The sequence below is a fragment of the Desmodus rotundus genome, chromosome 10 (assembly GCF_022682495.2).
Source record: "Desmodus rotundus isolate HL8 chromosome 10, HLdesRot8A.1, whole genome shotgun sequence".
Taxonomy (NCBI): Eukaryota; Metazoa; Chordata; class Mammalia; order Chiroptera; family Phyllostomidae; genus Desmodus; species Desmodus rotundus.
The window spans coordinates 26,874,101-27,815,476 of NC_071396.1; the positions used below are offsets into that span (position 1 = coordinate 26,874,101).

General features: G+C 50.2%; 14 protein-coding genes, 2 long non-coding RNA genes and 1 other non-coding gene across 50 annotated transcripts; 11 read left to right on the forward strand and 6 right to left on the reverse strand.

Moving 5' to 3' along the window:
* The first annotated feature begins 30,803 nt into the window (after positions 1-30,803).
* TRPM1 (transient receptor potential cation channel subfamily M member 1) lies at positions 30,804-98,713 on the forward strand. 6 transcript variants are annotated; one of them, XM_024561753.3, is made up of 27 exons: positions 30,804-30,995; positions 49,659-49,738; positions 50,339-50,534; positions 52,106-52,319; positions 53,083-53,207; positions 53,919-54,090; positions 56,640-56,814; positions 57,240-57,363; positions 59,272-59,344; positions 59,901-60,001; positions 60,725-60,898; positions 62,220-62,354; positions 62,574-62,624; positions 64,175-64,315; positions 65,149-65,178; positions 71,171-71,463; positions 72,138-72,366; positions 72,941-73,063; positions 73,274-73,405; positions 75,461-75,589; positions 76,656-76,907; positions 78,197-78,389; positions 80,285-80,305; positions 81,524-81,668; positions 83,143-83,345; positions 83,982-84,114; positions 93,544-98,713. In XM_024561753.3, exons 1-27 carry the CDS (start codon positions 30,921-30,923, stop codon positions 94,814-94,816), a joined length of 4,992 nt encoding a protein of 1,663 aa, XP_024417521.2. In that variant the 5' UTR covers positions 30,804-30,920; the 3' UTR covers positions 94,817-98,713. The 6 variants fall into 6 exon arrangements, with proteins under 6 accessions (XP_024417521.2, XP_045052317.2, XP_053768293.1 ...); XM_045196382.2 differs by having other exon boundaries at positions 78,197-78,371; XM_053912318.1 differs by lacking the exon at positions 65,149-65,178.
* Positions 98,714-99,625: 912 nt separating this feature from the next.
* On the forward strand, positions 99,626-136,813 carry MTMR10 (myotubularin related protein 10). Its single transcript, XM_024561637.4, has 16 exons — positions 99,626-99,998; positions 100,537-100,597; positions 107,197-107,333; positions 107,457-107,529; positions 108,019-108,161; positions 114,499-114,589; positions 120,669-120,840; positions 122,851-122,938; positions 123,019-123,107; positions 125,413-125,543; positions 126,608-126,677; positions 127,292-127,362; positions 130,095-130,264; positions 131,427-131,597; positions 132,747-132,929; positions 133,493-136,813. The coding sequence occupies exons 1-16, from the start codon at positions 99,939-99,941 to the stop codon at positions 134,087-134,089; spliced, it is 2,307 nt and encodes a 768-aa protein (XP_024417405.2). The 5' UTR covers positions 99,626-99,938; the 3' UTR covers positions 134,090-136,813.
* LOC112306151 (small nucleolar RNA SNORA77) lies at positions 130,592-130,716 on the forward strand. The gene has a single exon (XR_002974899.1). It is a non-coding gene; the product is annotated as a small nucleolar RNA SNORA77 (small nucleolar RNA).
* A 782-nt stretch (positions 136,814-137,595) lies between the features above and the next one.
* On the reverse strand, positions 137,596-152,703 carry FAN1 (FANCD2 and FANCI associated nuclease 1). Of its 2 annotated transcripts, none has more exons than XM_024561881.4 (14): positions 152,528-152,703; positions 150,549-151,939; positions 149,501-149,641; positions 148,569-148,770; positions 147,866-148,099; positions 146,255-146,386; positions 145,022-145,130; positions 143,953-144,072; positions 140,985-141,149; positions 140,379-140,529; positions 139,853-139,956; positions 139,238-139,432; positions 138,589-138,717; positions 137,596-137,901 (listed from the first exon to the last, which is right to left on the reverse strand). In XM_024561881.4, the coding sequence occupies exons 2-14, from the start codon at positions 151,786-151,788 to the stop codon at positions 137,764-137,766; spliced, it is 3,060 nt and encodes a 1,019-aa protein (XP_024417649.2). In that variant the 5' UTR covers positions 151,789-151,939; positions 152,528-152,703; the 3' UTR covers positions 137,596-137,763. The 2 variants fall into 2 exon arrangements, with proteins under 2 accessions (XP_024417649.2, XP_053769180.1); XM_053913205.2 differs by lacking the exon at positions 152,528-152,703 and adding an exon at positions 152,369-152,510.
* A 2,328-nt stretch (positions 152,704-155,031) lies between these two features.
* On the reverse strand, positions 155,032-168,953 carry MPHOSPH10 (M-phase phosphoprotein 10). The gene is made up of 11 exons (XM_053913264.2): positions 168,524-168,953; positions 166,020-166,701; positions 164,834-164,988; positions 164,003-164,174; positions 162,465-162,606; positions 161,364-161,431; positions 160,116-160,253; positions 157,663-157,773; positions 156,955-157,062; positions 155,814-156,044; positions 155,032-155,263 (listed from the first exon to the last, which is right to left on the reverse strand). Exons 1-11 carry the CDS (start codon positions 168,610-168,612, stop codon positions 155,114-155,116), a joined length of 2,046 nt encoding a protein of 681 aa, XP_053769239.1. The 5' UTR covers positions 168,613-168,953; the 3' UTR covers positions 155,032-155,113.
* A 97-nt stretch (positions 168,954-169,050) lies between these two features.
* Positions 169,051-181,008, forward strand: MCEE (methylmalonyl-CoA epimerase). Its single transcript, XM_024561866.4, has 3 exons — positions 169,051-169,204; positions 175,394-175,731; positions 180,578-181,008. The coding sequence occupies exons 1-3, from the start codon at positions 169,150-169,152 to the stop codon at positions 180,728-180,730; spliced, it is 546 nt and encodes a 181-aa protein (XP_024417634.2). The 5' UTR covers positions 169,051-169,149; the 3' UTR covers positions 180,731-181,008.
* Positions 181,009-183,775: 2,767 nt separating this feature from the next.
* On the forward strand, positions 183,776-263,006 carry APBA2 (amyloid beta precursor protein binding family A member 2). 12 transcript variants are annotated; one of them, XM_071219447.1, is made up of 19 exons: positions 183,776-184,043; positions 184,435-184,514; positions 186,206-186,420; positions 190,186-190,231; positions 190,832-190,974; positions 214,640-214,751; positions 228,437-228,493; positions 240,676-241,684; positions 244,043-244,123; positions 245,331-245,367; positions 251,228-251,373; positions 252,094-252,129; positions 254,468-254,554; positions 256,059-256,244; positions 258,700-258,879; positions 259,431-259,643; positions 260,435-260,554; positions 261,844-261,984; positions 262,153-263,006. In XM_071219447.1, exons 8-19 carry the CDS (start codon positions 240,716-240,718, stop codon positions 262,222-262,224), a joined length of 2,268 nt encoding a protein of 755 aa, XP_071075548.1. In that variant the 5' UTR covers positions 183,776-184,043; positions 184,435-184,514; positions 186,206-186,420; positions 190,186-190,231; positions 190,832-190,974; positions 214,640-214,751; positions 228,437-228,493; positions 240,676-240,715; the 3' UTR covers positions 262,225-263,006. The 12 variants fall into 12 exon arrangements, with proteins under 12 accessions (XP_071075548.1, XP_053768754.1, XP_053768755.1 ...); XM_053912780.2 differs by lacking the exons at positions 183,776-184,043; positions 184,435-184,514; positions 186,206-186,420; positions 190,186-190,231; positions 190,832-190,974 and adding exons at positions 194,259-194,448; positions 194,705-194,820; XM_053912777.2 differs by lacking the exons at positions 183,776-184,043; positions 184,435-184,514; positions 186,206-186,420; ... (1 more) ...; positions 190,832-190,974; positions 214,640-214,751 and adding exons at positions 194,259-194,448; positions 194,702-194,820.
* ENTREP2 (endosomal transmembrane epsin interactor 2) lies at positions 258,447-422,349 on the reverse strand. The gene is made up of 18 exons (XM_053912789.1): positions 422,131-422,349; positions 357,344-357,400; positions 299,094-299,204; positions 284,343-284,477; positions 280,270-280,377; positions 274,318-274,478; positions 273,391-273,526; positions 270,483-270,558; positions 268,559-268,777; positions 267,136-267,195; positions 264,883-266,303; positions 263,342-263,432; positions 261,827-262,549; positions 261,091-261,600; positions 260,687-260,898; positions 260,433-260,574; positions 259,412-259,624; positions 258,447-258,786 (listed from the first exon to the last, which is right to left on the reverse strand). Exons 1-11 carry the CDS (start codon positions 422,347-422,349, stop codon positions 265,996-265,998), a joined length of 1,590 nt encoding a protein of 529 aa, XP_053768764.1. The 3' UTR covers positions 258,447-258,786; positions 259,412-259,624; positions 260,433-260,574; positions 260,687-260,898; positions 261,091-261,600; positions 261,827-262,549; positions 263,342-263,432; positions 264,883-265,995.
* On the reverse strand, positions 305,323-306,937 carry NSMCE3 (NSE3 homolog, SMC5-SMC6 complex component). The gene has a single exon (XM_053912790.1). The coding sequence runs from the start codon at positions 306,835-306,837 to the stop codon at positions 305,956-305,958; it is 882 nt and encodes a 293-aa protein (XP_053768765.1). The 5' UTR covers positions 306,838-306,937; the 3' UTR covers positions 305,323-305,955.
* A 17,185-nt stretch (positions 422,350-439,534) lies between the features above and the next one.
* TJP1 (tight junction protein 1) lies at positions 439,535-609,036 on the reverse strand. 6 transcript variants are annotated; one of them, XM_053912793.2, is made up of 29 exons: positions 608,804-609,036; positions 598,255-598,387; positions 501,321-501,377; positions 491,326-491,450; positions 490,548-490,650; positions 485,430-485,706; positions 482,033-482,136; positions 481,283-481,451; positions 480,297-480,444; positions 472,625-472,764; positions 471,503-471,608; positions 469,230-469,380; positions 467,120-467,228; positions 465,946-466,165; positions 465,494-465,678; positions 465,301-465,396; positions 462,223-462,305; positions 461,180-461,390; positions 460,808-460,908; positions 457,471-457,821; positions 456,907-457,146; positions 455,429-456,274; positions 455,185-455,282; positions 453,604-453,831; positions 449,061-449,230; positions 446,350-446,827; positions 444,699-444,916; positions 443,576-443,659; positions 439,535-441,076 (listed from the first exon to the last, which is right to left on the reverse strand). In XM_053912793.2, exons 1-29 carry the CDS (start codon positions 608,974-608,976, stop codon positions 440,982-440,984), a joined length of 5,499 nt encoding a protein of 1,832 aa, XP_053768768.1. In that variant the 5' UTR covers positions 608,977-609,036; the 3' UTR covers positions 439,535-440,981. The 6 variants fall into 6 exon arrangements, with proteins under 6 accessions (XP_053768768.1, XP_053768767.1, XP_053768766.1 ...); XM_053912792.2 differs by having other exon boundaries at positions 443,555-443,659; XM_053912791.2 differs by having other exon boundaries at positions 443,516-443,659.
* A 37,595-nt stretch (positions 609,037-646,631) lies between these two features.
* TARS3 (threonyl-tRNA synthetase 3) lies at positions 646,632-686,112 on the forward strand. Of its 6 annotated transcripts, XM_024561865.4 has the most exons (20): positions 646,632-646,677; positions 646,855-647,261; positions 648,231-648,296; positions 649,024-649,220; positions 654,629-654,752; positions 658,577-658,698; positions 660,295-660,412; positions 662,861-662,925; positions 664,293-664,371; positions 665,383-665,529; positions 666,595-666,693; positions 671,580-671,746; positions 673,627-673,789; positions 677,039-677,176; positions 679,238-679,315; positions 679,400-679,500; positions 681,813-681,917; positions 683,373-683,445; positions 684,121-684,235; positions 685,606-686,112. In XM_024561865.4, exons 2-20 carry the CDS (start codon positions 646,944-646,946, stop codon positions 685,752-685,754), a joined length of 2,424 nt encoding a protein of 807 aa, XP_024417633.2. In that variant the 5' UTR covers positions 646,632-646,677; positions 646,855-646,943; the 3' UTR covers positions 685,755-686,112. The 6 variants fall into 6 exon arrangements, 4 of the variants coding, with proteins under 4 accessions (XP_024417633.2, XP_071075549.1, XP_071075550.1 ...); XR_006655662.3 differs by lacking the exons at positions 646,632-646,677; positions 684,121-684,235; positions 685,606-686,112 and having other exon boundaries at positions 646,841-647,261; positions 681,817-681,917; XR_011650441.1 differs by lacking the exons at positions 646,632-646,677; positions 683,373-683,445; positions 684,121-684,235; positions 685,606-686,112 and adding an exon at positions 682,058-682,142 and having other exon boundaries at positions 646,841-647,261; positions 681,817-681,917.
* Positions 686,113-687,733: 1,621 nt separating this feature from the next.
* On the forward strand, positions 687,734-699,599 carry TM2D3 (TM2 domain containing 3). Of its 3 annotated transcripts, none has more exons than XM_024561885.3 (6): positions 687,734-687,858; positions 688,313-688,405; positions 689,936-690,093; positions 694,777-694,951; positions 696,667-696,742; positions 698,835-699,599. In XM_024561885.3, exons 1-6 carry the CDS (start codon positions 687,768-687,770, stop codon positions 698,998-699,000), a joined length of 759 nt encoding a protein of 252 aa, XP_024417653.1. In that variant the 5' UTR covers positions 687,734-687,767; the 3' UTR covers positions 699,001-699,599. The 3 variants fall into 3 exon arrangements, with proteins under 3 accessions (XP_024417653.1, XP_045052557.1, XP_024417654.1); XM_045196622.3 differs by lacking the exon at positions 698,835-699,599 and adding an exon at positions 698,716-698,804; XM_024561886.3 differs by lacking the exon at positions 688,313-688,405 and having other exon boundaries at positions 687,738-687,858.
* A 38,434-nt stretch (positions 699,600-738,033) lies between these two features.
* Positions 738,034-742,870, forward strand: LOC123479831 (uncharacterized). 2 transcript variants are annotated; one of them, XR_008425447.1, is made up of 3 exons: positions 738,034-738,328; positions 739,076-739,173; positions 740,738-742,870. It is a non-coding gene; the product is annotated as an uncharacterized lncRNA (long non-coding RNA). The 2 variants fall into 2 exon arrangements; XR_008425448.1 differs by having other exon boundaries at positions 741,004-742,870.
* Positions 742,871-762,684: 19,814 nt separating this feature from the next.
* On the forward strand, positions 762,685-894,315 carry PCSK6 (proprotein convertase subtilisin/kexin type 6). Of its 4 annotated transcripts, none has more exons than XM_053912684.2 (22): positions 762,685-762,804; positions 800,869-800,973; positions 808,922-809,032; positions 809,560-809,703; positions 811,865-811,941; positions 814,123-814,211; positions 834,698-834,870; positions 839,725-839,937; positions 842,862-842,962; positions 847,086-847,189; positions 848,847-848,964; positions 855,996-856,184; positions 858,372-858,508; positions 873,940-874,119; positions 874,289-874,327; positions 879,572-879,674; positions 880,840-881,036; positions 882,885-882,972; positions 886,333-886,436; positions 890,550-890,679; positions 891,722-891,834; positions 892,840-894,315. In XM_053912684.2, the coding sequence occupies exons 1-22, from the start codon at positions 762,733-762,735 to the stop codon at positions 892,935-892,937; spliced, it is 2,685 nt and encodes an 894-aa protein (XP_053768659.1). In that variant the 5' UTR covers positions 762,685-762,732; the 3' UTR covers positions 892,938-894,315. The 4 variants fall into 4 exon arrangements, with proteins under 4 accessions (XP_053768659.1, XP_053768660.1, XP_053768657.1 ...); XM_053912682.2 differs by lacking the exon at positions 762,685-762,804 and adding an exon at positions 762,998-763,482; XM_053912683.2 differs by lacking the exons at positions 762,685-762,804; positions 874,289-874,327 and adding an exon at positions 762,999-763,482.
* Positions 884,839-897,945, reverse strand: LOC139440309 (uncharacterized). Its single transcript, XR_011650442.1, has 3 exons — positions 897,812-897,945; positions 897,466-897,588; positions 884,839-886,236 (listed from the first exon to the last, which is right to left on the reverse strand). It is a non-coding gene; the product is annotated as an uncharacterized lncRNA (long non-coding RNA).
* A 133-nt stretch (positions 897,946-898,078) lies between these two features.
* SNRPA1 (small nuclear ribonucleoprotein polypeptide A') lies at positions 898,079-908,145 on the forward strand. The gene is made up of 9 exons (XM_024561736.3): positions 898,079-898,227; positions 899,999-900,146; positions 901,039-901,117; positions 903,203-903,249; positions 903,828-903,930; positions 904,753-904,832; positions 905,239-905,314; positions 905,952-906,045; positions 907,865-908,145. The coding sequence occupies exons 1-9, from the start codon at positions 898,146-898,148 to the stop codon at positions 907,921-907,923; spliced, it is 768 nt and encodes a 255-aa protein (XP_024417504.1). The 5' UTR covers positions 898,079-898,145; the 3' UTR covers positions 907,924-908,145.
* A 4,025-nt stretch (positions 908,146-912,170) lies between these two features.
* Positions 912,171-917,751, forward strand: SELENOS (selenoprotein S). The gene is made up of 6 exons (XM_024561848.4): positions 912,171-912,313; positions 912,789-912,923; positions 915,505-915,611; positions 916,913-917,002; positions 917,097-917,175; positions 917,578-917,751. The coding sequence occupies exons 1-6, from the start codon at positions 912,238-912,240 to the stop codon at positions 917,655-917,657; spliced, it is 567 nt and encodes a 188-aa protein (XP_024417616.2). The 5' UTR covers positions 912,171-912,237; the 3' UTR covers positions 917,658-917,751.
* The last annotated feature ends 23,625 nt before the right edge of the window (positions 917,752-941,376 follow it).

Sequence of the window (941,376 nt, forward strand, 5' to 3'; positions counted from 1 at the left end):
AACAGGCCCGCCTTCCGCAAAGGCTCCCTAAAGGCTGCCCTGTGCAGCAGTGAGTCCACACTTCTCAGCTTGGCAGCCCGGCCTCTGACCACCTGGGTCTGCCTGCCCTCCCCTGGCCCCTCCAGTGCTGGTGAGTGTTAGTATCCACCACAAGGGTCATCACCCTGAAGGGCATGGCCAGCTCTCAGTCCCATGGGGCCCCAGAGGGTGAGGCATCCTGCCTAGTCTAGAACCGTCTTCCCTGCCTCTCTTCAACGACCAGCACCCAGCACGGGCTGTGCCCAGGGGGACACCTGAGACACCTGTTAGTGGTGCCCAGGTGACAAGCCAGCAGGGACAGCGCCCCCTGGAGGGGAGGAGCCACAGGTACAGCCTCAGCTGGCCAGGGACAGCCTGACCTTGACCATGTTCACACAGGCTCCACTCCCTCTGATGGACTGGCTGGGAGCATCCAGCCTGCGGTCCACGGGCCGCATGCAGCTCAGGGTGTCTGTGAATGCAGCCCGACACAAAGTCGTAAGTTGACTTAAAGCACGATGGGATTTTTTCTGTGGTTACGTGTCGCAGGGCATGCAATGTGGGGCCCAAGACACCTCCTCTTCTTCCAGGGTGGCCCGGAGACACCCGAAAGTCAGACAGTCCCAGAAGCCTCCATCCCCATCAGTAGAAACGGCAGCCTCCCAGCACAAACCAGTCTGTCCAGCCCCGCTCTGCAAACCCCAGCGTGTTTCCCAATAGCCTGAGGCTGCATGGTCCCCAGGACCACCACCACGCCAGCCCCCCCTCTAGTTCCTGACCGGCAGCTCTCAGCAGAAGGGTTGTCCCAGTCGAAACCAGGCCATGGGCTCCAGTCGGAAGTCCTTTCTCTGCCACCAGATGTAAGCTGTCCCTCTGAGAACACCGGGGAGCTCTCTGCGGGGCAAAGGTTTGGGGCTCTCCCGCTCCCTCCGAGCCCCAGGGGACCGTGGGCGGGTGGGCAGGTGCCTCGCTCTAGCCACTGCCTGCGTCACAGTCTCCCTCTGAGCTGGTCCAGGAGGCAGGGGGCTACCACCCTGGTGGGCACATCACTGGTGTCTGTCATCCAGCAGGGAAAGGGGCTGTGGTCTCGAGTGACCGTGGATGAGAGATGCGTGTGGTAACACAGACGCCAGTACGGCCAGGGTGGGTTCTTAAGAGGGAGAGGGACCACCCGGGGGGGGGGGTTGAGAATGTGTGGGCATGTGTGGGTGTGAGGGAGCACGTGTGGGATGGGTGTGTGTGCACTCATACGTGTGCCAGTGTGTGTGCTGTGCAGCTCCTGCATGGCAGCGGGCCCCGGGGCTCAGAGATCTGGGCAGGGCTGAGTAAGCAGGTGCAGCGGCGTGGGAACAGGGACAGTTGGTCTGGCAGCAGCTGAGAGGTGGAGGGGACGGGAGGAGCCCCTGGGTCTGGGGCTTTCCGTTCCGGGAAGGCCTGGGTTGGCCGTCTGGGCCTGGCATGGAGGCTGGACCCTAAACATGCCTCTAACGCCCACCCCAGAGCAGCCCCAGACCCCCAAAACATTGCCTTCTGAGAGGAACAGAGTGGGCGGGGCGCTCTGGAGGGAGGAGAGGGCCGGGGGGCTGACCTGGGAGGAGGACAGGAGAGCCGGGCCCCTTGACCTCCTGGGGAGACCCACAGTTCTCCAGGCGGAAAGCTGGGCCCCACCCCAAACTGCAGGCACGAGGCTCGCTCCTCTGATGGAAGAGGCAGCCCCTTTTCAGACCTCCTGACTTCGGGACACACCCTCTGCAATAGCCTTGTGGGCTTCACCACAAGGTCTGTCTTGTCTCCTTGGTGACTCAGCTGCACTCTCGGGAGACACAGCTGGGGTCCTTCATGCACCCAGAACGCTGCGGTGAAACATCCACGTGGGGCCGGGGGCGGGGGGCTGCTCCGTCCCTGTACCCTAGCTCCAGGGCTGCATATCAAGGCCCATGTCCTCTGAGGCGGAGGGCAGCCAGTGGCCTCGGGCTGGGGACCAAAACGAGGATGACCAAGGCAGCAAGAGCCCAAGCCCTGCTCTCCCTTAGCAAACTACTTTCTTCCTCTGGGAGGGGGGGTTTGGGGACTTGAAATGTCTCCCCCGCGGCTAACCTCCTTCTTGCCTTTAACACGAAGAACCTGCTGTGCAGGCAGCCGGTGGGGGCTGAACCCTCAGACCAGCTGCTACATCTCCGAGTGTTTTTCTCTTCTTGCGGTTTCTCCTCGGGGTTGAGCAATGTTTCACTTCTGGTCACAACGACCAATCCAGTAGGTCTCTCGCAATGTCAGCAGGGTCTGAGGTCTGATCAGCGGAGGGGGTTTGGGCCTGGAAGGGGCCCCAGCCTCTGGCCCCTAGGACCCTTCTTTGTCTAAAGATGAAGGAATGAGCCGCCCCAGTGTTCCCGGAAGGCGCCTGGGTGTGGAGGGGGGAGAGGAAGGGTGGCCAGGGAGTGCCCTAGTAAGATTAGGACAGAGATGCCCTGGGAGAGACATTTATCACCCATCACAGTGCTGGTGTCTTGCCAAGCCACCTCTGGCTTGGGCTGGGCTGGGGACCCCAGTGTCCCAGCTTCCTGGAAGTCAGCCCCGCCCTGGTGTCTCTGCCCTGCTCCTTTGCCCCCCTCACCCCGCAGGACTCCGGTGTCTCTGCTGAGGGCCACCAGGTGGTCCCTCCAGGTGCCAGGGGCTCACCTCTGAGACTCAGAAGGTCACGGTGCAGCAGGACCAGAGCCCAGGACTAAGGACTCTTGCCTTGAACCCTAAAAGGGCTGCCCCGCAGCTGACCCAAGCAGGCTCCCCACCCAGAGATCATGCCGTCTTAGCCTGGAAGCTGCCCTTGGCCGAGGTCTGGGGCTTTCACACAGGCTCCCTGGGGCCCCACCCCACAGGCCACCACAGAGGCCCCCGGGTCCCCAATCCTCCTGCCCCCCAAGCCGACGCACCCTGCCTGGCTGCAGGTCCGGGGCAGGGGGCCAGCCACACTGAGTTTTTCCCCAGCCTCCCAGCTGCCTCCCAGGTGTTGCTCAGGTGGCGTGCCTTAACTCACTGGGACTTACACCATCCCCGCCGCCCTGCCAGCGTGGCCAGCCCTGTGACCCTAACCACAGGCTCTGGGGAAGGCTCTGCTCTCCAGCCATGAGCAGAACAAGGAGGCTGGCCAGCCCGTTCCCTCTCTTCCTCCGTGACCTTGGCTTTGTCTGGAGCCATCGCCTGGAGAGGATGACCCAGAGGATGCTCTGGGCCAGGGGAGCCTGAACCCCCATCCCGGCTGCCTTCCAACCTCTTGCTATGTGAAATGAGCAAGGCTTTGTGCCCCTCTGTGGGACATGTGTCTCCTCCAGCTAGACGCATGCCCTCCCTGTGAGGGAGGGGCCTCCCAAAGCCCCTTGGTCATTGTCCTGTCATCCTCTCCGGCCCAGAGTCTTCCAAGGGGATGAGAGAAGGGGCAGGGCAGGCCCTGCAGGTGGGACTCTAACCGGCCAGAGTGACAGGTACTTCCTGCTCCCTGCAGCTAAGAGAGTCCCTCTCCCCCAGGGTCCCACCTGAGACACCAAAGTCTTCTTCTCCCTGCTGCTTTCGGGGTCCCCCCTAGTGCTCAGTCCAGGGGGAGGTGCCCTGCTAGAGGCCAGGGACCATCCTGCGGGCTCCCCGAAGCCAGAAGAGCCTGGGCGCTACTCCCCAGGGTTCTCCCTCTGGGTCCTAACTAAGCTCACAACTAAATTTAAGCCTCACCCTGCTGCATTATTTCCTACAGACGGCCACAGAAAGGGGGCAAGAGACAGGCCCCCCGGGAGCCGAGGTGCTACTCGGGCTGACCCTGTGGGCACCAGCATCGTCCTCCCACCCCGTGGCGGGGCCCTCCTGGGGAGACCCCGTCTGGGCCACAGTGCAGGGAGCCCGGCCCCGGGGCCAGGACTGGGGGCCGGGACTGGGAACAAGGAAAGACTGACTCAGGAACCTGCGACCACGGTTGGGTTTCGGTTCAGCCGGCGTTTGCGGAACCCCGGTCTCAGGGCCAGGACGGGTGCTGGGAATGAGCCCGGAGGAACAAGGCCGCATGCCACGAGACCCACCCCCAGCTTGCTGGCTGGGCACCAAGGGCAGGGCGAGACTCTCGGGGCTGGCGAAGCCTCCTTCTGCAGCGGGGAGGTGGACAGGACCAGGGAGGGGTCTGAGCTGACGCATCACACACAAGGGACCCTGTCAGCCGAGGCATGACTAGCGAAGGCCAGAGGTTCCAGAAGACGGTGTCAGTAGTGGAGGCAGCCTCTGAAGGCAGAATGACCACGGCCTTCGAGGGCGTGTGAGCATGGGCCCAGCTCCAGGCAAAAGATCCAGATGTAGTCGAAACCTGGAGAGGACAGCCGCCTTCACAGGTAGAAAGCCAACCCCAGGTGTCCGTGCCCATCGAGGGAGCGATGGCCCGGGTACAACAAGACGTGTTTTGAGGTCAGACACTTCCACGGTCTCTGGGTCTTCACGCCCAGGCCAGATTTTCTAGAGTGGGAGAAAATTCTGTTAAAAAAAAAAAAGGTCAATATGTGATTTGTGTAATTTAGTTCTTTTGTAAATAACCAATTCTAGTTGGCTTTACAGGAAAGAGGAACTTAGGGCGAGAGAGCCATGCTGGCTGGTGTTTCTCAGAGTCCCAGGGCAGGGTGTGGAGGGGGGGGGGACAGGGACCTGGAATGGGGCATTACAGGATGCAGGGTCCCCTCTGCTCTCCCCCCTGGATATCTCTGCACCGGCCTGAAGCAATGACAGCCGCACTGCGGAAAATGACAGCCAGAGGCCATTGAGTGGCCTCGGGAAACATAGCAGCCGCTGGCTTTATCCAGAGCAAGTGACCCAAGAGAGGCTAAGTGAGGAGGAAGCCACAGGGCCTTTTACAACCCTGTCCCCAGAGTCACAGTCACTGTGTTTGTGACCTTCTGCTCCTCACTGCGGGTCATGAAGCTCAGCTCACACTCAAGAGGGGAAAACAACACCACGGATAGAAAGGAGGAGCTCCTACCCTTCGCAACAGTGGGGATGGAACTGTGGAGCATTATGCTGAGTGAAATAAGCCAGTCCGTGAAAGACAAATTCCACATGATCTCACCTACAAGGGGAACCATATCAACAGAACAAACAAGTGAGCAAAATAAAGCCAGAGACATGGAAATAAACAACAAACAGTGACCAGGGGGGTGGGGGCCGGGGGTGTTGGGGAAAAGAAAGGGAAGCAACTCGTCAAAGAACATGAATGAATGACCCACAGACACAGACAACAGTGTGGGGATGGACTGTGGGAGCAGGGGGTGGGCTGGGCAGAGGAGGGCAAAGGGGGGAAAATTGAGACAATTTAAGACATCTTAAAAAAAAAGAAGCGGGGAGTCAGGCTAGGCAGTCTGATGGGAGGAACAGCAGAGAATTAGTGGACACATTTTAAATCCATTCTCAGTGGAAGCGGGGAGCAAGCGAGTGGGTCCTGAGCCATCACCGAGAAGCCCTGTGATCTTGAGCCCGTCGCTTATTTCCTGGGCGTCCCCGTGTCTCTGCGATTTGGACATGACGATGTCGTCGTCTGTCTCAGGGCCAGTGGCTTGGGAATGAAATCCCTGCCCCATCTCTCTCCGAGCCTCCGTTTCCCCACCGGCCTCATCACCCCCCTCCCAGGACTGTGGGAAAATGGACTGAGACGGTCACGTGCAGAGAGGTGGGCTTGGCTGAGCCCCGACTGAGGAAGTCTGGAGGCGTCCGTCTGCCAGGGAAGCCGAGGGGTGTGCAGGACAATGTGTGAGTCACCCGCCAGTAAAGAACAAGCCCTCTGTCACCCGCATGTCTGTGACCCACAGGAAGCAACATCCGCCTTCACTGCTCTCCCCAGCAGGGCGACGTTCTGGGGACCTGACCAAGACTTGGCTCCTGGAGGAAGTATTCAGCTCCTCCTGTGATTAAAACCATCATCGCAGACCAAAGCCGTGACCCCGACTGCTTGGTGTTATGTGAGCACACAGCTCCCTTAAGCTTGGGGGCCACTGTGGAAGTCCCCTGGGAGAGAGCACACGGAGACCAGAGTCCCACCTTTGGGGAGAAGGCTCAGCACAGGCCCGCACATTCCAGGCTGAGAAGGAATCTTCCGTGGCATCATGTGAAGTTTGAAAAGCTTCCTAGTAACATACCAGCTGGAAATCAATTTTTAACCCAGCCTGTCTGGGCAAGCGATCTGGGAAGGCTCAGGGTTCTCTTGGGAAGGGAAGCCGATGTTACAGGCAGAAGCGGTGTCACTTGGGGCAAAATAGACAGGTGACCATCTAGGGCAGCGATTTTCAACATTTTTCATCTCAGGGCACACATAAACTAATTACTAAAATTCTGCAGCCCACCAAAAAATATATTTTATTTTTTGCCGATCTGACAAAAAATTAGATATAATTTTGATTCAGTTGCAACGGACAGCTATTGTTGTGTTGGCTGTTGTCTTTTTAAAAAATTTTATTTACTTATTTTTAGAGAGAGGAGAGAAGGGAGGGAGAAAGAGAGGGAGAGAAACATCAATGTGTGGTTGCCTCTCTCGTGCCCATTATTGGAGACCTGGCCCGCAACCCAGGCATGTGTCCTGACTGGGAATCAAACTGGCGAGCCTTTGGTTGGCAGGCCGGCGCTTAATCCACTGAGCCACACCAGCCAGGACTGTTGTCTTTTTTTAAATTTGATACTCTAAGGGAAAAGAGGTCAGTGCCCCTGACTAAATAGGCAGGTACTACATGTTTTAAAAATTCATGCGGCACAGCGGTTGAAAATCTCTGGTCTAGGGTACTGCTCAATATGCATCATCAAACGGGCCAAGGATGGGTTTGCATTCATATGGTCACCAACTGATGAATGGATAAACACAATGCGGTATAGCCATACAATGGAATATTATTCAGCCATGAAAAGGGCTGAGGTGCTGATACTGTGAACCTTGAAAATAGCGGGCTAAGTGAAAGACATCCATTACAAAAGGTCGCACGTGGTAGGATTCCACTTGCACACAATGTCCAGTATTCTGGGAACTCCAGAGAGCAGTAGAGTCAGAGCTGCCAGGGGCTGGTAGAAGGGGTGAATTGAGCCTGACTGCCAATTGGTGCAACATTTCTTTTGGAAAAGGAGGAAAAAGCCCACGTTTGGTTCACGGATGGATCAGCTCCGGCTGTCAGGGAGAGACAGAGAGGGACAGCAAGTGGCCCCACACGGGGGTGGCTGCCATCATCCCCACCTAGTGACCGTGAAAATCTTTCTTATGGGCAGAGCATCAAGCAATCCACTGCTTGTCCACTTTCTACATCTGAGGAAATAGCTGGGGTAGGGACATACGGGTATATCCCCGTATTTTGCCGTGTGTATAATGCATACGTTTTTGCCCAAATTTTTGAGGGAGAAATAAGGGAGTGCATTATACATGGGTATAATGATTACATATGATGGGTATAATAATCCTGTGTATGATGCGCACAAAAATGTGGGTGCGCATTATATCTGGCAAAATACGGTACATGGATTCAGGAGCAGAGGGGGGTTGCTCAGCGGGTTGGTTAGAAGCCTGGAAGGAATCCATGGGAAGTTCAGGGGCAGGGAGGCCTGGGAAAGAAGGATGTGGTTGGACTTACAGGAGTGGAGAGGCGCCACATATACATAACCGAGCAGACGGGTAACTCGGCCAGTACACACCAGCCATTCACATCCCTCACCACGCGAGCCCCTGCACAATGAACAGCAGAGGATGGAGGGAGGAGCCGCCTGGGGCTGGGCAGGGCTGATCCTCAATTTCAGCAGCATCTTTTATCACGCTGACTGGATACTTTTTGCCTCTGATGACGCTTCCACCAAAATAACCCTCGTCTGAGGTTAATATAATGACACCCCTTTCTTTGAATTGCTACATGTGCCTTTTCCCCAACCTTTCACATTCAACTGTTCTATGATCTCGTGTTTTGGAAGTCTCCCATAAGAAAAGCATCTAACGAGTTTGTTAATCTTTGTCTTTCAGCTGGAAGATTTAGTCGTGTATCTACATAACATTTGCAAGGGGCATTTAGTCATATATGTAAAATCGTTGCTGTATTTGGGTTTGAATCTAGTATCTAATTCTATGGTTTCTTTGTCTTCCCATCTTCTTTCCCTTCTTTAAGAATGTGTATTTTTTGCCCTGGCTGGTGTGGCTCAATGGGTTTAGTGCCAGCCTGCGAACCAAAGGGTCGCCGGTTCGATTCCCAGTCAGGGCACAGGCCTTGGTTGCAGGCCAGCTCCCCAGTAGGGGGCACATGAGAAGCAACCACGCATTGATGTATTTCTCCCTCTTTCTCCCACCCTCCCCCTGCCTAAAAATAAATAAATAAAATCTTAAAATTTTTTTTTTATTGATTGATTTGAGAGAGAGAGAGAGAGAGATTGAGAGAGAGAGAGAGAGGTCCCAGTTGAAGCAGAGATGGGAGGTCCAGAACGCTCTCTGCCCAACCTGCCCCCACCCCCATCCCACTGAGCTCCTGGAAATCCTACAGAGCCCGGTGACACAGTTTGCAAATCATCGCTCTAAAAAATGCACCAGTCCACATAAACTCACCACTGATGGACCCTTAGGAAATGCAGAGGGCAGCGTTGGCTCTATCCATCCTGCCCTGTTCAGGGAACAGAGTGGCTGAGTATGAGGCAGGGGCTCTTCTGGCTCAGAGAGGCTGCTAGATCTCCAGGGCGTGGGGCGCTCTGGATGGAGGGCCCACGGGGAACCATTGCACTGGTATCTAAATTAGGTACCTAAGCTTTTTCTGTGTGTCTGTGTCTGTGTGTGTGTGTGAGTGTGAGGGTGAGGGTGGCTGGGAAGTGGACCTCCCTGTCCCAGCAGGGGGTCCAGGAACTGGGGCCCAGCCTTGGGCCCTGAGTCTTCTGGGAAACTCTTGGTAGGCGAGCGGTGGGGATGGGGAGCACCCAGCTTCCTCCAGTCCAGGCCTTGTGCCCCACCTGGCATCTGCGTGGCCCTCTGCTGCTGTTTTTTTTTTTTTTTAATTGATATTTTAGAGAGAGAGAAAGCATGCATTGATGATTGCTTCTTGCATTCGCCCTGACCGGGGATGGAACCCACAACCTTGGCACATCGAGACAATGCTCTAACTGACCGAGCTGCGGCCAGGGCCTGCAATGGAGCCTTCACTTGCCCTCCCATCCACCTCCCTCTGCCCCAGAGACAAAGCCCCGCAGGAAAACCAGCCAACCAAAGGCCCCGCCGCCATGCCGGTCCACGGGGCGCGGGCAGGCCTCGCAGACGGGAAAAATACACATGGATCGGGGGCGTTTCGGATACAGTACAGATTATTTTTAGCAAATTGTTCTGACTCAGTGAAAAACCTGAAAGATAGTGTTGATAATCATGCTTATTATAGTGCCGCAGATGGCGCTGCTATAATTAGACGCCTGTTTCTGGGCGATTCTGCTGTGCCTGAAGAAGGCACCTTGCCTGGTTCAGACAGGCATCGCTGACGGCTGTCTGTAGGTGTGAACTGCGGGCTCCATCCGTTACTCTTTCCCCTGAAGAACATTTGCGAGGAAAAGCAGGTGCTGCGCAAGTCTCTCGAGCTAATGTTAGCCTGAGCAGAAATAAGGGGTTACGGCTCTCTCTTGTTCTCTGGCCCTAGCGACAACCAGGAATTATGCCCTTTTGCCTGCCTTTCCTCTCAGAGGGGCTTTCTGAGCCCGCAGCCAAGCCTGGCTCCTTCCAATGTCCTGCCACCCTGCCCTTTTCTTCCATATCAGTGCTTTTCATCTGTCGTGGCAAATTCATCTGTGGGATGCTGGACCCTCTCAGCCAGGGCTCACTGCACAGGCCAGGCCTTTGGCCGGCGTTGGGCCCATGTCTGTGCTTTTCACCTGACGGTTAATAAAATCTGCCCAACTTACAGCGAAGAGAGACGGCAAGACTTTAATACAGAAGATGCGAGTAAGGTCAGAGGACTGAAATAGTGAAGCAGATGTGAACGGGGGATTCTGGGAGGATTATTAGGGTGGTGGCAGGGGAGGGCAAGAACTGCAGTTCCACTAAGAGCTTGCATTCCTGGGAGCAGATGTCTCCTTTGAGACCCTGTCGCAGCCACAGCCGGAAGCACAGAGTCTCCCGCACAGTTGGCACCCCATCAAGGCATCTCCCATTACCCCCCGTGGAAGCAGCCCCTGAGAAAGCCCCAGTGATCCTTCCTCCTGGTGGAGAATCCCACACAGGGACCAATAGGACCCAGCAGAAGGGAGGGCGTGGCCTTTCCTAGATTAGGTCATAAAAGGTACTGCGGCTTCCTTCTTGGCTGAGCTGTCTGTCTCTTTGTCTCTGGCTGTGTCTGGGTCTCTGTCTGTCTGTCTGTCTGTCTCTGCCTTCAGAAACTATGTGCGGTGACACGTGTGTGCTGTTTGAAGCTGTTCTGTTTTGTGGTCATTTGTGACACAGCGGTGGATAACTCACACTCCCACCAGCTGCCTCTCTGCCTCCTGGCTCTGCTGAGTCAGCGCTGGGAGCTCCGTCTCCCTCGTGGCTGCTTCCAGATGCCCACCCTCTTTTCTGAAACTTTTCTGGGATCTTCAGTCCCCTCATCTGCCCCTAAAGACCAGCCCTCCAGCCTTGGGCCTGGAAAAGTCACCAACAAGGGCCAGTGTGGAGCATGACAGAGGAAGGGGCAAGGCCACAGGGACCAGATCTGCCAGAAATCAGAGTTCTGACCCTTGGCCTGAAAAGGAAGCTGGACCTTGCTCCCCCCTCCCCCCTCCACATTGTCTCAGCCTCATATCCTAAGAAGGAAGAGGTCTCCCCCAAACTCTTCTCCCCTGAATCCTTCCAATCCCATTGCTAGGAAGCCATGTATGTTCTCCAAATTGTCATTCTCATCCTTAAATCTTCACATGTGTCGTACCCTCACCCCCTCCCCACAACCCCCAGCTTGCCTGGTTTCCCTTTTTTTGCATGCTTTCAGATTTCCTGATGATGCACCTTGGTGTGGAACTTTGAAACTGGGGTTGTGCTGGCACTTGCTGAGCTTTTTCCATTTGGAAGCTCCTGCCCTTTGGCTGGCAATTTTCTTGTTTTATTTCTTTGAACATTTCTTCCTCATTGTTCTCTCTGTTTTGTCCTCTTGGAATGCCAATCATCTGGACTGACCTTTTCATTGTTTCTCTGTTATTATTAACCTCTGTTTTTTTTTTCCTGGACATTTCCTTTAAAAAAATGTTTTTATTGATTGATTGATTTGAGAGAGAGAGAGAAACATTGATTTGTTGTTTACCCCTTCATGCATTCATTGGTTGCTTCTTGCATGTGCCCTGACTGGGGATCAAACCAGCAACCTTGGCAGCTTCACTCACCTGTTCAGAGATCCTTGACAATCTGCTCAGAGCCAGAAGGCAGCACTACAGCGCTCTTTGAAGACTGGGCAGGGGTGGGGCTTAGACTGGCAGGTGAGGCAACGCCTTTGTGGGACGACCCTCCCACGGGAGAGTTTTTTAGGTCTCTTCTCTGGCAACCTGTGCCCTGATGACATCCTGTGAATGGAATGGGGGGAGGGGCCTTGGTGGTTTTCTTAGGTTAGTGTAAAGTCTTCCATCTTACACCTCAACCCTTTTTCAGTCCCGAACCTCACCCCTGCCATCTGCTGTCCCTGGGGTCCCTGAGCCCACCTCAGGAAGAGAGCCCCGCCCCCGCAAATTCTTTCTAATTTCTCCCAAAAACAAACCTCCAGGCTGGTCTGAGATCTACGGTAGAGGGAGCCTGGGATCCCATCGGCTTCCTAGACAGAGTCTGGATCAACCCTCTGTTTTCGCCTCCACCCCCCACCCTATCCCCTGGAGTGCCAGGGCTCCGGGGTTCCACCGAATGAATCAATGGGTCTGATTCCTGGGAGTGGACCCTCCGTCCCCCCACAACCCCCTCCCCCCACCCCGCAGGCCCTCAGCCTTCCTCCCCTCTGTCCCACCCTCTCTCGTCTCAATCTACTCATCAAGGAAAGGGAGGTGACAGGGTTCGCCCCTCCCTTCCCCCCCGGACTGTTGTGAGGCCGAAATGAGCTCAAGGTGGCACTGTCACCTTCAGGTGCGCTCTGCCCCCAGTGCAGGTTCTGTGTGTCCCACACAAGCTGAGGGTGACGTTGATGCTCACGCACTGAGTGTGCAGAGCCAGGGAAAGCTGGCCCCTGTGAGTGCTCCTGGATCCTGCCCCTCCACGCAGGACCGAGGACTGTCCCCAGCTGAGCACACCCCCGAGGGAGGGACGCAGGCACTGGCTGGCCCACGGCCTCCCCACGGCTTTGCTCAGCCGCCTGCCTTCACACCCACGGACAGAAATGCGCACAGATGCAAGACAACAATGGAAATCATACGAGATGTCAGCTGAGACGTGTACTAATGACAGCTGGCTGACGGCAGCTGGAAAGAGGGATGAGCAGGCTCTGAGCCACCTGCCCACCTAGTTTCCAAATGACTTGTACCCACCTTGGAAACCTGGTCTGACTTAGTCGGAATAGTCAGCAGGCTGGGGAGGATGGGGCTTCCATTGCAGGGGAAGGTGTGTCTCACTGAGCATCTTTGGCTCTATGCATTGGGACCTTAATCCTTGGGCCTCGAGGGGCCTCCCTTGGGTGGCTCCTGGGAGAGAGATGGTGCAGGTGATGGGCACAAGAAAAGCCAGCGGCAAGGGCTGCCGTGATCCAGGCTGGCTCAACCACCCGCCACTGGCCAGGGCTGTCGGGGCAGGAGGACTTGCTCGGAGCCTCGAATGCCCTGAGCCCAGACACACCACACACTGCATGTCCAGACGCATGGGCAGGGCCCATCTGTTCCCACTGCTGTGCCCTGCATGGGTGACACACAGTGGGCACACACATTTCAGGGGGCCATGGAGCTTTGGGGCGTTTGGGTGGGTGATCTGGGCACTGTCAGAGGTTTATTTAGAAAAATGCAAACCTAACATACATCCTACAATAGGGAAAAGAATGTGTTGGTCACAGTCTCCTCCTTCTCCTACTGGGACAGTACAGTGGGACTGGAGGGCCCTTAGCTTCCCAGTGGGGGAGGGGGCGGGGCACAGGAGGCAGAAATGGTGTGTGTGGGGAGGGTAGGAATCTAAGGGAGGGAGCAGCAGGGCGGCCCCACCTCCAGCCAGCAACAAGCACAAGTGGAGCTGGGACACCCTGGCCAGTGTAGCTCCGTCGGTTGGAGCGTCAGCCTGTAACTGAAAGGTCACTGGTTTGATTCCTGGTCAGGGAACATGCCTGGGCTGCAGGTCCTGTCCACGGTCGGGCATGCGTGAAGGAAGCACCTGATTGATTTTTCTTCTCTTTCTCTCTCACATCAATATTTCTCTCAACAATGTTTCTCTCTCTCTCCCTTGAATGAGAAAAAAAACAAACCTGGAAGAAAAAAGACTGAATGGTTAATTTCGCGCTCGTGCTGTGCCGTGCTTTATATAATTCCTCTCACTATTAATAGCGTTTAAATTGCTTCCACCCTGTTGCGATCACACTCAATGTTCCCAGGAGTCTCGGTGATAAACGTCCTTACTCACACATGTGTGTGAGGTCGCCGGGGGACGAACGCCTCACCGGGGGTCGCCACGCTTTGTGGCTGAGACAGATGTGCCCAGCTTCCTCCACGGAGCTTGTCACACGGACACAGCTGTTATCAGAGGCTGGGACTCTGCCAGTCCCACAGGTATAAAATGGAGTGTCCCCGATGTTTCAGTTTGTACGTCTCTTCTTGTGAGCGAGATCAGGCATATTTTCAAATATTTCGAAGCCTTTTCATTTACTGGGATGGATTTCTATCCATTGCCTCTTTTCGGATTGAGTCGGATTTTTTTCTTACTGCTGTCTAGCAGCCCTTTGCCTGTGACGTAAATCGCCTATATTATTATGCATGTAACACGATTCTCACGGGCAGAAATACACCTTGCTCATTTGGTTGACTTCAGGATAACCCCGTTTTCAGGATGTGCTACAATTTTATTCTCAGTTTATCACTGGCCTTTTCACTTTATTCGGGATGTTTTCTACCGTGCGGAAACATTTGGCTCTTAGCTGGCAGAAGAAATCAATTATGTTGTTTATGGCCTTGGGCGTTTTGCAACATAATAAAAAAAAATCGCTCCTCCCCCCAAGATTACAGTGTTTTTTGTAGAGATTTTACTGATTTAATTCTCACAGCGATGCTTCTCGGGTTCTCTCTCCAGCAGATTTAAGGGCTCCCTGTTCCTCTAGGACGTACCTGTGCCACAGGTCCTGATGCACCCCCTGTCCTTCTCGGGGAGGTTCTAGGGTTTGGGGTAAAAAGCGAAACTGGCCCTGGCTGGTGTAGCTGAGTGGACTGAACGCCGGCCTGAGAATCAAAGGGTCACCAGTTCAATTCCCAGTCAGAGCACATGCCTGGGTTGCAGGCCAGGTCCCCAGTAGGGGGCACGTGAGAGGAAACCACATACTGATGCTTCTCTCCCTCGCTTTCTCTCTCCCTTCCCCCTCTCTAAAAACAAATAAAATCTTTAAACAGAAAAGTGAAATTGTATGTGTCAACCCCTCGTGGCGATGATCACGAACCAGGTCCTTGACAAATGCTGGTCCCTTGTAACTGTCATCACAGAAGCACCCACTCGCACAAGGGGACCTTGTACTGGGTCACCAGCCCATTAGCCCGCCCAGGAAGCCTGGTGGGGAAGGGCCCTGGGTGCCCCCGAAGGTATCCTTCCAGTTCTCTGTGGGCCCAGCAAAGGGTTCCCATTCAGGTCAGGAAGTGGTCGCCTCTTTCAAGGCTGCCTGAAATTATTTCAGCTGCACAGAGGCATTTCAAAGTCAGACCAAATAAACATTTGCATCTAAAAAAAGGCAAAACAGGGTCATTGGACAGGAGAAGAAAGGCTTCCCGGATCTGGAGGGCGAGGCCAGACTTTCCAGAGAAGCTGAGCAGGGTTTGCTTGGGCTCTGTGCTTTTGCAAAGGCAGGGACTATTTTCTTCCTTCTTTTCTTTCTTTCTTTTTTCCTTCCTTCCTTCCTTCCTTCCTTCCTTCCTTCCTTCCTTCCTCCTTCCTTCCTTCCTCCCTTCCTTTCCTTTCCTTTCCTTTTAGAGAGAGGGGAAGGGAGGGAGAAAGAGGGAGAGAAACATCAATGTGTGAGAGGTACATTGATCGGTTGCCTCTCGTGCGCCCCCTACTGGGTACCTGGCCCGCAACCCAGGCATGTGTCCTGACTGGGAATCGAGCTTGCAAACTTTCAGTCCTGTTTGCAGGCTGGCGCTCAGCCCACTGAGCCACACCCACCAGGGCAGGAACTATCTTCTCCTAAGTAAGATGTGACCTGCCCTGGCCAGATGGCAGTTGGTTAGAGCATTGTCCTGATACGCCAAGCACTGAGGTTGCGGGTTCAGTCCCCAGTCAGGGCACAAACAAGAAGCAATCAATGAATGCATCAATAAGTGGAACAACAAATCGATGTTTCTCTTTCTCTCAAATCAATAAAGTAAAAAACTTTTAAAAAACATGAGCCGACCTAACTTTCCCTCCATGCTTTGCTCCATGGTCCCGTCGCTCCCAGACCCAATCTTTAAGGGACTTCCTTTTCCTGGGAAGGTGACCATGACCTGCTGGATGTCATCAACCCATGAGGCCCAAGGCAGGGTCAGAGGCGATGTTCCCCAAGCTCCGAAGCCGCCCACAGCCTCCCCTACTCATTCCCCAGGTGCTCCCTCCTTCTCCGACTCTCCTTGGCTCGCTCCCTCTTCACGCTGGGCCCGGTGCCCAGGACACACGAGCCTGCTTTTTCCAAAGAGCATGAAACGGAACACAGGGAGGCACTGTCTCATCTCAATTAAGCCCGAAGTCGGGTGTGGGGGGGGGGTGGACATTGGCTAGAACGTTCTGTGCTGTCTCCCAGACCCCATGGCTGCATTTCTACCAACCACAGAGCTCCTAGATGACAATGACCGTGCACAGACGGGCCTTCTGGTCTGAGCAGCGTGCCACCTGGCCCTCAGAGCAGCCCTGTCTCTCAGGAAGGCCCATACAAAAACACCAGGTCTTCTTCCCACCCTTCAGCTCCACCACCAGGGGCCTGGCTCACGCGTTCACGTATTCATTCACTCAACCATTTTTGACGTCGGGCTCAAGATGGCTGATGAAACAGTTCCAAGTACTTCTCCACCCCCAAACCCTCTGAAACAGCAGACTAAATACCAAAATAACATAACATAGCACCGCGTAGATGCCAGAGGCAGACCAGAATGTTGCAGAGATTCTGGAAGACAGAGAAAGCAAATGAGATCCAATTCCTAGCGAAACCTAACAGGGCTGAGGAGCCCAGAATGCTGTGCAGCTGAGGGGCCACTGTAATAACCCCGGGCCTGGAAATAGGACATGTGGAGAAAAATGGGTCTTGGGACACTGGTGGGGAGTTACTTAAAGGGCTCCCCAAGCAGCAGAGGCAGTACCCTGCTTGCCCCCAGGATGCGGTCAGAGTGTAGCTTTAAAACTAAAGACAGAGCGGCAAGGGGCGTGGCCAGAAAGATGCAGGGCCCTGCCAGGTAACCACAGCCTAAATGAGAGACAGGGTGTAGCAGAGGCCCACGAAGGTGTGCTGCCCTTGAACACCCCGCCTGTCTCCGTGACCCTTACTGCCCTCAGGGTGCACGGGTTGCTGGGACCCAAGTGGAGAGCCCCTACCAGAAAGGAGGTTTACTTGTGCTCAAGAAATTCTCCATACCCAAGTGTGATGGGTCAAGTCCAAGCGTTCCCAAACATGATGCGCTGAGCACGCCTTTACCCTCTTAAAAATGCTGGCGGGCCTAAAGAGCTTTCTTTCGTTGTTTTATTTTGGTTTTTTATTTTTATTTTTTAAATCCTCACCCAAGGATATGTTTTTATTGATTTGAGAGAGAGAGCAAGAGAGAAACATCGATGTGAGAGAAAAACAGGAACCAATGGTCTTCTGCACGTGTCCCGACCGGGGATTGAACCTGCAACCCAGGTATGTGCCCTGAGAATCGAACCTGCAACCTTTTGGTGTACAAGACAATGCTCTAACCAACTGAGCCGCCACCTGGCTGGGGCCAGATAGCGTTTATTTATACAGTTAAACCTACCAATATTTACTGTAATACAAGTTAACATGGGGAACAATTTTAAATATGTTTGCATTTATTTTAAAATGATAATCAAGCTCGTCCTTGTTCACACAAATACCATTCATGAAAATAGCTATCATTTTCTAAAAATAGCTTGTTTAGTAAGAAGAGTGACAACACTTTATAATTTTTTAAACCTTGCCAATGTCTGGCTTCCCAGACAGCTGGCTTCTCACATCTGCTTCTATTTCGATCTGCGACGCTGCCCCACGTTGTGCAGACTCCGGACAACTCTGTTAAACAAGCGTGAGAGGAAAACGTCCTTGACTCTGGACTCCCTGATAGAGTCTCAGGAACCTGGGGGTCCACGGACCACACTTTGAGAACCACGGTTCTGACAGCCAGGTACAGATGAGATCAGCCAACCGAGAATTCCCATACATTTGGGAGGAAACCAACAGCTGGCCGAGGAAGAATGAGACAGAACCTTGGAGAAAACAGGTTAACACAAGAATCCTGAGAAGACATCATAACAAGTATAGGTAATAGCCTGGCCCTGGCTGGTGTAGCTCAGTGGACTGAGCGCAGGCCTGCAAACCAATGGGTCACTGGTTCGATTCCCAGTCAGGGCACATGCCTGGGTTGCAGGCCATGTCCCCAGTAGGGGTCACGTGAGGGGCAACCACACACTGATGTTTCTCTCCCTTTCTTTCTCCTTCAAGCTTCCCCTCTCTCTAAAATAAATTCAAAAAAAGTACAGTTAATATCCTGGGAGCAGCTGGGTGGGACTTGATGTGGGAGGGTACTCCAAGCCAAGAATCTTGAATCTTGCGGGTGGCCAGGTCAGGAAAATGAGCAGGCTTCCCCAGACTGACAGACAAGGGCCACCAGGACGCACAACAGTGCCACAGCACAACAGGCCACGCCCAGGCGATGCCACTCGTCTTCGCACACTGACTGACTGCCCAGGACCCTGGATTCTGTGCTCCAGTGCCACCATGCCAGTTCCAGAGCCGGGGTGGGCCTCTTCCGCTTGTTTTGTTTGGGGTGCCCCTCGTCCCCACCCTCTGGCCTGAGGGGGACCACGGGTGTGTGTGTGTGTGTGCCTGTCGAGTGTAGAGGAAGACCGCGCTGTTTTACAGGGTTTGGCTGCTGTCTCAAAATCTCAAATGCATAGAGCTAATAGAGCTAACAGTTCCTTGTCTTGGACTTCCATCTGTGCAGAAAAGAACATACTCCTCGAAGAAAAGCGGTCTGTGGAACTGTCTGCATGGGAAAATGGGAAAGGTAACAACTATGTTCACTCGCAGGCTGCTGTGTGATCCCAGGCAGGCTGCTTGACCTCTCTGTGCTCAGAGAGGCTTTGCCGAGCAAGGAGATGAGAATTAATAGAACTCAGAGAGGCTCCTGAAGAGTCCATGAGCTAATATATGAAAGGTGCTCACCGCCGGCGGGTATTGGGTGAACACGCACACGCACTGCCTGCTGGCCCTGCTTACAAGTAGTGGGATCCGGTTTGTGTGCCCGGCAGGTCCGCGTGCACCCGAGTCTGGCCCTGTGCGCCCAGAACTGTGCGCGCGCCACCCCCGGGGCTCTCCCGGTGAGAAGCAGATGGTGTGAGAACTCTCTGGGTGACAAGCAGTGGTCAAGCCCACCCCAAACCCCACCCCCCCACCCCGGCCACCCGCTGTGCTCCGCCAAGTCGTGGGGCCAGAAGTCCCCCAGCAGACACAGCCATTCGTGAACAATGGTCTCATCTGCCAATGCACAGCCTTGGGGAAGGGCCAGGGCCCATTAACCTAGCCCGGGGGGAACAGCGGCCTTGGCGGGGTGGAGGGACGCGGGGCCTGATGACAGTGTGGGGCCGGGGCGGGGGTCAGACACAAGCGGGGATCTTGGCTGCAGCTCGGCCCCGGACCCCCTAGGCTTGGGAGGCAGATGCACCCTTCACCCGTTTCAGCATCAACTCTGGGGCTGGCCTAGAGCCCAGGAAAGGGGCAGGGTGTGGTCTCGGTCTCCCGCCCCCTCCTCCGCCTTCCGTCCCCTCCTCCTGCCCCTTCCCCTGCTCCTCCCCTCGCCTTTCTTTCTACCCATCTGTCCTCCCTCCCTACCACTTTCTCTGTCGCCTGTTCCCCTCCCCCCTCCATTTGTCCTCTCCCTGGTCTCCGCCCCGGAAGCCGAGGTCCCCACCCCGGGTGGCCGCGGTGGGGGATCGTGGGTGGCCCGCAATCCCTTGGGTGGGCCCTCGAGAGCGGGCACCTGCCGGACGTTATTACTTCCCGGCCTGGGGCTGGGTCCACAGCCGGGAAAGTGGGTCAGCGTGGGGCGCGGTGGCCGCCGCTGGGCTCCGGGAGGAGCCCGGGGCCTCCCTGGGCGCGGGAGCGGTACCCGGGGGTGTCCGGCGCGGGCCACGCTCAGTCCCCCCGCCCTGCCCCCAAGCCTGCCGGTGTGGGGACGTGCGGGGACGCGGGCTCCGGACCCTACTCCCAGGGCCTTTCCACCGCGCCCGCCACGCCCTCTCTCCAGCTCCCCGCTCGGCGCGGGTGGCGCCCTCCTCCCGGACAGCGTGGCCACCCCTCCCTGCCCCCTAGTGTCAGCCAGGGCCTCCGCACCGCACAGCCCCAGCGTGATGGCCAGCATTTCTCCGACACCCTGGCTGGGTCCTCCGACCCCAGAGCACTGCCGCCATCCCCTGCCCTCACCTGCGGGCCCCTCTGGCCCCTCTGGTCCTGTCCTGTCTTGTCGGCAGCGCACCTGGCAGCGAACCCTCTGCCACCTGTGCCCACCCACACCCTCGGAGGCCCCTGGAGGGCTGTCCCTGGTCCCTGAACATGCAGGTCACTGCCCTGGAGCCAAGACTGGTCCAGGGAGCATGGAGGTCAGCCCCCAACCCCCCCCCCAAGCAGTGTCCGGGGCCCGGCTGTGTCTTGTCCTGCCTGGCCTTGCCCTGTGTGCCCATGAACTACACAGGGGCCCCCCACCGGGCTCTGTTGTCCCCTCACACACACACTCTGACCTCTCCTGCTGGAACTGGGCCTTCGATTTGGAGAGCCCTACCCCGTGGCCACCTGACCAGGGTTTCACGTCATCCCAGAAGCTGCTGGGCCTGTCCCCAGGGTGCTCGTGCATTGCCTGGCTCGTGGCCACCATGCAGCCTGCATCCTTCAGGGAGGTGGGCGTGAGCACTGGGCCTGAGCTGAGCTTCTTGTCTGGGAAGCAGGAGGCTGAGTGGGGTGGGCGGCTCGGGCTGCAACAGTCGGCCCCGGACCCCGGTTTGAGAAGGGTTTGCCAGGGACCCTGCCTGCACCACCTCCCGGTTCATGCATGTCCCCGTGTGCTCTGATCAGCAGACATGCCATACAGGAGTCTGGGGTGGCTCCAGGTCCCGGGAGTCTGACTGGGCAGAGTTTGGTCCCAAGTTGGAAACCCCGCCCCCTGCATATGTGGAAGAGCCCACATTAGCTCATGCCAGTCCACGTGGCTACTCAAAAAGGACAGTTGGTCTCTTGGGAGCCTCCCACGATGAGGAGGGAAAAGGTAAGCCAGAGTTGGGAGAAGAAAGGGGTGAAGAGTGACCTTTCTCAGCATCCAGGTTTCTGGTCGGTCAGAGCTGCAGAAGAAGGGGCCATCCCTCGCCCCCAGGGGACAGGGAACAGACCCCTCCAAGCGGACCCTTGGCCAGCCGGCATCCAGGTCAGCCAAGCAGGGGTGCTCCGGAGTGATAAGAATCTGAAACCCATCAGGCCCAGGACTCCCAACCTCCTCACCGTCCCACCCACAGATCCCTTGTGAAAACTTAACATGTTAACTAAATGGTAATTAAATAAGAAAAAGCTATGTGACTTCTGAGTGTGACCCTCAGGGAGAACCGGGGGCCCCCCTACACCCCCAAGATACATCCAGGTATTGAGCACCTACAGAGGTGTATTTGGACACCCGTTTGCCACGAAAGCAAAGGCCACGAGGACCTCACCAAGCTCGGCCAGCTGGTTCTAAGGCTCCAGGACAACAGAGAAATCGGCAAACATAAACACAGACCTCAGTAAACACAACTCGAGAAAAACAAGGCCTGTCCTCGTGGTTATGAGAAGCATTTCGCTGTGGGTGAGCTCTGTTTTATTTGACTCTTTTGGTCCCGGGCCCGGTTATCACCTTCTAGAATCTTCCTTCCTCCCCGTAAACCCTGGCTGAGTTCTAAGGTTCAGAAGTTTCAGGGAAACCGACGTTGGATAATAAGACCTGGAAGGGTTTCTTTTTGTTTTGTTTTATTTTGTTTTGTTTTTTCCATGAAGTAACCCCCCTTTCATGTCTGTTTATGGTCGGGCGTAGCCTGTGGCTTTCATGTAGCAAGGTCGGATGAAGAGATGCCCCACAGAGCCCTGGGGCCATAGACAAATAATTGCACGGTTTAATTTTCCCGTGGGATGATTCATGAAAGCTTCGCCCATTTTGTATGTGTGGGAAAGAGGGAACGCCGATACATGGGAAGGTGAAAACTTTCTGGCGCTGCCGCCCCGACACAGGGTGACGCACTGTGCCCCAAGCCCTCGTTAACCCTGCCATGGTTACTACACATCTTTGAAAACAGAACGGGCGCCGGCAGCAGGGTGCGGAGGGAGGGATTCCCGGCATGAGGCACAGATGTGGCAGGACAAATGTTTCTGCCCCCAACCAGACCCATGACATATCCGAACAAGTGAAGATCATTTGTCATCCAAGGTCTCAGCATGACTAATGTCTTGGATCTGCCACAAGGATTTTCCCAAGTAAAGAAAAAAATAATAAAGCTTCCTACCTGGACTGCTCTGCCTGGGGAACTTTCCTTCCTCTAACCACGTGTAGCGGATGGAAGGGGCCTGGCCCAGGAGTGGGAGCCTGTTCAATAATGAACTTGACTAATGAACGTGCAGTGTTGCAGAATTCACTGCCCTCCTCCTCTCGGTTGCTTTATATAGACAGAAGAGTAATTTCCTTCCTTCCTTCCTCCTTCCTTCCGTCCTTCCTTCCCACTTCCTTCCTTCCTCCTTCCTTTTGCTTTCATTTTTTATGATGAATATTTTCCGTTTCAAGTACAACCACACGTAGAGAAAAATAGTATAATCAATGAGCTTTCACGTACTTCTCAGTAGCTTTAATAATTATTATCACCTATCCCATCTTGTTTATCCATAACTCCATTCACCTCACCCCTAGGCTGCTGCTTCTTCTTCTTTTTATTTATTGCTTGTTGATTTCAGAGAGAAAGGGAGGGAAGGACAGAGCAAGGGAGAGAAACATCAATCCGTTGCCTCTTGTAGGCATCCCGAGGGACCCAACCCACAACATAGGTACACGCCCTGACTAGGAATCAAACCTTCGACCCTTTCAGTTTAGAGGACAACACTCTTATCTACTGAGCCACATTGGCCAGGGCCCCTGGCTGTTTCTGAAACAAATCCCTAAACATCAGTAAGTTCATCTGTAAATACTCCAGAATCTCAGTCCTTATCTATTGCTGTTGTCTAGTTGCTGGATGCAGTTTGGTCTGGGACGAGCTGAACGGCTCTCTCACACAGATGTAGTTAGCTGGTGACTTTGTGGGGGCCGGACAGTGTCCGTGGCCTCCCTCACAGGTCTGGCAGTTAACCAGGGGGCCTCAGCTCTCCACCGGCCTCTCCAGCAGGCTAGTTGGGGCTTGCTCCCATGAGTTCCCAGTGGTAAGGGAGCGCACGCCCCACCGTGCAAAGGCTTCGCAAGCCTCCACTTGTGTCTTGTTTGCTGATGTCCCCTGTGCCAAAATAAGTCATGCAGCCACGCCCAGAACCCACGGGGGAGGATGACAGAAAGGTAGGAGGACTTCAAAACCTGGTGCGCAATTCATGGGGGACCATTACTGCCGCAATCTACCCCAAGATTATAATCCTAAAACTTAAGCCCCCCTTTTTTATTTTTATTTTTTTTCAATTACAGGTTACATTTAATATTATTTTGTATTAGTTTCAGGTGTACAGCAGAGTGGTTAGACAATCACATACTTTATAGAGTGTTTCCCCTGATATTTCCAGTACCCGCCTGGCCACATGCTTAGTTATTACAATATCGCTGACTATATTCCCTATGCGGTGCGTTACATCCCCACGACTATTCCGTAACTACTCGTCTGTATTTCTCAGTCCCTCCCCTTTTTCACCCAGGCCCCCCAACCCCCTCCCCTCTGGCAATCATCAGTCTGTCCTCTGTTTCTATGAGTCTGTTTCTGTTTTGTTTGTTTATATTATTCTTTAGATTCTAAACCTAGTGAAATCAGATAGTGTTTGTCTTTCTCTGACTGACTGATTTTACTCAGCACCATACCCTCTAGATCCATCCAAGCTGTTGCAAATGCTAAGATTTCCTTGTTTGTTAGGGTAAGTCCCCCCGCCCAGCTTTGTGACATACCTCAATTCCATTATCACAGCCACAAAAGGGACTACCACCCTTTAACCCAGAGAAGGAGAGAGGGTGGCGGCGGGCTGCTCAATTCTAATCAGCAAAGGGGAGGGGACTTTGCTGAAACAAGGACAGTTGAACCACGGCCCTCGCTTCGGTCCCAGCAACCACGCCCCTTTATGATTTTATTGGCATTTATGTTGCCCCCGGGTCAGCCCCACGAGGGCTTCCCGGACCCTCATGGTCTCCGCCGCTGTCGTTTGGGCAGTGACTGACGTACATGGGCAGATGTGACCAACTCGGTCTCTGCGCCCCGGGTTTCGTTCCTCCTCTCTCGGTGTCACCCTGAGATCGGCCTTTGACCCACCTCCCTGTCCTTAGCGAGCACGCCAAAGCCTTCCAGTTATGGTGTTCCTTAAAATGCAGCCGTAAATATTTGTGTTAGAAACAGCAGGGATGGTATCACAACCAAGATAAATATCGATGGTAGTGTTGATTATAAACAATTATTTATCGCAAGACCAACAGGAGGGATGGCCCCTGGGGCAACGGCAGTCTTGGTCCCTTTGTCTTGTTGGTCACTGGTACCCGAGTTGCACTTTTCAGAAGGTACAGTGGGAGGGGTCTATAGTGGGGAGAACAACCTGTGTGGGATTGCTGGGTCGTGTCTCTGCTCCAACCCTCCATTTTTGAAAGTAAATTACCCTCCTTCATTCTTTTTTTTCCCCCTCGCCTGAGGATATTTTTTATTATTAATTAGAGAGAGAGAGAGAAACATCAATCTGTGGCCTCCTGCAGGTGCCCTGATCCGGGATCCAACCCACAACCTAGGTAGGTGCTGGGATAGGGAATTGAACCTGCAACATTTTGGTACCTGGGACGATGCTCCAACCAACTGAGCCACCGGGCCAAGGCAACTGCATCATTCTTTAATCTGAAGATAGCTTTTCATTAGGGTGTTTGTTTCCCTTGCCCCACCACCAGACAAGTAATAAGAATCTGAAGTCTTTACGAGCAAGTTCAGTTGAAATACACAATTTCCCTGAACGGCACATGGGAATCATTCTCTAAAATTAAACTGCACTGTCTTGGGTTTTAATAGCCATGTAGCCAGGGTGGGTCCAGATTTTGTGGGGCCTGAAAATGATACAGTTGGAAGCCCCTTTAAGAATGTAATGTTACAAATACAAAATTAGGTATACAAGTAAAAATTTAAAATGAGAAAATAAATCACAACCAATTCCAAATTTCAAAGAGCTGAAGAATACCATAAACATTATAAATCCAAAAATATAACTTTTCATTAATTAACTGTCTGACATAATTATAATACCCTTTTCTCTATGTTGTTGGCTAGATTCTTTGGTCACGTTTGTTTTAAAGATTTTATTTCTTATTTATTTTTAGAGAGAGGGAAGGAAGGGAGAAAGAGAGGGAGAGAAACATTGATTAGTTGCTTCTTGCACGTACCCCAACAGGGGCCCGAACCCACAACCCAGGAATGTACCTTGACCAGGAATTGAACCTACGACTTTCGCTTTGCAGGACGATGCCCAGTTTACTAAGCCACACCAGCCAGGGCGATCACGTTTTTATACGGCAGTTCTGTTCTTGTATTTCCTATAATATGTATAACAGACAGTCGGGCCACAGAGGTCAGCAGACTTCTGTAAGGACTGAGTAAATGTGTCAGAACCTCTGACACAACTCCTCAACTCTGCCACTGCAGCATGAAATCAGCCCCAGACACACATAAACAATGAGCGTGGCTGTGTTCCAATAAAAGTTTATTTACAAAAACAGATACCGACAAGGTGGTGGAATAGGAGCCCCTAGACTTTGTTCTGCCACAGACACAAGGACTTAACAACAGTTTTTAGAGAACTCTAGAAATGAGTTAGGAAGCTGCAGCACCTTAAGCGTATCATCCTGATATGCCAAGGTTGTGGGTTCGATTCCCAGTCAGGGTACATACAAGAAACAACCAATGAATGCATCGATGAGTGTAACAACAAATCAATGCTTCTGTCTGTCTGTCTCTAAATCAATGAGAACAGTTGCACTGAAACAGGTAAGAAAAGCCATTTCCATGAAACGCCCAAGCGGGCACAGCTCACTATCCAAACTAAAGCGCCCAACACGCAGCTTCTCCCTTGGGAGGGAAAGAGAAGACTGAAACAAGTGTCCACACTTTTGGCTTTGCGGGGAGGGGGACTGGCTGGGTCTTGCCTGACTCACCTCACTGAGGGGACCAGCATACCTCAGATGCCTGGGGGCCACAGAGCCCAAAAGCTCAGCAGTTTATTTTAGCTCCAGAGAGCCTGCAGTACTGCAGCCAGACACCAGAGGGAGCAAGACGACAAGCTCTTGAAAAAGAAACCAGCAAACCTCTCTAAGGAGCGAATCACACGGGCAAACCCAGAAAGGGCACGTCCTTCCAGAGGATTTGAGAGGCCCTCAGGATCCTTAGGCTGATTGGTGAAGGTCTTCCCCTGTACGGTGCAGCCCCTGAAGACGTGACTGGTCTTTCAAATGCACAAAACACAATAGAAGAAGAAACCAGGAAGCATAACCCAATCAAAGGAACAAAATAAATCTCCAGAAACAAATTTAAAAAAAAAAACAAAACCCCCCAGAGATCTATGAATTACCTGACAAATATTCAAAATAATCATCTCAAATACAATGCAGAACTCAGGCAAACAGCTAAACACAATCAGGAAAACCAGGCATGAACCAAATGAGGATATGAATAAAGAGAAACTATTAAAAGGAACCCACTGGAAATTTTGGAGCTGAAGGATAAAATAAATGGGTTGAAAATTTTTCCCTAGAGGGAATCGACAGCAGACTTGATCAAGCAGAAGAAAGAATTAGCAAACTCAAAAAGACAGGCCATTTTAAATGACAGAGTCAGCCTACGGCCGTACATACCACCATGAACATGCTCGATCTCGTCTGAAATTACAGAGTCAGAGGAACTATAGGAAAGAAGAATAAATGGAAGCGAGCAAAGCTTAAAGGACACCATCAAGCAGACCAGTATCCACACTGGGGGAGCCCAGGAGAAGAAGAGGGAAAGAAAGGGGTGGAGAGCTTATTAGACGAAATAATGGCCAGCCCTGGCTGAGGGCTCAGTTGGTTGGAGCACCGTGCAGTACATCAAAAGGTTGTGAGTTCAATCCCTGGTTGGTGAGCGTGTGAGAGGCAACTGATCAATGTTTCCCTTTCATATCGATGTTTCTCTTTCTCTCTTCCTTTCTCTAAAAATCAGTGAATATATCCTCAAGGGAGGATGAAAATAATAATAATAATAACAATGGCCCACACTTTCCAGATCTGAGGTCAGAAATGAACATTTCAATTCAGGAATCTCAACAGACTCTAACTAGGATAAATCAAAGGGTCTATACCAAGGCACATCATACTCAAACTGTCGAAAGTAAGAGACAAAGAGAGAATCTTGAAAGCAGCAAGAAGGAGGGGGTTCGTCTCATACAAGGGAATGCCCCCCAAATGATGATCAGATTTTCCAGCAGAAGCAGAATAAGTAGGAGGTAGTGGGATAGAATATCCAAAGTCCCTCAGAGACGGGCTCCTGGGCAAGGCCATCAGAGAATGGGTACCCTCCTCCCGGGATCTCGGCAGCACGAACTGGGGACAATGGCCACCCAGGGAAATCCTCCCCCCCACACACACTGCCCCCTGGGAATGCCAGGCAGGCTGACACCTGGGTCTTCAGTTCGCTGAGAACTGGCACTCTTGGTTTGGCCCAAGGAGTGGGTTCTACAAGAAAAGATGGAAGAAAAGTGGAAGCGACTAGAAGGCAGAGAAGAGCTTGGGGAGTGAGCGCAGCTCTCTGACGATGGGTCTTCCTTTTGTGTCTCTGTGAGACCTGACGCTGTGAAGTTAGAGAAATAGGCCACACCCCCACTTGGCAGAATGAGCCTGTGCTTGGACATTTGGGAAGATATGATAAAAAGTACCAGGAGTGATTGGAGCCCCGAGATCACCCATGAGTGGCTCCTCACATCGCGACTGTGTTATAAAATGTTCACGAGAAGTGTGCGCCCCTTGGACGTCACTTGGGCACACCAGGAGGGGCACCTGTCATGGCCAATGAGAAGTGAGTTCAATGGGGGGATAGGCCTGAACCCTGAGAGCAAGGCCACCTGCCACTTGTCCCATGACACAGGGGCAGGTGGGTGGCCAGATGGGCCATGGGGAAAACCAAGCCACCCTGCCCTCTCTGGGTACAGGTGATGATCTCCAGCTTCTGCGTGGGGGCTCCATTCTGACCTGGCCCCGCACACTTGCCTTTAATCCTGATTTAGGGAGCTCCAAAATGCAGGACGATTAAGCCTGGGAATGGGCAAGAGCAATAACATTTGGGCTTAGTGTGAAGTTAATTCTTTCCACTCTTTGGGGCCTGGAGACACGCAATGAATACAGATTTCTAATGGCATGTTTGATGACCTGAGATGTCACCATCCCTTTTTTGCAAGAAGTTACCAGGCTATTCACTGTTAGAAGCAGCCTGCTCCCAGGCCGAGAACTCTCCCCTTGGCCTTGATCTTTCTCTGGGTGCTGCTACCCTGAGCCTTTTTTCATCATTGATCCCAAGCCAGTGAAGCCTTTCTGCATCCTGACAACTAATGTGACCACTTTTCAGGGGCAGACGGAAAAAGAGAGAAAGAAAGAGAGAGATGTAGAGGCAAAAAGAAAAAGTAACAGGCAGATAGAAGGACACAGGGGGGACGAGGTGAGGCAGACGCATCAGGGACAAAAGTCAGTGTCATTAGTGAAAATCAGGAGTGGGGGCCTCCTGTGGACGCCAGACATGATGAACCCACAGCCGAGCAACACACCCCACTCAGGGCAGATATGGCTGATCGGTCTTGAATTCTGTGTCTTTGATCCCTGCTTTGTACCAAATGTCTTTCCAGAAAGGAGACCAGGCAGGCAGCCTTGCATGTGGCAGGAAGCTCTAATGGAGCAGTGCCTTTATTCTGCCTCAGAAATGTTTACATCTACTTCCTCCTGGCAAAAGGCAAGCTCCTTGCGGGCAGGGAGCGTGTCTTTCTGAATGAAAACCGAGGTACTAGTTTCTGCAAATGGACGGCTTGCATCGTCAAAGTTCATTCTTTCTAAATCAGCCCCTTCTGTCCCCACTACAAGTTCAGCGGCTCAACCCACAGATTCCTGGAACTGAAAGAGAAACAATGATTCTGGGAAACAGAGGCCCAGTGACATCTTCCCAGGGAGTTGGGGTGACAGCCGCCAGTGCCGCAAAAGAGACTGGAGTGGGGGTGAGGAAGCGGGCAGGCTATGGTGCTTTCCGAGACGTGTACAGACCAGGGTTGGTGTCAGTGAACTTGACCGTTGTGTGCCCAGTCGAAGGGCAGTACAGGAGTAGCTGGTATGTGTGTGAATTCTCTAAGAGCCAGAATTTTTGGTTAACACCAGCCCAGAGAACTAGGATGGAGAATGAGGGTCATTCCGAAAATGATGACTCTCAAGGCCCCTGAAGACTTCGCGGTCTTCCAGCCCCTGAGCCACCAAAGTCCCTTACATAGGATGGTCTCCACCCGAATTCCTCTGTCACACCCTTCATACTTTCCCCATCCTTCCCAGGGTACGGATAAAGCACTTTTTAAAAAAGAGTTTATTTATTTTTAGAGAGAGGGAAAGGGAGGGAGAGAGACACCTGTGTGAGAGAGAAACATTGATCCACTGGTTGCCTCTTGTATGCGCCCCAACTAACCGGGGCCAAACCTGCACCCCAGGTGTGTGCCCTGACTGGGAATCAAACCAGCGGCCTTTTGCGTTGTGACGCAATGCCCAACCCACTGAGCCACACTGGCCAAGGTGAGATAAACTGCTTAAAAAAACAAACAGAAAACTCTAAATAAACATGCCATGTATCCCCCACTTTTTAAAAAGATTTTATTTATTTATTTTAGAGGGGAAGGGAGGGAGAGAAACCAATGTGTGGTTGCCTCTCGTGCGCCCCCTACTGGGAACCTGGCCCGCAACCCAGGCCTGTGCCCTGACTGGGAATCGAACAGGCCACCCTTTGGTTTGCAGGCCAGAACTCAATCCACTGAGCCCCATCAGCCAGGGCACCCCTAATTTTCTTATTCGCCTGAGCTCACCTCAAACATAAGTAAGGGTCTCAAAGCAAGGATGTAGAGACAGAAGACACATGTTTGGGAAGCTGGAAGGCAGATGGATCGACTTTGGCCTTGACTCAGCAGAGCAGGAAGAACTGAAACTTAACTTCCTTCAGCAGGAGTGACTGACACCAGGTTGAACTGCACCTGCCGACCCCAGAAAAGTCCACTCTTTGGAGGCATTGAAAGCCCTGGGGAAGATATGAAAGCAGAAATAGTTGCAGGTCGGCCTAATAACCTGTTAAATCTCCAGAGTATCTCCTTCACCACCAGGTGACTTCCCTCGCCTGTCCTGGAGGAGTACAAAGTACGCTGTACAATGAGGTTGAATCATAAGGCCTCTGGGTGTGGGAACACCAGGCACGGCTAAGGAAAAGCATCCCTTCTGAAAACAGGGCACAGACAGAGGTGACATGCCCAGAAACGGGTTCCTCTCACGCAGCTCTGAGAACCTTGGCAGCCACACTTTATTTATAAAATAAAAGTCTTATTTTTATTTAAATGTGTATATATAAATATATATATACAGCCCTGACCGGTGTGGCTCAATGGATTGGGCGTCATCCTGCAAATCAAAAAGTGGCCGGTTCAATTCCCAGTCAGGGCACATGCCTGGGTTGCGGGCCAGGTCCCCGGGTTGGGGGGCACTCGAAAGGCAATTGATCGATGTTTCTCTCTCACACTGATGTTTCTCTCCCTCTCTTTCTCCCTTCCTTCCCCTCTGTCTAAAAATTAATGAATAAAATTAAATCTATAGATAGACGCTGGCCCCCCCAACACACCAGGCCCGTGACAGAGCCTTGTCCCTGGCCTCACCAGCCAGGCCGACTCTCAGAGCGCCTACTCTTCAAAAGAACGTTTCAGGAGACCCCCTAACAGCGGGTATCACAGGGCTCAGAGGCCCACTGTGGGGGCTCTTCACCCTGGAGAGGTGCCTCTGTTGAGACCCAAATCCTTCCACTTGACCACCCTGAGCAGCCACCACTTTCTCAAAGTAGATTTACTTTCAATCGCCATTTGTTAAATCTGCCCCCTATAAACCTTCGGGGGCTGGAGGGATTAAGGCTGATTACGATGTTATAGAAGGACCCGGAGTGGGGTGAGCGGCGGGAGTCAGGCCCCAGAGGTCAGCCCTGCTCCTCCTCCTGGGCCTTGTCCCAGGCTGCCGGCCCCCTCACCTAGCCTGGGGCTGCCCCTGTGGGGCTCCATCTCTCCCCGCCCAGGGGTGCAGGAGGCAGGGTCATGGGTCCCCAGCGGAAGATGAGCAGCTCTTTCAAGCGGGGCTCACTCAAGAGCTCCACGTCGGGGTCACAGAAGGTGAGTGAGCTTTATTGGGTGACCTGCAGGCACAGGGACAGAAGGACAGAGGGACTCTGGTCTCCAGCTCTACCATGTGGGAGTGCCGGACAGTGGGCTCCTGTCCTCCGAAGGCTGTGGGGGTGGGGTGTCGTTCCTTCAGAGCTGAGGCTTCCCGCCTCCTTCTCCGAAGATGGTCCCCCTTTCCTGCCGTTGTGATCAGCGTTTGTCATCGCCTGGCTGCTGCCACCTTCACAGCCACAGTTCAGAGCCCACCCCGGCGGCCTTTGGGGGCGTGAGCAGGTCAGATCCTCTGACCACGCGGCACACCCACCCCCAGAAGTTCTGGGCTTTGGCGCTTGATGATTCTGCCCCCTTAGCTCTTTGCGTGGGACCCTCAGCTCACTCTTCGTTCTCCCTCGCATGTCTGGGGGAGCACCATGTGGGCAGGCTTTGCGAGACCCTCGGTGAGGATTGGAACCATCTCCCAGCACCTGCGGTGCAAATTGTGGGGAAGGTGCCGTGATGCCCCGCCCCCCCCCCAGTCTTGCAAAAATGTGAGTTGATTCGAAGCCTACACTTCCTGTTCCCTATGCTGCGTTTTATGAACCTCTGAGCGCAGGGAGTCTGGACAGGCCTCACCCTTCTGCCCTGACAGCTGCTCGGTTCTGGGGGGTGAGGGCCAGGTCACACGGGGCCTCTGACACCCCCTCACTGAGTGAGCCTCCCAGGCTCAGTGGGGCGTCTCGGCTCCTTCCACTGCGTGGAGAAGGTGGCAGAGGCCACAAGCAGACCAGGAGCGGTAGCAGGAACAGGCCCTGGGGGAGAGAGGGAATGCATCTGCCCCCCACGCACTCACCGACCCCCCCACGGCATGCTGGGCAGTGCTGCGGGAGCCAAGGACCTGGCCAGGCAGCAGAGTGGGGCCGGTCATTCAGCTGCGCTGCAAACAGAGGACTGACGTGGGGCCACATGTCCTGCACTGCGAGTGTGTGCATAGAATGTGAGCGCCCACCTGGGGTTTTGTCGCTGTTTGCTTCCAAAGAGGAGATTCCAATCTTTCTCTGTGTTTGGGGCCTAGACAATTTAAGATTCTCAGAACCAGCCCAAGCCCCTCATTTGAGGAAACTGAGATTCTGAAAGGACAGACCTGCTGAACTCGGGTGGGCCTGCCCTGCCCACCAGGGGTTGCTCAGCACCGAGCCACAGGGACCCCTGCTGCTCCCCGCACTTGACCCTCCCGCTGTTCCCTGACAGCCCCGTGGTTCCCTCAGTCTGTCACTCAGGCCACGCCCACCTGAAACAAGCCCCTCCCACTGGCCCTTCCCCTGTAATTTGCCTTCCTGCGGAGATCACCACTTTATACGATGAATCCACCTGTTTATTCATCCTCAGTGCCCCTAGACCGGCAGCCCCAGGGACCAGGGTTTGGTCCGCCTTTGTCTGCTAGCTCAGGGAACACTGAAGAATGAACGAGTCAATTCCCGGGTCCTGGGGGGAGCTTGGATGGAGACGAGGCCTTGGACAGGCTTGGCCTGCACGTGGCACTCACTGGTGTCTTTGGTCATTTTCCGTATTGCAGCCTGATTCCTACGGTGTCGTACTCCCCGGTGGTTAGAGACTGAGTGGGACCCATAACCAACCCAGCGCGATGTGCCTGCACTCGGGTTTGCTGGCCCCTGGCAGAAACTGGGAGGTCTGCAGCCGGGAGGGGTGCTGTAGCCGCCACCGCCCAGGCCCTCTGAAGTAAATGTGCTTTGCAATTATCGGGGATCATAGCTACTAGCAAAGGGGCATGGCTGGAGGTTGGGGGGGGTGTTTATTTTGTTGAGTAGCCCCCGACCACTCTAAGGCAGGATTAGGGCGCTCTGAGTAGCAAGTAAAAGAAATGGACGGACTGGGCAGGTGCCAGATGGCGCAGAAGGGCAGATCAGCAAGGCTGCGCAGAGAGGTCGCCTGCTAGGGTTGCTCGGAGCTGCCTGCGCCCTGGCTGCACCGCCTGGCGCAATCTGGGCAGGGGGTGAGGGCGCTGTCCAGGGTAATCTGTGCTGTGGCCTGGGACGTGGGGCGGCAGCTGGTGGGGCTAATGCTCCTTAATACTTGCTTTCATGTGATTAATGCCTATGGATAAACCCTTGAAACCAGGAGAGCAGGCCCGAGCTCTAAGCCCGCCAAGAGCATCACTTTGGGTTATGCTGGGCGCCGAGAGGTATTTTAGCGATTGATATTTTGGGGACAAGCCATCATTTTAAAGTGTAGGGCAAGTAATCAAGAGATGGACCAAACTCATGGGGAGCCCAGGCAGGACGGGAGGGAGATGGGCCGAACCTGGGGTTGGGGTGTGCAAGTCCCTGGGGCCCCCGAGTGTCCTCTCCCTGCCACACACACACACACACACACACACACACACACTCACCTCCCCTAGGCCCCTCCTCCCCCCTTCACCGTCCCCCCTCGCGGACCCCCCAGGTGACGCCAGTCACAGACACCGTGAGATTTTGCCACTTCTCTCTGTAAGCTCAGTTGCTACTCTCCTTCACACACAACGTCTTTTACTCCTTTTTGTCCCTATGTTCCTAATAAAAGACACTTCTGATCTATCAGCTTGAAACATTCAAAAATTGCCATTTGTGGAGGTCCAAAACAGTCGAAGAGCTTTGTCCTGTATTTTTAGAAAGTTGGCAAACGAGACAGAGCCAAGGACCGCGGGAGGGCAGTTTGGTTCTGGAGCGGCCAGGAGGGGGCAGCAGAGAGCTGAGCCCGCAGGCCTCCGGGCTCACCGGGTGGGCTGCGGACAGAGCAGGCCCAGAGGACGGCCTATTGCAGTCCTTTTGCCAGAAGACCCAAAGTAGAGAGAGCCACAGTGCCCAGAACCTCTTACTTGGACAGAGCTGAAGGGTAAGCCCAGGGTGTGACAACTGTACTAACGGTTACTGTATAGGCCCTCCTGCCCCTTGCAGGCCAGCTTATCCTCAGGGCAGAGCCTCTGGACAGGGTTCCCCGCGCCCCCCCCCCCCCGCCCCCACCGCCGGCGCTCCTTCTCAGTCCACAGTGCAGAGGTGACCTCCTGGCCCAAAGCAGCACGCCCCCAACTGGGGACTGACCCCGCAGCCCAGGCACGTGCCCTGACCGGGAATCAAACCCATGAGCTTTCAGTTGTACCAGCCGACCCTCCAACCCCCTGGGCCACTCTGGTCAGGGCTCAAGAACACAGCCAGCTTAAAGGAAGAAAAGGTCAAGTCGACTTTCATGTAATTGGACCCACATTTTGGGAGACTGGCCATCCATGCGGAGTTAAGATTGAAGAAGCATTACCACAGGGTTTGGAATTTGGAAGTCCCCTGCTAGGTCCCACCAGAGGGCAGGATGTCACATTCAGACTTCTAGAGATTCCTGCACAGTGACTCACTGGGGCTTCCTACGTGCGAATTAACTAGACGTCAGGAATTTGGTGAGAAGGAAACCCAGCTCCAATAATGCTCTCTCCTTGGAACTTCCAGAAGCTTCAGCAGACCAGGCTACCGCCCTTCCTCCTTTGGACAGACTTGCCACACTAGTTCTTTTTTTTTCCCTTTTTTTTTTAAAGAGATTTTGAGAGACAGAGAAACATTGATTTGTTGTTGCACTTATCGATGCATTCATTGGTTGATTCTTGCATGTGCCCCGACTGGGGATCGAACCCATAACCTTGCAACCTTGGCATATCAGGACGATGCTCTAACCAACCGAACTACCCAGCCAAGGCAACCAGCTCTTGACATTCATACCACGTGGTAGGACTCCTACAAAGCTTTGACACAATGGATCATTTCCACCGCAAAGTCACTGGCTCTATTTTCATTGTAGAGATTATTCTGGAAACTGGAAAACACTTCATGTTTGGCAGGTTTTTTTCTCCCATGTGCTTGTTATCCTGGCTCGAGTCATCTGCCAACATTGCAACATAAGGTCCTGCGGAGCCCGAGTCCTCTGCACTGACCAGCAATGAGCCACGTTAATAACTCCCGCCCTTGCCAGCCTGGGGGCCTTGGGCAGTAAACAGGGCAGTGTGAAAAACGCTGAATGTGAGAACATCTAAACCTGCAGAGAATTTTCACGAGGGTTTACTGGCGCCAAGCTAGTGACATGCCAGGAAGCGAGATTTCGAATGCTCCAGAGAATGGCAGTTTTTCGGTTTCTTGTATGCATTTAGAATTAAGGAGAGAACTCAGGAAGAGATGTGAAGGAGGGAGAAAGGGTGGGGTGAGGGGGGAGTCTCTAGGCCTGCAGGTTACAAGATCACCAAGGTCTCAGGCTCCCTTGAGGGAGATTTAACAAAAGTATGTTAGCTTATTTGCAGAGACAGCAGATAAGGCTTGCTAAAGGCTGAGAGAAGCCTTTCACTGACTACATTCTATGCCTGGGGCATGACCACCCACCATGCATGACCTGTCCAGTTGAGAATTTCTGATCAGATCGCCCGGTGGGGTTACTTTCCCTCCCTGGGCTTGTCAGGTTTATTACAGAGCCCCTTTTCCTTCACAAAAGGCTGCTGCCAATGATGACATCATTGACGGGGCTGGGAACCCTTGAGAGAGTGATCGGCATATTTGGCCACCTTGGCCCCCAACGGTCACCAGGAACACCCTCTAGCTTTCAGACGGCGGAGAGAGCTTCCCACGCCTGCACTCCAAATGGCTGAGCATGTTACTTGTCCCCCCCGTGAAAAAACCTGCTTTGTTTTTCTGTCACTAGGGGAGGGAGTTGCCGAGAAATGGAGGCAGCGTTTGTGGTTGAGTAGAGGCACCAATAGACCGGTAGGGGTCTGCCTCATCTCCTTTTCCGTTTTGTCATTTTCTGCGATTATCTTTGACAGCCAGACCAAAGATTTTAAATTCCTCTCTGGCCTTCTTCATCTGTGAGGGCATCGTTCAATGAAATATGAGTTTAATTTACATATATATACTTGTAATAAATAAACAAATATATAATTTACATATTTTTTGGTAAAGATATACATATCCTCACCCAAGGATATGTTTATTGATTTTATAGAGGGGAAGGGAGGGGGGAGGGATGGGAGAGAGAGAGAGAGAGAAACCTCACTTGGTAGCCTCCCCTGTACACCGAGACGCCACAACCTTTTTGCGATGCACACAATAACGCTCCAACCAAATGAGCCACCCGACCAGGGCACCAAAGAAGTATTTTTAATCTACATCGTCCCCCTCTTTATTTCAGAGATCCTGCAAATCATTCCTAAGTCAACGCTACTTTGTCTTCAAGTGTATGCGATTTGCTGTGTTTCTACATTTGAATGGGAATGATCAGTATAAGCTCATGATGGATTTTCTTGTATAGGTTATATATTATTATTATATTATATATAGTGACTATATTATTATGTATGTGCATGCACACGTATATAGTTGCATAGTTTTGCCCCCTGCAAAGGCCCGGAAAGCATTCCATTCAGAAGCAGATACCGGTTTCTTTTTTTTTTTCTCCTTTTTAAATATTTTATTTATTTATTTGTAGAGAGGGGAGAGGAGAGAGAAAGAGAGGGAGAGAAATATCCATGTGTGGTTGCTTCTCATGTGCCCCCCACACCAGGGACCTGGCCTGCAATCCAGGTATGTGCCCTGACTGGGAATCGAACCGGCGACTTTTTTATTTGCAGGCCAGCGCTCCATCCACTGAGCCACACCTGCCAGGGCCAGGAACTGGTTTCTAAAGACTGTTGCCCAGGAACTCAGGCTCCTTGGAGAAACGGCTGAGAAATATCCAGGTCTAGGGCAAGAAATGTACCAGATAAACTGAAAACATCTTTTCATTGCAGACAGCAAGGCAGTCTGAGACGCCCGGTGGGCTGCTGGGAGGACGCCCATCGGGACACTTTGGGCAACAGTGAGGAAAGTCACTGCTGTGGATTGAAAGGCTGTGGTGTACATGTGCGTCAACCCATGAATCCATACTGACCCTCAGAAACCCAGGGATGCAGGAGCCTCCTTGGGATGAGATGAGATGAAGCGAGGGAACCACTTTATACATGAATGCCAGCTAGTACATGAAGAAGGATATGTTCATTGATTTGAGAGAGAGAGGAAAGGAGGGAGAGAGAGACACAGACATCCATGTGAGAAAGAAACATCGTTCGGTTGCCTCTTGTACACACCCTGACTGGGGATCAAACCTGCAACCTGGGCAGGTACCCTGACCGAGAATCAAACCTGCCAAATTTGGGTGTGGGGAGACCTGACCGCCCCTGCACAGAGCGTTATACAGAGGACAATTTCAGAACTGGGGGGTTTCTTTCCTGCTAGCAGTCACTGAGAGCCGGAATGACCACGTATATTGCTACACAGAGCTCCCAGGATGGCAGGCTCGGGGGGACTGTGGCTGCAGGCCCTGCAGGCTGCTTGCTGGTGGAGCGGGGATGGGGGGGGCGGGGTCCAAAGCACCCAGACGGGAATCAAGAGTCAGGTGGGACTCACGTGGCATTCACATGCAGTTCACCTTGCCCTCTGGCCCAGCCTCAGAGGGCTTGGAAAAAGGATCGAGGAGATTACTGTCAAGAGTTTGGCCTCCCTGGGCTCCCCGGCCAGGGGCCCGGAATAAGGGCTTCTGAAGGACCGAATATGTTCAATTGTCTCAATTATGCAAACCGCGCTGACGTTTCCAGCAGGGGAAAGGAGGAAGGGGCAGGTCACTTCAAAGGCGAAGATCTGGCTCCCCCTTTTCCCTCAGATCCCAAGGCAGCTTTCATGGGACGCCACACGGGGCCTGGCTTTCCTTCTGTGGCCTGGGAGGCAGGTCACAGGGCCATGCCCTCACCGGGATCACGAGGGCCCGTCACAGGCGCTCACATGCTACTCACGTGGACTCCTCTTAAGGAGAGAGTCCTCCCCAGCCAGCTTCCTGCCCAAGCCAAGGAGGAGGCTGGAGGAGGCTACACTGCACCCTCCCTGCTCCACCGCCGCCACCACAGGTAAGTAAGCTCAGGTGTGGCTCGGCAGCCTGGGGCTGCTGGCTCCTCTCCTGCTGAGGCCGGCTGGACAGGGGCCTCTGGGGGTGGCCAGTGGACCTGTGCACAGCCAAGGGGATGCCAGTGTGATTCCCCGAGGGGACGCTCGCTGGGAGCTGGGCCACTGCCGGGCTCCAACTAGCTGAGGCTCCCTCGGGGCTTCTAACTGCTCATCTGCAGGGCTCGGCCTCCTGACCTGTTGTCCTCAGCCCCTTACCTCTGTCCTTTGCTCCCTGGGTGACGTGTGTGCCTGAGAAGCCTAGAAAACTCAGAAGTCCTTAGGGAAGGAGGCCTTTAGACCTGTCTGTCTTTACCAGCTAATCGTTTTTAACTATGAATTAAAACCTCAGGGCCCTGGCCAGTGTGGCTCAGTGGGCTTGAGCATCATCCTGTAACCGAAAGGTTGCAGGTTCAAACCCTGGTCTAGGTGGATATGGAAGCCACCAATCAATGTTTCTCTCTCTCCCTTCTTCAGTCTCTGGAAGCAATAAAAGATGTCCTTAGAGGAGGTTAAAAAAAAAAAACACCCAACAACTCAGGGAGGCCTGGCCGGTGGCTCAGTTGGTTGGAGCATCATCCCATGCACTGAAAGGTGGCTGGTTCAATCCCCGGTTGGGACACATGCCTGGGTTGTGGGTTTGGTCCCCGGTCAGCGTGTGGTCAGGGTGTGTACAGGAGGTAACCTATCAATGTTCCTCTCTTTCTCTCTCTTGCCCTTCCTCTCTCTCTAAAATCAATAAACATATCCTCAGGTGAAGATTAAAAAAAAAACCACAAGAAAAATACAGGTTATGCCACACCGGTCGCGAAGGGAAGTCCAGCTTCCTTGTCACTGCCGGTGGGAGTGGGGACTGGCTTCTAGAAGGCAGTTTAGGAATATATGCCAAAGTCAAGAAATTCCACATCTCGGGGCCGAGGTAGGCCAAGATTCACGCAGCGCTGTTTACTCCTATGAGACACACGGCGCGTCCGAACGTCCGCTATGGAGTATCGGTTGTATAGATTGTGGGCCAGCCACAGGACTGTAACGTAGTCACTTCCACAACGGCACAGACTGTAGAGTGACATCGTGCAGAAGGCCGAATTTTTCACCTCTCTCTCTCTCTCACACACACACAAGCTAGACTTAGACCAAAGCCTAGGAATACATGGAAATGCTACCCGTTATTATTTTAGTCTAATTTCTGAGGACATTTCTTCTTCTTCTTTCACTTTAGTAATTTTCTCTAACCAGCACATTTTCTTTTTGCTACCAGAAATTATATCTTTTCTTGAAACCTTAAGCAAAAAAGTTAGCAGAAATAACAGGGGAGGTGGGGAGGGAAGAATGACAATATTTACAGGAATTGTTCATGGGTTGAGCAGGGACAGGGACAGGAATGAAGAAGGGGTGCCGTAGGGAGAAGAGGAGACAAATTTGCTCTTTCTGAGTGACAGACTTAGAAAGGAATTAGGACAGGGGACCAGTGACAGACTTAGAAAAGAATTAGGACAGGGGACCAGCCTTTCTGGGGGCAGACTGAAAGAATACGGGTTTGATTTTATGGAAGGATTGTCTTCTGGAATGTTCACCGAATAACATTTTGCAAACTAATAGGAGTTTTAACTTTTTTATTTGTTGGTTTTAGAGAGAGAGGAAGAGGGAGGGAGGGAGGGAGAGAAACATCGGTTTGTTATTCCACTTACTGATGCATTCCTTGGTTGATTCCTGTATGTGCCCTGACCCGGGATAGAACCCACAACCTTGGTGTATCCGGACAACTCTAACCAACTGCGCTAGGAGGCGGGGGCCAACGGCAGTTTTAGTTCAGGGCATTTGCAGCGATATTCGTAGCATAAATGACCACTCCCTGCAGCGTATTTTAGGCCCCCAGAACATTGGAAACATCAGCCAACGTTGAATGTGTTGCTGCCATTATTTGTGTGTTATTGGTCAGCTCCTGGGACGAGTGCACAATTTGGTTTGGTCTGGCTCTTTGCAACCTCATTTCTTCGCTTTGCGAAGTGAATCAGGACCCGCGACGGAAAGACACGGGGGCATTGTCCATGGCTAGTCATCTTCCTTGTGATCGGAGTGAAAACAGAGCACACTTTCTATGAATTTATAATCCTCTGGGGGTATTAGACATTTTTAGAAAATTCTCTTGTGCTTTGGTTGAAAATGTTTTCAAGATGTCCTATAATGTGTGTGTATGTGTAGATTCTGGACTTGGGAGAGTAGAAGCCTTCCCCCACGGAAATAACGGGTCCAGTCCCCCCAGCGCCTTTTGTGTAGGGACGTGAGTAGGAGTCAAGGTCTTAACACTTCGGGAAAAAGACCCTAGCCAGTCACATTGGTGCGCGGAGGGATCTGAGTGGTGGACACCCGCCAGGACCCTCTCTTCCCAGCGCTGATACTAAGGATTGGTCCATGGAACCCCGGCAGACACGCATGGGCTACTGCAGATGGCACCAGCTGGCATTTATCCGGCTGTTTCCTAGAAACTGTGTCTTCAACTGCCATGTAGGAGGAAGAATGCATTTACAATGCTAAGGAAACAAGCTCCCAGCCTCCCACCGAGCTCCCAGCCCCTGCTGCTGGGGTCTTCTCAATGCTGCGCATCTCTCCTCCCCGCTCCCCCCCCCCCTGCCCTGCTTCTGGCTCCCGCCCCACCTGGTGTGTCCTTCTCCATGAACACCTCAAGGACAACACGTTCTATATTATTGTTCCCCAAGGCCTGGTTGTGCTTGATATGCCCCAAGGTAAAGGTAAGGCTGAACTGGAAGGCGGCCTCTCTCCACGGACACCACAGATGCCATTTCCCATGGCAGAGCTAGCCGTGTTCAAAAAAGTAAATGCAGAGCCCTGCCTGATGTGGCTCAGTGGACTGAGTGCTGGCCTGTGAACCAAACACTCACTGGTTCGATTCCCAGTCAGGGCACACGCCTGGGTTATGCGCCAGGTCCGCAGTAGGGGGGCATGCGAGAGGCAACCACACACCGACGTTTCTCTCCCTCTTTCTCCCTCCTTACCCTCTCTCTAAAAATAAATAAAATATTAAAAAAAAAACACCAGCAAATGCAAGTGAGTGAAATCAATTCTATGGCTTATTTAATTTGATATTTTAAAAATATTTCAACATGCACTCAATAAAAAAAACTAAGTAATGAGATATTTCATGTGTATTTTTATAGCAAGTCTTCAAAATCCTGCCAAATGCGTTTTGTTTTCTCTTTCTTTCTTTTTTTTTTTTAAATCCTCACCCAAGGACATTTTCTTCATTGCTTCTAGAGAGAGAGGAAGAGGGAGAAACATCGATGCAAGAGAGTAGAGTAGCTTTGATCGTTTGCCTCTGGTGCAAGCCCCTACTGGGGATTGAACCCGCAACCTTTTGGTTATGGGATGGCGCTTGAACCAACTGAGCCACACCAGCCAGGGCCCAAATGGGGTTTTCTGAAGTCTTTGTTAGAGAGGGCAAAAGGCAGTTTTCTGTCTTACCCTTATGTTCCCAGGACAGGTGCGTTCCAACTAGCCCCACTTCAGGGCCTCAATAGGCACAGGTTAGGCCGCACGCTCCAGGCCTGCACGTATCAAGGTTTGTTCTTGTAAAGCCGGGTCATGCAGAAACATCTCACTACAGATCATTTTTTTCAACTAGTAATAGACGTAGTCACCCTTCAGAAGCTGTAGTTCTATTTTAGTCTTTTAAATAGCTGCAGAGCCAGTGATTTGCTACATTGTGATTGAAAAACCAGTCCCTGATGTAGAGGAATGGGGAGTTTGCAGTTTTTCCCTTAGTCCAATCTATACAGCAACAGACCTCCATGCATTGCCTGTAAGTGGAAAAGAATTTGCAGGCGACAGATGGGTGGGAGTGGAAGTGCCCAGCTGCCTCCAAAGACAAGCAGCCGGGAGGGTGGGACAAAGGCAGCCGATTCTCAGCCAAGTGGGCCACCAACTAGCCTTCGGGTTTGGTTTGGGCCTCGGTTCCTTCGAAGTGAAATCGTGTGTGTATTTAAGTTGCTTTGAGAGAAAAAAGCAAGAGAGATTTGTTGTTCCGCTTATTTACTCATTTATTCACTGATTCTTGCATGTGCCCTCACCAGGGATCAAACCAGCAACCATGACATATTGGGGCGATGTTCTAACCAACTGAGCTACTCAGCCAGGGCTGCCCTTGATCCTTAAATAACAGTATCTGTGGCTGGATTGGTGGCGGTTCCAGCCCCTCCCTCTGGTGGACAGATGGATCGGCAGGTGGGTGAGGGCCACCTGCATCCCGCTGAACTTCGTCATATGCCTGGGTTTGCCCTACCACCCTCCCCACCCTGGCAGCCCCTTTGCAGTTTTCAGCATATGTATGTCTTTCCCCTCCTTGGTTAACTTCAGGTACGTGGCATCGGATGGGATTTGTCCTTTTATGACTGGCTTATTTCATGTGTGGGACCTGGAGGTCTTGCCTGTCAATGGTTAAAAAAAAAAATCAACGAGCAAATAGCGAAGATGCAGCAGCCTCAGCCCCACTGCTATTTGGGAGGCTGGCCGAGCTGTATAATTAAATAGTACAGTATCTGGATGGCTCTGACGTGGCCTTCCTTCTTTTTTCGTTTTGCTTTTTTTCCCTCTCCTAATTGCCTCTTAGCCCTTGCTCGGGGCTAATCACCACCCTGCATTCTACCCAAAGGTCAGCCACCCTCAGTCACGGGGAGGTCAGAGGTCATCCTGGCAGGCCCCAGCCCTGAGCAGTAGTACCACCTTGAGTGAAGACATTCTCTTAGGTGATTTGACTGCATGGAGAAAGATCGTCCCCCCAGACAAGTAGGCCTGTGCGTGCATTTTAACAACAAAACCCAGATAATTATGGTGAAATGCATGTACTGAATTCTGAAAGACCTTTATCTCGGTCTGTTTGGGCTGCTGTTAAGAGAATAGCATAGACTGGGTGATGTAGGAACACACACATTTTTAAAAAGATTTTATTTATTTATTTTTGAAGAGAGAGGAAGGAAAGGAGAGAAACATCTGTTTGGTTGCCTCTTGCACGCCCCCTACTGGGGACCTGGCCCACAAACCTGGCACTGGGGACATGTGCCCTGACTAGGAATCAAACCCACAACCCTTTGGTTTGCAGGCCCACACTCAGCCCACTGAGCTACACCAGCCAGGGCTGAACAGCACAAATTTATTTCTGACTATTCTGGAGGCTGGAAGTCCAAGATCAAGGAGTTGGGAAGTTTGGTGTCTGGTGACAGCAGCTTCCTGGCTCACAGATGGCCACTTCCTTCTGGTGCCATCCTGTGGTGGAGAGGGTGAGGGGGACTCTCTGGAGTCCCATTGATAAGGGCACTAATCCCATTCGTGGGGGCTCCACCCTCCACAAGAGACCTAAGTACCTCTCAGAGGTCCCATCTCCTAATACCCTCACATTGGGGGTTAGGATTTCAACATATGAATTTGGGGGGATGCAGACATTCAGTCCATTGCAACTTTGTTTCTACAAATGTAGAAAAAAATAATACAATCTTTTTTGTAATTGTGAAAGGCAGCCACACCGTTGTCCTCAGCCGGGGGCTCCCTGTCTTTTTTGTTACGTGAGTGGCCAGGTGCCGCCCCAGCTCCCAAGGTGCGGACAGCAGGCAAGGGCACGTCCAGGTGTGTGCAGACCCGCAGCCACCTGCCGCTGTGCAGGTCGTCAGCCAGAGTTCCCGGTCCCCAGGGCGTTGCAGAGAAGCCAGAAGCCAAGATTCCCTCCTGCACCCCCACCTTCGTGAATAACAGCAGCAGTTCTCCTTATGAAAGGGTCAAACCAAGTCCCCCTGTGGGCCGCATGCTGCCACAGGAGGATGGGTGTGAGGCGTCTGCCCAAAATAGACACAGGAGACAAGCGGCTTCTTTTGGCTAAACTGGTCCACAGTCATTTCGCTGTGGGCTTTGCTGTTAATTTTGGCCCTAGAAACAAGGCCACTGAGTAAACAGAGACTTGCCCAGCAGGGAACCAGCTGTTAACTCCCAAGCCACTTCCCCAGGGCGGCAACTGCCCAGGCCCGAAGCCACTCCCACCATCCAGGCCCCGCCCACCCCTCATCCCTCTGGCCTGCACCCGCCCTGGGAAGGGCCACCCCCATCCGTGTGGACAATTTCCAGAAGGTCAAATTCTCCTGACTCCTCGTGGCTCTCAGTCACAGGACGCTTCTCCCAGGATTTGATGCCGGCTGTCTCCACGTCCCCTGGGGGCCCTTCCTTCTGAATCTACAAACTAGCCCAAGGACTAACAGGGCAAGGAGCATGCGGGTGACCGCCGCCCAGACTGCACGGAGGTTAATGGGTCACGTTTGAAGCAGATGCTTCTTTTTCCCTTTCTTAAAAAAATAAAAAAGATCTGGCAGCCCCAGTTCCCATGGTTTTCAACGCAGTGCCCTCTGACCTCCCTCCACAGCTGGCGTGGCCCCTGATGGACACAGGGTCCTTGGCAGGGGGTCCGTGGAGGGGCCCTCAACCCTGCGTCTGTCCTCCACCCCCTGGCCTTTCTTCCACAGAGCTGTCCTCTGCTCCTTGGGGCACAGTTCCCAGCCACCTTTCCCTTTTTCTATCTGTAGTCTCTCATCAGCAATCCTATTAATTTTAAGGAGGTGGGAAAGAGAGAGAGAAACATTCATTGTTTGCCTCCTGTACATGCCCCAGTCAAACCCACAACCTGGGTATGTGCCCTGACCGGGAATCGAACCCATAACCTCTTAGTACATGGACAACAGTCCAAGCAACTGAGCCACCAAGCCAGGGCGATTCCCATGCCTTTAGGTGTCACTTATACACTGAGTCCCAAACATAGGCCACTAATCGCATTGAGACGCCTCTGCTGTAGCTGTATGTCCACAGGCACCTGCAGCCTGACGTCCACTGCCCACTGATGGACTTTCCTCCCCACGCCTGGTCCTGAGCTGCCCCACCTCCACCCACTGCAGCCCCAGCCACCCAGTTCCACCAGCCAGAAACCCAAGGGTCATTACTGGGGTCCTCTCTTTCCTTTGTCATCATAGGCATCAGGTCCCCAGCTGGCCCCTCTGCCCTCACCAAATCCCTCCAACCTGCTCCCCCACCTCATCTCCGCCAAGCCAGCCCATGCCTCCAACATCTCTGCCCAGGCCACACGCCAGTCTTCCTGCCTGCCTTCGCTTTGTCCACCCTCACAAGTGCACGGCGTCCCCTGCAGTGACAAGGCCTAAAGTCCCAGCAGAGGGTGGTGCGCCTGCCTCACCAGCATCCTACATCCCAGCCCCAGGCTCCTCCGCCCACTGGGTGACCTCCCTTCTGCTGTGTGCGCAGGGCCCGGGGGCAGGCTGTTGTGGGCGGGTCGGTAAGTGCTGAGCAGTCTTGGCAATGCTGCCTTTAGGCGGTTTATTCCATAATTGAGTCTCTGTGGATATAGGGCCCCCCTCCTCTCTGCCAGGCACCCCTCGAGACACTCGGCAAACAGCAGCGAACTGAACGGGGCTGCAGTGCCTTTGGTGGGAGGAGAGAGGGGAGGGAAGGGGGAAGTCAGTTGAATGAAGTGTATGAAGGACCAGAAGCCGGGATGGGATGAGAGCTGCCCTGAAGAGAGGACTTTTGATCAGAGACTGGAAGCCTTTGAGGGCATGATGTGTAAACAAGAGTCCCTCTTACTTATCTCTCTCTTATTTATCCTCAGAAGATTCTAGAACATCTTTGGAGACTCAGCAGGAACTTGGAATTTTGAACTGAGGGTATTCTTAAGGAAACTTAAAAAAAAAAAAATCAATCATTAATACCAAAGCAAAGTGCTTTTCTCCCTCAGGGAAATGGTGTTAGTCACACGCTAGCTTTTTCATTAGAAAAAAACAATGGGTTTTTGGAGAAGCAGAGAGACGTGGGGGGAGCCTGGAGAGGGCTGGAGCCGCCAGCTGCTGCACTTGCTTAGGGGCCACCAGCAGGGGCAGGCGCTGGGCACTCCATGAAGCTCCCTCTGGGTTTGGGGACAAGAGGCAAAGCCAGTGCCCCTCCCCTGAGGGGTCTCAGATGCCAGATGAGGAGATTAGGGCCAGCCTGTGACGGTGGCATTTAAAAGCTGCCTGTAGCAGAATAGACAGTAATAAAACAAGAGGCATGTCACTGTTTTTCAAGCTCTTCACCCACCTCAGAGTGCTAAATCCTGTGGGAAGGGGGGCATTTCCCCCTTTTGAGGATATGGGACCTGAGCCCAGCTGCTCAGAAGCTGGACAAGCGTTTTCTGATTTCCCACACGGTTTCCTGGGAGGTGCTCATTTGCAGCTTTCTTAATGAAAGGGGGGCTGAGAGGAAGAACTAATAAGGCAGGTAGAGAGGGTGGCGCCTAGAGAAGGAGCAGTGGGAGGGGCCTGGGAAAGGCGGGGCTCAGAGAGTGGGGCCAAGAAATGGATGCCCATTCTACCATCCCATCTCTACAGCTTCTAGAACCATTCCGGTCTTGGCTTCCATGGCCTTAACCTTTTTGAAGAGTACAGATTAGTTCTTCTGTAGAATGCCCCTCAATTTGGATTGTCTGAGGTGTCCCCCTGATCAGGTTTAGGCCATACATTCTGGGCATTTTTGGTCAATGCATTTTGTCGGGAGGCTCATGGCGAATATTCGTTCCGTTCCTGGGGACGCTCACTTGGTTTTAGGCGGCGCTCGACCCCTAGCTCCACTGCCAAGTTGCTGATTTCCCCTTTGGAATTACTACCTAACTATGGTAGAGACGTTGAGATCACGTGATGTACTCTTACTCTCCAAACTTGCCCCATTCCTTTCAGCATTCATGAAAGATTCTCGATGTTTGCCAAACAGTGCTTTTCTCATCATTCCTTCTGCATTCCGCGGCTGACTCCCCATGGGAAGAAAGAACTCTCTCTATGTATTGATGCATAGATTTCTACCAGTGTGGATTCATGGGTCCTGACGTCAGCCGAACAGTGATAGTTCTTTACTGTGATCTTCTATTTTCATGCTCAAATAATCCCCGATAAAACCAGTTGGGAGCCCCTTCAAAGTGGCTCTGTGTTCTTTTGTTAAGTCCCCACGTCAAAAGAAAACAAAACCCAAAACTACTTCCTTACTCTCTGGCCCAAGAAGACATTCTTGGCTCTTCTTGCCCTTCCCCTGCCTCAGTCCTGGATTCAGTCATTTCTCCCTGGCTCCTTTCGGTGGAGAAAGATACGTAGACACCTGTATTGCTGCTGCCCGAGTGTTGCTCCTGCTGGCCCCATCCATCTGTGGGTAGCGCCAGGGGATACATGCATGCACGTGAATGCAGACAGACGTGTCTACACAAGGTTCGCACGTGACCCCCGTGATCCCAGGATCCCCATACTCGCGCCTGGGCAATTGCGTGCCGGTCCCAGTCTATCCATAGTGATGGCTCAGGTGTGTATCACTCATATGAACCCCCCACAGACACTCCCCCCCCCACCGCTGGGGATGAGCGCCGTGGCTGGAGCAGCCCTGTGGTCCCTATCATGTTTACAAGATGCACTTTGGCAAAACCATCAGGGGATTTTGAGGAACAAGATTTGTTAACCACAGGTCCCGGAGTGCACATGGCACCCCTGAGGGTCACACAGTTGAAGGCGTGGGCAGACAGAGAAACAGGCTGCAGATGCGGAGCTCTGCCTTTATTAGGGCCCAGGGTAGAGTGTCTCTGGCTTCAAGGGTTCACTCCTTACTGGCTAATTTGAAGCTGAAGAGCTGGAATTAGGGCAGGAGAAGCAAGAATCTAGGTCCCCTGGGGCTTTCTGAAAGAGGAGCCTTTATGGGTGGGGCGGCCTCGTTTGCCATCCGGTGGCATTGCCACTGGCTGTGTCGTCTTACAGTTGATAGGTGGTACATTCGTGCAAGATGGGTGTCTTCCCACTCATGTGTCAGTGACCAGAACCGCAGTGGTGGGCACTTTTGCTATGCTCACCTCTCCTCTTGCGTGTGGGCTGGACGAAGCGGCTCCTTCTAATGAGCAGCATACACAGAAGCGATGAGATGTCACTTCGGAATTTAAGTTATAGCAACACCGTGGCTTCTGTAGTGCATGGGTCTTGCGTTTGTCACTCTGATGGAGGTCGCCTGCCAGGCTGTGAAAGGCCCATGTGGCAAAGTACTGGGGGAGGCGTTGGGCCAAGGACCCTTAAGAAGATCTGGATCTGCCAACAACCACGTGAGAGCTCCTAGAGGATCGTCCCCAGTTTTACTCTTCCGGGCGAGATCACAACCCCACCCACAGCCGGATTGAATCCTGGCGCGAGAGACCTGCGGTCCACCCCGCCCCGCTAAGCCACACCCCTTGCCTGGCCCACGGAAACTGGGACACATTGTTATTTCCCCAATCAATAACACAATATGTGATATACACCGTGTGTATATGTGTATATGGGTGTGCAGAGAGGGACCACACGCACCCGTATCTGTTTTCATATCGATCCTGTATCTCTACATATTACAAACCATGTGTTCCTACAGATAATTTCATTTTTAACCCAAAGCTACAGGGATTCATTTTACCTCCCATCCCCATACACTTTCACCATTTAAAAAAATATTTATGTACTTATTTAGAGAGAGAGAGGAAGGGAGGAAGAAAGAGAGGAAGAAAAACATCCATACGAGACAGAAACACCAATCTGTTGCCCCTTGCAGGTGCCCCAACCTGGGACCAAACCCTTAACCCAGGCACGTGCCTTGACTGGGAATTGAACCAGCGACGCTTTACTTTACAGGATGACGCCCAACCCACTGAGCCACACCAGTCAGGGCGATTTCCACCATTTGTAACTTCCTGTCTTCAACAGTGAGAAAACTCCACTCCCATCATCCACAATATATTGATTTATTTGTTCAGTCTTGGACTATGCGATTGCCATTCTATATCTGTGAAAAAGTCGCCTTTTCATGGAAGTTCAATATGTATTCAAAGTTCTTATCTTTGGTCAAATGCATACAGTCCAAATACTGTGAACTTTGTTTTGGTTCCACCCCCCCCAAAGATAAAAAAGGATGCTCTTCCAGCTTTTCTGGGAAGAGAGGAGTGAAATGCAAAAGGGTAATCACATTTTCTTCCCAGACAGAAAATGCCCTGATTGCTAGAACATTCTGTAAAGAAAGGCTGGGCAAGGGTTTCAGAGGCTCCCGGTTCTGCGTTTTCCCCTCTGGGCTGATGGCTGCTCTTTTTCTCTCACGAAGTTATTCGGAGAGAAAAGCATACAGTGCTGCTTTCTGAAGGTCCTGGAAAGGTTTTGAATTATCATCATTCCTGTTACACAAAAGGAAGCCAAGTGACGAGCTGACTCTGAGGTCTCCCCAGAAAGGCTGGGTTTGGGTGGGGCTCGCAGGTTCTTCCGGAAGGATGGGAACCTGGCTTGAACCGTCTGCACGCTGGGACTGAGGCCAGGACTGGCTGAGGGGAAGAAAGGTGGCCTCGGTCCTTGCCATGACCTCACTGGGGAGGGCCTCTGTGACACTGGGCTGTCACTGCCACTGTACTTAGAGGAGGCACCCGTGGAGACAAGACAGCCCCAGACTTGTGCTGTTGCCCATGTGGGTGGGGACAGCCGGCAGGCGTCTACTCAGACGCTTTTGGGTAAACTTCTTATAAATCACATATTAATTTCACAAAAGTGAAAGGATGAACTCTGAGGATGGTTTGGGAAGACATGGGCCTAATTTCCACTTCTTTCTCTTCCAGGGACAGAAAGCTTGGATAGAAAAAACCTTTTGCAAGCGAGAATGTATCTGTGTCATTCCCAGCACTAAAGACCCGAACAGGTAAACTGGAAGCCATAATTGAGACGTCATCCAACGTGATAACTTGCCTATCAGTTACCAGCAGCTATTCTTTTTTTTTTTTTATCCTCACCTGAGGGTATATTCCTTGATTTTAGAGAAAGAGGAAGGGAAGGAGAAACTTTGATCAGCTGTCTCCCATACACGCCCGACTGGGGATCAAAACTGCAACCTAGGGATGCACCCTGACGGGGAATCGAACCCACAACCTTTTGTTCTACAGGACAACGCTCCAACCCACTGAGCAACCTGGCCAGAGCACCAGCAACTATTCTTCTAGTGTCTGGGGTGGGGGAGCCAAGAAGGTTGGCCAGGATCCATCCTCACGGGAGTCATTAGCTAGGGAGTTACTTGGGCCAGTAAGTTCCTCTGTTAAGGTACAAATAGGCTGCTGTCAGCCACATCCGCCTCTCACGCAGATGTGAACTCTCACACCCAGGTGGGCCCTCGATCTCTTAGTGAGCTCTTGACCTATTTCCAGGGCAACGTTGTTAGATGAATAACGTTATTCCGATGATGTGTTACACAATGGTACACCTGAAACCCATGCAATTTTAAACATATCAGTCGCTTTGTTTTCAGGTGTTGCTGTGGCCAGCTCGCCAACCTGCATGTGCCCCCTCTGCCCAGCATGACATCAGGCAAAAATGGGGAGGAAAACAAAGAGGTGGAGACTCAGCCCGAGAAATGGTCAGTGGGCAAACACACGCAGAGCTACCCGACAGACTCCTATGGGACGCTCGAGTTTCAGGGTGGTGGATACTCCAATAAAGCCATGGTAAGAGAGGGCTGAGCCCGGCGCCTCCCAGAATCCCAGACGGCAGGTGCCTGGGACTTCTTTCAGGGGTGTGGCCGTCTTCCTAGATATTTCACGGCAAAGGCATGAAATAGAGCTGCGCACTCAGCATTTAATTTTTCTTATTGATTGATTTGAGAGAGAGAGAGAAACATCAATTTATTGTTCCACCCATCCATGCGTTCATTCGTTGATTCTTGTATGTGCCCTGACCGAGGATCGAACCCACAACCTTGGCATATCAGGAGGATGCTCCAACCCACGGAGCTACCCAGCCAGGGCTTGCTCGGCATTTTAGCCGTGAGATTCATAAACAGCCCACTATGATAAAGATTGTGCAGGGTCCCTAAATCCATACCAAGTTTGTGAATCCACGGGTCATGCTTTAGCCCAACTCTGCGGGCTTATTCATCTTTCCATCTCGAGTGGAGAGAGAGAAATTGCGTTATTTGTGTTTTGGGTTGTCTGCATTTTGTTTTGTTTCTTTTGTAAGTGTGAACCTTCAACCCTCCTTAAATGGGTTAGGAGCTGGAAACATTCCCCTCTGAAGTCCGTCCGCAGCCTCCTTGGACTGCATTCGGCTGGCCAAGAAGACCACAGACTTTCACATTGGCATGTGAACAGGGAGGCCCCGCCTCTCTGATGAGCCCCACCAGAGAGGGGAGGTGCCCGCACTGCGATGCCTGTGGGCACACTCTGAATAACGTTCCCAGGTGCCCAAATACCGCAACATAGGGTCTGCGGGAACGGAACCCTACACATGGAACAAAGAAGCAGTGCATAGGGACCAAGGCCTTGACCTCCTCTTCACCTTGAGGGGAAGGTCAAGTCCAAAGGTTGGCCAATGATCCCCACACCCATCTCCCACTCACTGCGGCCAGTAGGCTACTCGGTCAGCAGCATCCTGTCCAACCGCTAGGGCCCTGGTTCTAGGTGAGCCAGCTTTGGAGTTGAATCCTTCAAGATTAGGGTTGCCAGGTAAAATACAGACAATCAGTTATATCTCAGTTTCAGATGAATGATGGATAACTTTTTTAGTATAAGTATGCTCCAAATCTTGCACGAGGCATGCTTATACTAAAATACATTTTGTTGTTCATATAAAATTCAAATTTGGCCCTGGCTCGTGTGGTTCAGGGGATTGAGTGCCGGCCTGCGAGCCAAAGGGTCACCAGTTCGATTCCCAGTCAGGGCACATGCATGGGTTGCGGGCCAGGTCCCCAACTGGGGGTGCATGAGAGGCAACCACACACTGATGTTTCTCTCCCTCTCTTTTTCCCTCACTTCCTTGTCTCTAAAAATAAATAAATCTTCAAAATAAAAATAAACTTCACATTTGACTGGGCGGCCTGTAGTTCACTTGCTAAACCTGGCAACTTTTCCAATGTTTCCTTCCATTGCTTGGCCACAGGCTCACGCAGAGGCCCCAGAACCTGAGGGACAGAAAGCCAGACAGCTCTTGCTTGGACAGGCGCTGTGGCCTTGTCCCGCTGTGACACGGGAGGCAAACCCAAGGCTGGGTACTGAGCAGCGTCACACATGCTCTCTTGCAGTATATCCGCGTATCCTATGATACCAAGCCCGACTCGCTGTTGCATCTCATGGTGAAAGACTGGCAGCTGGAACTGCCCAAGCTCCTGATATCTGTTCACGGAGGCCTCCAGAACTTTGAGATGCAGCCCAAGCTGAAGCAGGTGTTTGGGAGAGGCCTGATCAAGGCTGCCATGACCACCGGGGCCTGGATCTTCACGGGGGGCGTCAGCACGGGTAAGAGCAGAGCCTTTCTCTTCATATAAACATACAGACCCAGAGAACTCCCAGTTCCCAAAGAGCTTTGCGGTAATTGAGATTGAAAAACAAAAGGTACTGCATCTCGGTAACATTTATGACAGGAGTGAAGTCTTTATTCAGTAGCTTTTTTTTTTTTTTTTTTTTTTAATTTTGGTGTGATTGTTGTTATGGTCAACATTTCTCGCACCCACTCTATGTGCTGTTCCTTGAATGCAGCCCTGTACGAGCCTCGTTTTCACTGAGGTTCTTGTCCTCTAGCATATGGGAGAGGAAACCGAGGCACAGCGAGGCTGAAGGACATGCCGGGCAGTCTGGTGGTCAACTTTATCTGAACACAGCCAGGGAGTGCCAAAGAAACCCGGTGACTTCCATGCCTGGAGACCTGTAAAGGAAATTCCTTCACAGCCAGTTCCATTTTGTTTTGTTGAGTTTTGAGAAAGAATAAGGGAGAGAGAAACATCAATTAGTTGCCTCCCATACGCTCCCCAAATGGGGGGTCGAATCTGCAACCTAGGCCTGTGCCCTGACTGAGGATCGAATCCACAACCTTTTGTTGTACGGGATGATGCTCCAACCAACTGAGCCACCCGTGCACTTTCTTTTGAAGATGGACATCCTTTTGTCTTAACACTGTTCCATAGGGAAAGGAAGTGGTTCAGACAAGGGGTCCCTGAAGTTCACAAACAGTGAGGTGATGGGAGGTGAAGGACCTAAAAATGTGACTTCTGGCCTCTCCCAGGTGTCATCAGCCACGTCGGGGATGCCTTGAAAGACCACTCCTCCAAGTCCAGAGGCCGGGTCTGTGCTATAGGAATCGCTCCCTGGGGCATCGTGGAGAATAAGGAAGACCTGGTTGGAAAGGATGTAAGGGTTTTCTCCTCGGACATGGGCGACTTGTCAAAATGTCTTTCTTTTGAGATAACTGTAGATTCCCTTCTCTCTCTGGAATTAAAAAGAAAGGCCCCATATACCCTTTCTCCAAAGGTAACATCTTGCAAAACTATGGCCCAATGTCAGGACCGTGATCTTGGCATAGATGCAATCAAGATACACAGCGGTTCCATCACTGTACCCATGCCCACCCCGTGTTGCCCTTGAACATCCACACCTAATTCCCTCCCGCCCCCTGGTAACCACCATCTGCCCCTACCTCTAATTTTATCACTTCGAAAATGGCCTTAAACGGGATCACACAGCATGCAACCTTTGGGGACTGGCTTTGTCATTCCACAATAATCCTCTGGAGATTCAGAGCGTTTGCGTACGTCAGCAATTTGTGGCTTCCAGTTGGCTATTTCCGATAAACCTACCGTAAACATTTACAGATAGGACTTTGTGTTAACCTAAGTTTTCATTTCTCTGTGATCAATGCCCCAGAGTACAATTTCTGGGTTGCTATTATCCCAAGTAATGTAATCGTTTCTTATTTAATATAGAAAAATAAATCCTTCCGTAGAAAGAATAAGAAAAGGGAAGAAAGAGATGCCTAGTTGGAGGAAGGGGTTGCTGTGTGCATTCGCACACTTGCTTCCCCTGCTGGTGCCCCACTCTGATTTGCCCTGTGCGTTTTGTCAGGTGACTCGAGCCTACCAGACCATGTCCAACCCCCTCAGTAAGCTCTCTGTGCTCAACAATTCCCACACCCACTTCATCCTGGCGGACAACGGCACCCTGGGCAAGTACGGCGCCGAGGGGAAGCTCCGGAGGCAGCTGGAAAAGCACATCTCTCTGCAGAAGATCAACACCAGTAAGCTCTGGTGAAGGCCAAGGACAGTGGGCTGCCAGAGGGAAACCGTCCCCCGGCGGGGGGGGGGGGGGGGGGGGGGAGGGGGGTGGTGTTTAAAGCCTTAACCTTGATTCCTGGTGGAGCAGCGGAAGATGGCTTGCCCGAGCCTTTTCCTGAGTCACCTACAAAGAGCACCCCACCGAGCTGTGTCCCGAGTCTTTGCCCCAAGATCAACCAGGAGGGTCGATGCAAGAAACAGCTCTGCTGCAGTTGCCATGGTGATGGCAACTACCCACCACGTTGGCCAATGGTTCCGGTTCCTGAGAGTTGCTATAGTTATCTTTTTAACACTTGAACAAAAACCATTTCTCAAAGCCTTAGCATGGTTTCCTCTGTTCTCTGAGTGTTGTGCGATCCCTCGATTGAATAGCTGCCTCTCCGGTCTCTCTGGGCCAGGGGGGCAGGTGCCTGGGGGAGGATGCTGAGGTCAAGCTAGAGGGGAAGGAGCGGTCCTCACCCAGACGCAACGATAATAACAAAATAACCTGTTAGAGTGAAAATAACCGGGGGTAACCTCTTGGAACGTGTTCCTACTCCAGCGACTTCTACTGTCACAACAGTGGCCTAAAACATGACCTTCGAGAGTATTTTGTCTTCACTACGACTGGTGTGAGTTTTGAGAACGACAACCTGGAAGTGAGCATTTTGAAGCACAATGAAAGGGGCCATCTTCACAGGGATTAGAGGGGAGAGGGCCTGTGACGCCAAGTTGTGGATTCCCAAGGATCCGCTTTCAGGTGACACATCGGCTGGTGACTGAATTTTTTGTTCTCACGTGTTTCCATTTTTCTGGACTTGTAAGTTTCACACTGCCCAACGTCGCCTGGCCACGTGACTGGTGGGCTTCCCTTTGTCATCCTTTGCCTAGGGCTCTGAGAGGGGCAGGGACAGCAAAGGGGTGCTCAGTTGTCACCTCTTACAGCACGGAGCTTCGGGGCATCCAGCCTAAATCACGAAGGATTCATTCCACTCCATTTCTAGAAACGAAGGGGATTCAGCTGCCGCATTCCTGAATGTCTAAAATGCTAAGCCTTGCTTGGGTTGGAGACCTCAGAGGCAGGGTCCGTGTCAATTTGGTCCATTTTTCCAGTTTCTCTTAGGCAGGGCCAGGCCCAAAGTGGGCCCCTCACATGCACATTGGTTGAACTGAACTTAACTGAGATTATTCTGGTAAGAGTTGTTCAAAATACGTAGAAGTTCCTGACTGTAGAAATGCATCACGGAAACAAACCAGAAGCTCTGAATCCCCCCACTTGACATTCTTAGCTCTCGCTCTGGCCGGCCCGCGTGGCTCAGTTGGTTGTCCCGCAAAGGGAAAGGTCACCGTTCGGTTCCTGGTCGGGGCACCTGAGCCTGGGTTGCAGGTTCAGTCCCCCGTGAGAGGCAACCAATCGATATTTCTCTCTTTCTCCCTCTCTTCCTCTCTCTAAAAAATAAATAAATAAATATATTTTAAAAAAAGACATTCTTAGATCTCCTAACATATGCTGGCAGATGAGGACACTTCTCCCACTTGGCCTTGTGGACGGTAATCAAATGATTCCCATGACGTCTATGGAAAGATGCTCAGAATCGAAGGTCACGGCCAGATTGCATAAAATTGTGACTGAGGCCGATTTTTCTCTGCTGCCCTTCCATTGCCTGAGCCCCAGGTTCTTTGGACCCTCCTGCTGCCTCCGGCTTCCCAGAGCACCCCCTCCCCGCTGGCGTTGTCCCCAATGTCCACTTGCTCCTACCTTATCCCTAGAGAGCCCTGTGGTCTGGTAGAGATGGGGGGAGGACCCTCAAGGGCTAACAGCAGTCAAAGGGTTTGCCCTCCCTGGACTCACTGTCTGGTTCAGATGCTGAGGCAGAAACAGCTACAGAACTTACCACGCTGACAAGCCACTTAAGGTTTACAAAGTACTTCAATGTCCAAACAGGTTTTTTTTTTTTTAGAGAGATTTTATTTATTTATTTTTAGAGAAAGAAGAAGGGAAGGAGAAAGAGAAGGAGTGGTTGCCTCTCGTATGCACCCCGACTAGGGGGCTGAACCCGCAACCCTGGCATGTGCCCTTACCAGGAATGGAACCTGCGGCCTTTCGCTTTGCGGGACGATGCCCAACCGATGGAGCCACACCAGCCAGGGCCACTGTGTCATTCTTTAGGGGACAGCCATCCAGGGTGGGAATGTCGGACCCTGGGGCAGGGCAGCAAGGGGGCATTTTTCCAGCTGCGAGAACCTTCCGCTGTCTCTCACCTTGAAGCAGCCCGCGTGCAAGGTGAGCTGTGCAGGGAGCTCAACCCCAGAGGATTCAGAAAGGTCGTGGTTTTAAGTCTCTGCTTTTTCTAACACGGCCATTATGCGGGGTTTGAATAAAAGAATAAAAACCACCGCATCGGGTCTCTCGGTGAACATGCATACCCGCTGCAAAATCTGTGTGGTCGTCAGTCTGTAACCTGAGACGGAAGATGAGCAGCGGCTGGTGCTGGGACGCGGGCCTGAGGGTGAGGTGCCGTGTGTGTTGCAGGACTGGGCCAGGGCGTGCCGGTCGTGGGCCTCGTGGTGGAAGGTGGCCCTAACGTCTTCTCCATCGTCCTGGAATATCTCCGCGAGGAGCCTCCGGTCCCCGTGGTGGTTTGCGACGGGAGTGGGCGCGCCGCAGACATTCTGTCTTTCGCCCACAAGTACTGTGAGGAAGGAGGGTAGGATTTCTGACCTATCCCCAGGGGTTGGGTTTTAGCTGCCTTGCCGGGTTAGGCCCAGAAGGAAACCATACCCTTTCCAAAAACGTTAAATAAGCAAGATGCATGCGATTCTCCCGTTTCCCAAGGTCGGCCAGAGAAGGAGCTGTCAAGACCTGCGATGTTTCTTACAGAATTCCTTCTCTGGGGGACACACTCTCTCCCAGCTTCATTTTCCCTTATAAGGTTTCCAACAAGCCTAGAATGTAGGACAAGTGTGAACGCAGTTTCGCACTCTGCTCCCTTCTCGTCTGCTATCCTGGGATCCCCTCCAATGGAAAAGTTTCCGACCAAAGACACCAGATGGGCCTAGAGGTGTCAGATTGATTCCCGCTCAGCGACGTAACTTGTGCTGTCTTCTTCTCTTTGGCGTTCCCTTTAAACAGGGTAATAAATGAGTCCCTCAGGGACGAGCTCCTGGTCACCATGCAGAAAACATTTAATTACGGCAAGACGCAGTCACATCAGCTGTTTGCAATTATAATGGAGTCCATGAAGAAGAAAGAGCTGGTAAGCGTCCCGAGCGTTATCTCCAAGCCAGCTCCGCTGAGAGAATCGTGTTTCCTTCCTAATTCTGCCCATGTGTGCGTGACGGGGTTGTTCGCATCTTAGCTCAGCTTTTCCAAGAGGCGGCGTACAAATCCACACCAAACTGGGTGTCACGCCCATGGGAGGGTAGCCGAGTGAGCTCACACAGTAGAGCGACCCGGGTGCATTCAGACCTCAGCTGATGTCAGGGGACGTCACGCCACGTCCCACCAACTCTAAGGTGCATGGTATTAATCGGATATAAAGATCTGAGAACCAGTACATAACACTCTTTTAGGTGAGCGTATAAAACCCTATCACATCCCTTTCCAAACACAGCACAGGCACACCTCCCAGATGGCACGGGTTCGGTTCCAGGCTGCCGCAATAAAGTGAGATGTAATCTTTTTGCTGGTGGAAGGTCTTACCTTCAATTAGTGTAAAAAAAAAATGCAGTATGTATGAAGTGCAATAGAGCAAAGCATAATTAAACAAGATGTACTTGTAATTATTTCCCACTCTTTGCCTCCTTAATTAATGATTCTTATAAGGAATAGGCACCCTCATTGTACATGTAAGGTAGCCTCTTCAAAATTCTACAAATTTCTTATAAATATAAACATACTTCGGAGATATTGAGGGTTGGGTTTCAGACCACTATGCTATGATAGAGCAAATATCGCAAAAAAGCGAGTCACACACATTTTTCCCCAGGCATATAAAATTTCCGTTCACACTATCCGGCAGTCTATTAAGTCTATTAAACAGGCAATAGCATTACATCTAAAAAAATCAATGTACATGCTTCAATTAAAAAATACTTAATTGCTAAAAAAATGCTAACCATCATCCAAGGCATCTGCGAGGTATCTGTCATCTTTTAGCTGGTGGAGGGTCTTGCCTTCACTTTGTGAACTTGATACCTGCAAAACACAATAAAATGAGGAAGGCCCTGGCTGGTGTGGCTCAGTGGATTGAGCACCAGCCTGTGAACCAAAGGGTCATTGGCTCGATTCCCAGTCAGGGCACATGCCTGGGTTACGGGCTGGGTCCCCAGTAGGGGGCGCTTGAGAGGCAGCCACATATTGATGTTTCTTTCCCTCTCTCCCTCTCTCCCTCTCTTCCTCTCTCCCTAAAAATAAATAAATAAAAAATATTTTTAAGAAATGAGGTAGGCTTGTATATCAAATCTTGGTAGAAATGATCTTGCCATCTCCCATAGCAATTTAGATTTTGGCATGTAGAACCTGAATGAGCAGGTGGGGTAAGTAATCAGATAAAATCCAGGCAAGGGCTCAGAGTTGGGATAAGCAACGCTATCACTTCTGGAAGCCAGACGACCCGGGTTTAAAATGGTTTTGCTCTCAGAATCATTGGGTGTTAGTCCCTGTGATCCTTTTTAAAAATCACCCCGCCCTGGCCAGGTGGCTCAGTTGGTTGGAACGTTGTCCTGTGCACCAAAAGTTTACAGGTTCGATCCTTGGTCGGGGTACAAATGGGAGAGAACTGACCCATATCTCTCTCACATCGATGCTTCTTTCTCTCTCTCTCTCCCCTTTCCTCTCTCTGAGAAAATCAATAAACATATCCTTGAGGACTAAATAAACACCCCAATTCCCCCCTTGTAATCAACTTCTTTTTTTTTAATTTAATTTTTTTATCTTTAGAGAGAGGGCAAGGGCGGGAGAAAGAGAGGGGGAGAAGCATCGATGCATGGCTGCCCCTCGTGCACCCCCCACCCGGCACTCGGTGGCAACCCAGGCACGTGCCCTGACTGGGAATCGAACCCGGGACCCTCTGGTTTGCAAGCCTGCACCCAATCCACTGAGCCACACCAGCCAGGGCTCGACATCTCTTTATGCAGTGTTTTCACTACCAACCTGTCTCCAGGTCACCGTGTTTAGAATGGGAGCCGAGGGGCAGCAAGACATGGAGATGGCCATCTTAACTGCCCTGCTGAAAGGTGAGCAGTGGGGAGACGGTGCCTCCTGTCTTCTCAGGGAATCTGCCCCCTTCTCTTGTTGGTGGCGGAGCCCGAGCCGGTTAGCTGCCTAGACTCATCTCGGTAGGAAGCCAAGGTAGAACTCTATCGAGGACCACCTGACCACTCCTGGGGTGGCTTGGGGCCAGCACTTCCTGCCTGGCTCTTGGCTCTGCTGGGACAAGGACAAACAGCAGGAGAGAGGAGAGAGGACAGGGGGTCACCAGCCCGACTAGGCTGGCTCTCTGTGCGGCTGCACGGTAGTGTTCTCTCGGGCTGCCCTCACCTCCAGCCTGGGGACACAGCACCTGCTGGCCTGTCTTGGCAGAGGTCTGGCAGTCCCAAGTCCAGATAAGGGTCCCTGAGTCACTGGGTTGCCTCCAGCCTCCTCCAGGGCAACCCCTTGAGAAGATGGAGCTCTTAGCTCTGGGTGGTCATTCTGGGGCACCAGAAAAGGCAGCGATGCTTAGTTCCAGCCCCGAACTCTGGGCAGTCCAGGCCCGGAGAGAGAATTGCCTGCTTTTTTTTGTCTTTCCAGGAACGAACGCATCAGCTCCGGACCAGCTGAGCTTGGCGCTGGCTTGGAACCGCGTGGACATAGCGCGGAGCCAGATCTTTGTCTTCGGGCCCCACTGGCCGGTGAAACTGTTTTCCAATTCGTACCGTTTCTCCTGACTTTGTCCAGATGCTACATTAGTCTGTGCTCCCCTTGCAACCCGGGTTTCTGGAAATGATCTTGGGGATTCTGATGATTCAACATGTGATCCTCTAGGATTATTAGGAGATGATGTTGCTATTTAACGCCAAAGAACCAGGAGGAAGTTAGACCTTCCAGCGTTAATCAGAGACTCGAACCAGTGCTCGTGAAGAAATTATCACTAAGTATTTTAGCATGGCTGGTGAAAGTGGGTTTTTACCCTTTTATTGACGTATTTATTTTGAAGATCGTATTTATTTATTTCTAGATAGAGGGGAAATAAGGGAGAAAGGGAGGGAGAGGAACATCTATTGGTTGCCTTTTGCACACCCCCAACTGGGGACCTGGCCTGCAGCCCAGGCATGTGCCCTGACCAGGAATCGAACTGCTGATCTCTCAGTTCAAAGGCCGGCACTCAATCCACGGAGCCACACCAGCCAGAGCAAGTTTTTTACCCTTTTAAACAAAAGAGAAAAATAGCTCCTTACAACGAAACACCATGATTGCACTGAGAGCATGGAATTTTCAAACTCTGTTTCATGAAACCCTGGAGGCCTCAAGGGCTCTGTGTGTGTGTGTGCTCATGTTCTCACCCGTGCCCGGCACATGTGTGTGCTAACGTGCACGTGTGTGTGTGTTCCCCATTCTGCTTGCTGTGGATGCAGCCCCTGGGCAGCCTGGCCCCCCCAGTGGAGAGCAAGGTCGTGGAGAAGGACAAGAAGCCGCCCACGGCAACCACCAAGGGGGGCAGAGGGAAAGGAAAAGGCAAGAAGAAAGGGAAAGTGAAAGAGGAGGTGGAGGAAGAGACGGACCCCCGGAAGATCGAGCTGCTGAACTGGGTATGTGGGGGGTCTCCGCTCCCATGTCTCAGGATCCTCGAGTTCAGCAGGCTGGCACCCTCTCCCTCGAAGGGAAGGGGCGCCTGGGTGCCTCCACTCCATCCCCTCCCAGGTCCCCGGAGGCCACGGGAAGGCATTGACAAGATCACGCCTGTGTCACCTGTGCTGGGGTGCAGCTGTCAGTTGCCACAAACGTCCCTGCTTTGGGGGCATAAAGCCACTGACAGAGGAGGCTGGGTCACCAGGCTCAACAGCAGGTCTCTCCACCCGGCAGACACGCAGATGCTCGAGGCGGGAGAGTACGGGCAATACCCCAACTGCAACCGAATACAACACGAGGCCCGGGACTGGGTGGCGGGAAGGCCAACGGGGCCGATATCCAGCCTCGTCACTGACAGGACACAGGCCAGACAGGGCTCCAGGCCTCTGCAGTGACAGGAGGCTGGCACAGTGGCTGTCGCTCACCCCGGTGGCACACTGCATGCCCTCTCAGTCCCACCCAGCTGCCACACAGGGGATTCTAAGTCAGGGAAACAAACTGACCAACAAGTCTTCACACTGTGCCCAGGGCTGCAGGTGCTGTCATGTCTGAGGACAGAGATGCAAACACTAAATACTGGTTAAAAAAAAAAAAAGTAGTGCAATCTACCACCTGAGAAACCTCTGTGTGTGGAGGTGGGAGCTGGGAGATTCACGTACTGATTGCAGTTTTATTTCGGAAAGAATGCAGCTCATGTGGTTTTCTCTCTCGTGTTTATATTACAAGAAAAGCGAATAAACGATCTTAATTAAAAACAAAACTGGAAACTGGAGAGAGCAGTGGCAGTTTGGCTGGAATTTTGAATCGTCTTCAGTGTGTTTTAAAAAAGGAGAAAATCACTTCTTTTTCAAAAGATTTTATGTATTTATTTTTAGAGAGAGGAAGAGAGGGAGAGAAACATTAATGTGTGGTTGCCTCTCGAGTGCCCCCTCCTGGGGGCCTGGCCTGCAACCCAGGCATGTGCCCTGACTGGGAATCGAACCGGCGACCCTTTGGCTTGCAGGCCAGCGCTCAATCCACTGAGCCACACGGGCCAGGGCCTTTTTCCCTTTTTATTGAAGTTGGATGGTTGGTCTGACATATAGAGGTCAAACTGATGGGAAAGGGGAGGAGAGGTGGGTGTGTTTCCTGAAGACAGAGAGCAGAGAGGGCCCCGTTCAGAAAGCTCTAGGTCTGGTGGGGCGTGGGGGTCAGAATACACTTCGGGGGATGTTTCCAACCTGCCTCCTGCCTCATGTCCCCCCAAGAGGACACTCCCGGGCTCCCCCGCTCCCTCTGCAGGTGAACGCTCTGGAACAAGCCATGCTGGATGCTTTGGTCTTGGATCGCGTGGACTTCGTGAAGCTCCTGATTGAAAATGGAGTCAACATGCAGCACTTTCTCACCATCCCGAGGCTGGAAGAGCTTTACAACACGGTGAGTGGCCCAGGAGGGGGCGCCCTGCATGGAAGTGCCCAGAGGGGCCCGGAATTATCGAAAAACCATTTCAGTGGGAGGACCCCTGTTTAACGGCAGGCAGGTATTTTATGTACATATTTATTTATTGTTTTTATAGTTTTTAAAATCCTAGGGTAGGCTTTTGCTCCAAGCCGAAGAGGAAACCATAGTTAACATGGCTGAACGCTTGCCTTTCAGAGACTGGGCCCCCCCAACACTCTGCATTTGCTGGTCAGGGACGTTAAAAAGGTCAGTCTGCCATTTCATTATCCTTACCTACGGGCATCTTTCCATAACGTATTTTTTAAAATTTTATTTTCCAGTTAGAGTTGACCTAGAGCATTGTATTAGTTTCGGGTGTGCAATATAGTGAGTAGGCATACCTTACAGACGGACGGATCACCCCCCCCCCATACGTCCAGGACCCGCCCCGCCCGTACAGAGTTATGACAATATCACTGACTGCATTCCCCGTGCTGTGCTTTACATCCCTGAGACTGTTTCTCTGACTTGGACTGCTCAAGAAGACATTTTACAGAACAACTTTTACATTTCTAAAATGTATGCTCCTCTTATTGGTGGCCTAAGAAATCATGAGCCCCTCTCTTCATGAAAAGAATTTACTTATAATAAAAAAAAATTATCCTTTGTAAGTTTGATGCTTCTCCTCTCACATGATAGGCTGAAAGAGGGGTGAGGGGCGGGCCCCACGGCCAAGGCCAGAGTGTGGGCCCAGGGAGGGCCCGCCTTTGGCTGCCCCGGCCACCTTCTGTCCCTGCCGCCTCGTGTTCTGTGTCTGTTAAGATCTGCCCCTCTGCCGCTTTCTAGAAGTACCGTGAGCACATGCCTGTATCATTCTGTGTGTTCTGAGGAGCAAGGCAGTTGTCCTTGTCCCTCTCTGGTCCCTCTTTGGGAAGTGACATGTGTTCCCCACTTCCCGCCACTGAGAAGTATAACAGTTTTATGCTCGGGGGACCCTGTCCGCTCACCCTCCCGTCCTGGTCTTTCTTGAGTCCTGCGGCCACAGGCTGAAGCAATTAATGGTGTTGATGTCGGAAGTGATTCCTTCTGCTACAATGCCGCAGTCCCTGGCATGCTAAGTGTGGACTGTGCATTCATATTCTCAGCCAAAGAAACTAACTCAGATGAGGGGATAGAGCAGACAGTCCCCAAAAGTCCAGTCATGTGTCATACAGAAGTCTAGTTGTGATAGCAGGAGACAGTCATTGGACCCTGCCCCCTCCCTGGCTCCTGACCGCACCAGGTCATTTGTGGATTCTGGTCCTTACTGAAATCTGGGGGCACCCCAGAAAGTCACAGGGCACCATGGGAAGCTGCTACTGGAGATGCTGGGTCCCCAGGGATAGTCCCTCTCCCCACTGCCTCCCGCAGAGCCTGCCTTCCTGTTACCCCTGAAATCTGGACTCTTCAGCCCCTGGAAGTGGGCTTCTGCCCTGCAAGTGGCTAGCGAAGCACCTTCCCCACAAAACACATCTGCTTGGGCAAAGGAAGGCTCACCCAGCCGCACAATTCACTGCTTTCCGCTTACACAGGCACGCAGCTGGCCATTCTGTCTTGGCCCAGTCTCTTCTACCAGACTTTTAACTCTTCTCCCTGGGAAGGCTTGCTCTTTTTCTAAAGTGCAGCTAAGTCCCATGGCGATAGATGGAGTGCCACTTGGTGCCCCGTTGTTACCCTAGCGCCCGAGCAGGGACCAGGGATGGCTACTTGTGTCCGAGGGGTGAGGGATGAAGTCCACGCTTCTCACAGGGCCTGAGACGCGGCCTCTTGTCTTCCAGGGCAACCTGCCGCCCGATTACCACATCAGCCTCATCGACATAGGGCTGGTGCTGGAGTACCTCATGGGAGGCGCCTACCGCTGCAACTACACGCGCAAGAGCTTCCGGACCCTTTACAACAACTTGTTTGGGCCCAAGAGGGTAGCGCTGAGGGGCCTTGTGTGGTGCTGGGTGGTCCCTGAGTCACGATGCGGGCTTCCCTGTTGCCTTTCCCAATCACTCAGCCCGTTCAGAGTGAAGCTCCTCTCCCCGTCCCCAACCACAGCTGCCCTCCCTCCTGCGGGGATTCGGGTGCGAGGCCTCACTGACCCTGCAGATGCCCAGGCTTCACCTGGGGCCACCAGCCTTTATCCTTAAGAAGTAGAAATGCTCAGCCCATCATTTGCATCTGCCCCTCACCCTTTGTTGCTGCCTTCTTCATCCTATGGCTGCGGGGACCTACTTCTTCCAGAGCAAGAGTCGGGTCAGTGCACCCCCTGCTCAGAGGCTCCCAGGGCTCCCCGCAGCCTGAGGATTCACTGCCAAGGTCGTTGTCCCGGCATCCAAGGCTCTCTGACAAGCTCACAGTCACCCCTATTCTGTCAGGGGGAACCATGGACTTCTGCCAAAATCAGACTGTGTGGCCGAGGTGGCTGGGTCTCCCGCCGCCCCCGCCCCAATCAAAATCCCTTGCTTAGCACAAGCCCAACTCAAATGTCAGTCTTTGCCCTGCACTTGGACCCCGCAGCACCGTACCCGCATTTCTGTGAGTGAACTTCTCTGGCTGAGGCTAGAACGAGGGTCACGTGTCTGCACATCTTTCCCCTCAGCTGACTCCACGGAAGCCGAGCTTCCACATTAAGGCATTTCCTTTCCTTGGCCATTGGCCTCAATGGTTAATCTGTTATTATGTCTCTTGTGAGCTCTCCTGCTGAAGTCCTTCTAACATCGGTTATCTGACCACATTGTTTCCTTTCTCCCCTTTCTTCACGCAGCCTAAGGCTCTTAAACTCCTAGGAATGGAAGTAAGTGAGGTTTGTTTTCCACAGTTTATGGTGTCTTGGTTGAATATGTGTGCCATCTGCGTTTTGTGTTCGTTCAACATAAAACTGAACGAGTTTGTTTTCCGTGAGTCAATCCAGTACACTAGACACACCAAATTTGCTTCGATGATTCGATCAAATTATGTAAAGTAATCGTAGACATTTTAAAAAGTTAGATGTTACCCAATTCATTTTCTAGAATTAGCAAAACCATGGTTTCAAAGTGGACAAAGATTAACCCAAAAAGCCTGGTGAATAATGACACTTATGTACCCAAAAATAATAAATAAGTCCAAAATACATTCAATGGAATGTTGTTAAAGTCATAAGCAAGTAATTAAAGTCTTCTAAGAATGCAAATATGATTTAATGTTAGTAAGTCCTTCATAGATTGCTTCATATCAATAAGTTAGAGGAGAAAAACAATATGACGTGATCATTTTTCACTAGCTGGCAAAGAATTTAAAAAAACTAAAAATAGAGCTGCCGTATGACCCAGCAATACAGCGTCAGGGTCTTTATCTGAAGAAAATAAAACCACTTATTTGAAAAGATATATGCTCCCCTAAGTTCATTGTAGCGTTATTTATAATAGCCAAGATGTGGAAGCAAACTAGTTGTCTATTAATAGGTGAACAGATAAAGAAGTGGCACAGCTCTGGCCAGGTAGCTCAGTTGGTTAGAGCATCGTCCTGATACACCAAGGTTGTGGGTTCGATCCCCGGTCAGGGCACATACAAGAAACAACCAATGAATGCATCAATAAGTGGAACAATAAGTCGATACTACCCTCTCTCTCTCTTTTTCCCCCTCTCTCCCAAAAATCAATCAATAAAAAATGAAGAAAGTATGGTACATATATACAATGAATATTATTCAGTAATAAAAAGGAATGAAATCTTGCCATTTCAGGCAGCACAGATGGACCTAGAGGGTATTATGCCAAGTGAAATAAACCAGACAAAGAAAAATACCATATGATTTCACTTCTAGTTGGAATCTCAAAAATCCAACATTAATGAACAAGCAAAATGGAAACAGACTCATAGATCGGGAGAACAAGCTGATGGCCAGCAAACAAGGGGGTGGGGTGGGGCATGCCTGAATCAAAAAGAAAAAAATGTAGAATAGTTTCCTTAACTCTTTTAAAAAATTAGTTTACTGGGAACAGACCACCAAAATAAAAAAAATGGTAGTAAACATACTTCCTGATGTGATGAACATACATGGATAGTTTATAGGAAGAGGAAATCTATTACTGAGCAATGGACCACTGGAGTCCTTTCAATTAAAATCAAGAGTAAGACAAGGAGGCCTGTTATTGTTGACATCATAGTTTCCCCATTAGCTCTTCATGGCGTTCTGGAAACTGTACCGCCTAAAGAATTCACGTTTTAAAAAGCACCTTAAAAGGGGAGGTAATAATTATCAGCAAAAAAATATTTTGTATCTAGAAAACCCAGGAAAATCCACTAAAAATTTCCATGACAATAGCACAGAAGTACTCAGAAATAAGCTTAAGAAGGAACCTTAAGAACAAAGCACATAGACACAAAAATATTTGAATTGGGGATGCGGGCTCTCTCTGGCTCTCAGGCGCTTTCCTTCCTCAAGGATGCCCGGGTGATTATGCAGCAGCTGCCTGCATTGCCTGAGACCCCTAGAAAGGGCAGCCACCCTCAAGAGAGAATGTAATAAAGAGATTTGAAGATATAAAAAGAATAAACTAGCCCTGGCTGGTGTGGCTCAGTGGATTGAGCGCTGGCCTGCGAACCAAATTGTTCTTGGTTCAATTCCCATCCAGGGCACATGCCTGGGTTGTGGGTCAGGTCCCCAGCAGGGGGCGCGAGAAAGGCAACCACACTTTGATGTTTCTCTCCCTCTCTCTCCTTCCATTCCCCTCTCTCTAAAAAAAAATAAAATAAAATCTTAAAAAAAAAAAGAATAAACTAGAGGGATGGCAAGACAACAAAAAAACCTTTTGTGGAAGAAAAGTAATGTTTGACTTAAAGAACCTAGAAACATCCCCCCCACCCCAACTCTGAGCATGTCCTCCAAAAGAAGAAAGAAAACAAGCCACCTCAACCTTCAGCAACTGACCCTGATCACTCGGCAACTATCAACCTTGAGGCAAATCCATCCACCAGCCAAAAGAGTAAGGCTCGCTGAAAGCTCAGTTGAGATTAGCATTTTTTAGCAATAAAGTATTTTTCTTATTCAGTGGTCTGGAACTGAACTTGCGATCAGTCTGAGGTCTGCCTGTATGAGATGCCAACTTTTGCATACAGTGTCAGAATACATCTTAATCTGAGTACAACTGGTAGCGTTTATTTGTCGTGGAAGTGAATACATATTGAAATGCAACGCAATTGTAATTTAGAAAAAAATGCTGGCCTTGCAGTAAAGTCTTTGCACATAAAAAAAAAAATATTTAAATGCATGGATGAAAGGCCATAGCACAGAATACTGACATTGACTATTGTAAAGACTCTTCTCAAACAAATTCCTGTGTTACGTAGCATCTCCATTTCTGGGTGGATTCAGGGGTAGATGGTTTGGGTTCTGTGCTCACAATTAAGGCAGACTTTTAGCAGAGCGGCGTTGTGCTCGCTGAAGTTATGGTCCCATACGGGTTACGGTATGCAGCTTTCTGTGAGGTTATGGTAGCATTCGCCTCTAAAAATAGCCTGGTCTCAGCTCTGTTTGGGGAGCTAACTTTCACTACTTCTAAAATAACTTTCACAATATGGGTCAGTTCGGGCTCTCTGTTTCCTAGGGTAACTTCAGTCATTTACATTTTCCTGGAAAGCAATGATTTCATCTAGACCTTCAGGTTCCTTAGTGTAAAGTTTTACATGGTATTCTAATTTTGTATTTATTAATTTTTTATTGATTTTAGAGAGAGAGGGAGAGAGAGAGAGAAAGAGAGAGAAACATCAATTTGTTTTTCCACTTCTTTATGAATTCATTGGTTGATTCTTGTATGTGCCCTGACTGGGGATCGAACCCACAACCTTGGTGTATCGGGATGATGCTCTAACCACCTGAGCTACCTGACCAGGAGCCATTGTATTCAAACTTCTTGATCTCCTCAAAATCTTTAGCTGTGTGCCATTTCTTGTTCCAGTTTTTCAAAATGTATATTTTCTCTTTTTTTCTTAACCATATTGGCCTATGTATCCGGCATTTTTGCTTTATCAAACAACTTTCTGCATTCTGTTTTCCATTTTAATAATATCTGCTTTCATTTTTATTCATGTCTTCCATATATTTCTATAGAGTTACAGTATTGTTTTTACTGACTCAGCTTGAAAGTGAGGTTTGCTCATTTTCCGTCTTCCCTGTGTTCCAATAAATACATTAAAGGTATGATTTTTCTCTGAACGTTGTTTTCAAGGTATCCCACAGGTTTGGGTAAATAAAACCTCCATTGCCATCATTTCTAGATATGTATAATTTCCTCTTTCATTCAAGAGTTTTTTATAAGCGTATTTTCGCTTTTTTAGGTACAGACTTTTATTGCTGCCCTTATCCCACCATTGTTAATTTCTAATTTTATTCCTTGAATGGAGACTAACATGAAATCCCTGAGATAAAAAATCTCAGAGAAATTAGGGTTTAATGCCTGGTTGAGTTTTGTTAACGATTCACGTGTGTTGGAAACAAATGTGTATGCTCAGTTTTCTCAGTTTGTTGGGTCCAGTTTTTCTGCTTATCTGTCTGATCAAACTTGGTCATTATGCTATTCCATTTGCTCATTTTTACTCATTTTTTCAAATTCGTTTCTTTGTTTTAATATTTTATCTATTTACTTTTAGAGCAAGGGGGAGGGAGGGAGAAAGACAGGGAGAAAAACAGCAATGTGTGAGAGCTACGTCAATCCATTGCCTCTCACACGCCCCCTACTGGGGCCCCGGCCTGCAACCCAGGCATGTGCCCTGACCGGGAATCAATCCCGCACACCTTTTGGTTCTCAGTCCGGGGCTCCATCTGCTGAGCCACACCAGCCAGGGCTCAAGTTCGTTTCTGAGTGAGGTGTGTTTAGAGACACACTGTGATTTTGGACATGCTCATTTCTCTTTATATTTCCAGGTTGTGTCTTTTGTTGTTTCTCTTTGTATTGTTTATTGTGGGAGTGCTCTGCATTTTAGGGAAGTGATGCCCTTGTTTGTTATATTCACTCTCTAGCAATCTTAACATCATGTTAAGAGCATTTGCATACAATTAATATTTTTATAATATTCTATATTATTGAAAGGTAGGCTTAAAAAGCCTTCTGTTTTACGTTTCATTAGCAATTGATGGCTTTTTACTTGATTTAATATATTCTTGAAAATGAAGCTAAGTTTATTTTAAAACTTCTATTATGTCAGTTTTTAACCTATGTTGATCAACTTTCTCAAAATTACTGTATCGTTTTACTGTGACAAATTAGAAAATTATGCCCTGGCTGGTGTGGCTCAGTGGATTGAGTGCTGGCCTGCAAACCAAAGGATCGCTGGTTCGATTCCCAGCCAGGGCACATGCCTGGATTGAGGGCCAGGTCCCCAGTAGGGGGCGCACGAGAGGCAACTACACGTTGATGTTTCTCTCCTCTCCCTCCTTTCCCTTCTCTCTAAAAATGAATAAAATCTTTTTAAAAAAATAGAAAATTAGAACAAAAACATTGAAATCAGAGGCAAGATATGATCGTTTTAATAAAAAAGTTATAACTCATTATGGAGTTATTAAAAGTGGGGCCACCCTGAAAGACATGGGTTAGGGATTGAAGAGCCAGGCTCCCCCACACTCCAGCCATGCCAGCGGTGTCACCGTGGGCAGGTTCTTCAGTCTTTTGGCCACGAATCCCTCATCTGAGGAAATGAAGACATTTATAGCCTCTCAGAGTAAGAATAAAAGTAGATAAATGAGAAAAAATAAAAGTAGATAATTGATGGGAACGTGTTTGCAGAAGAACAAATGTCATTTTTTAAAAGATGTTATTCGTTTATTCTTAGAGAGAGGGGAAAGGAGGGAGAAAGAGAGGGAGGGAGACATCCATGTGTGAGAGAAACATTGGTTGCTTCTTGCACGTGGGACCGAAACCCAGAGATGTGCCCCGACTGGGAATCGAACCAGCAACCCTTCACTTTGCGGGACCATACCCAACCCACTAAGCCACACTGCTCAGGGCCAAATATCATTGTTAATATTCCATTGAGTACTGAAGTCTTAGCCTGGGAAAGTCTAGGCCCCACCTATTTCCATGTTGCTTCCCTGTTCTCCTCCACAATTCTCTCAGTTGCACCCACATTTCTTTCCTATCCTGCCCCAATTTAAAAACCATCCCTCATAACCCTGTTGGGAAGTGAGAAAAATTGGCGTTCCATTTGGACCCCATGCACGAAAAGACAAAGCTCCTTCAGAATGAACCGTTTACGTCCCTAACACATTGGCAGGGAAACCGAAGACATTTTTCTCTATCCCCATTTCCATTTCTCTGGTGGACCCCTGATTGCGCTATGTCTGCAAACTGGAATTGCTCTTGGAAGAGTTTCTTGAGGAAATAAACCGTGGGTTTTCATCTCTCCCCTGGTACCTTTTGTATTTAAGTGTGTTCTTGTTGTATTTCTGCAGCATCGCCTTGGTTTTTAAAACATAGATGTGTTGTTCCACTTATTGATGCATTCCTTGGTTGATTCTTGTATGGGCCCTGACTGGGGATCGAACCTGCAACCTTGGTGTGGTGGGTTTTTTAAAAAAAAAACCACTGCCAACACAGAGGCACAAGTTCTTTAAACAGCAGTATGCCTTTGTGTTTGTTCTCACGGTTTATTTCTCATAGTAACCATGTGCATCTTTTCAGAAGAATTAACGCACCAAGTGGAAACCCCAGATGTCCCTAAGAAGGGTTTTCCTCTTCTGCATCATCCCAAGGCCCTTAGCTGCCCATGTATATGGCAGAACTATGGACGATGTGCTTGTCCCCCCTCAGGATGACGAGCCTCCGGCCAAAGGGAAGAAAAAGAAAAAGAAGAAGAAGGAGGAGGAGATCGACATCGACGTGGACGACCCGGCCGTGAGTCGCTTCCAGTACCCCTTCCACGAGCTGATGGTGTGGGCCGTGCTGATGAAGCGCCAGAAGATGGCCGTCTTCCTGTGGCAGCGGGGCGAGGAGAGCATGGCCAAGGCCCTGGTGGCCTGCAAGCTCTACAAGTCCATGGCTCATGAGTCCTCCGAGAGTGAGCTGGTGGATGACATCTCCCAGGATCTGGACAACAACTCCAAGTGAGCATCCGCCAGGGAGGGGGGGTGCGGGGGGGGGGCTCTCGTCCTGAGCACCTGTCCCTTTGTGGGGAGGGGTGGCGCCTGTATTTCTCACTTGAGTGCCATTATGTTTAAAGCTAGTGCATAAATTGCTGTGCCCAGAGCATGGACAACTTTCCTTCGGCCTCTCTGAGGTGCTTCTGGACCATCGTTGTTTTTTGTTTGTTGGGTTCTTTTTCTATCCTCCCGCAAGGATGTGCTTTTGTTGCTTTTAGGGAGAGGGGAGAGAGGGAGAGATAGGAAAATAAACATCGATTGGTTGCCTCTTGTTCGCACTGGGGTCCCCTTTCAGTGTCCACCTGTCCCCTCCAAAGGGGTAGCCACTCCTCTGAGTTCTAATCCCTTTGCATGTTCTAATCTGCACGAGAACACGTGAGGGAGGGACTTTGTCTTCTCGTCTCTGTGTTTCTGGGGCCTGAGGGGCAAATCTGGGGGCCACCTAAAGCTCCATGTGCAGCAAGAACAGCCATCCCCACCCCCACAGGACTGAGCACGGAGCAGTTCCCCTCTGGGGATGTACCCCCACGAGCTTTAAGGACTGTGGCGGCTCCACGATGTCCCTGTGGCCCAGGCTCTCTCACCGAGAACCTGCGGCCGCAGCGGCTTCAGCCCCTATCCGGTCTCTCTCGGCCCAGAGACTTCGGGCAGCTGGCCGTGGAGCTGCTGGACCAGTCCTACAAGCACGACGAGCAGATCGCCATGAAACTGCTCACCTACGAGCTGAAAAACTGGAGCAACTCCACCTGCCTCAAGCTGGCCGTCGCGGCCAAGCACCGGGACTTCATCGCTCACACCTGCAGCCAGATGCTGCTGACCGACATGTGGATGGGGAGGCTGCGAATGAGGAAGAACCCTGGCCTCAAGGTGTGTGTGGCCCGACGGGGATCAGTGACCCCTGGGAGCCCGTACTCTCCGCCGGGCTGAGCTAAATGCTTCCTGTGGATGGTTTCATTTACTCCTCTGAGCCACCCTGTGAGAGAGATGCCGTGACAACCTCTGTCCTGCAGATGGAGGGACTGAAAAGTCAAGATTTAAAAAGTCGAGACTTGCCTAGGATCTGAGTTAGTAAGTCCGGGACCTGAGCCAGGTGGGCTCACACGCCAGAGTCTGACCTGATCCCTGGGCCTGGCTTACAGAGCTTGGCGGCCACTGTGACAAAAGTAACAAGGTTGTCACCAGGGCTGGGTGGCTCGGGTGTTTGGATCGTCATCCTGTACACCAGAAGGTTGCGGGTTCGATCTCCGGTCAGAGTGTGTACAAGAGGCGACCGATTGATGATTCTCTCACATCAGTGTCTCTCTCTCTCTCTCTCTCTCTCTCTCTCTCAAATCAATAAACATGTCCTGGAGTGAAAATTAAAAAGAAAAAATTTATCAGTGATGCGAAAAGTTTTGAGAACCGACCTAGCTGAAAAATCCCTTTTTCTCACCACCCACAGGTAATCATGGGGATTCTCCTGCCCCCCACCATCCTCTTCTTGGAATTCCGCACCTATGATGACCTCTCGTACCAAACGTCCAAGGAGAACGAAGACGGCAAAGAAAAGGAAGAGGAGCCTGAGGTCAGTGTTACCCTTAAGCATCGATTTGCTCTTGTTTTCAAACTCATTGAGATTTCTCTCACTGTGAATTTAGAGGCCGCAATCATGGAGGACACTTTTTTGGGAGGGGGATTTTTTATAATTCTTTATTTTTAAGGGCACCTGTCTGTGACATAGTATGGAGGGCATGGTGCATTTCCCACCTAGCCTCGCGCCTGCTGTGTTTTCCAGGACGCGAACGCAGATGCAGGCTCGAGAAAGGGAGATGAGGAGAATGAGCACAAAAAGCAAAGGAGTATCCCCATCGGGACAAAGATCTGTGAATTCTACAACGCTCCCATTGTCAAGTTCTGGTTCTACACAGTAAGGCTGCCCTTCTCACTGGCCCTGTCGCCTGTTTGGAACAGTTAGATATGTTAGGGTTGAGACAAAGGTCAAGGCTGGAAGGAGATGGGGCTTTGGGTGGGGAGCACACACACCTGAAATTTACCTGTAATGGACCAATGCTACCTTGGAAAATCTCATTTCTTTTTGAAAAGGAAAAATGTCAAGGGCTTTACAAGGTGCTTAAAATTCACCGAATTAAAATGAATTGTGAAAATGAAACTGGAGCTAATTCAGATCCTCACCCAAAATTGGATCTAACTATCTTGTCATATATTTATACGTACGTAGGAATGTGGCCATCCTGGCCCCAAATACGCCACTTCATAAAGCAAAATTGCCATATTCTATTTGCTTAAGATGAAGAATTGTTTAAATGCCTTTAGTAAGACAAACTTAGCAAAGCATAATTTTGTTTAAACATAAACAAGGATGGCTAGTGATGGAAGAAGCAAACCACAAATGGTGTTTTGCAGGAAGTTGGCGGGGTTGCCGCAAGAGTGTGGCTGAACTTTGATCGGCGACTCCCAGAGTAAGGGAGCAGACCAAGGCCTCTCCACTCTGCGGTGCACACCGCACTGACCCTCTTGGCCATGCACTGTCCTCCGGCCCCTTTGCTGGCCACTCCAGGAATCTGGCCCACTGGGAGTGAGGGTAGCTCCAGCTTTGCCCCTGTTGTGGCTTCCGCAGGTGAAGGGAAAAGAGGGCAGAGAAACGGGAGCAGATTGGAAGGCCCTGGGGGAAACTGGTCCAGCTGCAGGTGGTCACAGGAGGGGAGGCAGTGCCCTGTGGCTCCTACAACCCGTGGGAGGGACAAGACTAGTCACAAAGGCCCAAGCACCAAGCCACACCCACTCCAGGCACTGTGGATTCTTTAGGGACCGGGCACCAGCAGGTGACAGAATGTGGGAAGCTGCCAGCCTCATTCCAGCCACGGCTGGGGTGAGCTGGGAGCAGAGGCAGAGCTTGGGGACATGGCACCTGGGGAGGGAGCTGCCCAGAGACTCAAGCCAGGTATAGGTCTTGATACCTAACCTTCCCACAGCCACAGCGAGTGACGTGCCCAAAGACTCGGTCCCCCATGTGTTCTGGTCAGAAGCAGCTGAGGACCAGGGGTGTCCCTGGCCCACAGGAGAGCTGAGATGCCGCTGAAGAGGGCAGGGCCAGGAAGTCAGGGAGCCGCAGCCTTGGCTTCTCAATGTTGGGGCTCTTCCCATGTGGGGGCGGGGCCACAGGTTGAGTCACTTCCCAGGGGACAATAGCGCAGCGCATTTGAGAGCTCTGCCTCCACTACTCCCGCACAGAATAGTGGATACAAGGATTGTACCTGCACCCAGTCAAGTTTATACAAAAAAAAAAAAAAATCCTGCCTAATCCAAATATACAATGGCTAGCCACATCCGACTCCCAAGACTTGAGAAGGGGCCTGTGCCAGCTCTGACAATGAACTTCAGACCACTTCCCTGAACCTCCCTCCCACCCCTTGTCTTGCCACAGACAAGGACGCTGTTGCCAGTACTAATTGAGAGGACATGGGACAGCGCTGTGTGCTTGAGCAGACGGCCCATTGTCTTCCCTGCCAACCTCCCACACCCATCAGCCAGCGGTGGGAAGCTTCGAGAGGGAAATCTGAGAGGCAGGGAGGAGCCAGTCACACGGTCCAGTTTCCAGGAATGTAGAAGCCATACCAGTAAACTATTAACAGTTTCCCTGTTTATCATAATTTTGGGCACTGCCCTGACTTCCCCATGAGGGGGACTGTAGCGCAAATCTATCTTCACTTAGAAAGTGACACATCAGCACCCACGTCGCGCTGAAAGTACAGACAGCCTCTCACCCGCCTCAGGGTCTCTGCCTGCACTGGGGACGTGGATGGAAGGGCTTCTCTAAATGAGTCAGCCCAGTCGGAAATGAAAATCGGCTCTAGAAGTTACGTCAAGCGGAAACTGTGCTTCCAAACTTCCTTCCAGAGTGGGCCATCTCCCAGCAACACGGCCCACAGGTTTTTTGTTTTTATTTTTTCCTGTTGTTCAGATCTCGTACTTGGGCTACCTGCTGCTGTTCAACTATGTCATCCTGGTGCGCATGGACCGCTGGCCCTGTCTCCAGGAATGGATCGTCATCTCCTACATCGTGACCCTGGCGTTAGAGAAAATCCGAGAGGCGAGTGCTCCTGCAGCCCGCCCCCAGCCCCACTACCACCAACTTCAACTTAAAGGGAGATTCTCTTTGCAAGACCCCATCTTGCAAATCCTAAGTGCCAAGGGGGTTTCCTTTTTGGGGGGGCCGCCACCCCAAGCTTACTCCATTGCCTTGCTTAAGATGTAGCCACCTTCTGCATCCAACTGAATGTGAACCTGCAAATCAAAACACAAGGCAAAATAGCCCTCTCGGCCTGGCTCAGTTAGTTGGAAAGTCATCCCATATACCAAAAATTTGTGGGTTCAATTCCCTGTCAGGGCACATACCTAGGTTGTTAAACTGTTAAATCCCTTCTCTGTTGGCTCATAAATAATCACCACCCCCTTCCCACGCTTGGTGTTCCTGGGACCTACCCAGAGTCTCCATCACTAACGGGGTACCACCTTGACCCCAGAGCCCCACCTTACTGCACACCTTAGCTGTGTCCCTGGGAATAGCTCTGTGTGCACCTGTGCAATGCTGGTTGCTACATATTTGCACTTTTACTCGGGGAGGAAGTAGTGATTTTTAATCAGTGATTTTCAAAGGGTAAGAACTCAAATAGGGGGAAATCCTAACTTCCCTCCTAACTTCTCCTATCTAAATTGCAAAGGAATTCTGGCAAATAAACATGGAATCCTCGCCCAGTCCCGCCCGCTCCACTGGGTGGCTCTCTTCTGAGGGACCACACGGGTACAGCTGTGCTCCAGAGCTTTCCTCCCGGAGCGTCAGCTGACAGGCACACATCCAGAGAATTTGAAAAGAGATCGAGAGGCAGCTGCTTTAGCTACGGCCAGAGGATATAACTTTTCCTGAAGGCATTTCCTGAGAGCTTGCGAAACCCTGACTCTAGGAATCCAGAGGATTCCGTGGAATTTCCCTTTCTAGATATCTTTGTCTGCCTGAGTACAGTGGTGTTTGGCGGTCCCCGAGCAGGAAAGGGAAGCAGATGCCCCGGAATGTTCTGCCCCTCTGGTCTGCCCAAGCTGCTGAGATGAGGCTTCCCTCACGGCACTCCCTGATCATTGCCCCTTGGCCTGGGTTCCAGATCCTAATGTCAGAACCAGGCAAACTCAGCCAGAAAATCAAAGTCTGGCTTCAGGAGTACTGGAACATCACGGATCTCATGGCCATCTCCGTGTTCATGGTCGGGGCCGTCCTCCGCCTGCAGAAGCAGCCATACATGGGCTATGGCCGCGTCATCTACTGTGTGGACATCATCTTCTGGTACATCCGCGTGCTGGACATCTTCGGCGTCAACAAGTACCTGGGGCCCTACGTGATGATGATCGGAAAGATGGTTCGTAATGACACCCCATGATCGGCGCAAGACACTGCGGCCATGGTTAGGACATGAGGCTGCATGTCCTTTGGGCTTTTCCTTTGCAATTGGTTCCTTATGGGAAATGGTTTTTGCTTTCAGATACCTAGTTCTCCTACATGTTAGTGACTTAAAATCCAGCCTTGGGTGGTGTGGCTCAGTGGATGGAGCGCTGGCCTGCAAATCAAAAGGTTGCTGGTTCAATTCCCAGTCAGGGCACATGCCTGGGTTGCAGGCCAGGTCCCCAGTAGGGGGTGCGTGAGAGGCAAACCACACATGGATGTTCCTCTCCCTCTTTCTCCCTCCCTTCCCCTCTCTAAAAAAAATTAAAAATAAATAAATAATCTTTTAAAAAATAACTTCAAATCCAGTTGACAAACACAAGTCAAGGGCCAACTATATGCATGCATGCACACCCCAATAAGCTGACTGATAACGTCCTAACATGTAGTCAAAGCCAGGGACAAAGGGGACCCAGGGTCATTCCCCGCCTGTATTCCAGACAATCCTCGGCTCACGAGCTCTGGCCTGGAACGGACACAAGCTATTTGTGGGATTAGGTCAACCCAAATCCTTGGCAACATTTCCTTCAGAACAGGCCATAGAATCTGAAACTGAGGCTGACCCAGCAGATTTTCCTTGCATCCCCAAAATAGCATCAGTGGTAGGACTGCTCCTAGAAGGAAGGAAGTCTCCTAAGTTTAGGAATAATTCTTTATACGGCAAGCGGCTTGAAGCGAAAGGGTACATAGTCCCGCTTATCTGGGCAAGGACCTTCATCTTCAAGGATGTTCAGAATCAGAAATTATACCAGTTCAGCATCCAATAACCAGAGCGTAGCTCATTGTCACTACTCCACACTTGAATAATGAATGGAATACATACCAGCATGCATTCTCAATTCATTATCTTGTGACCTACCTCCTTAGATATCTCTTCTTCTGCTTCCTTAGCTTTCCTTTCAAATGCACCCATTTTCCCATAAGTCTTTCCTTTCTCACTTACAGTTGAAGTGACTAGGAGAATGTTTGTTTAGGGGCAACAACAGAAGCAAAAAAGAGATGAAGATAGCGATGTTGTAGAATATGACATATGCATTGCGGGAAGGAGAGAAGTAGCCCGTGAATGGGATGGAGAGAAAGCAAGGAGTCTTTCTTCATCCTAATTGAGCACTGATGAAGCCTTTGCGGAGGGCAACAAATAGCATGGGCCCTGTGAGCTTGGCCCGTGCGTTACGACACCAAGAGACACATTTTCTTTCTGCTCAGATGATCGATATGCTGTATTTCGTCGTCATAATGCTGGTTGTGCTGATGAGTTTCGGAGTAGCCCGTCAAGCCATTTTGCACCCCGATGAGGAGCCTTCCTGGAAACTGGCCCGAAACATCTTCTACATGCCCTACTGGATGATCTACGGGGAGGTGTTTGCGGACCAGATAGACCGTAAGAATAGAATTCATAGTAAGATTCTCTTCCCTGCTTCCGAGGCAGATGATCAGACCCGAATTAACGGACGAGCATGTGTTAATTCGTGCACAAAGAATGTTTTGTAGTCTGCCATAGACATCAAACGGTTTTCTGAAGAAATAAATGCAGATGATGAAAGGTAGATTTCTGAGATGTTAGTCATTCCTTCTAGTCTAAAACTATCAACCAGAATTCTGAGTCTCACGGCCCTTTAGTGGGACGTGGGGACCATCCTAGCACGTGACTGTAGTTCCAGTTCCAATGTCCTAAAGTGTCATTAGCCTGATCTCTTTCTCCCCCAAGACAGAGCTGGCAGTGGCATTCTGGCAGAACGAGACAGGGAGCATGACAGGGTGCTGGTGTCCCGTGTCACCCTCTTCGTCAAGCCCCCAATGTTCTTTTTCCACATGGGCATCAACTTCTTCTTTACTAGTGGAGTGCTAGTTTTTAAGTTTTTGGCAATAACCTGGTTGCTAGCAGAGGAAGTGAGTCGTGATGGTGCAGGGATTTCTGGGTGATGCAGGCCCCAGCTCCTCCCCAGATTGAGCTGGTCGTCACAGGGAAGGGGAATTCACATGTCCCTGTACCGGACACTGACCAAGGTTCTTCAGGCCAGCTGTTCTGCCAGCACCAAAACTTTCTCCCACATCTTTGCATTATCATGAAGCATCAGATATTATAACAGGTTTGCTGCTTCCAGTGTTCTGCTTTTGGGGAATGGGAGGTTTTTTAAAAAGGTTTTATTGCCCTGGCTTGTGTGGCTCAGTGGATTGAGTATCCGCCTGTGAACCAAAGGGTCGCTGGTTCAATTCCCAGTCAGGGCACATGCCTGGGTTGTGGGCCAGGTCCTCAGTAGGGGGCGCTCGAGAGGCAACCACCCATTGATGTTTATCTCTCTCTTTCCCTTCCCTTGTGTCTAAAAATAGATCAATAAAATCTTTTTAAACAATCTTTATTGAATTTATTGGGGTGACATTGGTTAATCAAATTATATGGGTTTCAGGTGTACAATTCTATCACACATCATCTGTATGTTGTACTGTGTGTTCACCACCCCAAGTCAAGTCCCCTTCCCTCACCGTTGGGGAGAGAAGGTTTTGAACATCCTCCCCTTGGAAGAAACGTAAGATTGTCAGTCTATCTACCTACAGCCACTAGGCCAGACTGATAAATGGATCACACAAGGCCTCCACGTAGCTTTTATAACCTGGTCTGGGCCACATTATTATCATACGTACCTCAAAGTCAATTATTGGTAAGCCAGAACCAAAAAAAAAAAAATTCTAATTTGATTTCAAAGACTTTTAGCTAGCTAAACACAAAATAAAACCTTAAACACAAATGCTAAAAGTCCCTGGATCCAGACATAATTTGTAACATTTTTATTGGTGTTTTTTTCATGCAGTTGGGAAATGAGAGAAGGTAGAGGTAAACCGGAAGGTACACTATTTTCAGTCACACGATTAACGTAGGTTTTGGATTCCTGATCTGAGCGTTCCATGCTTATTTTGTATTTATTTGTGCCTGTGAGGTGCTTGTGTGGGGTCCTAGAGGATGCCTTCTTGGTTAACCTGTCCAGTGAAAGGACCATCTGGCAGTTGCCTCGTGTCTTTTTCACTGTATTTTTAACTGCTGAGCTTTTGCTATTGCTTGGTGAAATAAATATTCATTATAAATATTCATAAATATACATTTCCTAGAATTGATAATGCATCTGATTCTAAATAGATCACTGTTTCCAAGCGCGAATCTGTAATCCCCAAGCCTGAAGATTTTGTATGTCTTGTGTTGCTAATCATTTTCCTTTTCTCTCAACTGTGCTCTTATTTTCTTTCCTCCCTTCCCGTCACAATGAAAAAACAAAATCCTGCTTCTCCGTCGCTATGTAGTCTACGCCATGGAAATTAATCGTAAGTTTACGCAGAACTGATGACTGTAGCCCGTGAAACGTGTGCATGAATTAGGCTCCTCCTCAGCTAATTCCCGATAGTTTTACCCTGGGTACAAATACTTCCCTGGTTTTCTCGTGTGAATACTTTTTTTATTTAAAAAAAATTTTAAAGTGAATTAGCCAAGTTTATTCTTATTTTTTAAAAGATTTTATTTATTGCTCTGGCTGGTGTGGCTCAGCAGACTGAGCACCGGCCTGCAAACCAGAGGATCGCCGGTTTGATTCCCATTCAGGGCACATGCCTGGGTTGTGGGGCAGGTCCCCAGTAGGGGGCGTGTGAGAGGCAACTGATAGATGTCTCTCTCGCGCATCTTTAAGATTTTATTTATTTGTTTTCAGAAAGCAGGGAAGGGAGAAGGAAAGAGAGGGAGAGAAACATCGATGTGAGAGACAAACATCAGTTGGCTGCCTCTCGCACGCCCCCGACCAGGGACTAGACCACGACCCAGAAATGTGCCCTGACCAGGAATCGAACCGGTGCCATGGGCTAGCGGCTAGCGTTCAATCCACTGAGCCACCCTAGCCAGGGCTCGTGTCAATATTTTTTAAAACTGCGAATAAGCAAGAAGTACATAGACTGTAAATTGATGTAGATTACTTCACTCATCACCATTGAGATCTTCCTGTCTTTTCTCCAGGAAATAAGGTCCCATTTGATCCAAGTGGCATTTCACATGAGCAGAGAGAGAAAAGATTATTTTTCAAACATGGCACCAGAACAGTGAGGGATATGGGAGTACAAGGATCCTTACCTCCTACCCCAGAACAAAATTATTTTCCAAGTTAACCATGAATCAAACCAATAAGACGACATAAGCTAATGTTAAATAATGAGAAGACACAATACCTTTCTCGTGGGTAATAGTAAAGAAGAAAATTATAGAGATAGATGTAGCTGCTTAAAAATGAACAACTTTTTATGTGAGAAACACAATCAAGAAATGGGAAAATGTTTACAAACATGACAAGTTAAGAACAACTACCTCTGAGTTCAGAAAGGAGTTTCTTGTCTTCTTTGTATGAATCGATAGTTTCCACAGAAAAAAAATCATATTAGAAAAGAAATAGGACATCGAATAGCTTATGGAAGAATAACGTCTGTTATTCTTTTCATTCCGTGGAAAAGCAAGCACAGAAAGATAAACTTTTTTTTTTTTTTTTTTTTTTTTTTTTGCAGCTCCCTGTGGGGATAATCAGTATGATGAGGAAGGCAAGCGGCTCCCTCCCTGCATCCCGGGCGCCTGGCTGACCCCGGCCATTATGGCGTGCTACCTGCTGGTGGCCAACATCCTTCTGGTCAACCTGCTCATCGCGGTCTTCAAGTACGTGTCGAGGCTGATGGCTACGCACTTGTTACGGGTTACTTTACACATCCTCAGTTCCATCCGAACACTCCCAGGCCGCCATGCATTCACACAGAATCTCACCAGGGCTTTGAAAAGGGCTTCAAATTTCTGCCGTCGTTTTTTTGTTCCACCTCAATCAGCCTTAGCGCATTCATAAATCAAGGGTTGATTTGAAACGCACTGAAATTTCAGCTCAGTTAGTATGATAACACTTGAGGAGATCTTTCAATCCCAGAAAATATTTTCTTAGATGAAAGTCCCCTGAGGTAGAGGAGACTTGATCCAGTCGCGCCTTTCGTTCATTAGCAGAGGCACAGAAAACAAGGTTAACTTCATACGCCGTGACAATTGCTGTAACATGACATAAAATGTTTCCTTTGTCATTGATAGAATAGAAAATACAGTGATCTAGGGCAAACATGGCTCAGATTGAAAATCAGGTTTCTTCTAGAACTTGACCATTTTGGCAGGATGTGCTGAGTATGTGATCGTGCTTAATAGATGTTGAAAAAATTATTGTAGCTTCTAAGATGAAAAATGGGGGGGGCAACAACCCATGACAGAAATAGAGAATCTTAGCATTGACCAGTGCATTGGAGAGAACGCGATTCAAACGCCAGGTTTGAGTGGTGAGAAAGTACGGGTCACGAGAGATTAACTGGCTTCTCTGAGGTCCCCGTGTTGACAGAAAACGTGCTAGATCACGATTCCAACTTCTAACAAGTGTGCCCTTACTTCCTCCCACTGGAAATGAAGGGACAAAGATGGCACCTACCCAACATCCAAAATAATGCATCTTTGATCAAATAAGTTCAGTAAGTAACCCATTCAGTTACCGAAAATAAAGTATTCTGGGATGGAAGTTTAACTACTTCAAAATGCCGAGTTGAATGGCTATACCTTTAAATATGTGGAATACAATTTCCTGAGCATGTGAGTCCATAGATGCCAGTGTGGCTTTTCAAGAAAGCAGTAGATAGTGATTTCAATACCCTTTTTTTGTTTTACTTTTCTTTTTTTTTTAATATTTTATTTATTTATTTTTAGAGAGAGGAGAAGAAAGGAATAAAGAGAGGGAGAGAAACATCAGTGTGTGGTTGCCTCTTGTACACCACCAACTGGGGGGGGACCTAGCCTGCAACTCAGGCATGTGCCATGACTGGGAATCGAAACGGTGACCCTTTGGTTCCCAGGCCAGCACTCAATCCACTGAGCCACAGGAGCCATGGCTTCAATATTCTCAAATAGTATTTATATGAACAAAACGCCTTTGAGTGTAGATGATCTCCGTGTTGATGGATAGACCCGAAGACAGGGTTATCTGAGAATCAGAATTAGGGGGCACTACAAGGCCATTTCACTGTGTCTTGTCACTTCCCTGTGACTCTGATTGCTCTGTAAAGTCACATGAAAAGTAACGTGACTAACTAAAAACGTGTTCTTTTCAAAGCAATACCTTCTTTGAAGTGAAGTCAATATCCAATCAAGTGTGGAAATTCCAGCGGTATCAGCTGATTATGACTTTTCATGACCGGCCAGTCCTACCTCCACCAATGATCATTTTAAACCACATATACATAATCATCATGCGTCTTAGCGGCCGCTGTAGGAAGAAAAGAGAAGGCGACCAAGATGAACAGGATCGCGGATTGAGTACGTGCCCGACTGTCATTTCCGTCCAGGGCTAATTTCACAAGGGTTTTCCAATGGGACACCCTCATGGCAAACTCATTAACCCCCTTAAATGTTTGCGAACACAACACTCTTGCCCAACTGCTATTCTTTGCACAATGCTTCTTATTTTGTGATGATTTTTATTCCAGTTTCATTAATTTATCAGTAATTACTGAAAGCCCGCTCAAAACAAGATGAGAAATCGAGTTCTTGAAAGTAACTCTCTGCTGTTAGTCAAATCGGTATTCCTTTCAAAATGTTTCAATGTGTTGCCCTTAAAGATCATGGGGAAAACATGCAGTACCCTTGACTCTGTCCACGTGCAAAAGGTTTCGCAGAAAATCATGCTTGGCTTCACTTTCCGATAGCTGCAGTTTTGAGGGTTTGTGTGTGTGTGTGTGTGTGTGTGTGTGTGTGTGTTTTAGAAAGTGAGCCATTGTGCTCCATTGGGAAGACTATCGTTGCTGATTGCCAGCTCTTCCCCTGTAATGGGCAGTCTGGAGAGTCGGGAAAACCGAGCGCAGGGAGGCTGGGCTGTGAAATTCACAAGAACGCGCGGAGATTGGTTGTTCGCAGCTATTGCGGGATCTCACTTAGCAACCCCTGTCCGAGCAGAGCTGTTTCTCAGCGAGGAGGAGCTGAAGAAGTTGCACGAGTTCGAGGAGCAGTGTGTGCAGGAGCACTTCCAGGAGAAGGAGGACGAGCAGCAGTCTTCCAGCGACGAGCGCATCCGTGTCACCTGCGACAGGTGCGCCCCGCGCGTTGCCCACTCAGGGCCTCAGGTTGGCGGGCTCCTCCTCTCCAGTCTGGGGTGGTGCCGCCAAAGTCCATTTAAACATGCATTCCCAGTTGTCTGCTTTATTCAAACTGTGTGTTTTTTATGTGTTTCCTAGGGGATGGTTGTGGGTTGTATATAGAAGTGAAGGATGAGTTTATGGCCAATTGTCCAGGCCAAACCAAACCAAGAAAGCCCTGACTTTCTTGGCCACCCCTGCGGGGGTGGAGGTGGGGTTGGGGCGGGACTTTTGCTACAAGACCTAACATCTATGTCCAGAACAGTCAGCCACAGGGCTGGGTGGCTTCTCCAGCAGCCACCTTTCTCCTCACTCCAGCCATGTGTTTGTCTTGACCAAGGGTGGTCTCCCCTTAGGAACTGACCTCCCCTGCCTTGTGGTTTTTCTGCTCCTCCCAACACCTTCCCCACCCTCCCGGAGCAGAGGGGATGGACCCCTCCTCTGTGCTCTCCTGAGACCAGGAACTGCAGGAGGGGTACAGGTGTCTGTTCCCCAAGAGGGTGGAAACCTCTGAACAAGGGGTGAGTCTGTGTTTCAGACCCTTTTACCTCTGGGATCCCAGCAGAATCACCATCATCCGGATGGGGTGCTTCATAAATGCAGAATGAATGAATGCATGGGTGTGTGAATCCATGAATGAGCCAATAAAGGCAGGACAGGAGGGACAGGAGGCGGGGTATCTTCCCCAACTTTATTGTGTAGCTCTTGTTGCAACTGGCAAAGAGCAGCCAGCAAACAGTAGACAGGAACCAGAAACCTACATGATGTACATTTTTTTTAATCACCTAATTTTCAAGACTCTTTATCACTTAAAGCAATTTAAGCTTGGTAAAAATCGTGGTAATTGATTAAAAAATAAATTGTTCTCAAGAGTTTAACCAACAAGGTGAGTAGAAGGAGCCTAGAGAAGGAGACACGCCTAAGGAGACTCTCTACTCATCTTTATGGCCTTGGGCACCCAGAGTTCAAGCTGCTTCATACAGATACAAATGTTTCCTGGTAAGCAGGAAGGCCTGGTGGGACTTCAGGAGAATATTCCAGCGCAGTTCCCAGTCAAGGGTCCCCAAGTCGCAGCAGAGTTCACAACACACCGTGAAGTCTCCCTGGTGCGAGTTCGGGACAGCGACTCTTCCTCAGCCCCAGCAGCTGCAGGTCTCTGGCCTCTCTCGCCTCCTAGAACTAGTCACCTTGTAATTCAACCCCCCAAACTCCAGGGTTACCTGCTGCCACGTTTGGCCTTAATAAGGTACATGTTCCATAAAACTTTGAAACACGTCCTTGCTATTTTCATAGTGATGACTGAGCTCTCAAAATATACCAACTATGCCCTGGTTGGCGTGGCTCAGTGGATTGACGGCCAGCCTGTGAACCAAAGGGTCACTGGTTTGATTCTCAGTCAGGGCACAGGCCTGGGTTGCCGGCCAGGTCCCCAGTAGGGGGCGCGCGAGAAGCAACCACACATTGATACTTCCCTCCCTCGCTTTCTCTTCCCCTTCCCTCTCTCTAAAAATAAATAATTTAAATCTTTTAAAAATATATACCAACTATTTCTCCATGGGAAGATGACACGCGCCCATCTTGATGATCGGCAGTTTCCACTTTGCAATTAGTCATTAGCTTGGATTTAATCACAGGCAGTCATTTACCATGGAAATGGTGTTTTGTTTCCCTCTGCCTCTTCCCCTTCTCCCTCCCCCACGCATTGTTTGAATTTTTGCCATTCTTGGGCTCCAGGAATTCGGTTATCAGGCCGCCTGCCACATTGCATTTCCCTCCAGAGGCCATGTGCGCACACCATCGGGATGAGTGTGTCCAGCAGTAAAAACAGGCTCCTTCCCGTTTCCCTTGGCTGGTGCTGACACCAGGGAGGGGAACGCCTTCCAGCCTGTCCTGTTCCCTTTCTCGGCTGAGTCACAGGTGAATACCAGCGACCAGAGAAGGTGGGGCCTGGGAAAAGTTAAACTGGCTGAGGAGCCAAGGAAACAAAATGAAGGATTATTCCCTAACCTTTGGCACCAGGGATGACTTCGAAAATTGAACTTTGTTGAGAACTCAGAGGTTTCTGCCGTTTCTCTCACTGTATATATTTGACGGTTTTCTTTTCTGAGTCACCATTTGCTGATTTTCCTGTTCTTCCTAGTGGTGTCCTGGCCAGGATGGTGGGGACCGCAGGGTCTGGTTAGGGGTGAGCATCTGGGAAAGGCGCTGCTGGCCTGAGGCCCTTCCTGGCCTCCCGGTTGTCTGGGCGCCTTTCCAAACTGGGACCAGCAATTTGCATGACTCTCTCTCTTGCAAATGTGTTCCCACAAGAAATTACACACTTGTCGTCCTCCCCCGTGCAGGCTGCTCCCCCGTGCAGGCTGCTCCTCCTTGCAAGATGCTCCTCAGAGCAGGCTGCTCCTCAGTGCATGGTGTTCTCCAAGTAGGGTGCTCCACGACTGTGCAGGAACCGAATTCACGGCTTTCCCCTAATGCTTGCAAGGTTATATATAAAATTCTAACAATTTAACCATTCGTTGTTACCATATGATGTCAAGACTTTGTCTGATCCAACATGTAGCCCTTCATCAGGAAATTTACGACGTGACTCAGGTTTTCATTGACCCCACGCCGGGTTGCAGCAGTACCCTCAACCCAGAGCCCCACCCAGCGTGCCACTTAGTGCCCCAGGACGCTGTGCTCGTGGCTCCCTGCCAGACATGGACTTGCGCCTGTGCTCTCGGCTCCGCCAGAGGCACCACCAACCATCTCAGTCAGCAAATGATTGTGACACCTCCCTCTTCTTCACTGACAGTCAAGGTCTGTTTACTTTCCCACCCCCACGGTAGTACGAGCTACCACCCGCTTTTCGAGAGGATCCTCGAAGCTGCCCGGCTCCCTGTCTGAGCTCCCCAGGTTCTTTTCTGCTCTTTCCATCCATTCTGCACTCAATGGACTCTCCCGTCTTGCTGGCACACCTTCTTTGCCTCAAAGGCACGACTCCCTCCCTGCCACAGGGACTTTGCACAGGCTGCTCCCTCTGCGTCCTCATCCTTTGGATCTCTGTTCAAATGCCAATTTCTTATGGAAGACTTCCCCGACCACCTCACCCCTGAGACCAGGCCTGGGAGCCTTGCATACTTCCACATAGTAAGAACTCGGTTTTTTTCAACAATTGATGACTCAAAAGTTGGTCCCCTGCTTTGAATGCAAATTTCTATTTGGTTCCCTCCTGGAGTGGCAAATAGGGTATCCCTCTGGGTTGGAAACTTTGGTTTTGCTCTTAGGACCTAGGAACAGTTTCAATATGTGAATGATTCTGCTACCCGTAATTGTCAGGAAGAACCCTTACTATCAGCAACAGCAAAGCAAGCGTTCTTGTTGTCAGGTGTTGTCTGCTGGGAGGGGATAACATCAGACAAGCCAGAGGGCTGGGCAGAGGAGAACATTTTATAAATTCCTTCTGCCGGTACAATCGATGTCATTTCTAGCCTCATCAGACTGGTTAATAATCAGGAATGTGGATCCTTATCAATTAGTGCTTGAAGGCCATTTCTGTGAGTCTCTGTCAAGTCTACTGTTAAGTACATCATTGTGTTTTTGCTTTGTTTTGTGAGGGTTGACACCCCCTGTTAGGGGTCCCCAGGGGTTCAAGAGCAATTGAGTTGGAACGCATCTTTTCCAACATCACTTTGTCGGAGATTCAACTTCCTTTCCTCAAACCATGAGATGCAGGGAGTTTTCCTCTTATTCTCGGCTTGAAAGAAGCTTAGCACCAAACTCCAAATTTAATCATAACAAGTTATATTATTGTAGGTTTGGGGAGTGCGTGGAGTACAGCGCCTCCTTATGTCTTCCTTCTTTTACTCTTTCCTATTTTCTATTCCACTTACAAAAATGTTGCTTTATGTGTGTGATATTTCGAAGCACGCATTTGGAAACGCAGGTGGTCCTGAATGAAGGCTGTACAGGTCTTTGAGTAGCCAACCCTATAATGGCAGGTTCTGATCCCCAGCCCCCAAACCTTTTGGGTTCAGTGGCTTCTTGTCAGATGTGTGGATCTGGGGTAAGGTCTCGAAAGTCTGCTCTCAGCTTCATAGGCTTTGTGGCCTTGAGATCTTATTTGATGGTCTCTTCCCAAGTGACCAGGAAGAGAAGATGCTGGTAACAGAGACCCTTACGAGAAAGAAGACAAGGAAAGAAATGAGGGAGTAACCAGGAGAGGGCCTGAAAGAGAGATCGGTCTTAGAAAGGAGGTGGCTGATTCCTTGGATGTGGAGAAGGAGATAGAAAGAGAAACACGCAGGGATACAGGAGAAATTTGGGAAGATGCCATCTGAATGTCTTGATTTGATTTGATTTTTTAGAGAGAGGGGAAGGGAGAGAAAAAGAGAGGGAAAGAAACATCGGTGTGTGAGAGAAACATCAATTGGCTGCCGCTCGTAGGCCCCTAATGGAGGACCTGGCCCGCAACCCAGACACGTGCCCTGACTGGGAATCGAACTGACGACCTTTCAGTTCACAGGCTGGTGCTCGACCCACTGAGCCACAGCAACCAGGGCAGAATGTCTTAATCTTGTAAACTAACAGGAGTCAAGATTGCTCGGATGATGGACGATGGGTGGGAGTAAAGGTGGAAGTTTTCATGTGCTTTGTAAATGACACTCTTGTTCCTTACCTGACTTGGAGAGGCAATTTAGGGATAGATGCAGACAGATATCAGACACAGATTTAAAAAAAAATACCAGCTTTATTAGTAATAAGTGTTGTGGTAGAGGAAGTGGTGCCATTCTTGCCAAATACACACCCTAGAATTAGACGTACCTACTCGGTGACCAGTAGTGGGGACCGCTGTGGGCCTCCCCTCTCCTGGTGGGGTCAGCTTCCCCCACCGAGCTCATCACGGGAACAGGACAGAGTGAGAGCCCGTGTGGCGTGCAGGCAACTGGCTCCCAAAGAGAGTGACAAAAGTATGCTGGTGTCCTGGCCCCCAAGCCCCAGCCAGAGCATCAATTCTCCTCCAGAATGAGTAAAAGACTGAAGTGAGGGGTGGAGTTCCACAGGAACCGAAGTCCAGAATCATAGGAAGAAATGTTAGGATCTGGGACAGAGTACCGGCCAGCCCATTACGGACTTGCAAGCAGTAGGGAGGATTTGAGCTCACCTTGAGGGGGAATGTGGTAGGCAGGGAGCCAACTGAAATGAGATAACATGACTTTGTCTTGGGCCACGTCCACGTGGCTCCTGTGACCTTCATCCCAAGGGCAAGGATGCAGAAAGTGAAGGATGCATGAGGCATAGCATCCCAAGCACCAAGCAGTGGGGATGCCACAGGCACGTGAGTGCCTGAAAGTGGTGGCATGAACCCAGCACATTGCCTGCAGGCGCCCTCCGTCCCTGCCCAGCCCTGGAGCCCCCGGTCATGCTGAATGAAGGGTTAGGGATCGCCTCCATCATGTCGGAAGCAAGGGAGAGGGAAGCTAGGCTATTAATAAGAGCTCCGCTGAGTGACTGACCACAGAGTCCAGCCTGAACAGAAGGTGGAAGGAACTCAGCCAGAAAGGAGGAATGACCGAGACAATGACGCAAATTCCAGAAGCCAAGGAGGCCTGACGTGTGGCCACGTCCATGTATATGAATGACGTATCACGGAGCTAGAAGGCTTTGTATTCTTTTAGTAACTATCCAGTATTTTGCTTATTAAAGAGGATGAGAAAGCCAGGCAATGGAAGACTTAAGCCGTGTTCTTTGTGTAGTCTTTCTCCTGTAAAAACTCTGTAGGTAAGCACAGGCAGGCTCTACCCTGGGCGTTCTCCCTCCAATTATGAAACTTAAAAGGCAGTTCCATAGGAAGAAGTCCATGGAGATTAAAATAGCTGGATGTAAGATTTGGCCTGGATTAGACAACTTTATGATCTCTAGACCTGGGGTAAAATTACAGGGCAGGAATGGTTTTAGAACTCAGTAGAGAATACCGTGGGATCTTGAAACCTTGGGTTTCTTCAAGTAGAAACCGGACCCAGTCGTTCCACTAACATTATGTTTTTATGTGAAGATCTAGAGCTGTCATTAGGAAATGTTCCCGTGTAATTTATGAGATGCCTCGCAGGTGAGGGGTGCTGGTTGCTGACTGCATAGGAAACAAGTTTTAATAACTGGTTTACTACAGAACTCCCAGTGTCTAAGCTCTGTCCTTAGGAAAGACACATGGGGACTCTTACCACGAAAACATGAACTTGAACTTGAGCCTTATGTTTAAGAGATAGGAGTCTATGAAAGTCCAATGAAGGTATGCCATTCATATTCTCTTGGAGGTTATCACAAAAGTTCCCCAAATGGATATATTGTTGTACCTATTGTTTGAATAAAATGGAAGACGTTATTTCCAAGGCTGTAACAAAACTGCATTTTAGTGAAACTACTTTAAGGTGTAACTAATAGGCCTACTAACACCCAGATAAAAGGGTGCGTGGATTTGCAATTTTACCGACTTCATACGGTCATGCCATTTTGCACCTGCAGAGCTTTTAGAGTTCAGGGAGTGCTTTTATTTACACGATTTCATTTAGTTCTCACGACATTATCATGCTACCATTGTTGCGGAAGCGTAGGTCTGAGCAGGTTAATTCAAGTCCCAGCTTTCTGATCAAAAGAGGGGAGCTCCAGGGAACTAGACACACCAGGGAGATTGTAGAGAGAGGGATGCTTAGAAAGGGAATCCCAGCTCTAGCTGGCATGGCTCAGTGGATTGAGTGCCAGCCTGGGAACCAAAGGGTCGCTGGTTCGATTCCCAGTCAGGGCACATTCCTGGGTTGCAGGTTCAGTCCATGGTCAGGGTGCCTGCTAGAGGCAACATATCGGTGTTTCTCTCACACATCCATGATTCTCTCCCCTCTCTTTCTCCCTCCCTCCCCTCTCTCTAGAATCAATAAAAAGGAAAAAAAAATTTTTTTAAAGGCACCAAAAGAGCGGCCCTACCACAGGGCCTGGCAACTTATTCCCTGCAGCGGGAGGGGAGCTGAGAGAGTGGAAGGGAGGCTAAGGAATCACATGACTTGGGGGTTTCTTCGTGTGTGAGTGGCTGCCAAAGCCAGCATCTGGATTAGGTAATAGAGGGAAAACATTGGCGGGGAATTACAGAACGCTTGAGGGGGAAGATATGCACCTCTATTTTCCCAGCTGATTTGTGTATGAAAGTTTGCGTGACTACCTTATCTCTAAAGGTAGTGTTTGTTAAAAAAAAAAATCCTGAAGTTCGATTGTTACAGAGGCAACGTGGATCGTAACACAGAAGGAATCACTGAGGCTAATAGATTTGACGTGAGCGAGGAGGCATGATGTTAACGGAGAAAGCCAAGTCTTTCTCAAAGTCATGGACAATGAGTAGCGACAGGCTCTTCTGTTGGTCCCCAGAGGAGAGAGAGACCCTTTAGAATCGGTCATGTCTCTGGCCGGAAACCTTTAAAAGGTGAATTTGGTGAAATTGATCCTCCTGGTTGCAAACTTCCATCCTGCTCAAATAATGTGGTTTCCTTCAGGGCATAAACAGTTCTCTCTCCATGAAAAGAGTTAAGCATAGAAGCCCGAGACCCTCCCACATGTCAGAGGGCAGATGTCAGGGGACCACGGAAGCATGTTAGCCAAGGCAATTAGTTCTGGGAGAGTGTGGGGCAGGTGGCTGCAGAAGCAGCTAGAGTGAGGAGCCCTCAGGAGACTGTGGTCAGGCAGGGAGCAGGAACTTTGAGCAGAGCAGAGCAGCAGGGCCCGAGCCATGTGGCTCGGTTGGTTAGGGCATCGTCCCCATATGCCAAGGTAGCAGGTTCAATCCCCAGTCACAGCACATACAAGAAGCAACCAAGGAATGCATCAGTAAGAGGAACAACAAGGCGATGTTTCTCTCTCTCTCTCTCTCTCTCTCTCTCAAATCAATAAAATGAAATTCTTAAAGAAGAGCACCAGGTAACAGGAAGTGGCTAAAAGAGGTAAGCAAGAACAGACGAGGGAGTTTATAGGGCTATAGAGAGAGGGTAGTGAAGACCTAGTGGGTGACCCTCAAGATCACCTGTCCAGGAGGACTAAGAAACCGATACACGACACAATCAGACCAGGTGTTTGCCTTCACGCAGGGATGAACCTGCCGGAGCAGACTGCCCCACTGCCCGGTTCAGAGGCCCTGGGATCTCCTCTGCCCCGCACCCCCGGGGACAAATTCAACTCTGAGAGGCAGCCCTGGGCCCTGAGCATAACTCGCTGCCTGTTAGAGTTACATTTCATGAATGCATTGACGAATGCATAGTGTACGTGTTCTTGAGATATAAAGTGTAGTCATGCCAGAAGCTTGCGGTTCAGGCCATAGGATGGTTTCATCGGCTGTTGCCTGATCATCCAGGAGTTTAAAAAGAGATCTTCCCCGGCAGGTGGCTCAGTGGGTTGGGCATTGTCCTGAAGAGTGGAAGGTCGCTGGTTCAAATCCCGGTCAGGGCACATCTCCAGGTTACAGGTTCGGTCCCTGGTTGGGGCACATGTAAGGGGCAACTGATTGAAGTTTCTCCCTCACATCGATGTTCCTCTCCCTCTCTTTCTCCCTTCCCTTCCTCTCTCTCTCTCAAAATAAATAAATAAAATCTTTTAAAAAGAGAAATCTAACAGCAGATATTTATAATCTGCCTTGATCTCCTTCTTACAACCCCATTAGGGAAATACTGATGATTAATATAATGATGAGCAATTTAAAGTTCCTGGTCTCCTTCACACAATTAAATGACCTCATGTGCCTTAGGCAAACCATCTGATAACCTGAGCTTAATTACTAACAATTTATTTTCCGAATTCCCTGAACTTCAAGTAACGGTATTAATGTATTTCCTGCGTCATCCTAACAACCACTTGCCCACAGCCATAGCCAGAGGTGGAAACCCCGAGGGCCTGTACCTTCCTTTGTGATCAGAGGTGATGTGAGGTAGCAAGCTAAGGGACAGAAGTCAGAGACAAGGCTGGGGCTGCCCCAAGTGCCCCCAAATCCTAGCGCCGCCGCTGAGCAGCTGTGTGGCCTTGGGCAAGTCGCCTGCACTCTCTGTGCCTACCCCACAGAGCTGTGGTCAGGATTAAACCAGCCCAGAAGAGCCCCTCAGCAAGTGCTTATCAATGAACCCATAAGGCACTCAGAGCAGCCAACGGAAAACAGCACCATGTGTGTGAACTGTATTTTAAAATTATTTTACGCTCCTAACCGTAATTTGTAGCAGCTTGGTTAGGAGTGTATGAGTTCAAAAATAGGCCCAAATGAGCTCCATGATTCCCAAAAGACTGTAAAATCAGGTAACAACACAATCGTGTAAATTTTTTTGTTTGTTTAGTATTTGATTGGTCGCGGTGGAATAAACCTGTCTCTTTGCTTTCCCCAGAGTTGAAAACATGTCCATGAGGCTGGAAGAGATCAATGAACGGGAGCAGTTTATGAAGACGTCCCTGCAGACAGTCGACCTCCGACTGTCTCAGCTGGAGGAGTTATCCAGCCGGATGGCGAGCGCGCTGGAACAATTGGCGGGACCGGACAGATGGGAGCTGGTACCGACGCGGTCCCGCGCTTCTTCCGAATGCGAAGCGACTCACCTTCTGCGGCAGAGCAGCGTCCGCAGCGCCGACAGTGGCGGTGCGAGCAGATACCACTTCAACGCGGAGGAGCTGCCGGGTGAGGACGCCTGTCTGTCCATGCCACCGGGGACGGGCTTCCGGAAGAAAGCCCGCTCCTTCCGTGTGAAGGAAGAAAAGGACCTGAACATGCCCGTGATCGCTGCAGAGCGCCAGGGCAGCCTTCACCTCTTCCCCAGCACTAGCGCCCCAGCCACGCGCCAGGGCAGTCGGCTGGCATTGGACAGCGTAAAGCACGCTTCAGAGCCAAAGTTGGGTCCAGAAATCGGGATTTCAGAAGGTGACCAAAGGCACACTGACTCTGAAAGAGGAGAAACCATTCCGCCAGGGTCAAATCAAACGGAGGTCAGGCCTGGACTGAATAAATGCGATGTTCTGAACACTCAGCTCACAGGGGGAACAGCCCAGAGAGAAGGCACCGTTTCCTGTCCCCTGGAAGACATGCACGTGACACGCTGTCACCCCGATGAAACGTTTGGTGCTTGTCAAACCGTGGAGTCCAGAAGTTTTGTATATTCCCACGGGACAAAGATGGTCAGTGGGCTTAACAACTGGTGTGCGGAGTACAGCTCCATCATGGATCGAGCCTGCCCCTCCTCGGGGCAGCAGTGGACAACAGAGTGGAAATACCAAGTTCAGAAGATCACACGGTCTCGCAGCACCGATATCCCCTATGCTGTGTCGGAAGCTGCAATGCAGGCGGAGCTTAAAGATCCATCCACAGACACCGAAGATGACAGCTGCGTCCCCACAACGGTCCCTCGAATCTCTCGCTCGTCACTTGCCGTCACTGAGAGAACTGAAACGGTGAACTTCCTCGCTGTGAAACCAGACCAGACTTTGGGCTTCGCGTCTTCAAGGTCAAAAAGTTTACACGGCCACCCTAGGAATGCTAAAGCCGTTCAGGGCAAGTTAGGCAGATCTGGACATGCTGGCAGCATTAGTAACCTGCGAGTCGTGTCTGGAATTAAAACAGAGACACAGAAGGTTAAGCAAGAGAAAACGTCCACCGAAACTGAATGTTGACATGTTCGGTTTCCCTGGTTTTTAAATCAAAGCCACTGATGAATACCATCGTGGATCATCAGTTTCTGAAAACGTTTTGATTAAACATATTTGGCCATTTTGGACTTGTGATTAAAATTGAATGCACTAAACTTAAAGGAATATTTTGTTAGCATCTGTTAGTAAACTTAGTCGTTTTTTTTTTTTTAGTTGGAGTAGGACCAAATGAAAGTGATGATACTTCAGTCGAGGTTAATTACTTAATCGGTATGCAAGAATCTACAGTCTCACCCTGGCTGGTGTGGCTCAGTGGATTGAGGGCCAGCCTGCGAATCAAAGGGTCGCAGGTTTGATTCCCAGTCAGGGCACAGGCCTGGGTTGCCAGCTGGCTGGGTCCCCAGTTGGGGGCGCATGAGAGGCAACCACACATTGATGTTTCTCTCCCTCTCTTTCTCCTTCCCTTCCCCTCAATCTAAAAATAAATAAATAAATAAATAAATAAAATCTTTTAAAAAAATTACACGGTGAAAGAAAGTACAGGATTATATCAAAGATCACGCTGTTAATACTTTAGGGTGACCAAGAGTTTTGTTAATGTGTGAACATAAAGGAGCCAATGTGCATTTTCCTGTTGTCCTATAGTCCTTGGTAGCAAACACAAAGTAGTAGTACCTCCATGCATGCAGTGGTTTGTGCAAACTTGTGGCTAAAACGTAAAGGGCACGTGTTCTAGGTGGAAACTGTCGAGAACCGCAGAGAACGTTCACGGCTGAGGACAGAAGGCTTCGTGCTTTCGGTCTGTGAGTTCAGAGGCCCACCCTCCTCCCCAGGAAGTAACCAGAGTCCTTTTATAGTGAAGGCTTCCTGAGTGTAAAACAGTGACTCTAGCGCCAGGAGGCTTAAAACACCAGTTTTATTTGCTCATGGATGCTGCGGGTCAGGAATGTGGACAAGGCACGGCAGGAATGCCCCTCGTGTGTGCCGTTGGCTGATTTGTGTGGTGTAGACTCCTACGATGGAGCTGGAGAAAGATGCTCACAGCTGGCTTCTGCAAGCCAGTACTAACTGGCTGCCGCTACTCCAGGGCATTTGAGCTGGGACGACTGAGTATCCGGAGGTGGAGGCCGGAATCCTCCAGAAGCATCGTCCCCCATGTGTGGGCTGGGGGCTGGAATGGGACTCTCCACTAGAGCTATCACCAACCGGGACACAGGAGCATGGCCTCTCCAGGTGGCCTGGGCTCCCTCACTCTATGACGGTCTCAAACAAATGACATTTCCTACATAGTAGCTCAGTCTCCCAAACCTGAGTGTCCCAGTGAGCAAGGAGGAGATGTTATTGTGTATGTCCTGGCTTCAGAAGTCACGCAGAGTCACTTGGATTGTATTGCTCGGCTGCAGATGAGTCACCAAGGCCAGCCTCGATTCAAAGGGAGGGGTCGTCCATGGGAGGAGGGTTAGCAATTTTGCAGACGTATTTTTAAACGGCCACACGCGCATTTCATCACGCTTTTGTCGCCTGACTGCTTCTCAGCACTATAATTTCCTCTCACTCTTCCTTTTCACTTACTGACCTGCCCCCGCCCCTGCAACCCTTTCTCCTCCTTACCCTTAATCTGTTGAAGAACATGGGCCATTTTGTCTTGCAACGTTTCCCAGAGTTTAAATTTTCCTGGTTGGCTACCCAGAGGCAATTCAACCTGCTTCTCTGTTCTTGCAAGTTGGCAGAAGAATTCAGAGGCTTTTTCCGGCTTAGGTTCAAACCCTTTGCCAAGGCCACCTGGGCCGATGTGGCTTCTTTCACTGCGAGGCACGCACACCTATTCATCTCTCTTTTTGTGATGGCAGCAGCTGGTGATAGTCCAATGCCTAGATCTCTGAATTCCTAGGAGGCTGAACATTGTAATACTTTCATCCTATCATTTGTTTTATTAGTTAGAATATGAGATGATTCCTTTTACCTCCTACCTGGCTACAGAGTGGTAAGTTCACACTGTATGTACCGCAGGAACAATGATGGGTTTTTCCCATTTACTCGACAATTTTCAAGATAATTAATTGGTTCTCTATCATCCAATTAATGCATATGGTATATATATTTGATGTATATGGTGTATGTATATGATACACATGTATTCATTTTTTATATATTTCTACCCACAATGAAAATGCCATGAAAGAAGGAACTTTGTCTTTTCAGTAACCTGAATAGTTTTTAGCACAAAGCCAGCATTCAATACAAATTTGGTAACTAATTGAATGAATATATGAAATACCTAGGACCTAGTAGGTAGTCAAGAAATGCTAGCTCTTTTCCGCACAGGGAAAAGGAAATTATCTAGGGAGAATGCCACTATCCCCCATGATAGAAGAACCAAGGATGGAAAGAGAGTCAGAAAAACGGAAGGAAGAAGACAAAATAGTGACAATTGAGCCAAAAGAAGGGATAGCCAGCTGCCCCGAACATACAGGGTAGTCAAAGAGGTCAGGACTGATGAGAGGCCATAAGACTAGCTCTAGGGACAGCGTTGTGTCCTCCCAAAATCCCTGTGTTGAAACCCTGACTGCAGTGTGACTGTATTCGGAGATAGGGCCTTTAGGTTAAATGAGTTCATAAAGGTTGGGGCCCTAACCCACTGTGATTCGTGCCCTTCCAAGAAGACACCAGAGCGCTCTCCAGCATTCATGAGCTTGCCCCCTCCTGTCTCCCCATCGGCCACGTGGGGACACAGCCTCTGAGCCGGCACCAGTAACCTGCCTTGACCTTGGCCTTCTAGCCGCCAGAACTGTGAGAAATCAGCTTCCGTTGTTGAAGCCACCCAGCCCATGGTATTTTTGTGACAGCATCCCAAGCAGACAAATACAATTAGGTATCTGGAAATGTCGTAAAATTTAGGGTGAGATTAACAACAAATCTGGAAATCACGTGGTCCTGTGTTACAGTTATAGATTCTAAGGAAACCTATATGGGGAAAACTAAGTCACAGAGTCAGTCATTGACAACTGAAAAACACCCACATATTGCTGAAGAGCGTATGTGGATAAAAATCCATTTTTTCCAGTTTTCTTGAGATACAATTGACATACATCACTGTATAAGTTTAAGGTGTACAGCACTATGATTTTTGACTTATGCAGATTATGAAATGATGACCACAGTAGTTTTAGTTTGTACCCATCATCTCAGATGAATACAATAAAAAGAAGCAAAAAAATTTTTTTTTTCCCATGTAATGAGAACCCTTAGGATATACTCTTATCAGCTTTCATGTATGCCAAACAGTGTGACCATAGTTATCACGCTGTACGTGACATCCCCTGTACTTATGTATTCCAGTTATAATCTGAAAGTTTGTACCTTTAAACCCCATTTCTCCAATCCCCCCCAACCCGGTAGCCACAAATCTGTTTTCCCTGTTTGTTTTTCTTTTTGTTTTGCTTCATCCATTTGATGTAGAGAAATCCCGAAGTATTTATAAAGAAACTTGTAAATGTATTTGCACAACAGTATTTTTAACATCTATAACCCAGGGGACTTAACATGTCAAAACCAAACTGTGGTTCCAAAGCAAAATGGAATCACGTGTCACTCAAACGAGTTAACCAGAACGATCAGTAGGGGGCCGGATCCAGGATAATTTTCGGAAAAAAAAATAAATAAAAAGCAACCTTTGAAATCTGTTAAGTTTTTTACTATTTCCTTTAGCAACACTTGTCACTATGATTCATAGGGCCACGCGGGAGCTTCCTTGTGACATTAATTATGAAATAGATTAGGGTTTTCTTCTTCAAAGCCTAAGAAGGGTCTAGCCTCAACAAACAGGTTTACGGAAATGTAACACCATCAGCCCTTTTCCACCAAACGTTCAGAAATACCGGGTCAGAAATACGGTAACTTCAGAAATACGTTAAGGGTTTCAGATATGCTGAAATGTGTCTGTCCCTTGCAATGAATGGGCAGATTATTTGGTCCGTTGCCTGTGGAAGCCCCTAGTCTGCTAGGGCTTTTGATCACTTAGCTGCTGCTCACTGACATCTTTACACGCGAGGAGGAACAAGAACGGAGATAACTCGCTTAATATCTTTTTCTACATTAACGTTTAGTAAGGAGGGTAGAAGTAAACAAACGAAATCGAGGGGTCTGGGTGGGCTGCCAATGTCATCAGTCAGCAGTGCCCACGGCCCCGCAGGTGTGGGCGTCCCGGGGAAATGGCAGTCAGCTCGACGGCAGGACGTCCCGGTCCCAAAGCTCCGAGCGCAGACACCGTTCAGGTGGTGGAAGGCAATCTCGCCCAGGTGCCCGACATCTAAGGGGGCTTTATATGCGGAACCGACGGCATGAACGTCTGAGGAGCGTCACCACCGGCGGCACGAGGCGCCGCTCCGAGAGTCGGTCGCTCACACGCTGGGCGCAGTGGGGCTGGTTGACACCAGGGCGCCAGAGTCCCTTCCCTCCGCCCGGGCTCCTCCTGAGGACTTCAAATAACAACGATCGCGCCAGCTGCATGACTAACGAGCAATAGTCAAGAGAGCTGTCCCAGGAAAAGAGGGACAGTCGCGACACAGGGTGTCTTGAGCCAACGTCCACGGCCAGAGGCCAGCTCCTGCTGGTGCTGTGGCCCCCGCGGGCCGCCGTAGATCCCTGGGGGTCGCCTGACCCCTGCGGGCCACCGTAGGTCCTTGGGGGCCGCCATGATCCCCGTGGGCCGCCGTAGGGGTGCCCCCCTCAGCCTATGCTCCCACGATGGCTGCTGGACTGTGCTCCCCCCGGCGCTCTCTCTGAGGAGGTCCCGGCAGCGGGTGCGGGGCACGAGCTTTGCGTTCCGGCGCCAGCGCGGCCTGGAGGCGGAGAGCGGCCGGCCGGCGCTGCGCGCACCGTCTCGCGGGGCGGGGCGCCGGGCCCCTTCCGGGGATGGGCTCCGGCGCCCCAGTCGGCCGGACTCTGCCCTGGCTCCTCCCCGCTCGGGCGGGCGCTCCGCCGTGTCCCCGCCCGCCCGTCCGCCCGTCCCGGCTAGCCGCAGACGGGCCCTGGGTGGCCGCACGGGGAGCTGTAACCCCGCGGGCGTCGGGAGGCGTCAGCACAGCCGCTGGCCCGCGGCGGGTCCCGGGCTGCGACCGGGCCGGCGCGAAAAGGCGGCGGCACCATGTTCTCCCTCAAGCCGCCCAGACCCACGTTCAAGTCCTACCTCCTGCCGCCGCCCCAGGTAAACAACCCCCTTCCAGCGAGCGCCCCTGTCTTCGAAGATTCCGGACCCGCCGGGCCGGCCCGCGGGAGCGGGGGAACCCGGGAGGCCATCCCCGTTCCCCTGTCCTTAGCCGCGCGGCTGCCCCCACTGGCTCGGGAAAAACTTGTGAAACTTCGCCGCAGCCATTCCGTGCCCAGTGACCTGCCGTCCGTGGTTTTGTCGTGTGACGAGACCCGAGGGAGCATCCGGGGCTGGGTTTGTTAGCCCGGCGACGGTCCGCACCGTGGCCGCCAGCGTGATTGCGTCGCTCGTGGGCACCTGGTGGACGAGGATACCTGTCATTAGGCAGTTTGAATATTTTATTATCAAACTGCCGAGCGGATAGTGAGCTGATCTTAAAAAGAACTCGGTAAAAATGCGAAAGAATGTAAGGGCCGGGGGTGGGGGCGGATTTATGTCTGTCGCATATGTCATCCCTTAGAACCCAGGATTTGCTGTAGTATCTCATGGGGAAGGGAAAGTTTTTATTTTGATTTATTTTACTCGTGTGTTTCAGACTGACGATAAGATTAATTCGGAACCGAAGATTAAAAAACTGGAACCGGTCCTTTTGCCAGGTAAGCATTAGAGGTCCGACAGTGAATAGGTTTGGATCCAATGTGATTTCGCTGAACTAGAATCATGTGGTCAGCTTTCCTCCTCTTTTTACTTTAAACTTTATCCAGTTAAAAATCTAACCACTGAAGGACTAAAAATTAAAAATTAAAAGAAAATGAGTTGCTTATAATTAAATATCAGAAAGTAATGATTAATTTGGTGTTTGTCTTTGAAAATTTAAGCGTCATAGAAAATTGTCAAGAATGTGACCACCTGCTTTCCTGTCTCCCGAAGTATTTTTTTGTTTTTATTTTTAAAGATTTTATTTTACTTATTTTTAGAGGAGTAGGAGAGAGGGAAATACCAATGTGTGGTTGCCTCTCGCGCGCCCCCTGCTGGGGATCTGGCTGCAACCCAGGCCTGTGCCCTGACTGGGAATCGAACCCTGATCCTTTGATTGGTAGGCTGGCGCTCAATCCACTGAGCCACACCAGCCAGGGCACAAAGTGTGTTTAAAGCACCCTCCAGTTGCTTAGGTCGTGAAGGCATCTCTGCGTCTCTTGTCTGTCTGCAACCAGTAGTTGGATCACCATTTCAACAGCGCGAAGAGCCACTTCCATGGTGGCCGTGTCTCTGTAGCAGTAACACGCTTAGTGAACTTTACATCTCTTACTTGGCAAATGTTGCTGGAAGGTGTCAGCGGTATTTACCAGTTTACCTGTTTCCCTTCAGAAAGGCGAGCACTTCCCAACAGAGGAGCTGTTGACATGTGGGGGTCCCTGGCTCCTCGCCGTCGGGGCTGTTCTGTGTAGTGGAGGGTGTACATGCCATCCCCGCCTGTACCTGCTAGATGCCAGTGGTACCCCCCTCCCTGCTCCTGGTGGTGACGCCCAGCGCATCTCCAGTGTTGAAGGAACGACTTTATTTTCCTCCCAGGGGAGCAAAGCTGGGTTAGAATGAAGGATGCTTTAGAGAATCTTAGAGATGGAAGTAGGCATCGGCGGGTGATAGTAGTTTGGTTTTAAAGTCGATGGGCTCTCTGGTTGGTAATTTGAATTGTGTAATGATTAGGAAAAGTCTGTCATTCACTGTGAGTCTTGGGGGAAGTAGCCGGATGCTAAGGAGAGCCTGGTCTAAACCTGAAATATGGTCAGACATCAGTTTGTGGGACTCCTGTGAACGTTTAAAAATCTTACTGCTGCATACTAAATCGAGTGAAATGATTCAACTTGTGTTGTAGACATTGAATAAACGTGGAACCTTTAAACTTAGTGCTTTAAAATGTGGCATATTAGGTAGGAACAGAACATGAACCGTTAAAAACATCAACCATGGTAGAGACTCACAATTTAAAGTTGTTTTAAACTTTATTATGGGAGTTAGTTAAAATCTGTTGTCTTGATTTTGTTCGTGCTTTTTACCCAAACTGTGTGTGCTAAATCAGCCTTTGTGCTCTCAGAGGGAACACTGGAACTACTGAGAAACCTTTGCTCCCTGTGTGTGCGCGGGGTTTTAGGCTTAGTCACCCCAGGCATGTGCCAGTGTACGGGAACCAGCGCGCCTCTGGTGAGCCCTTGAACTTTGGCTTCCTTGACTTTGAACAGCCCGCTCTCAGGCTTTGGTTGTCCCCTTCTGATGCTGTGATTTGACACTCGTCAACAACATGGTCTTAGCTACACATTCAGTGCTTGGTTTTTAAAAACTCGATTTTATATTTGATAGGATTGCGGAAAGTGTCAATATCAATCAGCCTGAAGAACTTTACAGTGAAGGATCATCCTTGCTGTAGAACTAACTAAAAACTGGCCTTTCTACAAAACAGGCCGAGTTTTCTGGGGAAGATGTAAGCTCACTTCCTGACTGTGAGTGGTTTACTTGTCCTAGAAATCACAGCTGAGTCTGGATCTTCTGACCTGTGTTAATTTTTTACACTGGGCCTGCATTTGCATGCACGGTGGCTCTGGCAGCTCGCCTTCTGTTTGCGCTTAACCTGCTCCTTACAGAGCGTTGAGCCAACCTGGGGTTAGTGTGTCTGCCTGCCGTCTCATCCCCTCCTTCCCCCACGCTCCCTGCCAGGGCCTCTGCTCCCCTCTGTGCCCGTCACGTCACCTCTCTGACTGCCGCTGGAAACCCCTTCGCTGCTCCTTTGCTCTGCAGCCTGCTGCTCCGCCCGTGAGATCTGGATCACAAGTGGAAGTGAGCGAAGCCGTGGCGGTCTGGCCTTCGCCAGCCAGAAACCGAGGGACAACTCGGGCAGGTCGCCTGTGGCTTTACCCAGGCGCACAGAACAAGAAGTCATTGTTCCGAGACATAGTATTGCATGCTGTGCTTTGGCGTGATGCCTTCGGTTCAAGGATATCCTACTTCAGTTGCCCAAAGTTTGAACTTGTAATTCAATAAGCAGATGAAAATTAGAACACAAAATCGATTGTTTATTTGTGTGCTCAGTTACAAAGTGCTCTGTCAGAACTAACAACCTAAATTTAAACCGATCCTCATCCTCTATGACGCAGCGAAAACAGAAGAAACTAACGATCTCATTTAGATTGCGGTTTCTGCTAATAATCTTCAACTTGCCTGGTTCATGCAACTCCTTAAGGTGGAGGCCGCACCTGACTCAGCCTTGGGGCTGGATGTCTAGCGCTGTCTGCGCTGAGGTGTCGAGTGACTGGAAGGACTCCTCAGACTGTCTGCTTGAGTCGCCGCCGCCGGGCAAAAGCCACCCGCTTTGCCTAGGCTTTCTCTTCATCGCCCGTCATTACATGACTCTCATTTCAGTGGCTGTGCCACATGCGCACAGAGTCGCCTGGTCCTTTTGACAGTAGGGTGGGCGGGCGTATTCGGCATGTTCGTTAGCAGCCAGTGCTGCTGGGTTATGCCAGTGTCTTCTTTGTTTCGTAGCTGCTAGGTCAGTTCAGTGAGCCCGTGGGTCGTACCGGCTGCCTGGCTGTGTGCTAAATGGGGAAGTGCTGGAAGAGGCGTGTGCCTGGGTCACATAGCAAGACCTTGAGCAAACCACGCTGCCTGCAGAGAGGGTAGAAGTTCGGGGCCAGGGGTTCCCAGTTTCAGCCCAGGCCTGGCTGGCATGAGAGCTGGATGAAGGCTTGGCCAGCCCTTGGTCAAATGGAGAAAAATAAGAAAAATGCAGCTTTCTCTCTTCTATAGAGCTAAACTGATTTGGTATGAAGGATTGTGTTTTATTCTGAAATTATGTCCTTCCAACTTCTTTAGGTAGGTTCTTTTGTTAAAAGATAGTAGTAGTAACTGTGGCTTTCTAAAATGTTTTTTTTTTTTTTAACTTTATTTTATTTTTAAAGAGAGAGGAAGGGAAGGAGAAAGAGAGGGAGAGGAACAATGATGTGTGGTTGTCTCTTGCACGCCCCCTACTGGGGACCTGGCCCACAACCCAGGTGTGTGCCCTGACTGGGAATCAAACTGGCCACCCTTTCCTTTGCAGGCCCGTGCTCAATCTACTGATCTACACCAGCCAGGGCTTTCTAAAAAGTTTTTAAATTAACCAAAGATTAAGAAATCTGTTGGTTTCCTGAATAATTTTTGTAGTTTACCTGATTTGTGGAATCTGACCCTGGAAACCACTCAATTAAATTATTATAATATTATAGGTACAGTTTAGCATGAGTTACTTTGTCAGCCTGGGAGTCTGCACCATCTTCTGGAAAATGCACCCTCCCTCATTTAACAAATTGCCCTTCCTCTTCCTCCATCCAGCCTTGCGTTCTAGTGTGGCCACCCGTTCCCAGCCTCGAGCCTGGCAGAGGTTTGCCTGGGGCATGTTCGGAGTGGTACTTCAAGCTGCCTGTGTGGTAGTGCTGCCGGTGGCTGTTGTCCCAGAGGGTCTGTGCCCGAGGGTGAGCTCACATCGAGGGAGGCAGGGGCACATACCAGGGACTCATTTTCTTCACGTCCTGCCGACACAAAGCGCAGATTGCTGCTGTTTACTAAGCTGCTTCCGGGTAGGTTTCTGACCTATTCTGCTAAGATCTTTACCTGGCACATAGCTTACGGGTCTTGTCGTAACAACCCTGTCAGGTAGGTACCAGTTGTCTCATTTGTGGAGTTGCAGAGGGTAAGCGGCCCAGTGCCTCACCACTAGCAAAGGCAGAACCGCAACCCTGAGCCCCCTCCCAGGCCGTGCCTGTAACCACTAAGCAGCAGGGCCTCCCTGACTGCACAGGTGACCTTGGGCCACAGAGTCACGCTTAAAACTGGGCAGTGGTGGACGGGATGTCAGCCTAGGAGTGTGCCGGTGAGGTAGAAGGAGCTCGGTCCTTGGCTCTGTCCTTTCCACGGTGCTGACACATCTTGCCCCAGCTTGAGGGGCACTCGCAGACCATTTCAGCTGCTAGAAAGTGGAATGTCTTTGCAGGCAGGGCACTTCCTACTGCTGGTGGGGCTGAAGCAGAGGCCAGTGGAGTGCCAGGCCACTTTGTCACAAGGTCGTGAAATTCTCTTCTGACCCTGGGACCTGATCTTTGAGGGGCGCAGCGGGGCGAGGAGGACTTGAGGTGCTGCGGCTAACAGTGAGTTAGTTAATCCTTCGTCAGGTACTGAGTGAGTGAGCATGAGGCCCTTCTCCTGGCAGTGGAGCCCAAAGCTGGAAAAGATGGACACCTGCCCTGGACATGTTCGGTTTGCCAGAGAGACACTGCAGTAGAGGAAGGCAGAGGTGCTGAGGGCTCCGAGGAAGGTCAGCTCAGCCAGATGTGGGGGAGGGACTTCTGCTCTGCATCTAGAGCCCCTGCCAAGCCTCGGCCCCTGTGCTCGTGCTGCGAGTCAGCTCCGCTTGTCCTGCTTCCCATCTACGGCGCCAATGGCGTCTTCATTGCTGGGACTCACTGTTCCATTGGTAACGGATGCACTGGTTGCCAGAGCCTCTTGTGATCAGATCAGAAGAGCACTCGACCTCGGGCCTCTGGAGACTGTGAACACCCACTGCTAGGTGGCTGGCTGTGCACTCTCTACATGCTTACCACATGGTGGACCGTTGACACACTGTTCTGGTTCTCGGCCTCACTGTGTGTCTTCCTTCCTCTCTCGGATTGCGCACAAAGTCGTAGGTAAAGACTTTCTCTGCTGGATGTTTCGGGTTGTTTGATACCTTTTTTGTAGCTAGGCTCTAGAGATGATTGGGGCCTGATTTTGTAGGATTTGATTCGCAGATGCGTTGCTTTAGAAGGAGCAAAGGACTGGGAACTGCGAACAGTGCCATCAACTGCAGGATCTTAGTGTTAGGTTCATACCTCCTGGAGCTGTCTGTCTGGAGCTCTCTGCCTCCTGGGCGGCCACAGCGGGGGTGTAGGCCAGCATTTTGTTACTCCCTTCCTTGCTCCTAGCAGTTGGTCTGCCTGGGCCTTGCAGCTCCTGCTCACAAACTGGCCGTGAACCTCCATGAGTAAAATCCTGCTTAAACAGGGTCAAGGCCAAATCTTTAACCTCTCTGATCTGCTAGCACTCCACCCTGCTGACCTCTGCACCATTTCTCTGTACAGGAGTCCCCCTTAATCTGCGTCCCGCTGTCCACGGTTTCAGTTATCCACGGTCAGCCACAGTCTGAAATACCACATGGAACATTCCAGAAATGAACAATTCACAATTCATAAATTTTAAATTGTGCGCCGGTCTGGATGGCATAATGAAATCTCTCGCTGTCCTGACCTGTCGCTCCTGGGACGGGAATCAGTTCTTTGTTCAGCATTTTCATGCTGTGTCACTTAGTCATTTTGCGTAATTTTGTTTTGTTTGCTTTATTGATTTGAGAGAGAGCGAAGAGAGAGACAGCCACTTATTTCTATATTCATTGCCTGATTCTTGTATGTGCCCTGACCGGGATTGAACCTGCCACCGTGGTTCATCGGGATGATGCTCCAACCAACTGATCCCCCTTGCCAGGGCGAGCATCGTTTCGAGGCTATAATTGAAGTCTTTGTGGAATGATAGGTGTTTGGGGGCTTGTCCACAAACAGGTTCTGTCCGTTTCTGTGAAAGGTTTTTAAACTGATAGAAACAGACAAAGTAGGTCGGTATCCTAACTTTTAACTTTTAGTTTCTTGTTTTATTCTTTCATCTTCCTTTTCAACTCTAAGTGTTATCACCAACTAAGTTATAATTTGAGTGCAGACGGAAATTTGATTTGGGTGTATGAAATATATTTAAAATAAATAGATTGCATGGTTAACTTTGAGGTTAAAGCTGAACTCTTTGTCATTCCTTACAAAACAAATAAAAAACATTGGTTTGGGGTATCTAGCTACGTGTTAATAACATACAAGCATTCCATCACATAACGCCCTGAAGGAGAGGGTGTAGTTCACTTCTTCTCCGGATTTCCTTCCCACGAGGAGAGGCTAAGCGTGCTGACCTGGGCACAGCCTCTTCACTGCGCCGTCGCAGTGTCTGTGTCTTATCCTGGGGGTGGGAGTGGGGGGGCCCTGGCTGACACTTGTCGTTGGGAGGATGAGGGTGCCCACGGCTCTGGGGAGCCTTTGGTGTCCCCTCTCACTGCCGTCATTACGAATGCTCCCTCTCGGTCGCAGAGCGACCGCTGACATTTCATAGTGCAGTTGCAGCTCACACAATGATGTTTTTCTTTTTTTTAAAGGAGAAATTGTTGTAAACGAAGTCAGTTTTGTGAGAAAATGCATTGCAACAGACACAAGTCAGTACGATTTGTGGGGCAAGCTGATCTGCACCAACTTCAAAATTTCCTTCGTTACGGATGGCCCCGAGCCGCTGCAGGTGCGTGGGTGTGTGTGCTGCTCCTCGCATTGAGGCGTTTGACCCTGGAAGGGAGTTAGGCTCTCGTTACCATGGTGAGGTCGTTGGGAAACGAATTAACGTGAGCATAACTTTGTGTTTCAGAAATTCCACTTCAGAAACCTCCTTCTTGGTGAACACGATGTCCCATTAACGTGCGTCGAGCAAATCGTCACAGGTATCTGTTCCGCTTTACTTCGTCCACGAAGCTGATACTACTACCCGGGAAGAACCGTTTGAAGATAATTCACATGCTTGGGTTGGAATTTTATTTCTGTAGGTTTTTTCTTCTTTTGAGTCCTAAGAACATTATTAAAAGAGTTCAATACATTGTTTTAAAATGGAGATACAGAACGTATAGCTTTTTATATGTTCTAGTGTTTGTCTTCTTTTACATGAAAATTTTAATTGTAAAACGTATCTAGAGGGTGGTGGTTGGTGTGCAAAGAATCATTTGAAATAACTTCAAAAGTGAAGTTAAGATTGATCCCCCAAAGCTCTAGGAGTCACAGACAAATAAATGTGCGGGTCCAGCAAAGCAGCGCCCAGGTGGCGTGTGGCCTTCCAACCATCACTACTATGCAGGCTTTGTTAAAGTTTCAAAGAGTGAGGAACAGGAAGGGATTTTTGCACATTGTGATCTTTTCTTCATTGTTTTCTTTTTTAGTAAACGACCATAAGAGGAAGCAGAAAGTCCTAGGCCCCAACCAGAAGTTGAAGTTCAATCCAACCGAGTTGATTATTTACTGTAAAGACTTCAGAATTGTCAGATTTCGCTTTGACGAATCAGGTCCTGAAAGTGCCAAAAAGGTAATACGTTTTTCTGGTTAAGCTTTGCCAGGTTCTGGGGTTTGCATTATGTTTACCAATTTCAGTTCCGTATGGTAGTTCGTTGCTCAGATTTCTTTTTTTTTAGTGGAAGTTGTCAGATATGTTAATAGAACTACTTCGTCAGGCTAGTTTATGGCTGCTTTAAAATATTCTATATAATTTTTTTATCAGCACCTGAAATATTAAAAAGTATCATGTGGAGACTAGTATATCTTTTACATTAAGTTTTTTTAAAAAGATTGAGAAGACGGAGGTATATTGTAAATGAGGTTTGGTAAAACCTTTAATTCATTCATTACCTCAGAACTTTATCAGCAGACTAAGAGGTAGACTTAGTCACTATGGGTTAGGCAAATGAAGAGTAAGGGGAGGGGCCTAGTGAATGTTAGGGCTCCAAAGAAATCTTAGTGAGTTAATCTGAGTGACATTCCACAAGGGCAGCTAGGGGCTTTTTAATTGGCTTGTCACACCCCCACCCTCCCCTGCCTTCCAGGGGAACGTGTGTTGCCTCTTCCTGGAATAAGAATCAAGGGCAGAAATCCCCACTTCAGGTCCACGTTCTGACCTCTGCAGAGGAGGGACTCTGGTGGACCCAGTGCCTCCTAGTCTGGTCCGCAGCGGTGCAAATGCGGAGAACAATAACAGAGTTCTGGGAGAAGCCTGCTTCTGTCTGCAGAGAATAGAGGGACAGTGTCCTAGAGGAGCAGGAAGTAGCTTTCTCGAAAGGGAGCAGCTTTGGCACCACCAGAAACGGGGTGTGTTTGTTTTCTGTGAGCAGCGGGCTCGCTGCAGTAAATTTTCTGTTGCTACTGAAAGGAGTTGTCAGAATGGTCTTAAGGCAGCTGCCTGCATATACTACTTTGGTCAGGAGAAGGCAGATTTATTTTAGAGCTAGAATCAACAGTTTCTTCACCGGAAGACGGCAAACATGAGGTGAATATCTGAAAACATATGGCCACTTGGACTAGATTGTCCAGCACAGGGATGGTGGGGTCTGTGGCTAAAAGTTTTCAGACGGAGTCCGTGAAGCCACCTGTTGGCATGCTGCGTTACTGAAAATCCAACTAGATAACGGCAAAGGCCCCTTTGAGCTGTTCAATTCTGTAGTTAGTTTTTTTGGCATTTTACTAATTTAAGATGCCTATTCCAATATAGAAAGGCTTTAGTGTTAGTTGGTAGATGCTGTATGAAATGTTCTAGCCAAGTTTCTTTCTTTCTTTCTTTCTTTCTTCCTTTCTTTCTTTCTTTCTTTTTTAAGATTTCATTTATTTATTTTTAGAGAGAGGGGAAGGGAGGGAGAAAGAGAGGGAGAGAAACATCAATGTGTGGTTGCCTTTTGCACATCCCCTACTGGGGACCTCACCTGCAACCCAGGCCTCTGCCCTGACTGGGAATCGAACCGGTGACCCTTTGTTTCTCAGGCCTGTGCTCAATCCACTGAGCCACACCCGTCAGAGCCAAGTTACTTTCCTGACATTAAATACATGTATTAATTTAATCGAGTAAAGCATCAAGAATATTTGTGAAAGCTCTGACTTCAGAATGTGTAGCATCTCAAGAACAGGGACAGCACAGAACTTAGGAGACTGAGTTTGACAGAGATTTTTTTACATAAGAACTTGATACAGTGGGTTCATATTCCCAGAAAGTTTACATCTGTCCCAATCTCTACTGTATTTCTCAGATGACACTGTCTCAGTAGTTGGAAGTCGCCATAATTTGGCTTGGTTCTGGAGCCATCTAGACCACTTGGCTATTTTTGATGTCTGAGGCACTGGGCCAAATGAGTTGAGAAAATAAAGCATGAACAAATGAAAATTAAATGACAGTACGAAGTGGCAACTTAAAAGATGTTCCCACATAAATGGCCAGTTGCCAAATGAGTAACACGGGGAGTAAACCCTGGAAATTCAGGATGTCCCTGGTGTGCTGCGCTGCTTCCCAGTGGTGAAGGGCCCCTGGAACTGTGCACACAGACCAGCCCAGTCCCACTTGCTGCACCCTTTCTTCCCAAGGCCAAGTTTCTGGCAAGAACTCTTTCCCCCTGACTGAAAATAAGGAAAGCCTGTTACCACAGACCCAAAAGAGATGCTGTTTTTGTTTTTGTGCAGTCATAGGAGGGACATGCAGGAAAAAAATATATAGGCAATAAGAATATAAATAGAACAGTTTTTCCCTGGTTTACCTGTCTTCAAACGCAGGGGGTCGCATCACATGTGGCTGCCAAAGCTTAATCCTTCGTGAGTTAAAAGCAAAATTCTAGCACAGTTCTTTTATTTCAAGGGGAAGTTTTCATCTAAGATTAGGTAACAAGTTGGGAAGATTGATTTTATCTCCTTGAAACTTTGAATGCTAAGTTCTCTCTGGAAATGCTTTGACTTAAAAAGTTGTTTTAAAATGACCAGATGCATGTTCAGAGTTCTCTGGTGCGTGGACTGTTGATTAATTTTGAAATATTGAAAGCATTTATATTTCTGTTTGAAATGTGAAATCTTAAAATGCTAAATTGATTCACATTTTGTCAAATATTGTGGTAAAGCCTTCTGTAGTCTAGCTGGCAGTGCCTAAACTGTTCAGACAAAACGGGAGGCCCCCAGGCTCCCCCATCCCCAGCCTCCGCCCCGGGCGGTGACAAACACAGAATAGGGACGGCGGGAAAGGTCTGGAGCAGGATTTGACAGTGCAGGTTTGGACAGCCAGCTCGAAGCGGCTGTGAGCCACCATTTCATTTTGAAGAGCCTTTGCTCACAGCAGGATAAAAAACCATTTTTAATGATTTATCACTTGTAGTATATATATCACTTTATGTATATATAAAGAGGGTCAGTGCGGTACACACCCTCTGCTTCTCCATTTTATTCTTGCGTTAGCTGGCGGTGAACTGCCTGCTTAGGCATACTTGCTACAAGTGAAAATTAAGCTATTCTCCCCAGAGAACAGTTGGCCTTTCCTGGCCTGTCATTTTTGCCTTGAGTCTGAGACGGACTGCTCAGTGGCTTTCAGACCACAGACCTACTGGAAGGCCGTTTGTTTTCTGTGCTGGGACTTGGTGAGGGTTGCCCTTCTCCCGGGCTGCCCTCCAGCTGGTCTGAGAGGGGAAGCCGCCACCTGTGGGTGCTCTGCCTTCCGCCCAGACGAGAATGTCTGCCGTGGTCCAAAACTCACTTTCCCACAATAAAATGTCTACCGTCATTTAATGTCTTTACTGCCAAGGCTTTCTTCATTTCCTTTGATAGCCAGGGCAAACAAAACTATTTCACAGGCAGTTTTTAAAGCTGTAGAGTTTTTCTAAAAATTTTGAAGCTTAGGGAGTATGTTACAAAATTAGAATAAATTTGTGTGAAAGAGACCTACTTTTTAAGGTGATGGGAGCTAGGAACGTGGGCAGAGGCGTTTAAAACAGTATGCTTGAAAAAGCTCAGGAAAAAGGACTCCCGGCTCGCTGTCTCTCCCCAGAGTGCCCCCGACCAGCAACCCGAATGCAGCCCAGATGATACAAGTCTTACGGGCTTTGCCTGTGACCCCAAAGATCCCCCGTACCCCGGTCCCACGAGCCGTTACCCACACACGCAGTCCCACTGCCCAACAACCAGTTCAGGCTGTGCCCCTCCCCACACAGCAGCCCTGTGCACGTGACCGCCCAAGTCCCAGCTCTGCCCTGTTTTGGCATCTTCTCCATGTGCACGCCGCTAGGCGTGTCCCCAGCCGACAGAAATGTCCTGTTGTGCTGCGGTTGAGGGCTCTTACAAATGGGCTCCACCGGGTTCTGCCCAGCAGCTAGCTTTTGTTTCTTTTTGCTTTATGGCCATACAGAACATTCTGTAACCAAAGATATGTGACCGACTTTTGTGAAAACAAGGCCTGTGACTGCTTTCTAAAAATCTTAGAGGGGGTGAAAGAGCATTACCGGCCTGGAGCGTTTTCCTTCTTGCATCAGTGACTCATCTTGCCAAGGGCGTTTTTAGTGCAGCTGCTGTTCTAGCACAGCACCTGCAGCCACCGAGGAGGTGGGATAGAGAGGTCCCCAGGTTTTTCCTTGGCTCTGCCCAGAGAGTGCCCCCGGTCTGTCTCTACGTTACTAACCCACTCCCTTCTTCCCTCTCTGTAGCGCTTCCTCGCCCTTCCCTCTGGATTTCCCTTCTCCTGTAGCTCTTGGAATGATCTAACCTACTCTGGTTTTTCTTATTTCTCCTGTTGTCGCCTGCCTTCCCCACTAGATGTAAGCAAGCTTCACAAGGTCAGGGATTTGTGTCTGCTTGCTGCAGCAGAAGGAACGAGGGGCGTGACACCTACCCTGGAGAAATTGGGCATGATTGAAGGGAAATAACCGCTGTGCCTTATTACTTTTTATTGACACTCATGACTATTATGTGAACACCTTGGCAGTACAGCCAGCCACCCGAGTGCAGTTACTGAAGAAACACTTTATATATCGGGGTGCTGTTGTGAAGAGAGAACAGGGGTTTCTGCAGTTGGAACGGTGCGATGGCTCAGTCTAGGGAAGCCTGTCCAGGATTAGAGTTGGATGGGGGTGACAGTTTGACAGAAAGCCTGGTGGGCTGAGCGGTGGGGAAGGATTACCCGAGCAGAGTGTGGCAGAGAAGACGGCCGGAGCCCAGTCAGGCAGAACACGCGCAGGGGCACTGAGGGGTAGGGGAAGGTGAGGGGCATCTGGGGCGGGGGCCAGTGTGTGCAGAATCAAGAGGAAGATTGAATTTGTTACGGAGGTGTCTGGGAGCCACAGCGAATTATCCAGACAGCAGACTTGCTGGTCAGAATCTCATCTTCGCAAGAGAATTTTTAAGCGTTGCGGATTTGTTTTAGAGTGTAGTGAAACCCACAGAGATGCCATCCAGGTGAGTGTGGCTCCAGGCTGTGGCTCTGGTAGTGCAGAGAAATCGGGCAGAAACAAAAAATAATCTTGAGGAAAGTACAGCAGAGCTTATAATCTGCACGTGGGGTGATGGGACTGTCTTGGTGCAGCTTTCGGTCGCTGCAGCAGAAGTGCGGGCAGGGAGACTGCCTGGCCCGGCGGGGTGGGGGCTGCAGAGGGGGCCCCCACACAGCAGGCTCTCCGGCAGGCATGGAGGGAGAGGCACAACACGAGTTTCAGGAAGTTTGTTGCTGTTGGTTTTAGTCAAAACTAAAACTGATGATAACTGTTGCCTTCTCAGCTGTATGTTTTAGAAAGGCAGGAAACATTCTGTAGAAGGAGTTTTAGTTTTATTTTAAACAGGAAGCTAATACATACCTACCAGTTAATAGCATTTGCATCAGCCTACCCCATACTAACAATTAACAACTTTCCTTGCTCGCTCGCTGTCAAAAGTATATCATACTGGCTTCTTGCTTTTCCTTCAAAGTGGTACTTAGTCTTTTTCAGTAAGATTTCCTGTATTCTCTCCTTGCACGTGTCCTAAATTTCTTTTTTCTTCTTGCTCACTCAAGAATGCCTCCTGCCACCGTCCAGTCCAGGGCTTTGTCAGCAGAGGGTGTCCTGCCCCACAGCGGTTAAGAATAGTAAGAATCAAACTCCATGTGTGCAGCTCCTCTAGGGGCCACGCGTGCACTAAGATTATTAATTCCTGTCACGGGCATCGATACCTTCTTCACGGTGCAGGTGCGGGAACCGAGGCTCCGAGAGAGGAACTGGCCTCACACAGGCCCTAGGGCAGGTGCAGGGTGGAGCGAGGTGGTGCTGTTGGATTGGAGAGCCCATGCTTTCCACCTACCGCAGGCCTGTCTCAGCCCATTTTACTGAAGTGCAATTTCATTTTTTATGTGCCTCTTTGAGCCACCCATGCATTTTGGGGTTTCTTGCTATTTTTTTGTGATTATAGATTTTCCATTAAGCCTGTTTTATTTTAATCTATGAGGCGTGAACATTAAATTTTCATGCCTTCCATTATGCCTTCCAGATTGCTGATACTAAGTTACGATAGCCCACCAAAAATGAAAGCTTTCTTCTTTTTTTTTTAAGGAGTAGATGTGTCACTGCCTTTTGGGAGAATGCCTCTTTAGTTTTCAAGTGTCACTGATTTGAATAAAATGACTTGCCTGTTAAAATTCAACTCAGCAAACACTCACTGAATACTTTCCACCTACTCACTGAGGACTGAACGATGCCTTAAGGGCACGGCAGTGAGGGAGACACCTGGCCTTGAGGAGCTCTTTCACCCTCTGGGTCAACAGGGAAACCTGTAAATAAGGGTCTGTAATCACTGCCCCAGGATGCTCCCCGTGGCCGAGGCCTGATTGTGCATTTCATTTAACTGAGTGTGTTAACGTCAAATTCTAAATGTAGAATTTTTCCTAGGTATGCCTTGCAATAGCTCATTATTCCCAGCCAACAGACCTCCAGCTACTCTTTGCATTTGAATATGTTGGGAAAAAATACCACAATTCAGGTAAATATGAAAACATTCAATATTGTGACTAACTTTGCATTGTGTGCGTTTTATGTTGTGTTTCTCAGAAGCCCCTTACCACGTAGCTCTAGTGACTGGAGGTGGTAGCCGCACGGCTGTGAGACAGGCGGGCCCTGCACACGGAAAGAGACAGTACTTGTCAGGCTGTTTCCCGAAGGGGCCGGGGAGACCCCGTGAGCAGCTGCGGGCACTGGGGCAAGGCAGCGTCTGTCTCACTGCTGTCGGTGGCGAGTGTGTTCTGACGAGAGACGGTCGCCCCTGTTTGGTTGCTGGCTTCAGTTAATCCTACCTGTTAAGAAAAGTGGTAGAAAATTAAGATATTTGAAACACATGATCTTTCCTAGCAAGGTGTGATTTCATGCAAAAGCAGACGAGGTTAAACCTTGTAGGGGACTTCTTTAAGACAGTCAAACAGTGACTTCACATTGTGGGATAAGATTGATGGGAGGAAGGTGAGTGCTTGTCCAGAGGACTGGTGTGTTCTGGGCAGATTTTACAAATGTAGAAGAGCTCTGCCCGCATATCTGTGTCAGCAGTGACGTAGTCGAGGAAAATTCCAGGTGCTCATGTAATTCTGTACATTCTTTTTATACACTAACGTGATTTTAATCAGCCATTTTTAAAAACCTCATAAGAGGATAGAGGGTAAATGAAGAGGTCATGTTTTGTATTGGCCCCTTGTGGGTCAGTGACTGCATGTCGGCTCACTTCATGAGCCACGTGGTCTTCCACTCTTCCAGGGAGAAAAGTAAATCAGTTACGTGTTTATAGTGAAAGATCCATTCACCCAGCATGGTCCGGAGGGGATCTTACAAACTATTCATTGTACAGGTCTCTCCATTCTGTTCCCTCCAAACATATGGTGGTAATTTACATAATCTGTAGAATACAAGTGTATGCCGGCATCGCTCTGGTGTGAGTACATTAAAATGTGGGCACAGCGCGCAGGCTCTGCAGATGCATGCGGCGCCAGTGCGGTTTCACTGCTTGGGAAGACACTTGTGAAGCATCTTTCACACATGGTATGTGAAGGTCACAGCGCTGTATGGAAGTTGCACCACATGGTTTTGATAACTTAATTTTTCTTACCAAAATATAACTAACTGCAACCTAGATTTCAGCAATACAGTTGAATTTTAAAGTTTATTTCTTAATGTAAAAAAAATGCTCTTCCTGCCCTGCCCTGCCAGTTAGGCGAGTGTCCTTTGGATCATCCTTGAGCCGTGGACCGTGATCATCAGGGTTGTTGTCAGGACAGCAACCTAAATGAGTTTCAAGTGGTGCAAGAGTTGTAGGAGAGTCTCTCATTCCCGCTTAAATCTCTTCATGATCCAGACCAGTTCTTGGTGCCTCTTTCTTTCTGACAGAAGTGGTTGAGTCCGGGGTAATGCTCTGTGCTTTCCACAGTAGTGCACTGCCCGGAGCTCAGCACTCACAGCCAGCCTTACTGTGCACTGTGTACCAGGTGAGCTGACACCTGCTTCAGTTGCTTTTCGCAGGTTTCCTCCTCTGTCCTTGCGGGCATGTCTGTGTTAATGGTACCTTAGTTTATTCAGCCCATAGCTCCCCTGCTGCATTTTCTCTCTCTCTTTCTTTAAAGATTTATTGATTTTTAGAGAGAGGGGGAGGGAGGGAAAAAGAGAGGGATAGAAACATCAGTGTGTGGTTGCCTCTCATGCGCCCCCTACTGGGGACCTGGCATGCAACCCAGGCAGGTGCCCTGACTAGGAATTGAACCCACGACCCTTTGGTTCACAGGCTGGCGCTCAATCCACTGAGCCACACCAGCCAGGGCTGCAATTTCTTATGTGCATCTATCAGTTCTGTGTGTATCCTTATGTATAGCTTGTTGATGAAATTGGTAAGTAATACTTAAAATATTCAGGAGAACTTTATATTACATCCTTTAGACTCCCCAGCCTTTGACAGTACTTCATAAACATAACACTTGGCCAAGGTTTTGTTCAGATTCCTCATAGGGTGGCAGCCTTTAATATCCTTCCATGCTGTTGCAGAAGCACACACTGCATCTTTAAGATCAAAAGAAGCCTGAGATTTTCACATACTGCAGTCAGAATTCATTATTTGTGAGTGAAAGATGCCCAGTAACCTACTCTTGAACTTCTGGATGACATATTGGCTCATTGGCTGGATTAAAGAAGTCCTTTTTGCAAGGAGGTAGATGACAAAGCTGTTTCCACACATAAGACCTGAACTTAGAGGATGTCCCCTGCAATTATGGAAGAAAGGAATCTTGTAGATGGCCCTAGGCCTTCTGAGGTTGTCTTCTCCGAAATTCAGCATCACTTGAGTAAAAAACCATCTCTGAGGAGCTCTGCAGTCACCCAGGTGCTTCTGTGAGGCTGCTGAAGTTCAGGGTGAGGTGCAGCTCCCACGGTCCTTCCCATCACATCACGGGGCCCCGCGTGGAGAACAGGACTCCTCTTGTTCTCTTTGAACTTGAAAGAAACCACAAGGACTCTGTTTTCATCAGTCAGGTTATTCTTGGGCAAACAATGTCCAGAAAGCACAGGCCCATCTTTGTTACAAAATTGATAAGATGTCAGGTTATGCTTCTGCGGAAAACCTCATGAAGCGGCCTGCAGCCTCAGTGCTGGCAGCTGCAGTCACGACAGACCGCGTGCTGGAAACACTGCGATGCCCTCTGAAGTCATCCTGTAGACTCACAGCAGAAAGTGCACGTTTTCAGTGACGTTTATTTTATTCTGTAAACTCACATCCTTTTCGTTGACACAGGTCTTGGCACTAGATTTTCCTTCCGAGGCTTGCACACTCACAGGGCGCACCATGCGTTTGAAGCAGTGCTCGCGAGTTCTTTTCAGATTCCCGGTGCAGCTGTAAATGCTGTGACGGATCCTCCCGTCTCCTGCATGCTGGTGATTCCTAGCCGGCCAGATGCATCTCAGAACCCCCGGTGGAGCGTTGAGAACACGGCCCTGCTGGCTCTGCCCCAGCCCGCCGGTCCCCATCTCCTGTTGGAGCCACTGGGCTGGCTCACTGCTATCGAACTCCTTAGTGACCGCAGTCTGTTTTTGGCCTCCTTCACATCTGATTTCTGCGGCACCACGAAAGTGACAGGCTTTCCATTCATGTGTGTGCCACTCTTGTTGTCTGTACTGTGGCTTGCGGCCATTCTAAATGGGAGAGGGGCCTCTCTAAGATCACCTCTGCACGGGCTCGGGTTAGACTTCTGACCTGTATCACAGAGGATAGCCAAGGTCAGGAGCCCCCAGACTCAGGGTTCACATTTAGTTGGCTGAGCAGCTGTGCCCTCAAACCTGTTGGCTGACAGTCAGGGGACCCAGACCTTCCTGAGACGAGCGGCTTTGCCGGCCTGCAGCTGCGACCCCTGTGTGTGACCCACGTCGGATCCCTTTGCGGAGCAGGCCACAGGCATCGTCAGGCCTTTGGAGCTTCTGGAAAACATTGAGGTTCCAAACTCTGTAACGCCAGGCTGAGGATCCGCTGCACATTCTGTAAGCTCTCACTGAAGAAGGTGCAGAACGTAAAAAAGACCTGGTCCTGGTGGTTGAGATGTGGACAGGTTTTAAACCAGTAAAATCAATAAACTAGCAAAAAATGCAAGATCCATAGGTCCTCTCCCTCCACAAACAGTCATGTGTTCGCAGCCTAGCTCACTGAAGTCTGTAACTTCAAAACACTGGAAAGTGTTCCATTCTAGGCCCTCAGCTAGAGGGTGCCGCCAGGCTAGTTATGGTGCTCTTTGGAAGTCCTGAGCGCGTCCTTTCTGCGTTTGTGGTGGCTGGCTGCTTGTGTGGCGAGGACATCTGGTACAGCATCCAGCGGTCGCCGTGACAGCGGGTATCATCTGTGCCTGGGTTTAACGAGGAGGGTGTGTGCTGTGGGTTTCTGATACATCCCCCTGGTCAAGTTAAGGAAATTCCCTTTTTTGTAATTTCCCAGAGTTTTTGTTTTAAATCACCAGCAGGGGTTGAGTCTGTCAATTGTTTCTCTGTGCTTACAGCTGGTCACAGGGGTTCTCCCCCTTTAACTTGGTCATGTGGTGAATGACTTAGGTTCCTAACGTTGGCTGTCTCTCTGTGGGTCTAGTCCTGTGGACCACGTGTACAAAGTGGGCCTTGCCCGGGGTTCCGTGAAGGGTCTGCGTGGTGGAGAGGTCACGACCCCCGAGGCTCCTTCCGGTCTCATTACCCTAGAGAGGAGGCTCTGCGGGGAGGGTGGGGGAACTCAGGGTCTGTGCTCAGAGTTAGCACTTCAATTTTAACAAGTTGTGCTAAAATCAGCGTCACTGGATAATTAGTTTTATTTAATTTTAATTTCAGTTTAAATAGCCCATGGAGCCAGTGGTTACCATTGGGGGCAGTGCAGATCAAGAGTGCAGGCCCAGCTAATATTCCAGCCCCTCACGTGCCATCCCCCGCACCGCCAGCGCCCTGGCTTGCTGACGCTGCGTCGTCACACCATGTCCATGGTGGTCTGCCTGCCCAGCAGCCCGCCGCCTCCTCGCCAGCCCCCTGGCAGTGTGTGGCTCGTTCCCCGGGACTCTGTGCAGATGGGCCAAGTCGTGAGGCCTTTCCTGCCCCCGCCTGGGTCTCCCGGGGGAGCTAGGGCTTCTGCTGCCGCCCCATCATCTCACCTGTGCATCCAGCGCCCTGTGACCAGTGTCAGTGCTTTGAAGCTAGACATTAGGTCTGAACCGTGTTTTCATGTCCAGGCCTTAGCGCCATAGGGTCTCAGAAAACACCTGTCCCACACCAGGTGCTAAGGAACAGTGGTGGCATGGGTGTGGCCTGTCCGTGGGGCAGTGGAGGGTGTTTTGTGGGAGTCAGGGAATAACAGGAAATCAAGGTCAGGTCAGTTACGTGAGGGAAGCCATGTTGGTTTGCTTGATTTGGTTGGAAAAGGAGCACAGTCGGAAGTTTGGGGCAACGGTGCAGCGTTATGAGAGCGTGTTTTTCGGGAAGTGGTCACGTGGTGAGTTTAGGCAGTTTCGGGTGCAGCCCAGCAGCGTGACGGGTGTAGCTGGGAGACCTGCCACAGTTGCAGCCCTCACAGCGAGATGCTGGGCCAGGGGAGACATGCCATCTGTCACCCAGATGGGCAGGGTGGTTGAGGCTGAGTGTTGGGACACCTTCGTCCTTGTGAGTCCTCTGCACACCCTCCCAAGACTATGGGTGTGCCCCCAGTGAGAGAAGGCTCCTCGCTATGAACTTCAAGTCCAGGCACTTTGTGCTGAAATTCCAAATGGCCTGGCACTCTGGTGGAATATAAGGAATCCCCGTGAGCTTGTCAAAGGAAACTAAGTAGAGCTACCAGACAAGAATTTTATAATGAACCATAGAAAAGTGTCGAGAAGTCAGTCTTAGAATGGTGATGGACTTGATGGCTTAAGAACAGGTGTTTGTCGGATGCATTTATTTTTCCAGGTGAAACATGGAGAAAATGAGCGGTGGCTTGGATTTCCCCACGGTTTAGGGTGGGGGGGTGAGAACAGGTGTTTGTCGGATGCATTTATTTTTCCAGGTGAAACATGGAGAAAATGAGCGGTGGCTTGGATTTCCCCACGGTTTAGGGTGGGGGGGTGAGGGAGGCTCATGAATGGCTTCCACAGACTAGCAGGGTAAAAGACTGTTGAAGTCGTGGAGAAAATGCACAGTGGGGAACTGTGCGCAGCAGGCGTCGCTCCTCACTGGGGAAGGGGGTCAGTGAAAGGGAGCAGGGACAATGCTAGGGGGTCCAGAGCGACCAGGGACGGTCTTCTGAGCCCAGCGGGCCTGCGTGGGTTTGAGGGCATTGGGGCAGAGCCAGGAGGGGGCGGATGGCTGGAGAGTGCTGTTGGAGTTGGGAGGTGGGCGAGGACAGGATGACCTGAGGTGTGCTGAGAGAGAAGGGCCGCTGCTTGGGCACAACAGCTAGGAAAAGGAAGGCAGTCTGGGACAGACTAAGGGACAAGCAGGAAGGAGGTGCCCCCTCTGCAGATGTTTGCGACAGGAGGCACCGAGATGAGATGCTATGTCACTGTTAAAGCAGCTAATAAGATTGCTCTTTCTTGTAGCCAACAAAATTAACGGACTGCCCACGGGAGGCGGCAGTGGAGCTGGTGGTGGCGGCAGCCAGAAGACCCCGCTCTTTGAGACGTACTCCGACTGGGACCGAGAGATCAAGAGGACGGGCGCCGCCGGGTGGAGGGTCTGCTCCATCAACGAGGGCTACATGGTATCCACGTGGTGAGTCGGAGGGGCAGCGCTGTCTGCGGCCGGGGGTGACCCCCACAGGGGTGACAGACTACTGTCCTTGATGACTTTCAGGCTGCGGGTGGTGGGGTGTTGGTCTTTAATAATGATTTCACGCACAGTTTATGCGGGAAGGCAAGGGCTCCTTTAACATGAGGACGGCGTCCGTGTCCCCTGACAGAAACTGGCAGTCCTCCCTTGCTGCCGTCTCTCATCCAGTCAGTGTCTGTGTGTGTCTGTGTCTCGCAAAGGCCTTTTGTCCTCCGTTTGTTCAGGCCGGGAACACGGTGAACTGGTCTGGCGTGACTCTTGGGCCTTTTTATGGATGACAGTCTCCTCCCACCCTCTTTTTATTATTAGCCCTTTATTTGGTGACAAAGCTGGGCCATTTGTTCTGTGGAGTTTTCCACATTCAGGCCGTTGCTGGTTTCATACCAGTGCTGCCCTTCAGCAGGCTCCTCTGCCTCCTGTGGTTCCTGTAGGATGTTAGCCGGCCCCAGGGGTTCATGTGGGGGCTCATTGGATGCAGCTCAGGGTTTTGGCAAGAATGCCTCAGTGGATGGTGCTGTGCACCTGCTACTGCATCACGGCGGCCAGGTCCTGCAGTGCAGACGTCCCTCCTGGGGCTGTCGCTGCCCCTGGCTTTCTTTGGCAGTGATGACCAGTGCTGTCTGTCAGGCTCTCACTCCATCGTCCCTCTGACAGACCTCCCTCCCATCAGCTCGTTAGGACCTGGAAGCACAGCTGTGCTTGAACAACAGGGGTTTGGGCACCAAAGCCCACACAATCGGAACCCACCTATACCTTTCGGCTCCCCAGAACTGAACCATGATAGCCTGCCTGGCCTTACTGATAGTATAACCGGTCAGTTGAGGTATATTTTATATGTTACGTGTATCATGAACTGCATTCTTAAAGTAAGCTGGAGCAAAGAAAATTTTACTGAGAGAGTCATGAGGAAGAGACTGTGTTCTTCCTTCCACTGCATTCCATCTGCCGTACTCACTGAAAAAGTCCGTATGTACGTGGACCCCTGCAGGCCAGACTATGTTGTTCACGGGTCTACGGTATGTTTTTGCCCTTTTCTCTTTACCTAACCAGTTCTGAGAACAATGAGCAGATTCCCGAGAATCCTCCAAAAGTGACCAGGAAATTGTTTTTTCACTTTGTTTGTTTACATGATTTGCTAGTCGTGGGTTTGGGGGATGCTTTATTTTAAGACCATTAGAGTCTTAGGTAGTTCTTGCAGAGAAGCAGTGTTTGAGAGGAAACACTGCCCCGTTATTGCCGGCTGGTCAGCACCAGGACCTTCTAGGGGTGCAGTTCTGGGGAGGTGTTTGGAGCCTGCAGCTTGGGTCTCCTGCCGCTCCTTGACTTTAGACTTTGTGGCCAGCACGCTCTGGCATGTTACATGTTGCGAAGCACCTGACTGGGCCTGGCTGAGCCTGGCTGGGCCTGCCTGTCCACCTGCCCAGCCATGTTGGGGGAAGAAAGAGCAGAGGTGGGTGTCTTAAGGTGCATTGAGCTGCCCACTAGCAATTGCTGTCTAATCAGGGTCCTAGAGCCTCCCTGTCTTTGGGGGTGGGGAAGGATAGAAGAGGGAGCTAAGAAGGGAGGGAGCGAAAGCTTCTCAGTAGATTTATGGGGTTTTGTTTTCTGTGCCTGCTATTTCCTTACCTGTCGCCTGTCAGGAGAACAAGGTGGGTATGTTTCTCAGAAATTGCATTCATGTTTGATGGCTAGTCATTCTGGAAACATTTCAAATGTCTCCCTTGGATTTTCCCCTGCCATAAATAAAAATTTGTGAGGATTGGCCACATCATACGTGTTTCAGACTGAGCCGACTGGGAGCATCAGCGTCTCCCACGGTGCACGCTGAGCGGTCACTAAGTGGGGCGCATGTTAAATGGGGCTCAGTGTGTTCCGTTGTGTATGGGGTCTGCAGGGCACACTTACCCTGCCTGAAGCACAGGACTCTGATGCTGTGATTTGTTTCTCCCCCAGCCTTCCCGAGTACTTTGTTGTGCCAAGTTCCTTAGCAGACCAAGACCTGAAGACCTTTTCCCACTCTTTCGTCGGGAGGAGGACGCCAGTAAGTGACCTCTGTGGGTTTCATGAGCGCCGGGGTCCATTTTCCGACCCAGTTACGTAAAGGCTCTGCTTCCGTCCTAGCTCTGGTGCTGGAGCCACGCCAACGGCAGCGCGCTTGTGCGAGTGGCCCTCATAAAGGACGTGCTGCAGCAGAGGAAGGTCGACCAGAGGTGAGCAGGATGTGGACTTCCTCACTTGGGCCTGTCACTTGTCATCAGGAGACCGCTGAGTAGCTGAAGCTAGTGGGGAGGTGGCACAGTCTCTACAGTTCACCCTGCGCATTCCATGGAAGGGTTACCATTTTGAAAAGAATGGGACCATGTAAAATTAAGTAACATTAAATGATGCTAAATGTAATTTCATTCTGTGGCTTACGAGACACTGAGGCCCTTATGTTGTTGACATCTTGCTGTGACACTGCCTTTACCATGCTTTCAGACTGCAGTGATTTCCAGTCGAGAAGCTTCGCGATCATCAAACTTTTCTTATACTTACTGTATTCTGCCGTGTATAACGTGCACGTTTTTGCCCAAATTTCTGAGGGAAAAACAAGGATGTGCATTATCCATGGGTGTAAGGATGACGTACCATGGGCAGAAGAATCCCGTGTACAGTGTGCACAGAAACGTGGATGCTCATTGTACACGGTGAAGTACGGTTGTGCCGCCTTGGGTCCCTCACGCAGGAGGCACGTCTCAGTCCTCCTTGCAGTGCTGGGCAGCCCTGTGGTTGTCTTTCCTCACAGAGCCCCTGCTCCCTGGGGCTCAGTGCCTGGGGCCGGCCTGACTGCCCCTGCCGATGTTACTGTGTGCAGTGTCAGAGGCCACTTCCTCTTCCCCTTCCTGTGTTTTCTTCCTCAAGAAGTTCACCCATGGCTTGTGGCTTTAGTGACCATCAAGTGAAATTTATATCTGCAGTCTAAATTCCTATCTTCTGCGTCGAGGTCTCAAAGGCCCTTTAAACTCATTGTGCCCAGGAGCAGACTCCAGGACTTGGCCACCAGGCCCTCTCACCACCTGCTCTTCCGAAACCTAGGGGCCATTCTTGATGCCTTCCTCTTTCATCTTCCTTCCCCGTGTCCAGGCAGTCCTCCAGTTCTGTCACTCCACTTTTCAGAAATCTTAAAAACACGTATGTGGCCACCCAGCTTCACCCTTACTGGTGGGTTGGAGGGCACCCTCACTTCTGTCTCGTCTAGGGCCACGCCCTGTCCCTCCTGTGCTCCATCTGCCCTGGGCTTCCCTGGGCTCTGACTCCTGACCGTTGCCCGTGCTCTTCCCTCTCCTGGGCTGCCCTCTTCCTGCCCACCCTCTGGCACTCTCCCCGCCCACTTGGGACTCCCTGATCCTTTCCGGCCCAGTGCAGAGGGCCCCCTCGTGGATAAGCCTTTCCTCACTGCCCAAGTCAGATCCAGCCTCAAGTCACACTGTAGCTCTTTCTGTTTTTAACTGTGTGTGTGACAGTTTACCTCCTGTCTGTCTTACTAGATTGTAAGCTCCGTGCAGTGAAGGGACTGTGTCTGTTTTCACACCGTTGTCTGTTCAGCACCTAGGAAATACCTGTGATGTTATGTACTCCGTACTTGCTAAGTAAATGAAGAGCAAAGGAACAGATCTTAGAAAACAGGCTCAGAGAGCCTCAGAGATTGTACATCACAGTCCATTCTTGGTACAGCCAGATCTGAGGGTTCTCCACAGTGCCATAGCTAAGAAAGACAAAGCGCATTTGCTGAAGCAAGTAATTGTCAGGTGACTCTCAAATGACCCGTTAGCTTTCTGGAGAGGCCGGTAACTACAGTTCGCACAAGTCTGTATTGCCTGGTGGATTGTAATTTCACTTTACTCACAGTAGAAATTATTACGTCCACATACTCCAGGCCTTGTTTTCGCTAGCATGCCTGCTGATTAAGTGAGTGCTCTTAAAGGAAAGACTTTAACTCATTAAGCTAACACTTATTTCAATTCCTTTTGTTTTGTCAGCTATCCTATTCTTCATAATTAGGACAGATTCCTTTTGTTGTCCAACCTTATCTCTACCCTCTTACCCTCAGACCTGTCATATCAGCCCCTCTAGCCTTCCCCCTGCTTCCCCACCAGCTAAGCTGCATCCTACCACAGGCCCTTTGCCCCTGCTGGCCCTCTGCCTGGAACACTTTCCCCAGTTCCGTGCACAGCTTGTGGTTGTGTAGCGTTTGGCTTCCGTGCCCGCTGCACAGAGCAGCCTGGTCCGACATGGGGCCTGAACTAGCCCATACTCCCCCGATTACAGCTCCTGTGGCATTCTCCACTGCCTGGTATTTTCTCATTCCCCCCAGCCCCCAGCCAGGAGCTGCACCCATGAGGGCAGAGGCCCGGCCTGTCTTGTTCATCTGTTTGTCCCCAACTCGTGGGGCAGTGTCTTGGCTCATGTAAGTGTTCAGGAAAATCCCGTGGAGTAAGCGATTGAACAGTGATGGAAGGGTTCTGTCTTTGTTAGGGTTTGTAATGCAATAACGAAGAGCCACCCGCAGAGAAGTGATGTTCACAAGGCAGACTTGGATAAGACACTGCCCAACATCCAGGAAATACAAGCGGCTTTTGTAAAACTGAAACAACTGTGCGTTAATGGTAATTCCATTTTCATTTCATACATACGTGTGTAGTGAGTGGGGGTACAGCATTGCACGAGGTATGTTAGGAAAAGTGGTATTCCTTAAAAACATAGCAATAGATCTGTTTAAATAGAGACTCACTGAAATATTTGTACAGGGTATTGCTGTGTGACAGCAGGAGCCCTTAGGAATTAGAGTTCAGACAAATGCTTCCTGTTCAGGAGGGAAATGAACCAAATAAATTGCATTTAGGCCATGAAAGGAGTCGCTTTCAGATAGGAATAGACCAACTGAGACTTCGCCGCATGGTTGCCTTTGCGAACGCGCTTTGACAGACACGCGCAGGCCTGGACTTCCGGCAGGCCTGTCTGAGCAAACACTTGTCAGGTGTTCCGCTGTGCCCCAGAGGGGTGGCCCACGTAAGTGGCTTAGGGACAGTGTGTGTAGAGCGAGCCCCTGAGCCACCTGGAGCCTGGAGCGGCAGCTGTCACCGCGGGTCTGGGTCAGAGTGAGCGACTCTGGGGGTGGACACGGTGACACGGATGGTTCTTGGCCTTTCAGTCAGACGTGATTGAAGCATGGCGTTTGTGAGGTGACAGGCACCTTGACGGGGGCCAGGGCACAGCCAGGCAGGGCAGCCCTGACAAGAGGGCACCCTCGTCCCTGCCGTGGTCAGCGGCCAAGGCCAGGTAAACCATGTGCAGGGAGGGCAAGGTCATGGTGAGAAGCCGAGAGTAGAGGGCCAGCGTCAGGGCCTGGGCTACCACAAGGCCGGGATCACTACCTCTTAGGAGGTGGAGGGGGCTGGACTCACCCTGAGATTTCCCTGAAAGAGCCAGAGAGAAGGTGGAGGCCCAGGAGAACACTTTTTTAAAAATAGGATTGTAACCTGTCCTCTTAAAATGTTCACAGAATTGAATGAAAGTGCCTGACACTTCCTTAAAGCCAGCTTTTAAATATTAAAAACTGGTGTAGCACTTAGCTCCGATACTAATCATGTAAAATTAAGCTTAAAAAGCCTGAGAATGTACCGTATGTGTCTACATAATTAAATATCTTATCATTACGTATTTACTACAGAGCCTTTTGAAGAAACTGAAGAGAAATGGTTATCTTCACTGGAAAGTACGCGGTGGCTAGAATATGTAAGGTTTGTACCCCACTTTTCTTTCTTTTTTAACTTGACACTTGAAGTAACTACAGACCACAGTGGGTGCAGAAACCGCACAGAGAGCCAGCACTCTGCACCCAGCTTCCCCGGGGCGGTGCTCCGTGCCACTAGTTGTGTGGGAAGTGACAGCGCTGCTGTCTGCAGGCTGCGTTCACACTCTCCCAGGCCCACGTGCTCGTGCTTGTGCGGTCCTGTGCAGCTCTGTCACAGCAGGCTCCTGTGCCACCACCACAGTCGGAATGCTGCCCCACCCCCCAGGGCCGCCTCCTGCTGCCAGTGAGAGCCGCACCCCGCCCCACCCCGGCCCTGTCCCTGGCACCCAGCTGGTCTCTCCTCCGCCTCTGCGGTTCGATCCTCCAAGAGTGTTCTCTAAAGCAGCTCCTACCTCTTCATAAAAGGTTGATGAACTTCCCTGATGCAAAATAAGATGGTTCTCTATTGAGGAGTCCTGTAAATACTGGAGAAGCTCATAAACATTACTGAGAATACAATTGTGTACAGTGAAAGATGAGAGTTGTCCGATTTCAAGTACTTCTAAAAAATCTTTGTCGTGCAAATTTCATTTTTAAGTCCTTTTCTCTTTCTCCTCACAGGACATTCCTGAAACATTCAGCAGAACTCGTGTACACACTAGAGAGCAAGCGAGTCTCTGTAGTCCTCCAAGGTAATTCTTTACTGGGAACACTGGTTACCAGCCAGCTTGGGCCCTGTAGTCCACGTTCAAGTCAATGTACTGAATCTCGGCCATCTCTCCTGTATGACACTACCCCACTCACTCTGCAGACTTCTCACACTGTTAGTGTAAAGCGGGGACACACGGCTGCACGCGGGAGAGCAGAGAGGAGCCAGCTGCCTGCCAAGTACTTCCTCTGCCTCCCTCCCTCAGGGGAAGGCAGCTCACAGTCCTTAGTGGAATCGAACACAGTGTTCCTCTTGGCCAAGCAGCCCTTCTCTCTAACCTTGTCATCTTTTTCTTTTCTTTTCTCTTTGATTTTCTTTCCTTTTTTAAAGATCTTACTTATTTTTAGAGAGAAAGGAAGGGATGGAGAGAGAGGGAGAGAAACATCAATGTGTGGTTGCCTCTTACAGGCCCCCTACTGGGGATCTGACCCATAACCCAGGCATGTGCCCTGACTAGGAGTTGAACCAGTGACCCTTTGGGTCACAGGCCGGCACTCAATCCACTGAGCCACACCAGCCAGGGCGCCACCTTTCTAATTCATGCACATCTTAGTGTGGATGCCTCTGGCTTGTGCCAGAGTGTGCCTTAAACAGTTTGATACCAAGAAGTTGACTAAATCGAACAGCCAGTAATGTGAATTTTGTCTAATGTTTGGTAGAAAAAATTGCAATATAAAATCTTCCAGTTAAGCAAAAGATAATTATATATTAAATAACTTTATAGCTAATAGAATGTCTAAGCTTAGAGATAAGATTTAATAAAGCATAAACTACCTGTTAATACAATAAATTCATATTGCATAGGATATGAATATACTATGCTGCCGAAGCTTACAGAAGTATTTTTCCCGACTCTCAAATTTAAATGACTTTAATAAGGTAAAAATATTTAAAGCCCTTGGGGAACGGAAAGAACAGTAGTGAACTCTTTCAAGTAATCATTTACGGATGCCATCCGAGTGTATTTGACTCACGAGCGCACACAGAGCCCAGAAGCAGAGCCACCTCTCCTCGCTCAGCCGTTGGCTGCTCCCATCCCGCTGCCCACGAAGCTGTGCTTAGCACATTTCTGCCGCCTTTGCTGTGGTGGAAGCGGCCCGCCCCGTTCTGGCACTGTGGTGCAGAGAGTGTTTTCTAAAGTCTGCCGAGGTACGGTTTACATAGTATAGAATGCACCCACTCTGTGTGTAGGAGTCAGTGATTTTAAGTAGATAAGACAGTTCTAGAAATTTGCTCTTGTCCCCGAAAGAGTCTTTGTGTCTCAGCTCTGGGCAACCACTGCCCTCTGGATTCTAGGTTTGCTTTTTCTGGGTCTTTAATGTGAATGGTCTTTTGCCTCTGGCTTCCTGCACTTAACGTACGTTTTGTTGCAGTTCATTTGCGTGGTGTGCATCAGCAGCTTGTTCTTTTTTTATTTCGAACAGTGTCCGTTTGTGGACACCGTGTTGTCCTGAGACTTGATAGGGATGTGCCGAGCCCGTCGATAAAGTTGGGGAAAATGCCACTGTTAAAACAGCGAGTGCGCCAGTCCATGAAAGGAATGCCTCTGTTTATTTGGACTTTCTTTCATTTTATGAGCAAAATTTCACAGTTTTTAGTGTACAGATCTTATGAACGTATTTTACTTATTACCCTGTTGTGAGTCCAGTTGTCTTTCTGGTTTTATCTGCAGGTTTATAATCTGTGCACTCAGCGCTGTGGGTAGACTGCCTGCGGCCTTACTGAGCTCACGTGTGAGGTCAGGCAGCTGTTTTGTAGGGCCTGTAGGGTCGTTACCTCCACGGTCATGTCTGCAGATACGGTTATTGCGGTTTCCGTTTTGATCCAGGTGGCTTCGGTCTTCTGGCCTACTTTCCCCAGCTAGGGCTTGCAGGACAGGGCGGAATAGCAGTGTGAGAGCAAGCAGCCTGGTCTCGTTCCTGATCTCCGGAGGAAGGTGCCCAGTCTCTCTCTGATAGGGATGGGCTCGGTTGTCGGGTTTTGCAGACTCCAGTTAGAGACTGGAGTTGCCTTCTATTCCTGGTCCGCTGCACGAGCATTGACTTGCATCACACAGACGCTTTCTGTGGTTTAGGGAGAGGATCATGTAGTTTTCTTTCTTTCTGATTAGTGTGGCACGTCACTTGGGTGGTCAGGTGTTAAGCCAGCCTTGTGTTCCTCGCATAGATTCTCGCAGTCCTGAGGTGCTTCTGTTTGCTCCTATTTCATTGATGACTGGTACATCAAAGCATAGGGGTATCGGTCAGTAGTTTTCTTCGGATTTGCTTAGCTGGCTTTCAGATCTGGTGGGACCGGCCTCGTTGAAAAGGGCACTGGCTGTCAGAGACGGGAGGGAGCCGTTTGCCACTTTCCAGACGATGGTGGACAGTCCCATCCCTGTCATTCACCATGCTGAGCTGTCAGGAGGAAGACCACCTAGCGCTTAACATCCTTGACAGAACAGGCAGACGGGCCTCGGGGAAGCGTTCCACCACCCACTGTGGAGGCGTGACCCCTGTGAGGGACGTGCTGCTGCTGTCTGCAGGCTGCTCACGGATAAAAGGCCATGTCTCACTGGACACGAGTTTGGTTGCTGTAAAAGTCCAGTATGTTAGAGTGTGAGTTTCCTCACGGGGATTATTTCAGAGGCCAGAACACCGAGTCATCCACTCTCCCGTTCATGCACTTTCAGCCTTTGTCGGTGGGTCCTCACTTTTTTTTCTATTTTATTGACAGAGGAGGAGGGAAGAGACTTGAGCTGCATTGTCGCTTCTCTCGTTCAAGTGATGCTGGACCCCTACTTTAGGACAATTCCTGGGTTCCAGAGTCTGATACAGAAGGAGTGGGTCATGGCCGGGCATCAGTTCCTGGACAGGTGCAACCACCTGAAGAGGTCAGAAAAGGAGGTAAGGCATCCCAGTGCCGACTGCCGGTCTGGGGCTGCCCAGAGGTGTGCCTTCCGGAGAGAGACAAGGGGGCTTTCTACATTCTGCTTTAGCTCCGCGTCACCTCTTAGCCCGGGCCTGAGTCCACGTGGACGGCGCACTGGTGAAGAGTGTTGTGGCCATGTGGATAAAATCTAAAGGATTGTCTGTTGATTTCTCTAAGTTGAAAACTACTTGAAGAAATGCGTTAATTCTTTTCCAAAGCAGATAATGAGCTCATTAGATATTTTGAAAAATCCTTTTTGGACTCTCCCATGATCTGACAGACGACAGAACGGGGCGTTCACCGCAGACTCACTCTGTACCCGGCTACAGTTCCAGGCGGGCGCTTTTTTCGTCTGCCACAGGAACTTCCAGGCTGCTGTGGCTGCCTGGACCTCTCCAGGGTGATGCAGCCGCCCGGGGACATGGTGTAAAACAGATAAAGAATGGGGTGTTTGGAGGGACGTGCTTGGAGCAGCTGGGGGTCAGTGGCAGCCTTGGATCCCTAGTTACACTGTGAGTGGCCCGGCAAGTACCTTGTCGCTGAGGTTGTCCAGAGAGCAGTTACAGTGTGTGGCCTGTGACCTGAGGTGTCTCACGTTCAGTGACGGACGGTAGGACTCCTTGGGATGCGCTGGGCAGGTCACAGTAGCTGTTGTCAGCTGTTGTGCATGGGGACACGGCTGGGACCCTGCGGCTGGTGGTGCCAGCTCTTTGCTGGAACTCGGGGAAGTTTCTGGAAGCTGATCCTGCAGGGTCAACCAGAAGCTAATTCCAGAAGTTTCTTGGTGTTGGGTGTTTTTTTAATGTTCTGAAGAACTGTTCCCAGGCGAGGCTTACACATATTTCACTGTCCCTGTTCATGCAGGGACAAACTGCCGGTCTGTTTACTTCACCTTCAGTTCTGCCTGCTTCTGGGGCAGATGAGGGTTGTGATGTTTGTCACGTCAGACATGCTTTGTAGGTTTGGCAGAAGCTGTGTTTAATCTATTCACGTGTCCTTAGCTCAGCTTAGGGGCCAGGAGCTTCGGCTCAGGCGTTGTGTTAGTAGTTTCTTCCTTAGCATCAGTGGTAAGTTTGGAAGGAGAGGTGCGAAATGAGGGACGCATTGAGTGACCCCATTTCTGTTCGTGCTTGCCAGTCTCCGTTGTTCTTACTGTTCCTGGATGCCACCTGGCAGCTGCTGCAACAGCACCCCGCCGCCTTCGAGTTCTCGGAGACCTACTTGGCCGTGCTGGGCGACAGCACCCGCATCTCGCTGTTCGGCACCTTCCTCTTCAACTCCCCGCACCAGCGGGTGAAGCAGAGCACAGTAAGCGACGCTGAGGCCGTGGCTGCTTTGTTTTCACAACTGTAATGGTATGGAACTGAAGTACAGTGGGACCTCGGTTCTCGAGCTTCATCTGTGGTAGGATGCTGTTCTAGAGGCGATCTGTTCAAGATGGGAGGCGTTCGAGAACTGAGGTTTGACTGTATATATACTTCAGAACGATTTTAACTACCACTTTAAGCTGTAATGAATGAATTTCCTGAATGAATTAAAGACATGATCTAGGAGCTTAATTTTTATAAGTATTTTATGTATTTTCTCTGACGTAAGTTGTTTTAACCACTGTAAATGTCATGCTGTTGTATTTATGTTTCCATTCTTGGGCTGTGCAGCGAGTAATCAAGAGGTGCTGGGTCACCAGGATAAAAGCTGCAGCAGCAAGACTCTGCTTCTGGGAGAGCTGTGTGCAGAAGCAGTTTCAGAGGTGGCACGTGGGCCCGCTGCTAGACTGACAGTGAGGCGGTCGCATGTCACCCTCAGCATGGTGCTGCATGAGCCAGAGTGGGGGTGGAGGCGGGCTCCTGTGAGCAAGGGCCCAGCCTCAGTGCCAGGGTCTTAGTGGTCTCGGCCAAGTACGAGGGCCACGGGGAGTGGATTCCTGCTTCCTGCTCCTGGGCTCTGGTCCAGACGCCAAGGTCACTGGATAGGTGGGTGTGGCTCTGCACTAGGGCAGGAGGTATGAAGTGGATGGCAGCAGCTCCACCCAAAGACCCAAAGACGGCTTTGCTGCTTCCCTTCCCAGGTTCTGTACCTAACAGGTTCTGCATAAATGGGAGGTCACGTGCTTAGCAAGGAACATGCTGCGATTGTAAAATAACTTAGGCATTTGCGGTGTCATATTTGTGTAATCTTAGTTCCTATAATAGCATCCTCATGGCCAGAGCGTCCAGCCTCCTTCTGTCTTCAGGAAGAGTGCACTAACTCACACAGGCTGTGAAGTGTCCTTGGGCCCGAGGTGCCAAGGGCGCCTCTTCTCGGGAGGAAAGCATGCCGCTCCGTGGGCTGGAGCTGCTGTAGTTCTGGCAGTTTAACTTGTGTGATGGCAGATGGCTCATCCAAAACCAGGAATTCAAGTGAGAGAGTCTTTACATTGGCATCTTTTCACAAAGGTTCAACATTTTTATTTTGCAGGAATTTGCCATAAGCAAAAATATCCAATTGGGTGACGAAAAGGGTTTAAAGTTCCCCTCGGTTTGGGACTGGTCTCTTCAGTTCACAGCGAAGGATCGCACCCTCTTCCACAACCCCCTGTACGTTGGAAGGAGCATGCCCCGTGTGCAGAACGGCTCAGTGAAGCCTTTCAAACGGACCAAGGTACATGACCACCTGCTACTTGCTCACACACCCAGGAACATACTGTTCCGAACACAGGCAAGTAAAAGCGAAGCCCCTTCCACAAACGATACTGCCAGTGCGGGTTTTGAGCATCCTGTGCTCTTTAAAGGACTTGACCATTCTCCGCTTTCCCTTCTTGGCGGCTGAGGCCCATGAAGCCCTGGGCAGTATTGAGAATCAGCAGCTCACAGCTCTGAGCTTGGAGGCCCCATTCCTGAAACCCATCCACCCTGCCTATTATTCCTTCTAGAATCAGCCAGCGTAGGTTCTTTTCTAAGCCGGAAATCTTCACCTAAGCCAATTAATGAATACGATGTATTGCCTCCCACCTTCATGCAGGCTAGTGGGGTCAAGGCCTGGAAAAGCTAAGCTTCGGTGGAGGAGGTTGGAATAGGCATTAGAAGGGAAGGAGCACAGTGTTCTTTCAGGCCGAAATCCCCCAGTTTCTCATAACCCCGAGTTTGTATTTGCTGCTGCACCTCTGTTGTCTTTCTAAAAAGGGCCGTGTGGGGCAGTAATGCTCGCCTCTCTCTCCTGTGCAGAAGCACTACAGCTCCACCCTGAGGGGAGTGCCAGCTTCCTTCAAGAACGGGATCCTCAGTGACCAAGAGCCCCTTCCACGGAGGAACTCATTCATATTGAAGGTAAAGCCAGACCCTGTGCCACAGGCCGACAGCCAGGATGGCGGTATGGAGCGGTTCTTCCGAGAGTGGCTTTCCAAACCGGCCGACCTGCATGGCGTTCTTCTGCCACATGTGTCTGGGATGCACATAAAGCTGTGGAAACTGTGCTACTTTCGCTGGGTCCCCGAGGCCCAGATCAGCCGTGGGGGCTTCATCACCGCCTTCCACAAGCTCTCGCTGCTGGCCGATGAGGTGGACGTGCTCAGCAGGACGCTTCGGCAGCACCGGGCCGGCCCTCTGGAGGCCTGCTACGCGGAGCTGGACCAGAGCAGGATGTACTTCTGGGCCAGCGGCCCCCACGACACCTCGGGGACGCCAGAGTTTCTCTCCTCCTCGTTTCCCTTCTCCCCCATTGGCAATCTGTGCAGACGAAGCATTTCAGGAACGCCGCTAAGCAAATTTTTAAGTGGGGCCAAAATATGGTTATCTACTGAGACACTAGCAAATGAAGACTGAAACGGAGTGTTTTCTGACTGTTTTGAGGGAAGCTAGATGCTTTTTTCCTCTGAGTTAGAATTGCTCACCTAGGCATTTGAAGCTCTAATAACTTTATAAGTAAGAATTACCGTTGAAATTTGCACTAATGTTTAAAAACATGTTGAATCATGCTTCCTTTACTCTTCAGAGGATAGGCATGGGTTTCGGTTTTGACGTCCTTTCCCTGTCATTGTAGGTCTGGTGCATTTTGAGGCGATGTGCAGGCAGACACGCCCACACCTTGTTACTGTGATCAGATTCACCGGGGTCTGCCTGCATTCCTTGCTCCTGCTGCCTCCAGAAGGTGCCCCGATCCCCAGACTAGCAACCCAAAGAAGCCCATGTCAGGAGAGCTGAGCATTTTTCCAAGAAGCACGGATAAACCCCCAACAGGCATTAGGAGGTGGTCATGTGTTTTCCTGGTCACCTTCTGTTGTCGCTGGCTGCGCCTGCCTGAGGGTACAGTGTGCCAACGCTGTGATTTTCTCTTGATCACTCTGTCTGAGACCGTAAATCACTGTGTCTGAAAATCCCGAGTTTGCTCTTAACTTCTGAGAATTAACTTTCAAATGATGTGCACTGTTAACTTGAAAAGCATTTGCTGTAGATAGTATAATTCAACTTAGAAGTGCCTTTGACATTAATATTAAGGTATGGGGAACACAGTAAAATATAATTTGTTTTTAAGATTAGGGAGTTAAAATCCCCCTGCATTTTGGAAGCAGGCTTTTCATGCTGAGTTCATAGTAATAGCCAGGAGTGCCCAAAGCCACATTCGCATCCCCCTCAAAAGTGCCCAAGGGCACAGCAGGCCTGTGGGTGGTGGGCTGTCCAGGCTTTGGGGGGCCATCTGCACCAGGCACCCCCCCTTGAAGAGGGCTTTCCCCTCAGTGTTTTCCCTGCAGCTGGCTGTCATCCGCACATTCCTCAGGAAACCGCCAATGAGGCCACAAGTCAGGCCACCTGCCCTTGAAGTCCCTCCTCCCAGAGAGTGTCCTCAGCACTCAGGAGGAGAGCGCAAGAGAAATAAAAACGCACTCTCCGCCCTGGCTGGTGTGGCTCAGTGGATTGAGCGCTGGCCTGCGAACTGAGCAGTTGCCAGTTCGATTTCCAGTCAGGGCACAGGCCTGGATTGTGGGCCAGGCCAGGTCCCTGGTGGGTGTGCATGAGAGGCAGCCACACATTGGTGTTTCTGTCCTTCTCTTTCTCCCTTCCTTTTTCAGGAGATGAATAAATAAAATCTTTAAAAAACAAACTAACAAAAAAAAATGCCCTCTCAAAGCCCCATCATTTTAATAAATAGCAAGAGACCTCTGCCCCCCCACCCCAATACTGATACAGCAATATCAAGAGGAGACTGAGCAGCAGAGGGTGGGTCTTCTTGGTCAGGGACGCCCTTGTTTTCCAGTCGTGTGCAAGAGCCAAAGCTGCGGCATCAGAGCGTAACCTGTGATGCTGCGTGGAGCACCACCCCCAGCATCCCTTGCTCCCTGCTTAAAGGGTGAATGTTTTCACATTGCTCTTGCCTAGTTTCTTAAACTGCCATCCTGAACTTCAAAGGAAATTTTACAGTAGAGTCTAGCTAGCTTATTTCCCTCCCTAAAGCAAGTGTTTTTACCTGTGTACATGGTGAAAAGCTGTTTCTCTTTGAATTACTTGCCTTACAAGTTGTTGATAATGTCTCTGGACTTAAAGGGACAGAGTTCCTATACAGTGTCTTAGAGGATTTATCTTGTGGAGAAACTCGATGTTTCTCCCACTCGTCGCCTAGAAAATAAGGGCCCTTTCCAGTTATTACAAATAACATCGTTGCCATTTGACATTTATTGTCCCTTCGGAATCCTGTCCCTCTCCCCCTAAAACACCACAGCCAGTTTCCTGCCAGTGAATGTGTGCTGATTCATTCTTCTGCCTTTCTCATCAGCTGCTTTTTTATTACACATTGTTCTAAATTTGTTACTTTTGGAGAGGGCTGAGCATTTATTTCTAATTTTCTTCCCTTCACACATTTATTACAACTCCCTAAGTAATTTTTTTGATTTACAAGTTTAGAAACAGGTACTATTAATACTGTTTTCAGATAGAAATCATGTGGATGTTTTTATGATAATCAAATGTAGTAAAATAGTTTTCCGTGGTGTTTTGCTGGGCAGTTGTTCCATCGTGATTATTGTGCCGCAGTGTACTGTGCATAGTATGAAAAACAGCTGCCCCAGCCTCAGTCCTGGCCGACGCAGAGCCGCCTGGCACCCCTGGGAGCTCATGGGATGTGGCGGTGACGGAAGTCCCAGCGGGGTCGCTGCGCTGCCCCAGAGAGAGCCTCCCACTTGGCCCCAGAGCCCTGCGTGCGAGCTGGGACTTCTAGTACTGAGCTTAAAGATGTACAGTGTCTTACTGTTATTTTATGATGGAAACCAATTTTAAAACCAAAAATGTCTAACTTTATTTAAGAGAAGTATATTAATTTGTGCTAACAGAGGGTGAAAACCATTCAGCACATCCTTCAGCCAAGTCGGCTTGCTGTAGCAGTAACCTCAAGTAGTTAAACTTGACTTTGAGAGAGAACTAACACCTTTGTGCCTAAAATTGACTGTGACTTGAGTTACAAAGTAGGAAGAGCAGGAAGAAAGGCTTTATTGTTCAGCAGTAATGAATGTGAAGGAAATTCTGCCTGCTCAATAAAATCTCCAGTCGTTGGTTGGAGTCATTATCGGTGTGACGTCATCTACAAGAACAGAGTGATTTGGGAAGTGGGGGCATTTCCTTCCAGCCGCCCGTGTGTGGGGGATCCACTCCGCACTCTGGCTTCTAAAATGGAGGGGTGATCCCTGACGGTTTTAGCATCATTTCAGGACCGGCTGGAGTTATGGCCACGTGGGTGTTCATGAACCATGGCCTCACTTGTCATTCCTGACCAATTAGAAAGCTGGGAGTGGCATTTCCCTGAAGTCCCAGAATTGGTCCGTGGGTGCCTGGAACCCCAGGCCGACTCCTGGGCCTTCCGTTCTGGTGAACAGCCTGCCTTACACCTTCCCCAGCCCAAGGCTTCCAACCGTGGGGACAGCAGCCCTCTCAGCAGTTTTGTCTGCACAAGACACTACCCCGAATCTAGTCACTGGGGATGTTCCCAAGAAGGAGGAAAAGGGAGAATTGCCTTTCGTAAAGATTACTCGTTCCTTTGGTGACAGAGGCCTGCGCAATAAGAGCAGGCATCGGCTGATGTAATAAGCAACTTTATGATAATTTGCTTTTTAATTCCTAAAGAAAAGAGTTTTAACTGCTCATGCCTCTCGGATGATGATAACGTGAGACAGGATAACAGCTGGGTGAGGGAGAAGAGGAAAACTTAGAATCTGTGTCCCATGTACTCCTGAGAGAGAGACGCTGCGCACGCTACTTTTATAAAAGCCGTGCACCGCCTCGTTTGTTGGGGGGGTTTCAGCAGTTTTGTTAGGTCTAATAACATGGGTGTCTCCGGTCCTAAAATGGTCACCCAAGTTTTCACCTTTTTAAAAAGTTCATTACCTGCTGTGTGCAATCAAGACGTGTATTCAAGCCAATACCAAGTTTACTCTCAGGTTTATTACCAACAGTAACAGTCACAATGAAACGGAATTACACGTAGGCTTCTGAAAACCCTAGACCCACAGCTCTCAGTCAAGGCCTTTGCTCTTGGCCCCAACGGCGACCACGTGGCAGACTTCGACGTCAGCCCCCAGCTCCTGCAGCTCCTGCAGCCAGATCGTCTGCTTATGGGAAAGGCGGTCGTTGGGGCCCTTAACTTCCACCAGCTGGAAGGGCAGTTTTACAGTGTATTAGTATCTTACAGAAACAGAACAGCCACCCAGGGAAGCTAGTTTTCCCTACAATGACTTAAATGGTTCATTCTATTGTACTACACTGCTATTAACGTTGAGAACTTCTGCTCTTAAAAAGACACTATTAAGAAAGTGAAAAAACAAGCCACAGACTGGGATGCAGTATATCTGATGAAGGCATTACAATATCCAGAATTTTTTTTTCAGCCGCAAAACTCACTAATGAGAAAACAGCTCCCCTATGATGGGCAGCAGTGTGAGGCAAGGGAGGTGCCTGGCCTGCAACACGGGAGGTGCTCACTCCCCAGAGCTTTGGAAATAGTGTCCCCAGCCCTACACCATGCCTCCCTTGAGTGTGGGCTGTACCCAGTGACCTGCTTCTAACAGCATGACCCAGCAAGCGTGATGGCACGTCACTTCCAAGGTCAGGTTAGAAGGGACGGACTACCATCTTGCTCATGCAAGCCACCCTGTAGAAGTCAGGCCCACGCAGGGAACGAGAGTGGCCTCACCAGCCGCTGCAGAACGCTTGCCTTCACTGAAGTAGTTTCCTAGGGATTCGATCTCGCCAACAACCATGCAAGAATTGGCCAGAGGGGGACCCAGGATGAAGTCGCTGATCAAATTACAAATAGGACTTCCCATTCTGGCTCGACTGACCTTGAAGCAATGATTTTGGGAGTTCCACACCACCAGGTCGGGCAGGCCCCCTCGGCAGTGCCGGAAGTCCACAGCCAGGCGCCGGCACACGCCGCTCAGGATAGGGCCCCCCAAGCAGGAAACCAGGTCCTGAACACAGAATACAAGGGTGACCAGCCACTCCCTGGTGACCGTGGCCCTCCAATACTCCTAGTGACCATGAGACAGGAAGGACTCAGAGGAATCCAGCAGACGCAGGTCCGAGGATGCCGGGTATGGTTCTGCTGCTTGCACCAGGGCTCCAGAGCCACCAGCTAAAATTCCCCAGCAGCTCTGTGAAGTCCGTTTTCCTTTGCCAGTCACCTCACTTCTGCCAGCCGGGAAAACCCTGGGAGCAGGCGAGGAAGCGGTTTGGAATATGACAGCTCTGACTGACAGAGGCTTCAGCCACAGGGACGGGGACGGCATCCCACTGCCAGGGGCTGTAGGTCAGACGATGGGAAGCCGTCCACCAAGAGGGAGGAGGCATAATGGACTTGTGTGCCTCGATGTGTTCTCATCGATAACTGGCATCCGGGCTGGGGTACCATCACATACATAGGTGTGCACATGGATTCATGCATACATGTATATGCACATCTGCATGTGTGTGTCTGGCGTGCAGTTTCACCTGAGCTTGCTGAAGAGAAGTGAAGCGATCCCAGCTGACTATGGAAGCCGCTCTGCCTTCCTGGGCCTGCCACACGTCCGCCACCCAGGCTTGCAGGCGCTCGGCAGGGGCACCGTGGATCAGCTGCAGCCTGGCCTCGATGGCTGGACCCCGGCTGGCGAAGAAGCTGTCCGTGTACAAGTCCAGTGGGAATGCCTGGTGAGAACCAATCCATCAGGGACTAGTCAACACAGCCGGCCCATCTGGTTAAACTGGCACATTCTTTTTCTCAAGAGATGTGTAAAAAATGTCTAACATAAAAGCAATTTATTACACTGGGTTTTGGAGTAAAAATGTGGGGGAGGTTTTTTAGGGGAGTCAGTGGAACACTTAGCAAGCACACATGACAGACGGCACCCGGACCCTGGCAAGTACTCAGAAAGCCTGAAGCTGCAGCTAAACTAATGTTTCAAATGGAATGTTGAAGGTCAATTCACCTTCAAGTTTCGAACTTGAACCTGAGCACCATGACAAAAAGGCTGTATAGGCAGGTTTCGGGGGGCTGCAGCCACGTGGCCTGGGTGGTGTAGATCATGGGCAGGCACCCACCCGGGACCTTGGGGCTCGGCTAGCTACCTGGTAGGCATTTCTGAAGACATCCGGAATCCCGTCCATGAAGATGACGTCCCACAGGAGGAGGCCGAACAGAGTGCTGAAGGTGGACCCTTCCCCGTGAATCCCTACGGCCGGGTCACGCACACAAGAAAAATCAGGCTTTTCCTTCCAGTCCAAACCCATCGCCATAACCCACCTACTCCATTCGAAGGAAATCAGAGTGATTTGGGGATTCGAATGCCACGTTCATGCCGCTCCTAGCTCATTTGTTAACATGTGGCTTATCTACAGAAACAGCCTGGGAGCGAAACCGGGGTCCCTGGCTTCTAACGTTGCCCCCAAGCTCTTTTCCTCCCAGGCCTGAGGTGGTGGCTGAACCGTGGGCTGAACAGGGGAAGACAGCCTCTAACAACCATAGTCAGTCTCGTTCTCTTCCCCACCCTCCCCGGTCAGCAGCATCTTCCACTGGGGACAGGATGGGTGGACAACAGCTGACACACATCACAGGGTGACTGGGAGGCCTGGAGACATGCTGCGCACTAGTTACCTTGGTCGAAGCCGCTGCGTCTGTAATAGGCCAGCGCCAGCTCCTCCACAGAGCACAGCACGGTAGTGGGGGTGGCAGCCCCCCCGGTTTCCATCACAAACACGGACTTGCCCATCCCGTGCTGCGGGCACAGTCGGCCCGTGATGGTTACCTGAAATGGCAACAGGAGAGTGCCTGTGAACTTGACTTGGTGTCCTGAGGACATACTGTCCTACCCACCCCCAAAGCCACCCATTCTTAGCAGAGCTCAAGGCCGTGTGACCCGCACTGTGGCACCTGCGAGGAGGTGGCCAGGTCACTGCCCCAGCCCCGGGGAACACGTGGACCCCCAGAGCTGCTCTCCAGGCGCCCTGACTGAGAAGGCAAAACTGGCAATGGCTGTGAGCTTCTGACCTGGGAGTTTTCCAGAAAGTCGCTACACCCAGGCTGTGTGCAAACCTGGCAGCCCGCCAAGCCCAAGTCAGGAGGACTGGGGTGAAAACAGGGAACAGTGGCCAAGCCACTGTGCAAAGTGAGCGTGTATTTTCTAAGTCTAAGAGAAGACGCGCACTCCAAACCACCCTGGGCTGCCTTTACTCAGGACAGACCCTGCGGGACGGGACTCACATGGTTCACATCGCGCACCGTGATTTCTGGCAGCTGATAGAAGAGGTGCCTGTACTTCTGACAGCTTGGGGACTCTCTCAGGCGCACGGCTCTCTGATACAAGGACAGGCGGTGCCCTGTTCTCACCTCGGGATCCGCCAGCCCTGCGGCAATGCACTTGATAGCCTAGCAAAGAACGTGGTCCCACATCAGCACCCGGAAAGCCCGTGGCCACCTCCACTGAGTTCACATGACAGGAAACCCCACTGTTCGTTAGTTACTGAGTTTTTCTAATCAGCAACGGGCCAAGCAGCACTTGCACAGACAATATTTCTTATATGTCACTGTGATACTCTGAATGTGCAGGTGAGTGACACTGCTCCCTGACTAGAAATGTCTGGGGCGCCTGGGACCTGGCTCCTGACCTGACCATCTGGTTATGTCTTAGCTGCCGCACCCTCATGGAGACCCAGCAAGTCCAGGATGCCCTGGATCGTGGGCCCGAGGAGATGGGAGAGACAGACCGGACTCACTGGTTCTTGGGGCATCACCTGGGAGCTCTGAAAGAGACAGGTGTCCCCACCCCTGAGCCACAGAGGGAGCACCTCCAGGGAAGGGCCCAGGCGTGGGACCCCTGCGGGGCTCCCAGGTGAGCTCTTCACCCAGAGCCATCCAGGCTTCTCACCCATAGGGAGGAGAAGCTTAGGTTCGGAAGAGATATACGCGTTTCCTAAGGTTATTCAGACTTGGACCGATAAACCCACTGGAAACCACCTGCTAAGATGACCATCATCAGACAACGTGAAGCAGTGAGTGCTGGGAAAAAAGGGAGTGGAACTGGAGCCCTTGCACACTGCTGGCAGAAATGTAAAAATAATTCAAATGCTGTGCAAAAAAGTGTGGGGACTCCTTGAAAAGCTACACATGGAACCACCCCAGGACCCAGCAATTCCACTCAGGGTATTTTCGAACAGATACTTGCACCCCCGTGTTCTTAGCGGCGTTATTCACAATCGCCACAAGGCGGAAACAACCCAAGTGTCCGTCGACAAGTGGGAAAAGGTGATCAGTAAAATGGAATATTACTCAGCCTTGAAGAGGAAGGAAATTCTGACAGGTGCTCCCACATGGGTGAACCTTGAGGACACTGTGCCCAGTGAAGTAGGACAAAGGACAAATACTGCATGAGTCCACTGGTGTGAAATACCTATAACAGGCTGATGGATAGGAACAGAGGTTAGACTGGAGCTCATGAGGGGCTGGGGGCAGGGACTGACGGCCTAATGGGTGCAGGGTTGCTGTTGGGAGGGACGAGAACGGGACATACAGATGATGCTGTTCCAACACTGTGAGTGCAATTAAGGCCACTGACCTGTACCCCTAGACACTGTTAAAATGGCAGGCTTCATTTATGTGGTGTACGTTTTACTATAAAAGAATATAAAGTAAAAAAAAAACCACACAAGAAACGAACCCTGAAAACTCCATGAAGGATCAGGCCCGCAGGAGTGGAGTAGTCAAAAGGAATCGAGGAGAGAGAATGAGACACCGGTAGGAGCCAGGGCCAGTGGGGGCCTGGCTGCACACAGAGGACAGCCAAGCCACCCGCCTCGGCCTGGCCTGGCCTGGCCAGCGGGTACCAACCAGTTCCAGCACCCGTGTAAAGAACGCCAGGAGTGGTAAGGAAATGGTGAAGACTGTGAGGGTGGCCAGGAAGAGTTTGGAAAACGGCTAAAAGGCACTGAGACTTTCCATCCATCTCCCGAATAAGCTGTGTGGCTTGTCTCCTTCTGGGGAAATAAGGACACGCTCCCATTACCAAAGGTGGGGGGCGGGGAAGGCGGTGAGGGGAAGCTCTCCGCTCTTTTGAATCTTTATTTCAACAAAAGGAAGAAGCAACCTACTACATACAGCCTCTCTGAATGTCTAGCTTGTGGGCTGGCAGGTGCCTTCTGTTGCTATTTCAGCCAAACGACCGCCATGAGAGAAGGAAGCGCCAGCCCCACCCTCCTCCGGGACAGCAGCGGCTTCCCTGGCCCGACTCTCTCCGGCTCACAAAGCACCTCTTCAGTTGAGGGCAGTAAAACCAGCCTGTCACATTTCCACACCCAGGGTCAACTTTTCCACCCCCCTGCATCACCCTGACTCAAGGAAAAACAAAAGCCCCCAGAAGCACTGTGCCCTCCGTGCGTGGCAAAGGCGAGGCCAGCACGAGGATGGGTGGGAGGACTCTGCGGCCACACAAAGGGCCACGGTTGCCGCCTGCAGGGGCCCAGCAGTGCTGGCCCCAGAGGGTCCCCAATGGAGAAGGTGGCCTGTGCAACAGCCAAGCGCAACAGCTCTCAGGAAGACAGAGCTGCTCATAAAGTACCCACAGTAAGACACCTTTCTGGAGCCTCACAGCTAGAGGCCCCATGCAACAAATAAACAAAACCCCCATTTCCAAAACCGAAGCACCTTTCTGGAAAGCACCTGCCGAGGGTGCAGCTGTTCACTCTCCTGGTCCCTACCCCCCCAGGTTAATGCCCGAATCGCAACACAGGTCCGGCTGCCAACCCTGCTCCCCAATCAGTGAGGACAGGACAAAAGTCTCCAGGCTTCGCTGTCACGCTTGTGTTAGCAGCCCTGTTGTTTCTTCCCTTTTTAATGTTTATCGGTTTTAGAGAAAGAGAATGCTGATGTGAGAGAGAAACATCAGTGGGTTAACTCCCATTGCGCCCCAACAGGGGATTGAACCCGCAACCCAGGCATGTGCCCTGACTGGGAATCGAACCCCCGACCTCTTGGTGTACAGGACAACACTCCAACCACCAGGCCTAGAGCACGACCTTGTTATCTGTTTTAGGGAAAACACGGACAAAAGGAGGTTAAACAATGAATGTCCTAGTTACTTTTAGACGTTTACGGTAGTAGTGCTCTGCTATACTTTTCCAGTGTTTGAAAAGCGTAAGTAGCACAGTTCAGGTGTAGGTGGTGACCGAGTACCCACCGGCTCCAGGCGTTTCAGGTGCTGGTGCAGGTTGAGAGCCAGCCGGTCCCACCAGCGGCCCCTGCTGTCCGGACAGTACACCTTCTGGGACAGGAGGTCCTCAAGTTCCTTAACTGCTTCCTGTCACAACAACAAAGGAAGCCCGTCAGACACAGACACGCCTGAAAAGCAGATAAGATTGGCAACGTCTGTTGACAAAGCACAGCTTCCCACTCTGCAGTCAGCAGGGCGTCTCCTGGAGGGGAACTGAGCTCCCCGGAGGTGTCCCAATGGGTCCCCTGCCGACTGCAAACAGTCTGCAGCGTTCTTGCAGGTAGGTCACAGCACAGGGCCATGAGGGATTAAGTTCCAGGCAGCCGAGCCCCACTCACTGGCAGGAGCCCTGCAGGACCCGCGGCCAGCGCTGTGAGAGATTTGGGGCGGGAAGGACACCTCCATAGGGGCACTTTCTGGTCTAAATTTGCACGGGTCCTTCAGTCATTCTTAATCTCCCGTCGTTCGCGGACCTCTCTGAAACATCTGACTCTCCTGAGGGAAATGCACCAACCCTACGTACCCATAATTGTGGGGTCCACAGAGTGCGCAAACCCCCTCCCCTCCATGGACCCGCCCGATCCCCGGAGCCAGGTCAAGCACCCGGCTTCGGCACATGCTCTGTAAAATAACCACTTTTCAAAACAGAACATCAAACGTAGCAGAGGTTAACTCTCACAACCTCACCAAGTTCGGTGTAAGAAAGGATATGACCAAATTTCGGCTTTGTGATTATAAATTACTTCCAGACAGTCCATGACAGCTATGAGGGGGACACAGCTTTTGGGAGACCTCCCCAGGACCACCCAGCGTGCAGGAGGGGCTCAGCCGCAAGGACTGTGACTGGGGCTCCGTGCGGGGCCCTGTCCGTGACCCTCAGGCCAACTCCCAGAACAGCGGGCCGCCCAGCTACATCCCCGCTAACCCAGGCCGCCCACTTCAAGTGTCCGTGGAAAATGTTGACAGCTGGGTGGGCTCCCCTCTCCCCAGCTCACCGCTGAACTGTCCCTAAAACCGGGGCAGAATGTGTTCTCACCTCATACATGTGGAGCCTCTGCAAGATTTCAACGGCCCGAGAGAGAATTCTCGTGTAAATCCACCCAACGGTGAAGCACCGCAGAAAGAGTGGTAAGTTCTCGTGGTACCTGGAATGAACGTGGACACACCCGTGGTCTGGAATTTGGTTTATTTATCGTGAGACAATCCGGAGCAGTGACAAAGCAGACAGAGTGCCTATCTTTTTAAAAAATTTATTATTTAAATTTTTTTTTATTGTTGACACTATTACAGATGTTCCCATCTCCACCCCCTTTGCCCTCCTCCACCCAGCCCCTGCCCCGCTTCCCTCAGGCCACCCCCACACTGTTGTCCGTGTCCATGGGTCACGCATATATGTTCTTTGATCCTTCCCCTTCTTTCATCCAGCCCCCGCCAAGCCCCCTCCCCTCTGACAGCTGTTAGTTTGCTCCCTGTGTCCCTGCCTCTGGTTCTATTTTGTTCCTCTATTATTTCTGTATGAACTTTAAGTCCTAAATGTTTTTCTGGGAGACATATTTCACAGTACGGACTCATTTTTCTCATCGCTGTGTAACAATAAAGGAAATATGGAATGCATTTAACATCAAACCAGAAAAAGGAAGGCTCGGACACCGTGTCCTTGAACTCTGGAAGGAAGTGTTCAATTCCGTTTTCCTTTTCAGGATGATACCTGTATTTGAACTCCCATTGAGAGAGCCCGTCTGGCACACTTCCTACAATGTCTGCCCACTGCTGGGTTACCCCCACATTAAATTAAAAGTCAGCTCACCGATACTCAGGGGGGCCAGCATGCCCAGACGGCCAGTGACTGACAACCCACTGCTGGCTCCCCTGAGTGTCTGCTGCACAGGGACCTGAATTGTAGAAAGTTCTCCTCACCCTGGCTGGTGTGGCTCAGTGGATTGAGCACGGGACTGCAAACCAAAGGGTCACCGGTTCGATTCCTAGTCAGGACACATGCCTGCACTGCAGGCCAGGTCCCCAGTAGGGGACACACAAGAGGCAACCACACACTGATGTTTCTCTCCCTCTCTTTCTCGCTCCCTTCCTGTCTGTATAAACATAAATAAATAAAATCTCAAACGTACAGACATCTCCTTCCCTTTCAGACAGCACCACGACTGCAGAGAGCAACCAAGAGAGTCAACTTCACAGCCGGTCTGACCATAGGACCAAAGGAGCAAGTTCTCCATGAAGAAAATTACCTGAAAACCCACCCCAACAATCTCACCTCAGGGAAGGGTGGTTTTTCAGTTTGTCCCAGTCCCTCTTGGCGCACTGCGAGAGCTCGTTCGCTGCTTTCCAGTTCCCACTGGCCATGGCAGTGGAAACGTCACTCAGCGTGTGGGCGGCGGCCGTGTATCTGGGGGGATTATGGTCCTCAGGTAAGTTAGGTCTAAATCCATTTACACATTCAGGCCCTGTGAGTTTTGTTTTGACGATTTACAGCATGCCATATTTTGCCGTGTGTAATGCGCTCCGTGTATAATGCGCACTCGTGGTTTTAGGCGCATTATGCACGGGATTACCATTCCCATTCTGACACCCGCAGTCTGTCAGCATTATGCTCACGTATGCTGCGCACCCTGATTTTTCCCTCAAAAATTTGGGCAGAACTGTGTGCATTATACACAGCAAAATACGGTATGTACTTTCTAAAGAGAATACGGTTTATTTTTTCTCCTTAGCCCCACCCTCAACTTTTGAACTTGGTGACCCCATGGTCCTGTCCATCACAAAATTGAAAGGTAATCTTTAGCTATAACAGTAATGATGGCAATTATCATACTAACTAAGACATAAGGAGCTACCCCCAGAGGCCAGGCCCTATGCTCTTTATAGGTACCAACACGCATATGTAGGAATATACTATTATTCTCCCCATTGTACAGGTGAGGAAACTGAGGCAGAACAGTTTCACAGTTCAGTAGTATAGACGCTGGAACTTGGCTTCCAAGCACAGAGTCTCACGAAAGAGAAAAGTATAAAGTCACGAAAAATGAAAAGGTAAAGAGATATAAGACAACTAAAAACGTGGCAAGAGGAAATACTCTTATCAGAAGGTTCGACAAAAAACATTCTTCCAGCTGAAGTAAGGCAAAATGGATTAAAATCAGTGTATAGTGACATTGCTTTAATAATTTCAATAACTTATTTTTAATGCATAGACATTTAAACGACTTTCCTAAAGTCAAATATCAGATTCCAATGCAGTTCATTTGAATCATAAACTTTAAATTGAGACTCAGAAGTGTCATTTTAGGAAATCCAAATTTATTTTTCTTCCAAAAGGTGTATTTTGAGGACATGCAAGTATATTTCCCCTATAATACCTATACCATTTTTATCAAAATCTACTTTTGCCAGTCAAATCAAACCTTCACTAAATCCACGTACCAGAGCAGACCAGTGAAAATGTCTAACCTAGCACATCCACGGGTCTGGTATAGGAGCACAGAAGTTGGTATTAGCTTCATCTGAAGCATCATTACTAGGAAAACATTCATCGTCAGTCTTGTTCGTGCTGACAACATATTCCCAAGGCAGGTTTGTGCAAATGTCTACATTTTCAAAAATGCTCCCTGCCAAAGCTATTTGGGAACATAAGCCAGGAGAAATGTTTGTAGCTCTGACCCCAAACTCATTGGTTTTGGCAAGTGTAACTGAGCCCGTTTCCACATTCTCCTGAAAGTCTCAGAAATGTATACGCGTAGGGCAGAAAGATAACCAAAAAAAATATATTTGACCATGAACTTAAGTTTCTACTGTGGCTGAAGAAAGAAAAAAGTTGTGCATAAGATTAAGAATACACAGCTCTGGCTGCAAGCAAATGCGATCTGACCTGATGAGGTCGTCTCGGTCCTGGAAGATTCGAGTCTCCCGGTGGATGGTGTACTGAGGAAACGCCACTCGTCCAAGGTTGACCAGCAGCACGGTGGAGAGCTGGCCCTGCCCCCCGCAGGAAGCCTCCTCCTCCTCCAGGGAGTCTGTCAGGGAGAACAGCAGCAGGACCCGGGAGAAGACAGCCCGGGGGCCTTTACACAGCCTCAGCGAGGGTCCCGCCGAGGCCTTGGCTCTGAGAAATAGACCATCGAGAAATCACTTTCCTGTTTTTAACCATCTGGGCATCAGATCTGACAAATTATTTTCAGGAGACGTTGCATATGATGATGGACTGATTATGCTTCAACGCAACATTTACAAACATAAAAATTTGACTGGATAATTTCCTTTTAATACTGCAAGAATCCTAGTTCAAACTGCATTTTTCTTGAATAATAAAATACTAGAATTGACCAAAGGCCTATTGCCTGCATTCTCTCGCCTCCTGCTTTTCCTTGGTCCTAGAAATCACTATGGTATCACAATAATAATAAAACAAGAACGAATCTTGTTTTACTACCAGAAAGAAGACTTCTCTGCCTTCCTGAACTAATAGCAAATGAAATCGGCAATTACATTTCAAAAGCAGGTCCCACCTATTATAAGTTAAGATGCACTATCAATATTTTAAACGTTTTCACTATAACAAGAGCCAACGACACCTTTTTAAAATCACTGCTCCAATTCCAGGCGGCTTCTTGCCCCAAGTGCAGACGGATGGCTGTCTGGCCAGCTTGAGCAAAGCGTCCACCAGCTGCTGCTTCTGTGCACTGGGGTTTACCAAGTGGAAGGTCTTTGCCAGCGTTTTCAGTTCAGGAGCGGAAAGTAGTTCAAGCACTTCAGGGAGTTCTTGCAACTCGGATTCTGAAATGGGTTGAAAAGAAATAGTTTTAAAGAACTCTGGCAAGTTTTCTAGCCGCAGAGCAACCTGGCTTTGGCTTGATTTGCTTAGTGCAGTCCGAACCATCGGCAATTTGAACCCAAGACTTCTGTCTGTCCTCCTCCTCCTCATGTTTCCAGTGCAAGACTGTGCTCGGTCAGGCACTCGGTGCTTCTGATAAGACAACCGAGGTTACCTGCTGTTCGCACAGGCTTCCATCGACTTAACGATTCCTGAGGCAGTCACCTTAGAAAGTCTAATCTGGGCGCTGTGTGATGGTTTTTAGAGGCAATGCCAGCATCAATCAGCCCAGCTTTATTCTATCACAAAACGAGGAATCGGAGCGAGGAGATGAGGAGATTCCGGCTGGATGGAGACAGCGGAGGAGGGCTAAGTTGTACCTTCGGTGGCACATATCCACATACCTGTCCCTACGTAGATCGGTGGTCCTAACCACATGACAGAGAAGAAAACAAAAGCACACAGTCCTTCGTGATTCTAGTTGCCTTAAGCCTGAAGGCAAAGAACAGCTCGAACATCCCATGAATAATTCAGTGTCCTAAGATTAAAAACTCAATTTAAAGAAACCAACGCAATTACTGTTTGTCAGGCACCAACCGGGAGATGACGCCACACTGATGTCACGGTCATTCTGCACAAAGGTCATGCCTCGTGTCCTATTTTCATTTCATGTTTTCTCTTGACGAACAGTACCTGTCTGCAGAAAGCCAGCTTGCTGCAGTTCTGCAACCACGGGGGTTAAATCAGGGGCGATCTCTTCATATTCCAATTTATTCATCTTGATCCAGCTGAACTTACGTTGGAAAAGTCTTACATATAACTTCTGACCACTTTCTGCAATCAGGTTACGAAAAACAGGGGAAAACGTTATCTTTCTTTTCCAAAACAACATACAAACATCATTTGCTTTTTTAAACTGAGATAAAATGAGACCCCATTTCCCGAGGTCAACGAGTCCTCCAAGCAAGCTTTTCCTACCTCGGGAGGGGCCTGGTTCCCTCACGCCATCGTGGCCCTTTGGATAAGTAGACCTGCTCCTCTGGCTCAGGGCCCCCACTGGCTGCCCAGGAAGCCAGGCACAGACCAATATTTTTCAGTGGACTAATTTAGCTTGTACGTTTCCACTTCCTCCACACCCAGACTTTAAAAGGCAGAGTCCGGGAACCTAAAATATTGTTGGGGGGAAAATGGGCCTCAACACACCTTGGTATGTTTTTCCAGTATTTTCTTTGGCTTTCACTTTTGAGGAAAGGCTGTGCAAAACCCAGACCTAACGGTAACCCGGATGACACGCTCAAAACGTGAACTCTATTTTTCTAAGTTGCACTGTATTTTTTTTTTTATCTAGAAAAGGTTGTACAGTTATCAATCACATCAAAAGGTAAAACAAAACCAGTTTCACTGAAGACTGAGAGAAACAAGTTACGTTCTTATTGCATCTCGTCAATGTTACAACGAAAAGATGTGGAATTAAACAGCATTGTTTGCGAACCTGCTATAAACATGTAACGGCATGATATTGCAGGAGCAGACAGCACAGGGCACAAAACCTCATCTCTTTTCCACACACATCCTTCCCCAGGGGAACCTCGTGGAAGCTGATTCCTGCGAGGAGTCCCAGCTCATTCTCAAAACCACACTGACTCCTTGTGGCCACACGATTATTGCCCATCACATCACAGCCCCAATCAGGACAGCCAATGGGAAACCCAAAACTTGAAAGCAAAGAGGCGTAAGATACCTGATAACTGATAAAATTTAGTCACGATTCCCTTGTCGTGTTCGTCGAAGAGCATCCTATCATCTTCATTGTCAAGTACGGCTCCCAGCACCACTAGGAAACTCCGAAGGTAGTAAGGGTGGCTCAAGGGAGCTGTTTGACCAGGACCGTCCCAGCCTGGCCCCTGCTCCAAGGGAACTCCGCAAGTGACTTCACTCCTTAAGCCACTGTCACCTTCCAGAGGGCGTCTGGGGATGTCACTCCCCTTATAAGCATCACGTGTAGAACTATGAGATGGTGCCTCTACATCCGACACCTGTGTTTTAGCTTCCGAAGCCACAGTCATTGTCACTTCACCAACGTCTGCCTCGTACTTTTCAACACCATGGCCCTCTACTTGTCTGACGCTCTCCCGCTCTGCAAGACTGGCCTCTGGAGCAGACTGCAGTTTACTCCCCAGAGTCAATTCTGGTGCTAACGTCATAGCATTATCTGAGAGAGCAGGAGTGAGGGATGATCTTCCACACCCCTGAGTAGAGTTTGGGTTTGCTGCTTCTATTAATTTAGCGCCTTCTACAGTATTTTCAGTGTTTTGTTCCATAGGAGAATCACAGGCAAATAGGTTTTCCTTTTGTGAGCTGTTCTCCAACATCTGATCCTTCCCCTGGGTCTCTGAACAGTTAACGGTCCTAACCCCAGTGACTGAGGAACTCTGCAGAGTATGACTGGCAAACTCCTCATTCTTCTCTATCGATCTTTTCGCCTTTATGTATCTTCTGGATAATTTCGATGACAGGCTTCCCAAAGGAATGATTTTGACATTACGAGGGCTCAGCTCATCTTGATTTTTACACGCCTCGTCATCGTTATTTTTAAAGTAGGGACTCGTCTGCTTTTTTACGCCCGGTTTTGCTGAATCGCTTTGGTCAAGGGTTAAATTTGTCTTTAATGGTGACGACTTCTGTGGCGTTACATCATCTACGGCAGTATTGCTTAAATCTACAGTGGACACATTGGAATTTGTTAAGCCACCCCGCCTGGGGTCCGCCGGAGTGACATCATCGTTGTCAGCACACATTTCATCAAGGTGCCGGTTTAAGTCAAACCTTGGCACCATTTTACTACAAATGGGACAGGCAAGTTTAGCAGGTGGTACATTGTTGAAAAACAAAACAATAGACTTAGATTCATTTTGTTTAGCTCTGCTGCTTGATAAACTCCGACGGGGTCTTTTATTGGAAGGCGATTTCCCTCCTGGCATCGTGAGTGTTAGAAAAGCTGGATGCTTCAAGTAACGAAACACAGGACGTGACTGGGGAAAGACAGCAACGGTTTGCTTTTACTTCCCTGCCTTCAAGAAAAAGTGGGCTTCTATTGGACCTCATGTTATTCGTTTTGTCTGTTTCTTCTTTCTGCAAAATAGAACACAGGGGGATGAAAAGCGTTTTATACATTCAAAACAGGTAAAAGAAAGCTCTAAGCGTGCGCTGGCAGCATCTGCTGCTTCAGGAAAAACCCTGGACTGGGGACCGGGGACCAAAGCTCCACGTGCAAACTCAGTGTGACCCCCGCCCTAAAATGACAGCCTTGGACTTGGCCGGCATCATCGCTAAGACCTCGCTTTAAGATCTAGAATTACCCGTCCTTAAAAAGGGACAATGTGACCATTCCAAGCCCTTTTTAAAGACCATGCATCGGTAACCATTTCCGGGAGAGAGTGGCCACCGGGCGGCGACCCCCCCATCCCCACCCCCACCCTGGGTCGTCGCCACTGCAGCTGCGGCCACCGAACTGGGTCGCGGAGGGAGCCCGGCCGTTCCCTCGGTGCTGTGGCCACGCACCTGCGGTGCACGCCTGGTGCTCCGCCACCGAGCCGGGGACACCCAGCCAGTAGCAGCCTCTCTCCCTCTGGGCCCGGCCCTCTCGCGCCGCCCGCCCCGCCCCGCCCTGCCGGCTCTGCCCCGCCTGCGACCCCGGCCCCACCGCCCCGCGCCACTCACCGGGCTTGGCGCGCCAGGCATGCGCAACTGATCTCCGCGTCTCGGCTCGCACTGGCTCGTCCAGGCTCGTCCAGCGGAGGCCCGAGTGATCGATCACCGCGCCCCTCCGCGTGGAAGGCTTCCTTCCACCCAGCGCGGCTGAGCTGGGCGGAGCCCTGCAGGGCGGCGGGGCAGCTGCTTCGCGTCACACCTGGCGGAGGAGGCGACCGCAGGTGCTCTCCAGCACGTGCAGTCGGCCGGCGCCGAGGTAGTTTGTTGGAGGAGCAGTCGCGGCAGAGTGACGTGACCTCCAGGGAGAAGACGCAGGTCTGAACTCTACCCAACCAATGCTGCTGGGTGGCTTCCCAAGGGATGTCCTGTGGGCGCCTGGATACAACAGATGTGAATAAGTTCAAGAGCAAAGGAATACTAAAACGGAGTCGAGTGCAGCAGTCCCCACTTATTCACGATATGCGGCCCAGGACCCCAGCGGATGCCGGAAACCGCGGATAGTAGCGACCCCTGTATAATGGTTTTTCCTATAAATACATATCTATGATTGAGTTTAGTTTATAGATTAGAGATTAACAATAAGGAATACTAGAACGATAACAATATACTATAATAAGAGTTATGTGATGGTGATCTCTTTCTCTCTCACTGATAAATGAGACAGCTCCTAAGTGACTTACAGACAGGAGCTTCTACCGAATACAAAGGCAGGATTCACGCAGGGACGGGGCTGAGCAGGTCGAAATTTTATCGACTTACACAGAATGGCAGGCAATTAAAAAAACTTATGAATTATTTATGGAATTTTCCCTAACATTTTTGGACTGTGCTTGACCACCAGTAACTAAAATGGTGGAAAGGGAAACCGCGGATAACGGGGACTCCTGTAATTAGGGAGTGGTGAGTTTGGGGTATTTATCACTTTTGTTTTTAATATAATTTAATTGTGAGGCTATATAATTTATAATGATGGCTATGTTTAACTGAAAAATTAAAGTTTACCGGTCAGCTCTTGGGCACTAACACCAGCAGCTTCCTGCATCCCCAAGAATGACAGGATCGTAAGCTTTCTGAGTGCAGGGGAACCGGGCTTATTGTTCTTTGTCACTGCCTGCAACAGGGGCCAGCACTGTGTAACTAACTACTTCATAAATACATGTTGAACAAATAAATGAACAAACCAGAGAAAAAGAGACATGGAGAACTCATCAACACAAAATATTGAGTGCCTCCATTGTGCTAGGGAATGTCTTTGATACCGACAATAGGAGGTGGGGGAAGGTATCAACACAAAATATTGAGTGCCTCCATTGTGCTAGGGAATGTCTTTGATGCTGACAATAGGAGGTGGGGGAAGGTAGAGGAAAATCCCCACATTACATGATGTAGAGAATTAAAAGATGAAGACTTGGAAGAGAAATAAACCCAAGGGAGGGCAGGGATGGAGGTTACAATTTGAAAGCGTGGGAAGGAGAAAGGCCCTCCCTGTGAAAGAGATTTAAGAGCAGACCTGGAGGTAAGGCAGTGGTAGTTGAGGGAAAGACATTGTGGGAAGGAGATACAGCAGCAGGGAGCAGGGAGTGTACTTGAAGCACAAGCTTGCAGGGCAAGTCTAAGAACACCAAGGCCAGGAAAGGTCTCCACCCCTCCTAAGGCTCCCACGAGTTTGCAGCCTGCACCTGCAGCCCAGGATGGCTGTGAATGCAGCCCAACACAAAATCGTAAATTTACTTAAAACATTTGAGGTATTTTTGTGATTGCATGTTGCAATGCATTTAATGTGTGGCCCGAGACAACTCTTCTATTTCCGGTGTGGGCCAGAGACGCCAAAAGGGTGGACACCCCTGCAAGGAATCTCCACCCAAAGCATCCTAGGAGACGCTATCAGACAAAAGGCAAGTGTTCCCTGGACGGGGAGGCTGGAAACCGCGAGCGCCTGACCATCAGGCTTCCTTCCTGTGTTCACCTTCAATCCTGCTTTTGTTTTTTTTGTTTTTTTAAAGATTTTATTTATTTTTAGAGAGGAAGAGAGGGTAATATCAATGTGTGGTTGCCTCCCGTACGCCCCCTACTGGAGACCTGGCCTGCAACCCCAGCATGTGCCCTGACTGGGAATCGAACCCGCAACCCTTTGGTTCACAGGCCGGTGCTCGATCCACACCAGCCAGGGCCACCTTCTATCCTGTTTAAACCTCACCTGTCCTCTGCACAGCTGGTTGTGGACAGCACTTGATGGCCTGGGTGACGAGGGCATTTCCCGAAGGGAAAGGTGTCAGGCACATGCACGAGGATCCTACTGTTTAGTGAAAGGGTGACTGCACAGCAGAGGGAGAAGAAAATCAAGACCCCAGAGCGAGGGCACTTTTGCTGGGACAGCTGGTTGTGACAGAGTGGCTCCTGCCTCCTGGCCTGCGGCCCAAGCTGGCTTTCACATGGGCTCAGTACAGGCAGGGCCGCGCCAGTGGGTCCTGCTTCACGCCCAGAAAACCCAAGACAGGGCTCTCCAATGGCAGTTTCTAAAGTCTTTATTTATAAAACAGAACACTGACAGAATATAAACTTATGCGCTCATATTTACATCACAGACCAAGTCTATTACAGCTTTAATTTATGGACGGAGATGTCCTGTCTTTTCTTCTTTTTCTTTTCTGTCTTCTTTGCGTCGCTGAGTTGCATTTTCACCTGATCTTGTAATTTAGAAAAGAATGCTTGAGACGACTTCAAGGCTCTGTCTTTACCTTCGTCCTGCAATTGAAAATAACACGAACTCATGTGCACAGCGTGCTCACGGGTGAAAACCCCAGATGATGACAACGGTATGTCAAAGTGTATCAGAGGTATCCCACCCGTGGCCCCCAGACCGCATGCCGCCCAGGGTGGCGGTGAATGCGGCCCAACACAAAATCGTAAATTTACTTAAAACCTTTATTTGCTTATCAGCTTTTGCTACTGTTTGTGTATTTAATGTGGGGCCCATGACAACTCTTCTACTTCCAGTGTGGCCCAGACGCCAAAAGTCTGGATGCCCCTGGCAGAGGAAATTGTGAAAAGTGCAGCCAGCCGGCATAGAGGGTACTACGTGCTCTATGCTTCTCCAGTGTTTTGTCATTTAAGGGAGGAGGGAGGAGGAAAATTTACTGTGAGGCCTAGGTTACTATGAGAACCTGAGAGTGTAGGGCTGTACCCAGCCACCACCAGGGGGCGCTGTCAGTGGCTCTGTCACTCTAGGGGCCAACAAGTCACCTACGTCTTGCCATCCACTCCTCCCAAAGCCCCCTGCCGCCCGCAGCCTTACCTTTAACAGGGAGGCTCTGCCTGCTTTGGTCAGCTGCTTTATCTTCTCGTCAGCGACGGCCTTGCTGTACTTCCCTGCCTGGACCAGGCTGCTCTTTTCCAGGAGTTTCCTCCGCTTTTCCTTCTCCTTTATTTTCATATGCTTCCTATATTTCTTTTTCCTCCTTTCTCGCTTCCTGTCTGTAGCTGTTTTCTCAGCATCGGTTTTGATATCTCCAGCTTTATTTTTTTCCTGTTAAAAAAGAACCACCAACAGATTGTACTAGTCGCAGGGGTGTCACACTCATTTTCACTGGGGGCCACGTCAGCCTCGTGGTTGCCTTCAAAGGGCCCAGTGTAATTTAGGACTGTAGAAATGTAATTACTCCTTAACAGTTAAGCGAGAGCTCGGCGCTGCTGCCAGGTAGAAACAAGGTGCCGGGCCAGATAAAACAAGGTGGGGGGCCGGATTTGGCCCACGGGTCTTGTGTTTACCACCTGTGATCTGTCTCAGGAGGTAACACCACTTGCAAAGCCAGCCCCCGTGGCACCCGGACCCCAGCCTGAGCCCCAGGAAGGTGCCCAGGGCCCCCCGGTGCTGAGCCACTGACAACAGGCACCGGGCTGACTGCAGGGCCCCCGAAGACGGGAGGAAATGTGCAGAGACGCTCCAGGGGCTCTCGTTCCGGGTTCACAAGGCAGCGCCGGCCTGCACTGGGCACGTCCAGCCTTTTGCCATGTCCAGATACTCATATTCTAGTCCCTGATCCCACTGCTGATAAGCAGTGAACGGATAATAAGGGGAAAGTGCTGATGTTCAAAGATTGCTCCTAGTGTATAAGTCATATACACAATCTGTTTTAAACCTAACACTGCTGGTATTCAAAGGGGTTATAACAAGATGCTGGCGCTGGATATTTGCCAACAGCTTTTAGTCATTTGCAGTAACTCTCATAGTTGGGGCTCATGATGGTGCCTGACTGGAGGAGCCTGGCGTTGAATATTACATACGATGATTACATCATTACTTTGATTATGCTCAGAGGCTGCTGGCATACGTTAGAGCAAAGACTACGAACTCAAGAAAAATGACATGGAATGGGGGTCCGGCTACCAACAACTCGTGTGCTACTGGTATTGACATTTCGGCGCGGGCTCCGTACCTTCACCTCCTCCGGCGCCAGGAGGGCTGCGTCACTGACGCTCACCGGGGCGACCTCCTCCATGGTTATGGCCGGCAGATTCGACACGACTTTAATCTCGGGGACAGGCTAGGAGAGAGACAACACATTGAACAGTCAGCCAGCAGTAGTCCTCACAGGAAAAACTGGAGTTGCGAACCTATGCATTTAAAATCAAACACATAAGGTACTTGGGGGGATTATTTCAAGTACGAGCCGGGTTGACAGTGAGAATCTGAGGGTGGGGGGAAAGGCAGTGTTGGGGGTGGGCACCTCCGAAACCTGAGTGTTTTCAGGGCTGTCTTCACACTGCGCCTGGGGCACTGGTGCCTGTGCTTTTGTGTGACATTTCTGCTGCCTTCCAACACCAGCTCTTTCCTCCGTTAGGTAACTGCTTCCATCTCTATGTTTGCGTAACTATTTAACAGAATCTGGATTTCTGCAAACACCACCTCGCCCTTGGTTATGGGGAAGAAAAAGCTCACTTTGAGAACTACACGGAAAAAGACGCACGGAGAAGGCTCACGGGAACAAGCGTCCAAATGCACTACTTGATCCACTTTTGTTATCCAGCTATGAGAAATGGACTTTATAAACAGACACCAAATAAGGAGCCCGCCTGGCAAACACTCAGAAAGGAACGGAGATGCCACACGCCCGAGCTCCATGCGACCACGTTCATGCACTGACCGGTTTGGGGGTGAAATGAAAGTTCGAGAGGGCATCCAGTTTTAAGAAGAGGGAGTCCATCATCTTCTGGATCTCCACGTGCTCGGGATTTTCTTCTTCTGCTCTTTTTTCCTTGGGAAGTAAGTTCAACAACATCAGCCCAAGCTGCCTGAGGTCTGATCAGAGAACAACACACTTCATGGAGGCCGATGGGGGGCCTCCCCCACTTCTCGCCACAAGGCTTTGGCTCCAAAGAGCATCCCGGGCAGTGTGTAGGGCATCGATACCACGAGGGCACCGGCGCCCACCCAGGAAGACCTGTGACGTGCGCGCAGGAGCTGCAGCAGCCACCGCCTCCAGCATGTGAGACTTACAACTTAACTCCACTGGCAGTCACTTCTGCCAGGCACTGGCCGTTCCCATGAGGGTGGCCGCTGTGACAGCAGCAAGTAAACAAGTGCCGGCGGGGAGGTGCAGAAGACGGAACCCTTGTGCACCACAGGTGAGAAAGTAGATGGCACCGTCACTGTGGAAACGAGCCGGGCAGCTCCTCAAGAGAGAATTGCCATCTGACCAGCAACTCTGTACCCAAGAGAACTAAAAACAGGCACTCCAACAAGACGTGTGTGCGCATGCTCAGAGCACCACTATCCACAGTAACCCCAAACAGGAGCCCAAATGCTCATCACACTGAAGACCCAATAAAGAAAGTGGGGCACATACACACGGTGGAATGTTATCCGGCCATAAAAAACGAGATGATGTAATGACATGTGCCACAATCTTGAAGGGGTCAGACACAAAAGGTCACGTGAGTATGGCTCCATTTATGTGAAATGTTCGGAACAGGTAAAGCCAAGCCCGGTGGCCCTCAAGGGCCGGGGGGAGGGAGGAGTGGGGCGCAGCTGCCTAGGGGCCTGTGGTTTTATTTCAGGGTCGGTAGAAATGGTTGGGGACTAGAGAGTGTGCATGAACACTGTGCATGAAATGCCCCTTTAAGATGATTACCTTTACACTATGTGAATTGTTCACTTTGAAATGGTATGTCACTTCAGTCTAAAGAAAATAAAACCTGAGGTGTTCATGTAAAATTGTCCAAATAGCCACTTGAATTGCAGGGGCTTACTTTCTTTTGCTTACATGTAATTTGTGACTTATCCTGGTTAATCAAATGGAAAGAAAGTGCCGGCAGTTTTCATTTTACTGAGGGGAAAGGCAAACTTTTTATACTTTTCTTCCTCCTCTGCCCAAAATGCTTATTCTGGGTCTGTGTCCAGTGTCCAGCGCCAGAGGTCATGGGCCAGCCACACGCACATGCCTGCTGCTGCTTCTTACTGTTTTAATTTAACTCACATTTAATTCTAAATTATCACTTTGCCTCATCCCAGGTAAATCACACACAATATACAGCCTCTGCCTGAATACTCATCACACAGACAACTAAGAGTAAAGGTTCACTTGTGAGCTGTTCGCCACCCTCTTGCCCGTGACCTTGAGTTTGGTTCCAGACCCTGGGAAATACTGACCATCGGGCTCGGCCCGACTCTTAAAGGCACAGGTCAGCAAAGAGCCTCAGTGAAGTCCACACGCGAAGGCTTGCGAACTGGCTGTGGACTCCCGCGGTGTGAATAAATCGCACATTTACAGGGCTGGTACGAGCTGTCTGGTAGACACTTAACCTCGTTTGTACCTCTCACAGTGACCAACTACCTTCTGTCTCTGTTGAACCTCCTCAAAGTAGCCAGGCGACGTGTGATAAGCATGTCCTGAGGCTGTGCACGCGTCCCTCCAGTGCCACCTTGAGTGGCAGAGCGGCCAGGAAGAATTTTACCCCCAACCTTCCCGGGTCTCCCACCTCACAGTGGCACGGAGGGCAGGTTGCTCTTGCGGCGTAAGTGGCATCAGTGAGCAAAGGCTGGCAGGGACCTTCCGTGGCTTTTGCAGAATAAAAATGCCACCTCATCCCCAAGCACACAGTGATCCCAGTCCCATTAAATCCAATGTAAAGGAATCATTCACAATTACTATACTGGGAATATAATACTTTTGGAAATAGGTCTTTGTTCTATTTAGCCAGAGATATTTTTTTTTAAGAATCTAAGTAAAAAGAAACAAAACCCAAAGCTACCACCGGACCCAAGCATCGGAATGGAGTCACATATAATCTTATGAAACGCGCCCGCCACGTCTCCAGTGCGCGTGAGTGAGGGTCGCACAACTGCAGCACTGTTATCACAACTGCTGGAGAGTGAGTAGCTGTGACATGTCAGATGACCGCTGCCTCCTGCAAAACTGCCCCCACCCTGCCACCCACTGGGAGCATCCCGTCCGCTCTCCCGGGCCTGCTCTGTCCCCGCTCACACAAGGTCAGCCAGGAGCTTGAGACCTCTGTGCTGGCTGACTTTCAGCCATCCCCTAAAACGGCTCCTCTGACTCGCTCCTTTAACCACAGCCTGGCCCAGGGGCTCCCTCACCTGGTGGAGTTTGATGTATTCCTGTTCGTAAATCTCAGCCAGGCTCAACTTGCTCTTCTCATGGTCTAGCGTCAGCCGCTTCTTGTATTCATACGCTTCCTCTTTGGGCTTCTCCTTCCGCACCACGTCATCCCAAGCCTGAAAGGTGAAAGGCAGGTGGCACGGAATTCACAAAAACCTGTCATTTCTTTCTAGGCTCACTGAAGAATCTGCCCCTGGATTATCTAGTATCACCCCACAGGGAGCCAAGTGCCGCAGCAAGAAAGGGATTTTCAACCCCGAAATGACTGTTCAGGTCACAAAGAGTGAGTGTTATGGAAAGGACATCACTCAAGTGTCCTTTGCTGTTTTTGTTCTAAGCGTGTCTCTCTCCTGGTTACCAGTGTTAATTCCCTGACTTCCCTTCACAGTTTATTTAAAAGTAAGGATCAAGTTCATCTTGTCTCATTTCAGATTTGAAGACATTCTGCTTAGCCCACTCACCAGACCCTTCCTATTCTAGGCAAGCATCGCTCATGTGTCCTAAAGCTGTCTCTCATTAGACATGTCACATAACTCAAGTTGTATTCTAAGTATACACAAGAAGGTCAATCCTTTTTTAAAAAAATTTTTAAATATTTATTTTTAGAGAGAGGGGAAGGGAAGAAGAAAGAGAGGGAGAGATGCACCAATGTGTGGTTGCCTCTCGTGCGCCCCCTATTGGGGACCTGGCCCACAACCCAGCATGTGTCCTGACTGGGAATCGAACCATAACCCATTAGTTCGCAGGCCGGTGCTCAATCCACTGAGCCACACCAGCCCGGGGCACAAGAAGGTAAATTCGTAAACAAAAGCATTTCGCTAGGTCTTTAACATTTGACTAAAAAACCAGACCCTTCGTTCGTCACACTGGATACTGTGCCTAGAGCAAGGGTCCCGGGTGTGACCACATCGAGTCAGACAGCAGCCACCACACCTGCCACCCTTCCCCAGCTTCACTCCATGTCACCCAGCAGGCTGGCAAGGCGCAGGGGACCCTGGCTACCCCCCCTCCCCATTCTGGCACAATACCCGTATTTCCGGGGCACCTGTGAAGGCAGCGCCTCACACAACAAAAGCTGAGGATGCCTTTAGCATAGACGCAGGGCTTTGCAATGAACTGACATACAATCTCTAGGAAGACAGTTATTCCTACTCCCCAAATACTCTCATAGCATTTCTGAAAATTCCTGTAAGTTTCAAAAGAGGTTCAATTTCAGGCTTACCGACCTGGTCTCTGATCCTCTGCTTGATGATGTCTTCTAGCTGAAGGGTGGTCTCCTCCGTGATCACAGGTGCTAGAGGCAATGAGACACGTTCTCAGTGGGAGCCAGGGCCTAGGCTGGTGGCTCGCAAAGGGTGGGGGGGGTCCCTGAACCAGCAGCACGGGCCCCTGGGAGCTGCTGGGAAGGGGAATTCTCGGGCCCCACCCCACACCCTGAAGCACAGAGTCGGGGAGGGGGCACCCCTCTGTGCTCACTAGCCTTCTGATGCTCCCTCCAGCTACAGAACCACGAAACCAGAGTCTGAATGGTAGTCAGTGCTGACACTTTCACCCACCCGCCCGGGGAATCCCGCCCCCCTTCCATCCTCTCTAGCACTGGATACAATGGAAGTTCCTGTTGGCTTCGTGGGGGCCAGAGAGGATGTGATGAGGTGAGCGGGGTCCTGGCCAGCTCACAAGGTAATCAGTGGACAATGACAACAGGCACTGTAAACGGATCACTAGCAAAACTCTGACTGTGGCCCAGGCCCTGTAGCTCAGTGGAGTGAGCACAGGCCTGCAAACCAAAGGGTCAGGGGTTTGATTCCCAGTCAGGGCACATGCGTGGGTTGTGGACCAGGTCCCCAGTACAGGGTGTGAAGAGGCAACCAGACATTGATGTTTCTTTCCCTCTCTTTCTCCTTCCCTTTCCCTCTCTCTTTAAAAAAAAAAAAATCTGACTATGGACCGTACATTAGGCACCGTTCGTGTATCGGTCACTCTTGGGTGGACTGATGTTACTGTGGCTGTACAGGAGAATGTCCTCGTTCTAAGAGCCAGGTAAAAGTACCTGGGAGTGAAGTGTCACAACACTGGCGACTTGCTTTCAAAGGATTGTGGGAAAAAACGTACACACAGCAGATATACAAGATGGAGACAGGTAGAGAACCCAGGTGAACAGCAGACAGTTGTTCACTGTGCTGTTTCTTCCACCCTCTGTATGTGGGCAAGACTTTAAAATAAAAACTCGGGGAAGAGAAATACTCGTCCCAGCCTTTCTGGGAAACAGACCCGAGGGGAAGGCGCGGCAGGGACAGGGGCAGGAGCCCAGCGTGCGGCGCACCCACCCATGCGGACCGCGTGGTCAAAGTGCAGCGTCTCCTCCAGAAGGCTGTTCTCCGGCCGCTTCTGGGCCGTCACTTCCCCTTGAAGCTGCCAAGGCTTTTTTTCCAACAACTCTTTTTCTAAGGACGCGATTTTTTCATTCATCTGAGAAGGGAACAAAAGGAGTTTATTGCACTTTTAGGGAACAAAGCCTGACATCTAGTTGGGCAGAAGCAACTCATATTTTTAAAGTTTTAAAATAAGAAGTGTCTTATTATTTTAGAGGGATGTTTCTAGAATTTTACCTCTAAACATGAAGGCACCTTTTGCCTAGAGGTATTTGTATTCCCCGAGGAGTGAAAAAAATTAGAAACGGACACTGAATGTTGTCAAATGTCTCTTGGATATACATGGAGCTGACCATATGCAGCTCCTTAACCATAACAGGTTAAGGTTTTTTCCTTAACCTGTTACAATTAAGAATTGAATGAATAGATATCATAATCGTGAATCAAGGGCATGAGGCCCACACGTGTGATGGCCTTTTTTTCCCCGTGCTATTCTGGATTTTTGCATCACTATTCATGTATGAGGCTGTGTGTGTGTGCGCGTTTTAATGTTACCTTTCTCGAGTCTGGGTATTCATGCTGTAATAGCTTGAATAGTCTGTAAGTCTTGTAATAGCAAGAAAAGTCTGTTAGCTTTGCTCTGTATGTGTGGGAATAGATTAAACAGCACTAAACTATCTATTTCTTAAAGATCTGATATAATTCTCCAGTAAAACTAAACTTGCTTTTCTTTCTTCTTTTAGGGGGAGGGAAGGAAACGAACTCAATGAAAAAATTTCTTATTTTCTTTCACACCGCTTTCTTTTTATCCCTCTAGACTTTCTCTTTTTTCTGAAGATACTCTGACAATCCTAGATTTAACTCAGATTCTCGTTTCTTAAATGACTCTTTTAATCCTTGGTATCTTTGGCTCTTTGCCCATACTCATTTCTAATGATCTGATACAATTTTGAGGTAGTTAAACAATAGAGCCAACTACTTGGAGCCCTACTGTATGATTTGCAAAGGACATTTCATTTGTCTGAAGTCATGTGAGATGGAAATAATTTTCATCAACTTCAGAAGATGTGCTTGAGACGGTGTTAACTGAAATTCAGTCGATAGGCCCCCACAAAAGCCGTCTGCAGAACGCCTCCAAGAAATACACAGTGTCTGTGAAAGCAGCTACCGACAGTCACAAGGAGGGGTTCCTGGGACAGCTGGTTAGGCAAGACGGGCCATCGGTCCGAGGACAGCAGGGACAGGGAAAAGAGACAGGGTTTTGTAGGGGCGCCACACACTGAGAGCCACAGGCTGGGAGGGGCAGCAGTGATTTTTACAGATCAGCTGCGTTCCCCACGCGCATCACTACAGTGAGCTGTGTCCAGCAGCCAGATCCATGTGTTTAACGGATAATTAAGCATTCTACCAAGAGAAACGGAGTCTATCAGTAGTGTGCAAGTTCCACAGCCGCATAAGCATATTCACAAATTCCTTAAATTCCTATTTGTTACCTTTTCCTGTCTTCTTTCAAACGAGGATTTAACTTCAGCAGAATCTTTCTGCACATTTGAGATGTTCGTGTCTTCCGCTTCCGTATCATCTGGCAGAGCAAAGGTCACTCTTTTCGAGGTTTCTTTACGTGGTTTATTGTCTTCCGCTTCTTCCATGTCCTCACCTTCATCCCTGTGGTGTCGAAACATGCATAAAAGGAAACACACCGCTTTTCAACAGGAAGAAAGAAGAAACACATCCTCTAGTAATTACAGCTCTTTTCTGTATACCTAATGCAACTAAGTATTCAGAACTTCTAAAGTCGTTCAGTTATGAAAGACCAACAGAAGGAATTATTTGGGTGAAATGGAATAAAACGTGTGCAACGTAAAGTAAATTTTTATCAATCTATAATGCAGTGTTATCTCACGCAAATAACAACAGGGTATTTTTATGGGCACAAAAAACAAATCAAAGCTTTTGTAATAAAGGTTTGAGTGCTACTGGTAGTGATGTTTTATTTTCATTAGGTGATTTCTCACGCCCGTTTAAGATGGCTTTTTTAATATTTATTTTTAAAAATGTTTTTTATTGTTTATTTGTCCCCATTTCCCCTCTTGCTGTCCCCTGCCCTGCCCCCCTCCCCCATCCACGTTCAATCCTCCCCACTGTTGTCCTTTCCACAGGTCCTTTCTACATGGTTCCTTGACTTGACCTTCCCCTTCTTTCTCCCATTATGAGTGGACTTTCTTCTGTCTATCGTGAGACTATGTGATCTCAGAGAATCTAACTCCTTAAGACGTGGCTGGGCAGCCACAACCTCAATGTAAAGGATCACCGAAAATACTCACATTTCCGACATGCTATCTTCTCCTTCTTCTTCAGCAATTTCTTCCTCTTCTTCCTCTGACCCCAGTTCTTCATCTTGAGCACTTGCTACATCTCCATCACTTTCAACTGGATCAAAGAAATCCTTGTATTTCAGGTTCCTGGAACTTTTACCTGACTAAAACAAAAAGACTTTTAAAACTTTTAATCAAGGATAAGAAAACGCATTAAGTCGTGCTTATATGTGCATTTAAGTATTATATGGGGAACATTGGCCAATAATAACACTACCGTAAATCCCTGAGAACTACTAGACCACAATGAACGGGAAGTATGGAGTCTTTGATTGGATAGAGCACCATATTCCTATCTCTGAATCTTCTTTTTATAAAAATCTTTTTGAAAAAGATTTTATCTATTTTTAGACAGAGGAGAAGGGAGGGAAAGAGAAGGAAAGCAACAACAACGTGTGGTTGACTTTTGCACACCCCCCACTGGGGACCTGTCCGGTAACCCAGGCGTGTGCCCTGACTGGGAATCGAACCAGTGACCCTTTGGCTCACAGGCCCTCGGTCAATTCACTGAGTGCCACCAGCCAGAGCCCTATCTCTAAATCTCCTAACTACAATTATTTTCAAAATATCCCTGCCTAGATAAAGTATACAAATGCCTTCCTTTCACTATTATTTCTAGTGCTAGGTGAAAATACATGTTTGAGGGAATATTCTGAATGTCTCCAATGTGTGTGATTACGGTTCTTAAGCTACAAGGGTTCTGTGATAAAGACGTGATAGCTTTGGTTTAGTTTTTCCAGTCAATTCCTTTTAACTGATCTAAATATTTCTCTCATGCCCTGGTGAGTTTTGAGATATTTTAACCTTCTCTCAAAAAACAGAACAATATAACTTGAGGAAGGAAAAAGTACCCTTTCTTGCCCTGGACAGTGGGGCTCAGTTGGTTGGAGCATCATCCCATAAACCGAAAGGTTGTGGGTTTGATCCCTGGTCAGGACACTTACCTGTGTTGCAGGTTCGGTCCCCAGTCAGGGAGTGAACCAGAGGCAACGGATTGATGTTTCTCTCATACTAATGTCTCTCTTTGTAACCTCTCTCTCCCTTCCCCTCTCTCTAAAAGTCAACAACATAGCCTTAGGTGAGGATTAAAAAAAAAAAAAAAAAAAAAGACTCCTCTCCTGTCCTAAATCTTTACCTTCAGTTTTTGTGTCTGACTTCCAAACAGTCCTCCCTCATCTTCATCAGAGTCAACATCTTCAAATAAATCAATCTCTTCCTCCTCAGCATCATCTTTTTGCTCCTCTTCTTTCTCCATGTTTTCTAAAAAGGTCTCCATTTCAGATAGTTTGAAGAATTGATCATCCACTGTAGACTTTTCTCTTGGTTTCCTGGGCATTTTGCTTTGCTCCTTGCTCTGCTGTTCCAGTTTGCCGATGTCAAAGTCAAGATCAGAATCCTCATCGCTGAAAACTGGGCTTTCCCGCAGCTCATGTTCGCTCGGACGTTTGGCGGTCTCGTCCCCTTCAGGTTCAATACCACTCAGGCCTGACACTTCCTCCTCCTCCACGTGCTGGTCTGGGTCCTCCTGGACATCAGCTTCCATCTCTGAGCCATCCCCTCCGTCCTCCTGCTCTGCACTCTCTGGCAGAAGACTGATGTCTTCATCGTTCAGGGCCTCCCTAACCGCATTCGTGAAGTACTGTAAGGCCGGCTCGTTCTGCAGTTCCAGCTGTTGCCAAATCTGCTCATCATCAAACTTGTCTATCACCAGTTTCTGTAAAGGACTTCCGTGGATCCTGCCATTCTCCAGTATTTTGTTAAAGTCATAGAGTACTTTTGTTAAAGAAGTAAAGTTTGATGCCAGTTCATCTTGAATCCTGTGAAGGGAGCAGGGGAGGAAGTCAGATGAGATTTCTATTTCTAGGTAACAATTTCACAGCACTCTGAAATGAAAAGGAAAAGAACACCCACCTCTTGTACAAAATCAAATTTGAATGAAACGTCCATATAAGTATGGAATCTGGTCCCCAAGAGTGGGCAACCTCGGTGATGAGCCACCCTAATATATAAAAGTGTCAACTAAGTATCTGTGAATCTGCTGCAGGGTTTTAGGCAGGGAATCTGTTACAGATCAATTTGCCTAGAGTTATAGTGTGAACCTCAGTCTTAAATTCTCAAGTCTGCTATAGTATATGCCACTCCTGCTTTGGCAGAAGTGGACAGAGAACACCTCTCTGAGGCCGTGACCTAGGAAGACAGTCTTACTAAGATCTCTTACAAAGTCTTACAGAGATTCTGGGCAGAAGAAACTATAAGAGTAAATTTCCTGCCCTGGCTGGTGTTGCTCAGTGGATTGAGCGCTGGCCTGCAAACCAAGGGATCTTGAGTTTGATTCCCAGTCAGAGCACATGCCTGGGTTGCAGGCCTGATCCCCAGTAAGGGGCGCACAAGAGGCAACCACACATTGATGTTTCTCTCTCTTTCTCCCTCCCTTCCCCTCTGTCTAAAATAAATAAATAAAGTCTTTTTTTAAAAAAAGAAAAAATTTCCTGATATGGACATGCACTTGGTGAATCTGAGGGACAGAAAGGTCAGCATGGCTGGAGTATGGTGGAGGAGGCAGAAAGTAAGGTCAGAGACGTAGGCGGGGGCTGACTCTGGTAGAGCTCGGAATTATGAGTTTGCCATTTTAAGAGTAAAGAGAAGCCATCCGAAGGTTTTACAGAGAGGAGTAAAATGATCTAATTTATGCTTTGGAGAGATGGCCTATGGAGGAAAAGGAATGAAAACAGGGTGATTATGAGGTGGATGCAGCCTTGTAGGCAAAGGATGAGGAAACACTGTGCTGAGATCGGAGCCGTGGGTACACTGAGTAGTCAAGTGTAGAATAAGGTTAGGAGATAGAACTGACAGGATGAATGAGATAATGAATTGCTAATGAGTGAGATATAGAATTGAGACAGAGAAAAACACATAGGAAGTAGCTTAGTTATATGACTAGAAAGACAGAGGTGCCATTGATGGAGACACAGAAGGCAGGTGGGAACAAGGGGAAAGAATTTCAGGGAGGGCAGAGTATAGGGGAGTAAATACAAGCAACAGTTCATTTCGAGCACCTTAAACTTGAGACGTTGAGAGTACAGAGGGGCTGCAGGTGCTGTGAGCCTAGAGCTCCAGGAAGAGGTGAGGTCTGAATTGGAAATGTGAGCCACACTTTCATAGATCGCATTTTAAGTCCTCCAACAAAATACAAAGAGCTTATGCTTGGAAGAGCGGAAAGGTAGTCCTACTTCTCCAGAAGCTCAGTCGTGGGGGTAGATAGACAGACAAGCGACACGTTAATACTTTCAATAAAGTATGATGATGCATAAGCACCGAGATCTTTGGAAGCACACGGGAGAAAGCAACCAACCGAGCGTGCGGCGGTGTGTGTGTGTAAAGGGGCAGGGGGTGCGTAAGCTTCTGGGCGTTAATAACTGGGCTTACTTTGATTTCAATAGCACACGACTGGGAGATCCTCACTGTACAATTTTTAAAAGTTCTGATAAAGGCTACCGGCGCGTAAACGATCTGAAATTGGGGGAAGAGAGATCTACGCTTCCCTTTACCTTCCCCCTACTCCAGAAACTGACAGAGGCCCGCAGCCCGCGCCTACGTGAGACCTGGGCCGAATCCCGAGCCCGGGCTCCGCGCACTTACGTGAGGAAGCACTCCGGCCGGCCTGTGTTCTTGCCAACTTCGTCCAGACACCGCTTCAGGGTCCGCTGACGCCAGACCGGCGGGGCCATGGCTGTCTAAAACTCCGCTCACAGCGCCGCATGCAAAGGAAAAAAGATGCCCGGAAATGTGTCACAAACAGGCGCCTCGCGCACCCTGGAACACGGAGGCAAAAGTACCGCGACGCACACGTTCCGGCCCCGACCCCAGCATCCTCAGCCAATGGCAGCGCGAGGATCTTTAGAGGCTTGCGCAGGGGGTGGAGCGCGAAGCAGAAAGCCATTGGTCAGCTCGTGTGCCTTTGAAACTTTCTCCAAACATTCTGTTCTGCATTCCAGAGGAGTCCACAGTGAGTGGCGAGTCCTCTTTTAAGTGCCTGCTTTAGATGCATTAAGATTCAGTAGGAAGAAGAGCGGGACCGCCCTCAGCACCAGCAGAACACTGCAACACCCGTCACGCCCCTTAGTTTCGTTTGCCCTGCCCCTCCGCCCCTCCGCCCCTCCGCCCCTCCGCCCCTCAGCTCCGCCTCTGGCCACGTGGCCCCACCCCCCGGCCGAGCTCCACGCCTGTGAAGACGCACGTCGGGATTTCGCCTACCGCTTCCCAAGATGGCGCGCGTGCTGAGGGCGGCCACAGTGGTGACGGCGGCTGCGCGCGTAGGAGGTGAATACCCCGCGCCCTAGGGGCTCGCCGTGGGGTGGGGCGCAAGGAAGCGAAGGCCCGAGGCTACAAGAGTTGGGGGGTGGCCGAGACACCTAGGTGTGCCGCGCTCTTCTACCGAAGGCGCGCTCTGTGGCCGCCGTCAGCACCTGCAGGCAGAAGGTGTCTCCTAGGAACGCCTCAGGTTAGCGAGGGTGGGCGGTGGGAGTCCTAGTTCTCTGGGCGTCTCACAGTCTCACTGGGAAGGGTGTGCAGTTGAGGTTGCCCCTTTCTCCATGAAGCCCCAGAGAGGCTGGGGAACCTGTTCAGGGGGACAGCGTGGCCGGGACAGAAGTAAACGGCCGAGGGACAGTGAGTTTCTTTTTTTGGCGCACGATAAGAAACGGGAGAAACCAAAAAGAAGGGCCAGTCCTGTAAAACACAGGAGCTGACCTCCAAGCATTTCCACCACCCGCTGGGAGCATTTGAAGGTCAGGTGTGGAAAGAGGCACGTATTCTCCCCACTTGCACTAATATAGTTATTTTCTCGTATATGAGCAGGAAAGATAAAAGCAGACACATTTGTTAGGTTCCTTGCGTTATTCACATCTCCATTGAAAAGAATAAAATAAAAAGGCTGCTTAGAATCAGTGATGACAGCAACTCAGGTTTTCTGACTCTGCAGCCCACCCACTTTGTCCACATTCCCACTTTTTCTTCTCTTCCTCCTTAGAGGGCAGTTCTTCCCCTTCATCTGGAATTCCCTGTTAGGAAGGATGGTGTCCAGTGGTAGTCTCTGAGTTACTCCTGAACTTTTGCAGTAAATCGTTCAGCTCAGTACCTTCAGAAAGACTTGGAGGGAGTGAACCTTTAAGAACATCAGATTCCTCTCCTAGAAAGTGCTCTCTGCACCCCACTTCTGAGACTTATCACTCTGCGCATCCTCTGAAGTCTGGTTGTTTATCCATCACTAGTGGCCAGGGTGAAGTGATGGGCCACCTACAAAGAAGTGTGAGATAATAGCCTCAGCACGTTATCCATTTAAAGAGGTGCTCTGTCTACATAAAAAAATATATAACAACAGTGAGCACAGCTTGTTAAGATGAATGTCTAATTAACAAGTGATACTCAAGTTCTGCTAAACACATGGCCTCCTGGACCCTCTTTCCTGTCCTTGGTAAAAATACAAGTCAGTATCTGATCTTACACCATTGCAAAAAAAAAAACAAAACCCAGCCCTTTGCAAAAATCAAACAAAAAAACTCATAAAAGAGTCATCTCTTATCTCTCAAAAGCCATCTCTTAGCAAGTAGATATTGCTCAAAAAACATAAACTAACAATATTCAAAATTGAGGATCAAAAGAAGGGTAAACCATTCCAGAGGAACGAGAAAATTAAAAGAAATGGTTTAACAACATGCACTTCCCTGTCAGACAGACTCGGGCTTGAGGCCCAGCTTTGCCCCCTAGTGTGACTTTGAAGAAAATTACTTAATCGGGCCTATTTTCCTGGTCTCTACATGGGGAAAAATACTGCTATGTGATTCATAGAGTTACTGAGATGATTAAAGAGCTCACTGCACTATTGCTATCAACTCTGTTTTATGGCCATGAAGACTCATGGGCAGAGCTGGGCTGCCTCGTGATCCACTCTCACTTTTGCATTTGCGAGTTAGGAGGTTGCTTAGGCAAGATTGCAGCCTCAGCCAAGATCGTTGCATAACTAACACAGACATTAACCCATGGGTGTCCGCTAGGAAGATGAGGTCAAACCAGGGAGAGGTCAGGCAAAGGGGTTCTGTGCCCCTTGGATTCTGGATTCCAGAAGGAGGGAGGATACTCCGAGATGGACGCATGTCTTCTGCTTTGGGAAAGACAACCAGTTCCTAGGTGTTGGAAGGCAGAATTATTACACGTATAGTTTCCACTCTGGCATGATACTAAAAGGAGTTCCCAAGTCAAAACAGTAGTCATGGGCAGCATAAGGGAGTTACTATAAACAACGAATTTTAACTGGGAAAAATTATAAGTCAGTATCCTTGTGTCAAAATGCAAGAAGAACACTGCACTTGTAACGCCTTCCAGCAACATTATTCCACCAGACTCACTGAATATGGGAATACCACCAAGCAAGCTCCAGATCAGCCCCCACAGTGCCATTCTCCAGGGCACAAGGGGAGTAGTCTTGGCATAAAGAGTAGTGAGCCGTGGGGTGATGCAGTGGTGCAGTGAGTACAGCAGTGGTTACGGGGGCCCAAACGGGGGGCCACATGCAGGCAACCTTTGGCTGTGGAACGGGGTTGTTAATCTCAGTGTACCACACAAGGTAGGTGCACAGTCAACTCTTCCTTTTAAAAGAATCACATGCGAGGTGCTTCCATTTAGCAACAGGTTACTTTGTAACCTTTCTAAAAGTGCTAATGATAATCCTTGGGGTTTACTAGGCACTTTGTGTGTGCCGGGCTCTCTCTAAACCCTTTACATGTGTTCACTGTAGTCTAATGTCGGTGCTGTGAGGTAGGCGTCGTCTTCCTGTACGAGAAGACAAAGGCCCAAAGAGGGTCAGTAACTGGCCGAGGTCACACAGCTAACGGTGGGGCTGAGATCTGAACCTGGGCAGCCTAGCCCCAGAGCCCGCGTTCCTACCCATAGGTGCTTACCCACAGAACCTGAGGGTGAACATGTAAGTAATAATTGGAATATCAGAGAAGCTTGTGTATGTGTATTTTTAGAAATACCCACAGACTTTTACTACTAGGACCACCTTTGATTTCTTCAAGATTATTCGCATAACGTAAAAAATAACCGTTTTAAAATGTATAATTTAGCAGCGTTTGTTACATTCACTGTGTTGTGCAACCGTCAGGTTTACTTAGTTCCAAGACGTTTTCATCAGCCCATAGGGAAATCCCATCCCAAAGACACAGTCATTCCCTGTTCCTCCCTCCCTCCGCCCTTGGCAACCACTGACTTCCTTGTTCGTCTCTATGGACTGACCCGTTCTGGACATTGCACATACGTGGTGTCATACGATGGAGGACACTTTGTGTCTAGCTTCTGTCACTTAGAAGGATGTTTTCCAGGTTCACCCATGTTACAGGGCAAGTATCGGCACTTCATATCCACTGTGTGGATAACATTACCTTGTACAGAGTGAGTAACACCCCGTTGTGTGGCTCTTGGGAATAGCGTTGCTACGAATATTTACGTACTAGTTTTCGTCTGAGTCCCTGTTACCAATGAATTTGGGTGGCTAGGAGTGGAATTTCTGGGTCATATGATAATGCTGTATTTCGCATTTTGAGGAACTCCCCCACCTACTCCATGCCCACGGTACCATTTTACATCCTTACCGGCAATGCACAAGGGTTCTGGTTTCTCCACATCCTCATCAGCACCTTTTTTGTGGGTGCGAAGTGGTACCCCACTGTGATTTTGATTGGCTTTTCCCTAGTGGCCAGGGATGTTGACTACCTCATCGTGTACTTTTGGGCCATTTTTATATCCCTCAGCCTTCATTGTAGAGAAGCTGAATGATTGAATTCTCACCAGCATCGCTGTATTTATTTTTGTCCTGTTCCTAGAACACATGCTTTAGGGACCAAATAAAACCAATAAAGGGATATTTCCTTTCTCAAACTCGTTTACATTTCAGAGATAAGATAGACTTCTATAGCTACAGCCTTGACTTTTACATTATATAAAGATGCTGTCTATTTTCCTAACCTGTTAAGAAGAGTTCGTGTTCTGTTAAAAGGAAAAAGAACCTGCTGTCCTAGGAAACTGCTTCCTCTTCTCCATTTCCAGCTGGTGAGGCAGTTTCGGAGAAGGACAGACAGTGAGGCTTCCAGTTTTTGAATGTCCCTAAAGCGAACTGGTGGCGTGTATAAAGCGTCACCTCACTTGGACATCTAGTTTGGCCCTCCAACCTTTCCGTGAGTTCCAGGGCTGATAAGAGACGCCTGCCTGCCCAGGCTCCCCCAGCTGCCCGCGTCTGCAGAGATAACACGGGGAGGAGCTTCAGAAACACCTAGAGTCAGTATTTGCCTTACCCTCCGGATTTTACAGAGCAGATGACTGATTAATGTGCATGTTACTCTAAGTGCACAATTTTAAATACAAATACATCCGTTTTGAGCTTTCATTGCAGACGCTGCCCAGAGTAGGGGTGCAGGGAGGGAAGGGACGGGCAGCTGGACCAGCGAATTTGCTGGTGGTTAGCATTTTCAAAGTTCACCATCTCCATGGCTTTGAGATAGTTTCTAGGTCCCCGCAGATAACCCTGCCACTCAGCTAGTGAACAGTCATTGTATGTCACAAACAATAAGAGGGACTGAATTTATTGTACACCTATTGTGTGTCTGGTACTGTTCTATATTTTATACCAAATACCTAATTTTCCCAACAAACCAGCAAGGTAGAGATTTAGTGGGTAGTACCAGCATTTTACAACTGGAATAAAATACAATAGGATAGAAAATGTGAGAGCATGACACCTCTAGTGAAGAGTAGGTATTCCTTTTATGAAATTTGCTTCCGGTTGTACAATTATGTATGTGTGTAGTGGGTGGGAATACACTTGAATTTCATGATAATGCAGGGAGTTCACAGAACAGGGCTGTGACAGCCTAGCGATCATGGGAACCTTTAGATCATTCAGTAATCAATAACACAGGCTGCAGCCTGGCAGAAGACCATGCTAGGCTGGCTTCCGCCCTCTACCGACCTACGGTGCTTCAGGCTTGTCCAGCAGAGCACCCCGCACTGGTTATCAGTCCCGGGGACGACCCTAAACAAATGCCTGTTGTACCTAGGTATCAAGTCTTCCAGCCCTGCATGGAACCCGCTTCACTTACACAGCAGGAACAGCTTCAGTGGTGGGTGTCAGCCCCCCATGGCCAGCAGGGCTCTCGCAGTGGCCAGCACAGGACAGTTTGCCTTTGCATACCCCCCCTTGGGCCACAGTAGAGAGCACTGTGCCCTCCCTTGGGAAGACAGACGTGACAGTAGGTTGGCCATAGGGTGCCACGCTGTCTGCAGAGACAAAGGAGCCTTCATGGAGCCTGAAAGAGGAAACGATGCTCCCAGCACTGGGTGGCAGGCCTGGCACGGGCCGGGCGGGCTGCTCGTCTCTGGAAGGACGCACTGCAGGCCTGAGGTCCGGCCAGGGCGGCTTAGTGGGGGTGGAAAGACTGCGTGTGTGGGACGGCCTCTCCCAACAGGGTTTACAGCCTTAACTAAAATCAAGTAGTGTCACTTTAATTTCCTTGTCATCAAAAATTTCAGTAAAGGGGAATTAATGTTTTGTCAGCTGAAGCCCCATGATACTAGATAGTGTTTAAAGTGTATTAAGAGCTAAAAATCTATTATTTGAAATGCGTTCCTCTGTTTGCTATTTCTTACTTTTTTATTCAGTGACGCGGTTTTACAAGATTGTATTCAGACCTTGTGCGTGCATATAACTTTCATTCCGGGGAGAATCTGACTCTTGAAGTCTGGAGTTTAGGGACAGGGGAGATGGAGTTATAACACAGAGAACACACAGCAGGCCCCTTCAGTTTCCCCACGAAAGAGGTTTCTTTGCCTTCAGAAGCGGTTCAGCTTCTAATCCTTCAAAACTATAAAAAAAATAATTTTTAAAAATCTGGTGTCTGTGGAAATTCTCATTGGTTTAATGACCCCCCTGATCTTTGCTTCTTTTCCCCCAACAGTGAGATACTGAGATAGTCATTCAAATAAAATGTACATTGAGAAGCGGTGCAAGGTCACCGCTTTCATGAGCTTATTACGGACCGTAACACAAAACATCGGTCATAGATAGGGAAGAAAATCGCTTGTTCCCGTCAGTAAACACGCTACTTCACTGTCACATTCCAACTTACCCTTTGTGAAACGCAGAGAATAGCAAATAATTCTCAGTAATAGCAGCTACCCCTCACGTGTTCTCAGTAAATATAAACCGTTATGAAAAATGGCATTCTTTGTTCTGAATCTAAATGGCTCCGAATTAGCTTTTTAATTTCAGACAGTTATTTCCGAACGGAGTGAGTAATTTTACAGTTTTGCCATTTATCTCCCCTGATTTCATTTCAGTCATTGAAAAGAGTAGGTATGTAGATAATTTCTGCATTGATCATTTATTTCATTAACAAAATACTTTCAGAAGTGCATTCATCTCAGAAGAAGGATCTCAGTGATCGCTCTGTTTTTCAGGGTTTCTCCCCAGACTCCAGACTCCGGTTCCAGCGGTCCGGGCTTTGTCCACCTCGCAGTCCCCTCCTCGGGTGGCGCACGCTGTGTGGAGCCTGGGGCAACTGAACCATGTGGCTGTAGCTGTGCCTGACCTGGAGAAGGCCAGGGCCTTTTACCGGGACGTTCTGGGGGCCCAGGTCAGCGAGGCGGTACCTCTGCCTGACCATGGAGTGTCCGTGGTTTTTGTCAACCTTGGAAACACCAAAATGGAGCTGCTTCACCCGCTGGGAGATGACAGTCCCATTGCCGGTTTTCTGAAGAAAAACAAGGCCGGAGGAATGCATCACGTCTGCATCGAGGTATTTTATTTGTTTTAATGCTTGGTGTTTTTAATTTCTTGTTCACAAAATGTCTTACTTTTTGAGATTATATATAGTCACTGTCATGAGAAACTTGTATTAAGTGCTTCTGTTTTAAAGTTTTTTTAGGTTTTATTTATTTATTTTTAGAGAGGGGAAGGGAGGGGGAGAGAGAGAGAAACAGCAATGTGTGGTTGCCTCTCATGCACCCCCTACTGGGGACCTGGCCAGCAACCCAGGCATGTGCCCTGACTGCGAAACGAACCAGAAACCCTTGGTTCACAGGCCCAGCACTCAATCCCCGGAGCCACACCAGCCAGGGCTGAAACTTGTATTAAGTTCTTTAAGAGGAAGGGTACTATTGGTCCTACTCAAAGATGGATTCACAGCTATATATTCTCTTTTCCTCTAGACAAAAGCAAATAATAATAATAATAATCATGTAGTGTATTGAATCTGGATTCCCCAGGCACTATAAAAGCCACCGAAGTTGGCCGAAGCACATCTGAGTTTGGACTGTGGTATTTATTGACTGTGTGCGCCCTCCAGTATAATGGAGACCCAACTGCTTTCACTCTCACGAGGCCATTAGGAGAAGTGACCAGAAGGGCTTCTATAAAGTGAGAGTTCCCCTATACACACTAAGTATTCATGTAATTGTTTCCCACCCTTAAAATTCTGTTAGCTCGTTTCTTATTGCAAAGGCAGCATGTTTTCAGTGACTGACCCTGACGTTTCAAGATGTCAGTTGCATCTGCCAACAATTCCTGAAGAAAACGTGAAGTGTTTGAGGAGAACTTTCCCATCAGAGAGCCTTTATCTGTAGGTGTTCACGGCCAGATAACTGCCTTCCGGAATAGAGTATCGGCAATAGCAATTATGCTTTAATTTAAATTCTTCAGATGGGACGAAGGACACAATTCACAGTTAGGCTTCATTCCTAATCCAGACGAGAGGGGTGTTGCACTCGAGGGTCTGCTCAGTTCACATTGCAGGCATATCTGAGAGCCCACACTGTGTGTGCACTTGGCCGTGCACTTGGGGTCAGCAATGAATGGGACGTGGGCCCTGCCCACAGGGCGGAGGGCCTCGCTCAGTGCCCTGTGTGTGATAAGCAGAATTAACATGCGTGTCTCCTCCATCGCACAGACGCGGGAAAGATGGCTTGCTGCTGCAGGCTAAGGAGGTGGGGAGGCATCGTCCAGGAATTCCCCAGGTGGGCAAGAGGAGGAAGCTCTGCCAGGTGGCGGGACTAGCGTGCAGGAAGGCACCAAGTTGTTGTAATGACTACCGTTGGGACCTCTGGCAGCGCATGGTGTGCTTGAGGTGCGGTGTTTTCTTTAACTCTCTTAGCCACCCTGTGAGGTCTCTGTTCTCCCCACATGACAGGTGAGGGAGCTGAGACATAGAGCAGCTTGCCCAGAGTCCCATTAGCGGTAAGTGACAAGGCTGGGGTTCACACCCCGATTCGTTCTGATTGGAGGGTCTGCGCTGTTAGCCATGGTGCCAAATTGTTGGCATTGTGTGAGCTGAGTTTCAGACCTGAGGCAGGGGGACCCATAAGGTGTTAGGTGGGGGAACTAACAAGGCCTAATATTTAACCTTTATCCCTTCTTTAGGAGGTTAATTTTGGCTGCCAGTCTTTATCGCAGTGGACCCGAGGGTTTGTCTGAGACCCCCCGGGGTGACAAGCAGGTCCCCAGCCTTTGAATCTACTGTTCCCCGTCCCGCACTGCACTGTCTGTGTCCGACATCAGAGCCCAGGCCTTCAAAGGGAGCTGATGCGAGTTAGAAGTTCACTTAAGTTAAGAATGGTGCAAGTTCAGTAATGCGACAGTGAATTTGGAATAGAGCCTGGGGGAGGTGAAAGTGTGCATCAGTGTAAAGTGGAGGTGGGCCCCAGGAGAAGGTGTGAAAGTGGTTGCTTGGTGGCCACGTTAGTATGTCCCTGCCCATCATTGTCCTCCGCTCTCCGTAGACAATCAAGTGGCTCCTCTAGGAATTCAAATAGATTTTACTTCTCCGTCCTCAGTCTGAGAATGAGCTGTCCCTGCTGCTGGGCAGCTCTGCCATCGTAGCTCGTGATGCCCGGGGCTGCCCCAGGCATCGCCCCTCCCAACTGGCTGCTGTGGGCGCTGGGGATAGGTAGCTGCAGAGAGGACAGCATCCTGTCCTGCTTCACTTATGCCCTGTGGCCCTGCGTGTCCCATCAAGCATCCAGGTGACATGTACACCCTCATGCCCTGCATTCCCACAAAGGGTTGGAGGTGGCGGACCAAAATGAAGCGTGTAAGGCACCAAAGGTCAGCACCTAACAGAGCAGGTTCGAACAAAGGAAATGGAAGGCGGGTAAAACTGGCGGTAAGATTAGTGTACCCACCAGTTCTGCCAAACGTTGCTTCCTAGTTGCCAAAGAAACGGGAAAGCGCACGGTGTGAAAAGTGGCCACGGCCTCTTCCCCCTCCCCTCCCATCCCTTTTCTTCCCACACAGTTCCATGCTGAAGATTTCAGGGAGGGCAGAGCAAAGTCTTGTGCACGCTGGTGGGCAGAGCTGGAGTGGCCCTTGCGGGCTGTTGGCTGTCAGGCAGGGGCGCGGGGCATCCACACACCAGCACTGCTGGCCCTGGGGAAGGCTGGGCGGCCCGTGCAGAGTCTGAGCAGGGCAGGCTGGCAGGTTGGGGTGTCAGTGAGGAGGCATCCGCACGGGGCCCGCCCAGTGCAGGCAGTCGGAGCCCCAGCTTGCCGAGGGAAGGCATCCGTAGGTGGGCAGTGGGGGGCGGGTGGAGCCTGGGAGCCTGTGCCGGTAAGCGTGTGAGTGTTCACACACTGTAGGGGCGGGCCGTGGCTGCTCTGCGGGAGGTTTATCGAAGGAGCCAGGCTCCTGATGCCAGAGAAACTCGTTACAAGTACAAGAGGATGTCAGATGTCATCTCGCAGTAATCCATGCTGGCTCAGGCTGCGGGGGGGCGAGCACGTGGTGGAAATGATATTTCAGAAATAAGATAGAGAAAAGTGTGAAGAAACGGCAGCAGTTGTCACAGTCTTATTTTCTGGGCAGTCATGTAACAGGTGACTCATGTTCTTGTTTATGCTCTTGTATGTTTTATAGATCTTTTCTCACTGAGCATATGTTCCCTGTGAAGGAAAAGTTACATAACTTTAAGGTAAAAGGCTAGGGAGGCAACTTATTTCCTGCGTGCTGGGAAATGGCAATTCTTCAATCAGAAAGGCAGAACATTCTACTTTCCAAAAAATTCCATTCTCTTTTTGGCCTTACAACAAACCCTAGGGAACCACTAAGCTCCGCAAGGCATCTGTGTATCACCAGTTCCCAGGCATGGGGCTTTTCTAGAAGGATTACATTTCCAGAGAACAGAACAAAGCAAAAAAGGTAGGCAGTGTGATAAAGGTTTACGTTTTCTGTGTTATTAACTGAAGAAAAACTTTGCTATGAACATCTCCCGCTAACATCATTTTGTAAAGGAAAGGGCATTTTATTACCAAGACAAAGGAAAGCAGAGGGAAATTTTAAGGTTTGGAAGGACGCTGTCAAACTGCGTACAGCAGTTACCCCCAGAGAGGAGCATGATTTTAGCGGCGGTCAGGGGGTACTTAGCTTTCTTTCTTTGTATGTTTAAATGTTCGTGTACTGCATGATTTAAAAACTACTTTCAAGTGGAAAGACTGAATTCGGACTGACTCTGGGAAAATGGAAAAAGAGGTCCCCTTCAACGGAGCGAAAGTCAGTAAGTCGAGGCACGGGAAGGTGTGCGGTCGGGAGGAGCCCCATCGCTCTGCAAAGGTGAGAATGGACCAGCCGCACCCCCAGGCCAGGCAGGGTTCAGACAGAGCTGTCAGACTTTGAAAGAGACGTTATCAGAACGTATAAGTAGAATAGGTGCTGTTTGAAGAAATCATAGTTGGTTTTATAGTAACACTTAGCGTCCTTGTCGGTTTTCTGACCAGTTTTAGAATCCAGCATGTATATAGTCCATGGGTCTTTGAAATGAGAGTGTGTGAATATGGGCATTCGTTAAATGTACGTGTTGGGCGCAAACTGTTTGGGATGCAGTTAGGTCATTAAACTCCAGGGTGATCTATGACTGCTCAGGAATATGGTGATTCGTATTTTCCTTTCTGTCTCATCTGCTGGACTCCCAGTCTAAGAGGATGGTTTTCCAAGGCAGAGGAGCATCATTTCTCCAATAGAATATGGAGACACATTTGCTGCTTTCCTAGGCTGCCAATAAACGTGAAGAAAACAGAAATGGTTTAGAAGAGAGTTGCAAAATTAGACACGTTTGGATTTTTTGGAATGGAAGACACATTTTGATTACGGTTTAATAGTGATTTTCATGTAAAGGAAGTTTTAATTTCAAAAGTACTAACCAGGTTGAGAGGTTTGGGGACCGGGGAAACACTGACATTTGTTGAGTCCCTACTGTAAACTTATTTATCTCCTTTTAATCTCTTGCCCGTTTCTATGGCAGGCCTCCTCTCCCTGTTACTGATGGGGAGCCCAGGGCTCTTAGGAAAAAACAGTGTGTGCAGTATCACCAATTGTACCAACAGAAGAAAATATTACAAATGTAGCATATAGTATTCAGGCTATAAGGAGAAATGTCTGCGAATGGTGAAGATTCTTAAGCATTGCAGGTGCTCACCTAGGAAAATTTACCGACTTCTTCTCCTTCTTGTGTTCTTGTGATGGTTTAAGAACGGTTCTGCCCGGAGGCCCAGGAGCCAGGGCACCGGAGCTTGCGTAGCTTCCGCTGAGTCTCAGGATGCTGTCGTTTGATACTTGTGTAATCTCCAACGTGTTCTTCTTTCCTTCCTTTTCTCAAGGTGGATAACATAAATGCAGCCGTGGCGGATTTGAAAGAGAAGAAGATCCGTAGCCTAAGTGAAGAGGCCAAAATAGGAGCGCACGGAAAACCGGTGATTTTCCTCCACCCTAAGGACTGTGGGGGCGTCCTGGTGGAGCTGGAGCAGGCCTGACGGGCGCCTGCGGGGGGCCGAGTCACCCAGCCTGGGAAGCGTGATCAGCGCGCCCTTGGCACAGCATCCTTCACTCCTCTGTGACTTCAGAGTTAAAACTAAGTCACATAGAGGGATTCAAAAAACTATTTATATATCCACATAGATATCCACATATATATTTGTTAATGACTTTGGGCTTTCTCCCGATTTGGAGAAACTTTTGATTACTTAATACCTGGGGAATACTCCTAAAAATCATGTTCATAGTAATAAATTGCTCCTCTTCTAAGATGGCATCATTATGGACAGAACATTGGCGGTGTGGAAAGGTATGTGTGTGTGTGTGTGTGTGAGAGAGAGGGGGAGGGAGAGAGAGAGAGAGAGGAGGGGGGGGATGAGGCCAGATGGGCGCACAGAGGGTTAGGATCCCAGAAGCTGTGCTCTTCTGGAACAATCGTGTTCACGGTTCCGCAGGGCAGCTGTTCGGGGTGGAAAGTACTAGACGCACGCATAGGGAGTGTTGTGGGGAATTTGCTGCGTGATCTATGGGTTGCACAGATAACGGAATTCTTTTTTAAATCAGTAGAGACAGAGAGGCAGTGACCTTGTAGAGTTAGCGATCATTCAGGTGCCAGAACACAACCAGTCCTGAAGGAATATTCAGAGTAAATAGAACTCATTGCTGAGAAGCTTACGGTCCAGCTGGGAAAATGACTTCGGGAAATAAGTGTAAATGCCCACAAAACCACAGGGATGAGTTGAATAGAAAAGGGAAAGGAACACAGCTCTCACCGGATGGGCTTAGAGGCCTATCAGGTCTTCAGCCAGACTTTCAAATATGACAGAAACAAGTATCTAATGAATTTGAAGAATCATGGATGGATGGGTATATAGAATGCATAGCGTGTGGGAAAGTGGTTAACATCTTAAATTCATGGGCGGTTGGATGTTGAGTGGATAAGTAGGTGCATACACGCTGAGCTTGTTGCTGTGGAAGCAGCTGAGCCACCCGGCCAGGGCTGTGCTAAGCATTTTAAACTCAGCCGATCCATGAGATTGGACACGAATACTAACCCCACTTTACGAGTGAGGAAGTAGCTCGGACAAAACCCCACTTCCGCCTGACCTCCCCAAACCATTCGCCTCCGCTACGTCTGCTTCCAAGGAAGAGACAGCCACTTGTTTTAGGGGAACCCGTCCCTGTGTGGGGCCAGAATCTGGATCTGCTCTTGTCTAAGTATCTAAACCCAAGGTTCTTTGCTGAGTCCACATTGGCAGTGGGCGCAGAGTGGGTGCCGGCGCGCATGTGACAGGGCGGGAACAGGACTGGAAGCGGTCCTCTAGTGGAAGGGAAGGTCGCATCTTTCAAAGTAATCCTGGAGTCCCAGGTAGGAGAGTGGATTTTCTGTGTCTCTCCGCCCACATGTCTTCTACGGCACCTTTCTCAGGGCCGTAGAAGCAGTCCTAAAATCAAGATGGACTGAGAGTTCTTATGGCCTTGTCTGTTCTCTTTGGTCAGGTGACGATGGTCAGGTAGCAGTGACATTAACAACAGGTTTCCGTGACTCCAGGTGACCCACAGATGGTGTGACACTGGGTCCCCAGAGTCCACAGGGTGTGAGTGTGGATGGCAGCACCTGCTGAGTTCGAAGTCGGTGGCTGTTAGTTCTCAGTCGGACACGTATTTTACTTCTGTATGCGTATTCTTTTTTTTTTCTTTAAGATTTTATTTATTTTTATAGAGAGGGGAAGGGAGAGAGAGAAACGTCAATGTGTGGTTGCCTCTCACGTGGCCACCACTTGGGACCTCGCCTGCAATCTAGGCATGTGCCCCGACTGGGAATCAAACTGGTGACACTTTGGTTCACAGCCCATGCATAATCCACTGAGCCACACCAGCTCAGCCACATATTCTATATGCATATTCTATACAGAAAGCTAGCACTTGGTTTTAATTCAAATCATAGTTGTTAAAAAGCCAAAATATATTCTACATTTTTATAAATGGAAAGAATTGGGTTTTGTGAGAGAGGAAGCCTGCCGTGTTTTTTACCGAGGGAAATGCCAAGAAGCCCTCCTGAGAACTGGAGATAAGGAGAAAAGGGCTTGGACAGGCACGCAGAGCCCCCAGGCAGTGGGTGTGGCGGGGGTCCTTTCCAGACGATAAACCAAGAGGTGGGTTCAGACGCACGATGAGGCAGCAGTCCCCACACTCGCGTCGAGGTGACCAGAATAGGGAGCGAGGTTCTGGGTGGGGAACAGGAACACAAATGCAATTTACTCATGAGGAACTGAATTGTTTGCAACAAGGCTGTGAACAGGGCAAGGGTGATGGATTGCAAATAGGGGTGCCCAGGGAGCTGAGCGGGCGGAGCCTGGGCCCCTTCCCAGAGTTGGCTGTACCCTGCCCCCCTAGCCGTGCCAGCTGTGCAAGCCGGGCATTGGGGCCGGTTTGTTCCTGCTGCTGAGCAGGAAATGAACTTTCTTTGTTGTCCTTCCCTTTGCATCAGACACTTCTGTCAGGGCCAGCACTCGAGGTCTACCTCATGGAGATATGTGCCATCCTAAGCGAATCCTGTGCAATTCTGGCTTGTATGTCAGTCTCTCTGGGTTAATTCCTGTGAGAGCATCACTTGCGTGTGCCCAGATTGGTGTTTGAGCTGCTGCGCTGGGAGACAGACCAGGGTGAATGTCACTTCTGTGCCTGTCGGCAGAGAGTGGTCGTCTCATCCAGTACCCATTGTCACGGGTCCATTTGATGCAATTGCAACAAAAGACACAGGGGAGATGAACTTGAACATTTCATTTGTTTCAGGGTTTGAATGCATCTCCTACAACATTGCCTCATTTGACAGCAACACTGTACTTGGGTGTATGTTACACAATATACATAATGCGACAGAAGGAAACAGATTGAAAAAGTCACAGTATGTGGAAGTTCAGGGCACCGTCTTAGAGTCATTCCCTCATTCATTCCCGCGCTATTTCCACAGGTCAGCCAGACGTTTGTCTCCGGTCTTGTGAGCAGCCAAACAACCCAAGAACACAACCAGTTACGACTTCCATGGGTTCTAGAAGATAAAGCCTCGCCTGTAGTCTAAGACAAGCAGGTGTCCCTAGTAGTGAGATATGAGAAAAATTTCCCTTACGTTCCCACAAAGCAAGGCACTCGGAGCTTATGGAACATGTCCTCAACAGCTTCCCCATAACAAGTAAGGGGCCCCTGCACCAGAATCACCCGGAGGGTGTACAGTACGGATTTCTGGGCCCTGCTCCTGAGAGCTTCCGAGTCTGCAGCTCTGGGGTCACACCCAGGAATTTTCCTCCCCAGGTAGGGGCCAGGTGATGCCACTGTGGCTGGTGGGGGCACGCAATGTCAGAATCACCGCCCTAGACAGAGACGCAGGGAACTGCTGCTCCCTTCTGTCTCATATGCAGACCTTGGCCTTTGTGGCGTCAAAGCCAGGGATTAACTGACTGACTGTTTCTCTGGCTTGTCCACAGTACTCACAGCTAGGAGTCCAAGGGGAGGGCCAGGGGCTGTGGGTGGCGTGGGGTGCGGAACGACACAGGTGGTCACAGTGGCATCTGTCCTATGCGGTTGGTGTTTGACAGGGATGTTCTTTTTATCTCCAAGGACAGAGAGACATGTGTAACTAAAAATTGCACTTTCCCCCCCTTTTTGCCCTTACTCCCTCCTCCACCAAAAATAACGGACTCAGAATTGGATGGGAGCCCATCAGCCACCCCGAGAACATGAGTGTTACACACCTTGGATGGAAGGCCACTTAGAAGCAAGAAGGTAAAGTTCAGGGGCCTCAACCGGCTTCACAGGCCATGTGGGAGGAAGCTGTTTTTGGGGAGCCCTGTCCACCTGTGTCGTTTGGGTGAGTTACTGAAGCGGCTGCCTCCGGGCCCAAACCCAGCTCCAGGCACCTGCAGCCTCCGCCACCTCTCCTCCTACACATGGCCCCTTGGCACACTGCAGAGAGCAGAGAGCTGATCCGTGTTTCAGACACGTGGCCTGACCTAGCTCTGTACATACGTGATTCACCAGCTTGGCGTCTTAAATGTGTGAAATCCCAAGTATGTGTTAACAATGTAAAACTCCGGGAAGGTGGAGGATTGAGGCGCAGCACGCAGTAAATGCAGGAAGTTCGTGGTTGTCATGGCAACGGTGGGAAACGTGTGTGTGTGTGTGTGTGCTCTTTGCCCACACACCTGCCTCAGTGACGGTCCCCATCTTTCCCCAAGTCACACAAACCGGAGATGAAGTTGCATCCTGACACAGCCTCCGCTCCACTGGCTGACCCCCCAAGTATGCGCGCTTGCACGCACAGCTGTAACAGAGGCCTCTCTGTTCGGGCTTTCCAGTAGCCCCGTCCGTCTGCTGCTCAGCCCTGCTTCGGCCAGCTCCTTTCATCCCCGCAGCCCTCCCTTGGCAGCCAGAACCTGTGCATTCATTTAACATGTGGTGATTATTTTTCACAGCACACGTGTAGTCGTCAACGACTACTAAACATGTCAGTAGAACCTCAATAAAATAATCCGGGAGGGGAACTGCAGGCCTCGCCGAGACACCATTCCCCCGACCAGCGTGGCAGACACAAAGACACTGTCAGTTTAGGGGGAGCAGGTGGCCTTGCGTGCTGGTGGCCGCATGAATCCGGAGCTCTCCCTGGCCACACCGGTCGCCCCAGCGGCTGGGCGGTTCCTATCAAAGTTATACATCCGCCTATTTTGGGCCCAATGTTAGAAATGTATCCTGGAGGGCGAATATAGGGGAAGGTTATTTATTGCACCGTGGTTGGTAACAGCAAATGGTTGGAAATACCCTAAAGGTCATTGAGAGGGGACAGGTCATTATGGACAAGGGGACATTCATGTAATGGAATCAGTACAGCCGTGAGAGACACCGAAATTCTCCATGGGCAGACGTAGAACGTTTTTTAAGATAAGTGGTTACATGAGAAAGGGAAGTAGCCCGCTGGTGTGCGAGCCAACGTGCATTTGCTTGTGTGTGTGTAAAGTCCTCCTGGGTGGGCACACGGGAAACAGGTAAGTTAAGCTGCGGCAAGGGAGTCGAGTGTCTGTGGGGACTTTTCTCTCTGTCCCCTGTTGTCCCTTTAGAATTTCAAACCATGTTCCCATGTTACCCACTCAAAAAGCAACTACGTAAAAAGTGATCAGATGTATTAGTTGGCACCCACAACAGGCCTGGTGCTTAGGTGCTCTTTAGTGCTCGTTGAATGAGTGAAATGTGCATCCCCTGAGGCATGCGCTCTGTGTTCGTTCCCTGTGACTGTGTGACAAAGCACCCTCAACTCGGCGGCTGAAAACCACCACCAGTGAGTGTCCCCTGGTTTCTGTGGACCAGGGCCCCGGCATGGCTTAGCTGGGTGTCCTCAGTCACTCCCGTGGTGTTGTAGTTCAGCTGCACTCTGGAGGTGCGGTTACCTGGAGGCTCAGTGAGCCTGGGCAATCTCCTTGCAGGTTCACACACATGGATTTGGCAGTGGCCTCACCTGGGTTCCTCAGCACATGGCACCCCTGCAGGCTGGCTGAGAGTGTCCCCCCAGCAGGTCCGTCGGTGGGCCGAGAGGGAAGGAGAACGAGAGAGAGCATGCACCAGGGAAGCAAGTCCTTTCTTGTAACCCAGTCTCAGCAGTGACGTCCCTGCACTGCTGCCGCTCATCAGACATCTGTCGGTGAGTCCAGCCACACTCACAGGGAGGGGTCACATGGGGCGTGGACCAGGGGGCATCGAGAGCCCACCCCACCCTGTGCGTTCCAGTGGCTTGACTGGTTCCTCAGTAGGATGGAGTCTTTTAGGAGGCCCAGCCGGCCAGCTACCCGTTCCTCCCCACCCCTCCAGCCTCCTCTACGCAAGCCTTTCTTCAGTTCCTCACATGTGCCTGCTCCGAGGCTTCAGCACATGCTGTTCCACTGCCTGGAACACCGGCCCAAATGTCAGGGAAGAGGATCCCCCCACCCCACCCCTGTGAGCTTTCACAGCACCGTGTGCTGCCCTTCCTTGCATTTAACTGCTGACATCCCTCTGTCCGTGTGAAGGTTGCATTCATGCCTGTCTGTCCCGGGAAGCTCTGAGAGGGAGGGGTGCGGGTGTGTGTTCACTCTCTTGACTCCCTCCAGTCTGCCACTGCCTCCCACTGGGCAAACCTAGTCAGCTCCCTGGGCTCAGAGCAGGACAGACAGACAGGAGGTGGGGGGCGGGGGCAGGGTCTGGGCGAGTAGGCAGCCCAAGCCAGCCGACACTGCTTCAGCCTCCTGTCCTTTGTCTGGAGGTGAAGGCGTCTCATCAGCCTCATATTATTGTAGGGTCAGGTCAGCTTGGTCACATTCTCATCTGGTTCCTAAAATGCTAACCAGTTTCGTTTGCGTGAGGAAGTGAGGGAAAAGGAGGACAAGAAAGCAGCACGCCAGCTGCCAGGGACTCTTGTTCCGCTCCGGTCTGGACCCACATCTGGGCTGTCTCTCAGCCTCATCTGGCACAGCAGCTGTGCCCGGAGTCATTACCAGATTAAGTTTATGACGATCTGCTGTCAGTTGCCAAGATTCACATGTACTAAGAGGCAGCGCACACAGGCCTGTGACAGGCGTCCCACCGACCCCTTCCCAGTCTCCGGCGGTGACAGGGAGCTCTGCTGTTTTCTTGTCTACTACCTTCATCCCTTCCTCCCTCAGCAGCCCTCACCCCGTCGGTCACCAAGGGGCCGCCTGTGTCTATTCCAGTGACACATTTTGGAACGGGGAATCCCTGTAGGGCGGCAGGTCGCAGTTGCGGGAGGCCCACTGTGATTCAGACCAGGGCCCCATCCGCACTCCCCTGACGACAGTCAGCCCTTCGGTCGAGCACGGCAGCGTCCACTCTTTGTCAAAATTTTCTCAACCCTTCCACAGCATTAACGTGACTTCACAGCTGATGCCTGGAAGTTTCCACGAGGTCTTGGCCTTCCCCCTGTCCCAGTTCACACGTGACCCCTAGCAAATGACCAGCGGCCCCACTGGGGAAGCATTGGGGGCAGATTCGCACCACATGCTTGTGGCAATGCTGTAGCGTCTTCCTTGGGACACTCTGCCTCCCCTTTCATCAGGGGACCCTGGGACCAGGACCTGGCTTCAGTCCAGAAATTTGGCCGCCATTCATTTCATTCTTCAAGGTCCATTAGCCACTGCCCAAGGCCACCACTGTCCTACTGTGACGACAAGTAACCCTCGTCCCCTTGTCTGTGGCAGTTCAGTGCCGCCACTCGGGTGGCGTCTGCCATCATAGAACTGTGCCATCCCCAAGGGCCCCAGGGACCACCGCTTTCTCCCACTGTCGGACCTGGCCTGCAGAGGAGCGCGAGCGAGCACACCATCCTCAAGCAGCAGAAAGAAGGCTCCTTAGACACAGCCCAGCAGGCTGGTTCCGCAAGCCGGGAACAGACTGCAGTTCCCACAGACTCAGGCTTCGGGACTTCCAACTTTATCTGAGTCTGTTCAGACGTCCTCACACTTCAAACTTCAGGGTCTTACTCCTCTCCAAGCCGCATGCAGCGGGGTGCTGGGCAAGCCTTCGAGTTCCACTGACGCTGTCCTTCTATACCTTGAAATGTTTCTTAGATATCTTCCATGCGTTCGTGTGATCAGTCAGCCAATCTTGACTGGGCACCCTCTGGGCCACGTACTGAGCTGTGAGCTAAGCATGTGCTGGGCGCCGTGTCAAAGCCTGTATTGGGGCGGCAGGGGGTGGGGAGGGGAAGAGGGGGAGAGAGAGAGAGAGAGAGAAAGGGAGAACAGTGAATCAGATGCTCATGCAGACAAAGAATTGCAAACCCCATGAAGAGTCAAGAAGGAAAATCCTAGAATAGCATTTCTGAGCAGCCCTGTGGGGTCAGGAGTGGGGGGGTGGGGGTGGCGGGGGAGGCTTTTCTGGGGAGGGGAAGGGCAGGAAAGGGGAGGTAGCTGAGAAGTTGGAGCCCTTGTCAGCAGCCGGTTGGGGGTGGGGGGCACGAGCCTGCGTCCCCACAAAGGCTGGGCTTTGTGCCGGGAGCTTCTCTGAGAAAAAACAAAAAATAAAAAAACAACCCAAACAAAAAAAGAGTCCAGCCAGAGAGAAAGCAACCCTGCTGCAAAGACACAATGCCTTAGCGTCCCTTCTCTAGAAACTGTAAGGCGGCTTCCCGGAGCCTCTGCCTTCTGTGTGAAGTGTTCTAGGAATGTTTCCAAGACAGCCAGGCAGGCCCAGGACAGGAGCCAGGAGCCAGCGCTGTGACTGGAAGGGGTGGGTGGGCGGTGGGGGAGAGTTAGGGGGGAGGGAACCAGTCAAGACAGCCTCAGGGGCAGCAGGGTGGGCTCCATGCAGAAGGATCCAGAATGGCTTCCCTGCAGCCCTTCTCACCAGGGCCTCATCTGTCAGCCTCCTTGTCCCTAATGTCCGTGTCAGGGTTGGTCTTGTCACTCAGCACTGCCATTCACCAGGGCTCACCCAGCAGAGCAGGAGCTCGGGGATGCTACTGAGGAGGAGCCTTGAAGCAGCCCCCACCCAGCTGGTGCTGGGCCAGCATTTGCACTTGGACGTTGGACGGTCAGCTCTAGGCTTGGGGCTGGGGTGGAGGGGCAGGGCTTGGGCGTCACCAGGAAAACTCAAAGGTGCCGCTTTGTGATCAGGGTGGCCGGGCAAGACGCCTGGGTGGGCTGCGAGGAAGACCCTGCCTCCGCCAGGACGGACCCAGAAGCTGGGGTCGCAGCCCTGCTGCTCTCGGGCTCTGTTCTCTTGTATCATAGAACCGTGCCAGTGCCTCTTTCCCTTTATTCGAAGTCATTCCCTGCTTGTACTTGTGATGAACTTTTATGTACTTACAAGATTTTTTTGTGTAAATAAATGGGATTGGAAGATACCACGGCAGGGCTGCTCGGACTCGGCCCTGCTGACAGCTTGGCTTGGCCAGATCATTCGGCGTGTGGGAACTGGCCTGTCCTGTGCATCGTAGAATGTTTAGCAGCGTCCCTGGTCTATAGCCACTAGATGCCTCGAGCATCGGCCCCATCCGTGACAACCAAAAATGGCTCCAGATGTTGCCAGAATGGCCTGGGTCAGGCCCCGAGTTCTGAGGTGGGGAACGTGGTTAATCTGGTATAAACCCAGTTCAGCAGGACCTGAGAAAGGGGAGGGGGCTCTGAGCGGGGGGGCAGGTCATTCAGCTCTGGGGCCTGCTCCTGGAAAAGCCATTGCGAGTCCAGACAGTGTCGAAGGTCACTGCAGAGCCCAGCGCCACTTGTTGCAAAGTGCTCCCTGTGTCACCCCCTCCCCCACTGCCACCCCCCCATGACACTGTGACTCAGGCCCAGTGAGGTCAGTGCCCCCCAACAACACTCAGTGCAGCTTCAGAAGGCATCTCCCCAAAAACCTCCCCGAGCCTCTGCCTCCACAAGCTTCATGTATTCAATCCTCTTTGTTTTGTTTTCAGTTGAGTTCCTTCTTAAACGCACTTCCAAGGTTCCGGAGGTGACCAGGTGAGACTGTTTCTGGAATTGAAAGAGGCCCCATGACAATAAATGCTGCCGCTCTTTCTGGAATCTTGTGGCTGTGTTTATCCCTGTCCTTACTGGTGCTCGTGACAAGAAATTGTGGTTCTCACTATCCTCCTGCCCCCTGGCTCGTAAGGTTACCGGGGGGGGGGGGGGGGGGGGCAGGAACTCAACTCAGGCAGACTTAAAAATTGATCTGTGGCCCTGGCTGGGTGGCTCAGTTGGTTGGAGCATCGTGCCAGTTTGCCAAAGTTGTAGGTTTAATCCCCAGTCAGGGCACATACAAGAGATGACCAATGAATGCATAGATAAGTGGAATAACAAATCAGTCTCTCTCAAATCAATTTTTTAAAAAAACCCAAAAACCAACAACCGCCTAGCTGCAGGGAAATCAGGCACGGCTGGATCCAGGGCCTCCATCCTCATCCCTGCTTTCCTGTGGTTTAGCCCCGCTCTCCAGTAGGCCCCCCTTCACTGGGGGCTCTAGCAGCCCTAGACTTGCCCTTACTGCTTCCAGTCTCAATGGAAAGTATGTCCCCTTCAAAGTACTTCAGTCCAAAAACATAAATGGTATTTACGTTTCAGGAAGGAACTTTGCTTCCACGGCATCAAAGGCATTTCCACACCGCATGTCTGTACCCTCTGACGGAAAGCCCTGGGCTGTGGAAAGACTTTAAGAGTGAGCTGGAGCTGGTTAGTGAGTTTCCCCAAGTTCTTACATCCTGAAGGTAAGACAATCAGAGACCACCATGCGGGGGTGTCTCACACCACATTTCTTCCCGTGCGTCCTGCACCTTGGGCATTTTGGAGGTTGACTTCCTCACTTGTACCCAAAGCCTTGCCCTGGCTGGTGCCTTGCTGGGACCAGAATCAGACAGAGCGCCAGGCCTGTGGGTCAGGGCACTTCTAACTACACAGGATGGAGGGGTAGGGAAGGGTTCCCGTGCTTGGAATGAACAAGATCAGTGAGCGGTGAGACCCCTCGAGGCTTGTGCCCAGCAGCAGCTTTACTGGAGGGCAGCCGTTCTGCCCTCCCCCGGGAGAGCACATGCCTTTGCCCATCAAACCCACTTACATGCTCAACCTAGGAAGGAAAGAAAATTAATATTCTGCCGGTCAGGAGTCTTATAAGGGAAAGTCTCCTGGCCTATAAGGCAGACCATTAATCTTCTTCCGTCTATAAGGAAGGCATGCATTATTTTTTCAAACTAACTTACCGTGAGTGCTGAGGAATTGATAAGTTTTTGGCTTCCCTGGACGTGCGCCTTGCAGGAAGTCTGGCCTGGAGCTCCTCTGGGCTTCAGAGTATTGGCACCATGCCCGCAATTCACAAGTGTGGCCACCAGGGGGCGGTAGGCAGCACAGACAAGTGGTTCCTCCCACCCGGCGGTGACAGAGGTGTCCCCTGTGGTCCCACAGAGGGTCTATATTTTTTTCCCCTGTGGACAGAGAGCCAAGACTTCGGAGGTCTGTTACTCCCCAAAGAGTTGAGAACCACGGAGTTGAGAGTTGTGAATGATCATGTAAAATGTTTTCTTGAGCATAGAAGATATTACGTATTTCAAACTGCGACTGCATGAAGCAGGTGTGTGCTCACTCCTTTGTGTTTTCACACCCACGTTGGCCCACGACTCACGCCTGCTCCTCGTTCTCTCACTAACAACACGTCTCCGAGAACGTTCCCCGTGCATCCCACAGTCCCTTGCTTCCTCCTTTTATGACAGCACACTAGTTTGGTTGTATCCCTGCATTTTTAATATCGCAGTTTCTTACTACGAATAAGGAGGGACGTCTTTTCAGATGTTGAAAAGTTGTTTGTATTTCCTGTGAGCTGTCTGCTCCCGACCTCGGCTGGTTTTCCCCCACCGTTGTTGTTTTTCTCCTCGATTTCTAGATGCTATCGATATACGAGGGAAATTAACTCATGGTGATGTGAGTTGCAGATATTTCGCTCCTGGTTTGTTGTTGATTTTGCTTATGGCCATGGTTGCCATGGAATTTTTCTGAAGTCACATTTGGCAATCTTTAAAAAAATTTTTTTAAAGTATTTTATTTATTTCTAGAGAGAGGGAAAGCGGAGGAGAAAGAGAGGGAGAGAAACATCAATGTGTGGTTGCTTCTCGCACACCCCCCTACTGGGGACCTGGCCCACAACCCAGGCGTGTGCCCTGACTGGGAATTGAACTAGCAACCTTTTGGTTTGAAGGCTGGCACTCAATCCGCGGAGCCACACCAGCCCAGGCTAAAAAAATTTTTTTAATCCTCACCTGAGGATATGCTTATTGATTTTAGAGAAGAATGGGGGGAGAGAGGGGGAAAAAGAGAGAGAAACATCTATCGGTTGCCTCTTGTACGTACACACCCTGGCTGGGATCGAACTTGTAACCTAGGCATGTGCCCTGACCAGGAATCGAACCCGCCAGCTCTGGTGCACGGGACAACATTCCAACCAACTGAGCTGCCCTGCCAGAGCTGGCAGTCTTTTACGTTGCAGCTTTCAGTTTTGTGGAATACGGAGAAAGCCTTGTGCCACTCTGAAATTCTTTAAAAGTTCGCAGAATAGTGATAGTTTGAGCCCACCAGATTTAGGAGGCCTGAGTGCAGCCAGGCGGGCCCATGCCTGGGACCCTGTGGCCTGGGGACATCAGCCACAGTTGATCCTGGGTGTGGGATGGGGGCCCAGAGCTGCCAGTGGGAAGAGCTCTTGAGAGGCCATTGAAGGGAAGCGCACAGAACTGGCAGCTCACCCACATCCACAGACACACAGATCCCCTTCAGGGTTTGACCATGCTGGAGTGAGGCGGGAAGACGAGAGCATCTGGACCCCGTACTTAATGTGGAAGGCCATGGAGTCACTTCTTTTACATTGTTGCTCTCTGGCCATTGGCCTTTGGAGAAAAGCTTGGGCCAGAGAAGATGAGATGAAGCTGAACGTGTTGTGGGTGGGTGACGCCTCAGGGCCGAGGTGGGAGCCGGTGGGGAACCTGCCCCTGGCCGGCCTCTGGGCTCTGTCTGTGCTGTCTCTGTTTGGCATTTGGGTTGCAAAGCTGCCCCACCAGGACCAGCCCGCCAACTGGAGGGTCTGGGCCTCTGGATCAGTGTGAGTGGTTTTTGTTTTGTTTTGTGTTTTTGGATGGGGGTGTGAAGGGGTTGAGGAGGGGGAAGGATCCCAAGAGCCCAAGGCCACAAGAAGTGCTCACCAAGTCCACCACAGTCTGGCTTAGGATGCAGCTGTTCCAGCCACCTGCAGCCCCCATGGCCTCCAGGCCTCAGCTCTGCCCTTCTGCTGCAGGAGGGGGGCTCCCCTCACCCCACCCGGCCTCCCTTTCTTTTTGTGGCACTCTCCCCACCCCCACAGCTACACCCCAATCCAGAGAACAGAAGGCAAAGGGTCAGGACTTGGGGGAGGAGGCACCTGAGCCCCACTCTGGGCAGACAGGGCCCCCTGGGCAATGCACTTCTCCAGGGAGCACCCACCGGTGACCACGTCGGCAGGCCATGGGGCTGAAGGAAAGGGCAAGAGTAGTCAAAGGTGACAACAGCGTATGTCTCCAGCATGGCCTTCGAGGGCTTCCAGGGGTGTTGTTTGCACTGTGTGCGCTGGATCACCAGCTCTCCCTGGGTGTGTGTGAGTCTCTGGAAGAGGACGTGGTTAGCACCCTCTCCATGCAGGACGGGAGGGACAGAAAGGCCTGAGGTGAGGCCCTGCGGTAGGGGAGGCCAGCAGCGAGGGCCTAGGCAGCACAGGGTACCAGTAACGGTAATGGGTGGTACGGGAGACGGGGAGAGAAGACCCGGAATGCAGCGGGAGACCGGAATACTACGGGGTGGGGGGGCCTCTCCTCGCAGATGGGGCTTTCTGAAGCTGCAATCCCCGAGGGCTTCTCGTTGGAACCCCCACTTAGTCTCAGCACGGAGCAGAGCCTAGCAGGGCGCGGTCGCCACGGCCCCTTCCCGCCGCACGCGCTCCCGAGCCGCCAGGGGGCAGCGCAGCGCGCGGGGCTGAGTGCGGGCACAGTGGATCCTCGCTGTCGCCCGCTCTACGCGCCGGAGGACCAGAACCTCAGGCTCCGGATCCAGCAGGTCCGGAGCGCGCCCGGGAATCTGTGTGCTCCCCAGGCTCGGGACGGTTGGGCTCCGCAGCTTCCAGAGCCTAGGCTGGCCCGGGTCCCCGCGATCAGCCCCGCAGGACCCGGCCCCAGGTGCGCCCTCCCCCCCTCCCCGTGCGACCGATTGTCCCGGCGCCGGGCTCGGGGGGAGGGGGCTGGGTACGACCGCATCTTTGTCCTCCGTTTCTTTCCTCCGCGCGGGTGGTCCTCCAGCGTTTTCCGACCCGTGTCCCGGGTGGGGGGCGGTGGGAGAGGCCGGTGCGGGGGGCACGGCAGAGGCGGCCCTGCGTGCCGCACGCCGCGTCCGGGGCGCGCCCGCCGCTATCCAGTTTCCCGGGCTCGTCAGCAGGCGCGGTGTGCGGCGCGGCGCGGGCTCACAAAGAGCTGCGGTGGCGGCGGCGGCGGCCTCGCGGACCCAGCCGGCGGGGGCGGCAGAACAGCCGCGCAGCCCCGCGCCCGGGCCAGGTAAGCGGGGACCCCGGCCGTAGCCTGGGGCGCGGGCGGGTGGGCGTTGTGGGGGCCGAGGTGAGGGGAGCAGTAGCCGCGGCCCCAGCGCTGCCCTCCGGACCTGGCGGGGCTGCGGAGCGGGCAGGCAGGCTCCCTGGGGGATAGGGGCGCGGACCCGCGCCTCCTGGACCCGCGGGGCCGAGCCGGCGTCTCGCGCATCCCGGGGGACTCCGCGGCAAGGGGCGACCCTGCGCGGACGAGGGGCGCTGGCCGCCGGCGGCTGTTCGCTCGGGTTCCGCGCGGCTGGGATCCCTGGTGCCAGCGGCGGCCCGGCTGGGCGCTTGCACCAAGTCCCCTTTCCGGGCAGCAACTCCCGAGTTTGGGGGTTCGCTTCGGGGTTCCCTGGCTCCCGGGAAGCCGAGCCCTGCTCTTTTCCCCCTCCCCTTTTTTCCTTTCTAATGAGGCCCAGCGGGAGAAACTCCTCAATTAAAAATTCTGCACACCTGGTCCTCCGGGCCTCCGGCGCGGGCCTGTGGCGCGGCGGGGTCCTGCCGTTTGGCCTGGCTTCTTCCCGCTGCTGCCAGGAGATTGGAGCACGAACGGTCCCCGCCAGCATCGAGCCCCCCGACTCCGAGCTGGGCTTCGCGCCGAGCGGCGGGCCTGTGTGCCAAGGTCCGGGCTCTCAGGGGTTCCGGGGAATTCCCGCGGGTGACCGCCCTTCCCGAGTTTCACTGAGAGTGGAGGCCGAGATGGACCTGCTAGTCTGAACTTAGTATTTACTTGCAGGAGGAAGACTTCATTTTTTCACATCTGCTCAGATCTGGCCTTTGGGGGCCAGATTCAAATCTGTGGTTGAGCCGCCTCCCCCATGGCCTTGCTGATGGCGAGGCACCCCATGTTGGGGCATCTCCTTCCAGGGCTGGGGCCTGTGGACTGGCCTCTGCAGCCAACCCCCTCCCCCGCCATATCCCCCCCTGGGATTTCTTTTCTCTTTCCCTTGGAGAAAGGACAGTTGTTTTAGAAATAATGACCTGAAGGCTTTGAGAATGCATGGGAAACAACTTTTCCCAAGGCACACTTGGAGGTGCCCTGCAGGTGCCCGGAGCTGGTGGGTGGCCCAGGCATTGTTCAGCTTTCTGCTCTAGTGGTCCCCACCTCCCCGCCCCATGAGGTGAGGTGAGGCAGGTGGGGGTACGGTGGGGCGCTTCTCCTCCTCTCCTGGGCAGTCCACCAGGAAGGGGCAAGGCCTGGTTTCCTGCTCAGGAGCTGCCGGGACACGCTGCCCGGACACGCTGCCCTGTGTCCTCAGTTCCTGGGTGGCTGGAGAGGGTCCCCTGGGTGGTGAGTGACCCAGCGGTGTCCAGGGCGTTAGGGAACGAGTCACAGCTGGCGGGGGTCTGGGCAATGGCGCTGACACTAGTGATGGGGCACCCCGAGAGTCTTCTGTGGGAGCCCATCTCTCCAGACCTCTCTGGTCATTCGTTCGGGAGCGCTGTCGTGCCTTTCCATCTCCAGGGTCCCAGGCCTCTGTGCAGGGGGACAAGTGCGGGCTGAACCAGATGATGGGGCAGCGGGGTGGGGGGGATGCCTGTGTGAGCCTGAGAGGCCAGGTGGGCTCTGGCAGGAGGGCTAGGTAGGTGACAGCCCCCTTCTTACTGTCTTCCCACCTCCGCTCGCTTCCTCCGACACCCCAGGCCCAACATGTGGCCCATCCTCTTGTCTGCAGAACGGTCCCTTTGAGTACTTCTGACCCTTAAAAACACACATGTATTCATTTCACAGGAATAATTGGTGGGGTTGGGTTGTAAAATGAAGCCACAGAAATAATCCAGTTTGCCGACCGAGCGAAGAAGTGCTAGATAAAAATAAAAGATAATTGTAAAAGACACCAGTCACACCCCGGGGAGCTGACAGTGCTCTGAGACACCTTGATTTTTCCTAGACACAGCTGAGGAGCTCAGAGGGCACACACCCCTCGGGGAGGCTGCTGTCCTGCTGGGCTTAGTTGGAGTGGGGTGACTGTAAGGCTAGTCTGGGGGGCCTGGCGGGCAGAGCCTGGATGCACAGCCCCCCGCCCCAGGCCTCAGGTCCTCCCCAGCTCCCGCCCCTGTCTTTGGTTTCTATGCATGACCTGATGACCACAGGTGAGGGTCCCTGGTGGCCCCAGGGTCTGAAGACCTGGAGGAAGCTTTATTGTCAGGGCGCGTCCAGAGGGCAGGTGGGCACAGGGGCCTGCACACATCGCCAGCCAGCCTCAGGGGACTTCCAGAACAAGTGGCAGATACCTGTGTGCTTTGCCTTACATCCCGGCCTTAGAGAAGCAGAGAGACTGGGAGACACGGCCTTGACCTTGCTGGGTGGCCATGACCAATGGGGACATGTGGGGACTGGTGGGAAGTGGTATAGGCACTGTCATGCGGCTCCATCCCGACGTGGGTCACGTTTGAGATGACTGCTCACCAGAAGGTGGCCCCAGTGCCCGGCTGGCGGTGGCTGGGCCCTGTGCCCGCAGTGGGGAGGATTTCTGGCCCCCTCCCCCTCCCTGAGGCCCCCGCCCACCACCTGGGTTGGGTCCAGCTGGTATCTCAGAGCAGCCTGCTGGCACAGGCTGAGTCAGCTGTCGTGGGTGCAGTCTTCTCTCTCCTGTCCTGTAGCCAGCCCTCCAGTGGGCCCCTGCCCTCTCTCAGATAGGCACACGGGAGCTGGGGGAGGACAGGGACCTCAAGGTCACACAGCTTGTGGGGCTTGGGAACCCTCCACATTGGTGGGATGCTGTTGCTGTGTGAATTAGGATTTCTGCACCGGCCGTGGGGTTTCCCAGGTGGCACTGCGGGGCTGCGCCGTGGCAGGTGGGACCCAGGCCAGGCCTGCTGTCCCTTGCTCAAGCCTTCAGTGCCTGTTCCACACCGACATTCCTGAGCCTGATATTTCCCAGGTCCCTCCCTTTGTCCCCAGCCGTGGCCCATGAGCCATCCAGGCCCCAGGCAGGCCGGCTCGCTGCTCAGGCTTGCTCTGCGTTGCCCTACCTCATCCCTACCTGCCAGTGTGGCCCCGGGGCCTCCGTGCCCATCCTTGATGACCCCAGCTGAATGTGGGCTCTTTCCCTCTTCTCCCCTGGCCCTCACACCGGCCAAGCTCACACCAACCTCAGGGCCTCTGCACCTGCTGCTTCCACCCCCTGTTACGTGCCTGGGCCAGATGTCCCCCTGGCTTTCTCCCTCACCCACTTCCGCTCTCTGCTCACAGGCCAGCTTCTGGACCAGCCGCTGGGAATTAGCGTCCCTTCTCCCTTTCTCGTGCACCCTGATTTCTGTTTCTTCGTAGTACTTAGTGTGCAATTTGTTATATAGACTCAATCCTTGTTTATTGTCTGTCTCTTCCCACGCCAACGTAAGGACGTTGTCCACCCCTGTATCCCTGGCAGCTGGAACGGTGCCTGGCCCCTTGTACGCCCTCCATGGCACAAGCCAGGTGCATGAATGAAGGAAGCCCCAGGAATGTGGTTCTTCCTTCCAGCGCTAGCGTGGCTTCCTGCTCCTCCTCCCCCCGATCCCCAATGCTGGAACTGGGTTGTATTCACATTTGGAATCCCTTCTAGCACCAGCTCTCGGTGGGCAGGCAGGAAGGAGTCGGGGACTTGTCCAGCTGAGGTCATTTGTTGCGTGAGCCAGAAGACAACCTGGTTGGGGAGGTGGTCCAACCTGAAGAGTGGGCATGCTGATTCTTCACAGAAATTCCCTTTTTAGATCCTGCAGTCCGGCTGTCCCCGCCGTCAGCATCAGCTCCGCGATGTCCCTGCAGTTACCTGGGACACCGATGCGCTGGGCATGAGGCACCCTCTTGCCCAGGTTCCCTTCCTCCTCCATCTGGATGTTTCTAAACTGGTCTTGTACCTTCTGTCACACCCAGCGCCTCAAGGCTCCCAGCCGCTCTGCCTGTCCCTGGTTGCCAGCCTTCCCTTCCTGGAGCCTCCCCCGCCTGACTCTCCCTGCCTGAGCGCCGGCCTTGCTGGGGAGGGTGCAGCGGTTCCATGAGGGGAAAGGCGCTGCCACTCAGGCACAGAGGGTGCATTGGGAGTAACGAGAGCTGCCACGCACCCTGGGGCCCTGGGCAAGTCGCCGGCTGTGGAGACCCCTCCTCAGCATCTGCCAGCGTACGTTGTCCCTCCTGCCACTGTCACTTAGGGGCACAAACCAAATGCAGCATCGAATTGACGCAGGATAATAGTTCTGATGGCCGGGTGGGGTGTCCTTTGCGGGGTGCCCGTGTGGCCTCAGACCTGTTGTGGCCTCTCCCGTCTCACTGGGAGTTGGATGAGGGGGCAGGTTTGCTCGTTTTGACCGCCACCTGGCATGGGAACGTGGTGTTGGCACTGTGTAAGCTCAGCGTGCCGACCTAACTTTGGGCACTGTTTTGGGTCAGAAGGGTCGAAATGAAGACGGACAAGCATGCGGTCAGGATCCCTGCACCTGTGGACCGCAACTGTATTTGCGTCTTGTGGTTTTCTGAAAATTGAAGCGCCCCCACCATTCAAAGGAGGCTTCAGATGGAGGAACCAGCCAGAATCAACCACATGCTTGCGGGTGGAGGTCTGTTCCTCCGTGTTCTCCCGCCAAGCCCGAGAGGTGGTGAGGATGCCAGGGACCAGGCAGCTGTCACTGGTCCCCAGTCGCAGAGCATGCTGGTACTTCAGGGAAGCACGGGGGTTTCGGTCCACACTGGGCAGAGTCCGAGGCCCACACTCTCTGATGTTCTCCTCGACCCCAGCCTTGCACTGGGGCCCAGTTTGCATCATATTCGCTTATAAACTGGAGGCCGGTGGGGGGGATGGGTTGCGGGACAGAGACTTGTGACCCCTTGCATGACTCGTACAGGAGTTCATTTTCAGCATGTGCCTGAGAGCTGGTGACCAGTGGCTGTCAGCACCGGGCGGTGGTTGAAGAGTAATGGACATGTCCGAGATGATCAGGGGACCCTTTGTGGAGGCTTGCAAGCTGACACAGCCAGTGGGTCTCTGAGGTGTTCTCCTTGTCCACTGGAGCTGACGTTGATCCTTCGCGCTTTCTGTCCCAGAATCAACTGCGCAAAGAGACACGAGGCTCAGAAGTGCTCCGGGACTTGTTGTGGACAAACTTAGTAAATAGCCAGTGACTGGGTCAATATTGACCTTTAGGGCTTTCAGTGCGGACATGAGCTTCCGTCTACCGTATGTGTTCCAGCTCTACGTACAGATTTCTCTGACCTGTGTTGCGCGTTGCTAATTTAATTTAGAAAGTAACAAGTGGTTTTCCCCAGGTGGTCTGCCTCTCAGTCGCCTTGGAAAAACCCATAGTTTCAAGCACTGGAGGCCTCTCATCGAGTGAGGAACACATGTGTTGAGGAATGGTGGATCTCTTGGTCACCCTGGCAGCAACTGTGTGCCTTGTGCAAAGAAAACGCAGCTTACGTTTCTCCGTCTTTCAGTGGAATAAGCGAGCCATGCACTCTAACATCTGTCCCTATTATCCAGGGCGGGTGACAGCTGTCCCGGGTCAGGTGGAGAGGTGTGGGGCCCGTTTAGGGATCAAATGTGGGTTTCTTCCTAACTTGCCAGGCCTCAGACACTGGCCACTACTTTGGGCTCTCTAGCTGGTCCTGGCTGGTGACAGCCACAGCCAGTGGCTGACTGCTGGCTGATGAGTCTTGACCACCAGTCCTGTGCCTGAGGCGGGGGCGTGGTGGCCATCCCTACCAGGACCGCAGGAGCTGCGGTGCCTTTCTTTGGGTGCAAGGACGGTGAGGATTCTGCCTGTGGCTTTTCTTTGTGCGCGTTGGGCGTGGAGGGAGCGTGCCCAGGTCACACAGTCTGTGCCTGCCATCTCCTCGTTCTTGGGGGCTGACTTGGTGCTGTTCCCTGGGTGGGGAGCTCTGAGAGCAGACGCTCCCCTTACCCCCGGACCAGGAACCCCTGGTTGTGCCTCTCCTTCAGGCTTGAACTGATTTTGGGTTTTCCATTCATTGAGTTTCATTACGAATGGTTTTCTGCATGCTCACGTCCAGTCTGTGCTGGGTCGGCAGTGACGGCAGGGGCGGCTGCTGTGGTGTGACACCCAGAGGGAGAGGCACCAGCGACAGGAGCCACCTTGGGGCCCTTCGTGCAGCAGCACTCTCCCGCTCCTTGCTGCGGGAGCCCCTGCTCTGACTGACTGCGTGCTGTCCCTTCTGCCCAGTGTGCAGGGCTGCTCATCTAATGGTGGGAACGTTGCCGTCTGGGCCCCTGAGTGACAGCCCCGTGCCCCACCCTTGTCACTCCCCAAGCAGGTTTTTGCTATTGGGGCCTCTGCAGTGCCAGCACTGGGCCGATGCCCTTTACTTCAGTCCCTCTGGGTCCCTTTGCTTCGCTGGGAGCGCATCTACCCACCCACTCACCCACCCATCCATCCTTCCATCCACCCACCCACCCATTCATCCACCCATCCATCCACCCACCCATATACCCACCTACCCACCCTTGCATGTATCCATCCATCCATACATACACATACACCCATCCATCCACCCACCCACCCATCCATCCATCCATCCACCCATCCATCCACCCATCCATCCACCCACCCAGCTATGCAGGCACCCATCCACCCACCCACCCATCCATCCATCCATCTGTCCGTCCACCCTGCAGGTCTCTTCTGACCCATTTGGAGCTGGGCAAGGTCAGGAGAGAGGGAGCAGAGAGGGGCTGCCAGAGAACGTGGGATGGCATCAGAGCCTCATTCCGGCTCAGGGTCCACCGCTCCCTCAGCAAGAAGGTCTGAGGGTCCCAGCACGGGTGGGGCTGGGTCAGGGACCCTGTTCTGGAAGAGTGGGTGTGGTGCCCTGCGGGCAGAAGGGCCGCCTGGAGCAAGTGGGGCACACAGGTGGAGGGCCGAGGGTTTGGCAGCAGGATTACATGGCTTGTGTAGGTCAGAGCTGGAGATGGGGTGACCATTAGGGCCCAGCCCCTGGGGGAGCCATTGCTCTGGCTGAGAGCCGAGCAGGCAGGTGACGAAGGCGCACAGTGCCCAGCAACCTCCAGGGGCATATTTTCCACAAAGAAGCTCCTGAGCCAGTTGGAACGTGAGAGAGGAACACGAGGAGGAGGGCAGGCAGGATGTGCTGGGGTCACCAGGTGACTTCAAGGAGATAGATACACAAGGAGGGACAGAGCAAAGGACCAAGTGAGTGAGCCACCTGTAGGGGGTGCCTGGAGGGCTTTGGTGGGGATGCGTTCAGTTCATGGAGGGGGACAGGCAGGCAGGAGGGTGCAGCGACCCTGAGAGGCCATGTGGCTCTGGGCCCCTGGGGAGGAGGAGGCAGCTGCCAGCCACGGGGTCACAGCCTCTCTAGCACGGACGTTTAATTTTACCCTGTAGAGATTTACAGGCTTTTTGATTAAATTGCCACAGTTCTCTTACAAGAACGACAAAATCCATGACAAACCATAAATCACATTATTAATTTGCTCACGTGGTGTTAACCTCTGCGGCTCTGCTGACTTCCTCTGTGGGAGGACGGCGGCTGCGGAGCAGGGGAGCCTGGTTTCTGGTTGTCGGTGGACAGGGAGGCTAGAGGGACAAGTGTCAAGGTGCCCAGTGCTGCCTGCCAGGTGGCTGTCCTTGACCTTTCTGGGTGGGCTGGCCCTCATTACAAGGGTCATTCCTGGTGGCATTCTAGGCCTTGACTCCTTGCTGGCTGTGCAGAGGGCAGAGGTCACGGGGAAGGGGGGTGGGGTGGCCAGCGGCTCCTGGCGTGGGTTGTGTTAGGGACCTGGCAAGGATGGCTGTGGTTTTTGGAGAGTCAGGCGGGCCTGCCTGGGACACAGCCTGCCCCGGAAGTGCCCCCTGCTTGGAGCCCCCTGTGGCCCATGGTCCCAGGTTTGCTGCGGTGTTTGGAGAGGAAACCAACAACTTGAGGGGGAGCCGGTGGGGAGTTTCCCAGACTTCTCCATGACACGCAGGCCAGAGTGGGGCTGACCAGTCAGTGTGAAAACAGCTCTTTCCGGGGGAGGGGACATCCTTTTCCTGATTGTCTACCTCCCATGCTGGGGGCACTGGGGCGCTGGCCTGGTGGCCAGGGCATCCGAACCTGGGCTTATTCGCGGTTCCTTATTTTCACAATGTCATTTCCTGGTGATTTGGCACATGGGTTGACGCCGCACCCTCTGTTCCTCAACTGCCAGTTCCGCTTGGATGCAGTTGAGTCAGGTGGCCGCTGGTGGCCACCTGGGATGCTCTGCCCTCCCAAAGCTGTCGGCTGCCCCGAGAATCCCAGGAGAAGCTGCTGAATTCTGCGGCCCTCAGAGGACCTTTGTCCTCCTTTCGTAGAAGCAGTAAATTCATGGGTCCTCTCTGTTGAGCTGCATGGGAGAATTTTTAAAATTCCTCTGGTTGAAGAACCTAAAATGGATCAGTCAATTCTCTTAAATTGGACTTTTAAGCAAGTTCTTGGGGGAAAAAATGGACTGTCTTCTGTGTGTGGAAGCAGATTCCGTGGGAACCTTCTGGCAGTGAATTTCAAAGGGCTTGTTGGTTTAGTGTCATTGTCAAATTCTGAGTCTTAAAAACTCTAAATGGGCCCTGGCTGGAATGGCTCAGTGGATTGAGTGCCAGCCTGCAAACCAAAGGGTCACCGGTTCAATTCCCAGTCAGGCACATGCCTGGGTTTCAGGCCAGGTCCCCAGTAGGGGGTGCTTGAGAGGCAACCACACATTGATGTTTCTCTCCCTCTCTTTCACCCTCCCCCCTCCCTAAAATAAATAAGTAAAACCTTTTTAAAAAATCGCAAATTGGGGGGGTGGCAGATAGGAGGCCCACCTTTCTCTGCACAGGACCTTCCTCTCCAGGCCTGCAAACAAGGTAACCATCCTTCTTCACCTGAAGACTCTGAAAGATGTCAGAAGAATGGAATGAAACACAAGTGACTTTGAATGGTTTTTGGGGGGTACGTGCTGTCTCCTGGGATGTAGAGTTTCCAGGTATTGTTTCATTATCCAACAGCAAAAGAGCTAATCATTAGAATAATAGTTGTGCAATCTATTTTAAAAATACAGCTGACCTTTAATAACTCAGGGCTTAGGGGCGCCGACCCCCTGAGCAGTTGAAAATCTCCTCATAACTTTCAGTCCCCAAGAACTTACCTCCTAATAGCGCTCGTAGCCTACTGCTGACTGACTGCAAGTCTTACCGATAACATAGGCAGTCAATGAATACGTATTATACGCATTAGATACTGTAATCTTAACAGTAAAGTCAGATAAAGGAAAGAAAACGCTACTAGAAATCATAAGAAAAGAAATTACATTTACAGTACGTATTGAAAAAAGTCTGCGTTTAAGTCAACCCTCGCCCTCCAAACCCGTGTGTTTGAGGGTCCGCTATATTGCCTCCCGGTGTGTTTCTGGTAGCGGAGTTCGGGCTGAGAAGGACCCCAGCCTCGCTGACAGGCAGGCGTCTGACGTGCTTGAGATCTCGGACTCCTTGGGTATTGGTTTTACATGAAACTTTTTTTTATTTAAAAAAAAATTCTGGTTATAAAGCAGTCATTGTAAAGAGTCCAATTTCACAGAAATACATAATGTAGAAATGAAAGCTCCCCCCACCACCATTCAACCCTTGCAAAGACAACCATTGTTAGAAGTTTGGTTCCTCCCATTTCTCTTTTTTTTTTTTAAGAGATTTTATTTATTTTTAGAGAGAGGAGGAGGGAGAGAGAGGGGAAAGGAGGGAAAGAGAGTAGGAGAGGAATATCGATGTGAGAGAGATACATCGATCGGTTGCCTCTCGCATGCCCCCAGCTGGTGATTGGGCCCGCAACCCAGGCATGTGCCCTGACTGGGAATCGAACCGGCGACCCTTTGGTTTGCAAGCCGGTACTCAATCCACTGAGCCACACCAGCCAGGGCCAAATATGTGGAATTTTTGATGCTGTCCAATCTATCAGGCTCTTCTTTGATAGCCCCTGAATTTTGTCTCTTACTCAGAAAAAAAAACTTCCCTACCCTAAGTGTATATAAACACCCTCCTGTATAAAATGTTATTTCTCCTAAATATTGATAGTTCAGATTTTTTACATCTTTTATTCATCTAGAATTTATTTTTGGATAGGGCTTGAACTGGAGATGTAAATTTTTTCATGTGAACATTCAGTTTTCCAACATATTTATTAATAACCCATCTTCATCTCTGTTTTGAGATGCTGTGTTGGTTATAGATTAAGCTGTTTGGTGTTCTGGGTTATTTCCACCATGTTTCTGGACTCTCAATTCTAATTTACTGGTACATTCCAGTGCAAACATCTGTTTAAATCACTCTGGCTTTTTGTGCTACTTTGTTCTCTTGTGGGGTTGTCACCTCCTCGCTGTTCTCCTTTTTCATTTTTTTCTAACCTTTCTCGTATATTTCTTGGACTAGATGAACTTTAGACTAAGCTAAGTTCATCCCGAAATCTGACTGGGATTTTGATTGGGATAGTTCTCAAGGTTTCTTTGGCGGAGAGGAGACATTTCTGGGTTTTCTCCTTATCTGGATGTTGTGATTTATTCAGAAGGCCTTTGCTTCCTTCAGCCGTGTTTGATGGCTTCGCTCACGTCCGCTCGGTACGTGTCCTGTTAGATTTAGCGCTGGGTATGTCATAGCTCTGGTGGCTCTTGTCGTGGGGTTGTCCCGCCTCCGCCTCCCTTCCTAGCTGATGATGGCTGGCACAGAGAGCTGTTGACTTCTCAGTTCTAGCCCGTCTGCCCACATGCTGACGACTCTCAGTTGGTTTAAATGGCTTGCTAGTCCTTTCTTTTGGATTTTCTAATTGGGGGCTCATGTGCCAATGCATTGTACCCTGCCTAAACTGGCGGGGACCCAAGAAACAGTGGTGGCTGTGTAGGTGTGCGGGCAGGGGGTGGGGGCGGAGAGAGAGAGGGTGAGGTGGGGCGCATAGGGTGCAGCCCTGATTCTCACTGAGCTCCCCTCTTCAGGTCTTTTGAGTCCAACAGGTAACTCAGGAGCTGAGTGGCCCAGTGAGGTGGCCTCCAGCAGGAGGGCGTGGGTCTTGGCCAAATTCCCACCAGGACCCCTTGGCCCAGGGCAGGCCCTGGAACCTGTGAGCTTTAGGAGGTGAGTCGGGGGGTGGCGGGGAGGGGATCCCCCCGTATTGGAGCCATCAGAGCTGTGGTTTCCTCTCTTTCATGCTCTCTCCTTGGCGGGTCACACCCTGCAGGCCAGCGGTAGGGAGGTGCTTTCTGAGATTCCTAAGTTATTGCATGTCACTGAGTTTTTGCAGCATTTCCTACCATTTCCTTATAGGATCTTTGCAGAGGCGCCCAACCTGCAGGCTGCATGCAGCCCAGAATGGCTGTGAATGGGGCCCAACACAAAATCGTAAAGTTACTTAAAACATGAGGGGTTTTTTGGTGTGATTACATGTCACAGTGTATGTAATGTGTGGCCCAAGACAACTCTTCTTCCAGTGTGTCCCAGAGACGCCGAAAGGTTGGACACCCCTGGGAGGGCATGGTAGCTCTCAGTACCTGCTAATGACGTGTTTGGGACTGTGGATGTTATTTTTCTCCTTTTGTGCAGTAAACCTGCCACCTGGCGCCTTGAGGATGGCCACCCCGTGCTTGGCGCTTTGGGGGCCGGCAGGTGCGGGGGCGGATTTAGCCTGTGATGGGGCTGGAGCTGTGGGGTGACGGAACCTCGTGCTGCCCCCTGGTGGCAGGCCGGGGCAGGGGTCTGACTCTCCCAATGAGATCCAAGCCCAGCAGGTATGCTTCTGACCAGGAGGCGCGGAGCCCGGGATTTTGATTTGCACCCTCATCCCACCTGCCGGGACTCCGTCCCAGGTGAGGCCCCTAGACGCCCACTTCTGGCCTGGCTCAGGCTTGCTTCCTGCGCTCACAGGAAGTGACTGCTGGACGCGACGCCAGGAGATGGTGAGTGCCAGGGCCCTGGGGGTGTGGCGTCTGACCCCGGGCTGGGGGGGGTCCCCATTTCTTGAGAAGGGTGTGTTTGCTGGTCACTAGGCGTGACTTACGTTTCGTTGGGGTCCGTCCTTCCAGTTGGGACGGCCCCTGGAGTGCGAATTCTGGGTGATGGGAAGGGGTGCAGACGGCTTTTTGCCATGGTGGCTTTGTCAGGTCCCCCTGAACCCGGGGGGTGGCGCCCTCAACCCCCAGTACCCCAGTGGGCGCGACATACCTGAGGACTTGCTGACGGCATTCTGTCCTGCCGCGGGGTTCGAATCCGTCAGGTACGGTCTGGGCTTCCTGGTGCAGGTCGGGTCTAGTTCCTGCGCTAGAACTAGAACTGGGTTTTCTGTTGGACGTTCACCTTGAAACCCATCTTACACTCGGCCGCAGACCGCGGGCAACGTTGAGAATGGGCTGCCGTTTACAGAGCTCCTAACCTGGTGGGTTTTGTTTCGAATGCGTGGACTGTGAGGGCGTTTCACGTCCTTCACGTGACTGTGTGCAGTGGCCCGTTTTTCTGGCATTTAATGGAAAATCTGTGGCGGAAGCCTGCTCCTCCCTCCCCACCGTGGCCTCGGCGGACTTACCTCCCAGACCACCTGCGTGCACCGCAGGTCGGGGCAGCCACGCCCACTCAGGGCGCCAGTGGCTTCAATGCACCTGCGTCTGTCCACACGTGTTTTGTATTTGGGGCAGAGTGGTTCAGCTGTCAGCCTTCGGCAGGAGCAACGGCCAAAGATGCTGGGAAAATAGGAGGCAGGTGTGAGCCCAGGCCGGCTGGGATGGACACTCAGGTCCCCCAGAGCTGGCACGAGGGCATTTCTCGCCCATGGAGAATGCAGGTGGAGAGGTTTTCAGTCCAGGGAGCTTGGACTGTGCAGAAAACCTCCACAGAATACCCCTGGGTTAGTTGTTCGGGTGAGAGAGTCCCCACTGTCTTTCTTTAAAAATAGACTATTTTTAGAGCAGGTTTTGGTTCACAGCCAAATTGAGAGGCGGGTACAGAGAGTTCCCATACATCCCGGTCCCCAGCACATGCGCAGCCTCCCCCGTTAACTACAGCCCCCTGGGGGACAATTGTTCCAGCGGATGCACCGCATTGGCACACCACGGTCACCCCAGGTCCACCCCATTTGCGTTTGCTCTTGGGGTTGCACGTTCCATGGGTTTGAGCAAATGTACGCTGACATGCATCCCCCCATCCCAGTACCGGAGAGTCAGTTGTACCGAGTAGTTTCACCCCCAACCACCCTCTGGGCCCACCTGTTTGCCCCTATCCCCGCTCCTGGCCGCCACTGATGTGTGCATGTCTCCATAGCTTTGCCTTGTGCAGAACATCATATAGTTGGAATTAAACAGGTTGTAGCCTTTTCAGATTGGCTTCTTTTCACTTTATATTGGGGTGGCCAGAAAGTCTGTATGGTTTTTCCTTAAAAGACACATTTTTCATTTTCCCCAATAACTTTATTGATTTGGATATTTTGAGTATGTCGGCTGTCTCCTGCTATTGGCTGCTAGTGGATAGAGGCCAGGGGTGCTGCTAAATGTCCTCCAATGCATGAGACAGCCCCATGGTGAAGAATTATTTGGCCAAAATATCAACAGTACCAAGAAATTTCGCAAGTCACTTTTGACACATTCCATCAATCACAGCACCTTCTCCACACACTGCACAAACCTTTTCTTGCATTTCAGTTGCTTTTTTACCTTTCTTGAAATAAAGCCAGAAATAATACTCCAGAAATGTGCGTATCTTCTTCCACCTTCAATGTTAAAACAGTAACTTGATTTTTAAACACACAATGATGTGACAGCTGTCCCAACACAATCTGACATAATTGTCCGGAGTGAAGTTAAAGACCACTAAACACTACTAGAGCCGTTGTACAGAGAAAACTGAACGAAGTTTTTGGCTGGCCGAGGGCTATACATTCTGTGACTTTATGGAGCTTGATAGTTCATTTACTGTTGTTGTCGAATAAGATTCCATTGTCTGGATGGACCACAGTCTGTGTATCCATCGCCCACCTGGGGGCATCCTGGTTGCTTCCAGGTTTGGTGATATGAATGAAGTGCTAATAAGCACCTGCGTGCAGGTGTCGGTGTGGACATACATTTTCGGCTCCCTTGGGTGAATACCAACGAGCATGGGCCCTACGATAAGAATGTTTGGTTTGGGCAGAAGCTTGAACCTGCCCTCCTCGCCGCTGTGCCGATTTGTTGCGCTCCTGTGGCGCTGTGTTCTCATCAGCCTCTGGGGTGGTCGGGGCCCAGGTTTTGGCCATTCCCACTGGTGGGGACCGCACTGTTTTTGTTTGTGTTTCTCCAAGGCTGGAACACCTTTCATACTTACTTACCGTCTGCATGTCTTCTCTGGTGAGGTGTCTGTCTGCGTCTTCGGCCCATGTTACAATCAAGTTGCCTGCTTTCTCATTGTCCAATGTTAAGTGTTCTCGGTATATTTTGGGTAATGGGTCCTTATCAGACATGTCTCCTGTAAATAGTTTCCCTCAGTCATTTTATTCTTTGACCGTGTCTTTTATAAAGCAAACACTTTTCATTTTCAAGAAGTCAAGCTTATTCTTTCTTTTATGGATTGTGCCTTTGGTATTGTATCTAAAAAAGTCCTTGCCTGCCCTGGCTAAGTGGGCCAGTGGGTTGGACTGCCGTCCCGTACACCAAAAGAGTCGCGGGTTCAATCCCTGGTCCAGGCACATACCTAGGTTGTGGGTTCGATCCCTAGTCAGGGCACATGGGTGGCAACTGATTGATGTTTCTCTCTCTTTCTCTCTCTCTCTCTTTCTGTCTCTCTCTCTCTCTCTCTCTCTGTCTCTCTCTCTCTCCCCCCCTCCCCTCCCTTCTTTTCTCCCCTTCCCCTCTATCCCCCCTTCCTCTCTCTCTCTCAAAAAAAAAAAAAATCAGAACATATCCTCGGGTGAGGATTAAAAAAAAAAACTCCTTGCCAAACATATGGTCACCTAGATTTTCTCCTTCACTATTTTCTAGGAGTTTTATAGCGTTGTGTCTGACATTTAGGTCTGATCCATTTTGAGTTAAGTTTCTGTGACGTCCGTGTCTAGATTCACTCTTCTGCTCGCGGAGGTTCAGTTGTTCCAGCACCATTTGTCGAGAAGACGATCTTTCCTCCTTTGTATTTGCCTTTGCTTTGTTGTGAAGAGCAGTTGAGCGCTGGCCAGGTGGCTCAGTTGGTTGGAGTGTTGTCCTGTGCACCAAAGGGTTGCGGGGGTTCAATTCCTGATCAGGGCACATGCCTAGGTTGCAGATTTGATCCCTGGTCAGGGTGCGTAGGGGAGGCCACCAATTGATGTTTTTCTCTCATATCGATGTTTCTCTGTCTCTCTTTCTGTCTCTGTCTCCCTCCCTCTCTCTCTAAAACCAATAAAAACATATACTGGTAATCAGGCAAGGATTTTGAAAAAAAGATCAGTTGCCTATTACTAGCTGAGTCTATGCCTTGACTTTCTATTCTGTTTCATCGATCAATCTGTCCCTTCTTTTACTGATGCTGTGCTTCTTGACTAGTCCTAGGGCTTTATTGTGAATCTTACAGTCAGATAGGGTCGGTTCTCCAAACTCGTTCCTCTATTTCCAGTGCTCCACATTCTTCTGTCCAGTTGCTGCAATGGTCTACGTTCTTAGATGTCAAAACCGTGGCTGGTTCCAGCCCTGGCTGGTGTGGCTCAGTGGGTTGAGTACCTGCCCACAAACCAAGGACCGCCGGTTCGATTCCCAGTCAGGGCAACTGCCTGGGCTGTGGATCAGATTCCCAGTTGGGGGCACGTGAAATGCAACCACACATTGATGTTTCTCGCCCTCTCTTTCTCCCTCTCTTCCCCTCTCTCTAAAAATAAAAACAAAAAAACACAGCTGGTTCCAAAAACGTCATCCTTGGAAATCCTGTGTAGCAATGAAGCAATTTTTCTCTTTTCTTAGGTAGCTGCATCCATTTGAAAGTTTATATCAATTCTAATAGTGTATCTGCCTAAGATATTTTGTATTCGATTAAATGGGCTTGATATATGACATTATTTAAAAATTCAAATATTTAGAGTTTCAAGGATCTTAGGTCTTGATTTTGGGGGAATGTCCCACTTCCCTAAATGTGATTCTTTTTCCCGAAGGGAAGGTCACTAAATGAATCACACTTTCTGGTCTTTCCATATGAGGCATTGATTAATTATGCTGGGAAAAGACCCACTCGCCGCTGTGGTTTTCACGGCGACTTCGTGTGACTCCCTCTCAGACACAAGGTTCTCTGGGCTCTGATCCGCTGTTTGGAGTTGGAACTCTGGGGCACCGAGGGCTGATCGGGGAGGGAGGGGCCTGCGAGCTGAATGCTTGGGTTTCGCTGGCTGCCTTCCACTCCTTAGCCAGGGCAGCTAGATCCCTGGGAAGGACAAGGGCAGTTAAGTCCTGTTGGGAAGAAAGGACACAGCCACCAGCCCCGGAGCGCGGCTTCCCCTGAGCAGATGAGAGAGTGTGGGCCACGCTGGCGTGGCAGCTCACACAGGGCCGGGTGGTGGAGATGAGATGCTTGGCCCAGGTTCCTCTGCAGGGTTGGGGGGGTGTTTAACTGTGTGCGCCCCTCCTGTCTTAGTTACAGTTTGGGGGTAAGCACAGTCCCTTGTTCTGTTTGCAGCTGTGCCTGATTCTCCTTTCTCCACTCAGTAGTGCTCTTAAATCAAAATACATCTTTGCTCAAGCCATTTGGAAGCATGTCACATTTAACTAAACCAAGGGTAGCTGCCACCCCGATGCCCACCCTGATGCTGTGGCCTTGGGGCCTGTCCCCTCAGCTGCCCTCAGGCCATCTGGAAGGGTTTCCACTTGTCATTGGAAATGAAGCTGTGCCAGTACAGGTTACAGGTTCACGTTTGCTTTGGTGGCCCAAAGGTGGATGTTGAGGCTTGCTTGTTCGCTGCATTCCCAGAGAAATGACAAGGCTTCCCCTGCGCTGCTGGCTCCTGAAGGATTAGTGAAGTGGGTCCATATTGGCTTTTTTAAGATTTTATTTATTTATTTTTTAGAGAGAGGGGGAGAGAGGGAGAGAGAGAGGGAGGGAAGCATCAATGTGTGGTTGCCTCTCACACGCCCCCTACTGGGGACCTGGCCTGCAACCCAGGCATGTGCCCTGAACTGGTGACCTTTCAGTTTGTGGGGTGACGCCCAACCCACTGAGCCACACCAGTCACAGGGGGACCGCATTGTTTTCAAAGAGATTTCAAGATCATCTTTGGAAATCCTACCTAGAAAGGAAGTGATTTTATTTTGTCTCTTCAGGCTTCTAAGCTGTGTGTGTTTGGATTTTTTGTTTCAAACCCATTCCCTGTCATCATGCGTTTGCCTGGGCTATTTTGAATTCTATTAAGCAGGCTCGATGTGAAGTGACTTTAAAGACTTTTTATTGGCGTTTGGAAGACCGGGAAGGGCTCCCAGTGCTCGTATTTGGGTCATGGCGATGCCGCTGTGCATCCGTTCATCACACGCAAGGGAGACTATTTTCGGGAAGGGCCAGACAAGAGGCTTTCTGTTTCTGAGAGCCTACTAGGGGCCAGGAGGCATGGGCCACCCAAAGATCTGTCCTTCTGTGCATCGAAACCTGGAATGGGGGTACTGTGACTTCCTCGACGTGCCGATTTGGCATTGAGGGGAGCTGACCAGTCTCCCATTTCCATTCAGGATCGGCTTTGTAAAAAAAATTCTGGCACCATGTCCAGCGCTAGGGAAGACGTCCTATAAAGGCCCGAGTGCCAGCTGCTGGCCATGTGACTTGGGCAGGAGTGGGGGAGGCGCCATAACTTGCTTAACCATGTTCCTGTTTATGGGCACTGAGAGTGCTTCCAGTGTTTAAAGATATCGCCACAGTGAAATCCTCACGCAGACACACTTTATTTCATGTATGCGTGATTATCCTGCGAATGGCATTGTTGGGTAAAAGCATGTGCATTTAAATTTTTCTTTTTAGATTTTATTTATCCTTAGAGGGGAAAGGAATGAGAAAGAGAAACATCATCAGTCAGTACCCTCCCGCATGGGGGCCCGCACCCCAGGCAGGTGCCCTGACCAGGAGTCCAACCAGCCACCTTTCGCTTTTCGGGGTGATGCCCAACCAAGCCACACTGGTCAGGGTGCGCTTTTAAATTCTTTGATAGAGAGTGATGACTTGCTTTTCTCAAAGGTTTCATTGGGACTCTGCCTAAAAAGAAATGTTTTGAAAATGAGAAAGCTACTGAAAATGTAATTCATCACCAACAGCCGAGCAGGGTAGCACTCCCTCGGGCCAGCAGCTGTGGAATGTGGCCGCCTGGAGAGGCCATGGACCGGCCAGAGTGGTTTCCAGTCCTGCGCTGTCGTCTTGACCCCCACCCCCACACAGAAGGGCAGTCCTGGGAACAGAAAGTGACAGAACAAATCCTGAGAGTTTACTAACGTCCCTCAATTTGGAGCGAGGGCGACTGGGATGGTGGGTGTGGGAAGGATGTGCCTGGGGCCCAGTGGCCCTCCCCAGCTCAGGAGAACCAGTCCTCCTCCGGGGCTCCTGCCCCGGGTCTGTTCGCACTGCATGCTGGGAGAATCCCATGGCTCCATCGGCTACTTCAGCAAGCGGCTCCTCGGTTGTGTCCATACTCGTGTTGGGCGCTCTGAATATCAACTACCGTGTTTTCGAGAAGTACTAGGTTTAATTTTTTTCAGCGGTTTTATCTTTTTATGGGAGTGCACAAGTGTCCGTTGAGTGTTGATCGAACACGCCTGCCCTCACGGAGCTTGTCCTCCAGGGAGGGGGGCAGATGTTAACCAAGATAAATAAAAAATATGCCTGTGTTAGGTGCGGCGTGGGGGAGGGGAGGGCGGGGACCGCGTGGACAGTGAGGGGGATGGCAGCAGCAAAGACCCTGGGGCGACACCTGTCTGGTGTCGTTGTGTTTGGGGAAGTGTGGGCAGAGCAGGTTGCGAGGGAGGTCAGGAGCGGAGGGGCCGGACTGTGACAGGATAGGGAGATGGGGATGAGAGGAGCTTGGGTCCAGGTGCTGGCGTGGGGCCCGCACCTGATATCTTGGTGTTCTCTTCATTCTCTGAGGAGAGGAAATGGGCACGGGTGGGCTCTGTAGTCTTCCCAGGCTGGACATGGCGGAGCCAGGTCGGGAGCCAAGGTGCCTCTCTGCAGACAGGTACAGGTCCAGGGTGGCGCCCCCTGCGGGCTGTGCGCTGGTGCCCCCGTGCGTCCAGGAGGAGGCCATGTCCCTCGCTCTTGCCATGGCTCTCCCTGTGCACCCACGCGGGCTCTGTTTAGCGTATTTGTAAACCCTCCCCCATGTATAGCGCACATGATTGTAAGATAAAAAATTCAAATGACAGCAAACCCTTCATCTCCTGTTGCAGTTGGCTTGTTTGGAAAAACCAGTTGGGAACACACTTTGAAGAACATGTTTAATTTCCGGTAAGCGCAGATGGGGCCTGAAATATTAACGCCCCAGGTTCCCCTCAGCATCCCCCAGAAGGGATGAAGAAATACATCCCCATGCTTGGGTCCCAGATCCTTAGTTACCTGTGTGTGCCGGCTTCCTGGAGTAAATGGGGGTTGGTGGGGGCTCCCTGGAAGACTTGGGGGGACTCATGATCAGCTCGGGACTCTGATTTTCACAATGTCTGGTGGCTTTGCTGAACCTTGGACTTCTGATCCTGGAGCTCTGAGCTCCCTTTGAGAGTTATGACACAGGCTTTTTTCTCTTTCGCTTTTGAAGGATAGTGTGGTTGGGTAGAGAATGCTAGGTCGGTGGTTTTTAGTGTAGCTTCCGTGGTTGCCCCACGGATGCCTCACTGATGCCTCTTCCACTCCAGGGTCTGGAAGATTTAAGCACTGCTGAGGCCCTAGTGGGTACGCCTGCCGACAAGGCCAGGACAGGACTGTCCCGCGGATGGCCGAGAGTCCTCTGGGGCCTGGAGATTCGGGGTGAGTCGGGCCTGTGGCAGTCACCAAGTGCCGCGGCCAGTGTGCCATTCCCCTGTGCATCTCCGCTCCGTCCTAAACGGGGGACCAGCGGTGCATTCTGCTGCCCCCGCCTCTCTGTAACAAAAGCCTGAATAAGTGCAGCTGCACTGATATTTTTCCATCGTTTTCTGTTTTTTACGAATTCACCTTTGTTTTGAGGAGAAAGATGGAAGGGACTACAGGGTAAACGGCCACACAGTATACACGTGCTTCCTAAGGCCCAGTCCTGTCCTGCTTTCAGTGGGGCAGCCATTGCTTTACGCTCTGATGTTTCCTGTGTTTCTCCTTCTCGCTTTAGGCTTAGATTGTTCCTCATCTTCCTTCCTAATGTACAAGCGTAGGTTCTTGATTTTCAATCTTCTCTTCTGATCTAGACATTTAATGCTATAAGTTTCTCTCTCAGCGTGGCTTTTGCTACATTTTGACAAGTGGTGTTTTCATTTTCATTTCGTTGAAAAAATTTTTTTAAATCTTCACGCGCTGTCTGCTTCATGGATGCACATGTTATTTGGAGTTGCACTGTTTGATTTCCTAATCGTTGGGGGTTTCCCCTATATCCTGGTATTGATTTTTACCTTCATTCCATTCTGGGCTTGTGTTTCTATTTTTAAAAAACTGAAGGGGCGCTCCGTGGCCCCAACCATGGTCTGAATGCCATGTCCTGCACCCTCCCCGTTCAGGTGTTGACATCCCAGCCCCCAGGGTGGTGGTATTCGGTCGGGAGGCTGAGTCCACGTGATGAGATCAGTTCCCTTGTCAAAGAGCTCCCCCGACCTCCCCTGCCCCCTCTGCCACGTGAGGACGCACACGGGAACGTCAGGGAGACTTTGTCCCATGGCTCTGAGACAAGGTTCTGGTCAAGTCTTACCCCCTGGGGCAGTTGGCCTTTGTCACAGAGGAGCTCTGGTGTGCTTCTCAGTGGTGACTGTCACCTCCCTCTGCCAGAGCCAAGAGCAGATGTCTCTGGCCCCTCGGATTTCTGCGGGGGCAGGGTGGGGTGCCTGTAAACTCAGTTCACAGATGGGTCCATGAAAAGTCACTGGTGTTCAGTCTGCCCAGCTTTGTCCCAGTACACGGCCGGCCGGATGGCGTCCAGGCTGTCCACACGTGAGAGCTGAAGCCCAGGCCTTCCTCTGCTTCTGGTTCCGCGTTGCCCCCTGGTATCCTGTTCTCTGTCTGGCATTTCACTCATTGGTGGCCTCTCTTCTCCATGAGAACATAAACTCCAGGGCACCGGAACCTCATTTGTCTGCCCCCTCTCACCCCCAAACCCAGAAGAGTGCCTGGCATGCTCTGAGAGCCAATAGACCAAAAGAGAAACAACCCGGCCAGGCGACCTGGTCGCAGGTGGCCAGCTGCTGCTCTGGAGGTTTTCCCTTGTGCGCTGTGGTGTTGGCGACTAGGAAGCACAGAGGAGTGGACGTGCCTATGGGGGGGTCCCAGGCGTCCTCCCTGGACAGAGGAAAGAGCCCACAGCTGCCACTGCAGACGCCCGATGGCAATGCTTGCCTGCCTCTCCCAGCAGGCGATGGTGTGTCTTTAAGGGCCTCCCTGGCCAGCACAGGAGCACGCAGGCTTCCTATGGCTGCGTCTCAATCACAGCTCTTTTGCCCTCTCACCCTGGACTGACCTTTGACCCCTCCCCTTTGCCGCTATTCCCAATACTGCATTTCTGGGGTTGTCCAGCGGGCCTTCTGCACACCGAGAAAAGCAAGAGCGCCCCACTCTCCACGCCTCACTGGCGCTCCCGTCGCCAATGCCAGTTTTCATGAACAGATTTCTAAACCGTCAACCATCTGTCCTGCTCTTAATGACAAGCGTCACGGATATTACCTCCCTGGTGCTGTCGGCGGAAGAGGGAAACTGTTTTTCTGAAGTCCACGGTCCTTGTGTGAGGAAGTGTGACTGGCCACCCACTCCTACACATAAAGCCGCGTTCCTAGCAGTTGCTTTGAGTGAAGGGGGACATCGGCCCACTTAGGTCGGTCTGTGCGAAAAGCAGCTGGGTGGAAGGCAGCAGTAGCAGAGCTGACACCGATGCCCAAAGGCTTGTCCCCAGCCTGTGCCAGAGACCCCGCCCTGCCAGTACAGGGTGAGCAGGGATGAGTTTGGGGGCTGTTTTCTACCTTTTGAAGCTTGTGAGGTTGGCGTGGGCTGATGCCGAGCTGATGGTATCCAGGGGTCTGGAGTCACTGCTCCAGAGGTGAGACAGGGCCATGTGTCCCTTCTGATGGGCACAGCCCCCCAAAGAAAGCCCACCTGTCACTTTCTCCTGGCCTTATGTGGGCTGGGACATTGGGAAAACTGGTTTGGGGGGGTGGGGGGTGGTGTCAGTCATTGGAGGAAGTGGGTGCAGCAGGATGGGTCCCCCTGAACATCCTGTCCCACAGCTGGTGGCCTCTGGGGGAGACAGCGTGAGTATGTCGTTCTGGAGCTCCTACGCTTTGGAGGAGGCTCAAGAGTGGCTGGTGACAGGATGGCAGCAGCTGAATCAGTGGGTGTCATGCCTCCGTCCAGGAAAGTAGGGCTGACAGGGTGACCTTGCGTCCTGTCCCCCACCTGGTGCTGGCGCCACGGGGTCTCGGCCTCGCCACACTTTGCAGGAGGCACTGTCCCTTCAGGAGGTGGCCGGAGAGGCAAAGCTGCAAGAGTGATGGCCGTTTGCACAGCGTGCCGGGGGCGCTCCACACGCCGCAGGGGCCGCTTCTGTCGTTTCCTGGAGCCTGGTGGCCTCTAAGGGTTCCTCTGGACATCGCTGTCTGCATTCTCCTTGGCGATGGGAACGCTTTATGTTTATTCAAATTAAGAGTAATTTAAAATTACAATTTTTGTCTTAATTGTGTGTACTTGAGGATCCCACTTAAGTCTCTGGAAATAATTGCAGAGTAATATTTTGGGAAGTTATATTAAAATGCACAGATGTTGCAGTGGAGGAAGGTCCCCGTGAGTGAGCTGCAGCCCCGATGGAGAGGGCATCCAGGGCAGGTGCGCCTCCCCACCCCCGCCTGGCTCTGTGTGAGGCTGCTGATGGGGCCCCTTTCAACACCTCCCTTCCAAATCGGGTGCTTCCAGGTCCCAGGACACAAAGGTCGCCCAGTCGCCGCCGCAGCACTGCCAGTCTCTCTGCTTCTGGTGAGGCATCTGCAGGATGGGAGGGGAGTAAGGGAGGTGGGAGTAATGGGGGAGGGGTCACGCTGGTGGGCTTCAGAGGTTGCGCTGGCAGGTGGGGTGGCAGATTCTCCGGGAACTTTTCTGCACCCTGCAGCTCCCAATGTGCCTGGGGGTCCTGCGCAGTCCACAGAGCAGAGGGTGCTGGCTTCTGTGGCCCTGCATGAGTGCAGGCTGTGTGCCCAGAATTTGTGGGCATGCTGGGGGGCTGACCCATTGCAGTGGGCTTTCAACTCTGAGGGCTGCCTTCCCTGGGGACATCCTGGAGGAGCGCCGAGGGCCTCCTTCCTGCTCATGCACAGGACATGGGTACTGGGTGGCCACGGGGTCTTGACCAGTGTGCCCTGGGGCCTGCTAGCCCAGAGCGAGTGTCCCGAGGGGCTTTGAAGCCTCCCAGCTGTCAGTCCTGGGTGGGCATTCCCCGCTGTCCCCTCCCTCCTGCTATCCTGCAGAGCAGCTGAGCTGGGGCAGCCCTGGCAGAGGGGAGACCCTCAGCACGCTCTGCGGGAAGGACCTGTGGGCTGCTGCTTGCGTCTTCCTGGGCCGGGGCCATGACCCACAGTGACACTCAGAAGTGCTTGTTTGTGGCATTTCCCTAACACATTAAACAGCAGCGTCCCTGAGGTGCTGCTCTGGACACTCAGGGATGCCAGGCCCCGCCCCAGGCTGGGCAGAGGCCCCGTGGAGCTGTCCAGGGTCTGAAGCCTGGTAGCCCGGCAGGTGTGGGACGTGGCGTGTTTGCACTAACGTAGTACGCTCGACACAGCAGAGGAGTCAGCGCCAGCACGTTGCTACTAACTAGACTCCATGGCTTACTCTGATGTCCTCAGTTGTTACCTGATGTCCCCCCCGTGGTCTGGGGCAGTTTTGGATTTCCCTGCTTTCGGTGACCTGGACAGGTTTGAGGCGTCCTGGTCTGGTGTCCATAGTATCTCTCAGCTTAGGGCGAGGGGGAGGAAGACCGCAGAGGTGAAATGCCCTTCTCAACGTAGCATCTCCTTGGACCATGACGACTCGCCGTTGAAGGTGACCTTGATACCCTGGCAGATGGAGCCTCTGCCAGGCTCCTGGCTGTCAGGTCATCCCACCCCCTTTCCACACGCCTCTTCGAAAGGAAGTCACCAGGCAGCAGCTCTGCCCACTTTTAAGCTCCGCCTCCTCCATAGGAGAATATTAACGTAAATCTTCTGGGTTTTTTTTTTTTTTTTGCTCAGAGGCTTGTGTTTTCTTTCCTGTTTACTTACTCTAGTGTTTGCGTACATCAGTATGGATTCGCAGGTATTCGTTTTATATCTGGGTTATAATGCATGCCTATATTCTTTGTTGTGTTGCTCTGTTGTCCCCTTGGGAGCTCTGTCCATCCACCACCTCTGTCTCTCCTCCATCCCTCTCTCTCTGCATCTTGTGGGCGTTTTCTAACTTCAGGTCTCAGCAAGGAGGTCCAGGCCCATGTTGCCTTTCTCCACCCCAGCCCTGGAGTCGGCTGTTTCTCCAAGGATCCCTCTGATGGAGCGTGGCGCTGAGAAACCAGGGTCTGTGTGTGCAGCACGCTTGTTGCTGCCGAGGTGCCGCTGCTTCAGGGCCCTGTCGGTGGGCGGAGCCAGGGCACAGGGCGCGTGTGCTAGTCCGTGGATGCCTGCGGGCCTCCCCTTGCGTCTTGAATACGCAGCTCCATCACACACACCCAGCTCACAGGAGCCACGTCTGCGTGTCCTGGACTGGGAAGGAGAAGTTGGACAAGCGCTTTTTAGGGCAGGACAAACAAAAGACTTGGAAGGTTGAAGGAGTGTTTTTAGGTGTACAAACAATACGCCTTAATGCCCAGTTTAGGAAATAAGAGGTGCAGTTCACACCGCTATGAACGTGCCTTCCCGCTCAGCTCCGTAAAACGCACTAAAATAAAGTTACTGTTTATTACTTTACGGCAGGTTCTAGAAGCTTTACTCTATACGCCTAAATGATATGTTTTTGCATGATGTCAAGCTCTATAAAAGCCCTATTTTACTGTGTTCCTGCAACTTGAGTTTCCATTAACTGAGAACTTTTCCCTGTGTTTATCTTCTCAGCAACCCTGAGGAAAGCAAGTGTAACTATTTCTGTTGTTTGGATAGAGAACGCGAGAACTTACAGCAATGATAGAATTTTTTTTCTTAAAGGTTTTATTTATTTTTAGAGAGAAGGTAAGGGAGGGAGAAAGAGAGGGATAGAAACATCAATGTGTGGTTGCCTCTCATGCCCCCTACCGGGGACTTGGTTTGCAACCCAGGCATGTGCCCTGACTGGGAATCGAACTGGCGACCCTTAGGTTTTCAGGATAGTGACCAACAGTCAGGGCTGACTTTTTCCCCCCAACTTCAAGGAGCTAACCAAAATGGGCTCTAAGGTGCCATCTGCAGAGCCCAAGTCCATGTGAACACTGAGGTCTATCAGGGATGGGAAGACCAAACTGTTCTCGTGGTCACTTCGCGCCCTTGTCGCTCGAGTCCCTGCCTCCCTGGGGCTTTGCGGACTCCAGGGTCTCTGTAAGGCCAGGTCTCCTGCGGTTGGCTCTGGCCCCGCCCCCTTCACACCCTGCCCTCCAGCATCTGTGCCCACATCCTCCACGCTCCTCCGGAGCCTGGAAATAACACCCCCTGCTCACAGCCACCCCCGCCTTTGTTCGGCAACAGATGCCACCCCTGGAGCCTCACTCTGCGTCCAGCAGCACTTCCCGCTCTGGTTGGGCCCGTTTCTGCACAGTCAGACGGCACGTTTCTCTCCAGCTGAGAAAAGAGGGGAATGGTTTTTGCTCCCCATTCCTCCTCCGCTGCTGTTTTTTTTTTTTTTTCGTGTTTGCTGTACAAGTTCTGCAAAGAGACGTCACTGCAGGTTCCTCCAGCTCCTCCCTTCCTGTTCTCTCTGAAACCCGCTTCAGTGAGACTTTGGCCCCTCCTCAGACACCCTCCGCAGCAAGGTCACTGAGCACCTCCAGGGTGTCCAAGCTAGAGGTCAGGTCTCGGCCAGTCTGGCTTCCCCAGGAAATGCTTCTGCCCTTGCCTAGGATTTCCCCTCCACGTCACTCGCGCCCCTCAGGGACCTGTGATTGCTGGCGTGTCCCCAGGATCAGCTCGGGGACCTCTTCTCTGAGTGAGCCACACTCTCGCCCTTGTTGATCTCCTGCAGTCTGGCCTCATGAGAGCCATCTATCCATATGGTGAGCATTCCGAATGTATATCTCAGCGCAGACGTTTTTCCCGAGCGCCAGACGTGTGTGTGGAACTGCCCACGGGATGCCTGCCTCCCGGAGGTCTGATGGACTTCCCAGTGCATCCGGTGCCAAGCCGTCCCCCAGGGCCCCTCCCAGCACTGGTTTCCCGTCTCATTAAATGCCAGCCGCATCCCTCAGATGCCTGGACTGGGCTCTGAGTGGGCCACCTGCACCGTCTGCCCTCTCCCCGCTGGGTGTTGCATAGCCCCCGGGCATCCTGCTCTTACCCCGACCCCACTCCTTCCCACCCAGACCTGTCTCCACGCAGCAGCTTTAAAACTTAAGTCACGCCTCAGTCCCAAACCCCCAACGCCCTGTCTCACTCACAGTAAAAGCTGGAAGTTCCTCCTCTCTGATTTCATTTCCTAGAACTCTTCCTGGAAAGTCCCACCCCCTTCATGCGCCTGCTCAAATGTTCTCCTCCTCCAGGCAGCCTCCGCTGGCCACCCGGTGGACTGCTAGTCAAGTCTGCCCTCTGGGGCGCCATCCCCCTTAACTCTGACCTGCTCATTGACTTCGGCCTGCGCCCCCTAGTGGCAACACCTGGAAGCTCGGGGTCTCCGCTGGCGTCTTTCAGCCCCGGGATCCCACCCACATGCGAGGTGCGGGGCCACTCTCGAACAGCCAGGCCAGCGCAGTAGCTGGCTACCCTCAAGGGCTGTCTGGTCCTGGCCACACTGGGACAAAGCCAGGTCGCTTCTTGCTCCATCTGCTCTAGTGTTGTCACAACCCCCAAACCTATCCAAGACTGAGCGGCTTGCGGGTTTCCACGCAGGAGCAGTCCCTCACCCTGGCCCCAAGCTGGTGTGCATGTGGACACTGTGTGGTCCCCCAGAGGGAGCCGGCCAGAGCCCCAGCCACCCTGCCCTGCACCCCATCTGCTCGGTGGGCACAGCTTCCCGGGTGGTCTTGGCCTGGCTTACCTGTGCAGATGTGTTGCATTGACTACAGCCTAGCGTCCCAGGTCTTTGTCGGACATTTTGACTTTAAAAGGTGGTAAAAAAATACATTTCGCTTGACTACTTAGGACGTAGGTACATTGTAGATCCTGCACAGAAGTTTCAGGACGCCATTTTTTATACTCATGAGAGCTGATGCATTCTGTAGAGGGTATGACTTCATTTTGAAAGTTCTGGTCGCTGCCTGGTAAATGGACCTCATCATCTGCCTGTGGGTCCCTGGTGGCATGTGAGCCGTGGCTCCCCTCCCTGTTACAGGTTGACACGTACCTGGGCTGGAGAGAGCCCCGGTCGAGCTCAGGTCACACGGTGAACCTGCCGAGGAGCTGAGGCTGGGGCCCTGACCTCTGATTCCCATCCTGTGACTCTTTTAGGCTCACAATCAATTTGAATGATGGTGCCAGTGTGGCTTATTTAAAGTTGGCCCAGGAGGAGCGTCCGCTGAAGAAAAACGGCATTGCAGCTGCCCACCCACTCTATTTAGGGAAACGCTCCTTTTCTGGGACGAGCTCTTCTGGGTGATTGAGAGGGTCTAAGAAGCTGGTTGCATAGTCACTGATTTAGCTGTAGATGACAATGAATAAAACATAAAATAGGCGATTCCGTCTGTAGGAGCAGGTGAGCGATTTGAATGAGCAAGGATATTCACCAAGGAGCCACCCAGGGGCCTTGGGAGGCATGCCAACCCTCATAGAGCCAGGAGCAGCTTCCACGTGGCGCCCCAGGGGCAGAGCTGTGGTGTGGGGCAGGGGCCACGGCCGCCCACTATGTGGGCTGTCCCCAGGCTGGGAGGGAGCACTGTGAGTCTTGGCCCGTGTCCTCTCTGCACCAAACCTACTGCCTTTCCCCGGGACTGTGCTCCTGTGGTACTGCAGGTGGAAGTTAAAGGAGCTGAGATGGTGTGGGAGCCTGTGAAAGCCATCTGCAGAGCTTTATTTTCTTTATTTTTAGAGAGAGGGGAAGGGATGGAGAAAGAGAGGGAGAGAAACATCAGTGTGTGGTTTCCTCCCATGCTCCCTACTGGGGACCTGGCCCGCAACCCAGGCATGTGCCCTGACTGGGAATCGAACTGGTGACCCTTTGATTCATAGGCCAGCACTCAATCCACTGAGCTACACCGGCCCAGGCTCCCTTGCATTTTCCTAATGACTGATGATATCTTCAGATATCTTCCTGTAGGATTATTTGCCATCTGCATATCATCTTAAGTAAATACCTTTTGTGCCTTTTGTTCATTTTCTAATTAAACTTTTCCTGTTAATTCTGAGGGTTCTCGTGTATTCTAGTTACATGTCCTTTTGTTGGGTATATAATTTCTCCCAGCCTGGAATTTGTCTTTTCTTTCTGTGAACATAACCCGTGTCAGGCAGAAGCTTTTAATTTCCATGAGGTGCAATTTATCAACTTTTTGTGAATACGCTTTTGTTGTCAAGTGTAAGAACTCTTTGCCAAAACCCATATTTCAAAGTTCTGTGATGGGTTTTTTCTAAAAGTTTTAGGTTTTATATTTAAGCCCATGAAACATTTTGAGTTAAATTTTATGTAAGTTGTGAGGTTTAGGTCAGAGTTAATTATTACTATTTTTTTTTCCCTGTAGATGTTCAAATGCTCAGCACCATTTATTGAAAAGGCTCTACCTCCCATCCACTGAATTGCTTTTGATCCTTTGTCAAAAATCAGTTGGGTATATTTGAGTGCATCGATTTCCCTGCATTCTCTATTGTGTTCCATGGATCTATGTGTTTATTCCTCTGCCAATTCCACACTCTTTTTATAAAACAAAAAAGTTCTCACTCGAGGATATGTTTGTTGATTTTTTTTTTTTTTTTGAGCAGAGGAGGGGAAGGGGTGGGGGGAGAGAGAGAGGACTATCCATGTGAAAGAGAAACATCAATCGGTTGCTTTCTGTACGTGCCCTGACTAGGAATAGAACCTGCGACCTTTTGGTGTACGGGATGATTCTCCGACCCACTGTGCTACCCAGCCAGGGCCCCCAAGGCTGTTAACTACTTTGAGTCTATAGCGATTATGCCTTAATATCAGGCAGAGTGCTCTCTCCCACCTTATTATTCTTTTCCAAAAAATATTCGGATATCCTAGGGCTTCCATCTTTTTCAATTAATTTTAGAATGCTTGTCTGTAGTTACAAAGAAAACCTTGCTTCTGGAAAACCGCCCTGATTAATTGGACTGGAAGGTACTTAAAGCTCCTCCATCCCAGACGGCTACCTTCTCATTCAGAAATACCCTCCGTTTCTGTCGTCCACTCCAGCAATCTGCGCCGCTCCGTCCAGACTCGCGGAGCCCCCCCCCACCGCCGGTGCTCCTGTGAGGGTCCTGTTCTGATATCCGTCTCGGGACCTCACTCAGCAGTTTGGGGTTTTTTTAGCTTTTCCCAGTACGTTCTCTTCCGGAGTCTCTTCTCGCCTCGTGGAAACAGCCAAACTTGACTTGGGCCTTTTTCCACAGCAGTTGGTGTGGGATGCAGACACCCCAGGGTCTGAGGTGGTGCAGGAACGGGCAGGCTCCAGGAAGGGTGTCCCCTCAGTGACCTTCTCCCCCACCAGCACATGGAGAAGCCATCATGTCACCCCGGGGTGGGCTGGTGGGGCCCGGCTTGTGGCCAGCTCTGGGCAGCTGAGCTCCTTCACCCACCAGGTGGGGGACCCCCCTCCAGGACCCCCAAGACAGAATCCTGCATCCTGCTGGGAGCCCCATGACTGGGGGGTGTGGGCCCAGGGCGCAGGGGCCCCACCCCGGGCCAGGGTCTGAGTGTTGTGCAGAAGTCCCTGCATGCCTCAGGCACCCACCTCCCGCTGGGCTGCTGAGCCTGCTCTCAGAGGGGCAGCATCTGGGGGAAGCATGCAGGCTCTCCGCGGGCCAGAACCTGGCTGCTGCGTCAGGGTTGCACGGGTGGCTGTGTGCGGGTGTGGGCTCGGGGAGTAGGTCCCTTCCTGGGTGCCCGTGATGGGCCTGGGCCTGGGGTGCTCCCTCTGAGGGGTGAACATGGGCGGGAGACAAGTGTGGGCGGGCATCCCTAGGGATCAGTGCGGGGGCGTGGTGGAGAGCCAGCACTGGCTTCTGGGCTTGGTAACCAGAGCCGGCCTGCATCTGCCATTCAGAACCTGCCAGTGCTGCATCGGGCCCCAGAGCAGCCCTGTGACGTAGGTTACTAGGGGACTCTTACTGCCCCCTCGCACAGGGAAGACATGAGGCACAGGTCCCAGCTCCTGACTCATGAGCCAGTGTCCCCCAGCTGGCCTCCCAGCGTGGCCTCTGTGCCGTGGTTTTCGCCCTAAGGTGCCAACTGTTGTCCTGAAATCCAAGGAGGGACCGAGGAGGCCAGGGGCGCCCAGCGCAGGGCAGGGACACTCTGGTCACAGTGCGCAGGCAGAGGTGGGGCTCGGGTTGGGGCCTGGGCTCAGAAGCCCTGTCTCACTGGGTCTGGGGAGTGGGAGGGGCCCTGGGGTTGTGGTGGCCATGGCAGGGGCCTGAGGGACATCGTGACTCTGGGATTGTGTCTGAGCCCAGGCTCGACTGACTGGGAGAAGAGGAGGAGGCAGAGGGAGGCCCTCGGGTATCCTGGTTGTGAGTGGCTGAGCACGGCCGGCCCGGTCTGCGTCCCACCCTGCAGGGCGGCAGCTGAGCGTTGCCAGGCACAGGCATCTGCCGCCCCTGCGCCACCTGACACTGTCCCACTGTTCCCTCCCCGCTCACATTCGCTGCCACCCTCTCCCTCCAGCGGAGAGCCATGGTCTCAGCAGTACTTTTCCCAGAAAGTCAAGGTCAAAAGGAGAACGCTCAAAGGGTGGCTTACAGTCCTCTGTCACCTCAGACGACTTTTTTTTTTTTTTTTAAAGGAAAGCAAGCCCTGGCTGGGTGGCTCAGTTACTTGGCATTTTGCCCCATACACCAAAAGGTTGGGGGTTCGATTCCAAGTCAGGGCACATGCTTAGGTTGCAGATTTGATCCCAGGTCAGGGCATATGCCGGAGGCAACTGATACATGTTTCTCTTTCACATCAATGTCCCTCTCTCTCGTTCTCTCTCTATCTCTCTCTGCCTCTCTCTCAAATCTATGAGCATGTCCCTGGGTGAGGATATTAAAAAAAAAAAAAAAAGGAAAGCAAGCTTGGAATATTTAGGCATTATTGTTGCTTCAGCTGTCACTACGTGGCAAGAAAAGCGATTGTTTCAGTTTGAGTGGATTTGGGACATAGTCCTTTCTGAATGAGTAAACTGAGGAAAACCGCCCATGTGGTGATATTTTGGGTTTTGGCTCTTAAAGGGGATTGAAAATAAGTCATCTTAACTGACAGGGGCCGGCTCTGCCGGACTGCACTGGTTCTGACTGGGTGAGCTGACTCACACCAGCACAGCCACCTCTAAAAATTGGAAGGTGCTCTTGCTGTTTCTGGAACATGAAGGAGAGAGACAGACAGACACACAGACATGATGTGGACCAGGTCCTGGCTCCCCAGCAGCCCCGCCCTTGTCTGGTGGCCTCAGGGCGGGAAGAGCAGTTGAGAGGTAGGTCACCCTGGACGCTGCTGCACCCCACCCGGCCACACACCCACCTGCCAGGCCCACCAGAGGTGGGGCTGGCCTGCCTCTCAGACTCAGGCCCACACTGTCTTAGCCTGAAAAGTCTCCCTAGTTCAGTGTGTAACTAGAGCCTATCCTTCCGCCCCTCCTCCCGTGACTCTACACCCCTTCGACAGGACTTTCTGGAGTTCATGTGCCCCTGAGGGGCGAAGCCACCCCCTGATCTCCCACACGGGTGACGTGCAGGCCTGTTACGTGTGCCCCCGCCTCACTGTCCACCTTTCAGGACGGCCAACCAGAGTGTTGACCTGAGCCACGCCTTTTGGATTAAATTTTTATCTTAAAATATTCGCCATATACCAGGAGGTAAAAAGAATAATACATACCTACAACCTGCTTGAGGTAGAGGTGGTTACAGTCCCAGTTCTCTTCCTGTGTGACTCAGTGGTGAAACACAATCTACATTGATGATCTTGTGCGTAGATCCGTTGGGTGAGGGGTCCAGGGCAGCTCTGCGGGATGTCCTGGCCCTAGCAGAGATGCAGGCCAGGGCGGTCATCAGCTGGGGGCGAGGTGCAGGGCTGGAGGGGCCACGTGGAGGTGGGTCTCATTGGGCCTGCACCTAGTGCGCTCTCCATGGTGCTGATCGGGCTTCCGCACAGTGCGGCCGCAGTGGCTCCTGCGGCACACTCTCCCCAGTCCTGCCTCATCTCTTCTGCCTTACTCTATCTCCTAGAAGCAAGTTACTGCGTCCAGCCCACAACCCAGGACAGGGGCGTTCACCTCCACCTTTTGAAGGCAGTGTCCAAGGATTTGTGGATGCGTGTAAAATTTTACTTATTCTCTGACTTCAGAGCACCACCAGGGTGGACGGCGTCCAAGCCACGCGTCCTGTGACAGATGCTGCTTCACAGATGTGCCCTTTAGTCCTCCCAGCACCAGGGACCTGGCCCGCAACCCAGGCATGTGCCCTGACTGGGAATCGAACCGGTGAGCCTTTGGCTCGGAGGCCAGCACTCAATCCACTGAGCCACCCCGGCCGGAGTCCCCCTTCTTGCACTGCCCCAGGCTTCCTGCTCATCTACTGTTGAACCCCGTGAACCCCTGCTCCAGCCGGGGGCCTGACCTTGAACCCTCCAGTCCACTGGCTTGTCCCTCCAGAGGGCATTTGCCATGTGCTCTCTGTTAGAGAGAAGTGTGGGGCTCCGTGGCCCCTCTTCTGTTCTGTTTGTGAAACTGCCTTGTTCAAGAGGCAGGGTGGACTGTGAACCTGGATGGGGCAGGAAAAGGGCCCTGCCCTTCCCTTCTCCCTGTCTTCCACCCCCTCCAGCTCCCAGGGGCACACCCTCCTCCCTCTGAAAATGTCCTCAGATACTGGTTCTGCCCACCAGTGGGGTCAGGCTTTGTCGTGGAGAAATGAATATTCATGAGGACTTGGAGGCACTTCATTGAAATGCAGAGAAGCTTCTCCCTCCAGCTAGAAATGTGAGCCATCCCTTTATTGGCCCAAGGCGGTGTCCCCAGGCAATAATCACACAGCAAGTGGCTAAAGCAACAATTTAATGATTTGTTTTCGGGTGATGCCTGGCCATCCTGCAGGAATTATCCTCGGTTCACTTCTGCAGAGCGGCGCACTCACTCGCATTTCCACTCTTGAAGGAGGTCTCCGAGTACCTGGGTCCCTTCTAGAACACCAGTGATTTTCTCTTTTTGTTCTGTTTCATTCCAGAAAGATTTCATCCCCAGGAGGCCTTCCCCTACAGTCCCAAACCACGCGGTGTCTTCGGTAAGAAATACAAGCCTCGCATGGCGGCGTGAGGAATGGGATTTTTCTTTTCTTGGAGGGATGCTGCCCTTCAGGTGGGTGGAGTGGTCCCCGTAGTTATTTCCTGGGAAGCTGTGTGTGTGTATACTTCATCGCCTGTCTGACCACCGGGTGTCTGAGGCCGGGGTTGGATCCACAGCCGGGGACCCTGCGAGTCCTGGGCCCGCTGCTGGGCGCCCTGCCACCCCAGGATGGCAGCAATGCCCCCCGCCCCTCCTCCTTACCCTACTGCTTCTGCAAGTCAGTCTCGGGACTGCAGTCAGGGTTTGGGACTGCAGATGAGTGGGCGCTTCCCTGCTTGGGCCAGACACGCCCCGGCGGCTTGGTTGTAGGTCAGTACGGATTGCGGGCGTTTGAAGGAGAGGCGAGGTGGCTGGGCCGGGTGCCTGGAGCAGGCCGGAGCTTCTGAGGGGTCCTGTGGGGTCTTCTGCATTCAGGGGAGGAAGCAGCAGCAGTGGGTCGGATGGGGCAGCAGTGGGCCATGACGCCTTCCTCTGTTTCACTGGCTGGTTCCGCTTCTCTGCCGCGTCCAGGTGGCCGCCCTACTCGCTGTGCTGTGCCTGGGTAGGGATCCCCTGCCATCACAACTGGGCAGCGGCCTTGTCACAGATGTCCTGGATGGGTTCTGGGTGGCTCCAGGGTTGGGGCACACACATAAGGTGCTGGAGACATGTCGAACAGCCAGCCCCATGTAAGGGCAGGATTCACAGGAATTGGTGATTTATGATGCATTCGGGCAAAAGAATAAAGGAGCGCTTTTCGGTTGTCAGTTTTTAAAGTCTGTGAATTTATTTTCTTGCTCTCTGGAAGGCCTTTCCATCCCGTCTGATTTTCTATTTCGAGTTGTAAATATCTTTCGGCCTCAAATGCATCAACCTCCCTCGGCGGTGGAAATGCTCACGCATTCTGGGGGATCCTGGGAAGGGAGGGGTTTCACTCGTGGGTGGCAGGAAGGCTGGCTGGTGAGGGAGCTGTCATCCCTCACGGGAAGTGGTCTCACCGAGGACAGTATGGTTCTGATCCCCAGGGAGCCCCGGCTCACACCGCCACCCCTAGGAACCTCTCACTGTGAAGCTGGCTTCTCGACATTGTTCTCAAGGGAACCGGGGCCATCCCTCATTCTGACACAGGCATAGCATAGTGCCATGGGCACCTCTGAGGTACGAGGTGTTTTTCCCTTTTTGGGCCCAAGAAAGAGCCGGTGGAGTTTCCACGTGTCCCGCAACACTGTTAATGCACCAGAATCGGTCGCGGTAGACAAGGCGTGCCGCACTGTCTTCCGGATAGCGCTGGCCCGTCTGCCTGGTGCCGGCACATCCCTGCAGTGAGGACCATCCTCATGACTCTCCAGCCTCCCCGCAGAAAAGCACATGTCGTCTGTGAGAGAAAAGTAGCAATAAGACGGGTGTTTTTCTTTCTTTAAAACTTATTTACTTATTTTCTTAAGATAAAGGGTGCGAGAGGGAGAGAAACGTCAACGTGTGAGAGAGAAATATCCATCGGTTGCCTCTTCTCCGCACCCCGAATGGGGACTGAACCCACAACCCAGCACGTGCCCGGACCGGGAATCAAACCGGCTGCCTTTTGCTTTTGTAGGACGATGCTGAACCCACTGAGCCACGCCAGTTGGGGCTGACGGGTGTTTTTCAGCGTCACTTGCTCTGGGAGGAGAGGGGAGACCTGGGTCTGTTCACTTGGCACTGCAGACGGGGCCTTTGGTGACAGGGGAGTGCTGAGACCCAGAGCGTGTGTGCCCGGCGTCCCTTCCAGGGTGGATCTGTGCGTGACCCACAGCGGCGTGCACGCGGCCCTCCTCAGGGCTGTGGGGTCCATTCCTCGTCCAAGGACTCCACTCCCTCTCGAGAGACACTCATGGGCCGCCCTCTTTGGGGGCCTTCACAGGACATTTAAGCCATGCTGCAGCCTGGCCTGCGCCTCCCTTCCTGACCGCTGGTCTTGTTGGCCGCGCACCTGCCCGTGAGCCCAGCTGCATGGCCTCCGGTCCGGTGGCTCGAGTGCAGGTGCCCAGGACAGGACGTCTGTGGTCGCCATGGAGCTCTGGTTGCCAGCACTTCCAGAAGGCCGTTTCTCGCATCTGTAAAGTGGGGCTCGTGGTTTTGGGGAGGGGGTTGTGAGAATGAGCCACATTGTGAGTGGGGTGTGCACAGCCCACCGAAGCTCCCTCAAATGATTAGTTCCCTTCCCTGGAGGAGGAAGAGACAGGACATGAAGTTGGCCGTTGGGATTTGCGTCTGGGCTTGGTGTGTGTGCTTTCAGTGGCTGGAAAGTCCCTGCTCTGATGCCCAATTTTTCTTTTCTTAGTTGCATGTTTGGAGAGAGAAAACTCACCACCTTTTGTTTTTTTAGAAAATGAAAAGTGTGTTAAGAAAATAGCCCTAACAGCTGCTACTAGGCTGAGCCCAGCACCTCAGTGTGATTAAATGCAAGGAGGTTAGCTGTTCCTGGATGTGATGTTTTACTAATGATACTCAGATATAATTAATTCTCTCCCGTTCCGAATAACGGCATGAGTGTCTGAGCTGGCATTCTCACGCCTCGTCCTGTGGGGTCCCAGGAGGAGCCCGTGGCCACGGAAACCCACGTGCGGCTCAGGCCGGGACGCGCTGTCTGTCCAAGAGACCAGAGCACCCTAGGAGAGGCCTCCAGAAGTCCTGCAGGGAAGTAACCTAGTAATGTTTTAACTCCTCATCTTCCAAACTGATTTAACCTTTTTTCTTACTTACTGAGTTTTAGAGAGAGGCATCTGTTTGTTGTTCCACTTACCGATGCGCTCATTGGTTGATTCCTGCACGTGCCCCGACCGGGGATCGAACCCACAACCTTGGTGTATTGGGACAACACTCTAACCACTGACCTACCTGCCCAGGGCCCACACTAATTTTCACCACACATGCTCGCGGATACCCAAGGAGATGCTGCTTGAAGTCGGAACGATTCTTGTACGTGGGCTGGTTGCTAAGCAACATGCATGGCAACCCTAAGTCTCCCAGGGCGATGCTGCTGGGGTCTCCGCTTGGCCGAGTGCACAGCAGAGGGTCCTTTCAATGCCATCCGTGGCCATGACAGGCCCATTCCTTTCTTGGATGGGCAGTCACTTAATGTTTTTCAGTCACTGGACACATTTTCAGGGGAGGACACCCAAACAGCCCCGAGGCCCGGCCCTGCTTTGCCAGGAAAGTGGCTTTGTGACCTGATGCCTGTGTTTTTGTCCAACGAAGGACAGTGGGAGGGGCCGGGGAGCTGCGTTCCATGGGGACAGAGTTCAGTTGTGCAGGTGAGAAGCAGATGCTGGGTTTGGCTGATGACGATGGCGGCACAGCGGAACGTCCTTCCTGCACCTGGATGGGACACTTGTCAAAGTTCAAATGGTCATTTTTTTAAAAAAAATATTTATCTCTAGAGACAGAGGAAGGGAGGGAGAAAGGGAGAGGAACATCCATGTGAGAGAGAAGCATCAGTGTGTGGCTGCCTCTTGCACGTCCCCTACCGGGAACCTGGCCTGCAGCCCAGGCATGTGCCCTGAGTGGGAATCGAACCGGCAGCCTTTTGCTTTGCCCAGGGATGGGAAGCTCAGTGCCAGGTGCAGAGACAGCCCTTACCTGTGGACTCTGCCACAGTTCTTCCTCGGACGGGCCTGGGTCCCCTTGCTGCCTGACCCTGGGGGCAGTGTGGCAGCTGCCCTCTGGTGGTTTGAGCAGGACAGAAAGTGTGTGTGTGACTGAGAGTCTGGGTTTGTGTGTGGTGTGCACTCGAGAGTGAGGGGTGTGTGTGTGTAGGAGAAGCTGGCTGACCCCTGTTTCCGGAAACTGGGCTGTCAAAAGTGACCCCAGCCCGGCAATCCTCCCCAAGTGGCCTTGACCCCAGGGGAACCAGAAAGCCCGCCTCATAGAAATTACAGCAGTGCTCCCTGGCTGGGCAGCTCACTGAGAGTGCCAACCCCATGCGCCAAGGTTGCATGTTCGATCCTTGGCCAGGGCACCTACAGGAATCAGCCAATGAGTGTGTCCATAAGGGGATAGCACATTGATGTCTCTCTGTGTCCCTCGCCCCCTCTCTTAACGAGTAAGCGAGAGAAGGAGGCAGGGCAGTGTTCATGGTGCCTTGGCAGCAGGCGGGGCCCTGGCTCCAAACAGCATCTGAAGGCAGACACTGACAGAAGAGGCCCTGCCCACGGTGGGGGCCTGCTGCAGCCTCCTCCCAGTGGGGTTCCCTCCCGTGAGGGACCAGCCACCCCTCGCCAGGACTGGCCGCACCTGCTAACAGAGTGATGGACAGAGGGAGGGGCCTTGGGGCTCATCTTTGAGATGCCTGGTTGTGAATTGTGCCGTGTACCAGTCCACCATATAGGCTGCACCAAGTCACAGGCGAGCTCTCTCCTTAAAGTACAACCCACACGGAAAAGCACAAAAGTCCCCAGCCTTTATCTCCATGATCGTGTCAAAGGGAACACACCCCAGTCACCGCCAACCCAACGCTGAAGGAAAGTGTCAGCAGAATCCAGGCCTTCGCTGTCCCGGGCTCCTGTCCCCAGTGGCCACTGGAATCCGGTCACCAAATACTGGTTGTGCCCACGTGTGGGTTTTTTGTAAATGAATTTCTCCCATGTGCAATCCCCTGCAGTGGCTCCTTTCGCCGCTGGGGCATTCTCACACATCGGTGCGTGCCCCACGGCGTTTCTGTCCTGCGCCCGTATCCAGGGGTGGGATGAGGGAGCGGGCGGTCCCAGGCTGTGGGCGTGTCATGGACAGTTCCGTGAGCACAGCGCTCAGTTTCCGAAGTGGGTGTGACAAACCCCACTCCCACCCAAAGGTGCAGAAGTGCTGTTTGCCCCTCGTCCTGGCCCGTGAGGGGTGTGGTTGGACATGTCAGTTTTATTCTGGAGGACGCCTAGGTGGGGGTCTCTGGTTTTAATTCACATTTCACCGGAGGCTGATGATGCTCAGTATCCCTTTCGGGTATTTTCGTTGGCCTTTTGCTCATTTTTGTGTTGGGTTCTTGGTGCTTTTATCTTTGATAAGGAGAAGCCTGGCTTACGAATCTTTCCTTTCGAGTAATTGTTCAGGGGCCCTGTTTAGGAAGTGCACTCACAGCCCGAGAAAACGTTCTCCTGCGTCAGCTTCTCAAGCTCTGTTGTTTGAATGTGGCGTGTAGTAGGTCCGCAGTCCGCGCACCATGGGGTTTTTATGGATGGCGTCAGTCACACGTCCACACTCAGCTTTCTTTCATTTTAGTGATTTTAATTTATTTTATTCCGTCACCATTTATCCCCTTATACCCTCTTCTGCCTCCACCCGCGCCCCCCCCCAGTTGCCACGCTGTCATCTGTGTCCGTGAGTTCTTTTCTTTTTTCTTTTTTGATCAATTTTGCTGCAACCCCACCCCAGCCTCCCCCCAGAGCTGTCAGCCTGCTCTCCATGATCTGCCTCTGTCTCGCTTCTTACTTCAGTGTGTTCGTTAGATTTGCATGAGTGAGATCATACAGTACTTGTCTTTCTCTGACTGGCTCATTTCACTCAGCATAGTGTTCTCCAGGTCCCTCCGTGCTGTCGCAAAGGGTGAAAATTTTCTTTTTTATGCCCGAGCAGTACTCCATTGTGTAAACGTCCCATAGGTGTCTTATCCACTCGTCCACCGATGGGCACTGGGCAGCTCCCAGATCTCGCCTGTTGTAAATAATGCCACAATGAACACAGGGATGCGTGTATTCTTTTGAATTGGTGTTTTGGGTTCCTTCAGATACATTCCCAGAAGTGGGATCGCCTGGTCTTAAGGCAGATGCATTTTTAATTTTTCGAGGTAACTCCGTACAGCTGTCAGTGATTATTTAGTTGGCCCTGCGCCATTCATTTCTGGTCTGCTTTGCGCATCGAAGGTCTGATTCCGGTTTTGGTGCTGGCCTGTGGCAGCTTTCAGCCCTGCCTCCCGCCTTGCCTCCTGCCCCACAATGGAGGTTTCAATATTAAAGCCACCTTGCATACCTGAGCTAAACCTGATTTGTGATACGATGTAATGTTTATGTAGAGCTTGTTTGATTCAATCCTTTTTTAATATTTGCCACTCTGTTTAAGGTTGATTTGCCTGTAATTTTATTTTCATTTAACGTCAATGTCTGGTTTTGGCTCCAAGAAAACGGTGGCCATTTAAAGTGAATCGGGGAGTGCCGCCTCTCTTCATGTTCCCTGGAAGGTTTGGGGTAAAGTTGGTATCGGTTTTTTTGTTTGTTTGTTTGCTTCAATGTTTGGAGGAATTCAAATGGGAAGCTGCTGGGGCATGAAGCTGTTCAAGAAGAAGGTTTTTAATTAGAGATTTAATTTCTTTAGGAGATACAGACCCACTTGGATTTTTGTATTTTTCTAGTGTCGGTTTTGCTAGATTGTATTTCAGTAACTTGTTCATTTCATAAAAATTACAATTATTAGTGTTAAATTCATAATATCCGTTACTGTCTTTTACTAGCGACACAGCACCTTTTCATTCCTGATGCTGTAATTAAATGGAAGGGTCGTTCCCCTCCCGCCCCTCTTTTCCTGTCTCACTGGGGATCTCTAATATTAATCTCCCCCCAAGAATCAACATTTGAGGGTGCTGATTTCTGTCCAGGATGCATTTTTTCTGCTTTATTTTTTCCTGCCCTTACATTTCTTTTCTTCCCCCAGCTTTACTTGGGGTTTAATTTGCTCTTCTTTTCAAAATACTTGCGAGTGAGCGGCTCTCTAGATTGTTCATTTTCCCAGCCTTCCTCGTCTTCAAATAAAGGAACGGAAGGTTAGATGTTTCCTTGTAGGCCTGCTTTGGCTGTAATAAATACACTTTTTATAACAATTGTGGTAAAAAACAACAAAAACCATACCATTTACCATCGTAACCGTTTTCGAGTGTGCACTCAACAGTGTTGACGAGATTCACCGCGCTGGGAAACCCTCCTCCAGGACGTGTTCGCCTGGCAAATGAGAAACACTGTCCCTGTTAAACAGCCCCTCCCTCCCCCAGCCCCCGCAGCCAGCACTGCTTGCACAGGCGGGGCGGACGTGGTGTCGGCCCGTGTGTGGTCAGCATCTATGATGTGGGTGTAATCGTGTGTGGTTTTAATTCAAACACTTCACTAAGATGTCCGATGGCGTGCTTGAGCGTGACTTTGGTGTGTTGCAGGATGCCACGCCAATGACTTTGGAATGAAAGAGTTTGTCATCAGAAGGGGCGTTACTTGTGCCAGGCCCCGCGCCCCTGTCTCTGGAGCATGGGGTTGATACCCCATATTGCTGGGCTCACACAGCCTCTCTGTCCTCGTGACTCGTTCCTGTCACTTGGCACAGTGTCTGTCCTCAAGGTCCATCCACGTCACAGCGTGTGGCGGCGTTTTCTTCCCGTGCACGCCTGGTGATGCTCCTTCAAGGGGACGCGCCCCAGGCTCCCCGCCCACTCGTCCCTGGTGGACACTCAGGTGACTTCCGCCTTTTGGCCGTTTGTCGATAGGGCAGCTATGAACCTTTCAGTAGTAATAAGTTCAAAATGTTTTTAATTTTTATAGGTATGTTCGTCTTTGATATCTGGCTTTATTTTAGGGTGGACAATTTCCAAATGTCTACCTGCCTTCAAGTTGTTTTTTGTGATGTTTTTCCAGCTCAGTAACACTGCCACCAGAAACATTTTCTGTGATCTTTCACATTCTGAAGTTGGTCTAGACTGGCTTTAGACTTTCCCATGCTGTGATTGATTTTCAGAATTTTCCTTGTACACTTACTTGTGTGTGATCCCGCAGTGCCCGGATCTGTACACAGGGTCCAGCACAAATCACGCCCCCTTTTTACTACAAAATCAGGAACGTGTAGTTCTGTAACGTAACCGCATTACACTCCAGCGTGCCAGAGGGCATCTTAGGTGAAACGTTCAAATGAACACTAAGTTATTACACCCATGTGGTCGGCTGGCCTGCCCACCACACTCAGGCAGGCCTTACTTGTGCTGGACCCCGTATATTAAAGAGGAAAATTTTGGTGACTCTGGTATTTAATCTTCTATTTCTATCCTGACTTTTGTCTGCCTGTTATATACCGTGTATTGAAAGAAGTGCATTAAAGTATTCCACTGTGATTGTTAATGTCTTTTTATAGTTCTGCCAGTTCTTTCTATTCCACTGCGATTATGAATGTCTTTTTATAGTTCTCTCGATTCTTTGTAAGTTTTGAGAGCATATACCTAAATGTATATACATTTAAGATTTAAATTTAGAATCTATTCCTAGCAGGTTTTCTCCCCTTATTTTTGGTTTTAATTTTTTAAGTATTTTTTCGATCGCCATTTACCCCCCCCCCCCCCCCCCCCCCCGTGCCCTCTTCCACCTCCCCGCCCCTGCCACAATTAACCACTCTGCTTTCCTGGACAGTTCTGACTTCGTCTTTGAATTCCTATCGTTAAATTCTTACTCTGTCCCCGACTTTTAATTTCCAAGAGCTTTTCTAGTTTTTTCACCATTTCTTTGTTGTAGCACTTCGAGTTTCAGTTTGGGGAGCAATATCTTCTTGTACTCGTTCGACGGTATTGATTACTGTTTTGGTGAGTTTTGACCATTTCTCCTGTTTCCTCCTGGTCTTGGTTTTCTCGGGGTTCTTGCACTCACTTACCTGGATTCTCCTCCTCCTGTTCGAGGCCTTTCTCCAAACCTGAGATCTTTGCCAGCTCATTCACGTGCAGGAGTGGAGCCCAGACCGTGGGCTGGAGTCCCTGTTGGCCACTGCGGCCCGTGTCCTCCCCCGGCGGCAGTAAGACTGCCAGTCCTTCCGGGAGAGAAGTGACACCTTACCCTTAGAGGTAACCAGGAAGAACAGCAAACGTCTGCCAGCCCGGAGCGCACAGGGCAGGTGTTGCCGTCGGTAACGGCATGAATGCTGGAACGGGTGTAGCTGATGTGGGGGGAAATTGAAAATCCCTGGAGGCCAACAGTGTTTCCAGCTGTGTCTAAGGGCCAGACCGTTTGCGTACCCGGAGGTGAGGGTGTGGGGGAGTTGCCGGGGCTGATGGAAAGCCAACAAGGAGCAAACCAGCTACCACCCCTCCTAGGCCCCTTTCGGGGGATGCTGGGACCTACGTCTTCCTTTGCAGAGATGTCGCCTGGCAGGTGTGGTGGCAGAGGGCACTTGTTGTTTTGTGTGTTATTTGTCCACAGAAGTATACTCAGAAACGAACAAGAAGGGCCCTGACCCGTGTGGGCCAGCAGGTTGGACATCATCGTCCCACAAACCAAAAGGTCGTGGGTTCGAATCCCGGTCAGGGCACACGCCTGGGTTGCAGGCCAGGTCCCGGTTGGGGGTGTGTGCAAGAGGCAACTGAGCAATGTTTCTCTCCCTCTCTTCCCCCCTCCCTTCCCCTCTCTCTAAAATCAATAAATAAAATCTTAAATAAATAGAACCTTTGAAAAAATAAGAAAGGAAGAAGGGAAGTAAATACAGTTGTCCCATCATGCAAAGCCACCCCTTGCTGCAGTTTTAACGTATTTCTTCCAAGTTCATTCTCTGTTTATTTGGTTGTGAATCAGTGATAATGGTGCGTTTTGCGTGATAACCTCTTTGTAAGTGTTTTAATCACTGAGCAGTTGGCTTCTGGATGAGCTGATATTAGCTGAGCGAGGTCCTGTTGGTGAGGGTGGGCGTGGGCTCAGCACGTGGTCCATTTCACCCCACGCTGCAAAAAGAAGCGCCCCCATGGTTAGGTTGCAGGGTCTCGCGTGACCATGGTTTTTGGAAGATTAATGAACTTCCCTTTGTCCGGCGTGCCAGAGCCGATTACACCATGGGCCACCGGGCAGCTGGCACCCAGCCTGTGCGTCATCCAGGTGACTCAGTCACCTGGGAAAGGCACCAAGGGATGTCATCTGGACAGCCTGTGAGACAGAACCAGGACGACGCCGAACGGGACCAAGGGGCTCAGTCCGAGCTCACGTGCGGGGCGACGGTTTCCCCACAGCCTGGACTGGGGCGGCGGCCCCTGAGCTCCTAGTGGTCAGCTGGCCAAGGCCAGGTCCACCCAGAAGAAATGCGGGGTTTGGACGGAGCAGCTGCTGCTCTTCACTGTGGGTGGTGAGCCTTCACCTCCCGCCCCTCGCTGCTTCAGGAGGCAGTGGGCGCCGGGTCCGGGGCTGGGTTTGCTCCCGGCCACTGTGCTGTTCGTTCTGGAATTATAACTGAGTCTGGACGCAGGCCTGATTTTCTTGGGCGGGTAGCAGGTCGTGTGGCCTCTCTCGGACACTGGAACTGCTCTCCAGATGGTCTTCGTCAGGGTCTACCTTTGATTTGATTAACGCGAAGCCGAGGACCTTGGCGTGTTTGCGCACCAGGCCTCTTGGTCCCTGCGCTCAGGATCGGCGACTCACTCGGGCCACATGCCCCCTGAGCCCTTCGGAAGGCTGGACCACAGGTGGAAACGAAGTTGAAAATCTTTTATAAATTATCTTTGTTGGAAAAAAATTGTACTTACTGAGATAACTTTGACTGATAGCATCCTATCAAGTGCAGCTGCACAACTTTCTTACAGTGTGACGTCTGGATGCTCTGCTCTCCCTCTGTGGGCCTGTGTCTGTCTCCTCACCCTCCTCTTCGTCCCCACTGCTCTTCCCCTGGCCACCGCAGTCCTATCCGTTGAGAGAGTGTTTCCGACGCTTTGTAGTCAGTTTGTTACGTGTTTGTTTGGCATCGTGTGCGTTTGCCCTTTTGTGGCTGGCTGGCAGCGCTGAGCATCAGGCCCTCAGGGCCTCCCGTGTCGTGGCAGATGGCGGACGCCCCTTTTCCAGGGCTGAGTCGGGTCCCACTGCACGTACGTCCCGCATCCCCTTCACCCAGCCCTCTGTCGAGGGGCCCCTGGGCCAGGAGACAGAGCTTCAGTGGGTGCTGGAAAGAGGGGCGTCCCAGGGGCAGAGTTTCAAGTGCTGTCTTAGGCCTCTGATATCAGAACCACCTGCAGCTCGGGGCCTGGGCTCCCCCTGCTCACCTTCTCGGATCTGGGGCTCTGAACCCGCACACTCCTCGGTGCCCACCTAGGGGAGGACCGCTGCATGGGGGGGGGCAACTCCTGGCTTTCCCGAGCCCCCCCACCCATTCTGCAGCCCCACCTGGATGCACCCACGTCCTGTTGCAGAGGGTGTACTGTGTTTGTGGCCGGGGTGAGCCCGGCCCATTCAAGCCGCCTGAGTGGGCGGCGTCTCTGTCTGCCATCTAAGACATACCTTGATTGGTCATTCTCTCCTTCGCCTTTCATTAGAGTCTTCCTCAGCTTTCTGTGTGCGGCAGAAAAAGTGAGCGTTCGTTCGTGGGGTTGAGGCCTGCGTGGTCACTGTCCTGTGTGACCCACTTGCAGCCCCACAGGCAGGTGCTGTCCTGCCCGGTCTCCCACCTGGGAGCCTGGTCCTCCGTGGACTATCTCGCCCGAGGCCTGAGGGTGAACAAGGTCCAAACTTACCCAAGGGCCTGCGGTCGTCATCTTTCATAGAAGGGCCTTTTCCGTTCTATCTACTGTGCCCCACTTAATGTAATTCTGCACACCCTTCAAAGGTGTGGCTTCATTCCTGGGGGGTCCCCCTCCCTGGACCTCACCCACAGAGGAGCTGGTGCGGCCCAGGCTTAGCATCCGTCTCTGTGGTGCCAGGTCGGACGGTCCCTGGCAAGTGTCCTCTCCCAGTGAGTGCTGCTCGGTTTGGGGCGAGCAGGAAGGAGAGACCTCGTGTGCTGGGGAGGGTGGGACAAGCCTGCCGGGGACAGGGAGCGCGTGGTGGTCTTCGAGGATCCGTGGATTTAGACTTGGGAGATGCAGAGCATCTCCGAGTCTCTTGAAGAAAAGCTGCTCTTCGGTGTTGAGACACACTACCTGACCCTTTGACCGGGTCCCTGACCGTGGGCCACCCAGACAGGGGCTGGTTGGGACCACTCTGCTGCCTCTCCACCCCCCTCTGGCCCCACGAGCCCCCCTCTCTTTCTGGCCTGGCTGTGCCCTGTTCCTGACAGCCAGCCAGCTGGGGCGGGACGTCCCACCGTGTGAACAGAGGCGCGTTCGTTACCAGGTCTTGGAGGCGCTGCGGTGGGTCCCTGTTGCTTTGTGGGGTGCTGACGCTGTTCTCTCCATCATTTTTCCTGCAGCGGCTGCCTCCCGGTGACGATGGCCGCGTGAGTGTCTGCCATGGCCAACCGCAAGCGGCAGAGCACAGCAAGCAGCATGCTGGACCACCGCGTGCGGCCGGGCGCTGGGCCCCACGAGCAGGAGCCGGAGGGCCAGGACACGGAGCTGCCGCTGGAGGCCTACGCACCCCCGGGCCTGGACCTGGCCACCCTGCGGCCCGAGAGCCCTGTGCCCCCTGCGCAGGATGGCCTGGCGCCCAGCCCGGACGGGGACTCCAGTTCCGACTACGTGAACAACACCTCAGAGGAGGAGGACTACGATGAAGGCCTCCCGGAGGAGGAGGAGGGTGTCACCTACTACATCCGCTACTGCCCTGAGGACGACAGCTACCTGGAGAGCTTGGATGGCGACGGGGGTGGGTACCTGACCCATGGCGCACGCTCCCTGGACACGGACGAGTGCCAGGAGGCCGTGGAGGAGGAGTGGACGGACTCGGCTGGCCTGCACCCCCACGGCCGCGGGCACGAGGGTGGCCCGGGCTACCAAGGGGGCCACCTCCCCATCCAGGAGGACGAGGCCTCAGTGCTGGGGGCCGCGGACCAGGAGGATGGCCTGCACTACGGCCCTGGCGACGAGGCCTACCAGGACTACTACGCCCCGGAGGCCAACGGGAACGCGGGCAGCGTGTCTCCCTGCCGCCCGAGGCGCGCCGCAGGCGACGTGGAGGACCAGGAGGAGGACATCGACCAGATTGTGGCCGAGATCAAGATGAGCCTCAGCATGAGCAGCATCGCCAGCGCTGGGGAGGCCAGCCCTGAGCACACACCGGTGCGGGGCCCGGAGCCAGGGCCTGGGGGCCCCATGGAGGCCTGCCGGCTGGGGGAGACCAGCCGCGGCCCCAGCAGACATGAGGGGAGGCCCAAGTCACTCAACCTGCCCCCTGAAGCCAAGCTCCCTGGGGATGCCCAGAGAGGCTTCAAGACCAAGCCCAGGACTCCCGAGGAGAGGCCACAGTGGCCCCAGGAGCAGGTAGGACTCTGGCCGTCCCCAGGGAGGGGGCGGGGGGCCCCAAGGGCACAGAATGTCCTGGCATGGCTCGCTGTTCCAAACGAGTTCTTAGTTCCACGCATGTTCTGTTCCATGCATGTGTGTGCGTTCTGGTCACTCCTCTGAGTGACCAGAGGGTCACCCCTCTGGTGTGTTAGTAAATGCCAGGAAAGGCTTCTCAGGGGGGCTGATTAGCAGCCCATGATCCCCAAAGACACCCCCGCCCACGGGGAAGAGCTCTGGTCCCTAGCCTGCTGTCCCAGGCCTGCTCATGCTGCAGGGTAGTCCCTGAGACTGTCACTGCCACCAGGCAGCTCGTTAGGCCGCAGGACATGGGCGAGGTTGTGGGACCCCTGCTGCGGCCAGTGTTGGGGGCAGTGGCCCGAGTGTGTTCCCAGGGGCCCGAGTGCGTTCGCAGGGGCCATTACATCCGGGCAGCACCCCAGTGTGATGGGTGGTTAGCTGCACAGAAGCATTTTGAAAATAATGCCGTGAAGGTGTGACAGAGTCAGGGAGGAGCCGTGGATGCTAATGAGTGCGATGGATTTGAGCAGAGCCCTATTTCTCAATTACACCAAAGTTAAGTGAGTTTTCTCATAAACGCACCCGAAAGACTGCGTTTATCAGACTCGCGAAAAGAAACTTCTGTGTGGCTACTTCTGTGGGCCAGTGCAAATGAACTGCGTTCACATACTTTTAAAGCCTTACTTGTTATTTGGTTCCCCAGAAGAGCTCGTGTGTTTGAAAAAATATAGGGAAAGAGCTTGTGTTCGGGAGATGAGTCGCCTCGGTGCACTGTTAGATGTTTGGTCCTTGCATTCGATGCCTTCGGTTCTTCCTAAAGGCTGTTAAGCGTAAATTGTCGTTTGTGGCAATTCTGCGTGCGCTGTGGGCACAAGGGGGCGTGGGCTCGCGCTGGCTGTGACTTCATGCAGAGCCATGTGAGTTATGTTGCTGTGTTTGCGGTTCGATCGAGCAGACAAAATCAGAATAGACACTTAAAAAAAAAATCCCGGCTTGCATTTCACCAACTGGAGCCGAGATATTTATTAGAACGATTTATTCAAATCAGTTTATTTTGCTGGGCCGCTGTCCCGGGTCCCGGCAGGTTGTGGCCAGTCCAAGCCACCTGTTCTTGCTCTGTCTTCAGAGCTCCATGGGGGACGTGGGGCGGGGGTCCCTGCCATGAGGGCATGCCCTGCCCTTCACTCGCCACCTTTGGGACGGTGGGGGGACCATTATAGCTATCAGAGAGGGGCGTGGCCCGCTTTCCCACGGGCTGTGAGGACCAGGGACCCCTGGTGGCATCTCATTCTGAGGGGTGCCGGCTGCTGGGACTTGGGGAAAGCACAAAAGTGCATAAGTGGCACCTTCATCGGAGATGCCTGGAGTCCCAGGTCCAGGTGGCCCCTAACCATGAGAATTTCAGAGGCTGCGCCCCAGACACCGAGCCCCCCATCCCTCCCCAGGGATGAGAACTAGAGCAGTAGATGGTTGGTATCTCTGGGGTGGAGCAGCACAAGCCCACCCCCCTGCCTCTTTGAAAACAACCCTGGGTCTTCAGCCTGAGCTGTGGTTGCCATGATGATGAGTGGTCCCAAGGGAGTGGGAGAAGTGGATGCAGAGGGAAGGGTGGGGCCGGCAGGCATTTGGGGCGAGTGGCCCCGCGACCCCATGTTGCCCTAGAGGGGGGCACCTCTGCCATTTGCCACAGGCATCGGTCCTCGCTTGGCCTCCTCCGGCACGTGCGGCCGCCCCGGTGAGAATCTGTTGTCGTGTCCAATTGCACTTATGTGAGGTTCCTCCAGTTGTCAGATTGTTGGAGACGCCCTGGGAGGGGAGGGACAGGGGTTAGTGTGGGAGGAGGGGACAGCATTTCAGCTCTGCCGGAGGAGCAGATTCTGGAGTCAGGCGGCGGGGATGGTCGCGGGACCGCTGGAACGCGCCTGGTGCCGTGAGACTGTGCGCTTTGAAGTGATGAAGGTGGCAGATGTGATGTTACACGTGTTTTACCACACCCAAAAATAACAAGTTAATGAAATTAGAAAATAGGACTCGAATAATATTTTAGAAAGGGCACGTGTGGTGAGAGGAAGGGCTGGCTGACTGCAGCTGCAGACACCCCCCCACACACATACATGCCTGCACACACACATGCCCCCCACACATGCCCTCACATACATGCCCACACAGGCCTCCACACACATGCCCACACACACGTACCCACACATACGTGCACCTACGGCTCACAGGACCCTGTCACGTCCCACCCTGGGCCTCTTCAGCACCCTGTGTTCCTGCCGTCAGGAGTGTTCTCATCTTGCGCTTCCCCGTTTCCAGGTCTGCAACGGCTCAGAGCAGCCCCGGAAGCAGCAGCGCTCTGACCTCAACGGGCCCTCCGATAACAACAACCTCCCGGAGGTAACTGTGCGGGGAGGAGCCTTCTGGTGGGGGCGGGGGGCAGGGGGGGCGGGGGGGGGGGGGCTGCCCACCATCCAGTGCCTTTGGGCGGCTGGGAGTCCCTGAGCAGGTGGAGGAGGTGAGGGCAGCCGGCCCCGCCCGTGCAGACTTGCACCACACATGTTCACACATTGGCAGGGGCAGGTTGGGGGGTCGTCGGCGCCCGCAGACTGGATCGAACAGGCTCATTCCCCCCATGGTCTGACACGCTCGAAACCTGGGTTTTTCCACGGTGGTACTGCCGGCATCGGGGACCAGGTCGTTCTGTGGTGGGGGACTGCCCTGTGCCCTGGGGGTGCTTAGCAGCCTCCCCGCCTCTGAGCACTCGATGCCAGCAGCAGCTGCTCCCTAAGCTGTGACAACGCCAGGTGTCCCCTTGGGGAGAGAGCCGTCCTGGCTGGGAACCCTGTTCTTATCAACAGCGTGAGTTTACGAAACGCCCCATATACACAAGCATGGCCACCGCGGAGGTTATTACACGAGGCCGAAGTAGTAATTTGGTTTGGGTGAGACTGTGATGCTGATGTGGCACCGATGGCCCCCTGGGCTGGTGTCCGGTCCCCCCGTCTTGATCTGACAGACGGGCCTGGCAGTTCGCCGGCGGGAGAGCCTTGGGTCAGGTGGCCTCTCGGAGCCCTTCTGGCAGCAATGCACCGAAAAGAGGGTCCCCAGGGGTTAGATGGTGGCCCTTTGCGCCCCACAGTTAACTTTTTAATCCTCACCCGAGGATGTGGTTTTACTGATTTTTAGAGAGAGGCAGGGTAGGAGCGAAACACCGATGTGAAAGAGAAACATCCATTGGTTGCCTCCCATGTACACCCCGACCAGGGATCGAACCCACAACCTAAGCATGTGCCATGACCAGGGACCGAACCCGTAAACTTTTGGTGCACAGGATGACACTGCAAACCACTGAGCCCCTGGCCAGGACACCCCCTAATTAAGTTTTAAGCATAATCATGGACGCAGGTTTTCCCTCCGAAGCAGGCTGCACATGCCCCCCTCCCCGCCCCCCGTTACAGTGCCCGGATGAGACTGGGCTGCCTCCCGGGGCTGACTTCCCGGGAACCCCAGTCCTCGCAGGGCTCAGCCTCTCACCCTGTGCTGCTCGCCTTAGCCTGGCTTACACGCCACCTGCTCACACCTGTCCTTATTTCTCTCCTAATAGACGAAGAAGGTGGCCTCCTTCCCAAGTTTTGTGGCTGGTAAGTGACTTTTGAGTTTTCTCTCTCGGCGGGGGGGGGGGGGGGGGGGGCAGTTGTGTTTTATGTCAAAGCAAATGATACTGTTAGGTTTTGCGGGGCGGGGAGGGGCAGGTTCTGCGAAGCCCGTTTGGAGAGCACATCTTCGGGTGGAGGCAGCTCCAGGGGTGCAGGTCCCTGTGCATTTGCTCATGCGAGCGCCGCTGAAGCCCCTCTCAGGGGTGTGTCGGGGGGTCCAGGTGAGGGGGGGTGGCAGACCGGGCAGGCCGCCCCATCCAATCACCCCACAAATTTTATTCATAAAATGTCAGCTTATCCATTGTTAGTTTATTCCTTGGAGTTTTATCCTTTTTCTAACTTGTTGCTATTTATATCTACAAAGAAAGCTATTGATTTTTTTATATATTAAGTTTGAAACCACTGCCTTAATGAGTTCTTATTTTTTAATGGATTTTTAGTTATTTTCTGTGTTTGTAGGGAAACAAACTTACTTATTCTATTTATCTACAAATAAGAATGGTTTTTGCTATCTCCTGTCTTGCTCTCCGTTCTCTCTTCCCCTCTGTGCTGGCATTAGGTAGAATGGAAGGAACAACATAATAGATGACATGTAATAGTGGTGTTAAAAAGTGACAAGGTTTTGAAAGATGCATGCGTTTAATTACATCATAAATAACTTCAAGCATACACAGAAGTACACATGACTCCAGACCGTCCGTGTTTGAGATTAGCGCACTGACATGTTCTGGCCCTTCATCAGGACCATATACAGACAGGGTTCTGACATTTGTCCCAAACCCGTGTTCTTAAGGACACGAACGTAATCCCACATTTAATTGTTTTAATCCACAATTCACACAGCGGTCTCAGCATGACCATACCAACATCCGAGCACATCCGCCCGCAGGAGCCGCCGAAGGTTTGCTGGCTCTGACCTTGGCCTTTGGCCTGCAGCCCACGAGGGCGGGACCCTCAAATCATGGTGCCATCAGGTCGTCTGAACTAGTGCTTCTCTGCGTGGGCTGGCCAGGCCTGGATGCGCCTCTGATTCAGTTTGCTTTTAATCCACTTTACTTCACCCTGGGCTGCCGCTGTCCCCAGCACGGAAGATTGGGCAGTTCCCAGGTTGAGCAGCCTCCTGTGCGTGCCTTTTCCTGTCTTTGCCGGTTCTGTGCTCCCTCTGCCTTCCCTCCCAGGGGCTGCCCGTGCACAGGGCCTGTCTTGGGCAGACCTGTGCGATGTGCTGGGTTCGACTTTGACTCCCTGTTGTTGCTTCTCTTCCTCCCGGCAGCCGGTGGCTTTGTCTTGCCCGTGGGGTGTCAGAAGCGCCACGCTGAGACTCTCAGCCCCTTTCCATCGGGGTCAGCCAGCCCGTCCTGCAGACCTGGGCACAGCCTCCCACCAGAGACCATCCCGTGGGTCTGCTTGTTCAGACGGCGTCTCCTCTTTCCTGTCAGCCATTCAGCATCCCTTGTAACGGGGGCTTCTCGGAGGCTTGGCGGTGTGGGGGACAGGCTGGTGTGCGAGGGAGGCGTTTGGAGCAGGAGGGGCCCTTCCAGGGCCTGGAGACCTTGCTCTGGGGCTGTGGGCAGTAGGTCTCTCCTGAGGGCCAGTTTCTCGGCTCTGACGTTCCTCCCCTCCTGCCCCCTCTGTCCCTTCTGGACCCCCTCCCCAGGGCCAGCTCTTGCACCCATCTGGTGGCTTCTGTGGTGCGTGGCCTCGGTGCTCCTCTGGCCTCCCCTCCAGATCTGCCACCGTCAGCGACTCCCCTTCTCCCAGTCCCGCCGAGTCCCCTCTGCATGGTGCGCCCTCGCCCCATCAGGCATCTTTTTTCTCCTGACTTACCCACTTCCCCTCCACTGGCTGCTGAGCACGTCTGTACTGTCCTGTCCTGTGTCTGTCCACAGCCACCAGTCTCTCTGTGATGAGAGTTTGGGAATGGCTGCCTCAGTGTCTGCACCTCCCCTCTCCCCCCAGCCCCTCAATTCACTGGATGGCTTCTGCCTGGTCTCCTCCAACAGCTCTCCAAGGTCACGACCAGCTTCCTTGTCACTCTGCCCAGAAAACACAAGGGCGCTCTCTGTTCTCCCACTAGCAGCTGGGTGTGCCTCCCGTCCTAAGGCTCCGCTTTCCTGACCTCTCTCCCTGCTTCTGAGTTGCCGGTTCACCTTCCTCTGCCCACCCACGGGGTGTGGCTGCTCCGCAGGCCCGGCCCCAGGCCCTGCCTGCCCCAGGCCCTGCCCGCCCCAGGCCCTTGCCTGCCCCGAAGCTTCGGCCCCTTCTGCGGCTGCACTGGGAGCAACACTCCGTGCACTCGAGCTCCTGAGTGTGCTGCCTGCCAAGCTTCATTTGGGAGACTCCCAGCTCCTGCAGCTGACCTTGCCAGGAACCCCCAACCCCGAGCTCAGCCCTCTCACAGGTCCCTGCCCTCGTGACTGACAGCTCTGTTTGCGCAGTCCTGCTTTCCAGCCCTCCTTGTCCTCGCCCAGCACTCGAGTTCGTCTTCCCGTCCTGTTGGGAGTCTTCAGCCCATCGTGCCTCTCAGGCGCTGTCTCCCTGGCCCACACCATCATCATCGCCATCATCACTGTCACCGTCACCACCACCATCACCATCTTCATCACCGACATCACCATCATCACCCCACCACTTGCTCGGACTCTGCAGCAGCCTTCCGGCCGCTCTCCTTCCTTGCTCTGCTATTCACCTCTGCAGCCAGAGTCACTTTCTGAAGCCGGTGTGGTCGGGCCACTTCCCTGACTGACACCCTATAGGGACACCCTGTAGGGACAGTGCCGGGTGTGGCCCCAGGGTCCTCACATCTGGCAGCTGCTTTGTGTGTGGCCTCGGCTTGTTGCAGCTGCCAGCCTACGCCTGCCTAGGACTTTGCGCCTTTTGTGCTCACCTACGTGCAGTACTCCCTGTGACCTCAGGGCCTTTGCGCCTGCTCCTGCCTGAGCCTGGAAAGCCCTCCTGCTTCCCTCAGTGGCTCATTGGTTCCTGTGTGCCCTGCAGACCTCAGCTCACAGGGCAGCCGCGCAGCAACTCCCGAGGGCAGGTGTCCCTGTCGCTTCTTCCCCGGCACAGCGCCTTTCCTGCTGTGGGCCACCCGGGTGCATTCATTCATTCTGGGACCGTGGGGCCGGCCTCAGCCTGTGAGCTCTACATTTTTCATGGAGCACCATCTGTAGACAGGGCCAGGGCTCCGAACTGCGCAGTTGGGGAAGCAGCACTGGGGACGGCGGTCCTGGGCAGAGCCACTGATGTGATGCAAGCTGTCCTTGTGGGTGCCCTTGGACACGAAGGTCCGCTCCATGGGCTGGAGGACTGCGGGGGGGTACGCTTGGAGGCCCTCTGGGTGCACGCCACACTCCCAGCCGCCCCCTCGCACAGCCGGCGGGGGGGAAGCAGGCACCAGTCTGGGGGCTCCCGAGACAAGTATTGGAGCCTCTGTCCACACCCACCTTCAGGGGCGGCAGGGACGGGGGTCCATGCACGGCTCTGGGGGCCCCCACCCCTTCCCTGTGCAGTCAGAGAGTCAGGCCCTGGGTGCGCTGACGGGGGCTGCAGCTGAAGGCTCCCTCCCGCAGGGAGGGACCTGGGCACCTTCTTCCCGCAGACACATTCTGCTCACACCCGTGTGAGTATAAATGTCATCGCAAGAAAATAAGAAGGAGGAATCACCCTCTGGGGAGACTGTGTCTCTTACAATCCTCCGCCTGCAGTCCTCTGTCCCCCCCAACTCCCTCTGGTGGCCTCACTCAGGGGCACCTCATGAGTTGAGTCCAATAAGAACAGTTTGAAGTGCCGACCGGCTGCTTTTGCATGGTGACAAAGCTGTTTGATTTTTGCTTCTGCCTTTGTGACCGGAGCTGAGGGCTGTGTCTGCAGAAGCAAGCTGCCCTCCCCCCACCCTATCGGCTGCCCTGGTCTTCTCTGCCTCTGGGTTTTCCTCCCTAATGTGTGTGCGCCCAGCAGGGGCGGCAGGGGCACTGGTTTCACTGGGCAGGCCGGATGCCGCAGGCCCCCTTGCAGGAACGATTTCCTATTTGAGAAAGAGCAGGACGGGAATGACAGGCGCCCCCTGGAGGAGGCAGCCGACTGCTAGGTGGAGTTGTAGCAAAGCCCCGACCCCTCACAGGCGTCTCCCTAGGGAGCAGCACCTGTGGGTGCGGGGTGGCACCCTCTGCCCACACGAGTCGGTGTCCCCAGCTCACTGCAGGGGCGCTTTGGGGCCTGGCATGACTAAATCTACTCGGGGACAGGGACTGCAACAGGAACGGGGACCTCAGGAAGGGCCAGTGAGCTGACTGAGGGGCTGGCAGACAGCAAGTTCAAAGACAGCAGCAACCTTGGCAGGTGTGGGTTGATCGGAAGGGAAGCCCTCTCCCCTACTCCAGGGACTGGGGGCCCATGGGGTGCCACACAAGGCTGCACTCCCCAGATAGGACATGGGGACGCTTGCCGAGGCTGGGTTCTGGTGCTGGCTGAAGGGGTGGGGTGGACAGTTACCCCAGGGCTGCTGGGATCACCAGGCCTTTACTGCAAAGTGACGCCATCTACTGGTCAGTAGCAGTCACTGCAGGTAGGAAGTGACTCGGGCCCCACTGTAGGTGACTGCTGGCAGATGATAGACCCAGGGAACCGCACTGGACCAGGGTTGTGGGTGGGTGCATGGGGAGGATTTCCTTCTTCGGACTCCCTCTCCCTGTATGCCCTCTGCTCCGTGCTCCCAGCCCTGCCCAGCCGGGGGCGGGTCTGTCACCTCCAGGGCGAGGACCGAGGGGCCCGTGATGAAAGGAGCAGCAGGATTTGACCCGGCCATGGAGCCGCCGGGCAGGGGTCAGGCAGCCCTGGCTCCAGGACTTGCCCTGCCCGCTGTTAAGACGTGAGATGACTTAGACTTGAGGACGCGCCGCCCTGCTCCGAAGCGCATGGCTCGGGGAGAGCCAGAGTTGCAGAGGGCAGTTAGGAAGTCGCCCTGAGTCTCACATCAGCCTGGTGTCAGCTGTCACTTCCCAGGGGACAGTGAGCCACTCCCTCTGTGCATTCGCCGCACCTGAGGAGCCCGGGGAGGGGGCACTACCGGTTTTGTAGGTAAAGCCGGACAGCCTGCTCGTTACACAGTCACTTACTGTCTGCGGCGCTTTCGTGCCGCAGACGCAGAGGTGCCCGGTTTCACGGCATCTGCAGAGCCTGAAACCATTCCCATCCGCCCCTTATAGAAATGGTCCGCTGACCGGTCGCTGCAGCTGCCTGTCCAGTACGGAGACACTCACACGGCTGGCTGTTTACATGTAACTGAATTAATTATGCAGATAGCTTAGAAATTCAGTTCTTTAGTTGCTCTGGCCATAGTTAAGGTGCGCAAAGACATGTGTGGCTTGTGGTCCCTGTACTGAACAGCACGGGACATTCCATGTTGTGGCAGAAAGTTCCAGAGACTGTGCAGGTGTAGAGGCAGCAGGTGGGACCGGACCTGAGGCGTAGAGGGTAGGAGGACCCAGAGGTCTCCAGACAAGCAGGAGCTCTGAGAGCACAGAGGCAGAGAAGGCTCTAGAAGAATCAGAGGGACAGGCAGTCTCACCCTCCTGAGTTCTAGAGGGTTCCGGGGAAGGCACGGGGATGCTGCTGTGTTGGGAAACGGGAGCCTCCTGGAATTGGAGCACCCGGCTGTCACCTCAGGGGTGGCAGAGCTGCTTGGGCTGCAGAACTGTCCTCCTGACAGTTTGTGCGGAGTGTCCTGGCCCGAGGGCTGGTGGCTCCGTGCGCCCTGCGGTGGACTGGGCCGCCGCCCTCCTGCATCCCGCTCCTGCCGCCCCATGCTCTGTCCTGCGGGTGGAGGCTGACCGCACCCCTTCAGTTCCAGGGCCCTGCGAGCCAGAAGACCTCATCGATGGGATCATCTTTGCGGCCAACTACCTGGGGTCCACCCAGCTGCTCTCGGAGCGGAACCCTTCCAAAAACATCCGGATGATGCAAGCGCAGGAGGCCGTCAGCCGGGTCAAGGTAGGGGCTCGGCGGGGCCGGCTCGGACCCACGGCCCAAAGCCTGGGGCAGGAGGGCCCTGGGCTGCGGCCACAGGGCGGCTTGCTAGGTAATGAGGAACTGCCCCGGCCCCGCCCCCCGGGCAGCAGGACGCGTGAGAGGATGCTGGCAGGCGTGCGGGGCGTCCGTGTGTTCCGTGGGGTTCGAGTCCCAGCCCCACAGCCTGGGCCCTTGCACCGTTCGGGGCGCTGCCCGCGGAAAGGGAGACAGACACGTTTCACTTCACTCCGTGACCCCCAGGAAACCGGGGCCTACCTGCAGCTCCAGGCATGGGTTGGAGCACCTGGTCTTGGAGTGGGCTACGGTTGCTGCTCCCCAGTGGGGTGGCGAATGAACTGCGTCAGCCCCTCCCCTGTCCTCCCCGTGGATGCGACCTCTTGTAAGGGAGCAGAAGGGATGTGGCGCCCGAGCCCACCAGAGGGCAGCACTGAGCCGCCCGCAGCCAGGCTGCTCTGCCCCGTCCTGTGCCCAGTCCTCAGTCCTGCTCTGGCCCCTGCAGACCCGGGGGTTGGCCGGGGTCTCCGGCACTGGAGGGGGTGTAGGGGCCTCTGCGCATGCTTGCCTGCTGAGGGGCTGGCTGTTTACTTGTGCCGGGGCCTGAGGTCCGGACCCTGGGGCGTGGACCATGGAACCAAACCGGCGCCCGCGCATTGTCTTTGTTTTCTCTTACATGCTGTTCAGAGGATGCAGAAAGCTGCTAAAATCAAGAAGAAAGCGGTGTGTGGGACTGTGGGCTGTACTTGTGTTTCTGTGGCTTGTCCGTGCAGGGGACTGGGAGGGGGTGGGTTCCCCCTGGAAGCACGGGTTCTGTGGCCAAGGGCGTTCCCTCCTCCCTTGCAGGTAAACTCTAGACTTTGGAGTGAAACCACACTTTTTTTTAAACCCTCCACTGACAGAAGAATGCAGTCACAGCCCCTTTGTCTTTTCCATCTTTCTTTTGGGGCTCCGTGTGCCGGAATGTGCTAGAACGTGGTTAATGTGGCAGTGTTACTGCTTTGCATGGGCGTTTTTAAGTGTGGCACTGCCTAGGCCTCCTGCAGAGAGTTAATTAAATTGTTCCGATAGTTAAAGACTCATTAAGTTTAATTTACTAAATCTGGTGGGTGGATGAGAAGCTCCACTGTCCCAGGAGACGCCGTCCCTGTTGCAAAGGCTCTGGAGCACAGACAGACTTTCAGGAAGCGGGCCACCCTTCCTTCCCGTGTTTGTAAACCTGGCCATTCGGCGAAGGCCGGGCACCTTCTAACTGCCCCGCCCGGCCCCCCATGCAGGAAGGAGCCAGTGCCTTGTGTGAGAAGGCTCCCAGCCCTGGCTTGTAGCTTAAACAGCAAGAGGTTTAGCCCTCCATCCCCACCTGGAACCAAATTTTCTGGGGTGTGGCAAGAGGACCCTGTCTGGGGCTCCCTTTCCTCTGCGGTGACACTTCTGTCCCTGTGGGGCAGGTCTGGGGGCAGGTAGACGGAGCTCTGAACAGCCTCAGTGGCAAGGCCAGCCGATCTCCCGTGTGAAGGGCTGTCCCTCTTCCAGGCAGGGAGATGCTCAAGTTCATTGCCAACGGCCCCTTTTCTGATCTGCCCACAGCAGACAAGCAAATGGTGATGGGAGGTTCTCCCTGGGCCCAGGACCCCAGCAGAGAGCCCACCTCCCAGACTCACTGGTGACTAGGGTCAGGGTCCCCACCTGCAGATGTGCCCACCCTGTTGTCTGGGTCCCTCTGTGGGGTCGTGCTGTGTCCCATCAGGGAGTGAGAGGGTGACCCGGCCCAGTTCCTGCTGGGGGTCAGGGTTCAGCTTCCCACGTCCGCTCCCCAGTTTGAGTGCAGCTCCCGTTTCCTCCGGAACTGGCGGAACGACGAAAAACCAGTCCACCTGCCCCTTCACTCCTCTGTCCCCACCTGCTTTTTACCAAGAAGGATTTGAGCTACAATCCTAAATCATAACCTTTAAAAGCATCTGGATGCGGAATATAACCCGATTTTCAAAACCAGGGAAAAAGGAATCCCTCCACTGCCCTGCAGACTGTTTTCCGCGGGCACATTTTGGATTCTGTCTTTAGAGCCATTTAAAGGCAGTGCCACCCCGTGGCGAGCCCCGCGCCCCGCAAGACTTCCCCCCCCAACACAGCGGAAATGCAGATTGGCCATCGTGGGGGGGCTGCCTGCCACTCGCCAGTGGTGAGGAATTGCCAGCAGGGCCATTTTTGAGTCCTGATTTGCCAGTGAGGAATGAAGTCCCAGCTGCCTGCTCTCTGGAAGCGGGAGATAGGGCACCACGGGCTCCCGGGGACCACAAAGAATGGTTCGCCCCTGTCGCAAACCAAAGGCGCTCGAGCAACGTCAGTGCTCTGCAGGAGTGATCGGAATCCCACAGAGGCGCCGACCAGTGAGGGGCTGTCGGGTTTGGGGGAGACCTGAGTCGTTTCCCGGGCTTCCGGGACTTTCCCTGTGCATGTAACTAGTGGACGTGCAGTTTGCTACTCCGAGAGGTGACAGAATGGGGGGCTCTTGTGTGACAGCGTCTTCCGGCCTCTCCTGTGCCCCTAGGAGGGCCACATGCAGCCTGGTTGGGGGTCTTGCTTCCCTGAGGGTGTTCGGAAGGCGGGGACCAAGCCCGCTCTTGGGGCGTTGACATGACTGGCTGCTTCCATTGGAAGCAGATGCTGACGTTTGAATCCAACTTCTTCGAGAACGTCTTCCCCTTTTCCTGGGGATCAGAATCCCAGACCCGGGGAACAGAGCCCAGGGGCACAGAGCATGCCTCTGCTGCATCTGACGAGTTTTGGGGGGTGGAGAGCCGGCCCTCCGGCTGCTGCAACACCGGCCCTGGGCGCCGGGTCCCCCTCCTGCTCAGCTCCTGCCAGCCACCCCTGCTCCCTGCTCCCCCCGCCGAGCTCACTCGCTACAGAGCGCACTCCGAGGCACTCGCACCAGCTCCCGGAGGGCCGCCCCACGCCCGCGCCGCGTGTCCCTGTGGGGGCCCACGGGCCGTGCTGGCCCCGTCGGGCTTTGTTCAAGCTGCGGCTCCTAGTCTATGAGATGTCCACTGTCCTCCCTTAGAATTCTGAGGGGGAGGCGCAGACGCTGACCGAAGTGGACCTCTTCATCTCCACCCAGAGGATCAAGGTGCTGAACGCAGACACGCAGGTGAGAGTGTGAAGGCGGTTGTTGGAACGTGTGTAGCGCCCTCCCGATGCCCCACAGGGGCCCCCAGGGCCAGGCCTGGCTGCGGGGGGCCGGGGTGGGTGCCGGGCCAGGTGGCCCCACGCTGTGGCCTGGCTGCCCCTCGGAGATGCCGGGCGGCGTCTGGGTGCTGTCAACCACGAGCGGGTCCCGGGGGGAGTTGCTGCAGGAAGGCGATGTGACTGCCAGCCTTACAGCCCTGGCACAGGGCTGGTGGTGACACAGGTGAGGGGCTCTGGAGACTGGAGGGGTCAGTCAGGGCAGAGGAGGGGCCAGCGGCCACCTTGGTAGGTGCCGTATTGGCAGACAGTTGTGCCAGTAGGTGGCCCTGCCAGGAGGTGGCTGTGTTGGTGGGCAGCCCTGCTGGCAGGCAGCACCCTCCTGTGATGACAGTGGCTGTGCCATTGGCCTGCGCCGGGGCCTGGGGAGGGAGCGCATTCCCGACACCAGAGATGGATTTGGGCGTTTCCGACAGCGACCAGAGACCGGGAGGTGCTGAAGAACCACCCCCGACTGTCCCTTTCCGGGGTCCCGTCCTGAAATGTGGGTCTGGTGGCTACACCCCGCCCCCCCAGAGCCTTGGCTGGAGAACTAAGCCTGCTCCATGCAGACAGATGCGGAGCAGCTTTCGCTGCAAAGATGGATTCTCTGTGGAGGGAAAGGGCTTCGGAGGCGGCTGCCACACCGGCCTTCTCTTGTGGGAGGGGGACAAAGGCGTGAGGGACAGAGCGGTTAGTTTCCCAGCGCCCAGGTGCCGCCTGGTCAGTGGGGGGCGGGGCAAGGTGTCGGGCAGGTTCCTGTCAGAGGACAAAAGCACTTGGGTGACAGGCCCCCCCGGGCCAAGGGACTGAGTGGGAGTCCACTGCCGTGGTATCCCCCAGCCGTGCCCAGGCGGCCTGGGCTCCCTGGAAGGAAGAGTCCCATCAGCAGCCCTGGCCTGAGGCGCCCCCTCCACTGGCTGGAGGTCCGGGCCAGGCACATGCTGTGAGGGGAGGGGACCCTCCTCCACAGCCACGGGCAGCCTCTGCTCGGGTGGGGACTGGCTTTGCCATGGGGCAGGCTCCTGCTCCTGAGGAGAGGCCCCTTCCCCAGCTCCAGGGGCATCCTCTTGGGAGCTGTGGGGCTAAGCAAAGGCAGACTAGACTGACTTGGCCATGAACCAGCACCCTCAGCGCCGTTAACTAAGGTCACGGTTCTCAGCCTGGGGCAGCCTGTCCACTCAGGGTGTTTCCCGAGGGCTGGAGGTCGCTGTGGGTGTCACATTGTGGGGAGGTGGGGGGCACCCCTGGCTTCTCAGGGGTGGAGGCTGGAGATGCTGCTCAGCCCCCACAGCACAGGGGGCAGAGGTTCACGTCCAGAGTGGTCCGCCCCGCCCCCAGCAGCGGTGTGGGGGCTGAGAAGCCATGGACACGAGGGCCCTTTAACAGCACGCTCCCTGACGCAGCCCCCTGCCCCCTCCGCCCGGCAGGAAACCATGATGGACCATGCGCTGCGCACCATCTCCTACATCGCGGACATCGGCAACATCGTGGTGCTGATGGCCCGGCGCCGCATGCCACGGTCGGCCTCGCAGGACTGCATCGAGACCACCCCCGGGGCGCAGGAGGGGAAGAAGCAGTACAAGATGGTGTGCCACGTGTTCGAGTCCGAGGACGTGAGTCGCTGCGCTGGGGAGAGGCGGGGACCCCCCCCCACAGCGCAGACCCCGCAGGGCTCGGGGGCCCTGGGCGCCTCCATGGGCGTTGCCAGTGGAGTGGAGGTTTTCTGTCACTCAGAGTTGGCGGAGGGTGGGACCATGGTTTTATGTCACTTCGTGATGTCAGTTTGTCGGGCGCGGTTTCTGGGCTGGACTGCATTTGGTTGCGCGGGAGAGCCATGGGCAGAGACCCCTGACACGCCTCTTCCCTGCTGACACCGTGTGGCCCGCGGCTCACTTTGCTGCCGTCGCGCTGCTGCGTGGGCACCTGCCCGGGCCCCGCGACTGGCTCTACTTCTGTTCCGGGCCACAAACGTGCCAAAAAGCAATTCGGGAGTTTAAAAGGGGGTAGACTTGCTTAGGGACCCCAAGGCCTTGCACTCCATCCTTGAACGGGGTGGGGGGACAGGGAGGGTACTGCAGCCAGCAGGAGCTGAGGGCGGGGGTGGGGGGTGGGCAGGTGCCTGTGCTGCCCAAGAGCCACCCCTCGGGAGAATGTTTAGGCAGCTCTCCCTCCTCTGCGGACACGTGGGAGGGGCGTTCCTGCTCACACCCGGGGCTGCAGCCTGTCTCCGTGACCCGGTGCCCAGGGAGGGTCCCGACAGTTCCGTGTGTGAGGGCAGGGTGGGCAGAGGCAGTCACCAGTCTCCAGAAGCGCTGTGAGGCAAGGGACCATGTATAGAGTTGTTTCAATAGAGCCCTGATAGACGACTTGTCCCGCCCCCAAGTGCACGGGTCCGTGACACCTGATAGCACTTTGCTGTGGCGCAAGGCGGAGGGCGGCTTGGAGACCTGGTCGGGAGGGGCTGCAGGACACCGCCATGCCCAAGGTCTGAGCCAGGGATGCTGCTGTGGCTGTGCCGTCAGCTTGGAAGGGACAAGGCAGAGAGCGAGGGGCGAGTGAGGCCCACGGTGGGATGTGAGGGGCACCAGTGCGGGACCCAGTCATCCTGAAGCCTATGACAGCCTATGGGACACCTTGGGGAAATGGGGGGCCCCGGGGGAACTCTTTGAGCCTCAGTTTCCCCTCTAGGCCAGGCGAGGGGAGGGGCATAGGTGACTGAGCTGGGACCCTGCAGGAGGCCACCTCTTGGGCCATGCCGGTCCCCACCTGCTGGGGCCAGGCTCTGGGCCTCATTGTGGGGGACACCCCCGGGCTGGGAGCTGGGTGCAGGGGAGCCCCGGGTTGACAGGGTTCCGGGTGTGTCCCACCCCAGTCCCGGGGAGGGAGCTTGCAGCATGTGCGGCGATGCTCAGGCTCCCGGGCAGACCCCTCAAGGGGCCCTGGTATGGTGGCCTCACTGTCTGCAGGAGCTTCCTGGGGTGGGGCTGGCCGTCCTGGCAGGACCCAAGGCGGAGTCCCAGGGCAGTGGGAGCCATACTCCCACCCACCTAGGGGTGCAGGGACGGTGCTCCCAGACCACCCTTCACAGCCAGGGCGCCTTGGTGCACACAAACCCCGAGGCCTGGACAGCTGCCAGCCCTCCAACCCCAGAGATGTGGGGCCAGTCCTGGCCTCCTAGTCCCCATGCCGCCCTCTCCACAGCCCGATTCTCAGCGTCTGCTGGGGCTCAGCAGTTCTCTCAGATGCGTGCAGGCTGTGGCATTCCCTGGCGGTCCCCAGGTGCCACCTGGTGGTTCCTGGGCGCTGGCCCTCACCCTCAGGGCAGCAACATCAAAATGCTGGTCCGGGGAGGGAGCCAGGCTGGTCCCCACCAAAGTGACCAGGGTCCACTCGGGGAGGCAGGGCTGTCCACCGTGAGGGCCTGTTCCGGGAGAGCCCCCACACATCTGCTGCGTCCAAACGACGCGCCACGTGGGTCTGATTTCGCGTTCTCACCTGTGTTCTGGCCCGCTCCCCAAAGGTTCGCTGGGGGTGCCCACATGGGGGCCCCTTAGCTCTCACCTTTCCCCAGCCCCGCCTCTGCACGCCTGCAGTGACGTTGAAACTGAGCGATTTGCCCGCGGGGCCTGTGCTGGTGTCCCAGGCGTCCCACCCCCACCGGCCTCAGCCGCTGGGGAGGAAGGGCTGGTGGGCAGGCAGCTAGCAGTGTGCGGGCTCCCCGGAGGAGCCAGCCCCAGTGCTTTTGGAAGGAGATGGGTGTAGAGAAAAGATGGTACAGTCACCAAGGAAAGCAACACCACGCTGACATTCACAGATGATTTATAATCTCTGCAGACTTTTATTTGACACTGTGCTTTGTCCTAGAACGTCTCGGACTCAGAGCAGGTCTGGGGGACAGGCAGGACGAGGCCCTGGCAGGTGCAGGTCACGGACAGGTTCCCCCAGGGAGCAGCGTTGGTGGGTCCTCGGTTCCTCTCCCGGGGACCCTGTGCAGGCTCACGTGTGCGCCTCGTACCCAGCACCTCCGCGGCCCCTCTGCCGGCCTCTGAGGGTGGCCTCTGCCCACAGGCCCAGCTGATTGCCCAGTCCATTGGCCAGGCCTTCAGTGTGGCCTACCAGGAGTTCCTGCGGGCCAACGGCATCAACCCCGAGGACCTGAGCCAGAAGGAGTACAGCGACATCATCAACACCCAGGAGATGTACAACGACGACCTCATCCACTTCTCCAACTCGGAGAACTGCAAGGAGGTGAACCGCGGGCCCGGCGGGGGCAGAGGGCCGGGCCGGGGCAGGAACCCCCGGCAGCACCCCCATGTGCGCCACAGGCTGAGATGCCTCTTGCTCCTGCCTGGGGAGGGAGCACTTGTGTGTGAAATGAGGTGTTGCTGCAACAGACAAGCTGGTTACAATCAGTCTTAATGCCCTTGAAACCGTGCCTGTTAATGTCGCCGTGCACCCGGGAGAGGTTTCTGAGAAGCACGTGGGAGGCAGAGAATGCGGGTGCCCTGCAGTAGTAGGGGGCCCCCCAGGGGTCTCCTGAGATGGAGGAGCTCAAGCCCTGGGTGGGGGGCGCACGCACCCCAACACTGCTGGACGGGTGGATGAGGGAGTGACCCGCTGAGGGAAATGGTCCCAGCTTCTCGCCGAGCGGCCTTGGCAACTCTGAGAGGATGACCCTCGGGGCCAAGAGGCGTGAGGACTTCTCCAGAGGACACACCTGTGTGGGATGGGCTGGCAGGGTCTGTGCCCGGCCTGGCCCCATGGCAGCCCGCTCACCCACCGCTGCTGTCACCTCGCAGCTGCAGCTGGAGAAGCTCAAGGGCGAGGCGCTGGGTGTGGTGGTGGTGGAGTCTGGCTGGGGCTCCATCCTGCCCACCGTCATCCTGGCCAACATGATGAACAGCGGCCCGGCTGCCCGCTCGGGGAAGCTCAGCATCGGTGACCAGATCATGTCCGTCAACGGCACCAGCCTGGTGGGGCTGCCCCTCGCCACCTGCCAGGGCATCATCAAGGTAGGCCCCAGCCCCCTGTGCTCCGCCCTCCACCATGAGAGTCAGAGAAGGCCCTGGGGGACACATTGGGTCTCCCTCAGCGAGGGCTGGGGGCCCGCAGGTGTTTGGCAGCCAACAGTCCTGGTCTGCCTGGGGCATTCCCAGGGGTCCCCACATGGGTCTGCGAGGCAGTCTTCAGCGAGACGACACTCTGAGGGTCTGACCTGTGAGCCTGCAGCTTTAGGCCCCGTGAAGGGGTCAGCGGAGCGGGTGCAAGCCAGTGGCCCTGGGGCTTTGGCGCCTGGCCGCTCTTGGTCTCAGGGGGGCAGGGGAGTTGGACAGGTAGCCCTGGAGCACCGAGCAAGGCAGGCCCCATGCTGGGGTCCCACTGTGGTCCCCAACCCACTCTGGCCTTGGTGCCAGAGCCTGGCCCCATGAGCGACCTTGTGGACAGACAGACGTGGACAGTGGTGCCTGAGGCTTGGGCGGCTGTGGCTCCTGGGCACACGGTCACCTGCCCCCCCACCCCAGGATGCACCCAGCCCCGTCTGCACACCAGCAGGTTTTCACTAATCCAAGCGCTCTTGTCCCCACCCCACTTGGGGTCAGCACCAGGCCACCACTGAGGGACACTGGATGGGATGCTGCCCGGGGCCGCTGCCTTCGTCCGATCTGGAGCACACGGGAGCATGGGGGCTGAGGCATGCCCTGCCCCCCCGACCTGGCAGCCCTGCCTACTGGCCAGGGAGTGGTGCCTTCGCAGCCAGCTCTGTCCCCGGGCTAACCTGTAGCTCCTGTCCCCTCACTCACAGGGTCTGAAGAACCAGACGCAGGTGAAGCTCAACATCGTCAGCTGCCCGCCGGTCACCACAGTGCTCATCAAGCGGCCAGACCTCAAGTACCAGCTGGGCTTCAGCGTGCAGAACGGAATTGTGAGTCCGCTCTCGGCCGCCTGCACGTTAGGGTGTGGGGAGGTGGGCTCCCTTTCAGCCCGAGGCGGCATCAGACTTGCTATGTTCAGCTGACAGACATCCACGTTCTCATTCGTGCATTTACTTGCTCACCTGTTCAGTCCTGTGTGAGAGGCTCCGTGCCAGGCACTGAGGAGGCAGGAGGGCTTCCAGGAAGAGGTGACCTGGGACTTGAGAAGGGTGTTGATCTGCCCCCAGCTCTGTTGTGCCTGTTGCTCAGGCCAGGGTGCTTTAGTCTGGAGTTCCTGATTTCTCTCTCCTGCCTTGGGCCGTGGTGAGTGCTGTGTCCTTGGTTCTGGGGGAACCTAGAGGGCGACTGTGGTGAGACAGAACTGTCCCCACTGCCATGTGGTGCAGCAGGCACACGTCCGGAGCTGGGAGAGGCGCAGGGCGTGGGCTGCAGGCCCTTCTGTCCCTCCAGGTTAGCGCTCACTTGCTGCTGTAACAGGTGGCCCCCACTTCCACATGCCTCTGGCGAAGGTGGCACCTGTTCTCACCTCTTGGCGGCAGTGGGCCCCGCTGCCCTGGGCGGGACGTCAGCTCTTCCTGTCTGCCACGTTCCCTCATTGCCACTGCTGCTAGGTAGGCCCCTGGTCTCTCTGCCGGGGATGTTGGCCCACCTGCCTGTCAGTGTTAGGAACCGTGAAGTGAAGGCCACCCTGTGGGTACACTCTTCTCCCAAGGTACCGCTGTGAAGCTGGTTTCTCTGAGGCTGGTCTGGTCAGGGAGTGGCATTATCTGTCACCGTTGCATGAGGAGGTGAAGTCACTCATCCCAAGGCAAGTGACAGGGCCTGGGGACAGCTGTCCTGGGGAACGTGCCCCCTGGCTGTCATCAGACACTCGTGCGCCGGTCAGTGTCAGCGGGCACTCGGGCACAGTCCTGGCATCAGCCAGCAGCACAGTGGCCTTTGTGGCCAGCCAGCCGGCCTCTCCTCCCGCTGAGCCCACGGGGACTGCCATTACCACCGACCACGCTGCACCACGCAGCCAGCCTCCCCCGAGTCCCTGGAAAAGTTTGTGACGTCTGAGTTAGTCTTGCTCCCATGCCTTTTCCATTTGCAGCTGCGCCGCACGCAGAGCGAGGCGTGCGTTTGCAGACAGGCCCTGGGTGGCCTGGTTCTCGCTGCCTCTGCCCGCAGCGCCACCCCGGAAAGGAGGGCGTCTCCAGCTGGGGCTTGGGGGGATGAGGTGCTGCGATGGGCAGGAGTCCCTGAGGGGACGGCAAGCTGACCTGACGTGTCTGCGTAGATCTGCAGCCTCATGCGGGGAGGCATCGCCGAGCGAGGGGGCGTCCGCGTTGGCCACCGCATCATCGAGATCAACGGACAGAGCGTGGTGGCCACGGCCCACGAGAAGATTGTGCAGGCTCTGTCCAACTCGGTCGGGGAGGTGAGACTCTGGGCCCCTCAGTGCGAGTAGTCACCGGCAGCCGCTTCTTCCTTCACACGGGAACCCTCCCCCCCGCCCCCCCCCCCCCCCGGGTGGGGCTGGCACACCCCGGGCAGGGGGCAGAGCAGGGGCGGGAGGGGAGAGCCGCAGCCCACCTCTCCTTGGCAGATCCACATGAAGACCATGCCCGCTGCCATGTTCAGGCTCCTCACGGGCCAGGAGACCCCGCTGTACATCTAGGCCCCGCGCCGGGCCCAGCGGAGCAGGGGCGGACCGGGACCTGCCCCTCCCTTTTCTCTGACACGAGGGGCGTGTCTGTCGGAGGCGCGGCATGGGAACCAGTCTCCACTGACCAGCCCAGGGTGTCGCCACGTGCTGACCCATTGCTCATAGCGACTGACAAGGTGTGTTGGTACCTCTGTGTGGCGTCTGTCCTCCCCGACGGCCCCTGAGGGGCTGACGGTGCCGCTGCTGCGGGATCGTATGGAACTCTGAGGAAGGAGCTGGTCCTGAGTCACATGAAGGGTGACGGCCACGGCGTCGAAATCGCGTCCTTCCTGAGCCACTACCGCCAGGTGGACGTTGCATTCCAACAAGCCGTTCTTCGGACTTGAGGGTCTCCGGGGGGCCCGTGGCCACAACTGCTGCCCACGCTCACCTGCCCTCTGTGGACTTACTGGGGCACGCCCCACCCCCAGGGGAAGAGGGCAGCCCACTACCAATACACACACATGTGCGCGTCCCCCCCAACACACAACCCACCGCACATGACCCCCCCGGGTGGCGGGGCCAGTATTCGAGCGCGTGCAGGTCGCCCGCTAGCCTAGCGCAGCCCCTAGAGGGCGGTGTGCGCTGAGCCGCGCTGCCCGAAGGCTCCTCCCTGGCCCGGCAGATACACTGTGACTAAGAAGCCTTACCACCCCGAAGCGCTAGGCCCCCGTGTTCCAGGAGTGACCCGTGTTGCATGCAGCCGCCTTAGGGAGACTCGCTAACATCACTAATAAACGCGAACTCAAGACGAGGAGCCGTCTGCCTGGCTGGTGTGTCCATGAACAGGGAGGTGGGTGACGGGCTTTCCGCCCACCCTCGGCTATGCGGTGGCCCCCATGCCTGGGCCTTGGGGCGCTCACCCCCCCGGGAGGGGAGCTCCAGGCAGCAGGCTGGCCCTGGTGACAGGGCCCCAGGCCTGCCCCTCATCCACCAGTGTCCCAGGAGTGAGAGGGGCTACCGACTTGCTGCCGGAGAGACAGAGGGTGCTGTGGGTGCCCTGGGTTACATGGACACTTCCTCCTGCAGTGGTGCACGAGTGTGTGTGTGTGGAACAAAGTCGGACCACTGACACCAGCAGTATTCCTACCTGCAAGTCCGGGCAGCCTGTCTCGAACAACAGGGGTCTCTACGGCTCTCGCATAGCTTATCTCGGTCCGGGGCCACAGTCCTGGGGTCACCTGGCATGGGGCAGGGCTGAGTGTGAGCTGGGGCCTCGGCCCCCCCATAGGCCGGCTCAACTCCCTGCTGCGTGGCCACCCAGGAAAGGCCCCCCCACCCCGCCCCAGGAGGTGAGGGTCCCACGCAACCACACACACTAAAAAGTCCAAATTCAAGAGCTTTTGAGGCAGGGCCTACTGGCCTCAGAGGTCGTAGGCATGAAGGGGCAGCTTTGGGCAGCGCCAGCAGGACCTCCGTGCGGCTGGGCACCTGCCCTTCCGGTCTCGCGCCTCTGGGAGGGGCCCCAGGTGGCCCGGGTGCCCCCGCTGCCCGGCTGGCCTGTGCCCGCCCCCCAGCAGGGTGCACGGGCTCGCAGCCACTGTCTCCGCCCCACTCAGACCTCAGAGACATGGGGGCCGGGAAGAGCTTTTATTAAAACATCGACCTTCATGAAAACACCTTGAGGTACATTAAATAAACACAGCCTTCCAGTGCAGACAGACCTCCTGTGGCTCAGAAACAAGTTCCTATAAATTCTGCCTTGATAGCAGCGTCAGTGAGTCTATACGGCTGGGGGAGGGCGAACGTTCATTTGAAAGGAGTGTCCTGTGACGCGGCTTCTCACGGGCCGGGAACTAGCTCGGCTGTGGCCAGCGGTGGGGGGCACCTGAGGTCTTGGAGGAGGGGGTGTCCGCGCCCCCAGTCTGCCGCAGAGATGGGCCCAGAGCACCCCCTGCCTGAGCATCTCACCGCCCCCAGGCCCTGCGGGTTGGGGGGGTCCCACTGTGGTCTTCCCCAGGGGAGAGGGTGTGCCTGTGATTGGGGGGGCTGTCCCTTGGTGGCCCACCCATGTGGTCCAGGATTCCGGGTCCCAGCGACGCTAAGCAGAGCAGGGCCAAGGGTTCTGGAGCTGGTGAGAGGGGCCCTGGCCCATTCCCAGGGGCTCTAACTGAACCCCTCTTCCCAGGGCCTTTCCCAGAAGCCTGGGTCCTGAGGCTACGAGGGACCCCAGGCTGGGGGAGCCCAGCTGTGTGGGAGCAAACCCAGACCTGAGGAGAGGGGCTGCGAGCGTGGGCTTCAGCCAGACACCCCACTTCCCCTTAAGGGGCGGCGGGGGTGGATGGCAGAGAAGGAGGGAGAAGCAGCCAATTATAGCACCAGGCCAGTCTCCCAGGGGTGCCCTCACCCTGGCTGCTCAGTAGAGACACGTGTGCCGGAGTGCCCCCAAGAGGTGGGGGTGGGAGCGGCCAGGGCTGACAGCCCCACCGAGGGCCCAGCCCAGGGACCCTAGGACCCCAGAGACACTGGAAAGGCCCTGCCGGTAGATCTCAGGGGACGCCCCTTGGAAACATCACCATGTAATTTTGCAGCCAAGGGAGTGGCTTTGGGGGACTTGAAAAGCTCTCCATCGAGAAAATTAGAGAACAGACTTTCCGTGTTACAGTCTGAATAAAGTGCTCTGAAGTTTACCTCCGGGACATCTGCCTGGTTGTCGTCAGAGGCGGGACCCATAGCTCCGAGCGCCCACAGCTGACGGCACAGCGGCGTCCTTCCACCTCCTTGGTTCCTGGCGCCGCAGGGGGTTCGGCGTCCCCTCCTCAGCTTCCGACAGCACAGACACGGGCACCAAGCCCAGCGTCCCTCCCAGGGGCTGGTGGTGGCTGTTGTGGGCGGTGCAGCTGCAGGTGTGCCCCTGGCTGCAGAAAGCTCTCGAGGACAGAGCTGCTCCAGGGCCACTGCTGGGAAGCAGCAGGTGCTGGTGCTGCCAAAGTGCCCAAGTTCAAGGTGCCAGAGCTGCCGGCCAGAGGCGGCTGGGTCTGCCTGTTCCTGCAGACCCGACTCGGTGGGTGTTCATGAAGACATGGCTGGGACCTGCTTTCTCAGGAGATGCACGGGTCTGGGCGACCAGGCCTCATTCTCCCGACGCCAAGGAAACCCAGAAAGCGGGCTTGTCACCAGGGCTCGCGGTTCCAAATTCAGTGAACACACATCTGCTCCATAGTACTCGAGCCAGTTAGAGACAGCGCACTGGGGAGGGAGGTACCCCACGGAGGGAGGGCAGACAGCAACAGGGGTCTCCGCAAAGCCCCTCGCCACACCCGTGAGCTGCCCAGCCACAGCGGGCCCCCCCGCACACGTGTGAACACAGCCTGCTGCCCTGCAGGCGGAGCGCGGACCCATAGCAGACACAAGGCCAAGACCAAGGGAGAACAGAGCACACAAGACCACGGCCTCATCACTTCATGTCACCTCCGTCCCCTTAACGCCACGGCAAACTGGGGCTTGAGGGTGAGGGGAGCCTGGGTTCCGGCAGCCCTGGTCTTAACAGCACTTAGTGTCTTCATTCGTGCCAGTCGCCTGCCACCCGGCTCTGGTGCCGCTGGTCAGTGCACAGTGCTGCCTGCCTGGCACAACCACGGAGTCCATGAGGGACAGGAGAGGGCCCTCCTGCCCTGTGTCACCCCCAAGACGACGACTGATTGGGCCCCTCCTGAGAGAGGGACCAGCAGCCCCCAAAGCCACCCCCACAAGCGCACTGGTTTGCAGCAAGGCCACTGCCACCAGGCCTGTCTGTGGTCCCGTCTAGACTGGCGACCGCTTCACACCCGGTCCAGAACAGCCTCGCGAGGGGTGGCACTCCTCGGAGGTGACGGTCATGTGCCGCGCCTCGGCGGGGAGGACGCAGCTGGCATGTTCCAAAAACTTAGCCACCAAGACCCTGCCATCTGCGTGGGCCTTGCCGTCTGCTGTCAAGGGCGGCCGCTCTTTGGAGACCACCCGCGAGGCCTCCGGCCCTGCGCGCTGCTGGCTTTTCCAGGCGTCTGGCTCCCGGGGCGGCGCAGGCTGCTGCCGACGGGCACAGGCAGCTGTGACAGAGTGAGACCGGGAAACTAAAAGCCAAGGGAAAAGATAAAAATCTGAAAACGGCCGGAACCAAAACAGCATGGAAGACAGCTGTTTGATGAAGCCTTTTAAAAGCTGACGCAAGCATGCTGGCATTTGGAGGTCCGGGTTGGTGACAGGAGCATCCCTGCCTCCTGTGTCCCCTCTGACCACGGTGGGGCCTGACCCCTCTCAGCTCCGAGCTAAGATGGCATTGAACCCCAGCTTCCTGGAGCTGAAGGGTTGGAGACAGGCAAAACCACAGCCGGCCGGGCAGGGAAGGGCCATACAGGGCGGGGTCCTCCTCCTATCCCCTCTCAGCCTTCCCAGCTCCATGCCCTTTGCCCTCATCGGTCTGATGGGGTCTGCAGACAAGTCTGCCTGGAGGCCAGAGCTCGCTGAGAGCCCTGTCCCATACGGCGTGCAGACAGCGCCCACCAGGCCGAGGCCCCCCGGATGAGTGCTGGTCTCGGCATTCCCAGGGACAGCCAGCGGTGGGCAGGCGGCAGCGACCCACTCACCAAAAGCCAGATCGAAGCCCTACTTGCCCTGTTTCAAGTCACACGAGAAACTGAAACCTCACGTGGGGCTGACCTCCCCTCAGTGCAAAGCCTCACAAACACGGCAGAACAAGTGGCCGCGTGGGTGTGACATCACAGCCTCTGGGACCCCACACAGGGGATGGGCAGGGCAAGGCCCAGAGGGCTGGGGGAGCCCCACTTCTGGGCAACACTGTGAGGAGCTGGATGGGACCCCAGGCTACCACGGACCATGCATCCCCGTCACCCATCCCCGCATTCACAGCAGGCACCACACTGTTTTAGAAAAGAAGCGTCTCACCGGTCCCCAGAGCAGCCCGAGACAGTCCCGCGTCAGGGTCTTGGCTGCGGCGGGCATCATCTTCACAACAGAGAACACCGCGAACACCCGGAAGGGAAGAGGGAATTCTGGTCACACCACACTCAGCCTCCCCAGGCAGAGACATGCACTTGCGCTGCCAGCCCAGCAGGGGGCGCCCCGCCATGGGGCAGGCAGTGGGGCTTGGCCAGCCCATGGGGCACAGCGCAGCAGGCCAGGGCCACAGACCAACTTGGGCCCCTCATGGGACACCATCCACATCTGGGGCCTCCAGGGACCTCGGGGGACGCAGGCGTTGGCTGTGCAGAACACTAACCATCCGATGTGGCCAACAGCGTGGGATGGTGGATGCAGAGGTAGCACTGAGATAACCTGTCACTCTACCACCTCTTCTCGCCACCCAACATGTCCTGGTTTGAGGACGTGAGTGTCACCGAGAGGGACAGACCAAAGAGCCATCAGGGCCACAGAGCGGGCCCTCCATGTGTGTAGGGCCCTCCCGCCCCTTGGTGTGTGAACCTGGGCTGGTGTTTGCTCTGAAGGGGCTGGGCCTGGAACACGGCGACAGCGGGGCAGGGCCGGCGGGGCTTCTCTGTGGGAGCGGCCACTGGGCGGAGGAGGTCCTGGCAGAGATGGACTGCCGGCCTGGGGGGGCCGCAGGGGCAACACCACACATATCCAGGCCATGACTGACTTCCCCAGGCTCCCAGGACACAGTTTTCCTGGAACCTATGCCACCTGGGGTTCAGGGGGCCGAGACACCCACAGGACCTCCCCTGGGGTCACTCACTTTCATGTTGTGACAAAGTCCCCACAGCAAAAGCCACCAATCTCCACAGCAAACACACGGCCATCGTCCCCGCCCACTGCAGCAACCCGGGACAAGGTGTGGGCTCTCCAACCTCAGGGGCACAAGACCCCCCACCCCCGCACCGCATGGCTGGGGGGTTGGTGTGAAATACAAATTCCTGGGATTTGGGGCGCAGGGACTTTGGCGCCACGCCCTACAGCCCCAGGGGGACACTGCCCACGCGGAGAGCCACAGGGGCTGACTGTGACCCCAGCGAGGCTGATGGCCGCGCAGAGCCTGGCCCTCGGCCCTTCCGGGGCCCCAGGCAGGTGCGGGCCCAGAGGCTCACACTGGGACCCGGCTCACCCACCTGGGGGGCTCCTCACCCCAGACTGCCCACCTCCTTCCCGGGCCAGAGCAGCAAGCCTGGCGGCACGGCTGAGGCCCCAGACTGCCCACCTCCCTTGGGGACCGAGAACATCAGGCCAGGGTCTCAGTGTGGCCCTGGGCAGGGCCCCAGGGCATGGCCTGGATGCTCAGGGGTCACTGGGCCTGCATGGCATAGGGCAGAGCCAGACACATGCTGGGGACGCAGGTGGGCGGCGCCAACCGTACCTGCTGCCCAGGACGAGCATGGGGTGGGGTCGCTGGCGGAGCGGGTCACGTGACCAGCACCCTGATGTGCCTGGGTGTCCCGGTCGGGGCCCTGGGGGCATGTGAGGCTGGGGTGAGAGGCTGGCGGCGGGGCACCCACAGGGCCGTCAGAGGACAGGTGGCTTGGGCCTGGTGCAGTGACACCCTCGGACGCTGAGAGGCTCGTGCTGTTGGCAGGCGCTGCAAGGCAAAGGACGCCGCGTCAGCACAGGCCCAGGTGAGCACAGCGCCACCCAGGGCAGGGACAGAGCCCCAAGCCCCTCCTGGCAGAGGGCGCAGAGCCGTCCCCGGGACACACCCCATAACCTGGGGGTGGGGACACTGAGGAGGTGGCAGGTGCTCTGTGGTGCAGGAAGGTTGGGGCACCAGACTGTGCCCGAGGAATCATTCCGGAAGGCGTGTGGGTGGGACTGCACAGTCCACAGTGACTAAAAGTGAGACACCAGACAGCCCCACCCAGGCAGCCCCTGGCAGGTTGCAAGTTCAGAAGGTGGGGCAATAGGATGCTGGGCAAGCAGGGCCTGGGCAGAGAAAGGTGGGGCACCAAGGCATCCCAGCCAGGCCTGGTGGGCACAGAACCTATGCCCCCCAACAGGGGGTGCAGCCCTGGTCAGCAGGTAGTGCCGCCCGCCCACCAGCCTGCCCCGGGGATGCCTGCCTGGTGCTCCAAGCTGAGGGCCGGCGGCCTCAGCAGACGCTGGGAGCACGCCAGCACCGCGGATTCCCCAGAAACCCTGCAGGCGGCCTGGCTGGCAGGGCTCGGACAAGCCCACAGGGACTTCAGAGGCCCCGAATGTGTGAGCACCGCTCTCCACCTGTGACAATGTGCAGGCCTGGTCTCGCCCCTCACTCTCCGGGGCAGCGCCCGGGGGAGGCAAGGACAGACCCCGAGTCAGTTTGAAAAAGATCCCCAGTGAACCTGCTCGCCCGATAGGGTCCGAGCAGCTGTCCCTACCCTGTCCTCTCTCCCCCGTCCACTGTCTGCCCCAGCACCTCGCAGCAGATGCTGCGGAGCAGGGAGCGGCCCGTGTGGGAACCAGAAAGGTGACCCGGAGCTCAGACATCATATGCGAAAACGGAAATTCTTCAGGACGCTTACTCCCCTCCTAGAACACCATGCGAACGGGAGATCTACAAAAACACATGAACTGCCTCGCGAGGAGAAAGACTTTGTAAGCGACAGCAGCTACAAAGGAAGAAAGAGTGTGATGACTTCGGCGACGACAAGGATGCAGACTTGGGGAACGCAAACGCTTCCTGGGGGCCAGACTAGTGCAGACTGGGACTGGTTTGGAAACGTTTTACTCTTGCACATTTTCTCACATCTCTTATTATTTAACGAATACTTTTTCTTATAAATCTACAGAGAGGAAAAACTGCAGGAGTAAAAAAATGGACCAAAAACGGACCTACCAGTGGCCATGTAAAGAAGGTGCTCACACGTAATAGCGTGTTTGTGTGTATCGTGCGCCCCTAAAACCAAAATCTGCCCTGCCCGGGGGACTCCATCGGTTGGAGCGTCGTCCCATGCACCAGAAGGTTGTGGGTTTGATTCCCGATCGGGGTATGTATGGGAAGCAACCAATCAATGTTTCTGTCTCGATTCAATGTTTCTCTCCATCTCTCCCCCTCCCTTCCTTTCTCTCTTTAAAAAAAAAAAAAAAAAAAATCAATAAACATATCCTTGGTTGAGGAATAAAAAATATTCTTTTGATTCAACTGAGAACATTTTGAGACCTCGCTGGCCACTTTTCACCAGTGGGAACGTGGGGACTTGCGTGCCTCAAGAGTAAGAAATGGAGAGTGCGGAGCAGCAAGAGGAGAAGGAGGAACATCCTGTGAAGGCAACACACTTGTTACTTCGAACACTGACGGGTAGGCTTACCTTGGGAGCTGCAGCCGCCAGTGGCACCTGGGTCCCGGGGGCTGGTCTCGGTGCCCTGCTGCTCGGCACCCGGAAGCTAGAGCAAGAAGCAGAGGCGGCAAGTGGGAGCAGGCCCCAGAGCTCAGCTCCCGGGGGAAATGCCGAGAGACAGGCACTTAGCTCTCCCCTTCTCTCCCTAAAGGAGTGCGGTGCACGGTTGAGGATGCGCTCGCCAAGGCCAAGGCCCTTTCTCTGACCTTCTGCAGCCAGAATACAGCCCACCCCAGGGCCACGTGCCATCCTAAGCCCCCTCACCTTCGCCTAAGGGAGCTGTTTGGGGGCCACACAGGACCCTCCAGGGTGACTGCAGGAGGTGGGACAGTCCCTGTCCTCGGTTCCAGCCCTTTCCTCTCAACCACCCTCCCCTCCGACTTCCACTCCGTGAAGATGGTGGCCACAGGAGAGACACAGTGATGGCCCCGTCACGCTCTGGGCTACCACAGCTGGGACCCAGCCCAGGCACCTCACAGTCTTGGCTTCATTGGGTGCCCAAGTCACCCAGCGTTCACGTGGGCTCTCTCCTCCCTGGGTCTGCGTCCCAAGGCTGCCTCCCTGGCTAAGCTGGGGCTCAGCGCCTGAGTTCAAAGGGTGGGGGGTGTTTCTGGGTTGAATGTGGCCCCATGGCCAACAGTCACAGCAGCCTTGTAGCCTTCTCCTTAAGTGGGCCCACTAAGCCCAGACAGGCCATGGGAATGCGAGGGGCCCGTCCTCACCTCTGCACACAAAAAATCTCAATCCTCATGCTACTTCGGGACCGTTCTGGGAACATGCTTGCAGGCCATGAGCTTGGGGCTGGGGCAGGGAGGGCGGGGAGGGGGGGCAGCCCGGGAAGGCCGGGCAGCTGGTGCCTGCCTCCTCCTCTCCCACCATGCCCATGAGATCGCCCGCCCGCCCACCCTTGGCCTGTCTGGATCTCTCCTTTTGCTCCCAGGGTGGCGCTGTGGCAGGCGTGACCCTCCCCCCAGTGCCAAAGGGGGAGAACTTTTTAAAAACGATCCTGATTACATATAAAATAACCACACAAGCACTCACCTCCCTTTTCACCAAAATCGCTACATGCCAATAACCAATTCTGGAAATCTCTGTCAGTGAGCCTCTCTAAGTCCCCCCAAAGAGGACAGCACCCTGAAGCTTTGTTCACCTGCCGTAACTCTCCTGCAGCTGACCTGCTTTTGACTTCATTTATTTATTTATTTTATTTATTTTTGCAGAGATGGGTAGCAGTACCTGAAACAGAGCTCCTGGTAATAAATAAATAAAAAGAAACCAAGAGAAATGAATACCCAGTGGGCCTAGCTGGGAGGACATTGGGTTTGTTTCATACTTGGCAGGCACGTCCCTGGCTCCCAGTCAAGTGTGGTTGTGAAAGGAGACAGCTCGGCTCCTGGAGGCAGGTCCGGGGTGACGGGGCTGCTGAGGAAAGGGGCCTTCCTGCTTTCCCTGACGGTGCTCTTTTGACCAGTTACTGTGATTTAAAAATCCACCGGGCCCTGGCCAGGGGGTTCAGTGGGATGGAGCGTTGTCCCCATGTGCCAAAAGGTGGCGGGTTCGATCCCCGGTCGGGGCGGGTACAGGAGGCAACTGATGGACATTTCCTCTCATATTAACGTTTCTTTCTCTCTCCTTCCCACTCTGAAATCAATAAATATACCTCAGGTAGGGATTGCAAAAACAAAAGTCAATAGGCATTGAGATAAGTAAGCTAAACTCCCCTCTCTCCCTTTATTTTAGGGAGCCCCGTGGCCACAGCACCCTACACAGAAATTTTCCCAACAGGATGGGGCCACTCTTGTAGATGCGGCTATTGCTGGGGCTTCCAGAGGCGGCGCCCCGACAGCAGACGGTCATGTAAACCCTTTCCACACCCGCAGAGGCCCCTCCGCCGTCCCCTCCCCAGGGGCTGGCTGGGGAAGGGTGGGCATTGCCATTTCCTTCCTGGGCCCTGGATCTCAAAGGGACAGTGAGGGGGGGTGCAGGAGGCTCTGGGCCCGGTCTGCGGCCAGCACCGCTCCCTGGAGGTGGCCTGGGAGGGGCCGCAGGTCAGAAGCACTCCACAGCTGCCGGGAAGCCCGAAGGTGTGCGTACCTGGGGCCCCTGGAACCTCCCTGGTGGCTGCAGGGTCACCTCCATCTGCCTGGAGTCCGGGCCCGACCTGGCCCAGTTCTCAGCGTGTTTCCTCAGCTCCCTGCACGTGTCCCTGCTCAGCCTGACCACTGTGCTCGCCACCCCTGAAGCCTCCCCGAAGTTCACCTGTGCCCTGACCACTCTGTCCTGTGCTAGCTGCCGTGTGACCCTTTCAGGCGTCCACATCTCTCTGCCCTGGCCAGCGCCCTTCGACATTCGGTAATGACAATCATGATGATGAGAATGCCAAAGGACGGCAAGTGATTTTCGGTGACTCGGAGCCTACGATGTGCTGACAAATGCCCTGCTCCATCCCTGCTTTCCAGATGAGGCAACTGAGGCTCCACCCTCTTACCCCCAACACCCACCCTGGGCCGGGCACACCAGGCACCTCCCTGCCCTGCAGCCTCCAGGGATCCCTCCCCAACCAGGTGACAATGACTCGGAGTCAAGACAGGCCAGAGTCCCCTGGGTGTCCATGGCCGGAGCCCCACAGTTAGAACCTGTACCAGCAACTTCTGCGCTGTCCCCCCCAAACACGGGCCTGTGTGAAACCCAGAGCCGCCTGTGGGGGGCCACGGGGAAGAGGCACAAATATTGGGGTGGGGCCCCCGGGCTGCTGGAACCTCTGCAGGTTCTGCTCTGCGGGCCCATGGTCTGTGCCCCACGGCAGGGCCAATGAGCCCCACGTCCCTCAGGCTTGCTGAGAGGCTCCCAGAGAGAAAAAGGCGAGCGGTCCCCTTACCTGGCTGGCCGGGGCTGGGCCCACCACAGCCTCGTAGGGCGGGGGGAGCTCAGCGGGGTAGAGCAGGCCCGGGCTGTTGATGGCCATGTCGTACAAGGCGCTGAATGGAGAGGGAGCGAAGTCCAGGTGGAGGCCCCTGTGGAGGCGGGGCCGGGGAGCGGTCACTCTCAGGGGGCGGAGCTGCACCTGCAGCGCTCGGTGTTCCTCCCACAGGCGACAGAACGTCACAAGCTCCTCAGTCTCCCTCCTCACCCACCAACCGTGTTTGTGAAAGAAAAGCCTAATTCACTAGGCAGCGTTAGCTTTTCTCTTCTGGAAAGACAGCACTGTTTTCCGTCAACCCAGTGGCTCCATCCATTCGAATTAAAATGGTCCTACAGCTGATTCAATCTTTAATTAAAACTTGCATGTTATAGTAATTCAAGAGCAGTTCTGGGTTCCCTGAAAAGCAGTGGAGCCGCTGCTGTCTGGCTGGGATTTTGTTTTGTTAGCCTGCAAAGTTGCCAACAGAAACTTCCACCTCCGAGCCACCGCTCCCTTCTCGGGCCCTGCTCTGTTCTCCAGGCAAACGTGCTTTCACAGCCCTGGCTGGAGTGGCTCGGTTGGTTGGAGCATCGTCCCACAAAGTGAAAGGTCGTGGGTTCGATTCGCACATGCCGGGTTGCGGGTTGGATCCCTGGTCGGGGGGGGGGGGGGGGGCCGTACAAGAGGCAACCGATGGACACTTCCCTCTCTCATCGATGTTCCTCTCTCTCACTTCCTCTCTCTCTAATCAATAAGCATGTCCTCAGGTGAGAATGAAAAAAAAAAACAAACATGCTTTTGTAGCTTGCTTTCCTCTTCTCCACTGAAAATGGTGAGGCCTTTGCTGCTTCTCTCCCCCAAATATTTCCTGCCCCCCCCTCAGGCATCAGTGGGCAGACGCACCTGTGGGCCTCGGCTGTGGGCGTGCAGCTGTACTCGGGAGGGTAGTAGGGGGGTGGGGGCAGAGGTGGGATGAACTCATCGAAGTCCAGGGTCTGGTGGAGGACGGTACCGTGCGGGGTGGCGCAGGCTGGGCTGGCGGAGTGCGCCCTCTGCGGCAGGAACTGGGGGAGAGAAGGTCAGAGTTACCGGGGACACCTCGGGCAACTTGTGACTAATTACGCTAATTGCTCATAAGCTTTAATTTGGAATGTCCATAATTTTAAACAGTCAGGCCCCGGTGGCTAAACACACATTTTACAATGATGGCTCTGTGAGGAAGACCTCGGCACCAGAGCCTCCGTATGCTTTGCTTCCCACGCGGTGACGCAGAAGGCCTCTTTTTAGAGGAAAGGCACAGCCTGGGAAATCCTGGATTCCACTCCCACTACTGAATGGGCATCTTGGGATGACACCATCAAAGCCTGTGGCCCAAAGGTGTCTCATGCCCAAGGTTTAAGACAGCACTTCCGCCCTGACCGGTGTGGCTCAGTGGGATGTCACAAACCCCAAGGTCACAGGTTTGATTCCCAGTCAGGACACATGCCGAAGTCTCGGGTTCGATCCCCGGTTGGGGTGCATGCAAGAGGCAACCGATTGATGTTTCTCTCTCACATCAATGTTTCTCTCCCTCTCTTTCTCCCTCCCTTCCCCTTCTGGTCTGTCTTGAAATAAATCAAATCTTAAAAAGAGAAAAGAAAAAAAGACAGCACTTCCTACAATGCGGTTGTGAGAAAACACCGGACCTTCAGTGTGGTTGTCTCCGTCCGCTACTGAATTTCTACAGTGAAATCAACTCGGGAAATGCCACCTACCCTCCCTCCCTCACCCCCCGAACCCCGCAGCAGTGTACACTAGTGTGTTCGAGGCCCCGAGGAGGCCTGCACCGGCAAACCCGCTCAGGGGCTAGTCCAGCAACGGAACGTTCCTGAATACTTCATCACAGGCCCCTTTGGGCACACGGTACCCAAAATACTTTGCATTTCCAGGGAGTTCACACACTTTGTAAAGGTCTGCTTGGAGGGAGAAGGATCCTACCTGAGCTCCAGAATGTTCCATGGGGGGCAACCTTAAAACGGAGACACCGCTGCTTTGGGAGCAAACCAGGTAAAAATCAAGCCGAAGGAATGCTGCCTCTGTCCAGTTTTCCGTATCCACCCCTCGACAGCACGGACTGGTAACCGTTTCTCTCTGCACCCTCTGGTCATGGCTCCCCAGAGGTGAGCTGGTGCCTGAGGCTTCCCTCCAGGTCCAGTCAATATGTCACGGTGAGTGTGAGTGACTACTGTAACTCACGATGAACGAGAAATGCTGGTAGGACACCTGCTCGATCCGTGAGAACCACGTGGCATGTTCCGGAAAAGACCCGTCACGGGAGGGCAGCTAAGCAGAAATAGCTTGCAGCCGTCGGGGAGTGGAGAAGGACCACAGACACGGAGGGCAGACCACTGCATCTCACTGCGATGGAAGGGAACGGGACCCGGTGCGATTTCTCTGAAGTTTATGCAAGAAATGAGGCCCGATGCACCAAGCAGCCCGCAGTCAAACAGAAGACTAGGGCCCCGGACCAAAAGACGGGTGGACGTGTGCTCACGTGTGTATTTAAAGTTGAAAGAAAATGCTCACGTTGTGGACGCATTGGTTTGACGACTGTCTGCTGTGATTAGCCTTTCGGGCTCACCAGCCCCCCAGCGGCCCCTGTCTGACAGGTGCGCAGCACCCATCACCCGAGAAGTTTCTGTTGAACCCAACCTCACAGAAGGAAGGCCCGGCCTCCATCGGGGGCTGGACTGGCACTGGGGTGAACTTGGGAAGTGAAGATACGGGTGAACTTGACTGACATGGAGGCTGCTGGGGGGGCAAGGTAACGTCCCCCCCGACCTCTAACTAGCTCTGTGGACGAGCCCACTGTGAACTCGCCTGTGAAAGGCACGGAGTCCCGTCTGCTTTTTCAGAGAGAGTTCTAGTTTACAAAGCACACGACTGGAAGCGAGAACGTGAACGATGATGCTAAAGATGAACTTAACTAGCCAGTGCCTGATGGAGGAGAAGGTACTGCAGGCAGTGTGCTGTGGCTGCCAATCAAGTGAGCTGGGAAAATAACAGCTTAATGAGAGAAAAGAGGAAAAATGAGGTTACACCTCAGAAATGAAACTAAAGAAAGGAGATAATAGGCACTTTGGAGCTAAATGCTTTCTCCACTAAGCTGTATCAATAAGCTGCATTTTATCATCAGCCTGCCTTTGGCTGTGACGTCCAAACCTATCAGAGTAACGAGCTTTCTAAATTCTGCCAGCAGGCATAACTTTCTGCATCTCACGAATCCACGTATTCGCTACGCGAGCTGCAAAAACAGTTCATCCCACGGTGCTGACCCACAGAAACGGGAGGGGGTTGTGGGTCCTTTCCACGCCAGCTCGGCCCTTAGCTGTGAGGCACGTCTGCCGTGGGCAGCTCCCGTGGCCTCCCGCGCACACGCCGCACTGAGAAGACACTCCCTGACTTCCCGTTTCTGTGTTTTTAGAGCGGAGCTGAAACCTAAAGGTACCCGAAGAGACGTGTGTGCGGACGCCCCCTAGAACGTTTTCAGTTCTTATCCCAGCCCCTTGCGGTCGGTCGCCTCACCCACATCTAAACTGACAGCAACAGGCTTAGTAACCCTCTTCGCCTGATTCTTCCCCAGATACTCCGTTTTGTTGCAATAGAAATAATTACCTGTTTGAACTCAGCATTCATGGGGTTATACAGAATATGCACTTATAATCCAAATACCACTGGTGAGAACTGGTTTGGGGACAGACGGAACGGTCTCTTGGAAGGCTTATGACCAGACTGCTGAAATGGTGAACCGCGGGGGCTTCTGGCAGGGGACGGTGCCGAGGGCGGAAGTGGTGGGCCACACGCACAGGTAGGACTGTGGCCACGTGGCCCGTGGGCCCGTCATGGCTTGGTTAGGAGAACTGCGACCAGACGCTGCACAAGGCCCTTGCTGGAGCACCACTGGCAGAGGCACAGCCGGCACCCAAGACCAGAGCCAGGGAACACGCGAGCACCCACAAAGGAAGGATGGCCCAATGACGTGTCACATCTCCATGAGGGTGTGGTGCAGCTGTGAAAACATCTCTCTACATAGCGACCCCGAGGGAGGCCCGTGATGCTTTCAGGCTCCAAAATCAAGTTGCAGAGCGACAGGCAGGGTGTGCTCGCATTTTGGTTAAGGAAGGACGGAAGGGAGAAAGGGGAGGAAGGAGGGAGAGGTGGAGGGAGGGAAGGAAGGAAGGTGAACCATTTATACATGTTAATCAAGAAATCTAAGAAATCAGGAAACACACAGAAGGGTTCGTGGCAAAGTTTCCTTAGAAAAACGGGATGGGAGAAGGGATTTAATTAACTTCATCTTTGTATACCTCTGCATTTTCCTTGTTTCACTGATTGTATATTACTTCTTTAATTAAAGAGTCTAATGAAATGAAGGAAGGAAATGAAAGTCAATTACATCTCAATAAAGCTGGGGGGGAAAAAAAGAAAAATTTTTTTAATTAAAAAGAGCTTGTCAGGCACCCTTATGAGCCACCAGGTTCCGGATCCCAACCTTCAGGGCGTGACGGGGATGCCGTCAGCTGGCCCCACCTTTGATCCACATGGCAGATGGTGACTCCACGTGGCCCCCACGCCTGCGCAAAGCCCTGTCACACCTGCTATCTCATGCATCCCCTGCGGCAGCCCGGGGAGGACTGCGCAGCATCAGCAGCCTTTTCAGAGGACAGGAAAACCGCACACATAGGCGGCGATGTGCTCAAGGTCACGCCCTGGTCCCACTCGAGGCCATGGTCAATGCCGCTGGTTCTCTCTGAAGTCCCCTATGGTTCAGCAGGTCAGCAGTGTAGCCAGGGCCTTACAGCCTTGCCTGGCCCATGGCCTGTGGTCACAAAGGGAGAGGGACTTGTCAGCAGGAATCTCATTGATTTCTACTTCCAGGCCAGCGTTTAGTGAACTATGTATTTATTTATTTTAAAAGATTATATTTATTTACTTTTAAAGATTTTATTTATTTATTTTTAGAGAGAGGGGAAGGGAGGGAGAAAGAGGGAGAGAAACATCAATGTGTGGTTGTCTCTCGAGCGCCCCCTACTGGGGACCTGGCCTGCAACCCAGGCATGTGCCCTGACTGGGAATCGAACCTGTGACCCTTTGGTTTACAGGCCAGCACTCAACCCACTGAGCACCACCAGCGAGGACTGACTTACACAGTATTTAGCGATGAACCAAGCTAGAGCTCTGAAGCTGCTGTTGTAATTGTAACGATACACAACTCTCTACTCCCACATAGCCCTTCACAGTCGAGGAACACCACCAAGGACCATGGCATTCACGGTCAGCACCGCCACATTCCAATGACAAACTGATACTTCCTCCACATTACAGAGCAAAACAGGCCACACTTATGGGGTGCTTGCCAGGTACTCCCTTAGGTCCACATCAGAGCTGAGGAAACTGAGGTTCAGGGAGTCGCCTGTCCTGAGTCACCTGCCTCACAGAACAGGTGGGGGACTCGGACCCAGCATGGCTGGCTTCAGACCCACGATTCCTGGCCCAAACAGCCCAGACACAAGTATAACTGTGTCCGCTATTCTAGCTGCGACAAGCTTTATTCTTCCTCAGCTGGCAATTTCCATCTTAAAGCTTCAAGCCAGGGAATGCGAACTTCTAGCATTTCCAACCCTTTCGTTCTGTCAGTTTGGCCAACTGGCGTGATATTTACAGATCCGTAGTAAAATCCAAGAGGTGAGGAGACCCTGTGTCAGTTACCCTTTCCTCTGCACATCACACTGGAGAAAAACACCCACATGTGGCCTCGGTGAGCAAGGCGCCAGGTCACCGCTGCTGAGGAGCTGCTTAACGGAACGCTCCCGGAAAACCGGAGCCCGTGGGGAGGACGGCCCGGCCGGGACAGCTGTGCAGTGCACCCTGCGTGCGAGCAGAACCACTTCAGTTTCATACCTGCCCCCGGTCCTGTATCTCCATTAACTGACGTATCGCCATCAGGTGGACGAGAAAGAACAGATAGAACAGACAGCTACAAGAGTGACTTTTTCTATCACGAGATGCAGGAAATATTGTGGGGGAGGCCGGGTAAGTCCTGAAGGGCAAGTCCAGAGAGAGAGAGAGAGAGAGAGAGAGAGAGAGCGAGCGAGCAAGGGAGGGAGGAGAGTGAGTTAGAGACAGAGATAGAGAAAGAGAGAGAGCAGGAGAGAGACAGAGAGAGAAATAGAGACACAGAGAGAGAGAGACAGAGAGGCAGAATTCCTACTCCTGGCATCAAAAAACACCATCTTTCCATCAATTTCTCCTCCTTGTGCTGACTCTGGCGGTTCTGTACTAACAGTGGGCTGTGCTCCGTAGGGGCTGAAATAACAAGGAGCCTTCTTTAGTTGTTGAGTGTGCATGTTTGCGGATGTGTCCTGGAAGTGTGTGACCCCGTGGGCCACCTCTTTGCTACCCCTGGGAGACCCTGGCCGGAGCATCGAACGGTGGCCAACCAGCAGCCCGCGCTGGGGTGTGAGCTCAGGGTTAAGGAGCGTCTCCAAAGAGCACAGAATGAGCAGTTTCTTGAGAAGCCTTCGCCTTCAAAACAACCTTCCTGCATTACGGGGGCACTTGAGCCTGAGGAAGGAGCCCTGCCCTGGAGGGCGGAGCCGGAAGATGTCTAGGCCTACAGGGGTTCACTACAGTTATGGGGGGCACACACCAGGGGCTGGGGCTGTCAACAAGGAGCTCCCACAACACCTGAAACAAACACAGCGTGGCACTAATCGTGCACACTCTCTGCAGTGCGACGGGACCTCCCAGAATCTCCAAGCACCACAGGCTGGGGCGGTTGGGCTGCGCATGCTCGGGAGGGAAGGGGCCACTCACCATCTGCAGGACGTCGGAGGAGACCATCTGCATGCAGCACATGGCTGTGGCCAACGTACACACGATGGTGGAGAGGACGTTGAGGGCGCACACGCTGAAGAGGAGGTCCTGGGGGAAAAGATGCAGGAGGGAGACGGTCAGCTTCACCGCGGCGACCCAGACAGCAGATCCCTGGCGTTTCTGTCAAGGTCCAGGATCAGTCTGCCAGTTGCCTCTATATCATGGAGGTTTGGTTTTGTGTTGGGTTTTTTTGGTCATCAAAACTGGCCTTTCCATGCCCAGGTAATGAAGCCTCCACAAAGGCCCAAGCACTGGGTTGGGAAAGCTTCTGGGTTGATGCATCTGGGACACTGGGAGAGGGGTGCCTAGAGGGGGCATAGAAGCCCTCTTCCTTTCCCCATGCTCCTCCCCCTTCCCCACACTCCACCCTTTCCCCATGCTCCGCCCCCTTCCCCACACTCCACCCTTTCCCCATGCTCCTCCCCCTTCCCCACACTCCACCCTTTCCCCATGCTCCGCCCCCTTCCCCACACTCCACCCTTTCCCCATGCTCCTCCCCCTTCCCCACACTCCACCCTTTCCCCATGCTCCTCCCCCTTCCCCACACTCCACCCTTTCCCCATGCTCCGCCCCCTTCCCCACACTCTGCCCTTTCCCCATATGGTCTTTGTGTGACCATAACTTTTTATTTTTCTGGGATAAATGTCCATGGGTACAAATGCTGGCTCCTATGGGAGCTGCATGCTTAGTTTTATATGAAACTGCCCAATTATTGAACAATTAAAAAAAACTTTAAAAAGAAACTGCCAAATTGTTTTCCAGAGTGGTGGAACCATTTTACATTCCTGCCAGCAATGTCTGACTGACCCAGCTTTTCTGAATCCCTGCCAGCATTTGGTGTAACTTTAAAAATTTTCATTTTTATTTTATTTTATTTTATTTTGAGAGGGGAAGGGAAGGAGAAAGAGAGGGAGAGAGAAACATCAGGTGGTTCCTTCTCCCACACCCCCCAGTCAGGGATCGAACTCACAACCCAGGCATGTGCCCTGGCCGGGGATGGAACCAGCGACCTTTCAGTTTGTGGGATGACGCCTGACCCACGGAGACACACTGGTCAGGGCCTCATGTCTTCTTTGCGGCCCTGTGATGTTAGACACTGGTCATGACCACTCCCTGACATTCTGCGTGGGGAGAAGCAGTCTGCCGTGGCCCTGAACTGCCGGGCACTTTTTGCTGGATGTGTCCAGAGCCAGCGTGCGCCTTGTCTGCCCTTCACCTGGCCCATTCCCCAGGGCTGTGTCTGCCACAACAAGCAACCTTAGGAAGGAGATCCCATCTCCCCCGACAACGTGCAGTCGCACTTCAAGGCAGCAGGCTCCCGGGCTCAGTGTAGCTGCCTGTAAGCAGCCCAGCACACACGCAGGCTCCCCGCGGGGCCTTCTGCACCACCCCCGGGATGTAAGGGGTCTGGGGAATTGGCTCAAACCAACGTGAAGCTCTGGCTACTGCTGTTCCCGTAAGAAAGAAAAAGTCTTTTGTCTCTGGACTGGGAGTCTCATGCCTTATTCTGCCAGGGAAGCCACAGTAAGGTGTAACAGGCTAGTTTGTCAGCTCCAAAGTAGGGAAACAATCTGAGACTCCACACGGCCCCTGACAGTATGTTCCACCTGCAGCTTGAGAAGACACGCGGTTCCATGCTATTCTCTCTAGTAGAATGTATCTCACTCAAAACAAGTAACGGGTGAATATTTGTTTGAAAATGTGTACAATATTTCATTGTTGCCCTGGCCAGGTGGCTCCGTTGGTTGGAGCACTGTCCCGTACACCAAAAGGTTGAGGGTTCAATTCCTGGCCAGGGCACAGGCCTAGGTGGAGGGTTCGAGCCCTGGTCGGGGCGTGTACAGGAGGCAACTGATCAATGTTTCTCTCTCAGATCGATGTTTTTCTCTCTCTCTCAAAATCAAGAAGCATATCCTCAGGTGAGGATAAAAAGAAATATTTCATTGTTCTATCCTGCCTTTTGAGTTCAGACTAGAAGGAGATGATGTGCTTAATTTCCACATCTCCAGCCACGCACAGAGAATGATTCACCACCAGCTTTAAGCAAAGGAGCACATAAGCAAGACTCTACAAAAACTCTGAGCAAACGTCCTAGTCACCAGTGGGAGTGGTACGTGTGTTCAATCTGTGACTTGTTTTTTTTTTTTTTAATCAAATTTCTCAAGTGATGAGCATTTCCTGGACCAGATTTCAGGCAGTTTCCTGGACCAGATTTCTGTCTCTGCAGAAAGCAGCTTTCGCAGCGGAGGCCTTTGCGGCTGACCTGAATACTGATCCTACGGAAGGAGCTAAAATTAGGCTGCCTGGTGGAGAGGGTCCTTGAATCCCACAGAGGAATCTGTGGAAGCTCTCATTTCAAGACGCAAACACCCCACTTAAGATCTCTGCACATTTAAGTCCATTTAGGCCTCCCTTTGGAGTCTCAGGCACCATACATCACCCAAATGTTGCTGCCAGAGGACAGCGTCTCATACAACAAGAGCACTTTCACTGTTCAATGGCACTCTGAACTTGGAGAAGGATCCACGAGGAAATGAACACTCTCCCACAACGGGGCAGGGCCGGAACTCACTGGGCCGTTAGGAACCTGTCTCCCGCCTTCGGAAGCAACAGCTCTTAGCCTTCAGTGGACAGATGTAAATTGCCTAAACTACAATCTGTACAAATAATCGTAATTCACAGACTACGTATTTTCTTACAGTTCCATTAGGTTGTTTCCTTTTTTTTTTATCCTCTACCGAGGACATGCTGACTGATCTGAGAGAGTTGGGGGGAAGGGAGGGAGAGACACAGCAGGAGAGAGAGAAACATTGACTGGCTGCCTCCTGCATGTGCCCCGACTGGGGTCCGAACCCGTGACCTTTTGGTTTACAGGACGACGCTCCGACCAACTGAGTCACATTGGCCAGGGCCAGTTCTATCAAGTTATTTAAGGTCAAGAAAATGATTTGCCCCCGGTGCAGAACCCAGCATGCCACGTCTCCTGGTAAGCCACAGAGAAGTGGGGTGGGGACTCAGAAACAGACTACTGCGCCTATGAGTAAGGGAGAAGACAGGATGAAGCTGACCTCACGGGAAACCAACCACACCATCCGCACCGAAACCATGCAACAGCCGGAGTATCACCAGGATCAGGGCCAGGCAGGACAGCCGCACCCCGGACAGAAGAACAACAAGGCTCCTTTCCTCCTCTCCCCACCTGCCCTTGCCCCACAGGGACTAGACCCAAGGGGGAAGGGGCCTGCCGTATGCACCCAAGGACAGAAGGCAACCCTGTCCTCCTCTCTCCCCAGACTCCAGGGGGCTCTCTGGGGGCTCCAGTCCCCCACATACTGCGTTCCCTACATGCGTACAACAGAGCTCCTGACACGGGAGCACGGCCACACCTTTTTTTAAAAAGTGGAGTGCACTTTCATTTAGGGAAAAGAGGAGAAGAATTGGGTGCACTGCTCATACGCATTGTTAAGCAATTTTGATTTTCAGGAGTTAAAAAGAAACACTCACAGAAAGAGGAAGAAAGGAATAATATAAACAGTTTTCTATTCCATTAGAAAAACTGAAGAGACAAAACAAAAATAAGTAAAAAAAAAAAAATTAAAAACATCAGATGCTGTACATTAAGACTAGGTTGCCAGGGGAAATTGTACCATTTGGATTTCCAGATTTTTTTGAAAAGGCAACATCAATAGCCATCTGCTCCCAGATGGCGGGACAGCAAAAATGTGAGAAAAGCCGTAGAATCCACCGCACCCACACCTGCAGAGACTTTCCTATCCACTCAGAGCCCACTTCGCACACGTCAGAGGTGGGACAGTGACATGGGAAACCTGGAAAACCAGACCCAGCAACAACAGTACCCTGCACATGAAAAATCTACACTCCTGCAGAAATGCTCCTGGAGAGAGATTCCCCCAGCCACTGAAAGGAACACATGCGCGAATCAGATGGTCCCCAGTTGTCTGCAATGCTCGGGAGATGCGCACAGGGGCGGGGGCGGGACCCGTGGCCATCACCTTGAGGGTCAGCCGCACGGTGTTGCAGTCCTCCCGCAGCGGGTTCAGCTTCAGTGTCTCCCCCAGGTTGCTGCAGCCGGTCGACTGGTGCTGTGTTTCACAGCAGACACACACCTCGACACTGTCAAACTTAATCTAGACAGAGGAACACAGACAAGAGCTCACAATTAAAACGGCATTCGGCCCCGGCGGGTGCCCTCGAGCAGAGATGCGCAGGTGCAAGCGCCTCAGCTCAAAGCATCCCGGTTCAGTTTAAGTGGTAAAGACAAAGTGACTTTTGTTGTTGTCGCCGACAAAGCCATGGAAAATACCGGGAGGAATTCCTCCAAATTCCTGTTTTAAAAGCAATTGATAGAAAAGAAAAGTCACTAGATTGGTAGAAACCTAAGCTAGACTGTTGAACAAGATTACAGATGCATTACAGCAAGAGATCCAAGTCCATGAACGGAAAATTCCTCACCCTGAGTGGTACACGGGGACGTGTTGTGCTAGCTCTGTGTCCTGGCACCTTCTGCTCACAGGGTAGCAATTTCCTACCCCACTTCACCACCCGTCAAACTCCCGTTCATCCATCAAGACCCAACCCCACACCATCCCAGAGGCTTTGTGTGGCTTTCCCTCTCCAGAGCCGCCTGCCTCTCCTCTGAGCCCTGCCTGTGCTGGAGACTCCTGCTTTATCCAGCCCACTTCCTTGTGCCCCCTGGGCCTCCCAAGGGCAGCCACCACATCTCGGTATTCATGGTGTCAATGAGCTGAAGGCATTCAAAAATGCTGAAGCAATAAAAGTGCCATGAAAAATTTAAAACCATGCAAAGATAAAAAATTGCAATTCAGGCCCTGGCTGGTGTGGCTCAGTGGATTGAGCACTGGCCTGTGAACCAAAGGGTCACTGGTTCGATTCCCAGTGAGGGCACATGCCTGGGTTGCAGGCCAGGTCCCCAGTAGAGGGCACTCGAGAGGCAACCACACATTGATGTTTCTCTCCCTTTCTCCCTCCCTTCCCCTCTGTCTTAAGATAAATAAAATCTTTTTTAAAATGTAATTCAGGAGGTGTTTTCAGTTTTTAAAAATTTTTAAATATTTTTTATCCTCACCTGAGGACATATTCTCATTGCTTTTAGAGAGAGGGAGAGCGAGAGGCGGGGAGAAAGAGAGAGACATCGATGTGAGAAATATCTACTGGTTGCCACCTTTACGTACCCTGACTGAGGACTGAACCTGCAACATTTTGGTGCATGGGACGATACTCCACCCAACCGAGCCACACCGGCCAGGGCAATTCACGTGTTTGTAAAAGCCTGAAAACGAGGAAGAGACCCAGGGATCACACCTGACCCCAACCTGCTGCCTGAAGTGACTCCAGAAATGAGGGGGAGGTCACTGTGCCCCACAGCTCACCCAGCCAGAGCCACCCTCCCCCACTCACTCACTCTCAGGACTCGTGGGTCCTTCACCCACACCCGCAGCTGCTCACACAGACTTCCGGGAAAGTGAAATAAAAAAGGGACAGCCTTAGATCAAGGGGGCCACGGCCAAATTTTCACCAACGTGAATCTCTGGAGAGTTTCGTCTTGACCCACCTTATAAGGGGGACCCAAAAACCCCGGGAATTTATATATAAAAAACTGTATTCATTCTCATATGTTTTTTAAAAAGATTTTACTTATTTATTTTTAGAGAGAGGGGAAGGGAAGGAGAAAGAAAGGGAGAGAAACATCAATGTGTGATTGCTTCCCACGCACCCCCTACTGGGGTCCTGGCCTGCGACCCAGGCATGTGCCCTGACTGGGAATCGAACCAGTGACCCTTTGGTTCACAGGCTGGTGCTCAATCCACTGAGCTACCAGCTAGGGCTCATTCTTGTATGTTTAAATGTCGGTCACCTTCAAAATTCTCTCCATTTGATGAAATACACCTATTGAGACATTTTTCTCACTGCTTAAAACAGTGTTTGGACTCGTTGATTTTAAGCCTTTTAGTGCTTTTGCCATTTCTTGTTTCACCTCTTCCACATCAGCAAAATGTTTCCCTTTGAGGACTTTTTTCATCAGGGGAAACAAAAAAAAGTCACTCAGAGAGAGATCAAGTGAACAGGGAAGGTGAGGCATGGGGGACATGCCCTTTTTCGTCAAAACCTGCTAAACACTCAGCATGGTGTGGGGGGGGCAGTTGCACTTGTAAACCACCCATCATGAAATAGGCAAACGCATTCAACGAGTCTTCAAAAAAATTCACTGAAGCTGAACGCAGCCTCTCACACCACCACCAGCTGGAGCACTGACACAGATGGGTTCCTGGAACACGCACCTAGCAGGGGAAGCCTGTCCTACAGGAGCTCCCCACCAGAGGATAATTTCAGTATTTTGGGGGTCCCCCCATCCCCTTATGCCTCATTTTTGCTCTTTTAATTCAATCTCCTAAAATCATTCTGATTTTATTTCTGGATTTCTACACGTGTTTGAGTGAGTGGGGGGTGGGCACCGCAGTCTGAGGAAGAGAAGTGTACCGGCTAGAGACCAGGCACGAGGAGGCAGCTCATACCTTGGCTACCTCGTCTCTGAGCAGCAGATGAGCCCAGTTTCCACAGGGAGCAGGAACCGGGGCTCTGGGGGCAGTGCCCACAGACCAGGGTCAGCAGGGTCAGCCACATGCTGCGCTGGGCCTCAGCCCACAGGTGAGGATGGAGCTTCTCCCAAAGCTGTTCTGGGCTATGACCTGGGCCACCTCTCCTTCCCTGGCTGTGTGGCTCCCACACTCAGCCATCCTGAAGACTCCGTGAGCTCTCTGGTGTCCCAGGATCACCCTCGAGTTGGGCTTCTTCACAACTGAGAACCCTGCCTGAATCGGGAGGCACACCGACTGCTCCCCCAAGAAAAGCTACGGTCCTAGACCCGCCAGCCCTTCCCAGGGAATGCGCCCGTGAGCCAGTGTTCCCATCGTAATGCCGACAGAGTAGATGGAACTGGACAAAATTATTTTAAAGAAACTATGGAATAATAAGTTATTACTATTCAGGATATTTGAAAAAGAATGATAATGGGAGGAGTAGATGCCTTAACCAATATTGATTTTACTTTCAAGATGCTTAATCAAAATATTAAGGTCACAGTCTTGGCCGGGTGGTTTAATTGGTTGGAGTATCGTCCCGGACAACCAAAGGATGTGGGTTTGATTCCAGGTCAGGGCTCAGTCCCCATTCAGGGTGCAGACAGGAGGCCACGGATCGATGTTTCTCTCCCTCTCTCTCTCCCTTCCTGTCTCTCTAAAATCAACTATATCCTTGCATGAGAATTAAAAAAAAACACCACACACATTAAGTTAATGGCTTGAAAATAGCTAAAGAGTTCAATGAGACAGGATAGTTTCAGACACCAAACCAACCATCTGCAGGCAGCTAGTAAATGAAAAGTATTGCACTTCAATTCGGTAGGAGAGAGTTTACTTTAAAAGGGGGGCTGGCAAAATAGGGCATTCATCTATAATTGTCTCCAGACATATAAAACTAAAATATATTTGACTAAGACTCTACATAAAGACAGTAAAAATATAGGAAAAGGTAAAAGAATGGCCACGTAAACGTGGAATGTGGAAAGCTGAGCAAAAACCTCGGAAGCGATAAAGTCTCAAAACAGAAGACGAAGCAGGACCGTGTCTCTGGCCGGCCAGGCCCGCGGCTGGAGCAGTTGGAAGACACAGCTTTTTCACCGTGGCCTCTAAGCCAGCAGTCGGGCTGGGGGTCTGCAGCTCAGGACACATTCTCAGGAGATGGGGGAAGAGTTAGTATCAGCCTAACAGCGTCAGGCATGAGGGGATGAGAAAAGAGAAGAACATGCAAGCAAGAAGTTAGTGCCAGTGAATCTGAAAACCTGGGGGAAAAAAATAGATGATTTTCTACGAAAAGTAGGAATTAATAAAACTGGCAATGCAAAGAAAAAAAAAAAAAACAGGTTTACAAAACTATGAATAGACTAGGAACCATAGAAACTAGGAACCATGTGATGGTCTTACCAGCCAGCAGCCAGGGACACTGAGGTGGCCTAAACTACTTGCCATCACCCTGAGATCCACAGCGGAGGGGAAGTCCCCACATGTCCCCCACCCATCAGTGACTCCACCCAAGAGCCCACCAGGGCAGAGTCCCAGGCCTTGGTTCCCGGACCTGCCCCCTGGCGGAGTGAGTGATGGGCACCCAGAACGCCCACAATGGGGATCCACCGCCCAGAAGAACATCCGCCAGATGGCCCTCCAAGGCTCTTCCGGCTTCCAGGCTAATCATCTCACCAAAAGCAGCCACAAGAAAAGCACAGAATGGTCGTTTTCCTTTGCTTCTTCCCATGGGACTCTATTAGTACACAGGAGCCAAGCCCCCCTCGGGCAAGTTCACATCTTGCCAGGCCCAGGGCGAGCAGCCAGGGCTGGGTTGCATCCACGGTCTCTGGACTTGGGCAGGTTGCTCTTGGCTTCAGAAGGTCCCTTCGCTCTCATCAGCTGGACAAAGCCCAGCTCCCCTGATCGAGTCTGCTCTCCCATGCCTCAAAGCATGCAAGGAATTATCTCAGACAGTCACGTCTGGCTCTCGGGATGAACAAAGAAAGGGCCTAGTGTAAATGGCAAGACCGCGTCCCCAGGGGAAAGGAGGCAAGAGGCTGGACTTGGCTGGAAAGCGCAGTTGATCACGTCAAATAACCCTTCAGTGCCCCAGGAAACAGACAAAATAAATCTTCCCCATCAGTATTTCACTGCATGTGTGATTAATTCTAAGAGAAAGTCTGGGAACCTCCCGATGAGCTCTCTGACCCTGACGTCTTGGTGTGCAGGAGGCTGACGGATTTATTTCAGGGGTGGCCCTCAGCGTCCGGGTCGCCAGGAACGACACAGCCAAGCTTTGCAAATGAAGCTGCCATCATTTTTCATGGACCTCTTTGGAGTATTTCACAGCCAGGCGCCCCTCTTATTTATGGTCCATCGGCCTGTCTGGGAGTGAAAAGGGCTGATAGGACAGGAAGAGGGGGTGCCCCCGAGGTTCTTACAAAGCATAAATGAGACAGTTAGGTGACCTTTGCAGAGTCCCCAGTGGAAGGCAGTGGGGAGGCAGGGCAGGGGAGCTCAGGGAGTTGGCCAGCAAATCCCAGGGATGCCCAGTGGCCATTCCGTCCTTGAGGGTGACTCACTGGCTGAGACACAGCAGAAGCAAGGCCTGGGAGGCAAAGTCCCTTGCGGGGGTGGCCATCACCCACAGAGTGTCCCACGACAAGCCACAGAACCTCTCTGAGCTTCAGGTTCCTGGGGTCGGGGTGAGCATCAGGTGAGGCTAAGGTGGTAAAGAAAGCCGCTATTTTAGAATTCATTGAGGGTTCCACTGCTGTGACAGACCTTCTCATTCCCCTGCTGACACCTGGCTGACTCAGTAACTCGGCTCACTTGGCCTGGTCCTGGCTCATCCAGAGGGACCCCACTGTCTGCAGGGTGCCTGCCAGTGGGGCCCCTGCACATGTGGTCCCCGAGGATGGGGGACTAGACAACCTCGTATGGGCGGGCACTCAAGATCAAGACCCCACAAACGCCAGGGATTGGTCTGCACCACAACAACGCTGGAAACATCACGCCGAGTGACGGACATGGGACATAGAGGCCACACTGTGTATGATTCCATTCCCATGGAATGTCCAGAACGCAAACAACCTGCAGAGGCACACAGTAGGTCTGCGGGTGACTGGGGCTGTGGGTGGGGCTAGGGGCCTGGCACCTGCAGGTTATGGGGGTTTCTTTCTCAGCTGATGAAAACATCCCAAGTGGTCATACGAATTGGTGAAAGCACTAAAAACAGCTGAACTGTACACTGAAGACAAGTGAGTAGCATGGAAGACAAATTACATCTCAAAAACGTCTTTTTAAAAAAGGAACAATCGCAAGCACATTGTGATTACCGACTTGACAGTTTTAAGGGTTTCAACCTCCTCAACGTTCTGCCAAATATTTACTCTAACATGGGAAGTCTCGGAGCACTGACCTCTACCTTGGCCACAGTGGCCTTCCCTGAGGTCCTGCTAAGTGCCCAGCGTTAGGGGGCTCTCTGCGCTGGAGGGCAGTGAGCCACCCCCGCCCTTGCTGGGCATCAGCAGCAACCGCAGCTCCTGCATCCAAACCTTTTCCCAGCCCCTCAGGCTCTTCCTTCCTCTGAGACACCAGGGACTGGGTGCCTGCGTGTGACCAGAGAGGTACTGGGTCCCCTCCAGGCTTGGGGATGCACCAGCCAGTCACGGGGAGGGGTCGTGGTTTACCCTGGCTTGGTATTCTTTCTATTTGCTTATTCCACCGCTGCCTCTGCAACAGATGCTCGAATTAATTGTGGAAGAGTAAATCTATCAGAGGAACAGGCTTTTCATCTCCATCACACATGCGCCATCCTGAGAGTGCGAGCAGCTGCGGAGCATGAGGACGTGAAGGTGCCAAGTGCAACATTACTGCCTGGGAGGACACTGGCAGGTGAGAAGGCCAAGCCAGGGTCGCGGGTCCTCTTCAAAGGACACGGGGACATGCGCCCTACAGTCTTGGGAGTGTTTACACGACCATTTTGTTCAAGTGACACTTTCAAGGGCAGCGTACGCTGGAGAGCTTGCAGCGTTGGCAGCAGCCTCCCCGTGGAACAGGACAATGAGGTCGCTCTTCTCGAAATATTCTTGTCCCCCGAGAGGCGGGGAGCTAGCTAGCTAGACAGATTCCTCTTCTGGATCCACACCGGTGGGGCTCTGCTTTCCTCTCCTGAGATTCCTTTGCTTAATTATGCAGACTTGCATTTTTAGGCCAGACTCCGAAATTGCATTACTTAGTACTATAATCAAAGCTGGGGGGGGGGCAGGGACCTTAAAAAAAAAAAAAAAAAAAAAAAAAAGCAGAGCAGAGCTGCCCGTGGCTGGCAGAAATAAGAGAAAATCGTGCTGGTCAGCAGGAAAACGAAGGGCCTGTAGCATTGTCCTTCGGACAGACCCAAGCAAGCACATTGGCCGCAGCCAGGTTCGGAGTGACAAAAAAATTGGAAAAAGCCTACATGAGGTTCTGTGGGCAAATTAACTTGGGAAATGGTGTTTTAAAAAATTAAACAGGTCTCTGTCCTGAACGACTCCTCAGACGTTTCATACGCTGGTGCTGCGCGTTGCCGCTCCCCAGCTCCCCAAGAAGCTGATGGACCAAAAACCTTCCTCCCCTTCCTCCCCTCCCCCCCTCCCCCTTGGCCCTTTTTAACCTCACACCCTTCACACCTCACTCGACCAGTGCTCAGAAGGAACACCCAGAGGGGTGGGAAGGGGTTCAGGAATCACTCCGGGGCCCTCGCTCCCCCCCCCAGTTTTTAGGGACAGCTGAATGGACCCCACTCCCTGAAGCTCTGCTCCACTTGGCATCACGCTGTTTCCAAACGCAAATACCTGTTGACTAGTATTTGCTCCTTCCCGGAACATAACATATATATCAACCAATGAACTAGAACTTACTAGTTTTTTTTTTTCTGGTCCCTAGTCTAAGAGGCTGTGACAGCCTCGTGACCTTCGGAATGAAATACGAAAGAACGTTACTCATGGTGTCCCGGTGTGCTTCTAGGTAAAACTGCAAACACTACAGCTCGAGGCCCCCTGGTCAGCCCTTCACAAATCACCAATTTCAGAGCCTCGAAGATGTCACATGGGGGGCGGTGATCAGATGAGAACCGAGGGACGAAGGACCTGGGCTGGGCTGGGGGTTTTTTTATTTTTACTTTCTTTTAATCTTGGGGATAAAATAAGGGACCGTCACACACACAAAAATCTCAGTTCCTAGCTCTTCTTAGTTTCCAGGCTCACTAGGCCTTTGGCGGGAGCTCTTCCCTCAAAACAAGGCCTCTGGACTCTGAGTTTGCATCTGGCTTTGCCCCCCGGGGTCCATGGGTTTGTTTTCTCCCCTCTGGGAAGTCAGGCGTCCTCCTTTGCTGGCTTTCCACCTTCCGTGGCATGGACCCACTCCCCTGTCATTTTGTCCTCACTCCTTTCGTTCTTGCAAGTTTGCTCCTTCTGTAAGCCTTTCCTGGCATACCAGTGGGGTCCTGGGGGAAGCAGACCCAGGCACGGCGGAAGCAGCTGTTGTCACCAGGCTACTAACACCCTGGGTCTGAGCTGGTTTCCAGGACCACTTTTCCCTCTACAAATCCCTCTCCTAGCGGATATGAAAGCCCTGTTCAGTATGGTGTGGGCCCAGCCGGCCGGGAGGCAGAGGGGACAGAAAGGTCACCTGAAAGGCTGGGCCTGGAGACGGGGCCCCCAGGTCCCTCCCCAGCCTCACTGCTCCACACCCTGAACAGCTCAGCAGGAGGAAGGGAGGCCTTCTGGAGAGGGCACAGCTGACAGAGGACAAAGAGAGGGGAAGTCCCCCACGATTAAGGAAAGTCTGAAGTTGTTGCCCACTCCCTGCTCCCTTCCTGCTCTGTCCCCAGGCACAGGCAGCCCCAGCCCCAGGCTCCGAAGACTGGAGGAGTCCAGCCCAAGAGGGGAAAAGCCGATGTGCACAGACATCGGGGCGGCTCCCAAGGAGTAGGAGCCGAGAGATCGGAGTCTACAATGTGGGGAAAACAACGGTGAATGTGCGAGTTCCTGTTAAATTTCTGTGACTGGATGTGGGAAGTTGGGTGGCAAATCAATTCTACCCACGGCTTACCCGGGTCAATGTGCCGTGAGGAGCAAATGGCATCTAACAGGTGACCGGAGACTGCAGAGACAGTGAAACGTCACCACATATCCCAACCACCAAGTCGCATCGACAAAACCACCAGAGGACAGTACAGTGATGTCCCTGGGAGGCAGACGGCAAGGCCAGGGGACAGAAGTCTCAGGGACTGAGGACTACAGGGGCCCAGGGAGACTGAGGAACCCAGGCGAGGGCTGACGCTGCAAGGTCCCCACCCACAGGGCTCCGGCTACCTGTGTCCTTCCTCCGGGACCTGTCCCTGATGCTCTAACTCCTGAGACCCTCTCCCCCCGCCCCTCACACGGCTGCCGGCTGCCGCCTTGCTTTGCTCAGGCCTCAGCTCAAGCGTCCCGCACTGCTCAGCGCTCATCACCCCTCCCTTGCTTCTTTCCGAGTCGCACGTCCTGTCCTGTTGTCTGAAACCATCACCTCTGCCTGTCTGCCATCGACCTCGCCTCCTGGAACAGGAGCTGCACGTGAGGAAGGAGTGGAGCCAGGAATCGCCTGCTTTGTCACCGACATGTTCCTGGCACCCAGAGCAGGTCAGATACGTGGCTCTGCCTCAAAAAACGCACTGATCCCATAAATGAAAGAATGAATGAATGAATGTACACGGGACTGAGAAATATGCACATGGAACCGTGGTTGGCTTTAAGCATATCAAATTTTGCACTGGCAGGGGGCTCAGTTGGTTGGAGCATGGTGCCGTATACCAAAGGCTGTGGGGGTTCGATCCCTAGTCAGGGCACATACCCTAGGTTGCAGGTTCGAGCCCTGGCTGGGGTGCTTATGGGGCGGGGGGGGGGGGGGGGGGGGGCAGCCAATCCATGTTTATCTCTCACATCATGTTTGTCTTTCTCTCCACCTCCCCCCCTTACTTCCTCTCTGTCTGAAGTTAATAAGCATCTCCTTGATGAGGTTTTTTTTTTTTTTAAGAAAAAAAAACACCAGTTTTTGTTTTGCTGAGACTGTTTCCTTTGCTGAGAAACTCTGGGGTTTGGAATCAACATTCCAATGGCAGCTCTGGCCCTGAAACGTTTCCCAATGGTAACGGCAAATGCACATGTAAACGAATCCAGGTGGAACGCGTTGGTACAAAAGCGCAAATCCTGTGTGACCGTGACAAACCACAATGACCAGTTAAACGCCCAACTGCTTACAAAGCCGAGAGAGGCCCCGACTCCCAGCCTTCCACAACTAGCAGAATGAAAGCTACGTCTCCTGGCAACAACAGAAGCCGTGAGGGAGGCGCCCAACAACATGGGACAGACAAGCCTCAAGTTGGGCTGCGGACGTCCAGCTGCACTTTCCTTCATCTTTCATCCAGGGAGTTCCGAGAGCCTGGCCCAAAGCTGTGTCCTCTTATATATTATCATTCAGCCCAATGAAGCTAAATCAAGGTTGCCCTGGTGATGGTGGGCCTCTTCTGAGGGCCGCGGCTACGTAATTAGTGTCGGCTTGGTTACTGGATGCTTTCGATTCTGAGATCAGTGTGCTGGCCGTCCACGCAGCTAGAAGCCTCAAGAAAAAAATGCCGACAGGCTTTGGGAAGACGGAGGTGGTTACGAAATCTACGCACAGCTGGCCACAGGTGCCCAGATTCCACATTGTTTCTGGGTGTGTCTGGGAGGCTATTCGTGGGTGGGGTTGGCATTTCAGTCAGTGGACTCAGTAACAGGGATGGCCCTCCCCAAGGTGGCCCGGATAGAACTAAGGTGAAGGAAGGAGGAATTCACCCCGAATTGCCTGCCTCACCATTGGGCTGGGCCATAGCATCTCCCCCTGCCCTCAGGGCGGGACGTGCGCCTTTGGCTCCCCTGGCTCTCGGGCCTCAGGCTCAGACTCAGTGAGGCCCGAGGCTGTCCTGGGTCCTCAGCTTGCAGACAGCAGCCCAGGGGACTTCTTAGCCTCCGCAAGCTTGTGAGCCCACTCCTCACATAAATTTCTTTATGTATATGGTAAAGCGCATACTTATAATAAATCAATCTCTGTGTGTGTATATGTGTATGTGTGTGACACATATATACACACGTACACAGTTCTGTGTTTCTAGAGAACCCTAATATAACACATTACATTGTATATAAGAATACAATGGACATAAATAACCTCAAGATCAGGAAAATAGAACATACTTTTAAAGAAAGAGGTACTGAGTTCTAATTATACATTAGCTGTGTGTTTTTAATATAATGTATTTAACTGTAATTTCTACTATTTCATTTTTAACCACGGCTATAAGCAGATCCCACGGCCTGGCAACTCCTGCTTCAGGAGATACTTCGATGCACCACAGCGGGGAAGAGCCTCCTGAAAGAGTCCCCAGCCCTTCCACGTCGCCCAGGTGAACTTGGAAATACAGAGAAGGTGGGAATGATAACTCCCAAGTACATCAACCCTTCTTCCTTTGCTACCAAACGCTTTTCTTTATCACCAGTTCTCCTGGACCCATGGAAAGCCCTTTGCTAGCTTCTTTTAGGAAAAGGGTCGCAAGCTGGCTTCACCTCCTAGACCCCGAGCGAGCGCTGTACTTAGGGGGCACACTCCAGGGAGAAAAGGCGACGAAGCTCTCCAATCAGACAAGGACAGACAAGGAAGTAGCAGGTGGGGACGTGCTGGCCATCAAATCGCCTGACCACGAGCCAGGTCCCCTGAAGCCACCCTTTTTTTGTTCTGGGGGACACAGGTACAAAACATGCAGTCTGGGAAGAGCCTAGAGAGATGTCCAATTAGTGTTCAGATCACAGGTACAGCGGGATCAGGGCCAGCCAGGAGGTCCAGCTGACAAGGACGAATGGCACTGTCCCTGAGGGGTGACGCACCCCACTGGAAAGGATTTAGGGTCTGGAAAACCCTGGTGTACTCGTGGGGACCCCCAACATAAGCCACGTCACCGTGTGCTGCATGGACGGCATTTCTCCAGTGACACGTCTGCCGTGGCTGGACCAAAGAACTCACCTTTCTCAGAAAACTGCCCACTGTTTTCACCTCCTTTTGTTGCGACATCAGAGCTATGGTTGAGGTTCCCTGCAATTCTGTTACAGGAGAGGTACTCAAAGATGGACTTTAACCAAAAACGAGCAGGATATAGTCTTTACCTCTACTGTCCAAGGCTTCTCCTCCATCTCCTTCTCTGTCTCCCTCTCTCTTTTTCTTTTCGCCTCACCTGAGGACATGTGCACTGATTTCAGGAAGAGGGGAAGGGAGGGAGAGAGAGAGGGAGAGAAACATCGATGGGAGAAATGTGGATCAGTTGCCTCCCGTGTGCACCCTGACCAGGACCGAACCCACTACCCAGGAACATGCCCTGACTGGGAATTGAACCCACAATCTTTCGGTTTACAGGATGACGCTCCCACTGAGTCACACCGGCCAGCGCTGTCTCCTTCTCTGTTAACTGTTAGTACAATTCTCAAGTTAAAGTGTCACATGAAACAGAAATTTCATGATTTATGAAGGGTAAGGAGCACGGGGTACAATTTGATGCCAGCACCTGCCAGCTCAGTGACTTTGGAAAAGCTATGTAACCCTCATGGTCTCAGCTTCCTCGCCTGTAAAGTGGGGCTCAGTCAGGAGCAAATGGGAGAACCTACGGCACGTGCTTGGAGTAAGCGCTCTCGAAGCTCTCCATCACCACTCAGCAGCCCAGAAAGAGACAGACAGGCCAGGCCCATCTGCGCGTGCACGAGCCTGTGAGCACGTCTGAAGATGCTGCGAGAGCAGTTGCTGGCTGTGTTGTGACCAGCCAGTATGCACTCCCTGCTCCCCCTCTCCCTCAACTTTAGTTTATGAGAAGTACTTCGGGGGTCCCATTGCTGGGACAGAGAAGCCAACTCTTTCTTGTCCTGGCCAATCACGACACTGCCTCTCTGATGACAGAGCAAGAACAAAGAGGTTAAGAACCAATGGGATGTTTCACTGCTACAGACCTGCACACCAGTGAGTTTGGGACTCCTGCGACAGGAATACAGGACCCCTCCCTGACTCAGGCCTCCCACCCACGGTTTCCGAGCTTAACCTCTAGCCCTCGGATACTCTATGGGTCCACCGTCCTTCCAAGGAAAGGCTTCTGGAGTTGCCCGTTATTGTACCTCATCACCAAAGCACTCAATAATTCAGGTGGCATTTCAAGTCACCAGGGAAATACTGGCTTACTCAGGACATAGTTTTAGGAAAGCTAGCTACCCACTTCTTGTGTGTGTCGGGGGTAACTTAAATCCATCAAGTGAGTTCCAGAATTAACTGTATTTTAAAAAGCACACTATAACTGGGGGAAATTATTGGGATCACATGATCTTGGGAAGGAGGAGGTCTAGCGATCGGTACCAAGGTAAGCCCACAAAGGAAAACATTTATAGGTTTGAATACACAAAAATTAAAAGTTTTCTAGGTCGAAAAGGCGAAAGATGATATGATCTGAAGAGAAACCAGAGTATAGGTTGAAAAGTAAAATTAAAAAACAAGTAACAATCCAGGACACGTATTTGAACGATATAAGTTGCAGGGCTCAGAACAATTATAAAGAACTCTTACAAATCAATAAGATAAATAGTGAAATTTAAAATTGGGAAAAGGTCCCAGTCAATCCACAGAAGAAAAAATATCAATGGTACATAGGTATGTATATATATTATACATAAATATAAAACTGCATATGTAAATTGCTCCTTCCCTATCCTTTCATGCAGAAAGGGTACAGGGAAGCAAGCCCTGGGGTTAAGACCAGGAGGAGAGAGCCTCTCCAGACTGGGCGCTAGGCTTTCTTTGGGACCTGGACCCATATGCTTGTTGATTCATCACCCCAATCACTCTGTCTCCCACATACAAGGCCCTGCATCAGAAATCGAGGGTCAGAGAATATGGCCAATCCCATGGAGGTGGCCGGAGTTTACCATATTTATAGCACTTACTATTTAGGAAGTAAGCAGCTGATTAAGTTGTGGGTATATGTCAGCAAGTCACTCTTTCAGATGGCGATGGGGCTCCTGGTTGTGCGAATTCTTAGTAGTCTGGGGCATATACTGTACACACCGAGGGTACTCTGTGTACATCACGTTGGGGTACAATCTGGTCATTGTGGTCCAGGCCATTCTGAACACAAAATAGTAAGATGAAGCTCTCATGGTTCGTTTTTGGAACTCACAGCTGTTTCAGCACTGAAACTGGGCCAGCTTATACTAGACCCACTGACCTTGTCAGGTAAGGGATGTCGAAGCAGCAGCTGCCCCTTTGGACCCAAACAGCATGGCCCCAAGAAATGGAGGCCTGACCTGGCTACAGAAAAGCTTCGGCAAAATCAGCATAGCCCCTGACCTCTCAGAAACGGGAGCCCCAGCCTGATCAAGTTCATGGGCAGCTGGGGAGGAGAAGCACGGCTCTGCAAGGTAGCCCTGTGTCGCCTCCAAGATGAAGAAACACATGCTCATGTCCCCGTGCTCAGCAGCCAGTCCAGCTAGACCCTTCCCAAACGCGACCGACACACGTCAGTTTCTGCCCCAGCCAGATGCACGTATTACTGTCCCGGGACGTATTAAGTCACGGTACGGAATGACGATTCTACGCAACAATTCCAGGATCCCCTCCAATGTACACAGCACACTGTCTACAATTTTCCTAGATCTAAAAGCTAATTCTCTTTTTAAATTGAAATTCTGAGACCAAAATTGTTTTGATGCACTTATCTCATATATACATACCGCTATACTGGCACTTAAAATTGACTTACAAAATTGATTTTTAAAAAATCCAGGAGAGAAACATCAATGCAACAAATGCTAAAATAGGATCATTACTAAAGAGATTTCTTCTACAACAGTACTACGCTGTGATTCTTAGAAATATTCCATTAATAACTGATTTACAAAAGTCATACAAGTGTTCGTTTGTGAGAATTTTTAGAAAGGAATCAACTTTAATTCCCTAAACCACCCTGAAATACCAGAGTAAATCCAAGGACGCAATAAAACGATGTTTATAGTTGCTTTCGTGAAAAATCAAAGCCTACGACCTTCATCAAAAGGTCCGTGTTTTGTTACTCACCAGCTGACAGCCGTCTAGGGAGCTGACGAGCTGAGCATTCTGGCAGGAGAGAATCGAGCCAGCCAAATTCAGCATCACGCACACAGCAGAGAGCAGCATGAAAAAGGTTATCTGGAAGCGAACCAGAGAAAGAAATTGATTATTCACCAGGAGAGGTTCTAAGGGAAAAAGGATTTGGCTGTAAAAAACCTTTCCGCTGATCAAATAACCCCATGTGTAACCTGTTTTAAAGGAAAGCCTTATTTCTTCAAGGTTCAAACTCTTTTCCCTGAAATCAAATAGAAAAGGTAAACTCTGAAAAGCTATTGCCAGTGACCATGATTTTATCTGCAATCTATTATAAAATATTTTAGAAGCTAAGCTTGAAAATACTATGCATTACAGTCTCAAAATAGTTTTAGGTAGTCTCAAAAATAACAACTTATAAATTACTAAAGAAAATCAAATGACAGTTCATTTCTTAGAAGGCCTTTAATATTTTTATTTTTTGTTATTCAATTACAGTTGTCCCACTTTTTTCCCCTTTGCCCTCCTCCCTGCCCAGTCCCCCGCCCCTGCACTCCCAGTCAATCCCCACACCGTTGTCCATGTCCATGAGTCATTCATACATGTTCTTTGACCAGTACCTTTCCCTTCTTTCTGCCTTTATCATCTGCCCCTCTGCTCACTGTCAGTCTGTTCCATGTTTCCATGTCTCTGGTTCTATGTATGTCTTTTAATATATATTTTTAATGGAAAATTTCACACCTACAAAAGCCAGAGAGAACCATGTCCTGAAGCCCCAGGTGCCTACCAGCCACTCTCAGCAATTAATCAGCTCAGGGTCAGCTGGGTTTCACTCACACCCACTACCCTCCAGGAATTTTTGCAGCAAGTATCAGTATTGTATGACTTCATTCTTAAATACTTAAGGGTCTATTTCTAAAATAATAACTTTTTACAAAAACATAACCGCTGTCACCTTTATAATTCATTAACATCAAATATTCAGATTTTACAATTCTTTTAATTATCTCAAACCGTTTCATCATTTGAACCAGGTTACATGGGATATAAAGGAGTTCCATACAGAATATTACATATTTTTTAATTATGGGCGTTCCCCTTCCATTGTTCTTTTTTTCTTCTTTGAAATTTACTGAAGAAATCGGTTCAATGGACAGTTTCCTGTGGCCTCAACTTTGTTAATTGTCCCCCATCACTTGATCTGTCTTCATCCTCTATATTTCCTGTAATTTGGTGTTAGATCTAGAGCCTTACACAAAAAAACATAGCCCTTAAAAAGTAAAACTGATGATTTTGACACATTAGTATCCAATCATCTGTATGATGAAAATAAAGTAGAAATGAGAGATATTTGCAGTAGATATAACAGTAGACTGATACGCAGAACAAATCAACAGAAACAGATTTTTAAAAAACCTGATGGCAAGAGCAGAAGATGCTGAATACCACTAGTAAGCAAGAGGTTCAAGTCAATACGCAACGAGGCACCACTTCACACCCACACAATAGCTGCAGAGGCCAAATCTGCTTAAGATGCAGGAGGCCGGGTCGGTAAAAAAGGACTCTAAAATGGGGGTGAGAGTGAAATTTAATGCAACCTCAAGAGCAACCGGGCAGGGAATGCCTCAAGACTGCTGTTTGTTTCTGGCTGGAGAAACTCTCACACAGGCCTATGCTGTATACGCCTGCAGAGAGCAAACTACTGGAAATGACCTGTCTAATTAACCTTTAGGGGCTGAATAAACAAACCGTTAAACTTTCCCCCCCGTGAAAGAACAATTAAAATGAATGAATCAGATCCACCTGGCTAAATCTCAAAAACAACGTTGAGTAAAACAGCTTGTTGCAAACAGATACAGTACGGGACCAATTTTTAAGTCGGAAATGCTCCCAAAACACTAGCACGTAATGTTCGTGTATATATAAAGTGTTAAATCATACAGTACTGTGATAGCCACCATCTCTTGACACCTCTGGGAAGGGTGAGAAAATAATATAAGGGCTTGATCTGGCCTTGAAGTTTTGAATTTTAAAATCTGAAACAAAATGGGCAATTCACTGATGGTAAACGATTAACACCTCTATGAGGAAAGTGTGGCAGAAGACCTGTGCCTCAGATGTGACAGATGATGGGTGCCGGGTTATGACTAATTTTCACCAGCAAGATGAAAACACCAGCATTAGAACTCAGCAGAGGGAAGGCAGTCAGTGAGGCACGGGCACCAGTAAGCAGGATGCTGAGCCGGAGAGAAAATGCCAACGAGGAGGGTCTTTCTCCAAGAACCGGCTATATTCCACTGATTAAGTAAATGCAAATTCTAATTCAACACAATTAAATAAGACCCAGTGACCTGTCACATCCCTCCATTCCACCACATACCTACCATCCCCCCCCAGACTCTTCTAGAATATTTCTAGGTGAAGGTGCTGATCAAGTTCCCATTATTATGGTTTTTTTTTTCATGGCTCATTTGCAGTATCTTCCACCCCTGAAACAATTACACTTATTCACCCACTGCATGCGTATTTGCTGAAGGCCTGTAAACAAACAGCATTCTGCCAGCAGCTACGGAGGAACACAGGAGACCGTGAGCTGTTTTCTCCGGGTTCATTTAATCCGTACAACGATAATGTAGTTGTTATTTCCCCATTTTACAGATACAGTGAGTGTAAAACCTACCCCAAATCCCCATGCTGGCCTAGCAGGGGCCACAATTCAAATTCAGTTTGTCAACCTCAACACCTAATGACCTTTTCACTACCCTACAGGGACCTCTCCAAGCCTGAGGGACACCCCAACATCTAACTTCCCCGCGCTTACCGTTTTATATGGGCTATACCCACCGTACACCACGAATTACGTTTTTTCATAAAACCACGTCATAGTCAGACTAGGAGAATATTGTAACTTTTGAACGAGAAATTGTAATTCTAGGAATGATCTAAAGCAAGATAATGAAGGAAAACCTTTAAATTTTTTTCAACTGTTTCATACCAAAAGAAAAACATTTTTTTTTAAATTTAAGGAACAAAGTATTAATTAAAATCCTGGGCCAAGATGGAGGCGTAGGTAGCCACACTGTGCCTCCTCGCACAACAAAACAAGGACAAGGACAAATTTAAAAGCAGGAAACAACCAGAACTGACAGAAAATCGAACTCTATGGACGTCCGACAACCAAGGAGTTAAAGAAGGAACTTTCTTCCAGACCTGTAGGAGGGATGGAGCCGGGCAGCCAGGTAGAGAGGACTTGTGGCGGCGAGGCGGCGGCTAGCGGTCCCACATTCGAGTGCAGATAAACCAGGAGAAACAACTGGGGAACGAGACAGACCGCGCAACCCAGGGCTCCAGCACGGGGAAATAAAGCCTCAAACCTCTGATTGAAAACACCTGTGGGGGTTAAGGTGGCAGCGGAATAAACTCCCAGCCTCACAGGAGAGTTCGTAGGAGAGATCCACAGAGTCCTAGAATGTACACAAACTCACCCACCTGGGAATCAGCACCAGAAGAGCCCAATTTGCTTGTGGGTAGCAGGGGAAGTGACTGAAAAAGAGCAGAGAGGGGACCAAATGGCATTGTTCCCTCTAGGGCCCCTCCCCCACGTACAGCATCACAGCGCAGCCCGTGGGCTGCCCCGCCCTGGTGAACACCTAAGGCTCTGCCCCTTACTATGTAACAGGCGTGCTGAGACCCCCCCCCCAAAAAGGCCCAAATGAAAGAACAGATCAAAGCTCCAGAAAAAATACAACGAAGCAATGAAGAGCTAGCCAACCTATCAGATGCAGAGTTCAAAACACTGGTAATCAGGATGCCCCAGGAACTCCTGCTTCCCAGTTAGTCAATCACTAAAGATTTTATCAACTCTCCGGTAACCCACAGTAAGAGAAACATATTTTCCATTATGAACCAATCTGCATGCACACACACACACACATATATATGGAAGCAAAACTTCTACAAAACACTACTTACCTGAATATGCAGCAAAAATTGCCTTTTAAAAAATGCTGGTTTTGAGTCCTGAAATTTCTTATGGCTTAGAATTTAAAAAATGCACAATACTTAATTCCTTCAAAGATACAGCATAAAAAAGACCCAGGCAGCAATGAAGGTCGCATTATGTGAAATGAAAAATCTACAGAGAACGAACAGTGATGGGAAGGAAACCAGGACTCAAATCAACTGTTTGGACCAGAAGGAAGAAATAAACATCCAGCCAGAACAGAATGAAGAAACAAGAATTCAAAAAAAATGAGGAGAGGCTTATGAACCTCCAGGACATCTTCAAACATTCCAACATCCGAATTACAGGGGTACCAGAGGGAGAAGAGGAAGACCAAGAAATTGAAAACTTATTTGAACAAATAATGAAGGAGAACTTCCCCAATCTGGCAAAGGAAATAGACTTCCAGGAAGTCCAGGAAGCTCCGAGTCCCAAAGAAGTAGGACCCCAGGAGGAACACACCAAGGCACATCATAATTACATTACCCAAGATTACACAGAAGGAGAAAATCTTAGAAGCAGCAAGAGAAAAGGAGGCAGTTACCTACAAAGGAGTTCCCATAAGACTGTCAGCTGATTTCTGACAAGAGACCTTACAGGTAAGAAGGGGCTGGAAAGAAATATTCGAAGTCATGAAAGGCAAGGACCTACATCCAAGATGACTGTATCCAGCAAAGCTATCATTTAGAATGGAAGGGCAGATAAAGTGCTTCTCAGATAAGGTCAAGTTAAAGGAGTTCATCATCACCAAGCCCTTATTATATGAAATGTTAAAGGGATTTATCTAAGAAAAATAAGATAAAAAATATGAACAGTAAAATGACAGCAAACTCACAGTTATTAACAACCACACCTAAAACAAAAACAAAAGCAAACAACTAGTACAAGAACAGAACCACAGAAATGGAGATCACATGGAGGGTTATCAATAGGGGAGTGGGAGGGGCAAGAGAGGGGGGAAAGGTACAGAGAATAAGTAGCATAAATGGTAGGTAGAAAATAAGACAGGGGGAGGGTAAGAATAGTATAGGAAATGTAGAAGCCAAAGAACTTATAAGTATGACCCATGGACATGAACCATAGGGGGGGAATGTGGGAGGGAGGGGGTGGGCAGGATGGAGTGAAGGGGGGGAAATGGAACAACTGTAATAGCATAATCAATAAATATATTAAAAAAGAAATATTTGAAGTCGTGAAAGGCAAGAACCTACATCCAAGATTGCTCTATCCAGTAAAGATATCATTTATAATAGAAAGGCAACTAAAGTGCTTCCTAGATAAGGTCAAGTTAAAGGAGTTCATCATCACCAAACCGTTATTATATGAAATGTTAAAGGGCCTTATCTAAGAAAAAGAAGATAAAAATATGAACAGTAAAATGACAACAAACTCACATCTATTAACAACCGAACCTAAAAAAAAAACCCAAAACAAAGAAAGCAAACAACTAAAGCAGGAACAGAACCACAGAAATGGAGATCGCGCGGAGGGTTATCAGCGGGGGAGTGGGGGGGGGAGAGAGGGGGGGAAAAGTACAGAGAGTAAGTAACATAAATGGTAGGTAGAAAATAGACAGGGGGAGGTTAAGAATAGTAGAGGAAATGTTGAAACCAAAGAACTTATATGTACAACCCATAGACAGGAACTAAAGGGGGAGGGGGATGCAGGTGGGAGTGGGTGTGCAGAGGGGAAAAAAGGGGGGGAAATGGGACAACTATAATAGCATAATCAAGAAAATATATTTTAAATAAATAATAATATTCCTGCTCTGATAAAAAAATAAATAAATAAAATCCTCCACACCAGGCACTGTGCCGGGAACTGTACACACACTTCCACTTCCAACTGTCCCGTGACCAACACCATACAGTAACCATCAGCCCACCTCAGGTGGGGAAACGTCTATAAGCCAGTCAAGTGACCTGCTGAAATTCCTGTGGCCAGTTAGGTGGGGCCAGAATCTGAAAGCCAGGTGACTAACGCTTCCCAGTTAGTCAGTCACCAAAGGTTTTACCAACTTTCCTGTGACCCACAATAAGAGAAACATATTTTATATCATGAACCAATCTGCACACACACACACACACACACATATGGAAGCAAAACTTCTACAAAACACTACTTACCTGAATATGCAGCAAAAATTGCCTTTTAAAAAATGCTGGTTTTGAGTCCTGAAATTTCTCGTGGCTTAGGATTTAAAAAATGCACAGTGCTTAATTCCTTCAAAGATGCAGTATTTATTATAACTATAGTACAAAAAAATCTAAACGGAACTACAAGGTTAACCAGAGATGAATAATTATGCGTGTAAAAACCTGGTATTCGGAGAAAACACAATTTTCTTAGAATGATGTATGTCTACATAAGTAAACAACATATAAAATACTTGTGTTAAGACCAAAAAGGATATGAGCAATTGTATTTTTATTGTTAAATTATAAAGGTTTTTGTTTTTCCTTACAAACTAGGGTAGTTAAGAAGCCATGTAACAGCCACTTTGCTTTTACTTTCTTGGTACCAAAGGACTTTACTGTGTCTTTTTGTTCCGATCACGGTGCCAAGTTTTCCAATTAGTTCTATAAAGCTAACCAAATTTTTACACCAAAAAAACTACACACAGTAAAACAATAAATGTACTCCTCGCATTTTTATAAATGAAAATTGTGAACCAAACAGTAAAAAAAAAAACCCCACCCCAAAAAACAAACCTCCCCACCAACACTAAAGTTTGCAAACATGTCCGAAAGCTACACACACGTACGCGTGACAGAAATGCGCTCCCTCCTGCCCACACCCCTCGAGGCCTGGGCCCTCTGACCCCTGCCCCGGGACTCCCCCGACTCTAAGACTTCAAGAGGAGGGGGCCGGCGCGCTGGCCGCAGGTCTGGCCCGGTCCTCCTCATCTGCCAAAGCCTCGCAGTACTGGGCCGGCCAGTCCTTGGGGTCCTGGTTGTGGACCTTGGCCACGAACTTGAGCACCTTCATCTTGCTGGTCTCCAGGTTGGTCCGCGGGCCCCACTGCAGCTCGTAGTCCACCGGATCCGTGTGGGGTATGCGCCGGTACTCCAGGTAACGCTGCCGCACAAACTCTTCGGTAATGAGTTTCTTTGGGTCTCCGAAAATTAGGTGCTTCTTTGTGGGGTACACCCCGAGGCGACGCAGGAAGTCCCAGACTTCCGTCTCCTTCACGGTGTTGCCCTTCATGAAGATGAGCCCCAAAACGATCATAAGCAGGCCGGTGGTGGGCGTGCCCTGGTCGCCCCGCACCTCGGCGTCCTCCTCCACGGGCTCCAGGGTGTTGATCAGGATGTAGCTGTTGCTCTTGGGCTCCAGTTCCACCAACTTGTACCCGAACACGTACTCGAGGCGCTCGGCGGCCAGTCTGAGGAGATCCGGGAACACATCCTTGTAGTCCCCGACGACGTGCTTCACGATGTCGGTCCGCTTGATGGGGATCTTCTTCTGGTCTTTGATCAGCAAGAACTGCACCAGCTCCGCCACCTTCAGCTCCAGCTGCTTCTGGGTCCTCGGCCCCACGGCGGGGCCGGCCTCGGCCCGGCGGGCGCCCTGCGACGAGGACCCGCGAGGCTCCTGCGAACCGTGGGCCCCCCGAGAGGTGCTCGGGGCCTCCTCAGCGACGCCGCTCCTCGAAGCTCGGCTGTCGCCGCCGCGGCCCCAGTCACGCTCGGCCTGGGAGCTGGGGCGGCCCCGGCTCCGCGGTTTCTGCAACATGACACCGGCGGGGGGAGCCCGGCGCGGACTCCAGCGGTCGAGCGAGGAGGTCCCAGTAACGCGCAGCAGCGAACGGACAGCGGCGCGCGGCGGGGATTGTGGGTCGGCGCACGGTACGTCTGGGCGGGGCCAGAGGGGGCGCGCTTTGCGTTACAGAGGCTGCGCGTTGCGTCAAGGGGGCGACGTGGGGCGTGCTCGGCGTTTTCGCGGCCGATGTCCATTTCCGCGCGTCCCAGCGGGTAACTGCGGTGGTAATTGTTAGACTGGGATTAAAAGTGTCGCCCAGAACAAACGATGCCAGTGGGGGACAGGCGGCCAAACTCCTGAACAATTGCGCGGCTGAGTTCGGGCCCAGGACAGTGCGATAGAGGACGAATATCAGGAATGTTAAAATGTTTTTAGATGGAGGGAACGCAATAAATGGGAGAAAAATAAGGTAGAGAGGAAGGCAAGAGCCTGAAAGTAGAGTGAAAGCATTTCCTTCTACACAAAGCTGGACTAACGTGAATAAAAGACCTCAGGGACGCCCGGTTTGCTTTGCTTTCGCTGCCCCCTCCCTCCCTTGCTCAAGCTTAACCCCTCTTAAACATTACCACCAGTTACCTTCTCAAATGCCAGTAAGAGTCTATTAAAAAGGAATGTCTGGTAAAGGCAGGCTTGGCTCGCTGACAGGACTTTTCCCTGTTTCGGTATTTATATTTTTGCATTAAACTCGTATCAGCTAGAGAACTACAACCGAACGACCGCTTAAAGCACATTTCAAAGAAGTGTTTTTGCTTGGTCGAGTGAGTTTATCTTTCGGAAAGCACCCGATTATGTAAACTGCCTTGGGCCCACAACCGTAATTAAAGCAGAAATGGTAAGAAGGATGCTACAGAAATGCGCACTCTCAAGAGATTACCGTTTAATGTTGGACGTCGCTGATCAAGTATTGCAATAATTAGGATGTCTTAAATTTCTTAACGTTTACTATGTCAGCCTTAGGGATGAATGAGAAGGGAAAGGGAACAAAGGGTATCACCCCCCATAATCTGTGTGCAGTTGTGTGTGTGTGTGTGTGTTTTAATTGTGCAACTCAAATAGCCAACATTAGCCATTTCATTAACTCATACTCTCTGGAATCTGCTGCTATTACGCAGATCTTAGCAAATGTGTTTCTTTTCTATTTTCTGACTTGCAAAGAAGAAACTGAATTTCCCTGTCTTTTTTTAAAGCTGCCCAGAAAGTGGGTAAACTCTTTAATGAACCAGATCAAACTCAGTTCCTCTTTAATGCAAATATATTCAAAGGAAAGCAATTCAAAAACACATTATTTGAATAATAGCATCAAAACACAATCTTATTACAAATTTCATTAAATGTTAGGCGCATACATTTTTGTTTGTAATTCAGTATGAAAATGCAATCTTATAATGGCGCTAGAATTACAATATGAAATGCAAGATGATGTTCTATATTACCATGCAAGTATGCTAGCTAAAACCTGGTAAACAACGAGTAATAACTTTCTGTTGTACACAAGACCTAACAATATATCCCCAAGCATCAATCTTTATGACAGAAGCCTACTAAGAAAAACAAATACATCATCAAGACATTCCTTTTTTTTTTCAACGAGAAAATTCATCTGCTTCAATTTACCTGCAGATTAAAATTTGGACTCAAGTTCAAAGAACGCTCCTGCAGTGAGAATTCTGCAAAAACTTTCCCTCTTCGAAGGATCAGTTCTACCCTTAGTTTAAAAAAAAAAAAAAATCAGCAACCTAGAGATAACAGAGAAACGGAAAATAAGATGAAAGCCACTGCCAACCACTGGGCTGGTATTTCTGTGGCTTTTTTCTTGCTAAGGTGTTCACTTAAATTACCAACTAGCCCGCTGGGTCAAGCTACCCCCTGCAACTGTGTGAATGGAAATCAGCAGAGTCCATCAATGGCATCTTTAGCCAGACAGCAGATTGTCACACTCAACGTGGGTGAGAAACAATAACAGTTTTAAGTCTTTATACACCTCTCTCCACTGCGTCCAGAAGAATGCAAGGGAAAAAAATACAGGCAGAACTGATTGTACTAGGATGAAGGTCAGGCATTGCATGAAGAAGTCACCCAGACCCACAGCCCACCTTAGACGCACAAAGTCATGGGTATTTGGGAGAAAACTGCTGTGGTGATGATGTTAACAACAGCATTAATGCTAATAATATAATAATAATAGCTAAAGATGATCACAAAGGTAACTGTGGGTCAGACCCTCTTCTAATGGTCCACGTGTATTGCTTCACTTAAACCTCATAACACACTTATGAGACGTGCATTTACTATGTTTCTCTTTTCACAAACAAGAAACTGAGGCACAGAGCAAACTATTAACTGTTTTTGTGACCTTAAGGAAGTCAGCGATGGGTGTGGGAGTGAACAAAGGCACTCTGCCTCCCGAGACCGTGCAGACGCTGCTGCCGCAGAGAGAACACAGATACAGCGTCTGTGGAAAAGTAAAGGTTCAGGTGTTGGACGGACCTAAATCATAAACCTTTATGATATTGCAAAAGCTACCTACACTCCTTTCTGGTTCCAAATCAACAAAATAAGATGACTAATCCGGGCTTCAGGGGACTAAGTGAGACAGGTTTGCCAAGCACCCAGTACAGGGCCGGGACGGGGTACTTGATAATGATTTGCTTCTTTCCGGGGTTGGGGGAGTGGTTATGCTACGGAAAATATCTGAGGGATACACAAAGCTGTATGTAGAAAGATGGTTACTGCAGTAAGCCACATGTATACACAAAAGTCGGGGGAAAGTCTGAAAATAAATATATCATGGTATAAAGTTATCTTCTTTTAAAAATGAAATTCAGTGTTTATTTTCTTGCTTTGGAAGATAAATGAAAAGAACATATTTTCAATCAATGTTAACATCACAGTTATGCCCTGACGCCACAGTTATCCACGTGCAAATTTTCAGTAAATTCAGTCTGATTTGAATATGACATTTGTGACTTTTCATTCAGCATGTGAAGGAATAAAGACGAGTGGTTAAAAAAAGAGAAACATTTTCAAACACATCATGTTATTGACCTTAAGATTTTTATTACTAGACCCAAAAGAAAAAAATTAAAAATTCTTTGAGGCAACCTGGCTGGGTAGCTTGGTGGGTTAGGGCATTGTCCTGATACACCAAGGTTGTGGGTTCGAACCCCGGTCAGGGCACATACAAGAAGCAACCAATGAGTGCGTCAATAAGTGGAACAACAAATCAATGTTTCTCTCCCTCTTTTTCCCTCTCTTTCCCTTCCTCTATCTCTAAAATCAATGAATAAATTAAAATTTTTTTAAATTCTTGAGGCAAACACAGAACTAGTTAAGATTTCAAATGCATTGAACAAAGAAATGCTTACTACCAATTAATCGCTCTTTAGCTGTCTCTAAGTAATTAATTACTTTATTTCATCGCCTTGATAGCAAATGCCTGCCAAGAAGCTCTAACTGTCTTTAGTATCTACTGAATTCTCCTCTTCATTCCCTGGTATTTCTTACAAAACTGAAGGAAAGTTTTATATTTTCTGACATTAACCCAGTGGGAAAAGCAAGGGCTTCTCGGGAAGAAAAGCAATGACACCCACCCACTGTGCATGAAGTTGCTTTGCCACCTGTCCAGTGGAATGGACTGGGACAGCATGTGAGCAAAGGGGTCAGAGGTGTGTGGGGAGCAGGTACTAACTGGGACAGCATGTGAGCAAAGGGGTCGGAGGTATGCGGGGAGCACATACTATCTGGGTGGGCGGGCAGTTGGAAAAGCAATCCAGAGTTTATTTATATATATTGTATATATACACACACATATATAGTTTAACCTCACTTAAGGATTTTTTTTTAATTATTGATTTTAGAGACAAAGTGGGAGGCAGAGAGAGAGAGAGAAGAGAAACATCAACAATGATCGGTTACCTCTCGTACGTGCCCCAACCAGGGATTGAACCCACAACCTAGGTACATGCCCTGATTGTGAATCAAACCCTCATCCTGTTGGTGCACAGGACTAAGCTCCAAGCAACTGAGCCACCCAGCCAAGGCAGCCACCCAGATATTTGAATGGTTACAATAAAATCCCCATGTCCACTCACTCATAACAAAGATCCATTCTGGGGAAATCACAGATAGAGGGCTACCTAAGAATGACCCATTGTCCTTCCTGAAAGAAGACTGTGATTAAGTGGCCACAGAGCTGTCCTTGGCTGGTAGAAGGGGGTGAGGAGGTGGGACTTAGTGACAGCTCTTCCCGAGAGAGCACGGCAGCCACTTGACCTAGAAGCCTATTCTTGGACTGTCTTTTCTAGAAGTATACATCTGCCAATTACCCAGGGCCTTTTCCTTATGGAAATCATTAAGATCTATTAAGTTATAAAATTACAAACACATACAGTCTCAACAGAGGCCAATACGTTTCTTTTTATTTGCTTAGTTTTACCCACTAGGAGACCTTGGTGGCCACTCTGCCTTGCTTTCCTGCATGATTCAGGCCATCCAACGCGACTGGTTCAGAAGCCCAATCAGCACGTTCTTAGGGGCTCGTGTGTGTTCTCTGTGAGCTAATAAGCTGAGGGGTATGAGCCTCGCCACCTCTGCCTTGGCTTGCAAATAGTCTGCCTCATGGGGAAGCTGCCTCAAAGGCGACTGAAGAGGTGGAAAACAGTTCTGATGCTGCCAGCTGAGTCCCTGGTCCCTCATTTCTTAAGACATCAGGAGGCTGGAGCTGCCTGGTCTCCTGGAGCATCTGCTAGTGGCACGAGTTTCTCAATTTGGCTCTATCGTTCTTCTAAGGACGTTCTTTTAGAAGGTCCGCGACTTCAAGGACAAATGGAGGTCTCCACTTAAAACCACTCTGTGGTAACGAATCTTCAGCAGTAGCTGAATATCTTGAGGAAATGGGGGCTCTGGCAATGCCTGCTGTTTCCTGGCTTCGTGGAACAGAGACACCTGAGAGCCCTGGCCAGGTGGCTCAGTGAGTTGGAGTGTTGTCCTGTGCACCAAAAAGGTTGCAGGTTCGATTCCTGGTCAGGGCACATGCAACACCTAGGCTGTGGGTTCATTCCCAGTCCAGGCACACGCAGGAGGAACACCAGTTGCTGTTTCTCTCACATTAATGCTTCTCTCTCTCTCCCCCCAAAACAAAACAAAACTGACACTACCCCATCTCTACCCCACCCCTGCTGTATATATTTTAAAATGAGACCTGATTGGCCAGCCCAGTTGCCCCTCCCCCACAAGGGAAACGGGTCCACTCTGTCTGCTTCCATCTCTTCCTGTCAATCTTCCACAGCCTGAAGGGGTTTACAGCTGTCCTGGCCTCCAGCTAGCCCACACCAGCACTGGGGAAACTCCAGCCCAACAAAAAGACCCAGAGAAGCCGCTCACACGCTCCCACCTCAGAAGTGCAGGTGTCTGAAGGAAGGAGACAGCCAAACCCTAGAACAGATGGCTACTCTGGAGCAGAGCCAATAGAGGAAACAGAAATAGGCTGTACAATAACACTCAGCGAGAACAGAAGGAGATATTATTACGGCACGACAGAATACTTCCAGGGCAGAATAATGCTTTTTAAATTTAACATGTTTGCAGAGGTACTGTAGCAGAGCACCGTCCCTGCTGAAAACCAAATTACTATTTCAGGAGGCTCTGCTGAAAGCTGTGTCACACATTATGGGACCAGAAGCTCATGAAATAAAAATCACGAGGAAACCACATCAAAGAAATATCAACTCCAGGCCCTGGCCAGGTAGCTCAGTTGTCCCCGTAGTTCCCAATAGGTCAAGGTTGTGGGTTTGATCCCCAGTCAGGGCACATACAAGAATCAACCAATGAATGCATCAGTAAGTGGAACAACAAATCCATATTCTCTCTCTGTCCCTCTCTCTCCCCCTACCTTTCCTCCCTTCCTCCCTCTCTCTCTCTCTCTGAAATCAATTAAAAAAAAAAAAGCAACTTGCATCTTCCATTTGAAAGGGCTCTGAAATGGCAGAATTGACATACAGCTTGGAAAAACTTCTGAGTGTCAAGAAGGGAAAGAAAAACCATACAAGCTTCCAGACAAAAAAGAACAAGTTGTTTGCAGAAACAATCAGATTAATGTCACATTTCTCCACGGCAATCTTGGAAACTAGTAGACAAGGAAATGGCATTTAGCGAGTAGGGAGGAGAAAGCACCACCATCCAAGAATGTCCCCCCAGGGCGGAATATTACCTTGTCTGTACGAAGGAGTGGATTATGGGATGTGCTGAGTGGCCAGCATGCTCCCCAGATGTCCTCTCTGAGAACACTCCAGTACATGCTCACCCAACACCGAATCCAACAGGGACCCACAGGGACGCGAAGACAGTGTTGGGAACAACAGTGAGAATGATCTCATATTTATTTTTACACCTTCATGGACAATGATAATGTAAATGTAAATTATACTACAACTGTTGCTAAGGATTTTTTAAAAAGATTTTATTTATTTATTTTTAGAGAGAGGGGAAGGGAGGAAAAGAGGGAAACATTGATGTGAGAGAGAAGCATCAATCAGTTGCCTCTCTTACGCACCCCTGACCAGAGACGGTACCCACAGCCCAGGCATGTGCCCTGACTGGGAATCGAACCGGCGACCTTTTGCTTTGCGGAAAGATGCCCAACCCACTGGGCCACACTGGTCAGGGCAGGATTCTTGAAATAGAAGAAGAAAAACTTGGCTAAGAGCCTGGACCAGGCCATCTCAGCATCCCCCAGGAATAGGGGACAAGCTGAGGGAGACGAAGTGAAAGAAAAATGGTCCTCAGGGTCTCCTCCAAGCGGGTGAGGTCAAGGAGACACTGAAAATATTTAGGTGGGAGCGGGTGCTGGTGATCAAGCCCTGGCTTCCTGGTCCCAAATCCACCACTGTCCCATGCTATAAGCTGCTTGTCTTCTCCTGTTGGGTCCTTCCAATAAGAGGCAATGGGCGGAGGCTGAGAAGGGGGGGGCAGGGGGAAGACTTTGCTCCTTCCCGTGTGCTTGCTATTCCTACACTGTAGCCCCAGCAATACCCCTGCTTGCCTCCAGCCTCTCACACCACTAACCAGCGTGCCCTCGCAAAGGCAGGGACAAGAGCAAGGCACGCCCCGGGAGGTGTTAGAAGGACAACCAGAGAATATCCCACACAGCGTTTGCGGAGACACTTGAAGACAGAGGAAACGGGCCAATTCCTAGAGAAGCGCAACCCAACAAAACCCATGCAGGAAGCGTATGAAGTGTGAATAGTGCGGGAGGCTGCGGGATCTGTCATTCCCAACTTTCCCCGCGAGGGCAACCCCAGGCCCAGACACACCCCTGGTGGAGTCTCCCCAGCACGTAACAGAAGTAACACCGGCCTTAAATAAATGCCTCTGGGAAAGAATGAAAGGGCCTACTCCCACTGTTTCACGAAGAAAACCTAAGCTGAATATAAAAATCTGATGCGGGCATTTTGAAAATGAAGATGCAGTCCGACACCCTGAACCACTGACAGACGAGATCGAGAGAAGTAGCATGAGGAAGGGGAATTCAATCTGGGAAAGCGATCAGGTGAGGGAATTCACAGATTGCAGGACACCCCTCCAGTGGTCATCTCAAAGGAAAAGGAAAAGCTGTGAGAGAAACTGCAACATCTATCCACGATTTTTATTTTTTTAATTTGTTAACTTTATTTTTAATGGTACTTTTGTTACAGAACAGACCCTTTCGGGGGGGAGGGGCACAGATGAGATACTATTACCGAATGGGCCCTCCCTTCTCCTGGGGTCCCCCTGTACTAGGTTCGCCTTGCCCACTGCCAAGCAATTATAGCTCTCAATGTCAGAGACAGGTGAAAAGGAATTATTTATTCAAAAGTGATACAAACTTAAGAGTAATGACTTAATGTCTTCATTAAAACCCTAAAGTCCCTTAAAACACTCACAAACGCACACAGTCCTGCCTTCCCCCCTTTGCCTGGTCCAGGGTACCATGTCTCAGGAAAAGCAATGGAAGTCTGTGGCTCGGGCAGCTCCCATTCTCTCCAGTAATCCGTGCTCGGCTGCCAGGCCTCCTGTGGTTCCCAGCACCATCAGCAGTGTCGCTGGGATCTCCACTTCTCAATCCAAACCCGCATGGCCCCTTCTCCTGGCCCACCAGCAGAGCCCCTTCACCCCTTTTCTTCCCACAGCGTCTCTCCTACATTTTCCCAACATGCTAAGAGAGAGCTCTATATCGCTGCTACATCTTGCTTTCCGGCTTCCTAAGCCACGTGGAAAGGGAGCCCCAAAACCGCTTAGTTCCGACTCTTGCCAAAGCCATGTGGTTCTTCTTGTCATGGCTGCCATGCCTGGGTTTAAATCCCAATGCCAGTCTTCCTCTGCAGCCCCATTTCCGACTCCTCCCACAATCGGCTACACCTGCCAGCATTCCATATTCTTCCAGCTTTTCTGGGCTGCCATAGTAAGTCCAGGCATGTGTGGCCCTGTGGCATGGAGCCAATCATCTCCAAGCTCTCACGCAGGCGCTATAACCAGGGGGAGTTGCCTCCCAGTTGCATCCTGGGTGGAAGTCACTCCCCTCTCCCTGGCTCAAAGCATGGCCACAGCTACTTAACATATCCATGAAACCAGTTAAAGGTTATAGATATGTTAAATTTAATGTTTGTGCGGTTATTTGCAAAACTGTTGATATGCAAAATAACTCAATGGCCCTGCTCTATGTGTCCCATCCCCCAGTTCAGACTTGTGGGGGTGAGGACATTCTATATTTTTAATATTTCCTGGACAACCCAAGTTCTGGACCCCATTACAAATACCTATTTGCCCCCCGCCCCCGGCTGCATCCTGTTACACTTTTCCATTACCACTTATTCCCTCTTCTACCCTCTACCTACCTGCATACCCATGCTTTTTAAAAACCCTAACCAAACAAGAAACTTAGCAATCTCAAAACAGAAGGAAATGGAAACAATCACTACAGAAATAGCTGCAGGAAACCTCACACTTTATGAGATATTGAAAACGCTCCTTCTGAGATTAGGAATGAGACAAAGAAATCTGCTATCTGTCATTTTACTCGAGGTCCCAGCCAGGGCAATAAGAAAAAAGAAATACAAGTTAGAAAGATTGAAAAGGAAGAAATAAAATGATCTTTTTTCCCCCCAAACGTCATGGTTTTATATGCAGAAAATTCAAAGGAATGTACAGATTAATCATGAAAATTAATAAGAGAATCTATCAAAGTAGTTAAATGCAAGGTCAACAGACGTAAGTCAGTTTTATTTCTATTTTACAACAAACCGAAAATGGAACTAAAACACGCACTGTATGTGCTACATTTCCCCAAAGACAGCTGTCCCACTATCTCCCCTCCCCCATGTCCTGCTGGGCTGTAGCGTGGGTGGCTGCTTCACCCCTCAAGAGGTTGGGATGATTCCTCCGCCTCCTCAAATGTGGACTAACGTCGTGGCTTGCTTTGAGCAACAGCATGTGGAGACGTGACATCCTGCGTCTTCTGCTTTTGTCCTGTTGGAGCAGACCCTTTCACAGCGCTCTCCTTGCTATGGGTGGAAGCCCAGCCCACTTTAGCCAGCAAGTAAGTTCTGAATATAAAAGTGAGGCCATGTGGATTGTCAGACTTCTTACAGCCACAACCAGGGCCCAGACAGGAGGGACTCCAGGCAAGTTCAGCAGAAGCAGTATCTGCAGAATCACCAGGAGTATGACACTGTCGTTCTAAGCCATTATGTTTTAAGGTGGCTTGTGGCAGAGCAACAGAAAACTGAAACACTGTACAACCCACCGAAACAATGATACGTACACGTACATAGTAGATCGGTGTCTGATGAAAGACATGCCTCTATTCAGAAAATAGTAAAATGCAAGCGGGTGAAAACACCAAGGAAAAAAAAATAAAAGAAAATGATAAAATGATAAAACATTATTAAGAGACATTGAAGATGCCCTAATTAAATATTCATAGATTGGAAGACACACACAGAGGTAAATATATCGATTGCCTCCATATTGATCTACAGCTTTTCTAGAATCCCATCAAAAACTTCTGCAGGATTTCTTTGTAAAATTTGACAAACAGCCTACAATGTTTATATGAGAAGGCAAAAGGCCATGAATAGCCAAACAATCTTGAAGAAGAAGAGCAAAGTGCTTACTCTGTTGGATACCAAGATTTACTTACAAATTCATGGTTATTAAGGCAATTTGGTATTGAGGCAAGAACAGTCAGACAGGTCAAAGGTTGGAGAATCCAGGAAGTGACCCATTGACGCAGGAGGATGACATCCCACCTCCGTGGGGAAAGGACTGTCCTTTGGCTAAATGGCCCTGGGTCAAGTGACTATTCACGTGGAAAAGTAAAACTCCATTTCCTGATTATAAAAGTCAGTTCTCAGCAAATTTATAGTTCTAGGTATGAAAGCGAAAATAATAAAGCTACTTAAAGATAACACACGAGAAAATCTGTGACATTCAGGTGGCAAAATTTTTTTAAAAATCAAAATGCTGTATGCACGCAAGGTATATACGTGGTATATCTACATACGTGTGTATTATATGAATATGTATGTGTACACATGTGTACATACATATCTGACAAATTACAAATAACTTGACAAAGGGCTCATTTCCAGAATATATAAAGAACTCCTTAAAACAAATAAGAAAAATACATATAATGCAAAGGAAAACGGGCAAGAGTTTTTATAGGTCCCTGACAAACAAGGGTATCCAAAAACCTAATAAAATATGAAATGGCACTCGAGTTAATAATCAGACAGGTGCAAAATACAATGGCGATGAGATACCATGACTCGCCCACCACGTGGCTGAAATGAAATGACCGAGAGACAAGGTATAGGTGGTGTGCGGAAAGAGCGAAGCACTGGTGTGCTGCTGGGGATTATGCGAAGGGGGAGGGCACTGTGGAAAACTAATTGGAATTATCTACTCAAATTCCCTGATTTGCATCACGTAAAAGCCAAAATCCTTAAAATCATCCACCAGCCTGTGAATGAGGCAGCCCCTGAGCCACCTCTAAGGTCAATGCCTCATTGGCCCCTCCCACTCTCCCTCTAGCCACACATCTCCTTGCTGCTTCTGGAGTGTGCCCAGCATGCTGCCACCTCAGGGCCTTTGCACTGGCTGTTCCTGCTGCCTGGATCATTGCTTCCCAGGTGGGTGGTCACACAGCTCACTCCCTCACCTCCTTCAGGTCTCCAGCACAACAGAGTGCCTCTCACATTCTATTACACAGCACCTCATTCCTCCTATTCCCTTTGTCCTTCCCAGCTTCCATTATTATTATTATTATTATTATTATTATTATTATTATTATTTTATAAATCCTCACTCAGGGAAATGTTTCTTGATTTTAGAGAGACAGGAAAGGACAGAGAGGGAGAAAGATTGTTCGGTTGCCTCCCGTATGCACTCCAACCAGGGATAAATCCCACAACCTAGGCACGTGCCCTGACCAGGGATTGAACCCACAACCTTTTGGTGCTTGGGACGATGCTCCAACTAACTGAGCCACCCAGCCAGGGCCCACTTTCCTTTTTGTACTGTAACACTTACCTGTATGTGCCATGTGATTTGCCTACCCATTTCTCCGTCTTCTGGAACTAGAACGTGGCTTCAGGAGAACATCTGTTTTGCTCATTGTTCATTCCCCAGCACCCAGGACATTTCCTGGGGCATGGAAGGGGCTCAATAAAATTCTGTTAAAGACTGACCGCCTAAGAGACACCTGGAATGTTGACTGACACTCTCTGTACTTAGCTGGAGTTGGTATACCGGCTGGCCTCAGTGGGGGGCACCTCTGTGTCCCCAAACCTCTGGTATTTTCCCCTTAGCTACGGATTTCTACAGAAGGACTCCCTCAGGCCCAGCCGGAGGATGCTTGAGACCAGCAGCCAGTACTCTGGGAGCTGCAAGGACCAGAGAGAGACGGAGACAGAGGTGCGGCCTCACCCTGCTCTCCCAGACTCTCCCTTGGCCCCACGTGACAGAGGCAGCCAGTGGTCACAGAACAAGCATGTGCATGCGCATCCCTACAGTTCCCGCGTCCCTTACAGATGGGATGGACCGTGTGGCCGCGTCTAGTAAATGGGCCTGTGAGCAGCAGGATTTTGTCACGTCTGGTCTGAGATACCGAGCAGTTGAGGGGCCTCCTGCAGCTTGTAGGAGACATTTGGTGAGCAAGAAATGAACGGCGGCTGTGCTGAGCCATTGAAGTTTCAAGGTCTTTGTTACTGCGGCGTACACTCTCTCATCCTGACTCTGTTCCATACGTCCTCACCTTCCTGCCTGAGCTGTGGCTGCCTTCTCTGCAGCTTCCTCTATCTTCTCTCTGGTTCCACCTCTTGGGGGCAAAGAAGGACCATTTCATAGGTGCACAATCTCAGCTTGGGATGCTGGTGGGTTGAACTACTGATCCCATAGCCTGGAAACCAATCCTCGCATTTGGCCTGGCCCACATCTTGCCTTCAGAGACATCTGGTGCCTCTAATTTCTGGGACTTTTTAGGGCCATGACATGCAAATCAGCCGGGCTCCCCTGTGCACCCCAGCACTCGGCAGAGGGGAGAAAGCAGAAAATTAAGCCAGCTACCACCCAACGACACACTGTCCATCCTTCCAAATGCTGCCCACATTTCCCATCTGCTCATTTCCTCTTTGTGAGTTTGAATTATTTTTATTCTTTTACTTTCATTTTACTGGTGTGTCAGGGGGAAGGCTGATACATATATATTTATTGAATACTTATTTACTTTGAATATTTATTGTGTCTATAATGTATATAATTACACTTAGTCACAAAACAAAAGGCAAATACATATATTTAAGTTCGTTCCAGGTTGTACATAATCATTTCTCAAAATGATAGCACGATTCATATTCTTCAATGTCTTTGACTTGACTACCATACTAAGAAATTACTTTCCTAAAAGAAATTTTTAAAAATATTTTATTTATTTTTAGAGAGAGGAAGGGAGGGAGAAGGAGAGGGAGAGAAACATCAATGTGTGGTTGTCTCTCACATGCCCTGTACTGGGGACCTGGCCCGCAGCTCAGGCATGTGCATGACTGGGAATCGAACCGGCGACCCTTTGGATTGCAGGCCGGTGCTCGATCCACTGAGCCACACAAGCTGGGCAGATTTTTATGGAAAACATAAAATATACTCTTCTCTGTCCTCTGGCCAGCGATCCCTGCTTCTGTCCCCCCCTGCCCAGTCTCATTTTGTATTTTGTTTATGGTTATTCACATTTCTTCTAAAATGCATAGTTTGTTTTCCATGTTTATTAATTCAAATTTCCTTTGAAACCTATGTTCCCTGAGACATGAGGGTTTTTTTTTTAATCTCCTAATACCTTCCTCCTACCCCACCTCCTCTGGCAATCACCACGGTGTTCTTTTATTTTTTGTTCATGCTTTATGACATGTTTTCTAAATTAAGAATACCCAGAAGTGTCATATGAAAAATGCTCTCTAGAGTCTAAAGTAAAAAATCGGTTTAAGTTGGAATTACCCCGAGAAAAACTGAGCATCTCCAAGCATTTGCCTGCACTGACCAAAAAACAAACAAAAATCCAAACCAAACCACAGTTTGAAAGATGTAATACGAATCCAAAAAGCCCAACTGCACACAGACATGGTCTAAACATGGGACAATAATAACATTAAAAAGGACTCTTTCTGCTTCCTTTTCAGCGAGGACCGAGGGCCCCTATTCTATAGGACAGCAAATATGCAGCCCCTGGCAAGGGGGGGCTGGGTGGGTTTTGGCACCTCTCAGAGGTCTTGGGTGGAGGGCAGAGTCAAACTAAGCCCCCTAACTCTGCTCAGCCAGTCTGCCCTCCCAGGATAACCTAGAGTCAGGTCAGCCGGGGTCACGGGGTCATCCTCAGCTCAGGAACCCAACGCAAGGTGCTCAGCAGACAAGCAGGCACCATACGAAGCAATCCCGGCGCGACGCTAGTCTTAAAATCATGGCATTTGGAAATCAATGTGGTGTACTTGACTTGGGGAATAAATTTGACAGGTAACGTAGACAAACAAACATCAAAATAGGGAAGATTCTAAGACAGAATGTTCTAGAATTGACAAGGCTCACAGATTGCTCAAAGATAGCTAAACCTTTCTTCTTCCTTGTGGGAAACACCCTACTTGCACCAGCCCCCTTTTTCCACTTTCTGTGATAGGCATTTAAAAGGTTGGCAGGGAAAAAAAAGAGATGTACTTATTTTTGGCAAGCAGGAGAGGGTTATAAATATGCCCGCTGGGAAACTATTATGAGAGCGCTTCATTAATTTCTCATTCACTTGAAGATCAAATATAAAGTAGCCTGGCTATGGATGGGCTTAAATTTTATCACCTGCCAGGAGAATTCTTATTTGCCTTCAATATAAGGGACCCACGAATGCCCATTAAAATAGCAAATTCTTATTTGTTGCGGTGTAAGTGGGCTGTGTGTCTTTTAAAACCCTAGAATCTGTATTTCCCCTGCTCCAGCCGCGTCCTACTTTAAAATGTCAGCGAATGAGGAAGTTAGATCTCAAATTCTAAAATGGAAAGATGGATGAAAAGCTCATCATGCTACGTTTAATATACTTTTGGATTGTGGGGTTTTTGTTGTTGTTGTTTGTTTTGTTTTGTTTTGTTTTTTGTCTTGGTAATCAAATGCATTTCCTGAAATGGGTTTTCTTAATTTGCAAAAAAATAAAAATAAATTGTCTTTTCATTTTTCTTGTGGGGTCTTATTAGAAAACAGGCCTCCAGCAAACCCTGTATTATCTGAGGTATTTGCAGTGTGAAGATGAAGAGTAAAAACTGAGCCAACACCACACACACACACACACACACACACGCACACACACGCACATGGCTCAGGGAAAATGGACGTGGGTGTACAGGTAAACACATCAAGTCAAAGACAGTGGGCTTCACGCCTCCAGCTCCCACAGGCAGCTCTGGTGTCACTCACAATCACGCCACCCTCCGAGGCTCCAGGCTCAGATGTGAACTTCAGTAGGAAAACTGCAGAAGTTTGCCCACTTGCTGCGAGTTTTTCTGGCCATCCGGCATACTATAAATAATAGTAAGGTTACAGAAAAGCAGACAGTGTAGGGAACAAAGTCCTCTGATTATCAGAAATTTGCGTTGCTGAGAACCTTAAGGGCCTAAATCAACGTTTTTCTGCCTTAGCAAATAGAAAATACTGAGTGCCAGCTAATCTTTGTTGGAGGAAGTGAGAATTTTCTGTGCTTCAGGGAAGTCCCTGAAGATTAGCAATGGTTTTTCTCAAGTTTTGTTAAATGAAATACCTTTAAAGAATTTCTATAGCAATTATTTATTATTTCAGAGGCAAGCACTGCAAAGAAAAACACCTTTAGGGGGTCCATAATCTTAACGCCACCACCCCCCACCGCCCAAAAAACCTTCTGGTATTTTAAAACAAAAATGAGTAGCAAGATGAAAAAATTTTAACTGTGTAGACAAACACTAAATGAAATGATTTCTGTGGAGACACACTAAATGAGTTACTTGTATTCCAACCAATACTAACCATTATGGACGGTGTCTGCTGGCACCGCGCCGGTGTGTCTCCACAGAAATACTCGTCTGTGTAGAAATTATTTTCCAACGGACAGAAAAGGGGTATATTGGACTCTGTCCTGTACCTCGTATCTTCCTCATAATAAATCTTGTGCGTGTTGATGAGTAAAACACTCATGAAAAACGTGTATATCAACTACATATGTATCTACAGCTGTGGCTGGTGTGGCTCCGTGGATTGAGCGCCAGCCTGTGAACCAAAGGGCTGCTAGTTCAATTCCCACTCAGGGCACCTGCCTGGGTAACATGCCAGGTCCCCAGTAGGGGGCGCACCAGAGGCAACCACACACTGATGTTTCTCTCCCTCTCTTTCTCCTTCCCTTTCCCTCTCTCTAAAAAGAAGTAAATAAAATCTTGTTTAAAAAAAGACGGTGGGCATAATCCTGCCTTTTCTATTTGCTGGAAGAGTTCATATTCAACAGTATAATTTCTTCCTTCAGTGTTCAGTAGAATTCACCGGTAACATCAATTGGGCATGAAGTTTTCTTTCGGGGAAGGTACTTAATTATAAATTCAATTTCTTTAATAATTAGTTGACTGAGCCCTGGCTGGGTGGCTCAGTTGGTTGCAGCATCATTCCACACACCAAAAGGTTGTGGGTTCGATCCCTGGTCTAGGCATGTACCTGGGTTGCAGGTTTGATCCCTGGTCAGGGCGTGTGTGGGAGGCAACTGACTGACATTTCTGTTCCTCAATCTCTCTCTCTCCCTTTCCCTTCCCCTCTCTTTCCCTCCTTCTCTCTCTTTATTAAATGACCATATCCTTGGGTGAGGATTAAAAAATAACAATAGTTCAATGAAATTGGATATTTCTCTTGTGTCAGTTATGGTTGGTTGCATGTTTCTAAGCATCCCACATTAAAAATTTTCAAATGTATTGTCATAAACGGGTTGATAATACCCTCTTGTTATCTTTCTAGTGTCCATAAGGATCTTAAGTGATATGTCTTTTGCATTTCTGACGTTAGTTATTTATGCCTCTGGTTGGCTTTCTTCATCCATCTTATGTGGAATTTATCAATTGTGAGAGTCATCCTCTTCTGCCTTTATTCATCCTTTTTACTGCATGTTGAAATCTCGGTTTGTTACTCTCTGTGCTTTGTTATTTCTCCATTCTCTTTTCTGGAGATGTAATTTGCAGTTCCTTGTCTAACTTCTTGAGATGAATAGTTGTCGTTCATTTGCAGCTTTGCTTCTTTTCTCGTAGACACTTCCAAGGCTATAAATCCCCTCTAAACACAGCATTACTCATGTGTCATTAGTTTTGATATGATCGCTCCATTCAAAACATTTCCTACTACAGACTGACATTTCTTCTTTGATCCATGGATGATTTAGAAGTACAGCACTTAATTTCCCAACACAGGCATCTTCCTATTAGCCTTCAGTTTTATAGTTCTAGCTGAATGACATTGTCCTCAGAGACCACACTCTCCCCATCTCAAACCTTTGACATTTGTTGAAGCTTGCTTCATTGCCCTGTGTGTGGTCAATTTTTATACACATCCTGCATATTCAGAAGCCACAGGCTGCTGCATTCTTTCATGGTTTCGTCATTAAACATGCATCGCAAGACACTGAGGTTTATTCTTGCTCATTCAAAAAAAAAATCTTATGTCTGTTGGTCTGTTTGAACCTCCATCCCTCCTTTTTCCTTAGAGTGTACCTGTTGAAGAACCTCAGGCATTTCTCTTTTCTTAAGATTTTATTCATCTGTTTTTAGAGAGAGGGGAAGGGAGGAAGAGAAGAAGAAAAACATCAATGTGTGGTTGCCTCTCGTGGGCCCCCTGCTTGGCCTGCAGGCAATGCAGGCAGGTGCCCTGACTGGGAACCGAACCAGTGACCTTTCGGTTCACTCAGTCCACTGAGCCACCCCAGGCAGGGTAAACTTCAGGCATTTCATATGAACTGTAATCCCCTGTATGGACTTACTGATTGTTCCTGTTGGTGCAGTTCAGAATGTTCATTTCTCCTGTGTATTTCTTGTACATAAGCAACAGGACCTAGAGGCCTGATAGGGCTCAGCTTTTTTTCTCTTTGGTAAGATGGTAAGCCATCCTGTGGATATATTCATTCATACAAAGACACGTGGAGTCTGCCTGTCAGTGCCTGGCTTCGTTAATACACTGGAGGTTGCCAAGCGTGGATATTCTGATTGAATCATTTCGTCCTCATTTATTAGTCTGAATTCTTTCATACAGAGATGGGACTACCTGTCTCCTCTGCTTGCTCATTTCCCTTTATTCTCTTCGAAAGACTAAATTGGTCCTCTAGCATCCTCTGGGGGTAGCAGTTCATTGTTTTTGGTTTGTTTTTTGTTTTTGTCAAGATCATTAGGAACTCCTAGATCAAAACTCATTGTACATGCTACACTCCTCTGCAACTGTATTACTCCTTCTGATGTACACATTGTCTGGGGTCAGCCCGGGAAAGCTGGCCATCTGTCTTTCGTCACTGTCTCTCTGGTCATTTTGGTTGTGGGACACTTGTTCTCTAGTGAATTCATTGAGTAAGTTTTGAGTGTATGCTGGAAATCGTGAATGCGATGTTGAGTCTGCATTTTAGTTTTCTCCCTCAGAGAATGCTGACTTGTGTTCTGCCAGGCAGTTGATTTACTAGTGAATCAGCTCAACTCTTCCGAACTGGTTTTGGAGATTTATTATGAGTGTATAGCAGGGGTTGGTAAACTTTTCCTCTACAGGAAATATTTTGGGATTGGTATGTCACAAATGGTCTCTGTTGCATATACTTTTCATTGCTATCTTAAAACAATATAATGCTTTCAGCCCTGGGTGGGGACTCAGTTGGCTGGAGCATCATCTCAGCACCAAAAGGTTGTGGGTTCGATCCCCAGTAAGAGCACAGACCTGGTTTGCAGGATTGATCTCTGGCTGAGGCAAGTATGGGAGGAAGCCAATTGATGTTTCTTTTTCATACTGATGTTCTCTTCTCTCTCTCTCTCTCTCTTTCTCTCTCCCTCTTTCTCTCTCTCTCCACGCCTCCCCCCCTTTCCATCCCTTTCTCTCTCTCTAAAATCAGTGAGTGTATCCTCGGATGAAGACGTAAAAAATAAAAAATATAACGCTTTCAAAATATAAAAATCATTCTTGGCTTGTGGGTTGTACAACACTTCCACCAACTGAGCCACACCAGCCAGGGCAGTTCTATCAATTTTTGATAGCCTCATCTGTGAGAGAGATACAAGCGTATGATAAAAAACATTCAAACCGATGTTTTCAGCCACGAAACTTTACAACTGAAACATACTGAAAGAACTGAATACCGGGGACAGCTGGAACAAAAACTTCCATAAGCTGCCCTGACTAGTGTGGCTCAGTGGGGTCGGGCGTCGTCCCAGAAAGCTACAAGTCGCTTTCTTGCAACTTGGGTTGCAGGTTCTTTTCCTCTCAGGATGCATGCGGGAGGCAACCAATCAATGTTTCTCTCTCACATCAATGTTTATCTCCCTCTCTTCCCTTTTATCTAAAAATAAATAAATAAAATCTTAAAAAAACAACAGCTTCCCAACGTTCCATGGGTCCTGGGCCCTCATGGAGCAGTTTTGGGTCAGAGCATCGTGGTCCTATGATGAGTACCAGACATTGCTTCCTGCGGAGACCCCTGCCGGCACCATTAGAACCGGCTTCTTCCGAGCGCCCTTCAAGGAGCCTGGGTTAGGGGAGTTCCCCAGGACACCTGACGCCACCTGTAAAACCCACTGCTGGTCCATCAGTTGCCCCCCAGCCGGGAAGATCTGAGCTGGCCAATCCTCTACTAAGGGCGCTTTGGTGCTTTAAGCCGCCCAGCTTGCGGGGCTTCGTCAGAGCTGCCCTAGGAAACTAGAGCACTTCCGATCCAGTCGTGGTCCTAATCGGGACCCACTAACCTCATATCCTGTTTTATTGCAAACGTGCATCTTTATCACATTGAGTGTTCGTGCCTCTTGTCCCATTTTTTAAAAAATCATGTTTTCTGGTTTTCTGTAGAGCTTCAGAGTTCTTCTTTTCCTATAGGTTTATAATACTCCTTGTTAATTTTAGGAACTTTACAGTCTTTCTAACTATTTTAGGAAAAGGATCTCTTTTTATAACAGAAGAAGCCGCCCCCCACAGCTTCCTCCCTCTCACCGCTCCCTCCCTCCCACCGGCGGCGCGCAGTGGGAAGGGGGAGGCGCGGGAGCGCGCAGGAAGGCAGAAGCCGGGGTTTTACACCAGATCGCGGGCACAGGGTGCTTGCTGAGAGCAGTGCGGAACCAGAGTAGTTCAAAGCTGTACGGTTCAGGCCAGTCTGACTTTAAGCCTCCCCGGGACGCTGCAGTAATCCATGCAGTGTGGTATTCACAAAGGGTAGACACAGATTTTGGAAGAGAAGAGAGAGCCTACACGCGCTTTCACACAAATGTGACCGATTACACTCTGCAAAGCTGCAGTGGCCGCTCGGGAGAAAAGGAAACACGTTTCAAAACAAAAAACAGTGTAGGAAAAATTGGGCGACCGAAAGCCAAAAGATATAAACCTCAAGGTACACGTGACACCATATGAAAAAACTAGCTCGAAATGGCTCATAGAGTTAAATGTAATCTACAGGGTGTGGCACAAATAACGCCCCCCCCTTTTTTATTACATCTTTTATCACAAAATCATAAGCATGTCATTCTGTAGCGTAACAGTATGACACTCAAGCACCCCATAGGACATTTTAGGTGAAATGTTCAAATTAGAACTATAAATTATCACACCCATGTTATTACCCAACCACATTCCAGCAGGCCTTACTTCTGCAGGACCCTGTATAAAACTCAGAAACTCTCAGGGAAAAACAGAAAATCTTCACCACCTTGGGTGAGACAAAGAGTTTTCTGCACTACAATACCGACAGCATGATCCTTAAAAGAAAAAAAAAGTTAATTCCTTGGAAGAGAAACAATTGATCCATACATGTCTACTCTGAGGAAGATCATGTTAAGAAAAGGAAAAAAGGAGCAGAGATTTGGAGGAAATGCTTTCAAATCACCTATTTGAGAAATGACTTATATCGAGAATATGTCAAAATTCTCAAAAGAAACCCCCAAGGATAAAAAAGGGGTACAGCCACATATAAGAAGAACACAGATGTGGGCGATTAGGAAAATATGCAAATTAAAGCCGCAGTGACTTACAGCCACACACACCTTTCGCATGACAACACAGACTAGAGTCACTAAGTCCCAGAGAGGAAACGGAGCAACTGGAATCATACCTTGCTAGTGAGAATGCAGAATGGTGCAACCACGGATCTACCATTTTGGCGACGTTTTACACAGTTTAAGTAACCTTTACATTCGACCCAGAAATCCTACTCCAAGGTGTGTAATTGGGAGAAGTTTATGTCCATACAAAAACCTATACACACATGTCTACAGAGGCTTTATTCGCCTTCACCCAAATGTGGAAATAATGTAGCATTTTGGGGGGGTTTTTTTTGTTTCTTTTAAAAAGATTTTATTTATTTTTAGAAAGAGGGGAAAGGAGGGAGAAAGGGAGAGAGAAACATCCATGTGTGGTTGTCTCTTGCACGCCCCCTACTGGGGATCAGGCTTGCAACCCAGGCATGTGCCCTGACTGGGAATCGAACCAGTGACCCTTTTGTTTGCAGGTGGGCACTCAATCCACTGAGCCACAGCAGCCAAGGCTAATGTAGTGCTTTAATGAGTTAAGGGATGAGTGAGTAGTGCCTAGCAATCAGAAATAACACAATTATTCATGCACACAACAGCATGGATGAGTATCACAAGCACTGTGTGAAATGATGGAGTCTCACGAGAGTTCGTGCTGCATGAGTCCATTTGGATGGTATTCTGGAAGAGGGCAAGCTCTAGGAAAGGAGAGGGGATCATTTGTTTCCGAGTGTTAGCAAGAAGGTCAACATTTGACTAGGAAGGGAAGACATCAGAGAATTTCTTTAGACGATATTGTCTATATTCTGTTTGTAGTGGTGGAGGTTATGCTAATCCATGCATACGTTAAAATTCACGGAACTGTACACCAAGAAAAGGTGAACTTTACTGTATGTAAATTTTAAAATATTTTACATTCACTGCCACAGTTATAAAAGTATTTGCTATCCTGCCCTGGCCTGTGTGGCTCAGTTGACTGGAAGGTCATCCCGTAGACTGAAAGGTTTTGGGTTTGATTCCCACTCAGAGGAAATACCCAGCTGGTGGGTTCGAACCCCAGGCAGCAGGGTGTGTACAAAAAGGCAACCAATCAATGTTTCTCTTTCACATTGATGTATGTTTCTCTCTCTCTCTCTCTCTGCCCTCTTCCTCTCTCTCTAAAAGCATTGAGAAAAAATCGTTGCATGAGGATAAAAAATATTTTGATATTTTGAGATACTCAAGACCCACAGGATCTGACCATCATCTTAGAACGTCGTATTCCTGGATGGAACTGGATAGCATAATAAAAATCGCAACACAATAATATTTTCCCCATTTTTTATGTAGCAGGAAAGAAAAAAAGCTACTAAAATTTTTAATCTTTTGGCTTTGAAAATTTAGCTTCATGATTTTAGCTGTCCTCACTTATTTTAGGGAAAAGACACAAATCACCCGAAGGAATTGGCTTGTTTTAGAAAAAGCAGCAGTGTCATCTAGTGCGAACGCTCCCTCCCAAACTCTCACCTCCACTTCTGCTCACGATCTCTACTCATTTTGGAAGGAAAAAGCAAAGGAGAGTGAGAATCAGACTTTGTTACCTAAAAATAATTTGGGGTAGGGGGTTATTTCAGGAAGGGTGGTCGGGCAGTCAGGTGGCCTTTATGTAAAGCTGTCATTTGAACGGTCACCTGAAAGAAGACAAGGAGAAAGGCAGGGTAGAATCTCGGGAAAGGGCTTGGCAAGTGGGGAAAAGAGGGTGCACCCAGAGCCTCAGGCAGGAACGCAAGTGGGTGCCCAAGGAGGAGCAAGAAGGTGGGCGTGGCTAGTGCAGAGTGAGCAAATGGGAGAGGGATGGGCAGGGGGCAAATCCCACAGAGCTCCGGAAGGCATGAGGGGGCATTCCAATTAATAATTAATAGTTACTTAGTAAAAACTTATGAGTGAGACTAGCAGCTACGAGACACTTTTGAGTTGGCGAGTGATATGATGTGACTTCGGTTCTTAAATGTTCTCCAAGGCACCCGTGGGACTCACAGACTGAGGCCAGAGCAGAATTAGAGAGACGGAACCATTGCTGCGTTGGTCCAGCGAGAGATTAGGGTGCTTAGACCAGGAAAGCCAAGGTGGGGGTGAGGAGAGGTGGGGAGTGCTGGACATATCCCAAAGGCGGAGCTGAGAGGCCTTGCTGATGGACCTCGCTGTGGGAAAGAGAAAAGGGGACAAGAACAACTGTTCAATTTTGGCCTGGGTGACCGAGTACATAGTCATATCAGTGACCAAGATGGACAAGGGTCAGGAGGAAAGAGCTGGGTGTGAAATGAAGAATTCTGTGTTGGGTGCATTCCATGTGAGATGCCTGCCAGACACCCAAACGTAGTCGGTGACTATGCGGTTGGATACAGGAGGCTGGAGCCCGAGGAAGAGGCGGGATGAGGGATGGGATTTCAGGAGGTGCCTCTGGCTGAAATCACAGTAGCGACAGAACATGGATAAGGAAGAAGAGAGGACTTACCTCTGGAACATCCTGCCCTTTAGGAGAAAAAGCCAGCAGGGAGGCCGAGTTGGGGCAGTCAGTGAGGTAGGGGCCCCTGCAAGACTACTGAGCTGGAAACCATGAGTCTGAGACTTGGCATTGAACTTGGCAATGTGATGATCATGGGGACCCAGGAAGAGTGCCAGGATGTCCAGGCAGTGTTGCAGGGACCCCATGGGCTGCTGCCGCAGGGACAAGTGTTGGTATTCCTTTGGGAGGGGAAGTGCTGTCCAGCCTGGGGCAAGGAGGGAGGGTGAGGCCCAATGCTCAGGGGATCCGGAACATTCGGTGAGAGGGCAGGAAACTGGAGTTGGGATTAGCAAGACAAGCTTCAGGGCCAGGCACAGCAATCCTGGGGACAGAGGACAGGAACAGACATGCTGGGTTCCCCAAATATGGGGTGCTGAGGTGCAAGTCTGTTCCCTTGACTATGGAAGGGAACGAGCATTCTGTGTGGCTGGTACACTTAAGAAACCAAGGTAATTATATTTATAGAGAAGAAAGAGGTATCTTCTTTTCAAGGAAAAGGCTAAATATAACAGGTTCAGAGTCCCATGTGACACGTCTTGGCTTTAATTAACTCTCAGAATTCAGCACACTTCTAAAAAGACAGACTTTTCCACCCATCCCACTGGGCCCATTTTTTAATATTCATCTCACGTTTTTTTCCCCCAACAGCGAGTTCTATCAAGGGCCCTAAGACCAACAGAAAAAACTGACAGATAATCTTCTTTTATTTTTAAGTTCATTTGCCAAGAACCCAACTGTTTAAAGCAGTCGCTCTCGCCAGCTGTCTGTAACTAAATGAAAACATTACATTTCAAATGTGCCTCTCCACTGAAACCATACAGGGCATTCTGTTCTTTCTTTTCTACAAAAAACAAAAACAAAAGAGGATGACCCCTGGCTGGTGTGGCTCAGCTGGCTGGAGCGTCACATCATAACAGAAAGGTTGTGGGTTCGATCCCCCGTCAGGGTGCATATAGGAGACAATTGATGCTTCTCTCTCGAATCCATGTTTCTCTCTCCCCCTTCCTCTCTCTCTGGAAAAAAATGAGGAAGTGTCCTTGGGTGAAGATTAAAAAAAAAAACCAAACAAACAAACTGGAAGATTACCTGATCAGGAAGAATGAAAATGTGAACAGCCAACCCGTTCATAAGTTGATCGTGTTACTTTTACACGTAAAATACTCCAAGTCAAGAGACCAGGGCCTTTGCCAGGGCTCAGCCTGCCGGGCTTCGCCCCGTCCTCTCCTGGGGGAGGAGAGCAAGGAGGGCAGGCAGCAGCCGTCTCTAACAGGGAATGACAGACACACCAAGGTGAAGGTCGTCAGGCAGGAGTGGCACACCAGGGAGCTCAGGGACACTGCGGATCGCGTGGCTTGCAAGCGAGATAGCACGGCAGGGTGTGTGGGCAAACAAACCGCCCCTCTCGGGAGCGTGCAAAAACAGAACCAGAAGGACCGCGAAAGCAGAGCTTGACAACAAGGACAAACACAGAAGCTCCCCAAAGCACTTCACGGAACCTGAGGTCCTCATCAGAATACAAATCCAATACCAGCAGGACTCGAGGTGATAATCGGACCCATAACGATTCCAAGAGACTAGAGACAGCGCTGAGGAAAGCAATTACAAAGTGAGAATTAAGCCGGCGCCGCGGCACATCTGCCACCTCATTGGGAAACGGCGAGGAACGAGTAGACAGGAGCGGCAATAACAGCAATAGCTCGGAGGGTAGCCTGCCATCGCCGCAGGGATTCTGCGAAGAGAGAAGGGGGTAGGAGCCAAATGACGAGGAAGGGGCTCTCCGGGGGGTGGTTGGGGGTTTCTGTCTGCAGGTCCAGAAACCAACGTGTCTTATCACGAAGGACGCCGATCTGAAGTTTAGAATTAGGTTCCGTTGCACTCGGTGCTGTTCCTCTGCTCATTTCAAATACAGAAACAGTCGTTTGAAACACATGCTGTGTAGCTCGTGTCTTTTCTCACTATACCCATCGAGGAATTTCTGCATGTGCGGGACACAATGGGAAGCGCCTCCCATTTCCAGGTGGTACAATTCTGTCAATACGCTGCTTTCGTGGATGTAATTTTCCCTATCGCTTGGTGCCGGAGAAATGCATTGTTTTGACTTTTAAGAATATGATCAATTCCTGTAAAAGGAAGAACAGGCACCCAACATTCCTTCCGTAACTAGTACACTGAACACTTAACATACAGTACGTTAAGCAGTGAAGAGAATCAAGCCAGACCAAGACCTCACCCAGCAGCAGATAAACTCACGAAAGGCCGCAGCCTGAAAAAGACAAAGGTCAATCCAACTGACCCCCAGGATACAGCAGGCAGTTCCCCACCAAGGGCTGGGACAGTGTCTGTAGCCTGCACACCTATGTGGACAGCAAGCATGCGTGCTTGTGACTTTAAAATGAAAGTATAAAGCCAAACGCACAAGTGGGGGCAGAGGGGGGATGGGAAAGAGGGGAAATAGAATCCGGTAAAAGGAGGAGAGGACAGCTAGAATCCTCCAGAAATACTCTACGGTATGGGTTTGACCTTGTAACAGCAAATGCTCTATGTAATTGTGAAACAAAATGAGATCACAACTTAAAAATACACCCTGGCTGGTATGGCTCAGTGGTTTGAGTGCTGGCCTGCAAACCAAAGAGTTGCTGGTTCGATTCCCAGTCAGGGCACATGCCTGGGTTGTGGGCCAGGTCCTCAGTAAGGGGCGCACAAGAGGCAACCACACACTGACGTTTCTCTCCCTCTCTTTCTCCCTCCCTTCCCCTCTGTTTAAAAATAAATAAATAAAACTTTTTTTAAAACCCTCAAAAATATATCCTGAAAACCAAGAGCAAAATGAAACAAGCCGGTGCATTAGGTTGGTGGCTTTAACCACAGACAGTGGTTTTAAAGTGGCCGTAAGCTCAGTAACTGCACCGTGTCTCCTAAGGGTTCATCGAGGGATGTGAGGGCCCCAGCAGCCCCCTCATCGGATCCAGGAAGGAGACGAGAGAAGAGACGTAAGAGACACGCCAACCGAATGCAAAGAGAGGGGAGAGAAGAACAGAGACACTGACAGACACAGATACACTCAGAGGAACCTTACCCAGGGGGATTCGATCAACAAGCAAACTGCAGGTATTTATTCCACGGGACAATGGCATGGTGCCTACAGCATTTTTTTTTTTTAAAGGAATCGTTTCTTTTAGAGATACAGACTTTAGTATTTTGAAATAAAACGACATGATGTCTCAGGTTTGCTTGAATAATCGGGGGGAGAAAGTGTTGGTGGCGGGGAGGATGTTGGTAAGACCAGAAGGGCCCGGGGCTGGGCTCGGTCCCAGCTGAGCGACTGGCGCATTCAATGCATTATTGTTCTTACCTCTGCACGCGTGTCAAGTCTCACAGTTAAAAGTTTTAAAAAGGATGAAAGACGTAGGTTCAGATCCCAGCTCTGCTACTTAGTCAGGTACCCAATTTTTAAAAATTTCCGGTGTTTTGGGAACCTCACTTCCTTCATTCTCTCTCTTTTTCTTTTTTAACTTTTCTTTTTCTTTCAGTTCCTTCATTTTTGAGAGGACACGAAACCTAAGTCATAAAGCATATTCACAGTATAACAAAGGCCCACCATGTAGCCGAACTGAACAAAAGCTAGTTCTTTTTTATACGTACGCGAATATAAAACACAGAAATACATAAGTATAATTCAGCCAAATTACTGAAGATAGTTTATTAAATACAAAATCAAAGCAAGACTGCAAACGATGCTTGAAAGGGTAAAAAAAAAAGCATTTCAGTTTGATAATTACACAGAATAGCAATGTCAGAATGAAACTCAATCCATGCCCAAGTGGATCCTTCGCTTATTGCCAAACTCAAATCCTGGATATAATGGAGCTTTTTTGTTTTTTAAAGATTTTACCTATTTATTTACAGAGAGAGGGGAAGGGAGGAAGAAACAGAGGGAGAGAAATAATGTGTGGTTGTCTCTCATGCGCCCCCTACTGGGGGCCTGGCCCACAACCCAGGCATGTGCCCCGACTGGGAATCAAACCATCGACCCTTTGGTTCGGAGGCCGCCACTGGATCCGCTGAGCCACACCAGCCAGAGCACAACGGAGTTATTCTGAGGAACATTCATGAAACTACATATAGTTACTTCCATATATAACATTGAATTTGTGGGACCACAGATGTTATGCTGTCTGCTGTTCCTAAAACTTTGCTGACATATTCGGTCTATCGTTCCATAAAAACATATACACAGTAATCAGATTAGGTTAATTATAAAGTCACAGGCAAAATATCGCTCCTTTTAAAACACCCTGGAAAAGAGGATCATTAAAAATGAAGAAATATTTTCATGCAAATAGTCAGGGACAGACTTGAAAGCATTAGAAACTCGATCTGTATACCCTTGAGATTTACATTCAAAGACAATCAAATTTAAATCCACCACGTATGGGAAATGGAACAAGACTATCCCATTAAAATTATCATAACTGCTGGTTTGTTAAAACGTTCATGCATTAGACAAACCAGCGGAAAATTCGATACTATATAATTCCAGGAATGTTCCTGCCCCCAAAACATGGGGTTTGACCACAAAAAACAAGGAGAGATGATGCTGCAGACTCCTGTGCGCTATTTATGTTCTGCCTCAGAAGCCTCGCCACCCAAAGCGGCAGAAAGCGTCACAGCGGTGAAGCCCGGAAAAGCCACGCGTGACTTGGATGGGATGCAGGGAAGCATTTTAAGCACGGACCCCCAGAAAAGACCTGAGGTGGAGGGCAGATGAATAAACTGGTGTTTCCTGAACAGCTCCCCCTGAACTTGGCGCTTGCAATTAACACCTCCTGAATCAAGGTGCAAATTTTCCTTGGTTTTGGACAGCGCATGCATTGATGGTGAGATCCCAGCCACACACTTAGAGGAACAACCAATTGGGTTGGCTTTAGCACAAGAGATGCAAACCGGTCATTTATATTTTGTGGAAACCAATGTCTGCAAATAGAACGTTCTCTTTCTCCACGGACTTGTTCTACCTCGGTAGCCAGCCCTTCCCTCTCCAACACTGGTACAAAAGAGACGCCCATTTGCTAGAAATCACATGTAAAATTCAAACCTAAAATAGAACTGTATGCCACCTAAAATACCTACCCCTTTTTTTTAAAAAAGTGATGAAAAGTGAGAATGCCTCATTTCTACACCTGCTCTGTAGTCTCCAGCTGTTGCAGAGACCTGCGTGGGGGGGCCAGAGGGCTGTCTCCGCTGTGCTGGTGCTGGAGACAGTTGGAAGCAGGAATGCAGCTGCCTTGTTCCTCCTTTTGAGATGCATGGAAATATGAGACTGCATGAGGGCTTCCACACCAGCTCCAATTAGCATACAAAAGGCACTCTTCTGGTCCTGGAGACTGGAAAGACTTTAGAAACTCAGTGCCAGGAGCCGGGAACAAAGAACAAAAGCATGTGTTTACGACACCCAGCAGGTCTTCCAAATTCTATTCACTCTAGCTTTTCCAGGTCTTCACGTTAGGGACAGTGGAGCCAGAGCGAGGAGGCCTAGGCCAGACCTCTCTCTGCTTTAAAGCGCCAACTCCTTATCTTGAGCAAGAAGCTCAGCCAGCCCAAGTTCCTAAGGATGCTTAGATGGAATGAACTATAAGGTTGCCGGCTGAATCCCCAGCCCTCCCATCTCGTCGCCAATAACCAATGATTTGATCAGACACGCCTGCAGAATGAAATCTTCATGAAAACCCTAACCAAAGGGGTTTGGAGCGCATGCAGGCTGTACCTGGAGAACACGTGCACCTGGAGAGCAAGGTGGAGAGGAAGGTGCAGAAACATCAATTGTGCTGCTTCTCCGATTTATGCATGCATTGGTTCATTCTCGTATGTGCTCCAACTGGGGATCAAACCGGCAACCATGGCATATGGTGTTACAGGCCAGGGGCCCATCCCTGGCCAGGGCTGCCTGGGGCCAGCGGTAGTGTGTGGGTCCTTGGCCTTGTGTAGGAAAAGTTTTACAACACAAGTGCCAGTGACTGTGAGGATCCATTTACTAAAGCTGGGGACGGTGAAGCAAGGAGGGGCTTAGCATAGAAGGAGCAGCAGGGGAGCTCAGGATGGGCTGCCTTTGCGCTCACTGGGAAGCCAGAGAAGAGGGGACCTTAGGGACAGGTTCAGGGAGTCAGCCTGGGACAAGCTGCTAATGCCACTGCCTTAGAGTTTAGAGACTGGTGCCTGTGAGGAAAGAAGTGGGGGAAAGGGAGTGGGAAGGGGATGGCGTGAGCTGCTCCCCAGAGGGAGAGCCTTCCGCCTTGGGGACCGTCTGCCCCTGGCTGTAAATTGCTGGGCCACTGTGTTCGGCTAACTGGCTCAGTTTCCCTATTCCCCTCACCAAGGAACGTTCCTAGCTTCTCCTTGACCTGTCTCATGGGGACGGTGCTCTATCCAACCGAGCTCCTCGGCCACGCCTGAGTTGTATCTTTTTATAATCAACGAGTGATGTAGTAAGCAAACTGTTTTCTTGAGGTCTGTGAGCAATTCTGGCAACTTCGCAAACTTGAAGCAGGGGCGGTGGGAACCCCTAATGTGCCACCGAATCGCATGCAAGTTGTGAATAACAGCACCCACTACGTGCGACTGGCGTCTGAAGTGCAGGACTGAGGGGTCAATCTGTGGGGTCCACACTAACCCCAGGGAGTGTCAGGACGGAACTGAACCTCAGGACACCAGCTGATGTGCAGAGGGGTGGGGCTGGTTGTGTGGGAACCCCTCCCCCACATCGGTGACCGGAAGTCCAGCACCGAGAGCAGAGAGAAGCAGCAGAGTTTTCCTTTCACGTGCAGAAATCACTACAGGTGTGGATACACACACAGGTGTTAGGATCCATACCCGTATTTCCACATGCTGTTACCAAAAGCCCCTAGAAGCACCGATCCCCAGAAACAACAAGCACACCCTGTACCCCGATTTTGGTTTCTAACACTATTCTCCAGTAAAAGCGCTCCTTGGAGAAACAGCTGCTTCTAGGCCCGGGGCAGGAAATAGAGAAGAGGATCCCGGACTGTTTGGTAGTAACGAGAACGTAAGGAACCGACCAGAAACAATCACTCAATAACGACGTGCGTGTGAGGAGACCCAGGGGCTCGCTAGAAGAATTTCAGGAGCATAATATGAAGTAATATTGGACCGTAACCCAAAGTACGAGAGAAATGCCCGTGCACTCATAGGGCTATAAATAAAGGATGGAATAAATAAACACCTGAGCGAGAAGAGCCAAGTCTCCCACGCAGAAGAATTACAAATGATTTATGGGGCTCGCCCGCCTTCAAGGAGGAGGCATACACTGCCCCTCCTTACGAGCGGGCTGTGTGTGACACAGGGGACACTCCCAAAGAGGACAGTGTGAGAACGGAGAGAGAAAAGGACGGCTTTACCAAGGACAAGCCTGACAGTGACGAGACCGCGTGTGCACCCTTGGCAGCAAGCGATGAACGAGGATGGTGCTGTTCTCTCCAAAACCACCACCCCAGCTGCCCAGGAAAAAACATCAAACGAGTCGCAGGAGAGGGTCGCCCTGCAACATACCCGATGGGTGCCCTTGAAACCGTCAGGGTCACTAAAAACCAGGCCAGACAGAGAAACCGTCACAGTTGAGAGGCCCCTCAGGGGCACACGATGACTGAAGGCAAGCTCTTGTCCTGAATGGGGTAGTGGAGGGAAGGAAGTGGGTAAAACAACGAAGGAAATCTCAGTAAGTGGTGGACTCTAACTAGTGATAATGTATTAGGATTGGCTAGTTGATTATAAAAAAAAAAAAATGGACAGTCTTCATGGAAGACGTCAGGAATTCTTTCCACCACCTCTGCCGTTTTTCTGTAAGCCTAAGACTGCTCTCAAAGATGAAGTTTAAGAATCGAAACTGCCATCGTGAAGCATTGGTATCTCGGACAGTCACACCCCGCCTTAGGGCGAGCTGCGTTTGTACACAGTGTCTGTCACTCCAGAATCCCTGGGACTGTGTGCCCGCAACAGGGGCATGGGGCAGGCTGGTGGGCCACCTGCGCGGGGTCCAGTCCCCGAATGCAATGCCCTCGCCTGCAACGTGGGTGTCAGACAGCAGGTGGATGCTTGCGGGATGGAGGGAAAAAGAACCTTAGGGCGCAGGCTAAATCGGGAGAGGCTCACTCTCTGGAACGCTGACATAACCCGAGGGTTCCTTTGTGACCTCTCAGTGTGTCCCCTGAACTGGGCACAGTAATGGGAACCCTCAGTGGTCAACGACAGTGTGGTCCTGAACCAGCCGCCCATGTGGGAAAACCTCGTTCCTCCCTGGGCCCCATCTTCCCACCCTCACTGCTCAGGGAATCCAAGCACTGGAGCATGGGGACCGCCACGGCTGACAGTCCCCCGCTCCTCAGGAGAAAGGAAGGGGCCTGAGGGACCGAGAGTCGGTCTTCCCAGTTGCTCCACTTGTGCCATTCACTTCCCTGTACAGCAGGGAGCTCAGCGCTGGGGAAAGTCTAAGTAAGGGGAGAGACTGGAATACCTAGAACCTTGATAGAATGTTCTGGAAAGAGCTTCTCCAACACTGTTATCTCTATTCCATCATGATTAAGTGAATATGAAAACCTAAATTGCATTTTTGGACAAATCTACTAAAAAAATAAATCCTTATCACGCCCTGGCTGGGTAGCTCCGTTGGTCAGAGCCTCTTCCCGACACACCAAGGTTGCAGGTTTGATCCCCGGTCATGGCACATACAAGAACAATGAATGCATGAATAAATGGGACAAAAAATATCAGTGTTTCTCTCTCTCTCTCATTAATAAAAAAAAATAAAATAAGTGAAAGTGAGCAGAAAACTCTAAAAGAAAGATGATACAAAAATTCAGAGAAAACCCAATTAGAACTTAAGACTCCACTGTCATGCTGCAGCCGTAACACTAGGTTTAAAATGCAGGGTCCATGGTCACCTCTAGCGCACAGACACTCAATCATTTACACGGATTATTCACAGGTAGCTCTTAGGGAAGTCGCCAGCGAATGCTTTTACGGAAGAAAAACAAGGAATAGATTCTCATTTGGCCGAAGAGCTCTGAGGTAGTATGGGTGGGCCGGTTTCCCTTCGGCTGTGATGTTGTGATGAATAAGCGGAACTGGTAAGAAGCAAGACTGCTAACAGCCAGGCCCCGCCCCCGAGGCCGCACTTACCCACCAGGGTTCGAAACGCTAAGCAAGCATGCCGCATCTTTCTAAAAGCTTTCATACTTGGATTTGACGCGTGAGTCTCTCCAGAATGCATTCTAATTAGTGCACATGGGCAAGGTAGGGTTCACGGCTAGACAGTGGGAAGAAGGTAATACAAAGAAGACCTTCCCTGTGGACTTCCAGACTTTGAGGGAGTCCCCGTTGGTTGACCCCGAAGGAGAGCAGTTTTGAGTTGAGCCAAGTCACAGCTCCACCTCAGGGAAGGCATTGGCCAAGCTCTTCCCATAGATTGGCATTCAGTTTCTTTTTTTAATAAAGATTCTATTTATTTTTTTTTAGACATAGGGGAAGGGAGAAAGAGAGGGAGAGAAACACCCATGTGTGATTGCTTCTTGTGCGCCCTCTAGTGGGGACCTGACCTGCACCTCAGACATGTGCCCTGACTGGGAATCAAACCTGCGACCCTTTGGTTTGCAGGCTGACGGTCAGTCCACTGAGCCACACCAGTCAGGGCTGCATTCAGTTTCTACAACTGCTCTGTGAGGCGTGCCATGGACTATGACCTGTTACAGGTGGGAAACTGAGGCACAGAGAGAGTGGCAATTTCCCGGTCAGGGGTAGAGGTGGGACTCTGACCTGGGGAGACAGACTATTCTCGCAAACACGAGGCTGTGACACTTAATAGGTATGCTGACTTGGAGCAAGTCACTCTATGTCTTCAAGAGTCATTTTCCTGACCTGTCCCATGAGTTGTGAGGATTCCCCAAGGTGTTATATGTACCTGCATGCGTGGGTATCTTGCCCGTGCCAACACAGATGGGCTGCAGAAGCTGGGATGCTGTTACCGCCACGGTTGGGCCGCCCGAACCCACAGGGAGGGAGCCAGCGCTGCTTGGGGCACCAAAGCAGCTGGCATGGGATGGCTTAGACAGAGCGGATGGCAAGTGCCACGGGTCCCCTGTGTGTGAAGAGTATTGGGAAGGTGGCTGTGAGTCAGCGCGGGGCTTAGAATGGGAGATGGGGCCAGGAAAGCTGACTGGCATGAACTCACCGCTGGAGCGGGCAGTCCCCAGCCAGGGCCCGGGGCACACAGGGGACCCTGAGGCAGTGGAGGCAAGCGGCTGTTTCTTCTAGGCACTTCCTCAGGAAAACCACCCCATCCTTCATCCCCGCCCATCTCACCAGGCATCCAAAAGACCGGGCTGACTCACAGCCCTGCTGCCGGCTTAGCAGTGGCTCCCCTTCGCCAAACTGTCCTACTCGTGGTCTTAAAATAGACACAAACTGCTCTTCTTTACACACACACACGAAATGCCATGCCCTCCTCCATAATGGCAAAATGATGGGTTTCCTAAATTCCATTTTCCAAATAAAAACAACTGTGAGGGGCACAGCAAACATTTGCCACTCACATCATACCATGGACGACCGAGTCCCAGCAGACACTGCTCCCCATCTCAATTTCCAACTTCCTGCTGCATGCGCCCAGGGCGTCAGGGCCCGTGGCCAGCCTGTCCCCTGTATTTGGGACTGGTAGGGGTCTGTGTCAGTGACCCCAGGGCCGGCCTCAGCAGGACAGGCCCTTTCCTGTTTCTCCAGCTCTGTCCCGAGTCCATCACCTGCAGAAACCTCGGGGCCAGGTGCTGCGTTGCTGACTTACTGCAAAGCTGCCCAGGCCTCGGTCCAGCCCTGATGTAGGTGGGAGGGGGCCGGTGAGTGTGAAGCCCTTCTGAGAGGTTGAAAGCAGGAAAGCAAAGGGGAAAACCAGGAGGGAAAATAAGAAAGCGCTCTGGTGCATGGGGAAGGGGAGAGGCGGGCGTGGGGACTGAGCAGGTGTGACAGGAGGGAGCCCCTCCAGGGACCGGCCCGCAGCTCTGGGATGTGGGGACAACCTTGGAAACGAAGACAGGAAGGGAATGCAGGGCCTGGAACATGCTCGGTCCTTCCCCTGCCATATGTCACAGGAATCTCTCAGTCATTAGACCCCAACTAAATAGAGATGTAATTTACCAAATAATGTTTTAATGACAACAACAGCGGCACCCAGCCGCGCTCTGATTTCTGCGTAAGTTCAAGATAAATGACATCTTTTGACGCTGCTGCGGAGAAAGATGTCTCATTAGGAAGATTTGCAAATGTAAAGAACTGTCTCTGGAAGCCAGGTAGACTCAGTGCTACAAAGTCATTCATTAACTGCGGAAACACCACCACTGAACAATAAACTGGGGGCAGAAAAGGCGATCCTGCTATTCCCCCAAAAGGGATCGCCACAGCAAGGGTGCTGGCACAGAGTCTGGCTTAGTCCTTCCCTGATGTCACTGCCATGGCCACTTCTTTGTCTTTATGTATTTATTTTTTTAATCCCTACCAGGGATATGTTTATTGATTTTAGAGGGTGAGGGCGAGGGTGAGAGGTGGTGGGGAGAAATATTGGTGTGAGAAAGCAGCATACATCGGTTGCCTCCCATTCAGGCCCTGACCGGGATCAAACCCACAACCTTTCTGGTGTGTGGACGGTGCTCCAACACACTGAGCAACCCAGCCAGGGCTCTTCACCTCCAGATGCAGCCACAAGATCAGTATTTTTTTGCCATAAAAGATCCTGTTTTAAAAAAGATTTTATTTATTTTTTTAGAGATGGGGAGGGAGGGAGAAAGGGAGGGAGAGAAATATCGAGGTGAGAAACATCAATCAGGTGCTCCTCATCTGTGCCCCGACCAGGGACCGGACCTGCAACACAGGCATGTGCTGGGGAAAAAAAATACCTCTGGCGAGTGGCATGGCATAAATGAAAAAGCAATAAACCTTTTTCTTTCCACATAAGCGTGAACAAGCCTCTGAGCTGTGCTCGAATATTTTACCACAAGCCGCCAAGATCATTCAGCACCTTAGAATTTGAGAGCTGCAGCTCAAATATTTATCGACTGCAGTTGCAATGAAAAAATATCAAGCCAGAGGAGCAAAGGCCATGGGATGGGATGACGTGCAGCAGAGAGGGCCACTCACAGTATCCCCTTTGTCACAGACATAGGTAGGGACCCTGCTGAAGCCAGGTGGTCGGGCTGGGGCTGGTATCCGTCCTACAGGGTCAGCATTCCGGGGCCTCTCCCCAACCTCCAGCAGGTCCTCACACTTGATCTGCAAAACCTGCTCCCGCCAGGAAACACCAGGAGAGCGTGAAATCCTGACAATGGCCCCCATGGCCGATGAAGGAAAATGGGCAGGCTTGGTTTTATGTCCCCCCCCACTGCAGACATCAAACACGAATCGGACTGTGAAATCCCGATGAGCCTAGTGATCGAAACACATGGAACGGTTCAATTGGGCCCGTGTCCAAGCTATATGCGCACAGATTAGCCTCGGCCATGAGCACATGCTTTTGGGCTTTGTAACTTTGCGTGCGCGGCACTCGCTTGCAGGGCGCACTGGCGGACGAGAATGTAAAGTCAGTCGCACATTGGTAACATCCCCCCGGCTGCCAGAGACAGGAAGACAGAGTTTCAGCTTCCTCTAACATGACACCCTTCTCAGGGAGAACACAATAAATTCACAGCAAGGCCAAGGGGAGAGCCGTAGCACGCCAACCCGGAACAAATCAACAGGGGCTGTTTTCCATGTTCCGCAGACACTGAAGATAATCTTGTCCCCGGCCAGAGGCATCTCCGAGGGACCCCATATTAGGAAGTGCAACACTACCAACCAAGCTGTAAATGATTTATTTTTTGACACAAGTTTTCCAATTAAGGGCATTATGTCAGGTGAAGTAAGCCAGTCAGAGAAAGCATCTCATGAACGAAATGAACTAACAAGCAAGAGAGAGAGAGACTCATGGACAGAAAAGGGGCAGGGGGCCTGTGGGAGGTGGAGGGATTGAGAAAAAAAGAGAGAGAGAGAGAGAGAGAGAGAGAGAAGTCTTGGACGGGGACAACAGTGTGGTGCCTGGAGGGGAGGAGGGGGGGGTAGAGGAGGAGGTTACAGGGGAGGGGGTGCCAAAAATGGTGATGGAAGGAGACTTGACTAGGGGCAGCGGCGCACACAGTACAGTGTACCGATAGTGTGTTCTGGAATTGTGCACCTGAACCCTATATAATTCTGTTAACCAGTGTCACCCCAATAAATTCCATACAAAGGAAAAAAAAAAGAGACCAACCTAATTTATTCATTTTACAAAATTAGGTGTGAAGACAGAGTGTCTCTAGCTGATGAACTAAGAAACTGAGATTGAAGTATAGTATCTGATGTTTCGGAGGTAAGCAACAGCGGAGGTAAAAAAGCATACGGCTGCACTAGCAGACGGTCTGACTGTGAGCAGGGTGGCTCAGCCGATTGGGCATGGTCCCACAAAGGTTGCGGGTTCGATTCCTGGTCAGGGCCCGTGCCTGGGTTGCAGGTTCGATTCCCAGTCAGGGCTTGTGTAAGAGGCAATGGATCAATGTTTCTCTCTCTCTTTCCCTACCTTCCCCTCTCTCTGAAAATAAATACATTTTTTAAACAAGAAGACAGTCTATCTTCTAGCAAATAAAAGGTCAACATGTAAATGTGTACAGGCAGTTCAATTTTTAACAAATGGTAATACAGTCACATTACTTGGCGACATGGATGTAACCCCCAGAAAGATTTAAATGAAACTGTGAAATTTGAGCCCCCGAGAATGGGGGCAGCAGAGGCAGGGGCAGAGGAGAGTGACCCTGTGGCCACCAGTTTGGGACCGGGGTTTCTGCCTCATTTCCTACAGCATCCTTTGCCTCTTATTAACCTGTTGCCATTTAGAATATTCTGTCCCCTAACCCCTTCTCAAATGCACACTTGCCACCCCCCTTCACCCAATCATGGGCCCATCTTTTGCATTCCTGATCTTGTTCTGAAGCAGAAAGTATTACTAGTTTTACTATTTTTCTTGGAGAGGTATCTTTTCGTTAGGCTCCTCCTTGTGTTTGACTTTTCAACTGTCCATCTTCAACCCATGTGGGATTTACTTCCACGACTCGTGCGTGGCCTGTTATTCTTCATCTCTCCTCATGTGCAAGGCCAGGTGCACACCTGGCCTGTGTGGAAGAGCTGTCCATCCCGGTGGAACCAATTTAACTAACATCATTTCTGCAATAAACCAGACGCCGATCCCCGTGAGTCTGCTTCTGGGCTCTTTACTCCGCCCCACGGGTCTCCTGGGCTCACTCTGTACTAGCGCCGCACCATTGGAAGAGTCATGGCTCTATTGTAAATCTCAGGACCTGGTCCGTGAGCCCTGCTTAGTACATCTACTTCGAAACTGGCCTGGCTCTTCTGGGATCTTCACTCTTCTGTATGAGTTTTAGGAGCACCTTCTAAGTTTAGAAGAAAAAAATCCCTCTGCGATTTTGATGGGAATTGCTTTTAGTTCAGGGGTTCATTTAGAAGGATGTCATTTTCCTCACACTCAACTTACCGGCCTGCAATATGCTTTATTTTCATTTAATTGAGACTTATATGTCCCTCAATTAAGATCTTTTATATCTTTTATGACATTGAATTGTAGCTTTTAATTACATTTTTAAATTACAGTTTTAAATTCGTTTGTGCTGTTACATGTAAAGGCTACTTGTTTTTGTAACTTACTCATATTTAATCTTCTTATTGGTCCTAATAGTCTGTGGATTTTCCTAAATTTCCTACAGAGATAAACAATTTATGAATAAAGATAACTATGTCTTTGTTTTCTTTTTTAATTCTGATACCCGTGAGTTACTCTTTTCTTGGCTAATGGCATTGGCTAGCATCACCAGGACAAAACTGAATAGCAGGGAGAACAGCAGGCATTCCTGTTTTGTTCCCAATTCAATCTCAAACATGTACAAAATTTAATACAGCATATGCTACAGGTTTTCTGTGCATACACCCTACCAGGTTAAAGGAGTTCCTTCCAACCCGTGTTTTCTACAATTTGTTTTTATATTATGAAGTTAACTGAACGCTTTTGCAACATTTACTAAGAATAATCATATGGCTTCTCATCTTTAATTTTTTAATATGGGGAATTGATGGATTTTAAGTTAATCCACTCTTTTTTCCTAAAAATAAAATGTATTTAAGTTCTAATGCACTTTAATATGTCTCTAGAATCAATTTTACATGATTTTTTTTTTTGCCATCTTGCTCACTAGTGGAATTGGCTTATAACTTTCTCTCCTCCCCTTTTTTAAATCTAGTTTTGCTGTTTGTTAAACCAGATGAAGAAAATAAATTGAGTAGTTTTCTCCTCTTTTTCTGTGACTATTTCTTAAAGTTTTGCTAAAATTCACCTGGATAACTAAGCCTGATATCTATCAGAGAACAGGGAGATTTTAGATCTGAGTTCTTTAACGCTTATTTCTCTACTTCACTTTTCTCTTTCTTCTCACATTAATTCTGGCTACTTATATTATTTATGAAACCTAGCCATTTTACCTAAACTTTCAAGTATATTTGGATAAGATTGCTACATATATAATGTCTAAAATCTATTCTTTGTGTTGTTATGTTCCTTTTTAGTTCCTGTACTCACATTCTCCGTTTTATCTTAATCTATAATAACAGAGATGAATGTACTTATAACTCTTCTCAAAGAATTTTTGGTTTTTTGACTATCAGGTTTCTTGGATTTTAATTTCATTACTCCTCTTTTAATCTTACTTAAATTGTTTTTTTTGTGTGTGAATTGATTACAAACAGGAATTTAAATTTAACTCTGATGTTTCTCAAGTTTGAAAACTAAACTCTGAAAAATGAAAAAAAACACACAAAACCTAGACACCCCCTTCCTGACAAAGTTTTCAACCCTTACTACTATTCAGTAAAAGATAAGGAAACTCATCATATTTTACTCAACCAACGTGACGTCTTTAGGATGATCCACATACTGATTTAAACACTGAGGGTGTGTGAAATAAACTTATGCTCCAAGAAGGATACAAATGCCGACTTTTTAAAAATATGATCAAGAATATCAAGCAGCATCTACAAGTCATTTCTTTGTTACTGAAAATGTGCCAGGTACCCTTGTACGTATTCCATATGGACTTTCATCCTCAAATGACCTGCTACAGAAGGATGAAAGGTACCATTATTATTGTTCCCACTTTACAGGTGAAAATCCCCAGGAATGAAGGTGGGAACAGCTAGCAGGTGGTGGGCATGTACCCCAGGTCACTATCCATAGCTACGAGCGCATTACGTAGAATCTTGTGTCTTTCGTGGAAGTTTCAATATGTTATTAACAGTCAGCAAAGCAGATCACATACCGTGATTATTAGTTTCACGACTATGTTTCGTGCGTATGAAACTGCATTTTAAGCCCCTTGGTTTCAGGAACGCAGGCGTTCGTTCTCCACCCCTGGCTGTCATGCCGACTGCCTCTCTCACACGGCCCCTCTCTGTCAGCTGCCTGATGTGTATCATCAGCTCATTCATCATCTGACAGATTTACTAACTCACTCATCATTTTGCCATTTACGAGCCTGTCCTTCCGCATCATCCTCCACAGCCCAGCTGTCTCTCATGCTGACATGCCAGCTGCCTGCCAACCTTTGCCAGCCCTGCCGGCACTTTCCCTTGGTTGCTGCCATTATCTCGGCTGGTCAGGTCATTTTATGCCTTTTTCCTTATTAACTGGCCTTTGCAGATTCCCTAGATTTTTTTTTTTTCCTTCTCATTCCCCTACAATCATTTGGTTCATTTGCTTATTATCACAGGGTATTACCCAGCCCTTGTCATCTGCCAGCGTCTCAGATCCCATTAGGAGGCATACGCATTTGGGTTCTAACTCTTGTTTCACTAGATTAAACGCTTCCAGGGTTGGCTCTGTGGTAAGTGACTTAGAATCTGCATGAGGGTGACATTTAAATCAGCATGGAGTCCCTACGGCATGTGACTCTCTGGAATACAATACCCATTTCCCTTTCCTAGGGAGGGAGACCCAGGATATCACAGCCCTTTATGAAAGATCACGTAGCGGCATGTAGAAAGCATATTTTAAATATTTAATGTATTCCTCTTATTGCACGAAGGTGGGGGTGTGTTATCTCCCAATGCATAGTCTTCCACGCATTGGTGCGTTTGGTGGTGCGTGTGTTTGAGAAGACAAGACAGAACTAAGTTCTACACTCCAAAGGGAACTGGTCAGAAAGAACCCTCCCCCCCAGACATGGGCTCCTGAAGGGCCTATGCATGCATGCACATAAGTATGCATGTGTGTGCATGAGTAATAGTATACTGTACATGCACGTATACATGTAAGCATGTATGAGAACATGAGCGTTATGAATATTCCAGTTTTCTCCAGGAGGGAATTCTAGTTTCATAACATGGTATTCAGAAAAAATTCTTGGTCTGGGTTCAATTTTCTCAGATTTTCTAAAACATGCTTTGTTATCTTTATACGATCGATCCTGGGGGAGGTTAGATTTGTGCTTGAGAAGAACGTGTCATCTGCTGCCGATGGACGGAATGTTATGTGTGCATGTGAGGTGCCTTCACTATAAGTGAATCTGTTTGCTCTAAGTTAGGTTTTGTCTTAATTACCATGCACATGTTTGTTAGGTCCATTTGGACTTAATTCAAGTCCAGTGTGTCCCTATTGATCTTCTGTCTGGATGATTGATTCATTGCTGAAAGTGGGGTTCTGCCCTGGTTGGTGTGGCTCAGTGGATTGAGCGCTGGCCTGCAAACCAAAGGGTCGCTGGTTCGATTCCCAGTCAGGGCACATGCCTGGGTTGTGGGCCAGGTCCCCAGTATGGGGTGCATGACAGGCAACCACACACTGATGTTTCTCTCCCTCTCTTTCTCCCTCCCTTCCCCTCTCTGTAAAAATAAGTAAATAAAATCTTTAAAAAAAGAAAGAAAGTAGGGTTCTAAGGTCCTCCACTATGATTGTACCGGTGTCGATTTCTCCATTCAGTTCTGTTAGGATTTGCTTAATATATTTAGGTGTTCCATTGTTGGGTGCATGTATATGTTCAATTGTCATATGCTCTTGATGAACTGACCCCTTTATTCAGACGTTCTTTCTCTCTTGTGACAGTTCTTGACTTAAAGAGTATTTTGTCTGATACGGTGTGTAACTACACTTTTGTCTCTTTTGGTTTTTATTTACAGGGGATGCTGTTTCCTAGCCCTTCCCTCTCATTCTATGCGCATCCTTAAAGGTGAAGTGAGTCACCTGTTGGCTTTATTGTTTATATAGTTGGATCTCACTTTATTATTCATTCATCCACTCTATGCCTTTTAATGGGACATTTTAATCTGTTTGCATTTAAAGTGATTATCAATACGTAAGAACTTACTAATGCCATCTTATTAGTTATTATTTTTGGCTTTTGTTTTTATTTCCCTTGTTCCTTTCTTCCTCCCTTGCTGTCTTCCTTGGTTCCTTTGCAAAGTTTTTATTTTCTGTGGTATGCTTTGATTCCCTTCTCTTTGCTTTTGTGTGTCTAATGTGGGGTTTTGCTTCGTGGTTACTGGGAGGCTCACATAAAACATCTTACAGATACAACAGCCTCTTTTGAGCTGATATCCACTTCCTTTCAACCACATACAAAAACCCTACCCTTGCATGCCTCCTCCCAGCATTTTGTTTCTGATGTCCCAATATACATCTTTTGCACTGGGTACTCCTAACAAATGATTAGCTTTGGTTATTTTTAATACTTTTGCCCTTTAACCTTTTTACTAGAGTTAAGTGATTCACACACCACCACATTACAGTATTGGATTGTTCTGAACTTGACCATACACTTCCTTCTGCCAATGTGTTTTATGTTTTTCTGTTTCCATGTTACTCATTATTGTCATTTCATTACAGCTTAAAGAACTTTCTTCAGCATTTCTTATAAGGCAGGTCTAGTGGTGATAAAGTCCCTCAGCTTTTGTCTGTCTAAGAAAATCTTCCTATTTCCTTTGTTTCTGAAGGACAGCTTTGCCAGGTAAAGTGTTCTGGGTTGGCAGTTGTTTTCTTTCAGCCCTTTGAATAGATCATCCCACTGTCTCCTGGCTGACCCGGTTTCTGCTGAGAAATCTGCTTGTGGTCTGTGGAAGTTTCCTCATATGTGAGAATGTTTTTCTCTTGCTGCTTTTAAAATTCTCTGTTTACCTTCAATCTTATTATTTTAAATTTATTTTTAGAGAGAGGGTGGAGAGGAGGAAGAGAGGAAGAGAAACACTGATGTGTGAGAGAAACATTGATCAGTTGCCTCTCACTGGAACCCTGCCTGGGGCCCTGGCCCGCAACCCAGGCTTGTGCCCTGACTGGGAATCAAACTGGCAACCTTTTGCTTTGCAGGACGACGGCCAACCCACTGAGCCAAGCTGGTCGGGGCTCCATAACACACACCTATTACTCACACAGCGGGTGGAGGGTGGGTAGAAACATCAGCACCTGTGTTTGTTAACAATACCACACCGGTAAGAAGGGCGGAACATTTCATACTTTTTCCTGCCATCAGTCTGCAAATAATCAGTGTAACTGATTTAAAAAATTTCTATTAGTCATCAGATCATACTGTGCCTACACAGTGCTATCTTAAACCAATTTCAATCAATTTTTCTATCAATTGTTAATCAAAGTGAATACAGCAAAACAATCAAATTTGATGTCTTTGCATGCTCTTTTCATTCCTAGGCAGAATTTTGGTATTTTAATAAAAATTGAAATCTACGATAATTTATTTAATACACAGAAAATCAGGGTAAAATAGGGAAGTTCCAATATCACCATTATTTATTACACAGCATACAAGAATTCAGAGAGCAGAGACAAGGTCCATGAGTGATATTCTTCATTAAAAGAGGTTGGACATTTGAAAGAAAATCTGATAACTAATAGCCTATAAGTTACAATTTTAAAAACCTGGATAAGTCCAGGCGTTCCTCAGAATAGCACATTAATTTCACTTTCAATTAGTATAGTTCAGCATTTTAGTCTTATGACTCGTATACTTGGTAATACTTTTAAAATTAACTGTGCCACAGACAGGCACATCACATACTTCTGAGCCATAATAATTTTTCTAATGCTATATCTTTATAACAGTAATTGCCTTCTTTCAGAGAGAATACGCATTTTGAATCCAGAGACACTTCATTTATTACTTTTCTTATATTAGAGCTACCTCAGCGTAGGAGATTTTTTTTTCTTCTTAACGACTTTTTTCTATTAGGAGAACATGAAGACTCCCGGGCAGAGGAAGTGCATTAGGAAGGGAGGCGTTCTCGAGGTGGTAGAAATTTCTAAGCTGGATGTCAGACCACTCTCGTCAGGAACAGACTACAGAGGACCATTCCCTCTCAATGATGGATGCTTTGGACGGACCTTCATAAACAAGAGGCTATGAAATTTGCAAGACTCATCATGAATCAAGTAACTTAAATTGCTGACACAGCAAAACATACATTAAGCACGTCATAGTCATCACACCTCTTCTTCTGAGTGAGGGGTCACCCTGACCCCCCTCCCTGGCCCGCATCCGCCAACCAGAGCACACTGCTTAAGCCACTGGGCCATAAGACAGAAGGCCCTCCTTTTTTTTTTTTTTTTTTTTTACTTTTATTTCCTCCTCCAAGAACATGTTTGTTGATTTTAGAGAGAGAAAAAGGGAGAGAGAGAGAAACATTAATGTGAGAGAGAAACATCTATCAGTTGCCTCCTGTATGAGCGCTGACTGGGGATCGAACCCACAACTTCCTGATGTACGGGATGTTGCTCCAACTAACTGAGCCACCCAGCCAGGGCCAGAAGATCCTCTTGCTCCAAGAGTACTCCCTCTTTTCCAGACCATAAGCACCAGGTGATCAGGTCAGTGCTTGAGAAAAAGGAGGCCCTAGAGCCCCTTGGGGTCAAGGAGATGGTTACTGAAGCATCACAGGAAGGACTTCTCAGAAGCTGCTCCGCGGACAGGCAGGGCTGCCGGGGCAGCCGCCCACCTCCAGATGCTGGCAGTGCGAGAGCACCGGCGGGAGAGGAGATTCCAGAACCAGTGGTGTCTCAACCATCTCTACTCCTCACTCCCCAAAACATCTGCAGTTGGATTTACTCCCAGACCCTTGGACTTTGTGCTTTTCTTGCTTCTTGGATTTACTTTATGTCGGTTTGCAGAGCTACAAGGACTCCACTGAGTAACCCACTTGCCCAAAGGCCACCTGTCCAACAGGTAGGCTGAACCCCATTCTCACTGGCAGCGGCGGTCTTTCCCCACTTCGGCTGCAGTGCAAATATGCCACCAAGCAAAGAGCAAGCCATCTGCGCACAGGTGCACCCGGAGTGCCCTGTGCAAGCTCTGGATCATCCTACCTGGCAACCAGGGCCAAGGACCTGTTGCTTCTGGAAGGGGCACTCAATTATACATAAGCCTGATGAACCAGCATAAAGGAACGGACACTCAGAAGTGATGCAAGTGAACATAAATGACTGTCATGTTTGAAGAAAAGGGGGCCTTTTATCCATGAGCATTTTTCATTTCGCTTGGCCTGAGTCGTTTCCCTAGGTCATGTTTTAATCTGTTCATTTTAGTCTCGATCCCTGTCTAGACTAGCTTTCCCATGAAATTTAATACTGTTGGTGAATTTAAAGACAAGCATATTGGTCTATTTTCACATAGAAGATGGGGGTTTTAGAAAAGTTCAGCTGCTTTCTTAGCAAAATAAAATTCTGCCTTGTTTTTTTCCTTAACTTTTAATACATATTTATTGATTCCAGAGAGAAAGGAAGGAAGAGAGGGAGGGGCGGGGGGGAGAGACAGACAGACAGATGGAGAGACAGACAGACAGGCAGACAGGCAGAGAGACAGAGAGACAGGGATCAATAATTTGCCTCCCTTACACGCCTTGACCAGGGACGAAATCTAGGCATGTGCCCTGACTGGGAATCGAACCCACAATGCTTCCGTTTCCAGGCCGACGCTCCAACCCACTGAGCCACACAGGCCAGAGCTCCGTGTGCACTCTACTTTGTCCTCTTCAGCATTTAATGAACGGAGCCTTCATCTTCGATGTGTGCAAGCAAAACACACTCTCTTGAAGATAGGCCACGTTCGTGGCTGTAAGAAACCCCCAGAGTAGATTCATAATGAATTTCCTGAATAAATAATGATGTCGAATACATTTACATGAAATATATTAACCTTTCACTCATCTCTGTTTTTCAAGAGCATATTAAAGTTCTATTTGAGCTCCAGTCATGGGCTTGAAAGGAAGCCTTGCAAGCTTTCTACTACTTGCATTAAAGGTTAAAGTGATTCAGACATCCCCCCTCCTCCAAAATATGGCCAACTAGATGAATCTGTAGTGAGACCAGGCCTGGATTTCCGATGGCACGGCAGGAAACATATGTGAGCCCACAAATTCAGAGACACTTTAAAAAGAAGTTAATGTATGCGGCAGAAGATTTTAAGCTTCCTTACATCAGAACCCGATCAGCATAGCAATGAAGAGAGAGAGGGAGGAAGCCATTTGTCATACACACCCAAACCCTGGGTGTCTGCATGTGTCATCAGATGCTGCCGTCGAGATAAAACCAGAAATATCGGAATTCGAGGGGATGGAAAAGCAATCAAAGCTTTTTTTTTTTCATCAGTTGTCTTTAGGTTTCCAATCAGGTTGACACTGTGCTTAAGAATCAGGCCTGGTTTCTCCAAACTGGGGACTCAACATCAGGCACTTATTCCCGCCGCTGCAGGGACGGCCCCAGAGAACTTAGCACAGAGGATGGGGCATGTCCTCACGGGCGCCCAGCACGGGGCTCCCGCCTGGTCCCATCAGAACGGCCCCTGCCGTATTCCAGACGCCTGCTGGAACGAATTCAAAACTATGTAAGCCCCCTGGTTTGAGAAAAGAAAATAGGAAAAAAAACAAAACAAAACTCTTCCTCTCTTTGGCTGCTTCTTATGAACAAGCAAACCAGGAAATAATGAATTGGACATAGAAGTGTTTTATTCAGCCTGGACTGCCAAGGAAGCTGGATGTCTGCCTCAGTAAGCTACAGAAAGAGGTTTCTTGATTTTAGAGAGAGAGAGGGGCTTCTGATTGTTTTCTGTTTTGTTTTTTTTATCTGTTAAGTGTAAAGTCCCAAGTAAGGCAGAGTGGTGCAGTGGTTAAGGGAGGGGCCCAGGGAGCCAGTCGGCCAGGGCTGGCGACCCGCCCACCCCTTACCCCACACACGTGTCCTATGCCTCAGTCCCTCCTTTGGGTGCAAGGACAACAGAGGGACCCCACCAGGGTGTCATGACAGCTAAGGGTTAGCAGTTGCTCTTCAAGCCTGCCCGCTCTCTCCCTCCCTCTGAGAGTGTGCTGTCCCTTTAATAAATCCTGCCACTGCCTCTTGGGAAAAAAAACCCAAAAAACAGTTAAGTGTTGAGACTATTTCAAAAGGGCCCAGTACACAGCGTGTCGTACACCACGTCCGTGCTCGCCTGTATGGAAGTATCCTGCCGTGTACAATGCGCACGGTTTTGCCCAAAGTGTTGAGGGAAAAATAAGGATGCGCGTTCTACACAGGTATCTCCGGAAATACCTGGTATCTGTTCTTGTGTTTTGTAATTATTTCTTGTAGCATCATATGTTGAAAAATAAATGCTAAAATTCTTTTATAGTACAAAAAACAAGTATGTAAATATAAATAAATAAATAATTGAATTAAAAATTAAAACGGAAGGTTTTTTTTAATCCTGAAAGTTTGGGCCCAAAACACGGGTATGCATTACACAGGGCAAAGTATGGTAAACAGAGCCGATGTGATTGCTCTGGAGTCCTAAGTGTTGCAGGGACTCTGGTGGTTCTGGCAGGCAGGCAGGGTACAGAAAGACCAGCAGAGCCCTGGCTGGTGTGGCTCAGTGGATTGAGTGCTGGCCTGCGATCCAAAGGGTTGCCGGTTCAATTCCCGTCAGGGCACAGGCCTGGGTTGCGGGCCAGGTCCCCAGCTAGGGGGCATGGGAGAGGCAACTACACATTGAAGTTTCTCTCTATTTCTCTCTCCCTTCCCCTCTCTAAAAATAAATAAATAAATAAATAAGAACATGTACAGACAGGTTAGGAGCCTGGGCTCTCAGGTTGTACTGCCGGGGTCACCCCCAGGCGCTGCCACAAACCCGCTGCCACACCTTGGGCATGATGACCATACCCACTTCACACACTGGTACTTGGAAGAGAGCTTAGAACTTGGAGAACAATCAATAAACGTCAGCAATCACTGTTGTCATTACCATGTCACCACCATCTGCCTGGGCCACACCCAGGGCCAGGTACCTCTAGGCCTTCAGAATGGACAATGATGGTGGAGGCAGAGGGAGGAAACACAGCTTTGCCTGGAGGAAGACGAACTCAAGGGAGCCTTTTGGGGAGTCCTAGGAAACCCAAGGAGATCCCATCTGTCAATGGGGACTCCCCCAGTGCCAGGGCCCCAAAGACAGCCTTCAAACCCCAGGCAAAGCCGGTTAGGAGGTGGGTGGGGCGTGTGGAAGCAGGAACTGCAACACACATCCCCTCCCCAGGGAAAACATAAAGCCACCAACCACATCAACGACCCACACTCAGCCACACGGTGCCTCTTCGGTAACTGTGAGCGGAATAACCACGGGTGGGTAACCCCAGAGCACTACAAACGTCGCGAGTACGGATGGAGGCCAGCAAAGAGACCAGCTGACCTGGGGGAGAGGCACGAACGCAGGGTAGGGAGGACACGTGACATGGAAAAGATTCTCGTTAATATCCTTGAGGGAGATGGCACCGGTAAAACCAGTGCTTCGAGGGCTGAGAACACAAAGGAGGGGGAGAACAAAGAACAGCTGGAAGGTCTTCCAGAGTGACACGGCCCTCTGTTAACACAGAGAACTCAACAGAGTGGGCCAACAGCTCAGGCCCCCCAACCTGCACTGCGGACCGGAAACTTTGGCACGGAGCACTTCCCAGTCGTGGTGGAAGAGCTGTGGGTGGCACCAGACTGATGGCGATGGGCCCGCCGAGCAGAGGCTGTGGCACTCACTGTGTCAGCCGGGGGACTTAGGCAGAAAGCTCCCGGTGTGCGCGGGTGTGGGCTTGGCCAAAACGTGGCCCTGACAGTGGACTGTCGCTAAGTGAAGCTGAGACGCCAGACCTTCGTGGCGCACCACAGGGGAAGTGCTGGAACTGCTCGCTCGCAGGAGTGTCCAACCCCCGCGGCCTGTGGACCACGAGTGGCCCAAGAGGGCTGTGAATGCGACCCGACACAAAATCCTAAATCTACTTTAAAAATTATGAGATTTTTTGTTTGTTTTCACTACTGTTTGTGTATTTAACGTGGGTCCAAACAACTCTTCTAGGTGGCCCAGAGATGCCAAAAGGTTGGACGGCCCAATTTCCATGATTAAAATACAAGCAATCACAAGATGTTTCGCTGGATCTTTCAAAAAAGCTATGTAATTGGAGCTACGTAATCTGGGGCCTGGCAGGTGTGCGGCGTCATGTAGAGCCTTTTACAGTGTGATGCGAGGAAGACAGAGATCCCGATCTCGGGAGACACCGAGCCTGGGGAGCCTGGGGAAAAAAGGCATGGGGAACGTGAAAATACACATTCCACATGGGCCCAGCCATCAGCAGTTCTGGCCTGCGGCCGGGCTCCAAGGGAACGCTGCGGGAGGAGATGTCAGCGTATCTCCCTCCTTCCTCCCCGTCTTTCCTCTCCCTCGCCAGGCTGGAAAGAGCAGCGCCCTTCCCTGTCCTGATCACACAGCCTGCTGCCCCCTTTCTCATCCTCACTCGAGGATTTTTTTTTTTCCATTGCTTTTAGAGAGAGAGGAGGGCTGAGACAGAAACACTGATGAGAAAGGGAAGCATGGGTTGGTTGCCTCCCATATGCGCCTGGACCAGGGATGGGTGCCCAGATTGGGGATCGTACAAGGCTGGACTAGGGGTCCCAGGTACCCGCACCCAGAATGGGGATCGAACCCACAACCCAGGCATGTGCCCCAACTGGGGACTGAACCTGCAACCCAGGCATGTGCCCCAACTGGGAATCGAACCTGTGACCTTTAGGTTTGTGAGATGATGTCCAACTAAGTGAGCCACATGGGCCAGGGTGCACATTTCTATTTAAAAACATTTTTCTAAGAGGGAAAGTGCTCACCTGAGCTGACGCAGTGGGGGAGAAGAGTCTCCATGGAGTTTATACCCAAATTCCCTCCCCAGTACCTGGAAGCTATCCCAGTTACTCCCATCAACCAGGCGAGATTCACAACCCACAGGTTTGGGGTGTTTTCTATTTCCATCACTCTCCGGTCCGTGTCCACATCTCCAGGTCTAATCACTTCGAGAAGAGACTTTAAATAATTGATCACTACAAAAGAAGGAAAAAGCCACGCCATCTCTTTCCTGGTCCAGCAGGAATGGGAAAGCCTCTTCTTCCAGGACCGACGCAGACACACAAATATGTTACTGCAGACGCGGGGAAGAACATGCCTGTGAATCCATAGACCCACACCTGCCCACAGCGCTTCTGGGATGGAGAAGCCAGCACCCTCTGCCCAGGCCTCCCCAGCATGAGGCCCGGGCAGCGCGAGAACCCATTCGAGGGCACTGCTTTCTTCACTCCAGTAAACGCCACCTGCACTGAGTGGCACAGTCTCCAAAACACACGCAAAGCTGACATTTCTTGACCTCTGTTCAGACACGTCCTGTTTGTGATCACCCATAAGCGTACATAGGTGCACGCATGCATTCACGCATCTAGACGAATGGCTTTCATGTAGGCATATTAAAATGCCTGTGTTCATGGCATGTCCTCATCAAGGGGCCCCCAAACGGGACAAACAGAAAGAAGGAGGCATGGGAGGTCTTAGGCAAACCCCCAAGAGCCACTCTGGGACGTGGAACAGGCCGGGGGCTCGGGGCTTATCCCTGACGGCACTTCCAGAAAGGTCTGCTTTCCCCTCTGTGCAAAGAAGCCAGAGCACTCTGCTTTTACCTCCAATGCACTCCAAGGCCACCGTGGAGACCAGGTGCGACTTACCACGAGGGAGAGGGGTCTCTTCCAGGAGACAACACCAATGAGTCCTGACAGCAGCACCTGGAACGACAAAGGTGCGGGAAGATGAGACGCCACGAAGCCTTTGGTGACCCATTAAAACAGGACCGCCCGTTTCAGCTTAGAGAAGGATCGCTGCCAGGATGCGGCACCCACACCTGAGCAGGTGACAAGGAGGAGCATGGGCCACCCTGACACCCGCAGCCTGCAGCCACCAGGAGGCTCCTGAGAGGTGAGGCTGGGGGGCCCACACACCCATGGGCTCTGGGGAAAAAGCCTCCGCCAGGCCCTTATGCCACTCTGGTCCCAGAAGTTATCTGGCTGTACGATTTCAAATCACAGAGGGCAGAGATATTCCCACGCACAGGTCGCTGGGCCACCTGCCTTCTCTGCAGGGACAGGGACACAGGAGGCCCCCTCATCAGCCCACTAACGCCTCCTGTGGTCATTCTCCAGCTCACCAGCCAAAAGCGTACCTGCTCTCTCCCTCCCCAACCCGGCCTCCATCTTGCCAGCTCTGCCTTCCACAGTGGCATCCTCAAACCCCAGGGATGGTCCCCTCGCCCTCACCTGACATCCCACCAGGCACAGTGCGGAGGAGGAGGAGGAGGCTGTGGCTCCCCTCGCCACAGGGCAATACTCCAGGAGGCCCTACTGTAAGGAAAGTCTTGGTCTTTTCACACGGGGTCTCCCCTAAAGATAAGTCACCCAACTTTCTCTCGGTGGTGGGTGCAGGCCAGGTGGCTGGGGACCAAGCTTGAAGGCCTTGGGCACATTTCCCTGGGAGGCCGAACGGACTGACCCCAGGCCTGAAGGGAGAGCATGCCACTGAACTGGCCCACGAGGTCCCTTGGTAACAGACCCCACTCACCCTCAAACACGTCCGCATGGACGAGGACCAAGTCCTAGACCCAACAGCCCTACCCCACCCAGGACAGTGCTCGTCTAGGAGGCTTGCCGCAAGTTCTGGATGACCTTTTATACATTCATACACAGGGCTTTGACCCTCACGCAAATGAAACAAAATGAAAGCAGAAGAATCGAAGAGAGCTCAGTAGGGCTCCGCCCCCTCAAGCACACACACGCATATCCTTTCTCCAAATGCAGTCGTCACTGACTAGAAGAACTTACAACCACCTTGCCCACCTCCCAAATCTCCTGTCATCGTGCTGCCGCCCCCCTTCCTATATTTCAGCTCCCTGGGAAGTCAGTCTGTGACTCTCTGAGCCAACTCCCCTTGCTCTTCTAGAATGCCCTTAAACCTCTTGCTTCCCTTCTACACCTGACACTTGACCTTCAAAACAGAGTCGATTGTCATTTCTCCCCTGGAGATGCTGCTCAGCCTCTCACTGTCGCTCAGGTTGGACACTTCCAAGTTCAGGACCTCACCTCCCCGCCCCCCACCCTTCTTCTGGTGAATTCCAAATTTCTGCCCGAGACACTGTCCTCCTGTTCCGAGCTCACCGTCTAGGCCAGGGGGCCGTCGTTGGTGAAAGTGGCTCAGGCCTTCTCAGCACCTTTCCACGTGCTAGTTGCTCTCTGTCCCCGTGGCCGAGCCAGGGCCCTCCTCTGCTCGCTCGCCTCTGTCCCCGCTGTGGAAGCCGCCCTGGACACCTCAGCAGCTGAATCTCATCTCCCTGGACTGCCCGCCCAGGCTCACAAAAATTCAGTCCCCGATTTCCCACCAGCACCTCCCTAAGCGACCCCACACTGCATCCAGGCTACTCTGGGCAGCTGGGGTGACCTTGGCAATGGAGAAGACCTGCACAAAAGCCGTTACATTTGTCCCTTACAAAGCCTTGAACCCTAGAGGCTGTCTGCCTGCCATGCTCCCCTTCCTGGACACATCAGCACCCCTTCCTGGTACCCCAGCCCTCCCCCTTTCTCTCCCCTCAGACTAATGGCCCTGGCTCTGATGTCACCATGTACCTAGGAAAAGTCCTCCACCGAGTGTCCTTTATTCTCCCTGCACATCAACGCCAGCCTCGCTCAGACCGAGTCGGGGTGGAGATTGGGAAGGGAGACCTCCCAGGAAATTCCATACGCTGCCGCCTGCTTTTCCACTTCTACCACATGAAACTTGGAGTTTATAAGACATAAATGCAGGGTTCAAAGACAAATTCCAGCCAGCACCCAAACGTACTCATGAGCCTCCCGCCCTCTCTCCCTCTCAGGCCTGCCCAGGACAGGAAGCACCACGTGGGCAGGGGTATCGCCCAGTTTGGGAAGAAATGCCCCATAAACCACTGGCACGCCATTTTTCTTCTCTTTTTTTAGAAGTCTCCGCTTTGTACAATAAAAACAATGTATCTGTTGACACAGTACATTAATTCCATTAAATGCACATTAAGTGTAATGAAAAGCTATCAGGGAATAAGTATGCCTGTGAACTCACAGACCCGCGTCGACTTTTAAATCCACTGGCGTGGCAATAGGAAGTGCACCTGTCTGGTGGACTAATTGCCTCTTCATTTCCAAATGACTATGAATACAGGCCCACTGTACTCCGGTGATAAACCACACGTTATTTATGCTGACCGTGTTCCTTAAAGGTGCCTTTGCCTGGATTTTCCTGCAGCCATTCTTGGAATTCCTGCCCTAAATTCCCGAATATTCACAGTTGCCCCTGGGAGCGCCCTCTACAGTCCAGACCTGGCCCCTGCAGGACCCACAGGCTGCCTTCCTCCTTGCCTGGGCCCTGAAGTCAGCATCCCTGAGGACCTCAGCATCCCACTCCTGGCTTTCCAGAACACCCTCCTGCCTTGGCTGTCCCCACCAGACCTTTGCAACTGCCCATTAGCAGGAGCTCCCTCACCCCCGACCCCAAAGCCCCATCCCCTCTCCTCCTCTCCACCCACCATCTGCCCGGGTGGAGCTCGTTTCCCCCCGCCCCCCGCCTGTCCATCCTTCGGTCTGCATCTAAACCCCTTGTCCCGGCCCTAGTGGGAAACTACAGGGAGCTTTGTCAGCAGATCTGATTCCAGCATGCACAACGGTGCCACCACACCCCCTCAGCCAACCAGGACCTGTCTGCCAGAGGCCCGCTGTTCCCACAGGTGTGGTCTCCAGAAACCCGGAGCCCACCCCACCCTCCCTGTCCCCCGGTCACTCTCAAATCCCATCTAAGGCAGGTGCATCCTACTGCCCAACTCACACAGGACCTCTCCCCAGCGCCAGTCACTCTCCCTACCCCCCCTCCCCAGCCCCCCTGGCATGTCTCACCTACAGCAGGTGTCCTTGCCCTGGCTCCTGTTGGCACCTCTAACCTATTCTCCTCACTGCAGAATCACCTTGTTAAAGTGCAAATCTGACCACTTCACTCCCCCCACCCCACACTCTTCCCTCCTGTGCCCAGGCTCACAGCCCCTACATGCAGCACTTGCTCACGACCATCTCTTCCCCTCCTCCCACCAGATTTCGTCACAGCTTTTAAAGCTTTGCCTCGACTTCATAAAGTGGCGCTGAAGGGCGTGGAGAGCCCTCCGTTAGCTTCACAGAGTAGAATGCAGGAGACAACTCGCATAGTAAACTCGCGTGACGAGTATCTCATTTGGCATCGACAGCGAGGTGCACGACGTCTCCCCTTCCTACAGACACAGAAACCAGGTCTCCAAGATTGAAACCAGTCTGTTTAAGGAAACACATCTTGTCAATTGCAGAGTCCACACTAGGAGCCTAACCAATTCCATGGAAGACTCAACACTGATGAACTGACAGGCTGCAGCATAGGGTCAATCCACAGACCATACAGGCCACACCATGGGGTGCATAGAATCAAATGCACACTAAAGAGCCCTGGATGATGTGGCTCACGGGGTTGGGCATCGCTCTGCAAAGCAAAAGGTTGCCAGTTCGATTCCCAGTTGGGGCACATGCCTGGGTTGCGTGTTGAGTCCCCAACTGGGGTGCGTACGAGAAACAGCTGGTGTATCTCACATTGATGTTCTCTCCCTCTCTTTGACCGTCCCTTCCCCTCTCTCTAAAAAATAAATAAAATCTTTAATTTGTGATTTTTAAAAAGATTTTATTTATTTATTTTTCGACAGAGGGGAAGGGAGGGAGAAAGAGAAGGACAGAAACACAATGTGTGGTTGCCTCTTGTGTGCCCCCTACCGGGGACCTGGCCCGAAACCCAGGCATGTGCCCTGACTGGGAGTCGAACCGGCAATCCTTCGGTTCACAGGCCAGCACTCAGCCACTGAGCCACACCAGCCAGGGCTAAAAAATATATAAAATCTTAAAAAAAACACTACACTGAAGACTGGTTTAAATCTCCAGGCCTATATGCAATAATTTGAGTTAAAAAAAGAAACTTTAATGTGGGTAAAATACATAAGTAGTGTGTATTATCTTGCAAATATAATTCAAATGTATTTCCACATAAATCATCTCAAATCAAGATTTGATTTTTCTAATAGCTCTGGTCTGAAAAGAATACTTATGAACAGGAGCAAAAAGACACGTGCATTCATGGCTTCTTTAATTGCATTTTCTGCAAAAATCTGCAGTTCTATTTTTAATATTTGATTACCCCATCCATAGAGCTACATTCCACAAAAGCAATTACGTTTTGCTCAGCAAAAAATCAAAATGGAATAGTACGTGGCATACTAACAACTGTAAGAACAGAGGCCATTTAGAACACTTTTGAGTAATGATTCAGACAATGGAGTCAGAATTTTTGGCAAACACACTTCAAAGACGTACTATCGCGGAGTCTACTGCAAGGTTTATGTTATGCACTTACCCAAACTAAAAATGCACAGGGAGCCGGGTATTTTATGAAAACGTTAATGACAGCGTTCTTATCAAACACCTCCCACTTGCCAGCTTGCTCCGCGGCTAGAACAGCATTTAACTTAATGTGCTTCCCTTTTCCTGAGGGGCTCTTGTCCCGATGTCTACCAAGCAGTGAAGTGGAATCGCTGAAAGGACACACAGGTGGCAGCCTGCTGCTGTGACCCAGAGAGATAACGCTCATCTGCTACAGCGCCACTCCCAGCCAAGTGCACGTGGGGCCCCAGAACCCTCCTTGACGCCGTATTCCAGGCACCGTGACTTAGAACTTGTGTTGGCACGCTGTAGCTCCCCTACAGGAAGGTCCTGCGCGAACAGGCTAGAGAAGGTAGGGTTGCAATTATGCTTGATTTCTGCTTCTGAAAGGGGGTTTGGGAATTCAGACAACTTACATTGATTGGCATGTAGCTAACATATCTGCTGTTTTCCCCTGCTGTCTTATTTTTATGCTTGTTTACTATATTTTCTTATCATTTGTGTTTCTAATTTTCCTGTCTTTTGCTCTTTTGGTCAACTTCTCGATTGGCTCCTTCTTTTCTTTTTCTAGTCACTTGCAAATTATATTATCTCTTTTCCATACAAACTTTTAAATACCTATTTGAAATTATATATCTAACATGTATATATCAACAACATATATTGTACCTACAGCCCTGGCTGGTGGGGCTCAGTGGATTGAGCGCTGGCCTTTGAACCGAAAGGTGGCCGGTTTGATTCCCAGTCAGGGCACATGCCTGGGTGGTAGGCTGGGTCCCCACTAGGGGGCGCACGAGAGGCAACCACACACTGATGTTTCTCTCCCTCTCTTTCTCCTTCCCTTCCCCCCCTCTCTATAAGTAAGTAAGTAAATAAATAAATAAAATAACATATATACCTACAGGCTTTATACAAGATGGCAAGATGTTCTGCTCCACCCTATCTCCCACATTTTCTTGAACAACCAGAGTATCATCAACTAGTCAAACTTAACTTTACATTTTATTGCTTCGATTGCTTACTGCTGCATTATTTATACCAGTACTCCTCATTCTTGATTTATTGTTATTGAAAAGGTTTTACATTTGGCTTATGCACTTCAAGTAATTTCTTCTTTCAGAAACAGAATGCAGAGACGTGGAATTATATTTCCAAAGAGATCTATTGTTTGCTCATTTACACAAACGAGCTTAGAAATCGCACATATATAGAAAGCCTAGAGAAATTTACTTCAATATCTTTTTCCTTCTAAAACAGGCTTCCGGCCAAGATGGAGGCGTAGGTAGACACATGGTGCCTCCTCGCACAACCAAAAGAAGGACAATAACAATTTAAAAACAAAAAACAACCAGAACTGACAGAAAATCGAACCTCACGGAAGTCCAAAAACCAAGGAGGTAAAGAATAAACACTCACCCAGACCGGTAGGAGTGGGGGAGAGGACTCGCAGCAATGCAGTGGCTGGTGGATTGTGGAAGAGCAGGGCAGGCAGTGCAACAGCTAGCAGACCCCACAGCTCCACATTCGCACATAGATAGACCGGGAGGAGCGGCGAGGGAGCAAAACAGACCATGCAACCCAGGGCTCCAGCGCGGGGAAATAAAGCCTCAAACCTCTGAGTGAAAACACCCATGGGGGTGGAGGCGGCAGTGGGAGAAACTCCCAGCCTCTCAGGAGAGGTTGTTGGAGAGACCCACAGCGGCCTAGAGCATGCACAAGCCCACCCACTCGGGAATCAGCACCGGAAAGGCCCACTTTGCTCATGGGTAGCGGACAGAGTGACTGAAAACCAGCAGAGAGCGGAGCAGGCGCCATTGCTCCCTCCCGGCCCCTTCCCCACTGTACAGCGTCACCCCGCCCTGGTGCACACCTAAGGCTCCGTCCCTTTACATAACAGGAGCACGGAGATAAAAAAAAAAAAACCGACAAAGAGATAGCCAACCTATCAGATGCACAGATCAAAACACTGGTAATCAGGAAGCTCACAGAATTGGTTGAATTTGGTTGCAAATTAGATGAAAAAATGAAGGCTATGCTAAGAGAAACAAAGGAAAATGTACAGAGAACCAATAGTGATGGGAAGGAAACTGGGAATCAAATCAACGGTGTGGACCAGAAGGAAGAAAGAAACATCCAACCAGAAAAGAATGAAGAAACAAGAATCTGGAAAAATGAGGAGAGGCTTAGGAACCTCCAGGACATCTTTAAACATCCCAACATCTGAATTATAGGGGTGCCAGAAGAAGAGGAAGAACAAAAAATTGAAAACTTATTTGAACAAATAATGAAGGAGAACTTCCCTAATCTGGCAAAGGAAATAGACTTCCAGGAAGTCCAAGAAGCTCAGAGAGTCCCAAAGAAGCTGGACCCAAGGAGGAACACACCAAGGCACATCATAATTACATTACCCAAGATTACACAGAAGGAGAAAATCTTAGAAGCAGCAAGCAATAAGGACACAGTTACCTACAAAGGAGTTCCCATAAGACTGTCAGCTGATTTCTCAAAAGAGACCTTACAGTCAAGAAGGGGCTGGAAAGAAGTATTTGAAGTCATGAAAGGCAAGAATCTACATCCAAGATGACTGTATCCAGCAAAGCTTTCATTTTGAATGGAAGGGCAGATAAAGTGCTTCTCAGATAAGGTCAAGTTAAAGGAGTTCATCACCACCAAGCCCTTATTATATGAAATGTTAAAGGGATTTATCTAAGAAAAAGAAGATAAAAAATATGAACAGTAAAAATGACAGCAAACTCACAGTTATTAACAACCACACCTAAAACAAAAACAAAAGCAAACTAAGCAAACAACTAGAACAGGAACAGAACCACAGAAATGGAGATCACATGAAGGGTTATCAATAGGGGAGTGGGAGGAGGAAGAGAGGGGGGAAAGGTACAGAGAATAAGTAGCATAAATGACAGGTAGAAAATAGACGGGGGGGGGTAAGAATAGTATAGGAAATGTAGAAGCCAAAGAACTTATAAGTATGACCCATGGACATGAACTATAGGAGGGGAATGTGGGAGGGAGGGGGTGGGCAGGATGGAGTGGAGTGAAGGGGAGGAAATGGGACAACTGTAATAGCATAATCAATAAATATATTTTTAAAAAATAAAACAAATACATGTTGCTGCATTATCTTCTGGCACTTAGTTTTGAGGGTTAAAAATCTAGTACCAATCAAATCCTTCCCAACATGGCTTTTTCCTTATTTAATGCTCATCCGTGATTTTTTCCATCACTGAGATTCACAAGAGGTACCAGGATCCAAGCTGAAACACCCACTATACGTCGATCCAATGCCTTGTGTGTATCCTCTCTGTCCCGTGGTTTCTGCTATGATTCCCCTTCTCATCCAAAGCTGATCGCGCAGAGTGTCTTCGAATTCTGCCATCCCGCCCTCCCGCGGTAACGCGTCCATGTCGTCCATCCGTCCGCCTCCCCTGCGTGTCGCCATCTCTTCTTCCTCATGTGGCTTCCTCCTGGCGTTCACGGAAGCCCTGAATCAGAGTCGCTTTTTCATTTGGTGCCATTTCTGTGTCACTGGGTGTCGTTTGCTCCCATGGCTCTCTGCAGCAATGGGACGCCAACAGATGGGCCCCTATCGGGTACCCAGGTCAGAATCCCTGGGGTGGAGGCTCAGGCGGTCTGCCATGCTTGTCCCCTGTCCCCATGGTTCTTAGGACCAGCGGAGTAGGGGAAGTCATTTGTTCTCGCATTTGAAAGTAGCTGCAGGATAATAATATGGGCCTGGAAAGCTTTGAGAATGGAAACAAGAAGAACAATAGCACACAAAATGTGTGTCTAGATACTTATAAATATACCACAGCCCAGGCCGGGTAGCTAAGTTGGTTAGAGCATTGTCCCAATACACCAAGGTCGTGGGTTCGATTCCCAGTCAGGGCACATACAACAATCAACCACTGAATGCATCAGTAAGTGGAACAACAAACCAGTGTCTGTCTGTCTGTCTGTCTCTCTCCCCCTTCCTCCTTCCCTCCCTTTCTCTCTCTCTAAAATGAATACATAAAATGACATATATATAGAAACAGAAATTTCTAGTTAGCTTTATCACACAGAGCCAAAGGAAAAAAAAAACAACACAGCACCCCTAAAGAGTCAAGTTGCACTCTGCCATTCCTCCTGGAGACCCACATGCCCACGGACTTTGCGTGGTCTCCCCTCATCACTCACTTTCAACAGATGCCAAGTCGAAGCATTCACGGTTAATCCCAATCGCTCGATTCTGTTCCACTTCCGCACATAAGGCTCCACCTCTGACATCACACAGACTCTGGTGCTCGCTGCACCTGGCGTTTTGAAGGGTTTGTTATTGTTTAGGAATCTACTTGGCAACTTTCAGTTTGCAGGACGACACCCAGCCCACTGAGCTGCACCAGCGAGGGCCCAAATTCCTTGACTGGGGTCCCCATCGCTCTGCCCTCTGCTTCCTTCCTCTCACCTCCTTCTCTGACTTCCTGCCTCCTTCTGTCCCGCCTGAGAACCTTGCGAAGACAGAGCACACCCAGGTAATCCAGAAAGATGGCCCCATCTCGAAATCCTTGGTGTAATTGCAGCCGCAAAGCCTCTTTGGCCGTGTAAAGTAACACGTTCACAGGGGCCAGGGATTAGAAGGTGGGCATCTCCTAAGCTCCAGGAACCTGCACCTTTAACAAGAACCACCAGAAAACCCAGCGAGAAATACCACACTAGACGTCACCACGTGGGCACCGGATGCATTGTCTAGGGCCTCTTCGCGTTGTAAGTGCAAAACCACCCCAAGATGAAGAAATTCATCATCTCATGAGCAGAATAATTTCTGGCTCGCTACGATGGTAAAATATTGATACGCACCTAACCTACTTATTATACAAATTAACTTTCAAACGGAATATCAAGCGAGAAAACAGACATGTTTAAGACTCAGCACAGTAAAATAATAATCAAAGCCAAAACCTGGGTTGTGATGTTCATAGAATCACTGGAAGTCTGAGCAGCTGATTTGAGGACAGCCCTGTGATTAGCTTTGTAAATTCCTAATCAGTTCTTTCATGGGAAGCTTTTGGACAGCTAGAGAAAAATGTACCTGAAAAAATGTATTTCCATTTTTGAAAGCTTCACTTTCCCATTTTCCTTAAGCTATTGTACCAAAAACAAACTTTCTGAATTGTATGCCAATACATGATTAGGAGACAGGACGTGGAATGGCCCGGGTCCTCAGTCCACGCCCGTGTTTCCAAAGCTGTCACTGTTTCTGTTGGAAAGAGAACCCAGAATGGACAGGTTTTTATAGTGCGAGCGGTTCCTATGCCTCCAGTCACCCGCTGCTATGCAAGTCAGTATGATGAACGGGTCAGGAAACAGCTTCACCTTCAGAAACCATGAAACGCAAAGACCAAGCTGTCCGTCACCCCTGACGCTCGCCAAGTTCAAAGTTTTAAATATAGTCGTGGGGCAGCAGCACGACGGGCAGTCACGGTCACTGCCCAGGGAGTCGCCGAAGCTCCAGTGTATCAGGGGGCCACACTGAACTCATGCTCAGGGGATGCGCCCTGCTCTGCATTCACACTAACTGCCCGGATGGTGGGTCTTCTCTATCCCAGGCTTACAGTGTCAACGTTGACTGTAGGGATTTGGGCATCCCAGGTTAAAGCTGGGACACGTTGCCCTGACCAGTGTGGCTCATGGGTTGGGTGTCGTTCTGCAAACTGCAAGGTCACCAGTTCAATTCCCAGTCAGGGCACATGCCTGGGTGGTGGGTTTGGTCCCCAGTTGGGGCGTGTACGAGAGGCAACCGATTGATGTTTCTCTCCCTCTCTTTCTCTCTCCCTCCCCCTCCCTCTAGAATCAATAAAAAGAAGAAAAAATAATAAATAAATAAAGCTGGGATATGTTACTTATATGCACACTACATAGCATTTTTTTAAATTGATTTGAGAGAGAGAGATTTGTTTCTCTACTTACTGATGCATTCATTGGTTGATGATTTTTGTATGTGCCCTGACTGGGGATTGAACCTATAACCCTGGCATATCAGGACAACATTCTACCCAACTGAACCACCCAGTCAGGGCCTCCACAGCATGTTTAGCCCACGGGAAATGTCACCGTCTTTGTTGGCTTCAGCCCTTCCTTCCCTCTGTCCTGATTCTGACAAGATCTGGTGGGAGAACATGTCGGTTTGTGGTTGGAACCTACAGAGTGCAATGGTCAGAAACTGAATTTGCCATGGTCTTCTCAGGAGTAACCAGGTAACAGCTTCAGAACAGGACGGAGCAATACCCGATCCCGTGACCGGTGGTGACGGGCGAATGAAGAAGTTCCGTTGAAGGAGCCACAATGCGGGGTCGCTGAAACCAGCGGGGCTGCTTCAGTGCCCCACACCTTCAGCGGAAGGCCACGGACCCCCACCTGCATGGAAGCGGGGCACCGAATTTCCAATCCTATGTAACCTGCACTTTCTGTGACCCATAGAAGCCTGCGTTACAGACCCCAGCCACCACGGACACACTGTCCCTAAGGAGGAATCAACTCGGAGGGAAGGTCGGGAAAATGTAGGACATGGGAACTTCCGCTGACCCCTCAGCCCAGGCTCCGAGCCCGCTCGGGACTTGGCGAGGAGCCACGGAGAGTCACAAAGAGGGATATTGTGCCCAGGCCAGCAGGGCGCAGACAAAGGTGGCCCCCAATATCCCTAGATCCGACTGCTGATCAGGCCAAACCAACAGCAACCCATCTCCCCTGCGATCTCAACAATGCAGGAAGTAGGGAGGGACACAGGTGAGAGATACTGATGGCTGATCGCCTTGACAGATGGCTCTTTCCCTGGCTGGTTCCATCCATCAAACAGGTCTCAGTGCAAAGGTCGCCTGCTCACAGAGAGACCTTTGCAGAGCCCCCAGTCCAAAGCAGAGCCCCCAGTCCAAAGCAGAGCCCATGCCCGTGTCTGCTGCATCCCAGTGCAGTTTCCTCTTCAACATAATTCTCCGTATGAAATGGCTTCCTTAATTGCTGCCTGTCCTCCTGCTCCAGCGTGTACGCTCGCGGGGCAAGACCTGGTCTGTGGTGTCTGATACCGTTTGTCACCCAGTGGCCAGGAAGCCTGTGTTAAGTCCACACTGGGGGCAGCAGCTGAGGCGGGGTGTGAACGTGGGCCATCTGGGTCTAGCACCTGGGTCCCCCCCTCCTGTTATGCCACCCTGGCCCCTGCAGCTATGGCTACACTGTGACCATGCAGAGTTCCATAAAGAAAGAATTCTACGTATCTTTTGTACAAATCTAAATTTTTATGAAATGGGCCTCCTGGGGTGGGGGGTCCACCTGTGCGTCCTTCTGAATCATTTACAAGCGCCGACTGTACTGGGAACCATTCCTCTGACAATATAATTTTACAACTCGCCCCAGAGAGCATGGATTTAACAGAAGTATAACCCACAAAATAAGTTATCTCATGGAAACCTCTCCCCAAATGTATATCATATAAATAACCATTTTTGTTAAAGTTATTTTAGACTGAAGCAAGTAACCTCATTAGCTTGGTTCTAATCTTACAATTCCTGGTATTTCCAGGGGCAGGACAGAGAGAGCACAGCCCGAGAAAAATCAGCGCATGGATTTAAAAGGAAAATAAATCTCATAAGCCTATTTTTTACCCAGGGAAAAAATACTTAATTACAATTTTTTATAAGGCCAAGGAGTGGGAGGTGGAAGCAGAGATCAACCCATCTCGTTCACGCTCGGTCTCAGAACCCTCATTTTCTATTCCCCAAACTAATGAAATGAACACAAAACGACTGTGATTAGGAAGTGGGAAATAATGGAAGTGGCGACGCATTTGCATTTTCTTTCATGCAGACAGGCTTTTTCTTTTTCTTTTTTTTTGCTAGTTAGGAAACCCATGACAAATTGCAGGAGAGTTCACCCTTCCTTGCTCCCACAGGGCTCTCTGACTGTAAATCTGCCACCTGCCTGCGCCCGCCTCCCCCCCCCCCCCGCCCCCCCCAAAGAGCGCGGCCAGATGGGCTCGTGTTACCTGCGAATCAGCGGCAGGCTTTCTCAGTTCCTCAACTCCGTCTAAATGAAAGGACTTCTGTTAGTTAAGGTGACTCCTGCACATCCCTGCTTATTGCCTCAACCTCAACGGGACCTTTTTGGAATGAGAATCAAACGCACGTCCTGCCCTGGGTCTCGCCCCTCCCCTGCGGTCCACCCACACTTGGCCAGGGGCAGCCCCGCCCTCTGCCTGCCCAAAAGTGTCTTGAGTCCCAGCCGGCGCTTTGGTTTTGTATTTCGGTTTGCTCGTCTGTGCTGCCCAGAACGCTGTGTGCCGGGTCTGCGGGTCCCCAGGTCTCCGCTGAACCCTCACCTCCCCCCCGGGGTTCGGCCCCGGTGTCATCAGGCGCGCAGGCGTATGGACTGTGTTAGGTCGTCTGCCTCACGCCTGTGAGTGGTGTCTGGTCTGCCCCTCCCCACCGTGTCTGTGAACCCCACTCAAGTCGGGCCTCTGAGTGCCCAGCACACGCAGAAGGTCTTTGGGGACAGTGGGTGACTGAGGCTGTGGGCATCACACGCAGGACATCACCCCTGAAAGTGGGCTGGAAACAGCATAACAGCTCACGCCTACTTATGTCCTGCTTCGTTTGCCCTCACCTCCTGCCCTCCCCGCACTCCCAGCTGCAGCCTCCCCAGGCCCTGGCATCCACGCTGCGGTGCCCTCAGTGATCCCTGCAGGCCAGGAATCAGGCTCCCGGACAGCCGGTTCACCCCTGACCTCCTACCTCCTGCCTCACACCTGGGCATCTGCCCCACTCCTCACCCCTGCAGGTAACTCAGGCGTATTTACCTGCCCAGCACCTGGGCACTGCACCCCAGGCTGGCCTCCAGCACAGCGTGGGAACATCCCTTCTCCACTCCTGATGAAGCTGCAACAAGCAAGGACACCCTGTCCTATTCATACGGAACCCTGGCGCGCATGAGTCTCAGCCATGCCTGCCGCTCCCCACGCCTAGCCCTCTCAGAGCCTGAGGTGCCCACCTGTCCCCCATGCTCCTTTCTTAGGGTCCTGGCCCCTGGGGTCCCCCAATAGCACTAGTGAGGAAGTCGGGAGGTCCCAGCAGGCCCCAGTGACCTGGGCCTCTGCGTGACATTGTCACCACCGTCACTGAGCAGAATTCAATGAGGAAACAGACCTGCCCCCACCTTACAGGGGCACAGATGCCCTTTTCCTTCCTGACGTTCTTCTTTTTTCAAACCAATGGTCGAAACTTTCCTTCGCCCTTTGAAATCCTGGACAGCAGTGGCGATTTGAAGTTCGAGGACAGGTGGGTGGTGGCCCGGCAAGAGGTCACATTTGAGAAATGACATCTCACATTGTGCAAAAGGCTTGTGTTGCAGATGAACACTTCAAAGTGGAATTCAGGTAAACGACTGAAGCAGCAGGAATGGGGGGCGGTCAACTGCCCTTTGTTCCTCAGGATGGGAGTGGTGGGTCCCAGGGGGGCTGAGATGGGGCCAAGATTCAGACACGGCTCTCAGCTCTGTGATGCCTGCTTCCTTGCCGCCCTCAAGCTGCGGCCTGTTGGGGGCGCTGAACAGCCTGGTTTCATTCTTCCCCTGTTCTCCCTACTCACTCCACCCGCTTCACAACATGTGTTTTCTCCTCTCTTTTATTATTTTTTTTGGAGAGAGAGGGAGGGAGGGACAGAAAAAGGAACAGAAACACCAGTGTGGTTGCCTATCATACAAACCCTGACCAGGGACTGAACCCGCAACCTAGACAAGCACCCCGACTGGGAGTAGAGTCTGCGACCTTCCGGTTTCCAGAACGACGCTCCGACCAATTGAGCCAGGGCTGTTTCCTGCTTTCGGTACTGCGATCCTCCTTCATTTCCCTTTTTGGGAAGATGAGCTTTATTAGGTATTGGCGGGGGTGGGGTTGGTTTATGTGTTTAATACAGTGATTTTCCACCGTTACGCCGTGAGAATTTTTAAAACGTGCAGTCCCTGACTGTTTAGTCTGGGGCAGTGACCTCGTTCTCTCTTAGATGGTCGAAGTTAAAAATGGCAACAGCCAACACAACAACAGCCATCTGGTGTGAACGAATCAGAATGATATCTGGGTTTTTTTGTCAGATGGGCAAAAAACATAATATGTTTTTTGGCGTGAGGCAGAATTTTAGTGAGTAGTTTATGTGTGCCATGCATGAAGGAGGTTGAAAATCGCTGCCCCAGAGAAATGAAAATGTGTTCACAGACAAACTTGTACACGAACGCTTATAGCAATGCTATTTGTGGCTGCCCCCAAAAGACTGGAAATAACCCCAATGTCCTTCAGTGGATGAGTGGGCCAACTGTTACATTCCTAGAATGGAATTTTACTCAGTAAATAAAAGAAAGAAACCAGCCCTGGCTGATGTGGCTCAGTGGATTGAGCGCGGGCTGCAAACCAAAAGGTCGCAGGTTTGATTCCCAGTTAGGGCACAGGCCTGGGTTGCGGGCCAGATCCCCAGTGGGGGGTGTGTGAGAGGCAACCGCACACTGATATTTCTCTCTCTTTCTCCTTCCCTTCTCCTCTAAAAATAAATAAATAAAATTTTAAAAAATTGTTCATTGAGGCTTTAAAAAAAAAAAAAAGAAAGAAAGAAACCATTTTGCACAGTAACAATGTGGATGAATCTCCAAGGCATTACGTTGAGCATAAAAACCTAGTCCCACGAGGCTGCAGACTATAGGGTCTCATTTGCATGACTTATAAAGCTTTCTTTTCTGAGGACATGAACCCCAAGGCTTACATTTAAAGGGGGGAAATGCCATAATTGCGATGCGTTTGCAACTAACTATGAAACAGAAAAGTTAAATAAGTAAATGCTCACATTCCAAAATAAGCTGATTATTTGGGTTCTAAGAGATCAGTCACCGGTTATGAATACGAAGGCAAATGAGAAGACGAGCCAAAGGATAAGCCTGAAAACGCAGCCTTCTGTAGCAAGCGGCCTGTTTTCGGAGTGACGGGCGAGTTCTATTACATTCCCCCTCCGCTTTCGGTCATGACTCACACTTCTGGAACTAAAGCAGAGTTTGGGTAATTAACAGAATCCCCCCTTCTCCCTGCTCTTGATTGTCATTCCTCAGGGTCACACGCATGCTTGCCTGTGGGAATCGTTTATTGGAACCAGCGTCTCTGCGGTTCAGCATCGCCCTTTATTAGTGCCTGGAGGTTTCCAAAGAAGACAGTTCCCTCTCAAGACCGTGGCTCGGGGCGTTTTCCTGACAGCAGAAACTCATGCCCTCGTCTAGCAAACATTTAAAAGATTCTTTAACAATCTCTGGCTGGTGTGGCTCAGTGGGTTGGGCTTGGTCCTGCAAACCAAAAGGTTGCCAGTTCGATTCCCAGTCAGGGCACATGCCTGGGTTGCAGGTTTGGTCCCAGGCCGGGGCACATATAGGAGGCAACCGATCAATGTTTCTCTCTCACATCAGTGTTTCTCTCCTTCTTGTCCCCCTTCCTTTCCCCTCTCATTAAAATCAAAAATAAAATTTAAACAATATACATTTAAAAGACTCTTTACCAGTTTGGAGGAAACCTCTCTCCCCTGCAAATAAAAAGCAAAGAATTGTTTTAACTGGCATTTCTCTGATTGCTTGTGAGGTGCAGCACCTGTTGGGTTATTTGCCTTTCCTGCTGCTTCAGTGACTCGCCTAGTGAGCCCACGGGAGTCTGCTGCAGACGGTGCCATCGGATGCTCATGCCTGCCTATTGATTTATGGCTGCTTTTAGTGGGATGGGGACAGATGGGCAGGGAGGCAGTGCGACGCCCTGACTCGCCAGTTCTGGCCACGGTGTTAGACGCACACAGGATGCTAAATGCATCTGTGGTCGGCCATATCCGTCTTTCCCCTTACTGTACCTCCCACGGCAAGTAGGGTGTGGTAGTCCTTCAGCCTGCAATCCAACCCCCCACGCCCCGACTTGCTATCTGGGGAACCCTCTCTTGGCTTCATCTACTTGAATGAAAATGGAAGATAATGAGAGTGCATTTACAGTTGTCCCCCCATCCCCAATCCACGGGGGAGACATTCGAAGACCCCCGTGGATGCTTGAGACCTTGGGTAACACTAAACTCTGTATACAGTTTTTTCCCACACACACACCCCTACGATCAAGTTTCACTTAGAAATTAGGAACAATAAGAGATCAACAAAAATAACTAATAATAAAGTGTCATCATAACAATATACTTTGACAGAAGTTATATGGGAATGTGCCCTCGCTCATGCTCTCTCCCCTCCCTCTCTCTGACAGCGGATCTGATAACCCAGCCGCCTGCTAAGTAGCTAATAGGCGGGAAGCACAGACAGCGTGGAGACCCTGGACAAGGGGTGATTCATGGCCCGGGAAGGATGCAGCAGGACAGCAAGAGATTCCATCACGCTACTCCGAATGGCCCATAGTTCATAACTTCTGAGTTATTTCTAGGATTTTCCATTTAATATTTTCGGACCAGAGTTGACTGTGGGTAATGGAAACCGCGGGTCACTGGAACTGCATGAAGCAAAAATGCGGGTAAGGGGAGATTGCTGCCTTCATAAGGCTGGTATGCGTCAGGCAGCCTTGGACCTGGCGCCCAAGGACACCGCCTCCTGGTCCAGCCAGTGGGGACCAGGATCCTGCCCACAGCCTCCGCGCGAGCTTGGGCCCAAACCTCCCCACGGTGCCGTGAGATGTCGCAGTCCTGGCTGACACCTTCACCACGACCCTGACCAGAGGACCCAGACGAGCTGTGCCAAGACTCCTGACCCACGGAGATTGAGAGGGAATAAACGTTTGTGGCTTTAAACTGCTAGGTGTATAGGTTGCTTGGTTACACGGCACAAGATTAATTAATATATAACATATGCAAAGTACTTAGCACAGCGTCTACGGTAGAATGTAAAGAATAGTCTAATACTCAGCCATTCCTCCCACGAAAAAAGCTGGAATCTTATCCCCACTGACGTGGGGCTCCCGTGTGACTTGCTTCCACTGAGAGAGCAGAGGCGAGTGTGACACAGGGGGAGAGCCACGTGGAGCCCCCGCCCAAGCCCCTTGGGAGCATCCCCAAGGGATGCACTTGAGGTAAGCCAAAGTCACGGGCACGCCCCCCTGGATCCAGGGTCTGCCCAACTTCTGCCGGTCTCACAGCGTTTAAGCAGTCCTAGCTAGAAATGCGTTTTCATATAAGAGGACAAGTTCTCCACCGAGGGGGACACACCGTGGGACAACGTGACACGTTTTTATAGATCACGCCCTTGTTCACTTTCGGAGGAATGTGTGTCTCGGGGCCACAGGAAATATCCCCTTGGTTTCATGGAGAGTACAGTTTACCGCTGACCCCATTGGACTTCTTCTCAGTTTGCTCTTTCTCAGGCGAAAAGGACGGACCCAGAGCCAGAGGCTGCTCCTAGATGGAGTGGGGGATCGCCAAGCGGTCTGGCGCTTCCTGTCACACCTTCCCGGATGCAGAGCTGGAAGACCTACTGCCTCTCTCTCTGATGCACCCAATCAACAGGGCTCCCAAGAAACTACCATCTCCCCCACACACAGCTGCAGGCTCAGCCTGCCTCCACCTTTCCCCAGGCAGAGTACCAGCCCCAGTCCTTCTGGTCAACCCCGCTGTAGTTCAAGAATATAGTCTCGAAACAAATTCAGGACATGGGGTGGGAGGGACAGGAACTACGGCCCAGGAAACCTATCGAATTGTTGGTGCGACGCTCCTTGGGGGCAGGACATGGATTTTCTTCTGTCACCTTCACTGAGGGCAGACCTCTGCTCTCAAGGCTGCAGGGAGCTGGGCCAGCCCCAGCAGCCTTATGGAAGGTACGTTGCCCTGCTTCTGTGATATAGCCCCTTTCCTCAAGTGTTCAAAGGGACGGGCTTTTGATCACAGTAAAAGGTGTACGTTAGGTTTCATACGAATTGTCGTGATAACCAAGGAACTATCAACCCTAACCTTTGAGGCTGGCATTCAGAAAGGCTGACTTGGCAAGGTGGCAAGACCAGGGTGGGCAGGGACGCCAGGGGTCCCACAGAGCCTTTCCTTTCAATCAACCCTTATTGGGCGACTCTTCCTCCAGCACAATTCATAATTCGTTACTTGACTGGAGAGGTCAGTCCGCTTTGTCCGTACAAACACCACAACCTGGACCTATGTTAATATGACTGTACGTCATTCAAAATTTCCAAGTGATCTGCTTCCTCGTTTCCAAGGGAAACCCCTAAAGACGACTATTTCATGCTGAACGTTTAATTCCCAAGGTATGACACAGTCTGTGCATCCCTTCCATTTCTTAAATGATCGTGACCAGCGAGGGTCAAGGCCTCCACACAGCCTGAGGAATTTAGCAACCGCACACAGATTGCGAGGACTGCCCTGAGCTAACAGCGCTAACCAGGGAACTGAAGACGCCGGGCTGACCACCGCGGAGGAAAGTAACCTCCATGCCAGCGTCCCGTTTTCCAGTTAACGTCATGAATGAAACCAAGAAGATGGTCGCCGTTGAGTTCTAAATTGACAAGAAAAAGAAAAAGCTTGCCTGCTGTCCGGCTATTTCCTGGTCACTTTCTCGTTCTCATTTAACGGAAGACTTTCACATGTGCCTCACTGCGGAGCATTTCTGTGCAGACGAGATGCTCTCTCGAGGCAATAACTATGGTGACAACACCCAGCTAGTTGCCAGGAATCTATTTCTCCCTATTTTCATGGACGCTAGACAGGCCTGACACCAACCAATTGGGGAAATTTATTGCCTTGGGCTGTGCGATCTTGGTGATGAATGAGTTGTCACAGAGCACGTCTAGCCCTTCTCTTTGTTGGGTAAACGCCACGTTTAGTTAACCCTACTGCCACTTAAGTCTGTCAACCCAGTACGACAATTGAGACTGCATTGTAACCCAAGGCTGGTACCGACACCAATACCTCAGAACGTGAGTTGGTTCTCAAACACTGTTTTGATGGTCCAAATATCCCAATATTTTACCCCAAAGCAGGTCAATTATTCATTTTGTGTTTTTTTTTAAATTGTGGTACAATACTATAAAATTTACCATTTTAATCATTTTTAGGGAGTGGGAGTGTTCGAAAAGTGGGTGGCGGAGTTGGCCATGCAACCACATAATTTACTAAACCCATCAAGTTTGACACTTACGATGAGTGGACAGTGTACTTTGTAAATCATAGCTCGACAAAACTGATAGATAAGTAAATATATAATATACAGAAGTGGCCAAAATACCAAGATCCCACCAACTGGCAAGTTTCAGATTTTTTCTTCCTGACACCCAGTGGAAGATGAGTGAGAACAAGATGGGGCCAGTTATAAAGAAGCAGAAATAACAGCCACATGAGACCCAGCAAACCCACTTCTGGGGGTACACCCGAAAGAACTGAAAGTGGAATCTCACATAGGTATTTGCACACCTGCGTGCACAGTGGCATCACTCACAATAGTGGAAAGGTAGACACAGCCCAGGTGCCCATCGACAGACAAACGGATGAACAAAATGTGATCTACCCATACAAGGAAATATCACTCAGCTTTTAAAAGGAATTTTGACACATGCTTCAACACAGATGCACGTGAGGCTGAGTGAAATAAGGCAATCACAAAAGGACGGATGTTATAGGAAGTTTCTAGAGTCATCGGATTCAGAGAAACTGAAAGGTGAGTGGGCTGGGGGAGGAGGGACGGAGGAGTTACTGTTGAATGAGGACAGAGTTTCAGTTCTGCAAGGTGAGAAAGTCCTGGAGACGGATGGTGGTGATGGCTCTGTGACAGTGTGAACGTACTGAATGCCACTGAACTGTATGCTTAAACATGCTTAAGGGATCCCTGGCTGCTGTGGCTCAGTGGATTGAGCACCAGCCTAGTGAACCAACGGGTCGCCAGTTCAATTCCCAGTCAGGGCACATGCCTGGGTTGCAGGCTGGGTTCCCAGGAGAAGGAGTGGGAGAGGCAACCACGTATTGATGTTTCCCTCCCTCTCTTTCTCCTTCCCTTCCCCTCTCTCTAAGAATAAGTAAATAAAATATTTTTTTTAAAATAAAAAGAATAATGAAATAAGTTAAATAAGTTGTGTAAGTCAGGGGGTGGGAAACAGGGTGTAAATATGATCTGAAATGAAAATAAACTTTTATCAACATGTCCAAAATAGAACTTCTCTTTTTTTGTTGAAAAAAAAAATTAAGATGGTAAATTTGGTTATGGATATTTTACCACAAAAAATAATAAGATCATTTTTTTTCCACACACACACCGCAATAAAACAAACAAGCCCAGCTGCCTCGGACATGGGTGTCCCTGGGGTCGGGCGCCTGTGCCCAGGGGCAGAGCTGGGACAGCTGTTTTCATTACTAGCCCCTCCACGCTCTGGGACTTCAGCCCTGTTGTACACTAGATGGATTTTTTAATATTAATTCTAAAACATAAGGGGGAGCCATGGGGATGAAAAGAAACGCCAGTGGAGGAGGCCGCGCATCAATAAGCCTGCTGTCAATCACGGTTCAGATCCGAGGGGATCATCTGAGCAGAAGGCTCTGGAAGGAAGTGCTGGGCCGACTCATGTCGTTTGCTCTTTAATAAGGGTACGGGATTGGCGTCTGTCTTAGAGGAATGCTAAGCAGATGAGGGCCTTTATTTCGGCAACAAGTTAACACATGGGGCTGGGCAAGCACCCACTGCAAGGCCTTGGGGAGACGGGGCTGGGGGTCCGGGGCACAGTGGCCTGCCCCAGTCAAGGGCGGGGACTTGTTTAAGGCCAGGAGGGGCTATGACACCGGGCCTGGGCCCTAAAAAGCCAGGCACCAAATCGAGATGAGATCATCTCAACGCTGGAACGCTAACTTTTAAAGCGAACAGATGAATTCGTCAGTGTTAACAAAATGTTCTGCATTTTGGCTCCGAAATTCATAAAATGCCATGAAGAGCAAGCAGACCACGGGGAACAAGGGGGGAGCACAGGGAGCTCTAGGGGACCACCCCCCTCACCTACAGTGGTGGGCTCGCTGTCGGGGACTGTCCAGAGCTCAGTGAAAACAGTCTGCCTGAGGTCCCTCTTAAGCACAGTGCCACGTCCAGAAGGACAAGACGCCCAGAAGCCACCAGCTGAAAACTGGGGACAGGCCTTTGGATGTGCACGAGAACCAGAGCTGTGCAGAGAACATGGTGCAGAAGGGTCCCCCACCTGAGGGACCTAAGTGTGGGAAGGGGAGCTTGGAAACCTGGCTCTGCAGAAAGAACCAGGGAAGTTGAATCATTGTGCAGAACTAAATCTGGGGCCCTGACCGGCGTGGCTCAGTGAGTTGGGCATCGTCCCACAAAGTGAAAGGTCACGGGTTCGATTCCTGATCAGGGCACATGCCCGGGTTGTGGGTTTAGTCCCCAGTCAGGGGGCATGTGTGAGAGGCAACTGATCAATGTTTCTTTCTAACATCAATATTTCTTTCTCTTTCTCCCTCCCTTCCCCTCTCTCTAAAAGTAAATGAATAAAATCCTAAAAAACAATAAAAACAAAAAAAACAAAAGCAAAACCTAGATCTGGGTAAAGTTAATTCTGTGGGCGCTTCCCACACACTCCCTGACTTCCCACACACACCCTGACTGGCGATCGAACCCACAACCTTTTGGTGTTTGGGACAATGCTCCAACCCACTGAGACACCCAGCCAGGCCGCATATTTAGTCTTTACCTCCTTGATTCCTGAACTGATAGTCCACTATAAATATAATCAATAATCAAACCCAAAGAAAAGTTATTTCATATAAACCACGAGTTCTTCAGATGACAGTCACACTTTAATGATTTTACACTTAAAAGGAACAGGTGATCAGTTTCACACAGAAATGAACTGCCCAACACTAACAGTTAACTCTTCCAGAGACGTCAGCGGGCTGCCCGACAGTTTCCAGAAGTCAGCTCTCAGATACATAGGTACTCTCTGTGTGTGGCGCAGGATCCGGGATCACGAAGCCAGATCAGGCCGGACCTGGCTCTGCCCGATACTGATGGATGGCCGGTTCATTCATTTTTCCAACAACTATTTACCAAGTATCAGCTCGGTGCCAGGCGCTGTTCTATGTACCAGAGATTCCACTGTAACCCAGACAGATGCGAAGTGGCTGTTAAGAAAGATTCCAGAGACAAGGGTACTAAACAACCCAGGAGGAGACAGACAAGGCAGGCCCAGTGTGACCAATGGAACCAGAGGTTGGTGGCTGAGGGTTTCTCTATGCTGGGAGTGACGGAAGGGGAACTCTGAGAAGGGAGGGGGCTTGAGGGGAGGTCAGGAACTGTAGGTGGGAGGTGAAGACCCCCAGAGGCAGGAAGAATCTGGTTTGAAGATCAGGGCAAAGGGCTGTGAGGGCCAGCTCTGCAGGGTCCTGCCAGGTGCCATATAAAAACAGATGGGAGGGAGAGAGCACTGAGCAAGCTTACACAGGGGAACAATGAGGGCTGATTTATGTCTCTGCAGCAATTGCTCAGGCTGCTGGGCGCAGGAGGTCAGCAGAGAGGCTGGCAAAAAAGACACCGAGGCCCCCAGGTGCAGAGCAGCAGCAGCGGAATGGGATAAAGCAGGCCGACCTGGGTACGTCCAGCAGGCAGAGTTCAGGGTGGGGTGAAGGAAAAAGGGGAATCAAGATGACTCTTTGGTCTCTGAACCGTGGACAAGTGGCAAAGCCATTTTTGGAGATGCACCAGGCAGTGTCCCTACCAAAGTTCAAGTCCAATCCGCTGTCAAGATGGTCATTGCCAGACTTGTGGTCCGTGCCTGTCCCACTCAACGGGGATGGGCGACGGCAGGATGGCACTGTCACCTCGGAGACTCATGTCCAGAGTAAAGTGCATGCAGTAGTCCCCCCTCACCTCACCCTAGGTGTCGCTATCCACGGTCCTGGTTACCCACGGGCAACCAGGGCACATGGCAACTCCCGGAAATTAACAATCCCTAATTTCTAGACCGCACGCCATCCTGAGCGGCGTGATGAAATCGCACACCACCCTGCCCAGGATGTGAATCAGCCCACATGTCCGCACTGCACGCGCCCCTGCCTGCAGTCACCGCAGAGCCCTCCCCCACCAGACCCACCGCTGTGGCACCGCAGAGCCCAACAGGAAAGGAGCCCAGCGCATGGGCACAATGCTGCATCCGTCACCCCCGTTCGGTCTCGTCACACAGGCGCTTCGTCACCTCCCATCATCTCAACAACAAGGGGTGACATGCTACAGCAAGATATTTGGGGAGAGACCACATTCACCCGGCTTTTATCCCCGTGTGTGGTTATTTATCAGTGTTCCACCTGACGGCCAGGTACTGTTGTTAACCTCCTCCTGTGCCTCAGCCACATGTTAAACTTTATCCGAGGTAGGTATGTATGGGATTGGTACTATCTGTGGTTTCAGGCATGTGCTGGGGGGACTCAGAGCATGTCCCCCAAGGTTATCACATGCGGTGACCGTGTGATGCTGTTTGCACGGAGGCAGCTGAAGTGAGCATTCCTGCCCCAGTTACGGGCCCTTGCCGAGGCTGTGTCAGAGAAATTGAGTGTAGGGACCACACGGTGCGATGACCACATTCTCCCAGGTTCATCACATCCCTACTTACAGGGCCACACATGTTACCATGAGGATTTCAAGTTGAACAACCAGAAACACTCCCAGTTGAACAGCCAGAAACACTCCCTGCCAGGCTGCTCCATGCAGCATCATGCTGCAGGGGGACTGATTAGCTTTTTTTATATATAAAGATTTTACTTATTTATGTTTAGAGAGAGGGGAAGAGAGGGAGAAAGAGGGAGAGAATCATCAATCTGTGGTTGCCTCTCATGCGCCCCCTACTGGGGACTTGGCCTGCTGCAACCCAGGCATGTGCCCTGACTGGGAATCAAACCGGGGACCTTTTGGTTGGCAGACTGGCACTCAACCCACTGAGCCACACCAGCTGGGGCTGGACTCATTAGATTTTAAATACATGCTGCTTGTTCCTGCTCCTGCCACCTAACTCAGGGCACCCACAAGCCTCTGTCTTTCCCCACTCCCTGCTGAACGAACCCCATCCATCTACCACGCCCAGCTCCAGCTGCTTCCTCCTTGAAGCCTCCTCTGATTGCTCCTGCCTCCAAATTACTCACCTGTCCCCACCACCTGGAGACCCCATGTCACTCCAGACTGCTCATTGTTCCTTCTCATGAGTATAGATGGCACGTGCCAGACAGAACACAAACTGCGCAAAAGCAGAGACCATGCACTACATCGCTTTTATTTCCCCGAAGAACCTAGAACAGAGTGTCTAACGCCGGGAGCAACCCCCTTTCCCAATACTGATCGACTGGTACATGCTTACAAAACAATGAAGCCATAAACACTCCTGAATGTATATTGAACATAATTGAGAAGTTCCAATCTGGCAAATGTTCATGTTACCAGCTGGTTCTTGAGGTGGGATCTGACCTGCCATGGTGGACCCCCCATCACACCCAAAGTAGGTGATGAATACAAGGGAAGACGGATAAACGACGCAGGTGGGTATTTGCACACTTCATTAAACTCATTAGGACGGCTTCAGCCACATGTAAACTTCTTTCCCCATTGTTATTTGGGTACATTTTTATTAAACTTCTGAACACTATTTTAAAATATTGTCCTAATCATTATCCAATAAATACATTTTCTTTCCCATGATATGATGATCAAATCTGCTTTTGGAAGTGCGAAAGGACACAGGTTTTCTTACTGAATCCTAGTTTTCAGGGGTACAGCAAAGCAGTGTAAATATAATTTTTTTTTAAAGTTCTTCTAGCACACGGTAAGGTCTCTCCAAGGACCTGCAGAAAAGGCCATTTGAGCAACCCTGGGAGGCTGAAGACTGGGAGGAGTTACTTCCCCAGAGGCTCAAGATAAGTCTGGTGCACAGGCTGAGGGAGGGCCAGCCTCTCTGGCAGCTGGCCTGCCCCCTCCCGGCCCAACAGAGTCCCTTCCCGAAACTCTGGCTCCTGTTGCCGCCTGGATGAGCCTGGGAGACTGTGCTGAGTGAAACATGCCAGTCACAAAGGACTACTCTGTCTGACCCCATGGATTGGAGACTCCAGAGGTGTCTCGGTTGTGGACACAGGACCGAGAACACTGGTCGCCAGGGGCTGGAGGAGGGGAGGGCGGGGAGTGTCAGTTCCACACAGCGCTGCTGAAGGATGATGTGAGTGGCCACACTGCCGTGCGAATGCACGGAGGTCCCAGGACTGTTCACTGGACCTTGGCTAGGATGGCCAGTGTAGCTCTGTGTATTCTACCATCATTAAAATATTCAAAAAATAAAAAAGAGCCATGGTCGGGGGCTCCATCGGTTGGAGCATCGTTCCCTACCCAGAAAACAGGGCGAGTTCAGCCCAGGGGAGGGTGTGCGTGGGAAATAACAGTGCATGTTTATCTAGCTATAAAAAAAAACATCAATAAATACATCCTCACGTGAGATTTTTAAACAATAAACAAAAATTAAAAAAAAATTTTAAAGGTGCCCTCTCTCTAAAAGATGCCTCCAAACGTGGCACCCTCTCTTGCCTGGATGGTGGCCATGCCATCCCTTGATCCCCCATAGGATGCCTGTAGACCAGGGGGAGCGGTCCTCTCCCTCCCCAGAGCTCGGACGGCGGGTCCGGGGTGAGCGAAAATCGCCTAAGTCGCAGGACACACATGGGCTCCTGCACTCAGGGTCTCCCCACTGTGAAGATCCCGCTGTCTTTCCATCCGAAAGGGGGACCCCCTTACGGATGGAAAGACAGGGAGGAGGCCCCCAGGAGATGGATTCCGTCAGAGGCACGGCTAGCTCGCTTAGGGCCCACATAATGGGAAGGGCAGGCGCAGGGCCAGCACTCCCAACAGAAGCCTCCCTCAGGGCAACGTGCCCCACCCTGGAGATATCAGGCTGGGTTCACAGGGCCCTTGGGACCATGTCCCTGGCACTGGACGTTTCCCGGCGCTCCAGAGGACCTCGGGATTTCCTGGAGACCACACTTCCCACCAGGACTCCCCCACCAGCCAAGGCAGAGTGCCCAAGGCAGAAGCAGGGACCTGGGGCCTCGAAGGGGTGCCGGCCACAGTTCCACGCCAGGTGGAGCGGACCAGGGCGGGCGGGACCCACGCCCACTGACAGGTTTTCCCGTGGGGACTCAGGCCTGTGCCCCCCCTGGGCGGCTAAAGAGTCTTGCTTTGGCTCAAACTGCCCCACCCTGCCCCGAGGCTGCAAACTTCCACCCAGCGGCTTCAACTCTCTAAACTCTGGCCTAAACACCCCAAGAAGGGACTGTGACCTCCGCGACCTCAGTCCCCCAGAGCTCGAACCCCTCTCTCCGTGAAGGCATCGTCAGCCTCCTGTCCTTGGTGTCCGCAAAAGGCATTCACCTGCGGCAAACCTGGGTCCCGGTGAGCAGGACTAGGCCCCATGGCAGGAGCCTGGGGAGGCCACTGGAGCCACTGGGGCCAGGGCTGGGGATTTTCCTGGGGGCTCTCTCGGGGCCCAGGCGCCCTCTTTCACCCGGGGAGTGCCCACGCCATCCCTTGACCCCCAAAGGACACCTGCATCCCGGGAGAAGCGGCCCTCTGCCTCCATTGGGCTTGGACACATGGGGCCGGGGTGCAAGCAACTGGCCTAAGTCCCCCCCACTGCGGAGATCCCCCTGTTCTTCCATCCGTAAAGGGGGTCCCCTTTACGGATGGAAGAACAGGGGGGAGGCCCCCAGGAGATGGCTTTTGTCCGAGCTGTGGCTGGCTGGTTTCGGGCCAAGACTCGGGCCGGGCAGGCGCAGGGCAGGCCCCCCCACCATAATCCTCCCTCGGGGCAACGTGCCCCACCCTTGACATATCAGCCCAGGTTCACAGGGTCCCTGAGCTCGTGTCCGGGGACCTGGAAGCCCTCCCTGCCACCCAGAGGCCTGCGCGTCTTCCCATGGACCACACTTCCCAGCAGGTCTCCCACCCCCGCAGAGGCAGAGTGCCCAGGGAAGACCTGGGGACCTGGGGCGGGGGCAGTGGGCCCGCCACGGTTCTGCGCAAGGTGGAGCAGGCCCGGGTGGGCGGGACCCACGCCCACGGACAGGTTCTCCCGTGGGGAGGCAGGCCTGCGCTCCGCCGGGGCAGCTAAGAGTCTTGCTTGGGCTGAAACTCACCCACCCTGCTCTGTGGCGGCGAACGTTGACTGAGCGTCTCCAACTCCCTAAAGTCTGTACTAAACCCCCCAAGAAGGGAGTGTCACCGCTTTGACCATGGTCCCCCCAAGAGCTCTAAAACCCTTCTGTTGGAAGGAATCGGCGGCCCCCTGCCCTTGGTGTCTTCAGGACGTATTGACGTGCGGTGAACCTGGGCACAGTTGATGAAGATCATCCCTCAGTGTGATTTGCCCAGGGAGGTAATAAAAGCGTTTGTGGGCAGGGGTCAGAATTTCTTGGAGGCTCTCTCTGACCCACGTAGAGAGTGGCCATGTGGTCCCTTTATCTGCTGCAGGATGTCTGTGGTCTGCTTGAATCGGTCTGTTGCTGCCACGGAGCACGGTGCCCATGGGCCGGGATCTGCATGAGTCATGTCTTGTAGCACCCACTGTTAAGTGAGATCTTATAGTGTGTTTAAATCCTGGCTGTTGTTTGTTAGCTCCCAGTGACTGCTGGCTTGCAGTCAAGCCAAGGTCACACGGTGTGATTACTCTGTCTTTCCCTATAAATCATGAATCTGTCAAGTAGAGTGAATCCAAAGCAGAGGTTGTAAGTCAGAAAAGTCACAGCAACCATGGGCAGCTCAGGGTCCTCCCCCGCAGGTCGTGGGTTCGTCCTGAGACATGGCAGCATTAGAGAAGGAGACAGCAAAACCAGAAGCCAGCCTATTAAATGGAATATAATATTTGCAAAGTACATGTCTGATCAGGGGTTAATATCCAACATACATAAAAAAACTCATCCAACTCAGTGCCAAAAACCCAAACAATCCCATTAAAAATGGGACGAGCCTCTAAACTAACATTTGTTCAAAGAAGTCACACCAATGGCCCACAGGTACACAAAAAGGGGCTGCAGATCACTGACCATCGGGGAAATGCCAGCCACAACCACAATGAGACATCACCGCACACATGTCCAAACGGCTACCAGCAATAAATCCACAAACAACACGTGCTGGCGAGGATGCAGAGAAAGGGGAGCGCTCGCGCCCTGCCGGTGAGAATGTCTAGTGATGCGGCCGCAATGGAAAACAGTATGGAGGCTCCTCAGAAATCGAAACATCGATATGGTCCACAATTTCCATTTTGCGGCATTTATCTAAAAAAATGAAAACACTCACTCAGATACCTGCACCCCCATGTTCACCGCAGCATTGTTTACAATGGCCAGGATATGGAAGCGGCTGCGGTGTCCTTCAAGAGACAACTGCATAAGGAAGCTGTGGTCCAGACGCGCAATGGACTACGACTCAGCCATAAAAAGTTATGATCCCTTGCATGTGTTACAGGACTGAGGGGCCTAGAGGGTATTGTGCTAAGTGAAGTCACTCAGAGAAAGAGAGAGACAAATCCATATGGTCTCACTTACACGTGGAATTTGGAAATGAACAACAGCCAAGATCATAGATTCAAAGGGCTGGTCAGCACTTGCCAGAGGTGGCGGGTGGAAGCGGAGGAAAGGGGGTCAAAATGTACAGACCTCCAGTTACACAATTGGTCAGTCCAGGGGTGTACTGTACAGCATGCTGATGATGGTTAATGGTGTACTGCGTATTTGAAAGTTGCTCTAGGGGAGATCTTAAAAGTTTTCACATCAAGAAAACAAAAATTTTGTACCTGCGTGTGGTGTCGGACGTTAACCAGATCAAGTGCGGTGATCACTTCGCAGTATTTACAAATATCCAATCCTTAGGTTGTACACCCGAAACTAATACAATATTATAGGTCCATCACACCTCGATAAAAAAATAAATTAAATTAAAAAATAAACAATAGGCAGGCAGTGTGGGGCGGGGTTGACAGGCCGGGTGTTGACGGGCAGTGGCCTGCCTGTGCCCGAGTCCTCACCAGCACGAGGGCAGCGCTAACTGCTGCTTCCGAGGACTGGGCTGAGGACTGACAAGGTTCTCGGGTCAGCACCAGGCTCACAGTAGGCACATGACCCCTGTGAGGTCTTCAGGCGATGATTACGACCCCTGAGCTGAGCAGGACAACCCACAGGACCATGCTGTCCGCCACTGTGCTGCGCTACCCTCAGCCTCCCCGGCCACCTCCCACACCAACCAGCACCCGCAGGGATGCGGAGGGACTGTCCACCCCCAACTCTGTGCACAGCAGTGCACTCTGAGGTGGTCTGCAGCCGACTCCCACGGAGGCAGCCAGCAAAACAAAACAGGCAGAGGAAGAGAGAGGAAGTGTGGGAGGCAAGGCACAGGGGCGACAGCAGGGCCCCCCAAGGCAAGACGCAGCCCTGGATGTCCCAACAGGGAGCGAAGAGCAGAGCATCCTTGAAAGGAGGGCCCACCCCGGGCCTCAAGAGGGGACACGAGGACGTCCTAGAACAGAACGGGAGTCTTGAGAGGCTGGTTATTGCTGTGAACGCACATCCTACTTCCCCCACGCCCGCATCAGCGGTTCAGCCTCCCCAGGAAAACTGTGTCTCTTGGAAAGAAGGCGGACCCCACTTAACAGGCATCCAATTTCACTTCTCAGGAATGTCCCTGCCCAAGTGTGGGCGTCTGTACCCTGTCCATATCAATACCTTTCCGGGAGACAACCACCTATGAAGAAATACTTACAGACGAGATAATCATATTTGGGGAAATAGGACCAATCAGCAAATGAAAACAAATGAAACTTACAAAATGTCAGGAGGCAGGAGTCTGAACTCCAGGGATTTCAAACACACCCATTTTAGACAGCAAATCACACTGTTCAGGGTAAAACGTTAGGTCTATAATTTGTGAAACTGAAGTCTGTCATTCTGTTGATCCCAGAAGTAATGGGGTTTTAAAATGAGGCTGGTTGTTTATATACTGGGTATTGTGATGTAGCATCGCGTGCATTTTATTATATGCGCCCAGATTCAGAAACCACTGAAAAGGTGAGTCCCCATCAGCCCATTCCCGCAAAAAAAAAAAGTCTGCGTTCACATTTGTTAAGACTCACAGCTGACCCTTCCTTATTCTCAGAAGGTGTTCTGAGCTGCTGTTTCTCCACATCTTCACCAGCAACGGGTCTTGCCTTTTTAAACATTTTTGGTTTGAGAGGAAAAAAATGTTTATAATAACAATAACAGCAGCAGCTGCTACATATGAACTGTTCACCATGGTCCAAGCATTGTAGTAAAGTGTTTCGCATAAGTAACCTGTTAACCTTCACAACAACCCAAAGAGAAGCAGGAATTACTGGGCCTATTTCCAAGCAGAGGCTTGGAAAATTAATGAATGCGACACACCGCAAATCGCATGCTGAGGGCTGTCAGGGCTGATGAAAGCTTAAGTATTCAAAGTGCAGGGTGTCTGGAAGGCAGAGCAGCATCTCCTCACCAACTTCCCCCACTCAATTACCAGGGATAGTTTATCTGGACTCAACCGGTATCTCACGGTTATCAGCCATTTCTATCCATTTATGTTTTCTTTGTTTTTGAGACAGAGGGAGGGCGGGAGGAAGGGAGGAAGCAAGGGAGAGAGACATCAGCATGAGACAGAAACATCAGTCCATTGCCTTGACACCCTCCCCCACAACTGGGACCAAACAGAGGCATGTGCCCTGACCGGGAATCGAACCAGCAACCTTTCAATTTGCAGGACGATGTCCAACCAATGAGTTACACCAGCCAAGGCTGTTCTTTTTTCAAATGTTCATTCATTATATTTTTACTGATTTTCTGATCACATATTCATTTTTTTCATATTGTCAAATTCAACATTTTAAAGACTTTTTAATACATTTCCTATCATTGGCAAATTCTTTGTTCTGAGCTTTCCGTTTGTATTTAAATTTGTTGAAGTACCGGAACACAATTAATAGCTAGCTGGAACCATCTCCTGTCATTTTCTTTTAATAGTTTCCTTTATAAAAATCCCCTTGAAAGCTGTGTTTTTCTGATTCTCCCTTGGATATAAGTCCCTTTAGTGTTTTGCTTATTCTTAAGAAAATACGATGGCACCTTTTCACAAAAGAAACATCAATTTCATGAGATTTCAAATGTATTAAGGTTGCACAAACGCTTCTTACACCTAAATGCTCTTCTCTGAATTACATACTCCTTTCAATATATTTTATTTGTTTCTCTGCCTTTTTGATAAGATTTTTCTTATAACGTGATTCTTTATTTTACTAGTCCTTTCTAAGAATAAGATGTTAGGTTTATTCATCAATTTGGTTATATTTCTGTTTCCTAATTCTGTTCCCTTTTTTTTTTCTTCCTTTTATCCTCACCAGAGGACATGCCTATTGATTTTACAGAGAGGGAAAGGAAGGAAGGTAGAGAGAGAGAGAGGGAAGCACCGATATTGAAACAGCATGCAGCCAAGAGGGGCCCCCAAATAGGGATTTGTAATGGGGTCCAGAACTCAAGGTGTCCAGAAAATATTAGAAAAATATATATAGGATGTCCTCACCCCGACAAGCCTAAGCCCAAGGGAAGGGACACCTGGAGCAGGGCCATTCAGAGCTGTTTTGGGTAGCAACAGCTTTGCAGCTGTTGACCTGGCATGGTCATTTAACATATCTATAACCGTTAACTGGTTTCGTGGATATGTTAAATAGCTGTGGCCAGGCTTTGAGCCAGGGGGATGGGAGTGACTTCCACCCAAGATGGGACTGGGAAGCAACTCCCCCTGGTTACAAGTGCCTGTGTGAGAGCTTGGAGAAGATTGGCTCCATGCCATGGGGCCACACCTGCCCAGACTTACTATGGCAGCCCAGTAAAGCTGGAAGAATACGGGGATGTTGGCAGGTATAACTGATTGTAGGAGGAGTCAGAAATGGGGCTGCAGAGGAAGACAGGCGCTGGGATTTAAACCCAGGCACGGCAGCCATAAGGAGAGAGGACCACGAGGTTTTGGGGGAGAAGGGAGAGGACCACGTGGTTTTGGAGTGCTCCCTTTTGCCATGTGGCTTAGGCAGCAGGAGAGACTTTGCCGGGAAGAAAAGGGGAGAAAGGACTCTTGCTGGTGGGCCATGAGAAGGTGCCAAATGGCTTTGGAATTAATTGAAGATCATGGCAGCCACACAGCTGATGGTGCTGGGAGCCTGAATCATAGACTTCTACTTCTGTTCCTGAGACACGGTACCCCGGACTGGGCAGAGGGAGAGGAAAGGACTGTGCATCTGTGGGTATTCTAGAGGACTTTAGTTATCTTAATGAAGACATTAAGTCATTACTCTAAGTCTGTGTAACTTTTAAGTAAATAATTTATTTCCTTTTCACCAGTCTGTGGCATTGAGAGACGTCTTTCCCCTGGCAGCGGGCATTGCGAATCTAGTAGGTGTGTGTGTGGGAGGGGACCCACAGAGGAAGAAAGGGGGATCCTTTCCATAATAGTATATTGTGAACACTGCCCCAACCCCGTCTGTTCTATAACAGTATAAGACAGACACAGCATTCGGCTGCCTCCGTACACAGTGTGACCAGCGACAGCACCTGTGGCCCAGGCACGTTCCCGGACCAGAAATCCGACCATCGACCCTTTGGTTTCTAGGACGAGGCTCCTACCAAGTGAGCCACATGGGCCACGGCCATTCCCTAATTTTTCATCTCCAATTTTAGCTTTACTCCTTCCTCCTATTTTCACTTAGATGTGGATGATTGCTTGGGTTTTTTTTTTTTTTTTTGCAATTTTTCTTGTTGCACCATAATATCACTGAAACCATAAATTTCCCTCTGAGGACATATACAGGTGGGGCGAAAGTAGGTTTACACGTGTTTCTATGGAAAATAATAAATAATAACAATACAAGGAAAAACACTGTGTTTGGCATACTCACAACTGTAAGCCTACTTTTGCCCACCGCTCCATACAAGTTTGATAGAGTATTATTGTTATTTGTTGTTTTTTAAAATTTCATTCAATATTTGGTGTTTATTACCTCCATGTATTTTATATTTACACTGCAGAGGAAAGCTTCCTAAAACAATTCTGTTTTGTGCACTTTACATAAACGGTATCATACTATTTTGGGGGGGGTCTGAAATCTCGGTTTTGATTTTCCCTTTGATCCAAGGGTAAGAGGGCCTAACGGCTGCTTTTACTTGTGTATTTTTATGTGTGTGTTTGCCTCTTTAAGAAGACATTCGGCTGTTCATCCCCTTATTAAATTCTAGCTTTACGGCAGGACACTCACAGATACACAATGTCTGTATTTTGGAATAAGCTGATGTTTTCCTTGCGACCCAGAACAGAACCAATTTTTAAATGGTTCATCAATACTTGAAATAAATGGGTGTTTGTGTGCTGGCAGAACAGAACTTGGGTATGTAACCTGTGAAATTGTCCTTTGCCATCATAAATCATTTATCTTTATTCATTTTATGTTATGTCTCAGAGACAGAAAGGAGCGCCTTTCAGCCTACACCTGGGCTTTTGTCCACTTCTCACTGTATGTTCAACAGTTTTCCTCTTATGGATTTGAGGCTGTACTTTTGGCGAAGGACTGGGGCGACTTTGTCTCCGTTGCAGAATTCACCTTTGGCTCCCCCAAAGTAACCCTCCCCGCCCTCTCTGAGGCCTGTCTTGCACATCTGTGCCCAGTAGGTTGGACCTTTCTTGGCCCCTTGCTTCACTCGTGTTACTGTTAAAAGCCGATGGCTCTGGCCATCGCCCACCTGTATCTGCTGCTTTTCTGAGCCCGGAGCTGAAACGCAACTGAGGCCTGGATGTCAGCTGCAAGGAGGACAGGCCCAGGACCAGATGCAATGTCTGACGGCCCCCTGTCCTGTCACCGACCCATCAGTGGAGACCAGGACCCTGAAAGGGACACACCTAGAGCGCTGGTGGATATCTTCCTAAAACCTCCCCTAAGACTCCTGCCTGCAGGAGAGAGATAAAAGCCCCAGGACAAAGGGCCCAGCCAGCCTCTCTCTCTGGGGAGCAGCCCCCGTTCCCTTCCCCCTCCTTCCCCCACTTCATCCCTCACACACACTCGTCTCCTAAACTCTAAGGCAGTGGGCATCTGGCAGCTCGTCCCAGGCTGACCCCCTGAACCTGTCCCGGAGGGCCCCTCTTCTCTGACTTCCCAGGGAGGGCAGGCAGCCCTGCCTGGCCTTGCCTGTTGCTTCTTCTATGCTGAGCCCCTCCTTGCTTCACTCTCCCCAGCTTTAATAAATGCATCCTCATAGTCCACAAATAAAAAATAAGCTTATGGCTACATGGTATTGTCTGACTGAATCTATTAGCAAGTTTAAGCCATGAACTGTAGGCAAATCTACTCTATGTAATACACTCCTCTTCTTTGTCATCTTGCATACCTGATTTTTTTCTTTTTCATTTCCCCAGATATACCATTTGTAACAATGTTGACCTTTCTAGGCTTACCTCTCCCCAGCTGGCTGTAGTCTGGGTGTGTCCTGGGGGTCGCCCTCGGAGGTGGTGCATGGGTCCCCCCTCTGTACAGCAGCTGAGCCTGGGCCTGTGGCCCAGGCTGGACCACTGGGACTCCCTCTACATGTCTGCTTTAGCTTAGTGAGAGAACAGACAGAGTAGAGGGACCCAAGCGTCCCAGCCGCAGTGCTCCGGCGCACGGTGGCCAGTGCCTTGGTTCTGTCCAGGCTCCGTACCTGCCTGTCCAGCCCGGGTGGCCCTAGAGGGTGCAGGGCACAATGGATCGGTCTCCTGCTGGAAGCACAGTCCCTACTGCCTGTCCCCCGCCTTACTCTGGGGCTCCCCCGCAGGTGTAGGGAGGCTGCAGTGTTAGGGCACGTGGTAGGATAAATTCTGCTGGTTGGACTCTCTGGGCCACCTTCAGTGACCCCCGGAAGCATTTCAGGCAGGACTCAGACCAGCAGAGCAAAGGAAGGAAGACAAGAAGACTTCATTGAAAGAGAGAAATCTAATGCGCTTCAGAATCCAGCAATCTTACACTCCTGGGGCCAGGCAGGCTCACTTCTCTCGCTGATCTAAAGCTAGCACAGCCCTGGCCTTGTAGCGTAGTCTGGTGGAGCACTGTCCTGTACACCAAAAGCTTGGGGGTTCAATTCCCATAAGAGAATGTACCTGGGCTGTGGGTTCAATCCCTGGTCGAGGTGCGTACAACAGGAAACCAATTGATGTTTCTCTCCTCCTCTCTCTCTAAAATCAATAAACATACCCTCAGATGAGGATTTAAAAAAGAAAGAAAGAAAATGAGCACAAACAGAGGTAGTGAATGAGATTGGAGGTTGGACCACAAGAAGGAACACGATGCCCGAAGCCCCTCTGGAGTCAATGCGGCCCCTCAGTCTTTGCCAAAGTGTAGACGCCTTCAGCAAGAATGGGGCGGAAGTGCCCCTGCGGGCAAGGGGCAGGTGCATGTCTCAATCTTTGGGAACTAAACCGCAGTGATGGTTTGCCCACAGATGTGAAGGTACTCATTGCCCATGAACTGTTCACTTTAAAATGATTAATTTTAGGCTATGTGAATTTCACCTCAAAAAAGTGACCATTGGAAATAACAGGACGTTCTGGCTTCAGAAAACCTGACAGATGTTTCCAGTCCTCAGTCTCAGCAGAGGCCTCATGGACAGCCCTCTGCTCACCCCCTTGCTAGGTCACTTGCTGGGCCGTAGGCATCTATGTGAGGAGGGTGCTGGTCTAAGGTAATGTGCTCACTGGGGGTTTAGAAATACCAAAAAGCCACATGAGATACCAGTATTTTGCTGTGTATAATGCGCTCCTGTGTATAATGTGCACTCACGTTTTTGGCCCCAACTTTCAGGAAGAAGAAATCTTTTTTGTTTTAATATTTTAATTCAATTTTTTATTTGTTTATATTTAGATACTTGCTTTTTGTATTATGAAGAAATTTAAGCATTTATTGTTGAACAAATTAGGGTACAAACTTTATGTGAGGAATGATTACCAAACATAAGAACAGATACAAGGTATTTTGGGTATTATCCACGTATAAAGCACATCCTTATTTTTCCCTCAACAATTTGGGCGCAAAGTGTGCATTATATGTGGCAAAATGTGGTAAATGATGCTCTATGAAGATGAAGACAGTGAAGGATGATTAATGGAAGTTTTCTGAAAACTTTGCAGTAATCTTGAAGATGCTAAAAATAAACTTCTCTGGATTATTAGAGGACAAACGCACCAGGCTATAGAGCTGCAAAATACTGCCCCTCAGTGAAAAGCAGTGGGGAAGCCGCAAACACTGTTGGAATCGAGGTTTCAGGAGCTCTACAAACCAGCAAAGGCTCACAGCAACCCAGGGAATGTTTGAGCAAGAACAATGACAATGACCGTGAGAACAGAGAGCTTTGTGTCACCCCTCACTCCCTGGCAGTGGCCTTGTACAGAACAGAAAGGAGAACTTTTACAAAAAAAACCATGTCGTTACTTCTTCTGCCATGTCTGGGGAGGCTCCCTGGAAGACCAGATCAAAAAGCTATTTTTAGTTCCTCTGCCTGGGAAGTCTCCCAGCAATCGCTAAAGCTGCTCCCCAGGGGTGCTTGTCCAAACATTTCCAGGTGGGCTCTTTATTCTCTGCTTCCTGCTGTGATGCGTAACAGTTTGGGCAAATGAACACACTAGCCAGAAAGCTCCGAACCGAAGGCTGGGGAAGGAGATGCTGTAGGAGCTTCGAAAACTTTAAAAGCTGCGTGCCCGCGCAAGGAAAACCTGAGAAGGCACAGAGCTCTCACTTCCGGCTGACCTCGGGGCTCTGCATGAGCAGGGTATGAAGGCTGGGTCAGAGTCCTCAGCCGTCTGGCTGCTTACTGGAGGCATTCCGCAGCCTGCACAGAGAGTCCCTTGGCAAAGACTGTGAGACTGTCTTGGTTCCAGGTATTTAAGGAAACTTCTCTCTAATCATTAGCAAACCATAAGCTAATGGAACAGACATGCCAGTGGCCACACACAGTAAGAAATAAGAGGTGTCACAAAACTTGTTCAGAAAAATTACAAAACAAAGAGCGACTGTAACAAGTAGCTACCACAACAAACCCTGGTGGGAGGGGAGGATATGATTTGCAGAGTTATGAGATGACGACATGAACCGTGTCCACTCTTCAATGAAAATATGTTAGGCATGGAGAGAAACGAGAAAGTATGGTCCAACCCAGAAAAAAAAATGATTAAACAAAAACCTGTGTGTGAGGAAGCACAGACATTGGACCTACTAGACAAAGACTTAGGTAAGCTATTTCACATGTTAAAGCACTAAAGGAAACCCTGACTAAAAAAAATCTAAAGGGGCCTAGTTGGAGTGGTTCAGGGGAGTGCGCACAGGCCTGCGAACCAAAGGGTCGCAGGTTCAATTCCCAGTCAGGGCACATGCCTGGGTTGTGGGCCAGGTCCCCAGTAGGGGGTGCACAAGAGACAACCACCATTGATGTTTCTCTCCCTCTTTCTCCTTCCCTTCCTTTTTCTCTAAAGATAAATAAATAAATAAATCTTTTAAAAAACTAAAAGAAAGTAGTAGAACAACGTCTCACCACATAGGTAATATACTAAAGGTAGAAAATATAAAAGGAAATTAACAGAAATCCTGAAACCGAGAAGTACACAAATGTTCGTAGCAGCATTACTCATACAGCGAAAAGGTGGGGACAACCCGAATGTCTATGAGCTGATGAGTGGTCAAACAAAGTGTGGCATGTCCACAGAATGGAATGTCATTCGCCATTAAAAGGAAAGATGTCTTCTTTCATGGTAGGACATCGATGAACCTTGAAAACATCATGCTCCATAATAGGAGCTGGACGCGGAGCCCCTACTCTATGATTCCATTGATATGAAACATCCAGGACAGGGAAAAACCACAGGAATAGGAAGTAGGTTATTGGTCACCCATGGCTGGAAGGAGGGGACATCAGAGGCAACTGCTAATAGCTACGGGATTCTTTTTGGAAGCGTAGAAATGTTCTGGAATTGGAGAGCAGTGATGAACGCACAGCACCAGAATATACGGAAAATCACTGTATTGTACGTGGTAAAAGGCTGAATGTTACATTATGTAAATAACACTCCAATGATTAAAAACAAGATCATTTTAATCAGCCATGCTAGAGGAAAGAAATTAAGTATCTTTGAGAATCGAGAGAAAACAAAATGACAATCGTTGTCATATGAACAGGCAGTCAGAGAGTATATGGAAACATAATATAGAAAAAAACAATGTAGAAATATGTATCACAGAGGCATCTGGCAATTCTTTAATCTTTTTCAAGTGTTACTTTTCTGGATTGCATAATGTCTTTGGTACATTTTAAGCATGTTTTAAATTTATAACTGGAGGCTTATTTTCTCCTTCTGAGTAAATACCCACTTTCATAACTCAATTTGTATTTATAATGCCGTATTCTTCCTGTTAGAAGATCTGTAAGCATTGGGCCCCACAAAACAGGGACAGGAAGGGGAGAGCAGCGACTCTTCTCAGCCTCTAGGAGGAGCACAGTCGGGTCCAAACCACCGAAGGGACAACTTGGCAGTTTTAGTGACGTTCGAGTGCCCACGACTCACAACCCAGGCCTTCTACATCTGGGTGCGGCCTCTGCTGACCCAGTCCTCCACCACTGCACACGCTTCAGGCCCCCAGAACTATGTATGGTTTGTCTTAGAACCAACAAATACGGAACATCTAACAAGTCTGTCCTTACTGCTTTAAAGAGAGAGAAATGGAAGCATTTTCAGCCTAGGGAAGGACAAAGGCAAACCTAGGTAATCACACCAACATTCCCCCTCTGCCTGTCATAATTATCACCCCTGCTGCTCTGGACTGAATTGTGTGCCTCCCCTCTCCCCCAACAAGATTCATTTGTTGAAGCCCCATCCCCCAATGGAATGATATTAGAGGGTGACTGGGGTTAGATGAGGTCAAGAGGGTGGGGGCCCATTGCAGGATTAGTGCCCTTGTCAGAAGAGGAAAAGACCACTCTCTCTCTCTCTCTCCCTCTCCCCACCCCCATCATGTGGTCACAAAGCAGGAATATAGCCATCAGCAAGCCAGGAAGAGAGCCTTCACCAGGAGCTGACGGCTGGCACCCTGACCTTGGACTTCCAGCCCCCAGGACTGAGAGAGAGAAACGTGTGTGGTGCAAGCCCCGCCCTCCCGTCTGTGGTATTCTGTTCGGCTGCCAGAGCTGACTGATACACCTGCCGCCCTCCATGATAACTGCACCAGGTCACACACGCACCCACCCACCACGGGGGAAGCTCTCCGCTCTGTAAGCCCCTGCCAATCTCTGTACTGCTGAAATTTCACACAGAAACGGCGAGCCCCTGTGTTTTTTAAGAGCTATAGGAAACAGCCAGCCAAGGATTCTCTTTTCTCCAAAATCTGAAGTCAAGCTCTCTAAAAAGTCTGCCTCTTTTCATCTGCGGTGAGATTTTCTTTCCAGACCCCTCTTGAAACATCTCCTTCTGTGTGATGTCTTAGCCTGAGGTACTGCACCACACAGAGAAGCTGTTTTCCATTCGCCGCAGGGTTTGAGATCTGCTCTCCGTGACCTTTGAAAAGGGCAAAAGGAGTCGGCTCGAGCCACCTGCTCCGAACCACACAGCAGCAGAGGAGCCAACTGACACACCAGGTTAGGATACCCGGCCCGGGGACCCTGGAGCCACACGTGACAGAAGCCCCTGCCAAGTGAACACACAGGCTGCGACACTGAAACGTGGCACCGCTAACCTGGAGACGCTGTGCTTGGAAAGGGATAGAGACCCTAAGGCCCCACAGAACCTCGTCTGAAAACCACTGATTGCCGTCCGTTACCATCAGGCAAGAACCAATCAGAATGCAGAGTTTTCCCTGTGCAAAAGCCAGGCCTCCTCCGCCTTGTCCACGGGTAGGGGATTGGGGGGGCAGCTGGAGTACACCCGGAGTGACGTGCACGCCCGTGACACCACAGGAAAACTGCGTTGTGCAGCTTGAGGATGCAGGGTGAACAGGCGATTCCCATTTTAGCAAGACTTCTACTACGTCCATTCGGCATCGGTGAATACCGGGCCCAGTTACAAACTAACAACGCACCTTCCATACCCAGCTGCCCGTGTCCCTATTGCACAAGCTGCGATCCTCCCCGGACGCAAATCCTAAGTTTCACACGCAGCCACCTCCGGGAGCACCTCCCAGTCCACGTGCGAGTCTCGGGGGAGCAGCTGTGCTGGGATCTGGGGCACAGTTATGTAATCGACATATTTATCCAGTGCCTGACTTAGGCCCAGCGCCAGTCTGCACGAACGGTGAACTAAACGGTCTCGCCCCTCTGGGGTACACGTTTTCAGTGGGGGGGCGGGGAGCTCCTGGATAAGTAAGTTAAGCACATGAGAGAGTCGGGAGTGCTCCAGCGGGAAGAAAAACAACCACACAGCACCATGGGGGTTGGGAGGGGGGGGACACGGAGTGATGGAGAAAGTCTAGATTGTGTTTTGTTTTGTTTTTTATCCTCGCCCGAGTTCACGCTTGCTGGTTTTAAAGAGAGGGGAAGGGAGGGACAGAGGGACAGAAACATTGATGTGAGAGGGAAACATCCAGTGGTTGCCTTTTGTACACGCCCGACCGGGGACCAAACCTGCAATCTAGACATGTGCCGTGACTGGGAATCGAACCCACGATCTTTCGGTCTCCAGATGGATGCTCCAATCAACTGAGCCACACTGGCCAGGGCGAGTTTTGTTGTTGTTGTTGTTTTAAATCGTGGTAAAGAACACATAAACTTTACCATGCAAACCATTTTCAAGTGCACGCAGTTCAACAGTGCTAACTTTACGCATCGTTGTAGAACTTTTTCGTTTTTGCAAAGACTTAAACTCTGTACTCACTGAACTGCCCCTTGCTTGCCAGACCCCCAGCCTGGGAACCACATCCCCCCTGCTGTCCCTGTGACCTTGACTGCTGCAGGGACCTCATATGGGGTGGAAGCATCCGGCATTTGTCCTGCTGCCACTGGCTTACTTCAGTCAGCACATCCCCACGGTCCGTCCGTGTTGTAGCAGGTGCCAGAACCCCCTTCCTTCTTAAAGCTGCGTGATATTCCGCTGTTTGGAGAGACCACGTTTGCTTTATCCACTCATCTGTCAGGGGGCGCTCAGGTTACTCCCCCTCTTGGCTGTTCTGAATAATGCTGCCGTGACCACGGGGAGGAGACACCCCCTCCGATCCTGTTCTGGGGAAGGCGTGGCTTAAACACAGCAGCCACAGTGGTTCTTATGGAAACGTTGGTATCTCAGGAAAGACTTGAAGAGGCAGAGAAAGAGGGAGCCATGAGAACAGCTGAGGGCAGCACGCGGGCCGAGCCAAGGCCCAGGCGAGAGCTGGGAGCCTCATGGTGTAGTGGGAAGACCACCAGGAGGCCTGAGAGCCTGGGAGCAGGGGCAGAGTGAGCCCAAGAGCACCAGGGAAGAGGACGCCTGACGTCAGAGTGGGCAGATCACACAGACGGGAAACGGGGCAGAGTCATGAGGATCTTGAGCAGGAGTGAGCTGCTGATCTCAATATTTTTACAATTTTATTTATTGATTTGAGAGGGAAGGAATAAAAGAGAGAAACATTGATTTGTTGTTCCACAGACCAATGCACTCATTGGTGGATTCCTGTATGAGCCCTGACCGGGGATCGAACCCGCAACCTTGGGCAGCCCTCAAATCAACTGTGTTACCTGGCCAGGGTGAATGTCTGAGTGAGGAGCGGGGAGGAGGTCCTGCACTCATCGGATGAGGATGACGGAGGGGGGGGGCTTGGGCCCGCAGTGGCAGGGCACAGAGCCTGGTGCACAGCCCGCACTGGGTGCAGTCCCCCTGGCAGGGGTGGGAAGCTGTCAGACTCAGCGCCTAGTCTGGGACTGGGACACTCACTGACACACGCCCAACCCGCTCCTGCCCCTCTTCAACCACAGTTCCCAGGCACCCACACCTTCTCTTTCCTCTGCCCACTTTAACCTCTTTCCTGCCCCTCGCTTATCAGTAGTCATGCCACCCATACCTGCCCACAGACATCTGTGAACTCAAAGCCTCTCTTTTCTGAGGATGGGTTTCTTCAGAGCCCAGGGCTGTGTGGGACAGAGGGCATTAAAGGAGTAAGGGCTGCAATGGAAAAGCTATGCGCACAAGCAGCTGGCTCCACCTTTCCCCAGGCACCTGTCACCGCCCCCCCCCCCCCAGAGATACCGCCTCACCATTTCCGCCTGCCACCCAGGAGGGCTCTGCCCTCCACGGTAGCCCCCGCTGCCCTGATCTCCCAGGACAGAAGGACCCCGCCTCAGAACTGCGGGGTCAGCGTGAAAAACCACCTTACAGGCTTTGCTCAGAGTTTTGGAAAGAAAAGTTTGACACCTGATTCAGGACTCCTAGGAATTCACAATGACTTCCTAAAGTCTTCAATGAACAAGACACAGCCTCCTTCACCTTTGGGCAAGTTCGGACAGGGCTGCAGGACACCCTGCGGCCAGGGCAGAGGGTCCTGACCTGCCAGCCACATCTCCCGGCTGCAGGTCAGGGGGCCCCCAACAGTAAGATTCGCTGTGGGGAGAGTGTATAATGAATGTTAACGAGGAACACTTAGAAGAGTGTCTGGTGTTATATTCAACTTCAGAGAGCTGTGTGCCCCCAAAACAAAAGCACTCAAACCATTCAAACCCAACCACAAGCAGAAAGGAAAGAAACAGGAATAAGTCTCCCCTCTCTTAACAGGCACATTCTTTAGTCATTAACTGGAAGAAAGTTTTGCAACTCAAAAAAAAAAACAAACCAAAAAAACAAAACAAAACCACACACGAGATTAACTGAGACTGATTTCAAAAGTGAGCTCATCCCCTCCCCATTTATTAAGTCCAAATGCTTCCCGTGGGCAGGTTCGAGGCACGCAAGCAGGACAAAGGCGCGTTCCAAATACTGAAGTACAAGAATTAGTTGTGCAAGCTTGGATGCAAATGGTAAAATTAGAATTCCACGTAAGTGATATAATGCTACACTGCAGGGTGGGGGGTAGTATTCTTACAGATTAAATGCAAAGACCCTTACAAACATCCCAATCATGTGACAAAAGAAAAAACAGGATTGCGACTCAGTTATTACAGTGACAGGGTCCCGCTCCCAAAGCCAAGAGTGCCCCTCAGGCTTCTAGGAGGTGATGTCTCCCTTAGGTAGCCCCTGTCTCCCCCAAACTCTCCCTCCAGCGCCCACAGACACACTCCCAGCTCCAAGAGCCCCAGCCCACAGGCTACCACCTCTCCCTGCCACATGAACACAGGTGGACCAAGGCAACTTGGTACAACTCGGCAAGCGGCTCTGCTCTCCCTCCATGTGCTGGTTTCTGTCCCACCCCAGTCTCCCTTCAGCCCAACAGCCCCAGGGAGCTACGGCTGCCCCAGCCTCCCACACACTCTTCCATCCCTGCCATCGGGCTGCGTCACCAGCCTTCCACAATGATCAGCAACAATCTCTGTGTTGGGAAATCCAAAAGACACATTGCTATTCTTTTTTTTTATCCTCGCCAGGGGATATGTTTAATTGATTTAAGAGAGGAGAGTGGGTAGGCAGAGAGAGACAGACAGACAGACACTAAGAAACATCGATTGGCTGACTCCAGCACGAGCCCCTACCAGGGATCAAACCCACCACCTAGGTAAGTACCCTGACTGGGGATCGAACCTGCAACCTTTTGGTGCACTAGTGTACGGGACGATCCAAGCCACTGAGCCACCGGGCCAGGGCTGCAGTGCTATTCTTGTGCCCAACTTCTCAGATGAATACATCAACACAGTCGCACACATGTGCCTTCTGGTCTAACTTCTGCTCTCCACCTCCTTAACGCCCCATTCTCCTGCTCTGCCCTAATCTGGCCGCTCCCGGCTGGTTCCTTCACTGGCTCGGCCTGCTCTTGTGCCTACTAAACATTAGAATTCCCCAGGGGTGCAGGCTGAGCCCCGCCTTTCTCAGCTTGCTGCCCATTTCTCCCCCTGCTCCCACGTGCATCTGCTTACCTGGTCCCACCCAGCCTGCCTTTCCTGGCTCTCAGGACACTTCTGAGTGGTCTGTGAGAACTGAGGAAACGCTGTATTGAAAAGAAGGTTCTGTGGGAAAGCCGGCTTGACAAGCATCGCTTCCCACGCCCCTTTCCTCCTCAATGCAGGAGTAGACAGACAGACATGCCTACAATGTTCTTAGGAAAACACCACCAGGCCAATCAACTGCTTCTCATCCTACTTATCTATAGCTGAACTTGTACCACCTTCTTCTCATCCTCACTTGCTGACATCGAGCCCCACGTGAAATGAAATCCAGAATTAGCTACTTGACTCGCAGGTAATTCCAAGGACAGTTGCCTCACTTCCTCACTGAGGGGCAGATTCGGAGAAGTGCCAAGAGAGGGGGTCTGCAGACCTACTGGCCTTGCAACCTCAGTTCTTCACGGGCTGCGGAGAAGCTGATGAAAGGTACAGTCCTCACGCTGACCGGCGGGGCTCAGGGGGGTTGGCGCGTCATCCCACAAAGGGAAAGGTCGTTGGTTCAATTCCCAGTCAGGGCATCCAAGAGGAAACTGATCAATGTCTCTCTCTCACATCGATGTTTGGCTCCCCCTTTCTCTGTCCCCTCCCCTCCCTCTAAAAATAAAAGTCTTTTTTCAAAAAATGGCGCAGTCCTCTCCACAAAAATGCACAAGCTTCTGTACATAATTTTAAGGGTCCGCCTCTCAAGCTCATTCCCTGGCCCATGGACTCAAGCTCAGCCCCCAGACTGTGGATTCTTGAAGGCGCCCCTTGACTCACAGTGACCTCTGACCTCTCAGGCTTCCCAGGGTCACTAAGGTGACAACAAGTGAGGCCTGATGCGATGACAGAGTGCATCCTGGTTGAGGCCTCTCAGCCCACAGCTCAGCCTGCAGGAACCTCGGATCCACTCACTGAACACACATTTACTGAGCCTACATTCTAGGTGCCGTCCCAGCTGGAGAGGACGGATGCCATGAGCCCTGCCCTGGGGGCTCAGGGAGCCCAGTGAGGGGTCAGCCTTGACATTGGGGAGCCAGTAGTATCATCTTCACAGCATCTGAGATTCCAGTTCTTTACAAGTCCCATCAAGACTTGGAAATGCCTCCTTTGGAATAAGCAGCTACAATCTCAATGTCAAGGGCTAACCAAAAAAAAAGATGAGTTGGAAGAGCAGTCACATGTCCTTCTAAGTCAGTGAAGCGATGCTCAGCCTCCCGCTGCGGTGGAAATCTAGCCTCTGTTACTACCCAAGTGACAGCCACACACTCCTGCCGAGCGTGCCCACAGTCACGGCCATATGGCACGATGGCCCCGTGCCCGCTTCAAAGACCAGGAGCCAGTCTCCAATGGTAAAGGACCCAAAAATAAAGATGTCAAAACAGAGCTCTGAGAGTGAGCCAAACGGTACTTCCGCAGCAAACTCATCTTCTGATGGAGAAGCAGGTCCAAAGGTCCCCTTCCAGAGAACTGTGACTCTCGGAAGTCGGAGAATGAGTTCCACAACAAGGCTGCTGTGCCGAGCTCTTCGGTAATTCACTTAAGGACCCATCTCTGCATTTGAAAATTTTATTTGTATGTTTTAAATAGCAAAAAAAAAAAAAAAAAAAAAAAAAAAAAAGGAGCTGTCTAAACTGGTATCCATAGGATGATTACATAGATTGCCTTCATAAAATAGAGCACTGTGCAGCCACTAAAAATAACTGGGTGTGCCCTGGCTGGTGTGGCTCAGTGGACTGAGTGCCGGCCTGCCAACCAAAGGGTCGCAGATTCAATTCCCAGTCACAGCACATGCCTGGGTTGTGGGCCAGGTCCCCAGTAGGGGGTGCACCGAGAGGCAACCACACACTGATGTTCTTTCCCTCTCTTTCTACCTTTCTGTCTCTAAAAATAAATTAATTAATTAAAAAAATAACCAGGCAAAATGTTATTATTCAAGTGATGTGGGCTGTTGTGTTTGCGTAAAACTCCATTCTTATCAATCCTTCTTTATCCTGTGGGGTTGGTTCTAGTTGGAACTCGTAATTATACTTTCTCCCCGCACCCTGGACGCTGTGACTGATCCGGGGAGAGGAATCATGGTAAGAAACAAATGGGATACCGTCTCCCCAGGTTTTCCAGCTAGAAAGCAAAAGCCTCCTGCGTGTCCAGTTACGGGTTGTGGGCTTGCAAAGGCTTCAGGGGCGCCGTCCACATAAAGGTGGGCTGCATGTGTGCAGGCGCATGTGCACAAAGCTGTCCTGGCAGGGGTGGGGGGGGGACACTCCTTTGCTCTCCTCTTAGCATCTGCAGCGACACAGGAAGGAGGGGTCACCCTGCACACACCTCTGTCTCACCTTCCTCAACATTTCCTTCTTTCCTGCAGTGGCTTTTTAGCTCTCCTGCCTTTGTAAATCCTGTATATGCGACTCTGCTTGAGCTGGGGGGTGGTGGGTGGGGGAGAGGGGAGCAGGCAGTCTCCCCTACCACTGGTTCATTCAGTGAACCCATTTTAAATGCCTGCACTCTCTTCCAGCAGGGCTCTCACAGCCACTGCAGACTCTGAAACGGACCAGGGAGATGTGAAGCAATTCAGAATGTCATTGTGGAAGTACTGAATATTTGAAAAGTGGGCCAGCTCTGGCTGGTGTGGCTCAGTGGACTGAGCACCGGCCTGCAAAGCGAAGGGTCACCAGTTGATTCCCAGTCAGGGCACATGCCTGGGTTGTGGGCCAGGTCGCCAGTAGGGGGCGCGCGAGAGGCAATCACACATCGGATGTTTCTCTCCCTCCCTTTCTCCCTTCCTTCCCTTTTCTCTGTCTTAAAAAGAAGGGAGGGAGGAAGAAAGGAAGTAAGGAAAGGAGGAAAGGAAAGGAAGGAGGGAGGGAGGAAGGAACGGAGAGTGGTTTATCTTCATGAGAGCCTGGGAGGCCAAGCAGATTCTTGGCTTGACCTCCAAGTTCAAGTTCAAGTTCCAGTGAAGGACAAAAAGCAGGGCTGACCTGGGAAGGGCTGAGGGATCCAAAGGCTCTCTGAAGCATCCCCTTTTTAATGTTTATCCTATAGTATGCAGAGCGCTTTGGAATTCATTTCACTACACTGTGACCTGAAGAAAATAATTTATTCAGAAAACTCCACTGGTAAACCAAAAGCTCGAGGAATGATCTGTGTTTACTCCAGCTTGCAAGGTCACATTCAGCGCATTCTGCAGGAATACAGTGTGGGTATGTGAAAAGGAGACTGTGCTTCCCAACCTGCGGTATTCTCAGCTGAGCTACACGACGAAAAAATTCCCCGGATGATTTAGGCAGTGATTCAGAATCGTGGGCTGAAAACATGGTCATACCTTCCTACTGGCAGACACACAAAACTGCTACATCCCACACACTTGTTTCGGTGGCTTCAACACCGGCTGTTCCCGAGAGAAGCTGCCATCCCTAGCTGACTGCTGGTCACTGGTCATGTGCCAAACAGCACCATCCTCTCACCGGAAACTAGAATCTCACTTTGACAAATGGGCTGCCCAAGTGAAGTTAGCTAAACCAATGCTTCAACCTGAGTCTTAGTTTCATTTTTAATCCTCACCCCAGGATATGCTTACTGATTTGAGAGAGAGAGAGAGAGAGAGAAACATTGATCAGCTGCCTCCCATACTCGACCCAACTGGGGATCGAACCTGTAACCTAGGTACGAGTCTATGCCCTGACTAGGAATTGAACACTCAACCTTTTGGTTTACGGGGGCAACGCTCCAGCCAACTGAGCCACCCGGCCGGGGCCCTACATCTCAATTTTTAAAACTTCCTGTCTGTGTTATACTAGCCAACACAGATTTTGATTATTTTAACAAAAAAGGAGCGTTGCCTGTTCAGTTCCCAGTCAGGGCACGTGCCTGGGTTGCAGGCCATGTCCCCAGCAGGGGGTGCACTAGAAGCAACCACACGTTGATATTTCTCTCCCTCTCTTTCTCCCTCCTTTCCCCTCTCTCTAAAAATAAATAAAATCTTTTTTTTTTAAAAAGAAAAAAATCTTACAAACTTGGAAGAAAAAAAAAAGAAACACCACCCATAGAATTTATCCCTGCTAGATTTTAAAACCTACAAAGTATAAGAGCTCCCCAAAAATTAAAAGCAAGTCTCAGATTGAAATACTACTTATCAAATATAAATCTCACTGGCATTTCACAGAAAATAAATACAAGGCATTAAATAGAAGGGCCAAGATTAGAAGCAAGATTCTCAGCTATTCCACTGAAACTCAGTTACACAGTTACCCTTCCGTGCTGCCCTGCTCCTTGCAGACAAGGGGGGCTTAACACATTGTGAGTGCTGTGGACAGATCACTTCAGTGAATTCTGACTTTGGACTTCCCACAGGACCGGCTCCTTATCACCACTCGGTCACAGAAACAGGCTAGGTGACTTACCCAAGGCTGCCCGGGGCAGGAAACTCCAGCCAGGTCTAAAGAGGCTTCCAGCCCTGGCCAGGTGACTCAGGTGATTGGAGCATCGTCCCATAGACTGAAAGGTCATGGGTTCAGATCCCGGGCAGGGCACATACCCAGGTTGTGGGTTCGATCCTCAGTTGGGGTGCGTGCAGGAAGCAACCAATCAATGTTTTTCTCTCACATCGTTTCTCTCCGTCTCTCCCTTTCTCCCTTTCTCTCTTTCTTTCCCTTTCTCTCTCTCTAAAGACAATGAAAAAATGTCCTTGGGTGAAGATTAAAAAGAAGAAAAATAAAGAGGCCTCCATTCTTGTTAGTGTTCCCAAATCCACAGCACACCAAACGTCAACTCTCTGGAAAATTCTTAACCAACCTGTCTACGTTTCCTTATATCATAAATGTTACGTGATTCAGTCTTAGGAACTTGAGAAGATAGCTTCCACTTCCCCTTCAAAGTCACCTAGTGGGGAAAAAGAATGCCATGTTTGACTTTCTGAGGAAAAATTTTAAATACAGCTTCATAAACCAATTACACATCTCAGGCTTAGAAAAGAAAAATATTTGCTTTTTTGAATCTATAATCTGTCTTTTAACTTTGTAATGAAGGTGACCAAGAAGGTTGGCTTGATTCTATTACCAAAATAGTCTCAATTGTTCTCTTTCTTTTTTTATATTATTCAAACTTCCTGTAAATGGGGATTAACTTTAATTAGAGGTGTTTACAAAACACACTCTATTAAACATAACGTCTACATTTTAAAATTTTATTTTATACATTTACTTTATATAAATTTACATTTTTAATTAAAACGTTTTATTTTGAATAATTTTATTCTGTACGTTTAAGTATGAAAAAAGTGATAGATGGCCCTCTAAGGAGCTTATTAATTTTACAAAATACAGGAATACCACAGAAAGAAGAATCAAAACATTCGCCACGTCAGATAAGTAGATAGTAGGAAGGACGCTTGCACACTCAGTGTTACCTGGCACGTGGAACTAAATAATTCATGGTTAGTAATCAAATTCGTGGACACAGGAAGTGGAATGGGGGCGCCAGGGCCGGGCGGGAGTTGGGGGGGGAAGAATCAGGGGCCGTCCTTTAAAGGGTCTGGAGTTTCAGTTTCACAACACGAAAAGACTTCCGGAGGTTGGCTGCACAACCGTACACGTGGATTTAACACTACTGAAGTATACCTGTAAGTGGTAAAGAGGACACATTCTATGTTACCTGTATTTTATGATGATTACAAAATTTAAATAAAACTTCAAATTAAAAAAATCACCGTTGTTTGAATAACTACTGTTGGGCAGGACGGACAGCTGGTGGTCAGGAAGAGCCTGCTTCAGAGTCGGCTCAGGTTAAGGAACACCTTCGCCACAATTCCTCATCATTCCCCAGGCAGATCCCCAGCTCTTCACTGGCATGAGGTGTTATGTCTGAAGAGAAGCAGAAGGGGGCAGCACTGAACGCAGCGCCAAGTTCCCTTCAGTCCAACACGTGCGTTTCTTCACCTGTGAACAGTCCCTATCTTGAGGGGCCTCAGACAAGCAATGTCAAAGGGAACCTGTGGCCAAGCAGGGGTGTACACTGAGAATTGGCCAGGACTGCCTGAGCAGGTATAAACTTAACCAGGTGGGAAAGGCTCCTAGCGACACGTCTGGGTGGGTGGTTGTATTTGAACTTACACTTGAACACCTACCTATCCCATTGAATGTCTTCAGAAAGGCTACACTATGACATGCGCCTAAAACCAAACGCTATTGTGTGGACAGAAGGCTGCCCTTCCCATGGCTAAGTTGCACAATGAAAATAAGCCACAAGCGCCGAATCTTCTGGACAGATCACAACGTATTCAAGGTCAGGACGGGTTGATGAGCCTGACCGATGCACTGTAACTGTTCTCTGTCCAGCGTTCCAGCTGGCTCTCCAGCACAGCTGTTTAATCTCCGCAGATACATAATACAATGCGGAGAAAGGCAAATTCGGACACAACCACAGAGAAAATCAGGCACCCGGTAAGTTTCAATACACCTGACATTACGCTGTCAGTCCTAAAAGGGCATAAAAGGTCAAGACCATGAGCATGGATGTGAAAAGTATTCTGAAAAAGGCTGCCAACCCAATCCTCAATGGCCAAGAGAACTGAGAGAAAAAATTACACCGTGAGTGAGAAGAGAGTGTAAGACTCAAACTGGGAGGCCAAAGAAGAACACTGCGCGGGGATAAACGTAACTACCCCTGGGTAGCCATTTTATGGAAGGAACATTTATTATAGCATTTCTTTTTACCAGAAAGATGATGCTTAAGAGAAGGAGGTCTACATAATAGCGGTTTTATTCTCAAGTAATTTATTATGTGCTGGGACAACTCATTTATGGCACAATGAATTGTAAAGGCCACCTGCTCTCACAATTCTTATTACGAACCCAATGCAAACTCTTCTGATAAAAGTAAAAGACAGTTTTTTTTTAATTAGTCAAATATGGGCACTGAAATTCAATTTACTATTCCTAGTCAACAACTGAAAACAGCTTACAATGTAAATGCTAAATAGATCCTAAACATTGTTTAACATGTTCAAGATGGTTGCCGCCGCCCTGGCTGGCGTGGCTCAGTGGGTTGAGCGCCGGCCTGCAAACTGAAAGGTTTCCGGTTCGATTCCCGGTCAGGGAACATGCCTGAGTTGGGCTGCAGCCCAGCTCCCCAGCTGGAGGTGTGCGAAAGGTAACCAATCCATGTATCTCTTGCACGTTTCTCTCTCCTTCTCTTTCTCTCCCCCTTCTGGTTTCTCTAAAAATAAATAAAATCTTTTAAAAATATTCCTTGTTCTTGCCATAGATGAACTTCCCTCTTAAAAAGCTAACATCTGAAGACCTTCTGGGACTGTAAAGCCACTAGACGGTAAGCACACTCCGATCTCAAACAAGACCCAAAACCTCGTCTGTCTCTCCGGTTCACCTGTCTTTCTCCAAGGCCCAACCAGTAGCAGGTTCATTCATTCGTTCAGGCAGCAAACATCTCCTAAGCGTCTCACACGTTCGCCCAAAGGGATGTGGAACACCACACTTCCTGAGCCCTTCTTTACAGCGGAGGGAACTGAGGTCAAGGAGAGTAACTGACCAGCCCCAGTCGCAGAGCGGGTAACAAGGAGAGATCGCGGGAATGAGCAGGGTTCCCCAGCTCCATCCTGATGCCTTCTCCACCCCTCGTGCCTCCGCCCCTGCCCTCCCTTAGGTACAGAATGCTACCGCCGCAGGTATTTTTGTCACACGGGTGGGTACCCAGCATTGTTCGAACACCACCCCCTACCTCTGCGGAATGTCCCCCTCCAGCCTTCCTTGCAGCTAGGGCTCAGGCTGGTGACAGCCATGCCAACCAGGGAGCCGTGTGACACGCTTAGCACATGGGGACAGGCATTGTCAGCATTGGGTCCCCAGGACGCTGGGGTGGCTGTGTTACACTGGGGGCTGCAGAGCCACCTCCGTTTGTCATGCCCCAGAGCTGCCAGGGTCTGGGCCATGGGCCCGACCACCTGGGTTTTGTAACACTGGCTAAACTGGACTGTTTTCTGTGACTAAGCGCCCTGACCGGTACCTCACCTGTGCACTTTACTGCCCTCTTACGCTCCGCGGCGATGCCTGGGAGCTGTATTCCAAGTAAACAGAGACGTGTCCTGTTTTATAAGACAATGCTGGGCCTGCTGTGTGTTTACCAACATGTACTGAATTGTCAAATGCCTCCTTACTTTGAAGAAAATAAGTATTATGAAGGTGGCACGGTAGGAACCAATATCAAAATATCCTTTCCCCCAAATCTAACAGAGTAAAGCTGCACAGCAGGGCCTCAAGGCGCCCCGGCTCTACTCTCCTGGGAAGGAGGAAGCGATGGAGAAGAAAATGAAATCTCACTCACAGCCCCGCCTTAGAGAGGAGCCTGGACGTCAGCCGCCTCCAGAGAAAAAGGAGGGTTCCCCCCAGCACCTCGTTTCCAGGCCACCCGAGATGGACACGAGGCTGCCGTCCTGCTGGGGACAGCTGGCCCGGAACCACACCGCACCAGGGCTCACCCCTGGTCTCTGGGAAGAAGGACAGGGGTGCCGCTGGCCGGCACGCACACAGGCATAGGCACGCTCCAGAGCCCCCCAAAAGCTAACAGGGGCCACTATACCTGCTGCCCCGGTGAGACAGTAAGGGCTTCCCCAAGCACGGAGAGTCGGCCCTTCCCCAGGCAATGTCCTCAGCGGGGTGCCCAGGGGCACAAGGAGGGTGTAGCCTGCGGGGCTGGGAGGAAGCCCTGCCCTGGTCTTTGCCATGAGGGCCACAGTCCCTCCTTTCCATGACTGCCAACCCGACCCCTGCTCAGCCAGCACCCAGGGCCGTCCACATGGTCTGAACACCCGATGATATGAAAAGAATACGTGGGAGTCTTAAGTCGCCATCACCGGCTTCCTGACATGCTCTTTACTCTAATAAAACCATAGGGCCCAACATATTGCACAGACAAAACAATAAATAAAATAGTAAAAGATTCGAAACTGAAAACGTGAACCACGTACTGATGTCTTTAAAAAAACGTTCAATTGAGAAGAGTAGAGATTTTACAGCTACCTTAGCTGATCATAATCAAGGAAAACGAGAAGTCAGTACAACGATGCCACCCAACCCTGAACCTCAGAAAGAACTACAGACTAATTAAGAAACATTCTTCTATGGAACACCAGGATCAAAGAAAAAATAAAACTAAAATTATAACCCTGACCAGTGTGGCTCAGTGGGTTGGGTGTCCTCCCGCAAAGCAAAAGGTCACGGGTTTGATCCCCAGTCAGGGCACATGCCTGGGCTGTGGTTTGGTCCCCAGTCAGCGAGCGTACAGGAGGCAACTGATACATGTTTCTCTCTCACATCAATGTTTCTCTCCTTCCCTTTCTCCGTTCCTTCCCCTGTCTCTAAAAATAAAAATAAAATAAAATAAAAACTACAAACATCTAAAAATTAATGAAAGGGGGAGAACTCCATATTGAAATATATGCACTATGAATATACCTACACTCAGAATAAAACTTTAAGTGTACACTTGCTTTTATTATTGAAAAAGTATGACTATATATTAAATATACAACTGACAAATCCATGAAACAGAGAAAATAAAACAAAATAAAGCAGGGTGTAGTAGGGATCAAAAGTGAAAATTAACAAACTAGAAATTATCATACTGGGAAGCAAGCGACAACTTTTAAGGAGAAAAAATATATAAAACAGAAAATCAAAACTTGCTGAAGAAGACAAGTTAAATAACATGTAAGACAACGAATGGTTACTGAGGATCTAGCATTTAGAATGATGAGCTTTCTGACTCACAGAGAACTCACCTTCCCTATGCTGGTCCACAGAAAAATATGGAAAGCTCACCAATTTCTTTTTTAATCCTCACCTAAGAACACGCTTCTTGATTTGAGAGAGAGAGGGAAAGGGAGAGAAGGAGGGAAGGAGGGAGAGAAAGAGAGAAACTTTGATTGGCTGGTTGCCTCCTGTACTCGCCCCAACCAGGGATGTAACCCAAAACCCAGGTATGTGCCCTGACCAGGAATCGAACCCGAGTCCTTTTGGTGCATGGGACAATGCTCCTACCAACGGAGCCACCCGGTCAGGGCAGGAAAGCTCACCAAACTATTTTACTAAGCCAGCACAACCCAAGTCTTAATAAAGATAGTGTATGCTTATGTACATGCATGAACACAGACTCCAGACCCACTTTTCTGGGGCTGTGGAAGCAAAAATCTTCATATCCCAGCACGTGGTTCCAGCAGGATATTCGAAGAATGTGATCAGCATGTTTCCCAAAAACCCAGGGATAATTCACCATTAGGAAATCTATCAACTATTTCAGCACATCAGTTACTAAAACAGAATAGCCAAGAGATTCTGTAAATGAATGCCTGCAAACATCTGAAAAACTCAGCAGTCAGGTCCTGTAAGAATTCTAAACAGAAGGAAACTGCCTGATTTAATTAAATTGAGTTGTTCCTAATTTGAAGACTGGCCTGGAAAGCAGGTGGGGAAATAGCCGTGGAGAACATTTTGGGGACAGTTCACAGCATTTGAATACGGACTGTGGATAATGTTGTGTCATGCCCCTGGATTTAGGAAATACTTCACTATGAGAGGCAAAGGGGCAAGAGGTCTGCGCTGTACCCAAAAATGATTCAGAAAAAATATGGAGATGAACACATCAATCCGTCAACCAATTGACCGATCAGTTTAGGAATCTGGAGATGATAAAGTGAACTGGGCAAAATGTTAGTAGTTGGTGAGCGTGGTTTAAGGAGAAATGAGATTCTTTGTACTTGTCTTGAGGCTTTTTTGCACATTGGAAATGATAGCAAAGCCGAAGTCATCAAAATTACCTATTAAGAAATAAAAGCAAACAGGGGATGAAAGCAATGAAATTAAAGCTATTCCCACTAAAATCAAGAGTGAGACGGCACCATTTCCCTTCACACCATCTTTCAACACTGAGGTTTCAAAGAAGGAAAAGGAATAAGAATGTGAAACAAATATTGAGATGTGAAGAATATTGACTCTAAAGAAACAAAACTATTTGTCAACAAGGGGAATATAGATATGGACAGCGGATGCATTTACTTAAAAATGGACTAAATGAGCCCTGTCTGCTGTGGCTCAGTGAGTTGGGTGCCAGCCCTCAAAGCGAAAGGTCGCCAGTTCAATTCCCGGTCAGGGCATGCCCCGGGTTGTGGGCCAGGTCCCAGTCCAGGTGCACGCGGGAGGCAACCAATCAGTGTTTCTCTCACACATCAATGTTTCCCTTTCTCCCTCCCTTCCCTCTCTCTAAAAATAAATAAATTTTTAAGGATCTAAAAAAAAAAAAAAACCACGCACATACACGAAGCCCTTTAGAATGCGGGCTGCTGTGTGCTCGCTCGCCCTCTCTCCCTCTCTCTCTAGGTACGTAGGAAGGGCTCTGGTGCTAGTTACTACTTTTACATTATTACCTTATATAACCGTCTGAGCAACCTCTTCTTTCAGACATGATTCCCTTGTTACTATGAGCAATAACGCAATTACCTGGTAACTGCTTCTTCCTCCCTCTCTTGCCTCCCCAAATCATCAGTATCACCCTGGCGTTCTTCTGCAGAGTCTCAGATAAACTTGCCCTTCCTCTGCTTGCTGGGTCAGCAGCAACACATCCTATTTCATTGCTCCCTAACACCCACGTGATGACCACAGAACGTGTTCAACTCTGCCCTGGTCTCCTCCCGTTTCTCATTAGCTGCATATTCTATGTAACCAGAACATGTAAAACTTGTGTGTTAATTTGCCTGCCCCCCGCCCTTATCGCTATACTTTGGAGATAAATCTAGTCATGGTACAGCCCCAGAACTTAGGAAAAATTTCACCACTTACTTCCTAGTTCTTTGAAGTTCATTCTCTAGTAAACTCCTAAGAAAGGGCTCCTGGAGACAATAATCCTAGAGTTCTTGCAAACTCAGAATTATATATCAGTGTCCTGTACATTGAAAGGATGATGATGTGGACATAGGACACTTGCTCACATAGTAACTACATTAAAAACATGGATGCCCCAGCCCTGGCTGGTGTGGCTCAGTGGTTGAGCGCTGGCCTGCAAACCAAAGGGTCGCCAGTTCCGTTCCCACTCAGGGCACGTGCCTGGGTGGCAGGCCAGGCCCCCAGTAGGGGGCGTGTGAGGGCAACCACACACTGATGTTTCTCTCCCTCTTTTTCTCCCTCCCTTCCCCTCTCTAAATAAATAAAATCTTTTTGAAAAAGTATAGGCACCGGAAATAAACAGAGAAGCAAGGTTAAGCCCCAGCATCCTTGGGAAACTGGATCTGGGAAGCCAAAGGGAAACAACACACGAGGAAGGCTGTAGACAGCGAGGTAGCTAGGAAAAAGAGATCCCTGAAATTTCTTTATGAATTCATGAGTTCATTCCTGAGGTGCGCGTGTTAGACGCCACGCTAAACAAAGTATAAAAATGTTCCACAGGACAGATCACCTCCCAAGAGCCAGGCTGGCCACTGGATGGCGCCCCTGTGCCTGCTGGTGCAGGACCGGCTCTGTGGCTTTGCAAAGGCGGGAAACTGAACTGCCCCTAGAACCACACCCACTGCTCAGACCCAGGGTCTCCATCTGAGAAGACAATTAACCTGCTGAAACAAAGTAGCAACATTCTCCATGGGATTCAAACAACATCCAACAGAACATTCAGAATGTCCCGGACACAATCCAAAGTCACTCAGCAGACAAAGAATCAGGAGCATGTCAGCTTCCATGGGAAAACAGGACCAATGGCAGACTCTGGAATTATCAGAGACTGTAAAGCAGCTGTGATAAATCTGTTCTGGTAAGTAAAGGCAAGTGTTTTAGAAATGAATGAAAATCTACAAAATAGGCACGTGGGCGTTGGGCTGGAATAGGAGGTAAAAGGAGAACCCAACGGAAATTTTAAGAACTGAACATTATAATAATCACAGTAAAAAAATTCGCTGAAATGATTTTACTAGCAAAATGGAGAGGACAGGAGAAAAAGATCCAATAATACGAGAGCAACAGTTTACGTGACCACGATTTCTCACCAGAGAACATGGGAGACAGAAGGAAATGACACATTTCTAAGGGCTGGATGAAAAAAGCTGCCAACCTAGAATTCTACACCCAGGGAAGAGGCCCCTTGGGAACAAAGGTGAAATAAAGCAAAACTTTATTTTGCTTTAATAAAATAGCTGAAAGAAAAACTAAAAGAATTTACTGACGACAGACTTGCTCTAAAAACACTGCTCCAGAAAATCGTTCAGACACAAAGCAAATGACACCTGAAGAAAACCTGGAATGTCAGGAATTGGGGCGAACAAAAGAAATGGTAGATACCATATGGGCGATTCTTCCACAACTGAGTTCTTCAAAGCAGAAGCGCAATGCCGTCCGAGTTTTCGATATATGTAGATGTGACATATTAAGTAAATTATGTATGAACATATAAAACAGCTACAACATAAGTGAGGGATGGAAGTGGTGATGAGGCTTCTATACCCCACCGGAAGTGGAAAAACAATGACTCCGTGTACACAGTGAAAAGTTAAGGATATACATTGTAATCTGTGGAGCAACTACTAAAAATACTACACAAAGAAATACAGTTAAAAACACAAGACATGAATTAAAATGTATGATTCAATACGATTCCAAATAAACCGAAAGAAAGCAAGAAAAGAAGAACAAAATGAGGCAGGAACAAAAAGGAAAAAACGGTAGATTTAACTTAAAACATATCGATAATTACATTAAATGTCACAACAGAGACTGGCGGAGTAGGAGTTTCGCAAAAACACCCAACTACATACGATCTCCAAGGAACTCATTACAGTGATTAATGTGAATTAAAATCATGGGAAGTACTTGAACTATGAAAAGGATACACCATCAAACAATAACCAGGAGGGAAGCTAGATTGGCTATTTTAATACCAGACTAATTAGTCTTCAGAGCAAAAGAGAAAAATGATCGGGGATAAAAAGAGACGTGATATAATCATAAATGTGCCCATTCACTATAAAAACATATATATACATATATATACACACACACACATATATATATAACTATGTACGGTGATTGACGTCAACCAGATTCACGTGTTCACCCTTTGAAAACGCAAATACTGAATCACTGCTGTACACCTGAAACTAACATAATGTTGTATGTCAATTATATCTCAATTAACCAAAAAAAAAGACTAAAACAGAATAGCGTCCAAAAGCAGAACCATACATAGATTTGTCTGAAGGCAAATGAACGTAAGAGTTTTTTTTTCATCCCATGTGCAAAACAAATTCTGAATGAATTAAAATTTGAGCATTAAAAAACACAGGGAAAACACTGGAAGTAGACCTAAAAGAACCGTTATGTGACTTCTATGGGACAATCCTCTTAACTAAACTGTCAAAGAGTACAGAGAAAGTTCTAAACTTTTCTGTGCCAAAAGATAGCAAAAATTAAACCAGTTTAGAATTGAAAAACTGCAAGAGAATATTTGCAAATAGAAGAGAAGTAGCCATGAAAAGTCAGATCCAGTGAAAACAATGGAGTGTTTTCTTCCCTCGGAAAAATAAAAATGTTACGGATGACTCACATCCTCAGGTGGGTGGTGGGTGCAGAAGGGCACTCTTGTGGTGTGTAGGCGTGGCCACGACGCCATGTGGAATTACTAAGGCAAAACCTACTGAAATGCCACATTCGAACATGCTCTGACTAGCAGTTCCTCTCTGGGGAATTTTCGCTCAGCAAACAAGCACCAGCATCTAAGGCTAGAGAAGCGGCATTGTTTGTAGAAACACAGAACTGATACAATCAGAATACTCCCAGCGGGAGAATAAATGAATATATTATAACAACTCATACTATGGACTCTTACGCAGTTATTAAAAATAATGGGAATAATAATAATAGCGGGCTGCAGCTGGGAATCTTTCTTATATTCTAAATAGAACAGAAGTCACCGAGTAAGGTGTGTGGTGTCATCTTTGTTCCAAATTGTTTTAAAAGAAACGCATTCCACAGATACGTAAATTATAGGGGTTTTTTTGATGTTAAATGGAAGTGTGGACCACATCGAACACTCCAGTAATACAGGTGACCCCTGGGTACAGAATCGGGATGGAAGGCACCTGTCTTTGTGAGTTTGTCTGTACATGCCTTTGATTTTCGTTCCTGAGACACGCACGTATTGCTCTTCGACTATGAAAAACCCACTGACATTGCTTTTAAAGGAAAAAGATACATTTACACACACTCATGCAGTCACATGTATACTCCTAATGCCGATGTCTTTATCAGCAGGTGTACCTGGCAACACGAAAAACCCCCAGTGAGCTGGTCTCTGATGTCCTGGGCATTAGAAACATTTTCAAACATAACGAAGCTGCTCCTTTAAAGGATAACCAGTCAAGATTTGTTGCCCACCCAGCTCCATTAGTCTTCCGGTCTTCTAACAGAATCATCCCCTCTCTGAAGGGGTGGGGCTTTCACCCCCGGGGTCCCCGGCCTGAGTCCCAGCTAGATGGCAGCTCAGGACAGGGACACCTTTGGAAGCGGGTCCTCCAATGACTGAAACAGCAGCTGTCGCCAACTTTGCGAAGGTTCCCCCGCCCCTTCCTCAATCTTCCTCAAATTCCCTAAGGTAATATCACCCCAAGTTTCTCTCGAGTCTTCACCTTTCCACACACATTTTGCACTTTCCCTAAGAAATGGGGGGGGGGGGGTGACTCCTTATAGAGGCTTTACCTTTGACCCTCTCCCATTGGGCTTTATCCAATCCCCTTCTGCTTGCCTGGGCTGGGCAGTGATACTCAATGGTTAGGAGTACAGCCTGTCAAATCAGAGCGACTGAGTTCAAACCTGACACTGGCCTCTTCGGAGATGAGTGACCTGGGGCAAGTGTGAGGTCAATTTTCTGTGTCCCCTTCTCTGGGCTGCCTGGGTAGATGGCGAGACATTATTTTGAGTGTGTCTGGGAGGGTATCGCCGGGAGAGATCAGCACCTGCATCAGTTGACTGTGTCAAGAAGGTCGCCCTAGCCCTGGCTGGTGCGGCTCAGTGGATTGAGGGCCGTCCTGCAAACCACAGGGGGTCACTGGTTCAATCCCCAGTCAGGGCACATGCCTGGATTGCAGGCCAGGTCCCCATTAGGGGGCGTGCAACAGGCAATCACACACTGAAGTTTCTCTCTATTTCTCTCTCCCTTCCCCTCTCTAAAAATAAATAAATAAATTTTTTTTTAAAAAAAGAAGAACAAGAAGGGCATCCTCAGCAGCATGGGCTGGCACCACCCAATCCTCTGAGGGCGCGACTACAAGTAAACACAGAAGGGCAAATTCCATGTCCGATGGAGCAGGGACGTCCATCTCCTCCTACCTGGGGACACCAAGGGCTCCGGGTTCTTAGCCCCGGACTTACACCCCTGGCCCTCTGGCTGGTGGGCCTTTGGACGTGGGCCTTGCTGCACCTCCAGCTTCCTGGTCCCCCAGCCTGCAGATGGCAGATGGCGGGACTTCCCGCTGCCCTGCAACCCGAGGCCTCTCCTCCCTCTCCTGTGATGTGCACGGAGGTATATACGTTCCACGGGTCGTTTCTATGGAAAAGCCCAACTAACTGGAGTTGCTTAACCCCTCCGCAGCGCAGCATACCCCACGGAAGCTGCCAAGACTTCTCGGGGCTTAGGCCTAGTGCTGACTCCAGCGCAGGTGTCCTCTGTTCCACCGGGTAAGACAGCTCTGCTGCCCGGGGTCCGAATTCCAGCAGTGGAACGTCCCCAGGAGTTCGAACACCGGGAACCACCAAGGAAACGGGCGACTACCCCATCAACGGCCCTGAACCCCACCGAGCAGGGTTGATTATGAAGCTGGCCGCCCTGGCCACCATCCTTACATGAAAAATCTGCTTCCCAGGTGGTTTCCCGGAGTCCGGGTGCAGGCACCGGTGCTACCACTCACAGCTGACATGAAAACTTGTCCCGACTGCGCTGGAACCAACACGGGGAAAAAATGGTGTCTGCTGTTATGATAGGATTTGAAAGGTGCCTGTGGCAAATGAAGTTTGAAAAATGGAAATAAGCCCAGGAGAAAGTGAGTGGAAAGGCAGAGGACTGGGAGGTGGCCTGAGTGTAACAGGGTGCAGCCAAGAGGGGCGACCCAAATAGGAATTTATAATGGGGTCCAGAACTCAAGGTGTCCAGAAAATATTAGAAAAATATATATAGGATGCCCTCACCCCCACACGCCTGAGCTGGGGGAAGGGACACATGGGGCAGGGCCATTCAGAGCTGTTTTGTATGGCAACAGCTGTGCAGCTAACCCCTGGCACGGTCATTTAACATATCTGTAACCTTTAACTGGTTTCATAGATATGTTAAATAGCTTGCTTGAGCCAGGGGGATGGGAGTGACTTCCACCCAAGAAGTAACTGGGAGGCAACTCCTCCTGGTTACAGCACCTGCTTGAGAGCTTGGAGAAGACTGGCTCCATGCCATGGGGCCACACCTGCCCAGACTTACTGTGGCAGCAAAGTAAAGCTGGAAGAATATGGGGATGCTGACAGGTGTAAATGATGGTAGGAGGAGTTGGAAATGGGGCTGCAGAGGAAGACGGGCACTGGGATTTAAACCCAGGCGCGACAGCCACACCAGGAGAGGATCACACGGCTTTGGCAGAGAAGGGAGAGAGGACCACGCGGTTTTGGAGAAGAGAGAGAACCACGCTACTTTGGCAGAGTGGGGACCCCGTGGCGACAACACAGCTGATGGTGCCGGGAGCCTGAGTCACAGACTTCTATTTCTTTTCCTGAGATTCGGTACCCCGGACTGGGCAGAGGGAGAGGGAAGGACTGTGTGCATCTGTGGGTATTCTAAAGGACTTTAGTATGTTAATGAAGACATTAAGTCACTACTCTAAGTCTGTATAACTTTTAAATATGTAATTCCTTTCCTTTTCACCAGTCTCTGGCACTGAGAGACGTCTTTCCTCTGGCGGCGGGCATTGCAAACCTAGTAGGTTGGGGGGAATCCCCAGAGAGAAGTAGGGGGTCTTTTGCCTAATAGTATATTGTCTGCCCCCAGCCCCGCCCCCGCCCAGGTCTGTTCTGTAACATGAGGGCAGCAGTGACCCAAAATCTCTAAAAGGCCGGCAGAGCCCTGGCGGGATGGCCCATTTGGTGACAGCGTTGTCCCTTACACCTAAAGGTTTGCGGGTTCGATCCCCAGTCCCGGCGCGAACGGGAGGCAACAGAACAATATTTCTCAGATCTATGTTTCTGCATTCCTCTCTCTCTAAAAATCAATCAACATATTCTCGAGTGAGGACTTTTTTCAAGTTATTTTTCAGGTAAGCAGAGTATTCTGTGTTCATTGCTGCTCCCCGGAGCCCCGCGGAACGTCCACGAAGAGCACACATTTGCGGAATCACTCTCAGCCGCGGAAAGTGGGCGCGGAGGTCAGCGAACAGCAGTTGAAAGTACGAACGTTGGAAATGCCGGCTGAGTTCTCGTTTCCCGTATTTCCTTTAACTCTTTACAGTGAAATGGAGGGAAGGTACGTTTTTCAGAGGAACCGCTTTCCCACCGTGTCCAATGCGTGTCTTCCGTTTTACATTTATTATCAAAAGGCAGGTCGTTGGGAGCCCCGAACGCACGGCCCAGGCTCGGTGAGGAAGGGACGAGCCAGCCCGCCCCCTGGCGGCAGCAGACACACGCCTCGGCGCCCACCGCACAGCCCACGCGAAAACAGTTCGTACTAAATCACGCCAAAAACCGAGCACCAGACGTGCGCACACGCGGGCCCGAGCCCTGCCTGCAGCCTCCTCTCCCGAGTGCAACGCGCACAGCCGAGGCCGCTCTCTGTGCGCGTTTCCTCGTCTGCTCCGCGAGCCTCCCCCGCCCGGGTCTGAAATCAAATGCGCCCCCAGTAGGAGGCCCCGCCACACCGGCGCCGACCTGCGCGCGCCGAGGGTCCGTCGGGCTCAGATCTCGTCTTAAAAGCCACGGAATCGACTCGGGGAACAAAGGACAGCGGCGCCCAAGACAAACAGCGCCCGCGAGGCTGAGTGGGGCAGAGTGTTTACAATGCAAAACTCAAGAACGAACAGCAAACACTCAGCGCGGGCACCGAAACAGACGGAGCGCGTCGCGAACCTGGGACGGTGACTCCAGCCGCCGAGCCCGAACGTGAGCACAGACGCCGAGAGCTCTGGGACGCGCCCCTCCATAAATACCCACGCGGCGCCGCTCCGTCCCGCGTCCGCAATCCTTTTAAATACGGGAGGGAAAGCAACTCTCACCAGAAGGCGCTCAGTGGCAAAGCACCTAACGGGTGGAGACCCCTGCCGGAGTTCCCCTGCGGGCGTCCGGCCGGCCGTCGCACGCTTCTCCGAGGTGGCGTCCGCAGCCGGAATACCCGCCACCCCGGTGGTCTCCGCGAGCGCGCCCCCGCCGCCACTGCGGGCCGCCTGCCCCGCTCAGCCCCTGCGGACGCGGGAAACGCCAATTCCCCGCCGCCAGGTCGGTGAGGCTCAGGAGGGGCCGCAGCCCCCGACCCGGTTCAAGCCACCCCCCGCCCCGCCCGGGTCTCGGGCCGCTCGGCTGGCGCAGCGGGTCCCGGGTCCCCAGCGTGCAGGGTCCTCGGGGGTCCAGCCACCGACCCACATGCGCGCGCGCTGCCCACCGTCTCGCAGCGGAGGGTGGGCGCCCGGCTGGTTCCTCTAAGAAAAGTAACTGCGGGATTAGCGACAAGGACGGGAAAGGACGCCTCGACAGACGCGACAGGGCTGCCCGGAGTTACCGCGCCCGGAGTTGTGAAGTCACCCCCCCCCCCGCCCCCCCTCTCCCCCGCGACCGCGACACTCACCGAGAAGCCAGCCCAGAAGGGGCAGGAATGGCGGACGCGGGCCGAGGTGGTGAGCGCCAGCGCGGCGAAGCTGACGGCCACGATGAGGCAGCCGAGCGCCATCTGCGTGGCCCCGAGCGCCAGCACTATGCGAGAGCGGCCCGGGCACTGGCGCAGGCGGGACAGGCTGCGGGGCAGCACCGCGGGGTGCGGTGCACGGGGACCGCCGGCCGGAGGCATCGCGCCCGCGCGCCTCACGCCGCTGCTGCCGCCGGCCGGCGCCGCCTCTCCTCACAGATGCTCTGAGATAACTTGCGCCGGGCGCGGGGACGGCCTCGCTGCGGGCCCCGCGGGCTGTGGCGGCCGCTCACCGGGAGCCGGCTGGGCCTGGCGGGGAGCCGTGTGCCCGCAGCCCCAGCCAGTGGCCCTGTCCATGGTGCTGCTGCCGCTGCCTCCGCCACTCCGCAGGGCCGCCTGCCCGCCGCGCGGCGCTACGCTGCGCCCCCTCCCGGTCGCCCCGCGCGCTCCCCGGCCCGAGCGCAGGCGCGAGCCCTGCCGTCCTCAGGCGCGAGCCCGGCCACCACTCGCTGCGCAGGCCCCCCGTGCGGTCCGGGAGCGGATGGGTGCAGGTGGGGCGGCCGCGCGCGGGTGTGGGGCTCCGAGTGGGCACCGCAGGGGGGGTCAAGGGCGAGGGAGCGGCTGCCTCTGGGGGAGGGCCTGGGAGCTGGGCCGCTGGCCGAGCCGGAGGCCGGGCCAGGAGGGGCGCGCGCACTTGGGGCGGGGGCTGGTGGAGACTGCGGGGCCAGGCGGGCGGCGCAGATGAGGGCCATTCCCAGCGGCCTGCCCTAGGTGTGGCGGCGCCCCCTCTGCGACGCGTGGTCCGCAGGTGCAGAGGCCGTGGTCCCGCAGCTCCCCAGCGTGCGGACCAGCCCGCGAGCGCCGGGCCCTGAAGGAAGCTGCCTCTCAAGCCTGCCCGCGTGCACCGCGTCTGTCTTGCACCTGTCACCAGCAGGGCTCTGGACCCAAGCAAAAAGTTTGGGCCTAAGACAAGTGGCCAGGATAAGGCTTTGAATGCCTGATGTCCGGCTTCCTCGGAACACCAGGAGAGCTTGCAAGCTCGGATGGCCATACTTCGCGTTGAGGCGCGGTGGGGGAGCCGCGGGTGCGGGAGAGGCCATGCGGACCCTGGGAGACGCAGGAGTGTCAGGACGTCGGAGGGATATGAGACACAACCTGACAACTTTCGTGGTGCTGTTGCGGAGAAATGGCGGGTGCTCCCTCCGCAGCTGCGGCCATCTCTGACGGTACCCGGAGTGGGTAACAAACACTGCGGCCTCCCCGGGCTAGAAATTCCCCCGTTAGAGAGGTCGATTCCTTTGGGGCCTGGCGAGTTATTAAAATGCAAATTCCTCTTGTAGGGGCGATTGCTCCAGCCTTTTATCAGCCAACACCTTGGCGGGGATGGGATTTATTTTCCAATTTAATGGGATGGCGGAGGCAGGCACAGGGGTGGGAATTCCGCAGATAAAGGGGCTGACCTCAGAAGGCTGGCCCGAGGCCAGCGCCGCTTTCTCCCCGGGTTTTCATCTTCGACGTGGCTGGGCCTCTCCCGGCCCCATTTAGAGCACAGGTTTCCTGGACAAACTTTCTATCTAGAAACCCGCAGGGCAACGCGGAGGGCTTGGAACTCTGCCAGAGGAGGACCCTATGCCAGCCAGGAGGTTCTGTTCTCCTTGTAGTCACCTCGTGCCTGCCTGCCTGCCTGCCTGCCTTCGCACCTCCAACCAAAGATCACAAACGGCTCTCCCGGCCCCCGGCACTCTTGCAGCCGTTATGGAAAATAGAAAGATGCCTCAAAAAATTACACGTAGAATTATCGTATGACCTTTGTGACCCAGCAATGGCACTTGCGAGTTTGTGCCCGAAAGGTGTAGGGACTCAAGGAGACACCTGCCGTCCCATGTGCTTACAGCATTATTCACAATAGCCCAAAGGTGGAAACAACCCGGGTGTCCATCAGTGGATGTGGATAAACGAGATGGGGTGTCTTCAAAAGGTGGGAAATTCAGCCACATGATGCTGAGAAAAACCAGTCACAAAAGGATATGAGGTACTAGTCACTTTCACAGACACAAGGAGGACACACTGTGGGTTGCGGGGGGCTGGAGGAAGCAGGGTGGGGAGTTAGTGTTGGAGGCGGACGATGGGACAGTTCTGTGGGCGGGTGACGACGATGATGCTGGCACAGTATGACTGTACTGAACACCACGCGATCACACACCAAAAAATGGTTCCGGGGGTAATTTTTCTCTCACGTCTATTTTACCGCAATAAGAAAAACATACAATGAAACACCACTTCACATCCGCTAGGACGACTGTAACAAATAATTTTTAAAAGCCTGCAAATGCCAAGCGATGGCAAGGATGTAGAGAAACTGGACTCCCATTCAGTGCTAGAGGGAGTGTAAATGGTGCAGAGGGAAAATAGTCCAGCTGTTCCTCCAAACTAAATACAGAACTGTCCCATGACCCAGCCATGCCACTTCTAGGTGTAAAACAGAACATCAGTGGCTTCAACTGGCTCCCAGTGACCTCTGGTCACCACCACCAGCTCTGGAGCACACTTGTTCACACGATTGTCAATGCATGTCCGGAAGCAGCGCAGGTATCTCTAGAGTTTGTTTGATAGACAAAAAATATGCATTGTACAAAATATGTGCACCAGCATCGGACTTGCCCTGACTGGTGTAGCTCAGTAGGATGGGCGTCACCCCATAAACCAAAAGTTCACTGGTTCGATTCTCGGCCAGGGCACATGCCCGGGTTGCAGGCCAGGAGGTAATCCATCAATGTTTCTCTCCAACTCTGTCTCCCTCCCTACCCCTCTCTAAAAATAAAACCTTTAAAAAAAAACCCCACAGAACTTACTCATCTTTGTCCCTTGGGTAATAAATTGTGTATCTCATTGCCACCTGGAAATAAATTTAACTGAGGAGATAAAGACTATACATTGGAAATCAGAAAACATCACTGTAAAAATTGAAGAAAACCTAAATAAATGCAAAGACACCACGTTCGTGGATAGGAAGTTAATATTAAGGTGTCAGTCCGCAAGCTGTTCTACACTTAGAGGACAATTTAGTGCAGAAAGGTGAGAAACCTAGTTTTTAAAAATCATCACACTAGGATATGTTTCATTGACGTTTAGAGAGAGGAAGGGACAGAGGGAAACATTAATGGGAGAAACATTGATCGGTTGTCTCCCATATGTTCCCCAACCAGGGATCGAACCCACACACTTTTGGTGTCCAGGATGACGCTCCAGCTAACAGCACCACCCGACCAAGGTGGAAGAGACCTCATTTTGACAGGCTTTAATACTTACCATGACACTTCACAGGTGCTACAATGACATTTAAATGAGATTGTGATTATATAAAATTTTGAAACTATTAAGGCACTTTATGAGCGCTGGGTGACATTATTCTGTTAATAACGAGTTCCTTATTGACAGAACGTTTCATCCGTGCCCGCAATCCCGTAAGGCACCTGAAGGAGTCCTTAGCAAGACGTGGTCTCCAATTATTATTTAGTCAATTGAATTCTCTATCTTATACTCTGTTAGAATTGAAGTTTTCAAGACCTCTGAGCTACTGATGAGAATTTTGTGAGAGGCCCGAGAAGAAATAATTGCTCAGGGGAGGCAATGAGGCTAAGAAGCAAGTTCCACTTAAATCCACTCCACTAGCAGCACTATTACATCAGGTTACTGGAAACAAGTATGTAGTGATTTCATTATACTAAGCAGTTACTCACATTCACACACACTGATGCAAATGTAATTATACATGGAAAAAAAATGTTTTGCCTTTAGGGAAAATGTATCAAAATCCTGAGTCAAGCCACGCGGGAGTTGATCATTCTCATCCATCAACTGAGCAGAAAATAATGGAGCAAAATTTATCATTTGGTTTTGAAGGATGAGAGTCACCTTCAACCGGAAGTCCTTGAATAGCTTTTATTTATTTATTTTTATTTAAGAAAGAAACAAAAGGAAAACACTTTGCTCACAGATAACTGGGACGTCCCTGGGAAAATAAACATTAGTGTCAATTATGTGCCGGTCCTCACTCTTCCCAGCAACAGCGCGCTGCTGAGACGTATTTCTGAGGGGTTATGCTGGCCTTTGTCCTGCAGGTGAGCTGTGTGCGGTATGCAAGTAACAGGGGGTTTGGACCATGCAGCAAACCCACATCTTCCTTCCCTGAACCCGCCAGCAAAATTTCCCCAGGTCTGCCGCTCCAGCCAAACACCGGCCTTCCCTTTCTGAGCTTCTGCACGTTAGCGGGTCATTCCTGCTGAGAGCGACCTACTTCAACCCCTACGCAAACTTTACACAAACACACTAAAATTAGTGGTGGTGGTTGCACAGCTCTGTGAACACACTGGAAACTACTGAATCGCACACTTCCAAAGGGTGAATTTTGTGGTGTGTTGTGTTTCCATGAAGTGGTGATATTTAAAAAGACCGAGTATTAGAAAGTATAGTATGTACGGGTTATACACTGTGCTTTAGACTCAGTATTTGTGTCCCTTCAAAATTCTTATGTTGAAACCTAATCCCCAGTGTAACGATATTTGGAGGTGGGGTCTTTGGGAGGCCCCTCCCCTTGTGAATGGGATTAGTGCCCTTCTGCCAGGTGAGGAGACAGTGAGAAGGCCATCTATGAACTGGGTAAATGCCCTCCCCAGCCCCTAAATCTGCTGGCACCTTCATCTCAGACTTCCAGCCCCCAGAACTGTCAGATTATATAAATGTCTGTTGTTTGTAAGCCGCACGGTCTGCGGTGTTGTATTCTAGCAGCCGGAGCTGACGAAGGCCTTGTCTAATGATGTACATAAAACAGACTATTTTTCAAGTCGGAGGCTGAATGCGGAGAGCAAATGCTGCCTTTGGTGATTAATTGGCTGTAGTGGTAGTATTCCTGTTCTGATAATTCACGTTATCATCACAAGACTCTTGGATGCATAATAGGGGAGTAAGCAAACAAGGAATTATGGGATATTCCAAATCTGTCATCCCCCGTGTCCTGGAGCATCAAGATTCTCAGAATAGAAGAAAGGAGTTGGGGATGTAACACAGGCCAGGTTACAGGAAAACCCCACGGTTCTGGCTTTGAACTGGATATAGCAGTATGAGCTCATGTGATAGTCCGTCTACCTGTTTAGCTACATGTGTGTTTCTTAACTCTGTCCACTGAAAAAAGACTTAAGGCAAAAACACACACCAAGTAGCAAGGACTATCCCTAGGGCCCCAATTAACGGTCTCGAAATACCATGGATAAGAAACGGCTGTTTCCCGGTTGGATGGCATCGGATAGCAGAACGCTGTGAAAGACCACTAGAGCAGCGCCCACACACCCGGGAGCCAGTTTCAGGGGCTGCTCCTTGCTACACTGGAGTCAGTAAGGACACTCTCTGCAATGCATCAGACCCAGCACCTATGTTTAAATCCATACGCTCCTAATGATACCTAAAAAATTAAAGCTCACTGCCCTGGCTGGTGTGGCTCAGTGGGCTGAGTGCCAGCCTGTGAACCAAAGGGTCACAGGTTTGATTCCCAGTCAGGGCACATGCCTGGGTTGTGGGCCAGGTCAGCAGTAGGGGGCACATGAGAGGCAACCACACATTGATGTTTCTCTCCCTATCTCCCTCCCTTCCCCTCTCTAAAAAGAAATAAATAAAATTTTTCTTTAAAAATAAAGCTCATTGATTGCCCTCAGCAGATGAGAGGAAAACAATTCATCACCTTGAACACGGGCAAATGGCAAGAACATCATTAGGCATTTATCTTGCCTTTTCTACACGGAGTGTGTGTACCATCAGGTAACCAGACAGTGGATGGGGGGGAAGTGTCGTTTTATAATAATATCCCCACCAGTAGTTGAACAAGAAATAATTAAAGAATCACCATTTTGCAACTCACAAGGAATTCATAGAGGGATTGACAGCAGCTGACATCAAAAAAAAGGGAGGCTTGCCCGGGTGGCTCAGTTGGGTGGAGCATCATCCTGTACACCAGAAGGTTGTGGGTTTGATTCCTGGTCAGGGCACGTATGGGAGGCAACTGAGCAATCTCTCTCTCTCTTCCCCCCTTCTCTTTCTCTAAAATCAATGTATCTTCTGATGACAAAAAAAAAGTGAAAACCGGACCTGGTGGGCCTCCTGATGAAACAATACATCGTTCATATCCTGCAACAGGGACTCAGCCTGACTCCCACCCAGTCTTCGGACCCAGGTGTTGATTTACAGAAAACTCGGGAGACAGAATCACCACACTGAAGTGCACCAAGGGACTCAGCAAAACCCAGCCTGGGTCCTTCAATGAATCAACTGGAGAGAAAAGAAAGGGGTAGAGGGAAAACCTATAGATTACAGGAGACTGGAGGCCCTGACTGGGTAGCTCAGTTGTTGCAGCATCGTCCTGATATATCAGGATCGTGGGTTCGATCCCCGGTCAGGGCACATGCATGAACCCACCAATCAGTGCATCAGCAAGTGGAGCAATAAATTGATGTTTCTCTCTCTCCCCACCCCCCTAAAATCAATAAATTTGTTTTTTTAAAGAGATTTGAAAGACCCACTTTTTTAAATGGGCAAGAATAAACTACAGTGGCAAGGGATAAACGCCAGAGCAATAAAACTATAGAGAACTGAAAAGAAGTGATTACCGAAGTCAGACAGTGGTGACTCGCAGGAGAAGCGGCTGCAACTGCGGCGGGCACAGCAAGGGATTCTGGGGTAGCTGGCCAAGTTCAACTTCTTGACCTTGGGGTCTAATTCCAAGGCCACTCACCTTGTGATGATTTATCTAGCTGTCCACTTGATTTGTGTATGTTTCACCTTACCTTAAGGTTTTGAAAATCTCTCCCCCGAAAGCGTGATTATTTACAATTTCTGAGGAAAGCCTCATATTCGTGGCTTGTCCAAGTTCATCATGAAAATCTCGTACCAGTGCTGAGGCCTACATCTGGGAGCAAGTTTTCAAGCAACTCGGTACTGTGTCTGACATCGCAGTACAAAGATGTATGTGCTGTTCTGGACTGCGCTTATGTACAACTTCATTCATCTTGGACAAGCAGCTGCTTTTGACAAGCCAACCCTTTACATGATGAGAAGCAACCGAGGCTAGAACACCTCATTCAGCTGCCTCCCCACAACCTTCGCAGCCTCTCAGATGCTAACACAGACCACCTGCCCACTGTGGATTTATCACGATTTGGAGGTCGACTGGATTCCTCCCGGACTTAATCTACAAAATAGTCAAAACAGGCAGCCATGATGTGGGGCATGGGGGAAGACTGTAGGCTGGGATTCCAACCACCTGTCTCAACCAGCAAGTCTCCCCAGCTACGGGGGCAGGGGCAGGGGCAAGCCGCTTCAAGTTCCCACATCTGGCACCTCCCGTGGGAAGCAGCGTGATCCACGGCTTGGCTGTGCGGCTTCACTGAGGCGATGAATGACAGCACAAACTCTTACGACTGATGCAGCTCACACTCCACCCACTTCTTTTCTGTGACTTCATCACCTATGACTTCATAAATGGGTGGCGTGACAACTCAGGCCCTCACACACAAAAATGATCCAAAGACCTCAATGCCTCTGTCTGTCTTTGTAGCCAGGCCACTAGGAAGTGGAGGATCAGAGAGGTCGAGTCTTGAAACCTGAGGGTCTCAGGGGTGTCAGAGCCATTGGTACCTGTGCCGTGCCGTGGCCCTTTTGAGGAGCTGGGGCTTCATGGTCAGCTTCAACAGCTGCCTGAGGACCAGGGAGGAGGAGAAGCAGGCAAGTCTCTGCCCCCTACCCCCACTCCCTCCGGAGCAGTCTGCATTTTCCAATCTACTCCATGTTGCCCTGCCTAACAGTTAATTCTGCAGGTTCTGAAAAAAACAGCAAATCGACAACAAGAGAAATGGACCTGTTCTAATTCTCATGTTGCGGGTGGGAAACGTAAGAGACCTGTCCAATGTCCTTCAACTAGAGATGGGCAGGTTCCACATCACTGCTCTCTCCAAGTCTCTTCTGGGACATCTTCTGCATAAAAAATGGAACCAGCAGCTGGGCGACCAGGTGTGCCTGTCACCTGCGTAAGGACGCCCCATCAAGGGGGCACAGTGAACGGGGTAGGTCTGCACATTTTGCATCTTCTACTCGGCACAACAGTGCAGTGTGGGCTGACCTCAGCCCTGGCTGCAAGGAGAACCCACTCCGCGTGCCAAGTCTCACGCTTTTCTCCTGGGACCCCTTGCAAAGCACCCCCTCCCCATTCAGCCACATCTCAGCTCTGCTGGGGAGACTGCAGACAGTGAGTTTCAATACCCACAGACTTGTGGGGCCAGCGAGTTTTTCCACTCTGCTGTGTCCTTTACGGTAGGCAGGACTGGAAACTGTAGTAGCTTGTCCAGGCCACTAGGGTACCACTCAGGAAATGACTTCCTCAGCACCACAGAGTAAATTACCACCGTAATTTAGTAAAAGTAGGCTACTCTTTGGCAAATGGGTGTTTTGGGGCGGTGGCATTTTCTGCTGTGCAGAATTTAGTGAGTGATATCCTAGTGACCCAGAATCCTAATGCCTCTTCCATGGATACATGGGGCTGTGAAAAGCGCAAAGCTTGCATGTGGGAAAAAACCCCACAAAACTCAGTTGAGTAACTTTTGGAACAGGAGACCAAGGATTCTTAGGAGGTCAAACTGCCCTCCCTGTATTCTTTAAGGACGACTGCTTAAACCGATACAGCGGCACATGGAAATGTCTCTGGAATTGCATACAAGATCCAGAACTTTTCACGGCCTCCCAACTTTCAGGAAAGATCAACTTGGAGGAGAGGAAGGAGGACATTTTTGCGCGTTACTACTATGGGACGTTTAAACACAACACAAAAGGTTTGTAAGGGATCCAAATATTCATAACCACGCAGATAAGAATGACTGACTTTATGAATGCGCCAACATAAATTCTTGTTAATATGCAAAGAACGCCCCAGGAGACCTATAATGTGATTCTCCTCAAACTGCTGGGTAAATTATTAGCTCTAATACTTTCTACATTAATCTTATACATTAATTAAATCTTCAGACAGTACTTTTTGTTCTCTTGGCAATCCCCCTTAGTCACTATGAAATAAAATGTCGTTTTTCTTCCTAAAAACACCCTTGGAAAAAAAAACTTTCACAAATGCTGTAATCTACCGAAAGATCTGAGAAAAATCTGTCTTTGCTGAGAGATGCTGTAGTAAGTCAACTCCTTCTGAAAGAATTAATTTTCTTGGAATCAGTGTCTAACTAGTTTTTTAATCTTCCTTTAAAGGGAGGGGGGTGAGTGGAGGTGGAAGAGGAGATGGGGGGGGGATAAAGGGTGATGGAAAAAATGCAATAAAATAAAAAAAAATCCACCAATCAATGCATCAGTAAGTGGAACAACAGATCGATGTTTGTCTTCTCTTCCTCTCTCTCTAAAATCAATCCATCAATCAATTACTCAATACAATACCCATGTAATTTTTTTTTAAACCTAAACCTGAGGGGATGTTTATTGACTTGACAGAAAGAAACCTTGATGTGAGAGAGAAATATCAATCAGCTCCCTCCATATGTGCTCTGACTGGGGATGGAACCCACAACCTTTTGGTTATGGGACAATGCTCCAACCAATTGAGCCACCTGGCCAGGGCGCAAACGTTCTTTTTAAATGAGCAAGGTTAACACCATTGAGGTTACGCAGTGACCACATAAAACTGTGTAAGAGGAGAGAGACTTCCACCCAAAGCTGGGACAGCCCAAGTGGTAGAACTTGAGGTCATCACAAGCCTCAGTGTCAAAGGGTAAAGGTTAGGACACAAAGGGTAAGGGTCACAAATTCCATCAGTGTTTCTTTGGATTTCTTGTTGATAAATAGTGCAAATGGTCCTGTGGGTAAATGGTTTTTAAAGTACTTTATTTCCATCCTTCGCCATAAGAATCAAATGACTGTAATTACTCTAAAGCATTACTATTTAAATAATTAAGAGTGTGGTTGTGATTGCGGCTTTTTTTTTTTTTTTTTTTTTTTTTTTTTTTTGCTGATTTGTAAAGAACTCTTTGTTTAATGAAAATGAGCAAACAAGGCCAAAAATGTTCTTCGGTGTTAACTGAGAGGAAATTCAAAGTCCATTCAGAAGAACGCAGAGAATTATATCCTTTGGGAAGAAACTTTGTCATAAAATTCAGACGCCTTCCCTGTGGTTTCATCTAGTTGACCTAACTTGCCTGAGATCCTACTTTAAAACCAGAGTGTAGCCCGGACCAGGAAGGCTCAGTGGACTGGGCATCATCCGACAAAGCAAACGGTTGTGGGTTCAATTCCCACATGCCTGGGTTGGGGGCCAGGTCCTCCACTGGGGGCGTGCGAGAGGCAACTAGTTGATGTTTCTCTTGTACATTGATGATTTTTCTCTCCCTCTCCTGCCTCCCTTCCCCACTCTCTAAAAATAAATAAATAAAATCTTAAAAGAAGAACGAAATAAAACCTGAGTATAAACGACAAAGGGCATGTGATATTAGGCTGAATGTGAGACTTCAGCAGAAAGTATAATGAACCACGAACAGCTGCAGAAATTTACAAGAGCTAAGGCTGTAATACACAGAAGTCATAAAACCACTAATGGCTGAGAGTCTCCGTTTTTCTGCTAATGGTTAAGCTCAGGGACATTCTCAAACGAGTGTAAAAAATATCACCCAATGGAATAAACTGATCTTATCCACCTGAACACAAGTGTGATCAGTGACACACTCATCAACCTTGAAAACACCAGTATTTCCATTTATTTTTTTATCCTCACCTGAGGACATGCTTATTGATTTTTAGAGAGAGGGGGAAGGGAGGGAGGCAGAGAGACATCCATCGCACCCACAACCCAGGCAGGCCTATGCCCTGACTGGGAATCGAACCCATGACCTTTCTGTTTATGGGACAACGCTCCAACTGAGCCACCGGGTCAGGATGAAACACTAGTATTTTCCATGTCCATGTCTACCTGAGAGATCAGAACGCTATTTACCTAAAGAAAACGCAGATGCATGATTGTGCACTCACAAAGCTAGGCTACACACTTGAGCAAGAAGCCCTGACTTCTGTGCTCACCCTCCATCCTCCCGGCACCCAACCCCACGTCCTTTCTCATTTTCCACGTGGTCATGGTGTGTTTGTGCACTGAGCTCCGCATGAGGAGTTCTAGGAAGCAGAGCCTTGTTCAGTAGTAAAAACAAACAGCAGCTCCAATGCCCAAAATGCCACTTCCAGAGCAGCTGCCAAGTGCTTTCAATGTAGCTGAAATGCCAGTATTGCTCAAGTACCTGGGGAGCTGCTGCTTTATTTTTATCCGCACCCGAGGGCATTTTTTCACTGCTTTGAGAGAGGAGGGAGAGGAGAGAGAGAGAAAACATCGACTGGTTGCCTCTCATACACACCCTGACTGAGGATCAAACCCATAACCTAGGCATGTGCCCTGATTGGGAATCAAACGCGCAACCTTTGCTTTATAGGATGACACTCCCATCAACTGAGCCACCCAGCCAGGGCCTGGGTGTCTCCCTTCGCTAACCATCACACTCCTCTAAAGGGTGGCACAGAGTGCCCTCTCTGGGGAGCATAGAACATCAGTTTGGGAACCCCTTGTTTTCGGGCTGGAGATTCCAGAGACCCTCAGGGGTGCACTCACACCCCTCTGACCCTGCCTCACAGGAGAAAAGCTGGGTTGAGCTGCCAGACTGTCACTGATGTACTGTTTGCAGAGCTGCACAGACGAGCCACGTGGATGCTTGGCCCCATGAGCTGGCCGGGTTCTCTTCCTCCCCACGCAGCGAGCCGGTAGCCACGCCAACCTCCCCTTGCACAGGCTGCCGAAGAGAAGGCTGGATCCCCCCTCTCCTTTGCCGCTGGATGGCTAAGTATATTCACAGGACCCGCTCTGAGTGTTTGAGGGTTCGAGACAGCCCATCTGTGTGATGCCAAGTACAAACGTGGGCGTTAAGGAACGTTAGGAGCACATTTCAATCATCTTTTGAAAGAAAACAGAAGTTGTTTTGCACTTGGATGTCTAATCGGCATTTTATTTATTCATTATTCTTTTTAAAGATTTTATTTACTTATTTTTAGAGAGAGGGGAAGGGAGGGAGAAAGGGAAGGAGAGAAAGATGTGTGTGGTTGCCTCTCACATGGTTCCCATTAGGGACCTGGCCCACCACCCAGGCCTGTGCCCTGACTGGGAATCGAACCGGCAACCCTTTGGTTTGCAGCCCGCACTCAATCCACTGAGCCATACCAGCCAGCGGTCCCTATGGTATTTTCAACTATCTAAAAATATGACTTTGGCTGTCCCAAAGGATAATGGCAGTTGTTGAAATTAGACTCTCTGCCCATTCTGCTGAAAACTGTACAGATGAGCAAAGCCACCCATTGGTCACACCTATGAGGCAGAGAAAGAAGAAAATAGCTAAAAATAAGGACCAGGCTGAAACAACACTGCTCCATTCTAATAACGTGGCCAAAAAAAAGAGAGGTGAGATTTCTTAAAGAAACTGCCCATCACTCTATCCACAGATGAGGGAGCAACTGAGCTGCCAAACCAGGTCCCCCACACAGACCCCTCTCTGCCTCCACCCATCCGGTCATGTATGGGCAGGAAAATGCAACATAAACAAGAACAATAACCAAAGGAGCCAGACAAAGTTATGATAAAACTAAAACACAAAAGGAGAACCAAATGCTTTTGGCCACTTTAGAAAATAGTGTGGCAGTCCCTCAAAAGACTGAACACAGAATTACTGTATAACCCAGTAATTTTACTTCTAGGCATGTATGCGAGAAATGAAAACATGCATCCGTGCACACACTTGTACTTGGAGGCTCACAGCAGTGTTACTCTATAAAAGCCAAGAAGTGGAAGCAACTCCAAGGGCGTTAACCGATGGACGGGTAAAGAAGACACGGTACACACCCACACATAGAGAGCTATTTGGCAGCAAGGAGGAATGAAAGACTAATTCATACTATGGTGTGGATGAGCCTTACAAAAAGGATGCTGAGTAAGAGAAGCCAATCACAAAGGACCACATATTGCATAACTCCATTGACGAGACATGTCCAGAAGAGGCAAATGCACAAGGCTAAAAAGTAGTTACATTAGCGATTGTTAGGGGCTGGTAGGGGAGGGAATGGGGAGCAATCGCTAATGGGTGTGGGCTTGTTCTGAGGGTGACGGAAATGTTCTGGAATTAGACAATGGTGACGTTTGCACAGCTCTGAAGATACAAACCACCACTGAAGAGTAGGCCTTAAAAGTAAGATTTGTGACCTGTAAATACAGTATGAGAAAAAAGGTGGAAAAGACCTTTACTTACAAAAAAGAAAAAAAAGGGCAGATAAAAACACCCCCAAACATATACAACTGCTACGTCTGCCTCTTGACTCAAACCCACCTCTTTCACTCTGCTTTATGGTGAGGCCCTGTTTCAGGATGTGGTGCAGAAATAAAAGAGTAAGTTCTAATTTCTGTAACAATAGCGAAAGCTTATATAGTGGGTGGGTCAAGTACTTAATTTCACTCACATTTTATCCTTTACATTTCCATGAACCGAAAATTCTAAATGGTTATAGTTTTGTCCCAGTAATTTAATTTCTAAGAATTTATCTCAAGAAGGAATAGAAGGTACACTACATAAAACTGAGAAAAAGCTTACTTACTTAACGGCATGACACCCGGTGAATCGTGACTCGTCCACAGGAAGGAACCCCGGGCGCTGAACGCTGGGTTAGAAATGTGTGTAATCTCTCAGAAAACCGTGGAAGATCTGAAGTGGGAAGTGTCGTTCCGTTCCCGTGACGTAAAAATGGACATAAAGAAGGCTCAATGGAGATAAAAAGACTCAACAGAGATGCACGAAAATATTAACTGTGGTACCTGGGGACGGGGAAGCAGATGCACGGATTTTCCTCATTGATGCGTTTACTCAGTTAAAGTGTTGTATTTTGTAATTAAAAAGTAAAAAGCTCTTTTTAAAGACAACGAAAAAAAAGAAGTGCTACCCAGCATGCACAAGTGTTATGGATCTCAGGGTGAAGCTGCTGGAGCCGGGAACAGTCAGCTTCCATGCGCGGGGCGGCTGCAGAGGCCTGGGCTGCAGAAGGTGGGAGCAGCTGGTCCCATGGAGGCCCCTCACAGGCTGGCAGGTGCCGGGCACCTTCCACCCCAGCTGGGCAAACGGGCGCCGGCCAACGTCCTCCAGCTCTGGGGCCCAGGCTTCAGGCTTCAGGCTTTCCGGGGAGTGAAACAGCTTTACTCACACACACACTCACTCCCATGTGCTGCCTGCCACACACCAACATCAGCCAGCCCTGCAGGAGGGCACACACTGCTGTTCAGTGGGGCTCCACACGGACTCAAGTTCCCTCCAAACGAACAGGGGGGGAGGCTGCAGCGCACTCTCGCAGGATCACTTCAGGAGGCCAACAGGTACCGGTTCCTAAGGGTTGGCTCAGCTGTCCAAGGCTTATCCCGTGTTGGGTTCCTCCCAGGCTATGGCAGAAGGGACGGGATACTGCCCCCAGCCCCACTCAGCTGACACAGGGCCAGGGATGGGGCTGCACAGACAAGGCATCGTTTCCCAGCATCTCATTTTTTGATCGTGTGCTGACTTCAGCAATGTGTCTGTCACTCACCCATCCCCTATTCCCATCAACAACGAAGCCCTGGCTGCACCTGGGAAGTACTGTCTGCAGAACTGGGAGCTGAATCCTGAAACACCTGGTGGGCACAAACCGCTTTGCTGACAGGTACACCCCAGCCCATCCCAGGGTGCACAGGACCCACATGCTCAGGGTAAGCCGCCTTGCAGATGCCACTCACTCTGAAACCACACCAGCTCCGCTGTCAAGACAAGGGGGCTGACAACATGTCCTACTTGTGACAGGCCTGACACGCAGATTGGGAATGTCTTATTTTGAAGTGATTTTAAACTAAGTTAAATGCAGCTTGTCAAATTCGACATCAAGTCAGGAGCCTGGGCTGGAGCCGGAACTGAGGTGTGAGAAAGGCAGTCTGGCTGGCAGGCGAGGGAGAGGGGATATAGGTGACAGGAAAGGGCTCCAGAGCTGTACCCGCTCTGCTGCACGTGCAGGGGCCCTGGGATTGGACGCGCCAAGAACTTGTTGGGGCAGCACAGAATGGAGGCTCCAGTGTGAATTCCCAGCCACTGGCTTGTTTGGGGAAGACCCACCGAATCCCAGGGGTGGAGGGACAAGTCCTGTCACTGCAGGATTTGGGTCTTCATGGGGACACAGGATGACCCTTTGAAACTGAATATGCCCTTGACCTCCCCTCACCTCCCCCACTAGATGAAGTTGCTAGACTGGGCCTCTGTGGTAAAAGCCCAATGAAATGATCCCACCGTGAACGAAGAGTACTAGGGAGCCCTCTTTAAGGAATAGTACTAAACAATGGCAGGGAATTGCGGGGCCCCTCGCAGGGGCATGTGGAAGGGGTGTCCCAAGCAGTGAGGATGCTCAGTGGCTTCCTGACCTCGGAAGGCTGGCACGGGGGGCCCAGTCCCCGTTTGCAGCAGCGTGGCTTTGGTCTAGTTTGCACTTCAACACTTCCTGTGGCATCAGGGCCTCTCCTGGAAAGATCAACCTTTTCACCTAAAAACTGGTTCCAGACCTGAATCCACATGCTCATCCTGGAGGGGCACCTGGCTGTTTGGACAGGTGACCCCAGCAGAGGAGCCCACAGCTTCAGGGGCCAGAAACCCGAGAACCCCCTTCACAGGCAGCACCTGGTGTCCCCAGGAAGTCTGTCTTGTCTGTCTTCCTTGAATGTCACCCACAGCACACCCACTGTGGCTTCGTGAGGAGACCTCACCGCTGTCCCCAAACAGCACCTGCAACTTAAGGTCTTGTTTTTGGAGGAAATCAGTCATCAGCTTTTCAAGGGGCTCACTGATCATCCCACAAGGCTCAAAGGGGAAAAACTGAAGAACATCACTGCTGCTGCATCCTTCTTTTCCCTCTTAAACATCAGACCACACGGGAAATCCGAGCTACCCGGAAAGGCTGGACCAAGGGCTTTCCTGGCTATCTGATCAGAGTTCCATTAGACGTTACCACGTGCACGCTTTGAAAGGCACTACTAAGGAAACGAACAGAGAAAACCTTTGCAAATAGCATCCCTGACAACGGGTCTGATTGTATGCAATGCCTCTCCAAACAGGAAGAAAAGCCTGCAGTAAAAAATGAGGGAAGACCGGAACACCAAAGAGATAGGATGGCAATAAATGCAAAGACGCTCAATAACGCAAGTCACCAGGGAGACGCACATCACAGCCATGATGAGCCCACAGGGTGGCAGGGAGACAACACTGATGGGGCCGCTGTGGGGAGGACGCGGGGTGCTGGACCCTCAGGGGCTGCCAAGTGAGGAAAGGTACTCCGGGAAACAGCGCTTTCCTCCCAAGTCAGCACCCACCCACTGTCCGAACTGCTGATCCTACTCTTAGGTGTTTGTCGGGGAAATGAAAAGGCAAGTTCACACGAAAACTTGTATTTACAGCGGCTTTTTTTCATAATCTCCAAATCCTGGAAAGGACCCCGAAGGTCTCCAGCTGGGGGATGGGGACACTGTGACTGAGTCACAGTATGTCTGTCAGTACCTTAATAAAAGGAAAAATAGACTAGATCACAGGTGGCAAACACAAGGCCCACTGGCTGAATCGGCCCTACATCTTGTTTTATCCGGCCCAGCACCTTGTTTCTACCCTGAGGCAGTGCCGAGCTCTCACTTAACTGTTAAGGAGTAGTTACATTTGTACAGTCCATGTATTACACTGGGCCCTTTAAAGGCAACCGCGAGGCTGATACAACCCCTGGTGAACATGAGTGTTGACACCCCGGCACTAGATCTACGTTGACTCTGTAGCAATATTAACAGGTGGTGGTGAGTAAATGTGACAACCACAAAGAAATAGCTATAGCCATTAAAAATCACTTTCTTCCTGCAAAAGCGGTGACATGAGAAAAAGCCCACGTTCATGTCTAAGGCAAGAGCAAGATAGAGAACAATACACAAACTGGTTTCTAAGAAGTGAACTCCCCCCTCCCCCCCCAAACAATGCACAGACATTTACAGACGCCGTGGGAAGCCTTCCCCATCCACGGGCTTCTCCTCTTGTTCAGTGTCCAGGTTTCCATGCCAGGCCCCACCCACCCAACAGGACGCACCGGCCATGGTCACACGCTCCATAGGTGCCCCCCCTCCCCCCAGGCCTGACATGGGCAGGTTTATAAAGCTGCACAAAACTGGAAGTAGTGGGCAAACAGACCAAACCAGTGCTTTATTTTAAAAAGTTTTATTCTGCAGATTTAGAAATTCGAGAATTTTTTTTTTAATAACCGCAAAAGAAATTCAGTCACACCTAATGATTAACAGAATGTAGTGGTGTATTATCCAATCAGAAGTCGTGCTGATGTGCCGTAATAAATTGTCTATTAGTAAAAAAATACACTTTAGGGCACAGCATTGTATCACAAATTACAGTAGGGATATTTTGCAAGAATTTAATCAAACTAGAGAATTCTGAGTAGCTTTATCTTTTAAATGCAGCACTTAAAAATGTAACAACTCTGTGCATTCTTTTTCTTAAAAAAATGACCTTGTGTGTGTCATAAAAATGCTGCGTTATTGCTGCAGAGGTCAAAGTTCAAGGCTCAAGAGGTACAGGAGAGAATACAAAGGTAGCCTTAAGAAACTTGGTTTTGTTTATGTATAAAAAAGGTAAAGTTTATAAAAGTTAATTTACAAACCAAGAACAAAAGTGGTATGCACGCATTATGTACAAGCATCCTTAAAACATCAAAATTTTCAAACGTGTAGCCAAAAAAACAAAACCACAACTGCCCGTTGCCCAAAAAAATTAAAAAAAAAAAAAAAGAAAGAAAGAAAGGAAAAAACAGTTATCTAAATCACACCATTATTTCCGTCTGGGTGATCACATGTTTCTGAAACCACCAAATCCACAATTTACTAGACCTGTTTCATGATTCAGTATCTGGAAGCGCACAAAAGTGATGGAAACATGCGAGAGGCAGAGAGAACGACCTACGAGTTAAAAACAGGAGGGTAAGGCATCCCTGCTGGTTAGTGTATCTGGTGACACGGTTAGTTTAGAGGCCCAGAGGGGCCATGGAGCCAGTCCCATGCTTTGGTGCCCTTCCCGAGGAAAAACGTGTTTTCACACACGAGCAGTAATTATCTTCTTCACTTGACCCCCCGCCCAGCCCAAAGCTGTGAACTCCCCTTGCTGTACAGCTCTGTAAATCCACTTCTCTGGTTATGCTCCAGGGGCATTTTAAACACGTATGCATAACGTCTCATGCGTAACCACATCAACTGTGGATGCCAGGCCAGGGCCACAATGGAGTGGAAGCAGTGTTTTGGAAAGGATAGAACTCAAGTGCACCCCCTTCACTGGCTGGTATTTTAACGGAAATCAATTATGTGAAATTAAACAGTGACCGTAAAAAAAGTATAATAATCATTACGAAGCAAAATGTCTTTGAACCTCGCGCCAATACCAACAGTCCTTCCGGCACAAACACGCAGGTCGCGGCGCGCTGTCTGCCCACGGCTCCCTCGTCTTCATCGGTTCAAACAAAATGCTTAACGCTAACGAACTGCAGATCGAGTCTAAGGAGAGCAGAGTACGTGATGGGGGGCCGTTGAGATTTAGGACGTTTGCCCCAGGTTCACGTTACTGAGTCACGTCCCTACAGGTTAAGAATTAAAAGTGGTCGATCAGGACAGACACACAGTTTGCTCCAACAAGGTAATTGGGGTCTCCAGGAAGACACTTGTTTTGCCAGGTTTTAGGGTCACCTATGAGAGAAAAAGAAGTTCACATCATTTACAGTCACTGACTATAATGCTTTGTAACCAAGAGACAAAGATAAATGTACATATTCACATAAGATTTTCTTCTATTTATCACTTGCACTTACACCCGAACTCTATGTGCTAGATGATGACTGGATTTAGCGGGGTACTCACATGGTAAGGCATACGACGTTAAATGACTACACTGTAGCCTGAAACTATGTATAGCGAACATAATATTGTGTACAACTTTACTTTAAAAAGTAACTCCTAAGTGCTATGTGTCAATGAAGACCCATTGGAATCTAAGGATTCAAAACTACTTCCGATTTCTCTTTCAGCATATTTTCACGTTGATGTTTTTTTCAAAAGATGAAAAAAAAGGGAGGGCCCACATGCTGGGGATGATTCCAGTTTGCCCAAGTCCACCTCATCATTGACAGCATCCTTCTTTCACTTTCCAAAGTTTGGACAGTAATTTCTATGATCACCCATTTCAGCTGAGTGTGAAAACACATTTCTCACACTCAACTACAGACCAACAAATGAAAGACCTTCCTCTTAAAAAAAAAAAAAGAAAGAAAGAAAAAATAAAAAAAACCCACCCAGTAATCTGGAGCACAGCTCCTCAGCCCCGATCCTGGCAGCCAAACCCTGCATGGAGCCGTGTGGCTAAGGCCAACGCTGTGAGCCTGCAGCAGGGCCTGGGTGCTGGCGGTGCTGGCAGCCTGATGCTCGCAGCTGGAGCTCAGAGGCCCGGGAGGGGACACTGGGGTGAAGGCCGGGATGGCTGTGTGTCGCTGGTTTCCAAGGTTAAGTGACCTTCGAAGCGGCTCACTTCTGCATCCCTAACAACACCAGCTCTCAATCAGGAGCTCGGGACAAAGGCTGAAAGTAATTCGACCTGTCACAGCTGGCAGCCAGTGGGTGCAGGCTGGGGAGGTCACTAAAGTTACACAATGCACAGTCCAAACAAAGAATTCTCTGGCCAAAATGTCAACAGGGCCGAGGGCGGGAAACCTGCCCCCGGTAGGCGGCACACTGCCTGAGCAATTCCACTTCTCAGATATGGGTGGGCTCACACAGTGCTACAGACAACACACTCTGCAGGCAATGAGCTGGAGTTATAACCCTTTGGAAGTAAATTAAAAACCTTATCTTTAGGCTCAAGTTTTCTAATAGCCTAATTTGTACTGGGATTAAGTTCATAGTTATCAAAATCTACCCTTGACTTCTTGAGCAGAATTTAGAGCAGCTAACTACTTTACAGCCATGTGGCGTTTCGTAAAGGTACGTTCCTCTTCTAGGTGAATATGCTCAGGTTTGACAACTTCTTCCTGTGTTAATCTAATAACTTACGTTTTGTGGCATAAAACACTGGAATAAAGAATGGAGGAATCACTTATGCTTCATGTAATAGCTAAAAAAATCACGAACCAGTGGCCGCCACACACGGTGACTTGAAGGGCCCTCACCCTAACATGGCTCAGAGGACAACCGGAGCTCACACTACAGGCCGACTTTCAGAATGTGTTTTAAATGCCATTGTATTCATTCATTAATTCAAACTAATAAAACGTTTCTCAGCAGAGTCCCTGAGGAAATGGCTTTGCTATCAAGTGTGTTAAAATTAATTAACTATTCCCAGAAAATGGGTTTACTTGTGAAATACACACTTATACAATTTTTTGTCTTGCATAGTATTAAAATTTCTCCTATAACCTTTACACCATAAAACCCTATTTCCTAGTGCCCCATGCTAACACTGTATAATGCCCACCTGATTTACCAAAAATTCCAAAGCGGGTTTGTAAACTCTTATTTTTCTATATCAGGTTCAATTAAAGTGATTTATACCAAAAACAGAGGAAGTTCAACTGGGAGCTGATGTCGTCACCCAAAGGAAGTGGGGAGTGTGCAAGCACAACAGGAGCTTTGAGATTACGATGTGAAAAGGGAGAACCACGTGAGAACAGCGTGGAGCCAGCAGTGATTTAGGGTTTGCACTGAAAAACCAGGGCCGCGTGCAAGTGCAGTAGAAGGGCTTCTGTGTTTCAAGCTGCCCTGGGACAGAAAGACTTTGCAGGCTGAAAAACTGAAGAACGGTCACCAACAACAGAAATGACATACAGGAACGCAATCGTTTTGGTGGGGAGGTGAGAAGGCCGGCCTGTACAGGGCAGGGCCGGTTCCCTCGCTGCAGCGATGACAGAAGGACACGCCTGTCGGCCTTAGGCCGCATCCTCGAGTGTGAAAGGCAGAAACGCCCCCTCCTGATCCGCTCACGGCTCACGTACAGGCAGCACAGAGGGGGTCCGCCCACCACAATGCCCATGAGGACAGAGGCAGAGGGTTGCCCCCGGCATGGGGAGCTCCATCAGCCCAGGGACTAATCAACGACAGCACCCAGAGCCCCCAAAGGACAGAGTGAAGACAGCATACCCGACGAAGAGTCGGATGATTTTAGAGCAAAAGACCAACCGTCAGGAGTCATGGACGCACAGTGTGGTAGGCGCAGCTCCACAGGCTTCAGGAACTTGAGGCCGTGGGGCCCACACATCACCAGTGGGCTCAGCAGGGTCTCACCTGGAAGCAGGGAGGGGAAGAGGCAGGGTTAGATGACGTCTCCCTCCCTACGGCAGCACTGACTCGGAAAAACCGAACGGAAGCCACATTGTGTAGTTTTAAATTTCCTTGCGGCCACTTTAACCCACTATATCCCCAAATCATGCCGACGCGTCATCAATTCACTCCATCTGTGAGGTTTGGGTCTGGGACACTTCTGGCACACTTGAGTGCGAATCAGCCACATTTCAAGTAGCCTCAGAGCTGGTGGCACCTGCATGAGATCACAGGTTCTGACAGTGTAAGGTACTGTCAGGCGTACTTTCTGTACATGTTACTTACATCTTGTGTTTCTAAAGCTCCAGATTTGGTTTTTTGGGTTTGTCCAGGGCCAACATACGTTAGTATTCCGGCAAAATGTGAGCAGGTGAGCTGAAGTAAGGTAGAGAAATGCCGCTCGCAGGTTCTAAAGGAAGCCGTGGTGCGGGCCACGGTGTCACCTGACAGGCGCGGGCATACAGGGAACACCCCAGCAGCCCCAGGTTCTGTGAGCAGCTCTGCACCCGCCCCCCCGCCACCCCCCCCCCCCCCACTGAGGTTTCCCTAGGGCTGGGTCTGGGGAGGTGAGTCAGACCCACCCTGAGAGGCTTACGTTCCACAAGCTGGTAACAGGCACAGAGCAAGGCCTGACTCAGTGGGTTTCACCTGGCCCATCTCTAGAGATGAAGGGGTGAACAACTCACAGACAAAGCTGGGGATGTCGGCTAGGACTGCCTGGCAGACAGGAGGAGGAACGGCCAACAGCCCAGCCCCTGCCACTCTCAGACAGGAAGTAAAGCATGCTGTGGGAAAGGTCCAGCAAGCTCACCTCCACCCCTGCCCCGTGCTTCCTGCGGGGGCCCCCACCGCGTGCCCATGCCACCACCGGGCACTCCCCCCCCAGGGCTCTGCGTGACCAGCAGGCTGGCAGAAACGGGGTCTGGGTGATCCTCTCGGTGGAGCCCGACGAGCTCCCAGGCCGCCCATATCACAAAAACGAAGGAGACACGGACACGGTTACCTTTCTCCTTATCTAGAGGCGGCAGGATGCTGTTGTCCCGACAGACCTTGAAGTAGATTTCCTGCTCCACACCCTCGGGAATGGCCCCCTGCGGGATGATTATGCTAACGCCAGTCTCTATGGAGCTCAGCACCCCGCCATTGCTGTTGAACACGCCTCGGGCTGTGGCCACCACCGTGTGACCATCCTCGTCGTCGTCCTCCTCCACCACTGAAGGACTGCGGGTTCAGAAACGCCCGTGAGCAAACCCAAGCGTGGCACAGGCACTCTCCTGACTACTGTTGGTGGCAGCGGCGTCATTTCACTTTTCTTTCTCCATCCGATCACCTAGTTACCGGAGCTTAGCCACCAGAATGGACAGAGCCCGATAGCTTGCTCACCCAACGACTACAGTTCACTGGCATTAAACAGCACGTTTTAACATCCACACAATTGGTGTTTTAAAAGCGATGGCAAGTCATGGCTCAATTGGTAGCACCATTTTTCCTTCTCAGTGTTACGTGAGAAAATGGTGCACCTTGCAACAGACGGCACCTCGGGCCTCATGAAACGTACTCATTAGGTCCCTATCTCCCCGGGATGTGACGTGTGCACACCTCGGCCTCTCCTAGGCACCCGAGGCCCACGTGCCCTCACTGGCAAAGGCACGGTCGCCAGTTCCGTGAGGTGGTATAGAGCAAGCACCTACGGAGAGCAGCCCATTAACGAGGAAAACTGAGGGCAGCAGGGATGTGGTATCGGGAGCACTTCAGAAACGGAGGCTTTTGAGATTCACTGAAGTGAAACTGTGAGCCAGGACCTGACGGGGAGCAGAAGACAGACTGAAAAGATTGAGGCACAAGTGGGCTGGGCAACTCCATTCCCGCACTACCGGGGCTTCAGGGATGGGCACCCACGCCCGAGGGAGCGCTTGCCCCCAGTCCCCTCCTGTTAAGGAGACAGTCCTGCTCAGGGAGGAGGCTGCGGGCCTCCTGGCCTTGGATACTGCCTGCGAGGGCTTCTCTGCTCAGTGAGTGGGTCTGGGGCTGCGGTGAGCTTGCGTGTGGCGGGCTGGGCCTGGTCCACACCACGGATGACAGCACAGAGGGGAGTCACAGTGGGGCTCCTCACAGACACCCCCCCTCGTCTGCTCAGACAGCCGACTCCCTAAAACTCTAAAACAGGTACTGCTGCTTAACAACCACTTTGAGCTCATTACACCTTCATTTCTTTTTAACATCAGTGCTGAACACACAGTGGACGAGGAGCATAGACGCTTGTGGTTTTGAGGTCCAAGGTCACGGGAAGCCACGGGTGTTGAGGACGGCCTGGGGTCAGACGACCAGGGCCTGGATCTAGGCTCCCTGCACCCTAGCTGCGTGACCTTGGGCTCTCTGCAATGTCACTCAACCTGAGTGCTTGGTGATACAGGGCTCACAACAATACCCACTAAGCACACACAACTCTTAGCTTCATCACCCTACCGGCACCGTCCTGGACGTCTTGCAGGACCTTCTGTGGGTCGGCACTTGTGGCCACCCACACCGTGGTCACCAGTGTTCGGTTTGAAGTCTGAGCACGAGCTGAGTTAAAGTCAGGCCCCCGACCAGAGAACCCACATCGAGCTCATGTCAGACAAGTCACAAGGCCAGAAACAAGGCAAAACCCTCACCTCACAGGAACAGCCTTTGGGCCCGAGCTGACGCTGTTCAGTTGATACTTCGGCCTGTCCACACGGAGGGGGAAGGCCTCGACCCCGCTGTCGGACTCGGGAGGTGGTGCGGAGCTGTGCGTCTTCACAAGCGTTTTCGGGGAAGTGGGGGCTTTTGAAGACAAGTCAGGCTTGTGTGCACTTTCACTGGGCAGGAGGTTGTGACTGAACTTAGGGCTTTCAAACTTGCGCTCAAATGGCCGCGCAGAACTTGTGTAGGGTTTCGGGGTGAATCGATTGTACGTTGGGGCGACTGTTTTCTGAGTCTGTTCAGTTCCATTCACTGGCACTTTCTCTGGGAAACTCTTCTGGGGGTAGAAAGTGGACTGAGCGGGATCCTCTCGGTTCGGTGGTCTGAATGCTGCTGGCTTATTCTGAGATGGAGGTGGGTCTGGTTTGGACACTAAAGAATTCTGAAAATCCAGTGACACTAAATTACCTGGAAAGAAAAAAGAATATACAAGCCTTTTTAAAACTTCTTGAAAGGAGGTTTTACGGCTCCTCTGACATTTCCCTATCTGGACTTGCCCTGTTGTGGAAGTCAAGACCTAGTTCAAAGCTGCCACAGTCAGAGGGCAGCTCGTGAGCACTGGGGACTGAGTGTGATGCTGAGGGCCTGGCAGGTGGCCGGGACGCACGGTTAGTGCACCCCACTGCCTTGGAGTCAGGGCCACAACGCCTAGGGTCCTGGCCCCTCTCTAACATCCATAACAAGTTAGAAGCAGAATGAAAAATATGGCTATGTTAAAAAAGAAAATCAGTACTGAAAACTCACTGTAATTAGAGTCAGGAGAAAAGCCACAGCTTGAGAGAAGCTGTTAACAACATGTAACGGACAAAGAATTAAGACCCAAAACCCATGAAGAACACCCACACATCCATAAGAAAGACGCAGCCTAACAGGAAGGTGGGCAAAGACACGAACACAAGTGAAAACCAGAATGCCCAGTAGTCATGTAACAACACCCTCACCCTCACTAGGAATTAGGAAAATGCAAAGCCCAAACAAACAGAAAACATGAAATACCATCTCACACCCCTTAGGTTAGCAAAACTTAAGTCTAGCAGTGGCTGGTTGGCAAGATGCAGAACAGCAAGAATTTCCACGTCCTGCCTGGGTGGGAATGTAAAACAGTCCCAACTGGAGTGCAGGAAATAAATAAGGAGAAAATACTACCAACGCTCTAGAGCTCCTTCAGATGAGAGCAGAAGAGGGAACACGCCCTCACTCCTTTATGAAACCAGCACAACCTTGACACCAAACCCAGGCAAGGACACTGTGAGAAAAGGAAACTACAAACCCAAACTCCTTATGAACGCTGTTATGTCATTCACTCCATTAACAGAATAAAGGAGAAAATTCTTACAAGCCTCTTTATTACACGCAGAGAAAGCATTTCACAAAACGGTTTCAGCAAATTAGGACTAGAAGGGAACGTCCTAAACCGAGTAAGAAGGAAGCTACAAAAACCTACAGCTGACGTGGTAAAAGTGAAACAGCAAATCCTCTCCCCGAGATGAGGAAGCAGCAAAGACGTCTGCTTTCATCACTTCTACTCAACACTTCAGTGGAGGTCCCAGCCAGTACAAACAGGCAAAAAAATAAACAAATAAATGAAAGGCGTAAGCACTGGAAAGCAATGGAAACTTCATCTGCAGACGTGACGGTGTGTAAAGAAACCCTAACGTGAAGTTATGTAAATCTGCAACTACAGCTTGTCTGGTTGAGACTCGACCTGTAATCTGACTCCTACATAAATGAAAGAAGTACTGTTTGTGTCATAGCAGCAAAGTGTCAACAGAAGGATAAATTGCAGTATATTCTGAGGGTAAAATATAGCTTATTTATTTTGGGGGAGGATTGTGTTGGGGGAAGGACCCAACAAGAACAGGGTTGTCAGGAGGTGGAGGGAACAGTTTTCATTTCAGGGAGTGTGATGAAAGGCAGAGAGATACGAAGGTAGGTTCCAAGAGGCAGCAGGGTTAGAACAAGGGATTACTGATGGAACAGGTGGCCTGAGTGTGTCTGAAGCAGAGGGGAGAGCTCTGTGGAAGGGGGATACTGGTGGAGGAGGCCAAGAGAAGGATGAGGGGAGCAGGAGGAAGGAAGAGGAGCCGGGCCCCTGGCCCAGGAGGAGGATCAGCACGCACAAGGGAGACAGCCAGTGCTCGGAGAGAGAGCTATGAAGGAGCGCGGATGGGCCAATGTGCAGCGCCATGGCTATTAAAATGAACACATGGGAGCTCCGTTCTCCACCTTGCTGAGGTTCTGCTACATAACATAAACGCAAAGGCAAGGAGCAAGGGATACATGTTAGGTGAAACTTCACGTCTTTCCTGTTGTGTGTGAAGAGGGAACAAACAATAATTTTTACACCACCATTCAAGTATTTAGATCGGACACACTGGTAAACAAGAGCTCCTTCCAGAAACCGAGCTACGCTAATAAAACAGTAAACCCTACTCGGCAAAAAGCTTGTCCAGTATAACGGTCACAGTCATAAACACAAGTGATGTACTTTTAGCGAAATCCTTAGTTTCCACTGTTCCCGGCCTAAAGGTTTCATGTATTATGTCTGATACGGAAAACCATTTTGCTTAGAAACAGGAAGAACTTAAGTTTGCAAGTATCACTCCATGAGCAAGGTGACGCCAACCTCCGATGGCCCTACCTTCCCCATGGGCTCCCTTAGCGTGCGTGTGCAGCAAGGAGCTGGTGGCTGGCGGGGCAGGCTGGGAGTACTGTGCGGGCAGCGGGGGCGGTGGGGGCGTGGCCTGGCCAGGGTCGTAGCGTTTCTCTCCGAAGGATCTATCCACAGTGTCCGCCTCGGTAGACTTGCCCCTGTGAAAAAACAAAGACACGGCCAGCCGCTGAAAACGGACTCCCACTGACAAAGCAAGTTCTCGTTCTCTAAGTGTCCCTAAGTTGTTTTTTATCCAGAATTTTCACAATTTAGTCTTATGAGTATGGGAAGCTACTCTACCAAAATAAGCAAACAAATTCAACAATTCATCAACATGAGAGATGTGGAGACAGCACAGGTACTTTGAGAATATCAGGAAAACATCCAGAGGACGGCAACTAAAAGGCAGATGAAATTCTGGGTGTACTTGTGATAGTTAACTGTGTTGTTCACAGTTTAAGAAGGTCTTGCAAATATTTTGGAAAGTACTAATAGGCCCAAACGGTCCTCGGGTTCATCGCTGATTTCATCTGTAAGGCGCCAAGGCGTGCCCTGGCACCTCAGAGCACCAGGCAGGATGTCGGACGGGGCCGGCCAGGGCTCCCAGCAAAGTTAGGGAGTGAATGGCTGTGGCTCATTGGGCCATCAGGTCTCAGCCACAGCTACTGAAACTCGGCCCGAGAGCGGCCAGGGACCATGTGGAAACGAAGGAGTGTGGCTGTCAGGACCATCTAAGAACGGACAGCTTTTACTTTGCAGTTTGCCCTGGGTGCACCAGTCCGATTCTTTGTCAACAACAGCTAGAGAAGAAGGTATTGCTTAATTTTACTGAAGTCCAATTGGGCCGTGCACACTTATTTTCTCAGATTGCCAATTGTTCACACGCGACGTGAAATGCACACACAGGAAACCGTGGAAATAGACCCACAATCCAACACTGCCATCTAGCCCTTGGTAGAGAGCCAGGCCGCACTGGCTTTACGTGCACGAACGGTGACATGGACGTGTCAAAGGGACTCGCACAGGAGGCCTTCACTGAGGAAGTCTGGCTTTATCATAAGCTGTGACACCAAGCTGTTATTTCACTGCCCACATTCAGACTGGGCACTTGAAGGCCACGTTCTGATCCGGAAGTGCACATAATGCCAACGACAGGCGAGAGACACCTCACGTGACAGCCTCACATAAACGCCAGTCTTACCACTTGATGCTCCTTCTCAAGTAGTCATAGCTAGTGTGAGAGCCGAGAAATCTAGGCGACGGCAAGCAAGTACAACAGAAAAATGAAAGAAAATGGTCAATCTAACTAAGAAACTTGCAGCAAATGCGACTCAAATGTCATTTCAAAACATCAACCAAAAGACAGGCATCCACCATTTCAAAATAACTCGATCCACAAAAGAAACTATCCCTAACTCCACTGAGCGAGGGAAAGGCCCAGTAAATTCAACCACAATAACTTGGGCCCTGCCCCCACCCCCCCACGTGGTCTAACTGGTGGTGTGAGCACCCGTCTGCTGCCCCCTCTGCCACTGCTACCAAGGAACGAATCCAGTAAAGGAGCAGTACTCAGGGTGATTGGCAGGTCCCGAGTAAGTCAGAATGAGATGCTCCTTTAAAAGCAAAGGGCTGCCCTGGCTGGTATAGCTCAGTGGATTGAGCGCTGGCCTTTAAACCAAAAGGTCGCCGGTTCGACTCCCAGTCAAGACTCATGCCTGGGTTGTGGGCCAGGTCCCCAGTTGGGGGTGTGAGAGAGACAACAGATCAATGCATCTGTCGTACACTGAACTTTCTCTCCCTTTCTCCCTCCCTCTCGGAAAAAAACCCAAAAAGGCTGGGCAAGAGAGCTCTTCGAAGTGAAAACACAGGAAGAAGTGACGGACAGTCAGGCGCACAGACCCCCCCAGCAAGGAAGGGAGAAATGGGCAAGGGGAACGTGCACCCCTCTGGAACGTGCAGTTCCCACGTATGCATCCCCGGTACGTATTCCTGTCCAGCAAGACTGGACCCATCGCCAGTTCTAAGGGCAGGTGCAGCCTATCTACAAAGCTGCCGCACCTGAATGTCACAGCCCCTCTCATCTAATGTCACACACACACAGAAACAACCCTACAGTAATCTTATACTTAGTTCCTAAAAGCTGAACACCGCCAATGTGTGTTTTAAGGCCTGGAAGTCCCACAGCAACATGACCCTGGAGAGAGAGGGGCCCGCACGTCAGAACCCCAGCTGCCCTGGAGGAGTGACACCATCTCTGGGCCGGCACGTGCGTCCAGGCCCAGCCTGGACTCCGGGGGGGGGGCGGTCCTGACCTGCTTTGAGACGCTCTGTCCCAGTGTTCCCACTTCCAGCCCAGATCCCTACACTGTAAGGCAGGGCGGTATCTGCTGGCTTCCTGGGGCACCTGTCCTGTGCCAACAGAGACTTCTCCCCTCTCTAGTTCCTACCACTATGGGGGTTTTTTAAGATGAATATAAGCATATATTTTCCAGAAGAAGACAACTTTGCTCTTTTGCTTTAGGAAATAAAGGCCTGTAGGCAATCTCTTGGTAACAGTAAGTAGTTTTGAAATGCAGGACGAAGGGCATCCCATGTTCTAAACCACTTTCCTATTGTTCAAGCTGTATTAGCTGGGCAGAAGGGTAGCAGCAAAAGCAGAGAAACCACCTATGGGACCCTCACTCTGCTCTCCGATTCTCCTCTCCTTGCAGTTAAGATGCCGACGCGGAGGCGCGCAGCACAGTTAAGAAGGAGGAAGCTCATCCGAGTGCCCATTTAGTTCCACCTTCTCACTTGGTCCCGGAAGCCTCTGCCCAGCTAGCGACGGTCCCAGAGCTGCGCGGGTGAGCAGCTAGTGGGCGGCAGATGCGCGAGGGCACCGTGCCCGCGCCGAGCTCCGTTCGCATGGTGCACTGTCCCTGAGCCCCAGCCAGCAAACCTGCCATGTAAGTTTCTCATCACAGATGAACTGCATCTTCTTCCTGGAACACCAGATGAACACACAGCCGAAAAGGCCTTGCTAATGGATTTTCTGGCAAACCTTTTTAGACCTGAATGTATTTTTTAAGGATGTATTGTATTTACCAAGTAAGGGAAAGGATAAATAAAATCTCTCTCCTTAAACGCCACTCCCTGGACCCTCTTCTGAGAGGAATGAACTCGTCACCGACTTAGGTCAAAACTGTAACAGAAGGTGCGCCTCCTGCCTTACCAAAGGGGGGCTCCGGAGGCTCAGGGCTGAGCCTGCCTCGGTCTGCACGTCGGATGCATGGGTGTTTCTCCAGCATGCTGTGAGGGCAGGCTCGCACCACCAGCCTGAGACCCCGTTTGCACAGAATAGAATCCCGGCACCCCACGGCTGCATGTACATTGTTATTAATGGCTTTCTCTGTGGACGAGGATTTAAAAGGATGACAGGGCAAAAAAGGTTTTAAATCCTCACTTCAAAGGATGTCTCAGAAAAAAGTGGCCGGTGAGGGCTTTCTGATATGTCCCCTTGGCTCCACTAAACTACGGTCACGGTCATTCAAACGCTAATGCAGGTGCCACCAGAAAGGGAATTTTCAGACGGAAAGCCTCGAATCAGTTGAGTTTTAAGTTAATTAAAGAGATGGGCCCTTTGAAGGGGAACTGAGGCTTCCCTGAGCTCAGACGCTGATTCCCTCCTCCGGCCCCAGGGGCTGTCCCCCACTGTAAGCTCACTCCTCGTCTTAAAGCCACGTCTGCCTTCCGCTCTCAGGGGCTGGTTTTGTGGATGCATGAACCCACCTGTGCCTCTGAGGGTTCAGCCCCCGCTCTCAGCACCAAGCTTGGTGTCACTCAGGGCTCAACCAGGGAGACAAAAGCAGCAGAGACGGACCCACGCAGGCACACTTGCATCTGTGCCCCGACAAAACAGGCAAGGAAGAACCACCGACCAAAAACCCAAGAAACAAGTAAACGGAAGCGAGCAGCGCAGGAAAGGAAAAAGCCTGGGAGTCAAAAACTGGGGGTTCACTGCCAGCTCTGCACGTCACGTTACCTTATGGAGCTCAGTTTCCTTGTGTATAAAACTGGACAAGAAATTTCTAAAGTGCCCCCGAAGTCCAATAATAAAAAAGACAAGCTCTCTCCTTGAAAAAATACAATCTATTCTCTTCCCTCAAAAAATGTTGCCTCAATACATCCGTTTTTATACTTAAACATTAAAAAAGAGCCAGCATTAACTGCTGCACAGAAGGGAGACAGGCTTATGATTCACCTAAAAATCAGGGTCTTCACTGTTTATTGTTTCTTACCTCTGGCTTTACCATCTTTCCCTAAATGCCAACACTTGCTGTATCTGCTACCAGAGCTTAAGAACAAACCCCAAACACATCCTAGAGCTCAAAGTACGCGCAGTGCTCACCTGCTGGAGTCCACAGTGTGTAAGACAAACTTAACTACTTCCTTCGAAATACTGAACTTCATGAAATCAACTCCACTTCACGCAATCAAACCTTTATGTGTCATCTTGTTTTCAAAAGGGGAAGTGTGAGGTGAAATAACTTACTTCGAAGAGTAACTGGACAGGTTTGGCTGATGCTGAGAAGGAAGCGGCTTGGCCGGCTCTGGGAGGTGGCCGGCAGGCACGTGCGCAGAAGGCTTGTTCTCAAAACTTCTCCGATCGAAGTAGGAGAGCTGTTTTCGGTAATACTCTTCATCTTCCTCAGGATCATAATGATTTGACCGAACGATATCTTCAGGGGGCTTTGGCTGAGGTTTCTGAGGTTCTGGGATCCTGACAAGGAACGGCAAATGGAACGGCTTTTTCGGTGCTGCTTTCACAAGGAAAGTGGAGTCTGCGAATCACTTACACCCCGACCCGCCCCTGAGCTGTGACTGCTCAGGACCCAGCTGAGCAGCACGACCCTCAAAATGGACACTTTAACTCCGTCTTCACACACTGGGCGCAGAAGGCAGCCCTCTTCCAGCCCTCGAGGTTCATTGCCACCGTCTATCAAGCTCAGTATTTGTCTGGTTAGAGGCCTCACAGCAGGTTGTAGGCAGTTAATCAGAAAGAGAAGAGGAAGTGAAATCAGGCCAGTGAGGAACTTCTCCCGGAAGTGCAGACACCAATGGCAGCAACAATAACCGAGAGGATTTAACAACGTTCTAGAAAAGACTTTTTAGGAATTGGAATTGGACATCGAGACATGACCCTCATTTAAGGACACAGCTTTGTAAAGTCCAAGGTTCCAGAGGGCACAGGAAGCAGAGGAGAAAGTGCGTTACTAAGCAACCCAGTACACTGTTATTTACGTTCTGTTTAGCACATTTGAGAGATTTCGCATCAAAACGCTTGAACTTCACTAGGTTTTACACCCAAAAAAGGGCTAAGCATCAATTCTTACAAGTTTATTTTATGCCACACAGACAATATGCTAATGACACTAGCCAGAGGAGGCACCACAGCGGCTCCCATTTTCGTGAGAAACGCCCCCGTGGTTAAAAACAGAGGACGGGGTCTCCGTGAGAGTTCCTCTCTGTCACAGGCGCAAATGTCAGCACGTAAACACGGGTGAGGCAGGAGCCTGTCTCCAATCCAGCCTGTCCCTTGGCAGCAGTGCCGTGGCCCCCGGGGACAGCACAGCGGGCCGGGCCTCTCTCTGGCTCCGCCCTATCCTGCAGATGCCCCCATGCAGCCTCTGCTTCCTTCCCAGCGTGGGGTGCTCAGCCCCACGGCCAGCACATAGCATGTGCTCACTGAACAGTGAATGCGTTACTTTGGCCAATCTGGGCTGTTTTCTTACCTCTCAAAACTGAGAGTGTGCATGTCTGAAAACACTTTTAAAACTAAAATAACATGATGCAAATATTAGGGCTTTAAAATTCTCATTTGAGTGATCTGCTAGAAAAATATGTTTCCACGATCCTGGTTTCCCGAAGCCACAGTGAAGGCCTGTCCTAGGGATGTAACACAGAGCCTCGTTTCCTTTCCCAGGGCCACGTGCCACTGGGAAGGCCGGCAGTGTTCCTTCGAGCACGAGAGTCCCGTCACTCCGGCACACACACCCTGAGAGGCTTGTTCACTGACCAAGAGGGTTGGAGTCCCAGTCAGTCCCATCCCGCCCACAACACCAAGGGTACCCACCTGTATAGGGTCTTGTCGTGGTCACTGAACTGGCTCTGCAGAGTGGCTTTAGGGCCGATGACGGGAGCCCCTGGAGGTTTGGATGCTACCTCTGGAGGCTGCAAAAATGACAAACACACCTCAGGGACAGATCATTACCAAACAGGCTGCACGGTGATGGGCAGGCACTGGGAAGCATTTAGAACTACCCGTCACCAAACATGCTCAGGTGTCCCAGGCAGGGAGGCCCCAGTCACACAGTTACCTTAAAGCTGGCCGTGTGGTTTTCATCCTTTCTGCTCTCCAAGGATTGGGACCTTTTGTTTTCGAACATCTTCACCCTGGTGAGCACGGACTGGGGTTTCATGGCTGGGTCTTCCTCCTCTTCAGTCAGAGCGGGAGGCGGAGGCAATGGCTTGGTAGAGGACGGTGGCACTTCCGGCTTGTGCTGAGAAGCGGGCATCAGAGGAGGGACCCCTGCAGCACCGTGGAGAGGCTCATACTGGCCTGCTGTAGAGGGAAAGCCCTGTGCCGGAACCTGCTCGTAACTCCGTGGGTACTGGTCGTAATACTGCTTGGGCTCAGCTGCCTTGGGGCCTGCTAGAGCGTAGGGCTGCGCCTCCGGCCTGTACCTGCTGTGCACATCATACCCAAGGGTGGCCGGCTCCTCCTGCCGGAGGGTGGAGGTTCGAGGGAGCTGGTCATAGCGCGGCCTGCTGTCGTAGGGTAGGGGGCCTGGCTCTTCGAACCGTGGGAAATACCCTCGCTCGGAGGACTCTTCGGGGCGCTGACTGTCGAAAGGCGGCCGAGGCTGGCAGGGCTGCTTCTCGTCATAGTACGACCAGTGCTCTTCATACGCAGGGACACGCTCTTCGAAGCGCAGGCGGTGGTCGAAGTGCCGAGGAAACTGCTCCGTGTAGCTGGAGGAGTCGTGTCTGTACACGGGCTGCTCCAGGTCTCTGTTGGCTTGCTTCTCCAGGTAGTGGGGCTGCGGCTCGTAGCTCAGGGCAGGCTCCCTGTCCGGCCTCTGCCCTGGGTGACCAACCGCTGGCTGCTTCAGAACATGGTTCTGCCTTATCATGTCCTCAGGATAGGGGTCCTTTCTGTACACCTGCGTAACAAATTCATGGGTAAGTGCACAGGCTTGGTTCTAACGCGAGTCTATTTTAATAGACAAGATATGATTTAATATGTAAAAATAGTTATGTTCTATCATTTATTACTGGGGCAGAAAGAGATTAGTGGAGAAAGCCAGTTTACATGAAAGCTCAAAATTTACAGTGCAGGTAAGGGCTTTTATGTTCTAGCATGTGCTAAATGAAAAGGGAGTGAAAGGTAATTATTTGGTTTAGTTGAAAACTAATGCACTAAAACATTGATTCCCCTTGATTTGCACATTGAAAATAAAAATCATGAAGAAAATGAACAGACACCATAATTTAAAAAACAAGAATGTCTATGATGGGCATCAATGATATAGTGAGGAATTCGGGGAGATACAGAAAACCCCAAAACAAAAACAACAAAAATATTAATCAAAGCCCCCAATTAAAAGGCCTGTTTCCGAATCATGTGTATGCCACCAGAAGCCATGCAAACTATGAGACGCAGACGCTCTGTGCCGACGGCAAGCGCTTTGGTATGCACGCCCACGGGGACACAGCGAAGGGACAGCGGCGGGGGGCCCAGGTGGCCGTGGGCCAGTGGGCAGGGAGCGCGAGGGCGGCGCTGCAGCACAGGTACCTGCGTTGGGTCTGCGTGCGGCGGCAGTGAGGCTCCTCGGTCTCCTAGCACTGTGTGGGCCGCCTCAGCACCCGGAGTTCTGAGAGGGCTGGCCTGTGCTGAGGGAGAGGCGGGGGGAGCCGGGGCGGGCTCCTCCAGTCTGACATGAGTTAGTTTTACGTGAGGGTTAACGGCAGAGGCTGATGGTGCTGGGTTTGTTTCAGGCGAAAGGTAGGGGACTGGAGATGAGGCTTCTGCTTTCTGTGAAGTGTTTAAAATATTTTAAATGCTGTTTCATTTACCGCTAACTGCCCACCTCTACTTATCGTGGTTGGTAAACATACATTTTAAGTGTGCAGAATGACAAAACTATGACTTTAGGTCCTATGTTTTTAGAAAATTCGGTATATTGCTGTGTAAGAGGAACACACAGAGTTTAGAATTAAGTCCTTGGTGGTTTCATCGCAAAGTTAAAAGTTAATTCTTAATCTGGAGAAAGGACAGAGTATATTCTTTAGCTGAACCACCACTCTAAAATTCCATAACGCACCTCTAACTGCAGAACGCTGGGCGCTTGCTGCTTACCTGTTGAGAGGCTGTTTTAAATCCGGGGGAGTCTATTCTATGGATGGGCTGTGGCTGCGCTTGTGGTGAGTAAGGAGGGTATGTCTGGCTTTCGTGATGCATTCCAGAGGAGTCCTCTCTCACAGGTTCAGAGGACCGTGTGATGGCAGACTCCGGGGGAGTCCCCACCTCATCGTTAAGGGTCTCATCTAGTTCTTGATCAGTGTAGGCCCCGCCTTCTGTATCTGTGTCTTCATAGTCAGAGGTGTGTCTACTGTCCGTGCTATACATTGAGTATTCACTACCCGGGGCTGACAGGTAGGACAGACGGTCGTCATGCAAATCAAGGTCATCACTTGTCGCACCATCCGCCTGGGTCAAATAAAAGTAAATTGAAAAATTTATTCAGCAGTTCTTTAAGCGATGACCCTTCTTTACAAGGGAGAGAGAAAGGGATATTGCCCTGTGAAGAAATCGCCTAGCTCTCGAAGCTTCTGCGGAGGAAAGGCCGAGAAGACTGTACAAGCACACAGGCAGACACACAGAGCGGCCTCGGAGACCCCGGGGCGGGGACGGACCAAACACCAGCTGGCTGTGGGGACCCAGCGGGGCTCAGGCCCAGCCCGGAAGGAGGAGGGTGAGGCAATGCTGGCACCACTCGGGTTCATGACACCTGTCAGTTGCCGGCCTGTCAGCCCAAAGCCAGGTGAGGAGGGACAGTCAAACCAAGCTCACAGGAACAAGGACACACTGACAGCACGCATGGGAGGACAGCCATGACAAGAAACGCCACGGTTCACGCTGGGGAAGAGCCGAAGCTTTTGTCAAACGCAACGGAAAAGCGTCGCCTCCGTGCTGGCTGCCACCCTGACAAGGTCTTTCTGTTACTCGTCAAAGATGCAGCAGCTAATGGGAAGCGAGAGAGGAATGCAGTTACGCTTCTCTTTTACAAGTAATCAAGAGCTGACTCTGTGTTTCCCAGTCTTCACTGTCTTCAGAGAAGGCCAGAAAGAAAGGAGGAACACTGGAGGGGATGGGGAGTAAAGAGCTGTGCCGACAGGCTGGCACTGGGTACTGATCTGGAAGTAGCGCCTGGAAGGAACAGCACAGTCCCTGAGACCCTGCCTGGACACGGCGTCCCATCAGGCACAAAAAGGACTGGAACCCAGAATTCAGACAGTCTTTCTTCCACGTCAGCGTGGACTGAAGGACAAATAGAAGGCTGGAGCCACCTGAATGGGGTTTCCCACACAGTCCCATGCTTGCTGTGTGAGAGCCGGACCCTGCCCACGGCCCTCGTGGGAGGGAAAGCCAGGTTGCACCAGGCCTCCCCGCAGGCTCTGGTTTGCACCCGCTGGCCTGGGGCAGCGGGCGTCCAGGCCACAGCAGAATGCATCCCCCTGCGATCTCCATGGCTCTGAACTCTGCACTGCAGCTGCAGAAGAGAAGCCCTGCCATCTGCTGGGGTCTTTACCTTGCAGGGTTCTGGGAGGCTGCTGCCCAGCAGGCAGCCAGGAGGATAGTTAAGGCCTTGGGAAGAGTAGCTCAGAGCTCACCAGTGCACCTGGCTCTTGCCCTGGTACGAGGTACAGAAGCGAGCAAGAACCACGGGTCACTATGGACCAGGAGATGGCCTACCCCAACAGGTTAAGAAAGTTTCAAGATGACTCTCCTTGGTTTAGCAGGGGACATAGAAGACTGCAGGACCTTGGACACAGGAACTCTTTCTGGCCACTAGATCCCGACAGTCAGCTCAGGGGAGTCAGCGTGAAATGAAGTGGTTTCACTTGAAGAATCTTTTCAGGTAAAATATACTTGAATGAAAGGGGGTGGCAGAAATCAAGCTTGATTTACACTGTAATAACATTTTCTGATTTACAAAATGCATCCATCTGTCCTCATAATAAATAACCTGCTTTTCTCACATAAAAAGTTGGGGGACTTAAGACCTTTATTTTCAACCTAAGCAAAGAAAGGAAACATCATCACGAAGAGTAATGATAAATAAAAAAGATCTGAGGATTTAAAAAAACCTCTCAGCTAGGTAGACAGTAGGCTTTGTGCTTTCACGAGCCCATTTCATTTCAGGAACCGCCAGCGCAGGTTGTGAGCAGGCCGCCTGACAGAGGGTGCCGCGGAGCTGTGCTGCCACAGGAGAGCAGCACGGAGAGGGCTGCAGAGCACAGTGGCTCGCTTGTTCCCACCCTGGTTCCCTCTCAGGTGTCCCAGCTGACATTAGGTACTCAGAGCGCGCCGACAGGTCTCATATGCACAGCCCCCACCCCCGGGGGCACTGACGCAAGAACCAGGGTAGTGGTGCTGCCGAGGGTTGGGGGAGCAGACACCGCCGGTGGGTGTCACAGCACCTGTGCCTGCAGCAGCAGCTGTGTGTTTGGGACAAGGGGACGGTGGCTCTGAGCATGCAGCATGCACCGTCAGAGCACCGGTACCCACGGCCAGGCAGGGGGCAAAGGAGGCCATGCGGGGGCAAAACACAACAAAAACCAAGCCGACAAAGAGATGTGAAGAACAAAATAAAAACAGACATTCTCAATCTTCCCTAGCAACCAAACGTATTAGTATTGTACTAACCTCAGTCAGTACAATAAAAGTAAAACCAAAAGGCTCATTCAACAGTCAACTTTGAGAAACCTATTACCCACCCCCAAATGAACAGACCGTTCCCACAAAAGACTGCTCTCAAACCACAAGGAGTGACAGCAGAAATTGGGCATTTTAAATCTGGCCATCTGGACGTATGTGAGCTAAAAGTTTAAAGCCAAAAGGATGTACTGCTTTGTCCAGCATTTCCTGGTTATGTTGTGAGAACGTTAACAGGTGCTGAGTGAAGAAATAAATCCCACAGGTAAGGATGTGGGGAAGCGCCTGTAAGCTGCATCCCTCTGGAGCACGTTCGGGAGACCGTGCTCCCAGCAAGGGCGGCAGTGGCAGGCCCCACCTCTGCCTGCAGCACCTCCTCTCCTCCAGGCAAGCCCTGAATTTTATGGGCCGAGGATAGCATTTTGGGAACACTCATCTCTAGTGCAGGTGACTCCCCTCCTCAGAGGAGGAACCTGAAGCCAGGTTCAAAGTCACTCCTCAGGAAGAGAGGGGCCGAGCCTGAACTCTACCCTGCTCCTTCTATTATAGTTTAAGAATTCTCTTAAGGGAACAGCACTGAGGTGATCATTCAGTAGCTGGGAAAATTTCTGATTATCTTGCTATCAAAAAAAACGTCCATAACCCCCGCATACAAATTATAAAAACCTCCCTAATCAGAAAACAGAGTAGCCCACAGATCTCTGACCAGTTGTATGATTTAACCCAGAGGTTTACACAGTACTAGGAAACCTCTCACCTTTCCCTCAGAGACCCACACGAGCTGGTTCTGTTGCTGCTGAATCGCCTCCTTCAGTGCGCCGTACCACCCGTCATTCATCGAGTTTAAGTTGATGGTAGCTGAAAACAAACGAACAATATCGCTTTACAGTTCGCACGCTGCCCAGAGTCCGACTTCGCTGAGCCCTGCTAGGGCTCCGTCGCCAGTGCTGGGCGACACAGAAGACGGTGTTCCAGGACACAAAACTCTCAAATTGCTATCTGGCACAAAACATGTGCTTTCAATCCAGGCCAAGGACATGTGAGTTTTAGGACTGGGGCAGCACAACGTTGGCGCCTACAGATTGTCGCCCAGATGCTTAGGCTGAAAGAAGGCCTTTAAAATACTCACTTGTAAAAAGATGGTGGTTATTTTTACGCAGTTTATGAGACCGCTCATATAATTTCCTGGCGCTTTTCCGAGACTCTGGACATAACCTCATTCTCATTGTTTTCACACCTTGCTTAGAATCGGGGTTAAGGAACACCACAATTGGGTACCACTGGGCGTAATTCAGACGATCAACTGCATTTGGTGTTACATCTAATAGCGCGTGTTTGTCCTGGAGACAGAAGAAGAAGGAAGGATGTAAGACACAGTCAATGAAGAATCATCATAGGACCCGTCATGGCCTAAACTGTACTCCCACGTAACAGGCCTCCAAGCGTGCTCCAGGGTCTCAGGACCACGCGTCGGACGTTTGTGGTCAGGGGGTAATTTAGTTGCAATTTCTGGCCCGACTTAGAAAAAACAAACACCCTGGAACTAGCTCACTTTTAAGATAGCCCTGGGGCAATCTGTGTTTGAGTAGATCAGTGATTTTCAAGCTTTATCTTCTCATGGCACAAACTAAGTACTAACATTCTGCGGTGCACCAAAAATTGTATTTTTTGCTGATCTGACAAAAAGTAAGTATAATTTTGATTCATTCACATCAGAGAGCTACTGCTGTCATTTTTTACATGACAATCTGAGGGAAGAGGTCAGTGCCCCTGGCTAGTTAGGTGTCCTGTGCTTAAAACTTCTCATGCCATACAGGGTGAAAAATTGCTGGGTTAGACTGAGCATACATGTAACAATTTAATGTTCCTGATGTTATCTACAGAGTAAAAACAGATTCCCTACTTAGTGCAACGTGAACTGTACTAATGCAGTATGAACACAGTCTATTAAAATATCTGAATACTTTTTTGCATGTGGTAATCAAAAAATCACCTTTTGATGCATGTACTACTATTCCCTTGAAAGTGGTTATTAACGGCTTTTGGTATGGCATACCAGTGACAATTTTAGAAAAAAACTACTTTCCACTTTCAAATTAACCAAACCTCACCCCACTAAAAAACACAACCTTCACAGGTCATCGTGAAGCGGGTCAGTGCTGAGTAACTTACCTGGTCTATGATCTGCTTGATTGTATGAAGGCGAATGATGCCCGAGCTGCGTTGGTCCGTTCCAGCATCACGTGGCTCACTCTCTGTTCACGAGGTCAGACAAAGACAGACACCCAGTTCCCACTGGTGAGGTCAGAGTTCCTCTGCCACGGGGCTCTACCGATGTGCGGGCTACATAACACTCAGGGGGGTGGGACCTGTGCACTATGGCCTGTTCTGCGGCAGTCCTGGCCCCCACCTGCCTTTTGTTCCCATGGGGACAACAGAAATGCCCCCAAATGGCCAAATGTCCCCAGTGGGGTGGAAATGCCCTGAATGAGAGCCCCTGGGTTAAGAGTGATGCTTCCCGACGACACCTGGGATTAGGAGAAGGCAGGTGAGGCACTTGACTTGGGCGCAAAATTTAATGGGGGTCCCCCAAGATCTCAGTAATCATGGAATATTTGGATACAGTATTAACATTCCATAATAAATATATCACAATTTCAAAGAGAATCAGGAAATGGAACTTGAATGAAAATTATTTAAGACTGTCGCTTGGCTAAGAGAGATCGTCAACTATGGCAATTCTGAATTAAAAATGAGATTAAAAAATAGATTTATAATACAATATTGAGCTTGCTTTCATTAAAATCAGGAAAATAAAATTATATTGTTTCATATAAATAAAATATTTAGACTTACAATAGTGAGTTTTAATATGAACATTATTTATGTTTTACAAAAATTTTCAATCTACTTAGCTGTTCTAGAAAACGAAATCAACCATTAGAAAAATGCAACTTTTTCTCTTTTGCCTAGGGCTCTAATATGGCTTGGCACAACTCTGCTTCCAAGCCTTTTCCACACTGTGGACACATGAGGAAACACCAGCGTTTGTACGGCAGACTGAGATGAACTGAGAAAACCCCTCCTGGCCGCAGCCCCCAGTCCCTGCAGGCTGAGACCAACACCTGGGCAGGTCTGTATCCCATCGGCAACAATGCTACTGTGGACTGGCTGGGCAGGCCCAGGTTAGGGCAAACAGGGGAGCAGAGAAGGCCACTCATGGTTTCATGCTGGCACCTGTCCCTCCCTGCCGGTACATCACACACCCCCTTGGAACTTGGGCTGATGCGGAACCAAGCATCTCAGGGGTCCAATTTACATGAAGTTCTTCACTATAAAGGCATAGTGTTGTTTGCGACTCCGGTGACAAGGAAGGCAGAAAGGAAAATCAGATCCAACAAAGGCAGCCATTTGGAAGGACAGAGGTCACCCTGCGGGGTGAGGGGTGTGATTCCAGGCAAGGAGACTAGGAGACCAAGGTCCACAGGCAAGGGGGGTGGGGCCTCCTATCTGGTGCACACACGAGAATACAGGAGAGAGATCAGATGGGAGTCTGGGTTGGAGAAAATCTATGAATTCCTAAAGTCAAGGACTCTCCTTAGATCCAAAGGGGATAAATGTAATTTAAGCTATCTGAATCCCTTTTCTAAGAGCCTGGCTGAGGAATAAAACCAATTAAACCAATCAATTTATCCTTAAGAGGGAGCTCAGTAAGTCTTCACACTTGCTTTCCCTAAGTGTAAAAGCCGTGTAAAAGCCACGCGTTTGGTCATGGGCGAGGTTGCCACCTACTTTAGGCAAAATGTCGTCTACAAACCATGACCAGAAAAGACTCTTCCAAAAGAGAGGAACTGAGTGGGGAATGAGGAAGAAACATTTTCTAACTTGCTCAGATTTTACCATTATTTGTCTGCCAATCTTTTGAGTTTCAGAAAATCAACACCCTCATTCAACTTTACCAGCAACCAAACGAAAAGGAGTCTGACAAGGCCACGTTCTGATTCTCTGAACTAGCACTCACACAGTGTGAAACAGCGCCGGTAGGAGCAGGCCCGCCCCTCTGGGGCACAGTGACAGCCATGCACAGCAGTAGCCAGAAAACATGTGTGTCCTATGGTTCATCCCTTCCTACCCTTGGGAATTTTGTCAAGAAAATCATTATAAATATGGCAAAAGCTATCCTTTAGAAGTTTATCCTTTGGAAAACAAGGCAAAGTATACCAAGCAAGTAAAATACGGGCAGCTTTCTACATCCTTTGTAATAATATAAATTTAAAACAAACTATACAAACAACAGAAGGCTGATCACACCGTAACTTAATTACAGTATAATAAAATATTATTAAGAAGGAAAACAGGGTATAAACTTTTCAAAACAGTATATATAAAACTTCAAAAAACACGTTTATGAAGGGTGGGAGGGATGGAAGAAAATACAATAGGGTAAAATTTAGGGTGATGATTTATGTCAAAATAAATCTTTTAACTTCTCCAAATATAGAGTAATACTATAATTAGAAAATAAAGTTTAGGCTTTTACATGTAACTTATGCAATATAAGTTACATATAAGTTTTTACATATAATTTATATAAGCCAAAGTGGTCCTAAGGAAGTCTGCATACTTAAACCACCGTAATAGCCACACTATGAGAAACTATGAAAGAATGCGCAGGCAAAAGCAATTAGAGCACTACACCCTCAAATGTTCACACTTCTCACTTACTATAATGTCTGCAATTAACAACTGATAGCATGAATCATGCTTTTATTACCCTTTTTAAATATCTGAATATTTCTGTTAGCTTAATGGCCGCAAGCACTGGGCTGGGGCCAGAAGGGCTGGGTTCAAAGCCGAGTCCTGTGGCTCGCGGGCCGGGGTTGCCAGGGAAGGCTAGACTGGAGAGGCGGGTGGTGGTCCCCACCGTACCACCCTAGGGCTCGGGCTGCTCCACCTCAGCAGGAGTACTCACCCCGTGGTGATTCTGTCAGGGTTAAATGGCATCGGCAGCTGTCTTATAAAGCCCAGAGCTTCAGAAATAGCCACTCTTTATAATTAAAGGCAATTGGGCAAACAAGGGATCACTCAGTCATTCAGGTTTCCCCCCAAGTTCAATAAATGGAGTAAACTGCAGTTTCTCTTACATAAAGTCCTACTTCCCTTAAGTGAATGGATCAGACACATCCTTCCGAGGAGTAACTGGCAAAGAACACCTCCCCCTCACCGTCAGTCAGTGCTGAGGCTACTCACTCGCAATCTGGTAAATGTCTGGTTCCTCTCTGGCCAGCTTTTCTCTGGCCACGTCAGCTATGGGTCCGAAGATGGTCACAGGCCTCAGAAACCCAGCTGGGGAGAAATCCAAATGAGACACAGTTTACACCTTTTCTTTCTTAAGCACACTGACATTACAGGGTATTAGGTTAGTCTGCAGAAGACAAACAACCTTCTCGAAGAACAACTCTCTCATAGGCTGGAAACTTCGTCTGAACCGGCTGAGCTGACAGATCCTCTCTGCTTTTCCGGAGGTTTCTCTTGGAGCTGCGAAGACCTCGGAATCTCCAGAAGTCAGCGCGGTCTCCCCCCGCGGTTTTTGGAAGAGTGTACTGCACACTGGCTAACTGCTCAGCTCTGGACGGGAGGATATAAAAAGAAAATACAGGTACTGTAAGGGCATGAAGTGGAAAAAGACCCAGAAAGAACGAGATGTCCAAATTCTGGACAGAATCTCCCATGCGGTTTACATCTTAACGATGAAAATACAATAGAGGAGTTTGAAAAACCAAGTCAATTACACATGTGATGAATACAATGAAAACCAATTCTTTACAGTACCCCACTTCCCAGTGGGACTGAAATCTTCTGTCATGGTTCTGAGAAGTGTATCAACGTCCGTACCTGTTCTTGTTGGGGATGATGCCTCGTTCTACCTCCTTGTGGTTTTTGCCAATTCGAATTGCCAGCCAGGAGCCCAGTTTCCCATTGTACAAAGTATCCACGACACGGAACACCTCTCCTTTGTTAAAACTAAGTCCATAGGGAGACTCCTTCTCATATTCAAAGTGGGTTCTAATGTAGAAAGAATCTCCTACGTCTGATTCTACGATGCGACGATAAACTAAAGAGAGTCCAGAGAAAAACATCATCAATAGCTGGTGGGTAAGAAATCACCCTGAAGAGGATATGTGACGTGAAGAAGCCATTGGGAATGTTAACCACCACAGACACCACAGCGCCCAGCACACGCGGACCAGCTGAGCACTGCGGTGAGTGTTCTGCCTCAAGTCCGTCACCGTGACCTCAGGGAATAAACTCTTAAGACCGCTGCTTTGCACGTGACAAGTGACAAAGACCTACAACCTGTCCAAAGCCACACATGCTTTCTATTTGAACCACCTTATTTAAAGGCACAGATATTCCATTTTCTAAACGAGCTGCCCTCCGATGAGGGCAATTCTGTCTGCCCCCAAAGGGGGCGTGTGTTTCTAGATCGTTGTAAATGTGGGTGCTGGGAGGAGAATGTGGGTGCTACTGGCATCTACTGGGTAGAGCGCAGGGGTCCTTCTAAACATCCTGTGATGCACAGAACAGCCCCACAATAACGAACTGTTTCACCCAAAGCGTCAATACCGGGAGGGTGAAGAACCCTGTTCTGAATGAACAGTGCTCAACCACAGAGAGGATCCAGCATTCTCTTGAATTAATGCTACCAAGTATCAGAGAGGAAGGCCTAGAAAACACCAGCACAAATATCAGAAGCTGCCCACACACACCGCTGTGTGGGTCTGATGGCTGATACACAGATGGGATTCTCCCGTGCCTGTACTGGGTTGGACAGCGCCCTACTTCCATCGCAAAGCCACAGCGGCCGGGAGGCCCGCTGCTGTGCTAGTAAGCACTGCCAGGTTGGGAGTCCCTAGGGACTTACAGTACGTAAGCTCACTGTGAGATGAGCAAAGTCATCTGTCCCTCAACTCTGACTAACTTATTTAGAAGAATTGAAATTAAAACCCCTACTTTAGTCCCCACATTTCTACAGGCTCATTTCCTCCCCATCCTGGCAGTCGCTCACCGTCCTTCTTCTTCTGAGCCAGTATGGTCACCTCCTCTCCCTTCGGAAGGTCAAGCAGGAAGAGGACGGCCTCCTCTCTGATGATGTTTGTGAAGTCAACATTGTTGACCTGTTGAAACACATTTCACAAATTACCAAAATACTTATCCCCACAGGAAACAAACTCTCAGAGTTTACCTAACTTAAAACTAGCACAACTTCAAGGGGGAAAAATGTATTTTACTTTGGAGAAAAGAACACACTGTAATTTAGAACAAGTAGAAACCAAGGAAACAAAACAGTGAAGGTGTAAATGCATTTCAAGAGTAGTCACCGTGCATCCTGACATTAAAAGATTGCCCGCTGCAAACTCTAACCCATTTAGACCAAGGACAACTTCTAATTCCAAATATTTGTTATCACTGGGAAATCTCTGGCTTTAACATTTAAAATTCCAAGTAGTGCAAATGTGCAAAGAATCTTACATATCTGTTATCACTGGGAAATCTCTGGCTTTCAAATTTAAAAGTTCCGAGTTGTGTACATGTGGAAGAACCCTACTTTGCTAGGCTCTACAGAAGCAATGAAAAGGGATGGAGATGGAGGGAACTAGCGGTGCACCGCGGCTCCTCTGGAAGAGCACCTGTTGTGGGACAGAAAGAGTGCCAAGCGCACAGCCACTTGTACCAGAAGCTCCAAAGGACCCACATGGACTTGTCCACATGTTATTGGCGACTGTGTGCAGAACTGCAGGTACATGTGGCTGCTTTTCACCTTTTGGAAGTTTCCCACATTTAGGAAAAAGTCAACATGCACTGCTTTTATGATCCCAAATAAAAATAGACTATTAAGAACTATTTTAAAAATGATGCATGCCTGATTCCCTCAAGTGTAGAAGAATCATCAAAGAAGGCAGGAAAAGAATTTGAAAGGTTAGAGGAGGACCAGAACAGCAGAGTCAGGGAATCCAAGAAAGAAAGCACTTCAAGGAGGGTAACTTAAGACTTTCAAACGTGGCGAAGATATAAGGACAGTGAGGGCTACAGCTGACATTAGGTCTCTGGTGGCTTATCCAAGTCCAGGTTCAGTGGCATTCAGGGTGGAAGCCAAGCTATTCAACGGTGTGATAGCACTGGCTGAAAAGAAAGCAGGGGAGGGACTGAACAAGTTCAAGAGCCAAAGGAGAGACAAAAGCCAGTGAAGCAGAGACGAAGAGCCAGCAGAGGGAGAGAGAAACCCGCCCATGCAAGACTGTGGGCCGGGAGACCGCATCCAGGCCATGGGCAGGAGGGAGCCTGCGGGCAGCAAGTCGCCAGAAGAGAAGGGCAATGACAATGTGAAGGTGAGAAGTAGAGCAAATGCAGAAACTCACACCTGACAGATCTGACCTTCTGATTAAAATGGCTCACCTACCAAGAGTTTGGCTATTTTAAAGAGAGGAGAGATAGATAAAGATGTTTGCGTGTTACTGGCCATACTGCTATGAAAAAGGAAGAAAGAAGACAGACCCCACTGGTAGGCTGCGTCTCAACAGGGCTCTCCTGATGCGTGGCCGACCCACGCAAAAACAGATCAACGGCCTGTGCAGAGCCACACGCGCTGATCTGTTTGTGAAGTGTCAGAGCCCAGGCAGCCACGCACGCCTGAAGGCAACCCCACCTCCTGCACCTGAGGCGTCAGCAGTCACACAGGGCCCCCGAGGGCTGTGTGCACGGCGGCGAAGACCATGCCCAGGGAGGGGAAGCAACACCTGACGCTGGCCTACTGGTAAGTGCTGGCTCAGGGCAGCCCTGTCAGCCTCAGTGCTCGAATGAACTAGAAAAGGTGTGTATCACAGGGCTCCAGGACTTTCTTAGTTTTGTAGGTCCTGTACCACCAATGACTAAAATGAGACCAAAGCGTCACACTGTGCAGTAGCACATAACACAGCAATCGTAAGAGCAAACGTGGGGACAGGAAGCGACAGGTCCAGCATGTCCAAGACCTGATGGGTTCCTAATCTGAACATGTAAGCGGTACAAGAGACTGCGATGCAGGTCACACTCTACTTATTGTCATAGGTTTGCTGTGTGATGCCCGTCCCTGCAGACGGAAGTGCTTGAGACCCGGTTAAGTTAGTGTACGGACATACCCTGAGAATTTGATCCCCCTCTTCTAAGCCTTCTTTGGCTGCAGGGCTATCTTCTAGAACGCCAGCTACAAATATTCCGACATCATTTCCACCAGCCAGCCGCAAACCCACACTATCTCCTTTTCTGAATTTTACCAATTTCATGCTGGGCCTGTTGAAACAAATATCTCATTTGAAACAGTTAAGAGAGGCTTGAGGAGTTCTAGCCAACGGCTGCAATGAAAACAATATTCAAACTGGAATAAAGGGCTGTCACCTCTGAGCTTTCCCACACACCACTGATTTGCTGGATACAATGGAGTTTAGTGTTACAATTCCAAATCAGATTTAATAGCATTTTCTTTTATTTTCTGATTAACAAAGTAAATTTCAAAATATCCAGGTTTGATACGCAAGCACTGCTTTACATACTAATTTCTAAAATTATTTTTTTTGTTTTTTGTTTGTTTGTAGTTTCTAAGATTACTTCATAAAAACAATGTTTGCCAATGTTTCCCAATACAGGGTACGTTCCCAATGGCTAAAACAACTCCCATTCTTTAACGATCCCAATTCATAACATATCATCTCTACTGAGAAGCTGAGCAGTATTGCTTTATACAGATAGAAACTGAAGCATGAGCTACTGCAAATGTCCCCAACACCAGGGAGTGGGAGCCAGGCTCCAAGTACTGTGACCTCTACAGCCAACGGACAGGGGAGAGGAGACTTCACAGCTGGTGGACGCTCTTGGCTGGCCACAAACATCACGCACTCTGCAGCCCTTAGGATTTGCAGTGAACTCCTGGTCATCGCTCAGCGTTTCTGGGTTAGCCCCATGTTCAATCTCTGTCCCTTTGTTGCTAGAGACAATGGGAAGGAAGTGATGCATGCACAGCCCTCTAATGCATGCGGGGTCAAAGGCCTACGACACTGCTACAGCCCAGCACTGAAGGACGCCTTAGAAGGACGGCTGGGCAGAAGCAGGTCACAATTACAAATCCTCCCAAGGGTAATTAATTACGAACTACAAACATAACTACAAATTACCCTCCTAGGTTCTGTAACTGTCCCACATTCTTCTGCCTTTTTTGACATGAAGTATAGAAAAAGTCCCTTTCCTCTTTGTTCAATAAGTAACAATGAGCTAATTATTAGAAACTAACAAAATCTAACTTAAAATAACCCCACACAAATGAAATGAAACAAATGAATGAGCTGAGGAAAAAGAAGTTTAGTCCTTGAAGCCCCCGAAGACCACCTCAGCTCAGAACTGAGAAGGCACTCACGTGGCCTCGCATGGCCGGACACAACCTGAGTGGCTGTGGGTGTGACGCGGTTGCGCACGGCTGGGGCTGGTGGCACCTTGTGTTATCGTGAAGGGTGTGGGGCCCTTGGCTGTGAGGCTGTCCTCCTTTTCCCATGAGCCAAGAGCTCACCATAACAGACTCATCTTCCTTATGGCCCAGGCCCCGGGAAGTTCTCTTCTAACACGCACCCATCTGCCGTGCCTCACAAAGCAAAAAGGCACATTGCTGTCTGCCTCCTCCCGCACAATTTGGCCATAAAAACCACTGTTCGAGGACTGCTTTAGGCTCAGCCTCACAGTGTTGGGTCAGCTCCCTTTTACCAGAGAGGCAACAGAAAATTAATTTGATAATCAAGATGGCTTGAATCTGGTTATACAATTTACATCTCTATCCCATCGACCACAAAATATAAAGTAATAAAAGGTGCAGAACATAGAACACCTAGAGATGCTAACTAATCTGGAACAGACTCTCGAACAGCTGTGCATTTGCTCCCAGGAAGCATCTGACAGTGCCTGGAAACATTCTGGCTCCCACGACCGGGGGGTGGTGGGCGCCACCATCAGTTAGTGGCCAGGGATGCTACGGGACAGGCTGAATAAACAGTTACCTGGACAAAACGTGAATAAGGGAAATGGAGAAGCACTAGAGTTTTTCTTTTGTTCTTGCTTTTAATGCGAGGGCATTGGAAAGCTTGTGAAAAATCTGATGTCTAAAGAGACAACAATTTTTCAGTTTTTTCATTCAGGATCTAAAAACTAGGCAGGAGATGGTGGCAAGAAAAAAGTAAACATCCAGACAGTATCCTTGTTGTTCTTTAGCTTCTGATCCTAGCATATAAATAAATTTTTAAACCTCCTATCTTGGTATTAATGGTATACAGTATTTTTAAAAGTAAACGAACACGGTTTGCAACTGAACTCTCACTTTAAATAACACTTAACACTGGAGAGAGAAGACAGCATGAGTTTAAAATCGCATTACCGAAGAATCCCGTCCTCGTGAGTTGAATTCGGCAGGACACCATCAGATGGACTGACAGGTAAATCCACATCGGGCTGTCCAACCTGAGCATACACGGGCTTTGGTTCTAACAGAAAGGAAATTTAAATTGTGTAGAAATCATTTATTACAAAATGAAATAATAATGTAAGAACCAATGAAGTAAACAAAAATATCTACAAAACATGTGTGTTCAGAGAACCTGATAAGGAACACATACTATATGTGTCAGTGTTCGGTTTGGCTGTCAATTCTAGTGTCTTTATAACAAGTACGTGTGTTACACAGTCACCTGTGCCCTCCGCAAAAACAGCTGTTCTGAAAAATGTATTCTTTTTCTAAGACATATTTTCTTTATTTATTTTTAGAAAAAAGGGACGGGAGAGAGGGAGGAGAAACATCAGCGTGTGGTTTCCTCTCGCGCGCCCCCTACTGGGGACCTGGCCCACAACCCAGGCCTGTGCTCTGACTGGGAATTGAACCGGTGACCCTTTGGTTTTCAGGCCGGCGCTCACTCTGCTGAGCCACACCAGCCAGGGCTGAAAAATGTATTCTTGAGAAGAACAACAGAAGAAGAATGCGTGGGAACCTACATTTCTGTTAAGGCTGTCAAAGCAGACTTCTTTCTTCCCTGTTGTGAAGTTTATTTTTAAATACCCATATTCCTGACACTGAACAAGCAGATCAGAAAGGCTGGAGAAAGGGAACAGACAGTAGAACCAAAATCTCCAGGCCTTTTAAGCAATCAGATCTCGAAACCTTGCAGACTCTTATATCCAATCTCACACACAGCGCCACAAGGCATACTTTATACAGTGTTTATGACACTTTCAGTAAGCAAATAACTTAATTTTTTTTTCTGAAACCATGAGTAATTTCTACCTCGAAAAAACAAGTCCTTGTCTACTGACCCACGCCAACCTTCCACCCACAAAGAAAATGCCGAAAGTCCAATATATAAAAGAATTCAAATCCTGGCAGCAGTTGTAATAATAATGTAATAGTAATATTAGTACTAGCAGCACCTTTTACATCTCCCGTAAATCCCACGAATACTTTAGTCTGAGTGCCAATGTCTCTGGACTCAGTATCTCGCGGGCTCACCTGGAAGAGTAGGTGCTTGCTTCTCATTTCTTTCAATGACAGCTTCCTCCACTGCCTTAGGCGTGTGGTCATCTGTATGCTTGACAGGAGTCGAGACAGTCCCGGGTTTAGAAGCTCGCTCCTCCTCTCTGCTCCGGAGACTGTACATTCCGAAAATGAAAAAATCGTAAGCTTGAAGATGGGTGTGAAAACCATTTGTAGAACTTTAGAGAAAATGACAGGGGACTTGCTGTAACAGTTCAACACCGTATCACAGACAAGTCATTAAAACTCAAGCAGCGCTGCCAGAGAAAGAGAAAAGTAGGTCAACGTGACAGAGAGAGAACGGAGCAGCCCACCCAGACCAGCAGTTCCCGGTACTGGCAGCCTGACACTGTCGGAGCGAACGCGCTGCCTTTCACAGCCTTGGGGCAGCGGTCCACCAGCGTGCGAAATTAGCTCTCTGCGCCCACCAGTGACAAAAATATAAATTCACTTCAGATGGGATAAAGTCCTCAACATCAGGTAATTTTTAAAGTCTATATCATTGAAAGTGAAGAACTTTAAAAGACTCAACGCACAGAAGCCGTGATATATCATCAAAGGCGACTACGTGAAAAGTTAAAATGCATGCAAATAATTGGTAAAGATATAAGTATTGGATTAAACCAAATGAAATGAGGTTTTTAGTTCAAACAGCTGAATATCAGCAATTGCATATCGTTTGATCTGACAACATGTAAGAATTTGGTATTTAAAAAACACAACAATCTGTAAGTCGGTTTGAAAGACATGACGGATGGGAAAGATGCGTAAGTACTAGGAAGAGGCAATTCACCGAAGTGGGCTCGCAAACAGACAATACACACGCTCAGACGCTCAGTAGCAGCTGGGCAGATGCAGGTTAAAATCACTAGGAGTCATCTTGTCACCCGAGAGCTTTCCCGTAACTGTAGGGAAACGCATGGAGAAGCAGAACTCACAGGAGGATGGTAAAAGCAAGTGTAAATACGTGTGACTATGTGAGGGTAAACTGGCAGCTACTTATCAAAACAAGACGTGCAAACATGCAACAACCTGTAACTAATTCCACTTCTAGGTTTATCCTAGAGAAATGTAAGTATTTCTAAAACACTTATAGAAATAGTTACATGGATATCAATTCTATTAGCAACAAACAAAACAATTAAAACTACAATACATCTCCATCAACAGCACCCCCCCAAATATAAAATTTGAGCTGAGGAAATCCAAATACATTTTAAAAAGGGGCCAACAAATATACCTCAAATAAAAATATAAATCAAACCCTGGCTAGTGTGGCTCAGTGGATGGAGCGCAGGCCTGCAAACCAAAGGGCCGCTGGTTCCATTCCCAGTCAGGGTACATGCCTGTGTTGAGGGCCAGGTCAGGTCCCCAGTAGGGGGCGCGAGAGAGGCAACCACACACTGATGTTTCTCTTCCTCTCTTCCCCTCTAAAAATAAATAAAATCTTTTAAAAAATATTAATGAAGATCTACAATTTAAAAAGGTATCAGGTATGGAAGGTTTCTCAGCCAAGACCTCCCAACCTCTGAAAAACAAAGTAATTCCTATTCCTCCTATTATCGTTGACCACAGGAAAATAGAGAAAAGCCTCTGCTTCAATTTTAAACACTCTGTATTACGGGAAATTCCAAACACACAGGGCCACATGGAACAGTGTCACAAGAACTCATGTGCCCGTCTTTAAAATTGTCAATGTTCTGCTGATCAGCAGCTGTCTGAAGCTAACAGAGCCCTCACTCCTGACCCCGACGATGGCAGCACAACAGGGAAACCAGGTGTTCTAAACTAGGGACGGGGAGAGCACTCAGCACAGCGTAGCCAAACCAATACAGCAGCGATTAAAAACTTATTGCACCATGACCACAGCAGGCTTATTTCAAAACTTCGTGGCTCCTTCAACACTAGGAATCTCTCACAAAATGTATTATTACATCCTAATAGTAAAGAAAAAATGGTAGTGTCAGTAAAACAGGCACGTGAAAATTTTAAGTCATTCCTAATGAAAAACATAAATAAAGCAAGCAGGCAATACAAATGATTATGAGACCATTTTCCAAAACCAAGCGCCAGCACCACGTGGAAGAGTGAAATGCTGGGTGTGTTCACACTGAGGTTGGCACCAGCACGCAAGGCCTGCCCGCAGCACGGCCATCTACCATCACAGTGAAGACTCGGATGCTGCGATCAAGAGATAACGGGCCTGAGGTATTGGGGAAAATGTAGCGAGTATAGAAGAATACTAGAAAATTACTTGAATTAAGAGAGTATTACTTAATTTTTAAAAATCAACAGATTTTTTCTCAGTATCCTCAGATAAAAGTGAAAAAATATGCCAGCAACAATAGCATTAAAAACAGTAAAACTCCTAGAGAAAATTTGTACAATCTTATATTGGGGGAGTTTGCCCTAAATAAGCAAGATAAAAATTGAGAAGTCATAAAAGAAAAACAAAAATATTTCACTAGATTCAATGTAACTGCACGAAAGATAGTGTGAGGACATATTTGCAACATGCTCAGAAAAAGAGCTACTACTAACTGAACAAACAGAAAAACCAGTGACAGAAATAAACCACGCAACACACTAGGGAGGGGAGCCAATGGCCTGTGATCCCATGGGAAGGCGCTCAGCATTGTGAGTAGTTGGGAAACTCAATTTAAGTACGGAGATGATGCTATGCACAGACTGGTAAACAAGGAATTCTGAGAAACAAGTGACCTGCAGTTACAAGTAATTGGAAGAGTGATCCAGTACAGTACTATCCAGGAAAATGTTACAGTTAACACCAACACCCTCTCTGATGACTTCAGAAAAATTTTAAAAGGGTCTGTATATAAATTCATGGACAAGGATGATTATGCCAACATTGTCTACATGGGCAAAGACCTAAAAATGGCCTTTCTAAATTTTGAGATGTTTCTCACCAAAAGAATAAGCAGGAAGACAATCAACCCACATTGCTAAGTGAAATAACTAGCTGGGAAATGATGGGCAGAGCCTGACCTTTTTAATTATGAAAACACACACACACACACACACACACACTCTACACAGGATGCTGAATGTTTGGATGAGGATGAAGAAAAGCTTAACTCAAGAGCGGTGGGAACTGGCGATCTGACCTATTTTAATAAGCACACGTTGCTTTTGTAATTGAACCTCAGATCTGCAACATTAAAGTAAATTACGAGAGTGTGCATGCAGAGACATGCAAGGGCTCCAGGACAGCTTGTGAAGCAGCACAACTACAGAGCACACCATGCGACACCCCTGAAGTATGGAAGCACCCCCCCCAGAGTCAGGCTGACACACGTGCACACTCACGCGCCCACGTACAACCCCTACACCGATACAATCAGGCGGGCAACAGCGGCTCGCCCTGCGCGGAGAAGCGGACGGAACAGCAGCCCAGCGGACCTTTAGATTTATCTCTACTTTTCTAGATTTTCTTCTACTTTTGTAAGAGACTACTTACACGTTACTGACAAAGATCAAAACAATTTAAATATTTGAAGAGTAAAATATAACAATGTTGACTTTAGTAGTATTTTTAAATGGAACTGTCTCACTTTTAACAAATAATTTGGTTCTATTCGAGCACATTGTTAGCAATCTCTTACCAGGAAAAAGTGCCATCTCGGCCAACCCCCAGAGAGGGCAAAACACAAGCACTTTTTGTAGTTCCTACTTTCAAATCCATTTACCTGCTCTGGGGGCACGCTCCAATTTTAAATCGCATTTACTAAACGAGCTGCATGGAAGTAAAAGTTTTTTAGGAAAAAACTCTAAAAGCTAAGATATTTTCCAGTTCAAATCAGAATGTACAACTTTTAAATGATACAAGGTCAAAAGTTTTAGCCACTGCTTACATAACAAGCTCACGTACAGTTAGTCTAAGAATAATTAAGTACAATTAAGCTTTACCCCCAAACCTGTCTGGGCACCTCAAAACATAAAGGGCAGGATAAAATGGTAAATTCTCCCTGCAGTCTCTGCGTTAAAAAATGCAAATGGTATTTATACATATGAACATTCTGAAGTGGATGAGATTAAAGAATTATATAATTTTAACAGTTCAAAAAATCTCTGCTGCTCTGCAACAAGGAGACTAAACTATTTGCTTATAAAGACCCAAAAACATTTATTTCAATTTTTTTTCTTACCTGCAATTAAAAAAAAACTCTAGAAATTCAAAACATGACAACCAAATGTCGAGAATGAAGAGTCAGTTACAAAGTTTAGTCTGACCGCCCCCCCATGATGACCGGGGCGTCACTGGTGGGGTGACGCGGCTCTGACCCACACACCACAAAACCCCTGCCAGCGCCTTTACCTCCAACTCATTTTCATACCATACTGCCTCTCACCACATCATGCAATTATTGTGACTTAGCACTTCAGGTGATGGAAGGCATAGCATTCTATTAAAGTTTTGCATCCCATTAGTACTTGAAACATCAATGCTATTTGGTGCATTTCTGTTATCTACCAAGAGATGGAGGCATCGGCAGTAAGACAGGCAGGCCCAGAGCCGCGCTATTAGCAGAATCACGAAGCGCGTCCCTGATGTAATCTTAAATATTCCAGGATCCCTGTCAACCCTTCGTGTTCTTCACACAGGCACAAGGGGCTCTGAAACAACGCTGAATAAAACACAAAACAAACATCAAGGTGCACAGAAAATCCGTATAATCGTTCTTTCCACATACACTGTTTACTTTAAACACAAAATTATTTTAACATTCCAGACTAGGGCTCGGCAACTCCACCCGCTGCTGCAACCTCTTTGCTATGTCCTGCAGGATGGGCTCCAATAAAACTTTATTTGCAGAACCCGGCAGCGGGCTGGAGGCGCACCGCAGGCTGAGGCTGGCCAGCAACAGCGAGGGCGTGGTGCTCCGCGGGTTGTAAGGACACACGAACTCCTGTGTTTTTCTCGGACCTTTGTCCACGTAACTGTTGCTCTGTAAAAACATCACACAGAGCAACACAAGTAGGTCCTGACAACAATGGGACGCTTTGTAGACTTTTGTCCCTGAGGGTTAAATGGCAGTTAGCCTTTACTTTCCTCCTTTCTCTACACCAGAAGGTCAGAGGCTTGAAAAGCCAGCAGTTTCAATCCTGGCACCAATATCCCTGCTCAACTGCACCACCCTGGACCCCACCACTGCATCACAGCCCAAGCTCACCTGTCAACAGGAGATCTCACAAGTATGAAGTGCTGCCGGATGTGAAAGGACACTCCTCCCCCTTGTGATAATAGCAAACTAACACCTGGGTCGGGCATGGCAACAACTCATTTAATTCTCGCAATGCTGTGGGGCTCAGCCACGTGTGCTTCCCAGCCAAGGGGAAGAGGAAAGCACAGCCCAGTTTCAAGGCCACGCAAGCAGCCGTGGCAGGCTGGGGCTCCAACTGGCCCGTCCAGCTCTGACGCCTGAGGACATCGCCACATTCCACTGCCTGACAATGTGAAGGTGTTGTCCTCCGCAGAGACCCACAGTCTGAAAATACACAGAAACCTAGAAATTTTACCAAGCCAGACCTCTTCACACTCTAAACTGACCTTTTCTCACACAGGGCCAGTCATTTTGTATCGCTTCTATAAAAAGGGAATTTAACCAACATTTATAAAACAAAGTCACCCGTACAAACAAAATAACAGAAAGTAAAAATCCGTGTGACGGTCCTGCAGCGTTTTTACACCAGGATTTCCCTGTCACCAATGCAGGGCATCCTGTTAATGAAAATGTCAGCCGTGCGGATGTGGACTTCCACGTGAACTTGCGGAGAAGCATGACCTTAAAACAACCGGCACTAGTGCACATCTTGTCTACAGGCCGCTGACTGTACTTTCAGGACTTAAGTCCCCAACGTGAAGATGTGGGAAGAATACGGAGACTACTGGTCTTCGGGGGAGGCAGCACTATCATTTCTTCAGCACATGCCACGTGTATGAAGCACAAGTTCACAACTGGGAGCGCACGGAAGAGGATGACACCAGAAACTTTAAAAAATAGGCTCTCAGATGAACTGAGAATGGGGCCCAGGATTCTGTTTTTTATTAGAAAATTGCGTATCACTAGTGTTACCCCTGAGAATACTTGAGGTTCCCAAGAGAAGCAAAACATCCTACTATAATATGAAAAAAGTTATTTTTAAAAACCTCTTCACCTTTTAAGTTGACGTTACAGATGCCAACTGTTTAGGAAATCTAAATGAAAAGGAAATGTCGAGATCAAAAAGAACTTTCTAAGATTTAGAATTTGCTTCCAATAAAAACAAGTGGCCAAATTTCTGATGAATCTATCTATCTTTCTTTCTTTTTTACAAGAAACTCCTGTCCAAACTGCTTGAAGCCAGCGTGGCTCCCAGGGGAGAGAAGAGAAACGTGCAGGACTGGGGCTGCCACCCGAGTCACCAAGGGCACCGGTCACACCTCTGGGTCTGTGCTGTGGCAGCAAGAGCTGGAGAGCTGACTCAGAGCCCTGCAGCAGTCCATAATAATCATGTCTATGATAAAGCACTTTCACATGTAACGCACTGTACTTTGAAAGAAAATCATTAAAACCTGAAAATGAAAATCAGAGTTAATGTGATCTGTGAATCTAAAATTTGAAATGTAGAGAACACCAGCTTCACGCACACCTAAGCACAGCAGTGTACAACCACCGTGCCACTACGTTCCTGGCGATCTTAAAGGTACACAAGGTGCCTCTGCTTCCTCCCTGCCCCGCTCCCTTGCCTCCTCGCCCTGCAGTCTGGTCCTTGGCCTTCTTTCCACCTTGTTTCTCCCAGCACGGTGAGTGACGTGAGTGACGTGGCCTGACCTGACACCTCTGTGCAGGTAAGTCCCCCCCTACCAGCTCTAGTCCTACACTGGTCAGCGCTGCACTCAAATTTCCAAGTGTCCCCAAAAGATCTCCCTGTGGACTGCTGTCAAACCGTATGTCAGTGGGTGGCCCATGAAGCCCCAGGGGTGCCCAGAAATCATGTATAAAATGCTACATGCATGTATGCATGTGCATTTTTCTGGAGATAAGGGTCACCACTCTCTTCGGACTCTAAAAAGTGTGTGTGGCCCCAAAGACAACATTGGCTCCGGTAAGCCATGTGCAGCTAACCCAGCAGACCCGTTGGCATGAATGCCGGTGCATCTTTAAAGGGAAAACAACATCCAGCTTCATTGGTCTAGTAAAGGACCCCCACTATGGTGCACTTTCCCGAGCAGTTAAGCATGGACGCTCGCTGGCCTCTTGCGATGCACTGGGTTGGCAAACTGCAGCTACAGGCCACCTTGTTATAAGTACAGCTTTACTAGAACACGGCCATGCCTATTCATTTCCATATTGTCTCCGGTTACTTCTGTGCTACAATGACAGAGCTGAGTAGCGACGAGAGAGTGTACGAGAGAGTGTACGGTTCACGTGCCTAAAACATTTACTATTTGGCCCTCTCAGGAAAAACTTGACCTCTTTTTCTAGATAAGAAATACCTAAACTGATAAAAAAAAAAAAAAAAGACGTAATCTTCAAAAGAAAATAATCAGAAGAAAACCTACCCTTCCAGTTTTATTGGTGAGCAAGACAAGAAACGCGCGCCGAGCCCGCGAAACTACCACTGCGCGCGCCGAGCGCACAATTACCTGCCGGCGCCAGGCTGCTGTGGAGAGTGTCTGGAGTGGTCAGAAGGCTCGGACCGCTGGTCAGGGGACCGTGACCGGCTGTGGCGGGGGGGCCTGTCATGTGACCGACCAGAATGATCTGATGCCAGCGACTGAATTTCTGAAATGTCTAATAAAATAAAATAAGAGAGTACCATTTATTTTCCCATGAGATGACTGTAATAAAATATTCTGTAAGGCATTACTCCAATGACAGTGGAGATGAGCGACTAAATGTAACTTCATGTAAAATGGCTGATTTAAGCAGTAACTTCACCCACCACTGATCAATGCTGCTGTGCTGTCCACAGGAGGACATCTACTTCACGCGCTGTCGTGACAACACGGACGGACCTTGAAGCATTCGTTAAGGGAACCAGGTCCGAAAAAGACAAATCCTGTCCGACCGCCCTTACATGCAGACTCTTAAAAACCAACCCCACAGAACACACGGAGAAGAGACGAGATTTGTGGTCACCAGAGCTGGGGGCGGCAGGAGGGAGGAATGAAGGACAGTGGTCAGAAGCCTCTATAAACCTCTAGTTAGAAGGTAACTAACTACGAGGGGGGTCCCTGTATGACGCTGACGACAGATAACCCCACCGAACGACATACAGCAAGTTCTCAGAGAGCAGCTCCAAGCGTTCTCTGAACAAGGAGAAGCCTTTTTGCCTTTTCTTTTTATTGTATGTAAAGGATGATGGATGTTAACATAGTGTGGGAATCATGTCTCAATATATGCAAGTCACATCATCATGCCATATACCTTAAACTGACTGCATGATGTGTGTTCGTGATTTGTCAATGAAACTGGAAAAAGTCAAATTAACCATATACATGTTTGTAATTCTTGGATTTTGGGGGCAGCTTGCATGCAGAAAACCATTTCACTCCAGCTCGTCCAACCTTCCGGCACTGTAAGGAAAGGGTCCCTTTCAGAGCACCCCCTGCCCAGGAACGGCACTCACCATCTCTCTCGGAGGCGTTGGCAGAGTGGACGCTGTCGGACAGGTCAGGGACGTTCAGCAGGGTGGCCCGCTCGTCTCTCTGAACCACCATTTTTAACTTGCCCTTCGACCTTTCTATCAGCGTCTTCGCGTCGGTCAAGGACATGTTCTCGGTCACGGTTCCGTTTATCTGCAGCAGAAAAGAAAGGAACTGCAGGCTGACAGTGCGTGACACAGGCACAGGCGGTAACTGAGTCTATCATGAAGAGGGACGGCTATCCCACTCCCCGGCTCACTATAAAACACAAGCATTCTCTTCGCCCTTTTCTATGCTGTCAAAGTCTTCCTCCGTCCTGAAATCATCAAATCTTCACTACACTTTCTCTGTCAGAAAACCCAAACTAGCATCCCCCAGCCCCTCCCCAAAAGCCCGTCACTTTCGATTAGTTAAAATTAACAAAGTAAACATTTCAATAGTATGTAGAGCAGCTGTCAGAGCCACTTACTGTATAAGAAACACACCTACAAAGCAGCCCCTACCAGTGACTGACAGAAATCTGCAGCGATTAATTCTCTCCGGACGACTCTGTGCCACAAGGAAAGGCATCAGTGGTGACAGAGAAAACGGGGCTGTGGCAAGTTACTCAGCCCCCAAAACTGGTTTTCAGTTCTTTTTGGAAAATCGCTTCCAATGTGAGCAGAAGCTCTATGGTCCCACTGGAACGTGTTTTCTGCTTCAGTTCATCAAAACGCAAGAATAATAGTGTATACCTTTAGTACAACATCGCCTTCTTGAATATTGCCGTCTCTTGCTGCCAAACTATCTTGTGAAATTTCCTTTACGAATATATGGCTGGCCAACCGAAGACCGTATTCTGAAATAACACATTTAAATGTCCTCAGTGTCAAATCCTAAGCACTCCAAGAAAGTTGCAGGACGAGCAATCACGGCCGGAAGAGCTCTGAAGTACAACCCGTACCAAGGCCGTTCTCAGCCGCCCAGCGAAGAAGCCGCTCCCTCCCATCACCGGCACGCCTGCAGCATCCCAGGAAAAGCGGAGGGCAAGCGCGAGGTTCCACACAAGACCACCCAAGTGCTGTGTCCCGCTCTCCTGACTGAGGGCAAGCCCCGAAGAGAAGGCCATTTCCATCCCTCCAGGTTGTACTGACACATCAGCTTCTCATAAGCTTTAATGACTATAGTTCTAAAAAGCAAACCGGCTGGGGTCTGGACAAAGTCTGGGAAGGTGGTCGATTCTAGCACTGACCAGCGTTACCAAGCCCGGACTGTTTCTGTTTCCCAGCTCCCACGGCAGAATTCTTTCCTTTGACCCCACACACAGGCAGCACTGGGGAGACACGCCCAAGGGCGCGGACTGGCACCCACTAAGGGCAGCGGAGCAAACGAAGGCGATGCCTAGCCAGGGGTCTGGGCTGCAGTTACAAATGCCACTCCCTTCCTCCTGGCGGCCAGCCGAGCAACCAAGAATGGGGCCGTGGTGGCTGTACCTGTGGGTGAGGGGCTACCTGGAGCCAAGGGGACCACCAGGAGAATCCAGAAAACTGTCCAGAACAATGACTGCCACCTACTGTCAACAGAAAAAGGATGCGTCTAGTTGGTCCGGAGGGAGGAAAGGACTCCCGAGTCTTACCACATTTAAAACAAAACAGCACCCAAGATGGGAAACAGAAAACCTTCTAACATGAGATGAGACCTGCTACGCAAACTCATGGAAGTTCCACCAGGTAGTCTAACTTATGGGAATATACACAGAGCACTCCAGGCAGGAAGGGAATCAGGGACAGAAAAGGACTTCCTGGGGGGTCCAGGCAACCAACCACATGCTGTAGAAATGGCTGCTGTACCACAGAGGAGCACGGAAAAGACTGCCCATATTCAAGATTTAAGAGTTATAAATGATCAATACAGAGATGACTCCCAAATATTCCTTACATATTAATTTATTCACTTATTCCAAGTACTCTCTTGGGTAACTATGGAACTGTGGCTGAAAGGCAGCAAGTGAGAGAGACCACAGCTACGCCCTGGTGAATTCCACGGTCAGCAGGGGGAGATGTCAGCACGGCAACTAGCAGTGTGTGTGTGGGAGGGGGGGGGGAGGGGGCAGCACAGGTCTCCCTTCTCACAGGGCTCGGGAGGCCCCCCATGGAGGACGACTGTCCTCAAGCTGGAACTGCACCTGAGAGATACTCAAGGGGAGACACACCACACCTGGAGGCTGGAGTGCATGCACGTGCACATATGTGTGCATGTGTTGACATGCATGTGTGGTGGGGAGGTGGCAAAGAAATGCGCCAGAAGACAGGAAGGAAAGCCTTAGGTCTGCTGACATCACGGGGAGGGGTGGCTGGGACTGCGAAGTCGAGAGAGAGGGAGAGGGAGGGAGAGGGAGAGGGGGAGAGAGAGAGAGACAGGGAGAGAGAGGGGGGGAGAGGGAGAGGGAGAGGGAGAGAGAGAGATATGAAAGGACAAGCAGTACCACAGAGGATCGCCTTTGTGGGAGAGTCTGCAGAACCCACTCAAAGGGATCCAGACACTAGTTTATGAGATGAGACGAGCCCGCCAAAGAGATGATGGTGCTCACCACACACACGCATGTGCACACCCAGCAACTATGCGAGATGACAGGTGTGCGCATTAACTTGATCGTGGTGATCATTTCCTAAGGTTCATGTACACCAAACCATCTCGTTGTGCACCGTGAAATATACAATTTTACATACAATGTCCATTACGCCTCAATAAAGCTGGAAGAAAAGAGAGACACTAGCTTGGATGAGGGTGGAGGTAGAGGAGAGAGGTGGGGCAGCTAGCAGTTAAGAGTGGTGTTTAGGAAGCTGGGATGTATTCACGGGGGGTAGGACAGTGAGGGGAAACATGTCAAGAATAACTACCACGTCATCTGTGACGGGTTTGAGACACCAGGTAGCTAGGAATGTATTTAGTGGAATGCTTCATACGAAAGACAAAGAAACAGGATAAGAAGGAGATGTGAGTTTCGTTTGAGGTGTGCTGAGTCTGCGGGCCCTACACAGACACCTGGAGGATGCACCTGGCAGTCGGCGAGCTCACAGGGCACACACATAGGCTCGGGCTGGAGAAGCCCCATGTTGCCGTTCTCAGCAGCTGATAGAGACGGCCTGGATGAAACTGCCTAGAGAGGCTCTGTTAAGTGGAAAAGATTCTAGAACAGAAGTCTAAAAACATTAAAGGGTAGGATGAGGCAAATGAGCCTGCCAAGGATACAAAAAAAGGGAGGACCCCAAAAGGATGCCATATCACAGAAGCCAAGAGAAGACATTATTTCAAAAGCCAGGGTGGAGTGAATGTACGGCAGGACAGAAAAGGCAAGCGAAGTAAAGACAGGCCATTTCCACTGGTTTAGCGCGAACAGCTTAAGGAACAGCACAGAACAGACCAAGAGAGAGGCACAGAGGGAGTGTGAGATGCAGAGTGGGACTGGAGAGCCCACTGCGCAGGTGGGTCGGGGAGCGAGAACTAGGAAGGGGTACATCAGGGTCTGGCAAAGCAGATCAAGGCGAGCCTTTGAGGATTCTTGCTCTAACACCTTGCCGTCGGAATGATCAGGCATAAACGCTTTCCTGCAGTGGCCAGATGTGTCCACGGCAGGGAGAGGCCACAATTCAGTCATTTCTAGCAAACGTGATTGAGGGGAGGCAGCTGGCCTTCACTGCCAATTTTTTTTTTAAGACCTGCATTATAGAGAAATGCCCTAGAAGGGGCTCCTTCCCCCCAATCTCTCTCCATTTTAAAAAACGCTTGCCACCCACCCCACCTCCAAGATACAAGATTTCTCCCCATAAAACACTGCGTTGCAACTTGGTCACAGTGTGATATTTCTTGTTAGCCTGATTTGTGCGTGGCTGTTCTACTCACAAGAAACCCGAAGTCCAACCATGGACAATCTATCTGAGGTACTATCTGCCACAACGAAATGATTCCAGAGGGGAATGCAGGTGATTTCTGAAGCCTGACGTAACAGGAGCGGCCTTACAGCAACGGGACAGGAGAACGAAGGCAACAAAGGCAACAGAAGCAGACACACGAGGGCTGGCACGCTGACCCCCACCGAAGCCAGTGTGAAGCTCTTCCCATGCAAACGACCACCACGTTGGCGGAGAGTACCTTCACTCTTCCGGGACTTCACCAGTGTGACTTTGGTGGGTTTGGCAGGCTGACTGGACGCCACAGACCGCCTGTCAGAGCGCGGAGACAGGCTCCTGTCCCTGCTGGCACTCCTGTCCCTCGCCCAGCTCTTTTCGCTCCTTCTGCTGCCCAGCCCCCCACGGCCACTCCGTGGGTCATGGGCCTCCTCATCGTAACTGTCTTCTTCGTTCTCAGATGCTGGTTCAGGGTCAGGACGACTGAGAGGTATCTGAACTTTCTTCTTCCTTCGAATGGTCTACAGGTAAAAAGAGATTATAAAAAAAGCTGATCGGTTTGCACATCACAGGAGCCTTCAGGTCCTAAGAGAAAGGAAAATTACATTTTTCTGGTGCCATATTAATTAATTAGGCCAATTATTAATCATGAGACATAGTGCACAATTATAACAAGTTACTAAGGAATTCATTTCCGTAATGGTTGGGTCGCCGGCTCTCCTGATCAATAGGGCTGTTTAAGAGCCAAATTTGGAACAGTGGGCTGAATGAAGTCCTTACTTTAATTCAGAAAGATCTTTCAAGTGTACTATCACAAGCTTAAAGGAGAATAATTATTGGTGGTTTCAAAAAAAAATGGCACTATACTCCAATACCAAAAATATACTGTAGCTGCTACCAAATCACAGCAAACTTGCAAGCCCAACTTGATTCCTTAAAAACCTGTGAATCCCTCTGTATCAGGGCCCACGGTGGTCCTGCTGGACCTCAAAGAGAACCTTTTCTTTCTCCCTCCACGCTAACATTCCACTTAGCATGCTGGAGCTAACACCCCATCACACTGCACCAACATGAACTGTTGTGAGTCCTGTATCCCTTAGTCTGTGATTTCTGCTCTATGTGGAAATTTCTTCTTCAGGTTTTCCTTCCTCAATGACTCTGGTGACTGGTTCAATTTTCCCTGTCCACGTATTTCTTCACTTTCTATAGTTCAAGGTGTACATGCATGACTTCCTGATTAAGTGGCCTCCAGTGCCTGGTCTGCACTTGGCCTTCTCACACTGGGTCATGCCGGATTTCAGCAGAGGTCTCTGAGACCTTGGGTACACTCGTTGTCTTTTACTTCTGACACCTTCGTCTCCTGAAACCTTTCCCTGTCTACCTCACTTCCGATTCCTCCGTCCTCTCCTGTTCTCTCAGTCCATCCATCCCCCTCCTGGTTTCACCACCTCCCACGGTGGCAGGAGACGTCCCGTGCAGTATTTAAACGGCTTCCTCCTGACCCTCAGTCACCTGCTACAACAAACTCCAGTCCTCAATACCTCCCCCTCAGATGGCTGCATTTCCACACCTCGCTGATCAGCTCCTCTACAAATCCAGTCCTTGACAGAGTTCTCCGTACCTCTCAAACAAGCTGTTTTGTTTTTCCCCTACAAATATTCAGTCTACATACCCCACAGGGACAATACACCCAAGAAAATTCTATTTCTACACCCCAGACTTGCCCATAGAAATGATGATGTAGGACGCAGGTCTAAAACCTGTAATGCACTTGGAATAGTACATGTAAGAAGGATCTGGGGCAGCTCAAAGGATGGATTTTCCTCTCCATCAGCTGGAAAGGTGCAACTCTGGAAGTCTGACCAAGTATTTTTTGCTCTGGGGGCAACAGGGAGGTGGGGCGGAAGGACGTTTTAATCAGTAGAGAGCAGCTGTTTGTTCCACATCCGGAGAGACTGGGTCATGTCATTACTTTGTTACGTTCTCACTGCCACCTATGTTTAGAGTAAAGCCCTAGGTGGCCTTCCATTGTAAGATGTTTTTCTTAACTTGTCCCTGGCCATCACCAGAACCTCAAGGTCCTTAGAGATGGGTTTTGGCTTTTGCACTTCTGAGTACCCAGCTTCCCCTTCCCCTCCCCGGCCTACTAATCTTTTTTCTTCCCTGTGCCCTTACAGTATAATGGTGGTTTGCTGATAATTATTTTTTCATAAGCTTAGAGCCCTTTGGGCATTAGGCTCAGTAAATGACTTCTTTTCCATTGAATTAAAAGTGTTAGTACTTCCTCGCTAACATAACTACCATAAACATGCTTAATTTTATTTTAATGACAGACGAAGATAGAAACAGCTTTGCTTGTGACGCAGTGAGTATGTGTAACTTTTACTAAAATTCTGAACATACTAAAAAGCGTTACGAAACAAATGAAAGGGCCCAACACCCTCCTAGAGATAACTTATCTCCATGCACACGCTGGTGTGCACGTTCACTGGACACACGCGCGACCCACGCCAGTCCCTGGCGAGCGTCTCATCTCGGGATCCGGTCTTCAGAGTACCTTCTCGGGAACGGCTTTGTGGAGTCAGAGGGTGTGACTGACTGCTGGCGTGTGGACTGCCAGACTGCCCTTCAGGAAGCAGTAGGGCATTCAGACTCTAATCTCATCAACACCCTTTCACCTTTGCCAGGCTGGTAAGACTAAGCATAACAGTGCAAATGAAACAGTTTAAAATTGCAAGTGAGTCTGATCATCTCAGAGTGTATACATTGCCCATTTTGTTTCTTATTGCTTATCCGTGTCCTTTGCACTTACATTGTGAAGATCGGCATACCGGAGTGTTGTGTTGTTAGCCTTCTGTCTGTCCAGAAGGTATCCAGCCACGTGACATGAAAAAGACATTCATTGAAGAAGATACGAGAAACACTCACTGTACACAGGACAATGACACCTCAGTCCCCTTCCAACTAGGCAGCTTAGGACCTCACAGTTCTCCCAATCGCCATCAGCTGCCCCATCGTATTTTTCTGAACCTCATCAATGGCCTGAAATCTCTTCCCTTTCAAAGGTGATTTTAGTTTTGGGAACAGCCAGAAGTCGCAGGGTGCCCAATCTGGGCTGTAGGGGGGCTGAGTCACGTTGGGGATTTGATGTTCACCAAAACAGTCTGCACAAGACGTGATGCACGAGCAGGTGTGTGGTGATGAAGCTGCCTATATGCACCTGGCCCACAGCTGCGGCCTTCTGCATCATCCGAATAGTTTCCATGGAGAATGTTCAAACTTCGTGCAAAATCTGACACAGACTCGCTGCTCTCCTTGCTTAGTCATGTTGACTGTGACGGCCGCATAGCACAACTCCTCACTCGATGGCGTGCACCGCCCTCACTGGTTAGTATAGTGAAGTCTTCATCATTCACACATGCGCAGTCCAGTCTACTCTCCTTGGCTGCCGGGTTACATTGCCGTCATGCAACTGTTCTCCCTGTATTAACAACAGCTGGACTTTTCCTGGACAGACCTTTTATACTGCATGGGTGCTTTGCTCACTTGCTTTTGTGAGTGTGTGTAAGTTGTTGGTGGCCATTTTTTGGTTTTCGTATCATTTTGTTTTGAAATGGGAGTTTTTAAACTTTTATGTTGTCCTATCACTTTCACCTGTTTGGTCCTACCTTTGGTATTATGCTTACGAAAGCATTTACCTCGATAGAATTATAAAAGCACATACCCCATATTTTATTCTAGGAACTGCATTTCACTGTTTTATTTTATATTGAGTCTTCAAATAAACTGTTTTGAAGTAGGTATTTTTTCCCTAAAATTTCTGTTCCAAAATTTTAAGTGTTAACATCACGCATAATTGCCACATGTGTTAAGCGGGACAGTGATGGTATGGGGGAGCTCACAGCCTCACACCCAGCGAGCACACCCAATCTACCTAAGCTGCTCACCTGGAGCACGCACCACCATCTGAAAACACGGTGAGTAACGATGATGATGCCAGGATCAGTAGCTAAGGCAAGGAAGTGAAAGCTTATTTGATTTACAGAAATTAGCAATTTGCTTCTGTAAATACTAAACTCACGTTACAGAACTGCTGAAAGCCTCTACCACCCACTAGGCAGTCTGCGTGCGCGCTGTGGTTTGAAAATCGCATTGACGGTGTAAAAATGCGACTCCGTGAGGCTGTGAGAATGTGACCGATGGGGGATGTCTGTCACTGGGAACACACTAACTGAACATGGCTCCACTGGGGTGTGAGAGATGCCGCACCCACGCTGGGCTGCACCCTGCACAGGCGAGAGGCCCACAGCTGTGGGGCATGGTCTCAGGGAACACCGCTGCTGGCCCCCACAGCTCCGAGGTCAAAGCACAGGCACTCTCTCTCCCTCCCTCCAGCCTCTCCTTTCTGCTGGGTTCTGAGTGTCCGCTCGGAAGTCGAAGGTCATCAATGGACCAAGCAGGACAACCACATAGCTGCCAGCCTCCTCCTCCTACTCTGTGCACCATAGCTGAGGCTGCAACAGTGGCCCACTCATTCCCTTCAGAGGCCACATGGGGCCGCCAACGGGGACGAGCAAAGTGGGCGAAGAGGCTGCCGCACTTCTGACTGTGGATGGTATTTTAAATAGGACCTTTACATCGCCTCCGCCCACTTTACTTCTATTTGGAGGCCAACATCTAGAGTTCATTGAACAACTTTTCCCTTACTTTAAAAGAAAATTCTCAGAGAAACACAAAGTAGAAGAGCCTACATGTAGACTGAAACTGACATCAAGTGCACCCTGAACAACTCTACAAAGAAACTCTTACCACTCCCTGTCCCCTCAAACTGCCTGCGCAATGACTGGGAAGCAGCTGATGGTGCACTTGTCCGAGGGCGGCGTGAAACCTGCCCATTCAACACACCCTTTCACAGAACACAGAGTAGGGTTACAGTTGGGAGTATGCGAAACACAGTTTATTCCTGTCTCTTTATTAATTATCGTATCATTTCCCATATGAACAACCGCAAACCTCCTTTCCCCTACCCTTTATGTTTCAAGCAGACTACATGCCAAGATTCACTCCAACTTAAGGACCTAAAGAGAAAGAAACCTTAAGCCACAGAGAGGCAACCAACCACTCAGTCACCCGTCTACTTTTCCAACTGACAAGATCTCGGTATGTGAACTTTGAGAAAACAAACACACGGTGACAAGACTCATCACCAGTATTAGAAAAAACACTCTTATAAAAAGACGGCCTCCTTCAGAGCTCCGGGCCCAGATCTCGTGTTCCCATGCAGGAACGGCGCGCCCGACACCGGGGGCGCTGCCAACAACACAGCGGCACCTTTACTAAATCAGAGGGGAAGGGGACTCACAATTTTTGCATTCTTCCCACTCTTCCTCAGTTGCTGAACAGCAAAAGCATGTTCAACATTATCCATTGAAACTCCATTAACCATCGCCACACGGTCATTCTCCCTAAGGAAAGAAGTCACAAAAGCAACATGTTAGAAACACACAGATATATTTGTGAAGACATTTTCAAGATGAGTACTTCTAAAAAATACTCTAATTATGGGCTAATTAATTTGTCTTCAGATCAATGATGAAATGTCTGTTTACTTTCAGATCACCCACAAGCACGTTTAGCAAGTAACCAACCCCACGTCATTGATTTTTAAAAGTCATTAATGCTTCCCCAGAAAACTGAACAGGTACCACGACACACAAAATAATCTTGGCGGTACGAGTACAGGGCATAAGTGCCACTGTGTCATACAGCTGAAAATGTTCTTCTCCGTTCAGCATAATAAACACTCTTTCCAACTTCCTCTTAACCTGATTATGCTCTTACTTTTTTGTTAATAATGTATCTTTGCCTCTTTTTATTTGACAAGAAGAGCAAAACTCCAGGTGAGAGGTTCCTAAAGGCCAGATTCTCCCCCAAACTGAGCAGGAGTGTTCTCGTCTCCATCTTTGTTTTCATAGAGACTGCTATGCACGGTGAGTGCACTTCCTTCCCGCTCAGGGTCGAGGTAGGAATAAATACGCATGAATGGAAAGGCCTCCCAGGGCAGCCATGAAACAAACAGCGTGCCAGCGGCCTGCGCCCAGGACCTGCCCCCAGCAGCCCCAGGGAGGACACCCACTTACTGCAGCTGCCCCTCCGCCGGGCCCCCTTTCAGCACGTCGGATATGACGATCGAGGTTTCCCCACTCTGAAAATGAGGGTTATCTCTTCCACCGGATATTGCGATTCCAAATCCGAATCCAGGAGCCTAGAGCAATCATTACAGTAAAATGTTACTGTTAAGAAAAATACTGTTCGTTATGCCATACTCTGCAAACTACCACAAACACTGAAGTGGAAACATTACAACCTCATTAATCTGTGAGGCACACACTCACCTGGAAGACTACACAACGGAATGATCTGTCCTGGTGTGGAAATGCATGTCTCTAGTAAAGTAAACGGCACAAGACAACAGTAAAAACTGCCGATCACATAAATGTTCTTGAAGAACTGACATACGTTTTTAAATTCTGAACACTGAAATGCCGAGTCACAGCTCTGATTATCAGAATGGTTCCTGAGGGGACTGGCAGTGCCCCAACTCGATCCCCACACACATGGGCCACTCACACACAGAGTGACAGCCTTCACTCGCACACACAGCGGTGCCACTTTGCACAATAAAACACCAACGGCTGTGAAAATCAAGTGTTATTTCAATTTCCTTCAATCACGCCAAAATCTTTTGAAGTCGCACACTATAATGTTTTATGCACACTGTGTACAACAGGAAGAATACAGTAATCATATTGAACATTTTAAAGTGTATTTTTAATTAAAAATTATAATAAAATATATACCTCTAAATGAATTGAAAATCTTTACCACAATGACTAAGGACAGCCCTGCAACTGAAAAAATTCAAAATTATTTCCAGGTTATTCAAAAAATTACCTAATCTCAAAAGAAATCCACACCAATCCCTAGAGAGGAGTGAAGGATTTGGAGTGGTCTAAAGAAACCCCAATTTCCCTGGAAGCGCTAAATCAGACAAGGTTTTCTTCCGCCCACTCCACATGCCAAAGCGCCTGAGGACAAAGGCCACCTAGTGGACAGTGGAGACCACGCCCACCAGGGCAGGGCACTTGTCACAACCTTCACTTTCACCCCAGAGCCTACTGAACTGACAAAAGGAAATACTCTATTTAAAATGGAACACCAGCAATTCCACTCCTACACGCCCAAGAAAAACAGAAGCACGCATCCAAACACTTACACCCTTATACTCACAGCAGCATCATTTACAGTACCCCAGAGTAGAAATAACCCCAATGTTCACCAACTGATGAACGGACAGATAAAATGTGCTATGTTATCACAATGGAGTATTATTTGCAATAAAAAATGAAGTACTAATACATGCCATGAAATGCATGAATCTTGCAAACAGGATGCTACGTGAAAGAAGCCAGTCATCAAAGACCATACACAGTGTCATTCGACTCATGAAATGTTCAGAAAAGACAGAGGTACAGACACAGCAAGTAGAATGAAACTAGACCACTATCCTACACCACACACAAAAGTGAACTCAAAGTGGATTAAAGGCTTGAATGCAGGACCCAGGACCGTAAAACACACAGAAGCAAGCACAGGTGCTACGCTCCCTGACACTGGCCTTAGCGATGTTTTTATGGCAAGGGAGACAAAAACAAAGTAAACAGATGGGACTTTACCCCACTAAACAGATTCGGCACGGCAAAGGAGATCACCAATAAAACGAAACAACAACCTACTGAATGGAAACAGATATCTGTAAATAATACATATGATAAGGAGTTCATATCCAAAATATATATGTTTCTAAAAACTTCATACAACTCCACAACGAAAAACAATCCGATGAAAACAACGGCAGAGGATCTGAATAGACATTTTCCCAAAGACGACACACAGATGGCCAACGGGTCCATCAAAAGATGTTCAATGTGCCCTGGCTGGTGTGGCTCAGTGGATTGAGCACCAGCCTGCAAACCAATGGGTCGGTCGCCAGTTCGATTCCCAGTCAGGGCACATGCCTGGGTTGCAGGCCAGGCCCCTAGTAGGGGGCACATGAGAGGCAACAACACATTGATGTTTCTCTCCCTCTCTCCCTCCCTTTCCTTCTCTAAAAATAAATAAATAAAATCTTAAAAAAAAAGATGTTCAACATTATTAATTACTAGGGAAATGCAAATCAAAACTACGGTGAGTTTTCACTTCACACCTGGTGAAATGGCTGTTACCAAAATGACAGGAAGCAACAGTCCCGGAGAGGCTGCGGAACACAGGGGACCCTTGTGCACTGCTGATGGCGTGTAAACTGCTGCAGCCACTGTGGGAAACAGTGATGGAGATCCCTCAAAAGATTAAGAACAGAAGTATCATACACTCCAGCAATGCCACTTCTGAACAGCCAGAGAATTTAAAAACACTGATTACAAAGTTCTATGCACCCCTATGTTCACAGCTGCGGCACTATTCACAGTGGTCAAGATATGAAAACCACCGAAGTGTCCACCGAGGGTAAAGAAGTCTCTCTCTCACACACACACACACACACACACACGCACACACATGCACAGAGGAACACTATACTCAGCCATAAAAAAGACCAAACCTTGCCATCTGTGATAACACAGACAGGCCTCGAGGGCATGATGGTAAGTGAAGTAAGCCTAATGGGGAGAGATAAATACTGTCTGACTTCACTCGTACATGGAACAGAACAAAAACAGAAACAAACTCACAGATGTGGACAACAGATTGCTTTTTACCAGAGGGGGAGGGGTGGAGGGAGGACACACGGGTGAAGGGAGTCACCTGTATGGTGACGGATGGAAACCAGACCTTGGGTGGTGAGCACACCGTAGTGTATGCAAATATGGAATTACAGTGTTGAACTTGCATAATGTTATGAACCAACATTACCGCAATAAAAATAAGCAAAAGACAATGAAACAATTTACCAAAGCTACATGAGACACTCAAACTCATAACCAGAGAAATTCCTATTGAAAGCACACAGAGAACGGTAAGCATTAAAGCCGGGCAACACCTTTCGTTGGGGGACTGCAGAGCAGTGGGTGCTCTCGCAGCTGCTGACGGGCGCAGAAGGGCCTACAACCCTTCAGGAGACAAACTTGGCATTATCTAACAAAATTACCACCACACTCACCTTTTGACAGTATAACCTGAAGACATATAGCTCTAACAGTATGAAAACCCTATTGTAATTGTGAAAATACAATTATTTTTTGCAGACTGTTTGTCACTGTAGATACTGGAGGGCTGGGGGGGGGGGACCCTAAATGCCCAGGGTCGTGGACAAGGGGACTGTTCTTTCGCATTCTTTCTCTTTTTGAAAGCAGCCAGGCTAATCTTTTACCCCATACATGGGTATACTGTGCATTACGTCTGGCCCAGGCCACTGCTTCCATGCAGCCCCGCAAGAGCAGGGCGTGAAATCTGCTGAATCAGCACTTGCCACAGCTCATTTAACGACTACCCAGGAAGTCTGGTTCCCTGCCCTGGCTGCAGAGATGAATCACTGCAGAAAAGGTGCAGAAAAGATTCAGAAACGCTCGCTGGTGTCTGAACCCCCGCCCTGCACCCATTAAACTGGTGACTGTCACAGGCAGCCAGGGCCCAGACCCCAGCCTTAAATGTCTTGTGAACAGCAGAGCAGGGCAGTGACCACGACTTCGAAGGGTTCAACTACTCCACACTTCCCCACCCCCTGCTGTCTTCAGCTTCATCAGGCCTTTGCGGGAACACTGCTCACCTCCGCTGCACTACGGTTTACCCTCCACCACGTCTGAAGGGTTCTTCTGAAACCCACCATCCCTGTCATTCCACTGCCCAGAGGTCCAAAATCCCTCAGTGTCAATATCCTGAAAGAGAACGCCAACTTGCTTCCTGGCACCCCTCTTTGCTCTAAACAACCGGAAGTCCAGGTCCCTGCTTAAGCAGCCCATGCATTACCAAGCTACGCTTTTGTCTCCTCTGGCCCAGGACTTCATTAGCACCTCATCAGTCTCGCAAGCTTCAGCTCAGCCTTCAAATTCCAGGTTCACTGTCATCTCATTCATAAAACCATCTCAGCTTTCCTGCAAGCTCTCAGAGCACACGTACGCACTTTGGCCACCTGACACATGCACTGCCGTTACAGCAGCCTGGGGGTCAAGGCTGCACTGGGGAAGGATTCACGTAGGCATCTATGTGTTCATCCCTGCACTCAGGGGCCCAACACAAAGTGGTTGATCAATGTCAGTGAACTAAGAAACCAGTATTTCATTTTAACTCAATTGCCCTTTATAGAGAGTTGCCTTTTTTTAAACTAGCATTCATTTAAGCATTAAACACAGACATCTGGAAAAATCTGCAGCCACAGTAGTAGCCTGCATTTGCAACTTTCCTGAATTCCCGATAAAAACAAGCAGGGCAATCACACAACAAACCAAACCCCTCCATGGCCATTTACAACAGAGCCAGGTAAACAGTGTGTCCTCTCCAGGTGCAAAGCGCAAGCAGGCGGGGACAAACCAACTAAACACAAGACTTGAGGAAAGCCATAAGGTGTCTCACACCCCCGAGACCTGAGAACCCCAAATAACCGGTCTTCCCCCGGGAAGAACGGCAGGACACCTCGGGAAGGGCAGCTGAAATTGGGAGGGGCTGTGCCCGCTCCTACGGCAGGTGAGAAGGAGGAGCCTGCAGGGGAGCCTGACTGCCCCAGAGCCTGGTGACACCGCCCTCCCTGGGGAGTCCTCAGCGCAGTACTGCCAGGCCCCTCCAGCACGGGGCCCCACAGAGGCACTGCTGGCAGGGCATGGCACTTCAGCGGGACCAGAAGAGCAGGGACAAAGTAAAGAGACGAAAGTCCAGATGAAGTGTACATAGGGCGCACAGAGAGCCAGTGCCAGAAAGCAGCAGTGTGATTTGTAGCACACGCAGGCACACGCAGGCACACGCAGCCCCCCCGCCCCCGGAAACTAAGCCAATTTCCAAATACCCAAAGAAACTGATTTCACATAAAAATAAGCAAAGAGTGGCAGGATCAAATCCCATACAAAATTGCTATAAAGATAACGAGGGGTGGAATGATTTCCTTACAGAAAATGTAAGCATACCAGAATGAGTGCTCAAAAAAAAAAAAGGAACAAAACTGTTACTATTACAAAACAAACTAAAGGCGTAAGAAAATATACAAGACATGAAACAATATAAATAAGAATTATAAACACTCAGAAATGAGTTGACAGAATTCAAGAGCTATCAGAAATTTTAAAGTCAGTTTGGACAGGACACAGACCACACAGGCAAAGGAGAGAAACATATGGATAGTAGGAGTCCTTGAAAAACAAAGCCGTAAGAAGAGAAGAAATAAATATAAAAACTGCAACTAAAAAAATTAAAAAGTAGTAAAAACTATAATTAAAAAAAGTTTCCCCATGTTGATTTTTAACTGAAGTTACGCAGTGGTCTGAGAACGCATGTCACTGTAGCTGCCCATTATCTGAGAATGCCAGCTCCTGGGGACTAACACCAAGATAGATTCAGTAACACAACGAGATTTTAAAGAAAAAGATTTTTTTGACATCTAGGCAAGAAGAGCTTTTAACTTAGAAAGAAAAGAAACTTCGATTATCGTCACATCCGTGCAGCAACATGTTACGCCAAAGAGAATACAGAGACACTCGAGGGGAACAGTGAGCCAAGGACTTTACATGCAGTAGAACTGACCGTCAAATAGAGAGGTACACACAAACCAGTAACATGCAGGAAGACAGAGGGTACTGTTCCCATGGTCCTTCCCTATGGAATCTAGAAGAGGATGACATTCTTACAATCGAAATGGCAAGGGACACGGGAGGATTGGTGGTAAGCACTCACTATACCCTGACTTACAGCAGTACGATGACACAGGGGTTAGGGTGCGAGAACTACACTATGTAATAGTCATGTGACAGACACAGAGTAAAGCCACTTTTCTAAATGGGTAGAGGAACAGGAATATCACAGGTAAACCATTACTACTGCCGTTTCCAGTAATCAAGACTGAGAGTGGTGGATTATTACCACTTTGAGGCAATCGGAGGCCTGGTGCTGGGCTTACTGAAAAACTAAAGTGGCTGCCTTCCCAGGGAATTTTCAATAGACATATTCTGTTTTTCTGTTTTTTCCTCATGTATCTTGACCATATAAATTTTTAAATGTGTCAAAAGGTAGTTGGTTTTTCTATGTTTCCATGAGAAAATGTCCCAGACAGTGTGTATTATTATGGGGGGGTGGGGGGTAAAGCCGTGCAGTATGATCTCATTTGCTTGTATGTGCACGCTCACAGTATGTGGTCATAGCTTCTGAATGGAGGGAAGAGCATCAGAGGATCTTCCTTTCCCCGTGTTTCTCCTTTCTGAGACCGTAAGAGCCATCAACAGCAGTAACTTCTGTGTTTACATCTTTGCCAGGAGTGAAACGGAATTTATGATAAACGGGAGACACTCGACTGCTCAGCACTGAGCGCGTGACTGGTCTTACCAGAGACACGCTGCAATTAGAGAGTGTGCATCAGTTTTGTAAGACTCTATGGGGAAAAAGTGAAGGACATCAATTTTTAAATATTGCCTACATGCTGAAAATGGTAGTTTGGATATTCTGAGGCCAATAAATAAGATCCACTATAAAATGAATCTCACCCATTTTTCGTTTTTAACATGAAGACCAGACAACTCTAACTTACATAGGGGCTACCGGACAATGCTGCCACAGAGACCTCCTGACAGTGACTCTGCTGACCAGGGTGGCCTCTAGGAAATGACATTTCATTGGGTTTTTAACCAGGCACTAAGCAGGAAGGGGGTGTAACATGACTGAGATTTCCGACCCTGCAGGACACTATGAGGCAGCAGGGGCCAGGGTAGACAACCACCTAGGGTACAGTGCCCCGTGGCTGAGGCCCCGCGGGGAGAGCAGAGTCCACAGCAAGCTCTGCCTGTGTTTGTCCTCTGATGTAATCCCAGGGACTGCGACAGTGCTTGGCACACACTGGAACACCAGAAAACTCCTTAGCCTTGAAGAATGAATAGAACTTCCTCCGTAGTTTCTAATATTCTAACATGAAGAAAGTGTCCTCTGGGAATGCAAACAGAAGAATGGAGCAACACAAAAGCATATCCTATTATTATTCTCGGTGATTAACAGCAGGTAATGTTGACTGCTAACCCACCGAATTGTTACACATTTAAAAGACAAAGCTACCCCCACCTCACGTGTAACTGACCATCCAGGTCACAGAATACAATTTGTGCTTATCTGGCAACACGGGGTATCTGTACTGCAGCTCACTGCTGAAGAGCACAGCCTCAAATTGTCCCCCTCGCTCACAACTGTTACCAAAGCCACTTGGGTCACCTCAAGGAGAATGCCTTCTACATTTCTCTGTCAGCGTTTCTCAAAAATCTGATGCCAGAGGCTATGGCCTTCCATTTCGAAGTGAAACCTTTTTCACAATCAATGTTAGGGGCCCCAACCCAGACCAAGTGAGTCGACTGGGGGTGACCCCATTGACTTCTCTGTACAGTAAAACTGCCCCGCACCAGCGGTCAGAAGCCACAGCCCGCAGGCCAAATCACGCCGGCTGCCCATTTTTGTAGAGTTTTACTGGAACACAGCCACACCATTCGTCTGTCCACTGTCCACGGCTGCTTTTGCAACACAACTGCAGAGTTGCAGAGCAGGGAGAGATTTAGCCTGCAAGGCCTGAACTATTATCACCAGGCTTTTGACAGCCCAAGTTTGCTGACAATGCTCTAGCTGATCTAACTTTTTGTTCTGGACCAACTCGGAACATCCAAGGACTGTGCTGCAGCCTCAGAGAATGAAGTCAAATGAATTACGGTTCGACAGAGAAGTCTCTCAGCTTGCTGACAGGGAGGGCTATTTTCAAAACCAGTTCCTGGAGGGATGGTGGCTGAGGACTTCCCCTCTGTCCCAGACTCTCTGGCGAGGCCCAGAGGCAGCACAGCTCTGCTCCCAGCACACGGCTAACCTGCCTAAGAACCACAGCGCTAGGAACAGCCCACTTACCTCATCCCGTGGGTCTTCTGACCGCACTTCGGTGGGCCGGCGCCCTTCTCGTGGCAAAAGGAGGCTGAAGCTCCCTGGAAGAGGCCGACTACTGAGTAAACTCACACCACCCTTCTGGACAGGAGCTCTCAGACCTACCTGAGTATTACCCCTACTATGAGGTATGACACTGAACACATTCAGAAAATCAGGTTCTGTTCTCTCAGCATCCAAGATATTTTTCTGCATTACATAAGCTAATGATCTGTAACGAATACACAATCTCGCCACCCCTGAATTCCTAACAAAACAAGGCAAAATAGTAGAAAGGAGAAACATTTTATCTGATGTGTCTTATTTTGCCTATTTAAAAACTAAAAGGTACTAGGAAAAAACAAATGTAATGTGATGATAATGCCTGTGATCTCCAGAGAATGATCTGGCTTCTACCTTAAGAAATTACACAAAAGAACAATTTAAACCCAATGTCAGCAGAAGGAAATATTACAATAAGAGTAGAAATCAATTAAACAGAACACAGAACAAAAAATATTAATGAAAACAAAAGCTGGTACTTTGAAAAGATCAATCAAAATTGTTCAACTGCTAGCCAGACAAACCAAGAAATGAAAGACACAAATTAAAAAAAAAAAAACCCCTCATTACAGATCAATAGCAATAAAATAAGGGAACACTGTAATTTTATGTTCATAAATTAAATGAAAAAACAAACACTTTGAAAGATACAAACTATCAAAGCTACTAAAAAAAAAGAAAAAGAAAAGAAAAGCTAACTAACAAAGAAACACATAAATGAATACTTCCACAGAACATCAAAGAACTTGAATTTACACTTAAAAGCCTTCCCACAGAGAGGAGCCCAGGACCAGATGGCTGGCTACACTGATAAACATGACCCAACATTAAGGAAGAAATAACATCCACTGCACCAGAGAACCCAAGAGGAAGGAATGCTTCCCACCTGCTTGCTCCTTTTAAGGCTAGTAGCTTTCTCTGACGCCAAAACCAGATAAAACAATACATGAAAAAAGTACTGACCATTGGTTTTTATGAGCATAGAAACAAGTATCTTCAAAACACACCAGCAAATCAATCCAGCGATATATAAAATGGATGCTACATCACAACCAAGAGGAATTCATCCTGGGAATGCAAGGCTGTTCCACACTCGAAACGACAATGACCATACCAATACTCTAAGAAGAAAACTTATGATAACCTCATTTCTTTCCTTTTTCCCCCCAAAGGCTTTATTTATTTATTTATTTTTAGAGAGAGGGGAAGGGAGGGAGAAAGAGAGGGAGAGAAACATCAGCGTGTGGTTGCCTCTCACACGGCCCCCACTGGGGACCTGGCCCGCAACCCAGGCATGTGCCCTGACTGGGAATCGAACCAGAGACTCTTTGGTTCACAGGCCAGCGCTCAGTCCGCTGAGCCACACCATCCAGGGCGACTTGCCCATTTCTAGAGGGGAAAGAGGCAGACCAGTACTCGAGGGCAGGGTGGACAAAGCTCTTACTCTTACCCAGCTTGCTGCTGTTTGCTCTGTGCCCATCTGCAAGTGTTTCAGCAACAGCTCAGGGTCTACATGTTTCAAATCAACAAGTATCTTTTAAGATTTTATTACCCACACGACCTGGTTTACTTTAAATCCCAAGCCTACAATGCATGCATACGTACTCAGAAGGGCCGAAGCAGTTTACAATTTATACAACGTACAGTGTCTTTTATCTGATCACTCAAAAATTTTAAAATAACTTCAGTTTCTTCACGCAGGAATAATAACAGCAAATATACAAATAACCACCAAAAGGATATTTGAAAAAGTAATCATGTTCGCTTTTGACCTGAATAAAGACTTTATTGCAAGTCTAATTTTAAACAAAGGAATATAGAAAAGTTTTTCCCCTTTCTTTGGGCTTCCTGACATCTGGCTCTCCTCTATTGTTTCCAAAAGCTGCCGATATCCTGAGTAACACACGGATTATTTACTGCAGCAGAAACTCACCCTGTGAAGCGTCACCGTGTGCTGTTCCCATATAGCCGTTTCCTCCATTGCTGTGCTCTGATAAAGGAAAAGAAAAACAAGTCACTTATCTTTTAAGAAAATGTCTTCAATAAAGCGAGCGAGAACACCTAGGGAACAATTTAGCACATTAACATTCGTACTATTATATTAGATCCTCTGAAAAGAGCTTAATAATTATGGAAGGTTTTTTTGTTTGCTTTTGCTGTAAGAGACAGGAAACTACACACAGGAACTTCCTTTGTTTTTAACTTAATTTGGACAGATGCCGCTCTGTTCCTCTCTTGCCAGCTAAAATCAGTATTCCAGCTAATTCTGCAACTTTATACTTGATGTGAGGTAGAAAAGAATAAAAGGTGGAATAGTATTATCTTAACACATCTATTGACACATAAAACATTTTGAAGCATTTCTTACGCTGTGCAAAGAAAAGGAAAACTCAAGTCCCTCTGAACTCAGTGATTATAAATATCCATGGTACAGGAAGCAAGATGGAACCATCTGATAGGCTTGGTGCATGGCTGCTTTTGCATCACAGTTAAACACTACTGTCCCACCCAGTTAAGGTTAAACTACAAAACTGTCTTCAAGGTTTTTTTCCTAAGGGAGAAAAAATAGCTTTTCTAGTGTACTATTGCACACACACATCCACACATGAAACAAAAAAAGAAAAACAAATAGACAACTCCACAAAAACTCCCCAAGAATCACCATGAAGTAAAAGCAATGCAAGCTCCAAGGAAGGTCCTACCGAAACCACTGTGTAGAGTTCGGGTTCATCTACAGTCAAAAAATTCTTACTAGAGAGGGAAATACATTACTACCCGAGGGATGAGCACTAAAGAATTCAAAATAAATTTCTTATAAATTGTGTTTGCTCTTGGAGGCTTAAAGTAATTCGGCCCCTCTTACTGTTACCCCTTTATGGAATTGGGCTCCTAAATATAATACACCGGTAAACAGTTCTTTAAAGGGCTTTGCCGAGGTGACAGAAGGTGGGGGGCAGGAGAGAACGCTGAGCACAGCGTTCTGTTGAGACTGCCCACTTCACAAGCGCCAGCTGTATTCCATCACACCCTGTCATCAACAGTGCGAGAACGTGCCCATCAAGGTGCCAGGGGCCCATGTCTCCTTTCCCACAGCAACTTTAATCGAAGATTAATGCTACTTTAGAAAATGAATCCCTAGGAAGAAAGCCTGCTTCCCTAAATTCAAAGCAACTAGATTAACTTTCCTGCCCAATGAATGAGAGGGAGAGAAAGGATCTCTCTGTTCACTCCCACAGATAAGAACTGCCAAGCTCACCAGCGTTTTGTTTCAACCTTCCAATCGAGTGCAGCAAGCCTCCCTTTAATGAGACCTCTGCTGGAAACGGGGCTGTTTTGTTTTAACAAAAATTGACCAGGATTCAATGTATTAAAAGAAAATCCCTCCATCAGTGTGAAGTCATAATGATGTAAGTCATTCTGCTGACAAGCATTAAGAGTTCTACTAAAAAACACGTATGATCAAAATACCTGCCCTAAGAGTGAGTGTGTCCACCCTTCGCTGATGTATTTATTAAAGACGGAAGCTGCTCGCTCAGCCCCAGCTCCTCTCTTCCTGACCCGTCTCCACCTGCGGCTCTGCCTCCGGTCTTTCCAATGCCCTTCCCATTGGTGGGAACTGAGAGGGCCCCGTAGGCAAAGGCCTGGACAGCCTCCACTCGGGTAACAAAGGGATCCCCATCCTCCATGTGGTTTTAATGAGCACAGTTTTCCATTTTGTGGGAGAATATCCATCAAACAGGGAAACTGACTTAACGTTAATTCTGTGAACAGCTTATACATTGTTAGCCGCATTTGGCTGAAACGTGAGTAGGGAAGACAAGGCTGAAAGGACAAAATGCTGACAGCGATCACAGCCCAGTGAAGGGATCAGGGGTGACACTTCTTCATTAGGTCTTTTATCTCTTGGCTGTCCTCTCAGCATTCCCAATCAGAGTACAGTGCCAGAGTATTTTAAGCCACATTTACTAAATCCTGTTTGAAGCTTCAAATATCTATTTTTAACTTAGATTTAGGAAAACCAAATATTTAAGAAGACTATTTTGCTTTATAGTTAATTATAAAAGGCATTTAATCTACTAAGGGATTTATTAAGGTCTCATGGTACAAACTTTAAGAGTACCGTAAGAGAAACTTCAATTATTTTTTTTGTATACGATAAGGGGAAAGATAAAAATACTAAAACAATTCTTCTCAGCATTCCAATCAAAATATGTTTCTTCTTTGGAGGGATTAGAAAAGTACACATCTCAACTAATTCAATGGCTTCCCCAAAAAGGGTGATGTAATGTAATACCTCACTTCTCTGTGAAAGCCAAACACAGTCTTATTAGCTTGGTTTATCAGATGGGAGACCTACGTATAAGAAAGAAGGCAACAGAGAGTAAAACACCAAGAGAGGGCAGGCAGGGAGGCTCCTGACCAGCATGCTAAACCAATTCGATCCACAATACAAATGAGTAGTATGCCTTGCCAATACTTATTACTTAAAAACAAAAACAAACAAAAAAAACAGCATAAAACGTCTTCCTAGGTTAAACAATGAACCACGTCATCTCTCTTCACTCTCCAGCCCTTGGTTTCCTTCAGTGGAAAAAGCAACAAAATTCTACCCACAGTTGTTTGTAAACGCAGCCACCCTCGGGGAGGAGTCCTGAAAGCACTGAGGATGACCAGAGGGACGAGCACACCGATCTGGGACAGGCAAATACAGTAAAATATGAGAAGAGAATCTCAGTTGTCCGGACTCAAGGGTATGTATCCACTGTAAAATTCTTTCAACTCTGCTGTATTCAAAAACCACCACCATCAACTGTGGAGGGGTAAAGGGGGAGGAGCTTCCCATGGTGCATCATCACTCAGAAACCGAAGGCCAAAGCGGAGAGGACACATGCACTGGCGCATTTGCAGCACTCTTTCCTGCGCACTGCACAGAGACTAAAGGAGAAGGGGGTTCCTATGGAAGATCCAAACAACAAGGGGCCTCACAGGTGCGGCAACGGAAATGGGGGTGGGGTGGTGAGAATCTTTCCTTTTCACTGAGAATCCTTTTGCAGTTTCCATCAAGTTCATCTATTATCTATTCAAATAAATGATTTTTAGAACAACACCCTTATTGTAAACTCGCTTGTCATTTTTCTCATCAAAAAAAAAAAAAAAAAAAGAAAGCAGGACGCATAACTTTGTTAACTTGGACCAAGACCTTCCAGAAATCTATACTTTTCATTCCCCAAACTTTCAGGTTTGTGGGAGACCAAGGGAAAAGTGTGATTCCTACAGCAGGATTCCAGCACTATCACTCCTCAGTAACTCTGAAAAATGCTGTTAAACGGAAAATGACCTAGACCAGAACCCAAATCTGCCATTAACTAGACAGGTGACCTTAGTTGTCCTCACCTATAAAGTTAGAGAACTGGACAAAATTTTCTCAAGTGAAAACTTCCTCTGGCTCCAAAACGCTACCAGACCGCCATTCCAGCTGTAGTCCACAGGCCACTCATTCCGTGCTTAGTGACACACCCCAGAAGGCAGGGGGACATCGTGCCATTCCCGGCTACTGGACCCTCAGCCCTGTGTCCATTTCTCAGTGGGCACCAACTGACTAGAATCACAATTTCTGAAGAAGCAAAAGAGCTGCATTTCAGAATCTACCAAGAGCTTCTTTGGTTTCTTTGTTCCAAGCTCCAGCTGGCAAAGACCCGACTCAGATGGCCAACTCAGAAGGGCTTCCTGCCAAAACTTTGGGTCCCCGTTCGAGGCAGTTTCACTGTCCTCTCAGGCGGACGATAAATCAAACGGAGAAAAGACTGGAGAACAGAAACTGAGAACACAGGGTGCACCATTAATTGGAAGAAGGTCAAGTAAAAGAATTGAGTAAATAAAGCTAGCGTTCTCCAAATAAAGAAAAATCTTAACATATAAGAAAAACCTTATACAATTATCTAAATACGTAAGCAGCCAGTTAAACTGTACTACCCTTACGGCAATAATAATAATAATAATAATAATAGCATTCATTCATTCATCAAACATTTACCAGACATGCTAAGTGCTATGAAGACAAAACAAGGCCCCCCTCCTCCCTCCGGCCCAAGAAGGCTGGAAGCAATTCATAAACGGTCTGTGAGGGCGCTGTACTGGGGGATGGAAGGACTCTGTGTGTGTGATGATCAGAGGCTGAGTCTCCGAGAAAGCGACACTGGAGTTCAGGCTTGAAGGGTGACCAGGAAAAAGTGAGGGAAGTTGTTTCGGGGGAAGAAACAGTGCAGCAGCAAGGTTATAGATGCTGTACACGCAACTGGCTTTGACATGGGGGACAAGTTCCACCTGTGGACTAGAGAAAGGGTAGAAATAGAAACTGTGCAAGTACCATCACAACGGGTCCCTAATGCTACGGACTTGAAACTCAAGGGGAAATCACTAGGGCATGTCAGGTGATCAAATGATATAGCCAGAAGTCCTGAAGGCTGATGTGTGGAAGACAGTTTTGTGGCAGGGAGACCAGTTAAAAATTCAAGTGAAAAGGGGGAAGAGTCAGAGGGCTGGTTTCTGAATTAGAGGACTGAATGAAAAAGCAGAAGCAAGATGACAGATTCAGTTTAACATCCTTAATTTAAGGTGCCCATGGAACAGTCAGCAAGCAGTAACAGGCAATAGGCAGTAAGATCGAGACCAAGATCAGAGTAAATAAGGACCCAGAAGTAATCAACGAAGTACTAGTAAACCCAAGAGAAAAGATCCAATTACCCAAGGACCAAGAAGACAGATATTTTAGAGGGAAAAAAGGAGACCCAAACTAACTTGAGAAGGAGCAGCCAGAGAGGACACAGGGAAAGCAACTGAGGATACAGGAAAAAGCAAGTGTGAGGAGTAACAGGATTAACGCAGCCTCAAATACATATGGATGACAAAAACATTAACTTCAGAGAGGAGACGCACCACCTTTGCCAAACAATCAAGGTAAACATCATCGGTAACAAGTCACGTCAACATCGTGAACCCCACCCCAGGATGCACCAGGACGCAACATGATTTCCAAAAATGCATCACCTGTTCCAATGATGAGAACATCTGACACATCAAATCAAGCTGCATTCCACAAAAAGATCAAGCAATTCTCTCCAAAAGTACAAAGGTCATAAAAGACAGAGGGAAGACTTAAGGGTCTGTGGCAGATTCCGAGACACCAAAAAGGAAGGAACAATTTAATGCAGTGTGGAATCCTCAAACAGAGAAAGGGAAAACTGGCATAATCTGAATACAGTCTGTAGTTTAGTTATCACGGTGCTGATGTTCATCTCATTCCCAATAACTGTTCCATGCTTGTGTAAAATGTAAGGGGAGTGAGAAGAAGGATATATGGACACTAAAACTTTTGCAACTTTTCTCTAAGGCTGTGATTTATTCAAAATCAGGGGCTTTAAAAAATCCTTTCAGTTGAAATAATAACACATATGAAAAATCATTATCCTCACACAAAAAAGCACTCAGTGAAAAACGGACCAAATTTGTAGACTCACCAGGCCATGTTTCTTTATTAGTGGCCTCCTTTCTTCCCTTAAATCAAAACACTATTTTAAACAAATCATGACATACCTAAGTAAAAAGGTGACAAGCTCTGTGTCAACTGCGGAGCTTCCCTTAGGCGCTCCAGTCAGGTCGGGGACCTCCCCCTGTGCCAAGCCCAGGCACTTGCAGCTGACAATCTTACCACTCCGGGCAGCAGTAATAGGTCAGGTTCAATGGTAAGTGTGCCAGTTTTAACTCACACCGCTTAGGTACTACAGCCGTTTATTAGGTATTTCCCATCCGCAACAAAGAAGAAACATCCTTTATTTTCATGTAAAACTGCATTTTTAAAGTAAACAACAGATGATACCTATCTGACACAGTACCCTAGTAGAAAAGATGGCTGAGAGGTTAAAGACACACACGTCACAAGAGGATACGCACTAGGCCAATAAACACGTGGGGACAGTGCTCAAATTCACTAATCAACAAGGGAATGCAAATTCATAGGAGGGGACCAGAAATTCATTATTGATCTAGGAAGGACCCCAACCAAGATGGCTGCCAGCAAGGCACCAGGCCACTGAGCCACTTCCCCAGGAGCTAGCTGGCTGCTCCTGCAGTTGCCCTCCTTTGCAGAAAAGGAAAATGCAGCTAGACCGGCAGACGCACTAGAGGCTTCGCACTAGAGAGGCTTCTCAGAGCTTCTGGGGTGAAATGTAAGCTTTAAGCTGGTCTGTTACCAGGAAGTGAGTAACAGAGTAAAAAAGGTAACTCTAGTCTAGGAGGGATGTCAGATGTCAGATACTAACTAAATATCCAGCAAACAGATTAGCACAAGTTGTAAGTGCTACACAGGGAAATCCTGGGCAGCTCACAGCAGAGTTCTAACTTAGTCTCTGGCTTCAGGGCAGGGTTCTCAAGGAAAAGAACTGGACAGGGGCTAGGCGAAGGAGGGACAAGCTTTCCAGGGAGATAAAACAGCATATGCAAAAGCCCCAGGGTACACACATACTCTCGTTCATTCAAACAATATCTGAGTTTATGAAATGCCAGACCCTGTGTTAAGCTCCACAAATAAGAGGACACAATCAGTGTGACCTTATCCTCAAGGGGGTTATAGGCTAGCAGAACTGGAAGACCAAAAAACTTCACAACCAAGCGCATCATCACAGGCTTAAGACTACAAGAAAAAAAGAAAGAAAAACAGTGCCACGAGGGAGGCTCGAAGAGGAAGCTGGCAGGAAGCACAGGACCTGGTAGGAAGGGCAGAGAGGACAGCACAGTTTGGGAATAGGGAGAACAAAGGAGAAAGACGCAAGGGGAGGCCACGGGGGTAGGCAGGGGCCAAGTAACCCAGGAGGAGCTCTGTGACATTACAGATTTTGGTCTTTCACTCCTAAAGGCAACAAGGCGCCTAGCAATTTTAGGATGAGCTGGGGTGCGGGGGGAGGGGACACTAATCAAAAGTGGATTTTGGAAAGATCATTTTAGAAAAACAGACTGTAAGTGGGGAGAAGGGGTATGATACTTCTTAGGAGGCTGTTAGAGAAAAACAGAGATTGTAATGGATTATAGTGAGTATGTGTGTGCGTGTGTGTTGGGGGAGGGGATGTAAACATTAGGAAGTACAGGTAGAACAAGCGGAAATGCAGGAGGTGCTCAGGAGGTGAAAACTGAACAGAATTTGCTAACCATTCACCACACGGGATGGATACCCCAAATCTGGAATACTCTTTACCCTCCACTCTCAAGTCCAGCAGACTACAGACTGCCTCTCTTGCTTAATGCTATGGCAACTTTTAACAACTCACAAGTGCCAGGGCCTTTCTGAAACCACGGCACACCTTGCTGGGCTGGGACTCCTCACCCTCAGCCTGACGCTGTCCGGTATCCAATCAATACATAAATGCAGACACATGGAAACTACATGTCTGCACAAGTGTGCACACACACAAACATAGCTGCTATATGCCTCTTCTCTGGTATTAGGATGGGCCTCACTTAAATGTTTTTAAAAGATAAGGCTAATGTAACAGCTTATGAAGTGCTGGGCACTGCACGGAGCCCAGCCGCCCTGAGAGGGGTGCTGTTCTCTTCCACAGCATTTCAGATAAAACAGCTGTTAAGTGGTGGCCCCAAGATTCAGAGTCCAGAGCCCAAAGTCATAAAGCAATATGGACTGAGGGTCCCTCGATGACCATGTCTCAGTCCTTGTGTTACCTGATTTCTCTCCATGCAGGACCCGGTCTGCTGCAGGTCCCCCTCCCGGAACTTCCCCCGCCGGCCTTTCTCTGTGCCACTACCCTCAGCCCAGGTCCAAATGAAGAACTTTCGGTCAGAGGCCGCCACCAGGTGGGAAACTGTAGCTACAGGCCATAGAATCAACTAGTTTTTGTCCAAGAAGATATAAGGAAAATCAAGAAGAAAAATAATCCCAAAGAAAAGCAGGCAAAAGGCTTGAAAAGGCCATAAATATAAAAAGCTGCTCGTCTAGTCCAAGAAACGCAAATGAGAACTGCAGTGAGATTATACTACAGACCCACTGGCAAGGCTCGCATTACAGCAATTGACACCGGGCACAGAAACTCAGAAACTCTTTCACGGAGGGCACAGAGGGTCAGTGGTGCGACCCCTCTGGAAAAGACATTACCTCCGAAGACGGAAGACACATTAAGCAATCCAGGGCAACACCATCCCTAAACACCGAAACACAGGCAGTGTTCACCAAGGGGCATCGGCAAGTGTTCAGAGAAGCAGTATTCCTAACAGCCAGAATTAGGAGCCAACTCAAGCGCCCATCCCCGGCAGACTGGGTACACTGGTACAGGCATGCAGCACCGGACAGCAACGAGGACGAATCAACTGATACGCCGCAACACAGGAACCTCAAAAACCAAGTGAGAACAGTGGCTGCCTTGGGGGAGGAAGGGTGGCCTTAGCACTCAGTAGGGTGATGTTACTGGGAAGAGGCAAGTGGTGGGGGGGGGAGCTTCTGAGACGCTGGCAATATTCTATATTCTACTCTTCGACCTGGATGGTGTTTACGTGGGTGTTCACTTTATAGTAATTCTTTCAAGTACGTTTGTTTTGTGTACTTTTATATAGGTATTACATTTCACAATGAAAAGATAGAAAAGAATGAAGTCAGCTGACAGCATTTAAGTCGAGGTTATTTACATAAAAATCCAGATTGACAGCCTCCTTTAAAAAACTGGCAGATCTGGCCTGTCTTCCTTGTTGCCAACCATCAGCTGGAGTTGAGCAACAGCCACTTCCTCCAGCCCAACCTGTGCTCTCTGACCGCCAGGGCACTCTCCCTGCGCTTTATGATTCATGCTACCCGTCTGGTGGAGGACTCACCCAACCCCATTCCACAGGTAGCTCCCCAACACTCCTTTAGGACACAGGCGCATCCTCGAATATGCACACGGGAATGATGACGCGTGTGAGCAGGGGTGTGATTAGCTGGAGCAGGTGAATTTAACCTCAGATTCCTCACTGATTAAACAGAGATACCGGCAGTACCTAACAGAGGGGACATTAAGTGAAATGACACACTAAACACCTAGCTTAGTCCTTGTCACAGCATCAGCGCCCAACATCATGGGGCCATTATTTATTACTGACACGTATTTCTCATTTTCAAGAGAGTTTGAATCTATCCACATGGGCACTGTCTTCTGATTGGATAGGCACTACAGCATCGAAACACAGATTTGTTTGTTTAAATATTCTAACATTTATCACCGTTAAAAACAAAAACCATTAGTAAATAAATCTTCCAAAGCTCCTTTATGGGACACAAAGGGAAAGATTTCCCACAATTAAACTTTGAAAACTAGACTTGTTTTTAGTTGTTTTTTTGTCCAAAGCACATATTTTGTCTGATTGTGGCTTTTACTGGTCTGATCAAATAGCATGGATGCGTACAGCTGATGGACTTTAAGGCCTTAGTCATAAATGGCCCTCAACACTGAAAGGCGAGCACCGGAAGCAGCCTACTACCTTTCACAGGGTACTCAGTACCCCTACAACTACTGAACTGGCTTATCTACTCCCGCCCCTCAGACAGAGGCGCACACCATTCTCTCCTGAAACCACCAAAGTCTAATTCCAACTATTTTTTCCCAGCCAATCTGGCAGTAAGCTCGCATACAATGGATTACTGGGAAGTTCATCCCTGAATACAATGAAAACGAACCAACTACAGCTACCCACAACATCAATCATCTAACACAATGCTGAGCCAAAGCAGCCGTACACAACAGAACCCACGCTGCACGGTTCTGTCTTTGCAAAGTTCCCAGGTAAAACTACCGTGCTTATGGCATGCATAATTAAGTGGTGAAATTATAAAGAAAAGCTACAAAACAGGCGCTGCAGAAAACAAGATCGCTGTCAGCTTTGGGGGAAGGATCCGATCTGGAACTGGCACGGTAGGCAGCCTAGCATTTCGCATCACGCACAGCATTCTACCTGTTGCTCTCCGCCTGCACCATTTCAATGCCCCGGGAGTGCAGACAGTGCAGACACGTGTATGCTGCCCTATCTCCAGCATCTGAAACAGGGCCTGGTATGTTCCAGGTCTGCAATAAATATCTGTTGAGAAAAAACTCCAAACTGTTACCCATTTCACAGCTTGTTACACCCTAAGTAAACAGTTACCAGCCAGCAGACTGTACATTCTCCACATCAGTTTATTCAAGGAGTTACAAGTATGTAAGTCAACTGTAAACACTCTGTAGTTCTTAATATTTTCTCCTATGGAGATCCTTTTACAAAACACATGCAAGTATCCTGATTTCATTAAAGCACTTTTAAATTAACAAAAAAAATATGGAGAAAATCAACTGTTACAGCAAGCCCAGGCTTTAGCCATAATTCCACTACTTTCCCAACCACAAGTCACCCGCATGCAGTGCTATTAAGGACCATATCGTGTGCATATTCATTTTTCATGAATAAGCAATACAAATGTTTGGATCTTAAAGGGGAATTACACATTTCACAACTGACTGACAGTATACAGCATTGAAAACTACCAGCTTCTGCAGAGCAGGGATCTAGGACAAAATGTGCTCCATCAATGTTTGTTGAGCTAACCAAAAAAATTAGTCACTACTGATATCCTTCTAGGTTTGATAATTATGTCCTGAATTAAGAGAGCTCGTCATAAAAAGCAAGTTGAATTCAGTCATCGGAAATGGTACAAACCCTGCAGGATGTCCAACCTTTTGGGGTCTCTGGGCCACACTGGAAGAAGAGCTGTCTTGGGCCCCACACTAAATACACCACGACACGTCATCACATAAAAACCTCATCATGTTTTAAGTAAATGTATGATTTTGTGTCGGGCAGCAGGTTGGACACCCTGCCAGATTACTAGTGACAATTCCAAGAGAGTGAAAATTCTTAAGATAACCAAGAAAAAAGTGAACTTTCACTCCTTGGGAATACACACTATTAAAAAAACAAAACAAAGAAATGTCAGCAAATTAATAAATGTACAGGTGCTAATCTTATGTTCCTAGTAAATGTCCGTAGAAAGTACTGTTAGCACCTGTTTTCACCTTCCTTCTGGGCACGAGAAACTAGAATGACTGAGGCCTCTCATCCGTCAACTCGCTTGCCAACATTCTCCTAGTAAGACTCGGTGGTTCTGATACGGTAACCGAGATGTATAACTCAAACTAATAGAACTCATCTCTGGCTGCATCCCGAAGGCAAGGGCCACGGGAGACTCAGTATTTAACACGACATCCACAACAGCCAGAGCATTGTTACTGGATCTCAAATGGTGTGTTTTACGGTAAAAATTTCGGCAACGTTGGTTTTCTTATGTTTTAAAGTAGTGCTTCTGTGGTACAGTTGATCATTCAGAGTCAATTATTTTCATCCACTTTTAGGATGTAAAATGAAATTTCCTACCCATGTGCTCACCACACCCTTCTCATTATTAAGAATTTATCTGTTTAAGAAGCAATGGAAATAAAGCACCTGGCTAACCCATAAAGGAGCAACCTGAAGCCACTCTTCTCTGCAATAAATAAATGAAGAAGCACTCTAGGTCAGAGAAGGCGAAAGGCCTATTTTTATTGCTGCCTTATACTGTAAGCACTGTTCTGAAACATGCCAATTTTAGATCAATTTAAAAATCAGGAAACTATCCTAATGTCTCTCTCTTCCTAAAAGATCAGATGTTAAACTAATAAGTTTTAAAATTATCTTTCAAAATTCAGAGATTCGAAGTATGTTCCAGTCAAATATTTCAGAAATATCATACCAGACATAAACTATCTTTCAATCTTTTGTCGCATTTGATCAAGAACTCTAGAAATAAAAAGTAACTTTGCTCAGTCCCCTCACTTGTCCCCCGTCGTCCCAGTGCTCAGTCAGTGCTCAACGCTGGGTCCCTGCATGCCTGAGCATGCGACCCTAGGGTGAGGGGTGCAGAATTGTCAGGGGTTGGTGGCAGATGCTACATGTGAAGGGACAGCCAGACTCACGGTCTTTTGGAAGACTGAACTTTTTTATCATGTCAGGGTTATGTCCAAAAATATAATGTAATTCATTACGCTTCCCAACTTTTCACCAAAATTATTATTTTTAAAGCCAATTTCCTTAGCAGCATAGTGATCTGTCTTATTTATACTCAGTTTTATTCTTAGAATTGTAGTGAGTTTATATTTGGTCTCTAAATAGAAAAAAGATTAAAGAGCAAGTAAAAGTCAGAGCCAGTGCATTGTTTCCAGGACTGAAAAAATGAGTGAAACTACTGTAATCTTTGTCCTTCAAACCAAACAGGAAACAGTACCACACACGCCGTATTACAGCCCTGCAAGTCCCAGATTGGTTTCAACCTCCTCATTTGTTGGTGCGATGGCTGAGCTCCTCTGCCGCTTGCTGAGAGCCATCAAGGGGCGGCAGCATCTTTCTGGAAGATGAAATAAAAATCCACGAGTCCCTAACATGAAAACTTCAGTATTTCAGAGAGACAGGCAGGGGTGGAGGTGGCGGAAGACAGCCTTTCCTAACTCCGCAGTACAATCCGCACCACTACACAACCTGGGGGGAGGCCGTGCGTGACCTGCAAAGCAGCTATCCAACAGCGCTGTCCTCAGACAAACTTAGGGGTTGTAAGTGTGGTCAGGATAAGCAGCCAAGTGCATAAATTACAGTTTCAACCATGAATGTCTACAATGCAAAACAGGCTAACATTAGTTAAAAGCCTTTTGCCTTAAATACTATAAAAATAGTTCTAGTGCATAGTAATTACTGTATAAACACAACAGGTCCAGGAAAATGCACTACAGTCAAGCCCATTACATAAAGGACAGTGAGTTTTTAGTTCACCTTTAAAGCAATATGAAACAAATAGGCATTGATCAGTAACTACCAGAATAAAAGCTACATTACAACAGCCACTCAGGACACAACTCCTATCTATAAAGATTAATTTTCAGTTAGTTTTGTTTACTTACTTAGCTACAGTATTTTGCCATGTATAAAGCGCACGTTTCCCCCCCAAATTTTGGGGGGGGGGATAGGGACACTCATTACACATGGGTGTAGTGATTACCTACCATGAATATAATAATGGGTATAATAATCCTGTGTATAATGCACACAAAACATGGGCGCACATTATACACGGCAAAATATGTAACTTTTACAGTTACCTTTCAAATGTTCAGGTATTTTTTAAAAATCCATCATGCCTTAGTTGACACAATAGATTCCTAAGAAGTGGTGTAAATAATTTTCATACTGAACTACACTAGAATTTTACAGGTGATCACAGGGAGAAAGATATGGTCCCTGAGACATAATGAAAACATTTAAGCAGGAAATCTAATAAGCTTATGTAATAGCACGATTTTAAATTGTATTGCCTCCCCCAAAGTGAAACAGCTTGGAAACCCAGAAGCCACTACAACTTCCTTCAGCCACTTTCCGTGATTCAGCCAATGAAAACGTTCCTAATAATAATTCATACCACTTTCTCATGTAATGAACAATTCTTCAGTGAGACAGAGGACCACCCCCAGGTTCCTGATGTCAACTCTGGAGTAATTTTATGCCAGGTACACCAGTATTGGTGCTCACAAAGTCAGGTGTGTCTCACGCACATGAGAACCTTTTCCTTTACTGCTTCTAAGTTCATTATGTACAGAGAGGCCCTTTCCAACTCCCGTATGCATGTTTAAACAGTGTCCTATACTGTCTTCTAAGTACTCTACGATTTGCCTTAGTTGCTCTTTTTCACATTTCATTTGGATTTTTTTTTTTTGCCTGAGGCAAACACTCAAACAAAACAGAACAAAAAAAGTTAACCAAGAGTCCCAGTACTGTTTACTGAATAACCTATCCTTTCTCTAATCTAGGTTATTTTAACCATATATTCCTAGTTTTCTCTCTTGCTGGCTAAATGAATTTAGGTGTTACTTTCATCTCTGTGCTTCAGCTCCCCATCCGTAAGTGGGAGTAACAGCAGCGCTCCCTTCATGGGTTACCCCGAGAATTAAATCGGTTCATTCGTGGTAAGCTCTTAGAACAGTACCTGACGCGTGTGAAGCGCTGACAACCACAATCACGAGAAGCCTGTAAATGCACAGATGTTTCTGGACTCTGGTTCCACTGTCTGCTGCTGAATTGACGGACTGCTTTCAATTACTCTGAATTATAACACATTAGGTTTGCTAGGACCTCCTTTCAAAATTCCATGACTACCCTTCATTTATTTTATCAGATAAGCTTTCCCATCAATATATCAAGTTTTCTATAAGGCAACACCAAAATTCTATTTGAAATTGTATTACATTTATACATCAACTCAGGGGGAATTGGTATATTCTACAACAGTGACTCTCCCCATCCAGCGAGTATATTATCTCATCTCATTTACTCGGGGTTTATTTTATGACCTTTAAAATTCAGGTAATTTACCAATAATTGTTATATTTATTCCTAGGTTACAACCTTTTTGAAGAAAAATGTACTGGTATTTATCAGAACTTTAAATGCACATACCCTTTGACCCAGGAATTCCATTTTTAAGAACTAGACATATAATATACAATATAAGTACACAAATATAAAAACATTATGCTACTTACAATAGTGAAATCCTGGGAACAAGTTAGGCAGAGATGATCTACAGCATATTAATGGGACAGAAAGCTATTCAACCATCACAAAGAACACAGAATCACAGGTATTAGCTTAGAGGGGAGTTCTACAAACCATTGGACGAAAAAATAAAACAGCAAGCTGGCGAATTAATGTCATCTTTTTAACTGAGGGTGAGGTTAACAAAAGTATCATATGTAAAGTATTAAGTATAGAGGCCTGTCTCTTTGTAAGCACTTTAATCACCTTAAAAAATTAAATGTGACTCAAAAACAGATGAATATTATTTCCTTTCACCTATTTTTCTATGGCCTGCTTTGCTCTACATAAGATTTCACAAAGGCCTCATAATACAGCATGCAAAATAATAAGCTTTTTCACTCACATTTTACTCATAAATATTTAAGAATACAAATGTCCTTACAATACCGTATTTAACTTGTGATGCCTTTCATTATAGCGTAAAATCTCAATACCGTAATACAGGAGGAAAAGTATTACTCCTTCTAAATTATTTTACTATGGCAATCCACCGAAAACTGATTTCTCTCCAGTCTTGAAATAACCTTTTTAAAAGTGCGCTGTCTTGGCTATCAAGTGCGGGGGATCACACTTCAAGAACAAGTGACATTCTGTGTCGTAGGCAAACAAAGCCCTTCTTCCTAGGAAAGGAAGCCCCAGAAAAGGGAAATAACAGGAGCCTATTTTAAAATCAAAACAAAATATTGCCTTTTTTTTAAAGTCACTGGATCAAGTTTTACCTTTAGATTGTTTTTCAGCAACATAAAGTCAAAAAGATACAAATTCAAGTCTTTTAAAATAGAGAACACTACATTCCTTAAAAGAATTCACTTGCATTCACCACTAAACAGAACACTCAGGGACAGCATGCCTGCTCCCAGATACTACCAATGAACAGTTCCAACAGAAAAATAAATACATAAAAAGCCCAACCTGCTTAATTAAGTACTTCGAAAATGACTCAAGTAGTGGATTTTATAAAGGGGGAGATTTTTACTCTTCGCATTTCTGTATTACTCGAATTGCAAAAAAGAACAAATGCTACTTTATGATGAAAAAGATTTAAAATCTGCAGAAGTAGAAGAGGATTTTAACTGACTTTTAGAACGTCAACTTTCTGATGTAATATACAAGTAGGTTTCCAAGCACTGAGAAAACGACATAATACTTCAAAGCACATAGGATATCTGATAGGAGGAAATAGTGCCACATTTTTGCTGAGCCCACGGGTCTTTGTTAATGTTCATTTTTAAGAGTTCATCTTACTGTCCACTTGTAGGGGCATTTTGTATTACTTTTGAAAAGTTTAATTCAGGTTAGACTATTAAAAATGTTAAGGGGTTTGGCTTTTTTTTCGACGTTGCCTTAAATAAATAATACAGTATGGAAAAAAAATATCCGACCTACTACACAAGCTGAGTGTTTTACTGTATCAATGTCTTATCGCTGGCTCGCGCATTCCACGAAGAGTGACATCAGATCGAAACTACAAGGTTTCGCCGGGACCAACCACTCCTCCAAATGCAGCAGCCACTGGCTAGCTGGAGGTGGCACCCCAAACCCCGACCTGCGGCCCACCGCAGGCGAGCAGCCGGGGCTGTGCGACCCTCTCCCGACGCCGACTTTCCCGGCGCAGGACCTGTTGCGCGTCCCCGCGGGACGCGAGCCAGAGCCCGGCGCCGACGCCGACAGCGGTGCACCTGCCCGGGACCGCGGCTCCGCGCGCCGGCTGCCAGCAGCCACCAACGCCCTCGGGCCCGCGCGGCCGCCGCCCGCATGGCCCACCCGCCACCGCCCCCGGGCAGCCGCCGGCAGGGAGGAGGGCGGGGCGCGGGCCCGACGCCGGCGGGCGGCCGCGCTCGCTCGGGATGCGCCCTGGCGGCCGAGGAGGCGCTCACCTTGGCGGCCGCGGCTCTGGCAGACATCTTGTCTCTCTCCCGCGCCGCGCGAGGCTCTTCGAACCCGAAACACAGTTCCCCGAGCCCGCCGGCTCCTCACGCCACAGCCGAGATAAACATCTCCCGGGAGCGAGCGGGGCTGGGGGCGGGGGAGGCCGGAGAGGCCCAGCCCACGGGGAGGGGACTCAACTCGGACAAAAGTCCGGGGAACGCCCGCCCGCACGCCCCGCCCGGGTCTCCTCCAAGGGGCGCGCCCGCCCGGCGCCTCCCTCCGAGTGTGGCCACTCGCCCGGCCTCCCGAAGCTTCCGCTGCCCGGCCACGTCGGCCTCGCCCACTCGCCCCTCGGCGGCACAGGGGGTATGCGGCCGTCCACGCAGCCCGCCCGGCGGCTGTTCGGAAGCCGTCTTCAGCACGTAACTTCGCTGGAACGAGTCGCGGCGAAGGGAAGCGGCGTCTGAGAGAGGAGCCGGCGCCGGCAACTGCAAGCAGCCACGCAAACCTGCCGGCCTGGCTCGGCCCAGCCCACTGAGCATGCCCAGCTGGGTGGGGGCGGGGTCATGGCGGGGGCGGGGCGAGCGGCCCGGGCCCGCTTCCTCCCGGGATACGACCCCAGTTGCGGAAGGAAGACCAGTTTCCGAAGTAACTTGTAAGGCTGAGTTTGCTGGCGGGGGAAGTCTTCCCGTTTGTTTTCACAAAGGGTCCGGCGGAAATCGCCCCCTAGAAGCAAGCCCCTGTGCCCACTCCCTTTTGACTTCTATCAGTCTTGCCCACTTTGTCCTCCACCAGCCACGCTGGATTAGCCCCACGCAGGAGGGCGGCCCCTGCAAATACCTAACCACCCTTCCCGAACCTGCTAGATACGGGTAGTCACAGCTGCACCACGTGCTTGGGCCCTGCTGCCCCACAGAAGGCAGAATGCGTAAAAGGCGTCGTGGCTTTCATCTCTGATGAGCTCCTATCAAGGTCAAAAATAGTTGCACTCGTTCTCGACAAACCAACTGACCTAACTAAAACTGGTAACGAGGTCACAGGCACTCCAGCCAAGCACTTGCGAAATACCCAAGAGACCCTGTGGTATCTTGGCTCACCCACATTAGGCCTCAAGATATATCCAAAGTCTCTTTCTCCAGCCCAACCAGCCAGATCTTACAAATATTTTTTTGGCATCAAAAATGCTGACGTTCTTAGGGGTGAGTGAAGGGGTCTGGCTGCCTTGCAAATTCCAAACCCAGTTCCTGCAGCTCATCCTGGGCAGAGAAATATGCAAGAAACGTTATCCGACACTTTGTAAAACGTAACCCTCTCCACACGTGTCAGAAATTCTTAGTAACATTAAACGATAACATTCTTAAAATACCTAGCATAGAACCAGATAAGCTACACAAAGATGGAAAAAATCATAAAGATCATTTTAATCGATGGTTTTCTCTTTAGAATTAAACGGTATGAAAAGATAAAAGTTAACCAATAACTATGTTTATCACACATAAATATCAGTTCAGATTTTCAAAGTACCATATATTTTGCAACCTGAAGCTACCTGACCTAGACAAAAGCATTCTGCAAATCAAAGCCTTATTTTTTTTTCCTTTTCTCCCTTGCACAGAAATGGTTAAAAATCACTTTTTTCAAAAGTCGTGTGCGTAATTTTTGGTTTTAGACAAAGTTTTATTTATTCTTATAAGAGCTCATTAAAATTTCCTTATGAGCAAGTGATATTTTTTAAATGAATTTGGGAGACTTTTATTTTAAAAGGTAGCTATGGAAGACTTTTCACATTATCTTTATTATCCTACCATAGTAAGATGGGCAATTGGCATAACCTGCCTAGACTTCTATGTACATGCTGTCTTTAATAGCACCTAAACCAGAGACATCATCTACAAATTTACTGAAACCTACCCTTTTTTTCTCATTTGTCATTTTCCATCAAGTCTCGTGTATATAATTTAAACACGAGATTGCAATGATTCGTCAAAGATCTACTATATTTAATTACAGTTTTAGTTTGTTTTACTTTTGCCATAGTTGAAAAAATAAGGAAAGCAAGACAAAAATTCCACCTTGAGAATACTGATATAAAAATTACATTAATAAAAACATTTCCCTGAATAATAATATCCTTTTTACATTTTTCATTGGTATTTACATCTCAATTAAACTGAAAAATGTGTGTTTTATGTATCTCCTTTGTTCTGAAGAGACAAAGCTTTTATCATTTGTAAAAAATAATGGTAAAACACCGTTGTCAAAAACTAAAAACACAGTTCCATTCCTTTGGTTTATTTTGGGGAGATGCTTTCATAAAAAGTGGCAAGCATGGCCCTGACTGGTGTGGCTCAGTGGATTGGGTGTCCTTCTGTAAGCCAAAGATTGCCAGTTCGATTCCCGGTCATGGCACATGCTGGGTTGCCGGCCAGGTCCCCAGTTGGGGGCGTGTGAGAGGCAACCGATGGATGTTTCTCTCGCACATTAATGTTTCTCTCCTTTTCTTTCTCCCTTCCTGCCCCACTCTCTACAAATAAATCAATGAAATCTTTTTTTAAAGTAATAAGCATAAAGCATAACTTAGATTATGCCCCTTTAGCAACAGTTTATCCACTGAACTAAAAAAAAAAAAGTTCAAATTGTACCACAATTTTAATGCTTACATATGAAAGTGGTTATAGCTCCTCTGGACTTCCAGATGGGAAGAAATACAGCAAACTTGAGATTCTCATCCTCAGTTAAAATAAAGTTTAACCAGGAATCTCTTTCGACTGCACAGTTTTATCTTATCTGATCACTGAATGCAAACTGAACAGGAAACTAAAAACCACAACACTTTCAAAAACAACTTCCTGTGGGATTTTTGGTGTCTGCGGCTCAGAATGAAAAAAAAAACCCTGTGTGTGCAAAATCTCTGTGAGTCTTAGAATGAACTATTTATTAAACAGCCTTGACCAAATGAACAATTTGATCCACGCCCACATTTCATATGTATGTTTCCATGACCAAAAATATCCTTCGAAAAGCACATTTACGTTATCTCCAGTCCGAGCTATGAGCTTCTGCATGAAATGCAAAGGGGAAGTTTAATGCTGTGTACTGTGGCAGAACATGAGGCCGTCTGGCTTAGGTCACAGAAGAGAGAATATATATATATACACACACACACACAATACTAGAATGAGAAGAACTTTGTAACATTGTAACAAAAAAAGGAAGTAATCCTAATTTCACTCTTTGCCATCATTTTAAAAATTCTGTAACTCGGGGAGCCCAGATGGCAGCAGAGTAGGTGGAACTTAAAAATTCTATAAATTGAGAGTTTTCTTCTGCCAGTAAAGTCACATAACAGTAAGTAAGGAAGATCTTTTTAAGGTACAGACACACAGGGAGTATATTTCCAGATTAGTTTCTGTGTATTTATTTACACATATATATATATCGGGGGGACAGAGATGTTCATATATATAGGAATATATGCTTAAAAAAACAAATAATAGACTACATTTATTATTTTACAATTACTTTTTCACACGATATTTTTGTCTTGGAGGTTATGTTAAACAATGAAAATCTACCTCATCATGTGAAAGTGGCTAGTTGGTATTCCCTAACACGGATGCACTGTCGTTTAAGATGATTTCGATATTATAATGTTGTGATGAAAATACTTATTTGTGCTTTTCTTGGGAATGTGTGCAAGTATTTCTCTAGGAGAGATATCCAAAAAAGTAATTTGGGGGGGGCGGTGAGGCACATGCTTATAGAATATAAAAGTTTTTAATTGATACTGTCAACTCGCCCTCCAAGAACACGAGGTCAGCTTATCCTGGTTCCCCGCACATATGAACACTTGATAATATCGGTCTGTTATACTTTCCTCCAGCTGGTAGATAAAACTCGTATGTCACGTGCTTGCTTATTTCATTGCCCCTTTTTTCGGTTAGATTATTTCTCTCACTGATTTGCTGAAATTCTTGAAGTATCTTTCTGTGTTGAATGCATTGTGAGTCTTTTTAGTTGGCTCTGTGCGTATGTGTTCAATGAAATTTACTTTGGCATAATTTTAGCTTTATAGAAAAGTTGCAAACTTAGTATAAAAAGTTCCTGTATGCCCTTCACCCAGCTTTCCCGAAAGTTCACATCCTACACGGTAACTATGGCAGAGTGTGTTAAAAACAAGAACCAAAAAAAAAACCCCCACCCTAACATTGTTACAATATTATCCAAACTGCTTCAAGTTCTGCCAAATTTTAAGTCTTTAATTTCTCTAATACTCTTCCAATTTTGCCAATTCCTCCTCCTTTCCAACTCCTGTGAAAACTGTTGCGGACATGTTCATTTTGAGCCTCTAGACTTTTCTGAAGTTCAAGTTTGTGAACATGAGTATGAATGGGATAGAGTGGAAATCACAAAACCCAGGGTACACCTGGACTTTCACAGGTCTCACTACGTTCAATGACTTATTTCCTAAGCCTCATCTTTGTGAACGGGCTTCTGTGGGCATTTTCTCAGCCTCAAACAGTAAGTGGAGATCAGAAGAAATCTATCAACCCCAGTTTAGTTTGGAGACTGTCTTCCCAGATGACAGGGAGCACCATACTCATTGGATGAGAGAGAGGGAGAGAGAGAAGGAGATTCCTTAAAAGTTGAATGGTCCAATCCCTGAAACTATGTTTGCTTTTTTCCCCCACAATGTTTGTGCATCTGTGTGTGTTTGTGATAAAATATTTATAATAAGTCTTTTAAAATAAACAAAATATAGAAAAGCTAGTAACACTTCATATACAAAGAAGTAAATATATATTTATAGTTAAAATAATTTTTTAAAGGGACTAAAATATAAACATATTTGCAAAAGAACCATTTTTTTTTCTTTTAGTTTCTCTTAGTTGAAAAAACAACCAAGAACAAACAACAGGAGTTACAATGAAAAGGACTCGAAATAATGAAAACTCAATAGTAATGAGCACATCGAGTTCCCCTATGGTAATTTCCAGCCAGAACGGAGCAAGAAATATACAGACTAATCCTGGGATGTCTTGTGGGAGAAAGCAAGGACATCTTCAAAGAACAATGAATGAAAAGGTACAGGAGCCAACAAGTAGTTTCCACTGGCCAAAGATAAAACTACTTGAGCTACAAAAATGCAATCGAGTAAAACTCACTGAATATCTAAAACCCATGAATTCATTATAATAATAAAAAAGAGACTAAGCAAGAGAACCCCCAAACAACTATGTATTGAACAGTCCTGCAAATAACCCAGGTATCAACTCATTCTGCAGACTATGGATTGAAACAATACACAGCTTCCCGCAGAAGTAACACCTGCTTGAGTGTGGTGGGTAGGGTAATAATATGGATGCAATAATTTATAGTTTTAATTTGAACATTTCACCTAAAATGTCCTATGGTGTGCTTGAGCGTGATATTGTTAGGCTACAAAATGACACACTTATGATTTAATAATAAAAAAACAGGGGCGTTATTTGTGCCGGACCCCTGTATTTTGTATGAACTCTACTAAATCACTTGTTGATGAGAGACAGTTTCTTATCCCAGAACTGCAGCCAACAAATCTAGAAGGAAGAGCGAAGGAGGAGGCGATCACCATCTCATAACACTTAGAAATAAAAGATTCGGGCAATGATCAACCCACCGATCGGGGCTGCTGTCGGGAGCAGACAAGCAAACATTTACATGATACAGTTGGAAGTGCAGGGCGCTGCCTACAAGAGACACCAGCCCCGAGAGCAGCCCGTGAATGAAACCAGAGTCTGGGACTATAACTCTCATAAACAGAGAAACCCAGCAGGTGAAGACGGACATTCAATGGCCCCACGAAGAAGCGAATGGACAAATACAGAGTGTGGGAGGTTCTGCACGGGAATACTGACCCAGTCTTCAACACAAGTCAATAGTAAAGAGAAAAGAAAGGAAAAGCAAGTTGGGACAGCTATGGACTTTACATGGATGGCTTCCTTTTCAAATCTATTGTAAAAGGACGTTTTTGCAACGACTGGGGAAACTGATTCATGGACTGAGCGTTAGATGATGCCACGATGTGACAATGGCGTTGGGGCTACCTTAGGAAGGTATCTCTTTTTAAAAGATGCGTCACTGAAACAAACAATTGAAATAGCAAGATGTTTGGGACTTGCTTTCAAATATCCTGGCAAAGAGAAAAACGAAACCACACAGAGGCAGCAAATGCAGTGAAATACTGAAAACTGGAGAATCCAGGTGATGGGCCTCTGGTAGATTTATGGTGTTATCCTGCCTACTTTGGGGTATGCCTGAATGTTGGTGCACATTTGCAATTTTTTGTCATAAAAACAAACATTCCTGTTTGTGAAGGTAGGTCGACTGTACATATCTGTCAGGAACTCTTGCCACCCTGTTTGGATGTCCCATTGCAATGCGACACTGCAGACCCCTGAGGCCACCACGGGAAGAGGCCCAGACTAGCCTGCTGGAGAGCTCACGTGGAGAGGAAATTAAATGCCCAAGCTGAAAGTTGGCCAATCCTCAGACATCCGAGTGTGGGAACTCTAGACCATCTGGCCCCAGCCAAGCCACAAACTGACTGCACCTGCAGGCTGGAGCCTGGGCGGGTCCAGCCAAAGGGCCCCTCCACTGATCGGAGCCCAAACTGCCAGCCCGAAATGATCCTGATTGATTTTTAAGTATTGGGGTGGTCTGTCACACAGCCAAGGGCAAACTGACACAGGGCTACTACACAAACACATACAAAAGCTTAGCTTCTTACCAATGCAGGGCGTGACCTGACCCTAGTATGGGCATCTGAATGGGAATTCCACATCACTGGAAAACGGCACATGTGAAAACTGCTCTAAAGGGAATGGAAACGTAGGTTGCCCTATGGTGCAGTTGGTTGGAGCGTCTTCCCATAAATCGAAAGGTCACAGGTTCAATTCCTGGACAGGGACCATACCTAGGTTGTGGTACACATGAAGACCTGTGGCTGAGCCGAAGGCTGGTGCAGCAGAAACCGGGACCCCAGAGGGTCCTTGGGGCGAGAAAGGGGTTGGGCGGGGCATTTTTTGATGCCCCATCCCCCACACTCCTGCCTTCTCCTTTGGAAGGGCGGAGGAAAAGCCTCAGGTTCATGAACATTCTACCCAACACAGAAATCAATGTTCTCTTTGGTCAGCAAAGTGTGGACTCAGGTGGTGAAAACATCAAACAGAACATGCTGGAATAATCTGGGAATCGTCGTCAGGGGCAAAAGTTTTCTCATGGACACAGCAGAAGAGGGGCTCCATGGGGGGCTGATTTGGGGCAGTGGGGGGGGAGAGGGGTGGGTTAATTCTAAGATCCTTTCTAGCTATAACTTTCAGGGATCTGAAGAGTCAAAAGCTGAAGACCTTTCTCATCCGTGACACTATGAGGCCAGTGTGGTTATTTGTAGATCTGAACAAATTTTGGAAAGATACATATGATAAAACTGCATTCTTTGTTTCTCTGAAAAGCCCTAATTTTAAATGTGATTAATACTTCTACTCGAGACTGCATATTACATAAAAATGAAAAGTCGCATAAAAGCTGGGCACAGTTAAAAAACCCATAAAAACCCAGTTCAGCTGCAATCTGTGTGTGAGCAAGTGTGTGTTTTGAAAGGGTGTGGTTTCCTGACTCTGGATTGTGTGGAAACATTTTCACAAAGCCAAGTTCACTTCTCCGATATCTGGAATGCAGAAAGAAACCGGTGCCTAAAATAGCAGAAAACATGGTATTCTGTACATATAATCAATGCAAGTCAACTGAGAAATGTGATAAGCACCCCAAAGAGTTCCAATCTTAATTCTTTTTTTAGAGGTAGTCTACACAGTTGGCTAGGCTGGAAAATTGAAAAACTGCATCGTTTTCACTCACTCATTCATCTTTCATTTATTCAACACGTACTTACATTATCTCTACTATGTGCCAGAAAGAATGCCTTTTACATTTTTTTTCAGGTTTGTTTTTTTAACGTCATACTCCTTTACTCTCACTCCTGCCTTGGGTCGGTGTGAGCCATGGTCTGATTACACAAAAAGAAAAAAAAAAAATTGAACCCTGGCCAGGTAGCTCAGTTGGTTGGAGCACCATCTGTACCCCAAAGGGTTGTGGGTTCGGTCCGAGGTCGGGGTGCGGAGGGTAAACGATCAGTGTTTCTGCCTCACACTGATTTCTCTCTCTCTGTCAGAAAACAATAAACGTATCCTTGGGTGAGAATTTAAAAAAAGAATGCACTGAACATGTGATACAACTCACACGGGTCAGTACCTCACACAGCGGGGTCACGAGGAGTAAACAGATACAGGAGCAGATTGGTACCCTTCCCCATCCCCACCCCACCTCACGGGAAAAGAGTTCCGGCTGCACTTACTTTTGCTTCTCCCACTATTGTTAAAAGAAGTTACTCATAGGCTGACCAGCTTTCCGAGAGTCAGCCCAGGACATAGCAACAACACGGCGATAATAATAAAATACGTAAGTAATTATACACGTGTTACTGCTTTAACGTAAAAAAATAGGGGCATGTGAAAATTCGATGTTACTCTGTGCTACTTCCCTTTCTGTTACACAAATGTTATTATTTAAACAAACCACAATAGAAGTAGTTAATAGTGGCAATCAGTAGTGATTATCAGTAGGACTAAGTAAATAATATGTGAGAAAAATACAGTACTTTTAAAATATGTTTATTGATTTGAGAGAGAGAGGGCGGGAGAGAGGGTGAAAGAGAGAGAGGCATTGATTGGCTGCCTCCCTTACGTGCCCCGAACAGGGATGGAACCCGCAACTCAGGTGTGTGCCCTGACCAGGAATTGGACCCCCCACCTTTTGGCATACGGGATAATGCTCCAACCACCTGAGCCACACTGGCCAGGGCCAGGATATTTTTACTCTTTCCTTCCCCTTTCGGTAATACTTCTCTGAACCGCCTGCAGCCAGGTAGCCGTCCCTCTGTTCTTGACGAGGTGGCGAAACTGAGTACAGTCACAGGTAACATTCACCTTGACTTGCAGCTCTGCTCTGTTGAAGCCACTGATCCCTGGTGGCAGCCCACAATGATGACATCAACCTAAATATCCTCTCCACAAAAGCATTTGAGCATGGAATACTTATCATTTTATTCACTAGCAAGAGCGGGTTTCTAGACTCGGGGGAACTCAGGTCCACCTGTGCAAAAACCTCCATCCACTTGGCCTCGACAGGCTTGTGGTTGACCAGGTTGTTGACATCTATCAAGTCTTCACATGGGCTACCCATGTCTAAAACATCCACTGTTCTACAAGACCTTGTATCCTGAAGTAACTATTGATTTACTAGAAACTGCAGATAAATATACAGGGGTGTCCCTCACTCCCTCCGCCCAGCCTCCCCAATATGAGCTTCTTAACGCAACTCGAGTACAATATGGAAACCAAGAAATTGACACAGGGACAATCTGAAGACCGTACTCACACGCGCACTTGTGCATGTATGTGTGTGTGCGAGTGTAGCTCTATGCAACTTACTGCAGTGCAGTCCTAAAAGCCACCAGCACCACCACCAAGAAATTCGCCAAGCCCCCCTCCTGCTATCTCTTCATACTCACAGCCACCTCTCTCCCCAGTCCCCAATCCCTGGCAACTACTAATCCATTCTCCATCGCTACGATTCTATTCCTTCACAAATATGACATCCTTGGAATCATACAATGTGCAACCTTTTTGAGTTGGAAAAGCCAACTCAGCACAATTTCCTTGAGATTTACTTACATGAGCTGTGGCGTGTATAGAAAGGTCCCTTCCTTTTCATTGCTGAGCAGTATTCCTTTGTGTGGATGTTATCACCATGTAACCATCCCCCATAGGACGACATTGGAGTAGGTTCCGGTCACTGCTTATCGTGACTAAAACTGCTGGGACTATTTGTGTGCAAACCCTTGCACGAAAATAACTCTCCATGCCTCTGGGATGAATGCCCAAGAATCCAAATGCTGAGTCCTATCGTAAATCCATTTTTAGGTTTGAAAGGAACTGCTAAGCTATTTTCCAGAATACCTGCACATTCTACATTCCTACCGGCAATGTAGGAGTGACCCAGCATCTCTGCACCCTTGGCGGCACTTGGCGCTCTCACATCAGCGCTCTGTGTCAGCCATCCTGACAGGTGTGGGGTGATGTCTCATGGTTTCCCTGTGCGTGTCTCTCACGGCTAATGACGCTGAACAGCTTTTCGGGGGCTTATTCGCCACCTCTATATCCCGTTCAGCCAAATGCCTATGTCTTTTGTCTAGTTTCTAATAGGACATTCTTTTTACTATAGAGTTTTGACAGTTCTTTATAGAGTCCACATAGAAGGGCTTTGTTAGATATGCGCTTGCACATATTTTTTTCTGATTTACGTAGCTTGTCTTTTCATCCTTTCATCAGACTTTTTCCCAGAGAAAAGGTTAATTTTGATGAGTTCCAATGTATTGATTTTTCCTCATATGGGTTGTATTTCTGGTGTCATGTCTAAGAGCTCTTAGCCCAATCCTGGGCTTAAGTCCTGAAGAGTTTCTCTCATGTTCTTTTTTTTTAGTGTTTTATTTATTTATTTCTTTTCAGAGAGGGAGGGAGGGAGGGAGGGAGAAAGAGAGAGAGAGAAACACTGATGTGAGAGAGCAACATTGAGGAGTTGCTTCTTGCTCACAACCTATCCTAGGATCGAGCCCGCAAACCAAGCGTATGTCCCAACTGGGAATTGAACTAGCGACCCTTTGCTTTGTGGGACGATGCCCAACCCACTGAGCCTCACCAGTCGGGGCCCCTGTGTCCTTTTCTAGAAGGTCTATAGCTTTACATTTAAATTTGTCTCTCATTTTTTAAAACATCGAATAGGTAAGTTAAACCTTTCTTTTCCAGGGAAACTAGTTTGAAAGCGACGCTGTGATTTGAGTTCATGAGATCAGAGTTTTGGTGAGTTGAGAAAGTCCTATTTAATGCAGTTACCCTTTTCAGATGACTTTTTGAAAACCCGAAGCAGTCATTTAAAAAAAAAATGAGTCGTTTTCTCACCCTACAAGTTTTTCCCACAACCTCCACCTAATATTAAACGTCACCTCACACTGAGGCTATCGTGGCCTCATCAAAGATCACAAAACAGTTTTGAAGAGACAGCACAGAAACGTCTGTTTTACTATGCCTCTTTTCTCCACTCTCATCCTCGATGTATTTCCACATTAGAGAAGGACACTGCTTTTGCCCCGCACTTTGAAAATATGATTTGATGCCAGGCCAACACTTTAACAGCATTTTATGGCTAACCACGATGACGCCATCTCGTAGGCCACGGGGCCAAGGAGGCTTTCTCCTTCCATTTCTGTACCTTCGAAGATCTCATTAGTGTCCAACTAAAAAGTGACCCAAAGCTTGCATTCTGAAAGCCTCAACATCACGGCCAAACACGTCACGCTCTCTCCCAAGAGCGTTGTGGATGGGTGTGCAGGATTCAGCGGCCGAGATCGTCTACCGTTTCTTCGGGAAGACGTCTACAGACTAAATGGAATTTCCCAAATTTACATTTGCACGCACTGCCAAAGACGCAGAGAGGTAAGAGAAGAGGGGCACAATTTCAACAATCTTGTCCTTTTTGTTTTCTGAGATTTCATGAAAATCATCCTTAAAGTCAAGATGATTTGAAAGGTCAATTTCCAGATCAAAATACCTAATCGCTGGGCAGAACACGCTTGTTGCCTTGACCTGAGGTGTCACTGGACAGACAGCAGGACGGCTGACAAGGTGACAGCATCAGCTCTACGCCACAGGGGACAACACACTAGTGTCACACCCCCTGCTTGCCCCCAGGGCACATTACTGCAACCTGAGTCAGTTTCACAGAGCAACAGGGGGACGAAACTGCCAGGCTTCGGGGTGGTACGCCCAAGGTCAGCTGGTGGGAGCTATTTTCCACTGGGTCTTGGTGTCATCTTACAGGTGAAAAATCTTCTGATGGACTGAGAAGTACGTGCCTATTTCAGCCCAGAGTAGTGAGATTCAGCCTCCCTAAGAGCTTCCACACCGCCTTCTCCACGCTCCCTTGCGACTTCTGGTCTGTATACAACGTCCTGTTATGCTCTGCTTTGCTCATGTACGTCCCCACTCCAGTTGTACTCATCCTCCTACCTGCCCTGACAAATTCATGGTCACTTAGCCTTCTTTTCCATGGGGCCTGGGACGGGCTGGCATGGCTATTCCCACTGTTTCCGGTTCCATGATCTGCATTCTTAGGCAACACGAACAGGAGATGCACAACACTAACATTTTAACTCCCTTGGTAGGCAGCACAACCGTTAATCAACAGGCCAAGTCAGAGCTGGGTTCTGGACGCTCGGGCTGACAACACCCTTAATTACACACTTATGTCTCCTTGCCGGGTCTGACGCAACCATGGAGGATTCTTTCTGTGGCCTGCACATCACAGACGCCGTCAGCGGTTAGGGAAGCAGAGCGACAGTGAGCAGAAGTAACGGCCAACGCAGTGTCTATAAGACACTAACTGGGGGGCACCTTATGGGTTTGGTTCTTCCCCACCCCCCACCCCCAGCCTTCAGGACCCATTGCCAGAAGCCGGCGCTCTCTGGGTCTTAGGAAGTGGCTTTCTGGGACACGGGCTTGTCCGTGCTAGAATCGTTCATGAATGTTTCTTCACTAGGTGCCATTCACGACGTGAGGCGTTTGGAATACAGGAAAGGACAAAAGAAGGTGACCATGCTCAAAGAATCTACAGTCTAGAGAAGGAGACAAAATAAGAGGTAAGTACCAGAGAGCGAGCACAGGGAAGGGACAAGGAAGCAGAGAAGAGAGGGGGCTCCCTACCCTGGACTGGAAGGCGTCCCTGGGAGATGGCTTGGTGGGAGGTAGATGGAAGAAATCTGAAATAGAAAACAATGGCCCTGACCGGTGTGGCTCAGTGGGCTCGGCATCGCCCTGCAAAGTGAAGGGTTGCTGGTTCGATTCCCAGTTGGGGAACGTGCCTGGGTGGCGGATTCAGTCCCCTGATGGGGCGTGTGAGAGGCAGCCGATAAATGTTTCTCTGCCTCTCTTTCCCCCCTCCCTTTCCCTCTCTCTACAAATAAATAAAATCTTAAAAAACAAAACAAAACAAAACAATGGGCCTGAGCATAAGAGAATCTGTACTTCAAACTCCTTGAATAAATTTGGAAGGGTACCCCCAGTTAGTGGGTGGCTCTTCCAAAAACAGGGCACTGGCATTTCCCATGAGCATCAAGAAGACCCCACAAAGGGGGAGTGTGATGGCCTGAGGGTGACAAGAAGGAGAGGTAAGACTGACCTCCTGCCTGCCCACTAGCCTGGAAGGCTGGACCTTAAACTTGACGGTCAGGGGCTGAGCCCAGCATTCCGATGCAGTCTGGGCCAGGCTGAAGTTGAGTCTGGCTTGTTGAAGATGAAAAGCTGACCAAGCAAGCAGAAGGGGCGGGGGGGAATATTTCAGCAAAGATATTTAACCCACCAAAAATAATTTATACTTGTGTGCAAACAACCTGCTGACTGAAAATGACTCTTAACTACTCATTAAAAGGAGACCCATCCTTCAGGACGTATACTTTGCCACACACAGGTACCATTTAATTGGAGTTACAGTATAAGCAAAATATAAAAAGGGTACATTCCTCTATATGATGTAATTTTACTTTTTGGCTAATTCTAACTTGCTCTGGGCCCAACGACTGTAACTAACCTGGTGATGTTCTGTCGTGGATAAGCTTTCAAAGCCCTGACCTGTCTCTCAACTTTCCAGCCAGAAGTAGCAGGATTAGTAAAATCTCAAAATTTTATTTTATTTTTTAAAGATTTTATTTATTTATTTTTAGACAGAGGAGAAGGGAGATAGAAAGAGAGGGAGAGAAACGTCAGTGTGTGGTTGCCTCTCACACACCCCTATTGGAGACCTGGCCTGCAACCCAGGCGTGTGCCCTGACTGGGAATCGAACCAGCGACCCTTTCATTCACAGGCCCACGCTCAATCCACTGAGCCACACCAGCCGGGGCAAAAATCTCAAAATTTTAAAGAGCTCAAACATAGCCCTTCTTTTCCTTTACTAATTTCAAATGACCACGAGCTGTTGGGAAAGCAATATTTATCATCAAGAATAAAATCTTGACCATAGCAAGGTGTGATTGAGAATGAAATTGGAATTTGTGGTCTCTGTCTTACAGTGTCTTGATCACACTACACGTAATAAAGTTGGTTTTGGGGGGGAGCTTCTGAAGCCCCAAGACCCATGAAGGATTCCCGTAACTGGACATTTCTAGAGGTGGGGGCACAGGGTGGGCTTTCTGAATCCCTGGTAAACTTGTTTTTTTAATTTTCAAAATGTTTATTAATGGGGGAGACAGAGCAAGAGAGAGAGAGAGAAACATTGTTTGGTTGCCTCCCATAGCTGATCCAACTGGGGACCGAACCCACAACCCAGGTACGTGCCCTGATCAGGAATCGAACCCGCAACCATCTGCTGCACGGGATGACGCTCCAAGCAACTGAGCCACACTGGCCAGGGCCCTCCTGGGAAACTTTAACTGGGAAGTTCGAGTCAGGGTTTTCGTTGTTGTTTTCAGAGCAGCCTGAAAATCTGAGCGAGTGCCAGCTTCCAGGAAGGAGTACAAAAGGGACACTACATGCATAATCGGAAATGCGAGTTTCTGGCAAGGAAATGAGGAAGAGCCATGTTGCCGTTCCCTTGACACCTGTGCCCACAGCAACCAGAAGAGTAAGTTTGCTGAAGTTACACATTTTTCTCCAGGTGTGAGAAGGAAATGTCACTCCTGAAATGCTAAACAGAGGTTTCAGACAAGCGGAGCTGCATAATGACCCCGGCTCTGCTGGCTACCAGTCGTCTACAGGTGAGCTAGCTGCCTCACATTTCTGAGCCTTGGTTTTCTTATCAATGGAAATGAGGGTAAGCTCTGATTTTTGTAAGTTGGTGCCATGAGGAAGGATGAAATGAGCCCAATAAACATCTCATTTTTTTTTACTGTATTTTATTCTTTGATTCCCTTTTCAATTTGACCTGCTGTTTGCTATGTATTGGTGTTGTTTTTATTTGGAAAAGTCAGAGAGTTAAGCGGCCGTTCTGAAGGTGACGGAAGTTATTTTCTAGACCCAACTCAGTGACTGCGGGTCTCTTCTGTTGGGGACTCTGCAGGGAAGAGCAGACAAAAAGACCCTCCCCACATGCAGCTTCCACTGTAGTGGAGAAAGGCAGAAACAAATAAAATAAATAAAAATATGTAAGTGTTACACGGTAGTAAGTGCTAGAGAAAAACATCCAGTGAAAAAGAAAAGTAGGGAATCCGTGGGGAAGGCAGGGGCAGTTCAGTTTGTGGATTCAGAAAGGGCTCGTTAAGGAGGGCACATCTTGCCGTGGCTGGGTGCTTGGTCAGTTGGAACATCGTCCCATACACCAAAAGGTGCGTTTGATCCCTGCGTGGGACACTTATGGGAGGCAGCCAACCAATGTTTTTCTCTCACATCGATGTTTCTCTCTCTCTCTCCTTTCTTTCTTCTCTCTCTAAACTCAATAAATATATCCTTGGGTGAGGATTTTTTTTTAAAAGGCGACATCTGGGCACAGGAAGTGAGCCATGCGCTTGTCTGGATAGAAGAGTCAGCAACTGCAAGGTCTCTGAGATGGGAGAGGACCGCGTGTGCCCGAGGAACTGGAGCAGAGGGAGAGCCAAAGGAACAGATCGAGGAAGTAAAGGAGCCGTGGGTGGTGGGCAGGGCATGCTGGGCTTCTTCCTATGTTAAATGGGGAGTCACCGGAAGCGTCCCAATGGGGAGTGAAACTGTTTGAGCAGAAATACTGCTGCTGTGCAGACAACGAAGCAAGAGAGTCAAGGTGGAGCAGGGAAGCCCATCAGGAGGTACCTACGGTGGCCCAGGGCCAAGGTCAGGGTGGCCTGGACCAGGCAGCACGGGTGGAGGAGCAGTCTGTGCATCCCGCACAAATTCTAAAGGTGGAGCCCACAGGAGGCGCTGACAGATTAGAGGCAGGGTCCAGAGAAAGAGGGCAGTTAGGAAAAATGCTAAGACTTTTTCTTTTTAATTTAAAAATACATTTATTGAGTTTAGAGAGAGAGAAAGGAAGAGAGAAACATTGATGTGAGAGAGAAACATCGATCGGTTGCTTTCCATACACGCCCCGACTGGTGGTCGAACCCACAGCAATCTGGTGCATGGGACCCAACCACCCGAGACACACCGGCCGGGGCAAAAATGCTGAGATTTTTGATGTGAGCCATTGAAAGGACGGAACAACCACTGTGGGAAAAGCAGGCTTTGGGGGCTCAGTCAAGAGCTAGTTTGGGGAAATGTTCCACAGAAGGCACGTATTAGACATCCAGGTAGAAATGCCGAGAAGGCAGCTGGAAAGGTGAACGTTGGACATATTTATGTAAGATGGTGAGTCCTCAGTGGAAGATGCCAGAGGCGGGTGAGCTCACCAAGGCGCGGAGGAAATGCAGAGAAGAGACCCAAGCGCTCACCTTGTGGAACACCAACGTGTAGAGGTCAGAGAGGAGCAAAGACCAGTGAGCACGATTAGCCACATTAAGAAAACCTTTGAAAGAAAAGGAATCACTTGACTGAGCTGTGTCTAATGCTGTTTTTAGGCCAAGAAGCTAAGAACAGAATGGATCCTGCAAACCCCTCAACCAAAGAATACATTCAACCAGTGTCTAACGTTTCCGTAGGTCTTACAGTGAAACAGGAGCGTTTACACGTGCGTTTGTCTGCCATCCTTCATCTCGCTGAGATGGCACTAAGTACAGGAAAGTTATAAACACACAGGGACAAAGAGACAGCATCGGTCAGGATGTATCTCCTTCCTCTCCTGCCCCCGCAAAACTTCAAACAGATTCCAGAATCCACTTGGAGATGGATTTTCCAGCTAACTCTAATTGGTCTTCCCAGAAAGTCCAGGAGACTAGAAGCCCCAGGGACAGTGAAGGAAACACAGAAACACCCTGGGACGACAGCAGACCTGCAAGGAGAGGACAATGTGGGCAGGTGATGAGAATGGATCCGTCAAAGGGGAAGCAGAAATGAAGACTAGGAGCTACAGTCAAACAAAAAGTGCAACAATGTAACATATCTTCATCACAAGGTAGCAGTGTCTAGCACAGCGCATCACATCTGGAAGGCTTTGGCTCAATACTGACTCGCGCACTCATTTGCCGACTGGATGCCAGAGCCCTAGTGGAAGGGAACGCCGGTCGGGTCAACTTGGACCAAAGGGGAACTTGAGAAGCGAAGGGAGTAAACAGGGAATAAAAAGACCATTTCCCTAGCTCAGTGCAGACCTGTGCTAAAAACGTAAGTTGGAACAATGGGATTTAAAGAGCCAGGGTTCAATCTCGTCAGACCTAGACAGAGGTACAAGGAGGGGAAAAACGGGGTTAAGTGTCTGAAAGCATACAAATGCCAAATTCACAAAGGGCTTTTTAAAGAGATTAGTAAGTGTGTTGCGAGTGCTTACTACAGGCACAGCTACTGAAAGGCAATGTGTAGCACAGCCGACCCTGGAGCAACATGGGGTTGAACCGCGCAAGTCCACTGAAAAGCAGATTTTTTTCAATACATATGCAGTCGGCTCTCCATACCCCTGGATTCCGCAGCTGCAGATTCAGACAACTGTGGTTCAGAATGAGTATTTTCAATCCGCGGTTCAGAATCCTCAGTGATCTAAGCCACTTCAGGGACCTGAGCATCTAAAAATGTTGGTATCTGCGGGGTGTTCTGAAACCACCACCACCCCCCGCCCCCCGCCCCATGGCTATGGAGGGACTGCAGTGAAATCTGGGAGAGTCAAGTTACTCGTGGATTTTCAGTTGGGCAGGGGGTCCAGGGCGCCAACCCCCAGGTGGTTCAGCGGGCCACTGTCGTGAATGGCGGATACATAACAAAGCTTAGTGACTTCAGACACCAGGTGAATTCTCTCACGCAGCTGGCAGAGGTCAGGAGCCCGCGAGCAGCTTAGCCGAATGGTTCTGGCTCAGCAGCTGTCAAGACGCTGGGGTCAAGGTGTCAGCCATGGCTGTGGTCATCTGGACACTTGACAGGGCTGGTGGACTCACCCTCAAGGGGCTTCTACTCCCCACCAGGGGGAGGGCTGCAGGGGGCGCCTTCCACGACTGGCGACTTGGGGTCTATTATTCTCTGGTCTGTACAGCGTTTCCATTGGGGAAACCGGGCGAGGTACACAAGGGGTTTCTCTGTACGGATTCCTCCAAAGAAAACATGCTCTTATTATGTAAAATTACAACACATTTTTCACCGTAAACACATAAAGAGAAAGACAAATATACACTTTAAACGGGGCTCTATTTTTTTCCCACCGCCTTCTGATTTAACACAATGGCTGTGCCCCAAAAAATGAATAAGAGGAACTGATACCCCGTGGTTACTTATCCACACACCAAAACTAAAATAAATACCGGTGCCTCTAAAAAAATTCAAAGCCGTATAAAACGCGCTTTTACAAGGTTACTGAAGGCGCTTGTTTTCAGGGTCAGGAAAGCAATTTCCTTTTATTAAAACCCAAGCCTTCCGGGAAAATATCCTTTGAGAATGACTTATACCATGTTGTTCTGCCTTACGGGACCGAGAAACGACAGGGCTGTTTTCCACAAAAGAGCCGCACGACACCCGAAGGGGCGACAATGCCCCTGCATCCGGGGCAGAGGGTCGCTGCCCCCCCAACTACGCCACCATGAGGTTCCCAGGGATCATGTGCAGGAAACCTGACCTCTCACTCCATGTATGTAACATGTGGAAAAACGACAGGACCGTTCTCTTGCCACGCTGTTTCAAAGCAAATCACATCATTCCTTGGAACGTATAGATTTTGCCAAACTCTAACTCCATGTGTGGAATGTAATATTCTTTATATAGAGAAAGGATAGAAATACAGAACTCTATCGATACAGGTTTCCAAAAAGTACGAAGAAGAAAGACAGTCAGTCTACCAGCAACTGCACGGTGGTTTCTGCAGAAGGCTGTATGGGGGCCCCCAAAGAGGTGTGTCCACATCCCAGTCCCCAAAACCTGTGAATGTGACCTTTGGAACAAGGGTCTTTTCAGATATAAGTTGAGGATTCTGAGATGAGAAGGGCATCCTTGCTTATGCCAGTCGCTCCAAGTCCAAAGACAAGTGTCCTTAAGAGAGGGAGGCAGGGGGAGGTCTGACAGGCAAACCAGAAGGGGAGGAGCGGATGTAGGCAAAGATCAGAGAGAAGAGGCCGTTAGCCAAGGAGTGCCGGCAGCCACCCGACACAGAGAGGCAAGGACTGGCTTCTCCCTGGGTCTCCCGGAGGGAGTGCGGCCCTGCCAGATATGGGACTTTCAGCCTCCGAAACTCAGGTAATTTGCTACAGCAGCCATAATAAACTAACACATGCCCTTTACGCAGGAATCCAACCCACACACCTTCCCCATCAGAGTAAAGCATGAAAACCACCGTCTTGAGTGAGTGGGACATGCCCAGCTTATTGGGTGAAACACTATGTATTGTAAGATGGAAGTTAGTCTCAAGTTTGTTGACAAGTCTGACACAATGCTTTTTAAAATATTGTTTATTAATACCTTTTTTCCATTTTCTCTGCTTTCTGGTGTCCTTTTCTCTCTGAGCAAACTTACTAGATATGGAGGGTACTAACCCCTTTTCTGTTTTATTTATTGCAAATATTTTCTCAGCTCATTTGTCTCTTTTATAGTATAAAACATTTGGCATAGTCAGACTTAGCAATGTGTGGGGTCCTTGTTCTACTGCATTTAAAAGTCTTCTTTTCTCTACCTCCCCACACTCCCCCACCCCACTGCCTGTCAACTTCCTCTTCTACATCCTTCTGGCTTATTGCTTGCTTAATTTTTAACATCTTGAAACAGGCCAAGGAAGCATGAATACATTTCATAAAAATGTGAATTGATGAATTTAATATTAATGTCAACTGTAATTGAAAGCAAATTATTTTATATAAAAATATTTTTAATTGTAAGTGAATAACTTTTTCAAGTGGCTTCACTGTCCATAATTAGTCATTTTCTGACGCCTTCCCGTGACAAAGAGTTTATGCGTACGTAGTCTATATATAATGATACAGGGCTTCCAGCAGTTAGCTTTTCAATATGTTTGGTTCTCAGAGACTTTAGAAGCTTGAAGTCAGTTGAGAAGTTGGAGTCCAAGTCCCTTCTACAACTAAGGAGAAAGGAACCGGAGATTAACTGACTCACCCCCAGTCCCGGGGGAACGACAGCCAGGACTGGGAAGCAGCACCCTTGACTTTGGTGGCTTGTCCCATTTTAACAGTGTGGGGTTTGGATCCCAGCCGACGTGGGTTCACACTCTGACCCTCGGTTTCCTTGTCGATAACGTGCCACCAGATCTGCCATGTGAGGGTACGGGGAGGACTAGAAACAACACAGCCCCTCACACAAACCCCGGGACCTGAAAGACGGCTGACAAATGGTGGGGATCGCTGATGCTGCACTGCTCCCGAGGCATGACTACACCCAGCAGAGCTCCTACTTGTACTTATTTTTCACTTAAGAAATCTGAGTGAAATTCATGGCCATTAGGCATTAAAAAGTATCTTTTTATAAAATGCTCTTTTTTAAAAAAATTGATTTGAGAGAGGAAGGGAGAGAGAGAGAGAAACATTACTTTGTCGGTCTGCTTACTCATGCATTCATTGGTTGATTCTTGCATGTGCCCTGAGCGGGAATCGAACCCACGACCTTGGTGCATTGGGATGATGCTCTAACCAACTGAGCTACCTGGCCAGGGCCATAACATGCTGTTTTCAGAGGACTATATGATTTTGTCGGTCCTAGCCTACTTTGCTGAACTTGGTTATAATCTTCATCATATAGTGCATATTTTATCATACCATTATAAACTAAAATAATTTAAAAAATCTAACAGGACAGGTGGGTGAATGTGGAAGGGGGGGTAAATGGTGATGGAAACAAACAAACAAACAAAATCTAACGTGACAGGAATGGACGTTAACATCAGAAGAAACAGAAATACTGTAATCATTTCATAGACAGGGTTATTAGGCGAAACAGCCTCAAGAAACGTCCAAAAGCTCTGCCGATAGCGCACGGGACTATGTTATGCTGCACTGCGATTCAAAGACCCTTCCCAGCACACAGGCAGGAAATTCAGCGGGGACATGGTCTGTCTGCTCCCACCATCGGAAATTAAACCATGAAACGCTCCGTCTTCAGTTACTGGCTCGCACTAAATGTTGCTTCATTTCCCGAGTTACTATTATTAGAAAGCGTTCGGTAATCAGCAATGGCTTCATTTTTCATTGATGTTCAAATTGCCAATGTGTATGCCTCTCCCCCCTGCTGCCGGTGTCTCTGTACGAACATTCCCATTTTCACATTTCAGATGGAAACTAATACACACAGATATCCGTCCCTCTCGTTTCCATAGGAACAGGTGGAAAGATTCTGGAAGTGTAGAAAAACGGCTTCGAAGTCTAGGGGATTCACGCCAAGCTGAGACACGCTTGCAGAGTTCACGAAACCGCACAACAGAAGGGCCAACAAAAATTCCAACGGCGTCCCAGTCAGCGAGGCACTTCAATGTCCATCCTTAAGGGTCAGGTGTTACCTGCACCGAACCCCGGTACACCCACACGTTGGAAGAAATACATACAGTTCCTCCTGAGCAGCTATGTGGCGGGCTCTAGATGGTTTTTTTACTCCGTTGATTTTTTTCCCCCGACAGATTTTTAAAAATTGACTGCTCACTTATACAATGGACGTACATTATTATATATTAGTTTCAGGCGTATGACATAGTGATTAGACCTTTATGTGTCTCCTGAGGCGTAAGCCTAGTGCCCACCTGGCACCGTACGTAGTTATTACGACAGAACTGACTACATTCCCTGTGCTGCACCTCACACCCCCGTGACAGTTTCTGTAATGGGCAATTTAAGGTAAAAAGGAGAGGAGGTGGCATTTATCTAAAGCCCTACCACGAAGATCAGCTCTAACCACGTATGCAAAAGGAAGACCAGATTGCTACTCTATGACTTTGTTCTCGGGTCTCGGTGGACCATCGAATTTAAAAAGCGAGCAGTTTTGTCCCGAACGTTTCTCTCTATGTTGAGGATTACATGAATTTTATGGCTGATTTGTAGTTTCACATTTATGTTCAATGATTTTGTGTCTCCACAAGGAAATATCTCAGCGGGGCAAAATCAATTACAGCGCTATTGCAAAGATGTTCGGGCCACCAAGACAGAATGAAGCTTCAGGCATGTGTGTCTCACGGGCAGGCGCCTAATCTCATCTCGCTCCACCCCCCGCCCTGCGGGGGAGCTGTCTCCAACACCACCCCTGGGAAGGTGACCGGGAATCTATACCCACAGGGACGTCCTTGCTCCCAGACCAGCCCTGGGACTTACTCTGCCCTGCACTCTGACCTCCACAGGGGTACTCCTTTCTGTCACTCTCCCTGGGAGTCCTGGCACCCGCCTCACCATCCTGTGCCTCCCTTCCTGCCTCCTGTTACCTAGTTCCAGGCAGAGCAATGAAATTGCGGTCACCTCTGCTTCCCAGTCCCGCTTCTAGCCGTCCACTGGCCCCCTTGGACCTGCCCAGCTGTGCTTAGGTACCCCGAGAACACGTCACAGGTGCCCTAGGGACCTGCAAGCATGCCCACTGTCAGTTAGGGCTCTTGGTTTGTAAGATCACAAGAGGCTTGCTGGTGGAGCGACGGAGCTCCTCCACTTCTATGGAATCTGAGTCATAACACGGGACAGAAGATGCTATGTGGGTATTTTCATTTTTTTAAGTCCTCACCCAAGGATATGTTTTTTTGATTTCAGAGAGAGAGGAAGGGGGAGATAGAGATATAGAGATAGATAGACAGATGATAGACAGATGATAGATGACAGGTGACAGATGATAGACAACAGGTGACAGATGACAGGTGACAGATGATAGACAGATAGATAAACAGCGATGTGAGAAACGTTGGAAGATTGCCTCCTGTACGGGCCATGACCGAGGATCGAACCTGCAACCCTATGTGTGCCAAATGACACTGCAACCAACGGAGTCACCTGACCAGGGCCGAAGTTTCTTTTAAACTACGGGCTTTGACTTCTGAAGTTACCCGGAGATTCTGGTGCAAGTCAGAGACGTGGTGGCTACTTCTATTTATCTCGAATTGAAAAGTCTCCAATGATTTCTCTCTCTGAACATTAAGAAGCCGAGCTCTAGTTCTGAGTAATAACTTGGCTTTCTTCGGAACTTCATTTACCAAAGGCCTTCTTCGGAGTGTAAGTTCCTTCAAAATAAACGAACAAGCGGAACTGAAATAGAAACATAGCCAACTGGCGGCTGCCAGCGGGGAGGAGGGTTGGGGAACTGGGTGAAAAGGGGAGGCATGGAGAAGTACAGATGGGCGGCCACACAATCGTTACGGGCGTGTGAAGTACGGCACAGGGAATGATCAGTAATGTTGGAATAACTGTGTGTAGTGGCAGGCGGGTGCTGGGAATACCGGGTGCACACTTTGTAAGTATACAGTCTTCTAACCACTAGGCTGACACCAGGGCAAGATAATATTGAATGGGAACAGAATGTAAGTTCCGGGAGAGTAGAGACTGTGCGATTCATTTCGTTTAGTAACCCAAGAGGTGAACGAGGTCCTGGCCCATAGGAGGTGGTTGTTACAGAGGATTACCCCAGTTCCCTACTGTCTGGACCGTTACCAGAACCTCTTTCTCAGCTCCACTTCCCATCGGGCCCCAGGGCCAGGTTCAACTCCAAGGGGCTCTCGCCCGAACTAGAGGGACACAAAGAGTGGAGGGAGGAACCTGGAATCTGACTCATAAGGGTTTCAAGACCTTTCTCTGTGGTTCTGGTGCTGTGTCCTGCTGGGGCTGCCTGTCTCATCGCTCTCCCCGAGTTCCTTATCGGCCAGCTACTCGAGGTGCTTTCTCGCCTGCAAACGCTTTGTGCTTGGCATCCACCTTCCTTTGCCTGTCTGGGTACCAAGCGGTAAACATGTGTGGGCTGTTTATTGTTCCTTGTAACTTTTTGTTTTATAAACACCGGTATTCCGTTTGTAAATCTCTGTTTCTAGAATTAAAAACATGTACGTATTACAATAAGCAAACATTCAGCTAAATTTAGAAGGCTTAAAAGAGCCTCATCCTCTCCTTCCCTGGGAGCCAGCCCCTTGCCCCCCAACTCCATGATGTGAAGGTTCCGGAAGCCATGAAGGGTCACGCCAGCCAAGATCTGAATTTGCGGAGGTTGGAATCTACGAGTGAATTTTAACAGGATAAGCCACACGTAACAAGATCAGGAAATTATTCGAGGACAAGATTAGATGGGTGTTTCTCTAAGTTCTGGCTTCACAAATCAACACCAATCCCTCCGCGAAGATCAGTCACCAAACTTGCAAATGCCAAGGAACTCTGAGAGAGCCTTATTTTAAATCCTAGGAGCATGGGCTAAGAAGCAGGTAATTCTCACAAATCTTGGTGTGAATTCTGCCGTAGATGCGTGCCATCTGGTCCAACAATTCTGTTCTGCCAGGCCCAGGGCGACCTCGAAATACAGTTTTCCCAAAAGCATGGGATGCAGCTTCCTGCAACTTTGGAGTGACTTTTATGTGGAGAGGAAGTGGCGTTGTCCGTAAAAATTGGGGGCAGGAGGGGGGCTTTTAGAATATGACCATGTGCAGAAGAGGCGCATGCTTTACTGGTAAAGATTATTTCAATATATGTTGATAAGACAAGTGAATTAACGTGCATAAATATGAGAAACATCTGCAAACCCCTTGCATGTCCCCTGAAGGTACATTCACACGTGCAGCAAGGTAGCAAGGAGGGCTGGGAAAGATGCCACACACCCGACAACATCTCGTGCAAGGTCAGAGCTAGACATCATCACCAACACCGGACAATAAATGCACTTGGCCCTTAAGAGCCTTAACAGCTGCTGGAGAAAGAACTGATCCAATAGAAAGAGGTATAAATAATGTAGAAAAGCAGTGAATTAGAAAGACAAACAGGAAAGCTAGAGAAATAGAAAAAAAGCAGAGTGTTGGAGAGAAACACATATCCGGTCTTCTTCAGATCAATTTTGGTCACCAGGCCCTGTGCTAGGGGATGGGGACACAAGATATTTACCAAAAGGAGCTTGCTGCCCGTGGCCGGGAATCAGACAGAAATAAATTTCCCAACAGCAGCTGCAAAAGCAGGCTTTTGTCCTTCGTACTTTTGGAAGAAAGGAAGCATGGAACTGACATAAATGTCGACGTAGGTACAGCTTTAAGCTTTTCTTCCTCTTTCTGAGATCTGACACCTTCCCCCTTTCAAAAATAGCAGCGTATTAATTCTCTGTTACATCTTCTCTTTGAAATTTGCGCTGATGTCTGGCACGACTCCACCCCCGTGCCACTGAGGCTTGGCCCCCGCATTCCTGCTTCTTGGGGCAACACCCACCGAAATTTCAACACATTTTCCATCACCAATTTAGCATTAGCTTAAGTCATGAACTATATTTAGAGCGTGCCTTCACCCTCCGCGAAATGTAAAGGTTGCTGTGACGGGTGTGTTTTATTTATGAAGAAAAAGTGTCCGTTGTGTCTGAAGGCACCACTTCTGTACTTGAATGTGGCTTTGACGGACACAGGGCAGCACACACACCCTGTGCTGGCCGGCAAACAAACAGGCGACATTCTTCAGCTTATTATGTGAACTCCCCACACGGGACGCCATGCGGAATTTGTGTGGGACCTTACTGACGACATCACAAAGCCATCCTTAGCGGGCATCGTATGCAGGGAGGGGAAAAACACAGGCTGCTTTTATGTAAGTCAAATGTCACGTCAGAAAATAGGACTCTGGAATGCTGGGCCAGCATTCCGGGGTTTTTGATCTATTGAAAAATAGAATTTGCCTTTTACAACTTATTCACTGGGTGGAACTAAGTCGTGTGGACGGAGAGGAGGCAGACCGTCCACGGTCTTTCTCCGGGGGGCCGCCCTAAAGGGAGACAGCCTGGGAGGCAGCAGGGGTCCCAGGAGCATGAGGCCTGGCAGGGCCCCCATCAGGGGCGCTGAGCCTCCCGGGAAACAGGGAACGCTCAAACGCGTCACCATGTGGCCCATGTTCTTCAGAGGATGCTCACAGTACCTGCTTCATGTAGCCTCTGAGTTCCCTGTGTTTTCCGGCAGGTGCCACTGAACTGGACGTAGGCCGTTTCTTTAGAACAGAGAAGACAAGGGATGCCCTGAAGCAAATGAACAGTCCTTTCTGACTGGCACTGCAGCCCCCTGGACACAGGAATGGCCACGTCAGATGGCCACGTAACCTGTGGCTGGTATCAGAACCGAGTCATTTAACTATACAAGCAAATGGCACCCGATGAGCAAGAAACCGACTGAAAACTGAAATGAATGGTCTCCGTGACAGTCATCAGAAAGTTACAAGGGCGACAGGGAAGCCTGTTCGTCCCCATGTCAAAGCTGGCATCCCTGGTCACCTGCCGGACTCTCCCATCCCCCACACGGCCCACGTCAGGCACGGGAGTGGCTTTATCTTGCCACCGCGTGGAGTTGTGAATGCAATTCTGCACTCTCCACGGGCTCCTCGGCTGCGTACATCCCCTCAGAAAGCGTCTCAGTATGTAAAAAATGTGTTTTAAAGACATTTTTAAGAAGAATTAGCAGAGGATTAGCCCAGTCGCTCCTAAGTCCCTCTTAGTAATTTCCCAGGCATTTCAGGATAACTGGCCAGTTACAAGGTTGCTAATTCTGCCCCATGGTTGCGGGAAGGCTCAGGGTAAAATGCAGAAGTGGTCTCCCAAGAGGCCTCTTTCCCTTTCTTGATACTCTGGCTTCCTATGAAATCTCCAGGAGCTCCAATACTGGCCCCTGTGTGTGTGTGGAGGCGGGGGGCGGGGGCGGGGGGGGGGGTGGTGCTCCATCACAAGGATAGGGCTAAGCTGGCTGAGCCTGCACTGGGTCGGGTCAAGCGCCTCCCAGGTCAAGCCTCCAGCCAAGCTCACAGCAACAGGCTGGTAGAAATGACAGAGAGAAGGAAACGAACACATCAGGAGAACAAGCTCAGCTAAACGTCCCAGTATTGGCTGGGACGTTTAAGTCCCAATATTTGTTGACAAAGTGAACCCTCTAAAAGCCAAGTAACTCCAGTGGTTTTCAAACCTCCTTTACAAACTGGCTCGGAAGACAGAAGGGGAAGATTTGGTTTCTGCTACCTACCAAACTTGGCAAAACTTTTGAAAGATGTTTTTAAGCAAGGAAAAACATGTGAAAAAAAAGAGGCATAGGTAGAAATTAGCAGATAATAATACAGATGATGAAGCTTCAGTATCAAAACAGTTTGGAATTGGAGAAGAAATAAGACAGACAAGTGGATCATAAGAAAGGATTAAAAATGCTTAAGGGAGTTTAATTTACTAGAAAGGTATATGGTGGTGAAGGTGTATTATTTGCTATAAAGGTGGCAGTTCCAGAGAAGAGATTACTCAATAAATGTGTTTAGTGCAACTAGGTAGCTTCATCTGAAAAAACAAAGCCAGGCTCCTCCCATGCCTCACACCAAAGTTAATTTCAAAGTTTCCAAATGTAAAAGGATCAAAGTTTATACGTGTAAAAAATTAAGCCGTAAGAGAAAGCGTGGATGAAAAGTAACTATGTGAATTATCTTAAAAATGGGAGGGACAGTAACTTTCTATGCGGGGGGGGGGGGGGGGGGGGGGGGCGTAACATTCAAAATCAAACAATAAATAGGGCAAACATTTGCAACACAGACACGAAGAGCTAACTTCCCTAGTTTAGAAAGTGCTCGTACAAACAAATAAAAAATAAAAAACCCTACAGAACAGGGAAAGCATACAGAAAACTCACAGGAGGAGAAACAGAAATCTCAAATCAAAACAAAAATCAGTAAGAAGATGCCCCACTTCACACATACTTCAAGAGGTAAAATCAAATAAGCAACGAGATGCTATTTGCTCCCCACTTCACAGTGCAAACCCTGGGGGAGCGGGCAACTCACCCGGGACACTGTTGAGGGGGGCATGGGGAAGATGTAACATTTCTGGGGAATCTGGCTGTGTTTATCAAAAGTCAGAAAGCGCGTATCTCAGCAATCTCTGGACCACAAAGAATTTACCCCATAAACATACTCCCAGGATCGGAACTTCCGCTCTGAGGTCAAGGTTGCAGGAGGGGCAGTGCTATCTCCAGATTATCACTCAGGATGACATCGTGTGCAGCCCGCCCTAATAGTGCCCAGAACCCACACCCATAGTCCCCGCGCTGTCACATCAAATGGGCACCGTATAGACATCGCATGTTTACAACGCTTGCCGCAGGGCACTGCGCACATGGATGCTCTTCTCTAGGCTCAAGCATCTTTAAAGATGTCCGTCAGTCTGCCCTATACAATATTCACATAGCCCAGAGCAGGCCTGCTGAATGGACAAACAATGAATGAATGCATGTGCAAATGAGGTTACTCAGCTAACTGGAAATGCCACTGGGCAGATTAGAGATGGAAAGAGATCTGAAAGGTTAAAAAAAAAAGATAAAAATCTGACAATCTTTCTTGAATACATGTAACGTGTCTTCTGGGTAAAGGTTACTTTTATAAGAAGTATGCAAAAGAATCTGAGGATACATAGTAATGCTGCAATGAGTGTTACAAATGTAGCAGGTTGGGTTAGATGTGATCCCACGGGAGACAGAAGCTAGAGGGCCTAGCTTGCTAAATAGCCGTGTTCCTGTAAACAGTCAGGCTAGATTTATCGGGCCCCAGGGAAAGTCTCCAGCACGAACACAGAAAATGCCTCTGTTTCCGGAGCCCTTCACACTTGCAGCTGAAGGCTGACCTACAAGGGGAAAAAGCCTCGCCCTCCAGATTTCACATAATGTGCCTGATCGATGCCTGTCAGGGGAACTGTCTGTCCCTCACGGGGAGGTGCTCGAAGGCAGACTCTGCCTCCCTAAGCCATCCTGCTGGTGGGCTGGAGGCAACAATTTTGAATTGAAGGTGAAAGTGAAGACAAGGGGAAGGAAGGATGGGGCAAGTAATGCAACGAGCAGATTCTTGGACGGCTATAATCACACAAATGGAGGAAGCGAAGGCCGTGCGTGTGTGATAACCTGCCCAAGGTCACGAGGGACTGCGCGGGCTTTCCTCCTCCGGCTGGGTCTCCTCCAGGGCCGCTGGGGTGGCAGGAGGAGGCATTTCCAAGGGCGTCGCTCTGAATACCCTGCACTGTTTCCATAGACAAAGAGGACTCCTCTAAGGAAGACACTGGGCCCTCATTTAGAGCTGGTAATTGGAGCTGGCCTGAAACTCCAGGCTCACTTACCTGACGTTTGGATATCTTCCCATACAGTTCTTGAAAAAGTTTGCAAACAGGAAATGAGGGCAGCCCTGGCGAGGTGGCTCAGGTGGTTGGAGCCCAGACCCGCACAGTAAAAGGGCTGCGGGTTCAATTCCCAGTCAGGGCACATAACTAGGTTGTGGGTTCGATCCCCAGTTGAAGCACATTCAGTCCCTGATCGGAGTGCGTAAGGGAAGCAACTAATCGATGTTTCTCACATCGATGTCAATGTCTGTCTCTCTCTCTCCTTCCCTCCTCTCCCTCCCTCCCTCTCTGAAATCGATTTTTACAAAGCTTGTTCTCATTTGAGGTTTTAAAAAAAAAACAGCAAATGAGGGCAAAGAGGTATTTCAGATACCGGGAGAAGAATGGTAGAATTGGAAGATTTAATAAGGTACCAAATATGACAGAACGTGGAGATGTGTCACAGTTGGCTTCCTGGCTGTTGTAGCAAGGCGCCGAAGATGGCCCCACACACCCTTTCATCTTGCCTGCAGAGGGACCTTGTGCCGTCCCCAACCCTGGAATACCGGATGCAAAGCTGTGCTGACTTGTGACACTTAAGTCATAAGAAGCCCTGGTATTGCCACCTGAGGCTCTCGGAATGCTGCTATGGGAGAGGCCCACATGGCAGGAGGGAGGGAGGGAGAGAGAGATGACAGCCCACCGCTGGCCCAGCCCCCCTCACCCCCACCGAAGCACCACACGCTCACGGAGAACCCATCCTGACATGCGGCCCAGAGTGCCGACACGCACCCAGGCCACACACCACCCGACCGCGATCCCATGAGACACCCTAGTGAGGAAGCCCCAACTCCAAGGCCTAAGATAGGGAATCACAAACAGGCCACTACGTTCTGGGGGGCTTTCTTACTCAACAACAGATCACGGAAGCAGCTCCCCAAACTGGGCGAAAATATTAGAAGAGATTTCCTGCTACAAGACATGAGAAATGTAAACAAAAATGGCTAGTCAACAACATTGATCTGTTATGGAGCTTCTTTGAATAGAAGGCCTTAGAGGTGCTTCTGTAGTCTCTGGGGTGCTGTGAAGGAGGGGTTTCTTGTTGAATCAGATTAGAACTGTAAAGAAGACAGAGCGGACCATTCACTCACGATCCAGACAGTTTTTGCCACACCTGGCAATCCTTTCGACTTCACATTTTCATATTCCCACCTGGTAGACGTCAAGTGTGAGGTTCCTCTTTCCTTCTGGCGTGGGTGTGAGGCCCACTCCTTGCCTAGACCAGGCTCTGGGGCCTTGAGGATCTCACAGGGGATGGACCACATAAGAACTGCTCTCTAGGTAAGTCTAGAAATCTCTCTGGTGTCAACAGACGGCTAGGCTGTCATTTTATGTTTTGCTGAGAACAAGAAGTCCATCTGAGGCTGCACCCAGGATGGCATGAGACATAGCTCCAAATGATAGGCTCAAACAAGCCCTGGCTGGGTGGTTCAGTTGGGTGGAGCATCGTCCCATACACCAAAAGGTTGGGGGTTCGATCCCCGGTCGGGACTCGGGCGAGAGGCCACGGATCGATGCTTCTCTCTCTCTCTCTTTCTGCCTCTCTCTAAAAATCAATGAACACATCCTTGGGTGAGGATGTTTTTAAAAAGATGATATTCCTCGTTCTCTTCAGATCCCCCATCACGGCTGTCACCGCTGTCACACCGAATGACAGGCATGGAGGTGCATCACATCGCTGAAACAAGGAGGGTCTATTCTGGGGTGATGCGGGGGTCGTGGCTTCCTTTCTCTCTGAGAAGTAGGGTGACAGGGTGAGTAGCCTGCAGGGCAATAGGAGGTGCCCTGCGGGGGTGGAGCTGCAGAGCCCCTCGAAGGCCCCACTGTGTGCTGTCCGAAGAGATCAGGCACTCGACTCATCGGAAGTCGGTCCCCACAGCAGTGGGGGCAGGAAGGCCAACCTCCTGAATGGCATGTCTCAGTCGGGGATGCGATTGGGACCGTCATTAGCCACCACGAGAGAAGCCTGCAGCACACGGCAGGCAGAGACAAAGCCCGGGTTAAACAAGGGCCTTGACCGAACAGGAGACCTCAGCACTTTGCGGTCCCCGTCCCTTCTGAGCTGATGAGCCGGCACAACAATGAACGTAGAGTGGCTGATGGTCCAGCAAATCCATGGTAATGACATTCTCTGAATCAAGTAAAAACCAGCAAAGTCATCGTTTTAAACAAATTTGGAATTGAACATTTTTATTTCTCTGCAAACTTGATCGTGAGCTTTGAGGCCAAAAGTCTAATTCCGTATTACATAAGGAATGGCTCTGAACAGAACTCAATACACTATCGATACTACAACTATGAATAGACTGATGCTTCTCATGGTATATTTATACACAAAGGTTACATAAAAGTGTTGCGTGATTGATTCTGACACGCATATGCAGAAAGCGGGACCGTTTCGGTAAACACAGAGCTCACGATTACAAGCAGCAGACAATACCAATGAAAACAGCGTTTGTAGTTCTCAGATGGGAGGGGGGCTGGGGGTGCATGGAAAGGGGAAGGGATTAAGAAGTACATATTGGTTGCTCTGGACTAGTCATAGGGATGTAAAGTATAGAAAACATAGTAATATTCTAATAATCATGTGTGGTATCACATGGGCATGAGATTGGGGTGATCACTTGGTAAGCCATACAATGTCTAATCACTGAAGTGTACACCCGGAGCTAATATTACATGTCAATATATGTCAATATACAGTATGTCAACTGTAACTGAAAAATAAAAAATGATTTTAAAAACAATGTTAAAATATTTTATTTATTTATTTTTAGAGAGATGGGAGAGAATCATCGATCAGTTGCCTTTCGCACGCCCCTAACTGGAGGCCTGGCCAGCAACTCAGGCATGGGCCCTGACTGGGAATTGAACTGGCAACCTTTCTGTCTGCAGGCGGGTGCTCAATCCACTGAGCCACGCCAGCCAGGGCTAAAAAAAAACCATTTTCAAAGAGTGTAAGATTTTCACTGTCTTCCTCGGTGGAAAGGAGCGTTTAGTGCCTGTCTGCATGTTGCTGGGGCTGTCGGGAGCAAAAACCTGGGCTTGTCAGAAGGGTAAGATCCCTTAGGCAAGGGTTTCTCATTCTCCACGCAGGCCCCTCCCCTCACGCCCACACCTGTCAATCACCTAGGAGATCCTCCACGTAAGAGGCCACATCTAAGCTTGGCGACTCACTGGGAAGGCCAGGCACACCTTCCACCCTGTCCCAGCAGGGGCGCGGCTCTGGGAGGCAACGGGACCACCTGCAGGGCTGGAGGAAGGCAGGCCCCTAGTCTGTACTGGCAACAGAGACCTGGGAGGTTTTCTAAGAGGGATTTCCACCTTCTTTTCACTGGTTTGATTTAATCGTATTCCGCTACTTCGTTGCCATTGAACACCAAGGGTGATTACATTATCTTCAACTTATTTGAAGCCTCTTTTCCACTCACTCTATGAATTCCTAAAGCAAATCACTGAGCAATATCTGAGGACTAACTTCTCCTGGTGATGCCGAGTTCAAGTGCATAAACTGTCCCCTCAAAAGCATTGTGGGTTTCGGTTTTCCCATTAGAAGGAGAGTGTCCCCCCTTCCCTGTGGGCTGCATCCCCAGTGACCAAGTGGTGTTGTTACTTCAGCCAAAACTCTACACCTCTGCTGTCTCACATGGCAGCCACTAGCCACACGTGACCACTTAAATAATTCCTCAAGACACACTAAAGCCACACTTCAAGTGACCCACGGTCGAGAGTGGCAAGCGGACTAACAGTGTGGGAGGCTCTATCGGGCAGCCTTGCTTTGCATGATAAAAGGTGGGTGTGCCTGAGCTCCGGGGTAATACAGAACACTTTCTACAGGTGCCCGCACCGCTGAGACCACGCGGGCCACGGTGGCCCTCCGTTCCTCTGCAGGGTTCGGGGCAACACTGTGAATACAAATCTGCGGAACCAGCACACCTGTCCGGAGCCTGAAATCATCCCAACCCACTTCTTGTGACAGGTTAATACCGCCTCCCAGTGCTTATGTCACACGTGCCTGAGAACATGCCGATCACATAACCAGGATGCTCACAAAATAAAAGTACATCAGTTCATTTAAATTGGAAGTTAATTCAGTTTCTCCTCAGTTCTGCTCCAATTTTCTGCTGCTTTGGTATGGAAGCATTCTGCAGCCAATCTTTATTAATTCAGGATCTTGCATTCATTGAAATTCACTTTTAAAAAATAATTTCATGGAAAGCAATAATAGATGCTGAAGGGTTTAGAAGATTCGGCTTAACATTTGACTCCAGGACATAAAATGGAGGATTACTGCTTCGTGAGACTCAAAGTTATATAACAGAGCAGACCTTAAATATGAAATGGCCCTCGCCCTGACCAGGTAGCTCAGTTGGTTAGAGCATCATTTTAATATACCAAGCAAGGTTGTGAGTTCGATCCCGGGTCAGGGCACATTCAAAAATCAACCAATGAATGCATGAATAAGTGGAACAACAAATAGATATTTCTCCTTCTCCCTTCCTATCAAGAAAAAAAAAACCATCAATAATAAAAAACAAACGACTCTCCCACCTTCATTACCACTATCAACAATGAAAGGCTCCCTGGTAATACCTGGAGATTTAGAGACACTAATAACCTTTCTAAAAATGACTTTGTGACTTTCATTGTAAATCAATTCACTCAATGGACTGCAGACAGGCCACAAAGTGGCCAGGAGCCACGTGGCCTCACACGTGGAAGAGGGAACAGGGCCAACGTTCACCTTGTAAGTAGGGCTAAGTTCCTAAGAGACTTAGGCAGAGTGACTGTGTCCACCTGTGTAACAGAGAAAGGCCTGCTCTAACCGCCCTTCCCACCATCTGAGTCATTGGTACAATCGGTATGAGGTACTCTGAAACATTAAAAAAAAAAAAAAAGCCCTGACTGGTGTGGCTCAGTGGGTTGGCCGTTGTCCTACAAACCAAAAGGTTACCAGTTTGATTCCCGGGCAGGGCACATGCCTGGGTTGCAGGCCAGGTCCTTGGTTGGGGGCATGTGAAAGGCAACCAATCAATGATGTTTCTCTTGTACACATCAACGTTTCTCTCCCCCCCTTCCCCTCTCTCTAAAAATAAATATTTAAATCTTTTCTAAACAGTTAAAAAAAAAAACCCTGCTGTATCAGTTTGGTGGAGGATGTTTCTGAGACTAGAAACAGTACAACAGACCCAAGATTTGAGTAACTGGCGGCTTCCACCTCTGACCTCCAGGGTGACGTCACTGCCCTACGCTGCCTTTATATGGCCCCTTTGATCCTTCCTTCCCGAGGATGTCTGAAAGGACGTGGTACAAAGATGCCCAAAGCACTTAAATTCTTTTAAATTGGCTGTTTGAAAGAACTGATCTCATTAATGAAAAAAAAATAATAATAAGCCTGCATTTAAGCTTCAGGACTATTGCTCTTGCTGGAGAAGAATGTCCCATGACGAGCAGAGACTTCTGCTTGGTCGCATGCAGCCTGCGCCCACTGCAAGTCTGCCATTTCCGCCAACTGTTGTCAGAGGAATTTAACTTGGAATCTAATAAGGAAGAGCTTTCTTCCCAGCTCTAGGATTGCCTGTGACCTGGAGCAAGGCAGGCCCATTTCCTGCAGCCTCTGGCGGCCCGAGGGTGTGGGCGGGGGTCTCCAGGAGGGGCTTGGGGTGGGTCCTGTTCAGGACGCTCAGAGAATGCGTGGAATGCAGAGGGCTCTTTTGTGTCTTTTTGACTCCGAGTTGTTTAAACTCTCTTCAAACACCTACGCTCACGCCTCCTTTGGAGGTTAGCTTTGTGCCGTGATGGAGGCATACAACTATAAAACTAAAGTAAGCTTGAAACTGCCTTCAACGACTGTTTCCTTCCTCCCTCCACAGGCAACGTTGTAGCACCAGAATGGTGGTTTCCTCCCTTTCTCATACTGAGATCATGTATTCTATCGATGCCATGTACAGCAAAGGCCAAAGGACAAAGGGGGAAAAGATGTTTTGAGGAAGGGTTTCATTTTTGGCTTTAATTATGATAGGGCTTTTTTCTTAGAAAAAGAAGGAAGGGAGGGAGGGAGGGAGGGAGGAAGAGAGGGAGGGAGGGAGGGGAGGGGAGGAGAGAAAGAAAATGAGTCCTGGCCAGTGTAGCTCAATTGGTTGAAGCATCATCCCCTAACTGAAAGGCTGCAGGTTCAATTTCCAGTCAGGGGACGTGCCTAGGTTTCGAGTTCAATCCCCAGACAGGGTGCTCATGGAAGGCAAACAATCAATGTTTCTCTCTCACATCAGTGTTTCCTTTCCTTTCCTCTTTCCCTTCCTCTCTCTCTAGAGGCCATGAAGGAATGTCCTCAGGTGAGGACAAAAAAAAAAAAAGAGAGAAAAGAAAAAAATTAAAAAAGAAAGAGATGCCTTTTGATGAATGGTAACTTTTCACAAATGTTTGAGAACGTGTGGATATATTCGACTCATAAAATTGTGACAACTCAAGTTTATGAACATACAAATCACACACAGAACTTGACGGCCTCGTGTGTACGGTGGTGAAATTACCCCAACCACAGTCCACCACCACGATGCTGGAAACAGAGTGAATACCTAACTATGGAAACTTCTGGAAGGGAGAATGCCCAGGGAAAGTCTTCAGTCTGAAAGCCGTATCAGGGCACCCCACTAACGCAAGCACATTCCACTGATTGCTTTTGTCTGATAGAGAAGTTGAAGGCATGGCTATTTCTACTAAATTATGAGGCATATGCTTCTTATTTGTATGTGTTGCTATACTGAACTCATCGTAAGAAAAATAAACTCTACATCTTTTGGAAGAAAGTGACTTTACAAACACACGTCTATAATGTCCTAAGAGTCCTTTTAAAATACAGCTGAGATGCCATAGAGATCTCCTTGTTCAATGGTCCTCAGGAGATACTCCCCGGACCACCCTGGGTGCATCCAACCTGCAGGCGCTGGCCCCGCCCCAAGCCCAGCCGACCTCGGACATCAAAGCCTGGGCATCTACAACTTTAACAGGCCCCTTATTTCACTCTTCTGGTCCTAAGTTTGGAGAACCCCTGTTTTCCTGTCTCTTAGCTTTCCAAACACAGAAACTCCACCCCAGGTCGTCCGCATTCGCAGGGGCAGTGCAAGTGAGCGTGCAGTAAAGGCCACAGGCCTGGGCTAACTGGAGGGAGCTAAGAATCTTAAGCCACTGGACTGGACGTCAGTTCTGGTTCAGGTAATTCAGACTTCACAGGCAAAGGGGGCTGGGCTAGCAATCGCCAGCCAGGGCCTGGGAGGAGCTCACCTACCCCCCATTCACCACCAAGAGTGGACATCAAAGGCTTCCAACGGCAGGGGCTGCAGCTTGCTAGGTGCTGAATGCTCACTGTGGACCGAAAAGGTGCCGTGGAAGGAACCAAATCCTCCAGGCATGGCGCCGCCTCTCCTGGACCGCTGGGCTGGTCCTGATGGGGCTACTTTCTCTGACTCCTCACACACTCCACTGCTGTAGATCTGCATCCTGCCCTCTCCCCCCACCCCCAAGTTTTGATAGGAAACCCCAACACTCTCGGGTGTCTTATAGGTCATTAGAGACAGAAACCAAGGCTCAGAGGAGGCTGGCAGTGTCCCTGGGGTCATGGACTGGGTGAGTGGCCACAACCAGGCTTGGATCTAGATACCCTGACTCTCCCGCCAGTGCTCTCTCATTACAAGGTTCTCTTTAAGGGCAGGCTGTAAGGCTGTGGGCGGGGCTCCAGGTCCAGGTGGGGCTCCCTCTGCTCCCCTCCCCCACGCCTTTATCAGAAAACATCCCAGGGATGCAGAGGATAGTCCTGCCTCTGTAATCTCGAAAACAACAACAGCAGCACAAACTGATACACAATCTGCTTTGCTTTTCTGCCATCGGCTAGTAAATTTAAAAGAAGTGGTGGGGTCAGGGCGGGGAGGGAACAGAACTGACCGAGAATTCTCAACCTTTAATTTTGGCATCTAAGAACATTTAGAACAAAAGCATTTCAAGCAAAATAGGCAAGCCACTATTTCAATAAAGAGCAATTCTTTAAGTAGAATGAATTTGGATTATAAAAAGCACGTTTTATACCAGGTGGCTCAGTCGATTGGAACATGGTCCCATACACCAAAAGGTTGTGGGTTCAATCCCTGGTCAGGGTGTGTGTGGGAGGCAATCACCAATGTTTCTCTCTTTCTGTCCCCTTCCCTCTCTCTCCAAAATCAATAACCATATCCTCTGGTGGGGATTCTTCACAAAACAAATTTTACCAATTAAAAAAAAATGATTTTGGCTTGGACTAGTAAAAATTGCATCGGCTATCTGTGGTACAGCTGGTCCTCCATTATCTGCGGCTTTCACATCCAGGAACTGAAATGGTTGTGAACGGAAAATATTTGGGGGGCAAAATCCCAGAAAGTTAACCAGAAGCAAAACTTGAGTTTGCCACGCAGCAAGCACTAAGCTGAATTCACATGAATAAAGGGATACACCCTCCTGTAGCCTGTGTGCAAATGCAAACTATATGCAAATACGAAGGCCATTTTATATACAGGACTTTGAGCATCCATGAATTTTGGTCCCCACAGGGGTCTTGGAACCAGTCCCCCATGCACACCGAGAAAGAAGTGTACTTGGAAACTATTTCAGCTTCAGAAATGTAACCTATAGCTCAGAGAGTTAAAGAAAACAGGGAAAGGAGGCTTGTAAAGAGCAAAGAAAGAAAGCTTTTTAAAGACATTTCAAAAGCATAAATTCCACTAGATAATTTTAGATTTGAAAACCCCTCATCAACTGTAATCCAGGCTTTGCCTGGTCTTTGAGCCAAGAGAACCGGGCTGGACGAGACGCCAACTCGACAATACTCTCTGCACACAAACGCATGTAAACCTCAGCGTGCAGGAAAGCCAGGCTGTGTCGACAGGCTGCTGACTAAAGGTCCCCTGGAGTGTCTCTGCAAGACAGAGCAAATCCTGCCACTGTCACCATTTCTCCTGACATTCTTATTGATTTAATCTTTTTAAAAGATTTTATTTATTTATTTTTAGAGAGAGGGGAAGGGAAGGAGAGAGAGAAAGAAACATCAATGTGCAGTTGCCTCTCGCACGCCCCCTACTGGGGACCTGGCCTGCAACCCAGGTGTGTGCCCTGACTGGGAATCGAACCTGCGACCCTTTGATTCACAGGCCTGCACTCAATCCACTGAGCCACACCAGCCAGGGCCCGTTTTTATTGATTTAAAAATGTACTATTTTATCATTTAAATGTTTTTTGCTGTTTTCAAAATTTTCAAGAAATCAGGCTCGTGCTACAAGAATGAGGCAGAAACCAAAACCTAAATATTAAAAAGGAAGATACTACAATACTTCAAATGTTTCTTTTGAGATGATATATTTATATAAATCACTTGGGAAATGATTAGATTTAATGTAAAAGCAAGTGAATACAAGATACATAAAATAAACATACCAGGTATAGCCCTGGCTGGACGGCTCAGTAGGTTGGAGCACCGCCCCGCACACCAAAAAGTCTCAGGTTTGATCCCCGGTCAGGGAGCCTATGGAAGGCAGCTGATGAAAAAATACGATGAAAAAGACATCAAACCACAAAGTTACAAAATAAGGAGTAATGACCACGTGAGAAAAGTGTGGGGCCTATTTAAAGTAATTTCAAATCTTTGTGATAAACACGAAAAGTAGGGGTTGGAACAGATGCACAGCCCATCCCCTGGACTTGACTGGGACGTCTAAACATTTTTAATTGGCCAGTTTTCCCCTGAATAATTTGTCAAGTCACCAAAAGCGTTCCAGAGTTCATCCTGAAAGGACCAACAGGCAAGAATTACAGAGAAACTGTGTGGAAGAAGAAAACCTGGAAGGGGCGAGCCCTACCAGCGCCACACTGTTTAAGCAGTTGGCACAGCCGACCCCACACAAGCAGAACGACGGACCCGTGCGGGCGACCCAGAAATCAAGCCTGCACATATTACGCAGATTATCACGAACTGATCAAATACAATGGCGGAAGGGTTGTTGTACCAACTGGGTAGCAATTCAGATGGAAAAAAAATGCCCTCCTTGTCCAATGCCAAGTACTGAAATAAATTCCATACATTATTAGAGAGTTTACAGCCAAAAAAAATTTTTTTTTAAGGTAGAACAATAGATGGGCTATTTAAGAACTTCTGGAAAAGAAAGGGGAAACTGGAAAAAATATTTGTAGTTTAAAACGATCATCAAAAGACTCCATTTGTCCAATAAACAGGGCTATACCATTTGTATTAGATTTGCTGGTAGCCTGTCAACTAGGACGAACTTATGGGAAGGCAATTTGGCGACACATGTAACTGGAGCCTTAAATACACCCATAGCCATGACCCAGTAATTCCACTTCTGGGAGTCCAGCCTAAGGAAACAATCTCACATAATAAATACTCTCTGCACAAAGACACTCATCCCAGCAAAAACGACTGGAGACAATCTAAAAACGCAGTCAAGAACAGCGAGATAAACCATGCAGTCTTTCCAAATGACGCTTAGAAACAATATGCAATAGCAATTTTTTATAACATGTAAAAGGGAAAAAATCAAGATACTAATTGCATAGTCCATGAGGAATACGACTGTTTTTTAAACGTAGGCTTTTGTATAAAATGTTAAAATATTTCATTACGATAGTTATTAAAACACCTGTGTGTGTTTGTGACTACACGGGTAGTATTTACATATATAGGGGGTGTGTATATTTACATACATATTACATGTTATGTACACATATGTGCACACACCGCCCTATCCCATTCATAAAGAGCAGGGCGTCAGGGTGGCATTACCACTCATTTCAGCACGTGGCACGTGTGGCTGTACGCTGCTCTAGTGTTAAGCGTAAGATAATCTTGAGTGATTGACAGGTAGTGTTTTTTCTTTAAAGATTTTATTTATTTACCTTTAGAGAGAGGGAAAGCAGGGGGAGAAAGAGAGGGAGAGAAACATCACTGTGTGGTTGCCTCTCGCGTGCCCCCCACTGGGGACCTGGCCTGCAACGCAGGCATGTGCCCTGAATGGGAATCGAACTAGCAACCCCTTTGGTTTGCAGGCCGGCACTCAATCCACTGAGCCACAGCAGCCAGGGCCCATGTAGTGTGTTTTTAATATTTCAGAAAAACTGTCAGAATGGTCTTACCATCTGCAAGCTGAAAGGTACACCAGAAGCTTACTGTGTGTAAATAGTTTTATGTTTGAGTTAACTCTATTGCTGCACTTATAAGTTTAATTTATTAGGTTTTGTTTGAGGATTGTATTTCTATTGGAATTGTAAGTTCAACTTTCAGATATTTCATATGATTTAAAATGTATGTATGAAACCTATAAATGCAGTTTAAAATGCCTGAGGGAAATCCAACTAAAAGTAAACAATGTCTTATTTTATGCAACATTATTAGATTCATTAATGAAATAACAAGGTTTGTAAATTGAAAAGTAAAAATGAACTTTTATTTTATTTTTTAAAAATATATTTATTGATTATGCTATTACAGTTGTCCCATTTCCCCCCCATCACTCCACTCCATCCTGCCCACCCCCTCCCTCCCACATTCCCCCCCTATAGTTCATGTCCATGGGTCATACTTATAAGCTCTTTGGCTTCTACATTTCCTACACTATTCTTACCCTCCCCCTGTCTATTTTCCACCTATCATCTACGCTACTTATTCTCTGTACCTTTCCCCCCTTCTCCCCCTCCCACTCCCCTATTGACAACCCTCCATGTGATCTCCATCTCTATGGTTCTGTTCCTGTTCTAGTTGTTTGCCTAGTTTGCTCTTGTTTTTGTTTTAGGTGTGGTCGTTAATAACTGTGAGTTTGCTGTCATTTTTACTGTTCCTATTTTTGATCTTCTTTTTCTTAGGTAACTCCCTTTAACATTTCATATAATAAGGGCTTGGTGATGATGAGCTTCTTTAACTTATCTGAGAAGCACTTTATCTTCCCTTCCATTCTAAATGATAGCTTTGCTGGATACAGTAATCTTGGATGTAGGTCCTTGCATTTAATCTTGGGTAATGTAATTATGATGTGCCTTGGTGTGTTCCTCCTTGGGTCCAGCTTCTTTGGGACTCTCTGAGCTTCCTGGACTTCCCGGAAGTCTATTTCCTTTGCCAGATTAGGGAAGTTCTCCTTCATTATTTGTTCAAATAAGTTTTCAATTTTTTGTTCTTCCTCTTCTCCTTCTGGCACCCCTATAATTCGGATGTTGGAACGTTTCAAGATGTCCTGGAGGTTCCTAAGCCTCTCCTCATTTTTCCGAATTCTTGTTTCTTCATTCTTTTCTGGTTGGATGTTTCTTTCTTCCTTCTGGTCCACACCCTTGATTTGAGTCCCAGTTTCCTTCGCATCACTATTGGTTCCCTGTACATTTTCCTTTGTTTCTCTTAGCATAGGCTTCATTTTTTCATCTGGTTTTCGAACACATTCAACCAATTCTGTGAGCATCTTGATAACCAGTGTTTTGAACTGTGCATCCGATAGGTTGGCTATCTCTTTCTCGCTTAGTTGTATTTTTTCTGGAACTTCGATGTGTTCTTTCATTTCGGCCTTTTTTTTTTTTTTTTTTTTTTGGTCTTGGCGCGTCTGTTACTTTAAGGGGCGGAGCCTTAGGTGTTCACCGGGGCGGGGTAACGCTGGTTGCTGGTCGCTGGTTGCTGTGCTGTACGTGGGGGAGGGGCCTGAGAGGGAGCAATGGCGCCCGCTTCACTCTCCTCCGGATTTCAGTCTTTCACTCCGCTACCCACAATCAAACTGGGCCCCTCTGGTGCTGGTTCCCGTGTCGGTGGGCTTGTGCACGCTCTAGGCCCCCGTGGGTCTCTCCAACGACCTCTCCCGTGAGGCTGGGAGTCTCTCCTGCTGCCGCCCCAACCCACACAGGCGTTTTCAATCAGAGGTTTGAGGCTTTATTTCCCGGAGCTGGGGCCCTGGGTGGCCCAGTCTGCTTCGCTCCCTGCCGTTTGTCCGGTTTATCTGTGCGCGAATGTGGGGCCGCAGGGTCTGCCAGTGGTCAGACTGCCGGCCCCGTTGGTCCCACACTCCTCCAGTCTCCGTCCGCCACAGCCACGCGAGTCCTCTGCACCCCGGTGCCCGTCTCTGCCCCTCCTACCGGTCTGGATGAATGTTTATTTTTTTATTTCCTTGGTGTCGGACTTCCTTGCCATTTGATTTTCTGTCAGTTCTGGTTGTGCAAGGAGGCGCAGTGTGTCTACCTACGCCGCCATCTTGGTTCTCGGAAAAATGAGCTTTTAAATAAAAGTATAACTCCCATAAACTGATCATTATTATTTTTTTTAAAATGTTCTATTCTCACCCGAGGACATTTATTTTTCACTGCTTTTAGAGAGGAAGGGAGAGAGAGAAACACTGATGTGAGAGAGAAGCATCGACTGGTGGTCTAGCTGTACACACCCTGACCAGGGATCAAACCGGTGGCCTCCACCCAACTGAGCTACACTGGCCAGGACCGGTTATTATTTTAAACACAAATAATGACAGCAGTTCTTTGGAAGGACAGCAGACCCTCCTGGGCGTTGTCACCTATCATTACTCCTACCCTCAGCCTCCCTTGCAGCTGCGGCACCCAAGGGAGATCTGCATGTGAGTGCACAGCAGACCCTCGTCCCTCCACAGCCCTTTCCCACTTCAAGGTCACACTTCGCAATGCGTGCCACCCTCTAGAGATAGCCAATACCACAAGGCATTATCAAGTCATAGTTATTTTACTAAAGATGCGTGGGGAAATGGTTGGCAGAATTCATACTTTTTCCGCCTAGCAAAAAAAAAAAAAAGTAATTTCTTCCATTAGGTATCTCCTTTCTTCTGCTTCAAAGTTCTCTTTCTGCCACCTTCCTTACTTCTGTTTTCTCCTCTCCCACCGCCTCTCCAAAGACGCAGTTCTGACCCTCAGCTGCACAGTGGGCCAGACAGCGGCGCCACACCTGACCACCTGAGCCCACTGCCAAACTCAGTGGACAGGATCCTATGCTAAGGGGTTGAAATTTTTCTCCTATCACTTCAATTTTTTTTCATCTCACCTGAGGACATTTTTTTTTCATTATTTTGAGAGAGAGAGACAAAGAGAAACACTGATGTGACAGAAAAACACCAATTGGCAGCCTTCTAGTATGATTCCCAATTGGGAATCGAACCCACAATCTGGGTATGTGCCCTGACCGGAATCAAACCTGCAATCTTTTGGTCTATGGCATGACCCTCCAACCAACTGAGCTGCACCAGCCACAGCTCTCCTATCATTTAAAATAAAATGACTGTTATAAGCCACGTGAAGCAGAACAACTCAGAGAAGGGTGAGCCTGAAGAAAAACTTCTCATCTTTCCCCAAGTTATATGAAGTTCAAGATAAGTATTTTACAAAGGCACAGAACACACATGCCACCAATGTAATATTCAGTCTTCCTCCATGACCAAAGGTACTTACATCATGCAATTTTTACCTCGAAGGGTCTCCTTGCTCCTGGCTAAGACAGTAAAGATTAAAAGCCTTACTCACTGAGAAATCATGAAGTGTTCAGTATTACACGTTCAATCTACCCTGTCTTACAATATTAGAAAAATCAGAAAATGCCCCTGGACCGTCTTCAAGGTCCTCGCCCTTTCTTCCTCGAACTCAGAGGGGAGAGTTCGTGAGCAGCAGTCGCCTGGGCAGATGTTGCATTTGGGTCTGTAGGATTTCCAGCCTGCGTATTTGTGCCAGCAGAGCAGTGGCTCCAATCAATGAGTACTCAGTAGCTCAGCTGCTGACAGGTGCCGCTGGGGACATATCGATGACATGCGCAAGGGCAGCTATGACATAGTGGACGTTTACACTTCGAATGCTGGGAGTCAGTGAGGACTTACCAAGGTCGCTCGGTCTGGGTTGCAGGGCAAGGCTCCTCTTTGCCGAGCTAAAGAGCTCTCAAAAGATTTTGGGTCACCTGCTTCTGCCGTGGCCAGGCTACTAGTGGTCTGCTGGGGTGCTAATCCCCACAGCGGTCTCAGGAAAAGAAGGGACATCTGTTCCTGCCTTGGAGAGGTTGCTTCTCCCTTCGGAGCAGTCCACCTCACCTGCCAACACTGCTGCCATCGCCCTCTAGCTCCCAATCCAGCAGCGAGGGAACAAAGTTGGCAGCTGATACTTTAGCTAGAAGGAAGGACTCTACCAAGAACCAGCTCGAAGAAGGGTACACCTCAACTAAATCTGAACTTTAGCCTTGGCCGGTGTGGCTCAGTGGAACGAGCGCAGGCTGCATGCGAAGCAAAGGGTCGCTGGTTTGAGTCCCAGTCAGGGCACATGCCTGGGTTGTGGGCCAGGTCCCTGTGGGGGCCATGTGAGAGGCAACCACACATCAATACTTCTCTCCCTCTCTTTCTCCCCCCCATCCTTCTCTCTAAAAATAAATAAATAAAAATTTTAAAAAATTAAACAAATAAAGACATGCATTTGTAGTAGGCAACCTGAGGACAAAATATCTCCCTATACAAGAGAGAGGCGGAGCTGGGATGGAAGTGCTGGGGGCAGCCCCTTCTTTATCAATTGTTTGTTCTCTTGGAGCTGAGTGTGGGGCCTAAAATAACTAGAGCAGATTTCCGCAGAGCTGAAATCATTGGAGGCTTCAGTGCCCTTAAGGCCTGGTCTGAAAGTGTTTGGATAAATAGGAGGGAGTGAGGGAGGGAGGTTGCAGATTGCCCTGTGGGCAGTTAGGGCTCAGGCTTGAGTTCAAGGATGATCAGAAGCCCCTGAAGGCAGTTGAGTGACAGGATCCTATTTACATTTGAAAAGATTGTTCTGGAGTTAGGGCCTGAGAACTGAAAGGTTGCCAGTTCGATTCCCAGTCCCTGCACGTGCCAGTTAGGGGCATGCGGGAGGCAACCGATGGATGCATCTCTCTCACGCATCAATATTTCTCTCCCTCTCTTTCTCCTTCCTTTCCCCTCTCTCTAAAAAACAAATAAGAAAAATAGCCTTCCTACCTCCTAGGGCTGCTAAAGTGACAAACTGAGAGAAAAAAAAAAAAGAATTGTTCTGGCAGCTGGGCTGAGATCAGACTGGCAGAGTCAGGGAAACGACGAGGCGGTCCTGCACGATCCAAGGGAGGAGCACGGGTGACTCGGCCCATGCAGGCAGCAGAAGAGGCAGTGAGCAGCGAACAGGTGCAAGGCAGAACTGGAGGAGAAGATGCAACACGGAAGAGGAAGACAGAGTTACAGCTCCGCCTGTTTTCATAAATGAAAGTAAATTTCAGACCGCCTGATCAATGAAATCAAACCATTCCAGTGAAAGATCGGCAAGGGCTACAATTACAAAACAAGAAATACGTTTCAAAAGATTTCCACATCCCTAGTAATTACAGAAAGGCAAAGTAAAACAAACAGACAAAAAAGGATGCTCCCTGCTACCCATGCTCTGATTGGAAAAGAAATTTAAAGGTCATTGTAATGGGTTAAAAATAGTCACCCTCACAATTCATGTCCACCAGGAACCTCAGATGGGGGCCTCACTTGGGAACAGAGCCTTTGCAGATGGAATTAGCTCCAATGAGGATGTGTGGCGGACCGAGGCAAGACTGGAGGGAGACAGCCGCAAGCCAAGGACACCCAGGAGTGCCAGGGGCCGCCCGCAGGTGAGAAGCAGGGAGGGATCCTGGCCCACGGCGTTTGGAGGAAACGCAGACCTGCCAGCACCTGGCTTTAGACTTCTAATCGCCAGAGTTTGAGGAAATAAATTGCTGTGGCTGCATGCAAGCCATGGAGTCTGTCGTTATTCATTACGGCAGCCTTGGGAAACCAACATTATTATAGTGCATTATACTATACTATATACTATGCACTATGCTATATTATATTATATTATATTATATTACATTGCATGAGTGGGAGGCAGTCACTTTCTGTCCCTGTTGGCAGAAGCATAAATTAGTAGCATAACCTTTGGGGAAGATGATGTCACAATGCTCACCACAATTCTAAATTACCAGGTCTTTTGACCCAGCCATTCCAACTTGAGAAATTTATATTAAAGAGATAATTAGAAACGTGTGTAAAGATTTAAAAGGAAGAATGTTCCTCCTAGGGTTAAAATGGCAAAGAATCTAAATGTGCGAAAACTGGAAATCAGTCTAGTCAATGACGGTGGGAAACTTACAATGAAATACCACGTAGCTGTTAAAACTGGTCTAGACTGCACGAGGGTTTCGTGATTTCGTAGAAAACTACGCATATTCTTAACATAAAATGCAACAATCACAATCCTTAGTGTTTACCCAAATAAGCGGAAAAATTATGCGCACACAAAAACCTGCATAAGGATGATTACAGAAGCTTTTATCATTAATCGCCAAACTCGGAAGCAACCAAAATGTCCTTCAATGTGTGAATGGAAAAATACACTGTGGTCCATCCAGAGCAAGGATTGTTATCAGCAAAGACAAAAAGGAATGAGGTACAAAGCCACAGAAAGACACAGAGGAGCCGATCTGGGAAGGGCTACATACTGTGTGATCCCAACCATACAACCTTTTGGAAACGACAAAGCGATGGAGACACTAAAAAAAAGTCAGTGGCTGCCACGGATCCAGGGGGGCAGGGACAGGGATTAACAAGCAGAGCACTTTTTTTTTTAGAGTGGATACACGTTACTGTACATTTGTCCAAACCCGCAGAATGCAGAGTGTAGAGGGGACCCTGATGTCAACTCTGGACCTCAGGTGATTGCGGCGAGCCGATGCAGGTCCAGCAGTTGTGACAAACGTATGACTTTGCTGTGGACACAGACGCCGGCGGGGATGGATGGGGAGCGGGACAGGGACGCACGGGAACTCTCTGCGCTTTCTGCTCAATTTCGCTGTGACCCCAAAACTGCTCTGACAAACTAAGCATATTCATTCCTTAAAAATTCAAAAGGGAACAAACAATCTTGAAGAAAATATCCCGTGGTAAGAATATTCAAAATATGTGATGTATTGTTAAGTGAAAAAGCAGACTATAAAGACAATCTACGGTATGATTCTAATTTTTAAAAAAGGGATACATATATTCTTTTTTCTTTAAGATTTTGTTTATTTGTTTTCAGAGAGGGGAAGGGAAGGAGAGAAACATCAATGTGTGGTTGCGTCTCATGAGCCCCCAACTGGGACCCTGGCCCACAACCCAGGAATGTGCCCTGACTGGGAATCGAACCAGCAACTCTTTGGTTCACATGCTGGCGCTCAATCCACTGAGCCACACCAGCCAGGGAGGGATACATATATTCACATACTATTAGATATAGCACAGAAAACACTAAAATATTAATAATGGTGATCTCTGAGGGGTGAGATTATGTACGATTTTTATGTTTTTCTTTGTGATTTCTTGTATTCTCCAAAATGTCTACAATAAACATGTATTTCTTTTGTGAACAGGCATGTAGAGTTAATGTCACTTGAAGGTCATAACAAATGCAAGGTCTAACAAACCAAACATTAATTTGAGAAATAAAAAACCTCTTCAACTAAGCTCTCAGTGCCAGATTTTTTTCCTTTTTTTAACTTACCCATCACATTCCTGTTCATGGCCATCGTAACTTCCTTTTTTTATTAAAGATTTTATTTATTTGTTTTTAGAGAGAGGGGAAGGGAGGGAGAAAGAGAGGGAGAGAAACAACAATGTGTGGTTGCCTCTCACACGCCCCTTACAGGGGACATGGCCTGCAACCCAGGCTTGTGCCCTGACTGGGAATCAAACTGGCAACCCTTTGGTTCTCTCATTGTAACTTGCTTGATTCTTCCCAAACCCGTCCCCCAGGTTCCTCAACCTCCTTTTCTTCCTCTTCTTCCTCTTCTTCTTTTTCTTCCTCCTCCTCCCCTCCCCCTCCCCCTTCTCCTCCTTCTTACTAAGCAACCTGCCTACTTACTCAGGAATGCTGAAATCCATCTAATATGAACAACCTTGAATTCCCCTGCTTGCATAACAAAGTTTCCTGGAATTTTCGCCCACTATATTTTCCATTCCTCTTGTCATTTACTGCTCTTAAAAAAAAAAAAAAAATAGAACTGAGAACAAAAGTGCTCTTGAAAACTAACAACAAGGGGGAAATCAATAGAGATTTGGAAGATAAAGTTGCAAAATGATCTCATAAAGCAGAAAAAGGATAAAGAGGTGGGACATAGGAGATAAAGAGAGAAAGAAAGATCAGGCCCTGGCCAGGTAGCTCAGTTGGTTAGAGCGTGGTCCCCATATGCCAATGTTGCAGGTTCGATCCCCAGTCAGGGCACATACAAGACTCAACCAATGAATGCATAAATCAGTAGAACAACAAGTCAATGTCTCTCTCCCTTTCTTCCTTTGTCTAAAATCAATGAATAAAAATATATGTTATTTCAATGAAAAGATCAATCCAAAGGATCCAACTAGAGAAGCAGGAAACACCACTAAACAATGTCCCAAACTTTGGAAGACATTTTCCAGCTTCAAGTTCCTACTTGAAGTTTCAAGTGCCCATCACAATAAAACAAACAAACAAAAAATAAAACCCACCCCGTAGCCTTTCAGAACACCAGGGATAAAGAGAGTTCCCTACGAGTTTCCACAGAGGAAGGAGGAACAAGAACATACAAAGGACTGAACATCAGATGCCACCGGATTTAGTGACAACGTGGAAACCAGCAGACAAGTGACGCCTACAGAATCAGCACAAACTAATTCCGACCTAGAACTCTATACCCAACAACGCGACCCAGTGGGCTAGTGCCATGTACTCAGACATTCCTCTGACCTCCGTGGACACTGTTACCGCTGCTGCTGATGGCCTACCCGGCAACCATCCTTCTCAATTGCTCACACACCCCCATTTCACTCCTAGGTAGGCGGTCAACTGTTTCGAAAGAGGTGAGCGTCAGCTCCAGGAGGCTGGATCCCTACTGGAATTCGGCCATGATAATTCTTCTCCCTTTGCTGTGGGCCTGGGAGGTGAAGTAAGTTGGCTAAGAAGTTTTGAAAAAAAGGACTTCCTGGCCACCGGAGAAAATGGTTCTAGAAATTTTTTGCTTCTAGAAATATTGTGTGCACCTGACGCCCGAAACACAGCGGCGACCTTGCAGTGCGCCCACCAGGCCAAGCCCTCACACCCAGGCTCCAGGAGTGGAAATCTGACAGACCGTGAGCTTGACAACATCACTCAGCCTGCCCTGCACCATCCCGACCCTGACCTCTCTGATAGAGTAAATGTCCATCCTGTTTAAGTCACTTCCGGCTGGAGAAAGCATCATGGACTGATAAACACCCTTTCCCAGAAAGCTAATGGCCTCCACTGGCCTCACGGGAACCAAGAAGCGGGAGAAATGAAGGAAACTTCTGGAATGACGGCGAAAGCACACGCAAGGACAGGGGCTGTGCAAAGGCCTGGAGAACAATGCATCCAGACCAGAGCCGGAAGAAGGTCCCCAGGGGAAACCCACAGATGTAAGGGTTGTGACTGCATAAAAAAATCAAAATCAGAAGGAGTCCGTAATTGTCTTAAACAGTTTAGGGAGACATTTACAGACACACAGAAAATCAAGCAAATTTAAAAAATGAGGCCATTTTTAAGTCCAAGGAAAATAAAAATTTGCACAAGAAAGGAAGCATGGTCATAAGGCACGGTGTGGCTCTGCAGTGAAGTGATATTTACAGAGGCACAGTAAATAAACCCAGAATTTGGGGAGGCAGGGCAGTGGGGGGCAGAAACAGCGCGGGGTGAGTGGGCTACCTCCTCCTGTTCCACAGGAAGTCAATGCCAATGGCTAAGGCGTGAGTATCGGGAGCTGGCAGAGTGAGCATGCTTTTTGGCAATATGGAAGCCATCCCCAAGGAAAAGCTAAGGCCTGGAGACATTACTGTCGTGTAATAAGGATGGGTGTGGTCTTTGCCCCAGGTTTCTGGCTCTGAGATCCTAAACCCTTACAGTTCCCAGATAGTGACAGGATTGCCTTTGTTATGCTAATGAGGTGACCGGGTGGGCTTCAGGATGGGGGCAGGGCACCAGGATGACTAACCCAGGGATTAGAGGGTTGGAATTTTCAGCTGTGCAACCTGTGAGGAGGGGAGGAATTGGGGCTAAAGGTTGAGTTCAACCACATAGCCAATGGTGTGATTCATCGTGTTTCTGTAACGAAGCCCCAGCAATGACTGGGGCGCTTCCTGGTTGGCGAAGGCAACCACCAGTCGGGAGGGTGATGTGCCCGCACCACGCACCACGTGGAACAGGCACAGAAGCTCCGTGTTCCCCACCTCTGTGTGCTCAGCTGGTCCTCCTGATGCATGTCTTCTGATGTATGCCTATTCCATAGTAAGCGTTTCAGTACTGCTCTTTCCTGAGTTCTGTGCATTGTTCTAGCAAGGCAGCAGACCTGAAGGGATCATGGGAACCCCCTGATTTATAGCCACTTGCTCAGAAGTTCAGCTGCCATCGGAAGTAAAGGAAGCCTTGTTGGGGACCATGCCTTGTAGCTTGTGGGGTCCGCCCTAGTGCTCAGCGGTCCATGCCTGAGTGGACTTGAGTTGAGTTATATCCAAGGACAGCTGGGACAGAAGACTTACTTTGCTCAATTAATTTTGCAAGGCAAAAAAGAGTAAACTTCAAGATCTTCATCACTGCAGGATCCGGTGGTCCAGGACTAAAGGTCCACCCAAGGGTGGAGGGCCTCAGTCTGCGGCCAGTGAGGACCCATGGCATACAACACTCTGGAGGCAGGGGCTGCAGGCCCTGCTTCCGCAGAGGATGCAGAAAAGGAGGCTTCTGGGGATTTTTCTATGCAAATGTTATCCTAAAGCCCTGGCCGGGTGGCTCAGTTGGTTGGAGAGTCACCCCTTGTATCAAAAGGTTGTGGGTTCAACGCCCGGGCAGGACACATACCTGGGTTATGGGTTTGATGCCCTGTCGGGGCACATACAGGAGGGAACTGATTGATGTTACTCTCCCCCCCCCCCCCCCCCCGAATGTCTCCTCTCTCTAAAATCAATAGACATATCCTTGGATGAGGATTAAAATAAGTGAATGAATGAATAAAAAATACAATGTTACCCTAAAGAAAGAAGGTTTTGATCTGGGAAGACTGTCAATGTGGACAGTCTACACCCTTCAGAACAAGTTAACTAGTTTCCTAGGGCTGCCAGTGGCCAAAGGCAGAGTGACAAAGCCACACTTATCCTCAGTACCCGGTGTTCCCAGGGCCTCCTTCCTCCCGCCCAGAGGCACAGCAGCGCCTGTCTGAGCCAAACCCACTGAGTGTGGCCTCTCCGGGTTTCTCTCCCTCTGCTTCAGAACCTCTCTTCCCCCACTGATTCTCTAAGAAACACCGGCAACAGCTTTAGGAAGGTGTCAACTTTTGAAAGAAAGGGTTGGATGACTTAAAAATGTTCTCCGAACCGACGTATGGACCAAGGGCTTAGATGCCTCCATCCTGAGGGGCTTTTGGAGCAAAACTGGTCCCCGGGCAAGCAAAGACCTGCCTGTGTTCTGGGGATACCACTCCCCGACAGCCTCCACTTGTGCAAAGTCCTGAGGGGAGCAGAGGACCCCCATCCGCCCAGCACGACGTCTCTGTGCGCTGGTACCAAACTGAAGACTGCAGATCAGGGCCCAGTCCCCGCTTGGGGCCAGCCAGGACCTGTGGAAGGTCTGGACTTCCAGGGGGTGAGGCGGGGGGCTACCCATGGGTGCCACTGTAGCTGGAAGAAGAGGAACAGGAAGTGAGCTCTTTATTTTAAGCCTCCTGTAAGTCTCCATCATCCAGCTTGGTCAAAGCAGTTTCTGGAACCATCCAGAGAGAGGCATGCTCCACAAAGGGCTGGCATATCTGAACTGACATCAGAAAAGTCTCTCAAAGGCAACGTGATATTTGTTTATTTGTACTAGAAAAAAAAAATAATAAGCCAACTGGAGAAAACGCCTTTTCTGGAAAAACAATTTGAACTTTTACTTACCTCCCCAAATCTAAATTGACATCTAACACGCAAAACAATAGCAGGCAAGGGAAACAGAGCCTTTCCTATGAAGGCGTGTTATAAAGTCCCAGAAACTGGAGAAGAAATAAATACAGTACTTATTTTCTGTGGACACTCACTTTCTCTTTAACATCAAAGCCTGCTTATGTTGTTGAAAACTCAAGTTGGAAAGGGTGACTGGGCTGTGGAGGCTCCACCCAAGTTCATTGCTACAATACCTGAATCTTTGCCAAAGCGTTTGGCCTATCGCTAGGAAGTCCCAGCCACAGCCCTGTTTTGAACGCTTTCACCCCTCCCTTAACCTTTGCACTTCTAAAATATTTTCTGGTATCACGCTTACTTTTATATTTTTCAATGCTGTGTATACGGAGGGAAGCATTTTAATTAAGTCAAGCAACGAATGAGACTGCTAACCACCTGCACGAGGCGGGCCGGGCTGTGGTGTTCTGTCAAAGCTGAAACTGTACAGTGGTGTAGCTCTAACAAGTCCGCTGATCATCGTACGAGGGGCAGCAATGAATTTGTGAACCGGCTGCTGTAAGCGCTGACATGAGCAATGACTGACATCCATCCCTGTTCCGAAAGCTCTGCAGACTGGAGACTCCTCACCTGGTCTCCTGAAAACAGCTCACTCCAAGCACAGGGAGACCCCAGCTCAGGGATCATCGATTCTATGGAAAGGGGTAAATTTAAAGAGAGCAGGGGATTAGCAAAGGTGGAATGAAATGAGCTTCGAGCCCTGAGAGAGAGAGAAAGGGAAACTCACGCGCGCGCGCGCGCGCGTGTGTGTGTGTGTGTGTGTGTGTGTGTGTGTGTGTGTGTGTGGTAAGAGGGACTCAGGAAACCCAGTGCTAGTTACAGCTCCAGGTAGTTTGTTGCGTTCAGGGCACGGGAGGCCAGGAAGTTGTGCCCTGATGATCTTGAAGGTAGGTCCTGGCCGGGTAGCTCAGCTGGTTAGAGCATCGTCCTCATACCCCAAGGTTGCGGGTTCGATCTCTGCCAGGGTACATACAACATCAACCAATGAATGCGTAAATAAATGGAACAACAATGATGCTCTCTCTCTCTCCCTCTCTTCCTCTGAAGTCATTATATATATAAAATAAAATTTAAAAAGGAGTGGTGAAGAGGAATTCACATTCTCCCTCTTCAATGTGTTTACCTGTGGGGAATCTGCTGGGATGCTGTGGAGGCAGCAGTGGCCTCAAGCCTCCGAGAGGCTGTCCCAAAGTCACAGGTCCTACCTGTGACCCCAGGGTCACTCTGGGGGTCACCGCATTGCACCCGAGGAAGCCGAGCACGGCTTGTGCAAAGTGAGGAAGATCTCTGGGCGCACAAAAGGGAACCCCCCCCATTGGGTGACCCAGGATGCGCGCGCCATCTGCCACCTTGATGCTGACGCCCGCGTCAAAGCGGGCACCACCACGTGGACAGATTTCATGAGGTCTGACCCTGGCAACCTGGGTGCGGTGACCAGGGGCGCTACTCTGGGACGGACTGGCGTGACCGCCAACAGAGAGAGACACAGATCACCTGAAAGACGCCCACGGCAACAGCCTTACCACCCGGCTCCCCAACATCAGCGAAGGCAACAAACCATGGATTTCCCTTCCCTCTGGAAAGCGTACCCGCCTCAACCATCATGAAGAGAGACACGGGAGGCTGGCGGCCTGCAGTGGCAGAAACGAGCTCCTGGTGACACGACTGGAAGAGCCTTTGTACTTAAAGATAATGCAACATGAAAAGAAAAAAAGGTTAAGAATGTTAAGAGTGAATGTTCAAATGCACAGTGATGGGGCGGGAGCGGCAAGTCAGCAGGGAACAGACTGAAGCCATGAGACACTTCAGGAAGACTGCATTTCTGGACTTGCAATTAATGAACAAGGGAGAGGGACAGAAGGGGGATTCACCGATGACAATTTTGATTCTAGCTGCAGACCCGCCAGGACAGGGAGGAGGGACAGGGGAGAGGAACACAACGGGTATCATTACATCGCAAAAAAAAAAAAGATTTCACTTCAAAGAATTGAATACTTAACCTTTGCACCTGAGCCACTCTTAGCTGGAGATTTTCCCCCATTTTTATGAGCCAAAGTATTTCTGGCTAAAGACGAAGGGATCAGATCAACTACACAGGACTCTGCTTGCATATCCAAATAAAAAGCAGATGAGAAAACAATCTTCAAAGTCTTCCTCGGAGTGAGGCCACTCCATGCAGGCCTGCTTCCCATAGTCTTTGGTATCAATTGTATTTTTTTCCATTACCATTTATCCCCCTTATGCCCTTTTCCACCTTGACCCACCCCCGCTGCTCTACCCCCACAGTCCCTACGCTCCTGTCCTTACCCATGAGTCCTTTCTCTCTCGTTCCTTTTTATGTTCGATCCCCCCACCCCCAACCCCTCCACAGTCTTCATGGCGCTAGGAAACCTCAGGGGGAAGGTAGCGACCTCAGTCACATAGGCAATGGGCTGACCCTAGAGGCTGAAGGTGCCAATACACAAAGTGTTAATTTTTTTTAATGTACAAAAACATTTCATACAGCTTGAGGTTTTTACGAATTAGCAATTCCACTTGGCAGTGTGGATCAGCCTTTAAATGAACATAGCTTCGCCTCTCATGTTTTTATATACGTACCATGTATTGTGGAGAAGGTTTATATTTCTTTAGCGCACGTTTGTTAAGCAGAGCCTTAAGGTTTGTTTTTTTTTGACTCGCCCCTTTCTCGCTCCCCACATCTCCGGAGTTAAAACGGTGACTGACACGCGGCAGGTGCGGTTCCCCACCTGGATCCCGTGTCAGGGTCTGAGCCTCAGCCCCGGAGCTCCGGAGGCAGCGGGTGTGGGGCGGGCCCCGGATTCTGCATTCCCAACAGGTTCCCACCGCTGCTGCTGATTCAGGGCTGGCGCTCTGAGAACCCGCTGGGTCACCTTGTCACCTCTGCTGAAGTCTTTTTTTTTCCCCCACCTCGCAGCTGGGTGAACAGGCAGGGGGGTTTGTCTGTTTGTTTGTTTCTTTAGCACATGCGAAGGAAAATGCAGATCTAGGGCCGAAAACCCACTTTGGCCTGCGTGTCCCAGGAGTGAGGCTCGAGGCAAAGTGTCCAGATACGGGGGTCAAGCAAAAGAGAGGGGGGTAGGAGGAAGGGGGGGTGCGGTAGGAAGAGAGAGGCAGAGAAAGGGCGGCTTTGGGGAGGGCAGAGGGCTACAAAGGAGGTACTTTCTCTTACCCCCTGGGTCCTTGAACGCCCGCAAAATGGACAAAAAGCTGTGGGTCTGCGTGTGCTTTTTCCTGCTAAGATCCACAGCTTTCAGCAGACTTTCCAGGGAGGGGTGTGGGCTCTTCTGCTCCGAGCCAAGTCTTCCCGCACAGGGCAAAAGCGAGGGCAGAGCTGACCAGCAGGCACCAAGACATACCAGAAACCCTCCCTGCTGCTGCACTGGGCTGGTCAGAACGCCACTGCCTGCCCACCCCCCACTACCTCCCAAAGATGGAGACCTTCCAGGGGTCCAAGGCTGCTGGCCCCTCCAAGGCTCCGACTGAACTGTCTGGCCATCCCTACTCTTAAGGACCCCCCTGCCCCGTCCTCAGATTCTCATACAGACTAGGCTGAAGTAGGACGCTCTGTAGCCAGCTGTCCCTGCTCTCTCTGACCCACGTCCAGAGGGCCTGGGACCCAAACAGGTGTGCCATAGCCTTCAGGAAGCCTGGGGCGAGCGCCCGGCAGAAGGCCAGGGAGACTGCTCCACACACAGGTAGGAGCAGCCGCCCACTGCGCGGGGATCGGAGACACAAAGATACCACTGCGTCTCTCCGCAGGCCCGGGCTCACCTCGTGGGTGCAGCCCTGTTATGAAGAATCCAGCCACCTGGGACGGGGGCAGGAAGGCAGCTCCAGGGAGGGGGTGGCGGCAGCATGGGGCTGAGAGGGACTGAGACAGGGAATCTTCTGGAAGAGCACCCAAGGCTCATACCTAACTAAATAGCAGGATGCTCTTCCCTGGATTCCACTCACGGAGCCGTGCCAGGTCTGCTATCCATCCCCAGCCCCGCAGGGAAGCACTCACAACCCCTGGAGACTACAGCCTTCAGGGCTTCGCCCCATTCCTGCACACACACATGCAAGAACACGCTTGCACGCACACACACACATGCACAAGTGGAGAAACACATGCACACACACGCAAAGCACACACACACAAAGCACGTGCATGAACACACAAATGGATAGGCGCATGCCCGTATATGCAAACACACACACACAAGCACACACATGCACATGTGCGCATTTCTGCTCTCGTTCACTGAGCTCCATGAATAATGCGACCTGAGCCACCAGCCTGTTCCCTTGGTACTTGTTACTGCCTCGGATACATAGGTGCAAAAGGAGGAGTGCAAAGGAAGCACTGGGTGAAGGCAAATTGCTAAAAAAAGGTGCTGTCAAATTTGGTACGGGACAGACGCACTGTGCAAAGGAGGACGAGGAATTATTAAAAGGCACGGAGGCTCTTCCCCCTAGATGAGCCAGGTCCTTCCACGCTAAAGACACCCAACGGCAGGGTGGCTGTGGTTGATGGAAGAATAAAGACGGAGAACCGAGCGACGCCACGGCCCGGGATCTGCATCAACACACTGGGAAACAACGTGCGTGTAGACGTAGTTCATTGATGAAATGTCAGCTGTATAAGGGGCATATAGGCCATTTCTTTAAGACTCTCGGCTTCACTGCTTTTGCAACTTCCTGGCCGACTACCGTAGGGATTAACCAAAACGCTAGGAATTTTGCAGTTTCTCTTCTAATGGGTTTAACCAGCATGGTTATTACCCCCACGATCACCCGGCTTCACCCGACATCACCCCACAAGCAGCTGGGCTCCCTTTCAACTGCAAAATCCGCAGCTCTGTTACTGGGCCATATCGGGGATGATTCAGAAGGCACACAGCCTCACACGCCAGGGTGTGCGATCCGCTTTACTCGATAAGACCGAATTTTCTATGAAGATTTGAATCTCAACCTCGGCCACATCTTCCTTCAACCTGTCTAATTAGACTTCATGTAACTCAGACAAGGAATTATAGACTGAATAAACATAGGAAGTACTCGAATATTAGAGTGCCTGTTATAATGTGGATTCCGGATGTGGAATTTTAAATATTGAAGATCGGGTCAAAAACTTTTAAGATTCACGTTTGAACACCAAATACGTGGTTATTCATCTTGTTTTGGCATACTTCAAATTGAGGTACTGTACTTAGAGAAACACTGAAGCTGTTACTATGAAAATTAAATTTGATAAAAAGCCTGTCATTTTATTGAATAATTGCCCTGTTCATGTTTTTTTTTCTGAAAAAATTATGCAGTGGAATAGAAAAAAAAATTTTAATGCAATTGAAAAAATTTATTCAGCTGAAGAAGCCATCCTTTTTTAAAAATCTGATGCTTTCAAATTTGTTATAAAGATTATTACAGGGTAGCTATTCTGCATCTCTTTCTCCGTAATGTGTTACAATGACAGTAGTTGATTGCTCACTAGACCACCAGCACATCCGTGAGATCTCAGGAGCACTGTGAAACGCTCTGGACTTGAACTTGGTCTTCACACACGGGATTTAACGAACAAGAGCAACTTCAGAAGACAGAACTGGATTTCCTGAGTGGGTAATGCTGCTGCCTTACATTAAATCCACCGGAGGCCGACTAGCTTTACCCTTAATTAAAAAGAAAAAAAAAAGTACTATTAAAATTACATTGACTTCGTGGGACAGGCAGCCAAGATGGAAACTACCAGAGCGTTGTGAATTTCATACTCTACGCATGTGTCGTAACGCAAGTTCATTTCCTCGGAGCCTCCACGGCTTGCTCAGGTTTAGCTGTCAGCTCTGATCCACGCAAAGGTCGGAGAAAGAGTGCGTGGTGACACACACAGACGCTTCCCTTCAAGCCCGGCTTTAACCTGCCCTTCTGATGGCTGCTCCACACGCACACACACAAATACATGCACAGACACACATGCTAACAGCCCACAGGCACACGGACACACGTGCACATACATACAAAAAGCCCACACACCAATATTTCATGGGACGTATTTATGGTTTCAGTTTAGCCAAACCCATATCAATTTCTTTTGACAGCTTTGGGAGTATTCTTCCACCCTCTTTAGATTAACTGACAAAAAGATAAGACACCGAGGATTTAGCTCTTGAAAGGTTTCATTATGGTTCCTGTTTTCTACTTTCTTTCAGAAATTCCTTGTCTTCGCAGGACGTGGAGCCGTGCCACCTCAGCTGGAAGTGAAAGGACAGGGCCCCGATGCGGCCTGGGTTTAGGAGGGGACCCACATTTGGACCACGGCTCCCAGGCGGTGGCCGCATCGATGTGGACAGTCCCACCAACTGAAAGGAGCACTTTGTTTCCATCCGTACGTGAGCGGATTAAACATGGAAGCGGCCCATCTATAATTATAAGGTTACAACGATTAAAAATACCTATGCAAACTTCTAATTAAAAAGATCTTTTTAATTCATAAAACGGAAGCCTAGTCCTCCTGGAACTTCTCCCTGAGCTGTCTGTCTTGTCCAGCTAGGGGAAGGGACCGGTCCCAGAGCCAGGCTACACTTACTTGGCCTCCGACTGGAAACAACTACAATTCAGGAAAGAAATGCCAACTAAAAGGGGGAATCAAGTCAGCCTGGAACAAGGGAGATGATTCAAGGGCTGAGTTACCAGTATCGCTGCTACTTCCCTTCCAGAACACGCCACCTGAGCCTCCCATTCCCAGCATGGCACCTCCCTTTCCTTACCTGTCTCAGGCTGCAGGTAGGTCCTGCACTCGGAGGAATGTCTGCATCTGCAGGGCGGGAGTGTGCAAAGGTGCAGGATGGGAGGAGTGGCTGCCGCCTGCCCACGTGTGGAGTCAGCAGCTCCGGCCCTGAGACTGCTGCTGAGGAAGGAAATGTAGGGGTGGCCCTGTCTCCATCGGGAGCTGGCTCAGCTCCGGAGCTGACTCAGGCATCCACTCCTCACGTGCAACCTGAAGCCAGACAACTTCTTAGCCAGATTTCAATCACTGTGCATTTCTATAGTATTTAACAGCTTAAAGATACACTCCCATTTCATCCTCAAAACTTCAGTAGGAGAGAAGCACAGTAGGGTGAGCAATTTACTCGAAAAGAGTCAAAAATGGATGGATGTGCATATGTGGACTGGTGGATGGATGGATGAATGCATGGATGGGTGGGTTGGTGGCTAGGTGGACAGATGGATGGATGAATCAATAAAGAAATGGGTGGGTGAACAGAAACATAAGTGATAAAACAAATAAAGAAAAACGATCGAGGTAGAATCATGTATTGGGTGTGAGTATTCACTGAAACATTCTCCCGGTTTTGTTATATGTCAAAATTTTTTCACTGTAAAACATGGTGGGCTCTCCTATCACCCTGGATAATTTCAGCATCTGTGTGAACAATGCATTCAATAAGCCGGCGTCCAGCTCCCGGCCCCTGGGCACACACGGGGCTCCCTCACCTCCAGGACTTGACCTTCCTTCAGAAAAGCATTGCTGCCACAAGAAGCCACCTTGTCTTTAGACCAAACCCCTTGCACTGTTCACTGTCCCCACGGGTGCTGAGGGCCTGAGTCCGTCTTCCAGGGTGGCTTAGTTACTGTCATTTCCATGGAGCACATCTTTCAACAGCTTAAATGATTTCACTATGAAATATTTCCAATACACTCAAAAGCAAGAAGAACTGTACACTGACCCATCCCTCAGACTTAACAGTATCAAGAGTTCGACTGATTTGCTTCATTATCCCATTTTTCTTTTTCTTCTCATTTTTTTTTTCACAGAAATACTTTCAAGAAACTGTCAGTTCTTCAACGGCCTCTTTAAAAAATGTAGAGTTTCAAAAACATAAAACCAAAACGTAATTACCACACATAACAAAATTAAAAATAACTTCCTGGTATCATGGAAGACTTAGTCCACAATAAAAATGTCTTGAGTGCCTGAAAAATGTCTTTTTTACCCCAGCAGCCTTTAATCCAGATGCAAACAAGACGCCACATATCTACCACCTATGGCCGAACTCTGGCCACTGTGGCTCGGTTGGTGGGGCATTTTCCCATAAATGAGAACGTCACTGGTTCTGTTCCCAGTCAGGGTGTGTGCCTGGGCTGTGGGTTTGGTCCCAGTCAGAATGTCAGAGAGCACGCAAGAGGCAACCAATAGACGTTCCCCTCTCTCGTCGATGTTTCTCTCCCTCTCTGTCATGTGCACACACAAAAAAGAACAACTTTCCTTAGAGAGTTACAGTTATTTGTTTACCTGTCCTATAGTTGAAACAAAGGCAGAATAAGTGCATAGTTCTTTCCTTTTAATTGCTAACTTTCTAAGTAAGAAAGACTAGGAACCTGGTTCCAAATTGATCCAATAGGGTCTAATGAGCTGTTTGTTTGGCTTTCCCTCTCTTTCCAAGTACACTCACAAACTCGTAGGTTTTTACATATTCTTTGCATTTCCGTTAATTGCATTTTTATGTGTGTGATTCTCAAACTGTCCCATCTTTGGCCCCATGCCAGTCCCTTCAGGCTGGCTCCTGTGTCTGTTGACATGACTCCCATCAGCCTTTGCTTTCCAGCCCAGTAGGATGTTCCAGGCTCACACTGAGTAATTCCTGCCCCAAACCCGGAGCTGGCCGTTCCTCCAAGGAGCCCCGATCAGACACCGCAATTGGTGGGCTAGACCTGTTCCCCGCCAGATTCATCACTGCTTCTAGAACTGTTCTGTGGACACAGCCAGGAAATAGGGTTTTCTTTTTAAATCAAAATCATCACCTCATACTGATTTAATTTCCAATTAAAATGGAACATTAGAGGGTTTTTACTTTAATATCAACCTTTTGTTTTTATTATTAACTTCTAGTTTTATTTAGAAAATGTTGATGTATTTCCATTTTTCAAAATTATTTCAGATTTTTTTTAAACAATCAACTAACATAAGGCCAATTGGTACAAATGATCCACATGTACTTGATATTGAGATGTAATGGGGTACAGTCTCTAATATTGGGGTACATAGTTTTAACAGTTATCTACAGTTCTGCTTATTGATTATGGATTGAGGCATCTCAATAATATCCTTATAAGGATGTTAATAAGGATTAATATCCTTATTAATTCTGTCTCAGTTAATATTTTGGGGGGGCTAAATTCTACCTTGTCTGATATCAAGACTTACTCTTTATAAGTATTTTACTGGTATATCTTTCCCAACCCTTTATTTCTAATACTTCTCAATCATCTTAAACGTGTCTTTACTCAGCACAGAGTTAGATTCCGCTATCAGAGGATCTTTAACTTTTAATAGTCACTTAGGCCTATTTACATTTATCTATGTGACTGATTTGTGTACTCAGGTACATGAGGGGGTCCATGTTTTGGGTTCTTTTCTGGTATTACTTTGGGTAGTTATAAAGTTTTCTATTTCTGTTCTACCAGCTTCTTCATACTATTACCTCTAAAAAAAATTCCTAGTCATTTCTCTTTTTAAAGATTACTTATTTATTTACTTTTAGAGAGGGGAAGGGAAGGAGAAAGAGAGGGAGAGAAACATCCATGTGTGGTTGCATCTTGCGTGCCCCCTACTGGGAACCTAGCCCGCAACCCAGGCATGTGCCCTGACTGGGAATCGAACCAGTGACCCTTTGATTTGCAGGCCAGCACTCAATCCACTGATCCACACCAGCCAGAGCCCTAGTCATCCCTTTATCTGGCTATTATTTATGAGCTTCACAACTGGAAAATTCCAAAATCATTATCCCGAGCTAGAAATACTTCTGATGGCAAAAATTAGCTCTTTCGTTATGATCACTCACGGTAAAGTAATGAATGAATAAGAAGGAATGTTTTATAGGGAGACTGAAAAAGAATGAAACTTCTCCCTCTTTCCAAAGAAGGGAAAGGAGGAAGTTAGGAAAAATGAAGAAAGGAGTTGGGGAAATCAGAAAAAGAAACCATAAAGAAATATGGGAAATTCGTGCCCAGGTCACCGAAATTTGCAGTCTATTAATTTGGTATTTAGTAATTTTGGCTTATAACTTAATAGATTAACCCTTAGGCTGGATGTAAACATTACATTTTGTAAAGGGCCGTGCTTTGTAAGCTTCTAAGAAAATCTTCACGTAGCAGTTTCGAGGCTTCTATAATTAGTTAAAGGAAAACGAAATAATTGGTGTGAAACGCGAGGGCTCGCTCAGTGGAGAAATGTCTAATTGAGGGTTGTAAGTGCCTCGCATCTCAAGGAGAATAAATATTTTGAAGAGTAACACTGAAGGTGGCATTTTTAAAATAAAGTAAACGGTTATTAAAAGTCACGAGGGAAAGGAGTGGAAAGAAAATGGTAGTCACAGAACGAAGACAAAGACAATGAAATAATGAACAGGTTAACAGTAGACTCATGATAGTTAACAGGAGTAAAAGGTACCATTAAAATTTTCAGCAAATTTGCTCTGGCTGGTGTGGCTCAGTGGACTGAATACCGCACTGCAAACTAAAGGGTCACTGGTTCGATTCCCAGTCAGGGCACATGCCTGGGTTGCGGGCCAGGTTCCCAGTAGGGGGCACGTGAGATGCAACCACACATGGATGTTTCTCTCCCTCTCTTTCTCCCTCCCTTCCCCTCCCTCTCTTTCTCCCTCCATTCCCCTCGCTCTAAAAATAAATAAATAAAGTCTTTTAAAAAAATACATATACTGTGATCCTATTATGAACATTAAACCTACAACATGGATGTGGGGAAACCCTCCTCCAAATACCGTCCCCCTCCCTGACAGCCACCGTGTCAGTGGAACATGACCACACTGCCCAGCCCCGGGAGCAGGAACTGATCAGGGGGGAATGGCGTGGGCATTCACACTGCCTTCCCCAGAAATGGACAATCCAGACTATGTGATTCAACCTGGCCGGTCCCCCAAACTGAAGACATCTGACCCCCGCCCCACCCCTGCCGAGGGCTCTGGCAGCCCAAAGCTATCTGAGGAATGCTGTCTGGGTGCGGGCCCACCGGGGCCGCTCTGACCCCTCGCTGACACTCGGCACACCTAAATCCCATCATCCTCAGCTTCGCTGGAATGCAGAGGCAGAGGCCTCCCTCCCAGCACCGTGCCAGCTGTGAACAGCAAAGCTAATCCCTTGGGAATGCAGCTGGCTGGTGTCGCCCTGTGCCAGCAGCTCCCTGTAGCACCTTGCGTGACCTGCTCCAACCACAGCAGGTCACCCAAGAGCCGGTTCTGCTATGCGGACAATTAGGAGTGCAGGCCGGTCTGAAGGGCCTGATCACTGGTCATTGAAAGCATAGCCCACAGGCGTGGCCACTGGTCCTAGTCACCACTGTCTGCTGCACTTCCTGGGGACTCAGAGGGCCAAGGACTTCCTGCACAGGGTGTGCCACTCCAGTGTCCCTAGGTCTTCCTTCTGTCCTAGAACAGAGATGGCTCCAACTGCGGGAACAGCAATAGGGCGGGAAATTGCGAAGGGGAATCTTCTCAAGCTGAAAGTTCTCAGCCTCTCCCAAGCTGAGCGCCCTTCTCTGAGTTAAGGGGTTGGGCACCTCCCAACTCGGGCGAACCGGCCACAGGCATGTGGGGAGGGAAAGAGGGCAGCTATGTCTCACATACCAGAAGGTGGCGGGTTTGATTCCCAGTCAAGACACTTCGGAAAGGCTACAGATCGATGTTTCTCTCTCACATCAGTGTTTGCCTCTCTCTCTCTCTCTCCCCTTTCCTCTCTCTCTAAAGCAGTAAGCGTATCCATGGGTGAGGATTGAAAACAAACAAACAAAAGATGCCACCTGGCTGCTGCGGACATAATAATTACAACCTCTAAGCCCCGGTACTGCTCAAGAGCCCAGGAAAATATTACTATAAACACACACTCTCGCGCATGCGCGCACACACACACACACACACACACACACTCTTCTTGTATGTAATGTACTTGGAAATACTTGTCACACGGAGGCAGCAGGCTTCCGGAACCCACACCAGGTCAGCTTCAGATGCATTCTCCTTTAACTCTTCGGATGGGCAAATCTACCTTTTTTACAGCTTTCCTGAGGCGTAGTTCACGTGCCATAAAATTTGCCCATGCAAAGGGTAAAGTTCGTGGTTTATCTTACTGACAGGCAGGTCTTATACAGCATAGAGAGGAATATAAAAAATAAATTAGTGTCCTCTGTTCACACCACATTGTCACCCTCCCCTCCTCTATTGTGTTTTCTTGGGGACCCAATTTAGCCCAGGGCCACCTTCAGCCACTCACCAGCGCCTCCTGGTGGCCGGCAAGCCTGGAAGGGAGCCATAAACCCGGCTCACTCTGCCCTGACCCCAAACTGCCCCCCTACACCCCATGAAACAAGCTCTAAACATAGAATACATGATCTTATTGAAAACCAAAGAAACAAGGGCAAAAGGAGGTGAAAAAAATACAATCGTTTTTGTATACTTTTTAAATGCAGAGGGCAAGTTGGAAATTTATAAGCAAATGGAACACTCCACCCCACTGAGCAACGTGGGCAGGGCTATACCCTCACGTCTCTTTAGAATCCTCACCTCCCCCTTCCTCAACTGGCAATCTCAATGCCCACTTAGAACACGAAATCACTGAGATTTTTAAAAAACGCTTTTGTTGCACCGTCTTTATCCTTATCTCCACAAAAAATCAAAATCCCCCAAAAGACCATATGCACCCACCGAATGGTAAAGAACTCCTTGGAGCAGGAATGCGTCCATATGTATGGTGAACAATGAATGGCCCAAAGGAATAAAAACCCTGGAAAAAGCAGGGCAAAATCAGCACAGAAGAACATAACAGAAATGTAGCCAAAATTATACATTGTAAATCACAGTAAGTGCAAATGAATGAAATGTGCCCATTTAACTGGAGACCAACTTAGATTGTGTTAAAAAAAACACACAAAATCTATTGGAGGCACATACATCTACAGAGAGGTAAAGAACAAGAAGAGGACAAGATACAGCTGTGGGAAATATCTGGCTTCTCGGAATGGCAGAAGGGAATTCAGACCAAGCCTCCCTCTGATCATAAGTGGGGGGGGGGGGGGGGGAAGGGGAACATTTTCTTAAAGGCATCATGGAATCAAAACTGCCAAGCCAAACCCTGGCTGAGCCACACACAGGGGGGCCACTTGCCCCTCGGGGTGTCCTCCAATTCTGCAGAGTATTTCTGAGCAGCGCTGTCCTTAGAAAGTGGGGTCCAAGGTCCGCCAAAATCAGGGAGACCTGTGAATCCCCCTTGATTCCGGGCTGGGATTCTGACGTAAGAGTGGGTCATTTAAGCAATGACATCTGTCCATCAGGGGGAGACTTAGGGAGGTTGGGAATGTGGTCTCGGGAGGTCATTCTTAGAGTGAATGAAGTTCGCTTCTTCTACACAGTGAAGAATCCCTCTTGGAGGAAGAGTCTGTAGGACGAAAATAACGTGAGGACTAAGTGTTATTAAGGACCGTATTAAGATGCTGCATAAAGAATTGAAAAAAAAAAAAGGGGAGAAAGAGAGAAGGGACTACCAGAGGGGGAGGAGGAGTCAGGATCTTGTAGAAGACTTCCAAGAAGGGTGTGATATTATAGAATGAAAAGTATGATAATTGCCAAACTCTGCAAAGCAGCTAAGGAGAATGAGGGCAAAGGAAAGTAAGAGGGCTGTGGAAAAGACATCAAATCACAGGGATGCAAAGAAAATAGGAGGTGAAGTCCTGGCTGGTGTGGCTCAGTGGACTGAGCATGGGCCTGCGAACCAAAGGGCCTCCGGTTCGATTCCCAGTTGGGGACCATACCTGGGTTGCAAGCAAGGTCCCCAGTAGGGGGTGCACAAGAGGCAACCACACATTGATGTTTCTCTCCTCTTTCTCCCTCTCTTCCCCTCTGTCTAAACATAAATAAAGTATTTGGAGAAAAAAAAAAAAAGAAAATAGGAGATAAAGACGTGAGTGTGAGTGTGTGTACACACCATGCATTCAACATATGAGGAGGAAAGAGAAGGCAACCAATCAGAGGGTGGTGTTTTGTTTTGTTTTTTTTTCCCCCCAAGATAGGAAAAATGTGTTCAGCTCTAGGGAGAGAATCCAATACACAGAAGAGACCGAAGAGGCTGAACGGACCAGGGAAGGTGAACGCAGGGGCCAGGAGGCAGTGGGAGGGGACGGGCTTGGGAACAGGAAACCCGGCTCCCAGTCTGGCCACACACAGGAGGAAAGAGCACGTCAGGACCCAGATATTTCAAGTTGATGACGATGACAGGAACCTCAGTGGTTCCAGTACCAAGGTCTGGCAGGGGGCAAAATTCTACTTAAATCCAGAAGCATCCAGGTCAGCCCTGGCCGTGTACCCAGTGGGTTAGAGCATCATCCCGATACGCCAAGGTTGTGTGTTCGATCCCCGATCAGGGCACATACAGGAATCAACCGATGAGTGCATCAATCAGTGAACAACAAATCGATATTTTTCTCTCTCTCTCTGTAAAAAATCAGTAAATAAAAAATTTAAAAGAAAGAAGCATCCTATTAAACTATCTGAGAACTTACTAAAATTTTTTAAAAAATCCCTCATTATATCTTTGCTTCAACTCACCCCTGGCATGAGAACCAAGACCAGTATTTGAGTGAAACTTCCCAAAAGCTGAGGCTAAAGGGACTTTTTAAAACTAGACCGCCGCTCACACAAACAACTGACAAGCTCTTGTTTCCTGAAAAGAAGGAAAATACTGATTCATTTCAATATTATTTTTTGACAGTATGGGTGTCGGTCCACCCCGTTGGTGAATGCTCCACAACACGAATGTTCCTGCTCTGCGAGGTTAATGCGGAAGCGCTATTTTAAGATACAGAATTAAAAGCAAACAGTCTAAGGTGGGAGAACCCAACCCATGTTTCTCTAAACCTCTGAGATTAAACAAGGAATGTGATGATTCACGGCCAAGTGTATTAAGTCATATGGAGGCTGCCCCCGGTGGGTGACGGAGCAGCGGGAAGGCTGGGTTGCTCCTGCGATCTTTCCAGTTCCTTCCGCGTCTACTAAGCCGCCATCCCCTCCTCGCCCCTTCCAAGCCAGCCCCACCTTGCATGACGCCAAGTTAAAAGGCTAATGTCAACATCCTTGGACCATAAACCTGGAAAACTGGAGGAACGAGACTACCTGCTGACCTCTTTAATCACTCCTTCAAAAGAGATCTAAAGTTGATGAGTAATAAAAATGTGAAAAAGAACGTTCACATTCTAAAAGCACGGGCATAACTATGCATACAACTGCTATGTTCAGAATGTCTAAATTGGTTTTCATCTTCAACTACAAACGTTTATTAGACGCAAAAGCTAACCGGCTTTGCTGTAAGCAGTGCGTGAAGGGCTGATGGGATTTGAGGAAGTGAAGCTTGCAAAGATTTTCTCTTGGCTGTGCCTTTACAAAAACGCTCAACAATTCCGGTTTCCAAAAGAGCTGGCATCTCCCTGTGGGTTCAAATAGATTAGTCAGTGAAGGGTGGGAGGCGCTGACATGATACCAACGCACCGCCAAAAGGGAAACTGAGAATTATTACTCTTGGAATGATCTGGAGAATTGCTATCCGAAATGATGTCACACTGAAATTACTAGAACCATAGTCTTCCTCATTCCATGAACGTTTCTTCCGTTTGCTCACCGGAACCCTCAGCTCTTCGGCACACACTGCAGCGACCCTGCAGACCTCCGAGGTACTGTAACACGTAGCATTTCGCTGTCCAGCGGGTCCATATGCCTCCCTAAACCATTCCTTTTCCCTTCCTTCAAAGGTTCCTTATTCCCCATTTCTTGAAACCCATTTCATTCTAAATGCTGCTCGCCTGCTGAACTTGGCATACTCACCGCCTCTGTTCCAGGGGTCCGCAGTGACTCTCTGACCCCTGTCTCTTTCAGCAACGACTGTCGGGCATTTCCTTGAAGTTCTTGTGTCTCCGGTGATGTGCTGGTGGCTTTGTTGGGTCCTCCCAGAGGTGCAGGAATCGTGACCAGGGAAGAAGGGCAGTTGGGAGTTGCTGGGACTCTAAGGCTTGCTTCATACCCACGATCGTTCCAAACGACTTCGACATGCCTGGCTTTACTAGTGCTGGAACGACCTCATGACCTGGGCCCTCACTCCCGCAGCCACACCAGACAGCTCTGTGAACGCCAGCATCCAGCACTCCGGCCAATGCCCTTGAATTCTGCATGGAGGCCCCAGCGTCCCCGGCCCTTCTGACAGCACCTCCTTGCTCGTGGATCTGGTCCCCACGGGCCATCATTTCAAGCATCCCCTCGCCTGGAACGTGAGCTCTGCCCTCCCCTCGTCTCCCACTGCATGCTCCCCTCATATCCGGCCAGCCCCGTGTGCTGCTGCCGCCCCCAGGCCCCGGTGCAGCCGCAGGCTGGAAGTCTGCTGGTCCCCCGACCTTGCCTGGCAGTCCCTACTCATGTCCACAGTCGCTTCCCTCTGCCTTTGTCTTCCGCAGCAATTCCACATCGTCAGCTCTCTTCTCTAATTTCAATCCTGCCCCGAGAACAGGTCTACTGATTTGGGAGAGAGAAACATCAGTGCGAGAGAGGAACACTGATCAGCTGCCTCCTGTACCCGCCCTGGCCAACCTTTTGCTGCACGGGATGACGCTTCAACCCACTCACCCACCCAGCCAGGGCCACGTCATCACCTCTCTTTAGAATCCTCACGTCCCTCTTCCTCAACTGGCAATCTCGATGCTTAAAACAAAAACCACCTCCCAACCCCAAACTCACCTCTAAATGCGACTACTCATTTCCCTCTCCTGGGGCGGCAGGGGTGGTGGGCGTTCTGCCCACCCGAGCACGGTGCATTCCATCCATCCCTCCCCACCCCACCCCTCCACAGCATCCTCTATCCACATGCCTTCTCCTCTGGTGTCTGCAAAGGCTCCCCCTAGCCACAGACACGTGCCCAATACTCTCCCAGTCAAAAAATGGCGTCTATCAAAAATCACAAATTTCTCAAGAGAATGTTTAACACGCCACTAAATACTGAGCACAGTGGTCTGCTCGGTCTTCATTATATTAGTTTCTGTTATTTGGCCTCTGCCTCCCCCTGGCTCCGCTTATTGTAGGCACTGATGATCGTTCCTGCTGCTTCGGCCTCAGCAGCTTCCAAGGCTGCCCTGGCTGAGCCTCCAGCCTTCCAAGGCTGAGGACCTCGAGGGCCACCCTCTGGCTGTGCAAACTGAGTCTTTCTCCCTCATGTCTGCAGCTGCAACTGCTCATCTCTTGGCTTAGTTTCTGTTTGTGCTCCAGGGACCTGCAGGGAAGGGAGTGCAACCCTAGACCCCAACTTAGAGGACTCACGTCCAACCAGACTGACAGAAGACCACTCCTTTCCCCTCCCGAGGGCTGCTCCCAAGTTCCCATCACCACCACGCAGGAGCTGAGCATAAGCACTGTCATGGCCCACAGACGGCCGTCCCCGGGGCTAACAGTACACAGCCCGAGTTGGTCAAGTTTCCTAAGAAGCTGCACCCAGGCCCCTGGCTGCCCAGGTGAGGTCCAGCTGCCGAGCCGGTGAGTCCCCTGCACCCCGGCTCCCAGAGTCTCTGGCTTCCTTGCATTGTCTACGGGTCTCCAGCCACTGGCCCATCACATCCAAGGGCAACTCCTGGCCCCCCACCTGCTGCAACGGGCGCTTCGGTTCGTGTGCTGCTCATTTCAGGCTGTAAGGAGTGTTGTGACCAAATTCTGACGTTGACACAACTGTGTCAGTGCGGCACTATCACGGACTCTGTGACATTTCATATTTATACATCGTATATATTATAACATGAACGCTATACAATTCACGCTCAGAGAGAGGAGTGCCGTTTTAACGCTTTGCCCCAAGTACAGAATGTGTGAAACTGTTCAACGAATCCAAAACAAAGAAAAAAGCCCTGGCCTGGTGGCTCAGTAGGTTGGAGCATACCATCCTGTACACCACACGGTTGTGGGTTCAATCCCCGGTCAGGGCTCGTGCGGGAGGCAACTGATTGTTGGTTGTCTCTCACAGCGATGCTTCTCTCTGTCTCCCCCCCTTCTTCTTTCTCTCTTAAAATCAATGAAAACATATACTCACGTGAGGATCTAAAAAAACTTAAAGAAAAAAAAGGCTAATATCAAGCTACAATATACTAGAAAATCAAATCTTCAGCAAAGACTTGGGCACACTAGGCTTACTGATATATTGGTTTCTACTGGACAAATTCTTGGCTTTCTCATTTATCATCATCCAAACAAAGGAATTAAAATTATGTTAAAAATGATCCAAAACCAATCTGAGAAAGCCCAGAAAAAAAAATGGCGGTAAACATACATATTGTATCTTCTGAAATGAACATCAACAAAAAAATGGCATGCTGGGACCGACAGCTCTAAAGCAACTGCCCCACACCACAGAGCAGTACCCCACAGCTCCCCAAAGCAGTTATTACATACCCATCTGCACATTACGGGCAAAGGAAACACCAAGTACACGGCCTTAAATGGACAACACTGAGCCAGGCAAAGATATAAATGACACACTTCACACAATCATCAACTGAAGAGTAAATCAAGCGGGGCAGCAAGGCTCTTGATAACTCTGTAGCTCCCATTAAATTGTTTTATAATCATTTTATTTTTTGCCTTGGTCCAAAATACACCTGCGTATGAGAAAGAACAAAGGAAAAGATTGCTCCTTTACCAGAAAGAAATCTAATGATCAGATGCTAAAGCTAATGCTACACTAAAACAACACTGAATTAAAATATGACCCGGCCTCAGAGTATGGCTTTCCAATCTTACTATACTGTACTAACATTTTCAAGGGGGGAAATAAACATTGGAGCCCTTTAACATTAAAAGTCCATTTTAAACATCCTTTGTGAACACAAGTCACACGGCGTGCTGGTTTTAGTTGGCATATAAAAAAAAAATCACAGTTATGTGGGAGCCAAAGGTTAAACAGGTTTTAAAGATGCAAACAGTAGTAATAAGAATATATTGAATTATGTAATTTCCTCCCAAAATAAATTTTCATGCCAAAATAGCCTAAAAATGCCAGTGATGATGAATTACCTAAATAAAATGCAGTGACTCAAAGTATGTACTTCGAGCAAGAGAGAAAAGCAAAATGCTTTAAAAGCTAGTGTGCGGTTGTCATTCTCCATGACAGTGAATCTCTCAAAATTTAATACACAACAGAGAATAAAAAAAAAAACCCCAAAATTCATACATGCTTACCAAGACAGCTCACGTTACAGTAAAACATGGAAACGAACATCAACACGACCTACAGTCATGGAGGAAGTTTTAAAGAATTTCAACTGGGTGGCTTTGCCAACACTCAGTAATGAAAGCGTGACTTCTTCCTGACAGCGCGGAAGTCCTGAGAAATAGAAGCACTTTCACTTTCCATCCCGAGGAATAAAAACCAGAGCAACGAGTCATCTACCTATTATCAAAGTTCTGGATATACACAGCACCTTCCCACGATTTTACGCTTTTTTATTTCTTTTTATTTTCCAATTACACTCGATATCCAACGTTATTCTGTTTCGGTTTCAGGGCTACAGCACAGTGGTGAGACAATTACATACTTTACAATGTGACCTCCCCAATAATTCTGGTACCCACCTGGCACCATAGAGTTATTTCAATATTAGGGACTGTATCCCCTGGGCTGTACTTTACATCCCCACAACTATTCTGTAACATCTTACTCTGTTTCCCTTTTGCACCCTCGAATCACCTCTGAATTAGCACAGGATGGCTCAGAATTCCACCCGAAACAGCATCTCTCTGAAGATCAACAGCTTCCAGCAACTCAAACAGTCAACATCACTTCAAATGGAAATGTTGTTTCTGTTTTCATTTCCACATTAAAGTCCACAGCTCATACATGTAAGTAGTGATGTGATGGGCGAGAAGCAAGAATGAAGGTCTTTTTTAACCCCAAGGGATGCAGCTGGGTGTCTGCCAGGCTGTCCGCAGGCACTGGCTGGGAACCCTGTCCCCATGTGGCCGCTGACCTGCTGCGGAGCCGGCCACCTGCCCGGGGGGCACAGGGAGAAGATTCGGGTCTGGAACAATCACGTTAAATGCCCATGTCTGGCTGGTAAGAAGATCCAGAGTAAAGTCTTCTCAGCAGAAGCTCGGTCTTTCCCGGGCTCAGTGTCCTGGACAACATTACCTGCAAGCAGTAGCTTCAGGAGAGCAAAACCATCGTTGTATCTGCACGCGCCTTACTGAACATTTCCACGTGGCTTTGGTGAACAGACACAGTCAAGTTCAGAGACAACGCTCACAGCCCATAAAGGACGGCTTCCTGGTTCACCACTATGTTTTGCTGGTAATACTTCACTGTATGCAACCTTTTAGTTAATATTAAAATTGGACGTAAAGGTCATGTGCAACTTTCTTTGGCACTGGGGCAAACTTTGGCCCTTTGGGCTTTTGGTATTCCTCTGCCTGGTACCCACGCTGAGGGCTGGGCCCCGCCCCTCCCACCCCTGGCTGCCTGGGGGTCTCTCCTGGGAACCTCTGGTCTCTCTGGTTCCCACCCTACTCACCTCCCAAGGCAGAGCTTTCAGCTGCCAAGCGCTGCCCACTAGTGGCCCCCACCCAAGCCTGTGCTGTCCCCCAACCCCAGGGGCAGACACTCGGCAGCCCTGAAGATGGAAGCCAGCTCCAGGAGTGACCCCTGAGAACAGAGCTGTCGCCCGAGGCCGGCAGCGCCTCTTAGACAGGGACATGCAGACAAACAGACCACAGAGGAGGCTGGGACTCACACCAGCACCTAAGTCACCTGCCGAGGAGCGAGCAGTCTGATGGGCTGCAAAGTCACCCTGAGGAGACACTAATGCAGCGGTGCGGTCCCTCAGCCCGAGGAGCTGGCATCCTCGCCCTCCTGCCCGCCCCAGGCGCACAGTAGGTCCCTCACTACGAGATGGGGGGGCTTCCCTAAACCAGAAAGTGGGAGACAGAAAACAGCACAACCTGAAACTTCCACTTTTCATTCTAATGCTCAGGAGTCACAGGATAACCAGATGCGTTAAAATGCTTTCATTTAGACAGGCAGGGGCAGAACGGCGTCAGCTTCAAACACAACCACTGCCTAATCTCTACGTGCACTGGAAATGAGATGTGTGTGTGCACATGGGCACCCGCATACTACGTAACTTGTCACGTTTCCCAGAGGTGACTCTGTTGAATGACAATGTGGAACTCAACCCGTTTCAGTTCAACGAGTGAGAAGTAATGAAATAACACAAGGTCATTTCTGAGAAGCTGAAGCAAACCTGTTTTAGATAAACAAGAATTCTTTCCATAGATTTACTCCTTGGGCACATATGAAAACGTTCTCTCTTTTTATTTCTATGTTGGCAACCGTCCCCGGTCTGCCTGCCAATGTCACAAACCACCTTCAAATGTCCCCTCCACCCCATGCCGCCCCCACTCGCCATCATAAGCAGAGCACCCGAGGGTGAGTTCCGCTGCTGCCACATGCCCTGGTCATAGACTGCGGGTGGGGGTGACTGACGGGACTGTCAGAACCATGAACTCACCCTGCAAATGTGAGGCGGTGACGGCTGTCTCTGTCCTGTGACTGCATGGAAAATTACGTCATTCCTCCTCTCGAGATAAGAGAGAAAGGACAAGAGAACCTCTGCTTCTCACCCTTCAAATGAGCTGCTCTGACTGCGGGTGGGTCCGAGATGCCTTCGCCTGCCCCCAGATATCTGGAGCCCCACGCCTCTGAGGGTTACTCGCGCCCTCTGGAAATGGCCCCCCTTGTGCTCTGCTTCTGGTCCACGTCAACTGCCCTTGACCAGGTGGTGGTCCCCGCTCCCAGCGTTAGCCCTGTTCGCTCACAAAACCCTCAAGTGCAATGGGGTGGGTCCCGCCTACTTTCTGGTGGGAAGAACAGAGGATGGCAGAGCTCCAGGGCTCAGAATGGCCTATCCCTTCCAGCCACGCCCCTGGGAGTTCGCAGCCCCCTCTCCATTCCCTCCTCTCCTCCCTCGCGCTGACAGCGCTCTCCTCGCTTTTCCCCAACAGACTCAGAGGCATCCATCCACACCCAGTTCCAGGTCACCTTCTTCGGGGTTCTCCCCCATGCCGGGCCGAGATGAGCACTCTGGTAGTCCCCAGAGGCTGTTCGCACCACCACTGCCACTGAGTGTAGTGCAGTATGTTTGCTTACACTGCTGCCTTCTCTACTGGACAGACACCTTTCTGAAGGCAGAAAGGACAATGCTGGTGGTAGCGATGTGGGCGAAAGACGCGGGGGTGGGGGCAGAGGAACCTAGAACGAGGCTCAGACAGGCTATGGCCATGGGGCTGGTACCTTGATCTTCAGAAAGAGAAGGAGGTCTGGAGGAAAGGCAGGGCTCGGGAAACTGAAGAGGAACGTGGCTGCTGGTCTCCAGCCAGCCAGCAACAAGGAATCAGAACCCCAGAAAGAGAGTTGGACAAAATCAAGGCATCGCTTTCATAGTGGAAGTACGCGTGGAAGGCCCCCACATGCTCTTCTCTGAAGTAATGTTTTCTATATTCTTTGTATTAAGGCCTACATCTCTAAAAGTTCTGTATTTTCATTTCCGGTGAATGAAATCCTGCCTAACATCAGCTCCTGACTAGCAGTTGCTAGCGAAAAGAAACTCAGAAGAGGTGAGTGATGCCGGCAGAGGTCCAAGATGAAGACAAAATTCTGAGCAGCAAATCAATCCAAAAAGTCTCAGATAAAGAAGGAGGCTGACAACATTCCCCAGAACACAGTGCTTGGCCCTGGCCAGGTGGCGCAGTTGGTTGGAGTGTCATCCTGTAACCGAAAGGTGGCAGGTTCGATTCCCAGTCAGGGCATATGTCTGGGTTGCAGGTTCCATCCCCGGTTGGGGTGCGTATGGGAGGCAACCGATTGATGCTTCTCTCTCACATCGATGTTTCTCTTTCCTTTCCTCTCTCCCTTCCTTTCTCTCTAAAAGCAGTGAAAAACTGTCCTTGGCTGAGGATTAAAAAAAAAAAAAAAGAATAGAGTACGTGTAGCCACAGTTTATAACCATTTCAAAAACAAGGGTCTTTGCCAGGCAGTCTCTAAGAGTCCCTTAGAAATACCGGGACAGTCACAGCTTCATGCAGAAGGCAGCCACGAAAGGTAAAGCGTCTCCTACTACCTGGTTGTCACCTGGCAAACTACAACCAACTGGCCTCTGGAAGCCCTGAGGTTAATTTGATAAACAGCCAGATTCTTCTGTTCCGCAGGAGAGCTTCAGAGCTCTACCCAAGAGTCTCTACACCCTGCGGGAATTAAGGAGGGTGGTCATTTTGATGGACTCCCGTACCCGACAGCAGAGCGTAGCCCCATGGCAGATGTGCGGGCTACAGCGCTCTCGCGTGTCCTGTCTAGATGCCTGGCGACCGGTGTGGGTAGGTCCTACCAGGAACACATGACCTAAGGCTGGTCAGGAGGTCACACTGGCAGCCCCAGGTGGACGTCGAGGAGGACAGAGGACACCAGAGAGCGATGCAGGTTGCTGGACAGGGTCCTGCCCCAGCAGGGGAAAGAGACGTGGCATCAGGGCAGTGGTAAAGGCTGAGCGGGAGCCTGGGCTGGGTAGGGCTGTCACCTCCGTGCTGGCTTCCTGAGTTGGTGATAGGGGGGTTAGGCTGAGAACGCCCTTGTTTTGGGGAGCTAAACCCTGCGCGGTTTCAGGGTGTGGGATGTCCTATCTCCAGTGGTCAGCAGGACACTAACGAAAATGAGTGCGAACACATACACACTACACATGTGTAGACAGAGGGCAAGGGAGCGAATGCAGTGGCGTTACCAGCTGGGAAACTGGGGAGAGCAGGGTTATGGGGGGTTCCTTGTACTATTCTTACAACTTTTCCTTAAGTTTGAAAATATTTCAAAACAGTATTTTAAAATTCTTCCTATTGGTCATTCTAGTATTTTTAAAAGATTTTATTTATGTATTTTTTAAAGAGGGGAAGGGAGTGAGAGAGGAAGAGAAACATCAGTGAGTGGTTGCCTCTTGCATGCCCCCTACTGGGGACCTGGCCCGCCACCCAGGCATATGCCCTGACTGCGAATCGAACTGGCAACCCTTCGGTTAGCAGTCCAATACTCAGTTCACTGAGCCACAGCAGCCAGGGCTGCATTCTAGTACTTTTTTAACCTTCTCCTTCCCTTCCATCTGACAAAGCCTCCCCGACAAAGACCACCAGAGCACACCTGAAGTCCACCAGGGTTAGACGTATTCTCTTGCGGCAGTGAGTGACAAAGCTTTCCACAGGGAACCGTGGGGGACCATGGAGCATCTTCATGGTGGGGGTAGGAGGCAAGGGTGTGCACGGAGCCTGGGGGCAAGAGCTAGTCACGGCATGGTCTCAGCAAAGACTGGTCAGAACTGCAAGCCAGGGAGTTGCTGGAACACTGTTGTGGCAACAGAGCCTGAGGAGTTCCGGGGAGACCAGTTGGTCCACAGTCTTCTATGGGAACCTACGGGTCTGCGCCGACTGGTGTTAGAGTCCGGACGTAGTTTATGGTGGACATGACAGCGTGGCCTGGCGGCATCCATCTGTTTTGCAAACCAGGGCATGGTTTGCAAGTGGTGGTTTCTGTTTCCGTTTTCCAGAACCTCCCGCCACAACCTACCCGCAAGCCAGGCTGTTCATTCACTTCATCATATCCCTTCATTCATTCAACAAATGTTTGTTCTGAAGAAAGGCTTGAGTTTTCTAGGTAATAACACATCTCCACAACAGACTAGACCGCATCTCTGAAACAGGCTGGTCCAGCCCCGGTCCTGCCTGGGAAGATTTTACCAAGTATTTCTGGGATACTGTCTCCAGAACCTAGGGAGGTGGGATGTATTCCAGGCCCCCCTCAGGAAACTACGATGTCACTCTAGAATGCTGCGGGGTGTGCAAAATGCACTAGAAAGCCCATCCCACTTAATGCCCACAGAGAGGGCTGAACAATCGCCTCCCCCCAGGAGTGCCATGGTGTCGGCCGGATGCCAGGGCCCAAAGCCAAGGGTCTCAGCTGGAACCTGTGCTTCTTGACCAGCGACGGAGACCCAAAAGCCACAGCAAGTGGACGAGTTGTTCCACTCGCTCTGTTTTTCCAACAAAAGCAATAAAAAGTGCGGGCTTTTTTAGGCAAAGTTAAAAGAAAAAAGTAAGCAAATATGGTATTGTTGATTCTGCAAATTTGAGAATTCGAACTAAGGAGAATATAAACTCCGTTTAAGTCTTTCTATTTGAAGGTTTTGTATTTCCTTTGGCAGTCAAAGGAAACCATACATGTCATTAAAATTTTTACAACTTTTAAAAACAGTGTATAATATGGCACATTTATCAGTCTTTTTGGGTGAGAAGAACATTGATGAAGAGATACCTATGGTGGCTGAGCTACTTCCTAAAAGGGAAGAAGGATATGCCTTCCTATATGATCGGAAGTCGTTACAGACCTTTTACATTATCCCCCTTTAGACTCTGTGGACAAGGTTTTAAAAGTTGGTTTCCCATGATTGCATTACAAAGTCAATTGTATTTGAGAACCAATCCTGAGCACCTCTTACCTCCCATGGAACCCTTTTCTAATCCACGTTTTAAAGAGTTCAGCTCTTCCTTCTTTTAAAAAGGAACACAGGATTTTAAGAGTGGAGGCGGAAAGTCCTTCTTCAACCCCACACCAGAGATGCTACGTGGCCCTACATGTTGGGTATCACAGTGTAATTGTCACAGCCTATGGCAGAAAGCAGGAATAGCCAAGCCAGTAGGTTCTTCTTTGTTTTATCTTGTATTGCTTAGAAAATCAGTTTATTGGTTTTCTAAACATGGAAGATGCTCATTTGTAAAAATTTCTAACACTCTAAAAATGATCCAAGAGTAGTATAATAAATATAAATTGTTGTGCCACCAGCTACGACTGGTAAAACCTGGGAGAGAAAATAAAACTCAAATGGCAGAAAATCCAAATTCGCTGCAGAAAATGGATTTCATGAATACATGCCCCTTCCTGACAGAGAGTGGGGACGTCAGCACACCTGAGTCTGTGGCCTTCGATGCTTTTCTGCAGAAAGCAGAACACCAACGTTGCAGACAAGGGCCATAAAGCTGAGTGAAAGGTTACATCAGCGCACTATTCCTCCCAGCCATTGACCTTCTGTAAACCTCAACTTGACCTTGTTTTTAACCTCAATGTCAAAACACCTTCCCTCCGGGGGCACTAAGGCATTTCACCTCTGAGATGGAGTCAAACAGGGCAGATCATCAAGAAGAAAGAAATTAATTCTGCACAGTAATCTTTAAACATTCTTCACAATAAAAAAGACAACTCTACTCCCCAACTCTTCCTCGCCGCTGAAATAAAGTATCTGTAGTTCTGGGAAACTGAAGGCAACCTTACATGAAGTAAAGCTTGTTTTCTAGTCGTATTGAAAGAAATTTTAACCTCTGCCCTCAGCAACAGTGATTCCGTTTGATCAAGTCAACATATTTTAATGACACGCCACATGAATTATTTATCTGATTATGCATCAAATTATTTATCTAATTACACGTCAGTAATGCCAACGTTTAACGTCATATAAAAGAACCTGATACAATTTCATATTCCAACAAACAATTCAAATGTTTCTCAATTAACTCAATGTCTCACTTTCGAAAAGCAATTCACTTTATTTTAAACAGTACTTCTATTTTCTTCAATCACTTTTATTGTTCAATCTACTTAGCAACAATTTACTATTTTTTACTTTTTGTTTTCAATTATTGCTTAAATGTCCTCAGCGAGGCCACATTACACTTTCCTATGTCTTATTCCATAAAATGTGATTGAGCACTTTTAAATAAAATAACTGAGTGAAACTATTTCACTGAAAAGCATTACTAAAGTTAAAAAAATTGAAAGGTAAAAACTGGAGTATCCACATTTACTAAACTTTTGTTTTCATCACTTGTGGGTAAAAGATGCAGGAGTCATACCCTCAAAAAAAAAAAAAAAAAGGCTTTAGTCTCACACTTTGTTACCACCTTTTCAGAGTGTCAGAGTTCATACATCTGGTCTACCGAGCGTCCGAAACATTCGTTATTTTGCCTTTGAACCCTACAACGCGTAACCACGAACAAAACCTCCTCACAGCGAAGAAAGTTCTAGCATTCTCTTCCTGGCACTGCACGGTTGCTTATGGACTAGGAATATGATGAACAGGATGTAACAGTGGGGCCTGGAAGTGCCACTGTCCCTCCGAAAACATGCGTGAATTGGTCACAAATCCATATGAAAACCTGCCCCTTCGCCTGGAAAAACCTAACACCAGTAATACTAACCGCTTAGAATGGAGGGAAACCATCGTCAGCAGTAAGTACATCGGGACCTGTCCTGATGAGAGTCGATATTACATTACATATTATATTAGACATTATATTACGTTATTATGCTATATTACATTATATTATTACAACATATTACATAATACGACAAATTTACTCCACCCAACTGAATTCAATTTTGGTCGCAGAGTTCTGGAAACATTTCTCTATCTTGCTTAGTCTTTGAACCCGAATCACCATTGTGAACCATTTATTAGAAATGACCCGTGTGGCTGCCAGTTAAGAGAAGTGTGCTGGCGGGTAACCCGTTAGATAAACCAGGTTTGACTGAACAAAATGCGTGCGGCAAAATGAGTCCGTTGCATTTGTGTGGAAATTAAGAAACGGAAGCTTTCGTGCTCTCTGAAAAAACCGAGAACAGCGCCGAGGGCCTACTCACAGTGAGCTCGCAGAAGTCCAGGCTGTCCAGGCTCTTGCTGCGGTGCAGCCGCCCTTTAATCCGCCTCAGGGAAGGTTTGCCCTGGCTGCCGCTGGCAGTAGCACCATTAGGGTTTTCCGAGGACGGCGTGACCCTGCAAGAAGGCGGGGAACTTTAAACAGGCAGCTTTACAGGTGGACACGCTCCTTAAGCAGGTACTTTGAGAAGAGCTTTAAAACTGTCACATTCCCACCCTGGCATGGTGGCTCAGCTGGTTGGAGCATCCTCCCGTGCACCAAAAGGTTGCAGGTTCCATCCCCCATCAGGGCGCATACTGGAGGCAACTAATCAATGTTTCTCACATCGATATTTCTCTCTCGCCCGCATTCTCTCTCTCTCTCTCTTTCCCTCTCCACCCCCGCCCCTCTCTTCCTTTCTCTCTCTAAAATCAATGAAAAACATCTCCTCAGGTGGGGGGTTAAAAAATAAATAAATAAAAATAAAAACGTCCCATTCCCATGTCAACCAACAAGCTAAGTGTCACAGTGCAAATACATTCCACCAGATACCCTTCCTGAGCATTCCTTAGCAGCTTGCTAGCTCAGAAATCTTTCCTGACGGGGTTCAAAGGTTCCAACATCAAGATTCACAAAAAGTCAACTCTATAAGCTTCCAAGCAGCAATGAAGGCTACACTGAGGTTGCCTAGGTAACCAGGAGGCATCTACTTCCATCCGGGTAGTTAGATCGCTCAGCCTGCCGCCTGGCAGCCCAGGGCAAAGCAGGCATCGTTGTGCGCACCCGCACCCTACAGGGTGCCTTTGGTAAGCGTGAAAATAACTTGGAAAACTGAAGCCTGACGGTCCACACTTAATTCAGCATTAATTCAGAAAATTCGGGTAACAAGTGGCCATCATCTACGCCACCTGCAGAAGGCACCCTGGGACACACGTTCGTACATACGTACACACACACACTCAGAACTGTCCCGTGCTTTCTCATGTCTGCGCCACAGCTGGTGGCAGCCTTAGAACCAGGTGCCCTGGGAGCCCGGGCAGAAACTGCTCTGTGCGTTACATGGGTGTATGTGGATTACTGTCTCAGATGATGAAGAGTATGAAGTACAGGGACTGCTTCATGAGCGTGTGGTTTATGAACATCTGTTTCCCTATTTTGTAGTCCGATCTCCTATTTGTAACACGCTCCACATCCGTGTATTCATCAACCTTCAAGACCTGCGCAATTTTTCTACCTAAATCGTGGTCCGAAAGGAGTACTACAGGCCTCTCGTTGCTCGGAGAGGACACACAGGATGGGCTTTTAGCCAAATAAAGTTGATTTACACAATAAGATTAAATATCATAAAATAAGACTAGTTTAGGTACGGCTACCATTTAAAAGTTTATCTACCCATGTAGTTAGAATATTTGAAGAGTGCAGAAAGATACAAAATTGAAAAGTCAAGCCTCTGTCTTCTCCACCCCAAATCCCCATCCCCTTTCCTAAGAGAAAGCCACTACTAGGGGTTCTCTGTACAACCTCGCACATAAATGTTCACCTGTGGGTGTATTACCCACCTTTTAAAACTTTTTAGCGAAGTGCCAATCGTTCATAGTGTCCTCATCTTGTTTTTTCATTTAATAACAGATCTTGAAACTCTCCCCTTACTAGCCCATACAGATCCCGCTCGCTCTTTTCAACGGCTGGACAGGATTCCTCAGTGAACATACCACCATTTATTTAACCTCGCCCTCCCGACGGGCATCGGCTTAGTTTCCTAGTGGTGGCTGGCAGAACAACGACCATTTGTGACAACATCATTGCGTACACACACGCTAGTGACTTAGCAAACGTTCCCAGAAGTGAAAGGCAGGGTCAGAGGTTCCTAGATGTTGCTCAGTACTGCCTTTCCAGAAGGCCTTCCCAATTCCCACTTCCATCAGGAGTACAGAAGAATGTTCAGGGTGGGGGGACCCTTAAACACAAGGACGATTATTACACATCATTTCTTTACTTTATAAATCAACGTCTCTGTTAGTCGTGTCCGTCTTGCTGAATCGCTCATTTCTATAAAATCACAGCGTCCCAACATGAACATGGATTTGTCCACTGATGTTTGTATGTCATTACTTTTCTCTTTATACGTTTCAAAGCTGGTTTATTAGATGCCTTGATGTTACTGACTCGCGTGTTCTCAGGGATGTAACCTTTTATCCTGTGAAGCGTCTCCGTGCCGACCAAACATCTTACCTCCAATGCTATTTGGCCTGACAATTTGCCCCGTGTACAATTTTATCCTGACCCTTTCCTGGCTTCTCTCTTTCCGGGCTTGTAGTTTCAACCTTTCCAAATGTCTGTCTGCCCGGCTCGCTCTCTTCCTTTAGTTATAATTTTTACTCTGCGTAAGCGGCACGTGGCTGGATGGCTGTTCCTTTTCACCCAACCTGAGAATCACTATCTTTTGAGAAGAACTAAATCCATTCTGAATGTACTACGTGGACTGATACGCTGGCATTTATTTCTGCCATCTTGCTTCATGGGTTTTATTTTTGCAATTTAAATGCATTCTTTTTTCCTGCTTTTTTAGTATAATTGAGTTTTTTGTCCCTACCCACACCTGAATTTTCCCCCTTTCAAAAAGTAATTTGCCATGAGAGGCCAATTAATGTTCGATTTAGAAATTCCTTATGAGATTCTAAAAAAAACAGATTTAAGAAAGTCTATGTATCCATTGCTATTTTGGGTGTGTTTACGCAGACAATCAGGCCAAACTGGGCAACTCTAACTCTAGCTAACTGACTACACAGACACAGACTTATGTAATTCTATGTATACACTCACATATATGTATACGTACACATGTAGGCATGTGTGTACAATTTAAACTCATCCTTTTCTATGAACACTAGAGCTCAGGGGTATTCTTGTCTCCTCTTCCACAAGAAGGGACATTAACACACCCTCATTTCCCTTCTTTCCAGGCACCATCACACCCTTTTCAAAGTTCAATCCCCTCTGGGAAATAGTTGTAAGGTCTCCTAATTTTTCTTTCATAGTTTAAAAAAATGTTTTAATTTACTGATTGACCTTAAAGAGAGGAAGGCAGGGGGAGAGAAACATCAATTTGTTGTTCGACTTATTAACATATTCATTGGTTGATTCTTGTATGTGCCCTGACCAGGGATCAAACCTACAACCCTGGTACATCAGGATGACGCTTCAACCAACTGAGCTACCGAGCCAGGGCCTAAAGCACCCCCCCCTCACATATATATTTTAAAATTTTATTTATTTATTTATTTTTAGAGAGAGGAGAAGGAAGGGAGAAAGAGATGGAAACATCAATGTGTGGTTGCCTCTGTACGCCCCCTACAGGGGACCTGGCCTGCAACCCAGGCATGTGCCCTGACTGGGGATTGAACCTGTGACCCTTTGCTTCACAGGCTGGAGCTCAATCCACTGGGTCATACCAGCCAGGGCTATATATATATTTTTAATCCCAAGGCACCACTCTCCCCAACCTGATGGTGTGAGTCTGAACTGAGTAACTCAAACTTTGGGGATTATCCCCCCAATATTTAGGAGTCCGGCCCTTGATGACAGGGAAACAATATTAGAAACTGAGGAATAAGCATCTTGGATATTTTCCCTTGAACTCTGGGGAAATAAATATTTAGCTTTCAATGAGGTTTTTCTTCTCCTAATTCTCAGTTCCATTCTATCATTCCTACTGGGGGCAACTGGGGAGAAAATCTCTGTCTCTCTCCGCTGCCTTCAGAACTTCTGTGATGTTTTTAGTCGTGGGCGGGGCTGACATGCTTGACAGGCAGGAACCCCGCGTTCTTCCTCTCATTTCGCTTATAACTCAGGAGCCTCAGCTCACGGCCTTTTTGACCATGTCTCCCTTAGGACAAATACCTCCCCAGCTCATCTCCCTCGCCCATTTCTAATTTCGAATGTGTAAAAAAGAAAAAACACAAGCGTAACAGAGATTTGGGCAAAAATCATCAGGACGGTAAAAGCAAGGCAGTTATACAAGAACAAAACTCCCAACAAAAAGAAGACTTAATAACCCTTCTATATTAATTTTGAAATAATCGGCAATTGGCAGCCATGATCAAATCAAGAGAACACGCAAGAGTGAGAACAAAACGTCTTTCCCCCCCCAAACGAGGGGAATTCCAGCCCTGGGCGTGAGAACAGGGGCCCAGGGCCACACCTGAGCACAGCAAAGTGCTGGCTTTAGAGTGATACGGAGCCTTTCCGCCGGACGCTTCAGTAAAATCTAGTAAAATGCTAGCATGTTTTCAGAATCCTTAACAGCTCGCTTAATAGGTTAATATTCATCGGCCTTTTGTTGGACTTACAATGATGAGCGTAACTGCCTATAAGTTACTCATTAAAGACACCGAGAAAGGACGGGGCTCTTAGGGCCGTTTCCAGGCCATCGGGGGTGTGTCTGTGACCCACGGGTGGGCCTCGGACCACTGCTGGAAGACCTACGTTCTCCAGAACACGTGCCAAGCATTTGGAACCTGTGTTCTCGACCATGTCCCTGCTCAAATGCCCTTGTAACCCTAACGACTGGCATAAAACCTGCTGGGACCTCATTTGCAAAACAGGTGAAACACAGCACCTACCCCTCAGCGGGGCCACAGGTTAAAGGAGAGGCTGCGTGGAAAGCGTTTTACCCAGGGGCCCGCAGGTCATACATACGCGCAAGGAATGGCAGCTCATGTGATTCTCAGAATCTGATTATCGGGTGACTACTTGAATGAATGGGTGGATACTGCATGGCCTTCGATAGTTACTGAATCAAAACAACCAGGAGGAATGGGTTTAGGAAGGAAATGAAATAGCAGCCCCTTTCCCCCTAAGATCGGATAAACACTCCTAAAAGCACTCATTGCAATAATCAATGCTCTTGGCAACAGTAAGATTGTTATGAAAAGGTTTTTCACGTTTCACAGAAAAGAGACAAGAGTGACTATTATGTGGGCTTCGAAATGGCCGAACACTAGGGATATGGCCTCGGTGTCTGCAGCGGGTGGAGGGGCGACCCTCCTCCCCACACTTCCGCACCCCAGGGACTGCTGAGTGTGACCTTGCAGTTGTAACGGACTTACGGATCCCAAGATGAGATCATCCTGGATTACACAGGTCGGCCTTAAATCCAATGACAACAGTCTCTATAAGAGGCAGAAGGGAAGACATGGACACAGAGACAAGGCCATGTGAAGATGTGGAGAGAGACAGGACTGATGGGGCCACAAGGGGTCACCAAAAGCTAGGGAGGGAGGGTCCTCCTCTAGGCAGCGATCCCCAACCTTTTTGGCATCAGGGACTGGATTCACGGAAGACAATTTCCCCACGGACCAGAGTGCGGGGGATGGTTTCTGGTTTCGGGACGACCCAAGAGCATTACATACACGCTCACCTCCTGCTCTGCAGCCCCATTCCTCACCGGCCTGGACAGGTACCAGCCTGTGGCCCAAAGGCTGGGGACCCCAGCTCTCTAGAACCTTCAAGGAAGCCTGGCCCTCTTGATATCTGCAATTCAGACAGACTTCCAGCCTCCAGAAGTGTGTGAGAATGAATTTCTGTTCTTTTAAGCCCCTGGGTTTGTGGTAATGCACGATGGCAGCAATAGGGAACACTGCTTCTATCCATCGCCAGCAATTACAGGAGGCACCGCCCCCCCAAAGGAGGGCAGCAGGTCAGGTAGCAGGACTCAGTCCCCGGTTCTTAAACAGTAATGACTCAGAAGCAAACACACCCACATCCGAAATTTCTTGGAGAAGAGACGAGAAGAGGGTTCCTGCAGGCTCCACCGACGTGAGTCTGGCTGTTTGCCTGCTCCAGTCCCCGCCTGAACAGGTCTGCAGGCATAATACTCCTTGCGGGACGTGCAGAGCCGTCCAGGACAGACAGACGGTGCACCAAGCTCAGCTGACGGGCACAGGCAACCACGCTGGATCGAAGCACAGGATGGTTCAACCCTCCCCACTCCTTACACTGGCATAACCTCTGCAAGCACACAGTCTCTCCATGCAGACTGCAATAATTGAGAGAGTGAGAACCTCCGGCCAAGACGGAGGCATAGGTAGACACATGGTGCCTCCTCGCACAACCAAAAGGAGGACAACAACAATTTAAAAACAAAAAACAACCAGAACGGACAGAAAATCGAATTGTATGGATGTCTGACAACCAAGGAGATAAAGAAAAAACATGCATCCAGACTGGTAGGAGGGGCGGAGACGGGCAGCTGGGCAGAGAGGACACACAGCAAGGCGGCAGCTGGCAGACTCAGCGAGGTGGCGAATTGTGGAGTGGGGTGGGCAAAGCTGCAGCTGGCTGGCGAGGCATCAGCTGGTGGACCCGGCGACAGACCATGCAACCCAGAGTTCCAGCATGGGGAAAAAGAGCCTCAAACCTCTGAGTGAAAACACCTGGGGGGGTTAAGGCGGCAGTGGGAGAAACTCCCAGCCTCATAGGAGAGGTCATTGGAGAGACCCACAGGGGCCTAGTGTGTGCACAAGCCCACCCACTCGGGAAGCAGCACCAGAAGGGCCCAATTTGATTGTGGGTAGCAGAGGGAGTGACTGAAAACTGGCAGAGAGTGGAGCAGGTGCCATTGCTCCCTCTCAGACCCTCTCCCACATATAGCATCACAGTGCAGTGACAAGCATTACCCCGCCCAGTGAACACCTAAGGCTCTGCCCCTCTATGTAACAGGCGCACCAAGACAAAAAAAAAAAAATGGCCCAAATGAAAGAACACATCGAAGTTCCAGAAAAAATACAACTAAGCAACGAAGACATAGCCGACCTATCAGATGCACAGTTCAAAACACTGGTAATCAGGAAGCTCACAGAATTGGCTGAATTTGGTCACAAGTTAGATGAAAAAATGAAGGCTATGCTAAGTGAAATAAAGGAAAATGTACAGGGAACCAATAGTGATGGGAAGGAAACTGGGACTCAAATCAACAGTGTGGACCACAAGGAAGAAAGAAACATCCAACCAGAACAGAATGAAGAAATAAGCATCTGGAAAAATGAGGAGAGGCTTAGGAACCTCCAGGACATCTTTAAACATTCCAACATCTGAATTATAGGGGTGCCAGAAGGAGAAGAGGAAGAACAAAAAATTGAAAACTTATTTGAACAAATAATGAAGGAGAACTTCCCCAATCTGGCAAAGGAAATAGACTTCCAGGAAGTCCAGGAAGCTCAGAGAGTCAGTCCCAAAGAAGCTGGACCCAAGGAGGAACACACCAAGGCACATCATAATTACATTACCCAAGATGAAACAGAAGGAGAGAATCCTAGAAGCAGCAAGAAAAAAGGACATAGTTACCTACAAAGCACTTCCCATAAGACTGTCAGCTGATTTCTCAAAAGAGACCTTACAGGCAAGAAGGGGCTGGCAAGAAGTATTCAAAGTCATAAAAGGCAAGGACCTACATCCAAGATGACTGTATCCAGCAAAGCTATCATTTTGAATGGAAGGGCAGATAAAGTGCTTCTCAGATAAGGTCAAGTTAAAGGAGTTCATCATCACCAAGCCCTTATTATATGAAATGTTAAAGGGATTTATCTAAGAAAAAGAACATAAAAAATATGAATAGTAAAATGACAGCAAACTCAGTTGTTAACAACCACACCTAAAACAAAAACAAAAGCAAACTAAGCAAACAACTAGAACAGGCACACAACCACAGAAATGGAGATCCCATGGAGGGTTATCAATAGGGGAGTGGGAGAGGGAGAGAAGGGGGAAAGGTACAGAGAATAAGTAGCATAAATGGTAGGTAGAAAATAGACAGGGGGAGGGTAAGAATAGTATAGGAAATGTAGAAGCCAAAGAACTTACATGTATGACCCATGGACATGAACTATAGGGGGGGAATGTGGGAGGGAGGGGGTGGGCAGGATGGAGTGGAGTGAAGGGGGGGAATGGGACAACTGTAATAGTATAATCAATAAAATATACTAAAATAAATACAAAAAAAAGAAAGAGTGAGAAACACAGAGAGCATGCACATGTTCATAACCATCATCATATGAATCTTCCTACAGGCCATGACCCCTTATCCCAGGACGCCCTCACATCTCGTAAGTGGCCATAAGCTGGTGCGCTCCACGCTCTGACAAGCACGGCTGATTCCCACCATTGGTTCCCACCCACCACTCTGGAGTCAGAACCCACGTCCTCATTATCTTCTACCGAAACAATGGTGCCTTCCATCCCAAATGATCCACGGGCAGTTGCTATGACACTGGAGGAATAAACTGGGATCTAGATAAAAATTCCAAAGGGTATATGACAGAGATGAATCGGGCAGCACGACGTTCTCCAACTTCACAAAAAAGCCCCACCCGTGCCGGAGTTTTTGCAGAGGATGCTCTTGGCTTTGCCACTGTAGAAACTAGATTCACATGAGCCACTTTGTGCAACATGGAGTGGAAACTTAGGAGTGCTCATTTAAGATGGTTTTTACTACTGGCCCCTGTTCACCGCTGCCTCCAACGTGGGTCTCGAGAGTGCACGAGTTCCCTGGATTTTATCGGCATGTGCTCTCTCTTCACAAACTCTGTGCTGGGGAAGGTGTTGGGCACACCACTGAGGAAGAAGAATAAACCTTGTTTCCTGATTTTGTGACCAACAGCTGCTAAGAGTCATGCCTAAGAGCTCCTCAAAAACTAGTCCCACTTCTTCCTTTTTAAATTTAACTTCAGGAAAAGAGATTGCCTTAACCTTCTTTTCCCCGTTCTGCACTATGAAGAATTCATTTATTCACCGTATCTTTTGATAACCTAGTTACAGACACTCATTGCAGGGGACTTAGTAATGAACAAAACAGACAAAAAAGCCCTGCTGCCCTACAACTTATATTCTGGTGGGGCGATTACATGAAAATTAAGTGAAATATGTAACGTCGCAGATACGGTAAATGCTCAGAAGAAACGCGGGGTGCAGGATGCAACTGGTAGTACTGACTTCTTTTTTCCCGCCAGTCTACACTCTAAAAAGACATCTTCAAATGCTACTGCTTCTAGCTTCATAATAGTGACATCTTCAAACGTTTGTCTACATCTTCCATGGACATTTCTTTTTTTTTTTTGAAGGATTTTATTTATTTATTTATATTTTTAAGATGTTTTATTTATTTATTTTCAGAGACGGGAAGGGAAGGAGAAAGGGAGGAGAGAAACAGCAACGTGTGGTTGCCTCTCGCGCGCCCCCTACTGGGCACCTGGCCCGCACCCCAGGCCTGTGCCCTGACTGGGAATTGAACGGGGACACTCGGTGGACATTTCTTAATTCAACTACTGTCAACTTTTAGTAGCCTACTCTTCGATGTGTTGTCACTTGCTGTCCATCAAGTGAAACTACGTTTTGCATAACAAATTTCATTTTAAATAAATGGGGAGGGGCACGGGGAGGAAGACACTGATATTTAACTGAACACCGATCATTCCGCCACTTTGTGCTCACTCCCTCCGTGGATCTGCCTATGACCCCGCCAGCTGGACAACATCATTCTCATTTTACAGAGGAACAAACAGATACTGCAGGAACTTGCTTAAGGTCACACAGTACGTGGCAGAGCTGAAATGTGAACTTTGCGGCCCGTGTACTTTGGCGTCACCTCCAAAATGCTCCACTGTTGGGGTTTTTTCAACTCCTCTTTTTCGTGGCTGCTCAATCTCAAGAGTCCTTGGCTCATTCTTTCATTTTGTCTTATACAGCAGAAATTACTTTTCTCTAATGCCCGAAAGCAACCTCACTTCCTTTTCTCTATCACCTTGAAATTAGAGTACACTCCATTGAATGAAATAAAACCCGTATGAACTACAGTGACCACCGATTTTAAAACTCCAATGACCCCTGAGTACCAAGATACTGGCATCTTTTTTTTTTTTTTAATCGAAAGATGACTACATTGCTTGGCTATTCCTTTTGCAAAAGAACCTCACACCGAAGCCTCCAGTTGAGGGAATGCCCAGGCCAGTCCCCTGGGATTCCATACGACACCGAAATGCTGGTAAAATGCAATGCAATCGGGGAGAAAATCAACTGTGTAAACCCGATCTGGATGACTTCCAGGCATTTTTCTTTAACAGCATCCTTTCGGCTTTCCCCCAACAACAGTTTCCAGGTCGGAGGAAGTGGGACGCAGGCAGATGAAATGCAGTCCCTGGTAATGCAGTTTTAACCTAGCAACCTGTCCCCTGACCCGGGCAGCGGCTCGCCCCTCCCAGTGTCCCACCAGCAGACGGATGTGAAGCAATAATGGAAAGCGCATGCGGTAATCACACATGGGTCGCGGTCCCCGAGGAAGCCTCGGGAGGGAGAGGGTGCTCGGGGGCCCTCGGCTGGCCGGCCGCCCGGCCCCTCCTTCGCTCCCCGCAGCGCGCCGCTCGCTCGCTCCGTGCGTAGCGGGTCACCTCCAGGGTCGCGACCGAAAATGCCCCCGAGAGCGCCCGGCCCCTGGGCCCGGCGATGGCTGCGGCGCCCCGCCCCGCGGGGGTCGCCGCGCCCGCCGCGCGCGCCGCGCTCACCACAGCTTCCTCTTGAGCGGCAGGAGGCTGCCGCGGTTGGAGGGGGTGACGCCGATGGCCATTTGCAGCACCGTCAGGTATTTCTGGTACTTCATCTTGTCCCCGCTCCGCTCGCGCGCCGGGCCCCGCCGCCGCCGCCGGCGCCGCAGACACAGCCTCTCCAGGCGCCGCATAGATCAGCTCTGGGCCATGCGCCGCTGCCGCCAACGCCGCTCCCGCCGCTCCCGCCGCTCCCGCCGCCGCGGCCGTGCGTGGCCGGGGCTCCCGCTCCTGCCGTCGCCGTGCGTGCCCGGCCGCTCCCGCTGCCGCCGCCGTGCGTGCCCGGCCGCTCCCGCCCGCGCCGCCCCCTTCGCCGCCGCCGCCCCAGCGGGGCGCACTTGGCGGGCGCGCGGACCTCGCACCTGCGGGCTGGTCTGGCGCGGAGCGCGCGGCGCGTGCCCCTCATCGCCCCCCGCAGCCGCCCCGCCCCAGCCCCGGGCCCCGCGGGCCTCAGTCTCGCGCCAGAGCTCACGGTCAGGCGTTTAACTTCCGAGAGAATCCCAATGGTAGGCGTCCAGAGCAGAAAAAAAAAATGTGTAATTACCACGTAATGGTAATCATTTCTGACCATCATTTGTGTTTTCTAGCCGAAAATGTTTGGAGATTTTATATGTATGTAAAATGCATATACATAAAATGCGTGTGTATGCTGTGTCTGTATATATATATATACGTGTATACACACACACACACACACTCAGTCCTCCCTTGTACAGTAGTTTGGGAGTGTGGAAATGACCATTAACCATGCAAAAGCATCTTGAAAATCAGTAGGAAAAATTAAGATCATTTCGTGACCTTTAAAAAATATTGTGCAGACATTCCAAGCTCTCTTCACTGATAGATATAAATATATAGGGAAACAGAAAGGAAAAATAGTAAAGCAAATCACTGAATACAGTGTAATTTAAAACATTACAAACATTGAAAATTCAAGCGTTTATAAGAAAAACATCGAGTAACTTGGACAATGGGTATGGGGAATGTAGTCAGTAATATTGTGGTAACTATGAATGGTACCAGACAGGGACTAGACTTATGGCAGGAGGGGGGATCACTCTATACGTTGTACAAATGTCTAACCGCTATTCTGTACACCTGAGACTCATCTAACATTGAATGTCCACTGCAATTGACACAAAAAAGGGCAGCTTGCTGAACAGTGTCTGCCTTCTGGTGGAATTGTTACATGTGCCAAGACAGCATCGTTCCTGGGCCTTGGCAAAGCATCGTGTTTGGGCCACTGTTTCATCCCCGGCCCTTGCACTGCTGTGAAATGCATCAGAGTCCTTCAAGATGCCATCCTCTGGGACGTCCTCATCGTTTTTGTCACAGCCACTTTCCTCATTCAGGTCTGCCTCAGTGACTTCCTGGGCTGCAGCACCAGCGTCTCTGCAAAGGCGGCCATGTCCAACGTTCCCACGGTTAGTTGCTGTTAATTTTTCATGACGCCAATTACATTTTGTTCAAAATTCATTCTCCCTCCTATCTCTATCATTTTTGTCCGATTGCTTCTCACTACACTTTTATCTTGGAAGGCCAGCTGCCTCTTTCAGTTGCCCATTTTTTTATACAGTGCTTTCGGGGGGTTGTTCCTGGGAGGACGGGCATCGTCACTGTGGCTTTGCTGTCATCAGTGCCTAACCAAAATCACAAGAGCTCAGAGATGGATCGGGGACAGGCTTCAAAGAACTGCGGCCGTTTGTCACTGATCACGTGTCATGTGTAGTTACATGGTGATTTGTGGACTAAACAACCAGTCACATGTTTATAGTAAATGCATTTGTACTATACCCATTTCCTTGCAGTTCATGTGCACAGTTACTGAAATGTGAACCATACTGTTGAGCAACAGGTATTATGTAACTAAACGATGACAGCTGAACCTGCAAAGCGAAGACAGCCTGTAAGCGTTTAGACACCCCACCCCCCTCATCCTCAGAGGATGCATCCCAAGACCCCTAGTAGATGCCCGAAACCCTGGATACACTGTTTGTTCCCCTATACATTCGTACCCAGGATAAAGCTTAGTTTATAAATTAGGCAATTTCACCTGTAGGAGATTCATCACCGAGGTTGCTGTAGGTCTCAGCAACCTCGGACTGAACAGCGGAGGGGTTAGGAACGTCCCAGAGTCGGGTGATGAGCGCTAAGCTCTCTTCTGCAGCCCGACTCCGGAATGTTGGCAAGCTCAGGCCAGAGGTTGATAGATTCTCCCACCAGGAACACCAGCAATTGCTTGGTTAAACCCATACATTTATTCACCGTGACTATTAAAACATTGGTTTTAGTACTGCTCCTAGTGTGGCACCATGGTGACCTTTCCTTTCTCATGAGCCTTTTAGTTTACCTGGAGTTAATAATTGCCTTGTTGTTGTTGTTTTTCCCAACTTTTTAAATTTGACTAATATCCATGGATGAGTGTTCTTGCCTCTGCAACAGTCACGTGAAGAGCTGGGCAGTAGTTTCCCACGCGCTCAGACTGGACACAGACTCTGCTCACTTCCTTTTTTCCCCCGCCCCGCCCCCCTGGAGTCCTCCTCCTGGCTGCTCCAGTCTGTACATGTTCTTCCTTAGGCTTGTGCGCCACTGTCGTCTGGAGTATTCTCCTGGCTTCTCCCCTGTGTTGGGGCCCCCGCATTCTGGCCCTCATATTTTCTTTCTTGGTTTACTTCCTCGTTTTGATGGATAATCTCTCCCAATACCTTCCCGAGGAAGAATACAGAAGACCTAGTTATTTGGAGACCTTGCATGTCGGATAAGCCATGATTTTACCGTCACTTGGATTTATGGTTCCATCGAGCAGAGAATGCTAGGTTGCCACCAATTTGACTGAGATGTCGGGTCTTTGCTCTGATGTCTCGCGGATTCCAGCGTTGCTCTTGGGAAATTCAGTGGGCTCTGCGCCCCGAGGGCATGATTTGCTCGTTCGATTTCCCCACTCTTCAGAAGCTTTCGGTTCCTCCCTATGGTTCTAACACTTCCTGATGAAAAATCGTCTCCATAGGATAAAAACAGGAATTTAACGTAGTAGAAGAACCCGGGGATTCCAGGGAGCGCTGGGGTGTGTATGTGCTGACGCCTTACTTTGGTGGGTTTGGTCAGAGGTGGGGCAATGATTTCTGGCTCCTGTCAGTTCCGATGTCAAGCTGCTCAGCCACCACTCAGTGGAAGTGACAGCTGTCCTACTGCTTTATTAGTTTCCTTCCGTTGGCGTGAGATGAGGAGTTTCTTCGACAGGAATGCCCGTTGGCAAAACCCCTAATGGCATCCTTAGGGGTTTTGGGCTCTCGTGGTTCTTCCTTGTACATTCAGCTGAATTATGTAGAAAACAGTTAGAAAGAATTATCAATCATTATCAATTATCAAAGATAATGATCCATTATCAATATTTTGCTCCTTCTCAAGGAAGCGTACTATTTTATTCTTCTCTTTCACAGACTCAGTGGCTTTTTTCCCCCAAGTTTGCTTAGTTTAAAACCTGAACACCTGCCCTTCTGCAGGAAGCTCTCCAAAATTGAGTCTTATTGCCAGCTGTCTGCTGGTCCTTCTTACTTTCTGTCTTATGTCACTATTGTAGGTGGACACATCTCAGCTCCTTCCAAGAAGTCTGTATTATCCATTTCTCAGATCCCTACAATGCTTGTCCAGTTCTTACACATAGTAGGTGCTGAGTAAATGTTTGCCTTATGAGCCCTGGCCGGTGGCTCAGTTGGTTGGAGCATCATCCCATGCACCAAAAACAAAGGCTGCAGTTTTGATTTCCTGTTAGGTCACATACGTTGGTTTTGGGTTCGATCGCCGGTCGGGGTGTGTATGGGAGGCAACCAATCAATGTTTCTCTCTCACCCATGTTTCTCTTTCTCTCTCTCATCAGTCAACATATCCTTGAGTGATGATTTAAAAAAATTGCCTTATGAATGAACCGACCTTCCACTTAATATGTAATAAACATCCAGAATTTTAGGATGTATCAATTAGAAATGACACTGGTGCTAGTATCGAGAACGTGTTACAATGGCTTAAACAAATGAAAACGTTTTTTCCTCTCCTGTGAAATAGTCATTAGCCTGCCAGCCTGGGGTTGGCAAGCGGGTTCCATCAAGTCATATCAGGCTCAGGCACTTTTTAATTTCTGCTCTGCAGTCTTCAGCATCTTGTTTCCATCTTCAGGGTCACAACATGGCTACCAGAGCTCCAGCTGGCTTGTCTGCATTTTAGAAAAATAGAAAGGGAAAGACAAGGGGCCAGACAGGCTCTTTTCTCATCTAAGTCAGTCCCCCTTAAAGAGAGTTTCAGAAAACACCAACCGATGACTTCTACCTAAATTTTCATTGAATACTCCCCTAATTGCAAGAGAGGCTAGGAAGCAAAAATTTTTTAGCTTGGCACACAGTCCCACTGGACAAAATTTGAATTATGTTCCTAAGGAAGAAGGGGAGAGAAGACATGGGGTAAGCAGCTTTCAATCTTTGCCATAAAGAGTCTTCATCATTCATCAGTCAGTAGGATAATATCTTCTTCTACAAGTGTTACCTGTTTCTGCAAGATTTTAAAATTCCTCTTCAAAGGCTCTAGGTAACTGATTGAAATGGATCCAGGCTCTGGCTTAGGCGTCCGGGGTTTTAATGTAACACAGTCCGCCTGGTACTCTCCCCTCATCAGAGGAGCCCCGCCTGCTTTCCCTATATCTCAGTAGGTATGACACCATCTGGCATTTACTGCCTTTGACCCCGAGCCCCAGCTGGCGTCATCGGACTCATCAAGAGGTGGGAAGGGACAGGGTCAGCGGTGAGTTAAGTGATGCAAATCACCGGGCAGTTAAAAAACCCTTGGTTATCACATTTGCTCCCTGCACAATAAAATATCCATCGCAGGATTTGGATAAAATTCTGTTACATTAACTATCAGCAATCAGAGGCTCACAGCGTGAGTCTAATTGTCAGATGGCTGATAGGAAGTTTCAAAAAGATAACCAGAGAGGCGGGTAAAGAAACAGGTATTGTGTGCTCATTCTTAGCCTATCAGTGCATAAGTTCCTCCTAAAAATAATTTAGGGTGACTGAGGTGCAAGAGACTGAAGATAATAATCGATCGATTTGGTCACCCACTTCATTCGATTAATAATTGTTAAACACACTATTTGCCAGGCATTGTGTTAGGTGCTACAGATTTGAATGTGAATTGTTTAAATGTAGACATTTCAGAGGTAAAGGTATGTTGATGGTTATCATGGACAAGAGGGAAACTGAGATGAGGAATCTGAAATCAGCTTCCACAGACTAAAAATCACAGAAAGCAGATGAGAAAATTCATAACAGAAACTAAGTTTGGATATGTTGTAATTCTCCATAAACCACACAACATCAAATTAGAAATTCTTGAAAGACTCAGGCATAGACTGTCAATAAGAGATTTTAAAATGTATACATTACAGCCCTGGTTGGTGTGGCTCAGTGGATTGAGCACTGGCCTGCGAACCAAAGGGTCGCTGGTTCGATTCCCAGTCAGGGCACATGCCTGAGTTGCGGGCCAGGTCCTCAGTAGGGGGCACGCGAGAGGCAACCACACATGGATGTTTCTCTCCCTTTCTTTCTCCTTCCTTTCCTCTCTCTCTAAAAAAAACATGTACACATTAGGCAATCTTGATGAATGAAGAGAAGAAATAGAACAAGTCACTTATGTAGTATAATATAGAAATAAGGTGTCCTAGAAAGAAGATCTATCAGTTTACACGCTTAACATGCCATTGAAAATTCTTAGCCTTATTGCAGAAATTCACACAAGAATTACAGAAAATGAAATTTAAAACGGAGACCCAGAAAATACTCATTAATTTAAGAACAGGGCATCTTGGGTGGGGAGGTGGGGAGTGGGAATCACTGGATTTGCAAAAACTGAAGTTGGTTCATTTCCATGGACTTACTGATACAATCGGTCACATCTCAGACAAAAATCATGAATTTGGAAACTGCCACAGCAGATGAAACTTGCCCATATGATGCCCAGTCCAGCGCTGCTGGGGGCCTGCACCCTATGGCTCTCGGGCAGTTTCTGTCGGAGTTCAGGCCCTTGTTCCAAGCTTTTGACCTTGGACCCTCACTTGGTCTGACCTGCTTGTTTTGTTCCCCTTAGTTGGGTGAATAATTTATAATCTCCAAAACCCAGTGTCCTCTTACGTAAGTTGTGTTTAAATAGAACCTTTACGATGTGCTCTACATACTCCATTAATTTTGTAAATGATTTTTGAAAGGCTTAAAGGGATTTTATGTACAAAATTTAAAAGGCTGATTTAGGTTGACCGGAGTGATTAATATACTTAGGAAGATTGTTTCTTCCATTTGTAATCCCCCTTTGGTGCTTTCGAAATGTTTGAGCTAGTCAATTATATTTAAATTGTACTTTGAAATAGCCAAAGGAATTTGATGAAATATATAAATAGGCTCAAGACATGAATTAACTGAAAGAAAACCAGTGAACATGATTATTCTTATTTTGTTCAAAACTGTAACATTTATCCGTGAAACAGGAGCTCTAAGTTAAGCTTACTTGTCTAAGGAAGACAAAAATTTTACCTTTGTAGCTATGATGATATACTAGGGATTAAAACAAGGAATTATAAGGATTCCTATCTCCACACAAAAGCTCACTAGGGCAGTAAAACCACAAAGCTCCATTAACCAATGACGAAGGCAGAATGGGCTGCTGGGTTGCGTCGGCCAATCGTTGGGGAGTGTGAAGGTCTGCGTCCCTAGCAGCTCCACACTCCCCCGGCCTCTCATTCATACAGAACTCACAGCACAGGTGGAAAAAGAATGCAGGAGGACTAATCCCCGTGAATCGACACCCTGCCCCGGGGAGGGGACCTGGGCGTGAAGGCTGGGATCAGAGAAGAAAGCCAAGCAGGGCTTAAGACAGCTCCCAAAATTTTTAGATCAAACACCAAGGGGATGTAGAGGAGTTTAGACCACTGAAATAGTCCGTGACCAGAATAAAACCCCCTCACTTTGCCGAGTGTGGAGTTTCCAGGATGCCCACCTTCACTGCACCTGCTGCCCTCAAAACTGCTGGTTACCACCCTTGTCCACTAGAGCAGAGGCCACAATCAGGCTGCCTAGCAACCTTTCCTAATCATCCCGATTGTCCTTTCATAAAAGTGAGCCACCCTGCATGAACATCAGCAGCATTAAAAAGACCAAGGCGATGAGCCCTGACTGGTGTAGCCCAGTGTGTTGGGCATCGTCCTGCAAACCGAAAGGTCACCAGTTCAATTCCTGCTCAGGGCATGTGTCTGGGTTGCAGGTTCGGTCCCTGGTCAGGGTGCGTGCAAGAGGCAACCGATGTTTCTCTCTCTCATTGATGTTTCTCTCCCTCTCTCCCAAATCATTAAGGTTGTCCTTGGGTGAGGTTTAAAAAAAAGAAAGACCACTCAGTCTTGACCTAGGAGTATAATTGCTGGGTCATGAGTGGGGCTTATCTCCACGTTTGATGGAAAGCTCCAAGTTGTTTTCCACACATTCCCATGGGACTGGATGCGCCACACCAGCCAGTACTGGACAGTACTTGTGGCCAATCTGACCATTAGGAAATGATATCTCATTGTGGTTTTCACTTGCATTTTCCTGATTATTAGTGCAATTGAGCCTTTCTGATTTCCTTTTTTGTGAATTGCCTGTCTCATCCTCTTTCTATTACATTTTTCCCTTATTGAGATATATATATATATATATATACACATAAATATATTCTGAATTAATTTCTTGAGGTTATATGCATTGCAATGTTATCTCCTAGTTTATACCAACTGTTCACTAATATTGGTGTGCTTTTTGGTGAGTGGCAGTTTTACATTTCTACGTAGTCCAATCTATTCATCTCCCCCTCTATAGTTGGTACTTAATTTCTGAAATATCAAGAACCATTTTGGCCACTTTTCAACAGCTTTGCCTAATGACACAATGCATTTTTATATCTACATCTACAAATATGTCAAAATTACAAATATGCCTAAATTACACAGCTCTAACTAGCTTTAAGTATTGTAATTAAAATGGTAAAGTTAAAATAAGCGCTCTGGCCAGTGGTTTAAAAAAGTTTTGCTCCAGTTTGGCATCTATTCACTTCTGTAGCTGCTGAAGTCAGTGGCCGAGAGAAGCGATTATTAATGCTTGTGGGCGGCGAGCTCGGAGAATCTCAGATCTTCTTCCTTCCCTCCTACTGTTGTTCTTAATAGCAGATATTTATCTCAATTTTAGATTATTTTCTTTATAATCTTAACCTAAAAAGTCTAACATAGTACCAGATGTCATGGGGAATGGCTTCAGGTTCTCAGCACTTGATCTTTTTTAATGATTTCCACTTTAGCCCTCAACATTACTATCTTAACTCTAATCTGAACAATTGCTTTTGCTTAGCGCTATGGAAAAGTAATGGCAAAAAAAAAAAAATAGAGTCCCGCCCTCCTGCCCTGGCTGGTGTGGCTCAGTGGACTGAGTGCTGGCCTGAGAACCAAAGGGTCGCTGGTTCAATTCCCAGTCGGGACACATACCTGGGTTGAGAGCCAGGTCCCCAGTGGGGGCGGAGGCGCAAGGCAACCACACATTGATGTTTCCTTCCCTTTCTTCTCTCTTCCGCCCCCTCTCTCTAAAAAAATAAATAAAATCTAAAAAAGAGTTCCAATTATCCATATCCACCTCTGCCTTCTTAGGCAGGCAGCATAATTCATGTAAGTGAAGAAAGAAATCTTTCTGTGGTTTTCTTCTTGTAACAGACCAGTAGACCAGTGGGAGAGAGAGAAGGGAAAGAGAGAAGGCCAGTTCAGCAGAGTCTTTGGTTATTCAAATAGGGTCCATTCTTCAAAGGAATGGGTAGAGATTTGGCAATGGAGGACTGAGAAGGAGCAAGAAGGGAAGAGGGCTCAATAGTTTGGGTGGAAGGCTGGAGCCTGAGCTGGTGGATGTGGTCAAGGAACTTTTTTTTTAAAGATATTATTTATTTATTTTTAGAGAGAGAAAGGCAGGGAGAGAAACATCGGTGTGTGAGAGAGATATCAATCGGTTGCCTCTCACACGCCCCCAGTCAGGGACCCAGCCCGCAACCCAGGCACATGCCCTGACTGGGAATCGAACTGGCGACTCTCTGGTTCACAGACTGGCACTCAATCCACTGAGCCACACCAGCCAGCACAGGGAACTTTTTAAGAACAAAGATTAGAGATTCAAGGTGACTGCATCTGTTAGAGTCTGCTGTGTATACACGTGCCGGTATGAACAATGCTATTTGGACATGGAAATGTATGTTTTATGTATTTTCATTTTCTTCGCATAAATACCCAGAAGCGGGATTCTGGATCATATGGTAATTCTAGTTTTAATTTTTTGAGGACTCTCCACAGGGGCTGCACCAGTTTACATTCCCACCAACACGGCACAAGGGTTCCTTTATCTTCACGTCCTGTCCAACACTTGGTATCTCTTGGGGTTGGTTTGGGGGATTTTTTTGTTGGGTTTTTTTTCTGATGATAGAATCCCAGCAGGTGTGGGGTGACGTCTCACTGTGGTTTTGACTCGCGTTTCCCTGATGATTAGTGACGTTGCCCATCTCTTCATATGCCTCTTAGCCATCTGTCCTCTTTGCAAAAATGTCTATTCAGATCTTCTGCCATTTTTAAATCTGATTGTTTGGATTTTTCTGCTATCGAGTTGAATGAGTTCTTTATATGTTTTGGATATTAACCGCTTATCAGATACACGATTTGAAAATATTTTCCGCCATTGGGTAGGTTGCCTGCATTTTCAGTATTTTGCCTGGAATCTCTCTATTGGTGAAGTCATTTTGTAAAAGGGCATCCAGGATGGGAGAGGTTGGTTCGACCATCTTCAGAAATTGCTTACCTCTCAGACAGACGCGCAGAGATCTCAAGGCCGTCTCTAAGTCACAATCCGACAAAGAATCAGATGCTTGAGCTGCGCCCTTAGCTCCCTGGCTAATCAAGCCACGTGACACCAGAAGACAGTTAAGGCAGTAACTACCCGACACAAGACGCTTTTACAATATTCCCATCTGTGTTTGCTCGGGCATTTTGAGGGACAGAACCCCTTAGAAGGCAACCTGTTCTATTGTGGAACAAGTCTCAATTCTAGAAAAGTCTTCTGTTAGGGAAGCTGAAACTGCCTTCTCCCTCCTGAGGACGGCTGACCACATTCAGTTAGATATTTTAAGATTTTCAATTTAGATATTTTAAGATAGGCTTCTTGACTCAAGGCTTGTCAACACCTTCCAACTTCGTGTCTATCCCAAGGCATGATTTCAGAAACAAGTGCTGATGTGTATACCATTTAATGTATAGATTGAATTTTGCCCAGCATAGTATGTTTAAAAAAAGAGGAAAGTATGTAATAGATTACGGAAAGTTTTAAAATATCTGAAGAACCCTGGCTGGGTAGCTCTGTTGATTAGAACATCACCCCAATACGCCAAGATTCAGGGTTCAATTCCCAGTCAGGGCACAAACAAGAATTAACCAGTGAATGCATAAGTAAGCGGAACAACAAATCTCTCTCTCTTTCCCTTCCTCTGTAAAATCAATAAAGAGCCCTGGCTGGTGTGGGTCAGTGGATTGAGGGGTGCCAGTCTGTGAACCAAGGGGTCGCAGGTTCGAGTCCCAGTCAGGGCACATGCCTGGGTTGCGGGCCGGGTCCTTGGGAGGGGGCATGTGAGAGGCAACCACACATTAATGTTTCTCTCCCTCTCTTTCTCCTTCCCTTCCCCTCTCTAAAAATAAATTAATTAATTAAAAAATAAAATAACATAAATTTAAAAAATTTTAATATCTGATGATGCAAATAAGTAGGCTGATTAGTATAAGTGTATGAGGTGTTTGGCTGGCTTAACCATTTGGTTTGATCTTGTGGAAATCCAGTGTTTGAAGAGTATCTTGTCATGACGATTTCATAACTTATTCACTGTTTGCCAAAATAATTCTCTAAATGTAGCATTTTCTATAGTTGGCTTTCAGTGGATGATGCAAAGGGGAAGCAGTAACACATAAATTCCGAGAGCCCCTGAAGGCAAAGTGTCCTGTCATGTTATAACTGCCCCCCCAAACTTGCCCGGATCCAACAAAGTTGGATGCATTTTGTGTGCCGAAATGAAAACCAGGGAGCAAATACGCATGCGTGGTTGAAGAATCGTTTCTCTCTGTGGTTTGGTACTTATGTCAGAAGGTACCTCAGACCCCAGTTTAGGCTGAAGTTTTTCCTAGTCGGGGAAGGTGGCTATAAAAAGATAAGACTCATGAAAAGCTATGAGCAATACAAAGAAAAAGAACTTAATCACAGTCTTATCACCCCGCAACAAGGGGTCACACACAGCCTTCAGCACGTCTTATTAAGACAACAACCCCCAATTTTCCTGACAAGTTTTTGGTGCCAACATTTTGTTCTCTGGCTTCCAAGTAACTATCTCCCTAATAGAGTCAGAAAGTTTTAAAATGTGGGCTTGTTTTATATATAAAAATACATTTGAGGAGAAACGAAAGGCGTAAAGTATGTATCTCGCCACACAGTTTAAAAATACTCATTAGTGCATACTGCTTTTTAAAGCATTAAAGTAAGTGAGACAGTTGCTTTGAATTTATGAAAAATAGCACATATGTAATTAATGACTTTTTAAAGGTTTTCCCAGGCCTAGTAAAAAGGCTATATTATATATATAGAAAAAAACAATGTGGATTTGTGAGAATGAAAAAATAATGTCAACTATTGTCAGATCAAAAGTAGTCCTTTGCATCCATTTAAGCCTGAAGACAGTCCCAGATATTTCTCTACATTTACCTTTCACCTTTAGCGCCTAAATGGCGTGAGAAGATCTTCAAAACGACCGAAATCAAATGGATCCTGGCTGAACACAAAAAAGTAAGAGAACAAACTTTTCCTAAATGTGTAACAGAGGAGAGAAGGTTGTTGGGACCGCAGAAATCTTTTCAAAATTGACTCTGAAACCAGATCGTGAGGATGGGTATAGAGCAATGTGAATGGAAATGCCTCTGAATTGTATACGTTCAGATAGTAAAAGTGGTAAGTTTTGTTGTATGGATTTACCACAATTTATAAATGAGATTTAAAAAAAAAAATCTCCATCATTCACCTAAATATTCCTGAAAAACCTACTTTGCTAGGAACCTGCAATCTGGGGTCTAAAGGAAAACGGGATCAATCCATGTTGAATTTGCAGGATTGCACATGGTTTTCTTTGTGGACAACCTGCAAAACATTTGCAAACTCCCAGGCAAGTTAGGGGCCGGGCCGGCATAACCAACTAAGAAGTGATGGGCGCTCCGGCCCAGGCACACTCGCGCCCAGGGGCCTTTGCACATTTAGTTGGACTGAGTACACTGCTGAGCCAGTTGCAGGCAGGAGCAGGCAGGTGCAAGGGCGGCTGGCACTCACAGTGTCCAGCAGAGTCAGCTGATCGTGACCTCGGGTGGCACAAGTGGCCTTTTATGCTGGAGCCCTGCTGGCCGCCCGAGGCACAATCCCCCATTCTTTTGTTCCCTTTTGACATTTGTGGTCTTGGGGCCTTTTGGATTTGTGCCGCTGCAAGTGACAGAAAATAGGGGTGGGTGAATATTATCGCACGGATTTCTGTAGACGAGGAAAACACTCCGGGTGAAAAATAAAACAACAGCAACATGTGGGAAAGGCGGACAACGCCAGGCTGTGGAACCTGTGAGCAAATGATTCCAGCTTTTGTCCTAAAATGTAGGTGGACCTGGCACCATGCCAGGCTGTCATGGACAATATTAGACTGTCGCAGACTGATATGATCACCACATATTCTGGCTTTCTTGTAATTACAAGGTAACTTTCACCACAATGGGGCGGTGCAAATCGGGAGGGTTTATACAAACCAGGGTCCAAATCGTTTATGCCTCCGAGGAGGAGAAAGTCTAACTGTAACAAACTGCCAAGATTGTCCGGGGTATTGATGCACTCATTGGTTGGTTGCTTGTATGTGCCCTGATTGGGGATCAAACCTGCAACCTTGGCATATTGGGATGATGCACTAACCAACTGAGCTACTACTCAGCCAGGGCCCATGACCTTCTTAATAACATTTAACTTTCTCTCTCTTACTTTATGCTGAGAATAACAGTATATAATATATATAACATACAAAATACGTGTCGATTGGTAAGGCTTTCCGTCACTAGTAGGCTATGAGTAGTTAAGTTTTGGGAGGAATCAAAAGTTATAAAGGGATGTGCCTGAGCTGAGTGCTGGGGCTGGTGGATTTATGGTGGGACCTATCAGCTCAGGAACCATTTCTGCAGGGCCGACGGTCCCAGCTTCCTCATTTCACTGGCTGAGACCCCTTTAAGATGGTGCTCCCCATGCCCTTTGGCCTTCTGCAGCTTGGCCTCACCCCACAACCTTGGACTCAAGGCAGGCTCAGCGGCTCCCAGCTCAGGGCCCTGCTGGTGGGGGCTGGAAAACCCCGGGGCTGACCACTCTGCGCAGTGCTTTCAAGTAGGCGGGGCTACCTCCTGTGGGCTCAGGCACCCACGCAAGCAGCTCCTTGCAGATCCCATGCAGTACGCAACCCTTCCTGCCGGAGCCTCCTGAGGGATGCTCAGCACCTACACCAGGCTGGTGTAGAAGCCTCTTGCTCTACACCCACCACCCTTCAGAGAGAGGAGGAGGTAGGCTTCTTTGTCACATCTCCGCTGTGAGAGCCTCCTTCTCCCAGACTGAAGAGAGCCCCGAGGTCCAGCAGAGACTGAGGCAAAGACTCTTCTCTCTTCACTTCCAGAGATGGTTTAAGCTACCAGTCGGGTCTAGCCCATGTGCATGGCGGCTATGCAGCAAATTCAAGATAGCCTGGCTGTCGAACCTAGTGTCTAGCCAGAGAGAGCAATTGCTGCTCTCTGCCCTGGGCAGGAAGCCTCTCCATTCTCCTTTACAATTGAAGAGGTTGTAATGAAATGTGGCTTATGTATAAAATGCATTGGTTTCGTATTTGTCAAATATTGCTTTCATTACAGCTGCTTTAGAGGGTCCAAGGCCAAGCAACAAAGAAATATATAATCAATCCAGTGGTTGTAATGGATAAAGAGTACCACTGTTAAGAAGGGGCTTTCTGCCCTGGCTGGTATGGCTCAGTGGATTGAGTGCCAGCTTGCGAAGCAGAGGGTCCCCAGTTCAAATCCTATGTCCCCAGTTCGGGGCATGCAAGAGGCAACTAATGGATGTTTCTCTCACACATCAATGTGTCTCTCCCTCTCCATCTCCCTTCCTCACCCCGTCTCTAAAAATAAATAAGCAAACATTGAAAAGAAAAGAACAGGCTTTCCAAATCATAAGTTGGGTATTAACCATGAATATTGCCTGGATGGTTGACTACAGCTGTGCAACTGAAATGCTGGCTGTGACTTGCACGTGAATTTGTTTTTGCCCAATCGTCTCCTGCCCTCTGCTCCACCTCCCACAATGCATTTCTGTTGACCCTCAAAAAAGAAAACGAGAACTTGAACGTGGGGGCGTGTGCCTTGGGGTCTAGGACACAGTGTAACTCCAGAGCATGGAGCCAGCACACCGGTGGTTTAACCTTCACGCTCCTGACAGCTGTTTCTTTCTTTCAATGTAATTTCACAGAAAAATATCCTGAAGGGATGCGCTGCCCCAGATCTATCAGAAAACATATTTAAGAGATTCTGTAGTTGTATCATGCAAAAATCTAACACCAAATAATCATATCACCAAAGGGTTACCATTTCAGCCATGGTTTATCCAGAAGCAGGCAAAGGGGTGTTGCAAGCACCCAACAGGTACTTTGGAGAGACTTAAGGAGATGATGCCTGGCAAAGGCTGAGGGATGTTTCCCATCCAGCTGCTCCTCGACTTCCAGTTGGGGTCACACCCCAATAAATCTATCATGCGTTGAAAATATCCCAAGTCAAAAACGCATTTAATACACCTAAGCTACCAACATCATAGGTTGGCCTTGGCTGACCCTCAACGAGCTGAGAACAGTCACATTAGCCCACATTTGAGCAATGATCTTGAAATTTCATCCCAAGGGTCATTCATTGCCTTCCTCTTCTTGTCACCAGAAGCAGCAGGGGACACACGGTTTGTAGATGTGACGGGACTTGAGGACACCAATAATACATTTATACATAAATGCATTACAGCTGTTAGAGCTCGCTAGTCCTGGTTGTCACACACCTGCACGCACTCACGGATCTGTTTTGAAATCTTATGAATTGAATGACAAATCCCTTGCGTATGCTTAAAGACAGTGTATTACAGAAACACTACTACCCAGCAAGGCTTAATTTAAAATGAAAGAACCCTTGATTAGGAACTCCATTCATTATTAATTAAGAGTGAAAGCTTTATGGTTATCTTAATCAATTCTACGAAGCCATTTGAAAAAATTCAATTACATTACTGAAAAGACTTTCAAACACTAGTGTAGCAGAAAGAATGATTTATTATTTTAATAGCTAGCACCAGGATGTGTTTAATGATGGAAATGGTCTCTCTGTTTTGGAAAATGTTTTGATTGGAGGGCGGAGCCCTGCGGGGGTGGATGGTCCTGGAACCCCAACGAGGAAACAGTGACACCACGTGGCATAAAAACTAAACAGATGTTCAGGGACTGGGGGTGGGGGGAGAGAGAGATGGGGGGAGGGGAGGCAGAATAGGGTGTGTGGTTGAGTAGAAGCTTAAGACTTCTGGAGCAATTTGTCAGTGAGAAATTACTTTTAGAAAAGTACTGTTTAGAAAAAATATCTTTACCCAAGGATATGCTTTGATTTGAGAGAGAGAGAGAGAGAGAGAGAGATGAGAAACATCAATCATTTGCCTTTCATATGCGCCCTGACCAGGGATGGAACCAACCCACAGCCTAGGTACGCACTCTGACCTGGGAAGAGCCCACAACCTTTCGGTGTACCTGATAACACTCCAGCCACCCAAGCCACCCAGACAGGGCTGACCAAAGGACCCCAAGAGCACAGCACATCTGATGTTCCATTTACAGCTGCTTTTGCAGCAGGAAAGCGCCACCTCGCCGCCCAACCCTGTGGAAAGCCCTGCTTTGTGTGGCAGACTTTGGGGAAACCAAAGAGGGAGAGGGTAGGCTGACTTCCTCATGTGGCTGATAGAGCAGAGAGAAGAATAGGGTGAGGGCTGGGCGACAAGGGACATCAAGACTTCAGCCTGATTCAGACAGAATCAGGAATGGTCCCTGGAGCCCACGGAGATCTTGGAAAGGGTGCCGGTCTTCCCTTCAAGTGTGTAATGGAGACCTCAAGTCTGTTTTTTGATAACTCTCAAAAGACTGAGTCATCTCAACTGATATATATGCATTATGATAAGAATGTATGTGATCTGTTTGTGATTCTTAAGGTTTTTGTCTCTTAAGATACACGATACACATGCTGGGCGCGGCACACACCCTTTTGCTTCCACACCAGCCCAGGTTTGCCACCAGGGTGTGGCTGCCTTTTAAATTTTAATCCCAGGTGCATTTGTGCGTCCTAAAACACAGGACGGATTTCAGGAAGTGTGAATCTACTTGAACCCAACTGGAAAAGAGGTTTTCTCAGGCTCTGCAAATTTAGAGTACTGATTTCAGGTGGATTAAAGATTAGAGGTGCACAATGAGAATCTATAAGAAAAAAACACGGGTAAATATTTTTTTAAATCTTTGATAGGGAAGAAGCTTCTAAGGATGGCATCAGACTCAAGAAACCAAGTAGGGCCGTGGCCAGTGTGGCTCGGTTGGTTGGAGCTTTGTCCCTTAACTGAAAGGTTGTGGGTTCGATTCCTGGTCAGGGCACTTACCGACATTGTGGGTCCGATCCTAGGTGGGGGTGCATATAATCCCCGGTCCAGGCACTTACAGGTGGCAACAAATCAATACCTCTCTCCCTTCCTCTCTTTCAAAGCAACGAAAAAATATCCTTGGGTAAGGATAAAAAATAAAATAAAAAAGAAAGAAAGAAAGACACCAAGTAGGAAAAAAAATGGCTCAGTCCAAGGACATAAAAATTAAGCTCTTTTGCACAGAAAAAGAAAGCTATAATACAAGCTACAAAAAATAAATTGAGGCAAAACATTTGCAATGCATGATAAGCCATGATTAAGCATTCTTTAGAAGCAAAGAACTGTTTTAAGTCTGAAAGAAAAGAATAAAGAACCCAATAGAAAAATAGGTAAGCATCTCACCAAGAAACACACAGAAAGCTAATACAAACCCAGGTCAAGAACGCCACCTCATTCTTAGGTGAGAGATGGGAAATGGAAACCAAGTGGCCGACTCCAGGATTTTAAGAATTCACCATGCGCAGTGATGGCGAGGATGTGGAGAGCCAGGCACTCGCTCGTGTGCTATTTATTGGAAAATACATCAGGATAATCTTTTTGGAGGATGATTGTGCACTAGCTCCTTCGGGTGAATTCTGGCGCTCACAAGGCTGTCCAGACGTGCAGGGGGGTCGGAGTGTCGGCAGGCAGGGCCGCTGTGTGGTCCAGCCCTCGGGCTCTGGAACCAGTCAGCAGGGGGTCAGATTTCACCTTAGCAACTTCCTAGCTGTGCCAGAGCAGCAAGTACTTTCCTACCTGGGCCGCACCTGGAAGTGGAGATAACAGCATACATCGTAGAACTGTTGTGAAGATTATAAATACTTACACACGTTAGATGAATGCTTAGCATGTGAGTATAGTAGCTCAGTGGGCCACCACATTCCATTCAAGTAAATGGAGCAAAGCTCCCTTTGACCGGGAGATCCCTGCCCACTCCATTACATCCTAGGATGTCACTTGGTCAGGATCGTAGCTGGGGCTAAGATGAGTGATGGTTCCAAGCACAGGTATTCTAGGCAATGGTGGCCATTGAGGGCTTGAATTAGGCCAGTGAGCTAGCTAAGAAGCTTGCTGGGCGCTCCAGGAAAAAAAAAATGTTTCTTCTGAGAAGGCCATAGAAAGGACTCTTTCTCCCTTCATCTGGATGCCACTATGTGGGGAAGTGAGAATGAGGCAGACGCTTTAGGTGTGGCCCTGGAGGACCTGGAGTGCCTGGATGAAGCCGATCCTGAAGCTGCATCTATTGCTGTTCTTCCAGGCATAGAATGGAGTGGTGACGTCACTTTGAGCGGTCAAGAGGCAGTGACATGGCGGCTGTAATTTTACATGCGAAGCCATTTCAAATCCAAGTCTGGGGTGGCCTGCAGGTGCTTTTGGTCTGCAACAGTAAAATCATCTCCCTGATGTGCGGTACGCTAGGCTTTAGAAACCGCTCTCACATTTGGGTCTCATGTGAGAGTGACTGCGTGGCAGGGCCTGTGCCCCACTGCACAGGTGAGGAAAGGACAACTCAACGGGGCAAAGCGCTTGTCCGAGGCCACTTGTCTGGTGAGACACAGGCTTGTGTCCACATCAAGATTACTGTCCCCGACTTTGCTCCACAGCCCAGGCCACTCTGACTCCAGGCATTCCCCCCAAAACACGTACTGAGTGCCCCGCTGCCCTTCATGGACCTCTGGATGGACAGAAAGTAGGAAGGAGGCAGGAAGAGCCTCACTGGGATACTGTGGCGGTCCCTAGGGCTGCTGCCTCCACGGGGATCTGACCTTTGACCTCTGACCCTGCCCAGGACCTTGCATCACATCCTCAAGATTCAGCGTGAAGCAAACGTGCCAGCCTCCAGGATAGAAAATCTTGGGGAATCTGATGGGAGAGCCCCCTAAGTGAACAGTAAGGGGCTATGCCTAAAGCCTCTGCCATCCCAAAACTCTGCTGACCAGTACAATGGATACCCTTTAGTGACCGCCTCTCGCTGGAAATTATTTTTTATTTTTTCTTTTCACGATTAGATTCATCTAAAAACAATTCACCCCTAAAGGGGAGAGAAGAGCTGGCGAAGGGGTCAGGGAGCAGACCGCAATCAAAAGCTGGGGCGGGTAAAGGCTGTGTAAGCCATAAGGTCCTCGGTCACCAATTTCGTCACAGAACTTCAGCCGAGTGCACAGAAGTGGCATTTGGACACATGCTGGGCGCGGCACACACCCTTTTGCTTCCACACCAGCCTAGGTTTGCCACCAGGGTGTGGCTGCCTTTTTAATTTTAATCCCAGGTGCATTTGTGCATCCTAAAACACAGGACGGATTTCAGGAAGTGTGAATCTACTTGAACGCAACTGGAAAAGAGGTTTTCTCAGGCTCTGCAAAATGAAGCTGCGGAATTCACAACAGTTTTAATTATAACGCACTAAATAAACACAACAAGCTGCTTTTTGCTCTGAGGTTGAAAGCTCTGTCTATTTTTATCTCCAAGCAAATAACACATCAGGAGCAAAAGTGGCTACGTTATGAGTAGATTATTGCATCCCGCATCAACGGCTCTCTGGCAGGACTTTGTACTCTGTGCTAAAGAATATCGTTTTACACGATGATATTAGTGTTAACAAACTGAGCAAAAATATTAAGATTTTTTTTTAGAAGAAATTTTTCCCCACAGGCAAAGAAAGGTGAAGCACATTACAAACACTGGTCTGTACATATGATGGAATATTATACAGCCCCGAAAAGGAAGAAATTCTGGCATATGCTATAACATGGATGAACCTTGAGGATATTATGTCGGATGAAAGAAGCTAATCACAAAAGGACATATACTGGCCCTGGCTGGGGTACTCTGTTGGTTGGAGCAGCGTCCCAATGCACCAGGGTTGTGGGTTTGATCCCCGGTCAGGGCACATACAACCAACCAATAAATGCATAAATACGTGGCACAACATATTGACGTTTCTCTCTCTAAAATTGATTAAATTTTTTTTAAAGCACACATATTGTATGATTGCACTTCTGTGAGGTACTGAGAGTAGTCAAGTTCATAGACAGAAAGTAGGACAGCTGTTTTTACGGACAGGAGAGGAGGGATGGAGAGTGAGTGTTTCTTGAGTCCAGAGTCCCAGTTTTGCAAGACGAGAACAGTGCTGGACATGGGTGGTGTCCATGGCTGCACAACGTTATCAATGGATTCAACACCACTGAACGGTACACCTAAAACTGGCAAACACGGTCAACTGCGTTATGTGCGTTTTTCTCGCGCTCTTAAATACATCTCCCCTCGCCTTTTTGTATCCGCTTTACGATTTTACCTTTCATGGTTAGGTATCAAATCCAACGGGACTTGGCCGTTTTCACACCATGTGAGGCAGGGATTGAGCTCCATGCCTTCCATTCCCGAGCCCAGTTCCCCGGTCCTGGCTGCTAACTCGCCCACGTTTCCCGCGCTGGTCCCGGGCGCTGGCTCTCTCCTGTGCCCGCCTCTTGCCGTCTGATCCATCTCTTTGCGCGTCCCTCTGCCGGAACTAGACTGCTACGACGAGTAGTGTGACTTCACGTGGAAGTGCTGCCCTACATCCCCTCTCTCTTCGTCTGCCAAATCGTCACAGGTGTTCGTGGACCTTACCCTGATGCATTTTACAATCCAGTTTTTTTTCAGTTCCTCCAAATATACAGAAAATCAGCAATCCCTCACTCACCAAAGACTCTCCGGGAATTTTCCAATCGTGTGTGTATGAACAAGCTCTGAGATCGACTTCTGAACCTAGGAATGAAGCGCCAAGTGTTAACAGAGACTTAGAATCCATTTCGTGGCGGTCTGATCAGTCTGTATAGGGCCCTTGCCAAAGCGCTTCGCCTTCCGAGGCTCCTACCGCAGGCAGTGTGTTGCCATGGTAACGGTTACTTTTAGTCCTTTTTATAGATTAAAGTGTTACACCCCTGAGTCTCTTCTTGTAAATGAATAAACCTAAAGACAGTGTGGTGCTTCATTTGATGGAGATATTTAATGGCACAGAGCCAGACTGCAGCCACCAGAAATGCACCATTTTTAGCATTTCTATTTGATATGGACATGCACTGTTACCAGAAATATAACATTTTCATCAAGAGATTTTATGAAATACAAGTTAGCCCCTTTTATCCACTGAAATGTATCAATAATTAACTGTGACCCTGGCCAGGTAGCTCAATGGGTTGGAGTGTTGGCCTAATAGGTAAAGTTTGCAGGTTTGGTCCCCGGTCAGGGCACATACAAGAAGCAACCAATGAATGCATCAATAAGTGGAACAATAAATCTCTCTCTCTCTCTCTCTCTCTCTCTCTCTCTCTCTATCTATCCATCTATCTATCTCCCCTTTCATCTCTCTAAAACTCAATAAATAAAAATTAAAATAAATAAATGGTGGCAGAAATGCATGTGTCTGTCAGGAGTTTGCACGCATCACTTTGCTTTCTACCTTGGAGCAAAATCCCCGATTCTTGTGGGGAACCCGAAGACTTAGAGAGTGCTGTGTCTCCTGAGTGGATGGGGGAGATGCCACTGGGCACCGTGGGTTGAAGGATCATGAGGCCTGGGTCTGGGTCCTGGCCCTGACCTTTACTAGCTGCATAGTCTTGAACTTCAGTTTCCTCCACCAGAAAATGGAGATTATCATATTTACTTTGTAGAGCAAATGCATCTTCAGTTCGTGGCGCCTCTGATTAAACACATGCCTGGGCAATGATTTCGAGTCAATAAAAGGCCAAAGGGGGTGGAAACATCCACCTGAAAAGTGCCGAGGGACCATGGCTGCTGTGGCTCAGTGGATTGAGTGCCGGCCTGCAAACCAAAGGGTTGCCGGTTCGATTCCCAGTTAGGGCACATGCCTGGGTTCCCAGTGGGTGGGGGGCACACAAGAGGCAACCACACATCGATGTTTCTCTCCCTCCCTCTCTCTCTAAAAATAAAAAAATTTAAAAAGTGCTGAGGGAGGTCCACAGCATCGTGGCTGCCTGGCATCAGGGAGAAGACGGGGCCCTTTGCGTCCACACGTAGAAGGAACAGGAACACAGACAAGATCTCAGCAGGGCTGTGGACCTGGGCAGGGGCTCCAGGGGGGGCTGGTGGGTGAGGATCGGTCAGTGAGGGACAGTTGGGACGGTGACCAGAGGCCCCACGTGCAGGCTGAGAGTGACAGGCCGGTAAGAGCTGCAGAAAAAAGGTCCAGGGAAACTAAGAGGCACACGGTAAGAGGCACACGGAGACACAGAGACGGCAGGAGGGCTGTGCGTGCCCCTGACTTGAGGAGAGAAGGGCTTCGACTGAAGGATCTATCTGGAGAGTAAGATAAGATGTGAATCTCAAAGACAGAAAGAGAAGGCCTCCTCCAGGGACGCAAGGATTAGCTGTGCTGGAAACAGAAAGAGCAGAAGGAGCCAAAACCTGTCTTGAAGGCTTTGATCTTTTCTGATAAACGGTTGTTTAAAGCCACAGCCGCAATCACAACGACATGTGGTTGGAATAGCTGCCAGTGCCCTTTTTCAAAAAGCGTTTCCAAACACGTTGTTGAACACAATCTCATCAGGCTCCCACAAGAGGTGAGAGAGACAGAGCGGGCAGATGGTACGGCCTTGTCCAAAATAGGCAGAGACCATTGCGAGAAAAGTAACACCCGCAAGCAAGGCGAAACAGTTTCTGGAATTGATTCCATCACTATATATATATATATATATATATATATATATATATATATATATATATATATCTCCAAGTGGCTTCTTTGCTGGTGTGGTTCAACATCATGAACAAGGTCAGTTTCATCAGTCGGGTTCTCTGGGAATCCCGAAGAAATTGCTGAAAAGTGGACATTCCCAAAAGGGGTCCCCTAGAGTGCCTAGGGACAGACCTGGCTGTCCAGATGGCAGACCCATTAGTGTTCAATGACGTTAAGTATACAGTTCCTCGCGCGGCCCCAGTGGGACGCTTCCTCACCTGGCTGCCAGCCTGCCCTCTCTCCTGAGCTCCTCCACGGCTCACATAGCTGTGGGTGGTGGCTCTGGATGCGGTTCCTCACGCTCGCCGGGAATACAGCTCAGCTCTCCACCCTGACTCTCGGGTTGTGCTCTGTGCTGTTCCCTCTCTTCCAGGCCCCTAGTGTGATAGACAGCTTCCCACATGGCCCCCAATGACCCCCACCTCCTGGCACACCCTTGTGTAGTCCCCTCCCCCTGTGTGTACGGGCTGGACCCAAGGACTTGATACGAATGAATAAAATACAGTAAAGGTAATGGGACGTTACTTCTGATATTAGGTTATAAAAGACCGAGACTCCGTCTTTTTTATACACACTCGTCTAGGGCTCATCTCCCATGGTTTTTTCTGATGAAACAAGCTGGAGACATCCACATGGCAAGAAGCTGGGGGCAGCCTCCAATCACCTGCCAGTGAGGAGTCAAGACCCGCCTTCTCACCTCTTGCGAGTAAGTGAGTCCTGCCCTCGGCCTTGTGAGTGAGCTGGGCAGCGGATCCCTCAGATGAGACTGCAGCCCTACCTGACAGCTCAGTTGCAGCCTTTTGAGAGACCTTGCGCTGGATAAACCAGCTAAGCTGTGCCTGGATTCCCGACCCACAGATGATGCCAGATGTGTTGGGGTAAGTAAGGTTTGAGGTAATTTCTTACGCAGCCATGGAGAGCTAATCTGCCCATTGGCCAACACTTGGAGTTACCTCTGATCCTATCAACTATGATAAAGCACCTGGAAGTTCTCCCACCCTTTCCAAGGTCCTGAAATGTATGCTCTTCTGGAATGTGAGGGGAGGCAATGGGCTTTTTAGGGAGGAAGAAGTCACTCAGTATATACTTCCAGTTACTCTGTCCCCTGCTGGACACCTGCTCCTCCTGGCTCCCCCTGCTCCAGCTTTCTGCTGGAAGAAAACACTCTCTCTGTTCTTTTTCCTTGGACTTTCTATGTTCCAGAACTTGGCTTGAGTCCAGACTACATTATTCCACGATCTTGACCTTGACTCCAATCCCAGAGCCTGACTGCTGGGTTTCTGTGCCTGGCCTGGCCTGCAGACCCTTCCCCACCACTGCGTTTGACGGTTGGTGTTCCTGACCTTGGATTGTACCCACGCAGATCCAAACGGCCTCGGCAGCCCTGCGGGACAGTTTGGTTCCCTCTCGCAGACATTCAAGGGCAGGTCCTAAGCTACCACTTAGGGGCCCTGGCCAGGCTGGGCACAATCTCTGAAAGGCCGGTGCCAAGTTTTGAGCTGGTCCTTCCTATCTTTCCAGGGGGCGTGGGATGGGACTGTGAGCGTGCCAGTTCTTCAAAGGGAGATACGACTGCACCAGCTCCAAGTGGAGTTTGGCAACAGGCGCAGTGATGACTCGTGAAAAAGCAGGGGGAGGGGATGCAGCAACGGAGAATTGGCTTGCAGCCCCCTCAGCAATGATGGAGGAGGCAGTGGACTCGGAGCCGGGGAAAATAGAGTAAAGGTCCCTTGTCTGGCTTTCAAAAAGTGCCAGTGACGGATGCCCGTCTGCCTGCCCAACCTTCTCCCCATTGCGAGCTCTCTGCTCCCACCGATTTCTAGTCCAGAATTCTTTCTTTAGAAAATATTTATGGAATGGGCCCTGGCCGGTGTGGCTCAGTTGGCTGGAGCATTGTCCTATAACTCAAAGGTTGCAGGTTCGATTCCCAGGCCAGGCGTGTATGGGAGGCAATCAATCAATCTCTCTCTCTCTTTCTCCCTTCCTTCTTCTCTCTCTAAAAGCAATGAAAAAATGTCCTCGAGTGAGGATAAAACTAAACAAATAAAAATTTAAAAGGTTTGTTAAATGGATGAACCTCACAGACAATACGTGAAGCGAAGGAATCTGGACCCCAAAGTGTGAATACCGTGTGGTTCATTTCGATGACATTTTAGAACAGGCAAAATTCATCTAGGGAGAAAAAAAACTGTATTCGTTGCGTCGGGATGGCGAAGCATCGCTGGGAAGAGAAATATTTACAGCTGGTGGGTTCCCTCAGCGTACGCACTTGCCGACATCGAACAGCCAATTCTGTCGTGATGTCATCTTGATATTTGTAATTTTTACCTCCAGTAAAACCAAAAAAAAAAACCCCAAATGACTGAGTGAAGGTCAGGGAATGGGTTGAATTATAGAAGCAGAAATGGCAGGATGTTGGCCATTACTGAAGCTGGTGATTGGTACACAGGGGCTCATTACATTATTCTTTTTAAGAAAGATTTTTTTAAATATTGTATTTATTTTTTTAGAGAGAGGGAAAGGGAGGGAGAGAAGCATGGATAGGTTGCCTCCCACACGTTCCTAACCTGGGATGGAGCCCTCAACCCAGGCGTGTGCCATGACTGGGAATCAAACCAGCGACCTTTTGTGTCCCCAGCCAGCACTCAAGCTACTGAGTCACACCAGCCGGGCTCTTTTATTTAGTTTTAGAGACGGGGTGGGAGGGAGAAAGAGAAGGGCCGAAACATCAACGTGAGAGAGAAACATCCACCGGTTGCCTCTCGCACGCCCCTTTCTATTCCTCTAAACCTGTGCGAATTCCACTCACGATCTGGCAGCGCCACTCAGAACAGGACCCAAGAAGATGAGGACCCTGTCCCAGCAGGTAAATCAACCTTCTGTTTTTTTCATTGAGAATGACCTGGTAGATTATTCTCATGAGATGAATGTCAGCAGAACTAAACCTTGTGCTAAGTGGTGTGGTTGAGTTATGCTCCAGTTCAAGTTTGATTCTGGGACCAACAGCCAGTCCCGGGACCGACACTCCGGCGGTGGCTCCTGAGAGTCACCTGGGGGAGCAACCCGATTGGTTAACGCAGAATCCTAGGGGGCAGGGCCGGAACCCCTGGGGGCGGGGCCTAGGCATCATGCACTTCCAGTCCGCAGCCTGGACAGAACGGGTAATGGGCGTCATCTCTCTTCCAGAAAGCCTTCGAGGTGCTGGCTCGCGGAGAGCTTGCTTTTATCCAACCCCCTCAACCTTGCTGACTCCCAGTCTGCCCCCTATTGCTTCGGGGCCTTGAACTGATCACACTTGCTGGGTCCATGCTTGGTTTCTTCAGCGAGGATGTGCGGGTATGTGTTCTTCAGCGTGGAAACCATCTTTTTAGTTTGTGTTCCTCACGACACTGAGCACCGTGGTGCTCGGTAAACATGCGCTCAGCTCAACAGTTTTATTTAGAAGACAATGGACTATTTCCTTATTAGTAGTTGGCTGTATTCTTTCATTTAATATATATTCATTTAATTATAAATTCTTTAATGTAGATATATTCCTATGGTCTGAATCTGTGCTTAGAAGGTGGGGTCTTTGGAAGGAGCTTAGGTCATGGGGGCGCTCATGATAGGATTAGTGACCTTGAAAAGGGGACCCCACAGGGCTCCCCCACCCCTTCTGTCCTGTGAGGACACAGAGCGAAGACAGCCATCCATGAACTAGGTAGCAGGTCTCACCAGACACCAAGTCCGCCAGCACTATAACCTTGGACTTCTTAGCCTTCAGAAGAGTGAGAAATAAGTGTGTGCTGTTTATAAAGCATCCCATTTATGGTATTTTGTTTTAACAGCCTCAATGGATAAGACATATGTATGTATACTTATAAATGTACCAAGAATTCCTTTTTGCCATAGCTGGTGTGGCTCAGTGGATTGAGTTTCAGCCTGTGAACCAAAGGGTCGCCTGTTCGATTCCCAGTCAGGGCACATGCCTCGGTTGAGGGCTAGGTCCCCAGTATGGGGCAAGTGAGAGGCAACCACACATCGCTGTTTCTCTCTCTTTTTCTCCCTCCCTCCCCCTTCTCTAAAAATAAATAAATAAAATCTTAAAAAGAAAAAAAGAATTCCTTTTCAAGGTACTGAACTAAACGTTGGTAACTGGGGTGTGTTCTTTTACGAAGAAAATATTTAAAAATGTATAGTTCTGGCTGGTGTGGCTCAGTGGATTGAGTGGTGGCCTGTGAACCGAAAGGTCGCCAGTTCGATACCAGTCAGGGCACAGGCCTGGGTTGTGCACCAGGTCCCCAGTGGGGGGCATGCGCGAAGCAACTGAGTGATGTATCTCTCGCACATCCATAATTCTCTCCCTCTCTTTCTCCCTTCCTTCCCCTCTCTGTAAAGTTAAATAAATAAAATGTTTTTTTAAAAAAGGTATAAACGTATACTTTTCAGTTATTTAATGTTGTTTTACCAATGTCTTTCCTCTTTAATAGATTCTAAATATATTACTCTTTCAAGATTCTACATTTATTCTTTTTGCTATCTGACCTCATGTAAATCACTCAAATACTGGGATGGCTGTAGGGGAAACATTGATTCTACGGAAGTTACTGGAAGCGGAACTGATGCAGGCAATCACCATTCTTATCAACAGACCGCCGGCGAGAGAGGAACTATAGCCGCGTGCTCTGAATCAGCATTAGCATGACCTTCACACATGATGGTGTGGAACTTTTTTCCCCAATGAAATATGGAAAAATTTAGCAGCAGAGAGCAACGTTGGCCTCAAATGCTCTCTGAAGGGAAACCATGGCATTCTCCTGGGTGACAGCCCAGTACGAATGTCCTCCAGAGAAGCTGCCAGAAACCGCGCCGCTCTGATTAGACAGGCCATTAGCCAGAGCCAGGCCGCTGGAACCGCAGCAATAAAGGCGGTCCCACCCTTGAATTCGCCCTATCTCCCTGAGACAGTCTCCCCACGCGAGACTTAGCCATGGAAATAAACAACAGTTTCAGCTGTCAACTGCATGTATCAAAAGGATGGTGAAGTTTGGGGTTCTGTTCATGTTTTGTGTTTTTTTTTTTCTTTTAATTGCTCTGTCAGCCATGAAAACTGTTATTTGCATTCCTTTGTGATATTAGCCAAGAAGGTAACTGTGAAAGAAAATGGAGAATTAACGGCACCTTTCAGAGGCCCCCAGTTCATCGAACCTAAAGGGCTTTCCATAGGCAATTTTGTTACGAATGGAATGCTGTCATTCCTTCCTCGTGGGGTGATGGCACAGATTCACGTTAGGAGAGGAGGCAGCAGCACTCCTGGGAGTGGCGAGAATGCATTCACGGTGATGTATGCCTTGAAGAAAAACGGTCGCTGTCAATGCCAAGTTCAAATAATGTGCCGTTTCGTAACTCCTTCCTAGTATCATCCAGGGGTGATAGAGCTCCATCCTTGCGTTAAGTGAGGATTGCGGTTTATCTTAGCCCGGGACTGGCAGTGCCGCATCAATCACACACGCTGTGAGCGTACACTATCAAAGGGTGAAAGGAGAAAGGTATCGTTTATCATTCACAATTTGCTTGATAAAGTGAGTTATTCTAGGGAAAGAAAGCATTAAGAGCTCATATGCGCTCATGTTATGTTTTTGAATGTTCCTAGGTCTCAGCTATGGATTCTCGATAAGTCGTGTTTCGGATTACTGAACTAGTACTGTGCTTACATTTTCCAAAATAATTACGGCAGTGCGTTTGGGGTTATACCACAGAATATTGAGCACTGCGTCATTTTTTTCTTAGTCTGAACAATTATACTTCGTGTGTTTCTTCCAGTAAATGCAACCTGGAAAAAGAAACATTTTGAACTTGATAGGTAGTGCCGAAACAGTTATCTTTATTTAATGAACTTAATGGAGGGTGGAGAAAATGACTTTTCAGGGCGACCATTTCCTCTACGATGGCTGGAGGGCGGAGTTGAGAGTGTCACAGGTGATTTGGGGATTTTTAGATCAACTATCGACATAAAAAGTCATTTACACTCAGTTTACCAATATGTTTAATGATAAATACGTTTTCAGACTTACTGGTCTGACTCTAGCTTAAATGTAGACAAGATTCAATGTGAATCTTTTTTCTTGTTTGGAGTATTATTTTTCTAAAATTTCAATTTTTAGAGAGAGAGGAAGGGGAAGAGAGAGAGAAAGGAGAAAGAGAAACATCAATTTGTTGTTCCACTTATTTATGCATTCATTGGTTGACTCTTTTTTAAAAAATTTTTATTTATTTATCTTTAGAGAGAGGGGAAGGGAAGGAGAAAGAGAAGCAGAGAAACATCAACGTGCAAGAGATACATCCATCAATTGCCTCTCACATGACCCCACCTGGGGACCTGGCCTGCAACCCACGTATGTGCCCTGACTGGGAATCGATCTAGCGACCCTTTGGTTCACAGACTGGTGCTCAATCTTCTGAGCCATACCAGGCAGAGCCATTGGTTGATTCTTGTATGTGCCCTGACCGGGGATCGAACCTGCAACCTTGGTGTATCAGGACGACACTCTCATCCACAGCGCTGCCCGGCCAGGGCCAAGTATTGGTTTATAAAAGTGACATCGATTGGCCTGGCATGGGTAAACCTAACAGTTTAATCTGTCAAGTGCCATATCTCAACCATAAAGAGTCTGAAGAATAAATGTTAATGTCTAGGCCAGAAATTGTTTTTTAAAAATTCACAGTGTATCTGTTCTGTTTTAATTACTGAATTAACAAATATTAAAAAAAAAAATAAACTTTCAGCCCTGACTGGTGTGGCTCAGTGGGTTGGGCATCCTCCCACAAAGTGAAAGGTTGCTGGTTCGATTCCCAGCCAGGGCACATGCCTGGGTTGCAGGTTTGGTCCCAGTGGGGCATGTGGGAGAGGCAGCTGATGGATGTCTCTCTCTCACATCAATGTTTTCTCCCTCTCTTTCTCCCTCCCTTCTCCTCTCTCTAAAAATAAATAAAATCTTTATAACAAAATAAAGAAAACCTTCATCTGTACCACGGCAATATGAGATTTATTCCATGTAGTGATATGAATTATTGAACATGAGAGAAGGTCTCCCTTTCTCCTCACCAAGAACAACAAGGAGAAGTGGAGAAGAAACAGAAATGGCCTCTTTGTCATGTCAGATCCTGTCCCAGGAAGGTCTGTGACCAGCGGGGACCCGACCTTAGCCAGATGAACAGGGCCTCAGGAACAGCACACTCTCCATGCAGAGTGCTCACTCCTGAGTCACTCCAGGCCCCAGCCAGAGAGTTGGCCTCCTGGCCATACAGGAGGCCCTGCCAGCGCAGGAACCCAAGGCAACCCAGGCTTGGGGACCTCTGAGAGCTTTGCCCCGAGACTCCGTGGCTGTCCACCCAGTCAGAAAAAGGACAGACAGCAGGCCTAGGACTTTCTGAGTGAGCAGACTCTAATGATGGGCCCCAAGTTCATACTCATATTCATAAGCCTGAGAAATCAATTATGTACACTAATGAAAACCACTAAATGTTGGCCGTACATTTTTCTACTATACTTACCAATTGTCGTGACTTATTTAGAAGCAAGCTGTAAGCAAATTAAAGAGAACGGATGGCGTACATTTTTCATGCCGTTTTTAGAGATGGGGAGTACATTAAATGGAGTGGGGACCATCTGGACGGCTGTTTTCAGTTCTTGGTTTATTCAAACCCTTCCTGTTAGACAGTCTGGACCTGAAAGAAATGTTAGACAGTCTGGACCTGAAAGAAATGGCCACAAAGGCTACCATACTTCAAGATTTTGGGTTTGTTTTTTTTTTTTCCTCACTGGAGGACATTTATTGATTTTAGAGAGAGGGGAAGGGAGGAAGAGAGAGAAAGAGAGAACATTGATGTGAGAGAGAAACATCGATCGGTTGCCTCTCATACACGCCCTGACTGGGGATCAAACCCACAACCCAGGCATGTGCCCTGATCGGGAATCGAACCAGTGACCTTCCAGTTTACTGGATGATGCTCCAACCACCTGAGCCACACTGGCCAGCGTAGTTCAAGGTTCATTCTAGCTCATCAAACATGTAGTTTGGGAGACAAAAAAGCAGGCGAAGGCCACTGACATCTGAGCAATTCCAGAACATGTCACAGTAGGGGAACCGCAGCACAATTCTTATCCCTAGCCAGATTTGAGAATTTCACTCCTGACGTGCACAGTTATCTGAGACACTTCACATGCGCCTGTCTGGCTCTCGGACAAAGAACAGAGACTAAGCACAGTCAGGCGCACACTTCAACAGCATCGGCTGCCTGTGACAAAAGGCCTCTGTCCAAGGACCATTCTTTGTACACCGTGGGACAAGTCAAGAAGCCACCCGGGGGTTTGGGAATGACTTAGAAGATACGGTATCAGCAAAACAACGTGTAGATGGCCAGAGGACACAGTGAGCCAAGAACCACGAGGGGAGGAAAACAACAGAAAGGAAAACCAGCGCTTTTCAACGATGGCCAACACACAGGTTGTTTACATACTTGTTTAGTAACTGAAGACTTCGTTCTTGACCTTGACCTTCAGTCCTAGGGGCACTGCTAGGTTCGGGCTCAGCGCCAGCTCCCGCTCTTCCTTCTGCAGCGGACACATGTCGTAAGATCCTATGTGTTTGCTCTGTGTTACAATAGAAACAGATGTCAGGGTTCTGGCAGGAAGCTCGCCCGCTGTCTCTTCTCCCCGCGCCTTCTCTCAGGTTACATGTTGCTGGCGATTTGGCTATTCCAACTTGCACATAGAAGGATGAAAACTACTCAGTCCATATTTATCAAGACAAACATCCATTGGCTCATGGGAAGATGGATCATGCCCTGGCCGGGTAGCACAGGTGGTTAGAGCACCGTCCCAATACACCAAGGTTGCGGGTTGGATCCCCGGTCAGGGCACATACAAGACTCAACCAATGAATGCATCAATAAGTGGATAATAAAGTGGATAATGCATCAATAATAAATCAATTATTTCTCTCTTTTCCTCTGTCTCTAAAATCAATAGTACACTTTTAAAAAGTGATTTTTTTTTAAAAAAGAAGCCACTTATAAATATGCATTTTCAGCTATTTCACTTTTTCGGTGGATGAACTGTCTTACTGAACGTTATGGGGTTGTAGTGTGGGAAGGTTTATAATAAGACTGTAATCCACAACTACCCTAAAAACCCCGGATGGTTTTTCCATTGAAACAAATCTAAAATATACATAACAGGTGTAAAGTGGGGGGCCCTTCCGGTTCGGTCTGGGAGGAATGCTGTGGCCACGTGAAGACCAACAACCAAACACAGCTTCTAAAGAGCTCAAATTGCTTCCTGCATTCTTACAGGCTGCACGCACGCCCGCAGGCGGCAGCATTGCAGACAGGGGTTCCCTTCTTTTGCCTGTGTCCCCCTCCCTCCCACGACTGTCCCAGGACCTCTGCTGCTGTTGCTTCCTCCAAACCCTCCCCCACATCCACCTCTGCGTTGCTTTTCTCTCCCTGCCCCCCACCCCTCATTCTTCATCACATTGGCCAACCCAAACCTTGTCTTAGCGGGAAAGAAGCCCTTCTCTCTAGAAGGAAGGAGCTAGGGAAATTGGGATATTCATTACAGGGCTCTCTTTGGAAGGCTAGAAGAGAAACAGCTGAGAACACTTCTGTGCTGATATTTTAAAATAACAGCTTTATTGTATATAATGCAGACACATATACAATGCACATATATATTCTATATAATGCACGTATCATACAATTCATCCTTTGGAAGTAATACAGTTCAGTGGTTTTTAGTCTAATCATAGACAACTCAACAATCATACTATCTAATTTCAGGCCACTGGACCCCACTCCCCCTACTTCCAGCCCTTGGCAGCCACTAATCTACTTCGTGCCTCTATGGGTTCATCTATTCTGCACATTTCACAGGAAGGGAATCATACCACACGTGGCATTTTGTGACTGGCTTCTCTCTTAGCATAAGGTTTTCAAGGTTCATCCATGCCGTAGCATGTAGCTGGCCTCCATTCCTTCTCTTCTTCTTTTTTAAAAGATTTTATTTGTTTAGTTTTAGAGAGAGGGGAAGGGAGGGAGAAAGGGAGGGAGAGAAACATCAGTGTGTGGTTGCCTCTTGCACACCCCCTACTGGGGACCTGGTTGGCAACCCAGGGACGTGCCCTGACTGGGAATCGAACCGGAGACCCTTTGGTTCACAGGCCAGCACTCAGTCCACTGAGCCACACCAGCTAGGGCTCCATTTCCTTTTACAGCCGAATAATGCTCCACTGTATGGACAGACCTCATTTTGTTTATTCACTCTTCAGCTGATGGGCATCTGGTTGGTTTCCACTTGTTGGCTCTTGGGTATGAATAATGTGGTCATGAACATTTTCCCAGGTTTTTGTGGGGGCACATGTTTTCACCTCTTTTGGGTGTATCCCTAGGAGTGGAGTTGCTGGGTCACACGGTAGCTCTTAACCTTCTGAGGGAACCGTAGCTTGTCTTGGGGTTACGTAAAGGTTGTACCTGGTATCACCAACACTTCTTTCTTTTTTTTAGAATATTTTTTATTTATTAATTTTTAGAGAGAGAGAAACATCAATTCGTTGTTCTACTTACTGATGCATTCATTGATTGCTTCGTGTATGTGCCCTGACTGGGGATCGAACCCACGGCCTTGGTGTATTGGGACGGCGCTCTAACCAACCGAGCTACCCAGGCGGGGCCTGACATTTACTTCTGTATCATGAGATTTTTAGAGCAAAGCATTGGATATTTTTCTTAAAATAAAAATCCATGCTGTGTGGAAGCGTATTATTACTGCAGCTGGGACACTGGGTATTCGATCAGAACCTCAAAGAAGCTTACTACTTTCCAGAGCCAATTACTAGAGCCAATTCCCAGAACTTATTACTAGGTTCTTACCTTGGTAATAAAGAAAGAAGCAGGTGAGCAGGTAAGGGCAGAATTCCTCCAGATGAGAGCAAAAAGCGCAGAAAGCCTTCGGACCTTTGGAGCAAAGCTTCAGAAGAAAAGACTCCACTCTCTTCCCATAGCTGTCCCGAGACACGACCTCACGGTACTCCCTCAAGGAGAACACGCCCTCATACACCAACGGTGGGAGCACCCCGCTCACATTGAATTCCCGCAGTATCTTCTCTTTGTAAGTCCCGGGTATTTCCGCGAGCTGCCTGCGCCTCTTCTTCCTCTCTCTCTGTGTCTCGGACTCATAGTCATAGAACCACGACCTGGGCCCTCTCTTGACCATCTTGGCTCGTTGAGAGCCGGTGCCAGCTCTCCCCGCTGGGCCGCGCTGCCCTGGGGCTCCGTCTGCGCCACATGGGCACCTGGAGGCGGACTCGCCTGCAGTCAGGACCGACTACAGATCCTCAGGGAGAGGGAGGACCAGGGATTAGACCCGAGGTGCTGACTGTCGCGGCCTAAGAGGATTGTCCTGTACTCCTTAGCCCCTCGCAGCAGTTACATTCAAAAGACAAAGCTGAGATGCAAGGTGCTGAAATTCTTCCTCCCATCCCCAGACGGTCGTTGTCCCAGGCTCCTCCTTGCGTTCCCGCAAATGATGGTTTTCAATGTCATACACGTAGCGCGCGCACAGTCTGTACTGAATGGTGTCGTCGTGGTGTTGGGGTCTGTACAATACCAGGTTGCGCGTCTCTGTCCCTTCCCACTGCCACCACAGTTTGGGCTTAGACACAGCCTTGGGGGAAAGCTAGGGACAGCAGAAATAGCCAATGCCAGGGGTGGCAAAACAATGTTTAAGTTTTGTGTTTTTTTAAAAAAAGATTTTATGTATTTATTTATTTTTAAAGATTTCATTTACTTATTTTTAGAGAGAGGGGAAGGGAGGGAGAAAGAGAGGGAAACATCAATGTGTGGTTGCCACTTGTGCGCCCCCTACTGGGGACCTGGCCTGCAACCCAGGCATGTGCCCTGACTGGGAATTGAACCGGCAACCCTTTGGTTCACAGGCCAATGCTTAATCCACTGAGCCACTCCAGCCAGGTATTCATTTATTTTTAGAGAGAAGGGAAGGGAGGGAAAAAGGAGGGAAACATCGCTGTGAGAGAGAAACACTAATTGGTTGCCTCTTGTACATGCCCCGACTGAGGACTGAACCCGCACCCCAGGCATGTGTCCTGACTGGGAATCAAACCGGTGACCTTTCTCTTTGCAGGAGGACTCCCAATCCACTGAGTTACACTAGTCAGGGCCAGTGTTGGTTACGTGAATCAGCTGCCTACCTGACCCCTCTCCTCTGATCTGGCCCTGGTGTCCCCTTAATGAAGCAGATTAGAAGGAAGGATTATTGCTGGCTTGGGGCGGGGGGGGGCCTCTACCACAAGCAATGCCTCACCGCGAATCTCATGAATATAACACGATTGCTCCAAGCCAGCCTCCACAGGCCACCTGCTAGGGATGTCCCAGGCCCTGGCGTAACCTCAGGACACTCCACAGCTGGGTCTGCAGGTAACCAGTTCTCTCCCCAGGTGCCCTCTGTCCTGTCCCTCTCCAGGTGCCCATATGACTGAAGGACAGCATTGGGGTCCTTCTGCCACCCACACCATACATGTCTTCTCTCTGTGAGCCACCCTAAGATCATGTGAGGGTAGACGGGAATGATTTAACGAAGCCCAAATATGTCTTACTTTTCCCCAGTTAGAAAATTAACAAAAAAACCTGTGGCTATTGGAATACTCTTGCCTGTTGGGTTTTTAGAAACAATTAGATATTTTTCTACCACCTTTGGGTGGAAGATTTATTCTTCAGAAATCAAAACTCCCTTGGGATGGTCGGGTGGCAGTAATCGGGAGAGAAGACTTTTCCTGCCTTTGCTTCTGATTCCGTGTGAGACTGTGAAAATAACTTTAGACCCCCATAGTCTACGGAGGCTTGACATCTGGACCAATTCCTGGAGACAGCAAAGGACTCACCTGCAAGCGTGACTTTCACATGCAAACTGGCCAATCCGGAGCCCACCTCCCAACCACCCCCTTTTATCTGGGTTTCACACTCCCAGCCACCATCCCTCCACTCGAATCACCCCCCACCCACAGGCACCAGCCAGCCAGGGACAGCCCCTCGACCCCCAGAGCCTGCCAAAATGCAAACTAGGCAATCCTAAGCCTGCCTACCCTGTCTTGCCTGTTTGTTAAAAAGAAACGGCAATAAAGGCTCAAACGTGTTCCCCCCTCACTTCCTGGGCCCCCTCCTATTGAGAACTGGGCATAACAATCTTTTTCCCTGGCAGCGGTCACCTGATCTGTTGTCCTCAACAGACGTGCAGAGCAATAAACCTACGTTGTAGAACATCCACTTAAAGCACACACCCGAGGCTGGGCTGTGACAATATTGTGAAGCACTTTGATCCTTGTGAAGAACTGGACTGGCGGTCCCAGAGTCCCCACTGCTTCCCTCCGCACCAGCCCGGTTGGTCACAGGGGCACACTTAGAAAATTCCGAGGGAAATGGTGCCACCTTGTGGTATTTTGTAGTATTTCAGGCCATATTTTTTCTATTCTTTTTCTTAAAGATTTTTAAAATTTCCTTTTTTAGAGAGAGGAGAAACATCGAGGTGTGAGCGATACATCCATCGGTTGCTTCTCTCACGCCCCCACCTGGGGACCCGGCCTGCAACCCAGACATGTGCTGGACTGAGAATTAAACCGGCGACCCTCTTGTTCACAAGCCCCCACTCAACCCACTGAGCCACAATAGCCAGGGCTTTTTTTTTTTCCATAGACATTTTCAGAGCAGTTTTAGGTTCACAGCAAAGTTGAACAGAATGCGCAGCAGGTCCTCGAATAACGTCATTTCATTCAATGTCATTTTTCCACAACGTTGATAAGATGCCATAAGAACCAAACTCTTCTTTGTAGCAATTAGCCTATGGTAGAATTGGTTTTGTTATACCACCAATGCCATGGTTAAAGCTCAGCATTATTATGCGAAGGGGAAAAAGCCAAACAAAAGAAGTAATTCTGTATGGTTTCATTTACAGAAATCTCTAGAAAATGAAAACTAACTCATAGTGACAGAAAGCAGACCAGTGGTTGGTTGGGGGTTGGGAGTGAGGGCCCAAGAAAGACAAACTGGCAAGAAGCCAGAGGAAACTGTGGGGCATCTAAGTGGGGTCATGGCATTTGATAACACAGAGGTCACCGCAGAATGGGAGGAGTAGAAGTCAGATGGCAGAAGGTTGAGAAGTGACTGAGTCTGTGTAACTGTGCAGAAGCTTACCCGGGAAGGGTGTGAGAAAGAGACAGTGGCTTTAGCGCCATACTTTATGGAACCTCCTCCTGGGAGCTGCTTGTGATTCCAGTTCCCTTAATGCAAATAACATTGGAACTCCAAAAGCATTTATTCACTAGATCTCATCATATGACACGTCCACTTCAATTCTACCAAGGCTGAAAGGCTCCATTATGTTAAGGGCAAAGACACTGGCCTCAGCTATTCCTACTTTGAATCTCAGTTCTGTCATGTGGTGGCTGTGTGACTTTAGTCCAGTCGCTTAGCCTCTCTGTGCTCCAGTGTCTCCATCTAAAAACAGGTATAAAAGTATCTCCTGTTATAAGTATTAGAGTTAATATTTGTAAAGAGCTTAGAACATTCAAAGTTTGTCATATTCTGACCCCTAAGAATGTTAATAAAAATCATTTTTCATTCCCACTACAGGAAGGTTTGTGCTCACGGTTATGAGGGACACCAAAAACGTATGTGGGTGGCATTTGCCTTAGCCTCAAGGAACACTGTAGCAACTGCCGGTCAGATTTTAATTTTTGTCAAGCTCTTCTACTTAGCCCAGCCCAGCAGCCTCCAGCCTGTGCTCTTAGTCAGTCTCTGCATGAAGGCCAAGGAGGCTGATTCTCAGCAGTCACTTTTACAAACATTGATGTTAAGTTGCAAGAATAGTGAAAGCCAGAATTGTGGAGGATTAAGACAGGTGTCGTACTGCGAAGGGAGACGAATGATTTTCATAAGATTCTGGACGATTTTTGTTTCAGCAGAGGAATGGCGACAAGCTCACAGTCCTGAAAGTACCTTGAGCTTATTCAGGTCCCTCAACACTCTCCAGGCCAAAGCCACTGCGAGATCCTGCATCAGGTGGCCTCTACTCCTATAGTGTGCCCAGCCTAGGCCCCGCCCCTGCAGTGTACGAAACCGTAGTCCCGCCTCTCTCGGTCGCCCCGCCTCCCTGTGGCCACGCCCCCGAAGTGCCGGTAAACGTCACCCCCATAGCCCCGCCCCTACAGTGTACAAACCCCAGCCCCGCCTCTCCATAGCCCCTCCCCTGCAGTGTATTAACCGTAGCCCCGCCTCCCTTTGGTCCCGCCTCCCTGTAGCCCCGCCCCCGCCGTGTACGTAACCGCGGCTACCCTTCTCCCCGCGCCCCGCAGTGCGTCCCCGGTCGCTGCCCTGCCTAGCGGCGGCCGCTGCCTCTACCTACCACCCAGCGCAGTGTGGCTGGACGAAGGAGGCGGGTGCCATGGCGACTGAGGCCCTGACAGCGGAGACGGTGGCTTTGCGCCTGCAGCGGCAGGAGGACGACATCACCTGGCTGTGGAAGGAGGTCCTGCGCCTGAGGGAAGAGCTGGTGAACGCGCCCTACCCGTACCCGGCCGAGGGGCCATGCCTCACGCGGGAGGTGGTGCAGCTCCGGGCCGAGAACCGCGACCTGCGCGACCGACTGTACCGCCTGCGGGTGTGCCTCGCCGAGGAGCTGAGCCACCAGGTGAAGCTGGAGAGGGCGACACGAGCGGCGGCGGCTCAGGAGGAGACCAGGAGCGCGGCTGCCGGCGCGCAGGTAGCGGGTCGCGGGTACTCCGTGCGGGGGGGACGCGGTACGGCTCCACCTAGGCCTCGGGCGGCGTCGCGACCCGCGAAGTGCATGCACAGCGTTTTTTTCTAGAATGACAGGTGCAGGTGCGGCCGGCGCCCCGGGGGTTTGCGGGGCCCAGTCCTTCCCAGACCCTGCGGGAGTACTCTGAGATTCTCTCCTGCGGAATCGCGGAGTGGCCTGGACACCACGGCGTCCCTGCCTTTGCAGCAATCGCCAGACTGACCTCATAGTGCACCTGCCCAGCTTTTCCATTAACTTGCTGCCACACATTTTCTTCAGGAGCAGAAATAGCATTTTCCATCGGCTGGAAAAAAAAAAAGCTGGCGCGTTTAAAGGTCTGTTCCTTCCTTGGGCAGGAAGACCAATAGCTTTATAGGTGAACATTCCCCCTATTGATGGCAGTTTGAGCTATTTAGGACAGGTGGTTGTTGGGGTTTTTGTTGTGTTGAGGCCTGTATATTTAACATCATTATTTAATACAGGATTTTACTATTTTAGTTCATTGAAGGATAAATTATCTCCCTGTAGCGTAATAAATTTCCTAAGTTCTGAAGGCTTTTTTAGACCATGGGATCTTTTTCAGTTCTTTACTAAGGAAAACCAAGGTAAAAAAAAAATCATGAAATGTGATTGAAATCTCTGGTGGCAGCTACATAATCATTTTCCAGTGACTTTAAAATACATTAAATATGTTAAAATGTATTGCCTGTTCTGAGCAAGAATATATGAAAACGCACAGACAGGAAGGGCCAAACCTCAGAAAACACCTTGCCCGTTGGGGGTTGTGGGTGTTCTCAGGACACCCCAGCTATGAGCCTCTAAACGGGGACACTTGCCACCCGCCTGCAAGTCCCCCTCCTTCCTCAGGTTTCAGACGCGTTGCTCTGTCTTGTCATTGGTATGAGTTGTTTACAGTTTCCCTTTATTTCTCAGCCTCCTTCTAGTCAAAACCAAGAAAGGGACATTGGAAAGAAGGAGGAAAAGGAGCTTGACTGTGAGGTGAGTCGTTGGTATAGAAACAATGTAAAAGACTAGGTGACTTTGAAATATGCTCATACAGTTACTGGTAATACCTCGGGTTTTTATGTTAAAAAACATAAATCCTAATGAAATTGCCATTTAGGTCACAATAGTGTATTTAAAACTTTGCATTCCTTAGATTTAGGAAGTCTTAACTTAGAGATGAGTTAGCCGTGCAGCTGTGAACTACTCCTTAGTCCGCGTAAGTTGAGATAATAGAGCACTTCCTTTGTGTTAAGTAAACTGGCTACTTTGCTTTTTCATGTCAATCATTAAAACAGCCGGGTAGTATTTATCGAGTATCAGCATTTGTTAGGAGCGAAGGAAGACTAAGTGGCCTCAAAGGGCACAGTCTGGTTGAGGAGTTCAGGCCAAAGCAGGCAGAACAGCTAGAGAACAAGGTCAGATGGTGTATAAATAAGCGTTGAATTATGTGACTCCTCATCCATGTGTATTCAACATGTGGAAAAGGGAGATGCCAGTGGGTGTAGTAGTGAGAGGGCCTGGGCTTGGAGCTGGACCCTGAGAGCTGAGAAGGAGGTAAGAGGAGTCTTTTGGAGGAGAGCGGGATTGGACAGATAGTAGAGACTGGCACCAGTAACGACCTATGGTGTGTTGAGAAGGGGGCGGGACTTACTTAATGCTGAGCAGTTCAGAAAAAAGTGTGCTGTGCACGTTAACCTTAGTGTACGCTAATGATTTTCAGGTGAAAAATCAACCACATTTCATAAAGGAACGGTTGAAGCTTTTTGAAATACTGAAGAAAGATCATCAGCTGTTCTTTGCCATTCATGGAAAAAAGGGGGACACAAGCAATGTGATCACAATAAGACTGGCTGATGGGAAAACAGTGGAAGGGGAAGTTTGGAAAACAACGCCTTATCAAGTGGCTGCTGATATTAGGTAAACCATAGTTTGGAGAAGCTGTTCAGTATCGAGTATTGTGCCAGAGCTTGTTGAAAATGTGTTCTTGGGAACTAACTACTCAAATCTTTTTTTTCTTACTCATCGAATAAATTAAATGAAATCAGTTATTTTTCCCCCCTCTGGCTTCTGATGAGGCCATTTAAATGAGTAATCAAATATCAGAACACAATCTCATCCTCTTAGAACATCCAAATTTTAGATGATAATGTAGAGGATAATGTAGAATCCTTGACAGGCCGCATTATGTTGACTTGGTCCATTGTCAAGGAATGAGTTTTTTCAGGTCTTTATCTGGACGAGGGGTCAGGAGACTTGATTCAAGCCAGTGTTCCACTGGAAATGACCTTGGATAGTTCTACAGACCAACTTGGGCAGATCCCGGAAGCTTTCCAAGCCTGTTTTCTTGCATCTTCAGTGGAAATAATAGTATTTTCCCCATTATCCTTATGAGGTTGTAAATAGTAAATGCAATAGTGTATATGAAAATACTCTGAAAATTAAAGTGCCTGTAGAAATGTACAAAAAGCTTATTTATTATACATTGAAGATGTTTGTGTTAGGGCTATTATCAGCCTGAATAAGTACTTTGACTTTCCTGGAATTTAAATACATTAGTGGAGTTGTGTTATTTTGACTAACGTTAATTCCTAGCGTTAAATACAGTTCTGCAGAAGCTGTAGCTCAAAACTGCCATGCAAATAAATGCCTGCTATTTTAACAGCAAAATTGCATCAATGGAAATGCTTCGATTTCCTTTGAAAGCCGTGGTTAAGATTGTATTTCTTTTTTGGCCTATCATATCATGTATCCTAAAGGCCACTCCCAGCCCATTGCCGTATTTTCCAGGAGAGATGAATCGATGTGCTAGAGAAAAATAATTTTGAGGCAAAAATAATTTTATATTCAATGACAAAGAGTCAGGTTGCAAGTCCTACAGAGGGATTGCAGGAATGTCTAAAAAATAACACTGTCCAAGACAAAAGAATGGGCAAAGTGGTGGACATCATTTTATTATCAGACAGAATTCAGGGCCAAAATCGTAGAATGGGATATTGAGACTTATTTTTAAAATGGATGAGTATTATAACCCACCCTGATTATTTGTCACGAACCTTTATGAGTTAAACAATGTAGCATCAAATAAGAAACCCAGGAGCGGTAGACTTTAATGTGCTTTTCCGAGTTGACAAATCACACAGGCAAAAGTTAAGATTCTGCGTGTTTGAACAATAACACTGTAAAATAGGCGTGGGGACTACTCACTGATCTCTGCTCTACAGGTAAGACGGTTCTCGTCTCTGAGCTCCTGTGGTCAGGCTTTCTGCTCCTCAGAATCTTAATAAAATGCAGAAGCACACAGTTCGCATCCTGTGAGTACACTGAAATCAGGCATGTACTCAGGAACCAGATGAAACGACAGCAAAACAAACAGTAAAACTTGGACATTGAAAAAAAGAACTCTTCACAATAACTCAGGTGAAAGGAAATAAAAGCCATCACAGAATTCTTAGGAAATACTTCTAATGAGGAGAACACATGTGCAGACGTGTGGACTATACCCAAGGTCATGATCAGACAGATTTGTCATGCAGAAGGCTTTTATTTTAGAATAAGAAAGACTAAAAAGAAACAGACTAAGAATTCAACTCAGGCAGTTGGAAAAAGAACAGTTAAGGTGGAAACTCTAGGGAACAGTACTCACTGAAAAACGAGTAGAATAAAGAAGGATCCAGTGCGGTGGCCGGATATGAAATAAAGTTTTGAAATAATGGCTTTATTAAAGTATGCTGCTTGCCCCCTTGGTTGCGCAGGTAATTATCCCTGCTCTGGGGGCGCGCAGGCCCTGCCAAGCATAACACGAGAGGTGGGAACCCCGCAGTTAGGGCTTGTCCTTGTCTAGGGGTGGAAGCTGGGTCCCGCCCACAGGCTCCCCAGCAGGCAGGAGGAAGAGCCTCTGAAGGACAACGATGCTTTGAGGCCAAGGCCTCATAGCGGTGCACTTGAATTTCAACTTACAACCCGCGAGTTCACCTTTAGTCACGTGGCCGCCCCTCGCTGTAGGAGAGAATGGAAATGCGGCTCCTGCTGGCCGGCCATATGTTCAGCAATATCGGCACCGCAGAAGAGAGGAAGGATGGTTTAGGGGACCACGTCCGCCACAGTGTGCCCCTCCCACATCCAGAGACCTGTGAGCACACGTCTTTCCTCGTCCCACACCCCTGCTCCCCCACCGAGTGAGACAACTCCAGGTCCCACCAGCCAAAAGTCCTGAATTTCCAAGAGGTGTGCACAGCTCCCCCATCAGGCTGGCTCCTTGCACTTCAGCAACAAATACGCTGATAGACAAGGCTGCTCACGCCACATGTGCATACAGTGGAATAATCACAAGGCAATCGCCACGAAAGTGTCTCTTTGGAAAAAAGAAGGAGCAGTACAGCAGACAGTGGCATGCAGAAGCCACCGGCTCCTGCCGGCAGCAACTGGGACGCCCACAGCCTGTCAGTAGTAGTGCTTGTGTCCATGTGGTCACCTGGCTGCCCTTTGTCCTGCGGGAGCAGTGCTCTTGTCCAGTCCCTCACGGGTCCTGATGTTGCTCCTTGGGTGGTTCACAGCCGTTCCTAACACCTGACCGCCGTATCTGCAGGGCAGTTCGTCCACCAGGAGGCTGTGCGGTTTGCATAGCCCTGTGCCTGCTGGTGCCTTCTTGGGGGCTGAGGCCCCTTTAAGGATCAAACAGTCAGAGGCACTATAAGCTGGGCTTGTAGCTTGTCCGGCCACACAGCTCTCACAAGGAGTTAAACGTAGTAGGCTTCTGGTCTGGTGGCTGCTAGTCAGTTCCAGGGAAGCCAATCTCACTTAAAGAGTTCTCCTAAACAAAGACTTCTCTCCCTTTCATTCCCTGGCTTTTGTACTTGGCTCATTCCTTTCTCTCTATCAATGTAATGGCCTGATCATAAGAAATACGAGGCTGTGGGAGAGCGGAACCCTCACCCCAATTCTCCTAGTCGGACCAGCCCCTGTTGTCTCTGTGCGGGGCCTCCGAGAAGGGCTGTCAGTGCCTGTCCCTCCTGCTGTTTGGGACCGAAAACTGTTTTCCAATCCTTCAAAGCCTCACATTTCTGCATTTTTAGTTTGGATGATTGGCCATAAACAGAGGGCGCCTCCCCTGGTGAAGCCCCATCCCTTCCATCTCTGCTCGCAAACTGGGCGAGTCTCACCTGAGCCTGTCTCATTTGGGTGGTACTTTGCTAAGAACCACAGTAGGTATCCAGAGTACACCAGCATCCTGCCTCTTCACGGCCGCTTCGTCATGGGCAGCGAAACCCAGTCCCAGTCTGCTAAGCCAGGGTCACATGTTTTGTTTCTCTTACTCACCCCCAGGTCATTACTTCTGTGTTAGTTAAGATACAGGCTAAGCTGCTGCATCGAAGAGTCTCCCAAAACTCAGTGGCTTAAATATGGTCAAAGTCCCTCACTTCGCCGTCTGGAGGTGCAGGGTCAAGTTCTTCAGGACAACACTTGTCGGTATAGTTTTGGAGGACCTGCCCTTCTTCCGTCTGGTCGCCGAGCCACCTGATAGAGCGTCACCTCGTCTACCTGGTCCAAAGGGAAGAGCGCGTGTGCTCCAGTCCACAGGACGCAGGGGAGGTTGAGCTGCCCTCCACTGGCGTAAGGCTGACACCCAGAAGTGCCACACACCGCTGCTGCTGCAGCTGTTGCCCCGGACGCAGTCATACAGCCACATGTCACTGCAAGGGGACATCCTTCCTGTAGAGGGAGAATGGATCTGAGGAAGCCTTAGCAGTCTATCCCTTCCTTAATAACAATATCTAACATTCATTCAGTTCTTCCTGTGAGTGTGCCTTAGTTAGCCCTCAGAATAAAGGTATGGGGAAGACCCATAATCTGCATTTTACAGATGTGAAAAAAAGCCTGGAGAAGCTGAGGAAATTGTGTAAATCCAGCCTGGCCTGCATTTTCCTAACCACAGTGCTACACCGCTGCACAAGTTACTCACAGATGCAGAATAGAACGTGGCATTTAAAGATGACCTAATTGAGTAGTGCCTAAGATTATGAGAGCACAGGGAAAAGGTACCCTTGCACTTTTCCTGTTAGGAAAATTTAGCAACGTATTCTGACAAAAGCCATTAAAAGTAAATTTCCCTTGGCCCAGCAGTTCTAGAATTTTTCCTGGAAAAAAAAATAGGTACCAACATGTATGTTCAAGAGTGTTCACTGCAACATTATTTGTTGTTTCAAAAAAAAAGAACCCACTAAGACATAACCATAATGCCCAGCAATAGTGGGTTTATTAAGCAAGTCATCATTCTGTAATTCTTAGATAGCGTGTTTTAGAAGTCTGTTTACTGTTAGGAAAAAGGTGACTTATTTTAAGTTTAAGAAGTAGGTTCCCAAATAAGGCATAGAACGATACTGCTGAAGACGAGTTTGTGTTGGTGTACGTAATTGATCAAAAATTGTAGAAGGACGCACAGCAAATGGACGTTCAGTCATTTCTGGGTGGCGGGATTGAGGACGCTATTCTTTTCTTTGGGCTTTTCTGTGCTTTCCAGCTTTCTTCTCTGAACATGCTAGTTTTGTCCATTTTTAAGCAGTAAATGTCATTTAAAAGATACACACACACAAAAATAACACCTCAATAGGAAATAGGCAAAGGGCATGGGCAGCTCATAAAAGTAAAACTGGCCAGTAAACACTTCCTTGATTTAGTCAAATAAATTAAGACAATTTCCCACATGACATTGGCAACGATTTAAAAAACCTTCTGAGACGCGCGGCTGTGGTACACTCAGAGAGTCGGTGCCAGAGACCTTCCAAAGGCACGTGTCCTTTGACCCAGCCGTTCCATGGCCACGGGCTTGTCCCAGAAAACGGGCTCAGAGACCACAGGGCTGCCCCTGCAGAGGCGTCTGTGCAGGAGTAGAAGCTTCCCTAACGAGCATGCTGCTTCTGGGCTCTGCTGGGAGTCCGTCTGCTGGCACGGCTGTGAAAAAGCAGGCTCTAAAATTTCCATGGCAGCTCTGCTTTCTAAAAAGTGTGTGTATGTGTGTGTGTGTGTGTAAGTAAAGGAGGGGTGGGATGTACCAAAATGTTACGAGCACTGATCTCAGGGTGGGAAGATGTGTATGTGATCTTTATTTTATTCTCTGTTTTCCAAGTTCTTCACAGCAAACCTATATTCCTCTTGTACTTAAAATAAAGGTTACAAAATAAAAAACTGATCTGTCCCAGTAGTTTGCATTGGTACTTTCTATCTGCTTAAAAAAAAAAAAAACCCTAGAAGTTATTTTACTCTTTTGCTTTAGCGAATCATTACAGCCCCGGATAAGGTTAACTGCCGAGTGACTTTTCTCTCACCAGTCCAGAACTGGCCGAAAGCACAGTCGTAGCCCGAGTCAATGGCGAACTGTGGGACTTGGACCGTCCGCTGGAAGGGGACTCCACTCTAGAGCTGCTGACGTTTGACGATGAGGAAGCTCAAGCTGTAAGTATGGGGCACCTAGCAACCAAGCCTGGGCTGTTTGTGTTGTGAAAACACGTTCAAAGCCACCTATCGGAGTCAAGAATGATGGGTTTTGTGGCCCCGTAAGGTTTAAAATGTGTATATTGCTGTCCCATAAGTACTTAATAAGTTTTTGTGGAATGAATATGCACAAATACATGCATATCAGGTTTTTTTAAGTAGCCTGTATTTATGTCTCAAAATAATTTCTTTCTTAAGTTAGAATGCTATTATTATTAAATCAATGTGTATGTGAAATGGATTTAAAGAGACTCTGAAAATGGATCTACTTTATAGTTAAATATGTGTGGGAGAATTGAAAAAAATCAAGACTCAAATATCCTCTAATTACTTGTAATGGTCTAAAATACATTGCACATTTTCACGTAGATCTCTGGTAAACATTGCCAGCTTAACTTTGGATTCTCCCTTCAGGTGGTCCATTACCTGCATAAACCTAACCTATGATTCACTGAAGCTAAATGAACTATGATGCTTATGCTAAATTTCTTGATTTATTAATCCAAATTATAAGGATGATGTTGTAATTACTTCCTCTTTAAAACACGCAAAGCATAGCCATTAATACATTATTAACAAAGCCATTTTCAAAAGTGGTTCAGAAAGCAATTTTAAGGGAAATCAGTAGCTTATATGTGTTAGTTTTTCTCAGTGGTCCTTAGCAGCTGTCACCTAACTGCATCCCAGATGCCGTAAAATGTTATTTATTCCCTCAGTCAGCTGACCAGTATCTGAGGCATTGGGCACATGTGCTGAACCCTTTGGGGCCCCAGTAGACAGAGCAGGGAGCCCCACCTCAGGATGATTACACCCAGCAGGAGGAGGTAGTAAACCAGAAAACAAACAACCAGGTGCTTTTGGATAGTGTCGGGTTTTGGAGAAAGTCCAGTAGGAGCCGGAATGGAGAGCAGGCGCGACAGCTGTTCTGTGACCCTCTCCCGAGGGCATCACCAGCTGCGCACTTGGTGGTGCTGGCCCGCTCTTGGCTTACCTGACGGCATCGCTCCCTGCCCTCCTTCCCTCGGCTCCCCTTTTTAACGGTGGCTCCTGAGCGCTTTGCCTCTGTCAGGTATTTGTGTGGTGGGGGATGGGGAAATCTGCCAAATTTCACGTTCCTTGGAGGTATTGGCATCTTTGGGTTCTTTTCCTCCTTGCATCCAGTGACATCGTGAAAAAGGAATCATTGCTTCTCATGGCAAATCTGCAGAGGAACGCACCAGCACGCCCCCCGGCCTGCGTGACTGGCAGGGCACCTGGCTGCTCATTGTAGGGCTTCCCTAAACACGTGTGGTCGTCGGTGAAAGGGACAATAAACACAGCCCCTGACGGGCATTATCTTCTTAAGTCCCAGGGACCCTGGCAAAGATTTTTAAAAATCCGCATTTTACAGTTGAAGCCATCGGGCCTCAGAATGGTTAAGTTGCTTTTCCAAGACCCCGTTGCTTCTATTAGTGTGATTTAGCAACACAGATTTTGTTGTTGTTGCTGGATTCTGTTTTCCTGTTGTGATGTACCTATTAACAAGATTTTGAACATCAACCAATTTATGAATATTGAGCGCATGGCTATGAGAAAGAAACCCTATAGGAAAACAAATCCAGAAAGCTCAGAGCTCCAAAATGGCAAATTAATGATTTTGTAAAAGCATTTTCTGCTGTTCTGAAAAATTCGTGTCCTTTATATGGCAGACTCTTAGACTTTCATTTTAAAAGATGATCCTATTTATAAGAATTATTTAGTGCATAATGCATCGTATGAAAGAAGTACTTCGGCCCTCTAGATAAATTCACGTACAAAATTGCAGTAAAAAAATGTTCTTGTAAAGTTGACAAAGACGCACGCGAGAAACGGGAGTTTTATAAAGCAATACAGCTTTCAAGTTAGAATAGGCATTCCCTTCTGTAATGTTCAGGAGCAGACAATGCGCAGATAGATACATGTTCTACTTTCAATTTCGGTGAAATCCCAGGAGCAACCAGCGGCACACAGCTCCCTGCTCAAGTAAACAGAAAGTACCTACTTGGAAGTGTAAACAACAAACGCAAACTTATATAAAGGCCGAAGCTGCCAGTTCCTCGATGTGTGTGCAGTCGTGGTCTGGGGCCTCTCCCCATGGGTGATGGCCCGAGTCTGGGCATCCCCTCTGTTTTCCATGATGCCCCCATCTCCTCTCCCATCCTGTGCACTTTCTCAGCCAGGTCGACAGTTAACCACGCCCTTCTTTTAAGATGCTCTGTGGCAGACCTCTTGTTCTTTCTCAGTCTTCTCGATGGCTTTTCCTTCTTTATCCACCTCCAAATGTTAGGAACCCCCCCCCCCCCAGTGCTCAGCACCAGCCCCCTTCTGTCCTTCTACTCCCGTCCTGAGCTGTCCCATCCAGTGCTGTCGCCTTGCCGATGGGTCTGTCCACCTGTGTCCCCGCGCACTGCCTACTGCCCAGGGACCTACAGTGAGCTGCTGTAGCACTGCCCCGTGGGCTGCCCCCTGCCACCTCCTTCCGGAAGTCCGTTCCTGTCCTGCTACCAAAGGATGTTTTAAAACGTAAATCGAGGCATTTCTTTTCTGCTTAAAACCCTGTACCGGGTCCCATGGCATTTAGGTAAAGTCCAAATTCTCCCTCAAGGCCCTGCACCAGTCGCTGGCTCTTTCTTCCCTCTCCAGCCTCTCTTAAGCCACTCTGTCCCCTCCCCTGCGTGGTCACCACACGGGCCTTCCCAGGGCCTGTCGGTGGGGAGCCATCACTGCTGTCTGTCGTTGCGGTGCCCCGCTCTCTCTCAAGGACTCCTGTCTGCAATTGTGACTTGTGTCTTTTAGTCTTGTGTCCCTAACACACTGGTCGCCCAATGGCTATCTGGGCGTGTACAGTGCAACAAAGAGGAGATGAGACCGATGCTGGGCATAACCTGTCGCCCCAGTACCCACCAAAGCAGAGGGCTGTGCCCCAAGGACTGACTGTGTGGGTGTGTTTGCAGCTCAGGTCCCTGCCCGCTGTCCTGGGGCGGGGTGGTACAGGGCCTGCTCAGTCAGCTAGCTCCCTCTGTGCTGATTTATTTTACCAAACAAACAACTTTCTAATTATAGTTTGTTTCCTACCAAGGAAAAGGACTTGATTCTTTTGCTCCTTTGGCATCTCTCTTTATTTGGTGACTGGTCAGTTTTAGTTTGTCCCTAAGCCACGGATTCCTTGGGAATTCAAAACCAAATCAACGTTCTGAACTTGGGGTGCCCTTGGACTACAGTACATTAACTACATGTGCCCTGCTCAGGGGTCTCGGCAGCCAGGAGACGTTCATTCCCTGGTGACACCTTCTTCTCCAGCACTGTCTCGCAGAGGTCCTCAGTCACATGCTGGCCAGCACACGAAAACTGCCACGTGGATGCCACGTTCTGTGAACGGTAGCAGTGTCGTGTGTGAGCAGCCACTTCGGCCCTCTCTCTCCGCATCTGGCTCGGAGGCCATGCCTGGGCAAAAGGAGGGGAATGAACACCTGCTTTTCTCCACTCTGGGTGGAACCAGGTTTCTGAGTGGCCCTCTTGGCTCAGAACAGCAGCTTTACACCAGAAATAAGCAGGCAGATGGCTCTGGTGGCATTGCAGGGAGGGCTCAGAAAAACAGTCTCTTCTCTGTGGGCATCAGAGGTCCGTTTCTTTCCAAATGACGCAGCCCTGTGTCCTGGTATTTATCCCCTTAAAAACACATCCACTTGCTAACTCGTTCTGCAAGGCCTTTCCCACGCTCTTGCTCTGACAGCCGGTGGCCTGTGTCCTGTGTCCTTTGCCCGCAGGTATACTGGCACTCTAGTGCCCACGTCCTCGGGGAGGCCATGGAGCTGTACTACGGAGGCCACTTGTGTTACGGTCCGCCCATCGAGAATGGATTTTACTATGACATGTTCATCGAAGACAGGTAACGCCCCTGAACAGTCCCTTCTCAATGCACCTATTTTTAGCTCTGTGTGTTATAATGGTTCCCCATTAGTTTAGTGACTGTATATGTTACATAATACAATTATAGATTGGTTAATCAGTTTTGGAAAAAAACATTTAATGTTTAGAGGCAAGGGTAGCTTCTCAAATGTTTTTTTTTTTCCCCCTAGAAGGAAATGATCTAATCTTGGACTTGATAGAGTGGGGTACTGGTGAAGACCAGAATCTCAAGGTTAGCCCCTAGGAAATGGTTCCGGTTTTCTCCATGATAACTGAGGGCGCGGTCCACCTTGGGCAGACACCTCCCATGGGTGAATATCAGGCGGGGTGGTTCACGGAGGCCTCACCTTCAGCAGATCCGTGCTGGAGTGCCTCAGCATCAGGCCCACCCCTTCCTCCCCTGCATTCCTCATACATAGCTCTTCAGGGCACCGCCAGCTGCCAAAACTGAAGTCTGGGGGCCCTTTCAGTCCCCCTGCTCCTCCACCACCCCAGCACTCAGGGCTCAGTCCAGTTCTGCCAATGGCATCTCCTAAGTAGTTCCCCCACCCGCCTCTCCTTCTCTCCCCCTCTGCCTTCCTTTGCAGCCAGAACATCTCTTGTCTGGACAACCAACGGCACATTTCACCTGTCCCTTTCACCTCCACGCTGTTTAACTCATCTCCCCAAGGGAGCCTTTAGTCCTCTGTAGCTCCTGCTGACAGGCTCCTGCGGCGTCATCCCCTGTTACCACCACCGCAGGACTCATTCCACAAAACCCTGACTGCCTACTATGCGCTCCGCACTTGGTGCTGATGATGGAGCAGTGAGCAGCTCAGTGTGTGCTTGAGGAGCCTACAGTCTGGTTGGGGGACATAGACAGTAAACCAACAGCCACCCCCTAGCAGGTAGTGATGTACACTGTTAAGGACACCATGCCAGGGTGGGCAGGTCCATGCCAGGGCGGGCAGGTGGTTGAAGACAGGAAGTGACACTGAAGTGTGGCCAGGACAAGAAGGGAGTAAGCTCTTGAGGCTACTGGGGGGATATTTATGGGCCTCTGGGGAAAGAACGTTCCAGGAGCTGTGAGACAGCCCGGGTGTGGGGATGTGTGTGGCTTGTTTGAGGAGTGGCAGGGAAGCCAGTGTGGCCTGCAGGGGCGAGTGAGAAAGGAAGTCAGTCGAGGCCTGTGCCCCCGTGGGCGTCCTGCCCCTGCCCCTCACTGAGCCGTCTCCCACCCCAGACCCCATGGTCCCTGAGCGCGGGGACATGGTAAGCACTGGAGACCACGCTTTTCTATTTGCACAAAATAGAATCATGTGAAGGGTAACAAAGAGCACAGAAGCGCAGGCCCGGTCACAGACACCGAGGGCAGTTGGTTCCATCTATTCACGCCTCTCTCCCTCTCTGAGAAATGGGTATGTGGCTTTGAATGCACGTTTCTGCCTTTCTGAAGTCCTGGTTCCGCGAAACTCCAAATCCCTCCATCAAGGAAGCGCGTGGAGGAGTGGCAGAGGCTGCGGGACCAGGGTCCACACAGTGGAGCCCCCCTGATGTCTGAGGTCGGGTGATGATGCTCGCCCGCTCTGCTTTCCAGAGCCGTGTCCGGCACGGAGCTGTCGGCACTGGAGGCCCTCTGTAAGGCCATCATCAGGGAAAAGCAGTCCTTTGAAAGGCTGGAAGTCAGCAAGGACGTCCTGCTGGAAATGTTCAAGGTGATTTCAGGGAGCTGTTTGCAATCAGAAAGCTGGGCTGGGATTATCGGTAGACAAGGTTTTTGTTTTTCAAATAATTGGCTGTTGTTACCATATTGTTCCAAATGGTTGTCACCAGTCACTTGATGTATATTTTGTTACTATTTCTTGAAATTTTTAATGCACGTAGGTAAAGAGCCAAATGAATAGTTTTCATATGTGTGTTCATACATCCGGTTCATTCAGAGCATTGTTAATATTTGGACTCCTGAATTCAATGATATTTAAAATACTCTATAAATGTTTCGGGTTTTTTTCCTTTGGGATTTTCTTTTAATTTTTCTTTTCATTTTTTAGATTTTAGTCTAGGGTAACCTGTGTAAAACCTCAAATTTTTAAAAAAAATATATTTTTTCACCAGTGTACTTAAATATATTCTTTTCTTCTTTTTCTTTTCTTTTTTGTTTAAATATATTGTTAATTTTATTTTTAAATCATACTTATCAGAGAAGTCACGTACTTTGAAAGCACAATACTATGTTTTGGGGGTTGAATTAAAAAAATAGATTTGGGCCCTGACTGGTGTGGCTCAGTGGATTGAGTGCCAGCCTGTGAACCAAGGGGTCACCCAGTTCGATTCCCAGTCAGGGCACATGCTTGGGCTGTGGGCCAGGTCCCCAGTAGGGGGCGTGTGAGAGGCAACCACACATTGATGTTTCACTCCCTCTCTTTCTTTGTTCCCTTCTCTCTAAAAATTAATAAAACCTTTAAAAAAATATATATATATAGATTTGGGGTTTCGTAAAAGTGATAGCTACTCTTTTGTGTGTGTTTGTGGTAAAATACCCAAAATATTCAATTTACCATTTTAACCATTTTTAAGTGTGACGTTCTGTGGCATCAAGTATATTCACATTGTTGTCCCACCATCTCCACCATCCACCTCCAGAGCTATTTTACCTTCCCCAGCTGAGACCCTAAACCCATCAACCACAAACTTCCCATTCCCTCGCCCTCTCTTTCTGTCTCTATGAATTTTACTACTCTTAGAAGCTCGAGTAAGAGGAACAATACAATATTTGTCATTTTGCAACTGGCTATTTTACTCAGCTCCAGGTCCTCGAGGTTCACCCATGTTGTAGCACTTGCAGTGTCCAAACTCTTTCCTTTTTCGAGGCTGAGTAATATTCCATCGATGTGGGAGACCACATTCTGTTTATTCATTTGTCAGTGGACACCAGGGTTGCTCCCACCTTTTTAATGTTGTGAAAAATGTCGCCATGAACGTGGTGTCCAAACATCTGTTGAAGTCCCTGCTGTCAGTTCTTTTGGATGTAGGCCCAGATATGGAATTGCTGAATTATATACAAATTCTGTTTTCTGTTTTGAGCGTGTGGTACGCTGCTTGCCACAACGGCTGCACCCTTCTCCATTCCTGCCCGCAGTGCGCACGTGTTCAGTTTTTTGCTAGTAGCCGTCCTAATGGATGTGGTATACATAGTATCTCACTGTGGTTTTGCTCAGTATCTCTCTCATACCTGGCGATGTTAGACATCTTTTCTTGTGCTTACTGCCATTTACACGTCTTATTTGGGGAAGTGTCTGTTCAAGCCTTTTTCCCATTTTGAAATGGCGGTTGTTTTACATTGTTGAGTTGCAGTTCTTTATATATTTTGGATATTAATTCTATATATTAGGTACGTGATTTGCATTTCTTTTCTCCCATTCTCTGTGTTATGGACTGGACGCAATCAAACCTTTGCAAAGAAAAACGTTTTGCCTTGAACACACCAATATGAAATGGTCGGGTCGTGCGAATCTATTTTTTCTCCTTCCCAACAACCACCGTCTCTAGGCAGTTATTTAATACAAGGCGCCGGCACCAGGGCAATGGTGATGAGCAACAAAGAAAGGAAAAGTGTCTGTTCAGTGTTTAAATGGGATAACGTGATCCTTTAATATGCACTTTGTTTTTGCACAAATTAATAATGTAGCTGTTTCCACAGACTCGTATGTACTTCGTGTAGTTAAAATTGGAATCTTCTAGAACACTGCTGTCCAAATAGAAATATGATGTGCTCCACAGATCTGAGCTGCATACATAATCTTAAATTTTCTGGTAGCCCGTTTTAAAAGTAAAAGAAAGGCGCAATTGATTTTTATCACATTTTATTTAACTCAATATTATCAAAATATCACTTCAACATGTAACCAACGTAAAGAAATAATTGATAGGCTATTTTACATCCTTTTTTTCTCATTATGCCTCTAAACTCCAGTGTGTTTTGCACGCACAACATACGTGGCCCCTGTGCAGGACAGGACAGCTCTAGGCTGTGAGCTCTTGGTATCCCTGGAGCTCAGCACCTAGGACGTAGTAAACACCCGTTCAGTGTTTGTTGGAGAAAGTAAATTTTTTTCCACTTAAACGTTTTATGTAATAATATGTAAACCTATTTTTCTTTGCAGTACAATAAATTTAAATGCCGCATTTTGGATGAGAAAGTTAACACTCCAACTACCACCATTTATAGGTAAAGTATGGGTTAATATTAAAACCGCTCAGTGTGTAAAAAATTTTTAAAAGATTTTATTTATTTTTAGAGAGAGGGGAAGGGAACTAGAAAGAGAAGGAGAGAAACATCAATGTGTGGTTGCCTCTCACATGCCCCCTACTGGGGACCTAGCCCGCAACTCAGGCAGGTGCCCTGACTAGGAATCTAACCAGTGACCCTTTGGTTCCCAGGCTGGCGCTAAATCCATTGAGCCCTACCAGCCAGGGCTCAGTGCGTAAATTTTAAAACCGCTAACTTGAAGGTGTTAGCAGGACAAGTGGTTTATCTTTGTGTGGCTGTTTATTTGTAAATTTGCATATTGATATACTACTTTAGTTAGGGGCTCTGAAATGTATCACCAAAGAGAAGTTATTATTTTCTCATTTGTATTCATCAGAATGATACTGAAACCCAAATTCTGCTTTCTGACTGTGAGCTGTAATACAGCATCTTGTTCTCCATGGGTGAGTGAGACAGTGTTCAGCCAGTGCCTTACATTTTTGGGGGCTGTTAGGGAAAGACTTCCTGTTTCAGCCCCCACATTCTCACTAATGTGGCAGTGGGAGCCGGTAGGGGCCACCTCCCCATGCAGGGGCTCTCTGCCTCTTGCTATACTTACTCCCGCCACCCAGTGCCAAAAGCATCAACCCTCCTGCGTCAGCGGATGTTCACGATGAAACAAACAGGAAGTGATGGGAAGCGAAGGTGAAGCAATGATACAAAGAGGCAAGTGAAGCCGCACCGCGTGGCTGGGCTCTGGTAAACACGGGGCTCCTGAGCCCCTTTCCGTTCATCCGCTTCCTCAGCTGCTGTACGGGTTTGCCAGGTTTGCCGTCCCCCTTCTGTGAGCTTCGGCCCTGCGGTTGCTGCTGCGAGTGGAGTCTGGGGCTCGCACCCGGGTTCACTCTAGCCTTGTACGTGTTGTGGGCTTGCCGAGTGTGTCCTTAAGGTGTCAAGTTGATGCCTTTTGTACACATTTCAGATGACTTTGGGTTTGGAAGTGAGCGTAGAGCAGGGAAATGGATTTTTGGTTATGCAACAACGGGCGGCTTTTCAGAGCCTTGGGATGTCACAGTTCAAAGTGATGTCTCTGTATGGTTTCCTTTTTCCTGAAGACTCTGGAGCTTTTGAATTTGGGCAAAGGGGAAAGACTGCAGTCTGAAGCTAGATGAATTGTCTCTCTCCTTTACTATAAGTTAAAAATCTAAGCTGCCCCTAGATGAAAAATTGCTGCATAATATACAATCAGGTGAACTCCTTCACTAAAACATACGAGAACGTGGTTCACAATGCGTAATCTGAAAACCCATAACTACGTATGGGCATGTCTTCACTGTCTGTTGTAGGTGCGGTTCTCTGATTGACCTGTGTAGAGGCCCCCACGTGAGACACACTGGGAAAATTAAAACCATAAAAATTTTCAAGGTAAGGAATTACTACTTTTAATATAGCAAACTTAAGGTGAACTAAATAATTAGTAATTTCAATCATATCTTTTATAACGTGAACATCATGTTATTTTAAAAAACACTTTATTATTTGATTTTTACATGGGCTCCTAAAAATAATTTTTAAGCAATTTTGATAATTAGGATATTACATATAACATTTAAAAAAATTTTATCCAATTTATTTCCAGAGAGAGGGAGGAGGGAAGGAGAAAGAGGGAGAGAAACATCAATGTGTGGTTGCCTCTCATGCACCCCCTACTGGGGATCTGGCTCACAACCCAGGCATGTGCCCTAACTAAGAATCGAACTGGCGACCCTTTGGTTCACAGTCTGGCACTCCATCCACTGAGCCACACCAGCCAGGGCATATAGAGCTTTTGATTATCATTTAATCTGACTGTAAGTGTTACAATGCATTTCTTCTTCATTTGCTATTTAGTGATATTGTGGTTTTCTTGAATCACCCTAATGTGAGCAAGAACATTTATCTGCACGTACAATATGCACTGTAGGAAAAAGCCAAAGGGGACATGGTGGCAGAACGGAGAAAACATTGCCCTGGGAATCAAGAGGCATGAGGCTGACTTGTAGTCCTGACCTTGACTTTCTTCCACGTACATGAGTGTTGATGGCAGCTCAGTCGTTAACCATGAGCTGCGGCCCTGCATGGCCGAGCTTCACTCTCTGTCTATTCTTCCTCCGCTGCTCCCCTCATGGCGATCACAACTGCTCTGTAGCTTTCCCTTTCCAGCAGCTCTCACTCTTCATTCCAAGAATCCACAGCAGACTCTTTCCGTACCTGACTGCTGGACGTGGACTGGGAAGGATTCATTAGAACCAGTTCAAGGTCCTTTCCTGCCGTAGAAAAAGTCACCGTTAAGGAAGTGGTGTCGAGGCTATATTGGAAAATGTGTACATATTTAAGACTGATTTGATTGATAATGAAATGTCAGATATGCTCAGTGAGATGTGGTTTGATGTTTAGAATTCCTCCACGTACTGGGAGGGCAATCCCGAAATGGAAACCCTGCAGAGGATCTATGGGATTTCCTTTCCCGATCACAAGAGGATGAAAACCTGGGAAAAGTTGCAAGAGGAAGCCAAGAGCCGAGATCACAGGAAAATTGGGAAGGTAGGCCGGGTGTCCCAATCCCTGCTGAGATGCCACATGCCTTGTTGGCTTAAGATGATGTCTCCAAACTAAAGTGTTTGAAAAATAATATTTCTTCTATTTTGCTGGCACTCATAGTTTGCTTTTGAATTCTTTCCTGCTAACACCCCAATGCCTTCTAACCTCTTTCCTTCCTGTATCTTTTATTAGACTTAAAATGTTACCCCCTTCTCTCATTTGTATCATGATATAAAAAATAATGTTTTTAAAGGGCTTTATTTATTTATTTTTAGAGAGGGGAAGGGAGGGAGGAAGAGAGGGAAAGAAACATCAATGTGTGGTTGCCTCCCACACGCCCCCTACTGGGGACCTGGCCTGCAGCCCAGGCATATGCCCTGACTGGGAATCGAACTGGCGACCCTTTGGTTCACAGGCTGGTGCTCAATCCACTGAGCCTCACCAGCCAGGGCAAACAACATTGTTTTTCGAATTTGTGCATACTTTGAGGACATACTGTGTATTTGGGAAGCAGAGCGGAAGGAAAGAATGAGATTTGAAAGCAGGAAGACCTGGGTTTTAACCTCAGTCCTGCCACTGCTGAGCTGTGTTCTGTGACGGGCCGGTGCTCCCCTGCAGAATTCCACATGCTATGTCTTGCTGAGTAGCCTGCCTGACGGATGAGAGGAAGATGCTGGACATGGTGGCCGCGTGGGCGAGGCTCTGAGTGTGTGGGGGTCGTGATGATGGTCACCGTTACTGAGGGTCCTCCAGCAGCAGACATTTCTCATCTCTTTGTAATGTTTTCTCCCCATGAGACCCATCCTCCAAGGTGCCAAGGAGGAAAGTAGCAGTGAATACAAGGGGAAATGAAAGCTAAGTGCAAAGCTTAGTGACCATAAATACGGATTGTAGTTTTCCACGTGCTATTACGTATAGTTAGATAGAAGTATTGAAGACTTTGGAATGTCAGTTATTAGAAAATGGAAATGATAGCTGATTATATTTTTTACTTGTAGCATATCAAGTGCACAATAAATACTAAGCACCAACAGTGAAATTTGAAATCTAGTTATTGTTTTATTCTAGGATCAGGAACTTTTCTTCTTCCACGATCTGAGTCCCGGAAGCTGTTTTTTCCTGCCCAGAGGAGCCTTCATTTATAACACACTCATGGATTTCATACGCGTAAGTTAATTGCTGAATGATTTTATTCTTGTTCAACTGCATTTTGCATTTCACTGTTTTCTCTCGTAGTAAAATGGTCGAGCATTTCCATTACTTTTATTTTAGTGACATTAAGAATTTCGAGCCTAAAAGAGAAATGCCGGATTGTGCCTTTTAATAAAAACATTGAGATGAATTGTATTTTCCCCAAATGAAATGCATTCTTGGATTTTATTCAGTGCCTCTGTTGCGCACATTTATTCAGTGCCTCTGTTGCGCGCATTTATTCAGTGCCTCTGTGCGTGCATTTATTCACTGCCTCTGTGCGTGCATTTATTCAGTGCCTCTGTGCGCGCATTTATTCAGTGCCTCTGTGCGTGCATTTATTCACTGCCTCTGTGCGCGCATTTATTCAGTGCCTCTGTGCGTGCATTTATTCACTGCCTCTGTGCGTGCATTTATTCACTGCCTCTGTGCGCGCATTTATTCAGTGCCTCTGTGCGCGCATTTATTCAGTGCCTCTGTTGCGCGCATTTATTCAATGCATGTGAGTTTCTAGAGTGCGCACAGTACAAAGGTAAGCGTTAGACAGGCACATTGTGGAGCTCCTTGTGAAAGAGCAGAACGGGGGGATTCCTGCCAGGTGCAGGGTGCCAACCTGTGAAACACTGCTTCTCAGAGTGTGGTGCATGGACCGCCGGCGCTCCGGCACTGTCTGTGGTGACTGGGCAGCTCCAGAGCAAGGAGTGAGAAGACAGTTCTGAAAAAATACTAGCCTATAGGCCAGGGTCATGGATTAGTAAATCTCTGATAGGACTGTGTGTTGTAAATACCGTTCAGATGTGATCCACGTGGGCTACTAGGGTACCTTTCCTTTGTTTTTTAAAAAAGATTTTATTTATTTATTTTTAGAGAGAGGGGAAGGGAGGGAGAAAGAGAGGGAGAGAAACACTGATTGATTGCCTGACCAGGCACCAAACCTGAACCCAGGCCTGTACCCTGACCAGGGATGGAACCTGAGACCTCTTAGATTGTGAGATGATGCCCAGCCCCCTGAGCCACACCAGTCAACGCTACATTTTCTTCCTTGTGCTCCTCTTGTCTTTCTTATAATCAGTGATCTCCTAAAATTTTCATTGACTCCGTTTTCTAAGTGCCTACCTCTAATTCATCCTCACCTTCCTCTCAGGACTCCCGACACTCCTCACAGCATATATTGATGATTTCGATAATCTATCAGTAAATTTTTTTTTTCAAATTTGATCTTCTTGCTTCAGAATTAAATCTTAAGACTTCTTTTCGTCGTCATCCTGGCTTGTCCCCCATCTCTTTTCTATGCTGATTTTCTGCTTTCCTGATCATTCTTCCCTGCTTTTTGCTCTCATTTGGGGAAGCGCTTTCCCCAAGAACCTCCTGGAAAAATATCACGTGGCATGTGCTGGTTACTCTCTGAGTCACCCGTCTCTTTTTCTTCCCCTTCTTTCCTCATGCTGCACCCTGGGAAGCTGTGGTCCATGGACTTTCTCCCCTGGGCTACGTATCTTCCATGGGGATTGGCCGATGTGCAGCCGCAGTAGGTCCGAGAGCGGTGCGGTGACACTTGAAGAATCACTGAATATTATCCGAGACTTGAGCACATGGATGATGTGCTGTCTTTGCTGGAAAATCAGCACAGCCCCCGGCACCCTGAACTCTCTAGGTGGGGGGGCGGAGTGTGCGGAGCATAAACAGAAGCCTCCGCTGGAGGCCTGAAAGGAATCTCTTTCTCATAGATGCAGGACAGACGTGGCTGACGGTCAGGCCCAAGGTGTGCTTGTATGAGTTACAGAGGCATGCGGCCACTTAAGTCCATAGTCCCCAAGTCCTTACGCTAAGGTAAGGGCACAGGTAGGCAGGACTGGGCCCCGAGTCTTGGGATGGGAATGTTTGGCAGATAGAGATGAGGCAGATAACTTTGAACTCCCGGATACCGTTGTCTGAAAAAATTGGCCTTTCTGTGCAACACACACACACACACACACACACACACAAATATTATAGGGACTTGAACTATTTTTTTCCTTGGTTTTCTGTTCTATGGTCTTGCCTCTTCCCATATGTAGTCATTTGTTATTTATATGCCAAGTGTTGTATGTAGGCATAACTAGAGAGGCTCTCGGGTCAGAGAACACAGGATGGTTAGGATTCAGTTCTGTTCTCCCTGGGCTCTGATTCTGCCCTTTGAGTCACCTTTTCTTAGAGGAAGTGGCCCGGGTGTCCCTCTGAGTGGCTTTCTCGGTGTTCTCAGCACAGGGCTTCTGTGTGAATATCAGCTTTCGGTTTACTTGGGTGGATACCGAAAAGTGTGATTTCAGTGTCATAGGGTCAACTTGAGTTTCTAGGAAGATGCCAGCCGTTTTCTACAGGGACCGTTATTTCCTGTTCCCGCCAGCAGTGTGGGAGGGCTTCTTCGGTGAAACTCCCCAGCCACACCGTTTCACTTGCTGGAATGTAATCTGCCCGACGCGCTGGTGCCCGGCGGGGACCGTGGGGTGGGGAGGACAGTGGCTCCCCTCGCTGTTCCACTCATGACCCGCTTGGAGAGTTTTTGCCTCCTGCTCCCACAGCTTTGGATTCAGTGCATTTCCAAACCGAACTTGTCTTCACAGACATATAGTATCTCAAAACCTTGACCTTCTGTGCAGGGATGGTCCTGAGAGGTGAGCCCAAGGGTTTAACTGAAGAGCGTCTGGTGAAGGAAGTATTCACATAGGCGCAGGCCCTGTTAAGGTAACTCACAGGGAAAGGGTAGGTTGTGTACCCAGGGATTATCAACAGCAGGTCCCACTCCCCCTCAGCCGGAGGAGGTGAGAAAGAATCATGTTACGTGACCCCAGAGAGAGCCTGCAGCCATGGGGGAGGCCACCCAACGGAAGCTGCAAGGAGCTCACAGCCCAGGACAGAAGACACCCAAAGTGAGGGAGGAGTGGGGGAGGGGAGTAAATATCCTGACTTCTGTCTTCTCCCACCCCCGGGATGCTTTCAGAACCTCTCATTGGTCAGACTCAACCAGAAGTCAGACGGCAGGTAAGCCTGGTGGTATGTTCCATAGAAGTCAGCTCGTAGGGACACAGAGGACAGAAAAGTGGGTCAGTACGGGGCAGGACGGGGGTGGCCAACGGGAGTGACCAGCACGGCCCACCGCTTCGGTCTCGCAGAGTCAGTTTGTGTCCTTTGCTTGGAGGAAGACGTTCGTTTGTTTGCCACAAGTCCTGTCAGCCATGTGCCACTACTGGGTTGAGGTCAGCTCAGTGCCATCGAAAACCTAAGTTGTGATATTAGCCACCACCATGCTCTTTGTCTAAGCAGGCGGGGAAAGATATTTAATGCAGCGGGTCCAGCCCCAGCCTGTGGGAATGGATGCGATCAGCGCCTCCTTCTCCTCCTAGCCGTTCCATGTGCCCCTTACCCTGCCGGCACCTCGGATGGACAGACAGGGTGTTCCTTGGTGGGTCCGTTAGTATCCTGGGGTGTCCAACAAAGTACCATAAACTGAGTGGCCCCGAACCCCAGGGAGGTATCGTTTTGCAGTTCTAGTGGCCAGATGTGGGGAATGAAGGGCCGGCAGAGCCGTGCCTTGTCTGAAACCGGGGAGGGAATCGGTCCCTCTTTGCACTTTTCTTGCCAGGGGTGGTGGGTCAGCCATGGTTGGTGCACCCTGGCTTGTCAGGGCCTCGCTCCAGGCTTCTGCCTTCACAAGGCCTTCTTCCCGTGTGTCTTCACAAGGCCTTCTTCCCGTGTGTCTTCACGCCGCCTTTCCTCCACATGTATCCATCTGTCTGTCTCTCCAAATTTCCTCTTTCTATAAGGACACTGGTCCCGTTGGAGGGAGACCCACCTAACGACCTCATCATAACTTGACCTCGCCAAAGCCTCTGTTTTCAAGGCAGGCCCCATTCTGAGGTCCTGAGGGCTAGGACTCCAGTGTATCTTTTTTGGGGGGATACAATTCAACCCCTAAGAGTGGTGATCTACATCTTCTTCCTGGAGGATCCGAATTCTCAGCAATCCTGCCTGGTGGGGGTTGCGAGGGTTCATGGAAATGCCTGAGGCTCCCCCTGCATTCCGGATGGAGTCCTTCTCACTCCATTGTAACAGCACATGATCTCCCCCATCATTGGGGTCAGTCATCCTGGCCAGGAGACTGAGTCATTCTGTCTGTTGGTTCGGGAGCATAGAGGTCCCCATCCCCGGATGGGCTCAGCTTCCAACAGCGGTGTGTCTGGTTTTCTGCTGTTTCTGAAAGCAGTCTTTCCTTGGGCTCCAAGGCATGTTACCAAGAGATTCTAAAGCTTTAGAGATAAAGTATTCTAAAAGTTTCCAGAGTGAAAAAACCAAAGACACAGTACTGGGTATCAGAACGGCCATGAAATTTCCAGTGAAAACACTAAAAAATAGAAGACAGGACCAATGCCTTAAAAATGTGGGCCCTAGAAACTCTGCCAGCCGAAGTAGGCTTGTTTCCCGACTCGCCCCTTCAGCCCCAGCTTTGCCAGGTCTGCCGAGGCGGTGTTTCTACTTTCCAGGTTCCACAGTATGTGACCTTCCTCTCCTGTCCTTTCTCTTTGACCCTGTAGACTTAAGCTTTTTAAATATTTCAATTACTAATTTCCAAAGAATGAAAGCATCCTATGCTGTGTACTGTTGCGCACTATAAAATAAACATACTTAATGTGAAAATTCTACTGAGCACGCGTTAATCCTTCTTTCACAGTGCTGGAAGTGCCCCACCTGAAGCTGAGGGCACATTCGTCATCAAAGGGTACGAGATCGCCCTGAGTTTAAACCCCCGGCTCACAGTGTGCCTTTGCCTGGCTTTGTGGTCTGTCCTCGCAGGCGTGGTGAACTTCAAGTGCGTTTTCTTGCAGGAGGAGTATCACCGCCGTCACTTCACGGAAGTGCTGTCCCCCAGCGTGTACAACAGCAAGCTCTGGGAAGCCTCAGGCCACTGGCAGCATTACAGTGCGAACATGTTCGCCTTCGACGTGGAGAAAGACACCTTTGCTCTGAAGCCCATGAACTGTCCGGGGCACTGGTGAGCATTGAACGTCACGCAGACCTTTGTGCGGGAGCGCGGAGCCCAATTCATCACAGCGAGCTTTCAGTCTTGTCACATGTTTTGGTTTTGGGAGTTAAGCGATTCCTTTAACCTGAAGGATGTTGGTTACTCGTCATCTTTGCCAAATTATTTCACTCGGAAGAGTGAGTTGACTATTTAAAAAGTGATTGATCTTTGGCAGGCGTGCAATGTTAGCTGGAAACCATTTAATACTTTGTGCTTCTTAGAGATAATATTATGTATCAGTATTTTTTTATTTTAAGATTTTTTACTTATTTTTAGAGAGAGGGGAAGGGAGGGAGAAAGAGAGGAAGAGAAACATCCATGTGTGGTTGCCCCTCGTGCGCCCCCTACTGGGGACTTGGCCCACAACCCAGGCATGTGCCCTGACTGGGAATCGAACCAGTGACCCATTGGTTCACAGTCCAGTACTCAATCCACTGTGCCACACAAGCCAGGGCTATGTATGAAGTTTTATAAATTATTATAGTATTTCTCTTCATAGTCATGATACACTTCAAATACACATATCTGCCAAACATTTTGTTCTTTCATATTGTTTGGATTGATTATAATAAGACCAGTGAGGTCGTAATGAATGGGCAACTGGGTTTCATTGATTCCAAGATAACTTTTCCTCCCACCTTTGAAATTGAGATGCATCCACAGTTGGGACATCTTAGCACTATGTCACAAGTTAATGAATGGGTTATTTTTATTCTTAGTGGTACATAAAATAATGGCCCATCTTTTAGCCGGTGTTGTCCTAGACTCTATGCAAGAGTGTAATTATCATAAAGCTGGTATGCAAATTAAGCTTGTAAGACAAGCCAGTTTTACAACTGGAAGTGAACAGACACAATTCTCCACACCAAAAAACCCCCTCAGTTATTACAGTTTTGCATAGTGAACATACATAGTTTCAAGTAAGTTGACTTTAGAAGGCACCTATTAAAACAAACCTCTGAACACTGAAGAAAACTTTCTCCTTTTCCATAAATGCTGAAAGAAGTTCAGCTTTATGCTGGCAACATGTAAGCAATATATACTTATCTTTAGTTGCATGAAAACTGGCAGGTAAATAGTCTATAACCTCTCTTTTTAAACAGAATATGCAGGTCTGCCTAGCACTTTGCATTCTCTAAAACACTTGCATTAACAACATCTTAACTCAGTTTCCCATGAGGTACCCTTCGAAGCCATAGCCTGGGATTTCAGCTCTAATTATGAGGAAGGCTGAGTGGAAGAAGAGAATGTAACTTTGTATTTTTACGCCTCCGAATAAAAAAAAGTCAGATGTCAGTGGCTTAGTGGGGAGGGGGCACAGGAGCCACCAAAGCGCTTTTTGCAGAAGAGAAGCCGAGAACTTGACAGAGAGCATTAGCCGAGCGCTCACAGTGCTTGGTGCTAGAAGCACAGAGGGGATTAAGACAGCCCACTTCCTCAGGGAGCAGAGCGGGCAGGGACAGATACACAGAGAGCCAGTTTTTAAAAAGTAAGACCTGTGTCAAAATAGTGGCCTGTTCCAGGTACTCTTGGAGCTTGAGGGGAGACCAGCCAGCCCTGACTGGGAAGGCTTCACTCATGAAGTAGCCTTTGAAATGAATTGTAAAGGGGAAGTGGAAATTCACCTGGGGGATGGGAATAGGGATTTCTGGTTTGTAGAGCACTGTAGCAATGCAAGTTCAAGGTTCAGTAATTCACAGGAGAAGAAATGTTCTTAAAACTGGTGATGTAAGAAGCAGGGTAAAATGTTTACAAATCTTGAGATGTAACTATAGTTTGTTAATATTTAGAGAGTTACTTAATCTTTCCCCTGCTGAGCGAAAGCTGTGTGTTTATTGCCTCTTCTCTAGTCTGATGTTTGCCCATCGTCCGCGGTCTTGGAGGGAAATGCCTGTTAGATTGGCCGATTTTGGAGTTCTTCACAGGAACGAACTGTCGGGAACTCTAAGTGGCTTGACCCGCGTCAGACGCTTCCAGCAGGATGACGCGCACATCTTCTGCATGGTGGAGCAGGTAAACGGCCGCACCACGCTGCAGGGCGTGGTCGGAGCAGATCCGTGTCTTGCTTTGGTCTCCGGGTCTTACAGCATCTCTCGGTCTCTCAGAGTTGCTGTGAAACAAGAAGTGTGGTCTAGTCTCTGAGACCGGGTGCAGCTCTAACAATCTGTCACTCTCAAATCTGGGTCCACAGATTAGTAATCTCTTCGCATGAAATTTATTGTCGTTTTTCTTGTAAGCTTCCTCCAGTTTTATTCACTTAAATACATTAAGTCTAATATCTTGAGGGATTTGGTAGCACTTCGGATGTTTTTGTTTTTCTGTATTGCGTAGAAGTTAGACCTTAGTTTTTGCAGGTTTTCACGTTCATTCAAATTAAAATTGTCATGCAAAGGGCTACTGTCCAACAATTTGACCTAATCAGCATTTATAGGAACGCTCCAACCAAAACCGCAGTACACAGCCTTTGAAAGTGCACAGAGAACTTTTACCAAGGTAGACAATATTCTGGGCTGAAAACAAGGCTGAATAAATTTAAAAGGATTCAGTGCGTAGAAAATGTGTTTTCTGGCCACAGCGGCATTAAATTAGAAGTCAACAACAGGAAGTTATCTGGAAAATCCCCAAATATTTGGTGAGGAAATAACACACTTCTAAACAACCCACGTGTCCAAGAAGAAATCAAAAGGGAAATCGGAAAATATTCCATAGGAAATGAAGTGGAGAGGAAAGACAGCATGTCCGGACTTGTGGGTGTCGTTAACATGGTACCTGGGGGATGTGTAGAGCCCTAAGTTCCTACATTAGCACAGAAGAGTGGTCCCAAATCAGTAGCCTAGGCTTCCACTCAATAAACTGAAGAAAGCAAATTGCATTAGAAGTAAGCAGAAGGAAGAAAATGATGACATCAAAAGGAATGAAATCGAAAAAAGAAAAACAATATGAAATACCAGTAAAAAGCACAGATTGGTTCTCTGAGACCAATAAAGTGCATAAACCTTTCATCGGACTGATCAGAGAGAAAAGACAAGACATGAATTAAAAATATGAGGAATGAGAGAAGTGAGATCGCTACATGATCTATAAATACTGGAAGGATAGTAAGCCAGTGCTATGCACAATTTGCCAGTAAAGACAATGATGTAGATGGATGGACAGCTCCTTTGCAGGTATTTACGTGTTTCTTACTGTTTGGGGCTTATTTCGCCTTTCCCCCTAGATTGTGAGGTGGAAGCCTAGATGATTGACTGGGACTTTTCCTCGTCTATGATGAACACACCCGGTGCTGTGTGTGTGTGGATGCACCATTTAGCACTGCTTTTGCTCCGGGACTTTCAATACCTTGTGCTCCTATTTTCTCTCTGCTCCGTGTATGTTTTCTGTAATTTCTCTTGCAATTTCCTCTTCAACCCACTGCTTATTTAGAAGTGTGTGTTCAGTTTCCAAGTGTTTGGGTATTTTCCTCTTATCTTTCTGTTACTGATTTCTAGTTTAATTCCACCGTAATCAGAAACAAACACTTTGTATGACTGACTTTTTAAAATTTGGTCGAGGCTTGCTTAGTGGCCCAGGATATGGCCCATCCTGGTGTGCATGTTTTGTGGGCCCTTGAACAGCCACGTATTCTGCTGTTGTCAGGTGGGGTGTTTTCTTTTCTTTTCTTTTTAAATTTATTTACTTTTAGAGAGAGGGGAAGGAAGGTAGAAAGAGAGGAAGAGAAACATCAATGTGTGGTTAGCCCTCGTGCGCTCCCTAGTGGAGGCTGGCCTACAATCCAGGCACATGTCCTGATTGGGAACCAGCGACCCTTTGGTTCACAGGCTGGTGCTCAACCCACTGAGCCACACCAGCCAGGGCAGGATGGAGTGCTTTCTAAACAACAGCGAGACCCTGGTGGTCGGTGGGGATGGGGGACTCGCCTGTCTCCTCACTGGCTTTCTGTCTGGTTGTCCTGTCAGTTGTTGAGAGAGGGGTGACGCAGTCTTCACTGTGGGTCGGTCTGTTTCCCGTTTCAGTTCTGTCAGTTCCTTCTGCATGTATTTCGCAGCCCTGACATCTCAGGACACAAGGTCTGCATGCAGAAGCCAACTGTACTTCCATCCTCTAGCAGTGAGCACAGGGATGATGAAATTAAAAATACAGTGTCATTCATAATCACTCGAAGTAAAAGTAATACTGAGGTGGGAATCTAACAAAATAGACAAAGGTCTTATATGATGCCAGCTGCAACCTTCTAGTGGAAGGAAGCCCAAGCACCCTCTCATTAACCGTTTCCAGAATTGACGACTCTTTTGCCTCCCACACCACTTCGTCCTCCTTCTGGGACACCAGGCTCGCCTACGTGGCCCTCACTTTTCACCCCTGTCCAGTTCACCGCAAGCCCTATTGATAGCTCTCCCTGGACATGTGATTAACTCGAATAATTTCATGTATTCCCGCATGCCCCGCATCCAGCACAGGGCTTAAGGGGGGTGGTCACTGTCAGTCAGTCACGGAAAGGACAGCTGTCCTGCAAATGCATCAGGTTCTCCGCATTCCCGACGCTTCTCTGGTTCAGGCCACCATCGCCGCGCTCCTGAAATCCCGCCAGCTTTGTTACGGGCCGCTCTCCTACCCTTGCCAATCCGTTTCCCACACAAAAGGACCGATTGGGTCGTGTTAGTCTCCTTTAAAAAAATTAAAACAAACCACGATTCTTCCCTTGCTCTCAGGCTAAAACATGTAGACTTTACCCTGGCTTTGAAGGCAGTTTTCTCCGGCTCTCACCTGGCTCCCACCTGGTCCCTCCCAGCCTCCCCTTGGGTCCCCCTTTTCCATCACACAGGGCTGGGCCCCATGGCAGCTCCCTGTGGCTTCCCTGTCCCCTGAGCCTTTACACTCAGCATTGCCTCTGCTCCACAGCACCTGCCCTTCCTCCGCACTGCGGACTGTGTCCTGTCCTCCCGCTGCAGCTTGGCTGTCGCTTCCCCTGAGCAGGTGCCCTTCCCCTTCAGCATGGCACCGTCATGGGGAGGTGCCCTTGCCTGCTTCCTTGTCCACCCCGGCACTGGGCTGGGGCCCCAGCAGGCTGCGCATGCCTGGCACGTGGTGCGCATTCCTTGACCATCCAAGTAAGGGACAGATGGACAGCCCACACCGTATGGTTAACTGTGTCCACAGTGAGAAGCTGCTTTATTTCTGTTTGATGTGAACAGTTTTTTTTAAATGCCATAATGGATTTACTTTGGTGTTCTATTTACAATATTTCATTCGCTCCTGTTTCAGATTGAAGAGGAGATAAAGGGCTGCTTGCAGTTTTTGCAATCTGTGTACTCCACCTTTGGCTTCTCCTTTCAATTAAACTTGTCCACAAGGCCTGAGGACTTCCTAGGAGAGATGGCGCTATGGGATGAAGCTGAAAAGGTAGGAGGGACAAAGTGCTTCCCCTCCATTTTTGTGACCAGGGAGAGCGCCCAAGGGGCTGCAGTCACCTTGCGTGAAGATGCAGTGGAATTTTAAATAGGAAGTTCAGGGACAGAGACACCAGTTGTAGAATGTGGTTACCCAGTTCTCTTTATAACGATGATAACAGCAATACCATACATTTGTTTCACACTTTAAAGTTTATATCAAGGTTTGTTTATACTCTTTTTTATAAGGATTTTATTTATTTATTTTTAGAGAGGGGAAAGGAGGGAGAAAGAGAGGAAAAGAAATATCAATGTGTGATTACCTCTTGCACGCCCCCTACTGGGGACCTGACCTGCAACCCAAGCATGTGTCCTGACTGGGAATCAAACCAGCGACCCTTTGGTTTGCAGGCTGGTGCTCAATCCACTGAGCCACACGAGCCAGGGCTGTTTATACTCTTTTCAGTGCCAGTCACTAATGATAACTAATGTCATCCTTTTTAAAGAAACACTCTGGCTCCTTCTTCAGCAGCTCTTGTCTGTCCTCTCCCCCGGGAACCAGCGTAAATCCCTCAGCTCCCAAGAGCTGTATCGGTTAGCCCCAGCCCACACCGCCCCTGCACCCACCTTTGCAGGGTTGCGATGACTCACTACAGCCCCGTAGCCACACCAGTCCCAGCAAATCGACGTGTCTAAGCCAGGCCACACAAAGTCGAGGCCTCCAGTGCTATTGGGGGCCAACGCCTTGGTGTACCTGGGGAAGGAAGACAGACAGCAGGGGAGAAATGAGCCCTTGATCTCTCCTTCACCAGGGTGTCGGGCCGTGCCCACAGTCAAGGCCTGCTAAGCGGGGTGGTTCAGGCTCCCCTCACACCTGCACTTGCTGCCCACTCCCAAACCAAGAGCTGTCTTAGCCTTCCCTGGCTACCCCTATCGGGCCTTGCTATCCCTGTGTCCTCAGAGGCCCCGTGACAAGCAGTGACCTCTGCCTTATGCTCTTCCCCCAAATCTGGCCTCTGTGGGGCCGTTAATTCTCTGTGTGGCTTTTCCATGACTTTGGTGTCTGTTGTCGCAGGGCCGCATTTTCCCTGCGAACATGTGTGCATGTCTCCTCTTCTTTCAAAGACAGAGTAAAGGGAGGACATGCGTCCATGGTGGTGGCCTTCACTGGTCCTAAGAAGGAGGGAAGCTGCTTCCCGGGGCCCCCAGCCAGCACCAGCTCCTGTCCCGCTCTGACTGAGGTCCCTGGAACCCCAGGAGTCAGCTTGCTCTGTAACTCTGGCTTCCACCCGAGACACCACCACTGTTGGACTTCCCATCGGGCACTTGACTCCCAAATGTCAGCCCCTTCGCGGGCATCCATGTATCTGGTGATAGCAGGGATTTGGATGGCATTTGGGCAGTGTTCTGGCCAGGGGTGTGCGTCCCAAAGAATCTGTATTCACAAGGCGTAGCAACAGTTTCAAAGACCCTTTTGTTATGAATACTTCTGTGTACACCAGCTACTTGCAGGCGTAAGCATCTTCATACAGCTTAACTGAAAGGGACATGGGTGGCTTAGACTGAAGACCAAAGTGGGCCTCCTTCTCCCACACCCCCTCAACCCCCCACCCCATCTACAGGAGCAGAGGCAGAGGAAATGCAAGAAAGGCGCCCCCTTGGTCTTCTCATCTGCCTAACGCAAGATCAAGTATCTTGTGCCTTTAATGTGGGGAGGTCCACCTGCAAGAGCTGTCTGGGGACTGTCACCAGGAGATGGGAGCTGAGAAGTGGGTCAGGCAGACGGGGCCTGCCGGGGCCCAAGGGCCAGAGCGTCCCTCTGGAACGGCTTAGTAAATTATCTTCTTTTCCCACCAAATAAACAGTGTATGTTTCTTGAAAGCAAGTACCATCTTAATCCTCTTTGTGTAGTCCTCAGTGGTTTATTGAATGCAGAAGATGCTCAATAAATACATGAAGTAAAATAGAATGTAATTAAGATTTATAAGAGCTTCCTTTTCTGAGCCAGTGACAAAAGAGATAAAATGTGCAGGGCAGTGGATGTTTTCAATGTTCTCCTCTTTTTTAAAAACAGCAACTGCAGAAGAGCCTCATGGACTTCGGAAAACCCTGGAAGGTGAACCCTGGAGATGGAGCCTTTTATGGCCCTAAAGTAAGTAGACCACCTGCTTCGGGAAGAGTACAGTTTAAAAGGAAAACGGAAACTGTGTCTAAGCAAACATCACTTACTTTGCAGATTGATATAAAAATCAAGGACGCTATTGGCAGGTCGCATCAGTGCGCTACCATCCAGCTGGACTTCCAACTGCCCATTCGATTCAACCTCACCTACGTCAGGTGAGTGACTAGACGGGACAAGTGATGCGGAACTCATATCCTAACTCTCTGTCACAGTTGAGTCTTCAGAGTCCTTGATGCTTTCTACCTATAAGCCCTTCGACGTATACATGATTGGCAAATACCTCCTAATCTGTGGCTTCTTTTACGTTTTCATTTTTTCTGGTGCCTTAACTTTCCCTTCAGTGTCACGTTTTTTATTTCAACGGTGTCTAATTTACATAGTTTTTCTTGTACGGATCACATTTTTGGCTCGTGACTGCACACGCTTTGCCTCGCACAGGCGATGGAGACTTCTATGCTTTGTCTCAGAAGCTTCCTAGGATTAAGCGTGGCGTTTCCATCTACGATCCATTTCGAGTTCATTTCGTCTAAGGTGAGAAGTTCAGGTCAGGGTCACTGGTGACCTCGAGATGCCTGACTGCTCTGTGTCCAATGGTTTGTTGTAGAGGGCGGCCCTTCTCCCTTGACTTGCCTCTGTGCCCGTACCAAAAATCAATCAATATTTCTGTGGGCCTCTCTCTAGATTTTCAGTTCTGTTCTACCGATCTGATTACCCTTTTGTGAGGCCCGTGCTGTTTTGAATTCTATAGCTTTCCAGTCAGTCTTAACATGAAATAATTTGAATTCTTTGTTCTTCTACAGAATAGTTTTGGTTCTTCTTCTTTTGCTTTTAACACATCTACAAAAATTCCTGGTGGGAATTTTTACTGGAATTTAATTGAATCTAGAGATCAATTTGGATAGATTTTGCTTAACTGTATTTGTATCTTCCAGTCCATGAACTTCTTTGATTTCTTTCATCAGTTTGTATAGATTTCAACACACCAGTCCTCTACACGTCTCGTTAGATTTGTGCCTAAGTATTTCATGTGGAGGAGGCAGCTGCCAATGGGATAGTATTTTTGACTTTGGCATTCATACGCTCACTGCTACTATTGAGATATACGACCGATTTTTGTATGCAGGCGTTGTATCCTAAGACTGCTGAACTTACTAGTTCCTAGGAGGTTTTTTTTTTTTTTTTGTCCTTATAAAATTTTGAGGATTTTCTATGTAGACAATTAAGCCATCTGCAAATAGGGATTTTTTTCCTTGTCTGTATGCCCGTTATTGCCTTCTCTTGCCTGTGGCACTGGCTAGAGCTTCCAGCGCCCCATGGAATAAGCCGGATGAGAGCAGACATGCTCACCTTGTTCTGGGTGTTAGGACAACAGACAGCTGTTCGCCCGTGAGTGCAGCATTACCTGCGGGTCTTTGTCCATGCTGTGTATCAGGTGGAGGAAGTCCTCCTCTGTCCCCGGCTTTCTGAGGGTCTTTAAAATCATGAATGGGTGTTCCGTTTTGTCACACTCTTACTGCATCAGTTGATAGGATGTGTGATTCCTTCTTCAGCCTGTTCTTCCACTGGATCACATTAAGAACCTTGCACCTTGCATTGCTGGAGTAAAGTCCCACTTGGCCGTGCGTTGTTTTGCTATGTACCCGATTCCATCTACTAACAGTTGGTTGAGAGCTTTTGCGTGTGCGTCCACGTGGGATGTTGGTTTGTAGTTTCCTTGTCTTTGTCCGGTGTTAGTGTCTGGGCGATGCTGGCCTCGTAAAATGGGTTGGGAAGTGGTCCCCTCCCTCCAGCGTCTGGAAGGGCTTGGTGCTGTTGGGTGGAAGGAGCCTCTCTCTACACGTGCTGTTTGGGGTTCTGGAAGGGAGGTTTGCCTCCTCTTCATGTGCTTGTTTTTCCCGTTATTTATTTCTATCAGTATAGACTTGTGAATAGTAATTTTATACTTTGGGTTATAATAAAATACACCATTTTACAGTTTTTCTCGCCCAGATCATGCCAGCCTTTGCCATTGGTAGTTCTTGTCTCCTGTGCCCCTTTTATGTGCTCCACCCTTTCTCTTTCTTTCTTTAAAGAAAAATTAGCATGTCTTTGCTCACTGGCCCTCCAAGACGCTGCAGGCTCATTTGCATTTTTCCCTGGCCCAGCGTTTGAGTCAGCTATTTTTCCAGTACGAAATGGAATTTTTAGCACTGAAGACTACAATAAATGTAATATTGGAGGATGATACATGGAAATCAAGATCTGGGCCCCAGGGACACTTACCTTGCTCTTGCCTGGTTTATAAAAGGTATTATAATTAGAAGAAAACTTTATTTCTATTAAAGATCAAATAGTATGCTTAGAGATTTATAAGGAACCCATTGCTTTACATAGTTTAGGAAAAATAACTTTTAAAGGTAAGGTAGAAAGATGAAGTTTTCCTTATTCTTAAGAAAATGCTTCAATGTGTAATTTTTATTTTTTTCAGCAAGGAAGGGGACGATAAGAAGAACCCCGTGATCATTCATCGGGCCATTTTGGGCTCAGTGGAAAGAATGATAGCCATTCTGTCCGAAAACTACGGGGGGAAATGGTAAGTGATGTGAAAAGAAAATCCCTGTCTCTTATTCTTAAATCTCACATCTAAAAGATCAAACTAATATGAAAAAATAGGTGGCTCCCGCCTTATAATTAGTAAGGGTCCAAACAGCAAGCAAAAAATTCTCGTTGCAGCTGCCAAATCAGAAAGCAAGGGTGGGGAGGCAAGAAACGCTCCCTTACCTCTCAGGTTGCTCAGCAGCGTTGTGGAGCCGCCACCTCACCATGTTGAGCCCTTCCCAGCTGCTGACTGGAAAACGCGAGGCCCACGCTCCCAGGGTCCCACTTCTCACCCACCTGCCATCCCTCCTTCAACCGTGTTGCTTACCTCTTGGGGCACCAGGTGACCTCTGACTTTGGAGGAAACCCTGGTTCACAAGTGGCCCTGAGCTGTGCGTCGGCCCAAACCCAGAGAGAACCGCTGTGGTAGCCCGGCCGATCAGGTGTGAACAGGGAAGGCAAGTGCCTGGAAGCGCAGGAGTCTGAGGGGTGCATCTTATAGTCCACTTTGCCTGGAGGGGAAATGGCTGCATGCAGCACCGGAGCACAGGCTCTGGTCGTTGCTGCGTCTACAAGGTCAGAGACTGGGAAGTCACTGGATGGGAAAATAGAGGACAAGGCGGTTTGCGGGAGCAGAATGGGGATGAGGGCTCAAAACGGCCACGGGGTGGTGGTATTGCCCGCCCAGTGGCCCCCACCGTGGGGAGATTGTCCGTACTGAAATGCAAGAGGCTGATTCTGCAATGGGCAGCGTCTTTCTCCCGTAGTGGTAGCTCAGTGACCGATGACCAATGTGGCCCCTAGGACAAGCATGACGCGCTCAGCAGCTCGGACCCCACCAGTTCCACCCGCTGGGCCCCTCCTGAAGGCTCTGTCTGCCTTCGTGTGTGATCAGCCCTGACCCCTGACATGCCACCATACCCCCGAGGGGACAGCCACCTCTCTTATGGCCGGTTGATGACGTTGCGTCCCTTTCACCGTGTGAAGGCCAGTGACATGTCCTCACTGGAAAGGACACCCACTCTAATTTGCTTCGCTCTTCCTCTCTGCCACACCTCCGCCAGAGCCCCAGGCAGACCCCACTGAGCCCAGCCCCTCTCAGAGGCTCACGGTCCTTGTCACCAGGGAACTGATTTTGTAGCAAAAGGAGGAGGGCACTGGGCTGATGTGGTGGCTTCCAGCAGTGTGGTTACGGGGGGGGGGGGGGGGGGGGGGGAGGGTTTCCACCCAGCTGCCAACCCCTGCTTCCCTCCCCGTCCTATCAAAATGCCCAGTTTCCCCTTTTGTCCACTCTGCAGCCTTTTTATCTCTCGATATAACCTGGCTTACTGCCACACCACTCTGCGGAAGCTGCTCTCTTGTACGCCTTGCTCTAAATAAATCTCAGGTCATTTTTTAATCATGTAATAAATGGTCATTCTGAAAAGATGTATTTTTACATATTTTTCAGGCCTTTCTGGCTGTCCCCTCGTCAAGTAATGGTCATCCCTGTGGGGCCAACGTGTGAGAAATATGCACTTCAGGTAAAATCAGAGACATCTAAAGTACATGACCGTCCCAGCACCTGGTGTGGGGAGGATATTGACCTGAAATGTATTCATGCCGTAAAGGACTGCCTCACTGCCACGAGCACTTAGCAACCACACTTTCAGTGATTGGGAGCGCCCCCTGAATCATGTCTGTGTGCTGTATCAGAACCACTACCTTTCTTAATGCTTTTGAGAAATTGGTATTTTAAAACTTCTCACATTTATTTTTCTCTGTGTGGCTCTATCAGGGAAGAATATTTATATTGTCTATTGTAACAAATGATCCCCAAACCTAGCAGCTTAGAACAACAAACATCTATTGGCTCAGAGTTTCCGGAAGTCAGAATCCGGGAGCAGCTTGGCTGCGTGGTCCTGGCTCAGGGTGCCCATGAGGCTGCAGGGTGTGCCAGCTGCCTGGGCCACAGCCCCCCGGGCTCACTCCCATCTTCAGAGGCCCCCGCAGAGGTGGCTTGAATGTCCTCCCCACGGGGAAGCTGGTTTCCCCCAGAGGGAGCGATCTGAAGGAGCTGGGGGCTGCGGGTGCTTTCTCATCTCACGGGTGACTTGCTGTGGCTATGGTCACTCAGACCCAGCCGGTGCAGGGTGGGGGGAACCGTGCCAGGGTGTGGCTACTGAAATGCAATAATTCGGCGTTTTATTTCCTTGTAGGTATCCAGTGCCTTTTTCGAAGAAGGATTCATGGCCGACGTTGATTTGGATCACAGTTGTACACTAAATAAGAAGATCCGAAATGCACAGCTGGCCCAGTACAATTTTATTTTGGGTAATTTAAATTTATATCTCTCCTCCTAAATGCTCGTTGTTTGCACTTTAATTCCAAAAGCCAAAATAAAGAATATGGTGTAACTACCTGCTTATACCGTATCAGTTTCAGTGCGGACTGACTTACGCACAAGGTCCCACGGTGGAACGGTTGGCACTCCAGACTCTGAATTACGTACACATGAAGCAGAGTGTGTGCTGGTCGGGGGAGGCTGTTCCTTGGCACTCTTTGTTCTTTGCTGGAAGAACAGTTGTAAAGTTTCACGTGGCCCCTGTGGTCTAACAATACCAGCACGAATTAATATCTCAGACATACTATGGAAAAAAATATGAAAATGATCTCATCAGTTGAATTATACTCTTTCCATTTCAGCTATATTACAGGCCGAAAATCTTCTCCTTTGCTTTTCTGGTTTATTAGAAATCTGTAGGATTAAAGTAATGTGTGGACAAGGTTCCAGATTGACGATGATCCAAAGAAAAGAATTAAAGTGAAAAAAATGTCTTGTAGGCACGTGACTCATTGAATGCAGAAACTAAAATTTTGACTTTAAAAATGATTGGAAGTCAAGAGAAATTGATATTGATATGCCCGCAGGCATGAAATTAGCCCCTGTAAGTTGAAAGATTCTGTAGAAGGCAAAATAAATATGCATAGAGTTTTCCTGTCAACAGTTTGTCATCAGAAGTGTTTGACTCTGGAGTAGGCACAGTGATGTTCCGATCAGGCTTCCGGTGGTGACAGATATTTCATATAGCTTACACAGAGATGGAACTTACTGGACGGGCACTGGAGTGCCCATTCACACGGAACGCAGAACTCAATGGCCAAAGCAGTAGAAGAGTGAGTGGACGGAGGCACATAGCTCTTCCCCAGGACTGTGTCTCCCCATTTCTGATCCCCGTTCTGCTCTAGTTCCTTGTGCTTCTCATGGATGTTTACTTTTCCCCCTTACTCGATGACCAGTTTCTCCCTTCCAGATGGCAAGGAACTTGGTGGCAGATTCCTGTGTCATCTCCCAATACGGGTCACTAGAGAGAACACACTTTCTTAAAGCCACATTGCAGAAAACTCTGGTTGGCTGCTTGGGCCACCCCTTGATGTACCAGGGGGTGGAGTCAGCATGTCCATAGGAGCTCCCCGCTCCCATGTGTACCCCAAGTCCACAGTAGACCACAGTAGTTCTCTCAAGTGCACGAGAGGTGGGATTAAAAGTTGTTCCTTTGCTCAAAAACTAACGGCTGTCAGACAGATGTGGCGTGAATAATAAATACTGAAGAAACACTAAGAAAGACATCTGTCATGTGACTACTCACTGAATATTTCATAAATTCTTGGCTTAAAATGTTATTTCCCTTTCTTTTCCACAGTGGTTGGAGAAAAGGAAAAGGCAAATAATGCGGTAAACGTTCGAACAAGGGACAACAAAATTCGTGGAGAGATTTCACTAACTTCTGCCATTGACAAACTGAAGAATCTCAAGAAATCCCGTACTCTTAATGCCGAGGAAGAATTTTGAAGTCCTTGCTTGTACCCTCTTCTGTGTAATCCTGTTTTGACCCCCGAAAATGCTTTCTTCTTAGTTACTGTTAGTACCTCTTCTGGGCACTTGGGACCCACTGACGGCTCCCTGTTGGGCACAGAGGAGACGATGAACGAGTAGCTGATACGGACAAAGTGTAACGCACTAAAGTGTCCGAGAACGGTAGGAGGACAAGCTTGGGAAGTCTAATTTCCCAAGTGTGTTCAGTGACTCAAATGGGAAAAGGTTATTCACTGAAAAAGGGACATACTAGGAAATGAGGATTATGAGAGGTTATTGCTAAGACATGTGATTTTTCAGAAGCTAGGTTTCCAATAAAAGTCTGCAAAGCTTTTTGGAATATGGCAGGAAATCTTATTTCCTAATACCGTTATGTTGTCAGTTGCTTTACCAAAGTTCACACTGAAACTTTGTCTCCAAAATTGGAATCTTTACTTAATTTGTTTTAACTAAGCAAGAACTGCAAGGGGAGAAGCTATACTCAGTACTGGGTGATTGACAAAGGACTCAGCTCACCTTCAGCACCGCAGAATATACTGTATTTTTCGCTGTAATTAAAGAGTTCCCGTTTTAATGACTCTAATGAACAATTGAGCCTTGCTCATCTTTAGAGAATACAAATTTCCCGTCCTAGTGCATCGCAGTGTTTCAGCTCTGGGTTTATACCAAATATCTGCCTCCCTAGAGTTACATTACCTTTCTGATGCGAAAATGACGGTCCACTGCCCTATACATTCAGATGCATCTCTGATTTTAATTAAGAGGAGGACCACACTGCTCAGAACAGAATTAACGCACTTTATGCCAATAGAGAATTTAGCTACCAATCATTAGTAGTAATTTTTGTGTTTATTTGGCTATGTACTATGGAATGCAAAATAAATTTAGGACATGTTCTCTCAACATACATACCATTTAGTTTCCTGAACAGGCGGACAAAACAGTATTATATATAAGGTGCAAACTGTATAATTTTCAAGCTAATATTTATTGAAGCCAAGAACTACTTGATACCTTTATTTTCTTCATTTACCGAAGGAGCTAGTGAAGGAGTGGGAAATCCGACGCCTCGCCACTCTTTAACCGCCCCCCTCCCCCCGCCCCCCATGATCTTGTAGAAGTGGGTGGGAAGCGCATGTCAATCGCTCGGGACAAAGAATGCTGCTAGAAACAAGTGCAGACTGCTGTGTGAGTGCAGAAAGCCTGCGGCGTGGGGTGCGTCTCCCCTCCCCACGGCTGGCCTCCAGGGAGGGCCCATACTTGGACCCTCGCCTTATAGCCGGGCTCTTGCCCCAGTGCCCAGGAGCCTGAAGACCTGCTGGCTATGCTTAATGCCCGGTCTCTCCCGGTCTTAGAAGAACTTTTCTAAGTAGCGTGTCCTGAAGGAGTCAGCCAGCGGAACCGGGGCAGGCTGCGGGGAGACGGGAGCTGGGCACTGACTGCCAGCCCCAGGACCGTGGAGCCACCTGGCACGCCTGGAAGGTGCTTCCCACACAGTTTGGGCCAGTCTCTTCATATGTAAACAAGACCTTTTTGGGTATGAAATTAAATGTAATGTCATCAAAATCGTCGTACAGGACCTAGCACACAGTAGCGGTTTTTCTCCAAAAATACATATCCAGCCACATGTAAATGGTGGCCAACTCTCCAATTTGCCCGTCTCAGTTTTCAGTCACTTCAGGTGTGCATCTCGGCCCCGGATGACCTTTCCTGATCTCCAACCGTGGAAGGCCGGGTGAGCTCCTCGTCCGGGGGCAGGGGCGCTCGGGAACCCAGCAACCAGACTGCGTCGCGGGGTCCCAGGCCCACCCCAGCTCCCGGTGAGCTTCCAAACCAGTGCCGCAACGCGCTCCCGCTCTGGGTTTCCCGTGGGGGGGGGGGGGGGGGCTGGGGGGCGGGAGACGTGCCGGCTCCGCTCCGCCCCTTCCGGCACCTCAGCCCCTGGAGAGAACACGAGCCCGTCGCCCGGAAGTGCGTTGTGCCGGCAAGATGGTGGCTGCGGCGTGCCCTTTTCGGGCCGTGGCCCGCCTCTGCCGTGTGCTCCTCTTCCTCTCACAGTTTTATATCTTGTCGGGCGGTGGTGAGTTCAAGGCTGGGAGCCACGCCGGGTCTGGCTGGGTGGCAGGGGTCCCCGGGACCTGCAGGAAGCGTTCAGGAGGCTGGACGCTGAGAGCTGGGCGGAGAGGTGGCGGGACACTGCAGTAAAAGTCTGGCGCGCCCTGGCCGCGGGTCTGGGGCCGCCCCTCCGCGCGGGGACCCTGGAGCTTCAAGTTTAGCTACACAGTCCTGGGGCTGCGGCTTCGGGGTGGGCGGGGCGCGACCGGCGCCGCGGGACTGGTCCCGACACCACGCTTTCGTTCCCTAGTTGCCCTGGATATAAATGGGTGTCGACCCTGTGAGCGTATCATTCTTTAGTTTGCTGGGCAGTGGAGCTGTGAGGTTCTCACGAGCAGTCATTGCGTGGTGTCGACCCTGCTTGTTAAGCACACGCCAAGGTTGTCATGTCCCAGGATAACATGTTTCTCTAATTGTAGGATCCTTAAATTTAGAGCATTCGCAGCCGCTGGCTCAGTCAATAAGGGACCCGGGCCCAACACGTACTTTCACAGTAGTTCCCAGGGCAGCAGGTACTAGATGTTTTCTATTCTAGTAAATGTGTACTTATATCTAGTGGGTAGCCCTCTCTTTTTTTGGATTAAGATTTCTTTTAGTATTTGAAATCACTTTACATTTTTTCGAATACTTTATTGTATTGTAGATTACATGAACTAAGTAAGAGCAGGTAGATACCTTCTTTAGACAGTTGCCATTTCGGTACCTTTTGACAGTCCCACGCTCTTCATTTCCATCTTTTTATTTCTATTATTTTTTCACTCCATCAAGATAAACCTCAACCAGTACTTCTTTCCCTTCAGAAAATTCCTTCTACTTCTTAACCACTGTTCCTGATGTTGGGTGTTAGAGGCACCCCCAGGGCTGTTTGAAATGGGAGGGTCACAGAGGGACAGGTGGAGTCTTGGAGTCTAGGTCCCCTTCTGCACCTGGGAGCTTCACCAAATTATTCCACATTTGGACCTTGGTTTTCTCACCATGAAGCTGCTGGGGTTATCCTGGCCCTCGGGGTCATCTTGGCTTTGTGATTCTAAGTGTCCATCTTCCAGCCTTGATAGTCACAGGAATGAAGGAAAAGGAAAATGGTGTTTTCTAGAATTGCCCACCTGCTGCAGTGACTTAATGACAGACCGGTTTAAAATGCATATTAGTGTGTTTTGCTAAATTTAACCTTTGTTTCTACAGCTTCATCCCTGTGGAGGTATTTGGTGGATTGTAATTGGATATAAGAGACAAGAAGACAGCAAGCAGCGTACTTGAATTTAAAACATAGATTATTTTTCTAGTGAAAGCACAAGAATTTTTTACCCTTTCGGACCTTTTGGAAAGTTTCTCAAAACAAAACAAAAAGCTTCTTTTCCTCCTAAGAATACTTGCCATTTTGACCCTCTCGCAAGGGATAGAAATGCATAGTACTCCTGGCTCTGTTGGTTTGGAAAAAACCTGCAACCCCCTGAACAAGTTGTTAATATAGAAAACTATTTTGAACTTTTGGTGATATAAAACTGTAAATGTGATTAGCGAATTATGGCTTCTTGAAGGAACAGTGTGGAGTAAGGGTGGCGGACAGTTCAAGGGTCACTGGGTTCATTTCCAAATTAGTGAGTTCCAATGAAAAGAACATCGGACTGGAAACTTGAGAGACTGGGATTCTGGTTCCAGTTTGCCGCTCCCTCTGTGATCTTGAACAAACCCCACCAGCCCTAAGGCCTAGTTTTTTCATTTGGTAGCACGGTAGATTTTCTGAGACCCTCATTTATACCTAGCATTAGATATCCATTCTATATATAAGCACCTCTGGGTTTTATGGTCATTTGGGGACGGTCATTAAATACTGTTTTCTCAGCCGTGGAGCTCTTCATGAAGTCCCACCTCTGGCTGGTGGCAGAGCTCAGTCTGAGCGGCAGGTGTCCAGCTCCGGCTCTGCTGTCGCCATTCTGGTGTCGTACCTCATTGTCAACGGTCATGCCCTGTGGCTTCAGAAAATTGCTTTTTTTTTTTTGTCTGTATTCTAAGAGAATAAGCTGCTCTCTCACTTCTCGCAGAAAGCACTGACATCCCCCCTTACGTGATGAAGTGTCCCAGCAACGGGTTGTGCGGCAGACTCCCTGCCGACTGTATAGAGTGCAAGACAAACTCCTCCTGCGTCTACGGGAAGCCTGCCGCTTTTGACTGCACGGTCAAGCCTTCCGTTACCTGTGTAGTAAGTACTGTACCCTAACTCACCCTAAATAAGCTCCTGGTAGACCCGGGGGTATCAGGAGCGCCTAGACTTGAGTGTGCGGGAAATTCTGAAAGAAAGTGCCTGCGTTTTGTAAGTAATAGTTTAGGATTCAAGTCAACTCTATCTGAAGATGGGAGCTTCCATTTCCAAGTGAGGTTTGGTCGCAAGGGTCGAGGTGGGAATTTTTTGAGGTATGGATAAATTGAAGCAACTCTCAGACTTCTTACGGAGAGCCGGACATAGGAAAAGCTGAGTATATGGACTTGCCGTTTACAGACAACCTGGTCACAATCACCCTGCCTGTATCCCGTCTCTGATGCTTTGGCAGAGAGGAAGGAGCATGGAATAAATGGCTTCCGTAGTTGGCGTTTCTGACAGAAGGCTCTAGGGACACCTGCTTCAGAGCTACTGGCCCTGGGCTCCTGGTGGAATGGCAGCCTCTGCAGGCAGCCCCGGCCTGCTGGATGAGAACAGGCCAGGGAGACCTAGGCACCACACTTTCCAACACGTGGGCCAGGTGGCTGTTGTACATGCGTCTAGGGATGCTGTCCGAGCACCTGTGTGGGACAGAGTAGCAGTGAGTAATGGAGTCGCGTTTTACTTGTGGCCTTGCCAGGCCTGGCCCTGTGATTTATTAACCTCTCTCGTTACGTGAGGAAAAGGGCCCAGCACAGCTTTTCCTAGTATGTCCATGGAACACTCTTTTTGGGAAATGGTTGAGGAAGCAAACACAGTTTCCATACCGCGATCTCTTGCAGATTTCCTTTGACCAGCAACTCTAGCGTTTCTTTTGCCTATTGGAGCAAAGTCCCCCCACCCCTCCCATATTTTTTGGAACTTGGTCTGCAAAGGGCTGGGTTGGAAAGGTCCCTCCGCCCCCCCAGGCCCTTGCCGTCACTCTCCTGAAGTCGAGGGTCAGGGGAGGGAGTGTGGAGGCTTCGCTCCAAAGGGGAGATGTGATTGCATGGGCTCAGGGTCCAAGTATAGTTTTTGTAAACTTACAGGTTTGCTATTTTCACATATTGATATTACCCTTCAAAGCTCAAGGCAGTATCCCACTAATTGACAGGCAGGCCTCACGACCGCCGGGAACTACCAGTCCGTGAAACACACTTTTCTCCCCGCCGACCTAATGGCTAAACCCGTGTGAAGGCGTTTGCAGTGATGTGTCTTGTGAGTCTGGCACGTTGGAGGCACTTAGTGGAAATGGGAGAACTTGCTGCCTGAGGGGAACGTTTCTAGGAATAGCTTCCTTTGTTACTTGCCTCCGCTCCTTTGACGTTCATCTCCCTAAACTGGCTATTGAGTGAGACAGGGTTCTCAATTTCTTCCTTCTTTAGGTGTTGCAAACACGAGCTGTTTCATTTAGTGGGAAATAACAGAGAAGGCAGATGACAAAAGGTAGAGAGATGACAAAGCTTAGGGAAGTTTCTGAGCTCCCAGGTCGAGGTCCCTGGTAGAGTCCCTACCCCGGGCTGTGATGGGCCCCAGTTGGATTCTTCGTATCCTGCAGGCCCTTCCTCTCACCTGCGCCCTGTGCCCGCCAGGAATAGGGAGGCCTCTAAAGGAGCAGGTGCCGTCCTCGGGTGGGATTCGAGTTCTGCCACAAGAGGGTCTGGTGGACGTGCCTTCCTCAGGAAGGGCAGCCGTGAAATACGGGAACTGACTGCCAAGAGCCAGCGGCCCTGGGGCCGCTGCTGCCCAGTGATCCTGAGCGAGCCGCGCTTTCTTGCGTGTTCCGTAGCAGCCTCTAGGGTCCCTTCTCAGTGAGTGCTTTAGCACATCAGGAAGAAATAGTCCACGGCCGTCACGTGCGCACACGGGGATGCGCTCTCCCTTGTGCTGCACGCGGGCCCCCGTCCTCACCTCCCTCTCACTTTGAACTTCAGATTGACGGAAAGAAGTACACTCCAGTCCTCCTCCATGCACACTGCTGGGGACTCACACACCAGGGGACCGTCCTGCGGGTGACACCAGTCCAGGGCATTACTGTATAAGGACCCTGTTACGTATATGTGGAGAAATAAACGTGGAAATCCTGCAGCCCCTTCCGTGTGAGATTGCTGCTGTTCCAGCGATAGTGGCCTGGGAACGAGCTCGGCAGGAAGGGTGCTCTGTGTGGCTTTAGTGTCCCACAGCGGGCTCACTGCCTTCAGGTGGGTCTGTGTTTGTAGTAGGACAGCTGTGTCACCGAGGGGAGGTAACAGATCTTTTTCCTCCAGATAAGCTTTTGAAGGGGTCTGTGCTTCTCTGTGGTAAGAAGGATTCCACAAATGTGGGGGTACCTGGGTAGCTATCAGGAAAAACACGAAGTCCCTGTCTTGTCCAAAATAAATTACAGATAGGTCAAACAGTGGATGGGGGAAAAAAATGAAACCGCAGCATACGAGAAAAAGCATGAGCTATGTCTTCTTAAAATCTGAAGGTACGGAACATTTTTCTAAGCATAAGATAAAATTTAGAAGCCATAAAAGAAAGGAGGTATTGGACTAAAATAAATAAAAATCAGATTTCTGTATGATCTAAAGAAGCAGAAAGGCAGAAGACAGATGACAAACTAGGAGAAGCACTTCTAACCATCACAAATAGTGCACTAATGCCCACAATGTAAGGATTTCCTGGGAGCCGCTGCGAACAGACGGCAGTCTTCCAGAAAAACGGTGTCAGGGCCCGAGCACGTGGCTCATAGAAAAGGAAGCACAACTGGACTTCCAACACAGGAAAAAAATGTTTACTCTTTCTCATAATGAAAGAAATGCACAATGTGTTTTTACCTGTTAGACTGGCCAAAAGAATACAAGGCGTATGGCACTGAGTTTGCGAGGGTGGAAGTGACACATCTCGTTAGTGCATGGGCAGAGGGGCCGCCCTGTCCCGGGCAGTGTGTCACCCTGGGAAACTGCAGGTGCACGGAGCTTACAGTCCAGCAGTCCCATGTCTGGGAGTCGGACTTACAGATGGTGCCCGCGGATGCAGGTAGATGTGCCCAAGCATCTTCTCTGCGGCGCTGTTCACCAAAGCGAGCGATCTGAGACAAGCGTACTGTCTGAGGGAGAACTGTTTAATTTATGGGTCACTGTGTAACAAAATGAATACATGGATTGCAGCTGCTACAAAGAGGCAGCTCTGGAGATAGGTATGGATATCAACAGAATTAAGTGGAAGGGAATTATCAGTGGGAAAGTTAAGTTTTAAAGAAAGACGTGAATCCAGGCATAGCAGAGACTCCCTTGAAGGCCAGTGGGTCAGCAGCTCCCAGTGCCAGGGAGGCGGGCTTCCCCCTCCAGGCCTGTCTGGGAGCCCGTACCACATGTGTGCATCGACTAGTTTAAAAACAAGGGGTAAGAAATGTGGGCTGTAGTCGCATCACTAGAGCTCTGCAGATGTTTGAAGCAGTGCTGCCTAAAGCTGGTGGTGTCCTGCTCGGTTTGGGATGCTATCCAAAAACGTAGTTTTACATTGATAGAAAAATTAATAAATATGATAACTTCCAGAGGGGATTGTTGGCTCATTTAAAAATGATTTTAACAATATGTATTATGATAGAATGTCAAGTGGGGTAAAAAGGGTACAAAATGCTTTCAGTTTAATTCTGCTTCTGTAAATTTATATTACAGAATTAAAGGTTGAAATAAGATTAAAGTGGGTCTTGCTGGAGAGGTAACAGGGTTTTTTGAAATTTCCAAATGTACAGCTTACAGAGAACACATGCAACTTTATAAGCAGAAAACACAGTAATGACTTTTAAAGTTGAAGTGAAGAAGTCTGGTCTCAAAAGCTAAGGGCCAGCCATGTGCACTGGTTGAGTCTGTGCATGTGGTTGTAAGTGGACAGATTTTCTGGGGCTGCCTGTGGGCGGTCACATCCAGTGCTCGTGGTGGAGGGAGCAGCAGTAGTGGGCCTGGACGGGGTGCAGATGACGTGTGGGAAGGTTTGGGACTGGCAGCCCTGCGTGTGGTACTTCTGGGAGCATCAGCGGGGGTGGGGTCCTGGATTGCAGTTCAGTGACCTTGAACAGATGTCCTCATCCCTCCTTGCAGCTATTTGTGTCTCCCTGGCTTAATAAAAGAAACTTTCCTTTTTCCTGTACAAAAGTACGCAGGATTTTTCAAAAAGATTTTTATATATATATTTTTTATTTTTAGAGAGAGGGTAAGGGAGGGAGAAAGAGGGAAGGAAACATCAGTGTGTGGTTGCCTCTCGAGCTCCCCCTACCGGGGACCTGGCTCACAACCCAGACATGTGCCCTGAGTGGGAATCAAACCAGCGACTCTCTAGTTAGCAGGCTGGTGCTCAATCCACTGAGCTATACCAGCCAGGGCAAAAAGTGCACATGCTTAATGTCATGTCATAATATTACAGATTTAGCAAGGTACAAGTGACAGCCTAATCTCACCACCCCAAAATAACCTTTGTGGTTTTGATGTGAATTCCTCTAGGTATTTTTTTCATAGGTGTACATTTTGGGTGTAAATTTTTGTGAGTATAGGATCACTCTTCATTTTGCATGTGCAGTGGCTCGGTTCCTATTTCCACGCCACTTCCCGCCAGCTCATCGAGCATTGTTCACACTTGTGCCGTGTGACTTGTGTGCTTTCCTTGACACGCTAATGAGCTGCCACTCCGTTGCCGTGGATGAGTTCTATGTCCTTTGCTCCACAGGATCAGGACTTCAGGTCCCAAAAGAACTTCGTCATCAACATGACCTGCAGGTTCTGCTGGCAGCTCCCCGAAACCGAGTACGAGTGCTCCAACTCCACCGCCTGCATGACGGTGTCCTGTCCCCGGCAGCGCTATGCCGCCAACTGCACGGTGCGGGACCACGTGCACTGCCTGGGTGAGTCCCGCGGGCGCGCGCATGGCAGGGCGGCCAGGCCCTTAGTTCTCTGAGCTCGCTTACGGGCCTGGAGTCGGGAAGTTGAGAGTTCAGTTTAAATGACATCATCAGGAACGTTCATTGGCACTTTGCAGTTGGGCCCGGCCTCCCTCATACACTCAGTGAGCTGAAATGAAGTCCCCAAAAGGTGCAGGGTGCCTGTCTTTTCAAATGTTGTGTTTGATAAAACAAGAAAAAATCCGTGGGGTGTACAGTGTGATGTCCTGTGACTTTCACCTGAGTCGTCACTAACGCAGCGCTTTGCCTCCAACCTTCAGCAGTACCCGCCCTTTGCATTTGGTTCTCATCCCACTTCTCTCTGAATTACGCGGCTCTGTCCCGTGTGTGGCATGGGCGTAGTGTGACATATTACTCAGTGGTGCGGGCTTTAGAGTTGTGTAGAATACTAGCTAGTTCAGGGTCTTCGGGGACTTTCCCTCGTCACTCTGTCTCTGGGGTTCATCCACGCGCCTTCGCTTCCTTTTTTTTTTTTTTTTACACTTCTGAATGCTGGTCCTTTGTAAGAGTGTGTCATTGTTCGCTCATTCTCCCGTGTGTTTGGATTGGTCGTGTTTTTTGTTCTTATAGGTTGTGCGGCTGGTACAGTTTTCGTCCGTGGCCCCTGGCTGCGCACGGGCAGGAGCCGGTCTGGCTTGTCCCGACTGTCCAGCATGTGTGGTTTTCCAGACGGCTCCTCAGCTCGCACCCGCCGGCTGCGTGGCTGTTCCTGATGGTGTACATGCTCTCCAGCCCTTGTTGTCCCTCAGTTTTGTCTGTTTCTTAAAGGTTCCGAGGCATTCCTTTATATGTTGGATGCTAACGATGTGATGTCCTTAAAATTCTCTGCCAGGTTTTTAACTTTGTTTTCCACTTCGTTTTTGGTGTCTTTTGAAGAACAGAAAGTTAAATTGGAGCTGGTTGAAGGTTATTAGTATTTCCCAGTTAGCCCTTTTGTGTGGTAAGAAATCTTTTCTCACTCCAGGCTCGTGAAAATACTTTCTTTTTAAAGCTGTGAGTCAGGCCTCTCACGTTCAGGTCTGTGACCCACCTGCAGCGGGCTGTGGTCTGCGGGGTGAGGGGGGTCCAGGCTCCCTTTCCTCCCACGCAGACAGCCAGTTGTCTCGAGGCCCTTTGTTCCGTGGGAGCGCTTCTGTGCGCGTGGTCCGGGCTCCCTCCTTGTTGAGGCCTGACGTGTGCCCCAGCAGCACGCCTTGCTGGCACCCTCCTGCTTCCAGTCTTGAGAGCCGGCGGGGTATTTCCCAGTTTTTGCACTGCAGCCTCTGCCTAACTGATCTCCGTGTTCGGTCTGTGCTGAGAGACTGCAGCGATCTCTCACCGTTCACTACAATGAACATTGTTGTAAGCAGCGTGGATTATGTAGATTTTCAATTACGTACAGTTAAGTCTCTGTGTATGAGTATTCTTTTTTAATTGTATTTAGAGAGAGGAGAAGAGAGGGAGAAAGAGAGGGAGAGAAACTTCAGTGTGTGGTTGCTGTTCTGCGCCCCTCACTAGGGACCTGGCCTGCAACCCAGGCATGTGCCCCAACCGGGAATCGAACCAGTGACCCTTTGGTTTGCAGGCCGGCGCTCAGTCCCCTGAGCCACACCAGCCAGGGCTGTGTAAGAGTATTTTCAGACCCATGTTTCTAACAGAGCATTTTCCCTTTTGTAAAGGTAACCGGACTTTCCCGAAAATGCTATACTGCAACTGGACCGGAGGCTATAAGTGGTCGACAGCCTTGGCTCTGAGGTGAGCTTTGTTACTTGTAGCTAAGGGTGCCGTTTGGATTTTGCTGGGATCGGTGGAATCTTCCAGATGTTGAGCTCAGATGAGCTCTGCCCCTCGGACCCTTCCAGGTGTCCAACAGACCTGAGGGCGCATAGCTGTGGGGGTTCCTCGGGTGGTCAGACTGGCACCTTTACGAGGTTTAATGGCAGGAAGTTGGCTTTTCTCCCAAACAGCCTGTCCGTGACTTGACTGAGTCGTGATTACAGATCATTAGAACTGCTCTGAATTTCCCATCCTGAACGTGCCAGGAATCAGAAAATTCCGTATACTGTTTACAGTACCGTATTGCGCTGTGTATAATGCTCTCCTGTGTGTAACGCACACCCACAGGTTTTGTGTGCATTGGGCACAGGGCTGTCATACCCATGGTGTGGAATTGTTATATCCATGTATAGTGAGCATCCTTATTTTTCCCTCAAAAATTTGGGCTAAAAAATGCACATTATATATGGCAAAATATGGTAGGTAGATTTATGATGTGTATTTTAATTTTAGTAACTTCTTTATTATAAAAAAAAATAATACATGCATAAAACTGAACACTGGAAAAAGTGAAAAGGACAAAGAAACACATTAGAAGTCATCTAGAATTCCGCCATCCAGAAATAATTATGGACTTAGAATTTGTACCTAGAAATGTGCTTGGATATTTTTAACCTTTCGACAGTTTGGAGGACAAAGTTGTGCCCACTCTTCCCAGCAGAGGGAAGCGCAGGTGGGGAGCTGATGAAGCGGTTCGCTGACTGAAATGCTGTGCCGTCTGCAGGTGGGGCAGGGGTTCTCGGCCTCGTCACTGTCGGCGTTTGGGGGCGCTCCTTGTGCATAGTGGGGTGTTAGCAGCATCTGCAGACTCTTCTTACTAGACGCCAGTAGCCTCTTCCCCCTCCAGGTGTGGCCGGGTGTCCCCTTGTGGAGAATCTCCGTGTTGGGCTGGGGTGGGGTGAGGAGGAGGCTGCCCGGTGTAACTGGGAAGTGAAAGCAGAGTCCAAGATGGGAGGTGACAGACGGTGACAACGTGAGTTCATGACTGGCCACCGTCCTCGTCAGCCACGGTTCAGATGGACACTGACGACTTTTTTTTAAATAAACTCTTTATTTTAGAATAATTTTAGACTTACAGAAAACGGGCAAAGATAGAGAGTTCCTGTCTGTCCCTCACCCAGCTCCCCCACGTTGCTGCCATCTTAAACTACCACGGCCCAGTTAACAACTGACTTTCAGAAAGTAACAATAGTTTGCCACCCATGACTCACCATCGTTTCTTCTGGAATCTTCTGTGAACGTGACAGTGTCCAGGGTTTGCTGCAGAACACTGCAGATGGAGTGCGGGGCGGGGGGTGGAAGAGCCAGGGCCGGCTGAGTGGCGATACTGTTGGAGCTGGCTCACGGGTGCTGTTCTCTTTGCTTTTTTACTTTTTTGTGTTCTGAAATTTTCCATCACAAAACTTAAAAAAAATGAGAAGTTAACCAAACAGTGTTAGATCTTAGCATTGGAAAGAACCTCAAAAGTCTTTTATTCCTGACACCAAACTTTTGGACATGAGGGACTGAGACAGTCTGACAGCTTGCCCCGGGCGGCCCAGTGCAGGGGCTGCCTTACGATGCCGACTCCTGACTCCGTTCGTGATTCGTCTCAGGGCTGGGCCATGTTCAAGGTTAAAATGCAGGAAGAGCCATTAATTTTCTTTCAAAGAGAAACCTTAACTTTCAGCCCAGCTAAACTTTGTACGTTTACTTTGGACATTTAAGCAGTCTCCTTGCCCGTGATTGCAGGGGGCCCTTGAACAATGTGGGGGTCAGGGCACCGACTACTTGCACAGTCGAAAATCCACGTGTCACTTAAAGTCAGCCCTTCGTGTATGCGGACCCCCACCAGGGATCGGAAATATACATCTGGTGCTGTGACGTGTGAAATAATTCTTGTCTCCTCACAGAGAGTTAGGGTCGTTTGAGAGCCTTTCCCAGGTGTGACTGAGCTGTGTTACGGGGTTACCCCCCGGCTGCGGGCAGTCGGGGGGCCTCTGGTGGATCCCAGTCCTGTTTGGTGTTACAGCATCACCCTCGGCGGGTTCGGAGCGGACCGCTTCTACCTGGGCCAGTGGAGAGAAGGCCTCGGCAAGCTCTTCAGCTTCGGCGGCCTGGGGATATGGACGCTGATAGACGTGCTGTTGATCGGAGTTGGCTACGTGGGCCCGGCCGATGGCTCTCTGTACATTTAGCCGCGGTCCTGCGCTTCGGGGAGGAGGAGCAGCGCTTAGAAGAAGTCCTTGTGCCTGTAGGGGTTGATGTGCCGTGAGTGACACCTACGTATGTTTGTAATGTACAGCATCTGTACTTTGCCTGCCTCGATGAAGGTCAGATTAAAAAAAAACAAAAACACTGAATGATGCTAATCTGGAATTTGGTTTTATTTGCCTTAAATGTATTTTTTTTTCTGTGAAAAAATGTAAACTTAATTAAACTAGAGGCACAAACTCTGTGGTGATTGAAAATCGATTTCATTCCTCTGACTTTAGTTTTACGTCACTTAAGTCAAAGTGTCTCACTCCGACCTCGGCCTGGATGTGGCCTGGCTGGAAAGCATCTCAGCGGCGATGGCAGAAGGCGGGAAGTGTGTTCAGGCTTCAGCTAAATAAAGTGGCCTGCCTGCACTCGGCGCTCTGTGAGTCTTGCAGTCTCGAGTACGTGGTCTGGTCTTTATATGTGACTGTAAAGTAAACTGTCGAGCTTTCATGTCGGGGAGCTGTGGCTTGAATTTTATTAGTACTGTGAAAGGTGGTAAAAACACTGAAAAATGAATAAAATTATAACTTGCTTTAAGAAACATTGTAGACGTGTTTTTTGTATTAAAAGATAATCTCCAGCAAGCGTAACAGCTGTTATTAAGGGGTAACGTGTTTATTTTTAGGGCAGGACTCACAGTCAGTCCTTACACCATGGGGTTAGGGTGCTGATCCCCGAGTCATGGAAAACCCATGTGTGGGTTAAGGCAGTCCTGCAAATGTGGGGGTTCCCAGCGGGGTGGAAGTCCAGCTCACCCTTGAGCAGCGCAAGTTTGAACTGCATGGGCCCCCTTAAAACCTGCGTGGACGCAACCCCATAGAGTCCAGGCCTTTGTTCAGGGGTCAGTGGTATCCAGAGCTAGCTGGTTCGTGGACTCGCTGCGAAGTGTTCCATGTGTTTTAGTGTGAGGAATGTTGTTGAGTCCCTAGATCCTTTTTTGGAAAGAAAAACCATTATTACCCCAAAATGGGTTTTGCAAAGGTTTCTTTTGAAACATTACAACGCTTAGCATTTTCCTTTCAAATGGGGCATCTATTAATAGCCAGAAGATTTAACCAGCCTATCAGGTCTAGAAGCTATAAAATATTTTTTGAGAATATCTCCATAAATCTCATGGAACAAAACCACATTTTCTTCACCTAATTATTAATTACAGTTTACCTGAAAGGAGACTTGAATTACTCCTGTGATACCTTGCCCTTTGAGATCTGCTTAGGGGTTTTGATGTAGCTGAGCAGCAGTTCCATCTCCGGCCACTAGGTGGTGCGTCCCCTTCACATGGCTTTCCCATTTTGTTCCCCCACAAGGCCAATCTTGGAGGTGCTTTTCCTCCAAATGTGAGCAGGGCATCCTGCACGCCAGCGCTTCCAGCTGGGAGTAGCCAGGTTTGCACGGACCTCTCTTCTCTAGGGCAAACACTGTCTTACCCTGCACGGGTACGTGGCTCTTGGTGCAGCAGGTAGGCGTTGCTTTCGACGCGGACCTGTTCCTGCAAGGAAGCAGCCTCTCTGTTGCCTTTAACAGAGTTTTCCCTGCACTCTCCTCCATAGTTAGCCCTCTGCAGAAGAGAGTCTCCAGCATGGCCCCGTGGAGCTACCACAGGAGGAGGAGCCCGGGAAGCCGAGGGAGCTACTGGCTCTGCACTCTCATGGAGGAAGTCGGTGGTGGCCTTGACAACGGACCGCCTTAATCATGGCTTTGGGGTCTGAGTGAGGTGCCTAAGCCCCGGGATTTGGAAGGGGAAAGCCAAAAGATTCTGAATTCGCGAAAGGAGACGAATGCATGAATTTGTTCCCCATTCCTAAAAACCCTTCTCTAGCGGACACTAGCCTTTGGGATGTAAGGGTGTGAGGGAGTCAAGGGTGCTTGCATATTTGAGGATTCAAGGATTTGATGGAGCTGGTGGCCTCAGAGATTTCCAAACACAGTTCAAACGAATTTATGAATGATGAACTCCTACATGAGCCCCTAAAAAAAGCAGTATTTAAACTACACTCAGAAGGCACCAGAAGGTACGTGTGATCTCTAGCAAATTCCATGGGCCTCTGTAGGCAGCAGAATGTCTTGTGGGGGTCTGGCCTTTGGGCTCTGTTCCTGTGAGCCGTTAGCTCTGACAAGGGGCTGTTGGCTAAGGGGACTCTTCACAGGTGGGGGAGCATGCCAGGTCCCAGCCTCTCATCGGATCTGGAAACTCAGAATTGGTCACTGCAGCATCCTATACGTCATTCCTTTGTCTTCAGAATATGTGCCTTGCTTTGTGTGAGTTCCCCTTGCCCCGGTAATTCCTCCCAGGTAGGCGCGGTACTGTTTATTTCTAGCCCCCCGCGCCCAGCAGCCCCAGCGCACTGTCTTACGCACCGTGGCTCATCTATTTGCTGAGCAACTTAAAGTCACGGTGTCTTGGAAGGACTGAAGCACTTGAGCGGAACTCTGGGAATGCAGTTGAGGTGGCTGCAGGGAGGTAATACAAAGAAATTGGCTTCGAGTAAGTGTTAGCCACAGCACCCTGTTAATCGGAAGCCCGCAAATTGCTGAGGAACAGCTCTGGTTAATGGTGCTTAGAAAAAGAGATTCGTAAAAAGATCTTAGGCTTTGAGATTTAAAAATGCGTTCTCTGTGCCTCACAGCTTGGTTTCCCTGTACTTTTTAAAAATACTTTCTGCCAGAACTGCATTTGTTTTTGGCACAGCATCAGCTGAGCATCTTACCAATGATTTTAATTCATCCACAGCGATGAGTGGAAAGCAAACTGTCTGCAGCAGCTTTTCAAATACAGCAGGAGAGCTTAAAGTGAGAGCTTGCTTCACTCCCCTTAACCTTCCCCTCCAGCCAGGCCATAGCTGGGGACAGCACCTTTGATACTTCGATGAGTCACAGTGAATGACAGCGGGCTGTATGAGTTCATGTTACAAGCAGATTGGGTGTGAACTCTCAGATTTGAAGTGTTGAAATCATCTTCTAACACCTTTATGCAAAGTAAGGAAGCATTGATTGACAGGCTCGGACGAAACTAAGGCTCCATGAGAGCAAGAGATTCGCTGCTGTGGCCCAGCTCTGAGAGCCCTACCCAGCACTCAGTGGCCATCTGTCGAGTGAATGAATGAATGAATGAATGAGTGATGGAGGCTCCCCAGGCCTGAGCGAAACACCTAAAAGTACGGCCAGGAGTTTTGGGGTAAAATGATAGAGTATGGCTCGATCACATCTTCCTTTCCAAATACTTAATGACGTGAACCTAATGTAGAAAACACTGGCACCTCCTTCACACTAAAAAAAAAAATAAAAAAAATAAACAACCCAGCAGCAAACATGGAAAACGACCGTCAAATGTCCAAATCATCCAAACGTGGTAAGAGAAGAAAAATAGTGGTTGGGTGCACAAGGCTGTTCCTGGTGAAGCAGCAAAATCCAGGGAAGATCCAGGAACCCTCAGTTGCAAGAGAAACACAAGCGACTGGGAGAAGGGTGATGGCTTCGTGTTTCCCCGTCATTGCCGGGGAAGAGACCGTGGAGAGGCCGGTGATCACCGGCACCGATGCTTCGATGGATGTGTGTGGGAGGGGAGGGTGGCCCCACGCTGCACCACAGAAAGGATGCAAAGCCCAAGATGACCCCCGTGGGTTATGCGATCCACCCCCTAGCCAGGGCCAGGGGAAGGAAACCTTAGTTGGCATTGAAAAAAATCTCGGTGAGGAGACCAGATATTCTTGAAAAGATGGTCGCATCTGAGTTCTTCCCTGCCTTGCCCTGGCTATTGGGCTACTGAACATTGAATAGAACGCGAAACACAACTTCCAAACTGCCCAGAGAGAAAAAGTAAGTAGGCGGGTTTATTCACACGATTATCCCAAAGTTGCCCACACAACACAGAACACAAAACGTGGTGCTTCAAGCCCACTAGAACGACTGTAATAAAGCGACAGGCGACAGCAAGCATCAGTGAGGAGGTGGGAAACTTGGGACCCTCGCCTGGTAATATTCCTTGTTCTGGAGTCCACTTAGTCTGATATTAGTGTACCCCCACTTTTGCTTTATGACTGCTTGATACATCTTTTCCACCCTTTCACTTTTTTAATTTAAATCCTCACCCTGAGGACACGCTCATTGATTTGTAGAGAGAGGGGGAGGGAAGATGAGAGAGAGGGAGAGAAACATCGATGTGAGAGAGAACATTCATTGGTTGCCTCTGCTATGCTCCCTGACCGAAACTGAACCTGCAACCTAGGCGTGTGTCCTGACTGGGGTTCGAACCCATGACCTTTCAGTTTACAGGATGATGCTCTGACCATCTGAGCCACACCAGCCAGGGTTCTACGCTTTTAATTTTATAACCTATCTATGTCTTTATATTTAGACCAAATTTATTTTAGACAGCATACATCGGGTTTTGGTTTCTTACCTAGTCTGATCGGCTCTGCCTTTTAATTGGGGATTTTCCACCATTTACATTTAATGTTGCTAGGTGCCATGGTTAGGTATACATCTATTATCTTGTTAGTTGTTTTCTATATGTTACATCTGTTCCTGTTCTTTTTCCTGTTTTCCTGCCTCCTTTTGGGTTAGTTGAAATCATTTTTTAAATGATTTTCAGTCATTTTTCTTCAGAAACTTTTTTTCAGCCCCACACATTTTCCTTTCTTCTGAGACTCAAATGATACAAATGTTAGATTTTTTATGTTACTGTCCCACAGTTTCCTGAGGCGCCATTTTTTTTTCTTTAGTCATTTTTTCTCAGTCATTCAGATTGGAAATATCTATTGATCTCTCCTTGAGTTCACTGGTCCTTTCCTCCTTTCCTCTCTCATCTCCAATTAACTACTGAGCCTGTCCACTGAGTTTTAAATTTCAATTATTATGCTGTTATATTGCTTCCCTTTGGTTCTTTTTTATATCTTCTATTTATTTGCTGAGATTTTTAAAACTTACTTACTTGTTTATTTTTAGAGAGGGGAAAGGAGGGAGAAAGAGAGGGAGAGAAACAGCAATGTGTGGTTGCCTCTCACACGCCCCCTACTGGGGACCTAGTCCGCAACCCAGGCCTGTGCCCTGACTGGGAATCGAACCAGTGACCCTTTGGTTCGCAGGCTGGCGCTCAATCCACTGAGCCACACCAGCCACAGCAAGATTTTTAATTGTCTGAAGAGTGTTCGTCATTGCTCAGGGAAGCGTTTTACGACTGCTGCTTTCAAATCCTGGTTGGATAATGCAACACCCGAGTCACCGCACTGTTGGCGGCTTGGCTGGTCTTTTCTCCTTCAAGTTGTGGTCGTCCTAGTTCTTGGTATGACAACTGTTTTATTTATTATTATTATTATTTATTTTATCCTGGGCATTTGGGGTATTGTGTGGTGAGACCTGCTTGATCCTTTTCTCCTGTTTAAATCCTTCTGTTCAGGAGCAGTATGCAGGTCTGCGTGCATGTTAAGCTTTGTGTTGGGCTTTATGGCGCCCTGTGTCTGGACGGATTTGGTGCCCCTCCCTGAGCATCTTGGGCCTTGGCTTCGTGGGAGGGGTGGATCCAGGGAAGCAGTGGGGCTTCGCCATCTGTCCTCCAACCGCAGCTGGTCTCTTCCCGCACGTGCACAGGCCTATCCCTCCCCGCTCCCATGGCTGGTCCTGCTCTTTTCAGAGATCTCGTGAGTGAGTGCAGACTCCCTACGTCTTGATTCCTCAGCCATTCCAAACTGGCATCCTGGCCCACACTTGACCTCTGATGATTCACTAAAATCTCAGCTGGCGCCTTCATGCCTCCCGGTGGCCACGTGTTTCTCCTGTCTCTGCCGAAGGGCAGACGGGTTGTATGTGGCGCATTTCTCCGCGGAGGGCCTGCTCCTTCGGAATTCAGCTTATGTGGCCACCCTGCAACCCTGGGTCTGTGACAGACTCAGGGAAAATGATAGCTTTTGTAGACCAGATTTTTCTCATTGTTCTGTGCAGCTTCCTACATCCTACATGGAAGCAGAAATGCGCCGTTTTAAATCAGAATTCCTAACTCTCATTTGCCTGCAGCCACCCATCAAGAACATTACGTGAACTTTTTTTTCAAATGACTTTATAAAAGAGTCTTCCAGCCATATTTAAAAGCTAAAAAGCTGTGAATGATCTTCTTCTTATTTTGTAACCTAGTAACCAAGGTCATAAAGGAATATCACAGTTAAAGGTCTTGCCTTTGAAAAAATGGAGGAGCGAACGCATAATCAGAAAGTTAACAATTTTCTTTTTCCTTTGGTAGTTCTTGTGTGAGCTTTTAAATGTGTATTCTGAGCTCTCTCTAACCAACTGGAGCAGCATCTCCAGTGGATTCTAAGAGACCAGAGTCTGATTTCTTTTTCCTGTGTGTTAGCTCTGTCTGACTGGCCGTGTTAGTTCTGCAGTGTGGGCACAGTAGCTGGACATTTTTGTGGTTACTTATGTCCCAACTTCGATGGCCGGGTAACAGACCGCCTCACAGCTTAGTGGCATGAAACAGTCACTCATGTTCACAGACACTGTGGGTCAGAAGTGTACACAGGGCACAGCAGAATGGTTTGTTCTCGTTCCATAACACCTGTGGTCACAGGTGGAAGACTCGGAGGACAGGGGCCAGAATTACCCGAAGGCTCCCCATGCGCCTCTCCGTGTGGTCTCTCCGCACGGGGCAGCTGGGGCTCCCTTACAGCAAGGCGGCGGCTGCCTGGGAGCTGGATCGCCGGTCCTCACCTCGCTCCGGAAGTCATGCAGCATCACCTCTACCACAATCTACTTATCAAACCCGTTACAAAGGCCCAGTCAAGTTCAGGGGGGAATGGACGTGAGCTCCATCTCTCCTTGGGGGGTAGGAAGACGGAGGGAGAGCATATGACACTAGAAATATCGCAGTGGCCATTGTTAGGAAACAATCTACAATTAATCTCCAAAGTCTTTCAGGAGATGGGGAAGAGGGAATGGAGGGGCAAAGGCTATGCAAGGGAGCTGACTGCAGTGCCCCTTGGAGCCCCTTCAGGGTACCCCAGAACTTTCCAGTCCCTGTGCCCTGCAGGCTCGGATGGGACAATTTTCAATTATTCTTTGGCTTGCAATATGGATAAGCATCCCTGTTGACAAAGTTTCCATACCTTGTGTTTTTAAGAATCTGTCAGCCCTGCGTCTCTTTTAGGGTCACGCTGATGAGCTTTTACAAAGGCTTTGCATTTCCTGGCCCCACTGCCTGTGGGCTTTGGGGAAGGAAGTGGGAAAAGCCCAGAGTGCATCTGCGGAGCCCTAGTCGGAATTCATCATTCAGCTTTTTCCTTTCTGACCTGGGATTCGGGGAACCTCCTAGGTCGATGGTTTTAGAATTCAAATTGAGTTCGGAGGTCTCTTCATGGCAAGCAAAGAGTGGAAACGGCTGCATGTTCAGGATCGCTTTTTCTGATTGTGTCCAGATGCCCATCAGAATAACAACCCTGTCTACGTCACGAGTTACCCAAAGTGGCTATTAGGGCTTCGAGTTGTCCCTGGTGAAATAAGGTCATTTACATGAGTTAGACGTGTCATGTGGAGACACGGAGTCAGCAGGCCTTTGGCTGGGGGGGGAGGGGCGCTGACTCGGACCGAGACGACCCCCCAGGAACTGTGGTGCTTGGTGAAACAGTGTGGCTACAACCCCTTGTCTCCAGAACCTGGCACAGGCCAGCTGTGCTCACCTGTGAAGCCGAGAGCCCTGCTCGTCTCTGCTTGCCTACATCTTGCATGTTGCTCATCTGTAAGAACTGTGCAGGGAGAGCGCAGGCATAGCCCTTGCAGCTGGCTCCAGGAGGGACGGGCTGGGTCTCTACCTGCCCTCTCCCTGGAGGCAGCCGCTTACAGACAAACAGCATTCATTCGCCGAAGGGCTTCGGGGAAATATTTGGGGCTGTGACTCAGAAGCACGTTATCATTGCAGGCATGGTGGCCTCCAACAGGTGGTGACTCAAGGGGCGTCAGATGCGCACACGATCACCAAGTCAGGGGTCCAGTCTGCAGGACTGAGAGACTCCGCTCACTTGTGGTGACCTAAGACTACCGCGAACACATCTGTCGCCGGAAAACATAAGCTTCTCCACTGACTGCAGCAAAAGAGGAAGTTCACTCCTGATGCCTCCGAGCCCTCCGAGGTCCTGACACTTCAGGCTGCCATGACCGGGCACTAACTGCACGGGATTCTCGGTCCTGGGCGCACAGGTTCTGATGCTCTGGGTACAGCCACAGCCTCCGCTCCTTGGGCAAAGCCGGCCTGGGCCTCGCCACTGTGTCTCCTGAGCTGCTAGCTGTGGCCCTGCCTCCTCTTCCCTCTGGTCCCCAGCCCTGGGTCTCCAGGCTGTTTCCTGTAGGTACACATCCCAGTTACCTGGGAGTTTGCACTTTTCCCTCTCTCCTCCGCCTTCCAGCTGCCCGTGTGCGCCTCCTCTTGTTTGACACCCCAAGGGGGGTTCTGGGTGTTGGGTTTTCGGGCCAGCACCCTGGGAAGCACACCTCTTGAAGAAGGAGTTCCGTTTTCCCGCCTTCCTCTGGCTGCAACGGGGAGGTAGTGGCCTCCACAACTGAGCCACTGACGGAGGCCTGCAGGGCAGAAAGTTCCCCCCCAGCTCTGCCCTCATGCAGGGCGTGCGTAGCACCCACTGTCACTCCCAACTGTCTTGTCCCCGCATCTATTGGAGAGGGGACCGCTGATGTCCCAGGTGTGCAAGGAACCCTTCGAGGAAGGAAATAACTCGGCTAATGTTTTATCTAATAAATCATCACTTTGTGAACAGATAATGAAACCAGACATTTAAAAGTCACTGCTGGTTCGTGGCACTCACGTGCCACAGGCTACAGGCTGCGGACCGGGCCCAGCGGACTAGCTGTCACTCGGCCCCTGATGTGACAGACGTGGTGGGACAGTCGGGCTTGATGAGGAGATGGGCAGCAAAGTGGTGACAAGCTTAGTCTCCAGAGCTCTGGAGTACATCAGCACGACCTTTGTCCGTGCAAGGCCTCAGTTTCTTTGTCCGTAAAAGGGGGCGTTACCGGTTGTTAGGTCACTGGCGGATGTGGACCTCCATGGGACCATCTGTGTAAATCGCCACCTCCACTTACACGCGTACTTACCGCCCGCTCTAATTTACACACGGAAACCGCAAGCTTTGTGTTTTACTGCTCTTCGTGCCGGTGGCCGGTGCCCGTTCCAGCAGCCTGTCACCTGAGGGTGACAGTCACCCCACGCCTGGGCCTCAGCTTTGCAGCTCCGGGCGTTCAGTTCAACCAAAGCTGCTAACGGGGCTCAGGGGCTGCAGAGCCCACCCGGGAGACTCGCGGAGAAGGAACGGTGCTCAATGCTGGGGACAGCGGCCCGCCTGCTGGGCGAGACGAGGGGTGCAGCACAGGGTGGCAAGTCGGTGCCCCTGAGGCCCTTCGTGCAGTATGGCCGACCGGGAACTGTAAGAGGCTGGGAGGGTCTCCAGCGCCACGGTGTGAAGATCGTGCTGGAGCTCAAAGATCCACCCCCACGGCACAGCTGCCCATGGTGCTCTGGGTTCTGGCCCCCGACTCCCCGGGGCTACGAGACGGGTGTGTGTTCCAGTTTCCCTGAACCCCAGCTCCGGCCCTCTCCCCCCTTCTTCAGACTCCAAGTTCATTGGCTGACGATGCAATTGATTTGATTATGTGTCAGCTCAGCCCAAGCATTTCGGTGGGTAATCATCACGTTAACCCGGGCCATTTTGCTGTAATCGATCCCCATGGGCCTGTAAGTTGCTCTGGCCAGGTGCTGGGTGGGAGGCTCTGAGATGTGGTCACCTGGAGCTGCTTGCTGTCGGGACCTCACCGTCATGCTTACTGCTGACGTCCTTCTGGCAGCAGCCTATGAGGTGACCCAGGTTCCGCAGGCAGGCCACAAGTTACCGGGGAAAATGAAACTGTGTTTGGACCGGTTTGGTTAAGGATGAAATCGTTTCTGATGCGGTGTTAATTTGTGAGTCTGAGTGATTGCAGTTATCTGGGAAAATTAGATTTCGGCGTTTCCTGCCAGGGCTGGATTAATGAGGTGTCACCTCAGTGAACTCACTCTTTTATCAAGATCTCCTTTATGATGTGTAATCTGTGCCTGATGGACCCACGGCGCCCAGGGCCGTTTATCTTGCAATTAACACGTCTGTCTGCTTCTACAAATCACGAATCCTCTCACCGGCACAGGCTGCCGCCTCACCAGTGTCATCACTGAAACACACTCAGACACACACACACACTGTCACACTCACCGCGCCGCTCCCAGTTTGTGAGTTACATGTTATTAAGTCTGCCTCATAGTGACAGATGGGACGCACTGGTCTCTGGTCGTGTTGTGCCCACACCGGACACGCTCCTTTTCCAGACCCTGCTCGCCGTTTGGACAGTGAGAATGATGGAAGTTCATGAAGGGCAGGGAAGGAGCGGACAGCGTGTGGGGAGAGCCTTTACAGGAGAGCCGATCGCTGATGGGACCGAGGTTCCGATGCTCTTTTCCGAGTGGGTCGACATGACTTAGGGTGCTCTGGTGTCGCACACGGGACATTTGATCGCGTGCTCCGTGCTATGCGGGTAACTGGACAGGAGCGGGGGCTGCCGAGTCTTGCCCATGCTGGCTGTCGGAGGTGCTTGCTACCCTGGGGGACCCCGGCTCACGTTTCTCTGCCAGGTGAGCGTCGGAAGTCCAGGTGAGGCACATCCGGCTCCCGTTCCGTGTCCTTACTCCAAAACTTTCAAAGAGGAAGAGGCAAACAGCTGACAGACAGTATCAGATTAGTTTCAGGAGCACAGCATAGTGGGGGGACGTTGTAACTTCCCAAGTGACCCCCCCAGTAAGCCTACTCCCGTCTGACCCCATGTACGGTTATCACGAGACTATTGACTACTTGCCTTGTGAGGCCGAGACAAGGAGCAGTTGTGTCAGGTGCTCGGCCTGCCTGTGACTTAGCGATGCTCCTTTGATGCAAAGGGAGAGCCATGTGGCTGGAGGACTGTGGACCAGGCTCCCTGGATGCAGGCGCATGCATCCTGGGCCGGAAGCTTTCTTGGACTGGATCAGACTTCAGAAGCTGTTTGTGGGGGGAAGGAGGGATCTCTGGTGGAGGCCTGGGAGAAAGAGATGTAGGGCCGGTGGGTGGAAATGAGCAAGTGAGGGAGGGAACAGGGGATGAGGGAGAGGGAGGGGCCTTGTGGGTGTGGCTGATGATAGCGTTGGAGTGTCAGCTGGGAGAAGAGCCCCTCCTAAGAGACCTGCTCTGGGCACTTGTTTGGAGTTTGCCGGAGTAAAACCACTTTAGGAACATAATGTGGAGCTTAGCCAAAGCCTCCTTGCCTAGACCCGGGGCACTGGCCTGGGCAAGAAGGCAGGCTTGGAGAGGGAATGAGCCTGTGGGTTGACAGTCCGCTGGGGCAGGAAGGGAAGGACGGCAGCCTGGAGGAGAAGGTCACCGTCGTCTGCCCGGTACCCTGCAGGCTGAATCCTAGGCCAGGGGAACCATGTGCCACACCTCCGTCTGTGTCAGCTCTTTGGTTCTTTGAGGCGCTCAGCACTGCCTCAACACTTTGATGTCCTCGAATCACTCTTTGGGGACTTCCACGTGCCACCTTAATCATGGGGGACATTGGTCCTCTCTGCACACTGCCCCATGAGGCCGTTCCTCATGCTGACCCCCGCCCCTCATTGTCCCCACGCTGCAGTGAAGGGCCCCGAGGCAGAGTGCAGCCCCGTCATTAGTGTGGGTCCCAGGTGGCCAGGAGGCCCGGGGCCTTGACCCAGCCTGTATGTGAGACCGGAGGCTCTCTCCCCAAGCCTGCCCCTCTGGGAGAGCTCTTCAGGCTCCCTGTCAATGCTCCGCTTTGCCCCAGAAGGCCTCAGGGGAAGGCTTTTATCCCTGGGGAGGGACTGTCCCCTCTGGATATTCTTATGCAGACTTTGGTCCCCGGGAAAGTGGCAAAGGCAAGTCCTCTGGCCTGCCTGTGTTTCGTCTTCTTTTGGCGAAGGCCACACCCTCCAGTGGCAGCCCGGCAAGGACGTGCATGCCCTCTGCTCCTATCTCGCCCTTCGCATCTCTTCCTGTGGCTGTTCACTGATACTCTTTAATATCCTTTGTGAGAAATACCTAGTAAGAAAACGGTTTTCCTATGTCCTGTGAGTTTTCTTTGCAAACGATCAAGCACAAATAGAAGGACACTGGAATCTCCTTTCTGTAGACGTTTGGCCAGAAGTGCAGACGACAGCCTGGACCAGCAGTTGGTGTGTGAAGTGGGGGGTCTTGTGGGACTGCGCCCTCAGCCAGTGGGACCTGATGCCGTTTCCAGGGAGACTGTTGGAATTCACCATAGGACACCTGCTGGTTTCCGCCAGAGAGCTGCAGAATTGCCTGGTGTGGAAGCCCACAGGTTTCGTGACCAGGAGTGTCAGCGGTGAAGCGTTGAGAGCGGAGGAGGAAAACTGAGGAGGTTCTTGTTTTTCGCGCAGTGGGAAGAGAAGAGGGCGCAGTCCAGCCAGGGCACGTCCCTAAGAGTTCTGAGCGCTGGGGAGCAATGACTGCAGAGCCTGCAGAGCGGCTGAGAGTCGGGGAGTCCACAGTGTTTCACATAGAGGGGAGAAACCAGCTGGGTCCCATGTCCCAGCAGGTCACATGAGGTGAGGACAGAGACTTGAGTTTGGGAGTGGCTATGGGGTCTCTAGTAGGGGGTGGGGGAGGGAAGCCAGCCAGCAGGCCTTGAGGACACACTGCCCGAGAGGCTGGGGGGAACGCTGCTTGCTCACTAGCGCCGGGCAGCTTTGCTGGCCCCGGGTGCCAAGAAGTGGCAGCTGGAGGGGACTGGGCACAGAGCTTTCTAAGTTCTGAGAAATAAGTTCGCATGTGTGTCTGATGGGAATGCCAGTAGAGAGGAAATGAAAGACGCAGGAGAGGAAGAGAAAGTGCCGGGTGTGTCCTCACGCCTGGGAGCAGGCAGGGTCTGGCCCTGAGCAGACGGTGGCTTCAGCTGGACAGATGGATGGAGGTTGGGCGTTTGCACAGAGGTGGGAGGGCAGGGGTGGGGGGATGGCGCAGGGACTTGGAGGGGCCCTTTTCTGACTGTCTGCCGATGCTCTGAACTGGGAAGCCAGGCTGTCCTTGCAGCCCCGCCTCCCCGAGAAGCCCGGAGGACGCCATGAGATGACTTGTGGAAGGAGATGCCCAGGTCCCGCCTCCCTCACCTCCGCGTCACAGGGGTTCCATGGGGCACACCGGGCGTCCCAGCCTGCAATCCCACCACATGTGGACTTGAGGAGCCGACAGGCAAGACTGATCGAAAACACGGAATGACTCTGATGAATCACCCAGTCTCATAATTTCCAAACAAGACGCGAGGTGGGCATCCAGCCTCTATCACGGATGAAACACAATAGATGCCTTGTCCTTAGGAGCGGGTGACGCCGTATCACAACGCCAACCACTTGAAACACCCGAGTCAGCCGCGTCTTTCCCACTGCCTCTGTGCACGGGAGTCTCTCATTGTGGTCTTTGTATGTGAAATAACCACTATTATTGTCCATCCCCGGGACACGGTCCTTCCCATCGCAGCCTGCAGAACCAAAGCTGGAGGATCACACGTCGAAACATCCTTTCATGCTCTGATCCTGTAGGGACGACGCGCACAAATGTGGGAGCCGAAGGAACACCCTCCTTTATATTCTGTGACTGCTCTGTGGGTGAGAGGAGAGGCTGCTGGGTATAAATCACACCTTCAGGTTTTTCAACTTCCCTCCTTTCTTCACGAATGGGATGGGAGGTAACATTTACCGGCAGTCGAGATTTCCTGAGGCCTCAGCCACGGAGCCTCTAAGCCAGAGACAGTCTCTCACGGTGCCCGAGGTCAGGGCCGGCTCTGCTCCCTCATACACCAGCTGGGGGCCTGTCAAAGTCAGCTGCCTCCCCTCCTTAGCAAATGCAGCCTGAGGGCCGCTCTGCTCCCCTTCGGGGGACTGGACATGAGTCTGTCACCCCACGGCCCTGGGAGCCCTGCCGATTCCTGTCGGGCAGCGGGCGTAGTGGACATTGGTCACTGGGCACGGCCATATCTTTACAACACTAGGCAGACATGTCGACAGCCCCCCACATCGCGAACCCCGACTTCCTTCTACCCTAAAACGCTTTTCCAGCTTTTTTTTTCTTTTTGTCTGATAATTTCCTAATGGCTTTTTCTGTCGAGAGAAGCAAAAGATAAATGAAGCCTTCCCTTAGCGCTGGTGATTAAAATTTGATTTTCTCGGTCAGTTTAGGAAAGTTATTTTCAGCTTCACAACTTGTTGTTAATGAAACAACATGGAAAGTTCTGGATTCTTTTGGCTTGGGGGAAACGTTTGTCAAGGGTGTGTCATTTGTGAGCTGCAAGATTACAAGGCGTTTCGGTTTCCCTGTGCAGGGGCCAATCGGAAATGGCCTCTCAGGCGATGGTATTTGTCATCCAGTTAGTCACCAGTATCTTCTTCTTTTTAAAAAAAAAAAATTCAACTTTTTTTTTATTGTTCAATTACAGTTGTCTGCATTTTCTCCCCATCCCTCCACCCCACCCCAGCCAAACCCACCTCCCTTCCCCACCTCCACCCTCCGCCTTGGTTTTGTCCATGTGTTCTTTATAGTAGTTCCTGTAAACCCCTCTCCCCACTGTCTCCTCCCCACTCCCCTCTGGCTATTGTTAGATTGTTCTTAACTTCAACGTCTCTGGTTATATTTTGCTTGCTTGTTTGTTTTGTTGATTAGGTTCCACTTAAAGGTGAGATCATATGGTATTTGTCCCTCACTGCCTGGCTTATGTCACTTAGCATAATGCTCTCCAATTCCATCCATGCTGTTGCAAAGGGTATAAGCTCCTTCTTTCTCTCTGCTGCATAGAATTCCATCATGTAAATGTACCACAGTTTTTTGATCCACTCATTTGCTGATGGGCACTTAGGTTGCTTCCAGCACTTGGCTATTGTAAATTGTGCTGCTATGAACATCGGGGTGCATAGGTTCTTTTGGATTGGTGATTCAGGGTAGTCACTGGTATCTTTTTGTCACTTGCCAGATATGTCCTCACAGTGGGCAGTGTGTGCATTTCTGGAAGTCACTCCTATACCAGATAATGTCCAGTAACTGGACTGTGCCCTGAAGTGTCTATGAATTGCATGAATATATCCCACTCAACTCAGATGAAATGTATCCCTGGCTCCCTTCTCCTCATCATATCTGCAGCCACCCTAGAAGTCCACAGCCATCCCAAAGTCAACTGCTACGAGGGGACAGATAGCAGAGGGACAGCAGAGTAGAAACACAGAGTCATCATAACCAATTCCAATTCCAGCCGCTTATTCTTGCACATCTTATAAAAGCTGCAACCAGATAACCGCTGCCTGGGACTCAGAAGGACCCATGCAAGTCGGGGAGGGGTCCAGATGTGCAGGACGGCTGAGCCTCCAATAATGACAGTGATGATGGCAACTTATTCTCAGATGTGCTTAAGGGCTGAGCCACAAAAATTGGTAATCAGTGTCCCCAAATCCTCAGTAAATTGTCTTAACATTTTCATGGGCTTCATACCTTTGTGTGGCGTCCAGGCTGTACAATAGATTTAGGATCGTTTCTGTTCTGCAGATTTTCTTCAGAAGCAAAGCAATGTAACGTGGGCTTGGAACTGTGCAGAAATGTTAAAGGGTGGCCTCTTTGTGCCGTGATAAATCGACTTGGGCTCCCGATCCCAGGTAAATGAAGAAAAATTCACATCTGAGAATGCACATTGTCCAGGAAGGTGGTCAAGACATACTTCTCCTGTTCCTATCACTAAGTCCAGTTAAAACACTGGACATTATGTATTAAATTACAATAAGTCTACCAAAGGTCAAAAGGAAAAGGCAGACTGGCTAGGGACCTCAGGACCCGAGGGACAACATGGTAACAAGTTCCCTGAAAAAGCGAGCAACTTAGAAACACCAGTGAGTGCGAACACAAAGGGTCCAACAAAAGCCGCTCTTACCAACGGACCAAGATGGGAGTAGCCTAGCAAGACAGAAAGCTCGTGGCCAGTAACTGCTCTAATCCAGCCAAACACCCCAGAAAAGCCATGGCAGCACCCTACCCATGCAAGTGGGTGAGCCTGGACTCCCGTTCCTGCAGACAGCATGGCAAAGCATCCAGCTTCCCCGATGGCGTGGTGCCAGGGAAGGCCAAGTGGGCAGCTGGGGCCATGGGGAGAATTCTTCCTGATGATTCCAGAACAGGCACTGGCCTGGCCCCTTATCCTGGTTCTGTCTCAAGCCAGTCGGGCGACTGTGAGCATAGTCGTTGGTTGCTCGGAGCAGCAAGTGACAGAATATACTACCATCCCATGCAATACACGAGTTATTATGTAATCCCATCAGAAGCAGAGCGGCTGGAAGTGGCGTGGTGGATCAGTGCCTCTAAAGTGACCTTTCTGAGACTCTCTGGTCTGACATGGGTGTGGCAGCTCAAAGCAGCACTGCCTGACACCACGTGTCCAAAGTCAGAGCAAAGGGGACAGCAAAAAGGGAACTTTCTTCCTCCCATGCCTGTCTCTAATTGGGAAGGGAAATGGTTCCACAGTTTCCTAGCTGGCTTCTCCTCATACTTTATTGGCTGGAACTGGTCACATGACTGTCTCTACCACCAATCACTGGCAGAGGGTTCCCTGATTCATTCCTTGTTGCTGGGCACATTGCCATCCAGAAATAATGGGAGTTCTGTTAGCAGGAAAGAATGCAGAAGAGCTGTTGCATGGGCGAGCAACAGGTCAGCCACAGTGGGAAGTTGGCCCCTGCCCCATGGAATGTTCTGGACCCAGAAGGTGAAGGGTCCATGCTTCCTCCGGTCTTCGTCCTGCAATCTAAGAGATGCTGTCCTTGGGAGCAGGGGTCTTGTGGGCAGTCGTAACCCTGCCCGGCTCCTTTTCCATCCAGTGGAAGGAGAATGGTTACATCGAAAAGAATGGGATGTCCTAGGCAAGAACGGCCCAGACATTTGCTACACTGCCTGCATCTCTAAGACAGAGACACAGACATCCTCTGGCATCCTCAGAACTTTTCTGTGGCAATAACGGGCCTGGGAGGTGGCCTGAAGACCCTGTAATCGATGCGCCTCCATGAGATGAGCAGAAATAAGGAAGAGATGAGCCCATTGCCAGCCAGTATACCTTCACTGTCTGTCTCAAGCGAGATCCTTGAGACATTCTTCATCCGTTCCCTGGGGGGCTGGAAAATGACCAGACTCCCCTGCACGCGTGTGGTTAAGTATAAGTGCCCAGTAAATTTCTCCTGCAATTTAGGGGACCATATCTGGTTGGCTGTCTTGGTCAGCTTTAGGATATTGGTTTGAAAAAGGGTCATAAATTTTATTTTCAATTTTGTTTCTGTGGCTTTTATACTTTAATACGCCCCTGTAGACTTGCCGAGCCTGACGGTCAGATTAAGGAGAGAAATGGGTAGTGGGGAAGAGTCCTCCACCCCAGGAGGGGATTTTCAGACTCAGGAAGGATCCCCCTCTCTCTTTGTAGTTGTCTGGCTATTTGGGGGCTTAAATTATGGTGTAGGACTGAAGGGGCTCATGTTTTGTCTGACCAGCTCTTCAGGAGCCTTCTTTCAGTTGGGGCTCACCCCCCACTTCTGGCTACATGGCTCACCCCCACTATGACTCAGATCCAGCCAATCAGAGAACTCCATCCCTCTGGAATGGTGAGGGTCAACCGAAGCTGGCCAATGATAGCCTTCACTGGAGTTGCTGGGGAACAGACTGCCCATCCCCTGGATCCAGCTATGCCTGAAGCCAGCTGCTCTCATGGAAGCCCCTGTTCCACAAGCCATAAGTTCCCCTCCTGCCCCCCTTTTAAACAGAAGCTGTTTTGAGTTGGAATTCTGTCTCCTGCAACTGAAGGAGTCCTGAATGATACATGGTCTTCGGGATAGTAAGTCTAGGCTATGTATGCATCAGGTGTTCCCCAGGATATCAAAACTGAGCTGTCTGCTTTGGAGACACATGCGGATGCACTGAGAAGCCAGAGATGGCACAAAAGTATAGCGTCTGACCATTCCTAATCTGCATTTCCCGAGGCCATAGGAAAGAAAGGTAGCGAAGGGACAATACCACGGAGCAGTCCCACCCAAGGAGACAGTTGGCACAGGGAGCTGGGGGTGACCTCAGACTTGTTTAGATGAAAGAGCGGAAAGAGACTTAAGAGAAAGGATGGAGGAGAGAGGGAGACTGTTGACTGTAGAGCAGGGCTTATTCAAGCCAAAGAGGAAGGTTCCTAGAAGGATGCGGACAGGCGCTGAGGGCGAGAGCCAAGGGGGCGGGGCGCCCTGAGGGGTCAGCTGGTGGCTGGAACAGGCGAGAGGCCCGTCTGCCCCTGGAATGACACTTGCCCTGCTCTCCTCATTGCTGGCTTACAGAGTCACTGTGGGGCTGGGACGAGCCCAGCCGTCCGTAGCTTGAATAAAGGAGCCCTTGCACAAATGGGAAGGAAAACAGTCTCACTAGCTGTGCTCCTGTGATTCATTATAGATTATTAAGTGGGTACATCTTTTCCCATTTGTTGTTAATTTTTTTTTCCCCAGTAAATTTCCACTAGCTAATTTTCAAAAAAGTCTTCAGCAGGGCAGGCAGAAATGGCATTGCTCCCTCGTCATCTTTCTTTTTCCTGTGTGCTGCTGCTCCGGCGCAGGTATGGGGGGTGGGGACAGGGTCAGGGACAAGGATAGCAGGGACACAGCCGGGACGGGGGCTGCTCTGCCTCTGGAGGGGGCAGCCAGGGGCTGTGTGGGGAGGGACCACAGTGGGGAAGACCAGGCTGCCCATTGTCCTAACCGACCCTTGCATCCACTTCACTGGGTGGGGTTTTGGTCAGGAGGTCTTTCCCAATCCCAGAAGTATAAAAATATTCCTCTCCGCCCCGGCTGGTGGGGCTCAGCGGATTGAGTGCAGGCCTGCGAACCAAAGGGTCACCGACTCGATTCCCAGTCAGGGCACAGGCCTGGGTTGTGGGCCCGGTCCCCAGTAGGGGGCACGTGAGAGGCAACCACACATTGATGTTTCTCTCCCTCTCTTTCTCCTTCCCTTCCCCTCTCTCTAAAAATGAATAAATAAAATCTAAAAAAAAAATTCTTCTGTGCTTTCCTCTGAGTATTTCACGCTTTTGACTTTTCCATTTAGATCTTTAATCTATCTGTAATTTCCTTTCGGGGGTGGTGTTTGAAGTCAGGATCCAAGTTATTTTTTTTTTCTCCAAAACTTCCGAACACTATTTATCGATCCATTTTCCTCACTGTTATTGTTCAGTATTGGAAATCTGTGAATGTGATTAACTTAGATTTATACATAATATAATTAATTTGCATCCGTACGTAATGTAATTAACTTGCATCTGTTGTGACAAACTTACAAGGGGAAGATACATACTTATCTTGGTACATTTCTGAAATTTAAAAGGTGACACCTAGCTTGGTAAAAGCCAAGACAATAACATAAGGGAGCATTCTCAACCTAGACAAGCAAGTGGCCCTGAGTCATCAGCTGTAATAAATGGCCCACACTAATGCAAGATATGAAAAATAGGGGGCATTGCTGGGGCCACGGGTTTATAGGAACTCCCTGTACTTTCCACTCCTTTTCTCCCTGTAACCTTCAAACTGCTCAAAAACAAAAATAAATAAATAAGAACACAAGCTGCAGCAAACTTGGTATGTGCTGGCAGAATTTGTAAGCGTTCCCAGGAAAATCAGACCAGGGCATTTAGATGATGTAAGCATCTCGCCTGTTTTTGTCCTGGCTCCTGCAGCTGGAGTCCCCGTTCCCCATTCCTCCCGCTGGGGGATGGGGACCTGGCGCCCCCACATACACCGAGTTCTGTCGGCACATTTCTGCTCTCCCACCTTCGAACCGACACAGCTGTAGCTCGATGGGTAGGCGGGGGCTCAAAGGTGGACATCAGCAGATGAGAGAGAGCCGAGTTGAAGCAACTCTGACCGCGGGTATGTGTCACTATGGAGCCCGGCCATGTGCCGGAACCATGCTGCCACTGCACGGGGCTGTCGCCAGCATCTCAGGTCCCGGAAAGAGCGTTTCACGCGGGCTGCGTTTCCTGCCGCCCCTTGCTCAAAGCCATGATTGTATTTCGGTTTGCTTCATATTTGCATCAAAGCTTTTCCGCTCAGTTTGTTTTTCTCTCGGAGGGAAGAAGCATCCGCCTTGTTCAACAAACGCCTCCAATTTGCAGCCTCCTTGAAAATTCTCTTTTGCTTAGAATCCATTTCGTTCTCATTCTTGGATCTCACCCAAGTCTTATCCTAAGTTGAAGATTTTATTTACTTATTTATTCTTAGAGAGAGGGGAAGGGAGGGAGAAAGAGAGAGAGAGAGAGAATCATCGATGTGAGAGAGAAACATCTATCAGTTGCCTCTCATATGTGCCCCAACTGGGGACTAAACCCAGGCACGTGCCCTGACTGGGAATCGAACCCATAACCTTTTGGTGTACAGGAAGACACTCCAACCCACTGAGCCCCACTGGCCAGGACATAGCTTCATTCCTTTTAATGGATGAATAATATTCCATTGTATGGAAACAGCACATCCGGATAGATATTTGGGCGGTCTCCACTTTGGGGCTATCTTGATTGGTGCTGTTGTGAAATCCATGGGCAGGCTCTCACACGGACACTGAGCCGCTGGCTGCAGACGGTCCAGCCCTCTAGGGGCAGCGCCTTGAGCCGCTGAAGGCAGAAGACCAAACACAGCCATGCGGCTTCCCATTCATCCATGAGAAACGGTCAGACAGCGCTCCCAGCATCCACCTGAGAAAGGACAGGCCAAGCCAAGCTCCCATTTACGCATCCCTGGGTGTTTCTGGCAAAGACAAATAGGTGGGTAAGGCTTCTATTAAAGTATGAGAGCCGTTGCTTCCCATACCTCCAGCTCCAGGACCTGTGTACGAGGCTGTTGAACTCAGGGTCATTACTCAGCACATGCCAGAGAACTCACATCTCCTTAATCCTGACATTCAGATTCTTCCCGAGTCTGGAGAGAATTGAGAACAGTCTTGTGCAGCTACTGTTATTTCAAACACTGATTCATTTCCTGTTTGGCTGACTCTGTGAAATACCATCTATCTCCCGAAGATGCGTTGGGAAGGAAGCAACTCCTCTTGGTTTTCAGTGATTTGCCCACAACAAAGTCCAGGTTTCTTTTTTCTTCTCTGCCGGTGAAAGCTTTGCCTCCCCTCTGAGTACACTTTCAGTGGTGTCTGTGCCATGAACAGCCACCCCTTCTGGCCAGTGGCTCATCTCCTTTTTCTTTTTCCCCTCACTGGAGGACAATTTTTCATTTCTGCCTGAGAGAGGGGAAGGGGGAGAGAGAAACATCGATGTGAGGAACAGCAACCACTCACCCTCCCGTACACACCCCGACTGGGGATCGAACCCACAACCTAGGCTCGTGCCATGACCAGAATGAAACCCGCAACCCTTGCAGTCCGCAGGACAAAGCTCCAGTCAACCGAGCCGCACTGGCCAGGGCGCTGACCTTTTGTACTCAGGGTCCTGGGTGCCCAGCAGGGACCCAGAGGCCAGCTCCTCCCCTGTGTCCGCCCCGCTTGCCAGAGGCACCGCGGGAGGCCGGTCCATGGCTCTAGCCATCTGCCCCTCGTTCCAGCAGCCCCCGCCTGCCATGGCAAGTGTCTCCTCTCGTGACGGTTGCTATACACTGTTCCCATGCATTGTTTAAAGAAATAAAATGTCTCTGTCGGAGTGTGTCTTTGGGGAAGAAGCAAAACTTCTTTCAACAGAAACTCCCTGGGCCTGCTAGCTGCATGCAGGCCACCTGAGCGAAGGGCGGCGCGGGACACCGAGGTGTGGGCGGTGCAGGGATTCGGAAGAACGAGGGTTCAGCCAAACACACCTTCCCCAGATCAGTTCTCTCAGCATGGCCTTACGTTTTTTAAAAATGCAATGAGGTCATGTTCTCTTTTCATTTCCGCCTGTTGTTTCTGCCCAAGTCAGATGCTCTGAAACCTTTGCCTCCAGAGAGGCTGCGCAGTGCCGGAGAGACGAGACCAGTGTCAGGCAATGCTGCTCCTTGTCCCCATCCTGTTATTGCCTGTGTGAGCTTGAGGGTCACTCGGGCCGCACGTCCTGGGGACTCAAGGACAGCATTAGACCTGACCTTCCAGTAAAGAGGAGTACTTTTATTTTAAAGGTTTTTATCTTCGACCTCTTATCAGATGAAATGTTAACTATTTAATGTTCCCCGCACTTTTCCCGTTCTATAAAAATAGACTTTCAGATGTCTTAATAGCGCAGGGACTACCACGATCTGCCTGACAACAGAGACAACTATTATTTGGACAAAAGAATTTTTCAATCCATTTCAAAGTTGTTTTTTTTAAACAGACAATTTGCATAATCAATTTGGCTACTGTACTGATTAAAGCTGTTTTTCTTGCAAGCGAGTGGCACCTAGTTAAGCCTTCAGCAAAGGAATCTATATTTTTTTTAAGATTCTATTTATTTTTCGAGAGAAGGGAAGGGAGGGAGAAAGGGAGAGAAACATCATTGTGTGGTTGCCTCTTGTGCGCCCCCTACTGGGGACCTGGCCCACAACCCAGGCATGTGCACTGACTGGGAATGGAATCAGTGACTCTTTGGTTCACAAGCCGGTATTCAATCCACTGAGCTATACCAGCCAGGGCAAGAGGAATCTATTATTGTCACATGTATTAGTTAGGATTCTTAGTTGCAGATGACGGAATACCCTGCAGTTTAAGAGAAAGGAACTCGTTACAGCATATTGTGTGTTTGGTAGACTTTCTGGGCGGTCGAGGTCCATGCTTGGATTCTGCAGCCGGGACCGATGCCTGAGTAGTCCACACGCCTTGTCTTCTGAAAACGCCACTGCAACAGCCGTCCCTGCCCACAGCTTCCGGCCAGGACTGCAGGCCCTCTACTTCATATACTCAGGAGGGCCCGGCACCCCGTCCTCTGCTTGTAGGTCTGACCTCTCTCCCTGAGGGTGGCCACCACCCTGGGGTGCTCACTTCCAACCTCCCAGTGTCCTGCACGTGTCTGTGCCTGGTGGGTCCCATGTGCAGTCTTCGCTGCAAGGGAATCTGGGAAACATGGACTCTAGCTTTGCATCTTCTCAATCCCCGCACGGGAGTTTGGGGTGGAGGGCGAGGGCTCCCACCTGCAGGGCCTGCCACAGCAGCATCCTGGGGCGTCGATCAGTGTCCAGCGGAAGCACGGCAGTGGGTCTCATGAACAGAGCTGGCCTTGGCTGCTGTGGGGAAGTGAGAACTCTCATCCCCGTGTTTCCTCTCTTCCCCTCTGAGCCCTGCTACCTTGGACAACAGCCTCTGGGGGGAGCCTCTGAGTTTTTCATCCTTGAGTCCAGGCCCCAGAGGGGTCTATGTCCCGGTTCCAGCCTCGTCAGGAAAGCAATGGGTTGTCCCAGCAGGGTCAGCTGTCCTCTGGTGACAGTGGCGGGGCCACAGGGCACCAAACAGCCATTCATGTGGAAGCAACAACAACGACAAAAAAAGTTCAGAAAAGGAGACTGGTGGTGGGGAGAGTGGGGAGATTGTCTGGGTGAACTGAATCATATCAAGAAAGTAAGAATTCTAGCTGAGGCAGTGTTACCCCTCAGCTCCTGTCAGCTGTGTCTCGCGCTGTCCTTGCCGGTGGTCTTCTTAGACTGTGCGCACCCTCTGTTCTTCCATGTGAGCGTCTGCGGGCGCAAAGCAGGGGAGCGACAGCAAGTGGGCAGCGTGGGGCAGGCGGAGCCTGGGGGTTGATTTCCAGTGACTTATTTCTGTCCTGATTGTGCTGTGGGTAGAGAATGCAGCGTTTCCGCGGTTGGAAATACGTCGGGATAATAGTCGTATCCCGGAATGTTGTCAGATGCAGCCAGTCCCGCCTGCAGTTAGAAAGAGAGCTCATCCCGCCGTTGGGGTGCGGAGTTCTACCTGCGCCTGTCGGACTGTTTGTTAAGTGTGTTATTCGGTGTTGTGCGTGGTTACCAGCTTCCACGTTTTGCGGGGAGGGGTCGACTTGCTTTTTTCAGTTACTAAGAGAGGTGTGCTAATTACCGGGTATAACGGTGGATTGGTCTGTTTTTTTTAATTTTAGTTTTGTCCACTTATGCCTCACAGCTTCGGGGCTAATTCAGAGTCATTATGTCTTCCTGGTGGATTGATCTTTCACTGTTATGAAATGTCAGTCACACAGTGTCCCCAAATCATCACTGTTGTTTCGTGTGGTCCATCTTCATTCATCCACGTTCTTTCTGTTTGCCCTCCTCCTCCCCCGTGTCTCTATGATTTGGTCTAGGGACACCTTCCTTCTGCCTAAAGAACTCTTAGTGGCCTTTTAATATATATATATATATATATATATATACATATATATATATATATATGTATATATATATATAATATCTTTATTATATTTTTCCCATTGCCATTTAGTCCCCTTATGCTCCCCATTCCCTTAAGGGTCTCTTTCACACAAGTTTTCTGCCGAAACACTCTCCGAGTTTTCATTTGTCTGAACATGTCTGCATTAGACCTTCACCTTCGAAGGGTGTCCTTTCCGACGTGGGATTCTGGGTTGGCAGAAATGTACCTTTGTTTCAGGAACATGTACAAAGGACATATAAAAATAAAAATAAAATAAAGAAATGTACCTTTGGGCTCTGAAGATGTATTTCCACCGTTCACCAGCTCCCATTGACACCTCGGAAGGAAATGTGGTCTTTTCCTACGGCTGCTTCTAGAATTTTCTCTTTGGGTTTCAGCATTTTTCCTAGGTGGTGTGTAGGTGTGCTTTTCTTTTTCATTTACACTGCTTGGGCTTTGTAGCTCTTCCTAAATATGCGGCTTCTGTCTTTCATTCTCTTTGGATAATTCTCAGCCATTGTCCCTTCTCATATTACTTCTTGCCCCCATTCTCTCTCTCTCTCTCTCTCCTCCTTCTAACAACATATATTTGTCTTAAATTGTCTCCTATATTCTTTTCACTATTTTTCTCTTCTTGCTTCTGCCTGTGTTTACTTCTGCAACCCACCTTCAGGATAACTTGTTTTCTTCATCCGGGTCTAACCTCTAGTTGAACTTAACTAGTGCCTCGTAGTCTAGCTCCACATCGTTAAGTCCCAGGGTTTCCCTTTATCGCTCTCAGGGTGCGGCTGAAAATGCACATCTTGTCTGCATTTCCGGGCCACGTCCGTCTGGGCCATTTTGAAGTTTTTCAGAGACCGACATTCTATTTTCTGTGCATTCTCTTGGCGCATCCTTCTCACTTTTCGGGACTGCGTATTTCTCGTTGAGTGTTGGACATTGTGCGTGGCAACTACAGGAGAATCTGAGGCCCGAGGTGGTGTCTTTCTCCAGAGAAGATTTCCTTTTGCTTCTGACAAGCATCAAAGAAGGGGAAGGGCACTTAATCTAGTCAGGGACCGAGCCGGCTTGAAGCTGGGCTTCAGCATTCGTCCTAGGGTGGACCGAGGGGGACCGGCCGTCTGGGCCTGCCTGAGACAGAGGGGTTCCCTGGGACAGGGGACTCTTGTTGCCAAAACAGGACAGTCCCACACAAACCAGGGTGCTCAGTCACTGCAAGCAGCTCTCCCAAGCCTGGGGAGTCTACCTGGTTCCCTCCATCACCTACCCTCTATGGCACCTGGTGCCCCCCATCCGAAGAGGCTGTCCGTTGAGGCCCCCAAGAATCCTGCCCAGCCTGTCAGCTTCTCTGCCACTGCTTGCTGATCTGCTTCTCAACATCTCAGCCACAGCTTGGGAACTGGCTGACGCGTCAAGAGAAAGAAGCACCAGTGCGCAGGCTTACCTCCTGTGTTCCCTTCTGCCCAGGACCCTGGCCCTGCAAGTTCCCCCTGCCTGAGGTCACCCCAGTGCCTTCAAGCAAGTGTTTCATAGATTCTTGTCCAGCTTTCCCCGTTGCTCTCCATGGCAGGTGTGGAGACCGGCTGGTCCAGCACCGATGGAAGTATAAATGGGTTGGCCTGGCTTTGAGGCTTTGAAAATATTGCCCGAAGCCCCCCAGGACGGCAGCAGCAAATTTTGCTCTTCGTTGTGGTCAAAAACCCTGTTTCTCCACATCTCACCGAGCCTGGGGGTCACTGTCCTGACCAGTGACACCTGTCTTTGTGCCTTTGCAATGTGCTACCTGTAGGATGGCACAGAGTTTTAAAGGCTGTCCCCCTTTGGCCCCTAGTGAGGTGGAACCTGTTTCTTCTGCTTACTGGCCCCTGGTGTTTACCGAACAGGCTGTTCCTAGGGGAAGCCCCCACCTGGGCCATCTGTAGAGGACAATGGCGACCGGACCCGATGGGTGGACATCAGAAAGCCGTCGAGGTGTGGACGGACAGCAGCCCCTCTGTCGTGAATTCACCCATCGACGGAGTCAACAAATGCATCTCCCGGCCACTGGTGTCCGCCACTTCCTGAGGACTCCACACCTTCGTAAGTGATGTCAGCCACCTCATGTGTAAGCCTGTGGGACCCAGTGACATCCTGGCTGCAAAGACGGTGTCCCAACAGGGGGAAGTGCCAGGCACTGGAGGGCCGAGGACTCTGGTGAACACAGTGGTTGAAGGAGCAGGGTCAGCCCTCAGAACCCAGGAGGACGAGGAGTGAACCTGCTTGGGGTGGGCGGCCCTCCGCATTCCCACCATTCTTCTAACTTTCCTGGGACTGGGACCACGGGGAGGGGGGGGCACAAAGGGGAGGGCTGCTCCTGCAAGCTCACTCTGACCCTGATGGTGTCATCTTTGCTGCGGGGAATCGTTTCATGCCTGGGCACATTTGAGGGTTTGCTTTCTAGATAATTTCCTTGGCATGTATCACAGCAGCTATGCGTACTTGGGCATTTAATTAGTCCTTTTTAAAATAAGGGGGCAGGTCCAAGTTTTCTTCCTGCAGAGGGGGGAAAGAAACCTTCCTGTCTTCCTCAGTCCCCCGGCCAGTCGCTCTGGGTCCCCTTGTGGTCCCAGAGGGGGCGGTTCTGGGGCCACATTCCCGCAGCCACAGCGGGAGATGCCAAGAGGGATTTTAACAGGGACAGACCCCTGGGGACCCCCATATGTTCATCCAGTCAGCGTGTCATTGGGGGATCCTGCTTGGGGACTGGAGACTCTGCTCGGTCGAGCCTCCCCCTGGTTCTGAATGGGCTTTTATGGCAGAGCTCATGTCCGGGGCCTTTTTCAAAGGCTCCCTGTGAGCAAACACGCAAACCTCCAACCCTGACCCAGCGCCAGACGTGCCGCTGCCTGGCGAGGCTGTGACAGCAGCGTCAGTGAGGTCGCTCTAAACAGGGCATGCGTGCCACCCAAAAATAACTGCGTTCCGGGGTGGGGGGGGGAGGGACAGGTGAGCCACAGGAAGGTGTGTGTTTGGGAAGAGGAACAGTAAACTCATTATGCCTCCAGATATTTCCAAGGATGCCCCATACGGTCCTGCAGGAAATACACTGTAATTTTCCTTGCCTCCCTGCCAAGTTTCCTTACTTTTTACGTTAATGAAGGCGGCTTGCAGGGACCCTGCTCTGCACTCTCCTGAATACTTTTTCCATATTGTTGTTTGGAGACCGGCTTTCCCTGCGGACTCCTCCCCACCCGCACCTACGCTCGCTCACGGGTGGGCGGCTGTGATCTGCGGGGTGGTGGGGAGAGGCGTGCCCCCAGCCTCGGAGGCCAAGACTCCTAGAGCTGCAGGGAAGCCCGGGTCGCAGTCACACGGACAGGTGTGGGGCGGCGGCTGCAGGCCATCAGACCCTCAGACTCTCCGTCTTAACCCAAGCTGTCTTAACCCTGTTACCGCGCTGGACGTGGAGAACGTCCTGTGTCCCCTGCGGTCCCGCCACACGAGGGCCACTCAGAACACAGGCTGCGCTGGGGTGGGGGGCGGCGGATGAGGAGCTGCAAAGTGACCTTCGGTGTGAAGTGAGCACTCCACTGGACGCCCTCCTGGCTTCTGGCACCTGCCACGTAGGCCCCGCCCCATTTCCCAGGGAAGCGGACCTGAACGTGAGCTCTCTGGCCTGGTCACGGCCAGCACCCCCCGGCCTGGGGACGCTGACGGCTGTTGCCCCGGCGCTGAGGGCCCCAGGGGCACCCAGGGCCACGCGGAAGTACAGAGGCTACCTGTCGTCACCTGCAGACCTTTTCCTGTTGAGAGCAGAGTGAGGCCTGGGCGGCCTTCGCTCTAGGAGAGCAGAGCTTTGACGTGGAGTGTGGGCTCAAGTCCCCCCCTCCGTGGCTGTGTCACCCCGTCACTCCTCCTACCCCACTCCTGCGCCTGGTTCCTGGGCTGCCACGAATGTGAGGAAGGGGCCCAGCCCACGGGGCAGGTGCTCAGAAAATGTGGGCGTTGACTGTATTCGCCTGTTCCTGATAAGCCCGAGGAGCATGGTGCTTGATAGGGTGCGTGCAGCAGAGGAGGGAAACTGAGGCACAAGGGGGTGAGGCCTGGGGGCAGACCCAGCACGAGGGCTCACACCCTCTCCAGAGGCCTGGTAGCCCCAGTGGAGACCCCTCAGATACCCCCCGGGGCTGCCTTGGGTAGGATTTAGCCACAGGGGGCACTGTGTGGCTCTGTGTTATTCGCCCACCCATCGGCAGCACCCATCCCAGACCCTGAGTCCCTCCCTTGCCCCCCCCCACCCCCTGGCGAGGGTAGCACAAGCCCTGCCAGGCAGCGGGCACTGAGCCATGCTGGCAGACAGTGGCACTGGCCAGCAGGTTCCCATCCTCACCAAGACATCCTGGAAGGGAGACAGATGATGGCAGACAGGTAGACAGATACTTTCAGAGCGTGGGAAGAGCCACAAGAATGATAAGCAGAACAGTAAAGAGGACACAGGGCCAGTGTTGAGCGGGGTGGGCACGCTGGCCCGAGCATTATTATCCCATGGCCAGGGAGGTGCCCCACCCACTGCGTTTGTGTTGAAGGCGGTTAGTCTCAACCTGGCCATTTGTGTGCCTAAAACTCAAAATGCAGGCGCTCGGGTGAATGCTTTATCAATGTTGTCAGGCACAGCAAGCAGTTGAGGCAAGGCCCCCTAATTAACTTGATTTGGGGGAGGTTTGGAGAGGAGAGGTTTGGACAGGAATGCATTCTTGGCTCGGGAGGTGCCCCTCCCACCGCCTCCATGCACACAGGCCCGCGCAGGCCCCTTCGAGGAAGGCTGACAGCGGCCAACAAACCCAGGTGCAGACGCAGTGGCTGCGCCCCCTCCCCTCTGCCCCCTCTGCCGGAGCTCACCTGCCCCTCTCGCCCTCCCATGGACCTGCCCCCGAGCCAGGGGCCAGCAGGGCAGCGGGGACCCGGCCCAGCACGCCCGAATGTGTGCTGCCGCCCCGCTCCCCTTTGAGAAGTTCACCCGTGTTGTTTTCGTTTTATTTGCATAACGTGGAAGATGCCAGCTTATTGCAGATGGTTGGGAAAGACGGGAAAACAGTGAAAGAAGAGCAGCTCTAATCGCCGCATTCAGGTGCAGAGAGATTTCCTCCCGTCGCCCACACATACGGCAGACAGTTCCGGTTCCGGCCCTCGAATACCATCTGAATGTTCGGGCCCCCTCAGATTCACATCCTGAAACCCAACCCAACCCCCAGTGTGATGGTGTTAGGAGGCGGGGCTTTGGGGCTGATGAGGTCAGGGGGTGCAGGCCTTAGGAATGGGATTAGCGCCCCCATCAAAGGCACCTCAGGGAGCTCCCTCACCCCTTCCACCTTGCAAGGACAGCGAGCAGGTGCCCTTGGTGAGCTGGGACACCCTCCACTAGATGCTGAATCTGCTGGCATCTTGGTCTCAGACTCCCCAGCCTCCAAAACTGTAAGAAATAAACGTTTGTTGGTTATCAGCCACCCAGTTTTGGTATTATTTGTTACAGCAGCCTGAATAGACTAGAACTGCCATAACAAAACGACTGTGTAGCTTAGTGGCATAAAACAACCATTTGTTATTCTGTGGGTCAGGAAAGGGATTGGGGCTGGGCACAGGAGGGGGGTGGCTCCTCTCTGCTCCGTGATGTCTGTGGCCTCAGCCGCAAGGCCAGAAGCCAGGGAGCTGGAAAGCCATCTGAAATCTCCTCCCTCGCAGGGCCGGAGGTTGGTGCTGGCCGCTGTCGGCTCCTTCAAGGGCCGAGGCTTCCTCACAGCATGGGAGCCAGGCTATACGGAATGTGTCCTGAGAGACAGAGACACATTCAGGTGAGACCTCAGGTGACCGCAGCTTCTCTGGCCTGCCTCAGGGGTCAGATGGCCTCACTTCCAGCGCCTACTCATAGTGGAAGCCGTCAGAAAGGCCTGCCAAGTTCAAGGATGGGTGAGAGGGACTCCAACTCTGGATCTGTTCTGGAGGAGCATGCAGACCAGAAATACTGCTGTGGCCACTTTGGGAAAAGGCAACCTGCCACATTACATCAAAAAAAAATTTTTTTTCGTGCTACACATACAGTTTTGCAGACGAGTTTGCTGCTTTTGAATCGAGGAGCAGCATTCCGACGGAGAAGGGATGCAATCTCAGGTGTGCCGCTCAGTGATTTAACTGTAGGCTCCTATGACCCACCGTCCGATGAGGGTGGAGAACGTCCCAGTGGCAGGAAGGTCCCAGCGTCCCTTGTCCTCCATCCCGACGTCTGCCACCAAAGGGGAGCCTTCTTAGCCTGCATTTCTCCTAAAGGTATTGTCAGTGGATTCCCACAGCAGTCTTCACTTTGGGTGGCTTCCTGGCCCACCAATGTATGGAAACACTGTAATTTGTTTGACCAATAGCCTGGCCTGGACTTCAGGGGTCCTCCAAGGTCCGATAAGGAAAGTGGAGCCATCCTGGGCGAGGGCCGGCCTGCCAAGTGCACCTCTAGGCCCCTGGCCTACCTCATGGGAACAGCTGGGTGCCTTCAGCCCAGCCCTGGACTTCTGGGGGGACCTTTATGGGGCAACCAGACAGCACCAGTTAGGAGAAGAGAGGGGGTCCCTCAGCCATGTGGGTTGACCATCCTCAGTTGTCCCTGTCACCATCTGAACGTCCCTGGTGTGCGAACCACGTGCCCCAGAGCTGGAGCATACGGGGCATGCAAACGTGGGTGTATAGTTGTTCCTGTAGAAAATAATGCAGTCATCAATAATAAATATATAATAATACAGGAGTAAATTGTGTGTTTGGCGTGCTCACACCTGGAAACCTACTTCTGTCCCCCCCGCATACGTTACATTGTGCCTCGCTGTCCCTTTGCATATGTGCCCTACTGTGCTCTGCCTGCCCCCCGTGGGTGGCGTTCCTGCCTACCCATGTCACTTGCGGGACCCTCAAGTTGAACCGTACTTTGCAATGGTGTAGCATCAGCTTGCTTTGCAGGCTCTGAGTGGTTCCTGCGAGGGGTCCGCTTGCTTGTCCACACTCCTCCGAGAAGGTGGAAGGGAGGGAAGGAGAGGGCTGGAAGCGGAGGGGGAGGATGGGTGGTGGGCGAGAGGGAGAGGGGACCCCTCTTTGGATTTTGCCAGACGGGAAGCGTGGGGGTGTGGGCTGCGTATGGGCGCTTTAGGGTTACAGATAAGGACACCGGAGGCCCTGGTGCTAACACAGGATGCAGACTGTCTGCAAGTCGCTTTTTCTAAAGCAAAAGAAATTCCAAAAATATTTGCAGTGACTTGGAAAAAAAAAAAGAGTTTCTCTTTTGCATCTCCCGTTTTGAGCTACATTCCCCATTTGCACTCGAGTCTGAATTCCTTTTTTAAAAGTTTAACTAGGAGTGGATGCATTCCATGAAAGCCAAGGCCAAGACTGGAGAAAACGTCGTATGCATGGAAGACGCTAAAGGAGAAGATGAGAAATGAAAAGACAGCCCCTTTCCTCACGTAAAGGGTGTTGAAGGCAGCCCCTCAGAAGTGCCCCTCCCGGTCACCTGGCTCCCCTGGGGGCGGGAATGGAGGGTGCGGTCTGAGGGGCCCAGATGGTGACCCTAGGATGGAGGTCGGAGATTGAGCCTGCGGATTTCCACCCTGACCCGGCCCTGGCAGGTTTGCAAGAAGGGCATCTGCAGGCAGCCTTCCAGGGCTGGGAATGGGAGCAGGAGGGAGTTCCTTCGGGCGCCTGGGGCTGGAGCAGAGCCAGCCCACAGACTGCGCCTCTTCCCTGTGGCTGCAGCCTGCTGTCCATCCTCCGGGTGGGTGGAGGCCAGCGCCCCCTCTTGTCCCCAGCCCTCTTCTTGGCTGCCCCAGGCCAGTCCCTCCCGGCCCCTGCCAGGCCCCAGCGATTTTTAACTCCCTCCGGGGTCGTGTCCAGCGGCTCCAAATACAGGACTGTCTCTTTTTCTCATGCCTTAGAGACCAACTTCAAATAAAAAGACCACTTCACCTCTTTCTCTCTAGTTGCTGCCCCCTTTCTCTTTCCTTTTCCAGAAGATTCCTCGAGGAGGTGTCTACCCCGCTATTCTTCCATCCTCTCCAGAAGGGCAAGGTGGGCATGTCCCCTGCGTGGCGCCACTCAGCCCCGCCCTCACCCTGCTCTCTGCGTCTTCGGGGCGACGCCGCTGGCTGTGTCTGCCAGTGAGGGGCAAACAGCCCCACACCAGAGTCCCACCCTGCCCAGCGGTCCTGTCCGCGCGGCTCCGCCTGGGTGACCACCACTGGGTGTCAGGCGTGGAGGGGTGCGCTTGGGCAGGTCCCTGGAGGGAGCAGATGCCAAGTGTGCAGAGCCCCGAGTCACGGGCAAAGCCACCGAAATGAAGTCAGGGGACATGCCAGGGGGTGTCAACAAGGAGAGAATGAAGGCCAGTGAGCACGTCCCAAGGTGACGGTGTCGCAGGCCCTTGGGGAGACCAGTGTGGCCCTCGGGGTTTTGCCAGACTGAGCCTCCCTCCAGGACCAGCTCGCAGCAGTCACAGGAAGTGAGGGGCGGCACGGGGTCCAGGAGGGGCAGGCCTCTTCACCTCTCTGCCCCTCGGCCTGCTCCCCTGCGGCATGGGGACAGCAACGGGAGTGTGTCACACGGCTGTTGTGAGCGAACGTGAGTCAGTATGCACAGGTATGGATGGATGTGTAGGACCCCTGCGTGCGCAAACATGAACGGCAGGCACAGACTTCCTGTAGACACACACACGTGCACCTGGGCGGACAGCTGTATCTCTACATCTGCCCACGCGCACAGCGTAGGACCGGGCCTGGCGGTCATAGAGGCCGTGGAAGCATCGTCTATTAATGTCCTACAAGCTTATAAAACTATGCGAAAAACCAGTCTGCAATAGATTCCTTCAGCATTCTAAGGAGCTCACAGATGCACACAGGTATCTGTGAGCTCCTTATGAACTTTTCATAAATGACAAAATGAACTTTTCATAAATGACTCTTCATACATTTTTACCGTTGTTTCATTTTTTAAGAATGTTCCAGTCAAGCTGGTTTTCCCCCACTAGCGATGGTGAAAGATGGCTTACCTTTGAGTGACTTTGAGTCCAGGTCCTGTCAGCCTTTGTCTGGCCAAGTGACTCGGGACAGATGGGAAGGTGTGTTTTCTCAGGGCAGAGCTGGTGTGGGGGATGGGAAACCGATTCATGGAAGGTTCTGGAATGAGCTTTGTTCATCCATCCAGCCACCAACGTTTGTGTGAGTTCGCCGTGGGCTGGAAATCCAGTAGCCTTGGTGGGGGCAGAAGGAGGGATGACAGGATTCTGGTTCTGGACAAGGCGGGGGACAAGCAGGGCCTGCCCTCACCCCCCCAACCACAGCATCAACCTTGGGACCCTTCCGAAGAAGGAGGGGGCACAAAACTGAGAGGTTCTGGGGAGGCCCAGGGTTGACGGGGGTAGGGATGGGGTGCCAAGGGTGGGCTCAGCCGCCAGGGCAGAGGGGCGGAGTGTGGAAGTTCTGTTTGTCTCTGCCCCACTTTGCCTGGAGGGGCGTCTGGGGTAGAGACCAGCAGCCCTGCCTACAGCCATGGGCAGGAGGGTGCAGTCAGGCCCTGCAGGGTAAGGGGCCCGTGGAAGCTGGGCACCGTCTGACCAGCCTTCCTCAGCCACCCTCTCCTGGCCACCACCCTCTCTCTGCTCCCCAGGGCTGGCGGGCTGGGACCCTGAAAGCGCACTTCCCCCCGAGGCCACCGACACCTGTGACTATAAGGGACATTCTGGTGGAGCAGCAGCAGATAAAGGTGGTTGTAGTTGTAGGGCTCATCCCTCCCTCTCGTCAGCCCCTCCCGGAGGAACACAGGCTCCCAGCTCAGCACCGGTGCATCAGCTCCCCCTCCCCAGTACCCGTCCCCAAATGGGGTGGCTCCCCCTCCAGGGGAGCAGCAGCCACAGGCCAAAGGCAGGTAGAAGTCCAAGACGGGCAGCATCTCCTCTGTGGAGACCACGCACCGAACGTCGGTCAGCCCATGGAGCAGAATTTTCAGGCAGATCCAGGATTTCAACTAAGTGTAAGGAAAGTCCTCAGCCCAGGGAAGGCAGTCATAACGTAAAGCAGAAGCAAGGAGCCGTAAAAAGGACCCACGGGGGCACATGTAAGTGTGGGAGCAGGAGAACGATCGATCGGTGGGGGCCGCAGGCAGATGTTCGGGGCAGGGTGCCGGGTGGTGGGGAGGGGCTGGCACCCATCAGCGTCTGTCAGGCGGAAGGGGCGAGTCACCTGTACGGCAGGGACTGAGAGATGTGCTCACGGAACAGGAATTAATCTTCAATCACGGTGCTGAGTGAAAGCAGGAAACCAAACCAGGCCAGTGGAGGAATGTTACCTGTGCAGGTGACACAGGAAATAGTGCTAAGTACCCACAAGACAAATGGGCACCGAAGCGTGGTCTGGCCGCACGAGGGGGCATTTCAGCCCCTCAGGCACAGGAACCCCCGACACACGCAGCAGGGGTGAATCCTAAGACATTGTGCTCAGCAAACGGAGCCGGTCACAGAAGGACAAGTCTTTGAGGCTCCTAAAGGAGTCAAGTTCACAGACACAGAAAGTAGAAAGGCAGGTGCCAGGAGCTGGGGATGGGACTTAGTGTTTAATGGGGACAGAGTTTGGGGAGATGAAAGTTCTGGAGGTGGTGGTGGTGACGGTTATATGACAGTGTGACTGTACTTAGTGCCACTGAACTGTAAGCTTTACAATGGTTAAGATGTGCCCTGGCTGGTGTGGCTCAGTGGATTGAACACCAGCCTGTAAACCAAAAGGTCGCTGGTTCGATTCCCAGTCAGGACACATGCCTGGGTTGCAGGCCATGTCCCCAGTAGGGGCCGCACGAGAGGCAACCACACATTGCTGTTTCTCTCCCTCTCTTTCTCCCTCCCTGAACCTCTCTCTAAAAATAAATAAATAAAAGCTTTTTTAAAAAAATGGTTAAGACGGGCCCTGGTGGGGTAGCTCAGGTGGTTGGAGCGACGTCCTGATGCTCCAGGGTTCAAGGCCGCACAGGAATTGACCAGTGAATTGGTAAGTGGAACGTAAAGTTGATGTTTCTCTCTCTCTCTCTCTTCCTCTCTCTCTCTCCAAAATCAATAAATTTAAAGATTTTTAATGCTTAAGATGGTAAATTTTATGTCCAGTATATGAGTATTTTGCCACAAGAAGAAAGTGTAAAGATTTAATATAGATAAACCATACCCCCCCCAGTAGTGGGTGTTACACATGGACACCCATAGATAAGAGAACACACAGGTAGTTGGGGCATAAGAAGGAATAAACAGGCTGTGAGCCCAGGACCGCCATGCAGGGAGACTGTTGTCCTCCGTCCAGTCCAGAGCCGCACCCACATCCCCGCCAGGGGGTGCACAGCTGCAGGGTGGGGGTGGCTCCCACACGCCCCTTCTGAACTTCAGTTCCCAGGGATGTCTTTACTGTGGCCTGGGGTGTCCTTCTCCTCTGCCCAGAGCCAGGTGTCAGCTGCACCCACAGCTCGTGCCAGCCTCGCCAGCCCCGTGGCCACACCTGCTCCACGCCCAGGACCACGGACAGCGCAGCCTCCTCCTGGCTGGCTGGGCAGCTGGCGGGGGCGCGCATGCAGCAGGTTCTCAGGGTGCTTCTGTCGAGTGAGAATGCATGACAGACCTAGAGAAGAGGGGCCCACCCTTCACCTGGGAAAATGACCATGCTTCCTGTTGGGGAACCCCCAACCTGGCGGGATAAAGCTCACCCCAAAACTCAGGAGCACGAGAATTGCCACTTCCTCAATTTGCCAAGGGCAGAACTGGGTTTTTATTTTAAACCTTGATTCTGCCTGGTGACGGGTGGCTTAAGCTCAGCAACACAGGGCCTCAAGCCTCGGGGCTGACCTAGCCCTCTCTGGGTTGCCCCATTCTCTGACACAATTCTCCATCGTGCTGGGCTCAGCCAGGGACAGGGTCACCCCGTGAGAACCACTCAGCTAAGCCCGAGGACCACTGTTCCTAGGAGTTGCGCAGCCTGGCCTTCAGGAAAGCAAAGCGGAAAAACGGTTTGGCCCCAGCCAGGTGGCTCCTTTGGCTGGAGCATCATCCCGTACACCAAAAGGTTGCGGGTTCGATTGCTGGTCGGGGGCATGCACAGGAGGCAACCGATTGATGTTTCTCTCTCTCTCTCCCTCTGAAATCAATAAACATCCTCAGGTGAGGATTTAAAAAAAGAGAAGGAAAGCTGTTTGTGTGCAGTGGCTAACACGGGAGTTTGCTGCAGACTTTCCTTTCCAACCCCCTGTGACAGACAGGGGGTGCCCCCCACCCTTCCTGAGCACACTGCCGAATCCGGACTGATGTGTGTGATCTTTGCAACGACTGAGTCCGTCGGGATGCCCAAGCGGGAGGGGCTGTGAGGAGGCCAGGGAAGAGGTCGGAGCTGGGCCTTCCTCCAGCAGGCTTGGATGGCACTGAACAAAGGCAGTGTTAGGACAGGAAGGGTCCTCCCCGAGAGCAGTGAGGGCCTCGCCCACAAGGAGGCGATCCCTGGCCGGGTGGCTCAGTTGGTTGGGGCATCTGCCTGTGCACCAAAAGGTCACGGGTTCGATCCCTGGTCAGGGCATGTTTGGGAGACAGCCAATGGATGCCTCTCTCTCACAGCAATGTTTCTCCCTTTCTCTCCCTCTCCCTTCCTCTCTCTCCAAAATCAATGAAAACATGTCCTTGGGTGAGGGTTAAAAATAAATAAATAGAGGAGGTAAAGTGACTTTGGGAAAATGGGCAGGAACCCGGAGTCGCTGGGTGGCTGTAACCTCAGCCCAAGCCCAAGGCCAGGACGTGTGGTTGGGATTCAGTTGGTGCTGAGCACCCTGATGCTCCCTCGGACCCAGGGCGCCGGCTCGGCCACCCAGACACCTGGTGATGGAAGACGGCATCCCCGACACCTGCCAGGCACCGGACAGCTGAGCCTTGCTCCTCCCACAGGCCAGGGAAGTAGGTCTCACCTCCCACCCAGATGGCCGATTCCCCCGCAGAGAGAAGGCCATTCACACGCTGGGTGAATATGAAATAAGAATCGCCCACAAGAATGAGCAAGTGACTGCTCCGTTTCCACAGGTACCTCGGGGCCCCGCAGGCCTCTCTGTTGTGGGGAGAGAATTGCTGACTGTTGGAGTGTTGTGTTGATTTTTTTATTGCCTTCAAGTGTCCTTTCAGACATCTTGTTTGCAGAGCTCTGCTGGGGGCACCAAAAAAAGTTCTTCAAGTACCTTAGACAGCCTTGCGCTACTTGTTCTCAGAAGATAAAAAGATATTTATGTTGTGAAAGCCAGGGCGCACCATCTACCCAAACACTGGTTCTAATGAAGGAAAAATTATCTGACCATCTACCCAAACACTGGTTCTAATGAAGGAAAAATTATCTGACCAAGGATTAGCGTGTGGGGCCCCAGTTCTCGGACAGATTCCGCATAGTGAGACACTGTTCGGCACTTGTGTCCTTTATAACACATGACCAGACAGCTTTGGGAGAGCTGTCTGTGAGTCAAGGTCAGCGGCGGTTTGGGGAGGATGGATGTGGATGTGCCAGGAGGTGCCGGGGTTTCGGGTCTGTGGTTGGGCCACTTCACAATCCACGTCCTGGATGGTGAAACAGGGAGCGAGATTCGTCGGGCCACGTGCAGTTTTCCCCCACGGCACCTAGGAGACCAGTGTCTGAATTCAAGATGGTGGTGCCTCCTGGTCTTGAACTAGAAATTCACGCCCAGTGGAACTCAACAGCGACCCGTGTGGGGGGAGGGGCTCCAGGAGGCCCATATGGGAGGGTGGTAAGGGAATAAGGCAAGGTTAGGGTGTCAGCCCTCACTCCCAGCCTGATTTATGCAGACTAGGTAATGCTGCTCAGGTTCACAGAGGCCAGGTGCGTGGCAAGGGGAAGCTGTCACGAAACAGACTCCTGTCTGACAGTCCCTGAAAATAGGCTCGCTTCCCTGTTTTCCCCCTGTCTCTAGGGACCAGTCTGTCTCGGTGTCCCTGCGTGCCCCAGTGTGAGCTGGAGGACTTTCAAACAGGCTTGTGACTCTTCCCACAAGTTAGAGCTGTCAGCAGCCCACCCGGGACAGTGCTGGGGACCAGGAGGACACCCAGCCAGGGGCCGCAGGATGCAGCTGCCCCAGTGCAGGCCTGGCGGACTAGCCAGGAGCCACCTCCCAGGCCCAGCTGCAGGGCTGGGCTTCCTGCAAACCACGATTCCAATTCTGACTCCGGAGCAGGGCTGCCAAGCCCATGACCTGTGTTTATAGTTTTCGCCGAACCCCTGAGGCAGCTGGGAGCCTCCCCTCCCCTGTGGCCTTGAGGTCTAGAGCCACCATGATCTGGGAACAGCAGCAGCTGCTAGTCCCATAACTATCCCCCCCCACCACCCCACCCCCGGCTTTGAGCAATCTGGGATGTTTGCTAATCTGTCCTGTAAACAGTTGCTTTCCCAGTGTTAAATATTAACAACAAGCTGCCTCCACAGCCGCTCGCAGCGCATCTGCTTTAAATATTTAAGTAATCGCCACTCTGTCCCTAAGCGACCGGCTCTGACTGCTCTGTGACTGCCCTGGCCTCCCAGTGGCGACAAACCCAGGGGAGCTGAGCACCTGCTCACAGTTGCAAGACATTTCCTCCGGCCCAGTCAACGGAGCATGGTGCCCGCACACAGGGTGCCGTTGACATGTGCTACGCGATGGCCAGGCCACGAGCTCTCGTCTGGGGACTGCAGGAAAGCTGCCAGCGTGCACACCGGGGACAGCCGTGCGGGGGGTGGCCTTCCGTGCACGCCAGCTGGAGGCAGGGTCAAAAGATCTGGCTGTCACAAGATGTGAAAAACAATCGGTGAGCCCAGAAGCAAACGGATGGGTGTGCAGGGAAGAGAAAGGTGGAGCCGCAGCTCAGAGCATTGTTGGAGGTTGGCCTTCTGGGGGTGATCCAGCCCTGACCCCCAGAGGGGCGCGGGCTGCAAGCTGGAAGGCTTGGAGGGTGGGGAGGGCAGTGTGACCACAGCAGGACCGGCTGGAAGTCTGTCTGTTTAGGGTCCATTGGCCTCCCTGCCCCCTGAAGACATAGAGCGGTTACAACCTTGGTCCCAAAGTAGAATTTTTTTTTTTGTAGAGAAATTGAACACACTTTACGAAGAAGCATGAGACTGGCAATGGCTGATTTGCTCGAAAGGCATGCTTTTCAAAATGTGTTTCCCCACCGGCAACATCGGCATCACCCGGGGAATTTATCAGAAAGGCAAATGCTGTCCTGGCTGGTGTGGCTCAGTGCATTGAGCGCCGGCCTGCAAACCAAGGGGTCGCCACTGGCTTGATTCCCAGTCAGTGCACATGCCATTGTGAGCCAGTTCCCCAATAGGGGGCGCACAAGAGGCACATTGATGCTTCGAAACGAAACAAAAAGAAATGCAGCTTCTCAGGCTGGCCTCAGACCTGAATCAGAAGCTCTTCATAACCACGTGTGAGTAAGACCCCGGGGAGACTCAGAGGCTGAGAGGAAGTACGTGTAGGACACTGAGGAAAATTCTCCCTTTCTCTCTCTCTCTTACCCTCAGCAAGGACATTCTTTTCATTGCTTTTTTAGAGACAGAGGAAGGCAGAGAGAGAAATACCAATGCGAGAGAGAAGCTTCGACTGCTTGCCTCCTATACACGCCCCGGCAGGGATCAACCCACAACCGAGGTATGTGCCCTGACCGGGAATCAAATCCGCGACCTTTTGTTTGTGAGGTGACACCGCCAACCCACTGAGCCACAGTGGCCAGGGCAAAATTCTCATTTTTTATGAGGTGCAGAATCCGTAGGTATCGTTTAAAGATGCCAGATGGAGTGAAGACATAAGCGTGTTACCCAGAGTTGTGCCGGTGAATAAATGGATTGTTTCTAAGAATGGAAATGAGACCATGAGCTACAGAGCTGTGCCACAGCCGTCACTGGGGGGAGTCCCCAGGCGGGGGGGTGGCTGTCCCCTCACCTCTGGACAGTTTTTCATCCTTTGCCATTTGTTTCCGAAAGTATTGCCACGAGTTTTTATGTTTCCTTGAGCTGCAGGAGCTTGCTAGGAGATTTTCTGGGCCTGTTTCTGTTCCAGTAATTACCATGAAGCCGTGCCTGTCGTCACAGATTAAATGCTGTTTGTTTGTCCAATGTACGCTTGGGGCCAAAGGCACGCCGGCCTCCCCCTCCCCCATGTTGCTCGGGCAGGAGGGGGAGCCAGGGTGCAGCCTCCCATGCCCACAGAGGGGCTGTCGGCTGAGGCCCGTGGCCGCTCTGCAGGCTGTGGCCCTGTGTGCATCGGGGGGGCCCCCAGCAGCCAGACTCAGGACTGACGACGTGAGACGGGACAAGCGGCCATTGCCTGGGACTCACTCCCTGGTGCCCATAGCCGTGTGACCAAGGGCACACTTCTCCACCTTCCGAGTGCTCGTTTCCCATCCGACGGGGGTCCATGGTGCCACATCCCACACGGGGACCTAGGGGGCAGTGGCTGCCTCCCCACTCCTTCCTTGGAGTGTCCTTAAGGCCCTGCCTTTCCCTAGGGCCCTCTAGCAGGGACTTGGCAGTAGGGCTCCACCTCCTCCCGCCTCCAGGTCCTGCTGGCCCAGACTTGCAGGTGCCTGTTTGGTCCTCTGGCATCTGAGTCCCAGCCGGTCCCCCGGCATCTCCAGCACGTTGCCCATCCTGGTCCTTCCTCTGCACGCGCTTTGCTGTCGGTGTTTCTTCCCTGGCTTCGATTCCTGATCTCACTCTAACTCCAGGTCCTGGCCTGGTCCTTCCAGCCCTGTGTATACCCACTTTGGCTTCAGTAGAGGCCTTGAAGTGGCCCACGGGAGCCTTACTGTAAACAAGGGGCTGGATAACGCATGAAAAGATACCGCAGCTCTGGTCCTTAGCAAGCACTTCTTGTGTGCCATGTATTGCTCTAGGCATTTTACATAAGTTAACTCATTTATTCCTCCTAACAACCCAATTTTATCTCCTTTCCATAGATGAAGCCATTGAGGAACAGAGAGGTTAAGTGACTTGCCGAAGGTTGCACAGCAGGGAAGGGCAAACAAAAGGTTTGAATTCAGGCTCCAGAGCCTGGGCTCTTAACTCCCAGACTCTACTGGCTGTCCTTGAGTGTTGCTGGTGACCTTGACCTAAAATAAAGACAGAGCATCTAGCTCTGATGCCCAGCGTCCAGAGCATACAGACGACACTTAGGCCTGGCTACTTAAATCATATCATCTGTGTTCGTTTCCCAGGGCCACTGTAACAAAGGACCACAAACTGGGTGGCTTAGAACAGCAGAAATTTGTCATCTCCCAGTTCCGGAGGCCAGCGGTGCAAAATCAAGTTGTCAGCAGGGCCACGCTTTTAGGAGCTTCTTCTAGTGCTTGAATCTCTGCCTCCCTTGTCCTCTGTGCCGTGGTCTCTCTGTGCGAAAACTAACCATTTTCAGAATAAGCAGCAATATGCCGCCTCCAGCACATGAGCCACCTTCTTAGAGAAATCCTATTTTCCTCTCAAGCTTTTCATATTTGACGCAAGCCAGCACAGTCCCACTGCGGCACCTCGACCGGGAGCACGGAGCAGACAGACTCAGCAGTGACATCGCTGGTTGGCTCTGGCGTCCAGCTGCATCACGGCAACGAAGAGAGTCGGCACTGCGTGTGACCTGCCCGAGGTCACGCAGCAAGTCCCGCCCCGGCTCCTGCTTTCTTCACTGAGTGGCCCACTCGGGAGGGTGACAGGCTGTTGTCAGAGCCTCCAAGCCCATCTCTCAGGGGTGGTGGTGGCATCCAAGCCACTGTCATTGACGGCTCGGGGACCACCGAGCCGGATGGCTGGCCGCAGAAGGAGGCACAGAACCGATGCTGCTGCTTCTGCCGAGCAGCCCCTCCCCCGCCCAGTCCTTTCCACCAGGTTCTGCTCTGTCTAGGGCTCTGTGTTCCCACACCTCACCCTGCCACCCTGCCATCTGAGCAGCTTTGCCTGGACTCCCCGTTGCTCCTATGGTTTCCTCCCTCCTGCCTTCCCTCCCCCCGCCCTGCCCTGCTCCTGGGAGAATGCTGAATGGGGTCCTCTGAACCTCGCTCCTGGTCTTGTGTGGGTCTGACATCCTCAATTCAAATGCGTTGGCCCAAAGTTGCACCTAGATGACTCCATTCAATTCTGGAATTTCAGTCCCCATTGGGAAAATATGTAAAAAAGGGCGCCCCGGGAGGGGTCACCCCTGGAGGGCGCGGGCAGGGGAGACTGATGGGACACCGGGGTGGGGGGCGGCTGCCAATGGGTCTGGGCCTGGGCGCTGTTTATGGGGTTGGAGTCAGTTTGTAGAAAGTCCTCAGACCGTGTCCAGCGGGTGTGTGCACTCTTTGGAAATGATAAAGGCCGCCAGAGGTGGAGGCAGGGCAAATGGGTGGGGGCGGGGCAAATGGGTGGTGGTGGTCAAAAGGTACCAACTCCCAGTTGTAAAATCAGTGAGTCTTGGGGTTGTAACCTACCGCACAGCGACGACAGTCCGTAACACCGCGTCCTGCCTGTTTGTGGCTCCGGCATTCACATTTGGATGTGTGGTAGGTGTTTGTGGGGGCCCCGGGCAGGGGGGCGCTGGTCCCTCAAACACGGTGATGTTCATATCCATCCTCAGTCTAACGAAGAGAATTAAAGCCAAAGCGACTGCGGTGAGAAACGTTCCGACCCTTGGCTCCTGCCAGACATTCTGTTCGAACTGGGGCCTGGATCTGCTCCAAGAAGGATAAACTCACTATTAATGCTAATAATATTTTGCACTAGGTCTAGTAAAAATATTTTGAATACAGGAGAGGCAGGGATATGAATGTTTGCTTGGGCGCTATTTATCAGGAAATGCCTCTGCTTGTTTGTTATGTTAGGGCTTTGTATACAGAAACTTTTCTTTTTCCTCTCTCACCCCCGGGGGCCGTATTTCTTGCTGGTTGCTACATCCAGGGTTTAACAGGAAGTCGCCGTTCACATTTAAATGGGATGGTTTTAGATCCCGTCTCTAACGGGAGGAAGACAGAACCCTGAAGGTGCCGGGTTGTGGAACGTTCTCTTTGACAGATATTTTTGCCCTGGAAATTACATCTCAGACTCTGTGAAACAGGAAATTGAAAAGCACCACGTCCAGTGGTGATGGGGGAGCGGGTGGAGGTGGGCATAGGGGGGTAAATGGTGATGACAAAAATACAATTAAAAAAAAGGCACAAATCCAGGAGATTGTACTGTATCGATGCTTACCCATCTTTGCATCTGTGGCAGCTCAGCAATACACGGGGAATAAGGACTTTTTAATAATTGGGGGGTGGGTCTGAGGAATTACCCTTAGTTCCACCCAAACATAATTTATGAGGGCAGGTGAGCGTCTGGGAGATGCAGAGAGAGCATCTGTATTCTCTCTTCGCTGACAGGGGAGGAAGGAGACTGTCATGCCGCACGGGAGCTGTCTTTCTGCACTAATTATGAAGAGTTTTCTCAAAGAGCTTTCATCTCCTCTGGGGGCCGTGCATCTGCTGCTGTGTGATCCGTCACCGGCGAGGACTCTCTGGCATCAATAAAACAACAGCTTGGGAAGCCACGTCGGAGGGGCGCGCGCTGGAGCAACAGGTCCCTCGGCTGGCCGTGACGGCATCCAGCCACAGCTTGGGGCCAAGGACGATGTGCCATTTGCAGGATAGGACCACCCAAGGACCAATGTGCTCGGGCTCCAGCTCAGTTTAATTCCAAGACGCAGCCTCAGGTTGCCTGTTGGGCCTACGATGCGGTGACTCAGGATTCTGTTCGGAGTCACAAATCTTGCTGCAGCAAAATTGGCCTCGCTCAGATCCCTCCCCAGGAACCAGCCCCCCCCCCCCCCCCCCCCGCCGGGCCCCCGCTCTCTGTCCACACACGCAGGACCGCGGATAGGAAAATCGTGTAGCCCAGATGCGGGGCACCAACTGGCTCAGAACTTGAAAGGTTGGCCTATGCCTACATGGATATTTCTCTAAGTTAAAAACAAAAAACAATTATGTGTTTATTCTGCAGAAGCTTAAGGGCTCAGAAGACTATGGGAAAACAGACTTCTGGTTTAAGGTGGTGGATTTTGCAAATGGATTTTCCCTTTTCCTCCAAGCCCCAGTAAAGAGGTACAAAATGAAAAAGTCTCCCCAAACAGGAATGGGGGGCGGGGTACAGAGGGGGCTATAAGCCAAAGAGACACCGAGACGGACCCAGGGAGATGCGGAGCAGAGGGCGCGGGGAACAGGCGGGACAGAGTCTGGGGCTCCCAGGGGACCTCAGGGATGATGGGTCACATCCAGCGGGGACCAACCCTCCCAACAGAACTCGGGGAGTGAAGGAGGGCGTGAAACAAATAAGTGTGTCCACCAAACAGGACTGCTGGACTTCCGTGTCGCTGATAGTGTAACCAGAAATACTGTCCCTCCTGAAACAGTGAAAATCTGGACAAAATAGATGAAAGTGACCTTCGGACACCAAACATCAGGCAACATGGGGATGGACGGCTGGAGGAGGGAAAACAGGAGAAGGGAACCCCCAGAGTGCCCCAGGCTGCTTCCAGTTGCAGCTCAGCGAGGGGGGTCCAGGCGGGCCTGGCGGCCTCTCCGAGCGGTGGAGACAGAGCTGGGAGCCAGGCAGGGCCGGGATGGCTGGGTTTCCCATGCAGAGTCCTGGAGGAGAGAGCCCTGGAGATAGTCCCATTCCCCCAGCACCTTCAGCTGGGCATGCTTGGGAGGCCAGAGGACAAACCACCCAAAAGAGCAGAGGGAGCAAAACTCCAGAGCTTCCTCGGGGCTGGGGACAGTTCATATTGTCACCAGCCAGAGGGAAAAACCATGGTTCATAGGGACGTAGGTGGAGACTGCAAACGGGCACTGCCTTAGTCAGTGGGAGGCACACCAGCCTCGGATTAAAGGTTGGCCTGCTGCAGCCTAGCAAGGCTTGGAGGAATCTTAAAAATATCAAACTGTTTCCAAGTCATTTAACCTCATCCAGGAGCACAATTTAAGAGTATTTATACAAATATAAAATGCCCATTAGCCAATAAAATGAAATGCACAGTCCCTGGAATCAAGTCAAATGTTATCAAGCGTGCAAGGAAATATGACCCATAATGAAAAGTCAATAAGAGAAAACCTGGGAATGACCAGGAAGATGGAATTAGACAACAGTTATTTTAACCATGTTCCCTATGTTCCCGGAGGCAGAGGGAAGAGGTGATGGGTTTAGCAGAGATATCGAAGGCAGAAGAGAGAACCAAAACAAATTTCTAGATGTGAAAAAATACCACACAGGCCTAACAGCATGTTAGATGCTGAAGAATAGCTTGGAAGCATAAGGAGAAATGATTCAAGTGAAATATGGAGAGAAGAAGAAAGAAAGAAGAAAAGAAAACCCCCAACAGAGCATCGGTGAGCTGTGGGACACCTTGAAGTGGCCTTTGTGCGTGTCATTGACACCCCAGAAAGAGGGAGCGGGGTGCGGTGGGGGTAGGAGGCAGAAAGAATATTTGGAGAAACATTGCCCAGAGCGTCCCCAGATTCGGTGAAAATTACAAACCGACTCATCAAAGGAACTCAATGAACTCCAATGATAAGAAGCATAAAGAAAACCACACCGAGGCACAAATAATCAAATTGCTTGAAGTCAGAGATCAAGACAAAATGAAGAGCGTCCAGAAAAAACGAGTCACATTGAAATAGAAGTGAGTGAGACTTCTTATTGGCAACCAAAAGATGAGAGGAACACATTTAAGTACTGAAAGGGGAGAAAGTTGTCAAACTGGAACTCTATACCTGGTGAATATGCCCGTGGAAGACAAAGGGTAAATAATGACTTTTTCAGACATTCCAAAGCAGAAAGAATTTATCTCCAGCAGCCACATATGACAAGAATTATTAAAAGAAGTCATAGACACAGAAAGAAAATGACATTACATTTAAATCTGGATCTGCCCAGAGGAATGAGGTGACCACATATGGTAGGTTTGTGAATATATATGACTTTTTTTTTTTTTTGGTTTGAAAAAACTTTAATTTTCACCCTGGCCAGGTGGCTCAGTTGGTTAAAGTGTCGTCCCGTGCACCAAAAGATCTGGGTTCGATTCCTGGTCCGGGCACAGGTTGCCGGTTCCATCCCCAGTCAGGGGGCGCATAGGAGGCAACCGATGGGTGTTTCTCTCTCACACCAATGCTTCTTTCCCTCCCTCTCCCCTTTCCTCTCTCTCCAAAATCCATACTAACATATCCTTGCCTGAGGATTAAAAAATTGGGGGGGAAGAGGTTAAATCTTTCTTTCCTAATCAATATAAATCACAACACTGCAGGGGTGCTGCTGGCACTACCAGGTTCTGGAAGACCGTGACTTTGTCTTATTAACAGACTCCCTCCCTCACTGGCTTTGACAGAGCGAGTCACGGTATTGGAGGCGCCCACCTGGCCAGGAACTGAGAGTCTGCTGGCCCGCACCGCGACCGCACTCACGCAGCCAAATGGTGCTTGACTTCCCGCCCGCAGACATTCGGAGATGCAGACCGTGTGTTGCTGTCAGGTGGTAAGTTTTGGGGCCGCTGGTCATACAGGGATGGACTGTGAATGCCGGCCGTTTCTTAAAGAGTTAAACATATGTACCATGTGGTATGGCCATTCTCCTCCTAGGTATTTTTTTAAAAAATTTATTTATTTGTTTTTAGAGAGAAGGGAAGGGAGGGAGAAAGAGAGAAGGAGAGAAACATGCATGTGCGAGAGAAACATGGATCGGTTGCCTCTCCTCTACACGCCAACCAGGGACCAGCCCGTAACCCGGGCACGTGCCGTGACCGGGAATCAAACCGGTGACCTTTCGCTTTGCGGTATGACGCCCAAGCCACTGAGCCACACCGGTCAGAGCTCTTAGGTATTTATTTACCCAAGAGAAAGGAAAGTGTGCATTCACATAAAGTCTTGTACCTGGCTGCTCAACAGAAGCTGATGGCAAAGGAGCTTATGGCAGCTTTCTCTGTAATAGCTCCAAACCGGAAACAACCCAAAATACCTATCAGCGGATAGATAAACAGATAAACGAACTGCGGCATAAGAAACAGACAATGGAATGCATGCGGCAACGAAGAAGAATGAATCCCTGCTGCGTGGGGCGTGAGTGCATCTGAAGATCATTATGCCGAGGGAAAGAAGCTAAATAGAAGCAGAGAACGTTCTGTATGATTCCCATTTACATAAAGCCCTAGGAAGTGCAAACTGATCTACAGTGACGGGAGGATCGGTGGTCACGTGGTGAGGGGAAGCAGGAGGAAGTGCGGGCAGGGTGGTGGATATTTTGTTATATCAATTGTTGTAAAGGTTCCAACACCATCACACTGCATACTTCATTTTTTTAAAGATTTTTTATATTTATTTTTAGAGAGAGGGAGAGAAACATCAATGTGTGGTTGCCTCTCACGTGGACCCCACTGGGGACCTAGCTCACCACCCAGGCATGTACCCTCACTGGGAATCGAACCGGTGGCTCTTTGGTTCACAGGCCAGCGCTCAATCCACTGAGTCACACCAGCCGGGGCCCACTGTACCCTTTAAATGTGGATAATTACATCTTAGTTTTACTTCAATAAGTATAAAAGATTGATACAGAAAAACTGATAAAAAATTGATAATACACTGATAAAAGATTGCTACAGAAAGGAAAACTTAGAAAACAAAAAATGCTTTTGGAACTTAAAAGAAAAAGTAGAAGTGAGAAATTCACTAGAAGCCTAGAGAGAAAATTGAGGAAAATGCGCGATGATTAGAACAATTCCAGCAAAGGAATGGAAAATAGAAGCTAAACAGTGAAAAAATTTAACTAGACAGACAGTAGAAGAGCTTACACAATAGAACTCACAAAAATAGAGGAGAACAAAAATGCAGGGCAGCATTTTACCTCAGAAACAATCCAAGAAAATTTCCTGGACACAAAGGACATCGGTTTCTAGACCCGGAGTTCCGCCAAGTGCCCAGCACAATGGATGAAAGCAAAGCCACACAAAACACGCCAGTGAAAAGTTTCAAAACGCTGGGGACAAAGAGAAGGTACGGAAGCTCCCAGAGAGAAAGAATACAGGTCCCGTAGAAAAGGTCTCGTGTTACGTCCACGGGAGCCTCCTCAACAGCAATGCTGAAATCGCAGGGATCGTGCAGCAGGGGCGCTCCAATTTCCTTTGAAAACGATTCTCCCCCCTCGGAATCCAACACCCTCGCCAGACTCACAACTGGCTGTTAGGAGAGAATAAAGACGAGTCATTTTCAGACATGCAGTGTCTCAGAAAAAAATTTTTTAAATGCTCATGTTTTCTTTCTCGGGAAGGATATTTTCTCTTCTGTTGAAGAATGTGGGGATATATCGGTGATAGGTACATAAAAAATAAAGCTAAAGAAATGGAAAAAAAAAACATTGACTCCAGTAGGGGGGGAAACTATATAAGAAAAGAAAAGGAATCGTGATGTGTAATATTGACATAGTCATACTAGTATAAATGCTGAATATTGATTTGTCCAAAACTTATACCATTCTATGAGAAGCTTGGGAAGGAAAATAAATATATTTAAGGGTGTGGAAGTGGAGTAAGCGAGCTGAAACTTCATTGTCCACTTCCTGAACTCAATATATTATATTCAAAACAAACAAACAAAAATCAATAAATAGGAATTTAAGCATGCTACTTGGGAGTATGGAGGCGAATACCAGAAGACTAAAACCCTCAAAAGTAGTTCTGGGAAATGGGGATGAAACAGCTAACTTCATTGTAAGACTGCCAAACTATTTTTTAAACCATGTAAACCTACAACTTTGATCAAAACTAAAAGAATAAAGATATGACAGAGGAAAGTTTCCCAGAACCAAAGAAAAATAGTTATTTCCAGACTAAGAGACCAAGTTCCAAGTGGGGCAAAGAATAAAAGACTCACACCTTGACACAGACTGAGGTATTGCAGACCATCCACCTACGGAGTTTCCAGGAGAAAAGAAAAATTCCCTTCACAAGAGCAGAAATAATACTGGTCTCAGACACCTTATCAGGACCATTGGATTCCAGAAGAAAAAAATCTGGGAAATGTCATTTAAAACCCAATATTCTATACACAGAAAACTTATGCATGTGAGCAAAATAGAGTTTCACATTTATAAGTATCAGAAGGCTTATCTCCAAGGCACTTTTTCCGTTCCTTCCAGCAAAAAGCTTCAAGAAATGGTATGATCAAGAGGTTTAGTAATTATGAAAATCTTACAAAGGTACATTTCTTCTATTAACATAGAAAAAGTTAAGGCAACTAAAAGTCCCAAGGAAAACATAAAGCAAGGTAAGAAACTCACGTCTGTGTCAAATACGAAGGAAACAAAAATGCAACATGAATGTATCTACTGACTCTTCGTGCGGTTTGTCGTTAACGACCCTGGACCCACAGAGGAGGAAATGAAGCCCTAGCATACTGATCGACTGGGAGGGATTAATATTTACAAAGCCACAAGGAAGAAACAGTGCTTGTTGGTTTTCGGAGCCAACCTGTGGAAAAAGCACGACAGAATTATGTATGTAAAACGGTCAGCTCTGACCACGTAAGAAGATCTCAGGGTATAGTTTACAGAAATCGGTATGTTCCCTGAAAATAATAGAACAAGAAAGGAGATCGCGGTGTGAGATCAAAAGCTACAAAGGTAACCCACAGAAAAACTACACGTAATCACCGTCAGAATTGAGGGGAGGGTGGTAGGGCGAGTGAGCTAAGGCTTCGTGTTTCCTCGCGAGGAGTCCATAGGTGGTGCCGCAGTTCAATGACTGACGTAGACTCGCGAGCAGGTCGTCTGGATTCAGAATGCAGAGCACCAGAAGAGCCCCCTGCAGAAATGGCTGGAGGCGGTGGCTCCCGGGCCCGCAGGTGGGAGAAGGGAGCGGAGTGGGCGGCTTGCTTTTCACTGTATGGTATGCCTCCTTCTCCCGTGCACGTTCAGAACAAGCATTTTGAAATGCTGTCAATGGGTAAAATAAAACGAGGAACTGTGAAGACAGCCACGCCCTGAGAACCGGACATGGAAATGTGTCAGCAGGGAAAATTCTGGGACAGTGGGAGCAGAAGGGTCTTCCACGCCTGTTACCCATTTGTCATCAGGCTCGGTGGCCCTGCCGGGGGACGGGCGAGTCCCCAGTGAATGCCCCTTCCTCATCACTACCTCCTGCCCCACAATTCGGGACGAGCTCACGTGCTGTTTTGAGGGCTGCAGGGTCTGTGCCGGAGGGTTAGGAGAAAAGTGAAGTGTCTGAGTTACGAATCAAAACAGCCAAGTTATTTTTGTATGCTGTGTCTCAGAGGACCTAAAAAATGGATGGGTGTAAGTGATGGTCCATTATTGTGACCTTTAGTGACAAAGCCATCTGCCAGCGGGGACCCTCTGTTCTGAGGGGACTCTGCCGTAACCTCCGGTCACAGTGAGAATCCCTGGGTGCCTATCCTATCTGAGGGTTGTACGAGGGGACCCTGTTCAGCTCGGGGGGCTTGGGGAGCCTTTTTGGTTCCTGTGCACACCACCACCTAGTCACCTCTGGGCCACAGCAGACAGGCCCCCTACTGAGTTGGTGGGGACTGACCACGTGGCAGGCGCCAATGGAGTCCTGTTCTCCGAGGTCACCCAGCAAAACCTCCCGGGGACCATGCCTACCAGCCCAGATAGGAGTCACAGGGGCCCCTGGTGCGTGGGCACAGGCCCCCAGAGTGATCTGACCTCCTACGCTCACACCTGGCCAGGTAGCCCGGGGATGGCGTGGGCAGCCTAGGGACCCCCACATTTCAGCATCGGTGAATGCTCTGACCTTTAAATCAAGTCTGGTGTTTCCGGGTGACGGCAGAACCCCATGACCACTACCTGCCTTACGAGGAAAGGATCCTCACCTGGCCAGAAATGCAGGCCTTCGGGCCATTTTCAGTGCCATCCACTTCTCCACGGACACTTAGAATTCTACCACGATCGCGTGTTTCTTAGTCTTAATGACTACGTAGGTATCTGTCCCCTTGGGGCTGTGGGTCAAACCCTTCGCCCAGCATCGGAAAAGCTCCAAGGAAAGCGTATTTGCGTGGAGGTCAAGCGCATGGCTGCATCGTAAATGAGAAGCCACATCACCTTCATGCAAAGCATGCTGGGGAGGTAAAAGCGGAATTGTGGCTGTGTGAGAATTACTGGGAGCAAGATGGGCTGTGAACGCTCCATCTGCCTGGTGCCCCATCACTCACTGGCATGACACTTCCAAACTGCTCCGGGGACACTTGGGATGACCCACCCTGCCTGAGTTTGGTCCACGCCCCAGTGCCTGTCGGCAGGGAGCCACCCCCCATGCCTGATGGAGAACCTCACCACAAACGTGCTTGGCCAGAAAAGCGTTCATATGATGAGCCGGTGGCAGAAGTTTGTGCCATTTCGATACCTCTTTGCTTTTTCATGCGCTCATTTGCGGGCAGCCTATAAGCCTCTTCTCTGCCTCGATCCGTGATTTTTCTCTGAGCCGAACACAGAGCAATGCAGACCAGCAAGAACTCCGGGTCCACGGACACAGGAACAGCCAGTGCTCTGTTAACTCCACAAAGCATACATCAGTCAAAACTGGCGGTTAGCAATATGTTAGCGGTGTGGTGGATGTAGACGGCCAATGAGGAGACAGTTCGATAAAATACTCTGCCCATGAACCCGACTCAGAGAGTGCCGGGACTGCTTTCGGCGGTGCCGTGGGTGGTCTGGAGTGTTATTATTCTGCGGCCCCTCAGAAGGGCTCGTTAGCACAGAGCCACAGTGAGTAACAGTCCTTAGCCCAGCCCTTCCCCGCTTTACCTTCGCAAAGCAGCATTTGGCGCTAGAAGACAGCGCTGCCATTTCCTCCACTGTGCTGGGTTCCTCCTTGCCAGGGGCGGCGTGTGGCCCCCAAAGCCTCCCGCCTGGTGTTGGAGCCGCCACATGCCTGGAATTGCTTCCCCGGGGCTGGGCTACCTCACCCTGGGCGCCGCTGAGCTGAGCTGTTCTTCCCTGCTCCCTCCACGCAGAGCTGGAGAAGTTCATGGGCATCTGGTCTCACAGGGAGGCAAGAGCGACCAGCTGGGAACTCACACTGGGAACTCGTACAGGGGACAGTTGTCGGGAAAGCATCCGTGGGGGTGGGTGCAGTGACCGGAAAATGGAGGAAAAACAAAATTGAAAACCAAGGAGGACAGATCAGATGTTAAGGAAATGACCGAAAGGGAAGAAATAAGACTGATTGCAGGCGAGAGGGGTGCACCTCTGACGTGGACTGTTGAGGCGTCTGGGATGACGGGAGGGCGGGTAGGACGTGCGAGGAGGGGGCAGGACTAGCACAGCAAACAGACTTGGTGTTGGTGCAACTTTGAAACCAAACCCTTACTTCTTACAAACCCCAGCACTTCTTTTTAAAATGTCAGCAACGCACTGCCCTGCCCAGTCCCAGTGGGAGCTTTGACCCCCGTGTAAGGTTTCCAGATTTAGCAAATCACTGCACGGGACAGCCAGGTAAGTGTGAGTTTCAGAGACTTAACCAATCATGTTACTCGAATTTTTTTCGCGTCAGAAAGGGCATACGTCCCCAGATGCTATTAGAGCGTATAAAGGGTGTGCGTGTAGGTTCCGCGGGGTGAGCCCGGGATTGCGGGGTGGGGCGGCCCCGGCAGGCAGTGGGCACTAGCTGGGGACCCTGCCCGCTCCCTGCAGCTGGCCGGCTGGCCTGCCACGGGGAAGGCACAGTGATTGACAGGAGGGTTCATTCCTGCCAGGGAGAGAATGCCTCGTAAGTCACAGCCCGCTGAGCCAGCTTCCAGCGAGGCTCATTTAGAGTTGCCTCTTTGTAGACAGTAATAAATCAACTTATCACCAGTGCTGACATAACATGCTCGTTTTTAAGTGCGCCATAATTTTTATCTCTAAGAGGATATTCATATTTGATGGAGGAGCTCACGGGCATCTGAATGCTGCCCCAGAGAGAAGCCTTCCTCTTTTTTTTTTTTAAAGAAGTATAATTCAATTTCCAAATGCCACTGGCCTGACTTCCAAACTGCCACTGGGGGCAGAGAGATGTTTATAGACCCTCCATTGACAGAGTGACTTTTCCGTCAGCAGGGAGACATTAAAAGGATGAAAGTGGGACCCTTTTAATTTTTTTTATCCTCACCCCGGGGACTTCTTTTTTTCTTTGAGAGAGAGAGAGAGAGACATCGATGTGAGAAAGAAATATCAATCATTTGCCTCCTCTACACCCCTGACTGGGGATCGAACCTGCAGGTATGGGCCCTGACCGGGAACTGAACCCACAACCTTTTGCTGTGTGGGATGACTCTGCAACCCACTGAGCCACCTGGCCAGGGCACAAGACACTTCTAATGGTTTGATTCCTGGCTCCGTCACAAAGTGTCCTAAGCTATTAAGCCAAAACCTTATTAGCCTGGCGCTTCCTTTTACAATATTAACGCTCCAGTACCCACCCCAGTTCCAGCGTGAGCCTCTGGCCCCCGTGTAGGGGTTCCAGATTTAGCAAATCCAAATACAGGACAGCCAGGTAAGTGTGACTTTCAGGTAAATAAAAGGCATGTCATTAGTATACGTATATCCCACCTTCAACTTGTTTTTATTGTTTATCAGAAATTGCAATTTCACGAGGCTCCTAGTATTTACCCGGCAACCCTGCCCACCAGCCCTTCAACCACCTGTGCAGGTACTTGCCCCCGGCCTCACAGAGGCACACACCTGCAGCTGTGGGCACTTCACTGCCTCCGGAAGAAGGTAACTGGAGAGTTGTTGCGCCCTTGGGCTTTCCATCCCAAAGGACCAGTTTTGCCACCACCCACGGGTCTCACTTGCTGGAGTCCCCCCTGATAGGGAGGTCTGGGGAAGGATACAGGCAGAGAGTCAGGGCGGCGCCTGGGTTGGGAGCCCACCTTGGAAGCTCAGGGGCCTCCCTGGGCTGGCAGGGCCAGGCTGTTTCTCTCCCTCCGCCTGTCTCCTCTAGGGGGCAGCAGTGAGGCCTGCCCCCGGTTCCTGCAGACCAGGGACTAGAACAGCCGGAGAGTTCTACCTCCCTCCTCTCACCTCGGGGCCTCTCCCACCCTGATGGTCATCCATGGACATCCCTCGCAGGAAGAGCCAGGGACCTGCGGGCGCTCCTTGGCTTCCTCCCTCCGCCTTTTGTCTTCTGCCTTTGCAGCTGCCCTCTGCCCCTGCTGGAGCCTTCATCCCACCTCCCCGGGGTCAGAAGCTCTGCGCACGGCCCTTCCAGCCTTGTCTCTTCCTTCTGCAAAACAGGAGACATGATAGGCTCTTCACAGCCTGGTTTGTTTTACCCCTCGACTTACTTTATTTAAGTGTAGCTGGTGTACAACACTACATTAGTCTCAGGCGTACCAAATAGTGGTTTGAGTTTTTATACCTGGCCGTGGGATCACCCGCACTAATGCTAGTCATCATCTGTCACCATGGAAACTTGTCACACAGGTACAGGAAGGCCTTCTGGTGGGGAGGGGGCTCAGTCAATGTGTTTCTCTTTCTCAGCCCCTTCCTTCCCTCCCTGATGCCCTCCGTCTCATTAGGCGTGTATCTAGGTCTGGGACGTGGAGGGTCTCCTTCGGTGGAATTGCAGGCTGACCCCAGGGGCTGGCCAGCCCAGGGCGCACACACACAGATGCTTCTAGCACCGTCTGTGCTTACTAGTAACAGTCAGATATCGCTAAACCTCTGGCCTCATAGTAATAGCCTTTACATAACACTGTCTAAGTGCAGGGCACGTGTCAGAGCACTCGTCTGTGACTCACGGGAGGCCCAGAGGGGTTAATTGACTTGCCTGAGGTCACACAGCTAGAAAGCAGCAGAGCCAGAATGAAAACGTAGATGGTCATTCCAAAACTCTAGTCTGACCACAGGGCGATGCTGCCTCTGGTGTCCCTGCATGAGCCATCCAGGTCCCTTTGGACCATGTCCTGCTGTCCTGCCCATTCCAGGCCGTGAGCATCACTTCCTGTCCTGACCTGGCCCTCTGGTTCGGCCAGAGAGGCGCGGCTTCTTGGCTGTGAGAGAGAAGGCTCCCCGGGCGGGGGGGGGGGGGGGGGGACTGAATTAGGTTTTCTTCTTAACAACGCTGACCCCCTGTGACCCGTGAAGGCCATGCGCTCAGGAGGGAGCGAGATGCTTTATCGGGCTGTTTTCTAATGAAAGATCAATTGCACAGGAGGCCGGGAGAAAGGGCTCAAGGAGAAAGCCAGAGAGTGAGGGAGCTGGCCCCAATGCCTGTGGAGAGACCTCGACAGAAAACCACTGGAGCCGCACAGATGGTCCTCGGTTACCCGATCGGCAACCTTTTACAAACGACAACATTGAAGGGCAGGAGTCGCTCGGGAGCTCCAAGGAGCGGGAGGAATCAGGCCTGATGGCCGGCAGCCCTGGGGCTTCCCAGGGTCTTGTTCGTGGAGGAAAAAGAGTAGGGGGGCCGTTGGGGGTCTGGATCATGCAGCCCTGTCTCTGCCGGCGATGAGTTTGGGCCGAGAGAAAACAGCAGGAAGGACTGTGCTGGGGATTCGGGAGCGTTTAGACTATAAATAGTGAGGAGTGTATGAAAAGCCTCAGGTGGAAGCCCTAAATCCACCACGCAGATCCAAGCACGGTGCCAGGAATCATTCAGGGTTTAGGAGTGTCTACACGCACTTTGCTGAGCACGGTGCCCCACCGTGCCCTGCTCACCTGCCCCCACAACCCCCGCCAGTGCCTGCCAAACCAGGGCCACGTGTCTCAGCACCATCCCTGTCCCGTCAGGGCGACATCACTAGCTGTCCACAAGGATGTATGTTCAAAGTCTCATCTACGGTGAAGGAAACTGAGGCATAGGGGGACACGTGACCTCTCCAAAAGTAACCAAAGTGATAGGCAGCAAGTGCTTGGCTGGATTCCACGCTCAGCCTGGAGCCCACACCCCTAACCACTGCCCCACCCTGTCTCAGAGACCCCAGGGAGGCCACCCTGCAGGGAGTTCGCCACCGCACGTGGAAAGGGATGCGGAGGCTCTGGGGGCCTTGTGGTGGGCTGTTCAGCACGAACCCAGACCCAGGCCTTGCTGCCCTTGACCCTCGGTCTGCTCCTGGCTGCAGGATCTTTGCAATCGGCCCTTCTGTTCCTGACTCTTTTAGGAAAATCATCCCTTCCTGTGGAGGAAATCGTAACCTGGAAAGAGGAATATCTGTGTTTATAGCTGGCTCTCACATTCATAAAAGAAAACAACCTAAGGCTCTGATGGATTTTTTTTTTTTAACTGATTGAATTCCCTTCAGGGCCCTGCCTACCCACGCCGACTAGCCCATCCCTCCTCCAAAGTCCTGGGAGAGGCTGCTCTAGGAAAATGCCAGACCCAAGTTCTATCTTGTTTAAACAGGGGGGAGCAAGACCACTGGGTCCAAGGCTTCATCTTACCAGGGAGGAAAGTGGGCCCAGGGAGCCCTGTGAGGTGAAGCACCGTGGTTGAGACCCAGCCTGGATTGGCCTCGGCGCTAGAGCAACTCTGCGGCGGGGGGGGGGGTGGGGGGGTGCAGAGAGGGAGAGGGCTGGGGCGCAGAAGGGACGCTTTGGGGTTAGGAAGGCTTCCCAGAGGAGGCGCCCCAAGCCGTGGGCCTGCCAGGTGAATACGAGCGTGCGAGAGAGGAGTGGAGACAGGCGAGCCAGGGAGGAAGAGGCGAAAGTCAAGCTGCCCAGGCTGGAACGGCCAGTGCCTGTGGGAACGGCGAGCGTGCGGCCCCACGGTGGGACAAGACCAGCAAGAAAGACAGCCCTGGCTTGTTAAGGGCTGGGCTGGCTGTGCCCCCAAGCTTGGTCTCCACCCTGTTGGCTGAAAGGACTCGGGGTGGTGGGTGAGGGGTGGTCACTAGACAGACCACATGTAAAGCTACTAGGGACCTTGGCTGGAATGGGAGCTGAGGGATGGGGAGGGCACGGTGGGTCAGTGAGGCAGCTGGCATAGGTCACTCTGGGTTTGAGATGCCAAAGAGAGTAGGGATGTTGAGTAAAGAGCTGAGGATGTCGAGCCAAGGTGTGGCCTCCTGAAGACAGAGGCAGCAAGGACAGGTTTGAGAGCCACCGAGGCCGGGCTGGTTGGAACAGTGGCCTGGGCGTGTCCCTCTGCAAATTCCTGCCTGGGCTGAGGAAGCTGCCACAGCCTGGTCTCTGGCCGTCCCTCCGGCCCCCTCTCCTGCTCCTTCCTTTCACTGCCCCTGCCCCTCTGCCTGTCCTTCGGCTCTTCCACCATACCACTTCCTCTCCTGCCCCAGGGCCCTTGCGTGTGCCAGCCCCCGCTGCTGGGCGCTCCGCAGGAGCCGGGTAACACCTTGCTAACCCACCCAGAGGTGGGGAAGCCTGTGCTCGTCCCGGATTGTTCCTTCATCTCCATCTCAGCTCCTCCGTGCCCTGTATCAGCAGCTCGCCGCACTGTAAAGACTGTCTGTGGTCCCTAGGGGAGCGTGGTGAACAGAAGGCAGAGGGGGCCGGATAACTGGGCTCCGGGCCCTGGAGCCTCAAAAGCAGCAGCCGCTGAGGTGGGACCAACAGGAAACTGGGACGGGGTGTGTGCATGTGCATTCATGTGTGTGTGCATGTGTGTGACCTGGAGGCCACAGGAGGACCTGCTTCAAGGACAGGAGAGGCTCCTGAGAGGGGGACTGACCGCTAGATTTAGCACCTGGTGGGGAGGGGCTGCTGGTGGCAGGGCTGAGAGCCGTGGGGGTGGTCAGGGGCTATTGGATTGAAGGGGGTTGAGAGCCAGTGAGTGAGGAGGGTTCTTTCAAGCTGGTGGGTAAGTGCACAGTGAGGGCGGGGACGTGCGTGAGTAACTGAGGTGGCGGGGAGACCGGCACAGGGCTGGGAAGGACATCCCTGATAGGAGTGGGCCCACCCACCCATGGGAGGCCTTGGTGGGGCGCTCAGAGTGAGGGGGGGTGGAGGGGCGGGTGGAGAAAGAAGGGAGGAAACCGGTACAGAGAGACTGGGCTTCCACGGGACCACAGAGGGGAATGAGGACCAATGTCAAGGGCAGATGAGGGTTTTGGGGCAGGGTGGTTCTGCTCCTTCATCGCCAGGTGCCAAGTCTCTGGGGAGTTGGGTCCAGAGTGACTGTCAGGTGAAGAGTGATGTGATGTGACCTCTTCCAGGACCTTGGCAGTGAAAGTGGAGTGAGCAGATGAGGTGGGTGAGCTCCAGTTGACGTTCTGCTGAGGGGAGGGATCTGGGGACCGGGAGGGGATCGAGGGTGGGGTTGTGGGAAATCCCCAGAGGAGGGAGGGATTCTCTGGGGACTGGAGCAACAGGGGAGGAGCCCTTTTGGAGAGGGACAGGGAGATCCCCTTCCCCAGGGGCAGGGGGACAGAGTGAGGTGGTCTTGCCTTTTGGCCTCCTTTTCCCTGAGGGAAGAGAGAAATTACAGGGGCGGCTGCAGGAACCTCCCAACCAGAGCCCCAGCAGCCAGCTCCTCCCCCAGCCCAGCCAAGCCTGGCCACCGAGAAGCACTTTCCCCATTACCCATCTCTACACTCCGTCTCCAAAGCAGTTCTGAGACAGGGCTGTTTCCCAGCTCCACTGCTCTCCAGCTTGTGACCGCCAAGCTCCCCAACCCCGCTGGCTGCCTCCCTCCATTTGCTGTGACCAGGAGGGGGCCCAGCTCCTAATATCCTCTCCCTGGGGAAGCCAGCTTTGGCAATGAACCTGAAAGACATCCTGGGCAGTGATGTCTTCACACAGGAGTCAGACCCAGGTCCTGCCCAGGACTTGGGAAAAGGCAGTGCAGCCTTGGGGTGGGAGGGCAGGGCGGGGCGTGGTCCGAGACACAGCTGCTTAAGGCTGTGTTATTTCATTTATTTGAGATCTGTGTTATTTAATTTCCAGAATGTATTCCTTCTGAATATTTGTGCTTTCCTCTTCCTCCTCCTCCTCCTCTGGCCTTTTCTTCCTACCCTCCTTCCTTTCAATAAATATTCATTCGCAGCCTGCTGTGTGCCCAACAGACTCTAGTGAAGGTGATACAATAGAAAGGGAGAGATGCCCTGGGCCAGTGTGGCTCAGTGGGTTGGGCGTCCCACTGCAAACTGAAAGGTCACAGGTTCAATTCCTGGTCAGGGCACATGCCTGGGTGGTGGGGCCCAGTCCTTTGTTTCCCCAGGAGAAAACCCAGGACTGATAGAAACCTACCCAGGTGACCCCGGTGGTCAGTGATGACTTGGCGGAGGGGAGGAGGGGCGGGCCTGGGACCAGTTCCGGCCAGTGGGGCTGGAGAGGAGATGGGCTGGGGGTTCCCGGGAATCCCTCCCCTGAGGAAACCAGAAACATTCCTCCCTGCCCTCCCTCCCTGGGAAGCCTCCCTGCTGGCTAGGAGAGGCTCCAATCTGTAGCAGCTCTGTGAGGAAACAGAGAGGCAGGGAGTGGGCGGGAGTGGGTGGGAGTGGAGTGGGCTGGGAGCCGCTCTGCGCCGTCCCCCGCCGCAGATGGTCGGACTTCCCCTCGTCGAAAGGAGTCAGCCCGTGTGGATCCGAGGCCACACTGAGGAGACAGGACGTGTAGACACTCACGCAGCCTGGCAGGCAGGGCCTAGAGCAGCATGGGGAGGGCCCTTGGCCCACCAATGCCGGAGGGAGCAGCTGTGGGTGGGCTTGGGGGTGAAAGGGACAGAGGTGGAGACCCCTGGTTTGTGGAAGCCCCTGGCCCAGGTGAAGGTTTCCCTGGAACCGGGTGGAAGGCTGTCCCTCATCTCAGGTCCCCGCGAGCTATGTGTGGTCTCCGCATCTCCAGTCCCCCAGGCAGGGGACCCTCTGCAGGTGGGAGGGGCCGTCTCCTCTAAGGAATGTCCCTCCTGTAAGTCCCACGGGACGCTGGGCCTCTGAAAGTTGCCCCCAGCATCCAGGTGTGTGCTTCCGACCGTAACGTGGTGTTTGAGAATTCACGCTGACTGGGCCACGGAAGAACCTTCCTTTGCCTTGCCAAGATTCATACATATTTTCCTGAAAAACATCGGGCTTTCTGTACCTTTGCCGTAGGATGGTAATAGACGCTACAAGAAAACAGGTCAGCTACAGTTCAGGGAAGTTAGTGGGCATCTTTGCTGCCATATGTCTTGAAGGCATTAAGACCATATGGCAGCAGGTCTGAGAAATGCCCTTCCCTGGAAGATGCATCGGTATTTTATGTGTTACTGACAAAGGAAAACTGCCCGAGTTAAGCTCTGATGGGGCCCCCCCATAAAGCCGCACCAATGACGGGCCACGCTGTCGGTGTAGGAAGGAGTGACGGATGAACCTGCCACGTACAGATGGGCTGCAGGGAGCACTCCGGTCTCCACCTTGGCCCAGGTGGAAGGAGGGGTAAATGTCCCGCACTGATTCTCTGGGCCATAAACGGGGGCTCAGTCGGGCCACACTACCCAGGTGGCCCCGAGGGATCTCAGGAGCTAGTAGCTGAGATCTCACACTGTCTCTGGAACTCAGTCTCTGTCTAGACCCTTGTGACCCCCAAATGCCGGCTGTGAGACGTCGCCTGATTTCAGGCATGTTAACATGTGAAAAAATGTGCAAGTCAGCGTGGCTGGAGGACTCAACGTTTGTATGTCCCGTCCATGGGGGCGGGGGCGGCAGAGGGGGCCAGCCTCGATCATTCCATCCTACTGGAGGGCCCCCTAGGGTCCAGGGGCAGCCGCGGTCACTGTCGTTGCCATTGTTGACCACCTACTCAGCGCCATGCTCTGGGCAAGGGGCTTCTCACGCATCAGCTCCTGCCGGCCTCACCGTGCCTGCGCCCCTGCCCGGGGACAGCCCCATCACCGCCATTGCCAGCAGAGGACACTGGGGCAACTTGCCTGTGGTGGCTGGCACACGAGCAGGGGTGAAGCTGGGCTTTCACGCGGGCTCTTCTCCCATACCCTGAAGGTGGCGCCCCTCCGACATCCGGGGAGGGATGCACCCGGCCCCCTGAATGCAGCGCATTTCCCCAAACCCGGTTTTTCAGTAACGTGTCTACATGGAAGCAGTTTCTGGATCAGATTCTGTGTCCACACACCCCATGGGGCTGGGTGACGTCCCCTGCTGTCCAGTGGTCCTGGCAGTCCTGGGCAAACCTGGGCCCCCGCGGCCCGATCCTGATTCGGGAAGACGCTGGTATAGATAGCGCGTCTCTGTATTCATGCTTTCTGCAACTTCTGACATGTGAGCAAGCTCCCAGCACCTTTCTGGTCCTCCAACCTAGGGGTGCAGCCCACCCCACCCCTCAAGGGCCATCCTCAGAGCCAGGGCACCTGTGAGTAGCCAGCCCCTCCCTGCAGGAAGAGCAGCCGGGTTTTATTACAGATCCTATCGCAACACAAAAAGGCTGGCACTTCCGTGACTGAGCTACTCCTGTCGCACGGTGTAAATCAATGGCAACCCCCTGGGAGACGATTTGATGTAGGATGTTCATTCTGGGAAGCCGGTCTTTCTTCAACATTAAAGCCAAGATATTGCCTGGGTACCTCCGTGATAAATGGAAAGTTTAGCCCAAAATGACCAGATCTGTTAATAAAATAAATTCAGATCCCTCCCAATAAAAATGCGGAGGCATTTTAGTCTTCTCTCAGGTCAGTGGGCTGAATCCCTTTATCTACTAAATTACTACAGAAAAACTCTTATCTGCCTGTCAAATCCGCTGCTGTCGGGGGGATGCCCTCTTGGGAGGCAGAAGCTGCTTCGTAATAACTCAGATGATGTGCAGGGGAGCGTTACCTTGAATACGGCCACATACTTGAAGAAGGGACAGGGCGGAGAGAGACGGTCCAGCCAACGGGCCAGAGAGGTGATAAGAGTTGCCCAGATGTGGTGCTGGTACAGAGCGGGACCTCTAATCCAGCGTCCTCCCCACCCCCTGCAACTCAGCCCAGTGCCCCTCCTCCAGGGCGTCCTGGTTCCTGTTAGGACCTCCTCTCTCTCTCAGGTGGGCGGGCGGGCAGGTGGGTGTCCAGGCCGTCGGAAGGAGGGACCCACAAGGCCTGCAGCCTGCAGTGTGGAACAGCCGTGGAGTGTCTGCCCAGGGAGCTGACCCCGCTGGGCCAGGGGAAGGGAGGGGCAGAAGTCCAACCCAGTACAGAAAAGGGCAGAACGTTTGGGAAATCCATCCCCAGGTTCCAAGAGAGGCCCTGGGCGGGAGCCTGGGTGAAGGAGGATTTGGCTTGTCCCCAAGGGCCTCCACCACGCCTCCCTCTCTCCCACCTGCGCAGGGGTGAGTCACGCCTGCCGAGAGATGAATCATGTGGGTTACGAAATCACAGGGCTCCTGAGAGGGAGGCTGGAGGGGACCTGGGAAAGCCACCTGCCCAGGCCCTGCTCTCTCCCCGGCCTGTCCCACCCCTCATCGCCCACTGCCCTCTGGCAGGCTCCAGCGAGTCCTACACAGCACCCCAAACACTCTGGAAATGGAGCCCCACATCGGCCCCCTCCTGCCCTCCAGGCCTTCTCTGCCTATTTGCATTACCCCTTCCCCAGGAATCAGGGGAAAGGCCGACCTTCCACGTTCTACAGGAGGCCCGATGGGACCAGGACTTGGGAGGAACGGAGCCAAATCCTGAAATCCTGAAGCCAGCCTCGCCTCTCGCGGTGTAAGTGTTCGCGTGGGAACATTGCTGTCATTCTCCGGGACGCAGAGAGTCATCTGCAAGCAGCCGCGGGAGCTACTCACCCTACTTTCCCACGGACCAGCCCAGCGCATGCAGTGGGTGCTTTCCAGTGTCTCCTCATCTCTAGAGAATACCTGCCATGGGGCAGGCCCTGGGCTCATAAATGCAAACATTTATCGACAGCTTATGACATGTGGAGACCTCATGTCCCCTTCCAAACAGCCCTACGGGGCAGATGCTGGCGTCACACACACGTTTGCGCGTGGAGAGCTGCGCCGTCCAAGATCCCACAGATACAGAGGAGGAAGAGGAGACAGGGCTTGGGATTCACCTGTGCCGCCCGCCTCCCGCCTCCCGGGGTGGGCTGGAGCTTCCCGCCGGACCGCTAGGTGTCTCCTGGACCCTCTCTGAACCCGGCTAACGTGTCGGGTGTCCGTGCTGCACTCAACACGCTCCTTCCCCACCAGGTCTCCTTTGGGGGGCCGGTGTCCTGACCCCGCCCCTCCGTGTGGTTTCTGTCCCCTGGAACCCAGGCCCTCCGCAAGTCCGCTGAGTTGCGCTGAGATGAGCGAGGCCACCGGGGAAGAAGGTCAAACCCGACCGGGTGGACAAGGCCTCCAGAATGCCGCCCAACAGGTGGGAGGGCGCGGCCTCCCCACCAGGCTGGCGCAGCACTCACCTGGGATGCCCCCAGGGCCCTCCCTCCAGGCTCCCCCGTAGATCACGCGGGGCCGAGGCCGCCGCTCGGGGCGCCCTGTGTCTGTGCCTGTGTCCCGAGAGCCCCAAAAGTCTGCGAGAAGTTCCCGGTGGGGGGCGTTTCGGGTATCCGGGCTTGCGGCGGGCCCGGGTGCGGGCGGCACGAGCGCGGGCCCAGGGGCGCCACCGGGCCGCGCGGGCGGGAGCGCGCCGCGGCCACCTCCTCCTCCCTCGCTCCCGCCCGCTGCGGCGGCGCTTCCCCGGCGCGGAGCGGCTTTAAAAGGCGGCACCCCACCCCCCGGCGCACTCGCCGCTCCGGCGCCGCGCGAGCCTGCCGCTGCCATGCCTCCGCGCGCGCCGCCTGCGCCCGGGCCCCGGCCGCCGCCCCGGGCCGCCGCCGCCGCCGCCGAGGACGCGGGGGCCCCCCGGCGGTTCGCGCTCCGGCCGCCGGCGCCGCGCCCCTGGCGCTGGCTGCTGTTGCTGCTCGCATTGCCCGCTGCCTGCCCCGCGCCGCCGCCGCGCCCCGTCTACACCAACCACTGGGCAGTGCAAGTGCTGGGCGGCCCGGCTGAGGCGGACCGCGTGGCCGCGGCGCACGGCTATCTCAACTTGGGCCAGGTGAGTGCGACCGGCCCCGCGCGCCCAAAACTTTCCCGGCCACCTGGGCAGGGGTCCCGGGCGCTCGGCCCGCGCGGTGGGGGTGGCCGGGGCACCGTGTGGGGAGTCACCCGGGAGCGCGGCGCGCGGGACGCTGGGCGGGGACGACCAGGTAGCCCGTGCGGATGCCCACGCAGGCCCGGCGCGCCGCGGGCAGCTCATTGAGCGGGGAGACCCGGCGCGGACACCTGCCCGGCCGGGCCGGAGTGGAGCGGTGTAGGGCGCCCCGCTCTGTCCGCGGGCCCTGCCCTCCGTGACCCCCCACCTTCCCCACAAGCTCTCCTGGTCCTGCGACTCTCTGCCTTCGACGGGTGGCGCGGGGCACTGGGCCCTGAGAGCGCGTGCCCGGGAGGCTGGCTGCTCGTTGGGTGACAGGCGCGGGTGCGCTTGGCCTGGCCTCCCTGGGACCCCTGCCCCCTCAGTGTCCCCGGGTCCTGAAGGGAGGACCTCCTGGTGTCTGTGACGGAGAATCGATATCAGCGAGGCTTTCTGGACAGCTTGGGACCCAGCAGCTGGGAGGGGGCCGCAGGCGGGGTCTTGTTTACAGCTCCCTTACGCGAGGCCTGGGTCGGGAGCAGCCTGTTTTGTTTCTCGGCTTCCGCTGCGGTTCAGCGGCAGCTCTGCACCTACTGGCAGGGTGACCTTAGGCGAGTCATTTCCCGATCTTCTCGGCCACCGTGTGTAACAACCAGTCAACAAGTTGTTGGCTGATGCCTTGTTGACTGGTGGCAAAGCCTCAGGCTGGGCCTGACTGGGCCAGTGAGCTGGGAGCCTCCCTAGGTCTCAGCTGACGCTAATGCTGTCACTTAGCAAGACAGGACAAGACCTGGGCATGAAGGCCGCGTAACCCCAAAGAACCACCAGGCCAGGTCCCTTTTTCCGGCCCCAGCCCTGCGGCCTGGTAGTGGAGACAGGGCCGATCCTGACTTGTGTCCCGTGGAGGGGCACAGTGGAGAGTGAGGTCCTGCCCGGGGGGACCTCTCGGTGCAGTTAACAAATCTCCTACAAACTACACACTCGGCCGGATCAAGGGAAGTGACAGGGACGTGCCAGCTCATAACTCAAACCCTAGAGCTTCGTGTTAAATTTAGTTCCATCGTGTCCGCGACAGAAGCCAGCAAAGTGTAGTGAGGTGCTAATCTGCGTGACATCTCTCCTGCACCCCATGGCTCTCTCCAGCGCTGCTCACGTTGGGGGGGCAGCCTTCCGGAAGAGTAGCTCCTGTCACCTGAACTGCACTTTACACCACGAGTCAGAGGGTGTCTGCGAGTACGCCACCTCGTCGTCCGTGTGTATTTTTCTCTGTTGTGGCCAGTTAAGTCTCTTCGAACATGCTGCAATCGGAGAGTTTGCTTCTGGGTGGGTAGCATGGGCCTCGTGTCTGTCTGTAGTTCCTGAATCTCCCTGGTGGATGGCCTAGACTGGAGGTGGCGTTCCTCGGGGCTCCCTCCCATTCATGTTTGCCCCGGGTGGGGGGCCCCGGCTGCTGCCACACTTGGCTGCTCTGTCCAGCGGTCTGTCTTCAGCTCAAAGTGGCTTTTAAACTGCGTGGTAAATTACAAAGCGCCTGGGTTTCTGGGTCCTGGGACCGCACGGGCAGAGGGGAGCTGAAGTTGAGCTGGGAGCTCCCCGGCAGAGGCCCAGGGAGAGTCCCCCCCGCCCCCCCAATCTCTGTCCGAAGAATGAATCAAAAATGCTGGCTCTTTGGAACAAGCCCTGTCAGACTCCCCGAGCTGTCTGCTGCCACTCATTTTGCCTGTGGGAGAGAGGGTTCCGCCCCGCAGGCCCCTGGGACATGGTGGGGGTCTCTCAGGCCCTGCCCCCCAGCTCTGTACAGTGGACCCCACGCAGCCGGGTCACTTGGGTTGGTAGGCACAGTGCTGGAGGTGGCACTGTGGTGACATTAGCAAATGGAGGGGTTAGCTGGTTGGAGACATGCTCTGTCTCCATGGCCTGTGCGTGTGCGTGCCTGTGAGTGATTACTCAAGGAGGGCCCATTCCTCCTTATTCCCAAACCAGCTTTTCTCCCCCCCTCCCCCCAGTGCGCTTCTAATGTGGAAAAGGCCCGGAGCGTTGCAGCCTCTACCTACTCAATAAGAACTCTTTAAAAACCTTCTTTGCCTTTCCAGCCAGGAGAACTTGTGACTCATAAATAAGAGGTAGACATTCTTAGCTTTGATTTACGGGTGAGTAAACTGAGGTGAGGCCAGGGCTGGCCGCCCCTTGTCAGAGGTCATGCGCAGTAAGCGAGTGCGTCACCAGTGACCATTGTGGACCCGGCTCCTTGTCTCTGGCCGCCTTCTCCGGTCTGAGGTCTCCTTTGTGTGACTTTCTCTAAACCCTTAATGGGCAATTAGTGTTCCTGGTACCTGCCCTGACTCACAGACCTGCTTTTGTCATGGGTCCTAGCACGCCTGTGCGTTTGGGCCTGGTGGGTTTACTTTCTTCCTTCGTTCACCTGATAAGCTGGTCCTGTCGATGTCACGTGGCACAAAGGGGATTTAGACCGGTGGTTATGCACCTTGCTGGAATCACAGGTCCCTTGGGAAGTCTGATAAAAGCTCTGGGTCTTCTCCATTGCAAAATATGCATCGTCAGGAATGAGACAAACTAGCCTCCTCTTGCTCTTCTATTTGCCCTTGTACTAGAGGTCTCCCCCACAATGCACCACGGCTTTAAAAAAAGGATAAAACTTTGGAAGAGTCAGGTGTCACTATTGACGGATGACAGAACTAACTGCATGGGTAGTCAAATAGAAGTTAAGTGTTAGGGCTAACAGAGTTGAGCAGGTTGCTTGATCAATGATAACTTCACAGCCCTGGCTGGTGTGGCTCAGTGGATTGAGCGCCAGCCTGCGAACCAAAGGGTCGCAGGTTCGATTCCCAGTCAGGGCACATGCCTGGGTTGTGGGCCAGGTCCCCAGTAGGGGGCACACGAGAGGCAACCACACATTGATGTTTCTCTCCCTCTCTTTCTCCCTCCCTTCCCCTCTCTCTAAAAATAAATAAATAAAATCTTTTTTAAAAAGTGAGATTTTGAGGGAGAAAATTCGAAACTATTCAAAGAAGTATGGATAACAGAGGGCCTGAATATTGGAGGGACAGATTGTGTTCACAGACCGACTATCACAGGTGCCCCTGCATTCATCTGTAAATCCGATGTAATCTCACTGAGGCAGCCACAGGATTTTGTGTGGGCTGTGAAACCACATGGATGAATTCTAAACTTCGAACGGGAGAGAGAGGTCCCAGAATGCCTGAGACAAGTCCGAGGACCAGGAACAGGAAGGGACGGGGGTGCGCTCTGTCAGTGAGGGGAACTTCCCATTATGCTGTGGTCATCACAACCGGTTGACCTTGGCCCCGGGATGGTCCTGTCCATCCCGGAATTGACCCAAACCCAGGCAAACAGAGCAACTTGTGTGTGTGAGCAGAAGAGTTACAAATGGGTGCAGAAGGCCGGGCAAGTCGATAAACAGAACTAAAAGAACTGACTCTTCGCAGGGAGAAAGCAATCAGATCTATACTCACATACAGCACAGTAAATTCCAGATAGGATGTAACACGTTTAGAAATGACTGGAGTGTAGGAATGTCTTTATGGCACAGGGAAAGGAAAGGATTCCTCAAAACGCAAAGAGAATAAATAAAAGGCAAAGATCAATACGTGAGAAGGCCTGTATTGCAAAGATGAAACAAGGGTAAAAAGCAAGGATAGACTGGGGAGAGTGTAACACGCCACGAACAGATGGGTGCGTGGATTATTTTAAAAGCTATACATCAAAAAATGTATCAATGGTCCAGATCGTTTCACCCATAAGGAAAGAGGAAGTCCCGGGTAGAAAAGTGGGAAGCACATACATAGGGACTTGGGTGAAGAAGAAATCCAAGTGGCTGGTAAACTCGAGAAAGGGCATCCAGCCTCCGTCAGAGTTACTGGGGTGATTCAGTTTTTTTCATTTCATTTTTAAAAGATTTTATTTATTTATTTTTAGAGAGAGGAAGAGAGGGAGAGAAACATCCATGTGTGGTTGCCTCTTGTGCGCCCCCTACTGGGGACCTGGCCCACAACCCAGGCATGTGCCCTGACTAGGAATCGAACCGGCGACCCTTTGGTTCACAGGCCAGTGCTCAAGCCACTGAGCCACACCAGTCAGGGCGAAGTTTAAGGCAATAATCATAATGCTATTTCACACACTATCAGATTGGCCAGCATGGAGCAGGGCTGGTGTCGAGTGTTGGCAGAGATGCGGGGCAGTGGGAAGGTTCTGATGCTGCTGGCGAGGGACTTGGCACGAGGTCGAATTGTATCAGCGAGTTCACACCTAGGAGAGAAATTCTTGCATGTGTGCCCGAGGAGACTTGCCTAGGAATGTCCCCAGGCATGTTCTAAATGCAGGGAGACCCAATCTGAATACCCATCAGTAGAAAGGTGGAAAAAGAAATCACGCCGTGGAACAGCGCACTGTCATTAGAAAGGAATTCAGCAGATAGGGATCGGCAGAGATATAGCTCAAAAAGCAGGCTGAGTGAAAAAGGGCAGGTGCAGGTGAACAACATGCTCGTGTACATGTGAGCTTTTGAAGACACGCTAAGCACGTCTGTAATATTTATGAACGCCTGCACACATGGGAAGAATTTGCACCGAATCCTAGCTAGTGGTGGCCTGTGCGGAGGGAGGGAGGGGACAGAAAGTAGAGAGAGGAATGTCAAACTTTATCTGCAGTGTTCATAAAATATATACACATATATACGTGTGTGTGTACATATATATACATAAACTATACAAAATAGTGTTTAAGCATTTGTCACTTTACTTTCTTTGTATCAGAATATATTACATATGGTTCTGGCTGGTGTGGCTCAGTTGGTTGGAGCATCGTCCCACAAAGCAGAAGGTCGCAGGTTCGATTCCCAGTCACAGGACCTGACCTGCCTAGGTTATGGGTTCGGTACCCGGTTTGGGGCGCGTATAGGAGGCAACTGATCAATGATTCTCTCGCATGTTGATGTTTCTGCCTCTCTCTCCCTCTCTTCCTTCGTCTCTAAAGCATGTTCTTGGGTGAGGATTAAAAAAAAAAAGGAATGTATTTCCTATGGCGGCGTATACAGGTATATACATGCATGCGTGTACAACACATATACACACACCTGCACACACAGGTACACACGAAATGTTAAAGGAGTCTGCTTGTTCAGGAAGGAGCTGCAGATGGAGGGGCTCCTTGGACAGAGTGGGCCCCAGAGCCCAGGAACCACAGCTCCCAGCCACCAGCCTCTCCCTGGAGTGGGCCATGGTCCTCACTGTCACCTACTCGCATTGTCACCGGTGACACAGACGGTGCTCAGAAAACACAGCTTGTCGTGTGGAAAGGGTACCAGCCAACAAGCCTGTCTCACAAACCAACTCGCAACAGCTCGGGTGGCTGCTGCTTTTTGGAAGGGGTGTTTATCTTTTTTGTATTTTTAGAGAGAGGGGAAGGGAGGGAGAAAGAGAGGGAGAGAAACATCACTGTGTGGTTGCCTCTCGAGCACTCCCTACTGGAGACCTGGCCTGCAACCCAGGCATGTGCCCTGACTGGGAATCGAACTGGCGACCCTTTGGTTTGCAGGTCAGTGCTCAATCCACTGAGCCACACCAGCTAGGGTGATGTTTATCTAAGGGTGGCTCGCAGGTCCCGCGTCGTCCCTTCCTGTTTTTGCTTCGCCTGGGGTATTGTGCTAATTTGTAAGTCTCAGCATAAAAGGGCAGGCTGAGGGCCAGGGGCCTAAAAGAGATAAGAGCCTTACATGATTTTCAACTTTCCTGAAATAGTTCTCCTTAAAATAGCTGCCGAGCATGACGTACCTGGCCCAGAATTTCAGGTGGGCCTGCCTGATTCCCTAGTCAGCGTGAACAAAATTGCATCTCCAGGCGGACGCTCAGCCAGGTGTTAAAATAAGGGACCATGACTTTTTCTAACTGGAGTGCTGGAGGTTTGGGAGGGACAAGGGGAAGCCCAGAATAGCAGTCACCTGTGACCTAGTTCTCCGAGGCTGACTTCCGGTCACAGGCCGTCTTGCTTTTCTGCTGGGAGCCAGGAGCGGTGGCTGGCCTACAAGGAGAGGGGTCGAGGGGGTGTGCTGGGGTGGGGGTGTGCAGATAGGAGTAGAATTGTGATGCTCTATGATACAGTATCATCCTCTTATTTTGTATTCTTCCCCAGGGATGTGTTTATTGATTTTAGAAAGAGAGGAAGGGAGAAAGAGACAGGGAGAGGAAAAAACATTGATGTGAGAAACATCGATCCGTTGCCTCCTGTATGCGCCCTGACCTGGGGTCAAACATGCAACACAGCCATGTGCCCTGCCTGGGGATCGAACCTTCAACCTTTTGGTGTATGGGACAATGCTTCAACTGACTGAGCCACCCGGCTAGGGCACCCTCTCATTTGACATCTTCAATCAGAGGGTCAGATTTAAATGGACAGGGTTTTTTTTTTTTTTTTTTTTGAGTGGACTGCCCTTGTACGTGGTTGGAGGTGCGGTGGAGAGAGGTGACCAGAGCTAGTGGGGCCGGGAAGGTACCCGAGGGCAGTCTTAGCATCGGGCACGCAGGGACGGCTGCACTGACTGGTCCCCGAAAAAGGACGGAGCTTCTCCAGGCAGGAACCAAGGGTGCAAGTCAGAAACACAGAGCTGGTGGGCTGAAGACCCTGCCGGAAGCCTCCTGCCTGGCCTTGGACTTTGGGCAGCAAGAGAGCCACAGAGGGCTCTTTACCCACTGGGGGTCACCCCAGGCCTCTGCTCAGACCTTGCCTCCGAAAGGTCGTTGCTCTGATCTTCCACATCCCAGGCCAGTTGCGGGTGCACCCCTCCCCCTGCTTCTCTCTGCCCCCTGCACGTGGGGAGTTTCTGGGTCGTGCTTGGCCTTGGCACTGACAACAATCCTCTCGTGTGCCTGTACCTGGCAGGTGTTTCCCACGTTGGTGGTCTCACTGATGTGGCCTCGTGCCGATCCTGCAAGCAGGGGTCACCAGGCTTGTTGAATCACAAGGCGACTTGCTTCAGGTCGCGAACTGTGACTGACAGGCCAGGGCCGAGCCCACACCCTGCCGCTGGCCTTCCGCCTTCGTTCCCTTTGGCAGGTGGACCTCGTCTCTGCTTCTCAGCCATGGGCCGGCCATCAGGCGAGAAGGCCTTTTGTCTGCTCACCTCTCTCCATGTCAGAGAAGGGGGAGGGGGAAACACTCCGACCCTTCCGGTAGTCCCAGGGGGCCGCACTCAGCAGCTCAAGCTCTGCACTTTAGCAACCGGACTGGTCATCCTTTGCGGCAGACTTACTCCTCTTCATGGCTGGCAAAAGGCCCCGTCATGTCCCTGGTGCCTGAGCTCAAGGTCTGGAAGTCCCTGCCCCCTGCCTGCCCATCCGTTCTGTGACCACACCCATCCTGTGGCCTTGTAGGTGGCTCTCAGGTCCCCTGCTGCCGCCAGCTGGGGCCTCCCCCACTTGTCCCCTTTCTGCCTAGAATGGCTTTGCCTGTCCACCTGGCCAGCCCCTCACCCTGCCCGGCCATCCCTCCCCCAGCCCTGTGGATGCATCTGTCCTCTGTGCTCCCAAGACCCCATTGCCTGACAGCCCATCTGTTTCCGCTGCTGAGCTCCGGGCCTCCTGGGCGAGTCAGTCCACAGTCGGTCCTCCGGCGGCTCTCTGTGGTCAGTTTTCATGCTGCCATTTCTCTGGTGGCCGACAAGTCACGCCACAGCAGCCTGGGGCCGGTGGACACGTGCTCATTGATTCAGCGAGGGGCCTGAGACATGAGTCGGATGGGATGGGAAGCCGGGCTGCAAGAGCCTCCTCGTGCAGGGGAGGAGACCGGTCTCTGTGAGTGAGCGAGGCCAGCCAGGTCGGGCTCCCGCCGCTCCACGTCACACTTTTATATCCGACTCCCTTGCTTTTTGGAGTCGCATTCAGAGGCTCCGGGCCCCTCCTGGGCTTGTGCCTGTGCGTGGGGAACTCTCGGAGGGTTTGGAAGACCTGGCGCTGGGCACGGCCCTCTGTCCAGCGCTGGGAAGATGGGGGGGTGAACAGCCATCAGATGTCAGGAGGGCTCCAAGGGATGGGATTGGCAGGTCGGGTTCCCATGGTAACCAGCCCATCAATGCCCTCAGTGTCAAGACCACTCGAGGAAGAAACAGTTGCATTGTCTGCTGCTTGGTCGCTTGGGTGCAAAGCAGCTGAGCTCCGCATGCCCGACAGACATCTCCGCCCCGCCTGCCATGCAGCTTCGGGACCAGAAAGGGGCCATCACCTTCAGCTTCCTGACCCTCCTGGCGGCCTCTCGAATCCCGACATCAGCCACTCACTCACGGAGGAGTCCTTGTTGAGTGGGCCCCTCTTTTCAATGGGAAGAAACGGCCCAGCTGGGCCAGGCTCCCAGAGCTCTGAGTGATGATGAGCCAGACGGCATTCGCCACGGGGCTGGAGAAACCCGTGTCCAATGTCGCGGTCGGGTTTTTGAAAGAGAACTTGACTCCCAGACTTTATCCCTTTTGTGTCGAAACTTCACACTGACGACTCTCAGAGATGATCGCTTGGGTTCATTCAACCAGAACCTCCTTCTTGCCCACAAAGGGCCCCAGTCCACCCCGGGGGTCTTTGTCAGACACCCCCAGGTGGGCATCCAGGGAAGGGGAAGGCTGCTGAGGAGGCGGGCAGAGCTGCCCTCTCCTCAGATGAGGGACTGTAGGTCCCCCTGTCTCTGAGAAGGCAAAGCCATCCCTCTGTGGGCCTTGCTGATCCCTCATCCTCCCAGCCGGAGCCCGGGCCTCACCTAGATTTTCTTCCTCCCCTCGCATCCCGTTCACTCTGCCTCCTGGTCTCTCCCCTGCGGCCCAGCCTGCTCCTCACCACCCACCCCCCCCCCGCTCCCCCTGGCACTGCCCGCTGCTGTCCTTCCTCACTTCCAGGCTGTTTCCCACATTACCAGGTGAACCCTAAACCTCACTCTGGCCTGCTCTGCTTTAAGATGGGCAGAGGCTCCCGCACAGCAAAGCCCAGGGAGCCAGCGGCTCCTCGCCATCCCCCGGGCACGAGCCCTCGCTGTTGCTGCATGCTCCAGCCACTGCAGCCCTTTGCCACTCTGGAAACTTCCCAGCTGCTGCTGCTTTCTCTTGCACCTGATCTTGGTTGCTGTTGTTTTAACCTGGGTGCCCATCCTCCATGTGGTCCACCCGGCAAACCTGCTCTTCTTCAATCAGCGAATGTGCTGCTGTTTCCTGATCTGTCTGCTGCCCTTCAGGGATGAGCACGGCACCCCGAAAGCTCCAGAGCCAGGCCACGGCATCATGTGGTCAGATTCTCGGTTCATTTTTGTTTCCTTGGACCCTCGTCCCCAGCATGGCTTCTCGTTGCCCAGCCCAGCTCCCCGCTCCCCAATGCACTTTGTTTCATTTGAGGGGGTCACTGGGTTCCAGTGCCCCCACCTCCACTCGCTGGCTCCTCCATTGTCTTTCCTCTTCACCCAAGCCGGCTGTGGTCATCCCTCCCATTCCACAGATGAGCAAACTGAGGCACCAATAGACTCACCAACTTAGTACAACTTAGCACAAGGCAGAGCAAGACTTTCCACCCAGGCGCGGACGACTTTGATTCAGGCCTGACTCACAGGCCGTGCCCGTGTCCCTGCCCCCGGCCACGTTAGAAAGACTGCAGAGGGGAGATGGCAGCTGAGCTGGCTGTGGACCTGGAGAGGGGCTTGGTAAGGCAGAGAGTCTTGGCACGGGCAGAGGGGAGGTACAGACGGAAAGGATGGCCCGAGAGGACAGCTGTCCTGTAGGGCTCTTGGGGGCCGGCCTCTTATAGTGCGCACAAGGAGACACCCATTTGTTTCTCTGCTTACTGATGCACTCATTGGTTGATTCTCATATGTGCCCTGACCGGGGATCGAACCCGCAACCTTGGTGTATCAGGATGATGATCTAACTAACTGAGCTACCCGGCCAGGATGCCAGCAGCATTCTTGACTTTGGAGTCTATGAGTCCCATGGGCAGGCAGCTTTCCCTGGATGCCCACCTCCACCCAATCTACCAGAGCCTGCGCGTTTCCCTTGCCCCGAGGAGAACGGAACACCACCCCACCAAACACCCAAGGAAGCCACACCCTCAAATGGAGACGAGGGGCCGAATAAGGACACAAGGGGGCCTAAGGGTGGCGCCGCCTAGTTATAAAATTGTGTCATTACCTAATTTTTCTTGGTATGATGCAAACGGAATACATGTATGTAGGTAATTTAGAAAATGTGGAAAAGAACAAAGTGAATGGTAACAATCATGTACACGCTTATCATCCAAAGCTAGTCATTGTTAATTCTTTAAACAAATTTTTAAACACTTTATTTATTTATTTTTAGACAGAGGGAAAGGGAGGGAGAAAGAGAGGGGGAGAGAGGGCTGACCATCACTGTGTGGTTGCCTCTCTCACGCCCCCTGCTGGGGACCCGGCCTACAACCCAGGTCCCGGTAACATTTGTTCCGTTCAACTCATAAGGATTTTATGGAGTGTTTTTCTTGTTTTATAAAACCATACGTTTTATATAAATATTGTTTCATTGTGGAGAAGTCACACAGTGCAGATATAGAAGAGGGGGAAAATCCAAACCTCCTTTGTCCCCTCACCCTTTCCCCAATTTACGTCTTCCCCCAGGGCCCAGAGTGAGCGTGTGTCTTGGTTCAGAAATGTGTGTGCACCTGTACATGTAGACTTCGTTGGTTTTATTGGAGATCTTGCCCTAGCTTTTCTTAGCCTAGCAGTACCTACTGGAATACCTACTTCTCACCTATATATTTTTAAAGATTTTATTTATTTATTTTTAGAGAAAGGGGGAAGGAGGGAGAAAGAGAGAGAGAGAAACATCAACGTGTGGCTGCCTCTCGAGCGCCCCCTACTGGGGATCTGGCCCGCAACCCAGGCACGTGCCCTGACTGGGAATCAAACCCATGACCCTTTGGTTCGCAAGCTGGCACTCAAGCCACTGAGTCACACCAGCCATGGCGTTACTTGATTCTTTTAAAGTAGTTTTAAGCTGTTTTATGGACGTGACCTATTTTGTTACGCCGTTACCTATTAACGGTCATTGGATTTGCCTCCAGCGTGTTTTGTATGATAAACAACATAGCCGTGATCATCCTCATTCAGGGCTCTCTGCATGTGTATGAGAATTTCTGCAGGATACATAATAGCAAAAACAAGGAAGTTATTATCGTCAATCCCACAGACACCTACTTAGCCCTTCGTCAGTGCCAGGTGCTTCTCTGCATGCTCTCCTGGTATTCACTCAGTCGGTCTTCTTAGGAAGCCCGTGGGGTAGGTGCTCATACGGTCCCCACTTTGCAGATGCAGAAGTGCAGGCACAGAGAGGTTACGTCGCTCTTTGTTGCACAGCGTCTGTCGGTTCCAAGATTTGAGCCAAAATGATTGGGCGCCAGGTTTGCGGAGCTGCGGAGACCAAGCGTATATGTGCGTCATGTGTTAGGTGTGGGCAGGGGGCTTTGCAGGTCAGAGTCCCAATGGACACACCCCCAGGAAGTGGCCTTCCCCCATCTTGGCTGGGGAGTATCAGTTGTTGTGGTATTTGCCCATTTTTACAGGCAGAAATGAGTGCACGCTATTTTTACTGATTTTGGTTTTTAATACATGAGAGTTAAATGCCTCCTCCTAAAGTTATTAGTCATTTTAATTCTCTGAATTACTCCTTTATTTTCTTTGCCCATTTTTCTTTCTGTTTTTAAAATATTTAATTTATTTATTCTTAGAGAGAGGGGAAGGGAGGGAGAAAGAGAGGGAGAGAAACATCAATGTGTGGTTGCCTCTCTTATGCCCCCTACTGGGGACCTGGCTCGCAACCCAGGCATGTGCCCTGACTGGGAATCGAACCAGCGACCCTTTGGTTTGTGGGGTGACACCCAGCCCTCTAAGCTACACTGGCCATGGCTGCCCATTTTTCTTTCTTTTCTGAAAAGTTATATTGTATTGACTATGCTATTACAGGTGTCCTGATTTTTCCCCCTTAGCCTCCCTCCACCCAGCAGCCCCCACTCCCTCAGCCCCACCACTGTTCATGCCCATGGGTCATGCATGTAAATTCTTTGGCTACTCCGTTTCCTATGCTGTACTTTACGTCCCCGTGGCTATTCCATAACTACCTATTTGTACTTCTTAATCCCCTCACCTCTCACCCATTCTCCCACACCGCCCTCCCATCTCTTTATCTTTGACCTTTGGCATTTTAATTACAATGTGTCTTGGAGTGGGCCCCTTTGCGTCCATCTTGTTTGGGGCTCTCTGTGCTTCCTGGACTCGAATGTCTATTTCCTTCACCAAATTAGGGAAGATTTTTATCATTATTTTTTCAAATAGATTTCCAATTTCTTGCTCTCTCTCTTCCCCTCCCGGCACCCCTGTGAAGCAAATGTTGGACCTGTTCAAGTTGTCCCAGAAGCTGCTAACACTACCCTCATTTTTTTGGATTCTCTTTTCTTCTTATTGTTCTGCTTGGTTGCTTTTTGTTTCCTTATGTTCCAAATCATTGATTTGATTCTTGGCTTCATCCGCTCTACTGTGGTTTCCCTGCAGATTGTTCCTTATTTCAGTCAGTGTGTCCTTCGTTTCCGACTGGGTCTTTTTTATGCTGCTGGGGTCCTCACTAGGTTCCTTGAGCATCCTTGTGACCAGTGTTTCGAACTCTGCACCTGATAGATTGCTTGTCTCCATATTGTTTAGCTCTTTTTCTGGAGTTTTGATCTGTTCTTTCATTTGGGCCACGTTTCTTTGTCACCTCATTTGGCAGCCTCCCTGTGTTTGTTTCTGCGTATTAGGTAGAGCTACTTTGACTCCATGCCTTGGAAGTATGGCCTCATGTAGTAGGTGTCCTGGGGGACCCAGTGGCACAGCCTCCCCTATCACCCAAGCTGGGTACTTGAGTTGCATGCACCCTTTGTGAGGGCTGAGTACACCCTCCTTTTGTAGTTGAGCCTCGGTTGCTCTTGGCAAATCAATGGGAGGGATTTACCCAGGCCAGTCAGCTGCAAGGACTATCTGTGACCACTGACCGCCAACCTCTGCCCTCTGGAGGGTCAGCTGTGCGGGGGCAGGGTGATGGTGCTTTAATGTGGCCTGTAGCTGTCCACTGGGTGTGCAGGCCCTGGGGATTCCCAGGTGGTACAGGCCAAGGTCAGCCCCCACCTGTGTTTTGCCCAGGGCCACCCTGTCTGAGTTATAAAGCAATCTGGGATGGCTGCTACTTGTGCTGGGCTTGGAGGTTTCTAGGCGAAGCCAAGCCGTGAATCCAGGCTGCTAGTTTGGGCCCTGGGGCTTACTAAGGCCAACTGCTGCTTGCTTGAGAGGATTTAGGAAGACTTGAAGCATACATCAAGACCATTCATATGGAAAATCAGCTTGGGTGGGCCTGTAAATTGGGTGGGGCAGAGTCTCTGGGGATCCGCAAGGTGGGTCAAACAGTGTTAGCCAGGTTGACGGAGTCTCAGATATGGCACCAGTTTGCCGGCTCTGTGAGGGGAAGGTTTAGAAAAGGGACAATGGCCTCTGCTTGCCTTGATGCCAGACACTTCAGTTTCTCCCTGTATACCACTGGTGCCTTTCCAGCTGCTGCCCCAGTGCTGGAGGTCAGAGGGAGTGAGTCTGAGTAGGTGAGTCAATGTGTGGGTTCTTTAACAGGAACTGTTTGGGGCTCCAGTAATTTCTTCCACCAACTCAATCCCTGCTGGTTTTTGCAGCCAGAAGTTGTGGGGACTTACCCTGCTGGCACTGGAACACTGGGCTGGGGGGCCTGTTGTGGGACTGGGACTCCTCGCTCCCGGGATATCCCTCCCGAATTGTCATCCACCACACGTGTGTATAGGACCAGCCCATTCTGCATCTGTGCCCCTCCTACCAGTCTGATGGATGTGGTTTCTTTAATCCTGTCGTCAGACGTCCATGCAACTTGATTTCTGATGGTTCTGAGCGATGGTGGTTCCACATTTTAGTTGTAATTTAGTTGCAGTTGTGCGGAGAGCGAGCCATGTCTGCCCATGCCGCCGTCTTGACCAGAAGTCCCATTTTTCAATTGGGTTATCTTTTCTCACAGTCGTTTGTAGGCGCTGTCTCTGTGCTGTGCATAGTAATCTCTCCTTGTAAGTATATTGCATACATTTGTCCTGTTACTTGTCTCTGGGCACTGCCCCGAGGGCTGGTGTGCTTGCTTGTTCTCTGAAGGAAAAGCTGCAGTTCCATGCGTGTGCAAGGCTGCGGGAGGCTGGTCCTTGGCGTGATTCAGAGATGAAGAAGGCAGGGAACCTCCAACCGCCAAGAACGCAAGGAACAATTGCAGGAGAAATAGAGATGGACTCCAAATGCTTTAGGAGGTTGGGGCTGATGTCACCTGCGGAGTTCAAGGAAGGCTTTGTGACCAGTGGCATCGGAGCCAGACCTTGAAGGGGCCACAGGACTTTTCATAGACAGAGGAACAAGAAGCAGGTGTAGTGTGTCGGCAGGTACGAGAGTGAGTGTTTCCGTCTGCATCCCTTCAGGAAACAGCACACCTGGAGGGCCCAGGTAGACAGACGCCCACGAAAGGGCTACTTATGGAGCTGTGAGTGGGGTTGAAGGATCCCAAAAGGGTGTTGAGGCATCGGGGGACCCGCAGTGGTGGGAGCTGCTACCTACCTCGGGCTGAAGGGACAGCGGGAGAAAGTGGGGTTAGCAGAGCCCATGGGAGCTGGGATGATGGAGGATGCAGCCTCTCTCTGGTGTTTCCCATTGGCTGAACTCTCTGGAAGTGTCGCCCAGGGAGGGTTGTCTGGAGGGGCACAGGGCAGGGCAGAGAAGGGAGAATAACCAGCACAGAAAAGATGAGAGACAGAAAACTTCTGGGCATGTTAAGAGGTCAGCCCTGGCTGGTGTGGCTCACTTGTTTAGAACATCGTCACGTGCACCAAAAGGTCGAAGGTTCGATTCCCGATCAAGGCACATGCCTGGGTGGTGGCTTTGATCCCTGGTAGGCAACCAATCAGTTTTCTCTCTCACATCGACGTTTCTGTCCTCCACTCCTCTCTTGCTCTCTCTATCTCAAATCATTTTCTTTTTAAAAGAGCTGAGCAAACTCCCTGTTGTCAATCAGAGGGTAGAGAAACGTCTTCGCCACTTCCTTATTCAGCCAGCATTTATTGGCGCTGGTGCAAAGCTCGACGCTATGCAAGGAATGAATTGCAGAGACAGATCCGGCTGGCCGTGAACCCAGTGACGTCTGCCCCCACGCCGATGTTAGCGTTCCGAGTGTCCTCTCGGCGGGTCACGGCGGAGGCGTGTGGTTTCGTCTCTGTCAGACCCCACGTGTCTGGATCTGTGCCTCCTTGTCCCACTCAGAGTTTATTTAGGCGACTGTCTCTGGGGACAGATTTTTAACACAGAAAACACGTCCGTCTCTGGCCGCCGTCACACTCGGTCGGACACACTTCTGCTGTTTTCTTCAACTTAAACAAAAACCCCTGTTTGTGTCCCTCGTGATCAAGTCTAATTTCTGTAAAAAGAAACGTTATTTCTATCCCACTATCAAAGGAACGGTTCACGCCTGAGCTTGTTACCAGTCTTCTTACGCACGTCTCCTAATTTCTCATTTGGGGGATACGACGCGATGAGCCACGTACCAGAAACGAGATGTGCTTCACTGGCTGAAACAAGTTTCTATTCCACGGCTGCGCCAGTTCAAGACCCACGTAACCCTTCATTTCAGCACGAGGTGCAAAAACCCGTTTGTGGGGACGGCTACTTTGTGTTCCTATGGTAGAGTCTTGGGTCCTTCTATAAAATAAAGTCGTTAGTTCGTCCTTCCTTCCTTCCTTCTTTCTTTCCTTCTTTCTTTCTCGTGGTTTTCTACCTTTCTCTACCATCTGGCCACGCCAGGGGCATTGTAAAACCAAACTGATTCCTTCTCACAGTAAACAGTCTTTAGACCCAAGTGAAATGCTTCAGACCACCTTCCTGGGGCACGTGTTGGGGTGGGGGGCAGGACTAACCACCCCGCATAATAAGCTGTGTCTTAGCAGCATTCCTATTCCAACTAAGTACATTTTCTTTTTTTCTTTTAATCCTCACTCAAGGATATGTTTATTGATTTTTGAGAGGAGAAGGGAGAAATAGAGAAATATTGATCAGTTGCCTCCCGCACGTGCACTGACCTGGGATCGAACTTGCAACCCAGCTATGTGCCCGGACCAGGGATCGAACACACGACCCTTCTGCTGGTATAGGGCAATGCTCCAACCAACTGAGCCACCAGGCCCGGGCAGTTAAGTACATTTTCAAAACCAGGATTATCTTTCCATTTCCTATCTTGATTCTCACTGACAAAGAGCCCTGGCTGGGTTTCCAGTTTCTCAAGTCAGAAGTTTAATGAACTACAGAGAACCCTGTCTTCAGGCCGGTTTGTTTGCTTTACTCCAAGTTGGTTTTACTTTCCAGCAATTGGTTCCTGTCCTGAGCTGGTCACTTACCGTGCTTTGTACTTGGGCTGTGCTGCTGGCCCTGCCTCCTCCCTGGGTCTCTTTGGCACACTGACCTCCTCCCGGACGTCTTTCAATGACACTGAGAGATCATTGTCCCCCAGGGCCAAGGGACTTTGTGTATTTGCTGCCACTTTTTTTCCCCTTGGTGCCTGTGTTTTATCTAAACCGCCTGGCCAGGCCATGTACAAGAGAAGGCAAGTCTCAAGGCAGAGCTGTGTTTCTGCACGTATCCTGGGCATGCAGTGATGCGCAGAGACGTTAGGGACAATGGCTGCAGCCGGGAGGCAGTGGCAGTCTCACCAAACTGCTCCCAGTCCAGTCCAATTGAAGGGCCTTTGTCCTGAGGTCTCTTCTGGGAGGTTCCTTAGCCTTGAGCACAGTTTGACTTCCGCATCAGCCTTTCACAGCAAAAGAGGACTCGTTGACTGCTGGGACCAGGCCTCCCTGTGGCTTCCCTGGGGGCCTTGGTATTTTGATGAGAGAGTCAAACCGAGAAGTGCTTCTGTCCGTCAGAACATGTCACCTGTCCCCTGCTGGTTTCTCAGCAGGCTGGGGTCCACCTCTGTTGGGTCTTTTCCCCCCCAAAAGACTATGGAGGGTTTTTTTAGATTGTTCAGCTTTAGGTTCATCGATGGGAGAATGAATGAACGGATGGGACGTATTCATGCAATGTACACGTCATTTATTGGGCGCCGAAGAGGAAGAGACACCGATAAACGTACCTGTGTGGATGAATCTCACAGACATTAGTTATACAGGGCGAAAGGAGCCTTACAGAAGAGAGCTGTCTGATTCCATTTATAGAACGTTCTCGAAGAGGCAAAACCAGTCTGTGGTGGAATAGAAAAGCTAATCGGTGGGGTGGGGGGTGACGGGGAAGGCACCCGGGGAAACTGTCCAGGGTGATGCCTGTGTTCCGAAACTTGATGGGGCTGTGGGTTACACAGGCATATACACTCATCACGACTCAGCAGGCGCAGCCCTGACTGGTGTGGCTCAGTGGGCTGGGCGTCGTCTTGCAAAGCAAAAGGTTGCCAGTTCAATCCCCACTCAGGGTCCGTGCCGGAGGCACCCCATCGATGCTTCTCTCCCTCTCTTTCTCCCTCCCTTCCCCCTCTCTAAAAGTAAGTAAAGTCTTTTTAAAGAAGACTCCACAAGTGTACAATTAACATTTTCTCATTTTATCGTAAGTAAATTTTCCTTCAAAAGGGGAAGCCTATAAGCAATTGTCAAACTCTCCATTTATGATGATAAAGTGTATGTTGAAGCATGTAGAGGGAAACACACTGATACCGCGATCGACTTTGGAATGTTCCAGAAATAAGATGGATTGACAGATGGACAGAGGGAGGCTAATGGGCTAGGTCCTCAATGGCAGCGTCAAGGGGCTGGGTATGTGGGTGTCTGTGTCCACGTCTTTCAACTTCGTCACTGTATGTTTGAAGATTTTTCATAATCAAATGTTGGGAGAAAAAGCTTCTTAGGTTTGGGGCGGGGCCAGCAGAGCGTTGGGAGAACCCCCCACCCCCACGCCCCTGCCGCTGTCCCTGGAGACATAATCGTACGTGTGTCTAGAGATGGGGATTAGAAGCCCAGGGATTTAATGGGGCCCATGATGTCATCAAAGAAGTCCCCATGGAACCTGGGCTCCGGGGCATGTGGTTTTATAAGGTGTGCTCTGGGGTTGCTTGGCATCTGAAAGGATTAGCGTGGCTCCCTGAAATTTGGCCCCGGGGAGAAACCTCCTTGTAAACGAGAGAGAGAGAGAGAGAGAGAGAGAGAGAGAGAGAGAGAGAGAGAGAGAGAGAGACAGAAAGAGAGACAGAGAGAGAGACAGAGAGAGAGACAGAGAGAGAAGTCCCTCAGCGTCAGAACGGCCCAGGACACAGAAGCCGGAAGCCCGGCACAGGCACCCCTGCCAGGGGGGTGGCGGTCTGGGTCGCCTGCCTGCTAATTACCTGCTGGGTCTTGCCGTGCTGCGGACTCCTAGTTCCAGATTAAATTTTGGACTTTTTATAGAATTTTCAGCCTCCCTGGCTTTGTGGAACGGGAGTGTGGGACCAGCAGCTGGCCTGTCCCGGGTCCCAGCCGATGGGCATCCCGGCCCAGAGGCAGCGAAGTCCCAGCATCCGCCTCTGTGCAGGAGAACCTCCTCTCCTGGTGGATTTAGGGCATGTGCGAGGAGAAGTAGGGGGTAGGGAGAGGGGAGAAGAATGAAAGCATTATTCTATGAAGCTGATTTGCTTTATAGATTCTACTAATTCTATTAAAATGAATGCCGGAGGGATCTAAAACGTGGACGCGTAGCTCGGAATAGAAATGAAAGGATGTGAAGCGAAAACAGGAAACCACCGTGAAGTGAGCGGAGTCTCAATACCACAAGGAAGATGTGCCATTTTTTCTGAAAATCGTCCTGGAGTACACTGGATGGATGGGGCAAGTCTGGAAATAAGGCCTTGGTTTAGGAGAGAAACCTAAAATATTTCGTCACGAAAAGGAGACCGAGTGAAGCTGAGTCAAGGGGGGGGAAGCAAAGCCAGAGATTACGTTAATTGTATTATAGAGACAAATAAATAAAATGTCGTCGTTGCGGAAGGAAATAAAACTAATTAAATGCTTAATGGGCTTTAAGAGGAGTTGGCCAAATAAAATGTGTTAACTATGATAAAATATGTAAATTGGCATAATTTGCCCGCCCTGTTCTGGCAGTCGGTACAGTGCCTTACTTCCTGAAGGTAAAACTAGGGATTTCTTTTCTTTTTTTTTTTTTTAAGTATTTTTTATTGATTATACTATTACAGTTTTCCCAATTTTTCCTCCCTTATCACCCCTCCGCCCTGTGCCCCCAACCCTCCAGCATTCCCTCCACCTTAGTTCATGTCCAGGGGTTGTGCATGTAAGTTCTTTGAGTCCTCGGTTTCCCATACCATTTTTTATCTCTCGTCAGCTATTTTATGCCTACTAATTATGCTGCTTCTAAACTAGGGATTGCTGATTCCTGAGATACCAGGGTGATGGGACAAGACCCAAAGCAGATAACCACTTCAGTTAGAAAAGCTACATCCAAGCGAATGCTTGTAAATGAATGAGTTGATAACTGACTGAGGATTTCTTAAAGAATTTAAAAACACACGCACAGGGAAAGCCACAGAACGACCTTCGAAGATGAAAACACTGATGAATGCAGGCATTCACTGCCAATAACTTCAGCCCTCTGTGCCTCAGCCCTTTCTACTGAAAAATCAAAGTTACTCGCGCTTCCAACAGTCAAACAGTCGGAATAATACCAGGCCCAAAGTAGCTACTCGGCACCTATTAGGGCTAACAATACTATTATTATCATCATGCCGATTATTAATACCAAAAGGGAGGAAAATAACATGTCTTTTTAATGTCAAGCATTGCAGTCAGACTAGGAAAGCACTCTTTTTAAAGTGGGCATGCCAAGCTAGTTAAAGGGATCATGGAGAAGATTGGAGATCCATACTTTCTTTCACCGTTTGTCTTTTGGGGGGAAAAGATTAGCCAGTGTGAAAAGTTTAGGATGGGAGAGGCAGAAGCTAAGCTGTGCAAGAAAGGCCATGAGCCCTGGTTGACGAAGGCGGGACGTCCGCAGCCAAGCGTGGTCACCGGTCTGTCTGGTCACTTCTCCCAGCAGCCCGTGGGACGTGCTCTCCTTTGCCAGATTCATGCCTACCACCCCTGATGCAAAAGAGGACTCTCTTGCTTGGAATTAATTCGTTAAAGACCCTCCCTTAAAGATAAAAGAAAGCAAAACTCTGCATTCAATAAAACTTTGCATTTCGGTTAGCTTACATGGGCCTCTGGGAGCCTAGAGAGACGCTTATAAAGGGATATTCTGTCGCCAGAACACAGCCCGGCGGGGCCTGGGGCAGCTGCCTATGATGCGCTTTTGCCTATTAATTATAAGGGACAGCATGTCCGCCCTCATTCCCCAAAGAGACGTGTGTGCCTGGGTGCTGGATTTTCCATTTCCCGCCCTCGCCTCCCACCCCCAAACTTTTGTTAGTCTGGGCATCACGCAGAATGCTGACTCTCCTAATTAAGTGAGCAAGACTCGGAATGGGTGGGGCTCTCCGGGACCGGGAAGGCAGGAGGTGGGTGGTTTTCTTCTTTTACTACTCTTCCCATAACAACCAACTTTCCCCATGGTGCATGACCCATGTTCTCGCTTTATAGGGCCCTTTTGATGCGGTGACTCTGCAGGCACAGCCTGTGTGGCAAAACACAGACTTCAGACTCCTGAGAGCCAGGTCCCAGTCCCAACACCTTTGTGTCCCAATTAGCCAACAGCTGGCACGCCACCGAGCGCCTCTGGGTGTCACTTGGCACACTCGTCTGTAAAGTATGGGCGCAGTCACGGCCCGGAAAGCGTGCCCACGTGGCTGTTGTGTTGCTGTGCGGACTTAAACTTGTCAGTCACTGAAAGGGCGGGTCATTACCCACGCAGACGTGAAGGGTCTCTGGGTGACAGACACTCCGTGCTGGCCCTCCATATGGACGGACGCTTGATGATGGTCCGTGCCCTGACCGCTGGCCCAGGGCCCAGGAGGCCGGGTGGCCGTGCCCACTTACTACAACCCACTGCGGCCCCCTTCCCTCCACTCTGCCCAGGCGGGTTCTGAACTGGATTCTTGAGAAGCTGTGCAATGCTGGGCAATTGTCTGCAAATTGATCAACTAGCCGGGACGGTCTCCCTGCTGGTGTGAGAGCTGACCTTTGAGAGGATCCCATTGCTGCAATGCCACTTTAATCAGTCATCTGAAAGGGTCCCCCTCTGAGAGTGGATGGGTTTTATTTGGCCGGGGAATACACCCTGAGCCCCCGAACTTCAGAGCGTTGTCAGAGAGCATCCAGAAATGCATTCCGCTGCAAAAGCAGGAGACGGGGGGCCTAAACAAAGCGGGGCTCGTCTTTCTTGCATAGGAGGCCTGGAGGTGGGCCCTCCTGGGGTCACTGCCGTGTCTGCGGGTGTCTCTTCTGTCCACTCCGCCACACTCGGCAGGGAGGTCTCTGCTCTCACAGCTGTTGACTGTGGCAGCGTGGTGCCTAGTGTACGTTCAGTCCTCATGTCCAAGTTCCAGGCAGGGAGACAGGGCTGAGGGGCAAAAGGTAGAAGAGTGGAGGTCGTTCCCTTTTCATTCGGGAAGGGCCACCTTCCCCAGGGTGTTATGCTGACATCCCATGGGGAGACATATGACTCTGGCTATGCTAGCTGCAAGGGAGTCGGAGAAATCCAGATCTTTAGATTCTGTGAGCAGAGGGGACAGGGGTGGAAGGAGAGGTGAGATCGGCCAGCCACACATCACAATGACTGCAGTCTGCTTCCACGGTCTTACGGGTCGGCCAGGAAGGAGAGAGGGAAGACAGAGCCCTGTGTTATTAGAAGTGAGAAACGGCCTGTTAGAGCTGCTCAGGTTAAGCCACCAGTCACGGTGGGACCGGCTCTGACCTAGCTGCTGCGGGGAATGGAAAGGCCACTCAGACAGGCCAGCGGGTCTTGGGATGTGCTCTCCAGCAAGGGAGATGCCCGCGCCAATAACCGCGTACGGGCAGAATGTGGCAGATGGTCTGGGGGGGTGACAGTGATGCCAGAGGGCTGGGCAGTGGGGGCCACTTTCACTTTCCAAAGGGATCCGGTGAGGGTGGTGGCGATGAAGGTGAGGAGGAGGAGAATGGTAGGAGGACTAGAATAAGGGTGAGAACAGAGAGGGTAAGTGACTTATTCCAGGTTAGAGATGGCAGAACCAGAGCTGGCTCCGCCCTCACGTCTCCTCTGTTTTCTTTAAAACGTGTTACCGTATACATATAAAATACTACATATGACATACATGTTATCAGCAGTTATGAAAAGCATACCTAATAGAACTTGGGACACCATCACCCGGTCCAGAAACTAGACACGTATCGATAGTACCTACTTAATGCATCTTCTCCCTTACCACTGGGAAAAAATAAACTGACGCTTATTGAAGATTTTAAGAATTTGAGCAAAAATCTATTTGAATGGCCAGACAGGAAGTGGCTAGGAGAGCTCCCCGGTGGAGCTGGTCTTGTATAGGGGAGACATAGAAGCAACGCACAGAAGCCACCTGATTGGCCGCGGCTTACGCAGTTGCCTTATTCGGGAACGCCGAGTTGGCTGTTTGTGATCGGTCATCCTTAGATTTTGATTTCCTAACCTTAAGGCATTTATAGGCTTAGGTTTGAGTTGCTTGTGTAGGCTGCTAAGCATGGGCGTTTCAGTCGCTTAGTTAATTTTACACCACCCTGCCGCCCCCTCTCCAGCCTCACTGTGCATGTGGTGTGTATAACCCAGGTGTAGCTATGTGTAGATAAAATACATTGCTCGCTTTTGTTTTCGAGCTCAAGAAAAATGATACACTGCGTTGTGTTCTGGGACTTGCCTTTCCCACCCCCCCACCCCCCCACCCCCCCCCCCCGCCCCCTTAACCTCATGTTTGTACAGCTCGGCCACATTGTAGCTACACTCGCAGCTTAGCTGTGGTTCAATTGTTTTCACTGCTGCATAGTATTCATTGGCCAACACATCCCAACATGTTTATCCAGTCCCTTCTCCTGACAGTGCTTGCTTGTGATTTTTACTGATGCCATGGCTGCTAAGAACAGCCTGGCATGTGACCGTCTGGTGCACATGTGCTGGAACTCCCCGTGGGAGGTGGGACGGCTGGGTGTCCATGTCCTGGGCTTTGTCAGTTACACGTGTGGGAAGCAGCACTTCTCAGTTTGCGAATTATTTTCTAACTTGCACAGTTGTCTGATTCAACTGGGAGTGAACGTTTAACATCATCATATGCATCAGTGTCTTCTGGTTTCCAATAACCATTTTGTTAAGACGCAATTCACGTAGCAGATGATGTATCTATTTCAAGGGTACGATTCAGTGTTTTGTAACACGTTCATAGGGCTGTATGACCATCCCTGTAATCAATTTTAGAGCATCTTCATCACCCCAGGCATAAACCCCACACCCATTCACGGTCACCCCCATTCTGCCCATTCCCCAGCCCAAGGCCACGACTAGTGTACCTGCTCTCTCTACAGACTGGTCTCTTCAGGACAATTCCCACAGTAGAGTCACACGCAGCCCATGGTGTTTGTGTGACTGGCTTCTTTCACTTAGCATGTTCTCGACGTTCCTCCCTTTCTGTGACACGTACCAGGAATTCACTCTTTGTGTTCGCAAACACTGCTGCGCTGTGTGGGTGTACCAATATATGGATACTGGGCGTGTCTGTCAATCACGGACATTCACGTTGTGTCCGCGTTTTTGGGCACTGTGAAGAACGCTACCGTGAGCATCCAGGCGCAAGTTTTTGTGTGGCTGTGTGTGTCTTTACCCCTCTGGCATTCACTCTGGGATTGGAATTGCCGGCTCCAAAGGGAACTCTGTGTTCGAGCTAATGACACACTACCAGCTGGGTTTCCAGAGCGGCTCCATCATTTTATAATTGCACCGGCGGTGGGCAAGGGTTCCAGCCTCTCCACATCCTCGTCGCTCATCATTATCTGCCTTTTTTATTGTGCCCACTTCAGCGATCACTGTGTGTGTGGGAGGGGCAAGCCAGGCTGGGGGTACCTGGGGCCCCTCCAAACTCTTGGTTCTCCAGATGCCGAGAGCCAGGTGGCAATGGTTTCTTTGAGTTGGGAGCAGGAGAGTCTGTCAAACAAGTTGAGTTTTAGTGTTTTGTTTTGTTTTCAATATTCCATTCCAAAGCCTTTCATCCTTGGCTGGGAAGAGCCACACGCACAACTACGCTATTTGCAGGTTCGGTACACAGAACCACACCAGCCGCAGAAGTGTGGGTTGCAAAGAGCCAGGAGCGTAGAAGAATTCGGCAGGAATTACCTGGGAGTGTAGGGGGAATCAAATGAAATGGAAGGCAGTTTGGCTTTTCCAAGGGAGGCAGATGTGGAGGAATTGGGGAGAAGCTGGCAGAGATGCAGCCAAAGCTGCCGACCTGAGCCTGGACTCAGGGAAGGAAGAGGTTGGGAGCAGCTGTGTAGTGTTCGGACCGTCTCCGCGAATCTGACCGAGGGTTTGCCCGAGGTCGTGTCTGTAGGTGTCCCTGGGGAGAAGTGGAACGGAAATCTTTGAAGGGAGCTGATCTCCTGGGAACTCTGCAGCCGTGCGTGAAACAGGTTCTGGGATGCCAAGGCCGGTTCCCCCAAAAAGGAGAGGTTGAGGGGGTATGCCTTAGGACACTCAGAGCAGGGCATGGTCCCCGGAAATGGGAAATGGTCCAAAGATGGGTGAACACACCCCAGGGAGCCTTGCTCAGGGCTGCACCCAGGTCCTCCGGGGGGGTGGGGTGAGGTGACGGTGGGGGGGGGGGCAGCTCACAGGGTGGCCCAGGCACTGAGGACAGCCCGGGGATGTACCTTTATTGTGTCTTAGCATGTTTTCAGAAGCTTGGAATCCTTATCAGCGTTTCACCCTTAGGGGACTTCTCTTGAAAAACCAGAAAAACCAGTAAAACCGGCACCTTCCCTACTGGCAGGACAAGGGGGAAAGTGGCCACGGTTCCCTGGTATCCTGCTGGGTTTGTGACAGACAGACAGCCCCTTTGCCGCCCCCCGCCCCCACCCGCCCGGCAACATCTGGGAGAAACAGGGTGAAAGTGGAGGTGGGGTGGCGTGACATCGCCGCGCCGCTCATTGTCTGAGAGGGGACACGCAGCTGCCCAGCCCCTCGTGGAGCTAGCGAGCCCCGGGAGAATGGGCACGTCACCACTGCATTGCAGGTCACCTCAAGACTTGCTGACCCAGTTCCTCTCTCGAGGGGACACGCTGTTGCGGAACTGGGAGTGAGAGGTTAGAAAGCCCGGCTCTCAGCTCCGGTCAGCGGTGGGCGTCAGTCTGGATCTCTCAGGACGAAAGCGCGTCTCTCTCACTCAGGGCGAACTTGCCTGTCCTGACTTGCGAATGTGCACGATGCCATCAGGTGTGAATTCGTTTCTACAGAATCGGAAGTCGAGAGCTTTGAAAAATGTTTCGGCCCAGGATTGCAGCCTCGTTTTAGGAGTGGATAAAAATGAAAGGGGTAAGAAGTAAGTTCGTCTCAGGGCCCTGGAAACGCAAAGCGGGTGGTCAGGGAGGACAGAGCCTGTGTGCCCGGTGTGGGTGGTGGTGGTGGGAAGGGCTGCCCACCCGGACCCTGCGTGTCCCCCAGGGTCTGCAGCAGAGGACAGCTCCTGCCCCCGCACACCCCCCAGGGGACAGGCCTGGCCAACAAGGTGACCTTGTTCTCTCTGACCTTTTTGACTCTGTCTAGGTGGAATAATTTTCCCCACAGGGACCACCGATAAAGAAGTGCACTTTCTAAAAATCGAAATCAAAGGGCAGAGGAGACTTGTTCGCTGATGTCGCACCGGGCTTTGCTGTAATTCATTTTTTTTAAAGATTTTATTTATTTTTTTCTAGTCAGAGAGGACGGGGAGGAGAAAGAGAGGGAGAGAAACATCAGTGTGTGGTTGCCTCTCTCATGCCCCCTACTGGGGACCTAGCCTGCAACCCAGGCATGTGCCCTGACTGGGAATCGAACCGGCGGCCCCTTGGTTCACAGGCCTGTGCTCAATCCAGTGAGCCACACCAGCCAGGGCACAATTCTTTGTTTCACCCAAAAGCAAGGTGCATATCATTTCTTTAAGAAATAATATTTTTTTAAAAAACCTACCTGAAAAAAACCAAAGTGCTACCCAGGGCCAGACCCCATGCCGTCATTTCCCCAGGTATCTTGCATCATTTATCCTCCCAGCAACCATTGGGCGGGGGGGGGGGGGGGGGGGGTGCTTTTATCCCCGTTGAATGGGAAGGAAAATAGAGGCCTAGAGATTTTAAGGAAGTTGCCCAGAGCCTTTTCAGTGAAACAGGGGGGCTGGGATTTTGATCTGGTAGTGTGGCTCCGAGGCCCAAGTTCGTACTTGGAGTGTCCCCCCAGGTCCATGCCAGGTGATGACTGGGGTCCCTTTGTCACCACCTCCCCCACCTCCTGTGCCCTTCCTTCTCCCTAACGGGCCTCGTCTTCCCTTGGGAGCCTGGCAAAGAAGGTATTCTGTCCAGACTGGGACCTCAGTCCCTTAGAGCGTGGGTCTCTGTCCTGTTCGGAGGCACATTGTCCCTTCTTATTTGCCGTCGGCACACCAGCTGGGCAGAAGTGCTTCCTTTGGGGCTCCCTGGCCCTGCTCAGTGCATCTCACTCCCCACCACCCCTGGAGGCAGGTCCCGGGCCCCCGTGAGCCTGGCTGGATCCCCCCGGCACCTACTGTCGTGCCTGGCTCAGATCTCCACTGAGAGAACAAGGTACTGAACACACAGCCGCTCAGCAGTCACCGTGTGAGCTCCGCTAGCAACAAACGCACCAGCCAGTGCCTGCAGGAGAACCGCCCCATGAGTGGGCATTCCTGTGGCCCCTCGTTGACGAGACGCTGGCACACACGTTGTGTCAGGGAATCCTGGGCGGAGGGGAGAGGGCGGAGAATGAGATGATGTTTTCTCCTGCTTCTCTTTCAAACCCTTCCTCCTTGCCGACCAATGTGCACCTCTGAAGTTTTGCTTTGAATGGGAAGTTTCTGTCGAAATGTTTGATTGCCAAACATTCCATACGCCCTGATGTTAGCACGGAAGGGTTAGAGAAAAACAGATGTAGGTTCTCCCTCGAGACAGCAGACAGGCCGGGGAGGGGGCCCCCTGGCTCCTTCACACAGCCAGCAGCAGCCTGCGAGGAAAGTCTCAAATGCCACTGGCGAAGGGCGAACACGAAAACCCTTGCACGAAGCCCTGTTTTTCGTTTACAGACCAACATGTGCTTTGCAGCCGGGAAAGGGTGTCCCTCGGGTTGCGTCTGGGTGAAATCATAGCAGCTGCCTCATCCCCGGCTTCTTCATTTTTCATGACTAGCTTGGGGTTGAGTCACAGGGGCCAAATGACAGCGTGCGTTTCCCTTTCCGTCCGCGTGTCATCGGTGTTATTCAGTGTGGGCACTAACGCGGGAGGACTGATGTTCCCAAAGTGCGTGCTGCCCGTCCCAGTCAGGCGAGCCCCCCGGGAGGTCAGCTGAGGCGGCTGGTCGGGGGGCGCAGCCCGGTCCAAGGCTGTCTGTCACTGGGGGTGGGCGTCGGGGTGAAAGGAAGCCGGGATGGGGGCATCAGGTGAACTCAGGCCATTTCCAAGGGGACGGTCATACCCTCCCTGGTGTCCTTTTCCCCTTGAAGAGAACCCACAAAGTAGAGAGGGGCACAGGAGAGGGGCAAGCTGCTTGGAGCGAGGAGCAGTTGGTAATTACAGCCGGGCACCGTGGCTTGCTCTGGTTCCTGTCTTCTCCTGTGGGCTCTGGCATCCCAAAGCCACCGTCCCTGGAGCTGAGAACCCCACGCCCTGGCTGACACGGGGGAGGGGAGTCAGTTTGGGGGAAAGGCAGCGAGAGAGAGAATGCAGAGGAGACAGACTTTGTATTTCTTGTGGTAAAATGTACTGAACTGCACTGACCGTCCTAACCATGTGTTCAGTGTACAATTCGGTGACAGCAAATACCTGCACGCTGCAGTAACACAGCCACCGTCCGCCTCCACCACAGCTGCATCTTCCCACTCGGGAACTCTGCATCCATTCAACGCGACGCCCCGCCTCCCTCTGCCCGACGCCCCGCCCCCACCCCCCACCGAGGTCTCGACCACGTAAGGGCAGACACACAGGATTTGTCCTGTGCCGATTGGCTCTTTCACGCAGCACTGGGTCCTCAAAGTTCATCCACCTGCAGCACCTGCCAGAATTTCCTTCCCTTTGAAGGCTCAGAGGTAGTTTATTGTACGGATGGACCTTGTTTTGCGCATCCATTCATCCGTCGGTGGACGCTTGGGTTGCTTCTGCCGTTTGTCCGTTGTGAATAACGGTGCCGTGAACACTGGCTGTGCAAAGGTCTGTGTGAGACCCTGCTCTGACTTCTTTGGGGTAGAAAAGCTATTTGTTTTTGAAAGTGAAAATTTTGAAGATTAATTCCTAAAGTACATTTTAATTTCCCTTAGGAGAGCAGCTTTGAAGTCAGAGCCTTTTAGATATTAAAGTTTGCACTTTAAACGTTTCGTTCTCCGGGACAATAATCCCTTTCATGTTTTTCAAACCTTGCAGCCTGCTGACCTTCCTCAGTCAGGCAGCCCCGAACGGCAGCCCAGCTCTGGCCCGTCTTCATTTCTTTCTTTTCTTTTCTTCCTTTCTTTTTAAAAGATTTTATTTATTTATAGAGAAAGGGGAAGGGAGAGGGAGAGAAAGAGAAACATCAATGTGCAGTTGCCTCGAGTGCACCTCCTACTGGGGGCCTGGCCCTCAACCCAGGCATGTGCCCTGACTGGGAATCGAACCAGTTACCCTTTGGTTTGCAGGCCAGCACTCCACCCACTGAGCCACACCAGCCAGGGCCCTGGCCCCTCTTTCTGGGGAGCCAGGGAAGGGGCCAGCAGGAACAAAGTGACCCCCACTCCCACCTTGTTCCTTGGGTGCTCAGTTCTTGGATCCATGTAACCGGCCTGCCCTTGTGTGCCGCACCTGGTCATTGGTGCCCAAGGTCACAGTCATGCTTCACTCCATTCACAAACCGACATGCTCACTGCTAAGAGCAGATCTTTTAGGCATGTCCTAAAGCTCTCTTCCCATTTTCCAGATGAGGCTTTCTGAGGAGAAGCCTAGCCCCCCCCATAGGCATGTTCTGGGCAGGCTGCACAGTAGAGTTAACATGTTAAAATTAGTCGCCGTTATTAAAAGCTTGGGGCCGCTCATGTAGAATTGGGGTGTGGGCTTTTCTAGAAGAGTTCCAGAGACCTGGCATGATTCCCCATCACGGGGTGCCTGCCGGGGCCCTGTTGGCATCAGGGGGTATCTTTTGCAATTGGAGATCAAACATAGCACAGAGTAGTTAGTGGGCAGCAGGGGTGCATGGTGTGAAGCCGTCCTCATTGTCCAATCAGCTGCTTGTTGGGTAGGGTGTAGTCCAGTGGCGGGGCGAGCCTGGGGGCGGGGCCAGGCCTCAAGTGGCCTTTGACCTCAGAGGTCATCTGCCCTTGAAATGAACCCCTTGGGCTTTGTGTCTTTTACAAAGGCCTCATGGGTCCTGCTTACGTGCCAGGAAGGAATGGCACCGTGACTCCCAGGACCACCGTGCTGCCCCAGTATCTTCGACGTGGAGTTAGAAGAGATGCTCTCAGAGAGGTGGAGGAGGTTTTGTCTTTGATTCTAGGCCACGAGTCTTTCAGCTTTATTTGGGAAATGGTAGTGGTGAGGATTCTGGTTGCTCTCTTGTATTATAATTAAAACATTCTTTTTCTTAGAAATGTTTGAGCCCTGGCCAGTGTGGCTCACATGGTTGGAGCATTGTTCTGTAAACCAAAAGGTCATGGGTTTGATTCCTGGTTCGGGCACGTGTCTGGGTTGTGGGTTCAGTCCCTGGTCTGGGTGCACACGAGAGGTGACTGATCAATGTTTCTCATATTGATGTTTCTCTCTCTCCCTCCCTTTCTTGCCCTCTCTCTAAAATCAATAAGCATGTCTCCGGGTAAGGATAAAAAAATAAAATAGAATAAATTAATTCCTCAAAATCCATGATGAACAAAATACCAGAAATTTTAATAAAGTCAGGTTCCACTCTGGCTTCGAATGGCAGCGTCCTTCGGTGCCCCCGGTCTGGAGCAGGTCCCCACCGTCCTCTACACTTTTGTGACCTCGTATCCTATACTATCAGCCAGTTGTGTTGGGACATGTCCCTCCCTGTGGGTGTGTCTGCTGTCTGCTGGGGTGCCGTCCAGGTTCTGCGCTGGTGCCGGGGCTCTCGCGGGAGAGACACAGAGCTATGACCGCATCTGACTGTGTGGCCCACACTTCGTGCCCCTGTGGCCGATGACGTTCTTACCGATCACTTCACTAAGGGTTTTTTCCAGCCTGGATTCACACCATACAGTTGCTTTTTGCCCCTTTATAATTAGTAAATATTTTGCAGAGAGGTACTTCGAAACTCTGTCAAAATAGCGTATCCCTATGAAACTTGGCATTTGTTATTGATTCTGTGGACTGGTGGCTTCCTACTTCATTCATGGATTGTAAGCTCCTCGAGAGATTATTTACTTCGATGCCCAACTTGTCCCCAGTTTGGCCCGGGGGTGCCCTTCAATCTGCCTCCTGTGTCCTGTATTTCGAGAATTCTTGGGCTGTTTCTCGCTCTCCGCCCCGATGTGGAATCCAGGTCTCTCTTGCACGCCCCTGCCCTAACCCGGAGGTCAGCCATTCCTCCCAGGAGCCCTGGTGACTTTCAGTGCGCAGACGGCACTGAGGAGCCACGCCCTGGGTGCTGGGTGGGCTAGCTGCTGTGGGGGTGTCCCTGCCCACAGGCCTGTCCAGTGGGGGACGGCGGGGATATCTGTCTGTGTACACACACACACACACACACACACACACAGGTTTATTTCTCTACCTAGATTGGAAACTAGATTCACCAGGAAATCTCATTCCAGCCCCACTGCACACAGTGCTTTCTAGCGTCCCTTTCTTGTCCGGCAGTGACAAATCCGACTCGAGTTGCCCTAACGTATTCGATGACATCACCGTATTTGATCATTCCCCCCGTGGGTGGCCAGTCTGCCCTGCGCCCTGTCCGTGCCTCCCCGTGTGGACACCCTCCTGGCCCTGCCTGGGTGCTGACAGCCAGAAGGGGCCTCCCGCACGCAGGACCCCGTGCCAGCGGAGACACTGTCTCCTGCTCTGGGTCACCCTGGGCCTCCGCTTTACTCCCCCTCCCACACTCCCCAGGCCAGGGTCTGACCCATGTGGTGGCTTTCGTACTGATTTCTCTTTTCCACAAGGAGTCTTCGCTGTTCAATCACAATGAAACAGAAATGAATACGAAGGGGATTGGGCTTAGAAATCTGGTAAAGCGACTGACTCCAGGCAGCCATAAAGGAACCTTTAACCAGTAGACGGTTTAGAACGAGGGTCTTCCAAGGACCGATTGTAGACTTTTTAGGGGACTCTTTGCGGATGCAACGGCGGAGGCCAGGTAGGTAAATTAAATGTCCCCACGCAAAGCCAGACCATTTGGCTTCCGGGAAGAGAAAAATGAAGTTTACTAAGTAAAAAAATTAAAGATTTTTTTTTTCCAGGAATCTGTAGGAATTGGAGCAGCTTAATTGCATGCTTTGGGTGAATACGTGTTGAGGGAGGAAAATTCAGGAGACTAGGAAATTGTGCAATAATCTTAACTCGGGTCAGAATTATAATTATTGCAAAAACAGAATGTTGTTATGTGTATATGTGACCAAAATGGGAAGCAGGGTTTAAAATTTTTTTTTTCATGCTTTAAAAAAATAACAACAAACTGTCCATTCTCTCTCTCTGGACTTTCTTAATTATAAATACCAAGTAACCCAGGGCTGGCTAAATATAGGCTCAGTGGCCATCCACCACATATTTATAACTTTCTTCAGGCGGAAGTCACAGAGCAAGACAGAATTAATTTGGTGTGTAGGTTTTTTATAGGCGCTAATTAGTTGTGTTTTTCTTAAGCAGACCAACTGGGATCAATAACGTTATATAACTGAACTCTGACGCCGGTGACGTTTGCCTGTGGACTCGTCCCCAAAAGCCGTGGCCCTCAGGCCGAAGGCTGTGGAGGCTGCAGGCAGACAGCGCTCAGAACATCTGTTCCCGCCGCAGGCAGGCTCGGGGCTGATAAAGCGGACGGTTATTTTGCAGTCAGAAGCCTCATCTGCAGCCCATTCATTTCTGAGACCTTGAGTTGTGACCCGTGGGGCTGCCCATCCGCTGTTCCCCTGAGGCAGGTTTTGCTGTGCTGGCCCAGGAGGTAGCGGTGGCATTTTTGTGGACTGTCCAAAGTGTGTGCTGAGCCCCACGCCCCACCCCCCACCCACCCAGCTTGCTGACACTGGGGCTTTCAGCCTCGCACCTGCCTCTGAGGTCGAGATCCTTGGAGGGTTGAGTGGGCCGGGGGCGGGGCGGGGGTGACCTTTGGAACGATCGCGTGTCATTTGAGGTGGGTTTGCCCTGCTATCAGTGACTTTGCTACAGATCAAACGTGATAAATTAGTTGGGGCTTTCCTCTGTTCTCTGGGATCTGCAGAAAAAAATACTACGTCATCTTTATTTTTTCCCCTCAGGAAGGTGGGTGTGATCCCTCCAACCTCACACCTGACCGGTATAAGCAGAGGGGTGATTTGAAGCTGACTGTACTCGTATTTACTGGAGAAAGCAACCCAACACAACCAGGCAGATTCTTCCCGTAAACACCCCAGCCCAGGCTTCTCCTCACCACCCTTAGCTTTAGCCCCTTCCGGGTTGGGCATTACAGTTTTTTTATACTCACCCCCACCTGCGACCCCAGAGAGGCTTCCTCACCACGGCCTATTGGCTGTGGTGAATGAAGAAGGGTTCTGGGCCCTTTGGATGGAGTGTACAACCCGTGAGCCATCATAGCCACGTGTGGGCAGAGCTGAGCTTGGGAAGTCCAGGAGGGCTTCCTGGAGGCAGTGACGGGCAAGGTGATGGTTTAAAAGGAAGCAAGAGTTTGTCTTGTTGGTGGGAGGTGGCTGACATGAGCAGGCTCAAGGGTGTGGATCCCTCACACATGGCAGCGTCCCTGGAGGACAGAGGCGATTCAGACGGGGCCGGGCCTGGCTGTGAGACCTTCTCGTGTGCTGTTGAGGTACACAGCTGGGCTGGGTAGGGCAGTGGGATGCTGCAGAAGAGACCAGGAGACCAGCAAGGGTCCCGCGGTGACCTAAACAGGGCAATGGGGCTTCCTGCACTGGGTGGGGGCCAACTTTGAAGACCATGCAAGAGGTCACTTCCAGAGGGTTTGGTGGCGCTGGACGCAAAGATGGTGGTGCCGTTCACCAAGATGAGAGACTCCTCGGGAGGAAGGACAGACTAGGGAGGACCGGAGAGTGGTGGGGTCACGTGTGGACATGCACATGGGGCGCTGTTGTTCCCCCAGGTCATCTCCAGGAATAAGGAGGCAAAGTCAGGGTGTGGCCTGGCCCCGAAGGCCTCAGCATTGTGTATGGGACCAATTCCCAGAGGACCCTGAAAGGCCAGTGGGGACTGGCTGGGCAGGAGAGGGAGGGGCAGCCTCCTGCCCCCTTGGGTCTGACGTGATCTCTGGGAACAGCTCAGCGTCTCCGGGGCAGGGGTTCCAGAAGCCACACGCCCAGCAGCAGCCCAGATCTCTGGAGCCAGCAGGACAAGGAGGCGTCCATGGCCCTCAGACTGCGGGGCGAGGGCAGCCTGGCCCCCACAAGGTTCTCTGAAGCCGTCAGGTGGTTCTGACCAAGGCGGCAAGCCTCGGATCCAGAGGTTCCGACCCAGGAGGGCACGCTGGATGTGAGAGAAAGCCAGAGACTTGCCTGGGTGCATGGCAGAGCCACTCAATTGTGACTCTTGCACACACATACACACACACACAGCTGTATCCAGATGTACATACATGTACTCGCATCTGAACACGCACATATAGGCACGCACTCGCACATCCACACATATGTAAATACACACACATATCCACCCATGCCTACACTCACAGGCAGGGTGGAATAGGTAAGTGCTCAGGACGCGGTAAGTGTCACTCACGGTTTCTGCTCTGGAGCGAAGGTGAGCGCACACCTGTCGGGACCCGTGGCTGTGTAGGGCAGCACCCGCTGCTGAGCACGGGAAAGCAGATGCGTGGGAGCCCCCATGGCAGCGAGTGCCATCTGTGGTCAGAGAGGCAGGTGTGATGGTTACGAATGTGAGCACTGGCCTGGACTGCCTGGCTCAGGGGGTTGGGCAGAGTCCCGCAGAGCTAAAGGTCGCCGGTTCGATTCCTAGTCGGGGCACATGCCTGGGTGGCGGGTTCGGTCCCGGGTCGGGGTGTGTGTGGGAGGCAACCGATCTGTTTCCCTCCAACATCCACATTTCTCTCCCTCTCTTCTTGCGTCCCTTCCCCTCTCCCTAAAAATAAATAAGTAAATAAAGTAATGAAGTAATCTGAGTTCAAATCCAGACTGTACCGCTGACGATAATAGCAATCTTGAACAAGTGACTTAACCACCCCGTGCCTCAGTTTCCCCATCTTGCGAGATGAGGCTAAGCATAACATCGACCTCGTCAGGCCACGCTGAGATGAGAACTCCTAGCTTGCCACCTGGGACGGGGTGTGCAGCTCCTCTCCTTGGGAACCAGGAGCACCCGGTGGAGGTTGGGGACCTCAGTGTGGCTGGGAGACGGAGGCAGGGGGAGGGCTGTTTCCCGATTACCTGCACCCTTTTGTACTGTCCGTGCGGGGAGGGGCACAAGTAGGTTTACAGTTGTTGGCATGGAAAGCAGTACACTAATCAATAAGTGACAATACAAGAGTCAGCTCTGTTTCACTTACAACGGTAAACCTACTTTTGCCCGCCCTGTATGTGGCACTGCGTGTATATATTATCTAGATATTTACAGAGTCCCTCGTAACTCTCATCACTGTGGGGTTTTTGATCTCCTTCCTTTCAACGTGCGGGCCGAGAATATTTAGCGAGGTTTCTCATGACGTTTTAATGGCATTATCAGTTTCATCAGCTGATGTGTTTAATTACCTATCAGTGTGGAGTAAAGAGACAGGTGTCACACTTTCGGCCGAGCGTTCCCTTTCTCGGATGGTGTACCGAGAAACGGGCTCTAACTCCAGAAGTACCATGGGTGAGAAGGAGGAAAAAGCACTTGTGGAATTGGGCGTGGTGCCTTAATAAAAACCACCTCTCAGACCAGGGATCAGATTCATTGATGAATTGCAGCATGAGGTTCTGGAAGGGTGCAGAGCTGAGCAGGACTGGGGATGAGGCAGAAGAGTGTCTTATGTTGTTGGGGACAGGAGGGACGAGGAGGTGGCCAGGGCCCTCAGAACGCAGGGTCCTGTTGAAGTCACTGCTCCTGAGTGCGTAAAGGCAGGCTGCTCAGACACTGGCGTGAGAGGTGGTGGGCAGAGCATGTGGGTCATGACCACAGCGGTGAGGCCTGGCATGAACGCCGCCCAGTCTGTGGCCGACGGGGCAGCAGCCTCGTATAGCCAGGACTGGGAGTGACTTCAACGTCAATGCAGATGTCAAATCAAGACACGAATATTTATTTCCTCACTTCGAAGAGTACCTTGAAATTAAAAAGTCCCGAGTCCGCCCCCACTTTCCTATCTAGTGTTATGATTCCAGCTCTTGTCAGTTTGACCCGGAAGTGAACCAAAAACACAGCAATAATCCCACACCCAATTCTGTGCGTCTGCATGTCATTTGGTGTCAGGGGCTGCCTGCGGGCAGGATGGGGAGGTCGTTGCTGGGTCGGAATCCGGAGCTCTGAGTATAACATTGGGCACAATCTCGTCCCCAGGCCTCGGTCTTCCCATCTGTGAAATGGGGCCATGTCTGTGGCTCTCTCCCAACCTCCAATCTGTGAGTCAGGGCCAGAGGGCAGTCATGAGTGACCCCACCTAAGAGTGGGGGGCCCCCCAACCTGCCATCTTGCCCTGTTACCTCAGGAAGGCACCTGGAGATCTTGAGGCTGGTGGGCCCTCTCTGGACGTACCTGCTTTATCTTCTTGTGGAAAGATGTACACATGGCCGTTCAGAGCGTCCCCGTCCCCCCAGGTCCCTGCCTGGCCCAGTCAGCTCTACTGGCGTCTGGTCACAGTGGACAGACAGGCTGTGAGTGAGGCGGAGGCAGCAAAGCGCGTGCTGAGTTCGGTAGACTTCGGTTCTCCTTACCTCCCAGGGGCCAGTCGGGGTTGGACGGGGCAAACGTCCTTGCCCAAGGGGGGACGTCCAGTGCTGATGAAGGGGATGGGCAGGGTTCAGGCCAGCCTCATCTGACCCAAAACCCACGCTCATGGTCACTCCATAAGACCTGCTCTGTGAGGCAACTCACCCTGAACTCACCCATTGGTCAGCAGGTGGAAAAAAGTTAGGATGGTTGAAGCCGAAAAGGCCCACTTGAAACTCTATGTAACGTTTGGTCCCTCTTCATTGAAAACGCCCTGCATGCCGGGGTGGTGACCCTCTGGCTATGTATGGCCACCGGTGACAGAGCAAGAAACAGCTCAGGGGCCATCCGACGTGAGGGCAGGTCACCGCTGCCGGGAGGGGCGGCCCATCCCGGAGGCCACGCGACTTCTCTAGCTGTCCTCCAGCCCCCACGCTGCCCCGTGTCCAGAGAAAGGCGGGACGCCCCGGGGGGGTTGAGTGTTCTCATCTGACCCCCACACGGTTCCCGAGCAGATGGCTCTGCGTGTTTTCTTTGGCTTCCCTCTCGCCCTGGCGCGCGAGCGTTCATTCTTAGATATTCCAGTTTGCCCGTGGGGCGGAGCGGACAGGGTTTGTTGACAAGCGGATATTTTGGTGTAGACCTGACATGACTCGGACTGAGCTCCTTGAAGGATGCTTGACCCGAAATGAACACTTGTTCCTGCCTGAAAAACTTGGCCGCGCTGGTCCGGACTGGAAGCTTCGGTCGAGCGTGTGATTCACTGGCATTCCTAATGTTGTTTATCCAAAAAGGAGTATGGAAATCCACCTGCATGTTTATAAACACAGGGCAGAGGCCAGACCAGAGATAGGATTGGGGGAGCTTGCTGGAGGGGGTGCTTCCTCTGGCAGCAGAACGGCCCTCTCGGAGAAGGTTCCAGAAGGCAGCTGTGGGGTGGAGGGTTTTTGCAGCTGTTTGTGGGACTGTGTTCACAAATAACATCCTGCCTCTTGTTTTGCAGATCGGAAGCCTGGAAAATTACTATCACTTTTACCACAGCAAGACCTTTAAAAGGTCAACCTGGAGGAGCAGAGGCCCTCACACCTTCCTCAGAATGGACCCCCAGGTACAGTCTGCTCCCTGGGCGGGGCACGTCCCGGGAGTGTCACTGGCTTTTCCCTTTGGGTCTGTGGTTCTGAAAAAGCCTGGATGCGGATTTTCACGTGATTCCCGATAGCCGTTGGCTTTCCGTATTCTCTCTGGACAAAACGGAAGCGATGTATAACTGCGTGTCAGACCATCTGAATATTCCAATGTTTGCGTCCCTTGTCTGACTGGAGAAGTTAAATTCTTGATTTTAGGTTGAAGCAACAATCGAGGGAATATAGAATTTGTGATATTTTAAAAGTTTGAAAATCAACAACATACGCATGAGTTACAAGAGGTAAGTATGTGACTCTTCACCCATAGACGCAAGAAGATTAGGCAATTCAAGCACATGTTTTAATGACGTATTAGAGAGTGGGCAGATGGGATGTTTTTGTGGTTGTGAGGATGAGTATTTAAAAATTGAAATGAATTTAAAAATTTGGGCAGTGAACTTTCTTTTTTCCTTAAAAAGTTCATGTGGTACCCTGACCTGTGTGCCTCAGTGGGTTGGGCATCGTCTCGCAAACCAGACGGTCACAGGTTCGATTCCCAGTCAGGGCACGGGCCTGGGTTGCGGGTTCATCCCCCAGTTGGGTGCGTAGGAGAGGCAACCGATCGATGTTTCTCTCTCCCGTTGATGATTCTCTCCCCCTCTGTCTCCCTCCGGTCCCTATTTCAGCATTTCCCAGAGAACCCGTTTTACATCAAGTGTTCATGGAGAAATGGGTTCTTGGTGCCACTCCAAGGCACCCCTGACAACTATGGCTCCTTTTGTATCCACTGAGCTGGGGTGGTGGGGGGGTGGGAGGTACAGTTTGTCCCTGGACACCGTTCTGGAGTCACCCTTCTCCAGCGCGTCACTGTGCGTGGCTCTGATTTGAACCCACGAGGCAGTGGCCCCCGGGGGGCGTGGTCATGTGAGGTCTTGTACGTGTTCCTGAGTTCATTGGGTGGGTGGTAGGTGGGTGGAAGCAGGGGGCGAAGACAGATAGGAGACAGATCTCAAACACGAAGCTAATCCCATTATTCCCTCAGAGCAGGGAATGGAATTTAACGTTTATTGAGGGGTTATGTTGCGGTTGGGCACTTAAACACCCCTCGTCGGCCCTGATCACACAGGGCACTGGTTAATCCCCACGTGTGTTCATTGTGGAACTCGAGGGAAAGTTTTCCAAAGGGACTGGAATCTCTTTTCGCTCTCAGAGGTAAAGCCAGGTTGTCACTGGTCATTCCCACAGAACGGGGTCCCGGGAGGAGGGAGAGCAGACCCGATGCCTGGATCCCTGTCGCCGAGAGGAAGGGGCACGCCGTGCAGAGAGCACAGACTGGTCACCACAGCATTTGGGTTCTTAGAGGCTGCAAGGAGGGGCTGAAGTTTGCAGTGGGCCACCATCTGTCAAAGTGTGGAGAAGCTTCCAGAAGGGAGGCGACGCTGTACCCTGCCTGCTTTCACTTTACGCAAGAATGGTCTGTCTGCTGACGACAACATGCGTGTCCTTCATCTGAAGCCTTCGGAGTTATTACATTGTCACCCCACAGAGAGTTACAACGACGGGCAAGCTGTTTGCACGGGGAGTCCCCGTCCCCCAACACAGGCATGAGAAAGGGACGGTGACTTTCCTGGTCCCCTTGGCCCAGGACTTCTGAGAATTCGTCTCTTCCTCGACTGTTAGAGTCAAGGCAGAGTTGAAATGGAGGTTTAACATGCGTTTTGTAGGCATCCTCTTTGCTTTAGTGATTCAGTATTAGAACTTTGAAAGGGATTCAACTGCAACATTCTTTCCTCCCTTCCAAAAATAGTGATTGTTGCCCCGGTCGGGTGGGTCAGGGGGTTGGGCGTCGTCCTGCAAACTGGAAGGTCAGGGGTTATATTCCCCGTCAGGGCACAGGCCTGGGTTGCCAGCCAGGTCCCCAATTGGGGGTGTGTGAGAGGCAACCAATCAGTGTTCCTCTCACACATTGGTGTTTCTCTCCCTCTCCTTCTCCCTCCCTTCCCCTCTCTCTAAAAACAACAAAAAATGCACTTGTGCACCTGCTGGGGGCGTGGCCCTGTGGGGGGGGAGGGGGAGGGGGTGCGGGATATGGAGATGCCCACCAGCGGGAGCGAGACCTGGAGCACGTAAGGGAGATGAGAGGCAGGCAGGGCAGGAAGTGTTCCAGGTGGGAAGGGAGGGCCCCAGACCTGCGTCTGAGCTGCCGCGTTTATTCATTTTGAGTGTGTTGAAAGTGCCCTATTCCCATTTGAGCCTGCGGGCAAAACAGTCCCCTAATCCCTGCATCCCCGAAGGAAGGAGACGGGAGCAAGGACAGACTTCTGAGACAAAGGCTACAGCAGTTAGGTCTTCTCTAATAAGAGTCCCTTTCCGACAGGGCTGCCTAATAAGCTCTTGGCAGGGCCCCTATCAAAGCATCCTGCCAATAAAGAAGAGGGGAAGAGAGAACAGTGTGTTCATTCCAGGTCTGCCTGCGACTTCCCCGCACCTCGCCTCCCGGTTCTAATTAAACGTGTAGCCCCAGGGACAGTGCTATAGACAAGCTAACACCTCTGCGTAAATCCGCCTGGTGTCAACGCAGACCACGTCAGTTCCCTGCCAATCTGACTAATAAATAGTCCCTCCGCCTCCTTGTTCTGATTAAATATTGGGCAAAATCAGCTCTTTTGCAGAAGTACTTACTGTAACATTCTCTCTGTCTGTCTGTCTTTTTGGTGTTAAATGTATTTAGCCCTGGTTGGGTAGCTCAGTTGGTTGGAGCATTGCCTTATACACCTAAAGGTTACAGGTTCGATCCCTGGTCAGGACACCTTAAGGAGGCAACTGATCGATGTTTCTCTCTCACATCTATGGTTCTCTCTCTCACTTTCCTTCTCTCTCTCAAATCAGTAAACATTTCCTCGGGTGAGGATTTCCCCAAAATGTGTTGATTAATTGTTTTAAACAGGGTTACCTTTTCTTAGTCCAGGACGTTTTCCTACGTCAGCCAAGCCGTTTTGGGACAAGTTAGCATTGGGACTGCTGTGCCGTGAACAGGATTATGAAAAAGAAAAGATGATTTAATATCACGGAGAGCCTTCGGAACGCCAAGCCGCCAATATGTTTGGAATGACCCAAGTGGAAATGAATGTGATAGGGCTTAGGACAAAGTTCAGTCAAAGGCAGATAGTATTTCATTTTAATTAGCTCCAGTCCGCCTGGTCTGAAAGGGCCCTGATAAGTGATGGAATTTACAGCCCAGCCCCTGGCTCCCATAAACGCTGACAGAGTGTCCGTTTACGCCAACAAAACGCGGAGGAAAAGGAAGACTTCAGACATTGACGAAGCACTTTCTGTGCTGCTCTGCACCAGAGTCGCGCGCTGGTTCTCCTTACATTCTTAATTACCTTTACCTCTTTGTTTGTTTGTTTGTTTGTTTGTTTTTTACCGTTTTGCTCCAAGGGCTCTGTTCAGCGGTCCCTGCCTTCGGAGTCCAGCCTGGCTGTTCTGCATGCATCATAGCCGTCTCTGGGTTTTTCCGAGGGCTGTCATTTAAGCAAACTGAAAGCATTTGTTTTTAACGTGTCCTGTGGCCAAGAGTCGGGAGAAGGGTGCATGTTACAGAAGCTCCGGCCAATAGCGGCAAGGGTTTGCACATTTTTTTTAAATGACTCGTTCTGATTACCTTCCAAGCTGGCTTACAGTCCCTCGTTGCTGCCTGCGTCTTCCAACCCTTGCATTTTCGGGTGATGACTCTGGTCCAGCCCTTCCCCGCCCTTCGCGTCTCAGCCAGGTTGATGACAGAAATAGAAAGATAAAGATGTTATTAGGTGGGCCCTCGGTGGCTCCTTCTGGGCCTCGGCAGCCTTCGGTCTGAGGCTTTGTTTTTGCGGAAAATGATTTGCAGCCGCGGAGTCGCGACGTTCTGTTTTGGAAGATGGGACTTCGCCCCCAGAGTGTAATCGAAGCTCAGGTTTCTGTCCAGTGGTGATGCAACGTGGAGGCCGATGTTTCCACTGACCACAGATAGGGTCTGATGGGGGAGGTTCGTGTGCGAACACACAAGACCTTCCTGGCTAGTGCAGGCCCAGAGACTGGCAGTGACCAGACTGGTCGTGGGGTTGACGAACTGTGTCCCGGGCCAGGGGCAGGCCCAGGGACCAATGGGCTGGCTTGCCCACATGGGGACAGGAGAGATTCCCAGCTGGCCCTTCAGGTTTTCAGGCCCACCCAACGGGGTCTAGTGGAATAATGGCTGTTAGGAAGGGGTAGAAAGTTTGAGTTTAGACAATGCTTTAAAAGCCGGTGCTTTATTATTTCCGAGGCATGATGAGCACTTCCACTTCCATGCCATCTCGAAGTCAGCACGTCCCACGTGCGATGCGACACCTCTGACCCCGCCTCTGCCCGCTGTGACCTCAGCAGCAGCCCCCCTCCCCCCACACTTGTCCCACCACCTGTCAACTTCCCCTGACCCAAGCTCCCACCCTCCCTCACAGGCTTGCTGCAGGCATCCTTGCCCCCCAAATCGACTCTCTCCACCCTCCTCAGGGACATTGTGCAATACGAGTGTAAAGTGTCACTGTCCCTTGGGGTGTCCTACCCTGCCTTCCCTCCTTGGTCTGGCTCCCCTGTGGCTCCTCTTTGGGTGACGTCTACTCCTTCCCCTGCACCAGCCTTGCCCAGACCACCTTCCCCACTGTCTCCATTCCCCGCCCGCTCCCGGCTGGGCTCCTCTGGCCCTGCCACTGGGCAGCTGGCTTGGAGTCCTTGACTTCACACGCTCCTTCTAGCGGTTGTACATTTCTATTCTGGACGTGTGCAGTTATTAGCACCTGCCTCTCCCTGGACTCCAGGAGCAGCGGGGCCCTGTCTGAGCTCGCCTCGCTGCTCCTGTCCCCGCCCAGCGCTGGTGTGTGGGAGTGACAAGGGCAGAGGGCATCAAGGACGCGGCACCGTGTTTGGCACCCATTCCGAGCAGACCACAACCGCAGGAGACGCCGTCTCAAAGGGTGTCGTGGTCACCTAAGGCATTTAAAACCTCAGCCCTGGTTAAGGCTGTAATTTAAAGGTATATTCGTCTCCCAGGCTGCCATAGCGAACGACCACAAGCTAGGTGGCTTTGAACGGCAGAGACGCATTGACCATTCTGCCATCTGGACGTCTGTGCTCAAGGATAAGAAGACACCGGCCCCTCTGAGGGCTCTGGGGAGGGTCCTTCCCTGCCTCCTGTGGCTTCTGGTGGTCCTGGGCATTCCTTGGCTTGTGGCTGCATCCCTCCAATCCCTGTTTCCCTGTCCACAAGGCGAGTTTCTCCTCCAGCGTCTCACATCTCCATCTGCCTTTCTTTTGTGAGGACACTCTCATTGGCCTAAAGCCACACTCAGATGGTCCGGGGTGATCTCATCTCAAGATGCTTCATCGAGCCCCAGCTGGTGTGGCTCAGTGGGTTGGGCGGCGTCCTTTAAAGTGAAAGGTCGCTGGTTCGATTCCTGGTCAGGGCACATGCCTGGGTTGTGCGTTCGGTCCCCAGTTGGGGCACATGTGAGAGGCAACCAATCAATGTTTCTCTCTATTTCTCCCTCCCTTCCCTGCTCTCTAAGAACAAATAAAATCTCTTTTAAAATTGCCAAGTCGTTAAAAAAAAAAAGTCTTTATTTGCCTGTCACGGGGAGCAGGCTGCCCCTGAGCCCCGGACAGAGGGGGAGCCCCAAACTGTGCTGTGGACCCCACACCATCACTCCCCTCAGAACTGTGTATTTATATTGAGTTTCGCCCAGAGCCCAGCTATGAGGGGGCTCCGGGAGGCCCACACTCCTTCATCCATCCCCCTTGGGAATGGTTTTGTGACTTCTGGCAACATGCTTTCCCACATCACCTAACTGATTTGGGGGAGTCACCCACTCGGGCTTTGAAGAGGAGAGTTCCCCACCTTCTCTGAACGGGGAGTGTTGCCTGGTGGGCACAGCAGTCAGAAGGCTTGGGTGTTAGGAAGACAGGAGGTGAGTCGCCCAGGCAGGACAGACGGAAACGCGCCCAGGAGTGACGCTTTGTTAGCAATAGACGTACCACTGTGCTCTATAAACAGCGTGTTTAGCAGATGCAGGAATATTGTCCTAGGTATTTCACACCAAGCAAAAGCTTTCTAGTTCAGACAGCAACATACGGGGAACTCGCAAAACACCATCAGAGGGTGTGAGGAGCAAAATATCTCATTGAATAGTTTTATTTCCCACAGATGTATCTATCGATGAATGGTGATTATAGATGAACTAGGACTTGGGACTGAGGCTTGTTCTAGGTCTGAATCTGAAATTGTTTTTGAGCTCTTTGTGGTGTGTCTGAGGAACTTGACCAGCTGGTGGTGTTTTCTAGACACGTGGGTGGCAGGATGGGCGGCCATAATTCTTTCTAAGCCTTCTGTCCTGTCGAAGACCAAAGGTGCTGTCGAGGTCAGTCCCCACCCGGGGCCAGGTCTGGGGCTGTCTGTCCTCCCTCCGGACAATGTGGGGAAGGCGAGGCTGAGAGGGCTGAGCTGCCGCTTGCCCCTTCAGCCCTTGCTCTGCCTTTATTTTCAGCACATGTTGCCTCAGGTGGCCCCCGCAGCGCCTGGGATGGCCGTGCGGCATGGTCTGGGGTCACCAGCTTTGGGCGGCCTCCAGGTCCCGCTGGCCCTCACTGCACCCGCTCTGGAGGCTCCCATCCCCACTCTCCCTTCACCTGCCCCAGGACATGGGAATTGTTCGCCCACCTCTCACCTTTTCAAAGTGGAAAAATATTCTTCCCAGCTTGAGCTTCTCTTACGCACACACTCACCATTAATACAGCCGTGTACCAGGCACCGATACATTACACCGAGCATGTAATGTATGCCGGTTGCTGTACCAGTGCCCCCTTCAATAGCACACGGTGACCCATTATACGGGTGGACAGACTGAGGCCAACCAGGGTGAGGGGTGAGCTGCTCGAGGCACAGCTGATCGGTGTGAAGCTGGGTGTCAAATCCAGGCAGCTTGGCCCCTGGATTCCCACCCTTAAATATACCTTATTCTGCCCCTCAAACGTTTTCCCGTGGTTGTGAAGGCAGATCATTCTGATTTAAAGAAGTGGGTAAAACCCTGCAGGTAATTTTTACATTTTCAAATTTGCAATAATGTCACCACCAAGGAATTGCCGCTGTTAGTATTTTGATGTTTGCTTTTTTAGAATGTTCTCTATGCATGTTTCGGTATCCTGTTTCCAGTGGCTGCTAAAAATCCCAATATGTGGATTACCAAAATTGACTTATTCGTGCCCGCCCTGGAAAACATCTTGCTTCTGACTTCTGATATCCATTTGACCAGTTTCTCTCCTCTCTTATCATTCCTTTTCATGCTGGGGACTGGGGTCAGCAGACAGTGGGCCATGTCATGAGGTCTTTTTTTCTCTTTTGGAGTGGCATTATTTCACAGTCCAGAGTGGCAAATTGTCCCTGCCACACACACAGACAGGTTCTCATCTCTCCACTGTGGTGGCTTTGAAGTGAAAATGTCCCCTGGGAACTTCCTGTCACAGACATAGAATAGGACACAGACATTCATGAGAGGACCACCACCTAAAATCAGGAGAGCGCTTTTAGCATAGGTTGGCGGGGGTGGGGGGAGGGCTGCGGGGCCAGGCGGAAAAGATGAAGGGATTAAGAAAAACAAACAAAGAAACTCCTCTTTACAGACGACAGCATTGTGAGGACGGTGATGACCAGGGAGGGTAACGGGGGAACGCACGGTGACGGAAGGAGACTGGACTTGGGGCGGCGAAACCACAGTACAACATACATTTGGCGTGTTACAGAGTGGTACACCTGACGCCGATACAGTTTTATGAACCAGTGTCACGCCTAATCCATTCAATGAAAAATAAATAAATTAAATAAAGTACACTAAAATAAACTGTAACTGCATTTCTCCCTGACAGGTCAAATGGCTCCAACAGCAAGAAGTTAAACGCAGGGTGAAGAGACAGGCGCGAAGGGACCCCCACGCCCTGGATTTCATCGACCCGCTTTGGTCCAACATGTGGTACATGGTGAGTGGGGCGTGGCCTGTCTGGCCCCAGGCCCTTGGCTGCAGGGCATGTTTCTGGGGCAGGTTCATCCCCGCCCCCCCCACACCCCCAGGCAGACTCCAAACTGACTCTCGCACTGCATTCCACCTTGGGTCTAAACCGCCCCTTTCACGCTGGGCGGAACCAGCTTTCCTGTGAATTGTTTTACTTCTGTGCAAGTCCCCGGGGGGGGCCCCACTGAGCCGGGAAGCCTTCACTGATGAAGGCCATGGGGCTCCTTCAGGGGTGACGATGAGCCCCCCCCGTCCGAGGCCCCTGAAGAGGGATGATGTCCTAGGAAAATGGTAGATTGGCAGGTGCAGAACAAGCATGGCGAGAGGAGCCCCCACACACACTGCTGGTACTCTCTGGAACTGGGGGAGAAGGGGTGGCTCTCAGGCATGAGCAAGCACTCCCTGCCCCCCTGCTGGAGAGCAGCGGAGTGCCTCTGCTGGGCCGCAGCTGGTGTCTATTCTGGGGCAAGAACGTCCTTGTGTCTCCGCCTCCAGCACTGCGGGCACAAGAGTAGTCGCTGCCGATCAGAGATGAACGTGCAGGCGGCGTGGAGGCGAGGCTACACGGGGAAGAACGTGGTGGTCACCATCCTGGATGACGGCATAGAGAGGAATCACCCCGACCTGGTCGACAATTACGTAAGTCCCCTGTTGGAAGTGACGTGCTGGTTGAGTAAGCACAGCCGACCCTTCAGCAGCGCAGGTTGGGACGGTGCGGGTCCCCTTAGACACGGCTTTTTGTTTTGTTTTTCCGGAAGTACTGTAATTGGGTTTTCTTTATGATTTTCTGAAGAACTTGCTTTTCTCTAGCTTACTTTCTTGTAAGAATACAGTATGTAGTATGCTTATCTACAAGATGGGTGTTCATCGGCCGTTTATGGAATCGGGAAGGCTTCTGGTCAGCAGTAGACTGTTAGTGGTTAAGTTCTGGGGGAGTCGGAAGTTATGCATGGAGGGGAGGGAGGAAGGATGGCTTGAGCAAAAATGAACCAAAAAAGAAAGAGGAGGAACTCGTGAACACGGACAACAGTGTGGTGATTGCGGGGGGCGTGGGGAGTGGAGGGTGTTAGGTCGGAGTCGCTCAAGCAACTGGATGGACGCCTCGAGCTAAGGACAGCAGGGTTTATTAGCGGGGGTAAGAGGGAAAGCGGGGCCAACCGAGGGAGGTTGGGACTCGCTCATTGTTCTTAGATCAGGGCTTTTAAGCCCAAAATCCTGCAGTTGGGTGTCAGAACCTGAATAGCTAGAGCTGGTTGCTGGGTGAAAGCTGGATCCTGTTATGCCGGATACACCGACCCCAGACCCTAATCTTCTCGGGTGGGATCTGCAGACAGCTTCCCACGGGGCCATTTGATTCTTGCCTGGTGATTTTCACTCCTCCTAGGCCTGCCCAGATCTAAAGAGGGAGGTGGAGAAGGGCTTGGGGGGGATTAATGGTGATGGATGGAGACTAAACAAATACATAAAGAAAATAAAACACATTTAAAAAGTGAAGTTAAACACGGAGTTTCGACCGCATGGGGGCCAGTGACTCTAGCCCCCACATTGTTTAAGAATCAACTGTATAATGAGTTTCCCCCCTTATTAAAATAGGCAGTATGGAAATCTGGGCCGGGGGTGGGCAGGCGGAGGTTGTGAAATAAATAAACGTCCACGTGTCGCCCTGCACCAGGGAGAGTTTTGCCAGGGGATGTGGCCACGTGTTTGAGGAATCACACATACTTGTAGGACTGGATTCTAAGAAGCTCCGAAGCACATCCAACCAGGGTTAAAACAGGGGCTCTGGACCCTGAACCCAGCCGGGTGCCTGTGCGGGTTCTGAGGCTTAGCAGCTTGGGGGCCGGAGGCAGGTTGCCTCGCTCCTCTGTCTGTTGGTGCCACCGCCTGTCCCTGAGGTCACTCACGGGGCTGCTGCAGTCTCCTGGGGTCATTGCGAGGGTTAAACGGGTTCTTGCGCATTAAGAGGAGAGCCTGGCACGTGGTGAATGTGATAGGTGCTTTCCATAGGAAAGCTGGGTGCCAACGACGGCTCGTGCGAGCGTGTCTCATCCGTTTGTTCGATAGACAGCGAGGCAGCCCTTCAAAACACCGGTTTCGCAGGCTCTGCCAACAGCACCAGACAGCTTTGGTCAGATGTTTTCAGTGGAAGATACAAAGTTACAGGAAGTCTCTGATTACCAGTGTGTATACCCCAAAACATACACGTTAGGGATGCCAGACGCAGGAAACTCTGGCTCCTGTTGCCGCGTGGATGAGCCTGGGAGACTGTGCTGAGTGAAACAGGCCAGTCACAAAGCACAGCTCTGTCTGACCCTACGGGTCGGAGGCTCCAGAGGCGTCACGGTCGTGGAGACGGGACCGAGGACGGGGGTGGCCAGGGGCTGGGGGAAGGGAGTTAGTGCTCGACAGGCGTGGAGTGTCCGTTCCGTGCGCTGCAGACAGCGCTGCGGAAGGACGGTGGGGGCGGCCGCATGGCACTGCAGCATGCACAGGGGTAGGATGGCCAGTGTCTCTCTGTGGGTATTTTACCACAGTGAAGACATATGTAAGACACAATATACAGATGATGCATCAGGGACTTGTACCCCTGAAACCTGTATCATTTGATTGATCAGTGTCAGCCCCGTCCATTCGATAAACTAGTAAAAAGGAAAAAAGAAGAAAACGTATGGAAGGCAATGGGCGCAGTGACGGAGGAGCGAGTGGGTGCTTCTCTCGGTTTCCCGATAGAGGTGAAGTGGTCACCGAGACCAGGTCTGCGGTGTCTGTGCCTCCTTGCTCACTACCTTTCATCCCTTAGGACCCCTACGCAAGTTACGACGTCAACGGCAATGACCATGACCCTTCTCCACGATACGACGCCAGCAACGAAAACAAGTATGTCCCAGCGGCCCCCCTTTCCTGGCTTCCCCGTGCCCCCTCCCTGCAGAACCCCCCTCGGACATGGGCTGGCCCGTGTCTGGGCCTCACCCAGGGGCCAGACGCCAGACGCCAGCCCGGCACAGCCCCCAGCCTCTGTGACCTTGGCCTCTTCCTCTGGAGTGCCGCTCACTTCTGCTGCGCAGCTACATGTAGGTGTTTGGTCCACGCTGCCCCTGTTTCCCACCGGGTCAGAGTGCTTTAAGAGAAAAACCCTTGCCTCCAATGTTCTCCGTGAGCAGCTGAGCCAAACATCTGTTTGGCCGGTTGGAGTGCATGGGTCATGTGACCTGATAAGGGCGGCAGAAGGGGCCTGAGTGACGTCGGAGAAATCGGGGTTCGAATCGCAGACCTGCGATCCCTGGCTGTGTGGCTTGGGGTGAGCTGGGTCCCTTTGTGGAGTCTCTGGGTGCCAGAGACTCCCCCGTGGACAGAGTGCTCCTGATCTCCCAAGGGCTGGGGGTGGGGACAGTGAGGTGACAGGTCAAGACCACACTGCTGGTGGTCAGTCCCTGCGGGCTGTCATGGTCACTTTGCAGGTGCAGACAGTGAGGTCAAGAGAGATTAGGGGTCCTGCATGCTGCCCCCCCGCAGCCCTGGGGGTGGAGTCCAGGTTTTTGAACCCGGTCCTGGGACCTGATTTGCTGTGTCCTCTCTGTTAGCATGCCCCACACCCTGAGCGCTTAGCATTCTTCCAAAAACATTTAGAGGCCAAGAATACAAAGCCCTTTCTTTCTCCCCCGCTGTTGACAAGACGTTAGCCAAGGTGTGTCCTGTCAACGTACGTAGTATTTCAGTTTTCAGTGGATTCGATTCTGAGGTTCAGATAGCGGCGCCCACACGGCGCTGCGCAGGGAGGCTCAGCCAGCCGATGTGGTCCACACCGCAGGCTGCAGAGCTCCGCGACCCGCAGAGGCCTGGCCCGGGGCTGCCGTCCCTGCCTCACGTCCCAAGGTGCCCTTCCTGCTGAGCAGGGAGCATGCCTGGGGTGCAGGGCGCTTTGTGTCCCAGCCACACGGCAACAGGGCAGTGACAAATGATGTAGCAACCACGCGGTGACCCTTGAAGGGCAGGATTAATCCTGGGTGAGACGCCGAGCTCCGTGACTCCGTGACCAGCCCTGGCCGTGCCTGCGAGGCCCAGAGGAGGACGGATGAGTCCCTGCCAGGGGCTTGACACGCAGGCCAGGGCTATTTTTAAAGGTGGTTTTTAGGTTTCCATCAATGAGTGAAATCCCCTGGGGCTGCTTCTCAAAGAGGTGCTGTTTAAACCCGCGGGTGTGTTGGCCTCCGCTGGAGGAGTTGACCCGCCGCGGCTCACTGGAAAACGGGGTCGTTCCTGTGGAAAGCAATTTGTTTTTCTGGTAATTTCTTCATAGTCCCTCTGCCGCTGTTGGGCGTTTGATTTAGGAGTGTTTTTCTTCAGCTCCTGCTTAAATGGGGTGCAGGCGGCAGGAGGGCTGTCCGAGGGGAGCAGGGGCGAGGAAGCGGCACCCGGCATGACACAGGAGAGCTTTTGTTCTTTCTTCCATCCTGTCTGCGAGGCAGGTGTTGTCAGTCAGGGGGATGCAGAATTTGGGAGGAGAGGGGCACTGGCACTGGGGGCAGGAGCCCCCTGTCCCGACGTGGGGTGTTAGGAAGCGATGACCTGAGCAAGCACTCACCATTTTCTTTTCTTTTTTTTTTTTTAAAGAGTTTATTTATTTAGTTTCGGAAAGAGGGGAAGGGAGGGAGGAAGGGAGAGAGACATCAATCGGTTGCCTCCCTGCCTGTGCCCCAAGCAGCGACCAAATGTGTAGCCTAGGCATGTGCTGTGACCAGGAACCGAACCGGTGACATTTCCCTTTACAAAATGATGCTCAACCCACACCACCAGTCAGGGCGCGCACACCATTTTCAAGGTGGCAGGAAGGCCTTGCCGGCTTGCAGGTGTGGAAGGCTTAGGGCTGCCCCGGGCTGTGTAAGTCCTGGCGGGATGCTCCCTCCCGGAGTCGTGGGGACAGGAGGGGCAGGAAACAGGCTGTTGTGTTATTCCTGGGCGTAGGGATAACGGAGGCTTGGCGCAGGAGACCGGAGCAACACGCCGAATTCACTAGAACGGCTGGGCGGAGCCCTCACTTCCTTTTCCCCTGGGTTTCAGGCACGGTACACGCTGCGCAGGGGAAGTCGCCGCCTCAGCCAACAACTCCTGCTGCATCGTGGGCATAGCATACAACGCGAAGATAGGAGGTAAGGCCCGGGGCGGGCGCAGCCTGGAAGTTCCAGGGCCTGGGGGTGGGGGTGGGGGGGATGGGGGGGGCGTCCATTTCTGCGCATTCCAGGCGCTGCACCCTCGTGGGCCCTGGCCGGCCGTGTCAGACCCTGGGGTTCGAAGCCTTCTGCCCCTGAGCCACACAACCAGGTGGCCCCCCACCCACAGCAATGGGGCCCGATGGCAGAGGGCTTGCTCACGGTTTTGCCCGAGAAGCCAGCACGGTCCCATGAGAAAGACACCCTCTGTTAAACTTGTGGCCCTGCTAGTCTGGCCGCTGAGTCACCTCTGTCCACCAGACCACTTCTAAAAGGCCTCGCCGGCTCCCTCCTCCTCACGGTCCTGCCGTGGATCGGCCGCTCTCCCCACAGAGTTTACAGACTAAGGCCTTTCCCAGGCCCCGACTCCCGCTCAGGCCTGCCGGCCCCCTTGTCCTGCCCCTGCCCCTGCTCCTGCCCCTCCACGGTAGTCCCAGGAATTCTGTCACCACGTCTACCACACACTCCAGGGCTTGTCAAATTCTCATGACACCTGGAGCCTCTCCCTGCCTCCCCATTTGGCTCAGTGCACCCAGGACTGTGGCCAGCTGCGCCCCCATCCCCTGCTGTGCTCCATGGAAGCGCTGCCCGATTCTAGTTGCACCTGCCCCTTCACCCCATGTCTCAGTCCCCATCCCCCCGTTCACAGGAGGGGTTCCTTCCAGGCCCCTGACCCCAGCAGTCTCTGGCTCTGTTGTTCAGCTTCTCTGTTTGTGAGTGAAGCTTCCCTTGCTCAGATGGGGCTTCACAGCACAGAGCCCCACGTCTCCCTGTCCCCTACCCCCTGCGCCTGGCGGTGTGACAGCTCGTGCTGGCAGCTGTCACCAAGTGCCCTGCTGAGCTGGTTAGGTGCACATGGCTGATCTGGGAACTGAGCAGGTGTGGGCTGGGGGCGTGAACAGTCAGTCCCCAGTGGGCCCACCTGACCTTGGGCCACCACCATGCTCCCCTAGGACTGTCTCTCAGCTGGAAATTGCTCATGCTCACTCCAGTGGCCATGCCGGGGGGGCCACCTGCCCAGGGCATGGCCTTGGCTGCTGCTTTGCCCTTGTGGGCTGGCAGTAGCCCCTCCGCTGGACTAGGAGCAGTGCAACGTGGGGAGGCGGGGCCAGGGGCTCCCTGGACCACCCACTCCTTGGAGAACTTGAGTTCTGAAAAGCGAATCCCCAGCTTGGACTTAAATAGAATGCTGCCTGCCCTTTCCCTTGGAAATCTCTGAAGTGCCTGGGATTTGTCATTCTATGGCAGCATGAACCACTTGGGGTGTGTCTGTCCTACAAAGCAAATCAGGAGAGCCTGTCACCCGGCCTTGCTGTTTCATTAAAGTTCTTTTCCGTGGAGACATTCTCGCTGGGGCTTCCTATGAATGAAGATGTCCGAGAAGTCTCCCTGTGAGCTGTAGGGCCAGGCTGACCTGGGGACCCCTCTCATTCCCACCACCCGCTGGCTGTGTGTCCTTGGACAACCAATGTAACCTCTCTGAGCCTAGGGTCCTTCCCCCATTGGGGAAGGATGGCAATGACACAGCTGCCTCCCCAGATCGGTTGTGACGACAAAGTCATTCATCGTTTGCGAAAGCATTAACTAACGCAGGGCCAAGTCCACAGGGAGCTCTGTCCCTGCTGCTGAAACTCTCAGGGGCAAATTACAAATGACGTTGGTCTGAGGGAGAAGTAGACCCCCACGTTGGGGTTTTCTGAGCCTTGCTCCCCAAAGTCCCTGGCCAGGCAGCAGTGACATCACCTGGGAGCTGTTAGAAAGGCAGGCTCCGCAGACCCACTGAGTCAGAATCTGCTTTATCACAAGATTCCCCAGGGGGTGTGGCAGCCGATGGCAGTCTGACAGTGCCGGTGTAGAAAGCTCTGTGGTCGCAGACCGTGAGGGTGGGTCACGGGAGTCACCAAGCCGCAGAGCCACCTGAGGAGGTGCGTCGTAAACATGGCGTGTTCTCGCCGCGTGTTCTCACCGCATGTGCTCCATGCTCATGCGGGGTTGTCCACCCAGGTTTCCCAGGTCCCTGGAATAGGAACCTTTTTTAAATTGATGCATTACATATGTTGGAGCGTGAACTGCATGCGCCGTACTGTGCTGGCCACCGAGGGGGCGAATGAAGGGATGACAGGCACCATTTGGGACCGCTGGGAGCTCAGCATGTCCTGGAATGGTGCCGACATAAGACCGTAGAGGACCAAGTGCTGAAGTGACAGAGGCAGACGGGGAGTGGCAGGCAGGCAGGACAGGCCCACGGCGAGGGCACTCAATGTTAACACAGGAGGGCACAGCTGGGAATGGAGGAGGAGCTGGACAATCAGTAGCAGGCTGCCACAAAGGGACAGGGACTGTGGGGTGGGGCTGGCCATGGAGAGGCAAGTGTGTAGGTTGAGGCTGGCTTAACCCTGGAAACCGGTGACAGCCACGTCCCCAAAGCTGCCGTGTCCCCGCTTCTTCCCCTCCACAGGGGGAGTCGCCACTCTGAGCCCCCTGCCCAGGGCAGGGCGACCTTCAGGGTAACACAGCACACAGTGGAGAATTTCTCTGAGGAATTCCTGGAGCTGACCGGGAGCCAACGCTTGTTATATTTATTTTTAAATAGTTGCTTGGGAGATTGAAGTGCATGCCCTCACTCACCCAGTCTATCTGGGGAATAGGGACATGCGTAACGTATGAACCTAAAACAGAGTATTCGAGTCCATCCTCACGCTCATCCTTTCAGCTGTTGGGTTTACAGGGTTACTTTCAAGTTGTAAACCCACAATGCATTGCTCTCCTTGCTTTAAACAGTGGACTTTTTCAATGGAGAGAAATGTTCTTGCCTGCACAGTTCCCATTCCCAGGGCTCTTGGGTACTTTCCAGCTTCAATTTCCATCTGCTTTCAATTTTTCCTCGGTTTGAACATCTCTTTTAGTGTTTCTTGAAGTGTAGGTATGCTGGGGAGAAAGGATCTCAGCTTGTATATCAACGTGTCTATTTTATCTTTGTTTTGAGAGAAATTTCGCTGGACAAGGAATTTGAGTGTGGCATGTGTTTCTTTCAGCACCCTAAAAATGTTTTCCACTGTCTCCGGGCATCCATTGTTTCCGCTGATGAGTTAGATGTCCTTCTTATTTGTTCCCCTTTGTATCATGTGACTGTCCCTCTGCTTGCTCTTACAACGTGTTTTTAAAATCTGTCCTTTGGTTGACATTCTTCATACTTATCCAGCTCGAGATTTGCTGTGCTTCCTACTGTGTTGTTCTTTTTTGTTTCTCTAAATCAAATTTGGAAACATTTGTGTCAATATCTCTTCAAATATCTTTTTTTGTCTCTTTGGGCACCAATTATAGCTGTTAGCTATTGAGGCTGTGTTTATTTTTTTAAATCCTTTTTTTCTCTTTGTGATTTGTATTGCACTACCTTTGGACCACTGGTCCTTTATTATTTTGTTGTATCCAATCTGTTCATTTTATCCACTGATTTTTTAAAACTTTCAGATGCTGTGATTTTTTTTTTTTTGTCCTATGATTTCAGTTTGGTTCTTTTCTACCGTTTCCAAGTCTTTCCTGAGATTCCCTTTCTCTTCACTCAAAATATCTATTTTCATTTTAGACTCTCTAACATATTTATGAGTTACGTTAAAATATTTTGCGGTAATTCCAATATCTATGTCATTTGCAGGTATGGTTCTATTTCTTTTTCTTTTTACGGTGGGTCACAGATTCTTTTTTCTTTGCATATGTCTAGTGATTTTTGATTACACACTAGCCATTGTTATGCTTCATTGTGGAGACTCTGGATTCTGCTATCTGTGAGTACTAGCAAGTTTTGTTCTAGCAATCGGTTCAAGTTTGAAGTTTCGGGGGCTTGACTATTCATTCTTAATGACCTCTTTCTGGCTTGTCCTTTGCCTTCAGGAAAATCCTTCAGTGCGAGCATATATAGTCTTTATTCTTAGACCGTCATCCTACTGGCATTTCAATGGAAAGAATGAAATGTTTACCCAGATCTCTGACTCCGAATTGACTGAAATAGCTGCTCAGGTCACTCAGCCTGCAGTGATTCTTTTCCTCCTGGACTTCTTAGAGTCTTGCCCAAACTTGTTTAGTTCACAGGTCAACCAAGTGTCTGGGGGAGTGTCTGTGTCCTCTTCTATGGCTCTCTCCCTCCTGGGATTTCTCTCAATTTCCAGCTGCACTGCCAGTCCTAAACTCCGCCCCGTGCATCCCCAGGAGGAAAAGACTGCACGTTCCTACCTGAGTTCTAGCCTCTCAGTACCAGGCGACACGGGGAGTTCCCTCAGAGGAAAGCCAAAGATTCTCGGATCCTACCCAGCGTGGTTCCCTTCTTCTAAGCACTGAACGCCCTGCCTGCTTCTGCCTGCTTCTGGTTGCTTCCCAATGATCTTACAAAGGTGTGTTTTTTAAAAGCTTTTTAGAATCAACATTTTGTCCAGAGTTCATAATTACTATCTTTAGAAGAGTTAGCGTGATAGAAGCTATTCTGCCGATATCAGGGCTAAAACTTGTGGCTTATATTCCTTTGCCAAATCGTTGGTGTACTAGTCATCTGTCCCTGCGGGACTGTTATTCCAAAACACAGCTGCTGAAAACAAGAAGCATCTGTCCTCTGGCCCCGATGGTGGCTCAGCTGAGGGGTTCTGGCTCAGGGTCAATGATGAGGCAGCCGTCAAGCTGTTGGGTATGACTGTCATCTGACATAGCTTGAGTGGGGCAGAGAATCAGCTTCCAAGATGGGTCACCTGTTTGGCTGTTGGCAGGAGGCCTTGATTCCTCACCATGGGAACCAGTACACAGGGTGCTTAGGGGGTCCCCCTAACACGGTAGCTAATTTCCCTCATTACAGGCAATTTAAGAGTGAGAACAGGAGCACACAGCAATGTTTTAATGGCCTAGTTTGAGAAGTCACACACCATCACCTCGATCAGACTCCATTGTCTCAGAAACAGATTATGCAACACACGCTGAAGGGAGAGAGAAATTAGGCTGCACCTTTTGAATGGAAGGGTTTCTGAGAAGTTGTGGAAGTGTTTAAAATCCACCGCCGATGGGCTGTGAAAAATCTGACTGCCTATTTATGCAAAGGGAGTAATCATTTTCTACAAACCTTTCTTTGTACAATTGCACATTTCGTATGTTCCATCACATAAAGTAATGAAATCAGATGGAAGAAGTACTGGTTCGGTACTAGTTACCAAATGAGAGGTTTAAGGGGCCTGTAAAATAGATGTAATGGTTTTATCGAAGTTCAAAAGGGTACAAGGAAGAACGTAGAGTCACCTAGGTCCCGGTGAAAACAGGACTGACCAGTTCTGACTGTCTGTTAGATGATAGGGCTGATTTGAGGCCTCTGTGTCTTCACAAAACATTATGCCACAGGGGTGTCCAACCTGAGGCCCGCAGGCCGCCTGCAGCCCAGGATGGCCGTGAAGGCGGCCCAACACAAAATCGTAAATTTACTTAAAACATGGTGAGATTTTTTTTGTGATTACATGTTCCAATGTATTCAATGTGGGGCCCAAGACAACGCTTCTTCTTCTGGTGTGGCCCAGAGACGCCACAGGTTGGCCACCCTGCACCCTGCCGTTACCCCCATTTTGCAGATGAGGGCCAGAGAGGTGAAGTAACTTGCCCAGGATCAAACCAGACTGACTGCAGGCCCCATCTCTTGACCTTTACTCTTGTGGAAACCTTTAAGCCATATACACGGATGGATGGATGGATGGATGGATCGATGGATGTTATTATATTAACATTTGATCATACTCAACTTGTTTTTAGTAAAAACACACTGTTTAATTCTAGGAAAACTTAAAAGAGACTAACTCCAACTGAATAATTGCTGAACTTCAGATGTAATTTCATGTTTCATTTTATTTATGTGTTTAACGTTTCACTTTTGAATCAATTTGCTTGATTTATGTGACTCCAACAGAAGAGGCATCAATTGAAAGGGATGCATTGCTGAGTTTCACATAAACATTTCATTATGATGAGGTATTTTTTTTCAAAAATTCTTTTAAGATTGTTTTCAAAATAAAAGACCTGGGCTTATAAAAGCTGAGAGGAGGCCAGGGTGACTGTTTTGTTCGGTTCTGTTTTGAATACATTTCCCATGTTAGGTAATTAGCACCTCAGTGTCCTGTGTCCTCTTCATGCCCGCACCTCAGTTCCAGCTTCCCTGTCTGTCTGCTCGTTGTCACCTCGTCGGGACTCAGGACTGGCCGTGGGCTACAGCGACTCTCAGAGTCATTCCATTTCGGCTCTCCATCACTGCAGCACAGTCTTTTCATCCCTGGACCGTTTATTTTGACTCGCCCCTCCACTCGCTGGATTACATCCCTCAGTAACTTTTTCTAGGAAGGCTAGCGGGTCCTGTATTTCCTGAGTTCTTTGCGAAAGTCCAAAGGCTGCCTTTACACCTGAAGTACACCTGTGTCATATGTTATAGCCTTACAGAACCGGGTAAGCCTTGCCCCTCTGCCCTCTGGATTCAGTGCTGCTCGGAAAAGTCTGAGGCCAGCCCGATTTCGGTCCCGTATAGGTGACGTGACTTTTTGGCTTGAATAGAATCCTCCCTTTATTTTTCAAGTCCAGTAGCTTTGCTGGGCCACCTCTGGGGGAGGCTACTTTTGGAACTGGTGTTGTTAGGATTCAGTATACTTGAAATCTCTTTTTTAAAATTTCAGGCAAATTTTTTTCTGTTATGATTTTGAATTAGTTATGATTCCATATGTCCCATTCTATTCTTCATGGATACCACTGAGAAATATATTAGATTTCTATTTCATGATTTCTAGAACTCTTTCTAATCCTGTTTAACTTTGGGTTTTTTTTTTTCTTCCATTTTATTTTTCCTCAATTCTTCTCAAGCCTGCCCTCAACATCTCTGACAGCTTCACCAATGTGGCTTTTATTCCTAAAATTGTTTGATTTTTTCCCCCTGAGGAAGAACACACCTTGTGTCTCTCTTTACTGAACACCTGTACCTTTTCTGAGCTCTTGCTTCAGAGAAAAGTCCTATTTTCATTAACTTTGGGTTTTACGGAGAAACATTTGCTTGTACTTCTCACCATTTTCTTGTCCTTATTATGCCCCTTTCCCCCTTACTTCCTGCAGCATCATTGGATAGGGTATCATGCTTGTCACTCTCTGGTTAGGATCAGCGACTGGCCCGAGAGGAGGCGGGAACTTGCTCTCTAAGATGCTGAGCATCTCAGCGTCTCAGTAAGATGCTGAGATCCACGGGGTGGAGGAGCGGGCGAGTGAGCTGGGCCTCAGGCACCGTGAACTTGGTGCATGGGCCTGGGTTTTTCTTTTCTGCCAGCTCACTAGCTCTAAGAGATCCCCGCCCCCCCCAACCTGGTGAATTGGCATTCATTCCTTCTACGCTGACCACGTGGGACGGGGCGGAGGTGACTGCCCCTCACTTTGCCTCTTCCAATGAACACTGCCACAAAAAAACCTCCTGTTCTTAGAAAGACAGTGTGTCTGCATAATTCCTGGTGAGAACTCCCTGTTTCTAAAGTAATGGACACTTAGGCAGCTTTTCTTTTCTTTTTTTGGTTGCTGTAAAAGCAGCGGAGCGCGGCAAAGAAATAAACTCTCCAAACACATACCCAGCCCCGTGGCCCTGGGGTGCACGACCTGCTTTGTGGGGAAATTATTGCAGAAACACAGGTCACCTCGTTATTTTCAGAGAGGACAGTGGGGTACACCTATGTGTTTAAATGCAAGTCCTGTTCATTTTAGGGAACTTTTATTTTTTTTTGTAAGTTTTAGAGCTGTCCATTGATGATTTATGCCCCTTTTCTAGATAGTTCAATAAAAATCTGTTTAAAATTGTTTATGATGACAGCCGTGTGAACCATTCTTTATGCCTCCTGGGTTTAGGGTCTTGCTTAGAAGAACCCAGGATAATAAATCCATTCTCTCTTATTTCCTCTGAAAACTCAGTTTTAGAAGCATAGTCCATCTTAAAACTTTTATGGTTTTGTCTTTTGTGTTTAGCTATTTAATCCACGCGGAATTTATTGCTGTGAATGGTGGGAAGGAGAGATCCAGGTTTATTTTCCTCCCAGTGGCTGGTGATTTCCACATGCCACCTTATCACATCCTAATCCCCCTATGTGTACTGGATCCTCAGTCACGTCTCATTAGTCCGTTGTTCTGCAGCCCTAAGCAATAAGTCACTTTTAAATATGACCGTTGAAGAGGATTTTTTTTTTTGGTTTGGATAAGAGATAGGGCAAATTTGCTCTTATGGTTCTTTTTCAAAGATTTCTTGGCTCTTCTTGCACATTTTCTCTTTCAGATGAACTTAAGAATCTGCTTGTCAAGTTCCGTAAAAATTCCCGTTGGGATTTTGATGGGGATTGCATGGAAATTGTAGATTAATTGGGGCGAACTGACACCTTTACAATGTTGACCTTCTCACCCAGGAACATGGTATGTTTTATGTCTTCAGGTCTGCTCTGACATCATTTTCAAAAGTTTTATTACTGTCTTCATGCCGATCTTATACGTCTCTTCTTAGGTTTATACCTAGCTTGATTTTTTTAAACATTAGATTTCTGATTGATTGTTATTGACGTGGGTGTGGGAAAACAACTGATTTTTGTGTGTTGGTGATTTTTGGTGTTGTTTTTGTTTTGTATGGAGACACCTGAATGAACTGTGTAGCTGCTATTATTTTTTTTACCTCCTGCCTTTTCTAGACAGGTGTAAATGAAAGCTGTCCATAAATGCAATGGTGGGGTTTATCTCTTTAATTTTAATAACTGCATTTTCTTTTTCACGGCTGTTTCAATACTGCGGGACTCTTGATGAGTATGAAATAGTGGTGATGAATTGGCTTTGTTATTTTTTTCTGTCTTCTACCAAATGTTTCTGTACCATTGACAGATGTCTTCTGTAGGTTTCCTACGTTACCCTTTATTAAGTTAAGGGCATTTTTATATTCCTAGATTGCTAAGAGGTTTGATGCTGACTTGTATTACGCGTTTTTAAAAACATCTATGGAGGTAAGGATGTTATTTTTCAATTTTACTATTGAATCTGTTCCATGTAGTACATCACAGGAAGAGGTTTCCTAGCACTTGAAACTGTATCCTTCTTGGAATGCATTCTGTTTGATTAAGAGTTTTGTTCTTTTAATACGTTCCTGCATTCAGTTGTTAATAGTTGATGTATGGTTGTGCATCTTTTTATAATAAGCTAGATTGAGCTACAGTTGCTGGGTTTTCTGCTGTCTGGGTTCCGTTTGGGTATCGGAATGATGCTGGTTTTTAGCCTGAGGCAGGAAACCGTCTGTCTTTTACTGGGCTCTGAAACAGTTTATCTGCTGTGGACATGGCCTGTTTTTAAAAGTATCGGTGGAGCTGATTAATCAAGCTTACTAGACATGCTGACCCTTTAAAAGGTTCAATCTTTCCAGGTTTTGTATTTCTCCCAGAGTGAATTTTGGTAGTTTAATTTCCCCATAAGATACTCCATTTGTCCAGATTTTCAAATACGTGACATAGAAATTTAACATCACTAGTTAAAAATATCTATCTTCCGTATTTAGACCTATAATTGTTCCTAATCTCATTTGTGGTATCTTTTCTTTTGACCTTGATCAGACTAATGAAAAATTGGCTATTTCCTACAAAATCACTTTTTTAAAAGAACTATATTTATATTGTTTTTTATTGTTCTTTTATTTTCTAATTCACGCATTTCTACTTTTTTTTAATTAATTCCTTCGGCTTTGAAATTTTCATTATTGTTGTTCTTTTCTAGCCCCTTGAATAGAATGCTGAGTTCCTTGCTTTCTGCCTTTGATGTTCTCTCATAAGCAAATAAATGTTTTATAAATTTCCCTCTCATTATTCCTCTCTGGCTAAATTATAGTGTCCTTGTTACTCACTTCTGGAAAATTATTTTCAGCCTTGATTTTTCTCTTTATAAGGAATTTAAAATTTGTTCCAACTGCATAGATTTTTTTTTTGGCATTCCTTTTGTTGCTCATTTTTAACTTACTGCATCAGAACCAGAGACTGTGTCTGTGTAATATCTGTCTTTTCAGAGTTGGTGAGAATTTCTTGGTGGTCCAACTCATGTTCAATTTTTGTAATTATTCCAATGGGTGTGTGAAGAGTATTTTGGTTCTGCACTTACTTAGGACAAAAATTGACATAAATTCGATCAGAGGCTACAGCTTGGGGCACGCAGGCCACATACGTGATCTGTATGACCCACACCAGTGTTATTTTTAATAAAACTTTAGCAAACATTTATGAAGGAAGAGATTTTATATAAAAGTATAGATTTGGAGTTTCTCTTGAAACCTTTTTGTTAATAAGCAGCATTCCATGGTAGGGACTTGCCACCGTTGATTTTAACCATCCACCACCCATCGAAGGGCGTCCGGGTTGTTTCCATTAGGGGACTCTTACAAATAGAGCGCCTACCAGCATGCTTGAATAGGTTTTGATGGAAATGTAAGTCCTCATTTCTTTGGGATAAATGTCCAGGAGTATAATGTCTGGGTTGTATAATCATCACGTTTATTTTTTAAGAAACTGGCAAATTGTTTTTCAGAGCAGCTTTATAGTCTCATTAGCAATGTCTGGGTGATCCATTTTCTTTGCATACTTGCCAGCATTTGGTATTATCACTGTTTTTTGTTTTTTGGGTTTTTTGTTTTTCTTTTTGTTTGGTTTGGGGTTGTTTTTTTTTTTTTTTTTTTTAGCTATTTGATAGGTATGTAGTGGTAGCCCATTAATTGGCAATTCCCGAAGGCCAGTGATGTTTGACATCTGCTCATGGGCATATTTGCCTTCTCTCTACCCTCTTCAGTGAACTGCCTTGTCATGCCTTTTGCTTACTCTCTAAACGAGGTGTTTGATTTTTAACTGCTGAGTGTTGAGAGTTCTTTATATATTCTAGCTGCTCATCCTTTGATGATTATCTTGCTTGTGAATATTTTCTCCCACTCTGTAGCTGGTCTTTTCATCCTCTTTAACAGGGCATTTGGCAGAGTTAAAAGAGTTGATTTTTAATGAAATCCAATTTATCAGCTTTTCCTTTTCACGGATCATGTTTTTTGCTTGTTTGTTTCAATCTAAGAATTTTTGCCTTGTCTTAGATTCTAAAGATATTCTATTTTTTTTCTAAAAGTTTTAGAGTTTTGTTTTCCATTTTGAGAGATCCACTTTGAGTTAATTTGTTGATCTGAGAGAGAGACAGAGAAACATCGATGTGAGAGAGAAACATCCATTGGTTGCCTCCCATACACGCCCCGATGGGGGACTGAACCTGCACACTAGGTATGTGCCCTGACCGGGAATCGAACTCACAACCTTTTGGTGCACGGGATGACTTTCAGACCAACTGAGCCACCTGGCCAGGGCAAATATTAAAATTTTGGCTTCAATTGTCAACCATAATTCAGAAAATCCAAGAGGAGAAGGAAAGCCTCTTGCAACTATAGGTGGGTGTCTGGCCAGCTTTGGACAGAGCATAGCCATTATTTCTTCTAGTCCTTTTCGAGTCCTCTCTTCTTTCCCCTCTCCTTCTGGGACTCAGTGACATGATCTTTCATCAGCGTTCCACAAGCCTCTGAGACCCATTTCCTTTCTATTGAGATGTTGCTGCCGTTGGTTTAGGGGTTTTTTGTAGTCTCTTTTCTCTCTGGTGTTGAGATCGGGCAGTTTCTGCTGTTCTATCTCCCGGCACACTCTTCCTTTCCTCTGTGCCCTGCATCCTGTTGTTGAGCCCTCTTGCTGGCCTGTTGCCTGGATTGTTCCTCTGCAGTCACAGAGCTTTGGTGCTAGGATATGGCAGTGACAGATGGGGACAGTGGCCACCGAGCCTGTGAGCAGGAACGGAAGCAAAAAGGAGGTGAACATGTATTCTCTTCCTTGACCAAACTCATACTCCTTCCAAACGTAATTTGCCCTTGCTTCTCTCTCTCGGCCTCTGATCATGGGAATGGCATGGGAAGGTAGAGAGAAAGGATAGCGGTCATCACTCCTAGCCCTGTCTTCTCCCTTAACTTTTCTTTTCTTACTCTGTTAACCGTTTTTTTAAATCCTCACCTGAGGACATGCATAGTGACTTTAGAAAGAGAGGAAGGAAAACCCTAGCTGGTGTGGCTCAGTGGATGGAGCACCAGTCTGTGAACCAAAGGGTCACTGGTTCAATTCCCAGTCAGGGCACAGGCCTCGGTTGTGAATCAGGTCCCCAGTAGGGGGTGTGCAAGAGGCAACCACACATTGATGTTTCTCTCCCTCTCTTTCTCCTTCTCTTCTCCTCTGTCTAAAAGTAAATAAATAAAATCTTTAAATGGAAGAGAGAGAGAAAGGGAGAGAAACATCGATATAAGACATCAATCAGCAGCCCCCTTGCACACCCCTTGCCTTGGGGACCGAACCTGCAACCCAGGCATGTGCCCTGACTGGGAATTGAACCCACAACCTTTTGGTTTATGGGATGAGGCTCCGAAAAACTGAGCCATACTAGCCAGGGCTGTTAGCCTTTTTTTTTTTTTCTTTTAATGCAATGCCCTGCGATGCTTCTTCCCTCTTACCCATCTGCTTCTGGTTGGCACTGGTGGGGGAACAGCTGTCTGGCTTGGCTGCATCCCCTGAGCCGTCAGTTCACCACTGTCACTATCATCGGGCTCACCAGGACACCTCTGGAAGTGTTTGGGCCGCTGTCACACTGCAGGGCGCAGGTGTGAGCCTGGCTGCCGCCTGTGGTCCTGCTGGCTTCCTGCCCCTGCCCGCATCCAGTGAGGCAGGCTCTCCAGGGAGCCAGGTGTCCATGCGGCCTGAACAGAACATGCTGTGTCTGGACAGCCCACCGCCCATGGGGCAGGCGAGTGGGACCCTCTCCCCTCTAGCTTCAGAAGGTGCCTAGTTTTGGACAACTTCCTCAGCCGTGCAGGTGCTTAGCAAGATTCAGACATATTCCTATGGCAGGACAAGTGTCACCTAGCTTCTTTGAGTGACACATCCCGCAGCCGCTGGGAGCAGGCGGCAGAGCAGCAGGGCCCCTGGAGGCTTCCACGACCTGCCCTCCTGGGGCCTGGCAGGCGCTTTGAGACAGGAAATCTCCCTCGCTCAGGCCGCACAAAGTCCGTACATCTTTGCAGCCTGTTCTTTCATCTGTTTCTGGGAAGAAAATGTGGGACACCGTCAGGAAACTGTCTCTGCAGGATTTTGCTCCACGTTTTGACGGGGGCACTGAATCACGTTTCTCATCAACATGAAGATGTTAAGCACATCACAGCGAAATTCATCCGGGCCCGCAGATGAGCTCATTATGTTAATTCAGAGTCACAGGCTGCAGTCTCATTCGTGTTTCCGTTCGGCAGCCGAGGCCTGTGAGTGTTTTCAGAGGACAGGTGAAGACACAGGCTCATCTTCCCAGACCTCGAGTGCATTTGCGGCTGCAGTGGGAGTTCAAGTGCTCTGGGAGGTTTGCGGGGATTGAGTGAATGTGGGCATCTACAGAATTAGGGGCCTGGCACTCTCAGGGAACTGGGGTTCCCCTCTCACCCCCACATTCTCTTCAAAGGCCCCCACCTGCTGGGTCTGAGCTTCCCTGGGTTCAGCAGGAGCCCCGGGGAAGAGGAGATGGACAAGCCTCAGCCACAGCGCCTTCAGTCTCCTGGTGGCCATGCCCTCCCCAGGTCTCTGGCCACAGCCACCCCCAGAGGACATGTGGCACTGGCTCTCGTGTGCCACAGGGCTGCACGGCCATGGCTTCTGAGATTGTCCTCTCAGACACTGAATGGGGAGCGGCCTTGCTCCCGATCCGATGGGCAGAGAGCACATTCAAGTTCACGTAACATGCTCTCGGGTGGCCTTTGTTGGTGTCAGGGCTGTTGTCTTCCTTTCCTGGTGGTGTGGTCATTCTTTCCACCACCCTCCCGTCTCCTTCAGGGGCCAGCTCAGGCATGGGCTCGCCCCGCCCACTCTGTCACAAGGGCACGTCCTCTCAGGGTCCCTGCTGTCCCCTCGTGCGGGGTGTACATAGGGGTGCCCCATTGGGCTCAGAAGCTGGCTGTTCTTGCCGCTGCCCCACGCTGCCCGCTGTCACTGACCCCTGGGTGACTCACCATTGTTCCCCGGCCCCTGTTGCCTGGTGGGGCAGACCGTGAACACCAGTCTGGACGTCAAAACTCCAGATCCTTCTTCCCGAGGCTCTTTCAGTCTACCATTGTGTGCCAAATCGGCAGCACCTGCTCAGGAAGGAGTGTCCTGGCTGAAAATACACTTTCCGTTATTACTTATTTAGGTCTGGCGAGGCCAACCAAACAGGACATGATGGCATGGAACGGAGTTTCTGACAGGGTTCCCAAGGAGGGGCCACGCTGCACCATGGGGGGCCACACAGGGCAGCCCCAGGGGCAGCCGGGGGCAGAGGGAGCGAGAGAACCAGTGGACTGAAGCCTTCGTGTGGTTTCCGTAGGAAGGAACTGGCAGGGCCGGTTGGGCAGGTTTGGGTTGGCCATTCAGAGTATTCTCAGGGCTCGGGCTGTAGGGGCTGCCCCTCACTGTCTCGTGCCTGGCCCTGGGGTGGCGGTCACAGAGTTGGTGGTCCTGGGTATGAGACCCCCTGAAGGAGTTGCTTGGGATGTGGGCTTGGGATTGGTTGGTCTGTACATGAAGGAAGCAAACATGGTGTAGTGGCTGGTGATCTCTAGGACTTGGCCAACTCGGGGATGTGGGATGTCTGCCCACCCCCCCAACCAAGAGCGAGCCAGGCCCCAAGATATCAAAGCATCAGAAAACAGAAAGTAAAAGACATGGTCAGTGCGAGACCCTCCCTGGCAGGGGCCTCATCCCATGGACCCAGAGTCCACGGCAGGACATGTCCAGGAGCTCACGGGCCACCCCTGGCCCCGGCCACACCTCCACGCTGCAGGGACATGGATCCGCTCCAGCAGGAGGCCAGGAGAAGCTCAGCATGACCCTGAGTCCTGCGTGTGACAAAGGTGACTGAGGCGTGCCCTGGCATCTTGCAGACCACCCACCGCTGCCTGGCATGCGCAGGCCGAGCTTCTCATGCGCGGGCATTGTCAGAGATCCGGAAGCCCTGCCACTGTCTTCCCCAGTAATGAGGAACCTGTTAGGTCTGGTAGCATTTCTCAGTGACCGTCGAGCCTCTCTTGGCCCCGAGTGGCTGCTGGTAGAGCAGAGTAAACTATATGGTTTTAGTGGGGAAAACCAGACGAAAACACAACAGTCCAGTCCTCTGTGGATTTACTGCAGTAAACTCAGGATTAATGAGCAAAATGTGTTGGGAAGGCCTATCTGTCACACTCAGGAAGCTACAAGCTAATTTCACTTGCCACTGTTCATTGCTCTCGCATTGCCCTTCATTTGCTGATGGCAAAATACATTACTTCTCAATAAGCAAAAGTGGGCCCTGCTGGGCACCTCCCCTGCCTGCCTCCCTCCAGACGCCAGCGACCCGGCCACTAGCTGACTTCCTGTATCGGGATGGGTGTGCTTGCACACACATGTGGACATGCGAGTGTGTGAGTGCATGCATGGGCTCATGTGTGCTCCTAACCACGTGCATGTGCATTCGGGTGTGCACGTGAACATGCATGTGTGCCCACATGGACTCCTAATTGTCCGTGCACACGTGCATGTGTTCTCACGTGCATGAGTGGACATATGTGCACACACGTGTGTGCATGCAGGTGCACCACCTTGCTTCCTCCCCTCCTTTTTATTTTTGCTTGCCCGATAGAAATTTGCTTTCTCTCAGTTCTGGAAGCTGGAAGTCCAAGATCAAGGCCTCAGCAGGTTTGGTTTCTTCTGCGGCCTCTGCCCTTGGCTTGCAGATGGCTGCCTCTCTCTGTGTCCTCACATGGTCGTCCCTTGAACTGTGGTTTTTCTGCGTCTGAATTTCCTCTTCTTACAAGGACACCAGTCATAGAGGATTAGGGCTTGTCTCTATGGCCTCCTTCTGGCTTAATTACCTCTGTAAAGAACGCGTGTCCCCAAACAGTGACACTGCGAATTCCCCGTTGCCCCTTACCGTGACGCTTCCGAGGAGCACTTTCAGGGGAAGTGCCATCTCGTGTTGCTTCCCAGGGCCGATCGCATGGAGACAGGCCTTCCCTGGAGTATGTGAGCCTGTCATTGGGAAGTCACAGTGCAAAGTAGGAGCAGGGGGAGGGGCGGAGAGTCGGGTCAATGTGGGAAAAGTGTTGGTAGGTTTCTGAACTTTACCTGGAGACTTGTAAAATCATTCATTTAAGCAAGCCCTCCAAGGGCATTTAAAATATGATTAGGGCCCTGGCCGGGTAGCTCCGTTGGCTAGAGCATTGTCCCAATATGCCAAGGTTGTAGGTTCGATTCCCTGGTCAGGGCACATACAAGAATCAACCAATGAGTGCATCAGTAAATGGAACAACAAATCGATCTCTCTTCCTCCCCTTTCCTCTTTCTCTAAAATTGATAAATAAAAAAATTAAAAAATGAAAATGAATAGGATTGGCTTCAGGCAATTTTGTAGAAAAGCATCTATGATTTAAAGTGAGACAGGCCTGCTCTGGCTGGTGTAGCTCTGTGGGTTGAGCACAGGCTGAGAAACAAAGGGTTGCTGGTTCAATTCCCAGTCAGGGCACGTGCCTGGATTGTGGTCCAGGTCACCAGTAGGGGGCACATGAGAGACAACCACACATTGATGTCTCTCTCCCTCTCTTTTTCCCTCCCTTCTCTCTAAAAATAAATAAATAAAATCTTTAAAAAAAAAGTGAGACAGACCTGTGTCAGCTCCCGTCCACAAGCAGAAGGGTCTGTTGGGGCCAGTAGTGCCGACGGCACCCGTCAGTTATTTGCCCAAAGACAGATTCGTCAGGTCCTGCAAAGCACCACCATCTCTCTGTTCAAAACAGCTTCTACCGAGTGCCCACCGGCTAGCCCCCAGAGTGGAGACCAGCCCCCATGAGCTCCGAACCCAGCCTGCTGCGGCCACTGTGAGCCTGCTGCGGCCGCTGTGAGCCTGCTAACAACTGGCAGTTAAACTGCCATCCAAATGATTTGTCCCAATTATTTCTGTGCCTCATCATTGGTGACAAATGGGTTTCTTTTTTTTTCATTATAAAAATTATTGTTTTTCTTCAATGTGGCATTTCCAGGGAGCCATTCATGTTTAAAGCTAATATTGGAACAGCAGGTTTCTACTGAAAATATTTGCCTTTTCTTTGTTGGCAACCTGTCAGTGTGGGGGAACTAGATGGCTCTCGAAAACCTGAATACATTAGGCTTTTTTTCTCACACATCAGTCACTCGTTTTCCAAGAGGAAGGCATCGTGAGCGCTGTCGGGAAATCACTGCGGTCATGTTTTTACGTATTTGGGGATGGCTACTGGCATCACGTTCTTCTTTGCTAAAATAGGCAATCCAGCCCTGGCCGGGCTGGGTGGCTCAGTTGGTTGGAGCATCATCCTGCACACCAAGAGATTACAGGTTCGATTCCCCATCAGGGCACATACCTAGGTTACGGGTTCAATCCCCAGTCGGGGTGTGTAGGGGAGGCACCAATGAATGTTTCTCTCTCTCTCTCTCCCCCTTCCTCTCTCTCTCTCAAGTCAATAAACATGTCCTCGGGAGGATTAAAAAATAAGAATAAGCATTAGCACCCATGACTTGCATGGAGAAGCCCTAGAATAGTGGGTGGCATTTCCCCACTAGAAGATCAGAGTTGATTTTGGCTGCCTGAATCTCCTGCCCCAGAAAGTCCTTTGTCCAAAGTAAGGCTGTTTGAGGAACGAAGCCTGTTTCTCAAACAACACCAAGGCCAGGGCCTCAACATCCACTTAATCCTCTCAGCTACCCTGCCAGGTAGTTGAAAAACTACCCGTGAAAAACAGGGCTTGGAGAGTTGGGGACCCTGGCCCGAAGTCACACGGTGGAATTGCCACTCCAGGGCTCTCTGTCCTCTGCTCTCTTTTTCCCCACTGCGAGTTGCTCCTTATCTTGCCAGGGGGTTACACCTTTACCACACCATGCCGCTGATGTCTGGTACTCGTTGTGACCCTTCTTTTGGGGTTCAGTGGCCGAGAGGAGCCCAGGGACACAGCAGGGACTAGAGAAGGAGACTTCCTGGGCCGCCCTGGTCCCTCATGTCCACCCAGAAGTCAGAAAGGAGGCGGGACAATGAGCTGATGTAACGGAGGAGGCGTGGCCCAGCCTGTGGAAAGGAGACGGGGCCCTATGATAGCTCCCAACAAGCCAGAAAAGATTCGGGCCCCCGTTCTAACTCCCTTGACCTTCAAAGGGAAATCGGTTCCGATTCTGTTTACCAAACAACTCTGAACAAAGTGGGAAGGCAGAGACCATCAGCAGGGAAAAGATTTTCGCCACATGTCACCGACAAAGGGTGGATTCCAAACACAAGCAAAACTGAGTAACATATTGTTTAAGCACGCATACAATTGATGGTATTCAAGTGCTGTAGTTTTTCAAAGGCGATGAAAGGACAACCCAGAATTCCGAGCGGTCTGCTCTGTGCGGTGCGGGGCAGGGCCCTGGTGGAGGCCGCAGTGGGCCGTGTGCCTGTTTGCACTGGGTGGGGGGTTTACAGTGACTGTTATTTTATCAGGCGTCGTAACAAACATCTGTGTGATGTGCCATCCTTCCTACACATCGAATAGTATATGAAAAAGATAAAAAATAGTTATTTTTAACAACCCCTGGAGGTAGGTGTCATCAACCCTGTTTTTGTAGATGGGGGAACAGGAGTTCAGCAGGGCCAAACTAGCCTCTAACACGTACATTGAGTACCTGCCGAGTGCCAGGCACTTCCTGTGAATCATCCTTTTGAGTTGAGAAGGGGGCTGTCTGTGAGGCATGAAGTGGGTGGGCCGGCATCTCGACCTTGAACTTCCCAGCCTCCAGAAGTGTGAGAAATCAACATCTGCTGTTGATGGCATCCCGTCTGTGGAATTTTGCTGCCGCTGCAGCCCGATGTCCCGAAGACAGGACCTCAGTGGCCTGGTTGCCGGATGGCCCAGGGAAGCTGTCACATAGTTCAGAAACTGACATGGTGCCACGTGGCCAGCAGACGTGGACACCTTGTCACCCACTCCTGAGGAGAGGCTGTGGAGCAGAGAGGGAGATGGGATGGGACAGCAGAGTATCCCACACCTAGAGTTTTAAACGGATGCCACAGGAGGATTTAACTTACAGGAAACGTTGGTCCCCGAGCGCCTGGGGCAGTGTCTGCTCACAGAGTCTTCTCCCTGTGGCTCTACTTGCTCCAGCCTGCACCACCTTGGGGGAAAAATCACTATTTTGTTTTTAAAAAATCAATGATATCCTGAGTTTCTGTGTTTTGGGTGCCTACTATGTTGAGGTAGATTCTGGGATATAGAGTGAATATTTCCAGTCAGCCTGTGGGGGGAGGGGGACCTCTGTTTGGTGAGGTGAACCTCCAATGCTGCCTGAGCTGGGGGGTGCAGGGGAGGGGGCTGCAACCATTAATACTCACGTCTTGGAAGAGTCTTTTGTGGCTCCGGGAAATGCTCTGTATAAAGTTCAGTTGGCGGTGGGGACGGACGTGAACAGAATTATGTGCTGCAGGCAAAGAAAAATACTAGAAGAAAATAATCCAAATATCATCACTAGTGATTCCTCTATTGCTCAGACTTTCTGCAAAGAGCATAAATTAGTCTTATAACCAGAAAAAGTCCCCTTTTCCGTTATGTGTTAAGTAGCTCTAAGACTTAAAGTTCGTTTTGAAGAAGGGTATGGGCACCAAGCACATGGATCTGGGCCTGGTGCGGGGAGTGTTCGGGGGTAGGGGGGACTCCGAGTGGGGTGCCAGTGCGTGTCGAGCAGCCGCGTGGAGTGCTGATCCAGGGTGGGATCCAGGGAGAGTCCCTGGCCAGGAGGCAGGCACTGGGAGAGGCTCATGGGACCCCACTCACCCCTCGCCTTTTAGGGTACTCCCTAAAGAAAGCCGTACACCCCAACTCCTAAAGGCCCCTGCAGGGAGCACACGCAGAGATGACACGGCCCCCCCCCCCCCCTCAGTAGGCTGAGGCGTGGCCTCTGGCTTCTAGGTTAATAGCTCCTAATTATAAATCAGCGGTGGAATAATATTTTTAAAAAGACAGAGAAGTAAACAAACTCTGAACAGCTAGGGAAGTTGGAAATGGCTCTGAGTTCTGTTACAGGAATGTCCATTTTTAAATACCAATGTGGCATCATGGTGTGGAGGGAACCGTTTGAACCCTCTCTTTTCCAAGGAGCGTTGTTCTCTTCACTGCCAGAGTATGTGGACCAGGGAGAGAGGGGTTCCAGAGGCCGTCAGGCAAACCCCCAAAGCGGTCTGGCGGCTCCGTGGCTGAGCCCTGCTCCAGGCTCGCCGTCTCTGCAGGTACAAGCACACACCCACCGAGCCTTCTCTGCTTCCAGGCATCCGCATGCTGGACGGGGACGTGACCGACGTGGTGGAGGCCAAGTCCCTGGGCATCCGACCCAACTACATCGCCGTCTACAGCGCCAGCTGGGGGCCAGACGACGACGGGAAGACGGTGGACGGGCCGGGCCAGCTGGCGAAGCAGGCCTTCGAGTATGGCATTAAAAAGGTGTGAGTGAGCCAGGGCTGTGGGGGAGCTCGAGGGGGTGGAGGAATAGTAAAAAAAAAAAAAAAATTAACAATGAAAATTCAGAGCGACACAGTCCAGAGCCCCGAAATGGCACTGGGAAGTCCTACTGTGCCAGGGCCAGGCTGAGGGGAAAGTCAGTCACTCAGGGGCTCAGGGGAGGGGCTCAGAGTGGGAGTCGAGCTCCTCATCACGGAACAGCCGTCTCAGCGGATGCCAGGCAGGCACCCCCCAGCCTGGACTCTGTGCCTTGGAGCCTGGCTGCCCCTCCTGAGGGCGGTGAGCAGGTGGGTGGCCTTCTATTTGCACTGTGCAGGTGGCAGGAGGGGTGTCCTGGCTTCGGCTCAGCTGCGCAAAGAAATACCCAGCGTGGAGCTTTCTGTGTCTGTCCTGTGGGGGGGTCCAAGCCAGCGGCCCTGGAGCAGGAAGTCTTGGTCTCGCTTGCTCCCCTCCCTGTCAACAAGCAGCCCAAGATGGTTAGAATTTGCGGGGTGGAACCTCAGCAGGGACTACACAGAGCAGCGACAGGCTCAGGGGACACAGGGGAGGCTGGCTGGCCCAGAGGCCCAGCCCCAGTCTCTCTGTGGTGTGATCCATTCCCGGTCCTCGTGAGTCAGGCAGGCTGGGTGAGCGGGAGGTGGGGCTGGCCACCACCCAGCTATAACAAGCAGGGTGGCAAGGCGGTTCTCTGGGCGAGGACAGCTTCTTGGACCAGACAGACGGAGCTGTGGTCAGCGTCTAGGTGGCCCTGGGTGGCCCAACCAGCCCCAGCCCAGAGCATAAGGTGGGGCCCAATGATGCTGGCGGGGGTTCGCGCAGGAAATCCAGGCATCCTTGGACAGCATCTAAACCTCTGACTTCCCCTATTGGGCACAGGACAGAGGGGCCAGGAGGAGGGAGGAGGGGGTGGGACCATTTTATTATTTATAGATTCTTAGACTTTAAAAAAAATTCTTATCTTAGAGCGACTCATGCAGCGTGACTAAAATGTAGTTTATGCAGAGTTAATGGATAAACCAAATAGTACAAGAGTGCTAGAGTGAAGGCTGCCTTTCTCTCCCCTGCCTGCCCTGCACAGGAGCAATCTTTTAAGATTTTGTTCATTTATTTATTTTTAGAGTGAAGGGAGGGAGGGAGAAAGAGACAGAGAGAAATGTTGATGTGTGAGAGAAACATCGATCAGTTGCCTCTAGCACACCCCCTACTGGGGACCTGGCCCAAAACCCAAGCATGTACCCTGACCGGGAATTGAACTGGCGACCTTTAGCTTTGCAGGCTGACGCCCAACCCACTGAGCTACATCAGTCAGGACAGAGGAGCAATGTTTTAAAAATCTGTTCATGATTTCCTTTTCCTAAATGATATGATTTGGCTGTTTTCCTGGGTATATTGAGTTTGGTTATTTTCCTGGTATTAATTTCCTGGTATGAGGATTGAGCACTTAGCTCTTAGAATGTCCCCTAACCCCATGACATCCCCTCACCCTTCCAGGGCTCAGGCCTCACCACTGTGTCCATCACCTCCTGGCCAGGTGCCAGCCCGGGGACCCTGTAGGATTCAGCCATCACCAGCTCAGCTGCCGCCCTCAAGGGGTTGCTGAATCCCCATGTCGCATCGTCCCCATACTTGGCTCCCGCCCCCCACTACATCACTTGGATCTCATGCTTGAAGCCAAGTGAAATCTCCTGCAAATTGAGCTAATTTAAGCTGTGAATTAGAGATTCTGTTCCGCATGGAAGTCGTTGCTTCGAATGGTGTGGACCCTGCATGCCTGTCCCTTCTACGAGATGACGTCAAAAGACTTGAGAGCTGAGGATGGGGCACCCCCTGTGTCCGGGAGCGGGGAAGCTTGTTTGCAGGCTGTGATCGGCATCCTGGGCTTCACTAGGTTTGTGCACACAGGACTTTGGGAAGTGTAGGGCGCAGCGACGGCTCTTTGCACTCAGAATTCTGAGCGACATGAGCTTCATCAAGCCGTCAGGGGACCGAGGAAGTCGCAGAGGGGGGATCCTGTGGTTCCCTGTCATTCTTGTCCCGTGTTTTGGAATTCCTGAGGTTTTCTTTTCTTTTCTCTTCTTTTTTTGAGTTATCTGGAAGTACATCATATGGGGAGCCTTCTGTCACAGCTGTCTGAAGTTGTCACCGAAAATCCTCCTGGAAATTCAATGATCTCTGCCCAAACCACCTCCCTCCACCTGCTCTTCCTCCTCAACAACCTATTTGTCACCTGCAGTCTTTTTTCTAGAAAACCTGACTTCATCTCAGGGACATGGTGGTGGTTGGCCGCGGGAGAGGCCTCAGAGCCTGTTGGTCACTAGGAAGCCCTGAAACACTGACCCTTCAAGTATCATCCAGAAGGGAAGATGGACCCTGCAGTGGCCTTTGGCATTTTAGACCCTGGACGTTCAGAGCGGAGTCCAGAAACGGCAGCCCCGGCATTGCCTGGAAGCTCGATAGAAATGCAGGATTGCAGACCCACCAGGAACAAGAGCCCCAGCGATTCCTATGCGTGCTCAACAATGGGGGCGCTGCCCTGGCCGGGTGGCTCAGGTGGTTGGAGCATCTTCCCATGCACCAAAAGGTTGCGGGTTTAATCCCCAGGCAGGGCATGTACCTAGGTTGTGGGTTCGATCCCTGGTCAAAGCGCATACAGGAAGCAACAAATCGATGTCTCTCTCTCACATCAATGTTTCTCTCTCTCCCTTCCTCTCTCTCTAAAAACCAACGAACGCATCCTGAGGTGAGGATTTAAAAAAGCAAAAAAGAGCGAGGGTTCTGTTGGAGTCCATTCTCTGTGCTGCTGGGCAGTCAGCTTCCATGCTGCATTCTGCGGAGCCACAACCTTCTATGAGTAGTTTGAAGTGGGGTGGGGACTTGGGGGTGACAGTGTCTTAGAGACGATTGTCATGGAATAAAGACAGGCTCTGATGGGTTAAATACCTTTTCGTTTGGATTTTAGTGACTTTGAATGAGCTTCTGATTCCTCTTTTTCTGCAGGTCATTAAATGCCCAGACACTCCCATTTCCCTAGCGCTCGGGGCCTTTCTTCCAGAACATTGATCTTTTTGCTGACTGTGACTAAGCTTTCTGTCTGTGGCACCCTGGGCTGGTAGTTAGATCAGGTCTACACCGGTGACGGGGACGCCAGGGTACGTGCACAGTGGGACTGGGCAAACACGAGGGACCTTCCTGTGGGCTCTGCCGGGGCTGCAGGAAATGTCAGATTATGACAAATGGGCACTGGAGGGTGGAAAACTGTGGTCACTTGTTCTGCAAAGTGGAGCGGCGTGGCGCTTCCAGAGCGGGCAGGTCCTCTCAGCCCAGGGCGGCCTTGAACGCTGAGGGAGAGTGTGTGCGTCCCGTCAGCAGTAGGGCTTCACGTGGACTCCGAAGGGATTGCAGAATGTTGTTGACAGTTTCCTTTCAATTGGCTGGTTGTCGGGCGTAAGTATCAATTTCCTGCTGCGTGTTTGGAAAGGAGGGTCTTTGGCAAGGGCGCCGGAGTTACCAGCCCTGTGGGTCTCGTTCCGTGCGCAGACGGGTGTTGGCCGGGCACTCCGGAGCTGGCTGCGCCCACCAGCTGGTCCAGCCACTTGAACTGAGTGGGTCTTGGGTGAACTCATCATCTTCAGCTGGAGCCTGTGGCCAGGGTGACCCCTTGGTTTGGGCACTCATCATTAATTCTGTGGGTGTGGGATGGAACGAGAACCCACCTGGACCCACCACTGTCTTTCAAAGACTCGCTTTCATGGGGACGTTCTTAAAAATGAGCTCTGCACACCAGGGAAGCCACTGGCCTTGGCTGGCATCGAGGGCCTGACCACTTCCGTGCTTGCTCAAGTGCCTCCGCGGGCACTCACCACCTTGCATACTCAGAGATCAAGGTCCCGTCCCTGGTGTGAAATGTAGCCGGCTCTCCAAGAACAGGGCTTCTCGCCCTGGCCAGTGTGGCTCAGTTGGGAGCGTCATCTCATAACCGAAAGGTTGCGGGTTCGATTCCCAGTCAGGGCACATGCCTGGGTTGTGGGTTTGTTCCTCCATCTGTGCACGGTATGGGTGCATACAGGAGGCCACCAATCGATGCTTCTCTCTCACATCCATGTTTCCTCTCTCTCCCTTCCTCTCTCTTTAGGAGTAGTAGAAAAAAAACAGTGCTTCTTTGCTGGGTTTGCAAGAAACTCGCCCCCTCCCCACAGGACCAGGTCTTTCAGTCTAGAAAAAGTAATGTTATAGCCCTGGCTGGTGTGGTTCAGTGGACTGAGCACTGGCCTGCAAACCAAAGGGTCGAAGGTTCAATTCCCAGTCAGGACACATGCCTGGGTTACAGGCCAAGACCCCAGTAGGGGGCATACAAGAGGCAATCACACATTGATGTTTTCCTCCCTCTCTTTCTCGCTCCCGTTCCCTCTCTCTCTAAAAATAAAAATAAAAATAAATTAAAAAACAAAGTCATGTTATAAATTCAGCCACCATCTTTAGTCTTAGCATTACCTGTGGCACAGTTTGGTCTTTGTGACATCAGTCCTTATGAAGGAAATTCTAGGCAGAGCTCTGGAACAGGGCAGCTGTACGAGGGCCCTGGGCTTTCGCAGGGAGAACCCAGCGGTCCTTCTTGGTCTTGTCCTCAGGGCAGCCCTGTGAGTCTGAAGTTTCTAGGTTGTTTCTAGTTTCTAGGTGAAGTTTCTAGTTTCTCCAGTTAAAAGTGTTCTGAGGAAATTAAACCAGGTGGCCTCCACTTGGTCTGAACCCTTGGAAGGGACTGCAGGCTGCGGGCGAGTCCCACCCCGCCAGGTCCCGGCCGCCGGCTGACACCTGGTGGTGTCCCCTCCCGCGCAGGGCCGGCAGGGTTTGGGCTCCATTTTCGTCTGGGCATCCGGGAACGGCGGCAGAGAGGGTGACTACTGCTCCTGTGACGGCTACACCAACAGCATCTACACCATCTCCGTGAGCAGCACCACCGAGAGCGGCCAGAAGCCGTGGTACCTGGAGGAGTGCGCATCCACCCTGGCCACCACCTACAGCAGCGGGGCCTTCTACGATCGCAAAATCGTGAGTGCCCCCAGGCACTTTGGGGACACGTCCCCTTCCCTCTTAACAGAATGATGAGCCAGGTCTGGGCCAGCGTGTCCCGGGTCCCTGGGGACCCCTCACCCACCCATGAACCAGTTGTGCCTCCGAGTAAAAACCCTAGTCCTATGGCAACCTCCCTCAGGCCCTGCCTTGCTAATTTTTGCACAGAATGCCAATTAAAACCCTGCTTAGCTCTAGAGGCCTAAAAATACCCTTTAAGAACGGGGTGCATTCTCACCACGAGTCTCCTTTTAGCTGTCTCACATTCTGTGGTCACGGCGCTCAGAATCCAAGCGACCGGCTCCGTTTCAACGTGCGGAATTGCGTAAGAGAAGGCTTTGACTTCATGCTGAAAGAGCGGAGAAATCCAAGTGTTCCTCTGGGGCATTCCTTCCCGACAGAAGGACTTTTTCTAGACACTGCGTACAGCAGAGGTTTCTGCCCGCGCAGCTCCCTTCGGTGGACACAGGGTGTTTTGTCTTGGCTAAAGCAACTGTTTCTGTTTCGTATATAGACAGACTTTGTGCTTTTCCCTTTCCGACTTTACAAGGAGGATGAGAGGTGGGCGTGACATTGAAAGTAATGCACAGTTCAAATGTCCAGTCATTAAGTGGGGTTTTAGACACTGGAAACGCAAGGCCACAGAACAGGGCAGACGCGGCTTCATTTTAAAGCTCACTGGCGTCTTCTCGCTTCTGCTGCTGGGATGCACCTTTCCAAAGGCTCTGCTGGGTTATTTTTTGCCTTCCCCCGGGGGCAGCATATACAGACTCCCTGTTGCCCGCCATGCTCCGCGCCGGCGGAAAGGTCAGCCCCGATCGCTCGGCCGCCAGCCTGGCAGAGGGCCCCTGGGCCAGTTAGCGAAGGTACTAATTTAAGTTATTTTTCTTTTCCACTGGAGCACGCGCCCCTGGGACAGGCGGCCGAGATCCTAAATGGCGTCCTGTTCATTTAAGAATCACGCTCACTGGAACACCGGCTGGCTGGAGTCTCGTAAAAACAGTTGCCTGTTCCAAAACCCCTGGCTGGAGGGGAGCGAGGCGGAGACAGTCATTGGACACTTTGCACCGGGGCTTCCTTTGTGCTGGGAGGCCAGCGCTTCCCATCCCTGGGAGCAGGAGCTTTATCGGCTTCATTAATCAAACTGTGTGTGCGTGTTCATGCATGTACATGCGTGTGTGCACACGCCTTAGCTATAAAGCGCTAACATATGTGTGGAAAAGGTATAGCTTGGGGAAGGCTACAAGAGCAAACATTCTCAGTTGTACTCGCTCTCCGGGGGCCCTTTTCTGGGAATATGGACGGCACTTCTGTTTTCAGCTCATCTAGGGCCGAGTCTTTGCTCTGAGCCCCCTTAGGGATCCTGCGAGGGGATCAGCAGCCCTTGTGGACAGTGGTTGAGCCTTCTGGCAGGTGTCTGAGGGAAGTCAAGCCTCCCTTGGGCCTCTGTCGCTTGGGACTTGCCGTTCCTCCGTTTAGTGAATACGGAGCAGCGTTCTCCCAAAGGGAGGTGTTACCCAGTGCGGGGACGCGACCCTTGATAAAAGGCGCATTGTCGAAAGTGAGCATCTGTTGTTCACTCCTCGGCTTCCCACTCACTCACTGAACACGAGGAGTGCTCCACGCGGGCACTCGGTCTCGGGAGAGGGGTGAGTACGTGCCAGGTGCCAGCTGCAACTCCCGCAGCAGGCCAGGAAAGGACATGTCACTGTGCCCACTCATAGATTCTGGGGACAGAGATGCTGCATCCTCGCCCCTCTCTCTCCTCAGCTGCCCTCCCCAAAGACACCTGGATCCAGGTGTCAGCTGGGATGCCTTCCATCCAGGATGCTCCAGGGAAGAATCCGTTCCTTGCTCATTCAGGTTGCTGGCAGAATTTAGTTCCTTGAGGTTATAGGACGGAGCTCCGTTTCCTTGTGGGCTGTCTGCCAGGGCCATTCTCAGCTTGTACAGGCCACCCACATCCCTTGGCTTGTGTCCCCAACTCCCTCTTCAAAGCCAGCCGTGATAGGTCGGGTCCCTCTTATGCCTCATCTCTTGGACAGGCTTCCTGCCTCATTCCACTTCAGAGGGACCTGTGACTACCTGGGACCCACTGGATAACCCACGGTACTCTCCCCGATTTAAGTGACGCTGGTTAGCGACCTTAATTCCATCTGCAAAATTGCATGGGGGGAATGCTAGGTAGCAAAACCCCATGTATCGTAGTAGGTGTTACACACCTGTAGCTGATCGGGTGGTGACCGCTTCTCCACATCAGATGAAAGGCAGGGTCTCCCCATCAGGCCGTGCAGCAGTGAGGCACAGCCAGCCTCGCCCTCCCACAGAGGACGGCCCATTTCATGGTCTCTCACTGTGGGCCCTCTGAGGTCAAGAACGCTCCAGGGGTGCCTGCTGCTGTCGTTGGAACTCGGTGCTTTGGGACATTGTCAGCTGTCTGAGGAGGACCTCCCAGGGGCAGAATGACCTGTGACCTTTGGCTACAGACAGAAGTGCACTCTGGGCCGCCCAGGCACGTCCACCTGTTTCCAGCTGCTCTGTTATAGTGGACTCTGGCCGGTGGTCTTGCCACGGACACTGCAGGGAGGGTCCCCTTCATTCCATTTCGTCTGACCTTTGTGTCTCTGTGTGCACCTCGTCTTCCATCGGCCTTGTCCCCCGCCTCGTCCCCGCCCCGCGATTAGCTTGTTCCCGTCATGGGTGCATTTACCACACACAAGAGCCGAGCAGTTCCGCAGGGGGCCCCGGGCACGGCAAGCACCTTGGTGGCCAGGATGTGTCCGAGTCACACCTGTCCCCTCCCTGGGACCCGGGGTCACACATGCCCAGGACCAGGCTCTGAGTGTCGCCTGACTTCTCCTGATGATATCTGACCTCGCCTCTTGTCCCCCTCCATCCCCCAGTTCACCACGGACCTGCGTCACCACTGCACAGACGGCCACACAGGGACCTCGGTCTCAGCCCCCATGGTGGCGGGGATCATCGCCTTGGCTTTGGAAGCAAAGTAAGTGCCCACTTTCTTTCCCTTCCTTTTCTTCATGTCTTTGCTGAGTGTGTGTGGTAGCAGGTACCATACCCTCCTGCCAACACACACACGGGCCCGTGTGAACCCTCTGTAAGTGCTCCGCCGGTTCACGACGTCCACTCATGCGGTTGGGTCGCCATCGCCTGCCGTCCACCTCCAGAACTGTCTCTTTGCCCCGACCCAGAACCCCGAACCCATCAAACAACCCCCTGTCTTCACCAGTTTGGGCGGTGCTCACCAGATACCGCAGACTGTGGGGGTGGGAGGGGACAGAAATCTCCTTCTCCCAGGCTGGAGGCCAGAAGTTGAAGCCCACGGTGTTGGCAGGGTGGCTTGCTCCTGAGGCCTCTCACTTTGGGGTATAAATGGCTGCATCTCCCTGCTGCCCACCTGGTCTCCCATCTGTGGGTGTCCAGCTCCTGGTGTTGCATCGGGGTCCCCCCTGGTGATCCCACCTAATTCCCCTGCCAAGATCTGTCTCCAAATACCGTCATATTCCAAGGCACTGGGAGTTAGGGCTTCAACATATGAATTGGGGGGGAGTGCAAAACTGAACCCATAGCCCCCCCATTCCCGCTCCCGCCGGCCCCCAACAACCATCATTTTGTTGTTCTGTCTCTGTGACTGTGGTTACTGTAGGTATCTCCTAAGGGTGGAATCACACAGTATTTGTCTTTTTGTACCTGGCTTCTTTTTCTTTTTTAAAGCTTATTAGCAACATGTCTATTTTTTTAAAAAGATTTTATTTATTTATATTTAGAGGGGAAGGGAGAGAGAGAGGGAAAGGAACATCAGTGTGTGGTTGCCTCTCGTGCACCCCCTACTGGGGATCTGACCCACAGCCCAGGCATATGCCCTGACTGGGAATTGAACCAGTGGCCCTTTGGTTCACAGGCCAGCACTCAGTCCACTGAGCCACACCAGCCAGGGCATGTTTGGCTTCTTTCCCGTAGCCCAACGTCCTCAAGGTTCATCCGTGTCGAGGCAGGTGACAGGAATTTGCTTCTTTTCCAAGGCCATCTCTAAGGAGTATGACGTGTTCCTTCCCCTTTTCCTTTTGCAAGACCTTGTGGGACCACAAGCCCCCTGCCCCTCAGCATCACACAGCAAAATCACCGTTTCGGCTGCTGCAGCTGGTCTTTCTGAGTGTTGGTTCACAAACTGACAATACAGGGGTGATGCTTTATGTGCCACGAGGTAATAAAAAACATATAGCGATCAGTATATATAGTCGTTAGTATGTACAGCAAAGCAAGCCATGGTGTTAAAAGCAAATTTTTGTTTATGCATCAAAAACGTACCCGAACAACCCAGCCCTGTGAAGTAGTCATTAGTCGTGGATAGGATTTTAAATGAGTCAAAAATCATGTTCGAGTTGCTCAAATCCTTGTAATTATGTCTGTTTGCATGCTCACTCGCACCGGGCAAAAGAGCATAAAGCTCAAGCGCCGCCCATTTAACAAAGGAGCAGTGAGATCATTTCGTTTTTCAGGCCAACATGTTAGCGGCTGTGTCCCGAGGCTCTTTTTGTAAAACTCTAAATAATTAGTTACTGGTGTGGAAAGTCACTTCCACGCACTTAGCAGTTCATTATTTCATAGTTTCTTCCATGCCTTATTGGAAACATGCGAGGGATTTTGTTCATCAAAACGAAGTACAAAACAAACCCTGTTTGGTGCCAGATTTCCCCATGAAACTTGGCCCGTGGAGGGACCCGTGAAAGCATCGATTGTCATCTCCCATCATTTTAGCTCGTCCTCAGAAGTTTACGGGTAGCCAGTCAAGGGATCTTCGTGGAAAACTGCAGCAACCGCCAGCATAGACACAGACAGGGCTGGTCTGGGAAGGAACACGTAATAACCAGGGGCCGCAGTCTGAGTTGTGATTGGGAGACCGGGGGTATAGCCCAGGTGTCTGGCCAGCAGGCCCACCGACCTCGTGGGCAGCTTTGCCGTCTGGCTTTGCTCACTTCTGCCGCAGAAGGAAGCAGGGAGAGCCAGACCGTCCTGGGGGGAGAGGGGCCCAGGGCCCCAGGGCTCCAGGGCCCCAGGGAGGGCCTGTAGACAGGAAGCAACAAGAATGTAGAAAGACCCTCCTTTCGTAAGAATCGTCTTGCTGAGGTCATCCACAGGTTGGGGCCATCTCGGGGCTTCGCATCAGTCCCTTCCTCACTGAAAAATACTTCCAACGTTATTTCTTAGACGTGTTTTCCAGACAAACTCTATTTGGGAGTTTACTGCCAAGGTCAAAAATAAAATGGATTTCCTCATTCTCAGATGGATTTGGACGTTCTCTCTTCCTCGGACCCATTCTCTGGCACGTTATGCCGCACTACCAGGCCTGGCTCCAGCCATCCTTGAGGTGGCCCCACTGATACGGAGGTCACTCGTAGGTCACTGAGGTCACCAGGGGCCCGGCCATGTCTGTTCTGTCTGAACTCTTGAAACGGTGCCCACTTCACCAGAATGCGAAGCCGAGGGCCCCCCCAGGCTGTCAGAACCCTCCTCGGACAGCGAGGCTGGCTCTGGGCCCCCAGGAAGAGCAGTGGGCTAGGGGAGGGGAGCAAGTCAGCCTGTGCCCAGCAAGGGTTTGGAAAATGGACCCGTGGGCATGGTTGGGATGCGGCCAGCAACCAGCACAGTGGAAGGAACATGATGGAGAAATCACAGAAGCCCGGGGCGGGAGCCTAAAGACTCTGAGCGCCGAGGTAGGAGGACTGGGAGCCCAAGACCCGAGCCACAGGTGTGCACCCCTGCGAGGAAGACAGGCAAAGAGGGAATGATTGGTGGGAATGTGAAATGGTGCCACCACTGTAGAAAACCGTGTGGCGTGGCCTCAGAAATCACTCAGAATTCCTGTAAGATCCAGCAGCTCCACATGTGGGCAGAGACCTAAAAGGAGTAAAAGCAGAGACTTGAGGAGATATTTGGACACCCGTGTTCACGGCAGCATCACTCACAACAGCCAAAAAGTGGAAGCAGTCCACGTGTCCATCAGCAGGTGAATGGGTGAACACGGCGTGGTCTAGCCACACAGCGGAAGATCATCCAGTCTTAAGAAGGGACAAAGTGACAGTGTGGATGGACCTGAGGACAGGGTGCTCAGGGAAAGGAGCCAGTGGCAAAAGGACATGCAATTCCACTCACATGAGGCAGGTAGGAACATCGAATTCATAGACACAGCGTAGAAGGGCGGTCGCCAGGGGCCGGGGGATGGGGAGGGAGTGTGTAAGGCATGCAAAGTTTCCCTTTGGGAAGATGAGAAGTTCTGTGGATGGATGGTGGAGACGGTGGTACAAATGCGAGTGCAGTTAAGGTGGTAGATTTATGTTACGTGTATTTTAAACACACGCAAACGCAGAGGAGGTGATCGGAAAGGCCATTGTAATGACTGTGGGTGGGGACGGGCACTGGTCGGAGGACAGGGCAAAGGCCGCGTCATGGAGGGGGCATCCGGCATTTGTCTGCATCCCGGCACTGACCCTGTGAACAGAGCGTGTTACCCGAGCATCATCCTAACTTGAACCCTGACATCAGAGGTGTAGAAAAGACAAGAAAATGTATCTGAGACTCACAAAAATCTGACCTGTACCTTTTTACTAGCAGCCATACGTTCTTTTAATGAAATCTCTCTCCTTTGCACCAAAATGAATGGATGGTAAATGCAGAATTACTAAAATCTCAAATTGCGATCTGTAGGTGGCGGGCCCACACAGGTGGGGGTCCCGGCAGTTGAGGGCCTGAGCATGGTGCACGGTCACCTTACGAGTCTCACAAACACTCGCCGTCTGCGTTAGGATGTCCCTCTCTCTACTGCCACAAGCCCCGCATCACCATTGTGCAAACGCAAGCAGAGCTGGGCAGCAAGGCTGGGCTTTTCACACTGTGGATCTGAGGTCACCTGCTGCGCTATGTTATCTCAGGGCTTACTCGCTGGAAACCATTCTTTACAGAGAGGTTGTGAACGAGCCCCTGGCCCAGGCACGGAGCCGCTGGGTCTGCCTCAAGTCCAGACTCGGGGCTGGCTCCTGGCGCCCCAGCTCTGAATGCGCATGTGCAGCTGTCAGCATTGGTGACAGCGGTCTGTCCCTGTGTCGTTGCAGCGGCCAGTTAACCTGGAGGGACGTGCAGCACCTGCTGGTGAAGACCTCCAGGCCAGCCCACCTGAAAGCAAACGACTGGAAAACCAACGGTGCCGGGCATAAAGGTGTGGAGCTCCCGGTGCGCTGGGCTAGGGCCCATTGCCCCGTCTTGGTCGGCCCCCTGGGTGACCTCCTGGAATTGCTAGGAGGGGTGACATGGATTCTCAGAAAGAATCCCAGATAACACTAATAGTGTGTCACAAGAATGGAAAGGATGTACCTGGCGATTTCCGAAAAGTATCCTGGAACCTCAAACTAGCATTAAGGAAGAGACCTATGGTCACTAGAGTTCAAGGTTGCCTAAAGTTCATGACTGTTGCCATAGCCAGGTGCCATTCTACCACTGTGAACTCAATAGTTCTCTTTAAATCGACTTGCCTCTTTTTTTTTTTTTACATGAAGAAACATACTTTAAAAGGAAACTTTATTACATCTAGTTAATCACGGGCTTGATATGTAGTCATATTTTTTCTAGTGAACATTAAAACATATCCATAATTATGATTAAAAAAAATGTTTGTTTGTGTGCCCCTGAAGAGCAACTTGCATTCTTAGCTCTCAATTTCCTCATCTGTATGATGAAGACATCGAGATAGCTATGGAAGTTACTTTCTAACTATAAAACTTCTCAGGTAGCTATGGAAGTTACTTTCTAACTGTAAAACTTCTGAGATAGCTGTGGAAGTTACTTTCTGACTATACAACTTCTCTTGGCAAGCCCCTATGTTAGAAAAGTAACTCCTAGAACCCTAAGGTCTCTACCCCCAGAACAGCCTGTTACAGACCCAGGTACCCTGAAATCAACCCACAGTCAAGACTCATAACCCACATATTTGGCACCTCTCCCAGGCAGGTAATTATAGAACTATGCTACCAGCTTTTTTTCTCTGGCTTCTTACCAGAGATACTTGGAAAAGATTTGCATTCAGCCATGGTATGTTAGGGAGAACTTCTCCCCGCCCCCTTTTCTGAAGCTGACATCCAACTATTTCAACACCAGGCCCTGATACTTCTATCTGTAAAATATAGGTCAAGCATTGCCACCAAGAGTTCCAGGGGACATTCCTTTCAATAAGGGGACCATTGATTAGGCCTAATGTACCTTTGTTTTGCAGGAATGTGGGTGGCAGGGTATGCTGTAACCAGAGCTGACCTACATTTCAATTTTGGCCTAATTAAATAGGAAAATAGATTGTATCTGGTTCTCGACCTTGCCTCTTAAATTAAACTTTGAAACTGTCTTGCACTGGCCAAGTTCAACACCAGACCGGGCCAGTTCATAGGGACTCACACTTCGGTGCCTCTGTCCCCGCTTGCCCTGGAATTCGGCAGGGAAAGAAAATGGCCAAAGACATGTAGCAAGAGGTCAACCGCGGTGGGGGGGCAGGGGTCTCAGTTGTTTCCCTCTGGTTTAAGATCTAGGGACATAGATGCTGACATGTCCCTTTAATTAAGGCACAGAAAGTTCCAGGCCTCCCATGCCGCACCCAAAGGAGTGTAGCTCAGATTGAGTTGAGCAGCAAGGACTTAGGAGCGATCCTCAGAAGGGTTTGTCCCACTGCCTGGGGCTCTCGGGAGGTGGTCCGGCTCCTTCCAGCCCTTGAGGGTCACAGGTGGTCTGTCCCAGGGCCGTGGAGGTCACCAATCAGGTGCCCTCTGAGGGCCTTGCTGCACTGCCGGGGGCCGGGAGGGGAGCCATGTCTGACGACCCTGTCTTTCCAGTTAGCCATCTGTACGGATTCGGCTTGGTGGATGCAGAAGCTCTGGTCCTGGCGGCAAAGAAGTGGACAGCGGTGCCCGGCCAGCACGCCTGTGTCGCCGTCACCGACAAGAGGCCCAGGTGAGGCTCGGCTGCGGCAGCGCGTGGCGCCGCGGGCACGTCGGCGTGGCCTGGACTCTGCTGTCCAGCACTTCGGGGCAGTGTTCGCACTCGCGTCCCTGTGCACATCCACAGGGGACACGCACTTCCCCTTGGGGCCTGCCAAGCTGGAGAAAAAGTCATTTCTCTCTCTTTTTTTTTTAAAGATTTGATTTATATATTTTATTTATTTATCTGTAGAGAGGGGGAAGGGAAGGAGAAAGAGAGGGAGGGGAACATCGATGTGAGAGAGAAACATGGATCCTTTGCCTCCTGATGGTCCCCAAACGGGAATCAAACCGGCGACCTCTTGGTGCACAGGATGATGCTCCAGCCAACTGAGCCACCGGGGGCCAGGGCCCAGTCTGGAGATTGTAAAGCATCATTCTCCCTGGGGAGCCTTAGACTATCAAATTCAGAAGACAGCGGGGGGTTCTCTGAGATGAACGAAGCCTTTTGCTTACCTTTGTTTTGTTTGTTGGGAAATGTGTGGCACGTGGATATCAAAGTCTCGGAGAGGTGGTGCTGGGCTCCCGGGGCGGGTCGGGCATGCGAGGCCGTGACCTTCCTGCCTACGTCCCATCCGGAAGGCTCCTGAATGAAGCCCTTTTTCTCCCGCCGGAAATAGTTTTAAGATGGCAGAGTGGTGCCTAGGTGGCGAAGGGTTGTTTTTGTTTTTATTTTATTTTGTTTTGAAAGTGAAAGCACCCCGAGGCTAGACAGCTCAGGCCTGGGGAGCCCCTCAGTCACATACAGTATGACATTGTTCCTGTCCTCGGAGCAGAGAAAGGACTCCTCAGGTTCAGAGACAGGGGAAGAAGCGGACTTCTTTTTCAAAGAAAAACCATCTTCCTGTTTAGCAGTTTCAGACTCTTTCTGGAATAGCCGGCCAGCCTGCTATCCCAAACCACTTGCTTAATGGCACACTCAGCGGTCCCTAAGGACAAGGGGGCTTCCAGAGAGAAGGGGCCAGAGGAGGGGAAGGGCGAGGGAGAGAGACAGCAGGTGGGGGATTACTGTGGGGGAGGTAGATGCCCCCTCAGGTACACCTTTGGGCTGCACCTCCCGGCAGAAAGTTCCAGCCCAGTGGCCTGTCTGCCTACGCTGCGGGGACCGTTCGGCTCAGAAATGGAAACGTGTTCGTTCGCATATGCCTGTCATTCTCTCTCCTTCTCCCTGCGCCCGCCCCACCTGCATTTCCTGGTCCTGCTGTCCACTCTCTTGGCCTCATTCTGGTTTCTCCTTCTCGTGGTGGAGTCCTAGGACTCTCTCTGATGTCCCAAACCTGCCCTGGGCTGCCTCCTGTGGAGAAGAGCAGAGAGAGATTGAGAGAGAGAGAGCGACAGAGAGAGAGAGAGAGAGAGAGAGAGAGAATGAACCTCTCTGTCCCGTGTGATGAAGGTCAGGGAGCTGTGCTCACCGACCACTAGGTGGGGTATCACAGAGTGGTTGGGGGCTGCTATGGCCATCTCCGCAGTAATACTGTGCAGACTCTGAGTTCAAGAGCCTGGGCATGGATGGCCTCATGCAGGGGCAGGAATGAAGGACCGTGACCCCTCTCTGCCCTCTCACGTTCCTTAGCCCTGAGCTGGCCGCCCCCTCCTGCGATATGTCACGCTTTGGGCAGGCATCCTCACAGCCATCCCCGAAGTAGCTGGTGGGCCACCGTCGCTGCGGATTCTGCCCGGGGCCCCATCTGTGCTCAGATACCAGCATTGTGCCCACTCGGGCACCGCCAGCATCCCTCTGTTGGACTGGCTTGTCCTGGCGCTGGACTGTCTGCTGCCGTTCATACGTGCTCCTGAGTCACGCCCAGGTGGACAGTGCAGCAAAAGAGAGGCAGCGTGGAAGGGAGCCAGGCTGCCTTTGCAGACACACGAGAAGCCGCCCCGTCAGGAGGAAGCCATTGCTGATCCCCTTAACCTGAAGAAAGGCCACACAGGGACCCCAAGCCCTCTGCCGGCCATTCCAGTCTGGACGTTACAGTTCAGGTCCTCTCCTGAGGGAGAATGAGAAATTTCTAGAAGGTCAGGCAGAGAAGGGCAGCAGGGGTGGGGCTGCCAAGGAATGAGGGGGCCCAGGTGCCCCCCGCTCCAAGGCCAGTTTCATTGAGCCGTCTCTTTACAGCCTGTCACCTACCCCAACCCCCAAACAGACTGAGCCCCCCAGAACAGACACCCTGGTGTCTGGCCCACCTCTCCGATGCCCACAGAGGGCAAAGCTCATCCTAGGCAGCTTTCAGGGAGCGCTAAGTCTACTTGCAAAGGGTGACACCCTGGCCGGGTGTGGCTCAGTGGATTGAGCGCTGGCCTGCAAACCAAAAGGTCGCCAGTTCAGTTCCCAGTCAGGGCACATGCCTGGGTTGCGGGCCAGGTCCCCCGTAGGGGGCGCGCGAGAGGCAACGACACACTGATGTTTTCTCTCCCTTTCTTTCTCCCTTCCCGCCTCTCTAAAAAGTAAATAAGAGTCTTTAAACGCAAGGGTGAGGGGACAGTCACTCGAATTCAACAGGTCCTTTGGTGAAAGAGAATGACTCATTAGAGCCCTCACCGATGACAGTATAAGTTGGACCTGGGTCTCAGCTGTGACATTCACACACGTGTCAGCGATACACCTGCCTAGTCTTGGGCCCAAGCCGTTTTCCTTCAACTCAGAACTTTTCTTCCATTAAAGGAAGATAAAGAAGATCATGACCGGCGCCGTCTGCCTGTGGAAATCATTTTCAAGTCTGTGTGTGTCAGAGAGAGAGAGGGAGATAAAATTGATATGTTTAGAACCTTTCTAAATGCGAAAAAAGAAAGGCAGGCTTAGCACAATCTCTGTAAATGAAAAGGAGGCCCAGGTATTAAAATATCTTATTTGATCCTCAGGATTTTTCTAACCAACACTTCCTTGTACCTTCAAAATCCCAGGCTACGGAGACACAGCTTATGATGGTATCCACGGCTCTCTACTCGGTGCTAGAAAAACACCAACTTTTTAAAAAAATATGTGTATTGATTTTAGAGATGAAGCGGGAGAGAGAAAAACATCGATGTGAGAGACAGACATCGATCGCTTGCCTTCCATATGCACCCTGAAGGGGCATCAAAACGCAGCCTAAGTCTGTACCCTGACCTGGGAATCGAACTTGCAACCTTTTGGTGTATGGGATGATGCTCCAACCAACTGAGCCACCCAGCCAGGGCAAAAGATACCCACTTTTTTTTTAAAGATTTTATTTATTTATTTTTAGGCAAACAGGAAGGGAGGGAGAAAGAGGGAGAGAAACATCAATATGTGGTTGCCTCTCGCGCGCCCCCTGCTGGGGACCTGGCCCACAACCCAGGCATGTGCCCTGACTGGGAGTTGAACTGGCGACTCTTTGGTTCGCAGGCTGGTGCTCAATCCACTGGGCCGCACCAACCAGGGCAAGACACCCACTTTTAAAGCCACAGGAATTTGCCTGTTCATCTTTAGTTTTAGCAGGTTTGGAAAAGCACTCACACACACACAAAGATACTTCAATTCTAAAAGTTTGGACTGTTTAAGGACATGTTGCGTTGAATTTTAAGGGTTTTCTATGGAGCAGACAACGTATTTATAGGTGTTCAAGAATGAACTACGGGTGAATCACGTACTACTTACTCCTCTGGCATTTCATTGCCCCTGCGTGCTTACCCTCTAACAGCTCTATAAATACACAGATAAGGAGGATGGATAACGGTTATCAGGCACTTACTGTGCCCCAGGCATCATTCCAAGCACTTGCTGTGTAATCAGTCACTTACTCAAAGCCCCAACAAGACTATGAGTTTGGGGCACTACTATTATCCCCATTTTACAGAGGGAGAAACTGAAGCACAAAGGAATTAAGAAACAGCCAGGGGCTGGGATATGGTGGGGCTGAGCTGCGTCCGCAGGCTGCCTGTCTCCGGAGTCCGCCTTGTCCCTTAGGAAAGGAACACGTCCCAGGAACTCGGGCGGTACTGAACCCAGTAGAGTGGCCCACATGTCCCCAAAAGATGTGTCCGCCTTTCCCTGCTGTCCCCTACCAGCCGGGAGCTGAGAACAAGAAAGCGCCTTGGCCCTGGTGACCTGGAAGCGCCTCCAGCCTTGGCCACCTGCCGGCCCCCGAGGGGCCAGGCCCTGGAGGCTCATCTGCAGCAGGTTAGCTAGGCCACCAGGTGAGGCCGTGTGGCCACTGTGTCCTGTGTTGCTGGGACCTACGTCAGCCTGACTCCAGCACACTGCCTAGTTTCACACCTGATTAGGAAGCTACAAGCCCCTCTCTCCTTCGGGCTATCTCTGGATGGTTAGCCCCCTCAACCCCCCACCCAAAACCTCCCTCCTGGGCTTTTTTAAAATTGATTTGAGAGACAGAGATCGATTTGTTGTTCTATGTATTGGTGCATTCGTTGGTTGCTTCCTGTATGTGCCCTGACCGGGGATCGAACCCTCAACCTTGGTGTATCAGGGACGACGCTGTAACCCACTTCGCTAGCCAGGGCTGTATGAGGTTCTTCCTTCTGGTTTCTTCTACCGTGTCCTCCCTCCACAGGGCATGGCAGGGCGTGCTGAGAAAACTCGTGGGGTGCTCTGCTGTCCTGCCCCGTGGGTGACCACACCTGGGCCCGTGACATTTGTCCTGCTTCCTGATATCCCTTGAACGCTGCCATTTCTTCTGCAGCCCTTGCCTTCCCTCACTTCTTTTTTGATGCTCTCCTGTCTTCCCCAAATAGTAAATGCTACTTCCTTCTAAAATTAGGACTGAAATCTGAATAACACAGCCGACTCTCATTATTCACAGTAGTCATGTTCCGTGAAGTCACCGCGAAGGCTGAATTCTCGATGACAGAATCATCACTTGGGGGGAGAATAACAGGCTTCACTAGGTTTCTGAGAGTGAGCCGCTGGTCACATTTCGTCCACCGATCAATACAGAACCGTGTTTGATACGTGCTTCTGTTCAAAGACTCCTTGTCTGCTATATATTGTTGATTCAATAACATTGAACTCACTGTCAAGAGCCCTCTAACTCAGGCCTGAACGCAGCTTGTCACACACGGATTTTCTCCAGAAGGCACATCCCGGCCTTCTTGCCCTTGGGGACAGCAGGAGGCAAGTTAGCACAAGGCTTGGCCTCATTTTAAACGGGGAAACCACCAACAAAAAGCACAAAAAAATGTGAAAAACGTGCCACCGAATAGACCACAAAAATGCACACTTATTTACAGCATGGGACAAAGAGGCGGAGTGGCCACGTTCCACCTGAGCTGGAAACCTGTGGATTAGGCAACACAAATATTTTGCTGCTCTGTGTATATCTGCAGATGACCGCTAACACCCCTCAAGTATTGATTTGGGGGGGTGCAAATACATTTTAGTGAGCAGGGGACTTTGCGGATATGGAACCGTGAATAGTAAGAATTGACTGTATGTTTTATTGTCTTTTTTTCTCCCCATGAAATTGAATCTTAAAGTTGGAAGGAATGTGGAAAGCCAGCTAATTCAGCCCCCTCCTCTCACGAAGAAGAAAAATATATGCTGTAAATTTAAACATTGTATATTAAACACTGTGGAACTTGATAGTGGACAACATTGTCTAAATTAGCGTACTGAATTAGTTTCTTTCTTTTTTTTTTTTTAGTTAACATTTATTTTCAGCCTAAATGATGTGCAATGATTTGATAATCAAAAGTACTTTGAACTAAGGGAAATTCTAAATGTGCGGGCTGGGAGGGAACCTTTAGTTGGGGGTCTCTCTGGCCCTGGCAGGACTGGGGCCCTCCAGAACTCTCCAGAACTTCCTGTTCGGCTCCGCATCTGCGACCACGGGGGCGGCCTGCTGACCAGCAAGGCAGACAGTAAAATTTGGGAGCAGGCAATCAACCTCCCTAAATCAATTTATGATGCATGCAAATCATGTTTTCAAAGTTTTACAGTCTCCGAGGGAATTACATCACTGCCTGTAACTGTTTGGAGTGTTTCTTATGACTCAAGGCGCAGTAGGGCCAAGCGATGTCATTCCTGAGAGGCACTGGACCTCGGCCTCGAGCCTCCCCTCCCGAGGGGACAGTGGGGCATCATGGGTAAAGTGCTCGCCGTGATAGACCGAGAGCTGGCCGAGCAGGGGGACTTGCTGGGCAGCCAGAGGACCCTCCTCCATCTCACAAGTCCTCCGCCCAGCCGCGGTGGCCCCAGACCCGCAGGACGGCCTGGGAGCGGCATCCAGGTGCAGCAGGCCTGTGCCTGCCTCCTCTGGGAGCGTGTTAGAACATTCTGGTGGAACTGACTTGTGACTGATTGGGGCTTGCTGCTTGTCGTCAGATTCCCTCCCATGTGGCGAAACTGCGTGTTCCCATCCAGGGGCAGGGGACACGGACAGTCGGAAGCAGACCAGCTTCTGTTTATCTCCGTGACTCTGGCCCAGTCATTACGGCTTCAACTAGGGCACTTAGCCCCAGAGGCCAGCTCTGGCCCCGGGTTGCTCGGCCACCTCCTCTTTCCCGGGGACTTGAAGACACGCGTGGGCCCACACGACCGTCTCTCTGGGCCTGCGAGGCCCAGAGGTGGAGGCGTGGACTCTGGAGCCTGAAACCCCAGCTCTGCTTCTCAATAACTGTGACCTCTGGCCCGATCCTCGACCTCTCTGGATTAAATGGCTTAATCCTTATAAATTCTCAGACCAGCGCCTGCTGGCTTGCGGTCAGCTCAGGAAATCTTTGCTGTTATTATCACTCAGCATGGTGACCCAGATTTTCAAGGCCAGTCTTTGACATGAAGTGGTGGGATTTTAGCCCCTCGCCGACCCCAGGCAGTTGGGGGGCCGATCCCTGGGTGTGTTAGCTTAGTCTGCCCGAGGAGCTGTCCTTTAAGTCTCTCTAAGCCAATTCCAGAATGACAGACGTCCTCTGGGCAGGCGAGGTAACTCAGACAGGGACCTCTGAGCGTGAGGAGGAGGGGCCCAAGCTCACCCCCACCGACCACACCCAGAGGCCACACCTGTCCTGAACTGCCCCCTCCCCTCCCAGGAGCATCCCCTTGGTGCAGACGCTGCGGACCACCGCTCTGACCACCGCCTGTGCCAACCGCTCGGACCAGCGCGTGGGCTACCTGGAACATGTGGTGGCCCGCATCTCCATCTCCCACCCGCGCCGAGGAGACCTCCAGATCCACCTGGTTTCTCCCTCGGGGACCAAGTCCCAACTGTTGGCCAAGAGGTAAGGCCAGGCTGGCCTAGCGGGTGAGGGGCAGGTTGCAGGTGGTGGGGTGGCAGGGTCCTGTAAGCAGCAATGACAGGACCCGAGACACCCCTACAGGGGCCGGCCACTTCTTCTCCCTTTCTTCCTCACACCTGGAAATGTCATTTTAGTCCTCTGTCACCCTCAGAAAAGTCACAAGAACTAAAGGGGATCATGTAGATGAACACGCCAGGCACGATCCCCGGCCCAGGCAACCGGCTGCCCTTCCCGTCCGCTTACATCATCTATCTGACCTTCCAGGACCTACCAGCGGCCCAGCATCCTCCTCTCTGCCCTTTCCCGCTAATTATCCTCCTGCCCAGGCCCAGGGTCTGAGCCCCTGGATTCTTAGAGAGCAGGCCCTCCGTGTTCACTGGTTCATCACTACCCATGTGCTAGGTAGCTGAACCGGTGCCACCACGCACTCCACACCCTCCCCGAGGCCACTTGGCAGTCACCTGAGCCTCGGGAATTTGCATTTCTCTCCTCCCCAAGGCAGATCCTGCGATTATAGGATCCATTACCTTCCACTGGGTTTCACTTCTTGCTTAAGGCGGCAGCTTTTTCAGCTTGCCAGATTTTTTTTTCCCCACCAAGAGTGAGTTTACATTGGTAAGTACTTCAGACCTTAAAAGACAGTCTGTTCTGTCCCCAGGGCCTTGGGTTCTGTTTGGCATCCTGTGTGAAAATCGGCCTTGACCTCTGCAGTTTCGTAGAAGAAAGTACGGGGTGTCCCCACCCCACCCCGACCTCACTGCCCTGCAGGCAAAACGAGGTTCCCTTGGTAACCATTTTTCTATGCTGGATGTTCAGAGAACCCGCAGTTGAGAATCAAAGGTTACATCATAGAAAATATCGCTATCTGGGATTTCTGATGAACAATAGAGCCCTAATATTAAAAAAGTATATTGTTCCAAAGTAGAGATGGAAGATTAGACTCAGAAGAAAGAGTAAGACAGAAAAAGCTGGAATTGTGTCTTCTAAAGAGGGAAAACTGAGTGCCCCCGCCCCCCGAACCCCCTCCTGTGTTGGAAGAAGGGAGGGGGGGGGAGGCCAGGAGTAGCTTCCTGTTTCTGCCCAAATCCACATGAGAAAATAGCCCAGAGCGGAAGGCCCAGTGGGGAAGGACCAGGGGAAGCTCATCAGAACCTGCAGGGAGGCTGGCTGAGGGGAGGAAGCTCCTGGTCCCCTACATTGCTCCCAGGGATGCCTCCCACCCACTCTGTGAACCACCCAGGCCTGTTCCGGCCCCTCCCCAAGTATGAAACCTGTGAAGCCCAGGAGAGGAAGGGGCAGCCCTTTCCCACAAGCTTGGGTAGTTAACACAGTTTTCCTTCTTGGTACCTTCTGGAGAACGGCATGCCAGAGCTGGCTCGGAGACAAGTGGGAGTTTCAGTTCGTTCCTGAGCTGGCATTTTGGAAAGGCACCCTTGGGGCTGAAGGGCAAGTTCCGTGACCGAACCTCTGTGTGCTTCGCTGCCTTCGGGCACTGGGGTCCTGGGCTCCAGCAGCCGCTCCTGGGGTGTGCAGGGACCAAATGCCTTCTGAAGGAACCTGGCGGATTGAGGGTGTTCGTTGGTGACCAGCTGGTGCTGGGAAGATCAGGGACAGGGGTCACAGTGCCCTCCAGCGAGTCTGCAGGCAGTCAATCACCTGGGGTCTCTCTCTCAAATAGGGAGGCGACCACCACGGCAGACTCCCTGTCTCACACGGGGCGCCTGGGAAGCCTGTCTGTCTCCCAGTTTTTTTAAGTTGCGGTTTCATGTATTTATTTTTAGTGAGAAAGTAATGGAGAGAAACATCAATGTGTGGTAGCCTCTTGTGCGCCCCCAGCTGGGCACCTGGCCCACAACCTGGGCATGTGCCCCAACCGGGAATCGAACCTGTGGCCTTTCCATTTGCCAGTCAACACTGAGCCACACCGGTCAGGACCGTGTCTCTGTGTTTTGAGACCCCCATGAGATAATGGAGGGAAGACACCATCGTACACAAGGGTGTGAAAGTGGTCAATGTCTTCCCTGCACCTTGGCCTCAGCTTAGGGCCAGGTTCCTCTGGGTGGGCGGTCCAGCCATCTGAGGACAGAGCCTCCCTGGACTGGCCCCCCACCCCCAGCCCCCACCCCTTTCAGGCTCCCTTGTGTTCTGACCCCGAGTCTCCCACTGCAGGTTGCTGGACCATTCCAACGAAGGGTTTTCAAACTGGGAGTTCATGACCGTGCACTGCTGGGGAGAAAAGGCCGAGGGGGAATGGACCTTGGAAATCCAAGACATGCCGTCCCAGGTCCGCCACCCGGAGAAACAAGGTCAGAGGCGCTGGGGATTTCGCGACTTTCCTATTTCAACCCTTTCGTCAACTCTAGGACTTTAATTTCACTCTGGTGTCTGCAGTCTTTTTTTTTTAATGAAGGTAAAATGTGCGTAGTACAAATCTCACCGTTTTCATCATTTTAAGGTCCATTCGCCAGGTCCTGCGATCGTCACCACTATCTCATTCCAGAACTTTCTCATCATGCCAGAGGGATCCCTTGTACCCAATAAACAATCACTGGTCACTCTGCAGCCCCTCCCAGCCCCTGGGAGGCCCTGATCCAGTCTTTCTCAATGGATTTGCCTTCTCTGGACATTTTACGTGAATGGAATCATACACTAGGCTTAGCATAACGTTTCCGCGGTTCACCCGTGGGGTAGTGCACATCCACACTCCATTCCTTCTTACAACTGAGCCCCCTTCCTCTGTGTTCCGAACTGCACCGGCTTGCTCTCCCACCCGCCGGCCGACGTCTGGGGCGTTTCTCCCTCACGGCCGTTTTGAGCATCCATCCGTGTACATGTTCTGTGGACGTGTGTCCCATTCTCTCAGCTGCGTGCCTTCGAACAGAATGGCTGGGCCACGTGGTCATTCTGTGCTTAACTCTCGGAGACGCCGTTGGGCTGTTTTCCACAGTGGCTGCGCCGTCAGGCACTCCTGCTGGCAGCAGAGGAGGATTTTAATCTCATGACATCCTCATCGACCCTTGTTTTCTTTCCATTTTCCGTAGCCACCCTACTGGTGTGGAGTGGTGTCTCATTGGGGTTTGGGTCCGCATTTCGCTGATGACTAAAGATGCTGAGAATCTTTCATCATCCAGAATTCTTCTTTGGAGGAATGTCTACTGAAGTCTCTTTGCCCATTTGAAAATTGGGTTGTCCTGTCTTTTCATGTTGAATCGTATGAGTTTTTTAAAATATTCTGGGTACTAGGTCATTACCAGAAAAGGCACTTTTAACTTTTTTTCTCCCATTCTGTGGGTTTGATACAAGGGATGCTGTCTAGGGCTGGCCCTGAATTAAGTCCCGAACAGGCCGGTGCCCATCCGTGGACATGGCTGGAATCTGGGCCTGTGGCTGGTTGAGACAGGAATAGAATAGACATCTGGTAGCTGCCAGCTCCGACCTTCCGTGACTTATCGGAATTTGAGGGACTGGGCCATGGTCTTCGACGTTGTCACAGAGCCGACACCTCCCTGCAGCACTTTCTGAAGGAGGGTGGCTTGTGCAAGCTGTGCCCTGCGGAGAGCCATCGCCCCTGAGGTGGTCTTTGCAGAAACAAGTGTAGGCAGATGGCGAGGATGGCTCCCTCCCTCTGGGCTGGCACATATGGGCATTAGCACTTCCTCCCCGAGCACAAGATGGAGTCAGTTTGGTTCTGTCAGCGCTGAGGGAAGGAGGCAGGAAGAGAACAGTGAGAACTCTCTGACTTTCGAAGCAGGGCAGCCTGGTGCTGTCTGTTGGGGCCCTCAGCCTGGGAAGGTGGCCCTCGATGACCAAGGTGACCTCTAACCCCAGCAATCTGGAACCCAGGAGCAAGGAGTCCTGGGCGTGGCCCTTCTGGTGCAGTTGGTGCAGAGGGTGGGGTAAATCCCACTGGTCACTGCCGGCCTTCGTGCCGGAACAACGCAGCGTCCAGAGAGAGAGCAGCGCTGAGAAGTCTCCAAGGGGGTTCTGAGAACCAGAGGGTGGGTGTGGGAGACACTCACATCTCTGCAACGTAACTGCTTAAAAAAAAAAAGCCCACCCAGTTCCAGTCGTGTGCAGAACACAATACCTCAAAATCTCGGATAAGACCCGGGGTTTATTAAGTACCTCAGGCCGCGGAGCAATCTGCTAGCTCAAACAATACTTGTCTCTGCCACACTGCACCTGGTTTAGGTCATCTTTTTAAAACTTACAAAAAAAATACTGAATCGTCCATTAGTCATCTATTTTCCTCTTCGGTTCCTGGGCCAGCGGAAAGGGGTGTCTTTTTCTCCCAGTGTCTCTGTCCTCTGTCCTCCGGGGGACAAGTTAGGGATGGAACCGAGGGCAAACCGTGCTTCACCGCGTTGGATTTCCAAGTGGCTCTCGCCAGCACATCGCGGTGATTGTGTAGGTAAAGGACTGTCCTTTGGGCAGTATGAGTGAACCGCAAAGGAGGTGCGTTCAATGTAGAACCAAGACTCAGACCTTACAATGGCTCTGCATCTGCCACCCCGTCTTTATCCCAACTGAGCCATCCCCCCTCTAAGAAGAGCTTCGGTCCCATTACTGGATGGCATTGTCTTTTTTTTTTTTTTTTAAGGATTTTATTTATTTTTAGAGAGAGGGGAAGGGAGAGAGAAAGAGAGGGAGAGAAACATCAGTGTATGGTTGCCTCTTGTGCGCCCCCTACTGGGGACCTGGCCCACAACCCGGGCATGTGCCCTGACTGGGAATCGAACTGGTGACCCTTTGGTTTGCAGGCTGGTGCTCAATCCACTGAGCTACACCAGCCAGGGCTGGATGGTGATGTCTTCATTCATTACTTTACTTCTTTCTTTCCAAGGCCCACTCACAGGTGTGAAGGGCTAATTGCCATGGGCTTCACCGCTTATTTCATACATCAAATGATTTTTCTGACTACGTGTTGCTAATCAGTAAGCAGTTATCATTGAATTCTCAGTATGTTAAAAAGTCATTTTTCCAAGAGGGGAAAATTAAAAAAATAATATTTTGTATTAGAATAGTCCAATACACAGGCCAACACCTTCTCAGACATCTGTAACTTCTCAACTCCCTGTAGTTACATGATCTCAAACAGGGTTCTATACTGTGTTATAGCCTTAATATATAAAGAGTGCTTATAAATCACTAAGAAATGTGAAAAGCACCCTGCTAGAAAAATAGGCAAAAGGCCTGTAAAGGCTATTCATACAGAAAACATAAATAACCAAGACACAAAAGAAACGTAATTTTTGTAGTAATCACAGAAAATATAGCTTAAAACACCAGGTAAGTATGATAGCAAGACAACAAGCAGAACTTCCCGGGGCCGCAAAACCAATGCTTGGGCGAGAAGAACATGAATGTAGAGGTAGTCAGGCCTGGCTCCCAGTACTGGCTCCACCGGTGATTACCTGGGAGACCTTGTGCACTGGGAGCACTGGATGGGAGTGAACATCCCTGGCACAGCCTGGCACATAGTAGGTTGTCATGGAAGCCCAGGTTTCTCATCCCCGCTCTTCTTACCCACCCGCTGCCAGTGTCGGCTCCAACCATAGTATTGAAGAACTGGTCCACTTTCCCTCCGGGAACGTCCCAGCCCCGAGGTGACCGGTAGAGAGCCTTGGAGGAAGCTTAAATGGGCTGTGACTCTGGAGAACACAGAACACTGGAAGCAGCAGAATCCAGGGTTGCTCCGCTCAGGGCGAGCTAGATTGCTATCTCTTCAATGGACTGAAATGGAAAACTCTCTCAAGTCTTGACCTCACAGGCATATGTCTGTTCTCTCTTCCTCTTGCACAACATCTGCTCGCAAACCAAAGAAACAAAGAATCGCTAGCCAACCTCTGGGTTTGGAAATGCCGTGAGAAGGGTCGTACGCTGACCTGCACTGGCCTTTCAAGGGCTTTTGTGTACATGCAGGTGTGTCCCGGGGCCACAGCCACTGAAGTTCCCACACGTCTCGGTTTTCTCTGGAGCTCAGCCCAGCACACCTGAGTCCACCCGCTCCCTTCTGTGGAATCCCATCTTTGAGTTGCTGTTTCCCACGAACCTGAACGTTGAGGCTGGGGCAAGTTCAAAGAGGCCCGGGGCAGAACTTACCAGAGCTTGCGGGGCAAACGCTAAGGGTGCAGATTAGTGATGAAGGTCAGACCCGAACCACATGCAGGTCACCTGGACCGGGAAGAGGAAGTGGCTGTGGGAAGGTGGGTGGTGAGGGAGGACCAGGTCACCACGTACATTAGAGTGGGGACACGGGGTTAAGACCTTAGGTGACCCTGGAGCAGAGCGTCCTGGACGTGGGGACTGAGTTCCCCCTGGGCCACTGTCTGGCCTGGGCACGGAACGTCTCCTAGTCTTTCTGCACATGACTGATGGGAGTAATAGTATCTACACCGTAGGCCTGGGTGAGGTTCAGAAGTTGGGAGGTTTTCTACGAACAAACCCTTGATGAGGATTCCAAAAAGTTTCAAGATTATGATCAGGGACAGGAACCCATCTGACGTGTCATTTCTCTACCAAATTCTGCATTTCTGCCTTAAACAACTAAATCGTGTCTCACTAAGGTGCTATAATCACTTGAATAGAAGACTAAGAAATGATGATGATGATGATGATGATGAAGCTCAGGGAATTAGGTCCTTTCCAAAGAGTACTTACAACAGTTCAGTGAGCTGGTTCAGTGATTGCGTTTCACTCCATAAATATCCATAGGTAGCTCCCAGACAGGTTCCGTGCCCCGCCCTTGGGCCTCACCTGTTCCCACGCAGGTAGGAGCAGCGCGACCCCAGGGGGAGCCAAACCCAGGGCAGGCCAGCAGAACTTGGGAAGCCTGTGGCTTTTCTCTCCAATTCCAGTGACACGAGCCCTTCTCAGCCTCCCCGGCATCTAGCTGTCTTGGCCGGGCAGGGGGCGGGGGATGGGGGTGGAGGGCAGGTAACATAACCCAGAAGTACACCAGGGTCTTGCCTAATGACAGACAGGAGGTAAAGCTCACACCCTTTCTGATAGACAGTCCCCACAGGCCCTGTTTGGAAAATGTCCCCTGGCCAAGCACACTATTGTTTTGTTCTGAAGCTTGGCCAGCTCGATATTCATCTCCCCCTTCTTTCTGTCCCGGGGCAGCACCTCCCAATAAAGCCTCAAGGCATGGGCTTTGCCTTGAGCCTCATTGTCCAGGGAGCCGAGGCCACAGGGCGTGTCCAGGTGGCAGACTGACCACGAGCTTCGATAACCTCTGTGTAACATTGTAGAGCGACAGATAAGCTGGTCCAGTGTGACTTCACCACTGACAAGCAAAGGTTGCCTTTGGAAGTGCAGGACTTTGAACTTGGGGAAGGGAGTAGTCGTAGAGTCATTGAATGAATGAATGAATGAATGAATGAATGGGTGCACCACCAAGAACCTTGTTTAAATCAGGAGCATGTATAACTTTAGGCAACCCCGTTTTCAGCTTTGCGTACTCAGTAAAACGTTTAATTATCGGTTCAAAGCAGGAGAAATTAGTCTCTCCCGGGTGACTGCTTTTCTTCCCTGTTTCATGATAAAAAGTTCTGTGATTTCCTGATTTCCTTTCAGCCTCTCTTCCCTATATTTTTTTCTTCCTAGAAGCGTGGCTGTTCTCATCGTATTGTTAGCTTTATTGGCCTCTTTTGTTGACCTCTGACTGGAGTCAATCTTCATTTCCCAGTGAAAGTTGACGTGTTGCTGCATTCCGTGGCTCAGTCTGTCTCGCCCTGGTGGCTGGAAAGGAAGTCAGGTGTAAAGCCTGCACCTTCTCTGCCGGCTTCCCTGCAGCGAGTGAACGTGGAGCCTCGCTCCCTCTTCCCTGGAGACAGAACTGAGAGCTCAGTGAGGTTTCCAGTCCGCATGCACACGCTTCCCGAAAGTTCCTTTCTGAACCTTCTTTGCTTCCGCATTTCTCAGTGTCTCATCCCACTGGACTCTGTGCCTCCCTTCGATTCTTGCGAGGGACCATTATAGCGACTCTCTTCCCCAAAGTCTTCTAGTTGAAGAGAAAAAGCCCAGCGTCCCCACTCACCCAGGTCCAGGCTCAAGGTCCCTGTGTGGGTGATGCACAGCATTATTCCCTCGGTTCTGTGTCTCTTGAATGGGAATGCAAGAAAATGGTAAAATAAAATCCGAAATGTGAATGAAAATGAAAAGTAAAAGGATACGGCCCCTGGCTGGGGGCTCAGTTGGTTGGAGGGTTGTCCCGTACACCAAACGGTTGTGGGTTCGATTTCTGGACAGAGGGCGTACAGGAGGCAAGCAACTGGTGTTTGCCTCTCACATCAATCTTTCTCTCTCTTCCTTTCTCTCTAAAATCGATGAACATCCCCTTGGGTGAGGATACCAGAAAAAAAAAGGATTTGGAAAAAGGGAGAATTCTCCCGAAACCCCTTCTCAGGTTGACTTTATTACTTTCAGAAACACGTCACGATCAGAAATATATCTACATTTCCATGTCTTTCCCCCCGACACTTTACAGAGCTCCATCCCTGCCACAGACATCACTTCGCATTTCTGCTCCTTGCATATCAAGCACTTTTTAACGTCATTGTGTATTCTTCGTAAGCAGCATTTTATATCTGTTTTATAATACATTGCCAAGGAGAAATGCCATCTTTATTTAAGCATCCCTCTACCGTTGGACATGTAGATTGCTTTCTGGCTTCTTTTGTGGTTATAAATAGACAGCTTAATGCCAAAAGCCCTCTCCTAAATTTCAAATTATTTCCCTGGGATCGTTCACCAGAAGTCAAATTACCGGGACAAATCATAGGTGGAAACCACAAAAACATCTGCTTTTGATACATGTGACCAATTTGCTTTTCAAAACAGTTGAACCCATTTACGGTCTCACGAGGTGTGGGTTGGCATGTTCATTCACCAGGTCCGTGGGAGAAAACTCATTTTTCCCCTTAATTTGTGTTGTGATAACCAGTAAAGAGGGTGAACACTTTTCCAAGTGTTTGTCTATAAACCATGTTTTCCCTTTTGAAAATCGCCCTTTCCTTTTTTGTGCTCAGACATCTGTGTTGCTGCTATTAAGCGAATAATCATTCTAAGTAAAATACAGATGTAATAACCCTTTCTGTGTCAGAGCTCCTGTGAATATTATTTTGATCTGCTATTTGACTTATATTTTTTATTTTATTTTTTTTAAGATTGTAGTTATTTATTTTTAGAGGGAGGGAAAGGGAGGGAGAAAGAGAGGGAGAGAAACATCAGTGTGTGGTTGCCTCCTGCATGCCCCCTACTGGGGACCTGGCCCACAACCCAGGCATATGTCCTGCCTGGGAATGGAACCTGTGACCCTTTGGTTCACAGGCCAGCACTCAGTCCATTGAGCCACACCAGCCAGGGCTGACTTTTATTTTTAAAAGATAATCTTAAATCTCCCCTTCCGAGTTTTGATCATTTGTCTCCCAGCTTATGATTAGATTTTCTTTATAACCTGCTTGATTATTTTCTAGTACAAGGTTAATATTTTTTTTCTAAATTGCTAACAAATTACCCCAAAACAAAGACAACATGGAAATGTTAAAAGATGTGGTGGACTTCTGTGTCTGGCAATGGGAAGACCAGGAACAGAACAACTAGCAGAAACAGACCGCAAAAGAAGTTGTTAAAAATATGTCCGATTATATCGATAGTTTTCATAAAGGTCAGTAGACGCATTGCGTTGATTAGAAGACAAAGAGTGTCATATTAGGTTTTTGCAAAATATCTTTCCTGTTGTGCCAGGCGTATGTTATGCATGCACCAGACGCCATCTTTACTCTCCTCTGCCTCCCTCTGCCTCAAAGGGGCTGATCCCCGAAGATGTCTTTCCTGTGGCTTATGGTTGAGTTCAGCCAAGATCTCCAGCAGGAGCTGCCGAGCATCCCGCCGTGCCCCCAAGGGCTTAACACCCTTTCTCTTCCTCTCTCCCGGGAACTCCTCCGCCCACTGCGCTTCCCGGGGCTCTGCCCACAGCTTCGTAAACAGTCCCTGCACTTCACCCTCCTTAAGGACCCTACTTTAATTACCCTACTTCCTGCTGGGACTGACCCATGGAAGTACATCCAAGAGTGATATTTAAAGAGAAGAAAACGGAAAAGTTAATAATCAAGTGGATGGGAAAAGAGACACCAGGCAAATACCCACCAAGAGAAATCTGGTATCATTATATTAACGTCAGACACACAGAAATGTCATGGGGAAGCTCATTCCTAGAGCTAAAGAGGGTCACTGCATATTTGATGAAAGATTTGGTTCAATTTTTTTTTAAAGAGTTTATTTATTTTTTAGAGAGAACAGAAAGGAGGGAGAAAGAGAGAAACATGCATGTGTGGTTGCCTCTCACACGCCCCCTACTGGGGACCTGGCCCACAATGCAGGCATGTGCCCTGACTGGGAATGGAACCTGTGACCCTTTGGTTCATAGGCCAGCACTCAATCCACTGAGCCACACGAGCCAGGGTGATTTGGTTCAGTTTTAACGTGACCTCCAAACGTGTAAGGCAAAAACTTGTTGACACAAGACAGACACACACATAAGGTGGACGATTTAGTGTACCTGAAATATAATGGACGGATAAAACAGCAAAAATCAGGAAGACTGGGAGGTTTGCGTAAAGCAGTTGACAGGTTAGCTGCAATGTGGCTGTTGGAACTCTGCACCCAACAACTGAAGAATAAACACATTTCCCTTTCAAGCGCAAATGAAAATCGGCCGCCTGGCAGGATACTTGGCGAGATTCCAGGTATTTTGAAGGATTGTGGCATACAAACCTTGCTCTCTAGCATACCACTTAAGAAATCAAAATTTTAAAAGATAAGTAGAAAAGGCTCATGCACTTCTAAATAGCTCATGTGTCCAAGGAGAAAAAAAATCATAATTTAAGCTAGGAAATAGAAGTGGATGGTGATAAAAATACTGCGTATCCAGCCAGCCCTGACATGTGTGGCTCCATTGGTTGGAGCCCTGTCCCGTAAACCGAAGGTTGTGGGTTCGATTCCCAGTCAAGAGCACATGTTTAGGTTGCGGGTTTGGTCCCCAGTCAGGGTGCATATGGGAGGCAACTAATTGATGTTTCAACACTTCCCCCCAAATAAACCCTGGAGCTTAAGATTACTAGGTCATTTTTATGGCATTGAAAATACCATCTTTTTAAAAAAAATTTAAGTTTATTGGGGTGATATTGGTTGATAACATTACATCAGTTGCCACGTATACCTCTATAATAATATAATACATCACCCGTATAAAAGTCAAGTTTCCCTCAGTTGCCATGAATTTGACCCCTTTACCCTCCTCATCCTTCCCCCACTTCCACTCCGGTCACCACTGTACTGTTGTCTGTGTCTCTGAGTGTTCATTTCTTTGTTTTGCTTGTTCTTTTGTTGCTTTCTGTTTTATACCCCACACGAGTAAAGTCATATGTAAAGTCATCTTCTTTTTATTCCACCTGATTTATTTCGCTTAGCATGATACTCTTTCAAGATCCACCCATGTTGTCGCAAACGGCAGGATTCCATCCTTGCTTACGGCTGAGTAATATTCCACTGTGTATGTCTACCGCATCTTCTTTATCCAGTCGTCCATCGGAGGGCCCTTAGGTTGTCCCCATGTCATGGCTACAGTAAATAATGCTGCAGTGAACGTAAGTACAGATATCCTCATGAATAAAGGTTTTCAGATTTTTTCAGGTAGTTGCCCAGAACAGGGGTTGCTGGATCATGCCACAGATTTTTTGAGGAAACTCCACACTGTTTTCCAAAGGAGCTGCGCAAGTTTACATTCCCATGAGCAGTTTGTGATGGTTCCCTTTTCTCCAACACCTGCTGTGAAATTACCATCTTTAATGGGCTTTGTGCCTGCAAGATGATAGGGAAGATTCTCCCATCTCCCCTGTTTTATTCATTTTAATTTATTGATTTGAGAGAGAGAGAGAGAAACATGTGTCTGTTGCTCCACTCATTGATGCACTCATTGGTTGCTTCTTGTATGTGCCCTGACTGGGGATCGAACCCCCAACCTTAGTGTATCTGGACGATGCTGTAACCAACTGAGCCACCTCACCCAGCCAGGGCCCCTGGCTTACGATTGGCTCTGAGGATGTGTGTGTGCCCCTGTGTGTACGTGCACATGTATGGGGGCTGGGCACACACCTGTGTGTACGCTTCCTGTCCTTTCCAGGCCATTCCTACATACCCTTTATCTTCCTCCCACTTGATCGTCATTTTTAACGTGCATTTTTAACTATGTGTTAAATTTATTGAGTAAAGGTTGGCATTTCTATGTGTGTATATGTATACAGTATTTCGTGTAACAGCTTCATTGAAATACAGCTCACATACTATAAAACTCACTCTTTTAAAGTGTTCTTGTCTAGTTTTATATGTTTATACGTAAACAGAGCCTTTTTTTATTCCTGCCACTCAAACCCCTGCGTTCAACTTTGTAAACTTTGTGACTCAGGTTCACTGAGCTTCAGAAGGAAAATCCTCCACCAGAGATTAGACTAAAACAGATTTCTTGATTTTTCTAGGCCTCCTCTCTTTATTGTGTTTCGTCTAAAGAATTTCTCCCTGCTGTCTGAAGTATGGAGGTGGGGGAGGATTAATAAATACTTTATTGTGAATAACTTCTCTAATTGCCAAAGGCTTCTAAAAGTGTTAGATCAGAGTTTTTAATCTAATGGGACCCTTCCCCCCATTCTATCGGCTGTCTCTAATTGCAAATCCCCCTCTGGGATTTTTTTTTTTAAGATTTAATTTATTTATCTTTAGAGAGAGGAGAAGGGAGGGCGAAAGAGAGGGAGAGAAACATCAATTCATTGCCTCTCATGCTGGGAAGCCGGGCCTGCAACCCAGGCTGGTGCCGCGATCGGGGATCGAACCGGTGACTTTCCCTTTGTGGGATGACGCCTAACCCACTGAGCTACACCAGCCAGGGCCTGCTCCAGGGTTTTTCATGTTTCATTCAAAATGCCAGAGAATGAAGAAGCTTCATGCCTGCTGGGCCTTTCCTATGGGCAAATTCATCCTTAATGCTCGTTTTGCCTTTGAGTGACAGGCATATTCCTGTTTATCCATCATGAATTCAGTTCACTGAGGGGAACGCTGCTTTGAAGATAGTGCGTGACGCTAAATCCATTCTTGGCAGCCCCGCAAGGGCTTAGCCATGGATTCCCCACCCAGCCTGTCCCGGGTCGCAGTTGCCGGGGCCTTGCTGGTGACCCCTGGAGGCAGAGTCCTGGTGGGGCCGTCCTGAGTACAGGCTCAGGAGTCTGTGGCAAGAAAGCCGAAGAGTTTGGGTGGGGACCCCTTTTAAGAGCCCCCTCCTCCTGGAAGTGAAGGAATTATTGGTTGAGTTTTTGTAAGGAAAACGTGAACGGGCGTGCCGCGTGGCTGGAATAATAAATAACACACGTTTGTCAAATGCTTGGCCCAAAGTAGACGGACCTTCTGAGATCCTCGTGCTTTTGCCCTGGCTGGGTGGCTCAGTGGGTTGGAGCGTCGTGGTCACGGCACGTGCTTGGGTTGCGGGTTGGATCCCTGGTTGGCGCGTGTTTGGGAGACAGCTGATCGATGTTTCTCTCTGTCTCTCTCCCTCTCTCTCTAAAATCCATAAACACATCCTCGGGTGACGATTATAAAAATAAAAATAAACTCCTCCTGCCTCTGATAGCAGTTCTGCTCAGTGGGGGCTCGGGCCCGGGTCCGGGGCAGCTCTGAATGTGTTCTGTCCTCATCCATCTCGATTTTTCCACACCCGCCAGTGTCGCCTCCCCAGAGCAAGCGCGAGCTGTGCCTCCACCTCCCTGGTATCCGATCCTTCCGGCGCCTCTCAGCCGGGACTGCGGGTCGGGGCGGGTGTGAAGTGAGGTGCCTGTTAGATGTTATTCACGCTGAGGAACAGCACCTGTATGCCTGTCACTGTGCCCAACGTCTTACTCTCAGTAAGTCATTAATGCCCCAAACAACTCAGTAAGGTCAGTGCTGTTAGTACCATCCCCCCTGTATGGACGAGGAAGCTGAAGGTCAGAGAGATGAAGTCATCACCCAAGGTCACACAGCTGGTAGGCGGCTGAGCCTGGAGTCAAGTGCAGGTCGTGTACCTCCAGGGTCCTTGCCGTGCTCGTTGGGCCAGGTCCCTCCTTGTGTGACCACAGTCGCAGCACTGTTTATAATGCAAATGTTTGCAAACAACCTCAGTGCCCCTCCATAGGGGACAGTTAGGTAGATGATACCACCTCTCTGATGCAGTGATGGGAAGCTCTCCCAGATGCATTGTCGGCGGGAGAAGCAAGAATGCCGCGTGCATTATTGAAGGAGACAGGGCTGGGTATGTGTCCCTACTCGCTTGGGTAAGAAGAAAATTCCCCAGGGAAGGATGCATGAGACACGGGTCACCGGGTTGCCTGTGGGGAGAGAAGTGGTGGCCAGGGCGCTGGGCTGGGGGCAGACTTCCCTGTATTCCCTTTACTTACTCACTTTTGAGCCATTTATATTTATTGTTTATTCCAAAATAGAAATCAGAGTACCACAGCTTTTTTTTTAATCCTCACCTGAGGATATGTTTTTATTGATTTGAGAGAGAGAGAGAGCAAGCAATGGGATCAAACCTGAAACCTAGGTATGTGCCCTGCCCGGGAATTGAACCCACACATTGTGGTGCACAGGACGATACACCAACCAACCAAGCCACCCAATCAGGACCTGAGTACTACAGGTTTTTAGTGTTTTTTTTTTCCTTGACCAATACAAGCACTTTGTTCATAGCTTTTATAAATTAAACACATTTTCTAAAAAATGTATGTGTGTGAAAGGTAATGTATGCTATGGGTTTTGTAAATAAAAATGAAGTCTGTCTTCCCTCCTGAATTCCTGCCTCCCCTTCAGTCCCCTCTTTCTGGTTTCTTGGAATTTGTTTTTCCCCAGGTTTATTGAGCTGTAATTGACATATGGCACTGAATAGTGTTTTTTTTTTTTAAGGTTTTATTTATTTATTTTTAGAGAGAGGGGAAGGGAGGGAGGAGAGAGAAACATCCATATGTGGTTGCCTCTTGAGCGCCCCCTACTGGGGACCTGGCCCGCAACCCAGGCATGTGCCCTGACTGGGAATGGAACCTACGACCCTTTGGTTCGCAGGCCAGTGCTCAATCCACTGAGCCACACCAGCCAGTGTGGCATTGAATAGTTTTAAGGAGTACAGTGTAACAACTTGATTTCATGTATGTGGTGAAATGTGTAACACAATTAGTTGAGTGATATCTGTCATCTCAGACACATACACACACACACAAAAAAAGAAAAAAAAGTTATTTTTCCTTCCTATGAGAACTCTTAGCATCTACAATTTTGGTTTCTTGGCGTTCTTTCTGCTCTTTCTTCCTCCAGACGGGGTGCATGCTAATCCTCAGCTTGGAGCAGCCCCTCTGGTTTGTCCTGCCAAAACTACATTCAAAAATAAGAATCCAATTTTAGCCACTGAGCCTTGGGTGGGGGTTTTCGGCGACATCATAGAAGCCTGAAATAAATCTCAACTCCAATTATAGCTCATAGAGCGCTTGGTTCCTCTCGCGTAGCCATCGCGCTCCCGCCTTAATTACGGTCCGTCGCTTGGTTGTTAAGATGCCCAGATTCCGTGGTGGGTTTGAAATGTAGCTTCATGTGACCCTGGGGGATGGAGAATGGATGGTGATTCCTGACCAGGGACTGTGACGCTGCGCCTGTGCCCGTGGGAACTGCTTCCTGTACCGCATCGTTACCTGTGCAGCCTCTGCGAGTAATGTGTTAGGGGAATGGCCTCAGAGCAGTGAAAAGAAGCCTTCAGAAGGATGCATCCTAGGAGGTAGCAGGCTCAGGAGTGTTTTTTCAAATTCACGGACCTACGTCCTCCAGTGCTTGATCCAGCAGCCAGGAGAGGCCTGGGCTGTCCAGGGCCTGACTTAGGGAGGTTTGGGGGCTGCAGGCATTTGGGACCACGGACTTGGCATTGGCCAGGGCCATGGTTAAGAAGAAATAGTGCCACTACGTGCCACATTGGGTAACAAAATCACCATCAAACATCGTTTAGAGCAGCATCCGCGTGCTGCCTGGTGAGCTACAGGCCAGTGATGCCTCTGTCCTCCCGGGACCCCACTAGGACAGCAAGGACGACAGCTCACGGCTGACGGGGCATGTGGACAAGCAGGAGCCCCCTGTGCTGGGACTTGAGAGCCAGAGAGATTCCCGGAAATGGAAGAAAAAGTGGTTATACTAGCAGAGTTGCCTATGTTGCAAAAATAGAATGTAGACAGATAGTGAAAGACAGAGGGCCTGCCATTCAGAGCAAAGAAGCGCGGTAGCGGGAGCAGAGGGGATTATAGCAACACAGAGAGCAAATAAGCAGGGCACGGGTCCCCCTTTGCCTAAAGCAGGCGGTCCAACCTTTGGGCATCTCTGGGCCACACTGGAAGGAGAAGAGTTGTCTTGGGCCGCACATTAAATACTTGTGACACGTAATCACAAAAAAGCACCTCCTAATGTTTTAAGTAAATTTACAATGTTGTGCTGGGCTGCATTCACAGCCATCGTGGGCTGCATGCAGCCCGCGGGCCACAGGTTGGACAAACCCAGGTAAAGCATTCGGATGGGCAAGGCGCCCACGATGGGAAGTGAAGAGGAAGCCGGGAAAATTCCCAACCAACACAGATGTGAAGCTGGCAAAGTCACCGTCCCCAGTGTGGGTCGTGGTGGTGTCACAAGCGGCCATGGGGGTGGCTATCAGCTGGTGTGACCGGGTTTGGTGATGGCCCAGTTGTGAAGAAACCAAGGGAGGCTGGAGTGGCAGTGAGTCCACCAGCACGAACAGTGTGTCCTCGGGCAGGTCACGCTAGGCCTGAGCCCCTTCATTTGTCTGAGGATGACAGCAGTGACCTCCCCAACATGGCCCCACTGTCACCAATGCTGGTGGCACTGCAAGAAGAACGGGAGACCCAGGCCCGTGGCCTGCAGTGGATCCAGCCCATCGGCACATCCGACCCTGCTCCTCAGGCTCTTTATAAAACATCTGGGTGTTGCCTGGAAGTTGCAGGCCAGGTTTTCCAGTTCTCTGCACACCTGAGAAGACCTAACAGCATGCATGCCATCCATCCCATGTGGAAGCTGGTGGTGGGGCACAGTCCTTGCTGTCTGCCTCTTCCCACCCCTCCCGGGACCCCCTTTATGGCCAGTGCTCTCCCATCAGCCACCACCCTCTCCACACTGATCCCTCATTTCCCCCAAACCCCGCTGCCATTGATGGGATGCCCTGCACCCAGCCTCTGTGCACATCTGGGCTGCACTGCCACTGCCATTGCACCAAACATCCCCACTTGCCCAGGCTAGCTGTGAAGGAAGGAGCCCGAGACCAGTCTTTCTGTGATCCAGGCTTAAGGACTAAAATAGCAGGACTGCTCGGGGTAGCCCAGTTGTCATATGTGGAGGCACATGGGGAAGAGGTTGTTGTTGCTGGTGGTAGGGGTGGGGGCCATTGAGGGGGCTACAGTGAGACTCCTGGGCAGAGAACATGGCCTGGGCAGTAGGTGTATCCCGGGTCCTTGAGTGACGAGGGAGTGAATGCGGGGACCACATAGCCTTGCTGGGGTACAGGGACTTGGGGGCCTGAGCGGGGCAGTGCCTGGCACCTCTGTGAGTGGCAGAAGCCTGTGGCCAGGCCGAGGGGCCAGTTTCTTGACTCTGGGGGCTGGATGCCTTGCAGGGAAGTTGAAAGAATGGAGCCTCATCCTGTACGGCACGGCGGAGCACCCGTATAACACCTTCACCTCCCACCAGTCGCGCTCCCGGATGCTAGAGCTGTCCACCCCGGACCTGGTGCCACCCAAGGCCTCCCTGTCGCCGTCCCAGGCCGAAGCTCCCGAGGACGAAGAGGACTACACAGGTAAGGGGCCTGAATCCCGGGGACACAGCTTGCCAGCCTCTGCGAGTTCTGGTTTCCCACCGTGGCTCTTAAAATATGGGGCCGCTCCTGGCTGACGGTGGGGGTTAGAACTGTACGTTTCTCTCTGTCCCGGAAGTCGTAATCACGAGGCCAATTTCCATTCACACAGCTCCTCCCTCTCACGGCCGTCCTAATACTTTACAGACCAGTAAGTATGCTTCAGACTAGTAAGTATCTCCCACCTTCGCAGGCCGGGAAATCGAGGTTCTCTATGCCCAACCAGAACTGGGGCTTGTCCTGTGCTCAGTGAGACTCCTTCGGTGGTACCCCATGTTCTTCCAGGGAGTCCCATCTCATGTCTCAGCTAACAGGGGGCCCAGATGGTTGGGTCAAACACGCTAGGCAAGGAGCTGGCCTGGAGATCTTGACTGGCCTCAAAGGCTTCGATAAAGACTCAGGATTGGGTCTCCAGTCCTTATGTCAGTGGATTGGAATGCTACATGAAAGGGCCTCTGTAAAGGGGCCCCATTGCAGGTCCTTTCTGCCCAGCTGTACCACTCATTGCCCTGGCTCTGGGCCTCCAGCTCCCTCGGCCGAGACAGCTGCGGAGGGGAAAGGGCTTCAGAGGATGCCCGTCGTGATCAGCACGTTATGTAGAAAGCTGTTCCTTCCCTCCTTGAACCATCCCACAGAGGTGTGTGAGAAACTGAGTGTTTCTGGTTGGGCACATGCTGCTTAGCTAAATATTCTGGCTCCGTGATAAATGATGGGTGCTATACAAGACCACGGATGCTTGGAGTGATGTAATAGCTTCCGGGGGAGAAGAACGGGAACAGTGGAGCATTCCGCCCGTACAGCTCAAGCATAAATTATGGTCGATGCCATTTTACATGTCCTCTACCTTTCCTTTAAAATGGGCCATTGAATTATGTATGGGCTAATCTGCTCTGTCTCCCCCGGTGATTTATAAACCATAGCAAGATTCAGTAATTATTAATAAATGACTGGGTTTTTTGCCCCCTTAAATCTGCTACTGACTCTAACCTTACTGTCCTGGAACCTCACTGTAAGACTGGCCTGCAGCCCGGAACCCCCGATAGCTCGCTCTTTCTGAAGTGTGGTCCACACGGATGGGGCGAGGCAGGGGGCGGGACTCTGTGGGATTAAGGTGTGGTTCCGATGCTCTGGGAGTCCCGGGGCAAGTGGGGCAGGTGGGCCAATAACACCTAGAAGAGCTGGAGAGGATGCCACGTGGAAGGCAAAGGGAGAGGGCTTTGAGATGGAAGGAGTAGGAGAGGGGAAAAGGGAGAAGAGGAAGAGGCAAGAGAGAAGGGGAAGGGGGAGGAGGGAGAGGAAGAGAAGAAGGGTAGGAGGAGGAAGCAGCCACTTTAGATCCAAGGCACGGTCAAGAGGCTTACGGGTTGGAGCATCTCTGAGGTGCCCCTTGGGGAAGCATCTCCGTCTCAGACAAACCCAGGGAGAAAGGGAGGGTCAGGGGTTCTTTTGAAGTGGGACGATGATTCTTAACAACTTTCTGCAGAGCTCAGCACAGAGGCGACGGGGGTGGAGGCAGGAGCTTGCAGGGGTGACTGAGTGAGGGAGCAAGGAGGCCTTCTAGAGAGTGCAGAGAGCTGGTCCTGGGCAGAGGGGGCATGGTGGTGATGGGCGCAGTTCCAGAGTGTGGCAGCAGGGGGCGCCTGAGATGGCGAGGGGAGCCCAGCCACCCACAAAGGTAAGGATCCCAGCACAGTAGTGGGCAAGAGTCTGCCAAGAGGGTCGGGGTTCCTAGGGGGGTGCCAGATGCCTCGCCAGAGCCAGCAGGAGAGCTCCCCAGGGGCAGGAACAGCGTGAGGCGGGCAGGCAGCGGTTGGCATCTCAGCCAACACGGCTCCCTGAGCACTGGGCAGAGGGGACGGTCAGTTATTCTCTGGGCCGAGGAGGGCGGAAGGCCAAGGTCATGATGGAGTGTGAGGTTCCTGAAGTAAAAGATGTAAAACTCCAGCCGAGGGGCGTGCTACTAAGGGGCGGGGAGGCCCCAGGGGTCCAGCAACAGCCACAGTGGGCCGGGCAAGGTGCCAGGGAGCCCCCAGTGGCCATGAGGCTGAAGGTGCAGAGCTTGGTGGTGAAGGCCAGGCTGCTGGGGCAGAGATATCTGGTGGCTGACGAGCACCTGTCGTCACCAAGAGCACCTGGCGTGGCTATGCATGAAGCCACCCCAGCGGCTCCCCAGGCCACCACTTGAAGAGCCGCCTTCAGCAGGTCTGTGGAGTGACGTGGTGCAGAGTGGGCAAGGGGGTGAGGATGGTGCAGGAAATGGGCAGGTAGGTGCTCAGGCTGCTGAAGAGAGTGGCTGTGAGGGAAGGACAGAGTTGCCCTGAGAGCGCAGGCAGCCTGGGCTCCAGGAAATGAGTCGTGGGCCGAGGATGGCTCGGGACGTGTGGTCAGCCCCACGGGACTGTGAGGGGCGCCGAGGGCCCGTGCAGCCTCTGCCTGGAGACATCCAGGACAGCCCGGCAGGGACAGGGGCTTGATTCATAAGACACACGAGCTCTCCCCTGACGGTTTAAAGTCAGAAACCTGACGTCGCCTGCGGAGGTCACGAGCCATCAAGAAAGAGACTAGACCTGTCACAAGAGGGGCCTCTGATCCTTGTTGGCACCTCCTGTCTGCAGTCAGCCCCCAACCCCTGTGTCCATCCCCCACACCCCCTCAGGCCTGGTAGTGTCACCTGACTGTCCAGTGCCCTCTGCTGGGAGGGCATGAATGGCGAAAAACACAGGGAAACTCACAAAATCCCCGTTCCTTCAGAAGCTGCTCTGAGCAGGAAGGACAAGCCGTGGAGAACCCCCAAGCTGCTTTCCAACCCTCGAGTGTGTGCACTTCCTTTCTCCCGGATCTGCAGCACAAATGATGCAGGCAGTTCCCACATCAGCCCATGTCCGTGCCTACGGAGGGGTGTCAGCTGTCAGCCGGCAGGTTCTGCTGTGTTTGGAGCCTTGGGAAGTTAGGGGGCCCGTGGGTCTGTGAGACATCTGCACGCTGGGTGAAGAGAGAGGAAAAGGAGATGGGAGGACAAATCGCCGCACGAACAACATACGCTGGCCCAAAGAATGAGCTGCAGTGAAGCACGGGGATTCTTAGGCGCAGTGAGAGATGGATGGGGCTGGGGCGGCCATCCAGGTGGGTTTGAATCAGAAGGCTTCACGGAAGAGTTGAGGTCCTGATACTGGGCTGTGGGAGATAATTCATGTTGAGAGCCGTGCTTACAGACGTTTGGCTAAGCATCCTCGGAGTCTTACTGGCCTGTCCCGTGTTGCGGGGGGCGGCAGGACACAGCTGCTCACCTATAGATGCCCTGTGAGTGTTCTCCTGCTGTAGCTGCTGGGTGCACCTCGGCCTTGTGCGGGCTCCCCTTGGCGTCCCTGACTGACCTCTCCACTGCAGAGAGGCTCCAGCAGGGAGCGGGAGGGAGTAAAGTCCACACATGTGAACCAGCCACTGCAGGCCTGTCCCCAGAGCCAACCTGTCCTGGGACATTCTAGAATATTCTAGAATGCGGGGGTGGGGAGGACACCTGTGCTTTCCCAGTTTCCACCCACTCTCCTTTCATCCCTTCTCTCACCCTCGTGCAGCTGCTCTGGGGCTTTTTATTGGCCGCCTCCCTGTGACCACCGCCTGCGCAGGTGCTGGGAATATGGCAGTGGATGTTCTAGACCGAATCCTGCCTTCCTTCTCCCCTGCCGGCCAAGAGGAGCGAAATGGTCTCTCTCCTCCCTGTCCCCCCACATCTCCTTAAGATTGAGGACAATTAACTTTATCAAGCGAGGCTGACCTGGAGAAGTCACTTGGGAAAAGGCGGCGTGTCTGCAAGGCCATGCCGGCCGGCGGACGGGCTGGGAAGGCCGGAGCCCGGTAGCTAAGTGTGGGCGCTTTCGGCACACACCGCGCGGGGAGGCGGGATTCTTGAGGACAGCGCCCTGAGTGGGCAGGGCTGACATGGACAGAATCGAGTCAAATGAGACTTGACTTCAACAGCAAACAGTCTGGAGCTGGGGAAGGAGTGGGAGGTGGGGGGGGTGCGGGGGCTCAGGGATGTGCTTCGAGCTTTGGACGTGGCGGGCCTGCAGGGCCGTACACTGGGCCGCTCCAGCTCCCTTCCCTTCCCGCCCCAGACCGGGAGGCGCAGCCTAGCACATCCCCCGGGGGACAAACGCCGCTGTTCGCAGTGGGACCCACGTATGAAAACTCTGGAAATAGCAACAACATCAAACCTTCGGGGAGGGAAGCAAAATAAACCAGCCTGACACTGGGAAGGTCTGAAGGCCCTTTGGAGGGGAATGAAGGGGGCTTTGTGCTGCTCAGCAAAGACCCATTGTGGGTGGCAGAGAATGGGGACTTTTGTCTTCCCTTCCCGTCCCCATGAAATGCTGGAGGCCGGCAAATCACCTCCTCTTTGCTTCTGAACTCACTCCCACCCCCTCCAATAACGAAAACCTTACAGAAGGTTTTTTTTTTCTTCCTTTCTAAAGACTCAGAAGCCTTCCTAGTGGTCCACGGGACCTTCCCTGCGTGGGCGGGCTTTCCTGAGCCATTTCTGAGGGGAGGAGGGTTGGGCCAGGGATAAGATGGGGCACTCCCACCACGGTGGTCATGTGTGTCAGGCGGGGGAGGAGGACACAAGTGGATGGACACGCCCCACCCCAGCCTGAGGCTGAACGTGACCCACGTCTCAGACTAGGCTGTGGTCTGTGTCATACCCAGAGCGAGACCTCCAGAAGGGTGAGGCCTTCTTGTGTTTGTTAGGCTCCCTGTGTCCTGAGACAAGACACAGGGCCCCTGGAGTTCAACTGGGGGTGGGGGGATGTAGGGGACTGCTGAGGGCATGAGGGAGGGAAGCCAAAATCGGGTCTGCAGAGAGGGGCCGTCCCTGTCCACCCCAAGCCCCAGAACCCGGGGTCCTGAGCCCATGGAAACCCGTCTTGTCGCCACCCCGGTCCTTGCTGCTTATTTACCGTGGGGTCATCACCGTGCGTCAGCAGCTGCCCCCATGCCCTCCCCCCCCACCGACGTTGCTTCATCCAGGGGCCGCACTGAGAAGGTGGTTCCCTGCCTCGCTGTCCCCATCTCGGCTTCTCTTCTTGTGTCTCTCACAGAGTCTCTCTTGGCACAGGTCTGGGTCCCCACCCGCCGCTGGCCCTCCTGCCTCGGCTGCCCCTGTCTGGAGCCTCAGACCCTGTGACACCCACCCGGCCAGGGTCACCGCTCCCCTGTGGCCGATGCCTGTGGGGGTGGATGCCCAGGCCTGTGGTCCAGCCGTCCAGATGCACAGGGTCCCCCCACCCTCAGCCTGCACTCTAGGGAAGCTCCTCCTGACCCCAACACGGGGTCCCGGGGACAGGGTGTCACTGAGGAAGTGCCCGGGTGGCTGAAAGGAAGTGCTTGTTTCTTTAAGGTGCATGCCATCCAGAGTGTGGGAACAAGGGCTGCGAGGGCCCCGGTGCAGACCAGTGCTTGAACTGTGTCCACTTCAGCCTGGGGAGCGCCAAGACCGGCAGGTAACGAGCTGGGGCGTCGCGCTGCATGGTGGCGCCCGCCCCCCCCCCCCCGCACACTGCAGGGCCGGTGTGGGGGGCTCCTGATCTGAACTGTGTCCGGAGCCCCGCACACCTGGCACCCCTCCTGAGGGATTCACGGGATGCCCCACAAAGGAAACCCCACTCACTGAGGTTCGCCACTTTGGCATTCCACCAGTTTTTCCGTAATTGGTTTTGTGCTCATCACAGAAGTAACTTGTGTCCCTGACAGAGAGACCAGAAGCTGTGGCATCGTGGTATCTGTGTGTAGAAGCTTTTTCTGTCCATGTCGTTAAACTGAAATGGGTCTTGTTGAGCATCCCAAGGCTGACCACTTGGGAACCAGAGACTGATGCCATTTTAGGGGCTGATACTGTTCTTCTTCTTCTTTTTTTTTTTTTTAAGACTTTACTTATTTATTTTTATAGAGAGGGGAAGGGAGGGAGAGAGGGAAACATTGATGTGTGGGTTGCCTCTCTCACTCCCCCTGCTGGGGACCTGGCCCACAACGCAGGCATGTGCCCTGACTGGGAATCGAACCGGCCACCCTTTGATTCGCAGGCTGGCACTCAATCCACTGAGCCACAGCAGCCAGGGCAGGATACTATTCTAAAAGTCAGCGCTGTGGGCCTCGCATGGGGAGCTCCTGTCCCTGAGTGCCCAGGCAGGTGTATGGCCGTGCACTGGGGGCAGGGGTTCAGACCTGACTCTCAGCTGCCCTAGGGGTCCCAGACACAGCCACACACCCACCCCCAATCGCGCGCCCCGCACTGTGCAAACGCAGCCCTGCGGCAGACTTGGCTCACTGCCCAGGAGGCCCACTGCGGGAGGACACGGGGTGGGTGGGGGGAGGGCTATTGCTGGAGCTGAAGGTTCCAAAATTCACTGCCTCCCCAGGGCAACTTGGAAAGCAAAGGATTCCCAGGCTGTCATCCTGGGGCCCTTGGGAACCTCCCAACTGTTTAGTGAGACAAAGGGCACCAGTTGTTTAACCTTCACCCCTGGGGCCTTTGTTCCTGGGAGGCTGGCGAGGCCTTGGCGTCCTTGGCCTGACCTTGGCTGGGTGCCTGGGCTGCTAATGCTGAGCTGAGTAGAGATGCCAGGCTTGGCCGAGTTGGAAAGATCCTCTCTGCCCCCTCTCCCCCAGGAAGTGCGTAAGCGAGTGCCCCTTGGGCTACTTCGGGGACCCAGCGGGGAGACGCTGCCGTAGGTGCCACCGGGGCTGTGAGACCTGCACAGGCAAGAGCCCGCTCCAGTGCCTGTCCTGCCGCCCCGGATTCTACCACCACCAGGAGATGAACGCCTGCGTGGTGCACTGCCCGGCCGGGCTTTACGCCTATGAGAGTAAGTGCACGTGGCCGGGCCCCTCCCTGGGCCGGGGTCCCCTCTCCCAGTTGAACGTTCCCTGCCCTCTGCTTCCTGTGCACTCCGTCCTGAGAAAGGATGCAGAACAGGGGAGGGGGAGAGGGAGAGGCCGTGATATCCGATGGAGCCTTCAGGCCTGTCAGTTAACAGCCAGTCACACACAGATGCGGCCAGAACGGTTCCAAGTGGTGCTGAAAGGAACCCCGTAGTTTGGGGCATCTCAGGTCCGCAAGTCCATGTCCATTGCTGTGGATGGGCAGAGAGGCGGCTCGGGCCGGTGGCTCTAGGATCAGTGGGATTTCAGACATGGAGAGGGGAAGGCCTCCGAGGTCGCCCTGCTGTGGGGTCCTGCGCTTCCTCCTCCAGGAAGGACCAGCCATGCCCTGCCCCGTGCATGGGCAGGGGTGGGGTGGAGGTGGGCAGGGGGCAGAGGGGATGCTGGGGAGCCGGCAGCAGCTTGGCTGTCAAAACTGGGTGGCAGGCCCTCCTAGGAAGAGTTCCTGAGCTAAAGTTGGGGTATAAGTGTGGACAGAAGGTTCGCGGTCCCTCATAAATGAAAAGTGGCGTGCTGGCCAGAAGGGACAGGTTAGTCTTTGGGGCGTACTTGCCGAACAGTGATCACCCACACCCCTTGGAGGGGCGTGGCGTTCCCCTGGTCTCACAGATGGGAAACAGAGCCGAGAGGGGGCGAAAGGCCCGCATCTAGTGATGGCACAGGGGGGCCTTGATCTCCGAGAAGGGAAGCCAGGTACCCTACCTTTCCAGCCAGCCCAGGGGGGTGGGTGGGGCCCAGGACCCACGCCAGTGTTTCACCAGCTCGGCCTCCCCGGGGAAGAGGCAAAGAGCGGGTTTGGGTTACATCCACCGAGGATCGTTCTCAAACACGTTGGAAGAAGCCGCCGTTTTGTTGCTGCTGACCGTGCAGGTCGCAGGCCCCCTGTGGGCCCGCTGCTGTCCCAGCACCGAGGTGACTCCGTGGACAAGGAGCCAGGGAGTCCTGAAAGGCAAACAAAGCCAGAGAATTAGCCAGACTCCAGAAAGGAAACCAGTTGTCATCTGAAATGCACTTTGTGGCCTTTGTGACACCTTCCTGAGCTGCCACCAGACCTGTTCTTGGGGTGGAGGCTCCTTCAGCCCCACCCAGGTCCCAAGGCACGAAGCAGCCGCCTTCGGTGACCCCACATGTCCTCATGAGCCCCTGTGACGTGTGTAATGCCACCTGGGGGCCCCGAGGGAGAGGCAGGAGGTGTGGCAGGCAGACCTGAGCGTCCAGGCCCCGCACGCAGGTGGTGGCGATGAGGTGTCAGAGGGAATGACCTCGGTGATGACTTCGCCAGTGCAGGTGAGGGTGTGGTGACCCAGAATTTCCCCAGAGGCAGGACCGGTATCATAGATTGGTGTCTCTGCACAGCCACCAGGCCTTCGGTGGAGACCCCTGGAGGGGGCTACAGGGGAGGTGAGAGGCACCTTGGGCTCCAACCTGTCACAGGCATTGAGGTGCCCAAGTCACCTGCTCAGTCAGGCAAGAATTGGCTTCCGTCCTGTTGAACCCGAGCCTGTCACCCCTGGACGGGGAGGGCCCACCGAGGTGGTGTGAGGACTTTCCTTTACTCCCGAAGAAAAGAGGTGAGAGACCTGTCATATGACTCTCGGGCTCGCAGTCCCCATGTGGCCTCGGGCTGTCTCACTTCTACATCACCCATTTGGGACACCCGGTGACAAGCTGCCCTGCCAGCCCCGCTTCGGATCGACGCTGGAGTCTCCTCAGGCCAGATCTGATTCACATCCACACTCCCCCTTCTCTTCTCCTCGTCTTCTTTCCGCCAGGTCACAGAACTTGCCGGAAGTGCCACATGAGCTGTAAGAAGTGTGTCGATGAGCCAGGGAAATGCACCGTCTGTAAAGGAGGATTCAGGTAAAACTCCCCCTCCCACCGTGAGCCCGGCCACGGGGCTCTGCTGGGTTCTGTTTCTGCTGTTGATTGGCCCCATTTTTGCAAACTTCTGCGGAAAGCTTAAGTTTCCAGAAGCCTTTCAGGGTGAAGGTTAGGAGTCTGCTCCAATGAGACTCTGGTTTTCTCTCTTCCATCAAGCTCAGCACACTCTGCTTTAGAACGTTTCACTGGGCGCATGGTTTGCAGTGGGGTATGCTGAAGCGCTTGTCTGCCTGGTTCACACAACCAAACTGCATTTGTTTTTTAATTTTATTTATTTATTTGTAGAGAGAGGGGAAGGCAGAGAGAAAGAGAGGGAGAGAAACATCAATGTGTTGTTGCCTCTCGCGCGCCCCCTACTGGGGACCTGGACTGAAACCAAGGCATGTGCCCTGACTGGGAATCGCACCAGTGATCCTTGGGTTCACAGGCCGGTGCTCAATCCACTGAACCACACCAGCCAGGCCCCAAACTGCATTTAATGCAACCAGATGGTGATTACCTGTTCCTCCAAGCTATGCTCTAGAAGTTTAGATGACGTTCTGTTTGAAATGACGCTGGGAACTCTCATGTAGTCTAGAAACAGAGTCTGAGGGTTTTTTTTTTTTTTAATCCTCACCCTACGACATATTTCTTGATTTTGTGAGAGAGAGAGAAACATCGATGTGAGAAACGTTGATCACTGGCCTCCCGTACGCGCCCCGACTGGGGTTCGAACCTACAGCCCAGGCCTGTGCCCTGAACGGGATCAAACCCGCCAGTGTTTGGTGTACTGGGCCACAGTGCCCACAACAGGGCCTGACCCACGACAGCTTCTCCATAAATGATTTGCCGTAGTTTAAGTCTGAGAGGGCAGGCTGTGGGGGGCACAGGGCAAGGAATACGTGCGGAGGGACAAGTTTCCCATGCGCAGTCAAAGGTAGCTAGGCAATGGAAGACTGCAGGGAGGGCATGGAAAGGAAAGGAAGGTCAGAACTGGCCGGGCCCCGACTGGTGTGTCTTGGTTGGTTGGGTGTCATGCTGCAAACCAAAACGTCATGGGTTCGATTCCCGGTCAGAGCCCAGGCCTGGGTTGCGGGTTTGGCCCCCGGTCTGGGCATGTATGAGAGGCAACCAATCAATGTTTCTCTCTCACATAGATGTTTCTCTCCCTTTCTTCCTCCTTTCCACTCTCTCTCTCTCTAAAAAAAGAAAGAAAGAAAGGACTGTCTGGGGTCACACAAAAGAGAAGTTGGGGGAAGGTCTGCAAAAGCAATGCTTTTCACCCCTTGCTGTGCCCTGGCTAACCTGGGGCTCTTGCTCAGATGCAGGTTCTGATCCCGCAGCTCCGAGCAGAGCCTGGGGCTCTGCCTTCCTCACAGGTGCCCAGGTGAGGTTGCCGCTGGCCTGGGTACTGGAGGTTTGCACCACCACCCCGTCCCTCCCCGGCCTCCCTTTCCTCCAAACGCCGCCCGGATGGACGTGGCCCACAGGGCCGATTTTTTCAGAGTGGGCTATGAAGGAAGGCCACTTGGTAAGCAGTCTCTTGCAGGGGCTCCTGCCAACGCTGCCTTGTTTAATCTTCACAGCAACCTTGGATGCAGATATTAAAATGACTCACATTTTTCTAACGGGGGGAGAGAAACGCTTTCCCCGGGAGGCACGTGGTTGCTGCTTTCATGGGGTTCCCCTTCGCCTGCCCTCTGCCCCAGATGAGGCTGAAGATGAGGAGAGAAGCGTGTCTAATGCCCCAGCACAGAGTCTGGGGGAAGGAAGGGGACCTTAGCTGGACAAGGCAGGGTCAGCTGTGAAAGGCTGTAGTGGGGAAAGCAGTTCCCCAGAGGACAAAGCAGACAGAGAGCTGGCCGAAGCAGGGGACCTGGGACCCGAGGCTAAAATGCCCACTCAGACCAGGGTTCTTCAACCCCACGCTGGGAACTGAAGGTGTTGAGGGGGCTCCGTGGTTCCAGCTCACTGGAACCTGTCTGCCAGTGGGGAAGTGCTGGAGGGTCCCAGGATCCCCCTTTTCTGTGTCCTGTGGGTCCCGTGGGCCAGAGGCAGCCAGCCGCCCACACGGGAATGGTGTCGCAGGGAGAAAATACAGCAGCCACACCAGCGGAAGCAGGGGTTTTATCATCAGCCATAATCCACAGAAAGCTCCCTTTTATTGTCCAATATCCTCTTAAATTGTGGCTTCAAATCATCACTATCACGTTCAAGTTGGGCGAGCCGCTGCCTCCGCCCCCCCCCCCCCATCTCTTTCGGGGGGGACAAATGCAGGAAGAATTTGCAGCCAAAGACTTGATTTAACTGCCAGTCGCAGCTGCGCCTGGGTGCATGATGAGGAAGAGCCCTGGCCACTCGCTCTCCACGGGGACCCACCGCCCTCTCCCCCTAAACGCAGGATCCTGTGGGTCTCGTGCCCACCTGGGCTCTTGTCCTGTGTGTGTAGTGGCAGACCCATTCACAACACGAGTGTCAAATCTCATGTGATCCTGGGAACTGAAGAAGTCGTCAAGGCTGGCATTTATTCACACTGCTGCGTGCCAGACACACTACCCAGATTTTACGAGTATTTGCTCATTTAGGCCTCAATGCCGCCCTGCCGTGCTGGGGACTGGGATTGTTCCAATGAACGGGAGGAGCCGGAGGTTCAGAGAGGTTAGCTGGCTTGCCAGGGGTCAGGTTGCACAGCTCAGAAGTGACAGAGACAGGACCCCGGAGTGGGCAGGCCAGGGTCAGTCTTCCGCCAAGTCCTAGTCCGTGCACCCAGGAGCTGAGAGAGGAAGGCAGGAGCCACGTTAGGCAGGGCCTGCTAGGTCCCAGGAGTGCATTTGATCTCAAGTTCATTGTGAAGGACACAGGCAGGAGCCGGTCCGGGTTTCAGGATCAGTCTCGCTAACACTTGGCAGAGGGCTCAGAGGCAGCGAACCTGAGCCAGCCTGCTCCCAGGGGTAACCCACACATGTTGATGTCCTCCTCTTGGGGTTCAGATTCAAGTTTGATTAATGTCAGTGAAGAGAAGCCATCGCAGACTAGGAGAGAATGCAAGGACTTGGCCGTCTGCACCAGGACCCAGGCCACGGGGATTTGGAGATGGAGCCAGGTCCTGTCGGCCACCTGCAGGCATGGGGACGGCCTTTAGGCCCTGGATGACCCCGTGAGCCTGAACTCCAGCTGGCTGCGGGGCGGCTTTTCCTGACTTCATTTCTCCCAGAACCTTAATCGACACCAAGAGCTGTGCTTTGGCAACTTCCATTTCCTCTCCTGAAAGGCATTTGAGGGCAAATCGCAGCGTAATTAGACATGGAAAGGATGTATTGAAAACCTTCCTCCCCCCCCACCCCCGCCCCTTTCCAACAGATTCGCACAGGGCCGCTGCATTCCAGACTGTGAACAGGGCACCTACTTTGATTCCGAGCAGACCAAATGCGGGCAATGCCACCCTACCTGCAAGACCTGCGTGGGTAAGTCCATCGCCTGCACTGGCTTTGACGTCCTGCTGCCCCACAGTCCCGCAACCTGGGTCACCCAGGTGGCCGGCTCCCCGCCCTTGAAACCGAGAACGCCTGAGGACTTCTTGGGCCGCTGTGGGTTCTGTAGCGTGAAGTCCCACGGGCCCCACCAAGGGGCCAGGGGGCAGAGGGAGGACGGGTTACTGTTTGTGGGCATGAAGTGGGAGTTTGGGAAGGTGGATGGATGGTGGTGAGGGCTGCTCGACAATGTGAAGGGACCTAGTGCCACTGAAGGTCACACTTAAAAATGGTTCACACGGCAGCCCTGGCCGGGTAGCTCAGTTGGTTGGAGCATCGTTCCATACACCAAAACGTTGCAGGTTTGATCCCCAGTTGGGTCACGTACGAGAGGCGGGCGATTGGTGTCTCTCTCTCTACCTGTTCCCTTCCTCTCTCTCTAAAGACAATAAACATCTTCTCGGGTGAGGATTTTAAAAAATGGTTCATGTAGTAAATTTCATGTTCTAGACACTTTTTCACAATTTTACAAATTTAAACCAAAAAAAGCCGCCAAGGGGCACTTGGACCAGGCAGCCTGGGTTTCCCGGCTGAGCAGTCTCTCTGGTCTGCAGGCTCGGCTCCCCCCCCCCCCCCGCCCCGCCCCCCCCCTACCCCCGCTCCAAAAGGCACGGTCTTTGCTGCAGAGCCAAAGGAGGCTTTTAAAAAACATCGCCTTCGCTCTCTGTGCCTGTCTTCCCTTATTGTGAACCGTTTATGCAAGCAGGAAAACGTCCATCAGCAGTTTTATGTGGATTGTAATTCCCCACCAGGATTGCCGCGCAGATATCTCCCAGACACCGGTTTCCTGCGGCACTCGGTTGCTTTCTGGGGCTTCGTGCCGCGAGTCGTTTGCACTCAGCTGTGAGAGCAACGCTGCAAGTCTGTGGGCTCAGGTGCTTTGCAAGTGAGGTCTTCCCTCCACTCTCCTTCCTGACCCAGCATTTCGGCCCTTTTTCTAAGAAACCCACGTTAGACTGAGATTTTTTTTTTTTTGCTGTGGGAACCCTTTAGGAATTCGGTCTCTGCTAAATTACGGTCACCGTGACCCCGGTCCTGGGGAAAGGGGCCTGTCGGGCACACCCTCCTGGCGTGGCCGCATGGCCCCACATGGGCAGCAGGCTTTCCAGGTGTGGCCGTGCCTGAGCCCTCGAGGCCTGTGGGAAAGGCGCCTGCTTGGGCCCCCCTCCTGGGGCAGCGCCCCCCAGAGCTGGGCGCGGTATTTGGGAGCATCCTCAGCTGCTGACGTCACTGCCCCTCCTCCCAGCCATCTGCCCTGTTGCCTTTTTATCTGTCATTTCTTTTCATCCTTGTTTCCTGGGCTCAGTGGGTAGCCTAGGTGAGTTCAGGGCTACACGGCTTCTGTCCCACATTTAAATTTCATAGGCACGCGAACCCACACAATTAGGGGTGGGTGGCTTTCTAGCGCTTTCACTGTCAATAATGTAATTCATTAATTTATTTTAGTAGTTCCTTTCTCATTGTGTTTTTGGCATTGCCATTTATCTGCCCTCCACCCCTCCCTGCCTCCTCCCCTCTCTCCCCACAATCACCACACTGTTGTGCATCTCCACGCATAGGGGAGAGGGACCCCCATTTCCCTGCTCTGAGTCTCTGGGGGGCTTCTTGCTCCGTGTCCCATGTGGGTCTGTGTCAGAAGCACCTGTCCTCGGCTGCCATGCTTCACCCCCTGGAGGGTCAGGTCTGCTAGGGCTTCCCTGCCAGCCCCCCCTCAGTGACCACTGCTGCCCCCCACCCGGGGCCGACAGTGCTCCCAGGGCATCCAGCTGGTAGGTGACTTCGTGCGGACAAGCCTCTTGCCCATCCTCAGTCCAGGCACCCAGCAGGGAGGAGGTGAGCCCTCAAGGTCACCCAGCTGCCACAGGTTGGGGCAGGGGACCTATGGGACAGGGAGGTCCCTGGCTCCACTCACCCCCTCCTGGCTGGCACCTGTGTGCCGAATCTCAAGGTTCATAATCTTTAGTAATTGTGAGAACAGTTTGTCCAGAGAACTTGTGTTGAATCGGCTGTTTTTATCCATGAAATAAAACCTACCATCCTAACCAGTTTTGAGCGTACCATTCATGGCATTAAGTACATTTTCACATTGTTGTGCAGCCGTCACCAACAGGCATCTGCAGAACTTTCTCGTCTTCTCCAACTGGACGTGGTTCACCAGCTTTAAAGTGCGGTAAATCGAACACTGAACTAAGTACAAACAAGATCGCATGTTCTTTGCCATCATGGAAGCTCCTCAGGCATGAAGGACCTTCAGCACCCTCATGGCCGAGGCAGGACAATTCAGCGGCAGGGTTCGGCAGGGCAGACCCAAGGAAGGGGACCGCTCCTGAGGCGTCGGAGGCTGAGATGCCAGCGCCACACGCTCCCTGGAGATAAGTGATAGGCCTGAGGCACGCTGGCCAAAGTACGAAGTACTTTTCCTCTAGAATGTAGACCAGACAGACGCCCTGCACCTCTGTGGGGCTGCCCTTCACCTGCCTCAGAGCAACAGAGGAGGACACTCCATGTGCGATTCGAACAGGGTGGGCCACTGTCTGTTACCGAGGACGCCCCGTCACCCCAGGGGGCCCTGATTGTGCCTCAGCTCACGGTCGCAGTCGAGCTCGGAATTCCCTTCCAGGCTGAAAGCTGCGGTTTGGAGAGACCCAACCAGCTGCCAGAGCACCAAGCTTCGTGGCTGACGGGACCACCCTGCAGACCCCTGTCTGTAAAGAGTCTGTAAAGGCGAGAGGCCCCGTCTCAGTCCAGAAGTTACTCAGTCCAGAAGGAATAGGCCAGACATCACCGCCTCTGCTATCAGGTCTCCATCTAAGACCACAGTCAAATGAGAGTGGGTGAGCCCTGGCTGGTGTGGCTCAGTGGATTGAGTGCTGGCCTGTGAACTAAAGGGTTGCCGGTTCGATTCCCAGTCAGGGCTCATGCCTGGGTTACAGGCCAGGTCCCCAGTAGGGGGCGTGTGAGAGGTGACCACACATTGATGTTTCTCTTCTTCTTTCTCCCTCCCTTCACCTCTCTATAAAAGTAAAATCTTTTTTTAAAAAATGAGAGTGGGCAAGAAGAAGTTTAGTTTAGCCAGGGATCCCTCTCTGTGAGCATCCGAGATTGCTTCCCCACACTCAGCACTCCGCAGCGGCCACCTCGGTGCGTCTCTCTGAGGTCTCATCAGGGCTCCTTGGGAACGGCTGGCACAGGGCACGTGCCAGCACGCACTTGTTGGGATGGATGAACAAACGAGCGGATGGACAGACAGCGTGGTTTCTCCATCCTGGATGAGCACGTCCCCTCGACTGGCCTGCAGGTTTTCCCTCGGGACTCTCGGCCCTGCGTGCAGAGCTCTCCTCTTCCGGCCGCCGCTCCTCACCCCACAAGCCCGTTTTCGTTTCTTCTCTTTGCGGAAACTGTCCTGCCGGTCTGTACCAAACACCTGTCAGCGCCGTTCTGGCCAAGTCTCTTCTTCCAGCCCCCCCACCCCACATCGTCCTGGACAAGGTTCTAGCCAATAGAAATAGGGTACAAGCCACCAATGTGACCATGATTCTGAATTTCCTAGGGAAGCGGGTGTATCTAAACACTGTTGTTTCAACCTATCATCGATATAAAAATGGCTATTTCACATTCTCCTTTGTGCTAAGCCTTTGAAGTCCAGCGTGTGTGTGTGTGAATTTTAAACTCACGGCGCACCTCCCTTTGGTCCGGCCACCGGTCAAGTGCACACATGGCTGGCTCTAGCGGAGGCAGGGCCTAGGCCTGTTGGGAAAGGGAGCTTTGGGAGTCAGGGCCCGTGAACTTGACCTGGGCAGCCGGGGGCTGTGCTGAGTTTGGCTCCTGTCACTGTGTCCCAATCTGTGAAATGGGGGTGGTATACCCACCTCCCGCAGTGGGTGAGGATGGCTCAGTGGGGTACACGGTGGGCACCTGGAAGTCCAGCAGTGGTGGTGGCCTTGGCACATCAGAACAGTCCCTGGCTCTCACGGTCACTGCAGCAGGCCTGGGACATGGGACGGGCAGGCAGCCCCTGATACCTGCTGCTTTCCCCACTCCCCTCAGGACCCAGCGGAGAAGAATGTATTCACTGCGCCACAAACTTCCACTTCCAGGACTGGAAATGCGTGCCAGACTGTGGCGAGGGCTACTACCCAGAGGAGATGCGGGGTTTGCTCCACAAAGTGTGCCGGAGGTACGTGCCCGCCCGACAGTCTTCCCGGCTCTGCCCGCAAAGGGGTGGCAGGGGGACCAAGTCTGGCAGCCCTTCCCTGGAAGCTGGGGGACGGGTGAGCAGCATCTCACCACTATGGTGGGCACACCGGAACCCCTTTACACCAGAACCCCTTTGCAGAGGAGCGCTTGCCAAGGGCACAAGTTAGCAGGTGGCTTTCATTTCTTGGTTCACTTAAGGACAATTTGTGGAGCACCTCCTGTGTGACAGGCGTCGTGTAGCTGGGGCAGGGCAGGAAACAGATCCCAGAGGACCTGCCTGGCAGGGCTCACACCCCAATAGCAGATTCCACCAGGGCCTCGAGTCAGAGTGCAGGCGCGCTGTTGGGAAAGAAGGAGGAGGGCAGCAGACCGCAGTGCCCGCAGAGCCAGTCTCTGGGAGGACAGGTTGGATTCAAGCCCCAGGGCAGCGTGAGCCAGCTCCTTGGATAAAGGGCCCAAAGGTCTGTAGTCTCTGCTTTGCTGGCCACACGGTCTCTGTCGCAGCTACTCAAGCCCAGCACCATGAAAGCAGACAGGGACAACCTGCACAGGCATGAGTGTGAGGGGGCCCGAGCGCCTGAGTGTGCCGACCCTCCCCTGGGGTCGAGGTGCCCTGGGTCCCATCTCTGGGCCAGGACTGGAAGGGTGCCTCCCTCCCCCACCAGGGGGAGAGGCCAGTGTCTCCACAAAGGAGACTTAGCCTGGTGGGCGAAGCAGCAGTCCCAGGCAGCTCCAGGACCAGGTGCGTCACGTCCCTGGGTGGAGCCTTGTCCCGAGCCCCACAGTGGGGTGAGGATGCCCAGGTGAGCCCAGTGGAGTCTCGGAGACGGGGCTCTGCGCGTGCTCCTGCTATCGGGCCATGAGCGTCTTCCCCCTCCCAGGACCATACAGGAGGGGGGACGTGCAGGCACTTGGCCAGGGTTCCAGGCCGCCGTGGGGGACACGGTCCCAGCGAGGGGACACAGGTCAAGAAGGGAGGGCCTCCGCCATGTGCAGCAATGGGAAGCCGTGTCCCCGCGCAGGTGCGACGAGAGCTGCCTGAGCTGCGAAGGCTCCAGCAGGAACTGCAGCCGGTGTAAGACGGGCTTCACGCAGCTGGGGACCTCGTGCGTCGCCAATCACACCTGCAGCAACGGTGAGCTCCAGCTGCATGACGGGTGCGCTGCGTCTGGTCAACAAGGAAAGGGAAAGAAAACGAGGGGAAGGTAGCCCCACCCCGCCTGGGGCTGGCCATCCTGGGTCCCCTCTAGCCTTCCTCCCTTCCCGTGAGGCCTCTCACGTTGACCAGACCCACATCCCGGCCACAACCCAGCTGCTGCGGGTCAGTTTGTTGAGTGACTCTTAAAAATGATTTTGTTTTTGTGCTGTTTCCGCTCTCAAGCCATCACCCCCAGGAGGCCTGTGTGCCGTGACTTCCATTAGGAGAGGCCTGACTTTGGGGGTGAAGTCAGGAGGCCCAAAGGGTCTCAGCCTCACAGGGCCCACGAGTTCCCCCAGGGAAGATCTGTGTCTGTGCTGTGGGGGATCCCCGCTTTTCTCAGTGGACGGGGAGACGAGGGCGGGGTGTGGAAACAGGAGCTTAGAGGAGCAATCGGGGGAGTCCTGCCAAGGCCGGAAGCTCCCTCTGTAGGGGTCATGTGCTCAGGTTATGTGTCCAGCCCAGGAAAGTGAGGTGGCCACATGAGGCTCTCGGGGTCCCACGAATGCAACGCATTCCCAAAAGCCAAGGAGAGGGCCGCTCTGTGAGGCTCTGCTCTGTCCCTACCCCTTCTATTCCGCCCTCCCCCCAGTCTCCCTCGTCCGCCTCTGTAGCACTGCTGTCTGCACAGAGGCGCACTGAGGCCACACTGGCACAGCCCAGGTGTGCTCCCAGGCCCAACTCCTCCCCCCCCACCCCCTCTATCATCATGTGTCTTCCAGACTCAGAGGGAGCCCTTGCGTGCCACGTGCCGCCTCTGCCACAGCGGGCTCACCACATGTCACTGGGGTGGCCCTGAGGGCTGCCACCCCCACTGCCTCTGTGTGCCCTGTCCCCTCGGCCCCTCACACCATCAGGGCCGGCACAGTGGGATGGCTGGAACAATTAAACAGGCCCCCAAGTCTGACGCACGCCCCCTTTCTCTCCCCCTTTGGTGCCCAGCGGACGAGACATTCTGCGAGATGGTGAAGTCTAACCGGCTCTGTGAACGAAAGCTCTTCATCCAGTTCTGCTGCCGCACGTGCCTCCTGGCTGGGTAGGGGCTCCCGGCCACCTGCAGAGGGCAGGGCTGCTCCCGTCCATCCATCTGTCCGTCCACCTGTCTCCAGACTGGGGGCCAGAGCCTGTTTTCCGGGGCAGCGCCCTGCACCCGACAGCTTTATCTTCCCAGGATCGAGGTCCTTCGGGCCGCATCTCTGGGCACCCGGAGCCCGTGGGGGGTGGGCCTACAGGGGCTGTCCCTGACATAGCGCGGTCCTCTCCCACTCTGCTTGCTGGCTGCATTCTTCCCGTCAACTGCACACGGGAACCACGCGAACCCCGGGAGTCCACGGCCCCAGCTGCTGGGACCATAAGTTTACTGAATCTCAAGACCAAAGCAGAAAGTCACCCCACTTGGCCTCCCACGTCACCCTTCCCCCCCGCCCCCGGTTTTCAAGCAGCTCCGTGGTCAATCTCAGCCACCAGGCCCAGCCCGCAGAACCTGGCTGTCCCCACGCCCATGCAATGCAGGGCCAGGCCTCTCACCTGCTCCCCTGGCTGCCACAGAGCAGTGTGGGGGGACAGTTTGGTCAGACTATATATAAGACAGATTTGGGGGCATACCATGTCTGACCACCGGGCCTAGAGCATCTATTCCTACATAGTCAGCGACTTCTGAAATTGCTGTGACCACTTAGGGTCAGATTCCGAACCCGGGGAGAGTGGGGGAGAGCCTTCCTTCCCTGGAGCACTCTCCTTTGAGTGAGCCAAGCGCCCTTATCGCCGCCATCAGTCTGTGTCTGCAGAGGTCTCGTGGCCCCGACGCCCACCTTGACGCAGAGCCTTCTGCCGAGGATCCCCAGCAGGCGTCCCCGGGGGCCAGCCATAAAGGTGCCCCAATGACCAAGCAGTTCCTCTGACTGAGATGTAAGCCCAGCCCGTGGGATGTGCATCACTGACGTCCCGGTTCGTGGGATTGCTGTTAAAATCCACTTGGCCACCGCTCCTCCGGAGACTCGTTCTCAAGGCGGAGGTACCTGTGTCTGTGTGTGCCGCCAGCCTAGCAGCGCGGTGGGCCCTCTTTCTGCCAAACCTGTGTAGGCATTTTATAAGCTACATGTGTCTGGTTTTTACCGATGTTAATTATTTTGACAAATATTTCATATATTTTCATTGAAATGCACAGGTCGGCTTGATCGACTCCCCGTCACGCGGGAGTAACATTTGCCTTAAATTCTCCCGAGCTTGTACTTCTCTCCATTTTGTCCCCCCCCCCCCAACTGTAACGCGTCCTGCGACTCATCCCTGTGAGCTGGGGGAACCCCCACAGGTGTTGATTGAGTCCACGCCTCCGAAGAAGAGACCCTCAGAGCGAACACAGTGTTAACCCTAAATTAATAAAACAGTTAATACCCCACAGCGAAGGAGCCTGTATTTCTTTCCAAGGCGCAGCCATTAAATGCGGGTGCTGACCAGGGTGTGCAATGGCTTTCTTTGGGGTTTCCGGATCTGTTCGATGTCGTCACGGAGGAGGTCTCTGAGTGTTAGCGAATGTTGATGTAACAAGGTCACAGGAGAGGTCCCGGAGTTCCAGCCCAAGGGTGTCCTTGGGCAAACAGACCCTCGTCAGGCCATGAAAGCCTAGCTGGGTACAGGGCTGCTCCTTTCTGTGACAGAAGGCAGGCTGTTCACCTAAAGCTGCCCAGCGTGACTTAATTAGGTGGCAGTTTGTCTTCTTTATGCACAGAGACTGAAATCCCTGCGTGTGCTTTTTTCCTGCGGCCTCTCTGCAGGGGCAGGAGCTTGTACTTGCTGGGAATCGTTTGGCTGCAAATACAGGAAATGCAGCAACAAGAACTGTCTAAGGAAAGAAACAAAAGTGGAGCCCTGACCGGTGTGGCTCAGTGGGTTGGGCATTGTCCCACAAAGCGAAAGGTCACCAGTTTGATTCCCGGTCAGGCACAAGCCCAGGTTGAGTGTTCCATCCCTGGTGGGGGGTGCATATAGGAGGCAACCAATCAATGTTTCTCTCTTTCTCTCTGCCTGTCTCTAAAAGCAATGAAACAATGTCCTCAGGTAAGAATACAATTCTTAAAAACGACTGCCCAAATAAAATGCCTGTTTGCAAATGGCCCAACCTTAAGTGCATTCATCTGGACTCAGTTGGGGCAGGACATGTGAATGGGGTTTGTTTTATGTGACAGAATCATGGAGCACGCTCTCTAAATCTGTCCTGTCACTGGCCGAGGCTCATAGGGAGACGTGACTTGCTTGGGCAGCAACTGGCTGGGCTGTCCCCATCCGCATGCCCAGGGAGGGAGGCTGGCTCTCTGCAGGATGGAGAGTCACTTCTGCCGCCGGCCAAGCACAGCCATGGTGCATTTGGGTTCAACTAGTTTTATTTCCACTTTTCTGACAGGGCCCCCAGGTTCATACCCCCATCCCTCCTAGGCCACTGCTGACATTCTGCTCTGTAACTCCTCAAAGAGCTGCGGAGAACTGTACTCTTTACAGAAGACGTATCTTGGGAACAGAGCTTTAAAAGAGACGAAAGGGCGACATGGTGGAATGTGGCCAGCCGAATGGTTCCCTTGAACTTGAGACTGGAGACTATCATCCATTGCTTTTTTTTTTTTTTTTTTTAAGATTTATTTGTTTTTAGAGAGGGGAAAGGTGGGAGAAAGAGAGGGAGAGAAATCGCGGTGTGAGAGGAACATCAGCTGGTTGTCTCTCGCACGCCCCCTACTGGGGACTTATGGGCCCTGACCGGGAATCCAACTGGTGACCTTTGGGTCTGCAGGCCCCGCGCTCAGTCCGCTGAGCCACACCAGCCAGGGCATCCACCGCTTTTAAACCATTTGATAAGAACAAGCAGGGCTAGGGAGGGAGCTATAAGGGGACTAAATGGTAATGGCAAAAAATATAATAAAGATACAAATAAAAAAAAGAAAGAACAAGCAGGGCTGATGGAGGGTAATACACCAGAACTATTCCCTGGCATCTTCAGGTTCTGCCAGCCAGCTGGGACGCAGCTGAGTGCTGGCTGCCATGGGAAAGAGGGGCCTGCCGCGGCCTTCTCTGCTCCTTTCCTTCCTTGAACCCAGTCTTTGTGCTTTCTGGCTGGTTGTCTAAGGCCTTTCCTGACACCCCAGGCTCTGCGGCTTGTCCGTGCGCAGAACAGCCCCCCCAAGATGGTGCAACACTAAAAACACCCTTCTCATGCCCTGGGTTCATTTCCCAGCACCCAAAGCTCCCCTCCTCTCAGTATGTAATGGCCATACTAAGGGTGATCAGATACCTCCTAGGCTCCCTGGTGAGCGAACGGGAACTCAAGTACCCGGAGAAGAGAACATCTTGTTGCCCCAAAACAGTGGTTCTCAACCTGGGGTGATCTTTGTCTCCTTGGGGACATTTGGCAATGTCTGGAGTTGTTTTGGGGTCACAACTGGAGGAATGTACTGACATCTAGTGGGTTGAGGCCAGAGATGCTGCTAAGCCTCCTGAAATGCACAGGGCAGCTCCCACAATAAAGAATTATCCAGTTTCCAAACGTCAATGGTACCAAGTTGAGAAACCCTAGCCCAAAGAAATGAAATTACAAAAACCTTTTCTCAACGTCATAGAGATGCCCTAAAATTAGTAAAACTTTCTAAGTTTGATTCATCTCTCAGTTCATGTGCTGAAGCAACAGAAACACATACAAATTTCTTTTCTAAAAGTAAAGAAACCTTTTTCTGAAAAAATCCAGCCAGCGAAATGCAAGTTAAACCAGTTCTGTGGTCTAAGCGCGCCACCTCGTGGGATTTTCTGGAATTATGCAAAGTTTGCTTTTTTTTTTTTTTTTAACTTTTTTTGTGGGGCAGGGAACAATCACAAAGGAAAATTATAGAAAAGTTGCAAGCATGGTACAAAGAAATTTTCTAGTGAACAGTTTGAAAGCAAATTACTTATATAATACCTTGTTACTCCCTAAAGATTTTAGAGGCTATTTCCTATAAACAAGGACCTTCTCCTGCATAACCAACGGGAATCAGGAAATTCACTTTGATGTATTACTACTGGCCAATCTTCTAACTGGATTCAAATTTTGCTAGTTGTCTCAGGAATGATGCCCTTAGCAAAAGGATCCAGTTTAGACCACACTTTGCATTTAGAATCACACTCTGCATTTAGTCTTCATGTCTCTCTGGTCTTCTTCAATCTAGAACCGTTCCTGGTCCTCAGCCTTTCTCTGACTTCATGACCTTGAACCCTTTAAAGACTGAGGTTGCTATTGGTAGTAATCTGTAGACTGTCCCTCAGTGTGTTTGTCTGAGGTTTCCTGGAATTTCTATCTAGTTCATGTGTCCTTCCTTGACAGGACTCTTACAGAAGTAGAACCAGTCTAGGCCCTGGCCAGGGAGCTCAGCGGGTTACAGCATCATCCCCAGGGGCCAAGGCTGTGTGTTTGATCCCTGGTCAGGGCACGTACAAGAAGCAACCAATGAATGCATGCATAAGTAGAACAACAAATGAATCAATAAATAAAATCTTTAAAAAGAACTACTATAAACATTGTGAAAGAAGAAATAAAATTATCATCCTCACTCAGGTCGGAGGCTTTCGGAATAGTGTTCCCTTTCTGAATCCCCGCGGCAGCTAGCAGGTGGGCTCACTCTGTGGTCATTCGTTACGGTTCAGATTTCCGATTTGCGCAGTTTTCAGTAAATCCTGCGTCAATATAAATATTTAATTGTCAGAACAGGCCTAACCAGAAACTCCACCATGCCCGGTGCCGGGTCTGACGTCACGGCCCCAGCGGGCGACCCATCCCCAGCTCTCACGTTGCAGGCCGGGGCCAAAGACCAGAACCCCGACAGGAATCTGAAGTCCTGGACCCACGGGTTGCCGCCCCTCCCGGGTGGAGTGACGACTGTCACAGCTTTCCATTCACCTCGGGGTGCACTGGCACGTGAGAATGTCCCACTCGCGTGCTTTCATATTTTGCTTAACTAGCGGATACACATGTCTGGAATTAGGGGCACTCCTGATTCCAGGCAAGCCCCAGTGAAAAGAACCAGAACCAGGGGCGTGGTCCAGATGCGCCAGGACCTCGGAGGAGACTGAGATCGGGGGCGTGGCTTTTCGATTGCTTCGGCCTGGGCGTTGAGCTGCGCGCGCGTGCGTCGTGCGATTGGTGCCGCCTGGCGGCGGGCGCGGGGCACGCCGGGACTTCTGGCTGGCGGGAGGCAGCCGGCGTGCGGGGCACCGGGAGTAGAGGCTGCAGGATGGTGAAGCTGACGGCGGAGCTGATCGAGCAGGCGGCGCAGTACACCAACGCCGTGCGGGACCGCGAGCTGGACCTCCGTGGTGAGTCTGGGGAGAGGGCGGGCCGTCCCCGGGCCTCGCCGCTGGTCCACACCTTGCCGCGTGCGCCCACGGCCGGAGCTTGGCCCAGGGGCCTGCATCGTGGGCCCCAAAGTGGCGGGCTGCACCCGGACCGCCCCGTATCGGGTCTTGTGGGTGTTGGCAAATGACCTTGGGCTCCTCACGCGGCCGACTAGGTTAAAAGGGACTTCTGCATCCATATCCGTGGCGCCTCTGTTCGGCCTTGCTTTGGCTGAGCTTCAGTCTGAACCGTTTGAGGGCGGAAATATACAGGGGTGGGCAAAAGGAGGTTTACAGTTGCGAGTACGCGAAACGCAGGGATTTTATATATATATATATATATATATATATATATATATATATAATCTATTAATTATTGTAAGTGTACTTAATTACTGTAAATCGGCTTTTGCCCACCCCTGTACGTCGTGTTTGTAGTCCTAGTGCAGAGCGAGCAGTGAGTTCTCTGTAGATACGTTCAAGTGATACCGTGAGAGTGTAGATGGGATACGTGTTAATTATTTCTAATTGGTGAGGGAGGAAACGAAGTCCTGGAACAAAATCGATCGTTTCCCCTGTACTTCCTTCTTATTAGCTTCAATTGTCCCGTATTTACTTGTCATCAAAACATTTTATGGAGCGAACGGCTTCACCAAGGTTGCCGTGTGTCGGCGGTGAAAGCTCCCGGAACTATTCAGACTCCCGTAGCGATTTCAGCCTTGGAGAGCTTGGCGAGAAACCGGGCAGTACTGTGATCGAATCAGCATATCAGAAGATGACTTTAGGAGGAGTGTGAAGAGCATCTTCTCTGGGGATAAAATAATACAGTCTTGGCCTGAAATTTGCTCCCATGGGGACTGCAGGGGCCTCAGGGGCGTCACTGTTTTTGCTTAGATTCCTTGCTGACAAAACCCAGTACTTTTATTTTGATGAAATTAAGTGCCTTAGAGAAAGGTTCAGTTTCAGAGTAACTGACCACTCTGACTGCCTTGGCACAGGGGACTCCCTGCCTTCTCCCTGCCTCTGCAGTGCATGGGGTGTTGAGGATGCTGGTTTGGGTCCTTGACTTTGATGCAGCCCTTCCAGCCCCGAACTGTGTACTTTAACCTCGGCTGGGTTCATTTCTTTTTTTTCTAGCAAGTAGCACAATAATTATGTGCATATTAGACACGCCGGTGGGAACTTGAGTGAAGTGTGCGTAGAGTGATTTACCGTTGTATTTAAGCCATTAATCTTCAACTCTGGATTGGAGCCCGGGGAGGTGAAGTGAGGGGAATGCCCTGGTACGGTGATGCTACCCTGTGAGTTCCGTCAACGTGACACCGTTGTCCGCTGTGTATGAAACAGGTGTGGACACTTTCTAGAAGCAAATCATCGTGTAAATTCCTGTTATACCACTTAAGCTGTCCCGGGGCCGTACAGAACCGTGCGAGGCACCTTGCACATATTCTCCCAAGCGTTAGCTACCAATAGCACTGCTGGTAAGCATCGCCATCAGCGCTGCCCTTGACCTTGTCATCATCACTATCTTCGTGACCACCGCTGATGCATAGGATTCATGGCCACCGGGGTTTGAGCCTCTCTTGTTCCTCACTGTATGGGCCAGTACCTTGCAGTGTTTGGCGTAGGTGCCGGTGAACCCCTTCTGAATGAATGATAGCTTTGAGTCACATCCCCAGGGAGTACTGCTACTGTGTGAAGATACCGTTTAGTTCTATGCATACTTGACGGCTTCATTTTTTCTGTTTCACAGGGTATAAGATTCCTGTCATTGAAAATCTGGGTGCAACTTTAGACCAGTTTGATGCTATTGATTTTTCTGACAATGAAATCAGGAAACTGGATGGATTTCCTTTGTTGAGGAGACTGAAGACATTACTGGTGAACAACAACAGAATATGGTGAGTGTCTGCTAGTGGGGAATATTTTTCTCCCCTATTTAAATGTCACAGTTCCCTGAGGAAGTTGTAGTACCTGCTGCTGGTCACACGTGCACGTTTCCCCGTAAAATGAGAAACGAGCTGCACTTCTCTCGTTCAGATCAGAGCCTGACTTGGCGTTGGTCTAGACTTACTTGCATCTGTTCACAGATCTAGTCTATTTATACATATACTCATGGTAAGCTTCTAATTTAAATTAAACACATACTGCCCTGGCTGGTGTGGCTCAGTGGATTGAGCACCGGCCCGCCAACCAAGGGGTCACCAGTTCGATTCCCAGTCAGGGCACGTGCCTGGGTTGTGGGCCGGGTCCCCAGTAGGGGGCGTGCAAGAGGCAACCACACATTGATGTTTTTCCCTCTTCCTCCCTCCCTCCCTCTCTCCCCCCCCCCTAAAAATAAATATATCTTTAAAAAAATAATAAATCAATTAATTAAAGGAAACACATGCCGGTTTGTACACATTTGGCTCTAGGCATATTTCTCAGGCATTAACCATTCCCTGTGCGGTAGGTGTTGTGTGTCTTGTCCCTGCGCTGTGAGTGCAGAGTCATGAGTGTTTCTGTGCCGCCTGTGCAGAAGCCAGGCAGGGAGTCGGGTGTCTGGTTCTACGCAGGAGCTGCTCCTTTCCTGAGGTATCACTGGCCTCTGTGGTGGTGGGAAAGGGCCAGGACAGCTTTCAGGGGGTCTGGGTTCTACAGTCATGCCGCCTCTGTCACATGGGGGGTTGGAAGAAAACTCTCTGAAGTTCTTCCCACTTGGGAGTCCGAAATCCTCTGAGCAAGGACTGAGGAAGAACTGTTAGCTGACTTAACCTGTCGCTTTCACTAAGGGCCTGTCTGTTCTGATTTTAGCCGTATCGGAGAGGGGCTTGATCAGGCTCTGCCCTGCCTGACGGAGCTCGTGCTCACCAACAACAGCCTTGTGGAGCTGGTAAGTGGAACGAACGGGGGGCGGGAATGGATCTAGAGGGAGGAGCTAAAGGTTCCGCACTCTTACAGAAATTTTGTTAATTCCTCATCATCCTTTTTCTTTATTTTTTTCTTAATTCCAGACGAGGGCCTTTCTCAGCTGCAGATAACTTTTCCCGCTCTGTAGGTTGCCTTTTGGCTTTCTCAGGGTGTCCTGAGAACCGTTTTCTAATTTTGCTGTAGTCCAGTTTATTTGTCGTCGTTGTTACTGTTGTTCCTAGTTCTGTCGATGTTCTGTTAAGCGTCCCCTACCCCAGGGTCGTGAAGAAACTCACCCACGTCGTCCCCTAGAATTGCAGTGCCCGGTAGGGCGGCCACTGGCCCTGGTGGCTGCTGAACGGCGATGTGTGAGCGCTGCCAGCTGCCCACCAGCTTTCACCTCGTAGCACAGAGAAGCAGCAATGGGTGGGAACTGTCAGCGATTTTGTTACATGGGTGTTGAAATGATCATATTCTGGGAAGTAGGTTAAATAACATTAAAATTAGTTTCATTTTTTTTTTTTCTATTTTAATGTAGCTACTAGGAAATGTGAAATCACATATGGGACGCGTGTTAAGTTTTGTTGGACGAGTCTGTTCTAGAAACTCGTGTTTCGCTCTTCGCGTTTAGCCCCACAATCCACAATACTCAGATTTGGCTTTCCGGTGACATGAGGGGCAAATTTCACTTTCTCTGCTTGGATCTGAATATTTTGACATATTTCTCTATAGGCTGTTTAAATTTCTCCTCCATATATATAGGTTTCCACAAAATTGAGCCCATACTGTGTATTGTCTTGTAACCAAAATTTTCCACTGAAATACTGGATGGTTAGGTCCCTCTTACGTGACTTGACTTGGGGTTATTTTTCCCTCGCCTCCCTTCCCTCTTTCCCTGATTATTCCTTTCCTGGGGGGCTAGGTTTGTGACTCTGCAGATTCCCAGCGGAGCGCTTGACTCCAGAGTAAGAAAGCCCTGGCTTGTCTGAGGCCGTGTCCTTTCTGAGTTAGGGGAGGGGTGCGACCCAAATGCTCACTCATAGCGAATGGGGGTCACGATAAGGGCTGTTTGCGTGGTCTGCGCGCTGCAGCGGTATTTACAGCTGTTTGCAGTGAGGAGGGCTGAGTCTGTCCTCTGGGTTTCTGAAAGGGGCGGTAAGTCTCACGTGATCGTGGACTGGACGGTCTCCCTGGAGTTCCGTCAATTTTAGTTTTATGTATCTCCAGGTTATCGTCTTTGATACACAGAAATTTTAAATTGTTGGTGCCTTCCTGGTGAACTGAGCCATTTTTTCGTTACGTTGTGACCCTCTTTATATGTTACTAATGCTGTTGTACGTTGCTACTTTATCTGCCATTGTATACCAACACCAGCTTTCTGTCCGTCCGTATTTGCATGGTCAACCTTTTCCCATCAAAATGGACCCTCGGTGTTTACTTCCTTTCTGTTTAGGTTTGTCTCTTGAGAACAGCATATGATAGGATATTTTAAATGCAGTCTGAAATCTGTCTTTGAAATAGTCAGTCTGTTTATATTGATGCGATTACTGGTATGTCTGCGTTCGTCTTTTTTCTGGAACTTGTCCCGCTCATTCGGTATTGTTTTCGCTCCCTTATTTCTCCCTCACACGCTTTGCACTCACTTTTTTTGTTCATTCCAGTTTTTCTTTAGTAGTTTAGAAATTAAATATTAAATAGTCTCTATTCTTAGCAGTCTAGGAAGTAAAACATATGTATTTACCAAAGTTTAACCAATACCTTTCCCCTCCTAAGCAGTTCAGGGTCCTTAAACATTTCAACACCCCCTCCCAACTTGTTATATATTAACTGTATTTTTTAAAAGCTCACATAGACATCATCACTGTTTAGAGAGAAGCTGGTAAGGCCAAGATGCTCGGTGTAAGAAGCTCGAGGTTCTGTACCAGTTCACTCAGTAGAAAAGTATTAGGTCCTGGAGCAGTAAGAAAGTAAAAGCCAAGATGAGTCCTGGCCCCAAAGGCCTCACTATTTCAAAGTACGGAATTAGGGTGTGGCGCCCGTGTTCTCACCTACGGCTGTGTCCTTACAGGGCGATCTGGACCCTTTGGCATCGCTCAAGTCACTGACCTACCTCAGGTACGGGACTCGCTCGTGGTGGTGACATTGGAGCCCTTTGACATAACACCCTTCCGGCCTTGGCCTTAGGGCACCCAGTTGGTAAAAAGTACCTTTGTCTTTGCTGTACACATAGCTCTGAAACTAATACGAAATAATACTGAATGAAAGGAGCACCTATAAAGGACACGTGGACAAAACCAAGAGGGGGGCTGGGGTTGGGGGGGAGGGGGGGAGAAGGCAGACAACTGTACTTGAACAACAATATAATAAATGGGAAAAAATAGTATTGAATGATGTAAACTGTAACGGGGGAACCTTTTTTAACTTAAATTTATTTTAAGACATAAATAAATCTTCTAATTTTTATACCATCAAAAAAAGGCACCTTTTAAAAACAAATGTTGAAAATTTTTTTTTTAGCCCAGTACTCTATTAAAACATCCCTAGTGTTACTTACGCTGTTACGACATTGAAATGAAATGTGAAGAATAGTGGACTTTTCCCTGATTTATGGACTCATTAGGTTTTATTAACAGGAACCTCGTGAATGCTCTGCTGTGAACGAGGTTGGCATGATAGTATTCCTTCTCTCGTAGTCTTCTGAGAAATCCCGTAACAAATAAGAAGCATTACAGACTGTATGTAATTTATAAAGTTCCCCAAGTGAGAGTGCTGGATTTCCAGAAGGTGAAACTAAAAGTAAGTATTACTTTGTTGATCGTAAGTCATATTGATTTGTGGGGGTGTTTTTAAAGATTTTTAGAGAGGGGAAGGGAGGGAGAAAGAGAGGGAGAGAAATATCAGTGTGAGAGAGAAACATGGACCGGTTGCCTCCTGTGTGTGCCCGCAACCTGGGGCCTGGCCTGCAGCTCAGGCCTGTGCCCTGACCGGGAATCGAGCCTGCGACCTTTCGCTTTGTGGGACAGCACCCACCCCACAGAGCCACACCGGCTAGGGCTGATTGGTGCTTTTGATATTTGATACCCGTTTACTGGTTTTTAAAAGTTGTCTAATGAGTTTTACTACTGGTTTAGAATAAGAAGGTGGGAAAGGAAGTGTCAGGTTTTTTTCACAGCGGAGTGTGTGGTAGGGCCCTGAGTTAAAGCTGTTGCGTGTGGCGTTGGGCACCCCAGGGCGGCACCAGCCCAGAGTCCGGTGAGCACTGGCCGCCACGGGCAACCACAGACTGTTCCCAGTGGGGAACGTAATGCTGTTCATTTTTCGGCACCTTGAATCATTAGAATGATTCCCCTTAGTTGGGATTTTTTTTTTTCCTTTTAAAGCTACTTAGTTCTTTGAGAGCCCCCCCACCCCTTTGAAACGAGGAGAGGGCTTCTCTTCAGGGAGCTTCGCCAGAGAAGGCAAGGCCTCAGTGTCTCCTTTGAACTTGGAATTGGCTTTTTTGGTATTTCTACCAGCCCCAACTATTCCAGAAGAGTTTCCTTCCCTGTGTTCTGAGGAATGCATCTAAACGCACGCGGTATTCCTACTTCATTAACTCTGTGTGTGGTGTCGCTGTAGGAGCGTCAGGAAGCAGAGAAAATGTTCAAGGGCAAGAGGGGTGCACAGCTTGCAAAGGATATTGCCAGGAGAAGCAAAACGTAAGATACGCACATCCGACTTCACTCTACTTCCCCTTCAGAAACACTCTCTGTCCGGCAGTGTGCCTCCTACAAAAGCAAACAAAACACCCGTCACTGGTCCGGTATTAAATTTGCGTGATGCTGCTCCGTGACCGTCAGCGGTCCCCGCGTCACATGAGGTTCCGACCAGGTTAGCGGGGCCAACGGTTCAGTATTCGGTCTGACGTCCCGTTACGCACGCCCTGCTCTGTCTAGGAAGATGAGCGCTGTGGTGTTTCTGAAGGAGACAGTTGCTTGTATCAGTTTGTTAACAAAGATAAGATACTACACTGGTTGAGTTACTTTCAAAAAGCTTTTGAAAGTAAAGAGAAGCAGTTTCCGCCGGTCTGGGTTTCACAGTTACATCCTTCCCTCCCCTCCCAAGGTTCAATCCAGGTGCCGGTTTGCCGACTGACAAAAAGAAGGGCGGCCCGTCTCCGGGGGATGTGGAAGCCATCAAGGTAATGGAGCATTAGAACTCCGGCCCGAGAGCGCCGCCTCGCGTGTCAGGCGCAGTTACGTGACCCCTCAGGTTCTGGACATTGCGGCTTTCCGCCACCGTTGCTAGAGTCCAGCCGTATTTTTGTGTAACGGGAACGAGCTGGAACTTACTTGACCAGACTTGAGCCGGGGATGTGGAGGCGGCTCTGGTCTCCCTCATCTTCCCGGGGCGTGTGCTTTTGCACAGTTGGCAGCTTCGGATGCTGCGCGGCGTTTGCCGTCGTTTTTGCTTTGAGATTTGCGGTGTGGAAGGTCCTGGGTGATGATCAGTGAGGAATCCTGATTTTATAATAACGCCTCCTAGGTTTATCTGGTCACATAATCCCAGTTGGTAATTCAGTTTGCTGGCGTTTTAGGACATATGAAATGATGATTTTTTTTCCCTCCTATCAGAGGGTTCTGCATTTCTTTATCAATTTAGAAATGGAACGATTTGGGTTTTGGCTCAATTTCAATGTGCCAATCAAATTCTTCCCCCAACACAGACTGTTGAATGTTCCAACACAGAAAGTGAGTTCCTGTAGGTACCGCCTGGGTGGTTGGCACGTTGGCACACCGAGGTGAAACTGACTATGTGTGTCCCCTGTGTGTCCCCAGAACGCCATCGCGAACGCGTCCACACTGGCCGAAGTGGAGAGGCTGAAGGGCTTGCTGCAGTCGGGCCAGATCCCTGGCAGAGAACGCAGATCAGGTCAGGAGAGCGCGCTCTGCCGTTGCCCTTGCCATTCGTGTCCCACCGGAAGTGATTCCAGAGCAGCTGGGATGCTGCGAGCCGGGGGCCAGAATGTAGTGCCTCTTCACCTCTGATCCCGCATTCATGAGATCCCGTTACACGCGCTTCCAGGAGAAATGAGCTGATGGGCGATGCCGTGTTACGGGACTCTGGGGCTTTTCTGTGTGACACAGACACTGCTGCACAGCCGTGGCCTGAGACCGAACACGAGGGGACCCCATGCGGACTCACTCCCACGTACAGCCAGGCTGGCTGAGAGGTCTGAACATAGGCCTGGGAGGCTCAGGTCATAGCCTCGCTGGCTCTGCCCTTGGGCGAATTTCCTAGTAGTCCCTCCTACCTCTAAAATCCATTTCTTCATCTTGTAATCTGAGATGACTATAATGCCACCCTCGGACATTGTTAGGAAGACTAAGACACTTCAGAGGTGCCACATAGCGCAGGGTCCGACGGGAGCAAGTTTTGGATAAGCATGAGGTGTTCAAATATTTGAATGCCAGCTTTGTGTCAGGCAACTTGCTGGGCACTGGGGATGTAAAGTAAAAACCACTCCAAAGAATACATTTGCCAGCTTTGCTCTGAATGAATGGGGGCCTGTGGCTAGACTGGCAGATGGGGAAATAGTGTTGCAGTGAGGCCGAGGATGAAGAAGGCATTCAGCGGACCAGCAGTTCTCTCTGTGGTCTTTGGGCCCCTGGGGGGTTGTGAGTTCGAAGCTTGTAACAGCATCAAGGTGTTTGCTTATGTTTTGCTTAGGAATGTCCTTCAGAAAGCAATGAGAATTATTCGTTTTATTGAATATTGCCCTTGAGTGCACATCTTTTAGATGCTCTGGGTGACAGAGCCTGGAGTTTGCATGAAGCACTTCTCCCTACCTAAGTTGGGTGTTTGTCTGCAGCTGGTTTATTTTTCCTGTTAACTTTTTCTTTAGTGTATTGGGGTGACATGAGTTAATGAAATTACTCAGGTTCGGGGTGTACAAGTCTCTGATCAGTTGTCTGCAACTGTTCAGTTGAGGGGTAGGCATCTTCTCAAACACTGGGTAAGCCTGTCGCTTCAAGCAAGACAACGCATCGTATTTGTTACCAGCGATAAAATTCAAACTTTTAAGCAGAGTTCAACGCTAGAAAACTTACAACTGTAGCCGTGACAGCCTCACAGTATCTGCAGACGTTCCCGAGGCAGTCGGTGGCGTTCACGGATATGATTTTTATGTCGTGTGATGACGTGGGTAACAGCTGCCAGAGCTCAGGGAGCCAGTGCTTCCCAGGGTTCTAAGCTCATGCGAGGTAAATGGTACAAGGTGGGCCAGTGGGTTTTCAAGTAAGAAAATGTGAGCTGTTCATCAATGAGGTTTCCGACTCCTCACTGGCAAAAGGGAGTCTTGCACACTTGAATGGAAAGAGGCCTGTGTGGGTGCAGCTCCAGGCCAGGGGGTGGGGGTGGTACAAGGGGCACGTGGCAGATGAGGAAGCACGTGTGTGCCAGGCTGGGTGACGGATGAGTGATTGAGTTAGGGTGATGGGCAGTGAGTTCAATTTCCATAAAACGCCTGTGCGATCTTTCTTTTCCCTTGGGACCTGACCGTCCCTTTGCATACCTGCCAGAGCCCAGTAGTCACTGGGCTGTAAGTGTCTCGAGCGCTGAGGCTACTGTTGGGCTTTCGTGCCTTGTGCAGGGCTTGGCACGCAGGACCCTCACGGAACGGGCGCCCCCGCGTGCTGAGAGAGTGCGTTCTCTGAAATCGATGTGACTCCGCCTTTGTGTTTCCCTCCAGGCCCCGCCGATGATGGTGAAGAGGAGATGGAAGAAGACACAGTCACCAACGGGTCCTGAGCAGTGTGGCCTGAGTGTCCACAGGCTGTGTGACATCGGCGTGGGACCTGTCCTGCATTTTGAATGTGGAGTAGTAGCCTTGTTTGTGTCAGCAAAGGGTTCGCGAGCATTGTTGAAATGCTGCAAGCTGCTGCTGCTGGTCGTTTTTTAATATAAAATTGGGAATTTAGATGCTTGTTTTGTACAAAGAGTAAAAATAAAGGACACTCGCTGTACTGCCAAGTTGCGTGTCATTGGGCAGGGTGTGCGGTGAGGTGTGTGGGCGCCTTTAAGTTGGAAATGCAGGAGGGCATCGTCTCTAACTGGGTTTCCTGGTCCTCGAGAAAATGCTTAGATCAGGGGTGTCAGACTCGTTTTCCCCAGGGGCCACATCGGCCTCGAGGTTGCCTTCAAGGGGCCGAAATAATTTCAGGACTGTATAAATGTAACTACTCCCTAACTCTTATGGAGCTGAAATCACATTCCGCCCTTTGAAAGCAGCCACAAGGCTGATGTAGCCCCTGGTGAAAATGAGTTTGACACCCCTGGCTTAGATCTTTGAATCCTTAGTAAAACCCGGGAGAGTGTATGCTGCCAGTGATTGTAAGAACCTGCCATTTCTGGGGCATTTTCTTATGCATAAAGAATAGCGAGCTTGCCTGGGCTGGTGTGGCTCAGTGGATTGAGTACTGGCATGTGAACTGCAGGGTCACTAGTTCGATTCCCAGTCAGGGCACGTGCCCGGGTGGCAGGTCAGTTCCCCAGCTGGGGGCGTGGGAGAGGCAACCGATTGATTTTCTCACACAATTATGTATGTCTCCTTCTTTCCCTCCTTTCCCTTCTCTATAAATAATAAAATCTAAGAAAATAATAGAGCTTCATTACAGGCACCCGGCCTTTAGGGCTTACCCGTAACCAGCATCCTTTGGAGTGTTTATTTCATAAACATGGGAATGAGTTACTGATCTGAAGAACTGGAGGGGGACGCAGCTTTCGCTTGTCAGCTGAGGGAATGCGCAGAGGCACGTGCCGGTACTCAGCACGTCGAGGGGCAGTCACGGCTGCCCCCATGGGCCATCCAGGGCAAGTGTCCTCCCAACTCTACCCTTTACCACAATTCTCACCCTGTTAGAGCCCATTGATGCTCCTCAAAAACACAGGGTGGTGGAGATGAGGGCCTCCACCCCAGAGCTTGGGTTTTAGTCGGCAACAACCATTTACTCGCACAGCTGGCTCTGCTTTTCCCACGGTTCTGTGGACAAGTTGGTTAACTGGGCAAAGGTTCAGGAGGGGAACATAGAGGCTCCTTAGAGGCCTGCACTATTGACACAATTACTTCTGCCAACTTGCCATTAGCCAAAGCAAGACACCTGGCCGCATCTCAAGTCAAAGGCTGGGGAAATACGCTCCTCCCACCTAGAAGCTGTGGTTGTAAAGTGATGAATTGGGGCAAGTCAGTCTTTTTTAAAATTTTTTTTAAAGACTACTTATTTTGAGAGAGGGAAAGAAACATCAATGTGTGGTTGCCTCTCACACGCCCCCTACTGGGGACCCGGCCTACAACCCTGACTGGGAATGGAACCAGCAACCCTTTGGTTCTCAGGCCAGTGCTCAATCCACTGAGCCACACCTGCCAGGGCTAATCAGTCTTAACATGGTCTGTCAGTGATGGGATTCTGGATACTACCTTTGACCTGTTTCGTCAAACAACACCTGAGCAGTTGTATTGAGCAATTGTTTGCTTAAGTAACTATGGTTTTTGGCAAGCTAGGAGAGAAGGCACGCCCTGATTAAAGGGACAAAGGTTAGAATGAATGGGGACCACAGAACAACAATATGCGAGGGGTTAAAAGCGGAGACCATCATTCGTGCATACTAATAACTATTAAAATCTATTAAATCCAAATTGAATAAGCCTGTCACACTGCGTGCATATGCATACATGATATGCATTTCATTGCGGTTCACATACAGTGGAACCTTGGTTCTTGAACTTAATTTGTTCTGAAAGGCTGTTCAAGAAGCAATTTGTTAAAAAACCAAATTATTCATACTCATGCGTCTTCCCCTTCATCACCTGAGAGACACGTGACTGATCACACACTTTTTCCGTGAATGACCTCGTTGAGAACAGAATTGTTCAAAATGAGAGACATGTTGCCCTGATTGGTGTGGCTCATTGGTTTGGGCATTGTCCTGTGGACCAAAAGGTCAACGGTTCAATTCCCTGTCAGGGTGCATGCTTAGGTTGTGGAACATGTCCCCAGTAGGGGGCACATGAGAGGCAACCGCACATTGATGTTTCTCTCTCCCTCCCTCTCTGAAAGTAAGTAAGTAAAATCTTTTTTAAAGAAGTTGGGGTGGGGTGGAGGGATGGGGAGAAAAGGCATACAACTGTAATCGAATAACAATAAAAATTTTTAAAAAGGAAAAAAAAAGTGTTTATAACCCTGGCTGGTGTGGCTCAGTGGATTGAGCGCCAGCCTGCAAACCCAAGGGTCGCCGGTCCCATTTCTAGTCAGGGCACATGCCTGGGCTGCTGGCCAAGTCCCCAGTAGGGGGCGTGCGAGAGGCAACCACACATTGATCTTTCCCTCTTCCTCCCTTCCCCTCTAAAATAAATAAATACAAATAAAATCTTTTTTAAGAAAAGAAAAAAAGGAAGCCCTGGATGGTGTGGCTCAGTGGATTGAGCGCTGGCCTACAAACAAAGGTCGCAGGTTTGATTCCCAGTCAGGACACACGCCTGAGTTGCCAGCCAGGTCCCCAGTTGGGGGTGAGAGAACAGAAATATCAGTGTTTTTCTTACTCTTTTTCTCCCTCCCCCTTGCTCTAAAATTAAATAAAATCTTTGGGGGTGGGAGAGAGGCTGTCTTATTAAAAATAAAAAATAAAAACGTGGGAGACATTTGAGAATCAAGGTTTGACTGTATATTTAAAGCTGCTCCCAGACCACGTGTTACAACTGTAAGCCCAAGAAATCATTCGGTTTTAGCACAAGTTCTTCAAGATGCCAAAATAAATGAAAACCCACCTCAAAGCAATGAGCAATGGCTCAGCTTTTACAAGTGAAATGAAAACATTGAGACCAGGTGCTAGCCCTGGCCAGATAGCTCAACTGGTTAGAGCTTTGTCCTGATACATCAAGGCTGTGGGTTCGATCATCAGTTAGGGCGCATCTGATGATTCAGTGAATGAATGCATAAAGAAGTGGAACGATAAATTGATAGTTCTCTCAAATCAATAAAATTTTTTAAAAGAGGTGTCAAAAAATTCAACCTAATGTGAAGATCTAATTGGGTTATTAATTGAGTCATGAATCAGCATCTTATCTAGCAACTAGAAGGGCACTCAGAGGGGTTATAAAAAAAAAGTGGAAGGTTTTTAGAGGAAGAAAGTGGGGTAAGGGAGCTATTTGAAAAGAAAGGAAAGGGGAGTATTTGAGATCTTGCTCCCCTGGTATATGTGGCCAGCTTGGCTCAAATTTAAAATAAAGAAAAAAAGAAAGAAAAGATTGGTTTTAGATGGGGGAGCATCTTTGGGGGGAGAGAATGTTGCCTCTCCTTCCTGGGGTGGGGATGCGAGGGATTGTGACAGATGCTTTACTGGTACCTGACCAGAAAATTCCAGACTGCTTAACTCTGTTTCTGGGAGAGATTGAGACAACAATTAGGTCAGGTATTAAAACCAGGTTTGGTATCATGGGGGCCTACAGTTTTCTCTAAAAATTTCCGATCGTAAGCTTTTGAGACTGCTAGGTATGTTCACTTCAAAACCTTTCCCCCAGAAAACCCCCTCCAAGTCAAATTTCAAATAGGATAGGGTAAGGTAGGCCTCAGAGAGGTGGTGAGTGGCAGGTGAGGAGTGGAAATGGGTGGAGGAGGGCATTGCAGGCAGCGGAGACAGCACCCATAACCTCGAGTGTTTTATGACAGTGAAATTGAGTGTTAGAGCCGTTGCTGTAATTCATTTCAAGAGGTTTTGACTCTGGAGGGGAGGAGAAACATGAGGATCGACAGGACTTTCTTAGTCTTTCTTAGACTAAATGGTAACACCGGAAGCAGGAGCAGGCTGCCCTGCTTGGGTACAAAAGTAAACACTCGCTAAGTCCACAAGTAGGTCAGTGACAGGCGCCCTGGGAGGACACACGGCTACCCAGTGCCCAGATGGCCCGGGGCTCTGCCTGCTCCCTGGCCCCGCCCACTCTTCCGTGATTGGCCAGATCGCCTAAGCCACGCCCCGAGTATGTATACGTGGGGGCGGGCCGGAAGGCGAAGGGCCGGAAGGCGAAGGCTTGAGGCTGACGCGGCGGGACCGGGCAGAGCTCCGGCCGCCATGGAGCGGGACGGAGAGCAGCTGTCTGCGCGCCCGGCTCTCGAGACGGAGGGGCTGCGTTTCCTCCACGTCACTGGTGAGTTGCCGCGGGCCGCGGGGAAGCGGGGTGGCGCCGCCATGTTCGGTGCGTCTTCCTCCGCGGCGCTGCGGGCCCGGCCGCGCCTGGCCGGGCCTAGGGAGGCCTTGGCCCTCCTGGAGCTGCGTTTTCCTGGGCCGCGCGCCGGGCGGGGTTGGGGGAAGCGTAACTTTACTGGAGCCGCACTTCCCTGGGCGGCGCCGTCTGGCTTTTTATTTCTTGCGAAGCTAGCTCTTGGGCTGCGGTTTCTGGGATCGCTGGGCCTTTGGCGTTTGCCTCCAGGCCTCATTGCTCAGCCCTCCCCTGCCCGCCCACACTGGTAACATCCCGGGCCGCACCAGCGCCCCACGGCCACCCCTTTCTCTCCATTCCCGGGGTCTGAGAGGCCTCTGTCCTCCTGAGTTGCAGGAACTTCTCTTTATCCCCAGTAGTATCATTTTTTTAGCTTCTTACAAACGGTTTTTCTAATTTTCAGTGGGCTCCCTGCTGGCCACTTACGGCTGGTACATCGTCTTCAGCTGCATCCTTTTGTACGTGATCTTTCAGAAGCTTTCCACCCGCCTGCGGGCCTTGAGGCAGAGGCAGCTGGATCAAGCCGCGGCTTCTGTGGGTTAGTAACTGATTGCAAATGCGCGCTATTCTTAGGAGTAAGAAGTACGTGCGTCTCATTGGTATGGGAGGAAAACCATTGTATGCTTCTGAAATCGATTTTGGTGAACGTGCAACAGATGCTCTCACGTCAGAGATTTTCATTGAGGGGGGAAGTCTGCCTGGCGGTGCCTGTCTTGTTGGGAGGGTTTTTCGTTTGTAGGATAGGTTAAATTGAAAACTTCACTCATGGGTCTGCCTATTAACACTTGTCTTTTCAGACCTTTGTGAGGGAGAAACTCAGGTTTAGTTCTTCCTGTTCATTATATTTTGATTTATCACAACTCACTCATCAGACCTGACTTCAAATTACACTTGGTTATTTTAAAATCATTCTCTCTGAAATGGTAGCCTTTTCACTGTTTAGAAACAGTAGTTTGAAGCTGCAGTTTCTGAGGACACCCCAAAGAAATGTTAAGTGCTTTGAGAATAGTGGCATCATTAAATACAAATGTCTTTCATCTGAGTCACCATGGTTACAGAGATTGGGGTGGAAAGCAGGTGTAGTAACAAAATAGTCATTCATTCACACGTGCCTCTCTCCACTCCCCTGAAACCCTGTGGTCCTGCCATTCTCTGTCTTTTTGATTGTTGGCTACGTGCATGTCCGCCCACAAAGTACAGGTGGAGTGGTGTGTTGTGCTACCCAATTTTGTGAGAAACAGGAAGATTAAAAAACTACACTTGATTGATTTTATTCTAAGAATGGGCCAACAGAAATGGCACTGAAACTCACATTTCTATAAAGTACTTATTTTTAGAGAGGAAGGGAGGGAGAGAGGGAGAGAAACATCAGTGTGTGGTTGCCTCTCGCACACCCCCTACTGGGGGCCTGGCCTGCAACGCAGGCAGGTGTCCTGACTGCAGGCCTGTGCTCAATCCACTGAGCCACACCAGCTGGGGTGGTTTTCGTTTTAAAGTTTCAGTCAGCTCTGCCACTCACACACACCTGTGCTATTTTGATCATGAGGTTTTGGCCCCTTTTTTATGTGGACTCAGTTAAATGGCCTTGTTTCTCCACTACCTGTAGGTAATGTCGATCCCCTGTAGTTCAGGTGGTACTGACGTGAATATGTAAATTCTCATTTTTTCTTTAAAAATTACAGTCAAACCTCGGTTCTCAAATGTCTTGGGTTTTGAACAGAACTTTGCTTCTTGACCTGACAACCCTGTTCACGCCGACACCAGGGTGATCAGTCACCTGTAATAGTTCACAAGCAGGTCGCTTCTCAAACAGCCTTCTGGAACAAATTAAGTTGGAACCTCGGGTCCGTTTCTTTCCCATTAGAAATAATGTCAATTGAAGTAACTTGTTCCAGACCCCCAAGTGAATCCTTGTTTCAGTCTTTGTTACATACAGTACATGTCTAATGTACTGGGTAGTCTGTAAGACACTTTAGAAACAAAGAGGACAGGAAACGTAAAGGAAAATTTAAAAAGGAAAATGAAATGTCCACACACGAGAACTTGCCTTTAATGCTGAAAGCTACTGATGACTGAGTACAGGGAGGTGGGAAAGAGGAATGTTCTGTTATCGTTTGGACGGGGGATCATCCTCTTCATAACAAACATCAGGTAGCTGCTCTTCTGGGTTCTGCCTTTGCTCCTCTAGAACTTGCTTCGGAGTCACTGGGCCTGTCTAGTGACGGTGGCGAAACGCTGCATCGTCATTGAACAAGTTTATCACAGGGCTTGCTGCTGCTTTGTCGGGGTTATATTCCTCAATAAAACTGCACTTCCCTGCTTAGTGAAGTAGGAATATCCCCGTTTCCCTCTCTTTCTACCTCCTCAAACGCAAAGGAACAAATTAAATCTAGAACCTAGGTTCCACTATATGGAATGGTAGTCAGTAGTCAGGTCAAGAACTGAAGTTTTTGTTTGGCAAGTGAGACATTTCTTCCGTGAACAACTCCGTCGAGAACTGAATTGAAATGGGAGACGTTTGCGAACACGTTTGACTGTAGTTGCCCCTCGGGGTCCTTAACACGGCAGTGTGAATAGATGGCACGCAGACCATATAAACATGTGGGGAAAGCTGCGGTGGTGGGGGTGTTGATTTCTGTGACTGCGTCTGGAAGGATTTCTTTCTGCATGAACGGGGATAGAATGCCTAAGAATCCTTACCTCTCCCTGTTCTAAGTCAGGACTGACTAAGTGATGGATAATGCTTACAGAAGTTTACTTGCCTGGCTTCTAGAATTCTGGTCAACCCAGAGCCTGGAGCTGGGCGGTGTCCAGGTCACGGCCCGCAATCTCGGTGTGCCCGGTCAGTGTACTGCCATTTCGGCCTTGGGCCCGCCCCAGACTCCCTGAACTGGAGCCGCTGAGGGAGAGGTTTCTGGGGCTAAGAACTGCGGCTGTGTGCGGTCTGCCCTGGAAGCAGCCAGATTGTTTGTGGAAGGGTACACGTCTCCATGTAGAAACATGTTCTTGTACCGCTTGATGTCTGTGCTTTTATGTATTTCTACTAATATTATAGACTCAAGACTTTCCATTTCATACCAATTGCTTTTTTAGCTTAATTTTCCTTCCCTTTGTGGTAGAGCCCGATGTCGTCGTGAAGCGACAAGAAGCTGTAGCCGCCGCTCGCCTGAAAATGCAGGAAGAACTAAACGCGCAGGTGGAAAAGCACAAGGAGAGACTGAGACAGGTAGGAGGCTGTGCACGTGCAGCCCTGACGGTGGGAGGCCCAGTGGGGAGAAGCTGTGTGCACGCGGTGGGGTGCGTCCCAAGACTGGCTACTTCGAGGCACCATTTCCAGTGGAATTGGTTAGCTGTCCTTGCTCTCTCATCCAATTTAGTGGGACATCTGGTCAACCCACTGCTTTCCCCCCCCCCACCTTTTCTCTCCACTCCCTTTTTCCCCCTCTTCTCCCCGTCCCTCCCATTTTCCCCCCTCAACCCATGGCATTTGACAGGTCAAAGTGGGGTCCTCCCATGTCCCTATCAAGTCACATTACATTTTTGGTGTGGCCTCAAATCCCCATCACCACCACTAAAAATGAGGCAGATAGGTAATGTTTTTTAGAATCACACACAGTGCAGAGCCAGTCTTTTTCAACAGACCCCAAACCTGCCTGAGGACTATCAATTCAACACTACAACCCCTCCTTTTTTAAAAAAGCTAACCCTCCTCCTCAACTATGTGTTTACACTCTTTTGCTTGCTATCTGATTAAAAGGGGTGCTTCTTGTTTTCACTTCTCAAATTATTGCTGCCACACCCAACTCTGCTACCTTAGAACACCACCTGGCAGTGGTGGCAGGTTGTGCTGGGGCCTAGAACCAGGGCACCATATGCCCTAAAAACCCCAGGCTGACTGTCAACACAGCAGCAGGCTGCTCAGCAGAGAAAGGCCAGCCACCCAGCAAGACCTTTGCTGTAACCACAAAGGAGAGCTTGGAGGCATGGGGACATGGTATTGTAATTCAAAACCTTCCAACTTGGCCACATGTAGGTGAGAGGACTCCACACCACAGTGACCAAGGGCAGCTGTCCCTGCTGCCCTTTAACCCTTTTTTTTCCCCTCCCTCAAGATCCCAAAGAAGCAGAGTCCCCCCCTCCAAAAAAAAGGATATGAAATAGACTCTCATTTTCAGAGTCATTTTTGTTGTGGGGTTTCTCCTGGTACTACCCTCAACCCCCCAGGACTGCTGAGGCAGCTCAAGACCACCACTCAGGGTAAAGTAGGAGTGGGGCCAGCCCTTCACTCCTAACTTACTCAGTCTCCGAAAGTGGCTGGCTTCTGTTCACCTAACACCACGCCACAGATGCTGTCTTCGGCTCGATTTGATCCATAAAAAACTTCTCTATAAGTTCCATTTTTCAAGTGCACAGGACCCAAGAGGTTCTGTTGAATGAGGTGAGCTCACCAACTACGGGGGGCAAGTTTCATTACAGTGCCCCCCCCCTTCAAGTCAAATATAAGAAATGAGGTGATTCTTTTCTCAGCTTGAAGAAGAGAAAAGGAGACAGAAGATTGAACTGTGGGACAGCATGCAAGAAGGAAAAAGCTACAAAGGAAATGCCAGGAAGCCTCAGGTAACTAAAGTATAAATAAAGAGGACTTGGCCCCAAAAGCTGATACACTAAAATTTGTCAAATCAATGTTTTGAACCTCTACCCCCCAAAACAGGAAGAAGACAGTCCTGGACCTTCTACCTCATTAGGCATTCCCAAACGAAAACCAGACAGAAAGCCTTTGCGAGGAGGTGGTAAGTACCCCGCCTTCTTAAAAAAAACAAAAACAAAACAAAAACAAGGATTCTGCTGCTTTAGGTCTCCCTCCCTCTACCTGTAAACTGAGACCAGCCCCTTAAAAAAAAAAAAAAAAAATTGGAAGGGTGCACACACTAGGGTTAAGAATAGAGGCTAAGGGACCTTTCCCAGTGGGGTAAGGGTGTGGCCACAAACTCATTAATTCCAAGAGGCCTGTAAACCCTTCATTCATTAACAAATCACCAAACAAGGTGGGAAAGTGGCTACACCCCACATTTCCATGGCAAAAGAACCAAGGCAGTGTGTTCAACATTCAGAGTGGATTGCATACATTAACATGTACACCTGCTTTTTGGAAATTACTCCCTCTCCTAACTACTGTGTCTGCTTCCTCTCAGGTTACAACCCTCTGTCTGGGGAAGGAGGTGGAGCCTGCTCCTGGAGACCTGGACGGAGAGGCCCCACAGCTGGTGGATGAGGCTAAGAAACCTTGCTGGTGTCCATTTTTGGCACTAAGCAAGGTGAGACCTTAAAACCTCCCCCCTTCGATTGCCTTACTGCACACTTTTTCACAGTGACTTTAAAAAAAACAAAAACAAAAAAACCAGGGGGCCCCATCAGGTTTATTTCTGTTCTTAACCTCCAAGCTGCATGCAGTCAAATTAAGAGTGGCAGTTGCCTGTTGTTGCCAACTAAGGTAGCAGCAGGGGCAAGTCAGTCACACTGCACTTACCGCTGACTTGGCCTTCCATGGGTAAGCTCGGTTGGGGTAGATAATAAAAAAAGAAACCTAGAGTAACAATCCTTTCAAGATGTTTGAAGTCCTTATATCAACAAGGACAGTCTCTGTGACAGGTGGCATTGCATGACGTCTTCCTTGTAAATGGTGAGCCCACCACCAAGGATTACTGAGGCCGACAGGTGATGGGGGTTGGGGTTTTTTCTGTATATTTATGTTCATGTACAGAAAAGTTTGTGAAATAAAACTTTAAAAAAAAAACTTCTTAAATTTAAGGAAACCTCTATATGTAAAAAATGGATTCCTGTAAGTCCAGCATTTAAGGAAAGGGGGGCCCTTTATAATAGCTACATTTCTTTTTCCCTGCTCATTGTTTCTGACCTGCACCGACTACGGCTGGGAGGAAGTGGGGTGTAGGGTTGGCACACTCCTGGGGCACTTGGCTTAGTTCACAGACTCAGCTGAGCTGAAGAAACACGTTGCCCCCCCCCCCCTTTTCTCGAAAGGATGGCAAAGTAGAGCCACCACAGCCTCTCGAGACCTGTTGTCAAACCTGACAGCATAATAACTTTCACAGCCAAGGGTTGCACAACCGGGGCCTCCTGAGGTACCCACAGCCTCCAACTGCCAGCTGCTTGGGCACAGATGCTCTCTCTAAAGAGACCTGGAGGAGAGCCAGACTGACCTCCCTTTATATGTATCGTGAATGCATGTCAGGGGTTGGACTACGTCTGCCCTCCCAGCCAAAGGGGATCACAAGAGCTGTTAGCCTCAGTAAGTGTGACCACACAACTTGGGAACAGGGTCATTGCCACTCTCACAACTTGAGAAAACACTGCCCTGGCCTTGATCTGACATGACAGGTGTTCTCCCCTAAAGTTTAGGGCTGGAGCTGGAGGGAGCTACCACGTGATGACAAGCAGCAAAAAGCTGATCCACCACCACCAACAGAGCCTGTCCAGTCTCAGAGCCTCCTGCACAGCCTCCACAACCTGGGACATGAAGTTCCCTTATTTTCAAACTACTGAGAGGTACACAAGCCACAGGAGAGCAGGCCCCCTCCAACCTATGCAGGATAAAAAGGGGGTACGGGCACCTGCCGTTGAGGGCTCAGACTCCCACAGAGGGGGGGTCCCTAAGAGCAAACCACACAGCCCTAGAGCTGAACAGAGGGGGACCCAGGGCACCTACTTGTTTGGTGACACAGCCACCTGCCACACCCCCTTGGGTTCCACCCCCAGATTACCACATATACACACCAACATACTGTGCTGGTCAGCCACTGGTTGCCTCCTGGGGCACCTCACCCCAGGACCATCACACATGCTGAGGCAGATCTCATGCCATGAGGTCAGTAGAGATGAAAGCAAGGCACACAGGTAAGGCTGTTGGGCTCAAAAGTAAGGGTCTTCGGCTCTAGAAAACATGACAAGATCCACTTACTAATGTGCAGGCCACTCCATCCTGGCACCTCTGTGTGGGACACAGGGGCCTCAGCACCCCCGTGCCAGCCATGAGCCACATGTGTTTACTCAGCCTCATCAATCTCATGCTCCCCACACACCCAACCTGTGAACTCAGGGTGGTGTAGGGAGAGAGCGGCCTGCACAGCAGGGGCTTGGAGGTTGAGCCCCTCAACACCACGAAGTGCACAAAGCAGGCTCAGCCCCTCCCGTGGCCCAATCCCAGCTAGCAAAAGCGTGGACCCCACTCACACACAATGGGGCTTTCACACCAGTGACTCCCACATACAGGGGAGGGGAAGCACACTGAGGCGTGTTATGTCTTGTCACCAGTGGCGTCACTCCCCAGGCTGGCCCACCCAGATGCCAGAGCTTCAAGATGCAGGGATCAGGGGAGGCTTAAAGCATCTGCAACAGCAGCATGGGGAGCCTTTGTGGTGGCTCATGTTTTCATTAAGAAAACCCAAGGGGAATTTGAATGACACTTAGCATGCAAAACAGTCGTTTGCAAAGACCTGGTGGGCCCCCTAATGGCTGGCCTAGCTGCTCACTGGCAACGGGACACAGATGGTGCAACACACAACCCATCGCACCTTTGAGACGGGCCCGCCCACTCATCAAACTGCAGCGATGACCTGAGGAGGTCCAGCAGAAAGGGAATGACATCCCCCACAACTCAGCCTTAGGAGCCTGGGTGATGATGACCCAGTGTCCACTAGCATCCCAGGGATGGCAGTGGGGCTCTTCCAGAGGGGCACCCACCACAAGCAGGCAACAGAAGAGCAAGCATCACAGGCTTGACTCCAAACTGGAACTCAGTGAGAGCACAGGTGGAGGGAGCAGCCCTGGAGGAAGATGGCATCAGGGAGCCGTGTTCAGAGGATGCGCTGGGACAACACACCGGCCTCCGCATGTGCCACCAGGCAAGGGGGTGACAAGCCACAGTCCCAAAAGTCCAGACCAGGGAGGCAGTCAACGGAACAGATCCCAATGGACCTTTTTCCCGAGGTAGAACACGGAGGACCATCTCTAGGCAACACTCTCCAAGTGCATTGTTCCTGGTCTACAGTACTCTGCTCTTATTCTGCAACACCCATCAACTATCTGCCACAGCACAGGAGAGCCGGGTCAGCAGGGTCTGCTCTGCTGCCTCTCACACAGTGGGTCCCAGGCAGGGCACAGAGGTGCCGAGGGCAGACTCAACAGCACGGGAGAGCCGGGTCAGCAGGGTCCCCTCTGCTGCTTCCCACACAGTGGGTCCCGGGCGGGGCACAGAGAAGAGGTGCCGAGGGCAGACTCAACAGCACGGGAGAGCCGGGTCAGCAGGGTCCCCTCTGCTGCTTCCCACACAGTGGGTCCCGGGCGGGGCACAGAGAAGAGGTGCCGAGGGCAGACTCAACAGCATGGGAAAGCCGGGTCAGCAGGGTCCGCTCCGCTGCCTCCTACACAGTGGTCCTGGATACGAGAGCAGAGAGATAGCAAGGGGCAGTTGCACCCCACTTGGCAAGATCTTACGTGTTATGCTCAGCCTGAGGCCCAAGCAGCACATAAATCAATCCATCTGGGAAGCTCCCAGCAGAGCCCAGGAAGACAACCAGAGGAAACCTTCCCCCAAGTCAGAGTTAATCACAGCCCCAGGGGGCACAGCCTGCAAAGTGGGGCCAGGGCAACCACCCTGAGCATCTGAGGGCATGCAACAGGCACGTGGGAACTGCACCCACCCCCTTCGGGGGCCGGAGCCTAAAAGCACCAGGGCAAGGACAGGGAAGGATCCTCCAGCAGAGCCCGTCAGGCACATTCTGTAGCCGGGGCAGAGCCATGTGTCTGGCGACAGTCAAACCCAGAGGCCTATTGTTCACAGTGAACTTCCTCAGCCACCAACCATGGGGTGACTACTAATCTGGTGATACAAATCACCCATTTCTAATGAAAAAAATACCTCGGCTGTTGGCGGGGCCGCGTCACAGGTCATGCGGCCATCCTGGAACCTGGGCCCACATGCTAACCCTTTCTATCACCCCATGGCCTCATCCGCAGAGCTCCTAGAGCCATCTGGTCTACCGCCACATATGGATGTGGCGATAGGGCAGGCGGGAGTGGTCCCTTCAAGTCTCCGGATGGAACAAATTCCCACAGAGGTGCCCCCCACCCCACCGATGACAGAAGGCTCGTGGACAGCCACCCCACAGGCCCCGCCTCTGGAGTGAGCTGGGTCCGGACGAGCGGCACTTCTGGTGAGGGCCACATTCTGACAGCCCAAAGGCACATGACCTGGGCAAGTCCTGCTGGTGCCGCCGGCCTCCTGGAACTCTCCCCTGGGCACTGCGGCCAAATTCCACCCCTTACCTATTACCGTGTTTCTTCAGAGGAGGAAACTAACTGAAGAGCATCTCCACACTAGGCATTGTAGTCTCTCCACCACCCGCGGCTCCCAGCACCAGGAGGGAGCCCCAGAAAATTTTAGGAAGCCCAACCCGAAGAGCAGCTTCTCCTGTGTGTCTGCAGCCGAGGCCATCTCACCTGTCTTGGGTTAGTTCTCACCTCCAGTGGGGACACCTTCCGTGTCTGGGTGGGAAGCACTCTCTCCTCCCGTTTTCCGTGGAGGCCCAGTGGGCTCCCGCGGTGGAAGAGCACTGGCTGCTGTTTGCTGGTCAACCGGCCGTAACACGATAAGCCAGAAGGTGCAGCACACCGCATCCTCCTGAAAACCTGCAGATGCCATCTCCGGAGAACAGATGAAGGGAGGACCCGTGGGCGCTCCCGGGGTGAGCCTGAAAGCGTCACCAGCCTCCTGGAAGTCTCCCCTGGCCAGCAGGGCCAAATTCCATTCCTTACCTACTAACACTGCATTTTCTTCCCGACAACGAATTAACCAAAATCACCACACCACCACCTTACTCAAGGGAAGGAAACCTCTCTACTACCCAATGGCTCCCACCATCAGGAGAAAGCCTGGAAAAACAGAAAAATTAAATCTGATGAGCGGGTCCCACGCGTGTCTGCAGCCCAGCCCTCCCCCACCTAGGGCTGGTTCTCACCTTCAGAGCAGACGTGTCCAGTATCCAGGCGGAAAGCACTTTCCCCTCCCGTGGAGTGAGGCACCGGGCTGTTTGTTGGTCGATGGGGTGACACATTAGCCAGCAGTTGCAGCACACCGCACCCCACAAAGCCCTGCAGATGTGATCTCCAGAGGAGAGATGAAGGGCGAACCCCTGGGTGAGACTGGGGTGAGTCAGCCTCCTGGAACTCTCCCCTGGGCACTGCGGCAAAATCCGTCCCTTACCTACTACCGTGTTTCTTTAGAGGAAGAGGGTAACCAAGCATCATCGCCATACCAGGCACCGAAACCTCTCCACCACCAGTGGCTCCCACTGACCCCCAACCCACCAGGAGAGAGCCCCTGAAAATTTTAGAAAAGCTCAACCTGGTGAGCGGCTCCTGCTGCGTGTCTGCAGCTGAGGCAATCTGGCCTACCCAGGGGTAGTTCTCACCTCAGGAGCGGACGCCGCCTCCAGTGCCCAGGTGGGAAGCATGCTCTTCTCCCGCTTTCTGTGGAGCCCCAGTGGGCTCCCTCGGGGGAAGGGCACTGGCTGTTTGCTGGTCAACCAGCCCTAACACGTTAGCCAGAAGGTGCAGCATACCGTAACCCTCCTGAAAACCTGCAGATACAATCTCCGGAGACCAGATGAAGCACGGACCCCTGGACGCTACCGGGGCAAGCCTGAAAGTGCTGCTGGCCTCCTGGAACTCTCTCTCCTGGGCACTGTGGCCAAATTCCACCCCTTACCTACTATTGAGTTTCTTCAGAGGAGGCACTAACTGAAGACCATCGCCAATACCAGGCACCAAAACCTCTCCACCACCCCAGGCTGCCAGCACCAGGAGAGAGCCCCAATTTTAGAAAACCCAACCCAAAGACCGGCTCCTCCTGTGCGTCTGCAGCCGAGGCCATCTCATCTGTCTTGGGCTAGTTCTCAACCTCTGGTGGGGACGCCTCCCGTGTCCGGGTGGGAAGCACTCTCTCCTCCCGTTTTCCGTGGAGCCCCATGGGGCTCTCGCGGTGGAAGGGCACCAGCTGTTTGCTGGTCAACCGGTCCTAACACGTTAGCCGGAAGGTGCGGCGCGCCGCACCCTCCTGAAAACCTGCAGATACAATCTCCGGAGACCAGATGAAGCGAGGAGCCCTGGTTGCTACCAGGGTGAGCCTGAAAGCGCCCACCGGCCTCCTGGAACTCTCTCCTGGGCACTGCGGCCAAATTCCATCCCTTACACCTAACAACCGTGTTTCTTCAGAGGAGCTAAGGGAAGAGCATCACCATACCAGGCACCAAAACCTCTCCGCCACCAGTGGCTCCCACCTACCCCCACCTATCAGGAGAGAGCCCCAGAAAATTTTAGAAAACCTCACCCAAAGAGCAGCTCCCTCCTCTGTGTGTCTGAAGCCAAGGCCATCTGTCCGACCCAAGGGGTACAGTTCTCACCTTCGATGGGATGCCTCCCGTATCCGGGTGGGAAGCACTCTCTCCTCCCGTTTTCCGTGGAGCCCCGGTGGGCTCCCGCGGTGGAAGGGCACCGGCTGTTTGCTGGTCAACCAGCCCTAACACGTTAGCCAGAAGTTGCGGCACACCGCACTCTCCCTAAAAACCTGCAGATACAATCTCCGGAGACTAGATGAAGCGCGGAGCCCTGGGCGCTACTGGGGTGAGCCTGAAAGCTCCACCGGCCTCCTGGAACTCTCTCCTGGGCACTGCGGCCAAATTCCACCCCTTACCTACTACCGTGTTTCTTTAGCAGAGTTAACCGAAGAGCATCGCCATACCAGACACCGAAGCCTCTCCACCACCCCAGGCTGCCAGCACCAGGAGAGAGCCCCAGAAAATTTTAGGAAACCCAACCCGAGGAGCGACTCCTATGTGTCGGCAGCCGAGGCCATCTCACCTGTCTTGGGTTAGTTCTCACCTCCAGTGGGGACGCCTCCCGTGTCCGGGTGGGAAGCACTCTCTCCTCCTGTTTTCCGTGGAGCCCCAGGGGGCTCCCGCGGTTGAAGGGCACCGGCTGTTTGCTGGTCAACCGGCCCTAACACGTTAGCCAGAAGGTGCAGCATACCGCACCCTCCTAATAACCTGCAGATGCCATCTCCGAAGAACAGATGCAGCGCAGACAGCCAGGCGTAACCGGGGTGAATCTGAAAGCGCCGCCAGCCTCCTGGAACTCTCTCTCGGGCACCGTGACCAACTCTCCTCCCTTACCGCTGGCCTCGGAGTTCCGGAGGAAGGAAACGATATAAAAGCCGCCATTAGGCGGCGCCTGCAAACCGGCGCCAGCGCCGGCGGGGCGGACGGGGCCGGGCTAGGGCGCACCGCGGCCCGCGCTCCTGCTCAGGCCTGCCTCTGCTCGCTGACCTCGGAGCTCGTCTCTCTCAGGGTTCCAAGCCGGAGGAGGGCGTCCGGCACCGCCCCGGAGCTCAGCACCGGTATGGCGCTACCCTGGCTGCAGAAGGGGGATTTGTAAATATTTTTCTGGAGAGGCTGCAGGAATGGGGACAGACTCCCCACGCGATTCCTCGGCGGCCGACACGGACGAGCAAACTCCCCGGGGACGCGGGCACGGGACTCCCAGAGGCGCACGAAGGGTTCCCGGGCTCCCGGGAGGACTGCTCTGCAGCCAGGTGTGGACTGTAAAACGGAAACCATGAAGACTTCAAGGGACCGCGAGGGACGGACGAGTGGTTTTTATTCCATAATTGAAACCGGGCGTAACTGGATACCAGACCCTAAGAGTGGGTTGTTTTTCTTCCTCCCCAGGTTTTTGGGTTTTGCCTTTCAGGAGATAACAGCAGGCCCTCTCTCCGCACTTTTGAGATCATCAGACCGAGCCAAATCAGATGTGCCCCAAAGACATATACGGGCGCAGAAAACCAGCAAACGAACCACTCACCCGGACGGGTGGCCAGATGTGCGCTGACCGTGTCCTCGTGGACAGATTTCAGGAGCCAGGGTGCCCAGTGACTTGTGCTCGGTGGGGCGCCTGCATGTCACCCAATCCCACCCCGCCACCCGGAATTCCTTTTTTGCTTTCCTTCACCTCTCCCAGGCTACCTTAGCTGGCTTCGTCCCAAGATTGTCCAATTAAGACTCCCAGATTAAAAGTAATGAATGTGTCTAGTTTCTCCTTTCAAAAGTAGCATTGGTAGTTTCACTGGGCTCATACTTATCTCTTAAAAGTAATTTCGTATCAGCATTTTCATACTGGGAATGTTTATGTGTAGGGACAAAAATGGATAAATGGAACCACATAAGATTGAAACATTTCTGCTTGGCCAAAAACAACAGCCAAGCTTAACCACACACTGGCAAAGAATATTTGCAAACCAATACAAAGAAGACTTTCCAGGCAGTAGAAAAATGTGTTAAGAACACAAACAGTCAATATTACAGAAAAGAAAATTTAAATGGCTTCTAAACCTATGAAAAGATGTTCAACCTCCTCTATATCAAAGGGATACCATGTGCTATCATCCTTCCCCTCATCCCCTGCCTTGGCCTATAAAGGTGGCAAATGTAAAAAAAAAAAAAGAAAGAAAAGAAAAGAAAAAAGCTTAACAACATTGACAAGAATATGGGGACCCATACAATTTCAAATCTCAAACATTGTTGATGGGAGTGTAAGTGCAACCGCCACAGAAAGCAATTTGGGTATAGCAGAGGCTTTTTTTTTGTTTTTTTAGAGATTTTATTTATTTATTTTTAGAGGGGAAGGGAGAGAGAAAGAGAGGAAGAGAAACACCAATGTGTGGTTGCTTCTCATGTGCCTCCTGCTGGGGACCTGGCCTGCAACCCAGGCATGTGCCCTGACTGGGAATTGAACCAGTGACCCCTTGCTTCACAGGCTGACACTCAATCCACTGAGCCACACCAGCCAGGGTGGCATAGCAGAGTTTTAAAGGCACACACTCTTTAACTCAGCAGCTGCTCTTCCAGAAACACAAAAGGTGTGTAAAAGAATACTTGTGGATGCATAACCCAAAAGGTTGCTCGATCTTACTCTATGACACACATTGTGGACTATTCCTATGACAGAATACAAGAAATAGGCCCACACAAATATGGAAAATTGATTTTGAGAATCAATTGAATTCAGTGGAGAGTCTTTGTCAATAAATGATGCTGGAAAAAAATGTGATGTCCCTATGGCAAAACATAAACTTTGGTCCAAATCTCTCAGAAAAATTAACTCAAAATAGTGCATGGACCTTAGTTACAAAACCTAAAGCTGTAAAACTTCCGAAAGAAAACGTAAAATAACAATCTTTGTGAATCTTGATTTAGGCAAAGATTTCTTAACTACGGTGGAGAGAGCACAGTCTCTACCTCTGCTCTTTAAGAGATACATATCATTAAGGGAAAACGTAGGTTTCTTTCTTCTGTAGCTGGCACAGGACATCCTGGGGTCAGATCATCCTGAATCCACTCTCCCCGAATCTGTGGTGTCTGAGTTGGTTTAGGTTTTTTACTGAGGTGCTATCGGCTGTGCAGCTTCTAAACAAAAGGAATTTAGTTCCCAGGGGTCTAGAGGCTGGAAGTCTGAGAGCGGGTGGCCAGTGTGGTCCAGTCCTGGGGAAGAAGCCCTCTCTGGTTGCACATGGCCACCTTCTGCTTGTACCCATCCTCACATGGCCGAAAGAGAGCAAGCCCGCCTTCTGGGGTCTCCTGTATAAGAGCATTACTACCATTTATTAAGGCTCTTCTACCCTTATGTTGTAATCACCTCCCCGAAGCCCTGACTCCTAATTCCATAAGGTTTGTGAGCTCGGATGTCAACATATGAACTTGGGGGGCACACGAACATTCTGAGCATAGCAGTGGTGGCGTATAAATATGTCACATTATCAAATTATACATTTGAGATGTGCAGTCACTGCATAAAAATTCAACCTCAATACAACTGTTCTTTAAAATGCTCTCTGTTCAGCCCTGGCTGGATAGCTCAGTGGGTTACAGCATTGTCCCTATGCACCAAGGTTGCAGGTTTGATCCCCGGGTCAGGGCAGGTACAAGCATCAACCAATGAACGCATCAATAAGTGGAACAAGGAGCTTCTCTCTCTCTCTCTCTCTCTCTCTCTCTCTCTCTCTCTCTCTCTCTCTCTCCCTTCTTCTCTTTCTCCGACATCAACAAATTAAAACAAAAGTTCTTTCTGTTCAGTATATCTGGGGAGGTTTCTGTCCCCTGGCCGGACCCTTGTGGCACAGGTGTCCCTGGTGAGGGATCAGCGCTCTCTGTCGGTTTTGCTCTCTGGACATCGCAGCATTTGACACAGGAACAAAGCAGAGGTGGCCTGGGCCAGAAATAGCCTCCAGGCAAGTGCCTGTAGCTCCCTTGTCTGAGCTGAAGTCACTTGGCTTCTCTCCTCTGCTTCTGAGGCTCACCCTGTGGTAACAGAAGCAGTCGACTCTCATGTTACTACATATTTAGAAATGAAACGTATTTTGCAATGGCATACATGTTCCTTTCTCATTTAACCAGATGAAACATTTATTGAAAAATGTGCTGAACCCCAGGAAACGTAGAGAAGGAAAGCCCATTATACCCAGTTCAGCATAGTTTCCTCTCACTGATCCAGTGTGTCCAGCAGCAGCTGAATACCTGGGCCAGCTGGATCTTAAGGCCACTTCACGTTAATAAAAGCATGTTACGTTCGAGACTTCCATTCCATTTGCTAGGTGGGAGGGCACACTTTCAGAATGACCTCTGAGTTCAGGTGTGGGCAGGGACTGGGCTTTTGCTTTTTCTGTTTTTAAACAATTTAAAAATTTTCTTATTTATTGATTTTGAGAACAAGAGAGGATGAGAAAGCGAGAAAGAAACATGGGTTGGTTGCTCTGTCCATGCATGCATTCATTGGTTGCTTCCTGCATGTGCCCGGACCGGGGAACCGAACCTGCAACCCTGGCACATCAGGATGATGCTCCAACCAACTGAGCTGCCTATCCAGGGAGGGATGGGGGTCTTTTTTGGGGGATGGGGCACAAGCAAGGCAAACATTGTGTGCAGACAGCCTCACCAGACACTTCACAGGAGTGCAAATAGATTAAAGTAACGTTTGGAAGAGAATCACAAAGAAAACGTTTGGACCTCAAACTTCTGCCCCGAGGGCCTTAGCCTCCCCAGTGTGAGCTCTGCAGCTGTGATCCTGGGTGGAGGCAAGTGGACAAAACGTCCTCCGTTAGCATCTGTGACCCTGTACGATCAGTTTACACTGGCTGATATTTGTCATCTGTTGGGGAAATGGACCCATTTCCCATCTGAGAGCAGGGATCCACGGCTCGCAAGCCTACCTGGGTGTCAGAATCACCTGGAGTGCCTGTGAGACCTACAAACTCCAGCCCCACCTCCCCCAATTTCTCGTTTAGCTTCAAGATTCTCGCAGACCACTTTTAGTTCAAGTCCTCTCATCTAAGAGTGTCACCTGGTAGTTAATAAAACTCCAGGATCAGGATGTCATCTTGGAAAATTCTGGTAAAGGCGGTTATTAGAAATAGGTTATTATTAACCAGAAAAAGAAATACCTGACCATTACTCTCTTTGGGTCCAAGAAGCGACCTCGATGTAACAGGAATAGATACGCACCACAAGAGGGCGCCATTGACACAAAGTTCTAGCACTTTGAGCCTTCTGTTGGATTTGAATACAATAGTCTAAGAAAATGTTAAAAAGGATTCTTTTGTTGATATGTTTAAGTTTTTTTTTTTTTTAATGGCATGAGGCCCTATGATTATGGAAGCTCCAAGAATGAGGTGCAGGGAGGAGCGAGTATAAAACAAATGGAGAAATTGATAATCAGTTTCTCTGTTACCAATAGTCTGCTCATCATTTGACGGCTTGCGGGAAATTGCTACTTTTTTTGGAGGGTTAGATACAATCACAAAATGAACAATCAGGTGGATACTTTAAATTACCCATTGGAAAATTTTTTCTCCCATCTTTCCTTTCAACCAACCTCCCAAAGGGTTCACTTTTATTTCATGTGCATCCTTGGAGCGTTTTGTTATAAAAACACTTAACAAAATTCTTAATTCTCTCCGCTCCGGTCCCGCACCTTGCAGTACCCTTTTTATCCAGTAGAGGGAGTGTTTCCTGCTCGCTGTTTTGCATCTGCAGAGTCTTTCTTTGATGGATGCTCTGTCATTTTTGTCTCTATTCCCCAACAAATGGACACTCGGATCTACTCTGTTCCTGTCACAAACAACATGGCAAAGAATAACCTTGTCCAGGTGTCGTTTTGTACTGGAGGGAAAATTCTCAGAAGTTGGACTGCTGGATCAAAAGTAAATGCACCTGCAATTTGCAATTTTGACAAAATTGCCTTTCCAGTTGCAGGACTTTCCAGCCAGCTGAGGGGGCTGGGAAACGGCAACAGTAGCATGGAGGGGGCTGGGCGGGGCATGCTGGTGTTGTGGCTGCCTGTTTTCCTTCTTGTGAAACGCACTGCATAAACAACACTATAGCAACCACAACAGAAATGTTTGGGTCACTTATTGTCCCCATGACGTTGTGACACTGTTTATGCAATTTTTAAAAGTGGCTGTGTTGCTTTTAGGGGAAGTCAGGAGTCAAGGCACTAGTTGCCAGAGTTGAATAGTATGGGCGGGGGGTGGGGGTAACTAGAGGTCTGGCTGCTTCATAAAATAGCTGAAGAGCATGTTGGAAATCACAGAGATGAGATACCAGCAACCACCGAGGCTCGGAGAGCGTTTCCAGCTAATTTTTGTTTCTTCCTTTCCTTCTTTCCTTCCTTGCTACCCAGTACTTTTCAAAATCCCTCTCAAAAAAATAATCCACATCAGTAAACATCTTGAAAAGCCAAGGCCTGGCATTCAAGGGCCTTCTCTCTGCCAACTGGTACCTAGGCGGTTCTTCACTCTGAATTACCCCGTGCACAGTTCATGAAGCAGCCTTTCAGCACAGCCGGGAGGCCCTTGGGAGCCGGCTCCTTCTCAGCCAGGTGCAGCCCGGGAACAAAGGCCAGAGATCCGCCCAGCCCGTGTGGCCCAGGCTGGCCAGGTGCTGTGACCCCAGGGACACGTAGTCTGTGGCTGGCTGTCTTTGGTCCTGGCTGAGATCTCTGAACGACAGCCAGGGCCGGCAGGAACAGCTTGGGAGTATCCGGAGCTGGGAAGAGAGGCTCCGGGCTCTGCAGCAGCTGCTAGGACGCGCTGAGCTCCCCTGGGTGCTGCTGCGTAGAGCCCCGGGCCCAGCTCGCCCACGGGATGCTGAAGGCCATGGCTGTTTATAAAATCCAGCTGGCTGGAGGCCTTTTCTAACCTTGGGGCTGCACCTGGTCATTTGCCGGGGCCTGACCGCAGCAGATAGTGCCCCCCCCCAGAGATTCTCCCTGGACATAACCTGCCTCTGACTTCTACACTTTCAGTAGTATCCCTTGGTGCCTACCTAGGATGCAGCCTGCTCCCTTCCAGAACCTTCCAGCCTAGCTCAATCCCCATCCCCCACCAGGACCTGCCTAAGCCCATCTCAGCCCTCCTTGGGGGACCCTCCTCTCTCCTCACAGCATTTACGTGTGTCAGGGGGTCACCAGACACCCTAACTTTGCCGAGATAACCCTGATTCCACAAGCTGCACCCTGTTGCCCCCACGCGTCATCAGAATGTTCTAGAAATTGCACAGCTGTGCGACACGCACTGAATTGCACCCACGATGATTAGGATGAAAATGTGCCGACAGCATCTCGGTCACTAGGGACATAGCTGCTCCCGGGAAGGCCACCAAGGGTGGGTGCACCTGCCAGGGGCTGACTTAGCTGGTGGGACAAGGTGCTGGGCACTGAGGCAGAGGGTCTGGGGAGCTTGGAGAACCCCCAACACCCAGGCCAAACCCCAGCCAGTACATTAGAGTCTCTGGGGCCCGAACCCAGACATGGGTCCCTCAGGGGACACTCATGTATAGCCGAGGGCTTTGGGGGAGGCCACACAGGAAGAGAGCCCCCTGCAGGGGTAGAGTGGATGAGACCCCCACCCCCACCCCGGCCCCGTGCTTCGTGAACCTCAGTTTCCCTGGCTGTAAAATGGGGAGAATGGCAGCACCTCCCACGATGGGCCTGTGGAGCCCTGCGCCTCTCCCTGCGAGTTGGGTCTGGGGTGGCAGGGACCCACAGTTGTAGAGATTACCTGCCACCCCAGTCTCGACCTTTCTGTTGCTGTGGAAGTGTTACTGTAGAAATAGCTGCTTTCCTGTCCAACGAATGTTACATGGGGCGGTCGCCCCCCACACTGTGGTTTTAGGGGGGTGCCTCTCGCTTGCAGGGCCCAAGTGCCTGATGACTCAACTCCCCAAGCCAACGGTTATCAGGTTATCAGCCAGCTCGCTGCCCTCCCACCCCCGCCCCACCCCCACCCGGACCCCAGGACTCACCCGCACTCCACAGGAAGTACAGCTTCTGAAAAGCCCCAGTCCTGGCTGGGGCCTCCGCGGTGGCTTCCATCAGGGCCTGGCCTCTGCCCTGCAGAGCTTGGAGATCAGCGGTTCTTGGGAAAGATCTGGAATCCGGGAGCCAGGTGGGGCGGGCCTCTGAGGGTCTCTCCGCCCCTCCCCTCCCCTCTACACCTCTCTCCTTCTTAGGGGGCGGGAGGGAGAGGGTAGGTATTGCTCTCTGAGCCCCTCCCACTGGGCCCTCAGTTTCCCACCTCTGCCCCAGCAATGCCCTGGGGCTCAGAGGCATCCCCAGCCTCCACTTGAGGCTCTGGCTCCTGCAAAGGGGAGGGCAGGTGGCCCCTCTCACTCCAACGCCTCCCCCCAATTCCTAGGCTAGATGGAAAGTGGGCGGTTAGGGGACCCCCAGCCTGTGCTGAGGCCCGCAGGGGCTCCATGGGGAAGGGAGAAGAGGCCAGGCAGGCTCCAGGGAGCTGCCTAGGCCAAGGACATGGCCTTGGAGACTGCAACCAGGCCCAGGGTCCCTAAGGAAGCCGGCCATCCTTCCTAAGGGCCCTCGGGGACCTTCGATGAGGCTGGCAACCGAGGTCCCCATGGGTTCCTCCACCTTGGGGCCACTGTGGTGAAGGCCACCCCACTTCGCTGAAGTTCTGGGGTGCTGATGCTCCTTGTTTTCTGCAGGGTGCTGACAGCGCTCCCCCTCCACTGTCGGGTGCTCTGAGCTGGAGTTCCCCCTATGGGTAGAGATGGAGTCATAGCCTGAAGCTCAGGGTGCTGGGTCCCAGCTGCTCCTGCTCTTAGTGACAGGGACACCTTGGGGACGGGCCTGTGCTTGGCAAGGGGTCCCAGGCACCACGGGCAAGTGACCCAACCTGCAGCAGGTGTGCCGCGGTCCCCCAGCCCTGTGCTCAGCTCCTGCCAGGCAGCAACTCCGGTGTCCAGAGGGAAGGCCAGCCATCCCGCATCCTGAGTCTCCTGAACCTTCAAGGGCATCCAGGTCAGCCCTTTGCAAACTTTCACTGAAAAGCCTTTCTCCTTAAATAATATCAGACTCAGACACGCATTCAATCGGTGGAACCTTGAGAAGGGCACGCAAGAGTGGCTGGGGGTGCCCCAGGGCCTGCCCACCCTATTCCGAGACCCCCCGGTGCAGCCCCCGAGTTCCGAGGAACAGAGTGAAATCCTCTGATTTGGTGCTGTGGAGGGACGGCCTGTTCTCTGAGGCCACCCAGTGCAGAGGCCGAGTGGGCCGCCCCCCCCCCACCTGGCCACCCCCAACCCAGCGTCATCTCACTTTGGAAATCCATTCACACCGGCCTCCTCCGTGGCCTGCAAACCGCACTCTGGCCGCTCCCGCCGGAACCCTGATGCACCCCGAGTTCCTGGTCCCACAGCCAGTGAAACTCCTCGGCCTCCTCCTCCTCCCGGCGGCCAGTCCCTTTCCGTTGGAGGAGCTGACTCTGATTGAACTTGCAGAGAACAAAGACCCCTTTGTGAATTGCTTTTGGGAAGGGAGCTGGGGGGAGAATTGCCTTAATAATGTGAGAAGCAGCAACCCCAATTTTGTGTTTTGTAACTTGTCTGGTGAATATGAAATAAAAACCACTTTATTTTGAAAGCCTGCCCTGGAGCCAAGTTTTTCTGGCCTGGACCGGGAGGCCAGGGGCCCAGAGCCGGCCGGCGGGACTGTCACTGTGCTCTCAAGGGCAGCCAGGCCACCTGGGAGCACCCCGGCTGCTCTGGCCTGGCTCAGCCCAGGCAAGGCGTCCTAAAACATGGTATTAGTGCATTTTCTTTCCAGCTGCAGAAAGTCCAACTTGTGCTGGAAAACAGTGGCTTGATCCTCTCCTTTCCCTGCTGTTCCTACCATGTACGTCTTTCCCAGTCTCTTCCTGCCACCACTCCAGGCGGGGACAGAGTCACAAGGGCTGGCTCAGGGCCCGTGCTGTGGCTGTGGCCCCACTCCCACCCTCCCGCCGCACAGGGGGTGCCGGGCTGCCAGCTCCACGCTTGCAGTTTCTTCACATACTCCATGTTCTGTCAGCTGCTTGGCCGGAGCCTGTGCCCTTTTCTCTCTCAAGGCACACACACGCCACCACCCCGGGAAGCCCTCCCTGACTCAGTTTGCTCCCCGCACACACCCAACACTCAGCACAGGGCAACATGACTTTGTCTTATGTCTGCCCCCTCAGTGGACTGAGACCCTGACTGAGGGTCTCAACACATCCTTGTGCCCCTAGATCCCATGCTAGGCCTCAACGGGCCAGGGCCTGAGGGGGGATGAATGAGCAGGTCCGCATGCCTTCCTCCGTGATGGTACTTACTGTGGCCCAGACTCTGGTGGCTGAGAACTGCCCTCTGTAAGAAGAAGGTAGGTGGGGTGAGGAGGGACCTTAACTTACAGGTTCATGTAATGAGATGCCTGAGTTCAGCTTCAGGCATGGTTCGATCCAGGGTCTTGCTCTTCATTGCTCCATCTTGGCCTTCTCACAGGCAGGACTTCCCCTCACAAGGGGAGCTGGAAATGTCCATCCTGCCAGCTTAATAAGCCTGTAGAAGGACAGCCTCTCCGTTCCCACGCACGGCAAAGTCTTCCCCCAGGTTGGGGGTCCAAAGGCAGGATCTTCCCCGGGAAAGGAAGTGCTCTGGCCATTCTCGTGAAGCAGGGAGCCAAAGGGGCAGGCTGAGGACGACAGGAGCTCACTCTGTTGCCCCAGATGATTCTGGGCGTGAAAAGACTAGTATAATACTTTGCATTTCCTTTATTAATAATTCACACATCATCCACTTCCAAAACAGACCTGAGGCCAGAACATGACTTTGGCCTTGTACCATACCTTCCACTGGGTGCCCACAGTGAAGGACTGGGGCTGAGAGAAGGGGAGTGCCTGGCCGGCTGAGGCCACCGGCCAGCGAGACGTCCTGACTGAGGTGCGCCGTTGCCCAAATCAAGATTCCCCTCCTAAAGTGGAACAGCTGCTTGGCTTCCCACTCTCCCAGTAAAACCAAGAACACACAAAATGGAAGCGTTGCTGTGCGGCTGCTGAGGCTGTCTTCTGCCCATGACCTTCATTTCACTCCCGCCCGTCTCCCTGTGGGGTCACATGGCTTCGGTCTCCATGCGAGGCAGACCCTGGTGCCCCCGGCGCCTGGGGAGAAGCTCGTGGTTATTATTCTTGCTCTTGTTTCCCTTGTGAATCAAATGATATCCCTGTCTACCCGTGTCTGTGTATATGTGTGCGTGGACATAAAAATTACAGATATAGGAACGTCAGCTGGACTCTGTTGCAGGAGATCCACATTACCTCGTGGAAGCCACACACGGGCCCATTTCACAGATGGGAAACTGCTCCCCAAAGAGCCCAGGGACAATCAGGGAGTGAGTGAAGAGGCTCTGAATGGAAGGCCCAAGGGACAAAGGGCCTCGCACTTCTTGGTGGCCCCATTCAGTCTGAGAGGAGGCTGCACGGGGTAACCAGGAACAGAGGCAGGACCAGCTCTTTCCCCACCGTGTGGGGCTCCCAACTGTCAGTCAGCCACGGGAGGTGGGGTTAGTGCTCCTGACCTGTCAGTCATTCTCAGGTCCAGGTGGGGAGCCCTTCTGGGTCTGGTCTGTTAGACATTTCTTGAGGCCTGGCTGCCCAGCTGCCCTGACCTGCATTCCCGGGGGCCCAGGGGGCTGTGAGGCCCGACAGGACCTCCAAGGACCCCAGCAGCCAGAGCCAGGCAGCAGGCAGACCTCCCTTCCCTGGGACAAAGGACAGGAAAGGGTTTCTGACTTCACCCACACACGTGGCTGGAAGTTGGAGGCTGTGAAATCCACCCCCGCCCCCGACAAAAGATTTTCCAGCTTCTCGCCCGCTCCAGATGCAGGACACCCCTGCGCGTGCTGGGCGCCCACTCAGTCCTGCCCCAGCGCTTCCAGCGCCCTGTGTTTGGGGGCCCTGCTCAGGGACTGAGACCCAACTTCACCCCACAGTGTTCCATTCTTGGCACTGGGGCGCAAGGATTGGGGTGAACATGCTTGTGTCCTCACGAAGTGGACGGCCCATGACGCCTCCGTGGGAGGTGACCCCACAGACCTCGTAGTTCCAGCGAAGAATGGGGACCCCGCCTCCTTAGGTTCACACTGTTCACGGAAACCTCCCTCTGCTGCTTGCTTTGCTAGAATTTTCCGTGTGAGTGGTCTCGGTGGTGTGGTCCTGTAATAGCTACAGCGTCAAGGAGTTGTGTCTGCTGCCGGGTTTTCACGCATTTAAGTAACACTATAATACAAATAACTTACGTCTGCCCTAGGGAACCAACAGAATGTTCCCCCTAAGGGGAGGAGGGGGTCCTGCATCGTCAGAGCCTGAGGAACGCTGTGATGCAATCACCCCCGAACGAGGAGGTAGCCCCGAAGGGTGCCTAAAGCGCAGACAGCTCTGGGTTGGAGCCGGCACTCCCTTATGGGCTCAGACCTGGGAAAGGGACTGGGTGTGGCTTTCCAGACCTGGAAAGCGGAAGCTCAGTAAAGCTTAGGTGCCCCCTTCCCCGGTCCCCAATGTCACCCTTCCCAAGGTGGGCCCACTTTACCAGCCAGAACCCCCAGAGAAGCCACGAAAAGCCCTTCTCAAGTGGGGGTGCACCAGGCCCCTGAGAATCAGGATAGGATAGGGTTTAGCAGGGGGCTTTGGGGCAGGGCCCCCCCAGACCCACCAGGGCCAGCTGTCGGTTCCACCGTGAGGCAAGCACCCCACCACCCAACACTCTCAAATCCAAACCAAGGGGTGACCTGGGCCTCGCCATGCCCCCCAGTGCTGGCGTGAAGGGACTCGGTCACCCCTCAGCTCCAGGGCCCGCTCAGGTGGGACAAGCAGAGGGGCCTCAGCAGGTAGAGCCCCGAGCCCTGGCACTGGCGGGAAGAAACATGGATGGATTCCAAAGCTCTGAGGCCAGCCTGGGCTGACAGAGTCCTGTGACCCTCTCAGAGCAGCCTGGACCTCCCGACCTGAGCTGAGGTCAGAGAGGTCAGCGAGTGCCCACAGCAGACCCCGGCGCAGCTGGCCTGGCCAGCAGCCTACGGCCTCTGAGAGGCCCAGCCGGAGGCAGGTGAGCTGGGCTCGGGCTGGGCCTGGGAGCCGGACAGAGAAGGGCAATGGTTTTCCCAGCGAGGGGCTGTGGTTACCCGCCAGCCTGGCTCCCCGGAGGGCCCTCCAGTCCCTGGCCTCATGGCTGGCCCTGGACATCTGGGGCACCAGGCCGAGGGTCGGCCCAGCAGGGCCTGGCAGTATTTCCTGACTGAGGCACAGATCCGATTTATTTTTACTTTTCTGGGTTGCCCCCACCCAAATGAAGGCTGCTTTTTATTTAACCAGTGGCCACTAAAAATAAATATTGAAACACCACATTTGGGCGGCTGGGCCAGGCCACGCTGTGCCTCAGAGGCCAGCTCTCTCGTCCGCTGGGAGAATGACCCCCTCGAGCCTCCAGCGCCGGAGAGGCCAGGCGCTGTGAAGTCCACACACATCCACATTCCCCCGCGTCTGAGGAAGAGAGGAATGAAGTACTCTGACCTTAGAGGAGAAGAAGGTCAGAGCCAGACCAAGAGAGGACCTGCCTCTCCAGAGAATTCTCCCCACCCTGGAGCGGGCAGCCCCACGAGACAGCCTCCTATTCCCGAGTCCTTGGTTTGCTCCAGCTGCGAGGGCCCTTCCAAGACACCAGACACCATGGTCCTGGCCACCGCTAAGGCCAGAGACCACACGGGGCAGGGGGTCCTGGGGTGGGCAGGCCAGCTGGGCCCTCCAGCTGAGAGAGAGCAGGCTGGAGAGGAGAAAGTCCCCGCCCCTCCAGTGACCTCCTGCTGGTTCCTAGGCCCAAATGCAGAGTTATCGTTAGGAGGGAGGTGGTGGGGGCAGGGAGGCCCCATTTCAGCATCTGGAGAGAGAGAGACAGAGACAGACACAGAGAGAGACAGAGATAAGAAGACTTTCTAACTCAGACAGGCTCAGCACAGTGGGGAGCATGGTGAGACCACATCCCCTTCCTGATCCCCGGACCTCTGAGCTGCCCACCCGCACGACAGGCTCCCCCACCCACGTGTGAACAGAGCTCCCACTACCAAGCACCAACCCCCCCCCCCCCCCCCCCACAATGCCGCCTTCCTGGCAGCACTGAAGGAAGCTGTGGGAGTCCCTGAGTAGGTGGCGCAGAGTGCGATTCTTCCCGCTGTGTTTTTGCAGAGAAAAACACTATTCATTTGCTAAGACTTGGAAAACGCACCTCGATGTTTGCGATCCTGTCTTGTCTGCCTCCCCTCCATTTCTCCTTTCCTCCCTTTCTTTTTCTTGAAAAATACACTGACACCTCGAACAGCAGATGTGGCCAGGATCGTGCCTCCACCTGAGGCCACCTGGTGGAAACACGGGCTACAGAAGTCAGAGCCACCCCGGGGGCCAGCGCTGTGCCCCGATGTTCAGACCTTTGCACCCTCTCTCCCCTTTGCCGTCCCTGGAACCAGGGCCCCTGAATCCCGGGTGGCCTGGGGAGCCAGCCCATGGGGCCCCACGGGACACTGTTTTACAGATCTGTGATCGGGCCTCCGTTGCTGAGTGACCCTGCCTCTGGGCTGTAACTTCACACGAGTTTCTCCGTCTTTCTCTCCCCTCCTAGGGGGACAGGACAGCCAGAGGGGGCTGCAGTCAGGTACCTCCCTTCTCCTAGGTTTGTTAGGCTCTGATCTACCTCAGCTAGTCCGTCTCTGGTCACCTTGTGTCCCCGAGGGCAGGCTTGGGACTCTGGTGTATTTTACAATGGTTCTTTTGGACTTCCCTGGGCGGGAGACTTCTACTCTGATGCTGGGCGAGCTCCCGCAGGCAAATCTCACACCACTGTGGCGGGGCCCCCACACTCCCAGGAAGCGGCCCCTAAAGTTTTAAACTCTCCGAGCTGTCCACACTGGCGATTTGTCGATTTCAGTTCCCATGGCAGTGACTCCCTGTGATCGCCACGTCCGGCTGTCTGTCCTGTCTTGGAGAAGTTGTTTGCCTTAGGCCCTCTCTTCTCGTACAGATCAGAGAGGGGTGGTTGATTTTTCAGTTTGTCCAGCCTCTTATTAAGACGGAGCGGCCACTCCCAGAGTCCTTGCAGGCAGAACCCCGATCCTGAGTTTTAAATTAGTAATTTAAAGAGTGTGTGTTTCAATTTTCACACTGAAAGTCCAACTTGGTAAAGCATGCCCCACATAAACTATGATGTCACAGTTACTCAAATTGTCTTCATCTTTCTAATCACTGTCCCATCGTGGTTTTGTTAAGTCTGTGGTCTCAGTAAAGGGATTCTGAGTGCCCCGGTGTTGGAGACACAAGTCACCACCCACGTCATTTCCCTTCTGTCTTGGAGTTTGTATTCCCGTCAATCCTCAGGAGAAGCTTAGAGGTTAGGTACCATAAGTCTCCATTTGACCAATGCGGAAAGAGAGGCCCAGAGAGGGGAGTGGCTTGTCCAGAGCCCAGAGCAGCTCTTCTGGTCCCTAGTTCTTGGTCCCTGTGGTTCAGGGCCCAGGTCCCCACTCAGGGGCCCCCCGTCCGGGCTAGCCTCTCTCACTGCTGCCATTGGTGAGTCTGGTCAGCAGTTCCCTTCGGGCGTGCCCACCCCAGCGGGGCCTCACTCCCAGGAAGCGGCCCTCTGCTCAGCGTCTGCTGGAAGCCTGGCAATTCATTCCATTCAGGTGCTGGGGACTGATACTGGTCCCCTTTCCCAGGAGGTGTCTGCCCTTAACAAAGGGGGTATTTAAAAAAAAAGTATTGATTGTTTTTTTTGTAAGGAAGAGACAGAGAGAGAGAGAGAGAGAGAGAGAGAGAGAGAGAGAGAGAGACATAGGTTTCTTGTTCCACTTATGCATTCATTGGTTGATTCTTGTATGTGCCCTGACTGGGGATTGAACCCACAACCTTGGCATATCAGGACGTTGCTCTAACCAACTGAGTCACCCGTCCAGGCAGGGTGGGCACGGGGATATGTCTTAATTAGCCAAAAACAACATCAGGCCTCCTGGCTGGAATTTAGAACAGAATCATCCTAGGACCACCAGCACGCACATCCCTTCCCTTGCCCAGCCCCCTCAGGAGCCATTTGCTCCCCCAAGTGGGCCCTGCCTGAAGATAAAGCAAAAGAGACACCCCCGAGCCAACTCGGCCTCCCAGTGCTCGTGGACTAACAACTAAGCGACAGCTTCCCATGCTTTATGTCCGGTTATGTGCAGCCAAGAAATTCTACTTCCTCCCTAACAGCTCAGCCTCTGCTGAACACAGACAGCCCTGCCGGCGCCCAGGAGAAGGAGTGGTGAGAAGACAGAATCGCCTCGGCTCTGGAACCGGTCAGCCACGCTGTGCTCCCAGCACCTGCGTCTCCGGAGTTCTCAGGCAGACCATGCTTCACCACTCTCTCCGAGCCCTCCTGGTTGCAGGAAAGTCTTCCACACACACCGATCAGGGGACAGGCCTGAGGGAAACGGTTATTGGTTATGGCTTGAAAAAAAAGAAATGGTTACCGGTTTCAGATTTCACTTGATATCAGCCAGGCTTTTGTTCCAGGAAACAGAAACCACTGGAACCATTTTGAACAAAAAAAAAGGAGTTTAGACAGGAAATTAGGGGCTTACAGTTTTATTGAGAAGGTGGGAGGAGCAGGCAGGGGCCAGGCCTATTGGATTCATGCACACGCCTGGGGACCGGCTGGCTGGGTGTCGCTGCCCAGCCATGTTAATCCAGGTGGAGGGTCAGAGGTCATCATTGCGGCTTCTACGCCTGCCTCTTGAGCCCACAAAAGGACTGAAGGGTCACTGGAATCACCACCACAATTCTTCCAGCCAAAAGCAAGGCCGAGGGTACTCTTGGCCTTGAATCACAGTGGCATGCAACTAATGGGCAAAACTGGGCATGGGCTGGAGCTGGCTCACCCCAGGGAGTCAGGGGTGCACAGGGATTCCCACTCCACGTTCAGTGATGTCACATGCATAGCCTGATTGATGACTGACTGTGGTGGGAGTATTTACACCATGGCCATTGGCAAGCTCTAAAGCCAGAGTGCATTTCTCAAACAATGGAGCTGGTTGTTACATAGTTATCAGCACACGGATGGGCAGACCCCAGTTCATGTCGAGAATTCTAGCTGCAAGGGAAGCAGGCCATGCTGTTGTTCACTTTCCACCTTTTGAAGAAACACGAAAAGGAGGCGGAAATGGTGCTAGGTCCCAAGCCGGCATCCATTACCCACGGTCCTGGAAATGTGTCCAACGGAAAACTCACACGCGTGTGAGATGATGCACAGCTGAGAAGGAGGCGGAATGGCTAGTTATTGTATCGAAGCCACTTTTCCTAACACAAATTGCTTTTGAGCATATGTTGAAGTTTATTAGCCCTCCAGCCAGAAAACTGGCAAGACGACCAAATGTAGTCTTGGTGTCAAAGGGCTTGGCAATTGTGGGTGTGTCTCCCCAGGGGGCAATGGGAGGAAATGCCGCTTGCCTGAGCAGCTCATTAAAAAAAAAAAAAAAAAAAAAAAAAA

Excerpts from the sequence above, each read along its gene's own strand:
- TRPM1 (XM_024561753.3), top strand. The coding sequence starts at position 30,921 with ATGGGTCCCCAGCGGAAGATGAGCAGCTCTTTCAAGCGGGGCTCACTC. Across the intron at positions 53,208-53,918 it reads AAGACCTGGTTGGAAAGGAT|GTGACTCGAGCCTACCAGAC; the intron begins GTAAGGGTTTTC and ends GCGTTTTGTCAG. Across the intron at positions 78,390-80,284 it reads CCGTAAGAATAGAATTCATA|TCTACGCCATGGAAATTAAT; the intron begins GTAAGATTCTCT and ends GTCGCTATGTAG.
- MTMR10 (XM_024561637.4), top strand. The coding sequence starts at position 99,939 with ATGTTCTCCCTCAAGCCGCCCAGACCCACGTTCAAGTCCTACCTCCTG. Across the intron at positions 107,334-107,456 it reads ATGGCCCCGAGCCGCTGCAG|AAATTCCACTTCAGAAACCT; the intron begins GTGCGTGGGTGT and ends TTTGTGTTTCAG. Across the intron at positions 120,841-122,850 it reads GGCTACATGGTATCCACGTG|CCTTCCCGAGTACTTTGTTG; the intron begins GTGAGTCGGAGG and ends TTTCTCCCCCAG.
- FAN1 (XM_024561881.4), bottom strand. The coding sequence starts at position 151,788 with ATGCCAGGAGGGAAATCGCCTTCCAATAAAAGACCCCGTCGGAGTTTA. Across the intron at positions 145,131-146,254 it reads AAAAACCACCCTTCCCTGAG|GTACCACGAGAACTTACCAC; the intron begins GTGAGATTGTTG and ends CGTTCATTCCAG. Across the intron at positions 138,718-139,237 it reads CTTCTCTTCAGCAAGCTCAG|GACCTGGTTTCCTGCTTGGG; the intron begins GTGAAACTGCAC and ends TTCTGTGTTCAG.
- MPHOSPH10 (XM_053913264.2), bottom strand. The coding sequence starts at position 168,612 with ATGGCCCCGCCGGTCTGGCGTCAGCGGACCCTGAAGCGGTGTCTGGAC. Across the intron at positions 164,175-164,833 it reads GAAGATAGCATGTCGGAAAT|GGATGAAGGTGAGGACATGG; the intron begins GTGAGTATTTTC and ends TCGACACCACAG. Across the intron at positions 157,063-157,662 it reads TTCATTTCACCCCCAAACCG|CCTGTCCCCGAGATTAAAGT; the intron begins GTCAGTGCATGA and ends TCTCTCTCCTAG.
- MCEE (XM_024561866.4), top strand. The coding sequence starts at position 169,150 with ATGGCGCGCGTGCTGAGGGCGGCCACAGTGGTGACGGCGGCTGCGCGC. Across the intron at positions 169,205-175,393 it reads GGCGGCTGCGCGCGTAGGAG|GGTTTCTCCCCAGACTCCAG; the intron begins GTGAATACCCCG and ends TCTGTTTTTCAG. Across the intron at positions 175,732-180,577 it reads TGCATCACGTCTGCATCGAG|GTGGATAACATAAATGCAGC; the intron begins GTATTTTATTTG and ends CCTTTTCTCAAG.
- APBA2 (XM_071219447.1), top strand. The coding sequence starts at position 240,716 with ATGGCCAACCGCAAGCGGCAGAGCACAGCAAGCAGCATGCTGGACCAC. Across the intron at positions 245,368-251,227 it reads CTTCCCAAGTTTTGTGGCTG|TTCCAGGGCCCTGCGAGCCA; the intron begins GTAAGTGACTTT and ends GCACCCCTTCAG. Across the intron at positions 259,644-260,434 it reads CCTGCCAGGGCATCATCAAG|GGTCTGAAGAACCAGACGCA; the intron begins GTAGGCCCCAGC and ends CCTCACTCACAG.
- NSMCE3 (XM_053912790.1), bottom strand. The coding sequence starts at position 306,837 with ATGTTGCAGAAACCGCGGAGCCGGGGCCGCCCCAGCTCCCAGGCCGAG.
- ENTREP2 (XM_053912789.1), bottom strand. The coding sequence starts at position 422,349 with ATGCCTCCGGCCGGCGGTCCCCGTGCACCGCACCCCGCGGTGCTGCCC. Across the intron at positions 299,205-357,343 it reads AGAGACCCCTCTCCCTCGTG|ATAACCTTTTTCATGCTGCT; the intron begins GTAAGTCGCACC and ends GTTCGCTTCCAG. Across the intron at positions 268,778-270,482 it reads TGGCGGCTGCAGCTCCCAAG|CGCCTGCCAACAGCACGAGC; the intron begins GTAAGCCTACCC and ends TTTGCCTTGCAG.
- TJP1 (XM_053912791.2), bottom strand. The coding sequence starts at position 608,976 with ATGCGGCGCCTGGAGAGGCTGTGTCTGCGGCGCCGGCGGCGGCGGCGG. Across the intron at positions 472,765-480,296 it reads CAGCAGCCTGGCGCCGGCAG|TCTCCGGAGCAGAGAGGAGG; the intron begins GTAATTGTGCGC and ends CGGAATGTACAG. Across the intron at positions 441,077-443,515 it reads ATCATCCGACTCTTCGTCGG|GTGACCCTAAAACCTGGCAA; the intron begins GTATGCTGTCTT and ends TTTCTCTCATAG.
- TARS3 (XM_024561865.4), top strand. The coding sequence starts at position 646,944 with ATGGCGACTGAGGCCCTGACAGCGGAGACGGTGGCTTTGCGCCTGCAG. Across the intron at positions 665,530-666,594 it reads ATCACAGGAAAATTGGGAAG|GATCAGGAACTTTTCTTCTT; the intron begins GTAGGCCGGGTG and ends GTTTTATTCTAG. Across the intron at positions 684,236-685,605 it reads CCAGTACAATTTTATTTTGG|TGGTTGGAGAAAAGGAAAAG; the intron begins GTAATTTAAATT and ends TCTTTTCCACAG.
- TM2D3 (XM_024561885.3), top strand. The coding sequence starts at position 687,768 with ATGGTGGCTGCGGCGTGCCCTTTTCGGGCCGTGGCCCGCCTCTGCCGT. Across the intron at positions 688,406-689,935 it reads AGTAGTTCCCAGGGCAGCAG|AAAGCACTGACATCCCCCCT; the intron begins GTACTAGATGTT and ends CACTTCTCGCAG. Across the intron at positions 690,094-694,776 it reads AGCCTTCCGTTACCTGTGTA|GATCAGGACTTCAGGTCCCA; the intron begins GTAAGTACTGTA and ends TTTGCTCCACAG.
- PCSK6 (XM_053912682.2), top strand. The coding sequence starts at position 763,207 with ATGCCTCCGCGCGCGCCGCCTGCGCCCGGGCCCCGGCCGCCGCCCCGG. Across the intron at positions 881,037-882,884 it reads CGGGCTTTACGCCTATGAGA|GTCACAGAACTTGCCGGAAG; the intron begins GTAAGTGCACGT and ends TCTTTCCGCCAG. Across the intron at positions 891,835-892,839 it reads CAATCACACCTGCAGCAACG|CGGACGAGACATTCTGCGAG; the intron begins GTGAGCTCCAGC and ends TTTGGTGCCCAG.
- SNRPA1 (XM_024561736.3), top strand. The coding sequence starts at position 898,146 with ATGGTGAAGCTGACGGCGGAGCTGATCGAGCAGGCGGCGCAGTACACC. Across the intron at positions 903,931-904,752 it reads TCCAGAAGGTGAAACTAAAA|GAGCGTCAGGAAGCAGAGAA; the intron begins GTAAGTATTACT and ends GTGTCGCTGTAG. Across the intron at positions 905,315-905,951 it reads GGGATGTGGAAGCCATCAAG|AACGCCATCGCGAACGCGTC; the intron begins GTAATGGAGCAT and ends GTGTGTCCCCAG.
- SELENOS (XM_024561848.4), top strand. The coding sequence starts at position 912,238 with ATGGAGCGGGACGGAGAGCAGCTGTCTGCGCGCCCGGCTCTCGAGACG. Across the intron at positions 912,314-912,788 it reads GCGTTTCCTCCACGTCACTG|TGGGCTCCCTGCTGGCCACT; the intron begins GTGAGTTGCCGC and ends TCTAATTTTCAG. Across the intron at positions 912,924-915,504 it reads TCAAGCCGCGGCTTCTGTGG|AGCCCGATGTCGTCGTGAAG; the intron begins GTTAGTAACTGA and ends CCTTTGTGGTAG.